This window comes from Ptiloglossa arizonensis, chromosome 1, assembly GCF_051014685.1.
Source record: "Ptiloglossa arizonensis isolate GNS036 chromosome 1, iyPtiAriz1_principal, whole genome shotgun sequence".
NCBI classification, from domain to species: domain Eukaryota; kingdom Metazoa; phylum Arthropoda; class Insecta; order Hymenoptera; family Colletidae; genus Ptiloglossa; species Ptiloglossa arizonensis.
The window spans coordinates 16,815,857-17,969,289 of NC_135048.1; the positions used below are offsets into that span (position 1 = coordinate 16,815,857).

The following is a 1,153,433-nucleotide window of genomic DNA, read 5'->3' on the forward strand; positions in this document are numbered from 1 at the left end:
TAGTAGCCAGATTTCATTCCCTAAATCGCTGATTGGGACTCTGAAGGCATTATAGTGCAACTTACGCTCTCTGGCGTGTACAAAATGACTTAATCGAAGTTCATTATTTGTAATATAGCTACATCTCTGAATGTAGTCTCCAAATACTAGAATGTGAATATAGTCTTTGTGTCGACATCTAGCGTCGAAAATGAAAACTATTCTTCTACAAACTTGGGCAAGTAACCACTGATGGCGCCATTTCTTGTTAGAAATCCTCTATACCTCGTCTGAGATATATCTTTGGTCTTGGCTGTCGAATATACTTTTTATATTAATTATAATAGCGCAAGATAATTTATTAACGCAATATAAAAATTTGTAACAAGTCAGAAATTCTTCTATTGTTATTCGTTCTAGAGTATGAATTGATACAACATAGGTTTTTAAAGCACTCCAGTTACTGGCTTATTTATGTAAAATAGCGAATTAAAGCTGCTGGAAAGTGAATGTTTGTACTTGTGTCGACATCTAGCGTCGGAAATGAAAACTATTCTTCTACAAACTTGGGCAAGTAACCACTGATGGCGCCATTTCTTGTTAGAAATCCTCTGTACCTCATCTGAGATATATCTTTGGTCTTTGCTGTTGAATATACTTTTTATATTAATTATAATAGCGCAAGATAATTTATTAACGCAATATAAAAATTTGTAATAAGTCAGAAATTCTTCTATTGTTATTCGTTCTAGAGTATGAATTGATACAACATAGGTTTTTAAAGCACTGCAGTTACTGGCTTATTTATGTAAAATAGCGAATTAAAGCTGCTAGAAAGCGAATGTTTGTACTTGTGTCGACATCTAGCGTCGGAAATGAAAACTATTCTTCTACAAACTTGGGCAAGTAACCACTAATGGCGCCATTTCTTGTTAGAAATCCTCTGTACCTCGTCTGAGATATATCTTTGGTCTTTGCTGTTGAATATACTTTTTATATTAATTATAATAGCGCAAGATAATTTATTAACGCAATATAAAAATTTGTAATAAGTCAGAAATTCTTTTATTGTTATTCGTTCTAGAGTATGAATTGATACAACATAGGTTTTTAAAGCACTGCAGTTACTGGCTTATTTATGTAAAATAGCAAATTAAAGCTGCTAGAAAGTGAATGTTTGTACTTGTGTCGACATCTAGCGTCGGAAATGAAAACTATTCTTCTACAAACTTGGCCAAGTAGCCACGGATGGCGCCACTTGTGCTATATGATTACTAAATTAAAGATCGAATAACACGAATTATTAAGAGCCAAGTTTTTTCTATAATAAAGGAACAATTGGATTTTTTGTGTATTTGGAGATTTAGTCGTATTACAAATAGTGAACTTCGATTAATTCATTTTGTACACGTGATAGAACATGAATTTCTCTACTCCAATGCTTCCAGTGCACGATGCGTCGAGGAGTAAGACGATTCCCACCGTACTATCTTCTCCCACTCTTCCCAGTCAGTAATTTAAGGAATGAAATCTAGCCACACTGATAATGAGTGAAAATATACGAAGCTGCTGCTAACTGCAAAGCTGAACTCATTGCTTGGTAGAACTGAACGAGAAGATCGAAGAAACTTTCGTTCCCGCTTCTTTTACAACGTAGAAAATTTTATAACGCGTACAAAGTCTGAATATGTTAATGAAACATAAGAATACGAATGTAACTCCGATGTATTACAATCAATTAATTATTCGTGTAATACAAATAGATTTCTTTCTTGTTTCGTCTTGCTCCCGCTCCCTCTATTTGATATTAAATTAAAAGTCGAAATAAAAAATATAAAAGTTGCAAACATTGTTCGATTAGTCTTTAAAATGTAACGTATTACAGAGTGGGGTTTAAAAATAGATGAGATTTGAAACATTCTAGTAACCTATCTAAGGGTAGCTAACACTTTAAAATTATTCTTTCTTAGTTCCATGTTGATACAATACTTTATCCTCCATCTGTATAAATAAATGAAACTTATTATTAGAATATTTTCTGAAGCCGAAAGATTTGGTAGAACCTCATATGGTATACAAGAACGAGTTTTTCTTCAGTTACCAATTTTACCGACTTCGGTGATAATTGAATCTGGTTGATTGAGATTGTTCCTAAAATTATTCTTAGAGAAAGAGATCGCTCTAAAAACACTAATATTTTACGATGTTCTCGAAATAATTAGTTTTCGTCGAGTTTAATTTTAATTTTTAAATTTAATAGCGCTGAAATTTGATTTTGATCCGAATCAATTACGTTAAAAGTAACACAGAATTGGTAACAGTAAATCGTTGATCCATGTAACATGAAAATGCATTTCCTGCAATGTTTATCCTATTTTATATCTCGTCTGTAATTACTGTTGTAATTTCTACACTGTCAATGAATCTGACGATTTCAAAAGAATAGTGTCTCCATCTAGGAGACATGAACGGAAAGCAAAGGTGGATTGACACAATTGGCACAATGCGAGCGTAGCCCTGGGGATTTGGTTCAGAAACGAACGAATCGGGATTTGGTGCATCACGCATCAGAAAAGATCTCAAAATGAAAGTACCCTCATGATATCTTCTGCGAAAACCGGATGCATTGCATCTTAAACGTGGCAGTTCTCAAGCATAACATTATTCGGCATGTGACATCATGCTGTAATTTTAACTGTATCGAGAAAAACGAAGCTGGAACGCATTATAGATCTTTGTTTATTACTCGCCAACTGAGAAACAATCCACACCGTAAAAATTTGATCGCTTTTGTTAATTGTACGTCGTAAATCCTCATATTCATCATACAGTAAGTGTCAATGATGTTTGTACTACATTCTTTCAAGGTTATGAATTCTACTATTCTTTGAAAATACTTTTACACTGAGTACAAAACTGAATGGTATATATTGAAAATATTTTATAGAAATTGTATTGTTTGTTTAGTATCTAAAAGCATGTGTCATTTTAAAATCTATCTCCTTTTTGCTACCTTTCTGTTTGTTTTTACTAACATTTCATTAATGTCAACAATTTTCTATGCAAAACTTTCACCTACTTCAATTTCTTTTCTGTAAAAGTTTCTTCTTTTATGAAACAACAATTTTAAAAATAGTCACTATATGTATTTCTATATTAACACATTGCGGACCAGTAGTTTTATTGCTAGCTTTACTCAGTAACCAGTCATGTTTTTGATGAAGGAATACAAAAAAGCTTTTACATAAACTTTAAAGCCATGTTCAGAAACTAAATATCCATTGCATTTTTAAGTTATTTATTACCTATTCCTACAAACTAATATATTTTTGAAGTATGATATTTTGTAAAACACTCTATAATATGAAGGGAAACTAAACAAAGCTGGCAAATACGAGAATTCTCGTGATTGGCAATAAGCTGTGGAACAGAAGACTGCGAATTTTTGTGATCTGTCTGCAATATGTTAAAATTTCATATTAACTGAAATTTTTATTGATATAACACATGAGATTTAGATTTTGAGTTTAGTTTATATTAACATTTTCAAAATATTTTTAAAGTATACATGCTTTTTATGTAATAATTATTTTTTCCAATTCTACTAGATATAATTTAAGTGATATATAGTTTAAACTAATATTTACAAGTAATTGCAGTTTAGTTTAGTATTTAACATAATCAATTTTAATATCGCATATTGGTTTCTAATAACACAAAATATTGAAAGAGAAAAGTATTAACAATAATCATTATTACTTTATACATTTATTGAGGAATATATAATCCAAAATATTAGGAATGTATAATTCAATTGTTTAGTTAAAATGCTAAAAACTTAAATCTATGTGTAATAACAATTTTAAAATGAGCAAAAAATTGGCTGTAAAGTTTATAATACCAAAATTGAAATCTAGACCTTTTGTTTTTCATACGAGTTAGCATTAATCGTAAAAGCTATCTGAGGTCAGTGGCAGATTTGTTTCCTTTGTATCAAATGTTTATATGCTTGTTACTTTAAATTGGCATCCTAATAAAATAATTTTGCTCCAAATATTAGTTATTTGTTAAACATGTTATAAATATTCAGTGTAATTGCAGGTATTTGAAAATGAAAGTTATACTAATTTTAAAAACGATGTTTCTTTTGCTTTACACATTTACTTTTACAGAAAGGTTATGTTTTGCTTAATATTTTATAGAAATTTAACTATAAATAAATTTAAATTTCCCAAATTATTAAGAAAATTAATGTGTTTTTATAACGACTACTGTCATATTTTCTGTTACAAAATATACTTTATAACAAGGCTTGTTTCTATTAAGTAAGATATTGTATTATATATTCTTATAGCCTGAGTATCATCATACTTTTTGAAAAAAGTATCATATGTTGCGGTAAATTTATACATTTCACATTACCATTACTTACATAGATTTTAATGTTACTTCCAGTTTTATAAATTGAATTCTACCCTATTGTTATCCTTATTTTATTCATGAAAACTAATTAAACATGCTTAAAGTAGATGTATTAAAAAATATTTTATGAAACTGATATTTTATGAAATATTTTATGAACTTATATTGTAAATTCACAGATCACTTTAAGATATTTTCAATAGTTATCACTGAACACCACAAATGTGTACCGAATGATATTAATTAAGAAGTTGATGAAATGTATGATCTAGATATCATTTTTCTTGTTAACTTTTCATGTTAAAGTTTGGGCGATGAATTTGCTTATCTTGTTGGCTATGAGCAGTAGATTAAAAAAGTGTTTTCATTGCAGAAATTGGAGAAGATTAGGGAGCCTGGTGCGGGCACGTTTGAGAGACGTGGTAGTTGGTGAATGGTGTTGCAGATAGACTCGGTGTGGGGTTGGGCGTCACCCCCGTTGCGCCTCCAGCTAGGGGGGTCGAGAGGCGCCTCGGGGAGAGCTACCACGGGCGTCCCATCCTCGCAGAGGATGGGTGAAATGGTCGTGGAACGCGCGCCTTCTCCAGCTCTCCTCAGCCATACCTCCGAGAAGCATCCTCGTACTACGCTCACGGAACTCAATCTCCTTCGTCGACATCGTGAACTCTGTGATGTCGTGCTCAATGTCGGCTCTAGAAAGATATTCGCGCATCGCGTTATTCTTTCAGCGTGTAGCCCGTACTTCCGGTAAACAACGTTTCGTATATTATTGAAAAACCAATGTCAAATAACAATTAACGTGATCCAACTTCTTACCGACATTTTGTGTTTCTGCAGAGCAATGTTTACTGGGGAGCTGGCGGAATCTCGACAAACTGAAGTTGCGATTCACGACATAGACGAAGTGGCAATGGAATTATTAATAGACTTTTGTTATACTTCGCAAATCATCGTCGAAGAAGCAAATGTTCAAATTCTCCTTCCAGCAGCGTGTCTTCTCCAACTAGTAGAAATTCAAGATGTATGTTGCGAGTTTCTCAAACGCCAACTCGACCCTTCGAATTGTCTGGGTATACGAGCATTCGCGGACACTCATTCTTGCCGCGAACTTTTACGAATAGCAGACAAATTCACACAACATAATTTTCAAGAAGTATGTTTCCAGAGTCTGACGATTTATTTTACAGATTATTGGATTCGATCTTGAATAATGTATTTGTTTTTATTGTCGAACAGGTAATGGAAAGCGAAGAATTTCTGTTATTACCCGTTGGCCAATTAGTAGATATTATTTCCTCTGACGAATTAAATGTACGAACAGAAGAGCAGGTATATAGCGCGGTTATGAATTGGGTTAGATACAATGTCACCGAAAGAAGGCAACATCTGGCGCAAGTTCTACAGCATGTACGGCTACCCCTCCTTAGTCCAAAATTTTTAGTTGGGACTGTAGGATCCGAGCTATTAGTTCGATCCGACGAGGCATGCCGAGACCTGGTGGACGAAGCAAAAAATTATTTGCTACTTCCGCAAGAAAGACCGCTGATGCAAGGACCAAGAACGCGTCCTAGAAAACCAACTAGACGCGGTGAAGTATTATTTGCCGTTGGAGGATGGTGCTCCGGTGACGCGATTGCTAGCGTAGAAAGATTCGATCCTAATACTGCCGATTGGAAAATGGTCGCTCCAATGAGTAAACGAAGATGCGGTGTTGGAGTAGCCGTGCTGAATGACTTGTTGTACGCGGTGGGAGGTCATGATGGACAAAGTTATTTGAATAGCATCGAACGATACGATCCACAAACGAATCAGTGGTCCTGCGACGTGGCGCCTACGACGTCTTGCAGAACTAGCGTAGGTGTCGCGGTACTGGACGGTTTTCTATATGCAGTAGGTGGTCAAGATGGCGTCCAATGTTTAAACCATGTTGAAAGGTAAATCGCTCTGTTTCCGTGAAATTTGTCTAATCTTCATTAATTATTATACGTTTCACGCGATAAATAAATTAAAGCAAAGCACTATGCTGTACAGATATGACCCCAAGGAGAATAAATGGTCTAAAGTATCGCCGATGACTACTAGAAGACTTGGAGTGGCCGTCGCTGTGTTAGGCGATTATTTATATGCCATCGGCGGGTCTGATGGACAAACGCCTTTGAACACGGTAGAAAGATATGATCCAAGGCAAAATAAATGGTCTCAAATATCCCCTATGTCTACAAGACGTAAACATCTAGGCTGTGCTGTATTTAATAATTTAATTTATGCTGTCGGAGGACGAGATGACTGTATGGAACTCTCGAGTGCAGAACGGTATAACCCTCATACAAATTCGTGGAGCCCGATAGTTGCTATGACATCAAGAAGAAGCGGAGTAAGTTGCACTTTTTTACGTTTATTTGAACCTTAGATTAGAAATTTTGCAAAAATCTTACGATCAGACATATTGTAACGATGCGATGTAGTTTATAATTACAGGCATAAGGTTTAATTTTTTCTTTGTATTACAGGTGGGATTAGCGGTAGTGAATGGTTTATTATACGCCGTAGGTGGGTTCGATGGAACTGCCTATTTGAAAACTATTGAAGTGTACGATTCAGAACAAAATCAATGGAAACTGTGTGGTTGTATGAATTATAGAAGACTCGGTGGGGGTGTGGGAGTAATGCGGGCCCCACAAACCGAAAACTATATTTGGTAGCTCAGGCCCCCCTCTTCAGCCCAAATGGCTGAAACTCCATTAACTCCTCTCACGCCGGTAACTCCTGTTACACCTGTAACTCCTCCCGCTCCTGTATCGGTTCCTGTTGTCATAACTAATACTAGAAAACGCTACCGCCGATCAATGAGCATTATATAATATATGCATTTTACAAGACTTTGCCTTTCTAAAGATAAAGTCAATTTTCTTACAAAACAGTTTCGCATTCTTAGTTTATCATTCACTTTAAACATCGATTATTTCCATCTAGATGCGAAATAATTACTTTATACAAAAATGAATGTGTATTTTACTGTTTATGTGGAACATTCGTTCTTCGGTAATATTTATACTGCCGCGATTTTAGCATTTTTGTGTAATGTCTTATTTTGTAAGGTATTTCTCTTATCTTATTTATAAGTCTCCTTATGCATTACAAGATGCGTATTGCAGTCGTTTTAGAATTAAGTATTCTGTTATTGTAATTTTTTGATAAAACAGTCGTGTATATCGTGAACGTTTAAGTACTATATGTATATGTGAAAAAGCAAATAGAAAGGCAAAATCTCTTCAAAACGCAATATTCATTTCAATGGGTTGCTTGCACCTTCCATTTTACAGTAATTCAATGAGATAAAATTCGAAAGTCCATACTGACGTTAGAATTTTGTTATGGAGGGCTGCTTGCACACCCACTGATGCAATAATAAAAATTTAACCAAATTAAATTGTTTCTGTTTCGATAGTATGCTTTTTACGTGTATCGTATTTATCAATAAGACTGAACTGAAACCAAAAATTACGTAAAAAATAAATGAAACGATGTTTCTGGCTTTAAGCACATTTTTGTTTCAAGACAATGAACAAAACACATAAGTTATAGCATGAGTTCATCACACACTAAATGTTGTAACGCTAATGTGTAATTATGTTTCTTCATTTCTTTTGCACCGTTACAAAAACTAATCTTTCATAAATTCATGTTCTGTTTGAAGCGACAAAGTATTAGTCTTATTATACAAAATGGTGATAGGGATCATTATCCAACAATTTCATAATGTAAGGTTTGTGATAATATGATGATAAGAGACAGCAAATTCGGCTAAAGGTGTAAGCAATATTTTACTAACAAATATTGTTTTGTAATTATTTAAATAGAAAATTATAAGAAAACTGTAAAGTTCTTTGTGGATTAATTGCGAATTTAAAATTTATAAATCATTATAGCTGTGTTACATGTATGAGATTGTTGAAGGAACCAGAACACGTGTCTAGAATAAGAACATACTGATGATAGTAACTGTCTCTAATAGCTTGTTACAAAATATCACTATTAGAAATTGTATATTTTCGGCGTCGTATCATGATTCTTTCTAACAGAAAAGCCTGTTTTGATTCAGAGTACACCGTGAGAAAATTTCTGTTTCTTCGCAAATGCAGTAAATTTCTAAAATTCATATAGTGCAAGTGAAATAATTACCTTCAGTTCGAATAAACCGATTAGAGATTTAAAATGGTACAAATTATTGTAATCACCACACAAAGTTCAAATAAGTGTTCAACTTCAAAGTTGAGTTACAAATAGGTGAAACTGTAGTTTCAATATAAAATGTTATTTCTTCTAAAAAAGATTGAAATTCTACATAGTTTACTCTACATAATCTAATTTTTATTCAAATTTTATTTAGACTCGTATGAAGAATATTTTCGAAGAAAAATGTACGGTATATAATATAACTTTAATTTCGTAATTAACATTTTTTCAAAAATACAGTAGAGTTTTGATTATCCGATTTGATTGAAATCATATTCTCTGAAAAAAATAAAATAGGAGCCTTTCTGGTAGGGCTTTCATTATCCGGATATCCGAGTATCCGAAATACTCATTACGACCCGGATCTGAGTACCCAGATATCCGGACTTTCATCCAAATATCCGAGTATTCGAATTCGATTCTTTTCTCTTAGTATCTCGAATATGGAACTCTTTTTATCTGGATACCGAGTAAAGGGAACAGGGAACATACTTAAACATAGGATTAAAATCGAAGAAAGCAGAAATAGTGTCTTCAATAATATTTTATTTAGTTACTATGATCAGAATAATTTCCTGCTCTAATACAAAAAAAAACAAACTAGGTCGTTTACCGTGTCCGGAGACAAACATGATCTTTTCGCTGTTAGAATAATTCCTGCGGTCTAAAAAAACTTTTTCTGCACTTATAGAAGATGACGAAATATATAAATATTTTTGTGCTATCCGTCGAATTTTTGGAAATTTATGTTTTCGCGATTGCTACCAACTTCCTGATTATTCTCTGTTTTTTTTTAGAATTTTTTAAACTTTGGGCATTATCATCCGACACGCAGCATGTTTCTTATTTTTTCGTCGAATTTCACACCAAAATCTTTGCGATTTAAATTTCAAATTTTTATATCGAGTGATTTAGGAATTATGCGAGGAGACAAACATCAAACATTTACGTTACTTGTATCGGAATTTTACTCCAATTGGAATCAGGACGATAAATCAACATCGATTGTGGTTTTAAAAGCTGTTATTGCATAACGATCATCGTCATGTATTACTAAATGTTTTTAACAATACTATGCATAATAGGGCGTATCATTGATAATGTTACAGTCTCTTCGAAATAAAAAAAACAACAATGGCCATTTCAATCGGTTTTAGAACCTTTGTTACACTCTCTAACAGAGTTTGGTCACTTTCCGTCATCTCTAATTTTTTTAACTATATTCAGTTTTGTTATATTTCTGTCCAAATGTACCAAACTGCAAGTTTATTCTTAAACAGTCTCTCACGTATACAAAATGTAGAGTTCCGTTTAATTGGACAACTCTGAATAAGTTTTAAACGTCGCAAATATAATTGTTTTTGTTTGTGCAAAGAACGCTTGTGGCTGAAACAAAATGACGGAAATGACTAACTAGTTTACTGCTTTTGATGGAAACTTCTTCGATTTCGCTTGAACTTAAATCTTTTTTGATACTTAGTTATATGGTATGAGCGGAAAAGCAACAACTTCGATATCTTTTTTTTATCATATTGACAGCATTAGTTATAGACCGTGCATTATTGTGAACAAATGCAACAACTTTATCGTTCAAAGTCCAATCATCTATAGAAATTTTAAGACCATTCGTTAGATTCTGTGCTGTGTGATTATTTTTCATTTTTTATGTTGAAAGGGTGTATGTTTCATTAAATATCCAATTTTGGTTAATGAAATGTAATGTAATTGTAATATATGATTCCTGAGAACAGGATGTCCAACAGTCGGTAGATAAACTTACAAATGTCTCTTTGTTAAGTTCTATTTGTATTTTAGATTTTATTTCTGTACATAATAATCCAATTCTCTTTAAAATTGTTTCAGAAGATTGCACTTTGCATTTAACGAATTTTCAATGTTGATTTTCTCAAAGACGGAGAATATGTATGCGAACAATTTTATTTTGCATTTTCGATTTATTTTTGCGGTGGCCTTCTTAATCATACCATAAATTACATTCCATTTCGTATAATACTTTAACAGATTTTTGCTATCGTAAAACATTTTATTATCATACATACAAATCTCAACTCAGTGCAATTAATCGTTATTTTTGAAGTAATTACATCGTTCAAAAATGAAACATTCTATTGTATTTCTTATTAAGTCTTTCTCTGCAACACTAAGATATAAGTTTCAATAATTTAATTGTTTGTTTTTTAATTATTCGTAATATAAATACAAGGCAACCACATTGTGCAGGCACGTAGAATATCAATTAAATAATTAACATTGTTTTTCTTTACCTTCATTTTACTGTATTCGTTTTTTTCATTGCGTTAGAATATCAAAGCTTTAACAAATAAGAAGTTTCTCGTAAGTAGAGTGCAATAAAAATTTGAAATCATTGTACGATTACATTGTAAACGCTATACAAGGTAGTCAGTGTGAAATGTTACGTGCTGTTTTTTCAAAATCACTCGAGACATCGTTTAATATTTTTCGTTTTACAGTACATCGTACCATCAACATTATAAATATAACTTAATTTTATAGTATACTTCAAATTTTGTTAAACGAAGAAATACATAAATTTACATATTTAGATAACTTTTGCCAAATCGCGAAATACGTATTTGAAAAATTTTCTCATCGGTTTAAATAACGACGATTATTATTACGTTAATTGCTTCAGAGTATGCTCGTGGACATTAAACACTTTCTAACTTAGAATTCATTTTATTAGATTTTTAAAGTGCTACTTATTCGTATTCAAATGTTTATTGATACTTTTTTGAATGCTTTCTCTCGTGACCTTTAATAAGGGCCTAAAAATACGTCCCTAAGCTCGATACTTTTTGCATAGTGACAAGAAGAATATCCTTTAAAGGGAATGTGTTGGAAAAATGATATTGATTAAATCCTCTAACATTTTTACATACCTGTCTAAATGTCTAACTAATCTAATTGGATCGTTAGGAGTAAGAATAATTATCAGTATGCCTCTTAAATTATGCGTCATAAAAAAAGAATGTTAAAACAATTGTTATGGAGTGTAGAAACTGAAATATATGACTGGTTATTGCTTTTCGATCATTGTTCAGTGACCAAAATTCTTACCGTAATATCTTAATGATGAAATCAATTATATTTTATATTTTTGTATTTCTAAATGTAATATTATAAAAGTCTTTGATTTTCATCGGATGTCAACAAATTCGATACACCCAAAATGATTAATCCGAAACGAACGTTCTCAGATCGTGAAACATGTTAAAAAAAATTTAATTGGCAGAACTGTACCGAATATAATAAGTTGATGTGTTATTTAAAGAATATTTGTTGGCATTTCTATTAGTTTCGAAGAAAACAGCTTGTAACGCTTTATACTACTTTGTAAAACGTTTCCATGAAATACAAGAAACTGGCTATAATAATTTACTTTCATCATTCCCTGAATGAACATAGACGAATTGTAATACGAAACAATATATAGGATATTCTTTTTTATTTTTAAATAGAAAAATGAAAGTGAGAGAGAATGGAAGAGAGTGTATACATTATGTGTAAGTAACGGCTTATATATTATACTTATATTTTTTTGACACCGATAATACTGTTTCTTACAATACTATGTGAAATAAGAAACATTATATTGGACTTTCATAACCAGTCACACACATAGAAACCTCAATGTACGTTCACTATATACATATTTTTTTATTCTAATTTGTATAAACTTTATTTGTAAATGTATTGGTTTTGTACATATTAAATTCTGCCCAATTGTTAACGAAAAAAAAATATATTCTTCAAATAGATTCGTTGCTGTAATCAACCCTTTTTTTGACCAAAATATTTAGAAACAATAGTAGTGAAGGAAGAGTAGTTGGATGTTTAAGGAACAAAAATTTAATAATCATCGTTTCGTTCATTTCGAAGTATTTTTAAACATAAACGACATACAAATCAACCATTTGTACTTATTCTAATAATTATCTTTTATTTGTTCATAAAAATGACAAGTTCTTTTATTTCATACGAGATAAATGAGGAATAGCATCGTGCGAAATATCTTAAAAAAATGTTTTCACATTTTTGTGCCAATTTAATAAAACAAACTTTTTCTGTATATTCCAAAAATGGTAGGAAAAGTAGAGTAAAGATTTCATTTCTGAATAGTATATAATTTCTAAATGTTATCATTGTAAAGTAAAGAAATACAATTTTTCCAATATACATAAGCTAAAAAGAAAGAAATATTTATACACAAAGATGCAAGTTTCGAAGATCTTACAAGTATGAAATTGTTTTTCAATTAATGTTAAATAATTCTTGGGAACGTGACAATAGCTACATTAAAGTTCTTATCGTTAAATTAATATCTTTTTTATTCCCAATTGTAAAAATAAACAGTCTTATAACGGTGTATATTCTTAATTTATTATGGTTTTTCATATTATATTAGGGGTACGTACATAGACTTAAATGACCGTACGTTTAAAAGCATCACTAAACATTGCAGTAAGTAGATAATAATACCTCGTTAACTGTCGCAGTTTCTACCTCGTTTGCTGTGCGTGATTCAGCCGCCACTTACGTAGATAGTAATACATCATTCGTTCTCACTATGTCCCTCTCTCGTCTTTGGCGTATATCCAGTTACGCAGATTCTTACCAGGTAAGGGACTTAGTTCAAGTTACTTTTTCTCCTACCGGAAATGTTTTGTTTTCGCGCGCCAAAGCTCTTGATACTTGCGCGACATAAGTTCAAAGGAATTATAATAAATAGTACCGCAAAGTTACTAACTCTATAACAAACCAATTCTATCTAACATTCTGAAACATTTAACTTATGTATAACGAGTTTCATGTATTTCTCTGAAATAACAATGCTTTGTTAATATCTCTGCTGTATGTAAAATTTAAAATAGTTTATCAATCTCAGAATTGCACTATTATTTATCAAATATATCTCGTGCTTTGAATATAAATTTCGATAGATACAAACTATATATGAATCGTATTAATTACTATTTTTTGAATGGGGAAGAATGCAATGTTTCACAATTATTTGATATTTACAATTTGATATTTAAGAGTAAAATTTTTAATAAATCTAAGTATTTAAATACTCTTAATGAAGATTAAATATGAAATAAACATGTGTGAGAATGTGACCAGGGTGCTACTTTATATTGATTAATATCTTAAACACATTGATACTATACAATATTTAAACGCCACTAAACATTTATCTTTCGTGACGTGCTGTGCTTTTATTGGATATTTTCAAATATACCGCCTGTATCAATGCATAGAATACATCCAATGAAAACGAGTTCCTTGTATAAATCAAGTTTATTTACATGTTGTTAAAGTAAATTAATGAGTAGTTTCCTTTACATAATGTCTGATAAGGTATAGAATTAAAGAAACCAATCAATAAAATTCTTTACTGTGATTTATCATGGTTTTCATAAAATTCGTAGATTACTTATCATATTTGATAAGATCTACATTCTCGCACGAACCAAATAAATTATAATTAACATTGCAAGTGTTTTAGTTAAATTAGGTGAAACACTTTATTACATTTACAATAATGTAGTAAAAAAAACTATAGATATGGTTAAATGTTAGATTCATAAACGTGAATAAATGTTTTCATGTCTTCCTTAACCATATAGTTCCTTAAAGTAATTATTAAAATTGTAATCTAGCAATGTACGCTTTCATAAAAATTTTTGTAACGCATTTATTATTTGCGTATTTCGTCATCGGTAGTCCGGAAGAAGAACAAGGCGTAAAATATGCAGATAAATGCGAAGGTAATTTTTACAAACACGGTATAGAAGTATTTTGTATAACCTGTTGTAATACTTAGTGACGTATAATATTATTTTACTGTACAGTTTGCAAGGTTGTTGCCACAGAATTGGAAGCTAGATTAGATGAAACTGGAAAAACACACGATGTACTCGAAATTGGGTATTCTGTTGATGATGTTGTCCCTAAAAGAAAGAAAGAATACAAAAAATCGTAAATTACAAATGTATTTTAAAAACTTCAAACAGTATGTTTGCAAAATGTAATAATTATTATTTTAATTTTCAGAGAATTACGTTTAGTAGAAAGTATGGAGAATCTTTGCGAACGAATATTGGAATATAATATTCATAAAGAGCGTACAGATAGTACAAGGTTTGCAAAAGGGATGAGTCAAACTTTTAAAGCACTTCATGGACTTGTGTAAGATATATATTTTTGCAATGAATATCATTGTGATACTGTAAATAATTAATACTATTCTGTATTTATAGGGACAGAGGAGTTAAAGTTGAGTTAGGAATTCCATATGAATTATGGGATAAACCATCTGTAGAAATTACAACTTTAAAAACACAATGTGAAAATTTACTTGAAAATCATGAGTCTGATATTGAAGAGTGGTACCATAAACATCAAGGAGAAATTCCTTTAATCAAGTATTAATCATCACTATCCATTGCCTAAAAATTATGACAATCTTCAATTAATTGAACTTCATAGAATTATATAATTTTTATCTGTTAGGTATTTGTGTTCAGAAAGAGCATTAAAGGAAGGAGATGATTCTTGCCTTAAAGATAAAGATGATGGTAAGGATGTAAAAGAAAAACAAAAGAGGAAGAAAAACGAAAATGAAGATATCAAGGAAAAAGAAAAAGATTTAAAGGAAGAATTATGAATTATTGAAGATAGATTTTTATAACCTTAATTTCTTTACAACGGTACTGACAATTCATTACTTAACTTCATAATGAATTTATCTACATTTTTGTATCTAGTCTGTAAATAATAAAAGTTCTGCCAACTGTTGCCATAGTTAATTTATTTCGAACTATGTTTTAATAAATAATTTTATATCTACTAAAAATTGTTTTATATTTCATTATAAAGACAATAACTTGAATGTAGTCATACAACAAAACACAACTAAAATGTTATATTCTTACTACAGCAAATATGTCAGTATGTATTCTATTCTTACTGTTAATATCTTTAAATGAATATAAAAGTACATTGCTCAGAGGTAATAGAGCACACGAGGGTCAATTTCCTTGGTTGTTACAATTTGAAACAATAATACCATGTGGTGGAGTACTTCTTTCACCAGACTGGGTTTTAACTGCAGCACAATGTGTTCAAGATAAAAGAAATGTATGCTATTCTCTATCTGTAATATAAAAGAAAGCATATTAAAAATTATATTTTAATTTTTATATAGTCTATTATATTGTTTGCTACTGGGCTAAATGGATCTGGATCTAAACAAACAGTATCTATAAAAGCTACTTATATATATCCTCACTATGAAGCTTACTCTATTCTTCCTGATCGAAGTCATAACATAGCTCTTCTGAAACTTATTGAACCGTTTGATATGTGTAATACTAAAATAACTTTACCGAATGTTGTACCTGTCAACTTTGACAATAGTTACACATCATGCTTAATATTTGGTTGGCAGAGTCATGTTTCACTGTCTTCAAAAGTTTTTGCTAAACCAATTCAGTACCATGAAGTGATTCTTAATTCCTGGAAATTATGTACATACGTAATAAAAACAAGTGTAAATTACACAAATATATTTTGTGCAATGATCGAGTTTAAGGATGAATTGAAAGCTTGTGCTGGTAATCCTGGTTCTCCGGTTATATGCGAAAATCAGTATCGTGAAATGGTTATACTTGGACTTGCTTCTTGGACAAATTTTTCATTAGAGTGTGGAAATCTTGCAACATATCTTGATCTTGGTCCATTTAGGTATAACTTTATAATAAGCTATAGTTTTATATGTAGATTTAAATATAATATAATTTGTAATTTTAGAAATAAAGTTACTTATCCATTTTATATTGAAAATGACAGAGTTGTGATAATATTTTTAAACATTCATACACAAGAAGTTTCCCACATATGTAGTTTGATTTAATGCGTTTCACTTTATTAGTATAATGTTAAACATTCATTGTGCATTTTATGATGTAACATAATGATACATTTTATTAATAGAAATACATCATTTTATATTGAATATACTTATATTTGTTTTTTACAATCTTTTATTTTATAACATTTAATGTTTATTTATCTATAATTGAATTTAAATACATAACTTTTATTTAAGGATGTGGATACATAACTTAATATTTAATAATGAGAAAATAGAAAATTGGTATGATAACAGAAGATCAAGTGGAAAAAACTATGAATTTAAAGACAGCATCAATATATCTGATATCTCACAGAATAATACAGATCTTTTGCAAATAAATTACTGGCCACAGGATACAAGAATGTGGTTACAAAACACATCTATAGTAGCAACATATCAAGAAACGACTACAGAAAATACAAAAAAATCCCATTTTTGGAATAAATTGTATCTTTCTGTTTTAGATAATTTTGGTGGTACAAATATACCTTTCTCTAATGTTTATCACAACGTATCTTATGCAAATATACTAAAAGAACCAAGTAATGATATTTATAAATACAAAGAGATTGGTAAAACCAAAAGTTCTGAAAACCAAAATTACAATGTAGATTGTTTGAAGAAGCAAAAACAATTCAAGTACCAGAATAAATTATTAAGCAATAGTAAAAATTTTGATAAAACTACAGCAGAAGGCAACAAGGATTCAACAGAATTAAATGACTTTGAATTTTTATTACCTTTTGATTTTGAGGATATGACAAATTCCTACTCCAATGTTACTACTATATATTATAAAAATCTATACATTTTTTTGTATTTTGTTATTTCTTTGATATTATTATGTACGTGTAACATTTTATTTTTGAATATATAGATGTATTATATACAATATAAATTATATCAAATATATGATATAACGTAATGAGTTGAGCTTACACATATTATACACATTTATTTGTTTCTTTTTGGTGGTGGAACCCATTTCATTTTGCCACGCAATGCTCTTAATCGATCATATTCTTCAATAAAGTCCTGATGTTCATCTCTGTAAAGGCCATAATCTCTAAGTTGATTCATTAATTTATTAATTTCAATATGATGTGGATAGTAATCAACAATTTCTGGTCGCTTTTGTATCGGTTTTTCACTAAATAATTGGACAACCTTCATGGACTTTGAATTGGTTGGTTTAACTATTTCTGTGAAAATTTGATTACTTAAACGATTCATACGTTTAGCATATACAGTATTCAGTTTTGTGAGGTTTACGTATTTGCTCATTGTAGAATATGGAATATTATTTTTCTTGGAGTGTGCCCTAAATGAAGAAGAAAAGATTAAGGTTATAGAAATGAAAAATTAGAATGCTAAGTCTGCTAGAATTTAAATTTTAGTAATTAATAACTGTCTTATAATAAATAAACGTACTCTATTTCCACTGTACGCGTGAAGTGATATGAAATTAATTTTTTTACACAAATTTCAATAATTAATTGGTGCAAGCCAACAACCTAATTTCGCGATGTCTTCAAAAAATACACAGAATGCATTGAGCTACTCCAGTTTTATTCGGACATAAGGCATTGAATAATGAAGTTAAAGTAGTTAAGGCATGTATTATTATTTTCCGTATCTCTATTGTTCATTCAAAAATATGTCTCAACTATTTTAAATCATAACATAAAGAAAAACTTGTGATATAACACAATATAAATGCGAGTCTTCATTATCAAGATATGAGCAGTTAACTTCAAGCGTGACTTCCGACGCGCGCTGTTTAAAACTCTCCGAGAATGTAATATATATAATGCGCACAAGTGTAAAAATTTATCTGCATATATCTAAATAATGAAATTTTAGATTGCAAAAGTATAATGGTTTTTTTATTTGTATTGGCACGAAGAATAGAATTTCAAGAAGGGTCTCATATTCTTGTTGATATCCTGTATAATGTAACATTATTTAGTAACATTATTTAGTATCTGAATTGTACGGTTAACATTTTGACCAAAAGTTGGGTATTATAAGAAAATTCGATATTTCTACGTGGAGCAAAATATTGTCCAAGACTATATTTCCATGTAAATTCAACCATTTATGAAATACATTGAACAGAAAAAGTGTAAAGATACTAGTTATAGTTGGAATGTAAAAAGTACCTTATATTCAAAGTGTGTATATTAAATGACGATTAAACGATAATGTTTTCATTATTATGCATAAATATATGTACTGGCTACTTGTGTTTTGTTAACATTGGTAATAAACTTTTCATCGCCGTTACAAACGAATGCAATTTATTTTGTCTGGAATATATTTTTCCATTTGACATTTATGTAACTAATTTTTTCTAAAATGTTCGATATGTAAAATTAGAAAACAATAATCCGTATGTATGTATATATTCAAATATATAAGCCATTGTCAGACTATAAGAAATAATTTTGATACTGCAAATTAAAACAATATTTACAGCTAACACGTGCGACAAATTTCTGGAAAAATTGTAAATTATAAAAAGTTCGATTACTTGAGCAAACATTTCGTTTCGTAGTAGTAACATTTCGTCCATCTAAGCATCAATTACTCTTTCAGGGATAGAGTCCAATAATTTTTTCAAAAAATTGTTGCACACCTTCTACCATTATCTTTCTCTACCAATTCTATCGATTCTCAGGACGTCGAGTTATTTTTATAATACATGTGGTACCTGTTTGCTGCTCGATTATTTCCATATATTATTTACTCGCTGTTACCAACAAAAAGTACTTCTCGATCGGTGTAGCTTATCAGAGTAATCCTTTACAAGTCTTTCCAATATTTTTCGCGTACGCGAAACACAGTACGGTTGTTTCTTCCCGAAATTTTCAATCATTGTTTCTCGTGTGTGTAAAATATCTTCGATTCTCGATCGCGAGCTGTGACGATTCGATTAGATTCAGCGGGGTCGAGAAAAGGTTGTCGGGTTTATTCGTGGTGGATTATAAGTAGTGGAACATTCGCTAAAAACTGTTCTATGACAACAATGATTGAAGATATCGGCAGGTAAATTACCAGCAAATTAGATTGCCGAGTTTTGTTGAGGCTTCCGTAAGCGAATCGAGAAACCTGCCAAGAGTCAGCTCCTCTCAGAACTTCACCGACCTCCGGCAAGGTGAGTGCTACAGTGCTACACTAATATTCGACGACAAGTTTCAGCGGACTTCCTGTGACACGTGTCCGAGTTCCCTTTTCGAAACTCTGTATATTGGGTAAGTGACAATATCGAAAATACCCCCGGAAAATATTATCAAGGAATGATACGATTCGATTCTGCTATTCCATGATTCGATATTTTGGTAACTCGGACCTGATCTTGTTTCTTCGCGATCATCGTGTACCCTTTTCGTTCATTTTCAACCGTAGGCTATACGTTTGATACACTTCTAACCCTGTCGCGAGCTTTCTAATGTATACGACGCTTGGGTAATTTCTTTTTCAAATTACGAATAAGGAATTGGCGGTTTTGATTATGAATTATTATCTCTGCACGATGGATACAATAAAGTATATCTTCTGCGACGAAATTAAAGCTAGTCGTAATTATCATACGTACTCGATTGTTCCTGTTTCTTCAGAGCTGATTACCCCAAAATATTAAGGTTCTTTGTAGAAAAAATGTACAGAAAATTTATAGAAATAATCTCGACTTGTTTTACGTTGATAGACTAAGTAGATAAATCGTGATTTTTGCTGTCGAAGTATTCGTTTGGAATAAAATACGTGACGTGGGAAATTAAATATTTTGTCGAATTTTTGAAAGATGATTTTCTCGAAAGCAGAGTCTTGCATATGGAAATTGTATTTTGTATTTTCGATTTTTCTTTTATACAGAGAATTGCCTTTCTCCTATTGTCGAATGAAACAGAGATCGTGTAGTGGGGATAACCCTTGGATCATATATTGATTATCGTTATATCTTATGTTATAGGACACGATCTACATATATGAAGCAACTTATCTCCGAATTCAACCTGTCTCTGAATTTGCTAAACTGATAGAGTGTATACTTGCAATATCAGTATTTATACACCAAGATACGTTATCTTTGCACGATTAATCGTTTCCTTTATTTGTGTTGTAACTGCGGGTTACATTTTTTTTTAACTCGACATAGTAAATAAATAACATTACGTAACAGTATCAGCGATTGAGGTTCATTATTTAGAAATTTATTTCGTATTCAAAAATTCGTTTCTAGAATTCTCACGGTTAAATTTCATATTCAATTCGATTGTAATTCGAAGGTTGACAATTGAAGCAAATTAGAGTTAAGAATATAAATAAAGATTATTTCTCGAAAAATACTTTCCTTTTTTTTACACTTCATTTGCCGTATTCGACATTAATTAAATTTATGAAAATTGATTTCATTAATCACAGATATACATATACGATCGTAGTTGTGATACAGGAATTATACTTGATGATTTATTGTTACTTGCTCTGAAATTTTCAATCAATTCATGAATTCGATGATCTACATATTAATTACAATTTATGTTCGAGAACAAGTTACTTATCGATCAATTTTTTTTTTTTATAAATACACGAACATGTAAATAATTACATTTGTATCTTTGATCAATGCTGTTGGAAAATTGTCACATATAATTTGAACCGTTTTAAGGTCCTTTGTATCTTCTTGTAGTAAAAAAATATACAACATTTTATATTGCGTTAATAGTCGCTACATCGATACGCGTTCGGTATCGCTTTGAAGTTTCGTTGTTGCTTCATTTCGTTTATTTTCGATATTGTATTTCGTTCACTGTCCTCCTTCGAGAGTAGAGTCGCATCAGTGTCGAGAAAAAAATCTCGACCGACCCCTCGTTCAAGACAGCTGACTTGTTTCTCGTCTTGAAGCGGGGAACGTATTCAAAGCATTCGAATTATATTAGTCGAATATTTGATTCGTTGAACTGTTTAAGTATTCGAATACAGAAAAATTCGACAAAGCAGTCCGAAGCTCGTCTCTCGTCAAAGTTTAACGAGTGCAGATAAAATATTTTATGCACGACTAAATCTTGATACTACAACGGGGAACCGGTATTGCATTCGTAGAAAGCTTAATGTTTTGTTCAATGAACTGTGGAAGTAATTATCTATTATAAACTGCTGGCTCGCGGCCAAACAATAAAACCAAAGAGCCTTATTAAGAGTAATTAGGCTGTTCGAAATGAACTTTGAAATAAAAACGATGCATGCTACAAGACGTGGAGTTTTATCACATCGGATCAACACGAGAATCCGAAGGAAACAGACCGCAAAGTTATAAAAGTTGCAATACTTCAATTGGGAAATTTTCGATCGTTCATCGGACATTTAATGGACGTTGTTGGATATACACCTAATCTGAAGATTGGTTAAAGAAGCTTCACAAGCGTTTCGTGTACTATTTATAAATTTGATGACATTGTCTCTAAGTAAGATAGAGAAATTGATAGAAAAGAGCAACTTGTGAGAAAGTGAATTAAATTGTACAAGTTGCGACAGAATGATAAGAATATTTTTCTTGTAGAAAAATAAACAAATACTTCAAAACGAATTTTTTACGTACCAGGTTTCGTTTTCGAGGAAAACGATTTTGAAATTTCTGATTGTGAACGAAAAATGAGGTATAGAACGTATACAAGGCCATACGATTATAAATATAATGAGTAGAATTTATGAAACGATGACTATAGCATACACAAATTTACAATACGTTATACAATCTACTATGAGCTACTGGCTCATAAGATGATGCATACAACGTATACAAGGTCACCATATTGCAATTTGTACAAGATTGTAAAATGATATCTGAAACGTATATATCCATACAAGCAAGGTTACAAAATGGTGTACCTACACAATGTATATAAGACCACGAACTGTGTACATATGTACTAGAGATCGTGAAATGAAGTTGCCTGGGGAAATTAAACGCGTCATTGACTATTCAATTTCCCGATGTTACGAATTACCAAATTGTCGAGAATGTCGATTCCCCTGACGAATGCACATCTGTGTTCTGTTAATTAATGATTCATGTATTCTTGCTAACGTAGGATGAAATTTGAACAGCTACGAATAGTTACTATTCGTAGAATGCTACGATATTCTTTTTCCTTCATCAAGGGAGGTTCTGATTATTCCCAGTACAAAGGAGAGACTTTAGGTGACCCCATAAATAAAAATGAAGGGAAATAAAGCCCATAAAACTTGAATGTCAACACTCCACAATTACCAATTCTATGATTCACCCCTTGGTTTGATAACCTTCTCGGTTAAAATTCGATGAAACACCAAGACGTTGAAAGATTAGGTTTCTTTTTGCAACAAACGAGTCGTCTTCCAGTAATGTGAGTAACAATTTGCGTGAAAATACAGATACGTGGCATTAGGTAACAAATGTTTGAAAAATACGATTTGAAAGGTATAAAATGCAAGTTGACAAATACAAGTGAGAGTAAAAGTTTGTTTATAGACTGACTGTTCATCGAATCGAGGTACAGTTGGGACCTGAAGAGAATGGTTACGAAAAATACCATTTTCCATTTTGTTGTTGTATTTTGTATCTTGTACCTACCTGGTTTGGTAGTTGTGTATTGAGAAGGATTCTGAATTCATCGTCGACCAATAGATGACGCTTCGATCGTGTACGTTGCGAAGAAAGGGTAGAAATTCTGACCAATAGGACTAGCATTCCTTCCAGAAGCATTCTTTTTAACTCTCAACTATATGTATATACACATTAGTACTCGTCGACATTTCAAAGTTGTTTCTCTCGAGAACAAAGCTTCTCTCGGAACAAAATTTCTTCCAAATTTATTTTTTACGAGCAATTACCCTATCCTCAGTTGTACCACGAATTTTGCCCCTGTACATTTGATTAATCGTCGAGAGTAAGTTGTTTATTCGCATCTTGACCATGTAGGTATTGAAACAAAATTATATTATTTATGAGACGACCTAACATTATAGTAATATTATGTAGCAAAATATGTACATACACTCAGCATAAATGATATATATTAAATTTTTTATTCTATTTTATTCGGTCTTTGTTACGCAAAATAAGAAGGATACGATACTTGATATAAAAACGAACGAAACAAGGAATATACATAAACACGGTAAGCGGCGAAGTGCACTAAAGTGCTGTTATTAAAACCTAACCTCAATTGCGTTATACTAATCTCATTTATTAGTATTACCTCGGTTGAATTTTTCTAACACATTTTGCGATGTACGAACTTTCGTATTTTATCCAATTAATGGAGAGCTTTTAACTTGTTTCGTTACGATGCAATAGATGCAGCGGTATTAAGGTACCGTTAGCGAGTAACTGTTCTCGGGGTTTCGAATTTCGGTTGTTTTGTAATTATGATCGCGAGTGTGTAACTGAATATTAAATTTTTGAACGCTACGATCTGAATTGAAAATTAGAAGCAACCGCTTACCAATCCTGTTTTCCTTAAATACAACATAAATGTGTTCGCAGAGATCTAGAATATTAAGAATATTTGGAAACTTCAATCTCATCGGATGCAATTGGTTTTCGCCTTGCGTAACCACGGTAAGCTTAGACCGAACGTCAAGGTTTCCGGTGAAGGAGGTTTCAACGTGGAGAATAAATATTGGAAGTATTATCGCAATGAAAAAATTGATTTTACATTAATTACATTTTTTATAATTATCGAGGTTCTACAATGTTCCAGAAAATTCGTCTTTCTACCTTACGAATACAAAAAAAAAGCGTTTTATTATAAGAATGGAAAATCAAATATGGCGTGGTCGGATGTTAACGATTATTGGTCGGACATTTGTTTGACGATTATCATCAGGAATACTGGCGTACTCGCGTACATTTAATTTTTAGGTTATTTTAAATATTGTAATATAAAAGTAACAGCTAACATTGTGAATAAATACTTGTATAAATATTCGATCGAATTTTGCAATTTATATTAACATCGTCACGGGATTGGTAGATGTCAATTTCAATTTTCATTTTTGTTTACCTTGCGTAAAATAATTCGATGTTGAAGAGATTAAAGGGGGAAACCGGGTTTTATCGAAGCACAAAGTCAAAGAATATTGCGCAGAAACTCGATAATTGTGGTGCGAAGCATCATAACGGGTTTGTTACGACATCTAACCATAAACAAGGTTTATCGATGTGCAATAAAAACAATTTGATCCAATTTTTTTCGCGACGATTGCGATAAATAAAATTCTTATAAGATCTTTCTTCTTGCGACCATATTCTTTCCATCGAGACGATATTACTATATCGAGAGTGTAATTATGATATAGTAATTTTAATATTGTATAGCAATTTTTTTTTGCAATGATCGCACCAAAGAAATTCTTATAAAATCTCTGTTCTTGTAACCGAGTATTCTCTCCATCGAATCGAGGGTGTGACTATGATATAGTAATTCTAATATTGTATAGTAAGTAGATTCGATTTTCTCGTAATGATTGCGACAAATGAAATTCTTATAAAACTTTTGTTCTTGTAACCGAGTATTCTCTCCATCAAGTCGAGGGTGTAACTACGATATAGTAATTCTAATGCTGTATAGCAATTTTTTTTTGCAATGATCGCGCCAAAGAAATTCTTATAAAATTTCTGTTCTTGTAACCGAGTATTCTCTCCATCAAGTCGAGGGTGTAACTATGATATAGTAATTCTAATACTGTATAGCAATTTTTCTTTACAACAATCGCGACAAATAAAATTCTTATAAAATCTCTGTTCTTGTAACCGAGTATTCTCTCCATCAAGTCGAGGGTGTAACTATGATATAGTAATTCTAATGCTGTATAGCAATTTTTTTTTTTGCAATGATCGCGCCAAAGGAATTCTTATAAAATTTCTGTTCTTGTAACCGAGTATTCTCTCCATCGAGACGTAGGTCTTACTCTCTAAATAGCAATTTGTACGAGCAAAGCAGACCGAATGTATACACGGTCGAAAAGAAGAGACCGTTAGGAATTTATTGGGGGACTGCATATGATGTTCCTTCGATATACCACTCGTTAAAATTCAAGCTTCATTGTTTCCGCTGGAAACATCGGAAGGTTCCTGATCGGGAGGTGCAAGGTTTAAAAGTAACGTTCGATCAGAAAGCAACTCATCATTGAACGACCTTGAGAAGTAAATACTTTTCGTAAACCCTGATGATTATTCTTCGAAACGCGAAGATATTCTTTGTGACTCGTTCAGAGTCGGTCTCCGTGTTTAGAGTGAACTCCATTTTCTCGGATGGATGCATCATACTAACGAGGGGAGTCTTGGTACCGTCTTCGTAATTATTTGGCATGTTTTTTTAGACTTTCGTGAGACGATCCTTGATAAAGTTACGAGGCAGTTGGGCACGAATCGTCGTTTTTAAGTAAAAAAATTTCGTAGGTTTGGCGGGGTAAAATCAACTTTAACCTGGTTCGAGTTTTGGTATCGTTAATCCCTGTTTTAATTCTTTTTCTGGTTTTCTTCTTCTTCTTCTTCTTCTTTTGTAATAATTTACCTTTCAACGGTATCGTTCATTATCCCCGAGTGTAAAGGAAACTAGTGTTTTTGTTGTTTGGTTATACAACAAAAACTGTAATTGTAAGAATTCTCGCTTTTAAAATAGTTCTTGGTGTCGAAATGTGTCGTATTGCAATTGCATTTATTTTGTTTTCTATCTCGACAAATGAATAATTACAAAGGTTTCAAACGATGCCTATTGGATTATTTCACTCCGGTAAGGCTACATATGATAGGTATAAAAAATGTAATATTTCAGCATTAATATTGAAAAATATTCTAAAATTGTCGTAAGAAAGAAAAACGAGAATAAAAATGGAACAAAAATTGTCGAAACTGGAATTCGAACAATTTTCTCGAACAGAAAATTTACAAAATTTAAGATCTGCGAAGAATGGTTAAAATGCATGCTATTATTAGTCTGTGGATGTTTATGCAAGTAAAGCATGTAAAATTATGCAGGAATGTGTCAACATGCTCGAAAAATATGTAAAATATGCACGACGTATACTAAAAATTTTCGATATAGTGACGAAACATTTATTATTCGAATGTTTTAACTGTACTCTAAATTACAATTAACTATTTGATTATATTAGTAATTTATTACTTATCATTATCGATTACTCGACAATGGTAGTCAACGCACGTTGATCACTTAGTAATAATAATCGTTAATAATTAATTTAGATGTATTTTGCTACACTCTGAGTACTTATAACGAGGGACAAATGGTTTTTGAACCATCTGACAAAGGTAATTACGATATTGAAAGAATGTCACAAGTCACAAGTAATCACTTTCAAGTTGTCACAATTTTTGTCCCTTGGTTCGTCGCATAGTCATCCCCTTTAATTGCACTCTTATTCGCTCTCTATCCCTCACTCTTGTTTCTAGTGTATACAAAGACAAACGGAGCAAAAATAAATAACACCGCAGAATGTAGAATACCTAGAACACCTACCTGTTCTAGAGTCTCGAGTCTGCGACAATACTAAGGGTCAACACTGTGCTATTCGATACTCTTGTTTCCATTCCATTGAGACAAATTCATAATTTCGAGTAACTTGAAATCTCATGACGATCGTTTAGTTAAGTATATGCTCGAATAATAGAATACTTACTCTTTCAACGTACGATAATTTCACACGTAAAAGGAACTAACGGAAATAATGGCAATAGAAATCAGAAAATAGTACATTTTCTTAAAAGTTTTTCAATCCTGTATCTTTTTGGCTACTAGGTCCGAAGAACATGATAGAAAAGTTAGCAGATAAAAGAAAGAAGTTGAGAAAGAAAGCAGATAAAATGGAAGTTGATCGAATAGTCGATTTTAAGTTATTGTAACTTCGAAACGAGTGCACCGAGTGCAAAAATTCAAACCCTCGTTATTAGTAAAAAAATCTATATCTCGGAAATAGATTTATCGATGGAAAAGTTACAAAAGAAAGCAGATAAAATGGAAGTTGATCGAATCATCGATTTTAAGTTATAGTAACTTAAAAACGAGTGCACCAAGTGTAAAAATTCAAACCCTCGTTAATAGTACAAAATCTATATCTCTATTCTACGTAAAGAAGCTCTGCTAAAAGTATCAATAAATAACCATAGTACCTGACAAATTAAAATAATAAATACCAACAACGAATAATAAATAACATATTCGAGAACACATGTGTGCAATTATTCCACAACTTGTACAACCAAAAACAATGTATCGAACGCAAAGAACAATTATCATATTTCGGTGCTGTATTTCTCGAAATATCATTTATCATATAATAAGTTCACGGTTAAATATACGCGTGTATTCAAACTCGAGCAGCCCTGAAACACCAGAATAATGTTGCAAAGCGTAAACAACAATCCCCGAACACGTTGACTAATTTTACAACCGTTCTCGGTATTATTTTCTGCAAATAATTTGCACTTTCATCGTTTCCTAGGACTCGTGGTTGCCACGATTAAAATCTTACCAATCGAAAATTCAACCATTGTTTACCGTCATTTTTTTTTCTTCGTTCCCACGAAACCTATCCACGAGGCTAATCCTTCGACTCGCGAAGATCACGAGGAAGAAAGACACCTCTTCGCGCACTTTATTCGCGGAATCAAATTTCCTGTTGCCTGTGGGTGACGTAGTTCGGTGTTCCATTAACAGGAGTCCCCATACACAGAGAGTTCTATTGATTTTTCGTAGGGGCGCAAGCGCTATTCGGTTCTTATCTGGCGAAAGAGAGGCGCGGCTATAACCATGGATCCCAGTGTGCTCGCCAACATGGACAAGGATGCGCTGAAGAAGCAGATCGAGAACATGAAGCTCCAGGCCACTATGGAACGGTGGCCCCTGTCGAAGAGTATTGCCGCGTAAGTCGAACAACCCCATTTTTCACACCAGTACGTTCCGCGATTCGTATTGTTTCGTTTGATTTCGGTTTATTCGATTTTATTCGATTTTACATCGTATCGCTCGCACCTGTAACGTTCCCTCATCCAAGCTCCACGGAGACACAGAGACGCGGTGCCATTTGTGTGCTTGTCGCGATAAAGGTCGCGATCGATGTGTACAAACATTGCCAAAGCTTCGTTTCTTCGTTTCTTCGTTTCCACTCGAGACAATACGCAATCTGGATTATTATTTTCGTGCTGTATATTTTCCTACCGTTTTATTAATCAATAATATACGACGAAACGTTCCATTTATACCCTCCCGTTTCGTGTTCGTTCATTCACTGCAATTCATTTTTTTATATTTTTGTTACACCCCGCATGCATCGTGTACGTTAAGATGAATTTACTAATATTGCTGCTTTGTAAGGTTTTCGATTATTGTGCACCGTGTACGGGAGATTTGATGACCATTTGAGACGTTTTTATCGAGACTTTAATTGTGCGTTTAGAGTTTACGTGAATATATATTTTAGTAAAAGTTTCACGGAATCGAGTGATATATAATATAACGATTAATTGTATTAATATTTGTTATACCGATATTAGTTTTCTAAATGGAACATTCTGCACTTTACACTGAACTTGGGATTAGTATCGAGCGTCGAATTAAAACGTGTCAACGTAATGTTTTATGTGTTTAAAAAGTTAAAAAGTTAATAATTATTCGATATATTCGAAACGAGTCGTTGAATGTTGCTCGTTGTTAATGCAAGTGCGTAAACGTGAAACGAGTGAGATGCCTGTAATAATATCGAATTATACCTACAAGAGATATTGTTTGCGGAGGATGTTATTTCGCGTAAAGGTGATAACAATCATAATTTTTTTCAATCGTCCTTCATCTTGCAGATCATTTTTTCGTTCTTCCATCGACTGGTAGTCCAAGTTTGCTTAGTGTTGTAGCATTTAGCTTGAGTTCGTTCAATGATTACCAACAGCATGAAAGTGTAGTGGATAATAATGATTTAAGGTACCTCGATGAATCTGACCTTGATGATTCAAATATGGAAGAGGATTTTGTCTATTTTAAAACTATTAAATACGAGAATACCAAAGTCGTACGTTTATTTACGGTTGAAAATGTAAAGTCAATTCTTGTGTATAAATTACTAGGGTTTACTAACATAATTCTATACATCAATATTGATACACAAATGCTACAATTCGCAATAAACAAAGAAACTTGGATAAATTTTGTTGCTATAGTCAATTCGTCGGTTCAAGAATCGAACAACGAGCCATATCTGTATGTATCAAAAGCAGAATTGTTGTACAAGGTCGAAAATTTGACCAAAGCTCAAATCACTTAGGTGTCTATTCGAGGAGCTCAATTGTTTTTAATAAAAAAAATCCAAAGAGTGAAACAAACGACAATCTTTCGGTATCAGGACGAGAGAAACGATGATTGTAGAATCGGTGCACGATTATGCTGTTTGATCTTTTTCCTCGATGTGAAACGAGATTACAATTTACTCGAGGTGGACGCTTCTTCGGCAAAGCTACGTGTAATCTGTCATGTTATTGGTTGTAGACGTCGGTTGTATTAATCTGGTTTTATTCTGAAAGTTTAAAATGTTTAATGCTTCGCGGTTTAACACCGGTACCGGTACTCTAATGACACAGTGATGTTTCTGTTCCTTAATCATCACCGTTGAAGACACAGAGATTGAACGTAGATTTAGAAACGACCTGGTACCAACTCGAAGTTCCAACGTAGTTCGTCTAGGGGTGACTCAAGTTTTTTAAGGGATGATGGGCCAAGAACTAGGGGATGGCATCGCAAAAGTTTAGAGCACGGAGCATCAATCAGAATTTAGGCTCAGCAACTAGGATGACGCAGGAGAATGTTCAGCCAGAGGGAAAAGATTTAGTTAGAAAATAAGTACTAGTTGGTACTTGACAAATATTTAGTTACAAAATAAGTATAATACTAGTTGGTACTTGACAAATATTTAGTTAGAAAATAAGTACTAGTTGGTACTTGACAAATATTTAGCTGGAAAAATAATTATTAGTTGGTACTTGACAAATATTTAGTTAGAAAATAAGTACTAGTTGGTACTTGACAAATATTTAGTTAAAAAATAAGTACTAGTTGGTACTTGACAAATATTTAGTTGGGAAATAGGTACTAGATGGTACTTGACAAATATTTACTTAGAAAATAAGTACTAGTTGGTACTTGACAAATATTTAGCTGGAAAAATAATTATTAGTTGGTACTTGACAAATATTTAGTTAGAAAATAAGTACTAGTTATTACTTGACAAATATTTAGTTAGGAAATAGGTACTAGATGGTACTTGACAAATATTTAGTTAGAAAATAAGTACTAGTTGGTACTTAACATTCTTGCACAAGCTATGGATTGTTCAGCTCACGTTACTCAACCAGGTGAGGATTAGCTATCCCGAGAAACAACCGAGAAGATGGACGATCGATTAAACGCCCATCAACATTGATGCAAACGTCGTTCGTTCGTTAAATACAATTTTTCCAATTTCTTCTAAGTACCTGTTGATGAATCTAGGGATTGCGGACTTCTATGATGCACAATTTCCGTATGTTGAGTCTATTAGATTCCCTGACACTCAAAACGTCTATTCAAGGAATTTGAAACAATAGACCGACTCCAAGTCACTTTTGAACACTGCAGACATTTTCTATCATTGTCACTGTTTTTGTTTCATACCACCGCCTATGAAATCTCGACCAACGACAGTACTGGACTGGCCACATTTGAATAATTTTGTAATTGAGTCAAATATAATATAGTGAGTACATGCATCGCATGCTTAGAACAACTTGACAATTTGTATTCCGTGACGATCGGTTATCGATATTCGCTTGTATTTTGTATTCAATAACGTCGTCAAGTATCAACTATTTCTGTAACTTCTATCCGACGCACCGTACACGAATATCGAATACAGTATTCTATATTTGGTGACCCAATACATGAATACTTGTACTCGGTGTTGTTAGCGAATAAAAAATGCATGAAGTATTTCTCTTTGATAAATGAATACGCTCGATAAAAAAAATTAAACAATCGCTTTATAGAAAAATAGGGAAATTCGAGATTCCGTAATTTTGTGAAAAATAACTGTAGAACGATGTGAAGAGACATTTTGAAGGTCAAACCTTCGGTTTTCAGATTTTATTCAACGATCTCCCCATCGTTTAAAATTCTTCAACTTTGAGCTCATGCACGGAATGTAACAAAATTTTTTCTCAATTTTTGCCAACGGGATATTAGATTGTCAGAGTCTAATGGCTCGCCATTCATCGGGAAAATTGTCACATTTTCGTCTAAACTAAACATTTTGTGAAATTCCGTGCTCGTTTGAAATTCAAATAGTGAAATCATTCAAAATTATGTATATATTCGAATAACTCGGAAAAGGAGTGTAATAAATGATACAAATAATATAAAATAGAAAAGGAACATAAACATACAAATCAACATGTGTACGAGTTAACGTACGCATTAATTTTACAAGAATGTATTTTTTATCTAAGAAACAATTTCATCATTATTTGTTTCAAATGAATCAATTTTTTTCAAGGAAATCAGTATCTTTGTTCTTAGTACAGAACTCTGCAACATATCGGTTCAATATCGTAGTCGTGGGTGTCTTGTAACAATAAGTTAAATAACAGATGTGGATAGATTTACGTGTTATGTCATCTACGGTACAAATTCTATTTCTGAAACCACAATCATAAATGACACGACCTTTCACGTGCATTCATTTGACGTGAAAAGGAGGTATAAGTATCGATGTTTCTGCTACATAGTAATTCTTGCTTTCAAATGAGTATTTTTACACCGGATTCGAGGAACGAAATAATCCTCCAACCGCCATGTTTGTGTCAATGTAGTACGAACGACCCATCGACCTATTAATGACCTCGGTACGAGATAAAAATCTCTACCCACTCCGCTTTCAAGCGAATTGACGGTTCCGATTTGATCACATGAAAACAACAACTACTGTAATTAAGTCTCTGTCGCTTATCTCCCCTAGTAGCTACTACAAGGAGCTCTAAAGACTACTCCTGAGTTATGTTCACGATGCGAGGGAAATCTGTCTTTTCTCTCGTAAAATACGTTTTCTTCGTAGTGACGTTACTAGACGTTACTTTACGTGTTAGAAAATCCTGATCTGTATTATGTAACATTTTAAAAAAATTTTGATGGTTAAATCTGAATTTCATCCAGTATAGGTTTGGTTTAAGAAACCAATCTTGTGGATTTTCGTTTGAAAACAATGTACCCAAAAAATGTAATCGGAAGAAATCGATTATTTTTAAGTTCTTTCAAAAGGTCTTGGAAAAAATGATTCTCTCGTACAACGATACAGAACGTCATTGTGAGAAATAGTTTCCGAGAAAAGTTATCCACCGGTTTGAAAAAACCTGTTTCGAGAAAAACGCGTTTAAAGTTTAAGGATTGGAGCGCTTTACCGCTGACTAGTAATCAAACCGCTAACTTACGAATACGTCGAATCTTATTGTATATATAGAACAATATTCTAAAAAATGTCAAACCTTAAAAAAAAGGATACAAAATTCCAATTTTTCAAAATCGGAAAAATATTCTTTATCCCTAGTGTTTTTATACTTTTCGACCTTCAGCAGTCCTTAAAATATACACTATTTCTCTACAAACTCAAGTTACCCCAATACTTAAGTATCAACTTAAATAAAGTTAAAAATACAATGTTCCAAATCATTCAAAAAAAACATTTTACTCTCAGATACTTCAAAAATACAAACTCAAAACAGAACGCTATAAAGTCAAGTATACATGTATTTGTAGTATACATACAAGTACAAATTATACAAGTACAAAGTTAAGTACACCTTTCGCTCGAGTTACGCGAGACACCCTATATAACGGTCGGTGGTGGACGAAGAACTTGCGGGAAAGGATCGTTTGGATAGTCCTCTGGTGGCGCGCGGAAGAACTGTCCTCGCGAGTCCGTTGGAACGCTATCCTTATGAAAATCGTTTTCGCGGAACGATTCACCGGTGATTTTTATCCGCGAGATTTTTCTACCGTTGTAAATGGTTCTTAAAAGGCGTCCCAAGGAAAGCGAACGATACGGATCGGTTCCAGGTTGCGTGTACATTTTCCACCGAGCGAACAGGAAAGGTAGCAATGGCCGGTCCGGTCGAGACAATTGCCTGCCGCGCGTCGTATGAAAGTTGCTCGGACAACGTAAACGTAAAAGTGAATTCTTAGACGAAACGAAGAACACTGGCGAAACCGTAGCCAACGACATAACTGGCGCGGCTTGTCGTGCCACAACACGCGGCTGGCAATTAACAGTCAAGGCTGAATTACACCGACGTTCCCATATTACACGCAGGGACAGGATCTCCTTGGATGTGGACAGTCGGTTAATCGCATATTCGCGTACCGATCACTTTCAGACATTCGATATCGGGCCTCGTGTACATACCGGGCTGGTCCACACACTCGCAACCGTTTCTCTAAGACGGTAAATATTCCACGATTCGGAGGGTGGGTAACTGGGACACTCGATTCATTGTTCATGTATTTTCAGTCGCTCGTTGTTTGTACAATTTCAGGGTCGGTTGGTGTCCACCTTACCGCGACATAAGAACGACCATGGAAGAGATTTTTTTTTTTTGCGTCTAGTAACTAACGAATTATTTCAAATCGTTCACTTCAAGGACAAATTGTTCTTTTTTTTTTGGAAAGGAATAAAAATATACAGTTGTCGATTTTACGAGCGTGTGTTGTGTCATTGATATCGAAAAGGGGGATGTTGCACGTGTGTGTGTGTGTGTGTGTTTGAATAGGTTAAATCAGGAGTGCACACTTCGTGTGGATTTTGATGAAATTTACTAACCTAAGTGTACATTGATATTTTTGAAGGAATATACGATCAAGCTAATAATTTTCGTATAGTTGTTTTAGACGTTTAGTATTAAAAAATTGATAGTAGATTGTTAAATTGAACGTAAATATGAAAGTAACGGACCTTTAAAAATGCAAAGAAATTCGTGCGATACGCAAAAATTTATATTGTTATGACAGAAACGAATATTAACAAATTCTTCAATTCACACTGTACGAGTGTATTCTTAACTATTGTGAACTTTTTAAAATGAATTTTTGTTTCTTCATCGTCATCGCACGACCGATAGATGTCATGGATTTATTATCAATTTGAATGTTTTTTTATTTCGAACAAAATAAGTTGTCCATGAAGAGGTTTTTGTACGTTCAATGATTAATTACAATTTTTTACGAAACTCGTTTAGGAAACGTGTTCGTGTCTCAAGGGACATAGATTAGGAAACGTGATTCATGTCACATAGAACACTGATTAGGAAACGTTGGTTTAGATAAACATTTATTCGATGTTATTCACAATTCTGATAGTAAACTGGCTACTATTAGAAGATCCATATATCGTTGTCTTGTTGAAGTTTCAATAGTAATCGATGTTTGAATACTACCGATACTGTAAGAAATGTCAAGTACATCTTACTAATATCAATGACAACTTCTTTCAATACCTGTTCGATATCACAACACAATGCTTGGGATTCGATACGTATCGGTATCAACGAGTATATCATTGTATTGCTACCAGCGATACAAAACGTTTGAATAGACCATTTTATGTTTCTTCATTTCCTTTGCAAACTAGTATTGGGACTATTTGAATAATTGTAGATGTTGGAATACTATTGGGTTGTTCGGAATATCATTTTGTTTTTTTCTTGGTGAAAATGAAACACGATTTTTTTAGAGTGTATAAAGATTTTATTAAATTAAATTATCAAATATTTGAGTATTCGAATATTACACGAAAATAAAATTCAAAAATCAACAATCAACTTAAAGAACTTAATTTCCAATTCACACGACACTGTTCAAATACTAGGAACATTCAAATACTTGATCAGTTTACAAAATATTTTGAATAGAATTATATTCGAATCGTATTCATCGAATATTCGGATACAGAAAAAGTTTACAAGTAATTCCAGCTCCACTTTGAATCATACCTTTGCCCCAAAAATCAATATTTGCGGTGTTATCGGAACAGTTCTTTTTTGCACGAACCTCTATTTATGTGACAATCTAGCAGAATGCTTCCTGATCATTCAAGGGTGATAGTAACGATCATCGAACCAATTCGAGCCAGATTTAATAGCCTATGTGATTTGTTCTCTCGTTATAACAGACAACCGAGTCCACTGTTCCGCCTTACTTCGAATCAAACGTTCTTTTCTTAGGTTAGATCACTTTCATTTTCTTTTCTCACTCCCCCTCCTCCTCCTCCTCACCGTTCCTTTTCTTTCTCATGCTTTTCATCGAACTGGTTACCAGTTTTCATTTCAATTGTATCCGATTGTTACAAATATTTTTTTCGAATCTATCGACGTAAGGAAACTTATACGAGATTTCAAAGCATGGCTGACGTCAGATCAATCGGATAAGAACGAAACGTATTTATTATATATATATTTATTTATTATATATAATATATAATATATATTAATTTACAATCAAATTTCATCGAATTAAATAAAAAAGAAAATAATTTTCGTTAGAACCGTATAAGAAAAGAATGTAAGTCGATTTTTGTTTCGACCAATTTGCACACTTTTAAAAAGTGAAACGAGATCGGTCTATCGTGGCCGTTGTGTAAATAGCATATTAAGGTCGTCGACATTCTCCTCTCGATAATGTTGCAAATAAAAATTACTTTTTCAAGGACTTGTTACGATCATATGGTCACTATTAATCCACAGGTAATATACAGGGTGTTCACCTACAGGAGAAAAAAATTTCTTTCGCTCTTTTTAAAATTGTATTTATTTAAAATAATTTTTAAAGTAATCACAAATAGTGAATACATACATCACAAAAGTCAAGAAACTACAAGAAGTAATCATTGTTACAACTAATTACATTCTAAGATGAGAATATAAAACTTATGTATAAAGTTATATATAAAGTACATACGTATGTAAATACATACGTCAATACGTACATTCAACGAATATATATTTTTTAATATTCAAAATACGTTTATGAGATCTTGAAACGTGTTTTTTTCTAAAAAAAAAAAATATCTCGAAATTTGTTTCGTTTACAAAACTGTCGATTAAAATACTTCATTTTGATTTTTGTTTTATTTTGGTTCGTAGTACCACCTTCTAAAATACTGTGAACCCGTAGATGAGCTTCCTGTACAATTTCTCCTCTAATTTTATAATTAACCGTAAATGACCTGTTTGTTTGAAACAGAATGTTTGACTTAATCTGCAGGAAGTACTTTCTTTTTCTACGAATTAGAAACACTTTGACAATGTCTTAATAGTCGTGAGAGTTAACAGGTTCCGAGACTTTTAAAACAACTATACACGTGCTTCTGAACTCTCTACAATTGCTATACTCAGACAGCTCATTAGTTTGGCATTCTCTGTTAACCCTACAAAAATTCTCTTCCGAGGAAATTATACCTGAAACGTTCCACGTTTAAACGCGTCACGCGTTTAAACGTAATAAACGACTATCCATGTCCATTTAACTCGAACCATTCATTCGAACGATTAATAATCTGTAATTACACTAAAGGAAACATAAACCGAAAGGTTGAAAACATTGTAAGTGTGCTGCCCATTAAATCGATTATATTCGGAAATTATTTTCCCCTTAAATATGTTTCTCGTTTCGTCTAGAATATACTAGCACGGTTTAATCGGAGAAACCCTGTATAAAAAAAAAACAACAAGAATTCAATAATAAATCACTCGTTGCGTATAAATCTAAGAAAGGAAGAAATAATTAGTTAAAACAACATATCATTTTGAGTATGAATATAATTTACATGTTTCCAATTCTTAATTGTACAGGTCGTTTTTGATAAACGTAGCCAAGAACAAATATCGATCTAAAAAGAAGAAAATTTAGTGTGAAAATATACGTGCATGAACAAAAGAAAAGTAACACAGGTCAAGCACCATATACGAAAAGAAAAATTCTTGAGATTATAATTTTTGAAAATAATTTCAGAATCTAATGATTACATATATATGTATATATCACTATAATAAAATTAATGTATCGATGGATGAGTAAATGTTTTCAAAAATTATACAATTTTAATTATTCTCAGTGTTCATTTTCGCTCTCGAAACTGTCCTGGTTAGAACGATAAACGGTATGGTTCTCCTACTTAAAATTTGTGCTACTTTTCCTAGAAATTGTACCTCATTAGCCTCTGTCTAATACTGTCATCCAGGTGTTCGGTACGCGCGTTTATTTTCTGAAATTTTCGAGAATCGTATAGCCACGTGTACAACAGCGCGAAATTCAAGTTCGTTAACCTGATTGCTATACGCGTAACGGTATACGAGAGTTCGACACGTAGCAAACAATAGAAAGTATGATAAGTATCTACCTAAAAAAGTACAAAGAACGATGCATCCGTCAAGGTTTTTTATATTAATGTTGCAATTTCGTTATCCGGAAGTTGATGTTCCGTGCATCGTTCTAATCCAGAGTACCTAAATTCTCCGGATAAAAATTAAGAAAAAAAAGTATCAGGATATCGAAGAATTTAATAACCGGTAAGTACGCAGCTAGTACTTGTCGAATTTTTCTATATTCGAGTTCTTGATTCAAATATCGGACAAATATAATTCGAGTATATAAACATTCGTAGTTTCGTTTCTAAATTTTCCATTCGTTCGTCAAATTCTACGTAACATCTCCATTTTAATAAAGAAAAGACTGATACGTTCACATTCTTCGATTGTAACCAGTTAATAGTGGTAATCATACCAGCGAGAATATTTAAAAATCGTTTCGTTAATTTCGCCAGGAAAGTTCACTTTCCATCGTTTTAAAAAGTACGTTCTGTTCGAACAATAATGTTCCATCGAATTCGATATTTTGGACGCGAATCTTCGTTCGTCGATAGAAAAAAGCGGGAAAATTTTGATCTTGGCGTATTGTTCGCGTTACGGATGGAATTCGATTTTACCCGGTGTAACGATCGCGGAGATGCATAGCTAACGAGGTTCTGGTTTAATAACACATGGGAAGTTCGACGGTGTTCCCGGTTGCGGAACAACGCGGAACTGCGTCCGACCAACGACGTTATCCCGCTCCTGCGGTTTTCGAGGCGAATCGTACCCGAAAGCAAAAAGTTTCCGCGGTCGACTACTCGGAGAGTGCCGTAGTGAAAGGTACCTCCCATTTTTTCTCCCTCTTCCCGATCGACGCTAATCTTTCGCTCGCGCTACACTGTCCCCTTAGCCTGTTCACCGTCTCTTCCTCCGACTCGTTGCGTTTTCCCTTCGCCGTATACACGATCGAAAAATCTTCGACGAAACAACACTCATCGTTTTGATGGCCACCGTCACGCGACAAAAGTACTGTTAACCCTTTTACGGTCGTATTAAATTTGGAAATGGGCGGAGTCGGAATTAATTTCCCTTGAAAAATCAATGACAGATAACACGTAAAATTACGAACGATAAACAAGATTTATCAATTCTTTCGTGAACTTTAAATATATGTTCGTACGACTTAGTGTTTTAACGTAACGTTTTTATGTAAAAATTGTATTTTATAATTCTCCAACACGCAGTCCTGGTTTTCGACATACATATCGCGGAAATAATTAGTTTGGTGTCTTACGTTCTTAATTTTTTCGTTTGAACGTACAGAACGATCTTTACTTTTTACATTTTCGTAGCGTTGCAATGTATGCAGTTTTCCGTTAGGCCTTTCCTCTTTACTGGATTTCGTTGTTTTTGATAAGAGCACCGTATTGGTTCGCGAACAGATTCTTCAGATATTCAGATTCGTTCGGAGAAAGTGTAAAGTAATACATAGTTGAACAAAGTACAAGATTAGTACGATTCCTTGCTATGGTGGTTGAGAGCAGACATACGACCGCGAAGGGTTAAATCGAGCAACGATTTCGTTCCCATCGACGATCGAAATTTTACATCGAAGGATCGCCACCCATGGCCTTTTCTACGGCGCATCCGAGTAACCTTTAATTTAGTAGGTCTTCAACGAAAGAGATCGCGTTTCATCCTAGTTTGTCGGTGGACTTGTCTGTAAGGCTGACCTAACTCAAACCAACAGACCCTTAGATGCGATCGTAGACGTAGCTGTTGGTTCCTGAACAATGAAACGCGGATTAACCCGACGAGAAACGATTTTAGCAAGTTATCTATGTCTAGATTGATAGAAACATCTCTCGGATGGAAAAATCATTTTTACGGACTAAACACGAGGTTTGAGTTTTAGAACAGGACTCGTCTGTGGTCTTTTCTTTGTTGCATAGGAATAACCTTTAGTTCGTTACGTCTTCGATGAAAAAGCGAGTTTCATCCTGGTTTGTCAATGGATTCAGCTTTAAGACTGGCCTAATCTAGACCAACAGACCCTTACATACGACTAGACGTAGTGGTTGATTTCTGAACGATGAAATATGGTTTAATACTCGAGAAAGAAGATTTTAGCTGGTTACCACCTAGATGAGAAGAAAAACTTCTTGGATGGAAAAATAATTAAGACTCATCCGTGATCTTTCCTTTGTTTCATCGGAATAACCTTTAGTTCGATAGGTCTTCGATGAAAGAGATCACGGTTCATCTTGGTTTATTAATGGACACGTCGGTAAGGTTGATCCAGTAGACCCTTAGATTCGAGTAGACGGAACGATTGATTCCTGCACGAAGGAATGTTGGTTAATTAAACCCGTGAGAAACTACTTCAACAAGTTGCCACCTAGATGGGAAGAAAAACCTCTCGAATGGAAAAATAATTTTATAACCATTCTACGATTCGAATTCTCGACAAATACATCACTTCGTAAAACTGTTTATCGGTTTTATACTCGTGATTGAACAAATATTCTCGTCATTTTGACGCAAGACGCTAGTTTACTCCAAAATCAAGGACCAATTGTTACTAAATATATTAAAATAAATAACGATATTAGAGAACGACGAAATCGTGTAACTGTTCAAACTGAATAGACACTGTCGATTTTCTGTGTAATGTAATAAAAAATGATTGTTTGTATAATATAATTCACGCGTGTCGTATATAATTTTCCTTTTTCATTTATTGCCCAAAGCGATTGGTTTCTCACTGCAAATCGTCTAAATAAACCAGCTTCCATCGAACGTGTTTTCATAATACTCAACGACACCGATCCAGATTTCCAATCCTGTACTTTTTCCTCTCCATTTCTATCTGAACCAGAGTCTGCAGTTGAAAGTGCAAAGTGCATACATTTTCCGTTGCAATATACCGTTCTCCAGATTTGCCCATTTTGCACGATTTATCCAGGATAGGTTCCGTGACAAGTTTCTGCGCAACTTTGTCGCAGATTACTCGGCTGGTGTACCAGTTCTTCGAACGCAATATCGTCCATATTGCCTAGGTAATAATTACCTTTAATACTCAACTTCAATAGCTTCGGTAATGTACCGAGAGCTAGTTACAAGCGTAGAGTTTATTACTTTACGTGCAGCTAAAAGGAGTCACTTCCGTGCAATAATTCCAATTAAGGTCCATCAGATTCTTGGATACCATAAACATGAATCGAAGCAAGGACTGTCCAAAAACAAATGAACGACGTGTACCAATCTCATAACTTTGGACCGTGTTGAATTGTCGTTCGAAATTTTACCGATCTTTCATTGCTGATTTTTCTTTTCCTTTACTCGATACTTGAAAAAAAAAGAAGAAAGTTGGTCTCTTCGACAGTGTATTGTCCTCAGTAAGAATATTTTCGTACACTCGACCGTAGACTGTATTAAATACCGTTCGTAGTCATTGCGTGTCCGCGATCGGAATCACGGGCTACGAGATCGCCATAAATGTCGCTCGGTTCGTGTGTTTTCCAAACGAATGGCGGTAGCGAACGTGTCAGGGAGTTCGATCCTCCGTTCCTTCGACAGGAAAAGTGGAAGACCGTACACCTTCCAGAGTTTCCTCGACACTTGCGGACGTTTGGGAAGGGGAATGGTAAACCGACGACATTCTCAGCATCGTTGCGACGTGCCTGTGTATTCGCGATCGTGCGGGTACGTTCTCGGTTACGTAGAGCCATATGCCTTTCGCGAAAGCGGCGAATACCGTCGAAGGAGCCGCTATTCTGCGGTAGAGATTTCGTGTGTTTCCGAAAAATGGTCGGGACGATGTTTATGGATGAGTAGGAGCGCCGGAATGCATCCAAGATGGAGACCATCCAGTCGGGGCGCCGAGGATGGAACACGTTACGAATCGATGGCAGATTCGGCTGCAGATGTCTGTGCGATTTTTTAACTTCGACGCGATTTCTCGCCGCACGATCGCGAGTCTTTCCTCGTTCCTCCAACCGGGAAACAGACGTACGATCGTGCAGCAAAAAGTCGTTCGTTTGTACCGAGCCGAAGACACAATAACGGTCGTCGATGAACCCGAGACGTTATGATGTTTCCCAATCGTACGTCGACGTAGTCGCACGATCGATAAATGTCACGCATAGATTATCAGTTTCAATTTTGATCTTACTTCGAGCAAAATAAATTATTCTTGAAGAGGTTTTCGTTTGTTCGATGGTTAATTATTATTAGGTTGTTCGGAAAATCGTTTTACAAAATGGAGAATATGTAATTTAATGAAATGTTTGTACGCTTTAAAGAAATCGTGTTTCATTTTCAACGAAAGAAACGAAACGAGTTTACGAACAACCTAATAGTTTTCACGGAACACGTTCAGTAAACGTGTTCACGTCGCGGAGAACACTATTGAGAAACGTGTTCGTGTCACAGGGAATATAGATTGGGAAACGTTGGTTTGGATAGATATTTATTCGATGTTATTCGATAATCCAGAATTCTGATAGTAAATAATCTACTATCAGAGATCTGTGTTTCGTTATCTTGTTGAAGTTTCAATAGTAATCGATGTTTGAATCGTACCGATACTGTAAGAAATATCAAGTACATCTAACTAATATCAATGACAGCTTCTTTCAATACCTGTTCGATATCATAACACAATGCTTGGGAGTTGATACGTATCGGTGTCAACGTGTATATCGTTGAATCGATTCTATAGATAACTGGTTTGAAAATGCGAGAATCATCGAATTGATTTTGTAGCTAACTGGTTTGAAAACGCGAGACGATGTTTTGAAAACGCGAGAATCGTCGAATTGGTTTTACATTTAAATGGTTCGAAAACGCGAGACGATGGTTTGAAAACGCGAAAATCATAGAATTGGTTAGAATCAATTTCAATTCCATTGGTTAGGTATTTTACTGGCGCGAAAATCACCAAATTGGTCTTGTAACTAACTGGTTTGAAAACGCGAGAATTATTGAATTGGTCCTACAGTTAATTGGTTTGAAAATACAATAATTATTGAATTGGTCCTATATATTTAACTGGTTTGAAAACGCAAGAACTATTGAATTGGTTCTACAGTCAACTGGTTCAAAAACGCCAAAATCACAGAATTGGTTAGGACTAATTTCAATTCCATTGGTTAGGTATTTCACTGGCGCGAAAATCACCAAATTGGTCTTGTAACTAACTGGTTTGAAAACGCGAATATTATTGAATTGGTCCTATATATTTAACTGGTTTAAAAACGCAAGAACTATTGAATTGGTTCTACAGCCAACTGGTTCAAAAACGCGAAAATCGCAGAATTGGTTAGGACCAATTTCAATTCCATCGGTTAGGTATTTCACTGACGCGAAGATCATCAAATTGGTCTCGTATCTAACTGGTTGGAAAACGCTGCACAATGGTTGGAAAAGGCGAGAATTATCGAATTGGTCCCATAGCTAACTGGTTTGAAAACGCGAGAAACACTTATCGGATCGTGAAGGTCGCGTTCACGGGGGAACCGAGGTGGTTTTTCGCATTTGCGTATCGGGGTCGTTGATCCCATTCGAGGAACGAAACGCGCATCGCAAACGGTACGCCGATATATGATGTCATGAATGTTAAACCGTATCTCGGTCTTCGTCGATTTTGCGTGGAATTTCGTGGTAGCCAGGTGTCCTCGGGCTAACGATCGGGACCTGTTTTTTTTTTCACGTCGCTACGATTCGCTTTGCTTGTCTACGCGCCGAATAAACGATCGGTAGACGGCGTGGCGTTTCATCGTTGAAATCACCCGACGGATCCCAGAAGCCGCGTTCCAGACGAGGAACGAACAGGGACCATCGAGTTCTTACTTTCTGAATTTTTAATGAATTTTTTCCGATTTCTCACCTCGCGTCGTTTCCATCCAGGGAATTGGTGTATCTGAAAAATATAATTATTCCGTCGACATCGAAGTCTTTCTGACAGCTGGTCGGAATTCCAGGAAGTGCTCTCCAAAATCGCTTCGAGAACATTGTCGAACATTATTGATGGTGTATTCATATGGAAGAGATTCGTTTGGAAGATCATTGTCAAGAACAATTGCACACGCTTTTTTAAGTGTTACAACGACGTGTCTGGACTTAGATGATACGAATAAATGACACTAGATATCGATTATCAGCGTATATTCGATTTACAATCGAGAGACAACTGTGTGCTAGACAATGCACTTTTAATTTTTACAACGATAGACTTGAAACTTCGTGTATACGGATGATACGAATAATTGCGGTCTACTCTGGATATTATTGGTCATTGGTACGATATCCGGTTTATAATCCAGAGATAACGCAATCTTAATTTTTACACAGACAGACCTGGAGCTTCCTGGTCTTATCACAGTTGTTATAGATTATAGAAATAACTGCAATTGACCCTGGATATTATCGGTCATCAGCGCGTATTCGATTTCCAATTGAGAGACAATGCTGTACTAGACACTTTTAATTTTTATAACGATAGACCTGAAATTTCGTGTATACGAATGATACGAATAATTGCAGTTGACTCTGGACACCACCAATTGTAAACGAAATATTTGCTTTGGGATAAAAACATAATGAGAAGTATCGAAAGATACTTAAATCTCGAATTGTTGGTATCAATTTTCAACTTAAGAGATACTTACATCTCGAGTTGTTGGTATCAATTTTCAACGCTGTTAGAATCCAGTAAATCTGGTACACCCAGATAAATCAAACTCGGTCCAAGTTGAACTTATAGTTGCGTTTCTACAGTCATCTATTCGTTTCTCGGTCGTTAAATTATTCTCTACGGGAACAGAGTTCCAGCTTCGGTTTCAATTGTTAATAATTTCACTGCGACCAATTTTCCAAATTCACTGCTCGCCGTGGATCTTGGAGTTGTCTCGGTTTCTAGAAAATTATTCTACCGTCCCGCGTTCTCATAAACGATTAGACACCGCGATCACGAAGAGCAGTGTTTCTCAAATTTTTCTGATCGCGACTCGGACCATGCACATAACTCTGTGGCCCACTAACCCCGTCCGTAACACCCCTTCACCGATAGCTAGCGATGGGAGTAAGACTTGTTCCAATACCATGGACACATTTATCGAAATGTGATTTATAACGAATCATTTCAAGGAATATCTTCGAACGATACTGGTCTTATCGAGACAGGCGATTATCGATACTTGTTAATTGCATCGAACTCGATTCTCGTTTAATTGCACCCTTATGACACCATCAAAGGATTAACCCAAGGGAATTGACTATTTCCAACACTTTCACAATGCTGTTAATTTTGAAAAATATTGTAGTAATATTTGAGGGAGAAGAAAAAGGAAAATTGGATTCTTTGATCCATTAGGTTTTTCAGAGGACACATCAGTCGATCGAGGAAAGCACTTTACGTTAGGCTGATCGAAAGTATGCCTAATAGCAGCGATAGGGCTGATACGATCAGATGTCGATTATACGAAGACAATTTGATACCGAAGTACATAATGGGAAATATCGAAAGATATTTAAATCTCGAGTTCTTGGTATCAATTTTCAATATCTATACTCCTGTAATAAATACTCGATCGATGTCAGTAACGTATGATATTGAGTAGGAGATCGACATTAATGTCTATTAGAAATAACGAACAAATTCTGATCGATATGAAACGATTGCACCGATGAGGATGTACAATTTTGTACATAGAAGTTTAAAGATAATTTCGAGGGACCATCGAATATGTACCATTGATTTAAAAAATCAATAGATATGTATTGATAGTTTCATAGCAGTATCAAATGGGTGTCGATACTTCCATAGTAGTATCAAATGAGTATCGATACTTTTATAGTAGTATTAAATAAGCATCGATAATTTCGTAGTACTGTCGAATGAGTATCGATAATTTCGTAGTAGTATCGAACGAGTATCGATAATGTCGTAATAGTGTCGAACGAGTATCGATACTTTCGTAGTAGTATCGAACGAGTATCGATAATTTCGTAGTAGTATCGCGCGAGTATCGATAATTTCGCAGTAGTGTCGCACGAGTGTCGATAATTTCGTAGTAGTATCGCACGAGTGTCGATACTTTCATAATAGTGTCGAATGGGTGCCGATACTTTCCTAGTAGTATCAAATAAGTATCCATAATTTTGTAATAGTGTCGAATTAGTATCGATACTTTCGTAGTAGTATCAGATGATTATCAATGCTTTCGTAATAGTGTCGAGCGAGTACTTTCGTAGTAGTATCGAACGAGTATCAATGATTTCGTAATAGTGTCGCACGAGTACTTTCGTAGTAGTATCGAACGAGTATCAATGATTTTGTACTAGTGCCGAACGAGTACTTTCGTAGTAGTATCGAACGAGTATCGATAATTTCGTAATAGTGTCGAATTAGTATCGGTACTTTCGTGGTAATATCGAACGAGTATCGATAATTTCGTAATAGTGTCGAATTAGTATCGATACTTTCGTAGTAGTATCAACTGCGTATATATTCTGTTTGGAATCTATTGTACGGAGAAAGAAAGCTGAGTCTTGGTAGGAATTGCAAGTCGTATTGGGTCTGACGTTTGTTAGACCCTGTAAGGCCTGTGACTAAGCAAAAACTACTCGACACTGGCCACATTCCACTTACTTATGACACCACATTCCCCTTAACTCGAGTCTGATCTTTCTTTCACCCTACAATACACTAACCGTCAAAAGTAAGAGGCTCTCTAACTTATCGCTTCCACTTTTAATGGCACGGCGAGCCTTTCGTTAGCACGTGAAATGCAATTAATCGAAAATTGTTTCATTGTGACCACTTACTACCGCACTTACTACCTCATTCGATCGTGATAACACAATTTTCATCTACCCCTCAATTATTTACTCATCAACTCAGCGATTCTGATGGATAGAAAACAATACCCAAGATTCAAATCAATCCACCGTTACATATTCTACAATAGAATTCTTTCTACGAAAAGAAACTTAAAAAACATATGAAAAATGTAGAAAACACTCTCTCGCTTTCAAAAATTCGTTGATAATTCTTTATATAATAAACTCGTCTAAAACGTACGATAAACTTCTAATAACTAATAAACCAATTCAATAAAAATTTACTAAACTTATTCGAAATATTTTTTTTCAAAAGAATGCATCGTAAATGCAGGGAAACGAGAATCACTTGTTAACTTTATTCATTCTCCCAAGAGCAACGTTTCGTGTATTCGTTAAGGTCTCATACTTTTGTCCGGTGGTGTACATGCCTGATACTGTTCGATGCTAGATTATAATTTACCGGGTGGTATTATTAGTATTATTAAACGTTTTTATCGCGCACACAGACAGAACGTGCGTATATATTCTTTTGAGAATAATTTACGCAATAACGAGGTACTGGCGGAGGCTGCTACTCAACCTAACCTCAATCGATGGTATTGATTCGGTGTCATTCCCATCACTAGCATTAAATGCGCGGGCAGCGCCAAATAGATATCCCCCTCTCCTCGCAGACGAGGAGCTGAGCCGACATTTGCACAGTCGAAGGAAACCCTGTCAAATGCAGCAGTGTTAGCTCACCCGCCGGCAGATACGAAGATAGGAATTACGGTGGATGCCTCTGATTGCGTAATTCACGCAGCTCTTTCGCTGAAAAAGAAAAAAAAAAAAAAGAAAACGAAGACCGGGAAATTTTTAGCGTTTCCTCTGCGTTCGAGAACAACCGCAATTGGTGTATTTTCGATGCACGATCGAAAAGAAACCATCCATAATTTTCATCGACCACCGATGACCCGCGTTTACCTATGCACAGAAGCCGAAGAAGTGTTCGCTGCGTCAGTTTAGATATTTCGACCTTATTGGACAAATTAAAACCGCCTAGACTACTTCAGATAAGTCAGAAAATTGTTGGAAGAAATCTGGATCACGCGAGATCGACAAAATAGTGGGGAGATCGAACGATTCATAAAATTTGTAAGCTACGTTGTTCGAAAGTTTTAGGACGGTTCGATTTTAGGAACTTTTTAGACAAAATTAAGGCCCAGTTTTGTTTAGTTTAGTTAAGAGTAATTTTTACTCGATTTGATTCTTCCGTTTCGTAATGACGAGTTCTTTTTTTTTAAATAAGAAGAAGTTGTAGGATTTAAGTGTAGAGTTGCAGGGAAAGATGAACCGATTTCGTGTAATTTTCTTAATTTATTTTCCACCGTGTATATATTTGAGGATTCTTAAAGAAGAAATTGATCAAATTTATACCGGACACTTATTACAAGTGTGCACGATGAAAAGCAAATCGTACAGTAGCAAGTCATTAACCTACATTCGTTTCTAATACAAAGTGATAAGTGAAAGCTTATAATTTTCTCGTATTTTCTGATAAATTGAACGACTTGACTAACGGGAATAGATTTTTGTTACTACTATCGGTACTAGTGTATACGTATATATAATATAAGCAAGAATTAAGAAACATTCGTCTGCGTAGGTGTATTGATATACGTCCAGCACTGTTGCTTTAAAATTGTCAGTATTTGAACATTTTACTTTTCTTTGCTCTACTATTGCTTTAAAAAACAATGTATATAATAATCTTCATGATATGTATATTAATAATCTTCATGACTTAACAACGATAAAATTTTCTTTATCGATCATCCGGATCAGTTTCTCATACTTGATCAAAGAGGGAGAAAGAAAAATATTTGGAAATTTAGGAATAATTTATACCGTACTAGAATCGATTACTTCTGCACAATACATATCGACAAGTAAGAATAAATGTTCATAGATAAATTTAATTTACTTCAGTAGCTATAATTACAGATACCACGCTAGAAATTTTCAAATATCAACGTATCATAGAACGAAATAAAAATTTAACTCCTCTGTCCTTTCGTCGATAGAGTATTTTTATTTACTATTATTGAATCGACAGTATCGCATTCACCTCAACTCGGGATTGATCTTTGTCTCTCCCTATAATACTTTCTGCGTCATGATCATCAATAACAAATTCTTTCCTCTGTTAAATATCGCTTATGGAACCATCAAGTATTATTTATCAACCAAGATTACTTTCGTATCTTTCGTTCGGAATAAACATACTAATAATATTTCACTAATATTGTACACAATACTATAATATACCATTACACAAAATTAGTATCTATCTACTCTAAATATAATATGTTAATTTTACTTATTTCACGAAACTTTTTCTAATAAAAGTTCTATACTAACTAACTAAATCTTCGTAACGATACAAATATGTTTCCATAAAAACAAGGCGCAAACTGATGTCCTTTTACTAAAAAAAATAAGAATGACCAAAAACCGTTGCGTGTTACTTTCACTCTCTGTTATTGATCATTTTGGGTCCAGAGTGCATTTCGCTTCGAACTTCGTTTTATAGCGAACTAGACTGGTATTGCTGTAATATAATATGGTAATTTTACTTATTTCGCGAAACCTTTTCTAATAAAAGTTCTAAACCAACCGTTGCACAAGGACAGTTCTTAAAAATCTTCGTAACGATACAAATATGTTTCCATAAAAACAAGGCGCAAACTGATGTCCTTTTACTAAAAAAAAGAAAATAAGAATGACGAAAAACCGTTGCGTGTTACTTTCACTCTCTGTTTTTGATCGTTTTGGGTCCAGAGTGCATTTCGCTTCGAACTTCGTTTTATAACGAACTAGACTGGTATTGTTGTAATATGCCACGGGAAGTCGCTGCAATTTGGTAATCGGTTGGCTTGGCTTGAAATCTTGCGGCAAGAAAATACGAAAAGTTGGTCATAATCAGGCAGACACGTTCCTTTGGAACACAGAGCTCTCCTTGAACGCAAAATCGACCCGAGTAGCCGAGTCCCTTTCACCGAGCTGTTCACGGCGAAACGACTATTCGTTGCTCGATCTCGGAGATTTTCTTTGCATCGCTTGCAAGCTTGTATTCGGAGCGATTCTGTGCTTGGATTTATTGTTCAACGGTTCGATAATTTATTAGAAACGATACATCACACTTCATGTACGTTTACCAACATCTTGGACCACCTGCCGAGGATTCGTGATCGAATACAAACAATTGGTCATATATCCTTGTGAGCTGTATTGGAGAAAATTCAACGATAAATTATTACAACGTGTTAACGTTAAATCTTGTCGTTTGGCGGTCACTAGAATTTATACAGCGATAATGGAATTGTTCATAATCAGCAGCTTATAAGATAGGAGGATTGTGACATAATTGTCTTGTGCATACGGGGTGAATCACGTGACTTGACTATCCTGTTTACTTTCAGTGTCAGGTCGTCTTTGTTAGGAACGATCTAGATATTCATTGTCGGTAGATATTCCGATTCGAAACGATGAAAGACAAAAGAAACTTTGATTAGTAAAATCGTTAGAATGGAGCTACGTCAGGGTTACCAAGAGTGAAATAACACACTCTTATCTTTTAGATACCGAAGTCAAATGTAATTTACTCGAGTCAAGAATGTAGAAAAATCAGATCATCTTATTTAACTTATTATTTTACGCGTACTATTTATATTACTAATTTTTGTATATTCGATTTTTGTGACAGTGATCGAAGGTTTTGATCGTTGGATTAAAGTTTTATAATCACGATAATGTAATTTACGTCTTAGGGATTATTTTATTCTATCAAATGTCTGTTGTATCTTACGAGCATTAAAGAATTAGATTCTCTTCCCTTGTTCTCTACCTTGGATCATTATCTTGTAAAGAGCGTCTTGCGTATAATTTTTTTTTATAATTCACGGTTAGTAACCTTAAATTACGTTATTCTGAGTGTGTTAATTATTATCGAATCTATTCGAATGCGTGTGAAAGGAAGTTTATACAATTTGCTTCATTCAACGTTCTCTTCAGGGACGAATTATACGTTTGAAATAAGCAGACCTTCGAGCTGATATTAACCGATGCACATCCATCAATCTTGCGACGACGTTGACGCGTCATATGATCGTGAAATTCAGTAATGAATATTTATTTGCAATAGTAATGGTTACCTCGGTGTTACAATATATAAAATTACATAAGAACTAAACGTATGTATACGTTCGTGCCAGTATTCTTGACGAGATAATTATCGTTTCTCTAAATCGATGTATGTATATATAGTATTGAAAAATACATTGTAGGGAAAGAATTTTTTCGAGTAAGTTACAACGTATCCAATAAATAGGACACTGTCGCTATCGTTTGGATAAAATAAAATAATTTTATTAACCAAAATCTGGAAATATTCCAGATTGAAAAAATTAAGTAGATCGTTGACGAATATATCTACTATTCTCCTAATTCGTGATACAGAAATAATAAAAAAGTTTAGAAAAATAAACTATAATATTTTCTTTGAATCTCGGTTTCATAGTTGAAATAAGTTTAAAAAAATAAAATATAATATTTTCTTTGGATCTCGGTTTCATAGTTGAAAAAAAGTTTAGAAAAATAAAATATAATATTTTCTTTGGATCTCGGTTTCATAGTTGAAAAAAAGTTTAGAAAAATAAGTTATAATATTTTCTTTGGGTCTCGGTTTCATAGTTGAAAAAAAGTTTAGAAAAATAATCTATAATATTTTCTTTGGATCTCGGTTTCATAGTTGAAAAAAAGTTTAGAAAAATAATCTATAATATTTTCTTTGGATCTCGGTTTCATAGTTGAAAAAAAGTTTAGAAAAATAAACTACAGTATTTTCTTTGGATCTCGGTTTCATAGTTTAAAAATCGTACGGTATACGAATAAATTTTATTACCGGTAAAAAATGTTTCCCAAGTGTCCTCCAAATGGAGCACCGGTTACTTAATGAGTCGATTCGATCTCCTGAACCAGATCTGTACCTCGGCACGTGAACGAACTTGGGTGGTCGGTTAACTTCCTCATAACCGTATCTATATAATACAGTTACTTTCCATTGTTACTTAGAAAAAGCTTTGCACGCTCGTGGAGTGTCTGGTGTGAGAGCCGGTTCATCGAGAACCGATACGAGCAAAGCTTCCCGAACGATCGCCCAATATCTAATAGGGGAAAGTTTCGTAACTTGGATCTGATCCTAAATTAAACCATAGTTTTCATTAACTAATGAACAGCAATATTTCCTAGTATGAGGTTGTAACTCATACGTGGCTCGGTAACAATATGAAAACACTGTGCAATGAGTAATAACTGCAGGGTAAATTTATTTTCAATTTATTTATACAAGGTGTGACTCTCGACCGATAGGCAAATTTTAAATCGGATGCAATTTCTTAAGGAGGGTCGTATCTTTAATAACGTAACATTTATCCAATACTTGCATTCATTTTTCTACACCTAAACTTACACCTTAGGTTAGTTTCTTAAATCGACCGGTTCTTGAATTTTCTCAACGTGTTTCCTCCTTAACAAATTTCCCTGCTCGAAATACTCTTCTCAACGCGTTTCCTCTTCAACAGAAGATGACCCTCTTCTACCTCTTTAATAACACACGTACCCTCTTTACGTAGTTACTTTTTCGATCAAAGCTCCAATACAGGCTAGTATTCTTTTAATTGGCAATGCAGAACCGACAAGAAAAAAATGAACAATACAATAGTTTCGTCGGATCTCGGTTCGAAAATTGAAAAATCGCCGGGTGTACGATTAAATTTTATTTATCGTTCCATTCAGCCACGAACCGTAACGTTTACGGTCGGTCTAATCGAATCGATGATCTTGGTTGTTTCCAGGATGAGGGAGTACGTCGAAGAGAACGAGAAGACTGACCCGCTGATACACGCGCCCGACAAGAAAAACAATCCCTGGGCCGAGAAAGGCAAATGTACAATCATGTAATCAGGACGTAGAACCAACGGAGTACGGGAGGGGAAGAGGAAGGCGGGGAGGTAACATCTGACGAAGGAGGCGGATCGTTTAACCGCGTTTTAAACGGAAACGGGAAACGAAGCGAAGTCTACGACGGGGTAGAGGTTGACGAGGAGTACGATGAGGAACGAACATGGACGAGAATCAACCGACTTCGGCCGAGACTCTGGATCGGGATGGAGCCAGTTGGATCGTCCGTTCGGAAGTTCGAAAATGGAGGACTGGAGGTGGCGTGGTTAACGCGGAGCGATGTCACGGTAGCTGGAGCAAGTTGTTCAACAATCTCTAATACTTCGCGGTTACCTGCTCGTAGTAACTTTCCCGTTCGGCATGCAAACCAACGAGCGCAACGTTTGAACTTGGTTCTATCCTCGTTCCTAATCCCTGCTGGAGCTGATCTTCGAGACCGAGCTCGAGCAGGCCGCGCCTGTGGACACTCGCGCGTGGACGGACCTGCGAAACGTATTGTGTATCGAGATAATATATATGTACATTAATTGCTCGAAACTTTCACGACTTGCACCACTTTCTTCTCTCTCTCTCTCTCTCTCTCTCTCTCTCTCTCTCTCTCTCTCTCTCTCTCTCTCTCTCTTTCTCGTGCGAGCGAATCAGCTGCTAGCGACGAATCTTTTTCGTCGTAAGTGTCTCTGAAGGGTCTCAACCAAGGACGAGAAATGGAAAAAAAAAGAAAGAAAGAAAGAAAATGAAAAAGAAAAAAAGAGACACCACCGATCGACCGATGGAAAATTCACCTCGATTCGCTCGATAAGGAACAGAGGATGATTCGAACGGAGGATCGCTAAAGTGCAGGCCGAACGTTGCGAAAGTAATGATCCCGGATGAAAAGATTTTTTGGCTCCGCTCGCGGGCACCTTCGCCTCGTTGTTGTTCCGACATTGTTAATAATAATCGATGTTACGCGTCGACCACCATGTGCAATTCTTACCTGCTACTATTGAAAACTCTTTGAATCGTTCATTACGTCATAAACGATGATTTATCTTAAGTACACAGTGTAATCTAATATCATTATATGTACACGCGTTACATCATATGTCGTACGATTAATACACTATGCATATTTGTGCGGATTTCTTACGAAAATATAATATATTCATATCATTTAAAACGTACCCCTTGTATTCTGCGCTCCCTCCTCTGTACACGTTACGGTTTTCTGTTTTTATTTTTATTTTTTTTATTTCCTTCCTTTTCTCAATTCGAGTACAAGAACCGACGATTCGAGATCTCGTTCGTTCGAGAACGATACTCTTCGTATCATTTTTCGCGGACGAATTTTCTTTACTTTTTTTCATTGTCGTTTCAGTCTTGCTCGACGAATTCGATCTTTCGACGATTCGCTTCGTCTTAACTTCACTCGTTAGTTATTATTCCGTTCGTGTTTTCTTTTTTTCTTCTTTCCTACGGTTAACCTAAAATTCAAATTTTGGTAGACAAAAATCAGCTGTAGTGATATCCAGATTGCGTATGTAAGTGAAGTGTTATGCACACAGGGTGATTCATTACCTACGAAACAATATACAGACTGTTTATAAATACGTATGTCCTGTTTGAAACACGGTGGTCCCCGGTTATGTGAAATTGTTTCGTGCTCGAAAAGATTTCATGTAACCGGGGAAAAGGTTTTGGTTCGTAAGTGGGTCTTTCGAAACCAGAGTTCGGTAGATTTCAATCAATAGTGATAAAGATAGAGAATGGATTGAATCATTCGTTAATGAAAATAAAAATTTTGACTTTTTATTTTGTATATCTTTGTGAGAATACTGTAAATGGATCGTTGAGATTCTAACGTTAAAAATAAGTTCGAACGTGTTCTTATTCGAACCATCTTTTATTATTGAAACCATTTTTGAAAAAAATTACGTACAATGAAAAATAATCGGAAAAAGATTACATTTGGACTCGTTTTTATCGCAAGAATCTCACCGATTCATCGACATTACTCTTATAAATGTGCAATGATAAATATACAATATTTTAAATTTCATTAGTAGTTGAAATTCAATTCTACGTGTAATTCAAGAATAATTATTTCATACAACTGGGAACTACTGTAATTGCTAAATGATAGGAAATACGTAAAAAGAAAAACGTAACAAATTTTCTTTGTAGTTTTTCGTGAAAAAAAACTGATAGAGTGAACAAAATGTTATTTTCTGTTACTCAAAATCGTGTCGAGTCACTTTCTTGTTTTTTTTTTCTTTTTCAAACGAAATTCAGTACTATCGATTTTAAAGGAATCGAAAGTCACGAGATGAGGAATTATTTTTACGCGCAAGAACTAGTTTATTTACATTATTTACAGGACATGCTCGATATTTTCGCTTTTGGCTAAGAAATGTTCTTGTAACCTCGTTATTAAACTCGATTATTATTATCTAACGTGATAGTGCATTAACAGCAGGAGGACAATTAAAAGTTACGATACCAAATAGTTGAGTTAGGCGCGGTAAATTGATATACTGTCGATTGGAGATCACTGGATCTAACAATAGCAGATTTTTCTTTATGGAGATACTTAAGAGACTTGTCTGTTAAGTGACATTTAGAAGTTCAGTAACACGAAGGAGAAAATCACTAATGCATGCGTAAATTACATAAAAGAAAGATTGCTCTTACAGCAAACCAATTGTTTCGACTACAAAAGTGTCTAATAATCAAAGATGTAAAATTCGAGCATATCCTGTAAATAAAGTATCGTAAATAAATTGGCGAGAAACCAGTTCTTATGTATTTAAAAAATTTATCCTTTTTCAAAACTTTCGATCGCTTCAACATCGTTTCAGGAATTCAATGCATCGAATTCGATTCTTTCACAGTTCTAGAATAAAAATGTAGAGTTACATTTAAAAAAAACACCAACGTTGATACGATCCTGAAAAATTGAAAAGAAAAACGTTACTTCTTTCGTGTTATCAGATCCTATGTGGAAAACAATCAAGAAAATCTTGTTGCGTTTTTCTCCTGTCTCTTACTACGATTTAATAATTACTTCAATTATAGAAACCTTGTATAATACATGCTGCCATTTCTTAACAATAAGACAAAAATAATCGAGAACCAACCGCTTCGATCGTCTCTCGGATGGCTATTCATGGCGATGGATCGATTGTATTATTGGTTACACAATTTATCGTTTAATAATCTTTAATCAATGGATAAACGCTTAACGATAATTTTGTATTGTGACTTTATATGCATGGCTACTGTTTACTGGTTTCATTTACACAAAGTGTATGTAAAACGAAAAAAAAAACATATGAGCATAATTCTCAAGAGTGAATTCAGCACACAAAACTAATAAAAAATGTTCATATAAATGTTTGACTTATGAAGGGTCTTATGCTCTGTTCGAGTATATAATTTTTCGGTTTCATTCCCATTATACAAGAGTTCTTCCGATATACAACTGTTTTCCTAACGATCGTTCTTGTACAGATAAAGATAGTTAAATTTGTGTCCACGAGTTTGTTAAATCGTTTCATTTGAAAGGAATCAAATTACGGTCGTAAATTTATGATCATAATGGGACTTGATTTATAAAAAATCTTACGGAATTTTGTTATCCGGTGTAAGAAGAAAGAACAAATTCTACGCGGTTAATAATATAAGACAATAAGAAATGACGAATAAAATGGCAAAATCTGCTTTAATACGAATCTACAAGGAGAATAAACGTTTCTAGAATATTTTATAAAGAACTGTGTAATAAATGTAATACACCAACTAGCAGGTTTTAACTCTCAAAATAAACATACGTTTCGATGGAAGTAACAATGTGTAGGTTGCTTGTTGTATTAAAATCTAATAAAGTGATAAGGGTAGTCACGAATGGGTATTGTTTACAAAACGTGTATTTGTAAATATATATTTCGACCCTACAGTTTCGATACTCTTCCATATGAAACACAATATTTTATTATAGCAACCTACAAAGAAAGAGATACAAACAAAGTGCAAATACAGAGAAGTGGAATTTAAAATAACTAAATGCATATGGAAATTAGAAAGTAAAATAATTTACTATTGATAAATGAAAGTTCTAAAATTGTTTGAATTAAAAATACTTAGATACTTTCCGTTTCTCTTTCCTTTGGATTATTACAATAAACTGTTGTGTTTATAAATAAAAAGAATCCGAAACTGTAAGATAAAGACGTTTATAAATACTAGTTTTACTAACCGATGCGTTTTTACGAATACTTTTATCTTGTCGTTTCGTTAAATTTATCTTAACGATGGTCACGAGTAATTATTTGTTGAATTTTTTAAACGAACAGAAGTAGATGAGGCACGCATATCGAGTCTGTTTATCCTTGTTAAATATGAATGGCTCTTTTACATTCGTTCCCCTCTGATACCCATGTGTGCCAAACGATAATAGCTAACGAGGAATAGTACATACGAAGGGTGTTTGTAAAATTTGTTGCTTCATATAGAAAACAATTTATTCTTTATTTTTTTTATTCATATTATTCGATACAATTTCTCGTAAGAACAAAGAAAGCATTTGGTTCAACGATACTGTAAGTCGTTATACTCTTTATAATTCATTTTATACTCTTTATAATTCATTTTGTCTTGATTTGCGAAACAATTGCATCTTTCATTTCTTTGTTCGATGAAACACTATATCTAGTCAAGAATTCTTTCAATTTGGAGAAGAATGTATTATTAGGATGAAACAACACTGTTTTCTTTGCCAATCAGCAATTCACTTCGACAAGTTGTCAAACAAAGTACAAAAAATTAATCGTTTTAGAAATTAACTTATTTTCACCGATTTAAACGTTATTTGTATTGGAAATCAGAAACTTTTCAAACGACCTTCGTATTTACACTTAATTAGAAGCTATCAGTTTGTACGAAATTGATAATTGACGAGCATCAATTTTTCTTTTTTTATCTTGTCTAATCAATTTTCATCGATCATATTTAAACGAGTATAAAGAAACAATGTTCGTGGAAATGCTTTTTTCATAGTGTAAATTATCAATTCGAAAATTTCCTAATACCAAAATCTATCGTTATTAATTTTCAATCCGTAAAGCGGATTTTTTCTTTTAAAGTCACCATTTTTACGTAACGAAATATACAAATTGTTTGTCGTAGTTATAGTAGAAATCATAGCAAATTGAAACAATTAAATCATGTATTTATTTAAACGCCAATGGTTTTGAGTTTTCTTCGATAAATACAATATTTTACTATGCAAACTTTAATTATTTTCAATCTAAGACCGTACTTCCTCGATATTTACTTATTATTCTTTAATTATTGAACATCTCATAATACTCGTACGTTGAACTACCATTCACCTCTTTTTTGTAAGCAAAAAGAACTAGTTTCCTACTTTCATACATATTCAGTGGTTTAGTTAATTACCTTCAATTTTTTATATACATTCCTTTCATTGACTTTCCTTGGATAATCTTAACAGTTATTACCTACGTTCAATTCTACATTGAACACAGAATTTTACCATACTTGTGTAAATTATTTCCACCGTGTATCATTCTTATTTATTTCAAATTTATTTCAACAAATACTGCATTTACCGAAGAAGACCCAAAATTCTATGATCGAAGCAATTAAACGATTAAAATATAACTATTTTTGTTACAATAAAATATGACAAAATAATGTCTTCACCGCGATATTTATGTTTTGGAACAAAAATTGAAAGTAACTGTAAATGTTAATTGTAATTGAAAGCTATAATTGTCAATTATAAGTGTAAGCAAAAACTTATTTAACAATCTTATCTTGAAGCAAATTACACAGTCGCTGGTGCAGAACTGGTAACGAATTTTAATTGCGAAGTAACCTATGTAAACTCAAAGCGATAGACTGAGTGTGCTTATAAACTGTTCGATCAAACTGTATCAACATGTTTTACTAATCGAAAAAGTGTGCAAACATAGGTTGGTAAATGTGCCCCTTTCGAATTACAGATATCTTGCATGTTAGAGGAAGTGTTCGAAATGTTGCGTTACTATACTCTATTGGATAGTCAATTTATCAATTAATAATAACAATAACAGATATTTATTGCATCAGAGTTGCATGTAATATGTAATACGTAAAAATAGTAGGAGTACAGATACGTATATTGTTATTAATCCAGAATACAATACAGTACATTTCATTGTATTATATTTTACATTAAGTTAATAATAGTATATAACTGTACTTGAATAGTAAACCATTTTGGATCCGGTACGACAAAAATTTATTTTTATTTATTTAAGAGATGTAATCGCGTTTTTCAACTTACATATAAACATTTTTATTATAAATACTCGCTTTCACGAAAACTGTAAAATTACATATATTATTAACTCCTTATAATAATGATAAGTACATGTATACACATTATTTGGGATTAAACTACTTGTATGTTGGCAATCTACAATTGTACTTGAACATCACGAAATAATATTAATCACTCGGGGATAAAATTAAATTTGAAAGAAGTCGTTTAAAATCAAACTCGAAGAAAGTTCAAATTTTTAATTAGAAAGATTAATACTTAAAAATTGACAAACGTTAGAAACAAAAGAGTTGGTGACTCTGAACCAACGACAGTTACAAAACAATATTTAAAACAATTACCAATAACACTCAGAATAAATATTAATAATACCATAAATACAATTTCGAATATCGATTAAACTCCACTACGAAATACTCGAAATTCAAACGCTAGAATTTTCCCGCTACTGCGCTGCACTCAAAAAAAAACAAAGCATTCGCGAACACGATGCGCTCGTATCGAATTTCTCGCATCGATCCAGAATACATCGACAACGCGTGCGATCGTACAATTTAGCGGTACCTAGTACAAACAGGGACCAGATCACTGACCAGATGTACAAATCGGCTAAAACAACGGCACACATCCAGCACCGTTGAAACTACGAGACTCCGACTCGTGAGGAATTGGTCGAGAGTTCATTGTCAGGGAAGACCGAATCGTAGAAACTAGCCATCGTCTCTCGCCCACGACGTTCGGTTACCCGTTCTGTAGACGTTGTCCGACCACTTGCCAACTATTTCCACTCTCGGGCGTTCGCAGCCGCGGCGTAAATTCTCCACGCGTTCGGCGGACGCGAAAATGCGTCTCCCATGCCGAACAGATCGGAAACACTCGAACGAGATTCTTCCTAGAATGCATGCCGTATTTCACAAACGTATTTCGATAACGCGTCCCGCGCATACGATCGATAGACACGTTGCAGCGTGCAAAAAAAAAAAAAAAAAAAGAAACGAACGAAAAGAAGCAAAAGGGGGAAAAAGATACAACAGAGGAGCGAATTTTGCATGCACATTGAACGGAACTAAAAAATTACTTTCACTCGTTTTAATACGCGTAAGAAGATTGCTATAAACAACAGATTCCCAACTTTCGAGCAATTAGCGATTACCGAGGATACGGATTGGTCACGGTATTTTATTTCGGTCGTTCTTCGTTAAACGTTCCACGATTAGGTTAATTAATGACCCGATTCTTCCTGGAAAATGCAATAGCAACGCGTGTCCATGTTGTGTGTGTTTGTACAGGGTGTGTCAAAGTTTGGGGACTGTTTGTTACTGTGGAGGTGTATTGGGTATTGGAAAGTAACGAGGGAAATTTTTGTAAATTATTTCAACCGGGAAAAAGGTAAGGTTTATATAAAAAATATTGTTTTCGTTTTATTTGACCTTGTTTTCGAGTTACAGGCGTTTGTTGTGTTTCGGTAATACTCTTTACAAATCGAGCTAACGCAATTGATTCCATGCAGCTGGTTCACTATCAGCGTGTGTGATCTTGGCGAGTGATCTTACTGTGAACCAACTGTTTCTTAATCTTTTTATAATATAGAGGAATCGCTTTAATCTGTTTTCTGTATAAGGAAACACTTCCTTTATAAAGTGGGGCGAACGTCTACGGTGGAAATTAGTGCTTTATGAGCGGAATCTTGAGAAAAAGAGAAAACTTATAAGAGTAAGTTATAAAAAAAGGGGGAGGGGGTTATTAAGGGTATTTCGAGATCAAATTTTGCAAGATTGTTCAAGACCATGAAAAAATTAACTCTGCGAAGTCACTAGTTGCATTTTAATTTAATTTTCGAAGAAATCGAGTTTTTTGGATTATTGAGTCTGGTCTCTTTTCGATCTGAGAAGATCGTTGAATGTAAAAAAAAAATAGGTAACTTTGATTAATAGATGTGTCGTGTAATTAGGCCAGATTATAACTGGAATTTCTTACAATATAGAACAAAAATTGCAGAGTAAAAAATTGAATGTTACGTTAATATCTATTATTTTTCTACTTCACTTTTTTTCATAGATATTAACCACTCGGAATCAAATTAAATTTAAAAGAGGTCATTTAAAATCAAACTTGAAGAAAGTTTTAAATTTTAAATTAGAGAGATTAATACTTAAAAATTGTCGAGCGTTAGAAACAAAAGAGTTGGTGACTCTGAACCAACGAGAGTTACAAAAAAACATTTAAAACTATTACCAATAACATTTAGAATACATATCAGTAATACCATAAATGTAATTTCGAATATCGATTCAATTTCAATACGAAATAATCGACTTGAACGCTAGAATTTTCCCGCAAGTTCTTCAACAATGTTTGAAGAGTCAATATTTCGCAAGATATCTCACATTTTTTATTAATACTTGTGTACTTTATTACTTTATTAAAAATGTTCGAACGTTCCGTTTGCACATACGGGGTTCGATAATAATTTTCCTTTAGATATCGAGGATCGTTTAATTCTAGCAGTTTAGTAATTCTGGAGTGTTTAGAATGTTTATCGCATTTTCAAGATGGCGTGGTGGTTCCCCGGGCAATGCACTTGCTACGGAACTTGTGGTCACAGGATCGATACCATCCCACCGCGTACACACTCACTTTTCACTTTATTTTTTAATAGTGCAGGAACGTGTACGCATGACCGTTAATCTTCGAAATAAATAAATAAATTACGCTATTTAAAACTACTACGCCCAACGTTTAAGCGATGAGAAAGGTAGACGAGTAATTTCCATTCGTCCATTACTATTCTTTACGTGCATTTCAGTTTCTTCGCTAAAGGATCCGACGCCATAACCTAAAAACTCGACCTTTCGAGGTTTCTTTCACCGGAAAATCCTCACCAATCCATCAATAATACATTCACGAAGGTAAAAAGTGTTATTTTTACTCCAATCGAAGTACAACTTACACCAATGACGTACAAACAATAGCAGAAACCATCCAAGTACTTTTACCGAGGTAAAAATCTGTACTTTTAACCGTTTGCATACAGTTATTGAATATTTGTCTCGCAAATTACAAATTTCTACCTTCAGTGTCATTTATCGACGAAGATTAATTAATTTATCGTGGAAAAAATATGAATTTTCAGTGTCTATTTATTGTTTGAAAACAATTCACGCGTCATTGCACAATAATGTAATTAACGTTCACAGTGTGAGCAGAGATGACCAACGAAAATTGAATCGAATTTAAATAAAATACAAATGAAGAATTTTTAACACGTTCACGAAGTATTCTTTTCGAAACATAATCGATCGACTCGAGTCCTTGCACTCGTTACGGACGATGAGGATGAAACTGTTGCATGTGCAACGTTCGCTGCAGTGTCTTACGATGTTCTCTCAGCGTTTCGCGTAGTATTTGTGGCAAGATCGTTAAAAATTGTTTCTTCCAAACGAGAGACGTTTCTCGATACGATCGTTTATTCGCACGTTACGCGTACCAAATTGTTTCAGGCGTCTATCGATAGAAGGAAAGGTTCTACGCTCTGGAATCCTACGACGTGGAAAATGTTCCGGGTACACACGACGTGCTCCACTTTCATTGCCATTCGCTCGACCATACATTAAACTCGTGTCCGTTATTGCAGCACAAGTGTTCTTAGCCATTTCACCAAGTTAAAAACACCGCTAGTTAGACGTGAATGAACTCCGAACCGATACTTTGTTTCATTGACGGCCGGACTTTACAAACATCAAGAAAAATCAAGACACCTCTGTTTCGTTGAATAGGGACTACTCGACCTATGTAAAATTTCTATTTTTTCGTCGCGTATTGCAAGTGTACGAAACTTGTTTATATTAGTCTTACACGTTTCGAAGATAGATTAGAATTTTTTATAATTTCCTTCGAATCGTAGAATAAACAATTCTTCGGTAGACCGAAAATCTTTCAGCGAGCGTTATTATAGTGTTTGAGTATTTGGATGTAGCTATTCGAATATTATTATTCGAATGAAAAGTATTTTTATATTTATACTATTCGAATAATTTAAATACTGCGTTATACCGTGGATAGTTTTTCCATTCGAACAATCTGTTCTACGGTTAAAAACGTAAGTGAAAAAAGAAGCTGCTTATAATGTGCAGCGAAGAATAATAAACACACTGGTTTCTCTTTACCAAAATATAAATGTTGCGTAATATCCGAGATGGAAATAAAGTGAAAAAAAGAAAGATTAACTTAAAGAACACGATTTATGGTTCACGTCACATTAATCGAATACTACGAATAACCGGATACACGATTTGCGCAATATTCCAATATTTATCGGATTTTCGAATCATTGAAGTGCCGAATACGGAAAAATTCGACAGGTAGTCGTAACCCTAGTTCAAAAGATAAATACTTCGAGCATTTCCTTTGGTTATCCATAACTCGCAGAAATCATGAAACACGCACGGCTCGCGTTCGCGTAACATTCTAATCCTTCTTTTAATATGTATATTCACGCTCCGAGGTATTAACGTGCATTTATGAATCACTCTGCTGTACAGAAGGCGCGAGACTTTCGATTGGTAGAGTGAGATTGGTATTTTACCAATCAGGAGTCGGAGCACGTTTCGAATCTTACGTGCACTTGTAGTAGTACGAATAGATTCTTTCGAGGGGAGTGTATATACTGTGTATACCTGTGTAAAATGTGTATACAATGTTCGTACGAAACTCGATGTGAAATTGAAAACGGAAAGAAAATAATACTCGATTTTTCTTATTTAATTTGAATGAAATTCCACGTGACCAAATCCAAGTAAATCCATCGCGAATCGTCCGTAACGTTTTCCGACCTTCTACGACCATTAGAACAATGTATCAATATTAATGATCGATACTATTGCTCCTGCAACGTTATTTTCCGATAGTCGTGAGAATATTTTCACGGTGAGCAACTGTTACGCATAAATCTGTAGTTAACTTTCTACATTTTTTTACTGCGCAGTATTGTAACGTTATTTTATTCACAATCAGTGTAAAAGGTTCGAATAGTTCTTTATCCACGACACGAAAAATCGATGTTCTTCGATCGCTATTGAGAGAGAGGCCATTTGTTACGTTTATGAAAAAGCTCGGTCGATTTTACGCACGAGGTGTTCGATTTGCTTCTAAGAAACAACATCAACTCTGTATGGGGTTTTCCTTGTTTATATTGCACAGCTATAAAGTACAGTAATGTTTCTCGTATTCGAGCTAATAGAGAGACGTACAAGGTTTTCGAATAATGGAACAATTACTCTTCTAATTTTAATCTTCGTTTGTTCGAATAGAAATGGAGAGAATAGATAGGTACGCATAAGGTTTTCGTTTAATGGAACAATTATTCTTCTGTTGTCGAACTTCTATTTATTTAAATAGAAATGATGATTGTTGAAAAGTGTTTAAGTATATAAGGATTCTATGTTATTACGACAGTTTATACTAGGTAAATAATCATATGTTGGATGTTTGTTTACGGTAAGTGTACCGATCACATTCACATACGTTTGTATCAGAGATCATGGTGTTGAACCTGTATTAAAAAGACACGTGTGCCATTTACACGTGTATTGAAAGTTTCCGTGCTGTAATCCGTGTCACCTTTAGTACACGTGAACTTGTATATTATTTCACGTGTTTTTTTCTTTTTTTACACGTGTGTATTATTTCACTCATATTTAATTACGCGCGCATAAACGTATTCGTATTTTAATTCGTATAAATTTTAGAACACAGCGACCGATCCACGAAACGAGAATATGGTTCTACAAGTGTCGAGATTCTTACCGATATAAATTAAAACACCAAATTATCAAAATCTAAAAAAAAAAATATACGAACCCAAAATATTTTAAATTCTAATTAGCCATTAGTAACATCAGCTACTCTCGAAATTACCACTTGGAATATTATTGCTTCAGAAGAAATCGTTTATTGTGAGAAAATATAAATATGCAATATATCAATAGGAGTGATTTTGAAATTTATTTTTATATTTATAATTAGTGTGAATCAAAATACAAGTACGTTAGAATATACGTGCAGTTGAGTATACATAAAATGCTAATATAAATATTTATATAAGCCAGTGATCCCTATTTAAACATTATACTATTAACATACCACTATCTCGAATGTTTTCTCTTTCTATTGTTTCCGGTAATTGACGTACCACTGTAGTAAATAAGCAATAATCTATACATCACGCGTCAGCTCAATTGTGTGTGACTCGTGGATAAAATGTTTAAGGTAATTTCCACCATGAGACTGGCTAACGATTGTAGTGTCTAAGGTAGCGTAATTGCTATAACCGTTATGTATACGAGACTCCTTAACAACCAGCTTCGCAATAAGATTCTATTGGATTTCAGAATTTAGACGAAATATAAATTGAAAATATCAGAGATCAATTCGAATACGAAATATTCTTGTAAATTATTGTGATGTACAGAGAAAAGTGGTAAATAGAGGAGTTTTCTTAAAAAACTAGCTGTATGATAATCTCCTAAAAATAAAAGTACTCGTTCGATATTAGAAATGATAAAATATAGGGTATCAGCACGACACGATTGATAAGCTGAGTTTATGACAGTGACTTAAATCAAGATTGTCAAAAATTTGCTTTTGAGTATACACACTTGAGAAAATATTTTTGATAGTTTATAACAATTATTGAATAAATTTAATTTATCGTGGATTTTAAAAAAAAAGATGTAACGGTTAATTCTAAGGGGTATTGTTATCGATTGGACAAATTGCACTGCATCTAAGGTCCACGTTCATTAATAGTGGAGGGATTGCATTTCTGAGGAGCGTACGAAGGTAAGAACGTTTAAAATACTTTCTAGAGAATGTTAAACACGAAAATAACGTCTAATTCAATAATTACCTTGTCGTTGTACCCTTTACTTTCTATGGAAGAGAATGTGTATTGTTTTTCCCTTGGTTGAGAATGTTTCCTTATGCACTTACCACGGGAGGAAAAAATCACAAAAGAAAAATGCGAGGACAGTGAAGATTTGTCCTAGACACGATTCCATTTTAGAAGAGTAAGAATTCAGTAAGATTGGTAGTGATAGCCTAATCTTTTCCGGGATAACCATTCAGCCTTACAATAATGAGAATATTTGACCAAAACGTCGTGTGAAAATGGTGTATGGTCTTTTTAAAGATTTAAGGACATTGTTAATACACGACAAAGTGTAATTCCTTTGTTACATTTGGCATAAATTAAATACGATTATTTCAACATGCTCATTGTCGTACTTTTTGTGAAGACCATGTGAATTTGTTTTATAAATGTCATTTTATAAACCTACATTCGATTGTTTACGTAATAAATACACGTTACAACGTTAAACTTTTTTCCAACTATGTAAATCACATCGTAAACGAACGATATGAAATTGAAATATATCGGTTGTACGATGAAATATTTATTAACTTTCACTTTCAAAAATGTTTATTCTATATTTAAACGTAGTAATACGTAATAACGATATTTTATATACGTATTATTCATCAATAATAACTTAATAAAAAATTTGTCGGTTTATTGACATTATTCGTTTCGTTAATAAGAAAACGTTCCACGAGGTCGAGGAAATCTAGTTTTCCTATTAAAAATAACCGAATCTGTGTTTTTAGATGAATATCTGTTCAGAACAACAAGGTGACTTGATTGTAAAATTTGTCATGTAATAGGTATGTTGTGATAGAAGAAACACGTGATAATAGAGATCAAGGCAAACGACCCAATTAACACATTCCAAACAGACTTTTAACGGGTTTTATTTCACTTCATACTAATGATACTTGAATATTTAAAAACCCTTTAATCTATCGACGATAAAATTCCGACAGCGATTTGTAGGTGAGAGTAAATTTGTATATACAGTGTCGTGTAATACTTAACGATAACTTTAGAGATAGTTTAACACTTATAAACAATAAAATTCGTGTACACGTATTTATGTCCCTTTTGACCTTATTTTTGAAGTTACAGTACGTTGTATATTACAGTCACGTGTATCTTTTTATTTTCACACGAAGTGTACAAAATGACCACGATAATACTCGCTTTCAAGTGGGATTTTTACACCGTATTCAAGTAACGGACTCGTCCCCTCTACTGTTTATGTTTATACAGTGCAAGCAACTCGTTAAATCAAGCAACCCAAGCTATCTATAATACCCACTTAATCTACGAATAAAATTAGTGAATTCAACGAACGACCGTAATTCGCGAAAAATAAATTCGAGGTTATGTTCGAGTTTCTCTTCCACGCGTCGTTTAGAATATTAACTTTAATAATTATTTCTTTGAAAAATACATTTCACCGTTTTATTCATAGTTGCTTTCAGGATGACCAAAAAATGTTTAAATATCGCAAATTCGTATAATAAACTTCGCGAGGAGTTCAACGATTTAACCTGACCTTAAACCGACCTTCAGTGCAATATTAAAAATAGCTGATATTGACGTCACAATGACTGAATAAAAGTTGTACAATGTCAATGGAATCACTATTAATGTAATAAGAATTTCTACGAAAAAAATGTAAACACAACGTATGTACGTCTTACTCGACGATATTAATTATCGAGACCAGTTTCGCAATCCTCTCGCAATTTTATTGTCGCTAACCCTGATCATTCTGAATTAAAGTACGATGCTAATGTACACAAAAAAGGGAAGAATTGCTCGTTATTAATTTATGGTGAGAGTGGGCAGTGAGTGGGCAGTGCTGGTGTATCAATTATAGATGGAAAGGTATTCGGAGAGAGGTATTGCTCGTTTTTTTTTTCTTTTTGTTTTTTTTCTTTTCTTTCAGCGAAATGTGAAAATAAATCTAACGTGCAGGTACACGTGCACAGTGTACGCTCGCGAATGTGAATCGTTTCTATTTTTGTATCATCGCCAACGTTTCAACTGTTCCTTGTGTCTTCGAACACTAAACAAAACCTGTACATTACAAAACGTTGCACGATACTTGTCCACTGCAAAGTGTGTATAAATTACTATGTGGGTTACATAAATGTTCTGAAACGATTTTCATACGTGTGTGCGCAATGTTATGCAAGCGTTATGTCTTGGAAAGGTATCATAAGTTGGAGATACTTCTCTTGTATAATACTTCGCTATTATTCGGTCTACGTTGACTGTGAACGAAGAACGACGAAAGCGAGAGGAAATGAGACCCACAAGCAAAGCAATAGAAAGCTACAAAAGCAATAACATGTAATTGAACAGATAAGAGCATACTTTCGTTGTAGGCTACCGCAAGTACAGTAATGAACATATGTTAGCATTGCAAACTGAAACTAATGAGTATGCGTGTACAGCGACTGTGTACTGTGACATATTTTTTCTTCTTTTTGTAATAGCGGAGAAGGGACATTCTCGCAGCTGTACGTTGCACTGCCATGAGATAATATTTTCTATAACCTAGATTCAACGAGAAAGATTAGATCGCATATTTTACAATTTACGAAAATAGATCGTTTCGAGATAGCTTCTTTGGGAAAGAAGTATATTGTCCGACAGTAATTCCATACTGTTCCAAATATCGAAAAAAGCTTGACGAAGTAAGGCAGTACGGTTAATAAGGCATTGTTAAATAGTTCAGATTGCAAGAAAGTTCCCAACTGCTTACTATCAATTACAGAAAGTATACCTTAGCAATAGAGCACATCGAGTTCAAATCCAGGATGAGTACAGAGAATTATATGATACGAATAGTGAAGTTTCTCAAGAAAGTGTGCTAATCTGGCACAATTAGGATATATCATGTAGTACTTTCAACAATCGTGAATGACATAGATGTTAAAACTGCCTTGAAACTGTTAGCAACGAAATCTGAACAACGTATAATTTTCGTTTAAAAATTAGATGGTAAATGTTAGCGAAGAAATGTCTAAAAGAGACCACAGATTTTTAGTTTATCGTACAATGAGTCGTACGTTAAGCTACAAGTCGTTTAGAAGGGTCGTACATCCATCCAATATGGCGGCGTTGCACGATAGGTTATAAAACAACCCTGTATACTTTACAATAATCGTTCAAACAGTCGTATCAACGATTATTGTACCGATCTACGAAAAATTGTTAAGTCTTTGGTATCTGTATCTATATTACTTGCATCATCGAAATCAATTTCACTGTTTCTAACTAAATTGCCACACTTTATACAGGACTTTATGAACGAAGCTACAAATGGTCATTGTTTTCTCCTGGCCTCCAGTATCTTGCTTTTAACTTTTATAATTCCTTCTTGTTTCTGGTGTTATGAAACCGTCGATATATAGGGTGAGTCATTAGAAACGTAACATTTATATATCTCCTTTACATTTAAAATATACAAGAAAATAAATAACGCACAACTTGTGCGGTTTCGAATAAGTATTGGAACGAACGAAATTTCTTCTTTCTCGAGTTATCTTTCAAGAAAATGTTCAATATCATTAATTATTCCTTAACAATAAAATGATCCTTATTTCACACAGACGTCATCCACCTTAATACCTACTTAATAAACACCTATTTTATTATTTCACCGATAAATACTCAATTCACCAATCCACAAAGGTTTTCACCCTTCTAGAAAAACAAACGCTCTTCATTACTTATTCGTACGCAACGTTCGCTGACAAATCGTCAGCTACGACTCGCAGTATGACAGTCGACGCGTTAAACAAATAAAAAAAATTAATAAACAGGTTATTTTGTTCCACATTATTTCACAAAAATGCGATATCATTAGGTTGGAACGATCTCGTAAAATAACATATCTCCGTATCGTTTCTCAACGATTATTGCGACAGAACGGAACAGGGGTCCGGAAACGTTCGCGAACGTTCGAAACTCGAAAGTAACGGGGTTTTGTTTCCTTTTTTCTTTTTTTCTTTCCCTTCGCTCGATGGAAAATCGAAGATGAGAAAGGACTTGGAATCGGTAAATTGTATCGCAGCTGTTGTGCAGACCGGCGTGGAAAAGGTGCGCGGTAGCACAGGTTGGGAAACGCTGTTCTAGTCGGCCGATGTGAATTGCTGGATCGCCGTTTCACTCTCGCGTTCCCATTTACCGCGTAGCCGATTGGGCTCCGTTGTCAGCATCGGAACGATACGAGAACCAACGAGAACCGACCGTCCACGAACACCGATCACCAATGTCTATTTTCCGTAACGTTCCCTCCCGCGTGCATCCACTTTGCGAAATTTTTAAATTCCTCATTTTCTCTCCGCGCGGATAAATCGGCACGAATATTCGTCTTATCGCTCGTTATTTTACAGCATCCAACGATCGGTTACCACTCCATCGCTACCGCGACCCGTGAAATTAAAATTTCTCGGCGCATTCGATTTACCTCGAGTTTCAACGATTCGCGTTAATTTCAATCTTGTTTCGTGATCCTCTGTTACGTTTACATTGGTCAAGATTCGATCATAAGAAAATATACTAGATAATCTAGTGATAGACACGTACAATCGATGGAACAAATATAGTACTCGAGATACGGAGGAGTTTGTTAAGCAATACTTTTGTTAAGTGGCGTTGGACGTGTTTTCCCAATCGATGGAAAATTTGGATGGATGTATCTGTAGATTATTTTCTCTTGTGGAATTTTATTTTTTCGTAGTTTTAACTATACTTGCACCGACTTAGTTTTCATCGGTGATCTTGTATCGAAAATATGTCTGTTGATTCTTTGAAAATTTTTCGGAGAGTAACGAAACTTTTTTGTTTTTATTTTAGCGTCGATTAACTTTTGTCCATATTTTCCAACGGGTTGGTAGTTTCTTTCGTGTCAGTATCGTGGAAACTCACAGGGTGAGTATAAAACCCATAGCGCGCGAATAGGTACTGATACTACTCGAGAAGAATGCCTTGGAGGCATTCTTCTCACACGGGTAGTATACTTTTATCTCTGTAGCGTTCTCAAATTTTTCTCCCGATACTTACTCGATAAATAATAATTATTTAACCCTAAATCTAAGTTGTAGATCTTGATACTTGTCAGGAATTAGATCCGTGCACACCAAGGTTTACCAGAAGTTTACCCGTGAGTTTAATCGACCGACTTTTTCACGAGTCCTTTTCCTGGCAAATTCTCACAAACTTTGTGCATAGGCCACTTAACCAAACTTTAATTCGTTTTTGCTTAAATTTTATTTTTCGGTCTTTAGAGTCACTGTCGGTACAACAATAACAATCGCATATTCTTTACTCGATTAAATTTCTCAGCACCAATTTGTACCGAACATTACACGATACCGACTACTATCGATCAAACGCACTCGAAAGATGGCCGACGAAACCGGCGCGGAAATCTGCCATAAATCTTCCTATGTGCGGGCGTTTCTATTATACGGCCCGTAGACAGAAAGGTTTACGACTAGTTTGCCCGTGTACTTGGTCAATTATCTCGTCGCGAATCTTTTTCTCTCGAAATGCAGTCGATCAAACCCGCGCGGGTAAACCTTCCGCGAATCTCGATCGTGTACAGGTCGCTTAACTTTCTAGATATTTTCATGGAGTTCAAGTAACCCTCCTACGACACGGTATTTTAAGAACGGTAGAAAAATTGTGGTGACCCTCCTACAACACGGTACTTTGAGAACACGGTACGAGAATTGTGGTGACCCTCTAATAACACAGTACTTTGAGAACACGATACAATAATTAGAGTGACCCCCCCCCCTATAACACAATACTTGGCACTTTAATGGTACGTGCGAAAATTGCGGTAACCCTTTTGTAACGCGATACTTTAAGAATACGGTTTCTACGTAAGAAAAAAGGAAAATTTCTATTATAACACGGTTTTATTTAAGTATGCTATAAGAAGATAACCTCATACTACACGGTTTCGACATAATACGGTTTCCATTAACCGTGTTACCTCATACTGTATGGCTTGGATATATGTATCACGGTTTGAATTAACTGTGTTACAAGAGGATTACCTCATACTACATAATTTCGATGTAATGCGTTACAAATTGACCGTGTTATAGTAGGGATGTTTCGTCGTTACACGGTTTAGACGTGTCACGGTTCGAGTGAACAGTATTTTGGAAGATCATCTGGTGCTACACAGTTTGAATTAACCGCTTTACATGGGTATTACATCCAACTATACGGTTTAAACACATCAATGTACATCACGGTTTGAATTAACCACGTTATACGAATGTAACATCCGACTATAGAGTTCGAGTATATCAATGTACATCACGGTTTGAATTAATCACTTTACATGGGTGTTACATCCAACTATAGAGTTCGAATATATCAATGTACATCACGGTTTAAATTAACCATGTTACAAGAATGTAACACTCAACTATATGGTTCGAATATATCAATGTACATTACGATTTGAATTAACCACGTTATACGAATGTAACACCCAACTATAGTGTTCGAGTATATCAATGTACATCACGGTTTGAATTAACCACGTTACACGAATATACCATCCAACTATACGGTTCGAACACATCAATGTACATCACGGTTTGAATTAACCACATTATATGAATGTAACGTCCAACTATACCGTTCGAATATATCAATGTACATTACAGTTTGAACTAATCATCTTACACAAATGTATCATCCAACTATATGGTTCGAACACATCAATGTACATCACGATTTGAATTAACCACATTATATGAATGTAACGTCCAACTATACCGTTCGAATATATCAATGTACATTACAGTTTGAACTAATCATCTTACACAAATGTATCATCCAACTATATGGTTCGAACACATCAATGTACATCACGATTTGAATTAACCACATTATATGAATGTAACGTCCAGCTATACCGTTCGAATGTATCAATGTACATTACAGTTTGAACTAATCATCTTACACAAATGTATCATCCAACTATATGGTTCGAACACATCAATGTACATCACGATTTGAATTAACCACGTTATACGAATGTAACGTCCAACTATACCGTTCGAACATATCAATGAACATCACGGTTTGAATTAACCACGTTATACGAATGTAACATCCAACTATAGAGTTCGAGTATATCAATGTACATCACGGTTTGAATTAACCGCGTTATAAGAGGTTTAGCCGTGTACCCACGCGTGTATCGGGTTTTCGCTTATTGTATACAAAATGAAAGGTGACTTTAATCGTCGTACCGATGGACACCGGGAACGTCGACGTCGTTTACGGTGTCGTCCGTGTTGCGGCAACTTTCGTCCTCGTCGTCGATGTTGTCGCGTCCGTTCATCGGTATCCGTGGACAAAACCGTGGACACCGAGGGAAAGAGACAGCCGGTGAATGAGGCTACCGAAAGACCAAATATCAGAGGAAGGGAGCGGGTCTGTCAAGAGAGAGTAAGAGTGAGCCAGGGGGGCACGAGAGAGGGGGAGATAGAGAATGACAGCGGGCTCTCTCGTTCACTATGGTCAGTGCTTTTCGAACTGTTGCCAGTGACAGTTCTTCGAACATGTGGCGGTCGATCCTCGATCATTGATTCGCATCGATAACGTTTCCCTTTTTTTTCTCTCTCTCTCTCGCCCAGAGACAGACAGTTCCGACCGTACTTGTCTTGTTTTCGGTCCGAGCGCGCTCGAAGTTTATTGAACCGTTTTCATCTTGGTGCTACTTTCTACTTTAGGAGTGTTACGTTTTCTCGAAAAACTGGACGAATCATGGTGAGTAAAAAATATACGAAGGACCGGTGAACTTTTCGGGAATTTTCTCTAGCATATAAAATCGAGAGACAAGAAAGTCTACGATTTAATTGATACTTTCGAGGTTGCCCTCCCGTTTAGTGGTAACAGTTTGACCCCAATTATCCTCGCTTGCCGAAACCTCCGCAGTTTTGAACGAGATTTCACCTGTGACCCATTATCTCGCTCTATTCGTTCACGGGGAAATTTTCAAACTGATCCGCGATTGTCGAAGGTGAATCTTTTTTCAAACTTCGATTTCCAAATTGTCAATTTATTAATACGTGTCTCGAGAAAAAGAGAAGAAAAGAGAACACGTTTCTGGGTATTGTTGTATCCAGTTCAAACGTTCCCCGAGATTTCTTCGACAGCTGTCTCTCGAAAAAATTGATCCGGTTGTTCTTTAATGTTTTTTACGCCACTCGACTCCGTTTTCAAACTCGTTTTATTTTTCATTCGAATGATATTACATCACGCGTAGATTCATGTAAGACCACCGTGGAACCGGTCTGAAAAGAGATCGATTCGGAAAGGATTAAAACGGACATCGAGATCGTGGCAGGGTTGTGTCACCCTATTTTCCCTCGATGATAACGCCGTACGATAACGAGACGACACTTGGAGGATTTCGTTTTCGATTTCAATCCCATAGGAACCGCAAGAAACGCGTTTCTCTATGATTTCAAATTAAATTAACCGTAGAAAGTAACTTTCGTTACAACTGACCAACGATGAGGATCATTCGAATGTCCAATTAGACATTTTCCACGTCGAATTGAGATTACACGGAATATACAAATTAAAAAGAAAAAAGAATCGTAAGAGACACGTTCTTCTGGGTATTAAAATTAAATCTCCGTAGAAAGTAACTTTCGATGTAACCAACTAACGATAAGGGTCATTCGAATGTCCAATTAGACATTTTCCACGTCGAATTGACGTTACATGGAATATACAAATTTAAAAAAAAATAAAGAATTATAAGAGACAGGTTCTTCTGGGTATTAAAATTAAATCTTCGTAGAAAGTAACTTTCGATGTAACCAACTAACTGTACGAATCGTTTGAACATTCAGTTGGATAATTTTCGTGTAGAATTGAAATTACACGAAGGGTATAAAATTTTCAAAATAATCGTAACCAGAAAATCGATTTCTTTCTCGATGATACAATTGGGTGGTTAGAGGTTTAAAAAAGAACACTTTGCTAGAAAATGTAGAACAAGATCTTCAATTAGGGGAATTGTTCCTTTGAAAAATTATAACTTTCACTCTCGATTCGACGAGTAGAATTTTGAATTATGTTTCGTGCGAAAGAGTTGGTTATTTTTCTCAAATAATATTAATCGACGACTTTGGGAACAGAACACGATAAGAGCCGGTAATACGTTTCCTTGTATTCAATCGTCACTTGGGATTCATCGTGTTCCTAATTCTTCGATGGTATTATACCTGTTATGCAAAAACAAACTTGCCAGAACGGACGGTTTGGGCAGTAGAATAATTATTTATTCTGAAATAATCCTCAAGGCTACGTTTCCATGAAATATTTTCTACATCATGGCTGTGTAGCACGATTTAACTAAGACTTGGTTCAAAATTTATCGAACAAATGAAAATGCTTATAAACACACCTTGCTTTCGTTCAACGTTTTCTACTAGGCGATCGTGGTCATCTTTCAAACTGAAAAACGATTATATCCGAATTAAAGAAGAGAGCAAATATACATTACATAACGGGCAATCGAAGAGAGAAATGTGTACATGTTTGGATAAGTCGAGTCGAAAGAAATGCAAAACAAACAGATACTTAAAACGTTGAATAATATGGTAAAATGTGAGTACGATAAATAAAAATATATTTTCCTTGGGGTTTAAACTATTATTCTTTTTTATTTTGGAAATTATCGCAAACGGTTAGAAATAATACACGGCTCGTTATTATTGCAACGTTAATAAATTTAATAAATTGGTTAAAATTATCAAAACTCTACAATGAAATTTTTTTCAAGATAAGAATTTCCAAAGGGTCTCTTTGTTAACTGTAGTTTTTTAGTAACTTATAGATCGTTTCAATTCTGTTCAAATTTCAAATAATTCGTTACTGTTAACTTTACTTTTTTAGTAATTTATCGATCGTTTCAATTCTGTTCAAATTTCAAATAATTCGTCACTGGTCTCTCTGTTAACTTTACTTTTTCAGTAATTTATCAATCGTTTCAATTCTGTTTAAATTTCAAATAATTCCGTTCCAGTCTCTCTGTTAACTTTACTTTTTCAGTAATATATCGATCGTTTCAATTCTGTTCAAATTTCAAATAATTCGTTACTGTCAACTTTATTTTTTTAGTAATCTATCGATCGTTTCAATTCTGTTCAAATTTCAAATAATTTCTTTACTGGTCTTTCTGTTAACTTTACTTTTTCAGTAATTTATCAATCGTTTCAATTCTGTTCAAATTTCAAATAATTTCTTCACTGGTCTCTCCGTTAACTTTACTTTTTCACTAACTTATCGATCGTTTCGATTATGTATAAATTTCGAGGAATTCAATCCCGACGATTGTTCGCCGAGATTAATAAACGCCGAACAAACGTCAATTGGGGAAAATGTCTCGATATCGGTAGGTATCCCGTAAATCAGCCGGACAGCGACAGTTTTCTGCCCACACACTCTCGAGGACCTTCGCTGTAACAAGTACCAAGAACTCGTTTTGTCCTTCCGGGTTACCCGAGCCCTCTCACTTTCGTCGTGCGACGAACTCGTCGATTCTCCGCCTCGATAATCGAACAGATTCGAAACGAAATCAAAAGGAGAGGAACGCGTAATTCAGACTGGAACGAAATATGACCACCGAAGCTGATAACCTTTTCGTATCCAGGCACGAATGATTTATAAACAGCTGTAACATTAATGGCGCGAAACGTTAACTTCGGGGCCCGAAACGTGCAAACGAATCGTGATATCGATCGCGAAGTGACGGTGAAAACGTCGATCGACCGAGAAAACTTTCGATGTGCACCTAGTGCATCGTAACTGCAGATGCAACTGGTTAATACAGAGCACGAGAAAAAAGTATTAGAAAAGTTTTAATAAACGTAGCCACGAGAACTTTTGTTTCTCGAGACACGCGGTTCTCCAGTTTTGTAAACTCGTTCGGGTAGGTAAATTTCCATCGGGGAGAAACTTGTTACTTTTAATTAACCACTTTACGTAATTGTCTAATGGGAATTAGACTCTTTTGCATACACGACATTCGTGAATGCAGTGGACGCAAAAATGCAGTCTAACTGGTAACGGTGAAAATAGAGTAAATGGTAACGGTGTGAGAATAAATCGAAAGGTTTCTAAGTTCACCCAGCATCGTTTTGCGCGAGATTTTCGATCGTGTAGTTTCGATCTTCTTCGGTGTAGGTAAAATCTTGCTGAACGATCCGAAGAAGAAAATTATCCACAGAGAGAGAGTCGAGAAACGCTCACTGAACGTGAAATACAAACGATAGGAGGCAAATGTACTCGTAGTAATTTCTACGTAATATGTAAATATAAGATATTGTAATACGAATATAAAGAAATTGATAATGTGTAACTCGATAAATGTTAGTAAAATAGTACTTTTACTGTTATTTTATACGACTACATACGCACTATTATATGTGCACTGGTCTTTTTTATTATTAATAAAACAACCAATTGAATTTTTCTAATAGTGAGATCGACGTATCGGTAGACAGACGAAAAGTCAATGTGGAAAGAATGTGGAAAAGAAATATCGACAATCTCGAACAAATTGTTTCGTTTCATTGTTTTTTGAAAAGTGAAGAAAAAAAAAAAAACTTGTTCCATTTGCAGACCCGATACAAGCGTCCTTGTGTCTGTTCTCTTTGTTGCAATTCCGCGCGTAGAGAGAGGCCTCCACTATACCGTAAAGCAACGGAAGTTTACTATTTTACGGCTAACGGATTCCCACGACTGTATTTTCCGATTTGAAAAACTAAGACGACGGACAATCGAGATTAATTGCGGCGAGTAGTCAACCCTCTTGCTCGCTTTTCTTCCAGCGCAGTGAGCCGCGTAATATTAAGTTTTCACACGCCGCGCGGTTGGATCTCGACACTGATTTCATCGCTCGAGCGATTTACTCGGCTCTTTCACAATTTTCTTCGATTTTCATAGACACGACTACGTCGTTTTCCTTGGTTAACACACTCGTCGGATGGAATCCAGCGAAATAAAATCCATTGAAACGCGTAACTACGAATTACACGAATATTTTACATTAAGGGTTAATTCGTTTCTTCGAATCAAAATAATTGTATTTTTTTTTTAAGAAACTACGAAGTACTTGAACCGGTAACTTTTCTCGCGTATTTGTGCATCTTCGAAGAAAATGTACAAATTTTGATGCAAGAGAAATATTAATATTGAAAAAGTTACAGGCTGGAATAAAAGCCACCCCTTGAATTTAATTCTTTTAATAGATCCTCTTTTTACTTCATTCGAATCCTTATTATTTTCTTTTCATTTTCACACAGAATAATACGTGTAACAAACAGAGTTTAGTTGTTCGATCTACTTTTCTAAATGTGAAAAAAATATTATTAAACAGAAAAAAAATTGAGGATTCGTTAGTTTGCACAAAGTTGCTAACGAGTACGATTTCTAGAGATAGCTACATATATATTCGTTGTAAAGTTTCTTTAATTTATTTATTACCGACAAACTTTCGATCATCCCTGGTTACATTCTTTTGTTTCGATTTCCACAATTTACAGGTACCATTTACCCGAATTTCAACGTACGATCTTAAGCTACTCTATATGCATAATTTTTTCATAATATTTTAATATTTTAATAACGCAACTTACTTGCACAAGAGCAACGAAGTGTACTAATTACCTGGAAACAATTTAAATGGAATAATGACTTCAATGTCACCTTTTTCGTACCTCTTACTTCGTAACAGTTCCTTTTGTAATCCAAAGTGTTCGAGCCTCGTGGCCATCCTCGGATGCAATATATTGCGTTGCATTATTAATGAACGTCCCTGCCAATCGATAAACGTGACTAACCGCGTAACGGTGAAGAAAAAGAGAAATGTTGTTCCTATATCCATTGACACCGATCGGTGAAACTCCCGAGAACCTCATTTGCAGCAGGTTAACACATTCGGGCCATTCCACACGAGACCACACAAATTTTGACACCACAGTTGTCTCTTCAAATTCGCAATATTCATCAAGAGTCCTGAACACCTACTTAACGTGCAATTTTTGTCTTATATCTCGAACGGTTTTCACAATGTTAAACGTTCCAGTATCGAAAAATTAAATTTACCCCTCGTACCAACAAAGTATGTCGTTGCAGTTATCTCGAAGCTCAGAGAATGCAATTTCCTTTTTTGCAATAAACGTTGATTGGTTTCAACGCGAATAAGAATGTTGAAAGTCGCACTTTTGATCTTGAGTTAGTCACTGTTACCACACTGGTTCGAATAAGTATTAGAACGATCGTTGAACTTTGGCATGAAAAGGTAGCTTTCAAAATGGAGGAACGATGTCGGACATATTGAGAATAGAATTAAGTTGTACATATGGCTTCTAATTACATTCGTCATAATTGAAGGCTTTGAAAGCACGGAAAATGATCAATTATAAAACAATATGACGAGAAATTATTCGTTCGTTTCATTTTCGATAATTTCATCTACGTATTTTTTACATTATTCCTTAACTTTTATCTTCATTTTCTCTTCCATGGTTAAAAGCCCGTTTTTTCCCGCGACTTTTAAGGTTAGGTTGGGTTAGCCGATTTTTTGGATTAAAAGTTAAAAGATTAAAAATAGCAAAAGTATCGGGTTGTTCGAAAAGTCATTTCGTTTTCCAAAATGGAGAATATATAATTTAATAAAATGTTTATACACTCTAAAAAAATGGTGCTTCATTTTCATCAAAAGAAACGAAATGACTTTGGGAACAACCCAATAGTATATTACATATACAATATAGTTTAACGATTCGTTTCAACGTGCACGAGAAAATAGTTCGAATATCGTCTAGTTTGGTTTCGTTTTTATCGGGAGGAGCTCGCCAATTCGTTGATAATACTCTCGTTGAGATGCAACGAGAGATATAAAAATTGTCAGTTTGCATCAGTGTTGTCACACCAATACTCACGTATCGTCGCTTTGAAGTTCGGCGACCGAGCATCTGCAATAAGAGCCACGTTCTCTGTTGCAGTCACACTTATCGTGTTGCATTCTATCCTTGTCGTACAGTTCGCACGTGGCTGTTTCTCGGCTTGAGATACGAAAGGTCGATTCCAGGAACAAATTCGCTACCGTCCCTCCTTAAAAAGCTCCATGTGGACCAATATGCCTTTTATTCAAAAATTACCATAACGATACAAATAGAAATTTAGAAATTTCAAAATTCAAAAAACCACATACGTTCGTTATTTCTCGTCTGATAGGGTGGAGCTCCATATATAGAAATGCTAGTACATTAATGTCTTTGTTCTACACAACAGATTTTCTACACTTTTCATTAATTTCCACAAACTGTGCGTATTCTCGGTATTATTGGGTTGTTTGGAAAGTAATTTCGTTTTCCAAAATGGGGAATATATAATTAAATAAAATGTTTATACATTCTAAAAAAATCATGTTTCATTTTCACTGAAAAAAAAATCGAAATGACTTTTCGAACAACCCTATACTTTCTTAAACCATTCTCTGTTTCTCTGAAATGCATTCGTTGCGATACATTGCTGCACCAGTCACCGACTCTTTATCGCGTTTAATCTATGCAATAAATATCAACTATTTCATAATTGGGAATAATCATTGATCCGAAACACTTCTCGAGCATGAACGGTTATTAATCGAAATATATAACGAATGATGTATTTTAAATAAGATACCGGTAAACACGATATTGTTACGAAGGTGAAAAGAATATATAACGTTATAAGGTTAAATAGATTATAAATAATAGGTAATGTGAAACATTTCGGTAGATAACTTAAAAAAAGGAATTAAGACGGACTGTTCAAAATTTAGATTAGCAAATTAACAACGAAGAATTAAACAATGTTCAAAATTTAGATTAGCAAATTAACAACGAAGAATTAAACAATGTTCAAAATTTGTATTAGCAAATTAACAACGAAGAATTGAACAATGCGATGAAAAATACCGAGGGATGTATAAGAAAGTTATTTTAACACGAATAGGTAATATTTAATATTTCGTCGATTATTTAGTTTAATCGTAAGTAATGCGTACGTATATATCAACGATAAGTGTACACTTCTACTTTGACTTTTGATAGTTCGTTCGATAAGTGTACACGTACCGGCTCCCTTGTAATTGACTCCAGTCCAGGTTCAACTGTTGATCTACGAATAGAAACTACGTTCGATACAAAATCCGCGAGATGTTAACGTTTGAAAAAACAACGACCGTTGGCTGTTCTACGCCGAGCGAAACTTATGCACGATGTATAACGTATATGCATTTATTACGCCGGACTCGACGAGTGAACGCACGAACTGCACCGCATGGGGTGGACTTGCGTGCTTCGATAGAAATTTGACCGAATTCCAGCAGCTTTCTACCGAATTTTTATCCCCGACTTCTTGGCGTAATGTTCCGCGTGTGAACAGACAACTATCCTCCAGAGACGGTTTCATAGTGGGAAACTTTTCGAACTAGACGGACACGTTTCGCAGTTAATTACATCGGCCCGTGTAGCGGGCCGAATACGAGCATGTGTGCGGGGAATACGGGTAATATGAATATAATTGTATTCCATTGAAAGCATAATGCGAAATAAATTTCACTATCGTTATCCGTTTACTATCTGCGCATAAATAACATCTCCAAGGAACACGTACAGAGTGATTTGTACAAAGCGACCGAACGAGTTATTTTTGAAACTTGGGAAAATATGTAAAATCTGTTTAGAGAAAAATATTGTGTAAATTAACACGTAGGCTATCTGAAGATCGATCCGAAGTTATCGATAAGTAACACCTTTAAGGAACATGTACAGAGTTATTTATACAAAGCGATCGAACGAGTTATTTTTGAAATTTGGGAAAATATATAAAATATCTATAGAGAAAAATATTGTGTAAATTAACACGTAGGCTATCTGAAGATCAATCTCATTTTTTTTTGCAAAAATGTTCTATTTTTTTCGTAAAAGAAAATTTGAGAATATATAATTTAACCAAATGTTTACACACTCTAAAAAAATCGTGTTTCATTTTCACCAAAAAAGAACGAAATGACTCCGAACAACCCAATAGAATCTGACCAGTAGATCGAGAAATGGTAGCTTCGACAGTCTCTTAAAGTAGAGGGCGAGAAAAGTGAGGGATTGAACTTATAACGAGGTTTGGAGGTCTGTAGCAGTCGATGAACATTCTCTCAGCCACTGATGAAAAGAAAATGAATTTAGGTAGAGATACCCTTTAGGTAGTTAACACATTCTATGTTTGAAATTTTGTAGTCGTGCTTGCTTGTCTTCTCTGCAGGAACTAAACTGATTATTCGAGTAAGGTTCCACCACAGCACTCAAAGGGTTAAACCAGTCAGGTTTAGGGACTTACCAGCCTTCCTCTATGTTTAAGGACCTAGTAACCTTCCCTCGAAACGAGTGAGTTCGACATTTTGTTGTCTTCTCTTTCAATGTATACGAACACCTGCAAGAAAGGTGACTCATCTGGTCGAGCAAGAATACAAATATTTGATACTTAACAATGTATAAAAAAAAAGAAAGATACACCTGAAACGATCGAGTCTCGCGAAGAAACGAACTGGAACACAGATGGAACTCGGATATAGCGATGAAAATTTTTCGAAAGGATTGTTTCGATATTAGTCAGCGTTTCGTAACACAGACGACTAATGGAATCACTATCGTGAAAACAAATTTCACGATGGCAGAGAGACAGATTTATCTTGTATCTTGAACATCGCTCGGGTGCATTCTTCTTCATAGTTCCACGCGGTGCAAATCAATCTCTGTGAGGCGATACGCCCACAGTTACAATAGTAAATACCGTCCGTTTCGAATGTAACTATATCTCGAAGAAGGGAATATTTCATTGTCCACTTCCTATCTCTCGACAGATTCACCTCGTCGCTGTTAACTCGTTGACCGAAGATGTAACGGGTGCACGCGAAACATGCTAATAAGCGCTGAGAAGAAATCGAGACTGTTCACGTCAAAACACACTTTATCCTAAAATCGTATTCTCATCGCAGAATACATTCACTCGGAGATCCATCTTTCTCGATTTACTTTCTAGAAGGTTGAAACATTCTGACGAGTCTCGCTTTTCCTTTGTAATCACTATACCATAATAATGAGCGTATCCGATCGCTTCGAATGAAATTTCGTCTCATCAGAAAGCTACAGCCGAACACCTGACCGATGTGCCCCATATTATTCTTAAAGAAAGCTGAAGTACGAACGAGAACACTCGGATTTCTACGAAACGAAATAATTCGTACAACAACAACAACAACAATTGTCGGTATAGAGTGCGCGCAGAAATATAGGTTATACACGAGGTTAGGTTAATAACAGCATATAGCCGTACCTTGCCTTTGCGGCGTAACGTATACTTATTTCTACTTCTATACATTATTTTCTCTTCTTTTCCTTACACAATATTTAATTTCTTTTCGTATACAGTCGTGACGTAATAAAAGAATATTATTATTATTGTAATAGAGGAGTAACGAAAACTGTGTAATAATAAGCAACGGTTTAACGTCAGTTTCTGGAACAGAATCCAACCCTGAGGTAAATATTAACGTTGAAGGAAATAAATTTTCTTGAATGCGACTTGACAGACATATTGGACAGCAGGTGGGGGAAAAGTACACGAACGCGAGGAAAATTTATGGTAGCAACGGTAGAATTTAAATATGACAGAATGCATAATACAAAAAGAAACAAAAATAAGATAGCGTAGCAAAAAGGTACAGAGACATGGTCAATATTTAGCGGGAACTATAATTTTACTAATAATTATTATTACTGGTTGCGCAAGAACACTTTACAACTGATTAGTTAAAACGAGCAGTTCATTGCTTAACCTTTTCAACCTACAATTTTCAGTTACTTTCAGAAACGTATCGAGAAGCTATAATAACATACGTTATTCGTCACTATCTATATTCAGCTACAAAAAATTAACGTAGTTCATAAATTCGTTAATTCTCATTTATTTTCACTTATCTCTGAACACGACCGATAATCGTAGACCGGAAACGTTAAACCGCGTTGCATTATTAGAAAATTTAATCGTAAATATTTGTTCACAATTTTACCAATTACTTCCACATTGTAATGTAACAAATATAATATTGATTATAAAATATAATATAAAATAACAACAGTTTCATCGATAATATAGTTTTGGATATTCGCCACTATTGATACTCGCTACTATTAATAACAACAGTTTCATCGATAATATAATTTTGAATATTCGCTACTATCGATACTCGGCGGATCTTCAAGCGCGCCAAATTCGAAACCTCTCAATAACCCTCTTCAGTTTTCGTAAGAAAAATAATTTAAAAACGAAACCTACGCGCCAGTATTTTCGAAGAGTTTATCAAACGTTCGAGATAGCATTGTAAAAGAGTGAACGTAAAGAAAGACAAGGATGCATATCCAATTGGAAGGGAAATCAAAGAAATTCGATAGATTTCCCGTAACGGCAGGAAACCGTTGGAAGTTTCATAAGCGCTGGTCTACACTGTAGAGTCGGCAGTCTATAGGGCTCTGTGCACGCCCGCGGCGGAAGTCGAGTGAAAACGGCCGGCAAACGTGCGTAGCCTGAAAACGATACGAATCGATACGTGCCCGCGTCGTTCTACCCAGAAGAAATACTTGTGAGCACGACGAAGAACGAATGGACCCAGTTAACTTGCCCCAAGTTTTTTCCCAAACAGGTTAGCGAAGTTTTCAATTTAAAATACGTACGCTGGTATGTTCCGATCTGCCGACAGGTCCGACAGGTAGCGCCTTATGTAAGTTTCACACGAGGGTGCTGTATGCGTGCGCCTGTCGCGGTGTTGTGCCAACTATGCGTGTATATTTGGAAATAATAGATCTCGGTGATAATATGAGACGCGCGTGATTCGAATTACAATTTCAAGTATTCGATACGTGTAGTATATAATGACTCATTTCATAAATAATGTGGTTTAACTGCATCGCGTTGTATTAACGATACTTTTACTAAATAACGAATGTATACATTTGTTACTTACTTGTATCTTGATAATTACGAAAATTGTAGAACAGAATCACTGATTAATCCATCGATTAATACGCTTGGTGAGGTTCGTTTCTTCGATTAAATATTCTAACCCTTGCAACACTTGAATCGTAATTTTTGATTTCGCTTCGACTCAATGGCGAGACAATCTCCAAGTCGATGGACCAAATGAATTATTCTTTCTAACGATGTATCGAGTGATCCATAACCGCACTGAAATTAATCGACTACTCAAGGTCACCGGAGAGTTATTCTTATTGTAGCGTTAGGTCACCCTGCCTTTCTATCTCTCATATCATTACGCAAATGTGCAGGCACGCATCTCTGTGTGCCAAACAGAGTAACAAGGTGGTGTAGCATGGAAGTAGTAGCCCGACGTGATTCACGGTCAGGCACGTGGCCTTGAGTAGCCATTTGAGTTTGATTCGATTATGGTTTCGGCACACAATGTGATAAGACACTCGAAAAAATTAAGAAATATTTTAGTTTATCGAGCAGTGCAAAAATGCAAACGTACAAGCACAATTACCAAAGAATCTACACTCTTTAATTTCTTTGTTCGTTGTTTGTATTGAATAAAAAAAAAACAATATCGCAATCGATCCTACTTCGAGATAAAAAATATTTCTCACTAATAAAGATTGATATAAGTATGAAATAACGAATATTGTAAGGAAATATTGCATACTGCTATTCGTCCATCTTCGCGAAGTTGAGGTTAGGTATCTTCGATATAGGAGTATGGTTTCATTGAAGGTAATTTTCTGGATCTTCTTCGATCATGTACAATTTGTTAAGAATATCCACTTTTTTGTTTATTTGCCTGTTAATATCGAGTAGCGTAACCTTCTCTTTTGAAATTCAAACGATCGGTTCATAAATTACCTCGTAATGCAAAGAACGGGAAAGATTGCAACGTAGAACCGGATATGTACCAGCGGGATATGAATCCTGAAGGCCAAGCATCGACACTACGAGGGTGACCGAGCTGCTATGGATTGTAGCAGTGACGTTGATCGGACTTAAACACCGTCATCTTATTTCCTATTGATTCTCCATATCAAGTTTCATTGAAATCAAAGATTCTCGATTGGGCGATGTTCCTTAACGAGACGTTACTTAAGATTTTTTAAAAATTGCCTCAACTTCGAAACGAACGTAGCTACTGTTAATTTTTAATCGTAAAACATCAAATATCTTGTTTAAATTCGCTTCGACAAATAGTGGAAAACTGGGTATAAAACAACCATGAAAGTCTTGAGGTTCGAAGTGGCAGGATTATGTTTATACATTGGACCAACATTTGCATAGTTAAATACACAAAGACTTACGAAAAAATTGGTCTGATACAATGTTTCAATACTATCTTTGACAATCAATTTTGTCTAACCTTTGTAATATTTTCATTCCTTTTTCGTTGATTGATATGGACGTAAATTGTAACGTGGTTCGAGAATAGTATGACAGATCACTATTCGTATATTAGAATCTATAGTTTTACGATCAGTATGCGTAGTCGATTAGTCACGTAAGGTAATTACGTGGAAACAACTGACCGATGTAGCACTGATTGTAAAAACGGAATCATTTCTTACGAAGACCCTTTCTATATACTTAACTCACCTAACCCACATTCACATTCTTCTTCGGTGATGGACGGTTTAAAAGCTAGGAGTAGTGCACCATCATCCCCTGAGATCTCATTTGGCTCCAATTTTTCTGAGTTTTGAATTATATCGTTAATATCGATAGTTAGACTTGAAACGTGAAACTGGTGCTGCAAGTCTTCTGCACTAGCTACTGGATAGAGAAACAAGTGTATGAATGTTTAACAGAGAATGAAGTACGGTCATTATATTATACAATTATATATATACAATATATAACTCAATATGTAACCCAATAATCTTAGTTCCAATTGTATTCCAAGAGAGTTTCTATTAACATTAAAATTTTCTTTAATGTACTAGTTTTCGTACATACATATACAATTTATAATCCTACTTTCAATTGTACGCTAACAGAATTTCTATTAACATTAACATTTTTTTTAACGTACTAGTTTTCATGTACGAATATACAATTTATAATTCTACTCCCAATTGTATTCCAAGAGAGTTTCTATTAACATTAAAATTTTCTTTAATATACTAGTTTTCATGTACGAATATACAATTTATAATTCTACTCCCAATTGTACTCCAAGAGAGTTCCTATTAACAATAAAATCTTTTTTAATGTACTAGTTTTCATGGATAAAGCAAACTTTATCACTGGATGTCAATAGTGAGGAACAACACTGATATTATTTTCTGCTGAGTGAGCATTGTTCTGCAATTCTTGGAAATCGACCTAGAAAGTATACTACTATATTGTAATGTCTCGTGGTTAGGGCCCAGCACAAAAGACGCACAGTTCTAGAATCCTACGTTATAATGATTGGCAAGCAATAATTCACAGTCGAGGCGCGAGAATCTTCGAGACTTTCGCCTGTTCAACTCGTAACGAGCACAATTATTGCAAAGTTATTAAGCCACACATCGGTCTGAGAAATATAAACACAACCAAAGTACACAGCAAGATTAGCTACAGTAGAGTCTACACAAAGGTTAATCATCTCCAAGACAAATAGCATTTTGTGACGCCATTTAACTTTCATTACTTACAAAGTTTCTAAAAGACTCAGTATCATTGAGCATTAATTCCTCTAGACTGAATAACATTAACTGCACAGCTTAATAAGTATTCAGATGTGTCGTTAGATCCTACTTTGAAGAAACAGATGTGTTATTGTTACCCTCGGTTTATGTTATCCTTACTAATCCAATGTTCCTGCCTGTTCTCACGGATTGTTTTCATTTGAAAGTAGAACTGTATCGGGTACTTGGAATCCCTGATAAACTTTTAGTACAGATGTACGAGCAACAATTGTGATATAAATACCTGTGTATAAATTGAACAGTGTCGTTCCAACTAATCGTGTTGAGGTAATCGCACACCACGCGCGTTTGTATTTATATCGTGATACTCATCGCGGCTAAGAAGCACCACGGAAGATGAAACAATAATTACATTATTACCGTTGCGAAGATACAATCACGTGCTGTACCGACTAACAACGGTATTTGTCCGATTGAGTTACAACAGTTGCAATTTTCTATCGCTACTTGGTGAGATCCATCATACTTTGTTCACGGTGACACCTGGTCGCCTGTAACGCGACAGTTTGTCCCACACTTCTTGTAATTAGTGTACAGGGCGAGTTGACAAGAATTATTATCCGAAACATCTCGTTATCCATTGATCGATCGAGAAACGTTTCGTTCAAAATTACATTTTACTCGAGTGGACCCATTGAACGAACCTTTTTAATCCTTTGTGTCTTGCGTTTTCGTGCGGAGGTAACCTTAAGTTTTTTTTAAATGACACTGCATATTTTTCATAAAATCGACTCAAGGTCACCTTATTATTAACCACTGAGTTCATCCTTTTGTTGTCTACGAGTAAACGCAAAAAGTTTGCTGTTCGACAAACTCAAGGTCACCTTAACAACTCCGAAAATATAAAACCGAAAATAATTAATTAAAAATGCATTCATTCGACGAAACACTTTTACATCCGATATATTTCGTATAAAATACTTCTTTTTATCAAATTAATGGACAACGAGATGCTTTTCACACAGTTCTTACCGACTCACTCCGTATAATGACGACATCTGCAAAGGTTGAGGACGATGACCAAAGCTGTACCTTGACCGAAAGCTTTTCGATACACGATTGGTCCACTGAGAAAGAATTCTTTTTTTCTTTTTTTTTTTACCAATGACAAGAATTAATTCACCTCTGGAGAAATTTACGGATTCAAGGTTCATCATCGTGGCAAATGTCGTATTATTGCAAGTTCAGCGGCTGATATATCTTCGTTCAGCCGCGCTACAACTTCCAACCGCTATAATTATTATCGCGGCAGCGTAGCGCGCTAGTAATTTCACGCTGCAATTCAACCGACCCGGTGCACAAACCGCGAACATTTTGGAAATGCACCAACAGGAAACTGTTTCGGAGTTCCACGATTTTTGAGCATCGATTGGTAAACACGATTCCAGAAACTCGACAAACATAACTCATATTAACGTTCATATTGTATTAGGTTGTTCTGGAAGTCATTTTATTTTCCAAAATGGAGAATATATAATTTGATAAAATGTTTATACACTCCTAAAAAAAATCATGTTTCATTTTTACCAAAAAAAAACGAAATGACTTTTCGAACAACTCAATAGTATAATTTCCCTCTGTTTTCCGGATTCTCACGAAATGGCAAACGATTGAAAAACGATGTTTCGTGATTAATTTCCAAATATTTAATTCTACTCGTTCTGTTGTTGATATTGTCGTAGTCATCGTTAGAACAAGCCACGTGAAGAATATGTCAATTAACCATTTACTGGCATTCTTTCCACGAGGAAAGCATGTCATCTTTCTCGTGGTTACTTTCTTTCGGTAAAGTCAAAGGAATTATAATCGCGTCGTCACCCACTAATTTGGAAACTTTCTCGTTGATTTTCGCGCGAATGATTTTTTAACGTTACATACTCTCGATGTACGAGGGGAACGTGATTTTTTGGACTGATGGTACGCGAAACGATAAAAGTTATAGTATCAACTCTAAAAAAAGTTAAAGTATCAACTCTAAAAAACAAGTTATAGTATCAACTCTAAAAAAAAAGTTATAGTATCAACTCTAAAAAAAAGTTAGAGTATCAACTCTAAAAAAAAAGTTAAAGTATCAACTCTAAAAAAAAGTTATAGTATCAACTCTAAAAAGAATTAGAGTATCAATTCTAAAAAAAAAGTTATAGTATCAACTCTAAAAAAAAAGTTATAGTATCAACTCTAAAAAGAAGTTAGAGTATCAACTCTAAAAAAAAAGTTAAAGTATCAACTCTAAAAGAAAGTTATAGTATCAACTCTAAAAAGAATTAGAGTATCAATTCTAAAAAAAAAGTTAGAGTATCAACTCTAAAAAAAAAGTTATAGTATCAACTCTAAAAAGAAGTTAGAGTATCAACTCTAAAAAAAAAGTTAAAGTATCAACTCTAAAAAAAAGTTATAGTATCAACTCTAAAAAGAATTAGAGTATCAACTCTAAAAAAAAAGTTATAGTATCAACTCTAAAAAGAAGTTAGAGTATCAACTCTAAAAAAAAAGTTAAAGTATCAACTCTAAAAGAAAGTTATAGTATCAACTCTAAAAAGAGTTAGAGTATCAATTCTAAAAAAAAAGTTAGAGTATCAACTCTAAAAAAAAAGTTATAGTATCAACTCTAAAAAGAAGTTAGAGTACTCGTGTATCAAAAAGCTTTCGAATGTGTATCGAAAAGTCAGATGTACTGTGAGGAGTTGAAAAGATGTCACCTGGATCAAGGGGAAGTCAATGCTACGTGTAAGGGGAATGTAAACAACGTCGAGCTGAAATCACGTGTACTATATCACGTATATTTGATTACACATATTTTACCGTATCCGTATTTTGATACACAATTTTCGAAATATAAAATATTGACAAGTTTCGAGGTTGCAGGTATCGAAATAAATTGAAACGTCTAATCACGATAGTTTACGCCGAGTTCCATTTATTTTATCCATTGTTTCAATCTTGGATCTTGAAATACCATAATCTTGGTCCTATTCTATAATACATTCTTAAGGTTATTTACAAGTATACATGGTGTGATGAGTTCACATACGAAACGATAAAAGTTAGAGTATCGATTCTATAATAAAAAGAAAAGTTAGAGTACTCGTGTATCAAAAAGTCAGATGTACTGCGAGGAGTTGGAAAGATGTCACGCCGAGTTCCGTAAGTATCGCTGACAAACGTTCTAAGCGTTGTTCGTACGCCATGACGCTTTCTCCGGATCTTAGTTGGCGTTCAAGCGTAATATGAGACTATGCCTTTCCAAGATAGGTTCCAGGTATTATGTCCCATAACGGATGCCTAACTCTCGAGACAACTATACGATAGAAATCAGCAATATGGATCCACTTGGTAATACATCGTCGCGCTTCAATTTTCTTCTACCGAAATTCCGTGAAATCGCAATCCTGAAATAACGAATGCGCTTTCGTGATCTCGAATAAAATTCTCCGAGGAAAATTCATTTGTTTTCACACAAGCGAAAGTTCGGTCGGAAAGTAATCGTCGGTCGCACGTCGAGCTGCGAAAACACTGTACAAATGTTCCTCGATTGGATATTTAAGTACATATGTAAGTTTGAAATTGTAAAAGAAAAATGTTTCGTATAAAAGTTATAGAATTTTTGTGTGTCTTTGGAAAGTATACGAAAATGGTCCTTTTTATTTGGGAATATTCTTTGGTCATAAAACAGTGTGAAAATATTTCGAGCTGTGTTGGAGGTCTTCCTTGAGAGATAATTATGTACATTCTCTAAAGAGATTTCTTATACGTAATTAACATAAGTAGAAGTTACCGAGGTAAATTAAGATATAATATTAACATATGCACAAATAGTAGAAAGTACAAGGATATCGGGGCAAGAGGTATCTAGAATAACCTAAAAGCAGAAAAATAACTACTGTTTCAAACATAGGCTCATCATATCGTGTATAGTTGTAAATAACCTTAAGAACGTATTATAGAACAGGACCAAAATGATGATATTTCAAGATCCAAGATTGAAATAATGGATAAAATAAATGCACCAAAAGTTCTTTGAGGGTGAATGAGAAAAATATTCTTATAAGATTCTAACTAATCTTAAAAGTGTTCAATTAATAAAAACCAAAAAATCTCTGGCTGTTGCATCGTCCAGCTTGAACGAGAATAAATGCATCCGTCGAGATGACTGTGTATTGTAATGCACTTTGAAATTGATTGAAGACCACAAAGGGTTAGAAAAGAGATTCACGAGCATGCGCGTGTAATGAGTACGCAGATTGATGGGAGAAGGAACTTCTGCCAAGTGTTTAGAAAACGTGTAACCTGGATTACATGGGCTTCAGTCTTGATTCCCTGTAATCATCATCATAAGAGGAAACGAGCAGCATCTGCCACGACGTTATACAAAATGCGTGCGAATAGTCTCGTTTGTAAGATCACGCCGTTCTTCATTCATCCACAGGATTTTAGTGTTTCTTTATTCTCAGATCGTGCCACTCACCATTCATCCGTAGGATTTTAGTATTTCTTTATTCTCAGATCGTGTCACTCTTCATTCATCAGCAGGATGTTAGTATTTCTTTATTCTTCGACGGTGGGATCTCTTCGTGGACGAACGTGATGCTTGATAAACTTTTAAAGATTAAATAGTGACTTGTAAACAGTAATCATTGATATTAACTTATAGATCAACTCTTGTAGATCTATTTACAATTGATATAATCAAAATTGATAAATTGAACAAACTTTTAAAGGTTAAATACTGACTTGTAAACAGTAACCATGGATTTTAATTTATAGATCAACTCTTGTAAATCTATTTACAATTGATACACTCTAAATTGCTCAATATACTTTTAAAGGTTAAATAGTGACTTGTAAACAGTAATCATTGATATTAATTTATAGATCAACTCTTGTAGACCTATTTACAATTAGTACAATCTAAATTGCTCAATATACTTTTAAAGGTTATTTAGTAACTTGTAAACAGTAATCATTGATATTAACTTATAGATGAACTCTTATAAACCTCTTTACAATTGGTATAATCTCAATTATTATTAAATAATACCTCGTACAAGAAAGGTGTACCAATTTAATTGTACTTGGTTGTGCATTCAGTGTTTTGGTTTCTTCGTCGATCAGTTTAGTATCGTTTTTCATTATTTCTTTTTCGATACGGTGATCGAGTTATCGAAGCCAGATAAGCGTTTGACGTTTCTTTGGGTTTCATTTAAGGTATATTTGAGCGCACGAATAATTTACAAGGACGGTCTGGGCAGTGAAACGTCGAGAAGTTTGCGCGCGTCATTTCGCGTTTCTTGTTTCGTACGCACACTTTTTCTCTGTAAACGCTCGTATTGGAGCGAGGGCACGAAAGTCGGTCATTGTCTTCTTTATCGATTTATACGCAAGAGAAACGTATCACAGAGCGGATATTGAACTTCTTTTTCGAAACGTGTCGCGTGTTGCAAAGGGCGTACGGTGAATCATCCGGAAACGACACGAATCGGGATCGAGACGATAGAAAATAATCTCTAACCTTTTCGTTCGTGATTTTTCATTTATTTTTTTTTTAAATAAAATTTTTATTTCTAGCACGTTAAATTATTTCACATTTTGTGAGTTCAAGTTTCTACATTGATTCGTTCGACAGTTACGAATTGTATTTTTAACACGATCCAAACAAATGAAAGTTACAAGATGGAAACATTTGAAATATGATAATTTTTCTATAAAAATTAAAAACGCTGATTTTATTTATTTAAAATAAATTTTATTAATTTTATTTAATTAACTTAAATTTTATTAATTTTATTTAATTTTTATTTAATTTAATTAAAAACTTTGCACTCCAAAAATTGAATGTCGATCAATTGTTAATTCCTGCAGACCTTTTATCGAGCAAAGAATTTAACAAAATTTTAATTCTATCTTTTTCTTAAACCGATCTATTAGTTGATTGGTTTCACCAATGTAATTTAAAACAATTAATTGTAATCTTTCTCTGAAAAGTATGTATGATCTAACAGTACTCTGTTACGATAAATTGTTCTTGGTCGACACATACAAAATGAACAATGAACGGTGCGATAAATCATACACAGGACAAATAAAAAGACAATTAAAAAGAAGTCACGAATAGAGAATAAACGTTCTTAATAGCAACTTCAATTTAATTATACGAAAAAGAAATATGAAAAGTCCTATTATCAAAGTCCTGTCGGATAATTAAAAATGCTGTTAACGATAAGGCTCGTCGCGGCAATTTAAATTTAATTTACTAGAACGTATAAAATGTTTAATGTACTTCATTGCAGACTGAAAGCTACCAGTCGCGTTAAAGATAGGGAATGAATGAATTTTTTTTAATTATTTAAGAAAAATATCAATTTCTAAAATCTAATCTTAACACTTGCAATTAGTTATTGCAAGTGCATGCAGCTTTTATCTTAAAAATTGATTCTCTCGAGTAACGTGATTGTAGATTTTAGAACGAAATAACCGTCGGATGAAATAACATTTTTATTTCAAAGGACGATACGACGTTGAAATAATATTTGATGGAACGTTACTTTAAAAGTGGCCAACTCTGGCGCGAGACGTGATCCAGTAACGCGAAGAATAATAGAACCTTCTTTTACGGTCGAAGCTTTCACTCGATTTCAGGTTAAACGATAATTGTGCCGGTTAATAAAATCTGCAGCCTCGTTTTAAAGTCCCGTAAAAATTTCAATCGTGCTCGAAATTCAAATTTCGGTGAAAGTAGAAAGAGGCGACACCGAAAACTGTTGCTAATTGGCCAACGGTATATTTGACGAATTCGTATTTCTATACTTTCTTGTATGAGTAATTTAACCGAGATATTATCGCGACAAGTAATTCACATAATTGCCTAACAACGTTGTTTCCTTATTCCGATGGGCTTAATAAACACGCGAAACTGTCTAGTGAAAACTATTTTCGGTGTTACATGTGAGAGCATATTAATTACAGTCGTAACGTTAAAATTAATCTCTTCGTGGACAAATTATTTTTTTTTCGAACGAACAACGATTTGACATTAACATATACGTAACTTTCATTCGCGATTTAAGCGATTACTTCCACGTTTCAATATTTAAAGCAACTCGAAAACTAAACGTGTTTATACGTGTCCTTATATCGAAGAGGACAGGTAGCGTTCGGTTTCACATTATTTGCAAATTAATATCGTTTCGAGTAATAAAGGATGACACGTTTTTATTAATCACGGTGATACGAGAAATAAATAAATCAGTGTGCAGGACGCATGAATTACAGAGAACATCGACCTTCGGGTTATTAAAAGCTTTCACAAATACCGACTGCACTATACGATATTGACTCTGCAACGTACATATTTTCTTCTTTTTCCACGATGTGCATACTGATGGTTGATACCGTAAGTGGAACTGCTGATAAATAAAAAAAGGAAAGAATGAATTATATTAATTTTGCTCGGGGTGAATCGCGTGGACAGTCCGAGAGAAGAAAATTAAAATCGGTAGAGACTGACGTATGTACTTTAAAAATAAAAATAAAATATTAAACTGCTGATTGATTCGAATTGAATTCTTTTTAATATTCATCTTACACCGAGAAGTAAACTACATACGTATTTGCGAATCTACGATTGTTTCTCGTTTTTCTGATAAAAAATTTACGATAAAAAATTTTCGAGTCTATTATTAAAAGGAAAGTCATGAAACCGTATGTTTGGAATTTTGTATACTTATTTAATTTTACCAATATTTGATTAGTTGCTCAAATATAATACTTATGTTGTACGATCTATACATTCAACAAAAATCTACGAATATCTGTAAAATATATAAAATATCTACAAATGATTAAAATCGGTGTACAAATACAATTTTAACCAGCTATATCTCGATAACGGAGCTTTACGTTAAAAAAAAACTACGGGAATTTTTTATTTATATTTACCAAACAATCGTAAGAATTATCGAAAGACGAAACAAAATTATACGGGACGCATAAACTTTCTTTCTTATTTTAGTTTGATAAATTCACTTCTCGTTTACAGTTGCTTTTACAACAAAAGTATTTGAAAATTGAAACCAGTGTCATAGAGTAGATATCTCTAATTCACGACGTTTGGATGGAACACAATTTAAATGTTAAACGCTAGATGGTGCTGCCACGGTTGCGCAGCGTGGGTGCGCAGAATCATCGCGCAGTCATTGTACAACAGTGTTACAGTAATCTCCCGCTTTCAAGTTTATGCAGGACATATGTGCCTGTATCGATTACACTGATTAAATTTAAGGTTACCAATTTAAAACAATTGAAACGCTATACACAATTGATCGCAAAAATCTACATACACTCTACAGGTATTAAATTGTCCCTCGATTAAAGTAAGAAATAATTCGAAAACAACAATGTTATTAAACAGTGTTTATAAGAAAACAATACCAAACACAAAATGCAGTACCACGAAAGTGTGCATTAAAATACCACAGTGTATTAAAATGTGTAAAAAAAATTCTGTCGTGATACGAATCGCACAATACTTTATTCTACGCACAAATAACCCTCTAACAGTGTTTATAAGGAAACAACACCAAACACAAAATACAATACCACAAAAGTGTGCATTAAAACACCACGGTGTATTAAAATGTGTAAAGAAAAATTCTGTCGTGATACGTATCGCACAATACTTTGTTCTACGCACAAATAACCCTCTAAAAGTGTTTATAAGGAAACAACACCAAACACAAAATACAATACCACGAAAGTGTGCATTAAAACACCACGGTGTATTAAAATGTGAAAAAAACATTCTGTCGTGATACGTATCGCACAATACTTTGTTCTACGCATAAATAACCCTCTAACATCATCGTTCATGGTTGTTCCTATGGCTGGTGTGTCCGATTGTATTCGAGAAAGAAAGATCGTGCGAAACGTTCCGCAATCCCACTCGTCAATTACGAATGAATCATTCCTCGTAGCTTCTTTAATCCTTACGTAATGTGGAACACGTTCCGAAAATGGTTGGTCGTAATGATCCACCGTGTGCAGGCTCGAACGTCGGCTGGAACGGGACACGGGGAAACGATTTGGAAAAAAAAAATAAACGTGGCACGTGACGCCCGTGTAACGGGAAAAGGAAAAAGGAAACGTCGATATCCTGCGCCGATGAAATGAAAATTGAAAGTAGGATCGTTTAAGGTCAAATAAGAGGAACGAGACGAGTTCGTGTTATGCGCGTTCACGGCAACTCGAATGTATTCCTGTAAGCTGCTATTACATGTGGTAATAATTACGTCACCGTGGCTTGTAAAAACCACCGTTAATAACTTACGGTAGAAACACAATCGGTACCGATGTATCACCAAACGAACAATCGTTCGATCGTGAACGTTCGACGAAATAAAATTAGAACGCTTATCGTCGAACCAAGCGCACGTTATCGTCACTCTATCGTTCGTGTACGAGTTTTACGAACACTGTACACCCGCAATCAAATCGACAAGTTGACGAGAGATTGTACAATAGGATCTACGCGAACGAATAGAAAACGTCGATGAAGAAACGATCGGCGAGTAATCGTCGAGAGTTTTGACATCGATACGGACACGCGAAATAAGTAGGCAACTTCCACGAGTGCATACGTGAGCACGATGCACCGATCTCGATCTCGAACCGTTGCAAGGATTGCCGTAACGACCGTCTAGCGAAATGACGAAACAGGGCTGACAAATGTGAGAAAAACCCGCGACAATTGAAGAGGATAGAAACGGTCGTAAGTTTGTAAGATGGGAAACGAACAAACGCGGTTCAACGCACACCAGCTAAGATTTAGTCGAACAAACGTGCATTACGATCTACTTCCCTCGGGTCTGCGAATTGAAATTCTATTATTTATAAGAGGCATTTTTCCTTCGAGTGAAATTTAATTCGAAGATATCCACCGACGTAAAATTCGAATCGAGTAAATTTTCTCTAACAATGATTTTGAGAACACGAAGTGGATATTGGTACATTTTACGTTTAATTTGTGAAATTTTTCATTGGAAGAGAGATAAGAAGAGAAGATAGAGAGATAAGAGAGAGAAGAGAAGATAAGAAGATAAGAAATTAGGGACGATTTAAACCTTTTGTCTCGTTATTTATCACGTATTGTTTAATTCTGTGAAAGCGCGTTACGAGCAGCTCTCGAACACCAGAAACTAAAATATTTCGGTTTTCGTTGAATTTGAAAATAGGATTAAAAGTATGAAATTTATAGGCGATAGTGTAAATTTTCAAGACGAGAATACAATAAACAGGGGGATAAAAAATATATTCTTCACATGACAATTAAATCGAAAGCGACACTCGTGATACAAATGAACTATTCTCTTTTAGAATTGTTATAATACATTGACCAAAGAATATTATAGTATTAAATTTACAAAATAAGTAGCGATAATATGAAAACAATACCGGGAGCGTAAGTAAGGAAAATCGCGAGACTCTTTAACAAAAGACCAATTATAAATAACTTATTCGCGCGTCAATAGGGAAAGGCATCTATTGTTGCGTCGAGATAAAACGGTGTGTTTTTATCGTTAAAATGTTCAGTACTGTTACACATAATAAGAGACTGTGTAACAAAATATGAGTATAGTCATTCAAAGTTGAGAGACCTGATGATTTCCACTGAAGATGTTAAACCATTAACCGTGATGTATTAATATTATATTCTTCTATGTTTTTATTAATTCAAGTTCCGTACAAACTTTCTATTTTCCATTGTTATTTATTACAATTTTTCACCTGTGTGGAAATTGCGTTGTCTCTTTTATAAAAAAAATTCTTAGTTCGTTTATACGAAAATAGATAATAATTTCCGCTGAGAAAATTAGGGTCGTTACTTCGCTTGAAAATTTTTTAATTTATAGGAAAGAAACGGTTAATTTTGACATTGTAAAAATAATATGGTACTTTTTACAACGAATTTCCAATGCACTGTTCATTCACAATATGGAAGTTGAAATACAGTAGGTTGTGAAATGGTTGGACTTAGGGGTAGGAAGTAATTTTGATCTCTTCTCGAATGTATCGTAAGGAAAAAGAAAGGTCGATTAAGGGGAATGTGGCAGCACGAGTAAAGGGAACATAAACACCATCGAGTGACTTATGCTTGTTAGTCGCAGGCCTTACGAAGGCTAACTAAATTGTCTGACCCAATACGATCGCGATTCCTTTCAGGATCGATCTTCCTTTCTCTCATCTATACACCAGTATCATCTTTACAAGCATTGTTGCTCTAACGTTTCAAGCATCTGAAATTCATTAACCATACAAAGTGACCTGTTACTTTTACAATATCAAAATTAATTGTTTCTTATCATTTACACAATCTTGTACGATAAATAAGAAGTGATTACTTTTTCCTCGAAATTTTTATATACGTTACACATTTACTTAACATACACAAAACATATCAAAATTGTACCAATGTCCAATAATTTTACAACTTAGTGTATTTCAACTTCCATATTGTGAATGAACGATTGTATTGGAAATTCGTTAAGTGTACAAAGTGCCATATTATTTTTATAATATCAAAATTAAGTTTCTTTGCTACAATTTAAAAAATCTTGTACGATAAATAGAAACTGTTTATATTTTCCTCGAAATTTGTATACACGTTGTACATTTACATAACACACACAAAACAAATTAAAATTGTACCAATGTCCAACCATTTTACAGCCTACTGTATTTCAACGTATACTTCCATATTGCTAACGAATGTTAATATCAAAATTAACCGTTTCTTTCCTATAATTTAAAGAATCCTGTACGATAAATAAAAACTGTTTATATTTTCCTCGAAACTTTTATACACATGATACATTTACTTAACACACACAAAACAAATAAAAATTGTACCGAAGTCCAACCATTTAACAATCTACTGTAACAGATCGTTCGGTAAGTTTTTTCGTTCGATAAAACTTATCGAGCAATCCGGTACCATACTGTTCAATAAGTTTTATCGAACAACCTAGCATTTCAATGCGTAACTTTCATATTTCGAATGAACGTTCACAGACAATAGGCTCCGAAGATAACCTCGCAAATAAATATCCAATGACAGTTAGGTCCGTGACTAATGTACAGAGCGTAACGGGACAGTGTAGCAGTGTCCCGTACAACATTGCAACACGTAATCTGTGACTTGTTTCTTCCTGTGGTGGGTTTTTCTGTCCGACTCCGTAAGAAACAAGGGGAGCGGTCGTTGCCGGTTTCCGGAAAACGAAACTAAACGAAACGGGAGCAAGAAAGGAAGGCAAAGAGGATAAGCGTAACACGGTGTACAGAACGTGGTGAAAAAGAAAGCTAAACTCGGTCTCACGATGCTTTACAGTACCTTTCTCCCGTCGCTACGATAAAAGTGTTCTCCCCTGGCCCCTTTCGTTCATCCGCCATCTTTGTCGTGTTCCGTTTGCGCGAGCTTCCAGGCGTGGCTGACAATGAGCCGTATGGTTGCAAAATTACGCGGCTGTCGCGAACTTTCACGCATCGATGGATCAATTTATCGAAGAGAAATAGACTGTTCGAGATCTCTCTCTTTCTTTCTCTTTCTCTCTCTTTCTTTCTCTCTTTCTCTCTCTCTTCAGTGCATTACGCTTAGAATACACCCGTTGTTCCTTTCTGTATTGTTTCGTTCACGGAAATCGTGTACCATCCTCGAGTACATTTGACCTGGTATCGTATCGCATTAAGATACTCTTCTATCGAGGGAACGTATTTTTTCAACTACTTTTGTCATTCTTTTTTTTTAGAAAGATACTACAAACCCTTTGACATCAACGTACACGTGTATTCATGTTTTTACAACTACTTTTGTCATTCTTTTTTTTTATAAAGATACTACAAATCCTTTGACATCAACGTACACGTGTATTTGTGTTTTTCCAACTACTTTTGTCATTCTTTTTTTTTTAGAAAGATACTCCAAACCCTTTGACATCAACGTACACGTGTATTCGTGTTTTTACAATTACTTTTGTCATTCTTTTTTTTTAGAAAGATACTACAAACCCTTTGACATCAACGTACACGTTTATTCGTGTTTTTACAACTACTTTTGTCATTCTTTTTTTTTAGAAAGGTACTGCAAACCCTTTGACATCAACGTACACGTTTATTCGTATTTCGATAACATTTGTAAACTTTTTTAAGAAGAAGGGACGAAAATCAACGTTAGTATGATCTCCCTGAAGTGAAAAGAATCGAAGAAATTTGGTTATTGTGGGCACTAGAATTGAAAAGAAAAATGGATAATTAAAAAAATAGCGACACTTTGAAGTTTTATTACTGATTTTTTGTTTGTAGAAAGATGCTACAAAATTTGGCTACTATGGGTAGTAGAATTGAAAAGAAAAATGGATAATTAAAAAAATAGCGACACTTTGAAGTTTTATTACTGATTTTTTGTTTATAGAAAGATGCTACAAAATTTGGTTACTGTGGGTACTAGAATTGAAAAGAAAAATGGATAATTAAAAAAATAGCGACACTTTTATTATTGATTTTTTGTTACATTTATAAGAATAACGAGGATTTCTAAATGCAAATGAGTCCAACTATGACTATATTTGAATTACTTTTACTTATAGGTACTCAAACGTTTCTCAGATAAATCTTATCGATCAATTTATAGTTGAGACTAAATGGTATTTAACGATTAGTGGCAAATAAGCATTGACAATTTTGTGATATATATTTATGTATTAGGACGTGATTCGATTGCTTGAATCCGGTATAGAAATTGTTGCTTGAAAGCGGGGATTGCTGCAAGTAATCGACAATTTGATTATGTTTCTGTACCTCGTACAAAGTAATTAATCTTTTCTCTATCAAATAAATCCGTGATAGGATATTTCTCATAAAATTAAAAGTACTGAATTAATTTCGCTATTTATTGCTCAACAATTATATTACGTATAAATATTTCTAATCATTGAACGAAGAAGTAAAGAATCTTATAGAATTGTCTAAAAGAGTAAAAAAAATAAATAAATACACTTGATGCTTTCGTTACTGGAGCATCTAAAATAAATGGGTTAAGTCAGAAGTTGAAATTTCGTTGGAAAGTGGTAAAAGTTGTGTTGTACCGAGATTAGAAAATTGTAGGATAATATGAATTTATGTCGAAGCTAAAAGTTTACCGGCGGAGTGGTGTTTTAAAACAAAGTTGTTGAAACAAAGTTTCCCCCTTGCTCCTTTCTGTCTCTCGGCATCAGCGGTATTTAGTAAAGCGTGAAACGGAACAAATACAGCAAAACATCAAAGATTCAACTTTCCTTTACGGAATATTGATTACAACTGCCGCGAATTGATCGAAATTGAATCGTTCATTTCAAATATTGATAACACTGTCCACGAGATGAAGTCGAACTTCAAGAGTACGCAGTACCAGGACGAAACAAGCGAAAAAGTCTGAATAAATAAATGAAACGCGTCATGCACGCGAAAACTATAATACTGAACCAACAAAGTAGTTCTTTTGTTATTATTGCCGAATGATATCTGTTATCTACGACTACGTAATAAGTGTGTATAATATTTACTCAACTTAACGATTCATTCAGAAACGACTCGTTCTTTACCATAGAAATAAAAATATTTAACGATGCAATCATTTATCCACACACCGATTACAATGACCAAAAAGATCCTTACCGCCAAAATCAAAAATCAATTCCAACTTTGGTCATTTTCTAATCTAAATTAAGATTAATTTAAATTTAAAGTCCTAATTCTAAATTAAGAATCCTTTACTAAACTCAACGAATACGTGTTCACTGGTAATTAATTTATTCGTTTAATCTAGCGTTTTATTTAGCGGTGGAGATTTTCCCTCTGGCATCTGCATCGTATTAGATTCCTAATTTCGACATTTACAGGATAATGTTATTCCAGTGGGCTGTTTACACAATAGATGGTTCGAAAAATGGAACGATCTATTGTGATTAATTTTAAGACTCGTCCTCCTTAAGAGAGTTACAAAACGTTACATATGTAACGGGACGATAAGTTACAAGATTTCGTGGAATAATGTTTGACGCAATACACGGAAAAAGAAACGATCAACGAACGAACCGTGGCGCTGGAAAAGACAAAAGTAAAAAGAGGAACGCTCGTTGCGGCCGATATCGGTTGACTATATAATCGCCGGAATAATTACGTTCTCCCCTTAATAGGCAATCTGGAGAATCGATTTCTCTGGTAGCGAGCAATCGGTAATTAGACGTTCGTTCACGACAGCCGGCGATACAACGGTGATTCTCGAAAATCTGGAACACCGATCGTCGGTGAAATTTTCACGGATGGTCGATCTTGACGATCTACTCAACTAAACGTAGCGGCAACTGCGAAGCGAGCAACGAAACGCTTCCCAGACGAAACGCTTTTCTCGACCTCGCGTAGTAAGTTTATCAGTGCCCCAAGAAAGTAGTGAAAGTTCGTTCGAAAAGGTAGAGAAAACGTATAAAAGTCAAAATCAGTTTATCGATTTCTCGAGGAAGTAGCGAAAGATTTATCGAAAAGATGGCGAACGTACGATACTCGAAATAAGTTCATGGATTTCTTAAAAATAGTAGAGTAAACGTATGAAAGTTAAAATAAGTTTATCGATTTCTTGAGGAAGTAGCGAAAGCTTTATCGAAAAGCTGGCGAACGTACGATACTCGAAATAAGTTCATGGATTTGTTAAAAATTATAGCCAAAGATTGTTTGAAAAGCTAGCAAAACTCAAAGGAAGTTCATCTATTTCTGAAGGAAGTAGAGTAAGCTTGTTTGAAAAGCTAACAAACGTATAAAACTCAAAATAAGTTTATCGATTTTTTAAGAAAGTAGCGAAAGCTTTGTTGAAAACCGAGTAAATGTACAAAACTCGAAATAAATTTATGTATTCCTTGAAAAAGTAGCGAAAATTTGTTTGAAAAACTAGCAAACGTACAAAACTCAAAATAAGTTTATCGATTTCTTGAGAAAGTAGCAAAAGCTTTATTGAAAACCGAGTAAACGTACAAAACTCAAAATAAGGTCATGGATTTCTTAAAAAAGTAGCGAAAGTTTGTATCAAAAACTAACAAACGTACAAAACTCAAAATAAGTTTATCGATTTCTTGAGAAAGTAGCGAAAGCTTTGTTGAAAACCGAGTAAATGTACAAAACTCAAAATAAGGTCATGGATTTCTTAAAAAAGTAGCGAAAGTTTGTTTGAAAAACTAGCAAACGTACAAAACTCAAAATAAGTTTATCGATTTTTGAAGAAAGTAGTGAAAGCTTTGTTGAAAACCGAGTAAACGTACAAAACTCAAAATAAGGTCATGGATTTCTTAAAAAAGTAGCGAAAGTTTGTATCAAAAACTAACAAACGTACAAAACTCAAAATAAGTTTATCGATTTCTTGAGAAAGTAGCGAAAGCTTTGTTGAAAACCGAGTAAACGTACAAAATTCAAAATTAGGTCATGAATTTCTTAAAAAAGTAGCGAAAACTTGTTTGAAAAGCTAACAAACGTACAAAACTCAAAATAAGTTCATCAATTTCTTAAAAAGGTAGCGAAAGCTTGTTTGAAAACCGAATAAAGAATAAAAATCGAATAAAATCAGTAATCGTAAAAGTTTCCTTTCGAAGATAGACAACATTCAATTTATATACATAAAACAGATAACAGTGTTTATAAGTGTTTTTTATATTCATACATTATTTTTCTTACCAATCTGTACACCATGTCGTTCTTCTTTGAAAACCATGCAGAATTATTCAAAAGACTTCATTTGTATCCCCTATAATTAATGAATATGCATCTTTGAAGGTTAGTTTCATCTCTTAAACTTAATATCTTGTTGTAGATCGCTTTACAAATCTGTAAGTTTCATTAAAATCGAGGAAAAATTCCAAAGAAAACTTATCCTTCAGCGAACATTAAAAATATCGAGGATTTAAGGATCCAACGAACGCTCGTCCTGTATTTCAAACACTTATGACTACTTCTGTACACATCTACAGAGATCATGCGAAGTCCATCCGCCCTCTGAAAGTATTATATTTCATCGATGTTCTCTTACTCTAAAATAAATTTTCTCCTTCGGAGGAAACGCGACTAGGTTATCCAAAGAGCTTTCGAGCGTTATCGAAACGGTTATTCGATTTCTGTGGAATCTTGAAACTTCAATGAACCAGGAACAGGTAAAGAGAAGGTTGAAAATGCTCGTAGCGTGAAGTCACGGGCAGAGTGACTAGATAAGGCTGACTCCACATATTTGAATCTCGAATAATGAATGTCATTCGGCAAATACTCGGTAATACGAATGGATAATCGACAGTGAATGTTCAACATTCCCAGAACCTCGATTGCTTTCCATTGGTGTACCAGCGTGTATCAAAGAACATTTATCGAATAACGACTGCCAGTTTCGATTTACACATTCTTGTATTTCGAGAGCGTGTCGTGTTATTCGAAAATACGTAACAGACAAGTTAACACCAACGATCCATCTCACGTTCACATTCACGATAAACACGTGTTTATATCATACGAAACACAATTCGAGAAATTACCATTGCACTATTGTAGCTCGTAACGTTAACAAGAATTATTATTCTTTTAGTAAGATAAATTTCACGGTCGTCTGCACCCTTATCAAACCGTTTTTCAATAACAACGTTGCAAAATTCTCGGTGGATTGGTTGAATTTTTATTGGGTTGTTTTTTTTTGGTGAAAATGAAACACGATTTTTTTAGAGTGTATAAATATTTTATTCAATTATATATTCTCCAATTTTGGAAAACGAAATTATTTTGCTTGACCCAATAATTTCTCAAAAAGCGAGTAAATATTAATCAATACCCAAGAATAATTGTAATCGATCGAATAATAATTTTTATACGTTTTTATAATCGATAGAAAAATCGAAGAATCAATAGATTCTCGAAACAGCATTGTTCGTGATATTTTGGTAGATTTTGAGAATTTTCTGGTGGATAGATGGGCCGGTTACGTTCGTTCCGCGGGAAACAAAAGAGAAGTACAATACCGGACAAAGAGAGAGCGAACACGAAGGGGAGAAACACTTGTATGCAAATTGGATAAATCTGATGCGAGCTTACCTCCTTTTCGAAGAATACAATCCCGGTTTTGTTCTTTAATCTCTGCGCATCACGTTAATTAGTAAGCGGCGATAATAATGAAGCAACTATAAAGAGTTGCACCTTATAACGTGGTATAATTACAAACATAATAAAGGACTCTCATCAACGTAATTGCAACGTAAATGACAATAGAGTGAAAATACCGTAGAAAACATTCACTGTACGCCGAGAATGTAATCGGATTTTTAATCAGTCGGCCGGTATTTTCACTTTATCGTGGAAAGATTGTGAAATTAGTTCTAAAGTTCCAACCGAGTGTAAGATTTCAGCTTGAAACACTTTCTTGGCCTATTCTGTAACGGTGATTATTTTACGAAACGTTCACCGACAAAAGTGCACACGTTTACATATGTGGAATAAAATACTTTGTTTAGCGAAGCAAATATTTTTTCTTATCAATTTCAAGTCAACTTGGAACGTAGGAATTAATAATAGTAATTTTTAAATATATCACAAATTGATGAACTTACATTTTCTATTGTTACCAAAATCGTTCAATAAAATACGTAGTTGTTACGAGTAGTAGTTACTAAGTAGTAGTTACTACTATTTAGTAGTAGTTGTTAAGTATAGTAGATGCACACCTTTTATTTCAATGAAATACAGACTGATGTGATTAACGTATGAATAAATTTTCAATAATCCAGCAACGTTAATGCTCGATGTTGTAGTTCGATCACGTGCATGGAAACTTAATAACGGAAAACTCGCGAAATACAGTTACGAATAAATTGGAAAATCTGTTACGAAAAAAATGAGAGCGTAACTGTGATCTCATTTGTAATTTAAATAACGCAATAACATTTCACAATGACATGACACCCAACTCTGACCCAAATATTTCGGACGATGCACTCTTTTCACACGTCTATCCGGCTGCATTCACATTTACGTGCAAGGTTCTTAATTACGAATACGAATAAAAACAAAACCAGGAAACAGGTGAAAGATGAAAATCTGAATAAACATTATGCAACGTGTTACAATTTCATTCAAGCGAAATGCTAAACAGTTCGTAATTAAGATCCAAAGTCAGTCTTTGTAAGACTTCTCTAACTTGAACGAGCTAGTGAAAGACGATGCACACTTGAAAACTCTTGGATATTTTTTAAATAAATTTGAATAGAAGTGATGTCATTTTTAAATATAATATATTTTCATTGAGAAAACTATTTAAGTAATTAAGATTCAAAGTCAGTCTTTGTAAGACTTCTCTAACTTGAACGAGCTAATGAAAGACGATGTACACTTGAAAACTGTTGGATATTTTTTAAATAAATTTGAATAAAAGTGAAGTCATTTTTAAATATATTTTCATTGGGATAACTATTTAAGTAATTGAGATCCAAAGTCAGCCTTTATAAGACCTCTCTAACTTGAACGAGCTAGTGAAAGACGATGCACACTTGAAAACTCTTGGATATTTTTTAAATAAATTTGTGCAGAAGTGATGTCATTTTTAAATATAATATATTTTCATTGGAAAAACTTTATAAACTTATAAACTCTTTTCCTGAAATACTAGGCTCTTGGATAATTTCTGTCGTTTTTTCTATTGTGTAAAAAATACTATGACACTTCAACTTTGAACAACTGTAAATAAACAAACAACTCGAGAGATCTACATAAAACTTCATACATGTTCATCAAACAGTAGTCCCATCTTTATAAAAATAAAACGACGAACCTAATAGCTCCATTTCTTATCGAACGACGAAACTCATTGAGCAACCTATCACACGTGTTATACCTTATCATTTAGACGAGAAACGAGTACATTTTTTATTACACCACCAATTAATATCAAATCGTAAAATAATAGCAATTTTAAAATATATCAAAACTTCGTGAACTTGTATGTATTATTATTACCAAAATCGTCCAATAAAAACTAAACGATGAATACCTCCACGTGCTACGTATCTGAGAAATCGAAGCTGTGCACGTCAACTCGCGTTTGAAATTCTATAAAAGATTATCTCGATGCTCGAGAAAGTTCGAGACGATATTGCCCGTTAAGTGTTTCGTTTGCGCGAGAAGACACAAAAGAACGAACGAACGAACGAACGAAAAGCGTTTCAGTTCACGAGACGTAGAAAATGTATTCGACTTACCGCACCATTGAGTTTTACGTTTCTATTTATGTCAACAGTGCTTTCCCTTCGTTGCCGCGTTAAGTGTCACGAGAACTCGAGCAAACACCCATCTGGATCTCTCCATTGTGTTTTAATTGCATCGAATCGGTGCTAGGTCGTATTAAACAATCACGAGCTGTTCGTCCTCGATGGCGTTAATTGCGCATCAATTTCGCGAAAACTAATTTTCAACGGGATTTGTTGTTAATTAGTCCCGACGTAGCTGAACGCGAGATTAAACATCGTGGCCACCGCCGATTGTTCGAACTCGCTGCATTTACAGCGTTGTGAAACCAATTCTGGTAAAATTGCAGTTTCTTGCTCGTAACGATTTTCAGGATATTGAGCCGTGGAACGTTGAGAAATCGTGCAAGAACCGGGTGCCACTGCGTACACGATATATGCTGCGAGGGAGCAGGACGATTTGGAAAATGCTAGATAAAAATCGAACAGTATCTGTATTATTAGTAATTCACGCACGATGTGCATTATTGATTCGAATATTCTCTAATGATAATTTTATTTCAAAATAAGTAATAGCGCGATTTGGATCGTCTGTATTGAGAGTGAAATATTGTTTATAAATTGAAAAATATCTGTGTCTTCTGTTCTAAGTCCTGACTCTTATTATTATTAGTACTGGTATTAATTATTATTTATTTATTATTATTGGTAGTAGTAGTAATAGAAGTAGTAGAAGTAGTAGTAGTAGTAGTAGTAGTAGTAATAGAAGTAGTAGAAGTAGTAGTAGTAGTAGTAGTAGTAGTAGTAGTAGTAGTAGTAGTAGTAGTAGTAGGAGTAGTAATAGTAGTAGTAATAGTAGTAGTAGGAGTAGTAGTAGTAGTAGTAATAGTAGTAGTAATAGTAGTAGTAGGAGTAGTAGTAGTAGTAATAGTAGTAGTAGTAGTAGTAGTAGCAGTAGTAGTAGTAGGAGTAGTAGTAGTAGTAATAGTAGTAGTAGTAGTAGCAGTAGTAATAGAAGTAGTAGGAGTAGTAGTAGTAAGAGTAGTAGTATTATTAGTAATAGTAGTAGTAGTGATAGTAATTATTATTATTATTATTTTTATTTTTATTTTTATTACAACTACAACTACTATTACTATTATTACTACTACTACTACTACTACTACTACTACTACTACTACTACTACTACTATTATTATTATTATTATTATTATTATTATTATTAAATGTCTTTATTATGTGTGTCGAAGTATACAACTGAATACATACAAAGATAAAAGTATTAGATTGTAAACATAAACGGAGTACGTAAAGATGGTGTTGCGAAACCATAACCTCATCGTGCGGTTAAATATTTTTTAAACTCTTTCACACTCCCGATACTCTATAATCGTTTATTACGGTCACCGTTAAAGTATGGCTTACTTACTTCGGTCTCCTTATTACAAGATCCATACTGCCACGATTGAGAAAGTGCAACACGATTTCTTAGACGACTCTTACCACACCAACGTGCCCACTGTTGACGAGCCTTGCTATCGTATCTCGGGTTATTGACCCTTGATCGGTTAAGCATCTTAATACACCTGCTCTTTGTGTATAAACTCATCAATTGGTCGATTACTTATTACACATTTTTTTTTTTTTTTATATGAGATTTCACGTCGATGCTGAAAGGTACTTTATTTTTGAATAAATCCTCCTGGTACGTCTTGCGACAAATATTGAATTTGTGAAACTGTCGGGTAATAGAGCTGACCTTTTCTGTACCACTCTGCGTGTATTTAAACGTTCTGTGCTGTCAGTCATCGATGGTTTATATTTCTTCCTGGTTTTATCGCTTGTTATAGATTCTATGTGTATACGTATATGTACACTGTCGCTGAAAAGTTTGGAACACTCTTCGACCTTATAGAAACGAAACTTTTTCTACACGTGTACACTTGTTTAATAGAACAGTTAACTATTTCGTATTAAAAGAACATTGCTTAGCCGTGCCTTGAATATTTTTTAAAAGAATATGAAATATTTACAAACTACCCTTTCTTGAGAAAATCTGAAACGTTGTGTTCGATCATTTCTGAAATATTCGTTTCAATTCAATTGTAATTAAGTAACTTCTAATATTTAAGGTTAAACCTCTTTATAATATATTTAAGATTAATATTTTCATTGAAACGGTTATGTATACACAAAGGAGATTTATTTTATTTTACAAATGAAAAGATGGTAGCTATTTTTCTACCCCAATAATAGAGCAGCTACTTATCTTTGTAGAAAGATAAGTAGGCTACAAATAACCACCTTTATCTTGAATGCAAATGCACAATCATCGTGTCCTATTGCTAATCATCGTGTCATATTGCTTCTTAGATATTACAACAATTTTTGAAAGTTGTCAAATTCGATGACAAGCTTTTCGTACACCTATGTTGACAAAGTATATCAATACTGCCAGTAAGAAACCTAGGCAATAGCGTCTAAAAATGAAAATCCAACGGATTTAAGTTTAAAAAACGACTAGGTCAAGCAATACGTCCTGCACGACCTATCCATTTGTTACGAAATCGTTTGTTCGTGAAGTGTCTGGCTACTCGCCTAAAATATGGCGGTGCATCGTCATGCATAAACCACGTGCGACGTACAACATCAAATGGGACTGTTTCCAAAAGTTCACTAGACTCGTTGATCGAGAAATAAGATCGATCTGTTAATCTTTGAGAAAAACGAGAAGACATCGAACATTGTTTAGAAACGGAGCGATAAAATCATTTGCGTTAACTCTGTTTGTCATTGAGAATTACTGGAGTGTAAAGATCACTTGGGAACAAAGTGAAACAAAGTATATGTATTTTATAAATCCTTTTTATTATTTTTTTATCCCCTGTTCAGATGTTACGAAACATCCTGTATATATAAATTAACCGCTGATCGATAACCTGTGGAAAACAACAACCGATATTAATATTCTTGGCCCTTCGTTGTAATTCTTACGGAGGTCGTCGCAATACGTTCACCATCGAGGTCATTTTCCTTATTTAGAGTACACGTGGACCATTTAACTATAAATTACAATATTAATTTTAATTATACTGTATTTACCGAATACTATAAACTCTTCGTTCGATACTCTGTACTCTTTTTCTATCTTTGAATCTTAGTTCCAATTTCTAAGACTTGTAAAATCCATTGATTCAAGTTATATCTACCAGAGAAGAAGATATAATAGCAAAATTGTTGGAAATATTTCCACTGACTCTTTATTCTTCTCTAATGTTAAAAACATGACGTAAAAATTCCTCGGAAATTTTCGCTCCTGAAAAAATAAAACTTAAAAAAATAAAAAAAAATATGTCGATTGTGCGCGTAATTAAGTATCGTAGGGAGAGAGAAAGATCGATACTAAAAGAAATTTTCCATTTTACAAGTTTATCCTCATAATGATTACTTAAAATTGTCCACATTCTTCTTATTTATGCAACCACGTTCCTCCGGGTCTGATCTTTCTTTCTCCCCACAATACAACATGGCTAAAGTGTCTGTCCATAGCTCATTATTTCTACTTACGTTAGCAATCGCTACCGGCACCGCGATTCACTTTCTACCAACTGTACTCCAGTTCGATAGATTTAAACCTACCGATCTACCGAAAGAGATTCTAAAATCTATTAGACCAGATTTAGTACCAAGTTCTCGCAACGACACGATGCAGTATTAGAAAGTGTGCAGATATGTTGCTTCCATTGGGAACTTGTCGCGGTAATATTTCTGTTGGAAATGTGATAGACACTACAGAGAATAATTTCCCAATCGTGGTCGTGCGGATAAACGACTGAAGTAAATAGTGGAGCAGACGTTAATCGAATGCCATAAAAATCACGGTTGTAGAGCATCGCTCTATACGCGAAGTGAGAATCGGAGAAATCCTCGACAATTTCTAACCTAATAAAAGGCAAATAAATTACAAAAATCTTTTATATTATTTCCAAGTATTTTTCTGTCTACAGATAAAAATTGAAACAGTAATTTCGTCTACGTGAGGTATTGTTACTTTATTCAATTGAGATTATTTTAATTATTATGGAACACAGAGTATCTGTGTTGTACCTAGCCCTGTCACTATTGGACTGTTGTAGAATAAATAAACGTTATCTTTTTTTAACTTACAAAAGTCACGAGAGAATAATATTCAAAATGGCCACCTTTTGCAACGATAGGGATCTGCGAAATTATTTCATAAGTTATATGTGTGAGGGTGTTTTTCAGGTGGTTAACATTTTTGTATGGAGTCTTGTAGACCATGTTCTCCAGCACTGAGTATATTGTTTGAATATCGATTCTTTGATCGAACGATGTCTTCGTCTAATCGTAATAAACTAGCGTTAAATTTAAAATTTGAATATAATCTTTCCAACACTACTGTTTTCTGTGTAACTGTTTTATTTTGAATAAGATCTGATTAATGTGAAACTCGAAAGACTCTTCTTTCAAGTACTTAATGACTGACGATCCAATGCTACATCGATCGTTAGTAAGATCACTGACTTACATCAAGACTTACATCTTCGAAGATTCGTGTAAATTTTATGCAACTACTTGTTCTATATTTATTCGAGAAGATCGGTTCTACGAAGAATACAAGTCGTAGTTGGGTCGGACATTCTAGTCAGCCATCGTAATACGTAACGATAAATAAAAATTTCTCGAAACTGTCCACATTCTTCTTACTCGTGGTACCACACCCCTCTTACAACCAGAAATAATCTTGCTTTCTCCCTGGCAATACAAAGTTATCACATTCGAAATCAAGATCGCTCCTGAGAGAGACAACAATGGATGGTTAACGAATAAAGAAAATCTCCTTTATTTTATAGAGAAACAATTGAACAATTAAACCATTGCAGAGTTAATATTTTACAACGAAGTAAAACTTTCCGTAGAATCGTCTGCAACGAGACGGTATTGTTTTCCAACGAAGACGATTATATTCATTTTGGTCAAACAGGGAAGTTCGCAATTCTCGATTTTCAATTCACGATTATCAGAGATTTACTTGGTAATTCGTCGAAGAAACCACAGCCAGCTTTCTCTGACTTTTTTCTATACCGGAAATACCACCGTAATTAGAATTTCTGCGTTGTTTCTCTAACAATGCAACCAAATTGTTAACTATCGAGCACTTTACACATTCCTAAACACTTCGTTCACGATGTTGCTTGTGATAAATATATAAGTAAATTTGTACGTACAATATACACGTGTCTAATTAGAATTTAATATAATTATACGGTATCTGATTATAATTTCTACGTACGAAAATAATTGTTTCTCTAACAATGCAACCAAATTGTTAACTATCGAGCACTTTACACATTCCTAAACACTTCGTTCACGATGTTGCTTTTGATAAATATATAAGTAAATTTGTACGTACAATATACACGTGTCTAATTATAATTTAATATAATTATACGCTGTCTGATTATAATTTCTACATACGAAAATAATTGTTTCTCTAACAATGCAACCAAATTGTTAACTATCGAGCACTTTAAACATTCCTAAACACTTCGTTCAGGATGTTGCTTGTGATAAATACACAATAAGTATATTTCTACGTATCATATACACGTGTCTAATTATAATTTCTACACACAAAAATATAAATCGCGTATAAATAAAAAAACATATATAATCTAAGATGTTCCTCTAAAAAAAGGATCACCGTAACTAACCTTTGTATCTCGATGGAAGAACAAGATAGCAAGAAATTAATTACAGTTTCCTGTGTGCACCTCGATATCGTGTCATTCTTTTTTTAAACGTTTTCTCACAAATGATTAATTGACGAGTAATTTAAGATCCTGAAGTTGGATGATTAATTCTACGAACACGAGTGCGATATTTCGATTGAAAAGAACTTCAACGTTGATCTCGTGTTTCTCAGTTAATCACCCTTCACTGTGTAAATAATTTCGCTAGCGAGAAGAAATAAATTAACGGATAACTTCCAAGAATTTTCTGATCGAAATGGAAGAATATTCGAATACTTTGTATTTTCTTTTCAGTAATAATAATTGGGCTCTCCTTCCAGGTGTCCACCGGCAGAGCGACCTGGCTACTGCTCGTCTGCCTAATCATACTTCTCGGCATCCTCGAAAATGCAGAAGGTAATATACATATATAAAAACACTATAATATACATATATAAACACACCGCTAACCAAAAATCTGGAACCATATACTCTTTATTATATTTTATAGCGCACTTACTGGAATGTGACTTCAACGGTTCTGTTATTTTAAACACACTATAATATACATACATAAACAGACAGCTAACCAAAAATCTGGGACTCTTTATTATATTTTATAGCGTAATTACTGGAATGTGACTTGAACGGTTCTGTTATTTTAATCCGCGCCTAAAAATAAGCAGGATGGCTTTATTACTCTTCCGTGTACTTCTTCTTTTGTTTATAAATGTCTGTACAAACTGTTGATCCTCCCAAAGCATATATTCAACGATCGGGAAATACCAACGTTAAAAAAACACTCGTAAAAGCTGCTAAACGAACATTGGAAAAATATTAGTCTAGATACAAAAATTAATTAAAAAATCTTGAGAATTGTTTACACGATGAAAAAAACCAAATGAGGATATTTCGAGGAAAAGGTTGTTTAAGGAAACATGGGCATAAAATTATTTCACAATATTGACTTGTGTATGAATTGTTTATATTCTTGACGAAGAAAGTAAAACGGTCTAAATAATAAAAAAAAAATTAGTTTCTATCAATATCCTTCGATGAATAATCGCATAATTTTCCGTAACATTCTTCTTGTGCGTTGGTCCAAACTCTTAACCAATAATGTATATAATTCGATATACTTTATTTTAAAAAGTACTCCCTTAAAAAAAAGGAACAATTTTAACCAGTAAATTTAACCCAGTAAGTTACAATTATGTACAAGGTGTCTCAAATAAATAATCTAGTCTAGACCACATCTGGCAAACCCCTTCGTTCATAGCTTATGGTAGACCTTGTATCAGTGGTGAAAATGTTAGTTTATCTACCATGGTCAACCTAAGTTAGCTCTGATCTGTGGTATGTTAACTTTGCGTAGATATCGTGTTATATTATAGTGAAATTTAATTACGAATTCGCAATTTTAGCAATGTCTTTAATATTACGATATTTAAAATAATTTAAAAAGTAAAGGTACCAGTGTATGCCACTATTCTTACGGAGATTCAACCATAAACTGAACCAGATGAAACTCTTTTGTATTCACGAAGCAACGGTTAACTATTACGGATTTCCATATGTAGAAATGTCTTCAACATTTGCTAGAATTGTAACGTAAAATATAGAAACACATTCGATGGTTTAACGGTACACTATTTTGTAGCATCCCTAATGACGCTCGCGTTGTGTAAAAGTTTAGAAGTATTAGAGTTCGTTTCCAGAAATGAGTCCCCCGAGTCAAGTTGTTAAACATATGTTATTTGAGCAGAACTCGATGGTAGGCGCGATACGCTCGATCTCACAATTAGTTGTCGCGCAACAAAGTAAAGGATGAGGTCTCCCTATCTAGATAAACGCTGAAAGATCTAGGAAAGTAGATTGCTCGGGGCATCCAAGAAAATATCGCGCATTTCGAAACTTCGATTCATTAATTCGTTACTTACAGCATGGAACAAGTTAGTTCTAAACTAATTTGAAATTTCAATCACGATGGTTCTTCTCCGCGACACCGTACTGATTTTAACGCGTATCCGAGTTTTGAATTTCCCGCTCGAGGAGCGTGCCATTGCTCGGAAAAAGCAATCGAACTGCAAGCTAGGTGAATTAGGTTTTAATCGTAGAATTGTAATTTTATTTCTGTCACTGGTAAGAAAGTGCCAATAATTTTTATTTTTCCACAATTCGTTCTGAAACTGAAAAGAAAAAATAAATTTGAATTTCCCGCTCGAGGAGCGTGCCATTGCTCGAAAGAAGCGATCGAACTGCACATTGGGTGAATTAGGTTTCGATCGTAGAATTGTAATTAATTTCTACCACTGGTAAGAAAGCGCCAATAGTTTTTATTTTTGCACAATTCGTTCTGAAACTGGAAAAAAAAATAATGAAAATTGAAACAAGTATAAGGTGTATCTTTGTACTCGATGTAAAAAGAAATCCATTGATGTGCATATATGATTTCTATGAACAGTGTTTAAATAACGAAGAGCAAAGCGACCGAAACGGTGCAATATTTATTATCTGGGACATCCTAATATTTCTCTACGTCGATTTATGTATACTAAGATTTATTAAGATACCTTTTCACTGTGATAAAGTTCAGTCGCAGTGTTCATACATTAGCAAACACTAGGATCACGTAGCTGCACACGCGATACTACAATTTGATACAGAATTCCAATAAAATATTTTATAGATACCTAGCCCATTATTGGACTGTTGTAGAACGAATAAACCTTATCTCTTTTTAACTAATTGCAATTAGTCACGAGAGAATAATATTCAAAATGGCCACCTTTTGCAACGATAGGGACCTGGAAAATCATTTCACAAGTTGTCACACACATCTGTTAGATTGTTTTTCAGGTGCTTAACATTTTTATATGGAGACTTGTAGACCATGTTCTCCAGCATTGACTATAATTTATAATCTTGGTTCGTATTTCAACGCTCTTTTTCATAGAAATATAATTTAATAATATGAGTAAGTGAACTCGTGACAGGAGAAGATATACATAGATCGACATCCAAACTATAACGTATAGTATTTATCACGGCAGGTGTCTATAGCCACCCTTTGCATAAAACAAAATGGGTGACTATAATCACCCTTTTGTAGCCAGTGCTTCAAATTGTACGAGTTCTGAAATGGATTGGATAGTACTGAAATCAATTTAACGAGAAATTATACAAATAATTTAGAAATTATACAAATTCGATAACACAGGTGCAAGGAAGAGATTCCGTAGGCCGACAACAGCTGGCCCATCGATATCGAACGATCAAGAAGTATCGGCTAGCGTAAACAGATTCAAGGTCACGCGAAATCGTATCAACAATAAAAACAAAAAGAATGAAATTCAAACCGGCAAGTCGGACGACTACAAGGTAGGTACGACAAGTGTATTTTTCTCACGTTTCCCCTTTTTTTAACCAAAAATCCGAGGAAACACCGGAATTTCAAATGTATTAAAAAATAAAAATAACAGTGCAAAAGATACCGATCCTTTCGTCGCTATTAAATCGTTGCTATTGAATATTCATTTTCCAAAGTCGAGGAAAGATAAGCGATTGAGAATAAAAATGTTAACGTAATTTCACTATTTACAGCTCGTGTGTTACTATACGAATTGGTCTCAATACCGTACGAAAATTGGGAAATTCTTACCGGAAGACATTCAACCGGACCTGTGCACGCACATCATCTTCGCGTTCGGCTGGCTGAAGAAAAACAAATTGACGAGTTTCGAATCGAACGACGAAACGAAAGATGGTAAAACTGGACTGTACGAAAGAATTATCAATCTGAAGAAGGCCAATCCTTCGGTGAAAATTCTACTCGCGATAGGTGAATTTTTGATAATACATTTATACTTAATATAGTACTTAATATAATTTATTATACTATATTTATACTTCTATATTTATACTTAAATATAGAAAATACTTCTATATTTTTCGCGTTCAATATTGTTCGAAAGTGTAATACGTAAACAAATTTTTTTCGTAGCATTGGACAATTTTTTAACACAAAAATGTTAAATTGAAATATGTACGTTTTCCAAAGTGGTAAATTTTTTCGCGACAGTCGGTGATATTGTTGCATGCTCACCGAAAATTGGTTCGAAATATTGAGTACTATTTAATATTCAAGTATTATAAATATCTTCCTAATTTTTACGCGTGAAATTAATACCGTAAAATACTCTCAAATTTTTCTTCAACACCCTCAACACCACCATTTTAAATAAAATCGATTTAAGGACCTAAGTAAATTCAATATTCTTTGTCCGCTTATAACACTACTTTATATCCCAAAAAGAACTCGTTTGGATAATTCCTTTTACATTGAACACTACGAAAATATCACATTTAATTATTTCAATCAGGTGGTTGGTCATTCGGTACACAAAAGTTCAAAGACGTGTCCTCGACGAGATACGCGCGACAAACATTCATCTACAGCGCCATACCGTATCTACGAGAACGAAATTTCGATGGTCTCGATATCGATTGGGAGTATCCGAAAGGAGGCGACGATAAGAAGAATTATATTCTCCTATTGAAAGGTAAATCGAGACTTGTAATTCTTGGAACTGTCTCGAACGTTTTCACGTTTCGTCCGATTGCACTTAAATTGTATTTTCACAGAGCTGCGAGAAGCATTCGAGGCGGAAGCACAAGAGAAAAAGATGCCGAGACTTCTTTTAACGGCCGCTGTGCCTGTTGGTCCTGACAACGTTAAGAGTGGATACGATGTTCCAGCTGTTGCGAGGTAAAGTAATTACCCATAATTGCGAAGTAAAAAGTATGATCGTTCCACGGGAATTAAACGAACCGTGACGTGAAACTTATAAACATTCCAGTGAAATTAAATTAACTCTCGGGTGAAATATATGACCCTTCGTTATTGAATTAACTGTGACGTCAAAATTGTAAACATTCCGGTGGAATTAAATTAACTCTCGAGTAAAAGGTATAATTGTTCGAATGGAATTGAATTGACTGTGAAAAAAAAAAATACGATCGTTCGAAACGTACGAGGAACACATTATTGAAAAGAGTTCAATTCTAATTGGAAAGTTGTCAGAGATCGATTAAGAAACTGACTCACGATAGTCGTAAATTGTTCGATTATATTGAAAAGTATAATTGATGGAATTCAATTGTATTTGAAATTTATAAACGTTGAAGATCGTATCTAGCCACGTTTCGAATATTATAGGAGGTACGTTCGAAAAGTAATGGTCGATCGGTTGTCGATGAAAAACTGACAGAGTTTGGAGCAATAAAAAAATATCTTTGTACGTACTTTATTCTGCTATGTAGTCACCATTCTTTTCTGGCCAGTCAATGTATCTATGTAGGTAGCAGCAACTTTTTATGACCCTTCTCCATTCCCCCACTTTCACATAGCTCACCGTTGGTATTTCAAACCAGCTGTATCTTGCCCAAAGTTTATGGTAGCTCGACTATTTTCCACGTAGTCTTGTGAGGTATTATGTGAGAAATTTCGAGAAATTCATTGGAAAGTTCATCGTTCGTGAATCTGCGATTCTCACAAATTTTCCCGTTCACTCGTTCCACCAAATCAATCGTCGCAGTCGACGTTGCTCGTGCTGCACGTTCGATCGATTTTCTTCGAATGTCTTGCGCCATTGTCTAACCTTAGGTTTGCTCATGATGGACAGACCGTAAACTTCGCACACTTGACACTGAATTTCACCGGCACGAAGTCTCTTTACATGAGGAAATCAAATACCGAAACGAATTTCACAACTGACGGGATTGTTTATCAAGTAGAATTGGAATTTTTTCAATGATTTAATGTTCGAATTTTTTATAGATACTCGAAGACGATGAGTAAGTCACGAATATTTGAGACTTCGGTTACGACGAATATTCGGAGACTTGGTCGATGAAGAAAATATTCCACGCTTGAGTATTCAAATAGTATTCGAGTAGATTTTGAATTATTTAGTATTCGAATAGTATGTGAATAGTCGTGTACTTGACTAGTATATGGACGATCGTATATTTGAATAGTATGTATACGAATGCTTGTGTATTCGAATACTATATACATAATCGTGTTTTCGAATACTATATATATAATCGTGTTTTCGAATACTATATACATGATCGTGTTTTCAAATAATATATAAATGATCGCGTATTTGAATAATATTCGAATAGTATATAAATGATCGTGTATTCGAATAATATTCGAATAGTATATAAATGATTGTGTATTCGAATAATATTCGAATAGTATATGAATAGTCGTGTATTCGACTAGTACATGGATGATCGTATATTTGAATATTATGTATACGAATGGTCGTGTATTCGAATACTATATACATGATCGTGTATTCAAATAATATTCGAATAGTATTTGAAAGGTCGTGTATTCGACTAGTATACGAACGATCACATATTCGAATAGCATGTATACGAATGATCCTATATTCGAATACTGTATACATTAATGATTATTTGAATAACTACTTATTCGAATGATATTTGAATAGTCAGCCATTCGAATGACATTGTCAGGTATTCGAACAGTATTTGAATAGTCGAGTATTTAGTACTTGAATAGCATACTGATAATACTCAAATTATATTCGAACAGTATTTGAGTAGTCGAGTATTTAGTACTTGAATAGCATACTGATAATACTCAAATTATATTCGAACAGTATTTGAATAGTCGAGTATTCAGTACTTGAATAGCATACTGATAATACTCAAATTATATTCGAACAGTATTTGAATAGTCGAGTATTCAGTACTTGAATAGCATACTGATAATACTCAAATTATATTCGAACAGTATTTGAATAGTCGAGTATTTAATACTTGGATAGCACACTAATAATACTCAAATTATATTCGCCGAGTACTCGAATCACCAAAGTATTGAAATATTTGAACACGGACAAATTCGACGAAGAGTCTCGACTGGTTAACGAACATTTTCGATGAACCAGCGCGTACGTAACCTCGCTCACGTGAATGTTATTACCGATCGCCCCTTACTTTACGAACGTGTGGACTCGCGTGGAAGATACCGCGGTGAAGCTAGCTCCGAGATTGAAATTATGCACGAGGAGATCGTGTACGATGATTATTGCGTACGTTTGTTTAGTTACTTGGACTTCATCAATTTGATGGCGTACGACTTTCACGGTAAATGGGAAAGAGAAACGGGCCATAATGCGCCTTTGTACGCCTCGTCATTGGACTCTGAGTGGCAGAAGCAGCTCAGCGTAGATAACGCGGCATCGATGTGGGTTCGGTTGGGTGCCCCTAAAGAGAAATTAATAATAGGCATGCCAACCTATGGACGATCCTTCACTCTCTCGAATCCCGCAAATTTCCGTGTTCATTCACCTGCTAGTGGCGGTGGAAAGGCCGGCGAATACACCAAAGAGTCCGGCTTTCTTGCCTATTACGAGGTATTTACGAACAACCGCCAATACATATTCCATTTTACAACGTGAACATTGTTTCTACTCGTTGGAAATTATAGTTTGCGACGCTCGATGGAATTAGAACAACCCGAGCTTTGGTTCGGTGGACGAAGCTTCTGCGTGACAAAGATTGTAATAGGTTGTTCGATAAGCTTTGTACTGTTCGATGTGGTATTGTTCAATAAGTGTTATCGAACGACAAAACTTATCGAATAATCGATAAATTTATTTATAAATAAATTTATTTCAATTCTCAAAAATGAAAAATAGAATCGTCGTTTCATTTTGATTTTTTAAGGAATTTATTTTCCATTTTGGGAATTGGATTGTTCAATAAGTTTCATCAAACGACAAAATTTCTAGTATTTACTTAACAATCTAGTATTTATTTCAATTCTCAAAAATGAAAAATAAAATCGTCGTTTCGTTTTCATTTTTTAAGGAATTTATTTTCCATTTTCGAGAATTGAAATTAATACTAGATTGTTAAGTAAATACTAGAAGTTTTGTCGTTCGATAAAACGTATTGAACAATCTAGTATTTATTTCCATTCTCAAAAATGGAAAATAAATTCCTTAAAAAATGAAAATGAAACAACGATGATGATGCTCTTATGTCATTTCAGCTTTGCTAATTTATCCAAGTTTCTACTGTTTGCCCTTCTTAATCATGTTGCATTTATTCGAATGACGCTAACAGGTGTGTGATCTTTTTTATCGAACAATTTATTCGTAATTTTTGCGAACGGATGTATAAAATTTGCTAACCGTCTGTAAAACTTCTTACGATAAAGAACCGTAAATGACTCCAATTTTTGAATGAAACTTTCCAGGCTCGAAAAACGGCCAAAAATAGTAGATACGTATTAATAAAAAAAGTTATTTTTTATCTCTGACCGTTTCCGAGTTTGGGGATCGAACTTCGAAGGTTGATTTCACCCCTTGAACCTTGGTTACTGCAAAACGAAACAAAAATACTTTATTACATGCGAACAATATAAGTTTCAACCACCGAACCAATGCTTGGATTATTTTAATTTTTTCAATTAGAATGTGTATAATTTCGCAATAATGTCGCGAAGAAAGACATCATCGTTTATCGAAGTTTCCTAAGTAATCGACGATGTGGAATTTTTGAAAACAAACATCGCGTTACGTCTATATTTTTGGACCACTTAAACGATTGGAATCCTGAAGAGTTTCGCGTTTAACAATTGTACAGCATCGATTGAAATATGTTAGTAAAAAAGCTTTTATTAGTTATCGTTACCGAACAAACTCACACCGTTGTAAAACCTGCGCCCGTATTTTCGGAAGACTTATTATTCTTAATCAGGATAACGCCAGATCTCGAAATGCAAAATTCATTCAAATCAGAAGCGAAAATTTCGCTCGGACGTATCATTCATTTAGATTTCTAAAGCCTACGATCTTTCTTCGTGGCATTTGAGAAATTAAGAGATTATGGAAATTATACTACGCCATAACTTACAACGGATATGTCATTTATAAGAGAACCTCTTACTCACGACTGCCCCTTCGTTATGGAACTATTAAATTTGTAAACATTCGAACGTGTCGAAACGACTCAATCCTGGATAAACGAATCGAAATTATCCCTGTCACTGTTTATGTTTATTCAGCGGATGACTAGCCAATTTAGACGATCAATAGAAAAAAAGAAACTAAAATATATTTCCTATTATTATATTTTCCATTAATTGAAAGTGTTATCAACGAATTGACGAATCTTTCCCAATGAAAATTAATCCAAACTTCGTTTAAATTACTTTCAATCATTATTAGAATTATTCTTCGACAAACTTTCGATAACTTACAAAAACCTTTGATAAACCTTCGATACTATACTCGCGACGATACACTGGAAAATAACAATTCTATAAAATATTTCCTCAAACGAAAATTCGAGCATCCCCGGATAACTGAAACCTTGGTGACTCAATTTCGTTTCATTTATCCGGTTACGTTACTATTGAGACGTCGCGTGTGTAATATTCGCCAAAATAGATTCGAAAATGATCATTCGACAACTGCAATATAAATGTGTGCTCTTGAGAAAGATCTGCGAGATGCTGCACAATGGCGCTGCCTACGTATGGGACGACGAAATGAAAGTGCCGTATTTGGTGCAAAACGAGCAATGGGTCGGTTTCGATGACGAGAAATCCATCCGCATCAAAATGGACTGGTTGAAGAGCAAAGGTTACGGTGGCGCCATGGTGTGGACAGTGGACATGGACGATTTCAACGGTACCGTTTGCGGTGGAAATGTTAGATACCCATTGATAGGGGCGATGAGAGAGGAATTGTTAGGAATTTCGAGAGGCACCAATGCAAAGGACGTCGATTGGAGCTCCGTGGCTACCACCGTTACAGAAGTCATCCAAAAGAAGCCCGACGCATACAAAATATCGGTCTCTGATGTTCTTAGCAAAGCCAAGAAACTTCAGAAACCATCCACGCAGCTCGTCATCAGCCCTCCGAACAACGGTGAGTTTCTTACCAATGATTTTTTAACGGAGTACTCGATTATCTTTATTTCGATGGAACTAAAGAAATAGTAAAATTAACATTTTTGGTGCACGAGAAAAATTGAAGGTCGAAAAATAAACATAAAGTAGTTTGTCACGCAGGAAGATTTTTTAACGGAGTACTTGATTATCTTTATTTCGATGGAACTAAAGAAATAGTAAAATTAACATTTTTGGTACATGAGAAAAATTAAAGGTTGAAAAATAAACATGTAGGTCACGTTGCAGGAAGATTTTTTAGATATTGATTACTTAATTATTACTCTACTTGAGTATTACTCTTTCGATGGAACTAAAGAAGTAGTACAATTAACATTTTCGGTACACGAGAAAAATTAAAGGTCGAAAAATAAACATAAAGTAATTGCTCTCGTTGCAAGAAGATTTTTTAACGGAGTACTTGATTATTACTCTTTCAATGAAACTAAAAAAGTAATAAAATTTACATTTTTGGTACACAAGAGAAATAAAAGGTCGAAAAATAAACACAAAGTAGTTGGTCACGTTGCAGGAAGATTTTTTAACGGAGTACTTGATTATTACTCTTTCGATCCAACTGAAAAAGTAATAAAATTTACATTTTTGGTACACGAGAGAAATAAAAGTTCGGAAAATAAACACAAAGTAGTTGGTCACGTTGCAGGAAGATTTTTTAACGGAGTACTTGATTATTACTCTTTCGATCCAACTGAAAAAGTAATAAAATTAACATTTTCGGTACATAAAACACTCTTGTTATTTTTAGCGGCGCGACTGAACACACGAACGAGTATTTCGTACTTGCATCGAGTCATTTTACGACAGTTTCGTGCGTCACTTGTATTTATGAAACGAACCCGTTATAAAGTTACCCTACTGTAAGGCATAATACAGTTATTTCGCGACACCAGGGAGCATTAATGAAACGCAAACATTTTTTAATATTATTTGTTCAACGATTAAAAGACTTTCCACGTGCAAAAGACTGTTGTAAAATTTATAGCGCGACTTTTTTTTATTAATTATCTTCCTCGATATTTAAGTGGTTAGTCGAGCATAAAAAAGTCTTCGAAGACATTCATTTTTGAGACATTTACGTATTTCAATAGCTGCAAAATTTCTACATAATCCAAGCTCGACTTTATTGAAAAATTCAGGAAATTGACGAAACAAGTGTCTTTCAAACTCTTGTATGCACACTTAGAAATGATCTAAAATGTATCCGAAGCATAATTTCGAATAAAGATCCGTTAAAAAGAAAAAGAAAAATAAAATTGAAATTTATTATTCGAATTCATCGATACATGTTTCTTTTTTTAGAATTTCAATAAATCTAGAATCATATTTATTATTTAAAAAAATACACGTTTGTTACTGAATATATCGCCCCCCTCCATGATTATTAATATCTTTCGATAAAATTTTGACAAGACGTTCACGTAATAACTGTCGATTTCAAATAACTACAGTTACATTAATTGCATGAAACGACTACAATTATAATTAATTGAACAAATAATCACACAACAATTACAATTAATTGAACAAATAATCACACAACAATTATAATTAATCAAACAAATAATCACACAACAGTTATAATTAATCAAATAAATCATCACATAACAATTATAATTAATCAAATAAATCATCACACAGCAATTATAATTAATCAAATAAATAATCACATAACAATTACAATTAATCAAATAAATAATCACACAACAATTACAATTAATCAAATAAATAATCACACAACAATTACAATTAATCAAATAAATAATCACACGACAATTACAATTAATCAAATAAATAATCACAGAACAATTATAATTAATCAAATAAATCATCACACAACAATTACAATTAATCAAACAAATATTCACACGACAATTACAATTAATCAAATAAATAATCACAGAACAATTATAATTAATCAAATAAATCATCACACAACAATTACAATTAATCAAACAAATATTCACACAACAATTACAATTAATTAAATTAAATATTCACTGCACACGATTGCAGTTGAATTTCCTAAGAAGATCAAGGAAAGTCGAATTTTTAAAATGCCGAGGATCGACCACCCCCTTGAATAATATTTCGCGCTCGCGAGTAACGCGAGAACGAATCGCTGGTGGTTACCCGATACTCACATTTGTGTGGGCTTGCCCGTTCCTTGTTCGCAGAAAGAGAAGCCCAATCTATGTGCTATCTAACGAATTGGTCGCACAGAAGGCCAGGAGCCGGAAGATTTATGCCCGAGGACATCGATCCGACGCTCTGCACTCACATAGTCTACGCGTTCGCGACCTTGAAAAATCATTTACTCGTGGAGGAGAGCGACAAAGACGCGGAGATGTACAATCGACTGATTGCACTCCGTGATAAGAATCCGGATATCAAGGTAAAACCTTTCGTAACGTTCTGAAATCATTCGTACACGATTTTCGCGAGATTTCGCGATGCTCGCCTTCGTGCACAAGTCGACCCTCGAAGATTCGAACGAGTCGCGTTCCTTTTTTACAAAGGGAGATTAATCGACGGTCGAACGATTCACCGAGTTGTAACTTCTTACGATTTTCATTTCTCTCGTTTATTATTGACTTCTTTTAACATTGAAACCATCGACTACCAACGTATTGTTGTTTGTATCGGACCAGATACAATTTGTACAATTTGTATATCAGATATTCGTGTTTTTGAAGTTAGATGGGAAAAGGGCAAATTAATTTACGAGTACCGTTAGTTGTCCATTTCGATAATTGTCCATGAATAATGGACATTAATAACACCGTTAATAATCGAGTAATTTTAAAAAGAAGTTCGAAACAAGTCGAATTGACTCCATTGGTAGTTCCAATGACAAACGAAATGCATTTTTTGTATCTACTCGTGATTTGAAGAAAACAAATGACACACGTGTACTCGTACATGGAGAAATAGATACTTGGCGCGAAAAATGGAGAAAAATAATATTTCGTGACGAGTAAATAATTGAAACATAAGCTCCGACTCGTGTTCCTCATTTTTGCAACGAATCGTGCTAACTTCGTACACCGAATTAACCTTATAAGAATGAATGGAAATCGTGGACCGATGTTCTTCACGCGAACTCTCTTCTCGAGTTAAGTTGATGTAGCAACAAATACCCATAATTGTGTTTCAAATGATCGAGGTCCTAAAGAGCGAAACCACCAAAGCGAATGAAATGTGCACTTTATGTCCTGGCGACGAGAATCTCCAAGTACGACTGTTCACGATTCACTGATTTGTGTGATGCTCTGCATGATTCAAAAGTGTAGTCCATAGTAGTGTTCAGAACAAGGATAGAGTAGACTGAGATATAACGATACATTAGATTGTTCGATAAAACTTATCCAACAACCTATCATTATAAGTACTACAACAAAAGTTGACAACGATCGATGCCAACTGCTAAGTACCGACCTCTAGCAACAGTAAAGATGCTTGGAACTTGAGAATCGCGAGGAATGTATACAGAATGTTCCACAACGTGTGGACCTAACTTCAGAGGCAAATTTAGCGCACTATAATAAGAAAAAGAATCGAATTCCTAAACATCTTACAGTGTACGAATTAACTAACCTAACCCTGTCCTCGTCGAAAGTTCGAATTGGCTGAGAAGTACTCCTGAGTACTCTTCTCTTGAGTACTCGGTCGAAGTGCTTCAACGACGAGAAAGAATCGAAGAATATATCGTAAGAATTACTACAGAATAGTATATTAGAATTACTATAGAATGAAAACTACCAAAACAAGCTCACATCGAACACATACGAACACTTCTTTCTTATGTTAGCTTGCCTAAAACTCGCCTCTGAAGTTTTACTCACGTGTTTTGAAACACCTTGTATATTAAAATTATATGAAATTCAGCGAGGTGAGAACAAACTCGATGGAATAAACAGACTTTGGAATAAACTCTGATGACAACCACGCGTAATGCTTTTGAACGATAACTGTTCGAACAACGTTATCGAGTGAGAAGATGGTACTTTCTACACAACTGTAGAAAGTAACTGGACAGCCAACGTATCTCTCTAGATCGATAATAAGGTAAACTTTGCTTCACAGATATTGTTAGCGATTGGTGGTTGGGCTTTCGGGTCCACGCCATTCAAGGAGCTAACCAGCAACACATTCCGCATGAATCAATTCGTGTACGAAGCAATCGACTTCTTGAGAGAGTACAAATTCGATGGTCTGGACGTGGATTGGGAATACCCTCGGTGAGAGTTTAAAAACGATTCGTTGAACATTTTCATTTTGTACGATTGATCTTGCAACGACATTCGTTTGGAAATTGTTCGCACCAGGGGTGGAGATGATCGAGCAGCTTACGTGAATCTCCTCAAGGAGCTCAGACTTGCATTCGAGGGAGAGGCAAAGAGTTCTGGTCAACCGAAATTAATTTTGTCAGCTGCCGTGCCTGCCAGTTTCGAAGCTATTGCTGCGGGGTGAGTTTTACGGGACAATTTACCATCTACAATGGCTCTGGATTAGATAGATAGGTCTCTGGTTGCACGAGATTATTTTTCACTCCGATTGAACGAACTGGAAAGATTTCTACCATCGTTTATATTCCTCCAGCACGAATGATTCGTCGATTCAATTATCTCTTGGGCGAGATAATAAGGAAAAAATATACATGTAGAATTTTTGGACGTTTATAAATTCGTTAGTGGAAAATTAACACTTTTGTATTTTTCGTATTTGTAAATCGTAGAGGAAAGATAGTGACTTTGCTCCTGAAATCTACCAGGTTGTTCGGGAAGTCATTTTGTTTTTTTTGGTGAAAATGAAACATGATTTTTTTAGAGCGTATAAAAATTTTATTCAATTATATATTCTCCATTTTGGAAAACGAAATTACTTCCCGAACAATCCGATACATTACGAAATCTAGATAACGAATAACATTTTAATTGTCGTCAATAGATGAAATTCGACCCCCCTGGATGAACAAAAGTATAGTGGTATATATCATAGTGAGAGCATTCTTTTTCCTTATTTGAGCCATTTTGTCCTACGAGATACGCAAAAAAGATTTATACATAATTTGTGTGTTTGTATACAAACTTTAGATATGATGTGCCCGAAATATCAAAGTACCTAGATTTTATTAACGTGATGACGTACGACTTTCATGGCCAGTGGGAGAGGCAAGTCGGTCACAATAGTCCTCTGTTTCCTTTGGAAAGTGCTACTAGTTATCAGAAAAAATTGACCGTCGTAAGTATAAAATTATAGAAAAATTTACTTTCTTTCGCTCCCGAGCTAAAAGTTCATTACTCAGGTATCCTCTGTACAACACGAGGGACACGTTTCACTATACAATAAAACAATTTAATCAATTTCTTCCAAACACATACATACCTGTATCGATGTGTTCGCACAAGCTGGAATATCCGTGTGTTGGTGTTTGTGGACACCATGTTGTACCAGGATTGTGTTATTTATTGTACACGTATAATAAAGTATATATATTAGATTGTTTTGAAAGTCATTTCGTCTTTTTTGGTAAAAATGAAACACGATTTTTTTAGAGTGTACAAACATTTTATTAAATTATATATTCTCCATTTTGGAAAACGAAATGACTTACCGAACAATCCAATAGATAATATTGTAACCGTGTATTCTAGTGTAGTTCAAGATCTAACTGTGATCTAATTTTTAACAATTTTCTTACATAAGTGTCTCGTGTTTTACATCGTAGGACTACAGTGCGAGGGAATGGGTGAAGCAAGGTGCTCCAAAGGAAAAGTTGATGATCGGTATGCCAACTTATGGCAGGTCCTTTACACTGGTGGACAAGGATAAGTTCGATATTGGAGCACCAGCTTCTGGAGGAGGCACAGCTGGAAACTTCACCAGCGAATCTGGATTCCTCTCTTACTACGAGGTACCAGGAATCACTTGTTCCTTATCGGACATAACACACTCGATGCAACGCTATTCATTGTTTAGGTTTGCGGCTTCCTGAACGAAGATAACACTACGTTAGTCTGGGACAGCGAGCAGCAAGTACCATTTGCGTACAGAGATAATCAATGGGTTGGATTCGATGATGAAAGAAGCCTTATAAATAAGGTAAAGAGACTACGTTAAATTCTGCTTAGCAGAAATGTTTCTTAAATATGTATATAATGTGCTCAGTTGTGGTAAAATGATGTTAAGTAGAGTGGGTATTTTTCATAGGCAGAAGAAGGGTTAAAAATTTTGTTCGATGTTTGGCACGTTGTTTATCGATTTAAATTAAAAATACCGTGTTTGAAACAATGTTTTCTTTCTGTATTCAATGTTTCTAAGAAAATATAAAAAAATAGAAAATACAGTGACCGAAGAATTAATTGTCTATAAGAATTCTTCCTACATTCTTTTTTCTCTATCGTGAATATAAATCGTTGTAGAGCTAATCGAAACACATTCTTTTCAAAATACAAACTTTTTTCATTTATGTATAATTACGTGGATGTACAATCGTGTCATCTTTTGTGTTCTTGTATTAGATGCAATGGCTAAAGGAGGAGGGTTTTGGGGGCATAATGATATGGTCGGTGGACATGGATGACTTCAAAGGAATCTGCGGTGGTGGTAAATATCCACTGATCAAAGCAATGAAGAAAGAATTCCAGGACTACAAAGTAAAACTAGAATACGACGGTCCATACGAGAGCAATTCGAGAAATGGAAAATACACCACCAAAGATCGTAAGTACCTATACCACGATCGCTACTCTACACCTACAATTATGAGTTTTATTTTGTAATAGTATATCTACTGTCCGCGAGAAGAAGGCAGACGAGTGTTTATACCCCCACTCCAGTTACAGTCCATTGGCTCTAGCGTCACAGGCATTGCTTGCTATTGGCTGCGCTGACGATCTTTCACCGTCTTCGGCCAATAGCGATGTCTGTGACGCTAGGGGAGCTCCTGCACTGTAACTGAAGTGGGGATGTAAACACTCGTTTGTCTTCTTCTGTCTGAAGATACTCATTCGAAGAAAAAATTTTGTTTTCGTATTCGTATCAACCCTTTGAACGCTATGAATACACATATGCATGGTCTGGTCTATGAACGTACATATGTTCGAAAATAATTTCCTTGCATTATTCAATTTGATATAAAAGAATACCAATATGTATGGTCTGGTCTATGGACGCACATATGTTCGAAAATAATTTCCTTGCATTATTTAATTTTGTATAAAAGAACAACAACGATAACTTGTACGTGCATTAAATCGACAAAGTTTCTTGTAGCAAACAAATATTCCATCCCTAGCGTTCGCAAACGCTGGACACGCGCCATGTTTGTTTTTACCGGGAGTATTCAACACTAAAAGAATCAATTCGTAGTTACCGTGGACTCGATAAAGACACAATTAATTCTTTTAATTCTTGCAGCGAACGAAGTGAGTTGCGACGAGGAAGATAACCATATATCCTATCATCCGGATAAAAACGACTGCACGATGTATTACATGTGCGAGGGCGAGAGGAAGCACCATATGCCTTGCCCGGTAAATTTGGTTTTCAATCCAAACGAAAACGTGTGCGACTGGCCCGAGAACGTCGAGGGCTGTTTGCAGCACACGCAAGCGCCGCCAGTGTAAAGAAGAACGAAAGAAAAGGGACAAGAATAATTATATTTATGAGTATTTCTATGCGGCTCGTGGCTGTAACACAAAACGCGAAATTATACGCGACGTAGAAATATTACGTGTATTCACGATTCGTCGGATGGATTGGCAATCTATCGATGACGCGTTTCCGGGAAATTATCTACACCCGAGTTTCACTTCCCCTTTCCTTTTTCTCTTCTTCCTTTTTTCTTTGTTTCTTTCATTTGTCCCTCTTTACCGTTTGGTTCTCTTACTCTCCGTGTTGTGTGGCGAGACGTCTCTCCGCTCTTCTTTGTCATTTGTATAAAACGCACACTAACTACCATGACAAATTTTTTTTGTAAATAAAAGAAATTCTTCGAAGTAAAGGAAACCATGAAATTCTTATCTCGTCGACGAAGAACGCATCGAAACTGTTGTCCCGTTTGTAAAATCGGCAGCGCGACAGCGAAGGGAAGTAAATTATGCATAGCGTTAACTAGTTCTTCTTTTTATTTTGTAACTTTACATAAAAAATCACGATTTATTGTTCGTACTTCTTTGTATTATATTAATATTTGGTCTAAGCTCGTCCTTGTTTCTTTTTCTTACCAAGTCCGACAAGAACAGTGATTTCGAGTAATGTTACAGTGTCTAATATGATCGTTTTAGTCGTTCGTAGTTACGTTTATAGTCTTAAGGGAATGCATTACTCTACGTTAAGTATGTATATACATATGTATATTCGTTAATTCGTGAATCGCACGATACTCGTGAATAATGTCCGCCTTTTTTTGATTTTTCTTTATTCTCTTTTTTTCCGGTAATTTTCTTTCCCTTCGGTAATTTTAATGTTCTTGGTTCGTACGCTTGCAAACGAGTTACAGAACTCCACGTTTGATTGCTTCTTTCATCGTTATCAGATGGAAAACTTTTTTGTAAAAACGGCTCGTAAAACGCGTATATAACAAATTATTTGAACATTTCAGTCGGTATGGTAGCTTGTTCGATATTTGCGATGATATATCGCGATGTCGAAACGTAATGAAAATTATTCACAAATGAAAATAAAGACCGTGAGGAAACACCCTAGACATCGTTTGTACCGAAGCGAAACGTAACGGTGGTAAGTAAACAAAAATTGAGTGATGGTAGACTGGAGTCGATGGTGCGAAATTTTACAAAAATATCGTTAAACTTTGGCAGGATCGATTTACAGAAATGTTTCTATTCTATTCTTTCCTTAAATGCAATGAGATGCGTTGAGAGCAGCGTAACCATGACAAATAAGCTGCATTTTACGTGTAAGGCAACTGAGCGGGTCGACCGTACTATGCAGCAGAGCGGGACAAGTAACGGGTGCTACTGACGCCATCTGTCGCGTTCGTGTCGCGTCAGTAGTCAAGAAGTACGATACAGTAAGTACACCTGTTACTTCTTCCGCTACGACGCACGGTGCGAGGCAGTAAAGGTCGCTTTCTCCAACTCGTCACAGATTGGGATTGGGCTTATTTTTCTGGCTACACTGGTCGTGAGATCGTTACGATCCCTTTGAAAACTGCGGAACATTCGTCAAGATCAAAAATGTCTCGATAGTCGTGATGGCCGATACGACGAACGAACGGAACTCAGTTGACTATTATTGTTAAAAGAATAATGTGTACTATAGCCAACCAAGTGGTGGCGAGTTTCTCGTAGTTGCCGGAGCTCAACGCGGAAGCTTGACAGGCAGTGTGTGGAGTTCCCAGAGTCAACAGAACCTTGTCCGACGAATACGATGGCGTGGTCTCGGTGCAAACGGCTCTACCAGCGATCATTCTCAATTGCCTGGCATCCGACTGAGTAGCTGTGTGAATGTGTCGAGACTCCCGTAGCCATCTTCGTAACCACAGACTGAGCCAAGCGATTTCGCAATCGCATTCGAGAGGATTTCCCGATACTTGTAACCCACCTAGAGAATAAAGATTCGGTCATATGTTTTCGATTTCGTGCAATTGAATTTCTCAGTTGCTTTCGTATAATTACTATTAAGGAAACTTCACTTTCCTAAAAGGAATCAAAGGGACAACCGATCGTGAAGCAGATGCACTATGCATCGATAACTGAGAAAAGGTAGTGATGTTTTTCCAAGAATTAATATTTTTAATGTAGGATAAATTGTTCGATGAATTTTTTACTTTAGGATTAACGATTGACGGGTGTAGGTAACACTGTGCTATCGTTGTTTTCGTTAGAGTATCTACGTTATCGATAAGGTAGAGTTTACCTACCAGCGACCATGTTGGTCCCAACGCTTTCCCAGGAAAGGTTCCCATAGATTACCGAGGGACTGAGTTCGTTTATGTGATTATTCCTTAAGTCCAGAGTAAGTTGCGAGAGTGTTTTCGTTAAAGAAAGGAATATGTCCGGTTGTAGTCTTCGAACTCGTGTATCCTTGATTCGCAGGATCAGTTCACTACCTTCAATGGTTGAGAACGCTTCCGAAGAAATCACTTCCAGGTCGTTCCCAGAGATGGTCAATTCCCTGAGCTGTTTCGTGAACGCGTTCTGTATTTGATGCTTCAACAAGTGCTCCGTAACTTGTATGTCCACGGTTCTGAGCGGTAGCCCGGTTAGCAGGTAACGAAGGTGAAAGCCATCCGCTTCCGGCCATGTTTGAATTCGAAGGTGCTTCAGGTATTTTAAGACACGGAGGCAATCCTTGTCCACTGACCTCGTTCTATTCAGATTCTTCAACTTCAGTACCTCTAGCCTCGGGTAACCCATAAAGCTCTCCTTCGTCAGTTCCTAAACCAAACCATCGCTTCGTAGCTTGTTCTCAACGAAATCGTATCCATCTTTTCAATTTTTATAAAAATGATAACAAACGCAATCTTTACAACTACTTCTAGGTAAGAATAGTACACATTAGATCATTTTCAGAGCGCGATGTTCTACGAGATATTCTAAAATTAACGTTTCAAAATTTCGTTACGCGCGAATGTTCATAGAAACGATCAAGACTATGAAACTATGAAATAAAATCAAATTGATTCCCTGTGGCTCACCTCTATCGGGTTACCAGAAACATCGAGTTCCCTCAACAGATTCAACTTGACGTTCGGCATAGCGGTTAGCGAGTTGTTCACCAGCAGAAGAACCTTCAGATTCTTCAGGTATTGGAACTGTTTGTCAGACGTCGAGTCTATACTGTTGTAAGACAAATCCAGGATGTTTAGATTGGTCAGGGGCAGAAGAGGAACGTCTCTGAGGCCGCAATTGGTCAGAAACAGTTGCTTCAGGCCAGGTAGATAATGGAAGAGCTCCTTGAAATTCGCTTGGAGAACGTTCTGGGACACGTTCAGTCTCAAAAGCTTTCCCAACGATACGAACGAATTGTCGGGCAAAATCGTCAGTCGGTTGTGAGCCAGGTTCAGAGAAACCAGCTGCGAAGTTGGAAACGCGGTAGAATCGATGTGATCGACGAAATTGTCCGCCAGATCGAGATCCCTCAAGGTGTAACCGACTTCTAGGAAGGACGGTGACGGGATCACGGTGAACTTGTTGCGACTCAGGTCGAGTATCTCCAGTTTCGTTCCCTCGAAAACGTCTTTGGGCAAGGATCGTATCTTGTTGTTCGACAGATTCAAGATACGCAGATTCTTCAAGTTACGGAACTGCTCGGTGGACAATTGACTGAGCTGATTACCGCTCAGGTCTAGCTGTTGCAACAACTCCAAACCGTGGAACGACTGTTTCCTCAAGCTCTCTATCTTGTTGTCCTGTAGGTTCAGAGTCTCCAAGTGGCTCAGCTCAAATGTACCTGGAACATTGCAACGACTGGAAAACGATTTTCGTTAGGGAACAGCGGTAACGGAAGAGTTTTGGATAGCAACGATTCGAATGATTAAACGATTAATTATTATAGCGTCCAGAAGCTCGATATTTATCAAACGTGACGGTTCCTTTCTCGTTTATCTTCGTTTCCATATTTAATAATCTACCTTTACCGATGTTACTTCGGATTGCGCGTCTTTTATCGTGTTGCTCGGAAAGTGATTTCCTTTTCCAAAATGGAGAATACATAATTGAATAAAACGTTTACACGCTCTAAAAAAATCGTGTTTCATTTTCACCAAAACAAACGAAATGACTTTCCCAACAACCTAATATAATCGAACAAAGAAAATTTAAACTTCATTCCGTCAGTCGAATAATATTAATTAATCAATGTCTTGCGTTTCATTGGAGAAACATTTACCCGGAAAATGTTACGTTCGACAAAGATCCAGCTACCACAAGCTACCAAGAGAAGATTTCACAATTTTCGGAAAATTTTACAGTTTTCCTCTACCTGGTTCGAGGACAACGATGAAATTGCTTCGTAGATCCAAGCTTCTCAGATCCGGGGTGTTGTAAAACGTATCGGCGGGCAGCTGACTGATATTGTTGAAGCTTAGATCTAAACTGGTCAAATAGTTTATCGAGCCACCGGAGTTTATCATCGAGATCGCGTTATAGGATACGTTCAATGCGAAACCTGGTTCACCGATCTCTGGGATTGCGTACAGATTCAAAACGGTTAGCTTGTTGAACTCCAGGTGAAGAAAACGCAAACTGGGTAGTCCGTAGAAGGCGTTCTTCTCCATTCGGAAGATTCTGTTGTAAGCTAACGACAATGTCACCAATTGGGGACAACCAACAATAGATTCGGAGCTGAGAACCGTTATCCGATTCCCGGTTAGATCCAACGATCTCAGCTTGGTCAAATTGTGGAAGCTGAACTCCGGGATAGCCTCCAGGAAGTTGTAGCCAAGCTTGACGTCGTTCAGCTCCGGATGAACGCTCGATAGGAATATACGATCCGGTAGATAGTGCAATCGATTCGACTCCAGATTGATGTAACGTAACCTTTGGAACGAGTAGAACGCGGTCGACTCGATGGTTTGAAAGTTATTGTTATCCAACACCAACCAGCGGAGATTCGATAGAGGTCTGAGGGCTTTTTGCGGGAAGACGTCAGTGGTGAACGCGAAACTCAACTCGAGGATATCGAGGCTCGTCTCGATACCGATGAAACAATCGTCATCGAGTTCCGTCAGGTGGTTGAAGGACAAGCTGAGCTCCTTCAGTCTGCCTGAAATCGTTGTTTCGAAATTAAACGTTGCTACGAAACAGAGAGGAGATCGTAATACGTATCTGGGGAAGGTTAATCGTTGTGCTTGAAAGTATTGGGTTGTTTGGAAAGTCATTTCGTTTTCCAAAATGGAGAATGTGTAATTTAATAAAATGTTTATATACTTTAGGAAAATTGTGTTTCAATTACATCAAAAGAAACGAAATGACTTTTCGAACAACCTAATATGAGTTAACGGTGAGAACCACTGTTCTTGAATTACACGTGCTTCGTGATAAATATTTTAATGATACCGTGGAACCTTTAGAGCAGCGAGTAATATTATCGTTAAAAATTAGAAGAAGGCTCGGAGACCTCGAGGAAAGAACAATTAATTGAATCTTTAGAAATGTAGATATTATATATATATATTTACTTACAGAGGATTTTAATTAACATTGTAATGCCAGTTACATCAGCAAACGCGTCTAACTTTCTAAAAACAGTGATCACCGGAAATAATCACGATACCGAGTTCGTAACCAAGGTCACCTTTGCAATTTACTTCAAAACAAATATTAATTTTGTTTCGCGGTGTTTGCAATCGAAATTTACCAATTCGATACAAAATTTTACGAATTTTATTTTATTGGGTGGATCAGAAAGTCGTTTCGATTTCCAAAATGGAGAATATGTAATTTAATAAAATGTTTATACACTAAAAAAATCGTGTTTCATTTTCACCAAAAAAAAAAACGAAATGACTTTCCGAACAACCTAATAGTTCGTTTTTAGTACAATGTATTATATATCGTCGAACGGTTAAAGTCTCGAAAAGTGTAAAAAAGAAATTTTCAATTTTGTCGATACAGCATCGCGGGCGTCGTGCTCTTGAGATTGACCATTTCCGGGACAAAATACTGAACAATGAAATTGCGAGGGAAAAATGTTCAATTCGTACTTACCGGCTCCCTTGAAGGTCTCCCCGTTCAATTTCGTCAACTCGTTGTTCCTGAGCAGCAGAATTTCAAGGTCCTCCGCCCACTCGAAATCGCCCGGTTGAACATGGGAGATTTTATTATAACCGAGATTCAGGTGCAATAGCCTCTGGCACCTATTTCGAAAAGCATCAGACGAATTACCATTGAGTAATCGTTTTACAGATAGAATGAGCACACATAGAGACGATTGTTATTAAACTAAATGTCAACTGTTCGGTCAAGGACATCTCTTCGAGAGCTAAGACTACCTTGTTTCGCTTCATTTCTTTCAGTGTCATCCACATTTGAGAAAAATATAAGGTGTTCTCTAGTCCAGTGTAGGTTCGTTCCATTTTATTTCAATGGAGAGGGGAGGAGATTTTCCAAAGACCCCTTAAAAATTGAGGGGGGAGTCGTGTAGGATTCCAGATGCTCCAAACAGGGTGAAAAGCCTATACACTAAAATTCCCATAGTATTCTACTTCTGGAGCTTATTTGAAGAATAGACGAATACTACAAGAACTAATAAGCGGGTTTACCCCACGAAGTCCTTGACCGAATCGTTTAATAGATTCTTAGATCAATTATAAATATCAAAAAGTCGCGAATAGTATATATAAATAAGAAGTATAAATGTATACAGTAAAGGGTTTTTCGTAGAAGCGACTTTCTATCGTTTTTCCTCCACTAAAAGTTTGATTGGGGTGACTTATTCGTGCATAAATAAAGTGTGGATATTTCTTAGTCACGTCGTGTAAATCTTCTTCACACCAGCATCGTGCAACGGAAAATCTCTTATACGAGAAAACTCTAATTCCCACTTTTAAGCGACAAAATCAGAACCATCGGTATGTTTGAAAGCGGGGTAGGTAGTGATTTTGATCTCAAGCCGAGGCCTGAGGAAAACGAACAAGATGGACCGAAAATGAACGAGATACAACAATAACAAGCAAGTCTCTCATTACACGATCTCGTTCGAACTATTTTTAATAATTAGAAATTCTTCTCTTTTAATACGATCGCAAATGATCTGATTAAAAATGTATGATTGTTAATTTCCACGGACGCAATTCGTTCTCGCGATGAGGATCGATTTAACAGTGTAAAGATTGTCACTTGAAAGCGGGAATCACTGTATAAATTGAAGCAAAGAAATTTATCGTAGTAAAGCCGCACTATTTTTAATAATTAGAAATTCTTCTCTTTTAATACTATCGCAAATGATCTGATTGAAAATATATAATTATCAATTTCCACGGACAAAATTCGTTCTCGCGACAAGCATCGATTTAACAGTGTAAAGATTGTCACTTGAAAGCGGAAATCACTGTATAAATTGAAGCAAAGAAATATACCGTAGTAAAGCCGCACTATTTTTAATAATTAGAAATTCTTCTCTTTTAATACGATCGCAAACCGTCGATATATAATTGTAAAAATATATAAAAATATATAATTGTCAATTTTTATGGACAAAATATACAATTATATTATATAATATATAATTGTCAATTTTTATGGACAAAATATATAATTATATTATATAATATATAATTGTCAATTTTTATGGACAAAATATATAATTATATTATATAATATATAATTGTCAATTTTTATGGACGAAATTTATTCTCGCAACAAGGATTAATTTAACGGTGTAAAGATTGTCACTTGAAAGCGGGAATCACTGTATAGATTGAAAGAAAGAAATATACCGTAATAAAGTAGCAACAGGAACCGCGTCCAAGCTGTTGGTAGCGAGCGAGAGGGCCCTCAAATTTTCCGCAAACTCTTGAAACGCTTCACCGGAAATATTCCTTATATCGTTATTGGCGAGATAAAGGTACGACAACTTTCTTAAGCGAGTAACAGCACGAGGAACACTCGGTAGATCGTTGTTCTCCAGATTCAGGTAGATCAAGCTGTCTTCGAGCCCGCGAAAAGCATCCTCGTCGATGTCCTTGATCGAATTCGAAGACAAATGGATCCTTTTGATGTCCAGATGGTCGAATGTCCCCGCGGGCAGAAAGGTCAGCTTGTTACTGTCCATGTTGAAGTCCTCGATCTTCAAGTTGCCCTTGGTCAAATTGGGCGCGCGAATCCACTCGATGCAATTCTCACTGACATCGACCAGCTCCAGGTTCGAACTTTGAAAATCGGGCAACTCGAGATACTTCAAGTCGTTCCCGTTTAAATACAACCACGTGAGCCCTTTCAATGTTTTCAACGACGACGGGAAGTACTTGAACAAATTGCTGTTCAGATTGAGCGTGTGCATATTCGGTGGTAAACTGTCCTCCGATAGTTCCTCGATGTTGTTGTTGTCGAGGTTAAGCAACAACAGGGACTCGAACGTGGAGAAAATTTTTGGCACGTCGATGATCGAATTGTCCCCGAAGAACGCGTACGTCAGCGCGTCTTTCGCGTGGCCCCAATCACCGTCCAACGAGGTTAAATGATTGCTGAAAATGGATATATTTGTACATCATCTATCGTGACGATCGTCTATCGTTGAAAATTTCACGAGCAGCTTTGCATTCCATTCGTTAAATCGTTATTAAGACGTTGCTTTCGACAGTGTATTTAAAAAGAACCGTTCAATCTTTAAAAAAAAATACAAAACGAATCCTTCCATTTCGATCTTGAAAAATGATTTCGAAAAGAGATAAATATCGTATTTCGTTCGATGTTAAAAATTTCTTAAATTAACCCAAAAAAAAAAGGGGAAATGTTACACTGCCAAGTACTGTCCGTCCGCGAGAAAAAGGCTTACAAGTGTCTACATCCCCACTCTGGTCTACTAGCTCTCCCACTACTGCACGCAGCGATGCTATTGGCCGAGAACAGTGACGTCCAATCTCTATGCAGTCTCTATACAGTACTGTCCGTTCGCTAGAGGAAAACTAATGCATCTTCATTTACTCTGATAGAGCATAAACTAGAGTGAAGATGGAAACACTCGTTAGCATTCTTCTCGCTGACAGACAGTACATTTTCGCATATACTGGTATACATTGTTGCAACTAATAGTATTTTTTTGCAATAAACTTGTATACACAGCGTGGCTAGGTACAAAATGAGAACGGAATCATTTCACACAATGACACTGTAGCAGTCAGCCAGTGTTAAAAGAACACTTGGTCGTTGATTGGTGCTGTGCATTTACCTGTGCATATTCAGCCAATTTAATTGTCTCAGGTCACGAAAGGCCTTGAAAGGTACGTCCTCCAGGGCATTGTAACTCAGATCCAATGAACGCAATTTGTCCGCAATACCTCTAATAACAGAGCCGGTGGAGGTGTGAGTTTCTTTTAATCTTTGAAAAGAAAGAAACATAAATCTTTCTACAGACACAATCAATGAGCTAGATTAAGCATCAACAAATGCGAAGAAGTAACCTGAAGGTTAATTACTAACGCAAAATAAAATGTTTGCAAGCGATTAGTACGTCCACGTCGTTTAAGATCGTCTCGATGCCATTGAACGGTCGTTGATTATCCGATACGTAATTCGCATAAACGTATCTACGAAGAAAAATTGAGCAGAGAAAATTAATTACGCGAAACGAAAATTATTCAGAGTAAACTACGTATTATTAAAGTTAGAGAATAACTACCAGGAAAGAAATAGTTCAATTTGAACTCGATTTAAGTTCACGCAAACGTAAATCTATATATGGCTTTGATCGAGGACGATCAGTATTTTTAACCTTTCCAAAACAATTTAAGGATGATAATAATGTCTTTATTACACCAAGTCAGACACCAGTCAGACGAGAGAAATAAAAGATAGAGAAACATATCGGATTAACAGTAGTGGACGAGATTCAACGATATAAATTACTCTGGGGGTATTTTAATTATTTTTATTCTTTTCTAATAGGTTTCAATTATTTTCATTCTTTTCTAATAGGTTTCAATTATTTTAATTCTTTTCTAATAGGTTTCAATTATTTTAATTCTTTTCTAATAGGTTTCAATTATTTTAATTCTTTTCTAATAGGTTTCAATTGTTTTAATTCTTATTAATATTTTCAATTATTTTCAAAAGTTTTGAACTTTTAAACGTTCAATCTTAAAAAAAAAAAACAAAATGAATCCTTCCATTTCGATCTCAAATGTCAAAAATTTCTTAAATGAACCGAAAAAAAGAAGGGGAAATGTTACGCGCTGGAAAATATTATTCACAATTCGCGTACCTTCTCACCTGGTGAACGAAACAAAGCGATGTCAACATCGATAGCATGCAACTTCAAAGATTATTCTGACTTACGAAAAGGACTTATCGCCAATGTTGGATAATCGATTGCTCACCAATCCCAAAGCTTCGACGCCGACCGAACTTGTCAGTGCGTCGTTATCCAGCGTTTGCAAGCCAGAATCAAGTACGTCCAGTTGACCCACATAACTCACCAAGACATCTGTAACAAAAAAAAGTGTACTGCATAAGTGTTCTGAAAATTTCAACTGTTTCTTTCACACTTACAACGAATCAAATTAAACCACACGAGTCCATCACAGCCAACAGCTCGTAATGTTTCTCAGAATTTTTGTACTCTTTTGCAACTAATTTCGCCCTGACTCTCTAAAAATTGTCCAGTATCATTTAAGACAAATTCGAAGATTAGATACAAAGTAAAATAGAAGAGAAAGAAGAATTCTTAAATGCACCTTGTCTCTTAATTATTTCTCTTGTTTTATTCGCTTATATATCGTGTGTCTGTATCTTCACATTTTGCGTAATAAGAACGTTGAATAAAATAAAAATGAACGAAACGTATTGCGATTCAACGAGCTGAAACAGATCCATTTAACGAAATCAAGGTAACCTTAATTTTTTATCGAGAAATAAATGAAAAATAACTATAACATATGAAGCGCAAGTAGTCCCATTTAAAAAAAAAAAACTCAAGGTGACCTTAATTGCTTATTGAGAAATATGGGTTCAGGCAATTTTTGTTGTTGCAATTTGTTGTTTCTCAGACACACAGTGTGCGAAACATTTATTCTCGATGTATCGTAGGTAGCTCGATCGATGACTATTATAGAACCTCTGTACAGATTCTAATTTTATATAGAAAATAAATAAAGTTAGATATTGAATTTTTTGTTATATTTGACTCTAAATATAAATTAATATTATTTCAGGAAATCATCGACAATCAAATATTCTTATAGGCTACACTCTTCGACGGATCAAACGAAACGAATTAATTAACTAATTCATGAAAACCTTTTGATTCGACCAGGACAAATTACAAATTTTGTCATATTTATTGCACGTGAATTTAAAACAAATCCTTGGATTTCAATCTCTGTATACAGAATGTAGAATTGTGATAATATTTTATACGACTATATCGATTCGTTCACAAACTTATCAAACGCTTTCAAAATCTTTATTGAAAGTGTCATTTCATCTTGTTAATTTATTCATACATTGATGTTTATATAAATACATTTTATGTCCATTTTATTTTTTTAAGCATATTGATTGTGCTGGCAATGCTGTCATTAACATTACACATCTTTTGTATTTGAAGAGTCTCTATACCATTAGTAAAATTATTATTATTATTATTATTATTATTATTATTATTATTATTATTAATATTATTATTATTATATTCATAAAAGAAAAACAAGAGCGTGTAATCATAAACGACAAAGATATTAATTTCTATATATATATAATTCACAAAATATGCAAAAGAGGATCTGGTTTTCCATCCATTATTTAAAACATCGTGATGGTAATTTTAATATACATACCGGGAAATCTGGCAAAAGGTGTTCCCGAACACTTGATATCCATCTTCGTAAAATCCTGATCGTCCTGAACCCAACACATGCACATCGTGTTGAATGTGCATGGTGGGTCGTAGCACTCAATCACACCCGACGTGCAAAAAACGAAAAAGATCTTGATGCAAATGCATTTCAGTTTGTTCGACATCTGCATTAAATAAACAAACTGCGTAAAGTAAATACATTTATCTGCAATATCTGATCGTTTAAGATTAGATCGAAATACAAATATATAGTTTTATCGATATGAAATTTCGAAAGAATTTTGAATCAATACGATTAAATTCACTAATTTCATCTTGTGTACGTTATTTTATTCTTTACGATTATTTCGAGTAATTAAGAAGGATATGGAGGATATTTATAAAATGTTTATCAAATCGATACCGGTACATTTTACGAATAATATTAACGAAACAAAATTGCTCTCGTTTAAAATTCTAGATTAGGGGAAATAATCGAAATGAAAGATGATAAACTTCAAAATATTATCTCATTGATTCTCGAATGGATTGAAAAATATTTTACGAATTCCGTGTGTGTAACAATACTCTACAATGCAAATCTTATCACATCAAAATTGATTTTTAATAAACGATCTCTCCCTTAGAATAAAAATTTCTAATCGAAAAAATCGAAAAAGTTCTGGTTGGGTACACGTGTGTCACGTGTGCTTTTAATAAATGAAAAATTTCTTATTTGTGAAACAAATGATCAAAATACTTTTGAGCGATAGTGTACTTTAATTCAGATCCAAATCTGCGTTTCAATTATTCGAATATAATTTTTATTCCAGTCAATAGGAAATTTATAAGATTTTTCCAGTCAATAGGAAAAATCAATAATTTCCATTCTTTCGTTGTATTCTGCGTCCTTTTGTCTCCCATTCGATCAAAAACGTTTAACATACGCAACGTGATGCAAATAATCGAACGAAATTGAACCAATGTGATGCTTAACAAACGAAAAATACGAACGAACAATCGACAATTCACGATTTGCTTCACAATTCTATTCAATCCTAATACAATACAACGTAACGTGAATTCGTGTAATTCTATTAATAAAAAAAAAAACCATTGACAAAAATTCAGTTTATCTTTAATTTTGTTTCTTTAACAATTGTTGACGATTCGATGCATTTCGTTTCCAAAATAATACTATCTTCTTTGAATTTCGACCTGCTAAGTATCTTAATGTCGCAAAACGTTAAATTATTAGATTTCTCGTTATATAAGTTTACAATGTAGGTTAATAATAAAAAGCAGAACTGGTTTTTCTATTTAAAAAAAAGTGAAGGTGACCGTGAAATCTCCCTGAAAAGTCGATTTCTAAAAAGAGTCCCTTTCTACAATCACCTCGATCCCTCGAAACTGGACCAATCCATGAAATTCATATTTCGAAGTAACAATCGTTCGAAATAACAAATTAAGTAAAATAATATTTTAAGTGACACTGTACTAATCCTTCGTTGACATTTGATCAAATTTAACGTCACTCTTTGCACTCGAACCAGTATAGATCAAGTATTCCAACATTTGACACAAAAGTGTCACGCTTGAATATTATATTTTAAGAACAACAATAGCGTCGGCAAAGACAATGGACGATTTTAAGTGTCAAATACCATATACCTAACACTCTCGAAACCAGTGTGCACGACCGATACAAACACAGTACACCGTGTGGAGGGAGGTCACAACTGTACAAGGGTTTTCACCCGTCGAAAGCATTGACTTGTTGTTATTTGTTAAAAAAAAAAGAAAACTTTCACGTGAACTCGATGTCAATAACCTTACATGCCTCGTAACGTTTCGTACAAACTGTCCAACCCTCTCGTGAAATTTTCCATCAATTCTTTTTGTCCTTCGAATATCTTACACGATGCAAATTACGAGAAATACGAGAAACGTAAAGAAATTTGTATCGAAATTGTTTCTAAGTAAGAACCTTCGATATAGAAACAAACCGGGAGTACTGAACAAGCTACACACGCGTGTTTATCGGAAATTGAACAACGAATATGACAGAAAAATATCCGATCGAGGTGGATAAGGGCAAAAGTCAAACCTTTCCGGAAACCGATAACGCTCGTTCGAATCAGCGGTCAAACCGATTCCATTATGCGACTGGCCGTTTAAAAACCGGTCTCGATGTTCGATGAACTTTCATATTTCACTTGCCACATTGGAACTGTCCGAAGTACTACGAAACGCGAACTCGGGGGAAGAGCTACTGGATGCGCGTAGGTGCGGAGCGGGAAGTGGCGAAAGCGCATGTTCCTTCGGCCCTACGGATCGAACCAGACGCAAAACAAACCTAAAGTCGCGTTCAGGCTGCTGCAACAGCAGCGAGAACGCGCGCTCGAGGAATCGCGTAATTCTTAACTGGGTACGCGATAACCAAGAACGAGATTTCTCGCGAAAGATGAGAATTGAAGTTACTTAAACCGCGTTGAAGAAATAAAAAAATGGTCGATGAATTAAATAGGGGATGAATAAAAAATATTGTACCGTAATCTAAAAATATCGGTGAATGTGTACAAAGAGTAGATATATTTTATTTTTGTATCCGAAGATCGTTAATAATTTGAAATTCATCTTTAATTGAAAATAATGCGTTGCACGAATATTCTGTCCGAAGTTCTAATATTGTATCTTCATTATTTAAGTAGAATCTTTTAAGAGAATTTTGAAAAGTGATATAAACAAACAATTTTTTTTTAAACTTTTTGCTTTTATATGTGACTATCAGCCTCCAATGAGTTTTGTTAACATACGCACGAATATTCTGTCTAAAGTTCTATTATACCGAATCTTCATTATTTAAGTAGAATCTTTTAAGAGAATTTTTAACGATATCGATCATTTTGTGTTTAAGAGAAAATAACGTAGATAATGATAACAGAAGTTCAGAAGTGATATAAACAAACTATTTGTTTCAAAACTTTTCGCTTTTATATGTGACTACCAGCTTCCAATGAATTTTGTTAACATACTCACGATAAGTGCGCAAGGATATTCTGACTGGAGTTATGGCGGGTCCCATACGTTCAGGGGCCATATCCTCGCTCGCATTCGGAACAGATATACACACATCCTTTTCGCGCTTTGGGAAATGACCCCCGAACGAATAGAACCTGCCATAACTCCAGACGTGATTACGTCCAGAGGAGATTGCTCGAGCGTGTACCACACATGGAATTGCATTCCTTTTATGATTCAATCATCCGATCCCTTTTTCAAATGCAACAACCCCTCGATAAAACGCACACATTTGAGTCTACGCGAACCGTTTCAACCTCGTTTTAAGTTTGCAATAAGATTGAAAAGAGTGATCTAAATATTGTCTATTCTTTTTTTATAAACGGTCGGGGAAATTGTTCCAAGATAAGAAGAGTAAAAGAGCGAGATAAACAATTTTACGTTAAAAACAAAATGGAAGGAAATACGTTTAAAACAACGCATAGATTCTAACCTAAAATTGGTTACAATGTAATTGGAAATGCAATTCCGTGCGATGTATTCGAAAACGTGGTACCCTACGTCGCGATTTTTGCAATAAACATTTATTATTATTTATTGTGTACATCACATTTACTCGATATAAACGAAACATCGATAAACGACATGTTTCATCGCCCAAGACAAGCTTGATGTCTATCTTTGTCGACTATCGTATTTTCTTTCGTAATTTCTTTTCCTTCTTCTGAAAATAATGTGAAAAAAAAAACAATCGTGTGCGTGTACTCGTGATGCTGTAAAATTAAAGTGAGAAGATCTAATCCAGACCTTCGTACATTGCATTAAGGAGGGATGGTAGCGAATTTGTTCCTGGAATCGATCTTTCGTATCTCGAGCTAAGAATCAGCCACGTGCAAACCGACCAATAAGAAGAGCGAACAAGATACACCAAGAGAGAACTCAACGACGAGCACATCTCATATTACAGGCTCTCGTTCGTCGAACTTCAAAGCGACCAATATTTTTATATTTCTCATTGTACATCCATGAGTGACCAACTCTATATTAAGAGAGTTACATACTATTGAGATTGAGATAAGATTTTTTCAAGCTTTGTATATGCATTCTTTTAAATATAACACTATTACCATCGTTCGAACCACGTTTCTGCGAAACTTCCCCGATAAATTGATCCAAAGAGTCACGTGTACGCGAACGATGACTCGATCATAATAATTTATCGCCAGGAACGCTCGTTCGCGGCAATACCAGTTAAACGATCGACGAAAAGTACATTTTACCTTATTGAACGCATCTCGAAATGCGCAATAACGTAGGTGTTATTCAATTCCGTGATTCCGTTGAAAAGAATGAAGATAACCTTGAGATCTTCGCAACCGACAAGCCTACGCAAATTTCAAGTCCAATATTCCTCCTTATATAAGAAACGAGTTTTATGCACTTTCTTGTATCAATACCATGGAATATTCACGCTCACGTGTACCTAATTTTCGTACGAACAGGTTAGCCTGGAATTTTCGAGAAACGTGCACGAGCGCGAACAAACATGGCGCCCTATTAGAAGGAAGCGTGGCTCGGGGAGAAAGGAGACGAGTTAAAGTGAATTAAAAAAGGAGAAAGATGGGAAAAAGGAGAATGAAAAAAAGGCGATGACTCATGAAAAAGTGAAAGGTGTCCGGTTGTACGTCTGTCTCCGACCCGATGCGTGATCTTTATTGAAATCGAGAGGTACACTCTCTTCCTCTCGCTGTTCGGTTCGGTACAGATCGTGGTCTGAAAATTGTTACCGAAAGGGACCCGTGGAAGGTAGGGGATTCGTGTTGCTATTCGTCGATACGAATCGGTGATTTTCATTCGGTAGTTCGCGGTTCTGGCGCCCGAGTCAAGTTGTCGCAAGTAGTGAACGAGTGTCCCCCCAAGGATCGTCTTTATTTTCTTACGTCGGTCCCGACGTGACGATTAACAACAAGATAATACGAACAATCGTATCGATGATTGGTGCAATCGTTCGCGAGTCACACTTTTGTTTACAAACGAGAAAACGTGTTGGATTCCGAAATACGTATCTCTCGCGAAATACCAACGAAACTGGTCTCTGAACGACGGAACTGCCGAAGAAAACTTCGAAGCGATATCAAATTCTTTCTTCTTTTTTTTTTTTTTTTTGGAAGCGTTGAGGTTTTATAAAAGAAACCAATCGATAGAATTTATAATAGAGGTACAGAGGGAATCGTAATCGTAATTAAATTCCCTTGTTTCGGTCGGTGTCGCGAAGAGACCGACAATGAAAACAAATAGCGCGTAAACATCGGCTGGTTGCAAAGTGACGCAATTGTACGCGGCGATCGGAGAATTTGTTCCTCGTTCGAAAGAAAACAAGTGACGAAAGAAAATGGAAAGTGACGTTAGTCAGATCGAAGAGAAACGTACGAGAGAAAGAAGGAGAACGACCGCCCTGGAGGAGTGTTCCCGAATTATTGGAGCGTACGAAGCGGCGCGATGCAACAAAGATGCCTTCAGACGACTTTTTACGGATCAGGTGAGTGTTTTTCTTTTGATTTTTCGCAACGAAATATTCCGAGGAAAATCGTACGATGATAAACGACGCTTTTAAAATCTTTGTCTCCTTCTTCTCGTTTGGTAATTATTATTGTTCGACGAGCTTACGTTCTCCTCTGCGAGAAAATAAAATGTGAATAAATTAATATACCTCGAACGGATCTTGGTTTTCGAAACGGTAGACTCGTATTTTCGATTGTGGAGAATTAAAAAAAAAAAAAATTCTCGATAGTATTCGTGAACGTACACCCATGCGAGATAAATCCAGATCGAAACAATCGGTCGGGTTATAAAAGTGTAACGAGAATTTAAAAATCATATTAGCATCGCGCGAATTAACACCGTCCGATATACTCGTAAAATGTTATTATCCTTAACAACCGGACGGTGTGGTCGCGTAACTCGGTCGTAAATAACGTATCGTTTCGACAGTTTACGTTTAATGTTCCCAAGTATCGATTACCAACATCGTCGAGGTCTCGATAAAAGAAACTTAATTGCTTAATTTCGATCGGTGTTTACCGTGCAATGGTCTCTATAATTTCACGGTGATGTAAAATCACTGTTACTTCGTAAGAATTTTAATTAACGTAATCGGTAACGGATCGGTCTTTGGGTGAATTTTAAATGGAAATGCCGACAATGATGTTCGAAGGAAACGGTTAGAATGTAACAGCTTGAAAAAAGCTCGCGAGGAGTCGAACGACGAGAAATAACACAAGGTCGGGTTTCAATTGAAAGTAAATAACAACAAGGTGAGATCGATATCGAATAGAGAATGACTTAAGGGAAAAGGATAACCCAGTGGAGGTAACAGCGACAGGATCGTAGCAAATGGCATGGAGATCTATCGAGGGCCACAGATTTCGATCAAGGTGGCCGATCGCCCCGAGCCAAAAAGAAGTTCGCGCCTCGAGCGTCTCCGATACGCGGAATTCGATTGCGGCCACGACCCTGTCACCGTCCCTGAATCTGTCCAACAATTGTTCAGCAGACAAAATGTTCGCATTCACCGTTCCTCTGTCTCCGACATGTTAATTTTCGATCGTTTTTACACACCTGGTATCAGCTGAACGAACTGTTACCGTATAACCCGCTTTCAAGTCACCATTTTCTATCACTGAAGTCTTCTACTGACGAAAATAGAAATTCTAGTATTTTAACCCGCTTTCAAGTCACATTTTCTATTACCGAAGTCATCCACTGATGAAAGTAGAAATTCTAGTATTTTAACCCGCTTTCAAGTCACATTTTCTATCACTAAAGTCGTCTACTGACGAAAATAGAAATTCTAGTATTTTAACCCGCTTTCAAGTCACCATTTTCTATCACTAAAGTTATCTATTGACGAAAATAGAAATTCTAGTATTTTAACCCGCTTTCAAGTCACCATTTTCTATTACTAAAGTTATCTACTGACGAAAATAGAAATTCTAGTATTTTAACCCGCTTTCAAGTCACATTTTCTATCACTAAAGTCGTCTACTGACGAAAATAGAAATTCTAGTATTTTAACCCGCTTTCAAGTCACCATTTTCTATCACTAAAGTTATCTATTGACGAAAATAGAAATTCTAGTATTTTAACCCGCTTTCAAGTCACATTTTCTATCACTAAAGTTATCTACTGACGAAAATAGAAATTCTAGTATTTTAACCCGCTTTCAAGTCACATTTTCTATCACTAAAGTCATCTACTGACGAAAATAAAAATTCTAGTATTTTTCATTACTACTTTGCGAAAAAATTATCAACTTTCTCTACCATTATCGTCCAAATAATAATTTTCGATTATTTTTACACACTAGGTATTATCCGAACGAACTGTTACCGTATACCCCGCTTTTAAGTTACAATTTCTTTCATCGAATTCATCCACTGACAAAAATAGAAATTTTAATATTTTTCATTATTACTTTGCGAGAGAATTATCAACTTTTTCTATCACTATCGTCGGAATGGTAATTTTCAATCAATTTTGCACACTACGTGTTATTTAAACGACCACCTGCTACCGTGATTCCCGCTTTCAAGACACAATTTCTACCAGCGATTTCAAGCAAAGAAATCATCTCCTCGTTTCGTTTATAATAATTTTATAAAAGCATTTTGGAGAGTAGAAGAATTTCTGTATTGTATCAGTGTTTGTCACCCAGATCTCGTTCTATCTCTGTCTATTCCATCGATTGTCGTTACACGTGGTGCGTAACCTCGGATTGAAGTAAAAAAGGTTGTTTCCTAATCGTTCCCTCGAGAAAAAAATTTAATGTTAACCATTCGAGGGTAAAAACTTCTCAGGGGAAGTAATGTGAGAATTTAATTTAAAACTGAATATAAAAAATGAGTGTTGAGGTCGCATATTTCGTTCCATTATTTAAAATATATTTACTTCTTTCTGATGATATTAAGTACACCTTTTTCAAATATTATTTTCCTCTCATTTTTACAATCGTACTTTGTATTTCGTATAATTATTTTTGACAATTTAAGAGAGCAAAAAAGCGTTACAAATATGTGCAAAACGTTTCAGACGTTACTGGAAAAATTATTTTTACTATTCGACCAAGACGGTGACAAACTATTGAAGCAAGATGGATGGTTCGAATTTCTAAAAGGGAAATTAACGTAAGAGTGAAACTTTCTTAAAAATCGACACTATTTATCTACATCTGCTTATGAAATTTCATTAAATCTGTACGTTGCTTTCGCAGAAGTGAAAACCGGAAAGATTTCATTGATAAAATCCAGAGTGTTGTGTACACTATATGCGGCGATAATCCTGTAAGTCTCGTGAACTTTCAGCAAATATTTTCCACTAAAGAGGTAAGTCCCGGATACACAGAGTATCCTTTAATATTTATAGCGTCAAACGTAATTGTCTTCGATGTTCGAAGGTGCATAGAAAAATTGTTTATACGAAGAATATTAGGCTCGACATAGAATATCACACATTGAAAACAAATTTTTTTTGAAGTAGGAACATTTAGAATATTTCAAGGTTGTATCAGTTTATTTATAGAATTTCTAATACACACAGACACACACAGTGGGTCGAGTTTAAACAAAACGAACGATATGAGTTTTTTATTATTTGTGAACGAATTTAAATAATTTTTCTCTTTAAATTATTTCTCATGTATGCACTTTTTTAATGTTTTAAATTTTTAGATGTAATTGCATAAATTATTTCGTGAGAATTATTTTGTATTTATATGTATGAGATAAAATGTCAGTTGTGGATAAAATTTACAAATATCATTTTTTCTCTACATGAAATTATTTTTGGTCAATGGCCGAGACAACGTGTTTATAATAAACAACGTTTAACACGGAAGTTCTTTTGCTGACTTTATTAAATTCTTCGTTTACGCATTAAACGTTTCAACATTTCCGTTACATAATTTTATATCCAAGAAAGCAAAATTAATACGTTACCCTGAGGGAACAACAATTTTAAAGTCCTCTCTATGGCTTAACATCTAAAAATACACCACTACTAAATATATAGTATTTTTTTGAATGTAATAGTTACTAACATTCTATAATAGTATACAATACAAGGAACGTACGAAATACCACAGTTTTCGTATTTTTTTTTACTTCTTTGCTAAAATTATTTATGTTACAGGTGGTAGACAAATTGTTTCGAGTCATCGACGAAGAAAATGTGGGATATGTAACGTCTGCTCAAATTATGGAGTTCGTCTCCAACATTAGCGACAGAAGGTGCCATTGATTTCGTATTTGTTGCGTAAATATTGTCGATAAATAGTATTCCTTTCCGATACTTTTGCAGACCTCGTGTGGGCTTGGATAGCAGTAGTCTGGAATGGCTGGAAAAATTATTCAAACAAATGGTGGGCAACGAGAAAGAAATAAGGCGCGAAGAATTCAACAAGATCGTCACTTCCAAAAATGTAAACGAAAAAGCAAACAAATATTTTCAATTCATGATCTTTAATTTTTCGTTCTCTGGTTGTAACGTAATCGTTCATCGATTGTTTGATTGCTTCTCTGTGTACAGTAATACAATATACAACAATACAGTAATACAGAACATTCGATAGTAAACACGTTGTTGATGAAATATTCATTCGTAGAGAAAATTCTAATATCTATCGAAAACAAAAAAAAAGAAATGTATTTAACATTTATATAAAATGTTAACACATAGTATATTTATATAAAATGTTAACACATACTATATATGTATATATGCTTCTATATAATTTGTTTTATTATTTGTGAACGAATTTAAATAACTATAATAAGAATTTTTTTCCAGCCTTTCTTTACCGATAGGGCCTTTCAAATATTTGACAAGGACAATTCTGGGGCCATATCTCTTCAGGAATTTCTGGACGCGATGCATCAATTTGCAGGGAAAAGTCCAGACGATAAAATCAGATTTCTGTTCAAAGTTTACGACATCGATGGTAAAATACACCTAGATTTATTTAACTATCGACTAAAATTTCATCGAACAAAATTAATCGAATTTTATAAGAATTCAATTTCTATTTCCAATGGACACGTAGCAAATTGTGAAACTTTGTACAAAGTACGAGTCCTATTATCGGTACTAATATTTACGATTGTTTCTAATACGATATAACGCGAGGGTCGAGTCGCTTAAAGCCACGTTTCCACGAGTGTAACACGCGACACAATATATACACACTTCGAGTACTTGAAGAAAATCTGAAACTGAGAATATAAATATTTTTGACACGAGAAATTTTCCACGAAGAAACTTTTTGTTTCGATAGACATTTTTATCAAAAATCCAGGTTCGATGAAATTTTGCACGAAATACTTTTTGTTTCGATAGACATTTTTATCAAAAATCCAGGTTCGATGAAATTTTGCACGAAGAAACTTTTTGTTTCGATAGACATTTTTATCAAAAATTCAGGTTCGATGAAATTTTGCACGAAATACTTTTTGTTTCGATAGACATTTTTATCAAAAATTCAGGTTCGATGAAATTTTGCACGAAATACTTTTTGTTTCGATAGACATTTTTATCAAAAATCCAGGTTCGATGAAAAGTATCACTCTTTACTATCGTCCCCTCGATATAACGAATACGTACCAAAGTTTCTTGAAAACTGCACTCTCACTTTCTCGTGTATTAATTATTACGATATCTGTGTTATTTCTTTTAATACGATCGATTTCATACGTTTTCCAATGATTGTGAAAAGGTGACGGATCGATACAACTTCGCGAATTGGAACACGTGATGCGAGCTTGTATGGAGGAGAACGGAATGCAATTCAGCGAGGAACAAATTAAGGAATTAACGATCGCGTTATTCGAGGATGCCGATCAAGCGAACCGAGGTGCCATTACTTACGAAGCGTTGAAAAACCAATTAGAGAAACACGAAGGTCTGTTAGAGAACCTTACGATTAGGTAAACAATTCTTTATTACGGAATCTTAAGGAAAAGATCATTCGAAATTGTAAAATTATTATTCGATCGTTTAATCAATTGTGTCGCATTGATTGCAAGGGAAACTGATTAAAAACAGAAATTAAATCACAGTATCGACCGATGGCTGATACCACCGAAACCGAAAACAAAGCAGAAATCGATCTTGGGTTTCTTCGCATCGTTACGACCTTATCAATTAACAAGGCCGTACATGAAGAACAATTACGTTTACATCGTATTTATCTCCATCTTTATTTTGATTAACATTACGTTGTTCGTGTCAAGACTTTACGAATATAGACGATCCAATGGTTACGTGATGCTTGCTCGTGCTTGTGGTAAGAAAACTGGTAAAAAAACATTTCTGATTCTTGCTTTCGCTACCATTCCCGATTCTCGGACCAGTACTATTCGAGCAATTCAATATTCGAATATTTTACAAATCTCTTATAAGTATACCGTGCATAAATTTCGAATAGACGAGTGGTCGAGTATTACCATTCGAGTAAAAAATTGTACTCGTATATACTGTTCGAATTATGCGGATACCGGTGAAGTATTTGAATACTACATCTTCGAAATCGATGATTATTGAAAAATAATCGCAAACGCGTATAAATAGATACAATAGAGTACAATATCGCATGTGTTCTTTCGAGGTTAAAAAATATAAACACATCGGTGTTTCTTTACCGCGTTACAAATATTGTGTAATATTTTTAATTAAAATAAAGTTCTAACGAGAATTACGTACCCGATAATTGATAGTCCACGTCATATTATTCCAATGGTACTCGATCGGTGTATGAAATATTCGAATAAAATACTCCACGTTTTTTCAAACGAGAACTCGAATCCGACAAATGCCTTGAATTCGGGGTCGGTAGTGGAATTCTATTTTAAAGTAGAAGTAAATAGCTAACAGAACGTGATATACAAATAGATGAATAAATTAAGTTGTTTCCGCGCAAATATTGAAAGAATTACAGTAAACGTTCCGATACAGGTCAGTGTCTGAATTTCAACTGCAGCTTCATCTTAGTTGTTATGTTACGCCATTGCATTACCTTTCTACGAAGCCATGGTTTCAATTCTGTGCTACCGTTGGATCAACATATCTACCTTCACAAGATAACTGGAGTTCTAATCGGTGCTTTCAGTATAATACACACGTTGATGCATCTTTTGAATTTCGGTATATACATTATTTTATTATTCCAACTTGCACTTATTGAAGTCTTAACACCTCACGGACTAATAGACGAGCAAATTTTGTAAGTCGATCTTCAATCGCCATAATGATTTTAGTACGCTATTATTGGTTTGTTTATAAACGCATCCCAATACATTTAGTTATGTTTTACAAGCTAGAACAATTTTACAATAATACTGAGCGGGACGTAAGGCGTTAAGATTCTTAAAATACGATTGAACGCGTTTTTTCCATATATATACACTATCTTTACTGATTTATTATCAAAGATGAGTAAAATTTTATTCAAACGATAAAAAACGTAAAAAAATTGTCACATTTTATTCAAACGATAAAACTAAAATGTAGAAAAAATTGTCACATTTTATTCAAACGATAAAACTAAAATATAAAAAAAATTGTCACATTTTATTCAAACGATAAAACTAAAATATAAAAAAAATTGTCACATTTTATTCAAACGATAAAACTAAAATGTACAAAAAATTGTCACATTTTATTCAAACGATAAAACTAAAATGTACAAAAAATTGTCACATTTTATTCAAACGATAAAACTAAAATGTAAAAATAATTTTCACATTTTATTCAAACGATAAAAAACGCAAAAAAAATTTCACATTTTATTCGAACGATAAAACTAAAATGTAAAAAAAATTGTCACGTTTTATTCAAACGATAAAACTAAAATGTAAAAAAAATATTCACGAAAAGGATACTCGCAATGTTCAATCGTATTACGAAAGAAATCGCGTATACTAACATTTTGTAAAACAAGTTGAATGTTTTCAGGCACAGTTGTCGTCAATGATGCCATACTCAATCGTAACAATTACACCGTATTCGAATGGCTATTCACGAATCATCCAGGTCTGTTCGGTCTTGTAGAAGGTTGGGCCAACCCAACTGGATTCGTTCTCGTCCTTCTTCTCATCGTAATGACGATATGCTCGATGCCATTTGTTCGCCGTGGCGGATGCTTCGAGGTCGTGAGCTTTCTTTAATTTATTATTTTCTTATCAAAACGAAATTTCGATTTCGATGAGACGTTCAAAAGAGAATACTTCCTTCGTGCCAGAACCTTTCAGAGATCTGTACCCACTTACCTTATTAAAAGTCCTCTTAACTCGAATCTCTTACCTATACGTATATTCTACCAAAATATGAAATAAAAAATATATGTCTATATAAAAAAAAATTTCAACGACCAATTTTAACGATCTTCAAGGCCCAAGAATTATCATTTTACTTATAATTTCGAAGTGTACAGCTTTGATTTTTACAACTTGTTCTCATCTTCATAGATGACAATAATTATACGTTCTCTCTCTCTCAGATGTTTCACCCAGTATTTGAAACAAAGTATAAAATAAACGGGTGGAAGGACGATAATTATCACGAATAGACAAATATTTCGAAAGACACTCCCCTTCTTGGATGATGATTTTAACAGACTTGGTTACCGTTTCGCAGATATTTTACTGGTCGCACTTGCTGTATATACCCTTCTGGATAGTAATGATACTGCACGGGCCAAATTTTTGGAAATGGTTCGTTGGACCCGGTACGATATATCTCATAGAGAGAATTCGACGAATCGCTTGGTCTCGGTCCCAGCTCGGTAAAACTTACATCAGTTCCGGTCTCTTGCTGCCATCGAAAGTAACGCATTTGGTCATCAAAAGACCGTTTCATTTCGATTTCCATCCTGGTGACTACGTCTTCGTTAACATTCCCGCCATTGCTCGGTACGAGTGGCATCCGTTCACCATCAGCAGCACACCGGAACAGGAAGGTTAGACGAATCACGTAACAGATAAATTTTGTCGATAAGAAATGGAGCTATTAGATTCATCGTTTTATTTTTCTAAAGATGGTACTACTGTTCGATGAACATGTGTGAAGTTTCGCGTAGATCCGTCGACTCGTTCGTATATTTACAATTGTTCAAACGTTGAAGTGTCATGGAAAAAAACGACAAAACTTATCGAACGACCTAGTACTGTTGGGAGCTGGTAAGTTGGCAAGCGGGACGTCACAGGGGCAAGAGAGGTACCTCACTGACTCCGCCCCTACCTTTCACTTTTCCCCCACTACCGCCCACTTCGCACTGTTTCGCTTCGTCTCGACGCGTCCCCCCTCTTTGTCAGGCGACGCGATTGGTAGTAGATGAGAACCATTTCGGCCAGTAATACACCACGCGCTAAAACCACGTGAGCGTACAGGCGTGGCTAATAATCCACTACGACCAATCGTACTCACATTTCGTCCGCTCGTCAAGTTTCCAGCAACGCACAGTACACTTTTATACGTAGTACACTTACGTCCAAAAGTCTTAGGACACCTGTCAATTTTAACAAAATTTTTGTGTTTTAGTGTAAATTATCAATGCTCATCTTTTCTCTTTTTAATTTTTTAAAAAATCTAAAAATCCTCCTTTGAAACATGTTTGTGAGAATTTTTATGGAAAATTTTAAATCTATGTTTCCAGCAACACACAGTACACTTTTATACGTAGTACACTTAGGTCCAAAAGTCTTAGGACACCAGTCAATTTTAACAAAATTTTTGTGTTTTGGGGTAAATTATAAATGCTCCTCTTTTCTCTTTTTAATTTTTTAAGCGAAAAAATCTAAAAATCCTCCCTTGGAATATGTCTGTAAGAATTTTTATGGTAAATTTTAAACGTGCGGTAACTTCTCGTTTAAACGTACACTATCGTTTACCCTCGAAACGTTTTAAAGAGGGACGGTGGCGAAACAGTTCTTGTAACTTTGGAAGATATGTTTCTGTTTCGTAGACTACATATGGCTTCATATTCGAGCAGTCGGTGAATGGACCAACAGCCTTTATTCGTATTTTGAGAAGGAACAAGCCAAACTTCACGGAGACAATGTATTTCCCATCACGGGGTGCAGTAACGTAAATAATTCTGAGAATATGTTGTAAGTTTCGCGCAACATGGCAATTGTATTCGTTCGATCCACAGACAAAGAATATATTATTCTCGAATTGTTCCGTATGTTCATTCGATTCAGATTCCTTAATAAAAAACAAGATTTAATATTGAACGCGATGATGTCTTCGTCATCTTCGGAAACAAGGAGTCATCGCGGTCTCGAGAACCCTGCCTTTGTTCCCGACACGGACAAGATAATACAATCGACTCATAACATAAACAGTGAGTTGTTCGAATTAAGTAATTCTTATATGTATGTCACAAACTTAAACCGACATAATTTTGATCAAAATCGTACATTTTGGATGTAAACTGATAATTTTAAGAAACGAATTAATCAATCTTTATTGCTATGAAAATTTAATTATTGCAACGATTTTCAAATTTACAAACTCGATTTCAATAATCTGTTATTATTTTCACAAAAAGTACACGTTATTCAATTCGATTAAAGTGAATTAAAATTCTAAGTCTACACCAACTGTTACTACTACTTTAAAGAAAAAACATTAGAAAAATTAATAAGATGAGTGTATCGATATAGGTGTAGCAGAGAGTAATAAATTTTCAAAGGAACGAAAACTTCATCGTTTACTGCTGGGTAAGAAAATGCCTTTAGAGAAGTCTTTCTCGGTACCTGATATGCAAACAAGAAAAAAAAAGGGGGAGAGACTGATAGCGTAAGCTACCTACACTATATAATTGCATTTATCGTGTAAATATACTTTCCTATTCTACATCACTATCATTATTTCCTCTATTCGACAGACTTCGAGATTACATGAGATCCGAATCGGAGCGAAATTTCAACGAGTGTCAAATGCGCTGTGCGCGGCTGAAATCTTTGGAACAGGCTTATTCGAGCCCGCAAAATATAAAATTAGCGCAAAGCTTTCGATACATGCGCACCAAACCCACTATAATTGCTTTCAAGACTCCGAGTATGGACAGTTGGGAGCACAAAGTGGAAACACCCACGAGCAGTGTCGGTGAGTAAATAATTATCCATTTTTTAACACTTTTTCGAAAAACTCGTCTTTAAACGCGCGGATCGAATTATAATTCTAATTAATTGTACGTTGACAAAGTGTAACTTCTCCCAATTATTTCTCCTTCCTGCAAAGTAAAGGATACGCGTTTATCTCGACATGAATCAAGAACACAGACGTTTATGCAAATTGATGCAAATTTGTATACACAAAGCACGCGCAATATATGCAGAGATGTGTAGCATAGTATTTTAAAATACTTAAAATGTACTGATCTTGATGGTATATACAGTATTACTGCAGAAATGTTTATATAAATACTTTAAAATTGTTACAACACTCACAATACTTACGTACACAATACTTACAATACTTATATACACTATACATACAACACTTACATACACAATATTTACAATACTTATATACACAATACTTACAAGCACAATACTTACAATACTCACATGCACAATACTTACAATACCTACAATACTTATATACACAATACTTACAACACTTACATGCGCAATACTTACAATAATTACAATACTTATATACACAATACTTACAATACTTACATTCACAATACTTACAATACTTATATAAACAATACTTACAATACTTACATTCACAATACTTACAATACTTATAATACTTATATAAACAATACTTACAATACTTATATGCACAGTACTTATAATACTTATATAAACAATACTTGCAATACTTACATACAGTACTTACATACACAATACTTACATGCACAATACTTACATACACAAAACTTACAATACTTAATAATTACAATACTTACAAAATACTTACACAAAACACTCTATATACCATCAAGATCGGTATTACAAAAATACTAAAAAATGTCCTTGTCAAAGTGTAAAACGCATTCTCTATGACTTTTCAGGAAGGAAACAATTCGGTTAATTAAATTAAAAAAATGGCGATCCCTTGTCGCAATTTCTCTTAATCGCGCATAATACGTCCAAATTAGTTTAGATTGCAACAACAATTAACAACTGCGATAAATTGCAAAGTAACAGCTTTTAAAATTGTAACATACAATTATGTTAATAAAATCATTGGTAAAACAGCCATGTCGCAAGCGAGTGTAAACGAGTACAGAAGCTTGTCGCCTAATTTAGTCGCGATACAAATAACAGAAGGAGGGGACAAACTACGGACAAAATTCGGAGAAATATTTAAAGGCAACCTGGACGATATCAGGTCTGATGTTCCTTCTCAGTCATCCATGAATTATGCTGTAGGAAAACCGTTAGAGGTAACGATTCACTTTGGTGCTTAACATATCTAAGATAACTTTCAATTTACGATCATTCCCGCTTTCAAGCGACAAGATCAAAACCGGCGATTCTCTTGAAAACGGGTCGAAATTTTTATGTTGAACTGAAAGTCAACCTCGTGTGTATTCAATTGTCGAAACTTTAAAGTAACAAAATTGAAATTTGTATACTTCTAATTGCATCTTCATGAAAGATATGTGTGTGTGTATTGTTTACATTTGCTATTGTTCATTGATGAAACAATAGCAGCATATGCTATTACATGTGTATGTGTGTATATATATACCCAATATCAGTAGAAAATACAAATATTCCACTACATTCCGTTTTCAATAATATAAACAATGAATAGATCAAAATAATTTTTCAATTCTTCTATTACTTTTTCACCAATATATACAACATGCTATTTTTCGTCAAAAGCGATAAGTAATTTATTGGAGAACTTCCATACACCCCCAATAGTTTTTCAAATTGCATCAAGAAACGCGACAGTTCCTTCACTATTACATTTTCGATTCCAGTCAATCTTAGACAACTTGCTGGACCGTACTTGATTTTTCAAAGCCTTTAACGCAGAACTTGAGAACGTATCGCGCAGTACACGGTCCTTGAACAACGATAAAATATGTATGCTCTTTTTAGTTCGTTAAACAATTAAAACGTAATCGATAATGGCACAGATCTTCCTGGACGGTCCATACGGAGCTCCTTCGAGTCACATATTTCAAGCGCAACACGCGGTCCTAATTGCGACTGGAATTGGAGTCACGCCTTTCGCTTCGATATTACAATCCATCATGCACCGTTATTGGAAAGCCAGGCACACTTGTCCAAAATGCGAATTCTCCTGGGCTAGCGAAATTCCTCCCTCGGTGATGTATCTACGAAAGGCAAATATTATTTCTCCGTTCCATACTTTACTCGAACGATCCACGGCTCCTTCTTTAGATAGGAAAATGTTTTATTAGAATTCTAGCAAAGTAGACTCACCAATGATCAATTTTTCCATTAGATACTTTTTCTCGAAAAGATATTTTCTCGAATAATTTTACACGAAGTTGTCACAGACTCGAACACACAACGAAATCATTCTGTTCGCAGGTAGATTTCTTCTGGATCAACAGAGATCAAAGATCGTTCGAATGGTTCGTAAATTTGCTATCCCAATTGGAAATGGAGCAAGCGGAACTCGGTGCCGCCATGGAACGTTTTCTTGAGATGCACATGTACATTACCAGTGCACTGCAGAAGAATGATATGAAGGCGGTCGGTCTGCAGCTAGCTATGGATTTGGTGCATCAAATGGTTTGAGTGTTTTCTGTGAAAAATAACATTAACAATCTATTGGGTTGTTCGGAATTATTGGGTTGTTGAGTTGTTTTTGGGTTGTTGAGAATATATAATTTAATGAAATGTTTATATACGTTGAAAAAATCGTGTTTCATTTTCACCAAAAAGAACGAAATGACTTTCCGAACAACCTAATAGATTTAAGTAAAACAAAATCGAGCAACTGAGATAACATTGTAATAATAAGAGACTCGCGATAAATTTTGTTTTATGTGAAAACTTTGCAAAATTATCAATCTTGAAACAATATGGTTTAAGAATAAGACTTCATTTCACTTTTTCTTTAGTAATGAAGATAGAGAAAATATTGACTTAACTTTTTTATGTAAAATACAATTCTAAGATTTACACAAAATATTTTAAAAAATTTCAACCTCGAACAATAGGTAACCATTATCATCCACGGATCGATTTTGCTCAACATTGAATTAGATCTTGAATTAACAATATACAATCTGGACTAGTTTAATAGTCGAAACGTGGTCAAGAAGTCTCAAAATGTGTCATTTTGTAAATTAAATTTCTTCGAAACCTTTCTCGTTCGCGATACTCCCCTTACCAGCTTGAAAGTAAAAGACCCTGAGCTTCAATTTTATTATTCACTTCGACTAAGAGATTGATCGTAAAATACGATTTTGAGAATGAGGGAGACGAGAAGGATTGAAAAATTTTTATTCAATTTTTCAGGAGAAACGAGATCTCATAACGGGTTTAAAAACAAGGACAAACGCAGGCCGACCAAACTGGGACAAGGTCTTTAAACAGATTCAGGACAAGAAAAAGGGCAAAGTGACAGTATTTTATTGCGGTCCGCCACAACTAGGAAAAATTTTACGTTACAAATGTGGTCAGTTCGGTTTCAATTTCAGGAAAGAATCGTTCTGAAATTTTTGGAAAAATATAATACCGTTACTATTCGCTATTGGTACCCGTATTGTACTCGAACTGTTACGCGACACTGTTGTAAGTCCACCGATCATCGCTTAACGCGAACTAAATTGAAGTCACACGCGCCATGTTCAATAAAACGTTAATCACACGACACGTGGAATTTGTTGCATTATTCTGACTTTATTCTGTCGTGGATCAGTCTCACGTCCTTCGTTTTAATGTTATTCTTTACGTCCAATATTATCTCGAAAGAAAACTCTTGCTCTACTTCGAAACGAGAAATTCACCTCATGCTGTTCACAATTCTAGCCGTTTCGTGCATTAACCAAATGGTAATTAATATAACGAGAAAATTTATTTGCCGTTCTGTCATAACTGGAGAATTTTTACACGGTCAATATTACAATTAGAAACTAATATTATAATTCAAACTGACGATCTTGCAATTAATTTCGTAGATGTTACACACAATCGATAACTGATCGTTGAATTATTCGACTGATTTCATGAATGTGATAGCTTCGTTCTATTAACTAGAGTTGAGGTTTACATCTTCAGCGCTGAATATTGCTACCCCGCTTTAAAGTGTCGAAATCGGGACCATTTTTATCTTGCATCTGACTCGATCTCCCACACGATGTAAAGATGAGTTTTCACAGCAGAATTGGTTACTAGTTTGTGTGGATACGCACGAGTAGGAAAGTAAAGATTCGTGTAAAATACAATAACAGTTTATTATAATACTTAAAGAATAATGAAACATACAGCTGGGAAGAATTCTAGCGCATAGTTTCACATCTAAATTTGTACTTCAACTGAACCACTTAATGTAATTGGAAACCCTTCTTTTACATTAATTTGATACTCTCCATTCGTGGAACTAAATAAGGAATTGCAATATTTGTCCATAATTAGTGTTCCATAGATCACGTGTTCCAACAGGTTTCTATCAATCTTATTCATGAATCTTGCGTATCTGGTTTGCGCATATAAAATCCATTTATTCGAACGTAGTATCTTATTCTAGTTGGTGTGTATTGTTCGTACAAATCCAATTATTAAACATAGTAAAATTAGTAAAAATTATATTAGAAAAATAAATATTTAATAACAACAGAATTCTAAGTATCGAATAATGACTATTGTCGTATCCTCGAAACTGTGACAGTAAAATATTTTAAATTGATTTAAAAATCTTTCTATCCAATAAAGTAATACAATTTTTTAATTATTTTTTTTCTAAAATTTCTGGTTACGACCCAAAGCTGAGATTATTTTTATTTAAACAAAAAGAGACTGGACATTTGTTCATGAAACAACGTTTTTCATGTTTTTGATACTAACGACAATAACAATTAACATATTTATGATCAACCTTTATTATCTAAATAATATTAAAATGTGTATAATTTATAACATATAACTTAAATTATATAAATAATTTACGAACGAATATATTAATTTATAAATAGAAATAATACTTTATCAGAATTTTAATAGATCACTTTTCCTTACCTTATTTTCCTCATTTACCTCATTTTCAATTAAAGTAAATAATGCATGAAAATGTACTACCGTGCCAGTAATAATTGCTTAATAAAATATTTAAATACTTAATAAAATTATTAAAATAAATAAAATTCTTGAACAAAAGGATTTAAAACTCCTCGTTAAAAATCAGGTTTTTTCAATGAAGATTTCTTCAATGTTTTGTTTAAGCAAAAACTATTTAAATGGTCAAATTTTATCTAATGAAAATAAAAATGGTTATATTTACCATTACATAAATTAAAGTTTTTTCTGTAAAAATAAATTTAGATATAACTTAATTCGAACTATTTTTAATTATACATGACTGAAAACTGTTCAGAAATAATTTATATAACGTATAATCAAAAACAGTCAAAAGGTTACGTGTCGACTTATTTTTGTCAGATAAACCTGATTAATTGATTAGTAACATTTTGAAGTTTTAATCACTCGTTTGCTGTTGTTCTATCTTGTTTATTCTCGATGTATCCTGTTCATCCTTTTTGTCGTACGACGTTCAACTTTAAATTAAGATAATAAAAGTCGAATCTTAATATAAAATCGAGAAGTTACTGTTTTACCGTAATATTCATGCATGAAATGTAATAAAAATGAATAAAATGATATATTACTTTTCACATATTTGAAACATAATATACAGTTTATACATTTTTGTAGAATAGACACTAAATTTTTCTTTGTTTACATTATGTAACATTTGTTCTTTACCTTTACAATATTAATCTACACTTTTTATCATAGAATTGTGGTAATTCTTTCCATTCTATGTCAAACATTGAGACATATGTACACCTGTAGAACCTTACGATTCGGAAAATAGGACCGAGTTAACCGTGTTCACCAACAAAGATGCTTTGTCGCAGTACGTAATAATAAATTCACAAGGATGTTGATACCAGGGTTCACCATCAATTTGCATAGCATAAGATTTTAATAATTTCACCTGCATTTTGTAAAAATTTATAAAAAACTATAGATCACATTGCCATAAATTAAATACAGTAAGTTTAAACCCTTTCATGTGCTGCTATGCATATATACAAAGCTATCCTAAAATTATCTTTAATGAATAGCTTTATACATATACAGAAATTACAAACTTTATAAAAAAAGCAAAATAGAATTTTTAAGACATTTAAAAACATATTTAAAGAAAAAATTACAAATGAAAGGGTCAATTTATTTTAATAATGTATAAAATACCTTTATAGTACTAGCTTGACCAATTCGATAAGGTTGAGAAAGTCCTACTTGAAGTTGGGCCATATGAAATGAAGAATAAAGGCCAACTACTTCTAACTTTCCATCATTAATACTTTGATTTCCATATTCTCCATGCCCTATTTAATAGAAAATATTTATTTTTATGTATGTACTTCTGCATTATAAGTTTCTTCCAGTTCATACACACATATATATACACATGAAAATTAAAAACCTTCTAGTCCTATATTCCAAAGATTGACACCAGCAGCCCAAGATGGAATGTTTAATATCACAATGCCTTCAAGAGATGGCAAATCCATTTTCTCACCATCTAAATATACTTCTACATTTTTATCGAGACCCTTGCATTCCCTTTCTACCACTTGTTGAGTACCAAAACATAAATATAGTAGCTTGTTAAACAATCTACTACTATAAAAGTAAAAACGACTTTCTCTTGTACGATGAAACTTTAATGTCACTTGTGCATCCACTCCCACACTGATATAGTTATACATATTAAATGTCTGATATGAACCCCTAAGTCCCAATCCAGTAGATGGCTTCACCACCACATTCCATCTAATAAATTATTAATATAAATATAAATATATAACATTTGTATTTATGCTAATTACATATTTTTTATGCACCTATCAAGTTTCACTTCTTGTGCCATTTGTACTTGCTGCAGAATATCTGCAGGGTCCTTATCTGGGTCATGTTCCTTTCCCCATCCTAATACTCTTGATAAATCATTTCCTGTTCCCAAAGGAATTATTGCTACAGATGGAACTGGCTATTTCAAATAAAAATATTTTATTAAAATGTATGTGTAATAAACGGAAATTGACACAAAGGCGTCAAATGTCTACTGAAATGAACGACATGCACTTTGACTAAATTGTTTAAAAAGTAATAACTTGCATAATCATTATCTTAATCATTTATAAACTTTTTTTTATCATTTCAGTATATAATACAATCCCTTGAAATTTGGGCTATTATTTTTCTTTCACTCTGTACATATTACCTTCAGCTTAAGTTTATGAATAGTATTTAATAACCAAGCTATTGTCCCATCTCCACCTGCTACAAGAATTGTACATGCTATTTTTCCAAGTAATCGACACCATTCCAGAGCAGCAACTGGATCACGTTCAGATAAATCAACAATTTGCGCCGGATTTAATAACCTTCTGAATAGAGATAAGATTTCTGCTCCATCTTTATTACCAGATTTTTTGTTTGCTAAAATAGAAGTTCCATAAATTGCACTACAATTATTAAAAAAGTTGTTTTAGGCAAGCAATGTGTCATAATATTACTTCAATATTTTGATTGTATCAAATATTGACCTACCAACAACTATAAGAGGTCTCCACTCAGGCCAATTTGGTGGTATAACACTACGTAGCTGTAACCACCGCCTTACAGTACTACGTTGGTTTACAACTTCTAAACTGGTTGGTGGAATTATCATTAATTTAAATTTACCAAAATCACATATCTGTAAAAGAATTAGACAAATCAATTATGTACATTAATATAACTTAAATGAAATATGTAAAATATACTTCAGATAGAATAGGTTTACAAGCTTCATGGACACATCTTTGACACCAACAACACCACCAATCTGTTAATCCAGGTTCCAAATCACATTCCTCATCACAAACGTCACATACAGCAGATATAGGTAAATTACCTAAAATAAAATGAGTAAAAATTAAACTAGAATTTACAGAAGATTAAAATATAAAACACTTATTTCAATAACTGAATACTTTGTACTTTATGAAAGTATCACACTGTAAAACATACCCTTTATCCAATGATGTTTCATTGGCTCATTTGTACTCAAACTAATAACTTTACATTTTAATTGTTTATCTGCAATCTTGACACAAGAAGGATCCACGCAAATACCACAAGAATCACAGATTAATCCGTCAATGTTAAATAACAAACCTTCACAATTGTTACAATAATATGCCTACAGAAAGAATAATTGAATTTCAATATTGTTGAACTACTATTATTTGAATACTGATTTTGCATAATAAAATTGGTGTTTACAGCAACATAAATTTTAAATATTTATATTCTATGACTTACAACAATTATATTCAAAATATGTATTTAAAATTGTCACATTATCGTATATTAACAAGAGCGTTAAAATTTAAATTAAATTAAATATAATCAAACTATGGGAAAGTTTTAATATAATATACAGACATAAAATAATAAAAGTATTAACTCCTTTTAAATAACTTAATAGTGTTAACATATATGTTACTAATACTTTGAATATAATTACCATTTAATGTCTATAATTAATATAATAATAAACATATAACTATGAACCTTATTACTACTGTACATAACAGTTACATATATATAATATGACATATATTCGACATAAAATATTAACCTCTGAGATATTAATCTGAGAATATAATGAAAAGAATATTGGAAGATACATAAACATATATGCATACCTTATTTTCCCTTGTAATAGACTTCCAATTGTGCTCTTTAGTAACATCTCGAATATGAATACAAGGCTTTCCTACAAGGTATCGGAACAAATTTAATGTAATTATAAATAATATCATGGTGGACAATGTAGGTAAAACAATGGTAGTAAATCCTTCTTCTAACATGTTATCAAACAAATTTTGTTCTCTCCAAAAATGTTGATAGTTATCTGTAAAATGATTAAACATCATAAACAGATTAATACAAAAAAAATTTTAATAACATTATAAATCATACAAATTCCTAATTATCGTTTAAATCATAAAATAAGTTCACGAATTTCTTTCAGATTTAAGATAAAATGAAATATAACGTGAAAAAATATGTTTTAAATATTCAAAATTATAATTCCTATTCACGAACATAATAATTAACTACGCAAAAGAAATAAAATTACCTTTACTTGTCGAAGAATAAGCGATTATGATCAAAGAAGTCACTTCTATAAAAAATAATAGTAAATAAAAAACGTAATGAATAAACATTGTTTACCTACTTTATCTCCTTTAAGTCATTTGAATCTCATTCGTCACCTCTCACATTCTAATCAACACTAATTTGAAGATAGGTATTATTAGTTGTTGATAATCCAAGGGCAACGAAAGTTGTTTGAAACTCTGATTGGTTAATTTGCCTTTTCTTTTCTATAATTCTGATCATGGGCTAATTTATAATCTGTTTCATATCATTTATCTATGATCTATTCCACAAAACAATAAGTTGTATATAAACATGGACGTGAAGGACAATCTAGAAACGTAGAGTAGTATCATAGGCAAGAGGTGTAGAGTTAAAGAGGTAAGGGGAATGGTAACAGTGCCAACTTCAGCCATCTTAATCGAATGAAATGCAGCGAAATTTAAACGCATATCTTCTTTCACATCTAATGAGCTATCGTTTGTAATTTACAATACTCAAAAAATTATAAGCAATATCGAATATAAGAACCTGTATTTAAGGATATTATGTTGAAAATTCTCCTTCATTGCATCAATTAAGAGCCGTGTATTTATAAGCTCGATATTCGGACAACTTCGGCAAGTTGAAAAAGAGGAGTGTGAGGCTTTCTCCCTCATTTTTAACAGATCGAAAGTTTGATTTGTATAACGTAAAAAATATTGTAATGGAAAAAATATTGAAAAAATTGTTTTCGAAATAACACATTTTAAGATCCTTTTATCTGAATTACCAAAGTCGGTAAAGGTAATAAACGTAGAGCTTGTCTCTATATATCATTTGTCGTTCTATCCAACTTATTGATCTCAGAAAACATAGTGACAATAAGTTTCATTCATTATTCACAGATGGAACTTGAAACATTTTAGTAACATAAAACTGATTATATTTTCAAAGTTACAGCTAGCCACTTTAACCAGATGCAATTGCAATCAAATATATACAATTGTATTACAATTAAATGCTTGGTCAAAAATAACCTGACTTTATTACTACAAACACACCATCATCTTTTCAAAGTATACATGATGTGCGCTAGCGGTGCTGATAAAATTGTGCCGCCAATTGTCCGTTGGCACGAATCACAACGCAAACACGACATTATTCTACCGTCAATTGGTAACCAGTAACCAGCATGTGATAATTTTAACTCGTACTGTCTATATTATTTTGAAACAGGAATATTTGTTTATGTTCTTTATAACAAATGCGTAGATTTACCTTTGTATAAAATGCACTGATGTATGTAATGTTATATCAAGGCGTGCAAATCGTTATACAAATAAATTTCTATATTATTTGCTCTGTATTGATCTATCTGGTTATTATACCATTATTTGCTCTGTATTGAGTACATGAATCTTTTTATTAACACGGTGAAACTTGGCAATGAAAGTAATAGTAAATGGAAGAAATTATGGATCAAAAAGAACATAGACAGCATAAATTAAAATCATGGTATGTCGGTTATCGTTTACCGACAGAGTAATGGACGTGTTTGCCGTTGCGATCCGCACCGACAGTGAGCAGTTGGTGGCACAATAATATTATGCGCAGCTCTTCTCACGCGTTACGTACGTTTAGAAAAGGATTGTTTCTTCGTAGAACAGGTACGTTTGTAGTAGTGCGGTTAGGTTCTTTTTGATCAAGTGTATATAGTGCATAATTCCAGCACAATTAATATATTCTCTATGATTTTATTCTTTCATAATTTAATTCCAGTTGAATTCACAAAAAGTAAAACATGAATTCACTGTGTTTTTTTAATATACATATGTAGCACCATTGTTCATCATTGCACTTCAACTTGCAGTTTACATTGAATCGAACGAAATTGAATGTAAGTGAATATTCTTGTAAAAACGTGGGAAAAAAGGGTATCTTTAAAATTTGATAAAATGAAAACAATACTTAAGATATTGATTCGAAACCTTGCAACGTCGTTTATACATATCTGGCCTAATTGTATAAATTTTTCGTACAAAATTGTGCGTTTTAAAATGTATACTATTTGTGCAAGCATTGTACAAAGAAAAATACCCTCACAAATGACACGATTTCGGTACGTTCTGTGAACCGAATAAAAACAAACGAACGAATGATTAATCTATACGAGTGTGGTTATGATTCGTACTGGTAGAAATTAAAAATATAAATACTTGGCAACGTAACAACGTTTCGAAAACAATGCACCGACCTTTTTATAAAAATTGTTCAGTTCGAGTCTTTAAGAATGATTTAATTTAGAGATATCGCGTAATAGTATACTAATGAATAAATTATGGCAAAACAACAACACGACTGGAAATAGAGAAACGAGCAAATTCACAGAGAAATAACCACTACGGCTAGTGTCAGTCTGGATAGACCTTCGAAAGGGGGCCATATATTTTCATCGAGCGTGCTGCTAGTTCTATCCAAGGGAGCGGAAACAACAGGGTATATTATGGAATACTATCCGCAATAGGTTCCACAATCTCGGTAGCCATTGTTTCGTGGTACCTACAGATGTGCTCCATTGTCGGTCCATCGGTACTCTTGCTCGAAAAGGAGAAAGAGAAGGAAAAAAAGAGAGACGTTTACGAAAGGAACGTATCAATTCTTTGTCGCATCAGTATATCTGTAGGCTTATCTAACGGGTGACAAACCTCGAAATTAGTTTCTCTATCGTCGATAAAAATTACGTCTAATCGATAAAATAATTTACAGCTATGACAAATTTAATACCGAATGTTCCATTCCAACCTATAAATATGTCGATCTTGAAAAGTACATCGAATCGAAGAAATTGAACAGCGTGTACACGTTGAAGGGAATTGAAAATAAGAACAGGTAGTGAGAATATCTCAGATGATTCTTTTAGTATGTTCTATACCTATTTTACTTCTTGTTCTGTGGCTCAATTACATCTTGCGATTTGTTTAAAGAAACTTATAAAGTAAGCCAGAAAATTCAGGTTAATTCTTCCAAAGGATAAATATTGTATTAAGCACAGGCGATTTATGATTTGGAGAATTACTTTCGACAATATGTATCATAATATGTTAAGAATCATATATATGAACTCTTTCAAGATATATCTTCGTATCGAATAAGAATAATTGGGTCACTGTTTTTCCTACTAAACTTTCTTAATTCATTTATGATCAATTCATTCCCTGAATTAACACGTACTTAAGTCAGCGTACTTGAAAATTAGAGAAATTAATGCTTACCTTGAGATCAAGTAAGAAAGCAATTGAACACTTAGAAAATTAGGGCACTGGCAAGTAAACGCGAACAAACGAAATTTGAATCGATACTAAATTTTATTCTCACAAACTCAATTTTTTATTCCAAGATAGTTACCATAAATTTCTCTTAAAATAGTAAAGAATAATATAAAAAGTCATGATTTAGCTCATTGGTGAAATTTATTCGTATTATAAACAAGATTAGTGAAAATCGAAAGAAGCTCTATTTTATTAGCTTGTATCGAGAAAATGTACACTGTGGTCCGTAAATTACCAAGTACTTACTTGTTCGCCTTGAGAAATGCAAATGCAGATTCTGCAAAATTTATACTCCATACATAACCTACATAAAAGAAGTTACATATGTGTGATTACATACATAAGCAATTTCTAAAATAAACGTGTTCAAAAATATAGAAAAATAAAATCCTTAACGCACAGTACACGACTTACTTTGCAATTGTCCATCGTTTGAATCGTTGTAATTGTCCAAAACCTTGTCCATCGTTTATGTTACTTTATGGTGTCAATTCGTTCTTATCTTTATCAACTTCCTAGTGCCTAATAATGCACGAAAGATCGATAATCGTTTGTAATTATTTCTCTCGGGCAAACTTCGACTTGAAATTATTTTCTTCTTATTACAAAACACCTTTTGTCGTCCCATTGCATAAAAATATTAGTTATCCTTTATCGATAACATTCACCGTCAAATCGAGGAGAACGTGTTAAGATTTCTACGGGACTTTGAACAATCGTAGGAACAACGTTGGTGTCCACGATCGGGTATCGCCAAAGACGTAAATTACTAAATTTGTATGCAATTAGCCTCCACAAGTGAATAGTTCGAGAAGATCACCCAGTAGATAGTGGAAATACCTTTCAAGGATAGAGTCACGCAATAAGAGGGTGAGTAGTGGCGGCAGCGATGTTAGTAGTAGTAGTTGGTTTGATGCCAATGAACGAGTAGGTTGGCATAGGTTGGGGTAGGTATTCCGTTTGTATAATGTACCTACTCACTCGTATCGGACTGTCTCTCTGTGATCTGAACGCAGCCTCGGGCTTATTATATATCTCAATCTCTGAATACTACCGACTCTGTCGAAATTATGATTACCCGTCACTCCAGAGTTTCGGAGAAAAACGAATGTTTCGCTGTTTCCTTTCCCCCGAATCTTTCCTTCTTTGCACCTGTCTACTCAAAATACATTTTCAATTCCTTAGTTCCGTCGGGTCCGAGCGAACCTTTACCCTTGGGGGGGGGGGGGGTGCCACGTGTGTTCAAAATGGTAAAAGTTTCGTTTCTCAAGTTGAGAAAAAAATCGAACAAAATGGTAAATAAATAGGTAAGTAAAGTTATATAAATTGTACAATAATCAGTAGTGGAGAGAAATTAATATCATTTTAAAGGGTAGACGAGAGAAAGGGGACTGTGAGATGCGGTTGAAGAAACTTGAGAAAAAATGTTGTAATAACATTATAATGCACGTGTGTAAAATTTGCGATTGATTATTATACGATTTATTTAACTTTATTTACCTATTTATTTACCATTCTGTTCTATTTACCATAGTTTTCTCTCAAGTTTTGTTTCTCAACTTAAGAAAAAAATCGAACAGAATGGTAAATAAATAATAGATAAGTAAAGTTACATAAATCGTATAATAATCAATTGTGGGGAGAAATTAATATCATTTTGAAGGGTAGACGAGAGAAAAGGGACTGTGAGATGCGGTTGGAGAATCTTGAAGGAAAATATTCTAATAACATTATAATGCACGTGTATAAAATTTGCGAAATACTTCGGACCATTGTTTAGCATTCCAAAGCAAAAGTTCCTATTATGTTCAAAGTCCTCTGTTGTGTTCAAGGTACTCTCTTATTTATTAATCACATTTGTGTAGTTCACGAAGAATATCTTTTATGATAATTTTAAATTTAAAATGGATTCCGAGAATTTATCAACCTTACGAACTTTTATTCTTTTAAATCGATCGATGAGTGTCTCTACAATTGTTTGAGTCGATAGTTACTATGCAGGATCAGTTTGCATTCTTTGTTCTCGATTTTTACAATTATCCTCATTTGTTAATTCCAAACACCAGATTTTCTCTTCAGATTTCAAAAAGTACCTTCACATTTATGTATCTGTGTAACAAATTGTAGCGAGTGTGCGAATAGATCTTAAATTGCATTTATGCAATTGCATAAGAGACTTGCAACGAGACATATCTAAAAACGCAAGAAGCTTAAATAATATTTCAAGATTTCCGTTGCAATACACACAATATTTTTTTTTCAACATTTCACAGCGTGTGAAATGGACAATTTCCATTTTGACAGAATGCAATGCGAACAAGATGAAACAATTGACGAAATTCATCTCAGTGATAAACAATCCCCTACAATTCTCCGTAACTAAACCATTTTTAATTCAATTACAAATTCTACCGATTGCACTCGATGAACCTCCAACTCTGTGTAGAATAATTTTGTCCCTGTCGAGATGATATTTATTCGACGACAATCGATAAAAATTCAACGAGCAAAGAGGAGCAAAAGAAATTATAACAAACGTTGAAATTTTCGACGAATTTTGGATCGGAGGCTCGCGCGTTATAAATACAAACGTTAGGGGTGTACGCGGTTCTTGCAAAATACATTTTTGTTAACGAAAACGGAGATTGAAAACCTTATAAAAAAATCCATTCTTCGAGGATGACGAATCTCCGCGTCGATAAGCGTTGAGGATGAGAAACAAAAGGCATTGTGTTCGTTTCATCCGCTCGAGCGGTCTACCAAAGAGAAACGAGAAGGTGCTGGTATCGTAGCGGTAGTGAAAATCGAGGAACGATATTCATCGGTAGCTCCGAACGAAGTCTTCCTCGGTTGAAAGTCGACCGATGGAAAATCGTGAAAATGATATGCTGGACAATGGGTATTGTTCGAACCGATCGCCACGTCTGGCCTCCCACCATCGTTGCTTTTCGTCTCTGGATACTCGAATCGGTAGCTCCGTCGAGAAACTGAGATTCGCGAATCGTTCTTCTAGAAAACGAGAGTCCAGAAATTTTCCTTATTCTCCTTATCGTCCTTTCCGCCTCCCGTTTACGTTCGTTAGCGGACACTTTTCAGGAGCGAAACGAACATCGACGTTACTCTTGACGAAATAATTTTCGCGTCTAAGTTGATCTCGACCAACCATCGGCAAGTAATCCGAACCCTCGATGTAAACGAGAAAAACCTAACGCGATAGTTAAAATATCGTAAAATGAGCGTAATTACAATTCGTATCGCTTCTCTCGGCTCGGTGCTCGATGTTCCATTTCGGTTGTATAGATTTCTTCGGCTTTGGACTTGCAGTGCTCCGAACGTGGAACAAAATTATTCGAAATTTCCATATCGAAATGTATCTTGCGGGTTCGTTGTCGATTGACACGTTTGTGGGTTGCATTCGTTCTTTTTATTGTTTTCCAATTATTTAGAATCGACTCGTTTTCACGGTTGGTCGAATTTTTTGGTAACATTTATCGCGATCAAGGTCGAAATATTTGTTGTTCCTTCTGTTGATTATAATCTTCGATTTGGAGACTAAAAATTTAATTATTCACCGTTAATATTTTGAAATTTTGTCGCAAAATGTGTCTATAATACGGAGGACGTATCGCGACGTTTTCTTGGTTCTAGGTGGAAGGGTCAAGGACATTCCAAGGTCACTTGTTTTTATTTTTATTAAGATTTTTTATTAAACGGGAACGTATGTTTTTTTATACACCTTCTAACAAAGTCTCGTAAGACGAATACTATTACCTATGGATTCAAGGTCATTCGAGTTTGTTAAAGAATTGTTTCGAAGACAAACACAATGTCTCAAGAAACAGACGTAAGAAATTTGCATCTAAGATGCAACGAGTTGCATCGTTTAAAAACTTGCATCTCTACGTACCAATTTCTGACGTAGTTGTGAGAAAAGGTGAACAATAAAATATTGGATTGTTCGGAAAGTCATTTCGTTTTTCTTTGGTGAAAATGAGACACGATTTTTTTAGAATGCACAAACATTTTATTAAATTGTATATTCTCCATTTTGGAAAACGAAATCACTTTCCAAACAAACCAATAGTACGCATTAATAGTTTCTGTAATCGTAGCTTGATAAGATGTTTCGATAGGAGAGTATCTTTTGAATAGTTACTCCAAATCGTACTGTATAAATTTGCAAACGCAAACGTGTACACTGTGCAACAACGACGAAGTAACTTTTCGTTGTTTAATTCGTCGTGCACCGGTGAAATCTAACTAAGGGTTTCTTCGTTGAGAAAACGTTCCAATGTTGTTACTTTTGGCAACGAATTCTCGTCCCCTTGCAATAGAAAAAAATGTCGTTCACCACTATCGACCGTAACGTGTGTGTGTGTAGAAAAGGCGGGATTTCTTCGTCGCGTGATGCGCAAATCAACTGCGCGCACACACGTCTTGTATATCTGTACCAACGGAACCTTATCTGTACAAGTGTGTTACTTTAAGGGAAAAAAAGTTTGAAAATCTAAATAAAATCCATTATCGCAAGTAGGAGAAGAATACTTATCAAAATTAGATATAATTTTATCAATGAATGACAAACTACCCGACGAAAAATTACTTCGTCACTGTCCTACAATGTTTGCTACGTAATGCAAATGAAAGATTACACATCATCATTTGGTGGTAGTGTTCAAAACTCGATCATTGATGTATATGCTTGAAGTATACGAAGTATTTGTTGTAATCCTGGCGGTTGCAAAAACTATCAGCGATTGTATCAAATAATATTAATTGTGCGAAAATAAATGATCTTTTAATTGTATATTTGCAGTCAAACGAACGACGTACACTGATTTCAATGTCAAGGAGACATCCAGCCATTCGTGAGTACTTTTACTGTTTTTGTTTCCTGAAAAAAGAGATACCGGTACTTCTAATTTTAAACACAATGGGCATTTGGTTAATACTTTAAGTACTATTGTAACTGCAACAATGGTGGGGATGTTACGATGCTTGAAAGAATGACATTCCTTCGGATGGTTTGAAACTTTGACAATTGGTATCGATATACTCTTATTTCGACTATTGTCAAACGTAATATGTCGCTACCATTGATTTGTTTCTAATCGAATAGAAAGAAATCGTATTTTTTTGAGAAACTCATTGTACTGTTGCGTTATTCAGAAAGTCATTTTTAAAAATAGTTTGTATAAATCTTAGAATTATATTTTACATAAAAAAGTTAAGTCAATATTTTCTCTATCTTCATTACTGAAGAAGACGTGAAATGAAATCTTATTCTTAAATCGTATTGTTTCAAGAATGATTATTTTGTAAAGTTTTCACAATGTTATCTCAGTTGGTCGATTTCATTTTACTTAAATCTATTAGGTTGTTCAGAAAGTCATTTCGTTTTTTTGGTGAAAACGAAACTCGATTTTTTTAGAGTCTATAAACATTTTATTAAATCATATATTCTCCATTCTGGAAAACGAAGTGACTTTTTGAACAACCTAATACATTACATTCGTCCACTGATATCTTCAATATACACGATCTTCGGTATTATCGAAGTTCGTATTCAACTACGAAGATATTCAATTTTCATAGAAGCAAACTTCTATAATTTTTATTACCTATTGAACACTAACAATAACCTTACCGATACAAACGATCAACGCAATGCATCTATCTTGAAGCGTTACCAACTTATAAGTCAAATAATATGAAAGTAAGCAAAGTATTAAAAAGGAAGATTAAAAGGTGACATAATAAACAAATAAATAACGATCAATTCCTTCGCTGGAATGTATAATCGTGTGTCGATTTCGTCCCCGAGTAATTACAGCGTAACTTACGACTGTTGGTATAATGTATATAAATTCTGTGGGAATACGTTTGTTGAAAATGTGTAAGATGATCACGTGAATTAGACTAAATGCGAGGAAATGTAAAAGAAACAAGTTTAGCGTATCAGTTTCTCGATTACGGTTTGAAAATACGAAATAATAAAGCACAAAACCCTGATGTACTCACGCACCCTGTAAGTCAGCAGAGCATGTGCAGCCTACGCGATTAGTTTTCATGAAAGGTGATTTTAATGGAAGCCCAACTGTTCCCCTGAGTTTTCAACAGCCCCCATGTCAATGACTCCCTTCTCAATTGTTTACCCTGCGCCACCAACCCCTCTATCTTCCCTACAATAGGTCATAGATTACATGAGGAAATTACCATTCAAATTGTGTTTTCGTTCGTCCTTTTATACGCCGGATAAAAAAGAAACGCTGCCGTTAATTGCGGTCAATTTATTAAAAGTCGATAGAAATTAATCTACGATATTAAGATACGGTCGTTGGATTCTGAACACGATCGAATCAACGGACACCACGATCTCGTTTAAAAAGTGCTGGACAAATTTCAAAGATGACCACGCATGTAACTGAGAAGGATTTAAAAATTCTTTAAAAATTGACGCAACGATGTTTTTTATTTATCTATACGTAGAATTTGTAAAATATTCTCCGAAAAACTCCAATTTCTTCCAAGGTTTTCACTCGATCGTAATTTTATCTTAATTTATCTCTTATTATCCACAACAAAATTTAATAATGTTTCTATTCTTGTATTTTTACCGCATGTTTATTTCAAATATATTCTTACATTTTTTCCAATTCGTCGTAGCATAACCAATTCCGTATTAGTTGTTAGAAGTACCAATATCTCAATTTTTTCATTCGTATGAAATAATGGCTTCGTCGGTGTACGTATTTGGAAAGTTTATTGGTATTTTTCATTTTCCGCGCGAAAACGTCTCATTCTTTCAATCAAACGTATCAATATTTGTATTATCGTCAAAATCATTTCATATTGTACCAAAAAGGCAATATTCAATTTATAACGTATAAAAGATTTTCTAAATCCGAACAAACTTCGTTCGAAATAATTTTAAAAATAATCCACATATCGGGCTTCACGGGACGATTAGATACGGTAATATATTCACTGTACTTATTGTAACAAAATGTTGACTCGTTCAACAAAAATTAATTTCCCTCTGTGTAACAACGATGAACAATTCCCAATGTAATTAATAAAATCTCTTTCGCAAACTCGTGTTAACTGCCTATAAGGTAATCGCAACAGAAAGTTTCCAACATGATTGATACAAATTTGTTTTTTTATTATCGTCTTATTTTGTTAGAAGATATCTTACATTCTGTGTTTCACTGGGATATTTGTGTCGAATGTAATCTATTGCGAATGAACGAACAACATCGCTTTCGGATTGAAAATCTATTCAGTGGCTTATATTAAAAAGTCAAAGATGCGAAGTACAGTAGGGCGATGTAATCACCGAGCCGCAACGAATCATTATTTCCACCTCAATTAATATTTTAATCAAGCCTCTCTACATTGTGTTGTTCCATTTACGGTCTCGTTAACGTTCGTTTAAACACCGTCTCAGAGCGTGCCACCAGTTAGTATTTACACGTTGCTAAGAATGATTCCTTTGTACAAATCTATCTGATCGTTTAATCATTCGGTACATGTTAGATATAGAATTAAGACACAAAATGTGATGTAATATTTCACATAATACGATGAACGAGACGTGCTTCTCGTTGGATTTGTTACGTTCGAGGTGAACTATTTACAATGGCCGTGGAAAGTATTGATGCTGAGATTCATTTTTATAGACAAAATTGTAACAATTCGATTGTTGTGTTCCTGGTATTCGAGTATTATTCTTTGTTATCGATCATTCGCTTCATAGGGCATCGCGATAGCGATTCAACGGTATTGTTCAGGTTGCACGTCGGTTTCGATCGCTTCGACGAAACTATCCAATGAGAATTTTCGTGCAGAATTATCCACGTTAACGTCGAGAATCGTTGCAAAATTATTACGTAGACGACTCGACCGATACTGCTCTACCGCGAAAAGTTACTTTTGTAAATAGAAACCGTGTAGATTTTTTCTTCGAAATTTTCTAGTTAGTTCTTACGCGTTAATTGCAACTGGTAAAAGTATCTTTTTCGTATTTACCAGTCTCTTTGCGTCTTATTTTGTACCGGAATCTGACATCTGTCTATTGACATTGCACCTACTCGTATTTGTTTGGTTCACCGCTAGATTTTTCTCGTTACGATATCATAAACTAAACGAAACAAATTTCTAATTCGTATATAATGGATCTCATTGTATAATTGACCTCACAGCAAACGCACCACCCTACACAACAGGTATAAACGCCTGGTCTTTGATACTGCGCGAACGGAACCGCGGTGTCTTTAAATAATTTTTATTCGGTCGATCTCGAGCCGATGACATTTACGAAATTTGTTAATTAAACGTGACAAATGAAACTATTGGATTTCGTTTCTTTTGATGAAAATGAAACACGATCTTTTTAGAGTATACAAACGTTTTATTAAATTATGTATTCTCCATTTTGGAGCATGAAATGTCTTTCCGAACGAACCAATATATTCTCAATTTCTTCAGACTTTTCCATATCGCCACGTTGTCGAAACAAATGCATTGTTTTAAGAAATGTATAATTTAAAATTAACAATTTCACAAAGAAAACTATTATTCATCTCGATCGTAAGATTCAATCGCGTCTGACGCACTTTTCAAACCGATGATAATTGAAAATTAGTATCAAACCGACAATGATCGGCACGGTATCGTAAAGCAATGCAATTACTTTCAGAACAATGGCGGATGGTCGTGGATCATTAACGTCTCGTTAACGAGACACCTTATCGATGAACAAAGATTTCGATGCACGTAATAGTTGTTTCTGGGCCACTCTATTGTTACAATATATGTTTTCGCATATTTACGCTACCCATTGTAATACATGGAACTTCTTGGGATGCATTCACGGCAACTGATTGAAAAAGTGAATAAGCAGGAGTGCATTCGTCAGCAGTAAGCAACTGTGCTCCTTTCGCGAAAATACATAAAGTAAATTGGAGAATATTGGAGGGAATAGGAGGAAGAAGAGGAGAAGATGAAAAGCGTAGCCATTGAAATAATGAGGACAAAGAAGCCAGAATCCGTTCGGTAGATCGTGGGTAGGTGGATCGGTGGATCAGTGGATCGACGGATCAGTAGATCTGGGAAACCAGGATAGAAAAGGATGAGTTTGTGCAACGAACAACCAAATTCGTGTGTTTCGAACTTCTAACCGTGCTCGAACTTGCTCGGAGGCCGAGTAATTAACGATATTTCAGGGGTAATTAAACGCATCCAATCTAGCTGAAGGGTTGGCTGCTAAAGGCCTTCGGCTTCAGAAGTTCGAAGATGGTACTGCTCGAGGAAACCGCATTTTGTATGCACCCTTTACCCTCCAAGAAACCGCTCTATTGCCAGCTTCTCTTCTATCTTAGTCTCGTCATCTTTGTTTTCTCCTTTCCGCCGTTTTCTCTCATTCCCTCCCTCTTATGCTCCCTAACCATACGCGTATTGTTTACTCCGCTTTTCATTTAAATGATTTATTTCATCGGATGCAAATATATTTTCCAGCATTATCGTCGATACTCGGTTTTTCTAATCAAGGCGTTACTTTTTATCATCATCGTATCGATTTGTCATTTATTCCAAATTAGTTTTAAACTCGCGCGATCGTGACTTTCTCGACGTATATGATAAACGAGAGTCGCTATTTTATCGAGTAAATTATTCTTTATTATTAATAATTCGATACGATCTTCGAGAAACGATACAATTCTTTAGATTTTATATATTGCACGGTATCTGGTTTCCGTTAGATAAATATTTTTCGAGAATGATATCGAGTGAAAGTTTTGAAACTTTTCGATCAAACTTAATCAAAATTGAACAAAAAAATATTTCCATCAACTGTAATTAAACCGAGATCATCAAACTTTATGTTTTTATGTACTTCGATATTCGTACGATTTTTCATTGTACGTTGTTTAAACTAAGTACTAAATTTTCAACGAAGTTACAGCCATTCGTCTTCCTCGTCGTGCTTTTGTTCTTTGAAAAACATAAGCAGGCATTCTTTTAACAATGCAAATAAGAGACTCTTAACTTACATTTTACAGTCAATGTCTGACTTTTTTCTCAATACTTTAGGGTCCTGTCTGTTTTTCTTATATATTTCTGTGAATACCAATCACCAAACTACGATGTACTTCTTAATCAATTTCAATTAACAGAGATTTTATTAGAAATTATCGAATAATTGAAAATTCAATGGGTAGAGTATTCGTCCTGGGTAAGAACTTTTTGTAATAACGCGAACATAATGCAAAGAAACTACGCAAATTGACACTTTTTAAAATTTTCACGTCAATTTATAACTATTTCTATTCAAGAAACTCTTCTTTATTCTCGAAGATCAATTAGAACTATCTAACGTTTTTACTTTTCACGTAATACCTCATTTTTGTAACTCTACATTCACTGGTTATTGGAAGGCAGAGAACAAATTTCAATTTGTCGCACAGTGTAATTTAGGATCATACAAAGGGAATAGAAGCAAAGCAGATAAAGAAGATTAGTACATTCATACACGTTAGAAAATTTGTCAATATCGTGATACAATATTTGAAATTCGCAGCCAATTAGCTCGGTACTACCCGCGACGAAAAATGATTGTTCGTCGCGAGTAATACTGATTACCAGGTCTCACCACGTGGAGGTTGCTGCGAGCGGAGACCCGGAGGGAGATAGATGGAATCAAAGTTCCTTCGATCTCCTCGTTTAGTCCTGCTGAGCAATTACATTATGGAAAAATTAGGCAAAATTGGGAAAGACGCGACACGAACCGTGCAGTTGGTCCTACTAGGTCTATCCCGTTTCCCCTCCGTGGTTCCGATTCCAGAGAAAACGAGCGACGCCATCCACTCCCCGAGAGGAGTGCCCCGTTTCTCCATCTTTACGACGAGAGGGTCTTATTTTGGAGGCTTTCGCAGGGACTGGCAAAAATGCCTGCTCCTGTGCTCGCAACATGCCCCCTCTGGAAGCGGACACACCGGAAGAGACGGCGATAGACCGTTCGGACTACTTACACGGCCGGCCACTTGCTTGTACAAGAAGCAGTGGTGACCGGACCGAGGAACGAGGAAGCGAGCAAAATTAAGCTAAAGGTTGGATAATTGCTTGGCAGATCACACCCTTAAAACTAACTTATTCTAACTGCAGAGATAGAAGGAATCAATGTTCCTTCGATCTCCTCGTTTAATTCTGCCGAGCAATTACGTTATGGAAAAATTAGGCAAAATTGGGAAATACGCGACGCGAACCGTAGAGTTGTTCCTACTAGGTCGGTCCCGTTTCCCCTCAGTGGGCCCGATTCTCAAGGATATGCGCGACGCCGTCCACTCCTCTAGAGGAGTGCCCCGTTTCTCCCAACTCCGCAGCCAGGAGCCACGCAGAGCGTGGACCTGACTCACGGAGGATGACGAAGAGAGGGTCTTATGATGGATCAAGGGCTTCCGCAGGGACCGGTGCGAACACCTGCCCCTGTGTTCGCAGCATATTCTCTCTCAAAGCGGACGCACCAGAGGAGACGGCGATCGACCGTTCGGACCAGCTACACGGCCGGTCACTTGCTTATGCAACAAGCAGTGGTGACCGGACTGAGAATCGAGGAGCGAGCAAAAGTAAGCTAAAATTGGATAATTGCTCGGCAGATCACAGACATTTGTACACGGTGGCCTTAAAACTAACTTATTCTGAGCTTAACTAAAGATCCTTTGGCGGTTGCGACGAGAGAGTCCTCTTCGTTCTTCGTTCTTCGTTCCTCGTCCTTCGTCCTTCGTTCTTCGTTCTTCGTTTACCGATATGCCTACCTAAGAGAAATCTAAAGTCAAGGCATGATAAAAAATAGAAATGAATTTGGTTAGTGATTAAATAGTCATGCAGTAATAAAGAAAATAAACGAAGCAGTGACAAGAAAATAAACATTGAAAAACAAGTACAAATTGAAATCGGAGAACAAATGAAATAAATTAGACAAAGAAAAAATGAAAACAAAAAAAAGATTGAGAGAGTAGGTCGCCAGTACTGACCACCGCCTATCGGCAGTCAGTACCGGTTACCAATAGGCCAACCGACGTCCTGGTACCTAAAATCGAGTGATCCGTCCACCTCGAAGGCTCCCCGTGAAATGAAATTTTCGTCAACCGGCGGCTCCTTATATACCCACCGCAAGGTGACTTGCCGTTACTTCGATTGTTTTTGTTCGATCTAACCGAATATTTCGAGAAATTGATGGCTTTGAAGCCATTATTTGAACCAGGACATTGTTAATAATTGTTTAAACTATGATCCCACGACTGTTGTTAATAATTATGATAAATAAACATCAAATTATTGCGAAATCTGCGAATTCTGATCGAGCTTCGAGGTATAAACGTGTTTCTCAATGTTTCAAAGCATGGAAAGTAACAATTGTTTATTAAATATTTTGATTTAACATTTGTTTAATTCTTATAATTTACACAATACGCGTGGAAGTTGTATTCTTTACTTAAAAGTGCCGAAATTCAATTAATCGCTTTTCTAAATAGAAAAATCATCGCGATAAACACTTGTTAGTCGATAATCGATATATTGACAATGTCGGTTGGACCAAAATGAAAAACTCTATCGCGAACGAAGAATACTTCAACGAAATGATATTTTAAGCCATTATTTAGACTAGGACATTGTGAATAATTGTTTAAACTATGGTTCTATGACGGTTGTTAATATTTATGGTAAATAAACATCAAGATATTGCGAAATCTGTGAACGGGAACGGTTTTAGTGAATTTTTGTTCATCCACGCGATTGTTATTAACATTTATGCATGTTTCCAACATTAATCGAACAATGTTCATCTTATTTATGCATTACAAATGATTAAGTAACTTATAGAAATTGATTTTGATCGAGATTCGAAGTGAAAACGTGTTTCGTAAAGTTTTGAAGCATGGAAGTAATAATTATCTATTTGGTACATTAATTTAACACTTGTTTAGTTCTTATAATTTATACAATATGCATAGAAGTTGTGTTTTTTACTTAAAATCGGCGAAATTCAATTAATCGCTTTTTTAGGTAGAAAAATCTTCGCATCTTGTAAATCGATATGTGTAGCCTTGACAATATCGGCTTGACAATGTTATTAACATCTTGACAATGTTATTAACATCTATAATTGTTAAGATAGCATTAATAATCAGTAAAATAAATCCTAATATGTATGATCATGGTACGAAGTGCGTGTAATTTTCTAATATATTTCAATATTTATGTTCTTATTTTTATCGTGATCATAGTATGAGGTGAAGTGTTCTTTATGGTGGGGGTAATCAATGGTAAGATGAAAGAAGTGCCCGCGTTCTTTGCGTTTAACTTAAATCCTTTCGTTCGATGATAAAATTGTTGCAACGCTTATTTCGAACCACATTGTTACAACTTGACGATTTCAAGTTCAATTCTCTTAGTTTGTCTCCGAACCTATATGCGTCGGTAATTTATCTACCGTTATGGTGTGTCGGTACAGAACACGGGATCGATTATTTTACCGATCCACGACGAATCCATTTAATAATTTCCGTCCGAAAATATTGGGTTGTTCGGAAAGTCATTTCGTTCTCCAAAATGGAGAACATATAATTTAATAAAACGTTTATACACTCTAAAAAAAACGTGTTACATTCTTTCACCAAATGAAACGAAACGACTTTCCGAACAATCCAATAATTTAAACCGAAAACCTATGCAAAAATACATTAACGTATACGGAGATGCATTTGGAGCAGTACTATCAGCGGTTCAACCCGTGGAAACATGTATCGATGCATGTTTCTCGTGCGTGAGTGTGTGTACGTGTGACTGCGCGCTCAGCTGACTGAGATTTAAACAGCGTGTCCCAAAAGTCAGAGAGTTTGTATCTTGGAAATGAAATCTAAGATTGCAAAATAATAAGAGACTTTTTCCGTTATTTCGACACGTAAAATTAATTCTAAAAATGTTTTTATGCCCAACATTTTTATCAACATCTTGTACATTTGGATTCGAAATCGTTCTCTCTCCCTTTCTGTTGTCAATATGCTCCTAATTTTTCTAATATTATAAATTATGTTGTCTTCAGGTACGTTTCGAAAAGAAAAGGAACAAGAGAAAAGTAATTATTAAAAGCAAATTAAATTATTCAATTGAATAATTTATAACGATTAATCGTTACAAATCGTCGTCTCTCTATGGTCACAATATTGGGTGTTGAGAAACCTTTCTTCAAGATAAATTCTTCGTGAAAAGGGAAATCGAAGAATTCTTCGCCATATCAAACTCCGAAGCTTTTTCATCGATGTGTTTGTAAACAATTAAAGTTCACTGGTGCGACTTCCGGCGCGTGCTGTTTAAATCCCAGTCAGCTGATCGTGCAGCCACACATACACGTACTCACAGACATATCGATGACTTCTAAGTTTGAAAATCGTGTTTCATAGATAACATAAATACACAGAATGTGTACTATATAATAAATACTATATAATACTATATAATAAATACTATAATCAGTTTCTCTCATTCACGTCGAATAAGAAACAAAGCATCTCATCGAATAACAACGAATAGCAACGTATTCAGCGCCAAAACAACAAAATATCAATATACCGAGTAAATATCGTTAAAGATTTGTTTAAAATACCGCAGAAAATACTTCTAAAAGTTCCAAACAGATCATTTCACGAACAATTTTACGAAGGTAACTGAACGACAATCTCACTCGCAAAGATTTCTAAATGTCTGCATCTAATTAGAAGTATCGTGCGTATTGAATAAAAAATGCGGGAAATTAATGGAAACGTAATGAATCTGACGGTAAAGTGAAGCATGGGATTGAGCGCAGTATTTAACGCATACGAAGACATGCAAGTTGTATTAAGAAGTCGAAAAGAGAAACTGAATATTGGTTTGAAACATGCACCAACCGCTAGTGAATGAATGAAACAGAAAGAGCCAGGGAAGGAGAAAGAGGAGATTGGCAGGGGGAGGAAAGGGAGGTCTGGTAATGTGACTAAATGAATCCACTAACGGGGTTGGTTTTGCAGTAATGGAAGGGGTAATTAAAACCACCCTTCTGCGGATGCGGACCGAGCTAGATCTACTCTCCAGGGCCGCAATACCGCGATAAACTAAAATTATTCGGCAATGATGTATCATTCGTTTCATTTTCGTCGTCCGTTGCGATTCATTTTTTTTACATACTTTGGATATTCACAATCGGTCGAGACAAAAGATTACGAGAATATTTCGTTATTGTTTGCGTCAAAATTGAAATTTTCCGTTCGACGTACCACCACTATCGTGGAACTTTACGCTTAGGATTTCATTGGGGATGTTTGAAAGAATAAATTTTCTTACGTGCAAATAAGTTTTTCATACTCACCAGTGACACGTTCTTTGTCGTTATTATCATATTGAATCAACGAAGAATTATTTTCATCTTGGTTCTAACGAGAAATTAAATCCTATCGTTTAAGTAAAACTTTGTTTGTAGGAAGTTTTGAAAAAGTGTATTACGAAAGGACAATATATCTTGTAATTCATTCTCGATTCAATTTGGTCAATAAACGTACCGGACGCCTCGATAAAATATTAAAATTCGTTCCACTGCGATCTGAACTAGGATTACTAGATTAACTTACGCAGATAGTGTATAATTATAAATATTATTGTCAGTTTTCCGTTAGTAACTCTCCAGTAATTGCATCGAAAGTCTTGTAGAAAATACGAAGGTAATTTGTGTTGTTAAAAATAAGAGGATATTTTTTAGCAATAAACGGTGACGTAGTGACGTGATGGAATGATTGTGGAATAAACTACAGTTAATTGAAAGAACTAATTAAGCCGTTTAAATAACGAAGGAACGTTAGTGATAGCTTGATGACAAGAAATTCTAGGTGTATTGGCGGCCCTGGAATTCTCGATTCAGTCGTCGAGGGAACTGCGGCAGTGATGCTTTGCAAAATGGAACTGATTAACAAAGATTCAGAAAGGCACACATCCAATTTCCCCATTTTTCGTAAAACCGTCCTCTAATTATCGATAATTCATTTACTGGCTTATACGATCGAGTCGACACGCTTATTCGCGTCCCGCGAGACGTTCTATCCTTTGTCGCAGCAATCATAATTGTACCGAGTATATCTCAATATCTTCTCAGTTTCAATAAACAAGGTTCCGAATGTCCCTCGCGCTTTATTCTTCCCGTAATTAGTTGATATTTTCGTTCGTTTCGAGCGAAATAAAATATTTAAATTCCTTCCGCTGTTTTCGCTCGGATAGTCATTTCCTGGAACAAGTAAATTATTAACGAATAATATTTGTCAAAGTTATGTAGTTATACGTTTAAATAATAATTCTTCCCGTAATTAGTTGATATTTTTGTTCGTTTCGAGCGAAATAAAATATTTAAATTCCTTCCGCTGTTTTCGCTCGGATAGTCATTTCCTGGAACAAGTAAATTATTAACGAATAATATTTGTCAAAGTTATGTAGTTATACGTTTAAATAATAATTCTTCCCGTAATTAGTTGATATTTTTGTTCGTTTCGAGCGAAATAAAATGTTTAAATTCCTTCCGCTGTTTCCATTCGGATAGTAATTTCTTGGAACAAGTAAATTATTAACGAATAATATTTGTCAAAGTTATGTAGCTATACGTTTAAATAATGCTTTTAGTAATTTATTTATAATATTTGTTTAATTCGTCCGAAGAAAATAATTCCGGTTCATTGGTTTAAGTAAATAAGTATTTATGTCGATACTCGATCGTTAGACTTGTGTAATAAGTATTTTAATAAGTGTTTCGATAAACGAAAGCAGTACTGAAACTTTGACAAATATCTTACCAAATATGTTACGTGTTACGTGTCGCATAGCAACTATCGAAACAAGTGAACTTGCACGAATTTTTGATTCTTTCAAACATCGGTGTACTTACGAGTACAGTTTCAAATCTCACTGATACTCAAGCTGGTATTTGAAAACTACTCGTACAGATTTAATACTTTGCGAGTACCTACAACGAATGCAACACTCCTTCTTATGAATGGTAATCGAAATAGTAAAGCAAACCTTGGTCATTGGAATTCCTCAAAAATGGAAAAATTATTAACTTTTTATTTACAAATATGAAATCAATTTGTATTTAAATACAAGTTTATTTGGATACATATATAAACCTAATAAAACAATTAATTATATATATATAAATAATTAATGTACAATATAAATATTTTTCTTATATGTTAATATTTATATTAATTACATTGGGTACATTCATATCATATTAATAAATTAATCATACACGACGATTACATTCTCTTTGATCACTTGTATTACTCGAGTAACGACTCGTTACTACTGATTAGCCAGTAATCATAATCATTAATCACTGGCTCGATCGTATTGATTATTCACTGGATCGATTATACGGTAACCATAATCGTTAATCAGAGATTACACTTCTCCCTGCACAGAGACTCGCGTAGCTGAAGCAAATTCTAAAAAGACACGAGAACTTTTGACTATGAGGCAACACATGGCACGTGTATGTCCAAGATTATTAACAGTGTAGCGTGATTGAGGAATCAGTTATTCGATAGAGAGCCAGAATCTGTAAGCCGGTAGTACGTTTTGAGAGAGAGTTCTCAACCCGCGAATTGCGGTCGTACTTAGGGATCTGATCTGCGAGTTGCGGTCACGCGATTCTGTGTTAGAGAGTTTTGTTGAAGAGCTTAGAATGGAGAATAACGAACAAAGTACGTAGAATAATAGTTCAATAATCTTTAGCTGTAAAATATTGTACACTCGTCATGGTTAGACCACGACCCTTTTGTATTTATGGGGCGTGTGAGAATATGAAAAACGTATGCCAAACTTACGTTTATAATAACTCAAGTATTAACATTGATACGTATAACTATCGTGTGTTCAATTTTGAAATTTAAACGGCAAATATTCAGCAATTTCTTTGCACGGTTTTATAAAGGTAAAAAACTATTAAATTACTATTTTAACCATTTTTTATGTACGTACTATATTTTTTAAGATATACAAAAGGAATAGGAGAACAAATATTAATCTTTAAGGAATAATATTGTTATCATTCTGTAAAACTAAAAAATGGTAATAATCAAAAATCGCCCGATATTTTTTTTGAGGTCGCCTACAAATCAATAAAGTTTCAACAAAATTTCGTCGTATCTGTTTTTCAAATAGAATTTAAAATTTGTTCAAGATGATATTTAGTTGTGTTAACAAATTAGCTAAGACCATGTTATATTAAACAAAAAAGTTTTCTATCGTTCCATTAGTTGTAGAATAATTTAAATTGATCATGTTTCGTGGTCCACCGTGTATATTACCAAGTATCACTGAAAGTACTTCAATTTATGGGAAACTTTCCAATGGTATGTTATTACTTCCTATAAGTAACTACATTTCTCAAGATGGCGAATTACTGGTAGCAATCCATGTTATGGGAAAGGTCACCAACGATATAAGAAAGTTTTTCTGAATGTGTTATTAAAATTGAGCAAATCATTTCCTATTTCTTAAGAAAAATGCACATATCTGCGGTAATTTTCGCTTGAAATTATACAATAAGAAAAATATACCGAAATGGACCGAAACTCCATTACTTAGAGATTAAGATCATCTCGACAATAATCAGTGGAGAGTCTTAGCAATACGTCAACAGAATCAAGACGTAATATCATTCAATGCTTCGAATTTGAATTTTTATTCAACCTCCTACGAATAAAAAGTTTATCTTTTATTCGTTATTCGAGATATTCGTCTAGATAAAAATTTCACCGATCTCTGATAAAAGGTACAAAGGTTACCTTTGTAATTTATTCCTAGGATTTATTATACATTCCTTAGAGAGTAAGATAAAAAATGAAACATAAAAAAATATTAAGTTCGTTTCGAGTTATTGTCATCGAAATTGACCGAGTTTTACGGTTGTTAAATTTATTTATGATATTTTACAGAGAATTGTACTCGTGTGTAAGTCGATACGCATAGAGAGCATAACGAACGATCAATGCAAGTGATTTTTGAATACACGTTTATTGTGATCCTTGATTCCGATTGATGCGTGTACCTGATGATACTTGGCTTAAAAGATAACAAAGAACAAATATTGTGCCGAATTTTGTGTATTTAAAATTCATTGATAGAAATCCATGAAATTAGAAGTCACCCTTAGCGTCTTCTATAACTTTTTTAAGTTCCTCGTTCCTTTGAACAATATAATACGAAACCCAAATCAATAGACACGTGTGTAAGTAAGGTGTAAATAAATTAAACGACAATCTCGAGGAAACTCGACGCAATAAACCGTAAAGAAACTCGTGTTATTAATAACCAAGTGATACAAAGTATCGATGAACCGGCTGCAAACATTTATCCATATCCGTGGACAGAGATTTCATTAATATTAATGAGGGACGAGTGTAAAAAAAAATAGGGTATATTTTTCTTTATTTGACATTGGTGAGCTCAAGCTGGCAGAAACATTGTTCGAAGGTACGAATAGCGACTAACTTTTCTCTAGAGAGTTTCTCAACGAATACAAGCTCAGTCTAGTGGGGGGAGGGGGGGCGTAATCAATGAATGGACCAGGCGGACAATCCTTCTGTTACAAAAGCCTGACATTTTTCGGCTTTTCAGTGTCATTACCATAATAATGCGAATAAAAGGGAATTCTCGGAGTCCAGACTAGTCTCCTTCACTTCCCGCCCGTTCACCTCCAGCCCCGGGAAAGGATGGAACTAATGAATAGATTTTTTCTAGCTGAGGTATGCTCTACGCAGCGATGAAAAAATAATTCGCTTCTTCCGCCAGTATTTATATTTATTCGTTTCGTTATAAAGAGTGTACCGTACGTATTGTACACTGTACGTGCTCTGTAATGAATTTTGCCCAATCTGTTACACGCACGTTGCGTTATATTATCGTTACGAAGTGGAACATCGATGGAGATTTTAACGATGCATAATACAAATGTGTACGTTTTTGTTTGGTCTCAGAATATTGTCTCGCACGTGTAGATATTTTATATTTACAGATTACGTATTTAATTTTAAGCGTACAATATTACGCGTTATAATTTAATTCAGTATACGTATTGTATACTGTAAGTTCTCTGTAATGAATTTTGCGCAATCTGTTACACGCGCGTTGCGTTATATTATCGTTACGAAGTGGAACATCGATGGAGATTTTAACGATACATAATACAAATGTGTACGTTTTTGTTTGGTCTAAGAATATTGTCTCGCACGTGTAGATATTTTATATTTACAGATTACGTATTTAATTTTAAGCGTACAATATTACGCGTTATAATTTAATTCAGTATACGTATTGTATACTGTAAGTTCTCTGTAATGAATTTTGCGCAATCTGTTACACGCGCGTTGCGTTATATTATCTTTACTAAGTGGAACATCGATGGAGATTTTAACGATACATAATACAAATGTGTATGCATACACAAATGTTTTTGTTTGGTCTTAGAATATTGTCTCTCGCGTGCAGATATTTTATATTTACAGATTACGTATAATTTAATTCACGTAAGCAGCAATATTACCAGTTACCAGTTTAATTCCTTTCCACTTTGATTGAAAAGTTTCGGTTAAATTTCATCTTATCGTATCGTTTATTTTTTATTATTTGGCGATCGAATTTCTATCCTCTAAATACGTTAAGCGGATGTTGTTAATAATCTAGGTTATTCTTATAGTATAAAAGAATTATTTATGTATATGGAGCGACAAGTATTTGCAATTGCCTTTGGTAATTTCATGCGAAAAAGTTTTTTTAGAATTGTTGACAAATGTATCGCCTCTTTTGTCAAACACAGGGTTATTATTTCAAATGCATTTTATCGGACAATTGATCGTTTTATTTTCAAGGATGTTGAACTAGTACTATATTTTAACAATTGAAAGAAACGACTTTTGAAACGTTTAAAACGTCCAAGATATTCAAAAGTTTCAAGAGATGGTTTCAAATAATATTCGAAGCTGTTTGAATCTTCGTGTTCGCGAATGTGTTTCGAAAATGTTTAAGACAAAGTTGCAATTGTACATCATACATAGGAGTAACTTTCGAACAGAATGGATCCGAACGAGCAATTTATTCGCAACGTGTTCGATCTTATTGATTAGATCCTTTGTGCAATTTAAAATAATTAATCTAGACACGAAAAGAAAACTGAATCAAAGGATGAGAAAACCGTTTATGTTCATCGCTAAGGGAGATCTCTTCCAAAGACGTATTTACAATTTTGACGATACAACAACTCGTACGGAACAAGATCGTCACCTATGGTAAAACCATAGCGATAAGTAAACAACACAAAAGCGCGCACAAACGTATAATTAAAATATTAAAGAGCAAAAACGAGTCTTACCCGTTATTATCGATCAAACCTATTTGCCTTTTTCGAATGTACATTACACGCTACCGGGCGCCAGCGTACGATGTTGAAAGTGTAATTGAGAAGTTACTTTAGAGCAAAATGAAAAGAACTTTATGAAAGGGAAACAAAAAAAAAAAAAAAAAAAAAAAAAAAACCTGACAGCAAGAGCAGAGGAAGTATTGTAGAAAATGAAAATACATTTCGTAATGAAAACAGTCGCATTATCCGTGAAGATGACCCAATAATAATAATAATAACAACAATGATGTCCCAGCGAGTTAATGAGCGAACATGTGACGAATTCGTGAAACGTGGAGTGGTTGGGTGTGGAAGGAAACACGAAGACGGGGGGAGGGGCGTAGGAAGGAGTGGAGGTAAAAGGAAGCGGAGTGGGGCGGAAGGAATAAGAAAAGGAAAGTGGGAGGAAGAGGAGGGGTAGTTATGGAAAGGTAGAAACGCAATGCAATTCGTAGTTTTCATTGTCACGCGACAGAGCTACCGTAATTCTGGGGTGGAAACGTGGCTTAGGAAGGGTAGTGGTTGGCGAACGAATCACAGTAGCGAGGGGAATGGAGGTGTACCCGTTGTACAAGCGGTCGGTGGAATGAGAAAACATTAATCTAGGCATGTTTTGCAATCTCACCACCACCACCACCTCTCCCCCGTCCTCCCCCCTCCTCCTGTCTACCAACATATAATGGAACACTGTTATTGCTACGTTATGGCGTGCGCACAATGTTCGTTTCGACGTCAACCCCTTTCCACGTTTCTGTCTCCTCTTCCTCTTCCTCTATCTTTCACAACTAAAGATATATACTTACGTGTTTACTCTCTATATTTACATGCCTTCTTCGTATACATTTTTTCATATTTATATGCATCTAAATATATATATATATATATATATATAAATGTATGTGAGTGTGATATATATATATATATACATGTATGTATGTATGTATGTATATAGATATATATCTTTGTTTTGTATATCACACTCTCGCACCTCTTTATTCTTCTTATTTATGTCCATACATATTCGGTACATCTATGGAAGCTTGAGCGCGTGTGCACGCATATGTTTACGGACGAGAAATACAGCAGCCGGAATTAATACATTGGGAATAACGAGAAACATTTCTTGTTCAACGTGGTTAGTTGAAACGAATCGATGTAATCGATTAACATTTGTACACACCACCGATTTTTCATAGCAACGGATCAAAACACTTACGAATTTAGCATTACTTTCTGTATTTCATTTATTTATTACAACTGTAGACAAGTTAGAATATACTATCGGGTAATATTCCATCGAACAATTTATGATGTTTCAGTAAGTACTTTCGTATTTTCAAATTTTATTTGCTATTTATATACGGCGTACAATTGAATTAATGGAACGCAAGAAATGTGAAAGGTAAGTATACGCGTAAGGGGTTTTTCTTATTTATAAATCTGTCGTTATAGAGATATTACGTTGAAGTAAACCTTGTACGGTAGCTTTGTTGTTTAAGTTGACGCTAAATTTTTTGCAGCGTCGATCACCTCAATCGCCTCATATCGTACGAGGGTACACGTTGATTCGTTAATATTGCTACTTGTTATGTATGTTTGTCTATCATGAACAAATAATATAAGCTTTCCTTTCTCAAAATTTCAACTAGTGATTATTATGAAATTGGATGCACAAAATCTCGAACATTTTGAACACAAGTTACGCGAATTGCTGGTAAAATGTTATTCTTAAAAAATTGAAAACTTCAAACAAGAAGTACATAGAATTACAGCGAAACAATAGTTAATCTTTATGTACGCATTATATTATACGATGTCGATGCAAATTTTAATGAAATGTAGGTAAACAGAACGAGATATGTATAAAAAATTGTTTCGTCCGTTGAAAATAATAAAAATGTATATTCCATTTCGCATACTTTACTTAAATATTCTCTACACAAATATATTACACAATTGTTGCATATGTAATATTCCTACACGAATGTATAACTGTTAGCTGAATCGTTGTCAAACACAAAAATAACGACATTAACGAGTATCATGAAACATAAGTAATGATTGAAAAATAAGTAGTTGATACCTTGCGATATCAAATTGCAATTAATTCTTCTAATTAATTACCAGTAATTGTAAACAGTCAAAATACCATGTTCCATTTTGTTCTACGTTGTTGCAATTGAACTGTTAGCGATTTCAATGAATACAATCCACTCGATTAAAGAAGCTTCTGTTTATCTAATTACTTATACATTTCTATAAAATTCTATTCTTCACGAGGTGCAATTAATCAAGAATATTGTCAATTTATTTTTATCCGTAATCGTTTGAACTTATTTAAGTTCAAGAAACGGAGAGAGAACGCGTAACAATTTTCGGGTTACCGTAAGATCGAATAGATGCACACCGTGCGCGATATTGAAATCGTAAAAAGACCGCAACACTCGTATCAGCCCTCGATGTATATTTTCTCTTCTGTTGTACAACAATGACAACCTGCTTCTTCTTCGTAGCATGCGATAACGACGACGAAGAAGACACCTCTTCATACCCTTTCTTTTCCTCGCCCTTCTCGTTCCATTCTTCCTTTCTTTTTCTGCTTTTTTAATGCAAAATGAGAGGGAAATAGAAGGAGGGAGAATAAGAGGTGTCCATGCGTGGATTTTCGCATCGACACTCCCGTGGATGCATCTCGGAATCGCCTCGATGACGTTAAAAGGAGACTCGATAAACGGGCCGCATTGTCGTATCACGAAGAAAAAGGCTTGCTGGTTTTTTTTCCTCACCTTTTTTTCCCTCACCTTTTTTTTTATCAGCTACTCCGCCATAGAAGTGTACTTAATGAAAATGGCTTCCTTTAGGCAGATTTCAGAAAGGAAAAAGTAATTTCCTTAATCATAAGAATTGAGATCGGCGTGGCACTGTGCCCCCCCTACCGCCCACGGAAACTAGTTTAGAAAATACCTTTAATTGCGAGAAAAAGTTTCAAACGTAACAATAGAACGTTATATTCAACGTTCAAACGTTCAACGTTCAAGTAGAACGTTCTTACATTCGAAACACAGGGAAATATGGAACAATAGGTGATTCTGAAACTGGAATTTGTATAAAGTAAAAACGCTTAACGTAAGAAAAGCCGGTTTTCTTGTAAGCGAATGAACGAGACCGTTACAAAAGGCATACAAACCATCGATAGGAGAAACTTTTATAGTTACGGTGATTAATTCTTTATTATCGTTTCGTTGTATCGCACGTCAAGAAGTTCGATTAGGGTTTACACTGTATTCGTTAATTTCGTTATTTCGGTTTTGTTGGATTAAGCGAGAAAAGTTTGAAAGAACTAAAAAGTTCTTTCTGACGAATGTTTACGTCCATTCTTTTTCATTTTTAAACATTACAAATTTAACTATTTTTGACGGGTGACGATCAAATAATTATGCGCTTAAATATTATCAATAATAGAGAACTTATAGATTTCATGCCAATGGTTTTTCTTAATTTCTTACTAAATCGAAACAAATGCCTCTATTTTAGTCAAAACGGTCAATTATTTAAGTTCTCTTTTCACACAGATGGAGACAAGTGTTTTCTTCGTTAAAATAACAAAATACAACGTAAAATGCGACATTCTAATAAAACGTACCGACACAAAGATACAATTTTAAACTGACGATCGTTCTGTTAAAATTTACTTCAGAAATTGAAACGATGATTGCACATAAATACAAATTTAACAATTTCCATAATATTTCACAGGATTTCCGTCACTATTTTCCACCGTTACCGCTTTAAATAAAACCCAGTTATTAAATCAAACGTAACTTAGTCACTATCGACGAATGAATCACTTTAAAACTATTTAAATATAAAGTAGCAATCTTATTAAAAGTAACGTTATTATTATTATTAAAATACGAATTAACCGTGAAACAAGATGTGTCACTTGATCTGGTATTTAAAAGAAAGTTGTATGAAAAGTGTCCGGGTCTGGATGGAAACAATATAGTGAACTCGTAAAGACAGTCGCGGGTGAAGATGGTGGCTCGTTTAAATGTCGGGAGTCAAGATCCCAGGGACGAACACTGTAGACTCTCTGGACAGTAGCCATTAACAGTCTGGGCACACCAAGGAGTGGTTGCGGGCCTATGCGGCCCTGTGTGGCGAAAAATCCATTTGGCGGTTTGTACCCTTAAGAGTATCGCTTTCCATTCCACTTGAGTGTGCTTCGAGTAGCTCACTATATTCATTCCAGCAAGTATAAATGGGGTCGTTCTTTCTCATCGAGAGATAGCTTTGAAATCATACCGGCGCCATTGTCTTTATGGGCTCACTTATACCCGCGATTTTCCTTCCCTCCTTCCATATTTTTTTACTTTTACGTCTTTCCTTCTATTGGTTACCACCGATACTTGTCTCATTTGTTTTCTTCTTCCACCGGCTGACCCTGACATGCGAACACGTATGCACACGTATCCCTGCTGGGTTCCTTTCGCGCAGGCACACTCGAGTTTTCAGTGATTAATCATCATCTTGGACCACGTACACGTTCCATTCAAATTGCACACACTGCGATACGAAGGAAATGCACAACAATTACATAAATGTACTCGAAACGTTACGACAATAGGAAGGGTGGCTAGGACGAATCGATATCCTTTATCTTTATTCTACTGGCAGTTCTCCGCACATCTGTTAATCCTTTTTTATTCTCTAATTAGATAGAGATCTAGACTTTGGATCTTGTTGTATTTTAACAATGATAGAGGAAGGGACAGATATTTTGGAACGTTCAATGATTGTACGCGACTATTACCGTGGGCACAATGGAAAGTGTTATTTCATTTCTCTGAAAGCCACTCTGTCGATTGGTTATTATTTTCCTTTTTATATATTATGTCGATAATTAATTCTTTACGTTCGACAATCACACCTCCCCCTTTTCCCCTTCTAAACAAGAAGAAATTCGAGCGAAACTATGTATTTATAACTTTATGAACTATACATTGATAATTTTATAAAGTATGTATTGATAATTTTGTAAACTATATATTGACAATTTTTCTAAGATTCTAATAAAACATAGTTTCTTTGCTTCTTACGTATACGCTTTCATGTCTTTCATTTTTCTTCTTTTTCGATTTTTTAAATCGATGTTTATTTTTTACTATGTTGCACTGAGTAAAACCCAAGCGATACAGGATAGTAATGTTTAAAATATTCGACACACAGGGATGACTAGGTACGTAAACAATTTGATACGCACACATGCGTTTTTACGTAGCGATTTCGTTGTACAGCCTCGGTACAATTACTATTACGATAAAATGGTCGAATTCCTCTTTTTTATACGCAAAAATTTATTGTCAGATTTTATAATACTTTTTAGAGTACCTAAGTATTTTTCGCGTACTCATCCTTGGCGAATGGGGTATAGTAATTGTGGCTCTCTTGTAGCAACAATTTTGTCATTTCTTGCCTTTGTTAGACTTTTCATAGATTTTACGAACAATTTCTCAAACAATTAGTTTGGAAAATGACCTATCTTCCAAAGAAAACGAGGACGAGATCCTTTAATTAGATTAATTGTACTTGGTATAACGTTCTCAATTTACGTGTATTCATTACTTATCCATTGCACGTTGATTACTTAATTATTTATTCTTAGGATACGCAGATGCTTTTTACGTTAAAATGTTTCTTTTCCAATGAGTACCAGAAGTCGCCATTTCCACCATTGCCTTTTCTGAAGCGTATTTTGCACATTTTAAGATTCTATTAGCCGCACACTTTTAATACGAGGATTAACAAAATGAAATTTGAAAATAATATTTATCGTGTCTCTTTAGATTCATTCAAGGAGAGATTTTTTTTAAATTTTATATTATTTATAGCTTCTGATAATCATAAAAATATTCGACAATATTTTTCATTGATTCTGATTATATAAAATTGTTAAATAAAGGTATTTTCTGTTCAATTTTATCGGTGATACCAGAAATTAGTTTCGTCCGATGAAATAGCTTACAAATAACTGTTTTTTTCTTAAATACAAGATTTCTTATCTAATGTCTGTTAATATTATCTCTGACTTATAATGGAAGAAAGATTTAAACGAAAATTCTTTCTTTTTGACAAGAAAGACTATCAAGTTTAGAATTAACAGTATTATTTAATCATTTTCTTTTCTCTAATAATGGATCATCGCAAATACAGTTTACAAAAGATAGAAGTACATTTTAGTCGCATTGCTCGCGAGTTTTTTATTAATTAATAATCACACCTCAAAAAATGACACGATTCAACAATTATGAATATTACAGAAGAAACAAAAAATACTTTTCAATGTCTTGATTGCGCACTGTCTTGAAAGATTCGAACAAAAATTTCAACCAATTAAGATACTTCGTGCGATTCTTCGGAAAGGTACATTACCCGCCATTTTGATCGCTCGAGATAATAGGGTGCCGCGACACTTTCCAATTTACGTTTCTCGTTCAATTTACAACTTTACTATCCTCTACTTTACAATTTTTTAAGAACATCCGCGACACTATTCTCATTGACAATCTGACCCATTCCTTACATAATAATTACGTACATTTATTTCCACGGTATAACAGCTAAAATCAAATCGAGTGCAACCGATGCACATTTCTGTCCACAATGAGCGAAACGTAAATAATAACCAACGACAGAGACGTCTTAAATTGCTATATTATTATGATAATGTAATCCATTCCTTACACAATAACTATTTACATTCATTTCCACGGTATAACAGCTAAAATCAAATTGAGTGCAACCGATGCACATTTCTGTCCACAATGAGCAAAATGTAAATAATAACCAACAACAAAGACGTCTTAAATTGCTATATTATTATGATAATCTAACTCATTCCTTACCCAACAACTACGTACATTTATTTCCACGGTATAACAACTGAAATGAAATCAGGTGCAACCGATGCACGTTTCTGTTCACGATCAGCAAAATGTAAATAATAAACAACGACAGAAACGTCTTAAATTGTCGTTCCGTGACTCGGTGAGTCGATTACGACACGGAGACTCGACGAGTATTAAAACTGGTAAAAAGTCGTCGGTTGAAAATATACTATTATCAAATTGGCGCTTCGCATTATTTGCAGGAACAAGAGAATTTCTTGGCCACGGTAGCAGGCGAGTCGGGGGTAGAGGGATGACAGGGGACTAACCGTGGGACAAAAGCGGAGATTTTTAATCTCCTTTTGCCGTAAAAACGAAGAATCGTCCCTCGCCTTCGTTTATTTATGTATTTCATACAAACGGCGGACCGGGGTTGCATTATATTCGATTCTCCTCGAGTCTGCCTACCATCCTCTCCAGTCGAGCCTGCGCAGCCCATCTGCAGAGGGCTGTACGTTAATGTATAAATGAATAGAGTACCAGTGCTGCGATTCCCTCTACTGCCCTCTTCTTACTCTTACAGAGGGTGGTGGTGCGGTGGTGGTGGTGGCGGCGGCAGTGGTCGTGGTGGTGCTGCCGCTGGTTTGGTGGCAGCGGTGGTGCTGGTGCTGGTACTGGTAGCACACAGAGGGATAAAGCTCGAGAGGGACGGGTTAAAAAAACCTTTGTGATTTTGCTGACAAAGATTGGATGAGCCTGTGCAGGACTTACCGCCCCCCCCCTCTTCTAATTCTTTGAACTTATGAAAACTATAAACTTGAGCGTAACTGTGAAGTAATTACAGATATTGCCGAAAATTAGGCGCGCATTCAAACAATAGAACCTGTCCGAATACTCGAGAACATTGTTTTAAACAATTTACAGTAATTTAAGTATACGACGCGATCTTAGGGGGCTTACCAATATGAGTAAACTCTGCTTCGTAAAGTACAAATAAGTATTTGTACGAGTTGCTCCGAAACGATCACACACACACATAATTTTGTGGAATTGTAGATTGTGTACACTTTTGGAAACACTTTTTATCGTATTTGTAGGAATAATTTTTGAAGTTTGCTTTGTCGTTGCATACTCGGAGAATGTGATCCATTTTACAACCTTGAGATTTCAATTTTATCGAATAGATTCGTTACTTTAATTCGTTAAGGGTCAACGATTTCCGTACAAAGATACATGTGTATATGTACGTTTTAATCACGAACGTAACAATCGAGACCCATTTGATCGTGAAATGCTTATTGTGCCAGTAATTGAAATATTGAAACACGATTTTAAGCAATCCGGAGTGGTTTTGCTTTGACAAAGAAAGAAATATCGAATAAAGTCTGGGTACGAAGTGATGAATACAATGGAAATGTTGTTGAAATGATAACATTCGGTTGTCTGGCTCGTCCTGTTGATCTGCCTGGTAGCACTATGGTTTCATGTGCACCCTTGTTGTAAGGGGTTGGGGGTGGAAGCGGTAGCGGGAGGACGCGGTTTCGTTGATTAAAATAACCTCGTCAGTGTAGTCGTTCTGTTGTACAACTAGTTGGGGGATGATGAGTAATCGTCTGGCTTAGGAAACCGTCATGACAGGGGCATCGGACAGGAGGGGGGCGGGGAGGGAAAGACCTACAGGTCACCCGTTTAATCAGATCAAATACGAACGATACTTTTCAATAGTGAAAATATCATTCGATGGTCCATAATACATTTAAAACGATTCGAACGATCCGAAATTACACTCTCCAGTATTTTTGTAACAATTTTCTATTTTTAGAAAAAGAAACTTTTTTAAGACAATATCGGTGTTGCTCGCGCCATGAAAAATTATACTCACAGTGTATACGAAAATGCGTTCGATTAAGTATATAATTTTCGTAACAAAAATTATAGTAGAATCCAATCATCGAACGATTGAATTCTTCAGGTCACCCGTTTAATCAGATCAAATACGAACGATACTTTTCAATAGTGAAAATATCATTCGATGGTCCATAACATATTTAAAACGATTCGACGATCCGAAATTACACTCTCCAGTATTTTTGTAACAATTTTCTATTTTTAGAAAAAGAAACTTTTTTTAAGACAATATCGATGTTGCTCGCGTCATGAAAAATTATATTCACAGTGTATACGAAAATGTGTTCAATTAAGTATATAATTTTCGTAACAAAAATTATAGTAGAATCCAATCATCGAACGATTGAATTCTTCAGGTTACCCGTTTAATCAGATCAAATACGAACGATGCTTTTTAATAGTGAAAATATCATTTGATGGTCCATAATATATTTAAAACGATCCGAAATTACACTTTCCAGTATTTTTGTAACAATTTTCTATTTTTAGAAAAAGAAACTTTTTTAAGACAATATCGGTGTTGCTCGCGCCATGAAAAATTATACTCACAGTGTATACGAAAATGCGTTCGATTAAGTATATAATTTTCGTAACAAAAATTATAGTAGAATCCAATCATCGAACGATTGAATTCTTCAGGTCACCCGTTTAATCAGATCAAATACGAACGATACTTTTCAATAGTGAAAATATCATTCGATGGTCCATAACATATGTAAAACGATTCGACGATCCGAAATTACACTCTCCAGTATTTTTGTAATAATTTTCTATTTTTTGAAACGAAACTTTTTTTAAGACAATATCGGTGTTGCTCGCGCCATGAAAAATTATACTCACAGTGTATACGAAAATGTGTTCAATTAAGTATATAATTTTCGTAACACAAATTATAGTAGAATCCAATCATCGAACGATTGAATTTCCATAGAGAGAAAAATGGTTTATTAAATCAGTGTTTCTCAAATAGTAACATATTTGCGATATGAACGAGCGAAAGATCATAATTTACAATCGACAGAGTACAAGTAAATAAACATTCTCTTGGTCGAATTCTACCGAAACTTTTGGAAGATATTCGCAATATTAAAGAATGCACGTGACTTCGACATGACGAATATCCAGCACATTGCTCTAGAATTGCAAAAGTAATATTGGCTATCGTTTTTAACCGATGTTGCATCGGACAACAAGGAACTGTGGAATGACGCCAAACTCTACCCCAAAATTCGTTTCATTAAATTTTTATTTAAAGGGTAAATTAATTGATATTGTTTACAAGAAAGAATCTACTATACCAAAGAATGCGAAACAAAGAATTGCTGTAAGTAATGCAAAAGTATAAACCTATATAGGCCATTGATTTATTATTTTAAAAATCTGCTGTAAAAATCTTGAAGTTAAACGATTGAATTGATATACTGTTACAGATCGTTGAATCTGTTTTTTTATAAGAACAGATCAAGTTTTTTCATAAGAATGTTCCAATTTCTTTAAAAAAAACATTAATAATTTTTGCAAAAAGTTACGCACGGAATTGAGTACAATTAACTACGTACTTCTCACCGAATTGTAAACATTGACACTGGTATCGTTTGATTTAATTGGTTCTAATTATAACATAGTGAGATTGATCGAACTCCAACACAAGTAGAAACAGCGAGTAATAGACAGACACACCAGTCAAATCGTAGTAATAAGACTGAGATGTGTATTGGTATCGTTGATACATTTACGTTTAAAATTGATACTCTTAAATGTAACTATTCTGAGAAATGTCTTGGCACGATTTAATATTTATCGAGACACGTGACTACATTATCTATACCTATAAATAACAAGACAAGTGATGGTAACGCTCAACAATAAATTTCATAGTTAATTTTACCGAATCTTTCAAATCCAAGAGCAAGAAACAAATACAACAAATACAACAGTAGAAATAACTTTTGCATTGATGTAAAAATTTGTAAATAAAAATAATTTCATACTTTGAAAGTGAATCACTATGGTATATTCCCATTTGTATTATAGTACATTTCGTCTTTAACTTTGTTTAATTCTGTGAAACGCTAATGAATTATGAAACAATACTGAAACATGTTCTCACAATTTTTACGGATGAAATAAAGTAACAAAATAATACATTTCTAAATAAAAAGACAATTATTGAAATATTCGCGAACTAAGTTTTACTTTATGTAATCTCGGAAATTCATTATAAACAATACAAATATATAATCGTTGAATAACAGAACGACGCGTTGTTGTTGTTAGTTTGTAATAAACATCCTCTTTTAATTCCACAAAAGAAAAACGTCATTGGTCACGAGATTTTACACCTCGTTAAATCCATCGATTCGGGAACTGTTTTAATATACTGCTCCATTTTATCACCCGTAATATTGAAATTTTGCAACGATTTCAATCCGAAATATCACGATTCTTATTAAATGTTGGTACATCACTAATAATTTAATACAGAACGACTTAACGAATGAAGAAATATTAAAAAAAAACTATGATACAAATTATTCACAAATCTACTCGATAACAATAGAGAAACGAATAAATTAAAGCGTCAAAATATCACCGATTTATCGACCAGATTTAATCGTAAAGTGAACAACACCTCGAGTAGAAATACATGATATCCAACTACTTCGAATACAAGTGCAACTTCGTTATTTTCACTAAAATAAATACTTTGTATCTTGTACTAAAATTTAGTACAAATTTGGTAATAAATACCGATCGATCCAATTGCGAATAATGGAAGCGACGATTCAATATTTACGTGAAATATCTTCTTATTGTATTTCAAAGCTCACGGCGTTGTGCACGCTGCCATTACACTTGAATCAATTTCTACGATAATTAATTTTGAGAAAGGATCGTGTTCTTACTTACGAAGCATTCAGTTTAGAGAAGAACAACCCGAGATGTTTCCACAAGTCCAGATCGTCGATCCGAATCAATTCTCTATCGAAACAAAGTCTTCGATATTTTCACTGTCCGTTTCTGATCCTCTTTTTGTAAACTACGTACGAATAAAATGGAACGATACGAATGCATATTACAAACTCGAGAATATAACCTACACGTGGTGTACGGTACACGGATAATTACGAAATGACACTTAGACGAATCAGAAGTATAATTTCTCACGCAACAGTGTCCTCGACGAATGCAACGCATCTTGAACCGCGAAAAGTAAAAACAAAGCAAGTGTATCAAAGAACCAAACGGTAAATGAGAAAGCGGCGAGCCTTCGGTAACAATTAACCCATTTTTCTAATGACCGTCAGTATCTCCATCGTGATTTTCCCCATTTTCCCGGTCACTCTTTACCAGCGCCGGTGTCCCCGCGCACGAAAACATCGAACGGTCCAACGCGTTAAATTATTCGCTTTATTACGACCAACTCCGCGAATTCGAAAGAAAAATTCACTAGCCTGGCGAATTCTCGTTTCTTAGATCTGTAAGATCGCGTGGACCACGATCGACGATATTACGACGAACGTGGTTCTTGTCCGCGTGTTTAACGATGTTCCGTGAACGATCGTTCATCGTGATCGATGTACCCGATCGGTACCGGTTGACTAAATGCGATTAATCGTGATAAAAGTAAAATGGAAATATAATACTTCGCTTATATCTGGATCATTAAAATGGCGAGGGTGAAAAGAAGAAGGGTGACGTGGGAAAAGAGAGAGAGAGAAAGCGTCGTCCAGGAAGAAAGGCTCGTCGGACAATCACAGAGAAAATCAGATGGAAAGGGAAAAAGAGAAATACAGCGTAGCGAACAGAAAGGCTCCGTACAGGAGGCAAGCATAGAACGCCAACGAGAGAAAAAGCGAGAGCAAGAGAGAACTGTACTCAGTGCATGCAATCTTTTTAATTATGAAAACACGGCTTTGTGTTTCATTTTGTTTTGTCGTCAGGGGCGCTATTCTATTCGGGCCCTTCTCCTTCCTCATCCGGCTGGCTCTTCCTTTTTTTTTTTTTTCTTTTTTTTTTATATTATAACGCGCGCGCGCCGCCGAAGCCGGGAGAGGGTATGCAGGCCTGGATAGGGTTCAGGAGAGGGGCAAAGATAGGGCAGGGTGAGATTGCTTTAGTAATGAATTACATGGCTTCGGGGTATGTGCCTCAGTCTGATGCGCTATACGAATACCGAGCATCACTTTCTGGCCTACGCTACGACTCCCACCGCCAACACCCACACTCCTTCCACCTCCTTTTCTTCTTCTACTTCTTCTTCTTCTACATCTCATTCTTCTTCTTACGCCACCTCCTCTTCGTCATCACCTTTAGCTCGCAGTTTCTGTTTTCTCCGCTCTATCGATTCTTTCTTCTTTTTCTGTGTGTGTGTGTGTGTGTTTTTTTTTCTTCTTTTCTCTTTTTTAGTTTTTATTATTATTGTTGTTATTGTTAGATCTGGAGGAACGAGCAAAGACGCTTCATCGCTCGAATCACATTAAACGTTTCGAACCTGGAATTCGGGGCGCCATTTTTCGATCGTTTTCAGTCTCAGCTGGTTTTCGACGATTTGTAATTTTGCACGGTGTAAGATTATAGTGTAACTATGTAAGTGTACGCGTAACACGCACGTGGGAGTATATATTGTACGATGGAAAATTATCGACTTGAAATGTCACGTGTATGTTATCGAATATTGAAAAGAAATTGTAGGATTTGTCTTGCAATTTTGTATTTCTTGTTCAGTTTTTTATATTGTACAATTATCGATTTGAAAATATTACGTTTAAGTTATCAAGTATTGGAAACAAATTGTAGGGTTTGTCTTGCAATTTTGTATTTCTTGCTCAGTTTTTTACATTGTACAATGGAAAATTATCGATTTGAAAATATCACGTGGAAGTTATGGAGTATTGGAAACAAATTGAAGGGTTTGTCTTGCAATTTTGTATTTTTTGCTCAATTTTTTACATTATACAATTATCGATTTGAAAATATCACGTGGAAGTTATGAAGTATTGGAAACAAATTGAAGGGTTTGTTTTGCAATTTTGTATGTCTTTTTAGAGTCTTAGTTTTTTACATTGTACAATTATCGATTTGAAAATATCACGTGTAAGTAATTAAGTATTGGAAAGAAATTGTAGGATTTGTCTTGTAATTTTGTATTTCTGTGTTTGTAATTTTGTTATTAATTTAGTATTTGACTATTAGATCATTGAAATACCCACACGTGATTGAACTATCATTATTGCATTAGTTACAATTCGTTCCATTCATTTTTCTCATCTTTCCTTCGACATTTCCTCGGTATAAATTTCTAATTATTTGTATGAAATACAGGTAATTACAATTCTACTGTTACGTTAGAAATAAAAATAATCAGACGCTTAATTCTGAATTAGGGTAAGTAACACTTGATCGTTCGATATTGTTGCGTGTCTTTGTCTTGTAAAAATACGGCATAATGTCAAACTTTACTTTCTAATATTTTTAACAATTCTCGTTAAACGATAATTAATCGATTAGTTGATACTTACTCTTACCGAAAATTGTTATAAATTAATTTATTTTGATTACTAAACTTCCTGATGGCCACGTAGAAATATTCCACTGAATATTTTGACAATTACAATCTTATGCTTGTATTAGGTAATATTGAAATTTCCAATAGATCGAACAGTGAAATTTAAGAATGTTTCCATGTCCCTAGAGTTACGACAGAAAATGTGAATGAAGAGAAAATGAGAACAATCGCCAAAGGATATTCACAATGACTGCTTCGTGATTAAAATGTTTATAAAATTATTGCGTAGTTAAATTTGTTACATAATTTATTTCGTTTATCGTTTATCAATTACTTTAGAAGAATTTTATCACGTGCACTGTATCATTAATATTCTTAACATTATTCTCGTTACGTTCTATACACTCGTCGAAACATATTACATTTAAAAAAACTAAAAATAAAAGCAAAAAGTACAAATACGAGAAAAGAAACTATATTTCTCTGAAAATTTGAAATTTTTATAATTAATACAAATACAATCAAAGCGTGATTATTTTCTAATCGAAATGAAAGTGTTTACACCAATTTCTCTGATTTTTATATAAATTATATACATGAATTTTTCTTTGGTTTCACATTTATCGAGTATACATACAAAAATTAATTTACGCTCGAATTTACAACTTAAGTAATTTAAACGTAACGTATTGTTACATGCATTTAATCGATGTATCGGTATACTAATTATTTTATTTCGAAACGTGTCGAATATTAACGCTCAGTTTTGTACAAGGAAAAGAAATAAAAACTTATATATTTAAAATTCAATACTAATATTCTTGTTCGAGGCTCCGCGACTTGCAACAATCGTAACAACGTGTTAATAAATAAACAGTTTACTTTCTTCATTTTCGTCGTCACTTTTCAATTCTTTACTTTCTCCCGCGAAACGAAATGTTGCTCACGATCGAGTATTTACTATCAACGAATATACCCTGAAATTCGAGAATTAACGCATAAACCATCACGGCGGTCACCGGTGACCGGCGCTTCGACCTCGCAACCTTTCTTTAAAACACACACAACGAATAAACTCTACCATAAATATTTGAATCGTATTACCTTTTTTAGAAATACTCTAAAACAACACAGATACTCTGTTAAATAAATTCCCAATTCCGTTCTCGGCTCTACGGTTAACATTATAAACATCAAGAACGTTCCTGAGCGTGGAAAACCGTTGATAGTTAAATAAATATACGCGTACGGACAATTGTTTCGCGAGTTTATTCATCGACATTCGGCAAACAATGCAACGTCGTAACGTAATGTTACCGAGTAATGAATTAGTTAAAAAAGAATATTTAGGTAACGCGTGCTGTAAAGTGAGGGAAAGTCTTGAAAAAAACCGAAAATTAAGTACCGTCCCTCTCTCGAGGAAAAATTCTGCGCGGTACGATTTAGTGAATTTTCCACAAGAGGGGTGTGTACTTATCTCCATGGAAGTGGCACCGCCCCCGAAAGGGACGGACCAATCCCGTGAAGTAAACCCAACCCCCGTTCCGGCGCGTAACACGGGGCTTGATCGAGGGTGAACTCTCGAAAGGAGACTTCAGTTTCCTCGGCGTCGTCTATCGAGAACGATAAAGCGACTCTCTCGCAGTGAGGATACTGGAGGAAAAGAAAGAAACAAAAGATCATATCTCTGGCAGTTTTGGCAAACAACCGATTCGGTTCTTGAGCCTTCGAAGAGATGGCAGGGCCGTATCTTTCACCTTTGGGGCCCCAAGCTGATTTGCTCACTGAATATATGTTCGGAAGACGTCGTCAGGTCAGTGTACGTTTCTTTTCCTCATCATTTCCTTTATTTCTTCTTATCCGTTCGCCTAGACTCGGTGTCGAAATTAAAACATACGAAACGTTCCCACAGATGCGAAATGTTCAATTTTTTTTAACCCGCGGCGCGTAAGTCGTTTCAATGACTCTTCTCACTCTCGCGACTCGGTCTCCTCTTCCTAGTAAACTTTATTGCCTCGAGATTTCAAATTCAATTCCGAACAGATAATATTAATCGTCGAAACGCACGCCGGCGTACGTTTGCGAGAACGATCGGTAGACGAAGTACCCCGTAGACCATTGTTAACGACAATTGTGCATTACATCGTTTCTGTATCGATCGATTTCCCTCACTGTTTCAATAATTGCAGCGACTTGTCCACGCGAAACGCTAAGTTCGCTGTTCGATTCATCTTTGCTTGTTCCTGAAGTTCCAAAAGTAAACCGTCCACCTAATCGTTCGTTACAGCGAGGATCGAGTTCCTTGTTACCTTTTAACACTACGTAAACGCATTCCGCCCCTTTGTTCGTCCATTATTATTCTTTGCGTGTCGGAGTACAAGGGATGGGACGGAATTGAATGAACAACGATTGTTTGAGAAAGGAAATGGTTACTTGTGAGAAAATGAGTGAAAACTTTTACTTTTCCGCATCGTTTTCGAGAAAATCGACTTCGAAAGTACATAGACAAGCCACGCACTTCATTGTATCTTGATAAACTCTTTGTAAAATTCTAACGATACGTGGTTGTCACACGAGAACGTATTTAACGTTTGTAGCAATCCTTCGATGGTCATTTTCAGAATAGTAAAGTTTCATTTGGAATAAATATTGTGCTCACAATAGAGAAACATGCTCGAGTGTGAAACACGTGTGACATGAAAAATGTTAACAAAATTGAGATTAGTTTGTATCGCATTGTAACCCGTTATTATTTACGCTTGTTAAAATTGATAGTCACCAGGTGGATGAGAAATCATTAAAAATGTTGAAAATATCTGTCTCGATTTTTATCTGTTTTTATTCTTCGATTCTTCGAACAGTTTTACAATCTCTTTTTTTATACACAAAAGGTTTCCATTTAGGATTTGTTTTACATGATATTCAATGTTTATCGTATCAATTCAATCGTTTGGTTAAAAACAAAGAGTCAAGTACGATAGCAGAGCTAATAGAGAGACAATTATGCTAGTGTCAATGTTTACAAACAGAAATTCATGTAATCGTAAGTTTATAAAGAAACTTTACAATGTACAGACTATAACAAACAGAATATAGGTGCAGTGTTTTTAAATTAATCTTATATTCAATATTTTTACTCGAGCAATTTGTTTAGATTTCGTCGATACTTTAGAAAACGCAATAGTTACAATCATTGGGTTTGAAAATAATAAAACACTGTCTGAAAGATTCGTCCTATTTGTTTCGTTTGCATTACAAATCACGTATAAAAATATTTCATCACAAACCAAGATATACGGTCTATGCGTTATTTTTTTCTTAAAGAAATTGTAGTTCTTTTAATCTTTCTAGTGGCTACACAGTAGCGGACAAATTTAATCGAACGAATGCTTATTTTGTATAATTTTAAATTGTTGTTTGGCTACTATTAAATCGATACAACGACGTACCAAGAAAAGAATGCTGAATAAATTGGGGGATTTAATAAATTTTAACGAAAATATAAATTTTGTAATAATACGCGAAAATGCGAGCGATAAAAGTATTTTGTTTAAAACAATTTGTCCGATACTGTACGTTATGTAGAGAATTGTACCTATATAAAATGTACTTGACCAAATTTCAGCAGCACATCTGCAAATCATATTGATGAAAGTATGTGACACAAATATGAGTCGGCAAATTCATTCTTTCTAGTATAAAGATAAAAAAAAAAAATTTTACATTCGAATAAATGATCAAGTACGCGAAAAATCACAGCTAGATATTGAATAACGACACGAACGATAAGAATGAAACACTAGAAAGGAATTTCTAGAGAAAACACTTGTGGACCCTAGTACGTTTATGTGATATTTCTTTATTAGTTGAATATGCTGGTAAAGTTTGACTACATATGTAAAATATATTGCTAAGTATTGTTACCAGCAAAATATTCTTCGAATATTTTACCCGTGATTTGCAATTCGGTGTATCATTGTAGTTTTCCACTTCTTGAACTTTAATTTAAAATATTCTATTTGTTAGTTTCGTCTTCCATTATTAACTATTATAACAATAATCAACAATTCCTCCTTGTTGAATTACAAACTACTTTGTACCTTATTTTCAATTTCGACACTAATCGTGAATTCGATTCTTTTTTTTCACAGTGTCTGCTCATTGTACATCGAATTGTTCTGTGAAAACATTTTTGTAAACAGTATAACAAACTATCATAGCAAACATTACAAAAAGGTATTCTACTATAAAAAAGCGATAGGAATAAATATCAAGACTTAGAATAGATATGTTTTCGTGATATATAAATTAACTGTAGATACTAAAATATCTTACATATGGACAAAAGACTAAACATGCAACGGAGACCCCATTTTTCTACAACAAAACAATATTCTTTTTATATGTTGCTAAACGGAGTGACTTTGCCTAATTTTTGAATAAATTGTATCTTTTATACCAGCTACTTTATACCACCGTAGGCGTAATAGATTTTAATCAACTAAGCATTAACTAGAACGATGATTACGCTTTTATTTAAATAACATTGATAATTAAAGATTAATTATCAACGAAGATAATTACAACTATCAAGATTGTATGGTCACGTGGAAAATTTGTATGCGTGGAAATTTCCAATTGAGAGTTTTCCCTTGAAGAATCGTATTAATAAAATTCAATTTTTTCAAGCTTTTTATAGATTGTTTATAAATATAGTTTTCACGGACAATATCACTATAAGAAATACGAAACAACCAGTTGGTAGAGGGGGAGGAGTTCATCTAAATTTCAATTCTCTTTTATGACAGTTTTTAACAACTTGAAGATCGGTATCGCTTCAAAACATTCTATTTTCTTCAACGTTTCAAAATTGGCGCGCATTTTGTCCTCCAAAACCACCATTCTTTTACTTCATGGTGTTCTCCTTTTCATCTGGTATCTAATAAATGAAACTGTAATGGTGTCGACGGTCCGCAACACCACAATTGTTGAAGATTCCATTGTAAGAAATGGCACAATGGAGAAAGTCACCCCTAATTAGCAAATGACTGTCCTGGTACAATATTATTGGCAGTTGAAAACTTACCTAACAGTAAAAAAAATATATTTTGTGCAAAGGGTATAAGAATCGATGCCACATTGATTTCAAAAGCACACTAGTTATCAATTTTAGACGTGAAACTATAACACAGAGAAAGAGAAAGAAAAATATAAAACTTTTTTACAATTCTTTTAGAGATTTTTGTCAAGCTTCCTATGAAAGTGTCTCCTGTTCTTTAGCTGAAATTTCCTACAATTTCGTATTGTACAACTCAGCTAATTACATACAGAACCTTATTAAAAATCGATAAAATCCGCCTTTCACCACCCGAGGATTTACTTAACAACTGTTGCAAATATCTATATCTATGTGGACGTAATAAATTCATATTATAAGTTTCTCTCCATGTATCTAGGGAGTGAAGCCAACGGAGAGTGACATTATATAATAAATAAATAACTTCTTGAACGGTTAAAGATAGTTTGATGCTACGTGCGTTAAAAAAATAATAAAAATATACTGCTAACAGACGATATCACAGCTCTCACCAGTCTGGTTACTTTGCATCGTTTATATCCAGTTTTTCGGTTCATTCGACCAAAAGAAATTCACAATAATCGTTCTGGAAAACGATAGTATCCGATTTTGGTAGAAAACGATTCTTTGGATGCGAAGTTGGATCCAATAACATTATCGTTGAATCCTGTTCGAAAGGTCTGGACACACCGGGTGAATTAGTGAATAGTTTTATTTCGATGGACGATTTAAAAATAAGAAGAAGCAAAGTGACTAAAACCGCGCTACGTTTTCCAAGACGCTTCAATATCTCGATTATATATAACTTCGATGGTCCTTTAGGTGAGAGAAATCGGACATTGAGACTGTCTTTCGTTTAATTCGTACCATGTTCGCGATAATGGACCACGCAAATGCACGCTGCAAAATCAGAATAATGCTACAATCACTTTCAAGCCCTAAGTAGGCGCGCGGCAGTTTGCCAAACTCCGACTTTGCTTTTCTTTTTTCTTTTTTTTTTTAATTATGAATAGATACCATTTTCTCTTTATCGTTGTCCTGTAAATAGTATACTTAATTTTTCCGGTTTATTCAATTGAAAAACATTTAATCCATGTTGGACAGCAACACTTACTATATTTCAAGAATGGTCTAGTGGACCCCCGCGCGTATACTTAAGCAAGATTTATATATAACTTAATTATCTTTAGAATAGTCTTGCACGTCTATTCGACGTCCTCTTTATCCAAATATTATTGCACTGGATTTTCTATCGAAGAAATGGAAATTCGAAAATTCTTCGGTTACACAATTGTTCAAATAACTCGAAATCTATTTAAATAAAACGCAATTGTCCATTTACTGCAACACTATAAAAAAACAACCGAAGGAATCGTGACAGAACTTGAAACGTATACATACATATTTCTAATTTGAAATATAAGTTACGTAACATTGCAAACTTTGTGCCAGGAAGAATAGAGAGTGTTGTAAGGGGCTCTAAATAAATAAATGTGTACAATATCTTGCGTAACGTTGCTTTTGCAGCAAAAACACACGTCACACAAATTGTTACAAATGAAATTTGGAAACCTTTTTGTTCCAGACATATTTTTGGTAAAATCGATAGTAACCGAGATGAAAACAACTTTTGCCTACATGTTTGTTAACGCACCATGATAAAACAGCTGAACCAATTACGATGAAACATGGAGCTCGTCTATGGGATAGCCCAACTTAAAATATAAACTGCAACGTAACGAAACATTTTTAACGACAGGGTAGAGGGTTGTGGGCATTGACAATTATTGAATGCACGATATCACGCTTAAACGATTCCTTTTACAACACAAGCGCGGGTAACAGAGATTATTAAAAATGAAATTTAAAAACTTTTTTGTTTTATATACATTTTCCGCGGTACGAATCAAATGTTACAACGTACAAATACTCTCCCAACATTCAATTTGTATCATCCGAAAGAACATCGAACAAAGTATCCAGGATAACAAAATTTATTTATGAAAATCGATTCCTATTGGTCTTTAATACAACAATTTAGCACAAATTCCTTTTAGTCGAGTAAATCGAGAAAAAAATTGATATATATTGTGCAGAATAGCGATAAACTGTAAAATCTGTATATTATCTGTAAGTGGTGATTTTTTTACTGTTTTTGAACGCAAGTCGCATTAAAGTATCTTTGATCGTTCAAAAGTTATGCCTTTATTTTGATTTTCACTTTCACTCCCTTTTGCTCCGCCCCCTATGGACATGGAGGAAAATAAACATCAGGAATTAATGACGGTCACATAGATCTACGGATGTGCAACAGATGAAGCAAATTCAAGGGTAGAGGAGGGGGATTTCATCGATTTTGATTTCATGTTCTCTTCAATCCCATCGCAATATTATTCTTTTGCAGTAATGTTTTGTAGTTCTCTTCGAATTTATCTCAATACCAGCTAAAAGAGCGAATATTATATAGACGAGAATGATATTACAAAATTTCATACAAGGAAATCATCACATTGAGCACATTTTCATTTGAGAATATATAGTAACTCATAAAATGTGCGATACAATAAAGATTTTCCCCAAATTAAATTAACCGGATTAAACAAAAGTTATATATCAGCTTATTATAAACGACATACGTATGATATTACTTTAATGTCTTTCCATAAATTCACACAAATGTCGAATTAGAAAATTGAAAGATTGTTTTAATTTTTGAAGAACTAGAGGCACAATGTAGAAATGATACAAATTTTACTTAATTAAATATGTATACGTTAGACTGAACAACGTTTTCAACAATCTCAAAAACTTCATTTTCAAGTCAATATTGTGCAAGAAATAAGTTTCGAGTAATTTTATTGTATTGTTTGTTTTCATTTCGTAACCTTTACTGTGTATGTTTATAATTTTTTAATTTGCAATTCGCATTACTGGGTACTCTCTTCCCTAAACAAAGTCCTAATGCACGTTTTTCAAAAATTGTTATTGAAACTAAACACCTAAAAAACTTTACTTATATTAATTTTATTACAATTTTTAAGCTAATAGAGTAAAAATCTTCAAAAGTGAACGTTGTAATTTCTAATGTATTCTCAATTACTGAATGCAATAAATACGAACAAAAATGCAAGTAACCTTCGACAAGATTTTTTAAGTGGAAGGAAAAACAAGCGCACGCGTACCAGATAAAATTTCAAAATCGATTTCCTCGAAAACGAAGCTTCGTATATTAACAAAAATCTACAAATAGTAACACTCAGCTATCTTCGAATAATCAAATTGAATAGAAATTTAAAGAATATGCACTGCTCGAGAAACCATACTAATTACCTACATACGATTTGGTATTTAGAATGTGATTCAACTTTAGAAATGAAAACATACATTATGAAAAAGAGTACACTATCTAGTCTACGTAATCGTGTTACACAACTATAATGAAGAAGACGAAAAAAATTAAGTTCATTTTTTTTAAAAACGAATTAAGATTTAAACTATTACCTACGTAATCACGTTGGAATCTTGTAGTATTACGTTAAAATTCTGTAAAATAATTTAATTACAAATTACCATTTTTATACTTTTCCAATACTATTACCGACTTATCATAGATAATATGTCGGTATTGAATATTGTTTAAGATCATTGGAAAAGGACACTGGATATTAATGAAACGTCATTAATTATTGTTAATTATGTTTGAGCAGAGACGCAATCGGACGACTTTTACTCCAAAACAGCTTCAGGAATTGGAGTCTCTCTTCCAGAAGACGCACTATCCGGATGTTTTTCTAAGGGAAGAAGTCGCTCTCAGAATTGCACTCTCAGAGGCCCGTGTTCAGGTTAATATGCATAATTTTTTTAAACTATGTCCTTAGAATAATTATTACAATAGCTAAGTGTCATAATTAACAATGATATTCTTGTTTCGTTAGTAGTGATTTAGTTACGATATAATAATCAAATTCAATTTGGTACATTTTATTAGAGAAAACCCTGTTAAATTTTGTCGTGAAAACGAATAGTTACAACTGATTCTTCGTTACTGGAATATACTAGTTAATAATAATAACAACATTTACTGGTACTTCTTTGTCGTTTTATATTATTACGTTTCTAGTTTTATCGAAAGAAACACAATTTCATTAATTTCAGTTCGTTCATCCGAAATGCAAACTTCTCTTTTTCGCAGAATAACTGGCGATGATTAATAACTGGGATAACCTGAAAAGCATGAGTTTTTCGATAATTATTAGTAGGAATTTTTTTTTTATACAAAAAATAATACAATTTCTGCTTTAAACTTTCATTCTATATCGCTCACCATTCTGCGACAATTCTGCGAAAACGAAAAATTTACATTTTTTTTCAAGGGAGAATTTTTTACCCCCTCGAACCGTATTATAGCACCAACAAAAAATAGTTTTGCGTTACGGGTGAATTACTCTATTTGAATACAATGTTTCGAAATTGTCTGAATTTCCGAATTCCGTAATTTCTCTTGGAAAAACATTTTTCTCTGTGACACAATTATCATCGACATGATCTTTTCCCGGAGTTAGAGATTTTTCGTGTTTCGGCAAGTTTACTTGACAAGTACAACATTTACTTGTCTTCAAAGGGAACGCTCGAAATGTTCTTTAGATGTTTATTAAATGAATTGTTTCCTGGGAGATGAATGACATCTACGATAATTTCATCTACGGACCTAACTTCGCTCAATTATTGATTGTGGAGCATCTGAATCGTAATTAATGTCGAGATAGAGTAACTCCTGCTTTCAAGTGACAAAATCTGGATCACTGACGCTACATAATCGTATTCAGCGAGGAGAAAATTCTTTTACTTGAATCCGGAATAAAAATTGTCACTTGAAAACAGGAATTACCGTATTTCGTGATCCTGTTGAACAAGGTTGCCAGCAAATCCAAGTAATACTGTTGAAACATGCCAGTCAATCTAGGATAAAACGCATTTAATCTTGTATTCAAGCAAGAGGGGGTTATTTGGAACAGTTCCTTTGAAGGTGAGCAAATACTTGTTAAAACACGAAAGAAGCTGTAAATCGGAAACAAGGTCATATTGGACATATGTTTATATGAACTTTTTTCTCATTTTTGTGTCCTGAATCCACCTCTGCTATACATCCAGCATATTAGAAAACACCCTGAGTACTCTATACACTTATTCTGCATATATGCTAAACTGAAATTTCAATTTTAACTTCTTTTATTATAGAAGCACGTATATATAATTAATATTTTTGCTGGATGCGTAGAATCGATGTATATGCACAGAAGTGAAGGAAATCAAAAATAAAATACAAGAAATTAATAATATAACAAACGATTACAGTAAGGTATTGGTTTCCATTGTTATCACATCGTTGTGTTATTTTATTTGAAAAACTCTTTCCAGTCATTTCCAATTTCCATACGTGAGTTGGAAAAGTACATCTGTCTTGAAGCAATTGTATTAAAAATTAATACTCCGGATGTTAATTTACTAAGAAAGTGTTCTTCCTGTTGTACAGTTAGAGTACATTCATTTTCTATTTATTTGTTTAAATTAAAGATGACTCGAAACTTACGTACATTCTTCTGTATTGTTTACGATCTTTGAACGATTGAGTTAGTATTATACTAAAGTATTTTTTGCACAGTCGTTGCTTATTGATAAATTGTCTGTAGGTGGGTAACATTTGTGTGGTAATGTGTTTCGTTGTATGTAACGTGCGGTATGTGTAACGCGTGTATTTTAATGTTGCGTGTAGTATTTTTCTGATACACGTTATACGCATCATATTTTTGTGACGAGTGTGATTTTTCTGTGTTAAGTGTGATTTGTTCTGTGATCCGCGGAGCACATGCATACATAATATTGTTACATACACAGTATACACGAGAACTGGGTTGGGTGTTTAAATACGATAGTAAAGTGTTACATAATAAGTAAATACACATATAGATAGTAAACAATAAATACATAGATAAATAGACAATAAATGAAAAATAATAGTAAAGCATATTTTACGGTACATTTTCTAAAGTATACTATGCCTTCCTAATATATATATATTACAAATTTTCATTTTTAAAGTTTGAAAAAAAACCAAAGTAGATCAAAATGATTTTCACGGGCTAAAGGAACGTTAATGTGTTAAAATAATTAATTTAATTTGTTTACCTTTAAAAACGCCCTGTTGGCGCCCCTTAGGGGCACGTGCCCTTTCTGCCCCTGCCTTGTCACGACCCTTCTTGTAACCAACAGAACGTAATCACGCAGCCAAAACCCTATTTAACAGTCTGTACCCAACACGGGTGTCGCTTGATAGACCAAAGTAACGTAAGTGGATTACTATAATTGTTCCACCAAACATACGTTTCTTTATACACTTGAATAACGACGGTCCTTACCCAAGACGAATATTATGGTTTCTGTCGCAAACCAGTGACTCCCATTATCATTGAACATTTTCAAAATAGATTTAAATTCTCCGTTAAAAATGTTTCGCTCACAATTTCGTTCTCGTTTCTTTTCTCTTTTTAACGTGTCCCGCGTATTTTAATTTCTTTCTAAAAAAAAAGCTCACCGACTTATTCATATTTTGTTCATTATTTCTCGTTCGAAATGAATTTTGTCCATTTTACGAATGTTTCGGAGAACTTGAGCTAACGTGTCGTGAGGTCACAGCTATAATGATGCAAAGCTGCCAAGTGCTTTTACAGGTAACAAGATAAATCGAGAAGGAGGTACGTGATAAGAGTAATGCGAAACGGGTTGTATATTTTTAATTGGCTGAACCACTGTTACTGGGTTTATACCGAGCGCCATAAACTTGACCATATTGACGCAATTGTACAAAAGGGGAGTAATAACACTTGCTTCGCATAATGAGCAAGAAAATGATCAGTCTTTGACTACTATATGATGCAGAATCTGCACTGCAGATCGCAGTTGTGGATAGCCAACCGAGAATCGGTAATTGACGCCCTAAACTTTTAGTTTGTTCTGTATTCGTTGTTTTTTCAATCAGAGAAATCCAATGCGGAATGTAACATTACGTTAAGATGCCCAACTCGTTTTATGAACAAACGAATACAGTGCAAAATAATGGTGCAGGGAACTAGAGAAATTGAAATCTTCTAATAACGCGATAATTAAAAGCTACGTCCGGAATGAGTCTTCTGCTACTGAAAATTAAAATTTTTATATTTTTCATTATACTTTAACGAGAATACTGTCTCATTAAAGTCTCGTCAATGGATTGATGAAGGTTTCCCGATGGAAAATGAGTCCAATCGCAAACTTATTTCAATACTCTTCTTAACATTTTTGCCCTAATTTTTGTTCCCGAAGGATACAGTTTTCATTTTACAGCACAAACAAATTAAAATAGAATTTTATACACGTACAACAACGTTACACCAAATACTTATTCTTTGTTAGTGGGTTGTTATTCTATTGGGTTGTTCGGAAAGTCATTTCGTTCTTTTTGATGAAAATGAAACACGATTTTTTTAAAGTGTATAAACATTTTACTAAATTATATATTCTCCATTATAGAAAACGAAATGACTTTCCGAATAACCCAATAATATATATTTTTTATTTGGTTTATGATAAAATCATTCTTCCAACTGCTAACGTTTTATCGTAACATTGGGTTCATTTGACACTAATTATTGTAAATAACCGTCGACGCATGCAATCGACAAATTTTAATCTATTAATGAAAATTAAAATGTTTGTTTTTCGTTGCATCCTCGTGAGAGTGTTAGCAATGAGATCGATTAAGTTTTCATGACGAAAATAAATCCAAACATTATGGATTTAAACCTTATTCGGATTATTTTTAATTATATTATTTTCAATCACTTTTGAATTCCACAAATACGTTTCGAAATTAGTGTTTCGATTCACTTTCATCGGCAAAAACTTTACCAGTCTATCGATAATAGAATTTCATAAGAATATATAACCGAAAGTATAATAATTGTTACGCAGTGCTAATGGTTGACCGGTGCGTGTGCAGTTTCGCTTTGAAGTTTCGGCACAAAGTGAATGTAGTGCGGGACTCGCTCGCTGTTGCTGCATCTCGCTCACTCTCGGTATACTCAATTCTCTTTTCCCGCCCGACGGCGCGCGCGACCCTCAACCTCAGCTCGAGATAAGAATTGCTACGTGCCCCGTTCTCGAGTGAACCGACGGTCATTGTGTCACTCGAAAGCAAAAATCACCGATGTGTACAATGTTATTAAAATTTTTTAATTATGGAAAATTACATTTGAGATATTTGCATTACTCACTATTTTTTGCAAGGAAAAGAACAATCAATGGCAACGCTTTATCGAAAGTTTATACGAACACGAAGAAAAAATATTTTCGGATAATAAGACAAACTGAGCTGTCGTCACTCGTGAGATTATCTCAACAATTCTTATTTTATCAAAATTACGACGTAATAAACTTCTAAACTCGTGGAAAGTGTTTGTAATTGTTACACAATAAAGAGTTTCACAAGGGAAACTTTGCGAATGTAATGTTAGATTACAAGTAATTTTGCGCATTTCGGTTGAGTCGGATTTATGATGTTTATTGCGCGTAAATATAAAAAAACAAAGAAGTAATTCCATTAGAATCTGATAGGAAGTATAAACGTATAAGAAAAATATGAAACTCGTTGATTAATTTTTTTAAGAAAATGTAAAATTTGTAAGAGAAACATGATCTCGAACACCGTTCCGTTTTAAGAGGACAGGATTGATCGATCGTTGTTTTAGGTTTGGTTTCAAAATCGACGAGCAAAATGGCGGAAACAGGCCCGACTGCAACTGCTACAGGACGCATGGAGAATGCGGTGTTTAGGGTTAGGCAGCGCGGCGCCCTTACTTCTAAGACCACCACCTACAGCATCCTTGGAACGTCATGATGCAGGAACACCACCACCACCACCACCACCGCCACCACCATCGAGTGCTACCACTAGCAACGGACCACCATTAGCATCGATCAACACTGACAAAATACTGGGCACACCGGCTGTATCCGTTTGCAGAGATTACAGGATTCTACCACCTCCCCATGGGTAACTACTATAATATATTTCTATATCAATAACGTTAAGTTTAGTTCACATTCTAGTCGAGATTGATACCGCAGATTTCGATTACTTTCTCATGTCCAAAGTTTACTGGTTCAGTCACGAAGCGAAATCTACATCGTATTAAAGCGTAAAATGTTCGTGCTCGACGAGTGAAACAGATCATAATCATCGGTTTGCGTTCGATACTGATGTCCCGGTTCGAGATACAACTTTGTAACAGTTGCTTCAACTTGGAAACAATACGCGATGCAACAACATACAAGAAACGTTAATTTTTTTTGTTCTCTTACGCACTGTTGTCGTACTTGAGACGCTTTTAATGGAAATACCAACTTAGTTCTTGAAATATTTTCTACAAAATTCGAGTTTCAAGACGATCCAGAAGTTCGGTAAAAGGTATATTGAAAGGTATTATTAAAAAGTAGATTATCTTTTTAATAATGTTAAACATTCTACATTTTTTCATATCAAATAGAACCTCTTACGCAATGTTGCTCTCTGCTGACATCGTAGTATGTTTATATGGGACATTAACTACCGCGGCATTAACTATGATGAATCGTACAAGACGTGACTGTTAGTTTGATCAAATCCTCTTTCTAGTCGCAAGACAGACATCGCGATTTACATGAGAAGAAAAGAGTATGGTAACCAAACGGTATAGTGGAGATAAAACTTCAATGACTTCAATAGCGTTCATACGCGCAGGGGTCTGTTAATTGTTGCTGATTGAACAATGGAGATCCATTTCCTTCTTCTTTTCGATTAGCTTCTAGTTGTTGCACAGCTGAGACACTAGATGGCAGTATTTTAGCTACACAACGTAGCGTAGAATCACTATCTACAATCAAAGTTGTTCAGGGTAGGGGCCTCCACTCTCCGACTTCCCCTTCCACCCATTCTTTCCGCGCAACACTAAAAAGACAGTCACAACAAGCTAAATAAATAGCGTCTCCGTCGTAAGAAAGCTTAGAGGCTCCGTGCACAACACGTAGTTAGTGTTGCGTTTAAACAACAATGAGAGGATCCCAAAAGTCTCGTAAGATTTAACCGATAATACGAAACATCCAATATATATGGGACTAACCTGACACACCAAATCACGTGAATTGTTGTGAAATAACAAAGATCCGTCAATAGCTGCAGAGTATTTAAAATTTTAAATAAATTACAAACGCAAGGAATAAATTATTATTTATTAAATATATTTCAAGACGTTTTCAGAATAAATTCAATTGATTCGAAATATTTTGTCAACTGCATTTCAATATTTAAAATTTAAAACAAAATATAAATTCAAAAATTAAACTGTTATGTATTAAATTGGCGTCACGGAATTTTGTTTAAACTTATTTTTATCGGGAAATTTTCACCGATTCGTTTTTAATTCTCTCGTAAAAATATAACGACAAATGTGTGTTTTAATTTTTATTTAAAAACGATAAAATTCAATCCCATTTGTGTGCTTCATTGCTCGCATCTGGGACCGTCGGCTGGATGTGTCGACGGAAGGTAAAACTCTACATGTACCCCTACATCTAAAACAGTTTACCATTAGTTTTATTATATCAAGCACTGTCACGGTAAAAAAATCCATTGAAAGATAACTTTATTCAACATATGGAAGATCAATCATACTATGCAAAATATATAAATTCTACTTATTTTGATTCATTCAACATTAAAGAAATAAGTTGGTATTTCTTTATAAAGGTATGTAAGAGTCAGAAAAATGATTAATTGGATATCAAAGAATTTTAAATATTGTCACTTTTAATTAACAATAATTATCAATCGTTTATATTGTTAATGATTGTATATATAATGACTACAAACGCAAGGTACTTGATAAAGAAAATATTCTCATTGGGAGGGTAAACAAAAGATCATTATTCTTAGTACATTTTCATAAAGTTCGATACAATATTTCCCGTTTTCAAGTAACAATATTGAAACCGTCAATTCACTTGAAAATGGGGTAGATAACGATTTTATTTCAAATTGAAGCTAATAAGATTGGCTCTCTCTAAAAATAGAAATTATTATATTTTAAAAATATGTTCCTAAAATATTATACCGGAATTCCACTAAATAACAAAATTAAACCTTGGTAAAAATTTAGACGCGCAAAATTAACGAAATTACAATATACAATCGTTAACAAAAGTAGTAAATATTCCAAAAAAAAATTTTCATGTTTTAGGCTACAAGAATTTTGTGTTGGGTGGTTTAATTACTCACAAAATATTTAGCAGTAGTATTGAATAAAATATTACAAATAAAGTAACTCAACTATAGAAGCATGTACGTGCTCACTCTACGTCATACAGCAACTGACTCAAACCGGGGTCTACACGCAGGGATTCCTCCACAGTCGCCTTCAATGGGTTTCCAATACAAAGATATATAGATGCATATAAACTAAGTTTATGCTTTCCTCGTGTTTGGGTTCCTTAAATTTCTTCATACAATATGTAGATACTGTCTCCTGACGACATTTTTAATTATACATAAATAGTAAATTATCTTAATAAGTTTTCTAATTAGATTATTTACATAGAAACATACAGTCGGTCATAATCATCTATGTATATTCAAAAAATTTACAATATTATAGAAAGTACAAGAGATTCGATAATCCTATTGTTATTAAATTGTTAGTTAAAGTTAAAAGAATTTTGAAAAAATAACATCTGTTAAAGTCGTTTACAAGATAAGATCAATGACTTCGAAATGCAATAGAATACAAATGTATACGCAATAATTACAGATATACTTAAATTTTTGTAAATTATTAACATCATTATATTAATATTTTGTTGGTTCTCTATTGCAAACATGATTAGTTATATGACACCTGCATTCTTACCGTACTTTGGTTATTCATATCATAATAAATGTTATATTATATAACGATGAATATTAAAGACACAAACTTATCTATGTCCATTATTTCGTAAACACTGTAGTACTTGCATTTTTGACTCTTGTGCGTTTTCAAGGACTTAAAGACAGGGGGGGGGGGGGCACCATTCTGATTTAACTTTTTAAAAATATTGTCTTAAACATTAGAATGAAATTGATGTGATAACGAAAATATAAGATTTATTATGAAGTACGTTCGAGTTCTTAGATGAGTCATTCGTCGACAAAGAACTCAATACGTCTGCACCACCCGACGGAAGTCAGGGAGGTAGGTTCGGTTGGCTGTAAAGAATGAACAAAGCTGAAAATGAATTAAGATCTATTCCCAAACATGTGTGACACACGATTACAGAAATTTGTACACGATTCGTGTGATCCTTCGCACATAAATAAATACATTATTTAGTCCTGATTATACAGGGTAATTCACTCGCTAATGAATAAATAAAATTACCTAAATACCGCAACGATAATTTCATGATCGTATACACAGATCTATCGATGAAGAAATTGGTATCGCTTTTACATTATCGGTTAGTCGACGACAACATTGTATCGTAGAAAGTTCAAAAATATACCCACACAATCGTCTCCGATATAGAAACACGGGATTATCGCTGCTTTTGAATTCACTGACGAGAGAATTATCCTGTATTAGATCAACGCTGTCCGACGTAGGGGGCCTCTCGTAACTGTTCCTCCCCACTCACCACCTACCACACATGGTATCGCATACATTATAAGAAGCAGTCATGAAAGAACATCGTCTCAAATGTAAGAAAGTTAACACGCGCTACGTACAATGTATACAGTGTTGCGTTCAAACGATAGTGAGAAAACCAAAACCCTGGAGGTCTCACGAGGTCACGCTTGGACAACACCGAATCGCATGTTTCGAAAGGTTCGAGCCGCACCGTTGTGCAGTCAGCGACAGAATGATACTGCGCAGGTATGTCGCGCAGTCGCCATGCGCCTTAGCATGCACGATCAAGACACGGACTAAGAAGGAGTGGGGGTAGCGTCAAGCTGCCCGTACTCCCCTAACTTGGCACAAATTTCTGTAACCGTGTGTACCGCAAGTTTACGCTAACGCAAAACCCCGTTGAATAATAAGCCTTGCGACACTGTTCGGAGCGCGAAATGATCCATGTGTCCTGCACTCGAGGTCCGAAACTCTCAGTAGTAGAAACGACATCGCTCAAGTCGCGTCCGATATGCTAGATCCGGGACTCTTGGCCGAGTCGAGCAATGGGACTGCGTTTACTTTGGGGCCCGAGATGCATTGTATAAATTTGTACCTTCTTCCACTCTTGAGCAAGATCGTGGAGCAACGGCGTAGCAGTCATTGCCCGTTCAAAGGCTTGCAGAGGGTTGTTTTAGACGAAAATCGCAAGCGTATATCTAATTAACGACTTGTATTGTAGACTTCGCTGCAGAGCCACTCTGTATATTACAGCTACGTTTTACACTAAAATTTTTACCTTACAGCTATCTTACACATTGTAGCTTTTTCAAAAGCGTGTCTTATAAGTAACTCACGCGCTATACTGTGATAATTTCTTATGTATTATACTTTAACATAACCGAAGTCAGGACACCCGCAATGATCCACTTGGGAAGAAATAATGTTCAAGAATGTATTATGCGCAGAAAAATTTAAACTTTGTAATTAATTCGTTATAGTTAGAATATATTTTAATCGCATCGGTTCGAATGTTCAGAACATCGATTTTGTTTTTCCTATTAAAAAACTCTATGCAGCTCATGAACCTATTTAATAGGTCAGCGAAGCTCACTTTTATATTTCGTCACAGCATTTCCTCTTTCCGTACCACTACCGAATAATTTTCCCAAAAGCTACTTTGTCAATAGATAACACTTTAAAAAATGATGAACTTTGATTATAACAAATGTAAAGTTACGAAATTGAAATACGATAGAAATAATTTGCACAAACTCGAACAAACGCAGTAGTGCGAACTATTTTAGATAACTAAAGCAAGCGCTTGGCTGCAACAATCGACTAATTGTTTGCATACGTATTTGACTGAAGTCTGCAAACGAAATCTCATAGCTGTTCAAATATAAATATAATTCAAACATTTAATACGTTGACTGTCACCCACATCTGGATGACGCGTGAGTTTCCACAGAGACCCATTTGTGAGTGATGGTTTTACTTAACCGATTAAAAGTGATTTTACCAAGTATTTACAAAGTATTTATATTTTATCAAGTTTCCTATCAAATAAAAATTGATTACGTAGGTCATGTAGCGCAATAAGCTATAGTCTTTCGTACAATCTTCTTTGCTCTCTCTTATTTATAATACGAAACACGCATTCTCCTGAAATTAATCGCAAATATGGAATAAAATAATTGTATTCAGTTTTCATCTTCGAGAAAATCAACTTTGAAAATTCATGAGACCTGTATGGGATTAAATACGGTTCGGTTAGCGCGTTGCCTATCGTTTGTGTTGATGTTTATAAATGTTGACGGTGGTATGACGTTATCTGTTTTAACTAGTTGTAAGTACATATATCGATCTCGTTAAATAGAAACCCAGATTTATGATTTGGAGAGGTATCATGAATCGAACCAACGATTCAACCGCTGGCCCTTTCACTACTGAATTAATCAGTGAATTCTACAATTTCTTTTTTGCCAAGTATACTTACAAGTATATATATATATATATATATATACATATAAAAATGAGGTAAAGAATTAAAACATCGTACAGAATTTCCCGCAAAGCCAGAAAGTTAATATACCTGATGTTTCCTTTAACTTGAGCATCTAGAATAATTATCTTACCCGCGCTCGAGTATACTCGAGCGCAGCAGTTGAAAGGCTAGCGATGCAGGTCTCGACCCAGAATGAAATGAATATTGCTCGACACAGAAAACGGATTCAGTTTTCTCTTGTGTCCCACTTCGAGTGTTTGTTGACGTCTGTGTACAGCTTAGTTGCATGCATGTGAGACAAGGCGATGCACCGGCCAATAGATGGCAGTCCCTCTAGATCTCGTTTAGCCGTAGGCGTTACTAAGGTTGCGTTGAAAAGTCTGATAACCTTCATTCGCGCCAAAACTAGACACTTGAGCTTCGTACCGAACCGTACCCTCGTCAACATGTGCAAACACAAACACAAATAGAAATAATGATCTTTCGATAGCACTCGTACCCAACGAAATTTCAAAATCGATTTTCTAAGTAACAACGCTCCGTGCGAGAAGATTGTATCCCACATTTTCCATTTATTTCCATACGAGAAATCACCCTATCCTCGGTTGTAGCATCCATCTTGAAAGAAACTGTACACAATCCTCGACCAACCGGATGTCATGGCGACTGAGACAAGGTCTGTTAAAAAGCCTTATCGACGATTTCCACAGCAAACCTAACACGAAACGCATTCCTCCCGTTCTTACTTTTTCTTCTTACATCTTCTTTCCACTTCCTTCATACCGTATAGAAGAACAAACGTATAAGCATTGTGAGTGACAATTGTGGTCGAGGTTTTTAAACACGAAGACATCTACTTGGTAATTTATTGGGTTGTTCGGAAAGTCATTTCGTTTTTTTTTTCTTTTTTGATGAAAATGAAACACGATTTTTTTAGAGTGTACAAACATTTTATTAAATTATATATTCTCCATTTTGGAAAACGAAATGACTTTTCGAACAACCTAATAATTTAATGGAAATCAAAATTAAATTACGCTTTGGTATTGATAGTTTCTCTAAATGCGATCAAGTTTTTTATTGAATAATCTAGCTGTGTGTGTGTCGTACGCGAACGCGGGACCCGCAAAACCATAATCTGATGGAACTCGTGCGCGAATATATTTCGTGACAGTCAACGCGCTAGAACAGTTTTATCGACCCGCTATGTATTAATTTATCCAAGGACTGCACCCAAAATTTCCTATTCTGTGTATAATGCTTTAACGCGAGTATATTCAGTTTTCATTGTACTGTCCCTCTATTCACCAGAACATAAAGTTCGTATACGAATCAAATGGAAGAGTCGATAGATATCGGTGAATTTGTTGTAACAGTTAATGTTGCCGTAAATGACAACTTTGTACTTCGAAATGAAATAGAAAATTATCATCGATGTAACAGAAAAATTACTATTCGTTATTTTACGATACACAGCAAATATCAGGCAGACATAACTTCGTTATAGTTTTTAAAACTTCAAATCACTCTATGAAAGCTGTTTCACAAAAATGATTAGCGAACTATCTCACCAATGTGCTTCCACAAAATATTTAAATAATAATTTATTTTTCCGACGAAACGGTTACACGATATAAAAATAGAACATTTTATTTTATCGCACGACCGTAGCAATTTCGGTATTGCACCTGAATATCATCTTTTTGCAACTACATGTGGTAAGAGAACATAGAATTGAAAGAGCTGTTAATTTGCACTACACAGAATTTACAGGGTTCGTTTAAAAATAGATTCTTATACACCAAGATTTATCTCTCACTAACTTCTTGTTTGATTATGTTTGACAAGATGAATAGACAGAACTCGCCTTTAGCTTACAGCATTTTTACCAATTAGTTAAAATCTGTTATACCTTTGCGCCAATATCACAGAAGATGTTCGTTTGATGAAAATAATGTTATTTTAGCACACTATTATACAATTGTTTCGATCAAATCCTCGTCTGCAACCTGTGTACCTACCATTCTACATGATCCCTACTACTGTCCTCTCTATCCTGCACTGATCCCCTCCTGATGGAAGAAGTACCCACCACCTTCTCGTGGTTTCCATCGAACAATAACACTTTTACTTCACAAATAATCAAAGAAGACGCAAGCAGATATTTATAAATCTGATTATTATGGAAAAAGTGTCATTGGCCAAGAGTGGGTCAGTAAAACTGTTCTAGAAGTACAAATGACACCAGGAACAGCTATGAGACCTGTCGATTTCGTTTACAGACTTCATTCAAATGATACAGTGTACGAGTGGTACAGTCAGCCAAGTGCATGAGTTGAACAATCGAAACAGCATGCATCGCAATCTTGAACAGCTCGTTGTGATGTTAATCTTGAAATAGCTCCTTGAAATAACCAGGAGCAAAAATTTACAAATTAAAAATTTCTTTATAATTTCTCCGTTACGAAAACAACTTCTCAGCCTAAAGGATGACCTATTCTGAAAAGCCAATATATATTTTGATAAAAAGAAAAAGAGTCTGCATCCAAAAAAAAATATACAAAATATGCAAAATATACAAAATATACTTCGATAAGTTTTTGGGCATAAGATGCTAGTTTTAAATAATAAAATTAAGAAATAAAAAGTGAACTCCGTGTTTCAGATATTCGGTGTCCTGTGAAAAGTCTCCAGAAAGAATGAAATGCGGTTGCGGCTCCCCACCAAGAATATGTGGTAGTCCAGTAGAAAGAGATACAAACCTAACCGTCAGAGATAGACCCCAAGAGGCTGAGATGGACCTCACTGTGAAAGGTCCACCTCGACACAAACCGATCTCAACTTTATTTCATCAACTGCCTCAACAAGAATTCAGTCCTTCGCAAACTGTCGACGAACCTTTGGACGTGACACTCAATACCAACAAAAATAATTAAACATTGTTCTTGTCAGATTGGTTTTCTATGATTTCTCACTCGTCGTTACCAAATTTATTTATCATTCGTTTAATTTCTCATCCAAAAGGATTAAGTGTAAGACTAAATTATACAAAATCACATTTAGAGAAGACTTTGTTCTAAAAGTATATTATTACCAATTCAAATAAAACTTCCATTGGTAATCGAAAATCGTAGACAGTTAGTATGAAATTTATGTTCGTTTACTAACAACTTTCACTTAATGTCTGTAATATAAAGATTTAACAATTTCATTATCCGTGATATTTACTGGGTTATGTCACGTAACACATTTTGATCTCGCAGAAATTATCCTACACTTGTATTATGTTTACCACTTGCTTTGTCTGTTACCTGTTTTCCTAATTTACTATTTATGCTCATGATTATTTAATGTATATTACTCCGTTGTTAAGTTTTAATATAGTCGTAGTAGTAACATATTTTTTTTTATTTTCAAGTCGACCTATTATTAGATTAATATATACGTTCATTTTTATGTTATCCAAAATAACAGTTTTATACAATATTAACTATGATTTTGTGAATATGAATTAACTGTTATAAGTAATTATACAAGATGTTCTACCTAATTTTATTACCCGAAATATTTCTTCTTCAGATAGAATTAAGAAAACAATGTTTCGTGAGAGAAGTACGATTTTGCATGTGCATAGTACAATATGGTGAAAATAATGCAATGTAGGTGGAAGAGTTAAGTACATATTAACCCTTTTCATTTTATTAAGTTGAGTTTCGTTTTCTTTTTTTTTTATTATTGTTTGCACAAACAAGCTTAAAAAGAATTTAGCAACTTATTTTATTAGTTTAAATCTTACATACTACTTAAATACGAAAATAACATTAATATTTGCTTAACACTTTCGCCTAAGATATCCATTTTTCATTATGTTATTCTAAAAATAGAAGAAATATTTCACGTGATAGATTTCGGTAAATTAACGTTTAAATGTATTAAAAACAATTTTTTCTGTTCGTGTATTTACAAAATTTTTGAATTATTACATAACATCAATTGCATTAGCAATAAAAGGTTGAAGCAATTATAACCACAAAATATAGTAAGTGCAAAAAAGGTGTAACGTCTCCATAATGTTCGAAATTACTTTATTTCACGAAACAAAAACTATCGAACAAAGAGACGTGTCCTTTGTTTCAAATTCTATTATTATCAAATTTATAAAAATAATTTTTGTATACAATTAGACGTATCTTCGAAATGTTTTATTTATTTACGATCAAGGAAAATAGGAATGATGATAGTTAACTTTTCAAGGGAATCGATCATTATGATAAACGCTGATTGTTTAATAAATTATAGCTCAAAATTACAAATACTAATAATTTGACATTCAATAAATTAAAAATAAACTATCGAAAGAAATTCATATTTAATACTCTGTTTCCCATACTTTTGTATGAAACCAAAGTTATATTTTTGTTCCAAAGTATGATGATTTTTGGTAATTGTGTGTGGCATTGTATGAATGGTACTGCCGATGTCAAAAGTTTCAAAGAATCTGATACAAATCTTTTGATAAAGTATTGACACATTTTGGTGGGCTGAAAAATTAAATTTTCTCACAAAGGAAGATATATTGTTAACACTACTTGGATTTGGAAGAATTGAAAACTGAAAATTGATAGAAATCAATGCTAACGATTTGCAACTCAAATTGTGATACATGTTTCCGTGATAACGTTATTAGCAGACATTAAAACTACGGTGTACGTCGTATTTGTGATGTTTATATGATGTATGTATGTGTAATGTGTTATGTGATACATATCGTATGACATGTAACGTATGTATGGTACTCCTATTACGTGTGCGTGTGTTGTTGCTGTCCATCTTCTTTTTTTTGTTGTTGTTGTTATTGTTTTTATTAAGTGGCTCTTATAGAAATGGAGAACCAATCCTTTATCAAGACCTGAACTGCTAGAAACTAATTTCCCACCCGAGCAAACACGCTTACGTCAATCTCGACTTTCGCTTCTTGAAGCTGGTTGCCTTTTTACAGCGACAACTTCTCTATTAGAATCCTACTCGCAGAAACGCTCCGATAAGTGTATCATACTATCTGCTATTTAACTAGAAGTGGTTATAACATAAGGCTAAAAAAACACGTTGAAAACATATTACTATCTGTCGCACCACATCGATTCTAGCTTCACTGAGAATGTCACTGATCTATCTAGCCAACCCTCTACACCAGGCATGTCCAAACGAAATTCCAACGAAGCTCTAACTCATTGTTATGGTGAAAATAAAAATCGTTTCCCGTCAAAATTATTGTATCTTTTACTTTATGAGAAAAATATTTAAAGAAACAGGCACGTGCGACTTCGTTTATTTCGTCGGTTCTCGGCAACAGTGTTTGAGAAGGGGAACGAATGTAAGGGACTCCACGTGCATGCTCGATGCGACACCTCGTGCCCGCAAGACAAAACGTATCTAAAAACGTGCAGAGATACACGAAATTAGGTATATACCAAGTTATGCCCCGAATTGATTTTCAGTGTACATACATCAAAATTAATGGATAACTACCATGTTTTGGAGGTACATAACGAAACTTGTGTGTACTTTTCGCAAAGAAAACAGTTCTTTGTATATAAATTTTCAATTCAAGCATTAGACTATTTTCCATTAAATATACATCATGTTTTAAGATTAAATTCCGGTAGAGTTTTGGTACCGCTTAACCGCGGTATTTAATTCGACAGAGGATTCAACGTAACATGAAAATATAACGTAAATATATATTTTCTATGAAATCCAGATTATCATTGTACATATGAATTTATTATATTAATTTCTTCCTCTTCCCTTCAAATTTGAAAATATCATACTAATAATGTTTGATGTTCAGACCAATTGTTGAGTGTTACCAAAGCTTCTTTTATTTCTGATAAATTGTGAATGTAATTAAACAAATTCTAATAAAAAATGTTGCGTTATATAAAAGATATGAAATCAAATCTTTCTAACGAAAGCAACGTGTAATCCGACTGCAGCTAGCCATTGTTGCGCGACGCGTAACTTTGGTTTGTTATGTAGAAATATATTCTTGTTTATGCTATACAATTTGTGTCAATGTTACTCCATTTCCCTTCATACTTACTGTGCATACTATAGAGTTTCGTAACTTGTGAGTTTGTGGCCCTATATCACCGTTATAGTAACGCTATCTAGCATATTAGTCGCGCAACAACTAGAAGTTTGCCAAAAAGAAGGAAATGCGTTTGGTATGCCATATTTCTTTCAACTAGAACAATTAATGTTGCTGATTGGACCGCTACTCGGCGGTTTTTGTGCATCTAGGGTAGTATGAATAAGTTTTTCGACATCCAATATATCTAATGCTAATTATGTATAATATAAAATTGAAGGAAAACGAAAATTAGAAAATTGAACTATATAAATTGAAGTTGTCATTCCTTAAGTAAAAGGCGAAAACGAAAATTTGTATATATTAATGTGACGATAAAACTTATTCACTGTTTGCTCGGTAAACGATTATGTAGTTTCTGCCTTTAAGTTTTGAATTTGATAATTCTAAAGATGAAATACGGCGGGAATTCTCACTAAGTTTGGTAAACACCAATTCATTGTTTAGTTTTCTTCTCAATGCATGTAACACTCAAAGCTCCGTATCGTCCATAAAGACAAATCTTTTCAAATTTCCTTAAACAAAAATGTTAGGTTTATTGAATAGTATGCAATTTTCTGCCATATAAATAAAAAAAGAGGTTTAACCTTTATTCATTTTATTTTCACTTGTATTAAAACGAACCTCATCTCTATTATAATGTAAAAAATTGTATGATTATGACATTAATATACTTGTGAATTTAAACAAAATAAACGTGGAGTTGATTATCTTGTGTTTACTGTAGTAGCATTTTACGTAGCCACATTTATGTAATTGCATTGTTGCAATAAATAAAAATGTTACCCATAATTGAATCACATAGTACTATAATATTTTATAAATTTTCCTATATGTTTCTGTCATTTTAAGAAAAATAGTGTAGATTGAATTTTGATAAGGTTATGTTGTTGTTTGAAATATTAAATGAAAACTTGGCTGTATTATTAAGAACATTAAAGATTAATGTCGGTTATAGGACCAGAAGAATTATATGACAAAGTTTCTGAAGGATGAAAATAAAAAGGAAAATAATGATATTCCGTGGTGCATAAGTGCGTATTGCCAAAAAAATAGTACTTTCCTACTCTTGGTACTGATTTCATCATTCTTGTCCTTATCTGAAGTAAGTGTATAATGCAGTTAAAATAATTTTAATTAGAAGAATTAATTATATTTAGATAAAATTAAATTAATATTTAAGGTTGAAATTAACATAAATTAAATAATTTATGAAACTGTCTGTTTGTTAAACTGCAAGAAATTTGAAGTATTATGCACTTGACCTCTCAGTAATGATCAAAAATATGAGACAAACATATTTAATTTTAATCTGCTAACATTTTTGTAAGTTCATATGTTTTCTTATTATTAATCTATAATTATTATATTACATCGATGTCTATATTCTTTCCAGAAGCCACAAATTTGTGTTTAATTAAGTAATAGAATATTGAACTTAGGAAAAGTTGTATTAGGTACAACAAGTGAAATTTCTACTATTGGGTTCCTGATATATTATTTTTAAGATATTTAAAGTAGTACGTTCCATATTAAAATGAAAAAAACAGGCAACAAGGGTCAAACATATACCTCCAGTCAAGAAGATAGTGAAAATGATAGCGATGAAACTGAATGCAGTATTGGCAGTAATTCAACAGCTGGTACTCATCGCAGTGATACACCTACACGCAGTGCTCGTTATAGAAGAAAAGGTCGACGTAGAAGTAAAACAGCAAAATATAAATCATGCGCGGATAAACCTCTGTACAAATATTGTTGTAGTGTGAAGGAAGATCATGGACAACCACTCTTCGGAGTACAATTTAATCATCATTTAAAAGAAGGTGAACCATTAATATTTGCTTCTGTAGGAAGCAATCGTGTAAGCATCTATGAATGTCCAGAAGGAGGTAATATTAGATTACGCCAATGCTATGCAGATCCTGATCCGGAAGAAAATTTTTATACTTGTACTTGGACTTATGATGACTCTGGAAAACCTTTACTGGCAGTGGCAGGATCACGTGGTGTTGTAAGGGTCATTAGTCCTGTAACTATGACTTGCATTAAGCACTATATTGGACATGGTCATGCAATAAATGAATTAAAAATTCATCCTAAAGATCCAAATATATTGCTCTCAGCATCAAAAGATCATGCCCTCAGGTTATGGAATATAAAAACTGATGTATGCATCGCAATTTTTGGTGGAGTGGAAGGTCACAGAGATGAAGTCCTAAGTGCAGATTTTGACATGAAAGGAGAACGTATTATTTCATGTGGTATGGATCATGCATTAAAGTTATGGTCATTAGATAAACAAGATATGCAAGAAGCAATAAAGCAATCTTATCATTGCAATCCTAGTCGTAATGGAAGACCTTTTGATTCTATACTCCAACATTTCCCAGACTTTACTACACGGGATGTTCATCGTAACTATGTTGACTGTGTTAAATGGTATGGCGACTTTATTTTAAGTAAATCTTGTGAAAATTGTATTGTGTGTTGGAAACCAGGACGCCTTGAAGATTCTCAACTGCGTAATGGAGAAACTAGTGCCACTGTTTTACATCGGTTTGAATTTAAAGAATGTGATATATGGTTCATACGATTTTCAATGGATTTTTGGCAACGTACAATAGCTTTAGGGAATCAAGTAGGCAAAACATATGTATGGGACTTGGAAGTCGAGGAACCTGGACAAGCTCGCTGTTACTCACTTCAGCACCCTAGATGCACTGCCCCCATACGTCAAACTAGTTTAAGTAGAGATGGCTCAGTTTTATTATGTGTCTGTGATGATGCCACTGTATGGAGATGGAACCGTGAACACTAGTGTTTATATAATACATAAAATAGTGCCTTTATACAGAATGTATCCTTTAAACTTAACTACCATTTTTCAGGTATTTCCTCTAATTTACCAAAGAAATATTTTGAACAAACATTAGTCAACTTTCGGTTGGCTACTCACTTTAATATTGAAAATTTCCCAAAACTATTTTTTTTTATAAAAATTCATAATCACCTTTACTTACTTTCTTTGTTGTAATAAGTTATGCAAAACAGCATTTTTGTTATTATTGGATATGTTTAATAAACTTATAAGATTGACAGTCTTATTTTTATTTTGAACATATATTTGATTAAAATAAAATAATTTTTCACATTAACATTTACATTGATTAAACATAAATTTCTGAATTTAAAATCACAGTTTAGTAAATTGTTGAATTTGTTTTAACATCAGTTACAACTGTATAAAGTCAAAAATGTATGGTGTTATTTTAAAAAGTCAAGGTGATTGATTTTTTATTAAAAAAAGCATTTTTTTGAACATTTTAATATCCATTTTGTTTAAAACATTTCTTTAGTAGATTAGGTAAAATGCTTGAAAAATGGTAGACAAACTTAAAAGATACATTCTATATTTACAGAATGTACTGTATTAAATGCTTACTTACTGCCTCTTAATATGCAAAATCATAGAATAATTATTATCTATAATGAATTGTAGACTCCTTATAAAGTATTCATTAATGAACTATAATCATTTGTATTCATATATAATTTATGAAGAAATGAAAGTTTGAATGTTTATACATATTATTGCTAGAATAGATTGTTCTTCATAAGAATGAAGAATTCATTTTTTATACATGAAATTGTGACTGCAAAATTTTTAGAGCAAGATTAAACATAAAAATTATGTCTATACTGTATGGATAATCATAATTATTGAATCAGTATGTTTATATTTCTTCATATAAAATATTTTTAAAAATTATATAATACTCATTTCACAAAATAAATTTATTCTGTACAATTATTTACTTTCATCATTAAATTATTATTATTAAGTAATAATATTACTAACAATTAATACAAATTTTGTTGAAAAAAGAATGCAAAGTGATTATTGAGAAATCTGAGAATATTTCTAAACTGTGTTAGTAAATTATTTTGATTATGTAAATTAAACTACATATTTTCATAGATAATGATTATCTATAAAAATGTGATTTACTGAATCATTTTGGTTAAAGATTTTGTTAGACTACATTTATGATTGAAAAATCATTTATTTAATCTTACAAAAGCACAAATACTTTTAAAATGCCTGATATCTTGAACATTCATATTGTTATATTCAATCCGAAATTTTCTGTTTGTAAAACTAAACAAAAAAAATTATTAAAAAATAAAACATTTCTGTTCTTATTAAAATTGTGTCATACGTAAATAATTATTTAATAATACAATTTGTTATAATGTATACATAATCTTAATATTGAATAGTTACATATCTTTAAAAATTAAAAATTAAAAACAAATTAATTTTATTATGCTATATTCAAATACTCATAAAATCTATTGCCAATAATTTCTATGCATGAACTCTATTATCTTTCTTACAAATGAAAATATTTTATAGTTAATATTTGTCTTAGTTTGGATTACTTTCTTTTGTAAATGTAGATGCCTGACGTTCTTCAAATATCAAATGATTAGTTATTAAACTAATTACTATAAGTTTATATATATATATATATATATATATATATATATATATATATATATATATTTACAGTAATCCATAATTCTTTAATCCCTAATTTATGCTTTCTTGTCTCACAATTTGCAATGATACATTAAACTACCTATAGTAAGCCTATAGTAAAAACATTATAGGAAGTAATAGCTATAGAAGGCCAAAATAATTATTTAAAGTTGTATGCTATTATCAATAAACAAAAAATCAATTCTCCTTTTTATATAAAGTACACAATCATTAAAAAATTGAATATTTATACATTTCAAGTACAATGTTCTCTGAGAAGATTTAATAAATAAGTGCCAAAGGGTGATTTAAATGTAAATATGAAATGCATTATAAAGAAATTTTGATTTTATGCATAATTGCTCAACAATGAATTAACAACAACTGGGCTTCTTTTTGCTTCTTTAGAATCTTCAGCTTGTCGTTGTACATCCTGTTGTCCTCTGATTCTAATATTGTGCTTCTCTTTAAATTCATTTATTTCAATTCCTTTCTTTGTTAACTGATCATTTAAAGCATCTATAACTTTCACTAGCTATAAATTATGAAACACATTACTTATGTCTCGTACTAATACAATTTTTAAATAATATGTTATATAAAAGGACATGCATAATTTTAATTATGCTAACTAAAATATGAGACAAATTTTACCTGTTCTTTGTTTATCACCAATGCAGGCATTACATCTTCTACAGTACGTTCACATAAAACACCACCTGTCATTCTGTAGCACTTCCTTTTAGGGTCTACATTTTTTAATGTATCAATTACAATTCTAAAACATCGAATATATATATACATGTATTTCATTTACCTAAAATAATGACATTTTTCCAATTCAGTAAACGTTAATCTTAAAGTACACAATGCAATGCATTATTTATTAGAAAAACTATTTAGTTTTCATTCCTGTATCTTGATTAGAATTGTAATACAATTTTATTAATTGGTTATTAAATATTACTTAATACTTGTTTATAATGCTAGGCAAAATAGGAAGTTTATAAAAAAATATAAGTAATAAATATAGGTTAGAAAATTCATACTTGTGTTCATTTAATTCCATCTCCATTTCTGACAATTTGTTAGCCATTGTTCTTTGCTCATTGCGAAGTATTTGAAATTCTGATATTATTTCTGCATTGGATTTCGCACCTTTTGAAGATTTCCCCGACTTTTTATCGCTAGCCATATTAGGACCTTCACGTTACTTTCTTCTACATACGTAAGATTCGCCAATCCTCGCGCCGATGCTCCTATTTAAGATCGATTTATATAGATCAGAAATGTTTGAGAAGGAGCTATATACAAAACTCCATGAGGCAATGATGAGAGTGCACCTTATGAACCAATGCGCATTCTACATGCGCAGAATACGTTACCCTCAATCAGTAGCCAATAAAGAAGCAGTTTCAGAAAAAGGCTACAGCTTGAGATAAATAACAATATCAAAAGTCTATACTAATTTTTGCTGTTGTTAAGAGAATTCAGCTGAGCAACAACCGATCTTTTAAATAAATACATTATATTATTAATTGGGTTTTTTTTAATTTCACTCTTAATATCGATTTCTGTATATGATCTTGAATTTTCCTAACGGTTTCTATAGAAAATAATTCCGACGTGATCTCGAAAGAGAAGGACATAATTCGTGAAGAAGTTTTTAAAAAAGAGGAAAAAGAATATGAGTATATTGCAGTCACCGACTAAAATAAATAAGCGTGAAGACGGGTGCTTAAAAGGCAGATCAAAATAGTAAAGATAGTATTAATCAAAATCAAAATAGTAAGACATTGTGCTTGAAGTGCAATATTTGCATATGTTAAGAACATTTATTGTTACGACAAGAAACCAACATTTTTACGAAATTACATATAATCTGATATGTAATTAATTAGTAATCTCCTTTGTCAAATTTTTACATTTTTGCTGTTATAAGGTTTTCTTCTTCTAACTAATTTTCCAATAAAAAGTCGCATCGAAACAATTGACTATTCGTATCAATTACAGTTATCGACATTAATAATTACACGACAGATAAGGTACCGACGTATGTCATAAAGCAGTACTGTCCAACGTATGGTTAGTATTACGTTCAGATGAGAATGGGAAAACCCCAGAGATCTCACTTGGATAACACTGATATAAAAACACCGTGGAAACATCGCTAACAAGTCAGGAATCATAAACCAGAGATACCATTTTATTTTAAATTCAATATATTCAACAAATAAGAATAGAAAGTATTCACCATGTAGATAAGGTACACGATATTAAATTAATGAATATAAAAATGTAAAGACAATCAATGTGTTTAAAAAAGGAAAAAGTAAAAACATATACCATTGTAATAAAAAACACGGGCACTTTTATTAAAAATAAATACACCTTATCCTTATATTAAAATATAAACAATTACTAGTACATTTGCAGAGAAAGAAGGCATTGACTTTATTATTTTAAATTACAATTTGTCTTGATTTTTAAAAAATCGAGTTTATTTCATTACTCACTCTCATAAACAAGCTAATTTTTCCTTTAAAATTTATTTACCTTTATATGGTGATAGTTGAATGGGCGGATTTTTTAAATAAAGACGTATAATTTTCCAATTTTTAGAATTCAGTTCATTTTCGACAAATAATTTTACTCTTACTGTTTTTGAAGTAAATTCTGATAATCATGCTGCAACCCCTAAAAGTTTAAATGAAAATTAAAACAGTTATTAACCGAGAATATGATTAGCTGGAATTGCCACCTCTCCAATTTTCAATCGGCGACTCCAGTTTTAGTTTTCTATTTGATGTTTCCGATTTTGTATAATTAATATGTAGATGTAAATGTAAGTTTTTAAACAGTGACGTTTGTCCCATAATTATAGGGTCATTAATAAGGTTGTACCAAACGGAAGCTTTTGCGTATGTAAGATGCAGTCTACTACTGACAACTTTTGTGCTGCTTGTCAGTATACATTACATGAAATCATTATTTGCAATTACGGTTCTATTTTAAAAAAATATATTGGACTGTTACATTTACATTATTACACTTTCGAAAACATGTTTTTTTTACAAAATATTCTTCTTTTTGTTTTAAAAAATGTAAGATTCATTTTTCTTTCAAGAAATTTAAAAAAAATTTTATTCAAAGTAACATAGTCTTCAAAGTAAAGGGTATTCTATGCTGAGAATAAACTATTATTGCCAGAAATAAAAGTAAAACATTTTCACTTCAAATGTACATTTATTAACAAAAAATAAACTAGACACATAAACGATATAAAATATAATCATAATGCTCATACGCAAAGAATATAAAAACGTAAAAAAAATACGAAATTAATAATAAAGTTAAGCAACAAACCCATAATATACAACGACTTTATTTTGTTTACCATGACACAGATAAATGAATGCCGTTATAATGTAGTAATTTCTTTCTTTACTAGCGAGTTGGCTCTACGAGGAGCAAATACAGTAATTCCCGCGTTCGAGTGATAATATTTATATTGTTTATGTTTACGTAATAAAGAGACCCATCGACTCTCGTGACCGGCGGTGGCAAGCGAGAATGATTCTAATTGACCTCAATTTGAAATAAAAATCGCTACCTACGACGCTTTCAAGTGACTTAGCGACCCCGATTTTGTTATTTGAAAGTGGAAATTATTGTACACTACAACTATATCCTATAGTGGCCGTTCGTACGCAGCGCTAAAGTTGTAGTCAAATGGACTAGCCGGCCTAGAACATTAAGGGCTAAACCTCTTTCTTTGTTGTATGTCCCTTGTCTCTTTATCCTGCATTCGCTCTTAGTCAAAGATCTAGTGACCCATTGTCATAAGTCTAAACACGTCCACCCCTACCATAGAACACAGACGAGGCCTAGATACTACGGAAGCAAAAGAGGATACAAAAAAGAACAGTTTTTGCTGATGGGGAAATGTTCTTGACCGACCGGTCTACCAGATTGCAACTATAGTCTCGGTGGACGTTCACTAAAGTGATTGCTTGTAGCAAAAGTTAATAGTTAACAGCAGGGTATTTTTTTTCATCACTGAATCTTGTCCTTTACATTACAACTAACGTTAACTTTTCACATTGTTTATAATTTTTCTTCCCACTTATTTTTCTTTTGTTACTAGTGTGTATCTGTGTATAATAAAGGCATATTATTATTATTGTTGTTATTATATAAATGGTATGTCCGCATTGCGTAAAAACTGTGCCAAGTACTTGTGATTAAAGGCATTGTTAATTACTTAATCTGATATGTTGATTAAATCCTTAAAGCTATACCAAATGAAGCATTTTGTAGAACAGACTACCTGAATAATTTGCCTACTTTCATGATAGAAAAAAATGTATTACATCAATCTTGCTTGGTTTTACCGGGGACGTGATCTGATGTCAATAAAAGGTTGAGTTCATTTCTTTGAATGAAATTATCTTTTTATTTACCTTCTAATACACTATTTTAAGATTCTTCTGCACTTCCAATTTATAATAAAATTGACATTAGATCATGTTCCCTTTGAAACAAAGCAAGATTGGTTTCATCCATTTTTCCCATTACCAAAAACAGACTAATTATTCAGGTGATTTATTTTTAATGCTTCATTTTGTATATTTTCATTAGAGTAAACTATCACTATTTTTAAAAAAGAGCTATTTTATAGAAAAAATATATTTGTTTTTCTTTATAATATTAAATCTTACGAAGACTGGTAATTTCAATTTTTCTTGTTTATGATATAGAACAAAAATACGTGTAGTAATTTTAATGTTTTATCGATTGCTCATTATTACATCATTAATAAGAGATTAATAATTGATAAATAAATTCTGACTTTTTATATTTGTTTAATTTTTGTTTATATTTGAGTATAGAAATGTTTCAGATCAACATCAGACGCGATATTTTTGTATGACTTCAGTGATTAAGAGTTAATTTGAAAATAATTTTTATAAACACTTTTCGCGCCATCTAACACTAAAAAATCAATTTTTTGTTAGTAAATTTTTAAAATACTGAATAATATTTGCAAAGAAGTTTATGAATTGTTTCATATTCTTACTAAATACATATATGACTTTCTTATTTTTCGAATTGATGCGTGTTTTCAAGAAAGGAGTTTGCTTTCCAAAAGTTTTAATAACTTTTCGTACTTGTACTGTCCTCGGTTATCAGTAATCTCCGAATTTTGTCATGCGAGAAGTGGCAAACCAATGCTTAACACATAAAGCAGTGCTGCCCTCAACAGAAGCAACTTTTCCCATTTCCCCCGTGGGACAGCACTACATAAGAGTTGACATATGTAAAAATAGTAGAATCCATTTATCCTGTTTGTGTTCAAATATCGAAAATTAAAAACTATAAATAAAAGCGATTTGATAGAATAATCCTCAAGTACTATGTAGTAAAGGGATCACATTTATAATGTAACTGATTCGAGGTAGCAGACAGAACACTCAGAGCCACTATAATTAATTTTTAATGTCATAGCAATTTACACTTTTAACCCTTCTGTGCACGGGTTGGATCTCACTAATCCACACACATTTCATTTTATCATTGTATTTAAGTTACTTTTGATGTAGTAGTTTTTCTTTTCCAGATACCTTTTAACTTTGTTCTATTTTATTTTGCCAAAAATTATGTGATATACTATGTAAACGAGTATTCTATATTTATAACAGAAATAACCTTGTAACAATCGATTTTATCTATCGCTTGTATTTTATGAGATTTAAATGCAAACAGAATAAGTGGATCCGCTTATACAAAAATCCTTAGAATTTACCTGAATTGGGCTTTATTTGAATAATTTTGAATAAATCTTTCTCTAGATAATTATCTAGATAAAACTGTCATCCGTGCAATACAAATAAAAGTTTACTCAGATGAAACATGAATAAAAGTTTTATTCTTATTCGATATTTATTGTTTAGAAAACTATACCCAATTCTGGTACTTACCAAGTATTAAATAATTAATAAAACGAGTTATAAAACTTTCATAAATTGGTAATATATATCTAGACAGTAGATAGAAATAAAAACAAAATAAGCTGCTAAATTTGTCTGTTTTTGTTTATCACAGCTATTTTTTTTTGAAACTTATGATACAGTATATATTATGCTCAAGTACTCAATTTGATAGCAGTTATTATCAATGTAACAATTCATATTTAAACAATTTTAAGCATTTACTTATAATCCAGAATATGAAGGTGAAAGTGTTACTCTTCCATCTTATATACTGTTTTATTGATATTAAAATATATCATGATTTTTTAAATTAATAATTCTATGAAATTTTAACTGTTAATACTACTCTTTTATATTTTGATTAATGGATCTTCATAATTTTAAGACATATTTCTCAAAAGGATATAACTGTATAAAAAACTATTTGCCTATTTTTTGCATAAGATATCTTATTTCTTTTAAATGAATATCACAATATGTTTCAAATACTTGTAGTCCCTTCTTTAGAGTTTTGTTATATTCGTATAATAAATATAAATTGGGTAAATAAAGAAAAATGATTCTTACTCCATTATTGAGGATACATCTTTAGAACAGCAATGCAAATTTCTATTGGATCTGTTTCAAATGGGTGAATTAGCATAGCAGCCCTCACATGTTCTTCTGGAAAAATATTTGCCAAATGATAATGTATCTTTGTTCTAGTATCCAAAAATTCTTTCAGTACATCTGAAGGCATGTTTGAATATAAAGAAGATGCGAGAGGATTTAATTGTGGATCTGAGGCACCCAATCGTTGATTTGATCCTGATGGTGCACCCATGTTTGAATTATTTACTGGCCAGGCTCGATAAGAATCTGGCGCCGAAGCAATACGGGTTACATGTGGGTGACATTGTCGTGCTTCAGAATGATCCCAACTGAATAATTAAACATTTTTTAAAAAAGTTTGTTATCTAATTTGAAAGTTTAAAATACTTATAAGATTTTCTGATTTTTCTACACATATTTATCATTTAAATATATTTTAATGTTCAGTATATTAAATTTAAAAAATTATATCTTAACATTTAGACAAAAATGTAAAAATTAACTCACTTCATGGCAGCTCTGTAAGGTGATTCATTACTTGAATGTCTAGTTAAAGGTCTGTGTTGTGCTCTAGAACTTGTGATTGCGGATGGCTGTGATGATGAACTTGTTTGTGATGATTGCTGATATTGTCGTAATTGACAAAGTCGAGGATCACAGACTGGATTTAATGTTAATTGCCTCTGAAGTTTTCTGTGTGGATTGGGTAGTTCTACATCTGGTTTATTTAATCTTCCTGTTGTCCATAAGGAAGAGCGATAACCTATTAGCAAAGGTTAAATTAATTAAATATTTCAACATAATTTACAAAGAAAACATTTTCCATAATAGTGTATTAAAAAGGTTAATATATAAGTAAAAACGTTCATAACAAAATACTCTGTTACCCTGAGAACTTGTGGTTGAGGGTACTTGAGATCCATGTGTACCAGAGTTTATTGGTTGTTCAACTGTAACATTTTCTACAGATCTACTTTTTATAACCGAAAGCAATGATTGAGCACTAGCGGTTATTGTTGATCTGGTCTTACACAATGGTTGATGTTGAGGTATTTTGGAAGGTACACTACTTGGTACAACAGGGTTTGAACTTGGACCTCGTGCCTGAAGATGTTTTTGTACATGTTCTACTAATTTCTCTGTAACTGATTTTTGAGGGTGAGGACCTCTTTCTGGATGTCGAAACTTACATTTATTTCCATAAGTACATTTCTGTAATAAAGAAAGATTGCTTCGTACTGCTATGTTTATGTTTTGATTTTTAAGAAAAAATGACTGATAATAGTGTGTCTAACTCAATAGAAGTTCTGCATAAAAAAAAGTGCTTGTATTTTAGAAGGAAACAACTTTTGTATGTATGTGTATGACTTTTCATATATGTGTATATGATTCTAAGATAAGCAAAATATATCCATTTTTTCATTTAGAATGAAAAATTTCACATACTTTTGCATACGGACAAGGTGGAGCTGGATCAGACTTTTTTGGAATAATTCGCAAAAAATTCTCCAAAGTAGGTCCACTTCTACCTAGTGGATCATCTGGTGGCATAAAACGATCATTTACAAACGTGTACATTAAAATCCTTTCTTCTATAACTTTTCGAAATTCTGGATTTTCCTGTGCCAAGTCTCTGTAATTATCATTGCTAACAACAATACCATCAATTTCTGCTGCTAACTTTAGAATATAACGATCATCATAACAAACCAGTCTTTTACCACCAATTAATCTGAAATAAAAAAGTAACAGGCATTCAAGACGAATATTCCTTATATTTAATAATATTTAATATTTTGATGTAAACAAATAATAAAAATGTATATGAAACAAAAACGTTAGAAAACATTGTGTATCTAATTTTATTAAAGGTTTAACAAAACTAATATTTTACCGACCAATTGATTTAATTTACTGGTGAAATATTGTGCCAGTACAGTGCTCTGTTCTATCGACAATGTTCCTGTTTTATCGACCGGGTATTGTTTTTTTCTCAGCTAACTATAACTCTTTCACCAAAGTCATTGAATTTGCAGTTTTAATTCTACTCTGCAGTACATAGAGTATTTGCTATGTTGCTCGTTTATTAACAATTGTATTGAAATAAACACGTATATATGTAACAAATCGTCGATGTTTTGTTTCTAGTTGAATTTAACAGATAACGGGAAACTCGCAAGTTACAATACTCATAACAATATTACATATCTATATATTGATATACCAACCTAGATGGCGTAAATACCAATAAGCGGTCCCTCTCTAACTCTCCCAGAATCTCCTGATCAGCGATGGGATTATCAATTTTAGAAGCCTCTTTTCTCCACTTTGGTACAAAAACAGTAATTTCTTCATGTCCTCTTGCTCTAAACCAATCCACACAAATTTTAATTCCTCTACAAGAAAATACTTCTTTGTTTCCATGACTCATTGCCACATTGCTTCCATCAATAACGACGGGCCTGAGACTAGCAGAGTATCCACTGTTTACATCAGTCACTATATCAGTGTCCATAACATTATCCGACTCCTCTAAAGTGTCGACAGATTTTTGAGAACTACTGGCACCAAGTTTTATCAATTCGGCTAAAAGCTCATTTTGTTCTGGATCTGGACCCAGCTTTTGCAGTGCTGTTTGGACTAATCGTTCGGTATAACCAAGTTTGAGCGCAAATTCTACTCTGGCTGTGTAGCCTAGAAAATAAAAATTTGTTTTTTTGCAATCTTAAGTATTTTATTCATATTCGTTTATGTTACACGAATTAGTATTAAAAGTACTCAAGTATTTTGTACAACATTGTACAAGATAAAGAAAGTATAAAATATTGGTATTGGCAATACTGATTTACGTTAGTGGGTTTTTGTTTTTTCGAAATAATCGTCATGTTATCAAAAAATGCTACATCAATGTCAAATTTTGACATTGAGTATCCAAACAATACACTTGATAATGAATTCTGTTGTATAGCATGCGACAATAAATTTCCAGACTGTTGAAAATTGCTTACATTTTACTATGTTTTGATAAATACTGATCTTCGTTACTATACGATTTGTGATGATAAATCTGCAACTATTAAATATATGTCTATAGGAGTTTGCTACCTTGTACTCTAGACTGCACAAAATTTGTTGCACAAAGTGCAGCACAATACATTGGAACAAGTTTTGTGCTGCCTAGTGTAGATTTAGGCCACCTAATCTGATTGGATTAATTCATTACCACTTTAAGGAAATGCATGGCAGTACTAATATGTGGGGGAAATACTGGATGTTGTGCTGCTTCCAATGTCCCCTGCAGTCGTGCTAAAGGTAAAACATTGTGGGGATTTTGTGGGTATCGTACAGGGTATTCCCCACAACTCCCAATCTTTTTCAAGAGGTTAAGAGGGGCTTTAAAAGATTTTCCTTTGCACACAAAAAAATACACTTAGCTTAGAAATATTGTTCTAAGACTCATGATGCAGTTTATATTCCTCATAGATAAATTTCCTACATCTATATTGGTAGAAGAATATTTCTGAACCAGTGTCACTGTTTAGTATAATAGCTGTAAAGACTTAAATATTTTTCAAATTGCATGCCCATGTGGAGATCAGATTTTAGAATGTATATATATTGAAAAATAATTCCACACTTTACAGGCTTGTAATATTCACTAAATTGAGTAAAATATGGTTAGTTAATATAGGTTCTTTCAGAGTAACCAATGATTTTCCATTTTAAGAATGTAAGTTATACATTCGCATTGTTTCATTATTTGCAATAGAAAAATAGAATTATCCGACTTAGAATTATAGGTCATTCAACACAAATTAAATACATTACTAGATGCTATTAAGAAAATTATATCATGAAAATTAAACAAAAAAATCTAAGTAACCATAATTTTTCCCTGACACTAGAACTAGTCAAATTAGAACTATCGCTAGAAACTACCAGTGTAAATACTGTTAAGGAAAAGATTTTTTTGTTAATTCGGGATATTGTGATACTATTTGCAGTAATTAATCTAGGAAGTTAGGATTCAACTAAAACTGAAATGAAATGAAAATAGAAATTTAAATGTAGAAAGGAAAGACAATTATAAAATTTGAATATCTTTAAACAATGTGATAAATATTAAACTAAAATGAGAATTCTTTTTAATAATAATACAGAAAAACGTATTAACAAAATTAGCAGCAATTAAAAGATCAACAATTAGTAAGGAAATTTTGATATCAATGAGTTGGGAGAACTGAGCTTTCACTAGGGTAAGATAAATAAAAGACAGAAGCAGGTGATTGAGGACAACTCACCGAAGAGAGTAGTAAGAAAGCCGACCTCGAATAGACTCAAATATCTATGATGGCCTGTCACATAAAGAAGTTTAGGATCTTCAGTTGGAACGCATCAATGCCAGGAGGGGAGATATCCCTAAAAATGTTAGAGAAATTTGTGATAGGTATGTGCACAGAGTCATGATAAAAATTTAAAAATGATTTTAAGTGCATGATTCTAAAACTTTTTGTCTAAAAGGGGCTTTGACAGGAGAAGTGATTATATTAACATTTTGTCAAGGGAAAGCTTTAATTGTATGGTTAGAGTGGATCATAATACAATGCATGTAACTGATCTCCATATGGGTTGGTACAGAGCTTCTTAATTTAAATCTAAATTTATGAAATTCAATTACTTTAGAACTAATATTAATATACAATGTTGTATTTAAAAACATACCAATGTATAGTTTAATAATTATTAATAAGGTGTATATAACAAAATATTACTTTTGTATTAACCCTTTGCCGCCGAATGCAATAACCCGTGGCTATATGCTGGTCGCGACAGTTTGAAGGCAAGTGACACAATTCATGGTCAGAAATTGTCTTATAATATCTATACATTATATTTTACCTTAATGAACTTTTGATCACTTCGAAAAGAAAATAGTTCTCATTTATTTTAGCAAATTATTATTATACCTTAAAGTGTTGGTATATTATTTTTCGAAACAAACATCGGTATGCTGACTAAGTTCTAAGTACAGGTATCGCAATAATACGGTATTTTTTCTTTGAGAACAAACGGCTCGGGACTGGCGCGTGTTGTATAACATAGAAGGGCCACAATTCTCAAGCAGTCGACAATTAAAGAATAAACGAAGCATTATTGCACGCGAAGGACGGACTATCAAGCGTTTAAAAGAAGCGAGACAAAATATCAATGTTTTATCTGTCTCGTACCAGTCTTTGGTTGCTCTCTCTTTTGTAAGGCAAAAATGAATCAGAAATGGTGAGGAAAGTATCCAGCTCTCATCGCATAGACCAAATCCAGCTCTTATCGAGGAAATACTGTATTATTGATAGGACATATGTATGTCCAATGCAATAATAAAAGTAATATAAATCGGTATACTGATCTACCTGATCAATTTCAGATATATAGTTATTACAATTTGCAATGTCTATTGGTTTATTTACTCGTGGAACTGTATCTTCGTGATAAGTTCGAAATACACAAAGCTGTAATAATGTTTGTCCGTACTAATAGTAGAATATTTTCCCAACGGTAAATAATAATACCTTTATTTATAAATTTAGATTTTTGTAAAATTTGGTGTACATTTCCGATTTGTTTGTACGGCATCAATTAAGTAACACTTCAATTCAATAACTTTTGAGTCAATAACTAGCGTAAACAATGTTAGCGACCGTGTTGAATATATTCTGCTTTGCGACAACAAAGGGTTAATACAATCGATTTTTGCAGAAAATTATAACATATATTTTAGAAATACTTTTTTATTGTATACTCAATTTTTACCTATAACATAACAATTCAATTATGTTAACCTACCCCTATTTGTTAATTTCTAAGTCAATATTTATTAAATATTTTACCTGGACTCTGAATAGGTGGACTTCCTTGAATTGTGACATATTCAGCAAATTCGGCAGCTAAGGTATCTGAGATGGTCCTAGATACATCTGAGTGACTTGAAGTGGATACCTGTAATTTGAAGTAACAATACTAGTTAATCCCAATTAGTCGACAAATTAATAGTGGAAAGAATGCAAGATCACCTTTAGTGTATCTAATTTACTTATTTGTTTTTCTTAGATATGGTCACATTGGACATTAGTAACAAAACTATGTAAGTTCCGCAATTTAAAGAAGAGTGATTTGTGTGTCGAATACAGTACTCTGTCGATAATTCAGAGTACTCTATTAGTAAAATGGGAAACTGTACGGTATAACAGTGCACTTTGTCGACAAAACAGGGAATTCCGTCGGTAAAACAGAGCTCTCGACGAAAAAGAGGATGCTCCATAAAGTAAAACAGCGCACTAGGTTGATAAAACAGTGTACTAAATTGGTAAAACAGTTTGGTGTAATTTCCGAGCGTATACATTCCATCGGTAAAACATATCGATATCATTTCTAAAATGATTGTGAGCGCTTTCTACTGTCACCAACATTAGACACCAACTCAAACAATACCTTACGATGGTACACAATAGAGATACTAATTCGCGAACATGTCTTTTGCAAATAATAATTAACGCAACATTTACACATGTATGACCAGGCCAAGTTTATTATTTTTTACAGTCGACATCAGCTGTTCCTCCGCACTCAGCCTTTTCTAACCTAGACATTTTGAAATTGACTCAGAACGAACTGTAATATCGGTAAATCATGGTATGCCTCGTTACAGGTGACAAAGTCACGTGCTCGACTGCTACGTCGGCTACTTACATCGTTCGAATACTATATTATTTGAAAGGATTCTACAACCAAAATGAACAGGTTCCATAGCTATATTAGTTTTATTGCGTCCATTTGTATTAATTTAAACAGCACGTGTATACAAAATTTTACTACCACTGTCCATTTATTCGTCTAGAATCTTCAACGCTGAGACATGACTATCAAACCAGGTACGCCGAGTACACAGGAATGTCTTAACAGCATTACAGCAACGGTATTCAAAGACTTGATCACTGGCTATAAACAAAACATGCATGTGCTAAAGCACGTGAGAGAGGTAGCGGTCACAATTATTGGCTGCCACGAGTTGTCAAACACTAGTCAATTGTTAATTCTAGGTTCGGTTTATATAGTTTTGTGGATTTATCAAGCTATTGTAAGAAAATGTTTATAGTTAGTGTCTTGGGGCCCCTAGGTTCGTGGAGCCTTCAAGCAACGTAGAGCCTGCTGAGTGTGCCCATGCGTTAAGACTGCCCTATTAGTATAGGCAACGAAACTTTTCCCAACAGTATAGGAAAACCGGTGCCGCCAGTTGAGAACAGGCGCCGCGTGGTCGATCCTGCGCATCTAGCTTGCACACCACGTGATGGGGCGCGTTCTCAACTGACGGCACCGGTTTTCCTACAGCATCGGAAGAAGTTTTCTGTCGTCCAGTGTACATACGGGTCCATTAATTCTTGCCACTTTAGGGAAGTCCCGTACGCCAAACACACGATAGCTGGTGTTATTCGATAAACGGATTACTATTTTATACTAAATACCAGTATCAATGCATTTTAATATATTTATATATCTGTCGTTTAAATAAAGTATGCAAAATATTCGTACTTCATCCTACTTCCTACATTATACGTATTGAAATTGAATACTCGAAATCCAATAATACATAGTTAATAAATAATTATGTAATCCTCGAATTCGTAATTTATTTTTAACTTTACAGAATGCGAAGCTATTGACAAAGCATTGTCGTATCGCAGCGGTTCGTGCAACTCGTCGTACATATGCAGATTAGACGTATCGGAATTTATTCTCAAAGTGCAATGATATATATTTAGTATTTGATACACTTATATAGTTAAGTACTCGATAGTTTAATTCGTGGATCGGTATATGAGGTATTATGAACTTTAAATATTGTAGAACTGTTTATAAAGCATTGTATCTGTTTCGTAGACATTCGTGTTTATGTTCCATCTCAAAACACAATAATACAAGCCATTTACGTTTAACAGCGTAACAACTAGAAGTTTGTAAAAAAAAAAAAAAAGGAATATGTTTGTTATGCTGTAAATCCTTCAAACGGCAGGAATCAATTAACTTCTGTGTACATACAGATAAGTCAATGTGGGGGGGCTGTAGTCAGTGGAGTCGAGAAACGTTTTGCTTACACTGCGGTACCCCTTTAAGACAGATCACTCAAGCTTCTATCCATACAAGAAAAATTTGTCCAAAACGCTTGATATATTTACAGAATCCCATAAAAGTGTTATACACCTACTGACTGACATATTTCACTTGTTTAAAATTGAAAGTTACCGTTTAAACTCAATATTTTTGACCTAAGGAGATTCTACCTTTTCGCAAGCATGGAAATATACAATAGTATGAAATTAAACTCTGATGTTTTAATCTAACAAAAATCACTACCTGCACTTCCACTGGCGAATGAACGTTCGTGGATGCAATTAAATCCTCGGCTTCGTAATCGCTGTCATAAGAAGAGTCCTCTGCGTCAGCAATGCTTCCAGTTTCCAAAACGGTACAGTCCACGTATCTCTAAAAGTAGAAAGAAAAAGTGAACTCAGGTTCAAAAAGTATCAATAGATTATATTTATTAATCTTTATATCGTTCTTTTTCCTTTACACACTAGTAGGTAGCTATTCTTAAAAATATAATTTATATTAATTTTTCGTATGTACTCATTTGTGTGTGTTGTGAAATATTGTAAAAACGTACTTCTTCGGAAAATTTTATTGTAACCGAAGTATAGCGTTTCGTGTCCTTTTTTCAATCAACATAGAAACTTTAAATAAAAAATAACACATTTTAACAGAGATATTTAATTATACGATAATTTTGTTTGCCGCGTTTGCAATTTTTATGCATTTATATTTGTTGTATTTAATTTCAAATTCTTTCCAGAAGACATGAAATTATCGTAAATAGGCCATAGCTCTTTTAGATTACTGGATACGATTGTTAACAGAGATCCAGGTGAAAGTAAAGGGACGCGACAAATACTATTCTGTTATACAGAATTCTCCTACTTTACAAGAGGAAAATGGCTATTTTACACGGTGACACAAAGCAATTTTCAAAGTATTTACACTACTGACTATTTAATAAAAGCTAATATCGTACAACCTTATTTGATTCATTTAATAAATTTCTTTTTTCAATTTTCTGTATTATTTTCTTGTTTATGACTCAACCAGAATTTTTTTTGCCTTATTAATAATAATTGTGTGTCGTTCAATTCACCGTAATATAATTAATTAGGAATGGTAAAATTAATTGACTATATGTAGAAGCGATTAGACTAAATTAAATATATGGATTAAGTGAGGTTCAAATTGAAATACATTACTTAATTTATACATATGTATATTAAAATAGTACTTTTTCAAAATTTGTAGCTAAATGTAATGTTTTATTATAGAGTTTTAGATAATTTTATTGAGCATTAAGCTGAACATTTGAAAGTGATAAAGTTAAAAAAAATACTATCAACAGGTTATTATATTTAACGATCAAATCATAATTACCTGCAAAAATGAATAGGCATCGACATTAAGTCGCAATAAAAGAATCTCTTCAATAATCATGCTTCAAGTCTACCTTTATCGAATATCCAATAAATTCCTGCGACCGATATTTTTTAAAAAACAAGTTGACACAAACTCTGCTAGATACAAGTGACAATTTGACCATAGCAAACATGTTCACGACATACTTATAGAATGAGTGCGGTTGGCTTTAATGGAGAAAGTTTAAAGAACGGCGAATCTCGGCCGGAAGTGACAAATTTCTTTAAGAAAGTTTTGCATGAAGTTTCTCTTAATCTACAATTGTATTACTTATATTTATTAATTTAAATTTATTATTTACATTCCAAATTATTTTAAAAGATTGGATTTTGTTTACCTTGGCAAGGAAGTCAGAAAATACTATACGAAAGTAATTTATTTGAAAACACATGATAAAGATTAAATTCCATTTGTTTTAATTCAATGCATTAATAAACTTGTGATGGTATTAATTGAATGGGTTGTTTAAATGTAAAGTATTTGCAGTTATTGAATTATTAATTTTTTAGTTTATCTTTCAAAACTGAACAAATAATCATTTATCTTATGTGCTCTTTAATAGAAATTAGTATCGCTCGATTTGTTCCAGATACTGTATGTTGTATTATTCAAAATACAATGATTGGTAATTATACATATGTATATAGTATAACTTCTTTTAGTAATGTTTATATAAGCAAATAAGAAGAAGTAACTTTTACAAAATTTCTACAATAATTATAAACAGTGCAGGCGACAGCCATTGTGGGGTATAAGACTTAGAAGAGAAGGAGTCGTCGACGGCCTGAATAGCTTAATTGGTTAAAGCAGTCGCCTGGCAAGCGAAAGATCCGGGTTCGGATCTTGATCCAAGAAGAATCCAAATCGTCCGATACTTTTTCAAGAAATGATGCTATTTGTATTTGATAACATTTGCATTAAAAAAAAAAGTAATTAGGATAAAGAAGACTTTTTACAGTATTTCAATTAACTAGTAATTATGCTATTTTAACACTTTCTTGGCTTAATCCAATTGCGAGATGTTTTTATATTAGAGTGACCAATCATCAAATATTAAATAAGTTGGGAACCTTCTTGAGCATTGGTAATATAAATTGTGTGCACACAAACCTGAATTTAATTAGACTTTTACTACATATATGTGTTCCATTTAAAAACGTTAAGGTAAATTTGATTTCGGTTTTGAATAAAATATTCGGTATTTTAGCACTACAGAAACATAAACAATGATGTGGTTGATTCTTGACCATGAATCCGAAGTTAAATTCCTGGCTTAAAACCATGAATTAGTGTAGTGAAATTCTATCTTGTCTTTTATATCAACAATCTAATCGTAAAATCGAACAAATATTCAAAAAGAGATATTTTTAAAATCTAGGTATACACATATAAACATACGTATATAAATATGTATGTAAATCTGTTTTCCGTAACTGAAATAGTCTCGCACGTCACTACCAATTTAAAATCTGGGACAAGGGACTACATCATACACATTAACCGTGTGAAACACTTTTATTATAAATTTTCTATTACAAATGAAATTAACATTCTTAACATTTCTGTTCACTTTGCACGTGTCTCTTGAACAACCCGATTTTATAGAAGGTCATCCCTTCGACAAACTTCCACGACTCTGTATAACTTAAGTAAAACATTATTACACTACAAAATCTGAACGACAAACAAACAACAATCTAAGCGTAATATGTATCAGAATTCACTCTAAAGATGCAATGATATTAGCAAATAATAGCTCAATCTTTGAATAGATAATCTATTCATTAAGTAATAGCTTATTATTAGACACTTAGTAAATAATAGTTTTAATCCTATCTATCTTTTGAATAATAACGTAATCTTTGAATTGATAATTTTAAATAAACTTTAAATATTACGAAGTATTGTTATTTCGTAGCGACTCGATTCACGCAAGTTAGTCGCGTTCAGGTTAGGTGTTTCTGAAGATTCGAGTCTCTCCATCATACGATCGGCAGCACTCTGACTCTGCGCACTGAGTTTCGCCACTATAGTAGCGTCATCTAGTGTTTTAACCGCGCGACATCTAGAAACTTGAAAAGAAAAAGAGGTAACGCGAACTAGAGTTCCATAATTTTGTTCCATAATGAGTTTTCTAAAACCATAATTTTAATTCCCAAATTGTGACAATACGGGAATTATTAAAGCTTTCAAGCTAACAGTACTCACGATTAACAATAAATTTGAATACACAGTAAAGGCACCTACCACTGAATCAAGCATATTAACTATGTATAGAGTAATACTGAACGAAATTCCATTAGACATGTACAATTTAAACAATTACAGAACTATATTACCTCCAACACCGATAAAACACTTTGCACAGCCACAAAATTTGAGTAATAGTTTCACAATAAGAAATAGGAAATGATGTATTCTGTCTCTACCCTGTTGTAATAGAATTTTGGTCCTAATCTGTGTCGCTAACTAACGTCCTTTGTAACGTTGCACAACGACTTTACCTGCATTGAGTCACCGGATTTTCCATCCCTCTTTCCTCATCGCTTACAAACCGATTGATTCCTCGTCACGAATTTGTCTGCAAATCGGTATTCATGAGATCCTTCGCTCTGATTAACAAATCCACGATAGAATTGTTCGTAATTCGCCCGTGCTATCAAAATTTTGCTCTAAAAACCAACGAAGTGAACTAGCGAGCAGAACAACTCAAGCAACAAGCAATTAATTAAAAATACAAGAAGAACTCAGACACCTAGCAGAACTCGCAATGTTAAATATATAAGCTCCTCTTCTTTCTCAAAATTCGGCACAAAGTTACCCGTGCTCACAGAATCCTATTATTTAAGAGAAAAACTTAATAATTAAATTCTAAATTCAATACACACATTCCTAGGTACAACAAAATAAGTGACATACCGAAACTTGAGTAAATTATTAAAAATCATCGCACGAACTTCATCATACACCATAGTATTTCATCATACACCAATGTATAAAATCTATGATACTAATGTTTTGATTAGCGTGGCGCTACTTTTTAAGACATCCCAGTCAAATACAAATAACGCGATACAGATGTGTAATGGGTGTTTTTTAAAAGTGTAGAATTAACAGAAACTTTTCGGTCGAAATGAACAAAATAAAGGTATTTGAAATAAAAATTACGAAAATCTCGGGAGTTACAGTCAAGGAAAGTTTAATAAAATCGGGGCTCAATGTGTCGAAGGAAACCAGCGGAAAGACTTGGATCGAAACGAGGATAGGAATTTTGAGTTACACGAGACAGAGTGCGGTAACCACTGCAATTTTTATAACCTGTTACAAATACGAATTATTCTCGTTTATTGTTTCGAAATGTTTGTCAGCGATTTGTGTAAATATTTACAATAATGTAGCATCTCGAAATAGAAACAGCAGTTAGACGTCATGTCGATACTACAAGCGAACCACTCCCTCAGCGCCTCATGTAACTTTTATAGAATCTGAAGGTGAAGATGCGCTGTCTAAACCGATTGCCCGATTCTACACTCACTCCTGAGTCGATGGAAAGCGAAAATCTTTGGGCTCAAGATTTTCTGAAACGAGGGTTCTAACAAGGACCCTTAACGGCAACAATTCGACACAAGAAGAATTTTAACGTAAGTAAATTACTTTATTTCGTTCACCCTTGAGGTTTGGACGTCTCGATGTAACAGTAACGACAGAAAAGATTCTTTAAAACGATCCTTCCAATTTTCATTGTCCAAAAGAAATTATTGCGAAAGAACATTAATTTGTAACGAGCAAGTTTTAATTAAACTTGTTCACGACCGACATTTAAGTTTGTTTAAAATCCATGAATTGTTCTTACATATTCTAAAAGAAATTTTTATCTTATATCTTCACTGACCATTCCAGACCTTATTCAAATAAGATCGTATTCCAAGAAGATTTCGTAGGAATATTATCAACTGTAATTCTTCTGAAATTCAGAAGGCCATTGAAAATGTAGGGTAAATATTTAAGAAGTGTACAAATTTTCATTTGAATGCATCGAAATTCGTCGTGCACGTCTGTTCTTCTGGTCATTGTCAATATTAAATTGCACATCAGATATTGGCTTAACCCAGACGCTTTTGGATGATCTTTAAGAAGAAAGTGGAAAGAAGAGAGGTTAAAAAGACATACACTAGCGTAGCACACGCTGAGATATTTTCCTGGCCATAGCTGGTCATAAATCTTGCACACAAATGACTGAAACCTTGCGCCTTATATCATTGACCGACCACCCACGTTTCTCATTTACAATGCATAGAAAACGTAGATACTAATATCCTTCTAAAATTGAACGAAACTTCTGGCAGTCGGTATTACTTCGGTAGTGAAAACGAGAACTATCTTCAAGAATATTCCTAGAGCTGGTTGCATCGAGACTAAAATTACAATTTCAGCGAAAATTTAATGAAATAAAAATCGTTTACATAAAAAATCCTTGATACGTTGACGCAAATCCAGAAATGTGCTACTGAATAAATTAAACAAATTATTATCGTACCGTGATTTTTCCCAAACGGAAAAAATCATGGATGAGAGATTTTTTATCCAATATTAGTATTAATATGTTCATTGATGCCTTCAACAACATCCTCCTCAATCGTTTCCCCGTAAATTATTTACATTTGGATAACATAAATATTTTTGAGGTGATTGAATAATTACGTAGAGTAGAACACAAAATTTGACATAATTTGTATGATTTTTTGGATATTTTAATTGATCACATAGAAAGCAATTGAGATTTTGCAATTGGACAAACCTACAAATGACGCGAGATAAATTATTTAATTTAGAACAGCGTTTTTCAAAATGTGCTCCACGGAGCTCTAAAGCCACGCGAGTTCGGAATTAAATTTCACGTGAAATATAAAATGATGATCATCGATCGTAGCAAAAATGCAATATAATTAGGCTGATATTTTACAAAATTAACGAATATAAAAACTATACTTGAATTTAAATACAACTTTATAATATCTCTAACAACTCTTTTTATAAGTATTTAAAAAAAAATATTTCACATAATTTTTCGTTTCGCAAAAATATTTTGAGATACATGTATGTATATGGTTCATGTATTGGGCACCCCTGTGCGTGTCGTGCTGCACATGCGTGCAGCGAAAGAGTAGGGAGAGAGCTAGCCAGACCGGCTATAATGCGTGGCTGACAGCCACTGACTGTTCTGTTCCGGTGGTGTTAAGCAGCGTAAGGCACCTGTTTCTTTTGATAATAAATGTTTTATTCGTTTTTCGTACTCTGTGTACTAAATTAAAATTCCGACCTTGTTCCATTAAAACCCTGACAGTTACAATACAATGGTTTACAATTAAATGAAAGTTTATATTTATTTGCTCGTATCTAAAGATTTATATATATATATGTAGTATTTTATAAGTAGTGCACTCATTGGTGTTACATATTTAATAAATTACCAATAATAAAATTAAGTGTATTAATAAATATGTCTTTACAAAATTTCTCACAGTTTTAAACTCTAATACAGTAAACGTAGATACGTAAGAACCTATATAAACGAAAGTTCTTTGAGACCCCGTACAAATTTTCCAAATTAATATTATTACATAAGGCTCAAAATAAACTGTCTAATTCCAATTTCTTACTTATCTGCTCTTATATCGTATATTAGCTATAAACAACGATAACAACTTTTATTTTTGCCAACGTTACTTTGCTTTCGCACAATTTAAGGTAGAATTGAAACGATGAACGATACCTTAATAAAATATTTTATTTCAGACGGTTACTTTTAAGATGATTTTTGCGAATTAAAAGTAGGAACTCTTGAACACAACCCATTGAGACTTGTACAGGTATTTATTCATATTTCAACCGATTGTAAATAAATTTCAAGTAATTATCTTCGGTATTTTACGAGCTAGAAACCGTCACGCATATCGTGTTTCGACATTTCTAGCGATATTGATTGGGCCCTTCCTAGTGATCCGAATCAACTGATACGAGTCTTGTTTGTAATTTATATAGGGGTGGCTATCGTGTGAACTACGATGACTAACATAAGATAACGTTTAATCTTGAAGTAGGCGTGGTTGTATTTGTAAGTGCGCGATGATTTACCAAACTCCCCATTTTTTTTTTCCTTATATTCGCCTTGTAAGTAATGTCACGATCAAGCCAAAAATTGCCTTTACAAATTTTCTACGTGTACCTCACACGCCGTACTAACCTTGAGTACAACGTACAAATAAAATAAGTTTACTTCAAACACAAGTAGAGTAAAAATAATGAAGCGAATTATTTGTAGGATTTCATTGTCGATAATAATTTTAGGATAACTGATTCACTCTGACGAAAACTAACATTTTTGTACATGTTGTATGGGACACTTCTTAAGTTGAAACATTTTTTGATGAAATGTGACTAAACTTCTTGTTTGGCAGTTAATGAGAAATGTTCTAGACATCTACTGTGTTAATACCATAATATTTATACATTCAAAGCTACTTTTACCAATAAGACTTTCCTTAATGAAGTAGGGACCAATAATTTGATAAGATTTCCACGTTATACATTCACCGATCGTTACCTCTGGTATTGAATTTGGATTTTCCACTGACCAAAGGTGCACGTCACGTATGTTAACATTCTCGTGATGCATAAATGTTGTACGAAGAAACGATACAAATAAAAAAGAATGAATTATTATTATTATTTCGAAATGTGTGTTGAGCTTAGAAAATTCCGTTCAAAACCAGAATGCCGGTTAATCCTTGGTACCGTCTGACACGATAGAAGTAAAAGCAATGACTATTGCAATGAACCACGAAATTGCCGGCGCGTTTTAACTTATCGCATATGTGTTTGAATTTTTTATGCGTAGACGTTGAATAATCTTCTTACACTAGAATTATGTAAACTTGCACCGCAAAACGGAGACATTGTGTACGATCCATTGATATCAATCTTATCATATTTATCTTGTCGCAAAGGATTATCAAGATATCCTTCGTGTAGTATTCAAAACTCGTCATAGTACTTGTGTGTAAGATATTCAAAAGCAAGTAAACATCACTGTGCTTCATAACACCATAGCAACAGCATTGTATTGCTGCCGACGGTCACTTCGATCACCGTTTTTGAATAACATTTTTGTCATCGTTAATTTTTGTCATTTTTGAACGACCTTACGATTGTAACTGGATATATTCATTATAAAAGTTGTTTCTAAAATATTATAATATTCCAGATAGAATAATATTTTGAGTAGTAGTAATATTACTCCATAATAATTGATAGTAGAATAATAGATAGAGTAATATTAATATTACTCCATAAGAGAAAATAGAAATGACTTTCATATTTCGTAAAGAATATCTGCATAAAAAACGTTGCCACCGTACAATGGTCTTTTTAATAAACAGTAACAATTGTACTTCCATAAACAGTTCATACATGCATTGAATGATAGATAAACAATGAACAGAAAATATTATTTTCATTAGAATATTTTCAAACATTTATTAAATATTAAAGCTGTTTCTTACAAATTTATATTTTTCAAAATTCAAAATTTAAACCACATGCATGCATTTTTATTTCTTTCATTCTTGATGACGAATTACTCATTTCACAACGTTTAAAATACAAACTTCGAAAGACTTCAAAGAATTTTGCGACTATACTTGTTGAAACGTTTTCCTTCGGGGGTATAACAACTTTTAAACAATCTGTAACTGTAACTTTGAATTACACAACTGTCTTGCAAGATTAGAGTTGTAAATATTATTATCACGTCGGTTTTGTTGAAAATAAACATTAATAATATTTGTAATGGAAAAATTCTGTTTAGAATTGGAATAATTATTTGTCAGTAAGTTATCCACCTCTAATACAATGTTCATTAAAATCATGATACATATTCGCTACACAAATGAACAATCGAGTGAAAATCTGATGAAACCGTGCGATATCGCTGAGAAACTATTTCTTTTAAACGACGTGTATATCTACATAGATTTACTTTTATTCGCGGTTAGTTTAAAGAGATCGAATCGTTCCAACAAAATACAATTAATAGAAGATGAAATAGATATAATCGAACTTAGTTGTAATGAGTTCCACGGATCGACAAAACTTCCTTATTATAACCGTTATTCACTACCTCAGTAAAGAATTAAACCTACCTCCAATTTTCTCTAATTTTCAATAACTCAACAAAAAGATAGATTTAAAAACAAACGAAATTATATGCCTACAATGGCTCACGCATTTATTCGAACAGTTTTGAACCAAATGTATAATACTTGAAATAGTGAAGTTGTATAAACATCCATCAGTATAAACAATATTTACAAGACATTCTTTAAAAACATCAATTGTACGAATATCACAAGAGTATTCAAACGACGTAAAATTTTCAATGTAAATATTGCTTGAACATGATGAAATGTAAACATTAACGCGATAAATCAATATTGTGCTTTTCCAGTGATCGATATTGTGAGTTTTATCAGTGAAATTGTTATTAATAGCGCGTTCGACGAAAATGGAGGCAATTGCAAATTATTGAAAAGTAATAATTAAATTGCATAATAAAAGCAAATTGTATCGTGAAAACATAATTTTTAGAAAAAAGATAAATCTATCACCTACAACGTTATAGAAGAATAAAAATTTGGAGAGTTCTTTTCAACAAAGCCCGTTTTGGTCAATCAAGAAAAAAATAAAAAAAGAGAAAAAATATAGTTATTCGTGAAATAAAAAGGATATCCAAGATTTTCGGTTTCAAAATTTGCTGGAGAAGTCACTAATAGTCTTGGAGAGACAACTATACTGAATTATGTCAGTTCTTCGAGAAAATGATATACATAATCGAATTCCTCGGATGAAACCATAGATCCATAAGATAAAGCAGCGTAAGTGATTGAATGTTGTTAAAACAAAATGTTAATAAAAATAAGGAGTTTTGGGAATGTGTTGTCAAAATGAATGTTCTCCTTTTCGTCATATTTTAGTCCTTTTCAAGAATACAACAATTTTAAAAAATGAAAATACACAAAAGCCAAGTAATAAGGTAAGACTTTTACTAACAAAGAGAAGCTTTTAGGTGTCTATAAACAATCCAAACATTGCATTGAATAAAAATATGTATGTTATTACTCTGATTGGTCACAAATAAAATATTCCTTTTGACACTTATCTAATGATTTTGAAGAGCAAAAAATCAATAATTATTATTTTCAATATTAAATTTAATATGTTTGGATCGAACAGATGTAACAAAATTATAAAAAAATTAATACAGAAATGCATTTTAAAAATTTACGTTCCACAGTGAAACACTAATATGATCCACTAATCGCGAGGACGTGTATTTTAAATAACTATAAATATTTGCATATTTTGAAAGAGAATTTAAAACAAAAATATAGTAAATTGGAGTTATAGGAGGGTTCTTATTTTTAACAAGAAAATAACCCGAAACATATTTCCTGTACTATAAAAGAATAGATTTTTTACAATACACCTCAGATTCTGGACATTTTATGACAAAGTCACGATTTCAACTCAATCAAATATTTATGGGGCAGAAATTGACAGGAAATGAAATAACTTCACTATCAATTCCAAGAAAGCGTTAAAAGAACGAATTATAGCAATTTGGAATAATGTACAGCAAACTACTAGTGAAAAATTTATGCACGGCATGCAACAGTGTTTGCAAGTCCTGATAAGTACTCGTGATTGATCAACGTGTATTAAAATACAATTATTTGATAAATGTTCTTTTATTATTTAATCGATTAAATACTTGTGATGTCCATTCAGTCGGTGTTTCTAATAAATTTCTTTTGTAAATATTATTTACATTAATTGATATTTTTTGAACTTTATCAACAAGCATACTTTTAATACTTGCAGATTAATGTTATAATAAAACTATTTTCCAACAGAAATGTACACATTTTCAGCTTTTAAACATTAAACATTAAACATTAATATACTTGTATAAGCTACAATTCACTTGATATTGAAAACAATTTATTTTCATTTTGTTAAAAATAATACTAATTAATAACAAATACGATTTCAATTAGTAGATAGTTTTATGTACGGATTTTAGAATTGATGTTCGTTTTAATGATTTCACTTTGAGATTTCTCAAATGTACCAAAATTAGTTCAGTATATCCACGTAATACGATCGTTATAAAAGTGAGTAATTATATAGAAATACTTGTAAATTAATATCATTCCAAACTCGTTATAACCAATTTGGATTGTATTTCCAAATACTTACTATTGAAGATATATATACAAGCAATTATGCAGAAATGTTTAAAATAATACACACTGCAATACGATACAAATTGCAATAGATGTGTCATTCAATTAACTGAACGAGGGATTTTCTAAATGAAAGTTTGTAGCAATTATTTATCACAATTTCTGTTTCGTTGATGATACTTGCAACAAATCCATAATAATTCATGGTAATTTGCATAATTTCTAAGTATTGGTTGTATATATGAATCAGGTAAAATTTACGAGATATTTTACCGTAAATTTGCACAGTAACCGTCAGCCCGCACATAAAAATTTATATACTAGTATATCTCTCACCGTAGTTTGACTGACAAATTTCCTATTGGATCGATTTTTTTGATACCTCTATGTATAAGAATAAATATATACGTATACTTTTGAATCGAGAATTGTATATATATTACAAGTGGTTCCAAGAAAGAAACGCAATTAAATATACGTGAAAATATGCATTGAAAGCCTCGTAGATGCATTACAACACTTACTATTAACGGTAAAATATATGTGAGTGTGCACCTACGCATGCTTCTCGTGTGTGAGAGCATCTGCTGCCACGCGCTCGGCCGCCTGCATTTAAACAACGCGCGCCGGAAACGGAGTCCAAAACTTTAATTGCTTGAACATTGCGAAAAATCATTAAAAGGATTTTTCAATTCGCTTCGATACGAAAAATTTACACGTTTCGACTTGTCCCATGGTTTTAAAACATTTTATATATGTCGTGCACTTTGGATCCACGGTATAATTTATCCACTTCTGCGATTAATAATAATTACACTGATGAACGAAATAACAAATATGTACTCTGTAAATGATCTCTACCTTCCTCAATTTAAATTATCTAAACTATTACTTATAAAAATGTCCGAAAACTCCTGTTAAGCTATTCCTATTAACAAAGTTTAAATTTTCAATATTCATAAGAATTCATCGTGTTGTAAAATTTAAAATAGTATCTTCAAGTGCTTATAAAACGTCATTGCGAAGAATGTGAAAGTCTTTACAGAAGAAATCATTTCTAATTATTCCTTCAAAATAAAAACAACATCTATTCTAATATCAAACGTTTATTATAAAATATCTAACAAGAACGATAACAACTCGAACACGAACTATTTTCACACATATAAGTACACTACCACTTTTCCATTAAAGTCAATAAAATACGCTTTCAATGAACATGTGTTCTAAAGTCATCCGGTATATACTTTCACAATGTACTTAGGTATCACGTTTGAAATGATAAAACATTAAATTCTCGCAAAAAGTACCATGCATTAACCAAAATTGCGATATTGATTTCCTTCTGTCGTGTTCTAAACAGAAACTAAAAACTATACACATATTTTACTTGTTCATGTGTATAACTTTAGTAAACTGTAGTAATGGAAAGTCCACGACTTTGGGTTAGTTTTCGTATATACGACAAAGTGTATAATTAATAAAAACCCATTGCGTATTGCGATCAACTGATTCAAACATTTGATCTGATTTTACAATTTAAAGAATACAATAAACCGAGAGAAAGAAACATTACAGGATATTTATTTCAAATAATTCTCAAGGTATTTGTAACACTGAAGCTGTTTCTTTAAATACAGGATAAATCTAGTTATACTTAACCTCTCTAACATTTTCTAAAGTCTAGAAATCGAAAGAATTCGTAAACAGAACTCACCTTTCCGGCGACGGTCATATCTCGTTCCACGAATCGCAATCGATCGTATCCTTTCGCGTCCAAAGACCTTCTCGAATCCGTACAAACACTACTATGTACACAAATCATACACGCATGTGCGCGCACACACACGACATAAATACGCGAGAAGAAGAAAGATAGACCAAGAGTAAGTAGCTTTCACAAATACATTCTATGCTTCGATTAAAAACCAGCGATTAATATTGATTTTCCCAGTAGGAGTACCAGGAATTTGTAGTATCTCATACGAAAAAGTTTACACACAAAGAGACAGTGAAGTCTAAACCACACTTCCGGGATATTCCGTTAGATCCTGGAACGGTATCGATGTTCAGAAGAAAGCAGGACAGACTCGTTGCGACTACTCGCGACGACGGCCGGTCAGTGAATGGAGCGAGCGAGAGCTGCGACGTCATTACCCCCACTGCTATGTAATACGGTCTCCGCGCAATGTCGTCACGTGCAGCGATAGCCACGAGCGAGATAAAGTATGAATGCACCACGAACAAATAAATGATATATACGAGACGGTACAAACCCTTAAAAAGGATAGATAATGTTATAATATAAATGTAAAAGAAACCAACCGATACAATTATAAATTAGAGTCAACGTAAATTTCAGACACCGAGCTTCTCAAAGAGTCTCAGTTTGCGAATAGATACAATTTTATTAATTCTTCTGCAGTTTCACTTCGATGTATTTTTCAAATATTAATATACACGAAAAGCTGATACCTAAAAATGTAATAACTAAATGATACCGTGTAATTATAATTGTATTTTCTTCAGAGTCTTTTGTAAAATTTAAATTTCTTGTCGTACGTAAAATAGTTCTACGACGAAATTAATGGTAATCACGGTACTGACAATCACAATATCTCCTTGTAAAGGGTAGTAGGTTACTAGTCTGGCGTATAACGACACTACAAATTTTAGTGTACGAATGTTGACCTCGATAAAAAGTACTACACCGGACAATTAAGTTAGGAACAAATGACCTCGAAAAAAGGCCGTTACCTGGGAAATATTAGTGCATCTCTAAAGCCAGTACTGGGGGTGACAGCACGTGAACCTGGGACAAAGAAATAAATAGGCATGCCATGTACCGCTACTACAAAACAATCAAACTGGATGGAGACAGTAATAACTACACTAAGTTTCTGGAAAATACCCTAACCACTCAAATGCTACAGAACAGTGATTTATAGACCGAAAAAGAATTATAATAAACAATAACAGAATACCACTTAATAAAACAGGTTGCACAAACGATAAACACAGATAAGAAAAGTGAAAGTACGACAACAACAATAATTCAAGAGTCGGGAAGCATAACCGGACTCTTACTAGCGCACTCTCTAATCGAAACCATACCAATCACAAATACAAATCATACTGGCCGAGAATCTACGAATTACGATATCGTATCGATTGAAAAAATTAAATGCAACTATGCCAAACGATAAGATATTCGACTCACCAATCACTAACACCAAAGTGACGCAGAGATCTACACTACTCGATAAACAACATCGCACCGTCGCTCATCAATGAAATAACCTGCCGTAAGATGCATATATTCATTTACACAAACATAAACCAAAACCAACTAACCAGCTGTACACTCCGAAATGGTAAACGAGCAATCGACAAACTAAGTTAAAATATAGGAAAACACGATAAGTATGGCGGGAATGAATCGCACAAATTAATAAAATATGTTGAACAAGTAATGGTAAAGAAGACAAAACAAAATGCATTAGATTTCGTTGATAGAGAAAACTATGTACATACATTACAAAAGACAAAAGACAACTGTTATACGTCATCTGCATCGTGAAAATTACAATCGTGCCTAAAAAAAAAGGCATTATTACCGTACGGTATCCGAAACTACCCAATAACAAATAAGGAAGATTTAATCTATGTAAAAACCGAGCACAAAAATGCATACATTTACGCACAATCTAAGATATAATAATTATTGAATGAGAGATATGCCATGAAAATACAGTATTGGAACGCACTGTGCATAGATAGAATCCAGAACTACTGTTATAAAATATTTACATCAGCATGTGATCAACGATCAGTATGCATTAACGATATAATCAAAGAACCGAGCAGAACACTAATATTCTTAACACAAGGAATAATCTGTATAATACTCACGAACAAACATACAAAAGAACTATTTTCTATGCAGCTTGTCTCAAATTGATGGAATACAGTAAAATATATAAATTTTTAGTACCAAGGAATATATAAAAACCTTTCGTACAGATAATATATATAAACACGTACACATACATTATACTGATTGCTATAAATGCACTTTCGCGGAGTTTAATAATTCCTCAGACATCGAAACCATACACTACTTTTACTTTCATAATTTTGAAGACATTTATTATGCAATCGTGTAAAACATTCTAACTCTCAATAACGGTATACAGAATACAACAGTATACAATCGTTTATGTTGTCTAACTGTCGCATTAAAGAAAACATTAATTCCTACACAACGATAACTTGTAATACTTATACGCTACGACCTTATAAAATTAAATGTACTGTAGAACAAAGTATGAAAATAATAACTGAAATGAACTTTATTTTACCTTCATCTGTTATTCAGATTTTGATTTTAATCTTAGTGTGGCAGTAACAAATTATAGAAACATTATTCAAGATAGTTCTTCCTGTATTCACTGCTTCGGTTAGTTTTTAAATGTTTTGAATAAATCTTAAAGAGAATGAAATTGTACATAAAAAGGTTAAAGAAACAAAATTTTTTTCATTTGGAAGCATGGTGAAAAATTCTTTTACAATTTTCCACATATTTTTGGAGTCGTTATCCTCTCGTAATGTAAAACAATTTCAAATACCCATCTTTTAAATTGACTAAATCGGATAACGAGAAACAACCCCGAACTAATGTAGATTCGTCACCATGTTCGACGATTGGAGTAATCATGGTGGATTTAAAATATTCATCAGTATAAAAAAAAATTATTAATCCGTAAATTCGAATTTAAACCATCGACACTATACAATGAATATTCAATCCTTTTGTGCCCGCAACTAAATGCAATAAACATTATTTTTTCCTTCAAATGCGCCCAGATCTATTTTATTGCAAATATAACGAAAAAAAAACATTACACCGAGTAAAGTGTTATACTTTATTGCGTTTAGTTGTACAAAAGTTATTTCACCACGGTTTCTAGTTACTAAGGACAATACTAGATAGGAACAGTATTTAAACATTTCGAAATAACAATGATATTTTACTCCATCGTCTAACAACTTTTTATGCAATGTACAAAATTTTTCTACCACCTTCCACTGCATTTAACTTTTATGTATTCACTTTTCAATGTTTCTTCTTTACCGATTCGTCTTCGTCTTTTAATAAAATAGTTAAAATCATTTTTAAACATTTTACGGGAAAACGGTAGTGCAGAAACACGTAACAGTCGGCTGTTTGACGAATGATGTGAATGTTCGTAAAAATGTACAGATAGTCGACAGACGGACATCCGCCTTTACCTCTTTCGTTATGGCAAAGCAGGCCGTGAAGCTACTATCATGTATAATACTTACAGGAAGCCAAGCAGTGGTCTACGCTTTGCTGCGAATAGAGTTTAGGCCCGTTACTTTGTAGTATCACGCAATTCATTGTGTCTATAGAAACTATGTATGTATCTATCTTAAACGAACGAAGAAAAAACGAATAAAAATGAAAAACTTAAATATTCGATCATTGGTCTGTTCTAGTCATGTTTCTATGAATTTGTGTGTAGTAACTAACGCTATAGATACTTTTGCACCACACATAATATATAATTTGCAAGCAATTTTCTCCCACCGTCGATACATTTTTTAAAGAGAATAACCGTATACTATGACATATGAAAGGATGCAATACAGACACAAGCAAATCGTTGATAAATCAAGTTAAAACATACTCTCTAAATAGAACCTGTTCTTTGTATACCTCTCAAAATTCCCCCCCAAAAAAAGAGACATTTCTGAGTACATAATTACTCGTGATAAGCCCACTATTAGCGCAAATTAAATATGTGTATAAAAAATCGTGATTCAAAGGAACGTAAAAAGACTTGTTATCCTGCAATTCTTCTCGTACATTATCTCGATACTAAATATTTACATACACCTACACACAAAAAGTATAGTAAAATTTTTATCTTGTATCATGACCTACATTTGCGCATTCTCTATAGTATTTGTATACATTCTTGGAACTCTGTATAAATCAGCATAATAAAAAACAAAATTAGAATATAAACCTGCGAAATGGACAAGTGGACGCTAAAAATGAGTTGGAAGTTAAAAGAAAATGTTGATGTCTTGTAATATGTTCAGGCCATTAGTATCTATGTAGATAGCACAATGTTTATGAATCGTCGTATATGTTATTCACGACCATTCTCAAAATATAATCCAAACATATCTATTTTCAACCAACCGAGCTTTAAAGTTTAGAATTTAAAGGGTTTGATGCTTATAAACACGAAGCAGATTAAAAATAAATTGAACAGTCCCTACTATTAAAATTGCACTAAAAGACATTCAATATTATGAAAGTAACGCTCGTTTCCCTCCATTTTTAATCTTTATCTATTTGGTACTTTTCATTTAACAACAAATAATTACCACAGAAGCAGTACAGAAATAGCTTTCTAACATTGTAACGGAGAATTTCCATAACCTCCGTGTTTATAATATTTAGGACCCCTGGATTATTGTCTATAGGATGCATTAAAAGATAAAGTTTATTTATGAACCACTGATAACTACGGAGGATATAAAACAATGAATTGCTGCGTAACTAAGTGTGCTATATTTGACGTTTGAAATAGTTAATAATGAGGAATCAATTTTACTTTAATAGTTGAACTTAGAAAACTTGTTACAATGCTAGGGTCAAAAATTATAAATTTCTATTAAATAATGAGAAAAATGATTTATGCATAATAAATTAATTTTTGGCTCATAATTGTGTGCAGAAGTACAAAGCATAAAAATAATTTAATTTGCTCAAATTTTAAATAATCTGAAAAAGTCCAGGTGGCTCCATCTACGGCAAAACTCCCAAGTTTGTCGAGGAATAGTTCGTTTACGAAGCGCTAGATGGCGGCATAAGTACTGTTAGGACGTATATTAGAATGTAGCTAACAAAATATAAACCTTTAATATAGATAATATAGATAATAGATAGTAGGTAATGATAATGGATAATAGATAATAGGTACTAGATAATGTATAATAAATAATTGATAATAGATAATAGACAATAGATAAACGGATTAACGGATTAACGGATTAATGGATCATCGAATTATTGGATTATCCGGATTATTGCAATGTAAATATCAAAATGTAATTTTCCCTTAAACATGTTGTTTTGTCGTTAGTTAAACAATTATACCTTAGTATTGATATTAATGGACTTTAGGTATAAAATATTAATAAATCTTTTTGAATATTTAGTTAACTATTAAGTTTACAAAAAATAAACTAGTACTATGGATTGGACATTAAACAAATTTAAAATATCCTAGAAAGTCGTTAAGAAATAGGTAGAAGAAAAGGGATTACAGTATATATGAGTAAATAAATCATACTGATTCCAAATTTCAGCGAGAGGGAATGTTGGTACGGCAGAGCACTTTGTTATCAGTACTAAATCATAGTAAAACGACTTATTGTACAATTAGACATGCACGAGGGGAGGGTGTGTACTCAGTCGACAAAACAGACTTTTACACTCTGTTTACTGTTAGTAAAGCAGAAAACTACCATGTATTTTAATCCAGGCCAGGCAGTTTTTGAGATGTAAATGATTTGGATGTTCTGACAAACTAAAATCTTCGTATGGCAAAACGAAACACTGATTTTGAAAAAGAAGATAAAAGAAATACTTATTCAGTAAAGCGTAAAATTTCATAAAACTAAGCAGAATAGTCTATTAGCAAAACTTGGTACTATCTCCGTTAGGGTCTATTACTCTAACTTTCAGTATAATACTATTAGCGTATAATTCTCTTAGCGTAAAAAATAAATTTATTAATTTATATTATAATAAATAATATAAAGAAATAAAATTTATTAAAAATATATATATTTATTTATACACACAGAATATGAAAACCTTACACCTACACGATTATTTCTTTGTTCTACTTCTTCATCCACATTCCCTGTAAGTCCGTTCTATTCTTAAAAATTCGAACCGCTTCATCATTGAAAATTTCATAATCTGTTACAAAATTTATGTTATTAACATATTCATTACAATACAGAACACATGATATATTTCACATGCTCTCAACAAATAAACACTAGATTTATTGCAAGATGTAAACATAGTCAATTTTTTCGAACAAAATTATTATGGAAACATAACATGTGATAAGAGAAAAGTTATCAAAAGATTTTATTTCATAACGTAACAATACATAAAACAAATTAAATCTTAATTATAATAATGAAATACAACTTCAGTAAACATATCTCCTAACTATATATGTATCATTTTCAATTGATATATTAAACTAAACGACTAAAAATGTATTTATATAAATAAATTTCTCTTTCATATAATAAACACTTTCATTCTTAAGCAACTTACAACCAATGCCGGTAATTATAATAAAATAATAATTGCCCTATTACCATTATGTTATTGATAATAATTAATATCATAAATTTATACAATTTATAATTTTTGTTATTAAGCTGGTGGAACCCAACCACCATATGCTTTCTCTAATTCTCGTGCTACAGCCAGGCATAGGTGATCATTGTATGGAGATGCTACAACCTTGAATAAAAAAATTTCATAACTAATTAATAACAAGATGTAAAAATTTGTTGTAGTTTGAAAAATATTAAAAAGATTATTTTCTAAATAAAATATTTGATTATATAGTGTTGTAAATTTTTTACCTGAACTCCAACAGGCAATCCATTTTTATCTAAACCAAGAGGTACTTGACAGACAGGAAATTTCAGAACATTGAATAAACACCAATAACCAAAATTAAAAGGTCTCAAATAAGCTGTATAGTGGTGGCTGGCTGGAAAAGGTGAAGATGGATAAAATAATATGCCATTATCTCGCAGCATATTCTGAAAATGGAAAAATACTCTTTATTTAATAGACTTCCAGTAGCTCCAAAGTAACAACATAATTAACCGAGCATAAACACACTCATACATGAAACTGTGCATTGACGCATCATATCGCTGGAGTACTACTTAAAATCCACTTTATGAACTTCAATATAATCTTACACCGATTTTAATTCTTTACTCACTAAAACAATACATCACTTCAATATTATAACTTTAAACATATTTTTCACTCTTCCAAATTTTATCTACTTATATCTTGAAAACGAATCACAGTTCCAATGCGTATCATATAATTTCTTTAGAATTTAACGCGATTGTAAATCTTATATATATCAAAGTTATAATCTATATTCTTTATCAATTGAGAACTTACTGTTAAATATTTTTTCATATTTATAGTTATATTCAATGCCCATTCAGTATTTGCCTTGGGTAGAAAATCTTCATCAATTAATTTTAAAATTGCAGCTAGTGTTAGTTCAGATTTTCCTGCTAATAATTTTGAAATTTCTGTAATGGCATTTGCACGATACTGAAAAAAAAAATTTCATTTTATAATTTCCAATTAATTATTACTATATTTATCTAATCAAACTTATAATAACTCATAATAATTCTAATAATAATGAAAAAATTATTATAGAAATATGCAGTGTTTCCCCAGATTAAAAACAATGCAATATCCCGTACGGAATTGAAATAATAAAAAAAGCCAGACATATTATATAAACATTTTCTCTGTGTGGCGAAGTAGGAGAGATTTTAAAGCCAATTTAATTCTTCTAAATAGAATCCTATTCGTTTATTTATAATGCAATGACATTTGTTGAGATGAATTCAAAGACCTGCTTATGAGACAGATGTAATATAAAGTAATAAATTCGTAAATTCTTAAGAAGCCAGATAAACGCGGATCGCCAGTTGACCCTATTCGACTGCTCATTAATCCCCAATAACATAACTATTCTGTAAGAAAATGATCACTTCTAATTCACTTTTCATACAAAAAAATAAATGAAACGTCCAAAAGGCTTTAGTAAGGTACCTTTTCATTTGTTATTTTCAATTTAAAATCGAAATTTTCTTGAGACATCCAGTACCTCCACAATTGGTAACTATATTCCGAACCAGGTATTTTTACCTATAATAAAAACATGCCAAAACAAAAAGAGTACAATACTTCAATATTTTTTAAACATATTCTAAACCAATGCTCAGTCGTAAGGAAGTTCATAAGCACAACACATAATGAATATACAGTGTCGCATTTAGGCGGAAATAGTATCACTTAAACAGCGTTGTTTTAGACCAACAAAATAATAACTTCAATTCGTAATTTCATGTGGACCACAACGTATATTAATTTTATAAAAATCCCAAGTACAAAACATTAAGTCCAAAAACAATCTCAAAACAGAAAAGCCTTAAAATGGCCCACTAATACCAAAAGTAACACAGCCTAACACGATTTTTGCCTTCCAATATGCTCCCTTCTCCAGTGATCCTTGTAAAGTTACACTCCCCAAACAAAAATCCGGAAATCAAATTACTGAACCGTCCACAATTTTCGAAAAATACGAGTCTTTGTAAAAACCCAGGATTTTCGACAAAAATAAGTTATTGCATGAAAAGTAAAAACATTAGAAAGTGTTAGTTAGTCTACAAAAATAGAGGAGAGGAATTTTTGGTCTTAATAGTTATAAATTAACGTCAAACTTTAATAACCACCCACTTGTTATTGGAAGACAGAAAAAAGTTTCAATTTGTTGGACAGTATAATAAAGATTATCAATATATGATTCATCATCTATAACACTGAAAAATTGAAATGTAATTTATAAAAACAAGAAATTTACTTTTTTCGCATATCCAGTAATTTCCTTAAAATGATGAACAGCTTTTAAAAGAGCATCACTCATCTCGGAATTTACTTTACTTGCTCTTAGATCACCTGAACTTTCTTGATAAAAAATATTAAGCACTTTTAGATCTACCACTGTATCAAGATGCAGATAAGAAACCTTTTCTCCAATTAAAACTTTTAAGAAAGGTATTAAATCTTCTGCCTTTTTACAGATTGGTCCCGATTCTGCCATTGAATTTGGGTAATCCTTTTTTCGAAGTCCAACACCCTTTAGTGGTGTAAAACCTAAAAATAATCTTATCAATACTATGTATTAAAGTACAATAATATACCAGATTATTCACTTTGAGTTTCATATTTAATTTACTAAAAATAATTAAATTATTTTCATGTTGCATTTCTACTCAATTTTTCTAAAACATTTATTTTGAAGTTTTAATATGTTATTTCTTTAAACATAACATATTTATATATTCTTATACTCTTATAAATATGTTGACAATTATAATTTGCATATAATTTACATTATAAAATTGTATGAACCTGCAGTTGGCTTGTAACCAAAGACTCCATTAAAGAAAGCAGGCATTCTAGTAGAACCACCAATATCTGAGCCAATAGAAATTGCAGATCCACAAGCACTAATAATTGCTCCTTCTCCACCACTGCTTCCACCAACATTCCGAGTAGTGTTATACGGATTACAAGTTTGTCCATATATATTGTTTCTTGACTCAGTCCACAAATTTAACTCAGGAATATTTGTTTTTGCTATCAAAATACCACCGGCCTTTTTTACCAAGGCCACTACTGTTGCATCTTCCTGGGAGCGAAAGTCGCGTCTGTTTATTATACCCATTGTATGAAGCATACCTATGAAATTGTTATGGCTGGATAAAATACATAATATTAACATTGTACTACAAATGATGTATACATATATACACTCTCTGAATATGAACAGTTATTTGCAGAGAGTGTATATTTACGTCCATAGAAAATGTTATTTGTGAACCTTTTTAGTTTCAAATGCGCCAAAGTTATAGAGTTAAGTAACAAAATTAATCAAATAAGATATTATATTTTAATACGTTTGATTAGTTTTTTCTTTTACATGAGTTACGTACAATGTAATATTTATAAATTGCATTAGATTTTAAATGCCAGGATTTAAAATTTTTACGAAAAGAAAAAAGCGAGAAACAACCACCTGTTTTAAACGCACGCGCATGCGTGCATCTATCTATACTGTATGCTGCTCGTAAATTGCGACTTGGAATATTGATTTGTTTCAAAAACACATTTCTAGCAGTAGTGAACTTCAAACTGCTAGTCTGTAGATTTGGAAAAATAGTTTTCAATCACAAGAGCAAAATGAGAGGAACAGCAATCAAATAGTTACAAAAATAAAAAACATAGTACATCTGATTATTTGGAAACTACTGCATGATGGATAGTTGTATCCATGCAAAACATGGATGATATCTTATTTATAGTGATTTTCTTCCATAATTGAACTTCTACATATAATTACAGAAGATTTGTGTTGCTAATCAAAATTTTCTACATAGAATATTATTTATGAACAAAGCACAATTTACCACAAATGGGGTATTAAATTTTCACACTATCAGTGAGCTGAAGAAAATCCACACACCAGAATCAAAGCACCAACATTAACCCAATGTTAATATGTGCCCAGGAATAATTTGCTTCTTTTTAATGGGAACATTTTTTGTAACTGGAAGATAAACTGCAAATATTATACCAACTGTTTAAGAAACGAGTTAAATAAATTAATTAAATGAATGAGAGAGAGAAAGAATGTGTGTGTGTGTGTGTGTGTGTGTGTGCGCGCGCGCGCGCGCATGTGTGTGTGTACACACATCTCATTTTGCAGTCCATATGTGAGCACCCCTTCTGTTCTATTATATATAACTTCTGTTTGATAAATTTGTTTTTGTACATCCATAGTTTTCAAAATGATGAAAGGGCTAATTTTTATTAATACATCTTAAATAGTATTATTACCTTTGGCTTCAATGCTTTCCTTTGTTGTAAAAGGAACACCTAGGAAAGGTACCTTTTCCTTTATTAGATCAATGTCTTGCAATATCTGCAAACGTTTATCTACTTCTTTGGCTTCTTCCAAGGCATCAGTATATCTATCTTCTACAATAGCATTTATTATTGCATTTACCTCCTTTGCCCTTTCTATAAATGCTGTAACAACTTCTACAGATGATACTTTCTTCGTCCTATAACATTTTGTTTCTATGAACTATAGTCTTGGTTAAATTATTTATAAAGCCTACATTTAAATAATTCCATACGGTTCATTAGCACCAATTGTTACAAATTCATACTAATAATTATGTAGTAATATTATTATAATTTCCATTTCTTTTTTACATAGAACAATTCTATATTATTGAGACTCATATACCTACACTATATATTTGCTTTAAAAAAACTTGATCATAATATCACAAATTCATTAGATTCATCAACAATCAGCTTATAAGTTCAATCACTTTCTATTAATTAGAAATTGAACTGCACCCAAACATTTATTGTAGTATAGATAAATTTTTCTAGATCTAGTATATATCATGTCATAACTACATCATATTCAAATTTGACTGATATATAAACAATTTTTTTAAATATACTAAACAAAAAATGTAATATTACAAGTATTAAAGAAGTCAATTTTTTTAAAGTTACCTGATATTATGAGCTAGTTGTGATGCACTCATCAGGAGTAAGTGATTTTTTATTGGTGGTACTTTCTTTGAACTGTGTTCATAGTAGAGTCCAAAAAATAAGTCTACCAAAAAGTCAAATATCATATGCAACTGAATGATTACCCATTTTAAAAAATCCTTTGAAACCTTTCTTAACATTTTAAATATTGTTTTGCATGTATCTGAGATCAGATTATTTCTAAATACAATGTATCAAAACATTAACTCAGCAAATTTCATGTGCATCTGAAATTGACAACCCATACAATATAATATACGCATAGGTAAAGAATATCGTAGATATATATCTCCAACTTTGATAAAGCGTACATTGAGATACAGCGCCTTCGGTTTGCGCATGATACCATATATATATTGCATATTTCATACAATGTGGTACAGGTAAAGCGTTACATTCATGTGAAGGAGCATTAATATCACGTGATAACAGCATTTAAATAAACACGAAATTCAAATTAAACACCATTTGAGTAGGTAACTAAAAATGTATATTATTTGAGTCCCGCAATCTGGAGTGTACGGTAGCAAGAAATTTAACTGAGTCAAACACAAAAATAATTAAATATAAAAGAAAAATATTACACTTTTTATGGATGTGTCATATTTCTTATTTTTATTTTTATAATTTTTATTTTTACACTGCCACAAAGTGAAATGACAATACATTTCAATTAGTTTCAACACATTTTTATTTTTCCACTCTTTTTTCACTTTTATAAAAATTGGTCATATTTGAAGGCTTCACAGTAATTAAAATATAATTTTGTCGATGAATTCGCATCTTCATTGTTGATTTCAACACGGCTTTCTTTCATATTTACTGAAATCGTACAGATCGGCATTTTATGCCACACAGCCCAAACCGACACATATTTGATGCATATTGTAAGTTCATATACATATATTTGGCACTGCTGAGCGACTTCGCCGAATGACAAATGTTGACTCAGTAGAGACATCGCTTAGCCATGAAAAAAACTATAAGACAGTCGTTATTTGTTTACGAAAGTAATAAATAATAAGTTATACACGTGATTGCTTTTCTAATAGTAAATGTTATGGTGTTTGGTATGTTATTTTATGAAAATTGTTACTTCTAATATTAAATATAAAGCAAAATGCGTTGTGGAATCAAACAAAGTGGAACAGAAACAAAAATAGTAACTAAATAATTTGCAAGAAAAAAGTTTTCATTGGTTCAAATGTCATGTATATTGAAAAGGAGTCGTTGTATTATTCGTAATTATTTAGAAAATAAAGAAAAATATGTAAAAGAACATCCTAGTGGATGTCCAAAAGCAACTACTATTTGAAAAAAACATGCCATTTTAAAGATGGCATCAAATTGAGCACATATAACACGACAAATTGTGACAGAAACTGGTGTCCAAACCATCATAAAAATGTGCATTGAATTATTAAAGGATCAAATCTCTTAAAGTGGCTGAAAATGCATAATTGAATTTTGCATCAGAAGATCCTAAAGATTTTTACTATTATTTCCGTGATTTTAGAGAAGACAAAGTTATGAATCAATATAGATAAGTGGGTGGAAAAGGTCCTGATGTGGGCATCAAGTTTATTTCAAAGATGATAGAATGTAAAAATTATACTTTGTAATTGGATTGTAGACAGTTGCAATTATATTTTGTACTCATAATTGTTTATAATTAATTAGATTATATTATGCTTAACTCTTATAAACTTTTAGAAAATAGCATCAGACTATGTACCTATAAATATCTTCAAAATACATTACCATTAATGCATATAAAGAATGTACAATTTTTGTACATTTTTAATGAAAAAGAAAGAACTTAAACTAGATATTTTACTAGTTGAGCTATATTAAAGTGTTCCTTAAAATGTTTACAAATAATGTATATTATTCTAAAATGTAAACAAGCAAAGATATTTATTTGAATATAAACATTTATTCATTGGTTTTCTGAATAACCTCATTTCATAATACAGAATTAATTTTTTGTTTGTTTGGTATTACAAAATTAACTAATTGCTCTATCAATATCTTCGCGATCCTGTGGATGATCTTGTATCTGTGGACGTAATTCATAAGTACAAATAGTAACACCATGTTGATGACCAGGAGACCATTCTCCTCTTAATCCAATATAATAAATTTTGATTCTCTCTGATTCTTCCTTTCCAGTAAAATATAAACTTAAATGATTTACTGATGAAAATTTGACCACTCTAGAACATTAAACAAAAATTATAATAAATCTTCATATCATTATAATATGTTTGGTTCAATTACCAATATAAAAAAATATATGTATATACTTAAGAGAGTATTCATGTATTCCATGTGTATCTACACATAATTCAAATTCTTGTTCTGGTGTTGGAATCATTTCATCCAATGTCATAAAAGGTCGATTTTTATATCTATGTGAAAAAATATTTGACTCTATAATAATTGACTCTATTTTATATTTTTAAAAAACTGCATTTAAAATAATCTAAAATTGAAAACTGAAAAATACTTACAATTTTACTTTATTTGGATGAAAATCATCTTCGCCACCAATAACGATAAGACCTTTCAATTTTACATTTCCTGTAAAACTGAAGAAAAATAAAAATTATATTTATTCTCTTTGAAAATTTACACTAAAATGCCTTAAAATGTAAAAACATACGGAATATGAAATAGAAGTTCGTTACAAACGTCACTTTCAACATACTGAAAGAAAAAGATTAACTACAATGTATGTATTATAATTGCATATGATACAGAAAGTTTTTATTGAATATAAAACTAAAATAAAAAAAAAAAATGACATACACTTACTTTATTTCTATCTAATCTGTTTTCCCATGGTTTAAATACAGAAGGTCCACTACCATCCTGACATTCGCCTAAACATACTACATTTTGTATATCAATTTTTTTATACAAATTATATTGTATACCCAACTCTCCCTCATTATGTGTTCCTCCACAATTGCACTGATGTGTCATTGTATAAAAATCTAAGTAAAATTTGACATATAGATAGATAACAATTAATTTATATATTAATTCAGTATAACATTATGAATATAAAATATTGCAATATATTTTTTATTTTAAAATCTTTGATCGATAATAATAAAAGTTAAAAGATCAAAATAAACTTATGCATTATATTATTATAGATACTTAAGGTTTCCTTATAGTATATACTGTTATTTATGCACTGTGAAAATACTTGAATAGTTTACTAATACTAGTATTAGTCAAATTTTAATTTTCAAATACCAGAGAAGATCTGTTAAAGAATTTAACTTTAATATAATAAAAACGTTTAAGGTTTTAGAAAAACTCCACTTGAGAGTCGCTATTTCCCCCACTACTGCAGAAACGCTGTACTTCGCAGTTATTAGGTACCTGAACCTCTAGTTAATTTAACTGTTGGATATTTGGCAGATAATTCTTAGTTGAAGGTGAAGAAACGGATGTGTGACAGGTAACTTTCAGATTACTTTACCTGGAAGATATCGGAATGAGAAGAATTCGACCGTAAGCGATATCTCGCAAAAAGCATCGTTTATGGTGGATGCACCGTTTTGTTTTTAGCATATGTTTTAAAACGATGGTGAACCATGTATATGCAAAGAAAAGTAGGAATATAAGTATTGTATGATTATATATTATTTAAGTATTTTATAAACTTATAGTTATGTATGTATTGTACATTCATAGATTAAGAAATGTTAAACAATAAAGTGAAGACTTTCTTTGAGAATAACTATACACGTTTTATAAATTAATTTTAATAATTAACAATTGAACGTCACTTAATTTATTATACCATTTCACGAGAATTAAATTTTAGAAAAGTGATATTTACAATAAAATAATAAATCTGAAGGTCTTTGAATCATATCAATTAATTGATTGATTAATAATGCTATAAAATTGTTTAACGCATTTCTCGACAGAGTATAGTGCGATCTATAGTATTCCCCACAGGTAGAGGTTATATATCTAGTATCTTCTTTTTCTAAGTTTTAAACATAACCAATTTGGATATGAAAAATAGAAAGTGGGGGTAGGTCTGTTGTTCCTAGTTAAATAAATGTTATGTGGCAGTAAAAGAAAAATTAATTAGAAAAGTAATTTCAGGTCGATTTTTATATCTATGTGAAAAAATATTTGACTCTATTTTATATTTTTAAAAAACTGCATTTAAAATAATTTAAAATTGAAAACTGAAAAATACTTACAATTTAAAAAAATTAATAGCTTATTTCAAAATGGGCACTGTAGAATATGGTTTTCCGATGATTGGAGGATTAATGCCAGTAAGTAGAAAAGAAATACAAATAATTTATTGAAATAAGATTGTGCAGTGTATACAAATTTTTCATTCTAAAAAAATTCTAACTTTTTGAATTGATCTTTGTATTTTTAGCAAATTCAAGCTCTCATAGCACCACCTGTATCAGAAGATTCAAAAACAGCAAAAAGTAAAAAAGATAAGGAAGAGAAGAAGCATCCGTACTTTAAAAGACGAGGAAGAGGTCATAATCATGATATCTGTGATGCCTGCAGAGATGGAGGAGAACTTATATGTTGTGATAAATGTCCTGCATCATATCATTTACAATGCCAGTGAGTTTAAATGTTTTGAAATAAAGAAAATTAAAAATCATTTAACTTTAATCCTTTTCACACAAAAATTGCTATAATAGTCATATTGTAACCCACACACATTTCTTTTAAATTCCATGGACAAACTAAAACATAAATATGTGTCATACTAAAAGAAATAAAAGAATAATTTATTAGTTTGTAATTTTAAACTTCATTTTATTTTATTAATTAAAGTTTGTAGGTTTGATTTCTAACTCTTGAGTAATGGAATAAACATTAGCAGAAACTCAGCGCATGTACATTGATATATGTTGTATCATTAACAATTGATTTTAATATATCTAATACATTTTCAAAGTTTTTAATGCATATTGTTATTGATATTAATAATTTTTACACATTAAAATGGTGACATATACTTTTTTATATTTATTATTTTAAATTCATATATTATATGGTCAGGTAAAATATCTTTGTTTTAATGCAATTTCATACAAAATGAAACACTTGCCATCTAATAAAATCTAAAAAATTAAAGGTAATGGTTTTAGTATGTGAAACATTGTTAAAACTACTGACAATGTAAATTAGAAACATATTTACAGCACTTACTGACATCTACTTTTCATGTATTAATTGTTTGACCATTTGATATTACATAGCATATGTTGGAAATTTTAATTGTACTTATCTTCAAAGTAAAGTTTAAAATAACAAAATTGTAAAGAATGTTTCCATTTCTTTTAGCATAAGGAATTAAATGATAATACAAATAAGTTTTGTTCAACAACAATTATTTACATGATAATAGAATTTATTTGTTTATTAATAGTATAATATCACATTCATAATAGTATCAATCCAATATTGAGCCAGTTTACAATAATTTATATGAAAAAATATATGCAGTAAAATATATTTAACTTCTTATTTCTTTATTTAGATAGTATACATTAATATACTTTCATTTTTTATCTGTAATAAGAAAAAGCATTAAATACAGTATAAAATATAATTATTTAGTTATCCAGCAGTGGATCCAGCAGATATTCCTAATGGAGAATGGTTATGTTATGCTTGCCGTTGTGCATCAAAAAGAAATCTTTTGGATAGCAAAGGAAATGAAAAAAACAAGAAGAAATCTGCACTGGAAGTACTAGCTCTAGCAGCATCTCTAGTAAACCCCAGAGAGTTTGAATTGCCTAAAGAGTTACAATTACCAATAATGTTTCCTGGTAGTAATAAAGTAGATTATGTTTCGGGTAGAAGAGGAAAACAACAATGTGGAAATAATAATGGTATGTATCATTTATCTCTTATAAAAATTTATTATACTCATTATTTTCTATAATAACAATGCTCTTTTTCATTTATAGTAGGGAAAAGTCATTGTTTGGACAGCAATTTAATGGTACCTTTGCCAGCACGTTTGTGTTTCGAATGTGGACGTAGTTGTAGGAAAGCGCCATTAATTGCATGTGATTACTGTCCATTGTATTTTCATCAAGACTGTTTAGACCCTCCACTAACTGCTTTTCCTATTGGTAGATGGATGTGTCCTAATCATCCAAATCATTTCATAGACCAAAATTTATTGACATCATGTAGAGTAACAGAACGTATCAAACTATGGGACAAATATGCTAATCAACGTATAGATCAACATGCAGTGAAGTTAGCTTTTTTGCGTAAAGCCCGTGCAACAAACCCACTCTTTCGTACGAAAATTAAACTGGAAGGTCGAACAAGAGTAAAGGTTCCCTGTTCTGTCAAATTCCATTATGAACATCCACCAGAATTAGATCTTGTACAATTCTATCATGATGCTGTCATACGACCAGTATTCAAGAACACTAAAGAACAAGATACAAAAAATACTGGTACCAAAACTCTCAAAGTAGAATGCACAGAATTAAAGAAAACAGAAGAATTGATGGAAGTAGAAAAAGAGGTTGAAAAAAATAATGAGATAAAAGAAGAAAATAATCTAGAAGGGACAAATAATGAAACTAAATGTAAAGGAATAGTAGAACAAGAAATTGTAAATAAAACTAAGTGTAAAGATGATAGTACCGCTGAATATTATGCAGAACATTTTGGTTATGATGTAAAAGAAGGTATACAGTTACTTGAAAGACCAGTATTGGAAGCATTAGCATTGCAACGATTAGAGCAAATATTAGATTCAGATGGAGAAAATTATCACACAATTAATTGTCATATGATGGCTAGAGCTGCACTATTTTCTTTAAACTACAAACCCAAACCACCAGCTTTTATGTTTCATAAAACACTAACTATTGGAAGTGGCCCAAACTGCGATTTAGTTTTGTCCAATTATGGTAACTGCAGCTTTACATCTTCAAAGCATGCTATTATTTTCTTTGACGAGGTAATAATATATAAAGACTATTTAGTCTTATTTCATGTTATCAAATTGTAAATTTGTGACAAGTGCTGTAGAATATAATATCATTTTGATAATTTATATCTTTTGATTTGCAGAGTACAAAACGTTATGAATTATTAAACTATAGTGAATATGGAACAGTGGTTGATAATGTACTTTATTCTTGTAATTATACAGAAGTAGTAAGAGAACAAGTAAAAGAAGAAACTGATGAGAAAATACAATTGATAACTAAAGAACAGGAAACAACAGAAGCAGTGAAAGCTATTATTAAAGAAAAAGTTTTACTTTCTCAAGAGCAAACAGAGAGGAAAAGAGTATTGTGTAAATGTAACTTAACAAAGTATGAGACAAAGAATACAGATCACTTAGAAGAAGGCTGGGAAGGAAGTGCTATTGTTGCTCATGGATCAACACTAGCTTTTGGATGTCTATTATTTGTATTTAATACGATAAATGCACACTTGGAGCGGTGAAACATTGCATTGTAAATATTCCTTCATTTCCATGTACAGATATTTTCATAAGCTAACAATAATTAAATTAATGAAACAATTTTTTAATGTTATTTTATTTTTCATCCTAACCACACTAAGAAATGGATTACAAAGAATGTTTCATAAAAATATTTTATTAAAGCAGATAATTTTACACTTATACATCCTAATTTATATCTTTATCATCATCTTCATCGGGCTCATCAAAATCTCTTATCTTAACATCAGCATCTTCTCCATACTGAATAATATTATCAATAGTTAATTTAATATCTGCCATACTCTCTTCATCTTTTATATGTAAGGGATAAAAACGTACTAAACTATAATCTTCTATAAGCCTTCCTATAGCCTCTGTAAGATTTCTATATTTTTCATTCCAAAAATCTTTTTCCATATCTGCCAATAAACTGTGCGGGTCAGGTTCTAAATATTTATCTAATTGTTTTCTTGCACTTTTTGATAATAAATCCATTTTACTGAGGATATTAACATGTGGTAATTCTAAATTAATCATTACGCTGAGTGCAGCCATAGTGCCTGATAAAAATTTGGATCCATCAATCATAAATTGACTGTCTACCAAGAAAATTCCACATATACGGAAATTGAGATTTTGCAACATTGCCGTTAACTGTCGAATAACTGTCATATGTGTGTATAATTCTATCTGACCTGGACAATCAAAAATAATGTAATCATCATCCACATCACCTAGTTTTTCTTCTAACCATGATGAATTTTCTAATAAGTACCTACGAACAAAGTTATAAAAAAAATACAAACTCTAGAATAATCTATATATTATTCTGAAAACATATAAAAACTAATTAGAAAACTTACTCCATGCAAAACACAAGACCACCATTGGGTCCAAACTGCAATTCAACATCTTCCATAGCATCATCTAACTGAATTAATTCCCTTATATCAACTAGAGGTTCATAATCAAAATATTCTGCCGCAGGATCCAAATTTACTATTTCTATCACTTTCTTTTCACTAGCTGCATGTTGTTGCATAGCAGAACAGTATGTAGACTATTGGAAAAATTGACAGCAAAATACTTTATAAAACAAATGATTATTTTAAGAACGAAAGTATGTTTACTTATTACTATTATAAAATTATTATCAATTTATTTTTAAATTCTTAGTTTGATTTTAGTCTTGAGCTTATATATACACATTTTTAAATTATACGTTTGAATACAAAAAAGAAATACCTTTCCACTGCCAGCTGGTCCCATTACAAGTTGCGCGTACCTCATTTTATTTGTTTATTATTAAATATGTACGATGGAAATTAAATAGAACGCACTTGTATGCTTCAATTGTTTCCATTTGACCATCGGTGATGATTCAAGGTTGTCAAACCTGATTATTTTGTTTGAGATAAGGTTAGTTTGAGTTTATTTTAGGTTAGCTTCTTCAAAATGAGTCAAAATTTTGATAACAAAATAAATGTACAAAAAATTACAGCACTTTAATATTTTTCAACATTATGTGTAAGTTAAAAGGAAACGAATAAAATGACAGAAATGTACGTACTAAATTTTAATCGCAATTGTTCATTACGTGAGTTGCTTCAAAACTCTGTTTATAGGAACTGCCGTATTATGAATATTATACATTAAAATGTAGGAGAATAAGAAGAAAGAAATAAACGTATTTAAAATACTCTATTATTTTTTATAATAAATATATAAAAGACAAATTTAATACTTGAATACATACACTGTATGATTTAAAATGAAATGGCACAGAAAAGAAATTAAACACACAAATTCTTTACAAAGGAATAAAATAGTAAAAATATTGCATTATGTTACCGCATATAAATATGTGTGAGTGCGCGCGCATTTATATATATATATATATATATTGACTGACTTAATACATGTATGATCTTGTAAATACAAATGTGGGCAAATGAAAATAACACTTATAGATATTGGAAAAATGAAAAGTGTAATATTTATGAGTAATATTATACTTAGATAAATATGTAGAAGATGTATTACTACTATTCTGTTACTCTTCAATGAAACTAAAATAATATTGACATTCAAAAAATGAAAAGAAAATAAGCTCAAGTAGTTTTAAAGTGATCATCTGTACTCGTTGTATATATATGACCTTCAGAAACAAGGAAATCTAATATATTATTTATTTCTGGCAGAATTCCTTTTGGTACTTGAGTTTTAATATCAGATCTTTCAATACCAGATTCAGTATCATTTTGTGCATGAATAATTTTATAAACTAATGTTTGATCTTTTGACATTCCATAATAAGGAGAATCTTCACTTGGTCCCTGATCTACCATAGTATTATCTTGGTTGTTTTCTAACTCTTTATTCTTTTTTGCCATTGCTTCAGCTTTTAATGTAGTATAAGTAACTTCAAGTATATGATTTGTTAACTCATTCAAATCTTCTAATGGATATATTTGCATAATAAGTATGTGTCGTTTATCATTCTGTTCTCTGAGGAAGCCGATTACGTTAACATATGTGTTTGCCTCCATAACAATATCTACTGTTTTTCTATCTGCTTCTAACCACTTAAGTGCAGTTATTGTACCTAAACATGTGAACAACATAATAACTCATTTTCATATAATCTTAACAAACCAAAGAATAAACTACAAATGTGAAAAATATAGAAATTAGTTTCAAATTAAATCAAACCTGTTTCATCTTCAATATCATATGATATTTTCATTGCAGTTTCTTCAATGTGGCGTACTATTCCAACAATCATAAACATGCGTGCAGGAATGTCCCAAATTTGTAATTTGTCAACTGAAGAAACAGACAGTATGTGTCCTATCATGACAGGAAGAATATTTTGTGTTCTTCGTAATTTTTTATCAGTTTGTCCGTCATTCTGATTATCCATAAATCCGCCTTCAAAACTTGTACTAGTATCTAAATTAGATGACCACATTTTGATATTTAATTGTTTCGAAGTTAATCTTTTAAACACTATAAATTTTTAAGTATTCCTTTTACGAAAAACAACAAAAGATTAAGCAGTGCGTTCAGTGAAATAGAATAGAATTTGCGCGCGAATATATAAGCATCATACGTTACAGGAAATCTAGTTCTGTCACAATATTAAACTGAAAATGTTTCATGAGAATGAATCCTATTTTCAATTGAATTAAGTAAGACTGACTACAGATGGTGTATTTGATCACATATAGTTACTTTTAATTTGATTTAAAACTTAATAAGTATTTATTGATATTCGTTTATAACAATAAGCGTTTCAAGTTAAAGCACAATCTGTTTCTTTAAAGTATTTGAATTATTTTTTATAAAAATTTTAGATGGTTTACAAATTGTAAAAATAAATTAAGTGCAATTTTTAAAGTGGTAATAATTGTTAGTTATTTCTACAATGAATAAATAGGGAAATAAACAATAATAAATCAAAGTAAATAGAATGTGCACAAATTTACATTCATTAATTATGTAAAATATAGTTTAATGCTTCAAAATGTAGTTTGAAACTCATCAAGTGTATGAATTTTCTGACTTAAAATCTAATCAAATGTAATTCAGAAATAATTTGAAAAATATTTCAGTCGCATTTAATGTTTCATACAATTTTTAAACTAAAACTTATTTAATTATTATTATATAGAGCAATTAATATTTTGCACAAATATAAAAATGTAATATACTTCTTTAATTTAAAGTTTTTATAAATTAAAAATATTTGTAGAAAACATTTCATGCTTTTTTCCAAGATCCTGAGTCATGTATATAGAAAATCAATGTAAATCTGCCTTGTGATATCATCATGAACTATCTAGACGAAGGAATGTTTGCTCTTTCGGTTTGTTGATTTAAAATTACCATAAAAAGTATCATGGCGTCTAAGGCCCATGTGGAAAATATTGTTAACGAACGTCGATTGCGTCCGATATATGGTAAGTATACTATTGATACTTCTATCATTGATATGATGTTTTAATTTTGTAAGTTTCGTAAGAATTTACTTTCAATATTTAACCGGTAATGAGGTTATGTAACATTACTACATTATGAACTTTAGATTGGTTGGATAATGGAAACAATAAGAAAGCCCTTCAAGAAGCAGATAAGGTGCTTAAAAAACATCCGAGTAACCAGTGTGCTAAAGTGCTCAAAGCTTTGGCTTTATTGCGACTTGGTAAAGAAAATGAAGGTCAAGTTATTATGGATAAGGTACGCTCAGAAGTACCTTGTGAGGATTCTACCCTACAAGTTATGAGTATTTGTTATAGAGAGATACATCAACGTAAGTTTAAGTTATACTTGAAGCACAGTTTTTTATACAAATATTACATTTTTCTTATATGATAAAATATAATTTTAAATATGGTTATTTATAGCAAATAAAATTAGCGAAGTTTATGAGGCTGCAGCGAAAGCAGATCCAAACAATGAGGAGTTACTGACTCATCTCTTTATGTCGTATGTACGTCTTGGGGATTATAAAAAACAGCAGCAAACAGCAATTTCCTTATATAAACTAAAACCAAAAAATCCTTATTATTTTTGGGCTGTGATGAGTATAGTTATGCAGGCTGCACATGGGGATGAAAAGTTGGCGAAAGGAGTTACTTTACCATTAGCAGAAAGAATGGTTTGTAAATTGTTATAAAATTATTACATTATCATAAGAAATAATTCATTTTATTTAAAATTTTAATAAATCAATGGAAACAAGGTATTGAAACTAATTAATATGGGAAAAATGGAAGCAGAAACAGAAGTCCAACTTTTTTTAATGATATTGGAGCTTCAAGGTAAAAACGAAGAAATGTTAAGAGTTTTATCTGGACCTTTAGCCTTACATCTTTCACCTGATCCACAACGCAAGGCAGCACTTTTACTAAGGTTGGAACGTTTTCCTGAAGCTGCTAATGCATACAAGGAACTTATTAGTGAAAAGTGAGTATAATATAGTGTATACATTTTTCTAGTAATACTGTTCTATTATTATATATTGTTGGTGTATTAAAAATAGTATTGACAACTGGGCATATTATCAAGACTACCTTTTTGCGGCTCTTAAATATCAAAAACCAGAAGAGTGTTTAGATTTTTTTAAAAAGATCATAACTACATCAGAGAAAAAAGTTAGAGCTCCATATCTTGCAAAGCTTGAATTATTAAAACGCACTCAAAATAAGGAGATTATTGAAAATGCCACTAAACCAGTGGATCTAATGCATCTGTATTTTTCACAATTTGGTGAAAAAGACTGTGTAGTTGAAGACTTACGACTGTACTTAGATTTGTTAACTCCTACGGGCAGGTTACAGTTGCTGCAAAGAGTAAGTAATCAAATAGTAGAATGTATCACTCAAAATAAGTAATTTATTTTTTTGTATGAACTACTAACTTCAAATATTTTTATTTTTCTAGATAGAAGAGGATGTAGGTGTTAAACCAGAAGAATTTGCAACTACTGTACAACAAATGCAGAGACATATTCATTTAGAACAACTACGTCGTATTTGTGGTTTCCATCAATCTCCCATTGTAGGAATAAATGAACAAAAACAATTGGTGAACCGATTATGTAAATTATATGAAAAGGGTAATGAATTATGTCCAATACAAGAAAGATTACCAACAGATTTTTGTCCTACGGATTCATACATCCTTTTAGCCACACATTTGTTGCATGAATTATGGTACAGTACTAATGATGCATCTTACCTGTACAGGTAAATCATTTTAAAGTATTTGTAAAAGAAATTTATAGACAATATAATAAAAATAAAAATACATCGTTATAGGGCAATGGCGATATTGGAACGTGGCTTATTTTTAAGTTCTGCAAATTTTCATATAAAAATTTTACTAGTGCGAATATATTTAGAAGCAGGACTAGTAATTTCAGCAGAACATGTTTTCTTATTATTGGATGTAAAACATATTCAATTAGATTCGTTGGGTTATTTACATGCACCATTGCTTGCTCCTCTCGGTCACCTTTCATTGGCTTCTACAACTTTAGATCACTCTACTAAATTTTTTATTGCAAATTGCAAGGATGTATGTATTGACATATCATAAATTTATCTTAAATAATAAGAAATTTTTTCTAACTTAATTCATTGTGCATGGTTAGAGTGCAGATCATCTAACGTTTGCTTATAAATATGGAAGTTTTGTAAAGATTCAAGAATTCGTGGAGTTAAAAGAACGTTTGGAAAACTCCTTTCACTTTGTTATGACTACTGTAGATAAGATGATCCTGGAATTAAGCTGGTGCGATAGTTCTACATCGCTAATTTCTACTTTAAATAATATGCATATTCAACCCAATGAAGATTCGGTTCGATTAAATTCTTTACGTGATAATCGTGATTTAGAGGTAATGCTGGCTTCTTAATTCATGATAAAAGTATGAAATTTAAATAAATTAATATATTGTATTTAAACAGGTTGTTCGAGGATGGGAGCCATTCACAGAGAATGGAAAGGACCCCAGGATGCAAGAAGAAACACGTGTATGCATGTTAAGATTACTTGCAGCGAGAAATTTAATATTGAAAATCTTAGCAGCGTGTGTAATGCCCGATACTTCTTCCCTTCTTACACGACTATGCAGGGAACTAAAACAACTGGATACTGAGCACATTCCTTTGATACTTCAAACATTTGAATCGGAGGGAAAGAAAAATAGGCCGTGCAAAATATTGGTTCCTATGGACGCAGTAGAAAGGTTACGCGAAGCCCATTATTCCGAGCAATTGAAAACGATTGCTCGGCTCGTAGAATCGCTGTCTTGCTCACGTTATCCTGACTTCGAATGTATAAAAAATATGCTACAGGCATCACCATGTCTTCAGACAATAGACATCCCTGAAAAGGGTATTCCAGTGTCTTTTAAGCATTTTTTGCTAAGAGCAGCTACGTGTAGTGAATCTCTTGCGATTATTAGTGCCATATGTACTATCTGTGCGACGCAATTACAACCTGGAACCTTGCACAAGAAAAATAGAAAAAAATACTGCAAGGAAATAGAAACCGTTTCTCTGAATGATAATGATCATGTAAGATAATTTAGTATTTTTATATCATTTTGTTCTGTTAATTTAAAGTAATTATTGTTCATTTTATTTTTAATTTTTTGTTACAGAGCTGGAAAGATGTTGCAATAGTACTTGCAGAAAGAATTCAGAATTTAGATTTAGCCTTAACAGAACTCGAAAAGTTTCAGCTACATACAGGACTGAGTGATGACGAAGATGATATACGTACACCGATAATTAAATACGGACAAATTAGTCTAGGACAAAGTTGCAGGTCGTTAAAATCTCGCGCTCAAATCACATTGAAACTATTAAATAGTTTAAAAAGGTGAAATTGTACGAAAATTCTTGTACAAAGGATATCCATCCAACTATTTACTGATTTTTAAAACTGATTCATTTATTGTGTACATTATTCTTAGTCCTAACCAAATTATAAATATCGACTGAACTGTTTATTGCAAATTGAAATCTTTTAAATGATTTTAATTTTACACTAAATTCGTAAATATTTAGTAATTTAATAGTTTTTCTTTTATACAATCTTTTCCTTCAATGTATTTTTGTTAAAACGGAGCACACTACTGGCTGACATGAAGTTGCGCCCCAAAATAGGTGAGCAATATATTTAATATAAATGCCGCCTTTATCAAATTTGAGATAAATAATATTCATTTCTTGAAGTGAAACACTCAAATCAATCTTGAAAAATACATTCTATCGATTCTTTGGGTATTTTGTCTGTACATATTTTGAATTTAGTATATAATTTTCAACATATCTTGAAAATTGTTACAGTACAATTTTCAACAATTTACTTAAATCTTTCTTTAAGGAGACAGTGTATCTTCCTAAAAAATGTGTATAAATTGTTTTATAGATGAAACGTGTCACAAATTATGATATTGCGAATTAATTTAAAAAAAAACCTCTGTTTTATGTCAAAGCTACGTATTTGTACTTTGCATCCTACATTGTATATTAATAAATTTATTACTTGTTAATCATCTAATTTAAATAATCAGTTAATTAAAGTGTACGAAATTAATAAATTGGATAATAGTAACTACTATAAATAGAAAAACTAAATATATGTGGTGTAATTTCTTCGCTAAGAAATAAATTTATATTTCGTGTACTCTGAACAATGAAACTTAATGATACTCTACTTGATCCAGTGAGAACCCGGAAGGTAATAATAAAGTCACGTGACTTCGGACAAAACCGATACCGAAAAGGACTATGTCCCGAAAAGGTATAAATATAATAGAATTTATATAGGATTTATGTATATAAATTGTAGTGTACCATTATAGGGACGACGCAGTAAAAAGAGAATGGTTGTAAATGCGTATATAGATCCCCAAGTCGGTCGAATGTTTCGAATTAGTATGCGTCAGATATACTCCTGGGCAAAGACCAATAAGAAATTGCCGCAGTCACGTGGTTTTGTTTAGCCAATTTTAAGCTATCGTTGAACATATACAGTTACAAAGCTGGGCTTACAATCTTAAGAAATTTAAATTTTACAAGATACAGATAATATAATTTACAATATCTGAAATATACAAAAAACCGTGCAGTGTCGTGTTTTTAGAAATGGAAAAGTTAAAAAAATAAAATAGATAATTTACTATTCAGTTCCAAATATAAACAAATTATATCGACATAAAATTTAATAAGTAAGATTAACTTTTGCCATTTCAAGCAGAATTTTGCCCTTCGCAGATGTATGATAGGTGTTTCAGTCGATCTAAAATACCGACCTTATAAAATGTCAATGGTTTTCGAGTGATCTCTTCGTTTAATAAAGGTAATTTTAGGAATTATATTCAACTGTACTACTGAAGTCGTTAAAGCTAGCTAATCTAAAAAATTCGTCCCTGTACGAATCATTTCAGATTCTTTCAAACCTTAAGTCTTAGAAAAATATTGTAACAATGAATTCGATTAATTCCCACAGATGAAGCTTAAAATATTTCAGCAACATGAAACTAAGAATATTTTCAAAGTTTCAGCTACCCTTACAGCTTAATAAAGTATTTCAAGTCCCATTTACTCTCTAATCCTACTCTGTGAATTTTATACTCTTCGAAAAGAATAATCGAACAATATATAGTACTTAATTTAGATCGGATAAAAGGAACGGAAATAAAGCAGGAAAAGAAAGAAAACTACTCGAGTAATTCAAAATGGATTTATTAAAACGCATCAAAGTTACATTCATATTCCTCCGATTTATCAAATTATTCGTACTTTCATACGCGATACAAACATTTTTTACGTTACAATATTCTATTTATTCATATTCACAATCGATTAACTCGGTATTACCCATGATGAACAATGCTTCGTCGTGAGTAATATCGATAACCAGGCCTCACCACGAGAAATTGCTGCGAGCGGAGACCCGAAGGGAGATGGATGGAATCAAAGTTCCTTCAATCTCCTCGTTTAGTTCTGTCAAGCAATTACATTGTCGAACAAAATAAAATAAAATTGGGAAAGACGCAACGCAAACCGTGGAATTGGTCCTACTAAGTCGGTCCCGTTTCCCCTTAGTAGGCCCGATTCAGAAGGAAGTGGTTGACGTTGCCGAAAGGAGTGTCCCGTTCCTTTACAACTCCGCGTCAAGAGCACATACAAACGTGGACCTGACTTACGAAGGATGACATAGAGAGTCTTAATCCTGAAATCGGTGACTTCCACAGAGACAGAGATAAAAACACCTCCCTCTGTGTTTGCAAGATCTTTCTCTGAAAACAGACACACCAGAAGAGATGGTGATCGACTGTTTGGATCAGTTATACGGTCGGTCACTTGCTTATGCAACAAGCAGAGGTGACCGGATTGAGGAAAAAGCGAGCAAGCAAAAATAAGCTACTTATTCTATAATTGCTTGGCAGAGTACAGAGATTCGTACATGGTGGTCTTAAAACTAGGTTAGACTAGACGTAAAATTAAAGATCCTGTGGTAGTTGCCATTAAAGCTAACACTGACCACCGACTATCAATAGTCAGTTAGTCAGTACCCCTTGGCAAAAGGTATCTATGGTAGTTCACGGACGGTCCATGTGTATAAAATCGAAACTTCCGTCTACCTCAGACTCCCGGGAGAATGAAATTTTTAGTAATTGGCGGGGGGGGGGGGGGGGGCTATTTATACCACCAAGGAGGTATGGCCTCACAGACTTACAGTTACTTCGATTGCCTTTGTTTGATCTAATCGAATATTTCAACAAATTGATATTTTAAGTTATTATTTATACTAAAATATTGTTAATAAGTATTGAAACTATGGTCCTGTAACGATAGTTAATAATTATGATAAATAAATATCAAGATATTGTGAAATTTTTGAAGGCCGACGATTTCAATGAGTGTTACAATTTGCATTTTATTAATTAATCTACAGAAATAAATTTTAATTGAGATTTGAAATAAAAAATGGTTTTTGATGTTTCTTAAAGTTTTAAAGCATGGAAAATAATAATTATTTACACAATATATGTAGAAATTGGGTTTCTTATTTAAAAGAGCCGAAATTCAATTAATCACTTTTCTAGATAGAAAAATCATCATGAAGAATACTTGTGAGTCGATAGTCGATATGTCTAACTTTGACAATATCGTTGGAACTCAACGAAAAATTCCTTCGCGAACAAAGAATATTTCAACGAAATATTTTAAGCCATTATTTATACTAAGATATTGTTAATAATTATCTAAACTATTATCCTATGACGGTTCTTAATAATTATGATAAATGAACATCAAGATATTGCGCAATCTGTGAAGACAAACGGTTTCATTGAATATTTGTTTCTCTACGCGATTGTTATTAACATTTACGCATGTTCCAAATATCAATGTTACAATATGCGCTGTGTATACGTACTGTGTAAAAATAATATGTAATCAGTGAAATGAACAATAGCCCATCAAGGACTACATTTACACCAGAGTTTAATAAAATTCTTGTGTTGTATTTTTAAATTATTCAATAAAACTATCAAACGTATAGCACGGTTAAACTTGAATTGCTATATTCTCTTATCCTGTGGAAAAATATGTTATATTCTAAATATTATATACTACATATTTTGAAAAAGTATAAATGAAATGATCTTGAGCCCTCCACTTTGCGACCTATCTTTTTAAATATTCGTGTTTTCCTCAAAATCTTTTAACCTCCTAAAAATAATTTTTAAAGATTAAACTGAGACACCCTGTAAATTAAAATTTTCTTAGATTTTTTTGTCTTCGATGAATAGAACGATACTAGTCGCGAAAGTAATGGTGGTACAAATTTTTGTGACACGCTGTAGAGAACAGTTAATAACATAAAAAATACACGAGATAATTGTATATAATTATTGGTATACCTTCCTCAAACATAAATGAATACGTCACTATACAAATATTAAATCCTAAACATCACTGGAACAAAGGTGCTCCCAATGAAAATATCCCCTTAAGTAATTGTAAAATATGACGTTCATCAAATACTACCCCGAGGAACTCAAAAGGAAACAAAGTCCATATGGAAATGTAGTGGGGAATATTACTTGTCTACTGTTCGTTTACCGAACAAAATTGATTCGGTTTACGTTTCCTCTGTTAAGATTGTAGTTTACATAACAACTAATAGTGACATAATGAATTAAATGTTTACATAATTAAAATATTTGAAGTGTTAATAAAATAGAAAATTTAAATAGTAAGAATTATTCGAATATTAAACAAGAAAGACAAAATCGGTATTTATGAAACGATAGTTTGAGGTTATCTAGTAACAAGATAAGGAATGAGTGAAAACAATGAATATTGATAAAAATTGCCAAAATTATAGCGAAAAGAAAAATATAAGGTTCAAATCAACAAAGCAATCCAATATATGTAGTAATAAAATTGACGATGTAAAGAATCAGTTAAATAGTGGAAGACATCGACAAAAAAGTCAAGGTAATTGTTTGTTTAATCATTATTTGTTTAATTTAATTTTATATCGAAGATAAGCATTCAAAAACATGTTTTATGATCGTAATATAATTGGCGAGAGTTCTTTAAACTAACTTAATAGATAAGTTAAAGTTTTTATTTATTGTGAAAATAGTGAATTTGAATAGTTATAGATATATTGTATTATATGATATTGCACAAAATAAAATAGTTGTATATTTTTAATAAATATGAATTTTGGAAGAATAAAAGTAGTTTATATGGAGATTTCAATGGTCAATCGAATAAAAATTTAAACTAGAAGGACAATTATAAAGTGACTAGTACACATATAGTTTGTGTTTGGATAAAGAAGAAATTTTTAAGTTTTCTTATTTCTTTCATTTAATTAAATTGCAATGAATATCGCAACTTCGAAGTCATTTTAAGGTTTTGCCTAAACATTGCAGATTCCTTTCAATATAATTGTCACAAATTAAATTTTATTATTTATGTTACTATAATTTGTGGAATAAGAATTAAAAACACGTAGAGATTTAGAAAGTATAGAAAATCAAAAAATTGTTAAATGTATAATAAATTTGTAAACTTATTTTGTTTAGATACTATATGTCTACGATTTTTGCGATTCATATTGAAATCACTTATTGCATTTGTGTTTTTTGTATTTGGAAATATGTTTTAAAATTTTGTAAGACATCAATGTTTTTCAAATGTGTATAAATTTATTCAAAATTTATTTTGACTCTCCTAAAAATAGAGAAGTTCATCACAGAAGTTCTTATTCTTTCTTACTAAATTTTTATTTTATGTAATTTTATTATATAAAATTTTGTGTGATATTATTGGATTAATTCTAATAATAGTTAAATGTGCTATATTCTGTATAATTAATATTTTAACAATATTTATTTTTCTTTAACTTCATTTTCTGAAATTTTGCAATATTAATTTATGACTTTAGTTGAACTTCTGCAGAGGCAAATTAAGTAGCTTTCTTAAGAGTCAATAATTTGAGAGATTTTACCAAAAACGGAAATTCTGTTTGTACAAATATAAGATAAGATATATATTGAAAGTTCATTTTTGCAACATTTTCATTAGACACATGTTTACAAGGGATACATTTGTATAATATATGATTTTTTATACAGATTGTTATTGTTTACCACTTTTATGATATAGTCTTAGGTAGGACACTAAGACCAGATTATTTTAGTGTGAATCTTTACTATGTTAGGCTTATTTAAATGTTTTAGACTGTATACTCGCAAAGATGAATTCAAACCGACTCAATCCCTTTTGGGAGTGGGGCTGAAATAGATCACATTTTACACATTAAAAGGGCTAGTTAAATTATGTATAAGTTATTGTTAATATTACTTAAGTAGAAGTACAAATACAAATTTTTTGTTTTGGTTACAGGTGTGTCTCTTACACAATTTTTACGAACAGAGTTAACAAGAGGGTATCAGCTAGAATATGACGAGGAAACATTTTCTGCGAGAAGGGAGAAAATTTACTCCTTTATGAAAATTCCAAGAGAAGTTGAAAAATTCATGGTCTATGGATTTTTGCAAGTAAGAACAATCTTTTAATGTTTCATATTATTCAAATATAAATTCTCTTTGCTTTCTTCATAATATACTTTTCTTTATTCCATCGAAAATAAAAAAATGATGGGATTTTGTTTGCGGCTTTGTGTCCAAATTATTAATTGTTGAATATACGCGTAAAAGATGTTAGGAATGATGGACTTACACTATTATTTAATAAAAATTGACATTTAATAAAATTCACATTTTACCTCCTATTGCGTTTCGACTTATACGAACGTGATAGTACCTCCCCCAAACTTCTTACTATCATCAAAATTTATTAGTCTTAGTCTACTTTGATTTTACTTTCTCACTGTTACTTTGCTCAAGTGGTTTTCTAGCCATGTGTGTTCAGTGATCGATATTGATACTCGACAGTCCTAAGTTATGTGCGACGTCGAATCGAAATTCAATTATAATCTTTTTGATGAAATGAGCTCAAATTTCATAAAATTATTAAATATTTATAATTAATAGTAAATAATACATTTTACAAAATTTATTTTCACCGTTTGAATGCGGATAGAAGTTTGAAAATCGAAAACCTTTTTATATGTCTCCTTACCAACAAACGGCCTTTTTCAAGGCTACAAACAAATTACAACGTTAGAACTTTTCAAAACGACGTGTAAACGGCCTTTTTCAAGGCCAATACAATATTACAAAAGTCAACAATACAGCTTCTTGAAACAATGAATAAACAATTTTTTTTAAGATTAAGAAAATAATTAAACTTCTTGGAACATATTATGTATACAACCTTTTTCGAAGCCAGATGAATGCCCTTTTACGGCATTTGACGACTGCAAATAATAAAGTATAATGTAGTAGATTTTTATTTATTAAATTATTTTTATGAACACTTTTCAATCCATAATTTCCTCATAGCATGATTTACCATCTCTTTTATTCTCAGAAGCAAAATTGCATTATGTTAAACACATGACAAATGTCTCTGCTTATTTGACGCAATCGCTATGCATGAACTGTGTCGGTAACTCGTATTTCATCCATCTCTCCACTAACCACCACTGAGAATGGACACAAGTTTCGTGTAACTTGTGGGCATTATTGAAGTGTTTCTTATTGAACTAATTTCACAATAATAATAACAATTTTTAGAAAGAGAATTTTATACATTATCCATGAATTACGCATTTCACGTGGTTCACACATGATGGAGTTCTAGCACAATTTAGTTGCATTGCTCAAGAATTTCTTAATAATAATTACACCGATCAATAGATTGACAGAGGAGAATTAATTACGTAATCTGCACATCCTCTTCATTTCAATCTTTAGAATTTTTATTTATGAGGACATACGAGAGTTTTGTTTATTGATGCCTATTGCTATTGTAAAAGTATTCCAAAATCGTATTGTTGCTTTGTATGGTAAAATTCGAAATATTCAAAGGATTGTGGTTGTAAATTTCAATCATCAAACAGAAATTATTTTGAGTATAATACATTTATAGAATTTTAGTAACTAAAATACATTCTAAAGGTATAAACACATATTTTTGAAACTCCCTGTGTATATCTGAAGATCAATTTGATATATTTTACACATAATCTGAACAAAGTTGTTAAAATATTTTTCATTTATCAGATTAATGTCGAGTTCTATTTCTTTGATTAGTTTGGATACATAGAATATTGAAAGTAAAAATATAAGAATATAATTTTCTGTTATAGTGTGCAGATTCCTTTCTCTTTGTTTATACATTTTTACCATTAAGATTCATTATGGCATTATGGACAATAGTGACAAGACAATTTTGGCACTGTTTAGGGTAAGTTTATGTTTTAAATAGAATATAAGAATTATATTAATTACATTACACGGTAATTCCTCCTTAAAACGTCGCGTTTGTTCCTCCATGAAACATACCGAATCAATTCATCATACGCTATATTGGTCTTCTAGTTTTTAAATCTAATAATGTCCTTCGGTGTATTACAAATAGTTTAATTAAAATATTTATTATTTTTAATATATTTTATACAAAATTAATTTATAATCTAGAAAGAAAAGAGGAACTTTAAAAATTGGGGAAGATCACTTAAGACCAGCAGAGATTTGCGATCTGTTGAAAGGGATTCTGGTGATTAGCTGTTGGGCAGTTACTTGGAAGGTTGACACTTCTATGATGTACCATTTAGTAAAGAGCCAATCAGTAATAAAATTATACATATTTTATAATATGCTGGAAGTTGGTGATAGATTATTTAGTGCTTTTGGTCAAGATACAATAGATGCTCTTTTATGGACTGCTACAGAACCTAGGTCGAAAACACAAACAGGATCTCAACATTTGGGCACTCTGCCACATTTGTTATTTGCTGTTACTTATGTTCGTATCCTTTTTATATAAATGTAAATATAATTATATAATAAGTGATCAAATTAAGTTTGATAAAACAACAATTATTCAAGAACAGAAGGATTAAAGTAATATAAGAGTTGTTTTGCAGTAACTTATGAATATGTAAGTTTATAAAATTACAGTAGGAGTAATACCTAAATTTAGTTACTTTTAACAGTAAACTTTAATAACAATGGAAAAAAACATACGCGTAATTAACGCCATGTAAATATTGGAGCTGAATTTGTTTTTCAATTTCTTAAATATTAGGATGTTTCAGAAAATACTTTTTTTCGTCACTTTGTGCATATTTGCACATGCAGCATTAATACACTGTTGAAAAAATTTTCTTTTTGTATTGATTATGAAAATATATTTTAGCTTTATTTGTGTCTCCATTTATTTATTTGTAGTATGAATTTTAAACAAATCACAGTTTTGATACTTTCACGACATCTTTTATCACAAGATTATAATTCACCAAGTGCGTAGTCCAGAACATACTCTTTTCAATTATTCTATCACCTCTTCACGGCAATGGCATACTTTTTAAGTGGGAAGTCTAAATCATGCACACATTACATATATATATTATCAAACATTATATTTTGTTGTAGTTGTGATTTAATAAATTAAATTTTTAAAATACATTTTTGGAACATTCTAATATTAAAGAAAGTTATACATTCTGTATGTTATACTACTGAAGGTGTGGCACTTGAAATTATCACTTCATTTTACATCAATATGAATAAATCAAGAAAAAAATGGATTAAATAAACGATGTGTGGTTTCAAGAGGAATGTTATGTCCATAAACCGAAACTGTTTTAAGTTGAAGTTTATCGATGATTTGAAGGTATCCTTTGCTTATTTGTTTAATAATAGCAAAGTATACAGGTTGTTCACTTATAGGTGGGCATTCTTTTAGAAGGCGATCCTACATACTAAATTAAGATGAAAATCAAGAATAATGAAATCACGGTTGAATAATTTTTTTTCCCTCCATAACTAATGTTCAACTGGAATGTAGCTCTTAATTAAAACCACTTTCATCGGAGATGAATACTTTTTCTACTCCATAATTATTAATATTCATCAATATTGTATTATCAACAGTTTCAAAGATATTTAAATGGCTAGATTTAAACAAGTCATCCTGTACACGCATTCTCTCCTTTTTATTCCCAATTTAATACAAACTAAAATTGTTTCACATTGATAACTACACTGCAATCCTAATTTATTAATTTATACCTAAAATATATACTACATTCCTTTGTCATTTCTTCGCAGAATATTCTGTGAAAAGGATACAATATTACAGAATAAATATATCTAGTAGTAACAAACATTTCAATATTAAAAGAAATGTATTTTCCTATATATTGTTTTCAAGTATTGCACAGCATATTGGTACTTTTTCAAGCAACAACTTTGAATGTAGCAATAAACAGCAGTAACAAAGCTTTACTTACTATAATGATGTCCAATAATGTAAGTATATGTTAATAATAACTATTTTACAAAGTATTTCTAAAACAATGGTTTAAACCAAAAATGTCTAGGTAAATTAACAAACTACTACCTTGTAATGAATATCTGAGCTAGAAAAAAGTAAGAAATAGCGTTTTTAGTATATATTTTATGTGAAAATAAGTTAAAACCAGTTTTAATATTGGTTATTCAATGTTAATAAAATGTACATTATAAAATACAAGCAAATTTGCTTGTAAGTCACTATTATATCAGTTTTCTATTTTGTCTATAATTTAAGTTAATTTTTTTTTAGTGAGCTAATGTATTTACAGTCAAAAACTCTTGTAGAATTGTAACATATTATATTTTTATTATTATCAGTAAAACGTTGATATTGTTAAATATAACACCTGGAAAATGTAATAGAAATAAGTATCAATATATAAAACAAATATTTTTTTCATTTATGATATGAATAGAAATTTAAAACATAAACTTTTGTTTCAGTTCGTAGAATTGAAAGGTTCCGTTTTTAAGAAATTTGACAAGAATAATCTGTTTCAACTATCATGTGCAGATGTAAGAGAACGTTTTCATTTAATGATGCTTCTTCTGGCTGTAAATCTCCAAACAATGAAAGAATATGCCTGGAAAGCAGAACGTCTTGCAGTACTTTTACCTGATTGTATATTATTACTGTTAGCTGAAATCCTTGTGGACTGGGTATGTAATTAAATATTATATCCTTCAAAATATTGGATACTACAAATTTTTTTGAGTTTTGTTTTGCATTTAATGTATTGTAAAAGTATTAAATATTTAAATGTTATAATTATTACGTGGCTTCTGAGAAACATATGGGCACATACATATGTATGTATCTACGATTACAAGACAAAATGACAAATGTTACTTGTTTTTATAATTGGTTTATACTGTAATTGAAAAAGAAAAGAAAATTACTTATTTTTAGAATGTAGGGAATGTTTGAAATGAAAAATTTCTTTTTGTAAAAAAAATTGAAAAAATAGCAATCTATATGTAGAGTGTTTGGCAATATACCCAAAACTTTATGAGGCGATTGTATATAGTATGCAAAATGAAAATCAAAAATTACGAAAATGTATTTGAGTTTATATGTTCGCGTTATTAATTGCTGAAAATATGAATAAAAGATGCCAGAAGTGATATTAACTGTGGGGTATTTTTAATAATTAATATCTCGATTACAAATTCTCTAGCAGAATTTCGTCATACTTGATTTGCCTCTTTTTTTGACATGTAGACATCAGATAGTCTAAATAGATATAAACAGTATCAACAAAAATAAAACTGATATAAGGAAGTGCTTAATACGTAAAGAAATTTTTAAATTAAGTAAATGATTAAAAGTAAATCCAGAAATAACAATACTGAAATACTGCAGTGTTTTGGTTGTTTCCTTTAAATCGAAAATTTAAAACGGCGTTTTCCAAATCAGTTTTCATAAGACCTCTAAGGTTCTTTTATTTCCGCTTAAACGTAACATTAATACGTATGTGGAGTCTGTGAGCTTTCCTAGGATAGAGTGCTAGCTTCGCGTCGTACGGATTTTCTGACAATGTAGATACATACTTACAATTAGTTGCATTGTTAGATCGGACGTTGTTCGATAGTGCCTGAAGTTATAGAAAGCCATATTGAATTTCTCTCTAATCACACATTTAATGTATAAGCCGCGCGGCCGAGATCTCGGTACTTCAGACTTTGGACAACTACAGTGGAAGATTGAGAAAGAAGGTGAATGTAAGACTTTCTTTCTCGCTCTTGAAACATGCCGAAGTCCGACTTTGGGAATAACAGTTGGACCAACCGTTGTTTACATATAAAAACAAAATATTGCTTATAATTCATATAACAAAGGAAAGTATTATGATGAAGAAAAATAGTGAAAAAGTATTTTTTACGGAAAAACATATTTTGTAGATCTCCTAATCACGTTTTGTCTATAAAAAATAATTTTTGTTGTTGAGTGTATGTATGTCAGTAACATAATCAATCTACGAAAAATGTGGATTTTACAATTAGATTGCTTACAACATTTTTGTTTTAAATTCATGCTTAGGTATCTTTTGAATTCTGTGTAGAAAATTGTATAAAAGTATGCATTCTTAACATATTATCTGAAAAATTACCGGTAGCTAATTTTAACAAAGTACCATCCCTGAAATTGATTTCAAACCTCATTTAATTATGGCAGATAGTTATTCTAAAATAGAATCGAACATTTTCTTTGAAAAACATTTTTATTCCATACATTGGAATAAAAAATAATCAAATTATTTATTATTATATTTTTGTATGTTACAAACATTATAAATAAACAGTGTAATTAAAAATTAAGCTTTGTTCACTACTTTGGTACTTACAACCAATGGCAGGTAAATGTTCTTAACATTCTGTATAATAAATATAATTTGAAAATAGTTTGTATAACAAAAATAACTTGTTAAATTTTATTAATTATCTTATATCATCATTTTCAGGTAAAACATGCGTTTATAACTCGATTCAATGAACTTCATTCAACAGTCTATCGAGACTACACTATAAGTCTAGCTTACGACATGACCCAATCTCGTCAAGAAACTGCTTTTTCCGATCCTTCGGACTTGGTAGCTCGCAGAATGGGTTTCATTCCTCTTCCGCTAGGTGTTGCAATTGGAAAAGTTCTTTGTACAACTATTACACCATCCGCAAAACCAGCAAACATAATTCTGTTACTTTTGGCGTACTTAGTTTTAATAGCATTAAGAATCCTAAATAGTTTAGTAATTCTTGGTAAGGCATGTGATTTAATTTCATCACATTCAAAAGATTCTAATAATATGACATCGTCTTTAAAACGTTCTCTATCTAGTACTGATACAAAAAATCCAAATTTAGCTACTGCAATGTTTTCTAATAGTGCAATTAGTTTGAATAATGTTTGTTTGAATGAGACTATTTTGAAAGAGGATGTACAAGAAGATAAAAAAGAAATTAGTAAAGAAATTCCACAGTAAAAATAATTGTTCTTATTAATATTAGTTACAATTATTTTCCAATGAAGAATTCTTGAATACAAAATAAGACCTATGTATATATGTATAAGTGTTGTTTATTCAGAAATTGTATTAACAAGTATCATTGGATATCTATATTAGTGGAGTTAATTATATTTACTGAAGTAATTATTCCAAAAGATTACCTTTGCCGAAAAATTTATAAAATTATTTTTTGAACAACAAAATATCTTTAATATTATTTGAAGATCAAGTATTATTCTCTTATACTTGCACAATAATACGTATTTTATTATTTGGTTTTCGAAAGCTCATTACTCTACATGACGATGTATATGATCATATTTATGATTTATAATGCATAAATTACTTTAGGCAGTGTAAAAAATTTGTACATTGTTACTCTATCCATTATTAAGACAAAGTGTAAAAACTGAAGATAACAATTAATCAGTCTGAGTGAGTGAACCAAGATGTTTTAATTCAGTTAATGCTAGAAACAGAAGTTGGTATGTAAAGAATTGACAAAAATTAGTAATTTTATATGGTACTTTCAATTTTTTGAAAATTTTAGCAAATTAATAAATTCTTCTGTTATTTAACATTTTGGTTTATATGTTGTATATGCGTACAGAAAGTATTTTTATACACATTGACACTGTGTGAAATACTTTTAGATAAAATACTATAAAATAATAGCTGCATAATATTATATTTTTTAATGAGTACAAATCCATGTAAATAATTTATGTATTATGTTTATCCTATAAAAAGGATGATAAATGGACAAATTAAAAAATTTAAATATGGACCATTGTCAACTATTGCTCTTTCACCTGTTGCAGTGTCATATTCCTTTATTCCTAATTATATTTTTATTTGCATTTACATTTATATTCTTCTGCGAAAATTTCAATTTTGAATTCATAATAACTGACATATCCAAAAGGTGTTTTAATAAAAATGCAAGTTATAATTAATAAGTATTTGTAACGCGTATATTAATTTAGTTTATCTTATTTGGAGACAGTCTTTACAATTTACATATTTAAAAAAAATTGAGGAAAAAACCTTCCAGTTAATGTTATTTGTAGGCCTTAAAAAAACATTAACATTTTCTAAATTCTTAACTTTATATTTCTCTTTGTAGTAAAATTATTAGGCCTGCTAATGAATAAAAATGTTTTAACAATAACATAATGTTCAGTCTTATGTTAACCATTCAATGCTTTATGTTTCACAAACGTATACGAAAACTTCTGCAAGCACAAATAAATGAATTGATTAAAATAAGTAAAAAATTCCATTTTAATATTAAAGCAAGTAATGATGCAACAAAATTAATGTGATTCTTACTTAGAGAAATCATTGCTTTTTTCAATAATATGTTCAAACTCTGCAAAACTTAGTGCACCATCATCATCTAGATCTGCTTCATCTAATATACACTGTAGAACTTGCTGCATATCTGTTTCAGTTAATCTTTGAGGAGCAGTAAGTCTATCTACAACTTGTTTCAAATCTCCAATGCCAAGCATATCATCACCATCAAAATCTGTGCATAAAATATTATTAATTAATGAATAAATAAAATTTATAAAAATGTTAAACCAATATAAAATTATATTCAATTATAAGATCAAGTATAAAATATTACCAAATATTCTGAAAGCATGTTCAGCTTTTACAGCTTTTGGAGCTGCATCACTAAACACAGACATCATATCTAAGAAATCTTCAAAAGTGCAATCTCCATCTTGACTAGAGCTGAAAACTTTGCAAATCCTATCTCCAAAAGGATTTACTCTTAATTCAGGATATTGTAAGATTTTGGACATTGGAAGTTTAGCATTTCTATTGTGGCCAACTTTTTCTGGGGCAAGAGCCTTAAATTTTTGATGTGCACTGTTGTATAAAAGCAATTTCATAAAATATAAATTAATAATTTATATGAAATATTTTACAATGTTAAGACAATAACATACATTTCTTGACTCTAACACATTTCAGGAGACTTTTAGATGTAACAAATTCTTGAGTTCTATAGAAACTAAGATATAGAGGCATTCATCACTTTTTAAAACTAAAATTTTCATAATTGAATCCATTCTTAATGCAATAAGAATTTAAGAAATTAAAAGGCAGAATAAAACTAACATATAAATGAATTTTGTTTTAATCTTAATAATAAATAAATTTATTAATTTTAATCTAGAAAAGTACAAAAATAATAAAGTTAAAACAATCCAACTAGCTAGTAAGTTTAAATGCACAATTAATAACAGTAAGTTCAATGATCCTGTAAATATTAGCACTTTAATTATTTTTAAAACTATAGGAGTAAAAGGAAAATTTATTAAACAAAAGTTGCAAGGTAAATGAGCTATTATCAAATGATGATAACAATTTTTCTATTGATGTAGATGTTTGAGATATAAAAGTCATTGAATATTCTTTGTCTTTTTAAAAAGAATAATAGGTATTAAGATAAAATATTTAATATATAAAAATAAAATATAGTATAAATAAGAGTATCATTTTGTTGTAACCATATAATTATTTTTCTATTATATAATTTTTCTTTTACAAATATTCCTTGACCACCTTTTTTTTGAAAATAATTAAAATATTAATAGTTGTTGAAAATTCTTCTAAACACATGGAACACAAAAGGATATTAAAATTCATTGCTTGTTTTTATTAAAAGATTTCATTATGAGTACTTAATTGCAAAATAATGTATGTTTCATAGATTTTAATGCTTAATAGAACATAATACTGTTATTTATTACCTACAAATTCAATTCTTTTATCACCTATAACTGTTTACAACATTTTTCATAAATGTGTTTTATATTCACAAAATAATACACTTACTTTTAACCACTTAATGGCCATGCCCAAGTTAATTCGAGCAACACTGTCACCAAAGAAAAAAGAAAAACCATGCTTAGGGTCTAAAATAATAAAGAGTAAAATAACAAGTAGGAATATAAAATTTAGAGTAGAAATTTTGTAATATATATTGTAATTGCTTTTAAATAATTAAAGAATAAAATAACAAAACTGCATATTTTAGATTAAGTATTGAAAATAATTTGGCATGGAAGTGTTTAAAATCTTTACATTAAAATAATAGTATACATATGTAGTATACATAGTAGTCTAGTTGTTTTATTCCAATTTGTAACAATTTTTGCAGATATATACATGGTTTCTTAATTGAAAGTAACTTGTAAATGGACTGTAACAATACAGTAAGAGTAAATATATTGAAATAATAATAATAAAACTCCTTTTTGGAGTTATACTTACTGCAAAACTTCTTTCTTCGAAAAATATGTCAAATCCTACAACATAAGGTAATATTAAATAAAGTTGATTTAAAATATTTAATAACAATTGTAAAATACCTGGTAATCTTGCAATTCGTCTTCAGTAAATTGACTTTTACCTATTCCCATTTTTTTCTATCTTTTAAATTTATTCACAATTTCAAAACTATTTTAAGACATTATAATATATATTGCTCAAAAACATTAAATTTCTAATGTTCTAAGCAGTACGCTTGTTTTAGCATTTGTACAAATCGATACTCAGAATATCTTTTATCTCAAGATAAATCTAAGATGACATCTAGCACAAAAAGAAACACCACTGTTTAAATCACTGTTAATTGAACATGTCATGTATACAACTATTATTTGCTTAATTGGAAATTAAATATTATATATGTATATAAAATAAAATGAAGATGATACGTGAGTTCTAAACTGTTCTGATTAAATACATTTTGCTCACCTTGAAGATGACTTCAATCTTGTATAGAAGAAAAAAAATAGTGACACCCGTTGCAATATAAAAGTGAAAGTACTTTCCTCAAAACTTGAAGTATTCGAACTTATGGTGCGTATTCACGTAATGTTAAGTCATAACTTTTATTTGTCGCAAAGTGAATGTTACAACATTTGAATATTTATCACTGTGAAAATTAAAAGTTGCACTGTAGATATTCTGATTAATGTCGTGATGTCAGTATCCGAAATTAACTCAAATTTGAATTTTAGTGGCATTTCTAAGGTAATGTCAGAAGCTATGCGTAGAGAGCTTTTAATTAGAAGAACATGAAAGTTGTTCTCAGCTGTGATTGGCGTGTGTAGGAAAGTCCAACCATATAGTTAATTGACATAACCTCACTTTCTTTCGCTGGAGCATTTAGAAGCTAGTTACTTACTCAAATGAATTCTAGCTAATAAATTGTAGAATAAGGTTGGTAACGAGGCAAAAGCGTGTTACCAGTAATAACTAGAGAATATTGTCAGGGCAACGTAATTTCATTACTTTCCTTACAAGTATTCGCTATATATATATTACGTATTTATCTATGGCTTCTGTGATTTAAATTGATCATAGTTGAAGAAGTAGTATTGTTCACAAGTGTCGAATAAACTTGTGTATGTAAATTATGCAATTAAATAATACATTTGTAAATCGAAATTTAATTTAAATATTAAGAATCATAAATGAACGACGATATGAAAAGACTTTTTAAATATTGAATAATTTGTCACGTATTTAATATGTGACCGGTGTTCTAATTGAACTTAAGGTTAAGTGTCAAACAATGTGTTAAATACAAACATCGGAAGTTATTGAAGAGAATGAAGGTTAAACAATGAGAGTATAACGCATTAAGGAAAATATGTCCCGCGAATCTTGTAAAGATCGACAAGAGAATGAAATTGAAGTCTTGAAGGTGAGTCCAAATGTGTAAACAAATTTGTTCTTCAGTTTCATATGTTTTTAACATAAGTTTAATTCGTACACTTAGGTATTCAAAATAGCGTATTTCTATATTTCTAAAGAACATCTTGTATGCTAAACAAAATTGTCATTATATAAAAACGATTATTTTATGTTAAAATTTTCTTAATATTGTTAATTGAGATGTAAATAAACTAAAAAAAACTAAATTATTTGTTGTAAGCATTAAACATAAATCACTAACATAAGAATCTAAGAAATTAAAGGTTAGGTGTATTTAATGTCAGAAAGAATTAATTTTGTTTTATACTATGCAATAATAGATTAGTAACAATTTATTTCATATTGCTTTATTAATGTCTTCTTATCAAATTCTTGTATTCAAAATTATATAAATAATGAATATAAATATAATTATGTAGATTGGCATAAAAAACATTGTCTGTACATACAGAAATGTATAGGCACACTTTGACTTCTAATTGATAAAATACAATTTGATTAATAAATTGATCGATAATGACATCAGTGCATTTCAAATAATATGGATAAGATTTTTAAACTATTGTACAATATAACACACCATTATTTACATATAACAATCTACATTTATGCGTCAAAGTAATGATAATTATATGCTGGAAACTTAGCAAACTTTCTGATATTAACTATTTACCTACGTATAAGTTAAATTATTAAAGAAGCTAAATTTAATTTTTTTATTTTCTATTTTCTGATTTTATGTTTCATAGAGTATTTTTGGAGATGAACTTCATGATTTACGACATGGAAAAAATAAGCGAAAATGGTACCCATTAGACATTTCAATCACTTTGATACCTCAGAGAGGCATGTCAGGTCCAGCTAAAGTACATGCACAGATTGATTTACATGTGACTTGCAGCGATAAGTATCCTGATGAGTAAGTATTTTCTCAGTTATACAAGGTGTCTCACACAACTGAGATAATTCCTGTTGAACATTCTATTTCTGGTGAACATTGCTTCATCATCATTTTACAAAATTTTAAAAACAAAATTATTATCCTCTTGCATACATCTCAAGAAATATTGACAACAATTTATTCATTGAATTTCATCCCCAGATCTCAACATATGTTCAATAAAAAATCTAATAGTTTTAAGTCATAAGTCCTTTAATATTGTCTTATAAAAAAGAAAAAAGTGCATTGATTAGTACATTTCAGAGTATTTCCTATTATTTGCTTTATAATTGCAGGGTACCAAATATAGAACTATGGAAGAGTAGAGGTTTATCGCACCAACAGGTTGCAGTATTATATTCTGAATTAATGGAACTTACAACACAGTTACGAGGAGAAGTAATGATTTTTGAATTAGCACAACATGTTCAGAAATATCTACATGAGAACAATAAACCAAGCTATAGCAGCTTCTATGAAGAAATGGTTTCTAGGCACCAAGAAAAAATCGAATTTGAAATGTTGGAGAAACAGCTAAAGGAAGATAAAGAACGACAGGTTAAATAATTTGACTTATTATATAAACAGTATTGTGTAATGTTTGTAATTAACAATTCAAATGTTACAGACTTTATTACAGTTTAATTATCATGTTTAGCCAAAGGCATTTTTTTAAATGTTTCTATTTAAGTATTCTGCTCTGTAAATATTTGCCTATGATATATAGAATTTTGTAGGTAATTAAAAGAAATTGCAGGTATTACAGGATGAAATTCAAAAAAGACAAGCAGCTCTAAAAGCTGAAATTCGTAACCGAAAAGAATCAATTCACTTGTGTAATGACCGATTAAGCAATGCATCTCAATCAATACCGTCATCTCCACAAGAGAGACCACGGATTTATTCTCGAAGGAGATGTGTTAGTAGTTCCGAAAGTTCCGATGGTTTTTTATGCGAGCATAGAGGCACGAAATTGCTACACTTCGATCACAATAAAGGTGTACAATTTATCATTATTATTTGTTACATTTTATTATAGTAGAAATTTGAAGTTTGTGGAAAAATTTTAATTTATATGAAAAAATTTATTCACAATTTAATTATTAATTTTCAATATTGACAAAAATACAAGGAGCAGAAATGATATTTTTTATTTTTTATTGAACTATTTTAAATATGATTATATTTAAGCTACAAGTAACGTGATTTTGATTTATATGTATATAAGTATCAAACATAGGTCCAACTTACAAATAAATATGAATTGAATAAAGTCACAAAATTGGGTACGCCCGAACATTTTTAGCGAGTATAGATAGGCAAGTTTATTCTTCATGATAATGATCATCGGTTACTCGGAGAGGTCGAGAACCGTCGGTGACGGAGTTTTCTGATATGTATTCTGATATGTAGTGTTCTGATGGTTATCAATTCTTTTTTGGGGGAAGGAGAACTGCTCAGAAACTGCAATCTGTTGCAAACAGCTTTGTTCAACGCACTCTCGCTATTTCTACCTCTCGCAGGGTGCCCATATAAAAATTATCATGGTGACATTAAGAAGTAGTATTCCCACACATCCAAAGGATCATAAATTGCATGATAATGTAACATGGTTTAAATGGTATTACAGGAGTTAATGAGGGTTGAGTGGTCTAATGAGTGGTTTCTTTAGTTTCAATTTAGTCCCTTGAATTCCACATGTGGGATTTAGAAAAAGATTTGAAAGGATTTAAAAGAACCTTGTACCAATCAATGTAAATATTTAGGGGTTTGCAACCAGTATTGTATTGGTAGCAGATTAGGACGTATCAATTCTAATCCTTTGGTCATGAGGGCTGTGTCTGTTTAAACATTTGAGGTAGACACGAGCACGTTAAATAAATCAAACTCTTATGCTTTCTTCTTTTGACCTTCCCTTCTATAAGAGTGAGTTTTATGCTCTACAAGAGCATCTGATTATAGATTTATGATTTATTATGTTATTGAAATATTTGTATATATAAAATATACAATAATGTATACTTAGAGTGCTAGGAAAGTTGTACAACTATGTCCGACTATGGAACAAATAAAAGTGAATAGAAAATAGAATCTGTGTGCACAGTGCCATGATGCAGATGAGTAAATTATTGATAATGTAATTGGCACAAACTGTTACAACTTGAAGGGCAGTACTATTTTCTTCGTCATATTTCATAGATATTATTATATGTTAAAACTAGCCATACAAAATTACATACCATATAAATATAAATTAATATATATTTCTATACAAATTGATTTATAGTAGTGTATGGCTAAACGTTTTTGACTTTTGGTATATGCATGGTAGAAGTTTGTTTAAAATTTGAAATGTATATTAAATGGATTGTACTAAACATTTGAAATATGGATTACATATGGATTAATAAAATCTTGTTCTCCATTTATAATGCACAATGATCCTTACAGATGAACGACAAGTGTACAGAGGAAAATGTATGGGTCACAGTACCAAAGGGTCAGTTGTTTACGCGGGTGTGGATATGACAACTGGTGAATTATTTGCTATTAGTGAATGGACATTTAAAATAAATAATAACATTGATGAAAATAATATGCAACACATTACCAAGCAAATAGGAAGTCTTGAGCAAGAAATAAATCATTTACACAAATTACATCATCCAAATCTTGTACACTATTTAAATATGAAGTATCTGGAAGATGAGGATGTTGCACTTATATATGTTCTTCAAGAATTTGTGGTAAGTATGTATCAGGACTTGGTGAAAAGCGAAGAAAATTTTTGCAATATCTATGTTTTAACTTAAATAGAAATTTGGTACTTTATTGAAACAAAAAGTTTTGTCTTGATCAGACAAATTTCTACCTAAACAGTGGAATAGAAAATTCTAAGCATTAATTGTTCCATGCCAGATAGGTACTAGCTGTACCTTTTTCCTGACGGAGAATATTCCTGTGGACATTGATTTTCTTCGATATCTGGCAACTGGAATTCTCTCTGCTTTAAAGTTCCTCCATGAGAATAATGTTGTCCATAAAGATTTACGTGACACGAGTATCTACATTGATCGCACTGGAACAGTTAAGGTATCGGATTATTTGCTCAATAAACGATTGTCTGATATTTACAAGACATATACAACAGTTAAGCCTGAACAAGAGTTTCCCAGCGTCCAAGGAAGAGGTGGGAAAAAAGCCGACATATACCGTTTTGGTGCTCTTATGTTTTCTTTGTTAAATGGAGTTATTGTTTTTGGAAATAAAATCGACCCAAAAGTGATCACTCAGGTATGCCTTTTCTTACTTTAAGAACTTTTAAAGTAATGCTTTGTATAAAATACTTCATCATCATTGATTTATAACACAGTAACAAGCATATATAATCATTACATGAAATAAATGGGTAAAAGCAACATGAATTAATGTAAAATATATGTAATTCTTTCAGCCGGATCTTCAAGATTTTCTATTAAAGTGCCTTCATAATGATGAACGGAAACGCTATTCAGCTGAAGAATTGTTAGAACACACTTTTATAAAAGAACCTTTAGCTCGTGCTCTATCACCGCCAAAAATACCACGTAGAGATGAACAAAAGCATTGTGAGCCTGAAGAAACCGACACAGACATACGGCAATACGTACCACCTTTGAGTGGTCACTCAAGAATAACAAATGAGTTTGAAGTTCTTGAATGGCTGGGGAAAGGTGCCTTTGGTGATGTTCTAAAAGTGAAAAATAAGTTGGATGGTGGAATTTATGCTATTAAAAGAATAGAACTTAACCCAAAAAACAAGCAACTCAACAGAAAAATCACCAGGGAGGTCAAATTATTATCACGCATGAATCATGAAAATGTAGTACGATATTATAATTCTTGGATAGAGAGCGCTACGATAACTGACGAAATGGAAGAAGAACACATAACACCTTCAGTTAAGAAAAGTCAGGATCTGCTCAATGTAATTATTACATCAGGATTATTATTTGTAGATTAATTATATGTTAGTAAAATGTAATACAAATAATCAATCAATCTACAAATAATAATCTTGAATTTGCGAATAAAATTCTCCCAGTAACCACTTATCACATAAATCTATTATTTCTTTATAACGTTCCACAACTCTCGTTCGTTAGCGCTAGAGTCTGCGCTACTCTATTTGCTAAATTTAAACAATTCCTGGAAGAGCTATATTAGTTATATTTGATTACATTTAACAAAAGGAAACTCGTACCATTTGTTCTTTTATTTTATTTAATTAATTGCTTACTATTATTCAGCATTAACTGTTCATTGATTGTTTAGCATTTGATTACCGATGATATTGAAAAACTGTCACCATCATTGCAAGATGTTGAATGGAACGTTTCATACAAATCTCGAACGAATACAACTCTTCCACAAGATAGTGATGAGGATAATAGCGATGCATCCAGTGATACTGATAGCGATGAAGATTGTGCGTTTTTGTAAGAGATTGATCATTTTTAAAGTGATAGTTTATAAAGTTATACTATCCTATGGAAATATGTTTAATCCATATACACATTTATTAAAAGTGACGCAAAATAAAATTAAATACATTTTATTATGAAAATACAATTAGAAATATTAGATCTTGGGTGCTTGTAAGTATTGTCATTAATCTATAATTTATAACGTATATTTTAGAATGCGGAATCTTTTAAGGATCGATTCTTCTGACAGCATAGAGTTTGAAAGGGTTTCAAATTATCAAGAATCTGCATCAAGTATAAAAGAGAGTGAAACTGGAGATACGTCTAAATCAAAGGAAACAACGAGAGAGATTCAATTCATGTACATTCAAATGGAATTCTGTGAAAAGAGTACTCTACGAACAGCAATTGATGCGGATCTTTATGAAGATCGAGAAAGAGTATGGAGATTATTCCGAGAAATTGTTGAAGGTCTAGCACATATTCATCAACAGGGAATGATACACAGAGACTTAAAGCCAGTTAATATATTTTTAGACAGTAATGATCATGTAAAAATTGGAGACTTCGGTCTGGCTACTACAAATATACTTTCATCATTTGTGCAAAATATGGAAACCGATAAAGAATTACAAGTTTTCGAAAAAGGTAAGACATAAGTAAACATTAAAAAAATCAATTGCTTTAACTGAAAATATTAATACTTCCATATTACTAATGGCAATGTTCATATTATCATCTGTGGTATAACAATGAAATATTAGTTAAATATATATAGTGGCACATGAAACGTCTAACAAGTAATTTTTACCAAAGATATAAAAGATAGAATTATGGTCACTTTCTTATATAGTAATTTCTGTTTTCAAGTGACAAAATCAGAATCACTAATTCACTTGAAAGCGAAGTTGATAGCAATTTTTATCTCGAGTGTAGTAATTCTATTCAATTATGTGACACAAGTCATTCTGCAAACCTGAGAAGTTTGCAAGACGTGAATTCCTGTTTTGGATTTGAGATTCTTCATAAGAAATACGATCCCGCTTTACATTTGGGTCTCGTTGCGTTCCGAATATTCAAAATTGTCCAAAAATTTGAAATAATAAGGATATAGTCCTGTTTGTCTTCTTCACTGTTAATTTTCAAAAATATTGACAATTTAAAATTGGTCATATGAAAATTAATCATCTCGATCATGCGATATTAATATCCAGATGGCTCAGACAAGAATTAATGGTAAAGTTTTATAATAAAAAATTTTTTTGATTATTTTACAATAAATGTTGTCTTAATCTAATTGTTAAATATTGAGAACTCACTTGTCATTAACATTAATTGTTAGATATATTTCTCTGTCACTACCTACATTCTAAATCACCATGCACTTCTTTCATTGGTTTGTAGAAGTATTTAGTTTTACTCAAGGGAGGGAGTTTCTTGGTTTTTCTGTTTTTTGTTCGTTAGTATTGTACTTGCAGTCAAAACATGTGTACATATCTGGTCTTGCTGTGGAATTTAAAAATGATACGGACGAGGTGCTGTAATCCCGTCACGGTACCGAAACACTAGAAATGTTAAAAAATAGTTAAATGTCTTATGGAAATATTGCAAGGGAAGTGTCCAAATCTTTAAATAAGTAAGTACATTTGTGGTACTTTCAATTAAAGTGTAATCCTTTTCTCTAATATTTCAGGAATTTCAAACTCTTACAAAAGAGTAAACTGATACTTCTAACAATAATTTCACGCCATTAGAAGTTGAATGTTTTCAATACTAAATGCCATTAACAAAGAGTGAGTTCTCAATATCTATTGGCCCTATTAGAAACATTATTTATCATAAAAAGTCATCATTAATTCTTGTTTGAGATATAGCAGCGATCACATATCTTATATAAGAAAGGTAGGTATAATCTAACCGTTGGTACACCACCACCGGTCAGTGCGCTTCAACGCAGTGTTAACTTCAATTAATTTCCATATGGTCAATTTTAGAAGGTCTTCCATTTTTGAAAATTTATCCTCAAAGAAAGACAAATAGGCCTACATTGTCATTTTTGATATTTTTAATTTGTTCTTACTTTTAAAACATCGCATTTGTGTAATACAATTGCAAAAAGGTGGTCAAAGATTTTATCAATAAGATTTTTTTTAAACTGAAATAATATTATTTGGCACTCCTGTGTTTTTCTTGTCAGAAGTTTATCTTCATCTGAATGTTAGTTCAACAGTTATAATTATCTGAAAAAAAGGTTTTACTATTTAAAACATTTTTGGAAATACTTTTAAATATTGTTAAAGACTACAATGAATCCATGTCTTTAAAAAATTCGAAATATTATTTCAATAAATTATAATTTCGCGTGGAATTATTCTATTGTATAATATCTACTCTTTTTTTTAGTTCTTGTAATACAGTTGAAAGTTTTAAGTAAATCTGCTGTATTTAGCTATAATTATGAGTAGTTTGGAACATTTTGTTAAGTTAAGACCACAATACTCAATGTAATGTTTAAATTGTTAATATGCTTTTTAAGTTTAGAGTTTGCTAATACTTTTCATGTGATATTTGCTTGTATGGAATGCTTTAGGGATCAGTTTTGGCACAGAAGACGTGGGTTCTTTAACAGGACAAGTAGGCACAGCACTTTATGTAGCTCCTGAGCTTACAACGAAAGCTGCAAAAGCCATTTACAATCAGAAAGTTGATATTTATAGTCTTGGAATAATATTATTTGAAATGTGTTACAAGCCACTAATAACAGGAATGGAGCGAATTAAAGTTTTACTTAGTGTACGATCGAAAGAAATCGTGCTTCCACCAGAAATGCTGCAAACAGATATGTCATTGCAAATTCAGATCTTACGGTAATTGCTAAATACATATGTTTCATTTTAATACTTTATGTGCTTAGTTAATGATATTTGTACAGTGTAAAAATTAATTATTAAATTCCCCATTACTAATGAATAACTCTATCAGTTTAACTAAATTAATTATTAACTGTTGCTTTACTACTTTAAATCTTAATTGTAGCTATAATAAGTACCCTTATATAAAATATCATTATTAAAAATTCTTGTTTTAAATATATTTTCTAAATGTGTGCAAAAGTCCATGAATGTTGGAAATAACATAAATTAATTAAAATATGTTGTAATTGCAGGTGGTTATTAAATCACGACCCCAGTCAACGACCGACGGCTCAAGAACTTCTCTCTTCTCAATATCTACCACCTCCACGACTCGAAGAAACAGAATTACAAGAAATGATTCGACGTACCCTTTCAAACAACCAAAGCAAAGCATATAAATATTTAATTTCATGTTGCTTTATGCAAGAAGTTACCCCTGCAGACGATATTACTTACGATATGAATTTACCTAGCAGGGGGCATATAAACTTTTTATCTTGGAAGAAATATCAAGAAGGAGTGAAGTGCAAAGTAATCGAAATTTTTCAAAGACACGGTGGTGTTTATCTTGAAACACCACTTTTGATGCCAAAATCACGTCAATTCTGTAATTTCTCAGATTCCAATGTAAAATTAATGACTCGCAATGGAAATGTTGTTTCCATTCCTCATGATTTACGTGTTCCTCTCGCAAGATACATTGTGTGGAATAATGTCCTACAAATTAGAAGATATGCTATTGAAAGAGTTTTCAGAGAAAAAAAGGTATTTATTAATTTTTAAAACAAATTATAATTAATGTTTATAATATACTGCAATAATTCCTTTGAAGTTAAGAATACAAATAAATTTGACATATGAATAGGTAACTTGCCGTTTATATGTTATTAGATAAGACATACAGACTTTTAAATTGACAATGCGGGATATATTAGGATTTCTAAAAGGTAAACAAGGAATATCTTAAAACAGTCATGGACAACTTGTTGTTTGATTGTATCAATTTTTTCTCACCTTTGCAAGGGAGGAATGAAACAAATTTAATCAACAATATCCAGCTCTCATTAAGAAAATACTGTACATCTGTATCTTGTTAAAACAAAATAAGGAAACATCATATTAACATAATGTTTGATATTGTTTATGTTAATATGATATTGGTTCCTTACGGATTAAGCCTGTGTCAAAGTCGATTAACGACGAAACTTTTGTAACTTAGTCTTTAATAAACATTGTAGTCAGACTACGTCTGTATGAGTTTATTTATGGATACATATTAATATATTTTATTATGTTTCATAAACTAGAAAGGTTTTATCTGCAATCTACAAATGAGATCTAATCCCACAGATATACAAATATTTCTGATATAATTCAAAAGTATAAAACGATTTAACGACATATTTCCATCTTTCATTAATGTAATTGATTAGCATTAAAACTTTTACAGGTTTTAGGCTTTCATCCTAGAGAACTTTACGAATGTGCATTTGACATTATAAGCCCTACTGCGAATAATTTGTTGATGGAAGCTGAATTAATATACATTGTCTGGGAAGTCATCAATGAATTACCACAACTACAAGAAAGAAATTTTACTATTCGTCTGAACCATACATCTTTATTAAAAGCTGTGTTAATGTACTGTGGAATTGATCAAGAAAAATATCAAGACATTTATTCAATTTTTCGAGACGCACGTGACGGAAAATTTTCGAGATTTCAGACACAAACGCATTTAATTAGTTTATGTTTGACTGACCAGGCTATGGAAACACTATTTAATTTATTTGATACTGAGAACTCTATTGCCAAAATTCAGAGTGTTTTAAAAACAATTACAAGGCGAAAAGGAGATGCTGCCGTATTGGCTAAAGAAGGATTAAAAGAGATTGAAATTGTAATGGAAAATATTGAAACACTCGGCGTGAAGGTAAAGTTTTATCATATGTTGATACAGAAAAAACCACACACGATAGAAGTATTAAAAAACCTCTACAAATTGCAAACCTTTTTAATTCTTTTAATGGTAAAGTATTAAATTTAAAAACATGTACAGCTTTCAATATTTCTTTATAGAACTACTTTCTTTAAAAATTATAATACGTGAGATATCAATAAATGGTAATAATACATTTTTTTATTTTTGATTCAAATAATTAATGATACAATGCAATATTTTCTTCTAAACATGATGAAAATAAAATTATTTTATTTCTTAAATATTTAAAATTATTAATAAAAAAATTATACATTTTAGTGGCCAGTGGTAGTAACACCTCTTCTGGTGCATAATATAAATCAACACAGTGGTACAATTTATCAAATAACTTGCGAAGTTAAACGACGTCGAAGAAAATGCGGTGACGAAGTAATAGCAGCAGGAGGTCGTTACGACAAAATGCTGTCATCTTTTAGAAAAATACTTGAACGTACAGGAATGGCTTGCAAAGAAACCAAGCAATATGGTGCTGGCATTAGTATCTCACTGGAGAAACTTGTCTCTGCTGTATTAGAAACATCAGAACCTCTAGAAAATAAATATGGTATTGATGTTGCCATTTCTTGCTTGGGTAATCCTTATCGAGAAAAAGAAATGATAGATCTTCTAAAAGAATTTTGGAGTTCTGGATTGAAAGTTACAATTCTGGATTTGGCATCCCTTGAGGAAATTCTCGAACATTGCCGAGAACATTCAATCAATCAAGTTGTTATTTTAAAAGCTGGAGAGAAAGGGAGCGTAAGAATTCAAAGCTGGGAACGCGATAGATTTCAAGAAAAGAAAATGGCCAATCAAGAAGTTGGAGAGTTTCTCCAAAGGCTAGATAACACCATACCCATTCTAAACAGAACTGAGAGTAAAACAACGACAAATGATAATTCATTAAGTAATAATAATCCAGTTAACATCAATATTAATTTTATTTTGTCTGAAAGAGACAAACTTTCAGGTAGTTCAAGAAGAATTTTAAAAAATTCTATGCTTGCACAGATGTCTACATATTTTCAGAGAATAGCGCATAAAATTCCAATTGAAATTTTTGCAGTTTTTCTAGAAATGAGTGTTATCAGAACAATTATAAGTTTTTTAGATATAGATGAAGAAGATCCAGATTTTCTTAAAAGTATACAGGTCATCATTGACAAGTGAGTACTTACTATTTATTGATTAGTTATTTGTAAATATATTTTTTATTGTGGCATTGTATTAAGTAATTTTTACAAATAATAAAAGTAACGTACAACATACACGAAGTATCTGTTATTACTTATAATAGGGTATCTCAAAAATAAAGCCTCAAAGTATAGAATGATAGTAACGTTTTTGATTTATTTTTGCCATAAAAAATTTATATATCTTAATCTCTTGTATAATTTTAAGACTTCTTTTAATACTATAATGTTCATCTAACGAAATTTGTTCTTTTTAGACATCCAAGGCATAAAAAGTATATAAAGGAAATATGTGAAGAAATGCGAGAAACAAGAAGAGAAAAACTACGTCCTGTATTAATACTATATAGTGTGATAGATAGTCAATACATGACTCTTTTATAAATAGTTTGTCTTTCTATAAAAAATCCAGAAAAAAATATGTACAAGGAGTTAGAAAAAATATGTAATTTGTATTATGAACTAAAAAAATTATTTTTCACAAAATTCCTTCAAGTTCTAAAGACAGCAACTCATTTTTATAGTTTATTACAATGAAACAAAGAATATAGTTTCTAAAACATATACAAAACAGTAGCTTTGATTAAAAAATTTAACAAGTTGCTGTAAAAAATGTCTTATTACCTTAATGGATTTTACTAAAGCATTTGGTACTCTTAATTATAAATTAATGTTTGTAAATGTTGTAAAACGCTTAAAAATTTCGATTTATTATCATTGATCTATTAATCTCAATGATAGTGTCCCATGGTTTTACAAATTCCAATACTTCGTACTTTGTGGATGTATATTAAGTAACACCATTGAACTTACATAGTTTCGAACATCTAGATCAAGTAGTAGAATTGAATATTTTTTTATTAACAAAAGTAATTTAATACACAATTACAAAGTTTTTCGTAAAGTCAAAAACAGAAAAAAATTATATGAAAATAATAAAACTCCAGTTTTATGAATTGTAGTCTGAGTTAAGTTGCATTTCACTTATTACACCTATTAAAAATAAATTTATTTAGATTTTGTTTATTCTTGCTAAAAGCCTGCACTTTGGCCCCAGGTTTGATTAAAGAACTGTTTGTGCTAATATGATGAAAGAATGATGCTCTAAAACTAACTACTGCTGAACACTATAACTGCAGTTCTGGGGTATTGAATATAAGTAAAGATAAATTGTATGAAATAATTAATTTTCGACCAAAAATAATTATCAACTATACTGGAAACAGGCACATTTATGATGTTATTAATTATAGCTATAATCAGTAATCATGCAACTTTTCAATCTTACTTTCTGCATTTTTGAACACTCACTATGAAGTACAATTCCAGGATAATATTCAACAGGCATTTTTGTAAAATTGTCATGATACTTAATTAATTATCGCTAATTCTTGTTAACAATAACTGTTTTAATAATGACATAATTTATTTATTTCAATTTATTATTATGCATCTAATTTCTTTCTCAGAATTTCTATTAGAAACTGTCGATATTGGTAGGACCACAGAATGACTATGGAGAAGTATTAAATAGTGACAACAATATTACGCGAGAAAGATAGAATATAGGATTACTTGCTTTTGTGCTCCTGTTCGATGAATATCTACAGTTAAGAGGATGACAGAATGATAGTGAAGATTATAAAAGCAAGATAGATAGATATATGTATGTATAAGCAAACAATTCCATATATTTAAATGAAATGATCTTTGGTTGAATATTAATAAATTAATTGCTTCTCATTGAAATGAAATTCTTGTCACCAATTTTTATGAGCGGTTTCATTTATAACGTTCGTAGTGTTCGCTGTAATCGGTAATTTTACATTTCAACGTTAATTTATATATTTTTGTACACTCTCTATGAAATGTAGTTTCATTGCAACATTCAAAGGACACTTTTATAAAAAATGTTCACAGTGCTTAATTGGTTATCATTAATTCTCGCCAGCAATAATTGCTTCAGTAATTACATAACCTATTTGTTTTAATCTATTATCGCGCAACTAACTTTCTTTCCTAGATTCCTATTAGAACTCCCGATATTGATAGGAACATAGAATGACGATAAAATATTAGATAGAAAAGACAATATTGGACGAGAAGGATAAAAAGCATACTTAGCTCTTATTCTCCTGATCGATAAAAGTTGTCTAATAAGAGAATCACAAAGCGACATTGAAGGTTCATCTAGCTAAGGATATATCATTGAAATGAGATACATACATGAACATTCGCCTATTTAATAAATTGAACCTCGATTAAATATTAATGAATAATTGACTTCACGATATTAACCTGTAAACTTTTGCAATTACAAAATAAAGTATGAACCTTCTATAATATTTATATATAACTTTTGCAAATATTTCAACCCGAAATAGTTGTCAATAATTGTTAGAAATGAACGTGTGAATGACATGCATATATATGTATAATGATCGTGTAGTCAGTCCTTTTGTAACCATCCACACGTTAATTTATGCATCTTTGCACACGTCTTATGAAGTGTCGATTTATGGTAACATTAATAAATTACTTTTGCAAAGATTTTAATCGAAAGATTCAATTATTAACAAAGTTTGTAAGCTAGGGGTCGTTTAGTAAATTAATTATATAAATCATTATCTGTAGTGTTGGTGTTGGTATTGGTGGTGTTATCTAGCAGCAAAGACGGAAATTATTTATGTATAAATTTTAGCGTTTTGTCTCGTTTTTTAAATACGTTCAATTGCTTTGTCGTTAAATGGCTATACCATTTCACGGTTCTGTTACGATTTCTATTACTTACTAAAGAGAACAAGGAAAACTCGTCTTGAGAGTTTTCAACAGTCATAAACCATAACACACACTAGGGTGAATCCTTTTCGAGACAAAAGCAATCACTATTGCCGCTTTAGTGTCACCTAAACAATAACACGAAAGTACCTGATTCAGGATCAACTGTATTTTTCAAGTGAATTGTTCCTAATTGTACTTGTTTTAAACCACGTAACAGCAAGATTCGTTTTCTGTTTTCTGTATAAAATATGACATACGATTATTTAACATTTCACAAAAGTTTCAACAATAAATTTTAATTGCATTGCAGCACGTGTCAATTTGAATATCATTAACAGGTAAATTTAATTCGAATTAGAGTATTTTGTATTTACACGTAAATGCGATGTGTAATAAGTAAGGTTATGTCAAGTATTAAATGTTATTATTGTATCATACATCACTAACATTAATGATTATTAATATGTAGCATGTCGTGGTTCATGAATACAATACGTACGGCTGTCAGTGTGTGGACACCACAAGTAACTTCGGTGCGGTTTCGCTATCATGCGGACAAAGTAGCAAGAGGTCCTTTGATACGGCGTTATGGTTATGAAGATTCCATAGATATGAAAGGACTTTTACCTCGTGAAAGCAATGAAAAGCTTCCAATGCCAATCTATAGGCCAAAAAATCCTTGGTCTGAGAAGAAAGCATTGTTTGGTCAGAATGATTACATTGACATTTTAGGTTCCGATAATCTTCATCCAACTAGAATTATGTATAATGTACCTTCTTGGCTAAGAGGTGTAAAGGGCAATGAATTTCAAGTATTATTAAGAAAGCGTAAAATGTTGAAACATGGTATATTTCCAATAGCAAGACCAACAAAATGGAAAGACTTGAATAAGAGAATAAACTATTTGTACAAGTTCTTAAATCACAAAACTAGAACGTATGGTAGCACTCAATAATGTATATTTGTGTAATAAAATGTAAAATATAATCGTACCTTGCATTAATTTCAATATACATATCTTTAGTCTTATACCTCCTAAAAATCCTGAATACAATTGATAATAGGAAATACTAACAAAATATAAAATAAGAAGTTTACTTATCTATAAATTAGTCTTGAATTGGATATATAATTTACTTATAACGGTGAAACAGTGTAACTACTTTTTATCAATATTTATTGTAAAAACGTGAATGATTGCTCGCGCGTATGTACATAGTCAAACGTAAAATAGTGACAGCCACAAGATAAGTATATTTCTAACAAAGACTATGAGTATGTTGTAAGTACAATTAAGGGACAATTCTGAAAGTATTTATGCACGTCTAATGACGCATATGTATATATGTACAAAAGAGTTACGAGTATTGTCCATTTTCTTAAAAAAGTAACAATTAATCCTATTATAGTAAAGCTTTAAAGTAGCTCATTAAAAAGGCTGTATATTGTGTTTTCCGTAAGTTTTGCGATGGTTGTATATTGTGGTGTGTAGTAGCAGAATACGCATGCTTTTATATATACATATATGTATATACAGTGATATATGAGTATGTATGTATATATATGTATATCATTTTTTTTAGTTTTATTAAGAAACAAAGATCTCTTCATTTACATTTAGAACTTATCACTTTTGTTAAAAAATTGTAATACATTTTTATATGAAGACTAAGATGAACATTATGTATTAGATAACACCATCGCGAACTCACGGACACAACGAATAATTTTTAATTTGTTTAATGTATGTACATAAAGTAATGGCAGTCACTTAAACTGTTAAAATCTTGTTTTAACCAACATTTACCGCTGAAACTGTATAGGTAAATGAAAACAAAAAATTCACAAATGGTTTTGTAAGAATGATAATAGTGTAGTTTCGTAATGTTTACTAGCATCTAAACTTCTAAGACTGTGTCTTTCATTGGGGTAAACTTGCAGTTGATATGGTTTTCCAGACTTTACAAGAGCATTGATCAACTGACTTGTGTGAAAAAAGTGTACATTTTCGTCTATAAGTCCGTGAATTATCAATAATCTGTTTTCCTCGTCAGGGAATTTATCCACATATGTTAAAATTGAACCAGTCATATAACCAGGAGGATTATTTTGAGGCAAATCCATGTAACGTTCAGTATATCCGGTATCATAAATATTCCAAGAAGTGACTGGTGCACCGGCAATTGCCAACTGAAAATTTGGTTTGAAAGTATTGAAAAAATACATTCATGTATATTAATAATTCGTGGAAAGTAAAAATACCTTGAATACTTCAGGATACTGTATTAGACCCATAAGGCTCAAATATCCTCCGTAAGACCAGCCGTGTAGAGCTACGCGATTTAAGTCAATGTAACCAGTAGTTTCCGCCAACCACTTTAATACTTCGACTTGATCGTTTAATTCGACAGTGCCCATTCTATGTTGCAAGTGGCTTTCAAATATTAAACCTCTATGGTGTGAACCACGAGAATCGATTAATACTACACAGTAATCTTGGGCAGCTAACATATGCATTCTCAAATGTCTCATTCCCTATGTAAAATACGAATACGAATAAATGTGGTTAAAATAGATGAGACTCTTTTCTGTTACATTTTGTAAATGCTTACTTTAAACGTATTTGATACTAGTTGTACTTCGGGACCACCGTAGACGTTCAGTATTGTGGGATATTTTACACCAGGTTGAAAATTATGTGGTTTAAAAATCATAGAATAAATTGAATCGCCAGACGATATTTTATATGTATAAATTTCTGGAGCAAATAATTCTGATTCAGGAGCCAATGGTTCCAATAGATAACCTACGGGAGTTAAAGAAATACTTTCCACCGTCCAATCCGTTTGCGATATTTTAAATACCTACAAAAAAAAATTGTCAGAAAAATTGTTCCAACTTTGATTTCCATGAGGGAATCATACTTGACAAGTGGGTAGTGTTTTGATGGAGCTGTAAACAGTCACTAGCATTGTGCATTCCTTATTAAAATATATACTGTTGTAACTGTAACCCGGCCTTGTGAGCAACCTTATCTCTAATGGGCGACGAAGGGACACTGCATAAACATGTTGCTCTAATGGACCCTCGCGTAAACCACAAAAATATACAATGGAGTTGGTTTCGTCTACCCACAATTTTTTACCTAACACTTCCCAATCTCCTTGAGTTAAAGCAACTTTAGAAATAACTCGAGGTTGCAAAAAAATGCTATCCATTCTATCCAAAGGTTCTTCCACTTCATTGTTTATACCTACTAAGAAAATACATAAAAAGGATCATTAATCGAGGAGCTAATACATTGCTGTTGATAAATATTCGTTAGGGTTTCACCTGCTATACTAGATGTGATGAGATACAGATGTCTAAAATCAGATTCCTCGCTACCCCAAAGGAACTTCACTTCTGTTGAATCGTCGGATGGTAAAAAATAGAGGAGATCGTTAATATTAATCCAAATCGGGCTCAGTTCAGAATATATCACTTGAACACTCGCCGATGACGGTGTAAAGTGATTTTCAGAATTGTACATATTTGGGGGTGGCTCGCAAAAATTATCTACCGATAATAAAACCAACTCAAGCTTTTGCTGTTTTCTATCTAACAGCTGGACCCAGACACTATATTTATACAAAACATTACGGAATCGATCATTATAACGTACGCGGCAAACGCGAAACATTTCCGACTTACTATTGCGCATCAGGCGTCCATCCCACTCTCACCATGTATTCCATCCATGGAAACAGAATGTGCAATGGGTATTGGAGTTCCAATATTTCAGTGTCAACAATTTGTAACGTTTCCGTTAATCGAAATTGCACCATTTTAAGATTACTCCTGGCATTGGACGTACCAGCTCTAGGAAACCTAAATTCATCTACTTCTTCAGAATTCGATGTAGAAGGAAAGCAAAATAGTTTTACATCGCTTTCATCAACCTCCTCGTACACTATTTTATAAACACCATCATTGGATTTTGGTTGCCACCAGTAACCAATATACCTAAATAAACAAGAGTATTGTAATTTAAAAAGATACATATGCTATTACTTCCATACTACACACCTAGTAAATTCTTCTTGCATTACATAAGAAGGAGTTCCTGCAGTTAGAGGATCGTCTGCTAAGCTTCTTCCACCTTTCCTTGCATGGGTTAATCTTACAGAAGAACCAGTGATACTATTGGACAAGTACAAATCTCCCGAACAGGTGTGAGCAATTAATGCGTTGTTCCATGGACAAATTTGAGGGCATAATTTTGCACCTGAAGTCGACATGCGAATCTCGGATGGAAAAAGAGGTCCAGCCTAATACATGAACAAATTAATTTTTTTCTGTTGTAATTATCGATAAAAGCAAGCAAATGTCCAAGAAATACCATAAATCCTGTGTCTATACATTGATAAAGACTGCTCGCAGCTGGAAAAACTAGTTTCCCACTGTCTGGATGAATCTCGTAACTAGTGATGCCCCATGTTCCTAATCTTTTCCTTTCCCATAGTAACTGCTCTTCTCTCGATAATCTTTTGGTACTCGATACACTGTAAATGAATGGGAGTAATATGGGGAAAACCTTAAAGAAGTCGAACGTAATTTTATTCCGAAAGGTTACGGTACGTTTGAAAATTTGCTTCTATAACAGGTTGCCAATGAAGACGATATCCATTAGCATGATCAGAATGGGCAATGTCCACATATAATAGAGTAGTTTCCCATCCATTGCTTGGACTACTGAGGAAATATATTCTGGTCCTAAAAAAAGAAATATACGTTAATTGGAGGGCATATTTTAGGCAAAGTGTTCAAGAAACATTTTTAAAAGACTCTACATATAAAATAAAGTACGTAGATAGCATTACATCGAGGGGGTTAGGTCATAGTTCCGGGAATATCTCTTACCGTCCATCGGGCAAAGATCGAAACGTTACAGATCCCGGCACGGAGCCGGCACCGGATAATTTTCTGCGTAGATCACTAACGACACTTCTTAGTTCGGACCAACTTTTTCGCATTACCGTGGTGACAGACGGAGTCCGGTCGCTCCCTTCGTTGCAGGTATCCATATTTTTCCCGTTCCTACCTCCGTTCTCGACAAGTTATGCATTAAAATGGCAACACTCCGGTACGATCATGTCAGACGACTTCCTAAAAGCGATACAGTATCGCCGTGAATCGCTACGAAATCTGTGATCAGCCGCGTATACAGCTTATTTTTAGGTTATGTCCGTAGACGGTTCTCACTTTCACCTTCTCCCCGGACTGTCAGCCTCTCCCTTCTCTCGTCTGCCCGCGACATTAATTTCGCGAAATCGCGAGCGCAAGCTTCCCGAATCTGTTTTCGGCGAAGTGGTTGGCAAAAGTTCACGCCAAGCTGTCACAAGCTGATCGGCTTGACAACTCCGTCTCTTGGCAGTCGTGGGAAGTCGACTCCCATTGTCGCGAAGAAGTAACACGTGAGGCTAGATACGTTGTGTTGCTCGCCTGCCGTGGCGGAGATAACGAATCCTATCTTCGCTTTCTTTGTTTCCCAACGAAAAGCCCGGGCTTGAGTTACCTTGACAGAAAGTAATGATAAAAATAACTAACCAAAGGCGGTACAACTTTCTCGTATTTTTCTTTGCGCGTTAAACCGTCTCTTTTGCCTCGGAGAAACTTTTTGTTTTCGTCACTTTTGTTCGCGATACACGCGACTCGCAAATTTTCCGTCAGTGGTTCTCAGCGAGTGTCGCTAATGTTTCGTTTGTCGCCTCAAAATTTTTGATCGCGACATTTGAGTTCCAGACACGTGTACATCGATATTGAAAAGTATAAATAAAGCACAGTTGTGCACGATTTACCGTAAAAAGTTAAACGATACCAGAGTTTCGAGCGTTAATGCAGCTTTGATAAAAGCAATTGTTTACAGTGCGTTAAATACTTGTAAATTAACCAACATTATTGTATAAACATATACCGAACTTCCTTTCGCGCATTTCCCGTGGATTTTCTTCGATGAATATGCGTGATCGTTTTTCGAAGATACTCGTAAGCTTCGGTTTTAAATTTCACGGACGATGATACATTTATCGCGTACAAAGTATTGGTTCAAAACAAACCGATTATCGACTACCTCGTTTTCACGAGGGTAGTTCCGAGAGGAGAGGAGCGCTCGACAAATGAAAAACGAGAAATTCTCGACGAACGTATTCGTACATCGTTAAAACTGTCAGGTCATTTACTATTGATGAAACTTTATAGTAGGTTATTAATTAATCGCTCGTAGCCTACGATCTATCATCGTTTAGATTTCTAGCATAAGCACGTTACGAGTAACTGCAAGTTCAATTCACGTTGTTTGTGCAGGCACGGAAGCATGGTCGGTCGTTTAAGAGTACCAACGTGTTTCTTAACAACGCCTTACCCGTGTACCAAGGATTTACCGAAATTCGATTTATTTTCCATGAAGAAACTCAAGAAATGTTGGTCGGTAAGAATGTTAATTACTTTGCACGATTTCTATAAATGTGACAATAATTTGACAATTCGGTGGAAGAAAATATAAACCATATATATTTATATATGTATACAATTATGATAATCTTTGAACGAAAACTGTCGCGATGGTCCTTGTGTGTCACAATTTGGAAGGAACACGAAGCCACCGAGCGATTTTTAAATGCGCTAGTATTAACATAAAATATTAATATTAATAACTTTAATATTAATATTGATATTAACATTAATATTAATATTGATATTAGTATTGATATTAACGTTAATGTTAATATTTAAGTTAACAATGACCGTGTTACTAGAAGGAGCGACGTCGCGTAATAGAAATCGATCGTTCGAATCTACGATAACACGGTATTGGGATGTTACGTTTAAAAAATAGCTGCTTCCAAACACGTGTGATCACACGAATGAAACTTTTGGAAAGTACAGTTCGGATGTGTAACTAATTAGTGGCAACAACGATCATTGGACAGTTTGAATAATACACTCGGAAAAAATAGGTCTTAAAACTGTTCTTTCAAGTACGATTTCGGTACACGTATACCAGTTTTTCCGAATTTAATTAGACACTTTGACAATGTCTCGAGAAGGGTGTGTCGTATAGGGTACCGAACCCTTGGAACGGTGCTGGTCTGACCCAGTTATTGCCCTTTAGTAACTTTGCCCTCGCTACGGAACAGCAGTCGAATAAAAATATTAATACTCGTCGATCGAACGAGTATGTTCGTTTGAAAACTTCAAGTCCAAGTAAATCTCGTAGAAAAAACAATTCGATCGTTCGAAAGGTAATTTTGTTCTTTTAAACGAGAATCTATATTGTTATTCGTAGATTCTTATTCTACGCAAGAAAAGAATAAACTTTTCTACGGAATATTTTTTTATCAGAGTTTGTCTTAAAATTATTCCGTTATTGGACAAAATAATGTAAGCGACAGTTACGGGGGCACTGACAGTTATTGGAACATCTACCCTATATTCGCGGAGGAATTGATAGATGGTGCAGTGGTTGCATCACTCGTTTCTTCTCGATCGTCGCGAATCTCCAAGAGTTCGTATAGAAAATTCTTTTTTCATCAGATTTTGTCTGAAAATTATTCCGTTATTGGACAAAGTAATGTAAACGACAGTTACGGGGGCACTGACGGTTATCGGGACCTTTATACGCGGAGGACACCGACAGGCGATGCGGTGGTTGCGTTACTCGTTTGTTCTCGATCGCGCAGCTTCAACGAGCGTGTCCTTTCATTTACCTCGTTTCGCATTTTTCGTTCGCGCGTACACTATCTGCACGCGTCTCATTCATCGCGTGGCAATTCTTCTCGCGTCTGTGCGAACGCTATTTTCTCCTCTGTTACGTCCTCGAAGTTGCAACGCGCGCGACTAAAAGCTCCCGGAAATACGGAACGCGTCGATTTAAATATTGAACACAGACGCGGCGAAGAATAACGCGTAACGTGAAAGCCGTCCGCGGTATTTCGAGTGCCCGACGCCGAGTGCACGGAAACATAGGAAACGACGGAGTAGGGGGAGCGAGTAGGGGTGGGGAGAGGCCGACCAGTTACGCGATCTATCTACTGTGCCAGCCTGATTAAATTCGAGCTCTCTACTTGAAAGCGTGCGGAAACTCGGTCGATGGAAATACCTCGCTGGGTTCGTCGGTGTCCGTTGAAAAGCGCTTTTTAATCGAAGTTTAAGGACTCGCGAACGCGGCTCGTGTTCGTTCGTTTCGTATTCAATTTTCGTGTTCGGCAACGAGCGAACCGACTGGCACCAACCAGCTCGACAATAGCCGACAGAGATCCGAACTGTTTCACGTGTATTCGAATCGCACGCGCATGCGCGTACTTGACGTGGTTACGTACACGTTGTATACGTGTACTCGACATACCCGTACTTCGGTGCGGGTAATTTTAAGTACACGGTTACACGCGTAGAGTATTTCACGTGTATTCGAATACACTTGCGGTAGGTATTTCGCCCGTATTTAGCTCTTCACGTGTGATATTTCGCGCATATTCGTATTCACGTGTGATATTTCACGCATATTCGTATTCACGCGTGGTATTTCACGTGAAATCGAATGCACCGGCAGTATTTCACGTGTATTTAGCTACGCGTGTAGTATTTCAGGTATATTCGAATTCACGTGTGGTGTTTCACGAATATTCGAATTGTATAATTGTAACCGTATTTCAGTTCTTGTAATTTCCAGAACACGGGAAATTTATTAACGGAAAATTTTGATAAATTATCAAAGGACTCTTCTTAGCGGAAATATGTCGGTTGGCTAGTATCGTTTCTTCTATCTATACTTTTAAAATGTCCAAAACGTTAAGAATGTATTGAAAGGATACAATGGAAAAAAAATTTCGCAAAAATAAACAGGAAAGATTCTCGAATTAACGGAAAATTTTTGATAAATTATCAAAGGACTCTTCCTCGCGGAAATACGTCATTTGGCTAGTATCGTTTCTTCTATTTATACTTTTGAAACGTCCGAAACGTTAAGAGGATATAACGAACAAAAAATTTCGCGAAAATCAACGGGAAAGATTCTCGAATTAACGGAAAATTTTTGATAAATTATCAAAGGACTCTTCCTCGCGGAAATACGTCGGTTTCACTAGTTCACGTTTTCTCTATTTGTACCCTTGATACGTTGAAAACGTCGCGTGTCCCAAAAGGAGGAAAGGAAGAAACGAGGCGGTTGGATTCGATTTGTATCGGCCTGTAGAGGTACCTACGGTGCGGGGGCGGCACTCCCCGTTCCGGAGGCCGCCGAAGGATCAGGCTGAGCGTACAGAATCAACTAGGTGGCCACGCGGTGATCGATACTGTAAGCACAAGGCCATTGGATGAAAGACGAGAGGAAAACCGGACTTTTGGCGACGAGTATACGAACGTAACTCGTATCTGCGTCGACGATCGCGATTAGATGGTTGGGGGTGTTGTCTACGACTTCCGAGATTTACATAACGAAATTTCACCGTGGAAGCTTTTAATGCTGCCGGTTCCTCGGTTAATTTCCCTGCTCGTGGACAGGATGGTCTTCCCTCCTCGTGGACCCTTGCTTTGTGAGTCAGCTGGCCGCGACACGCTGTTTCCTGTGTTACGTTTAGGTTTCCGGACACCTATCGGTTCATTGTGTCGCAGTATTCGTAGGATTATTAATGGCCAATTTGATATTTACGCGTGGATTCTTACACCATCCTCTGGATTTACAACATCAATATTTAATCGATTACTTTTGTCGTTATTATCCAATTTTTCTACTAAACGTTTATTTCGTTGTTGCTTCTGAATTTTCATTTTTCTGCTTCGTATTATATATATCTTTGTGTACCAATGGGTGTAGCATAGTTTATCTATATATATATATATACTAGTGAATTGAAATAAATTAATAAAAATTAAACATACTCGTAAGCCTTCTTCTCACGGATAGACACACAGTCTGGTGAACGTTGCCTTTATTTTTCACCTTTTTCGCGACACCTTACCGAAAATCGAAAATCCGGGCCTAACTGTCCCTTTTTCAGCAATCGTAGAACACATCGGGTGGATAGAGATTCTCTTCGCTCGTCTCGATACCGTCGAATCGGTCTTTCAACGACAAAGGCCGCTAATTAATCGGCCTCGAGCGTATCCCCGGCGAGAGTTAATCGAGATAAAAGCGCGATTTCGAATGCAACGTACGCCCCGACGGGGCCGATGTTCCTCGACAGCGAGGTTATTTTTAAAGCATTGGAGGCGGTACTTCCCAGCCAAAGATACGAGAGCTCGTCCGTTACGTTTCCCCTTCTTCTCGAGCACCGAGAATTTCCGCAGAGGTCGAATGTCGCGCGTGTCTCGCGAATAGCCTACACGTAGGCGCAATTCACGTGCTCCTCCCGTACCGGGTGATACCGTGCTCGTTTCTTCTCTTTCTTGTTTTTTTTCGGTCGATAAAAATTCTTAAAGGAACCGTAACTCGTGAGGAAACTTTTGAAATTTCTGAGTCGTTTATCGATTGAAAATCTTTCATTTTTAAAAAAATATTTCTCGTTTTTTCGGTCGATGAAAATTCTTAAAGCAACTATAACTTGCGAGGAAACTTTTGAAATTTCTGTGAGTCGTTTATCGATCAAAAATCTTTCATTTTTAGAAAAATATTTCTCGTTTTTTTAGTCGATAAAAATTCTTAAAGGAATCGTAACTCGCGAGGAAACTTTGAAATTTCTGTGAGTTGTTTATCGATTGAAAATCTTTCATTTTGAAAGAAATATTTCTCGTTTTGTCGGTGATAAAAATTCTTAAAGTAACTATAACTTGCGAGGAAACTTTTGAAATTTCTGTGAGTCGTTTATCGATTGAAAATCTTTCATTTTGAAAAAAATGTTTCTCGTTTTTTCGGTCGATAAAAATTCTTAAAGCAACTATAACTCGCGAGGAAATTTTTGAAATTTCTGTGAGTCGTTTATCGATCAAAAATTTATCATTTTTAAAGAAATATTTCTCGTTTTTTCGGTCGATAAAAATTCTTAAAGCAACTATAACTTGCGAGGAAACTTTTGGAATTTCCGTGAGTCATTTATCGATAAAAAATCTTTCATTTTTAGAAAAATATTTCTCGTTTTTTCAGTCGATGAAAATTCTTAAAGGAACCACAAACTACGAGAAACTTTAGAATTTTCGCGAGCCGTTTATCGATCGATTAACACTCATTTCTAGAAAAATATTTTTTGTTTTTTCATCGACAAGAATTCTTAAAGCAACCGCAAACTACGAGAAAACTCTCTTGCCCGAAGCTAACGGGTGTCATCCGAATAAAATTTCCACGAGAGAAGAACGTAATTTTTTTCGTTTTTTTTTTTTTTTTTATATTTTCACGATCTTCGAGACGATAAGGAGGTGTTATGAAAATTGGGTGAGCGAAGAGGGAAGAAAACAGTACGCATTTGCGGTGAGAAACTTTATTTACAAGGAAGAGGTGTCCAAGACGTCTATATAAAAAACAATGTCTTTTGATGTTACGTTCGTAACGAAGTATTAAAAATGATAGTACGGGAAAATAGTCCGCGCACAATGCGTTAAGGGATTATAAATATCTTGTTTCGAAGAGAGCTTCATTTTACAAAAGTTCTAGCGAAATCAACTTTTTCAGGCGCAAGACCTAATTTCGACGATTGTTTGCGCGTGATGTGTACACTTTGGCCCTTCGGCGCGAGCGTTCCAGTAGGGACGTAGCGAAAGGGTTCCAGTTACGCGAATTGGCACGACAATTTGAAAATTTCCTCTCGGCACCGCTTCCGAATTGTGCGATTGTTGACACACGAGTATATTCATGTACAGAGATCGTCTCACTTAATGTCTGTGAAGTCGACGATCCACGCTGGAAACATTACACGACTGGAAACGAACTTTCCGAACGATCTCGTAGTCCAGTATTTTCTCGATAAATGTGAAAGCCTTGGGACCAAAATTCACATTCATAAAGGACCGAGTACACCTTTGTCGGCCATAAAAAAAAAAAAAGAAAGCGAAAGAGAAAGAGCAATCAAGCCTCGAGTTAGTCGCCGAAGTTTAAAGAACACTCGATCGGTTACGAGATTAATGCAAACATATTTTTTAATTATTTCTTTACGCAATCTTTTGTAAACACATTTGTAATATCTTCTCGATTAAAATAAGATCAAACACGACGATAATTTGGACAATATTTGCTCATTTAATGAGCGATATTTATTCAATATTTTTCACTCGTAAAATAAGTTTCTCTTCTCTTCGTACTGATCATAATCGTACAACGCGATCGGTATAACCTGGTTTCTTTCGTATTTATCGTCTAACAAATAAGTAAATACGATCTAAGTTACATCGCGTTCGATCCCACTTCGACCAGAAAGATTCGACAAACATAACAGAAAAAACCAATAATAAAAGAAAGTTCCTCTTTGCGTCACTATTGTTTCACCGACACAAACATTTTATCAATCGGTGCCGCGTTAATCGCTCGATCTCGTCCGTAGCAATGAAGGTTAAAACTTTCACATTTATCGTGGACCATAGTTTCACATTTATCGCGACCATACCGTGTCACGCATAAAGAGATACAAAAGAAACGACGGGACCTCCCCGTTATCTGATAGACGAAACACCCGGTTACGTGCACACCTATTTATCTCCCTTCCGGTTCCGTTAAATGTAGCTTCCACTCTGTATACGCGATCGTCTGGAAACCGACGCGATGCCCTTGGCCGCGCGTAAAAATGGTGGAAGAACAACCGTGAAAGAACGGCGTAGCGGCCGAGCGGCCGAGCCCGAGGACATCAAAGATTCAAGCTCCATATCTCTTTACTCCGACGCTCGTTCTTTACGCGCGTACTCGCGCCGAGTGTCTCTTGGCTACCCTTCTTTTCTACCCGTGCCACGGTTCCCGAGTCCCGGCGAACGGGTCAACTATTTATCAGCAGTCTGAAACGAGTTACTGCAAATGTGCATTTCGTTCGGACGGTTGCCGCGGTTTCTGTCTCTCGATGCACCTACTTCCCGTAAATGTTTGAAAAATACGTGGACCGGAGACCCAACGGGCCAACCTCGAGCGTATCGTCTCGCTACGTACGAACGAGACTACTACCGGTTGTCGTCGTCGGCTAATTATCGAGTCAACGAGTTCCGGTCCGTCGAACTTTCGACGAGTCTTGAGCGGTAAGGTACCGACCGACCGATTCGCCTTATCGACGCAGCCCTTTGTTCCCCATATTCCGCTCACGGGGTTTATTACCCGGTAGCGGAACGCCGGAACGTTGATCCCTGTTCTCGAGGATCCACGGGGCTTCGGCAGCCCACGCTAGTTGAAATGCGAGACAAGCGACCGGGTGTACTTTACCTCGTTCAACTTCTTTCTTTTTTCTTTCTTTCTTTCTTTCATCTCTCTCCCTCTTTCCTTCCCTTCCGTTTTTCCCTCTTTCGCGAGAGCTTGTCCAACTCGCTACATAATGCAGCCGGGGCTATATTGAATACTCGACGGTGGCAAAGTGATAAGGAAATCCGCGAAAAGTTCACCCGGACCGACGTTCGCGGAATATTAGGTGACCTCGATGCGACGAGTTCTCGCGATCGAAGAGAAATTTGTTTCTTTTTCTTTTTTTGTTATTTCGCGCGGCGAGGCTCTCGCGAACGTCTTCGAGGTTTCTCCGAATTGTTTTCGCGTCGTGCAAAAACGAGTCGATTCGCGCGATTTTTGTTCGTTAATCGTTGGTACAAGCGCGATAAGTTCGAAACCCTAGGTACACGATAAATGTGACATGTGCGATAAATGTAACATACTCCCCCTTAGGTGCACGATAAATGTGAAAGTTTATCCCCGCTATTGTCGAGGATCTCCCTTGGCATCGGTCGAACGATTAACACTTAACGAAACTCATTGACTGACTATAATATAACTTGCGTTTGGAAAACGATTCGGATCGACTCTTTTTATTTGTATATTTTTTTTTAATAAAAATGTTACTGAAAGATTAAAACGATTATCGAGTAAGCGCGTATCGGGGTTTCAAGTATATTTGCGATTTTTTTTTTAGAAAAGAAATGAATTTTCTCGGTGATATCGCGTCCACGCTTTTGCGAGACAGATTGTAGTTCGCGAAGAGTTTGTAGTTTTAGTTCGCGTTGGTGTATCCTTGACGCACAGTTCGGAAAACCGGTTTCCGTCGCGAAAAATGTGGAACGGGAGCGCGTGAAATCGACGCGGGGGAGGAGGGTGGTACAAGAGGAACCTGTAAACGCCTGGACCGGTTCGTGCAAAACTAAGAGAAAACGTTTTTCCATTACAGCGGGGTCGACGAGTTTCGTATTCCTCGTCTCGAACGTGACGTGTAACGCGTTTCCCGGAGGAATAAGGTTTTCGAACGTTCGAAAATACGAGACTCGTAGAGGGAACACCGTCCTAACCGTCTATCCGATAAGGGACGGGAACGATACCGACAAAGAAATTCCACGCTCGTCTCGAGGGTAATTATATCCGAGTTTTCTCGACGATACTTGCCTGGAGTGAGAACCTAAAATGGATTCGAACGGCCAAGGAGAATGGGAGACTCGAAAATCAAACTGCGTTGAATCTCCGGCGAATGGCTCAGGTCTGGCAATAAGAGTGAGATAAATCGCGCTCTAAGGGGGTGGCCAACCATCCTTATGAATTGCTCCACTTCACCCTTAGGCTAATACCGTTCCGCAAACTGAGGCTACTTATGATCAATGATCCGCTTAAGTGATGCAATTTTATGCCTAACTAAAGTAACGTCGCGCTGAGATAAAAATAGCGACGACGCGATCGAACGATCGATACAGATCGATGAAGAGGCAACGCGACGTGTCGAGCATTCGATCGCGGTTCGATTCCGGATTTCGTCTCCGGACTCGATTATTCTCGAGCTTTACGGACGTACGCGGTGACTGTTCGACCTCGCTCGCGTGTACTGAAACTCTTGTACTGTGCGTTGCTGGAAAGATGGCCAGTGGGCGGTGCAACGGCGAGGGGAGTACGCTAGCTCCGCCCAACCCCCACCTGTGACTCTCCCGTAGCCCCACCATTGCTTGCTCCGCACTGTTTCGTCTCCACGCGTCCCCTCCCTCTCTTTGGCGAGGGACACAGTAGCAGATGCAGTGTTGCCACTTCTACGGATCGACAAATTGCCTACAGGCTGGAGCTTTCGAGGAAAAATTTGAGAACAAGTAAAGAATTACGTTCTTCCTTCCGTGGAAATTTTCTTTCAACGATTAACGGTGCTCATTTTTCTGGAAATGCCTTTTCCGATCGATAAACGGTTCGCAGAAATTACAAAGTTTTCTCGCAGTTTACGGGTCCTTTAGGAATTTTTCATCGACGGATATAAACGATACGACTATCGATTCGTCGATTTTTCAACGATAATACTGGTTCTTCCCCAAATTAACCGTTTTCGATCGAACAGACAGCCAAGTGGAAAATGGAAGACTTTCGAAGAAAAGGGAAACTAATCCGGAGATTGCTCGTGGAATTAATCGCGGGTCATTGTATAATTGATTATTCGGAGGATAGTGAACATTATGAGGGAAATTAAAAAGGAAGTGTAAAAGCAATCGCGAATCGAAAACGGTTGATTTTAAGAGAACAAATCTTCTCGATCTGCTCGATCCGATTCAGCGGATTGCAAAGGCATTATTACAAAAAGAATAAAATAATTTAATATTTCGACTTTCGAAGTTTTCGATTTGACACAGTGTACAAAAATCGGTGAAATTTTGGTCATTGTCTCTCACCGTGGAATCGAACACCCCATCCTCGCAAAGCGTACAAACATCGGTGAGGCGATACGTAGGATTCTCCCCTGCTGCGATCCTAACGGAAAGCATTCCGCGTTTCGTTCATCGATCGAGGCGCGCAAACGTAATGGAATCTTCACTTACCTCCGTGATCGTAATTTACGCAGCAACGACACCCGAAGCACCGATACCCCTCCTCGTTGCCCGGCCCGTATTTTCCCACCGTGCGTGGCCGGATAAATAAATAAAAATCGTTACCCAGCGCGATCGTGGGTTCGCGTGACCGCGTCTCGTGACGCGATTTTTCCTCCCACGGTGCGGGGGGAAACAAATGGAAAGGGTAAAAGGAGATGGAAAGAAATACAATCCAACAATCGGAGGAACCGTTTGCTCGCGGACGAAGGAAACAAACGTTCGCTCCTCGTCCGTGTTTCACGCGTTCCTCCGTTTTCTCGCCGGCGTCGGTGATCCGCGTGCTTTATTGTACAGTTTTCGTTCGTCGATAGCGAACGAAACAAAACAGACGAAGAAGACGCGGAAATTTTCTTTCCCCGCTCGATAGATCCATTCTCTTCTTCTCCGTTTCCGGGTCGCGCGTGCGACACCACTACGGCTCGGGAGCAGTGGTGGGGAGCGAAGGTTCGCGACACCGCTACGACTCGGTAGCGGTGGTGGGAAAGCGAAGGTACGCGACCACTGCTACGATTTGGCAGTGGTGGTGGGGGAACGAAGGTACGCGACACCGCTACGACTCCGGGAGCAGTGGTGGGGAACGAAGGTACGCGACACCGCTACGACTCGGAAGTGGTCGTGGGAAACCGAAGGTACGCGACACCACTACGGCTCGGGAGCAGTGGTGGGGGGCGAAGGTACGCGACACATCGATGGCAGTGTATACGACGAAACGACCGGCACGGAGGATGCGTGTAAATGTCCCTCGCTCCCTCGACTCGCATCTTTGGGGTGAAAATATGCCCGGCCGTCTTCTCCGCGTATCGTGTCGCTCTGGTATTACGCGACGGAGTGGGACATATAAAAGGGGGAGATATAAACGCGTGGGGCGAACTTATGCTATCGAATTACGGCCATCGTTTTTCCGTCACGCGTACAAGATCCCGGGTTTTGCCCGGTTCTGAACCTCTTTTCCTCCGGAGCGTCGAGGGGAAGCAGAGGAGGCAAATCTAAACACCGTAATTGGATAATTCGATCCGTGCTTCGAAGGATACGGTTCCGTCCGTCGTTACTCGAACAGCCGGTAGTCTCACATGGAAATTGCAAACCGTGATATCCGATTTCGTCGCATCGACTCACTGTTCTTGCGCGTCTGTTCTCGCGCGATGCGATTTATCAAGCGGGGAGGAAGCCGTTTTCTTTTCGCAAGTCGCGGTGGAACGCGTGTTGTACACCGTGTATGTACTATGCGGAGATCCCGAGTTGCTAAGTCCCTACAAACTGAACGTCAGAGAGGCGAGGGGACTACGCCTTTGCTCCACTCAATCCCCGCCAGGGATTTCCCGTTTAGATGCCGCGTGGTCATATTGCATAGGAGTAGAATCTCCGTATTCTCGGGAATTATACAAAACTGCAAATACGGGGAAATTATCGCGTGACAAAATGTCTCGTGTGTATTCATAAAGTTAAGGATATTTTTGGTACAGTTTCGAACAAGAACACTCTAAAGCAGAATGTTAAAAAATGTTCAAAATTTGGATATCTCCGGTACCTAAATTTTTAACGAAGCATCGTTTCAAAGGTTCTAAGGAATTGTAAACCCACGATTATTTACCCTAAAATTGATGGGAAAGTTATTAAAAAATCAGATAAAGTTCAAATTAAAACTAAAACGAAAATTCTACTCGTGATACTTGTTCTAAACGATAATTATTATCAGGTAGAGTTTATCGGGATGGTACTACGAAAAGTACTGGAATTCTTTCGTTCCATCGATAGTTGATATCCCAAGGCTGTGTCTACGCCAATGCGTTCCAGTCTTCGGGACATTTGTCGCGCGATAGACTCGTATACACGATCGTCCTGGCCAATAACGAAAATGCGCGTAACTCGAGATAAAAGGACCGATTCGATTCGTTGGCAACTTACGATCTCTGCATAGTAAGCGGTGTCTAGTGGAGAGCGACCACAATAGCCTGTGGTAATATTGTTTCATTCGCCATTCATCGTACAGTGTTCCGTTATTGAATAAAATAATTGAAATGACAGTTACAGGGACACTGAGATTTAGGTCATCTGCTCTACGTCGTTCGTTACACGGAAGAACGCGAAACGAGTAGAAAGTTGAACGTGACATCCACGATCCAACGACACCGATTATGGACCAATTTCGATAAATCGACCCTGAATTGTTAATTCACGAGAATCAATTATCCGTGGAGCGATTCGGTGCTTCGATGTTGTTTCTTCTGCCAGGATCGAGAAGAAGGATATACGGTGAAATTTCTGGGCTAGCTTTTTTTCCCCAGGGTGGCCGCAATTTAGCCGACAGGGGCGTACGTAACGCGTGCCCTTGGGGGGTCCCGATATCGATTTTCTTTCTTCTCGTTCTCTCTCTCTCTCTCTGCTTCCCTCGGACCGTCTAACCTGGACCGGCGGATGAACAACAGGCATCCCAGAAAGCCTGCCGGGCTATAACCACTCAAGACGTCTCTCGTCGTTTCTACGTTGCCTTTCTCGGAAATGATTATTTTTTCTTTTCCTTTCACGGCACTTCGGACGAAATGTTATCTTCGTCGAATTCGAACCGGATGAACACGGTGTTCGGATCAGGACGCGTGCATGTTCCTCGTTTCCTCGACAAGAACAACGATATCGTACGAAAAATTCTGTAAGTCCGAATTTTCGGTAATTATTTAGATCGTGGAACCACTTCTTCGATTTCGATGATTTTTGAATACGTTACGGAAATACACAATCCGACTTTTTCGCGTATGCATAAGCCGATTTCCGAGATATTGGCGAAGTTTCTTTGCTTCCGTTACATTGAATCGTAGATATACAGGGTGTTTCAGAGATGTTTATACATCACGTGGTGAATCTATACACTGATATAAATAAATAACGTCGCAAAAATGTGGAATTTTTTTAGTTTCTCGAAAACTAGGATCGGGAGTTGTACGAACGGGTTGAAATTATTTAAAATCGTGTCTTTTGTAATGTATTTTCAAATCATCGAAATTGCCGAGGTGTCCTCTTGATTTAAACAATTATCGAATTTTCCCGAAAATAGGTGCGCGTGGTTAGAAAAATAAGCCGAAACTCGTGTACAAGAAATGTGAAAAAGGCAGAATGGGCGGAATGGGAAATGTAACGAAAGTTTGCTATTGTATTGCAATTAGGTATACCGTTATAGATCACATTTGCAATATCGATACGATAGATGAATCCCTTACTACTTCCATTCCGCCCGTGCTGTCTTCCCCCCACTCCTTATTCTTCTGGCTACGTAAATCATCATAAAAACTTAGTCGATTGATATGGTAGTCGGATAGAAATTGATACGTCGTCTCAATTCGGGGATGCGGCTCTCGACCGTACTCGATCCGTTATCACCGACGTAGCTTTCCAAGGAGACATCCGGTACAGGTTTCGACGCTTCCGGGTGTGGCGTGCGTAAAAGGAGTCGTAGGTTGCGATATGAAACTTGTGCGTATCGATTAAAGTGCATGTTATATAATAATAATAGTAATAAGAATAATGATAATAATAATAATAATGATACTATTAATAATAATGATAATCATAAAAGTAATAATGATACTATTAATACTAATGATAATCATAAAAGTAATAACGATACTATTAATAATAATGATAATCATAAAAGTAATAACGATACTATTAATAATAATGATAATCATAAAAGTAATAATGACACTATTAATAATAATATTAATGGTAATAATAATAATAACAATAATAATAATATCGATAATTGTGGCAATAATAATAACGATAATAGCAACCAGTGGCAATAGCGATGTGTGAACAACGGTAGGTATGAAAATAATTGTATGTCACGCTACAAATAATCTTTACAGTCGATAAATAAATAGTCGGTAATCATTTATTTCAGGCCGCTGGTTGGTTCCCAAGCCGCCTCTCTCTCTCTCTCTCTCTCTCTCTCTCTCTCTCTCTCTTTCTCTCTCTCCCCACCACTCCGTTTCTTCTCCCGTGGGGGAGGGTCCTCCCCACCCCACGGTGTACCACCTACCGCTGGCGTATTCTTTTCCCCGGTCGGTTCCGTGTATTTTTCAAAAGAGGCCGAGACGGTGTCCTCCGGGATGCCTCGGGAGTCTCTCTTCAATTTGTTGCCCTCGGAATCCCGCGCCACGACGATGGGGCTGCGATACACACGGCGAGATTCTGGATTCCCTAAAGCCACGTTCACGCGTGTCGCGAACGCGGAACACGCTCGCAGGCTCCCACCCACCCACCCGTCCACCCACCGCGTCCCCACTGTGTCGCGCGCGCGCGCGTCTTTCGAGGTCCCGGACGGTTATCCGGTGCTTGGAGCGTGTTCCGTGATACGCGGGTCGAAACGTGGCCGCGACTAGCACCGAAGGATCGTAAAAATTGTCTCTCGCGAGCTCTGCGACGACACCGTCGAGATTCGTCGTTTTTACGCGCGCGTGTAACGTACACGTACATAATACGCGTACCGATTGTACGATACGTACACGGATTTTTTCTATTCGATTGAACATACAAAATCACTTATCTAGACTCTCCGAGCAACGCGTCCCCTCGGCCTCGTTGGACCGAACGAACGTTTGCGCAACGTTGTAACGGCGAGTAACGCGCGTTACGAAGCGTAAGTTCGTTCACCGCGCGGATTACACATCGACGAGTTCGTGGTACGTCGATTCATCGATCGGTCAACACTGATCGTAACGAAGTGAGTCTAGTCGCGATCGGTCGCCGAAATTTTCATCGTTGCGAGATTTCATCGGCGACTAGCGAGCGGTCCCGCGCTCTTTCTTTTCGTCCTGTTATTTTTTTTTTCACTTCCGGTTTTCGCGACACGATAAAGGCGGCTCCTCGTCGATCGAGGCCCTCTAATCGATACCCTCGTCCTCGGTGTCCCTTCCTGGAAAATGTCCATTTTTCGTTCGTCGCTCGGGAGGAGAACCGCGAGAAAGTGTTTCGCAATCGCACGGTTCGTTCGCGCGTTCCGTGCGGATATTTAGGGAGCTGGGCTCTGCGTGTGGACGGGTATGTGGACAATTTTTCCACGAGGATTCGACTCGATCGTGTACGGGATCATCGAAACGGGTTTCGACCCCGGTTACGTGTCGCGAAGTAACTTCTAAACGACTACACCCGGTCGCTAGGTCGGACTCGCGGCGAGCAATTGATTTGAGTCACGATGCTCAAAGACCGGGTACTTGCTAGGTAATGAACGATATTTTAACCCTTTGAGTCCTATGGACGCGTATACGTTCGAGAATAACATTCTTGTATCATTTATTTATTTATCACATGGACGAGGTACCCGTCAGTGTATCGTATAAAAAATATTTCTTCGTTATATTAGAACGACGCATACGACAAAATGAAATAAATATCAATACACGTATATACATATAAAAATCAAATGTGCAACTTCGAACAGTATACTATTTAAATATAAAAATCAACTGTACACTTTATACACGTATATGTATACAATAAGGAAACTTTAACAGAATTGATGTATCGTTTAATTCGGCGTGAAAGAATTACAATTATTACTTATTGTTAGTTGTGCCATGTACATTTAATCGACAGAGTTCGCGCTAGCAAAAAATATTCCGTCTCCAACAATCGCAGTCGTTAGTCCACGTGGATTGGCCGGACTCTCAAAGGGTTAAAGGACGAGTATTTAAAAGTAAAAAAAAAGAAAAATTTCAATTCGAAGCCATTGCTAACCGCGAGTTCTCAACGTGTAGGTACTGTTTAAGAATGGAAACTCGAAGCCCGTATCTCGCAAGAAAACATTCCTAACAGGGGTGTCGCGATAGCGAGAAAGTAATTGTCGGAAATCTTGGATAACGAGAAAATAATACGCGGAGTATTAGCTGCTAATGAGTTACGCAACGCGAGAAAATAAGCGAGATCGTATCGTTCGTTCGTAGAGTTGTGTAGGTCAGTTGGCATACATTGTTCACGCGCGTATATTTTTATATACGTTTAACTTTGAATAAAATCATAAAAAAATTTTCTCTGCAAAAGGATGATCCGAATCCTGACGAATAACTGAGTTAGAATTACCAGATTGTTCAATAAGTTTTGTCGTTCGATCAAATTTGTCGAACAACCTATTATAAATAACGTTCCATTTGAACGACTAGACTTTGTACTAACGATACGAACAGAAAACATAGCTTATTTTCTAGTTGTGTAATTTGTTAATAGCCGATATTCTGCATCGTATCTAAATGCAATCGCAGACAATGCAATATAGACAAAACTGCAATCATTTTGTCGTTATTCAAGGTTTCGAACAATACCGATACTTGGAATGTTTCCTTGTCAGAAGGTGACGAATTGACGATCGAGTCGATGATTTTCTCCGAAGTTTTGATTTTTCCTAGGTATGTCGATCTTGAATCGATTTTTCAAAAGTTCGATTCTTCTACACTGTTAGATCGATCGTTGGTCGATCAATATTGTCGTGAAACGATTCTTTCAATGCGAAATAGATTGAAAAAAACAAACACAAATTTTTCTCTTTTTCTAAGAAAATTTGATACGTACAAGACGATCCTGGACGTGTCGATCTAGACACCATCTTCGAAACGGAATTCTTTCGATCGGTAGATCGATTTTTTTGTACTCGATTTTTCGTAGTAAATTAATTTTCCAATTTTGGACGTAGGTTCGTATCGATTCGAAAAATCAATTTTCTTTCCCAAGAATCGACATCCCCGGTGTCTCCTCGACTTAGCACGGAACGCGTTCAACGTAGTCTCGTTTATTCGTTTCTCTCCCCGCCGTTTTGCAATACTCTTGAACGGTATCCAAGGCCCGACAACGATCGAAAAAAAACTCTGGCCGCGCGGTCGATATTCGTTGCTTGTCTCTCGAATTTCAAATAAAACCTCCGTTTGTGTGTATTTTTTTTTCGTATGAAATTTTCTTTAATGATCTCTCTCTCTCTTTCTCTCTCTCTTTCTCTCCCTCTCTCTCTCTCTCACGATTCGAAATTTCGCCGGAAGACGAATCTTCCAGCTCGTGGTGTCGGACTTACACGCTACGATCCAACACGCGCGCGCAGAGTATCACCGAAAATTCAACGTTACTACGCGCGAAAGACGAAACCGGTTTCACACGGGCTCTTTTCGTTTTCGACGCGAGTCTCTCGCTCGCGCTACACGCTGCTACTGCTACTAACGTTTCGATAAAATCGACTCTGCAACTCCTGTTGCTCTCGCGGAGGAACGAGTTCCCTTTTCTTTTTTTTTTTCTTTTTTTTTTATCTCTCTTCCGCTCAACTTTGTACATGGTTTCTTAACGATACTACGCGCGAAGGCGAAACTTTTTCGTCGCGCTAATCAATTCTTCGCCCTCGTTCGATTAGGCCACATCGTCGTTGATCGACACAGGTTGCCGACAAAAGTTGGGGCGCGTCTTCTGGATCGATCCTGCTCGCCGAAACGACGGAGGGGGAGGGGGGCTCGGGGGAGAAATCCGTTTCCCCCCCTCCTCGTTATTCGAATCGCGGGTGAATCGACGCGCAAACCCCAGCGATGATTAACCCTCGCGATACCAGGGATTTGGGCTACCGCGGAGAGACGCCACGCGTGGGTCTAAACCGACCCGTGGTTTCACCTCGCTCGTACAAATATCTCGAACGAGACATTCCATCGTTTTCTGTCGTACCTTCGTTTTTAAAGAGAATCGTACGGTCGAACGATGCGAAATTCTCTTCGGGTCCCGAAAGACCCACGCGTGATAAGGCAAGAGTCAAGGCGTCGAATCGACGGTGGATAAAAATTCCATCGTTTCGAAGTATCTTTCCAGGGAAGATCGATACAAACCGACGATATAAACGAGCAGTGCGAGTCTCTACGGGTCAAAAAAGACCCACGCACGGGTTAACACGTCGAACCGACAGCGAATAAAAATTATATTATTTTATCTTTCTTCGTTTCTAAGAAAAGTCGTTACCAACGGTGTAAACGAGCAATGTGAAGGTCTCTCTCCGGGTCAAAAAGGACCCACACGTGGGGTTAACACGTCGAACCGACAGCGAATAAAAATTCTAATATTTTATCTTTCTTCGTTTTTAACAAAAGTCGTACCAACGGTGTAAACGAGCAATGTGAAGGTCTTTCTCCGGGTCTGATAAGACCCACGCGTGGTAAGACGAGGGTTAACGCGAGAGCACGCTCGAAAACTCGGCCTCTCGTTTGTCGTTTCGCGACGCAGGATCGATGCCGAAGGTGTGTCCGTTTTCCCAGTAACATGCTGCGTTCGCTTATTACGAGTTTCGTTCTCGAACCCGTGCGATTACGCTCGTTCTTGGAAATTCGTTGCAGAAACGGGGTGCGAAACGCCTCCTCGGTCGTTCCCCTTTTCTTTTCTTTTCTTTCTTTCTTTCTTTTTTTTTTTTCTGGTTCCTACGGGTTTACCATCGTCGAGGTCCTCGACGAGAATACATCTCTCTACGCAGTCTCTAATTATGATCAATTACGTCAGCTGCCACTATTGTCTAAAAGAGTGTAAGTTGTCATCGAAAGTTAAAGGAAAACTACGTTCACTACGATGCTGCGTAAGAGTTAATCATTCAAGGGTTTCGGGTTTCTCATGGAAGTTAAAATTAATTGTTTCGTTTGGTCGCGTGTACATGGAGCGACGCGTTCGTTCGTACCACCCGGTGTATGGGCGACGATTGCGAATAATTTCGATCGCGTATACGTACGCGCGTACGTATTTCGATACGTACGTATTCCATTTTTCGTTACTTGTTCGACGATAATAACGCTCCATGCACGCGCGTGTATCTTCAAAGAATCGAACGAACCAAAATGATTTCTTATTCGATCGAGGATCGAACAGAGTCTCGTGATCGGCAATCATTCGTCGCGGGGGTTGAACCCCGCCCCGGTTTCAAGTCGATCGAATAAAAAACCGATTTCTCTAAATTCAACGTTTCATCTTCCAGAATAAAATGTCTCACTACTCTTGCACCAACCATCAAACAATACACCTCAAAGATTATATTACGCTTTGCTTGTCGTCGAACCCAAGTAAAACCTACTTTCTTCGCATACTCGGACAAACTACTTTTGTACCGAAGAAACACGCCGATTACGAACAAAGGAGGTACGATAAAAATTTATACAATTATTTCACCGTACATCTATCAAATATTAACTAATTAACGTTACATGTACATAGATACACACTTATCGGTACAGACCCCGTTGTCTTTTGCCTCGCAAAAGCTGGTAAAATACACGCTACAGGTATCCTGGAATTTGCACCTTCGATTATTCTGTGTGTTCGTGTGTATGTATGCGTATGTATGTATGTATGTATGTATGCGTGTGTGTACGTATGTATGTATGTATGTGCACGCGCGCGTCCGTGTATGTACATATACATGTGTGTAGACTTCCTGTTTTTCTTTTTTTTCCTTTCTCTCGGTAGACAATATTCCGTCGTCGCTTTTTAGATCGTTAACGCTACGTTATTATTACAAAACGTCAGATAGTTTAATGTCACTGCCGCTAATAAGAGTGTGCGAAAATAATGCCCCTTTATTGTCACTCACCTCCAGTTTCTTAATCTCCTTCGTTGCGAACAAGCGAGACGCGCTGTCTCACTTTCATTCGTTACTGTTTCGTTAGCAGCCATCGCACGTTTTCGGTGGTACTACTCGTTACCCCTATGGATCGAAAGTTAAATACACGCACTCGTCATGCTCTGTTAATTACATTGTGGCTCGCGCTACCTTCGTTCGGAGCAACTCCGAGGAAATGAGGAAAGAGCGGGGGAAAAAAAAAATAACCCATATTCCTACGATGTACGCCGCTGGCCGTCTTTTTTTTCAATTTTTTATCTATATATACAGGCGTGTGTTCATTTTTTTCATCCGGTTGGAATTGGACTCGGTTTCGGGACAGGTCGCGCGAAAACGTGGAGAAACGTTCGCCAAGGTCGACACGCGCGATGATCCGAATCGATCCTTCGAGTCGCGTTTCTACGAAATTTTGCGCAACTCGAGTACCTCAATTGTTGGCAACAAAAACCTGCAACGTGGCCATCTTGTTATTCGTCGCTTTGGTTGTTATTCGACGAAGTGTTTTTAATGCAAATACTAATACAGACGTATCACCTATTGCTTTTACATTGCTTTTGTTTATTTTGAAAAATCGAACTATCGCTCCGCCATTGTCGCTAGCTGAAAAATGCGTTTCTAGTACAAATATGTCAATAGAGGTTAACTATTTTTCTTTTCCATCGTTTTCGTTTATTTTGAAAAATCGAACTATCGCTCCGCCATTGTCGCTAGCTGAAAAATGCGTTTCTAGTACAAATATGTCAATAGAGGTTAACTATTTTTCTTTTCCATCGTTTTCGTTTATTTTGAAAAATCGAACTATCGCTCCGCCATTGTCACGAGCTCAAAAATGCCTTTTTAATGCAACTATGACTACAAATCTTAACCAGTTTTCTTTTTCATCGTTTTCCTTTATTTTGAAAAATGGAATTATCGTTTTCGTTTATTTTGAAAAATCAAACTATCGCTCCGCCATTGTCGCTAGCTGAAAAATGCGTTTCTAGTGCAAATATGTCAATAGACGTTAACTATTTTTCTTTTCCATCGCTTTCGTTTATTTCGAAAAATCGAATAATCGCTGTCTCCATCGCGAGCTCAAAAATGCCATTTTGATGCAAATACGTCCACAGACGTTAACCATGTTTCTTTTTTATCGTTTTCCTTTATTTTGAAAAATTACAGTGTCGTTCCGTTGTAGTCACGAACGATCGCGAGCATAGAACGAAAGGATTAAACGATATACGAGGGAACACCGTATCGTGTATACGCGAGGTTAGTTTTTTAATTAACGTGGAATTTTTTACCATCCTTATACACAAGGTTTGCCGGCCAGTGTCGTTCGCGAAAGCACGTTTTCAGGGCTCGAAAAGCGGGGCAACACGGATCCAGAGGATACGGCCAACGGCGCAAACAGAGGGCAAATAAACTACGACAAAGAGATACTAAATATTTGTTATATATATATACAGAGGCGCGCACGTGATGCATCGAGAAATTCGACGATTGCACCGTGCCGCTTAATTTACACTACACGTATAATCACATAACTATGTTCGTTTACTAGGAAGAAAAAAAAAAAAAAAAAATACAATTCGATAGTGTATAGGGGGTGTGTGGTACCGCGTGTCGATTCTTGAACATTTTACTACAGGTTTACGGTATCACTTGTGGTTCTCTTACGATGTTCGTGCATCTTCGTGTATCGATAGATCGTAATCTGTCGTCTCGTTCTAAACGGGAGGAACTCTCTAAGTATATCTGAATACAACGATGGTGATAATAATAAGTATCGGCGTAAATCAAGGTGGTAATTCGAGTGCCTCGCTTCGTGTATTCGATTCACGAGGGTCTCACCCTTCGTTTCGTTAAACTCTCGATCCGATCGTTTTCCACTCGGACTCGCGAACCCCTTAAGAGGGTATTCTGGTAATCCGGCTTCGTAAAATCGATTTTTTTTTCTTTCACATTTTCTCCAAGTATACGCCCTGGAAAATGTCCGTGCAATAGGATTTCCTCCAGCTCGTAACATTAACGAAGTTACGGACGTTCAAAGACATCGGTGTACGGCTCGTAGGGTGAGCATTGAAAACTTTAAACGCTCGTTTCTCGAATCCGTATTTTTTGAAACGATCGACGGTACATCTCGATTTCCAGCCGATCGATTTACTTCGAATTTCCTGAGAATCTTCAACGAGCGTCCCTTTACCGCGCGAATCACGGATTTCAAAATTTGACGCATCCTTCAATTTTTTTGTCAGAGGCGAGAAAGGCGGGAAAAATTGATATTTGAAATTCAAAAGTTGCAATTTTTTTAATTCTCCAGTTTTTTCTCCCACCGTGATTCATACCACAGCCTGTTGTATACTGATCGAAATGCTGTTTGGTTTTCTCGTTTCGCGCGAGTAGAACGATCGGTTACTATGCCAGCCGCTCGAACCGATTTTTCGAGACACGCATTGCGGAGATTATACACAACTCCCACAGTTTTTATTATCTCCGCTTGCAAAAAATCACGAATCCATCGTAAAAACTGATAAACACGTGCGTGGAAACTCCGTGCCGAGAAGTCTCGCGGTTTCTTCGGAAAAAAATCGGAAAGTCGATGTTTTTCCGCTCGATTACCAGAACACCTTCTCGAGCCTAACCGCGTTCGAATTTCGAAGTATCGAGCGATCTATCGTCTCGATCGATAACTCCATCTTCTTTTTTACAATTTCGACCCCTCCCCTTCTGTTTCTCCGACGTTCTCGAATCCACGAAACAGATTTGGATTTCTTCGACGAGTCTCGACGATTCGAGATGCGTCGTAAAAAAAAAATACCCATGAAAAAAAAAAAAAATAAAAACAACCTATCGTTGCTACGAAGCGATTTTCGATCGTCGATCGTTCTCGATCGATCGAGTATACGCTCCGCGATCCAATCGTCGATGGATCTTCGTTCAAGTCGATGGAAAGGAATGAAAATAAAAGATATCAGTAAGCGGTGTTAGCATGGAATAAGAGTGTTTTTAATGTTTTCAACAACAACAGGTACAGTAACCAGTTTACCTGCAGTAAGTACGTTGGTAATTATTCCTTCCGTTTCTCCTTCTCTCTCCCTCACGTGCATCCTTTCGCCACGTTCCTTTCTCTCCCTCGCACACACACGAACGCACGCACGGGCGCACGAACGCGCACGCACGCACGCACGCACGCACGCACGCACACGTATATACTCTCTAATTCGCTGCTTTGCCTCGCGTCCCTCTACTAATTAATCAAAACTCACTTATTACTGTCTTTTGCCTCTTACCCATTAAACCGGAGTAAGTAATTAATTACGTAAGTAAGTAAGTTCGCTACACATCGTGTTTACTATTCGACTGTCTAGCTAACTGACTATACTAAATAGTTGCGTTGCAGAGTTTCGGGTGTTAACCTACGTGTGGCCACGATTTCGTGATCTTTCCAATAAACAGAGACACCTGGCGCCGTGTTATCGATCGTGTTCGCGCCGAAATTGTGAATCTCTCTTTCTCGCTTTCTTTCTTTCTTTCTCTATCTCTCTCTCTTCTTAGACACGAGAAACGAATCTTTGGAACTTTTATTGGAAAGTCAGTGGATCGTCGACCGACCGCGGGAATGCTTATAGGGTGAAAGAGTGCGCTACGCCGAAGCTTAGTCCACAAAAAACACGAAAAGTACGCAAGAGATACAAATTCCAAATCGTATTACATGTACAATAATAATGGTGTCAGCTCTCTAAGAAGAAGTTGTGTGTGTGTGTGTGTGTGTGTGTGTGTATGTGTGTGACGTGTACGTGTACGTGTGAACTCAGGTGTCTATCGAATAAATTAAATAAATAAATTAAGAATAAGTGAAAACGGAAGAAGAAACAGGTAATGGAAATCGAGTAGAAACGACTACGTAACAAGGACGAAGAGAGAAAAAAGAATGAATGACTTTTCGACGATGACGATGATGGCGACGAATGGCACATTTGACGAAAGAATATAACTGGACACTACGTGGTAATTAATAATAATACTTGTCGTATACGGCTAACGATATCAGCGATATTAATTAGCTGCAATCTTATCACGCGAGATACATCGCTACTGGCTACACGCTAAACGGGAGAAACGAGTCCCGCGTTCGGCCAGGCTCCCGCCGGCCCGTGAAAAATGTCTTCAAAGAATATCTTCTAACCGGGTTCGTCTTGTCAGCCTTTGGATATATGTATCTCGGTGATCGACGACGGCCTGCGAAAACGGGACTCGATTCGCCAAAAATTTCTGCTCAGTCACGCTAGGCGGAGATAATATCGAATTGTCTCCCTCTATTTCACTCGGACTACAGCTGGTCTCGAAAATCCAGTTCAACGTTTATATCCTGGTTTGTACTTTTTCAACATTCTCGAGGTCTGCGAAGTTGGTTATCCTCTCGTCGCAGAATTCACGTTTTTTTTTTTTTTTTTAATTATTATTATTATTATTATTATTATTTTTTTTTTTTGCGTTTTTCGTTTTCTTTATCATTTCTCTTTTGTCGCTCGTGTGTCGTTCGATCGAACGCGTTTGCTCGAACGAAACGTTCGCTCGTATCGACGAAACCGACGCCTCTAAAATGTGTGTCTCTCTCTCTCTCTCTCTCTCTCTCTCTCTCGTCCGTTTTCCAAGCGCAACGCGCGGCGCGTGGATTCTTCTCAAGTTGCTAAAATCCACGGACACCGACCTCAACCGTGATCACTGTTCGTCGTTGTCACGGGCCCCGCGAAATCGGTACCGTCGACTCGAGCCAATTCGCTTTCGGTTCCTCGTTGCTTTCCCGCCGTGCACGCCGCGACCAACGTAGGTGTACCTCGGAAACGATTCGACTTCGATTCGTTCTCGAACGTGCTCAAACGACCCGAAGAAAGACCCGGGACGATCGCTGTTTCCTCTCGCTCTGTCCTGCCGCATCGATCGAGCCACCGGCGAGCGGATAAAGGCGAATTTAAAGGGGGGAGACTCGAGTCAAATTAAACGCGATTTTCAACAATTCTTTTTTCTTCCGGAAAATCTTGATACAATTTTTCGTCGTTTTCTATGTATATACGATATTTTCTGGAGCGTATTAAGATGTATAGTTTTTGGAAAATTAAAGTAAAATTAAAAGCGACTTTCGCCAATTCTTTTTTCTTCCGGAAAATCTCAAAGCAATTTTTCGTCGTTTTCTATGTGTATATATTTTCTGTAAGGTGTTAAGATGCGCAGTTTTTGAAAAATTAAAGCAAAATTAAACGCGATTTTCGCCAATTTTTTTTCTTCTGGAAAATCTCGATTTAAAATTTCGTCGTTTTCTATGTATATATATTTTTTTTGTAACGTGTCAAGATGTGCAATTTTTGGAAAATTAAAGGAAAATTAAACGTGATTTTTGCCAATTTTTTTTCTTCTGGAAAATCTCGATTTAAAATTTCGTCGTTTTCTATGTATATATATGTTTTTTGTAACGTGTTAAGATGCGTAATTTTTGGACAATTAAAGGAAAATTAAACGCGATTTTTGCCAATTATTTTTTCTTCCGGAAAATCTCGATAAAATTTTTCGTCGTTTTCTATGTATATATATTTTCCCAAACCTTTCAAGGTATATAGTTTTTGTACATATGTCGCACATATGTTCCAGCGTCGATGTTACAACCCAGGAGAGGGTGATTTTACGCAAAAACGAAATCGAAAATAAAAAGTAGAATTTGTTTGTTCGAGGCTCTGTTTACTATTGTACACTCGTGCGTTTAATATTAAAACTAGAAAAGAAAAAGACGTATCAATTTACGAATATAGTTTTCTATTTGGATAACTGTCACCGAATATTGAAGACAAAAGCTGGGTTAATAATCGAGTAACTTTAGAAAGATCATTCGCCAACGTGATATTTTCACTTAGCTGTTCTTCGTATTTCAATCGTGCACATATTGCATTAGAATAATGTACATACAATAACTTTTGTCCGTGCGTAATAAACAACAATAATAATCAATCAGACACACGAACCGAGAATCCATGAATACAACAAATGACATCACGATAAGATAAGTTCAGGATGTGTCAACGCAAACGTATACAAAAATGAAAATTAACTTCGATGAACAAAAGGCTACCAATATCCTTTGACGAACATTCAAAGACGACATTCTCAAAAACAAAGTCTCGAATGAAAAATACTTTATTCTTCCTTTTCGATTTAGTTTTTCACTTAGAATCATCCTTTCCAGTAACCATCGATGCTGGAACACCTCGTACACAATTGTAAGACACAGCTGGAATTTTACCAGGTCGAACTCGTTTCTTTCTTTTTTTTTTTTATTAATCTCAACATTTATCCACTCTTCCGATGTAATCGTCCCGTAAGGTCGATCGAAATCCGATGTATACGTACAGAGAAATCGTCGATCGCAGTTACGTGGAATAAGAGAAGACAGTTCCTCCGATCGAGTGTATTGGAATTTCGCGTCCCGTGCGAAAAACTCGCGCGAAAATCCACCCGTTTCCATCGAATCGCTGATCTTTCGTCATCCTCCAGCGTGAAGCTTTCTGGAAGGTGTTACGGGATTGGAAAAACCGTAGGCTAGGCCGGATCTCACCGAGAAGAGATCATTTTGTTCGTGTATCGGAGAACGCGTCGAGCGGGGATGATATCAATCGGGTGAAGATTCTGCGGTGAAAGGACGCCTTAAAATCCGAAAGTTCTATCCACAGAAGCTTTTATCACGGTGTACGACACTACGAAAGAGCGTGGACGAAACAAAGGGAAAAATACAAGGGAAAGTTTCAATACAATAAGAGTGTATTGTTCTTCTGGTAACGAGATAGGGACTGCGCGGATTTTGAATCGATTTTGTGGAAAAAATCGATTTCTTTAAGACGGATTCTCCGGGTAAACAATTTTTTAACTTTCGATACGAAAAATCGATTTTTAACGAGAATCCTTCTTACGAACCACCGAACATATTCTGGTTCGTGTTTACGGGGGGTCGTGGGGTACGAAGCAAAGGGAATTATGGGAAAGAAGCGTACGAAAGGATCCAAGATGGTTTTCAAAGTGATGGGGGGACACAACGATCGGAGAACGATAATCTATTGATAACTGCGATCGAGGAAGACCGCAGAGTTTGAGTTCAGAACAGAGATGGGGAATTTCTCTATCAGGAACCACAACGACGATCCTTTTTCTACTGGCTTTCGTTCTATCGTTCAAACAATAGCTAATAAAATAAGATCCTTTTTCTACTGATTTTGATTCTATCGTTAAAACAATAGCTAATAAAATAAGATCCTTTTTCTACTGATTTTGATTCTATCGTTAAAACAATAGTCAATAAAATAAGATCCTCCTTCTACTGATTCTGTTTCTATCGTTAAAACAATAGCCAATAAAATAAGATCTTTTTTCTACTGGTTTTCGTTCTATCATTAAAACAATAGACAAAAAAAATAAGATTCTCTTTCTACTGATTTTCGTTCTATCGTTCAAACAATAGCCAATAAAATAAGATTCTTTTTCTACTGGTTTTCGTTCTATCGTTAAAACAATAGCCAATAAAATAAGATCCTTCTACTGATTCTGTTTCTATCGTTAAAACAATAGGCAAGAAAAAATAAAATTCTCTTTCTACTGGTTTTGATTCTATCGTTAAAACAATAGCCAATAAAATAAGATCCTCTTTCTACTGGTTTTCGTTCTATCGTTAAAAAAATAACCGATAAAATAACCATGCCCCACTGTTTGAGGTTTGAGCATTAAACGCGGAGAGGACAGTTCTATTACGTATCGGAGCTGTTAGATAGTAGATACATCTGTATTCCACGAGTCAAGGTGGTGATATTTACCACGATTTTGTACAGATTAGTATTAAGTGAGTAGAGGCGAGACGATCGATGTCGAATCGTTACCGGTTTGTACGTGTAATGGCTACTTAAGAATTAAAAACAGATCGTAGCGATAGTAATACGAGGAACGAATAAACATTAGCGGTGATAGTAAGAGGTAACAAGACTGATAGTAACGAAAAGAACAAATAAATATTAACGGTGGTAATAAGAAATGACAAAGTTGATAATAATAAGAAATAGTAATAGGTCGATAGTAACAAGTAATAACAAGACCGATAATAATAAGAAATAATAACGCCGATAATAATAATAAGAAATAATAAAGTTGATGGTAACGAGAAGTAACAAGACCGATAGTAATAAGAAGAGTAAATAAATATAAGCTTTATTGCGTTAAAATTGGCTCTGGATTGTGTTTTTAACAATACGAGTGAAATAAAACAATAAGAGAAAAATGGCCACAAACTGGGCTCTCAAGCTGTTAATTCCTCATCTCTGGTACAGAAAAAAAATAAAATGAAGTATTGTAACGATCGAAAAGTTCGATTCGATTCGTTGAATCGTTCCAAGAAACAGCGTCGCGAGAAACCCAAAGAAACTTCTATACGCGTTAAGAGTCTATTCCTCTCTCCGTGAGGAGTATATTTACAGACGTGTGTGTATGTGTGCAAATGTCGAACAATGAAAACGGCGTCACTCGGGTCGACAACTGATGGAATCACGAAAAATCGACGTTAAAAGTTACTTATACGGGAACGCGTAATCTGTCGGTTAATTGCTCGGCGCGACCTCTTCGAGATCGCGAGGTTTCCCCGTTTTCAAGTTCACGGAACGGTGAGTTGGCTCGATGGCCACTGGACACATCGTCGGTGTATCGTCGATGAATTTCAAACGGTCCTCTGTCTCCCTCTTTGCGATATTTTCAATTAAAAAAAAAAAAAAAGTAAAACTTCAAAAAAAAAAAAAAAGAAAAAGTACCAACCGAAGCGACGAACTTTTTCGCGTCGGAGATCGTTGTTTTCGTTCTGCGGGGCGCGTCATTTCGTCGATAGCAAAAAACCGCGATAAACAGTTCCAGAGACGAGCACATCCGTGCGACCGGAGACCCCGTTACGTGATTTGTTGTTCCTTTTTTTTTTTTTCTCTCCCATCGCGTCGAGGTTTTTCAATTTTGGGTTTCTTCGTTTTTATTTTTTTCCTCTACTTTTTTTTTTTTTTTTTTCTTTTCCTTCTTCTTTCCCGTTAATCGTCGTTTCGCCCATGATTAAATGTGATCACAGTTAAAAGGTTGATAGTCTAATCGATTCAATCGCAACATGGAAAAAACTTGAGATTAATCGTCGACAAAGAACGACGAGGATAATTCAACGAAGTGTCATGCGACAAACTACTACCACTACTCGTATAAATATGGATCGAACGATGGTTTCCTCGTTTCATTTTTGGAAAACCTCGTCCCACTTTAGCGTACGCTCGCGGCTCGAACGCCGACAATTTTCGTTCGTACACTCGTTTTATATACGCAGCGTATTTTTGTATGTATAATAATATGTATATATATATACGTATATATATATATATTTTTCTATTTATATGTATACATGTACTGGAAGAACAAGACGCCGGACACGTCTACCGGCCTTAAAAAAGCGCTACGAAAAACGCGCGGGTCCCATATCGAAAGAGTGCCTCGAAGGCGAATGAAAAAAAGGCCAGCCATCGTGCGCGCGTGTTCGTTTTCCTCCGTTGTACGGTGGTAGAGTCTTTCGATCGTTTTTTTTTCTCTCTCTCTCTCTCTCTTTCTCTCTTTTCTTTTCTTTTCTTTCTCTTTCATTGTTTTTTTTTTTTCTTTATTTTTCGAAGCTCGACGACGATTCCTCCTCGGCGACACCGAGACGATCCGCGTCGTTTCGCGGGCAAAATTCGCTGGACTTGTTTCGTTTCGCCTGTCCCGTTTTTAGCCGAGGCAAGCTCTCCGAAGGAAACGTACCTATTTTCGTACGAACGTTTCGATAAACGAGAGAGAAATCGTGGTTCCGTAACGGAAACAACGAGACGACTTTTCTCCCTTCGCCGTTTTGAATCACGAGGAGCAAACGTTCATTGTTCACAATTTTCACCGCAAGTTTCATTTCAACTTCCACCCTACGTGGAGGGGGAGGACCTTCGCGATATTACGAGAGGATCGATCGGGAATACGATCGATCTCGAGCGCGGAGAGCTTGCCCGTAAAAGCCGACTTCCGAGCGCACCACGTTTTTTTCTTATTTTTTCTTTTTCTCAACTTTTTAGAGCGACTCGTGTTTTAACTCGGATATTTATCGAAATATTTCTCTTTCTCTCTCTCTCTCTCTCTCTCACTTTCTCTCTTTCTTTCTTTCTTTCTCTCGTCGATGAAGGCGATGACGGTGGTAGTGAAGGTTTTTTGGTAGCGGGTGACGGTGATGGCAGTAGTGGTGAACCATTACAAAGATCAACGTTTACAACGATATACACGTATACTTGTTTCTCTATCTCACACTTTCTCGCATTTCTTCAATCGCTCGGATCGTATTCTTTTTTTTTTTTTTTATCTTTCTTTCTCAAATCACGCATGCGACACTACGTAAGGCCTCGCGTTGCCTTTGTACGGGCACGACCGTCTCGTATCGCGTTCGTTGTAAATTCACCGACTCCGTTGTTGCTTTTCGTAACGGAAAAAGACGCTGGTGCATCGAGAGACCCGGTCGTCGAGAAACACTCGACTTTCGATTCTAAGGACCCTTTCGGAGGGGATGACACCGATCGAACTCTCTCGGACCGACAACGCGACTGCGAAGAAGAGGTTGCGAGCTCGGAGTCAGAGTTGACCGGGTTTTATTCAAATAACGAATACAATCTTACTCGACAATTTTTTTCGGAATATTTTTCCGAGAATTCGTTCGAATGAAACTTTATCCGAAGATTTTATTCAATATCTTATTCGAACGAAATTTTTAGAATCTCATTCGAATAAAATATTATTCAAAATTTTATTCGAATAAAATATTATTCAAAATCTTATTCGAATAAAATATTATTCAAAATCTTATTCGAACAAAATATTTAAAATCTCATTTGAATAAAATATTATTCAAAATCTTATTCGAATAAAATATTATTCAAAATCTTATTCGAACAAAATATTTAAAATCTCATTCGAATAAAATATTATTCAAAATCTTATTCGAATAAAATATTATTCAAAATCTTATTCGAACAAAATATTTAAAATCTCATTCGAATAAAATATTATTCAAAATCTTATTCGAATAAAATATTATTCAAAATCTTATTCGAACAAAATATTTAAAATCTCATTCGAATAAAATATTATTCAAAATATTGTTCAAACAAAATATTTAAAATCTCATTGGAATAAAATATTATTCAAAATCTTATTCGAATAAAATATTATTCAAAATCTTATTCGAACAAAATATTTAAAATCTCATTCGAATAAAATATTATTCAAAATATTATTCAAACAAAATATTTAAAATCTCATTGGAATAAAATATTATTCAAAATCTTATTCGAACAAAATATTATTAAAAATCTTATTCGAACAAAATATTTAAAATCTCATTCGAATAAAATATTATTCAAAATATTATTCAAACAAAATATTTAAAATCTCATTGGAATAAAATATTATTCAAAATCTTATTCGAACAAAATATTATTAAAAATCTTATTCGTACAAACTATTCTAAATCTTATTCGAACAAAACATTCAAAATTTCATTCGGACAAAATATTCAAAATTTCATTCGAATAAAATATTCAAATTTTCATTCGAACAAAGTATTATTCAAAATGTAATTGGAGATATTATTCGAACAACGTTAAATTCCGGCGATCGCGCGCAATATTTCGCGTTGCTCGAAGCCGCGTCGTCTTCGATGAAGCGACTCTCGGTGCGTCCCGAGATCGAAAGAATCTTGCACCGATCGCGAATACGAGACGATCGTTCAGACACGTGTTAGTATACACAAATCATTACTCATGCACGATACACCTCTCTGTGTCGTAGCCTCGATACGTGGCACGTTACCGTCGACAAACAGCCCCAACTTTGTCTCTCTCTCTCACTCTCTCTCTCTCCCTCTTTTTCACTCTCATTCGCTCGCTCACTCGCTCGTTGTCACTCTTGCTCTATCGTTGAGTTCTCCGCGCGGAAAACGAATTGTCGACAAACGAGGAAGATGATATCACCGGGTACAGAGTGAGAACTCCGGCGATTAATTCCCGATGCAAGAGCGACTCAATGGGGAAGTTACGAGGACGCGAGAATGGAACAAACTCGCGTCACCTTGGCGGTCCTCGAGTTTCGCTAACAAGAAAACTTCGGGAGAGAAGAAACGTCGTCGTCGTCGGTCATCGAACGTCAGTTTTCCCGAGTCGGAGAACTCTTCGAAGATAATTCACAACCGCGGCCGAGACGGCTGAATCTTGTCAATTTCACCGACTGAATCGAAAAGGAGTCGAACGGAATACGTACGAGAACAACGAGCTCGAAATTCGTTTTGGAAATAGAAAAAAAAAAAAAAAAAGAAAACCGATCACGGGGAGAATCTCGCGCTTGGAAAATAACGAGGTATCGTATCGAAATACACGGTGCGTCTACGAAGTTTCAGGGCTGATTTTTTCCGAGTGTACTGTTTAAATTATCCAGAGGCCGTTGTTACCATTAATTAGTAGCACATTCGAACTCCACTCGCCGGAAGTTTCGTTCGTGCGCGTTTGGAAGTAGCTGTTCGTTAAACGCGAAGGTCTCTATAGACTCTGATGCACGTGTACATGCAGACATCGTTCGCTAGCGATGGGTATACAATTTGGACGATATTAACGAATACGTCGATCTGTGTACGCATTCTTGTTAGAATTTTTGTGTTTCGTACACTTCCTTCTCAATTTATTCGTTTAAAAACTACCATCCGTGATCGACAATTTTTGTTCGTTTCATCCACCTTTTTCTTAATTTATTCATTCAAAAACTACCATATTCATAATTCTTGTTCGTTTCGTCAACTTTTTTTCAAATATATTTCTTTAAAAGTTACTACTCGTGATCGTTAATTCTTGTTCGTTCCATCCACTTTTTTCTCAATTGATTTATTTAAACACTACCAAATCGATAATTCTTGTTCGTTTCGTCAACTTTTCTTCAAACATATTTCTTTAAAAATTATCACTCGTGATCGTTAATTCTTGTTCGTTCCATCCACTTTTTTCTCAATTTATTCATTCAAAAACTACCAAATCGATAATTCTTGTTCGTTTCGTCAACTTTTTTACAAATATATTTATTTAAAAATTACCATCCATAATAATACCGGAGAGTCGTAAGTTTAGACACAGTCTTTACGATCATCGGTGTTGCATTTTAACCCTTTGCACTCGAGGCTACTTTGCTACCAGAAACCGACGCCTCGAGAAAATCCTTTAAGTCGCAAAATTAATCTAGAATGGAACATTTTTATATACTTCGCATACATGCGTTCACACTTTACAAGAACGAAATATCTCAATTCCAATTTGAATTTCAAACCACGATGTTTTCTCGGATAGAAAATAGTACACTGAATTAGGTGGCGACCGAGGATCTCCTCTCGAGTCCAAAGGGTTAATATTTTCAGACTCGATGTTGGTTCACTTAAACCCATCGCTAGCATCGCGGTACGTACCGGTGCATGCATCAGCGTCTGTAGGGACCTTAACGTCGTAATACCGGGTCGTGGATTCGAACGATCGGTTCCTGTCGCGCGACAATGCTCCTACTCGTAACGCGGTCGTTGTCGGGCAATTTCTCGCCAAGTGTTACAATTCTTAACCCCCCCCGTTCTATTCACCGTATTTTTGACACCTGCTATTTTCTATTTCCCGAGCGGAAATCTCACTCAACGAGACGTCGTTTCGACTCCGTCGAAGAAACTCGAATCGGTGAAACACGCGAGCTTAAAGAATACGGTAGACTTCTCGATTATCCGGTAAAGTATTTTTTTTTTTTTTTAACGCAAAAGCAATCGAGTAAAAATTTCACTCACTCTCCAACGAATAATACACGTTTCATATTTATTCAAATGTGCAGTTCTTTCGTTAATTTTATTCTCTATCGTACGAAATTTCTAACCACTGGATTCCCTATTATTATTCTTTCGTTAATTTTACTTTCTATCGTACTAAATTTCTAAATACTGGATTCTCTATTATTATTCTTTCGTTAATTTTATTTTCTATCATACGAAATTTCTAACCACTGAATTCTATATTATCGTTCTTTCGTTAATTTTATTTTCCACCGTACGAAATTTTCAACCACCGAATTCCATATTATCGTTCTTTCGTTAATTTTATTTTCTACCGTGTTAAATTTCTAACCACTGGATTCCATATTATCGTTCTTATTCCCGGATTAAACGACCGGGTACTGTGCCGGAGTCACTCTCGACTCGTCACTTTCCTCGAGACACCAGTGTACACGTTGCCAAATCTCGCTACTGCGGACAACGATAATCGTGCGCGTATCTAGATGTGTACAACGAACGATCCAATCTTGATATATATATATACGGTGTAATATTTACGAGGAGCTCGAGTCTCGAACGACCATCAGTGTTGGTACATATATGCGTGACTCGCGTTACTACGTACCGAACAAGCGTATCTCTATCGATGAAACGTCAGCGTGGGTCATAAATGACCCCGGCCCAGGACTACGAAGAACGAACCGATCGAAGATGAATTTCACCGTATCTCGAGTGGCGAATTTCTACGACCAAAAAAAAAAAGAAGAAAAATACTCAAAAGCTCACGTGTCACTCGTAGATCCAAGAGAAGACTATACGTCGAGAACTAAGATACAAATAAATACTACGATATAAAAAGAACCTAAGTTTCTTTCCTCGAGTGTCGAACGTTTCGCGAATCCGGTCCTGAAGCTTCGTGGACGCGCCGGTGTATCGTAAATATATTCTACCAGAACGAGCGAATTGTTCTCTGCGCGGTACCTACCGGCGGTTATGGTTGGAAAACAGTATCCCTCGAAAACAGCCGTTCTCGATCCCGGGGGCTCTCTCGCGTTGCTCGCAAAAAAATTTGCGTACCGGAATTATGCACACAACTACTGAACGCCTACACCATCGATGGCTCTGAGAGCTACGCCTAGGTACGTAACAACTACCAACATTTACTATGTATTACGATGCGTGTGGTAGGGTTGACGTGTCGATCCTCCGGAGATCACCGATGCACCGGAGAAACGAGACTTGGTTATCGACGATAAACAATGCTCGCAACTAACACGCTAAAACCTCGCAACGTCTAACGCACTATGTGAAAATCTACAGAACGATGCGTGTATATAATAATAATACGTATATACGTCTATTTACACAAGATGGCGCCAGGAGCATCTTGGCGCGGATCAGCGACACGAGGGAGGACCGGTGGGTGTTTCGAGACCCTTTTCGCTCGAATCGTATTCTACGTACGTGTGTGTATAATTTTCGCCGGTTCCCGGTCTCGATCGTGACAAGATGCTCGGTACCACCCTGTACATACGTAACAAGTACGTAAGGGTAGAAAGGGGAGAGAAAAAAGAAGAAAGTGGTCTTACCTGTTACTCAGCCGCGATGGTCGGCCGGTCTGGTGTCTCGGGTCCGAATCCGTGTGGTTGCGGTTCTCTCGCCTTCTCTAGCGATCGACACTCAATTCTACTCTGCCTATGGGGGAATTAATATGCATCTAAATCGTTCCCTGGTTCTCTTCTCGCTGTCTCACTTTTCATTTCTCATCGTGTTATTACATGTTTTGTTTTTCTTTTTTTTTTTCGGTAATTTTTTTTTTTTTTTTTTTTTTTTTCGTTTTCCCTCTCTCTAGCTCTGTATCGTTTCTTTTTATTTTATTTTATGTTTGTTTTTTTTTTTTTATTTTTTTTTCGTCCTTGAATAGTTTTATTGTTCATTCGTCGTTCGAGTTTCGAAGGATGGCTGGGCTGAGCTGGACCGGGGCTGGGGGCTGGGCCGAGGGCGGGGGATACATGACGGGGGGCACAGAGAGATCGGATTAAGGCACTCGGGTTCTGTCGGATCGATGATCGTAAAACGAGGGAAAGAGTGGCCCCGACTGCACGGAGAAAGCAGAAGGAAGCTAACGCGTTCCCGTCGACCCGTTTTTCTTATTTCTTTTTTTTTTTTTGCGATTTTTCTCTTTTTTTCTTTTTCCCGTTTCTTCTTCTCCTTCTTCTTCTTTTTCTTCTCCTTTCGTCTTCTTTTTCTTCGCGTCGACCCTTAACGGAGAATCGCGGGAGGAAATTACGGCCGGTAGCGGCCTTCCGCTCGCTCTCTTTCGATAAATCTCGTAAAATGATATGTCGCGGGTTCTCGATATGTCTGACGCGTTTCTTCGCAGCACGGAACGATTTATACGGAACGCGCGAGAGCGATACGAGAGTTCACCGAACGTTCGCGTCGAATCGCGGGCTGCTACGTGAAAAAATGTCTCGTTGAAAAATCGATGATGCGTAATGAGTATTCACAGTTTCTTGGTCTTCCACTGCTCCGAGAGTCTCGCCTCTACGGTAAGAGTCGCTCGTTTATCGGCGAGAACGACGACGACGACGAAACGCGAGAGGAATCACAGCGCGATATGTGTAGGTATAAAACGATACTACGACCTAGAATTCGTACCGAACTAACTCGACGATATGTACACACCGATCCCGAGGATTTTCCATCCAAGATCATTTCGAAGGCAACGGTTTTCGCGTTTCCAGCGAACTCGATCGATACGACTCGGTAGAGAGGTTCTCGCGGCTCGATATCTCGCGTAAAAACCTGTAAAAACCCGGAAGAATTGTCGTCTTTCTCCGTGCTGGGATGCCTTGGGTGATGACAATGATGATCGCTCGCCCGCTCCAACGAAACGCACCGAGCGTCGTCGATTTTTCTTCTTCGATTTAACGTCGTGTCCGAATTGGAGAGAACAGAAAAAACAAAAAAAAAAAAAAAAAAAAAAAAAAATAAAAAAAAACTCCCTTTCGTTGTTGTTACAGAAACGCGATTAATGTGGTCGTCGAAGCAAGCGTTCGGGGGAACAACTAGTTCTAGACAAACGGTTCGTTAGTCTACCGGGTTAATTTCGCAGACTACTGTTCAAGCTCGCTATCGAGTGTCTACCAGAGGTTGGCATTCCGTGAAGAAGTCAACGTTTACTATACACACAGCGTTACCGTCAAACTCTTAAGTGCGGTTGTCGTTGTTGTTATTATTATTATTGTTGTTGTTGTTGTTGTTGTTGTTGTCTGGGTTAAGTTTGTCGTCGTGGAAGAAATTGTCCCACCGAAATCACCGAATTGCGCTCAACGACGACGCTGGTCGCTTCGATCGAGCGTACGAGCAGAGAGGGTGTTTTTGGGGTTAGGTCTGGCCGCGATGCTCTCTTTCTTCGAACGGCTCCGAAATCAGCGCCGGAACGTACACACAACCCTCTCCCGTTAACCCTTCGCGCGATGGCCCCCCCGCGCGTCCTTCGTCGCGTCGATAAACTCGTTACGTTGTACACGCCACACGCGCGGAAGGGTTAAAGGGACGACGAGGTAAGTCGAGCCTTCGCACTCTTCGGGATATGTCGGAGGAACGGGGAAAAAAACGAAGCGAGAAATCCTCCCTCGGTTGCTCGTCATTGTCAACTTTGGACTGCCAAAATTCCGATGCGGCCGACTGGGAAACTTTCCTCCAGTTTCTCGGCGTGTCCCGTGGTAGCGTCCGACTTACCGCGCGGTGTCCTGTACGGTTTCTCTCACCGCGAGGGCTCCGTTTTCTTATCGTTAGGCGGTTCGTCTACGTACCAGGGACGCCAGGTTGCCCGTTACCGCGCGACGATTGGCCGGAGTTCCTCTCGCGTCACCGAGCGGACCGGCTTCGAGTCTGGTTCCCACGTGGTTCCCCCTCTACTACTCTCGTTCCAGCCAATGGCGCGAAAACCGAGTCAGAGCCGTAGCAGGGAACCTGGCATCCCCGATCTACGTACTGTGCGTCCGCGAGAATAAGCCCGACGAGCGTCCCGATTGTGTTTCACGGCCCGATAGGTTCCCCCCACCACCGTGCGCAGAGTTGCTACTGGCCGTAAGCGGCGACGAAGGTCAACCGCGGCCAATGCCGATCGTGCGCGCGGTGGTGGGGGCTGCCGGTAGGCCGTCCGCGATCCCGCGTCACCGCTCACGGCCAGTAGAGGCACTGCACGCGGCGATAGGGCGGAGCTAACGGTCCGTGAACCGAAGTGGGGACGCGAACGCTCGTTAGACTTTTCCCGCGGACGGATAGTACGCGACACACCGCCGGTTTCACTTGGCAGCCGAAAGGTTGAGCGACCGCGAAAGAGGGGGCCTGTTGGGGGGTTGTTTGAGAAAAAACTGTGTACATATCGAATTTATTAAATGTTTACTCTTACTTGCTGGTTAGAGTGCGCCAGGGTTGGTCTAGCTAAAATGCATGCGCTACAACAATTTCGCTGGCTGTCTTAGACCGCTTAAGAAGCAACATGGGGGCGACAGGAGAGAGGAAGTAATGTTAAAAACGCTCTATGCGTGCCGGAGGGCACGCCGCCCTTCTGCTCGATGGGAAAACGGCCTTGTACTTTCGCGGAACGTCGAGCTCGTGGTTGAACGTGGAACGAAATTACGTTTCCTCGTTCACGTGGAATGTTTCTGGCGCGTGTTTCCGCTTCTCTCTGTTCGGTGTATCGAGGACCTCTTCGCGTGTGCACGCATGTTTCGTCGACTCGCGTTTCGCGCTTTCTCCCGATCGATCCCGAAATTACGGTGAAGAGATCTATCGTCGATTGTTTTTGTCTCGAGATTCGGTTTCTCGATCGGTGAAAAATTTCGTCGACGCGTTCGATCGCGAGATTTGTCTCTTTCGGGGCATCGTACCCCACGGGGAGCCGGTTGACCGAAGAGGAAACGTTCTCTCGGTCCGGCCAGGTCCCCCGAGCGATATCCGGTGGCGCGTTCGCGATTCGTAAACGACGCGAGATACGATTGGAAACGCGCGAGAAAGGTCCTCGATGCGCGGTGCAAGCTGGTTCTGAGCCGAAGGGCACGCCGTGGTTCCGACCAACCAGAGAGCGGCGCGAAACGAGTGCCCAGCGGGGTTAACGAGGCTAATTACGGCTTAATATTAATTAGCCAATTAGCGATGCGCCCGCGGTGGCGCGCCTCCGGCACCAACGGCTGCGCCAACCGTTCGGCGCTGCCGACGAATGGAAGAGTCCAAGGGAAAAAGAAAGTTGAAATAAAATTAAAATTGAAGAAAAAAAGGAAAGAAAAAAAGAAAAAATTGGAAAAATTTAAAGTAGAAAATAATACAGGAGAGAACAAAGTAGGAAGAGAACAAACAAATCGTAAATAATGACCAATGGTACGACGGGCTAGTATACCGTGGATCGCAGATAAATACAAAAACAAACACGCTAGATTGAGGTTAAAATGAGACATACAGAGAGACATAAACAGTTTAGGGTACATTACATGGGTGAGCGAGAGGGTAGTGAAGTATTACACAGCACCAAAAAAGGAAAAAAAAAAAAAGTACAACAAATAAATACAACTTTTGGCGGTAAGGTATGAAGAAAAAAAAATAAAAAAAAAAATAATAATAATAACAACTAAGAGATACAGTTATTAGCCGAGGTATGCAAGTTACGGCCGGAGGATGTCCGAGTTACGAAAAATAAGTAGAATGGGATATCCAGCGTGGGACGTAAATGGGGATTCTCGTGAGAGTATACAAAATAGGTACACAATATACAGGTTAGCTACAAGTTTGAAACGAACTACTTTATTGGCAACTCATCTAGGCATCGAACTAAACTAATATCTGTCGTTCTTGTCGTTCTTCGCGTTCGCCGCCCTGCGTACTCCCGCTAATGTCGTGCGTTCTCTCTCTCCTTCTCTCTCTTTCTCTCGATCTCTTTCTTTCTTTCTCTCTCACGTTCTCCCCCCCTCTCTCTCACTCTCTCTCGTCCTCTTTCCAGTTCACGGCCGGTGATCGTGGATGTATCTGTGCGCGCGACCGTTTATCGGGGAGGTTTTTCTCTTTTTCTTTTTTTTTTTTTGTGTTTTGTTTTCTCTCGCGTCGAAGGCTACCGGTTCGGTCCGGGGAGGAAAATAATGCTCGAAAGACGAAACACGAAAACTCGAACCGTCGGGATTGTTCTATATATATCTCTTTCGTGTTTTTTTTTTTTTCTACATCGAAACGAGAACCCGATGAGACCGATGCGGAACCGAAAGAAGAAGGTGGGGGGCCTCTAATAATCGTAAAACGCAACCTAGCCGCGTTCTCGTTCGATCGGTCGGTGTGTATCCACATCGTCCCCTTTCCGTACGAGAGAACGGACGAGGAAAACGAGGCGAAATCCCTCGAACAATCGCGGGGTAAGGTCAGAGGGGTGAAGAATCGATCGCGATTTCCACGCGAGAAGCGTTCGTTCCGTCGAGCAGAATATTCTTCCACGTGGCGAACCGAAATACAACGTGGACCACCGCATCGATCGAAGCGTTATCCCGTGGGCGGTCGACGACGGGCTCCGAGGGGTTGTGGTTGCTCGTCCCCCCATTTTCGGACGTCGACGGATCAGCAGCCTCGCTCGAAGGGGAGAAGCGAACAGGTTTTTCTTTTCACGCGCAGAAAGTTTCTTCTTTTACGTGGACGCGAGTTCCGCCGAGAAACGTAACCGTATCACCGTTCGTCTCGGGCACGCCGCGCGTCTCTCGTTGCACGGTTGCACGCGTCCCCGTCCACCTGTCCAAACGCGTTTATGGCACGACGGAAAAAGAGAAAGGGGAAAAAAGAACGGGGGAAAAAAAAAAGAAACAAGAAAACACATATGCGCGCGCACACACGGAGAGACACGCGCGCGCAAACACGTACACACAACGGACAAACGGAAGACGAGGTAAAGCTCGCGACCGAAAGAGAAACGCGAAAGTTTGACGAGGGAGAGGGGGGACTATCGGCGAGGGGACGAAACCCGGCAACGAGAGTCTCTGTGCGCGCGCGCAACAAGTTCGTTTCACGCGCATCGTGAGATCGCGTCGACGATCGTTCTTGAAAACGTAACGAGAATATTCTTTATATCGAAGAGAGAACAAGGAATATACGGATTTGTGTGTGTGTTACGTGCGACCGTTATCCGGATGATCGTGAAACGTACTTGCTCGGGGGAGGGGCGGGTGACGGCAAAGACGGGTCGAGAAATAATAATCGACGACGTAATAATAAGAATAATAATACTTAGTAAATAGTAAGTAACGGTAATACAAGGTACGGAGTATCGGGATCACGCACGAAACAGGGACGTGTGGGGGGACGGGGGCGTCGGTCTGTGGACGAACTCGCGCGAGGATTTGGGACGCGTCGCGGCGAGGTGTGCGCGTTCTTTCCGCGTTGTTCTTTTGTCTTTGTCATTCGTCGTCCAATGCCCTCTGTCTCCGTTTCACCGGTACGCTCCGATCGTTCGAGAGACGAAACGCCATCTTTTCTTTTCCGAGAAACGGTCGAGACTTCGACTCGCGGGGAAATCGAGATCGTTCGAGGAGAAACGGTGCGAAATTGTCGTCGAGGATTAAACCCGCGTTATTATCGATCCCCGAGATCCAATCTCCGCGAACAAGGGCCACTTTTTTCGAGATTTCGGGGGTCGAGCGTTCACTCGGCGCGGCTAGATTTTATTTTCTACATTGCCAACTGGAAGAAGTGGGGGAAGACGGTACGACGGGGACCGTTCCCCTCCTTTGCGCACGATGAGTCGAAGGCATCGGAATCGCGACGCGATTCGCGCCCTTTCTCCCACTCCGGTGCGTTCAACGCACGCGCAGACGGTAGTACGTTGGGGACCGTCTCCCTCTTTCGCGCATCGCGTATCTTCCCCCACTCCGGTGCCTCCGACGCACGCGCAGAAGGTAGTACGTCGAGGACCGTCCATTCATTCGCGCACCGCGCGTCAAGGACCTTCTCCCACTCCAGTGCCTTCGACGCGCGATGCGCGATGGAGGGGGGCGGTCCCGAACGTGCTACCTTCTCCCACTCCTCTCAGTTAGCGATGCAGGGAGTAAAATCTGGCCACGCTGATCGTCGTAAAGGAAAGACGCTAACCGTCGCGACATCCGAGTTAAAAGGAGGGGTGGCTACCTCGACGATGAAATCGTCCAATGAGGGAGAAATCGCGCTCTGTTGCGCGTTAATCGATTACGGTCTCTCGAACGGATCCGTCGAAAAGTTAAAACGATTCTAACGAACGGGGGCCTGCTCCGCGTCGCTTTGGGAATCGACGGTGAAATTGATTTCACGGAGCCATCGGCTGCGAAACGAGGTTGAAACACGTTCGTCGAACCGTTCTTCTTCGCGGAACGATCGATTTCCTCGAAAATGGCGCCCCCAGGATCGTCGAGATCGAGCGAACCACGAGTCGTTTTCTCGATCGAACGCGCGACAGAGATCAGAGTGGCGAGGAAAACGGAGAAAATGGACGCAAGAGCCGTGTGAGCCGTGGACGGGGGAACGTATCGGCGACCATCGACGCGCACCTGGTCAGGTGTATGCACACCTGTACACGTATACGCGCGGATAGTGTACACGGTAGAGTTATACCGGGTGTTTTCGAACAGGTGGTTCGTAAACCGAAAATGGTTGAATCTAGGTGGAAAAATAAATCGAAAACGTAGAGCGACGTTTCTTCGTTCGAGGCTTCTCTTTCGATCGAATCTATGATAAATATTATACGATAAATAAATATTATAATATGGATATATGATCTCACTTATCTCTCTGTGCTCTTTGAATTGATGTTCCAATTTTTTATTTTAAATAGTATGGGTTAAACAAATTATTTGTATCGTTACACGTGATATATTGTTACTTTTCGCTTCGCGAATTCTTAACATCGAGTTGTTTGAAAACGACTTGTTCTTTTCCTACGTAGAGTCACCCTCTGTCGAGTTGCATCACCAGTTCGGAAACACCCTGTATATACAGAGCATACCGACGATCGTGGTGCAACAGGAGATGATTCTATACGTAAAAGTAAGTCGGGGAAAAAGGAATACAATTTTTGAAATCGAGGTTTTCGAGAATTGCACGAAGCTTCGAAGAAACTTTCCTTTTTTCTTATCGATTTATTTTCACACGTAGAACGACTTTCCGCGCGATGGTCACGATTTTCGGTACACGTGTATAGCTGTACACGCGTGTGTACGCTTCCAGATCGGCGACGCGACGATTCTCTCGTCGCGCGACAGCGTTCCTCGCGAACCGCTCTCACGGGGAAGAAAATGGACGAGTGTCGCGCGCTACAGACATCTTCAACGATTGAAAGAATCGAAAAGGAGGAACCAAAATAAAACAGAACAAAAAAATTGAAAAAGAAAAAAAACTATATCTACGAAATCTGATCGAAAATAAACGAACGATAGAATACGGGGGGCAAGAATAAAAAAAAAAAAAAAAGTACTAAAATATTTCCAACCGAATCCGTACCCCTTTGTGACGCGGTCGCGATCAAACGTCGGCAAGAAGACAGAGCAGCGAGACACTGTGTGCTTTCGACATGTACGAAGAAACGACGAAGGCGGTGAAGGAACAACGGGGGGATATCCGGTTCTAAAAGATATTTCAACCAGCATGCTTCACCTACTGATCATTCTCAACTAGTGGGTGGTTAGCGCTCATCAAAATATACTAGCTACGCTAACAATTACTCTCGACATTCGCAATATGTGTGTTCGTGTACGTGTACGTATGTATATACGCGTATGTATATCTATGTGTCTGCATGTTTGACTGTATGTACGTATGTACCTGTGTATGTCCGATGTATATATATGTACGTGTGTGAGTGTATATATATATATATACGTGTATTGCGTATAAAATACATAATCATCTGCAGAGGTGTATCAAACGGGTCTGATGGGAAAAGATGACGTGTTGGACGAAGGAGGGATCGAGGGAGGCGGGTTTGACCGTCAACGATGATGATAAATCCACGTCGGTGCAAGATCAAAGGCCATTCCGGACACACGATCGAAGAAATCGATCCATCGGATCGACAAAAGGTTCCCGTTAATTGGTTCTCGACGACAGATCGTAAACACCCCCCACCCCTCCCGCGTCCCTCTGCTCGCGCGCGCATTGACTCGCGTAGCGTTTGTTCCGCGTTCACGTCGACGCGGAGGATACCTTATTGCCGAATCGTTCGATGACGACGACGAAGGACGCGCGACGACGCAGAGAGGACGCGCTCGAACGCGGCGGAGCCGACGACGATGACGACGACGATGACGACAACAACAAATTCCGCGCTATCGTTGTACGACCGGAAACACGATGTCGTCGAGATCTGGAGCGTGAAACAGAACAAGTGGAACCATTCCGTGGAAAGAGAAGACGATCGATCTCTTTCGTGCGACTTCGCGAAAGGATCGACCGACGACACCGTGGGGTGGCGGTTGGTGGTGGTGGTGGTGGGGAAGAAAAGTCGGAAAGATCGTTGGAGTGTGTGTGCGGGGTTTAGGATGGCGGACGGGCCAGGATACATCGATGTCGGGGTGTCCTCGAGGTCAGCTTTAAGTACGCACCGATTTCCTAGCTCTCGAAACAGCGCATCGAGCGCGCACAAACCGTGGAAAATAGAACTCGGTTTGCACACACCTCGGCGGGTGTGGTTTTCCGTTAGTTTTTTTTTTTGTGTTTTTTTTTTTCGTATTTTTCTCATCCGTTCCATTCTTTCTATAGTCGAATTTTATCGCCTCTTGCTCTTGCCTCTCGCTAGAATTGCGCGCGCGCGTGCTGCTTTTATTTTTTTTTTTAATTTTTTTTTTTTGCTTGTTTGCTTCTCGCGGTTTCTTAAGGCGTGCTCTTTTGTTCACACACGTCGCCTAAACTCCTCTCATTCTTTCCGCTTATCGTTCTAAAGTATCATCTTACGTGTAATGTCATAAATATCACTCGCGAGCTTTGTCGTCGTTAACATTACGATACACGTTAAGTAAGTATATTAAGGTGTATATCACTAAAGAATATTACTTGTCGTTTGAAAAGAGGATTTTTCTTTCGTCCTCTCCGCTTGCCGAACGGCAAGAGTCTCTCCCACGCGCGTACAGATTATCGTACTTGTTATTATTATTATTTTCATTTTTTTTTTTTTTGCTTTTTCATCATCTCTGTCTCTCGCTGAATCGCAATCGTTAAAGGTAAACGGTACAGCTTTAAGGTTTCAGTGGATATCGCTTATTGCTCGAAATTTCTCGTCGCGGTACGCCGCGACGCGTCCTTTGGCTGTCGACGACCACGTCTCGGCTCGTATATTCATTTCCGCCCGATCGATCGATCGATCGCTCCGTTCCTCTCGATCTCGTTTCACGAATCGCGACGTCTGCCTGGGCGCGAGAAAACGTTTCGCTCGTCGATCGTTCGCACTTCCACTGAGATCACTCGCTCTCGATCGCTTCGACTAAATCGTCTATAAATAGGGCAACCGAAAGACTCGATAAAATAAATAAAAGAATCACCGATCGGATCTCCCTAAACGTTCTCTCTCGTCGTGCGCGCTCGGTCCCTTGCGCTCCTGTGCATCGAGGTTCGTTTCGTTCATACTTAAAGAGAGAAGAAAAAAAAAAAGAAAAACCGATAAAACTGAACAAACAACGATACGCGAAAGAAAAAGAAACACTACGCGGCGTTTCGAGCGACGTCGAATACTTCGAAGACGCGAACGAAACGGAGATCCCGAGGTAGCGCAAGGGGTCGACGCGCGAAACGCGGGAAAAATTTCTTAAAAACTACGTGGAGCATGCACAAGCCAACCGAAAGTGGCGAAAGATCGAGGAAACCGCGCACGAACGGCAGCCGTCCCGATCAGTGTGCGCGCGCAACTCGCGCGTGCGCGTTGGCGTCGTCGACGCGCGAGAGGACCGCGCCGCGCGGCCGCGAAAATATCGTATAAATTAAGTATCGACTTCGTTTCGTCGCGAACGCCTTAAAATTCTAGACTTAAACCTGCTTGAAACTTACGAACTAGTTCGCGCTTATAACTTAACGCTGAGCTAATCTCGATCTTGGGTTCCTGTTTACCGCAGTCGCGCAGTCGCCTGTGCTCCGCGACTCGAAAACTATACGTATAACCTAGAAACTTGAGTATCGTCCCTCGAAAGAGAACGACGCGCCCACTGATCGCGCGCGCGCGCGTTTCTCTTGTTTCTCTTCTTCTTCTTTTCTTTTCTCTTTTTTTTTTTTCTTTTCCGCCCTCGTTTACGCGTCACCGTACGAGTGTGACCACCTTCTACCGTTTCGCGCGATGGAGTAAATATTGTCTTCCATTACTCGGAGAAAAATATATGTATACCTATACATAGCTATCCCTATTTAGACGCGTTCCTTGTACCGCGTTTCGTACAAGAGTTCCTGCATGCTGGTGTCTTCCGCATGTACGCGTGTACCGTGTGGCGACTGACTGACTGAGTGACTGACTGACTGACTTACCGACTGACTAACTGACTGACTGAGTGAGCGAGTGTTCAATGTATACGTGGGGGTGTCGCGTACGTACGTACGTATATATGTATGTATGTATGTATCTATGTATCCATGTATGTATGTATGTATGTATAAGGGGTGGTGGTACGTGTGTGTTCGAAAATCGACCTGTCTCGCGTAGCCGATCGCCGAGCGGAGGCACGCGGGAGCGTAAAGCCTGGTTCGCGAAGGAGTTTCGGCGACGATCCCTTTTCTCTATCGAGGGATCGCGATCCGGTGGTTTATCGTTTGGCACTTTCACCGAGGCGGAGGAGTATCGCGCGACGAACAGGAGAACAGCCTCGTTCTCTGAAGAGGAAGAAAGGACTCGCGAGTCGACGGTCGAAACGGACGCGTCCTTCTTCGCGCGTGCTCCCGCTCGTACGACGAGCTACGCTCACGTACGTTTCAAAGGAATAGGGTAATCGTGGACAACGAAGATGAAACAAAATTAACGCTAGAGTAGATTCAGTTCGCAAGCTCGGTTCACGGCACAACGTCCAGAGCTATTTTCTCTCTTTCTTTCTTTCTTTCTTTCTTCCTCTCTCTTTCTCTTTTTCTTTTTCTCGCTCGTTCTTTCTCTCTTTCTCACGCGCTTTCTCTCATCTTTCACGCGTTCTCTCTCTTTCTCTCTCTCTCTCTCGCTCTCTCTACCTCCCCTGTTTTATTGCTTCGTGGTCGAGATCCTTGAGAGTAGGGCGGTCGTGGTTCACGGCCGCCTATATCGCTTAATTAATTAAGTAAGTAATTAGTTAGTTATCGTGTAAGGTTGGGCGCGGCGGGAAGCCGGGAAACAACGCGAACGATATCACGTGCGAGCGCGCGCACAAGCGAGCGAGCGAGCGAGCGAGCGCACGCGCGTATCGTGTGTCAGGGAGCGTGTGCTAATCTAACTAGGAACCGAGTGTGGCGGAAACACAAAACGCGTGGAATAATCGCGTGGGTAAAAGGAATATACCAACGGGCTCTCTCGAATGAAGGATGAAAAAAGAAAAAGAAATACATATCGCAACGAAACACGCGATACGACGAAAATACGCACCGGTTTCTCTTTCTCTCTCTTACACTTTCTCTCTCGTTCTCTCCTCTTCAACTTCTCTGTCTCTCTCGTACACTTTCGTTCGCTCCTTCAATCGCTCGTTCTCTCACGCACACACACACACTCTCTCTCTCTCTCTCTTGCTAATAAATTAATTGACAAGCGATAATGATGAGTAGTAAACGCAAGAAGAATGACTTCGGTTTCCGGCCGGCAAAGTTTCTCGTGCCCTGCTCGAGGGTACGCGCAAAACTCCGACTCTGATCCTTTATCCGCTCGCTTCCGTGCTTCCTCTCTTTTTTTTTTTTCTAAACTTTATTCTTTTTTTCTATTTTCCTGCATTATTATTATTATCATTACTTTACTTCGCATTTCCATGACCCTCCGGGGTTGGTTTTTTTGCATTTTATTATTATTAATATTATTACTTTTTTTTTTTCGTTCGAATTTTTAATATCGAGATCTCTTCTCAACATTTGGCGGGCGTCTCCTCGGTGCGGTGGAGGTGCACGACGCAACCCGCGCGCACACACACACACATGTACACACACATACGCATACACGGTGCGAGAACCTGGTTCTCGCACTTGCTTCGTCGTCTTCCTGCGCTCAACGAAGCGACGTTGGACGACGACGATGACGACGACGACGACGATAGAGTCGACGACCACGCGGTGCGTGGAAGCGCCGCGATCGCGCAGGAAGACTCTCTCTCTCTCTTTTTCTCTCTCTTTCTTTCTCAATCTCTCTCTATCTCTCTTTCTCTCTCTCTCGAGCGGCAGCAACAGCGGCGGCGGCGGGGGTCGAAGATTAAAGGGGTGTGCGACGATGATGGATCTTGGGGGACGCGCGCGTCGAAACTGTCAGGGTTTCCCGGATCACCGTGGGTGACGGCGGCGGTACGAAAGAGCGGAAGTCGACGGTGTCCAAACGTCGACGAGACTACTACACACGGCTAGCGGAACAGAGAGAGTTTACAAAGGAATAATCGGAAGCTCGGAAGGTGATCGGTGGTTTTCCGTGCGCGCAACCAACCGTCGCGTTGGTTCGTTGTATACACGGGGTGCGTGTGTGTATATACATATCGAAGTGTATATACATATACATATACGTATACGTACACGTATAGACACACATATGTATATATATATATACATATAACGCGCGTACGCGTATCTATATACACACATACGCACGCACACACACACAGAGAAACGACCAGCTCGTGGAAGCGCGTGCCGCTACGCGTCTTCGGATCAGAGTTTCCGCCCCCCGACGCGAGCCGAAGGACATTTCTTTAAACGTACATGCCCATACCGTACATGGAACCCCAGTCGACGCCCTGGAAGCTGGACATGTCGACGTTGGTGAGCGAGTATCCTTGGTAGGGATTCGCCGGTGCGGCCGCGGCCGCCGCCGCGGCTGCTGGCGTTGCTGCGGCCGCGGCAGCCGCCGCCGCAGCTGCCGATGGTGGCGCGGGTGCGGGTGCCGGGGCGGCCGCTGCTGCGGCCGCCGCCACCGCGGCGGCTGGGATCGGGTACGGCGCGTATCTGTAGGCGGAGAGCGCTGGATAGCTACTGGCGAACAGTTTCCCGTATCCGGCGACGGCGTTCTGGACCTGGGCGGCGGCGGCGGCGGCCGCGGCCGCTTGAACTTGAGCCTGTGCCTGCGCGGCGACTATCTGGGAGGCGGCGGCGACAGGAAGCGGCGGTTGCGGCGCCAATCGTACGCCCAACGCCCCGAGTACCACCCTCTTCCCAAGGGCCAACGCACCCGGCTGAACCGCCTCCTTCGGTTGAGCCTTCTTACACTCGACCTTCTTGTTCTTGATCGTGTGGAAATGGATCTCGCATACGCGATCGACAACGTCCTCGTTCTCGAACGTAACGAAACCGAAGCCGCGGTGCCGTTTCGTTTGTTGGTCCATCAGCATCACGGTCTCCTCGACCTTGCCGAACTGGTTGAAGTAGGCCTTCACCTCGTCGCTGCTGGTATCCTGACTGACGCCACCGACGAAGATCTTCTTGGTGCGGTTCGCCTGTTTCGCGCGGTTCTTCGGCGTCGCGTGCTTCGGGTCGATCTTCTTGCCGTCCAACGTGTGGATTGGACACTTCAGCACCTTGTCCACGCTACCCGGCTCGGCGAACGTGATGAAGCCGAATCCACGACTACGCTGTAACCGAACAAGCCAGAACGGCCACGATGCACAACCACCGACTCTCTCATCTTTCCCGTTCTTTGTTTTCTCGCTTTTTCGCCCTGTCGCGGTTCTCGTTTTTTTTTTTTTTTTTTTTTTTAAATATTTTTTTTCGTTTCTCAGTTTTATCATCGTTTCTCTTACCCTCTCGCCTGAGTGTCTCTCGGCCTCTCGACGACCTGCCTACTCGATACATCTTTCGCCGCGCGGGATTCTCTTTCGCGCCTGAGCGTCGCCGGTCAGTTAACCTCTCCGCTTCGAACGAGTCGACGACCGACGTCTTTCTTTTCTTTTGTTTTTTTTTGTCGCTTCCTTTCGTTCCCTCCGTCGGAAGAATCCGATTTCCGATCCCGATCGAGGTAACGGTCGAGGAAACGATCGCCGCGGACAAGTTAACTGCCGGCTGGTTGGTTGGTTGTTTTTCCGCGGGGATTCCACGATGCACGCGGCGCTTACGAACACGTTACGAAATCCTCTCCGTTACCTATCGCGCTTCTCCCGACGACTCTCGTAACGCTGAACGAGCTGCTAGCTATACATTTACCGTCACGTACGTCAGATAAGTAACCCGTCTTGTTTTTCTATCGCACTCTCTGTATGTAAAAATGGTACCGTAACATATGTATATATTTTTGATCTCTCTCTCTCTCTCTTTCTATATATATATACATATATATCGTCTTTTATATACAATTAACTAATTACTACCAAACTACCGTTTACATGCAAGACTGTCCAAGCCAATGTAAGACAAACATTCTAGGATTACGTGAGACAAGGACTTTGAATTATACGATAAAGACTCAACTGAGAATTACGATCGTTAATTGCATCGCTACCGAAATATATATACGATATAAATAATGTGTGCCCACAGTCCTCGTTCGGTGCTTCCTCTCGAATCCCGATGCGTGAGCGTGTATGTATTCGTGTTTCCGTGTGCGTATACCTGTGCGTGTGTGTATGTGGTGTGCACGCGTGCACACGCGCGCGCGCGCGCGCGCCAGCCCGCCCGCGTTCGCGTCCCCGCGTCTTCGCGCGTACGATGCGTACGTGCGCGCGCGCGCGCGCGCGCCCATGCGCGCGTATTTGTGCGAACGTATCGTTATAGAAACGAGCCTCTGCCTCTTTTCCACCTTTTACGTTTTAAATACAAAGTTTTAATACAGTAAAATACCAAGATACACTTCTACTTCCTTTACACTGTCTCAGCAATAATTAGTTACATCGATTAGTACAACTTCTTCTCTACGTTCTACTGTGTGAAGTCTCGTGCAAAAGTGGAAGGAAGAAACTGGTGCATCGAATCTCCTCGAGGCGAATTGCGTTTCGACTTCTTTCTTTTTTTTTTTCTTTTCTTTTCTTTTCTTTTCTTTCATTTTCTGTACTTTGTTACCCACCCTCCCACCCCTCCCCACCCGGAGAGCTTTCCGGCTCGGCCGACACACCGATGCGAACGATTTGACCTATCGAGGAGGAAATGGACGAGAATTTTTCAACACGCTGGTGGCTCGTTCGCGAGTTCGTGCTCCGTGAAACCTTCATCGAGACCGTCGACTCCGTGTTACGCAAACGTGTACACAATTGGGACAGTTCGATCGTTTCTTCGTTTTCGACGTTTCCAAACGAGTCTCCGGCGATCGAAGCACGATTAACCGGTGCATACATATGTATACATGTATCTGTGTGTATAGACATATACATAGATATACGTATACGCGTATGCATCGGGAAACCGACCAACGTTTCTCGTTCGAGCTCGCGAACGGGCCACCCTCGAAGATGGACGAGCCGCGTGAGCGTCCATCGAGCAGACCGACCTGTGTGACCGGATCCTTCATGATGAGGACGTCGGTGACGGTACCAAACATGCCAAAGTACTCCCTGAGCTTCTCGCTGCTGGTCTGCCAGGACAAGCCGCCGACGAAGAGTTTACCCGGCGCCGGGTCGCCTCCGTTTGGTGTACTCCTACCGGAGCTACCCGAGTGGCTACCGTTTATAGGCACCAGGGCGTTGTGAAAATCGTGCTCGATCGCACCGTTCGCCGCCTCCATGCTGGCGCTGAAACACAACAAATTTACCAACGATTAGGTACATACGAATCGTTCGTCCAACGACCGAAAATATTGAGTTCGGTACGCAAACGTGAGAGCTTTCGTTCTTTCGAGGTTACGGTTCACTTCGAAACGAACGTGCACGAGATTAAAATACGATCTCGGTTAGGTTTTTGTTTCGTTTTTATACCGATCTCGACAGCCGTTGAAATTCCGCGTACGTCGACCGAGTTGAGTTTTGTACGTGTGTGATAATCGAGAATCTCGAATTCGTACGCAAAGTTTTCGATTTCGGTTCGAAACGTGCACTCGAGCAACTCGATGGTAATTGGACGATCCAGAGACTCGATGCACTCTTTGTTTCGTTTTTATATTGATTTCTAGAGTCGTACAAGCGATGCGTACACCGACCGAGTTTTGTACGCGTAGTGACCGAGAATGTCGAACTCGTTCGCAAAGGTCTCGATTTCGGTGCGAAGCGTGCACTCGAATAACTCGATGGTAATTAGACCATCAAGAGACTCGATGTATTGTCTGTTTCGTTTTTATATTGATCTCTACAATCGTATAAGAGACGGGTACACCGACCGAGTTTCGTACGCGTGGTGACCGAGAATATCGAATTCGTTTAATAAAGTCTCGATTTCGGTTCGAAGCGTGCACTCGAGCAACTCGATGGTAATTGGACCATCAAGAGACTCAATGTATTGTCTATTTCATTTTTATATTGATCTCTACAATCGTACATGCGACGCGTACACCGACCGAGTTTCGTACGCGCGGTGACCGAGAATGTCGAACCCGTTCGCAAAGGTCTCGATTTCGGTTCAAAGCGTGCACTCGAGTGACTCGATGGTAATTGGACGATCGAGAGACTCGATGCACTCTTTGTTTTCTTTTTATATTGATTTTTACAGCTGTCCAACCGACGCGTACACCGACCGAGTTTCGTACGCGCGGTGACCGAGAATGTCGAACCCGTTCGCAAAGGTCTCGATTTCGGTTCAAAGCGTGCACTCGAGTGACTCGATGGTAATTGGACGATCGAGAGACTCGATGCACTCTTTGTTTTCTTTTTATATTGATTTTTACAGCTGTCCAACCGACGCGTACACCGACCGAGTTTCGTACGCGCGGTGACCGAGAATATCAAATGTGTTCAATAAAATCTCGATTTCGATAGACAGACGATCGTCTCGGTGAGTACTTATCCGCTTCCGTTTTTTTTTTTTGCACCGAACTCGACAGCCGTCGAAACGCGCGTACACAACCGCTCGAGTTTCGCGCGACCCTGAGAACAATTAAATCTCGTTACAATGGCGCGAATAATCGGTGCACCGGTGCTTTCTCGCATCGTTGCATAATGAACGACGGGCCACTGCTAGTATTTTAATTACCGGCGGGCCGCGCGGAAAAAGGTTTTCCCAGCTTCCGCCTCCTCCGCGCCGTCTCTTCGTCGGCAATTTATTGCCCGATCCGGGGTTAACGCGAGCCTCTGGGCTTCCTTTTCCACGTTTATGTTTATGCCGCGCAGCATTAAGCAAGCCTCTACAGAGCGCCTTTTGAATATTTCAAACGCGTCGAAACACCCTCCGAATCCAGCCTCCCTTCCCCTCTCTCCCACCCTCTCTCCATTCCGCGAAATATTCCCTCTTACGCTCGCACGCGAATCCGTGAACCTGGGGTTCTTTCTCACGCTACTTATTATTACTTATTATTATTTCCCATTGTTTATTACGGTTTATTATCATTTATTATTATTCGTTACGATTTATTATCATTTACTATTACTAACTATCGCTCACAATTATTTATTATGATTTACTATTATTTGTGTATGAATTATTATTATTTACTATTACTTACTATCGTTCACAATTATTTATTATGATTTACTATTATTTGTGTATGAATTATTTATATTTACTATTACTTACTACCGTTCATAATTATTTATTATGATTTACTATTATTCGTTACGATTTAGTATTATTTACCATTACTTACTATCGTTCACAATTATTTATTACGATTTACTATTATTTGTTACGATTTAGTATTATTTACTATTACTTACTATTATTTACAATTATTCGTTACGATTTATTATTACCTACTACTACTTACTATTATTTATTATGATTTATTATTATTTGTTACGATTTATTATTATCTACTACTACTTACTATTATTTATTATGCTTTATTATTATTTGTTACGATTTATTATTATCTACTACTACTTACTATTATTTATTAAGATTTACTATTATTTGTTACGATTTATTATTATTTACCATTACTTACTGTCATTCACAATTATTTATTACGATTTCCTATTATTTACTATCTTATACCAAGATGTATCGCTATTCATTATTCTCTGTCGATTTAATCGATTACTCGTTGCTCCGTCCACGCTGTACGGGTGGGTGAACAAAAGGGGACATATTCGTGTAACGATAAAGAGTCCTACGAAAATACAAAAGCCCCTCTAGACGTCGCGCGAACCTATCGCCGTCAACGAGTCCAGTATATCGTACATACACGTTTTCTCTCTACTTTCAGACGATACCGCTCCTCCTGCTGCAGGCTTGCGTGGTCATATCGATCCCGGTGATAGGTTGCTACAAGCTGTTTTACACCTCGATCGATGTTCAGTAAGTTCGCGCCTAACGTCTCGAGGCGCAAGGACGATCGACTCGACTCGACGCGCCACGCGCGACGATCGAGAGATCGAGTACGCCACGTATCGGCGCGTCGTCTTCGATTTTTCCCCGCGAGAAGCGAGCAACCGCGGTTCGCGTTTAATCGAAGCTTTTATTATGCCCACAGATTAGGTGGCCGTCAACGTTTCGAGATCCCGTCTGTTCCGTGGTTCTTCGATCTGCGAAAACCTCGGGTGCTGAAGGTAAGCGCGGTTTCTTATCGTCGATGCGTTTCAACGATAAATAAATAAATACGTAAACATCTCGCGATATTTCTTCGATCGATGATCTTTTTACCGAGTCTTTTTCTACAATTGAATTTTCCACGATGGAATAATTGAAAACCGATTAGAAATGGGAACGAAAACCGTAACGAAACGAGACCGAGCTTCGTAAATACCGATTCGATAAATAAATAATTCAACAAATATTCGTTTCAACGATAAATAAATAACCAAACATCTCGCGATATTTCCCCGAATGGTTTCACCGAGTCTGTTTCCACGATGTTGAAAAGTCGTAAAACCGATTCGAGATGAAATCGAAAACTGTAAACGAAACGTGAACTACGAGACACCGAGGTCGAGTATATTGTCTGGCGCGCGTGCTCGAGCGAGAACCGCCATCGTTTTCGAATAATTCCGGACAAATTGCTTCGTGCACGAAACGGTGGCTTTCTCGCCGCCGTTTTTCTCTGTCCCGGAGATTTAATCGGCCGGACGAGAACCGCGACCGCTACGACGACTTAGGGCAACACCGTTACGCCGATCCACACCGGACGAATAATTGGAAAAGATAACGGCTACTTCCGCGCGGAAGGAACCGTTGATAAAATCTTCGAAGAGGCAACCAACGCCCCCCTAATCTCCCACTATGGAAACAGGAAACGATCCGGGTTTTCCGTACGTAGGTACGCGCGTTGACATCGAATCGATGGGGGAGGAGGGTGGAGGCGAAGAAGACGCGATATTTTATTTCCTCTCGGCTGTCACCCTTCGTTACTCGTAACTGCCATCGATTCTCTCTCACTCTCTCTCTCTCTGTTCGCTCGCGCGACTCCCACGAGATTCCAACCCGCCCGATGTATCTGTCCATCTTCTTCATCCATCACCGTCATCGCGAGCACTACCGATTGTCGTCTATTATCATCGCTTCCAGCAGACACGGTTGCGCTTTCCCTCTCCACGGATCCGCTTGTCTACGTTTGTCCTCGAAGCTTCCTCGAAGAGATTTTCAAAGACGGAAGGACGCGAGAGAGAACAGTCAACGATCTCGAATTTGTTAAGTTATCGCCCTCGTGTTACCGTTTGCTTTTGAAGTATATAGAGAAGCTTTAAAGAGACTTCAAAGTGGCTTCAAAGGGACTGTGAGAAAAAGGGACGCTTGAGAGAACAGTTACCGATTTCAAATTTGAAAAATTACCACTTCGTGCCACCGTTTGCCTTCGAAGTACACGGAGAGGCTTCAAAGAGACTTCAAAGTGGCTTCAAAGGGACTTTGTGAGAAAAAGGGACGCTTGAGAGAACAGTTACCGATTTCAAATTTGAAAAATTACCACTTCGTGCCACCGTTTGCTTTCGAAGTACACGGAGAGGCTTCAAAAAGGCTTCGAAGATGCTTCAAAGGGACTTTAAAGAGACTTTGAGAAAAAGGGACGCACGAGAGAACAGTTACCGATCTCAAATTTGAAAAGTTACCATCTCGTGCTACCGTTTATTTTTGAAGTACACGGAGAGGCTTCAAAGAGGCTTTATAGTGTCTTCAAAGGGACTTGTGAGAAAAAGGGACGCGCGAAAGAACCGCTACCGATCTCAAATTCTGAAAGTATTAAAATACTCTTAAAATACTCTTGAAATACTCAAAGAGAGCACAGAAAGGCTTCGAAAAGACTTCGAGACAAAAAACAACGCGCGAGAGAACAGTTACCGATCCTGAATTTGAAAAGTCATCACCTGGCGTCACCGTTTGCCCTTGAAGTACTCGGAGAGGCTTCGAAGAAGCTTTGCAGAAACTTTAAAGAACTTGGAGAGAAGAAAGAACGCACGATAGCTCGGCTACCGATTTTAACCGTTCCAGTGCTAGATGGCGCGATCACCCTATCCTTGTTCAACGCTCAAAAGTGCCAGTTCAATCGGGCCAACCGGAGGAACCAATCTCACCAATCGGAGAATCGGAGCTTTGGACGCTCCGAATTGGCACGCGTTTGCAAATTTCCGCAATCGGCTAATCGGGACCTTCTCGCGGGCGAAACGCGTTCGCTGGATCGTTCTCATCGACGAAACTCGTTTTTTTAATCAAATCGAACCCTTATAGAGTACTTATTAAGACACACTCAATAAACTACACTTTAAAAAGCAGAATACGATCGATATTCAAATTTGCCATTACACAACCCTTAAAAAAGGAAAAAAAAAACAAAATTTTAATATTCCCGCGGTATCGGGACCCATACTCTCACGAAGGAACAAATTCGGTGGGAATCACCAAATTCGTTGTACAATGTAAACGTGACTCGATCTCTCTAATTCTAACCTCGTCCTTGCGTCCTTCCGATATCTCGAAACAATCGCAATTCGGACCAAGTTCTAGTTTCGAAAGAAGCGAAACAAGTAAAACTTTCTTCGAACCTGATATTCTCGGTCCTGGACGCCCACTCTCGGTCTCGGTACGGTACCGTAGGGACGCGAAACGCATCCGAGATACGTTCGCGAACTCGTCGCGTCTCACTTTGTCGCGTTAATTGTTTCGTTCGCGTTCCTCGTCGCGCGATGTGGACCTCCAGACCGGCTCGACTCGGCCAATAGCGACAACGCGTCCGCGTAAGGGCGTAGCTATCGCGTCGCGAGCGATGTGGACGATTCCCCTCCCCACCCCTCCCATCCTGTGCTGTTGCAGCTCGTAGGAGAGCAGTGTTTACATCTCGCGCGGCTACGGTACATCCCCGAACCTCGAACGCGTCCACACCGATTCGTACGACGGAATCTTGAACGGTGGTTGGACTCGTTTTCAATATCGCTACGTTTAAGCGTTATTGGACGGCCAGTTACTCGGGTCAATGACTCGGAAAAAAAATTTGTTCATTTCCGAAGTGCACAACGGTCTTGCAAATTGGAACCATATTCTTGAAATATTCTCTATCAAAGTGTTCGACTGTTCGTCCAAGACGTAACTTACTTTACGTTCAACCGCTTGGAAGGGTACTTGGTTATCAATCGAGCATTAACGTAACGGTCGTTAACGTCGGTAACACTCGTCCGACCGTACATTTTTTCCGAGGATCTTCTCGTTCTACGAAACATTTATCCCACCGCACTTCCCTGTAGGAATTTTCCTCAATATATTTCTCTCCCTTCCTCACTTCCTAAAATATTTCCCGTTCTTACCTCCGGTACCTCACCGTAATAATTTTCATGTAATTCTCCGATCGATCGTTCCGTATAAATAAAGAAATGTACAAAGTCGGAGGAAAGTGAACCGAGCACGCTCGAGGGCGGAAAAATTGCGCGCGTAACGCTAACGATGCAAATGGGTCAACGAGGGGTGAAACTAGCACCGTTTTCAACACTAGGAGGAATACTCGTCGACGAAATTCTAGTCTCTATCGAGGGAGGTAACAGAAACGGGCGAAACGAGCGAAACTTTCTTCGAACCTGATGCTCCTCGACGCCCACTCTCGGTACGGTACATCCCCGAATCTCGAACGCGTCCGAATTAAACGAAAGAAGATTTTCGAGCGGTGGTTGGACCCATTCACGGTCGGTGGATAATCAACCGGGCCCGCTCGAGGCCACCGAACTCTCGCGCTCGTTGCTCCGGCTCCGTCTCCTCTCCCCCTCGACCCCCGTGGCGCAAACCCGCAGGCACGCGCACTCTGCCCGCTTCTCGAGCGGCCGGTTGATCGTCTCTCTCGACGTAATGCGAAACGACCCCGTGCGCGGCCGGTTCCGACCGAGACGAGACCGTCGCCGACCAACGACGACGAAAGACGATCGTCGAGACTCCGATCGGTCCGGCGAACTCCGTAGACGTACGCCGAGCCGTTGGCTCTCGTCCGAGTATAAGCGAGCAACGGGCGTACGCGTTCATCGTGGAGAGAGAGAGGGTGGATCGAGAGCGGCGGAAGAGTTGCACGTTACTCCGGTTCGGTTCTATCGCCGCGAGGAACGTGGACGCAGCGTACGTACGACGGGGATACGTTCGGTAGGTGTAGAGGTCGAGGGAGCCGCGCGGCTCGACTCGACTCGGTTCGGCCCGTTTCGGAACGGTTCGGGACCGTTCGGTCCGTAGTGGAAGCTCCCGGCGTGGAAGGGGCCGAAGAGAAGGGACACGTTCGTGTGCGCGCGGCCGTACTACGCCTCCGAGGAGAGAGCGAGACGCGAGGGTGCGCGCGACGAACGAGAGAGGGAGACGCGAAACGAAACGAGACGCGAGAACAAGGACGGACGACCGTAGCGACGGGATTAATTTCGAGAGGCACGCGCCCGCGTCCGCGTCCGCGTTTCGCGTCGATGGAATTCCCGTGTGTTTCTTTCGCGGGTAACTCCCGATCGACGCGAACCTCGAGCCACGGTACGCCCGTGTGCTCGCGCGAGAAAAGCCAAGAGTTTTTCTCCCGCTTCGCTCGAACCGTTCTCGCGTCAACGCGGGGGGTCGTCTAACCCTCGAGTGACGAGGAAGCTGCGCCCCCGTACGCGTCCGTCTCCTCGTCCGTTCGCGAGGGCATCGTTCCCATCGCTACGGGCGGACGAGCCAGACGGAGAAAGGTGGGCAGAGACGGACGAGAAAGAGCGAGTCCGAGTGAAACGGGCCGAGTACCGTTCGAAGGAGTCGGCCAGCGGGGTGGAGAGAGGGTGGTTCGAGCAGCGGGGGCGAAGGGTGAGAGAACGCGCAGCTGGTGGATCAATACGCCCCTCCGTTTCGTTCTTCCCTCTCCGAGTTGTCGCACGATACCTTTTGCAACGTTCCGCCCCTGCGGAACGTCTATCGGAAGATGCGACGCTCTTTTTCGCTTTCGCCCGCCAATTTCTACGTAAAGTCGTCTCGCTCTTTCGCGGCCCCGCGCGCGCCGCTGCCATTCCGCATTAGCCGGCTTTATTTCTTCCTCGCGCGTCCACTATCCATCGGTCTCTCGGTTTCTTCCCCGGTTTGCATCGTCCTCCGATATCCGGGGGCCCCACCACCGAGAGAATCCCTCTTTCGAAATTCCGTGCGAGCCGGAGCGCGCCAGAGAAACAGAAAGAGACGGACAGATAAACAGATAGAGAGAGATTTTTTCTCCTCCCCCTTGGTCGTCGAGAAATTGATCCGCCTACGCGCTACGCGCTTACTTCGCCGCGTTCTCGTCTCGTCGAGAATCTTCCGAGGAGTTCGGGAACTTCGTAATCTCGAACCGGGCCCTTCCGCAGTCGAGAAAAGAAAAAAACAATCTCGATCCGCGGATAGACTCCGCGGCGTCGATTCTCGATCGAATATTCCCACGCTCGCCGAGAAAGAGAGAGAGCGAGACGTCCGTTTCCGAGCGAAAAACCGCGAAACCGCGCGAGGGGAATGGAGAACCCCGAGAACGAATTCGTCCGCTCGGTATCGATGTTGCGTAATTATTTTATTCCCGGTTTCTCTTCCCGGACGCGATGCACGGTTTTCATCGCGTTCCGCGCGAACGGTAGGTATTCAATTCAGTTATGCAATAATAATTTCGTTACACGGACGAACGGTTCGGGACGAAACGACCGCGGCGTTTTAACACGGCCGCGTAACAAAATAACCGGCGAGCTTGCGGCCGGGTTTCCTCCGTAAACAGGGCCGCGGTTTTATTTAGCGCGAGTGTCGGCGGCGGCGGCGACGACACAAACTCGAAAACAAAGCCCGCCCTTAGAAACAATCGCGCGCTCGCGCTTAACGCTCCGTTTTTCGACGCGCGGGAACGACCAACCGGTCGCGAGTTTTCACGACGCGCCGAAGTGGGTCGCCGAAGTTCAGAATACGCGAGAGATCGGAGCGTATGCGCACTTCGCGGCTACCTCTCGTGATTCTCGACGAGAGCGCACACGCCCGAAGTTTCACCTTCGCGCGTACAGAATCGACGACCCTGCTCGCGATACATCCGAGAATTTTCACGTTGAAATTGAAGCGTTGTGTCGATGCGGGCCAACGACCGATTCGATCGAGGGTGTACGAGCTCCGATGGGGTCAATCAAGATTTTCAACGAGTACACCATGCGAAGTCTTTCATCGTTCTACGTACGAATAGTCGATGCGATACATCCGAGAACGCGATTTTCACGCGTCGTGTCGTTACGAGTCGACCGATTCGATCGAAAGGATGCATGAGCTCCGATGCGGTCAATCGTCGAGATTCTCGACGAGTACACTATTCGAAGTCTTTCATTGTTCTACGTACGAACAGTCGATGCGATACATCCGAGAATGCGATTTTTACGCGTCGTGTCGTTACGAGTCGACGATCGATTCGATCGAGAAGGAGTACGAGCTCCAATGCGGTCAATCGTTGAGATCCTCGATAAGTACACCATCCGAAGTCTCTCAACGTTCTACGTACGAACAGTCGATGCGATACATCCGAGAATACGATTTTAACGTCGAAATCGAGGGGTCGTGTCAATGTGGGCCAACGACCGATTCGATTGAGGGTGTACGAGCTCCGATGCGGTCAATCGTCGAGATTCTCCATAAGTACACCATCCGAAGTCTCTCATCGTTCTATATACGAACAGTCGATGCGATACATCCGAGAACACGATTTTCACGTCGAAATCGACGCTCAATATCGAAATGGACGATACCAAAGTTTCATCGTTGTCGGTTCTGTTCGTGATACATCGACCACGGTAGAACACAATTTTTCAAAGGAACGAAATTTTTCAACGCTCCGATTCGAAACGGAATTAACGCGTCCAATTCGAAGAGGACGCTCCGTTCTTTCGGGGTAACGAACGCTTCGATTCGAAGCGGAATGGACACTCTGTTTTTTTTTAGCGGAACGGACGCTTCGATTCTACGCGGAATCGATTCCCCAGTTTTCTCAACCTAATGAAATTTCGAGGTAATGGACATTCCGGTTCGAAGCGGAACGAACGCTCCGAGTCGAAGCGGAATCGACGCTCCGATTCAAAGCGGAATGGACGCTCCACTTTTTCAGCGTAACGAACCCTCCGATTCTCAACGAAACCATCGCTTCGATTCGACGCGGAATCGATCGTCAGGTTTCTCAACGCGTTAAACGCTCCGGAATTTTCAACGGAACGAACGCTCCGACTCCAACGCGGAATCGATTCTCCAGTTTTCTCGACCCAACGAACGCTTCTTCGATTCTTAACGGAATCAATCGTCGGGTTTCTCAACGCAATAGAACGCTCCGGAATTTTCAACGAAACAAACGCTCCGATTCCAACGCGGAATCGATCGTCGGGTTTCTCAACGCAATAGAACGCTACGGAATTTTCAACGAAATAAACGCTCCGATTCCAACGCGGAATCGATTCTCCACAGTTTTCTCGACCCGATATAATGCTACGGAATTTTCAGCGGAACGTACGCTCCGATTCCGACGCGGAATCGATTCTCCAGTTTTCTCGACCCAATGAACGCTTCGATTCGACGTGAAATCGATTCTCCAGTTTTCTCTACTCGAGAAACACTCCGATTCTTAACAGAATCGATTCTCCACATTTTTCTCGACCAACGCTTCGATTCTTAACAGAATCGATCGTCGTGTTGCTCAACGCAATGGACGCTCCGTAATTTTCAGCGTAACGGGCGCTCCTATTCGACGACGTAGATTCAACGTTGATTCGACGCGAATTCGACGCTTCGGTGTGTTTCAACGCAAGGTTCCGTTTCGTCTCGAAGCGGAGCAACGACCGATTCGATCGCGAGTCCGTCGAGATCGAATGACCCATTGGCAGCCCATGACCTCGATCGTCTTGGATGCGCAAAGGGGCGAGGACCGGTAGAAAAGCGCGGCCACGAGGGGTTACGGGCGAGACGGAGAAGAAACTGGACGCGAGAACGGTTCCAGTATTTCCAGTATCGGCAGACACCCTGCGCCGGCGGCACATCGGCGTAGCACCCGTTGGCCCTCGGCAATGTCGAGGGTTACTTTCCTCCCTTTCTCTGCCGCCCTTCTTCGGGCTGGCCGCGCTGCTGGTCGTCTCCCTCCTCGTCGGTCTCTCCCTCGAGGCCGTGCTCGCTCGCACGCGGAATATGCGCGGCTAGACACGCGCACTGGCCACCCTTCCACCCTTGTAGGCTCGTGCAGAAACCCGAGGGGAGGGTGCGATCCCGGCTCGCTGGTGGGGCTCGCTGAACCTGGAGGAGAAGCTCCCCCGTATTGGGGGAGGGGAGGGCCAGGTTGCGGAAGCGGCGCCGACACCGAGCGACGCAGTCAGCTCGACGCCGCCCGACGGCGAGACCACGGCCACCACCGTTTCTCCGCACACTTCGCTCGACCTCTCGGATGGATCCTGAGACAACCACGTCCTCGTCGTCGTTGTCGTCGACGGTGAAACCGGCGCGGAAAATACAAAAAAAAAATAAGAAAGAAAGAAAAAGAGGACACACCGTCGTCGGTCACGCATCCACGCGATCGTACGAGGAAACTCGTCCGCAAACGTCCCTTCGCGTACCATGGAAGTAGAAATCGGTAAATCGTGCGTCGAGGAAGCCTTCCCAGCGAACCACCGCCGACACCACCGCCACCGCCGTCGCCTCCGCCGCCGCCTCCGCCACCACCACCGTAGGGACAACAGTCGGTTACGAGGAACGCCGACAGACCCGGCGCCTACGCTCATGGACACTTGCCGGGGATATTGTCCCGTCACAGCAGTACGCCTTTGAACAGTTACTGGTGTGATGAGACATTGTCCTCGTCTCGTGGCCGTTCTCCGATCGTCGTACTCCCGACATCGACTCCGCTACGCAAGTGTGCTAACTACCACCATCGACGACAGATCCTCCCAGTGGAACACGACGAAAGTGTGCTATACCCTTCCCGCAAAGAGTATTTTGTGCTACGCGACGCGCGACCGTGCACGAAACCCGGCGTTAACGGGAGAAGAACAGAGTAAACTCGCGAATCGCGAAGGGGGAGGGGGGTTGGAAAATTTTCAGCGTCCTCACGGAGAGAAACGTTTTCACCTTTCGCTGTTCGCGTCGGTTATCGAAACAACGCGATCGTATCCCCGTAAATGGTTTCGAGCCACCCGTTCGTGGCGAGGTGTCTCTTAATTCACGCCAACGTGGATGCCACGAGCATTTCCGGTCGATAAGGCAGCTGCCGGAAGGTGCGGCTGCTCGCTGGTTACGCCGGTCGATCGGAAAACTCTCTTCGTCGAGTTCTGCACGGCCATCGGGGGAAACGCGAGACGCGGAGGGAACCCAATTTCTTCAGGGGCGGGGGAGGGGGGACGACGAAGAGGAGGAGAAGTAGGAGGAGAAGGCGGAGAATGAAAAAAATACGCGGTTTCCTCGCTCGTTGTCCGATCGGAGACCACCACTATCCGTCGGGGGTGTCCACGTCGGCCAGGGTCTCGGGACAAGCCGAAAGGTTGGTGTGATCGCGAAAGGGACACCGAATCTCGCGTATTGTGCCGTACGGTATTCGCAAAATGGCCGTACCGCGTCGACGACCACGAGACGACACCACAAAGCTTCTGTGTTTCTCTTCCCGTGTGTCCAACGCTGCGTTACTCGGTGTTTGAGTTACGGTACTCGTTCGGGGGAATCTACGTGCGATCTACGCCGATGCATCGTTACTACGCGAACGTACGAACGTACGAACGTCTCCTCGTTCACCTAACCACCGTACAGAGAAAGCAACGCGTCGCTGATTACGAGCGAGGTTCACAAAGCGACCCCTCGCGACCCCTCGCGACCCAGGGTCTCGTCTCCTTTTCCTCTTCTTCTCGCGCGAATTTCCACGGTGACGTAACACGGTTCGTTGGTTCGTATCGTGCGACGCGTTCGAACGCCGATCGAACCGAAAATCGACGTGGCCTACTTACGGGGAACACCTGCCCCGCGAACGGTTCCTCGTCTGGTTTCAACCCCGAAATATCTGCAGTCGTTCGCTGAATAATGAATCAGCCTTGTTTCCGTGCGCGACTCGGTGTACCGAATTAGAGCGGCGCCACGACGGGGTAGTGGAGAACTCGAACGGGGTCGATGAAAAGGTTAACGCCGGGTTTAGGTCGATCGTAGGCTTTCCCTTACGCTCCAGCCGACCCTCTCTGTCTTTAGTCAACTCCCCCTCTAGGTTGCTTGGTTTCCCCAGTTTCGATCAGAGAGTTTCCACTAGCCGCGACAACGTTCGATCGGTGCACGGAATGACGTACACGGAGGACACGCTCGTCGTAACCCTCGCGAAATACGTTTCGGGAGGGGGGCAAAAAAAAATCGATAAGAAAAGAAACAGAAACGAAAAGAAGAAAAAAAAAAGAAGCTACGGTCAAACCGGAAGAATCTCCTCCCGCTTCCAACCCCTGATTCGTCGGAGACTGTAAACAACAACGAGTGGCACAGACTTCTCTGGTGAACTCGACGAGATCTCTCTCTCTCTCTCTATCTATCTATCTATCTATCTCTCTTTCTCCGTTTCGAGATTCTCGGATCGAGAAATTTCAACGAACGCGTATCACGCGCGAGTTTTGCTCGCGTGTTTCGAAGAGAAACGTTCACGACGAATCTCGGGGAAGAACCGCGGCGACGAGGCTCGTGTTCCGTGGTCGATCAGGGTCACGGGAGACCCCTGGATGGATAAACGCGGAAAACACTTTGCTCCCTCGTCGACGATTGCTCGCGACGCTCGTTACATCGTTCGTCTTGGGTAATCTATCGGGTGAACGTTACGAGAGGAACGAACCCTTTGGCGATCTTCAATTTTCGGTTCAACGATCGAACGTCTCGATCTCGTAGAATTGTCGCGCAGTGACGAGTATCCCTCGGATCGTGATCGATTCGAAATCGATATCTCGCGACTCGCGAGCGACGATGTCGAGGGACAACCACCGTGGACGAACGAAGGGGACTAACGAGAGAAAAGAAATAGGCGGTAGAGTACCTACGTGCGGTGAAAAAGGTGGAATCGTTAGGACACGAGCAGACATCGCGGTGAGAATTGATTAGCCGTTGGATTAACGGGCGCGGCACGTCTGCGATTCGAAAGAGAGAAGCTTGGAGGTCGTCGTCTGTTGGAGTCGGATTTCACGGGTGGTGGTGGTAGTGGTGGTGGTGGTGGTGATGCCGGTATTGGTGTTCTACCCTCGTAGGTGCACGTGGAGGTGACGTAGAGGTGGTGGTTGCCAGTGCTGGTGATGGTAGTGGTGATGGTGGTGGTGGTGGTGGTCGTGGTGGTTGTGGTGGTAGTGGTGAGCTGCTGCTGCTGCTGCTGCTGCTGCTGCTGCTGCTACTGCTGCTGCTGGATAGATGGATGGGGTGGGTTGTCATCTAACCTTCCTACCGGTTGGTAGAGGGCACAGCCACCAGGCGGCGACTCGTTCGACACCGGAAGAGAAGGGCGAAGGAAGAGAGGGTGGACGAACGAGAAGGAGAGGTGCAAGCCCCGTTGGATCGGTGGTTAGTCGCGTCGAAGACCGTGCGTTAATACCTGCGGGCGTCTTTCGAGGAATCCTGGAGAGGAACTAGCCGGTACGAGGGGAATGACGATGACGAACTCGATGAAAATACAAACGGATCGGACCGGACGCACCTTACGAGAGAGATGTTTGAGAGGAAGAAAAGAGAGTCGGCCATGTTCATCCCCGTGAGAGACACCTTAGACAAGAGAAACCCCATAGATGTGTAGAGGCTAGAGTAATATAACACACCGTCGCGCGCAGATGTCGTTGTTGTGTAGACATTGTCATAGATTAGATAGAGAGTCCGTTTTAGACATCTGTATTATATGTACATTTTCTCTGTATCGCGTTTGTACACGCCGCTGAGACAGAATCCACCCTCGATCGCGGAGAGACACGTTCTCTCTCTCTCTCTCTCTCTCGTCCACGTTCGAGACGACCGTCCGTACACAGACACACGACCGAGGCTCGATTCGATGTATCGCGCGTGTTGTTTGTATGCGACGACGCGAGGCCGGTTTCGCGCGATCGATCTTCCCCACGATCGTGTATACCTACACAAGCCGCGACGCGACGCGCCGCGCCGCGAGAAACTTTCCCGTGAATTTCACCTCTCGTCGAACCGATCGTTTTCTTTTTTTTTTCTTCTGTTTTTTTTCCTCGCCAAGAACGGTGTTCTTCGATCGTGGAGAAGAAGAAGAAGACAAAAAATTAAGAAAAGAAATATTTGGAAAAGAAACGAACGCGCGATTAACATTTCACGGCAATCGACAACGAGCAATTTGCATGCATTGCACGTTGGTATAGACTATGTAATTAGGCTGTGCATACGTACACACGTAATCGTAAAACCATATTTGTCAAGCACCACTGCCCGTTGCGTGTCATAGAGATGCACACTCGCTCACATATACACACACACGCTCGCGCGTAGACTATATATGTATATATACCGATATACACGTATATATACACATACTTTTTTACTACGAATTTTCAATATTTTGCGGTTACGATTTCTATTTCTCTCTCTCTCCCGAGAGGCCGCAATCTCGACGAAAATGTATGGAAAGAAAAAAAAAGACCGGTGCTAGGGACATCTGAAATTTCAATAAATCGAAATGTTATTGAGTGAAAAAAAAAGAATAGAAAAAACGAAAAAAAAAAGAAGCACGAATCGTCTACACCTCGATATATGCCTTCCCTGGATCCAGAAGCGGCTGGAAATCGCAACTCGCCGTATCTCCGTCGACTTTTCCGCGAGGAGTACGCTTAATCTGGTTCGAAATCGGTTCCGTACGGTCGGTTCTCGTCGAAGAAACGATATTCGTCCCGTTTGGTGGGGAGAGCCACGGTGATTCATTTGCAAGTTACACGCGTAAACGTCCATTAAGATAATTATACCGTGCCGCGCGGTCGAAGGGGTTAAACGTCACGCGTCACGGAACAACCCCGTACGCGCGGGCCACGTGCGCGTGCGCGTCTCAAGATACATTCTTCCTTTCTCTCTCTTTCTCTCTCGTGTACTTTTTCTTTTTCCCGTTGCGAAGGACGAGCGCGAGAGGCCGGCTCAATTTATTTTAATTTGGACGATATTAGTTTTAATTAAGGCGCACAATTAACGCGGAACACGTCGTCGTCGTCGACGTCGACGACGACGGGTGAGACCGGATGAAAATAACTCCTCTTTAAAGACTTTACGGAGAGAGTCGTCGAGAGGGTGGGTGACGCGTCACGGTTAGGGGGTGTCTAACGCTCGAAGGTGTGCGCGCTCGCAAGTGCGTGAACGCGTGTGCGCTCGTCCATCGGGTCAGGTGTTCGAGCATACAACAGGTGCACATTACGGGACGCAAATGTGCGAGATGCGTCGTCGTTGTCATTGTTGTCGCGTGTTCGATAATAGGCACGGGGTTAGTAAACGTTCCTTTGATCTGTTCGATATTGAAAACGGGAGGACAAGGTATTCGTAACGACGTTCGATGGTCAGTGATGGGAAAAATTTCGGTACGTCCGAGATTTTCGGATCGGTGGCCTTGGGCGACGAGCGCGAAAACCACGAATGTTTGTATTATTGGTTACTTTTTTCAACGCGGGAGAAATCTTCCAGAGACACGGGATGGAGTCGAGAGTGGGATTATCGAAAATTTGCGGTACGTGCGAGATTTTCGGATCGGTGGCCTTGGGCGACGAGCGCGAAACTACGGATTTTTGTACTATTGATTATTTTTTTCAACGTGGGAGAAATCTTCCAGAGACACGGGATGGAGTCGAGAGTGGGATTATCGAAAATTTGCGGTACGTGCGAGATTTTCGGATCGGTGCCCTTGGACGACGAGCGCGAAACTACGGATTTTTGTACTATTGATTATTTTTTTCAATGCGGGAGAAATCTTCCAGAGACACGGGGTGGAGTCGAGAGTAGCGTGGGATTATTGAAAATTTGCGGTACGTGCGAGATTTTCGGATCGGTGACCTTGGGCGACGAGCGTGGATACGATGGACATTTCTACTATAGGGAGATATTTTTTCAACGCGGGGAAATCTTTGAAAGACTCCCCTAACCCGGAATGGGGTCGAAAGTAGTGTGAGATTATCGAAAATTTGCGACACATGCGAGATTTTCGGATCGTTGGCTCTGAATGACGAGCGTGGAAACGATGGACGTTTATATTATAGACAGCTTTTTTTGGGATTATCGTCAGTTGACGAACCTGAGGAATGTTGATAGATTCGTTTTTATCGAGGTAAATTCGAAACGATTACAATTTTCGGTGACTGTAATTTTAATGTTTTCTTACGCTGCTACAACGCTATGTCTGTGCTTTCGTCGAAAAGTAGAGCACTAAAACCCTTCCTGCTCTTGTAACGATTTGTCAACTTACCAAGTCCCTATGTAGAATGTCACTCTTTCCTTTTTCAGCTAACAAAATGTACTATAGGGAACTGGTAAGTTGGCGAGTGTAGAATAAATTTTTCATTCTTCCTGTTAGAGAGAAAAAAATCCTGACGTTTTGACGTTCAACACCGGCCTAACACGATATCTCGGATCTACCGCAATTCTTCCCCTCGGTCTCCATCGTACCTAACCCAAAGTGAAAGTAGAACAGGCAGTTACTAAATTTGAAACTCGACGAGGTATTTTTCTGATCAACTTCTCGACCGAGATATTTTTTCGGTTGGCTCCGCGACCGAGATTACTTTTTCGGTTGGTCCTTCGACCGAGATTCTTCGATATTCGACGATTCGTTAACCCGAATTTCGAACCTCCTAATTTCGCTTTCTTCCTTTTATCGAGTTCTCTCGTGGTATCCCTCTCCAGTGTTCTCTCTCTCTCTCTCTCTCTCTGTCCCTTGGTTTGTATATCCGGCGCCCAGGTTATTGGATCAATACGCGAGGTTCCAATTAATCCACGGGGGGTGCCCTCGACAGATGGCCTATGGGAAACACCATACCCTCGCTGCATTAACCCTCCTAAACCGCAACCACTCGCGTCGACGACGTCTTCTGCGTCACGCGGGCGCACCCACGAATCGGGACGCGGTCTCTGCGAGCAACGCCGACAACAATATGGTCGATTGTCGTCGCTCACTTTCACGAGAACGATTATTTTCTCTTATCACTGACCGCGACTCGATCGTTCTCCACAACGAAACGTGTACATTTCGATCTTCAAGAAAGCATTTAGATCGTCTTCCTTGGAGTATGGAAGACCGACTTGGGGGGTTTTCGATCGTTCTCTAAACCGCGAGAGTCCTCGATTATCCGATCGAAAGAAAAGAGGTTAACACCCGATGCTATTAGTTACCAATTAATTTATTAATTAATGGATTTGATTTCCCTTTGTATCAATATCCCGCGGTGAAGGAACTTTGCGATTCGGATGAAAAACGAACGAAAGAAGATGATCTCGCCGATCACCGTTGCTTTTTCTCTCCTCGAATCGAGACTGCGCACAAAGATGGCGCGATCGAATCGTCGTTAAGAGCTCCCATTCGAAGACGACTTTCGTCGGGTTTTTTCTTTCCTCCCCGGACCGCTCAACCCACTTTCCTACCCTTCTCGGCGACCCACGGATCGATTCCGATGCTCACCGAATCGGTACTGTTCCAACCTTCGGGTATAATTAAGAAATTCGAAATTCTTGGGAATTATCGAGATCGACGATCGCCGAATCAGTTTCCAAATAGTCGGCTGTGTTCAATCTTTGTACCACGCGTGGGTCTTTTTAGACCCAGACAGACTTTTACATCGCCCAATTACATCGTTAGTACAATTCTTTCCGTAGAAATTAAAAAAGTAATGTAATATATAGAATAATTGAATTTTTATTCGCTCTCAGTTCGACGCGTTGACCCTCGCCGTACCACGCGTGGGTCTTCTAGGACCCAGAATCTTTCGAACCACTCGATAACACCGTTAGTACCGTTTTTATTATCTTTTTTTCGGAGAAATTAAGAAAGCTATAAATGTACACGACAAAAGAATCTTTCTTCGAAATATTCGCGCGAGATCTAGTTACGGGTCAGTTTGGACCCAAGATTGGTCTCTCTCGCGATCGTTCAAAGCGTTTGTAACGCGATAGTCGAGATGCTCGGGATTTTCGAATCGATACCGTTCGAATACCGTTCGTGTGTAGAACTCAAGGGGCTGGAAATTCGCGGGAATTATCGTGACGTCGCGATCGAAAACGTTTATCGCGTGTTACGAGGGACGACTAACGTCTTCGAACTATCGTTGATGGTCGTTCTATCTGGGCCACTCCCTATTACCGTGCAGCCCCCATCAACTCCATCGGTTTCGTGGGCTAACGAGCGGCCCGACGTCGAGCCCGAGTTTCCGTTCGTCGTTCTCGTACCTCGAACGACCTAGAACCGCTAAAAGAGAAAGAGAGAAAGAGAGCTTTCCGGCCCGAATGGCTTTCCTCTCGCCTTTCCGCGCTATTCACCGACCAATTAAATCGACGCTCGGCCTTCTCTAGGCGTTAACGAGGTCTTTTTTCGTGGTTAACGGAAACCGAACGGTGGAGGGGGAACGAGACAGTATCAAACGAGGATCTCCGCGAGATCTTCGGTGCCTCGCTATCGATGAAAAAAAAGTTTGCGTAACGACCCCCCGATGTCGATGGTGATCTTTTGTCTCGACGCGCTGGCTCGAATAATCGAGTCGATGGCTCAATTCCAGAACGCCTCGTTGAGTACTCGTAACCGATCACGGATCGAACGTCGGCCGGTCTAGTCGCTTCGAAGTACCATCTCGACGGATGACGACGATTCGAGAGGAAAAGTACTGAGATGCAAAAGATCTATTTCTCTCTCTATATATCTTCTTTTAAGGGGTGGGTTTCGATCGATGAAAATTCTCTGAAAACCGATGTGACTCGGAATGTTTCGATTCGTTGCGCGGTTGAGTCGCTTTCGTGTACTATTTCGACGTTTTGGGAGGAAAAGTGGCGGGCACGTGAAAGATTTCTCCTTTTTTCTCTTTCTCTAAGATGTGAGTTTCGTATGGTAAAAATTACCCTAAAACCGACGTGACTCGAGATATATCGATTCGTTGCGCGGTTGAGTCGCTTTCGTGTACTATTTCGACGTTTTGGGAGAAAAAGTGGCGGGCACGCGAAAGATTTCTCCTTTTCTCTCTTTCTGTAAGGGGTGAGTTTCGTATGGTAAAAATTAGCCTAAAACCGACGTGACTCGGGATATATCGATTCGTCGCGAGTTTGAGTCGCTTTCGTGTACTATTTCGACGTTTTGGGAGAAAAAGTGGTGAGCACGCGAAAGATTTCTCCTTTTCTCTCTTTTTGTAAAAGGTGAGTTTCATATGGTAAAAATTACCCTAAAACCGACGTGACTCGGGATATATCGATTCCTAGCGTGTTTGAGTCGCTTTCGTGTACTATTTCGACGCATGACGTTTTGAGAGAAAAAGTGGTGGGGACGCGAAAAATTTCTATTTCTTTTCTTTCTCTAAAGGGTGTGTCTCGATTGGTGAAAATTCTCCGAAAACCGATGTGACTCGGAATATTTCGATTCGTAGCGGGTTTGAGTCGCTTTCGTGTACTATTTCGACGCATGACGTTTCGGGAGGAAAAGTTTTCTTTTGGGGACGCGAAAGATTTCTTCCTTTTTCTTCTCCTCTAAAAATCACCCATTGAAAATCCGTGAAAATTCACCGAAAACCGATGTGACTCGTGATGTTTTGGGAGAAGTGATGGTGTAAATTTCGATCGGTGAAAATTCTCCAAAAACCGATGCGACTCGCGACATTTTGGGAGGAGAAGTGTTGGAGAGAATTTTGATCGGTAAAAATTCTCCAAAAACCGATACAACTCGTGACGTTTTGGGAGAAGTATTGGAGAGAATTTTGATCAGTGAAAATTCTCCAAAAACTGATATGACTCGCGATGTTTCGGGAGAAGTATTCGACTGAATTTTGATCGGTTGAAATTCATCGAAAATCGATACGACTCGCTACGTTTTGAGAGGAGAAGTATTGGAGAGAATTTTGATCAATGAAAATTCTCCAAAAACCGATGCGACTCGTGACGTTTTGGGAAGAGAAGTATTAGAGAAAATTTTGATAATGGAAAACCGATGCGACTCGCTACGTTTTGGGAGGAGAAGTGGTGTAAATTTTGATCAGTGAAACTTCCCCAAAACAGACGCGACTCGCTACGTTTCGGTAGAAGAAATGGTGGGGAGAGTTTCGATCGGTGAAAATTCCCCGAAAACCGATGCGACTCGCTACGTTTTGAGAGCAGAAATGGCGGTGTAAATTTATATCGGTAAAAATTCTCCAAAAAACAAAACGACTCGCATCGTTTCGGAAGAAGTATTGAACTGAATTTTGATCGGTGAAATTTCCCCAAAACCGACGCGACTCGCTACGTTTCTATAAGAGAAATAGTGGGGAGAGTTTCGATCGATGAAAATTCCCCAAAACCGACGCGACTCGCTACGTTTCGATAAGAGAAATAGTGGGGAGAGTTTCGATCGGTGAAAATTCCACGAAAACCGATGCGACTCGCGACACGTTCGTTGAACGATATTTAATTAGCCCAATTATCGGGCGTAACGGTCGAGATCAAAGTGCAACGACCTCGCTCGCGGACCGGAGCGAGTAACGCGCGTAGACGCGGCGCGGAAACTGCATTCGTTGTCGAACAACAACACCGCGCACCCCAAAGGGTTGCCGATCCGCGCCACGGAGGAGTTTCCTCGTCTCTTCGGGGGTGGAGATGGCTCTATTTGCGTTTAATTAATCACTCCCGTCCCCGCACCGCCCCCGTCAGACCGAACTACGCAATTCGGTGCCGGAGAAAAATTATTCGTTCTGCGAAAAAAATATTTTTCGTTTCGACATCGATCGTTGGAAACTGGGTACTGTGCGCCATGTTTGTCGCGACGAAAGTAACCTAACCGCGTTAACACGCCCCATTTGTTTACCGAAAGAATGAAAAGTATGCCCTTAACCCATCCATTTTCTTTTCTTAGTTACATCTTCGTAGAAATGTTTCGAAAAGTATCGTAAATTTAATAAATCGATGATTTTTCGAAGGATGAAAATTGTGAAAAAGTTGGTACGTTACGTTTAAGTACAATGTTTCGAAAAGTATTAGAAATTTAATATATCAATGGTTTTCGAAGAATGAAAATTGAGAAAAAGTTCGTACGTTACGTTTAAGTACAATGTTTCGAAAAGTATTAGAAATTTAACATATCAATGTTTTTCGAAGAATGAAAATTGAGAAAAAGTTGGAACGTTACCGCTTAAGTGCAATATTTCGTAAAAAGTATTAGAAATTTAATGCATCGATGGTGTTCGAAGGACGAAAATAAAGAAAGTTCGTATGTACGTGTGTGTAGATTCTTCTTGTCCTATTTTTCGGTTAGAGAATACGGGTCGCTGTGTATCTTGGTGAGAAATTAGGGGAATTTTGTCCGCGTGGAGTGGAAAGTTTAAAAAATGCCGTTTAATAACCGTATTACGCTATTCTAGACCAGCACTGTTCGCTCCACAATGCTCGTATGTGTACGCTCCGGTGATAATGGTCGGAAAAATTGCACGTATACGTGTATACGCGTTAACGATGCAAATGGGTTAACGAGGGGAGAAACTAGCACCGCTTTCGACTCCGTAACCATCCATTCGTTGGGAATCCAATCGGGTTGAAACGCGGCCGAAGACGATCGAAATTGGCGCGAGAGTGAAAAGTTCGTCGGGGGCATCGATTAATTCGCCAAGAAGCGTGCAAGTGCTCGAACTCGAGGCTGATTTTCTCGCGCCGTGCACGCAGAGGCTGACAGGGCTCTCGTTGTCGGGGGAACCCCCGATCGATCGCTCGATTCGACTCGAGACGAAGATCGAACGCGCGAGTGATCGCGTATAGACCGTCGAACGAATAGAATATCTTCGAGAATCGTTTTCTCGAAACAATTGAGAGTATACGGGAACGAAAACGAACATTCGTCTCGTGCTCGAAAACAGAATGAAATATTTCGGATCGATCGGTCGAATAGTCACGGGTAAATGCATCCGTGGCGAAAGGTAAAACGCGAACACGAGAAAACGACTTTATTATCGGCCGGTAAGCTTTTCCGTGGCGTCGAGAACAGTCTGCGTTACCGACGTCGCTCGTCTCGTTGTACCGAGCGAGCGACGAGCACGAGAGTGATTCTATACCTACGCGCCACGCGTGCCGAACGCGACGATCCATCGATGCGCGAACCGGTTGCGCGTCGGCACAAGGGATGCAGCGAATAAAAGGATGACTTACGGGAGTGTCGCGCATCGAATATTTCACGGAGAATGTATCGTGCTGGTATCAAAATACTCGAGATTCGACGCCGGGTACCGAAGAGAGACATCGATCGTTCGGTATTCTCGGTAATAAACTTCAGGATCGTGAAACGTAACCTCCGAAAGACACGCACAGCCGAGAATCGAGCAGCGCGTGAAACAATGCAGTGTGCGTCGCGAGAAACGACGAACCGTTCATCGAAGATGGAAAAAGTTTTCCTTTCGAACTATCGACGGAGCTCGCTGGCTCGAATATTAATATCGCGTCGTAAAACGTTCCTTCGTGTTGTTTCCGGTTTAAAAATCGCGGCCATGGGAATCGTAACTTCGTTGATCAGTTCGTTCGTTGCGTTTCTTCGCGGAAAATAGAAACGTTCTCATTTCTGCGAAGATCGTCGCTCCGCTTTCCCTGTTCTCTCCCGCTGGAAAACGCCCGCTAAGAATTTTTCGTTGCGTTCGGTCCGTCTTATGAATTATTTACCGCGACGGACTTCCTTTTTTGAGAGGAAGATTTCGAGTCCGCGCGGATGGGTAGTTTTTGCTCGATAAAATTTGTAATTCAATTCCGCGTGTTTTTCCGCCACGTTTTCCATCGTTCTTGGCTCGCATTATCGTCGCGTAAAAGGGAACAATTTCACGAAACGTATTACACGCGTTCGGAATTCCGGATGCACCGAGAGTAGTTAGCTACACGGAATAATTCCGATTATATAATAATTTTCGCACGAGCGAATTTAAAGTATTATCCGGATTCGTTGTTGCACGTGAGCAACGATCACGTTGGCTGGACAACGTTGCGTATTTGTTCGCGGATAGAAGCCGGTCGTTCGTCGCAATGGTGAAAATTTATCGAACATCCGATTGCAACAAAATTCGCTCGCGCAGCTGCGTGAGGAATTCTGGTCGCGTTTTTCGACTCTGGTGCGTGCCTCGAGTCTTTTTCGACCAGTTACGTTATCGTAATATACTTTTTTTTTTCTTAATTAAAACTATCGTTTCTGTATTTCCACGGTCCTCTCGTTGCATCGTAAATTTACAAACTGGAATTTCATACGTTCGGGACATTTTGGATCGAAAGACCTCGAGTGTACGATCGACACGAAAGAACGCATATTAAGGTTAGCTCGACCTTTTGATACTAACAGTGAAAATTTGAAATCGATTTGCATGTTTAATCGAATAGATGGCGTGGCTGTATTATCTCTTCGGATACTAATTTTCTTTAGCTTCTTAAATTTTTGGACTCAAAAAAAGTCTCAATCGCCATTTAACTCGTACTCTTTTCCAATTCGAAAAAACTTCGCGACACGAGATTCAATTTGAGATTTAAATCTTATTACTCTCGGAAAATGTAAACACGCATACACGAAATATCGAAATAGATTACATTCCAAATTAATTATACGATTTGAAAGGTTTCGTCGAGGCGTTAGTTTCTCGTAAGAAAAAAATCTTCAAACGCAAACGGTTGATTGTTTTGTTTCGTGTCGTGTCGCGTCCACTCTACGAGGTACCAAAGTAACGTTTAATTAACCCGAAAGGGTTAAGGACGTCGTCAACTTAATAACAGAGGGCACACGTACGGCACTGGATCAACGTCGACGTGTTGACATTCTCCTGTATAGTTTAAACGGGGATATTGCATTCAAGCCTTTCCTTCATCCGAGTCACCGTTTTAGAGAACAATTCTCGGTGTGCTAAGATCGCAATCGTTCTCTATTTAAACGCTTCCACTTATCCGTAACAGCACCGCATCGACGCTTCTCCGCATCGCCTCGAGAGCGCCGAGAGATTCTCGGAAGTGAACGTTTTGTCAGCGAGGTGGCGATCACACGGTGATCTTGGCGATGTTCGTGTGACGATCGCGCGTTGTAAACGACACGGTCAGTTGATCGTGACGCATCGAACGGATCGTGGTTATTGCTCGCGACGCGTCGAATAGGTCGCGACTATTGCTAGTGACGCGTCGAATAGGTTGCAAGTATTGCTAGTGACGCGTCGAATAGGTTGCAAGTATTGCTAGTGACGCGTCGAATAGGTTGCAAGTATTGCTAGTGACGCGTCGAATAGGTTGGAACTATTGCTAGTGACGCGTCGAACGGATCGTGGTTATTGCTCGTGACGCGTCGAATTGGTCACGACTATTGCTACTGACGCGTTGGATAGGTTGCAAGTATTGCTAGTGACGCGTCGAATAGGTTGCAACTATTGCTAGTGACGCGTCGAATAGGTTGCAACTATTGCTAGTGACGCGTCGAGTAGGTTGCAACTATTGCTCGTGACGTGTCGAGTAGGTTGCAACTATTGCTCGTGACGCGTCGAATAGGTTGTAACTATTGCTTGTGACGCGTTGAATAGATCACAACTATTGCTTGTATCGTATAGAACAGATCGTGATTATTGCTAGTAACGCGTCGAACAGGTCACAATTATTGCTAGTGACGCGTTGACTAGGTCACAACTATTGCTTGTGGCGTATAGAACAGATCGCGATTATTGCTACTGACGCGTCGAACAGGTTACAACTACTGCTTGTGACGCGTAGAACGTATCGTGACGTACGTCACGTGATTATTGCTAGTGACGCGTCGAACAGATAGCGATTATTGCTAGTGACGCGTCGAATAGGCCACGATCATTCCTCCTGACACCGTGGACAGTGGAAAATTATTCGAATCGGTTCAACAATACCCACCAATGTTGAATAACTCAAATCCCTCAAGACACAGCGATGGTAAAACCAAAAAGCATTCCTTTTTCTCGTTCATTATTCTCATCTTCATCGAGCAACAATCCCATTAAAACTAAAAATTCCTTCGTTGGTAAACTCGGTGGTATTTATTTCGTTTCGAGACGGTACGGATTCCACGATATCAGTCGACGACGAGATACCGACGATTCGAGATCGTTGCGTCAACTGCACGAAAAACGGTAAAAGCGATGTCTTCCGCTTAGACGATTCGTAGAGTGTCATGTACCGCATCCAACGTCGCTTGTTTTCAGGCGACATGCGACGAAACCAATTTCACCCGAGCAACATCCGTAGCTTGCACATGGTATCTTTAGAAGCAGTAGCATCGGCTGCGCGTTTGGCAATAGGTTCGAATAATTCAAAAAAAAAAAAAAAAAACAGAAAACTATCGAGAACCAACGGGAAACTATTTGTTTCGAGACTTCTCGTCTAAACATATCGCCCAAATGTTGTCTCGACAGAATCGTCTTGCTCCACCTCGTGCATCGTTCTCGCGCGTTTCGACTCGGTTAAATGGAAATACGGCTTAACAACGCGCGAACAATCGCAACGTCGATACCATATTCGACGACCTTCGAACTCGAATTCACCCTGCTCGAAAACGTTACTCGAGAATCGTCGATAAACCCAACAACCCTTTCTGTCGTTCACCCGTTCGAGCATCACCAACGATGGTAAGATTCGTGAGACCTTGGACAAGCTTTGTCGCGTTTCCCTGGCAGTTGGAACACCTGAGCCACGTAACGAAAAAGATTTTCCGGGACGTCGAATCGGGGCTGGGATCGGGATATGTTCACGCATGCGTAACGCGGAGCCAACGCGACACACTCGTTCGGTGTTGGCTATCCACCTACCGACACACCGCTGGCGCTTTCGGTTCCTTTCTATTTATAAACGAAGGATAATAATTGCGCTCCTTCTGGCTGGTCTCGATATCGTCGAGACGAATCGAGCTCGCGCGTCCAACGTGGCTATTTCGCTCGTTATCTCGCCCAGACTGGAAAGGATTTCTCGGCTCGGAGGTGGCTGCGTGCCTATATAGGCTCTGCTCAATCGTGGATCTCCAGGGCCGACCCTTCCCCTCTCGATCGTGGATCGCGGGCTATCGCGTCCATCTAACGGATTCACCCTCGATATACACCCTCTCCGCACCTCGTCGCACCTCTCGAGGCTTGCCCCGTTCCAAGAGAAGCTGAACAGACCACCGAATCTTTTATTCTTACCAGAGAGGAGCCACTTCGCGCCCCAATGGCGATGGCTGCGTGCTTCCGAATCGGATTCAGAAAGAACCACTTGCAAACCGACGGTTATCGGCCACTGGTTAAATTACTCTACATTTTTTCTCTTTCGACCCCCTTTTTTCTTTTTTTTTTGTTCTTCTCTTTTTTTCTTTCTCGACTTGAATCGATTTCTCAGCGTTCGATTCGCCACGCGAGTTGAGTTTCCTCAGGGTTTCGCTCAGGGGAATTCAAATGCGCGGGAACACGAGAAGAGGTGCGTTAATTCGAATTTTTTCTTGGTTAAAATTATAAATTATCAGATTGAGTGGGTAGTTTTTCAGTGGTGTAGATTTGTACGTTTCTCGAGATCTTTCAGGCTCGTTTGTATTTTTATTCCAAGGAAATACACTTCTCGTTTTTTTTTAAGGGGGACACCATCCTGATGAGTAAAAAATTGAATTTTTTTTTATTCTTATTTTCTTAATGTTTGAAGTATGTGGAATTATGTCGAAAAGATATTTCGAAATTCAAATAAATATTTAGCAAAGTTGCAGCGATAAACACACTTGTTTCACGTTTTTCTCAAAACTGTATTTTTCAACCGACACGAAATCTCCGGAACTACACATCCGATTTACTTTAAATTTTATAAAGATACTCTGCACAGAGTGTTCTACAATGCAGCGTACGATTTTTTAAATACATCAATTATTCAGTTTTTTATAAACGTTTAAAATTGTTTCTTCTGGGTAAAAATGATTCTTTTCTTTTCAAACTTCGACCGTTTCTACAATTGTTAAAATTCTCGAAAAATCATACACTACAATTTAAACAACATTCTGTAGTTTACGAATCGACAATATTTTTTTATTTCAAATCTCCCATAGTTTGTCTACTCTAACGACCAACGAACAACGTTTCACCAGAAGGGGTTTCCAGGAATAGCGAATAACTTCGCCATTTTTTACGATTTTTACTTTCGCAAAATTGTAAAACGAAGCCAGAAGTTGTGTTTACATTCTCCGAAAAAGGCTACGATTTTCATTTGGTAATTACCTGGGAAAAAATTCGCAAAATTTACCCATTTTTCGACGTCTCGGAGTGGTGTCCCCGCTTAATTGTAATTCTATTGCTCGCGTTTGCACTTCGGCTAATAAATACTCTAAAGTCGCGCTCGATCCGTGTTCGGTCCGTGCTAGTCGATCGATACGGAAGTTCGTCGTCGCGTCGTTGGAAAAAAAAGGCAACAAGCACGTTTTCACCCCCTTCGCGACCGGAGGGGCCGCGCGATTATTCGTGAAACTTTGATCGTGCACCGGACAAAGCCGATGGTACGGGCAATTTTTATCGGAATTTCATCGGGCTCCGAAAGAAAGGCAAACAACGGAAGAGAGATGGGTTTCTCGCTCGCAGACGGGCTCTCGTGCAAGTCTGACGAGCAAAGGTGTTCCTTGGGAATTATTATGTCTAGCCCGAGTCGAGTCGAGAACCTGCGATCGCGATCTACATCGACGATGTTTTCCTAGGGACGAATTTCGAATCAAGAATTCTTTGTTTCGATATTCAGAACTTTTTTTTTCTATTTGTAATTAGAAAGGAGGGAGGTATTTTTTTTGTTAAAAAAAAGAAGACACCTGGATACTTCCTCGGGTAAATTTAAAATATTTCTTTTACAGAGATAGAAATTACTTTTGGTTATAATTTGAAAAACGAACGATTTAATTTTCTACCGTTTAGAAATTTTTTTTTAGTTTCTTCGATGAATATTACGTGGAAATTTATCATATTCGATACTAACTCGAGGAAGTTTCGTTTTTAGGTTTTTCCTTAGTTTGTACTTCGACGGTTTCACGAGCTGGCGATTGTTGGTATAGAACATTTGAGCGAAAAGTAAGGGTTAATCGACAGAAATGAAAAGTAAGGGTTAATCGGCAGAAACGAAAAGACAGTGAGTTCTATCAGGATCGCGGTTCAAATCGGTTGCCATATTGTATACCGGTCGTTCGGTTCATTTAGTCGTCTTAATCGACCTTCTTCTGCTTCCTCCGGTCGTGTCACGGAACCGGTCGGATTTTTGCGACCGACTTCCGCACCCAGGCAACGTCTATAGTCGCGAGAGAAAATCAACCGACCCCTCGAGGCAGCATTCCCCCCTCCACTCCCATTTTATCGTAGATTTTCAAACTCGCGACTTGGAATCGTTTCGAAAAGTTTCGCTGTTCCCAAAATTTCGAAAAAAAAAAGAAAAAAAAAGATTCGTCATACGATGAAGATCGTCATCGTTCTTCGTAATTTTTTAAAATTTTCAAAAGCATCTGAACGGTTAAATCTCGATTTTTGGCAACGGAAACGGTTTGAAACAATTTTTCTTATTTTTTACCAAAATTTCATATCTTTGTACTAAATGGTAATTTTTACAATTTTCGAATGCATCTAAACGGTTAAATCTCGATGCGGATGGCGCGATTTTTGGCAACGGAAACGTTTTCGAAAACGTTCGTTTTGGGGACTATCGAAAAAAGAATTTTTCTTACTTTTTACCAAAATTTCGTATCTTTGAACTAAATGGTAATTTTTTAAATTTTCGAATGCATCTGAACAGTTAGATTTCGACGCGGGTAGTGCGATTTTTGGCAACGGAAACGTTTTCGAAATACACCGAGAACGTTCGTTTCGGGAACGATCGATGATATAGCGGACGATCGACGAAAGAAACGGACTCGCGGAAAAGAAATCGCGGAATGGGAGATCGCCGCTCGGTTCCTGGGAACTTCCTGCGTCGCTTTATTTTCAGCGTACCGAGAAAAGGTGTGTGTGGGAGGGGACAGGGGACGGTGAATAGCGGAGAAACTCGTTATCTGTCGTACAGCGGAACGTTTACGGCCGTCGAGTTATCAGCGACTCTCGACTGGATGGATTCTAACGGTGTCTAGCGATCTAGGTCGCTTCCAGGACGATACCTTTTCCTCGTTTTCTATTTCCGCGTATGCGCGCGCGCCTGCGCGTGCGCGTGTGTGTATGTATGCGCGAGCGACGCACGCACGCATGTCGCTTTAATCGAACGATTACCCCACCCCGGCTCGGTGCACGTCTCGGATACGCGACAAAGAAAGATAGAGAACACGTCGATTAGCCACGAGTTACGGAGAAAGAGAATCGCGAACGAGCCACGGACGTAACGATTTATCGTGTGATGGATCGATCCGAATGCAACAGACGTGCATTGTTTCCTCGACGGACGATACAACGACGACACGACCGTTCGACGAATCTTATCCGAAATGCGCTACGCTCGATCGCGTAGAACCAATATCGATTATCGATCGGTAACGTAGAAAATGATCGGTGAACGTAACGGTTCCATCGATAAAAATATGCGAAAGGGGAAAGAAAATCAATTTCGACCGAGCAATTGTTCGTTCTCGCGCGAATTTAACAAATCTAGAAATGATTTCGCAAAGTCACTATTCGTGAATTAAAAAAGTAACAACGTCGTTTGAACTCTTCCTCTCGAAATCATGGAAGAGACGTTGATCGATCATCTAGGAAATATTCCGTTGTGTCGATTCAAATCGTTCTTTATATATATTATTTGTTTTGACGAGTCACGGGTAATAAGATTCGATTATAAGAAGACGGAATAAACGAATAAATGTGTGCATACACCCGTCCCTCGATTTACGCGAATATCTGTTTTCCTCGTGGATTTGATTTACGAGAATAAAAATCGTGTAAATTGAATCTGTCGGTATAAAAGGAAAAATATGGGGAATAAAAGCTGGTAAAAGTTTTAAAAATGCAAGTGTACGTATTTACTTCGCGCAACTTGGTAGAGTTTAACAATAAGAATCGATTATAAAGATAGAAGACGAAATAAATATAATCGATTCTTATTATCCGTAACTCGTAGAAACAAACACAAATAATACGATACCGACCGATCCAGCGTAGTCGCGTGATCATCCGCCGTCCGAGGCGCGTCTTCAATTTAAACGCTATCGTTTCGAAGCTGCTGTATTCGGTCCAACGAGACGAGTCAGCAGACATAAACAAATGCGTATAATCGACTTACACGGGCAAAGCAAAGGGAAATTTACCGTTCGTTTTCTTCTATCGCACGAATTCCATACGAACGTTTGTTTTTCTTTACCGACTAGCCTCGTTGGACCGAGTATAGAATTACAAAGAGTCTATCTTCCGTGCATTTCGATACGCGTCGTTCGACGAACCCGCGTTAACCCCGGAGTTTCGCGGCAACGCCGCTTATTCGACGCGACTACCGTGGCGCCACTTTCGCGACGCGGCGCTCACTCGACGATTAATCTTCGGCGCGTCGTGACTTATCGTCGTACGGTGAATTGTTACGTCCGTGGCCTCCTTGATAGACGCGAGGAGAGAAAGGCAGAGAAAGGGCGACAGAGAGAAAACGAAATACTATAGACGTCGCTGCTGCTGTTGCTGCTGCTGCTGCTACTGCTGCTCCGACTCGAGGGAAAGAAACTCGTGCGCAAGTTGCTTCGTTATTCGTTTCATTGAACGAAAGCCACGCGCGTCTACGACCTTCCGGTTCGAGCGGCCGGTTCTCGCGAAACGATTTCGCAACGCGCGCGAGAAACGCGTTCGAATCTCCGTGGCGCGATACACCACGAACGAACCTTTAACCTTGTTAAGCGGTTCGCGCGTGTTATGCGCCGCGGTATTGCACACGTGGGAACGTGGCTGGCTGGTCGGCTAGCTGGCCGGTAATACGAACCTCTGTCGTTTGCAAATTATCGTCTCGCGGATTCGCGCTGCCAGCGAACCGTTTTTATGGCACTCGCCCGGGCCGAGAACCATCGACGAAAATTCCCCTGCCACGGATTCAAAAAATTCCCCAAAAAATTCGAAAAAAAAAACTGATAAAAAATTTCCAAAACAAATTCAACGATCGCGCGGTCCCTTTCCACTGCCTTTCTCTCTCTCTTTCTCGTGTCTTCCACCGATTGGTACCGAAAGTAGGCGGGTGTTCTTGGTAATTAAGGACTCACGAGAGACAATACGCAACACACACCGTGTCCCGGTCACCGTTGCTCCATCGTTCGTGCTCGCAGCTGGTGGTCCAGCGTCGGTTCACCAGGACCGGCGGCTACCAGGATTCGTACCTGCATCCTTGAAAAAAAGAGACAAGACAGAGGGGGGAGGGTTTCTTTCTCGGCTGATAAAGGCTCGGTGTCTCTCGTGCGCCTCGGGCAGTGTCGCCCCCCCTCGTTGCTCCGCGTCACTCTCTCTCTGTCTGTCGTTCAGTGTCTCTTAACTCATTTGCCTGTCTTTCCTCTGTTCCTCCTCGCCGAGAAAAGAGACGTGGAAAGCCTGCGAAAATCGTCGATGCTTGTTTTTTCGTTCCGAATGAAACACAAAGAGGCTCGAGAAGAAGATTCGGGGAGAGAGTGAAAAAGATAAAGACAGAGGCAAAGGAGGGGAGGAGGAGTACGAGAGAGAGACAGAGTGGACGAAAAGGGGCGGGGTTAAGGCAGAGTGTGCGGTGTAAGGTTGACGCGAGACGCGAGAGAGACAAAGATCCGTCGAGAGAGAAGGAGGGAAGGTGGTGGTGTGTTCGTCGTTTACTGGATTTTCTCAGTTTTGTTACGCGATCTCTCGAGCCGCTGGAGAAACAACGGCAAGATCGTTCGACTGGTCTGTACGACTAATACTTCTAATCAGGGGGAACGGGGGGATTGTGTTACTCGATCGTATCGATCTTGTTATCGAGATACGGTGATACGTCTACGGTTATCGGTGACACGACAATACAAATTAAAAGACAAACATTCATTTGGTGAAAAAACAGTGTTAGAAAGAAAGTGATGGGTGACATTGTATAACTAACGACGAGTAATAATAATAATAATAATAATAATAATAATAATAATAATAATAATAATAATAATAATAATAATAATAATAATAATAATATAGTAATATACACCAATATATCTGTATATATATATAGATTCTAAGACACTACTTAATATACGGCGCTGAATTAATGAAATCGAAAAAACAATCGCTCTAATTTATATATATGTAATAATTTTTATAGGTACACGTGTATACATATATGTACATATATACATACATATACGCGTACATATGTACATAAAAGCGACAAAATGTTCTCTATAACCAATCTGCCGCACTACCAGACATAGTGTTCGCCTCGCTAATTGTAAGTTACCAGTTAGAATTCGCAGATCAAAACGAATAATGTGTCAACTACAAGCGATATTTATACGTATATATATATATGTAGAGAAAGAGAGAGTGTGAAAGACTACAAACAACGACTGTAAAACCGTGACTCGGGTCGTTGGACCCCATTGTCGTTGAGCGAGTAAACGATTCTCCGCGAGCAACTCGAATTTGCGACGCCAGCTCCCCTCGCGGAGGAATAATCCTTTGGTGTCCCGAGCCGGGGAATAAGAACGACCGAAACGGGGGAACAACGCGAGCTTCCCGATTCGAAATCTCGGCGAAACTCTCCGACTTTCCTTCCAAAGTTGTTAACGAAAACTTGTACGTACGGAGCGATTGAACGTTATTAAAAGTTATCCTGTTACGAATAATGCTACGCCGCGTAAACATAACCGCATTGGCTACAAGTTTCTTTAAATAGGCGCTCGAGCGGTGGATGCAAATCGATTTACCACGGTCGAGAGAGAAATAAAGAGGGAGAGAGAGAGAGTTCTGACAGAGACGCAAATTAGAGAGAGATACCGTAAAAATTCGTTAATCGTTATTTTTAACGTTTTGGTACTTTGTTATGGAAGCTTATAGGCGCTCGGTGGATCGCGTGCGGTAAACGCCTATGGGCGTCCAACGTACACGTATTCCCAATACGCGAGTTGGTCTTCCGCACACAGCGTACGCTTCAAGTCGAAGTCGTCTCCATTTGAAAAGTTAACCCTTTACGCTTGAGCGGTGGATGCAAATTGATTTACCACGATCGAGAGAGAAATAAAAAGGGAGAGAGAGAGAGAGTTCTGACACAGACGTAAATGAGAGAGAGATACCATAAAAATTCCGTTAATCATCATTTTTAACGTTTTGGTACTTTGTTATGGAAGCTTATAGGCGCTCGGTAGATACCGTGCGGTAAACGCCTATGGGCGTCCAACGTACACGTATTCCCAATACGCGAGTTGGTCTTCCGCACACAGCGTACGCTCCAAGTCAAAATCATCCACATTTGAAAAGTTAACCCTTTGCGTTCGAAGCTTTCGCTATTAGAAGGAACTCGGTAGTGAAAATAAAACAACACGCACAATTCTTAACGAAGTATTTGATATTCGATGTTTTACGTATTTTTACATTTCGCAAGGTAAAATATTTAAACATCCAAAGATCCTCTTCACAGACAACGACTAAGAGTGCAAAAGATTAAAACGGTTTCGGAGAAACGATTTTCGCGCGCGTAGATCCCACAGGACTAACCAACGTGGCTAATTCGAGGTCCAACTTCGACAACTATACCACTGTGCGTGTAACCGTGGTTGACGGGCGACAACGACGATAACGAAATGGAACCGCGTAAATCTCAGGCTCGTCGTTCGATCGAGCATTTTAATCTCGTTTCGCGTTATCATCGATCGACCCTACCCTACTCTACCCCCCCTTCACGGGAACTTCTACCGGTGAAAATGACAAAACGGTCGGTGCATCGGACACGCGAACGGAAGCGGAAAAACTGCAGACGCGATCCGTTCAGGGAAAAGCCGTGTGTATTATACCGATTTCGATCGACGTTATTAAATTTCGTTCTCGCGTCGTACACAGAGGGATGGCGCGCGCGGGAAATATTTCCCCGATAACTGGAGACAGGGATCGACCCGACTAAATATCGAGTTTTTCCTCGACCGGTCTGTATTATTAAATCGCAAGCGACGATCCTCTGTGTGTATCTCTTTCGGTTCTTTGACGCGGCGTTAAAAGTGCTCGGGTAAAACGCGTGCCAGCGAAGCATTGTTATTTTGTCAATTTCAGCCGGGAAGCCCCTGTCGAACGGTTACGGGTTAACTCGTTAAAAAAAAAAAAAAAGAAAAAACAGAAAAAAAGAGGAAGAAAAAAATGCGGACAACTCGAACGTTACGCGGTGTGGTCTTTTTGCTCGCGTTCAACCGTCGAAAGTGTACGACACGGATTTATCGAAATTACCGACAAAGAAACCGAGGCGAGGTCAGAACCGTGCACGCCACCGATTCGTTGAAACGAACGACGCCCGGACGCGTCGCGTAATTAGTCGAATTAATCGAGGCTATCGTCGACGCGAGGCAATTAATTAAACGACGCTGGTGCGTGCGCAAATCTCGACTTTGGAAGCGCTCGTGAACGAGTCGCGAAACGTTGGTTTCTCGATCGGTGTCGGATTCGATCTACACGATAAGAGTCACTGGCTTCCTCTCGTCTCTCGCGGAAACGGGGATAGGATCGTTCGAAAGCTTACCAAGAAACGGTACAACTTGTTTTTTCTCGATCGGTGTCGAATTCGATCTACACGATAAGAGTCACCGACTCCCTCTCGTGTCTCATGGAAACGGAGATGGGATCGTTCGAAAGCTTACCAAGAAACGGTACACCTTGTTTTTTCTCGATCGGTGTCGAATTCGATCTACACGATAAGAGTCACCGACTCCCTCTCGTGTCTCATGGAAACGAAGATGGGATTGTTCGAAAGCTTACCAAGAAACGGTACACCTTGTTTTTTCTCGGTCGGTTGTCGTCTACCTCGAGAAACGCTCTGAAATAGTATCACCTCTGCGCTATGTGCTCGCCAGCGGTCCCGAGCTCGGCGCGCTCTCGTCGAGGGGACACCGTAATTGACCCACGTCGCAAAGGACCTACCGATACGGTTCGTTTCCACCAAGAAACCAATCTGCTCCTTCTGTCGCGAGTTAACGAGCGCGGGTCGCGTCGATCCTCGCGTATCGTCTTAACGAGCGCGTTCACAATTAACGAGCAGCCGTTGCACAGACATCGTATCGACGTCCTCGATGCCGCGGGGCATCGAGACGCCCGATATCGATCCGATTCGGCAGTGTCTGCATTCACAATCGCGCGAACGACCGTGAGATTCTTCCGCGGTTCAGTTTCTTCGAAGAGGGAGCTAATTGATTCAATTGGTGGAACTTGTTCGGCGCATTGGCCCTCCGTGTCCCTTTCCATCTCAGGTATCTCATCGCTCGCACCTAGCACCGTGAATCGGTTCTCCAGGTTTACTTCGTCGAATTGCTCCAATTGGTGAAACTTTTTCGAAGCATTGACTCGATCTCGGTGCCCTCTGCCCCCCCAAAGAATATTTCGCGTCAAGTTCTCTTTTTTTATCATATCGATACAATTGGAGGAATTTTTCGAAGCATTCTTCGTGCCCCCCTTTCTCAAGTATCTTATTTACGCACCTCTGTACCGGATATCGATTCCCTGAGTTTCGTTTACCAAATTTCTTCAATTGGTGAAACTTGTTCGAAGCACTGGTTTCTGCCCCCCAAGAATATTTCGCGTCAAGTTCTCTTTTTTTATTATATTGATACAATTGAAGGAATTTTTTCGAAGCATTCTTCCTGCCCCCCTTTCTCAAGTATTTCATTTAAGCACCTCTGTACCGGATATCGATTCCCTGAGTTTCGTTTACCAAATTGTTCCAATTGGTAGAACTTGTTCAACGCATTGACTCGATCTCTACACCCCCCTCCCTCAAGTATCTCATCGTGGGTATAGGTTCTTTGCACCTCGTTTATTGAATCGATCCAATTGGTGTCATTGATACGATCTCTGTGCCCTACGACCCCCCTCAAAAAATATCTCATACCTGATATCAGTTTTCCGCGTCTTTTTCATCAATTTGGTCCACGTGGTGGAAATTATTCGACGCAGTGACCGTGCCCTGTGCCCCCCAGAAATATTTCTTATCAACAATCGGTTCTCCACGTGTCCTTCGTCATATTTGTCCAGTTGGTCTCCTTCATCGTACTGGTCCAATTAGTCCCCTTCATCGTATTGGTCCAATTGGTGAAATTTTTTCGATCCAGTGACTCGATCACCGTGCCCTTTGCCCCCCACCCCCCAAGATATTTCTTGTCAACAATCGATTCTTCACGTCTCCATCATATTGTTCCAATTAGTCTCCTTGGTTGTATTGGTCCAACTGGTGGAATTTTTTCGACACAGTGACTAGATCACCGTACCCTCCGCCCCCCAAAAGTATACCTCATCGAGTATCGGTTCTCCGTATCTCCATCATATCGTTCCAATTAGTCTCCTTCACCATATTAGTCCAATTAGTCTCCTTCACCATATTGTTCCAATTGGTGAAATTTTTTCGACGCAGTGACTAGATCACCGTACCCTCCGCCCCCCAAAAGTATATATCCCATCGAGTATCGGTTCTCCGTGTTCCTATCGTATTGTTCCAATTAGTCTCCTTGGTCGTATCGGTCCAATTGGAATTTTTACAACGCAGTGACTGAATCTCCGTGTGCCCCACCTTCCAAATACCTATCCACGCACCTCCGTGGCGTGGTATCGATTGGCTGTGTCTCTTTCGTCAAATTGGCCCGATCGATGGAACGCGTTCGACGCGACGACTCGATCTACGTTCCCCCTCGGTACCCCCCGAAAAATCTCTGGCACATTGAACCGCGTTTCTTTCATCGACTGTACGCGGCCCCCGTTACACGATGGGACTGGGAACACGGTATTGTAGATCTGTAGCAAAACTCCCCACCCTAACCGGCTGGGGATCCCACCCTCGGCTGCTCTTGAGAGAGCAAACTCCATTCCTACCCTACCCTACCCTACACCCCCTGTGCGCTGTTCGAGGCAGCGTCGTCGTCGCCGCCGCCGCCGCCGCCACCACCGCCGACACTTCCCCGCGCCAACCACCCCCGACGACGAACCTATCTTCCTGGTCAATAACCTCGGTGTGCCGTGTACCGCGGCATAATCGGCCACCGGCGCGATTCGGATCAACGTGTTTCGATGGGACACGTGTCTCTCTATCGACCCACTTCTTCTTAGTTCGCTTCGCTTCCGTTCCCGCCACCGTGGGGGACGCACCGCGGGTTACTGGTGGTACGTTTCACGGATCCAACGGGAACACGATAATTGATTCTCGGAGATGTTCCGATTTCACTTCCCGCGTCTACGTAGCGCGAAACCGCCTACACGCCTTCTCGGTGGTTCTCCTCTTCGATGGTAGACGCGGGATCATGGAGGGGACGAAACACCTCCTGACGATTGATTTTACCGGGGGTGTCTCGAGTCTCGTGATATATTCTTCTTTGTTTCGCCCACGCGGGACGACGAGCGAAACCGGGGTACACGGCGTCTCTACTTTCGAGCACTCTCGCGCGATTTTCAACGCGTGTATCGCGAGTCGATCGCCGGCGAGCGCGTCTTCTCGTTTCGTCACGGGGGTTTTGAGGTGGAACTGTCGAAAGGGTCGACTTGTTTCAAAAAAAATGTTTTTTTTGAATTATTTTGTTATTGACGGTGTCTTTTCTTGAGATAAGAATTGTTGAAATAGATAGCTAATAGTTACTTAGTAATAGTAGACAAGTATTAATAAGTCCATTAATAGTAGTGGACGATTATTGAATAGATGAGTAATATCTACTAATACTAGTAGACAAGTATTAATAAGTCTATTAATAGTAGTGGACGATTATTGAATAGATGAGTAATATCTACTGATACTAGTAGACAAATATTAATAAGTCTATTAATAGTAGTGGACGATTATTGAATAGATGAGTAATATCTACTAATACTAGTAGACAAGTATTAAGAAGTCCATTAATAGTAGTAGACGATTATTGAATAGACAATTAATATCTACTAGTACTAACAGACCAATATTAAGAAGTCCATTAATAGTAGTGCACGATTATTGAATAGATGAGTAATATCTACTAATACTAATAGACCAGTATTAAGAAGTTCATTAATAGTAGTGGACGATTACTGAATAGACAATTAATATCTACTAATACTAGTAGACAAATATTAAGGAGTCCACTAACACCAATGGATAATTATCGAATAGACATATCTACTAATACTTGTCTTAGACCTACCAAAAGTGTCAATTTAACCTGTTTCAAACTTTTTTCTAAAATTATTTAATTATTAACGGTGTCCTTGGCTATAATATTCGTGGACAATTATTGAATTAGACAACTAAAGATATCTGTAAATTAATTTTACCTTTTCCCACCTAATTTTGAAGATACGTACGTGGTCTGATACGAATAGGAATACGTTCACCGTCGGTAGTTCTAGCGTTAAAGGATAATACTCGAGTAAATGGTTCAAATAAAAATGATTTCTCGCTATATTTTTGTAACGTGAAATCTCAACGAGGCATACACTTTCCAAGGTATACAATTTTTTTTAAATCCAGAACCGCGTGTTATCGTTAATTTTATATTTTTTAAACAGGATTTAGATTCGTGCAATACGCAATTCTATTAGAAAAAAAACTCCGTTTCATTTTTTATTCTAGATCGAAGTAAAAAAAATGCTAGACTGTACGCTATCGACAAAATAACATTTCTTCCGTCTATGGAGAACAATATTTATCGTTTCGCAAAGAACCGATAAACTGTAACAAAAAAAAAAGAATGTACACTTTGGAATGTTAAACAATATACACGCAAATCGACGAATAGTTCCATCGAGATTTTACGTTACAAATAAATTGTGGAAAATCACTCTTCTTTTAACGTCAACTCTCAGTGACCATTAATGTCTGGATCACTATAAACCCGATTCTACTTTTTCTTTCCGTCTTGTCGTTTTATCGATCGCCTTATCGGTTCCGACAAAAACGATTAAATTACACGTCAAGAATCGGGGAGAATCTCGTAGCGTTACCAACGACATACTTTTCCTTTTAAAATTAATTAGCAATATCGCGTATTGTTCTCAGCTTCTCGATAAAATTAATTTCTACGTATCTGGATCTCTCGAATCTCTACGAATCTTTCTCCCGAACCACTGCATACCGAAGTTTATTTTTTCGGATTCGTTCACTCGCGTTTGTTCCGCTGCCAAGTTATATTGCAATCGAACCGATTTCTTCTCCGGATCCATTTCATCGTTTAGAAATTCAATCGACAAATTACTGTAATACCTCTGTACATCACGTCCCCTCTGTACATTATTTCTCTCGCTTTGTACTTTCACGTATATACTCTCAACTGTACGCTAACGGGACTCATTTGATTCATACGTATATAAATAAAAACAGATTTCAAGTTCGCTCGACGAACTTGCCTAAACGCGACGCTTCTAGAACCGCCGTCGGCGGTCATGAATGGGTCAGTGTAGACCCGGTTTTATTTATTCTCTATTTTGTCATTTTCTCGACGGTATTTATTAGTACTGAAATAAACAGCCTAAATTACTTCATCCAGTATGTAGGAGATCGACAAGGTTTTTGCGAGCGTGGGTCAAAAAAGACCCGAAATTCGATGTTTCTGATGGTCCTGGGTCAGTGTAGACCCTGTTTTACCTTTTTTTTCTACTTAGTCGTTCCAGTTGATGATCTTATCGGTTCAGAAATAAACGGTTAAATTATTCGTCATTAACCGAGAAGACGGACAAGGTTTATATAAATAAAGACAGATTTTAAGTTCGTTCGACAAATGCCTAAACGTGACGTTTCTAGAACCACCGTTGGCAACCCTGAGTCAGTGTAGACCCTGTTCTACCTTTCTTTCTACTTTGTCGTTCTATGGATTTTATCGGTACAGAAATAAACGTTTAAATTACTCGTCGTTAATCGAAACGAGGTTTTCACGAGCGTGGGTCAATCTGGACCCACAATTCGATCGACAGAAAATTGAACACGATGCTTCTGGTAGCTGTTGGCAACCCTGGCTTAGTGTAGACCCTGTTCTACCTTTTTTTTCTACTTTTTCCTTCTATAGATAATCTTATAGGTTCAGAAATAAACGGTTAAATCACTCGTCGCGAATCGAGAAGACGGACGAGGTTTTCGCGAGCGTGGGTCAAGCAAGACCCACAATTCGATCGACAGAAAATTGAACACGATGCTTCTGGTGGCTGTTGGCAACCCTGGGTCAGTGTAGACCCTGTTCTACCTTTCTTTCTACTTTGTCGTTCTATAGACAATCTTACAGGTTTGGAAATAAACGGTTAAATCACTCGTCGCGAATCGAGACGAGGTTTTCGCGAGCGTGGGTCAAAAAGGACCCGTAACTCAATCGACAGAAAATTGAACACGCTACTTCTGGTGGTTGTTGGCAAACCTGGGTCAGTGTAGACCCTGTTCTACCTTTCTTTCTACTTTGTCGTTCTATAGACAATCTTACAGGTTTGGAAATAAACGGTTAAATCACTCGTCGCGAATCGAGACGAGGTTTTCGCGAGCGTGGGTCAAAAAAGACCCGTAACTCGAACGACGGGTAGCGAAACGCGACCATGAAAACTCGACGACGTTCCTCCATTTATAGGAAACGTTTACGGTGTGTTCTCAAGCCGTATCGTTCGTCGAAGCTCCCGACGTCACAGCGGAAATTCCTCTCCTCCTCGTCCTTGGTTATCGATCGTTCCGCCGAGCCGATATACACTCGTTGCAACTTTCCTCTGAAATGTGCATTCCCGCGTACACTCCCCACCGCGGATCGGACGCCGAGGCCAACGGACTCCGCGCGTCTTTCGAAATGTTCAGATACTTCGGGAACCGGGTAAACGAGAGAACGAATCGGTGGTTGTTGGTTCTACGGAGTCTTCTCGTCCCTCGATCGACTTCATAAATGTTCAACTCGAAGCAAAAGTTTAAGTTTCAATCGACCACTCGATGGATACGTGTTCCTTACCAGTGAAAGATTATATTTTTCCGAAAGAAATACATGTGATATCGAACAATGCAATAGATTACGTGAAGTCGAACGAACGAAAGAATTAACGCAAAATTTTCAATAGAATTTTAAAACTATCGTTTAACCTACGGTCAGTGTTCATTTCGAACAATATCTCACCGATTCTTTCGTGCAAATTTTCCATCGAAAGTCTACCGATTGTGCAATCTTCGTACGGTCAGTTTTCTGCAGTTTAAATTTCAATTCGTCGAACGAAACGAATATCTTGATACAAGAGATGAAACAGTCTCGTTTCGTTCGATTCTGTAGAGGGAAACGCTGCAAGTTTCGAGGCGGGTTTTACTCGCGAAAAATCGCGGGCGTCGAAACGATAAAAACGAAAGTAGCACGGGTACGCGCGATCCGATCGATAAGGAGATTTGTCGAATGAAAAAAGGAACAACAGGTTCCGGGAAGTTGGCGAGGGGATGGTACCCCCGTGAGGTGCCGCCATCTGTGCCGGTTGTCGGCAAACTCGTCTTAAAAATCATCCCCCGTAAGATCAATACACCGTACAGACAGACAGTAAGTCTACGGAACGCGAACGGAATATGCACCTCGGGAGACTTTTAACTTCCCTCGATGACTAAAAAATGAGAGGGGGGGTAGGTGGGTGGGTGTGCGAGGGTAAACGCGGGAAGAAAACCGCGTTAATATCTCGTAAAAGTGGCGAACGTGGCGACGAAACGCCATATTTCGAAAACGAAGCGAATTAACGTCGTCGAGTGAAAAACAATTCTGAGAGTTTCTCGTACGCGGAGTAACCCCACCAGCAATGGGTTCGAGTTACGACGAACGTCTCAAAATGTGCAAGGTGATGCACGATGTTTCAAAGATCGAGTATTTAAAAGATAAGTATCCGGAGGCTATGAGAAAATCTCCATTGTTCGCGCGTAGCCATTGTGTGCTATTTCTGACCGAGATATCGCGATACGTTTTTGCTTCTTCGTGCTTCTGTTTCTTAACGGATTTCGGATCGAATAAACGAGTTTTGACCAAAAGATGGAGATCGATAACGCCCTCTCTCTTTCCAGCCCGAGACACGAGCCGGAACGGTGTTTATAGCGTTGCTCAAGAATAATCGAGTTAACGAAAAATTGTCGTGTCTGGTTCTGTCGACGCTCGAGTACGATTGTTGAAATTGAAAATGCGTCGAATTATTTCGTTGTCTCTGAAATTAAGAATATTCTAACCCTAAGATGGCGAAAAGGAATTGGATAATTGATTATCGTATTTGATAATGTGATAAATGTTTTTACTAAAAAAGATTGCATTATTTATTATTTGGACAAATATACGGTTCGAGTATACGTTGAGAAAGGAAACTGGTCGGAAAACGATGGAAATTATACCGTAACTTTGACAAAAGAAATAATAATAATAAAACATTGTCGTTGAAGAAAAAAACTGGTTGGAAAATGATGGAAAATAATAATGATAAAAGAAATAATAATAATAAAACATCGACGTTGAAGAAAGAAACTGGTCGAAAAACGATGGAAAATAATAATGATAAAAGAAATAATAATAATAATAATAAAACATCGAAACTCATTGCGTGGATACTGCTTCAGGATGGGGTAATCGGCGAGAATAAGAAAGCGTGCCACACGGCGAGATACTATATCGCAATTTTTTACGGGTATTCCCCTCGCACGCTTCCGCGACAGACCGACCGACGCGTGTTCGTCGCAGTCGCCACTTTTTACAAACGAGCGCCGCTCGCCGAGCAGACACAGCGGCGTCTCGAAAGGGGACGCGGCGCGCGAATAGTTTTTCCGTTCAAGGTCACCGCTCGTCTCGATTATATATCGTACCACATATATGTATGTACGTATATATATCGTACCACGATTATATATGTATGTACCTATATATATATCGTACTACGATTATATATGTATGTACCTATATATATATCGTACTACGATTATATATGTATGTACTTATATATATCGTACCAAGATTATATATGTATGTACTTATATATATCGTACCACGATTATATATGTATGTACTTATATATATCGTACCACGATTATATATGTATGTACCTATATATATATCGTACTACGATTATATATGTATGTACCTATATATATATCGTACTACGATTATATATGTATGTACTTATATATATCGTACCAAGATTATATATGTATGTACTTATATATATCGTACCACGATTATATATGTATGTACTTATATATATCGTACCACGATTATATATGTATGTACGTATATATATCGTACCACGATTATATATGTATGTATATATACTTATCTCCACTACTCTCTCTAAAAACCTTTCGACACTTTTCCCGTTTAATCTCCCGTTCAACGTGACCCTCGCCAAGCTCGCGCCCGACAAGGTTTCCTTGTTTACGAATTCGTAGGCCCGAGAGACCGGTGCAACCGTGAGCCGTTCAGTCGATTTAGAATATTACCACGCGCTTTGGAAACCATAGAAAACAGGAAAAGAGTTCATCGTAAACGACCAGGGAAGACCCGGTGAATTCGGGTCAGGCATTTGGCTTACGAGGGAAGTTTCCAAAGGTTTCCTCGACCCTCCATCCTCCCCGCACCTCTCCTCACGTGGGGCTCACCGTTCCTCTATAGCGTCTGCTTTGCGGCTTCTAACGAGGTAATTTGATTTTCAGGCAGCACCGGTCTGGTCTGCACGTGGAGCCCTCTCTGATATATCTCTTACGCGTTTTCTTCGACCAATTCGTAAAATCCGCGACGATCGAAACAAACGGAACGCGACTTATAGGAAATTGTCACGGACAGAGCAATGGTACACGCGGTGAAACTCGGATAACTGCGCGAAACGATCCACCGCGTAACTGCTCGTCGTTCATCCCCACCACCGACCAGGGATTCCCCTCACCGTATCGCGAACCTCGACGACCGAGCGGTCCACCGAAAATAAACAAGTTTCATCGTTCTATCGAACCTTTCGCGAAACGAAAACCGTCCTACTTGACCCGTAGTAAATAGCTTATCTTAAAAACGATGCAATGTGCGATAAATTTCAGAGCAGACGTCCGCACACGACGTCATGCTATTCAGAACGATATTTAGTGTCTCTTTATGTCCTTTTTGGTACGAAGTACTTAACGTCTTCGCAGACTTGATTATTAATTGCACTTAATAATCGTGCAATTTTTTCCAATTAAATAGGGAAAGGTTTTATATCGGTGAGTATTGTTGTCCCTTGCTCGGTGTTTACAGTATAAAATTCGAGGAATGTTTTAATAAAATATTATCCATTTTGTATATATTACGCGTATAGAGTGTATTACTTCAGTATAGGAACTTTTGCCCACTTTATCGTCCGTCGTTATCCCCACCCATTCTTGGAAATCTAGCAGTAAGCTTAGATGTCGAGTAATGAAACACAAGACGATTAACATTCGAGTCGACGTTCATACGTGCTGTGTATTTTCGTTCCGCTCGTACCTCTCCTGCGCTCGCTTGAATTCTTTTCATCTGCCTGTGTGGAAAACAGTGAAACGTTCTTCTGAAAAGCTTCAGTGACCAATGAGCACCAATTTCGGGGCAATAGAGGAGAGGAGGAGTAAATTTTAAATATAAAATTTCCACTTCGGATATTTAATAGTTTCCGAGATATTAATAATAAAATTCCGTAAGTGCATTCATTCTTCCTATACGTATGCACACAGTCATTCTCTGTTTGGTATCGTTGTCAACTGTTCCGGTAGCCAACTACACAGCAATAATGTAAACCTTTGTATCTATAGGGTGGCTCGTGTAAATTTTTTTCACGCGTTAACCCTTTAAACTCGATCGCCACTTAATTCGGTGTACTTTCTCCAATTTGGAAAACCATCTTGGTTTGGAATTGAAATTAAAATTCAATTACTCTTTTCTTGTAAGATGCAAACATATGTATATGAAATACTGAAATGTTCCGTTTTAAATTAATTACACGATTCGAAGGATTTCATCGAGGTGCTAGTTTCTGGTAGCAAAAAAGCTTCGAGTGCTAACCGAGCTGATGTAGTAGAGAGAGAAAATCTAGCCCAATTCTCTAATAAATTTCCTAAAAATTGACACTAGTTGGAGGATGTCTCGACGACCGAAAAATTACAATGACGCAATGCGTGGATTTTAAATAGGATACCCTGTAGGAACTGAGATTCAATACCGCTCTGCGTCATCGGTTATTCGATACTCGACAACGAACGAACGACGACGACTTCTACAACGGAGACGGTCGCATTAATAATGTCTCTATAAAGACAGTGGGATATTTTTCAACCCACCGTGAAAAATTAATGCTCTCCATTAACTCCATACAAGTTACACAAGCGCGACTGTTAATATTCCATCCCGTAAGTAATTATCGAATTAATCTATTTCTTAGTTTCAGATATTTCGTATCATTTCACACGTTTAACTGTGCTTCAAAGAGTTAAGTTCAAAATTAAGTACTCGAAATTAAAATTTTACGTTTAGAATCTACCCCTATTAACTCCTTCCATTCAAAAATTTAACATTGGCTGATCATTGGGCTTTTATGGAAGTACGGTCGAAAGAGTAAACGATGCAACTTCACTCCTTGGAAAAGTCCCAATTTTGGAGACAATAGTTAGGGAGAGTCGACTGTATTGAGAATGATTTAAAAATCATCGGTGTTGCGATGTATTGGGTTGTTCGAAAAGTCATTTTGTTTTCCAAAATGGAGAATATATATTTTAATAAAATGTTTATACATTCTAAAAAAAATCGTGTTTCATTTTCACAAGAAAAAAAAAAATCGAAATGACTTTCCAAACAACCCAATAGTACTATATATTGTTCAATAAGTTCTATCAAACAACGAAACTTATCGAGCAATCTACTGGGTTGTTCGGAAAGTTATTTCATTTTCCAAAATGGAGAATATATAGTATAATTTTTTAAAATTTATACACTCTAAAAAAAATTATGTTTCATTTTCACCAAAGAAAACAAAATGACTTTCCGAACAACCCGTTACTATCCGAAAGGAGATTGTTAATCGGGAATGCAACGAGTCCGAACAATGTCACTGACTTTCGCGACAGTCGGCACACCTCGAAACAAGAACAACCCTGACTCTCCCTCCCCCCCGATTCGCGGAATCTCTCAGTCGCTGCTCGGAGCGTCGTTGCGGTCTGGCATCGTTTGATCTCGTGCTTCTTTCGCTTTCGAGCTCTCCCCGGACAAAAGCAACGACCAGGTAAATATAAAGATCGCGCACAGTGGAACGAGCAGAGACGTCCTCGGCTTTCGACGCTCGTCGAATCCTTTGAGTACTGCGCGCGCGTTGACGGTTTCCGTCTACGGACACCCGTTTTTGAACCTTTCGCGCGACCCTGAGACAAACAACGTGCCCGTGCTCGGGTCATTTCGATTCACTCGCGAGGTATCTGTACGACTCATCGTTCATCAGAAATAATTCGCTCCCGGATGACACCGACCGAACTTTGCCTTTTGTAACGTATCAAACAACTCATAGTCCAGGGACCAGTACCTGGGGTCTACCCAGGTCTAAACCAGGGTCCATGACAGTACCTAAACGATACCGAACAATCCATAGTTTAGGGGTGACAGTTTATAATGGCATCGACAAAAGTCTTTGCCTTTGAAATGTACCAAACAACTCATAGTCCAGGGATGAGAGCATCTAAATGACATCGACAGAAGTCTTTGCCTTTGAAATGTACCAAACAACTCATAGTCCAGGGATGAGAGCATCTAAATGACATTGATAGAAGTCTTTGCCTTTGAAATGTACCAAACAACTCATAGTCCAGGGATGAGAGCATCTAAATGACATCGACAGAAGTCTTTGCCTTTGAAATGTACCAAACAACTCATAGTCCAGGGATGAGAGCATCTAAATGACATTGATAGAAGTCTTTGCCTTTGAAATGTACCAAACAACTCATAGTCCAGGGATGAGAGCATCTAAATGACATCGACCGTAACTTTACCTTTTGTAACGTACCAAACAATCCATAGTCCAGGGATGACAGTACCTAAACGATATTGGCCAAACTTTGTCTTTTGTAATGTACCAAACAATCCATAGTTCAGGGGTGACAGTTTATAAATGACATCAACAAAAGTCTTTGCCTTTGAAATGTACCAAACAATCCATAGTCCAGGGATGACAGTAAATAAATGACATCAACCAAACTTTGGCTTTGTAATGTACCAAACAACCCATAGTCCAGAGATGACAGTAAATAAATGACATCAACGAAACTTTGCCTTTGTAACGTACGAAACAATCCATAGTCCAAAGATGACAGTACCTAAACGACATCAACCAAACTTTGCCTTTGTAATGTACCAAACAACTCATAGTCCAGGGATGACAGTACCTAAACGACATCAACCAAACTTTGCCCCTCTAATGCACCAAACAATCCATAGTGCAGAAATGACAGTGGCTAAATAGCATCTACCGAACCCTCCCTAGCCTTCACTCTCATCTACCCTACCTAAATCCAAACCAACAAAACAAAACCATACATATAACCACATGCCAACAAAGAACCAGTCTAAGTCTTACTAGCAAGCACTGTGTGTCAAACTTACTTCGTCTTTGTACTTTTTACATTCAAACTATTACTCTACGAATTTTCTTAGTTGAGTGTGCCGTGTTATGGATTTACCCAGGATCAACCCGTGACACACTCGCGAACATCCTCATAAAAAATGTTTTTCGCGTGAATTTTCTCGAAGATCGCCGAAAATCCGAGTTTTCCAAGCATTGGCAGTAACACCTTTGCACCTGACGATTCATTATTACGTCAAATTGAATACATTTTTCGATATCGAATACCAAAGAGGCGAGTGTTTTACGTTTAGAGTTGGGTCCAAAAGGACCCGAGCGTTAAAACACGCTCGTAATCACGATTTCAATCCACAAATATTCTCATCGATTACGACTTTCCTATTCGTTGTATTCATTTATTTATTTATTTATTATCTACGTAAAAAACTCATTAGTACCCAATGTACAAGATATTTCTTAAATTGTGACAGAAAACTTCGCATACATAGAAAGAAAAAAAAAGAATATATTGGAATTACCCGTAATAAAAAATATTTATCCTTGGTGTTGTCGAGGTGCAATTTTTTCGAACACGTTCTCGTCATTGTTACGTTTCTTTCGGCCCGAAAGAGACCCTTTGCATCGAACTGGAACGATTCGGCAGCTGTGCCGACAAAAGCCCGCCGGCCGCCAAGAGCGTTCTTTGTCGCGGGGCGCATCGAGTTTTATCCTTCGTTGAAACTTTAAATTCGTGTATATATTTTCCATTCGACTCACGTCACAGCGTTACCGGCTCGATCGTAAAAATGTTTTCCCCATAAGAGCGAATCCGAACGCGAGCCCGTTCCCATTTAGTTCTAATCGCGCGTAAAAATTCGCGTTCCGTGTGCCTTCGTTCGAAATTTTCATACACGTTTCACCGACGGAGAATCCAATCTCGTCGATTCTTCGGCCGATACTCTAGCAACGATACACAATAACACAAACGTACACAATATTCGATCCATCTAATCGTCAAATACACGAATTCTCAACCGAAGTGCCGATAAAGCGCGGGTCGCGTCGCTTCGAAGTTACGATCGCTCTCGGTGCATCGTTCGGTTTCACGATTGGACGGTTCTCACGGGTCCGATTTTTCGCCTTGAAAAGTTACACGATTCCTAGTACTCGTAACGCTGCTTCGTCCTGAGGTATTCTCAATGTCGTTGCTTCGCAGAAAGAAACAAAAAAAAAAAAAAAAAAAAAAGAAAGTAAATAAACCAGAGGGGAAAAAACGATCATTTAGTCTCGATAATTATTCGACCACGGCGGTACACGAGCCGTGAGAAACGCGGGCTTCGCCTGTAATATTGACAATACCAACGACAAAGTTCCTGCCAGGTTTGAATGAGGGTTTGCAGAGGGGACGGGGAGAGGGAGAGTGGTTGGTTGGTCGGTCGGTTGGTTGGTTGGTTGCGGGGTAAGCAGCTTATTGCGAGCGACGCGGTGCGGATTTTCAGCAACGTCGCTGTTTGACGTTGACTTCTATCCGATAGCTACTGTGCACGGACGAAACGACATCTCTCTCTCTCTCTCTCACTCACTCTCTCTGTACCGAAAAACTCTTACGTTGTCGGATGAGGACTGGCGTATCCGTGAAAGCTACTTTCCTCCGCGCGCGTGGGTGCAACCCCCCACCCCTCCCTCTCCTAACACGTTGAGGGCAACTTGGTGAATTTCTACGGTTCTCGTTCGCGACACTTTGCCACCGTTTGACGCCTACACGCGTCCCGCGAAATGTTTAGATAACCGACGACTGCGCAGCTTGACTGCCTTTTGAGATATTTTTCACGAGCCCTCGGATGCCTAGCGGAAGCTGTCTCGTTCAGCGTAGCCGGAAAAGTGAGCTAAATCTCATGTTCAAAGAGTGGGGGACAGTACGAGCAGAGTGGGAGAAGTAACGGGTGTATCTATTGTATTTGTGTATCGAATATAATGGTATACCTAAGTACATTGCAATAAGAACAGCCGTTATTTGCCCTGCTCCTTACACACGGTATGCGACTTATTTTTCCGGTTATGGTATTTATATGTACTAGTTGAGACTTGTGTAGCAAGTACCACAAAAGAGCAAATAAATTGATTTAAAATTGAGTGGAATAGAAATGATCTAGTTGGAAAAATAAATCGAATTCTATGTGTAAGGAGTGTGGATAGTAACGAGTGTATTTGCTGTATTATTGTACCAAGTATTAGGTATAATAATATATCTACCTAACCTAGATTTAATCCATACCAGTGTAGCCAGAAAAGTGAACTGAATTTCATTTGTAAGGAGTGGAGTGAGGCAATATGGACAAACTGGGAGAAGTAACGGGTGTTCCTATTGCATCGTAGTTAGGTATACCTTACACCTGGTATACTATTAGGTTGTTCGGAAAGTCATTTCGTTTTCCAAAATGGAGAATATGTAATTTAATAAAATGTTTGTACACCCTAAAAAAAATTGTTTCATTTCCACAAAAAAAGAAGAGAAATGACTTTTTGAACAATCCAATAATACAACAGTGGGAGAAGTAACGAGTGTATCTACTGTATTGGTATATCAGGTACAAGGTATACCTAACTACGATGCAACAGAAACACCCGTTACTTCTCCCACTCCGATTCACGGTGTTCCTCCATTCCTTGTACACGGGATTCGGGTTATTTTTCTGGCTACATTGGTCGCATTCAACGTTTCGTGGCTATTGTTCTCTAAAACTCGAAACGATTTTTCCTTCGCCGTGAATACACGATTACGACGACAACAACGACAACGACGACGACGACGACGACAACTCCCACTTAACCAGAAGCTTTCGAGCAGGAGAACGTTGCTGCGTTTTGTTAAAACATTTTCCTCGTTTTGCAGCTAGTGAAACTCCAAGAGTGGAAGCCAGTGATTCACTTGGACAATCGGTACAGATTAATGAGAAACGAACCGATGCTGGACGCCGATGGGAACGTAACCGACGATATCGGCGAGGACGAGGCAGCGTCGCTCAATATGGAGGAGGCGTTCGAAAAAGCACTGAAAGAGGGATATCCTACGCGATACTTTCGCAGGAAGTGACGAGCATTTGGTTACTTCTATTCCATCGAATCGAATCGGGTATCGACGAAGAAATTGAAACAACAACCTACGGAGAGATGGTCTAACGTTTTTCTCGCGTTTCGTAAATCGATCTTGTCTCGTAACAAAGAAACGATGAAACAATTGCCGCCCTTTAACCCTTCGAGCGTTATGGACGTATACATGAGTACGAAGAAAGCAATCGGTGTGGATTATGTTCGAAAATAACGTTCTTGTATCATTTAATTTCGCCATAAAAGAATATCACTATTGTAACTTGGTTACACCTTGTTCGTTCAATCGATAGAGTTTTTGCACCAGTAAAGAATATTTCATCCCTTCGGCTGGGATTATTCAGGGCACTTTCAAGGTTGACCCTTATCGTACCAAGATGGAGTACGATATACGTTTTTGCGATGTCGTTCTGTGTAACTGTTGGAAATACGTAGCTCGAAATATTTTCGTGAGTTTTATTACTAATTTCGATCGATACGGGCAAAAAGGGAAAGAATCGACGAAAATTATTTGTAGGATAAAATTAAATATCTACGAAAAAAATCTATACGGTCTGTCGTGTTTCGGCGTGACGGTTTCGTCCGACGTATCTGCGTCCGAATGAGTAAAAACGAGTGGTTTGATACCGTGATAGCGTTTGCCTTGGATTGTTGTAAATAGAGTATAATGTGATAAGAATAACCTGTTCTAAATTGTAAATGACAAGTGAGTCGCGGTGAAATAGGATCGATATTGAAACAAAAATACTACAGTAATAACTAATATAACGATGAAAAAGTTATCAAGTCTTTTAACATTAGAACTACCCGCAATGAACGTATTTCTGTTTGTATCAGATCACATAGGTATCTTATAAATTAGACAGGGAACTTAATTAATTTGCGAGTACGATTAATTGTCTGTTTCGATAATTGTCTACGAATATTGCAGCCAAGGACACCGTTAATAATTAAGTAATTTTAAAAAGAAGCTCGAAACAGCTCAGATTGACCCCTTTGGTAGTTCTGGTGTTAAATTTATTTCACATTTAATTTCTTTCTAGTATCGTTTCTCTCTGAAAATATCCGATACAAATTTACGAGTATCGTTAATTATCTATTTCGATAAATGTTAAGGACATCTCCATGGCGAAGAACGTCGATCATCCTCCATTTTGGTACGCTAAGGGTTACCCTTTTGGTAATTCTAGCGTTAAATTTATTTCACATTTGATTTCCTTCCAGTATCATTTCTCTCCGAAAATATCCAATGCAAATTTACGAGTATCGTTAATTGCCTATTTCGATAATTGTTAAGGATATCCCCATAGCGAAGAACGTCGATCATCCTCCATCTTGGTACGCTAAGGGTTACCCTTTTGGTAATTCTAGCTTTAAATTTATTTCACATTTGATTTCCTTCCAGTATCATTTCTCTCCGAAAAGATCCAATACAAATTTACGAGTATCGTTAATTATCTATTTCGATAAATGTTAAGGACATCTCCATGGTGAAGAACGTCGATCATCCTCCATTTTGATACGCTAAGGGTTACTCTTTTGGTAATTCTAGCGTTAAACTTATTTCACATTTGATTATCGTTCCTCTCCGAAAATATCCGATACAAATTTACGAGTATCGTTAAATGTCTATTTCGATAAATGTTAAGGACATCCCTATAACGAAGACCGTCGATCATCCTCCATTTTAGTATACTAAGGATTACCCTTTTGGTAATTCTAGCGTTAAATTCATTTCACATTTGATTTCTTTTCAGTATCGTTCCTCTTCGAAAATATCAGATACAAATTTACGAGTATCGTTAATTGCCTATTTCGATAAATGTTAAGGACATCCCTATAACGAAGAACGTCGATCATCCTCCATTTTGGTACACTAAGGGTTAAGGACGATAAAACTGACACGAGACCAAGACTTCGAGGTAATAATTTCCTTGAAGATGTAGGCCAACTTTTTCGCCCAGGCGGAGCGGATCTGACCGCGCGGATGATACGCTCGGCTCGTCTTCCTCCCGCGCGAGGCGATACGTACCTAGTTTGCGAAAAGGAAGAGGCGAACGACCTTTTCACGATGTCCGATGGTACGGTTGGTGGGCGAGCAGCTGTTGCACGTTTCGTTGCGAGATTATAAAGCTCCAACGTGAACCATCGGCGATTCGATGAAAATTACGCGATCGTTTCGAACGAACCTTCTGCTACGCGCGCGTACGTAACGTTTTCGCGTCCGGTGTTTTACTCATCCCGCGGAAAATTTGATTTGCGATCGAAATTTTTGTCATGGCGTACTCTCCTCTCTCTCTCCCGGCCAACGTTCGCTCCTATTTACGTTTTCATCGTGGAATCCTGTCACCGAAAAATATCCATCGAGATCGAACGATTCGCGAGGCTGTTTACGTATGTATGTTTCTATAAAGTTAATTACTACCAATCGATCATTTTGACCAGTTTCATCTGCTTTTATGGAGAAATTTGTTTTTAAATTTCGTAAAGTGTTTAACGAAGATTATGGACAATCGATAGATGTTAATGAGAACACGAGCTTCGAGTAACTTCTTTTTTCTATTCTGTAGATACTATCGATCGTGTAAATTTATTCTTTTCCATTAATTGGGTTCCTTGAAATAGATATCAAGTGTATTTTCATAAATTATTTATATACGTTTTCAAGACGTCGATAGTACCAATTGGTCATTTTGATCGCTTCCGACCGAAGAAATTTGGTTTAAATTCGATAGTACGTTTCTCGAAGATTCTCTCCATTCTGTACGTACGATCAATTTGATAAATTTATCCTCTTTCCCAGCCAATGGATTTTCAAAGGTACGAGATGTACCTTAATAAACTATTTATATTTGTACGTTTCTACGACGTTAATACCACCGATCGATCACTTTGATCGGTTTCAATTACTTTTGCGATGAAACTTGTATTAAATTCCATACCACGTTTCTCGAAAACTCTCTTTCTATTCTATACGTGTATCATCAATTTGATAAATTCCTTCCCTTCCCCACCCACAGGTTTCTCCATTTTATTTCAACGTTCATCGGATGAAAGTAAAATCACACTCGCAACCGTAAATATTTTCCATTCGGTACACCGTAACGATAAATTAATTTTATCCATTAGCGTCGTTCACGAAACGATAAAATTCGTTGCTCGGAGAATCGAAATTTTCAGATTACCGTTAAATGATAAAAAATCATTGCAGACGCGAAAATGATCCAAGATCGACAAACTACGAATCTGTATTCGTAATAACGCGAGTTTTGGTCCAGCTCGTGCGCCAATGAGACCGCCGGTTGATAATTTAACCCGAACGGGTTAAACAATGGCGGTAATAGGTCGACGTACGTCACCGCCCGCTTCGATTTCGCGCGCGAAATTTACGCAACGCAACGTAACGCGTCGCGAAACCTATCCGAGTGCACACATTCGCCCAAATATATCCACGACGATATACGTATACTCGTCGTCGATATTGATATTCCATGGACAGGGTAAATCGTTCGGACGCGGCCCGCGAACCATCGTAATAACCAGATAATTTCGCAACGATTAACGATCGCCGCGCAATGTACGAGACCTCGCTACGGGATAACGTACCGCATACTTTGAATTAGTTCTGGATAATTTCCAGCGCCCGGCCGGAGACTCCACGAACAACGCTCGTGTACCACGCGACGCGTAAAATGTCGCGACTTGGACAATCTCCAAAGCGATACGAGCTTTGGACCGTCGCGATTTTACTCCGAATACGGAGATAATTAGAGTACGCTCGGATTGCGACACTTTGCAGCTCGCCTCGAAGGACGCGAGCGAGCGCCCGCGAGTTGTCGAGTCTCGGCTAGTTGCACCCTTGCACGTGCACGGAGGACGCGGAGAAAGAAAGGAGGAAGAAAACGAGACGAAAAGTTACAAAATTGTGGATGACGACCAATTTTGTTCACGATTGCGAATCGAACAACTTCTAAAATCCACCTAAAGAAAAAAAAAGCCCAGTAGGTTTTTACACGTAGCGGTTTTTCGATTATTTCTATGTAGTGTTATGTTTCAATAAGAGCGATAGAATTTGGAATCGTCACAGACGCCATGTTTGTTATTAAATTGTCAAATTCGTGCGAAGTTTGTGGTCGATAACGCTTTACAAACGATACGAGCTCTGAACCGTTGCGATTTTACTCCGAATAAGGAGATAATTAGAGTCCGCTCGGATTGCGACACTTTGCAGCTCGCCTCGAAGGACGCGAGCGAGCGCCCGCGAGTTGTCGAGTCTCGGCTAGTTGCACCCTTGCACGTGCACGGAGGACGCGGAGAAAAAAAGGAGGAAAAAAATAAGGCGAAAAGTTACAAAATCGTGAATGACGACCAACTTGGTCCACGATTGTGAATCGAACAATTTCTAAAATCCACCTAAAGAAAAAAAAAGCCGCTACGTTTTTATGTGTAGCGGTTTTTCGATTATTTCTATCTAGTGTTATATTTCAATAAGGGTGATAGAATTTGGAATCGTCACAGACGCCATGTTTGTTATCAAATCGTCAAAGTCGTGCGACGTTTGTGGTCGATAACGCTTTACGAATCATCGAGGATACACAGTTGTTGAACGAGTTGAAACGATTAAAATTTATTATCGAAATTCTTGTTCAATTCGAGAAACGTTTCCTACACGCAATCGACCAACTGAAACTCCCGATTCGTAGTTCGGTTGAAAAATTCAATGCGACTGTGGTTCAATTGTTAATTAACCCGTCCCGATATGTGTTGACTGGGTCAATACAATACAAGAAGAGAATGTTTCAGTGGTGTGGAAAGTGTTGCCGGGAATCCAAATTTATCGATTCTCGAGTATTTGGCACTCCTTGGACTTCTCTTTGTCGTATTCGTTTTCGTTTTATTACGATTCGGAGTTCTATCGCGCTTATTGGTAAAGCTTTTAGACGGTGCATAAAAAGGTAGTTTAGATGCGATGTCGAGGCAGATTACACGTTGATTAAGAACTTTGTGTACAAAAGGCTAATCTGCTGAAAGGCGACGCGATAATACGAGTCTATTATAAAAAGATAAACGTTTATTATCGCACAGGGATCTCGGGAATCCAGTTACACCGCCACGTGAAAACGTACCTTAACAGAGGCCGATCTGCTTGTCAAATTTGCTTCCAGGGTCTGAACATTTTTGGGTCCAATGCAGGTAATATTGTTTTATATATAATCTTGTTGTCTTTCGACACCTATTTCGCGATTCTTGCCACAAGACACCGTTACCTTGGCAACGTAATAAACAAATTAAATCAATTTTAACCCTTTGACTGCCGAATACTCCGGTCCGAAAGAATCAGCGATTACGATCAGATATTCAGATCGCTGAGAAAATTTTTTGTTAGAGCGAATTCTGTCGATTAAACGTAAATAAGTTACAATTGTAATTCTTTTACGCCAAATTAAATAACACACAAGAATATTATTTTCGTATATGCGTTCATAGTACACATCGATAGCTCTCTCTGGGCGCATATACAAGTCCACAGCACTCAAAGGGTTAACGGTTAGGCCGTCGATAGGCGAATACAGCAAAGCATAAAATCGAGATATTTCGTAATCGAGTCTAAACGTTCGATTCGCTGTACACAAGATATCTCGTAACCCGTGCGCAATGTGTTAACCGCGTTGACTGGCCACGTCAATTTTCCATAATCGAGGACGTTCTCGACATTCGTTCGAACCGTAGCGCGAAAATGAAAAATATTCAGTGTATTTGTTCTTTCACAGCATCGCTAAAGATAGCACCGTTACTTAAAACTTCGCAAATATCAAGATTCGTTCCTCGTGAGCCATTTAAACAAACATCGCATACTTAAAAGGTTGATTATCAGCGACCACCATGGTATTCAGCGCTTCAACGACGTTCTTCGTCACACGACCCATTTAGTAGAGATTGTTGCAGCCAATAATACACTATCACCGAAAATACGTGCGAGTCGGTGTATCTGTTGCACTCTCGCCAATTAGATCCTCGTTTCTTCGTTGCACTCGTTACATCACGGTATCGTTAACGACAGTAACGTTACTTAAAACCTTTAACCGTTCGCGAACGTTAAAAGATTCGTTCCTTGTATGCTATTTAAATCAACATCGCTTATTTAGAGGTTCGATCACCGTCGACCACCATGGTATCCACCGCGTTAACGACGTTCTTCGTCACTCGACCCATTTACCACAGATTGTTCCAGCCAATAATACACCATCACCGAAAATACGTGGGAATCGGTGTGTCCTTTGCACTCTGACCTATTAAACACACGTTTCTTCGGTGTACACGTTGTTACTTTATACCACCGTTGACGAGGTTACCATTGTTACGAAGTTCCCGAACAATAATGTACGTTCGTGGTAAGCTGTTCGAACGAACATCGTAAATTTGGATCGTCGATCACCGGTGACCACACGTTGTTACCACTCAACGCGTTAAGACCGATCGAAAGTCGGTTGCGTTGGATCGGTAACTGTAGTTCATCCGGGAACCGACAAGTAGCAAGGCCACATGGAGGGTTGTCGGGGTCGGGGGCCAGGTGGTGGTCCGCTTGGAGCAACTCGGAGAGTCTCTCCCTTAATACGACGGAAGGTAGGTAGGTAGGTAGGTAGGTAGGTTAGCGACAGCTGTTACTCGTCCCGGCACGAGGCTATACATCAGAGAACTATACATTAGACAGCGTGTTCGGGCCGTTCGACGCGTTCCACCACCAAGAGGGTCCTTCCTCGAGGTTGTACAGCTTAGGTGGGAGAAACCTGGACCAGCGGCAGACCTGCACTACCACCGACATCGTCCTCGGGAGCAGCATGTACGTACCGGACAAAGAGCTCATTCAACCACGGACAATGGCCCTGGCTGGATAGGCCGCTGCAACAAGGCCCGCGCTGCCGCTGTCTGCACATGGCCTGGAATCATGCGCTTTCACGAAACCGCTTTTTCCTGCTAGCCAGATACACACACACACACACACACATACGCGCGCGCACAACGGGCATCGGGTATTGGTTAATTAGTATCGACGCTGTTCTCGCGCTAAATCGATTCGTCGCGGTCAAACGATGACTATTTGGTACGGACGGAGGCCAAGTATGATCTTCTGCCACGAGTGCAAAATACAGTCTGCGGAGATCGAAGTACACTCAATTGTAGGATGGTTCTACGCGAACGTGTAAGAAAAAAGATTTTGTAGAGCATTTTTTAATTCCGGTGCTCTCTTTTCGAGAAATCAGGGCTATTCTCGAACTAAATGAAAGAATGAGTATTTAGTATAAATAGAAGCTATGATCTGCTCTGAGTGCAAAGTACAGTCTGCGGAGATCGCAGTACACTCAATTGTAGGAGGGTTCTACGCGAACGTGTAAGAAAAAAAATTTTGTAGAGCATTTTTTAATTTTGGTGCTCTGTTTTCGAGAAATCAGGGGTATTGTCGCGTTATATGAAAGAATGAGTATTCAGTATAAACAGAAGCTATGATCTGCTCTGAGTGCAAAATACAGTCTACGGAAATCGTAGTACATTCGATTATAGGAGGGTTCTACGCGAACGTGTAAGAAAAAAGATTTTGTAGAACATTTTTCAATTCCGGTGCTCTCTTTTCAACGCTGTCCTCGCGCCAAATTGATTCGTCGTGGTCAAACGATGACTATTTGGTACGGACGGAGGCCAAGTATAATCTTTTGCCACGAGTGCAAAATACAGTCTGCGGAGATCGCAGTACACTCGATTATAGAATGCTTCTACGCAAACGTGTAAGAAAAAAAAATTTGTAGAGCATTTTTCAATCCTGGTACTCTGTTTTAGAGAAAATCGACCTCGAAGATCGTTCGACCACGCAACAGATTGAATACGGTTCGATCATTCATAGAGTACATGTCCCAATTACTGTCATTTTAACCTTGTTTTGGTTATTTGGTTTAATTACTATAGAAGCTACTTAATCCAAAAATCGTTCCAGATTGGAGCACAGTGTTGTCCATGGTCTCTTTTATTTGCGAACATTTTTGTAAACGTCGAATACGATGAATCGATCGGAGATTAATCAAAAGTGTACAATGTATTTGGAGCGTATCAAAGAACAAGTGTACAAAGAGAATGTTACAAACGTTACACGTTTAAAAGAAAAATTATCAAATAGTTCGAACGATGAAAGAGCGACGACACGTTTGTTTTCTTTTTTAACGATATTTTCAACAATATTCGCAAATTACAAGACGAACAATGCGTAGAAATACATTTTATCGCTACGATACCGTATATCGATTAATACTATCTCGAACGGACACAAACCGTTCCTAGAGAATACACAATAATCAGGATCGCGTATTTAATTTAATTTAATCGCGTGGCAAACTTCGAGATCGATTATCTCGAAAACGGAGCACTGGATGAAAAAACGTTACACCGTATTTTTTTTTCTCGTCTTTTCACGTAGAATCACCCCCACCCCTCCCGTAGGGGTGTACTGCACACCCTGTAGGGGTGTACTGCGATTTTACGACCCCACTTCACGTGCACGTAGCAAACAACATTTTTCGTTTCGTCCCTCGGTTCTTTTTCCACGAATCGTTGTTCCTCGACCGTTGGAACTCTTCGACGAACGTTTTCACGACGAATCGGTTAGCTCGTGCTCGTTGTGCAACGATCGGTAACCAGATCTGGGTAAAAGTAAACCGGTGATTCGCGTCGTCCATAAAGAGTTCCGAGTCGATCGAAACTCGGGAGTGCATTAAAGAACGCCACACAGGCGACCGAACTTTTTCGCCAACGTTCGCGAACACTGTTATTCGCCAACGTACGCAAGCTGTTCGTTCGATGACGCAAGTATCGTTAAACATCACGCGCTCGTAGGGAACTGCAAACTGACGGAGTACAATTCCTTTCTCCGCGTTCTTTAAACGGGACGACGATTAGGATGATAACGAAAATCGTGATTAAAGAAATTTCACGTTGGATCGAAATTGCACACCTACGAATGAGATGATTGGTAGCTACTGTACAATTAAGTAACCATTGAGTCGATGCGTTTCGTTGCATCTTGTTGCATCTTGTTGCTACACGTTTCAAAAATGTTTCAAACATACAGAAGGCAATTCGAGAAATATTTCGAGTTTCGTTTCGATGTCACGATCACGTTCGTTTTTGGTGATACAATGGTTTTTTCAGGATCATAATGGTTTGATCATAATGGTTCTTTTTTCAGAGAACGATGGTCTATTTTTTATTAATTTTTTAAACGAGCGTTTGAATGTTCCACGTTGTAAGTCGAGAAAGATCGAAAAGGAACGAAAGAAGAATCGTCACTTGGAACTGCAATATTTATGATTTATGGCAAAGAAAAATAGAAACGAGAATAGAAATAATACTATGATATATATTAACGAAGGATGGACATCTTGAATATTTCGCAAGTTTTCTGATATTTTTGCACTCCCTCGATTATCCAACCAGCCGAACATAATAAAAAGAAGTTGATTCGCTGCAATGCAACTTGTAAATTTAAAATATTCACTAACTTGGTCTATAATCGTAAATCGTGAGTCACAGTCTTTCGAATTGAGTCATTATTGCGGTAGGGAGATACCAGGTTGTTCAATAAGTTTTGTAACTTTTTCCATTGTAAAAAAATACTATGACACTTTAACTTTGAACAATTCTAGAAAAATAACACAACGAACCTAATAGTTCCATTTCTTATCGAACGACGAAACTTATCGAGCAACCTATTACTTCGAAACAATAAAAAACCATATTGTCGTCATTCTTCTATTCAAGTTTTTTCTCCAAAAATTTCACTCAACGAATATTCGTGAAATTTGTCACTTAAATTATATTCAAGATGGTGTATATTACTTTGGCGTATGTATTTATATCTTTTAGTTACCCTAAGAAAAATAATCCCTCTATTTCCCAACACCCTCGATTGTCCAACCAACCTTTCACCCCTATTATATCTACTAACCAATAGATTATTGTGCTTACTTATTAATTTTCTATTTAAACGAATACCCAAAATAATGTGTATTACGTCGATGTAGATATTTATATCTTCCAGTTGCCCTAAGAAAAATAATCCCTCTATTTCCCGACACCCTCGATTGTCCAACTAACCTTTCACCCCTATTAGATCTAATAACCAATAGCTTATTGTGCTTGCTTATTAACTTGTTATTTAAACGAATACTCAAAATAATGTGTATTACGTCGATGTAGATATTTATATCTTCCAGTTGCCCTAAGAAAAATAATCCCTCTATTTCCCGACACCCTCGATTGTCCAACTAACCTTTCACCCCCATTAGATCGAATAACCAATGAATTATTGTACTTCTGTCCGTGTTGAGGTCGATGACGACGATGTGTTTCTAAACCGAGTAACAAATTGTCCACACTGGACGAGCATTTTCAGGTGATTTCTATTTTTCTTAAATCGTTACCGATTCGAGTGGAAACGGACAAATGGCGACGAAAAGGAGTTGGAATTTGGAGCAATATTTAGCAACAAGTGGCAACTTTTTCAAGAAACATCGACAAAATGTTCCTCCTTGTTGCTTCAACGTAGTCCGTAGCTAACACCGAAACAACATCGTGGAACATTTTCTCAATGTTCCACGTTTATCGAAAAGGTCGCCACTTGTTGCCAAATGTTGCTCCGAATTCCATTCGACTCGCGTAAAAGGTTAACAAAAAAGAAAAATATAGAATGATCGTTATTTGAAATCATTACGATCGTTGATCACTCGAGACCATTGTGATCGTTGATCGCTTGAAACCATTATCGAATTATTAATTACCATTAAGTGAACGTTGATCACTCGAGACCATTATTATCGTCGATCATCTGAAACCAATTATGATCGTGAAACCGTTGCACCGCCAGCGAGAAACGTGGCCGCGGTATTAAAACGATACTCGAAATATTTCTCGAATTACGTTGCTCCGATGTAAACGGAATGTTCAGTAATGGGTTGTTCGATAAAACTTATTGAACGGTTCTGTTCAATGTAGTACCGAGAAAACAGTATTACTTCAATGTTAGTATCGCGAGTTTTATCGAGCGATGAAACTTATCGAGCAACTTAGTACTATACTGTTCGATAAGTTCCATCGAACGTCGAAACTTATCGAGCAATCTACTGGGTTGTTCGGAAAGTCATTTTATTTTCCAAAATGGAGAATATGTAATTCAATAAAATGTTTATACACTCTAAAAAAGTCGTGTTTCATTTTCATCAAAGAAAACTAAATGACTTTCCGAACAACCTAATAGAAAAACAATTTTATGAATACGTTCAATTTACATTCTTTAATTTTCGAGTTAAGAATTAAAGAAAATTAAGTATTGGGTTGTTTTGGAAAGTGATTTCGTTTTCCAAAATGGAGAATATGTAATTTAATCAAATGTTTATATACTCTACAAAAATCGTGTTTCATTTTCATAAAAAAAAAAAAAACGAAATGACTTTCCGAACAACCCAATAGTACTATATACTGTTCAATAACTTCTATCGAACGACGAAATTTCTGGAACAACCTAGTACATTTGAAACGTTCTGTAACACGCAGCAACAAGAGAGGACAAAATGACTGGATGTTGCTTCGGTGTAGACGCGGTTGAAAAACGACGACAACGACGACAACAACGACGACGACAACGACGACGACAACGACGACGACAACGACGACGACGAGGACGACCAATTCGAAAGAACACCACCGAGCAACCGAGGTAAGGATCGATCGAGTTTCACGGAGAAAGGAGAAAGGAAGAGAAAGACCGGTGAGCGTTCGTCCATTTCGAAAGGCCTTTTAGCGGCCAATTTGCGGGTTGCTTCTCGGTTCTGTTACGCGGCAAATGACGCGGTGCACGAAAGCGAGAGCGAAAAGGAAAGCGAAAGAAGCAGCTCGACGAAGCAAGAAAGTGAATCGACGTTGCCCGCGACCGAACACGGTACACGTTTATCCCCACCAGTCACTCCTCCCCTTTTCTCTGCTGCGTTATCGCACGGTAACTGCACCGCGGTGCATCGAGCGAGAGGTGGAGGGGGAAGGGGCTCCGGTTGCAGTTGCAGCGGTGTCTTACACGCGTACCAACGATCTTTCGCCTAGACTGACCCCGAGATTATCGAGCCAGGCCTGGAAAATCGAGCTCGAATCGATCGTATCTATCGCGGAGTTGCGACACGTGTACGAGAAACGATCAATGGAGTCGCTCGGATCGGTGTTGTTTCGTTACCTCGAAACGCGTTCGTAAGATCGTTTTTTTTCAATCACGGTAATTAGAATCCCCCGCATTTTTCCGAGAACGATTCCCTCGAACCGGACACGCGAGTCGAAAATCAAACTCGAAAACCCCGTAGAGCGCTCGTAATTGCGACATCGGTACGAGAAATCGATGGGAGTATTTGTATTTATTTATCGGGTAAACAAAGATCCATTAGTGCACGAAAGATATTTTATCGGTTGAAATAGAGAACGGAGAGTATACGTGGAAAGAAAAATATGTACATATTAGAATTAGGCTTGTTGTATAATATTATTCTCGACGAGTGTTTATAATTTTTTTTTTCATAGTAGGAGTGGATTTTTATCGTAAGAATTGGAAACGACTGCAACTTTCCGTGAACGATTCGTGCACATTGGATATCGATTGAAAATCGAATCCAAATCGGTCGTATTTCACGTGGAGTTTCAACAGCTGTACGAGAAACGATCACCGCTCGAATATTATTCGGAGCGTGTTTTGCTACTTTAACGCGTTCGTAACACGTTGTTTACCCGTTTTGGATATATTTTAATCGCAGGAACTAGAAACGAGTACAACTTTCCAAGAAATTTTCTCGCCCCGCCCGTTACATTTAGAAACAATGTTACGCGACTGTTAACCTTTTACGACGGTTCTGTATAATTTATTTAAATTTTTGCTTACTAAGTGGCTTAATTTGCAATTACACAAACAAATGAATGAAAATAAACTAATCGTAGTTCCAATAGAGTTACGATAGTATACGACACAAACGATCGATGGAATATTATTCGGACCGTGTTTAACTACTTGTTAATATAATTAATATAATTAACGTATTCGAAACGTCACTCGTCTCGAGTATATACCGATCGCAAAAACTAAAAATAACTGTCCAGGAACAATTTGTATAAATCGTACGTGCATTGAAAATCAAATGGAATATTATTCGGACCGTGTTTAGCAACTTATTAATAAATTAAGGTATTCGTAACGTTACTTACTCGTCTCGAGTATATTCCAATCGCACAAACTAAAAATAACTGTCCAGGAACAATTTGCACAAATCGTACGTGCATTGAAAATCAAATGGAATATTATTCGGACCATGTTTAGCTACTCATTAATATAATTAATATAATTAACGTATTCGTAATGTTACTTACTCGTCTCGAGTATATTCCGATCTCAAAAACTAAAAATAACTCCAACTGTCCAGGAACAATTTGCACAATTCGTACGTGCATTAAAAATCAAATGGAATTCGGACCATGTTTAGCTACTCATTAATATAATTAACATATTCGTAACGTTACTTACTCGTCTCGAGTATATTCCGATCGCAAAAACTAAAAATAACTGCAACTGTCCAGGAACAATTTGCACAAATCGTACGTGCACTGAAAATCAAATGGAATATTATTCGGACCGTGTTTAGCTACTTATTAATAAATTAACATATTCGTTAATATTCCAATTAATATTAGTCTCAAGTAACGTTACTGACTCGTCTCGAGTATATTCCGATCGCAAAAACTAAAAACAACTCCAACTGTCCAGGAACAATTTGCACAAATCGTACGTGCACTGAAAATCAAATGGAATATTATTCGGACCGTGTTTAGCTACTTATTAATAAATTAACATATTCGTTAATATTCCAATTAATATTAGTCTCAAGTAACGTTACTGACTCGTCTCGAGTATATTCCGATCGCAAAAACTAAAAACAACTCCAACTGTCCAGGAACAATTTGCACAAATCGTACGTGGACTGAAAATCAAACGGAATAATAATATTCGAACCGTGTTTAGCTATTTTAACCTATTCGTAACGTGACTTACTCGTCTCGAGTAGATTCAGATCGCGAGAACCAGTCTCGTGAGTGCAATTTTGCAAAAAATCAGAGACCGCGCGGAACTTTCCAATTACGATTCGCGGGCACCGGACGCGAATCGGGAATGCATCGCGAGTGCACTGCATCGAGAATCGCGGTAAAGTTTTCATTTCCATGGAAAAATGTCACGCTCGACGTTCCGTAACTGCTTTGATCCTACTTCTCAACGGATTAGCGAACGGTTATCGTTGCCGGTGCACCGGCGAGCCGAGTGTGGGAAGAACGATAATTAGTTTCTATAGACGACGAGTTTTCGTTTTTCCATAATCCGTAGGTGCGTATCGTTCGCACACCCACACACATACACACGTATTCGTGTACACGTAGAATCTTCGTACGCATCCATAATATGCATCTCTTTGTTGATAATTACCGTACACGGTTTCGTGTACGGGTTTCCATCAACGTAATCGTTGCACGGCCAGTCAATGCACCTATTACGCGTTTCTCGGTCGTGGTTCGCATTCTTTTCATATTCGCCTCGCTACTCCGACGGAACTTTCGCTGGAGCACGTAATATAAAATTCTTGCCCCTACCCCTTTGTCTTCCATCCGCGAGAAAGGAGGCGAGCGGACTCGAAAAGAGTTTATATCGCCGTGGCCCTCTGATAAAAGAGAAGCGCCGCCCTCCAACGTTTTCTCGTGTTCCGTCGACTCGATTACGCTCAACCGTGTACCGACTTATTTCTCCGGCGAGGAATCGCATCGTGCGTTTCCACCGAACGACCGAACGTGCACGCTCGAGAAGTGTTTCACCTCTCGATGGACGCGAGAATAAAACCCGCGAAACGGCTGCCCTGAACCGTGAAAGAAAATACGTTGAACCTTTAGGACCCTAAACGGAACACGTCACGTGTCAGGGATCGTTCTCGAACGTACGTAGAACAATACGAGTGTCGTAGATGCGTTTGTATTAATATTGATCGATAATCGTGACGATGAGCAACGTTGCAAAATACTTGATAGTTTTTATCAAGACGGTGCATACGATTGTGTAACAAAGGTGTCAAAGACCTCGTTTTTCACTTGCGTAATTTCACAATTGTTACGATTTTTTAACGCAGCTTTTCAATTTTTGATACAAAGTGACCGTTTTTTTTTCTCGAATAAATTTTCAATTATTATGTTTTTGTTCAGTTCACGGAGATGTATCTCGGACTTTCTGGGAACGTTTGCGTCCAATTAGATTTTACTCCGTTTCTATTCGTTAAATATAATATAATCGACGTTATACCGTGCTTGATTTTATTATATTTGTTTTACCGTAGTTTATCGAAAAATAATACACTGTTCGATAACGGAGTCAAATTTTGCAGGTTACGATTGAAGAATTCACAGTGGCCCTTTGTATCGCGATAAAAAACAAAGCGAGGGAGAAAATTAATCATACCGGTGTGTGTTCCCCTTCGTTCGCTCCAGAACTTTTATTCGTAACGTTTTTTCATGTAACAAACGGTTTTCGAGTTATTTAACCGGCAGATCTTGCTAGACCGCTCTGTATATGTATCGAAAGAAAGAACTGCTGGGACATACGTGTCTCGATGTTTAAAATCGACGTACAATTCTCAAATTCGACGAGTACCTATTCATTTTCATTTGGTACGATCGATTTCTATGAAAAAATAATATAATATCGTATTGTGTAAAAATTAAGACTTCGATTGCTGAATTACTCCCGAACGAAGTAATACACGTGAACGAGCGCGTCTAGCGATTGTAATTGCTGAGGGTGGAATATATTTTTGTTCGAACGAATTCTGTCGATTCAATGTACGTACAAGCTGCAATTAAGTTTGCATTGTAACTTTTTTACGCGAAATTAAATAATACAAAATTTTTATTTTATTTTCAAATCTGTGTACTTCCATATTTCGCAACGATAGTTTTCTCTGAACATGTATATGCATCTATGACACTCGAAGGGTTAAAATTTAAATAGAAAAAAATCGAATCGAAAGAATGGAACGATAAACTTTTGTTTTTTTGGAGTCGGTACAATTAGCATTGTAACAAGGTTACCATTGTAACTTAGTAAAATTAAATAGTACACAAAACCTTGAATTTATATTCAAACATATATATTTCCATATTTCGCACCGATAGCTTGCTTAGGACATATATATTCATCTGTAACACTCGAAGGGTCAAAATCTAAATAGAAAAAAATCGAATCGAAAGAATGAAACGTTAAACCTTCATTTCTTTCGATTCAACGCAATTAAGATACCATTATAACTTTTTTAAACGAAATTAAATAATACAAAACCTTAATTTTATATTCAAACATGTGTACTTCCATAGTTCGCACCGATAACTTTCTTTGGACATATATATGCGCCCATAGCACTCCAAGAGTGAAAATCCAAATAGTAAAAAAACCGAATCGAAAGAATGGAACGATAAACCCTCGTTTCTTTGTAATCTGCTCTCGAGATCGAGAGCTTCGATTTCTTCGACAGAGTATTTGCCCGCGCGGGCGTTTAAATTTTTTTTTATCCATCGAAGGAATTAAAAATCGTAATTGAAACCGAGGAAACGGAGGATGAATGGCCCGATAACGATTTCAAGGAATCTTCGTCCTCCCTCCTCTCTCGATGATCGAAATACTCGATTTCCCGTTGAGCGGCGATCTTGCCAATTTTCCACGGGGGAGATTCACGAGTTTAGGATATGCACGTACGTACGACGACAAGCTCTACCGACGAAAGGATTTACGAAGCCGTCGAGTGCACAGCAAGACACGATTAGCCACTTTCCAGACTAACTCTAACCGCTCGTGTCTCACGACCGGAAGAGACAGCTGCTGGCTGCTGAATGAAGCAGTTTATGTTTATCCGCTACGTTAATTTTCGCCGCGTTCCACATTCGTATCTCGAATTACCGCGCGACACGGCCAGGATAACAACGATTAACTTTCGTCGATCGATTCGTCGGTCTTCGATCTTTTCCACGGGTCCGTGGCATCACGGTACATCGGCCATCAACGAGCCCGAAAACCTCGAAAGCCACCGAGCACAATTAACAACGTTCGCTTTGCGGCCGCTTCATTGAACGCGCTAATTATCAAATAATTTGATAACGAGTTAGTTAATTAATTACACGCGTTACGGGCCGGCGATCGTTACGAGACGAATCGTAGCCGAACGCGCCAACGAGCGAACCAGTGGCGAATATCTCGTCGAAATCGTCGGTCTAGGAGTTCGTGACCCATTTCGCGTTTAAAATAACCGTCGAATAAAATGGTAGATGGCCAGCGGATCTCTCTCGGGTCGGCCAACCTTTAACTCCAGCGGTTGTTTTCCAAAACTACCACCACCGTTCTCGTGTACCGGCGCTTGTTGCTTTTTGTTACGTTTGCCCGTTCAAGCGCGCAAACCCACGCCGGCTAAGATCGACTCGACTCGACTCGACTCGACTCGACGCGTGTGTTTTGCGCTAACACGCGTTATCGCGAAAAATTTCTCTCCCGAAATATAGCCGTTTTATCGCGACGATAAAACTCGATATTTACGTCGCTCGTCCGCGCCTTCAACGAAAATACACCATTATACCGAACCGACGACGAATTTCTTTTTTTTTTTCTTTTTTTTTTTTTTTTTCACGAGATCGAAGCCTCGCGACAGCTGCGACAACCGCGGACGCGACGCACCTGGCCGGAGCTTTTTCGCCAGTTTCGCATTTGGGCTCGGCCCGCGACCTTTTCCAAGCGAAATATAGTTTCTCTAACTATCGTGTCATTGGAAATCTACGTGAAATTATTCGTCGATCATCTAAGAAGCAATTACCATGTATGTACCATTTGCTGCGAAATTTTATTTTCTGATACGTGTGCATTTGTAGCTTGAAAAATTGGTAATTTTTATAAAATATATATATATATATATATATATATATATATATATTATAATTAATTACCATGTACCATCTGCTTCGAAATTTTATTTTCTAATATATATATATTTGTATCTTGTCGTAAAATTGTTAATCTCTTCAAGAACTAATTACAATGTGCAATCGGCTCCAGAATTTTATTATCTAATACGTATGCATTTGTACCTTGTAAAATTGTTAATTTCTCTAAGAACTAATTACAATGTACGATCTGCTTCGAAATTTTATTTTCTGATACATATATATATATATATATATATATATTTGTACCTTATCGTAAAATTGTTAATTTCCTCAAGAAGTAATTATTATATAATGTACGATCTGCTCCATAATTTTATTTTCTAATACATGTGTACTTATACTGTATCGTAAAATTGTTCATCCCCCCAAGAATTAATTACAATGCACGATCTGCTCTGGAATTTTATTATCTAATATACATGTATCTGTACCCTTGTCGTAAAATTGTCAATTTCCCCAAGAACTAATTATTACATAATGTATGATCTACTCCGGAATTTTATTTTCTAATATGTATGTATTTGTACCTTGTCGTAAAATGGTTAATTTCCTCAAGAACTAATTATTATATCAAGTACGATCTACTCCGGAATTTTATTTTTTAATATATATGTATTTATACCTTGTCGTAAAATTGTTCATCCTCCCCAAGAATTAATTACAATGTACGATACGCTCCGGAATTTTATTTTCTAATATATATGTATTTATACCTTGTCGTAAAATTGTTAATTTCTCGAAGAATTAATTACAATCCACGATCTGCTCCGAAATTTTATTTTCTAATATATATGTATTTATACCGTGTCGTAAAATTATCCGTATCGTGTACATATCATGTATTTATAGTGTTTCAAAATTATTCATCCTCCCTAAGAACTAATTACAATCTACAATTTACTTTGGAATTTTATTTTCTAGTACATTACAGATTTAAGCCGCGTTTTCACGCGAGTTGGTAAAACTCGCGACACTGTGCGACAGCGTAGCAGACAGCGCACCGAACGTCGCGACAACGTGACAGTCTTATTATCGTAGCAAAACTTTCGTCACTGTTATGGGCAGTGGCTTGCAAATTTCGATCCCAAATCTCAGAAAAATGTTAACCGCGCGTTGTACACTAGTCTGTTCGACAAATTTTGTAATCTTTTCCATTGTTAAAAAACACTATGACACTTGAACGTTCGAACAATCGTAAACATGCGAACGATTCGACAGATCGACCCGAAATTTCGCACACGTTCATCAAACAGTAGTACAGTCCTTAGAAAAATAAAACGATGATTTGATTTCTTATCGAACGACAAAACTTATCGAACAGTTTATTGTTCCATCGCGACCAGTCGCGACAAATTCGCGTTCGCTCGAATCGTCGTCTCTAAGATCGACTCTCGTGGTCGTCGTCTCGTTTCTAGACGGATGGCAGCGACCTTTGAAAAACCGGCTGGGTCATCCGGGGTTGTCCGGTTTACGGGAAAAATCCACGCGAATATGTGTTTAGTGTTTCAGGGACGACACAGGATCCCCATTGTTCCAGGTACCGATCCTGTGCGCGAGCAGAGAAAGGAAGAGAACCAGACGGACGGCCGAGAGACGCTAAACAAACGAGAAAACAGCAGGTACGGACAGTGGTTGGCGCACACGAGGGGCAAGGTAGTGCCGAGAAATCGAGACGAGACGTGACGAGACGAGAGGAGAGAAGAGGAGAGGATCAAAGGGGGGGAAAGGATAAAGGAAGATATAGTCGACCGGGAGATCGCGGTGCAGGGAGGAGTGGAAATAAAGAAAAGAAGAAAAATCGAACGAGGTGAAGGAATGCTCGGCCTTGGCGCCTGCTGCTGGCTCGGCTCGTCGGAGAGGCCTGGTCAGAGCTCCTCTCAATGAGAAAGCTAAGGATACGAGTCGTTGAAACACACTCGCGACGTCGTCGAAGTCAAAGTCATCCTCGTCGTCGTCGCGTGGGAGTATCAAGGAAGACGATTCGTCGATCCTGACGGCGGAATTCACGGACAGGAAACCTCCAGGACGCGAGATTACGATGATTAAGTGATGTTCGGATGTAACGAGAACTCGAAAAACCGTTTCCGAAACCGCTTCGTTTATCCGCACGTGACGTTACAACTACTAATAGATTTAGGTATATTATCTCCTTCCATTTGAGAGGCGATCCTCGATCGTTACTTCATTCGGTGTACTTTCTCCAATTCGGAAAACCATGGTTTGGAATTGAAATTGAAATTCGATTAATCCTTTTGTTGTAAGATGTAAACGTATGTATACGAAACGTTGAAATGAGAATGTTCCGTTTTAAATGAATTACACGATTCGAAGGATCTCATCGAGGTGCTAGTTTCTGGTAGCAGAAAAGCTTCGAGGGCAAAGGGTTAAGGTGTTTCTCGTACGTGTTTCAGGAAAATTGATTATCGGACCTTAGCGACCAGTTTCCCATAGCGTATGTATACGTTATTTGTATCTCAGCGATCACTTTCCCAGAGCGTATATATACGGTCTTCCTACCTTAGCGATCACTTTCTCAGAGCGTATATATACGCTCTTCGTACCTCAGCGACCACTTTGCCAGGCCGTATGTGTACGGTCTTTGAATCTTAGCAACCACTTTCTCAGACCATATATATACGCTCTTGGTATATCAGTGACCACTTCTGCAGAACGTATATATACGTTTTTCGTACCTCAGCAACCACTTTTCCAGAGCGTACATATACGCTGTTCGTACCTCAGCGACCAGTTTCCCAGAGCGTATATATACGCTCTTCGTGCCTCAACGACCACTTCCCCAGAGCGTATATGTACGCTTTTCGTACCTTAGCAACCACTTTCTCAGACCATATATATACGCTCTTGGTATCTCAGTGACCACTTTTGCAGAGCGTATATATACGTTCTTCGTATCTCAGCGACCACTTTCCCAAGCCGTATAAATACGCTCTTAGTACCTTAGCGACCACTTTCCCAGACCGTATATATACGCTCCTTGTACCTCAGCGACCACTTTTCCAAAACGTATATATACGCCCTTCGTATACAAATGGTCATTTTCGAAAGCGTATATATACGCCCGCTGGAACGAAAGAATTAAAGAAAGTTTCTTTGTAAATGCATCGAAATTGCTCGTTTCGACTGATCGGTGAATCAAGTGTTTAACATCGTTCGAAACGGGACTTTTCATCGATCTTTTTCACCGTGTCGAGTTCACGATCGTCGCGAACACGTGGAAAAATTCGTGGACACCAACGTTACGTCCAAGACTCGTATTAACGCGCATAAATGCATAGGTACGACGAACGTAGGCTCGGCCCGACCAGGTGCCCGAAACGGATTCTCGAGGAACGCAGAACCGGTGTTATCGCGTTATAGAAACCGCGGGCCAAGATCGTGTACACTAACCGAGAGGAAATCCCGAGATACAAAGCACGCGTTATCGCGCGAACAGATGCGCCCGATCGTCGTAATGATATTTATTTATAGAAACCGCAGGTTTTCGCGTTCGAACGAGCGATAAGTCGTATCGCGGTTTAAAATCGATCGATTCGCGAATATTCGACCTTGAACGGGGGAAAAATATATAAAAAAAAAAATACAGTAGAAGCGTATGTACACAGGGTGGAAATCAAACGGTAAAAGCGAATATTGGAAGAAAAAAGAAACGATAGAAGCGTATTTACGCGCAGGGAAAACAAAGAAAATGATCAGGGATTAGATCATGATTTCTCGAGCAACGGAAGATGATCCGACTTCTTCAGATTGCACGCTTTACGTATCACCAAGGTGTACACGAGGGTCTTGGCGATTTCGCGTTCCCGGTGCGAAACGTTACCTTAATATTCATTAATTGCGCGGGCAGCAATAATCGAAGAATTTGATTCGATATTTCATTGATTCGATATTTCATCGTCCGATAACCATCCGACGTTTATTAGATTCTATCGCCAATCCTGCTAAAATTTATTCTGACAGCTTTAATAACGGCCAAGCGACTGCGCGATGAATTTAAATTGAACGCAGCGCGATGCACCGGGCCGGCGCGACGCACCGCTGCGAATGCAGGCGTGTTCGGAAAATCATGCGCGCGTTTAGAGGATTTCACTTCTGTATTTATTGGCCGGCGTTCAAACGCTACCGAAAGGATACACATCGAACAAACTCGACAACCGTGTTTGCTAACAGACTTTACAAAGTATGTACGTCCGCGTTCGTTAGCCATCGTTTTTCCGGTATCGAGTTTTGAGCTACGGGTTAGCGATCTTTCGGGCTCTCGATAGATTCGACGAATCGTCCAACATTTCCGCGGAAGAGGGTGACACGATCGACTAACGAGAAGACCTTACGATAGTGGAAATTGCTTTTCAAACGGTAGCAGATGTAACAGGTTGCTCGATAAGTTTTGTTATGTTATAAAACTTCTTGAACAACTTGGTATAGTATTAAGTTACTAAATAAGTTTTGTCGTTTTGTAAAACTTTTTGGACAACTTGGTATAGTATTAAGTTACTAAATAAGTTTTGTCGTTCTATAAAACTTACTAAACAACTTGGTATATTATTAAGTTACTAAATAAGTTTTGTCGTTCCATAAAACTTATCGAACAACTTGGTATAGTATTAAGATACTAAATAAGTTTTGTCGTTCCATAAAACTTATTGGACAACTTGGTATATTATTAAGTTACTAAATAAGTTTTGTCGTTCCATAAAACTTATTGGACAACTTGGTATAGTATTAAATTACTAAATAAGTTTTGTCGGTCCATAAAACTTACTGAACAACTTGGTACAGTATTAAGTTACTAAATAAGTTTTGTCGTTCCATAAAACTTATCGAACAACTTGGTATAGTATTAAGTTACTAAATAAGTTTTGTCGTTCCATAAAACTTACTGAAAAACTTAGTATAGCATTAAGTTACTAAATAAGTTTTGTCGTTTAAATCAAAATATCTCGATCTTGTCGTTCGATAAAACTTATTGAACAGTACTACGTTGTTCCATCGTTTAAATGAAAATATCTCGAAAACGAAGGTCAATTTTCGAGAAACCTATTAGGATTTTTCGTTACTAAGTGTTGAAATAAATGCCACAATTACCTGGGCAATGTCACATGTTAATGGTGAACAATCTATTAGGTTCGTTTTATCGAACGACAAAACTTATTGAACAGTACTACAATGGTTTGTCGTTTAAATCAAAATGTCTCGATCATTCGTTTGATAAAACTTATCGAACAACCTAGTACTGTGCATAGTTCGTAAAAAGTCCTACGAAACGGTACACAGGTCGTTGTTGTTGGTCGCGTTTGAACTTTCCTAGAAAAATTCGCGGATCAAAGGGACGAGCTCGACACGCGGTGCGGGAATAAACGAGAGACGCGTAAGTGGATAAACGCGGGCAAATATTATGAATAATGGCCGCGATCGAAAATTCGTTAGGGGCGCAGCGCGCGATATTAGAGGCGTTATAAAGGCGGGAGAAAGAGAGTGTACCGCTTCTAAATCCAATAATTGCACGAACTCTTCGGGACGACGAGCAGGCGCGGCGAGGAAACGGGGGGAGGGGGGGGGGGGATACGCGAAAAATTGTGGAAAATGAGATCAGCTCCGAATTGAATTTTCATTTTTACGGACTTCATTTGTGTAATAACGCGCAGCGGGGCTTCGCGGAGCCCGTTTAACTCGAAAGAACGCGGTGCTCGCGATTAGCGGCACGTTTTCGAGTCTCGACGGGACCGTCGTTGATTGTTTGGAATTTTGATGCTCATTACGCGCGCACCGCGTCGAGTTTTTTGAACGACGAAAGAAAATGGCGCACACAACGCCGAAATTCCCGTTTCGAGGCAGATCGAACGTTAAGGGAGCATTATATTGCTGTCCAGATTTTTTCGGTTGTGATTTTTTTTTTTTAACGATAGGTAGACTATTTCGTAGCGAGATTTTACAGATACGTTTATGCATCTTGTAAGCACGTACGGTATTTTTTTCATTTAGAAATATTGAAAATTGTTGGAGATAGAGCTTCTTGTGTAAAAACACTTCTAAAAGAGGTGTTCTATTGGCTTTCGCGATTCTAACCGATCTACTGATCAGAAACAGAGAGTAAGAAAGTATCTTCGTTAGGAAACTTTAAACTTTAAATTTTGAATTTATATTTCTTAGCTTTGTTTTGTGTTTAACACGTGAAAAAAAAAATGGTAAAACTCAATATTTCCAATTAGATCTTGAGATATAATGGAAACCAGTTTTGAAAATTAACGTTTTCAAGTTTTCTCATCGATCTCGCACGTATCAAGAATGTACATTCAAACCTCTGTGTACCATCGACATTCTCACGAATCCAATCAAACGATTTTGCACACGTATTTTCAAAGTCGTGGACTTAAAGAAAATGTAATAAAAAGAAAATCGCTCTTTTTTCAAATTGTAGATCGCATCAACCCTTTAAACACCGATTTTTCGTAAAACGATCCTCGACTCGTCTCGCGTCTCCCTCGGTTTTCAGGTGGCGTTGTAAATGCATCGTGACACGGTTAAAGAAAAAAAAAAAAGAAAGAAAGAAAGAAAGAAAAAAGAGGAGAAAACTCTAAAAACCATTACTACTTTGAGCTTTCGAGGGACTTTCGTCCGGAATCCATCAGGCGCGCGATTCTCATCGCGTGAGTACCCGTACCGGCTCGCTCGCATTGACGCGAGTCAAAAACGCGGGGCTCGCTCGCCGCCTTTTTCGATGGCTTTCAAGTATCAAACGCCGACGCTTTTCGAGAGCGCGATTCGGAACGAGATGAAAGAAACGACGAAGGAAGGAAAGTGCAGGGAACGCGTGCAGCATCAATCGCGGTAGCGTTTCATCGCTCGACGATTCAACACGGAAGAAGGACCCGGAGAAGGATCTTAGAACGCGGTGACGATGCACCCGAACGGAGGGTATCCTACTGTTCGACGATGAGAAATTGTCGGACTGTTCGCGAATTGGACGCCGGAGGGGCGGGGAGAGTGGTCCGCTGGCTCCGCCCCGTCCCCCCACCACTAAGCGCTTCCGTGCTCGGTCCAACGAGACGAGTCGACAGATGTAAACAGACGCATGTGATCGACGCACGGCCGAGACCGAACTCACTGCTCTCTCGTCTTCCGCCGCGTGTATTCCACGCGTTTGTTCTTCCTTTCAGACCGACTCGTCTCGTTGGACCGAGCGTAGATACTAGAGAAGTGTTCGAATACTCGTATATATTCGAGCAACTCGAAACTCGGATTTTCAATCCGATTCGAGTACATACTCGAAAGAATCGAGCTACTAGGAGAGACCGAGCGGTTTGGAAAAATCGAGTAGAGAGAATTGCAGCGAGTGACTCGAACGAATCGAGCGTTGCAAGGACGATTCAAATAGATCGTACAGCTATTTGAAATAGTTGTGTGTATTATGTACTATTGAAATGTATACATAAAGAGCTCAATTTTTGCCAGTTACACGATTTTCTTTCGATCTTCAATTCTTTCGAGCTTCTCGTTTCTCTTCGAATCACTCGAGTTTCTTTCGAGTCACTCAATTTTCTTCAAAGTCACTCAATTTTCTTTCGACGTTCAATTTTTCCGAGCAGCTAGTTTCATTTCGAATCACTAGATTTTCTTTCCAGTCACTCGATTTTCTTTCGAGCTCCTCGTTTCTCTTCGAATTACTCGAGTTTCTTTCGAGTCACTCGATTTTCTTTCGAGTGATTCAATTTTCATTCGAGTCACTCGATTTTCTTTCGAGCTCCTCGTTTCTCTTCGAATCACTCGAGTTTCTTTCGAGTCACTCGATTTTCGTTTGAACTCCTCGTTTCTCTTCGAATTACTCGATTTTTTTTCGAGTCACTCAATTTTCTTCGAAGTCACTCGATTTTCTTTCGACGTTCAATTTTTTCGAGCTCCCCGTTTCATTTCGAGCCGCACGAATCAGTTCGACCATTCTCCCCAGGTATAACTAGGTTCGTTTTATTCGAGTATTCGAACACCTCCGGTTCGTAGGGAGGAAATTGCACGGTAGCGGTACTTGGTCGCGCGATAAGTTCCTAGATGCGATCAACTCGGCCAATAACGACAATACGTGCGAGCAGAGGCGTAGAACTCTATCGTCACGGCCAATTAGGGCGGTTCGCCATATTTTCGGTACTTGGCCGTGTGCATTTTCTCCCGAGGATTCGTGGCCCGTTCCAAGGACACATCGAAGAAGCTTAGCCGCTTCCATCGACTGAATACTCGCGACGAATCCGCGCAACGACGAAAGCGCGCCGCGCGGATAGATCGATCGTCGCGCGGTTTCGCAACGCGGCTCGTGAAACCGCCCCAGGAACTAGATTCTGTAATCTTTTACGCCGGGCAAACGGGATCTGGTAACTCGATTCGCGAAAAGTACTTGGATCGAGTCACGTTTCCACGTGGTGTTACGCAAGGAACTATCGCCGTGACGATTTTCATCGGTTCGACCGAACACGATATTTAAGGTCGTACGTTTTAATCGTACTAAGAAAATAAGCAACGTAACCGAGGATAGGTGGCCGTTTTGCGCGAAATCGTTAAGCGCAACGCGTAAACCGGCACTTTGCAAGTTTCTTTTTATCGCTGTTTTTCTTTTACGATTTCGCGCGAGCGCGCAAGCGCGAGACGATTTCCCTTCTACGCGCACCCACTATTCTCACGGAATATTATTATTACTTTGTTTACTGGCTACCGAGGCTTTTTAAATCTCACGAGTATACGATACACATAATCCGGAAGAAGGAACATTATATGGTACCGGATTTGATAACAGATACGTAGAAAGTTTATTATAATAATAAGAAAAATAATAATAATGATAATAATATTAATAATAACGATAATAATAATATTAATAATAATGTTAATAATAATAATAATAATGATAATAATGATAATAATAATATTAATAATAATCATAATATTAATAATAATAATATTAATAATACTCATAATAATATTAATAATATTAATAATAGTGATAATAATAATTTGTAAAATCGCTCAGCATGACTTTGAAAAAGTAGAGTGGTCGTCTATCGAACTCATTTGCCGTCCCAGTCGCTCTTGTAACCAACGTTCAGTTATAATCAATGTAAAAAAGTTCAGCATCTCGCAAGGTTTCAGAGAGAATCTTAAGTTTCATCGGCCCGTGGATAGATGTGCGGTCGATTACACGATCTTGAAAATAAATAAAAGTTTCGCGCAACATACGCACGTGTTGCACGCACCCGACACCCCCCACCCCGAGATTACCTTCGTTTTTCGGCTCTCCCGTGCGAGAAATGTTCGAGCGCTCGGCGAATAACAATAAGAGGCATCGATGCTGCTTCTCACGAAAACGATTTCTCAGCCACCGCGATCTATTTGCTCGGTCATCGAAATGAACGGAACAGAATCGACCATAATTTCTCTTCCGAACGTGGAAATCGATACTTTCGCCAACTTCGCTGCCAACGAGACCGTGAAACTCCATCGATGCCAAACGAAAAGAAAAAAAAAGACAAACGAAAAAACAATCGGAAATCGGCACGGTGATCGATCGTAGAAACTCGTCGAAGCGCGTCGAAAGAAGTCGTAAACGATCGCGCATACGATCCGGGAAAGTACGAGATTCTCGTTACGTATTCGCGAAACGCGCGTTAATTTAGGCCTCGGAATTAGTTTCCCTCCAAGGTTGTTTTATTTTCGTCCCGAAGCTCACCGAGTACGTGTACAGACGGATATAAACAAGATTTTCCATACGCGTCCCTTTTTCTTTTGTCGTGTTGCCGGCTGGCTCGTTCGCGTGATCCCCGTTCGAATTTTTCGTTCGTCGGCAATTCGTTCGCGCGTGCCGCACGAACGTTCACGACGCGACACGAGCCGCCCCGAGCCCCCGCGATTGGTTCGTGGATCGGCTGGAACAAAACGCCGGACGTGATTCGATCGCCGCACAGCACCGGTTCGCACGAGATTCGTAACCGCAGCCTAATCCATCCGAAACGTATCCAACGCGCTTTCCAATACCGTTCTTTTTCTTTTCTTCTCGATCGAATGATTCCAAGCACGGCGCAGAACCAACGGCGCACGGTTCGACGAGCAAAACTTTTCGATCGCGATCTCTCGTAAGTCGAGAACCGGCACGAAGCGGTGCCGCTTTGTCGATAAAAGAGAAAGAGAACTCGTCGTCGTCGTCGTCGTCATCGTCGTCACCGTCTCGGTCCAGTGGCCCGACTCACCGTGGACCGTGCGCCACAATTTGCTCGCGAATATCCTTATCTTTATCTCGAGCGCGTGCACGAGTCTAATTTCCTCGACGATCGTTCCGTGAAGCAAAACGAACCGCGAAGGTGTCGTTTCGAGCCGAGATCCCCGACCACCGTCGCGAGAGGGCGAGAAACGTTCGTGTACCGGGTTTTTCGTCCCGTTTCGTGACACGTTCGCCGCAACACGGAGTAGGTACGTTTCGATCAATTTTCCGGTCATTCTTTACCGGTAATCGCGCTTACCGATTCGTTTTCACCTGCCAGAAACCTGTTCCACTTTTACGACAACGTCGAGTGGCAGCGGTATGGGTTTCGTTCCCCGATCAATCAACGAATATTAATTCCACGAATAACGGACCCTCCCCCATGATCAACAGAGTCCTACGCAACCCGAACGCCCGATATTCGTGGTGTATCTCGCCTACAACCACCCACCCTATCGCCGAAAAGGTCGAGTTCGTACGATTCGCCCCACCCACACTCGACGATTTAATCCATTCGCACAAACAACGTACCGGTACGTCGAAGGTACACGGTAACGCGCGTTTTTCATCGTAGAATCGAATTCGAACTCGAACTCGACAAGAAAGGGAACGGTTACAAGAGGAGAAAGCGAGATAGATATAGTAGGCGGCCGAGATCAAAAAGATACAAAATTTTAAATGTGTAATATAACAAATTTGAAATATGTAATGTACCAAATTTAAAATATGTAATGTACAAAATTTAAAATGTGTAATATACAAAATTGTACTTTTCCGTAATTTTTGTATCGCCTTTCTAAAAACGACGTCGACGAATTATTCGAATTCTTTCGATTAAAATGAGTCCAAATACGTCATAAATCGGGCTAATTTTTCATCGACTCGATATATATGTAAAATAATACACGGAGGGATGAAGAATCATGAAAAGTTAACCAGTGCATATTTTAACCGCGTATTACCTTACTGGTCGGTTTAACGAATGACGTACAGGCACGTAAAAATTTTTGCTTCGCAACAACGACGTACCAGTATCCACGAGCGAAAGTAGCACACTTTTGTTTCATTGGTCGAAACAAATGCGCAAGAAATGCGAAGCGAGGTAAAATAGATCTGGTTTCGATCGGTCGTCTATACCTACTCGCAATGCTTTTCGCCTGACGGTAATTGGGGCCAAATACGTATCGATTGCTGTCATTATCAATGGGTTAATTAACTCTTTGATTGCAATCAACGGCTACAGGGGCTCGGTCGATCGACCGTATGCGTTAAACGCCTATAGGCGTTCGGTGCGTATGCACGCTCGATACGCGAGAAGGTTTCCCGCACATAGCGTACGTTTTACGTCAAAGTCGTCCACGATCGATGGATTAACCCTCGGAAGGCGGATGACGAAACAGTCCCGTGTAGAGCGGACGCCGAGTCGGTTGTGATCCGTAGCGAATCTTTTCTAATACGTTCTTCGAAACTATTTATACAGAAATTTGAGTAGTTTTGTTCATTTATTATCTATGTCTAGCCAAAACGGATACTAATTAAAAATATAATAAATAAACATTGACAAGAGCAAAAATGAAAGAACGTACTGTCATGTTCGAAATAAAATATATTTATATTTCTATAATTATACGCAATGCGTATACGGTACACATTTGTTATCGTTGTCGACGTTCTTGGGTTATAAAAAAGAAGAGAAACGACGCGTAAAAGTCTAACATTTTACAATTCTCGCAAGTAGCAGATGCGTTCGTCTGTATCGTAAACTTGAAATAATCCTAAGCGATACCCTTGTAAGCAAACTTCGTTTCTCTTACTTTACGCTACGAAAAATACTGGCTACCGTTGTGCGTCGAACGGTCGTGTCACTGCCAGTAGCGAAGAGGAGGGAACTAGGGTATTATGTTTCAAGAACCCAAGCATCACCAAACGTAAACAAAAATGTGATTGCATAGGTCTCGCGGGACCCGGCGTCTGCCGGCGGAAAATTAACGTCGATTCGACTAATAAGCTATTCTCGTAATAGACGAATAGACGCTTGTCCGCGAAGCACAACTCGAACAATGTCGCTACCTTTCGATTCCCTCCGAACAGAAATTCGTTCAATGGCGGGGAAAAAAAATTTGTTCGCTCGTACCACGGTAAACGGACACGATTGAACGCTCTCCGCTTCGCAGAAAACGATAAACAGGATCGATGAAATTTCTCCATCGAACTCGTGTCGCTCTGATTAATTTCTTTTCGATTGGGTGGAATTGCCAACGCACCCGGTATATATATCGCGGGGGGGAAGTTCCTCCGAGTTGAGTCGACTGTTCACTGGCAGAGGTTGTAGATCAGAAGAGAATTACGAACGCGGAGAGAGAAAGAGAGAGAGAGGGAGGGAAGGAGAGACTATGGGGACAGAAGGGAACGGAGTGGGAGTCGCTGGAGAAAGAGAGGGAGAAGGAACGAAAGAAAGAGACGGACAGAGAAGCCTGACAGTGCCACCACGTGCATCGATCGAGGTCTTTGTCACTGGATACCACCGGTGGTCGGTCGATTTCTCTGTCTCCGCTCTGCTGGCTACTTTTTGCGCGCAGGAGCTCCCGGTTGACAACCATCGAGGTATCTCGCGTGTCTAGAGACGTCTCGCGATCGAGATATCGAATGCAGAACGGGAAGAAAAATTCCACGTCAAGGTCGATCGCGTGTGATGCGCGATCCACGAGGATCGTTCGGTGACAGGCTCGCGCGCGTACCACCGTCGCCATCCCTAACCTTGTTCCGTGCAATCTGTGTCCGTAGGACACGAATTATCAAAATTCAATACGGAGTGTGTGCGTACACGCTTTCCAATCTATGTACGTACAAGGTAATCGATAAATCTCCGTTTTCACTTTGCGCGAGCGGCACCTTCGTACGGATACACCTCGAACGGTAAAATACGTTCATAGATTCTTTGAAAACCCGCCGTAATACAGTCCGATCACGACTCGCGATTCGCTATTCGGAAAAACACCTGTTTAACATTTGCGAGGAGTGCCAAGAATGATTAATAATAAAAAACGAAACTAAAGTACACGGGCCAAACCCTGATGCGTATCTATATTCGACTAACCCCCGCGAGACAGAGATTTACCACGTCGGAAACGAACGTGCTACTCGCACGATTCGTATAAATTAACGTCGACGCGTCGGACGATTCAGCTTGTTGCTTGGTTTCTTTCCGACTGGCGTTCGAGAACGAAGGGAAATCGGTCGGCCGGGTGTAAAGGGTTGAAGAGCACACGGTGGCCAAAGAAACGACGGTATTTTCAAAGAACGACAACCAAAGGAAAATTCCCCGATATTTCAGTCACAACAGAAGTGAGCGGCAGTGGCATCGAAAGCACCTCAAGCGCGATCCTCCAGCGAGGCAAATAATCGAGCAGCCGGCAATGGCCACAGCCGTTCTAAAAGCATCCGACGGACGCGGACGGTGTCAGTGACGGACATTTATTGACATAACATTCGCGGATCGTAGCTAACCGCGCACGCCGGTTATCGACTGCACAACGACGGATATTCACTGGTCGAAGAAAACACGCGACTCGCGCTCCCTTTTCGTCCTTCCTCTCTCTCACTCTCTCTCTCTCCCTCACGCGCGCCCCGGCTCGCTCTTCCCCCTTCCTTTCGCTCGATGCCCGCTGCCCGTGCAACCGGACTACTTACTCTCTTTCGCAGTTCTGGCAAAACCAATTGCGTGCTTCTCGGTAGCCGACCGACAGACCAACCGACCTATCGTCCAAACTAATTACAAGCCGCGTTTTCCACCGGGAAACAAACGCTCGCTGGTTGCTCCCGGTGAACGTTTATCACCTGGGCCCCGTGCCAGGGAATTGCGTTCGTGCGAAGATAGAAATGAAAGTGGAAAACTGCGCGGCGACGGCGCCCGCTGCCTATATAGACGCGCGTACGTACCTCTTCCCTACAACCGTCGACTTCCAATGGGGCTTTTTTAAACACTTTTCTGAACTCGTCGGGCACTCGCGCGCATGCGCCCACGGTACCGCGACGCTTTGTAAACACAGCGAGCAAAAAATCAACGGTCATCGACGCGGTACGACCGCTTTTCCTAGGGTAAAGTCAAGAGTCGAACCGGATATATCTAACGGATAACTGTGAATTAACTTGTTCCAATGAGCGATAGCAGCGCGTACGTAGTATATACGTACTTTTATATACGACACGTATATATGTATATATATATACGTGTATTGCCGCCACGGTGGTTTAGCATTTATCGCGTCCAATGATCTCTCTTCGAACACGGTCGCATTAATTAACGACGAAATATGTATTTACGGCTTGAAACTCCAGCGTAAAAACGTCGACGTTTCCGCGCTCGATTCAATTTCTCCGATAGGATCCGTGATGCGAATACTGCACGTACGTTCGGCGGACGCTGCTTTTCTCGGTCGGCAAGTCGCGACTAAACCGACCCGATGAAACCTTACCGAAGTTCGGTTAGACGATTACGTCGCTCGGATAACTCGACTGCGCGCGTGTCTACGTTACGTTCTTAACGTTTTATAGGTTATACGAGCAACGCGAGCCATATTCCGTGCTTATTATTCGCGGTTCTGTATTCCGTGCTGGAAATTCCGATAATTAATTTCAAGACGCTCTGCATCGGACGTCATACTCGCGGATACATTTTTTCCTTTCCACGGGGCGCGCCGCTGATTTTAACCTCATTGAAATAATAGGCGAAAACAGCGAAGCTCGCGTTTCAATTAAAACTTTACCCGAGTACGTTAACAACCGCACTCGATTCCACTACTGTCTCTCGGTTCAAGTAAAAAAGTTCGTACCGTTTCGCACCGTCGAAAACGATGCTTCGATAAATCTTTCGCAACAACGACCGACCTCCCCTTCTTCCCGTTGTAATCGACCCAGGTCTTTTGAATCGGAACGAGGAAAATCCCAAGACGGGAGAAACAATTCGTTGAAAGAGACTCGTGTCTTTATAGTTTCATTTCTGGGGAGAGAGGGGGAAGGGGATGAGAAAGAGAGAAAACAAGCATCGATAAAGGGACGAATCGAACACGGTCGTTTTACGCATATTTCCCGTTAAAAGCGAACGCGCGGGACTCAGTCGGCTCTTCGAACAGGGCACGGATATTTAATATCCGAAACGAAGAAACGCGCGCGACGTATCGGGCACGTACGTGTATCTGTCCCGGTATTTACTTATATCGCTGGCGCGCGAATGACAGCTGTTCGAATTCGTACGGTTTTATTTGCCGACAATTCGCGAGAATAACCTCGATACTACGGTGACATTGAAACGAACAAGGAAACGACGACTTACCGACGCGAACGATAAACAGATCCAACGAAATTTCGAACGAAATTTCAAATATTGAAAAGTACGTTTTTTCTTTTCTCTGGGTAAAATCATTGGGGATGAAAATTACCGTGCGCTCCGGAAAGACGATAATCCCAAGTGTGTTTTGAATAGGGAAAAAAAAAAAGGAAGTACGCAAGTACTCGGAATGGTTACAGAACGAGCGCCACAATGGTCGCTCGTACAAAGGTTTAATTGCGAGGTACAGCTTAGGGCACGCATTCGTAAATTATCCCCGTTTCTCCGATAAAGCCGACACCGTATAGAAACACGTGATACGCGCAGATTTAATCGTACTCGTCGCTGACGTCACCACGCTTTTTGCTACGAAACAACACCGACACACGTTTTCGAGATCGGGGTTCATCGACGTGTATCGTTATCGTAGAATACGAAAACAGAAATGTCATTACTGCACGTACCGGGTTTTCTCGTTACCTAATTGGTAGACTCACGTTTCAGTATATATTGCACGAAAATAGCTCTCGGTACGTCTATTAACGTGATCGTAACGTAGAACGCGACCGAAAGAAAAATAACGTAGCGAGAGACAATTGCGTACACGGAAGTTCATCGTAGTTCTTTCCCTTCTTTTTATTTCATTGTTCACTCAATTTGGTTCTCGTTCATTCCCATCGCGTAGATTTTCTATTCGCAAATTGTGCAATAAAACCGTAAGGGGAATAAATAACGGAATGGAACAGTTTCAAGTAAGCGTCGAACCTCGCGACGTTTGAATTTCGCGGTACGATACAAGGGGCGACGAAACAACGTTCGATCGTCAATTACGGCACACGTTCTGTGCGAAAAACAAAGAAATCTATTTCTCGTGGAAACGGATTTCGATTAAACGTTCAAAGTTTTGCGTCTTTACGAGCGAAGCGAAGACCGAAGAGGGAAACGTCGTTTCACGTGGATCGATCTAATAATCGTTATTTATTCGTTTCGAATCGCGGAGCGTGGATTCGTTTCGAGATAGAAACGCCGTTTTCGCGAAACCTAACCTAACCTCACCCGGTTGGGCAACACCACCGCAGCCGGTTGTTTTTTCGTCGCCATGACGACCTGGTGTGTGTATGTGTGTTATGAGAGTGAAAGAGAAAGAGAGAGAGAGAGAGAGAGAGAGAGAGAGAGAGAGAGAGAGAGAGAACGGCACGACCAAATCACAACGATCTAACCTAACTGCAGCCGTAACGGCCCTCGTGTGTCACGCTACTCCCTGCACCCTTTCCTTGCTTTCTTCCCCTCGCGAAATGCGTCGAACCAGCGTACTACACGTTGCCAGGACAACCAAGGAAAGCTTTTGATTAAAAAGGATGCAATTCTCGGGATTCGCGTTGCGATCTCCAAAATCCTTCAACGTTTCTCGTTTCTTTTTCCCTCTGTATCCTTGTGTCCCTCTCGATCTGCCCTCGTCCGTGTCGAGCAGAGAGAAGACAGCATGGCGGAACACGAGATTCCCGTTGCCCCGTCGTTCGTCACGTGCAACTTTTCTGTCAACTTTCGAATCGGCCCTCTCGCAGCCATTCTCGTTTGCACGCGATTGATTTCTCCGAACGCAGCCAGCGAGCAAGGGCTCCGCGCGATCCTCGTAGGTACACACGCGCGTGTCTACACACGTTTGCACGGTGTGTATATACCGTATACCGGCGGTCTAGACAGAGACGGCGAAGCAAGGGAGAGCCAAAAGTGCGACGGAGAACAGGAGAAGGAGACAAAGGGGGAAAGGACAAAGCGTCGACGCGCTCGAAGTTCGGGCGTACCTATTCCGTAGAAACATGCATACGTCTCTCTTTCTCGTTCTCTCCCTTCTCTGTCTTGCATGCACACAGAGCGGACAGACGTCCAGTCCCTTTCTCTCTCTAGAATACGCGCAACGTCGAGTACGCACACACACGCACTAGGCAGGCAGGCAGCAGGCAGGCAGGCAGGCAGGCAGGCAGCCAGCACGCACGCACGCACGCACGCACGCACGCACGCACGCACGCACCACACAACGCGCATCGGTAGTTGCACGCGTTTTTTCCCCTCTGGCCGGTTTTCTACACGAAATAAAGCATGGACAGAGAATCAAATACAGACAGGCAGCGCGTGTATGTACGCGAGAAGCTCATTACAAGCGGTCCGAAGCGAGCATGACACAAACACAGCCGAGCACCACGAAAACAAACAGTCCAGAATGAAAGGGTTAACGCGAGCGAGGGCAGGAGAGAAAGAGAACGCAAACGGTTCGAGCACGAGATGCGGGAAAAGAAGCTGCAACAGTCGCTACCAGAGAAAGCCAGTCCTTAGTACAGCAAGCGACACACGCAACCCAACAGGGAACCACTGTCGAACGACTTGAACCGCGGTGAGAAAAAAGGTCTAATAGTTTTCCGTTGTTGCTTACCCTACTGCCGAAAATGACGTGAAGGGAAACATTCTCGGACGCGCTCGCTTCCAGGATATCCCAGCAGTTGTCCGAATCCTTTTCTTCCGCCTCCTCTCTCCACACACTGTTTCACCGTCGAGCGATCGACGTCACAGGTTAAACGAACTACACACAGCCACTCTCGGTGGGATACAAGCACACAAGTTCAAGGTCGCGACGATACGAATAGAACTAAACGATGCGCGGCGCGTACCTCGATGCCGCCAAAACAACGACCACCGAACGAATGTCGTCGCGAAAATGCACTTGGGAGCTGCGAAGCGTTCGAGACAAAGAGACTACTCTGTTGTGCCGGTCCTCGGCAAGCAGGAGTTTCCTCCGCATACGGAGGAACGTAGGAAAGGAACGCCGACCTGTGACACAACGGTTCGCGAAAGTCACGCCGGCTTTTGACGCGGTAACAGCAGCCAGGATCGACAGGACACGCCAGTCACCGCGCGAGAAGACTCGAAAAACGCGAGAAACCCACACGCCGGCCACACTGTCCGTCTCCCTCGCTCTTTCTTCTTTCGTTGCCTCCTCGAATTTATAGGTTAGTCCAAAGAACCGGCTAGACGGTAACGGCGTTGCTGCGCGTCTCTCCAGTTCTCGCGCTTCACAGTGTGGCAGCTGTGCGCTCGCCGCCTCGGGCCACTGGTGGGGGGACGGTCGTCGAGCCTGGAGGGGATAGGCGAGAGGAACAGTGGAACGTGAACCGGCGATGCTCAGCGGGAGAGTGGGGGGAGCAGATTGGTCGAACCAAGGGATACGTAGCGAAGTAGGGGTAGGTTAGGTTGGGACACCTGGAGGGAGAAGCGAGCGCACCCCTATGCGAACGCGGCCGCGACGCGTACTACGAAACCGGCGCACGCACACGGAGAATGTGTATGCCGGTTCGCAATTCCGTCCTGCCCTTCGGTGAAAGACTCCGTGCGTCGTGCTATTCGGCGTGACCAGGAGTCCTGTCTTCGCAGTGGTGCTCAGCGAATACCACCGGCTAATGCTATTGATTCGAACCGGTTACTCGAATACTCGGTACCTGTCCGTGACACGTCGGATACGATCCGAATAGATCGGTTAAGGTCGAATACTGCTAGTATACAACCCACGCGAACTTACGCGTATCGGGTTCGTCTCGCCGCCAACGAACTCGTGCACCACCGATGCGAACGAACGTCGCGAAATTTCAATTTCGCCCGGAGAATTATTTGTCGAACGAGCCGACCGTTTCGAACGCAACTCCGCCGCGCTCTTTCGTTCGGTACAGCAGGTGGCAGAGATAGTTGCGCATATCGTGTGCAAATCTGCCTACACGGATCTGCGTTTCTCCTACTTTCGAGCCCTTTTACGAGTGCCACTTCATTCTCGCCGAGGGCTCTCGTGTTCGTGCAACGAATTACATAGCCTGAGACGGAAAGGATTAAGGATCCTAATTGATGACACGCTTCGCCTCTCGACGTTCGTTCGGATCTATCTAGACGCGCGTTCTCCTTTCTCGTACGGAAGTCACTCGCTGTTCGTTTATCGCGTTACGAAGTGGCGATATTCCGCGCGCATCGAGGGCTTCGATTAATCGATCGAGAGTAAACGGCCCGTCCGCCGTCGCGCAATTTTATGCAATCGTATCGAAACCGGGATAAATGAAGTTCTTGGAACTGCATCGCCCCGGCATACAAAACACGCTGATTTACCTTCGAATGGCGTATTTGCGCTCAAACAGCAGCTACATATCGGGGAAGTTCCCGACAGAAACCGAGTCGAACTTCTCGACCGATAATATTCAGAGGCGAGTTGAAATTTCCACGTTCCCGTGAAATCCGATTCGACGTCAAGTTTCTATGTTACGTGGATTTGAAGTCGAACAGGCCCAAGAACGGCACAGATCGTACGATTCGCGATACGGATAAAGCGGTTAATTAACGAGCGTCTCGCGGCAATTGTAACTTGTGCACGCGGCACAGAACGTACCGCCCGCGTAGCAATCGTACGAATCGTATTCTACAGCGTTCCCGGTGATTTTCAAAACTGTCGACGTTCGTCGATAATGTTGCTCGAAAAGCAACCGGTCGGTGGTGGTTATCGGGAACTCTGTCCGTTTCTACGCGAATAGATTCACAACCAGGCTCTCCTCGAAGATGTGTACACGAACGTTTCCACGAGCGGAGCTCGACGTTACTCCGAGAGATCGAGAATGTTAACGCCTAGGCGTTCCGTGGACACGTGCGAGTCGATACAAAGAGACGTGGGCTCGATGGGGAAACTAGCACCGGGCAGAGACACCGCGAACAAACGCCACGTGTTACGCAACCCGGTGATTCGCACGATACGTACTGTGCACGACTCGTGAGAAGTCACTTGAAAGGAGCCTTGTGTCCCATTCATCGCAACCACTCGATCTTTCTTGTTTCTTTACCGATATTTACTACCGAATGGTAATCATCACCCGTTGACAAATCATTATTATTATTTTCTCCGATAATGTTGTAAAGATCGACCAAAATCGTAAGAAACAAAGGCATAGACAGATACGCAACTATATTCGTCGTAGTGTTCTTTCGAACGACTTCTATGAATCGTGAACAAAGAAATTAGTATTCGATTAATTATTATCATTATTTTCTCCGATAAAATTGTAAAGATCGGCCAAAATCGTAAGAAACAAAGGTATACACAGATACGCAACTGTACTCGTCCTAGTGTTCTTTCGAACGACTTTTATAAATCGTGAGAAAAAAAATTAGTATTCCATTAAAAATACTATTAAAAATACATACGAGTAGCCAGCAAACTCTCGAAATAACCTTTCAAAGTTTTCAAATTACTCGAGTCTTCGTTCGTCCCGATCTTTCGTCGATCTTCAATCGGTTATCGACATTCGATCTCGAGAACGTTGAATTTTTTCGTTCACACTTGCTATTTTGCACACACGTGCTTTGTTTACACGTGCAGAGAGTACCGTTCTTTCAAACGCAATTAAATACGAAAATAAATAGTTAACGACGTAGCATCGTCGCGCATCGTTTAAACGATTACGTAAAGAAATAGTTAACGACGTAGCACGGTCGCGCACCGTTTCGCGAATTCCCTTCGCTCGTATCGTCGGTAGGTTGCTAGTGACGTCGCGTTGCGGCGTCTTGGCCAGGTTATCTGCAACGAACGGCGCGTCCCGTTCCTCGAGGGCGGTGGTAGCCTAAATTGGCGTTGTAATTGCGGTTGCATTTTTTCCGGGGCCTTTCGTCTAATCCCTTCGGTCTCGTACGGTCGCTACTTTTCTCGGGAATTGCACGGTGGAACGCGAAGAGGAGGGCAGGTCAGGATCGAGACTCGCGGCTGGCCGGCCTCCAAATCGCGAGCCAGATTCTGGACGCGCGTGTCTCGACCCAAGGTAAATGTGTCGGCGTATTTCGGCGGCTGCGTTGCACCGCGACACAGCAACGGGACCAAAAGGACGAGAAATCTTATCGGTGGTTGTCCGTGTGGGAATGATTCACTCGCGCGTACGAATGTTTGTCACGTTACCGGGATCAATGGTTGACGAAACACAACGCCGAGCCGAGCCGCGACGCTGCCAACGAACCGTGGCAAAACAGAGGAAAGATGTTGAACAGATGTGAAAGCACCGAGAAGTACGAGTCGATGACCGATTAGCGTGTCCGCGAACGACAGCCTCCGCTGTACCATCGATACGCGTTCCTCGTGATCCATATTTTCGGAACCGGGCTATTCTTAACGCGACTGTTCCAAGAGATCGTACGTTGACGTACACTCTATGGGTTACATTTTTCTAACAAAAGAGGTGTACACAGGGTGCGAAGAACAGGTGGTGCAACTTGAACAGGGGGTGAATCTGTGTGAAAGTTAGAAACGTGGAGCGACATGTTTTCAGTCGAACGGTTTCTGTTCGAATAAATCGATGATATTTACAGAGATGTGCGACGGAATCGATAAGAGCACAAGTTTCTCACCAATGGGTAATTTGCACTTTACAATTGTGTACGATCTCATTAATGTCCGAAGAATATCACCGTGCAGTTCGAATTGATGTTTCAATATTTTTTTTTTGGATACTATGGAACAAACATTGAAATAAAATTACTTTTTACGTTTGAATACTATGGAACAAACATTGAAATAAAATTATTTTTCACATTTGGATACGACGACTCACGATACATCGGTACTGTTCGTAAGCTCGAATCCAACGAACACTGGTCCGTGATATGATTCAGCGTGCGCATGCTCCGCGAATCTTTAACATAGATTTATTCGAAAACGGAGCTCCGTACCAGAAAACGTCACTCTACGTTTTCGACTTGATTTTTCGCGCGGTTGTCATCGTTCGGGTTCTACCACCATTTCGGAAACACCCTGTATATATATACGTGTATATATGTTCATCTAGGTTATTTGGAATCTTCGCGAGTTGTATCGGCGCACGAAGACCCGAACAAACGCATTGTTCGCATTGTAGGATGTTTCATTCGATCGCGAATACCGGCTCTGGCTGAATATTACGAATATCAATATGATCCGGATAATATGGATACGCGTACTAACCAAGCAATATCTAGATGACGGGAGTATCTACATCGCGAACGCGACTTTAATCTCGCGAAGTAGGTGCCATTTCCATTCGAACGGCAAGACTCGTTTACTTCCGTAAGTATAATTACTTAAGGAGAACGTTTTATCAACGATGGTTTACGAAGAAGCGTCGAACAACCATTCGACGATATCCACGAAGTCATAGTCGTCGTTGGTGATTCGACGTTCGTCGTTGCGTTACGATTTTAACGCGAGAGAGAACCAAGAACGATTCCACACTCGCTTCTTATTAGGTTCGTAACGAAAAAAACCATCGAAGAAGGATCGATGGCTCGTTTCTTCGTAACGTCGTAAAAGGAAACATAGGTTGAACGTAAACTTTCGTGCTTTCGTCTTTCAGGTAGTTTCCATCCCCGTAGGTATTATCCCGTTTCGGCTCACCTGACCCCATAAATCGTATTTGCGTGACCCCGAACAAGTTCTCCGCTCGAATTTTTGAACAGGTCCATCGAGGCCTTCGAAAATGCAATTTATGGCGTTCCTTTGATCGCATATTTAATTCTCAATGTGTATGTATCGTTTCTTATCCAGTAATAATCACCAATTTCTCATTTCGTTACACGGACACTATTTGTCGATTATCTACAATGGATAATGGAATTGTTACGAATATTTCAAAAGTATTACTTAGACGAAGTGTGGTCAATAATGGAATTGAAACTGTGGTCAATAATAATCACCAATTTCTCATTTCGTTCCGTAGACACTATTTGTCGTTTATCTACCATGCATAATCAAATTGTTACAAATGTTTCGAAAGTACTACTTATTCGAAGTGTGGTCAATAATGGAATTGAAACTGCCTTTGAAACGATACTTTCTTCAAAAATGTATTACTGCATTCGTAACATTTTACAACTATTTGACTATTTTTGTACAATAAAGTGTATTTGAATATTTCATCACACTCGTATGCATTCGTGTGCAACGAACTTTTAAATGAGAAAGTTGTATCCGTGTAAAAAAATTGTCAAAAAAGTATCAAAAGTATGCAAAGACAATTGACGTTGACAATTATAGATGACCGAATATTGACACATATGCGTTCCTTTTTTTTGCAAAAGCTTTAAGATAGTCGTACTACGAATTAACTGCACTTTCAATTCCATTCTCGACCAAACTTCGAATAAGTAATATTTTCAAAGTCTACCTAACAATTCGATCATACAATGTATCCTCTTAGTATATATTACATTCTTGACGCGATACTAATGAGCTTCGAAAAAGATATTCGATAATTTATCGATATACTTGTCATTTTATAACATTACCAATGCGAGTAATGTTACTTAAGTTCACAAGTATTAAGGATGACCACGAAATTTGTTCAAACCGTGATGTAAAACATATTTGATAATTTGTCAACGCACTTGTCATTTTATAACATTATTAACGCAAGTAATGTTATTTAAGTTCACAAGTATTAAGGATGACCACGATATTTGTTCAAACCGTGATGTAAAACATATTTGATAATTTGTCAACGCACTTGTCATTTTATAACATTATTAACGCAAGTAATGTTATTTAAGTTCACAAGTATTAAGGATGACCACGAAATTTGTTCAAACCGTGATGTAAAAGATATTTGATAATTTGTCGATGCACTTGTCGTTTTATAGTATTACCAACGCGAGTAATGCTACTTAAAACTTTAAAAGTATTAAGAACGTCGACCATATTTGTTCAAACTGTAACGTAAAAAGTAGAAACTCTACTTGTCGTTTTATAGTATCACTTACGCGGTTAATGCTACTTAAAAGTTCGCATTAACGATGTTCACGATATTCGTTCAAACCGTAATGTAACAAATATTAAATAATTTTTCGACTCGCTAGTCATTTTATAGTATTACTTACACAAGTTATGCTACTTAAAAGTTCGCATTAAAGATGTTTACGATATTCGTTCAAACCGTAATGTAAAAAGTAGAAACATTCGCTAATTCGTCTATGTTTACTAAAATACCCATTTTAAAGTATTATTCACGCGAGTAATGCTACTTAAAACTTTACAAGCATCAAAGAAATCCACCATATTCGTTGAAACCGTAATGTAACAAATATTAAATAATTCGTCGACTCGCTACTCATTTTGTAGTATCACTCACGCGAGTAATGCTACTTAAAACTTTACAAGCATCAAAGAAATCCACAATATTCCTTCAAACATTAATGTAAAAAATATTAGATAATTTGTCGACTCGTTAGTCATTTTGTAGTATCACTCACGCGAGTAATGCTACTTAAAACTTTGCAAGCATCAAAGAAATCCACAATATTCATTGAAACCGTGATATAAAAAATACTAGATAATTCGTCGACTCGTCATTTTACAGTATCAGCGACGCGAGTAACATTACTTAAAATTTCACGACTATTAAAGTTCGTGTCCTGTAAACACTTGAGAAAATCGTTGTAACTTCGAAGCGCAGGTCACCGGTGACCCCCAATGACGTTCCACGCGTTCACTCTACGAATCGACTAAAATGAAGAAAAGCATCGTGGTGACGTTTTCTCGACACGAGTTCGAGCAACCTGCCCACATATTCGTAAGAGCCGATGTCCGTGCAACGAACGGCTTCGCTTTCCCGCACGTAACGAACGATTTCCAGCTGGATCGACAGACACAAAACGCAGGAAGTACTCTCTCGGACTTCCTTGTCCGAGTAACACGAAACTTCGCGAGGGAAGACAGCCGGGGTGAGTGACACTCGTGGTGCTTCCATCGTCGGTGCTTGAAACCTATCCTCTTTCCGTCGCTTCCACCGAGACACCACGGACGCACGATTTTATTACGTAAATTGAATTTGCACGATGCGGCGCGACTTGCGCGTCGGTTTCGCCACCGGTTCTCCTTCGGGAGCGAACGTCGCGGATCGAGGTAACGAACTATGCTCTAATTGATTCCGTCGAACAGACACCCGAAGGACGTTAAACGCCTCGAATCGATGACCGCTGCGAAGAATCCTCCTCGAGAGAGCACTCCAACTACCGACGAACGGGGAATTCGATCGAGTTCGTAACGCCGACTAGAAAATTAACCGATACTCGCGACGAGGTGTGGAATCTCGTTCGAGCGTCGATACCAAGGTCTGGGTGAAGATCCGTATAGCGAGGATACGGTACGTTTTCACAGAGAGATCGAAAATATCGAACACTACGGGTAGGTAGCTCGTAAGGTGAATTTTTTCTTTTTTCTATTTTTTTTTTTTAGGGAACAAGGACGAGATCGTTTCGTCCAGGGACGTTTTAACGCATCGGAGAACCCGGGGCCCTGGGAGCTTTAATGGGGGTTTCGAAATAAGATTAATGTAACGAGTGGTGGTAAAAGAGGTCTAGGAGTTGGAGGACGCTTGACGAGAGGAATAATAAATCTTTGATCGATACAGATCCTGCGATCGATCCTTTTGGCGCGAGATTAATTTTTGTTGTTTACGAAGGGTGTTGTGATTATTTTAATATTCTTTTTGTTTAAATTATTATAAAGAATGTAAAGTATAATCGTGAGTCTTAAAATTAAAAATTAACTTTTGTTATTTGCGAAGGGTATCGTGATAATTTTAATATTCTTTCTTTTTAAATTATTATAAATAACGAAAGTATAATCGTGAGTCTCAAAATTAAAAATTAACTTTTGTTATTTACAAAGAGTATCCTGATAATTTTAATATTCTTTTTCCTTTTAAATTATTATAAATAACAAAAGTATAATCGTGAGTCTTAAAATTAACTTTTGTTATTTACGAAGAGTATCGTGATAATTTTAATATTCTTTCTTTTTAAATTATTATAAATAACGAAAGTATAATGGTGAGTCTTAAAATTAATTTTTGTTATTTACGAAGAATATCGTGATCATTTTAATATTCTTTTTCTTTTTAAATTATTATAGATAACGAAAGTATAATCGTGAGTCTCAAAATTAAAAATTAACTTTTGTTATTTACAAAGAGTATCCTGATAATTTTAATATTCTTTTTCCTTTTAAATTATTATAAATAACAAAAGTATAATCGTGAGTCTTAAAATTAACTTTTGTTATTTACGAAGAGTATCGTGATAATTTTAATATTCTTCCTTTTTAAATTATTATAAATAACAAAAGTATAATTGTGAGTCTCAAAATTGAAAATTAACTTTTGTTATTTACGAAGAGTATCGTGATCGTTTTAATATTCTTCTTTTTCCTTTTAAATTATTATAAATAACTAAAGTATAATCGTGAGTCTCTTCGTGAAAAATTGAATGTAAATGGAGAAATTGGTTCCGAAGTATCGGTTCTAAGATTGTCAACGCGAGACCACTAATATCGATAGAGATCGTTTCGCGTACGCGAACGTAACGCAAATCGATCAAAAACGTAACGTCACGTAAAGATGAGATGTGCATTCGAATGGAACGATGACATATATCGAACGTCTGGTACGACAAGAAGGATTTGTACCCCCGACAAAGTAATTTTTATCGATATTAGCGATCTCGCACTAAGAACCTCGCATCGATGTACTTTCAACCGAACGATTTGAATATATATTCAATGTATCCCAAAGAGACTCGCCATACAGAATCTTCGCAAATAACAAAAATTAACAAATAACAGGTCGTTAGACCTACTATTGTAGGTCGTTAGACCTACTATTGTAGGTCGTTAGACCTACTAAGTATATCACTTAGAAACTTTTTTTACCAGATTGCAACGATTCTGAGAAATAATTAAAACGAAAGTGACTTTCCCCGGATTGTTTCCATTGTAAATTATAATATTTAAAGAGACACAGATCGAAAAATCGAACGACACAAACACCAATAAATTATCTCATTTCGACAAGTTTCGTTAACTCGAGTGCACACGAGAGAAGTTAATTTTTTACGATTCTAAGGCGAGTATTCTTATTATATTTATTACCAGTTTTCCAATTGAATTTCCAACAATATTGAAAAAATTCTTTTTATTACCATTACAATATTTAAAAAATTTTTCTCAGAGCCTACTAAATTCTCCGTTCGTTCCTAGTATCGTTCACCTATTTTTTTTACGATTTGAAAGCGAGTATTCTTATTATATTTACTACCATTTTTCCAACTGGAATTCCAACAATATTGAAAAAATTCTTTTTATTACCATTACAATATTTAAAAATTTTTTCGCAGAGCCTACTTAGTTTTCTATTCATTCCTGGTATCATTCACCTATTTTATTTACAATTCTAAAGCGAGTATTCTTATTATATTTATTACCAGTTTTCCAACTGGATTCCCAACAATATTGAAAAAATTCTTTTTATTACCATTACAATATTTAAAAATTTTTTCGCAGAGCCTACTCGGTTCTCTATTCGTTCCTAGTATCGTTCACCTATTTTTTTTACGATTTGAAAGCGAGTATTCTTATTATATTTATTACCATTTTCCAACTGGATTCCCAACAATATTGAAAAAATTCTTTTTATTACCATTACAATATTTAAAAATTTTTTCAGAGCCTACTCAATTCTCCGTTTTTTCCTGGTTTGGTCCACCTATTCCCGGAAAACGAGAGAAGAGTAAAAACAGGTAAAATCGACTCGACATTGTTTCTCCTCGAAGGGTGAGAAAAATGAAACAGCAGGAGTCACGAGGCGAGTACACACGATCCGTTCGTCTCCATCGACTCGAGCCTAATCGAACGGCGAACGAATTATTATTCGCTCTCGCTAATTACCTCCGATATTTTTTTTTACGACGTTGATCACGCTCAGGATGCAGCCGACCAATCCGTGAATATTATAATTTCGAGTAAACGACGAGATTGCGCCAAAGTGGAGTTGTTCGAGCAATTAACGACGAGATTCTCGCGTTTGCCATTACTTCGTCGCCTCTGTCGCGAAAAACGAACCCCGTAAGACGTAAATGTCCCTATTAACTGTTCTCGCGAGAACGTGCTTATCTAAAAATAGTAACATTTCGCCAAGAATACGAGATGATCGAATGAAACATTGATCACCGTAATTACCGAACACTTCGGTTAGACGAACACGTAACTAGATTTTCAAGCTTTTGTTCAACTATTTGTAAGAATATTACAACAAGAATTATATTCGCCACCATGTCCCCGTTCTCGATCTATTTGTACCTTTTATCGACCACCTTTCCTCCCTGTTATTATACAATTTTTTTTTTTTTTTTCTTTAATTCTACTTCTCCCTTACGAGTGTTTTTTTTTTTTATTTAATTTGTGTAGATTGTAGACTGATATATGTATATTTAAGTATGTATTTCATAGCTGTATCAGTGCCTGCTAGATCGATGAAAATGGCTACCTTTGTACATCGTCGTTACTCGTAAATACAATCTTTATTCCGTGAAAGCTGCTCGGAATAATAAACACCGTACGTTTAATCGCAACACGCTGCTCCCTCGATTGTAAATCGGTCGGATAAAGGATTTTTTTACGGGGCAAGTTAGCTCGAAGTACGTACGTTAACATGCCACGTACCAGTTTCAGAACGAGACACATACTTTATTTAATGTACGCGTAAATAAGATGTTTCTTGGATATTCGTTCGGTTGAATTTTTGAGGGACACGTGACTACAAACATTTACATATTTTGCCACTCCATCGACTAGATCGTTCTCGCGGCTCACGAGGATTCCGGAATATACAATGTATGTACGCATTGCTTATTTACTTCGACAGAGATACCAGCTAAAAGATCGCCACTTTCGATTTACGGACTGTAAAGCGATTTGGTGAACAGCGCCAAAATTGGAAGCGTCTTTTCAAATTCGTTGTTTGAAAGAAAAAATAGTGATTGAAATCGTAAGGGTCGTAAATCACGGAACGATTGTTAAAGCTTGCAGGAGTGGAAAAGAAGTTTTACAATATGTAAGATAGACTTACAATACGTGTTAATATTCTTTAAAATCGTGTTTAGGCTATTAGTAACACCATTTAGCGCGGTACGAGCTTTCTCTAACACAGTTTGACGATCTAGAGACCGAACAATTGAGAGAGTAGTGTATTTCAAATTTTTTGGTACTAATCGTGAAACAAACGAACCGATTAGACAATTATTAATACCGTATACGGTAATACGAGCTTCTTCTGTTATAATTTGACGATTTGAAAGCTGGGTAATCGAAAGAGTACTGTATTTTAATTTTTGGATACTAATCGTGAACCGAACGAACCGATTAGACAATTATTAATACAGTATATGGTAATACGAGCTTCTTCTGTTATAATTTGACGATTTGAAAGCTGGATAATTGAAAAAGTACTGTATTTCAATTTTTGGATACTAATCGTGAAACAAACGAACCGATTAGACAATTATTAACACCGTATAGTGTAATACGAGCTTTTATATTCTCTGTTATAATTTGACGATCTGAAAGCTGGATAATCGAAAAAGTACTGTATTTCAATTTTTGGATACTAATCGTGAAACGAACGAACCGATTAGACAATTATTAACACTGTTTAGTGTAATACGAGCTTCTTCTGTTATAATTTGACGATTTGAAAGCTGGATAATCGAAAGAGTACTGTATTTCAATTTTTGGATACTAATCGTGAATCGAACGAACCGATTAGGCAATTATTAATTGTTTGGACTCGAGAGGAGACCCTCGGTCACCACCTAATTTAGTGTACTATTTCCGATCCAAGGAAACTTTGTGTTTTGGAGTTCAAATTGGAATTTAAATATTACGTTCTTGTAAAGTGTAAACCGTACGTATGCGAAGTATATAAAAATGTTCCATTCCAGATTAATTTTACGACTTATAGGATTTTCTCGAGGCGCCGGTTTCTGGTAGTAAAATAAGTCTCGAGTTGCAAACCGTTAACTCTTTGGTGTTATCCTTTAAAGGAAGAAGCTTTCTCTAACACAATTTGACAATTTAGAGTCTGGATAATCGAGAAAGTACTATATTTCAATTTTTCGATACCAATTGTGAAAGGAACCGATTTTTCAATACAGTATTCCAATTTTTCGATATCAATCGTTAAAGAAACCGATCTTTTAATATCGTATTTCAATTGATACCAATCGTGAAACGAACCGATCTTTTAATACCATATTCTAATTTTATCAATATCAATCGTGAAACGAACCGATCTTTCACTACCGTATTCTAATTTTATCAATATCAATCGTGAAATGAAGTGATCTTTCACTACCATATTTCAATTTTTCGATACCAATCGTGAAACGAACCGATCTTTCACTATCATATTCTAATTGTTCGATACCAATCGTGAAACGAAGTGATCTTTCACTACCATATTCTAATTGTATCAATATCAATCGTGAAACGAAGCGATCTTCCACTAAAGTATTTCAATTTTTCGATACCAATGGTGAAACAAACCGATCTGTCACTAACATATTCTAATTTTATCAATATCAATCGTGAAACAAACCGATCTTTCACTACCGTATTCTAATTTTATCAATATCAATCGTGAAACGAAGCGATCTTCCACTAAAGTATTTCAATTTTTCGATACCAATGGTGAAACAAACCGATCTGTCACTACCATATTCTAATTTTATCAATATCAATCGTGAAACGAAGCGATCTTTCACTACCATATTCTAATTGTTCGATACCAATCGTGAAACGAAGCGATCTTTCACTACCGTATTCTAATTTTTCGATACCAATCGTGAAACGTATCGATCTGTCGCTACCGTATTCTAATTTCATCAATATCAATCGTGAAACGAAGCGATCTTTCACTACCGTGTTTCAATTTTGTCGATACCGATCGTGAAACGAGACCATTTACCTTACAAGCTGTCCAACTGGAAGAGCAATTCGCTACTCGCGAGACACCGTCGCGAAACAGTTCGCGGACGCGTGAAACTCGACCGATCGGGTCGAATATTTTATTCAGCGTACCGGTAAGGTAAATAAACGGTTGAACAACGAAACGGTCGAAGCTACCGAGCGGAAAGCAAGACGTAGGTAGGTAGGTAGGTAGGCGCGTTGCAGCGGTACTCGCCCCCTTTCTCCGGCCGAATGGACAGGAACGATTAACCGGGCGGCTTTGCGCGAATTCTAAGCGGGCTCCGACACGACCCGTTTAAATATCACGGAAATTGAACCTATAAATTTCCCGTTTGCCATAAATTCCGCGATTTACCGCGCGTAAACTGCCCCCTCGGTCCGCTACGCCCGCAACCCTCGCGCCGAGTCGTTTCCACCTCGCGTCTTCTCGAAACAGCGGACGCGAGCTGGAAGGTAAGAAACGGACCCGCCGAAAGGATAAAACCGAGCTGGTTACGTGAAAGCTCGAAAATACGTGTTCCTTTCGCCGTTACACCGACAGGGAGATCTCCAACGTGGGAAAGACTTCTTTCGAAACCGACGATTAACTCCTCGGGGCTACCATCCGGATTACTCTTTCACGTTAAAACTACCGACGATTAACGTATTTTTATTTCTACTTTGTAGACGTATCTTTGAAAAGAGAAGCTTGGAAGAATTGATTTAATTTGTTTTCTATTTCAATAATTGTAACTGAATAATTCACGTTAGAACTACCGATGTTCAACGTATCTCTGTTTCTATTTCGTAGACGTAGTTTTGAGAAGAGAAGCTTGGAAGAATTGATTTAATTTGTTTTCTATTTCAATAATTGTAACTGAATAATTCACGTTAGAACTACCGATGTTCAACGTATCTCTGTTTCTACTTTGTAGACATATCTTTGAAAACAGAAAGTTGGAAGAATTGATTTAATTGAATGTAATTTGTTTTCTATTTCAATAATTGTAACTGAATAATTCACGCTGAAACTACTGACGATCAACGTATCTCTGTTCCTACTTTGTAGACGTATTTTTGAGAAGAGAAGCTTGGAAGAATTGATTTAATTGAATGTACTTTGTTTTCTATTTCAATAATTGTAACTGAATAATTCACGTTAGAACTACCGACGATCAACGTACCTCTGTTCCTACTTTGTACAAGTATCTTTGAAAAGTGAAGGTTGGAAGAATTGATTTAATTTGTTTTCTATTTCAATAATTGTAACTGAATAGTTCACGTTAGAACTACCGATGTTCAACGTATCTCTGTTTCTACTTTGTAGACATATCTTTGAAAACAGAAAGTTGGAAGAATTGATTTAATTGAATGTAATTTGTTTTCTATTTCAATAATTGTAACTGAATAATTCACGTTAGAACTACCGATGTTTAACGTATCTCTGTTTCTACTTTGTAGACGTATCTTTGAAAAGAGAAGGTTGGAAGAATTGATTTAATTGAATGTAATTTGTTTTCTATTTCAATAACTGTAACTGAATATTGCAGGCGAAAGAGCCCTTAATCGTCGAGAAACTTTAATAAGAAATTCAAAACCGGTTAAATGACTCCTTTGGTAGTTTTAGAATTAAGAATCCTTGCATTGATTCCTGATAATCGATTTTGTGAATAAAATTCTTGCGAAAGGGGACCACCAACTGTCTCTTGATGCATCTTTTCTTTTTCTTGGTAGCTACACTCTTAACTCTTTCGGTTAAAAAATGTTCAATCTTTTCAATATCCTAATATATATGGTGGGATATTTGTCGACCCATCGTGAAAAATTCAGATAACTCCAAACGAGTTTCTTAGTGAGACTTAATATTCCATTATATAATTAAATATCTAATCGATCGATTTTTTAGTATTTTATTATTTCGTATCGTTTCACGCGTTTAACCACTCTCTCTCGAAAAGTTAAAAGTGGAAAGAAATTATATAAACGAATCTAAAACGGCGCACGCGCGAAAATGCTACGAGCAAATCGCGCTGGTAACTGAAAAGTTCCATTTCCCGGTGAACTCCGCTCGTCCGGCAGGTTAATTCCGGAAATCGGCTACAATAACGGCAGCCATTGCGGGAACTTTTCGCAACGATGCCACGGGTGTAACAACTTGATCCTAGGGACGTCTTAACGCACTGGCGCTCATCGGGGACCTCGAGAGCTTTAACCCTTGGACAACTAGGGTGAGATGGCCGATGTTCTTTACCGAGAGATTTTTTTAAAGAGATTGTAGCTTTTTCATTGTTCTATTCGTTATTATCATAGTACTTTTGTTTCATCAACGATCGTATTAATCGCAATAAATCTATTAGAACCGCCATGGTGACTTAATTTGAACCCTTAGCACACTAAATTGAAATGATCGATGTTCTTTACCAAGAAAGTTTAAGAAAAGAGTTTGTGGCTTTTTCATTGTTGTAGTAGTTATTATTATAGTACTTTTGTTTTAATAACGATCTTATCAATCGTAACAAACCTATTAGAACCGCCATGGTGACTTAATTTGAACCCTCAGCACACTAAATTGAAATGATCGATGTTCTTTACCAAGAAAGTTTTCAAAAGAGTTTGTCGCTTTTTGATTGTTGTATTGACTATTATTATAGTACTTTTGTGTCAACAACGATCGTATTAATCGCAATAAACCTATTAGAATCGTTATGGTTACTTAGCTTTACCTCTTAGCACACTAAAGTGAGATAATTGACGTTCTTTACCAAGAAAGTTTAAAAAAAGAGTTTGTGGCTTTTTGATTGTTATATTGGTTATTATTATAGTACTTTTGTTTCATCAACGATCGTATTAATCGCAACAAACCTATTAGAATCGCCATGGTGACTTAATTTGAACCCTCAGCACACTAAATTGAAATCATCGACGTTCTTTATCAAGAAAGTTTTTAAACGAGCTTGTAGCTTTTCTATTGTTGTATCAGTTATTATTATAGTACTTTTGTTTCAACAACGATCCTATCAATCGCAACAAATCTATTAAAACCGTCATGGTTACTTAGCTCTAACCCTTAGCACACTAAAGTGAGATGATTTTTACCAAGACAGTTTTTAAAAGAGTTTGTGCCTTTTTGGTTATTATTACAGTATTTTTGTTTCAATATTGATTCTACGATAAATCTATTACAAACACCATGGTACCCCACCGATGTCACCATGACTCGAACACTTGTCGTTTACGGTTCATTCTTATCGTTCTGTACTCTACTTACAATCCAAGGCAGTCGCGATCACAGTATCAAATGACTCATGCTTACTTATTCGGATGCAGATACGCATTGTGCATTCTGTGCTACTAGTCTATTTTGATACAACTCGGTTACCGAGAGAAGTAAAAGGAAAGATACCGACACGTCAGAACGCGATATTCAAAGATCGTACTGATTTTTCCGCAGCTCTTCAATTTCATCGCAAGAATCATTTTAGTCGATTTCTTCCTTCTTTCAGTAATAAAACATGGAAAAATTGCGAGCTTCTTATTTCCAACGGTTATAGAATGGCATTGAAAAACATATTATTATAATCAGGGTTAACGAGGCCTCAAAATTGGATCGTTACAACGATGCTAATAATCAAAACAGAAATGACTTTCGTCCGATTGTTTCGATTAGAATTTAGAAAATTTGTAAAAGTCGAATTGAAAAATCAAATGGTACCACCGCACTTATATCGTCTCAATTGGATCAATATTAAACATAATCTTATAGCAGACCTTTCTGCGGATATAATTCACAATTTTGCAACTTCCAAATGTTTGTAAGTTCTTCCACGGAGAATTAAATATTAATTGGACACAAGAAAGAGGGTTGATTCGAGTGCACGCAAGGAAAACCTATTTTCATCGTTTCACCGAATTTCTATTATTGTGATTAGATATTAGTCTTAAAAATTCTTTCATGGGGCCCAAAAAAAATATACACAGTTCTCCGTTTGTCGCTGATCGAGCCTGTTCAGACGCAATACCATTATCGTTCGTTGGTCTTGAGAAAAGAACGTGGAACGAAAGTTGCGAACGAGGCACACTCCGCTCGCGCTGTTGATATTTTCGTTATTCTCGGCGCCCCGGGCGTTTAATCGCGAATATTCGGTGAAAATTGTGGCCGCTCTGCATCCTCCTGGAAATAGTAACGGTAATTGGCGCGACGACCGGAGAATTTTATCGGTCCACTCCCGCGTTTTCCAAATCGCGTCGAGTATTCTACTTGATGCGCCAGAAAAACGTCTATCTTTCGCGATTTTTTTCCGAAAGAACCGCAAGACTTTCAGTACGGAGATTTCGCATACGTATTTATCCGTGTTTAGGGAAAATTCACGATTTTTTATTAGCAAAGTTGATAAAAATTGCAGGAGTTGTACAATCTTGGGCGAACCATGTTTTTTTTCGGAAAAACTAACTTTTCTGATTTTTTTCCGAAAAAACCACAAGACTTCTGGCACGGAGTTTTCGCACCTGTGTTTATCTGTGTTTAGGGGAAATTCACGATTTTTTATAGGCGAAGTTAATAAAAATTGCAGGAGTTGTACAATCTTGGGTAATTCGTGTTTTTTTGAAAAAAATTGGTCTTCTTCATTTTTTTACAAAAAAACCGTAAGACTTTCGGCGCGGAGTTTTCGCACACGTGTTTATCTGTGTTTAGGGAAAATTCACGATTTTTTTAAAGCAATATTGATAAAAATTGCGGGAGTTGTACAATCTTGGGTAATCCGTGTTTTTTTGAAAAAAATTGGTCTTCTTCATTTTTTTACAAAAAAACCGTAAGACTTCCGGCATGGAGATTTCGCACACGTGTTTATCCGTGTTTAGGGAAAATTCACGATTTTTTATAAGCGAAGATAATAAAAATTACGGGAGTTGTACAATTTTGGGTGAACCATGTGTTTTTTTGGAAAAACTAACTTTTCTGATTTTTTTCCGAAAAAACCGCAAGACTTCTGGCACGGACTTTTTGTACACGTGTTTATCCGTGTTTAAGCTAAATTCATGATTTTTTATAAACGAAGTTAATAAAAATTGCAGGAGTTGTACAATTTTTGGTGAATCGCGTTTGTGGAAAAACTGGTCCGAATGGCTGTCGTTCTGCTCGTGTGAAACGAAAAAACCAAACAGCATCTTGATTAGCACGAAATGTCCAGTAGCCATGGTACGAAACGTGGGTGAGGGAGGAATCTCGAAAATTAAAATAATACAAAAGAAACATCAATAGTTACTACGCATCGTTAGATATTTGTTCAACTCTTAATAACATTAAACGTCGAATCGCTCTATATCCCCCTACGATTAAATTGTTCTTAACACTAGAACTACAAAGGGGCCGATTTGACTTGTTTCAAACTACTTTTTAAAATTACTCGATTATGAACGGTGTTTATTGGAAAAAGGAGTCACCAACGCCATCCTTTATGCATAATTAGTACTTCATGGCGGCTGGTTACACAAATACACGCAGTATACGTACACATACACACACGTTGTCGCGAATAGTTTTTGAATCCAACTACGATACCATTAATATCTAAATACAGAACATCACATTATTCTTTCTACACTCTCTTTATTAATCTCTCAATAGCGTCTTCTTTGCTTACAATATTCACGAACAATTATCAAAATAGTCAATGAACAATACCCGTAAATTAATTTCCCCTTTCCCCGTCCAATTTCGAAAATACGTATGTATTGAGTTATTTCATTTTCACCAAAGAAAAAAAAAACGAAATGAATTTCCGAACAACTTAACAGTTCGATACAAATGATAATACGTTCACCGTCGTTGGTTCCACCGTTAAAGACTAGTCACCGTTATTTCGTTGTCACATTTCCAATTATCGTAATATTCTCGTCAACGTTGACCATCTCGCGCACGTAAGAAACGAATTATGAACTAAAATTGAAAACAATCCCTCCCGAGGGATCTCTCGAGAGTTCGAATTTATAGAACGGACGAAAACCGAGTCCCGATTCGAAAGGCGATCGTCGTCGAGAAGAATAAGCTCGGGGATATGTTGATTCCATCGGTATTCCGCGCATAAATGGGTTAAGTGTATGTTCCACGGTGGATGCAGGAAGGAAGAAAGGTAGCGGATGAAGCGAGGGGTTGGGCCGTAAGTAGTAAAGTACGGCTTGTGTCTGGCGCGCCGTGCCAGCCGGTGCACGTCGTGACGAGAATGCGTGCGCGAGAACGATTTCTATCCACCGCCGCCATTTCGCGATTTACTGCTTACCATTTGCCGTTTGCATCCACCACGCCCTACCCCCCTCGTATCGTCGTCGGGCGAGTTACGCGATAAACGAGACCGACGTTCGAAAAATCTAACGGGAAACAAAGTCGTCGAGGACCGATTCGGACGGGCGAGGAGCAACCGACCGGGCGGCTACGTAGACGGTAAACAAGGAAACACACTGGGACCTCGAATCGAACTCGAGCTGTGCCCTGGTCTGGAAAAGAAAGTCGAATCGCGTGAACCGTGTCCGTGTCGATCCGGGATATCCTGGCAGGTATATCTCGCGCGACGAGATCGTTACCGAAACCCTGTCGTACCATCGACTCCACCGGCCCCGTTTCGAACTCGATACCACCGTATCGATTCGCGGAGGCATACAGCGGACGCGCAGACGGTGGAACGAGAGAGAAAAAGGGAGTGGGCGGTAGGAGGCAAAAGGAAATAGGCAGAGAAGAAAGAATAGGCCGACCGAACGACCAAGGAAAAGGAAAATGAGGGGAAAGAGATAGGGAGCGTAAGAGAGAGAGAGAGAGAGAGAGAGAGAGAAAGTAGTATTCTCCTCGCACGACAACAGTACGGGTCTTCGTTACCCTTATCGGACACCGGAACCAGTATCGACAGCCCCGGGGTCATTCCGATCGAAGAATCGTCGAGTCGAGCGCGATTTCCAAGAAAAATCGGAATTAGAAGAACGAACGGAAGTACGGCCCTGCTACGGTCAAGATCGAAAACTTCGCCAACCGTTTCGCGAACTTCGAACTTTTTCTCGGGAGTATCGCGATCGTTACCAGAGATCCGTATTTCACGCGTATTTAAATACACGCGTAATCACCGACTACGAATTTCCAACCGTATAATTCTTATTGCACGCGTATTTCGTTACACGGGTATTTTGCGTCGCAGCTAACACGTTTACGTACTTATGCCTGGCACGTTCAATTGATCGATAAAGACGTAAATGCACTAAAATATGCTCGAACGCACTTCCATGCGCGCTTAAATATCTCTCCGCTATTGGAAGACAAAGCGTTGAAAGTCTACCGGCGAACTAACCGACGTGAGAGGCGAGAGGTCATCCGTAACGTCTAATCCCTTCCACTTTTCGAATTCTTGGTTATTATTGGTCGATCGCGTCTTCTGTTCGTCGTCCGACAAAGATAGCGAACGAAACGAAATGCGACAGGACGAGATACACAGCCGTTTGTGTTTACATACCCATTCCACGGTTCCACTGGCTTTCTCCTAGCATCGCAGACGTTGCTCGTTATTAGCCGAGCGCGGTGACGAAGATCGACGACGGTCGTTTCGAGTTCGAGCGAGACAAATAATTCGCAGAAGCATTAGCCTAACCTTCGAACGAAAGCGTCGAAACGGTACGATTTCCTTACTATTTATACGTTACATTAACGCTGAATCGGTGAGATTCTCCCAATCAAAATTAAATTTAATTCAACGTCTCTGATAATTATCAATGTCTTCAAATTCATTTCTAGCTGAAAGAATTAATTCGTACTCGTTAAAAATACTATTGGGTTGTACGGAAAGTCACTTCGTTTTCCAAAATGGCGAATATATAATTTAATAAAATGTTTACACACTCTAAAAAAATCATGTTCCATTTTCACAAAAATAAAAAACGAAACGACTTTTCGAACAACCCAATATAATCCATTTAAACGTATTTCTGCCCAGATAAATTCTGCACATTTATAATTTATACAAAATTGAGTCACGTTCGATTCAAAAGTAAAGCTTTCGTGTTTTTTTAGATGAAAAATTCTCCGAAACGACCGCTCTCGTTCGAAGCTTATCGGAGAATTTGCAATCTAAGAAAAGCTTTCATTCAATTTTAACACGATCTAATTTTGCCTTGACTGTAATTATGCACAGTTTACCTACACGAAAACGAGTTTGGACAAATTCACATTATTTTTAACCAGTACGAATTAATTCTTGTAGCTACAAACGAATGTCAAGACATTAACGATTATTAAATTACCAAATTATTAATTTGAATGTGTTCGGTTAATACAGTTTTTCATCAGAAGAATTTCACCGACTCGGCGGTAACGTACGTATAAACAACAAGTAAATAATTCCGACGTAAACGTACGTGGAAAATGTCGCTACGAAATATCGTTAAAAAAAGAAAAAAAAAAATAACGTTCAAAACCGCGACCTCTAATCGCCGGCCGTGGCAACGATTCAATTATATCCCTGGTCGCAACTTGTATCAACTTGTCCCTTCTCTTTCGTTCCTTTTCCCCCATTTTCTCGCCGATTTATTCACAAACGGTAAACGTATTTCCCACGAACGACAGAGACGTCCAGGGAACGCCGCGCGTTATCGGTGAAACGTCCACCGGTCGCCTATTTATAGTCGACTCGATGGCACGAATGCACTCTTTAAACTCGCATTTCCGCGGTAAACGGAGAGGAACGAGGATCACGCAGCGAAAGGAAGCCATCCATGCGGACGTTAATTCGAGCGTGTCGCCAGGTTCACGGGGATATCGTTCCAGCGGTTGGAATTTTCGCCGACCTTTGTTTCCCCGACGGGAACTTCCTCGAGTTGGCTCGGTATTCGACGAATTAGCGGCTCCACCGTCGGCTTACGAACGGTTCTTCCGTAACCAGGTGTGTTTCTTCGAGGTCGAAACGCGCGATAAAGAAACCAACGAGCCGGCGAAGTTTATGCGCGAAAGGTAGCCGCTGGTTCCGCAGAAAATAATTCGTTAGCCTTTGCATCGCGGCCCCTCTAACCGCGTTCGCTTTTCCACAGAACCGCACGGGTCTGAGGAATTGAGTTTCCCCCTCGATTCACCGTAACGTTGTTTCCACTCGAATAACATTACGGATCCGGCTTGTTCGAGCGGTTAGCGAACAGCGTCTTTCGCGTGCCGGCTATCCAAATAACGTTGCAACGTCGGACGGACGGACGGACGGACGGACGAACGGACGAACGAAACGTTCGTACCAATTCCTCGCGACCTAACCGCAAAATGTGAGTTTCAATTGGCGGAAATTATCCGTTTTGGAGTTATTAATGCCGCGATGTAACTGCATCTCGGTTCGTTTATCGTGCCGGTCTTGGACCGGGGACGTTTCATTTGTTGTTTTAGTCGAAAATTATTCTGTAAATTTAATGTTCCGTCTATGTTCTGGTGATTGGTACTTGTTCTATGAATTAGAATTAGGTTAGGGTTGGGTTAGGTATATATAGCTATATGTAGCTTTTGTAACAAAAAATTTAGTCTAACCTTAATCTAATCATATATATTATTATTATTATTATTTTTAACGGGGTCTTAAAAATGATTCGATATAGCTATATATAGTTTTTATAACAAAAAATCTAGTCCAACCTTAACCTAATTCTATATATTATTATTATTTTTAATGCTGTCTGAAAAATATGTAACGCCTTGAATCTACAAAGTCTAAATTCGCCAGTGGTTACAGAAGCCAAGAAACGAATGCTGAGAATATTTAGGCATGCTCGATTGTCATCCACGAATTGTTTCGAGTCTAACCTTAAAACTTTAAACAATTTTAAATTATCACCGATTACGTCTATAATAGTATTTCGGAAGATACCAATCAAAGCAAGTACATTTTCTTTTGTATTACTTTTACGTACTAAATATTATTTTCGACAACTGTGCAACTAATTATACCTAATCTACGAACATTTAGCGTGTACCCACGGAAAAATTTTTACGTATCGAAGTATTACTTTTTACAACCCTGCAACGAATTATACCTAATCTACGAACATTTAGCGTGTACCCACGGAAAAATGTTTATGTATCGAAATATTATTTTTTACAACCGTACAACGAATTTTACCTAATAAAACATTTAAACTTCGATTCGTGAACAAATTGTCAACGATCTTACCGTTCGACCGCACTGTGGGTCGTGACCGTTTTTAAACGCGGATTTATCGTTGGAATGGAAACAAACAATGCTCGAGAGATCGAGTTTTCACGGATAGATCGGAAATCGAGGCCGATTTGCTTCGAGTTTTCCCCCGCGTAATTTCACCGGCACGGATCCCGTGGAGCGTTATCGTTATCGTTCGTGGGAGAAAGACGCGTCGAAGGGAACGGGAGCAAAGGCCTTCATAATTCAGTATCGCCTATTTTCTCGGGCGAAATCGCGGCAGCAGCGTGGCGAGCAACGCGTTTCAACGAGAAGAGCTGCTCTCTTACGAACTGCGAACCGCCTGTACAATTCCCTCGAGGCCGGAAGAATCATGGTTTCGTAAACACGGTGGCCCGTCTCGCTACGGTGAATCTTTGCTTTCGTATCTTCAACGAACGAAACGTATTTCGTTCGCAGACTCGTCGATAATTCGTGTCTTGCTTTATTCCCGCGAATACTTACGAATTTCACCGATTGAATTTTAACGTGTCTGTAATCGATGTTGATCGTATTTCTGATATTCGATTCTGTATCGAATTGTATCGAATACGCGAGTATCGAGAAAAATTGAGATTTCTTTTTGAATGTACTCGGAAATATCGATACTCGAAAATATTGATAACTTTTCGATACGTAGTCGAAAATATCGATACTGGAAATAATCGATAACTTTTCGCTACGTACTCGAAATAATCGATAACTTTTCGATACGTACTCGAAATAATCGATAACTTTTCGATACGTACTCGAAATAATCGATAACTTTTCGATACGTACTCGAAATAATCGATAACTTTTCGATACGTACTCGAAAATATCGATACTCGAAAATAATCGATAACTTTTCGATACGTACTCAAAAATATCGATGCTGGAAATAATCGTTAACTTTTCGATACGTACTCGAAAATATCGATACTGGAAATAATCGACAACTTTTGATACGTATTCGAAAATAATCGACAACTTTTGATACGTATTCGAAAATAATCGATAACTTTTCGATACGTACTCGAAAATATCGATACTCGAAATAATCGATAACTTTTCGCTACGTACTCGAAAATACCGATACTCGAAATAATCGATAACTTTTCGATAGGTGTTTGAAAGTATCAATATCTCCTTGGTGCATTTTCAAAAATATCGATACCTCTTCGGTGCACACTCGAAAATATCGATATCTTTTTGAAACACATTTGAAAATGTCGATACCGATACTATATTATAACGAAGTAGAAATCAATGTAGAATCGATTTATTGGGTCGAAGAACAGTAGATACAAGCCCAAAAACGAAGTTTTCAAAGTGTAGATTATGTAATCGTTATCCAGTTTACATATACCCGGAGTAAGTACACATCAAAATTAAGTTTCCTAAATGTGGTATGTTACAGAATCACCGGTACATTTTTAGTCTCAACTTCTTTATTAATATTCGATATTTCATTAGGTGTATTGTAACCGCACGACGAGCGTTACTTTGGTCACGGTGCGACATTATCGGATTCATAAATTGACGAACAAGGAATAAAACATCGCATCTCGTTGACATCTCGACTCCGAAACAGCTCGTTAGTTATCGATAAAACAACTAATGGCTGTCCATCTGTATTTATCGACATACTCGATAGAACATTAGTAAAGTATAATAAATCGTCAACACGTGTAACAAAATATACATATAAATTTCTCATTCGTGTACAAATGGTAGAATATTGTTAAAAAATAGTATTTTATCAACGCTATTATCTTTCAAACGATTTTATTTATTTATTTTTTTTTAATATCAATTCTCCGGTCTTTGCTAAAATTCTTTCGTCCGTAAAGTTACTATTGAGTTGTTCGGAAAGTCATTTCGTTTTCCAAAATGGAGAATGTATAATTTAATAAAATGTTTACACACTCTTAAAAAATCGTGTCTCATTTTCGAATAACTGACTTTCACAAACAAATGATTTTCCGAACAACTTAATATAACGCGCGAACACATTCTAGAGAAACTTGTATTAGGTACCAACCGTGTATCGATATATTCGTAGAGCATCGAACGAGTATCGTTACCTTCGTGATGTATCGAATAGATTTCGATTCGATACAGTGGCGATTTATCATCGCTGTAAGAACGGTCGCTCTCGAAAAGCGGGTACCGGATACTTGAAAATTCGATGCACATCGATACCTCTCATCGAGTAAATATCGAATCGATCGACCATCGACGATCCGTTATCGGTATCGATTCCGTCGCTGCGTACAACGTACAACGCGCGTCAACTTTAATCATTTCGAATATCTTGCAACGGCGCGGAATGAAATTCATCGCGTTGCACTCTACGTTGCACTCTACGTTGCACTCGGTGCACCGTCGCGTCTGTCTGTTTATGCAGTTTTTATATTCACCGCTGTGTCTAATTTATTTTCATTGTGCTGGAAGCACCGAAACGCTACAACGCGCACACGCGACCAGTGTTGTAAAAAAATTATCAATTTCGACATTTCTCGGAAATGAAAAATTCCTACCAGTGCCTTAAGAATGTTTTCCAACAAAATATCAATGGCCACTCGCTTTTTTTTCTTTTCTTTCGTTAATTAATTCAAGTACGGTCCAACGTCCGAAGTAGAAGACGACGAAACATAAAATACAGTCGAGTTCGATCGTACCCGTATTTACATTTTGGACTCGTTTATTAACTCTCCCACGGTTTTCCAGTGAAACGATCCGGACATTTTTTTTTCCTTTTCGGGAGACACTTCTGGAAGATCCTCCCTTGAATTTTTCATTTCCATGTCGGAGACATCATTTTTTAACATCCCATTTTCAACCGCCTTGAGAATCTTCGCGCGTCGGAGGAACTAGAACAGTCTACGATCGATTATTGATTTCTCCCGCTTATTACCACGGGGCGTTACTCGCTGTAATTATAATGTAATTAATTTCGTTATTCTGCAATTCACCCGGCACAAGCATCACCTTGTTACTTCGGAACGTAATTGAAACGAATGAAATATTCTTTCGTTCGAGCACCCTCGCGGTGTGAGCCGCACGCGATAATTATAATTATGCGAATCGCATTCTAGACCGACGTGTTCTATTACACGAGGGGTTACCGCCACGGATTGAAAATCCATCTTTTCCACGGTGACTCGAGCGTTTCCGCGAGACGATCGAAACTTCCAACGCCCTTTTCGTTAACGCTGGATTTATCAACCGGTCAAAATGTCTGCTTGCAGATTCAATTTACTTTAAATTCCGTAATATATTTTCAAACGACACGTTTTACATATTACAACGGTTACAATTACGAGGTTTTTTATCGTATAGATATAATCGATTTCACAAGTTCCTCCTTGTTCTCAGAGCATCGATTTTATCGAGACACTTACGAGGAACAATTTAACTCTTTACACGTACGAGGAACACCTTAACCCTTTACACGCACGAGAAACACCTTAACCCTTTACACGTAGGAGGAACACCTTAACCCTTTACACGCACGAGGAACACCTTAACCCTTTACAGGTACAAGAAACACCTTAACCCTTTACACGTACGAGGAACACCTTAAGATATTAATTATTTTGAGGTATGAAAGACTTAATGATTTTCCTTAATAGAAAATTGCATATATTGCAGCACTACAAAGATGTAAACAGTAAAGATTGTTCTGTACTAATAACTAAACTAAACTAATTATTTTTTCGATACATGTGGTCGAAAAGGACATGCAGGACTGTACGTTGAAGACTCTTTCGAAATACTCGTACTCGTAAATTAATTTACCATTTCTCCGTCTAACTTCGAAGTTACGTACTAAGTTTGATACAAACAATAATTTGTTCATCCTCGATGGTTCCAATGTTAACCCTTTGCACTCGAAGCTTTTCTGCAACCAGAAACTAGCACCTCGATGAAATCCTTCGAATCGTGTAATTAATTTCAAACGTAACATTTTCATTTCAACATTTCATATACGTATGTTTACATCTTATAAGAGAGGAGTGATTGAATTTTAATTTCAATTCAAAATCACAATGGTTTTCCGAATTGAAGAAAGTACACCGAATTAAGTGGCGATCGAGGATCGCCTCTCGAGTGGAAAGGGTTAATATACCGAAATTTATCGGTAGTTGTAGCGTTGAACAGCGAAGAAATATAATTCTTGCATGAAAAATGTCCACGAGGGACACGAGTTTTCTTTTTCGTGCAATTGGACGTTGTCTCGATGCGCAACGAGACACTAACGAAACGAGATGGGTCCAAAGTGGACACACGATGGCCGTGAAAATTCCGTCCTGTTCGAAAATAAAGCACGGAGATTCTCGGCTCGGTGGGCACCATGCGCGTCGATTAATACCTAGCTCGCGTATCAGGAGCTCGGTGTCCGCCATGATTTCCGGAGTATGCGCCCCGAAATATTCCGGCGGAATTTTTCCGATTTTGCGGCGAACGTTTCGAACCCGGCTTATTAGTTACGATACACGTAACACCAAATTCTACTCGGCTCTGATACACGCAGGTATGTACATCGTCGTTCAAAAGTCTCGGACGATCGAAACACCACGGCCGATGTATTCGAGAATATCGCTCTGGTCGAATTGGAGATTCGAGTAATTATTACAGAGAGTTTCGAACGATGGTTTCTAGTTATATTCGAGAATATCGCTCTGGTCGAATCTGGAGATTCGAGTAATTATTGTAGAGAGTTTCGAACGATGGTTTCGAGTTATATTCGAGAATATCGCTCTGGTCGAATTGGAGATTCGAGTAATTATTGTAGAGAGTTATATTCGAGAATATTGCTCTGGTCGAATCTGGAGATTCGAGTAATTATTGCAGAGAGTTATATTCGAGAATATCGCTCTGGTCGAATTGGAGATTCGAGTAATTATTGTAGAGAGTTATATTCGAGAATATTGCTCTGGTCGAATCTGGAGATTCGAGTAATTATTGCAGAGAGTTATATACGAGAATATCGCTCTGGTCGAATCTGGAGATTCGAATAATTATTGTAAAGAGTTTTGAACGATAGTTTCGAGCGGTTGGTTTCCACGTTAAAAATTCAGTGTCGTTTGTACATTCTCGAAGGATCTGTTAGAGATTTTTACGTTCAGCAGGTCGACATTGAGTTATCCCCATGACGGAGATCGACCATGACACGGTAATACAGCTTCGATTAAATATTATACTACTCGAACACATCGATGTATCAAATTGGACCTTGTCCTGGCTTACGAACTTCCAAATGGCGCGATTACATCTCTCGAACTCTCTTCAATGCTAGAACTATCGACGGATTTCGGAATATTAAGGTATACATACGATATGTATTTAAAAAAAAAAAAAAACAAAAATCAATCGATGAGGAAAAAAGGAATTTATAAAATTGATCGTATGCGTAAAATAGAAAAAACGGTCTTCAGAAAACGTGCTATGGAATTTAAAGTAAATTTCATTATGAAAGTAGTTGGAAACGGTCATTTTGACGGGTTGGTAAATCTAGTGTTGATAAATCTATGGGTGCTTAAGTTATCGGTTGGAATAATGATATGTATAAAACGTATAATAATTAATGTTGATAAATTCTGCGAAGAGAATTCTTTTCTTCGTACGCCATCTTTTCGCGACTCGAATAATTCAGCGTATATTGTAATCTTTTACTTTCGTCTACGAGTCGCGTGTCATCTTTCCTTTCTATGATTTAAATATCGCGTATCGTAATAAGTTTCGCTCCAAAAATTGCGTACCAACAGGGAACGACCCGTTGACGAATTAAATCGGACCAAATTGAACTGAATTAAATTAAACGAAATTAAATCGAATCAAATGAAAATTAAATTAAAATGAAATGAAAAAAAAAAATTCATCCCGCGAGAGAATCGTCATCGAGCGATCGCAAATTTTCCAAGCAATTCTTCCTCCTACGCGAGATCGAGAACGATCGCTCCAGTCTCGAGTTATAATTTTCCAACGGCTCTTCCTCCGCGACAGAGTCGAGTTCGAGCGATCGCGATACTCGAAGCGTAATTTTCCAGCGACCCCCACTCCCTTTGTTCGCTAAATAATCTACCTTCAGCCCCGAGTACGTGTCGCGGGGCAAACTTACGAGAAAGTTGTCCCCGAGTTTTGAACGACGGTGTAGTATCTACGACGTATACGTATCCACTACACGCGCGCGTCGTCGTTTGTGTTACGGGTTTACCGTGGAATCTTTTCGGCGCATTTGCGGCACTGTATCACGGCACACGTTTTAGGTCAGCGGATCTCTCAGCTTCCCGTTTCCCCCGCTACTTTATGTCTTACTATTAAGCGGGGAGGGGGGCAAAAAAAAAAAAGAATTGCGAGCCGCGCGCGCGGATCCACGGCGAGCATTTCGACGAAAATCGAGCCGCGCTCGCGCGAGCTCGAGGTGTAATTAAAACGCAGGGCTACGCGACTGCGTCCAACTACGAACGTATTGGAAATCTTTTCATTGTTCCAGCAATCCCGACGCTGTACACAGTGGGTACACGGTTCCCGAGTCGTGAAATCCGTATCGTCTGTAACGCGCCACGGTATCCCATTACCGTGCCTACCGCCGCCGAGTTCTTCTTTTTGCAACGTTTCGCTCCCCCATCGAGCGGTAATTCGAAACGAGACGGAAAACGTCGCGCGATTCCACGCGTCGCGTTCGGTGGAACGCTATTGGGAGACGAGACGCGAACAACGAGCCGAGCGACGCGAAGGGCAAGGGGAATCGACTACCAGGCTTTTTTTCTTTTCAGATTCTTGGTTATTATCGATACCGGAGCGAGTTTCTCGGAACGCAACGATGTCAGACGCGCCAGACACCACAATGGCCGATAGCTAGGCGTTTGTTTACGAGTTTCCTATGGTGCAGAAGGGCTTTGTGTCGCGCGAACCAAGGTGACGTTATTCCTCGCTCGATCGTAAAGCGAGAGCCGATCGGGACGCACGACACTGTCGCGTTAAATCATTATTGCATTCGATTTTTCTTATTGCGTTTATTACTCGTTGCGCAACTGCGGTCTTCCGAGCGTTAAAATCGGTACATTATTGTCTCTTGTTTCTCTCTTCGTCCGTGTAATTTTCCATCTCAAAACACTGTGTTAGATTCGATAATATCGTATATTTCGTATCTCTTTCCGAGTGGTTATGACTATCAGTTCCGCTAATTCGTATTTTTTCCATTCGAACGTAGAATATTATTTCGATCTCTGTGTTAAAGATATCTTTAATTTTACCGAACGTTACGTTCTATCAACTCGATAAGATTCCGTGTCCGTAGTTTCCTGAAATCTTTGTATTCTTAAATTATCCTCCGATATATGGAAGTCTTACCACTATGGGGTTCGAGCGCTAAGAATCTAAACAGTGGGGAGAATGAGTGGAGGGGGCGACCGATTCCCCGACGCGTCCCTTGAGTCGTTCAGTTGGTCGGTCTCGTTAGTTCGCGGTGTATCAACGTCTCGTTTCTCAGTAATATCTACCGTCGTTAAATTTCGTATTTATCCCGGTTCGACGTAAAGGCAGACGCCAACCCAGTGTCCCATATCTTCGAAGCATCGACGAAGCCTATCGTTACAGACTGCCGCTCGATTTGCGAACGTTGAGCCGCTTCCGAAGGATTACGGTCGCGAGCGAGCATCCTCCCGTGCAATATTCACGGTAATGGCAGCGTGACGTGGGAAACGCCGCCACGTATTCACCGATCGTATCGCGCGCAAATAGAATACTCGAGGAGCTGGGAAAAGATTCAACGAATCTCCGGTAATTTCCGATCCGTCGATTCGTCGACCCCCTCGACCATTTTCACGTGTCACCGGTTTCGGTAAGAGATATAGTAGACTTTTCCGATTACCGGTTTTAACGGATCACATTTTTATGTAACTTTCGTTCACTTTTGTTCGAGTGAATTAACTTGTCGTCGTACTGGTAATTATTTAAATACACGGTTCTTCTCTCGTTAATCTTACTTTCTAACGCTTTGAACTTTTGATGTGTAAATTACGTTCATCGCGTTTATCGCTAAAGAAAGTGTCACTGTTAGATATTTTGTTTGAAACAACTGTTACCAGTTTCGAGTGGCTGTCTGACATTATACGTTTGTAATTTCTTCGCACGTTTACACTATTCTCCGTTTCAATGTTTGAAGGTCGTTTACAGACTGTTTACACACTTCTTCCGTCGGTGCTCCCCATACAAGATACTCCAATGGGGTTAGGTCCCGGTATACTTACGTTGGTACGAATGAAAGGAGCTTTGTTTACAGTACAAACAGAGATACATAACCTTCGATCTTTGAAACAGATATTTCGATGTTATTCGTTCTTAAGTCTCGTAACTTTGCCAGACGATATCTCTCGAACGAAACTTTTGCGAGCGGAGAAAAAAATGCGTTCGGTGAATCGGTATCGCATTCTGTCCTAACCTAGAAATATTAGCATTTTCAACGATCGCCTCGATGAACGATAAAAACTTTGAACAATCAAAATCCGTTGTTTCGGTTTCCAATAATTATTCCTGTTGGCTCTCACGGAGAGTTCGCAAATCGACGAATAGAAAACTCTTAGCAATATTTATTCAACGATAACAAAGAAACGTGAAGCAATTAGGAACGCAATATGACCGATAACCTCTCGTATCGTAAACGGTAATAACGTTTGCTGGTCCATGCTATTTGAAATCTTACAGTATTCTCCAAATATTTCTCGGTCGATATCCAAGAGTATGCAAATGCACCGTGGATGAAACTCCGGGGAGTTCGAGAAGTGACCCTCGCCGATTGCAATGAAATTTGGCAGAGAGATTGATATTTATATCCACGATGAGCGTAGCTGTAATTTTAGCCGTAGATTATCGGCCAATTTTGAAAAAAGTATCGCAGCGACAACTCCTGTACTCGCCACCAGAGGGACACCGTTTTTTAAGGAAACATTGTGAATTTGGAATGTCGGTGACCACCGTGACATTCGACGTGTTAATAAATATGGAAAACTGGAGTTAAAAGTACCAGATTTCGTTTCCATTCCTCATCGAACTCGTTTCGACCTGACTCGAAGCTCGAGCTTCTTCTTCCCACTATATACGTGAATGTATTTAGGTGGAGGGCGCGTTAAGAGAAAATTGGGGCGGTTTCCTCGTTATGCAACGCCTACGGAACCGAATGCAATCGTCCTGCGAGAAGTCCGCGAAGGAGGTTACACGAGAGGAGTTCTTTGTTCGGGAAAACCATCTTGCAACATTGTCATAATTCTTTCGTCGAGTGACGATAAGGGTTGGACTTTTTTCTAAAGAAAGTTTTTTTCTTTTCGCCTTAGAGTTTTTCAATTTCTTAGACAATTTTTCTTCTTCAAATCTTAGGTTACTTTCAAACTTAGGTCTCCTCCTGATATATTACACCGTTATTATTGTAATACGTAATTCGTGAGAAGTCAATCGTAAAACACTCGAAATCGAATAGAAAAAAATTTTCTTTAAGAAAAAGAGTCCAACCTAGTTTTTTTCTCTTCGACTTGAAGTTTTTCAATTTCTTAGACACATTTTTGTTCTTCAAATCTTAGGTTACTCTCAAACTTAGGTCTTCTCCTGACATATTACACCGTTATTATTTTAATACGAAATTCATGAGAAATCAATCGTAAAACCCTAGAAATCGAAAAGAGAAAAATTTTCTTTAAGAAAAAGAGTCCAATCTTGTCACTCTCCGTGTCACCTGGATTTTTCCCAGGCATATTCGTGTCCTTGAAAACGTGCAGGAAAATCTACGACAACGATACTCGAAGTTAACGACGCGGTGCGATCTGAACGAGCCACCTCGTCGATTTGCAAAAGTTATTTTCGTAGGAAACTACGAGACAAGAATTATTCGGGATCGTCGCCACGCTTTATTTAAATTCCACGAGGAGGAGGAGGAGGAGGAGGAGGAAGAAGAGGAGGACGCGGCAGACGGTTTTCTTTCAATGGCGCGACTAAAAGAAACTCGATACTGTACTTTTTTAATACGAAAAAACTTTTTTACCCCCGAGAAGAATTACTTCGTAATTTCCATTGCGGTAACGAAGACGGAACGCGAGAAAGTCGCGACGGAAAATAATTTCCAACTCACGGCGACCGCGTGGAAAGGAAAGGAAAACTTGAAACGAGGATCGGCCATGGGGTACGTACCTCCACGAGAGTACCTTCTTCCCTCGAGGAGGTACGAAGCACAGGAAGGTACCAACTGTACCTCAGGAATAAATAGTGAAACGTAAATTCACGTTTGAAAATTTTCAAACGATATATTTATCCCGCGCGCGACAATTTCGTCAATTTTCATTATTTTTTCGCGAAATTTGATGCACACATGACTGACGAGTTTATTTATCATATCAATTTTTTTGATATTTTAATTTTCTAGGTTTTCATTGTATTTATTAGAGAAGGAGGAAACTTTTACGCAAACTGTCTCGTTTTATTTTCAAGTAGCGTAACTTCCTTACGATTTTTAAATTTTAATAATCAGCCTTCGACTGGTCGCGGCCAACGCGATAGAATTTAATAAAATTCCATTCATTTTCAAACGGAATCATCGGGAGCGCTCAAATCGTCCGAACAATGAAGCTGCGGTCGTACGGTCGCGCTGTGCACGGAAATTAACTCGTCGGCCATATTTGCTTGCGTACAGTTATGACAATTTTTTTAAATAATCCACAATCCATTCCACTTTCGGCGAAACAAAAATGAAATTAACCCCACGGAATTGTTTCCCTCGAATATTTTCTCAAAGTGGTACCTTCGTAATACTTAATCGGTTAACGCTATTACGAACGAGATAATTTTACGTATAATATAATATACGTAAACATAATATAATATAATATACGTAAACATTATATAATATAATATACGTAAACATAACATAATATAATATACGTAAACATAATATAATATAATATACGTAAACATAATATAATATAATATACGTAAACATTATATAATATAATATACGTAAACATAACATAATATAATATACGTAAACATAATATAATATAATATACGTAAACATAATATAATATACGTAAACATAATACGTATGATATAATATACGTAAACATAATACGTATAATATAATATACGTAAACATAATACGTATAATATAATATACGTAAACATAATACGTATAATATAATATACGTAAACATAATACGTATAATATAATATACGTAAACATAATATAATATAATATACGTAAACATAATACGTAAACATAATACGTAAAATATAACATACGTAAATATAATACGTGTAATATAATATACGTAAACATGATAAGTGTAATATAATATACGTAAACTTAATACGTGTAATATAATATACGTAAACATAATACGTAAACATAATACGTATAACATAATATACGTAAACATAATACGTAAAATATAACATACGTAAACATAATACGTGTAATATAATATACGTAAACATAATACGTGTAATATAATCTACGTAAACATAATACGTATAATATAATATACGTAAACATAATACGTATAATACAACACTCGTTGGAAAATTCACCGCTAAGTCTCAACGAAGCTGTCTCATGGACAAGGAACAAGACTCGAAGAACGAGCCACCGATGTACTTCGACACCGAACCGTATCGTTTCCGAGACGGAAGGTTCGAGGTGCGCCGAGTAGAATCGAAAACGGTACGAGGAACCGCGATCGGTGTAATTAACGCGTAACAGCGCGTCGAAGGTGGTGTGTATTATCGTAAATATCGAGTCGCGTTTACCGGTTGACATTAGCCAATTTTAGGCGCCGCCCACGTCACACCAGCCGCCGAATTTACACCGTGTGGGCGTCGCGCGCTGTGCACCTGCCGTCGCACGTGTGCCTGTGTGCGTGTGCGTGTGTGTGTGGTGTTACTCTCGTAAAATAAATTAGCACCACCGCCACCAGTCAACGGGGCGACTGTTATCAACCGAAACATCTTCCTCATCTTCGCCTTTCTCAATGAATTCACGAAAATAGTGGCGTCGACAGCTGCGCGAGCACAACAAAGTGGCGACCGCCGACGCTACCAGCAACCGAGTGGAGCACGGTCTCGCAACGGGTAATTGGGCCCCATTATCATATCCGTTTAGCGGTGAATTATAGCCGCAATAGCCGTTGAATTCGATCCGAATTATCGGACCAGATATCCCGCCGCCAGTTTGGAACGGATCTCCCGTTAATCCCTCCACGAGAATGATTGATACGCCCGATCGACGAGGGATCCGTTACGAATTTTTCAAAGCACTTGGGTTACGCGCACCGTGCACAAAAGGAATGATTAAGCGAGATAGCTGGCCACAGCTGCCCCGTTTCTCGGTGATCTCGATGGTGGGCTCGAAATGAAACGGGACGAGCTCTCTTCTCGAAAAAAAAAATATATATATATATATATATATATATATATATATATGTATGTATGTGTACCAGGAGCGAATAAAACCGAGCGGAGAGAAACGACAACAGTTGCACGTCGTCCGGTTAATTTTCAACGAATCGTTCGAATTTTTCCAAGAATCGATAACGTTGGATCGTTTATATTCGAGACGGTGCAATGTACATTTCGATGGTGCGAACTTGGAAGATTCTTGTCAGCGTTTTTCTTTTGAGTAGGACGAGTACTCTTTCTCGAGTAGGTCTATGTTTGAACAAAGGGCAATTATTGTGGATTTTTTGTTTGTTTTTAAGGTTTGAGATCGTGCGATCAACGCAGTTGACATTGTACAGATCGAATTTAAAGTTTTCTTTAGAATCTTACGAGACAGGGAACTTTCCGCGTCGGTTACGATGGAAGGTTCGTGGGGGTCTTCAAAGACCCACAAGTTGCATCGAAAGAGAGATCGAGTATTTAATATCGAGAATTGTACCGTGCGATGTTTCTCTTTTCGAATCACTTCGTAAAATTTGATTCGGGTTCTCTCCGGGTCTGAGATGACCCACGCGCGATATAGTTACGATACAGTACCGTGTGACGTTTCTCTTTTCGGATTATGTTTATTGTCCCTGTACGATTTAAGAGGGCTGGGTAGTTTGTAAATAAAGTAACAATAATATTGGATTGTTCGGAAAGTCGTTTCGTTCTCCAAAATGTAGAATGTGTAATTTAATAAAATGTTTATACACTCTAAAAAAATTGTGTTTCATTTTCACAAAAAAAAAAAAAAAAACAAACGAAATGTCTTTTCGAGCAACTTAATATAATCCATTTAAACGTATTTCTGCCTAGATAAATTCTGCACATTTATAATTTATACAAAAGTGAATCACGTTCGATTCAAGAGCATAAATTTCGTATTTTTTTAGAGGAAAAATTCTCCGAGGAGCTGCTGTTGTTCAAAATGACTTTTCGAACAACATAATAATATTAATATTAATAATAATAATAAGAAGAAGAAGAAGAAGAAGAAAAAGAAAAATAATTATTATTATTATAAGAAGAAGAAGAAGAAGAAGAAAAAGAAGAAAAAGAAGAAAAATAATAATAATAATAATAATTATAAGAAGAAGAAGAAGAAAAAGAATAATAATAATAATGATTATTATTATAAGAAGAAGAAGAAGAAGAAAAATAATAATAATAATAATTATAAGAAGAAGAAGAAGAAAAAGAAGAAAAATAATAATGATAATAATAATAATTCGATCGATCTTTACACCGATACGTTAAGATCGAGATCGCGTTTTCGCGTACGAAAACGTAGAACGAAATTCGATTCGAGAAATCCATTCACACGTGTATACTTCACGACGCGAGTGAAATATCGAAGTCGACTACTTCGATTCATCGACACGCGTCTTCGAGTACCAGCTACGCGATTCAAAATTGGAAAGTAACCATACACGTGTCGCGACGTTCAAGTTTAGGTATTCAGTCACATTCAGTAACGAATTTGTATGCAAAATGGGTCACCAAGTTGTCAAATAAAGAATAACAACAACGTCGATAACAATAACAATAGTATCATTATTAATAATATCACCCCGAAAATTAATTCAAACCTATATTCGAAGTGGGTCATCGATCCGTCAAATAAATAAATAATAGTAATAATAACGAAATACTCTCCGAGCACCGTGATCGTTCGATCAATACAAACTTAACCGAAACTTGTGTCCAAAACGAGCTATTAACCCGACAAATACATAATATTATTAATAATAACAAAATGTGCCTCGACTACCGCGACGGTTCGATCAATCGAAACTTAACCCAAACCTGTGTACAAAACTGCTATTACTCCGTTAAATAAATAACAATAATAATAATAATAACAACAATAATAATGCACCGTGATAATTAGCCCGAACATAATTTTCTCGCTGGAAACAGGTGTTAGGCACGCAGCAGTAAAATCTAGGTCAAAGTTTCGCGACATGCGCCCAATAAATTCGATTCTCGATGTTCTACGCGAACGAATCATTACGGGGCAAGTTAATCACCGTAAACGAATAAAAAGCACGGTCGATATTTTTATTCGTTATCCGGATAAAATTGCCAAATAATAATTATAAGAAGAAGAAAAAGAAGAAAAATAATAATAATAATTAATAATAATAATAAAATAATAATAATAATTAATAATAATAATAAAATAATAATAATAATTAATAATAATAATAAAATAATAATAATAATTAATAATAATAATAAAATAATAATAATAATTAATAATAATAATAAAATAATAATAATAAGAAGAAGAATAATAAACGTCAGCCGACGTCGAACCGTGGCAACGGTTCCGATAAAACCGATCCGAAACGAACGTACGAAGTGCACTCTCAGATCGGCGTCATAAATTACTATACACCGCTGAACGTTAGAAAGGACGCGGGGCATGGTGTTCTGTTAGAGGATAGTCCGCCGTAGACCGTGAGTCATCTTGCGAGATCACGTCCCACGCGCGAGTCACAAAGCTTGATTACCGTTTTCCTCGTTCGATCTACCGAATCTACTGTGCCGCGCGTAGGTCAAGAACAAAGGAAGTCTGCGAAGAAAGAGTTAATCGCGGCTTCCTGCCGGTCCTGTCGGGGAGGAGCGCGAAAAAAGGGACGCGGGCGGCTCCGTTTGTGAAATTGCGACGTGCTCTCCTTGAAAGGGAGCTTTAATCAAAACTGCGCGAGAGGAGCCGGGAAATAGAGAGAAGATGGAACGAGGGACAGGGTTGGCCCCACATTTCAATCCGTACCAAGTTGCACGAGTCGCGTACCTACACTTTTTCTCATCGGGGTGTCCGTGGACCAACAACAATCGCGTATTGTCCGTGCCACTTTGTTCGAGGTATCAACAACCAGAGAGAAAGACAGAGAGAGAGTAAACACTCGACGACGAGCAAGGGGGGATGGTTTCTTTTCGCGACAAGAGCGTTAATAACGCTCCGGGACACGTGTTTCTTACTACGAAATAGGATTCGAGAATTCAACCTTCTTCGCTACCGAGACGTATTTATCGAACCTCGCGATATCAACGGTTTGACACTTTGCACTTTTTAATATTTTTTATCTTTTTTTTAATTACCTACATCTCGATTAATTTACAAACTGGATAACAAAAGTGGGTTTTGATGAAACGTAGGCACTGCGACGGTGCAGAGTAACGGATATATTTTTCATTTGTATTGAGTAGCGAGTACACGCGTAGGAGCGGTGAGGCTACGCGTGGGTCCGAACGGACCCGTACTTTCACCTTGCATACGAATATTTCGAATGAAAATTCTATTATTTCAACGTGCTTTTCGTAATTTCTAGGCAGAGTTACACCAACCGAGCGATGTGAAAGTTTCTATGGGTCTGAAGAGACCCGAAATTGTTACAGCGAGGATTGACACTCGCGGTGAGTAAAAATTCTGTACTTTGTATCGCACCTTGCTCAATTTCTAAGAAAAGTTACGTTAACGAAATCCTGTAACTGTTTCGATACTAACGATACTAAAATCTATCGTACATTCAACGTACGCCAATAATGTACTGTGTCGAGCTGAGAAGATGACCTACGGAAGAGAATGAGAATCGCAGTGGGTCGAATGTTTTGGTCATATTTCAAAGTTCTGCGATGTAAAAGTAAGTAAAAATTGTTCGATACTGGAACACGATCCGTTCTCCTTCAGAAGTCATCTTTCCATTTGCCAACTGTACATAATCTGCGAGAAAGGATAGAAAGTATAGATCGGAAAATATTCATTGAATATTTTCTTCCATCGCTCGTAATTCGAAAATCAAGCTATGGTAGGGTATATCTATACGGGACATTTTTTACTTCTTCTAGAGCTCAGATTCATCTTTCGAAGTATGAACGCGTACTTCCTAATCATCTTGTACGCTTTGTAACGTTTTTCAAAATGGAGATTTCGATCGAGAAAATTACGAACAACGATAACATCAACATAGTAGAGATTTTAATCGAATTGCGTTCATTCTTCTATCACATGGTGCTACATTCTCCTTAAGGGGGTTCTCAATAATCCCACTTTGAGAAATCGATTTTTTTCTGACACTGAACATTCTTCGATCATTTGTAACTCAAAAATCAATCTATGCATAATACACGTTCGTAAGACATTGTTTACTCGTCTTAACGTGTAGATTCCTCCCTTAAATTTTAACAATACATTTCTAAATCGCCTCGTAAAATTTGACTCCAGTTCTCTCCGGGTCCGAGAAGACCCACGCGCGGTACAGCAACGCCTACCCTCGTAAACTCGCGAAACGAGTACTCTCCTTAAGGTCTTCCAAAATGGAGTTTTCGACCGAGAAAATTACGAACAATGATAACATCAACATAGTAGAGATTTTGATCGAATTGAGTTCATTCTTTCACCACATGGTGCTACATTCCCCTTAAGGTGGTATCTCAACAATCCCACTTTGAGAAATCGATATCTTTTCCACACTGAACGTTCTTCGATCATTCGTAACTCAAAAACCAACCTACATATAATACATGTTAATATAACACTGTTTACTCGTCTCAACGTGTAAAATTTGACTCGAGTTCTCTCCGGGTCTGAGAAGACCCACGCGCGGTACAGCAACGCCTCCCCTCGTAAACTCGCGAAACGAGTACGCTCCTTAAGGTCTTTCAAAATGGAGTTTTCGACCGAGAAAATGGCGAACAACGATAACATCAACGGACAACGAGTAGACGGAACCGCTAACGCCGAATCGCGCTGGATCAAAATTAGAAGCGCTTTTTATCGCGGAATTACTTCTCTCAGGCTGAATAAAAGCTGCGAGTTTCCCATCCGACCGAAATTCGTCGCACCAATTACCGCGCGCTCCACTGTGTACTGGCGCGCGTGTGCTCGTGCGCGCCTGTGTATCTGTGTGTGTGTGTGTCTCGGTCTTCTTTCAAGTGTATTTCGGGGGCTTTTCGTTACGCGCAACAATGGTCCCCGTTGCCGCTTTCTTTGCCTCATTATACCTCTTTTGACACGCCCGCCTTTTCTGGCGTGCGCGCGCGCGCGAGCGCGAGCGCGACCGAGACGACCTTTAAGATAGGATCCGGATGTGCATATTCGGTCGACAATGGAAAATGTCGACTGCTCCGAACCAGTACCGTGGAAACGGAACACTTCTCGTTCCCTCTGCCCGACGACCGTCAACGTTCTTCGAACGAAGAATTCATGAGGATGATCGATGGATCGTGAGTGATTCACTCATTTATCGCCACGGTGAACACATTTATTTGGAAACGGGTATGAACAACCACTGGTGTGCAAAGAGAAAGAGTACGTATAGCAGCGTTAAGAAAAGAAAAAGAAATATACATATTGCGGTAAATTGTACACAAGATTCCCACACGGGATCGATGAATCGAGGTTTCACCTTGTTCGAGGATAAAATCGTGTTGATAATAGGTTGCTCGATAAGTTTCGTCGTTTGATAAGAAACGAAGCTGTTAGATTCGTCGTTTTATTCTTCGAAAGATGGTCTACACTGTTTGGTGAACACGCGCGAAGTTTCAGGTAGATCTGTCGATTTGTTCGTACATTTACAGTTGTTCGAACGTGGTAGTATTTTTTTTTTTACAATGGAAAGAACGAGAAAAATTATCGAACAACCTGGTCTGTTACGTGGACATTGCCTGGATAAAAAATCGCTGGGATCGCAAGGTCGATCGTCCTCGCGACGAAAGACAAGAAGAAAACGTCGCCGGGACGATACGAGCGCATCTGTTCCCGACAGTTCGCGATGGCAACGATGTCTCGGGATCGTCTGTTGTCGATAATCGTGCTCCTCGCGAGCGTTTCTCAATCTTTTCGATGATCGTCCGTCTTCACCTCTCGCGTATTATTTCCACGGCGTTAGTAACGCGGAGTTCGCGCGAGTCGTCGCGACGTTGATCCAACGACGTGGTTCGCAAACAGTGGATTCGATTCGACACAGGAAACACCGTTCCTCCGGTCCGTGACGACGTTCTCGTCCGTTTCGTGTCGAGAATCACTGCCGCGGATCGATGAAAGACAAGTTCTGGCTACGGATCAAGAATGCCCGGGCGAAGACAATCGCATCGTAGACAGAAAGGAAAAAGGAGTATCGGGGTGGGGACGAGTGTCGCGGGTGGAGAACAAACTCCTCCCCGTGAATCGATCGAAAATGCGAGAAATTAATCGTTAATCGTTTCCCAGGGAATTATCGAGTCACGTGTTAGTAGCCGTCGTCGTCGAACTCGAGACGAGCGGTTGTTAAAATCAACGAGAGCGATTTAACGTGTACGTGTGATCCATTTCCTCGACTTCGATACACCGAGAGAGATATTATTGCTACTGCGAGGAAAAGTAATCGTCGACGATGATATAGCTACGAACACCCATTGATCGTAGACCGTTGAACAGATGCATATCGTGTTTATGTATGTACGATTATACTCGTGTCAATGTTAACGTATTCTGTACGACGTTCTGTAAGAGCGTACTCGAACCAGTTAACACGCGTGCGACTGGTACTAGATTCCTAACGACGATTGACGACAGTCAATACTCGTTTACTCGATACTCCTGACAGACAATAATCATTTACGACAGTAAAACCTAACCATCGGAGACCGAATCGATCGGGACACTACTTCGGAAACCGTGTTAAAATAGCGGAATTTTCTCTCTTTCTGAATTTCTTCGGTCATCTTTACCCACGCGACTTTTCCACATGTACAATCGGGTTACGAAATCGGAGTCGCGGTTCGATCGTAGACTACCGAGCTACTGTGCGTCGCTGGAAAGACGATCAGCGGGACAGCTCGGTGGAGAGGGGGACACCTCGCTGACTCCGCCCACTCCCCACCTCTCGCTCACCCGTAGCTCCCCACCGTGTTCGCTCCGCCTCGAGTCGCGCGTCCCGTTCCCCCTCTCTCGGTCAGGCGACGCGATCGGTAGCGGACGATACAGTTTCGGCCAATTGTACACCGTGACTAAGAACAAGTGGGCGTTCGGGCGTGGCCGATCGACTACCGCCCTTACCCGCGTTCCTCTCGCTCGTCGACTTTTCAGCAACGCACTGTACACGAAACAACCAAGCCTCGATCGTTCGCGGTATTACGACCAGTCTCGAAACGAGGACTACCGAGTGTCTCGTATCGATGCATTTCGAGAACATCTTCGCGTGAAAATATTCGTCGATGCATCAACGTTGTCCACGCGAGTTAAAAGTCGACCAACGACTCTCGCAGCTGCACCGTGGATCGTCGATACGAATTCCATCGATATGCTGTCGCAGATCGCAATTTTCGAGTCTCGAAAGCGAATCCTCGATCTCTGAACGGTTAAGCTTCGTCCGTTAATGGATGTTGGAGCTCACGAACCAAAGATCTCCGTTTCGAGGGAAACATCGCGACCAAGATTTGCGTTTCCGCCCCGAGACGTCTTACGTCGCGAGTTTTCCATCCTCGTGGTTGTAAAAGCACGAAGGTAGCGCGTGTTACATCAAACAGAGCATGCACTACGGACAGATCTACGGTCCGAGGTTCGACGAGTCACCGGTTATAAACAAAAACGTACACTCGCCTAGGCACGTTGGCAACGGCCACAACTATCCACCGCGACCAGTTGCGAAACATTGGTCATTTGTTGATCCCAAGCTCGACGTTGTACCGTTTCGCGAAACACGTCGAGCCATTGTACCGCGCAGGGATCGTAAGTTGCCAGGTCCCTGCAAGCTGAACGACAGAGGGGACCACGCTCCACCCAATCTCCGCCGGAGATCTCCACGTTTAGGTGCAAAGCTGTCGCGTCGCATAGGCGTAGAGTCTCCGTATCTCCGGAAAATATACGAAATCATGGATACGAGGATTATTATAATAAAATTTTTGTAAATATATAGGAAGAAACGGAGAACAAATTATTACGATAAAGCTGTCGCGTCGCATAAGCGTAGAGTCCCCGGATTCCCGGGAAATATACGAAACCGTGGATACGAAGATTATCATAATAAAATTTTTGAAAATATATACGGAAATATATAGGAAGAAACGGAGAAAAATTATTACGATAAAGCTGTCGCGTCACATAGGCGTAGAGTCTCCGTATCCCCGGAAAATATACGAAATCGTAGATACGAGGATTATCATAATAAAACTTTTGTAAATATATACGGAAATATGTAGGAAGAAATGGAGAAAAATTAACACGATAAAGCTGTCGCATCGCATAGGCGTAGAGTCTCCGTATCCGCGGGAAACATAGAAAACTGTTGATACGAGGATTATCATAATAAAACTTTTGTAAATATATAGGAAATATATAGGAAGAAACGGAGAACAAATTATTACGATAAAGCTATCGCGTCGCATAGGCGTAGAGTCTCCGTATTCCCGGGAAATATACAAAACCGTGGATACAAGGATTATTATAATAAAACTTTTGTAAATATATAGAAAATATATAGGAAGAAACGGAGAACAAATTATGACGATAAAGTAATAATACGTTAATAATTTACCATAAAAAATAAACGATACCGATTCGGAGAACGATGACAAAAACGATTTATTGGATGCGTACGACGAAGGAAAAAATTTTACTCGATGCTTGTTCTCAATAATAATTGTTATAACGTAGGATTTATTCGGATTTTATCATCAAAGGGAATTTTTCCGTTTGATAGTCAATATTCCGGGTATGCGTCTACGCCAATGCGTTCCAGTCGCTCAGTTATCGCTTTGTTTCGTTTCGTTTCAATGCATTGGTGGCGACTCCGTTGCACGATATTGTACACAAGGTGTACCTAAAAAGTAATGAGACTGATCTCGGAATTCGACAACATTGTACCAACGCCGCGTCTCTATTTAGAAAGTATATCACTGCTCCGCCTTCGGTATCTGTTTCAATTTGATCGAGATCGCACGAACGATTTGGTAGCGAGTTTTATACGAGTGTGCTGCAACGACGCGTCGCGGAAATGGAACAGCAACGTATCGAGCCATTAAAATCGATGTTTTTCCGACAATAAAGTATCGTTCGTAAGGAATTTGTGCCACAAGGACCAAATTAAATTTACTACCGGAAGATCCCCGCGAAACTGGGAGAAAGAATCGCTCGTGTTACCGGTCGATAGTTGCGCTATTTGTAAATAAATTTTTCACCAAAAAGGCATGGTGGTATCCAGAATCTCTCCGATGTGAATCTACGCAACTTTTATCTTTTCCAAAAATCGAAAACCACCTTCCAGATCGTTATTTTGAAACCACGAACAATAATCGACCAACTGAAAGCAATTTTGGTAAAAGCTTCGCGTACTCGTATCAAAAGTGAGTGCAACTTCGGTGTACAGTTTTCTGAGAAAACTATCTTGAAGGAGACAATGCAAATATTTGGTTAAACGAAATCTAAATATTTTTGGAAAATCACTCTCGTTACTTTTTACACGTACTTTGATAACGCTTTCGATAACGAAAAATTCGTAGAATAGGACACGACACGATTGATTCGATTCGTTGGCAACTCACGACCTCTGCACAGTAGATTTTTTTTCGTTTCTTAATCTTTTTTCTCCCTTTTGTCGATACTCATATTTACAACTAACAACTACGGTACAGTAGCAAACGTATAAATACAAGAACGTAACCAATGTAACGATTTCTAAGAATCTAATTTTCTAGAAACGGTCTATTCGAGTATCTATTCGCATGTTCTCGAATTGTTGGTAACGTGCAGTCATACGATACGTACTCACCGGAAAACAGCCCGTGAACATTGCTCGTAAACATATTGCGAGCAATTCTATCTTTTTCCCCGAGGATCTCGAGAAACTCCTACAAGAGCGAGCAAAACACGCCTGTATTTCTTCGAAAAATGTTTGTAAATCGTTACGAGCAGTGTTTGGCAAAGGTGAGTGGTGCTCGTAAAAAGTTCGCGAACCGTTCACCGATGTATACGCACCATTATCCGAGTAACACGTCCCGGCCGCCGCCACGTGCGTTTGTTTATAGCCGGTGACTCGATACGAACGGACCGTAGCTCGAACGAAGCTTCCAAAGGGACGTTGGAGGGGGTATGCTCCTCCCACCGCGGCAGTCGCCTCGGTTATGTGTCGTCGTTAGACCGGGATATCCGAGAGATCGGTAACGTTGAAATACGCGTCGGTGGTCGAGCACCGTAGATCACACGTGGATCCGGTTATTTCTCGCGATTTGTCGAGGCAAAGACCCCGAGGAACTCACCGTTCGATCGTCGATCGAACCCCAATGGATGTAAGAAGCCGAAACGAGGCGTCTGCGCGGCCAAACCTCTCCACGGCCTTTGACGAAGCTTTCGAGAGACTTTTAAGAGGCTTCCGGTGGTAATTCCAAGGCACGACAAGCTGTATTACGTAGTCACTTACCAGTTCTCCAGGATACCGACGTTCGAGAAGTTTGGCGGAAAGCTCGCGGCCGCCATCGGTGGTCGCGGCTGCACCCTGTCCGTCCTGTCGCTCCCGGTACTCTTTACGGTTGTGACGCGTCGCTGGAATCAGGAACGATTGCCCCATTAAGCCTCCCCTTAGGAGCAAGAAGGATAGCTCTAGCCGAGAATCGAACCGCTCGAACGCGTCCGCTCGCGTCGAACCGTCGGATGGGTTCAAAAGTTGGGTCCAAATGGACCCGTAACTGAGTTGCTCGCGCGAATATTTCGAACGAATTTTTTACTATTTTATCGTGCTTTTTTTTTAAATTTTAAGGAAGGTTGTACTAGTGGTGTTAATGCGAGAGTGTCTTGGGTCGGAAAAGACTCGGACGTGCACGAGGGTTAATCGCTCTGGGTCCAAATGGACCCGTAACTGAGTCGCTCGCGCGAATATTTCAAATGAATTTTCTATTACTATAGCGTACTTTTCTTTTTTTAATTTCAAGGAAGGTTGTACTAGTGGTGTTAATGCGAGAGTGTCTTGGGTCAGAAAAGACCCGGGCGTACACGAGGGTTAACCGACAGCGAATACAAATTTTATTCTTTTATCGTTCTTTTCTTACGTTTCAAAGAGAGCTCTTTTCCAATGGAATAATTGAACGGTTTGAAAGTTTCTTGGGGGGTCAGAAAAGACCCGGATATGCACGAGGGTTAACCGACAGCGAATACAAATTTTATTCTTTTATCGTTCTTTTCTTACGTTTCAAAGAGAGCTCTTTTCCAATGGAATAATTGAACGGTTTGAAAGTTTCTTGGGGGTTAGAAAAAACCCGGAAGTGGCACGAGGGTTAACGTTACTTGTCGAGTAAACAATGTTCTACGAACGTATATCCAGTGTACTCTAGTTCTTGGGTTATGGACGATCGAAGAAAATATTTCAAAACGACCACTTCGTTCTTCGATATTTTTATTTCGGAGTCCGTTTAAAATCTATCGTGCATTGAACAGAAGTAGACAATGTACAATGCGGATCTGAGAAGTTGACCTCTGGAAGAAATTGAGTCAATTCTTCTATCACACGGTGCTACATTTCTCTTAAGGGGGTATTCTAATAATTCCACTTTGAGAAATCGATTTTTTTCTGTTACTGAACATTCTTCGATCATTCGTAACTCAAAAATCAAGCTATATACAGTATACGTTCGTAGGACATTGTTTATTCGTCTCAACATGTAGATTCCTCCCCTAAAGTATAACTATATGTATTCAAATCGCCTTGTAAAATTTAACTCGAGTTCTCTCCGGGTCCCAGAAGACCCACGCGCGGTACAGCTACGCTTCTCCTCGTACACTCGTGAAGCGAGTACCCTCCGTAACTCGTCTTTCAAAATGGAGACTTCGATCGAGAAAATGGCGAACAACGATAACATTAACATAGTGGAGATTTTGTCCGAATTGTGTCCATTCTTCTATTACATGGTGCTACATTTCTCTTAAGGGGGTATTCTAACAATCCCACTTTGAGAAATCGATCTTTTTCTGACACTGAACATTCTTTGATCATTTATAATTCAAAAATCAATCTATACATAATACACGTTCGTAAGACATTGTTTACTCGTCTTAACGTGTAAATTCCTCCCCTAAAGTATAACCAGTATAACCCCTAAAGCATAACCATACGTTTCCAAATCGCCTTGTAAAATTCGACTCGAGTTCTCTCCGGGTCCGAGAAGACCCACGGGCGGTACAGCTACATTCTTCGATCATTCGTAACTCAAAAACCAACCTACATATAGTACACATTTATAGGACACTGTTTACTCGTCTTAACGTGTAGATTCCTCCCCTAAAGTATAACCATAAGTTTCCAAATCGCCTTGTAAAATTCGACTCGACTTCTCTTGGGTCCGAGAAGACCCACGCGCGGTACACCCACCCTTCCCTCGTGAACTCGCGAAACTCGTTCGCGACGACGTGATCGCGTTGGAAGAAGAACGGAAACAAAAGGTTGGAAAAAAAGACAAAAGACAAAAAAAAAAAGAAGAAAAAGAGCCGATGCCCTTGGTCGGAACAACGAACCTCCGCGATACATTTTCCATTTACCACTTAAAGCGTCGCTGGGAAATAGACTCGCGCGTAGAGTGGAAACTGGAGGAGGTATATGCGGGGGCGGTGGAACGACGAGGAGGACGATGAGGAAGGGGCGGCGGTGGAAGAGGAGGGATGGCGTCCGGCCGCGAAGAGAACTCGCGCCTTCCACGCTCTTCCTCTCTCGCATTATTATCTTTCTACTTTCGGCCGGGTATGCGTCGCACCGGTATACCCGGTATCGGTAATGAACGATCTATTGTGCTCTGGTGGGTGCTCTTTCGAACAGTGTGCACGAGAGAGAAAGAGACACGGAGTTAAGGAGGTGAGGTAGCGGCTGCCGAGCGAGAGGATCGCAACCAGCGTAGGGAAGAGTGAGAAGAGGGTGTGGAGGAGGGTGGCGGTATAGAAGAGGTATGAAAACGGCACTCGTTAATGGACTCCCACCAGACTCTTTCACCCTGTCCCGCCCCCTTTCTCCCTATCGGTCCGCTTTCTCTGTTTCTTCCTGGAGCTTTCGTCCCCTTGGCTGGTGCTTTCATTTCTTTTTTTTTCACAGTTTCCCCCTTTCCATCTCTCTCTCTCACTGTCGTTTCCTTTTCCTCTCGATTCTAACCCACCTCCCGGTTCTTAGCTATCCTCTGGTTTCGCCCCTTCACCTTCGTTCCGGTGTTTCTTCGCCCACCGTGTCCCTGTTCTCTCCCTTTCGAGCGCACCAACGTGTCGTTTCTTTACCCTTCGCGCCCAACCATCCACCCTTTAACCAGCCGAAGCAGCTCACCGTGGAGGTGTTACACGTGTAAGTTCAGCTCGCGCGTACACACGTTGCGCATCATTATCAACGCCGGCTGACTGCCTCTACAACGGCCACGTTTTACCCCGGGTAAAAAAGCACAGCAGAGATAAACAGGCAGACGCACGAACCACGGACCGATCGCTTCGTTATATGTACTTGGTTAATAGGAAAGGTCCAACGTGTGCTCTGGGCCCACCAGACGAACTGAGAACGCTCTTCGATCGAACGAACGCTGTTCTGTTGGAATGAATGCAACAATGATCTTAAGGGTGCCAAATGTCGATGTCAGTTTTAAGAACTGTCTCCCTATTGACGTGGAAGGGTCATCCGCAACGCGGTCAATGGTTTGACTGTTTTCCTTTTGGTTTTTCTTTTCAGTCCAGTTCCAAGTCCAGAGTCAGAAGACCTCACGACACTGTCGTCGTTCACATCAAGACATATCACTGTATACGCATTTCTTCGAACTTTGTATTCTTATATATACAATAACTATACTACTAGATACACGAGATCCCTGCATGTTATAATAAACTAGATATTATAATCTGAACTTTACATCTTCAACCCCTCGCGCACGGGGACTTCGATCGGTTCCTACGTCCCCGGGGACCGATTTTTACGCGGGCTGTACGAACTCCAAATACCAGAGGGTATTTCAAAACTGTCCTCAGGACCTCTTCATGAACTGTACGGAACCCACTCGCTCGTATACTCGCGGAAATTGAACCGCGGTAGGGCAACACCGGTTTCTAATGTTTGTGGAACTACGGGACGTTTTTGATTATCGAACGCATGGTTTTATTTTCGAAAGCTAGGAATCACCGAGTGGGTAAATTTAAGGGTGAACATAAGCGTGTAGTTTTTATTGGGAGTAATGTATGCGCGTGTTTGGTGCAGGTTATATGGTAATGAATACGAAATAGGAGACCATGGTGGGAAAGATTATTATTTGGAAAATATAGATGTTTGAGATAACTTTGAGTGGGATAAACTTGAGCAACATTTTGTATGCGATGCAAAGTTAATTAGTTTTTATTGGGAATAATATATGTGTGTGTGTGGTGCAGGTTATATGGTAATGAATACGAAATAGAAGACCATGGTGGGAAAGATTATTATTTGGAAAATATAGATGTTTGTGGTAATTGTGAGGTACCTTTTTCTATGCTATGCAAAGTTAATTATTTTTTATTGGGAATAATATATGTGTGTGTGTGTGTGTGGTGCAGGTTATATGGTAATGAATACGAAATAGGAGACCATGGTGGGAAAGATTATTATTTGGAAAATATAGATGTTTGGGATAACTTCGAGGTACCTTTTTGTATGCTATGGAAAGTTAATTAGAGATTGATGGTTTTTGTGGGTTTTGGTAATTTTAGCGCAACTGTTGGAGAATTCGGATTATAATATGTAGTTTGTTGGAATATATGGATGATTGTGCGTGTAAGAATGTAAATTTGAGATAAAGAAATATTTACAGTAGTGTAATTTGGTGTGAACGACAGTGTCGTGACTCTCGGCTTGGAACTCAACGTGAAGAAGCTAAAAGGGTAATAGCCAAATCGTTGACTGTCGATATGAAATTTATAATTCGATCGTAACGTCCCATGCATTGGTAATAATTTGTTTATTTTGCAGCAATACCATTTATAATCGGAGGATTTGGAAATTGAATAATTCCTTTAATAATTGGAGCTGATACGGCCCCCTGATATAGCTCTTCCACGAATAAATAATACAAGATTTCGATCGCAACCTCCTTCGTTATTAATATTATTATTAAGAATATTTTTATTCACCGAATCTGGAACAGGACGTGCAATTTAACCACCGTTATCGTCGCGACAAGATTTAACGATTATACGATCGATGAATTTTATAGTTACAATTTAAAAACTAAAAAATATTCCATTAAATTTCGATCAAATATCGTTATCCTCCTGATCAATTTTAATTATTACAATTCTATTATTATCATCGTTACCTGTATCAACCGAAGCTGATACTAGCCTAAGTATTCATCTTTTGATCCATCGAGAGGAAATTCAATCTTATATCGTTCATTTCGATTTTTCAGTTCTTAAAACTAACATCGACCGATTCGTTAACGAGATCTGACGCTCTTTGAATAATCCTTGTTCTTGTGTTCTAATACATGCATCAGCATTACAATAGTATAGAGGAAAAATATATCTGTATAGGAAAATATGCCTATTCCTCTGTCATAATAATATACTCCCTCTAAATTACAGATGGAAATATAGGGTCTGCACAAGGTCACGACATGTACAAAAGGAAAAGTCAAACCCGCTCGCACCGCGAAACACACCCACACACACACACACACGTTTTCTCGACAACTCTTTTTAACTTTTTGTCGCTGGTTACATTACAACTCATCTTTTGTGTTTTGCACTGAGCTTCAATGAGCTATCGATTTACCGAAACGGTCGCTCACTCGATCGAAACTCGTCCCTACAATAGTAACTAATACGTTAATAATCTCGAGTCGTCGAACGATCATTTTTCAACCACTTCCACGTGATTTAACAATTACACAAAGATAGAAAGGAACAAGTATCGTCCAGCCGCGAGATTGTTTCTCCTTGGACGCCTAACGATGAACCGAATCGCAGCACCGTGGACGGTTTTGCATAAACATTTCCAGCGTGGCTCGTAACTCCAGAAACTCGGTAACCCCGGGACGAGTTGCGCGCGCAGGTTATGCAAATTCCGTGCAGCCCGAAATGTTTCACGACGCGATCCAAATTAACCGGCTAATGGGGAAATTATTTGGCCCGGTGCTCTATACCGCGTCATAATGAACGGATCATCTCCGAGTTTCGCGAGAATTTCATAGCGGTCGCGAGGATCGTCTTCCTCGAGGAGGATTAATCCTTGATTAGCGCGAAGACTCGCCGTGGATATTATCGCGCGACGATCCGTCCACGTTGACCCGGTTCGAATTATTTCGAGACACCGTGTGACCCCTAGGAAAACTTTTACACGCAGATTCGTCGTTTTTCGGCGAGATGTAGGTCGACGACGTAACGAGAACGTCGAAGAGAAACGACGAGATGTGGCAAGGTGTGCATATAGAGAGAGAAGAAGTGTTTCTTCGTTTCTCGATAGTGCAACGATTGCGCGAAAAGAACGATTGAACGCATAACGTAGTGGACCTGGTCGTCGATATCAGTTATAGTCGTTCTCGATTTAAGTTATCGGTCAAAGAAATATACTACCTTGATCAAAAAGTTCTAGGACTGCCCCCCCCCCCCCCGTGTGTCGCTGTCAATCACCCGATTGTTTCTTTTTTTTTTTTGTTAGGTTACCATATCTGTCATTAACACTTCCTTCCAATTTCAGCATCATAGCTTGATATTTGTAAAAGTTACGTTGTACTGAGCACATCTCCTTTGTTCGTGTCTTCGATTTTGAAAATGGCATCATTTGAGCATCAACGAGTTTGCATTAAATTTTGTGTAAAAAACGGATTTAACGGTCCGCAGACCTTGGATATGTTGGAGAAGTGTTTCGGCAACGATACTCTTTCGAGATCAAATGTTTTTCGATGGCACGAACGCTTCAGAAGTGGTCGTGAGTCGGTCGAGGATGACAAACGCAGTGGCAGGCCGACAACGTCGAAAACCGATGAAAACATCGATAAAATTCAAGAAATGTTGTCCGAAAACCGCAAATTGACCATCAGAGAGCTGGCAGAGGACTTGAACATTGCTTATGGATCCGTTCAAGACGTTTTGGTTAGTGATTTGGGCCTCAGACGTGTCGCTGCAAAACTGGTGCCGAAAGACCTCAATTTCATGCAAAAAAAGGACCGCGTTGAAATCGCGAAAGACATGATTTCCAAGGCCGAATCCGACCTAACATTTATTAAACGTATCATCACTGGAGATGAGACGTGGATTTATGAGTATGACACACAATCCAGACATCAAGCGAGTGAATGGCGTGCACCGGAAGAGCCGAGACCGAAAAAACCACGTCGTTTTCAGTCAAGAAAGAAGGCGATGCTCACGGTTTTCATGGATTACAATGGTGTTGTGCATCAAGAATTCTTGCCAGAAAAACAGACAGTCAACAAAGAATATTATTTGGGCGTTTTGAGACGTTTGCGCGAAGCAATTCGTCAAAAAAGGCCAGATTTGTGGGCAAACAACTCGTGGATTTTGCACCACGATAACGATAACGCACCGGCGCACAATGCGATCCTTATCCGCGAGTTTTTGACGAAAAACAACACGAACACTATCCAGCAGCCTTCAAATTCACCAGATCTGGCTCCCTGCGACTTTTTTCTGTTCAACCGAATTAAAAAACCGCTTCGCGGAACGCGTTACAGTACCCGAGAGGAGGTCATGACAAAATCGAAGACGGCTCTGATGGACATACCGAAAATTGAGTATCAGCGGTGTTTCGAGGATTGGATCAAGCGCTGGCGCAAGTGCATTGCAGTCAATGGGGACTACTTTGAAGGGGACCATATCGATTTGGACGAATAAATTTGTATTTTTGATTTTATGAATAAAGTCCTAAAACTTTTTGATCAAGGTAGTATTTCGTACACAGTGAACGATAATCGTGAACCGAGTGAGGTACGTCTTTTCGGAAAGGTCTCGGGGAAACAGTCGTAACGTGAGCATTTCTGAATATTTTCAAATGAAAAAAATACCACTGGTAGTGCAAAGTCTACTTTTTCGAATGGAGGAACATCGGTTGAAACGAATCTTGAAATTTTGGAGAAAAAAATTCCCAAAGAACACAATTTCTGTTGAGTCCCAACTGAGGAGTTTGGTGTCAAGGCTTCCTTTTTGTTCGATAGATTGTTTTCATAGTTATTTCACGCGTTGTTTATCGTTTGTAAATTGGGACAATCAGTGTCCAGAAGCGATCACGACTGGTGGTGCACGATCTTAATACGTTTACTCTTCCAGATAGGTCTATAAACTGTACTCTTTAAGATCGATAAACTCCTCGGTGGATCGTAAGGTAAGGAAGATCTTACGCAAACGATCTTCCCTTTTCCCGCAAGATAGTCAATGATCCGGTAAATAATCCCGACATTACCAAATTGGTCAATCTTCGCGCACCGAATCGAGCCACGAAGTATCTCCACGATACTCCTCGAGATTCTCTACAGACCCTTCAAAGGGGATTACCCAGTGCTTGCAAATGGCTTCCACGATCGTTTTGACCCTTTTGCGAGCAACCTTGGTACACGGTACGAGCGAAATAAGTTGTCTCTCGATTCATCGAGCCGTTTAGTGTACAACTCTTCGTCACGTTGCGTTAACGATGACAGAGACCTTGGTGTCACCCTTTCGTTTAATTTGTCTTTCGCGATACACGTAGTTGAAATTCCATCCAACGCACTTAAAACTTTCGGCTCCGCTGGTGGAGCTTCGAGACATTTTCAGGATATTAATACAATCGAGTTACTATATTGTTCACTTGTACGGCCTCGTGTGGAATACTGCGTCACTATACGGTCTCCGTATCGGAGATACTTACAGGTATACAGCATAGATTTCCACGCTCGGTTGGCCTTCAATTACCTCGGCCAACTCTATTTTTGACCATGATTTTCCTCAGATTCGACGTCCTTCGAAATCATGGCTCTTCGAGACTGGACGTCTCGTTTTCGACCTACTTCTCGCATAGGTAGTTCCCCGAATACTCGGACAACTGATCCGTGATCACTGAAAATTGTTTCGAGACTGTTACATTTCTTTTTATAGCATGTTCGACCACCAGATGTCGTACGCTACTAGTTGCTACACGGTTTCTTAATAATCGTACACCGAAGAATTATACATTGTAAAAATCGCAACGAGTCGTTCTTTTCACTTTGATTACTCTCGTTACCGGTGTCTAATCGATTCGTTGAGAATCGATATGTCTCTTGCATCGTTCTATTTACTCGAAGCAAATGTTACACGTTTGCCACCGTATTTATATTTTCCCACGATCAACCCTCCGCGCTCGAGAGGCGATTCTCGATCGTCGCGTAATTCAATCTAATTTCTTCAAAGATCAACATCGTTTGACACAAACCACTTACGATTTACTTTCACGATACTTTTGGCTACGAAATATTTCATCAAAGTGTTCCAGAAAAATAGCTACGTGAAGGGTTAAATGGTTGCCCGTTCGAAATTGAAAATTTCCGCGAGAACAATTCCTTCGTGTTTTCCGAAATTCTTCGATCGCGTCCGATTAATTTTCCCCTAGGCGGAGAATCTCGACCCTCTGGTTTGTCGTCGATCCCCCGATCACGGATCAGACGGGGTGAGGAGGAACAGGGGTGGTAAAAAAAGGCCGGCTACGCGTCGATGGTTGCGCCGAAAACGAGGATCGAAGGGGATGGCGCTAATTAGCGGGAACATCGAGAACCGTTTGGGAAACGTTGGGAACGCGGGAAACGAAGCACCAGCGCCTATAGACAGCGAGAGAAACCGACAGCCACGGCATTGTCAGCCGCCATTGTTCCCCGGCTCGCGCGTCGCTGATAAGGGCGGCGATTCGCGTTTCGCGGCATTATCTTCGGAGGATAGTCGGCGAAACGGGGCCAGATTCTTTGTTTTCGTCACGGTTCATCGATCGTTACGTGGCGTGCGCGCTCCACTTCCGGAATTGATCGGAGAACACCGCGCCGGCCGGTCGTCGATCACCGAAGAAGGAAACGGTGGCGTTTCCATCGACTTTCCCCGGTTTTGCGATTTTATTGCGATTAATGTGAAACTATGGTTCGCGATAAATGTGACATCGTGGTGCGCGATAGGTGTGAAAATCGTGGTGCGCGATAGGTGTGAAAATCGTGGTGCGCGATAAGTGTGAAACCGTGGACCACGATAAATGTGAAAATCGTGGTCCACGATAAGTGTGAATCGTGGGTCTGCGATAAGTGTGAAACTGTGATGTGCGATAAATGTGAAATCGTGGTGTGAGATAAGTGTGAAATCGTGGTCCACGATAAATGTGGAACCGTGATTCGCGATAAGTGTGAAATCGTGGTTCACGATAAGTGTGAAATCGTGGTCCGCGGTAAGTGTAAAAATCCAGTCCACGATAAATGTGAAATCGTGGTCCGCGATAAGTGTGAAATCGTGGTCCGCGATAAGTGTGAAATCGTGGTCCGCGATAAGTATAAAATCGTGGGTCTGCGATAAGTGCGAAATCCTGGTCCGCGATAAATGTGAAGTTGTGGCCCGCGATAAGTATGAAATCGTGGTTCGCGATAAGTATGAAATCGTGGTTCGCGATAAGTGTGAAATCGTGGTCCGCAATAAGTGTAAAAATCGTGGTCCACGATAAATGTGAAAATGTGGTCTGCGATAAATGTGAAAAGGGTCCGCTACTAGGAGGATTTTCCTTGGAACCTATCGATTAGTCAGAGTCCAAGAGACACCTCTATTTGTTTGCATTTTCGATCGGAGCGTATTGAACTATCATCAAGATATTTACAACCGAGGTCCACGATAAATGCGAAAAGTTCATTCTCGATACTAAGGAAATCTCCGTTGGAACCTGTCGAGCGATTAATGCAAAACGTGAACCGACGAGGGACAGTATCGCCGCAATAAATGTGAAACCAAAGTCTACGATAAATGTGACGAGTTTATCCCCACGACTAAAAGCAGTATGTGCGATTATTTCACGATAAAATAAGTTGAGACTTGAAAACAAAGTCGTGTAGGACGTATGTTTATACGAACTCTTTTTTCTTAGATATTTTTTTTATTATACATTTACGTCCGGAATCCGTACTCGCGATACTTTCCGTATACCAACAGACACACCCTGTACATTTTTTCGCTGCTTTCCCGGAACTTCCGAAACCAACATCACCGAATCGAACGATGCGCGCGTACCAACCGTGAAAGCCGGTCTCGGGTTCATTTACATTCTCCGAGACGAGGGAAATCGATGTTGCCGATTTGCCGATGCGAAATCGATTCTCCTCCCGTCGTTGCGCTCGCGTTACGTGGACGCTGTTAAAAAATGAATCAGCCGGCCAGCAAACGCATTCGGGTTAATTGGGGATAATCCAACATATATTTTCTTCTCTCGGCCGTGGCTGGCCGTTCGTTTCGACGATTTCGTTACGCCAAATCTACGGCTCGAATTGTTTTTCTATTTTTTATTTATTCGTTTTTTCTTTCCCCAGACACATTCAAAATGTATTTTTCCCTTTGTTACGAGAATTGTTCGAATTAAAACTCGCGAAGCCTGTACAACTCCCTATCGACGATCGTAGCGATCGTTCGCAATTAGGGTCAGTATTGACCCGGTATTTTTCTCCATTTTATCATTCCATCCATCTCCTTAAGAATTTTCCAACTTGAACGTCACCTAACTCAAATCACTCGTCGCGAGTCGTGAAGATCGACCAGGCTTTTCGTTCGGCGTGGGTCTGCCTTGACCCACGCTCGGTCGATCAAACATCCCTGAACGAAACCCACTCCGTTGCAAAGAGTCGGCGAATCCCTCTATACAATACACAACCCAAGCAGGATCCATCGACGTGCCCGCAAACACGGCGCGCACGAAAGTTAATGTATTGCTACATCTTGATAATCCCATTCTTATTATAGACATACCGAGGGTAACCGAAACTGGCAGCTGTCCAAATGAAACATCTGATCGGTCCGGTTCGAAATAGAAGATCCCGCGAGGTGAAAATAGCCAAATGAAAGTCTTCGAACTTCCAAATCCCTCGATTCGCGGCTCCTCTCGGTTGCGATTCTGCGAAAGCTTAAATAGAATCGCGGAAGAGATTCATCGACGGGACAGGTTACCAGCGTGGTGTCTCGCGCGCGTACCAGTCGTCGGCACGACGACCATTTTGTTTATCGAAATGTAATCAACGTCAGGATCGAGGGGGGAACTCGCTGTCTCCTGGTAGAATGGGGAATCGTACCGTTTCGATACATATTTCGACTCGACGAGTCGTCACGGTGCGATTCGAATCTCGTTGATCGTTCGCCACGGGGAAACGTGGAACGAAGAAAACGAGGAACGAGACGAAAGAAGAGTAGCGCCAGGTAGTCTGGCCGTATCGTCTGGTATCGACTTGTTCCGGTGAGTTGTGCAAAGTCCGCACCGTGGAATAACCCCCGTCGAGCTGACTGGTAACCACCACCCAGCCACCACCCCACCGGGATCGAACATCCACGTGGATCGTTGCACACCAAGCGCCCCGAGAGCGTGGAAAATGCTACGAGGATCTCCCACGGTGGTGAAACTACGGCTACGTGAGCTCTACGCGAGAGCTCGCCAATTTGCTACAATTTGAGGATGTTTGGGAACGGCTGCGATAAACAGAGAACGTAATCTTTCAATGTTTGCCGCAGTACACCACTGTGAACGCTCTCGGAGGTCCGTGGGTGACTCGAGTCGTCCACGGGTACGTTTGTCCCGCGATAATTGTATCGTACGAGGTGCGACGAAGAAATAACCCTACTCGTTTCTGTTCTCGGTAGGTTACCAGTAAAGTAACCTACGAACGCATTTGTTGTACGGTACTTGTACCGTGCGAGGTGCGTCGAAGAAGAGACTGATCTCTGTGCTTGATGTTTAGCAACACAGTAGCCTTCAAACGAGTTTCTCTCGTGGAAACTGTACCGTACGAGGTGCATCGAAGAAGTTACGAGAGTGATTTCTGTTTTCGGTAGGTTACCAGTAAAGTAACCTACGAACGCATTTGTTGTACGGTACTTGTACCGTGCGAGGTGCGTCGAAGAAGAGACTGATTTATGTTCTTTGGCAACGTAGCAGTTCACGAACACATTTCGCCCGCGATAATTGTACTTTACGAGGTGGGGCTAAAATGTAACGCGATTGATTTTTGTTTTCGATATCTGGTGACACTGTAGACTACGAACGCATTTGTCCCGCGATAATTGTACCGTTCGAAATGCGTCGAGTAAGTAACGAGATTGATTTTTACTCTTGGTATCTGAAAACGCAGTAGCTTGCGCATTTATCGCGTACAAAGTGTGTCGAAAGAGTAACGAGACCGATATTTGTTCTTTCGAATATTCAAGGTTGTAATCGATCGATCGAAAACAATTTCGGTGGAAGGGTTGTGAAATGGAATCGTCTTTTACAGAAGAAGATACGTACTAATGTTACACAGAACCGAACCGTAATAAAGATAGAATCGAGAAATAACACTTATAGAACCGAGAAATAACACTTATAGAACCGAGAAATAACACTTATAGAACCGAGAAATGACACTTATAGAACCGAGAAATAACACTTATAGAACCGAGAAATAACATTTATAGAACCGAGAAATAACACTTATAGAACCGATATAATATTCGGTTCTGAGAAACCGATATAATACTCAGTTCTGAGAAACCGATATAATATTCGGTTTTAAGAAACCGATATAATAATCAATTCTGAGAAATCGATATAATATTCAATTCTGAGAAATCGATATAATATTCAATTCTGAAAAATCGATAAAACACTCGGTTCTGAGAAACCGATATAATACTCGGTTCTGAGAAACCGAAATTATCGACGTATCTGTAACAGTTACGGTATTATTTCGGTTCTCGTGACTGTTTCGATCGGAACCGATATATAGCAGTTTGAAACATTGATATTCCACTATTATTCAGTGCTTACGGGATTAGCATCGGTTAGCGAATGCGAAAGAAACGTTGGAAAATAATGCTGCTCCCGTTGCGATATCGGTAACGTTACGGGCCACGAAACACCGAATTCCACTGCTGTAAAATTCAACGAGATCCCCATTGTTTGTATCTCGTCAAAGAGATCGGACAATTGTTCAACGGAGAGAATACTGCGATGATTTACAGCGATTCGATCGGTATTTTCTACCGTTTGGTCGGCAACCTTTCGCCGACCGTATATTTTGACAGCGCGATCGATTATTTTCCGAGCGCAGTTAGCTCAGCGAGTGGGGTTACTCGATACGCTGTTCGAGATTTAATATACGTACGAGCCCTTTCGCGAGACGGTTTCGTTATTCGCTACTGTTGGAACAATATACGCGATAATTTAATATTTGGTCCAGATACTTGCAACAACGTTTCACTTTCCCGCTTTGCGCGTCTGTTCAACAAAAGCATACGTCTTCGGTAGCTTCGAAAATCGCTATCCAACGAAGAGGAGAAATTACCTACACTTTTCTCTAAAATTCTCTAAAATTCTCTCAAACTGTTTCGTATCACCAAAGTGATCAGAATTTAAAAAAAAAAAAATTGACCGTTTTAACCTCTCGATGCAAATATAATGGAAGGTATACAGCTGGTAACGAAGCACGAGTTTAAAAGTGTAATTTTAAAACCGTGTACGACGAACACAGAGCTCTCTACCTGCACCGAGAAATTGTTACTAAATAAGAGCGCATTATTGTTTAAAATGTACATTCGATCGTTATTCGTAAATAAATTTCTATTCGCAGAGATACCATCGTCGACACAGACTGCACCGAGTACCCACCACAATACACGCGCACAATGTGTAACAGTTTGGCAACAACGAACAACCAGGTGTCGCGATTATTAACTTATACGGGTACCTGCGGGTTTATCGCCCGTAATTATTTTATCGAACGCGATCTCGAGTTACCCGCATAGCTTATGTCGCAGTGCGATCGTTAGAATATACTTATCGCGCATGGTCGGTATTCCCGGCAAAAATGCCCGGGAATTTTAAACAACGGCTGGATTCGATTTCGTTGAAGTTTACGCGCGGCTTTCCCGCGTGGAACATTTAATACAATTAATTATCGCCGGTCGATGGCTCGATCTCCAAAGGACGTTCCATTAAGTAACGCAATTAATAATGCATCATAATGCCGGTAGTTTGTACGCCGTGAAATATTTACATAATCGGGTTTCACCGGCGCCGATAAATATTCATCGGATTCGCGATTTGCGGTGATTGTTACTTACGGAACGAGTCCTGTACACGCGAGTGAAGAGATCTTTCAATTTCGAGCGTTTCTCCTCTCGTTCGCGATGTAATGCTGCTATTGTCGGCGATAAATGTGAAACTGGGGTACACGATAAATGTGAATCTCGGTACACGATAAATGTGAAAGGTTTATCCACACTACTCGGAAGAGCGCAACAGTTCAGGATGCTGGTGGTCAATTGACCACAATGTAACTTGTTTTCTGTGCAACAATACTAATACAAAGATGAACTCTTTTTTTTTAATTATCATTCGCTTTTTTATCAATAGAAGCGTTACATCGTTATATTCGTTAGATCTTTCCGATTTATATGAAACCAAACGCGACATAATTTAAATAGTAATAAACGAGACACTCAATGGGTGTATCGTCCAAATAGTGTCGCGATCGATTTCGTTTCAATTCGGAATATTTTGCAAATGTGTCCATGTGTCCAAGTTTCACGAAGAAAAAAAGAAAACAAAGTTTTTAAAAAGTGCATTTCGTGAACGAGTGAAGAGATTTTTAAATTTCGAGCGTTTCTTTTTTCTTTCGCGATGAAATGCAATATGGTCGGCGATAAATGTGAAATCGGGGTCCACGATAAATGTGAAACCAGGATCCACGATAAATGTGAAACCGGGGTCTACGATGAATGTGAAACCAGGATCCACGATAAATGTGAAACCGGGGTCTACGATGAATGTGAAACCAGGATCCACGATAAACGTGAAACCAGGATCCACGATAAACGTGAAACCGGGGTCCACGATGAATGTGAAACCAGGATCCACGATAAATGTGAAACCGGGGTCCACGATAAATGTGAATCTCGGTACACGATAAATGTGAAAAGTTTATCCACACTACTCGGAAGAGCGATTAATGCAACAGTTCAGGATGCTCGTCAATTGACACAATGTAACTTGTTTTGTGTGCAACAATACTAATACAAAGATGAACTTTTTTTTTTAATTATCATTCGCTTTTTTATCAATAGAAGCGTTACATCGTTATATTCGTCACATCTTTTCGATAAAAATGAAACCAAATACGACATAATTTAAATACTAATAAACGAGAGACTAGTTTAACAAGTGAAGAATATTAAGTCAATATCACTTGCTAAACGGGTGTAAATATCGTCCAAATAGTGTCGCGTTCGATTTCGTTTCAATTCGGAATATTTTGCAAATGTGTCCATGTGTCCAAGTTTCACGAAGAAAAAAAGAAACAAAGTTTAAAAAAAGTGCGTTTCGTGAACGGTCCATCGTAATTGTGAATTTCGGTCCCAAGGCTTGGCACGTTCATCGAGAAGATACCGTACAGTCGATCGAGGAACTTAATCGTTCCCCACAAAAATGATAATCGAATACGAACCACTTAATCGACGTATCGATGCCGACGACCGCGTTCTCGAGCAGCTTAAAATATTGCCGTTTCGTTGGGTTCATCGCGGTGATGGATGGTCCTTCGTTAAAGAGGCTTCGAATAATGCAGCTTTTACCGGACGAATCCTTTGGAATATAATTCGAGGATCGTCGTGCCGCACGAGAGAACGTACAAAAAGAAAGAAAGAGAAAGAGAGAGAAAGAGAGAGAAAAAGAGAAAGAAAGAGAAAGAAAGAGAGAAAAAGAGAGATAGAGAGTGGTGTGACGGTGGATCGAGCAGCTTGCGAGAAGCACTCGAGAGAAAATCGCAAACTGCGACCGTTTGCCATGCAAATTCGTACTAGCCGCTGCCGCCGCTGTCGTCGTCGCGGCCGCAGCTCCCCCACCCTTTGTTTTTATTTTCTCGTCATCGTCGAATGGGGTTGCACGGGCGCCAGGATGACTGTCTCTTTCCCCGGGCTTCTTTTGGTAACCTTCCAAGCCAACTTCCGGTCCCTTGGCTGAAGTTCAACGCGTTAAGTCGCGTTCACACCGACTCGCGTCCAGCCTTCTCGCGAAATAAATACGCGTGACAACGTTCGGAGCGTGTACCGCGAGACGTTGAACGTCTCGGCTCGAAGAAGACGAGGAACACAAAAATATGAGAAATCCGATACCAGTGGTCCAACGAGACCGTCTGCTTTTCAGTTTCACGGGACGGTTTATCCTCGAGCGGACCTCGAGCTTTCTTTCGCGACGATTAATAGCGCGAACTCGATCGATACGCAACCGAGGAGGAGTTTCGCTCGAAAAAAAAAAAAAGAAAAGCACTCGTAAGACGAATCGGGTGAATTGCGCTGGAAGTTTCGGATCCAGTTTCTCTAATAAATACTCCGATAATTAAATACAAATCGATAATGGAATTCTGTAAGGACTTTGTCGTTTCTCGTGAAACACGAGTTTATTAGTTAAACGGCAATGGTATTCGGGGAAGGAAATTTATTTTTCAACGGATTGTTTCCCCACGTATTGGAAAATGGGAGTGATATTATCGTTGAAATACGACTGTGTGTTTACGAGATAGATAAAAACTTTCGTAACAATCGTACGATCGTGTTATCGAATCTTCGTTTCAGCAGTTTTGTTTTCAAGAGCGCAAATCGTCGTTTTCTCGAAAGACTCTAATATCTAATCGTGGACAGAGGTTTTCGTAGGTTAAACATTTATTTAAACGGCGAACCGGTTTTTCGTTTACTTGTTCTATCGGTGCACTATTTACGAAATAAAGTTCAACGTGAATACATATCAGGTCTTTCGTTGCTCGAAGAATCTTGCAAAAAGCAAGTAAAACTCCAAAAAGCTGTAAATTTCGAGTATCTTTGAACAAACGACGCGTATACAGTCCGTATACATGTCCGAATGTTTATTTAGAGTTTCCGCAGTGCAGACCGATTTCATATTCCAACTGCAGTTTCGATATTCTCGCACGAAACGGTACGGAACACCTGCTTTGTCGCAAGTCCGTGAAGTAGAACTCGAAACGTTTAATAGCACCTTGTCGTTGCGTTTCGTTGATATCACGTGGATCCATATTCGGTGCGGGACATTAGCGGAAACTAGCGCGAGTGTAATCAACGGAGCTGAAAAATGTATACTTGCTAATGGAAGTCATTTTGAACGCAATATGCGGCAACCTCGTCGATACAACCTACCGGTAAATACAATATTACGAAACGTTCGATTCGTTTCTTTCGTTCCTGACCTTGTGCAAGACCTCGAAGGTCGTGGTGCACTTCACGGTTGAATACGTTTCGAAATACTCGTTCGTATTTTATTGAAAAGTACTAAATGCCACCATCGTTTCGCGAAAAATACCGCGGACGTGTAAACTGACCGTTGTTACATTTGTTACGTATGTAAAAAAAAGAGAAAAAACAGTAGGACTTTTTTGTTTCTTTTTCAATGCTCTCGTATATTTACTTATAATTTGCGAGAGAAACGCTGGCCCATTATACCACGAACATATTGTAGTTTCATACATTGTTACGAGAAATCTTAAAATTTACCATTATTTCGCGGCGAGGTTGCTGCGCCTTTAATTCCATACAGCGGGCTAAATAAAAGTCGTGTAATTCCTTGCTTTGTCCATTATGGAACGAGTTGAATAGGTCTCCTTGCTGCTTTAGAGCTAACTTGAAATAATATTTTTTTTCGACAACACGAGTCAATTGGCAAAATATTCTTTTTTTCCGCGGCTCCGCTACTTCTAGCGTTATTGTTCTTTGTACTTTTTTCCTTTTTTCACGTTTCTTTCTCTTTCTCGCAACCAGTACCGCGGTAAATGGTTCCCCCCTCTCTTTGCGTTCGGTCGCGTTTTCATTTCATCGGTTTACACGTATCGAGTTAATAGAAAACACCACCGATGTGTATTTCAATCTGGTACTTCTAATCGTCCGATTCGTGTTCAACCGTACACGATTCGACGATAAATAAAAAGAACCTTAATCGGCAGAACATCGAATCGAAATTTTAGAAAAACGTTCTTAGACGTATGGGCGGTTAGTTGAACAATATTAGAATGTACGTATATGTGTATTTCATACGTGTGAGATCTAGTATCGATATCTAAAAAGAACGGAATATGACGTAAAAATTAAAGAATGTGTCCCATATGATTGCACAGTCCAAATATTTTTTTGTTTGTTGGTTATTATTGTTACTAGATTGAATTAAATATGATTATTAGTTTTTGTTCTATAAAAGTGTAAGTTTATTTCTTCTTAAGAATAATTTATCGAAAAATGGTTGATAGATTTATGTACTGTTCGTCCACGACAAGAAGGCAAACGAGAGTCGACATCCCCACTCTGGTTCGTTGTTGACCTTTGTCGTTCTGGACAGACGAGTGCTCACATTAATTTAATATGATTATTACTTCTACAAAGGTATAAGTTTATTTCTTTTTACGGACAATGTCCGTCCAGAACAAGAAGGCAAGCGAGTGCTCACATTAATTAAATATGATTATTACTTCTACAAAGGTATAAGTTTATTTCTTTTTACGGACAATTTACCGAAAATGGCTCGTTGATCTATCTACTGTTCGTCCACGAGAAGAAGGCAAACGAGTGTCGACATTCCCACTCCGGTTCACGGCTCACTAGTTCCCCCACCATTGCGCACATTGTCGCTATGGCAACTGTCGACTTTCTTCACCGCCCTTGGCCAACAGAGACAATACGCGCGATGGTGGGGGAACTGGTAGATCGTAAACTAGAGTGGGGATGTGAGTACTTGTCTGTCCAGGGACGATGAAGGTCGACAACGACCAATAGTGACAATGTGCGCAATGGTAAGAGAACTAGTAGGCCGTGAATCGGAGTGGGGATGTCGACACTCGTTTGCCTTCTTGTCGTGGACGAACAGTATATAGATCTACGAACTATTATTTGGTAAATTGTCCGCGGGAAGAAATGAACTAATACTTTTGTAGAAGTAATAAACATATTTAATTAATGTAAGCACTCGTCTGTCCAAAAACGATGAAGGTCGACTACAAACTGGAGTGGAGATGTCAACACTCGTTTGCCTTCTTTTCGTGGACGAACAGTACATAGATCTACGAACCATTTCTCGATAAATTATCCATAGGAAGAAATAAACTTATACTTTTGTAGAAGTAATAACCATATTTAATTAATGTAAGCGACCAATAGCGGTAATACGCGCGATGATAGGGTAAATTGGAGACTAGAGTGGGGGTGTAAGCACTCTGCCTTCTTTTCGCGAACGGACACTACATAAGTTCCTTTCTCAGAAATCTTCTCGATACCACTTCGACGCGACAAATAGTATTCGAGAAAGTCGAATTTGTTCGTCGATCGGCGTATTTCGTCAATTTATTCGCCCAGTGTCGATAAACGCTTAATTAAACGCGCAACGTATTCAAATCCGTAATTAGGAAGTCGCGTTCGCGAACACGGAAACGCGATTCGAAAGTTTCCGATCCCTTCCGAGTCGCTGTCCGATCGAAAGTGAAAAAAACCCGATGGAAACGCGAGCCAGTCCAAAGTTTCCCCTTCCATTCCCTCGATCGTTTTCACGAAAACGTTTCGTCGACCTTTTGAAGGAGATTCGAACGTCCAATGAATTTCCTTCCGTGCGTTTTAACCGAGGAGCGAAAGAGGCGAGTTTCGTTCGTCAACGTCGGTGATGCCATCTCGAGTTCGACCCTTTAATCGTGCCAATTAATTCGAGGGTAATCCAATTAGGAAACTAAGAATTTGTAAAGTCTCTGGAGCACGTTGTCCGCGCGGCCGATTTCCATTTGGTTCCAGTTTTTCTTTTTGTCATTTCTTTTTTTTTTCCTCTTTTTTTTCTTTCATCGCCGTTCACCGATTCCTTCGTTACCATTCGTCGTTTCGCACCTCGTCGATGGAAACGCGCCCGAAGATCGAATCCTCCGCGTCGACGATGAATTTTTATCGCGTCTCGTGAATTTCTGCATAGTTTATCGATCGCTGGACTTCGTTTCTCTTTTTCTCTACTCGTCGCGAATAAACCGAGAGAACGCGAAGTGAAAGCTTCGAACGAGGGTCTGTCCCTCGAGTTGTCACACTCGTCGCGTTCACATAGGGACAAGTCGCGTACACATTTTTCGCAACTGCGGAATGCGTAGACGTTATTATTCTGCAAAATTGACATATCGGTGAGAACACTCCGCTACTCGAGTACACCGGGCGATTTTTTCAAACTTCGCGCTCATTTTTCAAACTTCGCGCTCATTTTTCCCGCAATCGGTTGACCGTCCACGGCTATGATTCCGGTCACGATCGTTGCACGCGTAGAGCCACGAGCATGCGAAATTTCGTTGAAATCGGCGAGGGTCACTCCGTACCCTTTGTCAACGTTCGTTCCCGCGAGAAAAACGCGATCGCGCGAAACGTTACGGAACAGTACACGCGTCACGTTCGAACGAGTCAATTTCCCCGTGGCGTTTGAAAATCGTTGGAAATTCATCGACGATGGTTCGCGCGACTCGCACCGCCGGAAAGATAATAGCCGATATCGCGAAGCGCGGGCGACGAAACACGACAAGTCGTCACGAGACCTCGCACACCGAGTGCGTGTACTCGTCACACCGCTGGATTCAACCGTGCCGCGACTTTGAACGAGTAATAACGACGGAAAACGTAGAAAAAAGAAAAGGGAGAAAAAATAGAAGGGCGAAAGAAGAAAAATAAAAAAAAAAGCATCCAGAGGTCTACGACGGAATTTCTCTGGCAATCGAAGCGTGGAGTTTCGCTCGACGTGGTCACGCCGCTGCTTTGTAATTTCAACGGGAAAAGGACGCAGAAGAGTCCTGGAAAGATCACTCGGTCCGCGGATTCCGGGGTTGAACGGTGAACGGTGGTGAACGGTGAACGCGGCGAGTATGGAAAAAGGTCAAAAGCGGGCCGAAAAGAGCGAAAAGGATCTCGCGATCGTATCCGCGCGAGGGAATCTCGCGAGTGCTCGTCTTCCGGTTCGCGTGGCTCGCTCGAAATCTGGGTTACAACGTCGAGTGGCCTATTTCGCCCGTCGTCTCTTCGAGGAAAATCAATTTTATAGTGCGCGCACTACGCGTGTCGCACCGTCTACTCGTTGAACAACAAACGAGTGACAAGACCGACCGATTCGTCTGTGGATGGATTCGATCGACCGGTTAGCAACGAACGGGTAACCGAGCGGGGAACACCCAACGATTGGGTAGCGAAAGTAGAATGATGCTTGGTGGGAAGAACGCAACGACGATGCAAACGGTGCCAGACGTCCGTAGCGAATGGTCGATGTTAATTTTAAGGAATGTTTTCGTAGTGGCGCGGAAGAGTTGTTTGCTACACGGTTAACCGTTTCGATACTTCTTTTTTTTTTTTTTTTTGATTTTCTTTTCAATTTCACGCCAAAAGTCGCGAGAAGCACACGACACTCGTTCGCATTGTTGGATTGTTGCGTATTTCTTCATCCACGTTTTGTATTCTTGTAGGTGTAATCACTGTACTACTGGATCCCTACATATTATTATAAACTGTATATTATTATTAGTATTACTACTATTACTACTACTATTATTATTATTATTATTATTATTACTACTACTATCATCGTCATCATTATCACTATTATGATGGTTTAAAAATTATCATTATTATTATTATTACTACTACTATTATTATTATTACTACCACTATCATTGACATCATCATTAATATCATTATGGTTTAAAAATTATTATTATCATTATTATTACTACTATTATTAATATTATTACTACCACTATCATCGTCATCATCATCAATATCATTATTGTTTAAAAATTATCATTATTATCATTATTACTACTACTATTATTATTATTACTACCACTATCATCGTCATCATCATCGATATCATTATTGTTTAAAAATTATTATTATTATCATTATTATTACTACTATTATTAATATTATTACTACCACTATCATCGTCATCATCATCAATATCATTATTGTTTAAAAATTATTATTATTATTACTACTACTATTATTGTTATTATTACTACTACTATTATCGTCATCGTTATCATCATCATCATTACCAATATCATCATTATTTAAAAATTATTATTATCATTATTACTACTGCTATTACGATGATACATGACGATCGTCATCAATATCATTATTGTTTAAAAATTATTACTATTATTATCATTATTGCTACTATTATTACTATTATTTATTATATACGTGAGAAGTCCGATTAGCGTGCACAGGCATAATAAAAAATATTAAATCCAATATGGCGACAATGCGACAGTCTAGTTTCCGCGTCAGGACTGTCATTGACTTTCGTCGTTGTCGGTTGTCTTAAAATTCACGTTTCAAGAACGATACGAACCGATATTAAAATTAATTTATCGCAAGCCTTTCTAAAACTAACTAACACGCAACTGTGTAGAAATAGTCGAAAAACCGATACACTGTCGCGACAGTTACTGTCACGTGAAAACATAGCATCGGTAAAGAAGGGTCGTTCGTCGCGTGGACGAAGGTTTGCTTATTTCGTTCGTGTTTGGTTCCAAACCGAGACCCGTAAAGAACACACGACACTGTCGTCGCATTTTGCGAAGCGTTCACGCTAAGTTTCACTCTGTATCTTTTCTCGTCTTTGTATCATCCTTTTTTATACGTGTCACTGTATTGTCGGATACGCGAGATCCCTGTGCGATAATAAATGTTCATCGAAACTACGTTCGTACGTATCAACTATTAACCCAAGAAATCGTAAATTATTTTACCACATGTGGCATTATATAATACTATTTACAGAAGCCTGAATTTAAAAAATTGTTTTTAGTTTACACTAAATTTTCTTCAAATATTCGATGTTAACTACGGTCAAGAATTTGTAACTTTTTTTTTTAGGCGTTTACTTAACGTCTACTTCATTCTTGTTCGACAATACTCGATTAATTTGGTCATTATTGTTTAACTATTTACCACTAAACGATTATTTCACTATTATTATTATTTCTACTTTCTGTATCTTTCTCTTTTCTATTGCAACTTTATCTACTAAATAAAAAGATAATTAACAAATAGAACAAGTTTAAGAAATAAGAAAAAATTACAAACATAATGTACAACACTTCCGTTGAAAAGTGAAGTTCCCACGCGTAGTGCAAAATGAACGAGATTCGTCGGGGTGATCTTCGGCGAACAAATCGATCTGTTTTCGAAGGTTCTCCGGTCGGTACGTCGTCGATGGTGTTTTCGAACGCTGTAAATATTCTTTTTTTCTTCTCCTCGTGACGAAACGAGCAAAAGTACAGTACACGCGTTCGTCTTTGTCCCTTCCGGCTGAGTTATCGTCGCGTCGGGTGAAAAGTATCGCGCGCGGTTCATCGTATTTTCCCTCGTTCTCCGCAAACGTCCAACGAAAACGATCGTCGAGGTTCTCGCGGGAATAGGCAGCGCGACTAAATATAGAAACTAGTTTCGTTCATTCCGAGGAATTAAAGTTTCACTCGCGCGGCCGCCGCACCGCGCCGGATATTATCGGTCCGTCGCTCGAGCGGTTTCTTTACTCGACCAAGACCGACATCGACTTAAACGGACGCGAGAACTATCGATCTCTATCGACCAAACGAAAAATTCGAACACCTTAACGACGCAATTGCCCGTTTTTACCGCGGTACCAACGATACCCGTGACTCGGGCGTTGGCTTTTCATCGAATCTGTCATTTACCGAACGCGTTATTAATATTTCAAGACTTTGCTTCGTACATGGAGTATCCGAGACATTCGCGGTCGTAAGTCGACTCTCAGCCGCCGAAACACTTACAGGAGCGCTCGTATATTTTCTCTTAGCTAGTAAGATGAGAAATCAATTCAATGTGTTGTTAATATTTCAAGTCTGCTTCGTGAATCGATTATTCGAGTATTTTACCCCGTCGCGGTCGTAAGTCGACTCTCAGCCGACGAAACACTTACAGGAGCGCTCGTATATCTTCTCTTAGCTAGTAAGATGAGAAATCAATTCAATGTGTTGTTAATATTTCAAGTCTGCTTCGTGAATCGATTATCCGAGTATTTTACACCTTCGCGGTCGTAAGTCGACTCTCAGCCGCCGAAACACTTTTATCGTAACGCTCGTATATCTTCTCTCGGTTAGTAAGATGAGAAATCATTTAAATTGCAAAATAATTCCTTCGATGTGTTTTTAATTTCAAATTTTTCTTTCGCGAACGGATTATTCGGATATTTAAATCCTTTGAGGTCGTAGGTCGATTTTTAGCCGCCGAAACACTTACAGTACCGCTCGTATATTTTCTCTCAACTAGTAAGATGAGAAATTATTTCAATTGCAAATTATTGCTTCAATGTGTTATTAATATTTCAAATCTGCTTCGTAAATCGATTAGCCGAGTATTTTACCCCTTCGCGGTCGTAAGTCGACTCTCAGCCGCCGAAACACTTTTACTGCATAGCTCGTATATTTTCTATCAACTAGTAAGATGAGAAATTATTTCAATTGCAAATTATTGCTTCAATATGTTATTAATATTTCAAATCTGTTTCGTAAATCGATTAGCCAAGTATTTTACCCCTTCGCGGACGTATGTCGACTCTCAGCCGCCGAAACACAGCTCGTATATCTTCTCTCGGCCAATAATATGAGAAATCGTTTCAATTGCAAAATAATTCCTTCAATCTGCTATTAATTTCAAATTTTTCTTCCACGAACGGATCATTCGGATATTTTAACCCTTCGCGGTCGTAGGTCGGCTCACAGCCGCCACAACAGTTTCACCGTCTCGGTAGTACGTTTTCTCTCGACAGGTAGATTTCTTATCGTAATCGTACTTTCACATCGATCCCCAACACGACGAAATAAAAACCGTGAATATTTTAACCGCGTAATTATCCACTTTTTGCGCGCCGCGTACGTTACTCGTGACTGCTCGGTACGTTCGAATGGAAAAAACGAAAGGTGGAAGACACCGAAGGAATTATCCTCGCGACGCGTGTTCACGAAAGCCCAGTGCTTCGAAAGATATCGTAACAACGAACCACCGTAACGTTCGATACTCGGTTGAAACGTAACCGTGTTACCGTACCACGTTTATCGAAATTTTGAAAAATATAATAAATATCATTCACCGTTTAAAAGCTCGCATTACGCCGCTAATCTCCGTTCCATGGAAATTAATTCCGACCGATGTGACACGCGCGTAGAAAATTTGATAAAGTTAATACGACCGTAAAGAATTAACGATATTCGCGTTTGAAAAATATTTTATCGTTTCTCGGTTCTCGTTCACGATTGGAATCCCTGTGTTGTTCGATCGTCTCGTCGTTACAATCGCTGCCACGAAAACTCTGAACATCTAAAATAAACTCTTACGGTTAACGTCTCGCGAACTAGGTTGTCCCATATAGTCTTCTGACCATGACTTTAAGGTCTTTAACGGCGCGGTTTCTTGCCTTGAAATTCTATCTCGCGTTGTCCTAAATGCATCTCGGGTGGCGTTGAGACATCGTTTCTCTTCCACGCCAGGAAAATCATTGAATTCTCGACGACCGACTTAACTCTTTCAACGTCATTTTTTATCACTGTTAATAATCTTCTTGCGTCAGCTTCGCGCGAAACGTTCCGCAGCTGTTCCGCAACGGTCCTAAACGACTGTATTTATTATCCTGTTGTATCATAATTGTACCGTTGTACGTAGGTAAACCAAAGGGGATTTTTGTACGCGTTAACGTCAACTGTGTATTTCTATTTGCACCAGACACGCGTCTTTGAAATTAAATAGAGAGAAATGCGAATTAATTAACGGGTACAATAGGTTCTCTATTTCGACAATTACCAATGAATATTTCGACGAAGCGTCGTTGGTAATTGACCGCTTTGATAGTTCTAATGATAATAAAGCAAGCTCAACTCTCAACAATCGGTGCTTCGAAAGTCACAGTGCCGCACAGTGTTTCACGAATTTGAATACTCGGGGGCAAAATCATAATTTTAGAACTAATCCATTTACAATTTAAATACCTTAATAATTTTTCAAAGAGAATACGCTGCATCTATCTATGGATAAATGCGTAGAGAGTTTCGTTTGAAAAAATCGAGGTAAACTTAAACATTTATTGTACAACAAGCTTCTCAACGATGTTCGCAATTGGAATTTGTTGCTAATTGTGTGACGAGTAAATTTTCTCCGAAATATTTTTTGTTTTTAGGTAATTCAACGTAAATGAGCGAATCGCTCGATATTAATAATCTCGAATCGGTATATTAGATAAAAATTGACATAATATTAACAAAATTATTCTTGTTCATCGATACGTTGAAGAGTTTGCGATTTGTAGATTTCTGACAATTTGCAACTTCAGATTTTTTATTTTTCCCGAACCGATGTCGCAATTTAAATACCTTAATAATTTTTCAAAGAGAATACGCTGCATTTATCTATGGATATATGGAAATATTTTTTCTTTTGGTAGTTCAATGGAAATGAGCGAATCGCTCGATATTAATAATCTCGAATCGGTATATTGGATAAAAATTGACACGGTATTGAAAAAAACTATTCTTGTTCATCGATACGTTGAAGAGTTTGCGATTCGTAGAATTTCTGACGATTCGCGATTCGTAGATTGTTGCGAATTTTCGACTTCTGAATTGTGATTTTTCACGGACCGATGTCGCGGGACAAGGAACAGGATCCACGCCGGAAAACTACTATACGTCGTCGTTGTTACGATCGTTAAGACGAATTGAGAGTACGGTGGGTCGGCAGTGACTATAAACGGCGCGCTGTCGAGTCGCGAATCGCGTCCACTTTCTCTATCCGATCCAACTGGGAAGTCGTAAATCCCCTTTACCATTTACGCCGCCGTATCTGGCTCGAAACGATGAAACCGCATGCCCGACACACGTTTTATGCAACGCAACGTGTGCATAATAGAAACACGCGGACGTTCGGGAACTCGTTCCGAGTCGAACAATCGCGTACCTTCGCGCCGTGTTATTCGAACGAACGAAATTTCTCGTTGAACTTGGTCGTGTCAAGCTTGGGTCTATTTAGACCCGGAGAAATTTTTCAGAGAAAAGTTCGGATAATAGAATAGAAGTTTTATTTACTGTCGGTACAACGCGTTAACCTTTGTAACGTGTTCGGGTCTTTTCGGACCCAGAGAAACTTTTCTATCGTTGAATCGTTGGTACCGTTGTTTCTTTGAAAATTAAGAAAGTTCTGATAAAAGAATAGAATTTTTATTTACTGTCAGTTCAATGTGTTAACTCTCGTAATATATTCGGGTCTTTTCTGACCCTAAGAAACTTTTGTATCGTTGAATTGTACCGTTGGTATAACTTTCTTTGAAAATTAAGAAAATTCAAATAAAAGAATAGAATTTTTATTCGCTGTCGGTTCAACGCGTTAATCTTTGTAACGTTTTCGGGTCTTTTCGGACCCAGAGAAACTTTTCTATCGTTGAATTGTACCGTTGGTATAACTTTCCTTAGAAATTAAGAAAGTTAAGATAAAAGAATAGAATTTTGATTTACTGTCAGTTCAACGTGTTAACCCTCGTAACATGTTCGGGTCTTTTCGGACCCAGAGACACTTTTTGATCGTTGAATCGTTGGTACCGTTGGCGTAACTTTCTTTGAAAATTAAGAAAGTTCAGATAAAAGAATAGAATTTTTATTTACTGTCAGTTCAATGTATTAAATCGTCGTAACTTGTTTGGGTCTTTTCGGACCCGGAGAAACTTTTGTATCGTTGAATTGTACCGTTGGTAAAACTTTCCGTAGAAATGAAAAAAGGTACGGTAAAATAATAGAATTTTGATTCACTGTCGGTTCTACGCGTTGATCCTCGAACTACACCTGGGTCTTTCCGGACCCAGAAAGTCTTATCCCGCTCAATCGTACCATCGGTACGATTTTCCTTAGAAACGAAGAAAGATACCATGATACAACAGAATTTGATTCACTGTCCGTTTGACGCGTTAACCCTCGCTGTGAAATCATTCTTATTTTAAAGTTTTAACGTACAGTGGCGGTAGATTCGCTACGAAGCAATGTGGTTAACGATCGTAGGTTTATCTCGATTCGTTAACAAATTTTACATCTCGTTAGTTTCGCGCGTATGGTCGTTGAACGCATCGCGTTGTTCACGATGGTTTCGAGTCGGTGATAAATTTTCCGCGCCCAAGCAATAAGAAAGCCTCTAGTATCCGCGAAGAACGAACACACAGGTAAATAAAATCGTTCCCCACGGTCCGTCATTATCGTCGCGGAAAAGTGAACGAAACGAGCACGTGGGCGAACCAGAACAGGCTCGGTTTCTCGCTGCTCGCGGTCTCGACGTACCACGAACCGTTTACGCGTCTCCCAGACAGACTACCTCAGCTCCCCCCCTCCGCCAGATCGTATAAAAAACGATTAAGTCAGAGACCTTAATGGATTTCCCGAACGGATCGTCTCCCTCGTCTATCGCTCTGTCCGCAAATTGGGTTACTCTCTGTCGATGTTCTCTGGATCTCACCACCACGCTCGATCCTTAACTTTCGATTCGTCGTTTTTTCAAAGTGTCTTTTGAATTTACACGAACGAAGACCGGTTAAGAATTTTTACGTATTTTAGACATTTTTCTACGAATTTTTGGCCAGTAGTTTGGGAAGATGTTGCAACAGTTTAGGGAATTGATCAATTTTTGTATTGTCATACTTCAACATCCATTCGACATTCGTTCTTTGGGACATGGTTCAACGTCCATTCAACATTTGTTCCTTGGATCATACTTAAATATAGATTCAACATTCTTTGAGTCATACATCAACATCGATTCAACATTCGTTCTTTGGGTCATACAGATATTCAATATAGATTCAAAATTCTTTGAGTCATACATCAACATCGATTCAACATTCGTTCTTTGGGAGATACTCTGAAAGATCTTGCATGCATTTTTTCATTTCCAAGCGATGTCAAAAATAAACATTTCTCAACATCTGTCCGACATTCGTTCTTTTGGTCGTAGTTCAACATCCATTCAACATTCGTTCCCTGGATTATACTTCAATATAGATTCAACATTCTTTCATTGGGTCATACTTCAATATAGATTAAAAATTCTTTGAGTCATACATCAACATTGATTCAACATTTGTTCTTTGGGTCATATAGATATTCAATATAGATTCAAAATTCTTTGAGTCATACATCAACATCGATTCAACATTCGTCCTTTGAGAGATATTCTGAAAGATCTTGCACGAATTTTTTCATTTCCAGGCGATATAAGAAATGAACATTTTTCAACATCTGTTCGACATTCGTTTTTTGGATCATAATTCAACAACCATTCAACATTCGTTCATTGGGTCATATTTCAATATAGATTCAACATTCGTTCATTGAGTCATACTTCAATATAGATTCAAAATTCTTTGAGTCATACATCAACATCGATTCAACATTCGTTCATTGGGTCATATAGATATTCAATATAGATTCAAAATTCTTTGAGTCATACATCAACATCGATTCAACATTCGTCCTTTGAGAGATATTCTGAAAGATCTTGTACGAATTTTTTCATTTCCAGGCGATATAAGAAATGAACATTTTTCAACATCTGTTCGACATTCGTTTTTTGGATCATAATTCAACAACCATTCAACATTCGTTCATTGGGTCATATTTCAATACAGATTCAACATTTTTTGAGTCATACATCAACATCGATTCAACATTCGTTCTTTGGGTCATATAGATATTCAATATAGATTCAAAATTCTTTGAGTCATACATCAACATCGATTCAACATTCGTTCTTTGGGAGATACTCTGAAAGATCTTGCATGAATTTTTTCATTTCCAAGCGATGTCAAAAATAAACATTTCTCAACATCTGTCCAACATTCATTCTTTGGGTCGTAGTTCAACATCCATTCAACATTCGTTCCCCGGATTATACTTCAATATAGATTCAACATTCTTTCATTGGGTCATACTTCAATATAGATTAAAAATTCTTTGAGTCATACATCAACATCGATTCAACATTCGTTCTTTGGGTCATATAGATATTCAATATAGATTCAAAATTCTTTGAGTCATACATCAACATCGATTCAACATTCGTCCTTTGAGAGATATTCTGAAAGATCTTGCACGAATTTTTTCATTTCCAGGCGATATAAGAAATGAACATTTTTCAACATCTGTTCGACATTCGTTTTTTGGATCATAATTCAACAACCATTCAACATTCGTTCATTGGGTCATATTTCAATACAGATTCAACATTTTTTGAGTCATACATCAACATCGATTCAACATTCGTCCTTTGAGAGATATTCTGAAAGATCTTGCATGAATTTTTCACTTCCAGACGATGTCAAAAATGAAAATTTGTCAACATTCGTTCGATAATCGTTCTTTGGGTTATAATTCAACAATCGTTCATTGGGTCATATAGATATTCAATATAGATTCAAAATTCTTTGAGTCATACATCAACATCGACTCAACATTCGTTCTTTGGGAGATACTCTGAAAGCTCTTGCATGAAATTTTTCACTTCCAGACGATGTCAAAAATGAAAATTTTTCAACATCCTCCTTTTTGTATCGTCGTACTTCGACATCGATCTCCATCGAAGAAGTGGAGAACATGTCTTAAGAGAGCTCGTATAAGAAACGATCAAGTCAGAGACCCTAATGGATTTCCAGAACAAGTTCCCTTCGCCTTTGGCTCTGTCCGCAAATTAGGTTAGTCTCTGTCAATGTTCCCTGAATCTCCCAATCGCTCTCGATTCATTGCTTTTTCAAGTGTGTTTCGAATTCACACCGTCGTAGATAGGATTAGAACTTTTCCGTCTTTCGAAATTTTTCTACGGATTTTCGAACCATCGTTTGGCAACACGTTGCAACGGTTCACGGACAGGCTAAACTCACTTGTAACACGGTGCAAAAATTGCAACAGTCCTGTAACATTGTCGAAGTTTCAACCATGTGAACTGACTTACAACCGATACATCGTGGACTGAAGGAAACTTTTGTCATTTGTTTTATGGCTCTACAGACGGTGTCGTTGGTCGTCCAGGTCGGTCCTAAAACCGAAGCCGAGTTGCACAACACACTGTGTCGAATTTCTTTCATCTCGATACGTTCTTTCTAACATCCCGAGTTTATTCGTGTCCCGCTGTTATCGAATACGTGCGTCGCATACTTTGCCGATAATAATCGTTCATCGTTATCAACGGAATAAACCTTTCGGTTGCGAAGCGGTGACAAGAACAATGTTTACATCGTTCGAGTTCACTCTGAAATAAATTGTATCGAGCTGTCAAAATTACGACGAAACGCGATATTTTTGTAACACGGTTTCCGTACAGCGCGGTTCGATAAACTTGGACAACCTTTGTATTGCGCGAATATTTCCATCGCAATGTTGGTATTATTCCTAGGTTTCGAGCGGACAGAAATAACGCAATAGAGGAGCGCCGAGAATCTCTTTTCGTAAAGACATTCGTTTAAAATATCTCGCGAACCGATCATCTTTTTACCACTTCGTCCGGATACGTGTTTACGTAAAACACGAGAGGATACGATGCGCGAAGAAGAAGTGAATTTCTATCTAGAAAAAAAAAAAATTATGCAATCGAATGCGCGTGCATCGTTGCACTTCGAAACAAAAAAGTCCCTCTTCGAAGATTTTCCTCCAACGAACGTTTCTCTCTGTGCGTATCGATAACGGAATTACGAACCGAACCGTTTATCCGGTTTATCCTCTATAGTAATAATATTTACGAGGAAAATTACCAGGACGAGTTTGATTCTATCCGCGTACGGGTCATTGTTGACCCAGCCATTGTACTCCGAGGATTAAAGGTAAACGCGCGATCGTTGCTACCGTCCTGAATAATAACAACAATTACGAGGAAAAACACCAGGACGAGTTTGATTCACCTCGCATACGGGTCATTGTTGACCCAGCTATCGTACACCGGACCATTAAAGGTGAACGCACGATCGTTACCACCGCCCCGTGTAGGAACAATATTTACGAGGAAAATTACGTGGATGAATTTGATCTAGCGGTGTACGGGTCATTGTTGACCCAGCCATCGTACTCCAAGGATTAAAGGTGAACGCGCGATCGCCGCTGTCACGCTGTACTGGAACAATATTTACGAGGAAAATTACGAAGACGAGTTTGACTTTCTTCGCATAACGGGTCACTTTTGACCCGGCCACCGTACTCCAAGAATTGGAGTAGACGATCGTTGTTACCGCAACTGCATAGGAAAAATATTCACGAGGAAAATTACGAGGATGAGTTTGATTCTGCCCACGTACGGGTCATTGTTGACCCAGCCATCGTACTCCAAGGTTTGGAGGTGAACGTGCGATCGTCGTTACCACACTATACAGAAACAATATTTACGAGGAGAAGTTTGATTTTCTTCGCGCACGGGTCACTTTTGACCCAGCCACCGTATTTCAAAGATTAAAAATGAACAAGTAATCGTCGCTGCCACACTGTACACAAACGATATTTACGAGGAAAATTACGAGGACGAGTTTGATTCTGTCCACGTACGGGTCATTGTTGACCCAACCATGGTACTCCAAGAGTTGAAAGTGAACGAGCGATCGTCGTTGCCACACTGTAGAGAAACGATATTTACGAGGAAAATTACGAGGACGAGTTTGATTCTATCCGCGCACGGGTCACTTTTGACCCAGCCACCGTAATTCAAGGATTAAAAATAAACAAGTAATCATCGCTGCCATGCTGTATTGGAAAATTATTCAGGAGGAAAATTACGAGGACAAGTTTGATGCTATTCGCGTACGGGTCACTTTTGACCCAGCCGTTGCACTCCAAGGGTCGAAAGTGAACGAGCGATCGTCACGGGACGCCGGAGAAATGGCTCCGTGGTAACGGAATAACGTCCCGTTCGACTTTCGTCGTTGTATTATCCGCGGGGGCTTGTCGGTAATTGACATGGCGTTTACGTCGGGTCTAAAAACGTCGCCGTCGGCTTTTATGAACGACGAAGTGGCCACTCTCGACGCGCTCGATATTTCGCGGCCGATCCTACGGCGTGTCCGTTATCCTTTTCTCGTACGCGACACGATTTTCCGATGCCGTAAGGCGAGACACGTTCGCGACGTAGTTTGCGAAACAATTCTTCTCCGGCGGGCCGATTAATCATCGCGGTACGAGCTAAATGTGTACGTATAAACCCGATTGAAATTCTCGGCGGACAGACTTGGCCGTACGAATGAAATTGCTAATGAAAGGCGGGTAATTAAGACCGTTGGAAAACGACAAATAAGGACCCGAGGGGAGAGGGAGAGAGAGAGAGAGAGAGAGAGAGAGAGAGGGAGAGAGAGAGAGAACAAGTAAGTGAGTGAAAAAGAGAATTAGTGAGTGAATAAGAAAGAGAAATTGAAATTAGAAGAAGAGTCAGTGAGTGAGTGAGAGAGTGAGTGAATGAGAGAGAAAGAGAGAAAGAGAACAAGTGATTGAGTGAAGAAGAAAATGAAATTAAAATTACAAGAGTGAGTGAGTGAGTGAGTGAGTGAGTGAGAGAATGAAACAGAGAACAAGTGATTAAGTGAATAAGAAAGAGAAATTGAAATTAGAAAAAGAGTGAGTTAGTAAATGAGTAAATGAGTGAGTGAGTGAGAGAGTAAGTGAGTGAGAGAGAAAGAATGAGAGAGACCAAGTGATTGAGTTAATAAGAAAGAGAAATTGAAATTAGAAAAAGAGTGAGTTAGAGAATGAGTGAGTACGTGAGTGAGTGAATAAGAAAGAGAAATATGAATTAGAAAAAGAGTGAGTGAGTGAGTGAATGAGTGAGTGAGTAAGTAAGTGAGTGAGAGAATGAATGAGAGAGAAAGAGAGAGAGAGAGAGAGAGAGAGAGAATACGCGAGTAAAATTTTATAACGGGCAAATATTATATATGAGCCAGCGGTAATACTCGATGATAATTAATATCGTGTTTACCATGACCGAGCGTTAAGCGAAAACGGGCCGTATCCGCGATTGTTTGCTCAGACGCAAGAACATTTGTTCAGCGTGGGTTATTGCCGCTCGATCGTTACCGCTCTCGGTTTACGTTCGCGCGTCGTTCTTTTCGCGTTTGTCTTCCGTGTTCCCGTTGCCTTCAACGCGGATAATTCACGCGTATAACGCGTAATAACCGATAAGACGATAACCGACAAACCCTTATGAATTTAAAAATTCGTTCGGTCTCTCGTTAAATCGATACAAGCGACTCGCAACATCCAATGTTTCTTTCTTAAAAATACAAATATTTAAACAACTGTACAACGTTCTACAGACCCCACCGTATCGTACACGCGATAAAATAACCACTGTACGATTCAACCACGTTGAATGCCATGGTGGTCACTGCTGACCGGTGCTCCAAGCTTGATTCATTCCTTAACACTAAAACTATCAAAGGAGTCAATTTGACTTGTTTCAAACCTCTTTTTAACTCGATTATTAACCCTTTGGACTCGAGAGATCCTCAGTTGCCACCTAATTCAGTGTACCATTTTCGATCTGGGGAAACTTCATAGTTTGGTTTTCAAATTGCAATATTAAATATTACGTTCTTGTAGAGTATAAACACATGTATGCGAAGTATACAAAACTGTTCCATTCCGGATTAATTTCACGATTTAAAGGATTTTCTCGAGGCGTCGGTTTCTGGTAGCAAAGAAGCCTCGAGTGCAAAGGGTTAACGGTGTATTTGCCTACAATATTCGCGAACAGTTGTCAAAACGGACAACTAATGGTACTCGTGAATTAATTTACCTTTCCTCCGTATAACTTCCAAGATACGTATACGATCTGGCACAAATAGTAATACAGATTCACCGTAGGTAGTTCTAGCGTTAAAGTGTTCACAAAGAATGAACTCTAACACCAACCTTTCGTGTAGAATTAATATTAGTAATTGTAAATTTTAAAGTAACCTTACTATCACTATCGACAGTGTTGCAAAATAACAATTACACCGATAAACTTTCAAATATTTCTACTTTTTGCGCTACAGTTTGAACAAGTTTCGAGGTCTGTCCTCAAACACGGTCAACTGACGTAGTAACCGCGTTAAGGGTTAATCGTCGACCACCAATGATACCTATACCTATACACGTGTCTACACCTATACAACGTTCGTTATTCGATCGCTCGAAATAATGAAACGAGTACGATCGCTCTGTAACCTAGTCGATCGCTTGAAATGATCGAGTTTTCGGGCCGAGATCCCGGCGGACACTCCGTGCGCTCGTCGTCGAACAACGCTCCCGAGACCGGACCGATTAATTATATATTCGAGTCTAATCGCGAGAAATCACTGGAGGAGTAACAGTCGCGAATTCACCGGGGAATGGATCTCGCGTACCTAGCCTAACGTAGCTGGCTACCCATCCACCAACAGGGTTTCTCGACACGTCGACGTCGCTCGCTGGAAACATCCTACGGGATAACAATTGGATTCGGACGTCGTCGATCGTCGAAGCGTCGACAGCATCGCGACGAAAGCGAGTAGTAAAAGGGGTCACGGTACGAAAACTGGGGAAAATTTCACGTCCATTAACCGATTCCGTGGCTTCCGTTGGACGTTTTTCTCGGTTCGTCGAGACTGCTCGACAACCTCGGATTAAGTACACTACGAGGACGTCGCGACGCTTTCGTATCGAGTTTCCCCCGACTCGATTTATGTACACCCCGTTCCGAGCGGAACGAGCGACGATGTTTTTCACTCGGTCGTGCACGATTTTCCAGGATTCCGGTGCAACGTTTCCACGCGACTACGGCAACGAGAAACTCCTACGCGCGAGACCTGGGTCTCACTGTTCTCCTTTTGGAGAAACGAGCCAACTTCGAGGGCCGAGAAACGTGGAACGCTCGCGCGATGTTCCCCGGAGTAATTTATCGAAAGTGTCTGTTCGCGAAGAATAACGCGCGAAAGAAAATGTCACAAGGTCGTAGCCGCTCAGATCTCGGCCAAATTAGATCCAGCGATTTGAACCGCGGCCAAATATTTAACGCCCCGTGTTTCTACGATCCCGGCACCGGGTAATTTTCGGGGATCGATTATCGGGCGCGTTTACCCATCTTGAGGACGTTTGTGTCTGTTTCTGTCTGTGTATGTGTATGTGTGTGTTTGTATTTTATCTTGATTCGTTCGAGAGCCAAGGTATCTCGACGAGAATCGATCGACCATGGACGTGTACTGTGCGCGGCTCGGAAGATGTCACCTGGAACGAGGCAACAGGGCTATAGAGGGTGTATTTCGAAATGTACGGTAGTAATCTTTAGGTATATCTGCGCGCTGAAGTGAGTCACAAATTGTCCCGTGAACGTATGTTTTGCGTGCCTTGGTTTTCGAGTTATGAATGGTGGAAAAAAATATTCGGTGTCGAGAGAAAAAATCAATTTTTCGAAACCCGATCACCGGAATACGAGTGTCGAATACGAGGGTGAATTTAACGAGCGAGAGTCCTTTGTCTAGTACAGCGTGTACAGTCTATGGTGTGAATGTTACGGGAGAGTTAGAAAACGCTGAAACTAATTATTTCCGAGAAAAAAATATTCATTCGTTTAAAAACGTTCGACCACGGACTATCGAAGCGCAGATTCTGATATTTACATCGTACTAACGTGACTTTAGACATCTCGTGTAAAGTACAAAATACGAGTATATATTGTATGAACGTATATAGACGGTCTCCGTACCTCAGCGACCACTTTTTAGATCGTATATATACGCTATGCGTACCTCAGCGACCACTTTTGCAGAGCGTATATATACGCTCTCCGTACCTCAGCGATCACTTTTCCACAGCGCATATATACGGTCCTCGTACCTCAGCGACCACTTTTCCAAAGCGTATATATACGCTCTTCGTATACGATTGGTCATTCTTCGAGGGCGTGTATATACGCCCACGGAGCGAAAAGGTTAACGTTGAAAAAATCGTACACATTCGTCTGGCTTCGAACCTCCGCGCCGCACTCCGTGCACCGCGACGAATCACATTGTGTCTCGCTCGATCGCGAAACGACAGTCGTCGATCCTCGTCATCGTCTTCGGCCAATAGCGGCGCCGCCCGCTAGTGGACCGTGCCCGGAGTGGGGATGTAAACACAACCGCGCCTCGTTCGCCCGTACGGACACCGCGAGAAACTAGGATGTAATTACTTTGCTTCTCGAGAATCGCGGACGAGCACGCAGGAATTTCGCGGGAATCATCACTTCCCCGACGTCGGGGAGAACGGGCTCGGCTGGCTCACCGTGCCGTAGAAATCCCCGATGAAAATCTTTTAATGTACCTTGTGTAGTCGCGGACCGCTCAGCGGAGCGATACACGCCAGACTTTTTCATTCTTCGCCAACAAAGGGATCGTGTTGCATACGCCGTGCGCCATTTCGCTGCCTTCAAGGGGACACGACCGAGGCGGCGGTGACTGAGGACGCGGAACGGGGGTGGAAGATCGGAAACAGTGGCAACGCGAACCTCGGGAAAAAAAAAGAAAAAAAAAGAGAACCCGTTCGCGCTGTTTTTGCGGCGGGATAAAGGCGAGAGGGAGAGGCGAGACGAGACGAGACCAGACGAGTCGAGACGAGTCGAGACGAGTCGAGACAAGTCCGTTACTGGATGCAGTGACGTAGGCGTCGACGAAATGTATCGAGAACGATCGATCGCGATCAATTTTCAACGAACGTGTACTCGGGGAAAATCTTCGAATCTTTGAATCTTTAAATTTCGAAATTTTTATTTGATTATACCTGTCAAGGTACGGTAACAGTGTCATCTATCGTTACTCGACAGTACTTGTTCCAACGATGAGTCGTGTCGTTTTTTGTTTATGTATAACTTTGTACTGTAGCGTTGTGCTTGCTGGTCAAGCTTTCCATTGTAACTTTTCTAAGAACAATGTTTTCTACAACAGCTTCGTATCTGTAATAGTTACAGATTTTTCTTTTTGTAACGTAAATCCACCGAGTGTATCGTCTTCGATTTCGATCATTCCGCATTCTACCTACAAGAGTACGTTTATTTGCGCTAACCTTAAGCCAAAGGTTTTTACATTTTTTGTATCACGTATTCGACAATGTCAGACGTTTCGTTTTACCGCGGAGTTTATCTCGACATACCTCGTGACCAACGTCCAAGATTGCAAAGGTGGAACGATGTTAACGCGATGCCGATTCCTGTTTGTTATTACAGAGGGTCGTTAGTCGGGTGGATGTCTCGCGATAACACTCTTATTTCCAGCAAGTTCTTCGAAGCATTTCGATACGGTGGTAACTCGAGTATTTTGTCATCCTGGTTCGGTATCGTCGGTACAATTTTCTATTCGATGGAATTTTTTGTAAAGTTCAGATTATAATATGTAGCTTATTATAATATGCAGAGATATAGATTTTGTACACATGAGAATACAAAGTCCGAAGAAACAAGTATACAGTGATACGCCTCGTGTGGTCTTCGTGACTCTCGATGAACGAACATGAACTCTCTTCTCTTAACAAAGATTCAAAAATGTAATTTCTTTCAACAAAGATTCAAGAACGATGTGAAACTTTTCTTCTAACGAAGATTCAAAAACAAAGTGAAACCCTTCTTCTGCCAAAGATTCAAAAACGTACGATCACATTCTCTTCTCTCGACAAACCTACAAGACCCTAAAATCACACTCTCCTTGACAAGTTTACAAATCTTGGAACTGAATAGAAAAACCCAAAAAGAAAAATAACCAAACCGTTGACGACCCTTCCGCGCCAATATGAACACAATCCTTAAAACTGACATCGACCATTCACTATCGACATTTAGCAGTCTCAGGATCATTGTTGCATTCATTCCAAAAGAATTGAACTCGATTCCCTCCGTGTTCTCATCGCGGACATACCAATGTGGAATGTTCCACGGTGTTCGTACACCTTTGATTATTTTTATGTTCGAGTTCGCTAGTACGTAGAAACACGCGGAAAGTTGCACCGTGAATTCTTCATCCGGTAGTCGTTGCAAAGAAACCGTGTCGCGGCCTGAAATACCACCGACCTGTACTACTGCGAGTAGCGTTACGCGGCGTTATTATCCATCGTTGCGGGTATTTTTGAGTATTTTTCGTTCCTATTTCCGTGTCTAAATCCACATCGTCCCGTTTCTTTCGATTTCTCGAATCGCGAAACGCGGATCGACACACGCGCGCATCCGCGAACAACGAACGCGCTTCAGGGTTCAACGTCCCGCGACGCTCCAGACGGGGAGCGGAGCGGTGCGGTACGACCAGATGAGAAGAAAGAACGGAAGACGACGGGATTTTCGTCGCGGAGGAAGTATTTTGGTCGAACAAGTTACGCCACTGATTGCGTCACGAGACCGTTTCATCCCTTTCATCTTGTCTCCTCCGTCCGCTGGCGTCGTTGTGTCTCGGCGAGTCCTCTCGACTTTCTACTCGACAGTGCTGTTTTTCAGGTTCACCGGCGGAAAGCGAGCACGAGATTCTCGACATTTCCGCGACATAATTTTCCTCGCGTGCACCTTGCATCTCCGACCACCCCCCACCCCCACCCCCTCCCCACCCCCCAGCTCCAGCCGCCCTTCCACTCTCCCCGACCAGTGTGTCTGTTTTCTTCGTGGAACTCTCGTTCCCTTTTTCTTCTTCTATGGTTTTAATCTGCGGCCCGTATTCAGGTCGCCTTTTCGTTCCGTTGTACACGTTAATTGATAGTATTGTTGTCCGCCTTTTGTTTTTTCGAACAAAACTCGCGCTCCGTTCTCGCGTTTCGGGCAACTTTATTTTCTTTTTTTTTTTTTTTTATTTATTTTTCTTTTTCGTTCGATCGAATCCGCGCGGCTGATTTTCGTTTTTTTTTCCAAACTGTGGCGCGTTTCTCGGGTCGAGAAAGACCCGAGTCGTTTTCGTTACCGTATTTCTATAATTTCCGTTCGTTCCACTGCAGATTTGTATCCTGATCGAATCGAATTCTTCTCTGGATTTATTTAATCGTTTGAAAATTCAATCGACAATTTATTATAATATCTTTGATAACTATAATAAAACACTATGATGTCTATATTCTTTGTCTCGCTTCGTATTTTCTTTCGTGTATTTACGCTTGTACAATAATGGATCTTGGCTGATTTTCGTTTTTTCTTTCCAAACTGTGGTGCGTTCCTCGGGTCGAGAAAGACCCGAGTCGTTTTCGTTACCGTATTTCTATAATTTCCGTTCGTTTCACTGCAGATTTGTATCCTGATCCAATCGAATTCTTCTCTGGATTTATTTAATCGTTTGAAAATTCAATCGACAAATTACTATAATATCTTTGATAACTATAATAAAACAGTATGATGTCTATATTCTTTGTCTCCCTTCGTATTTTCTTTCGTGTATTCACACTTGTATAATAATGGATCTTGACCTGTTCATAAATACGAATAGATAAATAAATGAATAAATAAATAAATAATTACATCTAGTGTAATGGACCCGAATGCTTCTAAAGTGTACTAGGATTTAACCAGTGCCATGATGAATAAAGAAAATTGTACAAACATAGTTAAATAACCAGTTTCGTTAAAAAGTTACGAAAAAAGTATGAAATTCTGACACCCTGTGTGTTTTCTTAATTCTCTCGTTATATTACTTGTACAATAATGAATCTTGGCATGTTCGTACATACGAATAAATAAATAAATAATTACATCCAGTGTAATGGACCCGAATGCATTTAAAGTGTTCCAGGATTTAACCAGTGAACCACGATGAATAAAGAAAATTGTACAAACAGTTAAATAACCAGTTTCGTTAAAAAGTTACGACAAAAGTATGAAATTCTGAAACACCCTGTGTGTTTCCTTAATTCTCCCGGTATATTACTGTTATTATTATTACTTTATTTCCGAGTTAGTAAATCCTTTTAAAGGGTACAAAGGCAATGCAGACGCAATCCGGAAAAAAAAAGAGAAATATCACGCGGTACAAGACTTGAAAGCGGGCACGCAGGAATTCGTAAAATGGCTACGAGTAGCTCCGAAAAAGTCGAGCTGTTCGTGAATTCGTTCGTCGTTCTGGTCGCTTGAATTTAAAAACCCATCGATGTTCCATCGTATCCAACCAAGTATTACGAACTTAAAAATACCGAGTTCCGTACGTTCGAGACACTTTTCGTCGGAAGACTTCCAGACGAAAAGGAAAAAAAACCGTTGTAAATTGTATCTCGGTGGCGGAGCTCCGAAATTGCTCGAAGATCGTTAGAAATAAAAACCGTAAACGAAGAAAGGAAAAGTAAGTCGCGAAAAGTCTGAAAGTCTCGACACGAGCGCGTTTCGAACCATTAAACGCCTCGATTGTCAAATTCGTTGCACCGTTCGTGGAAAGCTTCGAGAGATCAGCGCCCTGGTGAATTTCTCGGGGAGTTTGCGGTGTAATCGGATTTCCAACAGACGAAGGAAAACTTCCCCAACCCCTCTCCCGCCCCTTTCGAACGTTTCCGTTTCCCTCGACTCTCGTTTACATTTTTGCCCTATTTTTGTTTCGCGCGCGCGAAAACTCGGTAACCTTCGTCGAAACCGTTGCTCGATGACGACCACGATCGTAATCAAAGATGGCGAAGGGGGTAGGTAATTGGACGAGAAAACCTGTCCGGTTCTTCCACGGAGTTCTCGAAATGTTTACATTTCCGTGGCCGTGGAATTTCTACGGAATAGCCGATTCCGCGATAATTTCGAAATTCGCAATTACAACCGCGCGCGGCGTTTCCTCGTTGATCTCCGCATAGCTGAGCCGACGAAATGAGAACGAGAAGGTCGGTGCGCCGCTTTGAACTCCGACTGCAAACGTCCTCATCTCTCCCCCCATCGCCCCCTCCTACCGTCCTTCCGTGTCGTACTTTTATCCCCGAGACGAAATTATGTTTCTTTTCTGTCGCGACGCGCGCGTGCTGGAATCCGCTACCGAATTCTCGACCGTGATATAAAAGTTAATCCGTAGCGAGAGGGAAAGGGGCCGCGAAGAGGTTTTCGTTAACGAAACACAGTGGCGCACACCGTGAGAGAAAGCTTCGGTTGATTTGTCGCGGCACGAGCGAATCGGTCGCGAATTATTTCGGTAACGAGTTTCCGTGAGAACGTCACCGCGAACGTACGAGGGGAATCGGTATCGAGGAGTACGGTGTGCGTCTCGATAAATGCGGAATCTCGATAAATGTGAAGTTTCGATAAATGTGAAGTTTCGATAAATGTGAAGTTTCGATAAATGTGAAGTTTCGATAAATGTGAAGTTTCGATAAATGTGAAGTTTCGATAAATGTGAAGTCTCGATAAATGTGAAAAATTTACCTCCGTTGGTAGGAGACGCTTCTCTCGAAACCGATCGAGCGATCGAAGCGGATCGTTGATCCGTGAAATACAGCGTAGTCGCGATAAATGTGAAACCAAGGTCCACGGTAAACGTGAAGATTATCCCCGTTACTAGGCGACGTTTCTCTTTCGGAACCGAATGAAAATGCCGACAGAAGTCCAGAGTTCCGTGGATGGTTCTTCGTGAACGTGAATTTCGGTTTCACATTTATCGAGAAAATCCCGCGGTCGGTCTCGCACGTGGAAATTTTCTATTTTCGCGATCGCGCGGTTATGAAAATTAATTCATGGGTCGTGACGTGTTGATTCTCGACGTGTTGATCCCGTATCGTTTGCAATTTTCGCTCCGATTATCCGAGATCTCCGCACTTGTTGCGCAAACGGTGACACGATCGTTCTCGTCACCAACCACCTTTTCCTGCCATTTTGTTACGGGTTTCGATCGGTCGTCCCAGTTCGCGGTCGTTCTCGTGCCGAAAAATGCGAAACGTACGGGAAACGGAGGGCTAAGAAAGATACAGCGCCGAGAGAGCGAGAGAACGCGAACGCGAACGCGTAACACGGTGTGAGCGAGAGGGAAACGAGAACGCGAGAGAGAAACAAAGAGGAAGTAAATAAGCGCGTGTACGATCCAACCGATGACCTACTATCGACGCTTTTGTGGACCTGTTTCAACCACGTTCCGGCACAATGGAAAATGTAGCAACTCGAAACGTAGCTAGGAAGAGGAAGAGAGAAGGAGAGGGAGGGAGAGAGAGAGAGAGAAAGAGAGAGAAAGAGGGCCAACGCAAATAGAAAGGAGCAGGAGAGACTGTACTACGTTCTTTTATCCACGACGAAAAAACTGTGTCGCCCATTGTCGACCGGTACCCATCGCGGAACAATCGCGATAATGAGAAAGCTACGCAGCCGAAGAATTTCGCCCCCCCTCCCTCTCTTTTCACTCCCCCCGCTGCTAACAGTCACCGGCTCCTTCCACAGTTTTTCGTTCCGGTCTCCATATCTCCGGCCTCCTAGCCACCCCCGCGAAACCAGCTTCCTTCCTTTTGTCTTCGAGGACCAGGATGATTTCCATCGTTACTACGACCGGCCCCCGAGACTCCTTGGCTGATGGCTGCGACGACGACGGAGAATCGAACGAAATCGTCGCTTGGAAGTCGCCTCGGTCGCCATTCCCGTGTTACCATTAGCCGTAATTGACTCGACGGTTCGCTATGTACGAGAATCTTGTAACTGGTGTGCAATGCGTACCGCCATTTGTAAAATAGTTTCCAAAATATTTTTAAAAGACCTAATAATACTATCTCCATTTTCTTTATCGAGATTATTTCCACCGTCCAGAATTTCTACCGTAATTACTCAACGGTTCGGTTCGTTATATACGAGATATCTCGGTACGGAATGCGTTCGGCCATTTGCAAAACAGTTTCCAAAATATTTCCAATACACCCAGTATCTTCATTCGGTTTCTCGAGATTATTTCCACCATCCACAATTTCCACTTCAACTCCATAGTTTCTCGCCCCAATAATTGACTCAACGGTTCGGTTCATTATATACGAAATATCTCGGTACGGAATGTGTTCGGCCATTTGCAAAATAGTTTCCAAAACATTTCCAATACACCCAGTACCATCTCCATTCGGTTCCTCGCGATTATTTTCACCATCCACAGTTTCCATTTTAACTCCATGATTTCTCATCCCCATAATTGACTCAACAGTTCGGTTCGTAACATACGAGATGTCTCGGTACGGAATGCGTTTAGCCATTTGCAAAACGGTTTCCAAAACATTTCCAATACAACTAGAGTACCATCTCCATTCGGTTCAAGATTATTTCCACCATCCACAGTCTCCGTTTCAACTGCATGGTTTCTCACCCCAATAATTGACTCAACGGTTCGGTTCGTTACATACGAGATGTCTCGGTACGGAATGCGTTCAGCCATTAGCAAAACAGTTTCCAAAACAGTTTCGAAAACATTTCCAATACACCCAGTACCATCTCAATTCGGTTCCCCGGGATTATTTCCACCGTCCACAGTTTCCGTTCGAACTCCGTGGCTGTCCGGCACCGTGTCGCCGGGTAATTGAATCCCACGTGTCCTCGAACGTGACGCGCGCGAGGGAACCGGAGCGGTCTCCGAGACGGGCCCGGGTAACTTTTTACAATTCGGTACAAGGAATCGTTCAATGTCAAGTTGTTCCCGACCTAGAGAACGCGCCGGTTCTCCTCGTTCACCGACCCTATTACTCATCTCGACCACCGGGATCATCGAGCTGGAACACAATGAATCGTGGCGCCCGTTCCGCGTACCGAGATTTATTCAGGCCCTTCGCCATTTATTTCCGGCGTCGTCCTAAACAGCCAGACAACTCGCAATGATTCAATCAACCGCGAACGAGCTTACCGCGCCAATCCGACGGTTTTATTGTCCCGGGGCGAAGGTGGCGGAACACGAAACTTAATGGTCGCGTTGTTCTTGGCGGGATTCTCTTGCCAGGATTCGCGCTGATTAATGGCCGGCCGCTGCCATAAACGCTGACAGATTCGCCGCGCGTGCGAACCCGTTGCTCGTTACATCGCTAACACTATTCCCCCGTACCACCCTCTCTTACACCCGGTGGAATTTCTACGAGCGGTACGGCCCTTTATTTCGAGGACGAAGCGATCGACCGATCCGATTCACGATTCGACCGATCGGCCAACCAGAGACACGCTTCTTTCCCGCTCGCGAACCTTCGTTATCTCGAATCCGGCCAGGAACGCTTCTTTTCTCGGACGTTTCTCCGATTTACGAGCACGCGTCTCGAAGCGATGGAAAACTGGTGGACGAAAGTTTCGAACGTCGCGAGTGGAGGGCAATTAATCGGACCCGTTGCATATCGGTTCTCGAGTGGGCCGATCGTATATTACACGAGGACGATTATTATTCGTATCTAAGCTCGAGAGAGCCAAGAGAAACACACCCGCGACACACACGTCGAATTATTCTCATACTCTCGTTTCCCCGTCCGCGAACCGATCTTCCTAAAATGAGCATCGCTCGCTCACGCTATGTTTAGTGTTAGATGGTAACTGGCATACCGGGGACTCGAACGGACCCGTGTCTCTCCCTTGCTGACCCGCGTCATCTGGCTATACTTGGAACTTCGACTTTCGACTGGGTTGCGTTGAACGACGCTCGACGTACTCCACCATCTTGTCATCGCGGACTGTTTATATAATCTTGTACCACTGTGTCGATATAACCAACTTCGTCACGAACCGTCCAAATGCCCTCCTCTCTCTCCACGTACAGCTTCGTTTACAATTCCATTATTGACGAGACCTGTTTCGAAAATACGCGATCTCTCGTGTAGCTTATATCTCCGATCCTGCAGTTTCTAAACGCATCTTAAATATTAGGTCATTCTATAAGTAATATCGTCTCTTATCGTGCTTTGAACGAACACTTGAATCGCATCATGGCGATGTGTTTAGAGGAACTTCTTTCTATGTAGCTTAAAGAGTACTCTCTCGACAGTCGCTCGACGTACTCAACCATCTTGTAATCGCGGACTGTTTATATAATCTTGTACCACTGTGTCGATATAACCAACTTCGTCACGAACCGTTCAAATGCTCCACGATCGAATTCTCTCTTCTCATGTACAGCTTCGTTTGCAATTCCATTATTGACGAGACCTGTTTCGAAAATACGCGACCTCTCGTGTAGCTTTTACCTACGATCCGGCAGTTTTTAAACGCATCTTAAATATTAGGTCATCCCATAAGTAATGTCGCTTATCGCGCTTTGAATGAACACTTGAATCATGGCGATGTGTTTAGAGAAACTTCTTTCTATATAGCTTAAAGAGTGCTCTCTCGACAGACTATCGGTTGAGTTTAATGCAGTTCGATCGAGATTTTTCATTTGAAAAAAAATTTTTAAACGAGCGTCTGCCAACTTCATTCGCGACATTGTACGCTATATGAATTTGAAAAAGGTAGTACAACAACGGATACGGTTAAAAACATTTGTAAAGTGTAGGATAAACGTGCTTTGAATTTGAGAAAGTGTCAAAGATGGTTCGCCAAATTTCGAAAAGGTGATTTCGACTTTTCCGATAAACCGAGATCCGGTCGAGAGTTGAGGGTGAATAATACGCTACGCTCGAAAATGCGCGCGAGACGAGGCGTATCGTACGCATTTCGAGCAATTAAATCCGTATTCCTTTCGCGGGACTTCACGTCAATCGTGCGCGGTACTCTTCGACTTTTCGATACGATTTCGATGGTTGAAAACGCGCTGGATAATCGTACGTTGTTCCACCGTGGTGCACGTAACAAACGATCGATCCTCTTCGTCGAACGAACGTAAAAGAGAACGCGTTACGAAAATCCTATTTGTCGACCAAACGTCAGTCGTGGACGCGGATCTGAACGATGGAAGAGGGCAGGAGAGCCGCGGCCAAAGTCGCCGAATGGTACGGATTTAGCCGACATCTGGTCCAGTCTGTTCTCTAGTTCGGTGAACGAACCACCGATAGGATTCGAAATAACTACCTCTTCTCGACTCCACTCTCGATTCAGCGGAGCGAAGGGACCGCGGCGCGAGGCGACGCGGTGATCGCTCGGAACGCGATCGAAACGTTGATAAAGGGAGTTCTTCGATCGAAACGTTAAGAAAAGTGAGTTCTTCGATCGGAATATTAAGGAAAAAGTTCTCCGATTGAAATATTAAGGAAAGGGTCCTCTGATTGGAACACTATGGAAATGTCGCGAAAAGAGAGTTCTTCGATCGAAACGTTAAGAAAAGTGAGTTCTTCGATCGGAACGTTAAGAGAAAAGTTCTCCGATTGAAATATTGAGAGAAGGGTTCTCTGATTGGAACACCATGGAAACGTCGCGAGAAGAGAGTTCTTTGATCGAAACGTTAAGAAAAGTGAGTTCTTCGATCGGAATATTAAGGAAAAAGTTCTCCGATTGAAATATTGAGGAAAGGGTCCTCTGATTGGAATACCATGGAAACGTCGCGAAAAGAGAGTTCTTGGATCGAAACGTTAAGAAAAGTGAGTTCTTCGATCGGAACATTAAGAAAAAAGTTCTCCGATTGAAATATTGAGAGAAGGGTTCTCTGATTGGAACACCATGGAAACGTCGCGAGAAGAGAGTTCTTTGATCGAAACGTTAAGAAAAGTGAGTTCTTCGATCGGAACGTTAAGAGAAAAGTTCTCCGATTGAAATATTGAGAGAAGGGTTCTCTGATTGGAACACCATGGAAACGTCGCGAGAAGAGAGTTCTTTGATCGAAACGTCAGGAAAAGAGAGTTCTTGGATCGAAACGTCACCAAAAGAGAGTTCTTCGATCGAAATGTGACAAAAGGGGAGTTCTTCGATCGAAATGTGACAAAAAGAGAGTTCTTCGATCGAAACGTCAGTAAAAGAGAGTTCTTCGATCGAAACGTCGGGAAAAGAGAGTTCTTCGATCGAAACGTCACGAAAAGAGTGTTCTTCGATCGAAATGTGACAAAAGGGGAGTTCTTTGATCGAAACGTCGGGAAAAGAAAGTTCTTCGACCGAAACGTGACGAAAAGAGAGTTCTTTGACCAAAACGTCAAAAAAGGGGAGTTCTTCGATCGAAACGTCACGAAAAGAGAGTTCTTCGTTCGAAACGCCACGAAAAGAGAGTTCTTCGATCGAAACAATAAAAAAAGAGTTCTTCGTTCGAAACGCAATTGAAGCATCGACAAGAGAGTTCTTCGATAAAAATGCGATCTGGACGTTGAAAAGAGAGTTCTCCGTTCGAGGTACGATCGAAACATTAAAAAAAGAGTTCTACGATCGAAACGCAATTGAAGCATCGACAAGAGAGTTCTTCCACAGAAATGCGATCTGAACATTGAACAGAGAGTTCTCCGAACGAAACGCGATCGAAACATAAAAAAAAGAGTTCTTCGATCGAAACGCAATTGAAACATCGACAAGAGAGTTCTTCGATAAAAATGCGATCTGAACACTGAACAGAGAGTTCTCCGTTCGACATACGATCGAAACATTAAAAAAAGAGTTCTCCGTTCGAAATTCGAGTAACCAATTTGCGTTGCGGGCAAAGTTTTCATAACTCGTCTTCGTCGTTCCAGAAACAATAAGAACTCGAATCGATCGAGAGCTACCGCATCGCGTTACGAGCGACGTAAAAACGACGCGTAATCGCTGCTCGCGTGAACAACGATAATCGCCAAGGGGGGGATATTTGCGTGGTCGCGGTACACGAGGGGGGGTGAGGTAGCGGGTGTAGAAACCTTGTCCGCGTTGCGGAAATTCCTACGGGGCTGCGCGCGGGAAAAGGGGATTTGAAAACGCCACGCGAGATCGATTACCCGTCGGAGAAAGCGACGCACGCGAAAACGTAACCCTGTTGCAGGAGGAACTCGGGTCGAAACACTCCGCGAAGGACACGCGACGTAACTTCTCGGCCAACGAAGCGTGAAAACACGATCGAGAACGATCGTCGAATCGGAATCTTCAACCGTCGACGAATCCAACTTCTCTTACGTGTAACCGGTCTCTTGAATTTTTTACTACGAAGTACACTCTGTTCACGGTGAGTTCTAACAGCATTGGTAGAATTTTTGTCGATGTTGGTAGATTTAGCTGTACTCCAAACTTTCGCGTTTCCTCTGTCATTTTTAGAAATCGTGTTGGCCGATTATCGAATTCAGGTTCTGTAAAATTTGTACGATTTTTGTATTTTTGTTTACTAAAAGTTACCTGTTATATCCGTTGACACCGAAATAAAGGAATACAGAAATAAAGAAATAAAGAAAAAAGAAAAACGACGCTTCACATACGATCTGCTCCAACGAATGGATGATCGTCAGTGGCAAGAGAATGATCGTCGAATCAGAATTTTCAACCGTCGTCGAATCCAAGTTCTCTTACATGTAACCGGTCTCTTGAATTTTTTACTACAAAGTAGACTGTTCACGGTCAGTTCTAACAGCATTGGTAGAATTTTTGTCGATGTTAGTATTATATAATAGATTTAGCTGTACTCCAAAGTTTCGCGTTTCCCGTGTCATTTTTAGAAATAGTGTTATCCGATTATCGAACTCAGGTTCTGTAAAATTTCTATATTTTTTCTATTTTTGTTTACCAAAAGCTTATACCCGTTTACACCGAAATAATGGAATACAAAAATAAAGAAATAATGGAATGAATAAAGAAATAAATAAAAAAGAAAGAAAAACGACGCTTCGCATAGGATCCGCACCAACGAAGAATGATCACGAGTGTCGAAGAAAATCGGTGATTTCCAGCGTCGAGGGATCGGTTCTTTTCCAGTGTCACGAATAGTCCAAGTTGCAGAATCTTCGCGGTTCGTTGAGAAAGTGACCAAGGTGAACACGACGGCGGACATATTTGAAGGGAAAGTTGAACCAAGTCGTGGTACGGACTTTGCACAGAGGGTTAATGGTAAGGTTGCGCGGAAAACAGCCCGTGGCACGACAACGCCGCAAAGACCGGCATACTGCGCATAGCGTGGAATATTAAACGGTCAAAATGAAATTCTAAGAAGGGAACCGTCGAGACTGTTTCACCGACGAGCTTCTCCGATAATCGCGCCGCGCGACGATCAAATTCCTACGCGAGACACTTTTCGATCACTGGCTTCGAAACTCGCTCGTAGAGAGTATCCTCGAACCCCCCGAACTGTCCACGAAACATTTGACAACAAACGATCATCGATTTTGGACGTAATTACCGACGACAGGATTCAACGCTGCGTCCCGACTGAACGACATCCGATCGATCGTGAAATGCGAGGAAAAATAAACAAAGAATAACAAAGATGTCAAATTTTATCCAGTCGATGTTTTCCACTATTTATTGTTTCCTTCTTGTTTCTCTTTTTCCGCTGCGATTCTATTATATTTGCCTTGTGATTGTTGTCGTGAATGGAGTTTAACACGTGTAACGTCACGGTGGTCACTGGTGACCGGCGATTCGAAGTTACGATTCTCTACAAAGCTTACTAGAACTTTAATAATTGTAATTTGAATAATAGATTGTTCGATATGTTTTATCGAACGACGAAACTTGTTATCGAACAATCTAGTATTACACTGATCGGTAAGTTTTATCGAACGACAAAACTTATCGAACAATCTACCAGTATTACTCTCGTTAACGATACTATAAAATAACAAGTACATCGACAAGTTATGGAATATTTCTATTTTTTACACTATCGTGTATAAACTCGAGTATGCAGAACTGACGTGACGGCGAACGTGTTAAAATATCAGTTTACTCTGGAGAATAAACGTCTATCGTCAGATAGGAATTACACGAGTTCGGTGATGTAGCAAAGTACTCGAGATACGTGATAAAGCGAAGAACAATTTAACGCGAAAGTTTCACGCAACGTGACGACATTGTCGCGTGCTCTGCACAGCTCAGAGGAACCGAAAGAAAAAGGAACGCGAATCGAATTTCGTCCAATCGACGTCCATTTTTATTCTTTCTTTTATTTTTAGTCGCGTACGATCGCTCGGTTGGATTCGTCGTTCGGTTGGAGAGGAGGAGCCTTTATCGAAACAAAATTCGATAGAGACGCGGGTGTTTTTCCTTGTTCTCCTAATTGAAAATCGTTGGAACGAGTTTTCTCGGAGTGTAACGATGATGTCGCACGTGCCAGACACCAATAGCCGATAACCGGTGTTTGTTTACGAGTTTCCTACGGTGCAGAAGGGTCTTTGTGTCGCGGGAACGAACGTTCCTTTTTTTCTTCGGTCGGTCATGGACCGAGGGTTGCGCAAATTAAGTAGCTCTTTGCTTTATTATCGGTCGCATGTATATTACAAGCTCCTTACCGTATTACCATATTCGTTGTTCTCCGGTATGTTTAATGTTTTCACGGCTACCTTATTGTTAGTCGGTTTGCATCGGTCGTATTGTAACAATGCGTCCCGCCGCAACAATCTTGAATGCATTGACACGGTGAAAGCGTTAGAAGCTTGTAACGGGAGTGCGACAGCTATTACCCAATAACAATAAACGTATTATCTACCCAGTTTCGAGCTCGATATTCTCGCGAATGGACTTTTTCCGACTAATTCTCCCACGTTGAATCACCTCTATCCGATCACATCGCTCGTCCGATAACAGTCTGTATAGTGGAAGTAAAGATACAGCGAGACGCTGCAACCGATTCTTTAAAATTCTATTTACCGCGGTACGTTGTTGTATTTCATTCATCACCTTGCTATATCGGACGCTATTGTACACGCTGCTCGAATACACGTCTGAACATTCTCAGCGCGTAACTCGCTCTATCCTTCGTGGAACTTATTCTATTCTACGTGGAACTTGCTCTATTTCACATGGAACTCACTCTATCTCACGTGGAACTCGCTCTATTCCACACGAAACTTGCTCCATTCCAAACAGAACTTGTTCTATTCTACACGGAGTTCACTCTATCCTACGTGGAACTTACTCTATTCTACACGGAACTTGCTCTATCCCACGTGGAACTCGCTCTATTCCACATGAAACTTACTCTATCCCACGTGGAACTTGCTCCATTCCACACAGAACTCGTTCTATTCTATATGAAATTTGCTCTATACCACGTAGAACTTGTTCTATTTTACGCGGAATTAGCTCTATTCCACAAGGAACTTGCTCTATCCTACGCGGAACTCGCTCTATCCCATACGAAACTTGCTCCATTCCACACAGAACTTGTTCTATTCTACACGGAGTTCACTCTATCTTACGTGGAACTTACTCTATTCTACACGGAACTTGCTCTATCCCACGTGGAACTCGCTCTATTCCACATGAAACTTGCTCCATTTCACACAGAACTTGTTCTATTCCATATGGAATTTGTTCTATGCCATGTAGAACTTGTTCTATTTTACACGGAAATAGTTCTATTCCACACGGAACTAGCTCTATCCCACGTGGAACTTGCTCTATTCCACACGAAACTTGCTCCATTCCACACAGAACTTGTTCTATTCTACACGGAGTTCACTCTATCTTACGTGGAACTTATTCTATTCTACACGGAACTTGCTCTATCCCACGTGGAACTCGCTCTATTCCACATGAAACTTGCTCCATTTCACACAGAACTTGTTCTATTCCATATGGAATTTGCTCTATGCCATGTAGAACTTGTTCTATTTTACACGGAAATAGTTCTATTCCACACGGAACTAGCTCTATCCCACGTGGAACTTGCTCTATTCCACACGAAACTTGCTCCATTCCACACAGAACTCGCTCTATCCCACACGAAATTTGTTCTATCCTACAAGGAACTCGCTCTACCCCACATGAAACTTGCTCTATCCTACAAGGAACTTGCTCTATCCTACACGAAACTTGCTCTACCCCACACGAAACTCGCTCTATCCCGCACGGAACTTGCTCTATCCAACACAGGGACACGGAGTGTTCCACGCTGGTTACTCGCAAAAACCTCCAGAAATGTTTCACGGAAGAAAAAAAAACGCGCGGAACGTCCGTTTCGAGGCCTCGTTCCCGCTTACGCGAAAGCGGAACGTCGTAACAGCGCGCCCGTCGATCCGAGTTCGAGAAAGTGTGCACGCGCTGGTTGCGGCAGAGGTCACCGGAAACCCACGTGCCCCTGTGAATTCGCTCGTCTGTATCTCTTATTTCGCGGTCCTCGCGGATCGACTTCGCGACGCAAACAAAAGAACCAACGATCGTTCGGAAAGACACGCGCTCGATTTTTGGCAATGCGACACCCGTGACCTAAATTCAACCGACGAGACAACTCGTTGGACAGCGGAAGCGTTTCGTCGCCGTTCCCGAGGAAACTCGACCGGTCGATAATTGGAAATTAGCCGGGCGATTCGCCGCCTTGGAATTCGACGACCAAATGCTCCACACCGAGAAAATTAACAAATTCGTCCACTTTTCCGAAAATACTCCAGTTTTTATAGTTCTCGGGACGGAAAGATAACGAGCGGATAAACCATCCGCGAAAACACCGAGTCATCGGCCAATCGTACATTAGAATTTCTTTCTGTGGAAAACGTATTATCTTTGCAGTATTTACTATCTTTCGACACGGTCGAAGGAATTATAGTTATCGAATAATTCGGAAACTTTGTCGATTGTCGCCTCATACGAGGAAAATTTCTTCGTTGCTCACCCACCGAGAATTTCTAAGATAAATTACTATAAAAATCTTTTCTTTAGGCACTGACCAGCGTTCTTTTTATCCAGAGTCCGTTTTCCTCGCGGAAAGAGTGCCAGTGAAACACTGGGAGCAAGAATGGTACGAGTTGGTGGCAATAATCGAGTGCCTGGTGTAAGTCTCGACAGTGTGTCTCGTTTCAGGGATATTGTACGGTCACTGTAAACACAACGCCGTGTACAAAGCGCGAACGTTAGTCTTCCAGCGAAAGAGTCGTCTCGTTCGTGGTCCTCGCGCGATTTTCGATCGCGTTTCCAACGACGACTCGAATAATTACGAATCGTGAGTATCTTTTGCGCGAACGATTCGAAACTATTATTGTTATTATTTTATTCGCGGGTTGGTAGTTTAATATTCTCGTATAAAACGGAAAAAGAAACGATACAAGGTAGGAGACCCAACGATAGATACATAGGAGTTTAAGGAACCACTTTTGCAGCTTTGGAAACCAACCAAAGTTTGATTGTTAACGAGACGAAAAAATTCGGTATCTCGTAAGGTTAAGTTTTGACCAGAAACTACGGATCGGGAGTACCTTTTTCAAGGATAACTCGAAATTTTGAAAGAAAGTACTTTTTTCCATTGACAACCCGAAATTTTGAATCCAAAGTACCTTTTCCATTGATAATTCGAAATTTTGAATCGAAAGTACCTTTTCCATCGACAACTCGAAATTTTAAATCGAAAGTACCTTTTTCCATTGGCAACTCGAAGTTTTGAATCGAAAGTACCTTTTTTTCATTGACAACTCGAAATTTTGAATTGAAAATACCTTTTTCCATCGACAACTCGAAATTTTGAATCAAAAGTACCATTTTCCATTGACAACTCGAAATTTTGAATTGAAAATACCTTTTTCCATCGACAACTTGAAGTTTTGAATCGAAAGTACCATTTTCCATTGACAACTTGAAATTTTGAATCGAAAGTACCTTTTTCCATCGACAACTCGAAATTTTGAATCGAAAGTACCTTTTCCATTGACAATTCGAAATTATGAATTGGAAGTACCTTTTCCATGGACTTCACGGATCGAAAGTACCCTTTCCGTGGACACTACAGATCGAAAGTACCATTTTCACGAACAACTCAAAACTATGGATCAAGAGTACGTTTTCCAAGGACAACTCGAAACTATAGATAGAAAGTACCTTTTCAATGGACACTACAGATCAAAAGTACCATTTCAATGGACACTACAGATCGAAAGTACCATTTCCACGGAAAACTCAAAACTACAGATCGAGAGTACCTTTTCCATGAATAATTGGAAACTACGGATCAAGAGTACATTTTCACCGACCAAATCGGAACTACCTATCGGGGAAGTGTCTTTCGAGAAAATAAAAATAACTCGAAAGCGAAAGAAACAGCTCGCGTCGCTGTTACTCCGCGAGGAAGTGTTCTTCGAGGTTGCGTTCACGTCGCGTCGCCCCGGCGTCGAGTCAGTCGGTTCATCGATCCGCGTTCACCGGCGATTCGCGAGTTCCCCTCGCCCCGCGCGCGCGATTAATTTACGCGGATTTGGGTCGGCGGATACACACCACGCGCGAGTCGATTTTCGTTCCGCGGTTTCCGATCGCCGGAAACGGACGCACACGGGTCCTCGCGGCCGCAATATTTCGCGGATTCCTACGGCACCCGAGACATTATTGATTCTGGCACGCGACCGCACCGATGCTCTTCGATTTTTCTTCTCTTTGGGGGTGAAGGACGAAACTGTTTCCCCGGAGCCAACTCCTGGACCTCCTGTCGCACGGGATACATTTTCCGTGCCCGACGTAACACCGTCTCTCTCCGACAATCGACGAATTACGACACGTGGACAGTCGAGTACTCCCGTATACGCGACTTCGATTTCGACCGGTCGATCTTCGAGCCGACTCGCATCGATCGTCGAGAACGAAAATTCCCTCTCGAGATTACTGCCGACCGATCGAACCGAACCCTCGACTCGCAACGAATTTCGAAACGTGGAAACATCGAGGCTCGACGCGCGTATCGAGTACACACGAGCGGGGTTACATTCGACGCACCGTGGCGTGGATTCTCAAGACGATGGAAAATCGTCCGTGACACCGCGCGACGGGAAACACGGGTTTCGTCCTTCACGCCGTCGCCGGACCGTCTCGAATAATCACCTCATTGTCGCCGTGTTCAACAAGTCACTGCCACAAGATCAGTCCTCCTCCATCGACGCGTTCCCAGGACAGTCGACGTGAGACGAAACCCGACTGGCACGTCAGTCGACGGAGAACGATCGACGCACGCGATCGATTCCGTGGGCACGAGCACGGTGAAAGTTACGCGACGGAACGACAACGACGACGAACGACAGACTCGTGGTTCGTACGACGCACGAACAAACACACGCGACAACGTACGCTTTGCGACTGAGTTTGATATCCTCCTCGAGGGTAGCCCGCGGAGGAGAGCTCTACCCCCACTCCGTTGGTTATGAGCGGTACCGACGCGACGGGCCGTGCGGACGGTGGAGTGGGAGGGGCGCGGGGTATACGGCGACGGGTGGGCGGAGCGGGCCGCGGGCCGAGGAAAGGTGTTCTCCTCGATGTCTATAAAGCGACGCGACTCGTCTGCGCGTGCGCGTGCCTCGCGCCGGCGGCCGCGATCGTGTGCACGCTTCGCCCGCAAAGTGGCAACCGGTGGCACCGGCCACCCGCCCGCCTCGACGTCTATTTACGCAGACGATGCACCGTGTCACGCTGATCGGACCGAGCCGCGCGAACCACTTGCACACACGAGGGTGTATCGTCGAGGACGATGCACCGCGGAACCTGATGACCGACCACCTTTTTCCCTCCTCTTTTCAACCTACGTTTAGCGCGCAACGAATCATTTCATCGCGAACGAAATTACACGTCCGGTGGCACCTCTCTCGACAATTTTCGAAGATTTACGGCTCTTGGACGTTCTCGTTGCGCACCCCCCTCTCCCCCTAACGGGGTCCCCGAAGCCACCATAGTCCGATACGCGTCTCGAGTTTGTTTCGCGCTTTAGCTAGTTTCGGTTCCCAGTGTATTATTAAACTATGCTTTGGCAGCGTTGCGAGTCGACGGATGCGTTTACACGAAACGTTGTTGTAACGCGGCTTAAGCGGGATTTAGATTATACTCGGGGATCGTGTGCTCGCAACGAGCGAGCGCGTTAACAACGCAGCGAGCACCGCGCGTGTCGAACGCGACATTGAACGTTACGATCGATGCGACGAAACCGATCTCCGTGACGCGATACCGCGTATCGTTAACGATCCGCCTGGAGAATAATCTTTTTTCTTCGTTCTCTGTTTTTTTTTTGTTTGTTTTCGTTGAAGCCACGAGGGAAGAAACCACCACCGAGAGGAACGACGACGTTCGGATACGAACGTCGCGACGCTTTTTGGGGGACGGTGGAACAAAACCGCGTCACGAGCCAACGAATTAATCGGCGCGGCGAACCCGGCGCACTCGATAAACAACCTGCACACGATGTAGAACAGCACTCTAAGCTCTCGGGAGCGGTGGGCACGGGGAAATTTAAGGTAACGTTGGCCAACAAATTTAAGGTGGCCGCATTGGCGTCTCGCTAACCACCCTCGTGTCGGTGAGTATTTATGGAAAGGATGCACCGTCACGTTAATCGTACCATACCGCAAGCCGATATACACAACGATGGCGGTGGCGGCGGTAGTCTTTGCTTCCCTAATAATGCGCCTGGTTGCGGTTAACGTTTCCATACAGGACCAAAATGGTGGCGGAAAACTGACTTTTTGGCCGGCGTTGTCATTGATATTCGACCGCGACAGGCTGCGAGCTCGCGAAATTAGTATGCACGCGCCTCGCCGACGAGGTCCTGGAAATCGATAAAGGGAAGGGTGTTTTCGTTGGGAAGAACCCACGGGGGATAATTCCGAATGATTTTCTGCGACGAGATCGGTAGGAGGAAAATAAGTGCGGGTCTAGGAGGAATGGACGAGAGGGTGCGTTTCGGTTGTGCTCGGTGTGTTGTGAGGGTAGGTAAGGAATGTAAGAGAAAGAGAGAGAGAGAGAGAGAGAGAGAGAGAGAGAGAGAGAGAGAGAGAGAGGGGTAGGGAAAGGGAAAGACTAGAGTGTAGTCTAGGGGAAGAGGAAGACTAGAGTGTAGTCTAAAGAAAGAGAAAGACTAGAATGTAGTCTAGAGAAAGAGAAAGACTAGAGTGTAGCCTAGGGAAAGAGAAAGACTAGAGTGTAGCCTAGGGGAAGAGAAAAACTAGAGTGTAATCTAGAGAAAGAGAAAGTTTAGAGTGTAGCCTAGGGGAAGAAAAAGACTAGAGTGTAGTCTAGGGGAAGAGAAAGACTAGAGTGTACCCTAGAGAAAAAGAAAGACTAGAGTGTAGTTTAGAGAAAGAGGAAGACTAGAGTGCAGCCCAGGGAAAGAGAAAGACTAGAGTGTAGTCTAGAGAAAGAGAAAGACTAGAATGTAGCCTAGAAAAAGAGGAAGACTAGAGTGTAGCCTAGAGAAAGACAAAGACTAGAGTGTAGCCTAGAGAAAAAGAAAGACTAGAGTGTAGTCTAGAGAAAGAGAAAGACTAAAGTGTAGTCTAGAAAAAGAGAAAGACTAGAATGTAACCTTGCGCCAGGATCTTCGTATAGACTTATATTTGCACAAGACAATACTTGATAAAAAAATGTCCTACATAAAATATTGTTCTTTTTTTGCGTAGAATAAGAATCTGTAAATAACTTTCCCATTCAAAGAAACGAAGTAATCCTCCGAATAACCTTGGAAGCGTTCCACGAATAAACGAATAAATAAAATAGTTATACTTCGCTCTTAAAACCGAAAAACTGTTGCATTTATCATTATTACTCAGATTTAAAGTTTTCGAACAAACACCCCTCTACGCGATATTGTTAATTTCGTAGTCTCCGTGACGATTTCTCGTTACAGTAATTGTAACCACTTTCCTCATTTCGACATTTTTCTGCAAACGTGCAACACTTTTTTTTTCTTCTTTTAACCCTCTATTCTCCGCTTTGGAAATAATCCATTGCTCGAAGAGATTCTTTCGTCGATTCCAAAGAAACGAGTTCGATTTTTAACCTCGTTCGAGCAAAGATGGAAAAAAAGTGACGATCGGATGAGACGAAAGGGTTGACGAAGTCGAAACGATCGACTTTGATTCGCGGGTGTAATTCAACTTATTTAATACGTACAACGGAACAGCGAGATATTGCATTCCGGCGTGCGTTGCTCGATCGTGGGCGGAACATTCCGTTGGTATTGATTCGCTATAATTCCAGAACATCTGGGGGAAACTAGCGGGCATGCAGGGAAATCCTACAATGTGTTCCGCAAAGTCATTGTCGTCGACCGAGTAGCGCGATCCGACCTGAACCGCGGATATGTGCCTCTAACGTTGGTTTCTTCTCCATTCTCGAAAGATAAATAGCGTTTTTTATCGACAATTCGACGGTTACACATTTATTTCTCTTTACTATATCTCTTGATCGACTGTCCACCAATTCTTGAAACGATCGATCGCAAATTGTTAACCAGGACGTTCTCTAACGTGGACCAACAGGTCACTAAACATAGTGTTAACGCTACTGGGACAGATGTAAGTACTCCAAAAATATATCACCAGAGTTATGAAGACAGTCAACGAGTATAGATTACGCTTAAACTTCTTCGGTGATACTCATGACTCTTTCAGAGTCTCTTCTCTGTTTTCGAGTCACGAGAACAGTTGATTTTGTAAATACCCTCGTGAATACATTTGCACGAATCTCATTCGCTACAAAAAGGTTACTAGCCCGTAAAATAAATATTAGTCAATTTCTCGATTAATTTATTTACAGGCTCTTTTAAATCTCACAAGAACGATTTATACACAACCCGAACAGTTTTCAGATTCTGGACATTCTCGATCGACGAGATACTTTCGACTTGTCTCGTCTCTGACATAGAGAACTCGATATTTAAAAGATCTCGCGCCTCTGATGATCGTCAATTGCAACACGAAGGCAACCACGAGGTTTTGCGCATAGACAAAAACAGTGAAACGATACGAATAGTCGCGATCGAGGATCCAGAAGATAAATAAATTTCGCAAAAAGAAAAGAAAAAAGAAAAAAGAAAAGAAAGAAAAATTCCAACGAAATCAATCCCGCGCTCGACCACGTAGTCTAATTAACCAGCACGACCCAATAATTTACAGATCGCGTATCCGCCTTTCGTCCCGCTGGAAACGGATGGGAGCGCAATCGCAATCGCAAATATTATATCACGTTCGCGCGCAAACCGCGCCACGCTTATTGACATTCGATGACGGATCAATAAGCCGTTATAACGCTAATAGGAATCAAGCGCGAAATAAACGTCGCGATTAAAAGACATTACGCGCCGATTGGATCGGATCGGATCGGATCGGTTGTAATTCGCTCGAGAGGGACCAGCTCGATTCGAAGAGAGAGAGAGAGAGAGAGAGTCGTGAATTTCGTTCCGGTGAATTCGATTCGTGAATCGATCCGTGAATCGATTCGTGAATCGATTCGTTCGATCGGTAAGCTAACCGTGGTGCAACGAGTTATCGATCCCGGTCGTTCGCGGGACGACGAACGAACGAACGAAAAACGTGGCTACTTTCTCCCCGCGCGGGACCGAAATTGCAAATGCATTATTAGGGCAGCACGGAATGGCTTTGAACGGAGCTATTTATCAAGGCGCGGTATCGGATTAATAAACCACCATCGTGCAGTAGCGAGATACGCGTATTAGTCGATCGATAACGCGGCGAACGAGCGCGAACGCGTTTACGTCGGCCACTAAAAATTCTTCGATTCTCGTTCGGGTCGTAGGTCGTTTGTCACCGTTCGAATCGAATTCGTTGCCTCGGAATTCGCTCGATTTTTACAGCCACGCCGGGTAATCTAATTTCGTTTCACGTAGGTGATTTATACGGGCTTCGGAGCACCAGAGAGAGAGAGAAAGAGAGAGAAAGAGATTCGTACGTGTGTGTATTTTCGAGTCCAGGAGGGCAAACGTATCCACGTTGTCGTAGGTCGTCGCGTTTCTTTACGTAAAAGGCTGCCAGAGACGGTGTATATCGCATCGATGTCCCACGTGTCGGCGATTAAACGACTCGAGCTGGGGGCTGACCGGAATCGCCAACGCTAATATAATAACAGCGCTCGGGGTCGAGTAAGCATCGTTTATCCCCACAGAGAGAGACCTTGACCCGCCATTTCCGAGGCGACGTGATTTCCGAGGCGATGAGCTTTCGATGGGAAAAATAGAAACAACGTCGGTGCATCTATCTGTTGTCTCTGGTGGAAGACTAAGGTTGTCAAGGTTCGCGAAGAAAGTCGAGATCGAAGGGGGTAAGATTTGCAAGATTTCGAGGAGACTTTCAGTCGTTGTTTCGAACGGAGAATTCGAAAGTGATGGTATTTTCGGTGCGTCGCGACGACGTTGGTATGTAGAAGAAAGGAACGTCGAGACGTGTACGAAATTGAGAAGAAACAACGTCTTGGGGTTTCTCGTACCGTTTATGGTTATTTCGAGGTGGTCGTCGATCGATTACGCGATATCTCGTCCACCTTTTCACTTTCAGCTTCCTTGCGCGGTTTACTCCCCGATCGAGTAAATACGATCGTCCAGGGTTCCTCGAACGGGGGGCAAAAAGAGGGCAGTTCGTAATACGAGCCAGGGAGGTAGCAAAAAACCGATCAATTTAGGAATCGATCGACGATGGTTCGTTCGTCGTCGTCGTCGTCGTCGTCGTCGGCTCGAAACCTGGCCACGGTCCGCGAGAAGGAGGAATCGTTAACCCGGCTGCGCGAAATGTCGGCAGAAACGAGCAAGAACCCCAACGAGCTTTCGAGCTGGCGGTGTCTGGGCAAAAACGGCCAGCAGAAGCGACAAAAAGGGGAAAAACGCCGACTGCTCGCTAATGGCCAGACAACGGCCGCGCTCGGAGACGCGGCCGAGTCAAGGAGGCTTTTCTGTCCGAGGTTTCAGCGACGACGGGATTCCGTTTCGAGTATCGATAACGTTCACGATTTTCTACGCCCTCGGTGGACCCTGCGCTCGTATACCGGCGAAGTATCGTCGATTATGCATCGAACTGTCGTGAAATCGTTGTGAAACCTTCGTGAAACCGTCGTGAAACCATTGTGAAACTATCACGAAACTGTGTTCTAATCAACGGAAGGTATACGTCGTGAAACCATTGTGAAACTGTTACAAAACTATGTTCTGATCAAGAGAAGGTATACGTCGTGAAACCATTGTGAAACTATAATGGAACTATGTTCTAATCAAGGGAAGGTATACGTCGTGAAATCATTGTGAAACTATAATGAAACTATGTTCTAATCAAGGGAAGGTATACGTCGTGAAACCATTGTGAAACTATAATGAAACTATGTTCTAATCAAGGGAAGGTATACGTCGTGAAACCATTGTGAAACTATAATGAAACTATCTTTTAATCAACCGAAGGTATACGTCGTGAAACCATTGTGAAACTGCCCCAAAACTATGTTATAATCAACGGAAGGTATACGTCGTGAAACCATTGTGAAACTGTCACAAAACTATCTTCTAATCAAGGAAAGGTATACGTCGTGAAACCATTGTGAAACTGTCACGAAACTATGTTCTAATCAAGGGAAGGTATACGTCGTGAAACCATTGTGAAACTATAATGAAACTATGTTCTAATCAAGGGAAGGTATACGTCGTGAAACCGCAGTGAAACTGCCATGAAACTCTTATGAAACTATCTTCAAATCGTCGAGAGATATACGTCGCGGAAACAACGTGAAACAGTCGTGAAATGTCCGTGAAACTGCCACGAATCCGTCTTCAAACTGTCGGAAGGTGTACGTCGTGAAACCACGGTGAAACAGTTATGAAACCGTCCTCGAACCGTTGGAAGGTATACATCGAGGCATTCGAATCGAACGCAATCGTCGAAATTCAATTCGCATCCGTGCTAGGGTTTCCTAATTAGCGATCGAGGACGAACGTCCTCGAGTAGAAAGAAGACAAACCCACGGAACGATGCTCGAGAAGATTCGTAGCAACTCGAGATCGTGTTACACGCGGTAACGAGAATCGTCCGCGGAAATCGACGATCCGTCGATCGCGCCTCGGGTAAGATAACACTCGAATCGGGGTTTTGGCGGTGTTTCACGCCGGGATGTATAATTTTCCCGACCGATCGCGATCAAGTTTTATCGGCGATGCGTTTTCGCGATGTCGGGCATCGGGGACGTGTTGCGCTTATCGCGCTTCCACCCAATAACGCGGCGCCGAATCGCGACGGAGGACGTTCCTCCTCGTCGCGTTCGACTCGTTTGTTCGTGCGCGCGTCGAAACGCTTATCTCGGACGGCTCGATGACCAAAAGTTATAAATTGAAAAAATCATGGAACGACGATAAATACGGTGGAACGGATATCAACGACTGAGGGATCTATCAACGCGCGTTGTTTCGTCGCGGACGATATTGGCTCGAGATCTTCAGGCCGGAGTACGTCAGCTATTTCACAGCAATTTGGCGACGTATTACTCTCGACGATTTCAAGATGGTTTTACGACTGTTTCACGACAATTTCACGACAGTTTCTCGACGATTTCACGATGGTACCACTATGGTTTTGCGATAGTTTCACGCTGATTTCATGATGGTTTCATGTCGGTTTCGCGATTTCACGATGGTATCACAAATGGTTTCACGACGATTTCACGATAGTATCACAAAGGGTTTCACGACGATTTCACGATGGTGTCACAAATGGTTTCACGATAGTTTCACGATGGTATCACAAATAGTTTCACGACGATTTCACGATGGTATCAGAAATGGTTTCGCGATAGTTTCGCAATGATATCACAAATGGTTTCGCCATAGTTTCACGGTGGTTTCACGATGGTATCACAAATGGATTCGCGATAGTTTCACGGTAGTTTCACGATGGTATCACAAATGGTTTCGCGATAGTTTCACGGTGGTTTTACGATGGTATCATAAATGGTTTCGCGATAGTTTCACGGTGGCTTCACGATGTTTTCGCAGTGGTTTTACGATGGTATCACAAATAGTTTCGCGATAGTTTCACAGTGATTTCACGATGGTTTCACGACAGTTTCACGAAATTTGGAAGATTGAAGCTCCAGGTAGCGCGAATCTCCGCAAGTAGTTGCGTTTCCGATGAAAAAGCGTACCGTGTGTGATTCTAGTCGGTGTAATTCTCGCCCACGGTTTCACAACACGAGATTCGCGTTCTTCCGAAACAACCTCGCAACCGTGTTTCGCGTTGTACCTCACCGGTACGCGTAGGTCGGCCGGAACGCGTCGCAACAGGTGCACTCAATTCGCGACCCTTTACGACCTGACTTCCGCTACAGGTATGCACAGCCTGTACGCGCGCTGCAAAGGACCGAAAACTGCGACGGGAGATCTCGTGAAAAGCACGCGGACGTTTTCTACCCCTCTCGGGGTCGACTCGCGTGTCTACAGCATCCTCCTCCTCCTCCTCCTCCTTCTCCTCTTACCCTTCCCATGTCGCTGTTCTTTTCTCGGCATTTATTTTGTTTCTTGCACGGCACGCTGCGCGCTCTCTAAGCGGAGTGGAAAATTACTCTCCTTCCTCGGCTTCGTGTACAGACGCGCGCGTTGCGTTTCCTCCCTCTTTCTCTCTCTCACTCTCTCTTCTCTTTTTTTATTTTTCGTTTCATTTTTCATCGTCGCGTCTCTCCGAAATCCGAGATTACGAGGCATCCCTAATAACGGGATCCTGTCACCTCGACACGCGTTCGAAACCGTTAACCCTTCCAGCGACCACCTTCGTGTTTCACACGGACCCGATGTTTCTCATTTCTCGCTCGTGTTTGCATCCGATACGGATCCGTGCAACAAATCACGCCCTTTGTTCGTAGAAACACCGACTTCGGAATAGCGACTGTTCGCGTCGTTTGTTCGAAGATGTATAGACGATCGAAAAAATATCCTGGACGTTGTGGAGTCGACCCTTCGAGGTGTAACCGTTTTCACGAAGGGGGCGAGGAATTCAACGAGGGCGGTTTCACGGTGGAACGAGGACGCTCCGAATGCCTCGTAGATCATGCATATTCTTACGTTCGCGGGCGTGCCGGCAATTCCGCGATTCGCTTACACGATGGTCGAGCATTGTTGCCCGCTAATTTACGGATCAATTAATTAACGCCGCGTAGCTCAGATATTTCCGGCTCTCCGAAACGCGTCGCTCTAATCACCTTCTACCGCGACACTATCCTACCTCCTACCTTCTGCCTCTTACGAGGGGCTCTGGAGGTCTTTGGCCCTCGAGTCGCATCGCTCTGGAACGCGACTAAGGATCCTCGCTCCTGGAAACGATGCTGCTAGGGATCTCCATTTTTCTCGAGAAAATCGATTTCTTTCAATTGTTGTTATCCACTACTGTTACTAATTTAATAAACATAGATTGGAAAAATCTACCGATGTACAAATATTTTTTGAAAAATCGATTCAGGGATATTTTCAATCGTAATTATTTACTACTATTACCGATTTGATAAAAAATAGATTAAAATAATCTATCGGTGTACAAATATCGATCTTTTGAAAAATCGATTCAGGGATATTTTCAATCGTAATTATTTATTACTATTATCGATTTGATAAAAAATAGATTTGGAAAATCTATCGGTGTACAAATATCGATCTTTTGAAAAATCGACTCAGGGATGTAGATTTTTGCCGAAAAAATCAATTTTTTCAAACGTAATTGTCCACTACTGTTACCTATTCGATAAAAAATAGATTCAAGAACGAAATTTTCAGGCAATCTCATTTATATAATACGATCGAATTTTCTTACGCGTGCTTCGATGTAAAAATAAAAATTTGCAAAGTTTTTTTTTTACATCAAAAAGAAAAAATTGTGCTTTCTCGCTTCCATGTGGAAATATTGAAAAATTTTCATAAAAATTTTCAAAACAATTCTTCTATTTAACAGCGTAAGAAAAGGAACGTGAAACTTAAATTATCTTTGATCCATCATTTCGTTCGAGACTAGTGGACTCTCTGAAACACCTGGTGGCTCGTGTTCCCGTACGAGTTTGACACCGTTTGTACACGTACGTCAACCGTTCTGAACAGGTTAATCCTCACGGGATACGCGACGACGTGTGTCGCACGATCGGGCCGTTTTCGCACGAAGGAACGCGACGTACCATGGATCAACGAGCTTGTACGAACATACATCTTCTTCGAGTCATCCTTTGCCGAAGAAGCGACTGCCAGAACACGTGCGACTAATACGCCCGACAACCTTCGATCTGTCTGTCGTCGCGTTTCAAGCCCAGGTAGCCCGTTTCGCTATTCGTAAACACGTTCGGTCGCCAACTCGACTCGAGCTGACCAACGAGGCTATAAACCGAGATCACCTGGACGACCACGCGAGAACAAAGTGTCACATCGACCTGGAAAAAAACTCAATGGACTCGATCGTTTCCTCGTAGAATTCATCGACGATGTTCACGTTTTTCTACAAGACGAACGAACCAATGAACGTACCGAGAAAGTCGTCTGGACCTATCGTGGCTCACCTTTGGTGAAGCAATAGGTTTCGAGAAATTCGATCGTAAGTAATAGAGTATCTGTAAACTGGAGGAAATCAATACTCGTTGTATGCAAATTGGATGTAATCGGTTGGTCTTTTTTTAGCTCGTGTCGCAAACCCGAAGGATTCGCCTTTTTAAAATTCATTTGCGTCGGTGATTTAACTACACTTGAACTATCTGTGCCATTGAAACTCGGTACTCTAGGTATACAACGTCCAGGTATTGATAAAATAATTTTTTAATACGTTGGTTAATGATTTCCAATCATTGGCGTACGTATATAACGTGCTTACGGATTATCCGACGTTCGATGGAATATGGTTCAAAATATGGAGTATACAGCTTTTTAACGCATTTACGACAGAACTGGTCGTCGTAATTCCACTGATCATTGTGTCATTAGTGCACACTGTACGCGTTGAGAATGTCACATTTTCAGAGCTACCCTACACTCTTGTTCTAGCGATGTTTAACATTTCATAACGTCGGTTATATCCAGTGTCGTACACTGTGAATCATTTAGAGGACGATGAATATAATCAGCGTTAGTTAGTATGAATACTTTTGCGGATATTATACGATACTTTGTCCTAGACACTGTGTATCGTTTTAGGAATGCCGATTGCAGCCAGCGCTAGCACCTGTGACACATTTTGTGGGTGCTGGATATAATTAGCGCTAACTGCTGCGAATCATTCTATGAGTACTACATATAATTGACAATAGCGACTATGCATAGTTTTCTAGTTGCACCAGAGATATAACCAGTGTTATCAATTGTGAATTATTTTTTGGACGTCAGATATGACCAAGACACTGTGATATACTCGACCCTAGACACTGTGTATCGTTGTAGGAATGCCGATTGCAGCCAACGCTAGCACCTGTGACACATTTTGTGAGAGCTGGATATAATTAGCGCTAACTGCTGCGAATCATTCTATGAGTACTGTATATAATTGACAATAGCGACTGTGCATAGTTCTCTACACGCATCAGAGATATACCCAGCGTTATCAATTGCGAATTATTTTTTGGACGTCAAACACGATCGAAACGCTAGACACTGAATTATTTTTCGTCCACAAAACATAATCATCGCTAGCCACCGTGAATACTTTCTTAAACGTAGAGTATAACCTGCTCTGATCCATCTACGTCACGCGTACCGGATATAGCCGACTCTAGGCACTGTGAATCATTTTATAGCGTTAGGCGCGAAAGGGTGAATGCAAATGGTTTAACAAACAACAGCTACCAAGAGGCAGAGAGTATTTTCATCGAAGAGCGCCGGCTGGATTTCCTTGGTGGAAAAAAAGCACGGATGCGTGCGCGTGTGCATCGCCAGAAGCTCGCGAGCGTTATGGATGACAGTGTCAGCGACAGAGGGTGGTCGCACGGCGGACAGGCCAACGCGGTGTCAGTGTCCGGGGTGCAGAGTGCACGAGACAACGAATAATTCATCCCTTTCTGCCGTCCCTCTGCAGAGATGCGCCGCACATGTCGTCGCTGCACACCGAATATCAACGTCCCTGTTGCACCGGGAGGGTGCAACGTAATCTTTCAACCGCGCGGTCACTCGTTCGCGCGACGCGTACACGGTTCCCGGTCAAGTTGCGTCACCTGCACGTCCCAGATGTTTCGTAAATCAACCAGTCGATCAAGGGGAGAGCTTCCTCGCGACATTCTTCGCGCAAACGAGACGAGTCTCTCAGATATTGTAGGTGGAAAGTAACGTTAGTGTGGGAGAAGTTACTCGTTGCTCCAAAAGGTAAAAAAATTATAGAGACGAGGGGAATCGTTCGATTACATTGGTCGTGACGCTACTGAGACATCCTTATGCGGATAAATTGTCGTTATTGAGTAAGTTGGATAGGTGTGGAAGTTTTCTGTGTGATCAGGATAGAAAACACGACGAAATGAGATGCAAAACGTAGTTTACGAACGCATCTTACATACTTAAGGTATGGGGATATACGTTGCAAAACTACGTTTTGCATCCCAATTTCGTCGTGTTTTATTCAGTTCATCACATATCTCTAAATTATAGAGAAGAGGGGAATTGTTCGATTACATTGGTCGTGACGCTACTGATACATCTTTATGCGGATAAATTGTCGTTATTGGCTAAGTTGGAGAGATGTGGAAGTCTTCCGTGTGACAAGGAATGAAAATACATTGAAAGAAAAGACGACGAAGTGAGATGCAAAACGTAGTTTACGAACGCATCTCAGATACTTGAGGTATGGGGATATACGTTGTAAAACTACGTTTTGCATCTCAATTTTGTCGTATTTTGTTTGGTTCACGTACCTCGTCATGTGGACTTCTATATTTGCCCAACTTAGTCAATAGCGACAACTTACCTGCGTAAATGAGAGCTTACGGAGCAACGGTAGAGTTTGCAAACGTATCTTGGATACTTAGGGTATCCAGGTATAGGGTACACGTTGCAAAACTACGTTTTGCATCTCATTTTGAGGTGTTTTGTTCAGATTGTGTTCTTCGTCGCACAATAGACTTCTACACTTAACCTACTCAGTCAATAGTAAGTAAAGGAAAATATGTACTGTGGTTTTATATATTTATTATATACATTACATACTTATACTTAATTTTACTAATATTCACATGTTACTCTTTGTACGTGGCCACATTCGTGCTCGCCATATAACAGTCTAGATCTTCTTTTGTTTTTTTTTTTAATTCTTTCCTATGCATGCAGATGTCACCATCGATAGAATACAGAGGTATTCTCTTAACAGTAACAATTTATCTGCGCGAGATGCAACGATAGAGTTTGCAAACGCACCCCACATACTCAAGTATCATATAGACGTTGGAAAATCTACGTTTTGCATCTCGTTTCATCATGTTTTGTTCTGATCGCGTTCTTCGTCGCACAGTACACTTCAATACTCAATCTACTCACTCGATATTAACAATTTATCTACGCGAGACGCAACCATAGAGTTTGCAAACTCACCTCACATACTCAGGTATCGTACAGTCGTTGCAAAATCTACGTTTCGCATCTCGTTCGATCGCGTTTCGTCTCGTTCGTATCCTAGACGCGTAACTTCAACGCGACTTGGCCAATAGCGAGAACGTATCCGGCGTAAGGGCGGGGCGATCGCGGACGATCGATGCGATTGGACGATACTCCTTTCACCCGTGAGTTTTAAACGTTCACTCCAGCGGTGAGGTTCTCTCGCGCGTCCACCGGTGCCTCTACCTATCATCCAGATGTCACCCTTGCGTTTCAAAGGGGAACCATAACCGTTTCCGTGGACGGATTAATTTCCGACAGGCGCGTCGCGAGGCTCGTTGTTCCGCAAAAGTGCGAGCAAATAGGCGGAAGATAACGATAACGTCCGCGCCGATAACGACGGTCAGCTATGATTATTAATCATGCGCAGGTTGCGCGTGCGAGTGTCAGCGGGTGCGTGGGGAGGGCTGACTAATCGTTTCGCCATTACGGATTAATATACTCACGGTGGCCGTCGCTCGTTTTGCTCCTACGTTTCTATGGTTTACGCGTTTCAACGGGGCATTCTGCATTGTTTTGCAACCTGCATCCACGAACGGAGATCTCTACTAAAAAACGGTTCTCCGTCCGGTGCGTTGTTCGTCTATACTTGGACAAAGAGTACGCTTCTACCACGTGGAAAATGGCGTTCGAATGCTCGCAATTTGGATTTTCGCGTCTTTTATTCCGCGTACCGCTCGGACAAAGTTTTCAACGATCCTTTTGGACGGCTATTACGGCAAGGTTTGACGATTTCGGGGATTATTTTCACCGTGGACGGGGCTATGGAACGTTCCATGCCAGCGAACGTTCAACGAGGTAATCCGTTTCAGATTTCAATTTGTTACGTGTTTTTCAGATTTTTTTTTTATACGAAACGCTATTACTGTTTTATATCGATTTTTTGTGTATATCTATTGTATATATTCTAGGAGTGTTCGAAATTTTTTTCACGTAACAGTAACCAAAATTAGAAGAGTTATAATTACTTTAATACAGTGGTAAGTGACTGCGCGTTTGCAACGATTTCGGCCATTTTTCTTATCCGAAATGAACAAAATCGGAAACCAGTTTATTCGAAACGAACGTGGATAGAACTTGGTATCAAAACTGTGAAAAAATATCGAAAATTAAAAATTCGACGGTACTTCGAAATCTGGACTGTTTTTTTTTTTTCATCTTTTGCATACTGGAAACAAGTAGTACAGAACACCAAATTTCGAAAATCCTGATACACGATTAGAATATTCCCTTAAGGAAACTATAGCACCATATGATAGCAAAATGGATTCAATTTCTTCCAAAAGTCAACTTCTCAACTCGACACAGTACACTGTTGGTCCCCAGGTTGACTACACGACAGATCTTAATACTTTGAACATTTTCATTAATCCTCGAAAACTCGCAACTCAAGGTACCCAAGAGACACGAGAGTTCGTACGAGAGTTTCGCTCACTTAACTCTCTCCCCTAAATATAAACACGTGTTCCCAAATCGTGCCAGTGCTCTCGGAAAACGCGAGAAAAGAAAAAGAAATCGATATTTCGTAAAGTTCTGTAGCAGAATATCCACGCTTAACGCGTTCAATTGTTAAAATCGGCCTGTTTGCCAGGCTATCCTCGGTAAATTCGTGGCCAGTGTTTCGTTCAAAAGACTCCAATCGAGGGTAAGTGGTCGCCATTAGGCGAGCTCGATAACCGGCCGGTAGCTCATCCCGGATCGTCGTTGGAAGCGGCTGGGTTTGCACGCGGTGTTTCCGGTAACGCGAGAAACAGGACGACCAAATTCGTCGGGCAAGGATATTTTCCGCGAAATCCTCCGGTAAACCAACGGAATCCTTCTCCGCAGGCTTCTGGCTTTATCTTGGCGCGGTCTCGCGCTAATGTAGCAATAAACATGCATCTATTCGAAAGCGCTAGGCCTCGCCAGACGAGACAAGGTGCACGGTGGGACACGAGCCACCATCCACGCGGATGAAAGAAGAAACGAGACAGTTGCACGCGGGAGGAGTTCCCGAGTTGAAACAAGGAGGGCTCCGTGGATCGTTAAATTGTTCCGTGAAAGAAGCGTCGCTCGTATACGCCGAGACGTTGTTACCCGACGCGGGGAAAAAAATAAAATAACACGCGGAATTTATACGCGATACGAGCAGTTTCCACCATTGACGGGTTTCTAGGTATACGGAGTGATACGTAATTCGTGGTATGAACGGGGTCAGGATGATTTTATCGAAGCGAATAGGAAAATCGGGGGGAGGGAAATTGCATCGAAATATGCATTCGAGAATCGAATATACGGCTAATTAACGACATTGTGGATTTCGCTACGGACCTGCTGCGATCGTTCTCGCGCGCAATTGCTACTCGTTTGCATCGTTTGCGTACGCACAACGCGATACGTAAATGTTCGTATTTCAGGGGGGATGGCGGGTTAACGTACGCGTTGAAATATGTATATAAAAATATGTAGCACGAGCGTTCTACGTGTTTTGGTTTTCGAGTTAAGGACGATCGAAGAAAATGTTCAATGTTTCTTTTTAATCCTTTAAGATTTTACATCTAGGCTTAGGCTAACAATGTACTGTGCGGACTTGAGAAGTTTACCTCTGGAACAAATTAAGAAGAATATCGAGTCGAACGTTTTAGTCGGTCTCTGAAGACCTGGGAGTAATTCTCAGTTAAAATTATTAGTTACTGACTATGTTCTTTTGATCCAGGAGTCATCTTTTTAGCTACCACCTGTACATAATCCACCGAAAAGTATATTTGATTTGCAGACTATTCAGGAAAAAAATTTCCAGTTGCTGTTTACGTTCTCTTTAATTCAGAAGTCATCTTTCCAGCTACCATCTGTACACAATCTACCCAATACGTAGATTTGAGACTATTCAAAGAAACAATTGTCAGTTGTTGTCTACTCTACTTCTCTTGATCCAGAAGTCATCTTTCCAGCTACCATCTGTACACAATCTACCCAATACGTAGATTTGAGACTATTCAAAGAAACAATTGCCAATGGCTGTCTACTCTACTTCTCTTGATCCAGGAGTCATCTTTCCAGCTACCACTTGTACATAATCCACCGAAAAGTACATTTGGTTTGGAGACTGTTGAGGAAAACAATTACCAGTTGCTGTCCACGTTCTCCTTAACTCATAAGTAATCTTTCCAGCTACCACCTGTACATAATCTATCGAATACATGGGTCCAATGAATACGTGCATAAAATTTCCCAGTGAACACTTGGAACGTATTCTTCAATTCTTCGTAACTCGACAAGTAAAGGATACAGAAACTTCTCTCGTCCTTTCCATCGTGCCAATTCTCGATCCAACGGTGCAATATGGACGTTTAGAAATATTTCTCAAGTTTACGGTTCGCGAAACGGGGTAATTTCGATTTATTCGTCGTGGACGATGAACGAACCTTTCTAGCCATCTGCAGGGAGAACGCACGGGGAGTCGACTCGCAGGGAGCGGAGAGTAGTTTACAATGGGTTCGACTAGTGTTTGCACGAGCGTAAAAAGGGCTTACGTCGGGCGAAATGGTTGCTGGCTGGTCCTTGGTATCGTTCGTGAAGGTTTATTACGGCGCCAGTCGCGTCAAAAGGACGCTGGATAACATCGTTGCGGTTTGCTGTTTTATAACGTGATCGTAATTGTTCAGGAACCGGGTGTTTCGAATCGATCGCAAATCGATGCATTCAACAGAGAGAAAAATAGAGAAAGAGAGAGACAGTGACGTTAAAAGATTTATCACTTCACTAAGGGCCCAAGGGTGTCGCCGTAAACCGTTCCCTGGACCTTTGAGTAACTCGTCCACGGTCGATCGTTCGTCTCAGTCTCATAATTCCTCTAATTACCTAACATTTTACTGTTGTAAACGAAATAGCAAACTCCTATATACAATAGAATCTAGCTCCGTTTCGATATCGATTGGAGCGAGGCCTTTCAAACGAAAGTATTGTATCACACAACGACGAGCAATTTCTTCTATGTTTACAAATTGAACCGAGAGCGTTCACTATCGATGGCTACTAAACGAGTACTGAACAACGTAGCGTTGCCAATCTTCAAACTTAAACTGTACAAGCTCGGTACTTTGTCCCTTGGTGATTCTTTTCAAACAACTACCGCCATCTATACGTCAGATCGGGTACTTCCGGGACTGCCCTTGTAGATGTTTCGTCTTGCACGAATACTCGAGTATCTTGGTTGTATCGAGGTACATGCTCGAGTATCTCGGTTGTACTGAAGTATATACTCGAGTATCGAGGTTGTACCGAGGAATATACTCGAGTATCTCGGTTGTACCGAGGTATATACTTGAGTATCTCGGTTGTATCGCCTTGTAGATGTTTCGTCTTGCACGAATACTCGAGTATCTCGGTTGTACCGAGGTATATACTCGAGTATCTCGGTTGTACCAAGGTATATACTTGAATATCTCGGTTGTACCGAGGTATACACTCGAGTATCTCAGTTGTACCGAGATATATACTGGAGTATCTCGGTTGTACCGACATATATACTCGAGTATCTCGGTTGTGGCGAGCATAGTTCGAATCTCAGTTACTTAAAATTGCAGCATAAGTTTCCTCTTGCAAAAATATCGATCGACGTGAAAGTGTCGAAAGAATATACGGGACAATTTTACGTTTCACAAGAACAGGATTGATTGTTACACAAAACGTACAAATAGGTATTCGTGTACCGTGTAACCTCACCAAGTGTTAAGATCCAAGTCGCGGAGTTCGCTCGAAACGCGCGAACGAACGAAATACACTCACCCCGGAAAGAATCGTTCCTCGAAATTGTGTTTTGTTTTCAGTCACGAAATTATACGCGATGTTCGATTTTCGTCGATATTACTACCGATCGGTATCGGCGCGCGATGGAAAGAAACAAAGAGAGCGTTCCTCGGTCGAACGGAGCGTACCAACGATTATTACTTATTTCTGACGTTGCAGAATTTCCTCGATAATGAAAAATTTAATCGCTCGTCGTAATCAACCGCTCCTCGCTTGACTCCCTTTGTTTCAAAAAAACCGCTGAAAACGCTTCTCGTTGAGACGGTACTTTGAAGCTCGACGAAAACTGCCCCGAGATTGCTGCCGGTATCGGGAAACACATTAACCATTGAATCGAAAAATGTTTCCTTTTTTGCCCCCTCCCTCCCCCAACTATTCCCTCTATCTTTTTTCAATTCGGTCCCTCTTATCGCCTTAGAACGATTACAACCGATTTCGTAACGTCAACGCGATTTGATTGAAATATGGATACAGTTCGATCGTGTTCGATCGTCACCGGTCGTTTGAAAATTCTAACTCGATTATTATCGTTAATTTTACATTTCTTGAACAGGATTTTGGTTCGTACGAAACGTAGTACCATTACGAAAAATACTTTGGTTGGTTCTTTTTTTATTCTGGATCGAGACTGCACATCATCGATGGAAAAGTCCATGGAGAGTAACATATATAACTTCGCGAAAATCCGATAAATGGTAACGAAAACGATATACGTATATCTCGAAATGTTAACGAATACATATGGAAGGTAATTAAAAGTTTCATCGAGGTTCACGCTGGAAAAGAATTGTCGAAAATCACCTTTCTTTCAACGTTTCACTTTCCTCACTCTAAATCGAACGAGAGGAGGTAAATTAATCACGGAGGGTAAGAATATTTTTATCTTTGAATAAAATATCGTTATTGTAATATCGTAATTGTAGAATAGCGTTGGTTTAGGAAAACATAGCTTTCAAACAGCATTTGGCGAGTGTGACGGGATTTTTACGCGTCACTTGGTAAAATAAATATGTGAAACGAAAATAATTTCAATTGAGGATTGTTTAAGGAGACGAATCCTTTCGACTGAGAAAAGATTCTATCGTTGCGTGAATCTACTTGATTTTAACACTTCGTTGGACCGTGTAAAGGATGATTTAACAAGAGATACAACGTGCATACAGTTTGAAGGCTAAACTTAGACTTAGGCTTTATTCGCACGAGGATCTATATATATTGTTGGATTGTTTTGGAGTATGTTGGGCGAGAGTGGTGACTAGGGCAAAGTTTGGCATCTAGGTACTGTCATTCCTGGACTATGGCTTGTTTTTGGGGTGAGTCGCAAGCTAAGGTTCGGCTGGCGTCATCTGGTGATGGGTAATATTCGAACGATGAGTCCGATGCTTCGCACGAGCAACGAGCGAGAGAAAGGAAGTGTCGAACCGTGCACGTTGAACCGAAAAGTGTCGAATCGGAAAAGTTGAACCGAGGAATGTTGAGCCGAGAAGTGTCGAACCGAAAAATGTTGAACTGAGAAGTGTCGAACCGAAAAATGTTGAACCGAGAAGTGTCGAACTGAGCAGGTTGAACCAAGGTTGAGTCGAAGAGTGTTGAACCAATCAGGTTGAACCAAGGTGTTGAATCGAGAAGTGTCGAACCGAGAAGAGTCGAACTGAGCAGATTGAACTGAAGAGTGTTGAGCCGAGAATTGTTAAACCGAGCAGGTTGAACCGAAAAGTGTCGAACCGGGTAGGTTGAACCGAGAAATGTCGAACTGAGTAGACTTAACCGAGAAGTGTCGAACCGGGCAGGTTGAACCGAGAAATATCGAACTGAGTAGGCTTAACCGAGCACGTTGAACCAAAGTTGAGTCGAGGAGTGTTGAGCTAAACAGGTTGAACCAAACAAGTTGAACCGAGAAGTGTTGAATCGAGAAGTGTCAAACCATGCAAGTTGAACCAAGATTGAGTCGAGGAGTGTTGAGCTAAGCAAGTTGAATCAAGGAGTGTTGAACCAAGGAGTGTTGAACCGAACAGGTTGAACCGAGGATTGTTAAGAAAAGAGTCACGAAGACTTTAAAGAGGCGTGTCATGTTATTTACCATTACCAAATATCGTCAAAGTATCAATTATTTACAATGAAATAAATTATACCGAATGATCGTTGAACGAGACTCGAATCGTGTTCTCGAGTCGGCAGCCAATGGGACGAGATGTGACGAATTGTTCACCGGTGTCGCGAAAAATTAACAAATTCCAACGCCACCGGCTATAAAACATTTCGAGACGGACTTTTCACGAGGCCAACCTACATTTCGCAACGACAACATCGTCATCGTCGTCGTCGTCGTCGTCGTAGTCGTCGTTGTGTCTTCGTCCCGCTTTTGTCGAGCTGGTAGCTATTCAAAAAATCGAAACAGGAGCGCGGAGTAATTAACTTCCTTCCCGTATTGTGCGCAACGTAGCTACGCGTACTACCAGACGGAACAGAAACAGTGGTAAACTTATTTTTCGTTATTAATATCGCGATAGACGAACCTCTAACGAACGAGGCTCGGGCGTATCCATTATTCGGTGACCCAAATGCGCGGGTAAGCATTGTTTACGTGTTTACGCGCGCGTGCGCGAAAGACGAGCACGGATCTCGCGATGGGAATCGATTCGAATCGATTGTTAGTTTTCGACTGTTTAAATCTTTCGCAGATATTCGTCCGATACCAATGGCCGATCGTTTCGATTCCAAGCGGTGCTTTTTAAGCGTTACGGGGAAATACGCGCAACATCGAACGGAATCGGGTCGAGGGTGTAGTAAAATATAACGTTCGTATTTTTTTTTTCTTTTTTTTTCTTCATCCCTGTGACCGTGGTTGATTAACTCCGTATTTTATCGTTTAAAAACCGGTCACGCGTGAAACGTATTCAGACGCAAATTGTATCCTCGGTTTTCTCTCTTAACCCTTTCGTCGGAACGTTGCGTAAGTGTGCAAATACACATTGGGAGGGGGGAGTTCGAATACTCGAATATTCGAGCAGTTTCCAGTAACTTCTCGCTCGTATGGTTCCGGAGCAGCGTTCGGTACGTTCCGGAGAATGAAAAATGAAGGATTTCTCTCGAAATTAAATTTCTCGAGGCTAAGACGAGTTTTACTCCGAATGTTACAATTTTATATATATTCACTGCTTTTACGTTACAGGATATTCTTTCTGACCGATGTAACGCACACTATACAAGGTTGTTGGATAAGTTTTGTCGTTTTTCCACTGTAGAAAAATATTGGGTTGTTTGGAAAGTCATTTCGTTTTCCAAAATGGAGAATATACAATTTAATAAAATGTTTATACATTGTATACACACCACTATACAAGGTTGTTGGATAAGTTTTGTCGTTTTTCCACTGTAGAAAAATATTGGGTTGTTTGGAAAGTGATTTCGTTTTCCAAAATGGAGAATATACAATTTAATAAAATGTTTATACATTGTATACACACCACTATACAAGGTTGTTGGATAAGTTTTGTCGTTTTTCCACTGTAGAAAAATATTGGGTTGTTTGGAAAGTGATTTCGTTTTCCAAAATGGAGAATACACAATTTAATAAATTGTTTATACATTCTAAGAAACTCGTGTTTCATTTTTACCAAAAAAAACGAAGTGACTTTCCGAAGAACCAAATACTATGACATTTCAACTTTGAACAATTGTAAATGTACGAACGAGTCGACAGATCTACACGAAACTTTGCACATGTTCGTCAAACAGTAGTACCGTATTTAGAAAAATAAAACAACGAACCTAATAGTGATATTTCTTATCGAACGACAAAACTTATCGAGAAAATTATTACACACTTAGATACGCGAGATATTACCGATTTACCGAGTCGATACTCGTTCTCACCGACGAAATTTGATCAGATTTGTCGTCTTTGTTCTATCGTTGAACTCTGTATATAAATTCTTGCAAACACGTCTGTTTGTTCTATCGATAATTCGTTTGGTACCACGTTAGATTTCTCCAGGTACCGATTCGTTTATAAACTCCGCGTACAAGCTTCAATAAACATACCGTTTTTATGCATCGTTTCAATCCGATCTTTACCTTTTCTTTTGTTTTAAATATTTCTGCACGTACCTCACAGTGTATTTTTATATTCTCGCTAATGGAGAATTTACTAAACAATTCCCGTGCAGTAATCGAGAATTTACTATATAACTCTTGCACAAATTAAGAATTTACTAAATAACTCTTGCACTAATCAAGAATTTACTAAATAACTCTTGTACCCATCAAGAATTTACTAGAAACTCTTTCACCAATCAAGAATTTACTAAATAACTCTTGCAACAATTAAGAATTTACTAAATAACTCTTTCACCGATCGAGAATTTACTAAAAACTCATGCACCAATTAACAATTTACTAAATAACTCTTGCACCAATCAAGAATTTACTAAATAACTCTTGCAACGATCGAGAATTTACTAAAAACTCTTGCCTAATCGAGAATTTACAAAATAACTATTGCATCAATCAAGAATTTACTAAATAACCCTTTCACCAATTAACAATTTAGTAAATAACTCTTGCACCAATTAAGAATTTACTAATAACTCTTGCACCAATCAAGAATTTACTAAATAACTCTTGCACCAATCAAGAATTTACTAAATAACTCTTGCATCAATGAAGAATTTATTAAATAATTCTTGCACCAATCAAGTAATTACTAAATAATTCTTGCACCAATTAAGAATTTACTAAATAACTCTTTCACCCTAACAGAGAAGAATCCAATACGTAAATAAACAAACAAACAAATAAATAAATAACCGCCGCAGATATTCGTCATATACCAATGTTAACCACGAAATAAAAGTACCCGTCAAATATTCAACGTATCGTAACCCTATATACCAGGCAACTAAGGGATCGTCCAACAACGTTGAAAATTTTGGTCGCGCACACAAGTGTTAACAGCATCGTACAGTATTTCGAAGGTTTTCGCTTCTACGCTCTTGTTCGCGATTTTTACCCCGGTTACTTTCCAAACGTTTCACCGTTCCGGAACTTTGGTACTGAAATTGTAAAGGGAGACGGGGCGAAGAAGGAGGCAGCGAAACAAAAAAGAAACGAAGAAAAAGAGATAAAGAAAAAGAAGAAAAAAGAAAAAGAAGAAGGAATAAAAAAAAAAAATTGTTTACAGCGTTGGAAAAATCGCAACCGAGTCGTATCCCCGCGCACAAAACGTCGCATCTCATTGACGGCGATGGACTGAACTCGAAACTCGTATTTATTCGCCGTCTGGTTTCTTTTCTCCGCTTCGGAGGATCCCGGCTGGCCAAAGCGCCGTGGCATTCTCATCCTAGCGCGATGCACGAACAAGAAGAAGGCCAGCGAGGGAAGGGAGCGTTTCTTCGTTCCAACCGGCGCTTGCTTTGCTCGTGAATTATGCGCGGTCCACGCGGTTATTTTAAAAGATTGTCTTCTCCAGACGTCTTTAATCTCGCGATGCGGGCGGGTTTCTCTGCCCCGCGATCCCTCGAATCCTCTCACCCTCCCGCGGAAGGGAAAAAGACTCTTCCTCCGGTTCCGAATTAAACGTTCCTACGTCGACGTCGCGGCGACACGGATGACACGCTCCGGATGAAACGTCAAAAATATACCCCACGCGGACGGGGAACGCGCAAATCCAGACACGACGCGATTCCTTGCGAACGGACGAGGAAAATACACCGAATACCATTTTTTCGATTTATGAATTCGAGTCTAGAGAAAATCGTTCTCGAGGATCCAAAGTGCGCGTTGGTACTGTTCGTTGAGTATGCGTTGGGTTTAGATGTAACGATGTTTTCGATTGGATGTAAATGAGCGGAGAAGGAGTATTTTATAAACGAGATTTTTTAAACGAAGAGGAACGAAACACGTAGTTAGGAGTTAGGGCGGTGAGTATTTGAGACAAGGTCGAAATCGAGCGTTTTTTAACATTCTTGATTTTAATCATTTTAAACTATCGTTTTTGTGGAATATCTCGAGGACGTTTTATGCTCTTTGGAAGGCACTGTTAAAACTATTTTTTTGCCAATGTTTTCCTTCTAGATAATGTTAAAATAGGTAAGTTTTAACTTGCATTTAATCGTTCTTCTATTATTTTTCGAGGAAATGCTAAGAACATTTTCTACTCTTTGGAAGATACTTTCAGATAAACTTTTCATTTCTAGACAATTTTAAAATATATCATTTTTAACATTCTCGTATTCAATCACTTTTTTATTATTCAAGAAAGAACTAAGAACATTATCTACTCTTTGGAAAACACTTTTAAGTCACTCGAAAATTTCATTTCTAGACAATTTTAAAATATACAATGTTTAACATTCTTGTATTTAATCACTTTCCTATTATTCAAGAAAAAGCTAAGAACATTTTCTTTTACAAGAAATGTAAAATTAACTCTTTGGAAGACCCTTTCGAGTCACTCGTACGAACTTTTCGTTTCTAGACAATGTTAAAACATATCATTTTTAACATTTTCGTATTTAATCACTTTCCTATTATTCAAGAAAGAGCTAAGAACATTTTGTACTCTTTGGAAAACACTTTTAGATCACTCGAAATTTTCATTTCTAGACAATGTTAAAACATATTATTTTTAACATTCTCGTATTTAATCACTTTCCTATTATTCAAGAAAAAGCTAAGAACATTTTCTTCTACAAGAAATGTAAAATTAACTCTTTGGAAGACCCTTTCAAATCACTCTTACGAATTTTTCGTTTCTAGACAACGTTAAAACATATAATTTTTAACATTCTCGTATTTAATCACTCTTCTATTATTCAAGAAAAAACTAAGAACATTTTTTTCTACAAGAAAAGTAAAATTAGCTCTTTGGAAGACCCTTTGAAATCACTCGTACGAACATTTCCTTTCCAGACAATATCGAAACACGTAATTACTGAACATTCTCGCTATTAATCACCTGCCTATTATTCGCAAGAAAATACTAAGAAGATTTCCCGCTCGATCGAGAGCTCTTGTATGAATTTTTCATTTCCAGCCGATGCCAAAATTGCTCGTTTCTTAAGAACCTCCTTCCTTCCCTCGACGAGCGAGACACGACGAGGCTCTTCCACCGAGAAAAGTCGTCCCGCGTTCTCCCCTCGTCACCTAACCCACCGACGAAACGATCGAAAAGTCGGAGCGGAGAACGACGCGCGATCGCCAACGACGAACCGTGGGGGTTAATATTTGACATAGGATTTCGGTCGTGCGAAATGGAACAAATCTCGGTAGGGAAAGGTGACGCGGCCGTCCGTTCAATTATCACCGATTATCGCGCTCGATTTCGTCGTCTCTGTATCGAGCGACGAGTCCCTCCACCGTCGCCGCTGCGCTCGACAACCGTGTAATCCGCTCGGCTCGTGGAGTCATCGCCGCGGAAAAAAATGTCGTGTCTCCCGCCGCGCGGAAAAACGAAGAAACGAGGCCCGAAACACGCTCCGTCGAACTCCCATGGAACAACAACGACAACGCGACACCACCACTTTCTCCGCGGTGGCCGCGAATGCTCGATTTCACGAGAAATCGATTTACGCGACCGGGTACGAGTGAAACCCGAACAACGAAAAACAAGGGGAAAAGTTCCGTGCACCGTGTCGGCATTCCAACCGCGCGATACCATTCCCGTTCTTAATCATCGAACGAATTTTTCGCGTGAAATTGCAACTCGCGTAGATGTCTGCACGCGTCTACGTACAGGACGGTCTTCGTTCGAAGATAATTGTACCCTGGTATTATCGATCGAGTCCACGAAGTAATATGGATGTGCGAAGTCGATGGAGGAAGAGAGATACAGAGTGTAGGGATTTTCTGGTGGATTTTCGAATCCACCAGATTTTGAAGATTTCACATTTCTGAAGTGTCAAATTCATTTCTGAAGTGTCAAAAATGTGTCAAATTTTCACATTATTGAAGATTTGTAAAATTGTCAAGGAGAGAGTGCGATTTTAGGGTTTTGTAGGTTTGTTAAGAGAAGAGAGTGTGATTGTGTATTTTTGAATCTTTGGTAGAAGAGTTTTTGAATCTTTGTTTTTGAATCTTTGTTAGAAGAAAGGTTTTACGTCGGTTTTGAATCTTTGTTGAAAGAAAAGTTTTACATTTTTGAATCTTTGTTAAAAGAAAAGTTTTACATTTTTGAATCTTTGTTACAAGAAAAGTTGTACATTCTTGAATCTTTGTTAAAAGAAAAGTTTTACATTTTTGAATCTTTATTAAAAGAAAAGTTTTACATTTTTGAATCTTTGTTAAAAGAAAAGTTGTACATTTGAATCTTTGTTAAAAGAAAAGTTTTACATTTTTGTATCTTTGTTAAGAGAAACGTTTTACGTTTTTGAATCTTTGTTAAGAGAAAAGTTTTACATTTGAATCTTTGTTAAAAGAAAGGTTTTACATTTTTGAATCTTTGATAAAAGAAAAGTTTTACATTTTTGAATCTTTGTTACAAGAAAAGTTCCACATTTTTGAATCTTTCTTAAAAGAAAAATTTTAGATTTTTGAATCTTTGTTAAGAGAAACGTTTTACATTCTTGAATCTTTGTCAAAAGAAAAGATTTACATTTTTGAATATTTGTTAAAAGAAAAGTTTTACATTTGAATCTTTGTTAAAAGAAAAGTTCCACATTTTTGAATCTTTGTTAAAAGAAAAGTTTCACATTTTTGAATCCTTGTTAAGAGAACAATCTTTCAATCCTACGTTTTAGTATCTTCGTCGAAACGTTCCAATTTATCATTTTCTATCATTACGAGTCGGAAGATTCATTCCTAAATTTACTAAAAAAATCCCAAAGTGTACTATTTCAATCTACTCGAAAAGTATCAGTCCGAAGACCAACCTTCTACAGTACCCGTAAGAATAAAAATGCGAAAAACGTATCCATAAAATTGAACACGCGCCGCTCGAGCGAATAACGTGCAAATATTTGGTTAAAATTACATTCTTATCAATGTGTAAATATCGCGGAAACATTTACGCGATCGAAGACTTCGAGTTCGAGTCTCGTTCCGATCCGTGGTCCCGCGGTGCCCCTCGAAGAACCCACTCGTCCGTGGCCACGTGTTAACACGGCCCTGTGTGTGGTGGCGCGCGTGTGTGTGCACGACGGTCGGCCTCGACGTCGAGAAAAATTTATTTTGGCAACCGTCTGAAATTAATCTAGCGAAAAGGTCTGGCCGTTCGAGAGCGGCTCGCTTCCGGAACTTAATATCGGTCGTGAAGTACGGTCCATTTCGTGGCAACGAGCAGCACCTGCGGCTTCCGCCGAATCCTAACCGAATGTACTTTCGGTAACAGAGAATTCCGTCATATTTGTCGAATTCCGAGGTCTCCGAGTTCCATTCAATTGTCACGGGACCGTATCGGTTCACGAAACAAAAATATTATAATTCAAAGTCGTTTCACACGCGTGATTTAACTCACGATTCGCGTGAGCAAATATTAAGATTCTGGAACAATGGAATTGTTGAACACGCGAGAGAAAAGTAAGTGGAACGTTTACTTAAACAGTAGATGTTGGAATTAATTGAACAATGATACTAAGAGTGCTAGATGTTGATAGAGAATGGTCGATTTCAGTTTTAAGGGTTGTCTTTATATTGGTGCGGAAGGGTCGTCAATGGTTTGGTTATTTTTCTTTTGGGGATTTTTCTATTGAGTTCCAAGATTTGTAAACTTATTAAGGAGAGAGAATGTGATTTTAGGCTTTTGTAGGTTTGTTGAGAGAAGAGAGTGTGATCGTATGTTTTTGAATCTTTGGCAGAAGAAGGGTTTTACTTTGTTTTGGAATCTTTGTTGAAAGAAAAGTTTCACATTTTTGAATCTTTGTTGAAAGAAAAGTTTCACATTTTTGAATCTTTGTTAAGAGAAGAGAGTTCAGGTTCATTCATCGAGAGTCACGAAGAACACACGACAGTGTCGTCGTTCACGTCAAGGCGTATCACTGTATACTCGTTTCTTAGGACTTTGTATTCTCATATGTATGTATGTTCTCATCCCTACATATTATAATCTGAACTTTGCAACAAATATAAACACTAGACGCAACGGGTTAAGTGTCTTTTGTTCCTGACTTTCAGTTCCTAAAGTTTCGTTCCAGAGATCGAACAGAACGCGAAATTGTACTTCTCATCCCTCCTGAAATTGTATTTCTTATTTTCTATCCTCGATTAACTTACCATTTCACTAAACACGTGTAAACTATTCTTCAACTTTGAATCTACAACAGATCCGTTACAATACACACAGAACCGTCTTCTGTTAAAAAAGGTTACCGAGTGTTCAACGAACAGTCGACTTAACACGACAACGCAAGTTATATACATATATATAAAAAGGCAACATCGCTCATCGTTCGAACGAGTATTCTCAAGTGTCGGTAGATGATTATCATACTTGAACAAGACGATTACCGCGACGCGACAGGTGGAATCAGCCCCCGTCGAGCGGATGTATTTCGAAAGCTTCCAGTTCGACACGGTTCTCGGAACGCCCGGAGCGTTTTCTCCAATTTGCGCGCCCGATCGTAACACAACCCGGAGTGCACCGCTCGAGAACGCGAAACGTCCAAAACACCGCGAAACTTGCGACGCCCGGGACCACGCAACTTTAACAATCTCCGCCGCTCGGAAAAATCTCAAAGCTTCGTATCTCCTCGAATCCGCGTTTCACCGCGTACGGGGGCTATTTCGTGCAAAAGGAACTTGCACGTTCAACAGGAATATATATGTGTGTATATACAAGAGAGAGAGAGAGATAGATAGATAGATAGATAGATAAATAGATAGAGAGATAGATAGATAGATAGAGAGATAGATAGATAGATAGAGAGATAGATAGATAGATAGATAGATAGATAGATAGATAGATAGATAGAGATAGAGATAGAGATAGATAGATAGATAGATAGATAGATAGATAGATAGATAGATAGATAGATAGATAAATAGATAGAGAGATAGATAGATAGATAGATAGAGAAATAGAGAGATAGATAGATAGATAGATAGATAGATAGATAGATAGATAGATAGATAGATAGATAGATAGAAAGATAGATAGATAGATAGATAGATAGATAGATAGATAGATAGATAGAAAGATAGATAGATAGATAGATAGATAGATAGATAGATAGAGAGAGATAGAGAGGAGAGGAAATAAAAAAAGAAGAAAGAACGGAAGCGCCACGACGCTCGCGATTCGAGCGTACCTTTCGCTCGACGAGAGTATCCACTCGTGGTCGAGCTGGCCGCTAAAAACGGCCGAGGCATTATTTCTGTTCGGGATACCCGTTGACCCGTATTCCTATTCGCGAAGTCAACGGCAGACCGGCGTTCCTTTCGTCGATACGAGATTCTTGGCAGCGGTTTTCTTCCTGGCCTCGCGGACCGCTCGATAATCTCGAGGGAAAAAAGCGCGCGAGACTGGTCGAGACGGCCAGCTAGCCAGCTAGCCGGCCGGCAGTCGCATGCCCGATTAACTCGATACACGAACGTATCGGCCGGCCACGTCAAATCCGTGTAGTCGTTTCAACGGAATGGCCGACGATTCGCGTGTCACTAAACCCCTAGTATCGACGCGATACACGCCGGGAAAATTCGAAAATGAAAAGAAGATCGCGCGCCGGATCGTGGACGTTGCGAGAAGAGGTTCCTGTTCTGCTTCGAACTCGATCAGTTATGAAAAGAAAGATAACGTTCAATGGACGTATTCGCACTAATCTATCGGCTGGTTATGATAGAGAAAGATCAAACGGAAGACTCTTGTATGCGACGAAGATACCGATACGTATGATCGAACTCTTTTTTGTTTTAACAGAGATTTAAGAACGATGTGAAACTTTTCTTCGTGTGTTTGAGAAATACGAAATCGTGGGAGGAATCTTTTTAGAGATTAAAATTTCTTCTGCGAAATATTGTAATTCGAATCTTCCGGTTGGTATTGGTCGATAATCGATTCGATGTGATAAGTGTCGGTTTTTGGTGACAAACGTAGATCGGGGATTGTACAGGCTTTATTTATGTTTTTCACCGTTTTTGTGTATACAAGTGTCTGGATTGTTTCAATATGTAGAGTAATAAACCAAGGTGACACTCGCGCTGTGTTCTGTGAGTTATTCTTTATTTAGGCGTTAAGAATGAATGAAATTTTAGCGTTGAGAACTGAATTTGTACAAAATGAATCAAATATGGAAATATAATTACGAGTTTTGTAACCCACGATACGTTGCGAAACGATTGCGATTAGTAAGTAAGTAAAAAGTAAGTAAAAATTGCGTAGTCGTTGTCTATGTCCCTCTGGAATCAGAAGTCATCATTCCAAATACCACCTGTAGAGAATGTACTAGATATGTAGGTTTGAAGCTATTCTAAGAAAAAGTTACTGTCTACGTTCTCCTTGACCCAGAAGTCATTATTCCAAATACCACCTGTAGACAATGCACCGCATATGTAAGTTTGAAGCTATTCTAAGAAAAAGTTACTGTCTACGTTCTCCTTGACCCAGAAGTCATCATTTCAAATACCACCTGTAGAGAATGTACCGGATATGTAGCTTTGAAACTATTCTAAGAAAAAATCGCTAGTCACTGTCTACGTTTTCCTTGACCCAGAAGTCATCTTTCCAACTGCCACCTGTACACAATCTACCGAATATGTAGCTTTGAAACTATTCTAAGAAAAAATCGCTAGTCGCTGTCTACGTTCTCCTTGACCCAGAAGTCATCATTCCAAATACCACCTGTAGAGAATGTACCGGATATGTAGATTTGAAGCTATTCTAAGAAAAGGTTACTATCTACGTTCTCCTTGACCCAGAAGTCATCATTTCAAATACCACCTGTAGAAGTTGGAAGTCATCTTTCCAATTACCACCTGTACTACGTAAAAAATCGCTAGTCACTGTCTACGTTTTCCTTGACCCAGAAGTCACCTTTCCAGCTACCACCTGTACACAATCTACCGAATATGTAGCTTTGAGACTATTCTAAGAAAAAATCGCTAGTCACTGTCTACGTCCCCCTTCATCCAGAAGCTATCTTTCCAGCTCCCACCTGTACACTATCGGAAAGTATAAAACACAAGTTTGAGACATATTCAAGGGAAAAGCTAGTGTCATAGTAGCTTATAATTGCAAACCGGTGCGTCCGATATCGATAACACGGAAATGAATTAATTCGATGTGAATACGACATCCATCGGTTACACTGTACATACGTGTACGTTGAATCTAGATTCGGAAGGTTCTCGTATCAGTAAGAAAGCTTTTACGGAGAGAACACGTACTATGGTATTCTCGTTACCGTTACTGCGAATTTAATAAATCGTTCAAAGTAATATCCGCCGGCCTTTTTTTTTTTTATTAAAACTTAATAGCCACGATACCTCGAACGGAAGGAGTGCGAGCGAGAGAACCGAGTCGATCGATGAAATTCTTTCGCGATTCCAATTCCAGCGCTAAACTGTACGGGAAAGCGAGACGAGACGTGGTTACGCGTCGATTTTTAAACGTTTGGGACTTTTTTTTATTAAACACGACTCTTTATCGAAAAGATTACCACTCGATCGTTCAACGCTGCGAGAAGAAGAATACACGTATTCGTAATGTAAGGATTTGTGCACAGTCCTCGCAAGATCGAGACTCGGTCGTACAAGCTTATCTACTTCCTTTTTGCTCGAGAAAGAAGATAAACGCTTGTGCAATAATTGAAATATCAATGTTATTATGTAAGAAAAATTGAATAAAAAAAGAACAAACACAGACACCTTTTCACCGAGCATCAACTATCGCGTGCACGGTTCGACGAAAAACGCGCGCGAAGAAACGACTAGCGTAAATTCGCTTCGTCGAAGAACGATTTCGACGAGTGATACGTCGTCTTCTCGAACGGGACCGATTGTTAGCTGTCGACGAATTTTTTTTTTTTTAAATAAATCATCGACGAGACCCACACGGTTTACCGAGAGCGAAAATGATTCGCGCCGGCACAACGCGCGCAACGTCGTCAATGTTCGCGTCTACGGTACTAGATATTATTGTTTCAAAGTAATCGATACGCGAACTGGAGCCGATGCATCAATACCATTATCGCGCGGAACGATCGCTGACGCGTCATACGCGAAATCAAAGTCAATCTGTCGAGCATAATATCGTCCAGCGAAATATCTATGCAGAGTCCGCGTCGGGACGAGATAAAAATTCACGACTACCGCTTCGTTGACATCGTCGCGCAATTATGCGAATATAGAATCGATGAATCGGACCGATATAAATTAATTGAAGAGCGTGTTCGTTATCGATTGGACACAATCGATCGACATCGTCGTCGATGCGAGCGATCGTGGTTAAACAATTCGAATACATTACACGCGTATACGCCTGAGTATCCTTTGAGTTCGACCGCCATTTTTCAAACGTTTCGAACGAAAATTGGGATCGTCTTTTGGACGTTGAAAATTTGCTAAAAATCTTCTTTCTTTCGCGAGAATGAAAGTTAAGGTCACCTTGATTTTTTTGTACGGCATCGTTTATTTTTTTACTTACGTTGGACATGGAAAATAATTATCTTACTAGGCCACGATCTAGAGACGACCTCGAATCAAAACAAAAGTCTAGACTCTAATGTGGAAAAATTATTCTATTCCGATCGAATTGCATATTCGGTGCGAGACTGGTCGAACTGATAAGTGCATCGAACGAAACCAACGATAACGATAATGCAGTTTTGCATATCGTGTTGCAACGAAGAATCTCGAAACAAGACTGGTCGAACTAATAAGTTCGTCGACTGAATAAAATTGTCGAACGAATTCAACGGTAATTATAATGTCCATCTTGGGTAACAGGTTGCAACGAAGAATCTCAAAATAAGTATTGTCGAATTAATAAGTGTGTCGAATAAAAAAATTATTAAACGAATCCAACGATTACGATAATACTACATTTTGGGTTACACGTTGCAACGAAGAATCTCAAAAGAGAACAAGTCGAATTAATAAGTGTGTCGAAGAAGAAAATTATTAAACGATTACGATAATACTCCATTTTGGGTTACACGTTGCAACGAAGAATCTCAGAAGAGAGCAAGTCGAATTAATAAGTGTGTCAAGTAAAACAAAAAATGGTTAAATGTTGAAATGTATGCTAATATCGTACTAATCGCGACATCTGTAATGTACATTATGTATTTGTTTGTCTCTGGTCACGTGGTGTTCCAAGCAATCTAATATTAGGACCATTGTACTGCGTATCGCTTATCTTCTCGAGGCAACCACGTGTTGTCAAGAGTTCATAAAAATGTAACGTTTATCGTAATAAAACCAAGTCTACTGCCGAAATCAGAACCAAGTTTCTAACATTAAACGAATCCAACGACAACGATAACACACCATTTTAAGTAACACGTTGCAACGAAGAAATAAGACCAGTCGAATTAAAACTAGTTGAAATTTTAATAATTGCATCGAACGAATAAAGTAGTTAAAAGAATTCTGAATATAAACACTTTACACTCGAAGCTTTTCTGCTCACAGAAACTGGTGCCTTAATAAAATCCTTTAAATTGTGCAATCAATCTCCAAGGATTTTTCACATCCTACAAGAGTGTAATATTTAAATTTCAGTTCGAATTCCAAGCGAACGTTTCTCCACGAAGTTTTCTCCGATTGGAAAAAGTACACCGAGTTAGACGACGACCGAGGATCTACCCTCGAGTCCAAGGGGTTGATAAAAAAAAGGTTGAACGAAGTCTAAGTAAACGCGTCGCAACGAAGAATTGTGAAACTCGATGCACTTTCGGTGCATCTCGGGAGCGGCTCGAAGCTGTTGCTAGTGACCTATCGCGGCGTACAACGCCGAGTACACTCCACTTCCCCATAGATATTACACGCGCGCGTATCTACTTGCAGTTATCTCTGCCAGCGAATGTCATCCAACGGGAAGGTAATCCATAATCAGGCAAAGCCTATATCCACTTGGCTACCTAATACCTAATAGATCCCGCTCCAAGTAGATAGTCTGTGAATTACCGCCAGAATGAGTATGCAGAGACGCGTGCATGTCACCCCGGCGATGTTTCGGCACCGAAAACTGGGTGAATCGGATTCAACTAGCCGCCAATCTGGTCAAACTGCTTCCGTGGAAATAATCCTCGAGCTTCGAAGATTACGAATTACGGTGAATCGAGAACAAGGAACGTGGATTCGAAATGTCGTTCACGTATTCGACGCGTAAGTGAGATAACGAGTATCCTCGTACCCCGGTACCTTCATCTCAGAGAGTTATGACAAAATTCTCACGAGATAGTAACAGTTGCTTTTGGTGCAGTTGTTTCGCGACTATTTCTGTTGGATCGTGCGTTAGACTCGTCACTTTTAGAATACCTTATGATAAATTAATTTTAACATTTGTTCGTATCGTTTTTGGAACGATAAAAGTGGTGTCATTGAATTTCTTGCTATATCAAGAATAAGAGTCGTATAATATCACCAGGGTTACAGTCACGATTTTTATTGTCATGTAAAAAGGCATCTTTTCAAATTAGAAATTTCGATTTTATATCTTTCACGAAGGTTGTTCCTTTGAATATTACTGCACGAACACTAGGTGAACTATCGAAGGATATATTTTTGTTTCTTTGGTTAGAATACGTTCTTACCGAATTGTACACAATTTCTTAAGGGCAAAAAATTAATTCGTACGCGTTTCAATCTTGACAGAGGAAAATTTCGAAATTGTCACGTAAAAGGGTATATTTAGTATATGCGACAATTGTGCGAGATCTAAGGACAATCACGTGCAAATTAGAAGTTTCGATTTTATATCTTTCGCGAAGGTTGTTCCTTTGAATATTACTGCACGAATAGGTGAACTATCGAAGAATATATTTTTGTTTCTTTGGTTAGAATACATCCTTATCGAATTGTACACATTTTTCAAGAGCGAAAAATTAATTCGTACGCGTTTCGATCTTAACAGGAAAATTTCGCGGTACATAATAGGTACCACCCGCAGTAATAGGCACATTTACCCTATACGGGATGAAACTCCCTGGCCAATGAGCTCAAAAGCCAGTGTCGTCGTCTAAACATTGTAGCGATAATCCCGTGTTTGTATACAGTGATCTATCGACGAAGAGATAGATCGATATCGTTGTTGCATCGTCGGTTGTCGACCACGACTACTGCGCTGTGGTAGCACATTGAAATTCGGTTACTATAATCACGGATAAGGTTATCGATTATTGAGATCAAATCACAAAATACTCTATACAAAGAAAGTTGACAAAAATCCTCCGATTAAAGTCCGAAACGATGGTAACCGTAAATCACGGATCGATAAGATCAAACTTTCATTTATCATCTGTGACGTCAACCGATCTACCGTACAATTACTTGATTAGCATATTGTCTGTTTGACGTAGTATCGAAATATTCTAGAAATGAGGTAAAAAGTTACGAAGATCTCATTTGATATTGTAGCAAATTTGTAATAAAATAGTCCAAGTCCCAAAGTGATCGTAATTCCACTGTATTTCGGTTTTGAGACTCTCGTTTTCAGTTCACATGTTCTTAGGATAAATGCAACAATGACTTGGGCAGTGCCAGGTGTTGATAACGAATAGTCTACGTTGGATTTTAGGGACTGTATTCGTATTGTCGAGAAAGGGTTGTCCATTACTTTCCTTTCAGTTTTCTTCTCTCAGTCACGAGCAGAGTCGAGAAAAGCACACGATACTTCGTTGTTCGCATTAGGTTAAATCGCTATATTACTGGATACTCGAGATCCCTGTGTACTGTAACAAACCAGGTATTACAATCGGAATTTTTCCAACTCGTGTAACAAGTACCACGCAAAAAGAATTCTGCATCCATTCTCCAATTCGAAACAAACAAAGATAAAACGATCGATGTAACCTTCGCGATAGATCAGTATTCGAAAGTCTTCCCAAGAGAAAAGACCGAAGATAAAATAATCAAACAGTAATGTTTCCTACGGACAGTAACAAGATTGTAAAATAAATATTGTCTCGTTAGGTTAAACTCTTCACCGAGTTCTGTTCACCAGTACCGGTAAACGGCGAACGAGTTAAACAATCGGTTATCTCGGAACGAAGAAACGAGATTTCGTGACGTGGACGACGTGGCCGTTAATTGAAACGAGATTTCAAACGAAACCCCCGTAGAAAATGGCGGTCGTTTCTCGTGGTTCCACGGTTAAAAACTCGATTCTCATTACTCGAAAACCGAGACACCGTAGGCACCGATCGTGCCTAATCTTCGACGATGGTGCACAAGCCAAGAAACTACCCACCCCATCGAAGCTCGCGAAGTGCAAACAAGCTCCGTTGCACCGTAAGTACTTCTATCGCAGACAATGAGGAGAACAGAGGAGAGAGGAGAGACGAGCGAAGAAGGAGGGGAGGGACGAGGAAGATATCTCGCATTGGAAAGGTTCGTAAAATCGCTCGTAAAGCTTGTCTACCGCCAGCGGGGAGAGGAAACGGAATTTACGCACGAATGCAACGATTTTTTACGACTCTTGGGAGTTTACAGGCGACACGGGCCCACGGTGGCGCATCGAAAGGGGACGCGAGACCCCCCGTTCTTCGGGTGAGCCGACTCGACGCTTGATACTGCTCGTTATGCGATTTTCGATTCGAGGGGACACCGTGTAAGAGAGCTAAACGGATCGTCTACTTTGGCACGGGATCGTTGTTCATCGTTATTTAGGTCACATCGATCTTAACGGGAAAATTTTGATCTTGACAGGACAATTTTGAACTTAACAGGAAAATTTTGATTTTAATAGGAAAATTTTGATATTAATAGGAAATTTTGATCTTAACGGGAAAATTTTGATCTTAACAAGAAATTTTGATATTAACGGGAAAATTTTGATCTTAACAGAAAAATTTTGATTTTAGCAGGAAAATTTTTACCTTAACAGGATAATTTTGATCTTGACAAGAAAATTTTGATCTTAACAGGAATATTTTGATCTTGACAGGAAAATTTTGATCTTAATAGGAATATTTTGATTTCAACAGGAAAATTTTGATATTAATAGGAAATTTTGATCTTAACAGGAAATTTTTGATCTTAAGAGGAAAATTTTGATCTTAAGAGGAAAATTTTGATCTTAGCAGGAAAATTTTTACCTTAACAGGATAATTTTGATCTTGACAGGAAAATTTTGATCTTAACAGGAAAATTTTAATCTTAACAGGAAAATTTTGGTTTTGGCAGGAAAATTTTGATCTTAACAGGAAAATTTTAATCTTGATAGGAAAATTTTGATCTTAACAGGAAAATTTTGATCTTGATAGGAAAATTTTGATCTTAACAGGAAAATTTTGTTCTTAACAGGAAAATTTTGATCTTAACAAGATTCGACCGGTACGTTTCTCTCGCGTACAATAGTCCTCGCTTCAGTGTCCATAATCGGGACCGAATTTGGACCCTTATACGGGGAGGTTATAGGAATTCGGTGAAGAAACAGAGAAGGAATGGATACGAGAGAGAGAAAGATACTAAACGCGTGTACGAATGGGGACTCGATCGTCGAAAGTCTTGGTCTATATTTCTCTTTCTCTTGTTAACCTGCAAGGAAAAGGGAAAGAAACGTACAATACGTGGAAAAGACGGTTAGTAACATTGTAAAAATTGTACGGAGTTTCCCATTTCGTCGACACAGTCGGAGCTCACTTCGTGGTCCCACTTCGAAGAATTTACGGCGATAAGTGTGAGTGAATTGGACGAGTGAGATGTACAATTGTCAAGTGTATTTTAAAATAATTGATTATAAAGTGTTAAAGTATGGTAATCTCGTCATCTATTGTCACTTGACAGTACTTGTACCAACGATGAGTCACGTTGCTTTCAATTTCAATCATTCTACATTCTACCTTAATAATCATTCTATGTCTTCAACATAAGGTCGTTGTGCATCTAGACTGCACTATTGTTCTACATCTCGCAGCAAGTACTCTCTGATTCAGGGTATGTCCTCACTTTCACTGTACCAAATTGCCAAATGTACTTTAACACAACTAATTATAAAGTATACGTACGAAGTTAATAATAACGATTAATCTAAACTGCACCATTGTTCTACATCTCGCAGCAAGTACTCTCTGGTTCAGCGTATGTCCTAACTTTCACTGTACCAAATTGCCAAATGTACTTTAACACGACTGATTATAAAGTATGCGTACAAAGTTAATAATAACAATTAATCCAGATTATACTATAGTTCTATATCTCAGAGTAAGTCCTCTCTCGTTCACTGTACGTTTTCTCGTTTACCAACTTGCGATCGACTCCTTTCCGTAACAATCACCGAATATTCTCACTACTGACAAGTCCTCTTACAATACGAAACAAACATTCGATCATCGTGCATCGAGACTCACGCTCATCGTTCACGCGTTCGTGCTCGTACCTGAGCAATCTCGTATGGTAAAACCAATTCCGCAATAACGAGGGACACTAAACCGGTGAGGGCCGTAACTGGAACCTAAACGGAGCTTATATTCGGTTCGACGTCGAGATCGACCCAAAGAAAGATCGTCTAATTATAAAGTATGCGTACGAAGTTAATAATAACGATTAATCCAGATTCTACTATTGTTCTATATCTCAGAGTAAGTCCTCTCTCGTTCACTGTACGTTTTCTCGTTTACCAACTTGCGATCGACTCCTTTCCGTAACAATCACCGAATATTCTCACCACTGACGAGTTGTCATGCTCGTACCTGAGCAACCTCGCATCGTAAAACCAATTCCGCAATAACGAGGGACACTAAACCGGTGAGGGCCGTAACTGGAACCTAAACGGAGCTTATATTCGGTTCGACCTGGAGATCGGTCCAAGGGAAGATCGCCGAGTTCCTCCTGGGCCCTGTCTGGAATTCTCCGCGCGAAATGCATGTCGCCGGGAGCAGTAAAAAAGTCTTCCCGGACGGCGTAATGAAATCTTCCTCTGTCTGCAGACGCATAATGAGCGTTCCTCGTCCCAAGGGGGGGTGGGGGTGGGTCGGGGGGACGTAGGAGGAAGCCAAGGGTGGCCAGACGACACGCGAGGGTTGCTAGATTCAACTCGGTCCAGAGATAAAGTGGACGGTTTTATCTTCGCGCGTGATTAAGCCACGCGGCTGTATATCATCGATTATATTCTCGTTAGCCTAAGTGGCGGTGTCCCCGGTTCTATCCGCGCCCCTTTCTTCCACTTCTTCCCGCGACCTCGCTTTTCCAGATGCCCGCTCGCGCGGAAAGATAACCGGGACCGTTTTCTTTGCGACGAAACACACCCTAGCTCGCGTTGCATTATATTCCGATTTACGGCTCGTCGTTTCAGCATCATTGATAAATAATCGGGGCTGACGCCGGGATGCAACCGAGCGTGGATTAATTGGTCGAATCGACCGGAGCACCGAACCGTTCGCCCGGATGGTGGAGTGCGTCGAGGGAGAGGATTTCCAGCCGAGAGGAAAGCGAGAGTGTTCGACACGGAGACACTGGTGACTACGAAACGGAGAAAACTACTGTGTCGAGGCAAGAAGAATACGCGAGAGCGTTATTGCGATCGAGAGGACCCGATGTCAACGGTTCATCGGTATCCAGCGCGGGAAATGGATTCTGCGATGAAACATCGTTGACCAGATTACGAATAAAGGTCGTCGACGACTCAACCACACGTTGCACGTTCGTCAAGGGTTATTATCGAGAGAAACTTTTCAACGTGTGAATTGACAGAATTACACGCGTTAGTTTGTTCACGTTCGAGGTTCAAGGCCAACGCAGAGTCACCTTCGTCGTTTTATACAATGGAACATCAACACTGGTGTTGTAAATGTTGCAAAAGTTTAGATTGTAATATATGGTTTGTTGTAACGATGTAACTGACGGAATTACACGCGTTAATTTGTTTACGTTCAAGGTTCAAGGCCAACCCAAAGTCACCTTATTCGTTGAATTCATCGTTTTGTACAATAATGTTGTAAATGTTGCAAAAGTTCGGATTATAATATTTAGTTTGTTGTAATGATGTAACTGACAGAATTACACGCGTTCTTTTATTTACATTCGAGGTTCAAGGCCAACATAGAGTCGCCTTATTCGTTGAATTCGTCGTTTTATACAATAATGTTGTAAATGTTGCAAAAGTTCAGATTATAATATTTGGTTTGTTGTAATGATGTAACTGACAGAATTACACGCGTTCTTTTATTTACATTCGAGGTTCAAGGCCAACATAGAGTCACCTTATTCGTTGAATTCGTCGTTTTGTACAATAATATTGTAAATGTTGCAAAAGTTTAGATTATAATATTTTGTTTGCTATAATAGCCACAGAAACCACCAAATACTCGTTAAAACGATCATAACGATATATCTAATATTTTTCTATTTATTTAAAGAAAACCGCAAGTGTCCTCCACTAGGGTAACCTCCTGTAATTTAAAACGGGTATCGATGGCGAGTAACCGATGAAAAATATCGACGAGTAGGGATCGTTGAGTCTCGTTGAAACCACCCTAGGTATCATCGAAGCTGTTGAAACGCGTGCAAACGTAACGTTCGAGATCTCGGTCCGGCGTATCGGCGAGAACAGAAACGATGGAACTGAAGTGACTCAAGTAAATTGAAAAAGGACACGCGATCCGAGTGCAAATATTCGTTTAAAGGCGTCCACTTGGATAAACCTGTTACATTCGTTCACGTGAAAGCGACTCCGAGTCGCGACCCCGGGAACGTCGCAACCTTAATTGCGTTGGTACTTACGCTCGTGACCCGTATCGACTGCATCGCGAGTGTTCTACAGGGATTGCGGAACGTCATAAATTGAACCCCGTCCCATTACCAGCGACGAGAAAATTCGAACGTCGGATCGCGACGAACGAACGAACGAAACAAATCGATTCGCTGATCTAATAGATCTTTTATCGAAGATTTTGCCAGAGACTTTGACTTGTTTTAAACTTCTTCGTACAACATTCACGGAGAATTATCAAAATAGACTCGATCGATCGTCTTTTAAGTCGAACGACTACGACAAGGTGTCGGGTCGATTCAGACCCCTACGCGAGCTCGCGTCGCATTATTCGCTTTTGTTTATTCCCGAAAATCGTAACATGGACGATGGTACTGGGTTGTTTGGAGCCTCGATTCAATTTTAAAGTAACCGATGTCGAAAGTGCTCGTTTCGTCGACTAGGTGTTGCGTTTCTTGAGTCTGGAGATTCGTTGGATTTAAACTGTGAAACCGATCGGGGGGAACAGATGCGTGGAGCAGAAAAAAGGTGTTAATTTTAAGGTGTTAAAGCTGAAATTGATCTTCGTTGTCTACTAACTTGTGAAAAAGTTATTATCGGTAATGGTCAGAAATTGCGTTGCAAAGTGTCATGGAACTTTCGAACAACAATCGTTTAAACTTACGGTTCTACTCCAGGAAATGGAAGAAATCCATATTATAAATCCATATTAACGTATGTATACGTTCTTCGTACCTCAGCTACCACTTTTCCAGACCATATATATACGTTCTTCGTACCTTAGTGACTACTTTTCCAGACCGTATATATACGCTCGTGGTACCTCAGCGACCACTTTTCCTGACCGTATATATACGCTCTTCGTACCTCAGCGACTACTTTTCCAGAGCATATATATACGTTCTTCGTACCTCAGCGACCACTTTTCCAGACCGTATATATACGCTTTTCGTACCTCAGCGACCACTTTTCTAGTGTATATACGCTCTTCGTATAAGAATGGCGTAATAATTCATTCTTCAAGGTCGTATATATACGCCCGCCGGAGCGAAAGGGTTAACTCGTTGTCACTCGCTCTCCGTCAAAGCGCGTAAATAAAAACACCGTTTACGCGGAGGAACAGGTGTACTTGGGACCACGGAACGAGGATTCCGGAGGCTCGTTTGAACTCGATTTCTCGGAAATTCGACGATTTTAATCCTCACCCGGGAGCTCCGGGTCGTTATTTCGATGCGTCACCAAGACGAACCGTATTATTAAGGAAAATGGAGAGCGACGCTAACTTGGCGACAGAGAGCCAACGAATGTCGGGGATCGAAAAGTCTGCAGTCAGCTTGAGGAACGGCTGACAGAGTCAGCAAACAGGGGTGACTGCCAAAGGAATTGTGGACGAGCCAGATACGTAGGACAAGTGTCTGCGGCCATTGTGCAGAATTGTTTGATCGAATGGTAGTTTGCACATACTGGCGCATTTAGTTCCGACCCTTCTCACCCTTCGTCCCGCCATCCCGTTCTACTATATATACATATATATATCTCTCTCTCTCATCGTTCCTTCCTTTGTGCGACTCTCTTCCTCTCCGTGACTCTCTATACCTTTCCTTCACTGGAAGGCTCTATGCAAAGGTTTGCCTAGTGCATCGCCTAGTGCTTGCACTCGGCGGGTCGAGAGCTTTCCAAAGTGCTCGATGATTAGGAACGTTCGATCGTTACGTTCATGTCGCTGAAAGCAGAAGCCAACAATGTGAGACGCTCTCGATTATAACGAAGCCGTAAAATTTGTTCGGGCTTTGTTGCCACGGCCGGAAGAAGCTGACGAGCCGGTAATCGTAATAAAAATCGGCTCCGAGAGTTTTCAAGCACCCCTTTCCGCGTTCGGGAACTGTCCCTCCGGCGATTCTCTTTCTGCTCCCGAATCGAACTTCTTTAAAGAACATTATCCTCGTTACGAGTAACGAACGACCGGTTGTTCGCGCGACGAAAGAAAGAAAGTAAGTACGGTGGTCTCGTGACCGTCAGGTGACGACCTTTACCGTGAACGAGTAGTACTGTCCACGGATCGCGAGATGTTCCATGAAATGGTGCACGAGCTCTCTTTGCAGTGTCTCCCACGGTGTCGATCTCGTTTACTCTCTCTACGTCGCTCGACCCAGTTGCCGTAGATAGTTTCAGCCGATACAGTATTTACGTAATAAATGCGAAAACCTTCGAACTAAAGTTTACATTTATAGAGAATCGAACAAGTTCACCTTCGCGTTAACATTGTTTCATCGTCGTGAACATTTCTCTTACCGGTTAGCGTTACATTTTAGTCAACCGATGAGTTTTGTAAAGGCTTCTCTCAGTAAAGAAGAAAATTTTTTTTTCACATTTATCGTGTACCTCGAAATTCACATTTATCGTGTACCTCGAAATTCACATTTATCGTGTACCTCGATTTTCACATTTATCTTGCACCTCGATTTTCACATTTATCGTGCACCTCGATTTTCACATTTATCGTGTACCTCGATTTCACATTTACCGAAACAACACTGGTTTCGCATTAGTCCGTCGACCGGTTCCAAAGGAGACTCGCCTTAGTAGTACGAACAATTCATTTTATTCACATTTATCGCGGTCCTCGGTTTCACAATTATCGTAGAAACAGCGCGTAATACGCCACGATGAAAAATGCGCGTAGAATATTTGATCAGCCGGTCATGGTACCTTCGTCGATCGAGTTTCCCGGTTACGTATCGAGAAAACGGTGAAACGTCGCGTTAACCAACACGATCGGAACCGTCGAGCGACGAATAGAATTTTCGAGGAATCCGAGCGCGTTGCTCGCGATATTTTCCACCCGACCGCGAAGCGGCGGATTTCATTATCCACGGTGCTTCGCGCGATCTGTCCTTCGTGACGATTCCATTCTTCCTAGCCGAGGAGCAGGAAACGCGGAGAGAACAAGGGCGTGGAAGAACCCCTCGGGATTCTCTCGAGTACTTTAGACCCCCTAAAATGCGCTCGGCACTCAAAGGAACTACGGCTCAGCATTTCTGCCACTATCGCGTTATTTTCACGGGAACTGAAGGGCCCTTCGGCGTTAAAGATGGACGGATATGTGTGCGTCGGCTCACCGTGAAATACCGTGAAACACCGTGGAACACGCTACAAGATCGTGCCGTGATTTTCACCGTCACACTCGACGGATAGCTACCAAGAGGTGGCGTATACTCTTTCGACCGCAGGGTGCGAAACAATTCAGGCTCGAAGACGCGTGGGGAGGATCGTTTCTAAACGCCCGAACACGTCCCAAAGGCGAGCAGTGAAAACCTGTTTAACGATTCGTAGAGAACGATGAATCCGTTTAATCCGGCGAAATTGGGAAAGATGTGTAGCGACTGTCGCGTTACTTTTACGGAAACTGAAGTGCCTTTTGGCGTTAAAAATAGAAAGATACGTTTGCATGTGTTTACAACTCGCGGTGAAACATCGTAGTACGATATAAAGCACTGTGAAGCATCGAGAAACATCGCGAATCACCGTGACGTGTCGTGAAACACTATGAAACTTCGTGATACATTGTGAAACACCGTGAAACACCGTGACATGTCGTGAAACACTACGAAACTCCGCGAAACACCGCGAGACACTGTGAAACACTGTGAAACGCCGTGACATGTCGTGAAACGCTACGAAACTCGGCGAAACACTGTGAAACACGGTGAAACGCCGTGAAACACCATGAAACGCCGTGGAACACCGTGAAACGCTGTACCGTGATTTTGACCGTTACACTGGACGATCATCACCAAGAGATGGATGCTCTTTCGACCACAGGGCGCGAACAATTCGGTCTCGAAGAAGCGAGGTGGACGTTTTTCGAAAGTCCCGCAGGTGAGCATCGCGCGCGAAAAATCTATTTAGCGATTCGTAACCAACGAGGGCGACGGATCCGTTTAAAATGGTGAAATTGCGAGAGATCTCCGCAAACGGTTCCGGTCCCAGAAACGGGGTTTCGCCTTCGCAGGCGAAGCCGGAATAATTCAAGTTTAAACACGATGACTACCATCGTTCGTCCATTCGTCTCCCCGAGCGAAGAAGATGAAGTTTCCACGGAGCCAAGTTTCTCGGTTGGATTAGTCATGAGCTGGATTAAACTGCGCAGCCTATTGTATCTTGGATTTACTAAACTTTGGTCCGGGCTGGTGGAAGCCTCGACGAAGACCGGAAACTGGGGGAGGGTGAAGAAAACGGAAATACTCGTCCGTGTTGCGAACGAACGAACGAACCAACGACTCGGGACGAAAATTTCTCCGATATCCTTCTTTCGTCGAACGACCGAGATTCCAGAGTAAAAATCGACCGAATCGAGTCTCGAACTCGAAACTCTCGAATTGAAAAATTTCAATCCAACCAACGGGAGCCACTTCCGTACCGTGTCTACGGGTATCGTCGCCATATTAATTCGCAACCACGACCATCAAAGAATGGGCCGGTCCTCGTCAAGATAAATCACGACCAACGACGAACAGGTTGGTGACAAAAGCAGAGCGAGTCCTTGGGAACCGAGAGGGTCGACGGCTCGCATAAATTCTCTTTCCGCGGGTTTTTCTGTCGTCGAGCGACGTCCGACACGAAAGGGGCGGCGATAAACTTCACGAGCAGTTCGCCGGCAGAAATCGCTCCTCGTATATCTCGGATAGGCGCATTATGCCGAAATATTAACGCCCGAGATCCGAACTACCGGCCATTCTCCGCAGAACACCGGCTAACCGCGTGAACTCGGAACAACTTCGTCTTCGACCCTCTCGTAGCTCGGTGAAACGAAGATCCGTGGCAAAAAAAAAGCTTACTTTTTTGCTCACACGAGAACGAGGAAAAATAATTATTGCCAATGTTGTTATAAATTTTTGCTCGAATACCGTTAAATGTGTACACGTAGGGTAAATTCGAAGCGCGACGAGTTTCTTTTTCAGTGAAATTACCGCGGATATCGATTTTTTTTTTAATAATAAATGATGGGGGTTCTTTGTTTTTTAAGTAATTATTGTGCAAGTGTATACAGGGTGAGTTATCTGAAATCTTGGAGAGCTTTTGCCTTCGAAATTACAGCAGATCTCGACGTGCCCTTTTCTTTCTTTTAATTAAATGGTATACGATTATTTTAGGTGCAGAAGACAAGAGCTCTGCTTCTTCGAGGATTCAAGAGGATGTAACCTTCATTTTCTTTTAATGGAATCGCATATTCATTTTTTTTTATTTCAATAGATCTCACCGTACCGGGTGATATATTACTCGAAACATTTGTTTTGTATTTTATCTAGCTAGGGAATTATAACGAAAAATATTCTAAATACACAACGAAGCTTGAGGTCGATGTTAGAGTATTCAAAAGTCACTAATTACATCTCTGATTATAGATGTTAACTATTTGTATACCGTACTCGTCCTTTTCTGGACCATTCTTATCGCGTACTACGGTATGAGTGTGTATGTGTGTGTGTGTGTGCGTGTATACCTAGTACGAGACCGAGTAACCGATCACCCAAGTCCTCACGAGAACCTAACATCGTAAACACGTGCTAATAATCATTCCATGAATTATATTAAATTATTCAAAAACTAATTTCGTTTTCCAAAATGGAGAATACACAATTTACTAAAATGTTTATACGCTCTAAAAAAATCATGTTTCATTGTCACCAAAGAAAAACGAAATGACTTTCCAAACAACCTAATATAATACATTCAAGTATTAAACGTTCAAAGCGTGTATACAATCACTATTGAACATTATTAAACCACACTCCGCAAGTTCCAAGTACCTAAAGAATACCAGGAGAAACCTATTCAGCGTTGAAAATCCAGTTATTAAATATCAAAATACTCAAATATGCGAACGTGTATTTTCTAGAGACTGAAAAATGTCTCTGCGCGAAAATCTGCTCGAAATCGCTCAGAAAAAAAAAGAAAAAAAATACCGACCGAATTCTTCGGAAATCCGACATTTCCGAATTGAAAATCCGCTTCGCGAAACCGCGCGTTGTTTCGGATCAAACTGCGGGCAAATTTCCCGTGGCGGTGGGTCCTGGTATCGCGTATTACGAGATGAAACGGTTCTGCGTGACAACCGGAGGCTGACACGAGCTGTCCGCCTGCGGAGACTCGGCCCATTCAAGCGGTCTCGCGACTGTCCCGAAGCTCGTAAAGTTCAGCGAGCATTCTCTCCTCGCCTCTCTTCTTCGGCCATTGTCGGTGTCGCATCGATCGTAACGAGAGACACCTCGCTGGTTTCGTAAACAAACGCCTCGGTATCTTCGACCGGGGAGTTACGAGCGTTAAACAAGTTCGGCGCGATCAATATTGTTTTTTAATTTACACCGTTGGACTCCCACCACCATCTCGCCAACACGAGTCGTTCCATCGAGATTGAAACTCGTTCAAGGTTCCAAACGCTTTGCACCTGACTTTCGTCCTCTGCCTGCTTTCCGTGGCACGTGAAGAACATCGAAATCGTAACGATCGTGGAGTTGGGGTGAGAATTGGATAACTGCACGGTACGATTCCCCGTGTAACTGACTGTTGTTCGTCCCCAACAACGAAGTGTGACACTTGTCTGATACTCGACCAAAGTATCGAAAGTGTCGTCGTGACACACCTGATACTCGACCAAACTATGGTTGTTCGGAATGTCGTTTTGTTTTCCAAAATGGGGAATGTATAATTTGATCAAATGTTTATACGTTCTAAAATAATCGTGTTTCGTTTTCACCGAAAAAAAGAAACGACTTTTCGAACAACCTAATATATTCGAATTTGAATATCGATGAGACGATACTAACGATGGAACTTTTTTTTATTCTTATTTTTTTGGACGATACTACCAACTTGTTTATAAGGTTTTTCCAATTAAAACGAGACCAAAATTACCCACAATAGATTCCTAATCGTTTGAAAAATTCTTATAGGTATAGTAATAATTGTAGTGGCTGAAGTGTAAGAATTTGGATTACTTTTATTTAATAAATCATACGAGAAAATGATCACTACTCATTAAGTAGAACACAAATTACAAAGTGTTTGGTCTGATTTCAATCGGAAAATTCTCGGAAGAATGGAAAAGTTTCATCTTTTCATTAATTTATTTCATCGTTACGTAAAATTTTTGTCTCGACTCGACCCTAGGACCTCTTTCTCGTTCAATCGTCCTTTTCCACGTTCGCAAACAAAGACATCGAACGACAGAAGACACGAAAATCAACTCCTCTGTTGGATGAGTGACTTGGGTCTAGATTCTCGTAAAATTCTTCACTTTTCGCCATATTTCCAAGAACTGTATTTCTCGATAAGTACAGAGATCGAGTCTCGTCTGGTTTCGAAAGAAAAACTCCGTTTACGGGAAACAGGCGACCTCTTATTCACTCCGTTTCGTTTGCGTAAAATTGATAGATCCCCACGGGGGGAGCTTTAGGGGAGACATTTTTATTCCGTGGACGATGTTCCTCCACGTGCGCGAACAAACACGGCCGAATGCCACGTGAAAAATTATCCATCCTCCTGCCTGATGATAGAACTGGAACACTTTGGGGCAGTTTCACCCTGGTCAGTTGGTGAACTCGAAACCGGTAACGTGGACCTACAGCCACGCTCGAAAGTCATGACACCTGCTAAAATGTTGGAACGACTTACAAAAAAAAATAATAATAATAATGGAATCCGTTGAAACGTTCACCACCTCGAACAGAACGAAACTAGGGGACTCGTTCCAACGAAGCAACCCGAATTACCGAAATGATAATTAAGGAACCTGAAATCGCACAATAGGCACTGGAAACCGTGGACGTTGCGAACAAATCGCAAACATTTCGAACAAACTCTCGTTGGAACTTTTGAAACAATCTTTACTTGTATTTTACACCATTCAGACTGTACGTGGAATGAGAGATATGTGCAACGACTTGCACTCGATCTTTTCGCGAACGTTGTTAACGACTATTTGATCTTTTCTTCGTTTATACGACCTTACGTGAATTTTGAACAGCACTTTTATTAAGTTTGGCTTCCTAGAGATCAGGTTTTTACAACTTCTCGATTGACACCGTTTCGTTGATCTTGTAGAATGTTCCTCAGCTCTGTTTGCAATTTTCGATATTTCTTTTCAACGGTTCGAATAATTTTTTTTCATTATTTAAAACGCGTCGGGGGTGTTACGTTGTTTCGAATTTTTTAACCCAACACCGATGATTAATCCTACGTAATTTCGAAATCTGTAGCCGAGTATCGATAACATAGCTCCACCGCACATCCTTTCACGTTCCCAACGATTTATATGCATTTGGCTAGAACCTTGTTACTCGTTGCAACTTCATCGATTTTAATATTCCTGGTAATTTTTCATCCATATTCTTTCAGTCTACGTTTACATACCATGTTTAATTTCGAAAGAAATTATAACGAACGATCGTAAACATCGTATCGAGTCGTTTTACTTGTTACACTTTAATTTCGTCGAATTTAAGTTTCTTGCATACGAGATACGGGGTGTGGTACGAGTGTGGCTGGGAAAAAGTCGAAAGCTGTGGTCAAACGAGTAATCTGCAAGGGGAACGCGAACAACAAGTGTATACGAGTGTTTATCTTCAACAACGACGATAATAATATTTTGTCAACAGTGCAAATAATGGAGTTAAATATTGGAAGAACGTGCCACAGTGTACACGAACAACTAGACGACTATCCAACGCTGCAGCTGAATCGAGCGAGCGGAGCAAGGGACCTCGACAACTCAAAAAGAGATAAGTTTTTACCAGACAGAGGGAACGCTGTACGGGGACCAGGCACAATTGATTAAAGATAAAATTTAAAAACCCTCCTCGATAAAAATGTTATACTAAAAGTTCTCTTACGTTCTTCTCGAAACTATGTTCCTTGACCTGGCTGCCATGGAATCTCCGAAATTACACATCCAATTTTCTTCGAACTTTGCACTGAACATTCTACAGGAAGTATTCCACAACGTAGCATACTGATACTGAGATTTTCCTGATATCTCGATTCTTTAATCTCGCAGAATCGTTTAGAGTTGATTTTTTCAAGTAAAAAGAGACGGTTTTCTTCTTCAAACTGCTGTTCCTTTTACGATTATTAAATTCTTTTTTTAAATTTACGATTATTAAAACTTTTTTAAAAATTTATGATTATTCAAATTTTTTAAAAAAATTTACGATTATTACAATTTTTTTGTTTAATTTACGATTATTACAATTTTTTTTTTAATTTACGATTATTACATTTTCTTTTAAATTTACGATTATTAAAATTTTTTTTAAATTTACGATTATTCAAACTTTTTTTTTAAATTTACGATTATTACATTCTTTTCTTAAATTTACGATTATTCAAATTTTTTTTTTAAATTTACGTTTATTACAATTTTTTTTTAAATTTACTATTATTATAATTTTTTTTTTTAATTTACGATTGATTAATTTTTTTTTTAAATTTACGATTATTACAATTTTTTTTTAATTTACAATTATTACACTTTTTTTTTAAATTTACGATTATTACAATTTTTTTTAAATTTACGATTAATCCCACTTTTTTTCAAATTTACGATTATTACGTTCTTTTTTTAAATTTACGATTATTCAAATTTTTTTTCAAAATTTACGATTACTACAATCTTTTCAAAAAATTTACGATTATTATCATTCTTTTTTTTTAAATTAACGATTAATCAAATTTTTTTTTTAAATTTACGATTATACAAATTTATGGTTATTCAAATTTTTTTTTAAAAATTTACGATTATAAAAATTGTAAAAAAAAATTTACGATTATTAAAATTTCTTTTAAAAATCGTAAACCGATTCGAGATAACAGTTTCTACTTTACGAGTCGATAGGAATTTCTCGTTTCAGATATTCCTGCTAGCAATGTTCTAGCAAAAGAGCTTTCAAAAGTAACGAGTGACTCGTCTTGTAATATTTTTATCCGAAAAAGAAAAATTCGGATCTCTTGGAATTACGATATTATCCTCCAAGAGGATCTAAGCTTTTCACTTGGTAACTACCTATGAAAAAATTCCCCTAAAAGGCCAACCGATCACTGCGCTAAAGAGAGTCGATATCTCGTCCATCGAAATAGTGTTCGATGGATCGTTAACCCTTATCGTATTAAGGTGGAATCCTCGGAGACCTCAGTAGATACCATTTCGATGCGTATAATACCCATTGAAAATACATAGCTTGCGATTCTTTAGTATTTTATCACCGATCTCAATTAACAAAGACAGAAAATAGAAAAAAATCGACTAAAATAATTTTTTCGAGAAAATTAAACACCTAGAGAAAATACATAGCTTGCGATTCTTTAGTATTTTATCACCGATCTCATTTAACAAGGACAGAAAATGGAAAAAATCGATTAAAATGATTTTTTCGAGAAAATTAAACACCTAGAGAAAATACACAGCATGCGATTCTTTAGTATTTTATCACTGATCTCAATTAACAAGGACAGAAAATGGAAAAAAAATCGATTAAAATGATTTTTTCGAGAAAATTAAACACCTAGAGAAAATACACAGCTTGCGATTCTTTAGTATTTTATCACCGATCTCAATTAACAAGGACAGAAAATAGAAAAAAATTCGATTAAAATGATTTTTTCGAGAAAATACATAGCTTGCGATTCTTTAGTATTTTATCACCGATCTCAATTAAGAAGGACAGAAAATGGAAAAAAATCGATTAAAATGATTTCTTCGAGAAAATTAAACACCTAGAGAAAATACATAGCTTGCGATTCTTTAGTATTTTTTATCACCGATCTCATTTAACAAGGACAGAAAATGAAAAAAAAGATCGATTAAACTGATTTTTTCGAGAAAATTAAACACCTAGAGAAAATACACAGCTTGCGATTCTTTAGTATTTTATCACCGATCTCAATTAACAAGGACAGAAAATGGAAAAAAAATCGATTAAAATGATTTTTTCGAGAAAATTAAACACCTAGAGAAAATACATAGCTTGCGATTCTTTAGTATTTTATCGCCGATCTCAATTAACAAGGACAGAAAATAGAAAAAAATTCGATTAAAATGATTTTTTCGAGAAAATACATAGCTTGCGATTCTTTAGTATTTTATCACCGATCTCAATTAACAAGGACAGAAAATGGAAAAAAAATCGATTAAAATGATTTCTTCGAGAAAATTAAACACCTAGAGAAAATACATAGCTTGCGATTCTTTAGTATTTTATCACCGATCTCATTTAACAAGGACAGAAAATGAAAAAAAAGATCGATTAAACTGATTTTTTCGAGAAAATTAAACACCTAGAGAAAATACACAGCTTGCGATTCTTTAGTATTTTATCACCGATCTCAATTAACAAGGACAGAAAATGGAAAAAAAATCGATTAAAATGATTTTTTCAAGAAAATACATAGCTTGCGATTCTTTAGTATTTTATCACCGATCTCAATTAAGAAGGACAGAAAATGGAGAAAAAAATTCGATTAAAATGATTTTTTCGAGAAAATTAAACACCTGGAGAAAATACACAGCTTGCGATTCTTTAGTATTTTTTATCACCGATCTCAATTAACAAGGACAGAAAATGGAAAAAAAGATCGATTAAACTGATTTTTTCGAGAAAATTAAACACCTAGAGAAAATACACAGCTTGCGATTCTTTAGTATTTTATCACCGATCTCAATTAACAAGGACAGAAAATGGAAAAAAAATCGATTAAAATGATTTTTTCAAGAAAATACATAGCTTGCGATTCTTTAGTATTTTATCACCGATCTCAATTAAGAAGGACAGAAAATGGAGAAAAAAATTCGATTAAAATGATTTTTTCGAGAAAATTAAACACCTGGAGAAAATACACAGCTTGCGATTCTTTAGTATTTTTTATCACCGATCTCAATTAACAAGGACAGAAAATGGAAAAAAAATCGATTAAAATGATTTTTTCGAGAAAATTAAACACCCAGAGAAAAATTCCATCTTGGTACGTCGAGTCGACATCGAGTCTCGAACGAGCGTACGCGTCACGATTCTCGTCGACGTAATTTTTGTCAGAGGCGATGTTCGCGAAGTAATCCAAAACGGTTGCGCGAATGTAGCCAAAAATGTTTGCTATCGGCAGCAGGTATCTCCTGAACTCACTCGTGCTCGATTTACGGAAGGAACGTTGGTGTGTGCGCACGAGTGGAAAAAAAACATATCCGCGTCGCGACGCTAGTTTTAATAACATCGTTTTATCCAACGGTCGCCCCACCCGGGCGTCGTTCTCCCTCGTTTTATTTAATTTTTCCATCGGCCCTGGAATTTTCATGAAAGTAAGTAAACGGTCCTTGTACTCGATAGCAGCTCGATAAATTATTTCGTTAATTATAAAATATCCGCCCTTCGTTCCACCCCCTGGCCGTTCGTCGTAGCTTGCTCTCTTTTAAAGGCGTTTCGGATACGAGCGTGAAAAAAATTTATTCCATCGTTCGGGGCATTCAAGCCGCGTAAATAATTTATCGCGAGACGGTGAGAAAATTTCCAGACCGAGCCACGAGAAAATTTCATCTTTATTTTCATCGGTACGCTCGGCCCTTGCGTGCGCGGAACCAAAAATGTTTCAAATTGTTGAACAAACCGGGATACCCGGTGAGCGGTATCGGATCAAATATTTAACTATTACTTTTATTTCGTATATACCCGAGTATATTAATTTTCTTTTTCGATAACGTATCGAATGTTGTTTCGAACGATCCGTTCGTTTCGTTTCTATGTTCGTTCGCTTATCCGTGAAATTTTTTTTTTTTGTAAAATGTCCGTTCATAATTCCAAATATTTCTTCTTTTTTATTGAATATATATTTTTTCTTGTACGAATAGTTAAGTATCAGTTGTACAACGGAGGTACAAATTCGAACGTTAGTTACTTGAAATCGTGAGCATAATTTCTTTGCAATTGATTTAAAGATATCCAAGATATCCAGTTGTTCAGCGAGTGTATAAATTCGAACGTTAGTTACTTGAAATCGTGAGCATAATTTCTTTGCAATCGATGTAAAGATATCCAAGATATCCAAGATATCCAGTTGTACAGCGAGCGTATAAATTCGAACGTTAGTTACTTAAAATTGTGAGTATAATTTAATTTCTTTGCACTCGATGTAAAGATATCCAAGATATCCAAGATATTCAAGATATCCAAGATATTCAAGATATTCAAGATATTCAAGATATTCAAGATATTCAAGATATTCAAGATATTCAAGATATTCAAGATATTCAAGATATTCAAGATATTCAAGATATTCAAGATATTCAAGATATTCAAGATATCCAAGATATCCAGTTGTAAACGAGCGTATAAATTCGAACGTTAGTTACTTAAAATCTTGAGCATAATTTCTTTGCAACCGATGTAAATATACCCAAAGAATGAGAAATCTGTTGGAACACGATTATACGACAGTTTCACGAGAAAACTTTAATTATCAAAAAAAAAAAAAAAAAAACCTACGAACAAGCGTGAACACATGTTATTTAAAATTCCAAGTACAAATCTCTCTTTGGGCAAATCGATCGACACGCATCCAAAGAAAAAAAAAAAAAATACAGAATCTGGAACAAAATTTCGTTTTACAAGAACGCGGTCAATTATCCAAAGAAACGTAGAAACTGTAACCCGTTTGGTCGGGCAAGGGTTTAACACGCGAGTCGAATAGAAATTATACCGAGGTCGATTCGATTCGCGTTGGGTTTTAACCGCCTAATTATCGCGATAACGACAAACCACGAGCATCGTTCGCATAAAATCGTATCGTATTTTCGCATGGACGAGAGGAGTTCCCGCAGCATTTTTCGCCGGGCCGTTCTCGACTGGTTCCCCCCCTCCTCCACCTCCTCCTCCTCCCGTGAAGTGCGTGTTTCGACGTCACTCGTTAGCAGCGAGCGTAATGCAGCAGGCTCGTGCCGCGCCGCGTTAAAATAATCGAGTTAAGCGACTGTAGAGAAAATAATCCAATTACCTCTGCCACGTGCCCGGTCACGTTAACCGCGACACAATCATAATTCGCGTACCGACGAACGACGCGTTTCGTCTTTCGTTTCGCTGGTGCGCATGCGCCAGCGCGCGCCTCCACGACGACCGACGATTATTAACGACGTTACGACGCGAGAGCGTGTTTATTTAAATTAACGTTACTCGTGTAACGAAGCAGTCTCGGTAGCTACGTACGACAAAGAGCGGGGTTGTTCGTTTCGTAAATATCGCGTACAAGGTACGCGACGATGTTGCGCCCTCGATTTTCAAGGAACGTAATTCCGTGACGGAATTAACCCGGTTACAACCTCGTTAAATTGCAGCGAGTGCGTACGCGATGGTACAACGTTCGACGAGTTTCCAACGGATAAAATACGGGCTTGTTATTTCGGACCTGAGCGTAGCTTCGAGACTTTGCAAATGGAGGACGATACGAGAGACACCAGCGAACACTGGATAGGTGGGTTGGTACCTTGGCAGAAAAACTTGGCAATTTGTAACTTACGAGGCTTAAAGAGACTCCGCGCGAGAGTAGCGACCGGGCGGGGACACCTGGGTACCAGGGTCCGTAAACGTTGCGAACTTTCTTTCGCTTACCGGAAAAAAACAATCGGGCTGCATAATTTCTGGGGAGCACGCGTACAAAGTATCCGAGGCTACCGGAACGAACGATGAACGTTAAACTTCCGAGCACCTACCGTGAATCGTCGAAGATACCCTCCGTGGAATAAAACGTGGCTCATTTCTCGCGGCCCTATTTGTTTTCGACAAACGCGCGACCATCGATTAACCATTCGTGTGCCGAGACTATGGTATTATTTGTCATGGGTGGTCGTTAAAAGGAGGCTTTTTCGTTGGTACGTTAATTAGTGTTGTAATATTTCTGTCTTTGCATCGATGGTTTTAAATCTTGTAAAATCACTCACATGGTGAGCTGTTTTTTTTTACTATGATCCAAATACTCGTCATTTGGAGTTTAGAATAGCTCACTCTTATTATTTTTTACTTTATTTAGAATAGTTATTTCTTAACACTCTATAGTTCTTTAGAAGGGGAGTCGTTAAAAAATCTTCTAGATTTTTCGTTGGTATGTTAATTACTGTTATAATATTTCTGTCTCTGCATCGATACTTTTAAACCTTGTAAAATCACTCATATGGTGAGCTGTTTTTTTTTACCATGATCCAAACACTCGTCCTTTGGAGTTTAGAATAGCTCACTCTAATCCCTCTATGCTTATTTTAGAATAGCTCACTCTTATTATTCTGTACTTCATTTAGAATAATTATCTCCTAACACTCTATAGTTCTTTACAAGGGAAGTCGTGAAAAAACCTTCTAGACTTTTTGATAGTATGTTAATTACTGTCATAATATTTTTGTCTCTTCATTGATACTTTTAAACCTTGTGAAATCACAATAGTGAGCTGTTTTTTTTTACCATGATCCAAACACTTGTCCTTTGGAGTTTAGAATATCTCACTCTTATTATTCTGTACTCCATTTAGAATAGCTCTCTCTTATCGTTCTATATTTTTTTAATACGGTGGTCGTTAGAAGACCTCGTAGCTGTTTCATTAGTATGTTACTTACCGTTATAGTATTTCTGTCACATCGATCCTTTTAACTCTAGTGAAACCACCACGATAGTCCAACTAATTTACGATTAAAAAAAAATATACATACATTCCCTCGAAGTTTTGTATAATTATTATTTTATTATTACCGAGCTTCGTCGTATTCGCATTACACTTTTTTTCAAAAGTCTACCTAAGTCAACCCATAGACACACGTAACGTCATTCATGAAACGAATTCTACGAAGAAATTTCACATCGTTTACAACGAACTAAATTTCACAAGAACGAAACGTTCCAATCTTTAATAAATAACGATTAATAGATATTCCTACAATTTCTTCGGTAAGTCTTGCAAAAGTTTTCGGATTCTCTTTCGATGAACTTCTAATACTTCCGGAGTGTTCGTACGCTTCAAGATCGTCGAGACTTTTTTTTTCCCCCCCACTTCTTTTTTTTTCCCTCTGAAAAACATCACCGTGCAATTTTCGCGGATTTTAATTAAAAAGCCGAACGAACGAACGAACATTTCCCTCGTCGATGATTTCTACCGTATTCGTCGAAGCCGCGAGCACGGCGGGGACGCGTTACTCTCGGAAAACGCATCCGCGGATGTTTCCATTTTCCGGGAGCCAAAATAACGACCAAATACCCGGAACAACGACCCAACGATCGTAACTCACGGTTCCATCGGAGAGATCCGGGCATCGATCACCGCGTAGATCCTTTCGCGTCGCCCCCGAGGATCCGATGCAAAAACGAAAACACGCCGACGAGCCCCGACCTGGGTGTATACAACGCGTTGAAGAGGATTCTTCCATTCTCTTCGTCTTACTTCCGAGAGTCTTGATTTTTCACTCCGATCCAGTGTTCACCCGGTGGGACCGGTAACGTTCCTTCCGCCGGAAGAGCCATCATCGGGGCATCTCCGAAGAATCCGTTCTAAATCGCTCCCTTTTCCGAACGCGTTTCTCGTTTCGACGAGCGTACGTCTCTTTCCACGCGAAAACCGACCATGTTGCGCATCTGGTCGACATACACGTTCATTAGAAATAAATGTTTACGTTGTAACGTTCAGATTGTAATATCTGGTTTGTTATAATATGCAGGGATTATCGTGTATCTAGTAGTATAGTTGTTGTACATATAAGAATATGAATTTGAGAATATAACTTTCGCGCCAATACGGAGACAGTTCTTAAAAGTGACATCGACATCTGACAGCTTTGAGATCATTGTTGCATTCGTTCCAACAGTTTATTATTTGCTACACAGACGCGAATTTATTGATACGGTAAGGAATTTCAAAGGGATACTTTGCAGTGAATGGTTGGAAATCGGTCAAGTTTAGGTTTCATTTGTCGATTCTAAATTTTATCGATCAGTCCTGGTATTTGTACGTGTTTACACGTGTTTAGCATATTAAAAAAATATAGAGCGATAAGAGAGAGTTATTCTAAATGGAGTATAGAGTAACAAGAGTGAGCTGTTCTAAAGTGAATATAGATCGATTACAGTGAACTATTCTAAACTCTAAATAACGAGTGTTTGGATTGTGGTAAAAAACAAACAGCTTACAATTGTGATTTTAGAAGGTTTAAAAGTATCAATGCAGAGACAGAAATATTGTGACAGTAATTAACATATCAACGAAAAGTCTAGGTTTTCTAACGACTCCCCTTGTAAAGAACTGTAGAGTGTTAGGAGATAACTATTCTAAATGAGCTATAGAATAATTAAAGTGAGCTATTCTAAAGTGAATATAGAGTAACAAGAGTGAGCTATTCTAAAGTGAATATAGATCGATTACAGTGAACTATTCTAAACTCTAAATAACCAGTGTTATCGAATGATTAATGTAAAGAAAATATTTTGGAGAATAGATAGATGACTGGCAACTTTGACATCTTCGTTACACTCCGAGAAATTAGTAAAAAATTATAATTCGAGACATCATCTGTGCCCGAATCGCCGAGTTTCCTTCGAATTTGTTGCAGGTACAGCGTGGAATAATTTACCACTCTACTCACTTCGTAGCATTCCGTAGCTCAGTATCGACTACTCGATAATGAACTCCGTTCGCAGCTATCACATTTTGTCACGTAGCGAAAGGGTTAAAAAAAAAAGGTCGACCGATCTCGCGCGAAATATTCGGCTACCAATTAGCCGACCAGGGTCTGATTAAGCCCAGCGTGTTTAAATATCCGGTGGAAATGATTTTTCTATCCCGTTTCATCGAGATTTGGAATCCTACCAGAGACGAGGGCGGACCTACGAGCAGCTACTTGCCAAGAAATTGTTCGCGGCCCGATTAATAAGTTAATGGACCCTCGACGAACGCGCCTTGTTATTCGACCTCGCGAATCTCGGCCTCTGACGATTCGAACCGGTCCACGAGTTCTTCTTCTTCGTCGGGAAGCGGTGAAGGCAAAAGAAGAAAAAAAAAGACAAAGAGAAAGAAATTCCACTTCCCTTTCGAGCGCGTTTCCCTAATTCGGAGCGAGAATAAAACCGAGATCGGTACCCGGTGAACTGATTAAGAATGCCCAGCAGAGAGGTGTCTCGCCACGAAGAAAGACCTTGAACCCACGGAAATTAATCTCGCGCACGATTTGTACGAGCGTAGCGGGGGTTAGAAACTTTGGTCAATTACGAGGGTCGAGCCCGAGCAACCCCACAAGGGATGATCGAACGGTGAATGTCACTGGATCGGACCCGCCAGCAAATTGCTTCCTCCCGATTGAATCTCTTTCTTCGTCGCCCACCGCTCCCGCGTAGAAAACCTAGCTCCCTAAATTCGCCGAGGAATTGCCGGTTGATCATTCCGGGATCGGATCGTATCTGGTATCGGCGCTCGATACGAGAGATAAAGCGACGACGCGGGATCGATTAGCCCTTTCAACGCGTGGAAACCACCGAAGGAGGACCGTTTGAATTTTCCATCCGGAAAAAAGAAACACCGGGCTCGAATTACGAACGCCCGATCGGACACGGGACAACCGTGACACGGGGATTCGCTTTCACGGGTAAAAATTAGGCGCATCGCGTTGAGCAACTAATCGATCGACCGTTTTCGACCGAACCGATGGATCTATGTACAGTGGAGGGAACGTAGGACGCGTGGAGCAAAAGAAATACGAAGCGAGTGCGTGCGTAGAGGGAGAGAGAGAGAGAAGTGATTGAGTGAATAAGAAGATGAAAATAAAATGAGATAGAGGACAAGTGAGTGAGAGAATGAGACAGAAAAATTGAAATTAGAAAAAGAGTGAGTAAGTGAGTGAGAAAGAGTGAGACAGAACAAGTGATTGAGTGAATAAGAAAGAGAAATTGAAATTAGAAAAAGAGTGAGTGAGTGAGTGAGAGAGAACAAGTGATTGAGTGAATAAGAAAGAGAAATTGAAATTAGAAAAAGAGTGAGTGAGTGAGAGAGAACAAGTGATTGAGTGAATAAGAAAGAGAAATTGAAATTAGAAAAAGAGTGAGTTTTTGAATGAGTGTCTGAGTGAATGAGTGAGTGAATGAGAGAGAGAGAGAGAGAGAGAGAGAGAGAGAGAGAGAGAGAGAGAGAGAGAGAGAGAGGAGAGAGGGACGAGGTTTAGAGTAGCTCGATGTGCATGTGAGGACAACCAAACACTCCGATAAGTCCAACACATAATCCAAACTCCAGGATCACGGATAATCAAAAACCATGTATTAGGTCACCCTATAAGTAATGTCATTTTTTGACGGTAACTTTCGGTGAAAAAAATTAATACTCACATTTATTTTCAATCATCGATATATCGACCATCAGTTTCGATCACCTTTTCCCATCTATCGGTCAACTTTCTTATTCCGTTCTCGAAAAACTTCTGGGATTTCGAATTAAAATACTCATTTAGTGCTGATTTTACATCCTCGCTAGTGTTGAAATTTTTTCACTCTAAAAAAATCGTGTTTCATTTTCATCAAAACAAAAAAAAAACGAAATGACTTTCCGAACAATCCACTATATCGTCAAACGACTCTGTTAAATTCCTAGGTGTTCTTACGAGACGCGTGTTTTGTTAAATCTTAAAGATGTTACCTATCGAGACACTTTACTGTTATACGTTTACTATATCTCGATTTTCGTAACAATCCTCGGCCAGTGGCAACTAATGCGTGCTACTATAGAACTATATTTCTTCCTGTTGAAACAATGGGGAAATAATCCGTTCCTCGAAACCTGTAGGAACAAACGTAAGAGAACTCGATAACGGTAGATCGCGTCGGTTATTTCTCAATATTGTTCTCCGCGCGACGCTCACGCACCTCGAAGTCATCAACGATTCCTAAATACTCGAAACGGTTCAAGGTCGTAGAAACGAGGAAAAAATTTCGCTCCTCGGCCACCGAATGCTTTATTGTTCCATCAGCCGTGGCACGAGCGCGGTTCAAGAGTCGGAGCAGCTACCGTGAGCCGAGAAAATTTCCAGATCCTTCCAGCGTGAAATCTGTCGGTGTACGTTCGACTCCGCGCGGACTGAAACGCAACGAAGCGTCGAACAATAGCGAGAACTCGTGGTCTCTGACCAATGAATTTTAAACGGGGGTTAACGAACCTAATCTACGAGGTACCATCGCGCGTCGTCGAACCATCGGTTTCGTACAGTCATCATTGTCCACGGGGAGTCTTTACCGCGAGAATGGTCAAAGAACAGGTCGGCGAGTGGCTTCGATGATACGATACGCTCGCGAAGGAGAATCTTCTGCGCGGAGAAGGTACACGTCGATTAATCGTTTGTTCTCTGAAAGACGCCTCTAAGCGGTGGTAACGCCGCGTTTTAACCCTTTGCGGACGAGTGCCGCATATATGCGTTTTACGCAAATCATCAAATTGGCCGAAGAACTCATATATGCGTTTAGCGAAAACAGTTGATAGTGCCGAGAAACGCATATATGTGTCCCACTTAAATGCATGTCGATGGCTGAGGAAAGCAGAAATATGCGCTGGCAATTTTAAATGACTATCGCGGCAGGAGCTCGGCACCACGGTACGGTTCACTTTCAACCGTTCCGTCCGCAAAGGGTTAAACCGACACGACATCTTTTCTCCGTACCCAGAACCGAGAGAGGAATAGCTAGAAACAAGGACCCTCTGATGGAGAAAACACGAGAACAAGGTACGAGGATAAGTAAACGAGTAAGCTAGGGTCTAGGATCATTGGGAAACGAACCGTTGATCGTGGCTATCGTCGAACGAACGGTGAAATTTTCGCGCGTCAGACGTAGACGAGAAACGGGCGTAAAATACGAGGAGACTAAGAGGGACGAACGAACCAACGAACGAACGAACGAATCCAGCTCGAGGAGCTCGCAGTTACCTTAGATACGCGTAGATGAACAGAATTCTGAGCGAGCACCTTTCCCGGTGGGCCGTTGAAACAGCCCGCATTGTCTTCGTCTCGAATCTCCATTGTTTTATTCGAGCTTGACGCGAATCCCTTCTGACGCGAATCCTGGATTCGGATATCCGTTGTCTACGAGCAACCAACCACCGTCGTGTTTGCCACCGTCGAACACCCAACGTCGCCTCTTTGCGTCTCGCGGATCTTCGCGCGCAAAGGACAATGGATACGATGGATCGCTCGAACACGGTCCCGAGAATCTTGCGAGAAAATTCCGGAAAATTGAGAAACGTTCGGCAGAGGCAGTGCCGAACCAAGGAAAACTCGTTCGTACGGAATGCTGGAAAATCGTCCGGGTGAACGTATATAGTGTCTGTGCGCGAGAAGAAGGCCAATGACAGTGCTCGGTTCTAGTCTAGAGTCCATTGGCTCTTCTATAGTTGTACGCGGGCTTGCTATTGGCCAATGGCGACAACGCGAGTGTGACGGGACACGGAACGATGGAAAATCGTCCGGGTGAACGTATATAGTGTCTGTGCGCGAGAAGAAGGCCAATGACAGTGCTCGGTCCCAGTCTAGGGTCCATTGGCTCTCCTATAGTTGTACGCGGGCTTGCTATTGGCCAATGGCGACAACGCGAGTGTAACGGGACAAATTTCAAACTGTCACTTTTTAGCGAAGGATTCGAGTCGCGTTTGAATACTGGTTCGTCGAAGTTAAATTTAGTGAGTAGTGGTGAGAGTCACGCTCGAATCCTGATTCGTCAAAGTTCAATTTAGTGAGGATTGGTGAGAGTTGTGCTCGAATTCTGATTCGTCGAAGTTACATTTAATGAGGATTGGTGAGAGTCGTGCTCGAATCCTGATTCGTCAAAGTTACATTTAGTGAGTAGTGGTGAGAGTCACGCTCGAATCCTGATTCGTCGAAGTTCAATTTAGCGAGTAGTGGTGAGAGTCGCGACGATCACCAAATCCAAACTAAGAACTTTACTCGAAAATTATACGGATTGGAGAAACAATTGGTTGAAACGGACAATGTAACAACGTGGCGACCTATTGACTTCAGAATGTAGACTGCTTTATGCGAGAGCTTGGTGGGTTTATATACAATTGTTATCTTAAAGAATAGTACAGGTGGAAAAGTTTCACACGGTTGGTTTTCGGGGTAAGTCTTATCGGGAGGGAGGACGTCGAATTTGAACTTAGGGATCGGGATGAACTGTTGACGAAGCCATTCGTAGAAATTAGATATCGAGGAATTCGTCGCACGAGCCATGGTGGGGGTGTTGGTAGACCGTAGAGCGGGGATGGATGCAGTTGGCCTTCTTCTCACTGGCCGACTGTACATTCCCTCGCATCTTTTATCGTAACGACATCTGGTGATTCGCTACGTAAACGACAGATTTCAAACGTAACAGTCGGTACAAAGCAAGCGAATGTATGTTCCAGGAGGCAAATCTTTAATTTTGTCGTTACTGTTATCAAAACATATTCTGAAATAGAAACACACTAGCCCAATCTTTGCACCTTGACACATTCGTCCGTAGCAAGCAATAATAAAAAAAATACAAGTTGCACAAGTTTGTGTGTCGCAAAAAATCGGATGCGAAGACTTGTTTGCCTTCTTCTCGCGAACTAACAGTACATTCTCGCGCACATATCTCAAGGTAAACTATTGAGATACAAAATAGATTGTATAGCTACTTGTGCGTTATGAGAAGATTTTTGTCACAGTTCTCGGCTAATAGCGATAATTCTTGCAACGATGGGGGGGAAAGTTAGCAGACTGTTGAACCAAAGTGGGGATGTAAACACTCGTTTGCCTTTTTCTCGGGAACGAACAGTACATTCTCGCGCACATACCTCCGCAGTAAACAATATTGAGACACAAAATAGGTTGTATAGCTACGTATGCGTTATGAGAAGATCTTCGTCACAGTTCTCAGCCAATAGCGATAATTCTTCAAATGGTGGGGGAATGTTAGTAGATTGTAAACCAGACTGGGGATGTAAAGACTCGTTTGCCTTTTTCTCACGAACGAACAGTACATTCTCGCGCCCATATCTCAAGGTAAACAATATTGAGACACGTTATGAGAAGATTTTCGTCACAGTTCTCGACCAATAGCGATAATTCTTGCAACGGTGGGGGGAAAGTTAGCAGACTGTTGAACCAAAGTGGGGATGCGAACACTACCTAGCTCTGTATTCGAGGAGTGCGCGTTCCGTGTCGGCGAACACCAGGAACGCATTAAAGGCTCGCAAGCATTCGAAAAGCGATCTCGCAGCATCCGAAGCGAGCCAAGCGAGTGGCAACCGGTGGTTTTAACTACGGGCTCGAGTTACCGAAAGGCTCGCCTTACCGTCGTCGACCTTTCGCCCTTGTGTCATCGGTAGGGCGGCTCGCAACGAGCGCAGCTTTAAACGATAAAGTGGCAAACTAATCGGCGCTACGCGACCGTGCCGTTGTACGTGCGGAAAGGAGATAATGGACACCGATGCGCCACCAGGATGCACCGGGCTAACCGCGTCGTAGCTCCCAGCGTACAACCCCCGACAAACCCGCCTATCACCGCGGCTGCTCGATAAAATCAATCCGGTTTATTTATCGCCGCGGCGGGAAACTCCTTTCGGTTACCGCGAGTTTATTCCGTCCCGCGGAAACACCGTTACCGATTTTTACCGAGAACAACCTCGAACTTCGTTCGACAACGACAAGCGTACTCGAACCTTCGTTCAGCACGATGGCGAATCACGCCAACCTGAGTATTCCTCGATCTTCGATTTACGTTACTTTTTTAATTATCTCGTCACCCACGCGATAAGGAATCGCGTGCTCGATATTCGAACAGAGTCTGACGACACTCGGGACAACCGAACGGCTCGAAAGAAGTAGAAAGAAGAGCAGTTGAAAGTGTATTTTATCTGATTGTACACGGTAATGTTATTTCTCGGATATTTCTAATTAGTTTCTAGGATTGTTTAACGGAGTTAAAAATTGACTTACAATACGAAAATTGGGTGATTAAATAATACATTACTAGATTGTTCTATAAGCTTTATCAAACGACTCTGTGCTGCTATTTCTCGGATATTTCTAATTAGTTTCTAGGATAGTTTAAAGGAGTTAAAAATTAACTGTACAATACGATGATTGGGTGATTAAATAATACAGTACTAGATTGTTCGATAAGTTTTATCAAACGACTCTGTGCTGCCATTTCTCGGATATTTCTAATTAGTTTCTAGGATAGTTTAAAGGAGTTAAAAATTGACTGTACAATATGAAGATTAGGTGATTAAATAATACATTACTAGATTATTCAATAACTTTTATCGTTCGATAAACCTAGTATTATACTGTTTGGTAAGTTTTATCGAGCGACAAAACTTATCGAACAATCTATTATTGCGATTAAATTTTGACTATACTTTCCGAATGTTTTACACTATCTGTTATTCCATCTGTAAAGAATTTGTCTTCGTTGCCTTCACTTCTCGTGATATTCGCAAAAGAACTCGTAACGTTTCCATTATCGCGTCGCTCGAGTAGCTCGATTCTTTCCAACAACTCGTTTGTTTCGAGTTCTCGGCTCGGTTCGAATTTAGCAAGTCACCAAATATCTAAGACGGTGCAACGCGCGTATTAGTGAAAAATCGAATCGCAATTACGGTTCTCTCGGTTCTTGTTCGAACGAAATTCGTAACAACGGACGGACTCGCGTTCGTTGAAAATCGTGGAGAAACAAATATTTTTCCGCCACGAGGAGACGAGAGGTCCGTTTACGGGACAGTTTGAAACCGTCACCGCGAGCAGTTTCGGCAACCTTTTCCTTTTTCGAGGAATTAGCGGCCGCGAGGCAATATTTGCGCGGGCAAGTAATAACCGCGGCCAACCGACTCGTTGTTCTCGCCCTTTAATAAATTTATCAGCGACCGTAACTCTTTCGTCGTGCCACCGGTAAGTGTCGTAACTCACGATTTCCATAATGTTTCCAACTTCCGGAGTGCCGCCGGTACATTTTCCGTTGCGAATAACGCGCGCGGAAGCCTCGCGCCTGTATAAATTCTTATTTGAAAACGGGTCGAGTCGTCTCCCCGAACTTTGAGCAAAATACGGAGCATCGATAAAAAGAAGAAGAAGAAAAAAAAAATAAGGGAGACCCTCGACGCTCGGTTAACGCGAACTGATAATATTTTCGATGGTATGGTGTCCCATGCGATACGTTTATCGACGCAACGTGGCGTCTGTTTCTTGGCCGGTAAATTTCGCGTCGGTCATCGTGGAAACGCTCTCGAACAGAAATGTTCGAATACGTGAATATTCGAGTAGATCGAAATTCGAACTACGTTGAAATTCACATTTTTTAATCTTCCGAGAAGTGGAAAAACTCGAACGTTTTGAAAAAAACGAGGGACAATAAAAAAGAAAGAAGAAAATTGAATCGAGTAGCTTGAAACAATTAAGGAGCGTTGTAAATTTAATTTAATGTAATTCGATTGCTTTATTTTACGGATAATAATTCGACGTACTTCGTATTTTCGAGCAACTCGATTCTTCCGAGTTACTCGACTCTATTGAGTTTCTCGAATAGATTGAGATATTCGAAACGAGTACAATTTGGTTCGTTTGATTCAAGTATTCGATCACTCCTGCCTACTCGTCTCGATTGAGTATCTCGAATCGATTGGACTATTCGAAACGAGTACAACTCGGTTCGTTTCATTCGAGTATTCGATCACCTTTACTTACTCGTCTCAATTGAGTGTCTTGTAACTGATTGGACTATTCGAAACGAGTACAACTCGATTCGTTTCATTCGAGTATTCGATCACCTCCACTTACTAGTCTCGATTGAATATCTCGTAACTGATTAGACTATTCGAAACGAGTACAACTCGATTTGTTTCATTTGAGTATTCGATCACTCCTGCTTACTCGTCTCGATTGAATATGTCGTAACTGATTAGACTATTCGAAACAAGTACAACTCGATTTATTTTATTCGAGTATTCGATCACCTCTACTTACTCGTCTCGATTGAGTGTCTTGTAACTGATTGGACTATTCGAAACGAGTAAAACTCGGTTCGTTTCATTCGAATATTCGATCACCTCTACTTACTCGTCTCGATTGAATTTCTCGAATCGATTACACTATTCGAAACGAGTACAACTCGATTTATTTTATTCGAGTATTCGATCACCTCTACTTACTCGTCTCGATTGAGTTTCTCGAATCGATTACACTATTCGAAACGAGTACAACTCGACTCGTTTCATTCGAGTATTCGATCACCTTTACTTACTCGTCTCAATTGAGTGTCTTGTAACTGATTGGACTATTCGAAACGAGTACAACTCGATTCGTTTCATTCGAGTATTCGATCACCTCCACTTACTAGTCTCGATTGAATATCTCGTAACTGATTAGACTATTCGAAACGAGTACAACTCGATTTGTGTCATTTGAGTATTCGATCACTCCTGCTTACTCGTCTCGATTGAATATGTCGTAACTGATTAGACTATTCGAAACAAGTACAACTCGATTTATTTTATTCGAGTATTCGATCACCTCTACTTACTCGTCTCGATTGAGTGTCTTGTAACTGATTGGACTATTCGAAACGAGTAAAACTCGGTTCGTTTCATTCGAATATTCGATCACCTCTACTTACTCGTCTCGATTGAATTTCTCGAATCGATTACACTATTCGAAACGAGTACAACTCGATTTATTTTATTCGAGTATTCGATCACCTCTACTTACTCGTCTCGATTGAGTTTCTCGAATCGATTACACTATTCGAAACGAGTACAACTCGACTCGTTTCATTCGAGTATTCGATCACCTCTGCTTACTCATCTCGATTAAGTTTCTCGAATCGATTACACTTATTCGAAACGAATACCACTCGGTTCGTTTCATTCGAGTATTCGATCACCTCTACTTATTTTGATTAAGTTTCTCGAATCGATTACACTTATTCGAAACGAATACAACTCGGTTCGTTTCATTCGAGTATTCGATCACGTCTCCTTACCCATCTCGATTGAGTTTCTCGAATCGATTACACTATTCGAAACGAGTACAACTCGGTTCGTTTCATTCGAGTATTCGATCACCTCTACTTACTCGTCTCGATTAAATTTCTCGAATCAATTAGACTATTCGAAACGAATACCACTCGGTTCGTTTCATTCGAGTATTCGATCACCTCTACTTATTTTGATTAAGTTTCTCGAATCGATTACACTTATTCGAAACGAATACAACTCGGTTCGTTTCATTCGAGTATTCGATCACGTCTCCTTACCCATCTCGATTGAGTTTCTCGAATCGATTACACTATTCGAAACGAGTACAACTCGACTCGTTTCATTCGAGTATTCGATCACTTCTACTTACCCGTCTCGATTGAGTTTCTCGTAACTGATTAGACTATTCGGTTCGTTTCATTCGAGTATTCGATCAGCTCTGCTTTCGTGCGTTATTCCCGTCCGGTGACACTATTCGTGGGGGCCAGCGTGAACGCAACGGGACCGATATTCCGTGTCCTGTTTATTTTCAAGTCCTGGCCTCTCGACGCTTTGCTCGTTAGCCCGAGGACCTACGCGTTCGGGAATGAGCGCGACAAATCAGCCGGGCTCGGTTGAAGTCACGTTCGCTTCAGATGGGACGTCCTTTTTCCGTACACGCGGAAACGCAATTGCGGAGAACGCAACCCAGTTCGGACCTGCACGTTGCACGTGCGATCCTCGAATCTACGCTGTTGTTACGTCAATCTCCGCTCTTGGTTCGTTTCTTAACTCGTTCAGCCTTTAATTATTCCGGTGCTTCGCGTAAACAAATTGCAGCACTAACCCGTTGACTTTTTTTTTACAACATTTGACCCCGATTCTCCCAAGACGAGAGTAATATTACGTTTATGGGCGTAATGTTTTCCGTTCGGTGGGTTATAAACAGAAACCACCGTCGATAATTATTCAAGATCGACCACTAGGAACATAACCGGGGGTATCGCGTTCTGATCCAAATCGTGCGCCGCGGATCTGAATCGTAGTTTCGGCTAAATAGGTTAAAACCGACCAGCTGTACTTGCACGCGCTAGGAATGCGGTTCTAATTGTAGAATAGATCGGGGTCTGAAGTTCCTCGATACAAAACCCATTTCTTGAAAAACTCGTAACTCTCGATCAAGGACGCTTTCATTAAAATTAGACACGCGTTTCGATACTAAACGTGCACTCTTTTACAGGCTATAGGGAAACTAGATGAAAAAATTCCATTTCTTCGCAATAGGATTGATACTAAAATTACGCCAGTACTTTAAAAAATGGATTTAAAAAATGGATTCTTAATACGAGATTCAGTTCGTTCCTAAGATCATCTTTTTTCTCTTTTTCTAATTTTACCCTACTGTAGGTATTTTTAGCAATTAATGTTTCCATCGCTGTCAATATTTGTAAACACCTCGAATGGAGAAAACCGCGGTAGAATAGACAACTAAATCGTTCTCAAAGATTAAGAAACTTTGAAGCTGATTTCCTCGAAAACGGAGCTCCGGATAAAAAATGTCGTACCAAATTGTTTTCTTATTTTTTCACGTAGAATCACACCCTACTTGGTTATGCTACCAACACCCTGTAATATGACAGTTACACATTTAATACTACAATTGTTATACTTTACTACGATGTGTAATAATTCCGTAAATATCCACCGTTCCGTTTAACGAAAGGCAATCATTTTGAATATATTTTGCAAACGATTATTTCACATTCGTGGTGCTAATTAATAAAGAAGATTTAGTTAAAATTCGTTGGTAATTCATGGAGTTAACAGCTCCGAAGTTATTATCAGTTATGTTGGACATAACCACCCTGTATAATGTGTAAAATTCTATACTCTTGTGTTCTTTGTATTTGCTGATTTTAAACATATTTATTGCGTAACGACACAAAATATTCCAATCTTCAATCATTTGCTTATCGAAGAATCCTAAAATTTGCAGATGTTATACATAACATTGGTATTGTTCTTTATTTTTGTAGAATTACATGTACAGTATAATGCAATTCGATAACAATTCCCTCAGGTTTCGTCTTTGGTCTCGTAATATAACATTAATAAATCATACGGAATACTTATTAAGGCAGATATTTTCTTTCTTTCCTTAAACGCAGAGTAAATAGTTAATAAAAGTGAAAAGTCGATCGATCACCGAGTTGGGTCTATTGTATCCAAAATTTATAACAGGCTAAGGTTTAAGAAAATTTCACCGTGTGAAGTCAGTATTACACAGTAGACATTGGCCTAACCTACGCACTATCGGATGATCTTTGAATAGAAATCGAATACTTATCGAAATCGAATGAAGTGTATTAAGAAATACACTTATCAATGGATCGAATCCTACAATACTTTTCTCTTCCGATCCTCATAAATCTTGCACATAAGTAACGTTCACGTTCCTCGTGTATCAATACCCGTTTAAAATTGAAGTAAAAGCAACACAGTGTGCTATTTGTACGAATAGGTAGCGCGTATCGCAGCGAGCGTCGAAGAAAGAGAACCCGTTCGTTTCGAGTACGTTGGTGGAAGGAGTACGAGCTACTCGTCTTGCACACGGTGGCATCGAGCGATGCACGCACGGTATATTATCGCCTCGCGTATCGTGCACCGTACAGCGCCGCGTTGCACCCGTTATCAATCGTAAATCGTTCCAGCGTCGGAGGGTAGAGCCCAACGTGTCCAGAAAGAGGAAATATTTTACGATACGTTCCGGGAGGAACTTGCTCGGCAATTTACAGCGAACGATGCGCGAAATTGCTTCGTTAAAATACCCCGAGAATAGAGAACAGCTTCTTGCGAGCGAATCGGAGGAAATTTCGCGAAAAACCGACACGAGCCGGCGATCGGGCGCGGGTACCACCCACCCACGGCGGAGAATCTCGGGTATTCGATAATCGTTCGAACGTCCGTACGATCGTCGGAACGGTCGCTCGAGTCGTAAACCGATCCCGAGACGCCGTAGCGTTTTCTCGATGTTTCCGGTAATTAGTCCCGACGCGTTCGCTTCCGCAGTCCTCGTTAATTCGGTAACGTTCCACCGTTATCCGGCGCCGAAATCGCCCAACGAGTCTGCTTTTACTTCGTTTTCACCGGCGAAAATATGTACATAATTCCCCGATCGGATATTCGCGGAACGCATTACGCGATCGATCGGCGCCGCGATGTTGTTCGTTACGCGATATTACTTTCGAATCGAGTCCGAAGCTACCGTATTTTCGCGTTATTTCGTTCGACCATCCGGACGGCTATTGTCGTGCCAAACGTTCGGGAAACGAACGGCCGTTTAAACGTGCAATCGGTACTGTACTCGGTTCGCGAGAAGTCGCTTAAGCATCTGAGAGAATCCAGTGAACTTTATCATCGTCGAAAAATTCTATTTCTCCGACTCGAGAAATTTGTAAAATCCAGTGGATTTTATTATCGTCAAGAAATTCTATTTCTCCGACTTCTTGAGAAATTTGTAAGACTGATTCGCAAAATAACAATTTTGTTTTTCTTGAAAGTAATCCAGTGAATTTTATTATCGTCAAAAAATTCTATTTTTCCGACTTTTGAGAAATTTGTAAAATCCAGTGGATTTTATTATCGTCAAGAAATTCTATTTCTCCGACTTCTTGAGAAATTCGTAAGACTGATTCGCAAAATAACGATTTTATTTTTCTTGAAAGTAATCCAGTGAATTTTATTATCGTCAAAAAATTCTATTTCTCCGACTTCTTGAGAAATTTGTAAGATTCATTCTCAAAATTCTAATCTTGTTTTTCTTGAAAATAATTACAAATGTTTGAACAATTATACTGGGTCTTGTAAACTGTACGGTATTGTATACGTGACAAAATGACCATCGTATCGGTTAAGGATTAATCATTGCGATACCATCGGTTTTACCACAGGAGAAACCACGCGTGGGTCTAAATGGACCCGTAACTCGATTTTCATCGCAGAAATATTTCGAACGGAGATTCTGTTATTTTATCGTGCTTTCCTCCGTTTCTAAGGAAAGTGAAACCGAGGACCGCGATAAATGTGAAAAGTTTACCGGTAAAGGGGAGGGGAGGCTCTTTCTTGGAACCGATCGAGAAACTAATGCGACACTTCGCGATACTGGTTCGTTGACTACACTAGCCAATAAAATAAACGCTCGTATCGATGGAACAATACCAATGCAAAGATGAACCTTTTTTTATTATTGATTTTTCCTTCATAAAAATTATTTCTTTTTTGTTAATGAAAATGTCCATATGTCTACCACAGATCTCACTCTAGTACCGCTTGCGTTGCATTAGTCCGCTTCGTTTCGACACGTGCCCCCTCTTTGTCAAGCGACGCGATTGGTAGTAGACGAGAATCATTTCGGCCAATACGTTATTCGTTATACGTTATATATTATACGCTATACGTTATACGTTATACGTTATACGTTATACGTTATACGTTATACGTTATACGTTATACGTTATATGTTATACGTTATACGTTATATGTTATATGTTATACGTTATACGTTATATGTTATACGTTATGCGTTATACGTTATACATTATATGTTATACGTCATATGTTATACGTTATACGTTATACGTTATACGTTATACGTTATACGTTATACGTTATACGTTATACGTTATGCGTTATACGTTATACGTTATGATGAATCACCGCGAGCAAGACCACGTATGCATACAGACGCGATTAATGCACTACGACTAATCGTTCCCGCGTTCCTTCCGCGCGTCATCTTTCGAACAACGCATAGTATATTCGACGAATCGACGCGAAGGGCTTCGAAAATGTCCGTAGTTGCACGCCAGGGTAAAGTCGTGCGGGAGAACGCACTCCAGCGAAATTAGAAGGCTAAATCGTGGCGAAGGAACGGAACGAACACTCCCTGCCCGTTCACGGTTCTCGTCGAAAACGCTCCGAGATCGTATATTTCGCGTTGAAATTCGAGCAAAGTGTCCAATTGGTCGGAGATTCGCGAACGAATTACCGCCAGCCCGTTGTTCGTGATTTTCCGAAAAGGCCATAGGCCACGCCGGTGGCTGTGTCTCTTTAAACACGGGGATACGGCTCGCTTTTGCAAAAACAAGTATTCCTATATTTCAAAACTTTGGCAATAGTCCTCTCCCGTGTCGGTTGAATCGCGGCCCGCCGAAATCCGTAGCCTCCACCTCCATCTACTCCTACTCCTCTTCCTCCTCCTCCTCTTCCTCCTCTTCCTCCACTCTCGTATATGAACACATACCCTCCAGCGAACGGTGTGTTGTTTCCGAACTTTGCCGCGAAACTGCTATAATTCAGACGCCGCCGCGTCGTTGGCGTGCAGTTAAAACCGCAACTTTTTGTTGCCATTTACATATACGTCCAACCTGGACCGGATAATCGCGACCCCTCGACGAAAGGAGTGCAATTTTCCCGCCGTTTCGTCCAACGAAGTACATTTGGTCCGATTCTCCTTACTTCTCCGTACGTCGTGCCGGAGTCACAGGTTTCGTGGCTCGAACTCTTCGTTGCCGCGATCAATGCGATAGGTACACGATAAATGCGATAGGTACACGATAAATGTGATAGGTCCACGATAAATGCGATAGATCCACGATAAGTGTGATAGGTCCACGATAAATGCGATAGGTACACGATAAATGCGATAGGTACACGATAAATACGATAAGTACACGATAAATGCGAAAGGTACACGATAAATGCGATTGGTACACGATAAGTGTGATAGGTACACGATAAATGTGAAGAGTTTGTCTCCCTTGGAATCGGTCGAGCGATTAACGTTTCACGATGCTCATCGGTTCGGTCTAGTTTCAATTGAGAAGATCGTGCGAACATCTTAGTACAGATTCCACGAAAGAAGCCAAAAATTTAAACAATGCGATTGTATCGATGCTGTGAGCGATCGAACGACCTTTAAACTTCGGAAACTGCCTCAGTCCCTCTCTCTTTTCCGCTTCCCGTTCTTTTCTATGGTCGACGAAATATCACGACGTTTCTCTGTAAATGTGATTTTTGGTCCAATGGTTTTCGAGGTTTTCACATTTATCGAGGAAGTACCGTACCGCGTCGTTTCGAGCGATGTTCCGACGAAATGTCAACAGAGGTGTAGATGTTTCGTAGATATTTCTTTGTAAATGTTGTTTTTTGGTCACATGGTTGTCACATTTATCGAGTAAGTACCATACCGCGTCGTTTCGAGCGACGTTTCGACGAAATGTCAACAGAGGTGTAGATGTTTCGTGGATGCTTCTCTGTAAACGTGATTTTTGGTCCCATGGTTTTCACATTTATCGAGTAAGAACCATACCGCGTCGTTTCGAGCGACGTTTCGACGAAATGTCAACAGAGGTGTAGATGTTTCGTGGACGTTTCTCTGTAAACGTGATTTTTGGTCCCATGGTTTTCACATTTATCGAGGAAGTACCGTACCGCGTCGCTTCGAGCGACGTTGCGACGAAATGCAGATTTAAAGACCGCTTTTATACTCGCGCGGATGTCTCAGAAACGATCATCATTATCGGCACTCAAAGCGATTTGTCGTTCGAACGCAACAATGAACCAACGCGAGCGATTAAACTTCAATCGGCGACGACGAATCGCGGGAGTGGCGCGCAATTTTTTCTCGTAATTAAGAAACGTTCCTTCCTTTCCCCTCCCACCCACCCGATAGCGAACGTTAATGCGTTTTTCAGGCGAACAAGGAACCAGCGAGAAGAATTACTAAATCGGCGCGGAGGAATCGCGAAAATTTCACCGGCTTTGGAACGCGGACGTCATCGAGAAACTAAAAGTACGATGATAATTTGTATGCAAATTGAGATCGTTGAAGCGGCCGGAGCGAGGACGCGGGTTTAGGTGGAAAACGACGCTGCTCACGGAGAAACCGAACCGAGACCCGATTTATCGCTAAACGTGATTAGGAATCGAACACGAGTAACGATATTCGCGTTGTTTAACGTTTACTGATTGTATTATTCGCAAATTTTTGAAACGAGTGTCTCTTCTATCGCGTATTTCCAGATATTTTTAAGAGTTTTCTCTGAGTAGTATCGCGCGGAGAAGGGGTCAGGGATCGAGGAAAACTTTCGACTCCGCTTTGCGCGGAATTACCGTTATCTGTAATGGCAACGATAATACGGTGAACGAGAACTCTCTCGTTCTCTCTCTCTCTCCCTTGGTAAAAGAGAGAGAAAGAGAGAGAGAGAGAAAAATCGTTCCAGGTACCGCGCGAGTACTTCGTGCGTTTTCGATCGGCCGCGCCCTTGCGACTTCAGTAGCACCGTCACGATACTCGAGCAGCGTGAAATTCGTATCGAGTCGATTCAACGAATCAGTTTGCAAGAATGATAAATATTTAATGTAGTTTTCTTTTCAATACGAGGATGCTGCGGTAAAAATTCTTGTAAACAAAATAATCGTACGCGGTGAGGTCGAGCAACTCGGACTTTCGAGCTACTCGATTCTTTCGAAACGCTCGGTACGTTCGAGTTACTCGATTCCTTCGAGATACTCGGTGCATTCGAGTTACTCAATTCTTTCGAACCACTCAGTAGATTCAAGATACTCGATACATTCGAGTTACTCGATTCATTCGATCAGCTCGATTCATTCGATCAGCTCGATACATACGAGTTACTCGATTAATTCGATCAGCTCGGTATATTGGAACTACTCGGATCTTCGAACCGCCCGATAGATCCGAGATACTCGATACATTCGATCAGCTTGGTACATTCGAGCTACTCGAACCGTCAAATTGCTCGGTACACCCGAACTTCTCGATTCATTCGAACCGCTCGAAATAATTCAAGCTACTCGATTCTTTCAAGACGCTCGGTACGTTCGAATTACTCGATTCATTCGATCAGCTCGGTACCACTGCAACTATTCGAACCTTCGAAACGCTCGATAGATCCAAGATACTCGATACATTCGATCATCTCGGTACATTCGATCTATTCGAACCTTCGAATCCCTCGGTACATCCGAACTTCTCGCTTCACTCGAACCGCTCGAAACAAATTCCGACCACTCGGTTCTTCTCGACCGTTCCGTTCGTCCGAGTTCTCGGTCGTTCGGCTCGAATATCTCTCGACTGGCTCGTTACCGAGTATTCGAACGACACCGAACTCGAGACGACCGAAAAGTGAACGCCTTTCACACGGCCGTGTCCCCGAACGAAAACGGTGCGTACGGTGATCGACGATAAGCGACGCAGTTCGCCAAGAATAGCTCGACACCGTAGCAGTGATTATCGAAGTGGTATGAAATGACGTTCGAGCGACGACGGTATCGATTGCACGTCGGTTACCGCGATATGGTTTCAGTGTTGGCGATTCCCCTCGTACCGACAAACCCGTCTGAACGCGACCGGAGAGAACTAATTCCGCGCAAAAAAACACAATCACGCGTTTCGTTCGTCCTTGTCGCGATACACGAAATAATTCAAGCTACTCGATTCTTTCGAGACTCTCGGTACGTTCGAATTACTCGATTCATTCGAACAGCTCGATACACTGGAACTATTCGAACCTTCGAACCGCTCGGTATATTCGAGATTCTCGATACATACGAATTACTCGATTCATCCGATCAGCTCGGTACACTGGAACTATTCGAACCTTCGAACCGCTCGGTACATTCGAGATTCCCGATACATACGAATTACTCGATTCATCCAATCAACTCGGTACACTGGAACTATTCGAACCTTCGAACCGCTCGGTACATTCGAGATTCCCGATACATACGAATTACTCGATTTACCAGATCAGCTCGGTAGACTGAAGCTACCGGGACCTTCGAACCGCTCGGTAGATCCGCGAATTATTGTTGTCCTCGCGTTGCGAATCCGTTACAAATACGCGCCCGTTGTCGAAAGATATGGCGCAGAACGAAGCTCGATATCCAATATTCGTCGAACTTGTGCGTCTCGGTTCGAGTATTACGCGCGAAAGGACGGAACGCGGACCGCAAAACGTCGGAAGCCATCGGTTGGCAGGAAATAAATCGCTATGACGAACCGGGACGAGAAGAACGAAGGTAAAGGTGGCCAGAGAGAGCGAGGTTACCCCATAATTTGACATCAGTCGTGTTCCGTCGGTAACTCCGGCTTAATTACATTCCAGGACGCCTGCCGCTCATTGTATCCTCGGACGGAGTTATGTTTCCCAGGACAAGGGCGAAGACGCCTAGAAAGTTGAAAGGAATTCCGTACCGACGCGACTATGACTGCAAAATGCATTCGAGGAAGATTAGCTCGCCCCTGGGCGCACGAGTACGTGACCGTGTCGCCTTCTGGTAACAATCCGTGTACGCTGGACGATTTGCAAAATTTAACGAATCGATTACTCGAGAGTGCTCGATCCCGCGAGGCGTTCGAATCTTCTTTTGAAAGTTTCACGAATCTCTTCGAAGCTCGCGAGTCCGGTCCGGGTTAGGTCTGGGTTAGGTCCGATCGTTTATTTACTTATTTAGTTCGCACGGATACGGGTCATCGGTCACATGGTAGGAATAGGATACAGGGTACACGTTCCATGGGAGATAGTTTACTCATCTCAGTGTCTCAAAAACCTATGTCGTACCCTTTCGAATCACTCAGAATCGTACCCAATTTTGAATCATTCTGTCGAACGATCAAATTACCAAAGCGAATAAACAATTCTGATAGTCCTCACATCTTTAAGATGACACACATCTCGTAAAAATTTGACAAAATCATTCGCGATGTACTGTCCGTCTGCGAGAAGATGACTAACGAGTGCCTCCTCTGAACCCTAGCTTACAGTGTACCAGCTTCTTGACCAATAGCGACTTTCTGTACAATGCTAGGAGAAAATCGGTAAATCGTTAACTAGAGTGGGGATGTACACGCTCGTTTGCCTTCTTCTCGCTGATGGACAGTACATTTTCACGCCCATTCGTTCCCAGTAGGCAAAGAAATATGTGGAGGAATTTTAGGTATTCAGGCAGGTTAACTACACCTACTTTGATGATAATAATAATGTAAATTATAAGCACGAAACTCCCACTCTAGAATCCACGCATCTCGACTTTCTGACCACGACCCGTCCACACTGTAACAAAGCCCTTTCTTCGACTGCCTCGTTCGTCTCGTCTCTTCCTACATCCTAAAACTTCAGACTCGTTTTCAACGATCCCTGCACACTCTCGTATCCTACCGTGAACCATAAACATCTGCTGGATGCCGTTCGCTCCGTCTCAAACACTTTTCATTCGCACCCATTCGTGCCGATATTTATCTCGCAGCTAGAAATATAATAGATCGTACAGGTGCGTGTACTTGCGTTGTAAGAAACTAATCTTCGTAACTATCGACTAGTAGCGACAAGGATTGCGTGTCACGATAGGAGAACCAGCAGACGGTATATATATATGTACATCGTCGGCCTTCTTCTCGCGAACCAACAGTACAAATCCAGCAACGATACGAATCTAACTCCCAGATCGGAAATTTCGAACGTCACCCGTTTTGTAATCGTTGGTATACAGCAACCAATATGAGCGTCGACGCGTTCTCATAACTCTCCGCTTGGCAAGGTCGTACGATGTTTCGTTTATCCGGGGCACCGTGTCTTCGTAGGAGGTCCATCGCGAAGTTCAAGGCGACCGAGATCGCCATAAACGTTCACGGATCGTCGACGAACGGATGGATCCGTTACGGTAGATGGACACGGGAAGACGCTAGAGCTAGAAAAATGGCGGTTGATAGATAGATAGATCGGTCGAGCGGGCGATCTAATTTTATCCGCGGTAGGGCTGCTGGCTCTCCCACACAGCGAAAAGGGAAAACGAGCTTTTGCGGGGCGGCCTGTGCAGGCCGGGATGAAAAAAGCCTGCTCAGCGGAGCTTGCGACGACGGGAAACCGAAGCGATCGACGTCATCGAGGCTTGTCGGGCTTCTGGAAGCTTTGATCGCTCGGCCGGATGCCGTTTCTCTCGTCGAACAGAGACAAAGGACGAGGCATCGCTCGCAACGGAAAAGGACACGTTGCGTCCATTATATTTTGCTACCGCGCTGTACCAGCCTCGTCGAAAATATATGGACCCGTCGGTTTACCCCGGCGACCAAAACGTTTTACGAATCGTGGCCTGGTTACCGGACCGCGAACAATTTCACCCCCGTCGCGTGGCTACGTGTGGCTTTCATCGGTGTCGGTGATTCGTTTCGACGCGGCGATCGATTACGACGATAGACTGCTTCGCCCGTTTCGAAGATCGATCGAGTTATCCTACGCGGGGACACACGGTAAATCCCATCCACCGGACGAACTTGGAAATTTCGAACGGAAACTCGTCGTACGATATCGTTCCAAGCTCGTCCGCTCGCTCGTGAGGGCGCGAGCGCGCGTAAATCCACTTAAATTAAACCTCCGAGTCGCAACGCGGAGGGAATTCCCCACCGAAGCTACACAGTGGTAGCAGCTACCTATCGCAAACTGCTATTCGTTTATTATCTTCTTTCCTCGCGTTCGTCATCCATTTCCCAGCGTCTAGCGGGTCGTTGAAACGTGGAAGGAGACAGCGACGGTGTCCGATGACTGCCAGTAAACGAGAATGTCGGGCTAAATTGCTCGTCTCGCGTCCTTCCTTGCTCAAAAACCGCTGGGATACGACGGATGGTTTGTCATGACTGCGCGACTTTTTTTGCACGCGCGAGACCGGATAAACGACCAAAAGGGCTACCCGAGATAGAACGAAACCCGAGGATAGGACGATCCGTCGAGAATTCTTCTTTCTTTCTCTTTCGTTCCATGGACGCGTGTACTGTTCGTGAACGAGAAGATGGTCAACGCGTGTACTGTTCGTGAACGAGAAGATGACCAACGCGTGTACTGTTCGTAAACGAGAAAATAACCAACGCGTGTACTGTTCGTAAACGAGAAGACGACCAACGCGTGTACTGTTCGTGAACGAGAAGACGACCAACGCGTGTACTGTTCGTAAACGAGAAAATGACCAACGCGTGTACTGTTCGTAAACGAGAAGACGACCAACGCGTGTACTGTTCATGAACGAGAAAATAACCAACGCGTGTACTGTTCGTGAACGAGAAGACGATCAACGCGTGTACTGTTCGTGAACGAGAAGACGATCAACGCGTGTACTGTTCGTAAATGAGAAGACGACTAACGCGTGTACTGTTCGTAAACGAGAAGACGACCAACGCGTGTACTGTTCGTAAACGAGAATATGACCAACGCGTGTACTGTTCGTGAACGAGAAGACGATCAACGCGTGTACTGTTCGTAAACGAGAAGACGACATTATTACAAAATTCAAGATGGAGCATATAATGAAGAGAGAATTAATTGAGTGTTCACTCTATTAGTCTATTTCGTGACGTTTAAAGAATTGTATGCAAGTGAAATATACTGAGCCAGGTTGACGAAGTTTGGTGTGGTTTGAGGAGAAAAATGTTTAAATTTGTAAATAACGATTATTATAAAATTTAAGATGGAGAATTTAAATAAATAAAGAGAAAATTAATTGAGAGTATTCGTTCTATTAATTTATGTAGTGTCGTTTAAAGTATTGTATGCGAATGAAAAATACCGAGCCAGGTTGACGTAGTTTGGCGTGGTTTGAGGAAAAGCATGTAGAAATTTAATAAAGAAAATGACAATTATAAAATTCAAGATGGAGCATTTAAATAAATGAAGAGAGAATAAATTGAACCCAAGGGAAATATACCGAGTCAAATTGACGCAGTTTGGCAAGGTTTGAGGGGGAAAAGTGTAGAAATTTTGTAAAAAATAATTACAAAATTTTAAGAGGAACGCGTTAAGAACTAAAGGAAGAATAATTTGAAAATGCTCGTTCTGTTAACTTGTTTAATATCGACTGAAAAAATTGCATCCAAATGAAAAATACCGAATCAAGTTTACGTTGTTTGCGAAGGTTTGGGGAAGAAAAGTGTCCGACAAATTTTGTAAAGGACGCACAGTATAAGACACGAATAACGTATCTTTGATCATTTGTAACAACATTACGAATATCGTAACGGAAGAATAAGTGATTAATCCTACGATGCGCGGCAAATATGAAAAGGATTATCCGCTACGGAGCATCACTGTCGCTATCTTCGTCGTTCGCTCGTAAGTGATCGATCAATTGGACTATTTCTGCATCGTCCGTAGCGGAGTATCTTTTGCAAAATTATAAGCCATCGTTGGTGACAGCGATACAAATAAATTCTCAGCTGTTAAACGCGTCCAAACGATCAGCTTGACAGTATTCGCGCGAAGCGTGCAATTACGTGCCAAGTGTACAATGAGCTATATTCGTTTTCGTCATCGGCCTCCAAATTAGTATCGTCTGTCCCTAATGTTAAATTATCCACGGTAGTTGGTTTCGTCCGTATGTTTACAAAACTTCATCACGCGATGTTGGTTTTCTATACTCTCCACGAACACGGAAATTCTACTCCCGTGCAGTGTTGCCAACCGTACGAATTTTTTCATCCTTTCACAAATTTACGAATTTCGTACGAAGAACGAACGAATCCATAATCATTTCTATAATTTCACACGTACAAGAACCACGAAAGGGATCTTCCAACCTTGCGATATAAACTTGGAAAAAAATCCATAGATCGACGCAAACCTACGCAAACCTACACAAATTCCACGCAAGCGTACCAATTGTACTTTTAAAGTTACATTTGCGTCGAGTCTACGTACATCCACGTAAATCTACCGATCCTTTTTTCCCTGAGGGTAAATCACGAGATTGTTATACATAATTCTCGCACGAAATTGTACAAATTATTATCAATTCCAGGACCCCGTAACGGAGCAACGTAGATCGGTGAATTCTCAAGAAGGATCTACGGAACGTTGATATCGTCGCTACGTATATTCCTAAATTGAAGGTGGCAACACTGTTCCACGCAACGCGATCGCTCAGCGCCTAAACGCGGGGATTCTTGGTGGGGATTGGGCGGAGCCTGGTCCCCGTGCCCTTCCCCCCACCCCCGTCGTTCAATTTGCGGCGACTGGGCGACTCACGGTCTCCTTACAGTCGACCGTAATCCGTAGCGAGGATGTAAACACTCGTTGATCGTCTTCCGGCGAACGAACGGTGGATTTCGTTCGACGACTCGAATAGATTCCGTGATCGTTTACGAGAAGACATCGTTCGTTTGCTCGTTACGCGAACGCTCGAAGGGTACTCGACTTTCAACAGCTACTCGAACCTCGCCATCGATGACGAACGCTCGACGCACCGTGGCCGCCTAATGTTCCACTCGGCGTCGCGCGTACGGGCACGCGTGGTCAGCTGCATCCCATTTGTACGTTCATTCGATATCGATAGCCGGCGTTGCGCGATGCAGCGCCGCGCGGCGAATAAACACCGAGTACCCGATACTCGCCGCTATACTATAACCGTAACGAGAGCAGTTCGAACGATCGTTATCGGACTAACCACACACCGATCGTTTAAAGTCCGAGCTTCTCGGCCGTGAACAGCCCTGGCATAGTTCAAGAACTTACCCCCCTACGGATAGACACGCTTCGATAACCGCGCGGTTAGTAGCTCCGAATACTAACGTCGTATATGGGTAAAACAAAAAGGGGAACGATCGAAGCTTTGTTTCTTCGTCGGTGAGGAAGAGTCTGTCGTTTGTTTATCGGCGAGAACGGTTCGTAAATAAATTCTTAATACGGTGACCTTTCGACAGAGTATTCGGTAGGTATTGCCCGGGTCGTTCATGACCCATTACTGGTACCAGTACGTGGAAGAAAAATTTTTAGTAGCTACGAGTACTAACGTCGTACGTGGGTAAAAAAAGGGGAACGATCGAAGCTTTGTTTCTTCGTCGGAGAGGAAGAGTCTGTCGTTTGTTTATCGGCGAGAACGGTTCATAAATAAATTCTTAATACGGTGACCTTTCGACAGAGTATTCGGTACGTATTGCCCGGGTCGTTCGTGACCCATTACTGGGACCAATACGTGGAAGAAAAATTTTTAACACTCGATGGAAATACCAAAGAGGTCGATTCAAACCGTTTTTCGAATTTTTTTTTTAAATTATTCAATTGTTGTCGGTCTCTTTGTATACGATATTCGTGGACAATTATCGAAACAGACAACTAACGGTACTTGTATATTAATTTGCCTTTTCTCCATCTAACTTCAATTACGAATTATTCGAGCTAAAGAGACGCACATTAAACATCAATTATAACGTACGACTAAAACAATCAATACTGTTTCCGTGTAGACAAAATTGCAGTACACGACGTTAATGTACACGTGGGTATACGTAGAAAAAATCAACGATGGATTTTCTCGGAAAACGTTAATTATATCGGTTATTATACGAGAGAATGCGAAACGGATGGAGAATTTAACGAGTAACGCGTTAATACGGAAAATAGAGTATTTGCAACGAAGATAAACGATCGGAACAACACGTAAATAAATAAACGAGGTACGAATTAAATTTTGATCGAGGATTTTAACCGTTTTTCGGTAAACATAAAAAATCTGACACGTTGGTGGTAACGAATATGGAAAACAAACGCATTATAAGGTTTCTGAGCCGTGATTGCGAACGAAACGATACATTCGTATCGGGTGATGTTTGCCAATTGTTTTTTTCTTTATTGTAACATTTCACGCGCAATGTAATCTCTGTTACGAATTTCTTCATCGCCGTTCTCGATTTCCGTATCGAAGTAACAATCCTAATCTTTTGGAACAAATTTTGGAAATATTTTTAATAACGCATAACAAAAAAGAAGAATGTCGTTCAATTTAAAGGAATTCACATTTAATATCAATTGTAACGCATGGCTAAAATAATTATAAATTATCTACTACGCGACAAGTACCATTCCGGTTCTCAAATTCTTGTAAATCTTACATTATTAAAAAATTGTTAATTTCCGAGTTGTTTGTCATTTACAACGCACGATAGATTATTGATTATGGTAGATGATTTTTATTTCCTCGTTTGCGCAAAGTTGTCGCAAAAATACTAAGGTGTACGAATACTTTTCTAACGCAATGTATATCTCGCTCCAAGAAACGACAAAAAATGGTAAATCACGGGATCGTCTAACGAACGGGGAGTCTGAACTGTTACGGGTCATCGGTGACCCGAGAAGACCGGGCACAGGTCAGAATACCGTAGTAGTAGGCGCAACTCGCGAGCCGCACGACTCTCGGCTATTGCGTCGCGAAACAGTGGATACCCGGTCGCGTAGCTCGACAACGAGAATCGCGTCGCGCATACCTAACGCCAGCCTGTAATTTCACCCGCGCGTCGTGTTGTCCAGCTGCCTGGCCAGCCCTGATAAAGAAGAAACAAAATAAAGGGTACGGAAGGAACGGGACCGTAATTAGAGCGACGCGACAGATGCGCGTCGTCCTCCCTCGGATGCAAAACGTCGAGACGCAACGCGAGGCGAGACGAGACGAGACGAGACGAGACGAGACGAGACGAGACGAGACGAGTCGAAGCGAGTCGACGTGAGTCGAAGTGAGACAAGGCGAGTCAAAGTGAGACGAAGTGAGACGAAGCGAGCCGACTCGCTCGTTTGGCGGCCGACAATCGTACTTGCGTCCGAGACGTTAATCTCGCGGTGATCGAGTCTCGTTTCGAACGTTCCGCGACCGCCGCCAAGTGTCGAAAGCACTCGGTTCGTAAGAGGACGAAAGAAAAGGAAGCGAGCGGCAGCACGGCTGGAAGGCTCGCTCGATGGCTTTTCTAGAATACATAATAAGCGACATCGGCACGCTCGCAGCTCTCCGCGAAAGCGGAAATGTAAATTCAGCGGTTTCGCCGGCCGGAAAGGGAAAACGACTGGTCTCTTGTAATGCCGGCATTAAAATTGCAAACCGTGCAACGGGCTCGTCCCTCCCGATTCCACCCGTCTTCTTCTATTCCTCTCTATCCCTCTTCAACCCCCCGCCCTCCGTACCCCTCACCTCTCGACGGCTATGATTGTCCGCAGAGATCTTCAAGTACTAACGTGGAAACAGTGTTCGAGCAGCAGTAAATGAAAGCCGCCGTTAGTCATAGAAACGCGACTGCGGATGCGTCATATTAAAATCCAGCATTGTTCGTCTTCAATGCAGAGACGACGCCGGGAAAGCGAGTTAGGGCCAAGAGGTGGAAGAGAGCGGGACCGGTGGGAGGGGATGGAGGGAGTATATACAGGGTGCTCGCGTAGTTATTGTCCGACCTTCTCCTTGGAAACGTACGAGCGAAGAAAACAAAAGATGCGAAAAATACGGGCAAATGTTTGGCCAACGAACGAATTTGAGCGAAGCGACTCTGTTTGGACGATCGAACGAAATTACGGCGAACTCGCGATCGCGTTGTTCGTACGATTCGTTCGTAACGAAAATTCAACGTTACGGTAACGCGCGAACCGTCTTCTAAATCGAGGCAAGTTCCGTGGATTAGCCGTGTTTCGCGATTTCGACTTATTATACTCGCGCCGGCCAGTCCCGAGAGACGGGAATTTGTGGTTCATAAAGCGATGAGATACCGCGAGCAAGAACGGGTATACCTAAATATCGGAAAACCGCGGCCATTAACTTTTACGTCCCCTATTCGGCCGCAATGCCCTCTAGGATCGTGCGAAACTAATTTTCCGATCTCGATTTCCGTGGCTGCTCCAAGCGCGGCGAGATACCAAGTGTTTTCGTGCTAATTGATCGAACGGGGATCGATGCGTTTCGTGCAACAAGAATTCCACACAATTTTCCGTGATCTGGTTTCCCGTCGATACGATCGCGTATCGTTTCAACGGGTTCTGGTTAAGCAACGTGCACTGGCAAATCCGTAACGGTCTTTCTCTCGCGAGCACCGATACAATTTTCGAGCGAAACGATCGAAGCGCGAACGAAATCGCACGCGAGTCCCAACCTCGAAAAAGATCGTTCGTTACCGTCCCGAATACGTGGAAAACGTCAAAACTCGATGACAAAAGATGTCCGACGTGGATCAATCGTGACCGTGTCCCGATAGATTCCCAAAACGGTCGAAATTTTCGGATAATCACGCAACGGTGAATATTTTACGGTATTCGTACGCACCGGAGCGACGCAACCTTGGGCAAAAGGCAAGTTCGCGTGCTTCGTAAACAAACGGTTCCGCGACCGAAAGCGACTAATGGCCGACATAAACAAACAATCGGCGACACGCGACTCAACAGGCAACAGTTGAAAGAATAAACTTTTATCGCGCATTCGAAATACAATGACGCGAAAGCTAACGGATACGAGAACTGAATTTTGATAACCGCACGTTCGCTATCGAAAAACAAGTGTGCATATAGTATATACGGTACACCATCGACACCGCTACGGAAGAACTACAGTTTGCTGTGTACGTACATCGACGCTCGAGTGTACCACGCAACGAAAACATGCTTCAGTATCTACGAACTGTTCACTTACCGTTGCACATCCGTTGACGAACGCCCTGGCACGTGTTCTGGTCGATTTTCGTAAACACTAACAACAACCACCGAAAACTGTCAACGCAACGTAACACGCGAAACAAACCAGCCGGCCGACCGCGCACCGACTACGAAAACTGGTTTGCGTTCGCGCACGATCGCGCCCAACCGACGTTGTGGCGACACCTCCTTGAATAACCACACCACCAGAGGGCTACTTTATCCGCTACAAATACGCGAGGATATCAAAGATCGTTCAAAATCGCACAGACTGCGGATAAAAATGGCTTCCACTACCCTCGCATTGTTTGCCACAACAATTCACGACAGTATTGCGTAATAACCATCTTCGATCGCTGTGCTTCATGGTGCACCGATAATCTGGTTGGTTTATGGACCGATAAGTTTAGCGTCCATCTACCGGTACCTCGTATCAAATAGAACGAACATCGGAAATACAACGAAACGTAAAATAAACGTTACCTATCGTTTGCAACGTTGCCGATAACGTCCGGAATAAATGTGTAGCGCTGTTTCTCATAGAAATTAAAATTAAACACGACGAGCACGACTTACCTTGGCAACAAACGAAAGTAGGTACTCTTATCGATAAAATAACTACTGTTTCTTTCTCCGCGCTTTTTTCACCCTCTTCGTACTAATTTATTCTTATCGAGTAGCATAACGATACAAGGTAAAGAAGTTGAAACGAGACCGTACCTTCTACTAATCTGTATCGTTACAAGTGTAACCAGATTTCGTTTCGTAAATCGCTGACTAAAAGGAGCGAGAGAAGATTGCACGGTGGAGACCAGACTTCCAAGCGACAAATTTTGGGTATTTTGATAGATAGCAATACTAATATAAAACGCGATCAATAATCATTCGCAACACTACTTTGAAACGTGATTAATAACACTGTTCGACAAAGTGAAACCTTTTTTCTGATTTCTAATAACCACCTAATACAAGTGGTCCTTGTACAGGAACACTACCCAAACAAGAATACGGATTATTATACGACAACCAGGTTTCGAAAAACATGAGATTTTGTAAAAACCCAGGATTTAAAAAAAGAATTAGATATTACATGAAAAGTAAAAACGTTAGAAAGTTCTAATCGGTCTTACAAAATAGAGGAGATTTCCTCGAATATAGTGGTATACAATTTATTAATTATTTTTGGTCTTAAATAGTCATAAATTAACGTCAAAGCGCAAGGAACGAGCTTAGTTGAAAACATACAGTTGGCGCCATCTGTGACAACTCTCCCAAGTTTGTCGAGGAATAATTTCTGTTAACGTCGCTAGATGTCGACACAAGGATTAAATTCGTATTCTAACATGCTTTTACGTAAATGAATAATTGGTGTACTTTAAAAACTTACGTTGAATCAATCCATACTATAAAATTACTAGCAATTGAAAAATTTTATAATTTATCATGAATTATTATACCATGAGAATATCTACTCAGACAATGTTTAGAGTATTTTTAACAAATGTTTGCCTAATCTATTGAGACAAGCAGCAAACTTCAGATGTAAAATAAACATTAAATGGCTTCCCTATAGGACTACCGATGTAATTGAATATAAGTGGCTTAGGTCGTATCGTTTTATTAATAAACACTTTACCTGTAAATTACATCGCAGAAAATTATCTAATTAAAAAATACTTCAAACATTCTGAATTTATACTGTTATTAATTAACAGAAACAAATATTTTGCATATGTTAGTAATAAATTACTTGTATAAATATTTCAAAAGTAGGCACTTCCTCGCTTCTTTCTCAATTTTGCCCCATTTCTTTCATATTGCAATTACTTAACAGAACTAAACGAGAAGATCAAAATAACTTTGATTCCTTCCATCTTCCTGGTTTAGTAATTTCGTTTGTATCGCGTTTTAATTGTAACTTTGATTCCATCTATCTCGTAATCGGTACTATTCTCGACGAACAATAATTCTTCATTGAATAGTACCGAGCTAATTGGCTGCGAATTTAGTTTATCAATTTAATGAAATGTTTCTTAATGCTGGACAGTTTTTTCTTCGAAATTGTCTACAGAATTCGATCGTGTGTTTCGGGAGGATAAAAATCGTATATTGTATTTATTGGCGACATTACTTTGAAACGAGTTCGTTACTAATTCGCGACACTACTTTAAAACGCGATCAGGTTCGACATGTATGTACTTAGACGTCGACTCCTGCAGCATTACAAGCAATGAACTTTGATTAATTCGTTTCGTACACGTGGTAGAGTGTACCAATGTATTCAGCGCACGATATGCGAATGAGTGTAACGTAGAGAATGAAAACTGGTCACACGGCTTGTTACCATGGTACGATAAGCGCAAACAAGATTTAAAATAGATGTTTCACTTTCCAACAGCTGGGTAGTGCGCAATCTGAAATATCAACCTCAGGTATATATATAAGTATATATATATATACTTATAAGTATACTCGTTTGTAAGCGACCATTCCATGCAAAAACGATGATTCTCGGAACTGCATTCGACCAAAAGTGCATTCTTCGAGTTTACTAAAGAAGCGTCAGACCTTTGTTTAAATGGTTGATTAATTTTAAGAATGATTAATTTTTGTTAGAGACTCCGGATAAATTTATTCATCATAAACAAAGTTTGATTGAATTTCGAAACAGAACACGATTACTTAAATATTTCTTAAATATACGAATATATTATAAAATAGAAAAGTTTTATAACGCGTAAGAATGTACGAAACTTTAAATATTTGAAACTTAAGAATATGAGTATAATTCTGACGTGTTTCGATAAAAATTCGATAAAAGTTCCCGGTATCGTGAACAGCTTTCTTTGTCTCCATTTTCTTTTCAGTTGTGCGATCCTAAATGAATGACGAGGCAAAGAAAAAGATATTGAAGTTTCAAGTGTTGATCGATCGTTTCTTCGTTCAGACATAAGATACATATTAAAGGATTGGTATCCGAGAATTCCGGTAAGATGAAACGTTTGTTCTATAGTGTGTCTGCAACACTAACTCCCACAAGATGAAACGTCCGTTTAATTACCTTGCCTGTGCTATTACAAAGCCTAACTAACGTCATCCATTTGGCGTGACAGCCGCGCGACAATTTTATTTTATCGAAACGACGAATTTCGACGAATTACAATAATATAAAATATAAAATTTTATTTCATCGAAAGTCTATCGCGAGGATGCATTTGGTGTGTCGAATCCAGGTAACGATGCGCAAGAATTTCAATTACGTTTACGCGCAATTGCGAACACAACATCGCGCAATTCATTTGTAATTTAGAAAATATTTATTCTTCGGTATTTTTACAAAGTACGCCGTATAAATACGAATAATTTACTTCCCGAACGAATCTGCGAAACAATTCTTTTTTTTTTTTTCTTTTACTCTCCAAAGTTTATTTGATACTGAAGTGTTTACCGTTGGTTCGTACGAATCCGTGGGAATCAATATGGTTCTTTCATTGTTGATCGAGTCATCGTCAAACAAACATCGTCCTCCATAAGAAGTATAAATAATTGATTCCATATACAACGCGACGTTGATTTACAACGATCGTCTCTGGTCTGGTTTCGCGGTAAAATTGGAGAAAAATGGTGAGATCTGTTTAGAGACGGCGTTTCTAAATCAGTCGATGTGCGAACGATAAAAGTATCAGTGGGATTCCAACAAACGCGTAGAGAGATGCTGAAAAAGAAGAGGAGAATTGTTGAAATAACGTCGAGTCTCGCCGAATTGGATCGCGACGGTACAATTAATTGTAATTAACCTTTGCTGCAACCTCCATCTTTACAAACGCATTCACCGTTTCTACACTCAAGGACGTCTTCGTTACGGAAGCCCAAACACTCGTAACTCTTCGAGCACGAATGGTACATAACTGGAAAGAGCGTGTTTAACAATTTAACGAGTTCGTTTCTCACTGGTACACCGTTTACATATTTCTTACACTTGTACGAGCGAAACTTCCCTTATTTTCGTTCTTCCTCATCGTTTCCGATACCAACATTGAAAACATCGATTCGATAAACGTTACTCTTAACAACCGGACTGGAAACGGGGCAATCGTACCGATAAAGAATCGACAAGTTCATCTCGCTCGGTGATAAATCGAATAAAGAAGATATCAATAATTACATCGCGTCGTGATGCATTTCCCAGTTTCGTTGGCGTAATGATAGCCGGTGACGCACTGACATCGTCCGTTGATGCACATAGCTCTGCCAAGTACGTCTTGACAGTCGTCGATCCTTTGACAGAGATCTCCCACCGCTCGTGGCCCTGATGACACGAAGTTCCCGGTTAAAACGTGAAGACGATGCATACTTGAAATGTTTACTCACTGGGGATGCAATTCGAGGAATTTGTCGTGTCCAAAACGTACGAGTCCCTGCACGAACATTTCCCTTGCTTGCACTCGGCGAACGTCATCGATCTGCATGTCGATTCGTCCGTGCAAAACAGTCCCTCGCCTGTCGAGAGAACATTACGAAGATATACATACGTTACAAACGGTCGACAAACTTCGACAGTTACATAAATATACGAATATTCTATGGTATTGTACAGTTAAGGTACGTTTTCAAGCGAGAGTGATCGTCGCGACAGTGTAACGATTTTTCGACGATTTAACACTAGTTACTTTTCGGAACGTCTTATAACAAATGAACTTGCATCAAATTACATATTCTCAATTTTCGAAAATACAATCTTCGCAAAGGTACGTTTTCACCTGACGATAACAGTTACGTCTAGAGACATCGTGACCACACCAGTTGGAACAACAAGCTAGCTTAAGAATCGAAAGGGTGGGGGGCGATGACGTAACGCGGTGATCTCGTCGCTGTGCGATGTGCAGCGGAGTGGGGGGCGTGACGAGTGCACGTCACAATTCTGAGCGACGAGAGGCGGAGCTTCGTACACCCGTTGCGTCCCCCACTCCGCTGCGCAGTGCCGCGCAACGGGGGGCGTTACCTCCCGCACTTACCCCCACTCCCTCAAATTGAAATCTAGCTTATTTTTCTGGCTACGCTGACGGTGACGCAACGAAACAATCGGTGGTCCTCCAACAGCGAAAAATCGAATCTCGTGACAATAAAACAATCTTGTTTCTCGCGTTAGGACTACCGTGATTCTTATCACTGTTGGTAATTTGAATGTTTCCTGATAGCAAACTTTGTATCGAGAACAATACGTACGAGGACGTATCTAAGGAAAATCGGTGATCGTTGAAAGAGAGGAATTTATGAAATCGATTATATTGAGTTGTCCGGAAAATCGTTTCGTTTTTTAAAATTGGGAATATATAATTTAATGGAAGTTCATTTGTTGCAAGAAGAAAAGTAACTAGTGTCAAATCGTCGAAAAAGAGCTACACTGTCGCGACAATCACTCTCGCTTGAAAACGTACCTTAACTGTACAGTTTTTCGACGAGTTTTTCGAGTTGCGTGTCACACAGGTTACTTTTGGAATATTTTACAAGAAATGAAATTTTTTTTTCAATCGAACGATAAAGTTTCTCGGCCGAAAATCAAAATTTTCTAATTATGGACAGTGATAAGAATCGTGACAACCCTGACACGAATAACAAGTCTGTCGCATTGTCGCGAGATTAGATTCGCTGCCGCAACACCGACCGTTACGCTCTCGTACGGTGTCATAACGGCTGAAGTGGTGACTTTTACCGTCACGTGGAAACGTACCTCAATTGTTGTGAAACTCGACGGTAAAAGTCACGCGTTCAGAATTGCTTTTTTTTGTTTTTTTTTTTCGATAGAAAAAGACTCGACGAAAAAAGACAAGAATCGTAACAGTGAACAACGAGATAGACACAACGAAAGAGTAATCGTACGATATAAAAAATTTCATTTCTTTTCGAGCAATGTTTCATCGATTCGATATACACCATATTACACGACGACACGTGATGCGTGAATTTTCAAAATCGGATTTTGTCGAACCCGAGCCACTGAATAAAAAAGATCGAAACGATATGAAAGTTCATCGATTTCGATGCAAATTGATCGTACGTCGTACTCACTAGCGATACACATCGATTTGTCGGGAGTAGGCGAGTAATACTGTTCACAGACACAGGTGACTTGTCCTCTGCAGAATGCGTGCTCGATGCAATTGCGATCCCTCACGCATTTCTCTCCGTACTTCGCTGTCCCGTACTCTTGCGCGATTTCTGAAAGGAAACGATTACTTTCGATTACGCGTTCACCTTCGATTCACGCAGAGCTCTGTTATATCAACGAATCGCAAATCGACGAAACTTTGCGATAATACACTTACGTTCCCAAGCGAAAACCGATCCGAAAGACGCCAATAGAGCGACGATCGCGAAAATCTGACCACCCATTCTCGTGAAGCAACGAAATCGCGAACGTCGTGGTTTCAACTACGATGCATCGCTCGAACGGTATCACGGATAAGGAACTCGGAAGGTAGAGAATTCTCAGCGGTGAGCGACGCAATAGTGCACGCCCTTCCGCGATAAACGTTATCTGTTCATTTATCTCTGATATATATCTAACCGGTGAATCAGACGTTCGACGAAAAGTGGGGCCTCTGTTTTCGATCGTGGAAACTTCGCGGGAACTCGTGGCGCTCGGTACGAGTGTAATTTTCGGGAGGTTCCGAAACGTAAATAAAAACCCGGTTAAGAGTCGTGTTCACGACTCGTCTAACAGTCGATACGGTGGCGATTCGTCGTTGCGTGCGTCTCGCGAGCGAATCGGATCGTATTTACGAAAAGACGCGATCGAACGTCGCCGGCGGTGTGCCGTAGTCAGCAGCCGGGAAGAAAATGACGATGGTGGGAGAATATGGTTAAGTACGGTTCGATTCGGGTTGGCGTTCGTCAGTCGCGTGCTATCGATGCTCGATCGCGAAACGATACTCGTCAGTTACCAAGGAAGCGCTCGTCAACGTGGTTCGAACCTACAGCGGTACTCGTTACCTTCGAGATGAAGAGATGTTCGCTGCTCCAAACGATCCTCGTGGTTGTCGTCTTTCTTCTGCTACCTGCGACCTTCCATCGTACAATTGCGGAGACAATCGGTAAGATTTTCATCGCGAAACTTCGATGTCGAAGCAAACACTGCTTCGAATTGGTTGATTCGAACGATGATGCCCGCGCGAATCGTGTAGAACTTTCCTTTCGAGTCGTCTGACTCGTTCTTTCTCGTTGGATCTTTCGAACAATTTTTTTTTCATAGAATTGTACATTTAAATTTAAATAATTACGTCGATCTTTGCGATACCAATGCTCTGCGGTCGTTTGAAACTTTGAGTATATCTGCGTTCTCGTGTTCGCCGTTTCGATTCGTTTCTGTGTATCCTCTCGGTGGTTATTTATTTATTTGTACACGATGAATTCTATTTTAACACTAAAAGTAACGATAGATTTCAGTATATTGAGAAACAGAAAGAGAGGAACTTATGAAATTGATTATATTGGGTTATTCGAAAAGTCGTTTCGTTTTCTAAAATTGAAAAATATATAATTTAATAAAATGTTTATACGCTCTGAAAAAATCGTGTTTCATTTTCACCAAAAATTAACGAAATGACTTTTCGAATAACCTAATACAATGGAAAAAGTAATAAGGTATTTTGAAAATATGTTACGGAATTTTCTTAAGGTAAATTGAGTATATATAATTTAATGAAATGTTTATACCTCTAAGAAAATCGTGTTTCATTTTCACCTTCATTTTCAAAAATGAACGAAATGACTTTTCGAATAACCTAATACAATGGAAAAAGTAATAAGGTATTTTGAAAATATGTTAGGAAATTTTCTTAAGATAAATTTCTTTGCAAAAGAAACAATGAAATCAGTCTTTTCGACTGTTTGGTGAATCCAGCGTTGATTCGTCGTTCGAGTCAATTTATTTCCATTTCACCGACCCGGTAACCACTCTGTGTAACAATGAGCAACAAGATAAATACGACGAGAGAGTAATCGTACAATATAAAAAATTTCATTTCAAAAATAGCGATTCGAATGTTTCTTTTCGTTCTTCGAGTCGCGTGCGAATCGCGGTTATCCGTGACGTTAATTTTCACTGGAAATCGAGCCGATCGCTAGGATCGTATACTTAAACGCGTGCAGGATGTAGCGTTCTTGGAAGTGTAATTAAACTCGCGTCGACTCGCCGCCACGAATTAAAAGTTCGTATACGTACGCGTTCGCAACAAGTAGCTTTTTTAACGCTTGGAACGTAATCCCGTGGAAACGTTCACCGGCCGAATATCGCGAACGATGTATCGCGTCTCGAGATTGTTCTCGTTGCATCGTCACTCGGCCGTGTCGAGTGCAAATCTAGCGCAGCAACGATTGAAATTGTCCAAGCAGTCGTTCGGTGATCGATTTAACGTCAATTTAATTCGAACGGCCGACAAGTCGATACGATTCCGTCGCTTTCAAAGAAACCCACGTATCTCTCAACGCAGGAATGTACCGGTAACCTCTGTATAAACGTCGACGAGCTTCGTTTCAAAATAAAGACGACCTTTGCCGAACGATCTTTCTCAAAACACGTTCCAACACTGTCGATCTTCTTGTTAACGTGGATATCGAATCGTGTCTCTAATACACGGTGTGTGGTAACTTATGGTACAATGTATTCGTTCTATGCGAGACGATCGATCGAAATTCTGGAGTAACGTTTTTCATACGATGCTTTTGTTTACGAGAAAATCCAGTCGGAATATTTTTGGAGCAAACGCGTATCGAGAGGAGAAAGCAAGATCGGTTCTAGAAGAAAGAGTCGTATTATTAGTCTGCCTTCGAGACTAGAGAAACTACTCGACACTGTCGATATTATACAGGGTGACCACTGAAAGATTGAATATTACTTTTGTTCTTTGTCAAATTTCGAGCAACGCATTACTTCTCTCGAAAACGTTCATTGACACATTGACACAATATTTAGGTAACTAAATTGTTTCACTCTGTATTTTCTCAATTTATTCTGTAAGTTTCTCAATTTTTGCCGAATATTTAAAATTGTAGATTCTTTTTGATAATGAACAAGTTATGATTTTTTCGCATCCTTTGGTTTTTCAGTGACCACTGTACTTACTTCTGGTATCGTGTCCTCTTTTATGAAAAATCGATCTTTCTTCCTAGAATAATCGTCCAGGACGGATTTCGTTGTTTATTTACTTTCGAATTAATTGTACTCGGTACTGGATGCTACACAAAATGGGGAACTTTTACTTTTTAAATAGTGCTCTTGTATTAATTCACTTTTTATACTGTTATCGGATTGAAAAATGATTGAAAAATTCAAATAGCGCGCTTTTCGGTTTAAGAAGAAATTTTATTTTGTATTTTCTATTCGTTCTACCGAATTAATAAATGATTGAAAATTTCTAATAGAGCGCTTCTTGTTTTAAGAAGAAACATTATTCTACATTTTTTATTCGTTCTACCGGATAAAAAAAATTATTGAAAATTTCAAACAGCGTTCTTCTTGTTTTAAGAAGAAATGTTATTCTACATATTTTATTCCTTCTACCGGATAAAAAAAATGATTGAAAATTTGAAATAGAGCGCTTTTTGTTTTAAAAAGAAACGTTATTCTACATATTTTATTCCTTCTACCGGATAAAAAAAATGATTGAAAATTTCAAATAACGCACTTCTTGTTTTAAGAAAAAACGTTATTCTACATTTTCTATTCGTTCTACCGGATAAAAAAATAATTGAAAATTTCAAATACTGTTCTTCTCGCTTTAAGAAGAAACGTTATTCTACATTTTTTATTCGTTCTACCGAATAAAAAAAATGATTGAAAATTTCAAATAGAGCGCTTCTTGTTTTAATTAGAAACGTTATTCTACATTTTTTATTCGTTCCATTAGATTGAAAAATGATTGAAAATCTCAAATATGAATATAGAAATGTTATTCTACATTTTCTATTCGTTCTATCAGATTGAAAAATAATTGAAAATTTCAATTAGCGTTCTTCTCGCTTTAAGAAGAAACGTTATTCTACATATTTTATTCGTTCTACCGAATAAAGAAAATAATTGAAAATTTCAAATAACGCACTTCTTGTTTTAAGAAGAAACCTTCTTCTACATTTTCTATACGTTCTCCCGCGTGAAACGATCACAGTCCTCTTGGTGGTACAATTTACCGCCCACCTTGTACATTAAATTCCATATATTCGAATTTAGATCGGTTCTCCGTGCTTCGAATCCACGCGAATCGGCAAACGCTTCCGCAAAATGTTTCCGTCTCACGTTCCTTTCTTTCGACGGAATCAAAATATTTACATCGGTCGACGAGGGGTTTCGCAAAAACGACGTATCGTCGCGCAACGCTCGTTTCTCGCTGTCCCTAATTACGGATACGAGTTCGATACCTGAAAGTATGTAGCTTACAAGATTGCCAGTAGACGCAAAGGTTTCCTTCGCGGGTCTTTCCTCGAGCGTGTTATCTTAATCTCTTTGCTTGGCTCTCGATCGTAGCTCGCGAGAATCAACATTGACTTCCGCTTGACCACGCCTGGGTCTTTTCGGACCCATATAAACCTTCCAAGAAGAGAATCCTACCACATTTTAATTAACTAGCCTTAAAAGCGTACGAAATATTCGAGCAAATAGAATAAATTCGTCTAATTATTTTAGAAGTTACTTAATCTAAAAATTGTTCCAAATCGAGCCCTAAGATTGCTCAATGTTTCTTTTATTTGCCAAAATTTCTTTAGACGTTGAATATAACGAATTGATTATCAATTAGTTGAAAATGTACGACGAAGTCCAATGTCTGTGCAACTATCACTCAAATGGAAATGATTCTTACATATTAACGAACCCAACGCGAAAAGAAATTTTTGTATCGCTCGATTATAATATTGATACAACTTTCCTTAGAAACGAAAAGAGATACGGTAAAAGAATAGAATTTTTATACGAAATATTTGAACGAACGAGACGAAATTACGGGTTAGTTTCGCTCACCTAAACGGCTGTTATCGCGAGGATAATATTTTCGAACAATCTGTAATAAAGTAATAAAACGTTTATCGGTGGATTCGTTGTGCACGGAGCTATCGATAAGACTACGTGTCCATTTGAGAGTAAAACTGTCACGGGTTGACTGAGACAGTCAAGGAGTGTTTCTCACCAATGAAAACTGCGTCTATGAATCTGACAAACGCTGTCAAACGCTGTCAAACGCAGTCTCCATCGACGAGGGACATTCTCGAACAAATAGAAATACATTCTCGAGAGCAACACGTCACAGTTTTACTGTCAAATGGAAACGTAATTGTACATCGTGTCGTTGAAAGACTAGAAAATTGTGGTCTTCGAAGAAAACACGAAACCACTCACGCGCGAGATCTTTTTGTCGCAGATCCACCGATTCCATGCAGAATTCTTCAAGATTGCCCGGTCTTCTCGAATACATTGAACGTTGAAGTGCGCTGCGTGAACGACTTCTGCGAATGCAAGAACGGCACGGAAATTAGAAACTGTTCCAGCACGGAAATTACACAGCACGTCGGCAGAAACGCGGGTAAAGATACACTGTGCGCGCGTATTCGACGCGATCGTTGTTGAAAAACCGTGTGAAATATTTTTCTTTTTTTTTTCTCGACCTCCAGAGTCGCCCGTTTTTCGGATCTGCAAGCTCGATCAGGACTGCAAGATGAACAATTCGATTTGCAACACGACGATAAGCCAATGCGCCTGCCAGAAGGATCACGTGCTGTCGAGCAACAAACAAGCCTGTCTGAAAAGTAAGAAACAACGAGTCATTTCGATTTATCGAAGAAATGCAGATTATTTGGAGTAACGGTTTATTTAAGACGAGTGAAAAGTTAACGGATAAATAGAAGTAATGTCATAGGGAATTGACGAAGTTTTATATTTGAAATTCTCAGTAACAACGGAAAATGTAAGAAAGTGTCTGAAATTTTTATCTAATTGAAAAATGATAAAAATAATAGGATAAATGAAGAATATAATTATTTCCTTTTATGATCTAACTGTACACAAATTTGCAACATGGGAATAATCATTTTTGTTATTAATCCCAAGTCTTAAAATTTATTTGCAATAATCACAGATGTAACTTTCGATATTATGACTAGTACATTCGCAATGTAACCAGATTTCACAGATAAGACACTGCACCCATTCTTCTCCACTTTTCTCTTCGCTGCAATTCGCATTGCAAAAGAGATGAACACACGTGTTAGAGGTTAGAGCTTAGAGTACGTGAGATACTATTGCATATAGGAGTCACCTTTGGTAATCCGAGTTAGCAACTACGATATTACGATAAAAAATTTCATATAAAAAATTTCATGTAGGTAAATGAGTACATTAAGAGATTTACTCTAAAGTTTTCCACTTATTATAGCTGAGATTGCAATGATTGAATATTCGCTAGAAAATGTTGGCAAAGTACTAGTTTTTCGTATTGTAGATTATATCGATAATGTTGAAGTTTCGACAAAGTAGATTATATCGATAATGTTGAAGTTTCGACAAAGTAGATTATATCGATAATGTTGAAGTTGAGATAATAGGTATTATACGGTCGTGTTATTCGCGCTGTTATAAATTGCTCAATATTGATACTTTTTAAGATGTACTTCGGTATTCCACAATACTTTTCAAGATACACTTCGGTATTTCAAAATACTCTTTAAGATATTTCGGTATTTCAAAACACTTTTTAAGACATACTTCGGTACTCCAAAATACTTTTTAAGATATTTTGGTATTCCATAATACTTTTTAAGACATACTTCGGTACTCCAAAATACTTTTTAAGACATACTTCGATACTCCAAAATACTTTTTAAGGTATTTCAGTATTCCAAAATACTTTTTAAGATATACTTTGTTATTTCAAAATACTCTTCAAGATATTTCGGTATTCTATAATACTTTTTAAGACATACTTCGTTACTCCAAAATACTTTTTAAGATATTTCGGTACTCCAAAATACTTTTTAAGATATTTCGGTACTCCAAAATACTTTTTAAGATATTTCGGTACTCCAAAATACTTTTTAAAATATACTTTCAAAATACTCTTCAAGATATTTCGGTATTCCAAAATACTTTTTAAGACATACTTCGCTAGTCCAAAATACTTTTAAAAATATTTCGGCTTTCCAAATTACCAAAAGTATTCCATACACGCTGCTTTTCCTCCACGCACGATCGATTTTTATTTGTCCTCAGAGGCCGAAGGAATCGACTTCTCGTGCATCGATGACAACCAATGCTTGGCTTATTTGCCGAACACTACGTGCCAGAATGGCATGTGCAACTGTATACGCGGCTATCACTACGTGAAAACTGCCTGCTACAAAACTATTGGTAAAACGACTGTGCAAGGATGGGCCGTTTAAACGAGAATTCTCTTCGTTATTTACGGTTCGCCGATGAATCCTCTCAATGACAAGAATCGTAACATAAACGAACTTTCGGAAGAAATCCATCAAGCCGTGACAGTTTGATAACTATGTTAAAACGTTTTAAATTCCTCACGATGGATTTATTTGTTCATGCTACCCAAGAATATAAGAAAAGTATACAGAATGGCCTTTAAAAAAATGACCTTGGAATAATAATTACAGTTACTCACGCGCTCCTTCGAATGGTGCAATTTATCCCGATTAGTTTTCTTCAAGCAATCGTTCTCTTCGTGTTCTTATTCAACCTTAAAACTACCAAAACGATCAATTCGACACGTTTCAAATTTCCGTTTAAAATCGCTCGATTATTAACGATGCTTTTGCCGAAGTGACGCTTAAGAAAATGAAGAAGATACATTCGTAAATTAATTTCTTCTTTTCCATATTTAATTTCAAATGTACATATATACGCAATCTGCTACAAATAGAAATACGTTCAACTCAATCCACTATTAAACGGTCCAACCTGTGCACCCTTATTTAACAAACGTCTGCGTCGAAGTTCGAAACCGAAACGATTTCGATTGCAGATTTTGGCGGTAGCTGCGCGCAATCCGAGGAATGCTCTCACGTGGACGGTGCTGTGTGCAACGAGAAACACGCGTGCAATTGTCCCGCGGAAACCGTGATCTCTGCAAGGAAGGACAGATGTTTCCCAGCCGCTCGAGAAATCCTGGAACCGTGCTCCGAGGACGTGCAGTGTTCCACGACGTTCCCCGATGCCGCCTGTATCGAGAAAAGATGTCGATGCTCGAAAGGGTACCACTTCGAGTCCGAGCTGAGCAGGTGTTACCTGAACACGGGTAAGAATTCGTTTCTCCGTCTCTTTCCAGTACTCCGTTGTTCCGTTTCGTTGATTATCGACATCGATTTGCAGCATTGGACGACAATTGCGCGAACACGCACGACTGTTATCAAACCGGTGACGAGAACTCGACGATGAAAGCTGTACAGTGCCTGCAGAGCGTCTGCGCCTGCGCTGAAGATTTTTACAGAGAGGAGGACAAGTGTATTCACAACGGAGGTAAGCGAAATTTTTGCGTTAACGCGCGGTTAACTTTCGCTAAAATTCATAGTTACTCTGTACTCAGAGTCTGGAGCAGCGTGGCTGGATAAAGAAGGTAAATTCCATGTGTAAGGAGTGGGGGAAGTAACGAGTGTACCTTTTAGTGCATCAGGTATGAGGTACGTTGGTATACTTAAGTATTATGCAATAAAAACACCCGTTACTTCTTCTACTTCGCCGCATGGTACTTCCCCATTTCTTACACACGGGGTTTAGTTTATTTTTCCGACTAGGCTGGTCGCATCTGCTAGCATAACGAAAGAAGCAAATGGAAAGCTTCAAAATTGAATAGGACAGTACTATTATGGTCAGAAAAATAAATTGGATATTATGAGTAAGGAGTGGGGAAAGTAGCAAGTGTATACGATTATTATTAGTATACCAGGTATAAGTTACGTCAGTATACTTAAGTATTTGCAATAAAAACACCCGTTACTTCTCCTACTTCACCGTATAGTACTCCCTCATTTCTTACACATGGGGTTTACCTTATTTTACTGACTAGATTAGTCACATCTACTAGCACGATGAAAGAACCAAATGGAAAGCTTCAAAATTGAATAGGACAGTGCCATCGTGGTCAGAAAAATAAAGTGAATATCATGGGTAGAGAGTGGGGGAAGTAACGCGTGTACCTATTAGTATACCAGGTAGAGGTACATCAGTATACTTAAGTATTTGCAATAAAAACACCCGTTACATCCCCCACTCCGCTGTACAATGCTCCCCCACTTCTCCCAGACGAAATTCGGCTTATTATTCCGACTACGCTGATCTCGAGCTCGACGAAACCTAACCCAGTAAAAAAGTAAATATTGCACGCATCGAGTCGATTAAAAGCAGTCCGATTTACGTCGTGTTTGGACTCGTCTTACTCGGAAGAATCCGAAGAACGCGTCGGTATTGTTTTTCGAAAGGTAACACGAGAACCACGGAAAGTGAAATTTTTTATATCGCGCGATTACTTTTTCCATCGATTATTTTTTTCATCTCTTCGAAGCGTCGCTCGACGTACCGTATTCATTCTCTTTCTTCGTCGAGCAACGTTCGAGTTCGTTTCAACGAAAAGTACGCTATCCCAAACGCGCGTAACTTTCATCGTTAGTCGAATCTTACGAAAGTTAACCGTGCATTAACGCGACTGGATCTTCGATCGACGAAAGTTCGTCCCGTTCGAGACTCGCCGAACCTACAAGAAATCCTAATTAACTTTCAGGCGCTGCTCCGGCAACACCCTGGACAAGAATCTCTCGAGTTCTGTTCTTCACGATTCTTGCGAGCCTCTCGACGCTCTGAGCCATCGTCTAGCCGCGACCAGGACTCGTCCAAGTAATTCGCAATTTTCTATCGTCTCGTGACCAATGGCGGATCATTACAGGGCTCGAGGACCCAACGAAACTCGTCCCCTAACGTTTTCAAATGCTCGAATTCGAGTCAATGATCAGAAGTCGCGAAATTTAAACAAGCTTTTATTTCTCTAACAAGAAATATGTTACAAGTACCAACGAATGGAACGAAGATACATAAAAAGCGTACTACACTCCTGTATGACATTCTAATCAGTGTATTTTCGGTAATTGGTGTAAACTTCCTTCGAGTTGTAGTTCGAAAACGAAATATTGATCGTTTTCCTCGAATTTAAAGGAAACTTACCAGTCCCTGGTAAGGCTCGATATATATTTATTCCACGTGCCTGCACAAAAATCCGCCATTGCTCGAGACACAATTTCGTCGTACTCGTAGAAATTAATCGCTACCACGACGATACAACGTAATAATTTTTAATCTCGCGTACATATTTTTCAGGTGCTCGTTTCCTGGGATCTCCGCCGCTGTTTCAGCCGGCAGCCTTCGTCCGCATCGCGTTTCCGCAGCCGGATCTAGGACGATCGGAACGCCGCGTTACGTCGCGTTTGTCGTTTGTCTCGTACCCCCATTCGCGCGTTTCCGTTTCGTTGTGTTTTATCCAGCGTTAACAAGCGCGCGAAAACGCCGCTCCGTCCGGTGAGCGCTTTTATTTTCAGCCACCTGGAGGTGACGTGAAACACGCCGCGGGATTCAGCGCGGAAAAGGAAAAAATTTTAGGTGTCGGGTGTCGTTTTCGCGATTCCACGCGCAGAGTTACTACGTGCACCGAGTGCAACGAGAGAGTGCATCGGGTGCATCCGAGCGTTTAAAGACTTCCTTCGACGTGCACGCAATTAACGCGCTGGAATATCATCGGCCGCAAGTACTGGCCGCAGCCGGCGCGGCGTGGAGCGTACTACCTTGATCAAAAAGTTTTAGGACTTTATTCATAAAATCAAAAATACAAATTTACGAGGTGTGTTCAAAAGTATCGCGAATTTTGTGTTTTTTCAAAAATTATTTATTTATTCATGAATATCTATTTTCCCCCCTTCAAAGTAATCCCCATGAGATATTATACATTTGTGCCAACGGTTTTTCCAATCTTCAAAGCACTTCAAAAAATCATTTTTTTGTATTCTTTCCAGCTCCTCCTTCAATGCCGTCTTTATCTCGTCAAGCGTAGCGTAACGTCGTCCTTTCATGGGCCTCTTCAGTTTAGGGAACAAGAAAAAGTCGCAGGGGGCCAGATCTGGGGAATACGGTGGCTGCGGCATCATTAGTGTGTTGTTTTTGGCTAAAAAGTCGCGCACAAGCAAGGATGTGTGAGCAGGGGCGTTATCGTGGTGCAAAAGCCAATTTTTGTTCTTCCACAAATCCGGGCGTTTCTGGCGGATTGCTTCGCGCAAATTGCGCATAACTTGCAGGTAATATTCTTTATTGACCGTTCTACCCTGTGGCAAGAACTCATGATGCACCACGCCCCTGCAATCGAAGAAAACTGTCAGCAAAACTTTCACATTCGACCGAACTTGGCGCGCTTTTTTCGGTCTTGGTTCGTGTGACAGCTTCCATTGAGATGATTGAGCTTTGGTTTCCACGACATAACCATAAACCCACGATTCGTCACCAGTTATGACCCTCTGGAGCAAATTTGGGTCGTCGCGGACAGAGTCCAACATCTCATTAGCAATGTTCATGCGAAGCTGTTTTTGGTCGCAATTGAGCAATTTTGGTACGAATTTCGCGGCGACCCGTCTCATGCCCAAATCATTGATAAAAATCGAATGGCACCAGCCAATCGATATGTTTAGGTCCTCAGAAACTTCTCTAACGGTGATTCGACGATTGGCCAATATCATTTTCTCCACTTCATTCATTTTTTCGTCTGTTGTTGAAGTGCTCGGGCGTCCGGCACGCTCTTTGTCGTTCCCATCTTCTCGGCCTTCTGAGAACATTTTGTACCACCGATAAACGTTGCTTCGGTCCAAGGTAGCTTCTCCGTATGCCACAGTCAACATTCGTATTCGTCCAAATCGATATGGTCCCCTTCAAAGTAGTCCCCATTGCCTGCCTATATCTATTCCTACCGACACTTCACGTACGAGGTGTGTTCAAAAAGTATCGCGAATTTTGTGTTTTTTCAAAAATTATTTATTTATTCATGAATATCTATTTTCCCCCCTTCAAAGTAATCCCCATGAGATATTATACATTTGTGCCAACGGTTTTTCCAATCTTCAAAGCACTTCAAAAAATCATTTTTTTGTATTCTTTCCAGCTCCTCCTTCGATGCCGTCTTTATCTCGTCAAGCGATTCGTCACCAGTTATGACCCTCTGGAGCAAATTTGGGTCGTCGCGGACAGAGTCCAACATCTCATTAGCAATGTTCATGCGAAGCTGTTTTTGGTCGCAATTGAGCAATTTTGGTACGAATTTCGCGGCGACCTGTCTCATGCCCAAATCATTGATAAAAATCGAATGGCACCAGCCAATCGATATGTTTAGGTCCTCAGAAACTTCTCTAACGGTGATTCGACGATTGGCCAATATCATTTTCTCCACTTCATTCATTTTTTCGTCTGTTGTTGAAGTGCTCGGGCGTCCGGCACGCTCTTTGTCGTTCCCATCTTCTCGGCCTTCTGAGAACATTTTGTACCACCGATAAACGTTGCTTCGGTCCAAGGTAGCTTCTCCGTATGCCACAGTCAACATTCGTATTCGTCCAAATCGATATGGTCCCCTTCAAAGTAGTCCCCATTGCCTGCCTATATCTATTCCTACCGACACTTCACGTACGAGGTGTGTTCAAAAAGTATCGCGAATTTTGTGTTTTTTCAAAAATTATTTATTTATTCATGAATATCTATTTTCCCCCCTTCAAAGTAATCCCCATGAGATATTATACATTTGTGCCAACGGTTTTTCCAATCTTCAAAGCACTTCAAAAAATCATTTTTTTGTATTCTTTCCAGCTCCTCCTTCGATGCCGTCTTTATCTCGTCAAGCGATTCGTCACCAGTTATGACCCTCTGGAGCAAATTTGGGTCGTCGCGGACAGAGTCCAACATCTCATTAGCAATGTTCATGCGAAGCTGTTTTTGGTCGCAATTGAGCAATTTTGGTACGAATTTCGCGGCGACCTGTCTCATGCCCAAATCATTGATAAAAATCGAATGGCACCAGCCAATCGATATGTTTAGGTCCTCAGAAACTTCTCTAACGGTGATTCGACGATTGGCCAATATCATTTTCTCCACTTCATTCATTTTTTCGTCTGTTGTTGAAGTGCTCGGGCGTCCGGCACGCTCTTTGTCGTTCCCATCTTCTCGGCCTTCTGAGAACATTTTGTACCACCGATAAACGTTGCTTCGGTCCAAGGTAGCTTCTCCGTATGCCACAGTCAACATTCGTATTCGTCCAAATCGATATGGTCCCCTTCAAAGTAGTCCCCATTGCCTGCCTATATCTATTCCTACCGACACTTCACGTACGAGGTGTGTTCAAAAAGTATCGCGAATTTTGTGTTTTTTCAAAAATTATTTATTTATTCATGAATATCTATTTTCCCCCCTTCAAAGTAATCCCCATGAGATATTATACATTTGTGCCAACGGTTTTTCCAATCTTCAAAGCACTTCAAAAAATCATTTTTTTGTATTCTTTCCAGCTCCTCCTTCGATGCCGTCTTTATCTCGTCAAGCGATTCGTCACCAGTTATGACCCTCTGGAGCAAATTTGGGTCGTCGCGGACAGAGTCCAACATCTCATTAGCAATGTTCATGCGAAGCTGTTTTTGGTCGCAATTGAGCAATTTTGGTACGAATTTCGCGGCGACCCGTCTCATGCCCAAATCATTGATAAAAATCGAATGGCACCAGCCAATCGATATGTTTAGGTCCTCAGAAACTTCTCTAACGGTGATTCGACGATTGGCCAATATCATTTTCTCCACTTCATTCATTTTTTCGTCTGTTGTTGAAGTGCTCGGGCGTCCGGCACGCTCTTTGTCGTTCCCATCTTCTCGGCCTTCTGAGAACATTTTGTACCACCGATAAACGTTGCTTCGGTCCAAGGTAGCTTCTCCGTATGCCACAGTCAACATTCGTATTCGTCCAAATCGATATGGTCCCCTTCAAAGTAGTCCCCATTGCCTGCCTATATCTATTCCTACCGACACTTCACGTACGAGGTGTGTTCAAAAAGTATCGCGAATTTTGTGTTTTTTCAAAAATTATTTATTTATTCATGAATATCTATTTTCCCCCCTTCAAAGTAATCCCCATGAGATATTATACATTTGTGCCAACGGTTTTTCCAATCTTCAAAGCACTTCAAAAAATCATTTTTTTGTATTCTTTCCAGCTCCTCCTTCGATGCCGTCTTTATCTCGTCAAGCGATTCGTCACCAGTTATGACCCTCTGGAGCAAATTTGGGTCGTCGCGGACAGAGTCCAACATCTCATTAGCAATGTTCATGCGAAGCTGTTTTTGGTCGCAATTGAGCAATTTTGGTACGAATTTCGCGGCGACCCGTCTCATGCCCAAATCATTGATAAAAATCGAATGGCACCAGCCAATCGATATGTTTAGGTCCTCAGAAACTTCTCTAACGGTGATTCGACGATTGGCCAATATCATTTTCTCCACTTCATTCATTTTTTCGTCTGTTGTTGAAGTGCTCGGGCGTCCGGCACGCTCTTTGTCGTTCCCATCTTCTCGGCCTTCTGAGAACATTTTGTACCACCGATAAACGTTGCTTCGGTCCAAGGTAGCTTCTCCGTATGCCACAGTCAACATTCGTATTCGTCCAAATCGATATGGTCCCCTTCAAAGTAGTCCCCATTGCCTGCCTATACCTATTCCTACCGCGACCGGTCAAATGACCGGTCTTTCACAACTTATATTTTCAATATTGAATGCAGACCAATAGCCAGTTTACCAGTATAAAAATATATTTTCTTTTATTCAAGAGTACATAATCTACATTTCATTCTTTTTCGTCGCATTTTTTACAAATGGGCTTCGCAACTGTACATTTTCCGCATACGTACTTTTTACATTTTAGACAGATTTTGTTCGTCTTATTATCTTTACAATACCTTATCTGACATGTTTTCCGTTCACGGGAACCTGTACTTGTACTTGCGATGGGTATTGGTTGATTTTCTTTGCCGAGCTCTCGTTGATATTCGATGGCAAGTTCTTCTGCCAATTGGAATAGAAATTCCTGTCTTGTAATTTCTCCTCCCGCAGTTTCTTTATATAACACCCATGCATTTATCCCGGCTAAATCCAAGATATTAAAAAATACTTGCAAAGGCCATCTCCGAGATTTAGATTTTACCGAATAATTTCTGGCCATTTGATCGGTCACATCTACGCCAAATTTGGTGCTATTATACAATTGAATTGTCTCCGGTGTTCGGGTGTCGTTTTCTTCAACTTGTACGGAGTTGTGCATTGAACTGAGAATTAAAACTTTCTTTCTTGGTTTGGCTTTGTAAATTGTCAACATACAATTATTTGAGCGATAGTGTTTGCTTGAGAAAAGTGCCATGTCGTCGTTTTTCAGTTTTGCTAGTTTTGGTAGCTCTTTCCTATTTGCTCTAATTGTTCCAACAATCGTAGTTTTTTTTGCTAAAAGTTTTGTTGCTAAAGGTAGGCTTGTAAAAAAGTTGTCTCTGGTTATATTTCTTCCACATCCTACATACGGTTCTGCTAATTTCATAGTGACAAACTCTCCAAGAGGAACTGAGGGTTCTCTACTTTCATCTTTTCCCAAATATGGAAAGCCGTTTATTATATTAGGGGGACCGGAGAGTAATGTCGTTTCCTTACATTAAATTCAAACACATAAATTTTTAACGAGTTTTTATTTTTAATCAATGATATAATCACCCTCATTATCAACAACCTTTTGCCATCTAGTGTGCAAATTTTCAATGCCGGATCGATAAAAATCAATTGGTTTTTGAGCAAAATATACAGAGATGGCATTTTGAATATCATCCAAATTTGCAAATCTTTTGCCACTTAGAAAGTGTTGAAGCGATCGGAATAAATGGAAATCCGATGGTGCAACATCGGGCGAGTATGGTGGGTGAGGCAGTACCTCCCACCCCAATTCATTAATTTTTGCCAAGGTTCGTCTTGCGCAATGCGGTCTTGCATTATCGTGTTGCAGAATAACGCCTTTTCTGTTGACAATCGCTGGCCACTTTTCAATTAAAGATCTATTTACACGATCTAATTGTTCACAGTAAAGGTCTGCATTCACAGTCTGTCCAGGTTTCAGCACTTCAAAATGAACAACGCCGCGAATACTCCACCAAACACACAAAAGGGCCTTTTTGGGGTGTAAACCTGGCTTAGCAGTACTTTGTGGCGATTCATTTGGAGAGAGCCACTGCCTTTTGCGTTTTGGATTATCATAAAGAACCCACTTTTCATCTCCGGTGATCAAGCGATCAAAAAACGCTTCTGTATTGTGCCGTTGAAGCAATAAGTTGCATGTGGTGGATCGGTTAGCCTTGTTCTCTTCGGACAGATTATGCGGGACCCAAACACCTGCTCTGCTTACTTTCCCAATCTGCTGCAAATGTTCTTGGATGGTCGACCAAGGTTGGTTAAGACTGTTTGACAATTCCTCGATTGTCTGACTCGGATTTGCTTCCACTTCCGCACTTAACACGTCATTGTCTAACGTTGTTGGTCTTCCTGATCGATACGAGTCGGAAAGATCAAAATTACCGGATTTGAATTTGGAAAACCACCTTTGGCATTTACGAACGTCTAATGCATTTGGATAAACATCGCAAATGTTTTTGGTAGCAACTGTTGCGTTACTACCCTTGCGAAACTCAAAAAGCATGCAATGCCGGATATGTACCTCTTCTGGTATTTGGCTGGCCATTTCACCCAAAATTGTAAAGAAAAATTTTAAATTTAATTATTTACAACTAAACAAGTCACTATAACCTCAGAATGTTTTTGCTACGACTTTAATGTACACAATGAGCTGACAAATGACAATCAAATAGTGACATGCGCAGAAACGACATTACTTTCCGGTCCACCTAATATATTTGCTGCGTACATCGGATGCTAACCAAAATTTTATACCAAATTTGTCCGGTTTATTGGGCATGTATTGAGTGAATCTACACCTTGCTTTCGTTGGAAACAATTGTTCGTCAATAGTAATGTATGGTCCTGGTTTATAACAATTTTGACTGTTGTAAATAAACTTGTACCAAACTTCGGAAATCATAGCGAATTTATCAGTTTGTAACCGTTGGCTTCGTTGATTTCTGTCGTCAAATCGAATAAATCTCATAATCTCCGTAAAGTCATGTCTACTCATAGTATTTGAGAAAAAAGGCGGGCCCCACTTTTTATTCCACAGAAGTGCTATATCTATATTCTTAGCCTCATATGCGCCGCGTGCATACAGAATTGCAAAAAATGCATATAACTTTGCAGTAGACAGTTCCCATTTATATCCCAACACTCTAAATGCCTCTGCCTTTGTGCACTTTCTTATAAGTTCGATTATATTCTTATCAATTATCACAGAAAATGCCGTCCTAACTTCGCCTTTCATAATATTACGTTTACTGTACCCAGTCGGACCTGATGTTTCCCTAAAAATATTATGATCAGGTGCTCTTCCAGGATTAGACCCTATTTTTACTTCCTGCCAAACAGTTCCGTCCACCGCAATTTCGCTTGCCTCTTCCTCATTCTCACTATCGGAACTAACTAAAAATCTCCTTCTCTTTCGTCGTCTACGTACGTTCGAAATATTCTCTTCGTTCTCATCGGTGTTCGAGTCGGTTTCAAATGGATCATAATTTTCCGTATTGTCGTTTTCCATATCCAGAATTTCCTGATCATCGTCAGAACATTCTGCATCGATATCATTTATTCTCTCTAATAATACATTCGCACTCCTCAAACGTCTTGACATTTTGGGGTAAATATTCAACGGAGAAAATAAAAACTAAAATATGAAAATGTAAATCAAAATAGATAAAAAAATGAATAAAAGATAAAATGTGAAACTTACTGCGACGTATTGTTAGTCTTGTTCACTATTTTGAAAATTGCACTTATAACACGTACTATGACATAGAATATTACAAAATAATAATAAAAGACTGCCAAGTATGCTCTTTGTGATTTTCACGTTTCGATGCACTCTGTTCGTGTCGCAAGACTATACTGATTTGAATTCATGAGAAGACGTCTATACATTTCCTTCAGTCATAAGTTTATTTATTTTACGTCATAGTAGATAATATGGCGTAAGAATATTCGAGGATCTGGACCGTATCGGATATCAACCAAGCAAATAAACACCGCTAACCCGATAGTCGAGCGAGAACTGTAAACACTTGTAAGTGCCGTAAACCATTTTCTGGAAGGCACTTCTCGGATAAAATCGTGCCACAACTACATTATGTTTTGTTTCTAACGACTTTATAGTTTTGGCATTGAGTCTTAGAGAGAAACTATTACAAAAGTGTATAAATCGTACTACCGGTCATTTGACCGGTCCCGGTAGGAATAGTGTTAAATCCGTTTTTTAGGGACAGTCCTAGAACTTTTTGATCAAGGTAGTACGCTCCACGCCGCGCCGGCTGCGGCCAGTACTCGCGGCCGATGATACGTTCGAAAATTCACCGAACCAAAATTCGCATTATCTGGCGCCTAATCGCGACGAGTCGACGAATACGATATCTCCACGATAAGAGGAAATACCGAGTTCTTTTGAAAGTGATTTCGTTTTCCAAAATGGAGAATATATAAATTGAATCAAATGTTTGTACGTTCTGAGAAAATCGTGTTTCATTTTCACCAAAAAAAAAAGAAAACGAAATGACTTTCCGAATAATCAAATGGTTCGGGACCGGCGCGTACCTTACAACGTAGAGAGGATACGATTCCCCGTGCGCTCGTTTCTCCGATGGAAATGGAACTCGAGCGAGCCGGAGAGAGCGTAAACGAATAAAGATTAGTGTACGAGTTTGTTCACTAATTTGTTTGTTGTATTGTAAAAATACAAATTTAGGTGTGTTCAAAAAGTATCGCGAATTTTGAATTTTCGCGGGTTACGTATATTCGAATTTTGATCTTTTTGTGGCTTTATGTTGGTACTCATGTCTCTCACTTATGCCGGCAAGCTCGGCCATTTTGAATGTTCACTTAATGGTTGACAGCTGCTTTGCTTGCACGTGTTTTGGATCGTCTTCGATTTTTACCTATTAAGAAAAATGGATCAAAGAACCTGTATCAAATTTTGTGTGAAAAACGAAATTAAGTGCGCGGATGCATTCCGAATGTTGACTGTGGCATACGGAGAAGCTACCTTGGACCGAAGGTAGTGTATTCATGAATAAATTAATAATTTTTGTAAAAACACAAAATTCGCGATACTTTTTGAACACACCGTATTGACGAAGGATTCGTCTTTTGCGCATTTCGATGTTCCTCGAGTTGCTCGAACAAAGAATGGAGCATCGAGAGTTAGAGGACGGAGCGAGACAGACTCGAGACGCTTCGTCTCGTTTCTCTCTCTCTCTCTCTCTCTCTCTCTCTCTCTCTCTCTTTCCCTCTTGATCTTAATGCTGCGCTCTCGTTCGATCTCGCTCCCTCCTTCGTAGCGCGGGAACATGAATGGTGGGGGAAGCGTTGAACGTTGGCGCGCAGGCCAAGTCCCGGCTCTCGTGAAAGAATTGTCGCGCGTTGTACTTTTACGTAAGAGCGTAGTGTTTTAGTTGTTTTTTTTTTTTACAAGAAAAATGGCGAACAAATCGGTGCGAACCGTTCGCAAATCGAGAGCATTGTAACGCGTCGACCGCCCCACCGGTTTTCCATTTTGTGCATTTTTTATTTTACAGTGTCGCTAACGGCGGGTAACGTTACTTTATTTTATTCGAGCGAACCCGTGAACCGTGTTCCCCGTTTTAGTCCAAGAGTGTTCGTAGGAGAGTTTCACGCGCGAATGTAAACCATTGTAAACGAGCGTGTTGTTCGATACCTTTTTATTACATTTGAATCGTCGCGGGAACGGACTGTCGTTATCCCGTTTCTCTTTTATGTTTCTCTCCGAAATAAAAACACAAATTGTTCAAACGAAGTGTTTCGATAACAATTGCTATCGATCTACGTCGAATGTCCACGTGACTGTGCGTTAAAACGCAGTCGGAACAATAAATGGTTTACTTGTGCTCGAAGTTTCCAAGATTTCATTCCAGGAGATTCCATAGTCGTTGAAATTCGGGTTCAACGTCGCCATTCGCCGAGAGTTTCTCCCGATCCCCTATTGGGTGTGCTTTTAGCGCGCGCGGGAGTTTCGAAAATTCGTCGTCGGTGTCGGTAAACATCTCCGAGTATTCCATTTCGAGCAGGTGAAACTCGAGACGCGGCGTTCCGGTCGATGTATTAATCATAGATCGAAAATGTCCGATGACGCATCCACGGCACGGTTGCCGTGATTTCAACACCGATCGACCGGTTAAGACAATAAATGACGCGTCTTGTATACACACGTAACTCACACGGTCGATTTTACGGACGCGTAACGATTAGATAAAGCCGACTAACGAACGTTAAAAACGGAACGTTGAAGGGAGCTCTGGTGAACTTTGTGATCGCGAGTCGAGTGGAGAGCAACAGCTCGGGTGTCCTGGACTTACGGAGATGGCGGGCTTGGCGGCTCGTCTCCCAATGGGAGGTGTTGCGCTGTCGATCGGTCTCTGCTTCTGCTTAGCCGCGCGGAGTGCAGTCGTCGCCGCGCACGGACAGCACGAGCATCCGCTCCGTGAACGTGAGTGTGAATTGCGATTTACGGTCGTTGCCGCGTTGTTTCGGGCCCGTTTCGCGATCACGAACACGCGCAGGTGTCCAACTTCCTCGACGATTCGAGGTACGAAGCGAAACGGTTCACGTTGTTTTTCCCTCGACATCGAAAGAATAATAGGTGACGATCCTGTGACGAAGAGTCTACGTTTCGACGCGTGTACGTTTACCTCGCGCTCCGTTAAAAAAGATTCACGCTCGTACCTCGAGTCGCGAACGAAACGCAAAAATCTAATCGGAAGGGATCGCAGGAAACAATTGACCATCGTTTATTGCCAATATTAACGATAACAGCTTATCGGTATCTACGGAAGAGAGAGAGAGGGAGACCTTTAAAGAAATACCAAGTGCACGTCCAATGAGCTTCCACACCGTTGAAAATAATGATAATAATCGTTTATCGGTATCTACGGGGGGAACGCATCGAGAAATATGAAGTACACGTGCAACGAGAGTAACGAAGATGAGTTTCATGGCGCGATAATGAGCGAAAATAATCGATGAGAGGAAAATTAAGCGTCCCGCGGTCCCGTCGTCGCGACGTCGATAATCCGGGTCGAACGAATTCGTAAGAAATGCGCAACTAAATGCGCGGATACGTTCCATCGTGACCGGGTAATCCTCTCCGCGGGTTTCGTGGGGAATAGGTAGCAGGGAGGCCGGATCTACGCTGCTGGTTCTCACAGTTAGGTGAACGTCGGGTTGGGACCGCACATAATTAAAGAACAAGGGAGATCGTTCCCTCCTGCGGTCTGATATTTCGGTCTAACGCTCCGTTCCTCGAGGCGGGATTGCGACACACGGCTCGAACAAAGCATGGCATTGCGCGAACCCTATTACGAAGCGACACGCGATGTGGAAACAATGCCGACACTAGGCCCTTCGAAACGTACGGGAAAATTCGTCGTGTCGCGCGATCGCACGACCGATCGTGATTCGAAACGATCAATTTCATTAACGCCTCGTCTCGGTGTTTTCCGTATTCTCGGCTCGATCGAACGAGGGAATTTTCAGCAACACTCGAATCTTCGATAGGTACGAGAAAAATCTTCGTGACGCGCGATTGCACGAGAGACCGTAATTCTAAGTGATAAATTTCATTAACGCCTCGTCTCGGTGCTTTCCGTATTCTCGGCTCGAACGAACGAGCGAATTTTCGTCGATATTCGAATCCTCGATACGTACGAGAAAATTCTTCGTGACGCGCGATTGCACGAGCGACCGTAATTCGAAACGATCAATTTCATTAACGCCTCGTCTCGGTGCTTTCCGTATTCTCGGCTCGATCGAACGAGTGAATTTTCAGCAAGTCTCGAATTTACGATAGGTACGAGAAAATTTTTCGTGACGCGCGATTGCACGAGCGACCGTAATTCGAAACGATAAATTTCATTAACGCCTCGTCTCGGTGCTTTCCGTATTCTCGGTTCGATCGAACTAACGAATTTTCAGCAACACTTGAATCTTCGATACGTACGAGAAAATTCGTCGTTATTGAACGACCGTAATTCAAACCGATAAATTTTGCCGAACGCGTTACCTCGTCTCGGTGCTTTCCGTATTCTCGGTTCGAATGAACGAGCGAATTTTCAGTAACACTCGAATCTTCGATACGTACGAGAAAATTCGTCGTTATTGAATGACCATAATTCGAACCGATAAATTTTATTAACGCCTCATCTCGGTGTTTTCCGTATTCTCGGCTAGAATGAACGAGCGAATTTTCGTTGATATTCGAATCTTCGATACGTACGAGAAAATTCGTCGTTACTAAATGACCGTAATTCGAACCGATAAATTTCATCAAACTTCGTCATCTTGTCTTACTGTTTTTCGTATTTTCGGCTCGACAAAGACTTGTGTTTTCTTCAGTTATGATCGTACGTTTTTCCTCGTTCCTCCAAATTGAAACAACGAAAACAGATATCGAAACGTTGCTTCCGGATTTCCGTATTTTCGACTCGACTCGGACGTGCGATTTTTTCTCTTGCGTATCTGTTTGTCTTCATTGTTTTCAATTGTTTTCGATTGGTCGAATATTTTATATTTTGCAATTTTTCATCGGATATTTTCTGTTATCCTTTCGAACGAAAACAACGAAGATAAATATTACGATCGAAGAATTACCTCGGTGCTTTCCGAACCTTGAAAGAAACGCTTTTATCAGCTATCAGGGGGACGTTTCCATTGTGGTACGCTACGTACACATTTACCGGGGAACGATACCATTGGTTCCACGCGATCGAAACAAAAACGGGAGCGTGGCAATAATCGGAGCAACGATAACAATAACACTAATATCTACCGGCTACGGTGAGAAATCGCGCAACGTCGTTCTTTTTTTTTCTTTTCTCACACGCGAAAGAATATTCGGTTTCGATGATCGCGCAAAACCGCGCGAGAAAATTCCAGACAATTGTACGCGACGGACGATCGCGACTAATACATATGTATGCACTCGAGTAGGATGGACGATGAATAATCGAAATGACGTACAGAGACAAAACTGGTTCCCCCTGAGAGGACCGATGTGTCGCTTGCTCGTGACAATTTATACTTTGCGTTAGGCGATACCGAATTCGATCACCCGTTAGGAATTTATTCGACGATGAATTAAATTTTCACGGTAAAGAAAAATGCGGAAAGATTACAATATTATCAATCGCGTAAGATTATTTGTGACAGTAATAAGAGAAGAGAAAACATTTCGAAATCTGCAAAATCTATTAATATTAATATACATTTCTTATACATTTTTTACACGTAGAAATTCAAATTTTGTTTCTTAAATTTTGTTACAATTAACCAAATCGATATTGTAAAATACGTAGGTTATTACATTAATGTTTCCTCGGTTGTACAGTACAGGTAGATATAAATATAAAAAGAGACAGAACTTTTTTCGAATATATATATGTGTTCTATCGAGATTGTTAAACCGACGGTAAATTATTGTATGAAATATTCGGATCGCGATATTGAATCCAAGATGCGTTTGAATAGAAAGATATAATATCAGGGAAAGTGTGTCGTTTAAGACATTGATAGCAAAAGGTGAATCGAAAAAACATTCCACGACACTTGCGAGATATTAGATTGAGTCGAGATAGGAATACAATCGTTGTCGAGGCGTTTCGTCGTCGCTCTATCATTGCCACGAATAACGTATACTAATAGCTAGTAATTCGCAATTAAATTGAAGGAGAATCCGTAGCGCGGATTTCTTTCCCTCCAAGAGTTTGAATAATTGAAAAGGTGACTCTCAATACCGCTAATCTTGAAATTTTTATTCTAAATCCAGACTGACCCAATTTCGATAAGGTAATAATTTTATTTTATCTCGGAATACAAGACCAGTCGAGAACGTTGTAACGGGTGTATAAATATAATTTGTGAAAAGGGAAAGTGTTGGTACGTTTAAAAAATGGCAACGTAATTCGCGTCGAACTTCCTCTCTCTCTCTTTCTTTCTCTTCCAGCTCGGAATAGTAGTTCGTTGTCGGCGAAGATACGTTTATAATTTATCTGAAGGCGCATCGCGACAACGGAAACGAGTTTGACGCGTCGCGCGAACGATGGCTTCTGTGTTCGTCGTACGTAGCGGTTTTGTTGCGTAACAGACCGAAACTATGGAAGCGGAGCACGCTAAGGTTGCCCATCGATCGGTAAACGCGTGGTCTCTGCCGCGGTTGAAACCATCGTTGCCCCGATTACTGGGTACACGGGAAATGTTTATACGAGGGCCCCGGGACGCGACGTCCCCGTTTCTTGAATACCGAAAATTGCTCCGCTGGATCAAAGACTTCTCGAGGTCGCGTACACGCTCGCAATTAACAACTCGGTGGGAACACACGACCGTCCAGTCGAGGATAAACAACTGCACCAAGGATCGACGGTTTAGCGCGCGCTGAGTCGTCAACGATTACGCAATACGTTAGCGATCGAAGAAAAGACGAAATTCGATCGTTCTTATCTCCCCTTGCTCGATAATACACGTGAAGGGTGAAAAGCAACGACTCGAGAAACGGTTCAAACGAGCGCGGAACCGTCAGATCGTGCGAGAAACGGTTACAGCGAGTCTAGAACACTCGGAGCGAGCGAGAGGGAGCGAACGAGAAACAACGAGTACGAGCGAGAGGGAACTAACGTTCGGGCGCGTTTCACGCGTAACGAGTGTGCAACAGCGTTCGTGTTTAATCGTTGCACATTTTCAGCGATAATCGATGCATTTCACCTCGATAGTTCTCGCTGTATTTGACATATTTTCGTTTGCACTCGATATTCGTGGAAATACGAATATTCAATAACAATTTTCTTTCGCGATCACTGACAAAACTAAGAATATAAATTGTACGATTCCGTGATTCGTAAGTAGGTAAAAGATTTTCGAACGATTCTACGCGCAGAGTCTTGAAACGAGAAACTTTCGTGTGGACTTTTTTTTAATTTTTTGATGCTTATTTCTTTTTTTTACTGGTAAATATCTGCTTTGAAAATATAAAACTCACCTTTGAGGAGCGAACGATCGTCTTTGTTGCGTAAGAAGTCCACTTGCTGCGCGAAAATCCATTTATTCGAGTAATAATACTAAATCGATGTATTGTACGGAAATGTATGATACTTTTATTCGAGGGATATTGTATTCCGTAACGCGTGTGTAACGGTTCATCGAATTGAAACGAAATTTATATACACGAGATAAATTAATTAACGGTAACCGTTGGTTGTTCGAAACTGTTCCATCCGGTTGTTCGTTCGTGCTCCCAAATACGACCGATCGTAAAGGGTTAAACGAATTACAACGTGTTTAGGCGCATTAATTTATCACGTCTCTCGTAACCGGGGCCGCCTCGTGCAGCTGTACAGATTGTTCGTGACACAAGGGCGGTTAATCGACCAGCCGGGATCTCTCGATCGATTAATCGAAAGTTAAAATTTGACTTTGGTGCTCAAATTTTCGAATTCGAGTAGTTTCTCCATACTGAGAATCGTTAGAAGCTACTTACGATGATACATAGTGTCTGAGGAACGTTTAACAAATTTATCTACGGTGTAAAAAATTTCCAAAGGGCTCCAAAATTGTTCGACTATTTAGCCATTTTTCTTTCTTCTATTTGTAAAATATCTAACCGCGTTATTATCGCGATACGATAAAGATAATACGATTCTTAAAATTTTTATTTCTTTTTAGCTGTTACTAATTAGTATAATTTACGAAAGTTTGTACAAGGTGTGCTGTTCGTAACGTAATATTATTTTATACTCCACCTTGCTAGTTCCTCGCTTGAAAATCGTTCGAATATGTTTGCGTTCGATGGAGCGAAAAATTACAAAACATTACTTTTCTGCTTCGGTAACTCATTTCGTAACCCAAGATATGTCGGTCGCGTGTCGGAGATAACGCTGCAACTTGCTCGGTGGAAACAATGCCAAGAAGAGGCAAGGATGACTCTCTGCCAGCTTGAAAAATTAAATTTGTGCCATCTGGAGAAACTCTACCGTACAACCTGTTACGGATACGCGGTTGTCACACAGGTTGTGGACAATTCGACGCGTCTGAGACTAATTTTCTCACACAAGTAGATTAATTTTTGTATCAATTTTTCTCTATTTAATTTTACAGCAAAGCAATTTTCTAATATTCGATCGACATCGATTCGAAAATGCAATTTCCTTAAATAAACGAATCGATTTCTGTATCGATTTTCATTCGTAGCCAATTTGTTAGCAAATCAATTTTCTAACTTACGAAAAATCCATTCTTTTACCTAAACAGGTCGATTTTAGTATCGAAAAAAACGATACTAAAATTTGTCGACAAATTATTTTTCTAAGATTCGAAAAATCGATTTTAATTCGTAGCCAATTTGTCAACAAATCAATTTTCTAAGATTCAAAAAATGGATTTTCATTCGTAGCTAATTCGTTAGCAAATCAATTTTCTAACTGACGAAAAATCCATTCTTTAACCCGAACAGGTCAATTTTAGTATCGAAAAAATCGATACTAAAATTTGTCAATCAATCAATTTTCTAAGATTCGAAAAATCAATTTTAATTCGTAGCCAATTTGTTAACAAATCAATTTTCTAACTTACGAAAAAATCGATGTTAAAATTTGTCAACAAATCAATTTTCTAAGATTCAAAAAATCGATTTTCATTCGTAGTCAATTTGTTAGCAAATCAATTTTCTAACTGACGAAAAATCCATTCTTTAACCCAAACAGGTCAATTTTAGTATCGAAAAAATCGATACTAGAATTTGTCGACAAATCAATTTTCTAAGATTCGAAAAATCGATTATTTCAATGAAAACGAGCATCTCTGGTCAGAACGCGGTCTAAACGAAAACGTCGAAACGATTCCACGGGCAAGCGAGAACGAGGCACATTGTAGCGTAGATTGGAGAAAGATTCGTCGGTTATTGTTAATCGAGCGTTTAACCCAATTTGAGCGACGATCGATACACAGTCCCCGATACCGGTAACAATAGCAACGAATCGACGCGCGTTGTCTACCGGGTACGCGATTCCGAAAACTGACTCGATTTCCGTTTCAAGGTAATCGGAGAGGAGTGGTCGAACCGTAAAGCGCGACAAGTTTCACGGTTCGTGGTTTACTCGGCAAGAGTCGAACGATCGGTGAGAATCGTATCGAGGAAGATCCTGTGGTAATTGCGCGCCGAACAAACGCGAGTGTGAAACCATGCCGTGGAATCCAACGTGATGCGCGAGGATAGATCGGTGTTTCCCTGCGATCGTGTGCGCGCATTTGCGTCGCGTAACGCGCGACCAGAGAACACAGAAGTAGATCGGAACGCGAGAACCCGAACGCGACAGGGAACCTACGTACGAACGAACGAACGATAGCGGTCGAGATCGGGAATGACGGCGACTCTTGGTACCGTGCTGATGGAACCACGAGAAGAAGACGTTCAAGCGGCGGCACGAGGATGACACCGACCAGGACGGTGGTCGGGTTCTCGAGGCTCCTCGTCCTCGTGCCTGTCACCGTCTGCGCGACCATTTCCTACGTCAGCCAGGAACCACCGCGATGCATCGACAGAACATCACCACCTCGTACGTATGTGGCAACATCGAACGAAAATTATTACTTTTCGATCGAACGGAACTTCCAGAGCTTGCAACGGTTAGGAAAAGAACAGTTTCCTGATTCAATGTGTATCAGTTTCGAAGGAAAGGGTTATAAGGAAAATATAGTAACTTTTACGGATACATATCGGTTCTAGCCCTATATCGGTTTTGTTTTCGGTTATTCTGCAGAGAAGTGATATTATTCCGGAGAATATAGAACTGAATCTATACCGATTCTGTAATTGTTATTCTCGAATTTGTATTAATCACGATTCGATTGTACGTGATATTGGTATTGTTGGGTGTAAAAGTTTATTTTTATTAATTGTTTTCTCACGTTTTAATCATTCACGATTGTGTTGATTGTGATTTAATTTCATAATTGACGTATCGTCGATACTGGAACAATATTGGCGCGTTGAACGGGATTGTAGATACCGATTCTATAATTGTTATTTCTCGAATTTGTATTAATCACGATTCGACTGTACGTAATATTGGTATTGTTGGGTGTAAAAGTTTATTTTTATTAATTGTTTTCACACGTTTCAATCATTCACGATTACGTTGATTGTAATTTAATTTTATAATTGACGTATCATCGATACTGTGACAATATTGGCGTGTTGAACGGAATTGTTTACATTGGTATTGTTGTGTGTAAAAGTTTATTTTCACACGTTCCAATCATTCATGATTACGTTGATTGTAATTTAATTTCATAATTGACGTATCGTCGACACTGGGACAATATTGGCGCGTTGAACGGGATTGTTTATATTGGTATTTTATATAAAAGTTTATCTTTACAAATTATTTTCACACGTTTCAATCATTCACGATTACGTTGATTGTAATTTAATTTCATAATTGACGTATCGTCGACACTGTGGCAATATTGGCGCGTTGAATGGAATTGTTTACATTGGTATTGTTGTGTGTAAAAGTTTATTTTCACACGTTTCAATCATTCACGATTACGTTGATTGTAATTTAATTTCATAATTGACGTATCGTCGACACTGACAATATTGGCGCGTTAAATGGGATTGTTTATATTGGTATTGTATATAAAAGTTTATCTTTACAAATTATTTTCACACGTTTCAATCATTCACGATTACGTTGATTGTAATTTAATTTCATAATTGACGTATCGTCGACACTGTGGCAATATTGGCGCGTTGAACGGAATTGTTTACATTGGTATTGTTGTGTGTAAAAGTTTATTTTCACACGTTCCAATCATTCATGATTACGTTGATTGTAATTTAATTTCATAATTGACGTATTGTCGACACTGACAATATTGGCGCGTTAAACGGGATTTGTGTTTTATACAAGAATACACCTACTGATATTATATAGAACCAAATTGTAATTGATAGAGAATCGAAAAATAACACTTATGGAATCAATATAATATCGGTTCCAAAGAACCGAAACGAGCCAGAACCGATATATCCGCAATAGTTGGAACATTGTTACGGTTCTCGTAATTGTTCGAAGAACCGAGACTGATATCGAAACTGTTTTCAACCTCTGAGTGGAGCGCGTGGCGCGAACGAACGGGGTCATCGAGTTTTCGTACACAGCTAGGAAAACACGAGAACTCGGTGACCGATCGATTTCAATTCGGTGCTCGCACGCAACTTATCCGTCATCGGTACGAGCGAGACTGTAAGAGCGCAACGAAAGAACCGAGAATCGTGTACGAATTCTCGGCTCGACGATGAACTCGAACGTACGAAGCTGGGATAAAGTGACAATTGAAAAAAATAACTTGTATATTCGAATAAATACTTATTTGCGACCATTTAATGGAACAAGTTTTGAAGAAGGTATCGAGTACACAATTTTCGAATAAATTTTGAAAATAGGTTTTCATAGCGGAATCGAGGTAACTGATTTGTCAAACGGGATCAAATTTGTTTTTTTTTTTTTTCATTAGTTATATAATAGTGGACAAATTCGAAAACCGTGGAATATTATACTTTTATTAACACAGTGCTATGTTTATTTCAGTGGAAATGGAACATTCAGCTTTTCGTCGTATTTTACTTTTAGATAGTGTGAATATATTTTACCTTGGAATACCGAATGTGAAGAGAACGTTTTATATTGCTATTTTTGCAGAAATCTGAGTGTTCTATTAATTAGATCGGCTGGATTCGAAGGTCTGTACCCTGTAATGAGTTTTCTGTAGTGAATTTTCATTTATTTTACGACATCGTACAATTATAAAATCCAAGTCTTATGTCAAATATGTTTACACTGTTTGAAAATAGAATACAACGAAAAGTTATCGTAAATGTAGTATACATTGTGTCGATAAAAATACGATTTTGTGTGGCCTTTGAATTTACCTCAATGTCCCCTAGAATACAATGAGAAAAAATTCTTTTTGTTAAACTCAAAGTGACCTTGGTTTTGCTATGTAAACAAACGATACATGTTTATCAAAAATTTGTTTTTGTAAAATGGCCGTAAACGGTTGAAGAATCATGCGTCACGTTACAGGATGCACACTGTATATTGTACGCATATATAATTAAACTAGGCGTGTTAATGATCGATTTTGTACAGTTGCGTTGAAATATTTCCTGGAAGAAAATGTAATAACAAGCTACTACGATTCGGACAAAATGAAAGCACGCTCACGATATTTTCTTTACCGTGGAAGAAAGATATAACAAAAAATACCAAATTGGTGTTTCAAAACCGTTCGATGCTCAGATAAATAGAAAATTTAAACAATGTGCCGTGAAAAGTTGTCTAACCAGACAAACTGAATCGTATTTTAATACCAAGACGAAAGAAACAGTTTATCGCAAATATTACAAAATTAACGAGCAAAAGCCACAAAATGGTGTCTAATTCATCAAAAAAAACTCAATCGATATAAGAAAAAAAAAGAGTAGAGCAGTGTTCGGTAATAGATTGCGAAAAACTGCTCTTATTAATTACTTCATGAATTTTGAATACTATAAAACGTATTAAAAATACTAAACGTACCCTGAGACGAGCTGAAGAAACTAATCGCAACGATCACCATCGACAACAAACACGATCGTACAACGTACACCGTCATTTTGCCCCGGAGTGTACACTTTTATCGAAACATTTGAACGTTTAACGAACCTGTAACGTAATTTTTTTTCAGATACCTTAGGAAAGTGTCAATACGACATCGACTGCATAAGGAACGCGTATTGCTGGCAGCAGGAGGCCTGTTTGTGCAAAGAGGATTACATCGTATATAAGAATCGGACCCACGTGAGCTGCTTGAAAGGTAGACTTTTCGAACATAGTTCCACGCCCTGCTAAGCACCCGAGCTCGAGATATTTTATTTCACGTGTCGGAAGTATCGTTTGGAAAGCAACGATCTTGCCCAATTATCTAATCGACCGCGTGCTCCCTCCCATCTCGACCCTGTTCCTCGATGATGTCACGCGTCGTTACCAAAATTCCCGCTGCCTAAAGGTACGTTTCCAAGCAGCAGTAACTGTCCCTACAGCCTAGCGGTTCTTTGATTATTTCTACGCAGCTGCGTACCATTCGTTACTTATGGAGTGCTCTGGAATAAATTAATTTGATCATCCAGATGAAATCACAGTGACATTGCAATAAAGTAATTTTATCACAGATGAACTCTGTCACCGGAAAATAGAAATTTTTAGGTAAACGATCAAGATCACGATAATCGAAAAACAAAACTGTCAAGACATTGGATTTTGCATGGTTTCTACGCGACAGTAAAAGTCACGACTTTAGACAATGTTTTATTTTCACACTCAGGACTGTCACGACTGTTATTATTATCGTGATGGTAATCTGAAAATTTTGATCTCTCGGTGACAATATCGTTTTCAAGAGTGAAACGAACGAATGGTAAATTTGATTTATTATCCAAGTATTCTAAAAGTAACGATTGGCATGTAAAAATTTGTTATATTGTTACGAGAATCACTGTCACGTGAGAATCTAGCTCGAAACTGTTACCTCGTCGCGACACGATCTAATTGCTAGAGCACTCAGATTTCTGCAAAAATAGCAATATAAAACGTTCTGTTTACCTTTGGTATTCCAAGGTCAAATATGTTCACACTGTCTAAAAGTGACTTTTACCGCCGCGTGAAAATGGAGCACAAGTTTCTCGTCGAACGTCTTTCCTGTTTCATTTGAATCTTCGCAGAGTATCGATCGACACGGTATCGACGCCGAAACGTGGAATCGACTTACGAAATAATCCGAGCCGCCTCTTTGTTCCAACGATGAACGAAATGGTCGTGTCGCGGCCCAGAAAACTCTCGATTAATCATCGTGGCCGCCGACATCGGAAACGTGATTCCACGGAGATCTTCCTTCGTCGGTATTCCTAGCCGTCCCTTTCTCACGGCCTCCCGTCTCCTGGAGCGTGTCGTTCATCGTGCTCGCCGATCCGACAAAAAACCATATTTCCTGCAACTTCCCACGCAGAGAGTCGCGATGAACGTCGTGGAAGTTGGAGAAATTTCACTCGTCGCGTAAAAATCAAAAAAAAAAAAAATAAAAAAAAATTTTATGCTATCGTAACGACGAACACTATTGGGGACCTCTGCGGAGGGAAGTTCAATGTCGCGTGACCTAATAAAAAGAATATTTCCTGCAATTTCCTATGTAGAATTATGGAGAACGCGATAGAAATGTTATTTGTTGTATGAAAGAAAAAACAATTTACTATTGTAGCGAAAATCGCTATCAGAGACCCCTTGCGAAGGATTAGTATCATAGTGACAACCACAATCAGTGATCCTTGCGAAACAACGTCCAATGTCGCGTAACCGAATAAAAACAACATTTCCTGAAATTTCCTATCTAGAATTATGGAGAACGTGATGAAAATTGTAGAAATTTTACTCGTTGCGCGAAAGAAAAAAAGTATCTACTATTGTAGTAAGAATCGCTATCAGAAACCCTTGCGAACAATTAGGTATTATTGTAGTTCCAATCACTATCAGTGATCTCTGCGGAGGGAAGTTCAATGTCACGTGATCTAATAAAACCAATATTTCCTGAAATTTCCTATGTAGAAGTACGGAGAACACGATGAAAATTGTAGAAATTTTACTCGTTGCGCGAAAGAAAAAAAATATTTACTATTGCGGTGACAATTGCTATCAGAAACCCTTGCAAACAATTAGGTACTATCGTAGTTCCAACCACTATCAGTGACCTCTGCAGAGCGAAGTTCAATGTCGCGTAACCTAATAAAAACAATATTTCCAGCAATTTCTTATGTAGAATTATGGAGAACGCGATAGAATTGTTACTCGTTGCGTGAAAGAAAAAACAATTTACTATTGTAGCGAAAATTGCTATCAGAGATCCATTGCGAAGGATTACTATCATAGTGACAACCACAATCAGTGATCCTTGCGAAACAACGTCCAATGTCGCGTAACCATATAAAAACAACATTTTCTGCAACTTCTTATGTAGAATTATGGAGAACGCGATGTAAATTGTAGAAATTTTACCCGTTCCGCGAAAGAAGTGAATAATTTACTATTGTAGCGAAAACCTCTATTAGAGACCTCTACGATGCAAAGTGCAGTGTCGTGTAATCTAATAAGAACAATATTTCTTGCAACTTCCTACGCGGAGAGTCGCTGCGAACACTGGAGGAAGTTGTAGAAATTTTACCGGTTGCGTGGAAAAAAGAAAATAATTTCACAATTTTTGCAGTGGCAACCGCTATTAGAGACCCCTGCGAAGCAAACTGCAGTGTCGTGTAATCTAATAAGAACAATATTTCTTGCAACTTCCTACGCGGAGAATCGCGACGAACACGGGGGGAAGTTGTAGAAATTTTACCGGTTGCTTGGAAAAAAGAAAATAATTTTACAATGTTTGCAGTGGCAACCGCTATCGGAGACCCCTGTGAAGCGGACGTTCAATGTCGCGTGACCTTCGCTCCGTACTCGGAGTGTCGAGAGAAGATCTGTCAGTGTTCCGATGGTTCCCGCTACGTGGAGGGAAGGTGTTACGAGACCGTCGGTGAGTGTACTCGACTTCCTGCGACGCGTTGCAATTATTCCCGTCCCGGGATAAGGCAACCCGTTTATCTGGAACTTCCGTGGCGATCGCCACCGTCGCGTCTCGGACGATGTTCGAACACCGTGTCGGTTCGACTCCGGAACGCGTGGTGTTCCTTTTCTGTCGAGAGTTGCAAAAATTGAACACCTCGTCCCACGATAAACGAGAAATTGGAAAGTGTCCACACGTGTGGCGAGTGTTTCATACTTCTGTTATTCGTTACGATAGCGAAGCAGTAAATAGAAATGAACTGTGCTCTCCGGAAGCCCGAACGAATCTTCCACGGTTTCCCGTCACAGCAGGAAGGGACGTCTTTGGGTTCGTGGGTAGCCGACAATGGGACGAGATAAACGGAACTCACGCGACCTTACGTAAACTCACGTGACCACCAGTGACCTCCCGTGTCCTTAAACACCGGTGACCTTGACCTTTGGTGACCTCAGGTCAACTCACGTGACCCCCGGTGACCTTGACCTTACGTGACCTCACGTGATCTCTGGTGACTTCTGGTAACCCACCGTGACCACTGATGACATTGACCCCACGAGACCTCACGTGACCTTGACATCCGGTGACCTTGACCTCACGTGATCTTGACCTCCGATGACCTCCAGTGACCTCTGGTAACCTCTGATAACCTCCCGTGACCTCCGGTGACCTTGACCTCACATGACCTCTCATGGCCGCACGTGACCCCTGGTGACCTCACGTGACCTTTGGTGACCTCTGGTGATCTCACGTGACCTAACCTGACTTGACTGGACCTGACTGAACTGAACTCGATGTAACTTGACTGTAGTTGACTAGTCACGATGAATATGCACAAGGTTCATCCCTGGGTGTTATGTTTGCCCTAATTTACTTTCCCACGAGTCTTACACGATATTGTAGCGGTTCAACTGCTAATTGCATCGAAGACAGAGACCGTGAGGTCGGTTCCAATAAACGTATCGTGAACGAGGATACGAATGTTTGCGGGGAAGGATGAGTGATTACAATACAGTACGGGACACGCAGAGGTTGAGAGTGTGGTGTAACAGTGGCGTCGGGGGATCGAGAAATAGAAAGTGTGCACATGTGTGGCGAATGTTTCATACTTCTATTGTTATTCATTGCGATAACGAACCGAGACATTCCAGATTTTCGTCGGAAAAAATTTCCAGCGTACATTCGAACACTTTGAGGTTAAAGGTTACTCGTACTTCGTACAAGTTGTACTTCGTACGTTGTTCCGCGTCGTACGAATTCCAAGTGTCCATTCACGGTGAAATACCGATCGTCGATCACGAATCGAGATTCTTCTGTTGGGCAGGTTTGGGAGAAGTCTGCCAGACGAACCGGAACTGCTACATCAAGGACAGTTACTGCGTGACAGGATTTTGTCGATGCACGTTGAAGCATCACCCGAATCCACGTAACGACGGCTGCATACCGAGCGTTGGTAAACGATTTCACCATTATTGTTCACACGTTGTTCGTAAGTAGAAATTGCACGACGAACTCTGAAGGTTTCCCGCGCTTCCGGCAGAGCTGGGCGACAAATGCTCGAACGATTACGAGTGCGTCGCGGAGAATTCGAGCTGCGTCGGCGTCTGCGAGTGCAAAGTGGATCATGTGCTTTCGAGCGACGGCGAACGGTGTTTGAAAGCCGCGAGCTTCGTCGGTGAAACGTGTCAAGAGGACTCTCAGTGTCGTTTATTCCTGAAAGACGCCAAGTGCGACACTAACGGCAGGTGCAGCTGCGTCGAGAATTTCCATCGTCGGGGTTCCGTGTGTCTCAAGGATGTCGGTGAGTATCTCGTAGACGATACCGTTCGCGAGCTCGATTACCAACCAGTTACGTTTCAGCGTTGAACGATCGATGTCAAAACCACAAAGAGTGCATCACCGAGACGCACAGGGACTCTCCGTTTACCGAGGTGATGAGCGTCGATTGCGTAAACGGTACGTTTCTACTACGACCGGGATAAACAACGCACGATCGACTAGAATTTTTCATCCAACGGGAACAAACGCGTCTTTTCTTCTTTTTGTTCCAGGTATCTGCGTGTGCACCAAGGACTACACTATAACGGAGGGGTTGCGCGATTGCATCCGATACAGCGACAGTGGTAATCGTTTTTGTTTCTCGAATCTCGGTTCTACGGTAACATCGCGGTTAACTTTCGTTGCAAGTTAGGTACACGGTTAATTATCCACGATTCCTCCCTCCAGATCCTTTTCGTTCAGGGTCTCGAGCAGTGTAGTCAGAGACAAGAAACCGAGTCTCGCGAGTGAGAATAGTTATTGTATTGGTATATCAGGTGTAACGTTATATTTGACTAAAATAGGATAGGAACAAACGTTACGTCTCTCAATTCTTACACATGGGATTGGGATTATTTTTCTGGCTACTCTACTGTACGGTGTACCAAGTGATAAACTCGTCACTTTTCACATTTCTTTGCACGATGCTCCACACTGCTTCTACACCAAGACTTAATTTGCTTCTTTTCGACTACGTTGGTCACGTTTACTAGTCGAAGCTTACATAGCTGCGTAATGAAAAAAAAATTAACGTGGTCAGAAGACTAAGGATCGAGGAAAGGCAGTGTAGACAGAGTGGGAGAAGGAATGAGTGTATTGGTATACCATAAACTATGACGGTATACCTAATTATTACGCAATAGTGACACCGGTTACTTTTCCTACCCCTATTTTTTCGATTACACTGATCTCGAAAATAAAACCTGACCCAATGAAAAAGGAGTGAAATGCACCGTGCAATATCGTGGATATACACGCGCGTGACTTTCATCGTTACTTGAATCTCCCGAAAGTTAACCGTGCATTAACACGTCGAGATCTTTGATCGAGCTCAGGGGGAAAGTACAGTGAAATGTTAATGAATTTTCAGGCGCAGCTCCAGCAATATCCTGGACACGAATCTCTCGTGTCCTCCTCATCGCGATTCTCGCGCGACTCACGGTCCTCTGAGCCGACGGTTCAACCACAAAGGACTCGTCGAAGCAACACCAAATGTCCTTCGACGCGTAACGACTTCGTAGTCGTGGTCACAGAAACCGACGTCGATCCGTTGCGAACCACCCGACGCCATCGTGGTCAAGACGGAGACACCGCTACCAAAGATAGACTTCGTTTCCTCGATAGATTAATAACAATCGGTTCGCGCATTATTTATTCGCGACTGTTCCTTTCAGACGTTCTCGTTTAGTATACACACACACACACGTGAGTGAACGATCCATCGATCGCGCCGACTCGATCGATCGCTGCAACTAAAATATTTACTAGATGTAGTCCTTTAGCGACGATCGACTGTTGGTCGATATAGTTGGTTAATAATTTATACGAGAACGCTCGTAAAATCTCGGATTGTACAACCGTGTCTCCGAATATTAATTATTCTTTTGGACGAAAACGTTTCCGTTGATTATTTTTCCCATGTTTCTCCAATTCTCCGGGGTAGGCAGCGAAAGTACTAGTCTCGGTTCCGTTGAAAGCTCTCCAATCTTGTTTGATCATATCGGCTGCCTTCTCGGCGATCATGTACACCGGCGCGTTGGTATGACCGGCGATCAGGCTCGGTATTATACTCGCGTCCACGACTCTCAGACCGTTGATCCCGTACACTCGTAACCTGTGGTCTACCACGCCCGAGTTACTCCTCGGGGCCATCTTGCACGTGCCCGCGAAATGACCCAAGGTCGTGCTCACGTGGCGAGCAACACACGCCCAGTACGGATCGCTCGAGAATGGAACATGCTCGCATCCTGGAAACGCGACCGGCAGCAACGTCGCGTTGTAACGCTCGAAGGACTTGGTGGACGCCACTTCTATCGCCTAAGACACACCACGAACAACATTACTAACGAGTCGTCAACGTTAACATTACTAAACGATCAACGGATCGTTTCGAGAAACTGAGAAATAATTTCAAACTGGATTCTACGGAGCGCGTACGCGTACGAGTTTCGCCGCCATTTTTCACGCTACGGTGATGTAATAAAGAAATTGTTTTGTGAGAATGTTTCAACGCGAAATTGGTTATTGATTATCTGTATATCGGTACTGGTACATTGAACTATTTTAGGAGATAATGTCTTTCGAAGGAAGGTTTACGAGTGACCTTGTCTTGATTGTGACTTTTTCAAATAGTAAATAGTAACCTTTGGATTACTTTGAAGTAACCTTCAAATAGTAACCTTGGATTGGCAAAATTTCGATGTTGGCGAATATTGGTAAATTGTTTATTTAAATTTATAAGATAAATTGAGGTACGTGTAGAGCTCCGCGGTTTTTTCTGTGGTTTTGTATCGTAGAGGGTGGATTGATAAATACTTCTTGTAATTCTTCGATACTAGTAAATTTTAGTTCGAAACTGTTTTTGATTTCGTTATTCGAAATGCTTGAAAAATGGTGGCGAAACTTATCGTGTCGATCGTGCAGCACAAAACGGTACCATAAACGATTCCATTTGAGCAAACATTGTCGTAGGTACTATTATGCTCGTTTGAATTTAAGTAAATTGGAAGTTATTGTCGAGCAGGTAATGATTTTATTCCAGTTATTGTCTCGAGGCTCTTGACAAAGAAAGAGAGTAAATGCAGCGAAAATAAGCGAGAACGAATATAGTGTGTGGAGTGGGGATGGTCGATCTCGAGTTTCAAAGGAACGCCAGAGGCGTTGCAATAAATCGTCCAATTAGACAAAATTTTTTATTTTCTCACTTTATCTTTGTAATAGATGGACTCATCCATCGGTGAGGTTCTACCGATCGAATCGAGTCTAACGCGACCTTAAATCGGTCGAATTTTTTTTTTCCAACGAAATTAAATATTCCAAACGGTAAGAATGATAAACAGTGGTAAAATTTCTCCAATTTGCGTCGTGCTTGGACTCATTCTCATCGGGACAACCTCGTCGATACGTCGACAATATTATTACAAAGATAAAGCAGAGGTACGTATAAATTTAAATTTTTGTAATCGGATGACTCATCGTAACACACGCGGCGCTTCTTCGAAGTGTTGTTCACTGTCCTTGTTCGTAGAATTGGATTACGCTTAACTCGAGACACTGACTAAGTGCGAATGAATCGTTGAAATTTAGGCGAGACAATTCTAGGGAAATTCAAGTGAGCATTACCGTAACGAGTTACGAATATTTCTAACATTACCAGCCAATGATTTTTTTGTGAATAGTGAATGTTAGAGTAAAGTTTCGTAGGACAACATCGTGTTTGGAAAAAGACTGGAAAACTTCTTTTCCAAAGACTGGAATACTTCGTCGGAAAAGACTGGAAAACTTCTTTTCCAAACACTGGAAAACTTCATCAGAAAATACTGGAAAACTTAATCGGAAAAGACTGGAAAACTTCATCGGAAAAGACTGGAAAACTTTATCAGAAAATACTGGAAAATTTCATCGGAAAAAACTAGAAAACTTCTTTTCCAAAGACTGGAAAACTTCATCGGAAAAGACTGGAAAACTTTATCAGAAAATACTGGAAAACATAATCGGAAAAGACTGGAAAACTTCATCAGAAAAGACTGGAAAACTTCATCAGAAAAGACTGGAAAATTTCATCGGAAAAGACTAGAAAACTTCTTTTCCAAAGACTGGAAAACTTTATCGGAAAAGACTGGAAAACTTCTTTTCCAAAGACTAGAAAACTTCATCGGATAAAACTGGAAAACTTCTTTTCCAAAGACTAGAAAACTTCATCGGAGAAAACTGGAAAACTTCTTTTCCAAAGACTGGAAAACTTTATCGGAAAAGACTGGAAAACTTCTTTTCCAAAGACTGGAAAACTTAATCGGAAAAGACTGGAAAACTTCTTTTCCAAAGACTAGAAAACTTCATCGGAAAAAACTGGAAAACTTCTTTTCCAAAGACTGGAAAACTTCATCGAAAAAAACTGGAAAAATTTTTTCCAACGTTCGCTATTAATATAATAAAACAAAAAAGGATAAGTCTTCTGAAAATAACTAAGACTGGAAAACTTCTCTTCCAAAGACTGGAAAACTTCATTGAAAAAAACTGGAAAATTTTTTCCAACGTTCGCTATTAACATTATTAAAAAAAAAAGGAGAAGTCTTCTGAAGATAAGTAAGACTGGAAAACTTCTTTTCCAAAGACTGGAAAACTTCATAGAAAAAAACTGGAAAAATTTCTTCCAACGTTCGCTATTAATATTAAAAAAAAAAAGGATAAGTCTTCTGAAGATAAATTTGAAAACATTTCCAAACGATGGCCGTTCTACGAAAGAAATATCCTCGCGTCTGTCCCGTCGAAATACTACATTGTCCTCGTCCGAAGTCGAATCGTTCCGTAACGTTCCGTGTCCGGAACGGATGATATAAATCGGCCATAACACGTTCCGTGCGAACTCGACGCGTGTACATATATCGAGGAGAAACCGAAACCTCGGGGAACCATCCAGTCGATCGTAAATCTGTCACGGTCTGAGATTCGAGTTACCAGTCTTGTAAGGTGTAACCGGTTATCGGTGCCGCGTTATCGATCGAGTCGCCGGTCGCCATGTAACGATTGCAATAGTTACCGATGTGGCCGCTCGAGGCGTTGGTACGCGATCGGATCGAACCGAGAATTTTACTACTCGAAGACAGAAGCACGGAACGTGTCAACGAAGTTAACTATGCCTAATAGTTAGGCAATCTAACTATGTCTATCGACGAGAAACACTCTCGAGAGCAACTTGCGACAGTTGTACTCTCGAATGAACACGTAGCTAAACGTTGCGTCCTAGATGAGGATCGGTTAACGCGACAACGAAAAAAATGAGAAAAGATGTCACGTGAGAAATCCTTCCGGCGGTATAACCGAGTATTCGGTCGATACTCGATGGTAGCACCTTTTTAATGCCCCGAACCATAGTATCCAGGTCTTCTGGGTGATCGTAGTAATTGATATTGTAAATTGCCGGCTGATAAGGATCGGAGCTCCTCAAGGTGATGCGTCCTCTGCTTTTCGGGTGCAAGAGCACCGGGACGATCGTGAAAGCGTCGGCGCCTTCGTATCCGGAGAAAACCTTTTCGTAAAATTCGTCCGTCAAACCGAGGAGGCCCCTGTAGCTACCGGATGTGTCCCCTGTGAGCGCGCTTATTCCTAAAATCAATTCGATGTCGGAGACCGCTTCTTTCGGTTTGCGGGCGGTTGAGTCGAGAAAGGATTTCGAACAGCCGGGGTTGACGATGATGGAGGACACGTTCGGCGGAGAAGAGACTGGAACAGAAGCAAAAACGTTCTCAGGTTAACGCTACCGGGTTGAGATCGACCCATTGACGACTGTTATCTCTGCCCGTTCGCTTGCTCCTGAGACTTTTACCATGTGTTCACTTGCTAAGTGTTGACTTGCTCCGGATAGTACGGCTACGTGTCCACTGGTATTAGACATTACAAATAGGCGTTGACTTGCTACGGAGACTGTGAACGTTAGGCTTTGATTTGTTTCAGAGACTTAACAATACGCGTTGACTTGCTCCGGAGATTGTGAACGTTACGTGTTGACTTGCTCAAACGGATATTCAGATATTACAGACACGCGTTGACTTGCACCGGAGACTATAAAGACTACGTATTGACTTGCACCGGAGATTGTGAACGTTACGCGTTGACTTGCATCAGAGACTTAACAATACGCGTTGACTTACTCCGGAGATTATGAACTCTACGCGTTGACTTGTACTGGAGATTGTGAACATTACGCGTTGACTTGTACTGGAGATTGTGAACATTACGCGTTGACTTACCTCGGAGACTTTATACGTTGACTTGCTTCAGATATTACAGACACGCGTTGACCTGCACCGGAGACTATAAAGACTACGCATTGACTTGCACTGGAGATTGTGAACATTGCGCGTTGACTTGCATCGGAGATTGTGAACGTTACGCGTTGACTTGCTTCAGAGACTTAACAATACGCGTTGACTTGCTTCAGAGACTTAACAATACGCGTTGACTTGCTTCAGAGACTTAACAATGCGCGTTGACTTGCTTTAGAGACTTAACAATACGCGTTGACTTGCTTCAGAGACTTAACAATACGCGTTGACTTGCACCGAAGATTGTGAACATTACACGATGACTTGCTCCAGAGACTGTGAACACTACGCGTTGATGTTTCCCGTAGACTATCAACACGTTGACTTGCTTCGGACACTATGGCGCTTAAACGTTAACTTTCTCCGATTACCGTAACGCCTCTGCGTTGACTTCTCAGTTACAAGAGACCTTACTGATACACGTAATGGGTCACTGACCAGTCATAAGAAACCTTACCGATACACACGATGTGTCGATGACCAGTCACAAGAGAGCGTACCGGGACGCCTACGATCGTCAATGGAACAAGAAAATCAAATACTCCAAGACTTACCTGGATGACTTTTTTTCGTAGCGAAGACGTGTTGTGTATTATACGTAATAAGAATAACTACAAAGCTAATTTCGAACGAACATTGTACTCGGATGGAACGTAGGCATTTTCCGGATCTTTGAACCGAATTAAAAGCTTTAGTGCATGAAGGCATCATCGACAAGACTATGTCCTATTATTAATATTATTATTATCAGAATAATATTATTATTAATATTATTATTATCATCAGAATAATATTATTATTATTATTATCATCAGAATAATATTATTATTAATATCATCAGAATAATATTATTATTAATATTATTATAATCAGAATAATACTATTATTAATATTATTATTATCAGAATAATACTATTATTAATATTATTATTATCAAAATAATACTATTATTAATATTATTATCAGAAATGACACGTTCGAAACAATTCGTCTTCGCTGCGAAGTGATTTGCTCTACCTTTCTTGTCGACCCTTTTCGGTAAGTTTCTCTTAGGAGGGTCTTCTTTGGTGTTGACGAACGCTAAACATTCAGCACCACCGGGCACCGTCAGTGGACCGGTTCCCTTGACGAAGTAATCGAAAGTGTTCTGCAAGTTCGAGGCGAGTCGAGACTCGACGATCGTCACGCTCTCGTTGACGAGGAAAGTCAACGCCGACATACTGACGTGATCCTGAAGATTGTATCCGACCGGGAGGTCCTCGATCACGGTGATATTTAAGGACGTTAGGTGTTCTCTGGGCCCCACACCGGACACCATAAGCAATTGCGGCGAATTCAGCGAACCTGAGGACGCAAATCGTGAACAACGCGCGAATAACTAAGAGAACACCCGTCAAGGGGGTATTCTAGTGATCCGAATTCGAAAAATGAATTTTTTCTTTTGTAAATATATTTTCTCAAAATCTTCTAAAATATTCTTACGAAAGAATTTCCTCGAGTTTGCACAATTAACGAAATTGTAGACGTTTAAAGAGAGCAATGTAATCGCAGTGTACTAAACGGGTACTATAGTATAAACACGTGTTCCGCGAATCTGCATTCTTTAAACCGGCCGACAGTACATCTCGAGATTCGATCGATCGACTTACTTCGAATCGAATCTTCGACACATCTCTCTTTGCGTTAATTGTTTTCTTTCATTGTTTCTAACGCGTTATAGGTGAAAAATGGCGCGAAGCAATCGATATTCGAACCTCGAAATTCAATTCGTCAATTTTCGCAATTTTTATTAGTTTCGTTCGTAAAAATTCGTGAAGTTAGGGTAAACACGAGTGAACACGTGCGCGAGAACTCTGTGGGAAAAAGTCTTACGGTTTCTCTGGAAAAAAATCGTAAAGAAGTCGATGTTGTTCGAGGAAGATTACCAAAATACCCCCTCGAATATTCTTCCGGTAGTCCCTAATCACCTGCCGAGAGTATGATCTCCTTTTTGGCCCAGACGAACGATTTCTTGCCCTTTTTAATAAACTCGACGCCCACCGCGGTCTTGGTATTCGGATCGATGACGATCCTCGTTACTCTGGTGTACTTCGAGAGATGAAAGTTCGCCCGATAGCGTATCGGTTGCAGAAACGCCCTACTGGCACTGAACCTGCAACCGTTCCGCAAATTAAGCTGCTCTGCCGAGAATCCAATTTGCCTGTCGGCGTTATAATCGATTTCGTCATAGCCGAGCTCGCTGCCAGCTCGTAGAAACCGTTCCTTCAGTGGCGAGACGTACGGGCACGTTGTAACGTCGAGGTATCCTCCGTGACCATGGAATCTGTGCGAGAAAATCGATGTCAAAACCTAGGTGAAGAAACGTTACGAAATCGTGCTGTGGAAATCTCTGACATCTGCCACCGTGTAAAAGTAACCGATGGAGACGTCATTCACTCGTACATCGATGTGTAACTCTTACGTCGATGCACGATACGGTGCACGAAGGCATCACCGACAAGACTATGTACTATTATTAATATTATCAGAATTATTATCAGAATAATAGTATTATTAATATTATTAGAATTATTGAAATAATAGTATTATTAATATTATTATAATTATTGGAATAATACTATTATTAATATTACTATAATTATTAGAATAATATTATTATTAATATTACTATAATTATTGGAATAATATTATTATTAATATTACTATAATTATTAGAATAATATTTTTATTAATATTACTATCATTATTAGAATAATATTATTATTAATATTACTATAATTATTAGAATAATATTATTATTAATATTACTATAATTATTAGAATAATATTATTATAATTATTAATATTATTAATACTATTATTATTATTATTATTATTATTATCAGAATAATATTATTATTAATATTATTAATATTATTATTATTATTATTACCCGGTACACGGGTATCGAAACAATCGTGGAGAGTTGTCCTCGAGGACCCTGTGCCACGACGATTCGAAGGAGGATGTTGAAAAGTGGTGAAAATTTCGGGAAAGTCTAAATTGTTTCAACCCTTTTCGCTTGGATACTCTCTGATCGCTTACCAGGAAGAATAAAGAAAAAATGGAAAACGAATCGATTGAAATTAAATGGTGTTGCATCGAAATCAATTATTTTGTTCTAATGATATTTGTTTCACAATTTTGTAGAATTTATTTATGAAAGAAAAATTTGGTAGAGTCAACCCAAGCAATTATTTTGTTCCAACGATATTTGTCTTACAATTCCATAAAATTTATTTGTGAAAGAAAAATTTTCGGGTAGCTAACTCAGACCTAACTCGAAACAATTATTTTGTTCCAATAATGTTTGTCGTACAATTTTACAGAATTTATTTATGAAAGAAAAATTTGGTAGAGTCAACCCAAGCAATTATTTTGTTCCAACGATATTTGTCTTACAATTTCATAAAATTTATTTGTGAAAGAAAAATTTTCTGGTAGGTAACTCAGACCTAATTCGAAATAATTATTTTGTTTCAATGATATTTGTTTCACAATTTTGTAGAATTTATTTATGAAAGAAAAATTTGGTAGAGTCAACCCAAGCAATTATTTTGTTCCAACGATATTTGTCTTACAATTCCATAAAATTTATTTGTGAAAGAAAAATTTTCGGGTAGCTAACTCAGACCTAACTCGAAACAATTATTTTGTTCCAATAATGTTTGTCGTACAATTTTACAGAATTTATTTATGAAAGAAAAATTTGGTAGAGTCAACCCAAGCAATTATTTTGTTCCAACGATATTTGTCTTACAATTTCATAAAATTTATTTGTGAAAGAAAAATTTTCTGGTAGGTAACTCAGACCTAATTCGAAATAATTATTTTGTTTCAATGATATTTGTCGTACAATCTCACAAAATTTATTTATGAAAGAAAAATTTAATAGAGTCAACCCAGACAATTATTTTACTCCAATGATATTTGTCGTACAATCTTATAGAACTTGTTTCTGAAAGAAAAATTTTCGAGGAGTTTTGCAAAATCATTTTACGACCATACCATGGGATATCGAATGGTGTGGAAGTTTGTATTAACCTTTCTATCCGTATAACAAAATTGTATATTACCTTCTAGGGAAGTTACTGAAAAGAGAAGGCTTCGATCGTTAAATTAACAGTAACTTAAGTCGCGAAAAAAATTCTTCGATAATCTTCGCAAATAAAATAGACATTGATCAATGTTGGGCTCCAATTTGGAACGACTTTCAGGTTAAATAACTCATTTTAGGAAAATAATCGCACAAAGTTACGCGATAAGCTTAAAATGACAGTAATTGGTACATCTACCCCAGACCTTGATATATCCACGACAGATCGGGATCCACATTATCCCATACACTTCTACCAACTTCTCATGGCGCGCATAGAAAACTGCACTCCCTGTACAAGTGGTCCTTAACCGTGCTAATGTATCGCGATCTCGTTAAAATCATTACGATGAAACGAAACGATAAAAAGTCACAAATGAACAAATCACGTGGAAAGGTCGTAACTAGGTACGATTTGTTATCGATACTCGTGCATATTTTTGAATTTTCGAATTCACGCGCGTCACGGTGAAAGAATCGATCGTGGAACGATACCTAACGTCTTGTTTCGGCAGCTTGCAATTCTCCGACTTGATGAAGTACGGCAATAGGTCGCGATAACTCCATCCGGGATTCCCGTGATCGGCCCAGGCGTCGTAATCCGTGGGTGATCCCCTCGCGTAGATCATGAAATTGACCACCGAGGTGCCACCGACCGCTCTTCCATCCGGTAGATTGCAACGACCCTCGTTCATCGACAAACAGTAACCACCGCTACCGTCCCGGTTCTGAGGCGCGGGTTCGCTCTTGTGAAGTCGAACGTAGTCGGTGACGTGGAGAACCGGCGCCAACAGTGGTATGTCCGTGAGAAAGATCTCGTCCTTGCCCTCTTCCAGCAACAACACGCTCCAGTTCGAAATCTCGGTGAGACGATTCGTGAGCACGGAACCACCGGAACCGGCCCCGATCACGATGAAATCGTACACCGCGTCCGAGGCAGGCGTCACGTCCGGGATGCTCGTGACCGAGAACCCGGACAAGTACCGATACACGGAATCCAGATTCGTTGATGTGAGGATACATTGCGCGCGAGAGATGAACAAGAACGTGATCAACAGTCTCGACATCGCGGACAGCATGGAAAGAAAGTCGAAACCGAGAGTGAACTCGAAAAACGAACGACGACACTCTACGTAAACGCGGGATCGAGGAGTCAAGGTCGAACTCCGTGTTCTCGAAATGCGTGGAGTCTTGGCGACCGGGTTCACCGCGGAGGACTCCTATCTTCATCGAACGACGCGAGACTTTTACGACTCGAGAGACCGGGAATCGACGGAAAGAAATCGCGGCCCGTACCGTGCGTCCGCGGAGGGAGACACGATGGAATCCTTGATGGTTGTTTATAAGGTCGACGCGTCGGGGATCGTGACGCAAATCGAACGAAACGTGCCGCGTGTGCGGGACGAGTACGTTGATTCGCGAAACCGGCCCTCGATGACACACTGAACCCGACGGATCTATTGTCGTTGGCCGAAATCACGTATCAATGTCAATGGTTTCGGTGGGATAGGTTCGGCGACGTTTAAGGCTACGGTGTTCAACTTGGGAGCTAAATTGTCACGAGTTGTTCACGGAAGTGTCCATCGCCATTCAAGACCAGTTTGAGAGCGATTGTCAGATTATTAAATGCAGTTTTCGCTGGGGTGTTCACTCGAGAGCCGAATTGTCACATGTTGTTCTCCAGAGTGTTTCTTGACAGGAGAGACTGCATTTGAGAGCGATTGTCAGATTGTTAAATGCAGTTTTCAATGGGGTGTTCACTCGAGAGCCAAATTGTCACAAGTTGTTCTCCAGAGTGTTTCTTGACAGCAGAGTCTACGTTCGAGAGCGATTGTCTTAATCTTCTTAAATGCAGTTTTCACTAGGGTGTTCACTTGAGAGTCAAATTGTTACATGTTGTTCTCAAGAATCTTTCTCGACAGGAGAGACTGCGTTTGAGAGCGATTATCAGATTATTAAATGCAGTTTTCACTGGGGTGTTCACTTGAGAATCAAATTGTCATAAGTTGTTCTCCAGAGTCTTTCTCGACAGTGGAGTCTACGTTCGAGAGTGATTGTCTTAATCTTCTTAAATGCATTTTTTCTTGGTAAGGAACACTCTGAAGAATAACTCGCGATAACACTCTAGAGGACAACTCGCGATAACTCTCGAGGGGACACGCAGCTTTAAGGTCGTTTTGTAGTATCTATTTTTTCTAGTTATCGGAAAGAAGAACGGTACACCGTGTATTTATGTTTTTCTTCTGTTCAGCAACTATATTTGTCGGAAACAGAACGTGGTTAATAATATAAATTGACCTTAACCCGCTCGGGACGGTTCACGTGCGAGGTGATAGAGGCACCTGTTATAGTCGTTGTCTATTTAACGATGTGTACGTCTATATTTACACTCGTTAGAAATCAATAATGAAGATATATGGAGAAGTTTATTGGTTGTGAAATATTGGTGGTTTTTCTTTATATTTCTTTGTTTACGGTAATCACGATGCAAGTATTCTATCGTTTGTAACGTATTTTTTTTCGAAGCAATCATTTTCTCATTAACGTTTACGACTGGTTTCACACTCGTTAGAGATTATTAACAGAAACGTATGGAGGAAATTATCGGCTGTGAAATATTGGCGGTTTTTCTTTAGGTATTTTTTATTTACGGTGGTTAGCATGCAAGTATTCTACCGTTTGTAATGTACCTTTATGAAAAATTAATATGCAATGGATCTTTAAGAAAAATTAATACACGCATATTAAAGAAACATTATAATCAGAATGTATCTTTAAGAAAAATTAATGCGTGCATAGTAAAGAATACATTATAATCAGAATGTATCTTTAAGAAAAATTAATGCGTGCATAGTAAAGAAACATAATCAGAATATATTTTTAAGAAAAATTACTGCGTGCATAATAAAGAAACATTATAATCAGAATGTATCTTTAAGCAAAATTAATGCATGCATAGTAAAGAATATATTATAATCGAAATGTATCTTTAAGAAAAATTAATGCATGCATAGTAAAGAAACATTATAATCAGAATGTATCTTTAAGAAAAATTAATGCATGCATAATAAAGAAACATTATAATCAGAATGTATCTTTAAGAAAAATTAATGCATGCATAGTAAACAAACATTATAATTAGAATGTACCTTTAAGAAAAATTAATGCATGCATAATAAAGAATACATTATAATCAGAATGTACCTTTAAGAAAAATTAATGCGTGCATAGTAAAGAAACATTATAATCAGAATATATTTTTAAGAAAAATTACTGCGTGAATAATAAAGAAACATTATAATCAGAATGTATCTTTAAGAAAAATTAATGCATGCATAGTAAAGAATACATTATAATCGAAATGTATCTTTAAGAAAAATTAATGCATGCATAGTAAAGAAACATAATCAGAATGTATCTTTAAGAAAAATTAATGCATGCATAGTAAAGAAACATTATAATCAGAATGTATCTTTAAGAAAAATTAATGCATGCATAATAAAGAAACATTATAATCAGAATATATCTTCGTGAAAAATTAATAACGAATTATTTTTTCAGTCTGTAAGAATAAGGGTGACGTCCCGAACGAGTCAGTAGAGCGACCCGATAACAAACAGTTAACGAGTCGATGATTCTTCGAGTGGTCTTTTCGGATATTTTGCATTCGATCGAAACTCTTCGCGTCCTTAGTTCTCCCAAGAATGCAAATCGAGAAACGATTTCGTCGTTTCGGGGATGACCTTGAAGCACAGAACCCGTAATTACGCCCGATGACGGTGACTTTCGCCTAAATGGGAATAAATCGAATTTCGATGACCGAGAACAGATTTTCGTGAAAATTCCTACGCAGATCGTTGCTCCACCACTTAGCCATGACGCAATCAACATCGTCGCTTTTCCTTCGATGTTAAACGAGACTCGTTAGATCCTCGATGTAGGCAGTGGCGGATTATTTATTTGCAGAACTCGACGCCCAAAGTTTGCGACACCTATCATCTTCAAATATTAAAATTTAAATAAACAGACACAAGGCACAAATTTTTATTTCAACTCTTCTATCGGAAGAAAGATAAGCTAATACTGTTGCAACGTAGGCTACAATTAACGTATCGCTTTTCGATAATTCGTATTGTAGTTAAATTATTGAACTCGCGGGAAGATAAATTGCAACTTGAAAATGAAATGTTAATCGTCTTCGACGATTCTGGGATACCTGGATAAGGCCCCGTGTTGTACCCCGTCACCGCTTACGCGATAATCCGCCATTGAGCGTGGATACTAGTCACGAATTGCTTCGATTAGCGCACCACCGTGAAGTGAAAATGTCAAGGAAAAAAATGCCGTGAAAAAAAAAAAAAAAAAAGAAACGACCTTGATTTTAGAATCTTCGATCGCAACCATCGTCACTTTTACTCGTTCGACGAACCTAATTATCTCATCGGGCAGCGATCTCGATTTCACTTTGGACACTGGCCCATACTCGAACCCAAGAAACTGCGAACCGTGCGAAGAAGAACAAGTCTCACAGCTCCCGAGGTCGCGATATTGAGCACCCGGTGGTAAAAGTAGGGCGTCGACTCCGCACATGATGTCACCGTAACGCACGGTTAATGACAATGTGTTTGGAGATGCAAAGAGGGGAAAGAATGCAGTGTTTCGTGAAATATTATCCCCTCCGGGTAATAAGAAATGGAACAGAAGATTCTTTCTTTCTTACTTTGGGCGCGAAAGAATTTTTTTGAATAGCGCAACTATATTTCGCGCGCAATTTCAATTTGAATCTTACGAGATCTCAAGTGGAAATCGCTTGTAGGATAAGACTGAATATAATTTGTGGTATACATATAGTGTGATAACGGAACAATTTATATCTTTTGGCAAAATGGGTTCTTGAAAAATTTCACTCGGATGTTTTATTGTAAATGTACACAGTTTCGATATTGCGTTGAATTTTATAATTAAAATTCATTCGAGGAAAAGATTGAAGAAATTGTTGCGAATTGTGAATACAAATTGTCTTTGTTGGAGTAGTGTTGTTCTCTGAAAGAATTTACAGCGTCAGTATGTAGGAGATGTTCGATCGTTGCAGTTGCAGGTATAGTAGTGCCCGCTTTAGTGTTCTCATAGGAGTTTCAGGACGGACTTTTATCCGAGGAGGTGACTTCTGCGAATTCAAGTGAACGAAATAGAGACAGAATGCATGTATGAACCTAGATTCGAATGTTTTTCCAAAAATTAGTAGACATAATGACGAATGATAAAATACCGAACATTAAAGCGAGCACTACTGTAGGTAGAGAATCTGTTCGTGTCGCGCATCGATAATGATTTATTACAGTGAACGAGATAGACACACGAGGCACGTATGAACCTAGATTCGAATGTTTTTTCCAAAAATTAGTAGACATAACGACGGACGATAAAGTGGGAAAATTTCGAACGATAAAGTGGGCAAAATACCAAACATTAAAGCGAGCACTACTGTAGGAAGAGAATCTATTCGTGTCGATAATGATTTATTACAGTGAACGAGATAGACACACAAGGCACGTATGAACCTAGATTCGAATGTTTTTCCAAAAATTAGTAGACATAACAACGGACGATAAAGTGGGCAAAATACCAAACATTAAAGCGAGCACTACTGTAGGTAAAGAATCTATTCGTGTCGATAATGATTTATTACAGCCATCTAACAATCACGCGTATTAACTAAGTTGAACTTTGGGGATTCGTATTATAGAAATTGAAGGTATCGCATCGTCCGATGTACCGACCGAGTAAAATGCCAGTTGTCTTAATACGACCTCGTTTAATGATTCTCGGAACTGTGTACGACCGAATCGGTCGGTAAAGTAGTAAACGCGGGAAAATTAACCTGTACATTATTTGTGGTTTTATCGAACCTTCCAATTTCAGAAAATATCCTAACAATATATACCTTTAATTTTCACAGACGGTACATTTTAGCATGATGAATTTAATAATACGTTCGAAGTTACAGTTGCACACTCGACAACCTACTAAAAATTTTCTAAATCTCCATTTATTCTGAAACGTTACTATCTAATATCTTATACTTCGAGGAAGATATTTGCAACATTAATTTTCACAGACGGTACATTTTAACATCATGAATTTAATAATACGTTCGAAGTTACAGTTGCACACTCGACAACCTACTAAAAATTTTCTAAATCTCCATTTATTCTGAAACATTACTATCTAATATCTTATACTTCGAGGAAGATACTTGGAACATTAATTTTCACAGACGGTACATTTTAACATCATGAATTTAATAATACGTTCGAAGTTACAGTTGCACACTCGACAACCTACTAAAAATTTTCTAAATCTCCATTTATTCTGAAACATTACTATCTAATATCTTATACTTCGAGGAAGATACTTGGAACATTAATATCCGTTCTTTTGACTCGTAACTTAGAATCTCGTTAAAGAAATGGATGCAAAGTAGGGGAAGGAAGGAAGTTACTCGTGTAACTCGAGAGAAATTTATTCGTAAAAATTGTCCGAAGGCTGACGATATTGATGAATTTTTATTCCGGAGAGCGATTGTTATTAATGTTCGGCATCGAAGTTCTGATCAAACTTTCATTCCATCTATCTCCCTTCGGATCTACGCTCGCAGCAACCTTCTCGTGGTGAGACTTGGTGATCGGTATCACTTGCAACGAAGGATCGTTCGCATGCAACTTGAAACAGTCTCTCAATGTATGAAAATAAATGTAACAATGTCACATCGTAAAGAACCTTCGTAACTTGGAAAATTTGATGGAACTTTCTATATGTAAGAATATATTTTCGTTCGCATAAATTGATTTCGAATAATAGAAATAACTTTCTTTGTTTCCCTTGTTCGTTCTCTTTAAGGAAAAAGAGATACGAAAGTTTCAAACGTTGTTCGATAGAGTATATTATTATAAATTAAGACCTAAGAATGGACGAAACTTTACTTAATTTTAATAATTTGTTACGATCGCTGTAATTTCGAAAATATTCTTAGCTCGACGAAAATAAATGGAACGTAGTGTTAATAATATTTTCCGTGACCGATAGGTTAGATAACGACACGAATAATATAGAGGGTCGAGTTTTGAGTAATATTAGATAATATTAAAACGAAATTAATTATACACGATGTAATTCAATGTGTAATATATAATACAGGTAGTTTTCGGCTTACGACCTTATGCGACCCTACGACTTTTCGACTTTACGACTTCCGAAACTCGTGGACTTACGACCTATCCGTAGCACGACTGTCCGACTTTACGATCGAAAAAAATATTGACAATATTATTGACCGTGAGCAGTGTTCTAATAGTGTTGCTCAGGTGTGTACATCATACGGGACATCGACGATCCGTTGCAGCCAAGCACAAATTGTCAATAAAAGATTTTCTATTTTTTGTGTTTCTTTTCTACGCAGTATCTAAATAAAGATAATAAAAAGATGGTAAAAATAGATAACGCAAAAAACCATTGAACATATATTTACACAAGATCCAGAGAGACGATAAAAAAAGCATAAAAAGAAATACGGAGAAAAGAAAGAACATACAAGATAAAGAATATCTAACTTTCGTTCTACTTAGACGATTTTCATTCGACGATATTAAATATATATACATCTTCGAAAGTAAACACTTTTTTCATTATTTTCAAACATTTAAATCGACATCGAAATCACTCAAAAGTGTCTCAAATTTTATCTGAAATTTTCGGAGCGAATTCGTACAGTATTTTCTAGCAAAATTTTGTTCGGGTTCCTCCCTTCTGAAGAATTCAATTTCTATTCGAAGTTTTCCTCGATGTTTAAATTTTCAATCTTAATACCTACGCGCACGACGTCCACTTACAACTTTTCACGACTAAAAAGTCGAGTCATTTGCGCCGAAAATTATCTCCTTGGTGACTGTCTTTGGTTCAGAATTTTCGGGATAATCTCAACTTGTTCGTTACCTGAACTCTCGTTCACGTACTCGATAACTTAGTTAAGATCGATAATAACAATCAGTGCGAGCGGCTGACACTGAACGTGGTAAATACTTTATGAAATACGTACGGAAATAGCTTCTCAATTTCACATAACGTAACACAGACGATTAACGACGATCGTACGTGCAATATTTTATCAACGAATGCGTTGTATCGAACATAACCTAACTATAAATGATCGTATACCTGTACGATACGTATACGCAATGGTCGCTAACCTATGTCGACCGATTCCAGAAAATTGCTACGTGCATCAGAGTGTGCAAGTTGCATGTGCAACCTTCGGATTTCACCGATCGACGAGAGTATCGATCGCCTTTGGTTCAAATGTAGTTCTAACATTTCGAGTTACGTCGACTCTACCTAACTTTTGCTTCTCTAAAATTGGTACTTCTCCTTTAAGGAGAGAAGTTTCGTCTCCACCATCGCTAACTTTCTTCCTGCCCTTGTCCACTTTTAGACAAAGATACTTTTATGCGTAAAGAAAGAAGTGATACGACGAAGACAGAGATATACAATGTTTTCTCTCGTTCTATTTTTCTCTCGAAGAGATTTTCGAGTAATAACTTAGACGAATTCTAAGAATCGAAAAGTACCCCGCACTAAAATTAGAGAAACTGTGAGATCAATTTATGACATTGTTTCGATTTAATCTCACGATCTGTGTAAACTGATCACATTGTTTTTTCATTTGTAGTTGCAATCTACGAAACGCTCAAAATTTGATCCCAAAGTCCCTTTCAAAATTACGAAGCTCGATTGGAGGAGAGATTTTCGAGTAATAACTTAGACGAATTCTAAGAATCGAGAAGTACCTCGTGGCACTAAAATTAAAGAGACTGTGAGATCAATTTATCGCGTTATTTCGAATTAATCTCACGATCTGTGTAAACTGATCACATTTTTTTTTCATTTGTAGTTGCAATCTACGAAACGCTCAAAATTTGGTCCCAAAGTCCCTTTCAAAATTACGAAGCAGTTGAATCTAGCGTCCAGGATGTGATTCTGCGCAGCCCAAAATGGCTGCACGTAATTGTTAAAGTTAGCGTCTCGCATTACGGGTGCACCGAATTGGATTAGTGTTGCGAATAATAAAGCGCCTGGCGCGGCCACTGTCGAGAACTTTTCCATTTTATATTGTATAAATTATTGTCGCGAATAACGAAACACTGCCCCCTGATTTTTATTCGGAATTTTTTAATTCTACATTTAATAAATTGGTGTCGGGAATAAGGAAACGTTCTGTGCGGCTACGCTCCGGAATATTTCCATTTTTCATTAAATAACACGGTGTTACGAAAGGTAGGACGAGTCAATTCACGGTTTGTTGTTTGAATTTATAACGAGTCGACGTTCATTTTTTTCCACGGATTCTAACTGGACGCCATGTAAAACTTTGTTTCGTTTCGTATAAATTCTCACATCGTAAATCAAGTCTTTGTCACCGAAAATACTGCTAGAAACCATGGTTACACGTGTGCGAAAAATATGGTTGATTTTTCGTAGGGTAATGTTAAATTTTGTTAATTTTATGAAGGATATGTTTTCGTTGTAAATTCGATATATGTAAAATACTTTGTATTTTGACCGAAATAATATGTGGTGACGATAGATGGTATAATATATTAGAAATGCAAAATTAATACAATTTTCAATGCATTGTTTGCTAAGTATAGCGTTATATCTTTAAAAATTAAATAATTGAGTTTTCGATTTGGTCGTTTCAGTTTATGTACGATAATACATTGTTGTCGCGTTTAGTTTTAATTTCTACTGAGTGGCTTGCAAATGTCGAATTCGTGCGATGATACAATTTATACCAATTCTGTGATCTCACCTTATACTTTTATTATCGTACGAATTAATTTCATACAATCTAAAATATCGATCTCGTGGAACAGTGGTTTCAGAGCGACCTCTCCATTTGAGAATGGAAGTTCTAAGAACTATGTTAAACTAAACCATTAAAAGTCGATAAAGTAGTTCTCACAGGAAAATCGTTTCGGCATATTAATTATGGTTTTACGGAATCTACTAATTTCAGAAAATATTCCAACAATAGATTCCATTCATTTTCAGAGACAGAATTCGGAACATTTTACGACCGTGACATTAAGAATATTATCAAAGTTACATTTACACTGATAAATTATTAAAATTTTCCATGTCCGATCTATTATCAGATCTTACTCGGACGTATCTTATATTCTATGGGAGGAACGATAAGGGAATACTTGGAAATTTCATATCTATTTCCTTCAGTAATAATTTCGTGTAAAGGGAAGGAAGCAAAGAAGGAGAAAAGAAAACTATTAATGTTACTCCAAATGAATTTATTAAAATGCACGAGTATTACATTAAATTAATACACAGATTTTCATACGTCTTACAAAAATGTTCTGTCATGGTGTACTACTTATTCGCATATCTTATGAAACTATTCTGAATTCGCAGCCAATTAGCTGGGTATTACCTGCAACTAAGGATTATTGTTCGTTGCAAGTAATACCGATTACCAGGTCTCACCACGTAGAGGTTGCTGCGAGCGGAAACCCATTGATGGAACTTTGATTCCATTTATCTCCCTCGATATGCGATACAAACGAGATTAACCATGGAGATGGAAGGAATTGAAATTCCTTCGATCTACTCGTTTAATTCCGCCAAACAATTACATTGTCGAATAAAATGAGGCAAAATTGGGAATAACGCGACGCGTATCGTGGAGTTGGTGTTAGTAATATCTTCGTAACACCTTCCTGTGTTCGTAACATCTTCTTCTGGAAGCGAACACACCAGAAGAGACAGCGCCTGACCGTTCGGATCACTTACACGACCGGTCAGTTGCTTATGCAACGAGCAGAGGTGAGCAACGGACTGAGGAACGAGGAAGCGAACAAAAAAAAAAGCTAAAAATTCGATACTTGCTTGGCAGAGTACACATATTTGTACATGGCGGCCTTAAAACTACCTTAGTCGAAGCTTAAAAGTAAATTAAAGGTCATACAGCGGCTGCGTTCTAACGTCTAACTGAAAGAAACAAATTAAGAATCGAAAAATTAGAAACAAATCAAGGCATGATAGAAAATACGGTCATGCAGTAACAAAGAATATAGACTAGGCAGTGACAGAAAAATAAACATGGACAAACAAGTACAAAAGAAAATCAATGAGGAAATCATGTAAGTAGTTATACATATAATGCGTAAATAACAAGCATATTGTAACATTAATATTTGGAACATGCGTAAATATTAATAACAATCGATACCTCGCTTGGTTTCAGCGCGCGCCAAAAATCTATACCTTCCTCGGTTATAGTAGGATATTGTTAATAATTTTTCAAACTATGGTTGTTAATAATTATGATAAATAGACATCAAGATATTACGAAATTTGCGAAGGCGAACGGTTTCTGTGAATATTTGTTCCTCTACTCGATTGTTATTAACATTTACGCATGTTCCTTAAATTAATGTTACAGTTTACACCTTATTTATGTATTATAAATGATTGATTTGCCTATAGAAATTAATTTTGATCGATATTAAAAGTAAAAGATAGTTTCTGATATGTTTCTTAAAGTTTTAAAGCGTGGAAAGTAATAATTGTTTATTCGATACATTAATTTAACGTTTTCTCAATTTTTTTAATTTACGCGATACACGTAGAAGTTATATATTTCCTTCAGAAGAGTACAAATTTAATCTATTACTCGTTTAAACTCGTATATATCGATTATGAATTCACGTTTGCTTATAACTGCTTCATCGGTTTAATAAAATTGTCCAAGTTTTATTTATTCTCAGACCTTATTCTGTAATGTGTATCTTATACTTTCAGGGACGTATGACAAACAATGTTTGCAATTTTCATGTAGCTTTCTTCGATTCTTCAAATTAGGATCACATACCGGGAATGAGAGCAAATCAGGGTAATGAAAAAAAGCAACTCGTCTTACTTAAAATGATTTTATTGAAATACATCAGAGTTACATACTTATTCTCACGTTTTATTAAAATATTCCAAATTCCGCACATTCTTATGTGTTACAAAAATTTTCTGCGTAAAGCTCTTACATTTATTCTTTTACCTTGAAAGACTGTTTGAAGTTTCCAGCTGATTGCATCGATATTAACCGTGACGAACGATTCTTTGTCGCGAGTAATATCGACGATCAGGTCTCACCGCGAGAAAGTTGCTGCGAGTGGAGATTCGAAGGGAGATTGATGGAATCAAAGTTTCGTCGATTTCCTCTTAGATGTATTACAATCGATATTGCTAAATCGAGAAGATAAAAAGAATCAAAATTCCCTCGATTCTCTCGTTTAGTTCTATCGAATAATTACATTATTCAAACAATGCGAGACAAGATTGGGAAAGACGTGACACGAGTCACGAAGTTGAGCCTTGTGTGTCAGTCCCCTTTCCTCTTAGCCAGTTCGATCGAAGAGAAGGAAAATCAACGCCACCGAAACGGATGCCCCATTTCTCCTCCCATCCCTCCTAATTTCGGAGACTTTCGTAGACACGTGCACGTTTCCGCGCACACCTATACGGCCGAAACATCGTTAAGTAAAAGCGGCGCATCAGAGGATAGCAACTGAGCGCTCGAGCCAGCTGCGCCGGCCGGTCACTTGCTTGCCCAACAAGCAATACTGTAGAGAGGACGCGACGAAAAAGAAACTACTTACTCGATAATTACTTGGCAGAGCATACAGCTTTCTCCATGGAGAATTTAAGACTAATTTTAGGCTAAGCTGAAGTCTAAAGATTTCGCTACGAACGTGAGAATCCAACGTTCAATGCCCTTGCGACGAATCTAAAACAACGCTTACACATTCAATTACATTCGAGCTTACTCCTCAGCTTTTGCTTGTCAGACGCTCGGTCCACATCGCGCCATCGCCAATCTTCACCATCCTGTTGACTCAGTGAGGCGAGAGTTAAATGTTCTTCGTGAAAATAGTTTGCTATGAAAGTCAAGTTAAAATAGAATTAAGAAACAAAAAACGGTAAACGTTCCATAAGAATTTGTTACGTTTAATTAAGGAATTGAAATATAGTAAAAGTAAGGAGGAAATTAAAAAATCGCCAGACGCAAATATATTTCACCAACGATCTAAATCGAATATCGAATGAAAAACAATTTTTTTTCTACCAGAATATTTAATAAATTTAGAGTTTTATTTCGTGTAATAGACGAATATTTAAAAATTTAATTTATTACTTTTACTTTTAGATAAATCATCGTCAAAGACAAACCGCGAATCGCGATGTTTGAATATTCCAGGTTCCATCTGTTGCCCCATAAATCTTCGAGAATGATTTAACTCGTAGTTACAGCATTTTCCGAGGCCGATAGACTCGACAGAACCACAAACGATGTACAGACTCGTGTTTTCTACGTTTACTACGTTTACCGACCTTGGTGGTTCGGTTAAATATAGTTCTCGGAATCACCGTTAAACGAGGAGGTCGCTCCATAACCGCTGATAATTCACAAGGTCGGTATTTCAGTTCGTGCGATATCAAATCCCGTAAGACGAAACTTTATGTCCCGTTTGTGATTTCTGTGTCCCGTAGTATTTGTTTTCGTTATACCGTCGAAGAATGCGAAGAGAAGAACGTACGATGCTGTTCGAAATGAACGCTAAACGATTCTTTCACGAAGAAAAGACACTCTCGAAGATATACGTTTTATTTACCAACGAACTTTTGTCCGAGACACTTTTTCGTTCAACTATCGAAAATCAATTCAAATATCGTGGCGAACGATTCACGACTCTCGTCGATACGCGTGCAAAGTTAATAAAGGAAGCGACCAACGATAAGCCGGACAAGCGGGTTGGATACTTAAAGGAAACACGTAAGCGATATCGAAATACCATAGTCAATTTTCAATATCTACGAACCGAGTAATATAACCTCTACGTCGGTGATCGATTCAAACGCATTTGTTCGTTTATTCGTTGGAACTTTCGATCTCGAAAACGATCGTACTCGATGAATTACGAGCGGTCGCAAAGCCATCGACGAAGTCGCGCGCGAATACTTTCGACGTTACTCGAGTCGAAAGAACAATTCCGTACCCCCGTTCTCGGTATCGTCGAGACACCGATACTGCGCACGGTGAACGATTTTCAAAATCGCCGAGCATCGGCGAGATCCTTTACCCGAAAGGACGACCCTATCGTCGAAGAAGGATCGGGAGCAGCGTAAACTGAAAAGCCTTTTAGCGAATGAATGTTGGCACGCGGGACCGCGGTGGATACGATCGAGTTTCCTACCGGCGGCTCGTGGAATGTTTTTCACGAGTGGTGCGAGAGAGGGGTGTGGGGTGAGTCGTAGACAGGCGACGGCCTCGGGACGAGTCGAACCGAATCGTTGGGACATCTCGTGGCGCGATAACGAGACTCGGAAGATCGAGTCGGGCAAAATTCTAACCGACTCGCGCGCGTTTCGTCGCGTGTCTCGATCGTCGAGAAAACTTGCGTTCGATCGTACGGAGATCCACAAAGACGAGTTACGCGTCGAAAATTACGCTTGGAGAACCGTTGAACGGGACCGCGAACTCTCCCCGACGACAACGTAAAACTGATCGAAATAATCCTGGTAACTCGTTCTCCGCGAAATCCGCGCGATCGAAGAGGGTTCGTAATTGATATATTCGATTAGCACGAACAACGAAACGAAAATCCGCGACGCGTGGTATGCTTTTCCGTAACCGCGCACGTTTTCGACCGCGTTGCAGCACTCTGCGGAAGTAGTCGGTTTTTCGAATTCGTGTGAGATTCCGAAGGATCGGTGGCAGCAAGTTGGTCGAAAACTCGCAACAGAGAGAATATCGAATGCCCGTGGGTAGGGAGTCGGTAGGAGAAGTAGAGCACGTCGTCGTCGGTGGCGCGCAGCCGCGAAAGGGCGGCCTCCGTTGGTGTGGGTAGGCCGAGGTTGTACGTTGGTCGTTCAGGGGTGGGTTGTCAGTTTACCGGACGGCCGCGTGAGAGCGCTGCCGCGCAGGACCAACCCTCCATTCGCGCTGCATCCGGCGAACGCGACTGTTCGCTCGCGGACCGTTCGATCACTCCCGTGGCAGCACCGCGCACCGCCGCGCAGCTCACCGCCGCGAATCGTTCGTTCGTTCGTTCGGTCGGTCGGTCGGTCGGTCGGTCGGTCGCTCGGTCAGCGATTCGCTGCGTCCATCGCGGCATCGCGCGTACGTATCGTTTTTTCCACGGCCCGATCCCCTCGCCTCGCTTCGGCTCGGCTCGACTCGGCTCGCCTCAACCGGGAGCGAAGGTTCACGCGCTACGAGTCCGCGAACGTGCCGCGACGGACGACGCGAAAACTCACCACCACCTATCTCTATCGACCGCCGTCACTGACCGGTCCGTCTTTTGCTCTTTCTCCGCACCGTTCGACCTACAGCGCGGCTTCACCTTCCCTTCCCTTTGCCACCGGCACCGCACCGTGCCCGTTGTTCGCTACGTCTCTCGATCCTCCTCTCGATCCACGGTCCACCGTTCTCTCTATCCCCTCCCCTCCGTGACCCCCGCGCGCAGTTTCCCTCGGCCACGAACCGGACGAAGAGGAACACCGGGCTGCGTCTCGCTCTCCGCGAGCGGCCGACGCTTAATTAACAAACAAGGGGAGAAAGAGCCCAGCCAGAGCCCAGCGAGTATTCTCGCGGTGAGACGGAAGAGTGGTGCGGTGTATACGTTGTGGATGCTGTCGTGAGGATCGGTAGCTGGCTCGCGATGGGGGTGGCAACCAGTTTATCGGACGTTCTCACTGCGAGAAGTCCGCCGGGAAGATAATGCGGATAAATGCCCCGGAAGAGACCGAGAGGAGGGAACGGTAACGGAGGATTACACGCTGTCGGGTACGTGCGTTGCTTATTTATTAACTCGTTTATATTCGTACGGCCGATGCTCGCTCGCGGTAACTGCGATAAACAAATTATATTCGGTGAACGTTCACCGTACGCGTTCCCCTGCGGTCGAGGTACGGATTACCCTTCCAGCCGACCAACAACTCCAAAGTATCGTACTGTACGCGTTCTATACCGTCGAATACCAGCGACAGAGCCACGCGGCGAAGAATACGCTTCCTTCGAGAAAAAAATAGAAGAAAAGAAAATACCGAATCACCTCCGGTTCGCGGAGTCGCGGCCACTGACCGGAAACTTGTAATTCGGTACGATCGAAGTTCGTCGAAAGTAATATTCGGTGCACGTCTCTCCCTCTCCCCTTTTCATCGGTCGGTAGGTTGATCGTAACGAAAGCGACGAATGGAAACGATCCGCGAGATCCCGAAACGCAGAAATTTCCGAGCGTGTTTTCGCGATCTCGTAACAAGGTGTGGTGTACCTCGAACGGAACGCGTTCGCGGGGCTAAACGGCGTTCCATCGTTGGAAAGGTTCAATCCGCGAGGACGGGCTCGTTGGATTTTTCTCGAGTCGGGGCACGAAACCATCGGGGCGAAATCTCCCCGAGATCTTTCCGTGTATACGCGCTCGCGTATCGCGAGCCAGGTACGAACACGCGAACCGAGAGGGTATCGCGGGGAACTGAAACACAAATCGAGGATCCGCTCTCCTCGCGTGCGGATACCAATTCCGTTCCCGCGATCGGATCGTTCCGTTTACTTTCAGAAATTCCGTCACACGGAATACCGAAGAGTCCGCGAGCTTTCTTCAACGAAGATCGACTTTGAAACACGGTACTCGTTTCGTTGTCGAATACGCGCGAACTGGACGAGTGTACTCATAGGTATAGGAGTATTTGCGCGGGTAAAAAGAAAGAAAATAAAAATTGTTTGTATCACGCGTCACAGTGATAGGTACACCGTCTCGATCGAGCGACCTCGGCTACCACCTCGTGTCCCAAGGTTTCGTTTTCTTCGCAGCGAGTGTCGTTGTTCGGTGTGTAGCACCACCGTAAAGCGGAAATTGTATTATTCACCGCGCGCGTAACGCGGATACACGGTCCTCGAGTGTGTACACCTTTACGTCGTGGAACGATTTCCTCGCGGTGCTGCTCCGCAACGGAACGTTTGAAAACGTGGTTACGAACGATCACGGCCGCATCGCCAGCCGCTACACGACCGTAACACTCTCAACGAACGCTCGTTAATTTATCGACGATCGTAAACGAAAACGGAGCGTTTTAAACGATCGCTACGATCGGTTACCAACACTGTTCTCGCGAAAAATGACCGAGCAATTCTACGTTGAACTCGAGCTAGTGGTTCGTACGAGAGGAAGAACGTTTTGGTTCTCGGTATTCCACGGGGGTGTATACTCGTACCTCACGGGGGTGTACGTGGGTGTACGGGGGTAGATGGAGGAACGGTTCTCAAAATTTTTACTTAACCCAATTGGAACGGTCGTCAAAGGCCGCGTGCGAGCGTAACGGTGAATCGATCAAAGGCCGAGCGCCGTGTGCTCCGCAAACTGAACGTCGTCCGCAAAGTTGCAAGTGTGCGCGCGGGACCGCGTACAGCGTACGCCGAGAGCGCACCATAAAAGACAGCGGAAGGATGAAATTACAAAGCACAGCTTGCCAGCCGGCCGACGGTGCGGTATGCACGGATATGTGGAACACGGGCTTCCTGGAATCCTGAATTCCTCGCGGCGTGTGTAAGATATCCTACGTGGAAGAATTAATGTCGGATTGCGCGTCACGGGGGACTTTACCCAATTGCGCCAACTACTCGGCTTGGGTTTCGTCGATCGGGGGATCATCGATTCGTGTACATAGATCATCGTCGATCTCGTACAGTAGATTCGGGTAGAATGGTACAATAGCTTTAATAGAAAAACAATGTATCTTTAAATAGTAGCTTAAATCAGTAGCTTTGAATAAAATAGTACAATAGCTTTGAATAGAATAGTATAATAGCATTAATAGGAAAACAATGTATCTTTAAATAGTAGCTTAAATCAGTAGCTTTGAATAGAATAGTACAATAGCTTTGAATAGAATAGTATAATAGCATTAATAGGAAAACAATGTATCTTTAAATAGTAGCTTAAATGAGTAGCTTTGAATAGAATAGTACAATAGCTTTGAATAGAATAGTATAATAGTTTTAATAGAAAAACAATGTATCTTTGAATAGAATACATTTAAATAGAATAATACAATAGCTTTTGGCGGCGGTAAGAAGTTTGTTTGTGGAAGGAGAGAACGGAAATAGGAAAAGGAGTGGGGATAAGCGTTTCATCCCGGGCCTGCTAGTGGACTCGTCAGTAAGGCATCCTAGCAGGCCCTGCCTTATACGCCGGGACATTGGAAGATCGGTAAGAGGTCGTATATATAGCGATCGGAGCAGCTACGGGAACTTGCGGGAAACGGTTGGTGGTGAGTTTCCCTCTGGTGGCAAGCGTGGGTAGTGCCGCCACAAGCTTTAATAGAAAAACAATGTATCTTTGAATAGAATAGATTTAAATAGAATAGTACAATAGCTTGAATAGAAAAACAATGTATCTTTAAATAGTAGCTTAAATCAGTAGCTTTGAATAAAATAGTACAAAAGCTTTGAATAGAATAGTATAATAGCATTAATAGGAAAACAATGTATCTTTAAATAGTAGCTTAAATCAGTAGCTTTGAATAGAATAGTACAATAGCTTTGAATAGAATAGTATAATAGCTTTAATAGGAAAACAATGTAGCTTTGAATAGAATACATTTAAATAGAATAATACAATAGCTTTAATAGAAAAACAATGTATCTTTAAATAGTAGCTTAAAACAGAATAGTACAATAGCTTTAATAGAAAAAGTATGTACCGCGTAATAAAAAAAAAAAAAAAATACTAGGAAAGAGTCTCTCGAATGTCACAGGATGGTGAAGTTCTTCTTTTGAAAATTATTAACTATACTTGTACACTTTTCTCGCGGCGTGTGTGAGATATTCTACGTGGAAGAATTAATGTCGGATTGCGCGTCATGAGAGACTTTACCGAATTATGCCAACTACTCGGCTTGGGTTTCGTCGATCGGGGGATCATTGACTCGCATACCTGGATCCTCGTCGATCTCGTACAGTAGCTTTGAATAGAATACATTTAAATAGAATAGTACAATAGCTTGAATAGAAAAACAATCTATCTTTAAATAGTAGTTTGAAACAGAATAGTACAATAGCTTTAATAGAAAAAGAATGTACCGCGTAAAAAAAAAAAAAAAAAAAAAAGTACTAAGGTACAGTCTCTCGAATGTCCCAGGATGGCAAAGTTCTTCTTTTGAAAATTATTAACGATACTTGTATACACTTTGTCTGTCTTGTGGAGTGTTGAATTTTGCACTTTCATCGGGACGTTTAGGTTTGTTCGTATTTTCTTAACCCAGTAGTACTTTTTCGTCCGGTTTCGCTCTCTTTGATCGTAATTGAAATCTTTCGTACGTAACGAGTATCGTACGATTATCAATTTCTTCGTTTATGTTTCCAACCTTCGAGAGCCGAATTAGTGGTAAGATTCTTCGACACGCCTTACGTTTTTCATTTCTTTTATCTACGACGATGTATTATTCTTTTTATTTCGCGCAAACGAGTATCGTACGATTCTCGATTTCTTCGTTCACGTTTTCAACCTTCGAGAGCCGAATTAGTGGTAAGATTCTTCGATACTCGTCACGTTTTTCGTTTCTTTTAACTACGACGATGTATTATTCTTTTTCTTTCGCGCAAACGAGTATCGTATCTCGATTTCTTCGTTTACGTTTCCAACCTTCGAGAGCCGAATTAGTGGTAAAATTCTTCGACACGCGTCACGTTTTTCGTTTCTTTTAACACTAGGTTTACGGAATGCATCATTTTGGCGCATTTCTATCGCTGAAAAAAATTACAAACACCGTTTACATATTTCTTTTGTCACTCGTACCGACTTCTATCCATTTAACGAGACAAATACGTATTGTAAAATTCATTTTCTTCGAAGCTTTCCAATTTTATAATCCCCTATACGATACACCAATTTCTTCTCGATACGCGCCATTTTGACGCAAGAAGTATCCGTAAACCTAATGTTAACCACGACGATGTATTATACATATGTTACATTGTTTTTCTATTCAAGCTATTGTACTATTCTATTTAAATGTATTCTATTCAAAGCTACTGTACAAGATCGACGAGGATCCAGGTATGCGAGTCGATCATCCCCCGATCGACTAGCACACGAGTAGTTGGCACAATTCGGTAAAGTCCCAAATGACGCGCAATCCGACATTAATTCTTCTACATAGAATATCTTACACACACCGCGAGAAAAGTGTACTGCGAATAACTTACGCTCGTTAATTCGCGGGAACGAGTCCCTTCCGTATATCGGCACGGATAAATCGACAAAGGAACGAATATCGCGAAGACACGATCGGCTCGAAGAGACCCATGGAACGCGATAGGGTCGGAGAAACGATAAAACGGTCGAACGATCCGCGAACCGAAAGTAGAGGGTTGTTGTCGCGAATCGTCCCGGGATAATAATCGCGCTCGATTCACCTTATCGTCCCAGGAAATTCCCGAGGGTGTTCGAACGGTCTCTAATTTTATCAAAATCGATAACCGTCTTCTCTTTAACTTCGGTGTCTCGCGTTAAAAAATGGAGAAACCCGACGACCGTTCCTAGGTAAGAGAAAACGTCGATCGTTCGCGCAAGACTCCACTGCTGAAATTTTCATTCGACTTCTCCTCTTTTTAACCGTATACCTAGGCGTTCATCTAAGCAAAACGAACGCAAACGCCGTGGATTTTAATCGAATTTTACCGATGCTTGGTTTCGGCAATTTGCGAGCGCGCAATTAACATTGTGCTCCTCTGGTTCGGCATAGTTCCGGAAACCGTGAAATCTGTTCCCTTTCAATTAACAGTAATTAGCGAGCGATTCGATACTCGAAACACGAATTGCGTGGAACAGAAGCTTGTTTCACTGTGCACGGGTTACAACGTACGACGATACGTCTCTTACTTTTCCACGCTTCGATCATGCTCCTCTTTCTACCGCGAAGCCGACATTTTCCAAAGTAGGGGACACGACTCCCCGTGGGGATGGTATTTTACGATCAAAGGGGAGCGCGAATGAAAATTCGTAACGCGGAAAAACACCAAAGACTCGTTCTCGATGTTCCATCGATGTTTCAGGTCCGTGGATCGTCAAAGTTTCAAAATCTAAAGAATATTTTTTATCTTTTAACCGTACCGTGCGTCTTTGTTGAAAAAGTTCGCCTCTTTTGGTCAAAGGGCGGAGGAAGAAATGTGAAAATTTTTGGTTTGCTTGGAACCCGTGGAACCGAGCCTCGTTAATATTTTCGACGCCTATACAAATTTCATCGCTTCTTCGCGATCTTCGGAATCTACTAGATCTAAATTTACTATATTGGGATTTGTACCAAAGGAACGCTTGATTTTACAAATATACACGAGGGATTTTCTCACGCCATGAGATTCCCGTATTCGCGGTCTTTTGTATTTTCCACGGATGCGCAGATTATAGTATACGATGCTATCGCTCGGTACCGTGGTATTGCAATTGTTGTTTTATTATCACAGACGAGTGTGCAAAGTTGTCGATCCCTGTACCAGCCCCAAATAATTGTACTCGTGCGGTGTATCGATGTATATTTAAGTATATTATAAGTTACTGTGTTAGTAGTATTAGACGTTGGTGATTAGTTTCGCTAAAGGTAGATCGACCGTGTATAATACTAAGCTTATCGTCTTGATGCCCTTGGCACGCGTCTTTATCGTCTTTGTCGCTTACGTCTTTTACTGGTCTTTCCTCTTAGCGCGTCTTTTCAACTGACTCGTCTTATTACGTCTTTTTACTCATAAAGTCCGCGACATACTCTCCGGACATACTGTGGACATACTCTCTCATACTACGACATACTGTGACTTACTGTGACTTACTGTGACTTACTGTGACTTACTGTGACTTACTGTGACTTACTGTGACTTACTGTGACTTATTGTGACATACTGTGTCCCAAACGTTCCTCTCGCACTCTATATAGCCACGCACATTCATTCTCTTTGATTCTAATCCTCAGTCTCTCTCACTTCAGACATTTGGTCACGTTCGGCCATCTTAATCGTTCGTCTTTTCCAAACACTCTTCACTTTCTCTGAAACACGCGCAATTCCTTTCGTTCTCGTGCATTCCCACGCTCGATCGTCTTGCACGGCCCCCTGTAAAGAGTTACTCGTGTCTTCTAAGTTACCTAACGATAGATCGGCGCCAAGTGTTTATCTTAACGCAGGTCAGTTCTCGTCCGATATATCTTCTAAGCCTGCGCTCGAAGGAGGCCCAAACGGACACGGAAAATCCGATACCACTATTCTCCATTTTGGAAAACGAAATCACTTTCCGAACAAGTCGATATATAATCGATTTACTTCTAGTATAAAGAGAAATCTGTTATAATATCTCGTCTTACTGTAACCTAATATAATACTAATGTATATAGTATAAAGAGAAATCTATTATAATACCACGTCTTACTGTAACCTAATAATATAATATTAATATATATATAGTATAAAGAGAAACCTATTATAATGCCACGTCTTACTGTAACCTAATATAATACTAATATATATAGTATAAAGAGAAACCTATTATAATACTAATATATATATAGTATAAAGAGAAACCTATTATAATACCACGTCTTACTGTAACCTAATATAATACTAATATATATAGTATAAAGAGAAATCTATTCTAATATCACATCTTACTGTAACCTAATATAATATAATATTAAATTATATATATTAGTATTATATTAGGTTACAGTAAGACGTAATATTATAATAATATAATACCATAATAATATTATATTATATATTTTATTATATATATATTATATGTAATATAGTATTAGGTTATATATATTAGTATTATATTAGGTTACAGTAAGACCTGGTATTACAATAGATTTCTCTTTATACTAGAAGTAAATCGAATATACATTGGTTTCTTCGGAAGGTAATTTCGTTTTCCAAAATGGAGAATATGTAATTTAATAAAATGTTTATACACTCTAAAACAATCGTGTATGGATATATATATATATATATATATATATATATATCCATTATCATCACCAGCACAATAGTACCTAAACCGCGGGTGTTCCTGGTAAGGATTGGATGGAGCGACGATCCCTGTTCCGTTGGTCTCCCGTCGTTCGTATTATCGCTACTTGGCACACACGATTTCCGCGTAGGCGTTGATCGGTCGCGGACCGATGGAACGTCGCGCGAATTCGCGAAACGAAGCTTCCATCGGTTAATCCGTGCGGGCGTCGCGTCCCGCGTAGCCGTTTCAGCCGCGATTCGAAAGCGCCGGGCATAGCGAGAAAACGGGCGCTCGAAACCGGGGGAGGGAACCTCGGTGTGGAACAACGTAATAGAAAATTTATTCAGGGTTTAATCACATCGCGACAAAGACAGCATTGTTCGAGCATGAACAATAGGGCGGTTCTGCGGGTTCGCGTAGCGGTGGCTGCGAGCATTCGGTCCTTTGATTCGAAACGACTCTTTGCTTCTTTTTTTTTTTTTTTCTAATTCAGGTCGCCACCGCGGCGTATCGACGCCGGTTCGGTTCCACGTTTCGCGCCGTTATTCCTTCGATTTTCGCGAATTTATTCCCGCGCTTTCCTTTTCCGTTGCGACTTGCCCCGCCGTCGCTCGAATCCCTTTCTCGATCCAACGATTTCGAGCAATTTGCGACCGACAAAGGGGATTCCCGTATACCGCGCCGCGGAGTGGGGACGAGAGGGTGGTGGGGATTTCGCGCGATCGCGGGAAACGAGAGGCGACGCGCGCGCAATAACATTTCGCCAAGTAGGTTCTCCAACGGCGTTAGGTGATTTCTGACAAAAGGAGCGCCGCGATATCCGATACGTTGCGAAACGTAACGTCGGCTGTCATACCGGCTGAATGGAACCCGCGGGCGAACAGTTTGCCCGGAGCTTTTTATTCGTAAATCGTAGCCTCGACTTCGTTGAGCCGACACCGCGCCGCCTTCGCCAATTTTACAATTTTCCATCTCGGATAGCCCGAGACCGCGTCACGCGTACCGATCGGGCCAGGTCGGGTCAGCTCGGGCCGGCTCGGGTCGCCATCTTTCGCGTTCAACCGATCCGGACCAGTCGCTTTGTTGTTCGCTCCAAGAGTCGGGGTACACCACGGATTCGAAACGTTAGACGAAACTAAGAGATGGTTCGTTCGTAAGCCGAGCTTTTCGTTCACGAACGAGTAATTATTTCATTTAATCGTCACCTCGGTTGTTCAGCGACCGCGTGCGCGTGTGCATCGATTCTCTCGTTTCGAGACGGGAATTAGTTAATTAGTAAACTGCCCAATCCGGATTCGTTGCGTTTTAAAAAATTCCGGGACAATGACTGGCCAGTGTCCCGAGGAAATTCTCTAGATCGGAGAAACGAGGAAGATTGTCCCTCTGCGTGGTCAGGATCACCGATGAAATTGATCAGACATCTTCCACGAGTGCGTAGTTTCTTAGGATAGTTTGTCCACTGTTGTCGGTCGAGACTGGTATACCGAAGACTTGTAGTATTCTTGAAAATAACGCTGTAACGCGTTTGGAACAATACCAACGACTTTAGGATAGAGTCTTAGAGAATCGAAACAGAGCTCGATCGTCATAATCAACCGACCGGTTCGTTCGTTGTACAGTGATCTTACGTACGTTTGTAACCCGGGTTTCGGTTGAACTTGGGGTCCCTAGCTGGAATCGATAATCTTCATCCAAGGGTTATCGAAGGGGTCACGCAGCGTGTTCCTTTCGGGATGGAGACGAGAACATCACGCGTGCTCACCTACGGTAGTTTCGTTAGACGCGGGTAGCCCAATTCGACCGTAATTTTTCGTCAGAGTACGCGCGGAGACGTTGACCAGGGCCGATACACGAACCCACCGTGATTCGAAAGGATTCGTTCGGGCCGGTGTATTTTCTTTTTTCTTCTCGTTCGATCGAACGCAAAATTAACCGCGTCCGATTTCTATCCGCATACGGCATCGGAATTCGCTATGAATTCCGTCGGACGGCTCGTTCGCGCAATGGAAACGCGGAAAGAGGTCGCGAGGTGGATGGCGGTCCGCTGGTCCTGACAAAGAGCGTTAATGGCGAAGTTGGTGTTGGTGTTCTCGAGCGTTTCCTCCGTGCATTTTCTCCTCGAAGGTAGGAACGTTCGACCGCGTGTCGATACTAGTCGTTCTACGAGGGGTCTACCGTGCCGTGATACGCCGCGTCCTTAAACGTTCGCGACGTTTAAAGCCGATTCCACTTTAAAAGAAACTCGCCCGCGTTTCGTACGGTGGCACGAGCGTGGACCGTTCCTCGGTGGCAAATTTTTATAACCCCGTTATCGGATAATGAAATTCTCGGCGTCGTCGTTTCACGACCGGTGTACCGTTCGACGAAAACGTTCACGGTTCACGAGACCGGTCGGCTCGTTCGAGGTGTATGCTCCTCGCGGTTCAATTCGACCTCGAGTTCAGCGCGTCACGCGCTCCGAGACAATTTCGCGGCCGGCTCGCGATCGATTCCGGGGGATGATGCTCGTCCCTCGCGACGTTTCCACGATGTTGCGACATCGGGGACCACGGAGCTTATTAGCTTGCGAAATTACACCGTGCCGCGAACGCGTGGGATTATGGAATATTTTTTTTTTGCACGCGCGCGTGAAATGGATTGTTCCTTTCGCGGTAACGTTCAGAGGAGAAGAGAGATAGTTCCTTTCGAGTGTACATTGTCTCAGTGTAGAAGGCAGGGCGTTCCAGGAGGACTTATCGATGAGGACACTAGCAGATCCGGGATGAAACACTTTTCATTTCTTTTTCTCTGTTTTGCTCGATCTTTTTTTTTTCATTGTACAGACTGAATGTAAATGAGTTTGATTCTTGGAATTGAATGACAAAGTGGATATAGTCAGGAGTCTATTTCGTGGAATCAAATGCGGACTAACAAGTGAACATTGTCATGAACTGACTCGTGGGATTACATACGGACCAACCCGAACATCGTTACGAGTCTGACTCGTGGGATTAAATACTGAACAAAGTGAACATCGTCACGAGTATGACTCGTGGGATTAAATACTGACCAAAGTGAACATCGTTACGAGTCTGACTCGTGGGATTAAATACTGACCAAAGTGAACATCGTTACGAGTCTGACTCGTGGGATTAAATACTGATCAAAGTGAACATTGTTACAAGTCTGACTCGTAGAATCAAATACGAACCAAAAAGAGAACATCGTCACGAGTCTGACTCGTGCGTGGAATTATTAAATGCAGACCGAAGTGAACATCGTCACGAGTCTGACTCGTGCGTGGAATTATTAAATGCAGACTAAAGTGAACATCGTCACGAGTCTGACTCGTGCGTGGAATTTTAAATGCGGATGAGAGTGAACATCGTCACGAGTCTGACTCGTAGAATCAAATATAGACCAAAGAGTGAACATCGTCACGAGTTTGACTCGTGGAATCAAATATGGACCAAAAACTGAACATCGTTACGAGTTTAACTCGTGCGTGGAATTAAGTGCGGACCAAAAAATGAACATCGTCACGAGTATAACTCGTGGAATCAAATATGGACCAAAAACTGAACATCGTTCACTCGCGCGTGAAACCTACCGATCTTTCTTCGCGTTATTCACAATCGATACGAGAGAATCCGCATAGATGTAATTACAACCGACTCGTTACGGTGTCGACTGTAAGCTGCGCTGGATGATCATTGTAATTCGCGGGCCGCATCGTTCGAAACGTTTCGGGAATTTTTTCGAAATCGGTTACCTCGAATGTAGATCCAGTTATCTAAATAGCGATCTTACGTGCCGCAAGTTTCGAGACGACGGAGCGGAGCAAGGACCCGATGGAACGATCCGTACGGTCACGAACTGCTCCACTCGGAAACGAACATCGGTCCGAGTTTTTCGATCGTCGAATGATCGATTAACCCGTTCACGTACTTTGACGGGTCTGGCTCGTGATAATTCTGGACCTGTGGCGACACCTCCCACTCTCGCCGCTAGAGGGAAACTCGACCGTTCACTGTTTCCCGTAAGTTCCCGTACACACTCCGTTCAGTATATATACGTTCCATTACCGACTAGCTGATGTCCCAGTGTACTAGGCAGGGCGTTCTAGGATGACTTATCGATGAGTCCAGTAACAGATTCGGGATGGAAACACTTTCTCTCTTTCTCTGTTTCGCTCGCTCTCTTTTCTTTCATCGTACAGATCGAACGTAAATGCGTTTGATTCTTGGTATCAAATACCCAACCAAAGTGAAACATAGTCAGGAGTCTATTTCGTGGAATTAAATGCGGACCAAAGTGAACATCGTCACGAGTCTGACTCGTGGGATTAAATAGGGACCAAAATGAACATTGTCACGAGTCTGACTCGTGCGTGGAATTAAATGCGGATGAAAGTGAACATTGTCACAAGTTTGACTCGTGGGATTAAATAGGGACCAAAGTGAACATCGTCACGAGTCTGACTCGTGGAATCAAATGCGGACCATAAAGTGTGAACATCGTCACGAGTCTGATTCGTGCGTGGAATTATTAAATGCGGACCGAAGTGAACATCGTCACGAGTCTGACTCGTGCGTGGAATTAAATGCGGATAAAAAAGTGTGAACATCGTCACGAGTCTGACTCGTGCATGGAATTAAATGCGGACCAAAGTGAACATCGTCACAAGTCTGACTCGTTCGAATCAAAGATGGACCAAACGTGAACTTTGCGAGTCTGACAGTGGAACAAAGATCGCGTAGTATATACTAAAAATAGAATAATAGTGTATTACTTCGCATTTCGACTCGTATTTGCAACTATTCTCACTTCTCTTCAGGTCACTTTTAAAAGTGATTAAAAAATATTCGCGCAACTCTGGTATCCCAAAAGTAGTATCAATAAATCACGGTTCCACGTTTTCCAAGGGATTGCAAACCCGCGATTATCTACCTCAAACACGATGGGGGGAAGTTTATCAAAGAAACAGTCGATGAAAGTACGCGAAAATAGCTTTTATCGAGCATTATAGCTTATCGTCACACGCATTGTCGTTGTCGGCCAGTGTCGATTTTCGTCACCATCGTCGAGAATGCGCGCGATGGTCGAGCGTCCGATAGAGATCGTAAACCAGAGAGCGAGGATGGAAAACACTCGTTAGCCTTCTTCCCGCGTACGGAACAGAGAGTACGCGAGCTCACCTCCACGGATTAATTAGATTCTCGGAGCCGATCGTCGTTCTCGTTAATCGAACCGTCGTTCCATCCACGGTGAAAATTTTGTTCGACGACGAGTAAAAGTTTAAACGGCTCCGATCGCGTTCGGAGCGCGTTCGTTCGATACAAGCCGAAAAATGTTAACCCTCCACCGGAGGCGATATTTCGAGCCATCGGCTCGCTGGCCCGACGTCCATTATTCCGACGCGCTGCCACTTCGAGGCCAGACGTCCGTTCGAATTACGCGCGTTCGACCGCAAGCTCGATGTCTCTTACCTCGCGAAGCGGAGAAAGAGAAAGAACCCCGTCCTATAATTTCCAGTTACGCGCGCGACGTTTTACTCGTCCCCCACCGTATTTCACAGTTCCAAGGATCGCGCGTTCAGGGACCGGGGACTCTTTAATTACGTAGAAATATAAAAGAAACGTGTAAAAGTATCTTCGATCGGTCGTTTACTCGCTCGGGGGCCAGTATCGGCCGACAATGTTCATTTCACGGTACTTTCGAAACATTGGTTTTAAGTTTACCAAAGTTACGCGCAAAAAGGTCAATCCGATAGTTAAAGCCGTTTGTAAGCGTGGTAATCCTATTCGAAGTGTGTACGAGAGAATCTCGACGAGTATCGCGTATACCTGGAGAGTAGTGCAATTCTCCTGGTACTGCAAAATTTACCAATTTGGAATTCCCGGGATCATTTACCGAAACGTCGACTACTTCACAGAGGAAAGAAAGATCCATTTATCGACTCTCCATTCCGGAAAGTGTAGACGTGCAATATTAAAATCGCTTCTGGTCATAGGCTGTCACGGCTTATAGACGATAAAACGAAGCAGTCCACGCCGAGTAAAATGTCTTTTAAACTAATAATTTTCCTACCTACACGGATCGATACGAAGAACGGTCGAGCTGCTACGATGCGTCGAAGAACCTACGATTCCGTTACAAAGAAAACCAACTTGACTTTCACGTGTCTTTCGCGCCTCCATCTGCAAAACCATTAATAACACCGGTGCTCCGCTCGAAATCGTTCGACTTTTACCCGAGACACGTTTTTCGCTACGGATAATAGCCGGTCAACTTTCCCTAACTTTTGCCTCACTAAAATTTCGACTTCTTCGGGGAGAGAAGTTGCATCCCTGCTATCGCTTACTCTTTCTCCGTTCTTGTTTACTTTCGGACAAAGACACTCCTACGTGTAACCAGAAAGAGGATACGTCACCTGTCGAAAAGAGAGATTCGCAATATTCCCTTTCACTCTGTGCAAACCTCGGTGCAGAGGATTTTGGCGTTCTCTCTAACTTTGAAGCGTTCTAGTAATCGACAGCCTCGATGGTCACAATATTCCTTTTCTCTTTCTATCTAAAACTCAATGAAGGGAGAGATTTTTGCGTTTTCAACTTGACGAGTTCTGAGATTCGACAGTCTCGATGGTCACAATATTCTTTTTTTCCTTCTATCTAAAGCTCAATGAAGGGAGAGAGTTTTGCGTTTTCTACTTGACGAGTTCTGAGATTCGACAGTCTCGATGGTCACAATATTCTTTTTTTCCTTCTATCTAAAGCTCAATGAAGGGAGAGAGTTTTGCGTTTTCTACTTGACGAGTTCTGAGATTCGATAGCCTCGATGGTCACAATATTCCTTTTCTCCTTCTATCTAAAGCTCGACAGAGAGAGAGATTTTTGCGTTGTACTTTTCAAACTTGACGAGTTCTAAGATTCAACAGTCTCGATGGTCACAATATTCCTTTTTTCCTTCTATCCGCATCTCGATGGAGGAAGAGATTTTTGCGTTGTACTTTTCGAACTTGACAAATTCTAAGATTCGACAGTCTCTATGATCACAATATTCCTTCTATCTAAATCTCAACAGAGAGAGAGAGATTTTTGCGTTGTACTTTTCAAACTTGACGAGTTCTAGAATTCGACACTCTCGATAGACCAAATATACCCTATTCCTCCTCCGCCTCAGTGGAGATGATTCTCCCATAATATCTCTCCGATTTTCGCGAGTTCTGATAATCGACGTCTCCGTGTGACAAAAATCGCAGCAAGTGCCCCCGTATCGCCTCAAATCGAGACGCTATCGTCTATCGCGCTAGACACGCCCCGTATAATCCTCGGCACTCGCGATCTCGTTTCCGGGGTCACGCGTTCGGAGCTCCTCGAACGGCGTCTCGAGATCGCGACGTGGTTATGCGCCAAAGAGGATGAAAAATAGGTGGCGAGGGGGTAACGGGCGATCGGTTTCCGTCGCGGGATATTCTCTCGGTGGCGAACGCATCGAGCCACAAGGAATCGGACAAAGGCGGGGGCATTTCTCCTCTGGCGAAGCGTGTACGATTCCGCGGTGCTCGGACGATCGGACAGGGGGAAACCGAGCGGAGCGGAGCGGAGTGAGAAACGGTGAAAAGGGGGACGCGGAGAGGAAACCGGAAGGGGTAGAGGAACGGTGGCAAGTTGCGAGCGAGGGCAACGAGAAGGAGCCGGGGAGACAGGAAAGATTGCAACAAATCTCGAGGCGGACAACTAGGGTGAAACTTCTGACGAGTTTACTTCCCTTTATCGTCGAACTGCAAAGGAAAGGAAGGCACCGGGAACGTTTCATCCTCTTCGTCCAAGTGCCGACAACAAACACACATCCGACGAGGGACACGAACTAACCGAGAAACCCTCGTCTCTCTAATTCCGGACGAAACTTCGAAGGTTGTTACGGGAACTTCAAAGAGCATGCACGTATACCGGGCTTTTTTACTACACGCTCGTGAGCCAACGGTCCACCGATTATATTATAAAAGACCGGTGGTACGTAACGGGCTGCGATCGCGCGAATAAACGGACGAGGGTGGGGGAAGAGGGGGCGTATTCGTTTCGCCGCGACGATGCGCCGACTCGAGCGCTAGCGAACACAATATACACTCTCGTTAGTAGACGACGAGTGGGAGGCACGCGCATCCGTGGATCGAGCACTCGGACGACGAGTGGGTTTTCGGTGAAAGAAAAAAAAAGAAAAGAGAAGAAGAAAGAAAGAAAGAAAGAAAGAAAAAAGAAAGAAGAGGAAGAAGATGAAGAAGAAAGGGTGGAAAAAAAAAAGAAAGGAGAGAGTAAAGGCATCTCGTGGCGCGCCGAGGGCTCCGCGGAGAAGAAGCTTTCGCGAAGGAAGCAGCGGGACGCCGCTTCAAAAACGGCACAAGTAGCGAAAACACTCGAGCGAAAAGAACTCGAGCGTTTCCTGCGCAACAAAATAAAGTACGCGGAATAAAAGCCGCGGTGGGGAGCCGAGCGGTGGTAGGGGACGGTATAATGCAAAACACGCATCAAAGAAGAAACGATGCGCTTCGTCGTTCCACCCACCTTCGTTCCGAGTAATTTATTATAAATTACCGCGGATATCGCGTGCGCGTCCGCGTGTGCGCGCGCGTGGCTGCGTTTTCTACCTGGAAACTTTCAACGAACGACGACGACGACGAGGACGAGGACGAGGATATGGTGGTGGTGGTGGTGGTTCCAACGACGATCTCCGAGACTGTTTAAACAGGGTTGAGAAGACTAGGAGCAAAGCGATTCAATTTCTCCGGCTCGGATGCATCGCCGGTGTTTCTCCTCTCTACGATAAAACAACTCGCAACAAGGTTTCGTACGGGTAGCACGATGACGTACAACAAAGGCAAAGCCCCGAGCCAATGTTTATTATTTGCTCTACGAGGCAAACTTTTGTCTCGGATATGTAATCTTGTTTTCGAAATAATAAAATTCAATTACGACCTTCTCGCTGCGGGTGGCGGTTAGGTTTGCGTACGAGTTGGCCAGCTATCTGTTAGACCCTCGAGGAAAGTCCGGAACGCGAGCGTAACTTTACGGACAAGTTACGGGGAAATTCGCTTTCTCTTTCTCTCTCTCTCTTTGTATCTCTCTCTCTCTCTCTCTCTCTCTTGTACACGTTGACACGCACGCACACGGAGTTTCGTTGTGTAACAAGCGTGGGTAGAAAAATAAACTCAATCCCATTTGTAAAGAGTGGGGCAAGATACTATGGGCGGAGTGAAAGAAGTAACGGGTGTTGCTATGGGAATATACCTAGGTGTGTTATACTTTGTATTTGGTCTCTCTCTCTCTCTTTCTCTCTTGTACACGTTGACACGCACGCACACGGAGTTTCGTTGTGTAACAAGCGTGGGTAGAAAAATAAACTCAATCCCATTTGTAAAGAGTGGGGCAAGATACTATGGGCGGAGTGAAAGAAGTAACGGGTGTTGCTATGGGAATATACCTAGGTGTGTTATACTTCGTATTTGGTATACCAGTACAATAGATACACTCGTTACTTCTCCCATTTTTCCAATATTGCTTTCCTTGACACTAAATTTTCCATACCAGTCGAAACGATTGGTTTTAAGTACAATGATTTTAGAAGGAAATTTACTGTTCAAATTACAAAGCATGTGTTTGAAGAATACTTAATCGATTTTATCAATTTTTCTTGTTCTCCGTTCATCGATTTTCTCGAAATATATTTCAAGAAAAATACATTTCAAATCGATTTCAAATATATTTTGCTATGTATTGTATAGACTTCAATAATATAGACAATAGTGTAGACATACTGTCGGTAGTTCTAGTGTTAAATCCTTAATCATGGAGTTTATTTTTCCGGCTATTGCATTGGTGTACCAGGCATAAAGTGTAACAGTATACCTGATTAAAACACAATAGAAACACTCGTTATTTCCCTCCCTCCGCTCATGCTGCGTTCCTTAACACGTTGAGCGCCACGCGTATTTCTAAGGCAATGAAATTGTATTTCTAATGCAACTGAACTGTATTGTAGGGCTGGTGTTTCCTATGGTCCTACGCAGGACCATAAAATGGTATCGAAAACTAGCTCCGAATTGTCACTAAATACCACGGTTGTAAATAGTTACATTCTGTACGAAGATATTACGAAGCAGAAAATTAGCATTACTGAATTCCAGAAAGAATTTTAGCACTGTCCCTTACAAATTGTGAAAAAGAAGACATTCCATCTCACACAAATGCAAGAAGATCTAAAAAATGTTTACATAAACTCAAGAGAAAACCTGGAAAAGACTCTGAAGTACAGAAATATTGCAAATTACGTTAAGATAAAAATGCAACAGAAGATGGTAGAGCAATGGCCAGAAAAAAGACTAAGGTAGTTGTCACATTTTGTAATAGCTGTGAAGGAGAACCGTTTATGTTTACCATCATGTTTCAATGAAATCCACTAGTCCTGTAACGAATCAAAATTAAGTAAGTTTTAAATCAATTTTCTGGAATTCCATAGAAACAGTGTACATTTCATAGCTCTATATAAAAACTAACTAAAAGTTTCGTGTCAGCCACTGATGGCTGACACTCAACGTGTTCAATCCTTACTCAAGAAGTTCAGAATATTTTTCTAGCTACGCTGTTGTATCGATGTACCAGGTGTAAGGTATAACGATATACCTGATTAAAGTACAATAGTAACACCCGTTACATCTCCCACTTCGTTCACACTGCCTTCCCCCACTCCCTACACACGAGATTGTTTATTTTTCTGGCTACGAACGTTCATATACTTGCACGAGCCATTGTCTGAGAATATTGCAGTTTTGCTTCGACGAAAGGTACCATGGATTTTTAATCGCTCAATTTTCAACATTGAACTCTCCGATGCACCTGCGTGTCCACCTGGACCAGAGGTTTCGGGAGTATGCGAAGAAACACTCGAAAATTCCGTTCTAACAACGATAAATTTAATCACGTGCAAAGAAACTCCACAAAAGTGTCGGTTGCATTCCAACGAATGCATTTATTACTAATCGTAGGTTGTAGGATGCAAAGAAACGACACGCTCGAAAATTCCGTCGTAACAACGACAAATTTAATTACAACCGTGGAAATTTTACAAAAGCGTGTCGGTTGTATCTTAACAAATGTATTTATCAACGATCGACCACAGGTGGTTCGATTGTAGAGTATTGCTTTGCACACATCTTTCAAAACGATCTGTACACGATGCTCCCGGTTTATCCGCACAGATATCGCGGTAGTATAATATTTGTTTTCTTCCACCTTTAAGTTTCTCTCTTTAAAACATACTACGTGCAATCTTTAGATTTACCATCATCGTTGCGGCAAGTGACGCGTGCAAGCCATTCAACCTTCACCCTTCGATGGTGCTAGAAGTCGACTGTACGGTTCGTATTCATCGACTCACCTGCTCGTAACGCAACATCGGTCTTTTATAATTTCACTCTTTCGCCCCGTTTCGAATAATAGACGAGAATTAATCGTAGCTAGCCCCCGAGTGAAATAATTCGCTCCAACGTTATTCGATTTACCTGTGAAACAATACACGGAACCGTATCGCTCGGCTTTGTCCACGCTGTTCATATATTTATCGTAATTTATATAATAATTATTGATTCAGTTACCGTGACACGTGGACCGCATCGCACATCACCCTGTTTATAGATTTTGCACTCCCAGGTACACATAGTCATTGCAGAGCAACCGTTAGGTACCCACCTACATAAGCTTTACGAAGCTTCGGGTGGCTGTATGTCACCAGGCGTCCGGAATGGTGAAAACGTTTCGCCAATTGTTCACAGACGCGCTCTCCCGAACGTTAAATCGCAAATTGAAATAAAATTCTTTTTTTTTTATAAATTCCCAAGTGTCTTTACAATTTGCTGCGCAAGAACATTCGGTAAATTGTGTTATCGAGTGAGGTTGATCAACACGTGAATGTTATCCCTTTGGAGAACATCTGTATAGTTAGAGTGCCTTAGGATAGTAAATCCTTAGGATGTTTCCTATTCAGTCTGCGGGACAGGCTGGTTTCGTATAGCTTTTTTGCTAAGTCGTTAGGGTGATTGTCTATTCTTTTCTCGTAACTCTTGCAGCGGCTGTTGATTTCTTAGGTAACTGTCTTCACTTGGAGGTCCTTTCGGATTTCGTCATTTCGAACATACCAAGGGGCATTGGTTATCGTTCTAAGGATTATGGACTGTAGTGACTCGAGCTTAGAAATGTGGCTTTTGGAGGCAATTTCCAACATCTCGATGTCGTGTAGATATAAAAATAGATCGATTGTTCGATTTCGGGTAAACAAAGTCGTTCGAAGTTTCGATCTATGGTCGATAAGTGAGCTAACAAGTCGGTGAAAGCTTCGATCGAGGGATTCACGATCGTGTTCGAATCATCGAAGACCAAACGAAAGTTTGCACATTTTCGTGCATTGCGTTTCGCTTGCTGTGTAACTGAACTTGAAATGCAAACTGAGATAAGGGAAGAACTTCCGCTCGGTGTTTCTCGTTGTTCGTACCGAGACTCGCCGATAAACCTTCTTAAGTGTCGTCTTTTATTTCTCGCTTTTATTTCACCCGTCGAACGACGACGAAAACTCTCTCTCTCTCTCTGGGGTAAAGAAATTTAACGAAGATCCTGTTATTGTTACCACGCCGCGGCATTAAAATTCATCGAGTGGTTCGAGAGCAATTAAACGAAAACCGAGGTACCATTTCAACGTTCCGTGCGCTCTTCGAGTTCCAGGTAATCCTTCTGGTCTGTATGAACAACCGGATCCGTGAAACGTAGCAATTGAATTGGAGCATCTATTGTGTAGGTAAACTGGGACTGGAAAATACGAACCGATCGTCCAGCGGCCGCGTATACGCCGGGATCCGAATCCGTTCCAGCTGTGTTTGACGTCTCTGCGATCTCTTTCTCCGCTCGAATTTTTATTTCCCAGACACCGAGCCACGTTACCCGATAATTTCGATTAATCGTTGAAATTCTCTCGAGTCGGTGAAACGTCACCGTTGCGCGAGTTTTCAGCTCGGTGTGTGTTACAGGGTGTACAATAGAAACTGCTGAAACGTTTGTAAACCTTCATGGATAGAATCGATAGGTTGCTCGATAAGTTTCCTCGTACGATAAGAAATTGAGCTGTTCATTTTTTATTTTTCGAAAGACGATCACTGTTCGATGAACGTGTGTAAAGTTTCGTGTAAATCTGTCGACTGGTTTGTACATTTCGTTCAAACGTGTAGTATTTTTTTAGAATGGGAAAAATGATAAAACTTATTTTCGAACAGTCTGGTGTACACGTTTGGTAATGTACGTAGGATTTTGGTACACTAAGTGGATGTTATTAATTAGTTATTATCGGTCAGCTGTCGAAAGATGTTTGGTATATTATATAGAAATTAAGTATATAGTGTATAGTTAATACAGGTTGGTTTCACTCTGGTGGCGAGTATGGTAGTGCCACAGCAAAGTTAACCTTTGTCACGTGGTGTCGTATAATTTATTTCACGATCGGTAAATACAGGAAGACAAAAATAAATATACTAAAATAAAACATTTCGTTTCTTAGTTTTCGTGTACGACTCAAACTCAATCTGTTGTTTGCTAGTTACGCGCTCGCTCGCCTCTGATACCTTTTTTCGTCGCAAAACAAAAGATACAAGTATCAAAATCGTTAGGTTCGCCGATCGTTCGAAGCCATTACGATTGCGAAACCATTGCATCGTCAACGACAAATATAACCGCGACATCGAAGCGAAACTCGAAATGTTTCTCGAATTGTGTCGCTTCGATGTAAACGGAACGTTTCGACAAGTTTGTTGGAAACGTTTTGGAACACGTAGCAACAACAGGCGACAAAACGTTGACTTCGTGTTGCCACGATGTAGACGCAACTTTACATCCGCGCATAAATACTCAAACGTGGGAAAAAAGTTTCGTTCGTACAAGTACCGTGGTTGAACGAATCCAGAAAATTCATTTATAACACGTAATAATATTTTCCATCGTTATTTCTTACAGTTTTTCATCGTTCATACGGATATCGCGTTGCAAAGATCTTTAAAGATTTATCTTCGAAAGAAAGTACTTGTTGCACGAACTATCCAAGTATTTTCCTTCGCTCGGATCACGATCAACGTCTTTTCCTTGTTATTGCATGAAATCAAGATTTTCACTCGAACGTTGTATACAATCTTGAACGAAAAGGAATATAGAAGAATCTCAGTGGCAGATTTCTCGGTGACAGTACACGCGTAGAGTTTCGTAGCAAATCCACTTTCACGGAGATGCGTCTGACAACGCTCGAGTTGCAAATTCAAACTTGCTTTGCAACTTTACGGTTAGTCGATTCTGGATATTCTTCGACCAACTCGATCATTCGCTGGAGATCTTCGTAGTACGTTCTTCTCGCGAATCGTCCTCGAGGCTGACGTTTCCAGAACGAAACTTCGCGAAACACTGGTGACCAACGCGAGTAGTCGCGGTGGGTTCGTCAGGAGCAAAGGGGACGTCTTTCGTTGCGTCAGTTGCAACGCACAGTACGGCAAGCAACCGGGAAACATCGAAAAATCGAAAAATCGTATATGCGTTTGATAAATTTCAATCTTGTTTAGTTATAAACGGGTAAACCGATTAGAATATGTAGTATTGAATAATGTCGCATTATTTTGCGCAATTGGTATTGATATATTAATATCGATATACCGAAGAAGTGGATAGTTAGCATTATTTTGTGCAATTGGTATTAATATATTAATATCGATATGCTGAAGAAGTGGATAGTTAAACAATATTTGTTAGCATTATTTTGTGCAATTGATATTAATATATTAATATCGATATACTGAAGAAGTGGATAGTTAAACAATATTTGTTAGCTATATCTGTGAGGCAATTAATAGAATCATGGATAAGAGATCTTGAGCGTAAATGTTCACCAACGATAACAGCTGGGAACAAATTATTACTTAAGATTTTGAACAGAACATCAGATTTTTCTCCTTAAAAATGTCTACAAATATTTAAATAATTGTACGGAATTCACAGTATATGTGACGAAACAACCACTGTACCGATTAGTAGATATAGTATCGAACAATGTCGCATTATTTTGCGCAATTGGTATTAATATATCAATATCGATATACCGAAGAAGTGGATAATTAAACAATATTTGTTAGCTACAGCTATGAGGCAATTAATAGTATCCTGGATAAAAGATCTTGAGCATAAAGGTTCACCAACGATAACAGCTGGGAAGAAATAATTACAATTTAATATTTCGAATAGATGTTTCCTCCTTAAAAATGCCTACAAATATTTAAACAATCCTACGGAGTCCCCAGACCCCACCGTACAGTATACGTGACGAAATAACCACCGTACCGGTTAAGTGTCAGTGCGCAAACCTCTTCAATCGCGCGTCAAACTATTTCGAAAAAAAAAAAAAAAAAAAAAAGATTCGCTCCACAGTACGTCGAATCGTTAGCGAGCCGGGGTACTTATCGACCCCATATTTCGAATCTCGTATCGTCGAGCCATTGTCGCTCGACGAGTTATCGCGAGGACCGAAAGCAGTCGAGGCTCGGTATGTAACTGGAAGAATTAGCGGCCGTCGTCCACGGCCGATCAATTGACGGAGAAAACGACCGCGTCGATCGATTCGTCGAACAATGCCACTTTAATCACCGTGACGAATCGCTGGATGGAACGGCATCGATGCGCGTTTCGGAATCCTTAATTAGAGGGTCTAATTTCCAGTTTTAGCGCGAACGCGTTATCGAGCTTTCCAGAATTCACGGCACAGCGGCGCCCAGCGCATCAGCACCGCTCGGCAAAAGTTCATTACGAGTCGACGAATTCACCGGCCGAAATTTCGAGATAATATTGCTCGAAAATTGTTCCCGAGATCCATCGTGTTGGCTCTCTGGCCGTGTAACACGCGCGTGTCCGGTGAATTTCGATGAAAGGACCGAGGAGGGAATAACTCGACCGCAACAGAGAGAGAGAGTTTCACCATCGTTGGCCGATAAATCAAGAAAATTACGTTTTACCAGCGATGATGATTTGTGCACGAAAGAACCGCCGCGATCGTAAATAGATAGATTTTTCCCACGACGAAACGGAATCGGTGCATTCGACGATGCATCTCGAATCGAAACGATTCCGATGAAATATCGGCTCGGGTTGTAAGTTTTCGTGGTTTTTAACGTAATTTACATTTTTCGCGAAATAATACTCCAGCGATTACGTTTCGTGCGTCATTCGATAGTTTTTTTTTCTTTTCTTTTTATTCGATTCTTTAGCTATTCGTTCTTGGCGAGTATCAAAGGTATTCATTTTTCAACAATTACGGAGCTTCGAGTTAACGAATATTGAACATTTTTACAGTTACAAATATTGAAGGTTATGTCGGTGACAAAATGGCGCGAACGTGGTTTTCTCGATTCAAACAGGGTTATTTTTCAACGAATCACGTTGCGGTCGATCATTAATGGAAGCTTTCTTGTGTAATGATCTAAGACAATGTCTTGGAAAGAAGTTGTCAATAATTGTGGAGAATACGTTGTAGATTATTCTGTGATACATATTTGAAAATTTACCTTAAACGTTTCACGAGCTTACGGACCCAATATTAGTCCCAGGCGTGTACTTACAAAGACGATAATAATGAAATATAATAATACGAAAATATATCTTTCAATTCGTAATAAATATATGAGAAAGTAACCCAAAGTTTCCACTTTCGATAAAATAGCACGAACTTACTAACTGACCCAATATTAGTCCCGGGCGTGTACCTATAAAGACGATAATAATAAAATATAATAATATGAAAATATATCTTTCAATTCGTAATAAATATATAAGAAAGTTACTCAAAGGTTCCACTTTCGATAAAATAGCACGAACTTACCAACTGACCCAATATTAGTCCCGGGCGTGTACCTACAAAGACGATAATAATAAAATTTATTAATACGAAAATATATCTTTTAATTCGTGATAAATATTTGAGAAAGTAACCCAAAGGTTCCACTTTCGTTAAAATAGCACGAACTTACCAACTGACCCAATATTAGTCCCGGGCGTGTACTTACAAAGACAATGATAAAAAAATATATTAATACGAAAATATATCTTTTAATTCGTGATAAATATATGAGAAAGTAACCCAAAGGTTCCACTTTCGATAAAATAGCACGAACTTACCAACTGACCCAATATTAGTCCCGAGCGTGTACCTACAAAGACGATAATAATAAAATATAATAATACAAAAATAAATCTTTCAATTCGTAATAAATATATGAGAACGTAACTCAGAGGTTCCACTTTCGATAAAATAGCACGAACTTACCAACTGACCCAATATTAGTCCCGGGCGTGTACTTACAAAGACAATGATAAAAAAAATATATTAATACGAAAATATATCTTTCAATTCGTAATAAATATATGAGAAAGTAACTTAAAGGTTCCACTTTCGATAAAATAGCACGAACTTACCAACTGACCCAATATTAGTCCCGAGCGTGTACCTACAAAGACGATAATAATAAAATATAATAATACGAAAATAAATCTTTCAATTCGTAATGAATATATGAGAAAGTAACCCAAAGGTTCCACTTTCGATAAAATAGCACGAACTTATCAAACTGACCCAATATTAGTCCCGAGCGCATGCGTACCGAGACAGTAGCGCGCGATTTGAAACCAGCGCGCTCGAGCGAACAGTTTGCGGCTACTTTCGACACCGGTTCGCATAATTCGGTGATTTACGGGAAACCGTTGGCACGGTGACACAATTTTCGCGGGTGTCGAGATTCAAACCGCGTGATGGCTTGTACGGGGCTCAACGGACCCCGTCAGTTGTCCTCTCGTTCGAGCTCTCTTATCCGGGGATGTTACATCGGAGCCTCGATCCGCTCGTCGAAGTCTATGCATAAAATTATTTTTAACCCAGATCACGATTATTCGTCCCCCGTACCCTCTCCGGTTCCAGGTGGTGTGGTCGTGGTTCCGGTTAACCTGGATAATCGAATCCCCACTTTTTTTCTTCGAGCTTTTCTAGAGTCATCGCGGTCCTTTCGCGCGAGTTTCAGTCCAGTCGGGAACTCGGTTTTTTTTTTTTTCGTTGTTAATTAAGCCGCGCCCGTATATCAACGAACAAGCAAAAATACGGATCTTGATACATTTCGTGTTGGAGATCGTTGGTGGAGAACAATCCCAATTTCGCTAATGTCGAAACGAAGAACACGTTCTCCGGCGTCGTTTAAACTCGAAGCCGCGGACGAATGCGCCTCGTTATCGCGGCGAAGACGTTGGCCGATTCTACTTGGCGAAAGTGCTCGGGAGATGCGCGACAATACGGCCTCGTTATTCGTGGCGAACGGTCTGACAAGTTTCCGCGGTTGTCCCTCGAACAATGCGGTTTTCTTCGAGGATAAATACGTCTAGACCGATCGCGGTTTAGTTCGGAAAAACAATTTCGATAATTGTTCCGAACTGTGCTTCTCTCGTCCACGACCTTCGAATATTTTGTCAAGGTCATTATTTTGAACTCTTCTCTGTACGCGTTACCATCGTTCGGTTGTATAATACTTTTGGAGTTACGCGGGAAAATGTATTCGGTGATCTATTGGGTTTTTCGGAAAGTCATTTCAGTTTTTTTTTTTTTAATGAAAATGAGACACGATTTTTTTGGAGTGTATAAACATTTTATTAAATTGTATATTATTCATTTTGGAGAATTAAATCACTTCCAGAATTACCTAATATATTTGCGTTTGCTCGTTACGATAGTTTCTAGATTTTGTTTTCTAAATTGCTGACTGGGAGGAGTGGGATGAGTGGGAGGAGTGAAAGGAGTGGGAGGGCTGGGACCGTCCCCCTCCTTCGCGCATTGTACGTCGAAGACATTCGAATCGCAACATTCCCCCACTCTAGTGTTTGACTGGAAGAAGTAGGAGGAGATAGTCCGGCTAGGACCGTCCCCCTCCTTCGAACGCCCTCCGGCTAGGACGTTCCCCCACTCCAGTGTCTTCAACGCGCGAAGGAGGGGGACAGGCCCCACTGTACTACCTTCTCCCACTTCTCTCGGTGATTTAAAGAATAAAATCTAGCCACACTATTCTCGAGTACGACGAATAATTCTTCCGCAGCTATCGCCTTTCACTGACTCGAAATCTCACGGGACGATACATGGGCAAAGAGGAATCGGCCCACCTATTCCCTCACAAATCGCATATTCGGAGCCTTAGCCGTGATCTCTGTCATAACGATAGAAATAAATTTTGATCGCGTTCATGTTTCAATATGTACACGACTATAAAGTTTCGAGACTATAAACCCAAATTTCCCAAGTTAATGTCATCCGATGGTCATAGTATATCAAGTCGTTAAATTCGTTTTAAAACAAGTTATAATAATACGTTTGTTCTTTTATAATAAAAAAGTTTTCTTTGCCATCTTTTATATTTAAATCTGTAACGGAAACATTTTTTCATCTGTTGAAAGTGCCTGGAAAATCATGGCGACAGTCGTGTATTACACACTGTATATAACTTCTTTCAAAGTGAATAAAAAATTCATTTTAAATTATTTCTAAATTAAATTTTTATTAGATTATTTTCGTTTTTGAAAAGAATTTTATTTACTTTTACTAGTAATTACACAATCAATGCTTTCTTAGTATATTGCAAAAAAATACTATTATATTATAACAGTAATACGTTAAGACTACGCCAATGGAGCTCTGCCTGCCGCGTGTTTCTCATCACATCTCTCTCAGTCTCGCAAGCTTCTTCGTCATTCAGTCCACACGTCTCCTATACCCTTTCCACTTTTCTCGTATTCCTGCCACGGTGCTTCAAGTTAGCGGTAAGAAACACACGAGCGTTCTTGTTTGGATTTTTGATGCACCATTCCTTCCGAGTGACGTCTAGTACAACAGGCCTGAACAACATCCCCTGAGTATATTACTCCCACCATTAGCTCAAGGATACTCCTTTCGTTATTGTACCTCCCTGATCTACCCACAAAAGCTTCTTTACGGATGGACAGTACACACAGGAAAGATTTTTTTAAACCGTAACACGAAGAGTAGAATCATTCGACAGAATCGGTGTACCCTGTTATCGAAGAGTTTACGTTAGCTTTACATTCGTTTTCGTAAACGCTTCGAAGGAAAATCGAAACGATTACTTCCTCGATCCCTTGCAGCCACAAAAATCTCCTCTCCGCGTCCGTAAGATACCATTCTCACGCGCAATTCACTCCCAATCGATACCTCGATCCACTCGATCTCCTGTCCACTCTGTTCCAAACACTCGTCGTTCACGCTCAGCCGTACGATCCACGATAAGTTCTTTCGCTCCCACTATAACACAGACTCTTCGATGAAAACGGTTCAACGTTGTAGCTTTTCGTTATACAGTTCGCGCAAAACTTATGGGACACCTGCCAAAAAGTTACAATAACCCCCATACCCCGAAAAATAACGGATATCGTTGGAACATTCAACGGGGAACAATTGCGTTTTGTATTAGTTTTTCGTTATACATTTTGCGCAAGTCATTTTTAGGGAACCCACGTCGGAACGTTCGACGGAGAACAATTGTGTTTTGTATTAGTTTTTCGTTATACATTTCGCACAAAAAATGATTTTCAGGAAACCTACGTTGGAACATTCAACGAAGAACAATCGTGTTTTGTATTAGTTTTTCGTGATACGCTTCGCGTAAAAGTAATCTTTAGAAAGACTACTGAAATGTTACAAAGACTCAGTTGCAAAGATTAGTAAGAAACATTTAATGGGAAACAATCTTTTCTTATATATTCGTTGTACAAGGAAGAAGAAAAATAATGAAAATTGACGAAACATTTAACAGAAAACTCTCCTTACGTTACAAAGATTAGTAAGAAACATTTAATAGAAAACAATCTTTTCTTATATATTTATTGTACAAAGAAGAAGAAAAATAATGAAAATTGACGGAACATTTAACAGAAAACTTTTCTTACATAGATTGAAAACTAAATTCACGACCTGTACGTTTTCGTATAATTTATTAAAATCAAACGAATAACAATTTTCAATTAAAATACCTACCGTTCGAATCGGTAGTCTTTTGCTATATTTCTAATAATTTCTTGATCGATTTCTTGATAGAATCCGGACGGTTTTTAATCAACCGGGACAAATGCTAATCGCTCGGAGCTGCATCTGAGCTATACAGTTGACCAATTGATTATTTCCAATTCCCTGAAATTTCGCAATGGCCGTCGCGCAGTATGTGAACGAGCGTTGTCCTGTAGCAGGTTGATCCAATCTCGTAGAAGTTGAAGCCGATACGTTCGTACTTTTTCTCGAACACGACCAAGCTGGACGAATAGAGTTCCTCGTGGATGCAACGGCCATTTTCGACCAATTCCCGGTGAACCCTATCGATCGAGAGATCGCGAAGTGAATCTTTTTATTTAAATTCGACGCTCGTAAATTCAAGGCGGTGGCACGGTAACCGAAAAATACGAGTACAGTTGTTCTCCACGATTTCGACCATAAGTTTCGTGATACAGCTCGTACACAGCCCGGTAACCGATGATACGACCCACGGTACGATTTCACGCGAGAAAAGCAATTGAAAATCGAGAGAGAGTAGGATTATTTTTTTTTCGTACGGCGCGTTGTTTTCGCGAAAACCGACTTTGAATATTTTAACGGGTACCCACCGTAGGGAGAAAGAGAGATCTGTCCCAGGAGAAATTGCGAGCCGTGCTTGGCCGGACTTTTCAGTTGGCCTTCGTAAGAGAGTAAGAAATTACTCGACACTGTCCACATTCTACTTACCCGTACTACCGTGTGCTCCTTAACCAAAGATTTATCTTTCCCTCTCCGTAGGATACTCGACCGTCTCCGCGAGACTGGTTTCGTTGTTTATTTACGTTTCGTATTAATTCTATTCGGTAGCCCTTGTCGCGAACTAGCCGGAAATTTCATTTTTTGGGACAGCACATCGTTTCAAATGATAATTTTATTATGTAACGAAACGATGACAAAATCGTTTAATATGATAATTTTATTATGTAACGAAACGATGACAAAATCGTTTAATATGATAATTTTATTATGTAACAAAACGATGACAATATCGTTTAATATGAATTTTTCGCGTTGTTTTCGAGTCTAAAATTCTTGGAAATTTTCTCGGTTTCATTGTTCGTGGAAGCGTGAAGCGTTCTTTCTGGTATTCGTAGAGGAATGGTATAATGGGAAAATTTTATCCTATAGTTTCGATTCATCTCGCGTGCAACGATTACATCGCTATTTGTACTATCAGGACACCATGTATATCGGTTGTTACCTTGGAAGAACGAGGTGGCCACTTCATGGTTCCTCGTCGACCGATCCAATGATCATTGAACATTCTATAATTTATTTATTTATATATACGAATGGGATAAGTCCCATTAGTGTACAATTGAGAATAAGTAGACGAAAATACAAAACGAATCAAAGGATATAGATATTGGAGAGTGATATAAAAAAATATTCTAGCAATTTGTAGGTTAAGTCTCTAAACGATAAAACAATTTCTAATTCTTCGAGAAAAGTTAAAACATCCAAAACAAATATATCGAAAAGAAATGCTGAAAACGATATGGTTAATGCTGTCGTTAAATTTGTTATTTTTTTTTTTTCTTTAATGCTCTATAAATTTAAGGAATATCGATAATCTTGCAATCTGGGGAAAAAGTGACCTTGAGAAAAAAATTCTTTCCCCGGTTACACGGCCTCATTGACCGATCCAATGATCATTGAACATTTTATAATTTATTTATTTATATATACGAATGGGATAAGTCCCATTAGTGTACTGTTGAGAATAAGTAGACGAAAATACAAAACGAATCAAAGGATATAGATATTGGAGAGTGATATAAAAAAATATTCTAGCAATTTGTAGGTTAAGTCTCTAAACGATAAAACAATTTCTAATTCTTCGAGAAAAGTTAAAATATCCAAAACAAATATGTCGAAAACAAATGCTGAAAACGATATGGTTAATGCTGTCGTTAAATTTGTTATTTTTTTTTTTTTCTTTAATGCTCTATAAATTTAAGGAATATCGATAATCTTGCAATCTGGGGAAAAAGTGACCTTGAGAAAAAAAATTCTTTCCCCGGTTACACGGCCTCATTGACCGATCCAATGATCATTGAACATTTTGTAATTTATTTATTTATATATACGAATGGGATAAGTCCCATTAGTGTACAGTTGAGAATAAGTAGACGAAAATACAAAACGAATCAAAGGATATAGATATCGGAGAGTGATATAAAAAAATATTCTAGCAATTTGTAGGTTAAGTCTCTAAACGATAAAACAATTTCTAATTCTTCGAGAAAAGTTAAAATATCCAAAACAAATATGTCGAAAACAAATGCTGAAAACGATATGGTTAATGCTGTCGTTAAATTTGTTATTTTTTTTTTTTTCTTTAATGCTCTATAAATTTAAGGAATATCGATAATCTTGCAATCTGGGGAAAAAGTGACCTTGAGAAAAAAAATTCTTTCCCCGGTTACACGGCCTCATTGACCGATCCAATGATCATTGAACATTTTGTAATTTATTTATTTATATATACGAATGGGATAAGTCCCATTAGTGTACAGTTGAGAATAAGTAGACGAAAATACAAAACGAATCAAAGGATATAGATATCGGAGAGTGATATAAAAAAATATTCTAGCAATTTGTAGGTTAAGTCTCTAAACGATAAAACAATTTCTAATTCTTCGAGAAAAGTTAAAATATCCAAAACAAATATGTCGAAAACAAATGCTGAAAACGATATGGTTAATGCTGTCGTTAAATTTGTTATTTTTTTTTTTTTCTTTAATGCTCTATAAATTTAAGGAATATCGATAATCTTGCAATCTGGGGAAAAAGTGACCTTGAGAAAAAAAATTCTTTCCCCGGTTACACGGCCTCATTGACCGATCCAATGATCATTGAACATTTTGTAATTTATTTATTTATATATACGAATGGGATAAGTCCCATTAGTGTACAGTTGAGAATAAGTAGACGAAAATACAAAACGAATCAAAGGATATAGATATCGGAGAGTGATATAAAAAAATATTCTAACAATTTGTAGGTTAAGTCTCTAAACGATAAAACAATATCTAATTCTTCGGCGTGGGTGTCGAGAAAAGTTAAAATATCCAAAACAAATATATCGAAAACAAATGCTGAAAACGATATGCTTAATGCTGTCGTTAAATTTGTTATTTTTTTTTTTTAATGCTCTATAAATTTAAGGAAGAAATATCGATGATCTTGAAATCTGGGGAAAAAGTGACCTTGAGAAAAAAAATTCTTTCCCCGGTTACACGGCCTCATTGACCGATCCAATGATCATTGAACATTTTGTAATTTATTTATTTATATATACGAATGGGATAAGTCCCATTAGTGTACAGTTGAGAATAAGTAGACGAAAATACAAAACGAATCAAAGGATATAGATATCGGAGAGTGATATAAAAAAATATTCTAACAATTTGTAGGTTAAGTCTCTAAACGATAAAACAATATCTAATTCTTCGGCGTGGGTGTCGAGAAAAGTTAAAATATCCAAAACAAATATATCGAAAACAAATGCTGAAAACGATATGCTTAATGCTGTCGTTAAATTTGTTATTTTTTTTTTTTAATGCTCTATAAATTTAAGGAAGAAATATCGATGATCTTGAAATCTGGGGAAAAAGTGACCTTGAGAAGAAAAAAAATACTTTCCCCGGTTACACGTAGTCCTCGAAACCGCGTGACTTTGTTCGGGGAAGTTTTTTCATACGGTGAAAAATAAGAGAGACATTTACGTGATCCCATTTAGCTAATACACCCTGTACAAATAAAATTCACAACAGGTGTGTCGCGCGTTTCTAAAACCAGGACGCGTCGCGTCGCCTCGCGTCGCTTCGTCCGTGTCGTATTGGCGCGTGTTACCGAGTTGCGACGCACCGACGTCGTTCCACGGAACTTTAAATAACCGTCTTCTGCCTTTCGGGCAAAAGATCGAGACGTTTTGCGATATACGGAATCGAATCGAACCCGTATCCGCCGTGTTACGTGTTTTCGCGAAGAAACCAATTCGACGAGTGCAGCACGCTCAAGGAACGTATTTCGAACGCGAATTACGCGCGCTTCCGCCCGAACGGTTTGTTTGCGAACTGCGAGAAACGCAATGTCAAATATTTGCATCTCGAAACTCCGCAGTGGGTAGGTGCTTAAGTCTTCTTGGAAAGCCGATTGGAACGAATCAACGCTCACGATGCGACACAACGCTCGGTGGAGTGCCCGCTCGTTCGTTTCTTGCCGATCAGAAAAAGCGAACCAACGAATCGAGTTCGGTACTTAGGTTGTAATTTCTTACGAAAGGTGAAACTAACGAACTTGGTCTCGCACAGGTCGATAATTCAAGTCGAGTCGAGTCGAGTTGAGTGCAACCGAGTCGAGTCAAGTTAAATTCAGCCGAGTCAAATTGAGTCGAGTCGAGTCGAGTCGAGTCAAATTCAATTGAGCCGAGTTGAGTCGAGTCAAATTCAGTCGAGTCAAATTCAATTGAGTCGAGTTGTGTCGAGTCAAATTCAGTCGAGTCGAGTCGAGTTAAATCGAGTCGAGTCGAGTCGAGTTAAACCGAGTTAAGTTAAGTCGAGTCGAGTTAAACCGAATTAAGTTAAGTCGAGTCGAGTCGAGCTAAGCTGAGTCAAATTGAACCGAGTCGAGTCGAATCGAGTCAAGCTAAGCCAAGTCAAATCGAGTTAAATTAAATCGAGTCGTGTCGAGTTAAATCGAGTCAAATAAAGTCGAGTCGAGTCGAGTTAAATCGAGTCAAGTCGAGTCGAGTTAAATCGAGTTAAGTTAAGTCGAGTCGAGTCAAGCTAAGCTGAGTCAAATTGAACCGAGTCGAGTCGAATCGAGTCAAGCTTAGCCAAGTCAAATCGAGTTAAATTAAATCGAGTCGAGTCGAGTTAAATCGAGTCAAATAAAGTCGAATCGAGTCGAGTTAAATCGAGTCAAATATAGTCGAGTCGAGTCAAATTAAGTCGAGTCGAGTCGAGCTAAACTGTGTCAAATTGAACCGAGTCGAGTCGACTTAAGTCGAGTCAAATTGAACTGAGTCGAGTCGAGTTAAGTCGAGTCAATTTGAGTTGAGTCAAGTCGAGTGGAACCGAATAAAATCGAGTCAAGTCGAGTCGAGTCAAGTCGAATCGAGTTGAATTGAACCGAGTCGAGTCAAGTCGAGTTGTTACCCGGTAATTTTCTTCAAAAGGTAAAACCAATAGACTTGGTCTCACCCGAACCGAAATTTCGACTTGAATCGAGTCGAGTCAAATGGAAACGAATCGAGTCGACTCATTGCGCCATAATTCCCTTCGAAAGTTAAAACCGGTGAACTTGGTCTCGCGCGTACCAATATTTCCGTGAAAACGCACGAATGCATTACCATTATTCCGTGTCATCCGCGAATTAAATTAGAACGAAATGAAAGCCGGTTTAATTAACTCCATGAAGCCTCGGTGTACGAGTTAATTAATTCCCGTCCGATGGAATCTCGACCGCTCCTTCGGTATTGTTTACGTAACATTATTATTAAACATTTGAAATTGGAATAGAATATTATTGCCGAAATAAGCAACGAAAACGCAACGTCGACGTTCCGATGCGGCCTCGATTTCGTTTCTGGGTCTTGCTCGCGTACACGTTCATTTAACGAGCCCGGGTACGAGTCCAAAGAACACCGATATTTTCCCAACGATTGCATCGTTCTTATACAGGATGTTTCGAAAATCAATCTCGTGCAACGATCGGCTGCCATCTCGCGTTACGCCGCGGCACGCTCGTTTGTTATTTTACAATCGCGGAACGGACGCACGGTAGATTTATTTATTTATTTATTTATTTATTTACTACTCGTACGGCACGCGATACGATACTGGTTACGAAATACGCGTTTCCAGGTCGTTCGATATCCAAAACCGGCTTGATATCGACCAACCTTCTCGATTTCTTTCACCGTGGTTTCTCAAAGTAGGGTCTACGTTAGCGAATACAGAACTTTCGAGCAATTATTCAAAGAGAATACACGCCATCTGGCCGATACCGTTTTCCATATTTAAAATACAAGTAACTTAGCCAACCGAATGGTTAAACAGTACATATACGCGAATCTGGTCGATATTTTCTTTCCTGTAAAAATTACACAAAAATAAAAATCTCCAAAAAGAAATCATTTTCCCACACGTATACGTACACATCGATCGAGGATCGTATCCTTCGAATTAATTCGAGCTCAATTCATCGGAATTAGAATTTCACTCGAATCGTATCGTACGAATCTATACCAACGAGTTTCTCTTTCCACGGTGAAATTCGTAACCGTGCGAATTCCTGAACAACGTCAATGTCGATTAGTGTCTTTTTTCTTTTTTGTTTTTTTTCTTTCTTCCTTTTTACAGGACGCAGTTCGACTCGATTCTCCCCGGACCTGTTAAATCGGGGTGATTCGGCGTTTGGTCGATGTGTTTTATTATTTGCACCGAGTTGCACGTTATTACCCTCTCGTGAGGTACGTGACACGATGAGCTCGGTTTCCCACGTGGCCCACTCGAGTAAGCCGAGCCACGGTTCGCGCGCTGCAAGATTCGATACTTCCCTGGACTTTTCCAGCACGTTCCCCGGCGCTCGACAATCTCATTTCACCGGGAATTTTTCGATCCGGCGTCGTTCCACGTCGAACAGATCCGAAACTTTTTAAAGGGCCGGCCCGTATTTTATTATCCGTTCGTGTTCGTCGCGTCGTAAACTCACGACCGTAAAGAATTTCATGTTTTCTCGTCGATGCTCGCGTTACGTTCGTTATCCCTCGGTATGTTCTGTCAGAGTCGTTGGTCTCTCTTGGAATCTTTAATTAACACCTACTTTATCGAACAACCGCTCTTGTTTAACCCGTGATCGCTAAAGTGGGGACTGGCGCACCACAACGAATCTTGTTGTCGAAAATTCGACTCATTTGGTTTCTTGATAAATTAATACGAGCAATTCGTATCAGATTTTTTTTCTAAAATTTCTACTAATATTTCAACAATTACACGTGGTTCCACGGATCCCACCATACTGTAAAAGTGATGAAATAATTACAATAGCAAGGGTTGAGAGAAATCTTCAATGATTCACAGTACAGAAAAACTACACGATCGTTGTATAAGTAAATTTGAAAGTTAAGGGCATGTATAAATATATATTTTAGTACAGAGTTACAAAATGTTCGATGTTGCAATTGGTATCGCAATTGAATAGTTTCACCGACCGAATTCTCTCGAGATAAACGCACACAGTGCCCGGAAGTGAACGTACATCGATCGGAAGTAATCAAATACAATACTGAACTACGTGGTGTCCCAATCGTCACCGGTCGATTTGAATTTCTCGTTGTTTCTAAAACATCGAACCGATTAACTTGAAACTTGACACGTGCCATCTAGACAGATGGGAAATAAACCGTGAAAAAGTACACGGTGAAAGAACGCGTGCAAATTATTCAGACAAATTACGAAAAATCGCGATCTTGAACTTTAACGATACAGGAACTATGTAATCATTTCTCTCGAAATCATGTATCGGCTAAAAGCACATCTTAAACAATGCATTACCATAATGCAAAATTTTCTCGTTATCTGTCGAAACTGGTTCTCACCTACCCTCAATGTAACTTATTTTTCTGACCACGTTGTTGAAAGATCCATGTCGTTGCAAGTCGACATTGTCGTCCCCATCGTACGCAACAAATAAGAAGGTCGAATTGGATTTTTCCTAGGAAACGTTTATCTCGAGGAATTTTAATAAGACCCCGGATGTTCGAGCGTCTAATGAAAATTTACCGTGTCAAGTTCTCCCTCGGATCTTATCAAGCTTGTTTCCCGCTTAATCCCATGCTCGGTTTACCCACGGTCTTAACTTATCGTTACTCGAAGTTACGTATTTTTCACCCCGATAAGAATCCCTTCTGGTTCTTCGCTCGCTATCTACCTGGCACGTGTTTCGATGTCGCTATGGAAACGACGGGTTGTCCATTTTCCCATCGTGTCTGTAAATAATTTCCACGTGATCTCGACCGATAGTTTTAACACACCAGAATATCTCATGGGTCATTTTTTCATACTCAGGTATTTCGTGGATAATTGTCGTATATTCGGGTATCTCGTATTCGTAAACTCACGAGTGAGTTTTCTATACCGATATCCACCGGTACAGAAAATTATCCCCGAATATACCCGAATATACAAAAATCATCCACGAGATACCTGAGTATTAAAAAATTACCCATGAGATACTCTAGTGTACCAAAATTATCCACGAGATACCCAAGTATTCAAAAATTATCCAGGAGATACCCGAGTATAGAAAAATTACTCATGAGATGCCTGAATATACAAAAATTGTCCACGAGATACCTGAGTATTAAAAAATTATCCATGAGATACTTGAGTATAAAAAAATTACCTATAAGATTCTCTAGTGTACCAAAATTATCCACGAGATACCCAAGTATTTAAAAATTATCCACGAGATACCCAAGTATTCAAAAATTATCCACGAGATACCCAAGTATTCAAAAATTATCCACGAGATACCCAAGTATTCAAAAATTATCCACGAGATACCCAAGTATTCAAAAATTATACACGAGATACCCAAGTATCCAAAAATTATACATGAGATACCTGAGTATTAAAAAATTACCCATGAGATACTCTAGTGTACCAAAATGATCCACGAGATACCCAAGTATTCAAAAATTATCCACGAGATACCCGAGTATAGAAAAATTACTCATGACATACCTGAATATACAAAAATTGTCCACGAGATACCTGAGTATTAAAGAATTATCCACGAGATACTTGAGTATAAAAAAATTACCTATAAGATTCTCTAGTGTACCAAAATTATCCACAAGATACCCAAGTATTCAAAAATTATCCACGAGATACCCAAGTATTCAAAAATTATCCACGAGATACCCAAGTATTCAAAAATTATACACGAGATACCCAAGTATTCAAAAATTATCCACGAGATACCCGAGTATTAAAAAATTACCCATGAGATACTCTAGTGTACCAAAATTATCCACGAGATACCCAAGTATTCAAAAATTATCCAGGAGATACCCGAGTATAGAAAAATTACTCATGAGATACCTGAATATACAAAAATTGTCCACGAGATACATGAGTATTAAAAAATTATCCATGAGATACTTGAGTATAAAAAAATTACCTATAAGATTCTCTAGTGTACCAAAATTATCCACAAGATACCCAAGTATTCAAAAATTATCCACGAGATACCCAAGTATTCAAAAATTATCCACGAGATACCCAAGTATTCAAAAATTATCCACGAGATACCCAAGTATTCAAAAATTATCCACGAGATACCTAAGTATTCAAAAATTATACACGAGATACCCGAGTATTAAAAAATTACCCATGAGATACTCTAGTGTACCAAAATTATCCACGAGATACCCAAGTATTCAAAACTTATCCAGGAGATACCCGAGTATAGAAAAATGACTCATGAGATACCTGAATATACAAAAATTGTCCACGAGATACCTGAGTATTAAAAAATTATCCATGAGATACTTGAGTATAAAAAAATTACCTATAAGATTCTCTAGTGTACCAAAATTATCCACAAGATACCCAAGTATTCAAAAATTATCCACGAGATACCCAAGTATTCAAAAATTATACACGAGATATCCAAGTATTCAGAAATTATACATGAGATACCTGAGTATTAAAAAATTACCCATGAGATACTCCAGTGTACCAAAATTATCCACGAGATACCCGAGTATTCAAAAATTATCCACGAGATACCCAAGTATTCAAAAATTATCCACGAGATACCCGAGTATAGAAAAATTACTCATGAGATACCTGAATATACAAAAATTGTCCACGAGATACATGAGTATTAAAAAATTATCCATGAGATACTTGAGTATAAAAAAATTACCTATAAGATTCTCTAGTGTACCAAAATTATCCACAAGATACCCAAGTATTCAAAAATTATCCACGAGATACCCAAGTATTCAAAAATTATACACGAGATACCCAAGTATCCAAAAATTATACATGAGATACCTGAGTATTAAAAAATTACCCATGAGATACTCTAGTGTACCAAAATGATCCACGAGATACCCAAGTATTCAAAAATTATCCACGAGATACCCGAGTATAGAAAAATTACTCATGACATACCTGAATATACAAAAATTGTCCACGAGATACCTGAGTATTAAAGAATTATCCACGAGATACTTGAGTATAAAAAAATTACCTATAAGATTCTCTAGTGTACCAAAATTATCCACAAGATACCCAAGTATTCAAAAATTATCCACGAGATACCCAAGTATTCAAAAATTATCCACGAGATACCCAAGTATTCAAAAATTATACACGAGATACCCAAGTATTCAAAAATTATCCACGAGATACCCGAGTATTAAAAAATTACCCATGAGATACTCTAGTGTACCAAAATTATCCACGAGATACCCAAGTATTCAAAAATTATCCAGGAGATACCCGAGTATAGAAAAATTACTCATGAGATACCTGAATATACAAAAATTGTCCACGAGATACATGAGTATTAAAAAATTATCCATGAGATACTTGAGTATAAAAAAATTACCTATAAGATTCTCTAGTGTACCAAAATTATCCACAAGATACCCAAGTATTCAAAAATTATCCACGAGATACCCAAGTATTCAAAAATTATCCACGAGATACCCAAGTATTCAAAAATTATCCACGAGATACCCAAGTATTCAAAAATTATCCACGAGATACCTAAGTATTCAAAAATTATACACGAGATACCTGAGTATTAAAAAATTACCCATGAGATACTCTAGTGTACCAAAATTATCCACGAGATACCCAAGTATTCAAAAATTATCCAGGAGATACCCGAGTATAGAAAAATGACTCATGAGATACCTGAATATACAAAAATTGTCCACGAGATACCTGAGTATTAAAAAATTATCCATGAGATACTTGAGTATAAAAAAATTACCTATAAGATTCTCTAGTGTACCAAAATTATCCACAAGATACCCAAGTATTCAAAAATTATCCACGAGATACCCAAGTATTCAAAAATTATACACGAGATACCCAAGTATTCAGAAATTATACATGAGATACCTGAGTATTAAAAAATTACCCATGAGATACTCCAGTGTACCAAAATTATCCACGAGATACCCGAGTATTCAAAAATTATCCACGAGATACCCAAGTATTCAAAAATTATCCACGAGATACCCGAGTATAGAAAAATGACTCATGAGATACCCGAATATAGAAAAATTGTCCACGAGATACCCAAGTATTCAAAAATTACTTGTCCACCATGTACGGTGGACATCGAGAGCCATCGAGCAACGATGTACAATGTTTGAAACGCGATTCGAGAGTCGCGCGTACACGGAAGAGATCGTGAACAAAGGGGAGCAAAGTCTGTTTTCGAGTGTCGGAATCGTAAGTTCACGAAGCGTTACGTGTTTCCGCTTGGTTCGCAACGTTCCGTACCAGTTAACCCCCGAGGGTGTTCCAACGTTTTTATATATATACATATTACGGTGGAGGTCCGTTTATCGGAACTACATTTATCGCAGAGCTGCGCGAGCTAAGCTCCGGAGCTTATAAAGGGAGCTTCGGAACTGACCCTGATTGTTCGCGATGAAATATTGCAGACCGATGGATCTATATATAATGATAAACGTAACAGTAATTTCGACCGATGATCGGTCAATTTTGTGCAAACAATCGGTAACCGTTATTCTTCTCTCGGTGGGTCCAACGAGGCAAGAGGTTGATCGAATTAATTAACGGATTCAATTTGTTACGAGAATAAAGTAATTCTGGACAACTTTGGAGGGATTTTTCCAGATTTGTTGCTCTTTCGAATTTTATTGCAATCGACGAGGATCGTTACCGAGTGTCTCCTCGTTAGAGAGTTTCTCTCGTTTTCAAATTACCTCGGTATAGAGTCGTTGACTGTTGATACGCGTCCGATACGGTGAATGTTTGCTGTTTTTCGTTCGTTTCTCTCTTTATGAGTCTATCCTTGTCTGTTGAAAACGATGACAGTGCTGGACGATTAAACGGCGTTTGCGCTCGACAAGTTACAAGTAGCGAAAACAATCAGTGGACTCCTATTACACGAAGCTCTCTGTTGTACAAACTACTTGCCTTTCGTCGGGTTCGCGTAAATGGGATTTCCACCGTAAGTATTTCAAGAGGAGTGCGTGCTATCGACAACGCACTGAATTTCACTTACATTTCAATTCTCTAGATTAGAATTTTAATCGAATTATCGGTTATTTCTTCGTGCATCTCGGGTATCTTATGAAATACTCGGGTATTTGAGTCATTTTTGTATACTTGGGTGTCTCATGGGTAATTTTTTTTTGTATTCAGGTATCTCATAGGCAATTTTTTTTATACTCAGGTATCTCACAGGCAATTTTTTTATACACAGGTATCTCATAGGCAATTTTTTTATACTCAGGTATCTCATGGACAATTTTTGAATACTTGGGTATCTCGTGGATAATTTTTGAACACTAAAGTATCTCATGGGTCATTTTTTTATACTCAGGCACCTCATGGGTAAATTTTTTATACTCAGGTATCTCGTGGACAATTTTTCTACATTCGGGTATCTCATGAGTAATTTTTCTATACTCGGGTATCTCGTGGATAATTTTTGAATACTTGGGTATCTCGTGGATAATTTTGGTACACTAGAGTATCTTGTGGGTAATTTTTTTATACTCAAGTATCTCATGGGTAATTTTTTAATACTCAGGTATCTCATGGACAATTTTTCTATATTTGGGTATCTCATGGGTAATTTTTTAATACTCAGGTATTTCATGGACAATTTTTGAATACTTGGGTATCTCGTGGATAATTTTTGAACACTAAAGTATCTCATGGGTCATTTTTTTATACTCAGGCACCTCATGGGTAAATTTTTTATACTCAGGTATCTCGTGGACAATTTTTCTACATTCGGGTATCTCATGAGTAATTTTTCTATACTCGGGTATCTCGTGGATAATTTTTGAATACTTGGGTATCTCGTGGATAATTTTGGTACACTAGAGTATCTTGTGGGTAATTTTTTTATACTCAAGTATCTCATGGGTAATTTTTTAATACTCAGGTATCTCATGGACAATTTTTCTATATTTGGGTATCTCATGGGTAATTTTTTAATACTCAGGTATTTCATGGACAATTTTTGAATACTTGGGTATCTCGTGGATAATTTTTGAATACTAAAGTATCTCATGGGTCATTTTTTTATACTCAGGCACCTCATGGGTAAATTTTTTATACTCAGGTATCTCGTGGACAATTTTTCTACATTCGGGTATCTCATGAGTAATTTTTCTATACTCGGGTATCTCGTGGATAATTTTTGAATACTTGGGTATCTCGTGGATAATTTTGGTACACTAGAGTATCTTGTGGGTAATTTTTTTATATTCAAGTATCTCATGGGTAATTTTTTAATACTCAGGTATCTCATGGACAATTTTTCTATATTTGGGTATCTCATGGGTAATTTTTTAATACTCAGGTATTTCATGGACAATTTTTGAATACTTGGGTATCTCGTGGATAATTTTTGAATACTAGAGTATCTCATGGGTCATTTTTTTATACTCAGGCACCTCATGGGTAAATTTTTTATACTCAGGTATCTCGTGGACAATTTTTCTACATTCGGATAGCTCATGAGTAATTTTTCTATACTCGGGTATCTCGTGGATAATTTTTGAATACTTGGGTATCTCGTGGATAATTTTGGTACACTAGAGTATCTTGTGGATAATTTTTGTATACTCGAGTATCTCATGGGTAAGTTTTTTATACTCAGGTATCTCGTGGACAATTTTTCTATATTCGGGTATCTCATGGGTAATTTTTTAATACTCAGGTATCTCGTGGATAATTTTTGTATACTCGGGTATCTCATGGGTAAGTTTTTTATACTCAGGTATCTCGTGGACAATTTTTCTATATTCGGGTATCTCATGAGTAGTTTTTCTATACTCGGGTATTTCGTGAATAATTTTGGTACACTAGAGTATTTTGTAGGTAATTTTTTTATACTTAAGTATCTCATGGATAATTTTTTAATACTCAGGTATCTCGTGGACAATTTTTGTATATTCAGGTATCTCACGAGTAATTTTTCTGTACTCGCGTATCTCCTGGATAATTTTTGAATACTTGGTTATCTCGTGGATAATTTTGGTACACTAGAGTATCTCATGGGTAATTTTTTAATATGCAGGTATTTCGTGAATCATTTTTGTATACTCAGGTATCTCATGGATAATTTTTTTTATACTCAGGTATCCCATGGATAATTTTTGCACATTCGGGTATCTCATGGGTAATTTTGGTATACTCGGGTACTTTATGAGTAATTTCTCAATACTCAGCTACTTCATTGATAATTTTTCTACATTCGGGTATCTCGTGGATAAACATCCAGGTATACCAAAGATCCGATCGAAATTACCAGCACTAATATCGAGACACATGTCCGAACATCGATGCGTCGCTGTAAACGGCTTCCCGTTTATCAGTTAAACCTGCAGTTACGAGAAACGTTACGACATAGTCGAGTTTATTGCTCCAAACGTTCGAGTTCTGGTTTCTGAACGTTACCAGACGTTTCTCCATTTGGAAGTTGCCGCTACGAGAACGCCGTGAAACGTTTTCGCAACTACGTGTAGTTTCATTTACTCTGCGTACAGGATGTCTCGTAATTTGCGGAATTCGCTTCGAGAGTTGATTGGAATTTTGCGTAAACCGATTACCTTCAGAAATGATATTCGAAACGACCACCTTGAGTTTTCAACCAAGAAGACGTCTCGTTGATTCAATTACTCTCTCGTTGATTCATAGTGTCTTTCGAAATCTTTTTCAATTTTCTAAACAATAGTATTTCAATCGAGTAATTTCTTGATCATGAGAAACAACGGTTCATGAAAAGAGAATGTTTAAAAAAATGTCTCGTAGATCGCAAACAAAGACACATAACCTACCTTTCCACTCACTTTTTTCATTGTTTTAAGGTGTACAATATTAGATACCAAATTTGTATACTTACCATTATATTGAATACTTAGAATATTATACTATAAATTTGAAATTTACTACAAACTGTTTTGCATAGCTGGGCGAGCTGTGTACCTTCGAAACGATTAGAATGAATAAAAGTCTTACATGAGATAAAATTAACTAACGTCTGAAATTAACTAACGTCATCTGAAAGTAAATAATTCCAAGTATTTTTACACATTGCTGCACCCGGAACTTTCTGCACCTTTTTCTTAAACAGAACCGTTTAATTTCGAGCGGTCGATGCAGTTTCTTAATCTGTACGAAAAACTGCCAAGATACTTGTTCCACGGACCTGTTAGTTGAAAAGTTATTACGGTCAAAAGTTCGCCAAATTACATTTCCGCTTATCGCCGCGTTTCCGTTGAAATATTTCCGCGTACCATTACGCGTTATAAAGTACGCGGTGTACAGTTTGCAAACACGAATCCACCGCCAATATTAACCGGTGTAAGATTAATTTTGTCGTTGCTAAAGCTTCGTTCGGTAACACGTTGATTGAAAATCGCGGTATTTACGAACGGTATAACAAATAACGTTCGTTTTGTTCGTTGAAGGTAATCGGTGCGGCTGTGACGTCACCGGGTTAAAAAGTTCGAATGCGAATCAGAATTTAATCGAATTTCGCAGATTAGAATTGAATTTGCGCGGGCGCGGCTCGTTTCGCAAACCGGAAAAGGACGTTTTCGAGAGCAGCATCGCGAAACGAAGACCCCGTGATACCGTTGTTGCAAACGGAACACAATTATCGAACATAATTGCCCCCGTTCGCGATACCGCAACTTCCGCGAATAGGTTAAAATGATTTAATAAACATTTAACCGCGATACCTTCCGCGTTACAGGATTTAGAGCGTAACTGTCTGGGTATGTTTTCCTAGAGGTTGAAAAATTCATTCAAAATTCTAGAGTCCTGTACAACACGTTGACCACTACGTTAATTTTCCATTTTAGAGAATGATATTCGTTGAAACCATATTGTAAACAGTAGAAGTATATAATTTCGAATACTCGTCATTTTCTAGTATCACTAACGACGGTAATCTTATTCAAAATTTTCCATCAGAGTTCGTGTCTTGTAAGAGCTTTAAAAAAATTCTTTTTTAACTTCGAAGCTCACCAGTGACCATCGTAGAGTCCAAAGTGTTAATAACGGGTAAAATTTTAAGTGTTCGATTTTCACTGAAATTTCTATCCTCCTTGAACCATTTGAAAGTTACCACTTATTGCACTGTTCGCACCGGGTATATCGACGAGCCTCTACGTTAAACAATCGACAGTGTCACGTAGCCTCGGTTCTGCTTTCTGCTCTACAATATGGTCGGTAGTAGTTGGTACGGTTATGGTCGAGCCCCTAGCTGGAAGCAGCCGTTAATATTTGACGAAACGCTCGCGTTCTCGCATTTAAAATTAAAATCGAGTAGTCGACCATGGGAAACGAAGGTTTGAAAAGTTTATCGCGGCAATTAAGCTACATTGTAAAGTAGCGAGCGTTGCACGGAGCGGAATGGAGTGGAGTGGAGCGGAGAGGAGAGGAGAGGAGAGGAGCGGCCGCGTTCTGTTTTTTTCCAGTCGAACCGGTAAACAGTTCGCTTTTTCTGATAAACGTGACCTTCGCGGTGAACATCGTCACAGTCGCGTATGCATTATGTATATTCGTGCGCTTGATTATCGATCATCCGGCGTTCGCGTGCCTCCGCACAATACGTTACCCGGCTCTGTCAACATTTACGTAGCAGAACATTCGAATTTAGCACGCGAATCTGCCTACCCGACCGCCGCCGTCGCTTCAAGGTGCTTTAATTTTCGACTGTCCGTTAATCGACCTGGCGCGCGCCTTCGAACGTTTCGCGCCGCGAGGCGAGAACCGGAGGACCTTGAACGGGTTTTACGCGCGAGCGACACGAAATTCGCCTCGCCTTTCCTCGTCTTTCCTCGTCTTTCCTAGCTTCATCCAGGTCGTGAACAACCGACATCGAAGATTCGATCGAACAGAACTATACGAGTGAAACAGAGCTATACCTAGCTACCGTGATTCGCGTTTAACTTTGAACGCGAAACACCCGTTTCTTCGATACTCGACAGGCGAACGAACGTTTCTCGTTCGCGAGGAAGCGACAACGAGCGTGTCTCGCGAGACGCGTCCAAGCGACGGAATTCGACGCGACTTACCGACGAAAGAAACGTATTTGGTGCGACTTCCAACGGAGAGGATGTATTCGGTGCAATTTTGAAGAGAAAGGATGCACTCGGTGGGTAATTTAGGACACAGGGAATAGTATTCGGTGCAATTTTCGATAGAATGAACGTAATTGGTGTAATTTTGAACAGAATGGATGTACTCGGTGTAATTTAGGACAGAGGGAAGAGTACTCGGTGCAATTTTCGATAGAAGAAACGTACTCGGTGCGACTTTCAACGGAGAGGATGTATTCGGTGCAATTTTGAAGAGAAAGGATGCACTCGGTGGGTAATTTAGGACAGAGGAAAAGTACTCGGTGCAATTTTCGATAGGAGAAGCGTATTCGGCACGAACTTTGATAGAATGAACGTAATTGGTGTAATTTTGAACAGAAAGGATGTACTCGGTGTAATTTACGACAGAGGGAAGAGCATTCGGTGCAATTTTCGATAGAAGAAACGTACTCGGTGGGACTTTCAACGGAGAGGATGTATTTGGTGCAATTTTGAACAGAATGGATGCACTCGGTGGGTAATTTAGGACAGAGGGAAGAGTACTCGGTGCAATTTTCGATAGAAGAAACGTATTCGGCATGAATTTTGATAGAATGAACGTACTCGGTGCAATTTTGAACAGAAAAGACGTACTCGATGTAATTTCCGACAGAAGAAATAGTATTCGGTGCAATTTTCGATAGAAGAAACGTATACGGCACGAACTTTGATAGAATGAACGTAATTGGTGTAATTTTGAACAGAAAGGATGTACTCGGTGTAATTTACGACAGAGGGAAGAGTACTCGGTGTAATTTTCGATAGAAGAAACGTACTCGGTGCGACTTTCAACGGAGAGGATGTATTTGGTGCAATTTTGAACAGAATGGATGCACTCGGTGGGTAATTTAGGACAGAGGGAATAGTACTCGGTGCAATTTTCGATAGAAGAAACGTATTCGGCACGAATTTTGATAGAATGAACGTACTCGGTGCGACTTCTACGGAAAGAATGTACTCGGTGTAATTCCATTGGAAAAAATGTACTCGGCGTAATTTCCGACAGAAGATACAATACTCGGTGCAATTTTCGATAGAAGAAACGTATACGGCACGAATTTTGATAGAATGAACGTACTCGGTGCGACTTCTACGGAAAGAATGTACTCGGTGTAATTCCATTGGAAAAAATGTACTCGGTGTAATTTCCGATAGAAGATACAATACTCGGTGCAATGTTCGATAGAAGAAACGTATTCGGTATGAATTTTGATAGAATAAACGTACTCGGTGCGACTCCTAAGGGAAAGAATGTACTCGGTGTAATTTTGAACAGAAAGGATGTACTCGGTGTAATTTTCGACAGAAGAAACGGTATTCGGCATGAATTTTGATAGAATAAACGTACTCGGTGCAACTCCCAGCGGAAAGAATGTACTCGGTGCAATTTTGAATAGAAAGGATGTACTCGGTGCAATTTTGAACAGAAAGAAGGTACTCGGTGTAATTTTGAACAGAAAGGATATACTCAGTGTACTTTCCAACAGAGAAAACAGTATTCGTTGCAACTTCCGACAGAAGAAACTCATTTGACACGAATTTTATTAGAATAAACGTACTCGTTGCAATTTTCAACGGAAAAAAGTATTTGGTGCAATTCCCAACAGACAAACCAGTATTCCGTAGAAAAGTTCATCGCGTTCAGGAAACAGTTCGAGACTTCTGTCGCATTTTGTCCTACGACTTTCCGATTATTATCAATTACAATTTACCGTTTCACGACCCAATAAACAACGAAGTTTCGCGAGACGTCGGATGTACGTTGCGAATCGACCCCCCGGCGCAATTAATCGTACATATTTATTTCGTCTTCCGTTTCACTCGTCGATCGTTATTACCCGTTTCGGGGTCGGGACCGACCCGTGGGTTCCAGCGTCGAACATTTCTCAACGCCGTGGAATAAACGCGCGTTCGTAAATCGTCGCGTAAAATGCCAGCACGATTCGATTCGAGCCCGTTTGGTTAAACCGAATCCTCGTAAAACTCCGTGGACGAGTTCCTCGCCAATTTTTCGCGAGGTTCTCGCGTCGCTCCGGGCGAAAGAAAATTTCGCATCTTTTACCGGTGGGGCGGGGAGAGCCTCAGCGACGCGTTTCGCGCGGCAAGCTTTTTTTTTAATGCCCATTAAAAGCTGTAAACATTTATTTGGCTCGAGTTTAACGGGGACTCGACGAATTTCCCCGCGCGGGAATGTCGTTAACGATTTGGCAACCGTATCGCGTTTCACCGGGACAACGCACGGCCTCGTTTCCTCCCAAGGATTTCGCTCGAGAAAAAAAGAAAAGGAAACAAAAAGAAGAGGGGAAGAAAGGAAAAGAAAAGAAACGAAAAAAAAGGAAAAAAACGTTTGCAAGCTTCGTGAAATAATTCGTCATCCGCCTTGGACGTTTTCCCGGCGCTCTCGCGTTCTTCTCGCGAACAATCGGTGGGAATAAACGGCGATCGCGAGCTGAATCTTGGCTACGCGAAACGTATCATCAATTTTCCCGGTATTTTTTCGCGCGGAATGCAATTTTATGCAATATCGTGCGCGTCCCGCGGAACGATCGACGATTCATCACGGGAACTGCACGAGTTTAAACCGAATCGTTATTTTTCGAAGTCGTATCGCGGTAAGGTTTCGAAGAAACGGGGCACGAGGGGGCTAGTGGGGGGCACAGGGTACGTTGCGATGAGAAACGAGCCGCGTTACGAAAACAATCTTCCACGCTTCCCGTCGTAGCTCCAGAGATACCGTCGGTGTAACGCTCGACTCGTACCACTGCGCAGGGGTAATCGATCGTCGCCACGTTACCGCACGGTACGCGAACCGAGAAAAGTGGCGAAAATCTTATCGCGATGTTTGCAATTAGGATCCGGGTTTAAAAAGGCGATGCGAGCCCCGATGCTTTTTCTCCTTCTTTTTTTCTTTATCCGTTCGAGTGTCAAGAGCCTCCGCAGATCGAGAAATGCCGAGCGCCGCGATCGCGACTCTATTGTTCTCCGTACTGTATTGCCGCGATAAATGTGAACGCGAGGTCCGCGATAAATGCGAGACCAGGGGTCCTTGACATTGTGAAACTAGAGGTTGTAGAAACTAGAGAGATATTGTGAAAATATAGGCTCGCGATAATGTGAAAAAATGAAGGTCCACGATATATGTGAACCTGATGTCCGAATGTTACATCTGTCTTACCTTTTTGATTAAAATGAGACCGAACACTATACAATGCAGATGGTGATTACTTGTTTATACTTTTTTTTATGTCCGTTGCTAACAATAGCGGTAGTATTTTGTGGACGGTGCATTATAAATGTGAATTTTGCTCTCAAGGTTTTCACATTTATCGAGAAAGTACTGTTACAGTAATCAACACACACTCACTCTCTACTTATTTATACTTTTCTTTTGTGTCCATTGCTAACAATAGCGGTAGTATTTCGTGAACGGTGCATTATAAATGTGAATTTTGCTCCCAAGGTTTTCACATTTATCGAGAAAGTACCGTTACAAGCCTGGGCAACGCATAACTCGCGAATCAACACTCACTTTCTACTTATTTATACTTTTCTTTTATGTCCGTTGCTAACAATAGCGGTAGTATTCCGTGGACGGTGCATTATAAATGTGAATTTTGCTCCCAAGGTTTTCACATTTATCGAGAAAGTACCGTAACAAACCTGGGCAACGCATAACTCGCGAATCAACACACACACACTCCACTACCTACTCGCGTTCGTTTGAAATCGATCGAAACGAAAATCTTAAGCAAACATTTCCCACGTAAACTTCCGGAACGTAAACCACGTGAGGTGCTCGTAGACCCCGATAATAGTAGCTAACATTTAATACAAATTAGCACGTTAAACATTGTACACGAATTAATACGTTCCGCGTCTTCTCATAGATTTCGAGACAATGTAAATCGATGACAAAAATTCACATTATTTCATAACGGAAAAATTACGATAAACAATCAATGCATAATTACCGGAGTATCCTATGCGAGATGAAATTTTCCAACGATGGAGATTCACCGGGCTCGAAAATCCACTTGGATTGAACAACGACGGGCGATAACGAATACAGTTTCCGATTCGGTTCATTTTTCCATCCGCGATTTCGAAGATTGCGAATAACTCGAGCGCTCGATCGAAATCGCGTATTCGAAAACCGCGTGCTCCGAGGGACAACTGTACCAGCAGGTATTAATCGTATCGCGCGTAACACACGCGCGAGGTCGACGACGCAACGATCGATGGTTTCCAACGTAGACCGAATTTCCCCACGTCCTCGTGCCCGTAACGACGATCTCTCTCGTGCCGTGCCTCCAGCGATCGGTAGAGTTTCCCGATGACGACGGTAGAGTAAAAGTTCACCGTTAGCGAATAGGGGAGAAACGTCCGAATTATTCTCGGGAGATTAAGACGTTCGAGATGGCCGGATAATACCACGGTGAGAAACTTTAAACGGTAACTTCGCCCGAAATGTCCTCGAGCTACGTCATAAGAACGTAGCTCTTGGGCTAGCTAACGAGAATGGTAATTCCCGACGTTTTTACGCGTTACGGGAAATAATCGCGAGGAACGTTTCACAGAGGAGGTTGAAGGGGGAAGTGGACTACCGAAATACGACGATTACCATGTTCCGGTAGTTCTTTTTCTCGGGAGCTCTCGCGATTGCTCGACGAGGAACACCAGAGGAGATGGGGGCAGGCTCGCGAACGTTTTCTATTAAAGCTGTTTCCGTGCTACGACGACGCTGCGGTTCCGTATATCCCGGAAAAATGAAGGATACCGAGCGTACGAGGCAACATGAACTTTCCATTAAAGAATATACCTGCGACGGTTCGCTTACGTGTTCGATGCGCGACCGATATCGAGATTACCGAACTCTCGAGATCGACCGACCGGGGAAACAAATGGTAAAAAAAAAAGAAAAAATGGAAGAAATCGAGTCGGTGGAACAGTCTCGTAGCACGACCAAAAGCGAGTATTCCGATCGGGAGGATGGTGGCTCGCGAATTTCCTCCGAGAGCGAAAACAGTTGGCCCCGAGAATCTCGAGTCACTCGGCGACGAATCGGGTTTAAACGTTTCCGATGTTTCGCCCGAACGTCGCTATTCGATGTCTCCTCCGCGGGGCAGACAATGCGAGGCAAGTGGTCGCATTTTTAACGGAAAACAACCGCACCACCGCCCCTCCTCGTCGTCGTCGGTGGTGCTCTTTGCGTCGCCGTTACCCCGCACTCGAAAAAGTAGAACGCCTAACCCCCGAGCAACCTGATCCAGTTTCCCCGCGACTCATCCGAAACGTCGATCGACCGAAACCGCGGCGTCGCGCATCGTTTACACCGCGAGAGATTAGCGCCAAGTTTGTAACGAAAATGATACAACCGAGATTCGATTATACGGTGCATATGCGCGAAGAAATTAGCATTCTCTACGATAATTGCTCGCGCGTTCGTCGAAAAAAATGATCGTAATTTTACTTTACAAACAAATAAAGCGTGTCGCGTATCACTTGCACCTTGAGAAATTAGCGCCAAGTTAGTACCGAAAATGATACAACCGAGATTCGGTTATCCAGCGCACCCACGAAGAAATTAGCGTTCTCTACGATAATTGCTCGTGCATTCCTCGTTAAAATGAATCCTAATTTTTCATTACATACAAACACATCGCGCATTGTTCGCACCGTGAGAGATTAGCGCCACATTCGCAACAAAAGCGATACAACCGAGATTCGCTTACCCGCTTACACGCGCGCGAAGAAGCGATCGTACTCCACGATAATAGCTCGCGCGTCCGTTGGAAATAGTTTCTCCTATCGAGCAAATTGTTCGCGATTTTTCACCAGGTACAAACAGTGCAACGTGCATCGTTTGCATAGAGATTAGCGTCAGATCCGTTACGAAAGCGATACAACCGATGATACAACGATACAACGAGGATTGCTCGGGCGTTCGTCGATCGCGACTGACTTTCCGCGCGTTCGACGAAAATCGTTTCCCCTATCGAGCAAATTGGTCGTAATTTTTCATTAGGAGCAACGGAGGCGGGAGAGGGGCGGTGCGTCGCGTTGGCGGCGACGTTATCGGCACGCGAGCCTAAAGGCTCCCTCCCCCACCCTCAGCCATCTCCCCCCGTGCTACTGGCACTTTCGATGTTTCTTCGTGTTCCACGGTAGTTTGCCTCGTAAGGTGAAAGCGAACGACCTTCCCGGCTCGAAAGTAAAGTCCATCGATCAAGCGATGAACCGAAGGGAACACGCCACACCGTGCTCGCTATCAACCGTCGACGTCATCGCCGCCACAACCGCCGGTCGGTTATTCCGGTCGAGACTCACGGTCACCACCGTCGGCTGACTGACTGGCTGGCCGGGCTGGCTGGCTGGCTGGCTGACTGGCTGGCTAGCGTGTTACCAGCTAGTAGCGCGATACAACCGAGAATTATGTCACTATGCCAAGGCCCAACCTTGCCGCGACATGGTCGACGATGAATACTGTACGAGACCACCTTATTACTTTGACCGCCGTGCCGCGACGGCAGACAATCGACCGCTCGGTAGGCGTGTACGAATGCTCGAACAGACCGAGTCGAACGATCGTTCGCGATAGCCGATCCGATTTCATCCAACAACTCGAAAATATCCAACCGCGCGAATCAATCGGTTCCGGTGTACTCCGATCGTGCGCGATACCACTATCTCGGATGTTTCTGAAGGCTATACACCTTCCGAGATATTTTGTAATAACGATGTTTTATGTACAGGTAATTTATATACGAGAGAGAGAGAGAGAGAGAGAGAGAGAGAGAGAGAGAGAGAGCCCTTTAGTTCTTGGTTCTTTCGAATTATTCGGTTCTTTCGAATTACTCGGTTCTTTCGCATTAATAGGTTCTTTCGAACTACACAGTTCATTCGAATTACTTGATTCTTTCGAACTACTCGGTTCCTTCGCATTACTCGGTTCTTTCGAATTACTCGGTTTTTTCGAACTATTCAGTTCTTTTGCATTAATAAGTTCTTACGTTCTACTCGGTTCTTTCGAATTACTCAATTCTTTCGCATTACTTGGTTCTTTCGAACTACTCGGTTCTTTCGAATTACACGATTCTTTCGAACTACTCGGTTCTTTCGAATTACACGATTCTTTCGAACTACTCGGTTCCTACAAATTACTCGATTCTTTCGAACTACTCGGTTCTTTTGTTCTACTTGGTTCTTTCGAATTACTCGATTCTTTCGAAGTACTCGATTCTTTCGAATTACTCGATTCTTTCGAACTACTCGGTTTTTTCGTTCTACTCGATTCTTTCGAATTACTCGATTCTTTCGAACTACTCGGTTTTTTCGTTCTACTCGATTCTTTCAAACTACTCAGTTCTTTTGAATCACTGGTTTTTTCGAACTACTCGGTTCTTCCGAAATACTCGGTTCTTTCGACTTACTCGGTGTTTTCGAACTACTCGATTCTTTCGAAATACTCGGTGCTTTCGACTTACTCGGTGTTTTCGAACTACTCGATTCTTTCGAGTTTTCGGTTTGTTCGAACTACTCGATTCTTTCGAGTTTTCGATAATTGTGAGTTCTCAGATCGGTTGAGTCCATGTTCGCGAGGAACGCAACGCGCGTTCGGGTGTTAATATCGCACCCTGTTAAAAATAGCGCACCGATTTATTGCGATCGAGCGATGAAAAACGTATTATCGTTGCATTAATATTTGAATCGAGCGACGACGGAAAGGAGCTACGGTAAAATTCATATTACGCGTAATCCAATTTTCCAGTCTATCGGTCGTCTGCTCGTAAATTTTCCATAGATTGGATTACTCGTACGGTGCAACCAGGCGGATTGTCCACTCCCGATATAAATATCGAAGATCACCCGCGAATTAACGATCGTTCGATTCACCGTGGATAATCCATCGAGACGGAGCAATCGGTGTAATCGATCGCTGGTCGATTTCTTAGAAAAGTACGCGATTGTTTCTCACGATCGAAACTCGCAAAGAATCGGCGTTCCTCTAGAAGGAAAATTAATTAAAATAATGATCACGATGGTAATTATTACGTTTAACGGTATTAACCGGGAAGAAGGATCCTTTGTTGCGAGAAATGTACGTTAATAACGATACGACGGAAACGTTGACGTAAAATGAGCCAGGACGCGTTTTTCTGCCGCCATAACAGCGAAACGTTGGAACGAAGTGAAGGAATTATTAAAAAGAATCAAGAGATTCGGGGAAAAAAGAGAGCACAGACGCGAGAGTACGGAAACTTGGTTGGCACGGAATGTCCGGAAAGGAGATAGACTTTTCGATAACTGTGTATATAAATAAAAGATCGGCGACGTTACGGTGTTGTTCGAAGATCGTTAAACCGAACTGCGGTACGATAGAGTGGTAATTGCGATCGTGAATAGACATTGATGTATTAGAAAAGAGACAGGACGAAGAAATCCATGCTGAAACGTTTTCGATCGATGTGAAACGATGCTTATCGAATCGGGTCGTGAGTAATTTAATTATTTATTTATTATACGGCTGAAAAATCATCAGTGTACGAGTACGAAAAATATTTCTTCGGCTGCGATAACAACGGAGCATGTGTATAGAGATAAAAAAATAGAATTTGTGACACTTTTCAGAGAATTCCAAACGACACTATTTATTTCTAATTTGTTACGTATATACTGGCCAGGTGATCCTTTTCGACAATTGGTAGCTAATTATGTATAAAGATTCTATAAAGAAGAATTTAGAAATCGATGTCTATAATTCAGGAGGCAAATTTACACACTAAGATGAGTAAAAAATGTACCAACGTATGTTCTGCTATCTAAGTGTCCTAAGTTTAGCACATATGGCAGGAATCGGGCTGTGAGTAATTCAATTATTTATTATACGGTTAAAAAATCATCAGTGTACGGGTACGAAAAATATTTCTTCGGCTGCTATAACAACGGAGCCTGCGTTGAAAAATTAAAGAAATAGAATTTGTAACACTTTTCAGAGAATTCCAAACGACACACTTTGTTTATTCTTATTTTGTTACGTATATATTGGCCAGGTGATCCTTTTCGAGAATTGGTAGCTAATTATGTATAAAGATTCTATAAAGAAGAATTTAAAAATCGATGTCTATACTTCAGAGGGCAAATTTACACACTAAGATGAGTAAAAAATGTACCAACGTATGTTCTGCTATCTAAATGTCGTAAGTTCAGCACATATGGCAGAGATCGAGGAAGAAAAAATTTTGGCATCGAGACGCTCCCCGTTTTATCTCGTCCTCCTTACTCCACCTAGTCTCCACGGATTATCATCTCTTTCTAGAAAATTCTTCGAACGCACGTAAATTCAATAACGACGAGCGCAGGTGGTTGTTCGAATGTTTTTCTCATCGAAAGGAGCTCATTTTGTCCCGTATCGACAAGTTATCGAATAAATGGTGAACAATTACATTCGATAACGGTGAACGTGTTTTAGACTTGTTTCGAAGAACTCTTTTAGTAGAGAAATAAATAATGTCCGTACGGAAGAAAAAGGCAATTACTCACGTCTCGACCCAATACTACGTAGATAATCGAATACATGCTCGAACGTAGAACGAGACGAAGAATTGTAAAGAGACGGAGATTATTAGAAAAGCGCTTAGAGATACGACGAACAATGGCGGGAGTTTTAAAACGCGGAGTTAACCGTATTCCGATAACGAGTACGAAACGACGGTTTATTTGAAAACAGAATAAGTCACGTACGCCGTTGACAGCAGATAAAGGTGCATTATACGAAGTACAAGGATAAATAATTGCGTTAACTTCGCGACCAAAGCGGATTATACGACACTTGGATACGTTAAAACTAAGTTTGTTGCGCGAACACCGGGAAGAGAGAGAGAGTCTGTCGTCCAAGTCGTGCTGTAACAAGAGTTTCATTCGATAAAACTTTAAATCATCGTCGCAAGACCGAGAACGCCGGGGACAACCGGATGGTGGATTATTGTACACTTAAGAAGAAATCGAAAAGGAAAGATACAATTTCTTTCCTCGAGGCCTCGTTTTCGAGAAAATCGAGTTGGAAAATTCCATCGAGCAACGTCGGTCACTTTAATCGTTCCACTGAAAACAGTTTCTTTCGTTTCGTATTTGTACTCGATGGTTAGTCGTCGACGAAGCTGTTGCCTCGAAAGATTCACTCGATAACGTACTTACTTACGCGCGAAGAAACGTACACGTTAATAAGCGTATTATCGACACTCATCGTGATGGAAAAACTGGTCGATACAATTTTCCGACTGGACTTTCTCAACAATGTGGACCTTCCTTTTCTCGACTTTTACGTATAGAATAATCCCCTATCCGGTTGTCAACGCCTTGGAGTCTCCATCTGTATAAAAAAAGATAGAAAAGTTGTCGACAAAAAGGATAAAGAGCTAAGAAACGATGATCCTCGAACGTGGAAAATTTTTTCTTCCCCAAGTGCTCACCTTGAACCTTTTATTTTATTCATTAACGATATTTCTAAAGTGTTCCGTTATGCTAAATTCATATTATGCGACTTTAAGGTTTAACTTTCCATTCGTAATTCAATGTGTGCTTCTTCGATGCAGAATGGTGGTCTTGACATACTTTAGGAATCGGTGTACACTCGATGAATTATCTTCGAATTTTTAAAAATACCTCATCGTTGAATTTAGTCGTAGGAGAAGTAATTTAATATTTGTTTAATAATTCTCTAAACGATGTTGTCTGTTGTCAGCGCTGAACGATGTTAAAGATTTAGGTAACCGATGAGGTGTGAGTTTGACGGACCCTGTCGAATTTGTTATCGTCAAAAATTGAATTTATTCGGTTTCGTGATAAGTTAATAAGAGTAATTCGTATAAAACAATTATACGGAGTTCCAGACCCAATCTTACAGTAAATGTGTTAAAATAACCACCGTATCAATTCAAAGTTAATTCTGTTTCTCTTAAAAATGCCTAAAAATGTTTAAACAATTATACGAAGACTACAGACCCGATCTTACAGTAAATGTGTTAAAATAACCACCGTGTCATTTGAAAGTTAAATCTGTTTATCTTAAAAGTGCCTAAAAATGTTTAAACAATTATACGGAGTCCACAGACCCAATCTTACCATAAATGTGCTAAAATGTCAGTTGAAAATTAAATTTGTTTCTCTTAAAATTGCCTAAAAATGTTTAAACAATTATACAGAGTCCACAGACCCAATATTACCCTAAATGTGCTAAAATAACCACCGTCTCAATTGAAAGTTAAATCTGTTTCTCTTAAAAGTGCCTAAAAATGTTTAAACAATTATACGAAATCCACAAACCCAATATTACCCTAAATGTGCTAAAATAACCACCGTGTCAGTCGAAAGTTAAATCTGTGACACTAGTTCACAGATTTCAATATTTCTTAAGGATACCAATACTTTTGGAATACAACGTATAATGCACTGGAGCAATATTATTTGGTCCACTTATCACGAATCTCTCCGAGAAGGTATTGAAAGTATTCGACATAAATTTCAACGTTTTGCTGCCAAACCCGGCAGTTATTCTGCACCAATAACGTCGCATAACTATGAAGCCCCGTACTTTGCAACTTAAGTCTACCGACATTAAGCGATGGAAGAAAAATATTTTATGTTACGTTTGCGAGTAAGGTATTCAAAGGTCTTGTACCGTTACCAATTATCGTTGAACCGTTCTCCTTGGATGTATCAGCTAGAGTATCCCAGACGGTTCCCGTTCTTCCATATCGAACAATATTGTGCAGCCCCCGGATATTTTAATTGCATTAATCGAACGATTACGAATGTCAATTATTTCCATCCGGAAATTAATCTACTCGGTTGATCTTTGCTTTCTACGAAGCTTTTTTTGGGTCAATAAAATCGTCAAGGGACGCTGTTGAAAAACGACAAAACTGGAAACAATAGGAACAAATTGAAAACAACAGCAATAGTGAGAAAAACGCTACGACAGTGAAAAAAAATATACGACGTGGAAAAAATCAAAAGCTTACAAACGTGAGAAATCAAAATAATAATACTTTATTAACGGACACAAGTCGTGCAATATTCGGTGTAAAAGTACACAGAAAGAAATATATAAGTACAAAGTACGGAAAGAATCGGTATTTAACCTAATTCCGTAATGCAGCCAAGAAATAGCTTTTAAAGGATATCTTTCCACGAAAAGGGTCAATATTGTCGCAGTAATCGTTCGCCAATGTGTCTAGTCTATTAATACAATTACTCGCATCTAAAGAGGTCCGATAAGGAACAGCATGGAGAACCTGTTAGGGCTCTAACTGACTTTTTCGACGCGTAAAACTCGAGCAGTACTAACGTAACGGGACAATCGATAATATTATTTAAATGTTTACACGTTAACGTTAAATTGACCATCACTCTTCGTTCGAGATTAAAAAAAACTGATCGAGTGTATCGTCACAATCGTGACAAGTTACAGACACTATCGAGTTTGCAAGAAACGTACCTCGAGAACTTGCACCGCAGTTTCCAATTAAGTATGGATGAGGTAACGTTGAGAAGGCACTCGAACGTATTTAAAACAACGCGAAACAAGAGCTCGAAATAATATTTCCAGCATCGCGAGCCTTTGAAAATCCGTGGAGCTTCGAAAGACAAAGCTAAGGGATTCGGTAGTTACATTTCTCATACGTTGAACGCGGCGCACAAAGGATAAAGAGGACGAGAAGATTATAGCTAAACCGTGGATCTTATCGGAAGTAAGGGCACGGTATGTATGGAACAAGGAGAGCGTAAAATGTTCTCTGTACGCGTAAACCCAACAATACGACACATGGAGATATTAAAGTAAAACATATTCGTTGTACTCCGGTCGCAGATACGATCCAGGTCATTCTGTACACGCATGGCATCTTCGAAGGAATCGATCTCGGGAAATAGTTTTAGGTCGTCGGCATAGAGCAAGAATTCATCGTATATCGGTTAACGAATCGGACGAATCGGAAAGGAACTAGGTGTGAGCCTTGCGGGACTTCTCCCGCGCGATAAACGTAGAGGAGAAACGCGTTTATCGAAACCGTTAGGTTATTCGGGTAATTTAGCCGAAAAATACCAACTCTTTCTGATTTTTTTTCACAGGAACCGCAAGACTTTTCGCTGCGCAGTTTTCGCGTATTTATTTATCCGTGTTCACGACGGGTACACGATTTTTTGCAAACGAAAATAATAAAAATTCCGGGAGTTGTATAATTTTAAGTCGAAGCGTGTTCGGCGTAAACGACGAGGGAAAAAATCTCGAAGATCGAAAGAACGAAGACTTTCGAAGCTTTAGCGTGCCAGGAACAAATAAAAGAAAAGATAAAACGTTGAAATCCGTGGTTCACGCGATAATTAGAACTCGAGATGTACTGTCAGCTGGTTTAAAAAACGTTTTCACTGCGCAACCTGGGAGCCGCGCACTGCTCTCTTTGAACGTCTGTAACTTCGTTAATTCCACGAACTCGGGGAAATTGTTTCGCACGGATATTTTCGAAGACTTTGAGAAAATACACAAAAGAACGAAGAATCTATTCTTCAAATCCGGGTTACCGGAATACCCCATGAAACGTTCGTAATTTCATTAATTTCGCGAAGTCGAGGGAATTGTTTCGCAAGGATGTATTCAAAGACAGAAAATTTACAAAAGAAAGAAGAATCTATTCTTCAAACCCATGTTACCGGAATACCCCATGAAACGTTTGTAATTTCGTTCGTTTTACAAACTGGAGGAAATTGTTTCGCGTAAATACTTTCAAAGATTTCGCGAAAATACCCAAAAGAACGAAGAATCTATTCTTCAAATCCGGGTTACCAGAATACCCCATGAAACGTTCGTAATTTCATTAATTTCGCGAAGTCGAAGGAATTGTTTCGCAAGAACGTATTCAAAGACAGAAAATTTACGAAAGGACGAAGAATCTTTTCTTCAAATCCAGGTTACCGAAATACCCCATGAAACTATTGTAATTTCGTTCGTTCTACAAATCCGACCAAATTCTTTCGCGTGGATACTTCCGAAGATTTGTCGAAAATCTACCAAAGAAGGAAGAATCTGTCCTTGAAATCCGGGTTAGGTCCATATCGACGAACTCGAGGAAATTGAAATTGTTTCGCCTGTATATTTTCAAAGACTTGGTAAAAGCATAGAGAAACGAGAAGAAAAAGAAAATCAATTTCTGGAAGCTGGATTACCAGAATATCCGTCTTTGACCCGTCTGAGACCCGTTTGCCGAAGTTTCGTCGACCGATTCCGACGCACCGAACCGAATTCTCGGTCGGTGACCAAGGCGGTAAGGGACGACGCGGAACGTCGGATTCGCCCGATGGATGGATCGCAACTTATCGAGCCCACCGCGTTCCTCCAAAGTCACAGCTGGTTAACCCGATCAACGTCCGACCATTGGACGTTAACCGACGCTACTCCTGAACCTGACAGACCGACACGGTACGTCCACCACCACCTGACTCTCTATCTCTCTCCATCTATCTATCTCCTCTCTCTCCCTCTCACTGACCATTTGGTGTAAACCGGTGGTTTTCCTGGCCCCAGCCACACCGGAACCATCGATCGGGTGGAGCGACCGGCGATCGTCTCTCTCTCGATGCTGAACGAGCATCGGTCAACGGCACCTGGCGACTGCCATTAGTTTCGCGAACAATTTCCTCCGTGAAGTTTCGCAACCGTTGCAAGACGAACACCTCCCTCGAGAGAGGGCACACCGAGAGTAAGGTAAAAGAATCCGGGACTACCGAAAACGATTCCAGGCGAGGCAATTTCTCGGAGTTGGTCGCGTGAAGAACGCCGATGGAACGAACGCGATCGTAGGGGCCAACGAGTCTCCGGAATTAAAAGTATCGAAAAATCGTTCGCCCGTGGAGAAGGTGGACTCGATCCTCGAATCGTGTCGATTGACAGAAAGGAATCGTTACGGGGCTCCGTTCGATCGCAAACGAAAGATCTTTCTGGCAGAGAGATCTACTGGCCCGTGTCTGTTTACGATCACGACCATACTCGGTTAACCGAGACTCTCCAATCTTGTGTCCCTTGAACGCTGAGAGCTCACCAGCGAGCTTACGTTCCCGTGTAATATCCTAAACGATGTAGTCGGGTGTACGGAGACACTCGAGTTCTTTGGCTCTCGTGGAACTCTTTAACCGGGCATCGGGTATCGCACATTACGTTGAAAGTAACGTACCACTTTGTACCGAGTGATTTAGAAATACATGGGCGCGAATTTGCGCACTCAGGCGAGTTGAAAGTGACCTACGAACGTGTATCGTGTATCGTACCTTGATTTTTGAGTTTAAGAAAGAGAAACGAGTTTTCGAAATTGGATTGTCAAAGTAACTCCTCCAAAGGGAGTTTAGGTGATTGAATTTCTTCCAGATGTCAATTTGTACTGCGCACAGTACAATGAACAATAAACTTTAACCGATCTCGAAATAAAAATATGGAAGGACAAAAGGGACACTTTGAACATTTATTTTCGATCATCCATAATTCGAAAAGCAAGGTTTGTAGTATATACGTTCGTAGAACATTTTTTTCCTCTTAGTGTGTAAATTCGCCGTTAAAATATGGACATATATTTCTGTATTATCCTGCATACTCGTTATAAACCGATCATCCGCATTAACGTCAGCATTAATAAGCATTGTAATTATATGGAGATTTTTTTAGTTTCGTTCGTTACCTTCCGGCGGTATATCCACCAGCGTTATATTATATATTACGAGTTCGATAATTTGTACCGCGTCGCCAAATGACGTTCGTCGTACACTTTGTACATTTTCCTTTTTCTCGTCAATGAACATGATAAAGAAACGAACGAAGAACTACTCTGCGCGGAGTGGAAGGAAGTTGCGAGGCGCGAGTCCCGACCGCGATAAAAGAAACGAGCGAGAAAGGAATTAACTCCGCGGAGGTGGAGGACAAAATGAAAATCGAGCAATTCTCGCGCGGGTCGTAAAGGTTGTTTGGATAATCTCGCGATACGAGTTAACGTCGCTTCCGGTGTATCTCTAAATTCGAATGTTGTTCGTTACGAGCGAGTCCACGGTCGAGTTGGGATCGTTAACCGAGAACGTTACCGTTTAAGGTTCGATCGAAAGCAACGCGTTACACCGTGGTTGATCACAACAACGTAACAGTTTACACGAGTTGACACGTTTTTATTGTGTCTCTCGCTTTCACTCATTCATTCGCTCACTTACTCACTCATTTACTCGGTCACTTACTCACTCACTCACTCACACACTTACTCACTCATTCACTCACTCACTTATTCACTCACTCATTAATTTCTCACTCACTTACTCATCATTCACTCATTCATTCACTCACTTACTCACTCACTCATTACTTTCTCACTCACTTACTCATCATTCACTCATTCATTCACTCACTTACTCACTCACTCATTCTATCACTTACTCTTGCGCTTTTACTCACTCACTTACTTACTCACTTACTCACTTGTTTACTCACTCACTCATTCTATCACTTACTCTTGCGCTTTTACTCACTCACTTAGTTACACACTTACTCACTTGTTTACTCACTTGTTTACTCACTTGTTTACTCACTTGTTTACTCACTTGTTTATTCACTTGTTTACTCACTTGTTTATTCACTTGTTTACTCACTTGTTTACTCACTTGTTTACTCACTTGTTTACTCACTTGTTTACTCACTTGTTTATTCACTTATTTACTCACTTGTTTACTCACTTGTTTACTCACTTGTTTACTCACTTACTCTTTCGCTTTTACTCAATCACTTACTTACTCACTTACTCTTTCGCTTTTACTCAATCACTTACTTACTCACTTACTCACCCACTTACTCACTCACTCACTCTCTCGATCTCACCAGCCCACTGTCACGCTCTCCCTTTCTCGCTCACTCTCCGAGTCACTCTCTCGCTCTCCCCTCCTCGCTTTTTTTCGAGGCGTCTGAACGTCGTCGACGTCGTCTCGCGCGCGACACTTCTAGTTCAAACACTTGGTTTTAAGAATCTTGAGAACTGGGCGGACGAGAACGAGTTTCGCGCGCCAAAAAACGGAAGACGCGGGAAAAAAAGCGAGGAGGAAGATCTCGAGATGCGAAAGAGGGCAAATTCGGGCGAGACGGTCAATCTCCGCGAGAAGGACAAGCCAACGAGGAGATACTATTTAAAAATAGGTAATAACGAAACGATAGATCGTTGAGAGTCACGAAAGAGACCAACACGAGTAACCTGCATAGAAGAGCCGAACGAATCGTCGAAGAAGTTGTTTAAAAACAAACAAAAGCGACTAATTGGGCGCGAATCGAGACCGGAAGCGTTCGACCACGAGCTTGGAGGAAACGATCCGAGATGTCCGAGATTCGAGCAGGCACGCGCCTGCGTACGTCTCGTCTCTCTGTGTGCGTCGTTTGTTAATTGCATATTGACGTAATTAACTCTGTAACGGCAGTTAATAATTACCTACCCTCCGTATCCGATCGTCGTAACCACAACTACTTGCACCACGTCCATCGTGCACGTATTAGGTACACACGCACGGTAAATTGACTCAATTTCACCGACCTTTTAATTACTGGGTCCAAAACTCACCTAAGTTATCCACTGGAAGACGATACAATCGACCCTCGAACAACACGGATTCGATTTTACGCGGTTTTTCCGCGTCCTTTGAAATCACCATTGCTCGCGATTGTTTCAAACGACGATGGTTCAATTTTTTAATCGATCTTTTAATCTTACTTTATTGTAAAAATACATAATGATGTATAAATACCTAGTGTGTATTAGAAAATAAAATTCCAGAGTGAATATATATTATAGTGCTTGGAAAAGGGTGAAACATTTTACGTGGATTTTCAACTACTCGATTAATCGATCAGTATACGGGAAATTTAATCGTATGAACGTTATAATAATAAATATCGACAAATTCCGCGGTCAGGTTTCTTTTCTTTTCATGCCAACTTCTCATGCAGTTTGGAAATTGGATTAACTATTTTGTAAGTTGTTCTCACTATCGTCTACGAATCGTATACTATCGTAATTTGTTTCTATTCGAAATATTCTCTATTGTTACAAATTTGACCGTAATAATTGCATACGTGGGGAAACAACCCGTTAATAAATTTAATTAAATTGACGTTTTCATCGGTTCAGGTACGAACGAAAAGATCGTGTTTGATAACCAATTTTCCAAAGGTGTCTACACGCGATCGATCTATCGATATTAACGTATCGAATATTTAACGTATCGACGATATCGTTCTTCGAAATTCGTGGATTTTCCTACGTTGAATCGTTCGAAATATCATCGTCGACGATCTAAAAATCAGCAAGTTTGCAATCACCGTGTTTGAATTTAGAATCGAATCAACGGACTCGGGAGATACGTTGTTAACCTTTTTACACTGTATTTTTAACGTTTCTTCCTCCAACGGAATAACTCGTATATCGTTCTAACGGGCGAACGATATCCAACGTTATTTATTTTCGATATTAATTTCCAATAAAATCGTCGACTCGAGGCAGTTGATTTTTACTATAAATAACAATTAACGATATCACGTTGCCGTACACGGATGGAGAAACTTTAACAGATCGTGTATTGTTTTCACCAGAATGGTATTAATTTTCAACGAAACTGTTGAGAAAGTGTACTTCTCTCGTATGTTGCCGGTATGCCCGAGTACGAGAGTAGAATGCTCGGTCGTAAAGTTGACACGAGTGAGTCGGAGAGACGCTTGAGCGTTGAGGAAACTTGTTTCGGTAAAAGTCGTAGTGTGCACGTGCTAAGAGACACTTTGGAAAGAGTATTAAAAAGAAAGGTAAATTTCTGTTCGTTCGATTTTACATACCACAAATTTCTTTTCGTTTTCATCCCTCTGGTGTATTATTTCAGCTCGACAGTTATCGTGATGAATTAATTAAAAAACGATTTTCGTGGAATATTCTGGAGAATATTCTCTGAACTATCGACTCGATCAGCTGATTTCGGTAACAAGTAACGATTAACGGTATGACGTCGCAAAAATATTTTAATAGATCGTTAATCATTTTACGTAAAAAGATATCTATTTAGATATTCGTCTAATAAGGATCCATCAAATTTTCGTGAAGTATTCTGGAAACTTTTGAACTATTGACTCTATGCAGCTGATTTCGGTAACAAGTAACAATTAACGGTATGACGTCGCAAAAATATTTTAATAGATCGTTAATCGTTTTACGTAAAAAGATATCTATTTAGATATTCGTCTAATAAGGATCCATCAAATTTTCGTGAAGTATTCTAGTGACCTTTGAACTATTGACTCTATGCAGCTGATTTCGGTAACAAGTAACAATTAACGGTATGACGTCGCAAAAAATTTTTAATAGATCGTTAATCATGTTACGTAAAAAGATATCTATTTAGATATTCGTCCAATAAGGATCCATCAAAATTTTCATGGAGTATTCTAGAGATCTTTGAACTATTGACTCTATATAGCCGATTTCGGTAACAAGTAACAATTAATGGTATGACGTTGTCGTAAAAGAATTTTAAAATATCGTTGATCGTTTTACACAAAAAGACACCAAATTAGATATTCGTCTAATAAGGATCCATCAAAATTTTCGTGAAGTATTCTAGTGACCTTTGAATTATCGACTCTATGCAACCGAATTCGGTAACAAGTAATAATTAACAGTATGACGTCGCAACAAAATTTTAATAGATCGTTAACCATTTTACGCAAAAAGACACCAAATTAGATATTCGTCTAATAAGGATCCATTAAAATTTTCATGGAGTATTCTAGAGACCTTTGAATTATCGACTCTATACAACCGAATTCGGTAACAAGTAACAATTAACAGTATGACGTCGCAACAAAATTTTAATAGATCGTTAACCATTTTACGCAAAAAGACACCAAATTAGAAATTCGTCTAATAAGGATCCATTAAAATTTTCATGGAGTATTCTAGTGACCTTTGAACTATTGACTTTATACAGCCGATTTCGGTAACAAGTAACAATTAACAGTATAACGTTGTCGCAAAAGAATTTTAAAATATCGTTGATCGTTTTACGCAAAAAGACACCGATTTAGATATTCGTTCAATAAGGATCCATCAAAATTTTCGCGCCCACCCGATATAAAAGACGTTAAACCGACGACACGCGCGGCGAGGGCCAATTACTCGTTATTAATCGGTGTAAAAAATGGAAAGGTTCCGCTCCGCGTCTTTGGTGAAGCAAGTGCACGCGGTTGAATATCGGTTTTGGACCGTCGTCGATTCATGAGCGTTGAAAATAATTCGCAACTTGCCAATGCGTCTCCTCGACGTTTTCCGTGCCAACGAAGATTAATCGCTTCGTACCTGCGGACGTGGAATGGCGGAAACGGTCTCTGAAACGATCCTCGAAACTTTCGATGCAGTAACGAGGGTTCCTTTCGTTCGGATCGAAGTTTATTTATTTAAACGAACTGTAACTTTTCGCTACGCGTTAATTAACGCGGGACAACGATAAAAAAAAAGAAAGAAACGATTTATTCTATAATGTTTCCTCTGTCCGAGAGGAAAGCGTACGTTTAACGAACAAGGGTAAAGTTAGAATTGATAAATACTAACTGAATTGATAAATACTAACTGAATTGATAAATAATTGATAGACATAAATAAACGAAAATATTCAAAAGACCTACTCGAATCGTAACAACTCGAGTACGAGTGAAGTATTTGCTGCTTAAACTAACGGAACTTGAATTACGTTATTAATCGCAGTACAAATATTTGTAGATATTTTACGATAGACACGGATAACAAAGGGGATTTAAAAAAAGTGAAAAATCCGATAGAGAGATTATACGACAGCGCATTATACACGTAGGTGTCGAAAATGTCGATATTATCGCGTTAAAGATCGACGTTTGCGATAATTCGATCAACCGAGTTATTTCGGCCACAAACATTGCTCGATGCGATTTCTATTTGTGGAACAGAGAGAGAGAGGCGGGGAGAACGAAACAGAGAGATTAATAAGTTAAATTTCGGCAAAATATCTGGCTTATTTACCGAGCCATTACGAAACTTGCACTATACGGAGATCGTAAGTTGCGAACAAACACGCATCGAATTACACACATTTTCCTTATTGACCGAAACGATCGTATACACAAATGTATCGAATGTTGCGAACGAGAGATATCGAAACACAACGAAACCTAACCATAACGAATTGGAACGCAATACCGCGGACATAAAAGCAAAATATTAATTACGCTCCTTAAACAAGAACCTAAAAGAATTGCTATATCACCCCCAGTTTTCGAAAAATACGAGTTTTTGCAAGAACCCAGAATTTTCGACACTAATGAAGTATTGCAGACAAGTAAAAAAGCTAGAAAGTTCTACTTAATCTTCTAAAATAGAGAAGAGTTTCTCAAATACAGCGATATACAATTTATTAATTCGGCTCCAAATAATTATAAATTACCAACAAACTTTAAAAGAGTACCAATTTGTGTAGTTCCTCTGAATTATATTTACACTTTTACAAAAAGTTGTTTACTAGAAGTACATCGTTACATCTGATATACAGTCGCATCGTATCATTTTATTACATATTCAAACTTGCAAACATGTTCGAAAATTAGAAAGTCGTTCCACTTTTAAAGATACTTTACCTTAGACCTTTCGAAAAATATATCGGGTGAGCCGTTCGTACGGTATCCAAACGGGATTCACGGTATCCGTGATATCTTATCGTTCGAAACAAGTGTTTCTCGGTACGTACGATGTCGTCCGTTGTAAGGAACGTTATCGACAGCTGCTGCTATTGTAATTGGGTGCTTAAGGTTTAGAGGTTCCGCACACTTAACTTTACGATCATCCGAAGTTCATCGACTCGAGTGTTCCGGTCGAGTACGAGCTCCGAAGCAAACCGATCTCGTGCCCCTTGTGCACCCTCTATCCGGTCCTCTTTCCCGTAACGCCACCCATTCCCACCTTTTCGCGGAACGTGCGACCGAGTTCTCCGTAAAACTCGATCACACTCGTTAACAATATAAAATAATGAGCCGATTGGCTCCTATCGGATCATCTTACTTCGGTCTCTGTTTTGACGTTATCTAGACGTTATTCTCGCATACTTATAAAATTCCAAAAATGGGAACATCTTGAGGACTCTGCTTCCTTCCTGGTTCCAACTTATCAGCGTTATGGGTACAGTGCATGTACTCAGTTGTTCCAATCCAAGGAGTGGAGATAGCGAGTGTCAGTTATAGAGTAACCAGAAACCATCACTTACGAGGGAAGGGTTTTTTAGAATGATGGTAGATAGGTCAGGAAATACTAATTGTATATACTCGATAATTATGGAGGTATAAATAATTGAAGTCACAGGGGTAAGCGTGATGGGTACAGTACATGTACTCAGTTGTTCCAATCCAAGGAGTGGAGATAGCGACTTGTAGAGTAATCAGAAACCATCACTTGCGAGGGAAGGGTTTTGTAGAATGATGGTAGATAGGTCAAAAAATATTAATTGTATATACTCGATAATTATGGAGATATAAATAATTAAAGTCACAGGGGTAAGCGTGATGGGTACAGTACATGTATTCAGTTGTTCCAATCCAAGGAGTGGAGATAGCGAGTGTCAGTTATAGAGTAACCAGAAACCATCACTTACGAGGGAAGGGTTTTTTAGAATGATGGTAGATAGGTCAAAAAATATTAATTGTATATACTCGATAATTATGAAGATATAAATAATTAAAGTCACAGGGGTACGCAACATGCCTCGCACGGAGCGAGTATCGATCTGTTTTGGTAGATTGTTACCTATTTAGGTAGGAACCACGGCGAAATTGATAGCTTAATTATACATATGGCGTATATTGAACTTGAATTACTTACATCTCTAAAATTATCGAGTATATACATTTAATTTTCTACCTGTATCAACAGAGATCTATACTCTGCAAAGTGTATTAAAATTAGAGGGGTACAGATTGTACCCCTCCTCTTATTAGAGACACAATACTATATTCGTCAAGAGAGAAAGCATTTCTTACGTACAAAAATTGCAAAAAATTGTCAGTTCGGCGGGAAAAAACACCGATGATACTTTAATTATATTTTTTTTCTCTCTCCCTCTCTCTCTCTCTCTTCGTTCCTTCGTCGTTTTTCTTTTTTTTTCTATTTCGCGAAAACTCGCGTGGTCCGGTCGCGCGTGGTCTATCTAATGTTCTCGTCGAGATAAAACACGTTCCGCGGGACGTGGAAAAATCGAGGAGCCCCGCGCCGTGTAATTTTAATTCGCGATGGGAAAGGACGCGTCTCCCGCGGCTTGATTTTCAACCGTGCGCGTTTCGAGGAGACGCGTCAGCAACGAATTCGATTCGATGGTCGCGTGCGAGACGTCGAACGCGTTCGGAACACGTAGCCACGTACGTGATTACGACTCGTCGCACGAGAAATCTCCACGGACGGGTGGAATAATATTTTTCTTCACGGAAACGATACCGTGTGCGACCTGGTTCGAAAATTATCAAACTCGCCCAACACGGTTTTCGTTTCACGACCTTTTCCCCCTCGAGCGTCCGGTTCGCCATTCGTGGCTACGCTTATTTCGACGATGTTTACCTTCTACTTTTTTTCGGCTCGCGTCGAATGTCAACGCGACTCGGTGTTTCGAAAGCGTTATCCACCTACGGCACGAAAATTTCACCGAATTTCCCGAGCAAAGAGTCGAGAGAACTTCCGATAACACGGTCGAGATGTCGACAAGTTCGAATCGCTTCTTCGAAAAATATTTACTCGAAGTTTTGACTCGAAAGAGAGGAAGGAAGAGAGGTGTGTTTGTGTTTGTGTACGTGTGCGTCAGAGAGAGAAAGAGAGAGAGATTTCTCTCGTTTGTGCAAACGGATTTTTAGAACAAACTTACCTGGATGGAGGACACAAGTTGTTTAGTTTCGCGCGACAATGTTGGCTCCGGCGGTGCATTCGGTGCAATTGCATCCGCGGAGCAGTGCACCGCGTATTGGAATTAGCGCGGGAACTTTCAACGCGTGGATGCGTTTTCCTCGGCGACGATGAGTCCGGGGGGACGATAAATTCCCTGATCGCTCGGAATCCATGTTCAAGGATTCGTATATTACCTTTTGGAATTTCGAAGAAATAGATTTTTTTAATATTTTCTCGATGCACGTGTAATCTTTTTCGCTCGGTTTTAGAATTATTAATATGTAGGTCGCGTGTGAAAACGTTACCGTATCGTACAGATTTTCCGCTTATGAAAAATGAGAAAATTAACCGTTTTAATCAAATATTCCCGTATTTATAAAGTTTGTTAACTGCACGAAAATCGGGACCCAAGTCGGGTACTTATCCGAAGGAGGTGTTGATTTTTAAACCCGATACGGCTCGAACCATCCTTCGAAGTTCGCCTTTGTTTGCGCCGAGCGTAGAAAGGGACGAGCGAAAGAAAAAGAGGTCCGAGGCGTAAAAGAAAAAAACTTATCGGTTGAGATAATGCTAATAGAACGATGAAACTTTTTTTTACCTTCGGCCTTCTTTAAACGAAATTTCCGTTATCGTATTTTGCGGAGATTTCCCGATTAAAATGAAACCAAACGTGTCATAATTTGAATTATATTTACTTGTTTAATAATTCATTAAATATCGTTTACCGCACTCGACCGATCGGAGGATTAATATAAATAAATTAATTCACGTTTCGTCTCGTTTTAATCGAATAAACCAGGTTGGTACGTCGGTAAAAATTTCGTTTAAACGAAAAAAACGAAAAAGTTTTATCGCTACATTAACATTGTGTCATCGATATTTGAATTCGGATTGGGTTACATGGTGGGTGATGAAACAGTACTGTAGGTCGTTTCTTGCAATTATCCAAATTTACTGTACATTTATAAAGCATCGTCGCATGCAACGTAGCCAGAAATATAAACCGAATCAAATGTGTAAAAAGAAAGAAAGAAAAGGCAACATGGCCTAAAAGAAACACTTTTAGGTTTCTAATGTACCCTACTTACGTATATCTTCTACCTAATACACCAATGTAATAGTTACACTCGTTATTTCTCCAACTCCGCCCATGCTTCCCCCACTCCTTCTCCTCGCGCCCTCTGACTGGGAGATTCGCGACTTACCCCCACTCCAATGCTTCCAACGCACGATACGCGCAAGGGGGGCGGTCCCCACTATCCTGGCTCCTCCCACTCCTCCCAGTCGACGATCTAGGGAATAAAACCTAACCACACTGTTGTCCTACCCTACGTTTCCAACCACACACGTTGTTCCAACGCGTCATATAATCCGTTCGAAATCGTCGCCTTCAAAACAGTCGTTATTTCTGTTGCAGATCCAGTACACGAGATCGTCGATCGCTTCGCGAATCGGCGAGGGGCGAGCGATGAGAATATCGTCGAGTCGGCGAGGATCGCCCCCACGACATCGAAACGAGAGTCGCGTCGCGACGCGTAGCGCATAAAAACATTGTTTGTTACCGTTTTCAAAGTTTAGGTAAATTTTCGTCGCCGGTCCGTTGAACGTGCCGCGCGCGAGATCTTCCTTGTTACGACGTAACGTATACACATATATATATACACACACATACATATATATATCTTTTCGTACGATCGTTGTCCTCTTTCATCGTACGTCACTCGCGAGGGCTGATGGAACTCCTGGTTCGAAGCGGCTGGAACCGACGAAGAAACGAGAACACGTCGCACACGCCATTGGATGATCGTGATTCGTTCGCGTAAACGGTAGAGACCAACCTGATGGAAATGGTGCAGCACGAACACCATCAACAGAAGCAGCAGAAGCAGCAGAAGAGGCAGCACAGGGATAAAATCGTGAGACGCGCGAGGAATTCGACCATCGCGGGTTGACTCGCGCGTGGAGCACGCTCTCGAGACCGGAAACGAATCGTTCTCGCGAGGAACACCGAGAAGCAGACCGCGGGTGCTCGAAATGAACGTGGCGTAGCCGTCGATCCGATACAGTCAATTAAACCACGACGCTATTAGGTTTAAGCAGCGGTCGTTCTCGATGCACGCCCGCGCGATGAGATAGTACCAGCCCGGTGGGGCTAGCCAAGATCAACGGGGGGGAGGGTGGCGGTCCGGGTGAAATTAGAGTGGTTCGAGGATCGAGAGACTTCGCGGACGCGCCGCGAGACACCCAGCGACAAAATGGTGGCCGAGGACCATCACGAGGTGCCCGGGAAATTTCAACGGCAGCGACACCGTCGTTGTTGGCGTCGTCTCCTAACCGCTGCTTATCTGTGCGCGTCCATCGTGTGGCTGGACGGTATTCTGAGCTGCGGCGGACAGAAGCCGATAAATCTCGGCGGCGCGAAGAGACGGGACGTTTACATCGCAGGATTCTTCCCTTATGGGAACCACGTGCCCGAGAGCCACGTAGGCCGCGGTGTGATGCCCTCGGTGAAGCTCGCCGTGGACCACATCAACGAGGACCCCGCGGTGCTGAGGAACTATCGGCTGCACATGTGGTGGAACGATACCGAGGTAAGTGGATCGAGTTAGTGAATCTGGGGAGTGTATTGCTTGTCTTGGATTGATTCTAACGGGGTGTACGGTCGTGACGTTGCACGGTTGCACAGAATTACGAGAGGGTGATACTCTTATCGAGGGGGTATGAAAAAGGAGACCATCGTTGAAATTTAACTGTTTGAAGTAACATTCAGCTTGACGAAATCTGAGTCCGTGTTCTGGTAGGGGAGTACGCGGACCAAGCGGGCTGGAGCTACTATATGCGTGAGAACAGTTGCAATAGGAGTCGAAACGCGAATGGGTACACTATTTTTAGGTTATATGACTCGATCTTCGTTCCACGAGTCGGATTCGTCGAGTTCACGGTCTGTATTCGACACACCACGTGTAGGACTTGTGATATTCGTGTATTGGTTCAAAATTGTTATCGCGAGTTGGACTACTCAAAGTACGGTAAGGGTTTAACGCTTCATCAACCGGTAGCTCGTTAATCGGACTTTTGATGACTTGGCTTACCAACCAGCGCCTATTAATTTGCCGCTAACACTTACCGTTAATTTATTATGTTGTAAAGTTCAGATTATAATATCTAGTTTATTATAATATGCAGGGATCTCGCGTATCAGTAGTATAGTAATTGTATATATAAGAATATAAAGTTCGAAGAAATGCGTATATAGTGATATGTCTTGATGTGAACGATGACAATGTCGTGTGGTCTTTCTGACTCTGGACTTGGAACTCTACTAAAAAGAAAAGCCAGAAAGGAAAACGGCGCCAATACGAAGACAGTTCTTAAAACTGACATCGACATCTGCCACCCTTAAGATCGTTGTTGCATTCATTTCAACATATTAGTCTATAATAACGGAAAGCGAGCAATGTAGAAGCAACGTTCAAAAGTTTGGTTTGACGTTTCTGTAGACGTGAGAGAAAGCTCGTTGCATTCTCGTGCGATTGAGTAACGATTGTGCAACGAGACACTACCGTACAAGGACGACGGAATTGCTCGAGCTGTACTTGTTATAAGCTTCTCCCCAGGCCTAAGTGGCGATAGAAGTGTACGGTAGAAGACACTACCGTATTAAGGTATTCAAATCGCTCGAATCGTAGACGTTCTACATAAGCTTCTCCTCGGATTTGAGTGACAATCGTACGAGACACTATCGTGCAAAGGCGACTAAATCGTTCGCGCCTTACATCTTGTAAGTTTCTGCACAGTTTCCAGTGTCGTGTATACGAGACACTATCGTATAAAGGTGACCAAATCCCTCGCACGGTACACGTTGTAAGCTTCTTTCCAGTCCCGAGTAGGAATCGTACGAGACACTACCGTACAAAGGCAACTAAATCCCTCGTGCCCTATACGTTGTAAGTTATTCCTCAGTTCTGTGAAATCTTATGCGCCTTATGCTTTGTAGGTTTCTGTTTAGTTGGTAGTGACGAGCATACAAGACACTATCGTATAAAGGTGATTAAATCCCTTGAACTATACAAGTTGTAAACTTCTCTCTTGTCCTGAGTGGAAATCGTACAAAGGCAGCCAAATATTTCACGCCCTACACGCTATAAACTTCTATCCCGTGTGATGAGTGTACAACGAGACACTACCGTATAAAAGCGACCAAATCCCTTGCACTATGCAAGTTGTAAACTTCTCCCTTGTCCTGAGTGGAAATCGTACAATATTAGCGAAATCTTTCACGTCCTACACGCTGTAAACTTCTGCCCCGTGTGGTGTGCGTACAACGAGACACTACTGTATAAAAGCGACCAAATTCCTTGCACTATGCAAGTTGCAAACTTCTCCCTTATCCTGAGTGGAAATCGTACAAAATCAACCAAATCTTTCGCGTCCTACACGCTGTAAATTTCCACTCAATCCCGTATAACACTACCATATAAAGGTGACTAAATCTCTTGAACTATACAACTTGTAAACTTCTCCCTTGTTCTGAGTGGAAATCGTACAAAGTCAACCAAATCTTTCGCGTCCTACACGCTGTAAGCTTCTACCCGGTCCCGTATAACACTACCATATAAAGGTGACTAAATCTCTTGAACTATACAACTTGTAAACTTCTCCCTTATCCTTAGTAGAAATCGTACAAACTCAACCAAATCATTCGCGTCCTACACGCTGTAAGCTTCTACCCAGTCCTGTATAACACTACCGTATAAAGGTGACTAAATCTCTTGAACTATACAACTTGTAAACTTCTCCCTTATCCTGAGTAGAAATCGTACAAACTCAACCAAATCATTCACATCCTATACGATATAAGCTTCTGCCCGGTCCCGTGTGATGAGCGTAGAACGAGACACTACCGTATAAAAGCGACTGAATTCCTTGCACTATACAAGTTATAAACTTCTCCCTTATCCTAAACGGAAATTGTACAAACTCAACCAAATCATTCGCGTCCTACACGCTGTAAGCTTCTACCCGGTCCCGAGTGGCGATCCTACAACAATAATTCACGATGCACCCCGTATCGGAGAAACGGGAATTTTCGCAAGCAGAGCGCGCCCAGAGTCGCGAAGGACCTGCACCCGCCGTTCGTTTCACCTAATCGATCGTAATCGAGTTATCCCGTTACGTGGGATTCTCTTCGAGCTGTTCGGTGTTACACGGTCTCTTTCGTCTCTCGTTGAATTTACGCGGTTAAAATTGACCCCGGTCGGGCAATCTTAACAGTTTAATTTATTTTTGTTTTGCATATTCATCGGGTTCGTTCGTTGCGGAAAACATTGCCGCGGAACATATTGCACATAGAATCTCCGTAAAATCAATTTACATATTGGATATCGTGCGTATCGCGGCTGGTTTACGCGCTATATGCAAAAATATTAGCTCGAATAACCGGACCAATTTGTACTCGTACGTATTTCGATTTCGTTATAGTCTCGTCGTTCCATCGACGGATGAAAAACACAGGAAACACCGATCGAATCGTACAGTTCCGAAACGGGGAATCAACGAGCGTTGCAAGAAACTCCGCGCGAGTTGGCCCGCGAGTTACGGCGTTGTTTATCGCGTCAACGAAGAGGTTGTTTTTCGCGTTACTTGTCCGCGTGGAGTTGTTTTTCGCTAGTTGATCGATTCCGAGAATATCGACTCGGTTAACGATTCCGAGAATATCGACGCGGTTAACGATTCCGAGAATATCGACTCGGTTAACGATTCGCGATTCATTGATTCGTTTACTGTTCACTTACCGCGAGAGTTTCGCGTTCTCCCGTATCACGTTCCGTCTCGACGAGCCTCGTATTTTTCCGCGCGCGTTACCATTTTCTTTCTATACGTAAATACATCGTCCTCCTTAAGTATCATTTGGCCACCTGCCCTGTACTTATTGGAAATACACGAAATACTCGGCGCCGTCTCTCGCCAACCGAATTCATCTTCCTTATTCGAAACAATATGAGATAGTAAGAACAATGATTTTCTTACAAATGGAAGTACACGAAGAGGAAATTCAAAGGCAGAGTTTGTTTCTTTAAACAAATAACGACGTTATTTTATACTCGATTTTGATATAGTGAATTTCAAGTTTGAAAGTTCTAAGATACGGTAACTCTAAAAGTTATCGTTTTTAACGATAAAAACGAACGTGAAGAAATAGATAAACAGTAGAAGAAAGAAATACCGGTTTTTCTCTCGACGATTAAATTAACAATTTTCTTTTTGTTCCCGCGCGAGTCGAGAACAAAGATTAACTCCTATCTTTAAACGACGATTATTTTATACATAATTTTAATATAGTAAATTCCAAATACAAACAATTCTAAGATACACTTGTCCTAAAAGTTATCGTTTTTAAGAAACTTAAACTTATTCGTTCTATTAACGTCGTTACGAAACATATTGAAATATATACCCAGTACTTCGTACGTGAACAAATAGATAAACAGTTGAACAAAGAAACACCCTCTTTCTCGACGAAAAAATTAACAATTGTCTTTTTATTCCCGCACGAATCGAGAACAAAGAGTGATTCGTATCTTTAAATTATTTTGAAATAAAACTATTATTTCATACTCAATTTTGATATACGAAGTTCCAAGTATAAAAGTTTTAAGATACACTTACCCTAAAAGTTATCGTTTTTAAGAAAGTAAAATTTATTCGTCCTATTAACGTCGTTACGTAACATATTGGTAGATATGCCCAGTACTTCGTACGTGAACAAATAGATAAACAGTCGAACAAAGAAACACCCGTTCTTTTCTCGCCGAAAAAATTAACAATTGTCTCTTTGTTCCCGCACGAATCGAGAACAAAGAGTGATTCGTATCTTTAAATTATTTTGAAATAAAACTATTATTTCATACTCGATTTTGATATAGTAAATTCCAAATACAAACAATTCTAAGATACAGTTGTCCTAAAAATTATCATTTTTAAGAAATTTAAACTTATTCGTTCTATTAACGTCGTTACGTAACATATTAAAATATATGCCCAGTACTTCGTACGTGAACAAATAGATAAACAGTCGAACAAAGAAACACCCGTTCATTTCTCATCGAAAAAATTAACAATTGTCTTTTTGTTCCCGCGCGAATCGAGAACAAAGATTAACTCCTATCTTTAAACGACCATTATTTTATACACAATTTTGATATAGTAAATTCCAAATACAAACAATTCTAAGATACAGTTGTCCTAAAAGTTATCGTTTTTAAGAAACTTAAACTTATTCGTTCTATTAACGTCGTTACGAAACATATTGAAATATATACCCAGTACTTCGTACGTGAACAAATAGATAAACAGTCGAACAAAGAAACACCCGTTCTTTTCTCGTCGAAAAAATTAACAATTGTCTCTTTGTTCCCGCGCGAGTCGAGAACAAAGAGCGATTCGTATCCGTTTCGTAGATCGAACTCGTTTTAACGCGTACCGTTCGCATCTCGGGGGAATACGTTTCCTCCTTCGCGAACGGAATCGTACCACGGGGTTTTTCCATTTATTTTTGCCAAGCCGTGTAGAAATTTAAACGCGTTCGTAAGACGTACGTACACACGTGTACTCGCTCGTTGGTGTCCATTTGGTTGGCACGATCGAAAAGGTCGGTTCCGCGTTTAATATTCCGTGGATGGCCGCTCGAACGGGCGATCAATTTTTAAAATTTCACCGCCCCCGATCGATGTATCGAGAATCACCTCTCGGCGCGAGCTAAACGTCGCATTTAGCTTTTTAAGGATATGGGTTAGTAGGTCCCTCGAAGAAACGATGTGCTTCGTAAAATAGCACTAAAAGCGAGGAGCACGGGACGGAAAATAACGTTTCGCCCGCGGATGGAGAATTGCCGGAGCACATTTTATTCCGTCTTTCACCGACAGCGGCTGAATCGGACGCGGAAAAACATTCGGGACGAAATTCGTAAACCCTCGTAAAAAAAGGTCGGCACGCACACGCTCGAGGGATTTTTGATACCCAACGTAGATACGAAACCGCCCCTTTGAGAGTCACGGTACTCCGTTTAATCCGAGTAAGACGTTGGAACGTGTTTTTGCCATGAGAAGCAACGTCTATGGGACAAAGCTTCGAACGGAACGTTTCTTCTTCCGGAGCGTCTGTTCCGTCTCCGCGCGGCGGATACTTTCAGCTTGAACAAGCTGCATCGACCAGAGTCTTCCAGTCTCTCGGTCTATCGTTTTAATTGTAATTTCTCGAATACCTCACCGGGTTCTCGCCCCTCGACATCGGTTACGAATGGAACATCGTCGATTACCAAGTTCGTATTAAATATTAAAAGGAAACGTTACTCTCTTTCTGTCTTTACGAACGATCGACTTTCGAGATATTAAAACCGAGGATAGCACGGGAAAACGAAACTCGGTTTATCGAGCAGAGTTCTCTCGCTGTCCGTGTGTGTGTTTTTTATTTTTTTTTCTCGTCGAAATCGTGCCACCGAGTTCAACGATCGAACAGGAAATCGTTTACCGACGAAAAATCATTGATAAAATTTCAACTGGACCGCTCCGTTCACGGGTTACACGAATTCGCAAACGTTTCACCGTTGTGTTTCGCGCGTAATTGTGAGCTCAGCTATAGTGAAAATTGCACACCACCGATGGGAGATCGGCTTCGAAAGCATCCACGGGCGAAAAGAATCGACGATAACGATGTTAATCGATCGAAAAGAGAGCACTTAACACGCGAGTTCCTCGTCGAAAGTTTGTACCGTGTCGTTCGGTTAGAACGTCGACATCGTTTCCCAACGACAATCATAATTTGTTAATTGCACCGTTTGGAAAACATTTTCATCGTGTATCCTCGCGTATTTCCATTTCTACGAGCGCGGCGTACAAATGTCCGCGCGGATGTATCCGTGCCGTGTATTCAATTTAACTCTCGCGGCACGATAGGATTTTTTATCGACGTTACGCGCACCTGCTGACGTATTAATACGTCCCGTTAAATCGTTCGACGTCCCGCTAATTAACTTGGCAATTCTTCGTTAGTTTCTCGAGTGGAAAAAGGACGAGTCTCCTTCGAAATCGACGCGACTGGCTACGTGGATAACGGTGCGTCGTAAATCAACTTCGACGGGAGCGGTACAGTGCCGTCGCGATAAATGTGAGACCGAGGTACACGATAAATGTGAAAATTACTCCTCGAGGAGCGAACGAACGCGACGAGATAAAACGCGGTGAAATACGACGATTCTTTAAACAGTTTCAAGTATTTGAACGCGAGAATATAATCTAAAATTGTAAATAATTTGTTGTTGCAAACTTATCGATGGACTGTTCGAAGGAATATTTTCTTGTTTGATGTTTTACATCGGAAAATGTAATCATCGCGCGTGAATCCGTTAGAACGAAGTGTTAAGAATCGTGTTACCCTTAAGGTGGGTTAAACATATATTTTTTTACATATAAAACGATGATTTAAAACTTGAAAAGTAACGCGACCGAAAGTGTTGCACCAAAACGACAAAAACGGTTCTCACCCCGTTTTCATGAAAAATATCGAATATCCTGATACTAGCTGTACTTTCACGGATAAGTGACCGTGTGTAGGAGGAATGTAGGCAGCGTATAGTAATTTTTTCTTAATATATAGCTCGCACGATTTGCAATTCCCTACAGAGGTGAACCGTTCAGCTCCGTATAGTACACGTGTTCCCCGAAAGCGATTTACTCGAAGTTGCAAACGCGTACTTCGCGCGCCGACTTCATTTTTCGCGAATCGTTAGGACGTGCAAGAAAATTGTTACACTCGTTATGTACACGCGATAAGAACTTTATTATTTAACCTTCGAGCGTTCTTTTCTACGACCGTACACGCAAATTCTCCAAGGTGAAAATGTCCCGAACGCGTGACACTCGAGTTTCAAACTTTTTCAACACGATGACACTACTGGGGGAAACACCAAAGCAACCAGTCGCGATATCTTTGTAGAAAAACGATAGAAAAACAATAAGATTGGATCGATAATTGTAACAACGAAATACCTCGCGACTGTTCAGAGTCTTGAAACACTTTTATCGGGGTTTCGAGCTAATTTTATCGTCGACGACAACTCGTGTCTGCTTTATGGAAAATACCTATTGCAAGAAATGACAATATAAGATCTATCGAGTCATTTCGTGTCTTTCTTCGACCATAATTACGGTTCAATCTTGCGCGAACCGAACCTCGAGTCCCCAGAGATCCGTAGAGCGGTTGCCGATTGTTTGTTCTTGTTGAAAAATTTAAATAGCACGAAACGTGATCCGATTCTCCCCTCGTTTATTAATATGTTTGCTCCCTCTAGATCTTCCAGCTTTCTCAGCACTTTTTTGCTACCCTATAGGTTTATTCATTCCATTTTGCACACTTCGACCCTATTAATATTGTATACGTGGCAACTAATAGATTCTGCGAGGTACTGAATTTCTTCAGTTTATTAATTCCTTCGGAAGATTCTCATTTATGAATTCTTTCAAGTTCCTTTTTCTTTTCTTTTTTCATTTCCATTATCTTTGTTTGTGTTAACCTTTACATTATTTCTTTCTGCAGGTATTTTCGAGTGAGATTTCCATTCGCGAATAAATAAACGAATCTACACTTTTAGAAAGAAATCGTAATTTCTTGGCTGCCGAACTTCCAACGTTAGTTTTACTTTCGAAAACCATTCCGATGTTCTACTTCGGTGATGGCTACTTAATCTCTGACTTCTCCTCGCTCGGTAATTCGGTGGCTGCCAGATTTCCATTTGGTCGAAGTTGCTACAGGTTTCACAATTCTGGGTTAGGTTTTTTCTTTTTTTTTTTTTTTCATTTTTCCGCTCGTCGTTAATTGCAGCCAACGGTGGAAATTTCGGTTCGCGAATTCAACTCGGTGCATCGTTGCATCCCCGAAGAGATCGACCGGGGTACACGATTTTCCTCGCTGAGAATTATTTTGAGAATTTTCTTTTCAGAATTCACTATAAAGAATATATACAGTGTGTCCAATTTTCATTTACAAATGTGAATTGATCAACTACACAGTGTATGAAAAATTATTTACGCGTGTAAGTGGACACGTAGAGGTCATACGATGTTGACATGCATTTTCTTAAATGGAATCCTATATAATTTTCATTTATACAGAATTATACCAATGCAGTAATTATAGTAACAGCTCGTTATTTTCTACAAATGAGTTGTAGAAAACATATTTACATATTTACGTTAAAAAGATCATTAGTTTCGAAATTAAAATAATCTTGCTATTGTTACATCATTACCTTGTGAAATGTTTGCACAGAACTCGAGCAGCTGTGCAACGAACGCGTTGCATAATTCACAAAATCGTTGAAATCGAATTACCCAAAGAACGTACATTGTTATCGAAGGAATCTAAAATAGTACCATTCTCGGTTTTTATGTGGACGATTTACCAGAAGCGAGTTAACACGAAAGGATGTACAACGACGCGAGAGAAATGTCTGTATAAACCTAAACGATCTCGCGAGAGAGGAAAGGGGGCGAGGAGATTTATCGACTCGAGGCGTCGAGGGCAACGAACAACGCTATCAATTATCTTGAAAAGGAAAAGTAAATCAACCACGGTTCTACTCGGCCCGAGAGATCGTGGATTCGGTTGGTATGTAATTAGGCTGTAATTATGGCCCGTAAAGCTGAGAAAATTGTGCCACGCCCTCTCGTCAACGAGCTGTTTATATTTTCAACGATTGGCCGATCAAACGACCGACGCGTGCTCCAACTGTGGTCTAACTAGGGTGCGGTATAATGGTTCGATGGTACGAGGATTGGCAAAGTTAAATGTGTCTACGTTGCGCGACAAATCCTAGTTTTCTGTACGCGTTCCTAATGATTCGTTGGTAACCAATGGAGAAGTTTAATTACGAGTAGTAATGGACGTCCAGCTCGTGAACCCCCGAACCCGAGATACATTGAACCAAGTTGCGAGTTCGTGCTCGTACCCCACCGGGCATAAACTCCGCGATGATCCCATAAAAGAAGTATTTTTCCTAGTCGAGCACCGAAGATTCCGTGTCTCTTTGAAAATCTTTAGGTCGTCGACAAACAGAAGAAAAACACTGTACCGAATTTAATTAACCCCGGAACGCATTTATGAAAATCGATAAATCGTGAGGTTAGGATTCTTCCTTTCCCAATTCTTCTCATTATTTGAGATCTTAATTTTCATCGAGTCCAAATTCAGGTGATAACATGTCTCGATTTGATCCGAAATCGATGGATCGAGAGGTTAGAATTTTCCTCTCAATTTATCCAATCGTTTTCCTCGAGGAGCCAATTTTCATATCGAGAAATATTGCTTTCAATATTTTGTTCCAAACATGGAATACAAAATAGTAAACAAAAAGGGTTTAGGACGCATCAAGGGGTCGTATCACTCGTAGGAATAAAAAGTGTCTAATCGATGTAGATTCTACTATGGTTTCCTTCGGCGTAAACATTAGAATTTTATTACATTTTCAATTTTTGTTTCGGTTTCCAACGATAGCAATTGTAATTATTATCGCGAATTTATTATCGGTAGTAAGGATGAAAATCGTGTGTAGCGTGCAAGAAAAATTTATTGCAAGAAAATTTTATTGGAAGAAAATTTTATTGTAAGAAAATACAACAAGATAGAATTAGATTTTCTTTCATCTAAAGGATCGAAATGTGCGTTCACGACGCACCAAAATCGAAAACCGATTACACTCAATGCTCATAGCTAACGATCGTAGTATTGAGACACGTGGTCCAAGTGTCGTCTAACTAGGGTCTGGGTCCGTACGGACCCTACATCCATTCAGTCATCCACTCGTGCCTTACAGAAAGTAAATAAACGTGCGTTCACGGTGCACCAAAGTTGAGAAGCGATTACACTCGGTGTTCGCAGTTAACAATGGTAGTATAGTGACGCGTGCTCCAAGTGTTGTCTAACTAGTGTCTGGGTCCGTACGGACCCTACATCCATCCACTCACCCACTCGTGCCTTACAGAAAGTAAATAAACGTGCGTTCACGATGCACCAAAGTCGAGAAGCGGTTACATTCGGCGTTCGCAGCTAACGATCGTAATTTCGAGGTGTGTCTGGGTCCGTACGGACCCTACATCCATCCACTCATCATCTCACGCCTTACAGAAATTAAATAAACGTGCGTTCACGATGCACCAAAGTCGAAAAACGATTACATTCGATGCTCGCAGTTACAAACGTAGTGTAGTGTCACGTGCTCCAAGTATTGTCTAACTAGACTCTGGGTCAGTACGGACCCTAAATAGACCGAACAAAGTCTTCTATAAACATTCGACCATTTCTCTTCGTAGTTCCCGACGACGTTTCGCGGTTTCGTTCGCTCGGATCTCGCTTCTTTCTCCGCCCATCGGAGCGAGCAACCGTTCGCTGGTTTCGCCGAATTAACGGTCGATTTTCTTCGGAAATGTTTCTTCTCCGCGGAGTATCATCGTTAACGGCGGTCCCGCTCGCTCCGGGAGCTCGTAAAACGCGAACAATCGTCGATAAATAAGGGAGGGATGGTTGCGTCGCGCGCGGAAATATCGAAGCGCACCATCCGCATTCTTTCGTAACGCGTATTATGTACATAGGTACCTACCTACCTACCTACCTACCTATCTACCTATCTACCTACCTATCTACCTATCTACCTATCTAGCTACCGGTAGATAGATACGTAGCTATACACGTGTGCTCGAGGAACGCTCCGGAGCAAGAGGTGCGTTATAAATAACCCCGCGTCTCGTATCTGAAATCAATGACTTCGTACTAAATAGACGTTTTCAGGTTGAGAAGTTGAATGAGATAGATTATTATTGGTAGGTACGATTCAGCGGTTTTTCGAGAAGACGCGGGTTTCCCGTTCGTACGGTGATCGCGGAAGCGGAAGAATGGCGGGCGAGCTGGATGCCGGGCCGAAATACGTGGATCTGAACCCGGTGGATCTTTTCGAAAATTATAAACGGGCATCGGGTAACATCAAGCCCGCCCTCCCTCGTCGATATCGTTATCCGGGTGAATTCCATGGAAAATTTCAATGGGACGCCCGATGGTAATCGATCGTGACGTGTAGGGGAACTCGAAGTCGTAAATAGGCGGCACGAGTCGACCGGCCGGTGCAATAAACAAATTCTCGTCGGCTGGTACCCGATATTTCAATACCTTTCGGAAAATTAGATTTAATATTTTAAAACGGTACCGACGATTTAAAACGATCGCGATCCCGCACCGGAACCGGTGCGTATGCAATTTCCGTGAAACAGTCGTAACGAAAACAGTCTCCCCCCCCCCCTCCGCCCCTCCCTTTCGTTCCCCTCGCCGCTCAAAATCCATTTCAATTATCGAAAAAGAATTACGATCGTTCCCGGGTTGGAAAATCATTGCTTCCCACGGTTTAGATTTTTCCGCGAATCGGAGCGATCGGTTTACTTTTGCGCCGCGTTTCTGATTGAGCGACTATGCTCGGTCGATGTAGGGTCCGTACTGACCCAGAGTCTGGTTAGACAACACTTGGAGCACGCGTCACTATACTACGATCGTTGGCTGCGAACACCGAGTGTGACCGCTTCTCGATGTTGGTGCATCGTGAACGCACGTTTATTTACTTTCTGTAAGGCGCGAGACGGTTAGTGAATGGATGTAGGGTCCGTACGGACCCAGACGCCCCTCGATATTACGATCGTTGGCTGCGAACACCGAGTGTGACCGCTTCTCGATTTTGGTGCATTTTGAACGCGCGTTTATTTACTTTCTGTAAAGCGCGAGGTGGTGAGTGGATGGATGTAGGGTCGGTACGGACCCAGACTCTAGTTAGACAACACTTGGAGCACGTGTCTCTATATTACGATCGTTAGTACCAATTGTGACCGCTTCTCGATTTTGATGCATCGTAAACGCACGTTTATTTACTTTCTGTAAGGCGCGAGAGAGTGAGCGGATGGATGTAGGGTCCGTACTGACCCAGACTCTAGTTAGACAACACTTGGAGCACGCGTCACTATATTACGATCGTTCACTGCGAACACCGAGTGTAATGACTTCTCGACTTTGGTGCATCGTAAACGCACGTTTATTTACTTTCTGTAAGGTACGAGGCAGTGAGTAGATGGATGTAGGGTCCGTACTGACCCAGACTCTAGTTAGACGACACTTGGAGCACGTGTCTCTATACTACGATCGTTAGCACCGAGTGTAATGACTTTTCGACTTCGGTGCATCGTGAACGCACGTTCATTTACTTTCTGTAAGGTACGAGGCAGTGAGTAGATGGATGTAGGGTCCGTACTGACCCAGACTCTAGTTAGACGACACTTGGAGCACATGTCTCTATACTACGATCGTTAACACCGAGTGTAATGACTTCTCGACTTCGGTGCATCGTGAACGCACGTTTATTTACTTTCTGTAAGGCGCGAGACGGTGATTGGATGGATGTAGGGTCCGTACGGACCCAGAATTGCACGGTACGGTCCCACTTTCGCAACCCGCAAACGTCGAACGTCGAGTCCGGCCAACGGGAACTCTTCCAGTGGAATAGGTAAATTATCGGCGCGTCTCGTAGCGTTCGACCGTAACGAACGTCCGTTTCTAGTATGATAGCTCGAGCCACGTGCCTGCATTTTATCACCGAGGGAAACGGATTTCGTGTGGAAGTGAACGCTAGTTAGCGCGGCACTGAAGGAGTTTTATCGTTTCGCCTACCATCGCAAATCATTCTCCCTCGAAATTTCCGTTTGTTGAATCCGAGAAGAAAGTAACGTACGTCGAGAGGTTGCGATAGGGAATAAAAATTGTGCAATCGATCGTATCGGTTGAAACAATATCGGTAATTTTGAAATTTAGCGGTTATGGTAAATTCTTCGCGTAGGTCTCTGAAGAAGAAATAAAATTAGCAGATAGAAGGAGCGTAAGTTAATTGAACGATACGGTGCATTAGGGTTAATTGAACAGTACAATTCAATGCAAAAATTGCAACAGTTGTCGAAAGATTATCGTCTCGTCTACTATTGCGAAAAGAAAGTAGCGTACGTCGAAAATTGTGTAATTGATCGTAACGTTTGAGAAAGTATCGTAAATCTTGAAATTTAATGGAAGAAAAATTCTTTGCGTGGTTACACGTAGCTCTGGAAATAAAAAATTGGTGATCTCGTTTACACGAAATACCCTATAAAACTCTCGCAATTTTTGCATCGAAACATAAACACCGTATTGTTAAATTATGTTCGAGAGAATGCAGATTGTTTCAATTGTTCGACAAATTAACTTCTTCGCTCCGGAACGTATACACAAATCGAGATCTTAATTTTGCAAATCAAAATCTAGATACATACAATTCGTGGAATCTAATCGACTATTAACAGTGACTTCAATACCATGTACATCGTTGCTCAGCTTTGTTACACATATTCAGAAGACAAATGAGAGGATATATCACTCGGTAATTTTTCACTTCGTAGCATTACTCTACGAGTCTTTTCTTCATTCCTTATTTACAAATTTCTCTCGTTATATCTTCCTTCCCCTTTCTCTTTTCTATTTTTTCTCTTTTTTTTTATTTATACACTGCAATATAAATACAAAAGGCTTTCGCTTCTTTAAGAATAAATAATAATAATAATAATAATAATAATAATAATCTCGAGCCTCTTCCTTTGCCTTTACCCAAGAAAACTAACGACGTGTTTCCCTCGCGAAAGGGAGGCCGGTGTATGGCTCTGGTTCGCAACGAGATCGAGTTCTCCTCGTATCGCGATTTTTTTCTCGATATTCCATCGAGCCGAAACAACGTCGAGTTTCTCTCGCACGATGGACTCCGAGATCGATCTCCTCCCACGAACACGGGAATGGTGCTCGTGTAACACGTACCGCATCGAAAAACATTTCTCGATATTTGGCTATTTCGAACCCCATTAACTTCCTGTCCCATTAATTTGCGAAAATTTAAGAGAATTACGCCATGGTACACCTAAACGTCGTATCGTCGCGCGGGCAGAAATTACGCGGGAGCGTTTAAAAGTTCCGCCATTCTCCCGAAACGAGAAACTTTGACTTCGTGGTCCCTTCTCCTTTTCTATATATTCCAAATACACGTTTGATTCTTGCAAAACAAAGAAAATATTACAAAAGTTGAACTTACGGTACGTTTTCAGCGCGCGAAGAGACTCGTCGTAGCGTTTAATTCGTTCGTGCAATATTTGTACGTATAATAACGTAATTAGTCAAAAAGTTGACTAATTTCTATACAGGTGATGTCTCAATATCGATGATACCAGTAGAGGATGATTCTATCGTGAAGAAACAAGTGGATAATATAGAAAAAAATTCGTTAAAAAATTAATTTTGAATATTCTTTAAGCACGCGTGTATTTAATTACGACGCGAACGAAGAAGTTTTAATACAAACCTATTAAAAAAGAAAAATATTGTGTTGTTTACAATTATCGTTAGTACAGGTAATGTATGATATCTTGTCGGTATTACGTATAATTATCTACTTTTGGTCGCTCAGAATCGGTGTACAATTGAAAATAAGTAATTTGTAAAGTTTACTCAGAATATTTTTCTTTTTGCAATTTTTGCGGTAGACTCGTTACGGACCACGCACTCCCAATGCAAGAAAAATATTCTCGATCACTATAGGTATCTTATCTGTACGAGAGATCGATGGAAACTGGTAACAAATGCACACGTGTACTCGTGGACCATTAAACGTCGATTTTCTCGAAAACGCAAACCTCGAACGCAAATTTAATTCCAACGTGTTCGATTTTACCGTTTCATCGTCCTCTTCTCGGTCGTGTCATCCATACCCGAGACACCCTGTATAAATGGTAATTATTCTTGCCACAGCTCGATCGTTTTATTCCGGACACGATTTTTCGTCATCTCCGTACGCTGAGTGTGGACCAACACGCGGCCTGTTTCGTGTCAAACGTAATATTTGACACACGTCACACGCCGAATTAATCTTCCGTGATGTACACTCTCGGACAAAACGACGAAACCCTCGATGATTTTTCTCTGCACCCAAATACGCTCGAAGTTCGATAACTGCACGAAAATTGGGACCCAAGTCGAGCACTTATCCAACAAAGGTGTCGATTTTTAAACCCGATACGACTCGAACCGTCCTTTGAAGTTCGCCTTTGTTCGCACCGAACGAAAAACAAGAGAAACGAAAGAGAAAGAGATTCGTGAATCGAGGGGAGAAAAAATAAAAAATAAAAAAAAAAAACACTCATGAGACGAACGAACGCAACCGTGTAACTTTTACTTTTACTTCGAATGAAACTTCCACCATTGTATTCGCGAAGATTTTCCGATTAGAATGAAATTAAACAATTTGGCTCGTATTTATGTATTCAACGAATAATAATAATCTCGTGTTACTTATTAAATAAATATAATACATTATTATTACAAATAAATATGGTATCGCGTTTGGTCTCGTTTCGACCAGAGAAACTTTGAAAATACGTTGTTGAATATTTCATTAAATAAAGCCTCACGGGTGCACGATTGGTAAACGTTTCATTTAAACAAATAAAACTCTACAGATACGTTGGTAAATATTTCGTTAAAAAAAAAAATAAAACCTCACCTGGTTGCGTTAGTGTCGTCGTATGTTTGAGTTCGAATCGGGTTACATCGCTCGATCGTCGAGGGGAGTTCCTCTCGGTGGTGGGGATGAACGGACAGTTACGCGGTAGATCGTTTCATCCAGTTATCCAATTGTCACTTATACGAGAAGAATATTTTTTTTTTTTACTCTACGTATCGCACGTCACATCGTGGCTAAGCGTACCGAAAATCGCTCTCGAAGACGCGTGGCTCGCGGAACTTACGAAATGAAATGTCAACGTAAGCTAAAACGACAGCACACTCGAGACGTTTGCCCGTTTGAAATTTCTTAATAGTCTCCGCCAAGGTGTGTACGAAAGTCGAAGTGCACGGGAGATTCTCCAGCGATCTCGTCGCGTATTGTTTTTCAATTCACTTTAAACGTGTTCGTCGAGTAAAACCAAAATTCTCGGAACACGTAAAACCGTTTCACATTGAAAATTGCGAAACTCGTCGATGGAAGTGGAAAGTGGTGGAAAATAGTACCGAACTGATATTAAAAATTATGAAAAATGGAAGACATCTTGTCACTTGTACGAGAACCTTTTCGTTTTAAAACGATTCAGACCAAGAGAGAGAGAGATAGAGAGAGAAATCGTTAAAGCAGAGAATGTAACGAGTAAAAAGAATGGTTGAGGATGTAACGAGTAAAATTGCTTATCTTGAAAATGTGAGCATTCGAAAAATCGAAAATCGAAGCCTGTTTAACGTTCTATTCGGAAAAGAATATTTAGAAATTGGAAAAATGTGTCCATACTCAATTTGAACAGCTTGGATGGTATTTGCATGTTTGTAACGAAACTGACGATTAATAAATTTCTGTTTCATTTGAAAAATTGTCTCTTGTCGCGATTCGAGAAAAGAATTCGAGTTGCTGACAAACGAGGAAAGTATCGCGGGCTGTAATTGGTCACGGCGACAAAACAAACCTAAATTTGGTACCGGTCGAACGAACAGCTAGAAATAGATGGTTTTAATCGATGGACGACTGAAAAAACATGCCACTCGCGTTGCACGGGAAAAATTCGATTTCCCGGAAAGATAACCCATCCATGCGGCTAAACGCGTGCAAAATTATTTTCATTCGAAAAATATAAAAGTTTCGGGTCGCCCGGCCGGGTCAACCATTCGAATATACGGGAAAACGTTCGGACGAATTTAGTTGGAAATGTTTACGTGGAAGAAAAGCGACACGTGACGCTGAAAGAATTAAAATCGAAAATTCGACGACCACGGTGCGTTTCACCGCGAAGTAGAATTGTTTTTGTAGAAGAGAAAGGATACGAGATAACGAGAGAAAATTAAAATCGAAAATTATACGAAAGGTACGATTTACCGCGAAAAAGAAATTCCACAAAATCAATACCGATACGTTCGGTGGAAATTTAGCGAAAGAAAGTTGAAATTCTCTACAACATTGTACAAATTATTGATTCATAAAATCGTATTTTATCCGTACCGGTGCTTCTGCTAATTTTAGTATCAGGTAACTGTCGATATTTCATTTCCAAAATTTTCGTAAGTCTTTCGCACCGCGAGAGCAATTTTCTATATTTTTAATCAAATATTCGGTGCATTGGAACTTGGGTGAAAAACGAACAGAAATGTTCGATGGATGATCGTTTTTACCGGGACTGTACCAGTATGAAATTGCACGCAATATATACGACAACAACGGTTCATTATATAATACGATATTTTTATCAACCGATAGCGTGATTATTATACACGAACGTTTAATGAAGAAATCGGAGCCGCCCTACCGCGTTAGCTGTGCCATCGTCATCGAATATTAACGACCGAACGTGTTCTATACGTGTGCAGAGAAACCGAATCGCTCGAACGAAAATACAACACGCTAAATTCAGACACGGTTCTAGGGGCTCACGATCGTACAAGAAACGCGATAAACTTCCGCGAGGAAATAAACGTGATCTCGAAAATATAGCATGTACGGATAACTCGGCCGCTAACGACCTGGCAATCGATGCGACGTAAAACTCGACCAGCTAGACGAACGGTTTGTTGTAATTGAACAAAAATATAATTTATGTAGAAAGTTGCGAGGGTGGACGGTCGTCGAGGATCCGAGCAGGTTTTGCGTCCCCGGTTCGGGGAAATAAATATATTCCTTGAAAATAAAGTACATCCACGTAAGCTCGTCGCTAATGACGTAAAGAAGTTCGCGTAAGAAGAAAAAGCAGTTTATCGTGACTTAACAAAAGTATAATTTACGGAAAAACTTGCGACGGTGGGTGGTTGTCCAGGATTAGATTTTGTATATTCTATGAGATTTATTGTGGACTTGGAAATATTGTACATTTGTGTAATATTGTCCCCAATGGCATTATCGATAGGATATGAAACTCGAGGAAAAAGAAAGCAGTTTAAAGTGTCTTAAGAAAATTACAATTTGAGTAAAAACTTGGGCTAGTGGATGGTTGTCAGGATTAGATTTTGTATATTCTATGAGATTTATTGTGGACTTGGAAATATTGTACATTTGTGTAATATTGTCCCCAATGGCATTATCGACAGGATGTGAAACTGGAGGAAAAAAAAAGTAGTTTAAAGTATCTTAAGAAAATTACAATTTGAGTAAAAACTTGCAATGGTGGATGGTTGTCGAGATTAGATTTTGTATATTCTATGAGATTTATTGTGGACTTGGAAATATTGTATATTTGTATAATATTGTCCCCAATGGCATTATCGATAGGATGTAAAACTCGAGGAAAAAGAAAGAAGTTTAAAGTATAATATCTTAAGAAAATTACAATTTGAGCAAAAACTTGCGAATAGATGAACGTGAAAATGGTCATTGAGGATCCGATTAGATTTTGCATTTACGTTTCGAGTGAATAAACGTATTCTTGAAGATATAGTAAATCCGGATAGCCTTGTCCCTGACGATTTTATAGTCGATGCGCCGTAAAACTGGCGCGAGAAGAACGGTTTATCGCATCGTAACAAAAGTACGATTCGAACGAAAACTTACGAAGTAACTATTTAAGTAAATATTCGATTGTTCGGAAAGTCATTACGTTTTTTTCGGTGAAAATCAAAAACAATTTTTGTAGAGCGTATAAACAATTTATTAAATTATACATTCTCCATTTTGGAAGACGAAATGACATTCCGAACGACTCAATAGTTATCGAGGAAGTAAACGTGTCTCCAAAAATATAGTACATCTGCATAATCAATTCGTTAAAGATTTCATAGTCGATACGTCGTAAAATTGACACGAGAAGCCAAGAAAGCATAGTTTACCATCTAACTCGAGGAAAAGTATAATTAAACTAAAAACTCGCGATGATAATCGGTCACGAGGGCTCCACTTATCAAAGATTTAACGTCTTCGGTCACGAGTCGGGTTTCTCTTGTCGTCGCTAATTGGCGGAGGAGTCTTACCCGTTACGAACCAAATTGGTGGTGGTCCACGGGGAATTGGACCTTCTGGAGATCTGGAAACTGCAGCGCGACACCGTGCATCCGTAGAAAGATCGGACGGGAATTCGAACGAGAAGATCGAGAAGGATGGAGACAAGGTTTCGGGGCTGGCCGAACGACGTCCACTGATTTACGATCGTCTAATGCACTATCACTGTGGTGTCCCGTATCCTGGCTCGCGGCCGATTTTACCGAGTATTTTATCAAGCGGTTCCAAATACGTCGAACCACCGTGGCTTTTACGAGGCGACATGGCCGACAACGAATTACGCTTTAAGGGGGGCAGGACTCTTCGACGCGTTAAAAAGTAATATATTTAAACCAACACCTAAACGAAACTTTCCACCGAGACAAACGATATAAGTTTCTTTTATTTAATAGACAATAGTACGAATATACTATTGTATATTAAATGAAAGCAATGGTAATTTTTTGAAAAAATTAATTTTTGTTCGTGTTTGCGAAATCGTGGTAAAAAGCAATGGTAATTTTTTGAAAAATTATTGTTGTGTGTGTTTGCGATATCGTGATAAAAAGCAATGGTAATTTTTGGAAAAATTATTGTTGTGTGTGTTTGCGACATCGTGGTAAAAAGAAATGGTAATTTTTTGAAAAATTATTGTTGTGTGTGTTTGCAACACCGTGGTAAAAAACAATGGTAATTTTTTGAAAAATTAATTTTTGTGTGTGTTTGCGACATCGTGGTAAAAAGCTAGGGTAACTTTTTGAAAAATTATTCTTGTTCATGTTCGTGACGTCGCTTTCAATGATTATTTTTCGATATGGCCTGTCGGTGTGCAAAATTCACAGCCAAACACAGGGACTAGGAACAACAACCATTCAAAAAGTACTAGAAACTATAATATACTCTCTGGGGACTGATCTTTGAACAATTCGATTTTTATGAAAATTTTCAAAACGATAGCTATTTGTATCCGAGATGTCGAATTTGGACGAAAAATTTCTACGTTTTCTTACGTTTTCCAGAATAATTAAAATTTGTTAAAAATTGCTATTTCCTGACAATCGTCACAGTAAAGATATCTGCAAACATCCAAAGTAATCGGTTAGCCAGAATTCGAGGTACCTTGTACACAGTTTCTGAAAAGGTATTATCGAGAAAAACGTGTTGAAAGTTTCCAAACGTGAGCCAACTCGTTGCAACACGCGTGTACACGAATCTGTTACGCTCTCCGTACCTCCAAAAATAGCTTCCTTTGAAAAACCCGAGACCTTTCACATTTATTCACAAGACTTCGAATTAATCTTTCACTTTTATCTTGAAAACTTCAAATTACAATCAACAAATTACAAATTACAAATTACAATATTTTGAAATCGATTATTCGAAATTTCAAACAGACCTGCCCACATTTAAAACGTAAACGGGGCTAGAGTTGACACGCGAAAGTGGATGGTGGAAAAAAATTGGAAAATTCACGTTACGTTCCATCGGTTGGTGAACGTCGCTCCAGGTTTGGATAAAAGCGATCGGTGATCGGTTCGATTGGTCGAAAGGTTGGACCGGGGAGAGGGGAGGCGTGGTAACACACGATGCGGAAGAAAAGGGGGTCCATCCGTTCGGTGCGAGGCGTGATCGATCCGCGGATAATCGCGACCTACAGCTTCGTCGAGGCAATAATAGTTCGCTCGTTCGAGGAGCACATCCTCGCCGATAAATCGTCAGAGGACGTCCGTGAAAGGACGCGGGTGACCAGCAGCGTTTCCTGTTGCGGCGGTAACCTTTACCCCCCGTATTATTGATCCACGTAACGAGTCTTTCAACGTGGATCCGGTGGAAATAACGCGCGAGAGACGAGATCGCGACCGAACTCGGCCGATTTGGTTCGCGTTTCCGGTTCGCGAATCCACGGTCAGGCTCGGGGACGTACCAAGAACTGGACAGGCTTCCGGTAGTTATATTTAGCAATGTGATAGAATTTGTGACGATGAAAATGTATAATGTTAAGAAAGATTGAAATATTTACGGTTGAAGAATAAAAATTAGCTTCTCGTGTGCATTCGAATTAATGTTCTTTCTTTCATCGAATTAACTTTTGGTCTCTTGTTGAACGAATTTTTCGATATTTAAGAGGAGTTTGAAAGAAATTCGATCGATAGGGGACGAGTTTGTATTCCCATTTAAATTGATTTAATTTTGCGCTGAAAGTTGTATTCGATGGCGTGGAAAAATTATTAATTGTGTTGTAGTACAAACGAAAAGGGAATATCGCGTTACGACGCATTCAGGGACACGCACGACAAAGGATTACGATCGAAACAAAGCAACATTTGATACGAACGAAAGAACAACGTTCGTTCGGGTTGTACACTGCGTGTCGATCTACTAGGGGGGTCGATAATTAATATTTCCATGCTGGGTGGTGACGTGGTCAAAGCGTCGCTGATTATCTCAATATTTTGTTTGACGTGTTTACGTAAAACAACCCAGCATTTACGATTGCAACAGAAAAATTGCAAGTAACGTATTGTTAAATCACCGTTGTTAAAGCACCATTGATCGTCTCGATATTTCAATTGAAAACTACAAAGATATTTACGATTGCAACGGAAGAAAATCACACCTAACCTAGACACTGGCAAATTAGCGCCTATCGTATCAACATTTAAATTGAAAACAACGAAGACAAGTAGATACGATTACAATGTAAAATATCGCATCTAACCTAAATATTGTCAAAGTTCTTCTGATCGTGTTAACATTTCAATTGAAAACAACGAAGACAAATAGATTCCATTACAATGTAAAAAATCGCACCTAACCTAGAAATTGCCAACTAGCGCCGATTGTCTCAACATTTAAATTGAAAACAACGAAGATATTTACAATTGTAGTGTAAAAAATCGCAACTAACCTAGATATTGTGAAAATACTTCTGATCGTGTTAACGTTTCAATTGAAAACAACGGAGAGAGACACATACGATTGCAATGTAAAAAATCGCAACTAATTTAAATATTGTCAATGTTCTTTTGATCGTGTTGACGTTTCAATTAAAAACAACGAAGACAAATAGATTCCATTACAATGTAAAAAGTCGCACCTAACCTAAAAATTGCCAAACTAGCGCCGATCGTCTCAACATTTAAATTGAAAACAACGAAGACATTTACAATTGTAGTGTAAAAAATCGCAAGTAACCTAAATATTGTCAAAGTACTCCTGATGGTCTTAACATTTGAATTGAAAACAACGAAGACAAACACACGCGATTGCAATTTTAAAAAATGGCGTCTAACCTGGTATCTCAATACCTAACCTAGATATCGTCGAAGTAGCGTTGATCGTTTCAACATTTCAATTGTAAACAACGAAGACGGACATACACGATCGTAAGGTAAAAAATCGCACGTGTACGTCAGCCCTTAGTCGGTTCGCGGCACGCGCGACGAGGCGGAGCGAGGCGAGGCGAGGCGAGGCGGGGCGGGGCGGGGCGGGGCGGGAATTTGGAGCAATTGCTCAAACGAAACGGTGAGGGAAAGAAAGGGAGGGTCGAGAAAGATTGATAGAACCGAGAAGAAAAAGAAGGGCGACGCGCGGGCCGAGTAATGGGAAAAGAGAGGGACAGGTATACGGGAGGAAGCTCACCTTGACTCGGTGGCTGTGCAGTATCGATCCGTACGGGTAAACTCGCTAATATAATTGTCTCTCCACCGCAGAAAAACTACCCGGTGAGAGCGAATGCATCGTCGACGTTTCTCCTTGCTAATTCGACGACCGTTTTTCGACGAAATTCGTCCCGAACGACCAACTTTCGACCACTGGCCAACTTCAACTGGTCAGCTCGCTAGCTGGCTAGGCGTTCGTCGCGCGAAACTTTTCTGGTTTCCTCGGTCTTCCGGAACGTTGAAATTGAATCGAAATTCGCCACCACGAAAGGGAAACGTTAAATTGTTCGTAGTCCCGCGAAGAACGAGGGAACGTGGAAGGGAGAACGTGCTTTTAAACGGGGCTGAAGTTTCGCGCGAGCTGAAAATCGAGTTTCGCCACGCAACTGCGCGGGAAAGAGTCTGCGCGCAGGCGAGAGGAAATTCGGTTTACCGTTTCATAGTTCGGAACTTTGGAAGTGTCTGGATTGTGTTAGAATCGGCCGAGATGGAGGGGAAAAAAAAGTGTAAACACGGAACGCCGTGTCGGCACGAAACGTCACTCCGAGCGAGAAAATTGGCCGTGTACTGTCGGTCCGTGAGAAGAATGCAAACAAGTATTCATATCCCCACTTTGGTGTATAAACTACTGGTTCTTCTACCATCGCGTGTTATTGGCCGAGGATGATGACTAAGATTGACTTCTGGTAATCCATACACACCTATGCAACCTATATTTTGTTTAGTATTGTCTGTTGTGTACTGTCGGCCCGTGAGAAGAATGCATACAAGTATTCATATCCCCACTTTGGTTTAAAAACTACTGGCTCTTCTACCATCGCATATTATTAACCGAGGATGATGACTAAGATCGACTCCTGGTAACCCATACATACCTATGCAACATATATTTTGTTTATTATTGTCTGTTATGTACTGTTGGCCAGTGAGAAGAATGCATACAAGTATTCATATCCCCAGTTTGGTTTATAAACTACTGGTTCTTCTACCATCGCGTATTATTGGCCTAGGATGATGACTAAGATCGACTTCTGGTAACCCATACACACCTATGCAACCTATATTTTGTTTATTATTCTCTGTTGTGGACGATTGTACGCGAGAATGTACTGTTCATTCACGAGAAGAAGGCAAACGAGTGTTTTCATCCCCACTCTAGTTTACGATCAACCAGTACTTTCACCATCGCATATACTATCGTGTGATAATAGCCAAGGACAGTGACGAAGATCGACAGCGACCAATAACAACGATACGTACGATGGTGGGGGAGCTAAAAATACTCGTTTGCATTCTTCTCGCGGACGAACAGTACATCCGTACTTTGACGTACTGCGTTGTTTTTATTCTCAGAAAAGGTCACAGTACCTTTCAATGCGATAAAGCGACCTTTTCTTAATCGGATAGTACAAAAGTTGGATAATAAATCGTATCTCGATTGATCTTGGTGCGTTTTACGGGTCTCTTTCGACCCATGGCGTCCTTATATCTAATCGAAACCACGATCGAACCCGGTGGTTACTGAACTCGTTAATACAATTTCATTTAATGTATTAATAAACCCTCGATGAAAATTATTTGTCCACAATACGATGAAAAGTATGTAAATTAACAAGATTTAATTGAATTTAAAAGTAGCGTAACAAGGCGCTCGAAGATGTTGGTAGAGCGAAAGAGATTATCTCTTTGCTGTACTTATTTACATTAATAATAACACGATTAAACAGTTGTGGCAGTCGTAAAATGGGTAGTTAGAATTCTACGATGTTCGAGATGTGGAAGATTAAGTCGCGATTGTCTAGACTCGTAGTGTGGTCATTAATAGGCAATGTTATCGATCGGCTATTGTTATCGTAATCGGTCCGTCCCAAAGCCCCTTTGATAAAATTAGTTCAAAACAATTCGCCTATCCTGATCAAACTTCGGTTATCGGTGTCAATTGTGATAATTATACTCGGGGACGAACGATATGGATCTAAACAAATTCGTACGTACCGAAAACATCTCTTCAAAATTCACTTTTAACTTGTACTTTTTATCTGTTACACGAGTGCACATATATCGTAAACGTAGAATGACTGTATTGCGTTACTTCGAGCACAACTGTCGTAATCATGCTAAATCTAGTTTAATAACGAACGTACATCATCCTCTCTGTAACATTACCAACTGGTTATTTTTATAAAAAAATCGCCAGCCTCAAAGTGATCCTAATAAGCGAAATCCTCTATACTAGTTTCACAACAAAGTTAAAAACGCGAGTTTCACGCATTCGGGACATTGTTTTGTTTCAATTGTCGTGCTTCTGTGCGCTTCTGTATTTTCTTGGTAGTCTCGTTTTGTAATGAAGTTAAAAACACGAGTGTCACGCGTTCGGGAAATTCTTTTTATTTCGATCGTGAAACGAGAGAACGCTTCGAGGTGAGAGAAAAAGATTTGCTCGTTGCACGCGTCTCGAGCCGCGGATACGTTTAATTCGCACGTGTGAGTAACCGAGCGTAGAAACAACAATAACGACGCTAACGCAATTACCTCAGCCGCAAACCGGTGTATCTTGCCGGTTGCGCTTTACCTGCACGCGTACTCGTGTACAACGTCGGTCGAAAGTTCGAGGATGGACGGGTGGCTACTCACGGGATAAATTTCCTCCTGCTCGATCCGTCGGTCTTTCGATGTACCCAGACCAACGACGAACAACCCGTCCAAGTTATTTGCACGACCCACTTTAGTCGACCAACGCGATTCGCCGTGCGACCGAATAAACTTACAAACGACGCGTTCGATGAAATACGAGACTTCGAAAATAAGTCGGAACTTCGGAATTGTCTACTTGGATTCGATAACGTGGCACGGTTCTCGATCCCGGGGTAATAGAATTTTTCCAAACTAACGAGCTGCGATTTTTCCTACGAATTATCCGCTCTTCGATCGCGACCCGCCGCAAGAAAATCGTCCAACTCGGATATTTACCGAATCTTGGACCGATCTTGTACAATTCGTCGAACGTGAGTACATTCTTCTCTCTTGTAACACAGTTTTGTTGTAACATTGCGCAAAAATTGCGACGGTTCTGTAACACGACTTGATCAACTTTAACGATTCTTGTGTAATATGAGTCTGTCGTACAGTCGGCTTGAGTGTTTGGTTTGGATTTCGTTTAATACGGTTTTGATACAACATGGACGATAAATGAAAAACCGAAGTTCAGGATAAATGTGAAACCGAAGTCCACGATAAATGAAAAACCGAAGGTTACGATAAATGTGAAACCGAAAGTCCACGAGAAATGTGAAACCGAGGTCCGCGATAAATGAAAAACCAAAGTTCACGATAAATGTGAAAGCAACGTTCACGATAAATGTGAAATTAAGGTCCGCGACAAATGAAAAACCGAAGTTCACGATAAATGAAAAACCGAAGTTCACGATAAATGTGAAAGCAAAGCTCACGATAAATGTAAAAACCAAAATTCAGGATAAATGTGAAAAGCAACGTTCACGATAAATGTGAAACCAAGGTCCGCGATAAATGAAAAACCGAAGTTCACGATAAATGTGAAACCGAGGACCATGATAAATGTGAAACCAAGGTCCGCGATAGATGTGAAACTGAAGTTCACGATAAATGTGAAAAGTTTATCCCCGCTATTAAGGAGGGTGTTTCTTGGAATCGATTTCCCTTCACGATGTTCGATAGTTTACAACAATGTAACACCAACCGATAAGATAAATGCTCGTATTGATGAAACAATACTAATGCAAACATGAACCTTTATTATTATTGACTTTTTATTAAGAGAAATCTTATCGTTACGTTTATCGGCTCTATAATTTAGACTTACTTATTATAACACAATTTACTTATTTATTAAACAATAAATGCGAAAAAAGAGAGGGCCACTCTTGACGAAACTCTTTATCTTTAGCTTCCAATTCTTTTTTACGTGGCCGTTGACGAAACGCCAATGGAAGCATAGCGTTTCATAGACGATCCTTGGTAAACGTGAATTCTCATCCCGAGAATTTCACATTTATCGCGGGAACATCCTATCGAACGATTCAAGCGACCGTAAAAAAGGATCCAAAGGATAGTTTCCCTATCCTCTCGCTGTACGTGTTCCTCTTACCCGAATCCAAACATACCCGGTGATATGAGTTCTTAATTTCGAGTGCAAAGTTTGGAAAGTTTTTCTCGGACGCGAGTCGAAATGGCCTGTCGAAAGTGTCCCGGCACTTTCCGAATCCCGAATAATTAATTAAAAATGACGTAGCGGAGTCAGCCCTGCGGACGCTTTCAATTTCATAAACCGTGAATCTCGTTGGTGCCCGGAGTTACAATTTCGTTCGGTTTTTCGTAGCTCGCCGACTCCGGTGCCAATTCGAGTAAACGAGGTTTTTTTTTTTTTCGCCACACCAGCCAGCGCCGAATCGAACGAGGACCGATCGAAAACGCGTCGGCGAGAAAAAGTGCGCAGCCCTCGCGTTGAAATCTCTCTCGGTCCTCGAATTTCTATGAAAATTCGACCGCGTTTCGAACGCGCGGCCCTCATTAGCGACCGTGGATCGAATACAATTAATTACGGATTATTCGATTATTCCTTGCTCGAACGCACTCGAGTATTTATTCGCGCGAATTCGCGTTCTCCATTTTGTAACGAGCTCTCCTGTAATAACAGTTATTATTCCCTACTTTCGGGTAAACAAACACGCATCGTCCCGTTGTAATTCCGTTGCTCGTAAATTGATTCATCGATGCAACCTTGCGGGAAATTAACGCGATCGTTTTTCCATTCGGATTCGATTTTGTTGGATTTTTCTTACCCGATTAATAATTGGAATTGTCGCGGTAAGCGTTTTACTCGAACGTCCGTTATGTACGACCGAGACACCAAAAATTACGTACAAATTTACGCAAATTTTCTATTTATGCGTGACACTGGCTACAATCGTACGATTAATTTATAACAACGCTTACCCTTTTATCGATCCTCTTCGCTTTGTTCTTTCGAGGCTTCTTTGTACTCGTTACTTTAATATGTAATAAGTCGATGATAAATTTAATTAACCGGAACAATCGAACCGATAATATTTACCGTTTCTTCTCGTATTGTAATGTATCTTATTGTTTAAACCGGTCGACCATCTATAATTGATAAATAAATAAAAGTAAATACACTACAGGGCAGTAAACGGTGGCTTTGGGGAAGAGGATCTCAAATATTGGTTTAAATTACAATTGGATCTGTTCGAGTCTCTCTTAACTCCTTTCGCGTACGTTAATCCTCTTCCTTTCCGGATCTGACCGTTTAAATCGCTTTTCAATTCTAATCGTTCTCGCGATACTTTTGATTCTTTCGATAATCCCTTTACGACGTTCGCGAAACTCGTCTCGGCTTATTTCACCGCGGCGATTCTCTCTTATCGTATCGTTATTACCGTACACTTTTCGTAACAGAGGGTCCCTCTCGTTGATATCGATAAACTATTATTATCGTAAATGTTTCCAACGATAGACGTATCGTATCGCGTTCCTTCCACTATTCGACGACCTCGTCGATGTTGTTTTTTATTCTTTTTTCGGGTGTTTCGTAGCATTCGGTTCTTCTTTATTTTTCCACATCGTCGAGAAGATTGAGTTTCATTAACCATCTTGTTTCTCGAGCTTCTTCGTTCCCACGGTTAACCACTCGAACGTCGAGCTGTCTTGCGATCACTTGAACGCGGGCACTGGGTCCGTTCGGACCCGAACGTGAGCTCCATTCGTATTATTTATGTTTCTTTAGTTTTACGAACAACCACACGGATATGATAATCGACAATAAGAACAGAAAATGAAATAAATATATTCTACTCCGATGTATTCGGTCTAGGGGAATGCTTTTGCGTTCCTTTGACGGGGTATAGTAAATTAATAATAATAATATAGTAGTAAATAGTATAATCTTCTCGACTAAATGATTTTCATTCGTTAAAATAATTCCCATTGCAATTCTCCCAAAGTCTGTTCAAATCGTGTATACTCTTTTTGGGAAATTCAATAGTTTTGTAAAATAGTGGGTTAAATAAGTTCGTACGTCTTTTCGGTTATTAAAGATTCTTCTCTTGGAATTTAGTTTTTTAAGTGAAAATTGTGCTTCACGGTGGCTAAAAGTATTTTCTCCGAATGCACGACGTATATTTCCGGTGGCTTCTGCTTCTTCTCCACCGAATTTAAATTCGTAAAAATGTGTCTAAAATACTTAGATACAAAAATCTATTCAAGACCGGTATGTGACCAGCCAATCTTACGTATACGTATGATCAAATTATTATAGAAGAGAAAATTATGCGTTTATCTTCCGAATCGATCCGTTTTTTGCTCTTAAATTCGTTACACCGTGCTCTATCGATGCAAAAAAGTCTTTTAATAAAAATCGATTCTCCACGAAATTGGCGAAAGACAGTTCAGTACAAGAAATTGCTCTCTAGGTGCAAAATAAAATCTTTCAATAAAAATCGATTCGCGACCCAATTGATCAACAAAAATTCAATACAAAAAACTGCTCTACAAGTACAAAAGTTAAATCTTTCAATAAAAATCGATTCACGACACAATTGGTCAACGAAAGTTCAATACGAGAAATCGTTCTATCAATATAAAAAGAAATCTTTCAATAAAAATCGATTCGTAATACAAATGTTCAACGAAAGTTCAATACAAAAATTTTCTCTATATGTGTAAAAGAAAATCTTTCAATAAAAATCGATTCACGACGCAATTGGTCAACGAAAGTTCAATACAAACAATTGCTCGCAAATCTATAGGCGCAAAAAAAAATCTTTCAATAAAAATCGATTTGCGACACAATTGGCCAACAAAAATTCAATACAAAAAACTGCTCTACAAGTACAAAAGAAAATCTTTCAATAAAAATCGATTTGCGACATAATTGGTCAACAAAAATTCAATACAAAAAGCTGCTCTACAAGTACAAAAGAAAATCTTTCAATAAAAATCGATTCGCGACACAATTGGCCAACAGAAATTCAATACAAAAAACTGCTGTATAAGTACAAAAGAAAATCTTTCAATAAAAATCGATTCGTAATACAATTGTTCAACGAAAGTTCAATAAAAAAATTTTCTCTATATGTGTAAAAGAAAATCTTTCAATAAAAATCGATTCGCGACGCAATTGGCCAACAAAACTTCAATACGAAAAGCTTCTCTATAAATACAAAGAAAAATCTTTCAATAAAAATCGATTCGCGACACAATTGTTCAAAAAAAATTCAATAAAAGAAATCTCTCCATCGACGTGAAGCAAAATCGTTCAATAAAAATCGATTCTTCGCTTCAGCAATTCCCCGATACAATACGGTATAATTCCTCGTTTCGATGAGAATCCCTGGTTTGTCCCCGGCCGTTTACAAGTCTCTGGTACGGCACGCGCACGAAGGTCGCCGTTGACTCGGCGCGAAAATCGAACCCTCCTCGACGTTCGTTGTTTGCCATCGATTCGCGCCGGGCCGCGTTAATTGCCGTTCCATTTGTCGCGTTGATCGAGTCGCGATCTAATTGTAAGTTAAATCGCCGCGTCGACGCAGGAAGTGACGCTGCCCGCGCGATCTGAGGGAGACGAGAAGGGAGGAGAGGGGGGAGTGACGAGAGAGCCCAAGTCGGCGGAATAATAGCGAGGACGATAATTTTCCTCCGGGTGATCGTAACGCGTCCGACTCTCAATGAGAATGCTAAATTAGTACGCGCAGCTGTGCCGGTTCCATTCGTGTCGCGAATGATTTACCGTTTCTCTCGAATTCCCCGAGTTTTCCTACGGTTTGCGTTGCGTCCGTCGCGATTACGCGAAAAACAAGACGCGCGAACTTGTTTCGCAATTACTACTGTACGCTGGTAGAAACGAAACGTTGGCGAGCACTGTTCTCCGTGGTGGAAGGATGCTTTTTCGAAGCACGAGATTCGCAGTGTTCGCGAAAAACGAGACGCGAGTACGAGGGCAAAATTACCATGGTCTCTCTCGGTCGTCGCGTTGGACCGGAAGACAAAAATCGAGGGTACGGAAGGGGTGTGATTTATTGGCTGGTGGCTATGGGGGAAAGGTGACGTCATCGACTCGTAGAGGCGTCGTCGTCGTCGTATTCGGGCGTATCGAGTCCAACCGGGCTCCGAATCTTCGCGTTCGAGTTTAATGCAAATTCGACCGACGCCCGTCTTAAAAGCGACGGTTCCACCGGGCGGAAAATCCATCGGGTATCGCTTACCGGCTGCGTGGATTTTCAAGCTCGATCCGATTTGCAACAGGGTACATTGTACGATCCGTGCCAGCATCGTGTAGAGTGTTTTTTGGACGGAGAGAGCCGCGAGAAACGAGACCTCGTTATTTAGGGGCGTATCGAGAAACCCTTCGAGACAAGAAATTGGTATAGGGGTGGGGAAACAGAATTGTTTAAAGATTGGGTTCTCTTTTCTTTTCTTTTTTGTTTTTTTTTTTTTAACAAGATTGCATCGGTGTTCTTTCCTTATGGTTGATTTAACATTTCTGAATTTCTCGGTCCAATGTCACTTCGAGGTCATGGAATAATTAATCGATGATTTTGTATAGAGTGAGATATGGTATAATTGAAAATATATATTCTTTATTTATGGTATCGTATCGAAAAACCATTTGAGACAAGAAATCGGTATAGGGGTGGGGAACAAGAATTGTTTAAAGATTGGGTTCTTGTTTCTTTTCTTTTTTGCTTTTTTTTTTTAACAAGATGTTATTGTTCTTTCCTTATGGTTGATTTAACATTTCTGAATTTCTTGGTCCAATGTCACTTCAAGGTCATAGAATAATTAATCGATTTTGTATAGAGTGAGATGTGGTATAATTAAAAATATAGTATTCGTTATTTATGCTCGTATCGAAAAATCCTTCAAAACAAGAAATCGGTATAGGGATGGGGAAAAAGAATTGTTTAAAGATTGGGTTCTCTTTTCTTTTCTTTTTTTTTAACAAGATTTTATCGGTGTTCTTTCCTTATGGTTGATTTAAGATTTCAGAATTTCTCGGTCCAATGTCACTTGAAGGTCATGAAAAAATTAATCGATGAATTTGTAATGACTGAGATATGGTATAATTAAAAATATAGTATTCGTTACTTATGATCGTATCGAAAAACCATTCGAGACAAGAAATTGGTATAGGGGTGGGGAAAAAGAATTGTTTAAAGATTGGGTTCTCTTTTCTTTTCTTTCTTGTTTTTTTTTTTTTAACAAGATTTTATCGGTTTCTTATGGTTGATTTAAGATTTCTAAATTTCTGGGTGCAATGTCACTTCATGGTCATGGAATAATTAATCGATGATTTTGTATAGAGTGAGATATGGTATAATTGAAAATATATATTCGTTATTTATGGTATCGTATCGAAAAATCTTTCGAGACGAGAAATCAGTATAGGGGTGGGGAAAAAGAATTGTTTAAAGATTGGGTTCTTGTTTCTTTTCTTTTTTATCTTTTTTTTTTTTAACAAGATTTTATCGGTGTTCTTTCCTTATGGTTGATTTAAGATTTCTGAATTTCTCGATCCAATGTCACTTGAAGGTCATGAAAAAATTAATCGATGAATTTGTAATGACTGAGATATGGTATAATTAAAAATATAGTATTCGTTACTTATGATCGTATCGAAAAACCATTCGAGACAAGAAATTGGTATAGGGGTGGGGAAAAAGAATTGTTTAAAGATTGGGTTCTCTTTTCTTTTCTTTCCTTTTCTTTTTTTTTTTAACAAGATTTTATCGGTTCCTTATGGTTGATTTAAGATTTCTAAATTTCTGGGTCCAATCTCACTTCAAGGTCGTAAAATAGCCAAACAATGAATTTCTATGTACTGAGATTTGGTATAATTAAAAATATACTATTCAATTAAGGAAACTACCGATGACCTTGAAATACCGTTAAAAAACCTTGACATTTTCTTCCTCAATGTACGCTGTATCTTTTCGTACAGCGAAACTTCGTCTCGAGAAGTTTTACGATACGACGATAAATAACGGAGATACTTCGAGGTCCCGTTTCTCGCAATTCGCTCTGTATATAGCACGAAAGTATGCGGCGCACAAAGATTACAAAAATATAGATTAAAAAAGTCTGTTCTGAGCTGCAGAGGTGAACAAAGGGGAAAGGAAAGAAAGGAACAGTGTCCGTTCGTTTCAGTCGCTGTGAAAATTATTATCGTTTCGATCGTTTTTTTATTCCCTTTGAACGACAGAATTGTTACGAACAGACCGAACGGTTAGCCTCGTCTATAATCTCATTATTATCATTCTCATTTATTCATTATCATTGTTATTTATATACTATCATAATTTTTCATCATCATTTTTATATATTCTTTCATTTCTTTATTTACACATTAACTCACCGAACGTATAGAAACAATGCAAGAACGACAACGAACACGTTAAAAACGATGCAGGATTAAAAGTAACCAAAATACACCAAAAATAATATCCAAGGGAAAAGGTATATTATCATATTAAGAAAATTATAATCATACGAAATAACGTGCACGAAGTAACTATAGAAATGTTCGTATTCGAATTCGAATGAATTTACATTCCGAGAGAAGCGTTAGGTATCAGCGAGCGTAGATATTCCATTAAGGGGATCGTCCGTGACGACGAAGAATAAAGGGAAAGTCTAAAAAGTAGAGAATATTTGATAGACCGTGAAGAGGCATTAAAGTTTACGTAGGAAGTTACGAGCGAGTTATCGATATGCCCATGCATGACCTTAGGTAGGAAATAGAGGTCAGCATCGGTTCTACGAAGTTCAAGCGACTGTACCTTGAATGTGTTCATTAGCGAGTCATAATAATTATGAATCTTGCCCGGTTCAGATTGGTCTATTTTACGTGGAATGCTCGCCAGTGTACGTTTCCATTTAAGATGATCAATTATCGCGAATTATTTTTATAATTATTACCAATTTAGTACCATTCGTTCGTTATTAAATTGTTTCTATGCGAACAAAGGTAAATCATTTTCGAGTGGTTCTTCCCTGTTAGCTTTCTTTTCGATGTGACTAATTATTCTTAGTAATTTATTAAGAAACCGAATAAATTGAATTCTCGATGATAATAAAATTCACTGGAGTATATCTTGGCCCTGTCTTATCAGAAAAAAAAAATTTTAAGAATTCGTGGGACTTTCGCATCGATCGACTAACGTTCTTCTCAAGAGAGAAGCAAAGGGTGTAGTTTTCCGAGCTTTCTCGCTCATCGACGTGTGGTACATTAATAAATCAAATAAATTGAATTCTCGACGATAATAAAATTCATTGGGGTCTCTCCTGACCCCATTCTATCAATCAAAAAAAAGTGTAAAGAATTCGTGGGGCTTTCGTATCGATCGACTAACATTCTTCTCAAGAGAGAAGAAGCAGAGGGTGTAGCTTTCCGAGCTTTCTCACGCATCGATGAGTGGCATATTAATAAATCAAATAAATTGAACTCTCGACGATAATAAAATTCATTAGGATCTATTCTGACCCTATCCTATTATCCAAAAGAAAAATGTAAAAAATTCGTGGGACTTTCGTATCGATCGACTAATATTCTTCTTAAGAGAGAAGTGGTAAAGAGTGCAAATTTTCGAGCTTTCTCAGTCATCGACGAGTGGTATGTATATTAATAAATCAAATAAATTGAACTCTGGACGATAATAAAATTCATTAGGGTCTCTCCTGACCCCAACCTATCATCAAAAAAAAAACGTAAAAAATTCGTGGGACTTTCGTATCGATCGACTAACATTCTTCTCAAGAGAGAAGAAGCAGAGGGTGTAGCTTTCTGAGCTTTCTCACGCATCAACGAGTGGCATATTAATAAATCAAATAAATTGAACTCTCGACGATAATAAAATTCATTGGGGTATCTCCTGACCGCATCCTATCGGTTAAAAAAAAATGTAAAGAATTCGTGGGACTTTCGTATCGATCGACTAACATTCTTCTCAAGAAAGAAGAGGTAGAGGGTGTAGCTTTTCGAGCTTTCTCACTCATCGACGAGTGGTACATTAATAAATCAAATAAATTGACTTCTCGACGATAATAAAATTCATTAGGGTCTCTCCTGACCGCATCCTATCGGTTAAAAAAAAATGTAAAGAATTCGTGGGACTTTCGTATCGATCGAGAAACATTCTCCTCAAGAGAGAAGTGGCAGAGGGTGCAAGTCTCCGAGTTTTCTCAGTCATCGATTAGTGTTCGAGACTGGCGCGCTCTGCGAGCCGCTTTCGGCGATATTTTCTTTGATCGAGTCGGGTCCGCGTTATCCGTTTAAACGACGCGGATAAAACGTACTTGGGATTAATTAAATTGGGAATCGATCGAACGCGTCGAAACGCCGAGACACGATTTATCGTATCCCGGGGTCCCGGCGGTTATCGCGAAACCGTGAGAGAAAGGGAAGAAAGCGCTCGATTCCAGCAATCACGGTCATTACGGCGAGCTAACGTAATTTCTTTCGAACGAAGATTTCTATCTTTCAGCTTGTTCCGAGAAATCCCTCGCTTCGGGGCAAGTACCGGCTTTTCTCTTAGTTCGTCTCTACTAACCCCCCTCTCTCTACCCCGCTCGTCTCTTTTTCGCCTGAACGGGGAACGAAATTTCTTCGCAAACGTGCGCGATCCAATAACGCAACAATTACTCCGATTAATTGGATGTCTCGCAATTTCGATCGGCGGCTCCCGCTAAAAGCTTGGATGTTATTTGGCGACGTTGTAACGTAATTGCAATTAAGAGAGGCAATTTACTGCTATTTGTGTTTGTCCGATGTTAATTTAAAAGCACGAAAATTCGACTCGATTCGATAACGCGGGCGAGAGCGAAACACGAGTCTCGCGCGCGTAATGTTTTCGGAGTGACCGTTTACACAACGAAACTACGAATAAATTTGTAATCGGATAGCGAGACCAAAGGTCTTTTAAAAGGGATAAACGCGCGATCGGAGCGTCCTACTTCGAATCTGGAAAGTTTTCGTTCTAACAGAGAGGTCCACGCGAGCCAATCTGTAACCCTAACGCTATGGTGTCGGCCAATGGTGTATCGACTCAAGGACGAAGCACTTGTTCTAAATACACTACTCTTCTAGGTCACGATCGTGTGGATTCTATATTCGAGATCAAAGATTGTACAATTTGATTATTACAAGTTATAATTTCGAAAATGTCCGATGACACGTGGAAAGTCTCCTATAAACCCATATCCTAGACCTCGGTTTAGTATAAAACGTTCAGACAGTCAGAAACAAAAGAATATTGATTTCTCGAAGGTCTGATTACCCGAATACTCCCTCAAAGGACGTAGTACCATCTAACAAAAAAATAAATCGAATTTCTTCCAGAAGTCATTTTCTCAGCTCCGTACACTACACAGTATGTTTCTTTCGAATATATTAAATTTAAATCATTCCCTTCGATCGTCCACGACTCGAGAATCAAGATACATAATACGTTACACGTTCGAAATTTTTCGCTCCTCTTAATCCCATACACGTACACGTGTTTCTGAATCACGCTGTTCTTATGTTCGATCGTGTCGGTTCGCAATATCGTAACCGATAGTTTTCGTGTACACGTTCGAGAACGTGTGTAACTCGAGCGTAGCAATTATCGTATATTTCTTCATAAGAAATGGATCGAATTTCTTCCAGAAGTCATCTTCTCAGCTCCGTACAGTACATAGTGTGTTTACTTCGAAACTTCGAATACATTAGATTTAAATCATTCCCTTCGATCGTCCACGACTCGAGAATCAAGATACATAATACGTTAAACGTTCGACATTTTTCGCTCCTCTTAGCCCATACACGTACACGTGTTTCTGAATCACGCTGTTCTTATGTTCGATCGTGTCGGTTCGCAATATCGTAACCGATAGTTTTCGTGTACACGTTCGAGAAGATAGCATCGTGTGTTTTACGTCGATCTTTCGGTACGGTTGAACGCGAGAACGGTGTGTGTAACTCGAGCGGAGCGATTATCGTATAGAAGACACGGTCCCTGGGCGACGTGATTTACGACGCGAACGTTTCAAGGACGAGCGACCCCCCATCGAACAAAAGAGCGTCGACGGAGTTGCATTCTCGGTCTTTTAAAGTCCAACGCCCCGAGTCAAGATGTTCGCGCAATTTGTCGTTGAAAGCTCGTTAACTTGGTCGCGGCCCGGTGTCCTTCTTTGCCCGATTCAACGACAACGAGGACACCGGGTTCGAAGGCGATCGCTTGCTTTCTCGTTCGTTCGTTCAGAGAACCCTTTTCCGTATCGTTATTCCGTCGGGAGACGGTGATTAACGATCCCCTCGTGGATCGTTTATGCAAGTATGCGCTCAAGCTTTCGGTCGAAAAGCTGTAACTCTTGGAGCCCCGGCGCTAAGATTTGAGCAAATAACACTCGAGCCGAGATAGGAAGAGGAAGAGGAAAAGCACACGATCCAATTCATAGCCGGGAGAGCAGCTAGCGATGGAACGAAGACGCTTCGGATCGCTTTCGAGAATCGTTTCGGGAAAGCGGGTTCCTACTCGATCTCTCGGTCTCGCGCGGCAACCACCAGCGAACCGATCGTCTCGAGAGGTCTCGGCAAGAATCGAGGCCGAGTTTCGAGACGCGAACGCGTTTCTCCAGCGGAAACCGCGTCGAGCGGACGTGAGATTCGTCGCGAGCTTTTTCGCCAAAATGTCGTCATCGTGCGTTTTCGATTCGCGGGCTTTACGAGAAATATCGTTAACGTGCATTTGCGTTCGCGAGCTTTACGAAAAGAATCGTTATTGTATGTTTCTGTTCGTGAGCTTTACGAAAAAAATTGACATTGTATGTTTTCGTTCGCGAGCTTTACGAAAAAAATTGATATTGTATGTTTTCGTTCGCGAGCTTTACGAAAAATTATAGTTGGGCGTTTTCGTTTGCGAGCTTTACGGGAAAGAATCGTTATTGTATGTTTTCGTTTGCGAGCTTTACGAAAAAAAATCGTTATTGTATGTTTTCGTTTGCGAGCTTTACGAAAAAAATTGATATTGAATGTTTTCGTTCGCGAGCTTTACAGAAAAACTTGACATTTTATGTTTTCGTTCGCGAGCTTTACGAAAAAAATTGATATTGTATGTTTTCGTTCGCGAGCTTTACGAAAAAAATTATAGTTGCGCGTTTTCGTTTGCGAGCTTTACGGAAAAAATTGACATTGTATGCTTTCGTTCGCGAGCTTTACGGAAAAAATTGACATTGTATATTTTCGTTCGCGAGCTATACGAAATAAATCATCGTTGCGCGTTTTCGTTCGCGAGCTTTACGGAAAAAATTGACATTGTATATTTTCGTTCGCGAGCTTTACGGAAAAAATCGTCTTTGTATATTTTTGTTCACGAGCTTTACGAAAAAAATTGTCATTGTATGTTTCTGTTCGCAAGCTTTACAAAAAGGATCGTCACCGGATGTGTTTTCCTTAGCGAGCTTTACGAAAAAAAATCATCACCGTGTGTATTTTCGTTCACGAGCTTCGCGAAAAAAGAGAACCATCGTCGCGTGTTTTCGGTTCGCGAGCTTTACGTGAAAAAAAAATAATCGTGTTTTCATTCCACGAACTTTACCGAAAGAATCATCCTCGGTTCGCGAGCTTTCCGAAAAGAATCGTCACCGTGTGTATTTTCGTTCGCGATCTTTGCAAAACAAACACCGTAGCGTATTTTCAATTCCCGAACTTTACGTAAAAGAAAAAATCATCGTATTTTCATTCCACGAACTTTACCGAAAGAATCGTCCTCGGTTCGCGAGCTTTCTAAAAAGAATCGTCACCGTGTGTATTTTCGCGAGCTTTGCGAAAAGAAGAAAAAAAAAAAAAACACATCGCGTGTTTTCGGTTTGCGAGTTCGACGAAAAAAAAAGAGAAAAAATCATCTTCCGTTCGCGAGCTCTACGAAAAAAATGCGGTTCGTGAGCTTCGCGGGCAAAAAAAAAATCGTTATCGCGTGTTTTCGGTTCGCGAGTTCTACGGGAAAAAAAGGAAAGAAAAGAAAAAAAAAAACAGAAGAAAAAAATACGCGCGTCGTTTTGTCGCAGAGAGCAGGTTCGTTCGTAAAGTTGAAACGATCGAGGAACCAGCGAATGGCCATCGCTAGCCAACGCTGTCTCTCCGAGTCTATAACGACCCTCCCTCGTCTCCCCGTGGCTGGTGTTCCTATTGAACCTGGGGTGAGATGTTTGCGATGGAATTTGAAAGTTCAACCCCGTCGAGGGCTTCGGTCCTTTCGAAGCTCTTAGCCACTTCACCCTTCGCTGTTATGTGCCGCTTTAACTCCACTCGTCCGTCCAGCCCTCCACCACCTCCCCTCGACTCCGATCTGGGGCGGCTGGATTTAAAGGGACGATCGAAAGAAATCCGTCCCGTTCGTCTCTGTTCTTTGGCTCTGGGTTTTACACGAAATCCCTCGCGCCCTGACCCGTACCCTCGCCACGAGATAACCGAATTCGTTACGCGGGTATTACCGACTCGTGGGACACACGTCGATCGGTACGATAACGCGATAACGATGCAACGCACCGGTACCGCCCTTAACGTTGGACAAAACGGGGCATTTGCCCCGGGGCAGGCCCTCGAACAGTCCCGCGATTGTTGTTCGTTGCTTCCTCGTTTCGAAAAAAATTAATTTAGGTGCGACGTGTGGTGTGGGTATGAAAGTGTAAAGCATGGTCTGGTGTCGATGAAGCATGTGAGGAGTGAAGTCTATGGGACTGTGCAGGAAAGGCAGTTTGTGTTTGTTTCTAATGTTTGAGTGAACAGTGTGAGTGGTCTTTTTCGTAAGGTATGAGAGTGAGTGTATGCGTGTGTGGGGGGTTTTAAGGACGAATGCAACGTGGGAGGAGGTAGTTTGGGTTGTAGATTTAGTTTTAGTGTGTCGTAGTTTGAATTGTAATCTGAGTCGTAGTCTAAGTCGTAGACTGAGTCGTAGTCTGAGTCGTAGTCTGAGTCGTAGTCTGAGTCGTAGTCTGAGTCGTAGTCTGAGTCGTAGTCGAGTCGTAGTCGTGTCGTAGTCTGAGTCGTAGACTGAGTCATAATCTGAGTCGTAGTCTAAGTCGTAGTCTAAGTCGTAGACTGAGTCGTAGTCTGAGTCGTAGACTGAGTCGCAAAATGAGTCGTAGACTGAGTCGCAATCTGAATCGTAATCTAACTAATTCTGACAGATTTGTCAGAAATCTGTCAATTCTGACAAATTACGACTAAAGAAAATCGTAATCTGAGTCGTAATTTAAGTCGTAGTCGAGTCGTAGTCGAGTCGTAGTCGAGTCGTAATCGAGTCGTAGTCGAGTCGTAGTCGAGTCGTAGTCGAGTCGTAGTCGAGTCGTAGTCGAGTCGTAGTCGAGTCGTAGTCGAATCGTAGTCGAGTCGTAGTCGAATCGTAGTCGAGTCGTAGTCGAGTCGTAGTCTGAGTCGTAGTTTGAGTCGTAGTCTGAGTTGTAATCTGAGTCGTAGTTTGAGTCGTAGTCTGAATCGTAATCCTAGTCGTAGTCTGAGTTATAGTCTGAACCGTAATCTGAATCGTAGTCTGAGTCGTAGTCTGAGTCGTAATCCGAGTCGTAGTTTTAGAACAGATTTGAAAAGTAATAGAGCGAAATAGCACAGAACATCGTGCGGGGTGTTCAGATATTAACGAAACTTCAATTCTACTCTATCTTTAATAAACATAATTTTCACGTTTTCAATCTACGTCCCAATCTCGCGTAAATGATCCGAACATTGACAGAATTGTACTCTCCGAGGCGTCCGTTTTCTGAAACGTACTTTTACACCCACTTATTCTTCTAGTAAATACAACTTGAAAACCGTATCGACGAGATGTTCCGTGAAACGTGGCTTCCTGAAAAATATCGGTTTTAAAGTACATTGTACAATGTTCTCCGGGTACGTGACCCGGTAACGGTGCTATGGAGTATGTTCGAAAGTATTTTAACCCTTTCCGCTCGAAAGGCGACTCTCGGTTGCCTGTACGAGCTCAGAGCAGCATCCGCGTCGCGCGAGATGTCTTGTAAAATGTAAAATTTTACGAAATATTGAGGTAAAAGAGTCACGTTCGAAATTGTACGTAACTTTTGTTTTGAGAAGCATCGTCGAGCGAACTCGATCGTCCGGGAACAATCTTCTTCGAGGCTGAACGATCGCTGGAAATATAATTCAACGAAATATCGAGTGAAGGGAAAGAACGACGCGTGAGATTCTTCGCAAAACGATCTTGCGTCCCGCGTAACCGAATGTTCTCTCCGAAATCTCGGAATTTACCGATGAGAACGGAAAAAAAGAAGAAGAAAAAAAAAGGAAAACAAACTCGTACAACGGATTTCATCGACGCAAAAAAGAGTCGTTCGTATCGCAACACAAAACGGGACTTCGACCGGGAACGGTTTTGTTTTCGCGTTTCGACCGCGTTGATCTTTCATCGGGTCCATCCGCCGTGAAATACACTTAAAAAAAAAAAAAAAAAAAAATAGAAAAAAAAATGTTTTTGCGTAGTCGTAAACGTCAACCGTGCGCGGAACCGTCTGGCGCGTGCCGTTTATATTCGAGCGTACAATGGCCAATTTATCGAAACGAGATTTACAGGCCAACGGTGTCCTCCGCTGGCGAAACATCGTCTCCGCTCGTTGGTGGTAGCGGTGGTCGGTTAGATTGTTGCGTGTTTGAATTTTTCCGAAAAAAATCCCCAGACCGAGCGTACACTATTGCGCACGCGTACGCGTTTCGTATTCGGTGTTTTCGTTATCAAGTGCGCTTGGATCAACGGCACTCTAATTAATCCACTGTTCGTCGTACAATACGAGTCTTTGTTTCGCGCTGGAAACCCGAGTTCGAAACTGATCCACATAATTGTGGAGATTTTAATTAACGAGGAAACTCGATTACGCCCCCCTCCCCCTCCTCTGCACTGTGGCTACGATACCTACCGCTGGACCATAGAAACGGGTAAACCTGGACCTCGAATTTTCTTGCGATTCGTGAATGGCGATCGTCGTCGAAAGAGCGAAACTATCGAGATTTGTGTTCCTGGAAATTTACCGGATAATTTTAGTGATAACTATTGCGAGCTGTTCTGATCAACGTAGCGAGAAAAATAAGACGAGTTTCGCGTGGAAGGAACGAGATAAGTCAGAGTGGGAGAAGTAATGGATGCATCTATTGCATTGGTATACTGAATAGAAAGTATAATTGTATATCTAAGTGCAGTACAATTGGAACACCCGTTACTTCTCCCACTCCTTATACATGGGATTCAGCTTGTTTTTCTGGTAAATTTATTGTATTGGTATACCAGGTAGAAAGTATAATGGTGTACCTAAGTGCAGTACAATAGGAACACCCGTTACTTCTCCCACTCCTTATACGTGGAATTCAGCTTGTTTTTCTGGTAACGTTATTGTATTGGTATTCAAAATAGAAAGTATAACGATATACCTAATTAAAATAAAATAGGGACACTGGTAACTTTTTCCACTCCGATTGTACTATTTTTTCTCACTCCTTACGCATGAGATTCGGTGTACTTTTTAATTGCGTTGGTCGAACTGGTCGAGGTTCGCCTAGCTGGACGATAAAAGAAAGTAATAGAACGCTTTAAAATTCTGACGTAGCCAGAAAAATAAGCTACATCTCGTGTGTAAAGAAGAGAGAGTGGGGAGAGATGACATGGACGGAGTGAAAGAAGCAACGAGTGTTTCTCTTGTATTGGTACATCTTGGTGTACTTGTATAATGATATATCTAATGAAAATAAAATAGGGACACTGGTAACTTTTCCCACTCCGATTGTACTATTTTTTCTCATTCCTTACGTATGAGATTCAGTGTACTTTTTAATTGTGTCGATCGAACTGGTCGAGACGAATCTAGCTGGACGATAAAAGAAGGAAATAGAAATTAAAATTAACGCTTTAAAATTGAGTAGGATAGAATTAATTTAGCTAGAAAAATAAGCTGAATCTCGTGTGTAAAGAAGAGAGAGTGAGGAGGAGATGACATGGACGGAGTAAAAGAAGCAACGAGTGTTTCTATTGTATTGGTACACCAGGTATAACAGTGTACTTAAATTCAGTACAATAGGGACATTTGTGTCTGTGCTAGCTTCCCCCACTCTTTACATATGAGATTCGGCATATTTTCGCTTATTTTTTCGTTAAATGAAACAAACGGAACGTTTTAAAATTGAATAATACGAAACTAATCTACTCAGAAATATAAGCTAAATCTTATGTATAAAAAATAGAAAAAGGTAGCATAGGCGTAGACGAAAGAAATATTTAACGTTCCTATTCTATTGTAATTAGATATAACGTGTCACCATATATCTGGCACACTAATACGATAAGTACACCTGTTACTTCTCCCACTCTGTCCGTGTTCTCACCCCCCTGTTCCTTACACATGGGATTTAGCGTATTTTTCCGGCCACGGTGGTCCTAACCGACCATCATAGTCGCGATAACCGAACATTCCGTGGCGAAATTTCCTCGGGGAGTCCCCTCGTATTTAGCACAGGTGTTGTCGCGCGGCATTCAACGAACCATTGAAATTTTTATTGAACCTGTAGCCGACACGTTCGATGTTTATCGATGTCAAACAGAGGTGAATATAACTTTTCCAGAAGTGTCGTTTAAAATGACGAGAAAATGGGATACGGTATCGACGAAACGACACCTCGTAGGAAAGCGCATCTGTGGGTTGGAAAGGACACGCGAAACCCATTCTACGAGAATGGAGAACATTATCCGAGCACGTTATACGTTAACAGTGACATACAGCCTTCATCGTCACGGTATTACACCCGAGACGTCGTCTCTTCGTCTTCGTCCTCGTCGATGCTTCTTTTCCAACGTTTCAACCGGTTGTGTGCGCAACCGAAATTTTCAATGTTGAACGACCCAGGTACTCGAATACGCTATACATAGCATTACGGTACATCGTTTATTCTACGATAATTTTTTCTAAAACGATCGTTAAAGTTTCTTAAATTTTATACGTAAAATTCTTTACCCGTATCTTTCATTCTCTATCTATTTACCCAAATGGACTCTCAAACTCGTAGATAAACTATTCTTATTATGTTGTTCTTTTCTCTCCTCCGATCACTTGGATCTCTGGAGAAGAGGTCTTTGAATGATTTATCCCCGTACGAGCCCCCAAATAACTGTTGCTCTGATGTGGTATATTAAAGTATATTTAATAATATTATATATTACAATGATGATAGTGTTAGATGTAGTGTCAGTGGTTAGTTTCGCTGGATACGTCTTTTAGTTGTCTCGTCTTATCGTCTTTTTAGTCATACTGTCCGCGACACACTCTTCGGACATACTCTCGTCGTCATACTTTGTCATACTATCCCATACTGCGTTCTTCTCGCGCTCTATATAGTCATTCCCATTCATTCTCTTTCATTCCAATCCTCAGTCTCTCTCACTTCAGACATTCGGCCACGCTCGGCCATCCCAATCGCCCGTCTTTTCTAAACACTCTTCACTTTCTCCGAACCACATGTATTTCCTTTCATCCCCATGCATTCTCACGCTCGGTCGTCGCACAAAACCCCCTGTAAAGGATACTCGTGCCTTCCAGGAAAGCTAGCGGGCCGATCGGCGCTAAATGTTTACTTTAACTCAAGTCCAATCGCGCACGTTATCTTGCTTAGGCCTACGCTCGAAGCAGGCCTAAGCGGACGCCGAAAATCCGATACTACAATTATTATACAAGAATAATATATTAAATTCGAAGGATAGATTACTCCAAACGATAACCTCAAATATTCCTATTTGCAAAACATCGATCGACCCAAAAGAACTCCAAAAAGTCATCCATCTAGGTTTTCCAATCGTCCTTGTAAGAACACGGTTAATCGTCAGAAGAAACGTACGATAGTTGTGCATCCACAGTAAAGGAGTAACCTCGACTGTTTTTCGAAACTCCTTGATTCGCCCAAAGGAATTCGAGTTTCACCGGTAACGTCGATTAATCTTCTTTTTCCCAAATCCAAGTTTCCCCCGCGTGCGCGTAATCTCGTTTATAATTTCTTTCGATTCACCTCGAATCTCGACGCGTTACCGCAAACACGTATAATCGGTGTTCGAAGGAACGAATAGCGATGCATCGGAGAAACGCGGAAATTCCAAGCTGTGTGGCGCACAACGGGACATTCCGGTTGCCAAAAGCTGAAAAAGCTCGTTTGAAAACCCCCTTGAGTGGAAACGACGAGTCTTGCCACGCGCGAGTACTCTCTGCCGAACTGAACTTCGACGAGTTACGCTCGCCACAATATTTCGAGCGTTCGGCTACCGTATTCGGTGGGAATAGTTTCGGCTAATTTACGTAAACACAGAACTTAAAGCAAATTACGAAGTAATTTTGATACTCGTTCGTTCCCCGTGGGCAACCGTAGCGTGTTGGTTCACGAAACAGTGGTTTTCTTTGCAACAATTGCGCGCACAAGTTTGCCATAACTGTTGAACAGTCCTAGCAGGCAGGTTCGTTTCGAAATAAATCACGAGACCCAGGAGTGAGATTCGGGAAAGTATATTTAACGGGATTAACCTTCTTGCTTACGTTGAAAGAACTTTCCATCGACGTTCGATTGTACCGAGTTGGTCGATTTCCAATATGGCGAAAATTTTAATAAACGTTTCGTAGGTTGTTTCTCGGAATTAAACTCTACGAGCAACGGAATTGGACGAGTCGGATACGTGCTCGAATTTTTTCGAATTACACCTTCGATCTACGCTCGTCCAATTTCGTTCCAAGGGATCGGGAGTCTTGGCGAAGGTATCCCCTACGAGAAGGGAGAAAAAGAAAATGATACCTCGATACCACCGGTTGTTTCTCAGTTGTAGGCAATTATATAATTATTTTCGTTCCTCGTTTTAAGACGAACGCGATACAACGTAACGATCCTTTTACCGTAATTGGAAAGAGCGAAGCCTGAAATTTATCGTAGAAAAAAAGGAATTGGCCTCTACCGGCTGCTACCGGGCGAAGTTGGGGTGGTAAATTGTTCCTCGAAGCGTTGCCTCCGGGGGCACGTGGTGGCCCTGGGCACTGTTAAGCGTTACGTAATTATTTTATTTATAAATAGACTCGTCGTAAACCCTTTGATACCTATCTGGTCTTCCAAAGAGAGTCGACAAAAAATTTAAATCGTATTCAAAGGAGGATAGAGAATCGTTTCTTTTGGTGGTGATAAGGATAAAGAAGATATTTCAAAGAATTCGGGAGTTTCGATAGGGGACGATCAGTATCGATTAAAACGCCTAAGCTGGTATTAATACAAAATATAATTTTCTTGGTCGAGAACTTTGCCCGTCTTTATCCGATTTCGCGATGATCCAACTTCTCGATTCGCAATAATCTGTTTTTTTTATTTTTCTCTCTTTCTCTCTCGTGTGCTTTATTTGTTACTCACTAACGTATTTTCTCGTTCATCGTTCACTATGTATGTAAATACGATCCACATGTAACGTATTCGGTCTCAAACATCTGACAAATATAACGATAACAGTTTCGCTAACAAAAAGCCAATAATGAAAAAAGTTTACCTTTGCAACAGTATTGTTTCACCTATACAAGTGTTTATCTTGTCGGCTGGTATTACATCGTAATCGAGTGCCAAGTATCGTAAAGTGTCACATTAATCACTTTCCAAGAGAGAGCTCTCCTAATAGTGGGTGTAAACTTTTCACATTTATCGTGAATCTCGGTTTCACATTTAACGCGACAACGCTATAATTAGGTCCTACACGAGGCCAAAGTTTCCATTGCCAAGAAACTGTGTACATATATATTTGTCGATTCCATGTTGGAATAATATAGTAGACATTGTCAATGATCCCCGAGTAACGCTAATCGCGGTTAATACCAAACGAATACCGAAGATAATTCGTGTTACGTTCGAGTCTGCGAAATAATCTTCGTCGATATTAACGGTTTCGTGGCGAGAACCTTCACCCGGTATCGATTCCTCTGTTTACTTTCAATTTGTCGCGAAGAGACTCACCGAGGATACCGAATGTTCGTAAATAACAAAAGTTAATTTTACGCCGAGAGGATCGATTGTACGGTCCGCGTCGATTCGACACTTTTCGTTCCTCTCGACGAGTACTCCAACACCTTCGAAGTGTCTTTCTTTTTTCACGACCTTATATAAAAAAAAAAACCTTGCAACTTCTCTTCTTGCTCCGCGCGAAACGAGAATATAAGAGTCGAGTAATGCGATTTCGCTCGTAAAACATTTTATCCTCTTTTGGCACCGGTATGTCCCACCGTGGGTAGGGGGTGGGGCAACGAGAGATTATGGCTCCGTTAGAATGTTAACGGAGAGCGGACCAGAGCATCAGTTCCCAAGGATCATCGAACAATCTCTATCGAATGTTATCGCGAACAATGAAAATTAATTTCTCGCCGAAAGGATCGATCGAAGCAGCTACTGTCCGACAAAAAGGCAAACGAGTATTTCCAATCTAGTTTACGATCTACCATCTCCACCATAGTAATACACATCGTTCCTACTGTCGATCCGTGTCACTGTCCTCGACCTACGCGACAATGCGTACGATATTGAGGATACTAACATACCGTAAGCAAAACTAAGAACGCGAACATTCGTTTGCATTCTTCTCACGGACGAACAGTACATCGAACACTTCTCATTCCTCTTGACGAGTGCTACAATTCCTCGAAATCTTGAATTCTTTCCTCACAGTCTTGCGTATAAAAAGTTTTACAACTCCTCTTCGTTCTTCGCGCGAAATGAAAAGATAAGAGTGAAATAATGCGATTTCGGTCGTGAAACATTTTTTTCCCTCACTCTGTACCGGAATGTCCCACCATAGGGGTACTATCAATCCATGTCACTGTCATCAACCACCATCGCGGGACAATACGTGCGATATTGAAGAAACTAAGAACGCGAACACTCGTTTGCATTCTTCTCGTGGACGAACAGTACATCGTGCACTTCTCGTTCTTCTTGACGAGTGCTACAATTCCTCGAAACCTTAAATTCTTTCCTCACAGTTTTGCGTATAAAAATTTTTACAACTCCTCTTCGTTCTTCGCGCGAAATGAAAAGATAAGAGTGAAATAATGCGATTTCAGTCGTGAAACATTTTTTTTCCTCACTCTGTACCGGAATGTCCCACCGTAGGGGGGAGATTACGACACCGTTAGGACTTTAACGGAGAACAAGGCGGTTCGTGGCGCAGCTTCGGTTCGCGGATCATCGGACAAAGGCGGAGGAAAGTTCGACTAGCTGGCGAGGGAACCGGGAAACGTAGCTCACGGAGCTGAGACGATGAGTAGACGCGAGGGGAGCGTATACGGAAAAAGTATCGGGACTCTGTGCCGCCAAGTTCGCAAGTTTCGTTCGGGATAGGCGGTTAGGTCGGTCGTGGTAATTACCATGTCTCCGAACCGCGCCGGGAGGCACAAAGATAACGTTTACGTCGGCAATTGAGATCGTCGGGGGATGCAGCTTGCATTCGAATGCGGTACGAAACCGCGTCGTTGCTACCCCCGTTATAGTTTTGCGTCTCGACGTCTCGGCGTCGGAGTTGAATCGGGTCTCGACGTACGATGCGCTAGGATCGTGACTTATACGCGAGGAACGCCGTACGGGGAAGTTCCGCGCGTGATTCCCCGTTTCGAGGGATCGGGGAACGGGGACGAAACTCGCCTAACATTCGACTAGTAAATTTTTCGATACGACTTGTGCATCCAGCTACGGTTCGTATAACGTAACGCTTCTTTCATCGAGAACGTTTCATCGTTCTTGTACTCGAAGCTTCGTTGAGGAAATTTTTTAACGAAAATAAAACTACGGAAGAAAAATATCGTTGAAGGTTCTGTTTGGAATATTAGTACACGAGGAGGTAAAGGTTTATTGTATTTTTTGGGTGTTACGGGTTGTTAAAAGAAATAACTGTAACGTACGGTATTTTACTTTGTGTTTTATTGCACGGGAAGGTACATCGGTCTTGCTGGAACCGAGACAGAAGTCAAGTGTAGAAGAGGGTATCAGATGCAGTTTTCACGAGTCCCATAATTCTTCTCTACAGCGTGAAGTAAGTACTTCGAGTTTTCGCGGAAGTTCTTCGACGCGTAGATCGACCTCGTGTATATTTCGCCTAAGAGGCGAATTTTTGTACATGTATACGTTTAGACGTATTTTATTTGCAACGGTACCGCTATGAACTGGAGTGTATAAAAAAGGTACAAAGACGAGAAGAGATGCAGAGTAAAAGTTACAAGGGGGACCGTCGAAGTGGCTCTCATCGATTTTAACGAAATGTGGTAGGCTCACAGGTATACATGTGCAACAATAGTAACCAGAATTATAGCCGCGGATGGTCGACCCTTTATGAAAAAAATAAGTGCAAAATTTAGGAAAATCATAACTCGAGCGTAGTGGTGAGGTGAAAAATTTTTAAACGAATCTTTTTTCATTAACTTTGCTCGAGTGATATTTAGTATAAATTGTAGGTCGTTTTTGGACATCCTGTACAATCGATAAAAACAAACTCATAAAAAATACACTTATAAAAAAAATAAGCGTAAAGTTTAGAAAAATGATAACTCTAACTTAGTGGCAAGGTGAAGAATTTTTAAACGAATTTTGTTTCATTAACTTGGCCTGGATGATATACATTTATCTAGTATAAATCCTAGGTCGTTTTTGGACATTCTATACAATCGATAAAAAATACACTTATGAAAGAAATAAGCATAAAGTTTAGAAAAATAATAACTCTAACTTAGTGGCAAAATGTAGAATTTTTAAACGAATCTTTTCTCATTAATTTTGCTCGAGTGATATTTAGAATAAATTCTAGGTCGTTTTTGGACATCCTGTACAACCGATAAAAACAAACTTATGATAAAAAATACACTTATGAAAGAAATAAGCATAAAGTTTAGAAAAATGATAACTCTAACTTATTGTTAGTGGCAAGATGAAGAATTTTTAAACGAATTTTTTTTCATTAACTTGACCTGGATGATATATATTTATTTAGTATAACTCCTAGGTCGTTTTTGGGCATTCTATACAATCGATAAAAACAAACTCATGATAAAAAGAAGTGTAAAGTTTTGAAAAATGATAACTATAACGTAATGGCAAGATGAAGAATTTTTAAACGAATCTTTTCTCATTAACTTTGCTCGAGTGATATTTAATATAAATCCTATGTCGTTTATGAACATCCTGTACAACCGATAGAAAACCAAACTCGAGGACCTGGGATCGGCAGGGCGGCCGGGTGCATCTTTAAATCGGCGCGTAAATTGACCGTTTCGGGAGAGGTTTCTAAATATTTGGCAAACGTGCTCGAATTGAGCGGCTCTTTTCCAAAACAAAAAAGCAGTTCTATTATCGGTACCGTGTCCGAAGCAAAACGCTGTTAGGTCCGTTGGAACGGGAAAAAGTGTGCGGAGTAGCTCTCGACGAATTCGCGTTTGATTGCTCTGGCTTCGACGAACCCGGTTTATTTACTTTACCGGCACGTGCTCGGGGATACAACGATCTTTCCGCGCGACCGTTACCTGGACTTCGAATTCCAGCGTACGCCTAATTAGTCGTCCCCGATTCTGGAGCCCTCCTGACCCGTACCGAGCACGTGACAATCGAAAACGGATAGTTTGCCCCGATCCTCGCCCAAACCCCGGTTTCTCGTCGAACGCGTAACCGAAAACGGGGGAGGCAAAAAAAAAAAGAAAAGAAATAAGGAGGAAGAAGACGATAACTCGTCCCTCGACCCTAAAACGTAAGTTTCCAAAGTCGATGTATTATAGATAGTAACGGAACCGGACCTCAAATCGTGGAAAACTCGCCTTACGAGCCGGGCCGTTCGAAAGTTTCCGGCTTATTTTCTTGGCAACCGTTCCGGCTTGGAAACTTATACCCGTTAGTAGGCACCGGGGGGTCCGATCGTACGTTCGCCATTTTCCTTTTTCAAGAGCGTCGACCAACGTCGTTGGCGAATTCGCGAATACGAAACAATACCAAGGGTCGATCGACTCCGAGTGATCCGAGTAGGTATACGCTCTCTCGTTTCGTTTATCGTAAAATCGATAACGCGAACATCGTTTACGTATATTCCTATATACGTATATACATTTGCATATACGTATACATATATGTATATAGATAGATAGATAGATGGATAGATAGATGGATAGATGGATAGATAGATAGATAGATAGATACATAGATAGATAGATAGATAGATAGATATATAAAGTTGAGAAAAATGATAACTCTAACTTGGATGGACAGCCATTTATGAAGAAAATGAGTGTAAAATTTAGGAAAATCATAATTCTAGCGAAGTGGCAAGATGAAGAATTTTTAAAAGAATCTTTTTTCATTAACTTGGTTCGAGTGATATTTAGTATAAATTGTAGGTCGTTTTTGGACATCCTATGCAATCGATAAAAACAAACTCATAAAAAATACACTTATGAAAAAAATAAGCGTAAAGTTTAGAAAAATCATAACTCTAACTTAGTGGCAAGATGAAGAATTTTTAAACGAATCTTTTCTCATTAACTTGGCTCGAGTGATATTTAGTATAAATCCTAGGTCGTTTTTGGACATCCTATATAATCGATAAAAAATACACTTATGACAAAAATAAGCATAAAGTTTAGAAAAATGATAACTCTACCTTAGTGGCAAAATAAAGAATTTTTAAACGAATTTTTTTTCATTAACTTGGCCTGGATGCTATATATTTATTTAGTATAAATCCTAGGTCGTTTTTGGGCATCTTATACAATCGACAAAAACAAACTTATGATAAAAAATACACTTATGAAAAAAATGAGTGTAAAATTTAGGAAAATGATAACTCTACCTTAATGGCAAAATAAAGAATTTTTAAACGGATCTTTTCTCATTAACTTTGCTCGAGTAATATTTAATATAAATTATAGATCGTTTTTGGATATCCTTTACAATCGATAAAAACAAACTCGTGATAAAAATACACTTATGAAAAAAATAAGCGTAAAGTTTAGAAAAATGACAACTCTAACGTAGAGGCAAGATGAAGAATTTTTATATATATATATATATATATATATATATATACGTATGTATATATATTCAATGGGAACCGTTTCCAGCGCGAAATATATCCAATTGATTTAAAATGGAAATACGCGTGCGACGAAAGGCGACGACGTACCCAACGAGAAAGAGAGAATAAAATAGTGGCAAAAAGGGTTGACGGGTGTAAAGTGCATCGAATGAATACGAAAACAACGAAGGATTTCCCTGTTCCCCTTCACCGCCATACGACGAATTTCCAGGGCGACCTTTAACGGAGACGCGTTTAACGGATTCTGACGCTCGTCGGGACGGTTACCTCGACTCCTTTCGACGACCTTCGATTTTGTTTCGCGGACGTCGCGACGGAAGGGACGACGAATTCACAGCTCGGAACTTTTCACCGTGAAACGAAAGTTGTCCCTCGTGTGCTTCACAAGTCCGTTCATCGTCCCGCGTGATTTTTCTTATCCTCGATCGAAAACAGTACCACGTTTCTTTTTTTTTTGTACACTACGTAAACGTCACAAGTAGGAGAAAACACTTCACGGAAATGGTATAAACATGACACGTGTTCCATAGTTAATTATCAGGACGCATCGTCCCACCCAAGTCCAGTAAATTCGCTTCATTTTTCTCCCGAAGAACTCGTATCGCGGGTACTATGGTTTCTCTTTGGTTCGTTTGCAGCCGGAGGACGAAGAGGGGATGGACCGGTTAACAAACGGGTCACAGCACGCTAAAACGATCGCCCCTTTTATCCCCGTTCTTTTTTTTTTTTTTTATTTTTCTTTCTCTCTCGTAGACACACACACACACACACAGTTTCCGCTCTTTCGATGCACCGAATAGACGAGGTACGTACGCGAGCGAGCGATATCGATCGATCGAAGGTCCGCGCGCGAATTTCCTCGATGCTTAATTGTTTTTTCGTCATCTTCGACCCGGAATATGGGACGAGTACTTCCTATTCGCGTTTCTACGAGTTTGTTTGTTTCACTTACGTGGGACGATACCCGACCGGGATATTCGAAAAATTCTGAAACGTTGCGAGTGCGTAGAATCTATACAGAGGATATGTATCGCGCAATTTTTCCACTGGTCAAATTCACTTTACGGGGTGGAAATCGATCCGCGAGTATTCGGTTATTTTTCTAGTTGTAACTTGGAAACTGCACGAGATGAAATAAAAGTTGCGTTTTCGAACCAGATCTATCGCGCGATAAATGTCTTGTCAATTTGCTTCAATAAAAGTGATAAATATATGTCGATATTTTTCTTCTGTCATTTGTCACACGATTGATTCAATTCTCGGATATTTTAATCGATCTTTGAAGATCTACGACTATCGATGAGTAAAAATTTCTCGATGATGTTCACGTACCATTGTAACATGGTATTATATTCCACTTAATTCAGAAGTCATCTTTTCAGTTGCCAACTGTAGATGATCTGCGAGCAAAGATACAAAATGGGTGGATATTTTCGTTCGATCGTCTGTTACTCGAAAACTAAGGTAGATAGGAGGACATTTGTTACTCGTTTTACAAGGGAAGGACATGAATTGTTTAACTTCGATTTTAACGTGTTTTTGCAGAATGATAGTAGAGTGATCCCTTTTTATGCATGTAAAATATTAGATGTAGATACTCAATAGCCTTAAAGATATAAATAATTAAAATTTCGATATTATTTTAATTATGTATTACACTTTGGAGTATATACAATATACGTCTGATGGAAAATCCACGAGAAGCACAGGTTTTTCCAAGAAAATTCGATAAAGAGGACGAGTGTGCAATTTTCCACGATACACTATAGTTTTTCCGTTACTGTTCGGTACAGTATGAAATTTATCAGCTCCTTTCGATTCACGTTCGTCGAAATTTCTAAGAAAGGAAGAAAAATCCACGAGAAGCACAAATTTTCCCAAGAAAATTCGATAAAGCGCGCTCGTGTGGAATTTTCCACAATACACTATAGTTTTTTCCTTACTTTTCGGTACAGTATGAAATTTACCAGCTCTTTTCGATTCACGTTCGTCGAAATTTCTAAGAGAGAAAAGAAAAATCCACGAAAAGCACAAATTTTTCCTAGAAAATTCGATAAAGCACGCTCGCGTGCAATTTTCCACTAAGTTTTCATATCCACTATATTATACACTATAGCTTTTCCGTTACTTTTCGGTTCAGTATGAAATTTACCAGCTCTTTTCAATTCACGTTCGTCGAAATTTCTAAGAAAGCTAGAAAAATCCACGAGAAGCACAAATTTTTCCAAGAAAATTCGATAAAGCACGCAAGCGTGCAATTTTCCACTAAGTTTTCATATCCACTATATTATACACTATAGCTTTTCCGTTACTTTTCGGTTCAGTATGAAATTTACCGGCTCGTTTCGATCCACGTTCGTCGAAATCTCCGAGAGAGAAAGAAAAATGCACGAGAAGCGCTAGGTTTTTCCAAGAAAATTCGATAAAGTGCGCTCGCGCGCACGGTGCATACTTTGCATGCATTGGACACCGGGCAGCCACGCGATACACCTCTCTGGGTGCATCGTCGCCGTTTTACTCGATAACCTTGCGAATCGATACGAGCTCATTGTTCAACCGTTGCTCGTTTCTCCGCGTTTCGCGTTCCTGGATGACCACTTTTTTACTCGAGCATCTTCGTATCAAACAAATTTTGTATTTGTACAGGGTGTCTCTTCTAAATAAAATCGACTAATATCTGCCTTATTAGCTAACGTGTAGAAAAACTTCTTATAGAGTGTTACAATGTTCGAAGGTTGAAGAATATTTTCTCAAGGTTGTTTTTTCTTTTTTAACGAAATATCAAGGTCATCGAGATATTTTCAAACGATATACTGTATTTTTTGTTCCCGTATCGTTACAGAGCGTATGAAAAACACATTCAACGATCGATGACCGTTAATTATTTTGTTACCTGTTTCGAAATCGAGACGTACTTATTTTTCATACGTGAGTAGAAACGTGCTCTTTTCTTCTTCGAGTCTCGTCGAACACGCTCTACAACTACCGCAATGGTAATTTCTAATCGCTATCGCATCTCTATTGACTTCATCGATAACTGGTATTATTCTTTTAAGCACTCTGCTCCGATTACTGTTCGTGATTCCCTTTAACCATTTCCTTTCGTTCTTTCCCCCTCTTTTCTTTTCATTTTACCTTACTTTAACAATTTGCTTTGTACTCTTTTGTACATTATACCGGTACTATTATTATTTTTATTATTATTATTATTACTATTACTCCTACTGTTATTATTATTATTATTACTATTACTCCTACTGTTATTATTATTATTATTATTATTATTATACTCTTTTGTATATTATACTCCTACTGTTATTATTATTATTATTATTATACTCTTTTGTATATTATACTCCTACTGTTATTATTATTATTATTATTATTATACTCTTTTGTATATTATACTCCTACTGTTATTATTATTATTATTACTATTACTCCTACTGTTATTATTATTATTATTATTACTATTACTCCTACTGTTACGATTATTATTATTATACTCTTTTGTATATTATACTATTACTATTATTATTGTTATTATTATTATTACTATTACTCCTACTGTTATTAGTATTATTATTATTACTATTACTCCTACTGTTATTATTATTATTATTATTATTATTACTCCTACTTTTATGATTATTATTATTATACCCTTTTGTATATTATACTATTACTATTATTATTGTTATTATTACTATTACCATTACTCCTACTATTATTATTATTATTATGAGAGAATACTGATCAACGGTTAATGCCGATCGATCAAATATCCGAAATATGTTTTCGTCTTATACCAATCTTCCGCGCGATGTCATCTATTCTCGATCCAATCGATCAATTCACAATGATTCGCAATTGTTTCGTCGAAGCGTTCAGCCGAGATGGGCGAGCGAAATTTTGGCACGCTCTCGTTACAATATTTTAAAGCGAATAAGAAACCGTAGACATCACTTCGACTTATTATTTTGCTTTCAGTTTTACATTATATCTAAAAGATAGTTTTACTTGGAAGATTCGACAAAAATGTCATTTTAACGAAACAGTTTTATTATATACAAAGTTGCGAGTTTAGAGTATTTGTAGGATAATAACGATCGAAAGAAAGAGAGAAATATCGATCGGTGAGATTTCTCGATCGATCGATGGGGAAACATTTTTCAGATAGTTTCTTTACGTTTCTGGATGCAGAGATAGTGGTTTTAAAAATCGAATAAAGTAAACCGGAGAGTAGAAGACTGTTTAAAAATCTCTTCAACGTTGTAAATGCAACAATACCGGCTTGTTTTCAAGTAATTTTTCCCAAGCGTCGATGTGTCACCATACTCCCCTATCGCAGCATTATTATTTTCATCGTGACCTTTAATCGAACAGTATTGTTGCTGTTAGTTATAACCGATCTTGCGGACATTTTTCCACCAGTGCTCCGTTTTTCTTTTTTCCACTTTCCATTTTTCTCTTCGTTGTATTTCACTCGCAACGTTATACCCTCGCGTATGGTGACTTTGTACCATTTATATAATGATACAATATTATATAATATTTTATTCTCTGAACCGTATTTTCGTTAAAATCAACAAGTACGATTCTCCAGATTTTTCTCCTTCTTTTGCGAAATCCAGACGAAACTTTGTTTGTACACGACCATCCGATGTTGAATAACAAATTGTACCCGAATTTTATACCAAGAGTATCCCTTTCCTGTTAATTAAAAAAATTATCATTATTATCATGCACGTAGAATTGGACAAATTGTTAAAAATACCAAGGTTGTTCCCCACTCGTTAATTAAAAAATTATCATTATTATCATGCACTTGTCAAATTCGACAAATCGATAAAGATACCAAGTGTGTTTCTCATCCGTTAATTAAAAATATTATCATTATTGTTATGCATCTCGAATTGGATAAATCGTTAAAAACACCAAAGTTGTTCCCCACCCGTTAATTAAAAATATTATCATTATTATTATGCAAATCGAATTGGACAAATCGATAAAAATACCAAGGATGTCCCCCACCCATTAATTAATAAATTATCATCCACTTGTGAAATTCGACAAATCGACAAAAATACCAAGATTGTTCCCCACTCGTTAATTAAAAAATTATCATTATTATCATCCACTTGTCAAATTGGACAAATCGTTAAAAATACCAAGGATATTCCCCACCCGTTAATTAAAAGAATTATCATTATTATAATTCACGTCGAATTGGACAAATCGATAAAAATACCAAGGATATTCCCCACCCGTTAATTAAAAGAATTATCATTATTATAATCCACGTCGAACTGGACAAATTCGTGAAAAGTACCAAAGACGTTCCCCACCCGTTAATTAAAAGAATTATCATTATTATCATGCAAGTCGAATTGGACAAATCGATAAAAATCCCAAGGATATACCCCACCCGTTAATTAATAAATTATCATTATTATCGTCCACTTGTGAAATTCAACAAATCGTTAAAAATACCAAGGACGTTCCCTACCCGTTAATTAAAAAATTATCATCCACTTGTCAAATTCGACAAATTGATAAAAAAACCAAGGATGTTTCCCACCCGTTAATTAATAAATTATCATTATTGTCATCCACTTGTCAAATTGGACAAATCGATAACAAAATTCCAAGGACGTTCCCCACCCGTTAATTAAACAATTATCATCCACTTGTCAAATTCGACAAATCGTTAAAAATACCAAGGATATTCCCCACCCGTAAATTAAAAGAATTACCATTATTATAATCCAAGTCGAACTGGACAAATTGGTGAAAAGTACGTTCGAAGGTAACACCTACACGTGTACGACTCGTGTCTCGGTCTGGCGACGTGTCGTCTCTTTTTCGAAACAAGTCGTGAAAGATATTTTTCGCGTAGCGTCAGGTGGCCTTGGTCGAGTTTTCGTTCCCTGGTTTCCACGGAACACGCGGACCACCGTAGGAGCGATGCGCCCGTTTAAATTCGCGAGTCGGTTGTCGCGTCTCGGCCACATTTTCTTCCTAGCGTTCGCTCCCCGGGGAAATATAACGCTCCGCGGGCGTCCGTTAACGCCGTGACGCCGCAACAACGCGTATTGTTGCTGTACCATCGGTGAAATCGCTGCCACCTTTTTTTATTCCCGTGTAAAAATAACTCTCGCCGTTGCGCCCGATTTTTCCTCCCCTTTTGGACAGTCTCCGAGTCGATCGACGAGAGGGTCGACACGTCCTCTTCGTATTGGCCGCGAACTACCACGTCGACGGTATTTTTCCGCACTTTAGGAACTGCTTTCGCGTATTCTCGGACCACACGCGGAATTCCTCCCGCGAATAACAAATTTATACGCCCCTCAACCTTTTCTGCACTTCGACGATCCGAATCCTCGACGTTTGCAAATATAGATACGAATCGAGAATTGTATAGGCAACCGCTATATTTTCTGAATCCTGTGAAAGAATTTGTAAGAATAATGTTGACCAATTACAATAATAGTAATGATAATAAAAATAATAATAATAATAATAGTAAAGACAGGGTGGAACGATAAAAATAACTTTTCCTCGCAAGCACTCGAGTTAACAATCTTCCTTTTACGTTATTAATTTTTACCCATCCTATAAAGACTCCCCTTCGTTTTACGTTATTAATTTTTACCCCTCCGTGAATTACACGTGCGAAGTCAATGCCCGCCAGAACGTTACGTTCAATGTTAACCGAATTAAGATAATTCAAGCAGGCTTGTTCCATCCAATTACTCGATTCGTTTCTCGTGAATTTTTGAAATTATAATCTAAACAACCGGATGAATTACGTCACGTTAATCTTATTTTGTGGCTCGGTCGAGGCTCGAGACCCGTGGCTCGGCCACGAGTGAAGACGTCCCTGCGCAAATATTTAAATTCGCGGGCGGATGTTCTTCCGTGAATTTACGAAAGTTCGGGCCGAAATTAAAAGTTTCCGCGGCCGCGCCCCGACAGACGATTGCAACGGGATAATAATATATGCGGCTGGAATCGACTTCGAGCGAATCGAACGGATCGATGAACGGTGCTGCGAAAGGAGCTCGAAAGGAGCTCGAAAGAAACCTCTGAACTCGAAGCTTTCTCGATTGTATGTTAAAAAAGACTTTGAATGAACAATTTATCGAAAAATATGAAACCTCTGAACTCGAAGCTTTCTCGAGTGTGCGTTAAAAAAGACTTTGAATGAACAATTTATCGAAAAATATGAAACCTCTGAACTCGAAGCTTTCTCGAGTGTGCGTTAAAAAAACTTTGGGTGAACAATTTGTTGAAAAATACGAAACCTCTGAACTCGAAGCTTTCTCGAGTGTGCGTTAAAAAAGACTTTGGATGAACAATTTATCGAAAAATACGAAACCTCCGAACTTGAAGCTTTCTCGAGTGTAAATTAAAGAAGACTTTAGGTGAACAATTTATCGAAAAATACGAAACCTCTGAACTTGAAGCTTTCTCGAGTGTAAATTAAAGAAGACTCTAGGTGAACAATTTGCTGAAAAATACAAAACTCGTGTCTTGAACTTTACGATATAACAAGAGAATTAAAAGAATATTTAATATTTATTTAATTATAGGAGATATAATTCATTAGAGAGTTATCAGGAGTACTTGGTACTATGTACTGTTTGTCCGTGAGAAGAAGTCATAGGAGGATTCATTCATCCCCACTCTGGTATAGGGACTACCAATTCCCCTACCAGTATTAGCGAGTTGTCGCTATTGGCCAAGGACGGTGAAGAAGGTCAACAGCGGCCAATAGCGGCACTGTAGGAGGAGCTAGTGGACTGTAAATTAAAGTGGGAAGCATAAATATTCGTGTTTGCTTTCTTATCGCCGTGAGACAGTATTGGACGAAAAGATAGCACGCACGTGAGATTTTTCATTTCTCGTGTTAGAATTGTTATAAAAGTTGTTAATTATACTTGGAGAATACTTAGTACGAACGTGTAGAGATAACTTATATATAAACTATGTATATTTTATGTAATATAAACTATAGGTACATAAATAGAATAAAATAGTATGTGTTTTTAATAATGTTTTTAATAATGTGTGGAACCTCTTTTATTGATGATTTTCAACAGGACAGAAATTAATTTTGTACGGGTAAATCGAACAGTGACGGTCATCTCGAATTAATCAAAAACCAAACTCATAGGTATGCAGAACGTACTTCTGGCTCGCAATATACATACATATTCCAACGAGATAATGCTGTGTATACGGCGAAAGTTATACAAGAGTATTTTTTTAAAGAAAAACTTCCCGTTTCGGAATGGCCAGCGCATTCCCCGGATCTAAATATAATAGAGATGATACCGCGAGCTGTGTACGCAAACGAAAAGTAACTTAACAATGTGGAAGAGTTAACGGAACGTTTTAAAACAGAATGGAACAATTTATCGTAAACCACGATTCAAGATTTCTATAATTCGTTCAACAGACGAACGACACGAGCTACGGAAAACAAAGAAGGTTCTGTCTCCGGTTTCTTGCACGCTATTAAGGTGAAATTTCTGACAAGTATATCAACTTGTCTGACCATACACACGCATGCCTACTTGTCCGACCATACATCCATAATTGTCTGACTATACACTCGCATTTACTCTTGTCTGACCATAAACTGACGAAATACCACTTGTCGGGCCATATACGGGGGTCATACTACTTGTCCGACCATACACGGTGGTAATACTACTTGCCTAACCATAGACGGGGCCAGATAAGTAGTATTACCCATCTATAGTCAAACAAGTAATATAACCCTCGTATGTGGCCAGACTAATGGCGCCGATCATGATCAGACAAGTAGTATAACCCCGTATGTAGTCAGACAAGTAGTATGTCTCCGATCTTGCCCAGACAAGTAGTATTACCCCGTCTATGGGCGGGCAAGTAGCATGGCCCATCCATGGCCAGACAAGTAGTATTAACCCGTCCGTGGCCAGACAAGTAGTATTATCCCGTCCATGATCTGGCAAGTAGTATCGTCCAGTCCATGGCCAGACAAGTAGTATTATCCCGTCTATGGTCAAATAAGTAGTATTATCCCACTTATGGTCAAATAAGTAGTATTATCCCGCCCATGGCCAGACAAGTAGTATTATCCCACCCGTGGTCAGACCAGTAGTATCATCTTGTTTGTGGTCAGACAAGTAGTATTATCCTGTTTATGGCCAGACAAGCAGTATTGTCCCGTTTGTGGTCAGACATGTGGTATTACTTCGTCTATGATCAGACGAGTAGTCTGCTCTACTATAATGGCTATTACATCGTTAAAATCATCGTATTTTAATTCTCTCCCGCTCGTTTGAAAGGCAAATGACTACGCTATCCTACAATCTGACCAATGTTTTGAGTTCTAAGTAGCGCGATTGCGCTGTTCAGGATTCCTCGACAGTGTTTCTTCAATGCCTCCTGGAACTCAAACGGTTAGAAACACATACAAATTTTATTTTATTCGTATTTATGTACTTACTTTCTTCTTCTTTTTACGTCTACAATTACTGCAACTACGATGATTTTCACAAACCAACATTTTTGTAACGGTTTTAAGCTCTGCTTCGATTAGTACCTTCGAAGGTAGATAAGAAACGACTGCACCGCAAAATAAGCTGTAACATGAAAACAAATTCCTCCACAATTTCCTCTCCGAACAGTTTTTCTTATTTTTATGTCTAGAACCCATTCGCCTACGGTATGTCCCATATATCAATAGACATCATCTACTGTAACAATTCGAAACGGTTATTTCCGGCCCTGTTTTCTTTAGCAGTGCCTTCGTAGATGGATAAAAAACAACTGCAACGCAAAATAAGCTGCAACCTTAAAACAAATTTCTCTACAATTTCCTCTCCGAACTTTTCTTCTTATCTTTATATCTAGAACTTGTTTTCTTATTTTTATGTCATTTACCCACGATATGTTCCACGTATCCATAACCATCGCCCAGTATAAAATTTTGAAACGGTTATTTTCAAAACGATTTCAAGCTCCATTTTGATCGCAGAAAAACGATAAAAAAAAAAACCCGAGACACGCGCATGGCGGTTAACCGTTTCACGTAGAACGTACATTTCCTTTATCACTCGTGGAACAACAAAGGGGGCACGTGCGCGCGGAAAGATCGTCGGCGCGTTTAAGAAATCGCTCGATTAGGATGACGCGTCCAAAAGGAACACACGGTGACCGGGTAAAGAGAATCTCCGACGAAGGTGGAATTTCCTCGGGACGAAAACGGGGAAATGAAGTTTCCCTGGAGCCGATAGGGGTTTAACGAGGACGGATTCCTCGTCAGGGTGAGCGTCGCGCGCACCAGGCCCCGTCGACCGTGATCCTTCGGTATAAATAAACGAGCCCGGTGAACCCTAAAAATCGTCCCGCGCAAAGAATCGGAGCGTTCGCCCCGAGCGACGCGTAATTTCGCTAAATGCGTCTGGTTGCGCGAGGCAACCGCATGCTCGCTCTCCGAGCGACGTTGCTCCTCTAATGTACCGCGTTACGACGCCCATCGATCGACCACCGCTGAGATTACGCGCGAAACTACGCACGCGTTACGCGTGTACGGACGCACTGCAATCGTGAAGGTGCGTACATCACGCTCTCCCTTAAGCCGATAATACCTCGTACTCGCGAACCCATGAACCCTGTACGTTCCCTACGGGTTCCCCAATTCTTGAACCACGTAGGTTCAACGAACGACCGTTTTCAACTGTTCTCGCGAGCAACATTTGATCGCGAGCGTTAAAAATAGTGCGTCGATTTAATTTTGACACTTACGCTCGGGTCATTCCGGACCCAGAGTAGAAAGAAATTTACTTTAACTTTTGCCTTGCTACGCCTGGGTCGTTTCGGACCCGGATAATAAAGAAATTTACTTAACTCTTGACACGCTATGCCTGGGTCTTTTTGGACCCGGATAATAAAGAAATTTACTTAACTCTTGACGTGCTATGTCTGGGTCGTTTTGGACCCGGAGAATAAACAAATTTACTTTAACTCTCGTTTTACTATGCTCGGGTCTTTTCGAATTTAAAGAAGAAAGAAATTTACTTTGTCAAGACCTTTGTCTTGCTATGCCTGGGTCTTTTTGGACCCACGGAATACAGAAATTTACTTTCACCCACGCCTTACTGTGCTCGGGTCTTTTCGAATTTAAAGAAGGAAGAAATTTACTTTAACTCTTGACTTGTAACGCCTGGGTCTTTTCGGACCCGGGGAACAAAGAAATCTACTTTAACACTCATCTTACTGTGCTCGGGTCTCTTCAAATTTAAAGAATAAAGAAATTTACTTTAGTTTTTGTCTTGCAACGCCTGGGTCTTTTCAGACCCGGGGAATAAAGAAATTTACTTTAACTCTCGCTTTACTATGCTCGAGTCCCTTCGAATTTAAAAACACAAGAAATTTACTTTAACTTTTGTCTTGCCACGCCCGGGTCGTTTCGGACCCAGAGAAACTTTCACATCGCTCGGTTGTACCGTCGGTACAAATTTCCTTAAAATTCTTCCGCTAGTACGGACGAGATATTTCGCTAATGCAACGTTACGGACGGTGATATCTCGAGTTACAAAATGCTGTGTTATTCGACGAGACGGTTTCGTTGGGAAAAATTCGGGGAAGAAGTCGATGTTTTTCGGTTGCATTACCAGAATAACCCATTAACCTTTCCGTGATATGGAATTCGTGTATTCGGCGAGGGCAACGCGTCGTTTCGATTTTCGTTCCGCTCGAAGATCTTGGCGATTCGCTCGTCTCGTAACAACGGGCGCGTACTTTTTGTCCGCTCGCGCGCACGGTTCTTTCGAAGCGTTGAAATCGAACGAGAACGCTCCGATCGATCGTCGAAAAACGGGAGCGCAGTCGGGAGAGTTTCGATAATTATCTCGTTAAACGCGAAAGGATAAAATAATTTCATCCCCTCTCGCTCGGTTCAACGGATTAATATCCATTTGCACGGATTTAAACGATCTCCGTTTCGCGCGTATGCCTCTAGAACGCTACTTAATTAAGCGGCGCTCGATCCATTGTTTCGCGTTTCGCTTTGAAGTCTTTGCCCGGTGACTCCTCCGACGCCCGTGTCTTCCGGGATCTACGCGAGATATCCACCTCGAAGGATAGAGCTCCGTGCATCGAATTCTCTCGCACGGACAAGTCGTAACTTCTGTTCGGTCGATAGTCCGCACCGGTGGTGTCAAACTCATATACGAAAACGCGTCCCACCGAATGAAATTTTGAAAAAAAAACGGGACGTCTCGAACGATGTCCACGATTCGGTGAGTTACTTTTTTTTCTTTTTTCTCTTGAATTACGCTTACTTGTAAAAATGAAAAATAGTACGTTAAACACGAGAGAATTAATATTTGTTTTTACTAGAAAGATCGAGCAGAAATTACTTTAACAATGTCGGCTGTAATTTTACGCGATATCGATAATTTTAACGTAGATGTTAAATACCCGTTTGTTAATTTCACCCTGTGGGCGAGGTCTTTATTGGTCTTTAAAATAATTGTTCCCGTAGGTACATACGTACCACCGAGCACTATCAAAATTTTTGCAGCAACGTTTCGATAAAATGTTCCGGCGAATACAAACGAAAAACTGGAACACCAACTCCGTTGTACTTTTGTTTTACTAGTGTATTGCAGTGGATATCGATCGATTCCATTCGAATGTTTCTTCTAGTTTCTTCGACGTTAAAGGAAAACGTAGTATTAAATAATGAAAACTCATATTCGTGTGCCTAGAATTCTTCGATTTTTCCCGTATCGGGAAAAATAACGAAGATATCGGTGTGCAAGGCATACGAAACGTTCTCTACAATTGTTAACTTGGAGCTGATAAGATGGGGTCTGATGGACAGACACCGGGCAATTTTATTACTGCCAAAAGTTCTTAATAAATCAATGGGAACAATTCACAAAATCAGATCGTTTTTCTTCAAAGTGTCCACAAATATTGAAACAATTACACTGCCTTATACAACCATACCTTATACGTGACAAAATAACCATATCAGTTAAGAATTCAACTGTAAATTCAATTTCATCCGAGATGTAAATAAAGCTACTGAGCATTGCTGGAAAGATGATCAACGTGACGACACAGAAGCAAAGAGAATATTTCGCTGACTTCATCTACCATTTAATTCTCCCCCCACCGTAGCAATTAAAAGTTAACAATCGTTTTAACAAAATCGACATTCAATCGCTTGAACGGTTCCAAGATATTCCCTAGTAGCCAGAATAAACATTTTACATTTATCGTGGACCTCGGTTTCACATTTATCGTATACCCCGTTTTCACATTTATCGTGTACCTCGAAATTCATATTTATCGTGTACCTCGATTATCACATTTATCGTGTACCTCGATTTTCATATTTATCGTGTACCTCGATTTTCACAGTTATCGTGTACCTAGAATTTTACATTTATCGTGTACCTCAATTTTCACATTTATCGTGTACTTCGATTTTCACATTTATCGTGCACCTCGATTTTCACATTTATCGTGTACCTCAAAATTCACATTTATCGCGTTAAAACCATATCTCTCCGAGAGCGATCGCTCATTGAAACGAACAATGTAATCCGGTGAACGAAACGAGGAGTTCGTCGATGCGAGAAATCACGCAAATGCTGAACGTCTGAAAATCGTGTGTACGTAGATATTCGAGTAAAATCGGAACGATGACGAAGCTGTATCACGTTCGTGGGTAAGATGAAAATATTAAAAATGAAAATAAGATGCTTCGTACGGCGGAGAAATAAACGACACCAACTACGGGAGACGAGCTGATACGTAGAAACGCGCTCTCACCGGACGCGTATTCGCGAGGAAAATCATCGTCTCCGTGTGTATATGCACGTATGTCGTTCCGCGTGAGGAGTCTCGCCTTCGTTGAAAAAAAAAAATTCAACCGCGCGACAGAAGCGGCCGAGGAGACGCGAGAAAATTACGAATCGTCTCTCTCTCTCTCTCTCTCTCTCTCTCTCTCCTTCTCTCTCTCTCTCTCTCTTTCTCGATTCGCGGCGGGAAACCCAATGTCGAGATTTCGGTCGCGCGTTGTTCTTGGCCAGAACCGCGAACGAAGCGGAACGAACAAGAGGGAAAGTGGCGAGGTAAGAATAAAGAAACGGTAGAGAACGAGAAACAAAGAAACCACCGCCTCGCGCGGTTTCTCGACGGCCGACTCGCGTTACGAGCTAAACCGATGGCGCGCGTTCCCTATGCAAATTCGTCTTCGCGGAATGTCTACTCGCGTCCGATCCCCCAACGCGGCGCGGACGTTTCACAAGCACTCGGCGCGCGCTCTCCATTGTTCCCTACCTCGTTCGTATTTCTTGCTTCCGTAACGAATTTAGGATTGTTCGTGCAACTCCACGATTTTTGTTTGTTTTTTTTTATGCAACGAGTGTCTCGACTAAATGGGGTCGCATAAATATCCGGTTTGTTTTTCAAAACAAAACAAAAGCCCTCGGGACGGAAGCGTGGCATCGTTTCGAGGGTAACGCGTAACCGTGGAGGGAATTTTCTCTGAAGGCCATTTTTTTTTTTTTAGGAGATTTCAAGGTTATCGATATTCTTTCGAACGATATTCTTTCCGTGTTGTTCTTTTGTTCCTACGGAACGTAGAAACAATTAATTTAAGCGTCGTGGTAACGATTCCTGGCACTCTCGGAATATTTGTATCGGGTATTGGAAATTTGTTAAATATTCAAGCGGTAGAATTGAATAGAATGTTTAACGGGCGTGTTGGATCGGTCGATGGGGAACCGTGGAGTGGTCATCTTTTTCTCCCGACGTTACTGCGTTAGCTTTTTATCCGTGGGGTGAATTGAAAAATATCGTTTACCGTGAAAAACCCGCAATTCCTCGATACGAAGGAAAGAATTGTAGCTGCATGTGCAACCTCGGGCAGGAATTGGATAACGTGCACGTAGAGTTGATTGAAAGATTTCGAGTACGCGTCGAAGTAGATGGTCGCCATTTCGGTCAGTTCTGGTCTCGAGAATTGCAAATGGAGCGTACAGCCAGTGTTTATGTGCGAGCTGCCGCTTGAATATTTCGCAAAGTTCAAATAGAATCTTCCAATGGAAATATCTCGAGAACAAATCTTACGAACGTTTGTTTTATTTATTTATTTTTTTTTTTTTTACGCTCTATAAGCACGAGAGAACGCAAGTACAGAGTATCGTTTAAAGATAGTACCGATGTCCTTGAAATCTCATGAAAAAATGACCGTGAGAGAAAAGAATTCTTCCGGTGGTTGTACCCAGCTATTGGAACGTTGCAACTTTGTCCTGGGAAGTTCTTTTTTCATACAGTGAACGATAAGCCAGATATTTAGGTGATCCCGTTTAGCTCGGTCGTTCTGTATATACACCGTGAGCCAAAATTTGTGGTAGGAACGGGGTCAGGGAGATTTTATGGCTCGAAATAAGACAAAAATAAAGGACAACGAAATTGCATCTGCGACTTCGTGTTCCGGGGAAATGCATTCGAAGATCGATCCGTAGTACACTGTAGAAATATCTTCAAAGGGAATATCTATTCGTGTCGTTCACATTCTTGTGTATTATTACAAATTCTATGTTTCGATTGAAATCCACTAGGCTGATTAATTTATTTATCGATTTGATGCCAGTCAATGCATTTTTCTGGTATTGTACAATAGTTGATGCCTGGTATTACGGATGCGATTATTTTTCTCTAAGGTACACTATCAGATATTGTTCGTTACCGATATTTATCTCTGAAAAATCGTTGTAAAAATTTACGAACGAAAGAAACGAATGCAACACTCCTGATAGAAGAATCGTATCTGTATACTTCTCAAAGAGACTGACAGTTACCGTCGATAGCGTAAATAATAGTCCTGATAGTGAACAGTGCAGACCATTGTATTTTGTAGATGAATAATCACAGTTTAGTCAATCATCGTTTAGCTGCAGACGTACAAGATCGATCTGCAAATGATGCATTTTTCTCGAAAACGAAGTTTTCGATGCAACGTAATTATTATCTATTTTCATCATACTTCGAGCCACTGAATCTCCCTGACCCCGTTTGTACTATGAATTTTGGCCTCTGGTGTATATAATCATCTTTATTAACGAAAATGGCGACGATAAACGGGCTAGGTCCCCCATTAGTGTAATTAAACGTAAACGCGAACCGTGTAGGACGCGAACGCTTCTACATCGGACTCGTCGCGTATTTTGCAACATTTTTTTCAACCGAATTTCCGAAGAAATTGCTATAGAAAGAAATCTAAAAGAGTAGGCACAATACTGATTCGCGGTGCGGTAATGTCCGCTTGAATTTAAGTGAATCAGGGATTGGCGTTGAAATCGTCGTGGAAAAGTAGCGATTTTATTCCAGGAACTGTCTCGAGCCGAGTCTCGAGGCTCGTTGACGAAGAAAGCGAATAAACATAGCGAAAGCAAGCAAGAAAGAAGCAAATAGAAAAAAAGAAGCAATCTCGAGCGTTTCAAAGGACGTCGCGCGTGCTTCGAGAAGTCGTCCGATTATGAAAATGAAAATTTTTCATTTTTTCCACTTTATCCTTTTAATAATAGCATCAATGAATCGGTGAGATTCTCTCGATAAAAACGAGCCCAAACACGACGTAAATCGGACGAACTTTGTTCACGATGAATGAAATATCCCAGATGACGCTACTAACGAACCGATGATAAAATTTCTCCGATTTGCGTCGTGTTTGTACTCATTTTAATCGGGAGAGCCTCGCCGATGTAACTGTACCGTTGTTACTAAGATAAAATGAAAAACATAGAAATTTGAACTTTTGTAATCGTTGCGGCGTTCCTTCGAAACGCTCGATCGTCGCTGCTTGGCACACTACTTCTTTCTCGTTCGCTCGTGGCACGTCCATTCCCTATCTCTATCCACGGGATCGGATTACGCTCGACTACGAGACACCGAGTAGTGGGAGAATGATGAAGGTGGTTCGTTGAAGTTTATACGGGACAACTCTATTGAAATTTAAACGAGCGTTACCGTATTACCTGTAATTTACCGGATACGAATTAACGCGCAAGGATGTACAGCGATGCGAGAGAAACGTTCGTAACCTAAACGATCTCACGGGGCCATAGAGATTTACCGTCTCGCGGAAGTCGAGTGCAACGAACATCGTTACCGATTACCTTATAAAAGAAGAGTAAATCAGTCGCGGTTCTCCTCGAGTGATCACGAACAGATAAGAAAACTCTTTTACGATCGTAATCGAATCACAGAAATAGGTACAATTATCTTAAGTAAATACCAATTCCAAGTCTCAGAATTGACTCGCGGTGGTCACAGATACAACTTCCACAGTAATAACCAGCACATTCACAGTGTTATCCTCACTTCGCGCACGGTACGCTGCACCTATTCTTCTCCTCTTTTGTCCTCGCTGTAATTCGCATTACAGACGCGTTCAATATCTTTCTCGGTAGGTCATCCAAAATTATATTAACCCGTAACTGTGAAGCCAGTCTCTCTTAAATACCAATGAATTTTCTTATCGTCGAGAATTCAATTTAGTCGATTTCTTAATAAATTAATGAGAGTAATTCACGACACTAGACTTTTTTCGTTAAAAATGTCGAGAAATATTTATTTAAACAATTATATAGAATCTCCACAAAATCTCCATGTGACAAAACCTATCTTTATTGTCTCAATAACTGTATTCTTTCATTGATAACAAAAGGACTAAATAACAAAGGACTTGGGAACTTATTTCTCCTCTAACCTAGACTTTTCCATCCATATTTCTCAAATTGTTAACTCTGCTTCTAAAACTCTTGGTTTCATTCTACGTTTCTCCTCTGACTTTCATTCAATCTATACTATAAAATTGCTATACATTACCCTTGTTCGTCCACTATTAGAATACGCTTCAATTATGCAGTCCCAGAAAACCTCCAATCACGAAATCAGACTAGAGAGAAACATATGATCAACTTGGATACATTATCTGCACGTAGAAGAATAACTGACCATTATTTTTAATTTAATAAACAATTACATTAGTGCTGGTTCTTATACACATAAATCTAGATCTACATATGCATATCATTATCGATTCTAACACACTTTACAATCGTATAGATTTTTTCTGTGCATCTTTACACACCTTTAAAAGACAATCACGTAACATAATTAATTAACGCTATTCCTTTCGCGCAATGCGTTGTTGTACACGTCCCTTATTTGTTCAAGTCACCTTCAATACACAAACATTATATACAAAAGCCTTCGGCCCGTTTACAAATAAACAATCATAAAACAATCACCGTACAAATGAAGGATCAATATTCTATAATCCGATTCGGTGACACGTCGCTGCGGTAACCTAACCAACTAAAGTTCCACGTGAAATTTTTCATTCTGGGAACGCTCGCGAAATTAAGACCGCAGACCGTGGAATTAATATGGAAACGAGCGGGTTGAACGATTTTCGTTAAAGTTTCGACACCTTTTAACCGGGATTGCCATTTTCGGGCATGTTCGGTCGCGGATGAAAATTATCGTGGAAAATAATGAAAATCGTGTCGGTCCCGGGACGAGTTTCGGGATCGCTTTGCCCGTTGAAAAACGACAGAACTTTCCGACAGATCTGGTACGCGGACGTTTTCCTATGATCGTTCGCAACGAATCGGCCCGCTCGGAGGGAGCCTATCGGAAATAAAGGGAGAACGATTTCTGGCTGGCGAAAATCAAGACCGTCCTCGAGCACCGGCGCACCCCACCGATCTCCTTCCTTCTCTCTCTTTCTCCGATCGTAAAGCAAGCGGAAAGAAAGAAAGACGCGTCCCTATCGGGCAAGCAATCAACCTACATCTACGAAGTTACAACCGGCAGAGGCGGACAAGTGGCTGGCTACCGACCTACTAGGAGAGACAAGCGGCGTAGTTACATATCAAATCCTCGGTTCGATATCCAATAGTCGATTGCCTATCGCTCATTTCCTCCGAGCAAGAGTTATTGCTTTTCTATAGAGGTCCTGGCATCCAGCTGCGAGCTCGGGTCGATCCGCTGTCCCCCAGTTTGCAGTAGCTTCGACGCGATCGAAGACGAACCGGACCAGTTCGTGACTCGTTGGAAAAAAAAACTTGCACGCGGTTAATTCGATCCTATCGATTTATAGAATGCTCGCCACGAGCTCGCGAGCAACTGACACAACCATCGTACAGGTTACCGAAAAGAAAAGAAAAATATATATAATAACACGTTTCCGTGTGTCTTTCCACGCGATCGAGATTCGACGTGGAAATTTTTCCGTACGATTTATTTCTTACGGGACTACCTTCTTTGCGATATTGTTATTTATTCGACGATTGATTGAATTTGAATTATCTCGATGTATTGCTTCAAGAAGTAATTATAGATATTTGAATTATAGTATTTGTATCGAAGTAACCGTTTATTTGCGAGGAAGTATCGCGAGAGAATATTTTCAGGATTTTGGTATAAAATAAATTTGTTACTTTCTGTATCGAATTCAGTATTCAGTATTCAGTGTTGGAGAAACATGGACAGACTATTGTAGCACTCGAGTAAATTACGAATAAAAGTTTGGCAGGGCGATTACTCGACGTAAAGGTAGCGATTGAGACTCGCGATACTCCGAGTATGAATAGTAGTCACGGATATATTTATCGCGTTCGTTGCCCCTCGAATCTTCCGCGTCTCGGAATATTAAGCGGATTTCGTGCTTCTTCAGACGGTTTAATTTCGGGGCGAAGCTTCGTTGCGCGTGTCCTCCATTAATTCGACGTTTAATCGTCTTATATCGTGAGAGCAACTGCTTCGCGCGCTAAAACGATATAATGTAATTGGGTATCGATTATATCGCGACGAGGCCTCGACGTTCGTTTCGCTACAGTCTCGTCTCGTTTCGTCTCGACCCGCTACATTTTCGTCTCGTCTTGTCTCGTCTCGTCTCGTCTCGTTTCGTCTCGTCTCGTTTCATCTCGTCTCGTCTCGTTTCGTCTCGTCTTGTCTCGCTACGGTCTCATCTCGCTGTGGTTTAATCTTGCTACCGTCTCGCTAACGTTTCATCTCGTCTCGGTACCGCTTCGTCTTGTCTCGTCACCGTCTCGCCATCGTTTCGCTACCGTTTCGCTACCGTTTCACTATTGCCTTGTCTCGTCGCCAATTCACTACCGCCTTGTCTTGTTACCATTTCGCTATCGTTTCGCTATCGTTTCGCTACTGTTTCGCTACTGTTTCGCCATTCCTTTGCCTCGTTACTATTTCGCTACCATCTCGCTACCGTTTCGCTATTGTCTTGTCTCGTCGCCATTTTACTACCGCCTTGTCTTGTTACCATTTCGCTATTGTTTCGCTACTGTTTCGCTATTTCCTTGCCTCGTTACTATTTCGCTACCGTTTCGCTATTACCCTGTCTCGTCGTCATTTCGTTATCGCCTTGTCTCGTTACTAATTCACTACCGTTTCGCTACTGTTTCGCTATTGCCTTGCTTCGTTACTATTTCGCTACCATCTCGCTACTGTTTCGCTATTACCTTGTCTCGTCGCCATTTCGTTATCGTCTTGTCTCGTTACGAATTCGCTACCGTTTCGCTACTTTTACGCTATTGCCTTGCCTCGTTACTATTTCGCTACCGTCTCGCTACTGTTTCGCTACCGCCTTGTCTCACCACCTTCTCTAATTGTCTTGCTACCGTCTCACCTAACTTCCATCTCATTTCGCTGCGATTTAATCTCTCTACTGTCTCGCTAGCGTTTCATCTCGTCTCGCTACAGTTTTGTTTCTCGTCTCGCCACCGTCTAGCTACCGTTTTGCTACTTCCTCGTCTCGCTACTGTTTCGCCACCGTTTCGCTATCTTTCCACTGCTGTTTCGTTACAGTTTCTCTGTCGCTTCGCTATCGTTTCGCTACCGTTTTGTTACCGTTCCTCTGCCGTTTCGCTAGCTCCTCGCCTCGTTACTATTTCGCCACCGTTTCGCTACCACTTCGCCACCGTTTTGCCGCCGTTCTGCTACCGTTCCTCTGTCGTTTCGCCACCGTTTCGCTACCTCCTCGCCTCGCTACTGTTTCGGCACCGTTTTACTACCGTTTCGCTACCGTTTTGCTACCTTCGCATCTCGATATCGTTTCACTACCGTTTCGCTACCGTTTCGCTACAATTTCTCTGTCGTTTCGCCACTGTTTCGCTACCTCATCGCCTCTCTACCGTTTCACTACTATTTCGCTATCGTTTGGCCACCGTTTCGCTACCTCATCGCCTCGCTACCGTTTCACCACTATTTCGCTATCGTTTCGCCACCGTTTCGCTACCTCATCGCCTCGCTACCGTTTCACCACCATTTCGCCATCATTTCGCTACTTCCTCAACTCGCAATCGTTTTGCTACCGTCTCGCCACGATCTCGTTTCACCACCGTTTCGCTACCATTTCGCTACCGTCTCGTCTCATCTCGCAACCATCTCGCTACCGTCTCGTCTCATCGAGTCGAGTCATCCGCGAGAATCGACTCACTTCGAGACGGTTAAGTGTCGGTACGTTCCCGATCGATCGTTAATAAAACGCAACGCGATTTTCAACGCAGAGTTCGTTCGGTCCGATCGCGGCGAAATATAATTACACGTCTGGTGCTCATCAATTAACGTCGATGCTAATCGAGTTCGATAGCGTCCTGGACGACGACTATAGACGCGACGCGACGCGACGCGGCGCGCGTACAGGGTGGTCCGCTCGACCGAAACCAATTTCCCGCGAAATCAATATTTACGAGAGGATCGAGGTCTCGGGAACAGTCGCGCGAATACCGTCTTCCCGAAGTTGCCGCGCCTCGAGACTCGAAAAGAAGTTGTACCTCGCGTACCGATAGCAATTGCGAACTCGAGGGCCGCGCTTCTAAGGAATCGCTCGCTGCGCTCGAGCGCGTCTCGACTCGAAAGGGGCGTGGCAATTTAAAAGTGCTCCCGGAACTTGAATAATTTTACCAACTTCTGCTCCCACGGCAAAAAGCTTCTAATAATTTCCTGCTTCGACGCGAGGAGCGGAACGTACGAATACCAGGCGGCGGATCACGAACACGACGACAACCGACGATACCCGACCGACACCGACGACACGCGAATATTCCCCTGGAAAAGTCGAACACCGTAAAGTTTACTTAATTTTAAAAATGCTACAACTCCGTTGAAAATCATTCGATTTTGACGAACAAAAATTCCTTTTAAAACTTGAACTTTCTAATTTTCAACCTATCGAACGAATATTATTGAAATTTGCGTTACGGTAGTCACCGTGCACTATGTATAATGTACTGCACCGTGCACTATAAATATATACGATAAGAGTAGTCGGTAGCCGAAGACAGAATGTAAATATTACGTAAGACAACGAAAACGAAAGTGTAAATAATTGTAATACAATTATCAAACCTGCTTTTCTCGTAAACGAAACCTCAAAGGGAAAAATGTTACGTTTTTTTCTCGGTTTATTTTCGCACATAGAATCACCACATCCCCGATGGTACCGTTCGTTCAGTAACACTCTATATACGACCGCATAGTTTTATGAATGCTCAAAGTTTGAAGCGAATCCATGGGGAAAGGACGAAATGGTCGTTTTTGTATAAGCTGCTTTTCTTTAAAGGTACATCGCTGCTGTACCTTTGAAATTTCGAACTATTTTCATTTTAGCGCTCGCAAAAATATTAAACGTAACATTTCGAATCATAAAGAATATTCCGTGCAAATTAAGACCGTTATTGCAATTCTATGAAAAAGAACTAGGTAATCGTGTCCCAAAAAGCAAACTGTAATAATCAGATCTCGATTCGGTGTTTCGACCAAAGACGTCCGACGATAATAGAAAAAAGATCTTTTTTTTTCCAAATACGAAACGTTTCTTGGATGGTGCCCCAGACGAGAAATTCTCGATGGAATTGTTCGTTAAACTCCAGTGGCAAAAGAAAAAAAAACTCGAGGGTAAACATCCTTGCAACCCCTGAAGAATGGAATCGAGGGTCCTTCGTAACCGGTTCTCAATGATTCGAACACGAGAGAACTGGCTGTTTCGAGTCCAGACCCTCTGATAACGATGGACACCCGCCAGTGGATAACTCTATAATTCGCGAGCGCTGATCATTGGTGTTGCAGACGAGTACCTCGAGGACACAATGGTCGACTATCGCGTTAAACCGATCGCGTTTCGAGGCGGTACGTTTCGAAACTCACGGACAAATATAGTTCGCGGTAGTTTGTAGCGTAATCTCGGGTTTTTGAGATCAGTGTTGCGTTCCACTCGCTCGAATTGTTTCAGTTCGTTGCTTAACCCTACACGAGAGCTTAAAATCGCGCAACGACCATCAATGATATTGCAACGGCCTGAATAGATGTGCGTGGGTGTTTATTCTTTATATTTCTTTAGAAGATCAAACGAACTCTTCATTTCCTGCAAAGAATTTAAATTCAACTGTCAAGGTTACCACGAGCACTTTATACACGATGGGTTAGTCAATTTCGTTGCTTAATTATCCTAGGTAATGAAGTGTTCGATTAAGAACGTGTTCGTTGATCTTCAGCCAGGCAGGATGACTCCAGGGTAAATATTCTTGCAACAGTTGAAGAGACTAGAGTCAAGGGTCCTTCGTACCCTTTCTTAATGATTCGATCGCGAGAATAGTAGCTATTCCGAGTCATATATACGGCCCGCCATCTTCGAAGCAAAGGTTAGGGTACCCATGAGTGCTGGAGCACGGAACTCGCACTCACTGGGAAAGGTTATTTTCTTTTATAGATCGTATTCCTAATGGAGTCACCGTTAAACTTCCGTGGTAAAAATTCACCGTTGAATGTTGCTTCTCTCTTTTTTTTCTTAAGGATTTTATTGCAAATGGATCCGCGTTAAACTCCAGCGGCAAGAATGACCCAAGAGTAAACATCTTTGCAAACCGCGGGAGACCGAAGTCGAGGGTCCTCCATCCTCGATGATCAAACGCGAGAGGATCTAGCTATCACGAGTGAAACCCTCTGATAGCGGTGAACACCAGGGGGTACATGCTTCTATAGTTTGTGATCTCGGATCAATGGAGTTACGGGCGAAAAGCTCGAATGCCCATGGGCGGTACGGCTTGGAACTTGCGCTCAAAGGAGGTATCCGAGTCGAGGACGCGGATTTAGGCAGAAAATGTACGAGTAACGAAGATCGATTTATCGTTGGAAACAAAACACTAAAGTAACGATATTTTCGCGCGATGCGAATTTCGTAGCTTGTTCGCGGAGCGAATGTGTGAACGACGATGACGTTTATACTTGCACGACGAATACTCGAAATGGAGAATCCTTTTTGCAGTAATAATAGTGTATTATGGAAAACTTTATTATGAAAACTGCAGGTTGAAGACACGAAGAGAATCAAACGATTGGAATTTAAACGAGTATAATAATAGAAAGAAGAATATTTATTTATGTATTAGTGGGTACTGTGTTACGAATGATAGAAAAATTGTAATTATGCAAATGTAGGCACAATATAAGGAAGTATGATAGAGAGGAAGTAAGTAGAAAAAAGAAAAAAGAAAAGTGAAACGATGATTTGAAAGGAAGGTTAATTTTAGTAATAATGATAATAGTGTAATATATATTATGTGTAATATAAATTACACATTTTAATTATGCAAATGTACGCACAATATAAGGAAGATATGATAGAGAGTAAGTAAGTAGAAAAAAGAAAAGTGAAACGATGATTTGAAAGGAAGGTTAATTTTAGTAATAATGATAATAGTGTAATATATATTATGTGGAATGTAAGAGTATAAAGTGAAACAATAAGATAAAATGAGGAAGAAAGAGGGGAGAAAAGGAAAAAAAGGAGGCTAACTGGAATCACGAACAGCAATCGGAGCAAGAGTACTTGAAAGAATAATACCATTTATCGAAGAAGTCAATAGAGACGCGATAGCGATTAGAAATTACGAGAAGACGATTCAAACAGTTGCGATAACCGTAGAGTCCTCGATAAGAGTCGTGAGGTAAAAGGTAGTGATTTCTTACGCGACGTACCCGGTGCGCGAAAAATAAATTTGTCCATAATTTCGGGGTAAGTAACGGAACGATCGGTAAATTTTTACACACGAATAAAACTGCAAGGTTCGTGCGAAAGATAGCGAGGCAAAATCATAATAGACGACGGAGAACGAACGTAAAAGATCCATTAAATACAATGCAAGACTAAGAAACTTATGTTGGGTGCCCTCGATTAACGCGGAGCGATGCTCGTAATAAAGATCACGGATAAGGGAACCATATTCAAGGATAATCTTAAGTTATATCGGCCCATGTACCATGAGCCGAGATTCAGGATGGAAGTGGATACGATTTCTCGAGCGACGTAAAGAAGCGTAGAAATTTAGTTAATACGGAGAGAACAGACTGGTCGATAGCTTCGTACATAAATCAAAGATCAGCTGGAGCGTTGACCTTTCACGGTACACTACCAAACATTTAACCCTTCGCGCAGGGCGACCATAATCTTAATTTTCAGTCCACGCGGCCGAAGGTAATCTTGATGTGGTCGACCGAAAGTTTAAATACACTTCGATATTTCAGAATTGTTCTTTTATAGTGTCTATCCACGAGAAGAAGACTAACGAGTCCCCCCACTCTAGGTTACGGTCTTCTAGCTCTCCCATTACTGTGCACTGTCGCTATTGGTCGAGAACAGTGACGAAGATCACTCATAGTACTGTTCGTCAGCGAGAAAATGACCAACGAGTGTTCACAATTTCCACTTTGGTAGACCACGAGCAGAAATGTAAACACTTGTTAGCCTTCTTCTCGCGAACGAACAGTACATTTTCACACACACTCGTTCACAGCAGGTAATAATAAATAAAATATAAATTGTATGGATGCATGTCTGTGTGTTACTAGAAGTCAATAACGACAATATATGTCATAGTAGAGGAGCTAATAAACTATAAACTATGTATAATGGAGATGTAAACGTTCGTCAGCCGTTTTCTCACCAACGAACAGTACATTCTCGCATATACTCATCCGCAGCAAGTTAAGGGCTACTGTAGACTTTCGTCATTCTCGACTAATAACTACTATAGATCCAATGCTGGGGAAGTTTATGGTACCCAGAGTGGATGGAAACCTTCGTTGGCCTTCTTCTCGCTGACGAACAGTACATTCTCGCAAACACTCATCCGTAGCAGGCTAAGGATTGCTATAAACCTTCGTTATCCTCTTCGACCAATAACGACTATAGAGCCAATAATGGGGGAGCCAGTGAACCCCAGAGTGTTGATAGAAACCTTCGTTGGCCTTTTCCTCGCTGACATACAGTACATTCTCACAAACACTCATCCGTAGCAGGCTAAGAGCTACTGTAGACCTTTGTTATTCTCGACTAATAACGACTATAGATCCAATGCTGGGGAAGTTGATGGCCCCCAGAATGTGGATAGAAACCTTCTTTGGCCATCTTCTCGTTGACAAACAGTACATTCACGAACACATTCATCCGTAGCAGGGTAAAAGCTTCTATAAACCTTCGTTATCTTCTTCGACCAATAACGATTATAGAGCCAATAATGGGGAAGCTAGTGAACCCCAGAGTGGATGGAAACCTTCGTTGGCCATCTTCTCGCTGACAAACAGTACATTCTCGAACACATTCATCCGTAGCAGGTTAATAGAGCCAATAATAGAAAACTTGATGGACCCCAGAGTGGAAACCCTCGTTGGCCTTCTTCTCGCTGACAAACAGTACATTCTCGCACACACTCATCCGCAGCAAGCTAAGGGCTTCTATAAACCTTTGTTATCCTCTTCGATCAATAATGGGGGAACTAATAAATCCCAAAGTAGATGGAAACCTTCATTGGTCTTCTTCTCACTGACAAACACTACATTCTCGCCCACATTCGTCCATAGAAACCAGTAACGAAAGAAAACAGGTCGCAGAAGGCGCGTGTATAATTAAACGCTACCCCGTACTCTGCATTAAGGGATCAACGTTCTTTTTTCCCATCCGAATTCCAGCGAATACCTCGCGCGAGTGAAACGAGATGTCGTGGAAAAGTGGTATTCCGCTTCGTCGCCAATAAAAAAAAAAAAAGAAGCGTTATCCTCGCGTACACGATTCACGGTAATCGGTCCCGGTGGCTGGGGTAATTCGATGGACCGTTGAAACGGCCCGGATGAAATAGATTTAGTAGGACACGGAGCATCGAAATTACTCGCAAGATCGATTCGGAGGTTGCGTGCTCCGACACGCGGGTGCAGCTACAGAGAGTCGAGAGTCGAGAGAGAGAGGGGTTTCGAGATAACCTGGTTGAACGCGCGGCTGTGTTCGAAAGCCATAGATAAAGTTCGAGGAGCCGCAACACCCATAACGCGGGAACGCGATCCCGCGAGGATGCAGCGGCATCCGCCTCGCTCCTAACGAGATTGTTCCCTTCCTGTACGAATGCGGGTACCATCCAGACCTAACCCGACGCGGAAAAACAAGACGGATTCGCGCGAGACGAGCAATCACCGAGAGGGAAATACGCTTCACCGGTGGGGTACGCTCGGTACCAGGACACCTGGAAATCGTCGCGATCTGCTTTAATCGTCACCGCGCTGCGTTCAACGGGATTATTGTTTACAATTGGACCGGTGTCTCGGCGCGAAATAAGTGGAAAGACTTTGCGTTGGGACTGCAATCTCCCTACGGTCGGCAAGAAGCAACGCCTCTAGCGTTACACTCTTTCTTTTTATGTTTCTTTTTTATGTTCTCCGTGTTTTTATCCTACCTTGGCAATACACGCGTTTAGCAGAGTAATTTTTCCACAAGTTATCCATAGTACTCGTCGCGATCCTTGTGCATAGAGTGTGTAGAAAGGTCAGGATTGAACTTATTACCAGGTAGGTATTATCGAAGTAGATGAGATATTGTTATTAAACTTGTACTTGAAGATTCTTCGAAAAGGTACAAGCTTTCGAAGATTTGTATAGTTTGTTACGGTAACACAAGTCTTTGGGTAGAGTACCGTGCGATATCCAAATTTCTCACCGCAATCCTTACGTCTAACCCAACACTTTGGAAATCCGTTTATCGCTGGTACAGCTGTGAACTGGTCTTCGTCGTATTTGACTCGCACAATACGAGGAGTAATTCCAAAGAAACCGTTAGGTTCACCTGGCCTTTGAAACCGTTGCAGAGAAAGTTACGTCCGCCAGCACTCCTTCACGTGTTAAGCGTCGTGTCAGTCCCTAGTGGCTGCCTGTACACATTCCATTTGGGCCGTGTCAGTCACCGGTGACCGTACAATGTTTAGTTCTAATTTCTTCGTTCTTCCAAAAGTAGACGTCCAATTTCTTCCGAGATTGTACAATGGACATTTTTCTTTTCGCTACGACACGTCCAGTTTTATACAATTTTGTTCTAAATACCTTTACTTTGTAAAAACAATTTCTAAACTAGACACTGTTACGCTATGAAGACAATTTCTAATCTAGGCCTAAGTCAGACATTTCTACGTTATGAAGATAATTTTTAACTCAGATACCTCTACGTTATAAAGACAATTTGTAACCCAGATCTAACACAAACATCTCTACGTTATAAAGGCAACTTCTGACTAAAATCTAAGTCAGACACCTCTACAATATAAAAGCAATTTCTAATCCAGACCTAACTCAGACACCTCTACGTTATAAAGACAATTTCTAACCTAGACCTAAGCCAGACACTTCTACGTTTTGAAGATAATTTTTAACTCAGATACCTCTACGTTATAAAGACAATTCCTAACCTAGATCTAACCCAAATATTTCTACGTTATAAAGGCAACTTCTAACTCAAATCTAAGACAGACACCTCTACAATATAAGAGCAATTTCTAATCCGGACCTAACTCAGACACCTCTACGTTATAAAGACAATTTCTAACCTGGACCTAACTCAGACACCTCTACGTTATAAAGACAATTTTTAACTCAGACCAAACCCAAACATCTCTACGTTATAAAGACAATTCCTAACCTAGATCTAACCCAAACATTTCTACGTTATACAGGCAACTTCTAACTCAAATCTAAGTCAGACACCTCTACAATATAAAAGCAATATCTAACCCAGATCTAACACAGACACTTCTACGCTACAAAGACAATTTTTAACTCAGACCTAACCCAGACACCTCTACGTTATAAAGACAATTTTTAACTCAGACCAAACCCAGACACACAAGTGTGTACTATATATACCGGTTCCTTCGCTCGTCCCTCGCAGAAATTGGGCGCGCGAGGACGCGTAATACCTTGTTAACACCTCGAGGATGGTCTGCCGTGCCAACTGATCGACGTTCATTAGGAACGACGTAGCTGGTCCAGTCCGTTTAATATTTCGGGAACGTTATCGAGCGATCGCGGTCCGAGCGGATCGAGGGCAACCCGCGCTGTCCTCGATAGGATCTCCGGATCAGCAGGATTAACAGAATTAATGGGTTTAACGAGGAGCGAGGCTTCTCGAGAATCGTTAGACGCTACGGGTACCACCTCCTGGGAGAACCATATTGATCTTACGCAAAGTTTGCCGTGTATTTTATTAATTTCGACTCCCCCTCGTCGGCGGAGGGAAACGCGCGAGATTACGCGAACGATCGTGTAACGAAACGAAAGAACACCGAAAGCCATCTTGTCCTTCTAAGTTCAGGGCTCTGTTTCGATCTCGTTCGTCGTTTGTGCGGAAACTGTTCCGCGCTTCGATATTCCGTTAACACGTTCGTCACTTCGCGCATCGTGGATGTTCATCGAGAGTGGCTGGTTCGGTGGTTCGAATAGAAATTGATGCAAGATCGTTACTGTTCGTCACGTATGTACTAGAAACAGTTAATTCACTGTCTGGAGATTTCGAGAACAAATTGTCACTTACGGATAAAACACTTGTATGTGTACGCAACGTTTCATCATATGCGTCGATTGTGTTACGGGTTTCCACAGTTGGTCTTGCTTCTTTTGTTTGCTTTAAAGAGAGGAGGTTTTTTATGGTGGTTTATTGTAGGAAATGTATAGTAGTAGTAGTAGTTGTAGTAGTATCTATTGCTTCCTTTTAGATTACAATGGATTCGTTTCTACTTCCTTCTGTATGCATATTTTCTAACCTATATAAACTATACGAAACTGTACAATCTATAGGAGCTTTATATATTTATTTTACAACTATATAAAATATATGCTATATAAACTTTATACAGTTATCTAACAACTATATAAAATATATTCTACATAAGCTTTATACAGTTATCTAACAATTATATAAAATATATCCTACATAAGCTTTATACAGTTATCTAACAATTATATAAAATATATTCTAGATAATTTTTATACAGTTATCTAACAACTATATAAAATATATCCTACATAAGCTTTATACAGTTATCTAACAACTATATAAAATATATCCTACATAAGCTTTATACAGTTATCTAACAAATACAATACAATTAATAAAACTGTACAAATAAAATATATTCTACATAAGGTTTATACAGTTATCTAAAAACTATATAAAAAGTGAAATAAAAATAATATTTCAATTTTCTTTGGAACATAGCTTCGATTAATACTCGAAGTACGAATCAAGATATTTTTGCAGGAAATTTGAATTGATATTTTAAATAAACTCCGCATCAACCATACTAATCGTGTTGAATCGTTCCCGAAGACTCAGCCGGAATCTCAGGATACACTCGACCCTCCTACAACACTATTAATTCGCCCCTCATCCAGGGAAACTCGGACAGTTCAATGGAAACGTTCGCGCTATGCGAGGGTTGTCATAGTTTATCGAACCGTGCCCTATGGAAACCGTGTCCCAAGAATATCGCGTTACAGGACTATTGTAATTTAGATCCGGTGACTCCTTGGCTAACAGGATGAATGTCAGTTCTAATGTTCATCAGAGATCTCACCTAGGACAGTTACTTTTCATCACGTTTACAACGAACGACCTATCGATCTTGGAATTATGAACAATGTTACGAGCCGAATTGAGTTATCCCATAATTTATCAAAATAATTAATTCATTTCTCTGACTAATTCGATTATTCTCTCGATAACTCTTCGTTATTTCAACGATGTCATAGACTTCGGTATCACATTTTCATCCAATCTCTCTTCGACTGTAATGTCCCCGATATTACATCTACAGAGCTTAAAATTTCGAGTTCCGTTACCAGAGCTTCGAGACATTCTAGAGGTATTAATGTAATCACGATACTGTTCACTTGTGCGGTCTCGTGTAGAATACTGTAGCACTGTACGGTCTCCGTATTAGGAGAACTTGTGTAATACAGTAGAACGTACAGAACATAAATTTCTATATTTCGTTGTCATTAAATTAAGTCTGTCATTGTCTATTCTGGACCACAATTTTTCTTACACTTGACATCAATCGAATCTACGTCCATTTGGAAATAAAGGCGAATTTTAGCAAGAATGTAAACACTGGTTTGCATTCTTCTCGCGGACGAACAGTACACGCAACTGTCTTTCCACTATTTCTTTTTATCGCCACACTAAAGTGTCCATGGCTGTAAATAAATAAATTTTCGCATTCTTCTACTTAAATCCATGTAATACTGCAGCATTGTACAGTCTCCATATTAGGAGAACTTGTGTAATACGGTAGAAGGTACAAAACAGAAATTTCTATATTTCGTTGCTATTAAATTAAATCTGTAATTGTCTATTCTGGACCACAATTTTTCTCACACTTGACATCGATCGAATCTACGTCTCTTTGGAAGTAAACGCGAATTTTAGCAAGAATGTAAACACTGGTTTGCATTCTTGTCGCAAACGAACAGTACACGCACCTGTCTTTCCACTATTTCTTTTTATCGCCACGTCAAAGTGTCCATGGCGGTAAATAAATAAATTTTCGCATCCTCTTACGTAAATCGATGTTTTCAAAATACCGTATTTACGAGAGGGTCGAGTGTACTTACCTCCAGCGAATTCTCCACGATCGTTGAAAGAGAGCGATTCGAGATGGGCTTAGGTCGACCACGAGTAACCTTTTTTTTTTTTTTACAGCAGGCCAAGAACGACTGACCGTGGAAGTTCTTAACCGAAAGAAAGGAAGCTTCGTCCGAGAAAAATCACGTTACTTGAATCGAGATTGATATTATCCTCTGACTCTGTTCTCGATGCATCGTTCGAGAAGTAACGGTTTCTTAACGACACATTGGAATTTTACGTCGCGATCGTGCAAACCTGTAGCCATAATGTCACAGGAACTATTCGATAGCCATTTTCTTCAATTTTCCCTGCCCCAACGAGCTTCGTAGTTATCGTTCGAAGACGCGTCCACGATCGGTTTATCCTCTCACATTTCCGGTCTTCGCTTCGTATAGCGTTCTGGAAGGTCATCGACGGTTTTTGCGTCCTTGAATCGTCTCACCCACTTGTTCACGAACGCTCTCGACTCTCTCGTACGCTTTGCAACCGTTCCGACATTTTCGGCTCTTTCGAATGCAGCCACGAAACATTTCGCGCGCGTTGCACTCGTGCTTCAAACGGTCCTTTCCTCGCAGGAAGTCGAACAATTATTAAAAATTCTTTTCGTATACCTACTCGAATACGCCAAAAATGTCCACATGGAGCTGCAAGTAAATAATTTCTCGTATACGAGAACCAATTGTTCGGACGCGGTGTAACGATAAATTGTAGCTAAGTACGGAGTGAATTTTTTACAATGGCGACGAGACATTGCATATCGTTCAGTCGGAGGAATTTTAACAAACGATATCTCATCGATACGCAGAGCGCACGATTCGAGTGATTACTTGAAAAGTACTCGCTGGCGAGGATCACGGTGAAGACAAAAGGAATCCGTGGAAACAAGCGACAGCAAGTCGTAGTAAGCGATGAATTCTGTGTAGTTTTCACGATCGTGTCATTTACCTTCTCGAACTTCAACGGCACGGGAAAGTGGTTGCATTATTTCCAAATAAACTTATCGATAAAAGTCCCTTCGAAATCTGAGCAAACTGTGCAGGGTCGGTGCACGTGTGAAAAAAGTTTGATCGTTAAAAATAACAAATTTCCCCCTGTGTAAAATTACATTTTTCGCGAATAATATATTTAACGATCGAATATTGCGTACGCGATAGCCCGTATAGTCACCGTCATTGATTTACACAATTACCACAAACTTGTTTGTATATCGAGGAGTGACCATTTGCATTGTTTGTATATTCGATGTATGTGGTTTGAACTATATCCGAATAATTTCTGCGGGATACGTGGAACACCGATCGGAAAATTTTTGCAAAACTACGAGTGTCTTTTTGTTTTGTTTTTTTTTTTTTATTTTACACGTAATAGCTAGATACGTCCACGAGAAGAAAGCTAACGAGTTCCCCCACCATCGCACGTATTGTGGCTTTGGACAAAGACAATAATAAATATCGAGTTCTTACACATACACACACACACATATATACTACTACATAACTTATATCTTTTTCATTACCTCCTGACGTCAAATTTGCAAGAATGTACTGTTCCTCTATGAGAAGAAGGCTAACGACTGTTTCATCCCCACTCTACTGTCCACCAGTTCCCCCACCATCGTACGTATTGTAGCTTTGGACGAAGACAATGATGAATATCGACTTCTTCAACATATACACACACACACATACATACTACTACATAACTTATATCTTTTTCATTACCTCCTGACGTCAAATTTGCAAGAATGTACTGTTCCTCTGTGAGAAGAAGGCTAACGACTGTTTGATTCCCACTCTACAGTTCACTAGTTCCCCCACCATCGCACGTATTGTGGCTTTGGACGAAGACTATGATAAATATCGGCTTCATACACGCATACACACACACCTATACAACTTATATCTTTTTCATTACCTCCTTGCGCCAAATATGCAAAAATGTACTGTTTCTTGGCACGTATCCTTCTTCGTTTCGCTGTACCTGGGTCTTCTCGAACCCAAAGAGACTTTTGTATTTATTTCTTTATTTTATTATACAAAGGGCGGTAAATGTACTATTCCTCCATGAAAAGAAGGCAAACGAGTGTTTGCATCCTTACTTTAGTTCACTGTCCACCATCGTACACATTGCTGTTATTAATAGAGGAGGATTTCTCGTATGTACACACATACACACCTATACAACCTATATGTTTTCATTATTGTCCACTGTGGACGAATATGTGCGAAAATGTACTGTTCCTCTGTGAGAAGAAGGCTAACGACCGTTTCATCCCCACTCTATCGTCCACTAGTTCCCCCACCATCGCACATATTGTGGCTTTGGACGAAGACAATGATGAATATCGACTTCTTCAACATATACACACACACACATACATACCACTACACAACTTATATCTTTTTCATTACCTCCTGACGTCAAATTTGCAAGAATCTACTGTTCCTCTATGAGAAGAAGGCTAACGACCGTTTCATCCCCACTCTACGGTCCACTAGCTCCCCCACCATCGCACATATTGTCACTTTGGTCGATAACAGTGACGAAGATCCCGGAGCCAATAGGAACGATACGTACAATGGTGGGGGAACCGGTAGACCATAATCTAAAGTGCGAACACTAGTTAATCTTCTTCTCGCAGCCGAACAATACTTGTTCGAAGCTCTGCGAACCGATCTTCGGTACTGGACGTTCGTCGTTCGAAATCTACCACGTGTCTCTGTTTGAAAAATGTAGTCTCGTAGTCATTCTCGTAAACGAATGTTGTACCACCGTTGTTATACCCGTTGTTGAAATTCATCTTCCAAAAATAACACGTGCACGCTCGCATCGTGTGTAAACTCCGACTTGGAAAGTTCGTTCCGTAGAGAACGATCTCGTTTCCTCCCGGCGCGAGTTAATACGCGCGAAATGAACGCAGAGAGGACTTTCCCACGCGATTATGCGCTCCGAGGGTGGAACAATTCCCCGACTCGGTTAATCGAAACGTAGCGTCGTACGTCGCGAGAAAATCTCCGCGAAACGAGGATCGTCATCGCGTCGCGTTCGCTCGAGTAGCTACGTGCGCGTACGAAAGGGAAACCGAAGTCGTTGTCGGGAAAGCGCCAACACCGGCGGGGAAATCCCGCTTTAGTAGCGTCTAATTGTCGCGGGATAAGAACGAGTCGAGTGGATACGAAGGACAAAGAGAGATCGAGGTTAAGCGGACATCGAGCGTGGTAAACGCGACCAAGATTCCCGCGCTTTCGTTTTTTCCTATTGTCTTCTGTTATATGTTTATATACTTCGATCACGAATAGAGGACGAAGACTACGAAAGGATCGAGAGATTAAAAGTTTCACGATCTACAAAAATATTACGTTTCGAAAAGATTGGGTTGTTCGGAAAGTCATTTCGTTTTCTGTTTTTTTTTTTTTGGTGAAAATGAAACACGATTTTTTTAGAGTGTATAAACATTTTATTGAATTCTACATTCTCCATTTTTGGAAAACGAAATGACTTTTCGAGCAACACAATATTTCATTTTAGTGGAAAAGTTAGCGATGAAACACACCGATGTATCGATCTTTTCTATGGAAAAAATCTACTAATTGTCGACTCCCTTTGTTCCTTCTTCATCCCTTATTATTACAGACACCAAAGAGTGAACACGTGTGTTGAGAAAAATTTGTATTAATATATACAAGATAATTTAGATAGTCATGCCCTTTCTTCAGAAGGTGAATCTATTCTATTGGGTTGTTTGAAAAGACATTCCTTTTTTTTTTGTAAAAATGAAACACAATTTTTTTAGAGTGTATACACATTTTATTAAATTATATATTCTCCATTTTGGAAAACAAACTCACTTTCCCAACAATTCAATATATACTAAGATCAATAAAAAATATCCTAAGAACGTATATTCTGTACACCTTAGCTTCAAGTTCTAGACGATCAAAGATGTTTAACGTTCCACGAATAGTTTCGTGTTAATTTTGTACCCTGTCTCGTAGATTGTGTACAGTCTAAAATTGACAGCATGACTCCTGGATTAAGAAGAATCTAGTATCGTGTAATATATGAACGTTGACAGGGTCGAGCAATTTTTGCCTACTGTTGGTCACAGCCTTTTGAAGGTCGACCAGTTCGAACCGATACGACCCTCAATTTCTTCCAGATGTCCACAGTCAACCCTCTGATAACAATGGTAGTTTCCTCGTTTTGAAAAATAAAAGTACACTGGACCTTCCCATAACACGTGTAGTTTCCTTGTTCTATTTCCTCAGAATTCTGTAGATCGAAACAATAAGAACACTACCTGTGTTACAGGGTTGAGTGTACTTCCATTTTCTTTCAGAATCCTTTTCAGACTTTAATAGAAGCTTAAATACGAGATTGTCGAGGTTTTAATTTATACCTTCGAAACATTCTACTCGAACAATATTCCAGACCCAAGCAACAAGAACACTACCTGTGTTACAGGGTTGAGTGTATTTCCATTTTCTTTCAGAATCCTTTTCAGACCTCAATAGAAGCTTAAATACGAGATTGTCGAGGTTTTAATTTATACCTACGAAAGATTCTACTTAAACAATATTCCAGATCGAAGCAACAAGAACACTACCCGTGTTACAAACTTAAGTGTACTCACTATAAGTCACAGGCCTTCGAAGGTCAACGAGTTCCAACCGATACGACTCTCAATTTCTCCCAAATGTCTACAGTCAACCCTCCCATAACACCGGTAGTTTCCTCGTTTTGAAAAATAAAAGTACACTCGACCCTCCCATAACACCGGCAGTTTCCTCGTTTTGAAGTATAAAAGTACACTCGATCCTCCCATAACACGTGTACTTCCCTCGTTCTATTTCTACGAAATTCTCAACCCTTCGTTGGAAGCCTCAGGATCCAAGATTCTCGTTCCAATGTATACCTCCGGATACCTCGTAGCCGACTAGCTCTGGAGCTCGTACCATGAGCGACGTGACAACGCGTCAATTCCACGAACGAGCCGGTGACGATAACGTTAAGAAGAGAACGTTCACCGAGAATTGTCGCAGTTGAACACTCGGTGGACGAGGGAACGACGATGAGAACGCGGAGTCTGTGAAAACTCGAAATAGCCTAAAGCATTTCGTCGGGCAGCGTCGATCCACCGTGTGAAAATGACTACGGTAAACTCGATCCGCGAGTAACGTCGTGACGCGTCAGCGAGAAGGAAATGACCAACCGGGGAAGGTGTTCGAGCGTACGACGAAAATTCGCCCCGAGGTGGAGGCTTCTTCGTTTCAGCAAACAGTCCGTTGAAAGGCAGAGGTTCCTTCGAGCTTTACCTGCTACGACGTCTGATCGTACGTCACACTTGACGGGGCAACCCGGTAGCCGGAGGGAGGACGAACGCGAAAATTTCATCTGCGAGCGGAACAGTCGCACCGTTTTCAAACAACGGTAGCACCGGCAATTTGACTCGTCTCGTCTACGAGACGTTCTCGTAAACAATATCCACCGTTTCGAGTCCGCGAGGTTCTCAGGTGCGGGAGAGAGAGACGTCGTCGCTTCTCGTAAGCGGTCTTAGCCGGCAACCTGCGAGCTCGAACGACCAACGGAGCTCACCGCGACGCGACGTCCTTTGTACTGCGGTGTGTCGACGCTATTAACCGGACTCGGTGTTACTCGCGGTGTTTACAATGCGCAGACAGAGAGGGAACGGACATATTCGGCGGTGGCAGCCAGCGACTCGGTAAACGAGACGACTCCGCCGAGCACAGTGGAAGATAGCTGTCCTAGTTGCGACGCGACGCGGCCAAACAAATACGTCACCCACGGAAACAATATGCGACAAGGAACTCCGTTTTCTTAACCGACGTGTATACCAGCTACGCGAACATTTCGACGAGCTGCGAATATTTTCGCCAATGGGCACGGAACGACGGACGTTTACGTTCCGTTGGTTCCGTTTGTCGTGGGATTGGTCGTCGACCAATGGTGGCTGACGACTCGAGGGTTACGTGTTGCCTCGCTCCGGAGACCGAGTGTACCATTGGTGGACTTGACCGAAGTTTATAGCTACACGTTGACTTGCTTCGGAGATTACGATAGCGAGGCGTTGACTTTCTCTGGAGACTGAACACTACGTGTTGACTTTCTCTGGAGACTGAAAAGTACACTCGACCCTCCCATAACACCGGCAGTTTCCTCGTTTTGAAGTATAAAAGTACACTCGATCCTCCCATAACACGTGTACTTCCCTCGTTCTATTTCTACGAAATTCTCAACCCTTCGTTGGAAGCCTCAGGATCCAAGATTCTCGTTCCAATGTATACCTCCGGATACCTCGAGCACTGCGCGTTGACTTTCTCTGGAGACTGAACACTGCGCGTTGACTTTCTCTGGAGACTGAACACTACGCGTTGACTTTCTCCGGAGACTGTGAACACTGTAAACACTATACAGTGAGTTGCTCCTGAGAATGTGGACACTACGTGTTGGCTCGCACTGAAGATCGAGTATGCCATTAGTGGACTTGACCGAAGTTTATAGGTACACGTTGACTTGCTCCGGAGATTACGATAGCGACGCGTTGACTTTCTCTGGAGACTGAACACTATGCGTTGACTTTCTCCTGAGATTGTGAATACTACACGTTGACTTGTTCCTAATACTGTGAACACCACGCGTTGACTTGCTCAAAAAATCGTGAACACAGTACAGTAATTTTCTATGGAGATTGTGAACACTATTGACTTGCTCTGGAAACTATGGCTCCTACGCGTTTACTTACTCCGGAGACTATGGCAACGCGTTGATTTGCTTCTGAGACTGTGAACACTGTGCGTTGACTTACTCCGGAGGCTGTGAACACTGTGGTGCGTTGACTTGCTCCGAAGGCTGTGAACATTACGCGTTGACTTGCTCCTGAGACTGTGAACACTATGGTGGGTTGACTTGCTCCGAAATTGTGAACACTGTGCGTTGACTTACTCCGGAGATCGTGAACACTATTGACTTTCTCTAGAAACTATGTTTCCTACACTTTGACTTGCTCCAGAGACTATAAACACTACTGTTGGATAGCAAACACGTTTGTATTTCATAAATCAAGCGATTTCTCATATCGATCAGTTCTAAACGAGTGGGAAGAAACCGATAACTGATTAAATTATCGAAGAAATATTACTTCGTTATATTGAAACCTTCTCTGAATTGTGTTCATCAATAACTACGTGTTGACTCGTGAACACTACGAATTGATTTGCTAGTCACAAGAGAGGTATCGATACACACAGGCCATCGATGAACAGTCGTGAAAAGTGTATTGGTACGCTTACGGTCGTCAATAGGTTAAGAGTCGTATCCCCGAAGCATCGTATCCCCTGATGGAATTGTTCGTTAAACTCCAGCGGCAAAAATGACCCAACAGTAAACATCGTTACAACCGATGAATGGAGTCGAGGGTCCTTTGTACCGGTCCTGGATGATTCGAAAACGAGAGAACTAGCTATTCCGAGTCAAACCGCCCGATAGCGGTGAATACTTCTATAATTCGCGTTCTTCAAAGCAAAATCAAGCACTCGGTTAATGACGGACATTTCTATAGTACGCGATCTCGATCAATGGACATTGTAGGGAAATGTCACGATGAGGCATTGAACTCGCATTCAATGCAGACAAATTGTTTGTTTTTCAAGTGTCTTATCCCTAATAGGATTTTGTTAATCTCCAGCAGCTTTAAGAGTAAACATCCTTGTACTTGCAGATTGGAATGGCTTAGTCGCCACTCCGTTAGCGGCTAGGTGTTTTTGAAGAGAGTCAATGTCGGACGATCGAACGATAATCTGCTATTGATGGCTTTACGATTGAGCTCCGGATTGTATTTGGTTTTGCGAATCAGCGAAACTAAACGGTTTTAACGGCTGCCAACGACTGATAATCACGTTGGGTATTTCAACTATCGAGTGTCACGGTACTGATTATACATCCGAGGAAAGTATGTTTGGAATATCGATGAAAAATAGAGACCCCGTTCCCGAAGGATCTGGCCACGGAACTAGGAAGGTCGTGCTGCCTTCTGGTAAGAGGATTGAGGTGAACTACACGGCACTTACCCCAGAACCGCCAAGGGAGAAGTTCACTAACATGTTCTCGATGATTCGAGCACGATGAGAGGACTAATTATTGCGAGTCGGAGCCTCCGATAATGGTGGATACTCCTACAGTTCGTGATCTCCGATAGATGTAGGAGACTGTTCTTTTTTTTCAACGGTCTTATCCCTAATGGAATTGTTCGTTAATCTCCAGCGGTGAAAATAACCCAAACATCCTTCTAACTGGAGACTGGAGTCTAGGGTTCTCCGTATCAGTCCTCCATGATTTGAACGCGACGAGAGGGCCGGGTATTACGAGCCGAATCCTCTGGTAACTGTAGATTGTCCTTTTACCGAAGGGTAGATACTTCTACGTGTCGAGATCTCCGATCAATCGGGTTACGAGAGAAACCCTTCGGTAGCCATTGCCGATACGAACGAAACTCACGCTCGATGAAACTGGTCGCGCTTGCACGTGATACGCAGACTAATCGACAAGATTGAAAAATGAGATCGAAGGAGGAGCACCTTCGCCGAGGGAACTAACGACTGAAACATCGAATTACAAAATCGAACTCTTTATCGAGAATCCGACTCTCGGAGCTACCTAGCACCGGCACCGTGATCGAAAAAACTGTATCGCCGTTTCAACGATACTCGACACCGTTCCGACTATTTTCGATTCCAGTCGTCTCGAGTTCTGATCCGTTCTTCTACCGGGTGAGCCGATAAGAGTTATTCCAAAATACCTTATCTACCGGTTGGATTGGAAAACGTTTCGTACGAAGTACATTGTACTCGAGGATGCCCGTTAAGGTCAAATTCCTGAACACACAACCGCATGCCTACTTGTCTGACCATACATCTGTAATTGTCTGACTATGCAAGAGCAATAAAGTTAGGTGATTTTTAACGCAGTCAGACAAGTGGTATTAGCCTGTCTATGGTCAGAAAAGTAGTATGACCCCCGTCTATGACCAGGCAAGTAGTATCGCCCCGTGTATGGCCAGACAAGTGGTATTATCCCACACATGGTCAGACAAGTGGTCTTATCCTGTCTATGGCCGGACAAGTAGTGTTACCCCGTTCATGGTCAGACAAGTAGTATTGTCCCGTCTATGGTCAGACAAGTAGTGTTATCCCGTTCGTGGTCAGACAAGTAGTATTGTCCCGTTTGTGGTCGGACAAGTAGTATTGTCCCGTTTGTAGTCGGACAAGTAGTATTACCTCGTCTGTGATCAGACCAGTAGTATGATCCCCGTCCATTGTCAGACAAGCAGTATGGCCCGCGCCCGTGGTCAGGCAAGTAGTATGCCCTCCTCTATGGTCAGACGACTAGTCTGAGCTATTATTATACGAAAAATGTATATAGGGTGGACATCTTTAACTGCGCATTGACAATTCAATTTTCTGTATTTTACCAAATTTTCAATCCGTAAAATATTCTTCGTTACAGATCGATAATACAGAACTCGACGAAACTACACATGTAAGAGGAAACAGAAACTACAATATAAAATTCTTAAAATTGTTACAACGTAGAAATTTCAAGCCTCGTACATCAAATTACGAAGAATTAAAGAAAAATGTACTGGATGCTGATCTGACTCAACCCACGGGCATTCCGCAACATTGTTTTCAACTCGACATAACTCGGCAAATAACATCAGCATTTATACCGCTGTCATATTTACGTAAAATTTTTTTTTTTCTATTTATGCCGCAGTTTCTATACTCGATATTACATTTTTGTCTTCATTCCTCCGTTCACCGAATGCTCGATACGCGATTAAATATCATCTCACATGTCTCCCATTTTGATCGCCGAATATAAAAGAGGGCGTGCCCGAAAGGGAGCTTGTCCGAAAGGGGGCGTGTCTAGATTTCTCCGAACGACGTTAAAAAGATTCAAGATCGCCCCGATGTCTCTAAAAATATAAAAAATAAAACACAAAAGAGGCATTCTTTCGATGAACACCCTCGAATACAATATATTTCCATTGAAACGTTTTTCGATTGAATCATCGGATAAGATATTTCGGATAGCGATTCTCATCGACTCACTCTGTACATCGTTTCGTACGAATGGGTGGTGACCCGATTAGTCAAACCAGTGACGAGTTCCCTCTCGTGGGGGCGGTTCCTTCGAAACGTCGATCCCTGCCCACCGCGTCGCGCGTGGGGGTAATCGGACCTCGAGGTGGGCGGTGCTGGGACTTGGGTCCAGAATCCCGAGCTCGAGGCAATTATCGACAAGTATTTTCTCGTGAATTCACGATACATCGATCACTATGAATCTAACAAAAACTGCTCTCGATCGTTGGGAGCCTGAAAATATTACCATAACGAAGCAACCTCCAAGGCTTCGATCTCTCGAGCGATCGTTATTTTTTACCAGTGATCCTCAAAATCACTAATCCGGGTTTCGAACGGTCTTAACGGTCCTCCCGTTGAAAACGATCGCGCGAAAACGCGATTACGACAGCGCGACGCGACGCGACGCGAGTCCCCGGACAACGCGCGTCGGCGAAATGATTCGGAAAATTTAATTACGTCGACGAGGTAATTAAACGGCTGTCGCGTCGTTGGAAACGTTTGATCGTCGAATCGACGAGTCGCCGTGCCGTTGCGAAACTGGCTCGCGGAAATACGATCGTCCGGAAGCAAATGGAATGTCCGATTTTCAAAAATCACAGCCATCGCCCGGTCGTATATCGAGGCGGAAGTCAAGAGAGAGTGGCGATTTGTACGCCTCGGTGGGAGTTCGCGAAAGAATTCCCCGCGTCGTAAATTTGACAAGGAACGATCCTGTGGATTCCGTCGGCGAGTTGAAAAACAAACACCGCAAAACTCTTGCCTCGAACGACTCGTTACACCGCGAAATATAACATCGTCGCGATAAATGTGACACCGAGGTTCGCGATATATGTGAAAAGTTTATCCCCACTATTAGAAGAGATCTCTCTTGGAAGCGATCGAACGATTAATGCGACACTTCACGTGTGCTCGACGCTCTACCACACTTGTAACTTATATCGAAACAATACTGATGCAGAGATGAACTTTTTCCATTATCGGTTTTTTCTTAACGAAAATGTTTCTTAACGGATCTTTCCGATTGAAACGAGAGCAACGTCGCGTGTTTGGTCTCGTTTCGATCGGGAAGATCCCACAAATACGTGGATAAAGGTTTCGCGAGAGAAACGAGGAAAAATTCTAAAAATGTTATTGCATCGATGTTACGAACAATCGAGTGGCGTTTAAACGTCGGTGACTGCCTCGAGGCTCGTTCCCTCATTCACTTTCTTCTTTACATCCATCGTTGCCGCAGAAATACCGACAGAGGTGTAGAGTTTCACGGATGGTCCTTTATAAATGTGCATTTCGGTCCGGAGGTTTTTACATTAATCGTGAAAATACTGTACACCGGCTCCGGTTGCTCGAAACCGGCCATTGTCGAAATAAATCGAGACGAGGATGCCGTGAGCTGCGCCGCGCACGAAATCGATCTTACTAATTAAAAGTTAACCGGTTACCAGTCCGGGGAAGGAATTAGCTCGTTTGTTGCGGGCGGGAGACGGGGGCCGCGCTCAATTGCCCCCTTTCAAAGAAGATTTCTTTTTACACAAACGCGTGGCTACCTCGCCCGATCTTGGCCCTTGGCATTGTTCGCGACGCGCTGCTCCCTTTCAACGGAATCCCCTTTTCATTCGAAAGAAAGTTGCCAGCCGGTGAGTCAGAGCCAGAGCAAGAGAGAGAGAGAGAGAGAAAGAGAGAAATACAGAAAGAGATAGAGAAACAGAGAGAGAAAGAGTGAAAGAATCGCGGTACACGATGGGAGTCGACGTCGAGACTCGGTTACCCGATGAAATAATTCGAGAAGCCGAGTGGTTCCATTATTCCGGCCATTTGTTCAACAAATCCTGGCCGAAGTAATTAGAGAGGGGCACGTTTATTACTTTCCATGCCGTTCGTTCGTTCCGTTGGTTCCGGTTTGCCAAACGAAACACACACACATACACACATAGACACTTTACCACTGGCTTTGATCCGTTTCTTTTCTCGCCACCCACTTCCCTCCTCCCGAGTTTCCAGTCTTATCGAAATTGAAATACATCGTCGACGACGACGGTGGGCAATCATCTCCCACAGTTGTCGCGCTGACTCCTCCTTTTCCTTCTCCTCCATCCTCCGCCCCGACACCTCGTCGTAACCTCGGCGAATTAAATTGCGAAGGGATTAACCACTGGCCGAAAAGCTCCCGAAGTCAATTTCGGACGTGTTCGCTGGTTGCACGACGAATCGTTCGCGTCGGTAGTGGTGCGCACCGGCCACGAAATCAGTCGCGAACCGCTCGTAAATATTCATAACGCGAATGGTAAACGCGTCGCGTCGACTACGACGCCGAGGACGGCTCGAGCGTAATCCTGTAAATCGCCGGACGAGAGGTTCGCACGGTGCCGAGCTTCGATTCGCCACGGTCGTTTCTAGGCCCCTCGATGGCACGCGCGATACCAACGTATTCCCAACACGTTCGCGCGCGCGAGCTACTCCTCCGCCTCTCCCTCTCCCCTGACCCTCCCACTCCACCGCCCCGCCCACCGCGCGCCCGCGGAAATGAAATTTCTCGTACAACCGGAGAATCCCTAACGGTTGGGAAACGGACAAATTTCGTTACACTCGAAACGGTGCTGCGAATCTTGTTTCGAGCGGGATTTTCACATCGGATCGACCTCGCGGCGAGCCGATCGTCGGCCCGATACGTCCTCCTCGTCGGGACACGCGACCAAAGCGTTCACGGAACGAAACGCAACACCGAATCGATCGACGAGTGTAGATTTCGAAACACGCCCACCCAAGCGATTCGTGACGCGCGATCATTTTCTCGGCGACCGTCACGCGGAGGGAACCATCGCGCCGCGTATTTCCGCGCCACGCGAGAGGGAAAGTCCCGCAACGAACAAGAATCTACTGTGCGTCGCTGGAATGATGACCGGTGGGACGGTACGGAGGCGAGTACCTACCCTGACTCCGCCCAACTCCCCACCCTTCGACTCTAACGTAATCCCCACCACCGCAGTAACCCCACCTTGAGTGGGCGTTTCTACGGACCGAAGAGTCACTTTAGCGAAAGTGGGCAATGTTCTTTGTGGAAAGAGATAGCGAACGAAGGGAGTAAAGGGCATGAGAATCGTGGTAGTCGGCAATAACCGTGCGAAACAAAAATGTTCTTGTTTACGTTTACATTTATCGCGAGCCTGTCTTTAACTCTTCCGTGGCCCCCACTATTGCATTTACCTGGGGAGGGACCGCCTTTGTGTAAATTTTCATAAAACCGTCCCCTGCTGTTCAGTAAAGAGGAAAATTAAAAATTTTGAAAATCGTATTATATTTACCGTATTACGATAATTACACTGTTTAATTTCTCACGACAAAAAGAAAGAAAGATCTAATTAGCCGAATAATTTTTGCGTATTTTAAAAAATGTTTACAAGTAACTGTCAGTTCGTATAACTACAGAAATCGATCGCATCGAATAATAATTTCCATCGTTTGAAGTCTCGCCGTCGCAAAGTTCTCGAATAATTCACCAATTTACAAACAATACACAATATCATTTTATGTACACCGTGCAGACGCGTCTGTTAAACGTTCCTGCCACACGGTGAATCGTAAATAATTTACGACGATGTTCGAGCCCTCGAGAAACTATTCAAATTGAGAAACTTGAATCGCAAAATCAAATTTTAACGAACATAACTACTTCTCTGTTTCGAAAATTGTCACCGAATTGTTACCGGCAAAAGGGAAGTTGATAATCGAGTAATTTTAAAAGTTGCTAGCAACGTTTGACGCTCGAACGCTCCGAATACTTTTCGAAAGTGCGTCAACGATGAAATGAACGTTGGCCACTGGTGACCGGCGTTCGAAACTTACAACCCTTTAACGGTTCCAGCATCGAAACAGGCTACGGGAGCCTGAGTGGTGGGGATGGGCGGAGCGTGCGTACCGCCCCTCGCTCCAGTGCCCTCCCACCAGTCGTCCGGTTAGCACCGCGCAGTATTTTACGAAAGTAACCGAAGATTCCGAGGATCGAGGAGGTTCCAGTAGCCGTAATTCAGAGAGGACCAGGAAGCAGCTCGCGTTCCCCTGGTCGGGAAGGTAGTTGCGGCGGATTTGGCGAAAGTCCGTCCAACTCCTTTCCGTCTCGGTGGGCGCGGTTTTCTCCACGATCGCAGCGAACTTCTCGGACAATGTGACTCGTAACTTCCACGGCCCCGTTTCCGTCGAGGAGAGACCGCGCACGCTCGGTCGATTCCGCTCCCCTTCAGGTGGAATCATTTTTATACTCGGTCGCGCGCCGCGGGACTCTCGACGGGATCTTGTAAATTTTCAAACACCGTTTAAACTTTTACAGGTACCGACCGGGCCGTGTACCGGCCAACGGGCAAAGAATCGGACCGTTGGAGAGTAACCAGCGGAAATAATACCGCGTATCGTCACCAGCCGCCATAATACGCCGTGGTGGCTTTATTCGCGATCCAACGGACGCAATAATTCCAACCAGCGGGGCGAAATGTTTACTCGAAATCGTTGCGCTCCAAATGAAACCGTGTCACCGGCACCGGGTTGTCGTTAACGTTTATTAGTCGCCGAAGCAGAGATCGGATCTGTCCGTGGCTAATTAATATTTGCTGTTTATCCGCGTCGCCGTGGGCGTTCGCGTACGCCCCGCGAGTGTTCCCACGAGATAATGTTCGCGACGTTGTCTGTTCACCGTTTCCTAAATTAACTCCGCGCCCCGCGTTGACCTCCTTTCGGCTTCTTAACGACGCTTTTATCGAGACAGCCCCCACCGACACCGGCAGCCCGCGATTCGTCCCTGAAAGTCGCTTTCGGCCGCCCGAACGATCCTCTCCGCTGCTGCTCTGCCTCGGGTTGATCCCGTGATTGGTAAAAAAACGCGAGACACCGCCTACGACGTCACGCCCACCGGTTGTGTCGTACACGTTCTACGAGGCTCCGCCGCGGGGGCTAGAATTACACGAAACTCGTGCGAGAGCAGTGATTAACCATCTACCGAAATCGACGTTGAATTTCCGCGCGTTTCCCGGGCTCCCCACTCTACTCTGTCGCTTATACATGGGTCGCTAGATACCTCGAGACGTAATACAGGGTTGGAAATTTCTTTCACCTTTTTGATACCTCGATATAATGCTACAAATGGTCGCTTAAATTTCGATGGTCCGGCTTGAATTTCAACCATCCATCCCACCATCTATTCGCTACTCGGTGACTCGAGCCGGCCGTAATCCGATCCTATGAACAAGGACAGTGTCGGATACGGTGGAAGTGAGCGAGAAATGTGTCGAGCATCACCTTCGATGATCGAGCTCGAAAACACCGCACCGATTACAAAAATTTAAAGTACCATATTTGCCAATTTATCTTCGTAACAACCAGTGTTGACAAATTGGCGAGGATCCCCCGATCGAAATTAGTCCAAACGCGTGCGCTATCAATTTTCGAAATTCGGTCGTTGATCGATCGAAACGTTCGACACGTTTTTGTCTAGATTCGTCTTGATTCCCAATTTTTATCCAGAGGTCAACTTCTTGACACTGCACAGTACATTGTTGGCTTCGATCGAACACACGATGCACCTTCGAGCGGTGTTGAAATAAAAATCTCGAAGAACAAAGTGGACACTTTGGACATTTCTTCGATCGTATGCAACTCGAAGGGACGAGAAATGTAAACGAGACCGAGCGAGATGCATTCTCCTGGAGGACATCTTGCGAACCGCGTGCAGTACGTTCACCGTGATGCATTGTTCTCGTTCGTGACGCGTCGAAAACGGACGAGGAGAATTCTCACGATAAAAGGTACGAAAAGGTCAAAAGGTCGACCGAGTACCCACTCCTTCGATGTAAACCGAGATGCGACCCTGTACAAAGAGGGAACTTCACGGAATTAAGATTTAAATCGCATTACATATACAAGATATCAAGGGAGAAACACGAGGAGCGTCGCTCTGCCCGCAACTGTTCCGGAAATGTTTACGAAGGTGCGCTCGTTTGCTTAATTCGGGCAACTCGTACACATACATCCGACACAAGGGATCCGAACAAACAATCGCGAGTCGCATGGCTTCTTGGAGAGGATAATTGCATCGCGGATGACTCCCCCGGGAGGACGCGATTCGTTGCGCGTCATCGCGCTGCTTATTAATCTCGTTGTTAAATTTTAAACGCGAAGATCACTCCCGAGCATTGTCCAAACGAGGTAAAAATGATGGTTGGTTCCGTTCGTGGAAACCGTCACGACCGAGATGATTGGATGGGAGTCGCGATCAGGGCAGTCGGACAAATAAGCCGAATCCCATGTGAAAGGAGTGGAGGGAATTGGGAAAGTAACGAGGGTACTTATTGCATCGGTATACCAGGTATTAGGTATAACGATATACCCAACTAACCTGGACCTAACCCGGACCGACGTAACCGGAAAACTTAAGCTGATTCCCGTGTGTATAAAGGAGAATGAGAGGAGTGGTAGAAGTAACGAGTGTATCTATTATACTCCAGATATGAGTTATAATGGTGTAATCCAGACTTAATCCAGAGCAACGTAACTAGAAAACTAAGCTGATTCTCGTGTGTATAAGGGAGAAAGGGGACTGGTAGAAGTAACGAGTGTATTTATTACACTCCAAATATGAGGTATAATGGTGTAATCCAGGCTTGGTCCAGATCGACGTAACTAGAAAACTAAGCTGATTCCCATGTGTATAAGGTAGAATGAGAGGAGTTGTAGAAGTAATGGGTGTACCTGTCACATTGGTATACCAGATGTGAAGTATGATTGTATAGTACTTAATCCAAACTAATGTAATCAAAAAATTAAACTGAATCCCATGTGTCTAGACTGGGAAAAGGGAGAATGAGAAGAGTGGTAGAAGTGACGAGTGTATTTATTACACTCTAGATATGAGGTATAATGGTGTAATCCAAACTTAATCCAGAGCAACGTAACTAGAAGATTAAGCTGATTCCCATGTGTATAAGGGAGAATTAGGGGAGTGGTAGAAGTAACGGGTGTACCTGTCACATTGGTATACCAGATGTGAAGTATGATTGTACACATACTTAATCTAAACCAACGTAACCAGAGAACTAAACTAAACCCCATATCTAACCATGTGGGAGGAGACAATATGGGCAAAGGAGAAGTAACGAGTGTACTTATTTCATTGGTACACAGGTATTAGGTGTAACGGTACATCCAACTAACCTAGACCTCACCCGGACGAGGAAAATAAGCCAAATCCCATGTGTAAGAACTGGGGAAGCACCGTACGACGGAATGGAGAAAGTAATGGGTGTTTCAATTGGCTCCTCCCACTCCTTACACATGGGATTTGGCTTATTTTTCTGGCCACGATGTTCGTGACCCTGGGTACCCAGTCTCGTTCAACGGTCGACGATCTCTGGAAACTGAACTCTCTAATTCGTAACGCGAAGTATTAACAAACATAAGTAGATTTTAATACCGTTCGTCGTTTTCACGGTGCTCGAGAGGCGAACTGGGTTGTCCCCGAATTTGGCACGAGCATCGCGATCGGTCGTCGCCTAAAAAGGTCGCGACGGACGTGTCGCGTTCCCCGTCTACCGTGGAAACTTTATCGACGAACTTCGCCTATAAATAAGTCGGTTAGCGCGCTTCCTCTAGCTCTCCTCCCCTTTGTTTTCGTTTCTCGCGTTCGTCGCGCCGAAACTCCATCCGCGTATCTACGGTGCTCGGAGATTGTATTTGCGCACCGAGGAGATATTGCGCGTGGAATTTTCCGAAATCTCGGGGAACCACCGCGGAGGGGTGGGGCCGCTCGGCGCTCCGCCCACCGTCGGAAGTAGGAGTGGGGGGAGGGTCGGTTAAGAGTTCCGCGAACTCGAGGATCCGGTTGCGTACCGTAATTTCTGCTTGTCCTCGGATTTCACGGAAGAATAAATTTTGCGGCGAAGGTTCGCCTCGGTGAACCAAACGTCCAGGAGTCTCTCTCTCTCTCTCTCTCTCTCTCTCGTTTTCTCCGCGAGAGATTGACCAACCGGTGACTTTAATAAACCAGCGGGTAAAGCCGTATTCCGCGGGTTCCTCGAGAAACAAAGGGGGCGATCAGCCCCGTTCCACGAATCGCGGGACCGTGAACCGAAAAAGAAACGAGGAGCTCCGTGGAACACCGCGGAGCTGCGTAAATGCGCCCTGAGGCCGATTAACTGACCGTGAAACACGAACGGCTCGGAACCATTGCTAAACGAAGCGGAAAGTTGTCTCGCGGAACCGCTCCGCGATAATTGTCGAGTTTACGCGGCCCGCCAAGTAACAAGACAAACGACGTTCGTTCTACCAGCGAGACACGCTTGTTCGCCGCTCGGCCAATTTGCATAACGTTTTAATCCGACGTTGCTCGCGTTCCGCGTCTACGCCAACGTGTACCTACACCCCGTGAGTGCGTCTCGTCGCGGTTTCAAAATCCTTGATTTAACTCCTCCGTGCCCTACCTCACGCCCCCCGCCCCCCTCTTGACCGCAGAGAAACGTTGACGGTTGTAATTGATTGTTTCCCGCGAGGGGACACTTCGAAAAGAAAGAAACTAAGGAAAAACAGAGCGTTCACGGTACTGAACACGCGTCACCGGTTAACGCGACGTTTTATCGAGGTGATGGATTAGAAGCGGGGGAAACTCTTTAACGAGGGGAGTGTCCGAAGTGAGCTTCGTCAATTGCAATGAAATTTGGCAGAGTGATATATCCATATCTATTACAATTTTGTAATTTTAACAGAAAATTGTATATTTTAACAGAATTTTAATAGACAATTGGCCAATTTTGAAAAAAAGTAAATATAAAATTTGAGAGAAGAAACTCTGCAATTAGTGGAGCGTTTGATCTGTAAAGTTACAAATTTTGTTTATTCTGGGTTTGAATCTAGTCACGGGAATTTTTCCATTTTTTTTTTTTTTGAGGAGGGGTAAGTTTAATTATTGCCAATAAAATGTAATAAATTACATTTGTACTTAACCGATAATAATTAATATTTCATCTCACTACGGTGACCGGCAGTGCGAATTTTTTTAACGCGTTAATGCATACTTCGATGAGGAGATTTTCCCGAATTGTTTAGTCATCTGCGGCTACAATTATTATTAAATCTCACTGTATATATAGATCTATCGCTGTGTCAAATTTCATAGCAATCGACGAGGGTCAGATCGAAAGTTTCCCTTGTCGGTCCCAATCGATCGCGACGCCACTTCGACGTGTCTCCGAAGGTCGAACGGAATCTTTAAACGAGGGTGGAGGGGAGGAGGGGGAGGAGGGGGGAGTAGTTGCTCTCGCCCCACTCCGTACGGCCCAAGACGAGCAGTATTCGTCGCGTGGTAGTCAAGAATAATCGGTCCACGAGTTGCGAACTCCTCTCTCGCAAATTTCTTTCGTCCTACGGTAGACGCGGACGCTGAGTTTTCATCGGCAAACTTGCGACCCGCCGCGAGAAAAAAAAGAAGAAGAAAAAAAAGGAAAAAAAAAAAACGCGCGAGGGACAAAGTTTTCTTTGCGCCGCGCGACGCGGAAAATCAATAGCCTTCGAGATACTCCTCGGCTAAGTCGATCGTTCGGGCCGATGTTACGTACATTTTCCGACGTAACGTCTCGTTTCCGTGTACACGTCGCCGCGGGACGAGACCCGCGTCGAAATCCTCTTTGCGCTTCCGCTTCGCGTACAAATTGCCTCGGTCCTATCCGTTCCGCTGATGTCACCTGCTCCGCGATATCGCGAGACACGGACGAAAGGAGCGGATCGAAACAGAGGAGTCGAGATAACGAAGAAACGTGTTCAACGATAGGTAGAGGGCCCAAAGCTCGCGGACACGGAGCCCAAAGGGCCCGTTTATCAACACTACTCTCGCCAAAAGCTGTTTCGATCAAAATGTTGTGTAGAACTTTACAGAATTATCCGTATAAAATAATCCAATGTTACGAGTGTGATCGATACGATAGAAGAGACAGCGTTTAATTCTTTTGTTACTATTTTTTATACAAAATGATAAAAAATTTCCAACCGACCGGAGAAGCGATACAACGAGTTTCTTTAACAGCGAAAGAGAGGATACAACGATAAGGTAAAAGTCACAATTGTGATACTCGAGTTTTCAACGTTATAAAATATAATCCTTTAGAAGATCTAGATTGTTAACGATCGAATCGATCCACGTTCAATGATCCACTTTTATTTAATATTCGACCGACAGCGATGAATATTAACCATTTGGTTCGAACGGCAAACTTTTAAACGATAACAGCGGTTTCGAAAATGACAATATTTGTTTCTTTGAATAAATACAATGAATAATAACAAATAGAGAAACCTGTACTCTTGGTCGATCAATTTGCACACTTGAAGTGTCGAGTAATTGGGTCTTGTGCTACTAGGTTGTTCGAGAAATTTCATCGAACGACAAAACTTACTGAACGACTTATTATAGTGAATTCTTTCGTGCGGTGACGTCACTGTAACGAAAGAGAAAGAGGATCGTCTATCGCGGACCGTTCTCGTAACGTTAAACGAGCAGTCGACACGAAAATAAACAAAAGAAACTAAAGAACGAACGAAGGAACGAATCGAAATTAAAGCTTACTGTATCGCCTTGTCGTTTATTCCTCCTCCTCGAGAAAAGGAAACTCGATTTCCCCGGAGCTAGAGCAAAGGAAGAAGCTTTTATCGAATATCGTGTCAAATATCAAATTCAAAGGGAAACGATTTAAATTCAACGCGACGTAGGAAAACCGCCGAAGCGGAATTTAATATCTAGCCCCGCGACCGATACGGATCAACGAGTATCGCGAGAACTCGATCGTCCGAGTGAGAAATTCTTCCCTCTGCGTTGTAAGATACACGAGCAAGAAATGTTACAAAATACGAACAAATTACGCGTTTCTTAGTGTCACGATATTCAACAATGACTCGAAACATTCTTTGCATCGGTACGATCGAGAAAACGCAAGTTTACGTTGTAACAAAGTTGAACTTTTCAAACAAAAAAGGGTCGTTTGGCTGGAATTACCCCGTGTCGTGATTTTTTGTTCTAAAAAAGGTGAAAAATAAAACCGTTGAATCGCAAATATAGTTTTCAAGGGTATCCCATCCCGAACGCTATACACGCGCTCATTGACCTTTGTTAATTCTTTTTCCAAGCGTAGAACAGAATATTTCGAACAAACGCTTACCTATGAACATTTTCCACTTTCCACTTACCAATTACATTCGTTGCCTTTGAGAAATGTTCACCACTCAGTTCTGTCTTCTTTGTAATTTGTTCGTGCTCTCGTGGCATCCAGATCGAAGTTAAATGACAACGTTAAAAGTTTAAAATTACCACTTGGTTTCAGGTGGTCTTAGACCGTGGCTTGTATTCGGTTATTCGAGACAATACACCGGGTTGAATTTAATTATAAATCGAAGAATCGAAAATGAATTTAAAGGTAGAGACGTTTCACGATTCCACGGGATTGATATTAATAATTTATATTTGTTCCAGCTACCGACATACCTTACTTGAAAATCGACCACTGTTACAGGATCACGTTCGAAAATTACTCGTGGAATAATTTAAAAGGAAGTTCGCTAAAATTACGGAAACGATGAATATTAATTGGTCGTGTCGTTAATAGGTAGCGTTTCTGATTCGAGGAATAACTTATACGTTTAAAAATTTCAAAGTGTACTTTTTGTTGGACACGTTGCTCCATTCATTCGCGTAAACGATCAATAATTCGCGTTAAATAATTGCAATAATCGCGAGCAGTGCGAACCGACGAGTATCGCGAAAACTCGATTCTCCGAATATAAAATTTGTCTCTTTCTATCGCAAAATTTCAAAGTGTACCTTTCGTTGGACACGTTGCTCCATTCATTCGCGTAAACGATCAATAATTCGCGTTAAATAATTGCAATAATCGCGAGCAGTGCGAACCGACGAGTATCGCGAAAACTCGATTCTCCGAATATAAAATTTTTCTCTTTCTATCGCAAAATTTCAAAGTGTACCTTTCGTTGGACACGTTGCTCCATTCATTCGCGTAAACGATCGATATTTTGCGTTAAATAATTGCAATAATCGCGAGCAGTGCGAACTGACGAGTATCGCGAAAACTCGATTCTCCGAATATAAAATTTTTCTCTTTCTATCGCAAAATTTCAAAGTGTACCTTTCGTTGGACACGTTGCTCCATTCATTCGCGTAAACGATCAATAATTCGCGTTAAATAATTGCAATAATCGCGAGCAGTGCGAACCGACGAGTATCGCGAAAACTCGATTCTCCGAATATAAAATTTTTCTCTTTCTATCGCAAAATTTCAAAGTGTACCTTTCGTTGGACACGTTGGTACATTTATTCGCGCGAACGATCGACAATTAGGGCAATAATCGCGACACGTTGCCCGAGACCGCGTAATTGCGAGAACGAACCGTCGATTATCGCGGTTAATGATCGATACAAGCGGCACTCTGCGCGCACTCGGTGAAAACGCGGAGTACGCGTGCTCTACTGTGCAGAACTGAAAAGTTGACCTCCGGAAGAATTCTATTGGCTCGAGATTCGAGAATGCTATTGGCTCCGAAGTTTCAGTCGGTCTTCGAAGACCTACGATTAAACGAAAGCTACTCGACGTTGTCCACATTCTCTTTATAGACGGTTCGGTAATGCTCGTATAAATTTCGACGAACCATTTCCATCTTTCTTTGCTGCTCAGTGTCTCGAATCGAACATAATCCGATTCTACGATACGTACGAAAACAATGAATAGGTAATAGCAAAATGTAAACGAAGAAGAGATAGCGTGCCAAGCAGCGACGATCGATCACGAGCGCTTCGAAAAAACGTCGCATCGATTGCAAAATTTTTAATTTCTACATTTTTCACTTTATCTTTGTAACAATAGTGTCGATAGATTGGCGATGTTCTTGCGATTAAAATGAGTACAAACACGGCACAAATCGGAGGAATTTTACCAGTTACATTATTTTTGCTACGCAAGATTTTAGAATTTTTTCGCAAATAAAATTCGTCCGATTTACGTCGTGTTTGGACTCGTTTTTATCGGGAGAATCTCGTCTATTCGTCTATATCATTGTTGTAAAGATTAAATGAAAAATGACAAATTTTAGTCAGACTCGTGGTTGTCGATGTCGGATAACTTTTAATCGTAGTTTCTATTTCTGCGTACCGAGTAGGAAATATTACGGTTATAACTATAATAATACTCTCATCTTGTGCACCTTGAAGTAAAATATAAAAAATCACCGAGTCAGCGCGGAATAAGGCTAAATGAAATGGGTTAAATTTAAGCGAGCATTACGGTAATGCACGGTTAACTTTCGTTAAAATCTACACGGTTAACCCCTCGCGATTCATTCCCTCGGTCCCTTCCACTCAACGTCTCGAGCTCAACGAAAATCGTCCTAACGAAAAAGGAAAGACACGTTACGTATTTTATAATATTGTATATATTATGTCCAGGTAAAAGTAGTCCGATTTGTGTCGTGTTTGGATTCGTTTTAATCGAGAGAATCCAAGAAATGCCTCGGTACCATTTTTAAACAGATAACACGAAAACTACGAAAAGTAAAAATTCTGCATAACGCTCAATTATTTTTTCATCGCAGCGACATCTCTTTGAAGCTACATTCGTACCGTATCTCTAATGTACTCGTTCTTAGTCGAGGAATATTAAAAGTTAATTAGATAAAGTATTCATCGTCTCATTTCCTTCGATTACACCTTTTCACAATTATCGAGTCCGTTTCGGTGTTTCGTGTTAAAAACCGCGCAAAATATACCGAAACGAAAGATACAAATCTAACAAATTCTCGAATCGACAAATATTATTATTGCGGATCGAACATTTCGTGTTCTCGAATTAAACACGTATATTATACATTAGGTTGTTCGTAAAGTAATTTCGTTTTCCAAAATGGAGAATATACAATTTAAAAAAATATTTACACTCTAAAAAAATCGTGTTTCATTTTCACCAAAAAAAAAAGAACAAAATGACTTTTCGAACAACCCGGTACATTCCCATTGATCCACGAGTCATTCGTCCATCCCCTAACCACACTTGCGTAGAAATTCCATAAAAATTTCGTAACGTTCTATCGCGTAGACTCCAGCGACCCGCGTTCGAATCAATTTCTCTCGCAACTTGGAGCGGAATTTTTCAAGCCGATTACCCGCTATGTAACCACGTTTCTTTCCGCCAAACAATGCCACCGTACAATTCAGGACATTGTCGCTATTCGCGGCGACTGACGTCCTTTACAATGGTACCAGACGTACCGGCGAATATATCGCGAGCAATTAAAGCGAAAAGACGTTGCAATGGTTGGAAGTGGGTTTTAACTGGAAATTCGCTTCGCTCTGTACCCCAGCTACAAATGCAACATTGCCAGGGTTCTCCTGTTTTTTCGCGACAACCGTGAGAGCACTTGGTTGGTAAATCTCCACGATGTACGACGCGCGCGTTTAACGCACGAACGAGGATCGTTTCGATGAATTTTGCGTGAAAATGACCCCACGTTTTACGATTACCATTAACGTTAACGTCGTGTCGCGATTAAATAACGCTGTTGCGTTAACGGAGCGACCGTCGAGTGCCGATCCACCCACGAGACACAGCGCTCCCGCGATAAATGTGAAAAACCTCGAGGTTCACATTTATCGAGTACCAACCGTGAAACTCTACACTCCCATCGGTATTTTATCGGTAGCTACGGTCATAGAAAAGCGAAAGAAGAAGAGGATGTGAGTTTAAATATCGCTCGATCGTGTGCAACATTGATACGATCGCATTTTTCTTTTTTTCTTAATTTTTCTTTCTTTTTCACGTGAAATCTTTATCGACATATTTAAGATATTTCCGATCAGAACGAAACCAAACACAATTTCGACGATATTCGTTCGTTTAATAAGTGATATTGACTCAGTATTCTTCATTTATTGAATAAAATATTAATTGAATAATTTTCACTGATTAAAATATTACCAACGGAGTGAGGTGTCACTAATACTGATGAGGTGTCACATTGAACTATCGATCGTTTCTAAAGGAGACTCCTATCAATAAACTCTTCGCATTTATCGTGGACCTCGTTTTCACATTTATCGCGACAACACTATCAATACGGAAATACTCAGCACTCGAACGTCGAGTACGATCGATTCCTCGATACGAGACACAGGGGTGGGATCGTGTTTCGTAAGATGTTCTTCGTGGTCCGGAAAAAGCAGTATACTCTGAAAAAATTTGGTCATCCACCGGGCGAGTAGCTCGCGCGAGCCATTGAGCGCGCGCATCGTTCCATAAAAAGTGGAAAAAGGATCGTCGAGAAAACTCGGTCAGCTTCGTGACGCTAAACGTAATTCCTAAAAGGAACCGGGGGTGCCTCGGAGTTTTCTCGGGGCAAAAAGCGTTATCTGCATAATGGTCGCTTTATCTTGGCGCTGTCGGCGTGGTATACGTACGTGTAATATATGTGTATAGATATTCGAGGTGTACGTAACAATTGGGCGTCGCGCGATCGAAACAAAGAACGTTGTGTTTCCTCTATCGTGTGAGGGTTGATCGTGTTGGCTCGGTTTTCGATTCACGTCTCTGCCATCTGGACGAATCGTCGACACAAAGGGCCGACAGTAGCGTTTGAAAATTATTCGCTCGATGGCGCGAACTCGAATACGAAAACTCGACGTTGGGTAAGCGAATTTTTCTTAAAATCGACCGCGAAACGATCGAATTGCCTCGCGAGGACACCCTCGCGTTTCCGTGTCCGGAAAGCTACACTACTCTGGATCGTGGCTTGGGAAGTAGAGATTCTCGTTTCACGGATGTTTAAACACACGTGTACTGGTGTAATTAACGTCTCCGTACTTTAAACTGTGTAATTCTTGGTACAGGGTTACCCGTGTATTTTGTTACGCGTTTATTTTTTTACGTGTGTATTTTTTTACGCGTTTATTTTTTTACGTGTGTATTTTGTTACGTGAATATTTTGTTACGTATGTATTTTATTACGTAAATATTGTGTTACGTGTGTATTTTATTACGTGAATATTTTTTTACGTGTAGAATTTGTTGTGTGTACATTTTTTTATATATGTATTTTGTTACACGTGTATTTTGTTACGTGTTTATTTTTTTACGCGTTTATTTTGTTACGTGTGTATTTTGTTACGTGAATATTTTGTTACGTGTGTATTTTGTTACGTGAATATTTTGTTACGTGTGTATTTTGTTACGAGAATATTTTGTTACGTGTGTATTTTGTTACGTGAATATTTTTTTACGTGTAGAATTTGTTGTGTGTACATTTTGTTATATATGTATTTTGTTACACGTGTATTTTGTTACATTTTTATTTTGTTATATACGTATTTCGTTACACATGTATTTTGTTATGTATACATTTTGTTATATATGTATTTTGTTACGTGTATATTTTGTTACACGTGTATTTTATTATACACGTATTTCATTACACGTGTATTTTGTTACGCGTGTAATTGTTACACATGTATTTTGTTACACATGTATTTTGTTACGTATGTATTTTGTCACATGCATATTATAATTATACATATGCTTAGCATGTTTAAGTTGATTAATCGGTAAGAAAATAAATGTACTAAAATATGTATAAGACCCTACCAGTGTAACCAGAAAAATAAGCCAGATTTCAAATAAAAAAAGTGAAAGTACACGTAATGCATGTAGCACAGTAAAGGACATAACGGGTGTACATTATAATTCTGAACTATGAACGCGATGCCGATAAAGAAATGATCCTCGTGCACGTGGATTTACATTTCGTGTACACGTGTATTAAAAAAACCGTTTATTTAATTTCTTAACAAACGGTACACGTGTATTAAAAAAACGGATATTTAATTTCTTAACAAACGGTACACGTGTATTAAAAAAACGAATATTTAATTTCTTAACAAACGGTACACGTGTATTAAAAAAACGAATATTTAATTTCTTAACGAACGGTACACGTGTATTTTAAGAAGACGTATTTTTTAATTCCCCGATAGAGGTTACACGTGTCCGTTGTACACGTGTCCGTTGTACACGTGTACTTTAAAACACGTTCAAAACCGTGACCTCTATTGGTAAGGAGTTAATCTTGATCGACGGCGACGATGTCCCCTTCGAAGTAGTCCCCTTTAAAAGCCACGAGCTTCTCCCAGCGATTCTCTCGCTTCCGGAAGAAGGAAGAAAGTTGGCTTTGAGAGTAGCCAACATAAATATATATCATGAAACTGCCACGTCGTAGCTTTGGTTCTATTTAATAAACGAGAGAACGTTTCGGTATAGAAAATTTACATAATTCAATCGCGTGGAAACAAATCACGAATCTATTGACGCTTCAAAGCTATTAAACGATGAAAAAATATTAAATCCTCGGCGATAAATGGTAACATTTCTATTTACGCAATTTATATAGAGAAGAGTGGAAAAATTTGGGACAAAATTGAACTTAATCTACTTGCTCATTGATCATTGGTGAATGTGACTGTAAATTTGACATGCGTCACGCAACCGAATTAATCTTGCGCGACCGATATACGGTAAAATGTCGATGATCAGAACCAATTGAGAGACAAATCTGTTCGGATAAACAGTTTTTCGAATAATCGATGCGGAAGAATCGAATATGCGAGTTTCGTCAAAGAGCGACCGGAAATAAAACAATTTTTATCTGCGAACGTTTATTAAATAAATGAGCACATACCCGATAAGAGAAATGTGTTATAAAAAAAAACTAATTAATCGGTTTTTTGATATCGTCGAATTTCGAACAACCGTCGAATGTTGAAAATAAACAATTGTAAGGTGTTTCTCTTCGTTGTTTCACCCATTGCGATAAAATATCCAGTACGGTTGTAATTTTGTAATGTGTCGGTACATTTTTATTAGCATTTTCTTTAAAAACGAATAAATTATCATTATCGCTCATAGTTTTACATTTTAAACTACTTTTATCTGTATCTAACAATTCTAGTGGAATTTTAGATACTGTAAGAATATCAAGACAGTATGTATCTTCAAACATTAAAATGTAAAGATTGTTACATTATAGTTTAAATCTACGACTCATTCTCTATCGAATTCGGATAATCAATGTTCTATCGAAATGAATTCAATTCTATGAAATTGCACCCAATGGTAGATACTGTGACAGCACTTTATCGTAACTTAACAATGATACAATTCGAATAAAAATTTCCAAAGGAGTAAACGCGACAGTTTTGGAAAATGTCGCGAAAATTGGATTTTCTCTCCAGTGTCCGCCATTACCTGGGTTTGACTCGAAATAAACGTACAGTTTGTCCCGCAAGAACGTGTCAGCGATATCTTTATAAATACAAATGTATTTGTAAGAAACTTTACACGGATCGAATGTAACATCTAAAATACAGATACTATAAAAAAAACTGATGCGAATTATCCTTATTAATGGAGAAGACTCGAGTGAAACGTTAAAATAAAAGTGATTTTGTGGCCATTTTTTTATAACGAGAAATCTCGATAAAAGTTTTCGTCATTTTCCATATATATTCTTTAACATTGCAAGATATACATTTTTTTGTTATAATTTATCAACTTTTTGCGGTATTTTGAAATCCTGTTTACAAAATATAAAATGAACGATAATACGCGGTTCTGAAATTTTTCTGGAAATTCGAGAGAAATTTCAGAGCCGCGTATTATCGTTCATTTTATATTTTATAAACAGGATTTAGGTTCATACGATGCGTAACTCTATTACGAAAAAAAAACGGGTTTGATTTTTTTATTTTATATCAACATAGAAAGATAGTGGATTGCAGATAGGAAGATCCAATAACATTTATTACGTAGCAAAAAGTCGGTAAATTGTAATAAATAAAAATGTATCGATTTGCACGAGTCTCCCTCCTTAATTTATTAAGAAATTAAATAAATTGTATCTTTGACAATAACAAAATTCGCTGGAATCTATTAAATCCCTCTTTGTTAATCACAGGTTAACGCAATTCCGTTGAAATGTTAAAGAATATCTATATAAAATGTCGAGAACTTTTATCGAGGTTGTACGTTACAGAAAAATGACTGAAAGTTACTTTTAGACGAGTCTTCCTCTTAATTCGTTAAAAAGCTGAGTAAATTGAATTTTTGACAATAAAATTCGCTGAAATCTGTTCGATCCCTTCGATCTCTACCAATTACGGTCGAAAACTTTTATCGAGGTTCTACGTTACAGAAAAATGACTGAAAGTTACTTTTAGACGAGTCTTCCTCTTAATTCGTTAAAAAGCTGAGTAAATTGAATTTTTGACAATAAAATTCGCTGAAATCTGTTCGATCCCTTCGATCTCTACCAATTACGGTCGAAAACTTTTATCGAGGTTCTACGTTACAGAAAAATGACTGAAAGTTACTTTTCGACGAGTCTTCCTCTTAATTGGTTAAAAAGCTGAGTAAATTGAATTTTTGACAATAAAATTCGCTGGAATCTGTTCGATCCCTTCAATCTCTACCAATTACGGTCGAGAACTTTTATCGAGGTTCTACGTTGCAGAAAAATGACTGAAAGTTACTTTTCGACGAGTCTTCCTCTTAATTGGTTAAAAAGCTGAGTAAATTGAATTTTTGACAATAAAATTCGCTGGAATCTGTTCGATCCCTTCGATCTCTACCAATTACGGTCGAGAACTTTTATCGAGGTTCTACGTTGCAGAAAAATGACTGAAAGTTACTTTTCGACGAGTCTTCCTCTTAATTGGTTAAAAAGCTGAGTAAATTGAATTTTTGACAATAAAATTCGCTGGAATCTGTTCGATCCCTTCGATCTCTAGCAATTACGGTCGAAAACTTTTATCGAGGTTCCACGTTACAGAAAAATGACTGAAAGTTACTTTCAAACGAATCATCCTCTTAATTCGTTAAAAAGCTGAGTAAATTGAATTTTTGACAATAAAATTCGCTGAAATCTGTTCGATCCCTTCGATCTCTACCAATTACGGTCGAAAACTTTTATCGAGGTTCTACGTTACAGAAAAATGACTGAAAGTTACTTTTCGACGAGTCTTCCTCTTAATTGGTTAAAAAGCTGAGTAAATTGAATTTTTGACAATAAAATTCGCTGGAATCTGTTCGATCCCTTCAATCTCTACCAATTACGGTCGAGAACTTTTATCGAGGTTCTACGTTGCAGAAAAATGACTGAAAGTTACTTTTCGACGAGTCTTCCTCTTAATTGGTTAAAAAGCTGAGTAAATTGAATTTTTGACAATAAAATTCGCTGGAATCTGTTCGATCCCTTCGATCTCTACCAATTACGGTCGAGAACTTTTATCGAGGTTCTACGTTGCAGAAAAATGACTGAAAGTTACTTTTCGACGAGTCTTCCTCTTAATTGGTTAAAAAGCTGAGTAAATTGAATTTTTGACAATAAAATTCGCTGGAATCTGTTCGATCCCTTCGATCTCTACCAATTACGGTCGAGAACTTTTATCGAGGTTCTACGTTGCAGAAAAATGACTGAAAGTTACTTTTCGACGAGTCTTCCTCTTAATTGGTTAAAAAGCTGAGTAAATTGAATTTTTGACAATAAAATTCGCTGGAATCTGTTTGATCCCTTCGATCTCTACCAATTACGGATTAACGCGATTCCGTACGACCCGATCGCGCCTCGTGCGATCGTGCTCGCTCGAACGAGAAACCGACGAACGGAGCAGACTTTTCGCCGCGGTCGGTTCGAAACGAGCCGCGATCAGAAAGGCCCTTAATGGAATTGAAGCGGAATCGAGACGAGAGGGAAGGAGAAAGGGTCGGCATCGAAATTCGCGGAGGCAATTTGGCGAGGGATCCTCGCGGCCCGATGAAATTACGGCCGAAGCATCGGATTTTTACAGGAAGCTCCGTTCGATTTCGAAGGAGGTTCTCCAGGCTTCGAATTCGTTACGTTCGCGAACATAAATTAGATTTGTCTCAAAACGCGCGTCTCGAGAGGTTCGTTCGTTTGACGGTTCGATCTACGAAGAAAACAACGATCTTTTATAAACGTTTCGTAGGTGGACGGTTGTATCGCTCGAAGAATAAAAATATCGTTGTGGAACATCTAACCGGGTGATTGGGAGAGAACTCGGTGCCTTTTGACGACAGAACCGCGAAGAAAAGAGCGCGACGTTTGCCCCAGAACCGTCCATGAGCAAATAAGGGAGAGGTGACACGAAGGGGACACTTTTGTTTAGGATCGAATAACAAGAGCGTTAAACGACCGTTCTATTTCTGCTTTCTACCGTTGGAAAGATCGGTTATTTCGTTATAATAATGCTCCGTACGAATAAATTTTTAACTATTATATTCACCGACTTTATCTTTTAAGTTTCACAAAAGTGCATTTTTCCAATTCTTGAATTGATTACATCGGATGAGATAATGTATCGATATAAGCATTAAAATTGTTATATTATAAAATTATTATGTTAAATTTCATAAATATCACGATATGATTATATTAAGAGAACGATATTAAGAGGAGAAACAAACAACAGTTCTAACATCCAAAATGAAAAGATCTTTCTAAGAATCTCTCGAACGAAAACCAGTGTAACGATCTCGAGATATTGACAGCAGAACTGAAAATAAAACACAGTTTGAGCAACAATATTTTTGGTAACTGTTGTACATTCCACACGATCAACGAAGAGAGTCACACAAGAAAAGTTTTCACCCGTTTCTTACAAAAAATACACACGATATTTCGATAATACTTTACCAGCAACGGTGTAACTCTTATCGAGTACCGACACCCCGTATTGCCACCATACGTATCAATTACCGTGTAACCTTTCTCCGGATTGTACGTATCGTTCCTGAAAAATTTCAAATAGCTCACTACTCCCCAAATAAAGCACTAAAAATAATAACAACAATAATAAATAAAAATCGTGTAACCAGACTCTGCGGAAAATGGTCGCCGTAACCAGCGTCGCGACGGTTAGTAATTATCGAACACCAATGTTTCGTTTCGAGCATCCCAAGACGACGGTGTCGATTCAGCGGCGCGTACGAGTATTTCGCGAAGCATCGTGAACACGATGTCGCAGTTAAATGGAAAAGTATCGGTTTATCCGGCTCATTAGACCGGTGCCACGAACGATCGATGGATGTCGTCCCCGCTAATGTAATAATCTTCGATCCGGAGGCGGAAATTACACGACGCCCCGTCGGAGAAAACAAACCCAACGTTACACTTTTCCTCGGGTATTGTCGCGTAACCCCGCCACCGTGTTCCGTGGGCGGAGACTCGCGCGAACCCGCTCCTAAATCGATCGAAACCGATCCTAGATCGCGAAGTTGTACGCGTAGAAATTCACGCGACATATATCGCGAACGCGCGGGACCAATGGATCGCGCGTCGAGGGAAATTCGCGTTAAGCCCCGCCCACCCTCCCCACTCCGTATACTCCGTATACAGCGGGCTCGTGTTAATCGACGAACATTAACGCGCTTCGGTTGGTCGCGATAAATTCGCGGCGGATACGAACGCGTATCCACCTCTTCGCGGGCCAACGGAGCGGATCGGACGTTGGCCGAGCGAATTCGAAAATCCTTGGCCGGATAGAAAGTTCGACGCGCGTAAAATACAACGGAGGATTTCGAGCTTAAAGCGGAGGATTTGAAACTCGGCTCGGTATCCGACGTTCGGTCGGTGAAACGGTCAGGTTGAATATCGATGGGCGGGCTCGTCGACGACGGAGATTAAGGTCGGGAAGTTGGAGCCTCTTGTGTGAAAAATGCGAAATTAGAAAAAAAAGAAAATATAAAAGAAAAGGAAGAGGAAAGAAATTGATCGGACGATACGACTCCGAGACCGAGGGTCGTTCCTCCCCTGTGTTCGTGGGTCGCGAGTTATCCTCGAGGAGGGCGTCCTGGCGCGTCGTCACGGTCGAAAAATGGGTCGACCCCCTTTTAAAACGAACTCGGAGAAAATTAACGATCATATACGCCCGCGTTCCTACATAATTTACGGGGAAACGTTTCCGCAATAATTAAATTCCTCGAGACGCCCTCCGCGTCCGGGCGGAGCGTCCCTCGACCCAGAGAACCGAGCGAACCTTGTCTCGAAGCGTCGAGTCGAGTCGAGTCGAGTCGTGTCGAGTCGTGTCGAGTCGTGTCGAGTCGCGTCGTTCGATAAACTTTAATCTCTCTACCTTTCGCAGCTGTCCTCTCACCTCCCATCGCTGTAACCCGATGGCACTCGAATACTGTTTCCCGATCCACGATTTCTAAGGGGAGCACACCCCAGGCTCCCGTTTCCACGATCACCGGGTACCCACGGTCAAAGAAAACGTTTTCACCGAAGTGGCTCTCGCGATCGACCAATTATCGGGTCCTCCGTTTACCTAGTACCAACTTCCTGATACCGAGCATAATGACGTTAACGAAGGTGAAAATCAATATCGGACGAACGAGAGTCCGCGATAATCGCCGCGCGACGGAAGTAATAGTTACACGGGAATTAGAAGCGATTCTCGACGCGTTCTCGGTTCTACTCGTCGTGTTGTTACTTCCACGCTTTTGTAATTTCGAAGAACGGTGTGGCAACGGCCGGTAAATAAAATATTGTGTAACTGGGACCTTCTTGAGCCTAGCAACGATCGAGTGGCTCTTATCGTGGAGAACTCGCGCGGGTGAAGAGCTCACTGTTCTCCACGTTTCGTAAAGCTACGAAACGAGGAGTTTGATCTCGAATCGATTTTTTCAAAATCGGTGGAATTATCCTCTGCGTCGATCTATCGTCGATCGATTCTTTCGAAAGAAACTCGTGTAGAAATTTGAAAAAACGGATCGTTTTCTCTCGTTTTGGAAAAATTTGAACGTTGGACTTCTATTGATCAGAGACGTTGATCTTGAATCGATTTTACGACAAATCGATTTTCTCACATCGGTGAGTCAATTTTTTAACTTACGATTCACATCGGTTAGAAATATAGATTTTTTCAAGAAAAATCTTATATAAAAAATTTTAATATATTTTACGATATGACCTCGTTTATCCAAACTTTGCTTACGCGAGCTAACAATACTCAGCCACGGTTATAATCACTCGTAGCCGAGTCTCTATTATCGAAACTAAGATCGAGCGTGCCTCACTTGAACGCGCATTCTTCGTAAACTATCGATATGTTTGACGCGTAATTTACTCGAGAAAATATATAAATATTAGGATGTTCGAAAAGTAACTTTGTGTTTTTTTTTTTTTTTTGTGAAAATAAAACTGATTTTTTTTTAGAGTGTAATTTAACATTTTAGCGCTTTTAAAATTTTTTTTAGAGTTTTATAATTTTATTAAATTATGTATTCTCCATTTTTGAAAATGGAAATCACTTTTCGAACGTGTTTAATTCGAAAACACAAAATGTTCGATTCACAATAATAATCTTTGTCCACTCGAGAATTCGTCACATTTGTATCGTTCGTTTCAAAACGGATTCGATAATTGTGAAAAGGTGTGATCGAAGAAAATGAGACGATGAAAACTTTACCTATATAATACCGAGCCAAGGATGAACGCGATTACACAGAATGTGTAATAATCTCGTAACGAAGGTTTAGTGTACAGTTCTAATAAAAGTAATTTAAATTTCATTCCGTTAACCAGAGGCTCTTTAATCGCGGAAAAAAATATAAAATGAAAGCATAGAGAAATTTACGATCGGTCGTTTACAGGCTGGAGGATTATCCGCGTATCGATCAACAATGTTAATTTCACGGTATTTCGTAAACTTCGCTTTAAAACGTAGCAAAGTTACGCGCAAAAAAGTCAGTACGATCGTTGAAGCCATTTGCAAGCGTGGTAATCCTCTTCAAAGGGTCTGTGCGAAAGAATCTCGAGGAGCAGAGGGCTAAAAAGTAATGGATTCCTCGTGGGCCGATTTGGTGCGTTAGAATTGACCAATTTAGTTAAGTCGAGATTATTTACCCTTAAACATTTTATGAAAGAAGAAAGGATCGTTTATCGACCTCCTTTCCCGAAGAGTACATATTGTTAACGACTTATTATGTTCCGCTAATTTCCACCGAGTCGATAAATGGAGGTAGAAAGCTGTTGGTTATCGGCGAGACAATTAACGAGGTGTTCGAGACTCACTTTCGAGATTTTAAATGGATATTTTGTTCCTTGTTATATTGTTCCTTGTGATATTTTCTTCGCTAATTTCTCTATTCGACTATGTTACACCATAGTGTCAAAATTAGCACGAGTTGTGTGGTTACGATTATTAAAATTGTAAACGAGTAAAATCATTGTAACGTAGCGTAAAAATAATAAGCTTATCGAAACACATCGTGTATATCGTACAATATCCGAATACGCGAATTTAACACGAATAAAAGTTGACCTGGTTGATCGTCGAAACCTTCTGTGTGAAATTCATAAAACGTACAGAAGGCGTTTAATGTTTTCAAAAATTGGAAAATCTGTTTCGTACACCTTTCAAGGCATCGTGACGTTTTAAAAAGCGATCCTACATTCGGAAAATGTTCCCCGGATGTTGATACAATGCGTCTGCGGAACGTCCCACTTTGTAAACTGAATCCACTTTGTAAACTGAGCCTTACTGCGACATTTAAAGAGCTTAACGAGGACGTACAGGAATTATGTAGATCTTTTCGGGATGTCCTCCCAACCTACGTCCGTAACGGATATTCTTTGGACGTATGTTAGATCTCTTTATGCTGTTTGGAATCTATCGTTGTAAAAGTGGAAGAGTTTCCGAATTATTCACAGTTTCTCCATACGTAACCGAACCTATCAGCTTTGAACGCAATGGTGTAGAAGGTGTCCCAATCATCACCGGTCGATTTACTTTTTGAATAAAACTCAAACGGTTTAAGTAATCTTGATATTTTTTCTTTTATTTAAAAGTGCAAACTTGGGAGTTAATAATTGAGTAAGATATCTTCCAAATAGCAGCCTTGGTTTTTTTTTTACAGACCACCGATCTTTTTCCAAAATTTGTCACGACATTTTTGCACGAACTTGGATCAATTTTATCAATGACACGTTCGTTGTTGTCTTTCGGCTCTGGAATTGTCTCTAAATTGTCGAAATGAACCTTACCTTTGACGCGACCCCGAAGAAAAAATTCCAAAGGTGTCAAATCGAACGATCTTGGTGGCAATTGACATGAACTCTTCGAGAAGTTACGCGTTGCGGGATTCGATTTGCAAAAGTAGCATTGTTTCGTTTGTGTGTGACAAGGAGCATCATCTTAGTGAAACCAAATATCAGCCAAGTCAAGACCATCGATCGATGCCAGAAATATCCAGTCAACGTGTCGCGATATCGTTTCCCATTTACAGTAACCACTTGGCCATCATCGTTTTCGAAAAAAAATGGCCCAATCGCGCCTTTTGACCAAAAACCACATCAAACAGTGACTCGATTTGGACGCATTGGCAATTGTTCAACCTGTCGTGGATTTTCCGAGTCCCGTATGCGACAATTTTGTTTATTCGCGTAACCACCGAGACGAAAATGCGCCTCGTCGCTGAGGATAATTTTGTCGAAAAAACCCCACTTTTACGAATACTTCGTAACGCGCCTGAATAATTTTCACGCGTCCTTTCACACTGTACTTTTCCACGATTAATGTCCCATCTGTCTAGATGACACGTGTCAAGTTTCAAGTAAATCGGTTCGACGTTTTCAAAATAGCGCAAAATTCAAATCGACCGGTGACAATTGGAACACCTTGTGCGTACCACGAAGTATAAAACACGATCGCCACTCCGAGATCTCTACGTTTATTATTTATCTGTCAAAATAGGAATTGTTAGAATAAATACTCTGAACACAACAATGACGTTAGATGTGCCAGACGTCGATAGCCAATAGCGTTCAGTTTTAGAGCCCTGCTATATATATGTTGGTACAAGAGGGTCATCCGTAATGTGGACGAAGGTTTGCTCATTTCGTTCGGGTTTAGTTCCAAATCGAGGGCGGTAAAGAACACATGACACTGTCGTCGCATTTCGTGAAGCGTCAGAAGTGACCCTCACCGATTTTAATGAAATTTTGCAGACTCGTAGCTTCACTTATTTAACAATCCTAACCGGAATTACAGATGACCAGCCAGTTTTGTAAAAAATGTAGATTAATATATATATGTATAGGAAAAAAATGCCTATTCCTCTGTTATAATAATATATTCCCTCTAAATTACAGATGGAAATATAGGGTCTGGGTTAGGTCACGACACGTACAAAAAGAAAAGTCAAACCCACTCGCACCGCGGAACACACACACACACACACACACACACGTTTTCTCGAAAAGTCTTTTTTAACTTTTTCTCGATACCGGTCGACTCACGTCCGTATCGGTCGCTGGTTACATTACAACTCATCTTTTGTCTTTCGCAGTGGGCTTCAATGAGCTATCGATTTACCGAAATAGTCGCTCACTCAATCGAAACTTCACGCGATTCGCTCGCGCAAAACTCGCCCCTACAAAAATAAATGCAAAGTTTGAAAAAAATCGATTACAATTAATCGAGTATACTTGAGTAATAGATCGTATTCCCATTAGTCGTAATCATGACACAGTAGAAAACGTGTGTTATTTTAACCCAAGATATTCATAATGTAATATACACTTATGTTTCAATTGTTTCTTTAATCGAATTTCACAAAAATTTCCACGACCGAGTTTTCCAAACTTTACACTTACTTCTCTCGTAACTGACTATCTACAATTATGTGGGATTATGGAATTGTTTAGCACAAGAGAAAATTAGATAATTATTTTTAGATAAATATATTACAGTCATGCAGCGGAGTATGGTTATGAACAACTGAACAGATCGTAACGATCACGTCGTCACACCAACGGAAAAAATAGGAAAGTCGTTATCGAGCACCATACCTTGACTTCTCAAGTACTGCATGTTTCAATGTCGTTGTATTCCAACAAATTAGAATTCCAGTTGCGATTGTTGTACATGTACAACTACCAACCAGCCAAATTTCGTTAAAAATGACGACTGTCACATCTGACACTCCCCTTGGAAATTATACTTACTTTCTTCTTTCTATCCGTTCGTTATTGAAATTATCGAATATGAACTCGTATTAAGCACCGAGTGTACAAGAGGAGCGAAGCGTAAAGTCCGCGTAGGTTTCGAGTAATCGCGAGTGGCGCAGCACGTCGACCGAGCTCTCGATATTGGTAGGACAAAACGGCGAGTGAAACTACCGCCAATTTTAACGTCGATTCGTTATCCGCAAAAAACATCCCCGCTCGATAGGTTTCGTTGCGAGCGGAACTCGCGTTCGGGTTTTTTTTTTCTTTTTCGTAACGAGGACCCGACGTATTCGATGTTCGCGAGGCAAAGGGGGCGAAAGTTTGGAAAAAATTGCGAAGATACTTCTCGTCTCGCGATCTCGGTTCGGTTCGATCGTGAAAATCTCGGTCACCGAACGCCGACCAACGTTCTGGATACGAAAGAGGAGGGGAGGGGGGCTGGATACTCGCGGTGGGAACCAAATCCGTCGAGGCTGTCGATTTTTACGGATTACAATTTTCTTTCCATTGTGACACGGGGAATTCGGGGCTGGTGGGGGGAGTGGGGGGAATTCGGGGCCGGTGGGGGGGAGTGGGGGGAATTTCAGCGAAACCTCGACGTCTATTTCCCGATAACTCGTGCCAGCCACTTTATTTTTCACGATCCTGGCCGTAATTTCGCGCGATTGGATTTGCCGTCGCATAGCCAGCGAAGTAAGCGGTCGGTTCGTACGTGTTGCGGTCGATGTACGTATGTATGTGTGTGTGTAGGTATGTATGGTTGCGTTTGAACGGTTAAAAATCTCCTGGTGGATCGAAAGAAAGCGTTCAAATCGACGAAAAATGTTTTGCCAAGTTAAACGAAGCGAGTGGAAAATTAATGGTAAAAAGGTTCCCGTTCGTTTTCACTGGTCGCGCGAAGGAACGTTTCGAGCGGATATCGGGCGTCTTTTAAAATTTATTCCGAACGCAATCAGTGTTTGGATACTGGGACCTAACCTGAAGTATGACGTCACTGGTTTTTGGATCGCGCGACGAGGTGAAAAGTAGTAAATGTGAAGTGGTGGGGAGGGCCTTACAAGGGGACCTCATGGTAGTGGAAATCGCTTTTGAAACGGTAGTAGATGCAAGTTACGGTACGTATTTAGTATTAAAAGATCAAAAATACTTTGATTCAAAGTTTGATACGCATGGAGTAAATTAATTACTTGAATCTTTTTAATCGAGCTGGTTTTTGGTCATTCAGAGCGAATGACTATGAAGCTGTCAGTAATGGAGTGAAATTCTGGCCTCTTGTTATTATTTTGTTTGTTCAGTATAACTTTGAAATGCAAAAACGAATCTACAAGTAATAGAAAGTTTTTATTTTTTAGTATAGTTTAAGGTTTTTTGTCTTAATATTGATGTCATATAGAATTGACGTTAAATATAATACAAATATGAATGAAATATAGTTTTGCATTTCAAAGTTGTACTAAAAGAAAAAGTGATACGACAATTTCGTGATCACTCGCTCTATTTATTCAAAATTTGCTATTTTAAAAAGATTTAAATAATTCATTTACTCCGTGGTTATCAAACTTTGAATCAAAATATCTCGAAAACGGAGGTCCATTTTAAAGAAACTTAGTTTAGGGTTTTTTGATACTAGATATGTACCATAACTTGCATCTACTATCGTTTCAAAAACGATTTCCACTATCGTAAGGTCTCCTCGTTAACCACGGCGTCTAGACGCCTCGTTCGACGCGACGCCATTTTTCGTAGAGAAGTTGAATGTACGAGAATATACTAATGGTAAAGAAATAAAAAGATGATTATTTTAATTGAAACTTCTATCGGGTTCGACTCCCGAGAAACACGAACGATAGATACTATACGTTGCTGGAAAGATGAGCACAGAGAAGAATACCTCGTTGACTCCACCTAACCCCTATCTTTAACTCTCCCATAACCCGCACTATCGCTCCGTTTGCCTCGCACCATTTCGCTTCGTCTCAACGCGTTCCATTCCCCCCCTTCGTCAAGCGATGAGAATCATTCCGGCCAATAATAGACTACAATTAACAAGAGGAATGTCAGAAGTGATTTCAGTAAGTAATTTCAGTAAGTGATTTCAGTAAGTGATTTCGGTAAGTGATTTCAGAGTCTCACCGATTTTAATCAAATTTATCAAGTTCGTCGGTTTACGTATACGACAATCGTAACTGGAATTATAGCCACAGATCGTCTGTCAGTTATGAGCAAACTAAATGCAAAGTTTGGAAAAATCACGTAGTGAGGTAAACCTGAGTGGTAAGTTATCCCAACTAATAGTAACTGTGACATCGTGGCAAGTAGGGAATTTTGGGTGAAATTCGTTGTTAAAACAATGAAAACATAAATGTATATTACACCAGGAATATTTTGTGTTAAAATATTACACGTTTGCCACTATGTCATACTTACGATTAATAAGAATACTCTACCATTGGAATATACTCGATTAATTGTAATCGATTTTTCCAAACTTTGGACTAATTTTTTACAAAACTGTTCATCTGCGAATTTCGTTAAAATCTGTAAGGGTGACTTCGTACATCCCCTCTACAAGACCACGTGTACTATTCCAGTTACACGTATTACACACGTAAACCTACGAGCCCGCCGAATTTCGTTCAAATCTGTACGGATCACTTCGTACATCCCCTCTACAAGACCACGTGTATGCGTAGAGGCGTGGCTAATCCACTGCGACCAATCGCACCCGTTCGTCGTCTTCCCAGCCGCGCACAGTACTTACGTACCGATACCGAGACATCGAGGTGTCGCGCGACGTCGTTCCGATCCCGTGTACGCGCATGCGCATGCGCAACACACTCGGGGAATCACCGAGCGAAGCGCACTCGAAGGTTTACCTCACGCATTCGGTGTTCCACGCGGTATGTATCGCTCACTGCGTAAAATCCGAGGAAAATGGACAATAAAGCCCGATGGCTGTCGTATTCGCTGTACACGCGCGCCAATATTAAAGGTCGTGGGTATTACGACGGAACAACAAACCGAGAGGGTGAAAGGTGAGAGAGGAGGGGATACACGGGGAAATTAACCGGTATCGCGTTTAATCGCGCGGCCATTGTGACGGAATGGGGGGCACGTGGTAACGTTGCTTCGAAACCGGAGGACAAAAACGGACTTAAACGAAACCTCGCGTACTCGTCGTCCGTTTGCTTTTTCCCGCCGTTTGAACGCGAAACGGTGCTTAATCTGCGCTTCGGTCGCGGCTTTACGACCCCGCTTTAAACGGGAATTAAGGTGCATCGCGGTGTACCGTGGACGAATTGGACTCGCTTTTCGAGTTAAACGCGCGGGATCGGTTGGAAACGGGACCACGCGGAATAGAAGAAAGAAGAGGTGGGGAATCGATCGTACGAGGATTCCGCGAACGGGACCGGATGTAGGCGGCGCGAGAAGAAATCGAGGGAGAAAGAAACGGGCCGTTTAATTGATTCATGTTGTCTCTGTTGCGAGGAAGAGAGAGGAGAGAAAGAGAGAGAGAGAGAGAGAGAGAGAGAGAGAGAATATAGAAAAGTAGATATGAAAAAGGAGAGAAAGAGCGAATATAGAAAAGGAGATATGAAAAAGGAGAGAGAAAGAGAGAGAATATAGAAAAGTAGATATGAAAAAGGAGAGACAGAGAGAGAGAGAGAGAGAATATAGAAAAGTAGATATGAAAAAAGAGAGAGAGAGAGAAGATATAGCAAAGGAGATATGAAAAAGTAGAGAGAGAAACAGAGAATATAGAAAAGAGAGATATGAAAAAGGAGAAAGAGAGAGAACATAGAAAAGGAGATATGAAAAAGGAGAGAGAGAGAGAATATAGAAAAGGAGATATGAAAAAGGAGAGAGAGAGAGAGAATATAGAAAAGGAGATATGAAAAAGGAGAGAGAGAGAGAATATAGAAAAGGAGATATGAAAAAGGAGAGAGAGAGAGAATATAGAAAAGGAGATATGAAAAAGGAGAGAGAAAGAGAGAAGAAGAATGAGAGCGAGATAGAGAGGGTTGCGGGGGAGAGGAAGGGTGAAATAGAGGGAGAGAGAAAAAGGGTGGGCGCAGGGCGGAAGGTTTCGTGTATCGGTTTTTTCGCGACAATGAGAAATCTCGAGCGAGATCTCGAGTGGACGCGGCGGAATAGAAGCGGCGCGCGGGTCTCGCGAGAAGGCTGCTTTTCGCCCCCCTTTTCCAGCCACCGTGGCTGTCAGTACACGCGTGTGCTTTCCCTTCGAAAAAAAAGAGAGGAATGAAAAAAAAAAAGTAACTCCTTTTCCCCTTTGCGTCGATATAAATAACTTTGAAAATACGTTTAACCGTGACGCGAGCCAGCGCGCGCCCACCCGCTTTGAACCCGCGTTACCGTTCCGGCTCTCGCAGCGTTCTTCAGACGGTGGAACGAGATTTTCCAAATAAGTTGCTCCGTGTACCCTTTTTTTTTTTTATCCGTGACTTTTGGACGGTGCTCGAGAGCTTTGGGTCTCTATTCGGTAGAAAGTAACAATAGCAACGTGTAAACCTTTGTCAGCGGACGTGAACGTTCTTCGGTGCACGTTTAATGTTACATCGAGAGGTACGATCGCGCGGAAGCATTGCAGGATTACGATTATTGCGAAAGGTTTCGTTGGGAGCTGACGTCGACGATCGAATTTAACTCTGATGCTCCACGGGTTTTTTTTATTTATTTGTGACTTTTGGACGGTGCTCGAGAGCTTTGGGTCTCTATTCGGTAGAAAGTAACAATAGCAACGTGTAAACCTTTGTCAGCGGACGTGAACGTTCTTCGGTGCACGTTTAATGTTACATCGAGAGGTACGATCGCGCGGAGGCATTGCAGGTCTACGATTATTGCGAAAGGTTTCGTTTGGAGCTGACGTCGATGATCGAATTTAACTCTGATGCGCTACACGTGTCTTTTTTTATTTATTTGTGACTTTTGGACAGTGCTCGAGAGCTTTGGATCTCTATTCGGTAGAAAGTAACAATAGCAACGTGTAAACCTTTGTCAACGGACGTAAACGTTCTTCGGTGCACGTTTAATGTTACAGGACATTGCAGGACTACGATTATTGCGAAAGGTTTCGTTGAGAGTTGACGTCGACGATCGAATTTAACTCTGATGCGCCCCACGGGTCTTTTTTGACCCATTATGTCCAAAAGTTGCATTTTCCTCGAAACTAACGCAAGACTCTAGAAAATTTAACCCCAGTGCTCTCCATGGGTCTTTCTCGACCCATTCGCATTCACGTAATTTATTTCTTTTTTTAAACAGGCCGTAACTCTTTGGTAGAAAGTAATTAATACAACGTAGAGCCACGAGCAAGAAAAAGAAACAATTTATTCGAATAGACAATCGATACGATATATTGGGCTACCAAAGGTGTCGATGGAATCGAAAATGTCGATGTTATCGTAAGAAAGATCAACGTTCGCGATAATTCGATCGGCCGATTTATTTCGGCCATAAACGATACGATGGGATATCAGCTTGAGGAAAAGAGGTCAGCGAAAACACGATACATTGTTTTTCTATAATTGAAGCTCTAGTAATGGATGAATGCTCGTGATTTACAAAGTTAAAAGGACCACTTCCAGTGCATTCGAAACATTTTTTCGACAATAACGTTCGAGCATACATTCGAACGAAAAAACTATCCGGTTGTTCGGAAAGTGATTTCGTTTTCCAAAATGGAGAATATATAATTTAATAAAATGTTTATACGCTCTAAAAAAATCGTGTTTCATTGTCACCAAAGAAAAACGAAATAACTTTCCAAACAACCCAATAGAATAGGGGCGTGACGATGAGGAATTGTTCAAAGTGTATCTAATTATCGATCGAATTTTTAATTTATTTAATTTAATTTATTTCATTTAATATAGAGGCTATTCCTTCAACGTACGAACGAATAATACAATAAATATGGAAGTAATGATAAAACAATGGTAAGATATATAAAGCCACGCCCTTTATCATTTAAGTATAAAGAAACGCGACGATTTTTAACGTTAATAAAAAGCACGAAGGGTTAAGTCGACCGTAAAGAGTTCTATAATTCCTATGACGTGGCGGTAGAACGATGCCTGGACGTCATCTAGGATATATTTAGGGCAACGCGAGATAAAATTTCGGAGCAAGAAACAACACAGTTCAAGACTTACGCGAACAATAAGCCGGGCACGGGGCGACGATACTCGAGCGGCAACAATTTTGAAACAAGACGGCACGAACGATTAGTCATGGTCAAAAAGCGATATGGGGTAACCTAGTTCACGTGACGCTAACCGTGAGAACTTACGTCGAACGCTCTCGAGTTTATAGCAGAGATTACGGTGACACGGTGAAATCGAATAACCGAGCAATATTCCAACCGTGAAGCGGAGTAAAGAACGATATAAAATTTTTAAAGCGCGGACGTTATTAAAATATATCCGGATGATCTATTTACGAAGCCAGGAGTACGGAAAGTGGCACTCGAAATATTAATACAGTATGCTCGCTTAAATTTCAATAGAGTTGTCTCGCCTAAATTGCAACGTCCAATCCCCAACATCCCCCCCTGCTGCTCGGTATCTCGTAACCGAGCGTAATCCGATCCTATTCACAAAGACGGTGAATAGATATAGCCAGGGTAAGGGAGAAAGAAATAATGTGCCAAGCGACGACGATCGAAGTCGAACGCTACGAAAAAAAAAAAAAAAACGCCGCAACGATTACAAAAATTAAAATTTCGAAATTCTTCGCTCTATCTTTGTAAAAACGGCGTCGATGGATCGACGATATTCTCCCGATTGAAACGAGTCCAAACACGGTACAAATCGGAGCAATTTTACCGCTATTATTTTTATCATTTTTTTCGCGATATTCGAATTTATTTCGAAAAAGTTCATCCGATTTGTATCGCGTTTGAACTCTATAAATATCGTTAATGATAAGGGTAGAGAAAAAACGTGAAAAATTAAAATTTTTGCAATTGTACGATTCGTCGCTGAAACATGTTTCTTTAAAGTGTAACGAAAATTTTGTTTCGATAAATAGAATTTCACTTCGAATCGTACAGTTCGAAATGTTCGTTTGTTTCAATATTACGCGTATTCTTACGTATTATCGTGTTACATTGTTCATAAACATATGTCTCTGATACACCTTATTTTCAAGGTCGCCTAATTTAAGTATTACGAGAGATATTAATAAAAAATCTACAAATTTTAGAAACAACTTTATTGACAATTTAAACATGAAAAAAGAAAATTGCAAAAATCAATCTGAACATTCTAGGCACAAACTACGCATCTATATACATCTCTTTCGCGCCATGAGCTGTAAGAGTTCTTTTAGTCGAGGGTGTACGAAAGACGTGTGTTTATGAATCTAGGGTTGAATTAGGTGGCGATCGAGAGTCGCCTCTCGGGTGCAAAGTGTTAATCCCGGTATCGTGCTACTGCCTCGTTGGCACTGGTATTCGAATTCGTTTTCAAAGCGGGTAATCGGTGGTGAATATTATTCCCCGAGGGGGCGTGTAAACGATAGCGGTAACCGATCCGCGGAAGAAAGATTCGCGATCGTGTTTTAGGAAACGTGTCGCTGGCCGGGATCGGTTGACCGTCCTGCTGGTAACAGCGGCGTACACTAGCCATCGATTGTGTTATCGGTGTGCCGGCAGTGGCCGTCCATTGAGAGAGAATCGACGCGAACGACTACAAAGCGGGCCACGCTCGTTCGACCGCGTCCTATCGCTTTGAAAGGGAAAGAGAAATTTTCAAATTGCCTCATTACCAAAGGAAGCTGTGTAGCCGGCTTGTATCGGGCGAAAGGCTTTAGATGCACCTCCTTGACAAAAGCGCGTTGGACGTCGTGCATCTACGGTTTACGAGGGACGCGCGCACAATCGGCGTTACATAATGCATTCGCGCGTCGAACCAGCGGGGCTGGCTGGTATCTGTGAACCGTTTAAAATGCAACCATTAAAGCGTACCCCGGTTCGTCTTCCCGCGCCGTGTCACAGATTCTATTACCATTTATCGTTTCCGTCGTGCCAACGTTTCTTTTTTCATCGATACGGTATTGTCGCGATGAATCTGTAACCGGGGTGATCCACGATAAATCTGTAACCGGGGTGGTCCGCGATAAATGTGAAACCGTGGTACGCGATAAATGTGAACCGTGGTGCGCGATAAATGTGAAATCGTGGTACGCGATAAATGTGAAACCGTGGTGCGCGATAAATGTGAACCGTGGTACGCGATAAATGTGAAACCGTGGTACGCGATAAATGTGAACGTTATCACCGCTACTGGGGACTCTCCCGAAACTGGACACCACTGGTTTGGTAGAACGTATCCGATAAGATGAATACTTGTATCGGTGAAACGATATTAAATGCAAAGATGAAAGTTTCTTTTCGTTACTAGTTTTCTCTTAATGAAAATGTTATCTTGTATTCGTAGTATCTTTAACCTCGACACTTCCTATTGCTCTTCTACGGTCGTCATTGTCGACAGAGATGCAGAGTTTCGTAGAAGGTTCTTTGTAAATGTGAATCTCGGTCACAAGACATTCACATTTATCGAGAAAATACAGTAACCTTTATCGCGCCAATTCGATTTCGATCGAACGGATCGTTCGTACATTGTGAAACGTCGATGATGAAAAAAAAAAAAACAACATCGACGATAAGCAGGTTCTCTCCCTGAATTCTTCGAATACCGTCTGTCTCGTATTTCGCTCTTCTCTCTCCCTCTATTCTCGGCTCGCACCGATCGCCCTTAACAATACATACTTGCTCTTCCACACGCATGGAAACTACGTTCACTCGCAACCGCCTCGCCGAGCTTACCTTTAAACAACTCGCAATCAGTCCCTCTTGGCTCGGGAAAAGCCCTCTCCTACGTTATTTTCCTGCGATCTCGCTCTCTATAGTCAAGTTCTCGAGTCATCGCGGGTTTAAACCGACAACGATGGAAATAAAACACGAGCGACCGCGATGGATCGCGGCCTGCTCGGTTTCGAGAGGGCCGGGAACAAAGACAGGCGCAGAGAACAAGCGGATTCCAAAGAATCGCTTCTGGCTGCGCGCATAACTCCGGGTATAATTCGAGCGCACGTGTTAGTGTCTCGGTGATCAATCGTCGTTCCGTTAACGCGTACGCGTATTATTTACGCGCGAGAAGTTGGCCGGTGTCCTACAAGCTGAAAAATCACAGAGAAAAGAGAGAATCGTTCCGCTCGCATCCACTGTTGGGATACTATCGGATGGATCGTGTCACTGGTGTTACTTCGGGTTACTTCGGGTTACTTCGGATTTCCGGATGGTGACGGCTCCTTACCAATCAACGTAAACGTATCGTTCACGTAACGTACCTTTCTTAACGTTTCAGAAGTGTAACGAGGAAACGTGTGGTCGATTCGTGTTACCAAAGAAGATAAAAACGAATTGGAATACACGCAACATCGATCCATGTGTAACAATTTCGATTGTTCCTTCGTTTCCATTACCGTGTACGTGTATGCATATCGTATCGCGTTGAGATCGCATCGTTAGGGCCCTCCCCACCACTGCTACTTTTACCACTCTCCGTCTCGTCACGTGATCCGAAGGCCGGTGTGACGTCACAGTCTACCCGACAGTATCCCAACACTGCTAGCGTCAGTCGTGACACGGCGGTGACACCTCGACGCGATGCACTGTTACTACTGGCTAAATTGGGCAAGCGTAGAAATCCACTGCGTGACGAGAACGCGAACGGTACAAAACACGACAAAGTGAGAGCTAAAACGTATTCGAGAAGCGTACGCGAATTCTATCGTTGCTTCGTCGCATTGTTGTGTTCGGTTTCGTTCGCGTTTCTCGTCACGCAAGCGGACTTTTACGATTGTCCAAGTCAGCCAAGTTCGACGCCCACGCTGTATTTTCTTTCGCCGCGGTTCGCATCGGTATCGCGAGAAAAAATTGTTTTCCATCGAACAGAAAGTAAACCGGATGGGATCGACTTACGTCCGTGGATTAACGCGTTAAGCGCCGTGCCCGTTCCGTTTACCTTTTGGTGTTTGCGCTGGTGGAGCGCGATATCGTCGATTGTACGGTGACTCGAATGTTGTAGAGAAAGAATAACGGTAGATTATTCGCAGAGACGATACAGAATAGGAAAGAACAGCTTTGGAAATCGCGTCGCTAATGTCACAATATTTTGCGATTGAAAACTTTTCTTCGAACCGTAACGCGAAATGTAACAATATTCGGCACTCGATCGGTGTAGTTTTCATTGCACGAGCATCGCTAACGACGTTACGTATTCGCACATCGTTGGATACAGATTTTCGACTAACATACATTGTCCTTTGTCGTCCTTCAAAATTTGTTACCACTATTTTATCATTACTTCCATATTTACTGTATCATTCGTTCGTACGTTAAAGGAACAGCCTCTATAGAAAATAGAATAAATTAAATTAAATTTCGATCCGATAACCAGATACACTTTGAACGATTCCTCATCGTTTCGCCTTGCGTTCCAATTGAGTACCAAGCTACGAAACAACGATCCGGGAGAAAGTGAGCCGAAAGAAGATACCGAAATTCGTATCGGTCGACGAGCACGAGTTGCGTCTCGTTGTTTTAATTCGACGATCGACGAGAGGTACTGGCCCGCGATCGTTTTGTTCGGTGCTGTGTTTCGTCGATAAATTCCGAGCCGTCGGGGCGCAGTTATTCGAGAAATTAGAAATTTATTCTGCTCGACACGCGCGATTATTTCGCTTTGAGTATTATCACGCTCGTGTATCCGGAAAGTTGACGGGGGTGACGGGGAGGGGGAGGTGGAACGGGGATCGTTAATTATGGCACCAGCCATTCCCTTCGTGTACGTGTAATTACACGTTCCTATAGATGCTACGAACCGTACGAGCCGTTAGCATGTTGCATCGTATTTAACCGAGCTAACAAGTATCAAACACGACGAACGAATTTTTCGCCGCCCTTTCACCTATCCACGGTCGGCCTATTGTATCTCGTTCGAGTCGGCTCGAATATCGTATCGATTTAAAAATAGATCGATTTCGCGTCACTTACAAAGAAGATCGAACGGGAGAACAATGGTTTCGTACCCCCCACTCCCACCCCTCTCTCTACTCCACTCCACCCCTCTTCTTGTTTCGAGTACTCGGTACATAAAGGTGTCCTCGGATATGAAATTCCGATGAAACATCGCAAATTTATAACGTACCGTACCGTACCTACCTACCTAACTGCCCGGCCCGCAATAATAAACCATTTAAATGCAAATGTAAAATGCATCAATGAATTCAGAATAAATTGCTCGAGAAGTCGTTTTTCCGATTACCGGGCCGACGTTTTTCCTCTTTGAGGAGACGAGCTTTTCCATCTCGCTAGCAAGCCGTGCGAGAAACAGCCAATTAAAAATAAAAACTCGGCCGACGGTTGTAATTTTCGCGTTTAACCTGTCGCGTGTGACAAGAACCGGAAGGAACATTCTAAATTTAAAATTGGCCACTTTTTTAATTACCCTTTCAGTGGCAAAGAGAATCAAATTATTGACCACGAGTACGACCAGGGTTTCTTCGTTCGTTACTTCCCCTCCACGGATGCATGGTTCCGCGTTGTAAATAAAATTCGTCGCGGTTGTAAATTTACACCGAGTCGCGTCGCGCGATCGTGTTCCCGCGCTCGAAGAGAATCGCGAGACATCGTTTTCAAGGCCGACGAATCCAATTTACTCGTGACTCCGGTTTTATTGCACGGCTACCTGCTCCTTTTTCCACGACTGTCAAAATTTCCAGACAGGTTGCATCGAGTTGTACGGTAATATTTGTACGATAATATTTGTACGATTTCCGAGGAATTGTGGAATTTTTATTTCTCCAAAAATATCGAATAACGTTTGATCTATTTTGGTAGAGAGCGTTTTTGAATTTGTGATACTTGTAACCGGATAATGGGCGAATCTAGGCGAAAAAATAAGTCGAAAATGTGGAGTGACGTTTTTTCAGAGGCTTCTTCTTCGAATAAGTCGATTATGAATCTTTATTTCTCCAAAAATATCGAATAACTTTTGATCTATTTCGGTAGAGAGCGTTTTTGAATTTGTGATACTTGTAACCGGATAATGGGTGAATCTAGGTAAAAAAATAAGTCGAAAATATGAAATATATAATATAAAAATAATATAAAAAACGTTTTTACAGAGGCTTCGTCTTCGAATAAATCGACGATGAATTTTTATTTCTCCAAAAATATCGAATAACTTTTGATCTATTTCGGTAGAGAGGGTTTTCAAATTTTTGATACTTGTAACCGGATAATGGGTGAATCTAGGCGAAAAAATAAGTCGAAAATGTGGAGTGACGTTTTTTCAGAGGCTTCGTCTTCGAATAAATCGACGATGAATTTTTATTTCTCCAAAAATATCGAATAACTTTTGATCTATTTCGGTAGAGAGGGTTTTCAAATTTTTGATACTTGTAACCGGATAATGGGTGAATCTAGGCGAAAAAATAAGTCGAAAATGTGGAGTGACGTTTTTTCAGAGGCTTCGTCTTCGAATAAATCGACGATGAATTTTTATTTCTCCAAAAATATCGAATAACTTTTGATCTATTTCGGTAGAGAGGGTTTTCAAATTTGTGATACTTGTAACCGGATAATGGGCGAATCTAGGCGAAAAAATAAGTCGAAAATGTGGAGTGACGTTTTTTTAGAGGCTTCGTCTCCGAATAGATCGACGATGAATTTTTATTTCTCCAAAAATATCGAATAACTTTTGATCTATTTTAGTAGAGAGGGTTTTCAAATTTGTGATACTTGTAACCGGATAATGGGTGAATCTAGGCGAAAAAATAAGTCGAAAATGTGGAGTGACGTTTTTTTAAAGACTTCGTCTTTGAATAAATCGATGATGAATTTTTATTTCTCCAAAAATATCGAATAACTTTTGATCTATTTCGGTAGAGAAGGTTTTCGAATTTTTGATACTTGTAACCGGATAATGGGTGAATCTAGGCGAAAAAATAAGTCGAAAATGTGGAGTGACGTTTTTTCAGAGGCTTCGTCTTCGAATAGGTCGATAATGAATATTTTTAGAGCACGCGTACACTTGCATTCGATCACGAGTTCTTAGCTTGTGTCCACGTTCGAAGGTATGTCACTGTGCTATTCGAATTGTCGTTCCAATTTCTTATTTTAGACACTACGGGATAAACATCGAAAGAAAGTTACTTTCCGAATCGGATACGATGACGAACTGTGACATTGGTATTGTTTGTAAGCTCGAACGAAGGTTTAGTCGAAAATGGAGCTCCGTACGAAAAAATGTTACTCTATGTTTTTTAGTTGTCTTTTCGTGTAGAGTCAACTTCTTTCGGGTTTTATCACCAATTTGGAAGCACCTTGTATATTTTCCACCATTGTTTACCACATCTTCAAACTCCCTGACGATATCTCAAATTCAAATTCGATAAATTTTGGACTTTTTAATATTAAGTATATTTAAAGTTTTCTTTCGAAAAAGAAGAAACATTATAGCATAATCTGCCTGTGAATTATCATTATTCTTCATCGTGCTTGAATAATTTATAGTTTACATACTTTTTGTATTAACGTTTCATAAATTTCTTGTATCTATCTATTCGCAAGGATTATATCGTGATACATCTTCGCGTGTATCGAGCTACGTATCTTCAATCATTTCTATCCTAAAAACTATGGATTATTTACGCCTAATATTTTACACACATCGAAACGGATCGTTCCACTATCGTTCTGCAAAAGCGCGTTAAAATCGAAGGTAGACAATTCGTGTTCTTCCCTTGTTAGTGTGTAGGTTTATCCCCTGAAATATGGCCACGTATTTCTAAATCATCCTGTGTAATGCAGTACCGACAGGCAATTGTTGTTGAAAGAAATTTATTATCGAACGATGATCGTACGAACTTATTGGACAACCTAATAATTTGAAAATTTATTCGCAGAGTGGAATTCGCACGCGTGAAAACGCTCCTGTTGACCATCGGTGACTAACCACCGTGCCACGCGTGCAAGAGTAAGCTCACGGTTATTTATGCGAACATTGACACCTGCCGTGACAAGCAATTATTTTACGATACCGTCATTATGCACGATTGTTATTTATGTGGCGTCGTAAACCGTATCGTTACGATCGTTTGTCGGCTCGTTGAATAATCGACTTGTGCAAAAAAAACAATGCGAGTGTCTTTCGCTAGTAGGAAACCTTTACGTTCGGTGGACCCACGAATTAGCTACGTCGTACACCGTAGATAAGAAAAGTTCTCGATTGCTGTTTACAGAAAACTTTCAACCCTTCGCGGCCGGAGCTTTCCAACGTACGAGCCCTGGACAAGAGCTTTCGAAAGCACGCGGAAAAGAAACGATACGCGCTTCAGAACGTAACAACGACAGAATTAATTGCACGTAAAAAACTTGGCAAAAGCCAGTACGAACACTAGAAACCCACCAAAGGGTACAATTTGACCTGTTTCGAATTTCTTTTTAAAATTACTCGATTATTAACGATGTTTTTGTTCGAAATAGAGAAGTAATTGCATTCGTACGTTACGTGTACAAATCATTTAAAGCGATGGTTGATGAAATTAAAATAATGCAATGAACGCTGCAATCACGGAAATTTGAATTCGAACGAAAAATCATGGCATGGAATTGATCGAAACGTGAAAACGAGGAGTTCGAAATTCGGTCTAGAAAGAGATTCACGAAGATGGATTTTTAAAAAAATTGCCGGATTACCTCGAATAGTTAATTCTAAGTTAATCCCCAGCGTGGAGATTACACACTTAAATATATAAAGTATTAACAATTTTTATTTAGAAATTAATAAGATTATTACCAATATTAATAAATTGACGGTTGTTCTATTTAGAAATATTTACATTATAGCATCGATATAAACCTTCCGATCCGAATCCACCGAGTAGTTAAATACCTACTGTCCATCTTTGAAAAGACAGCAAACGAGTTCCACTCTTGTTTACAGTCCATTAGCTCCCCAGTATCACACGCATTGTCGATATTGATCGCAGTCAATATTTGTCACTGTCTTCGACCAATAGCGACAATACGTGCGATGGTAAGAGAACTGGTAAGTTATAAACGAAAGTGGGGATGTAAACCTCGTTTGCCTTCTTCTTATGGACGAACAGTACATTCACATATTTGTTTGCAGCAGACAAAAACAGATTATGTCTATGCATTGTGAAAAATCGATGTAAAGCAGAACGAAAGTGAAAATATAACAGTTTGCTTTCTTCTCGGGGACGAACAGTACATTCTCACGCATATTCGTCCACAGCAGACAAAAACGAATGTGTGTCTATGCATCGTGAGAAATCGATGTAAAACAAAATGAAAGTGAAAATGTAAACAGTTTGCTTTCTTCTCAAGGACGAACAGTACATTCTCACGCATATTTATCCACAACAGACAAAGACGAATGTGTGTCTATGCATCGTGAAGAATCGATGTAAACAAAAGAAAAGTGGAAATGTAAACAGTCGTCTGCCTTCTTCTCGCGAACGAACAGTACATTCACATATTCGTTCGCAACAGACAAAAACAGATGTGTGTCTATGCATCGTGAAGAATCGATGTAAACAAAAGAAAAGTGGAAATGTAAACTGTCGTCTGCCTTCTTCTCGCGAACGAACAGTACATTCTCACTTATATTTGTCCACAACAGACAAAAAGAAATGTGTATCTATGCATCGTGAAAAATCGATGTAAAGCAAAACGAAAATGCAAATATAAACTGTCGTCTGCCTTCTTCTCGCGAACGAACAGTACATTCACATATTCGTTCGCAGCAGACAAAAACAGATGTGTGTCTATGCATCGTGAAGAATCGATGTAAACAAAAGAAAAGTGGAAATGTAAACAGTCGTCTGCCTTCTTCTCGTGAACGAACAGTACATTCTCACTTATATTTGTCCACAACAGACCAAAACAAATGTGTGTCTATGCATCGTAAAAAATCGATGTAAAGCAAAACGAAAGTGCAAATATAAACTATCGTCTGCCATCTTCTCGTGAACGAACAGTACATTCTCACTTATATTTGACCACAACAGACAAAAAGAAATGTGTATCTATGCATCGTGAAAAATCGATGTAAAGCAAAACGAAAATACAAATATAAACTATCGTCTGCCTTCTTCTCATGAGCGAACAGTACATATGACCCGTAGCCTACCTACATCACGCGATCACCTTGTTAACAAAAATACTAATTCGAATCGATGAGAGGACGATTCATCGGCAACTTACGATCTCCGCACAGTAGATACTCGAACGCGCTGTAAACTCGATAAAATCGTCGTTAAACGACTCAATTGAAACGTTACGCGATTTCTCGTCCAAGACGGCGCGTTAAGCGGCTGATGTAACCGAATAGACAAGGTTAACGAATTTTATTACCCCTGGTAATTGCGTTTGAAATACACAGCGCGGCCGGCCGAGCTTCCACTTTCAGCGACGTCGATAAATAATTTTCTACGAGACTCTTACCGACCTATCTTTACGATACGTGTACCAGCGACAATGCACGATTAGCTTCATCGTCGCGATAACGCATAATAAACAGAGGATAGGTAGATTGATGGGTAAATGGACAGATACGGTCGAGATAGGTGGATTCGTAGAGAGATATCTGTAAACGGATGTACAGACGCGCGTGGATGATAGACGCCATAGAAAGACAAGGATCGATCGAAAAGAGAAACACGGGATTATATCCGTGATACGTTACCGCGAGGAAATGTTTCTCCCTTGGCGAGATCCCTCGGTTTCCTCTCGGTTGGAAAATCCGAGGTTTGTCGCGCTTTTCGACGTTTCGCTTGCACGATTTCGGGGATTCAACGCCGCTCGAATTAACGACAATGTAAACCACGAAACGCCGGCCGAGCCTCGGTCCCGGTATAAAATATGGCCGGTGTTGCGGGCAGCTCAATTTCACTTTGCCAAAGATTTATCCGCGGTGGCTAGTACTCGGTCGCTACGGGAAAATAATAATTGAATCAGAATCCGTTTCTGGCGACCACTTCGTGTACGTATACGTTTCTCTTTATCGGATTAGCTTTACGTTCGTTCCTTCGCGAAACGAGCGCATTCGCAAGCACGATTTCACCGGTGCGGCTCGGTTAGAAGCGCGCGCCTTTCGAATGGAGATCACCCCGGATACGAGATCGAACGAGCTGCACGGAGAACGGAAGCGCGTTCCAGAGGCGGAAAAAATTGCGCGCGAAATCTCTCGATTCCGCGAAGATACGCGACGTATAACACAATGGACGATCGAGATACATATTCGCGCGCGATAGAAATGCGCTTGGTCTTCTATAGTCGCGCGCGCTTGGTATCCAGTGTCCCGCGATGCGTTTCGTTTTCACCGTGCCGATTCAAAAGAGCTCGTTGCTCGCGCGGAAAATTGCGCTGGATTTTCGCACCGTGGCGCGCGTTGGACAGAGTGGAAAAAAGACGAGTGGGAAGAAAAGGGAAAAACCTGCAAAAAGGAGAACTCCGAAAGGTTACGGTCGCTGACTCGCGGAGCATCGGTGCGACGATTCGTTTCTATTCGTTGCCGGTTTGCTTCGTAGCTACGATTACTTATTTATTTTCAATGGATGATGTACTACCATCGTTGCGGTACAAGAGAAGAAGAAATACTGGTTTGGGAAAAATTATACCGAACATTGACAACTGAAAGGGAAAAGAAAAGAATGAGAAAAAAACTGTAACGATTTCAAGACGAATTGGTTTTTCGAAGATTCTTTTACAGCTTATGGGACATCAATACTTGAAATTTGCATTGAACTTTTTTTCATAGATTATATGATTTTGGAAGATGTCTACGATAATATGTGAACTTGTATTTTTCTTAAGAGGGAGTTCTCGAATACTAGGATTGCTTCTTCGCCAAAATAAACAACAGATCTATTAATACGGATAATAATACCACTTTTGTGCAAATTTTCAAATTTTTTCCAACATTCTTCAATTTTCGAAGAGACGATTTCGATCACCTGGATATTATTAGGTTATTCGTAGAGTCATTTCGTTTTCCAAAATGGAGAATATATAATTTAATAAAATGTTTATACACTTTAAAAGAAGACTGTTTATACAGTTCTGCATAGTGAAAACTTACCAATATATCTCTTCATTTGTATACATGTACTACGATATACTCGGAGGCAAAATCGAAAGCATCGTCACAGAATTATTTAAGTAAAAATATATTATACATATATTACAATATATTAGGAGGCAAAATCGAAAGCATCATTACCCATAATTATTTAAGTAAAAGTATAATATACATATACCACGATATATTCGAAGACAAAATCGAAAGCATCGTGAATTCCGTCACTTGCAATTAGTTAAAGAAGGGGTAACGATTTCGCGAACATAAATAAACGTTTTATCGCGTTCTCTCGCGACAATCGGTTCTCGATCCACGAGTACGTAAAAGAGCGGGATAGAACCGGATCGTCGCTGGAACGATATTATTTTGCAGATTAAAGGAGACGGGATAATGTATTCGTCGTATAGGTCGGAGAGATTATGGTACTCCGGAGACTACGTCGCGAGAGACACTTACTCCGGAATATCTCGAGTTAAAGCTTATTTAATGACATTCGGGTTACGTAACCGGGGGCGCAATTTCGAGATCGAAACTCGTTAAAGGTGTAGCGAGCTCGATGGTGTCTGGTTGTTCTCGATCGAACGGTGAAGCCAGTTGCGGTATAGTCGTCCCTGAGAAACGAATCGCGTGTTTTAATCGACGTAATTAAATATTCCCGCCATTTCGTCCTCTCCGCCTGAGAACGATCGTTTTCGTCGATTCGTAGCACCTCGCGCCTAAAATCGTCGTCCAAGTGGAAAGAACCACGGAATAAAAGTTTGAAATAATCAAGGGTGGGGAGGGGGTGGTGGTAGTGGCGGCGGTGGTGGTGAAGGAGAACTCTCGCGGCATTAAAAGAACCGTGGAACTTTTATTTTTCCCTCGACCCGGCAATTTCCTCGATTTACTTTCGGATCGATAGCATCCCTCTGCTTACCTCGGGATTAACAATATGTATGTATATCTTTGTACGTCGAATCGATATAAAAGAGAGTTCGATGGTATCTCCATAAATAAACGCGGCCTGTGCACATAGCCTGTGCGCTTCAAGTCGAGCCTTTATTAGAAACTTCGAACCTTTCGTCCCGAAGGAATTTATTGCCCGGGAATATACCCACCCCGCGCCTTCTAACGGTGTTAATTCGTTTCGCGTTGTACGAAGTTTGCGTCAACCGTGTGGAAATTGTATTTTCGTCGCCGGATTTTCCTGTATCCGGGACCCAACGAGCGCCTCTCGTTTCGCTTTTACTCGACGCGAACTTCTCGTCGGGCCTTGTTACCCGGAAGGATAAATTCCATCGTTAAAGTCGACGCGAATCAGTGTCGATTCTTCCAACGAGAACACGAATTTCCAGATTCTTTCTTGTAATCCAATCAGGTCCCCCGTGTCTCGTACGGGACCTATGTATTTTCACATATCACTATGTTTCATCTATTAATCAAATCCGCGAAGACTTTGCACAGTTTGCACGAAAAAGGGCAGATACACGGGACTGTATGCAGATGACTGCTATGAAATGTACGACTGCTGCGTCAGTTGCAACCCTTATGTAAGCAGCGATTCAACGGGAACTGTTTTGATCGCTCGATCGATGATGTATGTATATATACACGTTCAATATGTGCACGATAGTGAAGAAAATATCAGATTTTATTAAAATTATTCGGAAGATTACCGAATGCTGCAGTATCTTTGTTGTAATTCCTTGAGGTCCTCAGTGTCTCGTACGAGACCTATGTTTTTTCACATATCACCCCGTATATTAGATACGAATCTATATCGTGCCTCTATGTTTCATCTATGAATCAAATCCGCGAAGACTTTGCACAGTTTGTACGAAAAAGGGCAGATACACGGGACTGTATGCAGATGACTGCTATGAAATGTACGACTGCTGCGTCAGTTGCAACCCTTATGTAAACAGCGATTCAACGGGAACTGTTTTGATCGCTCGATCGATGATGTATGTATATATACACGTTCAATATGTACACGATAATGAAGAAAACATCAGATTTTATTAAAATTATTCGGAAGATTACCGACTGCTGCAACATCGAACAGGTGGGTTATTTATCGTCATTATGCAGGAGTATCGATAAGGCAATTTAGAATCACGTGGATGGAAGAATTATTCTTCGAGTATTGGAATGTGAATACTAGGTAAAGAACATCGATATAATACCTCGTTTCAGAGAACGATATTTTATTATATATAATAAAAATTGCACCGAAGAGGAAAGAATCAAATCCGCGAAGACTTTGCACAGTTTGTACGAAAAAGGGCTAAAAGTGTCTAGATACAACCTGAAATTGTTGTACAATTAATGCACAATTATCACGTAACAATTACAAATCGATAAACCATCCATCGAAGGACTTGGTAAATCGTGAGAATCATGTGTGTCATTCTGAGACACGGAGTCCTTTCTGTAACAAACGTTGTCGCATTTTTTGTCGCACGTTTCTCTTATTAATCGTACTAAATATATAACTTATTAATCGTAATAAATATATAACGTTTCGTGTTTAAAAAAAAAAGGGCCCAAAGTTTCGAATTAATGTTTCCACAAACGTCAGAAGAATGTAATCTTTTTCGCGAGAAATGTGTCAAATTGACACAAGCATAGGTTAGCATAGCTCGTTTCGAAATCTCGGTCGCTGAAGGTTTCGAGGAAGTCTGGTCTTTGAACCACGTTTTAAAGCACGTACAAGGTGCGTTCTGAAAATCGGTCGCGTATCTCGATCGACTGCCGCTTCGATAGGATCGGATCGTTCGTTATGTTACAATTGCGGAACAGAGACACGCGGAAGATTTATCGTCGCCGAGAATACAGCGAAGCGATCATAAACATCGTTAATGGTGACCCTGAATTTCATGAAAAAGTCATAACGAGCGACGAAGCTGCCGTCGACCTCAATGGCTTCGTCGACAAGCGGAATAGTCGTTACCGGGGGGGGGTTGTTGAAAATCCGTGTACTGTTCGCGAACGATTATCGTAAAACGACGATTTGGCGCCGAGTACACCGCTCTAGATGTCATTGGCCCCATACTTTCTCTCCAAGACGATAACGAAAATTAATCAACGATCAGGACTTCATCTTCAGGATCACTACTCCGTACGTTGCGAAATTTCTTATCGCTGGAAATGCTCCAGCGTAACTCGAAGAACGCGTGGACCCAACGAGACAAAAATTCCGAAAGCCGCGTTTCCAAGTCGTTCGATACACAAAAACAATGACATCTATTTCAGAGGATTTCTTAAGAAACAAGGTTCGCGTTAACAAACTCAGAACTCCGGAGCAATTAACCGAACGACCTGGAGAGAAGAGAGATTACCCTTGGGTCCAAACGGACCCGTAATTGGACCTTACCAAAACACTTCGAAGAAAGATTGTATCGTCTCATCGAACTTTGCTCAATTTCTAAGGAAAGTTGTACCAACAGTGTAATTGAACAATGATATGCTAAAAAATGTACAGTATACTTACTAAGTACTTTTCTCAGTTTTTAAGGAAAGTTGTACCAACAATATAATCGAACAATTATACGATATAAGTTATACAGAACACTTACAGAGTACTTTACTCAATTTCTAAGGAAATTCGTACCAATAGTGTAATTAAACAATACTGTGATAAAAGGCATACAACCCAGATTTCTGTGTTTTCCTCTCCTTAAATTAGATCAACCAATTTCTAACCATGAATTTTAATATATTCAACGTCGTTTAAATCTATGGCTTTTTGAGAGTAGATGTGTCATACTATATTCAATCTACTTTTTTCATATCGAGTTTCGAGTGTGTCAGTCGTATTTCCAAAAATCTTATCGCTATATATTACTTTAAAATAATTCCACAATATTATTATTTCTGTGTACTGTCTCTGGCGCTAGTTTTAAACGTTGTTCCTCTCACGTCTTGTCTACTTACTGTCCAGCCACGAGAAGAAGGTTAACGAGTGTTTACATCACCATTTTAGTTCACGGTCCACTAGCTCCCCCACTATTGTATTCATTGTCCCTATTGGCCGCTGTCGATCTTCGTCACCGTCCTCGCTGTCGATCTTCGTCTTCGTCCTCGACCAATACCGACAATATACGCGATGGTGGAAGATCTAGAGTACGGTGAACTAGAGTGAGGATATAAATACTCGTTTCACGGTACATTTAATTGGCCTTCTTCTCGCGGATGGATAGTAGATAAACAAGAAAACGATCTTCGTTATCTCTGTTCATTTTCGTGTCCATCCTCGACCAATAGTAACGATGTGCAGAATGGTGGGAGATCGTATACTAGAGTAGGGATATGCAAACACTCGTTTGCCTTCTTTTCGAGGACGAACAGTACATTTTCGTGCAGATTCGTCCACAGTGGACAATAATGAACAAATATAGGTTGTACAGATGTGTATGTGTGTACATATGACAAATCTTCCTCTACCAATAACAGAAATGCGTACGATGGTGGACCGTGAATCAAAGTAAAGATACAAACACTCGTTTGCCTTCTTTTCGCGGACGAACAGTACATTCTCGCGCACATTCGTCCACAGTGGACAATAATGAAAAAATATAGGTTGTACAGGTGTGTATGTGTGTACATATGAGAAATCTTCCTCTACCATTAACAGTAATGTGTACGATGGTGGACCGTGAACTAAAGTAAAGATGCAAACACTCGTTTGCCTTCTTTTCGAGGACGAACAGTACATTCTCGTGCACATTCGTCCGCAGTGGACAGTAATAAAAAAATATAAGTTGTGTATGTATCTACATACGAGAAATCCTCTACCAATAACAGCAATGTGTACGATGGTGGACCATAAACCAAAGTAATGATACAAACACTCGTTTGCCTTCTTTTCACAAACGAACAGTACATTTACCGCCCTTTGTATAAAGAAATAAAGAAATAAATGCAAAAGTCTCTTTGGGTCCGAGAAGACCCAGGTTTAGCGAAGCAAGGGAGGATACGTTGCAGGAAATTGGGAAGATTTCTCCGGAAATTTTTGGCGGCCATTCAGCCGACATTGTTACCAATTCTTGACTCTCGAGCTTCGATAAACAATATATTAGATTGGTAACATTGAAAATGTCCGTTCGAACGCGTTAAAATTCTTACCTAGATATCGTTCGCCTGCAGCGTGGTTTACATAAAAATGAACGTCGATTCATGCTCCTTTGTTTCGTGCATCTTTTGTCTGGGATAGCGTTGGAAATTCTTTGGTATTGTCTTTGCAACGGACCAACGAATACGCGCGAAATTCGGATAATTTTCTCGTACGGGTTTAAACTCGGTCATTCCGTGGCAGACACTGCGCGTAATATTGACACAGCTTTTCGTGTAGGCTTGGTCCCAATGAACGTACCATTCGTCGTTGGTTTTGTAAATTTTCTTCCGACGGTATCAGCCTTGGTAACGAACAGAGGTGTGTGTACCAGCGATAAACACGAGGAACGAGGATTCGAAGGTCGTAATTTATATATTTATGTATGAGAACGGACCCTTTCCTATACAGATAAGAAGAAATACCGTAGGGATTTTTGAAGGTAAGAGAAATGGATCCCAATGTTCACAGGGTAAATGAAAAAGCGATGGGAGAAGGATCGAAATATTTCCTTAAAAATAATAGAAAAAAGATTGCATGGACAAAGTCTTAGTATCGACAACAATAGAATGATTTACATCTAAACGGTTTTCACCCCGTTTTCATGAAACGTACAGGAAATCCTGATACTTATGGACATTGTATAAACACGGTATAGATGAGAAAGTGGTAGGAAAGATATCGAAATTTCTTTTTGCTATAAAACGATAGTTCGAATCTTTACAAATAATAGAAAAAAATCTTAATGTTGACGACAATACGACGATTACATCCAAACGGTTTTTACTTTGCTTTCATGTAAAATACACGATACTTATAGATAATTTAGAAAAAGTGATCACTAATTCATGATGTATTTAAATAACATAGTCGAACCATTTTCGAGAAAGTAATAGCCTCTCTACTTCTCATTTTACAATACGAGTAACTCGTTTCGTGTTTAAATACCTTTAAGAAGGAAATACTAATTTTTGGAACACCCGGTGCGTTCGATATTCAACGATTCGAAACTTGTTCGATGTTCAAATATCCTTAAAAAGAAAATACTAATCTTTGGAACACCCGGTACGTTCGACGTTCAACGTTCAACGATTCGAAGCTTGTTCGATGTTCAAATATTTTTAAAAACGAAATACTAATTCTTGTAACACTCGGTGTGTTCAATGTTCAACATTCAACAATTCGAAGCTCGTTCCATGTTCAATTATCCTCAAAAAGAAAATACTAATTCTTGGAACAACCGGTACGTTCAACGTTCAACGATTCGAAGCTTGTTCGATGTTCAAATATTTTTAAAAACGAAATGCTAATTTTTGTAACACTTGGTGTGTTCAATGTTCAACTTTCAACGATTCGAAGCTCGTTCCATGTTCAAATATCCTTAAAAAGAAAATACTAATTCTTGGAACAACCAGTACGTTCGATGTTCAACGATTCGAAGCTCGTTTGATGTTCAAATATTCTTAAAAACGAAATACTAATTCTTGTAACACCCGGTACGTTCAATGTTCAACAATTCTAAGCTTGTTCGATGTTCAAATATCCTTAAAAACGAAATACTAATTCTTAGAACACCCGGTGTGTTCAATGTTCAACGTTCAACAATTCGAAGCTCGTTCCATGTTCAATTATCCTTAAAAAGAAATTACTAATTCTTGGAACAACCGGTACGTTCGATGTTCAACAATTCTAAGCTTGTTCGATGTTCAAATATCTCCAAAAACGAAATACTAATACTTGAAACACCCGATGCGTTCAATGTTCAATGTTCAACGATTCGAAGCTCGTTCCGTGTTCAAATACCTCCAAAACCGGAATACTAATACTTGAAACACCCGACACGCTCGATGTTCAACGATTCGAAGCCGTCGGTCGTGTCGTCGCGATAAAAGCTAATCGTCGAAACGTTACGTACTCCATATTGAACGACGCGTCAACGTTCGACCGCGATTTTGGAAAACAGACGTTGATATACGGTTGAACCGCGGCTGCGTGCGGTCGTACCTGTTAAGTATTAGAACGCGATCCGGTCGAATGTAATTGCGGCGAACGGAATTTGTTCGCGCGTCATTATCGAGCACTGAATAATCAAGATAGCAATTTCTGACAGAACGCGCCAATTTACGGAACGAACACGGGCCGCGTCGCGTCGCGTCGCCTCGTTCGTTTAGATTTACGCTGATCCCGCGTTCCCTGTCTTTCAATCTGGTTTCCGCGCTTTAATCCAGCGCTACCGGACACCGTGCGCCCATTAATTTCTGGCAATTGGAAACGACGTTGAACAGAGTCACTTAACCGCTCGCCGTGTGTAAAAGGCGGTGGAAAAAAGTAGATAGGTGCCCGTATTCGAAGGGTTTTCGTGCGTGGACGCGATCCACCGCTCCGCTTCGAGTAAATTGCATCTGTTGCTGGTAGGTACGTTGGATCGCGGTGGTTGCGCGTTGAAAAAGTTCATTACGAAGGAGAGATCGTGCCCGGATCCGTTTTCAGAGAGAGAGATCTTTCCGTTTAATTGGAAAACGGTTGATCGCGTTTCCAGCTGCCAAAGAGAGTTCCTCCAGCCCCGTTCTAATGCGTCTCCGCGTAAACGCACCCCACAACGGGAGGGTGAGTGGGGGCTGATTCGACGCGAATCGAATACTCGAATACTCTATCGGTAATGGAAACGATTCCACGTTCTCTGTAACCGAATTAAAAGCGCCGTGAACCGAGCCGATTCAATTTCGGAAGATCGCGCGCGGCGGGCCGCACAGAGGATACCGAACGGGTAGGGCGCAAAGTTTAAGCGGCGAGCGTTCGAATAACTTTCGAGTGACTGCGGAAAACAGAAGTTCGAGGGTCGAAGTTTCACGTGCATTCCCGGCGATAGCGTCCTCCACGACGCATAACCGTTTCCATGGCTGCGACAACTCCCCGCGATCACCGAGACGGATAAACTCGTTTCGATATCTTTCTCTTTCTCTTTCTCTCTTTATATATATATATATATTTCTCTCTCTCTTTCTCTTGGATTCAGAGTATCTGTAAAAATAAACTCCGTGTGCAAGAAGCTGGGGAGCACAGCGCGAAACAGTTGAAGAAGTTGTCGTGTGTTTTGCGTTCGAATTGAATATACCGTTGTACCTTGTGCAGTATGTTCGCGATAAATGTGAAAGCCTCGGGATCGAAGTTCGCATTTATAAAGGACTATCTGTGAGACTCCTCTGTCGACGACAGGGGGGGGTTTATTTTACCTAGTATTACATTGTGGTCGACCGACGAGCATAGTTTAGTGTCACATCAGTCGCTCTAACGATTCCAAGGGAGAAACACCTGGGGATAACTCTTCACATTTATCGTGGACCTCGTTTTTCACATTTACCATGGACCTCGGTTTCACATTTGCCACGAATCTCGGTTTTCACATCTATCACGACTAGATTTTCACATTTATCGTGGACATAGTTTTTCACATTTATCGTGGACATAGTTTTCACATTTATCGTGAACCTAGATTTTCACATTTATCGTGGACCTCGGCTTTTCACATTTATCGTGGACTTAGGTTTTCACATTTATCACAGACCTAGTTTTCACATTTATCACGATTTAGATTTTCACATTTATCGCGACTTAGATTTTCACATTTATCATGAACCTGAGTTTCACATTTATCGTGGATCTAGGTTTTCACATTTATCGTGGATCCAGATTTCACATTTATCGTGAACCTTGGCTTTTCACACTTATCACGGCAACACTACCAATAGGTACAACCGTTACTTTCTCCACTCCGTTCGTGCTACCTTCGTCCGTACCTCGTACGTGAGATTAAGCTTCTTTTTCTAGCTACCACGTTCGGATCGGTGAGCGATCCGACGACATCTGGAGAGACTTTACTCCACAGTTATCCGTCGAAGAAGTCCGCAGATCGGTCATGCGCGATACGGTGAACGAATCCAACAAAATTCTCCCTCCGATCTCGATTCGTTCGGTTTCGCCCCGCTTAAAAGCGCGGACGAGTCTCCGGTGTCCGATGAAACGATATCGCGCGTATCTACCGAAAAGACATCGGTTTCCCGCGCTAAAAAGTCACGACAATTCCGACCCACTAGCCAGATATTTAAGCAACGAGGAAACAAAAGGAACGCAAGAATACCGGTAGATGGTATAAAACGGTTAATGCGATTCGAGCGGATTTTAGTCTTTCGTGGAAGAACCAACGCAAAGAAGATTACTCGGTTGGAATAACGTTGCGAGTGACGCGTTAAAAATTTGCGTGACCCTCCCTGACAAGTATCCGCTCTTCGACTTCTCGATTCGGATTACGTTCCCCAATGAGGGAATTTGTCGTTCTACTTGTCGCCTTCTTAACATCGCAGCACGTGCACGATGGCCACTGTACCGGATCAACGTCCACGTTTTGACATTCTTCTGCACAGTTTAATCGGAGATCTGTCCACGTGTCCGTAACAGCAGAGCATCGACGCTGTATTTACTTTACTTTAATACAATCCCTTCCGCTAAAAGTGTCTTGAACGGTTGTCACGATTTCAAACCGTTTCGTATATCCGAAATGAATAACTCGGACCCCATTTTATACGATACGAGAGTGGCTATACCCTGTACTAAAATAATGAGAAAATAATGACAATTAAAAACGAACGTGTTAACAAAAAATAGTACAAAATATTGGATTTAGAAAATTCCGATACGATAAAACATATGCTGAAGATTCTCTTTGAATTTCGCGTCAATAGGTCGAGTACAACTCAAGACATCGTGGCAACCGTTTGGAAGGATATGCTTTCGAGAAAATCGTGTTTAAAGTTTCTCGTATCGATATCTCGATCTTCTCTCTCGAGTTTCTCTTCTTCTGACACTCCTCGACGCTCACCTTGTTTCCACGAAATGGACCTGCTCTATTACAACACCTACGTAATTTCGTTATTACACTAACGAGTGTAACACCCGTATTACATCCGTAATACACTATGGTGGAAATATTCTCGGACGTGTATACTTTCAAAGAAAGAAATCGCAAAGAAAGTCGATTTTTTCAAGGTTCTAGAGTGGAACACCCCCTCAAGCGAGAAGCAACGATCTTTCTTTCAGCTCGAAAGTTTCCCGAGGTGAGAAACGAGGGAAAATGTTTAAGTTCGCGGAGAAACGCGCCACTCGCACGGCTTTATCCTCCTTCCCCCCCTCCACCGTACCGGCACGGGTTTGTTTGCGCATTATACGTGGAAATTTAACTACGAGAGCCAACGAGCACGCGTGTCCGTGTACGAGGCTGCAATCGTGGCGGCCCTTCTACTATAATTACATTAGGATTACGATAGTTGAATGCACTTCGCAGGTAATAGAGGGTGCTCGACTATCGCGCAACGCGAGTTTGATGTTAATTATCCGGAAACCGGCGTTGTTATCTCGATGGGTAACGACGACGTCGCGCGATGCGACGTTGGTAAACGACCCCCCCCCCAACCCACCCCCTCTTCCAACGGGGGGAACGGAACGATGAACACGAATTTAATAAAACGCGAACGGTACGGACCTTTGTTACGAAGGATGAAAGTTGTGCGCGTACCACGCGAAATAAGAATCAGCTACAAATCGAAACGAGCGACTGGGAGGGGAGAGAGAATTGTAGAGAAGAAGATGGTCTCTCAATCCTCTCGAAATTTCCTTTTATCAACGGATAAAAGACAATTTATAACGAGCGGATAATGATTCTCTTCGTCTCCACCCTATGTTCGATTCGAAGATTATCCTGTCCCCGCGTCCAGTTCGCGATCTCATCGATCTCTCTTCTCCACCTACACCATCCTTGTCGTGTACGAGACGTAACCTCCGCTCCGAGTTCGATCTCCCAAAGGTAGCACGGGTAGGTCGGTCGCTCGCGCGCTCGCGAACGAGCGTGCCTGTCGATAAGGGTTGAAATAGAAAGAAAGCAGATTTCTTCGCGTCGCGCGTGTAATTCGTCCTGTCGTTCCACCAGCCAGCGAAATAGAAACGTCTGTCAACGTCGCGATGTTTAAAATTGGGTTTGGAATTTATCATTCCCGACGGGGGAAACGGGTAAAACGGAACCACGACCGCGCACCGACGCCCGACGACGAGTGCATCGGAGACGAAAACGACTGGAGCAACAGCACCGAGGAATACACGTCGACCCCTGTGTGCGCAACCGAGTAGAGTCTCGACGCGATAAGTGTGAATCGAGGTCCACGATAAACGTGGAAAGTTTGTTTTTTTTTTCGTGTACAAATTTTCTAATAAGTGTGAACCGAGGTCTACGATAAACGTGGAAGGTTTGTTTTGTTTTCGTCTCCGAATTTTCTGATAAGTGTGAAACGAGGTCCACGATAAACGTGAAAGGTTTGTTTGTTTTTTTTCGTGTACGAATTTTCCGATAAGTGTAAACCGAAGTCCACGATAAACGTGAAAGGTTTGCTTTTTTTCGTCTCTGAATTTTCTGATAAGTGTGAACCGAGGTCCACGAAAAAATTGAAAGGTTTGTCTTTTTCTCGTGTACGAATTTTCCGATAAGTGTGAACCGAGGTCCACGATAAACGTGGAAGGTTTGTTTTTTTTTTTCGTGTACGAATTTTCCGATAAGTGTGAACCGAGGTCTACGATAAACATGGAAGGTGGGATTTTTCTTCTCATGTCCGAATTTTCCGATAAGTGTGAACCGAGGTCTACGATAAACGTGGAAGGTGGGATTTTTCTTCTCATGTCCGAATTTTCCGATAAGTGTGAACCGAGGTCTAAAATAAACTTGAAAGGTTTGTTTCTTTTCCTCGTGCACAAATTTTCCGATAAATGTGAACCAAAGTCCACGATAAACATGAAAGATTTCTTTTTTTCGTGTACGAATTTTCCGATAAGTGTGAACCGAGGTCCACGATAAACGTGGAAGGTTTGTTGTTTTTTTTTCGTGTACAAATTTTCCGATAAATGTGAACCGAGGTCCACGATAAACTTGAAAGGTTTTTTTTTCGCGTCAGAATGTTCCCTTCGAGCCACTAACTATTAACGTAGGTCCACGATAAATGTGAAATTTTATCACTACTATCGAACCCTCTACCGCAGTTCCGAGTCCCATGCCGGAGTAATTTTCGACTCGCACCGATATTTCGCTAATTGTATCAACGATCACACGAGTTTTCTGCTTCTACGCGTTTCGTTGCGCATTTATCGTAGTACAATGTAGATCGTTATTCGATTAGTTTCAATCAACGTGCATACATATCCGTCACCGTGTGCGATATCCTTCTCGAGACGAAACCAACATACAATGAGTTAGTCGCATCAATCGTCAGATCGTGAATGAAAACAGAATCGAAAAATCCCAACGGAGGACTTTGCCGAGGAAAACGTTGGCGAAACGTTCCAAGTGCGACATAAATCGTTTTATTTAAATTCGACGTTCGAATCCGTGCCGCGACACGGTAACCGAGAACTATACCGCTATTTCTATAATGTTCGTCGTACGTTCCGACTGTTTCGAGTTCTAAACCATTCTTGTACAGGGTGGTTCGTATTTTCCGGTACAAACGAGGTCGGGGAGATTTTACGGCCCGAAGTAAGGGAGAAATTCGAGGAGAACGAATTTCTCTGTTTTCGAGAAAAATCCATTCAAAAATCGGTCGATATATTACCATTATTACCAATATTACCATTGTAATATTATGAGTTATAGTCTTCGCACCATTTGATGGCAGTAACGTGACGAATGGAACTCGTCGAACGATTCGAACAATTTTTTCTTCCAGCATCATAGAATGAAACGTCGATATTTCTAGTAGTCAAATCTCGAAGAACGAACTTTACTTTTTTACGTCTTCGAGAAATTTTACAAATTTTCCAGCGAAGACTTTCGGTAAAACTTGCGCGTTTACGTCGCGTAGATGCTTCCACGGCAGGAAGTTGGATAGTAATTACAACTTACGTGGTCGGAGAAGATGTCTAAGGGAGAAGAAGACTTCTGGATAGATTTGCTCTAGCTATAGCTCGTTGGCCAGGTCGCTCGGGCGATTTTCCAATCTTGTCTACCGTATCTACCATGTAGACATTCTATTTCTTGCGTTACGGATTTAATCCCAAGACCTTTGCGTATTTCATTGTTACGCGCCACGGTGCATCGGGTAGAGTAGATCGTGACGCTTCTAAATCAATTACCACTGGCTTTCAGCTTGGATGTCCCGCAATTCAATTCCACGTGTCCCAAGTCGGTTCAAGGTTTGTTTCGTGCATTAAAAATTTGTCGTAAACTTCGAAAGTTCGCCGTTGAACCTCTACTCGTCCCTCCTTGTAACCTGAATTTGGTCTTGTCCCGTACACGGTCTTTCCTCTGATCAATTCGCGTTAAACTCCAATACTGCAAACCAGTCGAGAGTGAACATCCTTGCAGCACACTGAGGATTGGAATCGAGGATGCTCTGTAATTATCTTCGATGATTGGAATACAAAGAGAGGATTAGCCATTCCGAGTGAAACTTTCTGATAGCGAAGGACACTTTGGTAGTTCGTGATCTTCGATCGAGTGGGATCACAAGTGAAAGTCACGATACGTGTGAGCGTTACGAACTTACGTTTCGTATGGAAGATTGTTGTTCTTTCAAGGATCGTATCCCTAATGGAATCGCGGTAAAACGAACGAAATAAAAATGATCCAAGAGTAAACATCCTTGCAACCGCTGAAGACCAGAGTCAAAGGTTCTTTGTGCCCATTCTCTATGATTCGAATACAAAGGGGAGAGCTAGCTATTCCGAGTCAAATTCTCTGGTAGCGATGGATCAATGAGATTCTAGACAAAAGTTTCGCTATCTATGGACTCTACGACGCGGAACTCGGTCTCAATGGCTAGTGTATGGTCCCTTGGTGCAGATCGCGAGTCTAGATGCATTTCTGGATATTTTATTTCACGTAGGAGGAACGTTAACGTTGTTTAAAGTCACCACGACGGAACGATGCGTTTTCTTTGAATCGAACGCGACGTGTATCCTTTTTTATTTATCTCGCCAATTCAATCGCCGTTCGATTTTCGAATCCTCGAACATGTACCGTGTATGGTACATTGCAAATTCAGGGTTGAAGCGTTCTCGACGAAGAAAGATCGACCTTATCGAAGATTTCGAGCACGTTTCTCCGACGAAAGACAGTACCACGATATTACGACACGAGGGTAATTCCCACGCGGGAATCTGTAACTCGATTAGCTGGACGTGGACTGACATTTCTTCCGGAAAAATAACACTGTTTGGGCCACGATGCGAGAGGATTTTTAACGTTTCGCGTACCGTTGAGATTCTCCGTTAAGAGGGTCCTCCGAAGGTGAAGAGGAAAAATCAGGTAAAGGAGAAGAGGAGAAAGAAAAAGAAATAATCGAGACAGTCGCGAAAAATTAACCAGGGAAAGCAAATACGAATTAAAATCGAAGATTAAGGGAATCCTCTATCGTAATCCGCCAAAGAATTCGATTTTTTTGTACATCCTTTCTTAAAGGATGCAGTCTTAGAAATACATGTGCAAAAGTGTATCACTCAACTCCTAAAATGAACCAAGTTACATGTATTGCTCTGGTAGAGCTAAATGGCCAGTAGTGACAACACGTGTGATGATGGAAAAACTGGAAGACAGTAAACCAGAGTATTGATGTAAACACTCGTTTGCCTGCTTCTTGCGGACGAATAGGACTTATACTTGTAAATTAATTCGTCTTTTCTTCAAATTTAATTTCAAAGGTGCGTAGACCGGTACAAATAAGAATAGGAATAGAAATACGTTCACCATTGGTATTTTCACTATTAACGAACGATAAAGGGATTTCGTTCCTTTCTAATGTCAAGAGGTCGCAACAGGAAAGAGTCTCGCGGATATCAACGCATCTTTATTAATGCATCAGTGTCTATTTATCACTTTATCGACCTTTTATTTATGCACAAAGTTATCTAAAAGTATCTACCTCCTGCCTAGACGTTCCACTGAAATAAGTGTCTAAAATAAGTTAAGCACAACACCGAAAAGGAACTGTAGATTATTTGAAGCTTCTCAGAAGATTCACGATGTATCAGCTTTCTACACGAAGAAAACGCAAGTGTATACCATCAGTCGATGGTTTACCTTCGTAGTAGATTTTTCATGGAAAAAAAAAGCAACGCGAACACGGATTCAGCGCCGACGAAAGCAAAATCGGGGATAACCGCACAGTCTCGTATCTACTGGCAGCTCGTGAATAAACGAGCGTTATCGTGTCATCGAACGGCTGGATTACACAGATAATCTACCATTGTCGGGATCGCGGCGAGGGAATTAACCTTTTGACTACGGACAACTTCCGCGCAAAGCGTACGCTGTCTGTGGAAGATCTTCTCGCGTATGGAGAGTACCTACTGTGTAACGTTGGTTAGTTGAAACTCGGGAGGGGACAAGGGTAAGGGGAACGAACCGATCGCTCCGCCCATCCCCACTCTTCGCGCACCCGAGACCCTCAAATACTCACTATCGTTTTATCTTTAATCACTCAGCCTCCAGTGTGCAGTAAAGAAGATAAAAGTAACCGGTGTATCGATTATATACACCAGATTTAGTGTGGTCGCGATAAATGTGAAACCAAAGTCCACTATAAATGTGAAACCAAAGTCCACTATAAATGTGAAACCAAAGTCCACTATAAATGTGAAACCAAAGTCCACTGTAAATGTGAAACCAAAGTCCACTATAAATGTGAAACCAAAGTCCACTATAAATGTGAAACCAAAGTCCACTATAAATGTGAAACCAAAGTCCACTATAAATGTGAAACCAAAGTCCACTATAAATGTGAAACCAAAGTCCACTATAAATGTGAAACCAAAGTCCACTGTAAATGTGAAAAGTTTATTCCAACTAAAGGGGGCATCAGTTACGCTATAACGTAAAACCAACCGTTAGATAAATGATAATATTTTATTCCATAGTTCAAAAACATTAACAAATTATTTATCACACGATTGATCTAATTCCAGGAAATAATCTCAATTCGAAAACTTTTCTTCCTATCTCATACAGTTTCCGAGTTACAAATAGAAAATCAAAAACAACCGAATATTCGAGGGTCAATTTCTACCCCCTTAGAGCGAATTTGAGCAGCAATAAAAAAAAAAAAAATTGCATACTATATGTATGTATGTTCCACATATTCCTAAAGTTTCAGAATTTCCGAATTTAGGATTGTCCCTTGTGTGATTTATATACTCGATTATATACACCATGTTCAGTGTTGTCGCGATAAATGTGAAACCAAAGTTCACTGTAAATGTGAAAAGTTTATTTCTACAATTAAATGGAGCATGCTTTGGAATCAGTCGAGCAATTAACACGACACTTCGCAATATTTATCGGTTACACTATAACGTAACACCAATTGCTAAGATAATATTTTGTTTCATAGTTTAAAAACATTGACAAATCATTTGTCACACGATTGATCTAATTCCAAGAAATACCTTGCGCAAAACTTGTGTAAAAACTTTTCTTTCTATCTCGTTACATATAGTACTTGTACTTAGTTACAAGTACAAGTAGAGTACTTGTGCAAGTTACAAGTAGAGTACTTGTACAAGTTACAAGTAGAATATCCCAAGTTACAAATACAAAATCAAAAACAACCGAATATTCGAGGGTCAATTTCTACCCTCTTCCCTCTTAGAGCGAATTTGAGCAGAAAAAAAAATTGCAAAGTACGTATCTATGTATGTTCTACATACTCCTAAAGTTTCAGAATTTCCAAATTTAGGATCATCCCTTGTGACTTTCAATGACTTTTTCCAGCATCGATGGCTACGGACCAATCTCTGATCCTGATTCCTCCAAGTTCCAACTTATCAGCGTCGTACAGTACACGCAGAACGCTCGTAAGCATTTTCAAGAAACGATCGACAGAACACCCACAGTCACCAATAGTGGTTAAAGGGTTAACGAGGACTTTCCATCGGTAGAATTTCGCAACTTTATATCCAGAGTCGCGTTCCCGGCGCACGGCCTGCGTTTGACGTTACAACGAGGTTTGCGCCTCGCTCGTTGAATTTAATCCCGGTTCGGCCGCCTCTCGGATGCACGAACAAACTTATTTCAATTACAATGGCCACGTTAATTACAGAGTCCTTACGGTTACCCTCCAGGTCGCGTTTCTCGAGTTGCCCGATCAAACCGTTACGTTGGCAAAAATTACGAAGACAGGAGGGTATTTGAACAACGGACGCGAACCACAACGTGCTGATAAAATACACCACTAAATACACCCTCGAATACACCCTCGAATACATCCCCGAAACGACAACTCTTGCTTTCTCTCTCGTAAAGAGTGTCCCAATAGTCACCGGTCGATTTACTCTGTGATTAAACTCGAACGGTTTAAGTAATCTTGATATTTTTTTTTCTTATTTAAAAGTAGAAACTTGAGAGTTTCTACAGTCAATTTCCCATCTGTCCGGATGACACCTGTCAAGTTTCGAGTTGATCGGTTCGACGTTTTAAAAATAGCGCGAAATTCAAACCGACCGGTGACGATTGGGACACCCTGTACATACACTCCGGTTGACAATCGTAAGACGTTTACCGAGATGTCACAAAGACCTGAAAAGAATTAACAAAAATCGTCCAAAAAAACAATCCATAACCAAATCGGGAAATTGAAATATATCACGCTACTAGCCGTAACGCGTAGAGTAAAAAATATTGTGAATATCACCAAAGTCGTTAACAATAATTGGAACTTTTCCGTTTTTTATATCCTCGCTACAAATATCCGTTTTCACTAATTTTTACACCCCAGGGATTAGTTTTAGTAGAACTTTTTGATTCGATACCGCCTCGCGGTACCCGCCACAGTCTCGTTTGTGATTTTCAATGTTTTTTTGTTCAATCGAACACGTTTCTCGTTACTCGTAACATTTGAGCGATTAAATATTGTTTTTTTTTTCGGTACTTGGTCAATACCGGACACATGTCGGTAAATACCCGCAAGAGTGAAGCGAAATAATTCGAGTAATTTATATTATAAAATCAAAGCTCGTTCAAATGGATAAATGTCCCATAATTTTCGAGCGGTGGTGTTTAATCGCGTGATCGAACACGCGCGATGTTTTGTCAAAATTGTCGAAATTTCTAATCTTGGTGTTCGCGTTGCATCGATGGTACTGCAAACCAAACCCGTTGTACCTTTCTTTAACACCTTGCGGACGCGTGTCGGCGAATAGTCGCCTTGAGCCTTTTGAAAATATCGCGCGATTCGAGTACACGAAACTAGAAATTTCTCGATACGATCATACGTGCAGGATAGCTTAGTTCTTTTACAGGTAGAAATTTTATCGAACACCGTACTTAACTGTGACGAAACGTTGCACTTTATTTACCCGAAGTGTGATAATGTTAGCGGGAGGCACGATTTATCATCGATACAAAGTACATGGTAAGTGATTACTTGAAAAATACTCGCTGGCGACGATGTAGCGAATACAGAGGGAAACGAGCCACAGCGAGTCGAATGCAAACGATGTATCATAGTTCCAAGCGGATTGTGTCATTCCCCTTTTTAGTTGCGTTCGAGCAGTCGTACTTGACCGATATGGTTGACGAAAGTAGTTGCACTATTCTCGAACAAACTTATCGATACAAGTTTCTTGAAAACCGGAGTGTATTATTGTTCGAATTATTGTAAAGAAAAAAGCCGATTAAGGGGAGACACCAGTGTGAGACGTCAAAAAATGGGTAAATTTTACGAATTTTTTTTTCAAGTAGTTACTAAATAAAAAATGTAGTCTTTGTTCAGAGAATATAGATACAACTTTTAACTTCAATTTACAATTTCGCGAGAGTAAACATTGTACAAAATGGCGAAGTTATTCGCTATTCCCAGAACCTCTCCTGGTGAAACATTGTTCGTTAGACTTGTCACAGTTGACAAGAACTAGGAGGTTTAAAATAAAAAAATGTTGTTGATTCGTGAACTAGAGACTGTTATTTAAAATGTAACGTACGATTTTTCGAAAATTTTAATAATTGTAGAAATGGTCCAAGTTTGAAGACAAGATAATCATTCTTATCAAAAAAACGACTTTAAACGTTTATAAAAAATTCAATAATTAACATACATATATAAAATATCGTATGCAACATTGTGGAAAGTATTCGATATTGCGTCACATTCAATTTAAACACAATTTAAACAAGTTGCTCGTCGCTGCTCCCAAATATAAATTACTCCACCCTATAAATAAAATTTTTTAAACAGTTAAAGTAATTAAAAAAATTTTGTAAACTTCTCAAAGTATTCGATATTGCATTATATTCGATTTAAACGCAATTTAAACAAGTTGCTCGTCGCTGCTCCCAAGTATAAATTACTCCACCCTATAAATTAAATATTTTAAACAGTCAAAGTAATTAAAAAAATTGTGTAAACTTCCCTAAAGTATTCAATATTGCGTCACATTCAATTTAAACACAATTTAAACACAATTTAAATAAGTTGCTCGTCGCTGCTCCCAAGTACAAATTACTCCACCCTATAAATTAAATTTTTTAAATAGTTAAAAATTGTGTAAACTTCCCAAAGTATTCGATATTGCGTCAGATTCAATTTAAACACAATTTAAACAAGTTGCTTGTCGCTGCTCCCAAGTATAAATTACTCCACCCTATAAATTAAATTTTTAAATAGTTAAAAATTGTGTAAACTTCCCAAAGTATTCGATATTGCGTTATATTCAATTTAAACACAATTTAAGTAAAGTTTGCTCGTTATTTAAATAGTGCAACGTACAAGGTGTGTCATACATAAGCGAATCTCGGTCGTATCGCAAAGCAACTGTTATCACCGAGTCGCGGTACAAAACATCGCGACGAGAATCGTGTCGCGAGACCAAAGAATATTGGTTCATCAGCGACGTATCTGGATTTCGAACCGTGTCTGGAATCGACCAAGAGTCGACCTCCAACGTTAAATTTAGAGTCCAAGGGTTCGCATAAATTAACCGTGCAAGCTGCACTACCGTGTCCGCGTGTCGAGTTTCGAACGAAAGGAGAAAATTAATTGCCATTCGTTAGGCGAGGATGGTCCTTCGCGATTATTAGTCGGCGGATCGCGTGCAAATGCAACACCACCGGTATCGAAGAAATTGATACAGACACCGGTGGCACGATACTCGGGGATCACGGACGTTCTCGAATCGCGTAGGTTATTTCCAATTAATCGTCGGGATTTTAAATATTAATCGTGCCGGATAAACGTTCCTCGAAACAATGCGTTCGCGCCCGAAACCTCCGGAATTAATCGCCGGATAACAATAATGTCATTTATTCGCGTGAATCCGGCGAACGGGGATACCGGGCGAACAGGCAAGCAGGCAGCAGGTCGAAATCGGGTTTAAACGTGCCATTGTGCAGCACATTCTGCGCGAATTCGCACAGTTAAACACAAGAAGCTGAAATTCCATTTGTCGTGCGACAACGGTTGAATTTCCTTCGTTCTATGCACCGTGTTTTTCCATCCGTGAAAGTCTGGCCGACGAAAGGGCAAAATCTTGCATGCACCTGCGCGATTCACGCATATATACATATATACATATACATGTACGTGTGTGTATGTACACATATTCGTCCATATACACGATTCGTAAGCGCCAGGGAGAGCCACAGGTACGGGTGCACACACCGATGCAACTGGTGCAGCTTGTATCGCTACTAGAGCTTCGAGGACACCGTAGGTAAGGCACTATTGGTAGATGAAATATTGAATCGCTGCTCGTAAAGTGAGGAATCGGTCACTTGTAACGCTCGATCCCTTCCACTTTTCGTATATTTCGTTATTACCGAGTACGTCGTGTCTTTCGTTCGACAAAGACCCAACTCGGTAGTTTCTACGATGAAAGTGAACGGAACACAAAATGTTTCGCGAGTTGCAACAGCAGCGATGACATTGGCGTAGACGTTAGCTGGAAATATTGACTATTGGCGCGCCCTCGAGCTCTACGTGTTTGGGATCTCCGGTTAAACATTATCGTACCAACGCCTGGTCCCTCGAGGGTACCAATGTGTCATTTTCGTGCAATTCTGTAACTGTTGGAAATACGTAGCTTGCAAATTTTTTGTCTTGTTACTAACCTCGATCTGTATGAGCGAAAAAGGAAGAGATTGACTAAAATGATTTCAGCTTCTTTCTTTTCACTCCTCTCGGTAACTGAGTTGCAATTAATTGAGAGTGTCTCGAGATAAATTAGTAGCACAGGGGGTACCAATATGTCATTTTCGTGCAATTCTGTAACTGTTGGAAATATGTAGCTTGCAAATTTTTTGTCTTGTTACTAACCTCGATCTGTATGAGCGAAAAAGGAAGAGATTGACTAAAATGATTTCAGCTTCTTTCTTTTCACTCCTCTCGGTAACTGAGTTGCAATTAATTGAGAGTGTCTCGAGATAAATTAGTAGCACAGGGGATACCAATATCTCTTTTTCGTGCAATTTTGCAACTGTTGGAAATACGTAGCTTGCAAATTTTTTATGTATCTTGTTATTAATCTCGATTGGTATGAGCGAAAAAGGAAGAGATCGACTAAAATGATTTCTTTCTTTTCACTCCTCTTGATAACTGAGTTGCAATTAATTGAGAGTGTCTCGAGATAAACTAGTAGCACAGAGGATACCAATATCTCTTTTTCGTGCAATTCTGTAACTGTTTGAAATACGTAGCTTGCAAATTTTTTGTCTTGTTACTAACCTCGATCTGTATGAGCGAAAAAGGAAGAGATTGACTAAAATGAATTCAGCTTCTTTCTTTTCACTCCTCACGGTAACTGAATTGCAATGAGTTGAGAGTGTCTCGAGATAAACTAGTAACACAGAGTAGTGTACAATGTGTATCTGCATTTGAACGAGTGAGAATGAACCTGTGATGGCGTCTGCCCTCAGTAGTTATAAATACAGTATATGTGAAGTGATAAGAGTGAGTTGTTCTGAACTCTGAATGGCAAGTGTTTGTGTCATGGTGAAAGTGGCGTGTCACTATTGTGGTTTGAATAGATTTGTCACGATTAATAGAAAGTTAAAATAAAAATACTTTAAGAACAACTAATGTAACAATGAAGGAGGAATATTTCAAGGACCTTCGTTAATGTCGACCATTTCATTTTAATGTGCTATGGGTTAATTTTCTTTTGGTGGACGTTGAGTCTCGCAAGATTCATGCATTCACATTTTTGTTTATGTTTGGTGATGGTTGGGTTCTTGAAACACAATACTGCAGCTCCTCCTCTCTATTATTAACAGTGAGACGACTCGTCCAGTGTTCTTTCTAGCAGCAAGTAAAAAAAAACAAAGTTTGTATACAAGAATATTGCTTAGGATTATCTCAAGTTTAAAATACGGATAAACAAAAATATCTGCTACTTGGGAGAATTATAAAATTTTAGATTTTTACCTATCGTTCATCCTCTTTTTCATAACCAAAGGACACGCTAACAAATATACTAACAAACGCGAACAATGTTCACAATACATTTGCAATATGACAATTACATATTGACAAAACTCTATTACGTACAAATTCCATATGATTATAGAAACATAAGTAAATTTTATTTCAAATATAACAGTATCTTCCTTGTCAATATTCATTTATCATATTTGTCATTAGTATCCGCTTTGACATAACCAATAAATGAATAAAACTACTCAAATTTCTGTACGAAAGTTAGTTTTGAAGAACGTATTATATTAGAAAAGATTGTGATTGCTACGGGTCACAACTGACCCAGCTTTGTCATCCGCCTTCTGAAAGTTAATAGTTTCAAAAAAGTTCAAATAACTGGAGATCCACCGGATTTATTCATCTATTTTCAACCCTTTATCGTTTATTAAATCGCCTGTATATTAATTCATACCGAAAATCGTTCCTACAATCATTACAAAAAAATACACTATCGAAAAAGAGAATAAAATTCTACGTAAAACTATTTTCGAACGATCGAACGCAAACACGTTTAACGAAAGATTCGATCGTTTGATCCGCGGTTTCGATAATTGTCGAGCACCTTCGAATCCCAAAATTATTTCGAGGCTCGAGCATCGATATGGCCGCCGTTTCTCCACGGGAAAGTAATTCGCACGGTCTGTTGGGTACAGTTCGTTGTTTACCCGTCAATATTACGTTCTATATTACGTGTTGTTTACTCCGTATACATTCGATCGCCCGACAAAATTGTCTCCTTCGATGAAAGAAGAAAAGAAAAAAAAAAAAAGAAAACCACATGTCCGGTTCGTATCGCGTCTACGTTGTTCCGCTTTGGCTCGGAGCCGCCTCGGTGGAGCTGGTAAATTAAAAACAACCCCTCTGAGGAAATCGCGGATCCGCGAAACGAAAGACGAATTTTTTTAGCCGAAAGCGGCACGGAAACGGAACCCACCGTTTCGCGTTTCCAACTCGCTGTCGGCGTGTTCTCTTTCGTTGTACTCCAACGTGCATTGTGGCGGGTACGTCGCCCGATAAATAATAAAGTTTTCGTTACACGGATGCGCGCGAGGCCACCGATTTTTTCGTGGGACCGTGGTTTGAGAAATCGTCCCACTTTAAATTCATCGTACGATTCGTCGTGATGTAGAGATCGTCGCTACGTCATCCTGTCGCGGCTGCCTTAAGACGTCCCGGGCTTTGAAAAATTGTATTTCGAGTAAGAGGCTCCGCGGTGAGAAAAACGGCTCCGCGGATAAAAATACACAGGTAGACATCGTTCGCGAAGGGAAACACAATTCCTCGGGAGATCGAATACACTGTTTCTGCGAGAAATGTGACAGGGCCCCCGTGGTACACGATAAATGTGAAAAGTTTCTCGCTACAGTTAGGTGAGATTTCCCTTGGAAACGATCGATAAAAATACACAGGTAGACATCGTTCGCGAAGGGAAACACAATTCCTCGGGAGATCGAATACACTGTTCCCGCGATAAATGTGACAGGCCCCCGTGGTACACGATAAATATGAAAAGTTTCTCGCTACAGTTAGGTGAGATTTCCCTTGGAAACGATCGATACAAATACACAGGTAGACATCGTGCGCGAAGGGAAACACAATTCCTCGGGAGATCGAATACACTGTTCCCGCGATAAATGTGACGGGGCCCCGTGGTACACGATAAATGTGAAAAGTTTCTCGCTACAGTTAGGTGAGATTTCCCTTGGAAACGATCGATAAAAATACACAGGTAGACATCGTTCGCGAAGGGAAACACAATTCCTCGGGAGATCGAATACACTGTTCCCGCGATAAATGTGACAGGCCCCCGTGGTACACGATAAATGTGAAAAGTTTCTCGCTACAGTTAGGTGAGATTTCCCTTGGAAACGATCGATAAAAATACACAGGTAGACATCGTTCGCGAAGGGAAACACAATTCCTCGGGAGATCGAATACACTGTTCCCGCGATAAATGTGACAGGCCCCCGTGGTACACGATAAATATGAAAAGTTTCTCGCTACAGTTAGGTGAGATTTCCCTTGGAAACGATCGATACAAATACACAGGTAGACATCGTGCGCGAAGGGAAACACAATTCCTCGGGAGATCGAATACACTGTTCCCGCGATAAATGTGACGGGCCCCCGTGGTACACGATAAATGTGAAAAGTTTCTCGCTACAGTTAGGTGAGATTTCCCTTGGAAACGATCGATAAAAATACACAGGTAGACATCGTTCGCGAAGGAAAACACAATTCCTCGGGAGATCGAATACACTGTTCCCGCGATAAATGTGACAGGGCCCTGTGGTACACGATAAATGTGAAAAGTTTCTCGCCGCAGTTAGGTGAGATTTCCCTTGGAAACGATCGAGCGACGTTGAACGAACGTTTGCATCGATCCGACAATATTAATGTGAAAATGATCTTTTTTTTTTAGTATTGATTTTTCGGATGACAAAATACTGAACACGAAACGATGTTCAGCCGTGCGAAAACCGCGCGAACGTGCATGTGGGTCGAGTACGAAGGGCCGCTGCATAATTTCGACGTAAATTTTGGACTTTCGATTCGAAACCCGCCTCGAACGATTTTAATTACGAGCTGTGCTTCGGCCCGCAGATTCCGGGATGTGACGTTCGAACGGTGAAGAACCCAGTTTTATGTTGTAAAAAACGACAGAATTCTTTTACTAAGCTACGAAAACGAAAGAGAAACGAAAATCGATGATATTCTTAATGGAGAAAATTACCTGCAAGCTTTGAGAATGTCTCTCGAGGAACAAAATGTGTCGTTGGTTTTTCGAAAGACGAGGAGAAACTTGTGAAAAACGAATCGAACTCGCTCGAGCGTTAGATTCCATCTTCTTCTACGGATATCGAATCATCCCTGAAACGATCAACGAGAAAATTAGGCGATAAATCGACTAAAGGTTGCTAATCGAGCTAAATTGAAGTACACACGAAATCCTGACTAGACGGGGCAACGACCAATAACACATTTACCGCTTTGAGTTTGAAGACAAACATGTATACCAACTGTAAGTTCGACGGTTTGTTGATATTCGGCTTGGAAATGGGAGTGATACAAAATACGTAGTATATATTTATAGTTTACTTCGACATACACATATTTTTTATCACTCTCACTTTTTATTACCAATGTATTATCACATTGGAATGTATTCAATTGCTTCAAATGTACAAACATGAGTATACACGTATTTCGTATCGCTCCTGTTTATCACTACTGTGTTGTCACTTTTATTCCATTACTTCAGATATACGTATGTAGATACGCTTTTTATGTCGTTTCTATCTTCAAACCGAATAACACCTAATTATCGAATGTAGAGTCAGTAATAGGTTGTACAATAAATTGTATCGAACTACAAAACTTACTAAGCAACCTAGTATTATACTGTTCAATCAATTTCATCGAACGATAAAACTTACTGAACAACCTAAGTACTATACTGTTCAATAAGTTTCATCGAACTACAAAACTTACTGAGCAACTTAAGTACTATACTGTTCAATAAATTTCATCGAACTACAAAACTTACTGAGCAACCTAAGTACTATACTATTCAATAAATTTCATCAAGTGACAAAACTTACTGAGCAACTTAAGTACTATACTGTTCAATAAGTCTCATCGAACTACAAAACTTAGTGAGCAACCTAAGTATTATACTATACTATTCAATAAAGTTTATCGAATTATAAAACTTATCGAGCAACCTAAGTACTATACTATTCAATAAATTTCATTAAGTGACAAAACTTACTGAGCAACTTAAGTACTATACTATTCAATAAGTTTCATCAAACTACAAAACTTACTGAGCAACTTAAGTACTATAGTGTTCAATAAGTTTCATCAAACTACAAAACTTACTGAGCAACCTAAGTACTATACTATTCAATAAGTTTCATCAAACGACAAAACTTACTGAGGAACCTAAGCACTATACTATTCAATAAATTTCATCGAATTACAAAACTTACTGAGCAACCTAAGTACTGTACAATAAATTTCACCGAACTATAAAACTTACCGAGCAACCCAGTACTATACCATTCGCTAAGTTATGTCGTTCAGATAAAACTTGTCGAAGAAGCAAGTTATAGACGTTCTCGTTCACTGTTTTTCAACATCACTGAATGTTCTTTAACATCCTCCGTTCGACGATCGTGGTCCCGGGGGTGAACGTTGAAATTCGTCAAAGCATTGTTCCAAATGGACAGTTCCAAGGGTAGGGAATTTCTTCGCGCGTGCGAGCCCGTGGGGGCCGTGGAAGATGGGAAAAGTACGAGCGACGATCGATAATTGAGAGCGAAATTCGAGGTGAAAAATACGGGGCGTTGATCCGGACCGGATCAATCGCGTCGTATTTTCAGAAAAGCTACACCCGGGTAATTTGTTCGCGCACGAAGACGTTGTAACGGCTGAAGTTTCAACCGACGTTCAAACTTTCGATTTATTACGAGGTTGCATACAAACGTCCGCGTTAATCGAGAAGAAAGATCCGTTTCTCGGGCGAAACGTATGAAATTCCGAGATAAAGCGGGAAAAGTTGGTAGACGCGGAAACGCGCTCGTTTCTATATGACCGGCTTCAAAGCCGCTTTTTCTTTTTTTTTTCCTTCTTCCTTTTTTTTTTTTCTTCTTTTCTTTCTTTCTCGCGCCGACCGGCTTTCCTTCCCGGGAACAGCCCTCGCTCTCCAACGCCCTCCGAGCGGACCGAGCCCACGATAGAAGCTCGATTTTCCATCGGAGAGTTTGGACGGCAAAAAGGGTGGCTGACGGATTTTAGAAGCGAACCAACGACATAAAAGGGAAGACGTTCGTTCCTGTTAACCTTAAAAAATCCATTTCTCCTCGCTCGTTAGGTCAATGTAGGTCGGCCGACGGTTTTTCCACGGAGCAACGAGTGTCTCGGTTTTCATAACCGCGATACCCTGTGAAATTTCGGTACACTCGGAAATGGGAAACCTCCGCGGGTTCGGGTCGTCCATTAGCTTGCGGAATTAAACGCGACGTTCTTCCGACAAACGAACTCCCTATACGACCGGAAACGAGAAGTATTCAAGCGGGCTCGTCGCGTGTTCTCCGACGAGAGATTTAATCCCGTAGTTCGGTATCGTTGCTTCGAACGATGTTAAAATTTTGTATTTGTTACGTATTCTGTACACGTTATGGATACGATGCTTTCTTAAAAATTCATTCCTCCATTTACGCGTGTTTCTTTTTTTTTTCTTTTTTTTTTTTTTTTGGACGACTACGAATGTCGTTTCAGGGGAGTATTCTGTCGCGGATGTTTACTTTTTAGGTGTTTCTTTGAGATTTTTTCAAACGAAACCGTGTCACATTTTTGGACCGAATTTCTGGGTGTATCTTTTGTTTGTATTGTAGGAGGATGGAATATTTTTTTCGGGTTACAATAATCGAAATTGCACGAGTTATGGTTACTTTGGTAGAGTTCTTTCGGTTAAGTGTCTTCATCGTGGCAAAGATGGCTATTCTGTTTATTCAGAATGGAAAATATAAAAACTATTTTATTCGGTGTGAACACGAATTGTTCTTATTGTGAGAAAGTATTGAAAATTGAAAATTCGACCGAGGACAGTGACGAAAGACGACAGCAGTCAATAGTGACAACACGGTGGAGTAATTGGCAGACCCTAAAGAGGAGTATGTAAAATCTCGTTTGCCTTTTTATCAAAGACAGACAGTACATTCTCGCTTAAATTCGTCTGGAGTAGATAATAATAAAAAAATATGGGTTGTACAGGTATATATGTGTGAATGTGCATTAGAAGAACTTGATTTTCGTCACTACCCTCAGTCATTAGCATCAGTGAGTGTAATAATGAGGAAACTAGTGAATCGTAAAGTATTGGGTTGTTCGGAAAATCATTTTCTTTTCTTTTTGGTGAAAAAGAAACACGATTTTTTTAGAGTGTATAAGCATTTTATTAAATTATATATTCCCCATTTTGGAAAATGAAATGACTTTTCGAACAACCAATAGAATAACAATATGTACACTTTCGTTTGCCTTTTTATCACAGTCGAACAGTACATTCTCGCACACATTCGTCCGCAGTAAACAATAATAAAAAAATATAGTTTGTATAGATACACATGTGTGAATATGTATTAAAAGAATTTGATTTTCGTCATTAGCAACAGTGCGTGTAATAATAAGGGAACTAGTGAATTATAAAGTTGAATAGAAATATGTACACTTTCGTTTGCCTTTTTATCATAGTCGAACAGTACATTCTCGCGCACACTTGTCCGCAGTAAACAATAATGAAAAAATATAGGTTGTATAGATATACATGTGTGAATGTGCATTAGAAGAACTTGAATTTCGTCACTATCCTGTCATTAACAACAGTGCATGTAATAATAAGGAAAATAGTGAATTATAAAGTTGAACAGAAATATGTACACTTTCGTTTGCCCTTTTATCACAGTCGAACAGTACATTCTCGCACACACTCGTCCGCAGTAAACAATAATAAAAAAATATAGATTGTATAGATACACATGTGTGAATGTGCATTAGAAGAACTTGAATTTCGTCACCATCCTCGACCATTAACAACAATACGTGTAACAATGTGTAAACTAGTGAACCGTAAAGTAGAATAAGAATATGTACACTTTCGTTTGCACTTTTATCACAGTCGAACAGTACATTCTCGCACACACTCGTCCGCAGTAAACAATAATAAAAAAATATAGATTGTATAGATACACATGTGTGAATGTGCATTAGAAGAACTTGAATTTCGTCACTATCCTCGACCATTAACAACAATGCGTGTAACAATGCGTGAACTAGTGAACCGTAAAGTAGAATAAGAATATGTACACTTTCGTTTGCACTTTTATCACAGTCGAACAGTACATTCTCGCACACACTCGTCCGCAGTAAACAATAATAAAAAAATATAGATTGTATAGATACACATGTGTGAATGTGCATTAGAAGAACTTGAATTTCGTCACTATCCTCGACCATTAACAACAATGCGTGTAACAATGCGTGAACTAGTGAACCGTAAAGTAGAATAAGAATATGTACATTTTCGTTTGCCTTTTTATCACAGACGAACAGCACATAGCCGAAAGGTTCCAGTAGCTGACAATAAGTGTTGAACAAAGACTTGGAGAGGGAATTCGCGACGAAAGGAAATGGATATTCGAAATGGAAATTTTTTTTTCGCGCAGCTGGATATCTCGAACGGGTCGTTGTTCTCCAGGGAGGAGGGATTTATCCGAACGAACCCGGAGAAATCGTTTCGGCCCGGTCCACGCGTTGCGCGTCGAACTGCCTCTATCGGACCGGTGGTCGTTTCACCGTCCAAATCGAACCGAAAAAAATTCCTCGAGGCCCCACCGACCGTCCCCAACCACCATCTAGCTCCCGTTCTAATTCCAGCCTCCTTTATCGATCCGCTTCCGGTTAACTTCGAGGCCCCATTGTCGTTCGAATCCCTCGCGACAGGCGTTCGTTTAAACGCGGCGCGGCACGGTGTGGCACGAGGGGCATTTTACAGCGCGGACGAACCGTGGGTGCTTTTACGCGGCTAATAAATTTTCGAGAAGCGAGAACCGGCTCGTGAATTCACCTTTAACGCGAAAGCGCGTTATCTTTCCTCCGTACCGCCCACCGGCCCCGACTCTCGCCCCGGTGCGCTCCGAGCGAGCCGAATAAGTTCGCCGCGACGAATCACCGCCTCGCGCCGTTCCAATATCGTTAATCTCGCTAAATGAACTAGAAAAATGCTCACCAATACCTCTCGTCTCCACGTCGGTGTCGCTCTCTGTTCGCGTAAACGCAAACTGTTCTCGCATATTACTCCGGCATCGATCGTTCGTTCCCCCGCGCGCCTCCGCTCTTTGGAAACTGCTTTTCGCCGCGTTAACAAAGAATCGCCCTTTTCCGTCGGTTCGGTCCGCTCTCGAGGCTCGGTTTCCTCTTCTTTTTTTTCTTTCCCTCCATTTTTCGTTTCTATTTCCCTTTTTTTCACCCCTGCCCCTTCCCGACAAAAGTACCCGCGTGTTCGCTGCCCCGTGCCTTTCCACTCGCGTTTCTTCGAGTTCGTCGTTCCCGATTGCTCGCTTCAGTTTTCACCCTCTTCCCGCTCGCCTCTTCTCAGCCCCCCGCGCGCGTATAGGTATAGGTATACACGTTCTTCGTTGACCCTCCAACGCCCCGTGAAACACAGGACGCGATACACCTGTGGCGATTTTAAATGTCAATAACTTATCGATCACCAGACCCGTTAAACGTTTCACCGAAATATTCTTTTAGAAAATATTTAATCGTCCGTACTCCACTCGCCGCTTCGTTCGTACGTAGGAGATTAATTTCTCTCTCGCCTGTAGTAGTTTCCTTTTTCGTTGAACGAGTCGCGAGGTCGATATGATAGATTTTCGATAAATGTGAAAATCTCCCCGATCAATGGATCGCAAAGTTCGCGCATTGGTCATCGGTTTTTTTATATTCGAAGATGTTCTCGACGTTTGTTCGAACCGTTAAACATAGGATGATTCGATAATGTGTCGGTGTAGATTATTGTTTCGATAAATGTGAAAGCGAAATTTACATTAATAATACACTTACGATATCGATACGCTCGCATTTGTTAGATCCTTTGGCTCTTTCTCACGAAAGCTTATCAACGACGAACTTTTCACATTTATCGTGGACCTTGGCTTTCTCACTTATCGCGACAACTGTGTAACGGAATTACTCCGCTTTGTATTTCCGTGCTAGTGGATCGACTTACCTCGCTACGGCCAATCTGACCCGCATTCCGATCCAGCAGCCCCGTTAAACGTTTCACCAAAATATTCTTTTACAAAATATCGAATCGTCTGCACTCCACAGCCGCGTCGTTCGTACGTACGAGATTAATATCGTTCGTCTACAGCGCGCTGAGATGTTCTCTCTCGCCTGTAATAGTTTCCTTTTTCGTTGAACGAGTCGCGAGGTCGCTACGGTAGATTCTCGATAAATGTGAAAGTCTCGATCAATGGATCGCAAGGTTCGCACATTGGCCACCAGTTTTTCATATTCGAAGAGGATCTGGAAGTTTATTCGAACCGTAAAACATAAGAAGATTCGACAATTTGTCGATGTAGATTATTATTTCGATAAATGTGAAAGTCTCCCCGATCAATGGATCGCAAGGTTCGCGCATTGGCCATCGGTTTTTCATATTCGAGGATGTTCTCGACATTTGTTCGAACCGTAAAACATAGGAAGATAATTTGTCGGTATAGATTATTATTTCGATAAATGTGAAAGCGAAATTTACATTAACAGTACACTTACGATATAGATACGCTCGCATTTGTTCGATCCTTTGGCTCTTTCTCCCGAAACCTTATCATCGACGAACTTTTCACATTTATCGTGGACCTCGACTTTCACATTTATCGCGACAACGGTGTAACGGAATTACTCCGCTTTGTATTTCCGTGCTAGTGGATCGACTTAGTCGCGCTTCGGCCAATCTGACCCGCATTCCCTCCAGGCTCCAACTTACCAGCGTTACACAGTACGCAATCGCGATCGACGCGAGCTGGAAACTTATAGCACGCCGGTGAAACCGTGTATCTATGTATCTTGTGTACGACATTCGACGGAGCCGAGATGCCTGGCGCGAGAATGAACCGGAGTAAAATAAAAGCCAAGACTTCTCCAGAATTTATGCGAATAACAAGAAAGTGCTCTACGCTAGGAATAGCTCTCGACTATTTACCAGACTAAACCGGTGCCGTACTACTTCTGCCGGTTCTTCGTTTCGTCTTTCGCCCGGTGTCTTCTCACTTTCTCGCTTGTTTCACGTTCTTCCGGTTCTCCCTTTGCGTTTCGTTCGTTTCTTCCCGGTTGTCTTCCCTCCGCACGTTCCACGACTCGCGATGTTGCGCCAAGTTGACGTCTCATTACAGGTCCTCGACACTTTGCATTCACCCCAACCCCCCTCGTATCATTTCGTAACAGATATTTCACCCTCGTCTCCGCGAGCATCTCGGGTCTTCTCGGCTCGAATCCGTCGTTTTTCGCTCCAGACCGTTTCGATGTGGAACTAACGAGAAGCGAGAAACCGTGTTCCAAATTTTTTTTTCTTTTTTTTTTTTTTGTTTTATACAAACGAGCATAGCTCCCCACATCGTCGAGAACGAAGATCAAACTTTTCTGCAACGATCGAAATTTTCAATGATGTCTGCGAGTATTTAGACGATACACAATGAAGCACGTTTCTTAAAAAATTGGGCTGTAAAGTTGATTTCAAAAATTTCAATCGTCATTTTTTCCATTGGGTCCAAGTAGTCAAGTATACAGGAAAGTAGTCAAGCGTACGTGTATGAATATTTATTTTTTTATTTGTCCATTCGTGGAACCGGTTGCGTTTTATCGGGAATGAAATTCTTTCAACGACAATTATTCATTCGACGCTATGTGAAATTGTTTTCGTAACAATTTGTACAGATTATTTAAATTGCCACGTGTACCTCTGTACGTATAAATAGACATGTACTGGCAAGGTTGTTGTTATTGCTAACGATGTATTCCCCAATCTTTGTTATCAATTGCTCGTGCATATCGGTTTTTCAATTTAATTACACCTTATCGATGTTTCACTCTTATCGATACCAAACGCAAATACTGAGAAATAGTTCGCCTTAACGATCGAGGGAATAATCTACAACCACGCATATCGTAGTTGTATATTATTATTTCTCTCCATGTCTAACAACGAAGACAAATCGACTTACGATATATACAGGTATATTATTATACGGTATATACAGGTATATTATTATACGGTATATACAGGTATATTATTATACGGTATATACAGGTATGTTATTATACGGTCTATACAGGTATATTATTTTACGGTATATTATTATACAGTATATTATAATACGGTGTATTATTATACAGTATATTATTTTACGGTATATTATTATACAGTATATTATAATACGGTGTATTATTATACAGTATATTATAATATGGTGTATTATTATACAGTATATTATAATACGATGTATTATTATACGGTGTATTATTATACGGTGTATTATTATACGATATATTATTATACGATATATTATTATACGCTATATTATACGATATATTATTATAGGATATATTATTATACTATATATTATTATATGGTATGTTATACGATATATTATTATACGATATATTATTATACGGTGTATTATTATACGGTATATTATCATACGATATATTATTATACGCTATATTATTATACGGTACATTATTATACAGTATACTATTCTTTCTACCAAAAAAAGAAGAAAAAAACCATAGAATGACATTGTTTCGACAGAAACTTAATTTTCGAGAAACTCGAGTTCGAAAATCCACTGCATGCGAATGCAGTTACGAAATATGGCACGCCGGACAACGTGTAACATTTATCGTGTATGAAAACTCTTCTTTACGACCTTGTTCGATCGCGTCTTGTTTACGCGAGTTAGTTCCCGTTAAAATATCGCGTCAATGAAAACACAGCTCGTTCTTGATAAATTAATAAAAGTGTGTCACTACGTTTCGGACCTGCAGACCTCACTCTACCGATTATACGTTAATCAAGTTCATTGTTCGACGAATAATACCGGTGTTAGATTGGTCGTGGTGGAACAATCGCTCGAAATCAAAGTTCGCCGGATAGATAAGATTTATGGATATCGAAAATCTGAAACGATCGTTATTAATCGCGCGTTCGATGACTCGAAAAGATACATTACAGAGAATACATGTATCCGCAATTAGGCGGACGTAGCTTTGCATACGAGCAATAAATCGGTTTGAAAACTTTTCCAATCGATACCATGAACGAAATATCTTTTTTGTTCTTTTCCGTAGCCGATAACTCGCGAACAATACGCGTGCATTGTTTACGGAACGCGATAAGCACCGTGCGCGTGCGCATTGGATATTTCAAGCTCGATGTTTTCGAAAGTTGAGACCGAAACAAATGAATTTTATTTTCCACTCATTTCTCATTTTTCACCAAGCGTTACCACGTATAACATTTTTTGTTCAGAACGTATTCCCAAACGCGTTAATACCGGAACATTATATACTTGGTTTACTCTCGGTACAATTTCATCGATACCATTCCCTTGTTTCGTTGCTTGTATTTATTTAAAAAAGTAAAATTCCAACGAGAGGATTTCGAATTATATTTGAAACAAATAAAGACAAATAATACACGTTTCGTATATTTGGCAAAAAAAGAATCGCTCCAGAAAGCTGAACTTCTCATTGCGGAACAGTTTTATAATTTTCTTCGAACATTGTTCAGATTTTTTGTTTCTTTCTCGTCTCTCGCCCGGAGGCCAGATATCGAAGGGTCCGAGCGGAACGAGCGCCTATTTATAAATAAAATAATTACGTAAAGCTCGACGATGCCCACGGCCGCGTGGTCCAGCTACAACAATGCCCGGAGCAACAATTCACCCCCTGGTAACGTCCACGGCCAGTAACGGGGCAATCTACGGTAAATTTAAATAAATTAAGTCTCTTTCCAATGACGGTAACGCAATCACCGCGTGGTCGTTCGTTCGTTCGTTTAAAAATGAAAATGGAATACATTCGTTCCGGGGGGACGTTCGCGAAAAACTAGTACATATCCGGTGGTATCGATGTGTAATTTGCCTGAATTGAAACACGTATTCGGCTTACTTGATTTTCACCGTTAATCGTTTAATTTCGAAAAAAAAACAAGCACGATTTTCATTCCGTGGCTTGGATCGATTCAAACGCGCGTAGCCGCCCGATAAATTAACTCGCGACCCAAATGTTCGATTAATCGTCGGTGTTAAATTTTTCGATATCGAGGGAAGGATACCCTTTTTTTTTTTTTTTCCTTTTTTTTCGAAAATTGACCGTTTTCCGCTTTTGGAGCTCGATCGGTTAGCCTAGACCTAGCGCGCACTGTGCGTCGTATCGAAAAAATTCGAGTTTCGGTGCTACGAGCAACGAAATGAAACCGGTCGAGTTCCTTTCACCGCTGTTTTCGATAGTTTCTATCGATCGAAACGAGCAGGCAGCTAGTCACTGGACTGTATTTTCGGTAAAATCAACTCCTCGCCGAAATCACCGAAATAAACGCGACTCGGTTTAAAGTTAGCTGAAACCGAGATCGCCGCTTTATTATTTCACGCGCTCGCTAAAATACCGGTTAACCGATGTCCCGCGAGGTTGGTAACGTTATCGCGCCCGTTATCGCGATCTGCCTTTTAAAACCGTGACTCGAACGGTAACCGATTCATCGATGCACTTTTCTACTTAACTCTGGAATTAACAACCGGTGAGAATTACCTCCAGCTGCCTTTGCAAAGTGATTTACATTCAATTTTATAGGATATTTTAGAATGTTTCATATATTATACGTGATAGGTTCTTCGATAAGTTTTGTCGTTCGATGATATTAGTGTAATTTCAAGCTCGATGTTTTCGAAAGTTGAGACCAAAACAAATGAATTTTATTTTCCACTCTTTTTACATTTTTCACCAAGTGTTACCACGTATAAAATTTTTTCTTTAGAACGTATATGAAATATTCTAAAATATTCTATGCTGGAATTAACAACCGGTGAAAATTACATCCAGCTGCCTTTGCAAAGTGATTTACATTCAATTTTATAGGATATTTTAGAATGTTTCATATATTATACGTGATAGGTTCTTCGATAAGTTTCGTCGTTCGATGAAATTGGTGTAATTTTAAAATTGAGACCGAAACAAAGGAATTTTATTTTTTACTGTTTTCACATTTTTCACCAAGCGCTACCACGTATAACATTTTTTTCTTTAGAACGTATTTAGAACGTATATGAAATATTATAAAATATTCTATGCTGGAATTAACAACCGGTGAAAATTACCTCCAGCTGCCTTTCTAAAGTAATTTACATTAAATTTTATAGAATATTTTAGAATGTTTCATATACTACACGTGAGAGGTTGTTCGATAAGTTTTGTCGTTCGATGAAATTAGTGTAATTTCAAGCTCGATGTTTTCGAAAGTTGAGACTGAAACAAATGAATTTTTCTTTAGAACGTATTTAGAACGTATATGAAATATTCTAAAATATTCTATGCTGGAATTAACAACCGGTCAAAATTACCTCCAGCTGCCTTTACAAAGTGATTTACATTAAATACCATAGAATATTTTAGAATGTTTCATGTACTACACGTGATAGGTTGTTCGATGAAATTAGTGTAATTTCAAACTCGATGTTCTCGAAAGTTGAGACCGAAACAAATGAATTTTATTTTTTACTATTTTCACATTTTTCACCAAGTGTTACCACGTATAACATTTTTTCTTTAGAACGTATTTAGAACGTATATGAAATATTCTAAAATATTCTATGCTGGAATTAACAACCAATCAAATTATCTCCAGCTGCCTTTGCAAAGTGATTTACATTAAATTCCATAGAATATTTTAAAATGTTTCGTATACTACACGTGATAGTTTGTTCGATAAGTTTTGTCGTTCGATGATAGTAGTGTAATTTCAAGCTCGATGTTCTCGAAAGTTGAGACCGAAACGAATGAATTTTATTTTTTACTGTTTTCACATTTTTCACCAAGCGTTACCACGTATAACATTTTTTCTTTAGAACGTATATGAAATACTCTAAAATATTCTAAAATATTCTATGCTGGAATTAACAACCGATCAAAATTACCTCCAGCTGCCTTTGCAAAGTGATTTACATTAAATTCCATAGAATATTTTAGAATGTTTCATATACTACACGTGATAGGTTGTTCGATAAGTTTCGTCGTTCGATGAAATTAGTGTAATTTTAAAATTGAGACCGAAACAAATGAATTTTATTTTTCACTCTTTTTACATTTTTCACCAAGTGTTACCACGTATAACATTTTTTTCTTTAGAACGTATTTAGAACGTATATGAAATATTCTAAAATATTCTATGGAATTTAATGTAAATCACTTTGCAAAGGCAGCTGGAGGTAATTTTGACCGGTTGTTAATTCCAACGTTAAATAGAAAAATGCATCGATGAAACGGTTACTGTTCGAGTCACGGTTTTAAATAATGTAATTAACTTCGTAAGTTCGTCTTTATCCTCGATTATCCATTTGCTTAAGGCACGTACGAAAAATAGATCGATACACCGGGATCTATCGATAATTTAATATATTAATAACGAAATCACTTTTTTAAGAATATATAGTTGTTCAGAATGCGATTAATTCGGCTTTATTCGGAATTTAAAAAAAAAAAATCTTTTTGGGTATGGATCGTGGCACACGTATCTGCTAACATTTAAAATGTAAAAAGTTATTTTTCTAAATCGAAAATAATGAAAATTACACGAACTGTGTTTGGTTGAAAAAAGTATTGTAAAGAGAAAGTGTTTTACCCGTGTGCGATAATCTGAAACGAACAAACAAAATGGTAATTTGTTTCATACAAATGTAGCTGAGGTGTGAACCACAAGAAATGAAAAATCGTGATAATTAAAGAAACGGGAACACTTTGAAGTCTAAGTATCGTTCCTTTCGTTTATTCGAGTCTGTAACGCGTTAAAAAACACGAAAGAAAAAACATTTTTTTAATAACCGTGATTCGTGCCGTGACGGTATGTCAGCCAAAGGTTCCATACAAATTTAAAGTTAATCGGTAATTCAAGTAATTTAAAGTATAATTTGAGATTAAACGCGTTTAAAATTCTGCGACACTTAGCTATCCGTGACAACTGTCAGTCTCTGAACGGTTGTCACTTCGTAAACGTTACAAATTCAAACGAATCTCATCGCGCGCGTATTTTCTATAACGTGGTGTATACTTTGAAAGAAAGCGATTTAGAAAAAAAATTTAATTTCATCAATTTTTTTTTGTAATTCTGGACAATACCCTCTCAAACGCGGACCGCGAACAGTGTTGTCGACCGTTTGACCTTGTCCCACGGTCAACAACGGTCGAGGAATCGTGCGACAACAAGAGCACCGTGCTCGTCTAACGGTCGTCGGGTCGAGTCGAGTTGAGTCGGTTCGAGTCGGGTTGGGTCGGGTCGAGTCGGGTCGGGTCGGATCTCGTCGCACGCCACTCGACTCCGAAACGTTTCGTTACGAAGGATTTTCCAGCGAAGGAATACTCGGCAAAGAGAAGCGAACTTCCCTCGCTCGTAGTATTTTTATACGCCATTTAACCGTCGAGTGCCGCCGAGCGTAAGTAACAGTTGCTCGCAGCGACTTCGGGACGAATACCCGATGTAAATTATTACGCGTAGCGAGCGACCGATTGCACGTTACTCTCGAGAGTTATTTATCGTACAGTTGGCGCAACGCGAGACTAATTTTCCAGAACGATCGATTGCTTATTTTCACGATAGCGACCAGCCGCGATGCCTTTATCTCTCGGTTACCCGGTTTCGATCGACAATTCAACGTCGTCCTCGATCGATAAGACGACGAACGACCTTGAGGTTACCTACGATAACAGAGGCCGTCTTTCGCGTAACGTATTATGCACAACCGGCGCGGACAATGCGGATGTATCATTTTCCATTCGCTCGTCGGCGGTCTCTGTTGCACCTCGACGGTGATCTCGCGATTGAAACGAGCAACGGGTATTGCACGGACTTCGATCGATCGTAATACATATGTACGTGTATCGAGTATGTAGATCGATCCGATCGGAAGAGCATAAATTACATCGATAAGTGCCTCGTTCCACTTGGACATTGAACGCACAAACTGGATCTTAATTACGATCACGTTAATCGAAGATAGTAGTAATAATAATTAATATTGATCGGTTATTGGTATTGTTAATAATAAAAGTAGGAGATTTTAAAATGCTCACCGGTAGTATTTCAATAAATAAAAGTTATTCGTTTAATATTTTATTTATATAAGATAGTAACGGTAATAATAATTAATATTGGTCGGTTGTTGGTATTGTTAATAATAATACTAATAAGTATAATAATAATAAAAGTATGACACTAATAATAACAAATATGACACTTTAAAATGCTCGCCAATAGTATTTCGATAAGTGAAAGTTATTTCGTTAATATTTGATTTATCGAAAATAGTAATAATAATAATAATTAATATTAGTCGGTTATTGGTATTGTTAATCATAATACTAATAAGTATAGTAATAATAAAAGTATGACACTTTAAAATGCTCGCCAGTAGTATTTCGACAAGTCAAAATTATTTGGTTAATATTTTATTTATCGAAGATAGTAATAATAACAATAATTAATATTAGTCGGTTGTTGGTATTGTTAATGATAGTACTAATAAGTATAGTAATAATAAAACTATGACACTTTAAAATGCTCGCCAGTAGTATTTCAACAAGTCAAAATTATTTGGTTAATATTTTATTTATCGAAGATAGTAATAATAATAATAATTAATATTAGTAGGTTGTTGATATTGTTAATAATAATACTAATAAGTATAACAATAATAAAACTATGACACTTTAAAATGCTCGCCAGTAGTATTTCAACAAGTGAAAGTTATTTAGTTAATATTTTATTTAATTAGTGAAAAATATTGAATTAATATCACTTGCCAAACGAGCAAATATCGTCCAAATAATGTCCTCCTTTTCAAGATCTCCTTCTCAAGATCTCCTTTTCAAGATCTTGCGTACTCGTCGAAAAAGATTGCGCGGGAAAAAGAAGAATCAAAAATTCAAAAAATACCGCGAACGATCACATTGACGTTCAACGACCACCTCGACGCTCTGTCTCCTTTCTCTTTCGCGTCTTCTCCTTTTCCAAATACCAACAGAAGCATAGAATTTCACCTACAGTTCCTCGTGAATGTGTCTTTCGACCCGAAGGTTGTCACATTTATCGAGGGAACACCGTTCGCCGACAATTATTGAAACTTTCGTAATTTCTGCGTCACGAGCCGAACGGATGTTGAGGTCATCCATGAATATGGAGAACGACACGGCAGTTAACACGATACACCGATCGTTACCAACCGATTCGATCGTCTCTCGCGATCCATTAATCGGCGTCCTCTGTTTCAAGTAAGAGATTTTGCACGCGAGACTCGCCGAGTACAAGTATACGTATTCCGGTGTAAGTATTGTAAATCGCGGTGCTATCCTTCTCGACAATCTACTTCATCGTTTGTTGTTCGCCGAATATCCGCGAGAACCTACTGGACTTACTGGCTCGAGTATTTTACAGGTTACCGTAAATTTGCAAAGGTCGTTACACGAATTTATCATTGTATACACACTGCTCGAACGCGCGCAACGAATACAACGCGTGCGTACACCTGCTCGACCTTTGACCTATCGGTAGATATAACCAGGACATTGTCGGACACCCACGCAACTTCATTGATAATTTACGATTCTATTTGGAGTTTCGAAACGACACGGAGGGTTCTCCGAGCCGGTGAGAAGAGTGCGATCGGTACCGAACGTCCGATAGAGTTGCAATTGTTTTTGCATTCACGAGACGCGACTCGCTCTCTGTCGGTGAAGATTACGACGACTGACTGGCACGGAAAGGCCACGAATCGTCCAGCTTCGATTTTAACGCGCTTTTGCGGAACGATGGTAGGGCGATCCCTTTCGATGTGCGCGAAATGTCACACGAAGAATGTATAGGGTGGACAGCTTTAACCGCTCATCGACAATTCAATTTTCCGTATTTTGTCAAATTTTCAATTCGTAAAATATTCTTCGTTACGGATCGATAATACAGAACTCGAGGAAACGACACAAGTAAGAGGAAACAGAAATTACGATATAAAATTGTTATAACTACGTAGAAATTTCGAGCGTGGTACATCAAATTACGAAGAATTAAAGAAAAATCTACTCGATGCTGATCCGACTCAACCCACGGGTATTCCGCAACATTGTTTTCAACTCGACATAACTCGGCAAATAACATCAACATTTGTACCGCTATCATATTTGCGTAAAATTATTTTTTTTTTCCATTTTACGCTGCAGTTTCTATACTCGATATAAAAGGAGGCTTGTCCGAAAAGGGGGCATGTCCAAAAGGGGAGGGGGCGTGTCCAAAAGGGATGGAGCGTGCCCAAAGGGGGGTTCTGTCCAAAATGGGCGTGTCCTAAAGGGAGTGGGGGCGTGTTCGAAAAGGGGCCATGTCCAAAAGGGGGTTTTGTACAAAAGGGGCGTGTCCGAAAAGAGTGGAGGCGTGTCATAAAATGGGGCATGTACAAAGGGGGAGGGGCGTGTCCAAAGGAGGTAGGGCGTGTCCAAAGGGGCGTTCTGTCCAAGATGGGCATGTCCGAAAGGGGTAAGGGCGTGTCCGAAAAAAGGAGCGTGTTTACAGGAATGGGTGTGTCTAAAGAAGTGGCCGTATCTGAAGCAGTGGGGGTGTTGGGAATGAAATTGGACGATGCGTATTCGTGATCATCCCTTGTTAGTGTGTAGGTTTATCCCCTGAAATATGGCCACGTATTTCTAAATCATCCTGTGTAATGCAGTACCGACAGGCAATTGTTGTTGAAAGAAATTTATTATCGAACGATGATCGTACGAACTTATTGGACAACCTAATAATTTGAAAATTTATTCGCAGAGTGGAATTCGCACGCGTGAAAACGCTCCTGTTGACCATCGGTGACTAACCACCGTGCCACGCGTGCAAGAGTAAGCTCACGGTTATTTATGCGAACATTGACACCTGCCGTGACAAGCAATTATTTTACGATACCGTCATTATGCACGATTATTATTTATGTGGCGTCGTGATCCGCATCGTTACAATCGTTTGTCGGGTCGTTGAATAATCGACTTGTGCAAAAAAGCAATGCACGTGTCTTTCACTATTAGGAAACCTTTACGTTCGGTGCACCCACGAATTAGCTACGTCGTACGCCGTAGATAAGAAAAGTTCTCGATTGCTGTTTACAGAAAACTTTCAACCCTTCGCGGCCGGAGCTTTCCAACGTACGAGCCCTGGACAAGAGCTTTCGAAAGCACGCGGAAAAGAAACGATACGCGCTTCGGAACGTAACAACGACAGAATTAATTGCACGTAAAAAACTTGGCAAAAGCCTCTACGAACACTAGAAAACCACCAAAGGGTACAATTTGACCTGTTTCGAATTTCTTTTTAAAATTACTCGATTATTAACGATGTTTTTGTTCGAAATAGAGAAGTAATTGCATTCGTACGTTACGTGTACAAATCATTTAAAGCGATGGTTGATGAAATTAAAATAATGCAATGAACGCCGCAATCACGGGAATTTGAATTCGATCGAAAAATCATGGGATGGAATTAATCGAAAAGTGAAAACGAGGAGTTCGAAATTCGGTCTAGAAAGAGATTCACGAAGATGGAATTTAAAAAAACTAGTTACCAGATTACCTCGAATAGTTAACTCTGTGTCAATGCCCAACGTGGAGATTCCACCCTTAAATGTAGAAATCATTTAACAATTTTCATTTATTAATCGATAAGATTCTTACCAATATTAATAAATCGATTATTGTTCTATTTACAAATATTAACATTACAGGTTCCGTACGTACGTCATACATACCATTAAATGTATTAAAATGATAAGTATCGTTTCTCACAATAGGTATTAATCAATCGTGTGAACTGTACTCTATTTTCAAAAAGAAGGAAAATATCAGTACAATCTGCCTGTACGTCATCATTGTACTTTACCGTAATCTAATAACTTATACATTACATATTTCTCAAATATGTACAAATATCTAATTTCTTACATCTGTTCACTCTACGCAAGCTTTCGAAGCTTCGCAAGTAACGAAACTTTGATTATTCGTATCTTGAAAACCACCGAGTACACACGTCTAATATTTTACACACATCGAGAGGGATCGTTCCACTATCGTTCCGCGGGAGCACAATAAAATCAAAGTCGGTCGATCCGTGTGTTTCCCACGTGAGAGCGGAAATTCGACTCGGGGCGAACGGACACTCGAGTGGCTCCAGCAATCGTAACGTCGATGTCGAGCATACCGAGGGAAAGGGGTGGTAATCTCGACCGGTTCGGCCAGAAGGGAGGATCTTGGCCGGAAAATTGCAGGAAAGTATTAGACAGTTTGTAAACTCGTTGGAACGTCTTTCGAAAGTCTGGATCCTGTTCACCAGTAGGGTGAATCTCTTGGATAATCGAAGCATAAAGTCGTGGCGTCTGCAAACAATAGGCAACGGAACCACGACAAAGCTCACCGGTGATATAGGTCAAGAAGGCACCGATCGTGCTCGCGAGCCTAAGATTCTGCCCTTTACCCTTCGTCCTCCTCGATGGTTTCGCTCTTCGATAAGTATATAAATTACCTTCTCCGATAAGTGTAGGCTCTCAAAATCGGAATATCTACACAATATCTACCAATCGGAAATATTTCACGATTTTCGAGATAAAGCCCACTTGGAAGATTTCGATATACTCGTACGCGTCTCGCGATTGCAAATTGTGGGAAACACCACCGTGGTTGTTTCCACTTAGGGATGAGAACGACCGACAATCGGTACCAGCCAACCAACTGTCGTCGCGTATTCACCGGTTCCAGAACCGTAACGTCGACAGACGTCTCGTCGTGACACTCTGCACACCCTCGTGTGTTCACAGCATCGTACAGCGCGCACCCTCGGATTGCAGCTATTATTCGAACACTCGAATAAATATTTTTCTTCGCGACAACACGGCTGTCTATCACCTGTCGCAATTACGAACCTGGCCGATCAAATTGTTAGGGACAGTTTGAAAGTACCAGAAGTTTGGTCGCGAATGGAAGCAAAGATCCCCTCAATGGGATACTTTGATTGTTTTGAAAATATATTGGTGTATTCGTGACAAGGTTTTAGTATTATTTCAAGGGCTTAGAATGGAGAAATTATACGTGATATCGATTGAGGGGAAAATTGTAACTGTGGGTCATTGTGACTTGGAAGTATGAGAAAAATATCGAAAAAATACTAAAAGCTTTCAGAGGCGTGTTTAGGTAATTATAGATTAGAAAAGTACTTTTTTATCGTGAAAGCTTTAAGATAGCAAGATGCTACGAATTTAATGCAATTTTAATTTCACGAACGAATTTCGAGTAAGTAGTAATTTAAAGTGTTTTTAATCATTTGATCATCCACGGTAACTCTCTTGAATCTGATTACTTTGGAAAATAAAAGGAAGAAATTTTGTGTAATTTTCGTATTTAAAGTACTCGACGGTCTGGTAGACTGCTCTGATATTTTAAATAAATTTAAACAAACTGTATAAATCTCCAATCGTGACCACACATATTATAATTGTACGTCAAACAATTCTAATAATGTTTCTCCTTTATGCTAATCCCTCCATTGATTTCTTCGGAGAATCGCATAATTCTTCTAATTAAATTAATGATATTCTTTGTTCTTCCTCGTAGTTTAATGTATCTTTCGTGCGTATCTACGAATACTGAATTTATTTACAATTTTTTCACGCACGTTTAAACATATATAATAGTACACAACGGTACGTAAAAAATTAAATATTATCGTTATCAAACTTTGATCGATCCTCTCGAATGTTTCCCGCCATTTTCCATTCCGTTTGAATTTCTACTCGTCGATTTCGATGATTTTGAAATAGGTTACAAAGCTTCATATCTCGAACAATTGTTTCTTATAAAAAAATTGACGATCGGCCCTAGTTTTCGAGATATTGGCAAAAAACTATCGTTACTCGCAGAGACTCGATTCTTTCGAGAGATTCGATCCTCTCGAGTTCACCAATCGGATCGAAAATCGAGTATCTCGACTGGCCTTCCTCCAACCAACAAACAAAATTCTTTTTTCATTCTTTTGCGACTGTAATAGTCGGTCAGAATAGTTCGAAATCAATCGTGTCAAACAATTCGTTGCCTCCGTCCTCATAGTCTATCGTTTATGTAACATCGAATAGCTAATTAGCACGATCGTTTCAACGTACACGCTTTTTCGTTTTCCATCGATAATCCATCGTGTTTAACATTAACGAAGGCAATTCAGGCCGAATGCTGCAACAAACGAGCTCTCGACGGAAATAAACGATCGTCGATTCGAACCACTCGGCCGCTTCCTGCGCGAAGACGAAACTCGAGAAAGAAAAAGAAAAAAAAAAAGAAGAAGAAGAAAAAAGAAAATTGCAAAGCAACGAATTTAAGGGTCGCGCGTAATGTTTTCTTTTTGTCGAGGGGAGGGCACTAGCCGCGCGAAATCGCTACAAATCCGTGCTTTCGACCCAAACAACGTGTCGACGATGGATTTTTCGATCGTTTCGCGTGTACATTGCATTTTCGAACAGAGTGGAGAATAATGAACTCGCGTGGGAAAATCGTGTCCCCGATCGAACGTTCGACAAACTCGACCCTGAATTAAAAGTTTGTCAGCGAACATCACGATATTCCTCGAAAGATTAACAGTCACCATTACATTAAGACTCTTTGTATCCGTGTTCTCAATAATTGAAAAAATTATAGAAAATGTAAATACGTTTCTACGACCGATTGAAAATCAATGATTCCTTCGTACGTTTAGAAACGTGCACCGTATATAGATTAAATGTACTTAATCTTATCCCGTGAACATTGATATTTTATCTTACCTGGAAATACGCTATATAAGATATTATACAGGTGTTTTAAATTACCATTAGTTATAGTTATGCATAATGTGCGCGATAGTAAAATATTAACCGACTTGAGATAAATAGGAATTTCAAACCGTTGGTAATAATTTAATTACCCGCGGTACGTACGGTGTATACACACGTGTATAACTTTTGTTAATATTCGTGGTTTAGGCTCTCTGAAACCCATTTCTCGTGGAAATGAAGTTCCTGTTGTAATTTAATCGCTGGAATATTCGATTTCTTTTAAGAAACGATCGTTACGATCAATGCAAACGTTATCGTTAGATAAAATTCCGAAAAACACCGAATACCTATGTAAATTGCCCGAGTTTCGAGTATTCGAGCAATTACTCCCCCGATGGATATTTTAATCGTGAAATCGACAGACCATTCTCCACTGTAAATGTAATTTCTCCCGGTTCTTTCTCCGCCACGCTATTTCAATTCGTTTTTCTTTCGTCCGAGCGGGCTAAGTTTTATTACGTCCTCCCTTTGAATCGAACAAATAATAAAATTCTTGCCTTCTATCCGTTGCTCCAATTCTCTCCATAATACTTTGAATTCCGTGAAAGCTTTTAGCTCTCGATTAGCCTTCAGGTCGAATGTAACCAAATAATATTACAACGGTTCGATGAAACTTGCACCGGTACGTTCGTGAAACAGAACGAACTGGTTCTCGTTCGCCATCTCGAAAGCGCGATTAATAATAAATAAAAACGTGCATACCCGCGATGATGGTACTTTGAAACGGAAATGGGTTAAATAAAACTCATTCGACTGTTTAACCGTCGACAGGATTTATTTTTCTTTTTTTTTTTTTTTCTCTCTATCCCGACCGATGTTCTTCGGTGCGACGAAATGAAAAAAAAAAAAATAGATAGAGACAGAGAGAGAGAGAGAGAATAGAAAACAAACAAAAAGGTACGAAATTTGTCGGATACATCCGGGGCTTGAAATTTCATTGGGATTTCAACGTTCCATCTCGCTAATTGGCTTTCTCGTTGGATACACGTGGGATTCTCTCTCGTTTCCCGCGTAGTGCGAGTTTCTTTCATCCGTGGTGCAGTATCAAACGCACGATGTTTCCATTCTCGCCTACTTCTATTCAATCGTCGCTACGAGACTCCATTCTTCGCAACATTTGTGTATCGTAAACGCAATACTGCGGTCGCGGCACGATTTTTCGCGCGCGAACCATTTTTTTTTTTTTCTATTTTTTTTTTTTTTCGAAACGTATTCGATGGTCGGTTTCGGGGCTAGGGGCCAACGTTTCGAAATTCACGGTTTATACACGGATTCGAAACATTTGTGCTTCCCTTCTCGTACAATTAGGTGTATACTGTACATAAACCGTAGCGTTAAATCTACCACCGGTTGGAAAATGCGATTCGAAACCGACAAATACACCGTACGTGTTACGTGTACTGGTGAATATGTACCGATACAAAGAACCGGTCGAAACAAAAGATTTTTTCGTGCAGACACACCCGTACACAAATATCCGAGCGCTCGTCGGAAGTGAATCGAAAACTGTTGGGAATTTATTGAAAGACTCTGGAAAATTTTATATTTTATGTAACTTTTTCACCGAACGATATCTTCGATTCTTAAAAATACCATATTGTTAAAAATAATTGGCTAGAATGAAATTTTACTCGAATAAGTCGAGTAGATTTTTCGAACATTTTCAAAGAGCTTCGATGGAACGTATTGGGTTATTCGGAAAGTCATCTCATTTCTTTTTTTGGTGAAAATAAAACACAATTTTTTTAAAGTGTATAAACATTGTATTAAATTATATATTCTCCATTTTGGAGAACAAAATTACTTACCGAAGAACCCAATATTTCCACCGTGAAAATAACCAAAGGTACGAAAAAACCTAACGAAATTTTCTCGTCTCTGTAATTCAAATTGATAGGTAGTCTCTTCTAAGATTATTCGAGTAAACTGTTATTGGAAAAATTTATTCGGGATTCATTCCGAATAAAATTTCCAGCGAATGCTACGACGGAGGAAGTTCCGGCAAATGCAACGACGCTGGAAGTAAACGCAATTACGTTGTCTGGGAAAATATTTTCGAAGGAGTACTTTATCTCGAAACGGTTCCCGGAATATTTTTTTACAACAAATACCAACTGTCCGGATTCTTACAGGAGAAGTTTGCACGTGCTCGGTTACGCAACACGCTGGTACGATGAGTGCAGCATACCGCTTCGGTATATACCACGCACGTTCCGTATTACAATGGCGGTGTCGCGTAATAATGAAGGATTTGATAGAAAAAATGTTGATCTCCAACGTGAGATCGAACTCTTCATTATTTCCTTCTGTATTACACTTTAATCGCGGTACCTTTGGTCACAGATTCGTGCGTATCTAATCACGGGTCAAGACTGACCTGTCTCTTATGTGTCGGGTTGTTATATCTGTTCCTGTCCCGAGTGTCCTGCGTTACGCAAGGAGTGCGTCATTATGGGAACGGAAAGAGTCTCGTGAGTTGTTACGGGAACGTATGCAAAAGGAATTTCGGTTATCAGCGGTCAGTCGTACGGAGTGTCGTGCGTTGTTATGGGAACGTATGCAAAAGGAATTTCGGTTATCAGCGGTCAGTCGTACGGAGTGTCGTGCGTTGTTACGGTAGCGGAAAGAGTCTCGTGCGTTGTTATGGGAACGTGTGCGAAAAGGAATGCTATCGGTTTTTGGTATGGTTACAGCGGCGAGGAATCCGATGTAGGATCCCCATGAAATCGAAGAAGGTTTCCACGGTGGTGGTTCCGCGCGTTGGTGGTTCCGTACGATATAAGGCATTCCGAGCATCTTGGGGTATCGCGTGCCGGGGCTATTTCGGCTCGAAAGCTCCCTTAACACGCGGAGAAATTATCTTCGCGTCCGATCCAATAAAACTTCTCGCAAACTTTGTCATTGTCGCTCGAAACTGTGTCTCGCCGACGTTGTTACCGTTTTCGTTTATTTTCGAAACTTCGCTCTCCCGTCCCGGGAGCTTCTGTTTCCCGGACATCCCGAACTATCGCACGGCCGTCGCATCGGGATGACGTAATTAACCAACCGACGAACGATCGGAGGGTAATACCACGGATCGAAAGCGCACGGAGGGGGGGATCGATCGATCGATGCGGCCCTCTCGTGGCCACTCGAATATTAATATTATAATTATCATTAATATATCGATGTTGTGATTATTATTAATGTATCGATACTATGATTATTATTGATATATTGATGCTATGATTGTTATTAATATATTGATACTATCATTATTATTCGTACATTAATATCGAGGTTATTATTTTTATTATTCTCCAGCTATTATTATTGTTACTTTAGTGTTATTACTTGCTATCTTGTTACTTTTGTTATTATTACTACTTTATCAGTACTGTTTACAACTGTTTGTAACTTTATTATTGTTTCTTTATTCTTACTATTACTATTATTATTAGTTTGTTATTATTGTTACTTCGTTATTATTAGTTTATTATTATTGCTTTATTGTTACCATTACTATTATTATTACTTTGTTATTATTGTTATTTTATTATTATTGCTGTATTGGTAGCATGACTATTATTATTACTTTATTATTATTGCTGTATTGGTAGCATGACTATTATTATTACTTTATTATTATTGCTGTATTGTTACCATTACCATTATTATTACTTTGTTATTATTGTTATTTTATTATTATTGCTGTATTGGTAGCATTACAATTATTATTACTTCATTATTATTGCTGTATTGTTAGCATTACTATTATTATTACTTTATTATTAATGCTGTATTGTTACCGTTACTATTATTATTACATTATTATTATTATATTGTTATTGCTTTATTTACCGCCTGATAAGTCCTTTTAAATCTTAGGAGAACAATACGTATACACCAGAAAAGAAAAGATTACAGTATACAACATATATAGAAATTTATGAAATTATGGAATGCCTATTTAAGTAATTTTCCACACACATAGCGTCATTTATAAAACAAATTTTTTGAGCAGAATTGGAGCGATTAGAAAAAATTCGAACCGAGACTCGATTTTTGATTCGATTCGAAAACTCGAAGAAATTGAGTCGCTCGATTCGTTCGAACGGCTCCGTTGTTTCGAGTTCTCGGTTGTTTCGAGATCTCGGTTGTTTCCAGAAGCTCAATTGTTTCGAGTTCTCGGTTGTTTCAATTTCTCGATTGTATCGAGCATCTCGGTTGTTTTGAGTTCTCGATTGTTTCCAAAGGCTCAATTGTTTCGACTTCACAGTTGTTTCAATTTCTCGATTGCATCGAGCATCTCGGTTGTTTCGAATTCTCGATTGTTCCCAGCGGTCAATTATTCCGAGTTCTCACTTATTTCAACTTTTTAAATATCTCAAACAGCTCAATTGTCACAAATTCTCGTTTATTTCGACTTCTCGGTTGTTCCCACTGACTCGATTCTATCAAGATCTCGGTTGTTTCAACTTTTTAATTGTCTCAAACAGCTCAATTGTCACAAATTCTCGTTTATTTCGACTTCTCGGTTGTTCCCACTGACTCGATTCTATCAAGATCTCGGTTGTTTCAACTTTTTAATTGTCTCAAACAGCTCAATTGTCACAAATTCTCGTTTATTTCAACTTCTCGGTTGTTCCCACTGACTCGATTCTATCAAGATCTCGGTTCTTTCAACTTCTCCATCAACCATACGAACCGAGTATTCGAACAGTTCCGAATCGAAGCCCGAAACGAACACTTCAACAAAACAACGAAACAATCCCAATTAATTACACCGTGTACGATTAGAGATCGCCGCAGTGCGGTAAATACTAACTGCTCGAATGCCCTTCGAAACAATCCTCGACCCTGTAGAAATGATCCGATTTGGTATTACCGATATTTCCGGCTCGAACCGCGTCGAGGAGCGGTAAAAAACGATCTCTCGCGGCGCGTATCGATCAAGGTGTCTCGTTATTTCCGAGCGAAACGTTTAAGAGGGCGAAGCAATAGCAACTGTCCTGATTATCGGATTGCTGTGGCACATCGGCATGCAACGGTGGTCTCGCTAAATTTCCCGCTTTCCTGGCTCCGCGTATCTGCAACAATGACCAAAGGTACGTCCCTTCGACGTACACGCGCATGCATAATTATCTGGGTCACGTTCGCAAAACCTCGGCCGTAGAATCAAACACGCAGAAACTTCCTAAACGAGCGATGCTCTCAAAAGCGGAAGCGTTACCGGGGGAACTGTAGAAATCGGACGCTTTGCGTCCGGATGACAGGGAAATAACCGCTGGTAAAAGAAGATTGTACACGTACGGGGTGTTCCAGATCGAAACCGATCGGAAAATTGTCAAAGTTTCTGGAAAATCGAGGAAGAAATATTTTTTTCCATCTGTCGTAAAAATCGATTCGGTTTCTCGAGGCACGGATCGAAATTAGTGGTTGTGGTTTTCTACTCGTGTCGAAATGGATGTGTACACGGGACAGGTGTAACAAGGTCTATTAAGAAATTAAATATCCGTGTCTTGGATATACAGGTGTACACGGGACAGGTGTAACTCTATTAAGAAATTAAATATCCGTGTCTTAGATACAAGTGTACATGAGACGCGTGTATATCGGTCTATTGAGAAATTGAGTATGCGTGTTTAATTTCGTGACGCGTGTACATGGACGCGAACGCGGATATTTCAACGCGAGTATACCTGCGTAGATATATATATATATATATATATATATATATATATATATATATATATATATATTTCGGTACGTTTACGACGTTATCGATTAATTAACTTAAACCGTGCTAAGTATAAGTACGTGAACGTGTAATAGAAAATACACGTGTAAAGTACACAAGTGTAACGAAATACTCGTGTAACGTAGAAATACGTATGTAAATAAAATACATATATACCTGCGTAGATGTATATATATATATATATATATATATATTTTGGTACGTTTACGACGTTATCGATTAATTAACTTAAACCGTGCTAAGTATAAGTACGTGAACGTGTAATAGAAAATACACGTGTAAAGTACACAAGTTTAACGAAATACTCGTGTAACATAGAGATACACGTGTAATAAAATACATGTGTTGTAAACTGTATTGCACGGTTGAAGGTTCGGTGTCGAGAATTACACGTGTATTTAAATACACGTGAAATAAGGATCTCTGATTGAGGTGCGTTCGAAACGGTTGTAAATTATTCGAACGAAGTACACGCCGTAATGTTGTTGCTTTGTAACGGAAATGGATACACTCGCGGAATAATATCGTCGACGATATTCGTAACGCAGAATTTCTTGTCGTTCGACTCGTGCTAATATTTACGAGTATTTGAGGTAAACTAATTTCTGTACGCGTAAGCTCGCCAAATATTCTCGTGTGAACGCAAAAAGACGTACTGATTAATTCTTGAATGAAACACGGAGAAACTTGAAACACAAATTCATTGTACTTCATTGACAACTTGGGTATCTTCCATTCGAGTATGAAAAATACTTTACACATGAAGATATTCGTCTTTATCGCTTGAAAAAATTCTTTTAACAAACGTCTTCTGCTCTAAAATTATGCACGTCACGTTGAATATTGCGCATAGTTCGAATCGAATTTGAACATTCTTCTCAATATTTTATTTATAGATGTATTGGCTCATGATATGGAACAAACGATTCGAAAAACTTCCATATTTGATTGAAAATCCACAAGAATTTTCTGAAAATGCATAGTATGGATTGTTGGGTAATCGTCTCGTTGGACCTTATTTCTTCGAGAATGTGGAATAATTCAGAGAAATCTTTTCGAAAAATCACTTGGACCAATATTTAGAGAACGTGGCACTAGTCACTTGAAGACTCGCGTGGATACAACATGACGGAGCACCTCCTCGTGTTATCGGAAGCGTAACAACATTTCTCAGTCAAACTTTTCCTGGTAGATGGATAGGAATATATGGACCTGTTGCGTGGCCCCCTCGGTCACCGGATCTCACGCCATTAGAATTTTCTTTTTATGGGGTTCGATGAATTTCAAAGTGTATTTAAATCAAGAAACTTAATACCCGTGACGAGTTAATGATAAAAATTAAAGAGGTTGTTTTTACTGTCGAAAATGATCTCGCGAGTAGTGCACGAAAGGACGTCTACCTGAGTGTGTACGATCAAGGGGTGAGTCGATCATTTTGTGCAATTTCTTTAAATCAGTGTGACCGGTATAACTGTAAATAACTGTATAAATAACTATACATGACTGTATAAATAACTATACATGACTGTATAAATAACTATACATGACTGTATGAATAACTATAAATGACTGTATAAATAACTATACATGACTGTATAAATAACTGTATAAATAGTTATATGAACAACTGCATATATAGCTATACAAATAATTGTATAAACAACTGTACAAATAACTCTCTAAACAACTCTCTAAATAGCTATATAAAGAACTGCATATATAACTTTACAAGTAACTGTATAAACAACTGTACAAATAACTCTCTAAATAGCTGTATAAATAACTGCATATATAACTATAAAAAATAACTGTATAAACAACTGTACAAATAACTGTATAAATAGCTATATGAACAACTGTATATATAACTATACAAATAACTGTATAAACAACTGTACAAATAACTCTCTAAATAGCTATATAAACAACTGCATATATAATTATACAAATAACCGTATAAACAACTGTACAAATAACTGTATAAATAGCTATATGAACAACTGTACAAATAACTCTCTAAATAGCTATATAAACAACTACATATATAACTATACAAATAACTATATAAACAACTGTACAAATAACTCTCTAAATAATTCTCTAATTAACTGTATAAATAACCACATAAATTTACCGTACAAATAACCGAAAAATAATAGCAAACAAACGTTCACCTTCTCGAGCCAGTTACCCGTAATTTATAACACTTCCTCTTTTGTATCTCGAAAACGAAGGCGAATCGACCAATAGCGTATATAACGTTTCTTGCACGGAACGACCTCCTAAACATGTTGACAAAGTTTGTCGGTTCCGATCTGGAACACCCTGTATACTCCGTTCCGCTGTAAATAAGTCGATCCGTCGTGGTATCGCGGCACGCTCGAGTCATTTTCCGCAATTCGGTCAGCCTTTCGGATGAACGCAAGAAATTGTGTACGTTGTGTACCTACGCATACCCATCTACATATACGTACACGGTATAGTTCGTGGCTTCCATTCGGACGACCCAGTTGAAAAAGAATCACGAGCGTGCCAACGTACGACTCGAATATTAGACTCGGAACGAGCGTGTGCCATTGCTTTTGCATACGTGTTTTTTTTTCCCCATTTTTTTTTCTTTTTTTTTTTTTTTTTACCCCCGTTGTTACGAACGTGGAACCGTATATAAAATATAAAGTTGCAAGCGCGGGTTGGGCGGTGTTCTCTTATCTTCGATTCCCACGTTCCTACGTTCCTCTTTCCGGACACGGGTCCCGTATACGACACCGGAACCGCGCGATGGATCTCGATTCCTTCTACGCATTCCTCGAATTCCGTATATAGGTACTTACGGTACCGGGATTGTAGTACGGAAAATATTGCAGCCAGCCAGTCCGGTACGGCAACACGGGACCAGACTCGCTCAGTGTTTCCACGAGCCGTGTTTCTCGAATTTTAGAGGCCGCTAAAATATTACTTCGGTTTTCCAAACCACGGCAATATCGTAAAATATACAGACGGCCGGGCTCGCGCTCGCGAGACTCCGCGCGAACCATCGTCGCCGCGAAAATATTTACGGTAACGCTGTTACGAGTTCAAAATACCGTAAGTAATGAATGGGATTACGGAAAATTACATACTCGACGCGATCTTTTTAACGAGAACGCGTATTTCGGAACAATTGCATCGCTCTGGAATCACCGCCAAGTGGTATTTTAATTATTCTCGCACCCTTGGGTCCGGCCGATGGCTCGGTAAACCTCCGGGGAAACAACTTCCGGTGGATCTAGCGGAGGTTAATCCTTTCCACTTGGAATTAATTCGAAATCGACGAACCGTGAGCTGCTACGCTACTTTCTCGATAAATGAGAAAACCTCCGGACCGAAATTCACATTTACGAGGGACCGTGCGCGAATGAATAGAAATCGAAACAGAAAGGGGAAGAGCGTTTACAAATGCAATGCGATCGCATTTTTTTTTTTTTTTTTATTTTTTCTCACGAAACTTTTATCGAGATGTTTGTAAGAGATTCTCGATTAAAGTGAGCGTGGAATAATTTGGATAATTTTTACTCGGGAAACAAGCGATATTAATTCAATAGTTTTCATTTATCGAATCAACTCGATAGTTTTCATTTATCGAATCAACTCAATAGTTTTCATTTATCGAATCAACTCAATAGTTTTCATTTATCGAATCAATTCAATAGTTTTCATTTATCGAATCAACTCAATAGTTTTCATTTATCGAATCAACTCAATAGTTTTCATTTATCGAATCAACTCAATAGTTTTCATTTATCGAATCAACTCAATAGTTTTCATTTATCGAATCAACTCAATAGTTTTCATTTATCGAATCAACTCAATAGTATTCATTTATTTTCATTTATCGTCGCTCCTGTATTCATGTTTATCATAGTGGTACAACGCGATCAAACTTGGCTCGGTATCAGTGACACCTGATTTCTTTCGCATTTATCGTGCAATGAATAAATGAACACGATCTATCTAAATTACATCATCGTGAGACCGTGCGTGGTCTCATTTTAAGCAGAAAGATTTGACAAATGTAAGGGTAACGTTTTCATAAAGAAAAATTCAATAATAAAAAAAGTTCGTGTGCGCATTAATTTATTTCCCCAACACGAGCATTTATCTTATCGACTAGTATCACATTCTAGTTAACTATCGAGCACCATAAAGTGTCATTAATCGCTCGACAGTTCCAAGGTAGACCTCTCCTAATAGGGAAGTAAACTTTTTTTTTCACATTTATCGTGAGTCTGTCGCGATAATCTCGGTTTCACATTTATCGCGACAATACTGTATTCCTGATTTAATTCCTAATAAGAAATAAAACATTTTGTACAGTTTCTATCGTACATCGGTATACGATAAGAAGATAAAAATATTGCATCATTGTTAACAATTTCGCCGTGCACTGCATTTTTTAAAACGTTCCGACAAATGGTACTTGGCAAGATATTATCTTCCTACAGGAAGTTCTTTCAGTATAGTTCTCACTATGCGCTATCTTTCAGCTCATGATCTTTTCAATACGTAACTGGTGTCAATTTTTCTCCCGCAACGTTGATACGAAAATCACCGCTTACTTAATCTTTTCTTATCATAATTCTCTTATCGTTATTCATAAATTCGTCTTACAAAATACAACCATTGAACGCAGATAGCGATATACGAGGAAAACAATTTTTTTCAACGATTTCCCACGTTCTCTCGTAATAGAAAAGAATTTCTGGCATTGGTTCTTTTTTTGCCAACGCCCACCGTTTCTTAACCGTATCGTCGCGATAACTCACTGGTATATAAACAACACACAAACACTGTACCAAGCTTGAAGAAGTTCGTGCACGAAAGAACCGAAATAAGTAACTTCGAAGACGGCACTTAGTCTCCGAGACTTAGCCCAAGTTTGGCACACGAGATATCCATCGAGTCTCTGCGACATCATTGCACGAAAAGGGGTTAACAACGCACCGATCTTCCAACTGGATCCCCATCGGTAGAAGAAAACAATTTTCTCATTCGTACGTTACGTGTTCGTAATTTTCGGAAAACTCGGATCGAGGACCGAACGTTACGCGTCCCCGGCCGAGAAATGGCCTCCTCGAGCGAAGAGGTATAGATTAAGGCGAGTACTTCGCAACAACCATAATCGTTGAAACTTTTCGCGCCGGTTCACGACGTATTGGATAATATAGCTAACTATATACCGAGTAACGTCGACGTTCCTACGACAACGCCCTTCGTTTCGTTTCGAGGCACCGAACTTCTAATGGAATTTCGGTCCTCGTGGTTCTCCAAATGGACGGACTCCCACCGTGGTGGAATTTCCATCGACACACCGACTACATCGAATCGTCCCTTTTTCTCGCGTTTCCTCTTCGCGACACTTTTTTCTCTCTCCCGAAGAGAAAAGAAACACACAGAAAATCGAAAGAGAGAAAATCCGATGGCGGAAAGGTCGCGCGGGCAGAGCCTCGAGGAGGCCAATCTCGTTTTACTTATTTCTGGCAAGTGGCTATGGACTCGAGCGAAATTAATAGCCGCGATCGCGATAAAAGAAAATAATGGAACGGAGTTGGTCCTTAATCCTCTTGTCCAGTGGCGTGCGAGACTCGAGATAACGCCGGTTGACTAAACGAGTGCGGGTTTAGTGTTACCGTAATGCTACGATCTCGAGCTGGTATCGTTAAATCGTACGATCGTATCGCACCGCGTGTACAAATTTCTCACCCGCCGTGGATCTCACCCTTGCGTAAATATAGTTTTTATTTCGTAACGGAGAACGTTCGGGGTACGAGTGAGACGAGTGTACGTGTGTACAAGTTACAGGTGTGTGTGTGTAGTTATAGGTGGCACGCGACCACCGAGGTCGTAACGTTGATTCGCGAAAAATTAACATTCTCGATCGTATCCCGAGAGAACTTTCGGTGTACATTTACAAGTTTCGGTCTCGACGATCTTTCACGTGCCACCGAAACTTCCCCGAGCGCCAGTTTCTCTCTTTTTTTTTTCCTCCTCCGAGCGCCAACGAAGGTTTCGTCGAACTGTTTCTTTTTCATTGTCACGGGAAAACAGGCGTTCGGTGTTTGTTAGCATTTTCCCTTTTCCGACACCAGCCATCGCGGCCGATATGGCCCGAAGCCAACGCGCCTAAACAAACCGGGAAAGCGTTGCGTTCCACGAGTCACGATTCATTACTCGCCGATAGCACCGAGTAATAGGCGCCCTATCGAATCTCTCAAACCGATCGAAACGTTCCACTCGTCTTCGAGACGTTCGAGATAGACCTGTTGTTTGTTTTCGGGGCTGTGAAGTCGATCCGGGAAACGATATCGTCGACCACCGCGATATCAATCGCGGTTACGGCATTGTCGCGATAAATGCGAAACCGAGGTACTCGATTAATGTGAAGGTTCCGACTGAAACTAGCAGAAGGGTCGTTTCGAACGTTTGAAATTTCTTTTTGGAGTAAAAAAGAACTAAATATCCTTTAGTCGATTATTAATGGCGCTTTTGCTTGCAATATTGGGTGATAATTGAAATGTATAACTAATTATATTTATTAATTTTCATTTCTACTTTCGAAGATACGTGCGAAGTCTCGTAGAAATAGGAATATGTTCGCCAATTGGATTTATCCTCGCTATTAGGAAGAGTCTTTCTTGGAACTATGGTGTAACACTGGCCCATAAATGTTACAACCGATTATTGTTATTATTAGATCTTTTATTTCTCAGATCTTTCGTCGAGAAATGATGGAAACATCGATAGATGAATCTTTGTCGATATTACGATCGATATTGACGAGGTGTCGTATGTCAATATCAAGTATCGTCGTTGACAGCGTTTATTTACGCAAGAAATCGCGTACGATAAACTGAAAGAGAGTTGCGTCACGTATAATTCGCCAAAGAATCGCAATTTTTCCTCTGCCGTAACGATCGCGGGTTATGCTAATGCCGGCGGCGTGCTTTTCATTCAAACTGCGATGAGTCAGCAACAAAAAATCGTATATCAACTTTTAGGGGGTCGCTGCGAGGGGGAAACTTTTCGCTTTAAACTCATTTTAAAACGAATCGCGAGAAAAATTTATCAAACTCCGTGGAGTGATTTGAATTTGGAAAATTATAAGGGGAAGGTATCATCTTCGTTCGCTCGCTCCGCATCCGAGTATAAAAGCGTCTTTGAAAAAATTTAATCAAGTTTCGCAAAAGTGCAGACTTTGTTCTTTAAAACGAGTGAAGCTACACCTCCGTACGTCTTTTTTTCACAAAGTTACAGCGGTTCAAACATCGACGATCTTTCGCTCCAAAATTAACCATCCCCTGATTTCGACACACAGTGTGCAAAATGAAAATATTTCCAATAGTGAAAGCAACGAGAGAATAAAAGGATTATTTAGCACAAAGCAGCGACGAGTAAGAGCTCTCAGATTGCACGAAGAAAGTGAATAAAATAAAAAAGAATACTTCACTCGGTATCGATACGTCTTATTTACTCTCTTCGTCACTCGACCCTGTTAGTATATAGGTTACTGTACCCGATAATACGCTACGTAAACCGTTCCCTCTGTATAGGAAGAAATCATACGTTCAACGAACAAACACAAAGCTGAAATTGACACGCACGCAAACCCCAATGACAATGCTATACAGATGATTACACGGAAGATTAAAACGCAAACATCCGAAATACCTGCTACGAACCCTCTCCAGCGTGTGTCGTCGTGTTATCTGCAATACTTATCGTTTGTAATTACAGAAATCAAGTACCGTTAATCGCTGTACGAAAAAATTTGTCGATATTTTATAATCGGCGCGAATGGTGCCGAGAATTTAAGAAAGATAGTAATACGTTGCAACTGAGAAGGCGCGCGACTCGTGGCGCGTCACTTGTACTCCCACCAATTACGAACCGCGTCTCTTTCGCGGGATCTCTCGTCTACCGTGCACGATACTCGCAGCTACGTTCGTTAGATAACGGAGAACGCCCCGTCTCGACGAACGTGAATGAAGGAGAAGTCCCCGAGCACGTATCGCCCGACGACTCGAAGCTTGGAATTAAATACGTCGGGCATGTACAAATCAAGTACCGTTAATCGCTGTACGAAAAATTAGTCGATATTTTACAATCGACGCGAATGGTGCCGAGAATTTAAGAAAGATAGTAATACGTTGCAACTGAGAAGGCGCGCGACTCGTGGCGCGTCACTTGTACTCCCACCAATTACGAACCGCGTCTCTTTCGCGGGATCTCTCGTCTACCGTGCACGATACTCGCAGCTACGTTCGTTAGATAACGGAGAACGCCCCGTCTCGACGAACGTGGATGAAGGAGAAGTCCCCGAGCACGTATCGCCCAGTGACTCGAAGCTTCGAATTAAATACACCGGCCATGTACAAATCAAGTACCGTTAATCGGTGTACGAAAAATTAGTCGATATTTTATAATCGACGTGAATGGTAGAGCGAATTTAAGAAAGATGGTAATACGTTGCAACTGACAAGGCGCGCGACTCGTGGCGCGTCACTTGCACTCCCACCAATTTCGTACCGTGTCTCTTTCACGGGACCTCTCGTCTACCGTGCACGATACTCGCAGCTACGTTCGTTAGATAACGGAGAACGCCCCGTCTCGACGAACGTGGATGAAGGAGAAGTCCCCGAGCACGTATCGCCCGGCGACTCGAAGCTTTGAATTAAATACGCCGGCCACGGGTGAAGATAATGGAATCCCTAACGAAATTGGTATCGATACGGAGATCCGGTATCGGTTGCGGGGCAACCGCAATATGACGTAGACGTGTAATTAATACCCAGCGACTTGGGCTTAAATGCTTTGAAACGAGTTCACTGGGCCAACGTGCACGTCGATCCGCAAGGAATCGCTAATTCGCTGCGCACACAGACGCTCCCCCCTCCCCGGGGTAGGTATGCCGTTTGTGGTATCCAAATGCAATATACCAGCGCATCTGTCGCGCGCACGCCGCGTGCAATCTCTCGCTTCCATGTACCTACGTACGTACGTAGGTGGGCAGCTATCGAGCAACTTGGGAGAACGCTTCTCACGGTGATACGCGAAACATCGCGGTCACGAGCGACCACGCACTTTCGAATCAGATGAGGGGGAAAAAAGCGCGCGAAAGACACTCTTGCGATTTCTTTACCGAATTTTCACGTCGACGTGCCGTATATTCCGAAAACGCGCGATGTACAGGGTAAACGTCTCGATTAATGACGCTTCGAGATCATCGCGTAACTTCGTTTAATTATTTCTTGTTCCGAATTGATGCGTAAACAGTGACTGTACGATAAATGCGTAACGCTGCTTAGAAATGTCTCTTTCATCAGTGAAGATTCTTTTACACGTTGAATACGACGAGTCGGTTCACCGATCGATCGAGAGTGTACAACGAAGACCATGTCCCTAGTAATGTCACTCGAGAAGTCATCGCACGAATGGAAACGATTCTTACGCATAGGCAATGCGATTTGTGTAACAGACGCAAGTTGGTAAAATAGTAAAATTATTGCCTTGGCTGCATTATGAAAATTCCCGTGTTTCCTTCACATTTATCGTAGACTGTTGTACATAAAGCACGCGTTCGTACATTTGTCGCCTGTCTTAGCGGATTCATCCCCTGAAATACGAACGTGTATTTTTAAAACACCTTGTACGCGGAGTACACGTCTCCCAGCTAGCTGTACTTTCACATTTATCGTGGACCACCGTTTCGCATTCGTCGCGACAATACTGTACACGAAACACGGGTTCGTACAACGTTTTCGTTACTCGTCTCGGTAGATTCGTACCCTGAAATACGACCGTGTATTTTTTAAACATCTTGTACGCGGAGTAACACGTCTCCCAGGTAGCTGTACTTTCACATTTATCGTGGACCACCGTTTCGCATTCGTCGCGACAACACTGTACACGAAACACGGGTTCGTACGTTTTTGTTACTCGTCTCGGTAGATTCGTACCCTGAAATACAACCGTGTATTTTTTAAACACCTTGTACGTAGACGAGGTCGAACAGTTGCCGGCTGGAGTGTACGTCTCCCGGGTGGTTGTACAGAGGCGTTCGCGAGCATCGGGGACGACGCGTCGGTGGACGTGGACACGTACGCCGCATCATGGTCGTCGTCTACGTCTTATAAATTCGTAAAGATTTTCCTTGCACTCCTGCCGAAAATACCCCGCGTGCTCCGCGTACGGGGACACGAGTCTTTGCGGAAAACGCGCGCACTCGTAATTATAGCACGGTACTATTTAAGATAATGTCACGACATTTCTCCGCGGTCAACGAAAATAAGATGCCCTCTATACTGCCTTCTGACCCTGGTACTTTTGGCGTATTAATCTCGGTCCGTGCATCGTCTCGCGAGCCGTTTTAAACTTGAACGCCGACCGTGATCGCGAATCGCGTGCACCGTGCACGAACACGGACCAATGACCACCGAGAACACCGACGATGGTGTTCAACACGTTGAACACCACGGTGGTCACTGGTGACTCACGGAACCAAGTCGCGGGAAATCTGTAAAACGCTTACAAGGCACGAGTATCGAACACTCGTGCACTTTTAAAGATTTAAGGAACTATTAATCTTGTTAGTGATATTATGTAATAAAAAGTACGTTTTTAAATTATCGAATGGAAAGTTTGAAATAGTGTTACTAACGGAATTCTGGAAAATAATAAGTACATTGACAAATCGTCTGTAAAACGCTCACAAGGCACGAACTAGAACACTCGTGAAGTTTTAAGTATCATTATTCTTGTGAGTGATATTATAAAATGAAAAGTACGTTAACGAATTATTGAATGGAAACTTTGAAATAGCGTTACGAAGGAGATTTTATGAAATAAAGAAGTACATCGACAAATCATCGAATGTAAACTTTTAAATAGCGTTTCTCGCGTAAGGATATACTATAAAATAAAAAGTTCATCGATAAATTATCGAATGTAAACTTTGAAGTAGCGTTACTCGCGGAAGTAATGCTATAAAATAGTAGTGCATCGATAAATTATCGAACAAGTAGGTATCGTGGTCATTCTTAACATTTGTAAACTCTAAAATAACATTACTTACATAATACCATATAATAATAAGTACATTGACCAATTATCGAACAAGTAGGTATCATGGACATCCTTAACATTTGTAAACTCTAAAATATCATTACTTACATAATACTATATAATAATAAGTACATTGACAAATTATCGAATAAGTAGGTATCATAAATATCCTTAACATTTGTAAACTCTAAAATAGCATTACTTACATAATACCATATAATAATAAGTTCATTGACAAATTATCGAACAAGTAGGTACCATGGACACCCTTAACATTTGTAAACTCTAAATTACTTATGTATTACTTACATAAGTAATACTATATAATAAGTATATTGACCAATTATCGAACAAGTAGGTACCATGGACACCCTTAACATTTGTAAACTCTAAAATAGCATTACTTACATAATACTATATAATAATAAGTACATTGACAAATTATTGCACAAGTAGGTATCATAAACACCCTTAACACTTGTAAACTCTAAAATATTATTATTTACACAAGTAATACTATATAACAATTACATTGACCAATCACCAAACAAGTAGGTACCATAAACACCCTTAACACTTCTAAACTCTAAAATAGCATTACTCGCGCAATTCTATATAACAATAAGTGCATCGACAAATTATCGAATACATTTTACACTACGAATATTCTTCGAACAAATATCATGGACATCCTCGACTATGTAAAACCATAATGGCGGTCAACGCGGTTCGTAACTTCCAAAGTCCATCGAAGGCGTACCACGCAGTTGGAACCGATTCCCCGATACAACTGTACCCACCCCCGGCTTTCCCTACACACGTAAAAGAACACTTTTAACGGCGTCGCGAGAGCATCAAGTTTTTCCCGTTCGCCCGAACGAGTTCTCGCCCTTTCCGTTGCCCTAGCCCCGCGTGTTGCCCCCACGTTTGTTTGCGCTCGGTCACCCGCTTGTCTTCGAGTATCCTCGATGGAGAAGCGGCCCGGGATGCTACGCTTTGACACACGGGATTTGTTACCGAGCTGCTCCTGACGTTTTCCCGGGCGTCGTCGTAAAATATACGCGGACACGTTCATACTATGCAAATGCGCCCGCTATGCGCTTGCCGCGGAAATAAAAATAGAGAGCAACGAGCGGGAGAAAATGGGACTACACAGCCGACGAGGGGGGTAGATGGAGGACGATGGGTCGAAACTGCATTCAAAAATTGAATAACTTACGAGGCGCTCGATGAGAAGCTTGAACCGCGTTGTTCTCTTTTTTTTTTTTGCTTCTTTTTTTTTTCGAGTCGTTGCCTTTTCGAGGGAGTACGTCTCGAGACGCTCGAAAACGCGCGGACTCGAAGTGTGCCGCAGAGTGGGGTATTTGCTTGGAAATAAACCGGATAACGATTTGGAAAATTGTACGTGAAATTATGGAAATTTTTCGTTCCTCGAGCTGGATAAACGTGGAAGGAACAACGAACCAACAGTTGCTTTTTTTCGTTCCTGAACTCGCCAAGCATCACATTTCGTTAAAAGTTGAGAGCTTTTGTGACACACGTTTGTTTTTTTTTTTCTTTCTTCTTTTTTTTTTTTTTTTTTTTTTTTGTTGAGCCTTGTTCGTGCTCCAAAAACCTCATTCGGGTATAGTAATGTTATTAAAGTTTTAAATAAATTGTGGATGTTTCTTCGCTACGGGAGCTTTATAAAAAGATAGCACAGTGTATCTGCAAACAGGTCATTCTTGGTTATCGTTTGTATTTACGTGCTTGTTAAAATTTTTTAATGATTAATAATTCAAGGATTTTTTATACGGTCACAGTGACTTCGTAATGTTTCTGTTGTACTTTCGGCTGCGTCTCGATACTCAATCTTATCTCATTACATTCGCCATACGATTGGAGTCAAAAAAAAAAATTGATCCCGGATTCACTTGGATTTACGTTTCACAGTTAATTCAATGATTATCGAGAGTCGCGTTTCTCGTTATACGACACAAGCCCGTGCATTCACGTTCACGTTCATGTTCAATGCAGTTTTATTTGCTATGGTGTAATTGAGCTTTTTCAATTATATACCCTAAAGTACTTTTATTTTTCAAGTTTTGCACCTCCAAGTATATACAGGGTGACTCATTTGAAGTTTAAATCTATATTATTTAGTACACACATTATTTATCATAATTATTCAATATACACGTTATTTATCATAATGATTCAATACACATGTTATTTATCATAATTGTTCAATACACACGTTATTTATCATAATTATTCAATACACACGTTATTTATCATAATTATTGAATAGACACTTTATTTATCATAATTATTCAATATAGACGTTATTTATCATAGTTATTCAATACACACGTTATTTATCATAATTATTCAATACACACGTTATTTATCATAATTATTTAATACACACACTATTTATCGCAATTATTTATGAAATAATTCTAACAAGATAAATTTTAGGAATGTTTAAGAACGTTAAGTTTCAAATGTCGTTGAATGAACTTGAACGACCTTGAAACACCTTGAAACACCAAAGAGTTTAGGTTGATAAACTCATCTTGAAATGGACCACGCACTCACATAAATGAACAAACACGATTCCGTTAAAAAGAATCAATATCACATTAAAATCTCAGAAGCTCGTCTATCTAGAGAAAATTATTGACTGTCATAAAATATTCCCTGCAAAACAGAGTTCGTTTAAAATATTTTACAAAACGAACTACAGTTTAGGAAATAATAACGCGCGATAATTCAAATGCGTCAGCCTGTATAATGGCACATTTTTAAAATTTTATATCCATAAGCGTATTTACTTGGGTACACATAAAATCTGTGTACGTATTTTTTTGCAATAAATAATGTCTGCGATCCATAACGGTTCATAATCCTCGAGAAAATCAACAGTTTAATAAATTCGTACTTAACAACGGATTTCGAGTTTCGAGCATTGATTTTAGTAATACTCGTTCAATGCGTTAAATAGTACAAACTCGAAGCTTCGAGGTGGTTGTTTATTCGTCAAAATCGGACGGTACGAAACCGCGTTATGGCAATTTTAAGATCTGATTCAATTAAATATCGAATTGTTCTAAAAGTCATTTCGTTTTCCAAGATAGATAATATATAATTTAATAAAATGTTTACACACTTTAAAAAAATCGTCGTTGCATTTTCACAAAAAAAAGAAAAAAAAAGGAAATGACTTTCCGAACAACTCAATACCATCATCGAGTCACTCATGAAAGTTGGTAGACCATCCTATAGTCAGAATGTATTAGGTTGTTCGGAAAGTAATTTTGTTTTCCAAAATGGAGAATACATAATTTAAGAAAATGTTTATACGTTCTAAAACAATCGTTGTTCCATTTTCACCAAAAAAAAACGAAATGACTTTCCGAACAACCTCAATAACTTCAATAACTCAAAGCGCGGTGTAAGGTCGAAGCTCGTTCAGTTGCATACGAATGCACAAATCGCTCGATTCTGTTTCAGTGCAACGCAGCTGTCGGCGTGAAGGCGTTTTTCGACATGATGCACAGTGGACCGCATAAAGTGATGCTGTTCGGAGCTGCTTGCACGCACGTCACCGATCCCATCGCCAAGGCGTCCAAGCATTGGCGTCTCACGCAGGCAAGTATCAAACGACGTTAAAAAAAAAAAAAAGAAACGATGAAAAAAATAAACAGCGTCCAAGCATTGGCGTCTCACGCAGGCAAGTACCAAACGACGTTAAAAAAAAAAAAGAAACGATGAAAAAAAATAAACGGCGTCCAAGCATTGGCGTCTCACGCAGGCAAGTACCAAACGACATTAAAAAAAAAAGAAAGAAACGATGAAAAAAAATAAACAGCGTCCAAGCATTGGCGTTTCTCGTAGGCAAGTACCGAATGTCTTTAAAAAAAAAGAAAGAAACGATGAAAAAAAATAAACAGCGTCCAAGCATTGACGTTTCGCGCAGGTAAGTACCGAATGTCTTTAAAAAAAAAAGAAACGATGAAAAAAAATAAAAGGCGTCCAAGCATTGGCGTTTCGCGCAGACAAGTACCGAATTGTTTAAAAAAAAAAAAAGAAACGATAAAAAAAACGGCGTCCAAGCATTGGCGTTTCGCGCAGGTAAGTACCGAATGTCTTTAAAAAAAAAAGAAACGATAAAAAAAATAAACGTCGTTCAAGCATTGGTGTTTCGCGCACATAAGTACTGAATTGTCTTTAAAAAAAAAGAAACAATGAAAAAAAATAAACGGTGTCCAAGCATTGGCGTCTCACACAGGCAAGTACCAAACGACATTAAAAAGAAAAGAAAAGAAACGATGAAAAAAATAAACAGCGTCCAAGCACTGGCGTTTCGCGCAGACAAGTACCGAACGTCTTCGAGAGAAAAAAGAAAGGAAGGAGAGAAAAAAAAGGAAAAGCGACGAGAACGAATCTCCGAATAGACAGACGTACGCTTCGATCGGTCGCGCCGTTGGCGAGCGCAGCCGCGCGAGAATCGCGCCACGTAATTAGCACGAGAAAATCCAACGAGCCGGAGATCGATGAACGCCAATGGCGTTCAAATTCAAACGTTGCGCGTCGTTGTCGCTTTAACAATCCGTGGGTTAAGTTTTCATAACGGATCGTACGAGAAACGATCGACATGGAAATAAATCGTCTCGTTCGCTCTGAAACGTTTTTCTAATCGAACGATTCTCGATCACGCGTCTCGTTCTGGGAAGTCATTCCGTTCTCCAAAATGGAGAATATGCAATTTAACAAAACGTTTGAATATTCTGAAAAAATCGTGTTTCATTTTCACCGAAAAGAACGAAATGACTTTCCGAACGACCGAATAAAAGCTTCTTTTAACTCTCTCGAAAGAAGAACATTGCCCGCGCGTGTAAAAAATTACGCGTTGTTGTCGCTTTAACAATTTGTAGGTTAAGTTTTCCTAACGGATCGTACGAGAAACGATCAACGCGGAAGTAAATCGTCAAACGATTCTCGGTTATGCGACTCAGATAGTCGCTCGAAATTTCGAAGCGTTGGATCGTACGCGAAAAATATTTGATTGTTCTGGGAAGTCATTTCGTTCTCCAAAATGGAGAATATGTAATTTAATAAAACGTTTGTATATACTGAAAAAATCGTGTTTCATTTTCAACGAAAAAAACGAAATGACATTCCGAACAACCTAATAGGAAAACAATGTTACGAATACGTTCTATTTACATTTTTTAATTTTCGAGTTAAGAACTAAGGAAAATGTTCTACGCGTTGAAATTAAGTATCGGGTTGTTCGAAAAGTCATTTCGTTCTCCAAAACGTAGTATATATCATTTAATAAAACGTTTACACATTCTGAAAAAATCGTGTTTCATTTTCACCGAAAAAGACGAAATGACTTTCCGAACAACCTAATAGGAAAACAATGTTACGAATACGTTCTATTTACATTCTTTAATTTTCGAGTTAAGAATTAAAGAAACTGTTCTACGCGTTGAAATTAAGTATCGGGTTGTTCGGAAAGTCATTTCGTTCTCCAAAACGTAGTATATATCATTTAATAAAACGTTTACACATTCTGAAAAAATCGTGTTTCATTTTCACCGAAAAGAACGAAATGACATTCCGAACGACCCAATAAAAGCTTCTTTTAACTCTCTCGGAAGAAGAACGTCGCCCGCGCGTGTAAAATATTACGCGTCGTGAATATATTCCGCGGAGAGAACGTGTCGCGAACTGCTCCTTCTGCTGGTGAAAGTATCGTGTAATTAACAGTACCGTGCAAGTAACCGTAATTGGTATCGTCGAGTATGTCCGTCGTCTAGACACTTTTGCCCAGATACCGTTTCGAGGACGAGCGCGTTGCGTTGTATCGAGCGTACGGATTACATCGTGGAATCTCTCTCTTCAAAGAACAAGTTCACGAAAAGAGATCGTAGAAATGTCCGTAACCGAATTCAATTCTCGTCCGAGATTGCACTCGAACGATACCAGATTAATGCGCGAGGATGTTCGGTGGATCGTTGACGCGATCGAATGGAAGAACCTTACGAATCGAAGAACCTTACGAGGGAAAATTTACGATGTTCCGTTGGTTTCTAAAACTCTCGACGATCTTGCGAACCGTCTTGAAACATTCTCAACGAATGTACCAACTACTCGTTCAAGACGTCGTAACATTCTTTACGTTCAACCGCAACCGTATTTGGTTACCGCTCGAGCGTTAACGGAACGATCGTTAACGACCCATACGTTCGTAAATATTGTATTTTCTCTCGATGTTCACATTCCGTGAAACAGTTACCACACCCGTGAATCGTTACAGAAATTTTCCTTTCGCTTTCATTATTTTTCTCGTTCGTATCCTTCCGTACCTCGCTGCAATTCGCGCATACTTCTTCAATGGAGTTTTCCTCATTGTGAATAAATAAAGTGTAGAAGCTACGTTCCGAGATATTCGAAGAAACAACTTGTCGAACTCTGAGAAACTAACACGGTTGTAAGGTGCTTTTCCTTTACCTGGTTCCCGATTTCGACGCGTAGTTCGCTTCAGGTACAGTTTCGAGACTATTAGAAAATAGGGTAATTTCGGACTGGGTACACTGTTCTTCGACCGATCGATTCGATTACGAAACAAGTTCGCTCGTTTCGAAGGGTGCTCGAAACTTTCGAACGTACACTCGCGCGTCCTACCGAACAAGACGGACCGAAACCGACCTATCCTCTGCAGAGGTACGTGGCTAGTACGTCGTATCGTAATACCTTGTTTCCGTTGCAGCTCAGCTACGCAGACACGCACCCGATGTTCACGAGCAACAGCTTCCCGAACTTCTTCAGGGTAGTGCCATCCGAGAACGCGTTCAATGCTCCGCGCGTCGCGCTCTTGATACACTTCAATTGGACCAGAGTCGGCACGATTTACCAAAACGAGCCGAGATACGCCCTGGTGAGTCTGCGTGGGTACGATATTCTACGAAAACCTGGTAGAACCTGGTAAAACCTAACCCAGACTTAACCCAGACTTAACCCAGACCTAACCCAGACCTACCCCAGACCTAACCCAAACCTGATAGAACATGGTAGAATCTGGTAGAACCTGGTAAAACCTGGTAGAACATGGTAGAACATGGTAGAACATGGTAGAACATGGTAGAACATGGTAGAACATGGTAGAACATGGTAGAACATGGTAGAACATGGTAGAACATGGTAGAACATGGTAGAACATGGTAGAACATGGTAGAACATGGTAGAACATGGTAGAACATGGTAGAACATGGTAGAACATGGTAGAACATGGTAGAACATGGTAGAACATGGTAGAACATGGTACGATCTGGTAGAACCTGGTACAATCTGGTAGGACCTGGTAGAACTTGGTACAATCTGATAGAACCTGGTAGAACCTGATACAATCTGGTAGAACTTGGTAGAACCTGGTAGAACTTGAAACAATCTGGTAGAATCTGGTAGGATCTGGTAGAACCTAGTACAATCTGGTAGAACCTGGTAAAACCCACTAAAACCTGGTAAAATCTGGTAGAACCTGGCAGAACCTGGTAGAACCTGGTAGAACTTGGTACAATCTAGTAGAACCTGGTAGAACCTGGTAGAACCTGATATAATCTGATAGAACCTGGTAAAACCTAATAAAACCTGGTAAAACCTAATAAAACCTGGTAAAATCTGGTAAAACCTGATACAATCTGGTAGAACTTGGTAGAACCTGGTAGAACTTGAAACAATCTGGTAGAATCTGGTAGGATCTGGTAGAACCTGATACAATCTGGTAGAAGCTGGTAAAACCTACTAAAACCTGGTAAAATCTGGTAAAACCTGAGACAAAGTCCGCGATGTCGACTGGATCGTCATCTCCGAAAACTGTCCATCGAAATCCTCTAAACTTGTCGCATTACCGTTTCCACCGCGTTTCCGCGGAAACTGGTGCACGTTACGATGCACCGCACGCAGCCGTGTAGTTCTGCTACGTGAACGTCCAACTTGGATCATTAATAATTCAAACGGTTGACGACCGAAAACATTAAGCGGTCGTTTCGTTTCCCGAACGAGCGACTTCTTACGCGAACGTCACGTTCGGTCGTTCGTAGACTCTCCCTATTGTCAATGATCTCTGTTGTTCGTAGTTGGAGGGAACAACGACTCGGTACAATCGTGGAACGTGCATCTAGGGAACGATGGAACGTTTATTTCTTTCTTTCCCGTTACTGTAACGATAACGCGATCGAATGGTCCGCGACGATTCGGTTCTATGGGTCCGTAACCGATATTTTTCTCGAGTCAATTTCATCCGTATCGCGGAACGGGAAGCATGGTGCACGTATCACCGATATCCATCCTCCTAAGGTCTTTCGTTTGATTCATTGTTTCCGTAGTCTGTTGTTTTCTCTATAGATCAAAAGTTGAATAACTCCGCGAAACTCGGGAGTCGCTTATCCAACACTGAGGTGTTGATTTTTATCAACGTGGTTAGAAAAATAAATTGTATCTCTGTGTGCAAAGTGTGAGTGAGTACTTTGAAGCAGAAGTAACGGGTGTTTTCATCGTATTGTAGTTAACTATATTGTGTTCACCTTATACCTGGTATAACAATACAATAAATATATCCGTTACTTTCACTTCGTCCACTTGTTACACGTGAGATTCAACTTAGTTTTTTGGCTTTCCTGTTGGGATACATGGTTAGTACAATAACAGGAGTAGACCACACTTCTTTACCATTTTATCATCCTAAGGAATCAGAAAAATACAAACCACTAGTCACACACACTCTCCATCTTTTAATCTTTCGACTAGGCACTCTACTTCTATTAGCTTGTTCGAAAAGTCATTTCACTTTTCAAAATGAAGAATATATAATCTAATAAAATATTTGTACACTCTACAAAAATAGTGTTTCATTTTCACCAAGAAAATTAAAATGACTTTCCAAACAACCTAATACTACATGGAACCGTTCTTCAAAGTTCACCTTTGTGTCAAACAAACGAGAACGGGACCAATCGGTACAATAATGAAACATTTTTATTTTTGGTTCCTCTCGAACGATACCTCTATCTCGTTGTACCTTTAGAATTTTTAATAAATATACTTTATCATCGAATGTGAAAACCTGAACGATCATTGACGAATTTCTACGCGGTGGTTGTGTTTCATCATTTCCAGGCTCACAATCGATTGGTCGCCGATTTGGACGCCAGCAAGATGGAGGTCGTGGAGACGCAGAGCTTCGCCACGGAGGTGACCACGTCCCTCGAAAAACTGAAAGACAAGGACGTTAGGATAATTTTAGGCAATTTCAACGAGGTCTGGGCAAGACGAATATTCTGCGAAGCGTACAAGTACGATCAGCGGCGATCGAACGAACCCTATTACTTTTAATAGCTAGCATCTGAGCATTCTTACCGCGAGGACGCCATTTTTCCCGTCGTTAATTTTCTTCGGTAAAGTCCAAGGAATTACACTCGCCTCGTCCTCCGTTAACTTGGAAAACTTACTTTTCGCTTCATTTTTTCCCTGTCGTTGTTTCTTACGTAATTAGGGGAGAAATGGCACAATTGGGACACTTCTGGTCGGAATAAAATAACGAGAAAACTGAACGATCGTTTTTAGTTTTAAATCGTGCCATTGGAAGATCGATTATTGCGTTATAACAGTGTACGGTATAAATAAGTTACTCTCTACGTTTACCTTAATTTTTAATTTTCAAAGAAGTGCATTTCGATTATAGGAATGAGTATTCACGAATGGGACAATGTATTGTATTGTTAGGAAAGTGATTTCGTTTTTTTTTATGAAAATGAAACACGATTTTTTTAGAGTGTATAAACATTTGATTAAATTATCTATACTCCATTTTGGAAAACGAAATCACTTTCCGAACAAGCTAATAATAAAACGAAACGATTAATGTTTCTTTACGCGTGAAAATTATAGTATTGTCAATTTTGGTATCAAGTTACATAAATATCGCAATCTTCCCGCGCTAAATGTTACGTTAAACTATACGTGGAAAATAAACAACAATTCGAACGTTCAGAAATAGAAGATCGTTTCAAGAATCTTTTCGATGAAAGATAATCCAATAGTCTCACAATACTGATAACGGAACGAAAATAATAATTCAATTCGAGTAACGATATCTCGATAAACGTTATACCGTCTAACGTCGCAATGAACAAAAAGAAAAGTTACGATATAGACTAGGTTCGTGTCCGCTAAGGTATCTCGTGACCGTCCGTAGACGCAAGGAACGTTCCATCCATGAATTCCTTATCCGTTTCATTCATAAATACGACAATGACTTTGAAAATTTCACTCGTTTGCTTACCGTGTTAAAAGAAAGTGTACCTAGTATTTTCTGTCGTTGTTCGTTTCTCGAAGAAATATCTGATCAACTGCTACCATTGGGAAACAAATCGTTGGTAATGATACTTCGGGAAACGTTACGAGAGAATGGGCGAAACTTTCGTTCGAAGAACGAAAAAAAGTTAATCGTTTGTCTCCGTTATCTATACACAACGTACAATTAGGTACGACTACACGTGTCCTGTAACGTAGCAATAAAACGAATATACGTAGGTGATTTCATTCGTGGAAAGATTCAGCATTGTTGAGATAATTACAATGTCCCATTTGTGGCTCTCCCCTGTTATTATTATTATTATTATTATTATTATTATTTCTTCTCGTATTCGACGAACGAAATTACGCCGGATACGTACGCGAAACGATAAAAAATCCTCTTTGGCAACCGATGGTTCTTTTCACGCGAAATCGGTATCTCTCGTGGAAAAAGAAACGCTCCGGTGTATAGCCGATCGTTGATAACGCTTGGCTCGAGGCACTCGCGTTTTGCAGATTCGGTATGTTCGGGCGAAAATATCAATGGGTGATCATGGGGACGTACGCGGAGGAATGGTGGCTTCGACCAGGTGGTGGTTGCGCTCCTTCGGAGCTCTCCGAGGCTCTGCACGGCGCCATCCTGACGGATTTGCTTCCGTTGACCACGGACGAGCAGTACACCGTGTCCGGGATCGTGAGTAAACATTCAACGCCGGTAGAGGTATTCGAATACCCGAATATTCGAGTGGCTCGAAATTTGAATCGGGGTACGAATCTTCGAGCCGATCCGAGAACTCGAAAGAACCGAGCAATTCGAGAAAACCGAGTGACTCGAAGAAATCGAGTAACTCAGAGAATCGAGCGTTGTAAATATTCCAGAATTTTGAATACATTGTACGTTGTTTGAAAAGTTACGCACAAAATTATGTTTAATTGAAATATTTGTACACTCGAAGCCGTGAGGTTTTCTCGAGCTACTCGTTTCAATTCGATTTGCTCGATTCTTTCGAGCTCGGATTATCTCGGGTCGGTTTGGCTATTCAAATTGAGTGTAACTCGGTTCAACTATTCAAATCGAATATAACTCGTTGTATTCAAACTAAATATAACTCTGTTCGTTGTATTCAAACGAAGTATAACTCGGTTCGATTATTCAAATCAAATAAACTCGGTTCGTTGTATTCAAACGGATTATAACTCGGTTCGGTTATTCAAATCGAATATAATTCGGTTCGTTGTATTCAAACGGAGTATAACTCGATTCGACTATTCAAATTGAGTATAACTCGATTCAATTATTCCAACCAAATATAACTCTATTCAATTATTCAAATCGAATATAATTCGGTTCGTTGTATTCAAACGGAGTATAACTCGATTCGACTATTCGAACTGAATATAATTCGGTTCGATTTTTCAAACCGATTATAACTCGGTTCGGTTATTCAAATCGAATATAATTCGGTTCGTTGTATTCAAACGGAGTATAACTCGATTCGACTATTCAAATTGAGTATAACTCGATTCAATTATTCCAACCGAATATAACTCTATTCAATTATTCAAATCGAATATAATTCGGTTCGTTGTATTCAAACCCAGTATAACTTGATTCGACTATTCGAACTGAATAGAATTAGGTTCGATTATTCCAACCGAATATAACTCTATTCAACTATTCAAATCGAATATAATTCGGTTCGTTGTATTCAAACGGAGTATAACTTGATTCGACTATTCGAACTGAATATAATTAGGTTCGATTTTTCAAACCGAATATAACTCGGTTCAACTATTCAAATTGAGTATAACTCGATTCAATTATTCCAACCGAATATACCTCGCTTCATTTATACCAGCCGAGTATAACTCGGTTCGTTGTATTCGAGTATTCGAACATCGCTACGTAGACACGTAGCCGCGTTGTTGTCGCGATCGAGACGGATCGGTCGGGCGATTGTTAACATGTATCCTCGTTTCGTATGTTTTACAGACACCGAATCAATATCGGGTCGAGTACGACTCGAGACGGGGCACGGAGTATTCGAGATTCCACGGATACACGTACGACGGTATATGGGCGGTCGCTCTGGCGATACAACACGTGGCGCGCAGGATAAGACACTATCGTCGCAATCAGACCATATCGGATTTCAGATACAGAGACGCGCTCTGGGAGAAGCTTTTCCTCGAGGCCCTCAGGAACACCAGTTTCGAGGGAGTGACGGTGAGGAACGAGATAACGGTTTAATTGGATCGACCAAGGACGAAACGAGTATTTAGTCCCGAGTAATCCGAGCGGTTCTTTTCGTCGGTTTCGTTGCCTCCGTTGCTGGAAAACAACGAACGAACGAACGAACGAAAAACGATAACGTTGCCGCGTCTAGGGGTGGGTCCGATAAACGAACGATTCGCAACAAAAGTAAATGGAAACTTGGTCTACGCTCGAACGTCGATTAAAGCGTCGGGCTCCGTATGTAAATCCTCCGTTTATTTTTGCGTATTTAGCACGTTCGTTCCGCGTTTCCCCTAACCGATAGACGGATCTCGAATCCCGGCGAGCGCGAAAACAAACGAGAAACTCGCGACCGCGCGGGATATTTATCGACCGATAAAAACAAACAACGCGAATGAAACGGAACAGAAAGGAACAAATGCAATCGTTTGGTTCCTAACGGTTCGTTAGCGCTTTGTTCGCAAATTCACGATCCGCGATACGTAATCAATCGAATTTTTCCGTCGCGGCTCGACTCGACCAGACTCGACTAGACGCGACTAAACTGGACCAGACTCCACTAGACTCGACTAGACTAGAGTAGACTCGACTAAACTTGACCAGACTCCACTAGACTCGATCAGACTAGAGTAGACTCGATTAAATTAGACCAGACTCGAGTAGACTGGAGTAGACTAGAGTAGACTCGACTAGAGTAGACTAGACTCGACTAGACTCGACTAAACTCGACTAGACTCGACTAGACTAGAGTAGACTTGATTAAATTAGACTAGACTCGACTAGATTAGAGTAGACTCGAGTAAACTCGACTAGAGTAGACTAGACTCGACTAGACTCAACTCGACTAGACTCGACTAGATTCGACTCGACAAGACTCGACTAGACTAGAGTAGACTTGATTAAATTAGACTAGACTCGACTATACTCGACTAGATTAAAGTATACTAGAGTAAACTCGACTAGAGTAGACTAGACTCGACTAAACTTGACTAGATTTGACTCGACTCAACCAGACTCGACTAGACTCGACTAGACTCGACTAGACTCGACTAGACTCGACTAGACTCGACTAGACTCGACTAGACTAGAGTAGACTTGATTAAATTAGACTAGACTCAACTATACTCGACTAAATTAGTGTAGACTAGAGTAAACTCGACTAGACTCAACTCGACTGGACTCGACCAGATTCGACTCGACTAGACTCGACTAGACTAAAGTAGACTCGACTAGACTCGACCAGACACGTCTCGTCTCGTCGTTTTCGCCGAGTTTAAACGCGAGACGTCCGCGCGAAATTTCCAACTAGTTTCCTACGAGAGTGAAACAGATAGAGGATGGCTGTCGGCCGAGAAGTTCCCAAGAAACGACGATGACACGCGCCCCGGAATCGATGCTCGAAATGCGAACGAACGGCTCGTCGTATCCGCGCTTTACCGGAAAAAAAAAACAAACAAAATCACCGAACAAATCACACAATCGTTGCACGACGAACACGGAAATCTGAAACGAGTGTGCTTGATCATTTCAGGGGCCTGTACGTTTCTACGATAACGAACGAAAAGCGTATATTCTGTTAAAACAGTTTCAAAGTGAGTACGCGAAGCGAGATCGCCGCGAATATACGATATTTGTACGCGTTTCGTTATTGCAGGCGGCAGCGAAGTTAAGGTAGGAGAATTCGACGGTGTGAACGGGGTGTTGGACCTAACTAGGGGTCAACCTTTGGTCTGGAGGGGACGTTCACCGCCGAAAGATCGAACACTTCATATCATCGAGCACTCGACCGTAAATATTACGATCTACGCGGTGCTAACTTCGGCGGCTAGCGTGGGTATCGTCATGGCGGCCATTTTTCTAGCCATCAATATTAAATACAGAAATCAAAGGTGATTATTCGCGAGACGGTCGTTACCGAATTCAGGTTCATAGAATCGATAGCGTCACGCAAGATTTCCCGCCGTGATTCGTTATTAAGCTGGATCAGGCCAAGAAAAACGTAAAAAGGTATCTTCCCGACGCTTCGAAATACATATACATACGATACACACCAACCTACCTACCTATCTACCTACCTGTCCGCGTGTTCATACCCGACGACGAGTGACTCGCGCGTTTAGATTGTTTTAACGCGTTCCGACGACGATTTAAAAAAAAAAACAAACAGAAAGAGAAAAATAAATGTGATCGTTGATCGCGACGTGTGTCCTTTTTGTTGACTCGTGCCCGGTGTATTCTAATTTTTCTCCTCATGATCGATCATCTTCAACATTTCAGATATATAAAAATGTCATCGCCGCATTTAAACAACCTCATTATCGTCGGATGCATGCTGACCTACAGCAGTGTAATTTTCCTTGGGTTAGATTCGCAGCTGTCCAGCGTAACGGCATTTCCGTATATTTGCACCGCGAGAGCATGGCTACTGATGGCTGGTTTCTCGTTGGCCTTTGGTTCCATGTTCTCCAAAACATGGCGGGTACATTCCATCTTCACCGACGTTAAGCTCAATAAAAAGGTGAGCCACGAGTCTCCTACCACGTTGGTCTTCGTCGATTATCGTATGTATCGTGTATCACGTCGTACACCGTGTCTCAATCGGCGAGCGCGTCCCTCGATCACGATTTCCTCTCGATCTGTTGACCGTTGTGATTTTCTCGCGATCTGAAATCGGTCTCGAGGACGCGCGCGTCCCGAAAATATATAAATTACGCCCGTAATACGTGTACCGTACGTCTCTCGTCGTTTAGGTCATAAAGGATTACCAGTTGTTTATGGTGGTCGGTGTATTGTTGGTTATCGATTTGGGAATTATGACGACGTGGCAGGTTGCGGATCCGTTCTACAGGGAGACCAAACACATGGAACCCTATGTACGTAACGAACTTGGTTGAACGTTGAACATCGAACGATCTCGAGACGATCGGGAGAACACGACACGTGTGTGTGTGTGTATGTAATTAATTTTCTTTTCGTGTTTCAGCCCCATCCCTCCAGCGAGGATATTATCATAGTACCGGAAAACGAGTACTGTCAAAGTAATCGGATGACCGTCTATTTAGTATGTATATACGCGTACAAAGGGCTCCTAATGGTGCGTAATTGTCGAGAGACGAACGATTCGAGGAAAACGGTCTCGTCGTTACCGCGGGCGTCGTTAAACGAATAAAATCTTTCACGGGTTGCAGATATTCGGCGCGTTCCTTGCATGGGAGACCAGACACGTCAGTATACCGGCGCTGAACGACAGCAAGTACGTAGGAATGAGCGTGTACAACGTCGTGATCATGTGCGTCACCGGAGCGGCCATAAGCTTCGTGCTGGCGGACAAACAGGACGCCATGTTCATAATGTTGGCGGTGTTCATAATATTCTGCAGCACCGCCACACTGTGCCTGGTCTTCGTGCCGAAGGTACTTAACACTAGACCTACCGATGATGAACGTATTAATAATTGTATCAGACCGAATACGTGTCTTCGATGTTAGACGGGGAAAAGGCAAGTTAATTCACGAGTACCATTAGTTGTTTACTTTGACAATTGTCCATGAATGTTGCAAGCAAGAACATCGTTAATAATTGAGTAATTTTTAAATGTTACATAGGGAAAAGATAAATTAATTTACGAATACCGTTAGTTATCTACTTTGACGATTGTCCATGAATATTGTAAGCAAGGACATCGTTAATAATTTAGTCATTTTAAAATGTTACATAAGGAAAAGATAAATTAATTCACGAGTACCATTAGTTGTTTACTTTGACAATTGTCCATGAATGTTGCAAGCAAGAACATCGTTAATAATTGAGTAATTTTTAAATGTTACATAAAGAAAAGATAAATTAATTTACGAATACCATTAGTTATCTACTTTAACAATTGTCCATGAATATTGTAATCAAGGACATCATTAATAATTTAGTCATTTTAAAATGTTAGATAGGGGGAAAAATTAATATACGAATACCATTAGTTGTCTGCTTTGACAATTGTTCATGAATATTGTAAGCAAAGTCATCGTTAATAATTTAGTCATTTTAAAATGTTAGATAGGGGAAAAAATTAATTTACGAATACCATTAGTTGTCTGCTTTGACAATTGTTCATGAATATTGTAAGCAAAGTCATCGTTAATAATTTAGTCATTTTAAAATGTTAGATAGGGGAAAAAATTAATTTACGAATACCATTAGTTGTCTACTTTGACAATTGTTCATGAATATTGTAAGCAAGGACATCGTTAATAATTTAGTCATTTTAAAATGTTAGATAGGGGAAAAAATTAATTTACGAATACCATTAGTTGTCTACTTTGATGATTATCCACGAATCTCGTAGACAGATACAGTTAATCATTTTAAAAAGAAATTTGAAACAAGTCAAATCGAGCCCTTTGGTACTTTCCAGCGTTAACGAATAGTTGCCCTTTTCGCGAGCACGCGTGTATTTAAGTGAGCTTTGTTTCCGCTGGCAGCTGATAGAACTGCGACGTAATCCCCAAGGAGCGATAGACAAACGAATCAGAGCCACGCTTAGGCCGATGTCGAAGACGCGCCGGGACTCGAGCATGAGCGAGCTGGAGGAACGTCTGAAAGAGGCCACACTGGCGAATCAAAAGTTTCGCAAGCAGCTGCTGGAGAAAGATTCCGAACTTCAGGTAAGCGAACGCTTCGTAATCACCAACGGAGCGAGTAGACTGATCACGTGGACGAACTGCTTCTCGATCGCGCAGATGTTCATGAGGAGGCTCGACGACGACCAGGCGGCTTCGAACACGCAAGAAGCGATGGACAGACTCACGGTTCCGAGACAAGAGGGAACGATCAAGAAAGAGGGTAACGATCGCGCTGTATACCGAAACCCGGTACACCGGAGATCGATACTCTTCGATCTGGATCGATACATATCCCTCGTTCTGTCGCAGGTCTGTCCGTCAATACGGAGACAACCGATATCTCGATGTCGATGTGCAGCCTTAACTCGACGACGATTTCTCAACCGGATGGCGATTACGCAAACGCGACCACCGTCGAGCAACAAACAATAAGGTGCGTACCGATCCTGAGAAACAATGAAATCGCTCGATGGTTTTGTAAACGATCCCTGTCCGTTACGCAGGAAGAAGACGTCCTTCTCGAAAGTTCCAGCGATCGCCATCGACAGCGAACGGGTACCACTGATGCCCCAAGGGGACCCCGTGAAGGGAGTACCAACCGACAACGTACCCTCGGGCCCGCCCTCGGCTCTGAAACACACAACCGACGAAACCGGCCGCAGAAGGAACCGTTCCGGCAAGGAGAGCGAACCTCTCATCGAAAGAAGCCCGGAACCACGCACCGATGGCAAAACCAACGTTGAATTCGTGCCGGAAATCGTCGAGGAGGGCGACGCCATCATCCTCGAAGAAACTGAGATACCCAGACACGGTAAACCGATCCGGTGCAGGGACGATCGCAGATCAAGGCTACCGACACCACCACCCGCTAAGAACGTCTCGTTCGGTGAACTCCACGAGCAAAACTACCTCGAGCAAGCCATCCTGCCACCTCCGTTGCAGTTCGTACCGAAACATCGACATTTCGGTGAGTGCGGTTCCATTCGCGCTGAAAGTACCTTACGTGACTGGGTAAAACTGTCGCGAGTTCTTCTCGAGAGTGTTTCACGTCAATGGAGACTACATCTGAGATCAACTCGCGACAGTTTCAATCTCGATTGGACGCTTAGCTTAACGTCTCGTTGCACAAAGTGCCTCTGACTCGTTGCACCGTCATCGATATGCCCGTCGATCAGGGTAATCCACGGTAAAGCGTGAAATACCACACGAATCACCCGGTAAGATGATATTGATTATTGTTGGAGGAAATCGATGAAATTTGGAGATCTTTTATCTTTTTCTTGGGTGAATGTTCGTTGCGAATAGAACAAGCCCGAACAGCTACAAGATTCACTAGCAGGATCGGTCGATGGTACTGTGCGTAGCTGAGAAGTTGACTCGCGGGAGGAATTGCGGGTCAATTTTGGTGTCAGGAGGAATTGCGGTATTTAGTGGATGACCCGATCGAGTAAACATTACTTGATCCTGTCTACGTAACCGTTACACGTGGTACTACATCCACCTTAATCCAGCGGTAATCTTTCCAGTTGCCAACTATACATAGCCAACTGCTACCATTAAGAGGTAGCTTAAGTACCACTTGAGCCCGACATCTGACTCGTTCACTCGAAACGGGTCGGGTAGTTGGATTTAACGACCGGTTGCCCGTACAAAGAGCAATCTGTTTGCCATAGACTCGAAAGTTGACAGTTTCGATTCCTACATTTGAAACGAGCGTATACGAAAACTCCACTATGCGGAGATCGTAGATTACCGACGAATCGGATTAGTCGTTTCGCCTCGAATTACACGGATTTTCGTTACTGGCTACAACGATCACGTACGAGTCCATCGCGTGACGGAGTCGCGAGAAGAGGCATCGAAGCGGAGTGAGACCAAACGATAACGAACGACGACTGAAACACAATGGCGTAGACCTACACCCAGAATATTGACTATGTATCGACGAAACAACAAAATTCTAGTACCTTTCGTAATATATTGGGTCGTAGAGTAGATTAATACTATTCGAATGATTGAATAGTTTAATACTATTCGAATGTTTGAATAGTTTAATACTATTCGAATTCTTCGGTAGTTTAATACTATTCGAATGCTTGAGTAGTTTAATACTACTCGAATTCTTGGGTAATTTAATACTATTCGAATGCTTGAGTAGTTTAATACTACTCGAATACTTGAGTAGACCTAGACCCAGAATATTGACCATGTATCGACGAAATAGCAAAATTCTCCTACCTTTCGTAATATATTGGGTCGTAGAGTAGATTAATACTATTCGAATGATTAAATAGTTTAATACCATTCGAATGTTTGAGTAGTTTAATACTATTCGAATTCTTGGGTAGTTTAATACTATTCGAATGCTTGAGTAGTTTAATACTACTCGAATACTTGAGTAGTCTAACATCGTTCAAATATTATTAGAATATTTGAGTATTTTGATACTGTTCTAATATTTTAAAATACTCGAGTATCCCAAGGTTGCATCAATATTATTGGAGTACTTGAGTATTGTAATACTATTCTAATATTATTCGAATACATAACTACTCTAATACTATTCCAATATTATTCGAATACATAACTATTCGAAAACTATTGTAATATTATTCGAATACTCGACTATTCTAATACTGTTCCAATATTATTTGAATATCGAACCATTGAAATATAATTTAAGTGGTAAATTTTTTAAATATTTTATGCATCGATCATACGTCTAAATATTCGTAGTATCTATTGGATTGTTCGGAAAGTCATTTCGTTTTCCAAAATGGAGAAAATATAATTTGATAAAATGTTTATACACTCTAAAAAAATCGTGTTTCATTTTCACCAAATAAAACGAAATGACTTTCCGAACAACCCAATAAATAAAGTATAGATAACGAGAATTATCGTCGAAGACAAGTACCACGATTAAGTAAAATTGTACGTCATACGTCCAATCAGATCTTTTTATAACCTCTACATCGTAATTACGGTAAACAATCGTAGAGTTTACAATTCCTTGGTTTCACCCCTTGAAACGATGCCTTGTTAATATTTTAGGTAACGGAGTTATTAACCCTTTCCACTCGATCGCCACTTAATTCGATGTACTTTCTCCAATTCGGAAAACCATCCTGGTTTGAAATTTAAATTAAAATTCAATTACTCCTTTCTTGTAAGATATAAACCTACGTATACAAAACATTGAAACGAAAATGCTCCGTTTTGAATTAATCACACAATTCGAAAGATTTCATCGAGGTACTAGTTTCTGGTAGCAGAAAAGCTTCGAGTGCAAAGAGTTAAGACTATAACATCACTTTTTAATATTCGACTTCGATGTGTGATTCTTTACCAAAGACGTACTCAATTTTATAAATATACGCGACAACATTTGTTAAGCAGCAAAAAAACCGACTTACTCAAGTATTCGAGATTTTGTATATTTCCCGCGGATTCTACTCCTATGCGATGTGACCGCTCAGCACTTAAATGCGGTAATCCCCGCTGAGAATTGGCTTGAGCGGGGGTCTAGTCCCCTTGCCCCACTGTCGTTCAGTTTGCACGGACTTGGCAACTTACGATCTCTGCATAGTACGCGCGTCTCGTTCGCTCTCGCTCGTTCTTGCACGCTATCCTATTCTTGCACCATCGTATTCGTTCGTTCTTTCTCGTTCTCTCCGGTTCGTTGTCCGTTTCGTCGTCGGCCACCGGCTGCCGCTGTCTGGAAAATACGCGCCGAGGCGCGAAGTACAGCAACGCTCGTTTAAATTTAAGCAAATCTGGGTTGGCGTTGAAATTATCGCAAAGTAGGTAGGAATTTTATTCCGAGAACCTTTTCAAAGCCTGTCGACGAGAAAAGAGAAGAAACGCGAGGAAATTAAACGAGAAAGAACAACCCACGGAACGAGAATGGTCGATTTCGAGCGTTTGAAAAGAAACAATTGGAAAAATAAAAAATTTCAATTTTTTCACTTTATCCTTGTGATAACGGTACCGATGAATCGGCGAGGTTCTCCCGATGAAAATGAGCCCAAACACGAGGCACATCGGATAAACTTTGTTCTTAAGAAATTTAAATATCCCAGATGGCGCTAATAATGGAACAATGATAAAATTTCTCCGATTTGTGTCGTGTTTGGACTCATTTTCATCGGGAGGACCTCGCCGATCTGTTGCCATCGTTGTTGTAAAGTTAAACTAGAAAAGGTATAAATTAACATTTTTGTTATTCCGGTTTTTGTAGAATCGGATTACTCTCGGTTCGAGACACCGAGTAGTGGAGAGGGGTTGAAATTTGAGGGAAACAACTCTATTGAAATGTAAACGAGCATCGTTGTAATTGTAAAAACCGGCAACTTCGAAATTCGTTTAACGTCGATCATTTCTCAAAGAATACGTTAGACTGTTTATTCGGTCCTCGAAACCATCGAATGTATTAGGTGGACCGGAAAGTAATGTCGTTTCCTTACATTAAATTCAAACACATAAATTTTTAACGAGTTTTTATTTTTAATCAATGATATAATCACCCTCATTATCAACAACCTTCTGCCATCTAGTGTGCAAATTTTTAATGCCGGATCGATAAAAATCAATTGGTTTTTGAGCAAAATATACAGAGATGGCATTTTGAATATCATCCAAATTTGCAAATCTTTTGCCACTTAGAAAGTGTTGAAGCGATCGGAATAAATGGAAATCCGATGGTGCAACATCGGGCGAGTATGGTGGGTGAGGCAGTACCTCCCACCCCAATTCATTAATTTTTGCCAAGGTTCGTCTTGCGCAGTGCGGTCTTGCATTATCGTGTTGCAGAATAACGCCTTTTCTGTTGACAATCGCTGGCCACTTTTCAATTAAAGATTTATTTACACGATCTAATTGTTCACAGTAAAGGTCTGCATTCACAGTCTGTCCAGGTTTCAGCACTTCAAAATGAACAACGCCGCGAATACTCCACCAAACACACAAAAGGGCCTTTTTGGGGTGTAAACCTGGCTTAGCAGTACTTTGTGGCGATTCATTTGGAGAGAGCCACTGCCTTTTGCGTTTTGGATTATCATAAAGAACCCACTTTTCATCTCCGGTGATCAAGCGATCAAAAAACGCTTCTGTATTGTGCCGTTGAAGCAATAAGTTGCATGTGGTGGATCGGTTAGCCTTGTTCTCTTCGGACAGATTATGCGGGACCCAAACACCTGCTCTGCTTACTTTCCCAATCTGCTGCAAATGTTCTTCGATGGCCGACCAAGGTTGGTTAAGACTGTTTGACAATTCCTCGATTGTCTGACACGGATTTGCTTCCACTTCCGCACTTAACACGTCATTGTCTAACGTTGTTGGTCTTCCTGATCGATACGAGTCGGAAAGATCAAAATTACCGTATTTGAACTTGGAAAACCACCTTTGGCATTTACGAACGTCTAATGCATTTGGATAAACATCGCAAATGTTTTTGGTAGCAACTGTTGCGTTACTACCCTTGCGAAACTCAAAAAGCATGCAATGCCGGATATGTACCTCTTCTGGTATTTGGCTGGCCATTTCACCCAAAATTGTAAAGAAAAATTTTAAATTTAATTATTTACAACTAAACAAGTCACTATAACCTCAGAATGTCTTTGCTACGACTTTAATGTACACAATGAGCTGACAAATGACAATCAAATAGTGACAAGCGCAGAAACGACATTACTTTCCGGTCCAACTAATACTTGCAGGGAAACTTAAAAATCTTCCTTTTCTTCTTCTTCGGTCAATTGTCTTTAAACGTCAATCGTGTGTGATTTTGCCACTTTCATTGCTTTATGTACTGAAAAAAAAACGGAACTCGTCGAACGATCAAGCGCAAAGCGTCTAGTTTTGTGTACACTTATTATCTCAGGCACCTATTCTTTGCACGAGTACTGTTTTTCACTGCAAGCACGTACTACGTTATTGTCTCGTTGTATGATCGCCACTCGGGACCCTTGGTTGCCTTAAAACCAGTACGGAACGCGCGATTCGGTCGCCTTTGTATTTTGCCGACAGCTGGCGGTCGAAGAAAAGGACAGAGCGCGAGAACGAACGAGAAAGAAGAAACGATGACGAAGAAAAAGACAGCGCGTGGGAAAGAACGAGAGTGAACGAGAAAAAAAAAGGAGAACCGTATAAAGAGAGCAAACGAGATGCCGGTGGATTTCTCGTATGTTCTATCTGTTTAAAACGTGGGATTGAACGAAACTATTAACTTCCAAATGGTTCGAAACCGGTTGCTTTTTGCACGCGCTGCTAGCTATTAAAAACATTATTGCGTCTCGTTTACGAGTGAGATTTTACGTACGAGTGGTACGTACATAAGTAGAGACAATCAATCGTGACAACGAATCGCATCCTGTTTGGATTTATTTTATATTTGTATCGTTACGAATGTTTAAAATCAATTTTCAAGTTTCGAATCTTCGACTATTCGAGTGCCAGTACTTTGTACGTAATTGCTTACTTTTCTCGTAAAACAAACGTTCGAAAAATTCGAACTCGAAAACTTAAACTAGAATGGAACTCCAACGACGTACCGTATTTCTCATTTTAACGATTCAACTCTGCGCGACACGGTTCGATACAATTATCTGTACACAATTCAGCATTGTATTCACGGCCTCTTGTACTTTTCCGCAGGTGTGAAAAACCCTTGAGAAAAATCACATTTTGGTAGCAGATGAAAATGATAAATTTTTTACGAAACTTTTTCTTCTCGTAATACTAAATCTTCCACAGTTTTGTGCAAGTAGAATTAAGTAGAGTGGAAACATCAGGATACCACGCTGACGTGTATCCAATGTCACCCCCTGACTCCGTGCAATAATGGTCACTATGGTGGTTTCAGTATATAAGCCCCGCAACCGGTATTGCGTCTTTTAGAAGATATTCTCGCGTAAAAAAAAAAAAGAAAAAAAAATCCAGTAGAGGTAAGAAACCCGTACAACGTGTAGCTTCCAACCGTGTGTTAAAACACTGGTAATCCATTCTACGTACAAGTGTCCGTAAGTGCTCGAGGTTTAAAGCCAACTTCTTACAGAGTGGCAACCGACTCGTGTCGTATTTCACGCTTGGTCGATCCCCCCACTTGTTGGTGGGGGATAACGACGATCGTGCAACGAGACCGTATTTTCTACGCTCTTCGCTCGCACAAATTTAATTACGCGTGTAACACATCGTTACCGTGACGGTGACCGCGCCTCGCGACACCGTGTAAACTTGGTTTTATTTCCCACAGGCCCGACGACCGCGTCCTCCCATCAATCGCTCAAGAGACGCTCCTCCGTGAAGAACAACGGTATGGCCCATTCGCATCACGAATTGTTCCAAACGCGACGCACGAGCGTGCCGGTCAACTCGATCAGCTACATCTCGACCGAGAACGTCTCCAAGTCGGAGAGGACAGAGGTCTCTCTCGGCTCGTTCGACAAGTCGTACGTGATTGGCGAGTGCGGTCACAGGCGCGCGCTATTGGGCGACACGGGCTACCGTTGCGAGAAACACAGCGTCCGTGGTCACTCGCACGCGACGTTCAACGGTTCGGCGGAAACGCCACCGGCACCGAGAAGGCAACGTAAACACTACGATTCGCAGAACGCGAGCTCGCCGAGCGTGCCGACGGTCGTCAGCGCGAGCTATTCCGACACCGGTGAGTACACGCGCGAACCCACGGGTCGGTCGGTACACACGGGAATTGAAAACACGGTTGTACGACGGACGATAAAATTATCACGAACATTTTGAAACTGTTACGAAGTTTGGTCAACAAAATGGAATTGCAAACGCCCTTAACAAGCGTGCCCCAAAAGCGGAAATATTTCAATATATGTCTTCGAATTCTATTGTTTTGATTTAAATGATAGAATAGATTGAACGGATCAAATCTTTAAAAAGTTAAATATTGCAATTCGAGAATAATATGAAAGTTAGAAAAATAATCGGTTATAACTTTGTGTTGCTGTACGTTTGGTATATTATTTAAGTAAATTTAGTGTATTTATACCAAAACTGGACTAGTCACCCGTAGTAGCGCGAGGATTAAAACGGTTAAATGTATTGTCATATTCGTAATAAGATCTTACAATTATTTTAAAGCTTTTTAAGAGATCGAAGTATAATTTAATTATTTGTAAAAGAAACGGCTCAATTTAAGAAGGCTGAGAATCAATTTGCACACCTAATATAGTATCGGTTTCGGTTTCTGAAATAGTTCCAAGAACCGAAAAGATGTTATGACTGTTATGAATATATAGGTTCTACTTCGTTTCGGATTCGATTACGATTTTACATCGATCCTGGAATCATTATTTCTCGGTTCTGTAACAATTACAATTTCTATAAGTATAAATTAAAAAAAATACATTCCCTAAAAGTATTCAATACCTTACTTGAAACGCTTGAGACGTATTAATATTCGCACAAATTCAGGCTACAGAAAATAACAGTTACAGAACCTAACCTAGACCCGGAAAATAACAGTTACAGAATCTGACCTAAAACCGAAAAATAAATTACAGAACCGATAGAAAACCGATATAATATCGGCTCTAAAGAACAGTAAGCGAGACCGATGTGGGCTAGAAACGGATAACGTTTCGATATAAAAACCGACATCTATATTTGAACCGGTTATTTTTGGAAGCTAATCGTCGCTCGTTACCGATGCTTTCAGAGAAATGCGACGACTCTGTGTCGACGATCATCCAACGTTCCGTATCCGAGAGGTCGCGGGAGACGTGTCCCCGTCTGCGTAGCGACGGACACGCGACGAGCGAATGCCCTCATCGCGCCGCTCGAAGGATACGGGAGTGCAGACACACCGAGTCGAAGCTGCGCCAACAGGCCCGGCTCGAATACGTGCAGAGCACGCCGAACGTTGCCACGATTCACAATAACAAATTCGCGAGCGCGAATCCCCGCGGCGGAGGTGCCGGCGGTGGTGGTGGAGATGGTGGCGGTGGCGGCGGGGGCGTTGGCAGCGGAGGGAGCGGTGGCGGTGGTGTAGGCGGCGTGGGCGTAGGGGGGAGCGGTGTCAGAGTGGCCGGATCGGTGGCTACGAGTTCGGACGTTGTCGGTGGCTCGACGATGAACGTCTCGAAGATGTACAGTGCTGTGTCCGACGGCGAGTTGTTGGATCTAACGATTCTTCCGATCTTTCAGAAGCTGCTCACCGAGAGACACAAGAGCTCGTCGAGGGGCGGTTACGGCGCCAGCGTGGCCAGCTGCCCGAATATATCCATCAAATGCGACATCGTCGAGTATCTTTAACGATCTTCCAACAAAATTAGTTTCGAATTTCGATCGTCGAGGCATCCGCTGTTACGGGCTGTAGTACTATCTATCGCGAAAAGTGATCTATCCGTTACGTCCGACACCGGGGGCATCGTTTTCTTATTCTCGACCCTGTGGTTATCGATCGGTAAAGAACATAAAAAAAAAAAAATTAAACCTCGTTCGTTCGTAAATCAATGTATGTACCAACCGTTTGGTGTAATTTTCTCGAAACCTGCGTGTTCCGTGCCCTGCGCGTACTCGAATCGCTAACGCGTCGTGCGATTGGACGTCGAACGTTCGTCATATGTTGTTAACACGCGACGAAAGATAGTGATCTCGATTGCGCTCGATATTGCGTCGATTCGATGACACGGGCTGTTGCCACCGAACACCGATAGTCTCTCCCGTTCGTACAACGCGCGTTACGTAATAATAACGTATCATCGACCGTCTCTCCCGAATAGCAACACGGCTACGAACGCGATGAATCTCTCCACGTACCGCGAAAAATACTCTCGCTAGATCTTGAATAAACAGTTTTTGATATAAGCGAACTTTTAAACCTAATACGTACTCGAAGGGAAAGGCGATGAAAAAAAAAAAATAATGCCTGGACGAGGATGCCGGCCTTCGTACGACGCTCGAGAATTTCGGTTCTACCGTCGATGGCGTACGACGCGACGAAACGAACACGCGTACACGCCAAGCCGACACAGCGTACACGACACTCGCGAGATCCGTGGAAACGATTTTCGTTTTCCCGAGCGCGATCCGTTCGGGAACGCGTGTCGATTAAACAACGTCCGCACGGTGCGAAACGTTTCCTTCCTTCCAAATTTCTACTACGAAGTTTCGTTTCCGCATCTCCGTCTCTCCGAGAAGCGACAAAAAAGAAAACTCACCGCGAGGAAGGTCGCGAATGGTCCGTGTTTTTATAACGAAAACAAAAGAAAAGAAAACATTAGCACGGTGAGGACCGCCGACGAAACCGAGACGATGAAAAACCTTAATACGCGTCCGAAGCGACCGTATCGTCATAATTATAACCTTTTTCATCGTTCGAAGAATAAATATTCTTCTCATCGTTCGCGACTTTCCTCGCGTATTCGAAAGGGAATAATCGTTTACGTTTCAACCGCGTCTTAGAAAATAAAAAGCGACGATCTCTTTGTTGGTACGGTATCGACACAACTATTAATTCTACAGTAATTGTCGTCAATTTCCGAGGCAGCTTAATACACGTTGATGGAGAACGCGTGAAGGTAATCCCGCTCCCAACCGCCCCTCTCCCTGCGGAACTCTAACCTTTTTTCCACGATAAACGGCCGGCGTCTCTTTGTCGACAAAGTATGTTTTAGTCTAAAAAGTTTACGGACGAATTCTGGATGTGATGTGCATGCCTAGTAAACAGAATCGATAAAACATTGTATTTTTTCGTTTCGTTTTCTCGTTTCGTTCTTTTCGAGGAAAAATCGAGAAGCCTACGATAAATAGAGTCGGAAAGGCGTCCGGATGTTCGGAAAAGCGTACTATCCGAGAGCCTAATGCTCGTTACACAGGACCTTTGTTGTGTGGTTACGCGAGTCTTGTACATAACTCTCGAAATAAATGTCATGTTTACAGGTAAAAAAAAAAAAATAGGCATTTGTTATGTAAAAGGAATTATAACCCGCTTTTTATTTTCCGTACAATATCTGTTTGTTCACGGCACTCGTAATCGTAACTTCGTTTTTTTGTAACTTCGAAATGATACGTGTTTTTGTTATCGCAGATTCCACAATGTCATGTGTTTACAAATACCGATTCCTTTGCGAACTACGTGACGCACGAAAACTCGAAATAAACATTGAGAAATTTCTATCGTTTCGAATAAGTAAGAATTGATGCTAACAGGTCAATTATATTCAATTTTATCAATAAAGTTGATGCACTTGTTTTATCACCTTCGACTCCTTGAACAAAAGAGTTTTTCATTTTTATCAAGATAGGCGACGACAAATTTTAATGGTTCTCTTCGTACCATCTCGTTAAACGACACTCGTTACGAGCTAAACCCGAGTGACCACGAACGATTGAATTTTAATTTAACAATTTAATAATACGGATTCTCCGACTGTATTACGAAATCGTTTCGATCTACGTACGATTCAACGTTCACTTTGTATTATTTGCTAAAACTCGATACGAGTGATACGTTCCAATTATGTTCACCGATTACGTTCGTCAACGTTGGCTCGTTTGCAATATTAAGACAGCCAAGAAAATATTCATCGCCGCGGACGATCTTTTAATTTCGTTCAGTTTGTCGTGTAAACGATATCAATTGATCGCATCAGACGAACACGTATCTCGCTGCGAAGAGTTGATGTTTCCATTCACTATTCGCCACGTTCGTACCATTCGAAATTCGCGTTGCGAATTTTGCTTGCACGTAGCGAAAGTGTAGTATACACCCTACGGTTTACTCTTGACGCGTGTCGCGTCGTTGTCTCGGTGTCGAACAAAAATAGGACATCGATTTGTACTGATAAAAGAAAAAATCACCAACTCCTGTGCCGACAACGACGCTCGATAAGTAAAAGGAAGGATCTCGGTTGGTACGAAAGCTGGTAATTTTCCCTTCTCGCATACTGGTTACTCCGAACGATGTTACGAGTCAACGCGCATGTGCGAAGAGTTTTGTAGATTCAGAATTGCCAGCTGAGATCACTGCGCCGAGAACGTATGAACCAGTAACGTTGCGGCCAACGTACTCGATAGAACCGGTGGAAACTCGTAAAAGGTTATAACTAATTTCAAAGAGAAACATCAGCATGTTGCGAGTGTTGAACAAATTGCAATTGCAATTGCCACGATGCCTTTCTACCGCGGCAATTCCGGCACCCAAGACTAAACCACCGATTTTATATACCGGGGTAAGTAATGTTTTTGAATTGCAACACCCTGAACATAGTTAGGATTCCCCATCTAATGTTTGATACAAATTCAATGTGTTAATTTTGAAATTCGAAGTTGATCGTAAAACAATTAATATGGAATATTATCGGTATAGTAACAATTTTTGTGCTCATCGGTGAATCAAAAATTCCTTGCGAAATAAAGGAACTGACAATGTTTTTACGAAAGCGTGCTGACAAATTAGTTAGGTAAATGTATGAAAAAAAATTTACTTTGCGATACGTTATAAACACCGGAGCAAATAAAATTTGTAAATCCGAGTAAACAAAAACATTCAAATATCTGTCGCCGTTTATCTTGCTTCGCAATCGCTTCATTTATGCTTTCAAAAATCTATGTCTATTCTCGGATTTATCTTATTCGTTGAATCAATATTTATGTAAAATATTGGACACGTTTTCGCACACCGGTTACATAATTTATTTTCGGAGGTAAATATTTTGAAAAACTTTCTTTTCTTCGTTTGGCACACGAAATTGCACAATTTCAGTGTCCTGTGAAGAAACAAATATATACCAAGGCAGTCTGTGATCGACATGTGTACAGCACATAATGACGTTTGATTGTTATCGTCAATTTCGTGATGCTTAAAAATAGACGAAACGAAGAACATTGTAAAAACTAATTGCCAATTATATATATATTTTTTTTATTCATGTCTAACGTCGCATCGACTTTTAGATCATTAGCGATGACTCGATGTTGGATTCTTTTTCTTTAACGCGGTTATATTTAATGGTAGATGTTGATTCCTTTTAAACACTTTAAGGCATTTTCTATGTGTTTCTGTGACGTCAGGTTGTATTTTTGCCTTTGAGCGTAGTATCTACATTCGACTAGTATGTGGTTGGTCGTTATGATTTTATTACAGAGGTTACAGTTTAGTGGTTTTACCGGTAAACGTTAGTGATACCGTATATTCTACACTTCATCAACATAATCATGCAACATAATTAATGCCAAGCTTGTTATCTTATCTGTACCGTACATAAATAGCATTATCGATACAAAACCATGTTATCTTTCCATTTAGCTTCTATAAAAACACATTTCTTGTTTATTTTTACATAACATATTTTATCGAAACTTTATCAAAAGAATTTCGTTTGCAAAATAGTATTATCTCTCGACTGGTTCCGGTTACCCGTTACGATTGTTTACCGTAAACGTATTTGATCGATTTCGTAATAGTGGTTAAAATGTCGTAACAAACAAATTTCTCTTTTAGATTTTCATTGATAACGAATGGCACCAGTCCGTGTCCCGAAAAACGTTTCCTGTTCTCAATCCGGCAACCGGGGAAACTATTGCCGAAATACAACAAAGCGAAGCTGCAGATATTGATATAGCTGTGAATGCAGCCAGGAAAGCATTTAAATTGGGCTCACCATGGAGAACCATGGATGCTTCGAAACGCGCTTTGCTCCTGAACAATCTCGCCGACTTATTAGAAGAAAATCGTACTTATCTCGCGGTGAGAATGCATCATTTCACAATCCATTTTGTCTACATAGAATGAGTACATTCTTATTAACAAAAAATCTCACTGCGCATTTTAGTCGTTGGAAACATTGAACAATGGTAAACCTTATTCTGTGGCGTATGAGGTGGATATACCCATGAGCATAAAATGCCTAAGATATTATGCTGGCTGGGCAGACAAAAATAATGGTCAAGTAATTCCCATGGATGGAAACTACATTGCTTATACTCGCCATGAGCCAGTTGGAGTTTGTGGTCAAATTATTCCATGGAATTTCCCCCTCCTAATGATGGCTTGGAAACTAGGGCCTGCTTTAGCCACAGGTACTGCAACGACAACGACTATATTAGCCGTATATAATAATGATACAATGATTACTAGATGGTTTGTGACAACTAATGAATATTCAAATCCTAACGATTATTAATTTCATTTATAGCCAATTACATTGCTAAAGTTTTACTAACTAAGGAACACTGAACTGAAATTGATCAATTCCTTTTTGAATTTCTCGTTAAAATCCCAAGAGTAAAAGAAGCATATAAACGAACGTACATAATATGTTATAGGAAACGTTGTTGTTCTAAAGCCTGCGGAACAAACTCCGTTAACGGCTTTGTACACGGCTCAGTTAATTAAGAAAGCTGGATTTCCTAGCGGAGTAGTCAACGTCGTTCCTGGTTATGGTGATGCTGGAGCTGCTCTAGTCACTCACAATAAAGTCGACAAAATTGCATTTACCGGTTCGACCTCGGTTGGAAAGCTGATAATACAGAATGCAGGGTTGCACAACTTGAAGAGAACCACGTTAGAACTTGGTGGAAAATCTCCGAACATAATCTTCAAGGACAGTGATATGCAGCACGCTGTGGAGACCGCTCATTTCGGTCTATTTTTCAACATGGTAACACAATATTTCCATTTCGCTTAATATGTACCGGTTATACTTAGACCCTTCACAAATACGCGTCTTCTACTATTAGGGCCAATGTTGCTGTGCCGGATCTAGAACTTTCGTCGAAGACAGCATTTATGATGAATTCGTTGAGAAAAGTGCTGCGCGCGCCAAGTCCAGGGTTGTCGGTGATCCGTTTGACTTAAATGTAGAGCAAGGTCCACAGGTATCGAATTCTATTATGAAAATTAAGCAAACACTATTAATATGTCATCAACATCTAGAGATGATCCAACGTCTACTTTTATTTTCTGTGGATGGTTTTAACAGATCGACTTGGACCAAACAAATAAGATTTTGTCTTTGATCGAGAAAGGCAAAGCTGAGGGAGCGGAGCTAATTTCAGGTGGATCGCGGGTCGGTGATAAGGGCTTCTTTGTTGCACCCACGGTGTTCGCCAACGTTACGGACGATATGACTATTGCTAGGGAAGAGGTAAATACACGAATGAATCTTTTAAAACTTTTCTCTTTAGATATTTTAGATACAGCGAAACAACCTCTTTAACATTACGATGGCTTTAATTACAGATCTTTGGGCCAGTTCAGCAAATTCTCAAATTCAGCAGTATAAACGAAGTAATCAATCGAGCAAACGCCACCGAATATGGATTGGCAGCAGCTGTCTTCACAAACAATATCGACAAGGCAAATTACGTACTTCAGGGACTCCGAGCAGGCACCGTTTGGTACGTTAGTTACGAAATTATTCGCATTTTTTTTTTTAAAGAATTAAGTAATTTCCTTTTATTCGCTACTTATATCGATATATTTTACAGGGTCAATACGTACAACTCTTTATCGTGTCAAATGCCATTCGGCGGTTATAAAATGTCGGGATATGGAAGAGAAGGCGGCAGCTACGGTCTCCATGGGTACACCGAAGTTAAGAGTGTAATAATTAAAGTTAATCAAAAAAATAGCTAATGTAATTTCTTCTACTTTACATTTTGCTATGCTTTGTACAATTTTTTACACTGGAATAGATTATATGTAAAAAGAAATAGATTTTAAGGATAAATACACTCATAATAAATACCAGAATATTTTTATATCCGTTATAATATTGAAAAGAGTGAAGGATGTCGTAGTCGTTATGGGTTACTACGAATAACTGCGTGTTCAGTATTGTTTTATGATCACGGTGTTTTATTTGGTCGGGCTATACACAGATGGATGTAGATTCGCGAATACGAACTGACACTGGCATGAACTTCACTCGATAGAAACTCGTCACGAAAAAGCCCTTTTGCAGACTCGTTTCTCCTTCTTATATCGAGCCTAGCTTCCCTCATCCTTGCCTATTCCTAGCGTTGATTTTCGCGCTTTTTTGGAAAGACCAGTTCAAGTGGAGAGCGAGAAAGTTTGGTGACGTAGCGGGGCTTCCTTCCGGCCTGCTACGCGTGTCTAACCGTTTGCAGCCCTCTGGGCCTCACGTGCCTTCCAGAGCCCTTGGTTCGTGACTCCTGCAATTAGCTATTGAGGCAGTGACGGAAAAGCTACGTAAAACATGCCTGGTGAAAGTTCCGAAAAATATGTTTCCTCACAAATAGCTTTCGTTGTCGCGCGAGCCATAAACCATGCTAGCTGCTTGCACGCCAGACGTTTCGTCAAGGCGTACGGCTAGCCGCTACAAGAGTACAAAAGAATCTCAAAACAAAGGAATTTATGAAGCTTACTATACAAATTATTATGGTATATTGAATAAGCAATTTAATTTTTTCAGATTCAGCTACCCAGAAAGTGTTTACATTTCTAACTTTTACAAAATTGATGGTATAATGTACCATATAATAATATATACATGTACTAAAAACTTACAATAGTGTTAAAGAAATTATCGTCATAGATCTTTTAAATATATTCGCACATATGACCACAACCAGTGGGACATTGTCGATTACAACTAAACCATTCGTTCATGTGAACAACATGACCTCCGTGAGTACATCCCTGACACCATGCGTACATTCCTCGAACTACCTGTAAACAGACAGAATTAGTAAGTTCATTGTCAAATACGAGAATTAATCGAAGAAAAAATATACTAAAATCTCTCACTTGGTGACAAACAGAACAGAGTGCGTGATGAGACGAATGACATCGATCGCACAACCATGCTGCCCTTTGCAGCGGTTTTGTGCACGCTAAACAACACGCATGTATTACCGTTGATTGTTGATTTAATTGTGACACTGACGGTATCCAAACCGATTGAATTATCTGCGAATGTATTTTTTTACATACTCTACTGCTTTTCGTTATTTAATTAACTCTCGAAAAGGCGGACGCCGGATCAATTCTCAACCATAATCGTATTATTTTCGTTTGCATTTCAAAAGAAAACTCTATGATCGACATGTGTACAGCACGTAATGACGTTTGATTGTTATCGTCAATGTCGTGGTGCTTAAAAATTTAATTTTTAACCGCATTGCGGTTTCATTTTACTTTGAAATTATTTTTTTCGAACAGGAAGTGCAGTAGCTTGAATTATAATGTGAAACAGAAAACTCGACTATCAGCAGACAGTCCAAAAGAATAGGATATTTATTCGGCGTCCGACATCGGAGTATTCTAATATTTTTTATCTTAAATTTATTGGTAACCTGCGTAGCCACGTTCCAAAGTTTAAACCTTGCAAGCATGTCTAAATATTCTAGTATCCAATGTTCTTGAACAGCAGTTTCAATGTTTAAGTTTTTCCGTTTTTCTCCTAATGCAATAAGGATTGACGCAGAAGTCTGTATATCTCTAAGTGCCGCGTGATGTTTTAAAGCTTCTTCTATTAAATTTGTAGGATCCCAAAATTGTGGTTTAGGTATATTCGAAACTATCAATTGACTCGGTTGATCTTCGATCATTAATGAAGCACAATCTTCGTTAATATCCGGAGGATGATTCGGAAATTGTTCGGGTGGTGGAGATCTATCTTTTATCTCATGTCGCAAAGGAAAAGCCTCTTTGGACAATGTCCAATCGTTATCATTGTTCATCATATTATGCATATAACTTGAAGTATATTCCATTGTCATTGGTTCAAACTCGCTTTCTCCAAATAAAAAGTCTCCTTTAGATGGTCCTTTGTGATCGATAAATGCCCGTTTGTAACTGAACATTTGCACAAAATTAATAACGTTAATGAATGAAAAGATTCATTAGTTAAATATTTTGACATGCTATATCGATAAATATTTTTTAACGCTACCTAGGTAATATAGATCCTATCGAATGTTGATTTTCTGGCGTTTCATCCGTTTCGGTCTCATCATCACCTCCGCTAGTCGCACCTGTTACTTCTCCTTGTAAAGATTTCACATCGTTTTCATAACCTTGTAAAAAATAGCGTAAAAAGTATTAAAAGATAAAAGAATTAGTCGTATAAAACTCGAATCGGTATAAAAAATTATTAATACGTTTAAAAATTTACAACAAAGGTAACACTTGTACCTGCAGTTGGTTGGTCTATACTAGATCCTATTGCAATCTGTGCTAGATTCAATGTGTTTACTATGTCCTCTTTGGAAGCAGTTGGAGGTGTTTTTAAAATAGATCCCATGGGATTAGTGTATAATGTTTTTATGATATTCCATACTGTACTGATCTGGTTAAAATTGATATCTGTATTACTACAAGTACAGAGGACGGTCAAGTTGAATGTTTACTTACATCGTTTCTACCAGCATTTCTGGCAACAGTGGCATTATGGTCACAAATGTCGTTTAATCTTCCAGAAAGCAAGTAACCTTCCGCACATGCTTTGAACCACTTTGGTTCCCGTGGCATGCTCATAGCAAATCTGTGCATTACACTAGACACCATGCAAAATGTATCGTTTGTTGCAGCTGTTTTCCTACAAATAAATGTTAACTCACATTTGATGTTTTCGTTTGAGAAACTTTTCAAAGTTGGGCCCATTTATACAGCGTGTTTATTAACCTCATTATATTAGTCAATTGTTTCATTGTAGTTGTAACATGGACATTTACTTTACAAGCATATGCAATATCTCCTTTCGGATTCAATGCAATACCTTGTGGATTCGCTTTACTTGCTGGTCTAGTAGCATCTTTGAACACATGATGATATAAAGTACAATCCTGTCATTAAAAATTTATTAATCCTTCTTGATAATATAAACAATTATTTATAATAAATATTACAAAACTATTATACGATATTACTCTGCTAGTCGATAAGAAAGACTGTGGATTGCCTCTCCATGCTATACCAGTTGGAACATCTTTATGTTCGTTAAAACTAGCAAAAGGAATATATGGTCTGCGAATATCCCATACATTTATACTACAATCCACAACAAGGGCACAACTGGATATATGATATTTCCTCTGTGGTCTCCATTTTATACGACCTACTGATGCTATTGTATGTATAACGTAATCGCAACTGGGTTTACCTAATAAATCCCAAACCTAAATATAAAGATTCAGAAGAAAACATTTTAATTCGTTTAACAGATATGTATGAGAATCTTTTGTTATACGATACATTTACAGTAATACAATAGCTGGAGAAACACCTTAATAGTCTTATCCCTAGAAGCAGTTGCAAGCCAAGTAGACTCAGGATGCCAATCGCAAGCAAATATGGGGCCACTATGAGCGGTAAAATGTTGAAAATAACGTTCTGGTTTACGTAAATCCCATTGCTGTACATGTCCATTTTCAGAAACAGCAGCAAAGGTATGCGGTGAATGTGGACAAAACTGTACATCACGTACTGATTCTGTGTTACTGAAATAGAAAGACTTTTTTATTGGTTTTTATAAAAACAAAATTTATACCTATAAATATTTATAGGTAAATATAAATATTTACCTATAAAAAGTTCTAATTGCTTCTTTTGTTCTTAAATCAAAGCACTTCATAGTACCATCTTGGGAACCAGATATTAACCACATAGGTTCTGTCATATGGAAACTTACTTTATTTACAGTTCTTTTATGATCGATAAAAACATGTTCCTGCTTAGACCTTGACAATTTGTTTAAATTCCATACCACTACTGCTCCATTTGTAGCAGCAGTCGCTAATATATGATCTAAATAATATAGGTATTACGAATTATTTTGAATAAATACATGTACTTAATTCCCTTAATTCTTATAAAATAGAAAGTCATTTGAATAGAAAATATAACAAATGAAAAGAAAATATTAAGTTTTCTTCAACTTTATTGTAACATTTAAAGAATTGTCTATATAAATAGTAAAACATAGATAAAATTTGAAAATGGCATTATTATCATCTTACCATCAATGAGATTCCAAGCTACATCGTTACAAGAAAAATTCAAATTTAAATTTTTTCCAACACGAAGATTACAAGCTTCCTCAAATCTGTCTTCTAATAGAGTAAATATTTTAAAAACTGCAACATAAATTTATCATTTATTTAACAATTATCAATTCTTATTAATGTAAATTAATTACTCTACTGCAACAAATGAAAAGTAAACAACACTGTTTATTCAGTATATAATTAAACGTCTTACCGTTACGTCCTGCTATAACAACTTGACTGTTGTCTTTATTCAGTGCTAATGCATTTGCTGGACCTTCTTGAGTAATGCACACAGTTTTGGAAATCATTTTGAAGCTCTCTCAAACATAACAAGTAAAACCACAGAAACGTTGAGTTTACTAACCATAATCGTATAGGGTGAAACACTTATTCGATATTTTACGAATACCGATAATTAACTTTTTCGAAAGTAAATATACAAATACATTCATTCGTATTGAACATTTTAATCTTATCAATAACAAAATGCACGAAATAACTTTTTCGTTTATCAATAACGTAGTCGTTATTTGATACTTGTGTTAAAGCAACATCAGAAAGTTAGTATACAAAGCAATGAAAGCCATATTCATACATTGGTAGACTCGAACCATTCTACTCGATATAACAAAGTAAAATTAATTAATTGGTTATTTTAGAAGTAAAATAAAATTTCTGTCGTTTCTAGTATGACGCGTAGAACGCTAAAAAATATAAGATACACTTTTACTTCACGTTTTCTACGAGTTTCTGTTCTATAATATATTACCCGTCTATGCAACACTGTATATTATGTATCTACTATTGACGCCCGAGAAAAATGTCGCTGGATCACTACCTGACGTTTCAAAACGTTAGAATATTGTGCGATGCTCACTAACACAAACTGACACGTCTAAACAATGTGTAATATTTAATAGCATAATTTATGGATCTTATTATAACTATTAGAAACATTAATCTCCTTTAAAATATGCCATGAATGCAAGGAATAAATTATTAATTATTAAATGAGTTCGATTGTCATTTAACAAACTTTATTAAAGTAATTGTAATATAATACAATGAAAATATACAAATATGTTCTCAGTAGATAATGTATAATAGATATTTATCCATATGTTGTATAATTCTTAATATACTTTAAGTAATCATTTACTATTGCATAAAAAATGAGGGTGAAATTAAATGTTTACAATTAGTTAAATCCGTTCTCCGTTAGATGCCGGTACTATTATACTGCTTAGGTTTGTGTAAATTATAAATCCAAGGTCGGATAACTATTATTAATAAATTCAGTAAAATATGTATCACCGAGTTTTAAAAATAATTTTCGATGCGTGAAATCTGGACACGGATGTTTATAAAAATAAAATATCGGTTCGTTTAACCCACAGAGGTGGCTTTTATCGATTCAGAAACTATATCGATCCGCTAATGTACCATCTAACGTAGAGGCTACCAACTAAAAATATTGTATCGTTAGGATACATGGTATAAAACGATCTCTAACGGCAAACGTACGAAACACGGAAAAACGTTAACGCAACTGCAGTAAGTAAAAATCACACTTGACAGATAAATTCGTTTGGCTGCTAAATACAGTGAATATGCATTACTGCGATTAACCTCACCGATTGGCGAATCGTGCATTTCAGTTTATATTGAGAAAAAGTGTTTATCGTCGAAGAAAGAAATATTGCGATGGACGGTACCTCCAAAGTTGGTTTAAAAACTAACGAGGAGATCATAGAAGAACTCACGAAGGATCTAGAGAGTTCTTGCACAAGAGTGAACGAGGACTCTGTTTCAAATGACAATGTAAAGTCGAACGCGGAAAAAAACAATCCGTCAAACGACACCGAATGTAAAACGCAAGGTGCACAAAATGACAAGGATATTCCAAAAGACTTTGTGGACGAAGAATTATTAAAAGACAGAGAATTCGATCTTTCCGAAAGCGAAAAAGAAGTTTGTTAGATATTTGTGTTTGTCACGTTACATAAATTACCGATGCATGTCACTAAAGTTTTATTTTTTCTAGACACTTAAAGACAAGGCGGAGAAACTAAAAAACGAGGGTAACAAACTTTTTAAAAATGGAGAGTATACAGAGGCAATATCGATTTATACACAGGGAATACAAACTTGTCCATTATGTTACAGCAAAGAAAGGTCTATTTTGTATGCGAATAGAGCTGCAGCAAAGTCAAAATATTTGGTAATATCTTTAATGACATTTTTAATAGGAAAGTCAGTTTCCGAAACAGAAAACGCAACTACTTATATTATGTGTACGATACTTGTGCATAGGACAAAGAATCTGCAATATCCGATTGTACAAAAGCCATAGAATTAAATCCCAGTTACGTGAAAGCACTTGTTAGGAGAGCGCAACTGTACGAAGAGACGGAGAAGTTGGACGAAGCCTTAGAAGATTTCAAAAAGGTTTTAACGTACGATCCTAGTCACACAGAGGCAAATGTTGCGCTTCAGGTAACTAAAGAACTTTATACTTGTTCCATGTTTGTAAAGTATTTGCAAAACCGTTATTATCTATTATATATCGAACGTCAAACATTTTCAGAGATTACCTGTGTTAATTAACAAAAGGAATGAGAAATTAAAAGAAGATATGTTGGGGAAACTTAAAGATTTAGGAAATATGGTGCTAAAACCTTTTGGACTTTCTACGAATAATTTTGAGTTACAAAAAGATCCGAGCAGTGGCAGTTATTCCGTTAAGTTTAATCAAAAACCTAGTTAATACATTGATACGTTGATTGGTGTATGTTCCACAAGTTTGAACTTTGTACGCGTCGCAGAATATTTATTTATAAATACTTATGTAAATTCTGCTGAAATGCCGTGCTTCTTATTATAATAAAGATATAAACGTTACAGCGTTAAACATCTAAAACAAATATTGGTGTTTACGTCGTTCGCACAAACCTTGAGAAACGTCAATAGACGTATAAAAAAAAAAGACGGCACGAAGTTGGTCTTTGTTCGTTCGACCAAAGTTTTAACGGTTGTCTCGCAAACGATGACACCGCGATTATACATCGAACAAGGCACAGAGTTTTTCGACGATAAACGGTAGGTAAGTAATTGCTCTCGTAGCGTAAAGAGACTGGTTGCGTTATTTGCTCGTACGTGTTTGCATACGATAACCTCGATTTACCATTGGAATCTCGGTACGGTAAAAGATAAATTCATGTGTCTCTTAATAAACGGACACCTTTTGTTTCTCGCATGGTTGATTCAAAGTTTTTTCGTCAGCCACTGCGATTGATATCTCTGCCGATCGTCGAACGTTAATTCGTTCGAAGTTGAACAGAAATGGACATTTTTTTTTATTTCGGACAGAGACCGATCATCACGCGTAAATACCGTCGAACGAGAGGAACGAACGGAATACACCGAGATCGTGCGAGAGGGAACAACAACGAGAGCGATCCTTCTTACCTCGCGTAGTACGAGTCAAATTTACATTTTTATTCCTTTCGCTACATCCTCGAGATAGTAATACCGACTAACGAGCAACGAGTTACGGATCGAGCAGGGCTGCGTTCGGGCTCGTTTCCATTGGAGACATCGTCGATCCGTTAACGATACTCCGACCAGGACGCAACGAAACAACGAAATCAATTTTCGTTGCCGGATGAAATTCGATCCCGCGCGAGTCGATGGCTGATCGCTCGTGCCTGCGCAAAGAAGAAAACGTTTCCCGGGGTAAAGCTCGTTCCGTTAACCACGGAAATACCACGACGCGCGGTTCCGTTCGTTTCCGTGTTTCTTTCTGCAGCTTCTGGAAAGAGCTCGCGCGTAACGTCACCGTGGCGACGTTCTGTCTCGATCGCGACGCGCACGCGTACCGGGGGGGGTGATCGTGTCGAAGGGAGAGGGTGGCATAGACGGAGACGGGCGAGAGACGGAGAAGAAGGAAATGGTCGGAGGGGTGGCACGAAGAGGCGAGGAGAAGCTTCGTTCGCTCGCGGCACCTAAGCGCAGTGAACGGCGCTCGTAGTCGAGTAGCGAACGATAAACGGTGTATCGTTCGGTGGAAGAAGGGTGCACACACCGGTAGGTAGGGATCGTTAAAACGAAAACCGTGTGCGCGCGTTCACGCGGTTCTCCTGTTACGCGTACGGCGTTTCGTGGAGCGTATTGCACGCGCGTATATCCCCGGCGAATCGGTGGTAGAAAAATCGGCGAACGAAAAAACGGGCGGGTGGGAGGTAGAAGGGAGAAGACAGCGGCCGAGAAATAACGGAAGATAGCGAGGGATGTGAGCGTGGCTACGAACGACCGTAGAATCTTGCCGAGTTGGGAATATCGGCGCAAGGATGGCCGTGACGTCGACGGTGAGTTACAGCGTGACGACGAACGTCCTATTACGAGGGTGGTGTTCGCTAAGCACGACACCTACCACGTAACCAAGAAAACGACGCCTACGTGTCGCGCGAATACGACGAGAACGCATCGTAACCCGCAGCTTTTGTGCGAATCGATAATTCGAGTGCGACGCGATGATAAAGTTTGCCATCGTTACCTAAAAATATCCAATCGTGTCGTTGAACGGTGACAATCGACGACGACGACGACCACGACCACGACCACGACCAAGACCACCGTCCGATCCCGCACGATCGGGTGCAATAAGCGAGACCGAATCGTCGGCCAGCTAACCAACGTCGATTCCGTCGTTTGCGCGTTCCATGGGTAAGTAACGTCGATACGCGCGCGAGAACGGTGCGTGACGTCGAAATTACGCTGGCCGAGTAACGTGCAACGCTTCCGAAAAAGAAAAGGGGTAAGCCGGTGGTCCGCGGAGCCCCGGTACGCGGATTCGTATCGTTTAACGATCGCCGGGCACGTCCAACTAGGTCACTTTCGCTACCACCTTGATTGTCACGCGCTTTTAGACTTGCACGCACTTAATCGCGGCGAACTGTGCGCGACCTCCGCCTTTATCTTTTCTCCGCTCGCGGCTCCGAACTCGTGCGCGCGTTAACGTCAAATTTATCGTATTCACCGGCAATATCTCGCCGGTATCTCGAACATTTTTTATCATATCGGAGTAATTTTTTTTTTTTTCTCTTTCCCCCGTGGAAATCTCGGGTTACATTTCACGTAACCAATCGATGCTATTCGGACCGATTTTTCACGAGGACGAAAATTACTTTCGCGAGGACGAAAATTTCTTTCGCGAGGACGAACATTTTTTTCGCCCCTTTCATCACGAGTGTCATTCTCGTCCTCGAAGTTCGCACCGAGGAAAATTTTCCATTGGAAACTTCCGTCGTATTCGTTCGCGCGAGGGATCACCGGGTTGTTATCGCCCGTCCCACCCTACCCTGCACACCCTCGCGTCCAATCTCGGAGATCGTAGCCAGTGTCTGGTGGGCTACTTTTAGCGCAAATCGTGGCGAGGGCCGGGCGCGATTAACCCCCCGATCGAACTCGCTGTTCGAAAACGTTAGAGAAAAACAAAAGGGTGGTATCGATTTCGATTTCCCGTGTATCGCGTACGGCCAATTAACGAGCACCACGGACGCAACGTAACCTCGTTGTCGGTGAAACAAACACCACCCCTCGTGTCGCATTTCCGCGCGAAGTCGACGGTCCGTTTCCGTTTGATTGCGGAATACACGATGCGAAACCGTCCAAGTGTGGCAGCAGTGCGTATCCGTGGGTCGAGATCGAGGGCGAAACCTATCGATAAAGCGTTCAACGACGCGTATTTCGCGTCGAACCGGTTCTTCTCGATCGTTCGTTCGCGTACGAGACGCGGGGAGTAATCGCGTCGAGAAACGCGGAGAGTAATTTTTTCGAGAGACGTGGAGGGTAATTTTGTCGAGAGACGTGGAGAGTAATTTTTTCGAGATACGTGGAGGGTAATTTTGTCGAGATACGTGGAGGGTAATTTCGTCGAAAGGCCCGTACGACGTAATCGTGTCTCGATAAATGCAGGGAACGTAACTGTAACATCGAGAGACGTGGGTGAAACGTAACGACGTCGAAACGTGTACGTGGGAAGGTAACGGGGTCGCGAAACGTGGAAAGTAATAGCGTCGGGAAATTATGGAACGTAACTGAACCGAAAGACTCGAAACGCGTTACGTGGCCCAAACACTTGGAACGTGACGTCGTCGAAATACGTGGAACGTAACCGGGTCGAAAAACGTGGGTGCATGCAAAGTAATTGTATCGACTGACGCGTGTACGTAGAACGTAACTGCATCGAAGGGCGTAGAAAGTAATTGCGTCGAGAAATATGGGGAACGTAATTGCGTTGAAAGACGTGGAAAGTCATTGTTTCGATATATGTAGAAAACGTGACTGCATCGAAAAAACGTAGGTAGGAATTGTGTCGAGATGTATGGGAAATGTAACTGCATCGAAGGGCGTAGAAAGTAATTGCGTCGAGAAATATGGAAAACGTAATTGCATCGAAGGGCGTAGAAAGTAATTGTGTCGCAGAATATTGAAAACGTAATTGCATCGAAGGGCGTGGAAAGTAATTGTTTCGAAATATATAGAAAACGTAATTGCATCAAAGGGCGTAGAAAGTAATTGTGTCGAGAAATATAGAAAACGTAATTGTTTTGAAAGACGTGGAAAGTAATTGTGTCACAAAATATTGAAAACGCGACTGCATCGAAAGGCGTGGAAAGTAATTGTGTCTCAAAATATAGAAAACGTAACTTCATTAAAGGGCGTGGAAAGTAATTGTGTCTCAAAATATGGAAAACGTAACTGCATCGGAAAACGTAGAAAATAATTGTTTCTCGAAATATTGAAAAAGTAAGTGCATCGAAGGGCGTAGAAAGTAATTGTTTCTCAAAATATGGAAAATGTAACTTCATCGAAGGGCGTAGAAAGTAATTGTTTCTCAAAATATGGAAAACGTAACTGCATCGAAGGGCGTAGAAAGTAATTATGTCTCGGAATATTGAAAACGTAACTTCATTAAAGGACGTGGAAAGTAATTGTTTCGAAATATGTAGAAAATGTCACTGTAGAAACTAATCGTGTCTCGAAATATGGGAAACGTGACTGCATCGAAGGGCATGGAAAATAATTGCGCCTCAAAATACAGAAAACGTACGTAATTGGCTCGAAGCGCGCAAAACGTAACGACGTCGCGAAACGTGGAAAGTAATCGTCCCTCGATAAACGTACATACATTCGAACGTAACCGCATCGATAGAGCGCGTGAAACGTAACGGCGTCGAAGAACGTGGAACGTAACTGCGCCGCGAATACGCATTTCCGTTGCTCGGGTGCAGTCTACGTTCGCGTACAGGCGCGCAAGGACGTCGATGAACATCGTCGATAGATCGTCGACCGCAACGTCCGGAAACGATACGCGATTCCTTCCAGGAGCAACGTTGCTCACCACCATCTCGAAATCGGGTCCCCTCGAGACGTCGCGGTCTTCTCGAAACTTTCCGCCGTGTCGTACGTACACACATTCCACCCGATAGTATCCGATTCGAATATTTATCGAGTACCCGGCTACGGGCCCGTATTACACGGAAACTTTGGAAAATCGTCCTCGAGGAAGATACGAGAGTGACGCGTACTTTCCTGGCGACAGCCGTGCGACGCGTAGTCTGGAAAATAATAGAATCGATGGCGTTGAATTTGCGTTATATATATACACATACATGCATCATACATACATACATACATACATGTATAGATACATACATACATACATATATACATATATATATATATATATATATATATATATATATATATATATATATATATATATATATATTTCACAATATATGCACATATATGCGCACGCACACACGCACCTCACAATATATGCATGCGCGCGTAGATATATAGACACACACACACCGCACATACATATTTATATATCTCGCAATATACGCATGCGCGCGCGCACACACACGCACACAAATTCATGCATATGTATATATCCCACAATATATGCATGCGCGCGCATACACACGCACACAAATTCATGCATATGTATATATCCCACAATATATGCATGCGCGCGCATACACACGCACAAATTCATGCATATGTACATATTTCACAATATATGCGCGCGCACACTCATGCATATGTACATATCTCACAATATATGCGCGCGCACACACACGCATGCATATGTACATACTCACAATATATGCGCGCGCACACACACTCATGCATATGTACATACTCACAATATATGCGCGCGCACACACACGCACGCACACTCATGCATATGTACATATCTCACAATATATGCACGCGCGCGTGGGTACACACACACACACACACATACGTAAAGGCGCAAATGGGTGTATTTATTATGATCGATACGAGCGCGTCCGAACGAAAACACTTTAATCCTTCCCGTATATTATATCCGGTGTATAGCCGTTTGGCATTGAAACGCGAGACGCTCGTTACGCAGGAGGGCATGTAGATTGTGGAATATTAATGAAACTTACGCAACGCATGTGCGACCGCAACGGAGATTTTGCCCGCCTTATCGACGAACGGTAAAGTAGGCGAAAATCGACTTGCTCGCTTCGACCAACGAATCCGCGGATCGATCCGCTCGCGTTTCGCGTATAGACGTTCAATCGTCGTCGCTATTACGTCGAGCGTGGTTACGCGTACGCGTGATCGTTTCACGGTAGGTTCACGCACGGTGAAATCTGTGTTTCAGTCGAGGACTATGGGGGTCCAGTTACGTAATTCGCGGCGCAAAAGGTGGCCACTTCGTTTCGGTCTTCTCCTTGTCTACGTACTCGTACAGTACGTCACCTCCGCGAGACTCTCCACCGAGGAGACATCGTCCTATTATCCGAGCTCCACGGACAACGTGGACACCTCGACCGCAGAGGCGGTACTCGAGGTGGTCGTACTCGTACCGGAAACGGAGCTGGGGAAAACGAAAGAGGAGAAAACCGTGACGGGGGAGACCCTGCCACGCGAGAACAGCGAGAAGAACGAGTCGAACGGGAACGCGAAGGAACAAAAGGAGAAAACGAAGGAGGACCTCGAGGTGAAGCCGAAGGGCTCCGATCAGAAGGAGAAGATCAAGGAGGATCTGAAGAAGAAGATCAAGGAGGACCTCAAGGAGAAAATTGAGGAGATTAAGGAGGAGATGAAGGAGATTCAGGAGATGACCAAGGAGATGAAAGCGATACAGGAAACGAAGGAGGAAGTGAAGGAGGGGAACACGGGGACCGAGAAGACGACGAAAATACGGGGACAGTCCAAGGAGGAGGCACCGGAAGGGAAGAAAACCGTTCTACCGAAAAACGAAGTCCCTGTAACCTTCACGAAGAACGTCCCGAGGACCACCACGGTGAGATTACCTGTTTTGCGTTTTTCTCTTACACTGTTTCCAATCCTTTTTTCACGCTTCTCGAGTCGAATTTCGGCTCGCGAGCTACGGAGAGCTGGTGCATCGATTGCCGATGAAAGATACGAATAACAATTTTCGAAAATTGTAATCGGTTGGGGTTTATTCCGGTGAGGATGAATCTAACAGCGTTTCTTGGATCAGACTGCCAGCTCTCTATAGTACTGTGCACGATTAATGAAAAGTCCCGCGGGAGGAACGCGGATCTGCTCGATCCGGAATGCAAAGACACGCCTCGTCTCTGCAGCGTATTATTATTATTTATCGCTGTTATTATTTTATTTACCGGCCGGTAAGCCTTTTCAATGGTACAAAAGCGATAGGTATGAAAAGAAACGTTACACGGGGTAAGATTCTTTAACTGAAATTCGCGAAATGGTTCGGTGTGGCTTCGAAAAAATTCGATTACTGGTTAATAATGGTGCACCAATGGAAAACGACGAGGAATGTGTAACGAGACGTATCGAGATCGTGCCAGATAGCGCTTAACGAGGTCCAGTGTCGTTTCGCGTGACTTTTATCGAAGCGTGCTTAGTACTTCGATCGTCGCGTCTGAAATGTACTCGTTGTACTCGAGGGTCGTTGTTCGTTATCAGGTTTCATCGATAACCACTGTGATGTACGAACGAGCGACTTGGAGGCCGCGAAGGGAGAACTGTTCGCCACCGGCCATCGAGCAATTTCCAAGACCGTTAATGGGACCGAAAGCTCGAAAACACGGTGGACTCATCGTGCACATTTTGGTCGCCGTTTACACGTTTCTGGGCCTGGCCATTGTCTGCGACGATTACTTCGTCTCCAGTTTGGACAGGATTTGCGAAGGTAAAGGTCGAGGGAATCGTTTTCACGCGCGATAAGTGTAGATTCATCAAAGTGAGACCCGAAAAGGAACAAAATTCTACCATTCGTTGTTTTTATTTTTAATCGTTTTCGAGTTGGTCGAGGGATCTTTCGTGTCCAATTCGAGCCAGCTTTGAAAGTCGTGGACGTAGAGCTCGTTTTTTTTTATGCGATAAGAGTAAATTTCTCAAAATGTACGATGATCTGGAAAGAAAAGGAATTATACTCATCCGTTGTTTTTATTTTTAATCGTTTTCGAGTTGTCAGTCGAGGGATCTTTCGTGTCTAATTCAAGCCAACCTCGAAAGTCGTGGACGTAGAGCTCGTTTATTTTTCACTCGATAAAAGTAAAATTCTTAAAATATGTGACGATTTAAAAAGAAAAAGAATTCTACCATCCGTTGTTTTCATTTTTAATCATTCTCGAGGTGTTGTTAGCACCGAGGGATCTTTCGTGTCCAATTCGAGCCAACCTCGAAAGTCGTGGACGGAGAGCTCGTTTTTTTTTCACTCGATAAAAGTAAAATTCTTAAAATATGTGACGATTTAAAAAGAAAAAGAATTCTACCATCCGTTGTTTTCATTTTTAATAATTCTCGAGTTGTTGGTAGCACCGAGGGATCTTTCGTGTCCAATTCGAGCCAACCTCGAAAGTTGTGGACATAGAGCTCGTTTTTTTTTCACTCGATAAAAGTAAAATTCTTAAAATATGTGACGATTTAAAAAGAAAAAGAATTCTACCATCCGTTGTTTTCATTTTTAATAATTCTCGAGTTGTTGGTAGCACCGAGGGATCTTTCGTGTCCAATTCGAGCCAACCTCGAAAGTCGTGGACGTAGAGCTCGTTTATTTTTCACTCGATAAAAGTAAAATTCTTAAAATATGTGACGATTTAAAAAGAAAAAGAATTCTACCATCCGTTGTTTTCATTTTTAATAATTCTCGAGGTGTTGTTAGCACCGAGGGATCTTTCGTGTCCAATTCGAGCCAACCTCGAAAGTCGTGGACGTAGAGCTCGTTTATTTTTCACTCGATAAAAGTAAAATTCTTAAAATATGTGACGATTTAAAAAGAAAAAGAATTCTACCATCCGTTGTTTTCATTTTTAATAATTCTCGAGGTGTTGTTAGCACCGAGGGATCTTTCGTGTCCAATTCGAGCCAACCTCGAAAGTCGTGGACGTAGAGCTCGTTTTTTTTTTCCCCTCGATAAGAGTAAATTTCTCAAAGTGTGTTTCAGCGAATGATCCAAAGACAAAAAGAATCGTACCATCCGTTCTTTTCATTTTTAATCACTTTCGAGTTGTTGGTAGCGCCGAGTTTCGTATACGACTCGAGCAAACTTCGAAAGTAGTGGATGTAGGGCTCGTTGAAATAATAATAAGAATAAAAGAAATTGATGTCGAGACGCTCTGGACGGATAACGGAGCATAATTTCAAGGAACGTTAACGCGCGAGGGAAAAACGACAATGTTTATCGATTTTCTCATTTTTGCACGCAGAGTTACGACTGTCCCCGGACGTTGCCGGAGCAACGTTCATGGCCGCCGGTTCCTCGGCGCCGGAATTGGCGACGGTCGTGATCGGCGTCTTCTTCGCGAAGGACGACATCGGAGTAAGTGACCCAACCAGTGTTTCATCTCTTGTCGCTTCTTTTATTTCTTGGCCAACGTACACGCGCATTGTGCGGAGATCACCGGTTGCCAACGAATCGGATTAATGGTACCACCGCGAAGTACACGCATTCTCGTTATTGCCTAAGACGATCGCGTATAGAAGTCTATTACGCGAAGAAGAGACACAGTGGCAGACCGAGACCCAACGATAACGAGCTGGAGCACAATGGCGTAGACATTTACCCGGAATATTGAGTCTCGGAGGAGTAAAAAAATATTTCCGTACCATTCGTAACGTAATCCTGATAAATCATCGAGAACAAGTATCACTGATACGGAATATCCTCGTTCGTTCACCCTGAGCATCCGATGTGCCAGATGTACAGTTTCATCTGATTTTTTTTTCAACTTTCGCGCCGTAGACAAACGATCGTGAACTTTGCGATTTCTTGGACACCGTGGATAGAATTCTGTTCGTGGCTATTCAAATTTTCATTTCGACATCCTCCTTCGGACCGTGCCATATTTTTACTCGGATCGGTGCCAAATACACCTTTAAATTCATAAATATACACGAGGAATTTCGTCGCGCGATAAAATCCACGGTGTCGTGTAATTTTCTGTCTTTCTCCGATACGAAAACTCTATTTCTTTACTATCCAAATTCTAATCATTTTTTCAGATTTTAAGATCACAGATACCTTTCATTCGATGAGTGTACAACTTTTCTCTATGCAGCACCATTCTCTACGGTTTAGTGTTTTTTCCTTTGATACGAAGACTCTACTTTTCTACTCCTCAAATTCTAAACACTTTTTAAGATTAGATCACTTTCAAGATCAAAGATACCTTTCATTCGATGAGTGTACAACTTTTCTCTATGCAGCACCATTCTCTACGGTTTAGTGTCTTTTCCTTTGACGCGAAGACTCTACTTTTCTACTCCACAAATTCTAAACACTTTTTAAGATTAGATCACTTTCAAGATCAAAGATACCTTTCATTCGATGAGTATACAACTTTTTTCTATGCAGCACCATTCTCTACGGTTTAGTGTCTTTTCCTTTGATACGAAGACTCTACTTTTCTACTCCTCAAATTCTAAACACTTTTTAAGATTAGATCACTTTCAAGATCAAAGATATCTTTCATTCGATGAGTATACAACTTTTTTCTATGCAGCACCATTCTCTACGGTTTAGTATCTTTCTCTCCGATACGAAGACTCTGTTTCTTTACTATCCAAATTCTAATCATTTTTTAAGATTTTAAGATCAAAGATACCTTTCGCTCGATAAGTATACAACTTTTTTCTACGCATCACCAATCTCCACGGTTTTGCGTATTCATCGAGATTCTGCTCTTGTGCTACCCCTACGCACCTAAACACCGGGAATTCCCAATAGGTATTGGGCGGAGCAAAGATCTAGTCTCCTCGCTCGTCTCTTCGGTTCGTAAAGTCTCGGTAACTCACGATCTCTGCACGGTGCAACGTTCGAAAAACCCTTGAAATTTATACAAACGGTGGCAAGCACTCCGAAAAAAAGTAGCGCTTTATTTTAAAAAACGCGTTCGATGAATTCCTTCCGATCGAAATTCCTACGCTTGAAATTTCTAGAAACGGTGGCAAGCACTCCGAAAAAAGTAGCGCTTTATTTGAAAAAACGTGTTCGATGATTTCTTTCCGATCGAAATTCTTACGCTTGAAATTTCTAGAAACGGTGGTATAAACGCCGAAAAAAAGTAGTGCTTTATTTGAAAAAACGCGTTCGATGAATTCCTTCCGATCGAAATTCCTACGCTTGAAATTTCTAGAAACGGTGGCAAGCACTCCGAAAAATGTAGCGCCTTATTTGAAAAAACGCGTTCGATGAATTCCTTCCGATCGAAATTCTTACGCTTGAAATTTCTAGAAACGGTGGTAAGAACGCCGAAAAAATGCAACGCCATATTTGAGTAAACAACCGCTACCATTCAAATTGGCGAACGTTGTACAGAGTGCGTGCACGAACGGAGCAAGACTCGTTGACTTTGTGTAAGTTGTAACGTTACGATTACAGGTGAGCGGTGTGATCGGTAGCGCGGTATTCAATATAATGTTCGTGATATCGGTTTGCGGACTATGCACCACGACAGTGTCCAAGTTGAATTGGTGGCCTCTCTGTCGGGATTGCTTTTTCTATGCCGTATCGATACTCGTGATGCTCGGTACGATTTACAACGAATCGATATCTTGGTAAGATGCTAGTTTATCCCCACGCTGCACCGGTCAGTGGTTTCTTTTTACGAGAGACGGGATCTACTTTCAGGATGGAGTCTCTGTTCATGTTGATCATGTACGGCGTGTACTGCATCGCGTTGTCCTTCAACGCCAGGCTGGAACGTTGGGCGAAATCGTACGACATACCGTTTCTACCTAAAGACGACGAACCGGCGGAAGAAAGCGCCCTCGTGAGTTACAGATCGTTGCAGGAGGATCGATTGTCTTACACAGGACCCAGTTCGCCGGTCACGGACCAGGTCAAGGCTCAAGAAGGTGACCAACGTGTTCGTGTTTCGTATCACCGAGAGAAAGAAACATCGGTCCGGAGACGTATTCACGAAAACGGATAACACGAACAAGCTCCACTCGTACACCCTACGTACAAGTAGACCTAGATCACGGTAGTCGCGATTGTTAGTTGAAATAATTTCTGAAAAATTTTAAATCGTTGAGAAAACATTCACGGGCCATTTTTTTAAACGCACTATGGTGTCTCCATCGATCGTATTTTCACTACTTTATCCGCGTAGAACATCGTGCAAAAAAAAGAAAGCATTTCTATGTAAAAGAATAACGTACATAGGGTGTACGAGTGGACCTAGATCACAGTAGTCGCGATTGTTAGTTGAAATAATTTCTGAAAAATGTTAAATCGTTGAGAAAACATTCACGGGCCATTTTTTTAAACGCACTATCGGTGTCTCCACCGATCGTATTTTCGCTACTTTATCCCCGTAGAACATCGTGCAAAAAAAAAAGAAAGCATTTCTATGTAAAAGAATAACGTACATAGGGTGTACGAGTGGACCTAGATCACAGTGGTCGCGATTGTTAGCCGAAATGATTTCTGAAAAATTTTAAATCGTTGAGAAAACTTTCACGGGTCGTGCAAAAAAAAGAAAGCATTTCTATGTAAAAAAATAACGCAATCGTTAACGCCCTGTAGCGTTTTCAAAAACAAATATATGGTCGCCGGTGTACCTTTTCGAATTCTTTGTTGTTCCTCGACATCTGTCTCCAATCTTGGGGGCAGAAATATTGCGAAAACTCGTCACTGGACCGATTATTCTTTCCCCCGTGAGTACTCGTGTCAATTGCGAAATAAAAACTGACAATTTCTCGTCGAACAGGTGGATTAGAAGGAGGTCCCGTTGCGCAAACGAACGAACCGCCGCCACCGAGGCAGCCTGAATATTACAAAGCGAAGGAGCCCGATCCCAACGAGGCGTCACCGTTAGAGAAGCCGGTCGATGGCAGCAAATGGACTCTGTTCACCTGGGGACTCGTCTACCCTATTCACTTTATGTGTCGGGCGACGATGCCTGACTGCCGACAAGAGAAATTTCGCAACTGGTACCCATTCACCTTCTGTGTGTCGATGGTCTGGATCAGTTTCTACAGTTACATCATGGTGTGGATGATCACGATTATAGGTAAGTGGGTGGAGAGACTCGTCGAGAGTAGGTCATCGTGAAAATGAAAAAAGTAAAAATTTAACGACGTTACGCCCACGCAGGCAGCACTCTCGGTATACCCGACACGGTGATGGGTTTGACCTTCGTCGCCGCCGGTGTCAGCGTACCCGACGCGTTGTCCTCGTTGGCGGTGATCAAGGAGGGTCTTGGGGACATGGCGGTGAGCAACGCCGTTGGTAGCAACGTCTTCGATATTCTAGTCTGTCTCGGGCTTCCATGGTTCATACAGACCGCTATGATACAGCCTGGCTCGCACGTGAACGTCACCAGTCGAGGTAAGTTGCAGCGCTGCCACGGTACTCGATTGTTCGAGCAGCTGGAAATTTTCGATCGAGGCGTGACCCAACTTTCGATCCGATTCGAGAACTCGAGACGATGGAACGGTTGGGGAGAATCGAGCATCTCGAATCTAGCGAATTGCTCGAAGGAATCGAGTAGCTTGAATGTACAGAGTAGTTCGAATGTACCGAGTTGCTCGAATCTACCGAATATCTCGAAAGAATCGAGTAGTTCGAATGTACCGAGTAGCTCGAATCTACCGAATAGTTCGAAAGAATCGAGTAGCTCGAATGTACAAAGTAATTCGAATGTACCGAGTAGCTCGAATCTACCGAATATCTCGAAAGAATCGAGTAGCTCGAATGTACCGAGTAGCTCGAATCTACCGAATATCTCGAAAGAATCGAGTAGCTCGAATGTACCGGGTAGCTCGAATGTACAGAGTAGTTCGAATGTACCGAGTAGCTCGAATCTACTGTATAATTCGAAAGAATCGAGTAGCTCGAATGTACCGAGTAGTTCGAATCTACCGAATAGTTCGAAAGAATCGAGTAGCTCGATCATACAGAGTAGTTCGAAAGAATCGAATAGTTCGAACGTACCGAGCAGTTCGAATATCCTTCTATACATCGAAGCATCCGAGCTGCTCGATCGTACCGCGTACGATTACTTCGAGAATTCTTATCGTACACTTTTTTTTCGGTACATTCGAGTTACTCGATTCTTTTAAAACGGCTCTGTACATTCAAGCACTTCGATCCTTCCCAACCGTTCATTGTTTCGAATTCTCGAACGGGATTTCGCTCGTTCGAATCGACATTTCTCTCCTCGTTTCTTTCGAGTATTTGAACAGCATTAGTGAGTTGACAGAACCACATCAACCATGTGTAGTACCCACCATTCCACCTCGACCGACTCTTCGTTTCGCTTCACGAGTGTCTCTTGCTGCTTTCTCTCTCTCTCTCTCTCTCTCTCTTTCTCTCTCTCGCTGCTCTTACTCTTGCTGCTCTCACTATTCTCTCTCTCTTTCTTGTTATTACGATGCGCAGGCTTAACGTATTCAACGGTGTCTCTGCTGTCGACGGTGGTATTTTTGGTACTAGCGACCCACCTGAACGGCTGGAAACTGGACCGACGATACGGAGTGGTACTGATGCTCTGGTACCTGGTGTTCATCGTGTTCGCCTCGCTCTACGAGCTGAACGTCTTCGGTGAAATGAATCCACCGGTATGCTTCAGCGCGTTTTAATCGAGAGGCGCGGGTTCGCGCGAACGGGTGCTGATCGTCGATAATTCGTTCGCTGCGCTCGCGTCGCGCCGTATCGCGTAAGTAAGAGAGAAAATGAAGGAAAAATAACGCAAAAAGAGAAAACAATACAGCACGACGGGAGAGGATGATCGTTCGAAAACTCCGCCTTAACGACGCTCCGAGCATCGTCCTCCATCTTCTTCCCCTCGTCTCCTTTTCTCGCCGCCCTCACCTTCCTCTGTCCCGCAATTTTTCTTTCTCTCTTTCTCTCTGTCTCTGTCTCTCTCTTTCTCCGTTCCTCGTCAAAAGAATCGAAAATGCGCGAACCAAGGAGGAGAAGCCGCGCGCGACAGACGCGACGGAGGAGTTACGCTTCTCCTCTCTCTTTTTTGCCCTCGGAATTGAGCATCGCGAACACAGAACGGTCCGTCGCGCGTCTCTTATCGTGTAGTCCTCGGACGAGCGTGGCCTCCGTGGTAGGAAAACTCGTACAACTTTGCGACGAGATCCTCCTCGAAAGAAGTTCGCGATTTCACCACCGTCACGCGTCCAGCGCGCGGCTTCCGGCCGAAGCGCGTCTCCTCCCCGATAATTGCTCGCGGATCGATGCACCGCCGAGACGAACGGTGGTCGTGTCGGTGTCGTTCGCTAACCCGGACCTTTTCCCTCTTGCTCGTCCCTAATTTGTACATAAATGCATCACGATCGTGCGCCTCTTCCGAAAGAGAGAACGGGAAAAATTACAACGAGAGAGAAAAGAAAAAAAAGGAGAAGAAAAAAAAAGGAAGCCCTTAGCGGGCCCGATCGCGAGATCCTAGCTGTTAGCGTGTTTTTGCATGTTTTTTCGAACCACTTCAACGGACAATACATTTATCAGTATTAAAACGACCGATCGTTAAGTAGCAAACGGTCTAGAGCCGGTAGAGATTAAACAGACAGGGGTGACCGATCGATCGATCGAACCGGCTCGTTGTTATTGTGTTCTCCCTCGATCGTCGAAAATCACGAGCGTCGATCGAACCGTTTCGAGTCCCCGCGACGCGCGCAACCACCATCGTTACTTTTCATATTCAACCGTAACTCGATCGTTCCGTTCGCGATACGTACGAACATTCAACTCGGGATTGTACGTCGTTCATCGCGAACGATTTCCGTTCGAGGAAACGTCACGATCGACGATTCGATCGATCTCCCTGCGCGTCGCGCGGATACGGATGGGATTCGGTCTTTTTTTAGAGTTTAGTAGCGATCGCGTGTTCCTCGTGTTCGGTTCGTATTGCGTAAGTAATTCACGGCCCTGCGATTTGGATTCCGTTTACGTAGAAAAAAAAAAGAAAACAAAAAGAAAAGAAGAAAAAAAAAAAAAAAGAAACGTCGTCGCTCGAAATACGTCGAGGCAGCGGATTTCTTACCATCGATCGCGGTTCGAACGGAGTTCCAGACGATTCGTAGCCAAGGCTACGAGAGAAGGGGAGAAAAATCGATTACTTGTCGTTCTAGAGTCGCTGTGTTCGCGAAACGTGACTCGCGTTCGGTTCGACGCGTTTCTTCCGCGCGAAACGGCGTTCACGAACGTAAGGGAGAACGTTGATTGTGTCCTCGGTAAAGTACGCCATCTATCGTCCGTTCGCGACAAGAAAGCAAACGAGAGTTCACATCCCCACTCTGATTCACGGTCTACTACTATGCGTCGTTGGAAAGACGATTGGTGGGAGGAACACGGGTACGATTGGTCGTAGCGGACTGGCCACGCCTATACGCGTGCGCGTGGCCTTACTAGCAGAACGTCGGAAATGACTCTCACCGATTTCAACGAGACTTGGTGGGTATACAGGTTTACACGTAGAACGATTGTAACCGGAATTACAAAGATGATCCGCCAATTGCGAAAGAAATAAGTGTAATATTTGGAAAAATCTCTCACTCGAGTGTACTCGTTACATTAATTCTTTTCGTAAGTGGCTGGTCATTTGCGGCTACAATTTTGGTTACGATTATTATAAATGTAAATCTACGAGCTTGTCAAATTTCATTGAAATCGGTGAGTGTCGCTTCTGATATTTTCCTCGTGTATTATTGGTTAAAATGATTCTCATTTGCTACTAATCGTGTTCTATGACAATGTGGGAGAGTGGGACGTGTCGAGACACGGCGATATAGTGTGGAAAAAGTGGTAGTGGGGGAGAATAAATGAGCGAGGGGTGGAGTCAGCGTGGTATTGGTCTCGTCTCAGCCAATAGCGACAATACGCGCGATGGTAGGGGAACTGGTAGAGCGTAAACTAGAGAGTGGGGATGTAAACACTGGTTTGCGTTCCAGTCACGGACGGACAGTACGCGCGTACGGATACACCGAAGAGAAGCCTTTTGGCTCGCGTGAAACGTACTCGAAATTATGAAAGTACTCGAAACGATTTTCCATTCGCAGAACTCGACCTAAACGCGCGATATAAACCGATTCTTTCACCGGTCCGATCGCTTATCGTATTTACTCGAAAGAAAAAAAAAAAGGAAAAAAAAAACGATTCACGGAATCGAGATTCGTTTCGATGAAAAACTTTCGTCCCTCCCGAAGAAAGTCACGAGCATATTTCGCATCGAGGAATTTGGTTGCCTTAACAAGTATATTCCGTCGAACTGAAAACGATCCAATTAGCCAGCCACGTGTCCGGTTATTGGAACATCCGTCGTTTCTGGTTAATTCGTCTCCCGCCGTTCGCTCGCGCGATTTTATTCCATTAATCTGTCCGTTCCTTCTGTTTCCCATTTCGATGCCCCTTGGTACTACCGTGAACACTATACCGCGAACGAACCCACCGTTTGATCGTCGTCCATTTGTCGTGAACGATGTTCGTTCAATGAACGAGTACACCCCGAAGAATCGGGCGATAATGGCGCCCTCGCCGTGTAAAACGATCGAGACGAACGAGAGGGAAGCGATCGGATTCGAGTCAGGCGTAAGCACAAAGAACGAAAGAAAAAAAAAATTAAATAAAACAATGAAAAAAAAAAAACAGAAAACAATACCAACGATAAGTTGGCGGCGAAATCGGAGAACGGAAGAAGACGTAAGAGGTGCGGGGGTGAATCTATGAGGAGCACGAGCGATAACGAAAAAGACAATAATTAACGCAGCCTTATCCGATGAAAGTATCTACAACGTTACGCTGCACTTTCCTTGGGATCCGTTCGGGTTCGAAGGACGAGTAACAAAGAGTCACGAACGAATGGAGGAACGCGTCGCACCGGTGATCGACTTGCCACTACTTCGAACGTTCGATCGTCTCGTAAGATCGAGCTATCTCGGGCGACGAGCGCGAAGAACGGCGGGATTCCGCAGAATCGAAGCGCTCGATGAACGTATCGACGAGATGAATGTTTGTTTGGTTATTCCATCGAACGTACCGAGCCCCACGAACAGGAACAAAGAACGAAGGAAAGTTTCCATCGAGTAGCTTCGACCCCGCGGATTCAACCATCCGGTACAACGCGATCGTCTAGATCGTTGGTAGAGACACAGTGGAATACGGTTATTACGGTCACGGATAATCTTATCGATCGAATACAGTCGTCGTAATCGATTCCGAAATACTCTGTGTAAAATTCCTTCAAAATAATCCGTCTAACGAAATTTGGTTATCGGTATCAGTTGCGATAATTACACTCTGGGGACAAACGATAAGACTTCTTAGCAAATTCGTACTAAACTTTTTTCCCGGAAGTTTCAACTTCAAATGTACGATGCGTACTTCTTAAGCATAAAAGGGCATCGCGTTAAACTGTGTACAAATCGTTTGCGATAAATCGAGTTCAACGATAACACTTTTTTTATCCTCTGTGTCACTTTATCCGGTCATTTGTATCGCGACTTTCATAACGATCGTAATAAGCGGATTCCAACTGTGTAACCTACATCGCAGCGAGGTACGACTTACTACCCGACTACGCATTCGTTCGAATAAAATTCTAGCAAGCGATCCGTCGAGGGATCACAAGGATCGCGCAGACGCTTAAGCGTAAACTTTAGCGTATGTGTGTGTGCGCGCGTGCGCGGATGTGCGCGCGCATCGTGCACGCGCGTGTCCCATCGTGTACATAGGCATCCCGTATCGAATAAGTTTGTACGATTATCGAACGTTCGACGTGTTTGTTCGCTACTTTTATTCGTTATTGTTGGCGCTTCGGGCGGATACGTATTAATATTTAGCAACGTCGACACCACAAGGGGGGAGCAACGGACGCGGTGCGCTCAGATCGATCGAATCAAATCGAATCGATTCGAGCGTCGTACGCGTTCTATACGTGTGCGCGACCCTAATTTCATCGACGCGATTGTAATCTTGAATGTTAAAGGTGGAACTCGGTCGGTCGATCGACTAGAGGTAATAACGTGTTTCTATGTATGTATATAAATGTATAAGTACATCGAACGATCGAATGCATCGACGGTAATTAGGGTAAGTAGCCTTTGATCGGGTCGACGACCGATTCGGAGCGACTTACCGAGCGAGCGACGATAGTCGCAACGATGGTTCGTTTTTTAAACGCGAGGGGGCAACGTTCACTGATCGATCGTCGCGACGCGTCTTTGAAAACGTGGCGAAATATATACACTTTCCGTCGAACGGTTTGCGCGAGTCGCGAGTTGAAAACGATTCTCCGAGAAATGTCATTTCGAGTACGGGCTTGTTTCATTTCTTTCGTTACGACTACTTCCCCTCGGCAGTCGGTCGTCCATCGTCGACGTTTCGTTCGAAAATTGACGCACACTCGATCGGTGAGAGTGTTACCGTTAACGATTAAACGATATAGTATTAACGAACGTAGATTTAGGCTGAGACGACCTTAGCGCAACGGCGATCAATTCTCGGGTGCCCTTAATACGCGTAGCTCGTAAATCAAAGTCAATAATATACGATTTGGGAGTTTCTCCTATGTTTTAACGAATCCATTTTCCCGTCCTGTGACCCTCGCCCGTCCGATGGTCGCCAATTTTCGAACGACGAGTACGACGAAAATCCGGTATCTCGGTCTCTCTCTTTCTCTCTCTCTTCGTTGCGAAACGAAACAGAAAGGTCGAGGTAGAGGTTATGTACGTACTTACGTGTGTACGACGCGATTCTTCGATCGACGTCGGCCCGATAAATACGAAATTGTTGACTGTTGCAACCGTAGATTTTATATCGTGACCTACACACACACATACACAAAAAGTATATATACATACTATACAATTTAGCTTGGTTACCGAATTAGTTAAGTATCAACGATGTCTCCTTCTTCCTGCGTAGTACATTTTGTCTTCGTCGAGTCAATACGTCCGCGTACCTGCGATTAACAAGAGGGAATCCCCGATAAACATATATATATAAATATATACATATATACGTATCTTCCCTGTTTACGATCGTTATGTAGTTGGTCGAGAAAATCCGTTCGTTTTCACGCGACGAGAGCTTCGATCGGGCGAGAATATTTTGGAAAATTTTTTTTGTTCGACCACCTGACACCCGATATACACGGAGGTTAAGCGATCGCTCGAAGACTCGTTCCGCGGGAATTAAAGACCAAGAATGAAGAAAACAAAAAATAAAAAAAAAAGTGAAGAAAACTCCTCCTTAAGGAGGAGCATAAGTAGTGAAAAAAAAAAAAAAAAAACGGGTGAATGGGAGTGCATGCCATCTAATCGTAGTAACGTTACGTGATCCAATTTTCCTAATCGAGTAGGAGTCCTAATAAGAAGCGTAGAGTACGCTTAGCATTTTATACTATTCGTATAGAAGAAAAAAAAAGAACCACGTTGTAACGTATACACACCACGGTTGGGATTCATCGATCGCGCGCCCACTTTGTAAAAGTAAATCTAGTTTCGAATTAAGTTAACGATCAACGAACACATTGATTATGTTGTGCGGTGTGCGAGCGCGCGCGCGCGTCGTACAATGTTCGACGACGATACAATCGAGAAAGTACATGTACGACTTGTACATACAACGAAATAAGCCACGCGCGGTTAGAAATGTGGAAACGAACGAGATTAATTCCTACAGAATCGCGAAATCGGGACTCCCTCTTTTAATGTTTCTTCTCGTTGTTAGAAATATTTCCAAAAAAACTATCCTAAAGCGTCAATACGTCTAGTCATAGCCATAGCTTATTACAGCGTTATGTAAATAATTGTTCTACCGACGTCGTCAAGAAATAAATACAAATATATACATATATAAATATTACAAGAAAACAAAAAACACACACACATATATATGTGCGCGCGCGCGTGTATATTTATATACGCACACCCGCGCGCGTATGTACGTATACGGAATAACGAAAAAAAAAAAAAAGAAAAAATATATAGTCACACAGACAGGGAGCGCATGGATATTTATACCAAATAAACACGCGTAGCGATGATGCAAGAGAGAGCCTAAGGTGTACGAGTTACGCACACGCGTGTATACCGTACGTTTGCATGCACCTTACTTTCCAAGGAAAACGTCGAATATAGTAGATTTGAGACAGAACGATCGTCGTAATATTCCACGCATCTTGTTTAGCCTAAACGAACTAAAAAGACAAAAACCGTAGATAGACGATAAATCCGTTAGCACGTACTCTGATGTATTTAAAAAGTTTAAACAATAAAAGTATTGCTATCGAAGTGTTTGATGTTTCGTTCAATCAACGTGGGACCCCTGCGAAAAAAAAAAGTGAATTAGGTCGTTGCACGCTGGTGAAAGTAAAGAGCGATCGCATCATCGTACATTTCCTCGAATAATTTACCTTTATTCTCTTGGTAAATGAATATACAAAGTTTACATCTAGTTTACTTGCTTATACGTTGCATCGAGTAATATTGATACGTTGTGACGATAATAATGTCGCTGTTACAACCGCGCATACCATTTTTCTTTTCCTCTTTGTCCCGTTTATACGTTCTCGAGAGCACGACGGATCTTCCTATGAAACAAATAAAGTACGCCCTCCGCACGGTGCGATTTGTCCCGAGGCACGCCTCACGACGAGCGCTGGCTTCGAGATCGTTCGAAATCGGTCGTACGTACATTCTACATTCTTTAAACAGCGAAGACTCTCGATTTGCATATGTATTACGATCAGAGACAGTACTAGTACAATTTATAGCCGTACAATATTTATACACGTTAAATCTCCACCCCTGTTACCATAGATATGATTTAGTTCTTTCGAGTCGGTACCTCGTACGCAGCAGAGGTTCGAAATGATTTCAGTCTCGAATTCATTGCTCGTCCGCGAGGTGTCTCTCGAGGCAACTCTTATCGCGTGGGGCCTGCTTAAAGCGCAAATCGATGATGTAAAAATCACGAGGAAAGGGGAGGTCTGTGAGAATTGATAATGGCACGAAAAAGAAAAAAAAAAATGAGGACACGCGGAATCGTTGCGTCGTTTCATCGATTTTTGTTCTCGCATCTTTTCACCGATCGTTTCTCCGCGTCGTGATCCTCAGAACGCGAGACACCGTGTCGAATATCTCGTCGACTCGGAACGTCTCGAGAGCCAACGTTTCGCGCGCATTTCTCATCAGCGAAACGAAGATCGTCTCTCGAATCTTTCGTAGGCCGTTAGGTTCGTTCTCGATACGTTCCGTCGAACATCGTGCGAGAAACGAGAGCAAAAAGTTTTACAACGACGAAAACACGCGAAAAAGTCGCCGCTTACGAGCGTCTTTCGCGTTTCGGGTGTTCGGCGTGCTGCTCGTGAGCGCGCAACGATCCCCCATCCGCCGACCGATGTACGCAACTGTTGTCGCGCATGCGCGACCCACATGTCCGCGCATGCGCATTCGACGCGACAACAGATCGCGGGGGAGCGAGTGAGCGAGCGAGCAACGATTGAATCGTCGACGCGAACGAAAAAGTTCAAAGAATAAGAGAAAAATGGAAGTTGGTCGAGAGAATACCTTTGGTATCGTGCTCCGTGAGGATTCGAGAGCGCGCAAAAAGCGATAGCATTTAACTGTGTGTGAATTCGAATAAATACCAACGCTAATCTAATCAGTCTTTATACAATTATTCGTACATATTCGCTGAATATCTTCTCGTTCACATTCATCCCGGGCTTTCTTCGTCTCTCTCGTGTTCCCCGCGAATTCGACACGGTCCTTAAATTATTTACATTATTTTTTTTTCTTTTGCGAAGGAGCCGTCGAACGCGACGAATCAAAACACGCGCGCACAACATTCTCTCTTCCTTTCTTTCACGCTAATCTTTCCCCATCCCCCCTCTCACTCTTTCGCGGTTATACAATTACACGCTCGAGACGCGACTCGCTTGGGAGGGCTCTGAAACCGATAACCTCTGGGAGTTTTCTTTTCTTTTTTTTTCTTTCTTTCTTTTCTTTCAACACCACGGAAGAAAGTTTAATTTCTTCTCGTTTCGCGAAGACAGTGACTGGTGGTTGGTCGGTCGGTTGGTTTCGTCGAGTCAGAGCCTTCCTTCGACAGTCCACGTTCGCGCGTTTAGGTTCTAGCCGAATCTAAAACGAACAGAGTACGGTCGCCGACTGACGCTAGACGGTACAAAAATATTTCCACGAGGTGGCACTGGCCCGATATCGTCCTTCTTCCTTCTGAACGCTCTTGCTGGTACTTCTATTGCTGCTGCTGCTGCTGCTGCTGCTGCTGCTGATAATGATGATGACGATGATTCTTGATTACCGAATGATCAGGAGTCGCGAACACGACGAGATTTCAACGATACGAAATCGATTCGAACACGATTTCGTTCGTACGTTTTACTCGTCGCTACGAACTGATGGTCCTTGAATCGCGATATGTACGATCGGCATGGCAAAGCGTTCTTAACCCACTCAGCCTTTTAGCGAAGCGCGTGGACGAACTGTGCTTCTGACTTACGAGCAGCGTAACCAGGAAGGTCAGTTGCACCCCATGTGCAAGGAGTGTACCTAACTACAGTACAATAAGAACACCCATTACTTCTCCCACTCCACTATGCTGCTTTCCTCCACTCGTTTCACACGGGATTCGCCTTATTTTTCTGGCTAAGCAGTTTACGAGGAATGTTCGGCAACTCAAAAATTGAAAAAAATTGAAACTTTGCAGAAACGTAGTTCGAGTGACCCTGTTGATAAATCTAGTTTTCGTTTTGCCAAAGAAGCGATTTTAAGGACGAAAACACCATCTTAAAGGAAATACGAGTTTACGTATTATAAATATCTGTGAAATCGTATAAAGTTCGAGAAAAAATTTAATACAAAATTGTACGAAGATTCTTTACGGTCGTACTGTTGGACATCGAATGCCATAAAACCTTGTATTAAATTATTTTTCCGGTGTCTTACATAGTTTCTTCTTCAAGATAAAAAATGGATCCCTCAATGGGATCATTTGAATTACGTTTGTGCAAAGTTTCAAATTTTTTTTGATTTTCGAATTGGTGAATATTCTACCTTGTTGGTTACTTTTTTGTGACGTTTCATTTTCGAGTTGACGAGTATACGTTCTTCCTTGTCGGTTACTTTATAGCAACATTTACTCTTCTCAAGAATGAGAGTAATACCACGATCACAATCGTAATATTCTCTGTTCGCGAATAGGAAAGCACGATCGAAAATCGTCCGAGATCGACAACTACTGGCCTAGACTCGTAGTCGAGGCTGAGTGGGTTAAAAAAAAAAGAAAACAGAAACTACAAAACACCGTAAAAAACGATATTCGATTTGACCTGCCGTTCGTGAATTTACAATTGGTCGATTTACCGCATACCCGGTCATTGAAAACGATTGCGTTAAGCTCTGTCCATCTCTCCCTCGCTTGTTCTCCCTTTTTGCGCGAGCGTCGCATTTCTTTTTTTTTCAATTTTTCTTTTTTTTTTTCTTTTCTCAACTACGAACAAGGATGGAATCAAGTTTTATCCAAGCATCGACGATATACACCGTATCGACATTTAAGGGCATGCGTAACGTCCGCTTGAAAAAATATACAAGTACAGTGAAAGCTTCGTCGTTTTGCAACCGTAGACGACCGATCACCACGAACTCTCTTCTATTTTCCATTTCGTCTGCAATCGAGTTTCATCAACCAAACGAATCGCGAGTTTCCAATTTTTAATCGGAACGATACATTGGTCGAATTCGTACATCTTCGATATATTTTTCTTTATTTTTTTTTTTTCAAATATCGCGAAACGATAGCACGAAACGATGTTCCCGCGTATACGTTCGCATACGCGCAACAACGCATGCGCGCGAGAAGACAGAGCGGATCATCGCGCGGGTTTACCTATCTTAAGCTTTCACTGTATCCATTTCGATGCTTTCGATCCTAGAAGAATAGATTCGAATCTTTTTATCTGCTTGCAAAAAATCGATCTATCCGATCCTACTGAGATATAAAAATTATAGGGCTTTTTGTTTCCATGCGTAATCCATCCGGGTAACCAAAGATCTACCGGGAATACGATTTCGAAAGGTGTCGCGACGCCTCTGACGTCGAAGGTTACGCCTATGGTTCTCGATGGTTACCCGGTTGATGTCGGGATCAATGTTCCCCCCCTCCCCCTAACCTCTAACCGCAACAATATTTTACACTCGTTCTAAACTCGAGAAGGCGTAACTCGTCCGTGGAAAAATAACGAAATATCTATGAACAATTGTGTTTACCACGATTCGAGTGATCGTGTCAGCGTACATCAAAGGAAATCACCCCGTTGGTGGAAAAAGCGTTCGGTTGTGTACGCGTTCGTTAACTCGTTAACGTCGACGTTGACGGATTCGTAATGCTAATGAAACGTTGCCAGTGCGTCGTTCAAGCGCGTTCAGTCTCGATCTACGTAATAGAAACGAAAGAAACAGAGGCTAGCACCGAACTGTGTCGTGATGCTATTCGTCGTTCGGGACGAAGTTCGGGGCGTATGTGAACGTAACGTGAATGTACACAGCCTTTGAAAAAAGTGTCAACGTCCACGTGTCGGTGTACCGATATATGTATACGCGTAACAGTATACACAGCGTTCGAAATTTCTCTCGAGCGCCTCGAGTCACCATCGACACGACTCAACATCGATGGTCACCCGTCCGTCTTTCAGTCTCGCAAAAAGTGCATACAAAATACGTGGAATCACGATTGGAATTCCTACTTGTTTACGTATAAAAAAGACACCTGTACATCCGGTTCGCTCGACGTTCGCAACTAATCGCGATCTTGATTCCATCTTCGTTCGCGATATTAACTCGCGAAACGCAATCCATCGACGTTTACACGTTCTACGCGTGTATTTTTTTTTTTTTTTTTTTTTTTTTTTTTTTTAATTTTTTCTCCTCCCTTTCCTTTCTCTCAGCTCCTTAGAATTTTTCCCGCGCGAAAACGGGTCGGAAGATTATTAATAAAAATAAGCGAAGATATCCCATTTGTCGTACTTTGTATCATTGAGCGGGCGTTTTTACGTGTGTATTAATCATTTTTTTTTTTTTCTTTTTCTTTCTTTCTTTCTTCTTTTTGCGCTGCGATACGAAATCATAGGAAAACGATTCCTCCTCCAATCCGTCGAACAAAGAAAGCGTGTGCATCGTGTTCGTTTCTTTTTTTTTTTTCTTTTTTTTGTAAGTTTGATTCTTTTCTTTCGTTTATCTTCGTTTACTCTTCGTCTACGAGTGCTTGTGCCGTGTTACTTTTGCTACTCTGTGCATTTAGTCGTTTGTAAAGGTCGTTCATAAAAATACTATCATCTTGCCGGAAAAATGTCAGCGATTTGTTGGTCCCGACGCGTTTCGACGTTCGATTGACGAACGTCGTAGGTCACGCGTCGAGCGAAATTAATTTCTCGTTATTATCACCGTTCTCTGTCGGGAAGAAACGTTGTTTCTTAGTTCGTCGTAGTACAATTGTACACACGAGTGTCACCGATGTTCGGCTGTCTCGTGACGCGCGAAAACGTGCAAATTGTTTACGCGGTTTACCGATTGCTTCTCGCGCGATTTGTATCAGGAATGGGAAACATCAGCCAGTATGGTTCTTTCTTCTAATTTCCGATTGGTTCGGACGTAGGAGAACCGACCAGTGTCGCCACCTAGGAACTGTGAACGTCCACAACGACGAACATAAAATTCCGTAGAATTCCGAAAATCCCTCTTGAAAAATCCGTGAATAATTTGTGCAGTTTCATACGCGCGGGAATAATAGCCTCTAATCTTGTAATTTATACTCGGAGAAAAAAATTCGTAAATTTACACAAACCTACGGTAAACTCGAGGTAAACTTTTAACCTTGCAATTTATACAATCCGTGTATTCGCGTGGATTTACGGACGTTTCTTTTCCAAGCATAAATTACGAGGTTAAATCTACATTTACGTTCAATCTACTTTCTTCTCCACGTATAAATTATTACACAAGGTTAAGAGTCACCGTTCACAGTCGTGCGTACGAAATTACGCAAAAGTGTCGGCGCGGGACCGTAAATCCGTGGTTTTCGGCTCGAGATACGTAGGTATGGATAAAAAAGTTCACAGACCCGCGGAGAAATCCGTAACGGTGGCAACACCGGGTAAAGCTGTCTGTGTTTACTATGCAGACTCGAGAGGGCGCGGCACGGTATTACTTTATTGGTTATAATTATTTCAACACCGTGGAACGATAATGGAACAAGCGGTAGAGAGAGAGAGAAATCACTCCCGTGGCTCCTGACGGAGAAATTTCCCGTTCCTGGTTTCAAATCGCGTGTGAAAAGGGCTTTTTTTTTCGTCTTTCCGGCTGTCGTTGTTTCTTCTGTCTCGGTGGTAAACGTCTCACCGTCACGCGCCGGCTCGATCGTTTTCTCCGTTCGATTATCGCGAAAATCGCTTCTATGGGTGGAAACAGACTCGACTGAGCGCGAACTCTATCGTCGACACCGCGAACGAACAGACTGTGCGCGGACTGAGCCGCGGTCGCGAGACGCGCAATGCAAACGACGCGTTTAACCATAGAAACGTATGTGTCGTCGGTGCGTGCGATCGCGCGGGTCGACGGTGTCCGTCTGCCGTCACGCGCGTCTCCGACGAGAGTTATATATAGTCGCGAAAGGAAAGCAAATTGTATATCTCAACTAGCGTAGGAAGCGTTTCAACGCATCGATGCCCGCGAATCTTGATCGCGAGTTGAACGAACGCTTCTCTCGACGCTATTAAATTCGCTTTTAAAGGACGAAATAACATGGCAGTCGATCGAAACAAGTAAATATACGTGTATAACAGAGATCCATAGATCCTCGCAATTAGTGGCAGTAATCGTTCCCTTAACCTTTCCTAATGGCCCGCCACGTGCTGACCTCATCTAACGTTCGTTATCGGGCCGCCCGTTCGCAACGACGGTTCGAGAAAATCGGTAACCGGTTTCCAGCGATCGAAACGAGATTCGTGAGATCTCGCTTCCGAACACCTCACCGTGAATTCGCAATTTTCGTCCGATCAACGACCCGCGACGAACGGCCGGCACGAGTGTCTCGAAACGCGATCACTTTCGATAATAGTGTTCCCGCCTTAAGTGTGCGTTCCACGGAACCGAGTCACATTTATCGAAACCGGGCAACGTTTTTTGCGTTTTAACCCTTGTTTTGAACGTAGAAAGAGACGGTAGGTCTGTGCGAGACAACGACGCTCTTGTTCGCATTCACATTTATCGAGGGTTAGGAATGAATTCCGCGGTCTGTGAAATAATTTAATAGTACAATAAATAAATTCTCGAATAAAACGTTACGTATACGACAGATGTGATATTATTTTCGATTTTGTTAAGAATCATTTTGTTAAGAATATTTTTTGAAAAAATTCCAAGTTTTTTGGAATTTATTGGTACTTATAAATTACGAGTTCATCGCGTGAGTAAATGTAATTCGAATTACGTCGCGTTCGGTCTCATTTTAATTAGAAAAATGTCGAGCGAAAATGTTGAAATACTTTTACGTTAAAAAAGTAAAAAATAAAAAATGCCTCTCCCTTAGTATCGTCACGTACGCTACTCGCCAACCGAATATCGTGGCGCCATACGTGTGGTTTCCCCCGATAGTAGTGACAAAAGTGTTCACATTTAACGTGAGGTACACTCGCGCACTTAAGGCGGGGACACGGTAACTCGTTTCGTCTACCTAACAACGTATGGAGAATCGGTGGAACGGAAACAGAATTTACGAAATTTTCAGCAACAATTTTATTTACAAAAACAAAACGAAAAATAAACGCATAAATAGACGAAAGAAGGGAAAGAAAAGAGACAGAGAAAGAAAGAAAGAGTAAAATACGAGAAAAGGGAGATCGAGACCGAGACTCGAAGTAGTAAAAAAAATAAAAAAAGAAAAAAATAGGTTGAAAAAAAAAAAAAGAAAAGAAAAACAGAAAATCGTAAATGTTACACGAGACAGCACGTGCGAGAAATGTCTTACCCGATCGTTAATTATATAGGCGGAATACCCGAGTATAATGAGGGGTATTCGCAAAGAATGAAACGGTACACCACCGATCGTGTCCCGTTCTCGATTCTCGCATAGGAACCACCGATCCGAGAGTAATTCCTAAAGAGTAAGCCACGAGAAACCTTTCGAGTAGCCTATCAATCACGCGGCACTGTACGCGCTCGCGCGTTCCTTCGAATCGGCTCGCGAGCGCGTATCGTTCGCGCGTTGTTCCTCTCGCGTACACCGCGCGCAATTCCTCCCTCGAAACTCGGATAGATCCGAATACTTGCGAGACATCCGAGTATCGCGCCCGATTCGATCCGATTCGTCGATCGCGGATCTCGGTGGCTCTCGAGGATCGCGCGATCTGACGATCAAACGATCAAACGTCGTTCGAGAACAACTTAACCTGTAATTTTTTCCTACATAATTCCCCTTCGATGGTTCATCGAAGATTCGATCCATTCCGTCGAGGTTCCATCCGACGATTTCGAGGATTTCCCTCTCCACGTTCCGGAACGATAAACGCATCTAATCAGCGAGTAAAGTCTCCATAGTGACGAAAAGGTTTCTCATTCTCGTATCTTTTCATACATCGATCGCGCGTGTATCTCGATCGTCGTAATCTCGAGTGATCCGAGTCGTCGTCGTCGTCGCGGGATATGTTCACCGTACGGTGACGTGCGCGTGACAATATCCAAAGGAACATTGCCGCGCATGCGCGTCGCTACGATACGAGCGTAGACCAACGATACAGAAATCGTTTTCCTATTCTCGTCTTCGTCGTCGTGATCATCTTCTACTTTTCTTTCGGTTACACGGAAGCATCTCGAGGGACCGTTGATATGGAAGTCGGACAAAGCGTGTTTGTCACGATGGACGATCGTTGTATTAAAAATAGAATTTCCACGCGTCGGTGGTATAAACTTCGCTCTTCGATGGATCGCGAGAAATGTGATTGATATGTTGCGTTGCGTGGTTACCGAGACTCGCGTTCCTCGTGACTTCGACGACCGTACGAGACAACGCACGATAAAAGAACAACAGATCTCTCTGGGTTGCTCGTTTCACCGTTTACGCGCGAGCTAACGAAACCTTTTCGTTCCAAGGAGGGATCGTAGGAAGCACCCGCGCCTAAACGTCCGAGGTGTCCGTTCGGTGCTCGGACGTTGGGTATTCGTTCGCGCGCGGAACGAACGTCGCGCGTTCGCGGTTAGACGACGCGTACGAGCGTGTAGACGATACGCTCGCATCGACTTAATGGGGTAAACACGTGTCGGAGTCACCGCTGCTGGCCATGGAGAAGTTGGCCGAATCGCGATCGGTCTGCCTGATCTGAGCGGCCACGGAGAGCTTACCGTTCGCTTGGGGTTGTTGGGGGAAGGTGTGGTGGCCGGGTAACGCCCACGGTTGCGTGTGCAGCTGCACCGGTGGGAACCTCTTGACGAAGGGATTGTTGGCTTGAACGGCGTGGAGGAGCCTGACGCCGTTGTGATGCGACGGTAGGGTGGTGTGAGACGTGACAGTGGTCGCGTGGACCTGGGGCGGATGAGCGACGAACGTGTGACGCGGTACGGAACCGCAGCTACCGGTGGATCCGCTCATGTGTGAACCGGCCATGCTGTGGGAGGCGTGTGGCAACGGCATGGTGGAGCAATGGGGATAGGTGACGGCAGGCTGGGTCGGATAATGGGGAAGTGTGGCGGACGCAGCGTGAACCCGTATGTCGTTGCTCTCCGTGAACGACGTCATTCGCATGTTGGTGGAACGACCGAATGGCTCCTCGTTGGGATTCAACGGTTCGGTGAGCTTCGTTCGCGAGAGCTTGCGACGTATCACGACCGTTGCCTCGTTCGGGTTCTCGAGTATCACCGCCGGACAACCGGAACCACCCGAACTCGATCCCGAGCTGGCGACCGGGTCGACGTTCGCGTTCGCATTGGCGTTCACGAACAGGGGCACGTGGTTCGCGTACTGGGGCGACGAGAACGATTGGCTAGTACCGGGACGACTGGTAGGTGGCGAGAACGCGGTTACGGTGGCCGCGGTTGGCGGTTGCATGCCACGTTGCAGGGAACAGCTACGCCATTGCTCGCGCGGTTCTTCCCCGTTACGTTGCTCCCCGGTCAGATCGTCGACGCTTGTCGCGCGACGTTGGCAGCTACCGTTGCTCACGTTGCTGGCGTTACTGTGCACACCGCTGGAGGACGTTTCGCTGTGGCTACTCGTGTTGCTGTGACCAGTCACCGAACCGGCTCCGCTGCTGCCGCCCACGGCCTCCAATGGCGGAGAGTTCGAGGAATCCGAACGGGGCGTCAACTCCTCGTGGGGCATGCCCGAGTCCGCTCGGCGCAAACAGCGCGGCGTTTGTCCTCCGTTTGTCTGAAACGAACCGAAACGTCGACGATATCGTCGAGATATTAACGGACAATCGCCGAGAGGGTCGGTGGTCGTTTCTTTTTTAAATTTATTTTCGTCGACGGAACGACGAGACAAAATTTTCCTCGACTCTTCTTCGTGCATTCCGGTTTCTTTTTTTTTTTTTAATTTTTTTTAACACGCAACGGAAAAAACAACAAACACACACCTAGCTACGACGATCAAGACTACGAAAACGGAAACGATGGTCGAGCAGAAGGGTGAGCAAACGACGACCATCTCCGAGTGGAAGGAGGATCGTTGACGTCGGTGAGTCGGTTAGAGGTACTTTTGATCATTTTCCCGGTTCGTGTCGACGCGTTTCTCCGGCTCAACGGTCGTACGGAAAGTTTGCTCACCCGTGGATTAAACGGTGAACACGTTAAGACTTTTAGTACCTGGGTGTCAGTGGTTAGTGGCGCCGTGACAACTTCGGTGGTCGGTGCACAAGTTGGAGTCGGAGGTGGCAGTGGAAGTGGCTCCGAGGTGGGATCGGACAGAGGGTCTGGGGTCAAGAGGGGCGAGGGGTCACCCTCCGAGGGTTGAAGATCGCGATTCGCACTCGCGTAGTAAGTCACTTGGTCGTCGTTCACGCACTCGAGCAGCTGTTGAAATTGTTGCAAATTGGTGACGATTAATCCAAATGCGTTGCGACGCGTGCTTTGCGTTGCGGATAAATACGGATTTTACTAAACGACGAACGAAAACGAAGACGTGGAGGAGTGGGTTATCGGGGATGAAACGGAAAGAGAAGAAAAAGAAACAATCGGAGGAGTTTTGCGCGCGTAGGAAGCGGGGTTTCGTGGTTGGCGATTTCTTCGTGATTATGGTTCACGATACGTGCAACTGGACGTACTACTCGCTGACCGAGTACAAGTTCCACGAACGCGCGACGAAAGACTCTGATATCGTTTCGAGAGAAAGTATGTGGAAAAAATGTAACGCGTTTAGTGAAAAGTCCATCTCGTCGAAGATCCGCTTAAAATTATCGCACGTCGGACGTTAAACGGGAACGAAATGAAAATCGACGGAGCAAAGTCTGCAAAAATTCGGCCGTGGTTTCGGTATTACAATAGTTCTCGTCGAATCGGACTAGCGAACATTTTTGTCGCGCGTTTACCCAATGCGGTTACGCCAATGCGTGTTAGTGGTACACAATCGAAACGACACACGCGCGGCTACGCCAATGCGTGTTAGCGCGCACAATCGAAACGACGCACGCGCGTGCGTTTGCCCGCGCGGCTACGCCAATGGGTGTTAGTGTGCACAATCGAAACGACACACGCGCGATTAATAAACGTTAATGTTACTTCGAAGCGTTGGCACGAAAAGACAAACACATTTTTGTACGTCTTACGTCTCCAAATTTAGGTATACCGTCCCTACGGGATATCAGCCATCTTCCCCACTGTCAAAGCAAAACAGAACCAAATTAAAAGCCGAGAACGAGGAACGGGGACCCGGCACGAAACAAACGACGCGGGTATGGGTGGGTGAAACGTTTCGCGACAAAACCACGAAACTTGTTCTCGGGGAATCAGACGTCGTTGAAACGTCGCATGCTGGCAAAATTTCTTACTCGAACCGTCGCACTCGCGATGCGCTCGAACCCTTTCGCTGCGCGAGGCTCCGATGCAAAGCGTGCGCTACGTGCGGCAAACTCGTGGCAATAGCCGACGCCTATGTGCGGGATTACTTTTACATGCGCCTAGGGTACGAATCGGAGATACCCGTTTCGTATTCGATGTACGCCGTGTCTCGTTTCGCGTAATTTTAAACACACCGTGTACTCGTGTATTCTACGTGTATCGACGTACTCGTATATTTTATTTACGTCATATGCAAAAAATGTTTTGCAGTGGTGATAAGAAGCTTTTGCACCAGATGCTCCGGAAATACGTGTTCATATTTCGGGGGAGAAATTTACCCTACGATAAGTACACAATTTTTTACGAACTTTGTACGTTCTATGTATTGGGTTGTTTGGAAAGTCGTTTTGTTTTTTTTTTGGTGAAAATGAAACACGATTTTTTTAGAGTGTATAAACATTTTATTAAACTATATATTCTCCATTTTGGAGAACGAAACGACTTTCCGAACAACCCAATACGTATCGACGTGAAGTAATTTTTAGGAAACCTTTACTAATTTTCGAAAGAAAAATACCATTGCGTAAAATTCTCAGAGTACAGATACTAAAAGTATTCGATACATTTATATATATTTTCCGTCGATAAACGTCTTCTCTGGAAGGTAACGATATCCCCAGCGGTTGAAAATTAGCATTTGGAAGTAAACGATATTGTCGATGCAACTGGATAAAATATTAATTTTCTACGATTCGGTGTTTCACGTTATCTTTGTATCTTCGATCCCGAAATTTTGTAAAACCGTGTTCTCTCTTTCTACGAATTATACGGAAAATTATACGAATTGAAATACGGGTACGTTGGACACACGTATGATTAAATACGTGCAAAGTGGTACACGTGTATTTAACCGTACGCGAAATTATATACACGTATACGTACTGAAAATTACACGAAGTAGGGATAGTTTCGATACACGTTCGAAACGGTGATCTCCGATGCAAACGTTCGCCGAACGCAGCAGCGATTGAGCGTATGCGTTGGCGCCTATGGGGGCGCACGGTGAATCGCATCGAGTAGCAACCATAGGCGCCAACATCGATGAAAGAGTCGAACGAAGCTCGCGGTTACGATTTGCGACGGTGTAGTACTCGGACGTGGTTACGATAAAGCTTTCGAATACCTTGTTCTCCTCGGACGTTGAATCGTCGGCGGGGTCCAGAGACGTTATCAACGGTAATTCCCGTAGCGTGGCGTAATCTCCGTCATCCTCAGGCCCGCCCGCGTCACCGGCACCGGCACCGCCACCTCGTCTGGCTTTTCCCTTATTACTGAAATACAAACGCGCCAAACGTACGTTGCGTTGAATGCATTTGTCGGACCGACGTGTCTCGGCGATTACTAACGAGGGTAAGAGGGATGGTTTCCCAACGTCGATTGTCCGCTGAACAATCGCCCGAGCGAACCGAACGTGCGCAACACGCTCGTCGTCGGCGAAGCCAATCAGCGTAGGAAAAGAAGAAGCGTTATCGATCGGATCGAACGGTCTCACCACGATCGGTATGTATATATGTCTTATCGAGCGGTTACAGCGGGATGGTAAATTACAGGCACGAGCGAGGAGATGGTGGCTAATTACTGGAGCCGACGACGACGACCTCGTCCGTCGCTGTACGCAACGTTGACTCTTTGCGGTTCGATTCGCGGCGAATTTTCCTGCAATTTAACCACCGTTACTCTCCGCGCGGGGTAAATTCGAACAACGGTGAAACCCTTGGTGCACCGAGAACCGGAATTTTACACTTGTTCTGTTCCGTGAACGAGAAGTGGAAAAAGGAGAGAACCGCGAAGAGTCGACAGAGTTGCGAGTCGAGTTGGCTGACTTTGGTAGTTAACGCGCATACTTATTTACATACGCGTGGACAAGGGGTGCGGAGACGCGCGAGTCGCAAACTTCAGGACCCCCCTCCCCTTACCTCGCACCTACGAGACAGAGACAAGACAACTCATGGGGAGGGGAAAACTTCAAATCTATGAGAAGTACAAACGCAAATCGAGAATCGAGGGAGTAAATACACACCGATCACAAGGATACTAGAGTACTGTACGTAGCAGCGAAAGCGTAGAGTTTCCAAGCGGATCGGAAGGCGAAAGTAAATAATAATAATAATAATGATAATAATAATAATCACGTGATACCGTGATCGTTGAATCGAAGCGATGTGTACGTGTCTGTGGATAACAAATCAGTTCGATCGACGATCGACACCGAGATCGGAGCGTTTATCACTGTTGGCAGGTGAAAGAGAAGAGAGAAAGATAGAGAGAGAGAAGCGAAAGGCACGGGCACAGCGAGATGTACTGAAAGACACCAAGAGGAGGGAGGAGGGTAGTTACCGCGAGCCTGACGTACTAGGCAGGTCGTTAAAGGTGACCTTGGGCTTCAGTTTCTTGTTCAGCCAGCTTTTGTCTGTATTAGGGGCACCATTGGCGTCGTTCGGCGATTGGGTAGGCGACGGACGTAATTTCGGCCTCAGCCAGTAAATCTGCTCGTCGTCGGCCGTTGATTCGCCGTCCACGGTATCGGTATTTCCTGTAAAAGAAGGAAAAGGGTTTAGTAGATCGCTGTTGAAAAATGGAACGATATCTAACAATCTGGACCACGTGTCGCGTACCTTGAGAGCGTGCCTTCCTCTCGATGGCTGCCTTTTGTATCACGCTCATGATGGCCTTTTTCGGCGAGGCGTCGGCAATGGTGTAGGTCCTACCGTTACCGACGATCAACAACGGTGCACTGGTACCGTCCTCGTCGTCCCTGGCCGATACCAGATCCACGTCTGTCACCAGTTTCACCGACCTAGCCGACCTTACCGTCGTACGACCGATCGTGACTCTCAGCTTGAACGTCCAGCGTTGCTTTATCGTGAGGCAGATCCATAGCAGCAGCCAGAGGAAAAGGTGAAGCACAGTGGCGACGATACAAGCCAAGATGGCGCCATCCAGGCTGGCACGGTAAACGACGCTGTAGTCGTAGAGCAACGGGGCGCTGCAGATCGCGATCGCCAAGAAGACGCAAAGAGCGGTGCAATGGGTGAAATAAACCCAACCGTTGCCCTCGCGATTCTCCTTCGGCAAGATCACTCGACGCTCGCGTTCCTGGTTCAGGAACGCCGTGAATCTATACGAACGTAAATGTATTAGTCGTCAAAGTCTCCAGAGAACACTTGACTCAATATAGATCTTCGAACACCGTTGTAACTTGGTGAAAAATAGTCGTAAGATCGAGGTCTTGAGACTGCTGTAACTTGGTGAAAAATAATCGTAAGATCGAGGTCTTGAAACTGCTGTAACTTGGTGAAAGATAGTCGTAAAATCGTCCTCGTGGTGTCGTTTTAAAGATCGGATTTTCTACTTTAGCGTCTATACGTTGAAGTCCCCTAAAGATCCTCTTACACCGAGAGGAGATTGAAGAAGCGAAGATATCTTTCGCGAAACAAATTGAAACATTTCTAAACACCTCTCAATTGTTTAGAAAATTTTTCACGCGTCTAAAATTACCACGAATTCGAAGATCGAGGTCTCGACAATTACGTCTTACCTGCCGTAAGCGTAGAAGTACATCACCATACTGGAACAGAGTACCAGGAGAGAGGAGAGAGCGAACAAAACGAGGGTGACGTGCGGATTGAGTAAGAAGTACGAGTCTCCGAAAATGGTCGATATGGTGCTGGTGCTCGATGCAGTTCGATACTGTTGCCGAAGAACGGGCAGTACCTTCAAGGGGCCGACCACTTGAATCTGAAAACATAACGATAACGGTTATGTCAGCGGGGAGGAGGACACTTGGTCTCGATCGAATACGTGTAACGCGAAAATCGCCAGTCCGTGAAATTGCTTACCTTATAAAGAACGGACATTCCAACGAAGGCCAGCAAGCTTTGGGCGGTATTCATGACCAATTGGAGACTGAAGATCGTGCCAAGAGCTTTGTTACACGACCAGAAAACAGCGGGGTACCTCACGGAGTACACGCCGAGGGCGATGGCGTAATTCAAGTATTCCAAGGTAATTGGTCCGTAAGGTTCGGCTGTAAAAAGTATCGGGGACGCGTTGAAGCGATACGTGTAATTTTTCTAATCGTCTGCGGTCACTTAACGAGAAAACATTGGCGATGAAAATTGATACTCGGTGCACTATTGTACGTTGCCTCGTGGATAGTGCAAGTGCACTTTTAACGCGTACTATTGGGTTGTTTGAAAAGTGATTTCGTTTTCCAAAATGAAGAATATACGATTTAATAAAATGTTTATACACTCTATAAAATAAAGGACTTTCAAGTTCAATTGCGATCCAAGGTCAGGTACACTTACAACGTCTAAAAGTAGAATACAACAAAAGAAACTAAATACTCAATTCCCACTACCGTAAACGTAGCATCGTGTTCATAAAAATGTTACACGGTTCTTGAATTCGCCTCGACGTCATCCACGATAAAACGAGAGAAAAAAGGAACTCCTACTTATATAAAAAAAAAAATAATCTCAGTTTCCTCTTAAAAAAATTTTCAAAATTTCTATTCTCATCTTTCGTAGTGAACTCACTTTCAACCGATTTTCATTGAAAACGTTCGTCTTCGTAGATGCTCGCAAACAGCCTAATCGTGCACCTCGTTAAAGCTTCCCAAGAAAAATTCTCCAAATATTCTCGAGTTCTCGAACACCTAACCAAAAAAAAACTTCCAATCCCGTTACGACTTACCGGTTTCGAGTTCTAGGTTCAATTGTTCCGGATGGTCCAAATCGGCCAGACTGTTCATCGTCAGCGACATGCTCTGTGCTGTTAGGTTACCCCCAGTTGGGATTCTGGCGGGTCTGACGGTGGTCGAGGCTCTACCGAGACTCTTCGTCTTGGATCTGCTCTTCGAGTTGTTCCTGAGGATTGTTTTCGCGGTCGGTCGTTTGACTGTGGTGCCATACTTAGAGGTGGTACTTTTAGAAATCTTGGTAGGTTGTATCGTTGGTGCGATGGTCGAGGTCAGAGCGGTGGCCACGGCTGACTCCGTGACCGCGACCATAGTCGTTGCGGTCGTTGGACCCGCGAGGATCGTTGTCTTGGCCGTGGTGACGATCCTCGTTGTGGTCTTGAGCGTTTCCTGGTTGGTGGAGATCGTTGGTCTACCGGTGGTCGCGATCGATGCGGCATCGGTGCTCAAAATCCGCGCGATGGGCGGTGGTAGACCGGTGCCGGTTGTACGAAACAGATTGGTGAACTTGTGGGCGGGGTCACGAGCGCGAGACTCGACGGTATTGTCGACGATAACGGACAACTCGGGGGTCGTGGTCGTGTAATCGTGCACCGTTTCGTCGAGCTCCTCTTCGGGTGTCAAAGTGACGAACGGTTGGGGAGTTATGAAACCGGTCAGGATGCTGAGGTTCACGTTTGGATTCAAGAAGCTGGAAACGACCAGTCTGTCCCGTTGGATCATCACCCAGTCCAGGTCCGTGCGCCATATTGCCTCTGCAAAGGAAATTACTGTTCAGTTTCATCGACCGTAACCGTGAAAACACTCCTCGTAACAAATTAGTAGCCACGTTCCACGAGCTTCGAAATCCACGGCTGCGCTCGGCCTGTTAGCTTACGTCGCTCCAACTTGGCGAAATACGGCGTAATTACATTTACAGGATTAACTCTTTCCTATCTCGTTTCTTCGTGCTCCGCGGTTTCGTACTTTTAATCCGGATTCTGGGCGGGGATGGATCGCGGTGGCGGGGGAAAGCCGCGGAAGGAAGAAAAAATTAGGAAATCCCGTGGCTTTAAGTCGGATTAGCCAGCTTCCCGTCGTGTTCCATCGTTTTCGACCGATCCTGGCGTAGCACGCTCTTCCCCCGAAATTTAACGACCATCTTTTCGAATATGTTTCGTATTATCGTCAACGAGCGATAGTTTTCTTTTCTTTTTTCATTTTCACGCTGCCTCGATTCGAGTCCGTGTAAATTTTTCCTTTTTCTGAAAAGTGGAAACCAGCTTTTCTCACCTCGAAATTCATCTCGAAACTCACCTCGAGAGTCGCCATTTTGTAACCGTGGACACCATCGAGGAGATCGCGACTTGTAACCGACTAACTGTGAACATTTTTGTCGGTTTATCGAAAGTAGGGGCAACGTCCGGTATATGGTTTTTCCAAGGAAACTATTTTCAAGACGATAACGCGAATTTCTCGTTAAGTGAAATATAAACAGTTTTGTAAAACCGGTTCTGTCGCTTTTTAGACACGGCTCGCGCAGTAAGCGAGCGGACCCAGAGTCGCGTTCAAGTTCACGAACGCGGGAGAGGCTCATTGTTGACGGAAGCGAACTATCCCCTGTTTGCTGGCTCCGACCAAACCTTACCTTTGCGCTACCCTTTCACCCATTCTCCTCTTTCCACCCCTTATACTTGACTCGCGACAATGACCTTTGCGCAGGTGACGCTGTTCCGGCCAACGTATTTTCCATTCGAGTGCAAAAGGGGCATCTCGTGCGTTCCGATACACACGCGAAAATCGAATTCATGTGCCCGTGGGTACTAACGATTAAGATTTACGCTCTCGACTTCGATAATTGGAACGTACAACCGCCCGAACCGTAATACAAGCAAACAAACGATAGTCCAAATAAACGACGGTCCAAATAAACGAGTCTCGACGAAAAGTTCAGTATAACAATGTAACACGATAAATAGAATTTTTGAAAATCAGGATCGAATATTAGTAGTTTCTCGTTTCTCGAAATTGATACAAATGGAACGGAAGAATTCTCGTTAGTTGATTGCGAGTTATACACGGTTTCGACTATCGTGTAACGTATGTATATTTTCCACGGTGTGTTCTATTATTATTTTATCAAATATAGTAATATATCTTTACAAGTGTTACAAAACTTTGAAACCTTGGAGATTTGATTTTATCTTCTTAAAGAAATTTACCGTAAATAAGAAAATTGCTCCATGTGTGCATTATTATACTCCACGGGTATATAAACGTTCATTAAAATCGAATTTACAGGTCAGGAGAAATTTCCTTATGACAGAGCCACTGTGTACAGTGAAAACGCCCATAGGCGTCTATCGCACGCGATCGATCACGAGTGTAGGTGTTCGTGATAGCAAAAGAGTTAAAAACTTCTAACAATTCTCGAAATAGAGGTACTAGGAATCAGAAAATTATTGCTTCGAAGAAGCAAGTTGGCTACGATAAATTTTTCCACGATGGAGTATGTGTACGTCGACTGTCCCTAACAGGTTAAAGAGTAAGGTTTGGTGACGCCAATGGACACAGAACTTCGGAGCAATTAAAGGAGAACACGCGTCGAAAAATTGGAAACTTCTTTGCGGAAATTATCGTAAACGTCTGGAATCGTTTGATATCGACTCTGGAATTTCGATAAGTAATACACGTACACGAATCGATGGTCTTTCATTACTCTCGAAAGTCTCTTCGGCGACGCCAATGGACCCAGAACTTCGGAACAATTAAAGGAGAACACGCGTCGAAAAATTGGAAACTTCTTTGCGGAAATTTTCGTAAACGTCTGCAATCGTCTGATATCGACTCTGGAATTTCAATAAGTAATACACGTACACGAATCGATGGTCTTTCATTACTCTCGAAAGTCTCTTTGGCGACGCCAATGGACCCAGAACTCCGGAGCGATTAAAGGAGAACACGCGTCGAAAAATTGGAAATTTTTGTCCCGTGAATCTTCGTAGACGTCGCTCCAAATACGCTCCAAAGCGCTTGGATTCGCTTCGGGGGAGAGAACGACTCTGGAATTTCGATAAATAATACACGTGCACGAATCGATGGTCTTTCATTAGCCCTAAAGTCTCTTCCGAGAAGAAAGTAACTAATTTTTCAAATACACGTCCCCTTTTCGTGTATCCGCGGTCGTTCGTTTCATCTGGCGCAAATTATTCGTCTTCTCGTCGCGCGGGACACGATGGCGACGAGTAGCGATCGAGGGGAGCCGAAAAATGAAACAATAGACCGTAACGAGGAACAAATATACGACGGAAAGACGAAAACGAAAGAGTCACGAGGGGTGTTCTCCCTTATCCCTCTACTTACGACGTCTTTGCGTCGATGTAAACACGGTGCATTTCTTTTTCTCTCTAAACGAGTTAAGACTCGCTCGACTGCCATTTCTTTTTTTCTTTTCACACTGAACTTACTCTTTACTTCCTTCTCTTAGTTCCTTGTCTTTCGTGCACACCTTTGCCCCCTTTTTATCTCGATTAGACTTGGTTCTAGCTTAAAGAATAATATAAAAAAAAAAATAAAGAAACATCTTCTGGAACACTCTCCAACCGTAAAGAAAATTCACAAATATGTATACAACGTCCACAGAAAGACCCGCGAAAAAAGAAGAAAGCGATTCGGAGGTCGACACGGTGATTCGCAAAATTAGACAATTAATTCAGCGAACTCGAGCGCTCGGGTGGTTCGAGATGGAAGGATTCTACAAACGGCAAATCCTGCAGCAAACTGTATGCACACACCTGGCCGATCAATACACGAACCAGGACGTAGTCAGGACGAAGTTGCCCTGTTACATCCCAACCGCCCGTTTCTCCATGCGCGAATCGTCCTACTCCGGCGATGATGCGCCAGCTACGGCGGTTAAACATTTTTTTTCGCGAAAATCTTTTCGTCGAACAGCGAAACATCGAACGAAATTGTCACGAGTCGACGTTCAATTCGACAAGTCGGTCGAACTTGACAATTTTCGTCCGACTCCTGACCGAGACTTTCGAGACGAAGACTGGTCCTGCTAGGTGGTAGCGAACACTGTATTACAACATTCCAAACGACTCTGGCGACCCCTTTTTCTTTCGAGCGTGTTATGAATGCTGCCCGGAAGACGGTCAGCGTTTAACCGGATGTTTTTTCGGTCTCGTTACGGTGTGAGAATTTTCTCAAAGGTGGCGAGAGACCTCCCCTTCTCTTCATCCTCTGTCGTATCAAAAGAAATTACGCCGTTACCGCGCGGATGGTTCCCGGTGCTTTATAGCGAAGAAATGAACGAATTTTAAACGGGCGACCTTTAATTAAAGCCGCGTGTATTTGATTTTCGGCGGCGTAACGAAAGATCCTTTGTAGACATCGTTAAAGGTACTTTGTTCGGTGCGATTGGTGTTCGTAAATTCGAGACAGGGATTATTATTAGAAAAGAGAGAAACCATGCTCGGTGGGGAACGACACGATGGAAATCGGTGCGTCGATCCTGTATGTGATTCGTGCTCGTTCGATTTCGATTTAGACTGATTTTCAACACTTTTGTTATCGTGGACATCGCGCGAGGTCACTCGTATTGGAAAATGAGAATACGTTGTATTTTTGCAAAATTCATTTTTGCGAGGACGAATTTACAAGATAGTTTGTCGTTGGTAGAATAGGGTAGACGATGAATAGAATTTTTTTTTTTTTTTGTGAAATTAATTTCTCTAGTTTTAATCTTTACGAGACGCTCGAAAATAAGGGATGAAAGAGACGATGGAATTTTTGTGAAACTGTGGACAAGATATTTAGTGTATCTAAGGACTAATTTAGAAAAAATTTTGTCGTTCATGGTAATGCAAATGATAAACAATGGATAAAAAAGACGGTAGGTATATCTTTGCAAAATTCTTCCATTTTCATTTTCTACGTTTGAAAGAAAGATGTGACACACATAGACACACACACGCACACACACAAAATGCAACATTACAATGTTTGCAAAAATAATTTTTGTGAAACTGTGGACAAGATATCTAGCGTATCTAAGGACTAATTTACAAGAAATTTTGTCGGTCATGATAACAGAAATAATAAACAAAGGATAAAAAACACCATAGATACATCTTTGCAAAATTAATTCTTTATATAATAACGGAAATGAATATTTTATTCACTATCGTTATCTCTTATAAGATAACGGAAATGATAAACAACGAAAAAAGATACGGTAGGTACATTTTTGCACAATGAATTCTTTCATTTTCATTTTCTACGCTCGAAAGCAAGACGTGACACACATAGACACATATACGTACACACACGCACGCACACACATAAAACGGAACATTACAATGTTTGCAAAAATACCCACGAGCGACATTGCGGTAGCGAGATATCTCGTCCGCGGTAGGAAAAGGGTCAACGAGCCGCGAAAATGCGCCACCGGCCCGCGGAACTCGAAGGGACGTCCGAAATCGTTTTTTTTTCTTTCGAATGCACGACAATGCAACCGTGTAACGTGCGTAGATAAGTGCCATACACGTACGCGCAAGTGGAAGCGATACTTGTCCCGGTTTTCGAGCGTTCGCGTAGGTGAGAGCAATTTCGTGTCTGGCTCACGGCACTCGAAACATTCGGACTCACGGACGTCGGAGTTCGCTGTACGCCTATGCGTGTGCACGCCCGGCTGTGTGCGACTTGCTCCGTATGACGCCACGTTGACCTATACTACTGACTGACTGAAAAATAACGCGAACGCGCGTGGCCCAATATTGTTCCCCTCTTCTTTCTCATTTTTTTCGTTTCGAAAGCTAAACGTATTTTTACGTTACAATGGAGGAAAGGGGGGGTTGCATCGATAGAATTTTGCTCTTAGAAGAATCGATCGTTTCCAAACTTCGAATCCGTTTCGCACTCGGTTGTTACGCGTCGTAATATTGTCGGGGATTAAATTAATTAACGCGGTGAACGCGTTCCCTCGACCGACAGTTATTCAATTTTATATCCCGTTGCATATTTATTATATTCCCTCGATATCTCAAGGGCGAAGTTTCTCGCGATCGGGTCCAACGTGGCTGAAATATTCATTGAACCTTCGTTACCAGTGCATATCGATGCGTTTCGTTCAATGTGTCGAGAACCTTCTTCCGACACGGTGCACGAATAATTGTCGAAAATCTTGAGAATTTCACTGTACTTACCGATCTTCTTGTGCACTCCAGTTTCTTTGAACTTGCTATTGGGAGACGAAATTATCGAAACGCTAGTAGTAGGATCGCATAGTAGTAGGACTTTAGAAATTTGTATGTACAGATATTTGCTTTTGGAAATTTAAAAAGTACAGAAAATTACAGAATTAAATTACAGAAGTAATTTTATATTAATTTGTAACTTTCTTATTATTACGCGATACTGAATATTATTAAACAGTGGAAAGATATTTTTTTCATTTAGGATATTTTCCATACTCGTATTCGAACTACATTACAGACACAGGATCTCGCTGCATTAATAAAATGTAAAGACGTTTCATAAAATTACAATTACCTCTGATACAGAGATTCGGATATTTTAATCTGTAAAGTTACTGAAAAATGTTATATCAATTTGTAACCTTCTTATTATTACGCGATACTGAATATTATTAAACAGTGGAAAGATATTTTTTTCATTTAGGATATTTTCCATACTTGTATTCGAACTACATTACAGACACAGGATCTCGCTGCATTAATAAAATGTAAAGACGTTTCATAAAATTACAATTACCTCTAATACAAAGATTTGGATAGGACGATATTTCAATCTATAAAGTTACTGAAAAATGTTATATTAATTTGTAACCTTCTTATTATTACGCGATACTGAATATTATTAAACAGTGTCAAGATATTATTTTTTTTCATTTAGGATATTTCCCATGCTAGTGTACGAACTAATTTCGAGTTTGTCATCGATGAAACTCGCAAACGTCGCAAGGAGAACGTTCCACGGTGTATACGACGTTGAACGCGCTTTTGTCGCGGACAGAAGCGGAAGTCAGCAAAGGGACAGAGATCGTCCGGATAACGGAGCACAAGACTCCGCGCCAGTGTCGCGGGAGGTAACTATAGTTGTGCGAATATATACGTATAGTTGCGTAACGCGTTTCAACGTCGCGAATTGTTTCCGTGAACACGTTGGCGAACGAACGAACGCGTCAAAAGTTTTACGTTATCTCGAAAAGTTGGCGCGCGCGTGTACCACCATCATGGTAATTTCGAAGTCTCGAGTCGCGTCTGGTCGGTCTAGAGAGCCAACGAGGCCTATTTGGGAGCAAATGTAACCGTGGAAGCGTCAATGTGTTGGTGGTTACCTTTTGGTAAAAATCCAGCGTGTATGAGCCTGGCCTCCATGAGCAGCGAGGGCAGCAGGAAACACATGGCCGTGCAAAGGTGTACGAACGCCGCTGTGGGACCTCCGTGACGCCATAAATTGTTCGCCAGACCTGTGAACCGTTTCAAGGAGTCAGTTGCTCGCTCAGTGTCGAGGGTTCGTCAGACGTCACCGAAAGGCAACCTATCGCTGTAGGTGTTATTTCGTATAATGACGACTTGTTTAGGGCACGTACGTGTTTGACTTCTTGTCTGGTAGAAATGTGTAATTGTTATCATCGTTTAATAGTTATCATGTGTAATTGTTATCATTGTAAAAAATGATAAAGAAGTCTCGTTTGTACGATTTAATTTTCCATTCTATTTCTTTACTTTCGAAATAGCAACACTAACAAAAAATTCAATATTTCGTTCAATATTTTTTGAAGAGAAAATCTGATACAAGAATGCTCCATACAAAAAGTTCTTTTTTACGTAGAATAAAAATCTGTAAATAAAAATATAGATTTCCATGGAAAAGAAAAAGTTACTCCACGAATAACCTTGCAAGCATTCGATAGATAAAAAAGAAATAAAGTAGTTATATTTTTGCTTTAGAATCTTTCGTATTTAATATTTTTTCCAAAGTTGTTTCGTTTTCACGATACTTTGATTTGAAGTTTCTAAATGAACACACGGTTGTGTATGTGTACCTTTCAAAGAGATACGTGTATATATTAGGGAGGCCTGGGTCGGTAGTAACACTTCCACTTTGAAACACGATTATGCAAAAGTTATTCCATTTGTAACAAAAATTCTTGCACACACATGTTATTTAATTATCTGACATTCTTCAGCCACAGCAATTTCGCTGTACGTAGCAATATCCAAGATATTAATAAAAAAATGGCAAGCGGAGAAAATATTACAACCGGATGTTGGATCTGTACGGGGACAACAGTAATGAAAGTTTAATTTTAGAAAATTAAGATATTTATTTAGCTAAATTGTAAGAGGTGCTTTCTACCTCTTGAAACCTGCCGTGACAAAGCTTTACGAAACAGTCACATAAATTCAAGGTTGAATTTTGGATATGCATGTCTCGTTCATTTTTTATCAATAAACTTTATTTTTACGGTTCTTCGTTATAAATTTTGTTCCAAGCCCTACAATCTATCGTTACAGGAGTATTAGTATCTTCTTTTTCAACTTTTACTCTTTTTGAGTAAAAGTTGTAACATTACAACTAACCCCATCTGCCAATGTTACAATCGTCCCGAATCGCACTTGTGAACTTTAATTAAATATTTTTACTAACACGTTCGTGAATGCCAAGTAACGATCAGCATTTCTTTAAGAAAGATCAAATTGAGTTTCAAAGCAAGAAACAAGAAAATATCAGCTAAACGATAGTTTATATTACAATTTTAAAATAGCGTAAAAAATTAACTATTTTCATCATTATAGACATGTTCCATTTTGCATCTACATGAATACAATAGTTGAGCGTGTACCAAATGTTATTGTACACTCCATACCTGAAAACTTGATTAACTCTATACCCGAGTATTAATATTTATTGTATATTTCGAGTTATTTACAGTGTTACTACCACCCCGGTATTACGACCCAGTACGTAAACATCCTTAATAAATATACAAATATTACATGTAAATACACATATGGAAAGAGTAAAAGCTAAAAGCTAAAAGCGCGCTCACTGTTATCGGGATTGTTGGTGAGCAACGACGAGGGTGGATCGCGCGAGCACGCGCTCAAGTGACGGCCAAGCTTTATTCCATCGTTGGCCAAGTTGCCAAGCTTCAGAAATGCCGCTCCAAGAAGCACCGGGAGTAGAACCACCCCGGTACCGGCTAGCACCAAACAGGCGTACAACTCGACCTTTGGCGGCGGTGCATCCGCGGGCCAAGGTAACGACAAATACGCTGCAACAAGAACCGCGTGTTCTAATAACGTACTGTCTATCCGCGAGAAAAAGGCCAACGAGCGTGTCTACTAACTATAGGATACTAACTATAGGATACTCCTAACTACGTCCTAACTATAGGATACTCTATCAACTTTCATGAGTGACTTGATGGTGGTATTGGGTTGTTTGGAAAGTCATTTCGTATTTTTTTTTTTTTTTTTTGTGAAAATGAAACACGATTTTTTTTAGAGTGTATGAACATTTTATTAAATTGTATATTCTCCATTTTGGAAACCGAACAACTGAACACTAGTTAGGTTGACTTGACTTTCCATACATCCTAACTATGGGATACTCTATCAACTTTCATGAGTTACTCGATGATGATATTGGGTTGTTTGGAAAGCCATTTCCTTTTTTTTTAGTGAAAATAAGGCACGATTTTTTTAGAGTGTATAAATATTTTATTAAATTATATATTCTCCATTTTGGAAACCGAAATGATTTTCCGAACAACTTAATACTAGTTAGGTTGACTTGACTTTCCATACATCCTAACTATGGGATACTCTATCAACTTTCATGAGTGACTCGATAATGGTATTGGGTTGTTTGGAAAGCCATTTCTTTTTTTTTTAGTGAAAATAAGGCACGATTTTTTTAGAGTGTATCAATATTTTATCAAATTATATATTGGAAAACGAATATTTTGGAAAACGAAATGATTTTCCGAACAACTGAACACTAGTTAGGTTGACTTGACTTTCCATACATCCTAACTATGGAATACTCTATCAACTTTTATGAGTTACTCAATGGTGGTATTGGGTTGTTCGGAAAGTAATTTTGTATTTTTTTTTTTTTGGTGAAGATGAAACACGATTTTTTTAGAGTGTATGAATACTTTATTAAATTGTATATTTTCCATTTTGGAAACCGAAATTATTTTCTGAACAACTTAACACTAGTTAGGTTGACTTGACTTTCCATATATCCTAACTATGGGATACTCTATCAACTTTCATGAGTTACTCGATGATGGTATTGGGTTGTTCGGAAAGTAATTTTGTATTTTTTTTTTTTTTTTTGTGAAAATGAAACACGATTGTTTTAGAATGTATGAACAGTTTATTAAATTGTATATTCTCCATTTTGGAAAACGAAATCACTTTCCGAACAACCTAATACAATGGTCTAAACGAGATCAAACTAGGGTACAGTATAATACTGGAATTGCTATAGTACCGGGATTGAAAATATTTAGAGGCCTGGTAAATAAAGTCAAGTGTCTTAAAAGCCTTACTAGTGATTTTGTTTATGTGAAAAGAAAGATCGGTGCTAAAGGTGACACCAAGATCATCCATATTGTCCACCGATAGGAATATTGATCCATTTAACGTGTAATCAAAGATTAAGGTATTAATATCTGGTTTATTATAGTTTACAGGTAATACATTGATTTAACCTGATGTGAACGACAAAAACAGTGTCTAATTGAAGAAAACTAAAAGAAAACTAATGGACGATCCTTTTTTGTCGAAACGAATACAGTCCCTAAAATCCAACATAGACTGTCCAACATCAACACGTGACACTACCCAAGTCATTGGTGTATGTATCCCAACAGTTTGTAATAACGAAGATATTAGTAAACTAGGAAAGTAATTTCGTTTTTCAAAATGGAGAATATACAATTTAATAAAGTGTTCATACACTCTAAAAAAAACGTGTTTCATTTTCACCAAGAAAAAACGAAATTACTTTCCGAACAACCCAATACCATCATGGAGTCACTCATGAAAGTTGGCAGACTATAGTTAGGATATATTAGGTCGTTCAGAAAGTAATTTCATTTTCCAAAATGGAAATATACACTGTAAAAAAATAATTTTCACAAAAAAAAAGAAAAAAAAAAACGAAATGACCTTCCAAACAACCCAATACCATCATGGAGTCACTCATGAAAGTTGGTAGACTATAGTTAGGATATATTAGGTTGTTCAGAAAGTAATTTCGTTTTCCAAAATGGAAATATACACTCTAAAAAAATAGTGTTTCATTTCCCAAAAAAAGGAAAAAAAAACGAAATGACTTTCCAAACAACCCAATAGAATAGATAGAAGCTAGTGAATCGAAGTGTGAAAAACACACTCGTTGGCCTTTTTCTCGTCCACGGACAGTACATTCGTTCGATAACGATCTCCTCGCTTCGTTTCTCCAGCAACTCGTCGTTCCGGAAACCGATCGCTGGAAAAACGAGCCTCGTTGCGGATCGAATCGAATCGAATCTAACTCGACTCACCTGTGAACCGTTTCGTGTATCTCAAGCCGATGTAAGCTTGAAAAGCGACCGCCAAGATGCCGTACCAAACGGACCACAAGCTGTTCACGTGACCTCTTATGCACGAGTTCCGTTTCGACGATCTGCGCGCCGCCGGTTTCCTCGTTTTGCTGGTCGTCGAGACGCCGCTGGAGTTTATACTGGACACTATCGGAAGTGGCTTCAATGGCTTCTTGTATTTCGCTTGGTTTACCTCGTTGTTGTTCTCGTAACCCATCAAGCTTCCAGTCATTGACATCTTGTTCTGGAAAAGTAACGTGTCGCGTCGTTTCGTTAATCAACTCTCATTTTCAGCGTACCTGTATACGCAATTTTCCCGGCTATTATCACCGGACAATACGTACACGTTCCTGTATTCGTATCACGAGCGAATAGCAATGTTTGAGAACAGAATAACGCGGTCAAAGTGCATTTTCGAAATTGTATTTTAAAATTCTACCGTATGTGACCGTAATTTCTAATTTAACACAAATTGCGCTATAAAGACTCGGTGCTATGCACGTCGAGATACTTTTGTTCCAAAACCAGTCAACGACGTGTATATCATGTCGATAGGCATTTGTCACCATACTAAAAAGCAAAAAATACACATTTTCCAAATATCGTGTTGGAGTATACATAGTATAGCTACTTATCTTGTTTCTCACTTAGGACAAAATACGTAAGAAGTTAGGAAAAAAATATTTTTTTATTTAATGGATATGGCACTTTGTAATGCTTACGTTTTATTTTCGAAGACATCGAAGACACCAAAAAGGAAGAAATACACTTTTGCAAAATTTCGATTGGACGTGGCAGAACAGATTTTAGAAAGTGTAGGTATGTTTGAATACTAGTGATATACCACTTCGATTACAATCAAAACACACCCACAGAAGCTAAAAAAAAAACTGAAAGACGGTGTTGTAAAGTGTGTACTAAATACAAAAAACGCAGCGAGACTACTTAGAAGTGCAAGGAATGCCTTGTGGCATTACATATTCCAAAATTTTTGGAAATTTACCATACAGAAGTAGATTATTAATCGATAAAATGTTACTGTTGTCGTGAATGTTCATTCGTATCCGTGTAAAATTTGTTATGTAAGATCTTACCGACGCGGTGCAACGTCAATCTAACAACTTACCGCGTGTTATATTGTAGAGCGCGGTAACTGAAAGTTAAATCGTAATACAAGTGGTTAAAAACAAAAGGGGACGATATACGATATTATTTCACTTTGGCTTCATCGTCGACGAAATATCACCTTAGTATCAAATCTCGTGACACTTTTTGAGATATTTCTACTCAGATTCAATCGAATAAATTTCTTCGTTTTTTCGTACGAAGTTGAATAGCGTAAATACTTTTTGAAATATTTCTATTCAGATTCAATTAAAAAAATTTCTTGGTTTTTTCGTACGAAGTTGAATAGCGTAAATAATTTTCCAGATATTTATATTCAGATTCAATCAAACAAATTTCTTCGTTTTTCCGCACGAAGTTGAATAGAGTAAATACTTTTTGAAATATTTCTATTCAGATTCAATCAAACAAATTTCTTCGTTTTTTCACACGAAGTTGAATGGCGTAAATGACGATTGAAGCGTACGACGAGACTTTTCGAGCTCCGACGAAGCGGAACGACGCGTACTGGAGACAATTTCGACGATTTCGATCGAAGTTTCGATTTTCCATTTTTTGGAAAAAACCACCGATCCAACGACTCGCGGGACGCTCGAACGAGTCATCGTCCTCGAGCTTCGGGAGCATTTCGACGATTTATCTTTTTCCGCGCAATTTAATCTCCTGGGAGACTAGGTTTCTCTCCGATCCCTCCGTTCCTCTTCTGTACCTGTTTTCTGTTTCTCGATAGCGTTCAAGGAGGCTCGAGATCCCTCCCGAGCACCGGTTATGCAAAAATATTAGCAACCGCTATGTGTTTCCCCTCGGAGAATTACCTGGAGACTTTTCCGTTTACCAGCGCTCGCTACTTTCCGCTCGATCCGCGAGTTCAACGCATCGATCCGCCTCGAGTCCGTAATAGACGAAACGTAAATGCTCGTAAAACCGTTTCCAGCGACGGACCGACTCGAACTTTCATTTACGGTGCTCTCGGCGATCGAGGCGCGCGTTATTGAGTAAAATTGCGAAAAGAAAAAGGAATGGGTGAAGAGAGAAGAGTGAGTGAGTGAGTGAGTGAGTGAAAGAGAGTGAGTAAGTGAGTGAAAGAGAGTGAGTGAGTGAAAGAGAGTGAGTGAGTGAAAGAGAGTGAGTGAGTGAAAGAGAGTGAGTGAGTGAAAGAGAGTGAGTGAAAGAGAGAGAGAGAGAGAGAGAGAGAGAGAGAGAGAGAGAGAGAGAGAGAGAGAGAGAGAGAGAGAGAGAGAGAGAGTGAAAGAGAGTGAGTGAGTGAGTGAGTGAGTGAGAGAGAGAGAGAGAGAGAGAGAGAGTGAGTGAGTGAGAGAGAGAGAGAGAGAGAGAGAGAGAGAGAGAGAGAGAGAGAGAGAGTGAGTGAGTGAAAGAGAATGAGAGAGAGAGAGAGAGAGAGAGAGAGAGAGAGAGAGAGAGAGAGTGAAAGAGAATGAGAGAATGAGAGAGAGAGAGAGAGAGAGAGAGAGAGAGAGAGAGAGAGAGAGAGAGAGAGAGAGAGAGAGAGTGAGTGAGTAAGTGAGTGAGTGAAAGAGAGTGAGTGAAAGAGAGTGAGTGAGAGAGAGAGAGAGAGAGAGAGAGAGAGAGAGAGAGAGAGAGAGAGAGAGAGAGAGAGAGAGAGAGAGAGAGAGAGAGAGAGAGTGAGTGAAAGAGAGTGAGTGAGTGAGTGAGAGAGAGTGAGTGAGAGAGAGTGAGTGAAAGAGAATGAGAGAGAGAGAGAGAGAGAGAGAGAGAGAGAGAGAGAGAGAGAGAGAGAGAGAGAGAGTGAGTGAGTGAAAGAGAGCGAGTGAGTGAGTGAGTGAGTGAGAGAAAAAAATTAGCCCCGCTTTTCTGCGTCGAATGGATCGAGTTCCCCGTTTGGTTTAGCATACGCGGGCAATTAAACGCGCACTGACCTCGTCTGAAATTTACGACTTTCGCGAAACGAGCACCCTCGCCTAGGTATAGCCCCGAGCCTGTCCTTCGAGCGTGTCTCCGTCACGAACCCTTTTGTGTCGTTTCGTCCCTTCGCTGAGAACGGGTTGTAAACCCGTTCGGGCTTTACGTTCTTTTCGGCATAATATGTTGCTCGATGTAACTGACGGGAAGTTAGGGACGCCTGTGCCTGGAACAGAAAACACGATATTTGTGAAGAGGAAGAAGAAAAAAAAATTGAGAGAGGTGGAAAAGTAATTGGAAAGAAATTGAAGAGAAGGAAAGGAATAATTGAGTTGAAATGGAACGCGGGAGAAAGAATTGAAAAAAAATTGTAAAAAGGGGAAAGAAATAATTGAGTAGAAACAGAACGCGGGAGAAAGAATTGAAAAAAATTGAAAAAGGAAAGAAATAATTGAGTAGAAACAAAACGTGAAAGAAAGAATTGAAGAAAATTGAAAAAAGGAAAGAAATAATTGAATAGAAACAGGACGCGCGAGAGAGAATTGAAAAAATTGAAAACAAAAGGAAAGAAATAATTGAGAAGAAAAAGAACGCGGGAGAAAGAATTGAAGCAAAATAGAACGTGAGAAAAAAAGGAAAGAAACAATTGAGAAGAAACAGAACGCGGGAAAAAGAATTGAAAAATAAATTAGAACGCGAGAAAAAAAATAGAACGTGAGAAAAAAAATAGAACGCGAGAAGAAAAGGAAACAAATCATTGAGAAGAAACAGAACACGGGGGAAAAGAAATTGAAAAAAAAAAAAAAAAAAAAACTAGAACGCAAAAAGAAGGAAAAATCGTAATTGGAGAAAAAAACTAGAACGCGAAAAAAAGGAGGAAAAATCGTTAATATTCCCCCTGGGGATAAAGATAGCCAACTGATCGATCTTGAATTTTTTATATCCGCCGCGTACGCGATCCTTTGACTCGCCACGCGAGCCACGCAAGATACGCGAGATACGCGCGCAGTGAACGTGCCGCGTAATTGATCAGACGCGTAACACCGTCGATGCGTCGTCTCGTTCGTCGCGCAACGTTCACGGAGCCTGTCTCTTGTTCCACGTTTCGCGGTATTTCTAAACGGGGTGGGGGGAAACGGAGTGGGGGGAACGGGCCGCGGGATCGTCGCGTTACGCGCCAATTTTAACGACACTCCGCGGGTAAATAGGGAACCGACAAATATTTGCCCCCACCTATCCGAGCGCTCGCTCGGACACTCGATGGTTTACGAGACACGTTAAACGACACGGATCGCCGTAACTCGGTCGCTGGTTCCTCGAGTGTTCGTAACGCTACTCCTTTCGCTCCTCGACGAGAAAGGGGTGCACGCGTGCGTGTCTCTCGCGCGTTTTACGATTTTCCATGCATCACCAGCGTGTCGGTAAGAGATACTCTGTCCCGGGCCGCGAGAGCAACCAGTGTAACGCCACCTATACGGATTTCTTTGTAGATCTACGGATTTTTTCATCTCCTTTACGGATCTCCAGCCGAGAACTACGAATTTCCGGTTTTCCACCGGACATTTGATCATCACCACTCTCTTCCCATTAAATCGAACGAATGGATGATTGCTCGGTTACAAATATATTTCGAAATGAAATTAAGAATAATTCGTATAATTTCACACGCACAACTGTGAACAATAGTTTTTAATCTTGTAATTTATACTCAGGGGAAAACAATTCATTGGTCTGTGTGGGTATACGTAAATGTACAGATTGTATACATTGGAAGGTTACAAACTATATTCACGCGTAATCTGAGTAGATTTGCGTAAATCAATCGTTTTTTTCCAAGTTTGAATTTCAAGGTTAAAAGTTACTATTTAAATTATTATTATTTTAATTCTAGAGTCTCATAACGGAGCGTAATAAAGAATAGAGGAGAGCGGTGTTGAAAAAAGACACTAGTTCGAATTTATTTAAGACGTGTTTCTTTCTTCGTTTATACAGGGTGAGTTATTAATCGTTCTATCGAGAAACATCTCGAAACGAAGTTTCGCTGTTCGAAGAAATCCGTACAAATGATAGAAAAATTTTTCTTAGGCTATTCGTTTTTTGAACGATTTCAAAGTGGTGATTTTTCTTTTTCTTTTTTTTACCGGAATCGTGTATTTTTAATTACAGTACGTTGTAACTGGTGCCAGTGCGAATTCATCGACTCAGCATTCTACGAACTCGAAGCGACTCTGGATCGATAAACTCAGATTCAATTAACTCCTAAAGGCACCTTCGCACCGTTGTATCGACAGTGTTCCACCAAAGGGATCTATTACGGACATTATTTTCCGTTATCCCGCTTACAATGTAATTTTTAATTCCGCGTCGTTACCAATACTATTATCGTTGCAAAATTATCGCAAAAAATTATCATTTTATTTTTCCACCGTAAACTTTCGTACAATTGCACCCCAAAGGGGCAACTAACACCCAAAATTACGAAGGAGGTCAATTTTTATACAAATATTATAAATATCATTGTTTCGAATTTCTTTTTAAAATTACTCAATTATTAACGATGCCTTTGCCTACAATATTCATGAACAATTATCGAAGTAGACAACTAATGTTGCTCGTAGAATAATTTGCCTTTTCTTCACTTAACTTTTTAAAATTACTCGATTATTAACGCTGCCTTTACCTACAATATTCATGGACAATTATGGAAATAGACAACTAATGTTGCTCGTAGATTAATTTGCCTCATTCTCGTTTATTCTGTGTTGAGTTTTATACGATAACATTCGAACGAACAGATGTTAATACTAGCTGGAATATTTTACAGTTATGTATTATCAATGGGTACAATATTTCTTTAAACGTATCATCGATAAATACAATATTTATTTATAGACGCACGATATCGACAAATACAGTATTGGGTAATAATTTTTCCTTAACCGTTCCATGTTGCTCCACGTTCCCCCGAGTCTCTCCGGATCCTTGGAAAGGAGTCGTCGCGAGGGACACCGTATTTTCGATCGCCACGATGACAAACGTCCTCCGGGGTAAATACGTATCGGCTTCTTCCAGGGGGATACGCGGAACTCGGAACTCGAAGCGACAAACTGCCCTGTCCCATCCACCGTGACACCCTGATCTCGTGACTACTATATGCGCGTTACGAAAGATATCTACCTACTTTTCATCGTAGGTATCTACCTACTTCTTAACGTAGATATCCACCTACTTCTTAACGTAGGTATCTGTCTACTTCTTAACGTAGGTATGTATCTACTTCTTAACGTAGCTGTCCACTATAGCTACTTCTTATTGTAGGTATCTATCTACTTCTTAACGTAGGTATCCACCTACTTCTTAACGTAGGTGTCTACCTACTTCTTAACGTAGGTATCTGTCTACTTCTTAACCTAGGTATGTATCTACTTCTTAACGTAGCTATGTATCTACTTCTTAACGTAGCTATGTATCTACTTCTTAACGTAGGTATGTATCTACTTCTTAACGTAGCTATCCACTATAACTACTTCTTATTGTAGGTATCTATCTACTTCTTAACGTAGGTATCCACCTACTTCTTATTGTAGGTATGTATCTACCTCTTAACGTAGATATTTACCTACTTCTTAACGTAGATATTTACCTACTTCTTAACGTAGATATTTACCTACTTCTTAACGTAGGTATCTACCTACTTCTTATCGTAGGTATCTATCTACTTCTTAACGTAGGTATCTATCTACTTCTTATCGTAGGTATCTATCTACTTCTTAACGTAGCTATCCACTATAACTACTTCTTATTGTAGGTATCTATCTACTTCTTAACGTAGGTATCCACCTACTTCTTATTGTAGGTATGTATCTACCTCTTAACGTAGATATTTACCTACTTCTTAACGTAGATATTTACCTACTTCTTAACGTAGATATTTACCTACTTCTTAACGTAGGTATCTACCTACTTCTTATCGTAGGTATCTATCTACTTCTTAACGTAGGTATCTATCTACTTCTTATCGTAGGTATCTATCTACTTTTTAACATAGCTATCCACCTACTTCTTATTGTAGGTATGTATCTACTTCTTAACGTAGGTATCCACCTACTTCTTAAGGTAGTTATGTATCTACTTCTTAACGTAGGTTTCCGCCTACTTCTTAACGTAGATATCCATCTACTTCTTAACGTAGATATCCACCTACTTCTTAACGTAGGTATCTACCTACTTCTGTGGTTACTTGTGCAAGAATATTGCAGTACTTGCGAAACTCATTTTTGGCCCTTTGGTTTGCTCAGAAAATTATTTACAATGTAAAACTCGAAAGAATTCTATACAAAGTTAAACTTGGTCAGCACAATTTGGTCCTTAAATTGTTGTTCTTTTTAAATTGTCTCGCGAGCATTTCATCCGTCCGTTCGACGCCTTTTATTCGCACAAGAAACTTTATATCCGTGTCTAATGCTTCTTCCGGAATCTGTGGCCCTGACGAAGTTAAAGTTGGTCAGGACAATTTGAACGACAAGTTATTATTTTCTTTAAATCATCTCGAACCCCTGACCAATCCATTCAACGTCCTTTATTCCCACAAGAAACTTTGCACACGCGTCTACTGTTTGTTCCATAATCGTGCGTTCGGTCGATGAAATTCTCACGCTCTGGTGCAATGGCACTTGTGGCCTGACGGAGATTTCATTGGAAACGCGCGCGCGGCAGTCGAGGCGTTAATCGTGTACACTCGGAGTATTCCGTATCTCGTCTCGTTGGACGAACTCTAGTAGCGGCGATGGACTCGTGGGCGAGTGGTGGAATCGTGTGCCAAAGGCGCACGGCGCGGGACGAGATTGTGCATCGTTGTTCGGGAAAGTGGCAACGGTTAACCCGCGGACAGAGAGAGAAATAGAGACAGAGAGAGGGGTGGGGGGTTACGTTGAAGGACTTTGAGAGCCGAGACCGAGGTCGTAAGGGCACTAGAATTATCACGGTGCGCTGGCCCCCCTCTGTTCCGAGGCTTTCGCGCGACAGGGCCTCGCGTTTGCGATTGTTCGCAGTCGGAGACCGGCGCTCGATCATTTTCGTCGTTATCGTCGTCTCCGCGACGGGAAACGCATCGGAGTGGACTCGAGAACCAACAACACAGCGTGCATCTACGCGAACAATGGATGTTCCTTTCGCGCGAGCTACTCTTTTACTTGCCCGCTCACCACCTCCGAGCGACTGCTCCGCTTACGAGTAAAGTGTTCCACGAGTCTCACCCCGTATATACTCGAAACGACTCGTAACTCTGCGATGTTACCGATCAACGCCGACACACGACTCCGAATTCCGTGTTTCAATGCCAGAACTATCGACAGATTTCGTGATATTAACCAGGTACTTCCAGGAAATGTTTCGCTACCTCCTTATCGTGCAAGAGAATCGCTCAAATAATCATTTGTCGTTCGAAATTAAACAAAGCGTGTCAGAGATCAGTTATTGGAACTTCGTCGAAGTCTTACGAAGACTTTTCACGAAACTCGTGCCTTTATTAGACACCTTGGTCGATTATAAATGGGACAATTCTTAATCGACCGTACCCCAAAGATTTAACCCTTTGAACTCGAGAGGAGACCCTCGGTCACCGCACAATTCAGTGTACTTGTTCCAATTTGGGAAAATTTCGTTACTTGAAATTGAAATTGGAAATTAGGTATTACACTCTTTTTGATTTTCATCGAGACCTCAGTTTCAGGTAGTAGAAACGCTTCGAGTGCAAAGGGTTAACCTCGAAGCTTTCTTGCAAGTAGAAACAAATGTCTCGATAAAATCCTTTGAAAGGTAGAATGAATCTGAAACGGAATATTTCCTTTTCGATACATCATAAACGTATGTTTATATCTTACGTGAACATAATATTTAAATGGTATACTATTTAAATTTAAATTTGAATTCCAAGCCACGAGATGGAAAACGTACACTCGATTAGGTGGCAATTGAGAGTCTCCTCTCCAGTTGGAAGGGTTAAGGTATATCATATTCATATCTAGGAATTATCTAGTACTGGTGGTTATAAAATAAGGGTGAATAAAATTCTAGAATATATGTGTATTGAATGAGATAGTAGTAGCGACTCTGGACTCCAAATCCCATGTTTTAACAGTAAAACTATCGACAGATTTCGTAACATTAAGGTATACTTTTTATATATATATAGGAATTATCTAATACTGATGGTTATAAAATAAGGGTGAATAAAGTTCTAGGATATACGTGTACTGAATGAGAAAGTAGTGACGTCTCTGTACTCCAAATCTCATGTTTTAACAGTGAAACTATCGACAGATTTCGTAATATTAAAGTATACTTTATATATATATATATATATATAATATATATATATCTAGGAATTATCTAATACTGGTGATTATAAAATAAGAGTGAATAAAGTTCTAGGATATACGTGTATCGAACGAGGTAGTAGTAGGAACAAAACATTAACAAAGCACATAATTAATAACCACGCTAATTACGCTGACTACGCTATTCTTATTTTACGCGACACGACACGCTTCGACAATTTTCCAAAAATTATTGCTGTCCTGAACAATCTTCTCTCGCACCTTATATTTTCACACGCATTCGTTCCCTTTCATTCTAATCCTTAATCTCTCTCACTTCGTCACTTGGTCACGTGCGCCGAAAATTTCCCAGTATGGAGCTACCTCAATCGCTCTTCTTTCACACTTCAGTCGCTCGTCTATTCCAAACACTTCAGATTCTATACGGACCACACGCAATCCCTTTCATTCTCACGCATTACCAAACACACACATATATATAAGAAAATCAATCGATGAGGAAAAAGAAGAATTTATATTATTGATCAGATGCGTAATCAATTAAAATTGATAACGTCTTCAGAAAATATGCCAAGGAATTTAAAGTAAATTTTATTATAAAAACATTAGAAACCAGTTATTTTTACTGGTTGGTAAATCTAGTGTAAAATAGATTCCAGATTGATGAACAATCCGGAGAGGTAGTTCGTGAGGGCTGTGTTTCAATATTTATTTTTTTAACGCTAGAGACACTGATGAAATACTGAACCTATGATATATCTATTTGTATCAAACCACATGTGTATTTTCAATGTTATACGGAGAAAGGAGAAATTAATTTACGAGTATCATTAATTGTTTGCTTTGATAATTGTCCGCGAATATTCCGGACAAAGGCACTGTAAATAATCGAGTAACTTTAAAACGTTGAACGAGAAAGAGGCAAATTAATTCACGAGCACCATTAGCTGTCTATTTCGATAATTGTCCATGAATATTCTAGGTAAAGGCATCATTAACGATCGAGTAACTTTAAAAAGAAATTCGAAACGAGTGGAATCGACCCTTTGGTAGTTCCACTGTTAACAAACGTCACTTTTGCTATTATCCGATTAACAACGTGCAATTACCATCCGCGATAATGCACTCGGTCGTTGCATTATTCTGTCGATAAAATATACAATTAAAAATCACAAAAACCGTATTCGAATCGTATCGAAAATCGTATTGAAGAACAATAGGGAAAAAATCGCGTCGAAACCGTTGGTATTGTAAACGAAAGACACGAGGGACTCGTATTTTTCTCAAAATGGTTCCACCGTCACCCTTTTTACGACACGTTCCGATACTTGTGGACGGGGACGGTTGCGCGGAGTAGGAAACGCCTCCGGGGGCGGAAATATTCGTAGCGTAGAGTTCGCCCCCGTGGGCATCGAATCGAAGCGACGAACGAATTTCACCGAGCGGAACCCGCTATCCACGATGATTATTTCCATCGGCGCGAAGTTTTGAATCTTTTTTCTTCTTTTTCGAGCGTCGACGGTTAATTCGAGGTCACTCGTTCGAAATGTGAATTTTGTCGCGGTGAACGTCGATTGTTCAGTTACCTCGTTGATAGTGCAACGCGCGAGAAAGAGATGGCCGGTGAATCTCACCGTTAATTAAAAATCCTGGCCATCCTGCTACCGACGCGAGACAACGGTTCCTCGAGTTTTGAATTTTGTTTTTCGAGCGTCGACGGTTAATTCGAGGTCACTCGTTCGAAATGTGAATTTTGTCGCGGTGAACGTCGATTGTTCAGTTACCTCGTTGATAGTGCACCGCGCTAGTAAGAGGTGGCCGGCGAATCTCACCGTTAATTAAAAATCCTGGCCATCCTGCTACCGACGCGAAGACAACGGTTCCTCGAGTTTTGAATTTTGTTTTTCGAGCGTCGACGGTTAATTCGAGGTCACTCGTTCGAAATGTGAATTTTGTCGCGGTGAACGTCGATTGTTCAGTTACCTCGTTGATAGTGCACCGCGCTAGTAAGAGGTGGCCGGCGAATCTCACTGTTAATTAAAAATCCTGGCCATCCTGCTACCGACGCAAAGATAATGGTTCCCCAACCCACGAGCGTCTCGTTAAGAAACGACGGCAGCGACGTTAATTATCTCGGAAATGCCCTCGCAAGGGTTGCGCAAACATCATTACGAAGCGGCGATATGCCTTCCGTATCTAAGGAAAAGGATTTTTAGTAGCGGTGCGTAGACTAAGAGAGATAGCCGGAAAAGGCCGATGTAAAGCGTCTTTTACGAACTCGAGGGGGGAAAAATTGTATTTGCCCGCGATACGTTTGACGCTTAGGCTGACTTCTCCTCTTCGTTCTACCTCCGAGCACACTTTTTTAATATCGTCGCAATCCCGGCGCTCTTTGCGACTCTACGGTTCGTTTTGCCGGGTGTTTCGTAAATGCGTCATCGTATCTCGAGTGGCGAATCTACGCGGTGAAATGGAGAAAAAAGAGCGTTGAATAAACGTACGTGTGCTTCTTGTATTTCGTTTTTGATGTTACGGGGAAACGGAGATAATGTTCAAAGTGTCTCGACTCGACTCTCGCCGATTTTAATTTTCAATCGGTACGGTTGGTTGTTCTGTCGCGTATGGGGTATACTGCGAACTGTAGGGTCTTTTGTAATCGTTTAAATATTTGTACGTATTTTTGTGGAACGAATGTTTGACGTTTGCGAATCAAGAAAGTGAATAAATTGAATTTTTTATAGGAAGAAATTTGGTGAGCTCATAGGTTTGGGTGTATAATAATCGTAATCGAAATTACGGCTTTAAATAATTAGGCAGTTATGGAAAAAAATAAGTGTAAAGTTTGGAAAAATCGTAATAAGTTTAAAGATTGGAAAAATCGTAATATGTGTAAAGTTTGGAAAAATTGTAAGAAATGTAAACTTTGGAAAAATTGTAATAAATGTAAACTTTGGAAAAATTGTAAGAAATGTAAACTTTGGAAAAATTGTAAGAAATGTAAACTTTGGAAAAATTGTAAGAAATGTAAACTTTGGAAAAATTGTAATGAATGTAAAATTTGAAAAAATTGTAATAAGTGTAAAGCTTGAAAAAATCGTAATACGTGTAAAGCTTGAAAGAATCGTAATATGTGTAAAGTTTGGAAAAATTGTAATGAATGTAAACTTTGGAAAAATTGTAAAAAATGTAATCTTTGGAAAAATTGTAACGAATGTAAAGCTTGAAAAAATTGTAACGAACGTAAAGTTTTGAAAAATTAAATACATGAGTAGTAGAGCACAGAATATCGAATCTCCTTAATTTTTCACACCCTGAAGGAATCGATGTATGCAGTTTCATTCGTTATTTACTCGTAATGTAATTATCGGTGACGTCGATCGAATTTTCTAGTTCCTTTAATTTAAACATACCTATGCAGCTTCAAGGCTCTGCTCTTTTCTCGGGTAAGAGTTTCATAGGACACACTGTATGACACATCGACCTGCTGCAATTGTATTCTTACAAACACGAACAGTTATCGCCATTTGCTAAACTTCTTTTCCTTGGTTGTCATCTTCAAACGTAACCGTAATTGTCGATTTAATAACAAACCAATAATCATTGGTTGTCACCTTCAAACGTGATTTCATTAATTTCTCGTATTAAGAAATTAATGAAATTAATACGACCTTATACACATTCGACATGCACCACATGTGCACACAGAAGAGTATAAATCCCCAGATAAATTATTATTATTATTATACTGTATCTTGTCTTGAGTTAACTATCCTCGAACAACGACAGTGGTATCGTCGATTTTTCGTTCATATACAAAATTATCGACGAATCGTTACACGGACGACGTAATCGTTCAAACTTCAATCGTTAATTTCAAAAATAATTTCTTCACTTTGTTGAAACGTTTCGCTCTTCCAGCGACAGAAAACTCGTCCCGTCCTTATTTTACATTCGCGCTTCTTTTCTATCGTATTGCTAATGTACACTTTTTTGCAACGAAGAATTTTCACGCTCGATATCGATAAACTATTACTGTTATTGTCGCGACGTCGACGCGGACGAACAGCGAGAAAAAATATCGCGGTATCGATCGATGGAAATACGTATTCCCGCGTAAACGTCCCCGGGCGTCGAAATCGCGTCTCGTCGACGAGGCGATTGTCGTAAAAATGAAAGAACCGAGCCTGTTTTGCCTTTCCACGGTGGATGATGGATGCGTTTACCTCGAAAACCGATCGATTACGTTAACGCGGTGGCTAACAAAGCGACGGCCTCGATCGATGTAGCGGGCCACGTGCAATGGCGTAAAGAGAACTGAGAAAATGGAACACCAAAATTAACAAAGGCTTCTTTCGTTCAACGTGGAAAATCGACGAGAAAAATTTCGGTTAAGGCGATGTCTAGAAAGCCGAACAAACCACTGTAGTCGATCTCGGAAGTCTCGCGACTTTGCGACGGAATTTTATCAACACTTACAGGCGACGCCTATGGATATGCGGTCGATGCTGTGCGGTGAACGCCGATGGGCGTTCAACGAGTACGTACGCTCCGTAAATGGGAAGATCTTCCGCACACGGGGAGTGTCCCGCGTCCGAGTTATCCGTGATCGAAGATTTGACCTATTGTTCGGTCGAAGCTTGTTCGATACAAGAAAGTGGAACTCGTCGACGAAATATATTTCATGAAGTAAAAATAAATCGATCACTTCGGAACGTTATGATTCCATTTCGATATTCCGTGTACGGTGTCCCTCGATTATCTTATAGGGGAAAAGGTTGATTGGATAATCGAGGGGTTGGAAAATCGAGGGATCTATTTCCTTAGAACAACTGGTGGGTACATGTAGATATATACATTGGTATAATACGTACCATTTTTAGGGCGTAATACATACTTATTTAACGCACGTTTGAATAAGAAATTTCACGAATGTTTCTCGAGTTAAATTTAGAGTAGAGACGTGACTAGGAAAATGACGACGAGATGATTTATTAACCATGTTTTACAACGTTTACTGTAAGAATCATATAAAAACGACTTCCGATCTATGACCATAAACCAAGTTGGTGAACAGTTTAAATTCACAACTTGCGTTTTTTTTTTAACTTGCATTGATATTGCAGCAATTGATCTCTTGGAAAAATTAGATTAAATTGTACAGCGGTGAGTAATTGCGTCCGCAAAGGGTTGAAATCGTCCCCGCGACGAGAACGCGTTTTTTCAGAGGGAGGAGGAGAAGGGACAAAGTACAGGACGAAGAGTGGAGAACACCATTTTGAAATTAGTATCGGTGAAGTTCGCGCCACAAGTCGACGGTACCGATAACTCCCGAAGCACGATGAAACTGTCAGGGAACGATAGCGGTGTTCGATCGGTTTTATCGGGGGTGAGAGGTGACAAACGATAAAAGTCGTAACAATTGTTCGGGCCGTTAATGGTCGACGATTTACCACGCTGGTCCGTCCCGATAAAAAAAAAAAGAAAGAAAAAAGGGGTCAATAGGTATTCGAACGCAACCGACAAGCGTCGCGTGTCGCGTCGACCAAGATTAAAGACGACGCGACGACGTGCTCGAGTTGTTTCGCTTACGGAGGAAAAACAAAACGGTTGTAAAAACGTTTTGGGGGAGCGAGTCACCGTTCCAAGAGTCGTTAAAGTCTTCACGACGACGACGACGGTGGAAAGCATGCTCGAGGACCGACTGTTTTCGTAGTTCTTACCCTTCGGTGTCTCGACTTCGTTGCTCTCTCTCTCTCTTTCTCTCTTCCCCTGTTCTCCCTTGAACGAGCATTTGAAAAGAGATCTCTCGACGGAACAGGCCCGGTCAAGTTCACTTTAACCGTCCGCGAGAATTTTTAACAGTCGTTCCCTGGGAATTTTCGCCGATCTCGAGAATATTCAACCATTCGTTTCCTCCGATCGCAACGACCATCTCGAGCTGCATGCAATGGCGTACACAGAGAGGTTCACCGAGTTGCATTGACAACTCAACTCTTCGCACTCGATGCTCCTTTGCTTCTAGAAACTAACTCCTTGAAAAAATTCTTTAAGTCGTAAAATTCATCTGAAATGGAGCATTTTTATATACTTCGCATATATACGTTTATACTCTACGAAAACGTAATATTTCAATTCCAATTTGAATTCAAAACCACGAAGTTTTCCCGGATCGGAAATAATACACTGAATTAGGTGGCGATCGAGGGTCTCTTTTCGAGCTGCATGCAATGGCGTACACCGAGAGGTTTACCGAGTTGCATTGACAACTCAACTCTTCGCACTCGATGCTTCTTTGCTACTAGAAACCAACGCCTCGAAAAAATCCTTTAAGTCGTAAAATTCATCTGGAATCGAACATTTTTATATATTTCGCATATGTACGTTTGTAATACTCTACGAAAACGTAATATTTCAATTCAAATTTGAATTCCAAAACACGAAGTTTTCCCGGGTCGGAAATAATACACTGAATTAGGTGGCGACCGAGAGTCTCTTCTCGAGTCCAAAGGGTTAAGACTTAATCTCTCTAACGCGACTATTCGTGTGCAATGGATACTTGCGTGTAATTCACTCCGAATCGTGATCTACTTAGTCGAAAAAATATAGTGAACTCCATGTTTATGTAGTGGGAGAAATAACGAGTGTACCTATCGTATTAGTATACTTGGTGTAAGGTATAACGGTACACCTAACTGAGCCAGACCTAATGAAATCGAAGTTTCGGTGATTCATCGGGCAGGTCGACATAGAGAATATTATGTCGTTGTATTGTATTATATTAATATATATTATACTAAGCCAGACCTAATCAAATCGAAGTTTTCGTGATTCATCGAGGAGGTCAACATGGAGAATATTATGTTGTTATATTGTATTATATTAATATATAATATATATTACGTTACTATATATTTTCCTTCATTATCGAAATTTGTATATTTTAAGTAATTCTTCAACGACATGTTATACGTAAGATAATAATTAAAAAAAAAAAATTGCGTAACATCCCTATTGTATTAATATATAATATATATTTTCCTTCATTATCGAAATTTGTATATTTTGAAGTAATTCTTCAAATGACGTGTGACACGTAAGATAATAATAAAAAAAAAAATTGCCTAACATCCCCCTTGAAGTTCCCGAAATACTGTACCGGAAATTTCTTTTATGTAGAAGCCAAATGGATGCAGACGAAACAGTATTACTCACTGAATGACTGCTACCTAACTGCATGGGACGTGAATCGTGATTCACGATTCGCCGCGCCCTAACTGAACATCGTATAACGACAAATCACGATAAAATAGAAACAAGGGACAATCAACGATCGCGTTCAGATCGACGAGGCCGCGTTCGTCGATCACATTCTACGAAACGCAAAGTCGGTTTGCTATTCGTCGCGTACGGTGAGTAATAAAATCGGAATAAAAGGATCGCAAAAAAAAAAAAGAAAAATAACTTCGGTTCTCGGTTGAAAAATTCTCGAAGAACGAGCCGAAAAATTACAGCCTAGAAAAATCCCCCCTGAGCGTGATATTGTCGCTATGCGACGCTAATTCCATAATAATGGAGGCCAGCTCGATCTCGTGAGTCATCCACCGCATTGGTACACGGAACGAGCGTTCCTCTCGACAAGAAAGAGGGTGAGATGTAATTTCACGAGGGTGGTCCTGCGAGCGACACTCTATACGAGAACCGTAAATGCGAGGAGCGCATCCTGAGAGAAATTGCGTTTGCCCAATGACGAGGAAGACGTCTTCTCTCGAAACACACCTAACACCGATCGAATCGCATTAAAGCGATAAGCCGGGAAAGAGCGACGCTCTGGCTGCGTTCGAGCCTCATCGGACCCAACACGCCTCGGGGGAATCCCGCGTAAACTCGGAGGACATCCGACACGTATCCGGAACATCGGACACGCGGTGCGTTTCGTTTGAGTTTGCTCAGTATTGGAAGAAACAAACCGAAACGGATCTTATTCTCGGTTCTCGGCTTCCATTTACGTTCCCGCTTTTCCTCGTCGATGCTCCATCGGACGTTCGACGTCCCCGTCGGGACGTTTCATCTTTTCGAGAAATAATTTATCGTTCGCGACTATTCTTTTACCGCTTTCGCTCTCGATTCGTGGGACATGTATTAATTTAAGATCGATACGTCTTACTCGAGATATGAGATAAACATAGTTGATGTTCATTGTCCCTATTGGATGTTGGACGATCCTGGATGTTTCATCTTTTCGAGAAATAAATTAGCGATTATTCTTTTACTCCTTTTGCTCTCGATTCGTGGGACATGTATTAATTTAAGATCGATAGGTCTTACTCGAGATATGAAATAAACATCGTTGATGTTCATTGTCCCTATTGGATGTTGGCGACCCTGGATGTTTCATTTTCTCGAGAAATAAATTAGTGACTATTCTTTTAACCATTTCGCGCTCTATTCGTGGGACATGTATTAATTTAAGATCGATACGTCTTACTCGAGATATGAGATAAACATAGTTCATGTTCATCGTCCCTATTGGATGTTGGACGACCCTGGATGTTTCATCTTTTCGAGAAATAAATTAGCGATTCTTTTACCCCTTTCGCTCTTGATTCCTAGGAAGTTTGTTAATTTAAGATCGATACACTTTACTGAAGATATGAAATAAATATGGCAGAGTCGTAGCATAACCAACGAATAGTAACGTTTTATTATCGACAAACGTACACAATAATTGTAAGTCTTAGAAGAAACGAAGTATCAAAGAAAGATCTAGCGAACAGATCGCGTTAAGGGGATACACGCTCCCTTACGAGGGTACTTCCCTTTCTCAAGGGAGTACGAAGCACAGAAAGGTACGAGTTACGACTCAGGAATAAGTAGTCGAACGTAAGTTGACGTTAGAAGCTCTTAAAACGATCAATTTTAAACACTTTTTGTTCTTTCTACATTCACTTTCTACACCCTCCACGATAACTCTGTCAATTTTCAATATTTTCTCACGAAATTGATCGTTCCCTGTTTTCATTCACCAACAAAGGAGCAAACATTTAGATAAAATATCTCTTCCTTATTTAAGAAGCATAATTTTCTTGCAATTTTGAAATTTTTAAACCAACCTCCCTCGTGTCGCAACCAATACCATTAAATTTAGTAAAAATTCCATTCACCTTCAAATCGGATCGTTACAAACTCGATGAACTCGAATAGTGGACAAACAATGTACTTACAACTATTAATTCGTCGGCCATATTTGTTTACGTATTATACAATATAAAAGCAAAATATTTAAAAAAATAATTCACAATTCTCCTTCCGACGAATCAAAAACGAAATCAATTCACGGAATAGTTTCCCTCGAAACGGTACATTCTTCCAGCGCTACAGATACATGTACCCCGTTAAAGGACGACACCCTCGGGATCCATCGGTTCCATCGATGATACAACGAATCGTTGCACGCCGATAAAAAGTCTCGTAGTCGTCAAGTTCACTTTAACCGTTCGCGAGAATTTTTAACAGTCGTTCCCTGGGAATTTTCGCCGATCTCGAGAATATTCAACCATTCGTTTCCTCCGATCGCAACGACCATCTCGAGCTGCACGCAATAGCGTACACAGAGAGGTTCACCGAGTTGCATTGGCAACTCGACTCTTCGCACTCGATGCTCCTTTGCTTCTAGAAACTAACGCCTTGAAAAAATTCTTCAAGTCGTAAAATTCATCTGAAATCGAACATTTTTATATACTTTGCATATGTACGTTTATACTCTACGAAAACGTAATATTTAAATTCCAATTTGAATTCAAAACCACGAAGTTTTCCCGGATCGGAAATAGTACACTGAATTAGGCGGTGACTGAGGGTCTCCTCTCGAGCTGCATGCAATGGCGTACATAGAGAGGTTCTCCGAGTTGCATTGGCAACTCGACTCTTCGCACTCGATGCTCCTTTGCTTCTAGAAACTAACGCCTTGAAAAAATTCTTTAAGTCGTAAAATTCATCTGAAATCGAACATTTTTATATACTTTGCATACGTACGTTTATACTCTACGAAAACGTAATATTTAAATTCAAATTTGAATTCAAAACCACGAAGTTTTCCCGGATCGGAAATAGTACACTGAATTAGGCGGTGACCGAGGGTCTCCTCTCGAGCTGCATGCAATGGCGTACATAGAGAGGTTCACCGAGTTGCATTGGCAACTTAACTCTTCGCACTCGATGCTTCTTTGCTACTAGAAACCAACGCCTCGAAAAAAGTCTCGTAGTCGTTTCGTGACATCGAACCGAGGATATTCTTCACCGGTTGCGCTTGGAAAGCGACGCGAAACGAAGGGAGTCGGTTAATCGGGACGATTAAAACGATTCGAGGACATGCGCACGTTTCGAGGAAGCAACCGCGTATGCACAAAGTCGTGGCTGGTGAGGAGGTGGGTGGAGGGGGAGGGTTTGCCTAATCGTTCGAGCATCGATCCGTTCCATTAGACTGGTGCACCATCCGAGCGTCGAGGAAGCGGTTTACCACGACAAAGGAAAAATAATGAAAAAGGATAAAAACGCCGAGCGAGCGGTATTACTTTCCGAGATAAAAGCTACCTAACCTACAAACAACCTCGCAGCGACGGAGTCATTAGCGGGGGATTCTTCGCGTCCCTCTTTCCTTCTCGTTCGGAGCCATAGTCCTTTCTTAATCGGTTGTAAAATCTCGATATTATTCCGTACCGTCTCAGAGTCGACGTCCAACGACTCGAATCGTTCCTTCGATTATTACGGCTAAATTAACTTTTCCTGCTCTTGTTCCTTAATCGCTCCCCTTTGCGCTCGATGCAACGCGGAAACGTTTACCGTCCCTCTCCGGTTGTTATCGATCGAAAATAGTAGGAGACCAGATCTCTGTTTTTCGTACGTGATACCGACGTTCGGTTGTGTTGCGGTTTTTACTTTAAATGAATGTGTATTAGAAATTGTGGAGGTTGATGATACTCAATGGATACACGTGTCTGCAGAAAGATAGTATTTATAAGTGAAATAATTTATGTAGGGAATCTTCTAATGGGAACCGATCTTTCTTTCGTCTGTGATATCATTGTTTGGTTGCGTTACGGTTTTTACTTTAAATAAATGTATATTAGAAACTGTGGAGGTTGATGATACTTAATAGATACACGTGTCTGTATTTATAGATAAAATCATTTATCTAGAGAATCATCTAACAGAAACCGATCTCATTCATTCGAGACACCATTGTTGGGTTATGTTACGGTTTTTACTTTAAGTAAATACATATTAGAAACTCTAGAGGTTGATATTCAATGAATACACGTGCATACAGCGAGAGAATAATAATACATAAAATAATCTATGAAAACGATAACTCGTACAAAAGACCTCGAGTACACTATACTTTGCGATTTACGATTCGTGCGAGACCGAAACGAGAAAATGATCGATCACAGACCTATTCACAATGACTGAAGAAAGAAACAAACATACACTTGAAGTCGTACACTTTAAGAGGTGACTCTATCCAGTACTCAAAATCATGACAGCTGATTCGAAGGGTAAAAATAAATCAAAAAACAAACAAATACGATTTCTTCGTCCTCTGGTTTCCTATTCAAAAAAATCAAGTTCCGTCGAGTTCGTGTGCACTTAAAGTATAACAATAGTCGATTTCTCTATTTCTACTCGCAAACATTGTCAGAGACACCGAATCGATTCGTTAATTTCATTAAAGAATAATTCCCATTCTTTTCCTCCCGATTTATTTTTACCCTGAAAATCACCGCTCTCGTTCTTTCCTTTGCGATCTTCTCTATACGTCCACCAGTCCAATCGTGCACCATTTATATTTTATCTCTCGTTTCTTCTGTCGTACGTTCGATCCTCGCACCGTTACACGTTGTATCACCGTAGTACGCGTCGATCGTTCGATACACCTCGAGAACTCATCGAACGTTGGCAAAATCGCTCCCGGTGGCTCGCATCTCGTCGACGAATCAATTCCACACTGCTCGCGTGCACGTAACGCGTTGTTACGGTGTACGCTGTTTCTCCGCGACATTGACCTTACTGAAATCCAATAACCGTGTTCGCAACGAGCGTCCGCACGGACATCGCGTTGTTTACGGATTAAAACCTGTTGGTTTCGTATTTAGAAGGGATTCTCGAACTGGAGCTTCGAGACATCGAATCGTTCATCGTCCATGTGATAACCCCACGGAACACATAGTCGCACGATCAGCGAGTATACTGTCTCTCTCGTTGTCGAGAATCTTGAACTGAGAGAGAGAGAGAGAGAGAGAGAGAGAGAGAGAGAGAGATTTGCGAAGCGTGTGATACACGTGACAAATGTTCTGGGATTAAACGACGAATTTTTCAGTCACTTTCCAGTGACTGATTTTACCAGTTTGGTAAAATAGAAATCTATCGGAGTAACAATGATGTCGACAGAATCCACAAGCAGTCGAATATACATTATCGTGGATGGTAATTGCACATGATCACTCGGATAATAACAAAGGTGAATGTTTGTTAACAGTGGAGTTACCAAAGGGTCGATTCGACTCGTTTTGAACTTTTCTTTTAAAGTTACTCGATTGTTAATGATGCCTTTATGTACAATATTCATGGACAATTATCGAAATAGACAGCTAATGGTGCTTGTAAATTAATTTGCCTTTTTTCTTGTTTAACTTTTTAAAATTATAATTTTCCAATATTGTTACAATTATCGAAATATATACGCCCTCGAAGAATTTATATACGAAGAGCGTATATATACGTCCTCGAAGAATGACTATTCATATAGTAAGAGCGTATATATACGCTCTGGAAAAGTGGTCGTTGAGGTACGAAGAGCGTATATATACGTCCTCGAAGAATTACCATTCATAGACGAAGAGCGGATATATACGTTCGCACAATGTATACTTTCATTTCATACTTTACATGAAATACTTTGGTTAATCGTGACATGTGATGTTGACACAATGTTAATCACAATGTGATGTTGACTCATTCGTGGTTCCATGCTTTGAACTTTATCGTACCAAACTTGATTATTAATATTGCCTTCGACTTTAAATACTTCAGTAATTTCGTTATATTGTATTAAAAAATATTATACGAGCGTTATAATATAATATACAAAAAAATAAATTACGATTATAAAGTTTCATATTTTATAAAGTAAAACGATATTACCAAATATAATAGATATCATTGTGAAATTTCAAGAGCGAGAAACGACTTCTACTTACTTCGTAGCATTCCGTAGCTTAGTGTCGTCGTTCGGATAGTATTGTCTCATTATATGTCGTTGGTCGGAAGTATTGTCTCGTTATAAGTCGTCGGTCGGGAGTATTGTCTCCTTATAAGTCGTCGTTCGGATAGTATTGTCTCGTAATAAGTCGTCGTTTGGATAGTATTGTCTCGTTATAAGTCGTCGTTCGGATAGTATTGTCTCATTATAAGTCGTCGATCGGGAGTATTGTCTCGTTATAAGTCGTCGATCGGAGTATTATCTCGTTACAAGTCGTCGGTCGGATATTGTCTCGTTACAAGTCGTCGATTAATACAGAATAACATTCACAAACAAAGATACTTTTTCTCGAATTTTTTCTATTTTCTCTCCTATATCAGGTACTTCCAGGAAATGTTTCGCTACCTTCTTATCGTGCGAGAGAATCACTCAAATAATCATTTGTCGTTCGAAATTAAACAAAGCGTGTCAGAGATCAGTTATTGGAACTTCGTCGAAGTCTTACGAAGACTTTTCACGAAACTCGTGCCTTTATTAGACACCTTGGTCGATTATAAATGGGCCAATTCTTAACCAACCGCACCCCAAAGATTTAACCCTTTGAACTCGAGAGGAGATCCTCGGTCACCACACAATCTAGTGTACTTCTTCCAATTCGGGAAAATTTCGTGACTTGAAATTGAAATTGGAAATCACGTATCACACTCTTTTAAGATGTAAACACACGTACGTCAAGTATTGGAACAAAAATGTTCCATTGCGTATTCATTTTTCCGATTGAAAAGATTTCATCGAGGCGCCAGTTTTAGGTAGCAAAAACCCATCGAGTGCAAAGGATTAAAGTGCGAACGATCGCGGGTGTTGCGTGCAACCAAAGACAGACTCGAGTGAGAGAGAGCCTTTTTCTTTTCCTCGGGTCGGAGCTTTAAGAACGAATTTCGACTCTGGCCAGGTAACGCAAGAATTTCTTTGGCCACTCGACGATGAAAAATCACCGTTTCGGTCGCGACAGGAGAGCAAAGTGGAAGAACCGGTGGTAGGAGGAGAAAGCTCGTTTTCAAGTCGGTGGCTCGAGTAGACGGATTTTTCTTTTCGCGAATATGAAAGGCTTAAAAAGTCGCGGCGCGTTTGAAAGGTTCTTAAGAAAAGCCCTTTCGTCCTGTCGGCGGACCAGCTGTACAATCGCCAACGAAAGCACGGGAAAAGGGTCGCGTTCGGGCCGAGCTAATTGTTGATATCACGGTAACCGACCATGTTAGAGGTCCACGGCTAGGATTAACTCCGGGAGAAGGATCCCTCGAGCAACTACGAGCAACTAAGATTCTAACCACCACGGTCTAATTAATTCTCTAAACTCCCTGGTAACGATCGATCGCTCTCGAGTTCGCGGTTTACCATCGATCTCGATCGATCGACTCGTAACAGAGTTAACCGAAGGTCTTGAGGAGGGAGATCGAAACAGTATCGACGATACGGTTCCATGAATGATGAATCGTACGGTTACGAAAATTTCTATTTCTACGGTTTGCGTTGTATAATTGTAACAACAGTGTCAAAGGATGAGGTTCACTGAAAGTTCAACGGAATCGTTCGAAGGATTTCAGCGACGATTTTACCAAGCTCGTAAGAAAATTTGACTTAGGGCGTTTTTCGAATCGGAGATTGTAAAAAAGAATTATAAAATACAAGGACGATTCGATCATTTCGACGATTAACGAAATTAAACGAGAAAGATTCTACAATTCTAGGATACTACGAATATTGAATTCGATGTTAATTGTTTTCGCTAATTTGAAATGAAGTCCTGTAATAGTTCTCGTTCGGTATAGTTAGTAAATAAATATTTAAAATTCGTATGTAATTTTCTTTTCTTTTTTTTTGCCAGTTATAGATGAATTCGTGGAGATCGACTTAATTTGTGAAATAAATTTGAAAAGTTCGTGCGTCATTTTTTATTATTACTAGTTAGAGACAACTTCCTGGAACTTTTCAATCGACTTGGTTCTTCTTAAAAAAAAAAAAATCTTAAATTCGTATATCATTTTTGTGTTATTACCAGTCTACAAATACAATCATGGAAAACTCTCCGATCAACTTTATTAGTGAAAATGTCTAACAAATTCGTACGTCATTTTTTTATTACCAGTTACGTACAACTTCCCGGAACTTCTCAATCGACTTGATTCGTCTCAAAAAAAAAGAAAAAAATCTTAAATTCGTACGTCATTTTTTTCTTATTTCCAACCTACAAATACAATCGTGGAGAATAACTCGATCGACTCAGTTCGTAAAAAATTCTCAAAAATTCGTACGTCACCTCCTTTATCGTTACTGACAACATCCTGGAACTTCTCGATCGACTTGATTCGTCTTAAAAAAAAAAATCTTAAATTCCTACGTCATTTTTTTCTTATTTCCAACCTACAAATGCAATCGTGGAGAACAACTCGATCGACTCAGTTCGTAAAAAATTCTCCAAAATTCATCTAAAAAGTTCTAAAAAATTCTCCAAAACATCTTGTAACTTCTCGATCGACTTGATTCGTCTTAAAAAAAATCTTCAATTCGTACACGTTATTTTTCCCTCTAATTACAAACAAACTTTCCGCTACTCCTCCGTTCGTACAGTTCCATACAGAGAGTATCGTACCAACCCAGTATTTCGAGGGAACGAGCACCGGACCAGGTTATAAATAACGGTTAGATATTACCGACGAGTTGGGTAACCGTACATGGCACTACGTTTTTTGAATAATTTATCGCTCCGTCCCGAGTAAAAAGGCAGCGACTCCTCTCTACGAGGAAAAATCCCCTCGAATGAGAAAAATCGAAGCCGCATTATGGGCCGATGGACCGTCCCCGGCGTGCCTAAGGAAAACTCGTGGAGACGAATGGCCGGTTGCGAGTGTAATGGAAAATCGAACGGACGTCCCGTTCCATCCAGTGTTACCAGGAACCATCTGGTTCGCGTGGAAGGATCCCTGGCCGCGTCCTCCTCGAGGGAAAACGAACTACGGGAGGGTTGGCCGAATAAAACGGATTCTGATGAAATTACAAGTTCGTCTTGGCTATTTCAGCTCCGTCGGTCGAAATCTCCCGCGACTCGTCGAGAACAAAGCATCCTGAACCTCCACCTCGAACCTTTTCTCGACCACCGTCAAAATACACGGCCGACCGCTTCTTTCGAACGATCGATCGATTCGAACGACGAGTTCGAAGAGTCGTGGTCGATGAAAGAACTGCTCGCGAAAAGAAGAGAAAACAGTGTTTTTTGGGGGGAGATGTATGTCTGGTCGTTAAGTGAGAAAATACGTAATTCGTGAATATAATTCGATATAATGCAACGTGTAGTTTTTGCTCCGTTCGAGAACCGTTCCGCTCCACTTTCGCGTGGATGGCAACGCGGAGAGTCGTTAAATCCGGTCGCGCCGTGAACACGGTATTTAAGAAGGGAACGAGGATGGAAAACGATGAAAGAAAAGCGAAACGTGACTGGTAACCTTCGTTACCGGTGCCACTGTTCGACCCGTGTTCGTACGGATCGACAACCAGCAAGAAACGAAGACGTTCTTTCGTCTGGATAATACGATGGTTCTCGTTGTTGCGCGCGATCGAGTTCCGGATGGAGTTTCCTCTTGTTACGGTGACACCGCGAGTTTTGTTTCTCGATATGATGGGTTTCGAGGAGGTTACGCGAGTTTTTGGAGAAATTTTCATCGAGTTCTTGTATTTTGACGAGGATTAAACGAGTTTGCGAATACAGTGAATAAGAAGAGCGAGGGAGATTGAAACATTGACGATACGGTTCAATATTCAATTTCTACTGTTTGGGTTGTATATTCGTAACAACGGTGTCAAAGGATCGGTGAGGTTCTCCCGATTGAAACGAGTCCAAACACGGCCTAAATCGGAGATATTTCTATTATTTTTGTTACTCGTAATATTTAAATTTTTTGGGAACAAAGTTCGTTCGATTTGCGCCGTGTTTGGACTCGTTTCGATCGGGAGAATCTTATCCGTCCATCGACAATGTTGTTGTAAAAATAGAGTGAAAAATAAAAATTTTTATTTTTCCAATCGAAATGCTCGTTCCTTTAAAACGCTCGAGATCGATTATCCATACTTCGAATTAGAAACGAAACTGTATTAAATGAAAATTAAAAGTATTGGAAACTTTGTATTATACAAACGGTACGAAAAATTAATGTTAAAAACAGTTATGTTAAAACGGTTTATGTTAAAAACGGTACGAAAAATTGATGTTAAAAACGGTTTATGTTAAAACGGTTATGTCAAAAATGGTTATGTTAAAACGGTTATGTTAAAACGGTTATGTTAAAACAATTTATGTTAAAAACAGTTATGTTAAAACGGTTTACGTTAAAATCGGTACGAAAAGTTAATTTTCCGAAGAGATCGTTCGATCAAGAGTACTGTGCATTGCTGGAAAGACGACGAGTGGAACGAACACGGTTACGATTGGTCGTAGTGGATTAGCCACGCCTCTACGCACCCCTGATCTTACTCGCGGTGTATTATCGGTCGAAATGATTCTCGTCCACTATCAATCGCATGGTTCGACAAGGAGGGGGAATGGGACGCGCCAAGACGAAGCGAGACAGTGCGAAGTAGGCGGTAGTGGGGGAAAAGTGAAAGGTGTGGGCGGAGTCAGCGAGGTTCCCTCTCGCCCCTGCATCGTCTCGCTAGTCGTATCTCCGACAGCGCCCAGTACACACACAGTGCGTGCATCGTTCGATGGCACAACGATAGAAACACAAATCTAATTATAAATGAACTATTTCAAGTTATTCATAGCAATATACTAACTCTAATTCGTTCACTTTCTTCGTGCTAAGCACTGTTAAATTTTTTCTCTCTTTGAGCTACACTCCAGGAGCAGATATAACTCCGTCTTTCTTCATACCAGAGAAGAAAGTGAACGAGTCAACGATGGGAACCGAGTGACGTACCGAGTTCAACGCGACAAGACCAGAGACGTAAACACTCCTGTCGAATTCCACGGTTGTTTCTCTCTACCGACTGGTCTCGTCGGACCGTGTATATAGCTACGTATGTATACTCACTGATAGTCGGTCACCCTCCTCCTCCACCGCCAGCGTCGTTCAAGCAAGCGTCTGACGATGTCAAGATCTGGAATGGAAAGCAAAGTTTTTATGGGGTTCGAGGGGGAGAATTTCGTAGGTATTCCGACCGCTTAAACCGGTGCCGGTTCGTCCCTCGTGTCTCGTCTCAAAGGGCATAATTTCGCGACGGTCCTCGCCAGAATCAACTCGCTCGCCCGAAGTCCCGTCGGAATTTCACCGAGAGCTTGTCAACGCTGGAACGTTACCTTCGAATCGAGTCTTTTTGTTTCCCGAGTTTCACCTACGTGACGATTTGCGGCTCTCCGAGCCCTGGAACAGGCGTTACGCGTTCGAACGTACCACCTACCATCTTTATCGCGCTCTCGTTCGTTTCCCGTTTCGTTTTTCCATTCGCGAGCGCGACCACGGTTCTCCACCATGGAACGAGACACGAGAGAGGAACTCTTTGTTCCTTCTACGATATTTTCGTACGATACTTGACGCGACGTGTAACCTTCTCTCGAAAAGGACGCCAAGTGTCTTCCGTTCTTCGCGACGACGTAGGTACTGATAACACCGTCGTACGTCTCTTGAAATTTCTCGAATGAAATTTTCACGTAATTTGCTTCTTAGAAAAATATTTCATTGGATCTTTTTCTATCTGCTATTGTCCGTATCTAGTGTGCGAAATTGGCCCTCGAAGCTCGAGGAGAAAAATACATTTATCTCGATGTTTCGAAAATTATTCGACAATTTTGTAAACGACTTAGAAGAAAGTTGTTTGAACAAAAATTGTGTACTTTTGAATAATGAATTCGAGTCTCCTAACAGTTTTGCGAATCATCGATTCGTTCAAACGATATGTTAACAAATCTTTTTATTTCATCCCCTAGGTATGGATAATAGTAGATGAAAACAAAAAATGTGCGTCGATTATTTTTCGAAGAATTGTATTGTATGTAAGTTTCGTTAAAATCGGTTTATTTCCCTTTGCAACAGGGCTTTCCGCTTGTAGATTCCGTGTACCGGGTGGCTCGAAACAAAGAAAAAAAGGTTCTAAGATTTCGATGGCTTATAGTGCTCGTCGAGAGGAACGAAAACTGTCTAATCGACGCACGCGAGTTCCAAAACGATCCTCTCGACGTAAAATTAACTTTCGTTGTACGTTTCCTCTCTCTCTACTTTTATTTGTGTGTTACAATGTGCAAATAAGGGCCCGTTCAAAAATAAACAATTATAATACTAATGTATTGTAAATATCTCTTCTCGTTTGTCTTTCGAAGATTTTTCTTTTTCTTTTTATTTGCGTATTATAAAGTACATGACCGCTCCTCTTATTTATGCATTACAATGTGCAAAGAAGGGCCCGTTGAAGAATAAACAATTATAGTACTAATGTAGTGTAAATATCTCTTCTCGTTTGTCTTTCGAAGATTTTTCTTTTTCTTTTTATTTGCGTATTATAAAGTACATGACCGCTTCTTTTATTTGTGTATTACTATGTACAAAGAAGGTTATCTCCTCTGAAAAAATAAACAATTATAATACTAATGTTTTGTAAATATCTTTTCTCGTTTGTCTTTCGAAGATTTTTCTTTTTCTTTTTATTTGCGTATTATAAAGTACATGACCACTCCTCTTATTTATGTATTACAATGTACAAAGAAGGTTATCACCCCTGCAAAAATAAACAATTATAATACTAATGCTTTGCAAATGTCTCTTCTCGTTTGTCTTTCAAAGATTTTTCTTTTTTCTCTCTCTTTTATACTTTTTATTTGCGTATTATAAAGTACATTGTCGCTCCTTTTATTTGTGTATTACAATGTGCAAAGAACGTTATCACCCCTGCAAAAATAAACAATTATAATACTAATGTATTGTAAATATCTCTTCTAGTTTGTCTTTCAAAGATTCTCCTTTTTTTCTCTCTCTTTTATACTTTTATTTGCGTATTATAAAGTACATGACCACTCCTCTTATTTATGTATTACAATGTGTAAAGAAGGGCCCGTTGAAGAATAAACAATTACAATACTAATGTATTGTAAATATCTCTTCTCGTTTGTCCTTCGAAGATTTTTCTTTCTCTCTCTCTCTCTCCTTCATATTTTTTATTTGCGAATTATAATGTACATGCCCGTTCGAGAACAAACAATAAAAATAAGCTCACGAAGCCTCTTCGAGACGTTTTTTACAACCACTCTGAATGCAATACGGGCACGTAAAATACGCTCGAGCAGAACAACGTGTACCGTTCGTCTTCAATTTCGTCCGCGCGCAATTACGCGGTTTTTGCGAAACGACCGCGAGGAATCGACGAAGATCTACGGTATCGACACGCTCCACGTGTTTCGAGTCATCCATCGTGCGCGTTACGAGCGTTCGTCGACGATTATTGTCCCCGGTTCGAGTCGGGTTTCGAATCGGATCGTGACCCGGTATGACGTTAATTTATCGATCCTGCCGCGTCTCGCGGTGCAAATACCGGAGAACATTAATTAACCGCCGAAGCCGCTACATCGATCGACCAAAGTTCCTTCCCGTCTAGGTCGAACTTTGCGCCGTATCTCGAACGCTCGTAACCGGAAACGTGTACACTAGGAGAGCACGAGTCGCAGGCGTGCAACCGTGATGCAAGCTGGACCTTCTTATCGATGATTGCTTTCCCTTGAGAATGGAAAACGTGGAGTTTTAACTTAAAGACCACACCCGATACATCGCGTTACGAAACTTTCGTCGTGCTTGTTTTTTTTTATCGTTGAGAGTGCATTTCAACCCGATGCACTTTGGTGCAGTATACGAAATGAATATGTACGAAGTCGCGTGTACAATGGATAACGATACTTTATTGTGTATTGTTTATTACTTGTATATTTTTCACGGCGAGTGTTATTTGTTACCATTTTTCTAATTTGTCTTTTATTAAAAATTTCCATGAGAATGAATCGATTAATCTATTAATTTATAGGTTTGTATTGTACGTGGATCTTTCGTCTTTCGGTGGAATAATATAACAAGGGACGTTGTTTAAGTGTATATTGTCGGTTTGAATGAAATTTTTGTGAAATGTTATTTTTAGAAAAATATTTTGACACATATTTTTTTCTATTTACTATAATAGTATAATTCCAAATCTAGTGTGGAAAATTAGTCTTCAAAGCTGGAGGAGAAAAACACATTTCCCTCGATATTTCGAAAATGATTCGACGATTTTGAAAATGATCTAGAAGAAAGTTGTTTAAACGAAAATTGCATACTCTCGAAAAATGAATTTGAGCTTTGTAACAGTTTTGCGAAATATCGATTCGTTTAAACAATGTGTTAACAAATCTTTTTATTTCACACTATAGATATGGATAATTTTTCGAAGAATTATATTGTATGTAAATTTCGTTAAAATCAATAATTTACACTTAAGTAAATTACCCTTGTAAGTAACGATCAATGCAAGCTGTGAAATGGATCGTAAGTGATATGTATTTTTATATAGATTCAAAAACTAATTTCAAACAACAATTATATATAGGAAAAAGTTCTATAATCCGAATCAAATTTTTGATAATATATTTTAGAAGCGTTCAAATTGTCAAGAAGATCCACTGTTGAACAATTGTTTCATTATTACACTTGAAATCCAATTCCAAGCAACAATTATATACAGAAAAAACTTGCTCCAAACAAGATTCTAGATAACATATTTCAAAAGCACTCAAATTATCAAGAAGATCCACTGTCGAACAATTGTTTCATCATTACACTTGAAATCCAATTCCAAGCAACAATTACATACAGAAAAAAGTTGCTCCAAACAAGATTCTAGATAACATATTTCAAAAGCACTCAAATTATCAAAAAAGTCCACTTTTGACCAATTGCTTCGTAACTAATTCATTGACCGATTTTCCTAGAAACGAAACCAAGTTTCAAGATAAATATCCAATTTTATCGAAATTAATTCAGCTATTTAAACGCAATCGTTGATAACGTAACACAGGTGTACGAATCGAACGCTGCAACGTTTTTAATTCGTACGAGGCGTGCTGGTTGGAATCGGGGCGAGAATTTGGGGATGGGATACGTTTCTCTCTTAATTAGTTCCCTTAATTAGTCGAGTAGCGATCCGAGGAGGTGGTTTATCTCGAAGCGAGCACTTACTCGCTCGCAGGGACGTTACCCCGTGGCATCGTGCTACCGCTCGTTACTTCTACTTCCGGAACGCCTACGCCCGACATTCCAATGGCTATTTACGCGAACCGAGGAAAGCCAGAACACATTATTAACTGTATATACGTGTATACCTATATCCCGAACTCCCTGGGCAACGATCTTAACGCGCTCTCGACGATTTGCGCTTTCCTCTCCCTCCTTCGCGGCTCCGGAGGGCCGGCAGTGCGGTCGAAATTGATTTAAACGTAAACCTCGGGAACCGAGCTCTCCCTCCCTCGATAAATAATCGCGGCTCTCCCGAACCGGATCGAAAACCTCGTTCCCGTAACCGGAAGAAATATTCTACACGTGGAATCGCGATCGAGAGGAACGAATGCAAGTGGCTTCTCTCGTTTCGGTGCGTATGTTGTTTCTTTCACCCTGTAAAGTATAAACAGTAGTTCACTACTGCTCGAAAGTGGGGTAGGTGTATTATGATTGTGAAGTAATTTTTAATCTTTACTGGGAACGCGAATGTTCTGTTATTTTTTGTTTGTGTATATAGATATGACGAATTATATCTATGTACGAAGGTAAAGTATAATGGTTGAAGTATCTTCTATGGAAATGTTATTATATGTCATTAAATGTTGCATTCGTTGAAATAATTATTTTCTTTCCTTGGTTGATATTTTATTGATCGTGTATTGACTAAAAATTTGACTACGAGAAATCTCACGTTCACGAGTATACAGAACCGGTTAAAAGTGTGGGTTCACCAACTGCATTTGTATACCGCGTTCAAATCTGTACTACGAAGTTGAATATTTCACCAGATCTTAATCCTTACGATTAAGTGAATATTCATAGCTTCCCCCGTGAAAATAAACCGTTTCGATAACCAATATCCTTCATATTATCACACGTGTACGACGTAAATATTCACTTCGTTGTTCACTATTCGTCGTTCGGATAGTATTGTCTCGTTATAAGTCGTCGTTCGGATAGTATTGTCTCGTTATAAGTCGTCGTTCGGATAGTGTTGTCTCGTTATAAGTCGTCGTTCGGATAGTGTTGTCTCGTTATAAGTCGTCGGTCGGATAGTATTGTCTCGTTATAAGTCGTCGTTCGGATAGTATTGTCTCGTTATAAGTCGTTTATCGAAAGTATTGTCTCTTTATAAGTCGTCGGTCGGGAAGTGACCATTCATATACGAAGAACGTATTATATACGCTCTGGAAAAGTGGTCGTTGAAGTACGAAGAACGTACATATACGTCCTCGAAGAATGACCATTCTATACGAAGATCGTATATATACGTTCACACAATATATACTTTTATTTCATACTTTACATGAAATACTTTTGTTAATCGTGTATCTGGCATAAAAAATGCCTCGAATGAGACATCAAAAAAAAAATCAGTTCGAAAATGTATCGTCTGTAGTAAACATGGAAAAAGACGCGAGTCGAGGTACTATTGTTCACAATGCGAGTAGACAACTCGGAGGGATCAGTTTGGCGCAAGAAGTGTCCAAGAGGAGCAGAGTGAAATCTAGCTCCGCTTTGATATCGTTTGGAACGAACCCTTTCGAACGAAAATCATTCAATACCATTTAGTGGATTTTTACCACATATACTTGCACTCTTGTCGTCGAATAAGCCACGCGATCGCATTTTCTAAATTCTCGTCTGGTAATGCGTGTAGACAACTCGGAAAGATCAGTTTGGCGCAAGAGGTGTCCCAAGAGGCACCAGTTAATACGTTTCTAATTGCCGCTTTGTGTCAACCCGTGTCTCGAGGAACTCGATCGAGACTCGATCGAGACTGGATCGCGAGGATGGGACGACCTCGTCTTATCGCGAACTTCGTTTCCTGATCGTAGCGTGTTTTTCCCTCGACGAAGAAACCACCGACAACGATAGGAGATTCACGGAGAACGGACGAAACGACGAAATCGATTTTCCTCGAGCGAGTACGCGACGACGAGGACGTGGACGAGGACGACGATGCCGTCGTCATTAGCTTGGCGATTGCCGTTTCGTGCTCGCGTCAATCAGACCCCCTGCTTCCAGGCCATTGTCGGTTCTCTCGGTCGCGAGATTCGATCAACGCGATGACGCCTTTGCCAAACGTACTGTACACTGCTCGTAAGTCGGGATCTGGATTTATGCGGGTTTAATTGGTCGTAGCGAAATAAGCCCACTCTGCTCGAACACAGCGGTGCGCGCACAACACTTAGGGGCATAGTTGGTTAAGAAATGCCCCACCTTTTTAGCACCCTGATATGCACGCTTCATTTTTTGGGACATGGTAGATTAAGACGTATTCCATAGTTTTAATAGTGCCTGATATGCACGATTAACTCTTCTGGGCATATTTGGTTAAGAAATGCCCCACCTTTTTAGCACCCTCATACGCACGCTTCATTCTTCGGGACATAGTAGCTTAAGACGTATTCCATAGTTTTAATAGTGCCTGATATGCACGATTAACTCTTCGGGGCATAGTTGGCTAAGACATATTCCATAGTTTTAATACTCTGATATGCACGCTTAACTCTAAGGGGCATAGCGGATTAAGAAATGTCCCACCTATTTAATATCCTGATATGCACGCCTAACTCTTCGGGGTATAGTGGATCAAGAAATGTCCCACCGATTTAATACCCTGATATGCACGCCTAACTTCTCGGGGTATAGTAGGTTAAGATACACCTCACCTTTTTAATACCCTGATATACACGCTTAACTCTTCGGGGCATAGTGGTTAAGACATATTCCATAGTTTTAATAGTGTCTGATATGTAAGCTTAACTCTTCGGGGCATAGTAGATTAAGACGTATCCCACCTATTTAATATCCTGATATGCACGGTGGGATGTTTTTCAACCCACCATGAAACATTCAAATAACTCTATACAAGTTGTACGGTGAGACTGTTAATATTCCATTTCATAATTAAATATCTAATTAATCTGTTCTTAGTTTTAGGTATTTTCTAACTTTTCACACGTTCAACAACTGTACCTCAAAGTGTGTGTGTGTTTGGGGGGAGAGAGAGAGAGAGAGAATTAAATGTTGAAACGAAAGTGATTTTCTACATTTATTTGTTTCTTTCTTTTTTTCCCCCGGCCCGTTAGAATGTAACGATTTTTTGGAAAACAATGAATGTTATTCTCCATGAATTTTTCCATTTCCGGCGTGCTGTCTAGCCTCGCGGAATTATTCGAGACTCGAGTAACGCGTTGAAACGAAAGTGATGTTTGACTATTTTTCACTCGCGTAAAACCTCGATGAAATTATTCGTCATTCTCCACGTACTGTTCTTCGGCATTCTGCGATATGAATTTCTTTTTTTTTTAATTAGAATCTAAAGATTTTTTGCAAAGCGATAAATATTGTTCTTTGCGGTTCTTTCCATCGTCACGGTGGATTTCGAGCCACGTTCTCGCCTCGTTTATTAAATTATCCCGACCATGCTCTCGTTAGACAGACCGTACATAGATGTACGGACGTCTGGAGGAGAACTCAACCGACAAAACACCGATCGCGATTCCTTTATTCCCGATTACAATTTATCATCCATTTTATTGCATTCCAAGGAGGAGAAGCTCCATTACCGAAGTAAGCGCGCCTCCTGTGCTCCGTCTAAAAGACATTTCTCTCTCTCGAGAAAGAGAGAGGTGGAGAGTTTCCGGTGATTTGTCTTCCGAGTCAATTTTTCTTCGTGCGTCTTCGTTAACGGAAAACGCGAGCGACGTTCAGTGGCATTTGTCGATTCGTCGGAACAAACAAGACGAGAAAGCAACAGCTGAAGCAGAAGAAGCAGAAGTAGAGGTAGAAGTAGAAGAAGAAGAAAAAGTGGAAGAGAAGAAAGAAAAATGGCTGCGCCTTCGAGTACGCCCGGATGCAATCGATCTATGAAAACATCGAAACGGTACGCTATATAAATAAGGAAAAAAGGGTAGAATATCATTTTTTGATTTGGTACTCTCGAGAAACATCGCTTAAATGTAATTGTCAATTTTAACGAAAGTTATGTATTGTATATGTTCTTAGAGATCGATACAAATTTTCGTCGTTACGATCACTGGACGAGACAGTTGTGGATTGTGTAAAAGTGTGAAAGTGTAAAAGTGTGAAAGTGTAAAAGTGTAAAAGTGTAAAAGTGTAAAAGTGTAAAAGTGTAAAAGTGTAAAAGTGTAAAAGTGTAAAAGTGTAAAAGTGTAAAAGTGTAAAAGTGTAAAAGTGTAAAAGTGTAAAAGTGTAAAAGTGTAAGTGTAAAATTGTAAAATTGTAAAAGTGCAAAAGTGTAAAAATATAAAAAGTGTAGAATACAATTTTTTGAATTACAACTTGCAAGAAACATCGGTTAAATGTAAATTTTAACAAAAGTTACATCTAATATAGTTCTTAGAGTTCGCGATACAAGCTCGTCGTTCGATCATTAGACGAGATAGTCGTGGACTGTGTAAAAAAAGTGTAAAAGTGTAAAAAGTGTAGAATATAATTTTTGGAATTTCAACTTGCAATAAACATCGGTTAAATGTAAATTTTAACAAAAGTTACAACTAATATAGTTCTTAGAATTCGATATAAATTCTCGTCGTTACGATCATTGAATGAGACAATTGTGAATTGTGCAAAACAAATTATAAAAAATGTAGAATATAATTTTTTGAATTTCAACTTGCAAGAAACATCGGTTAAATGTCAATTTTAACAAAAGTTACATCTAATATAGTTCTTAGAGTTCGATATAAATTCTCGTTGTTATGATCATTGTACGAGCCAATCATGAATTGTGTAAAAAAAAAATGTAAAAGTGTAAAAAGTGTAGAATCTAATTTTTAGAATTACAACTTGCAATAAACATCGGTTAAATGTTAATTTTAACAAAAGTTACATATAATATAGTTCTTTGAGTTAAATACAAACTCTCGTCATTACGATCATTGGACCAGACAGTCGTGGACTCGTCACACAAATAGAAAAAAAGACAATGCATCATTGTGTTGTTGTTGTTGTTGTTGTTATATATGACGATGGATACGCGATCGATCTCGAAACCCGTTGTCTTCGATTACCGACGGAATTACGCGCCGCGTACATACTTAAGCACCGCGTAATACCGTGCTTGGAAGACCATCGAGCCGTGTAATCGGTAATATACGTGTATTCTTGGTAAATTATAATCTGTGGAAATTGTCCGCGTTTATCTTAATCCGCTTCCCGATTGTTCCCGATGGTATTCGAGGTTGTTGCGCTTCGTTGGCGAACGCAACGTCCCGCGTATTACGTGCCACGGGGTTCGCGTTTTATCGAAAATTTTTCATTAAAAAAAAAAAAAAATATTATTCAACAAAACGGGAAGATTAACGCGTAACGGGTACTCGCGTATACGGTGAAACGATAACCGTACACAGAGCGAATAATATGGTATAAAAGCGGACAAGTAAGCGAAAAATAAAAATTTCATTTGTTTTTTCAGTTTTTGAAAAAATTTAATTTACAAATCTACATGGGCGTGGCCGCTACTATCGTCGTATATTTTTACAACTGTTCGTTTCAAAGATTCCCGTTCCGCGTCTGATTTCATTATGCCAAGTTACAATAGTTTATTGTACCAACTTTTGTCGAAAGGATCGAAAATAATGTACTCATTTTCCATAGAATATTTCACTAAGTGTAAACAATCCACGCGCTCGATATCATTGCTCTCCGAAGAGTTCTTCCGTTCGCAAAAGGACTACGGATTAAAAAAAAAAAAAAAAAAAAAAAATCAACCACGAGACATCGATCGTTGGCCGATCGACGACAACGACGACGAAGTTCATTAGCGAGGTAGATCGTATCCCCGACGACGAGGATATCCCGGTGGCATCGATCGACCTTTACGAAATTCGATATCTCGTTCGGACAGGGAGCTGGCCGCTGGATGGATCCTCGACCTGCATTCGCTCGTCGAGGACAATACAGAGGCCCCTTTTGTTTGTCGGTCAACACCGGAGGCATCGATAGCAGCGCGACGAGTGGTTGGCAGGCTGCCAGCCTCTAGAGCGCCTGTACGCAGAGGCGCTCGTTCGCTCGCTCGCGCTGCGCTTCGAATCGGACATCGACACCTCAATTATCGAGGACCGGGTCGCGACACGCGGGAACCCCCACTCCGCTCCGTTCCGCGTTACCGAGTCACCCCTTCGAGGAATCGAAAGGAGTGGGGGAAGAGAGTCGCGGGAACCCCCACTCCGGTCCGTTTCGCGTTACCGAGTCACCCCTTCGAGGAATCGAAAGGAGTGGGGGAAGAGAGTCGCGGTACCCGCGGTGCTCTCGTAGAAAAATCCCACCGGATTGGCGGGTTGCCAGGCAGGCGAGCGAGCGAGCGAGCGAACGAGCGAACGGACGGACGAGCGAACGGACGAACGAGCGCTTGCCCTCCGTGGATTGCTTTTCCACCCGAGTCAGCGATTCCGAGTCGCTTTCTATGAAAAGTGGCCGAAGAATGGCCAAAGCTAGACAAAGAAACGTACCCGCGGCAGCCAGCGGCGACCGTGCCGCGAAATTTAACTTCGCGAACCGACGATACCGCGAGCGCCACGGGTTTCGGTCGTTTCGATATCATTTTTCACCGGGCGGAAGTCGGTCGCGCCGCTACGTTTCGAAAACTTGGAACAAAATGCCGCGCGAAACGGAAACGCGAAGCTACGAACAATGCGCGAACCCGAGATCGGGAGGATTTTTTTTTCTTTTTTTTTTTCTATGATGATCGTGAACGTGTATTTCTATTTGTGGAGATCGTACAGCGTGTGGAATCTTTGAAATTGAAAGGGAAAAGGGGGATTAATTCAAAAGTGTAATTAATAGTGTAGTTTGGTGATCGAGGTTGAATGGCCGTAAGTCGTTATTAATCGAGTTATTTGGAAAGATGTTCCAAATAGGTCAAATTGACCGGTTTCAGTGTAGATCGATTTACGAGTGTAATAAATAACTCTCTATTTCGGTAATAGTGAAAAAGAAACTTTTGATAATGAATCAATTTTAAAAAGTACTTCGAAACGGGTGAAATTAACCGCTTTGGAAATTCTAACTGGAAATTGAGCGGATTTGGTTGTTTTGGCGTTAAGTGAACGTCAACGTTTCCAGAAACGATTTCCAACGTGATCGGGGGACAGTTTGCTCGTTGCAAAGAATCCGGGCCATTTTCCAATGCGATGCTCCGTGAAAAACAAACGTGCTCGATCGACGAAAAACGAAATCGAGACTTCGATTCCTGATATCGATGTTTGCGCAGGAAACATTCGCTCGTCTCGACGGGTTCGACTCGAGGTCGTTTCGTAGCCAGGAACAGAAACGGATCGACATCGGGTCGGGAACACCGATTAGCGAGAGGAACAAGCACCGGCCGACGACCCGACACGACCCGACACGACCCGACTAACTGGGTCAAGATACACACCAAACAGAATGCAACGCGTTGCAATTCGCGTCAAAGGTGATCCTCGCATTCCTGAGCACCAAGGTGCATTCATTTTTTTCTCTTTTGCATAACATCGGATACCTTTTCTATGCAGAGAATACTGTAGACTGCTTTATATGGGCAATTTTTATTTTTTTTAATGCATTTACTGCTACGATAGTTTTCCATGTACAAAAATGTTCTTGATATTTGTTCATTGTACTTGTACTCTAGTGTTAAAAGTGGAAATGTTTATTAGTTTAATATATGGGCAATTTTTATTCCTTAATATGTGGACTGTCATGATAATATTCTATATTCAAAATTGCACTCGACATTTGTTCATATCGTGTACTCTAGCGTCAAAAGTGGAAATGTTCAATAATTTAATATATGGGCAATTTTTATTCCTTAATATGTTAACTGCTACGATAGTTTTCCATATTCAAAATTGCCCTCGACATTTGTTCATAGTACTTGTACTCTAGCGTAAAAAGTGGAAATGTTCAATAGTTTAATATATGGGCAATTTTTATTTCTTAGTACGTTGACTGCCACGATAATTTTCCATATTTAAAATTGCCTTCGACATTTGTTTATATCTTGTACTCTAGCGTCAAAAGTGGAGATGTTCATTAGTTTAATATATGGGCAATTTTTATTCCTTAATATGTTGACTATCAAGATAATTTTCCATATTCAAAATTGCCCTTGATATTTGTTCATAGTACTTGTACTCTAGTGTTAAAAGTGGAAATGTTCATTAGTTTAATGTATGGACAATTTTTATTCCTTAGTATGTTGACTGTCATAATAATTTTCTATATTCAAAATTGCCTTCGACATTTGTTCATAGTACTTGTACTCTAAAAGTGGAAATATTCAATAGTTTAATATATGGGCAATTTTTATTCCTTAATACGTCGACTGCCACGATCATTTTCCATATATAAAACTATTCTCGAAATTTGTTCAAATCCTGTACTACAGTATAAAAAGTAAAAATATTCAATAGTTCAATATATGGGCAATTTTTATTCCTTAACGCCTTGACTGTCACGATAGTTTTCCATATTCAAAATTTCCCTCGACATTTGTTCATAGTACTTGTACTCTAACGTAAAAAATGGAAATATTCAATAGTTTAATATATGGGCAATTTTTATTCCTTAATATGTTAACTGTCACGATAGTTTTCCATATTCAAAATTGCCTTCGACATTTGTTCAAACCTTGTAGTGTACTCCAAAAAGTACAAATATTCGATAGTTTGTCAGTGTATTTGTTATTCTGTAGCACAGTTAACAACCATAATATTACTCCAAAGTTTACAAGTATTGAAATTCGTTCCTTGTAAGCGATTTAAAGAAACCTAAGTTTCTTTAACCGGTCACCGGTAACCACCATTATTTTCATTAGAATTAATAACAAATATAAGTAGAAAATTTTCCAAGTTTCTCTCGTCCTTTAGCAACAAAGTCTTAAATAACAGATTCTAACAGGTGTTCCTCGCTCGTTAATAAAGAAATTATCGATACTCCTAATTTCCACCCGTTTCGTCTTGATATCTTTCAATTTTCTATCGATCGAACCGAAGAATTGTCAACGAAGCAACAAATGAATGGTAAATGTGAGATTTCAATTTCAATTTGTACCTTTTTCTCTATCCACGCGTCGACGTTACGAGAGCGGTATTTTAATTAACCACTCGTGCACCAAATGGTTAATTAAAATACCGCGTGTTTATTTGAACTCGTCGAAACGATATCGTCGAACTCGATGTTGTTTTCGTTTGAAAATGTGGGCAGAAATTAACTCGAGAAGTCGTGCGTGTACTAGCTTGTTCGACGAGTTCTATCGTTCGATAAAACTAATATTGAACGATACCGTTCAATAAATTCTATCGATCGACAAAACTTATCGAACGACCTATTATCATTCGTTTCGCTCGATTCGCAATCGAATGCACCGAGAACCGAGAAAATTTTGCAATAAATACACGTATCTCAGCACGAGGCTGTAACGTGTTGCTCGCTCCGCGACCTACTGCCTCGAGAAACAGTGTACGCGGCACGCACGTTATTCTTATCCTCGAGATAACCGACTATCGGCCTGTACAGCACGTCATCTCCAATTCTGAGACAGATAAACTCTCGACGTGCTCGTGGCACGTCATTCAAGACGCAAACTGGCTTCACGTTTCACGAGATATCCGATGACTACTCGCGATCACGATTACGCGTATACATGGTGTCCCGATTTTGGCCGGTCGTTTTCAATCTCCCGTTATTTTTCAAACGTCGAACCGATTTACGCGAAACTTGACGTGTGTCGTGTAGACAGATGGGAAATCAATCGTGGAAAATTACACGGTGAAAAAAGGAGTGAAAATTATTTAGACGTATTACGAAGAATTGTATTACTTTAACGTTGACGATTTGGAGATAAAGAAGGTAAATCGATCCGGACGAATTCTATTCGATTTTATTCGAAACTCACGTGTTTCTTAACAATCGCAGGATTGCTAGAGACAATTCAGATTTGATATTTGGTATTTGGATATAAATTTATAAACGTTACGATCGAATCTACCGATCTCTCGAGTCACTTCGTAATTCGCGAATCGTAAATGGACACCCAGAGTCGTCACCGTGGAAAAATTACAGTGTATGGTTATTTAAAATTACAGTATACAATAACAATAACCATCGACAAGTATAATTATGTTAAACTTTCTTCACGAAATCGACCCTTTCGAGCGTAGAATTTATATTTTGACACGTATCCCATAAATCCTTCTCGTACTGTGTTTGCACACTGGAGGTTTTATCCCGTTAATAAAATAAATTTGAAAAAAAAAAGAAAGAAAGAAAAAACTCGACACGGTAGCTCGTTCCAGTGCAAGTGGTCGAGGAAAAATATCGTATCCGCAATATTTCGCGTACCTCTTTCGCGGACCACTACACGTCGAATTTTATTTTTTCGAACCCGGTCAATCGTGTTTCTTTCGTTATTAACTTATATTGTAATCGAAACGTTTCCTTCTCCGGATTCATTTTACAGTTTAAAAATTCCATCGAAAAATTACTATTAACACCTCTGTACATCGCGTTCGTTATTTACATTCTTTGCCTCGATTTGTACTTTCGCGTATTTACTCTCAACTGCACACTAATGGGATTCAATTTATAGTTTAAAAATTCGGTCGAAAAATTACTATTAACACCTCTGTACATCGCGTTCGTTATTTACATTCTTTGCCTCGCTTTGTACTTTCGCGTATTTACTGGTAACTGTACACTAATGGGACTTAAATAAATATCTATAAGTATATATTTACGTAAATGATTTTCCAGGGAAAAATTCGTACAATTTGGCCAACAATTTAATATTTTGACCATTCTCTCCTACATTACGTAACGACGAAGTCTCGATTTGGAATTTGGGTCGTTCCAGCGCAAATCGATCGAGCAAAAATATTATAATCGCAATATTATTTAAATAGTACGATTTTCGAGTGAAAAATCCGTAGAATATTTTAACTGTAGATTCAATACTTCGACCATTTCCTCTTCTATTGAGTGACGTTGTAATCTCTATTTGGAATTTGGATCGAGTAAAAATGTTATAATTGCAATATTATTTAAATAGTACGATTTTCGAATGAAAAATTTATAGAATATCTTAACGATACAATATTTCACCTTTTTATTCTACATTACAGAACGTCGTTGTCACAATTTGGAATTTATGAACTCTCGCTCGCAAATTACATAATGTTGTTGTCAAAATTTAAAACTTAAGACGTTGTCACAATTTGGAAGTTGGGTCGTTCCGGAGCAAAAGTATTATAATCGGAATATTATTCAAATAAAAGATTCTCGAGCCAAAAGTCCACAAGAATAATATTTAAACAAATCTCCCCCCCCCCCCCTCCCCAATTACAATAACGTAGTTGTCAAAATTTGGAATTTGGATCGTTCTAGCACAAATCGATCGTAGCAAAAATATTCTAATCGCAATATTATTCAAATAAAAAATTCTCAAGCCAAAAATCCGTAGTATACTTAAACGAACTAATCCCCCCCATTCCATAACGTAGTTGACAAACTTTCGAATTTGTGTCGTTCCAGCACAAATCGATCGTAGCAAAAATATTCTAATCGTAATATTATTCAAATAAAAAATTCTCGAGCCAAAAGTCCGTAGAATATTTAAAGAAATTAATATCCCCTCCCTCCGCCCCCAATTACATAACATAGTTGACAAAATTTGGAATTTGGATCGTTCCAGCGCAAATCGATCGTAGCAAAAATATTCTAATTGCAATATTATTCAAATAAAAAATTCTCAAGCCAAAAATCCGTAGTATACTTAAACGAACTAATCCCCCCCATTCCATAACGTAGTTGACAAACTTTCGAATTTGTGTCGTTCCAGCACAAATCGATCGTAGCAAAAATATTCTAATCGTAATATTATTCAAATAAAAAATTCTCGAGCCAAAAATCCGTAGAATATTTAAACGAACTAATCCCCCCCATTCCATAACGTAGTTGACAAAATTTGGAATTTGGATCGTTCCAGCGCAAATCGATCGTAGCAAAAATATTCTAATTGCAATATTATTCAAATAAAAAATTCTCAAGCCAAAAATCCGTAGTATACTTAAACGAACTAATCCCCCCCATTCCATAACGTAGTTGACAAAATTTCGAATTTGTGTCGTTCCAGCGCAAGTCGATCGTAGAAAAAATATTCTAATCGTAATATTAATCAAATAAAAAATTCTCAAGCCAAAAATCCATAGTATACTTAAACGAACTAACCCCCCCCCCCCCCCCCCCAATTACATAACGTAGTTGTCAAAATTTGGAATTTGGATCATTCCAGCACAAATCGATCGTAACAAAAATATTCCAATCGTAATATTATTCAAACAAAAGATTCTCGAGCCAAAAGTCCGTAGTATACTTAAACGAACTAATCTCCCCCCTATTCCATAACATGGTTGACAAAATTTCGAATTTGTGTCGTTCCAGCGCAAATCGATTGTAGCAAAAATATTCTAATCGTAATATTATTCAAATAAAAAATTCTCGAACCATAAGTCCACAGAATAATATTTAAACGAATCCCCCCCCACCCCACCCCACCCCCAAATTACATAACGTAGTTGTCAAAATTTGGAATTTGGATCGTTCCAGCACAAATCGATCGTAAGAAAAAAATTCTAATCCTAATATCATTCAAATGTAAAAGATTCCCGATGGAAAAATCCGGAGAACTCGGTTAGACTCATTCAATGCTCGGACCGTTCCCCACCTACTTTACGTAACGTCGTTGGACGTAGTCTCTATTTGGAACCGTCGTTTCGCCCCCTTGGAAAATATCCAACGCGAGTTATAAATTGAAACAATGGATAACCGCGCAGCGTCGATCCCTGGAACGTTGGCTCGCTGCTGCTTGCGCTGGTTGCTTGCTCCCTCGCGAAATGTATGCGCGCGACCTCGATTCGGGACGTTGCGCGAGGCATCGCTGCGAGCGGTGAAAAAGGTCGGTAAAACGACCCGAACGAACGGTGGTGAAGTTGGAGGGTATACGCCGCGTTGAAAGAACGTTCTACGAACGCGGCGCACGTGCGATCCCGCGCACGTGGACCATTCGGTCGCGTTTCGCGTACGTTCGAGCGTGTTCGAGAGTTGCTCGACGCAGCTATTTGCGTTAGACGGGATCCGTTCCGTGCCTGTGTTACGCATCGCGTACACGGTTAATTCCCATACGCGCTCGTTCCATTTTCGCTTTATGTTTGGTTTGGTCCTGTCCGTACCGAAATAGCTCGATACGGGGAGCGCGCGCCACACGGTATAGACGATCGCGCGACCGTAAATTCTCGTCGAATTACACCGACCTGCGTCTCGTACCGCTTGAAAACCACGCCAGGTTGCAATCTCCGACGCGACCGTGGATTCTTTCCGTTGATACTTCGATCCGACCAACACGCGCCGATAAATTCTCGCGATCGAACCGGTACATCGCGGTCCCGCTTGTAACTCGCCGACTGACGAACGACCATTTCTACCACTCGTGGACCGAATCGCCCCGCAACACGAATTCCAAGTCTCTCGGAACCGACCGTTCCGAGAATACTCGGATAAACCGAATGATACTCGGATGGTTGATTATCGGATGGTATTTCGATTATGTGCAATATTGTTGTTACAGATCTTTCTAAATAGTGTTTCAGAGTGCTTTAACAGGGTTTCATGAATTTTTTTTTTTGCTATATGTTGTTTGTTTAAGTAATGTAGGTGTGCTCTGCAATACGAGTTCCAAGTTTCTCGAAAGCGACCGATCCGAGAATACATTTCGGACAAACCGAACGATACTCGGTTGGTTGGGAATTGTTCGAAGGAATAGTAGTGTTATATGTCGAATGTATTTCGATTATGTACAATATTGTTACAGATATTTCTAAATATTGTTCAAAGTATTTTGACAGGATTTTGTGAATTTTTGTTTGTTGCTATATGTTGCTTGTTTAAGTAATGTAGGTGTGCTTTCATTAAACCGAATCGATCCGCAATACAAATTCCAAGTTTCTCCGAAGCGACCGTTCCGACAATACTCGGATGAACCGAACGATACTCAGATAGTTAAGAATTGTTCGAAAGAATAGTAGTGTTATATATCAAATGTATTTCGATTATGTGCAATATTGTTATTACAGATCTTTGTAAATATTGTTTTAGGGTGTTTTGACAGGGTTTCATGAAGTTTTTATTTTCTTTTGCTATATGTTACTTGTTTAAATAATGTAGGTGTGCTCTGCAATACGAGTTCCAAGTTTCTCGAAAGCGACCGATCCGAGAATACTCGGACAAACCGAACGATACTCGGTTGGTTGGGAATTGTTCCAAAGAATAGTAGTGTTATATATCGAATGTATTTCGATTAATATTGTATTTATCATAATATTATTAATAATGTATTTCGAGTAAATATTGTTTAAAGTGTTTTGACAGGATTTTGTGAATTTTTTTTTTTTGCTATACCTTGCTTGTTTAAATAATTTAGGTGTGCTCTGGAATACGAGTTCCAAGTTTCTCGGAAGTGACCGTTCCGAGAATACTCGGATAAACCGAATGATACTCGGTTGGTTGGGAATTGTTCGAAAGAATAGTAGTGTTATATATCAAATGTATTTCGATTATGTGCAATATTGTTACAGATCTTTCTAAATAGTGTTTTAGGGTGTTTTAACAGGGTTTCATGAATTTCTTTTTTTACTATATATTGCTTGTTTAAATAATATATGTGTGTTCTCCAAAATAATCTGTACGAATGCACTTTCGAATATTCTACGATACCTTTTATTCCAGATAAAAAGAATTATGAGTGAACTTGCTTGAAAAGCAGTGTCCTTCGTGAATTTCGAGGATTTCGAGGTACGGTTACAAAAGACGATATTTCGACAATTTTTTCCATTGAAGAAATTTTCGACTGGCCTTACTTTCAGAGATATTTGCAAAAAACTATTGCTAATATTGCATGGAATTCTACCTGTACGTGCACATTAACATTAACTTATCGCGAGCCCGTAACCACTGCACTCCTAAACCGTATTTTATAGTAAACATATCCAGGAAGCTCAATTTTTTTGAACGATTGAATTTTTTTGAACGACTAAATTTTTTCGAATAACTCAGTTTTTTAAGCTATCTATATTTTTTTCAGTTCTCATTCGATTCAAAAACCACGTTTCAATTCGGTTCGAATTTCGTACCACAAAAAAATTCAAAAACTTACGAACATCCGAGAATCTCGACAGCTCCAGAAAGGACGCGACCTCCATCGGTTGTTTTTTCTCTTCTTTTCAATTCTTTTTACATGACTCAGTTTTTCCAAGTCATTTATATTTTTCTTTTCTGTGTTTGAATTTTCATTCGGTTCGAAAACTAAGTTTTAGCTCGGTTCGAATTTCGTACCACAAAATCCGAACGGACATCCGAGAATCTCGACAGCTCTAGAAAGTCATTTGTATTTTTCTTTTCTTTTTTTTTTTGTTTGAATTTTCATTCGGTTCGAAAACTAAGTTTTAGCTCGGTTCGAATTTCGTACCACAAAATCCGAACGGACATCCGAGAATCTCGACAGCTCTAGAAAGTCATTTGTATTTCTCTTTTCTTTTTTTTTTTTTTTGTTTGAATTTTCATTCGGTTCGAAAACTAAGTTTTAGCTCGATTCGAATTCGGACCACGAAACCTTCAAAAAGAACACGTCATCCATTGAAATCTTTGCTCTTCTCTTCAATCTTTTCAAATAACTCCACTTTCGTGAGTTCTTGTTCGATTCGAAAATCGAGTCTCGACTCGGTTGGAATTTCGAACCGCGAAACGTTCGAAAATTTCTAAATATTCAACTCTAAAAATGCAGATTGCCCACTGGTTAATTTTTCTTTCCTCTTCCGGTTGTTCCGCGTCTCGTGGAAGTTGTCGTCGCGCGGCCCAATATCTACGCGCCGCGTACTCTATTCTTAAGCCCGTAAATCGATTAAAAACTTGGCGAACCAGGCCGAAAGGAGAACCGTCGCCTTTAACCCGAATGTTTCGGACGATCGCGTATCTCGAGAATGGATGGGAAATATCCGCAACCGCGATAATCGGTATTTCAATTTTTCCTCTCGAATACGTGTCCCGACAACTTCGACGGGTATTAACTGGGTCGCAATCGCGATACTCGCCGGTGTCGTTCGTTTTCCGGACGATTTTTAATTACACGCTCGACTTTGCAATCACGAACGCTACCGATGGATTAAATTTTCGTCTACAGAACGAATATGCTCGAGAAGGACCGAATATATCGACGTCCGTAGTCCATTTATTCGTATCAGAGACGAAGAAACGAGCGAATCGAACGATCGTCTATCACGTCTTCGCATCGATTTTATTTCGCGCGTTAATGTTCAAACAAGAAAAACTTCTTTGCAATTTTTTCCCCATTTATTTTTCCGTACACCGATATTTACAAGATAAACACTTCTTTGCAATTTTTCCCCCGATTTTTTTTTCCGTCCACCGATATTTACAAAATAAAAACTTCTTTCACTTCTCTCTCCGATTTTTTTCCGTCCACCGATATTTACAAAATAAAAACTTCTTTCACTTCTCTCTTGGATTTTTTTCCGTGCACCGATATTTAAAAAGTGAGATCTCAATCTCTTTTCAATTTTTGTTCATACGTCGATGTTAAAAAGAAAATAAACGCTGCTTTTGGATCTCTTCCTGATTTTTTCCGTGCACCGATATTTAAACAATGAGATCTCAATCTCTTTTCAATTTTTGTTCATACGTCGATGTTAAAAAAAAAATAAACGCTGCTTTTGGATCTCTCCCCGATTTTTTCCGTGCACCGATATTTAAACAATGAGATCTCAATCTCTTTTCAATTTTTGTTCATACGTCGATATTAAAAAGAAAAAAAAAACTGCTTTTGGATCTCTCCCCGATTTTTTCCGTGTATAGATATTTTAAAAAATTCAGATTTCAATCTCTCCTCAATCGTTGTCCATACACCGATATTACAAAGAAAATAAAAGCTGCGTTTAGATCTCTACCCAATTCTTTTCGTATACAGATATTTAAAAAACGAGAGCTTCTCGATTTTTCCTATTTCCTGCGTGTACACCAATATTTAAAAAATGAGAGCGTTAAAACCGGTGTAGATACTTGAGAAAAACTGTATTTGTTAATTACTTTCACAACTGCCAAAGAACATTCGCTTTATTTTTTCCATTCCACGAACACACTATATATATTAAACAATTATCAAGTTCATTCTCGATATATCAAACAATTATCGAGTCCACTCTCGATATATCAAACAATTAACGAGTTCACTCTCGATACATGTCAAACAATTATCGAATCCACTCTCGATATATCGAGATAACAATTATCGAGTTTATTCTGGATATATGAAACAATTATCGAGCTCGCCCTCGATATATATCAAACTATTATCGAGTCCACTCTGGATATATCAAACAATTATCGAGTTCATTCTGAATATATCAAACAATTATCGAGTTCACTCTGGATATATCAAACAATTATCGAGTTCGCTCCGAATATATCAAACAATTATCGAGTTCACTCTGAATATACCAAACAATTATTGAGTCCACTCTGGACATATCAAACAATTATCGAGTTCACTCTGGATATACCAAACAATTATCGAGTCCACTCTCCACATATCAAACAATTATCGAGTTCACTCCGAATATATCAAACAATTATCGAGTTCACTCTGAATATACCAAACAATTATCGAGTCCACTCTCGATATACCAAACAATTACCGAGTCCACTCTCGATATACCAAACAATTACCGAGTTCCCTTTCCACATATCAAACAATTATCGAGTCCGTTTCGTTCCCGCGCGATCGACATAACCTCCAAACGGATCAATCTCGTAATTCACGGTAAACGTTCCCGCCATTAGCTTCCCCGGCGAAGGTGGTCGCTCGATTCCGGTTTTTTGATCTCGACGATCGTTCGGTCGGCATATACCGCGGGCAAACAGGACCAATTCCACGATAAGCGGAATCGAGGGCGTTGAAACGGAAGAGGTTCTCCACCGTTCGCCGCACCAGAAGCCACCGTTCGGTTCTTTTTTTTTTTCAAACTCCGTTCCCTCGAGCTCGGACACCGTTCCAAGTTTTTTTCACCGAGAATCCTCGTTCGAACGCGCGGGTTTCGATTCCGGTTGTATCGATCGCCACGCTACGGAAACAAAGAAACAATGAAAATCACTGGCTGGCTACCGCGTTCCTCGCGATACACGGCCCCCGGAAATCGATTTTCCATCGAAACGTCTACTCCGCGCTGAAACACCTCACCGGGCGCGCGAATGTTCGCGCTCTCGTCTCGCGGTTTCAGAAATCCTAATTTCCTGCCTGTCGCTCGTAATTCCAACGTCAAAACGAGGACGAAGGTAGACGCCACGTTTCATCGTTGGCGTTACTCGCCACCGTTCGTTAAAATGATTTTTTTCTTATCCCAGTCCGATAACGCTCGGTCGACCTCTCGCACCGTGGTTCGATCGTTGAGCAACGTTCTCGGTTCGCGAGGTAATGGATATACCATTGTGAGCGATGGATGTCGGTGAATTCCGATTTCCGGTTCGGGGGGAAAAGAAAGAAGGAAAATCGCGCAGGGAAACACACCGTGGTGTTGATCCGCGCGATCGACAGTTGGAAAAATCACCACCTCGATAAAGATCCCGGCGCGGACCTCCTTAAACCTTTCGCTAGGGAGCGCTCGTGACGAAATGTGATAGTCCACGAATATCGTAGACAAAGGCACCGTGAACGATCGAGTGACTTTAAAAGAAAAGTTCGAATCGACCCTTTGGTCTGAAATAAAATATGAAATAAAAGTGTATATTGTAGGAACGTATATATACGCTCTTCGTACCTTGACGACCACTTTTCCAGAGCGTATATATACGCTCGTCGTGTATGAATGGTCATTCTTCGAGGGCGTTTATATACACTCTTCGTATATGAATGGTCATTCTTCGAGGACGTATATATACGCTCTTCGTATATGAACGGTCATTCTTTGATGGCATATATATACGCTCTACGTATATGAATGGTCATTCTTCGAGGGCGTATATATACACTCTTCGTACCTTAGCGACCACTTTTTCATACCGTATATATACGCTATTCATACCTCGACGACCACTTTTCCAGAGCGTATACATACGCTCTCTATATATGAATGGTCATTCTCCGAGGACGTATATATACGCTCTTCATATATGAATGGTCATTCTTCGAGGGGGTATATATATATTCTTCGTACCTTAGTACTTTTTCAGAGCGAATATATACGTTCTTCTTATCTCTACGACCACTTTTCCAGAGTGTACATATACGCTCTTCGGATATGAATGGTCATTCTTCGAGGACGTATATATACGCTCTTCGTATATGAATGGTCATTCTTCGAGGGCGTATATATACGCCCGCCGGAGCGAAAGAGCTAAGACGATCCCAGAGGTACAATTTTCAACCACTGGATAACCTCCAGGGAGTCACGAAGCCACCATCAAATCGAGTAATAAACGAACGACTGCAGAAGCCGGATACGTTTTAAGGCAGGCGATTATTTTTAGACAGGCAGGTTCAACGGAACCGGTGTTTTACCGAAACCGCGGTTAGATCGTTTTCGTTGAGGCAACATCGTAGCTACATCCCTGTTCCGTATTTAGTCTGCCGTGTTCTCGGGCGTATGCTCGCGCATGGTGATTCGTTTTCGAGTGATGTCCGATTCGTTCGAGTACTAGGAATATCGCTGCACTCATCGAGAAAATCGATTTTTTGGAATCGATGCCGATCGAACTTTGGAAAATCGATTCACCGAGAAATCGACCGAGATAGAATCGATCTACTCGCGTAGGGATATTTGATTTGTCGAAACTTTGATTCGAGATTGGAATCTTCGGTTCGAGAAATCGACTACGATAGAATCGATCTATTTGCGTAGAGAAATATGATTTGTCGATTCGAGATCGGTGTCTTTGGTTCGTATTGTTCATTCGTTCAGATTTTATAGAAGAGGAGAAAATTGTGGGTGTGTTTCTAAAAAAAGGTCGAGTACAAAGAATCGATGAAAGTATCTACGGATCGTCGATTAGAAATAAAGTTTTGCTTCGGTGAGAATTTCGATAATTGTTTAGAAGATTGGCCTACTCACAGATTTTCATGATTTTTTTATATGACGTAGAGGACAGGGTTTGGAATCATTTTTCCTTTGCGCGTACAGAGCGGTGTATCCCAGTTTCGAAGATATTCACGAAATACTTTTAACATGGCTGCTAAAATTTCTACAAATCGTCGATGTGAAACCAAGGTTTGGCACTGTGTTCGACAAATCGATGAAAATACTGTAAATTATTAACGCAAAGCAAAATTCCATGTCGAGTACAAGAAATCGCTAAAAAAAATCCTAGAAATCGTCACTACGCACCAAAGATTCGCATCAAGTACAAGAAATCGCTAAAAACACCTTCAAATCGTCACTACGGACCAAAGTTCCACATAGAGTACAAGAAATCGTTAAAAATTCCTACAAATCGTCACCACGGACCAAAGTTCCACATAGAATACAAAAAATCGTTAAAAATTCCTACAAATCGTCACCACGGACCAAAGTTCCACATAGAATACAAGAAATCGTTAAAAATTCCTACAAATCGTTACCACGAACCAAAGTTCCACATAGAGTACAAGAAATCGTTAAAAATTCCTATAAATCGTTACCACGTACCAAAGTTCCAAATCGAGTACAAGAAAATTCCTACAAATCATCACCTCGAACCAAAGTTCCACGTTGAATACAAGAAATCGCTAACAAAAAACCCCCCCTGGAAATTATCACCCCAAACCAAACATTCGCATCGAGCACAAGAAATCGAGTACACGAACGCGAGGAAAAATTTCGGCGTGGATTCAACGAATCGTCCAATCGGGAAGAATCGATCCCGATTGTAACCCTATCGACTGGTCTTTCGCATCGCGTGTTCGCGTTATGTGTGCACTACTCCCGGTTCCCCGGGATTCTCGCTGTACTACGGTACACGTTGCACGGGCCGGGTACGAAGAAACGGGCCGAAATCATTCCGCGCACGTGCTTCCGTAACGCTGCAACGGGAAACGCAGCTGCCAGGCGGCATGGAGCGTTTCTTGCCGTCGCTTCTGCCCGGTTTTCCCCGGTAAATCGATAGAACGAGGTCGGCCGGAGCTCGGAGGAGGACCGCGCGAGCGATTCCTTCTTTTCTCGGGAGTGAACAAAACCGAGGAGCTTTTCGAGGAGGGCGTAACAGGGAACAAGAGGAACGATCGAAGGAAGGAACGAAGGAAGGAAGGAAGGAAGGAACGAATGTAGGAATGTACGAACGAACGAACGAACGAATGTAGGAATGTAGGAACCAAAGAACGAATGCACGAATGAACGAATGAAAGAATGAACGAACGAACGAACGAATGTACGAACGAACGAACGAACGAATGTACGAACGAACGAACGAATGTACGAACGAATGTACGAACGAACGAATGTATGAACGAATGTACGAACGAATGTACGAACGAATGTACGAACGAATGTACGAACGAATGTACGAACGAATGTACGAACGAATGTACGAACGAACGAATGTATGAACGAATGTACGAACGAATGTACGAACGAACGAATGAACGAATGTACCTACGAACGAACGAACGAATGAATGTACGAACGAACGAATGTACGAACGAACGAATGTACGAATGAACGAACTAACGAACGAACGAACGAACGTCGAATCGAGCGTTCACGAGCGCGTAACCAGCGTGTCGATACACGATGATCGCGCAACGATTAGACGCGTCGAGGCGTAAGAATAAGGAGACGAGATTCCCGATTTTCGAAGATGCCTAAGACCGATCGATCTCGATGACTCACGTACCACTGGGTTGAACAGTTTCGAGCTTTTCGCGGGGAGTTTTCCGATGAGTCACCCTCGAGATCCACCCTTCACCCTCGATTCGACGTTCCGGAGCACCGACCCACCACGACCCCGATGATACTACCGCCTCCAGACACTGTAACGTCGAATAGCCCCTTTTTTCTTTTCTTCTGTTACTACTCCACCTTCTTCTCTTCTGTGTTGTTTCTGCCTCCGCGAACGAAACGAAAGACCGAGTGCGATGAAACTCGATGCAACGTTGTCTCTCTCGACGAATCTTAACCCATTTGCATCATCGGTCTGCTTAAGCTGTCGGGTTCAAACATCAATGACGTTCAACCGACAAGGCATCACCGCGAGCGGTTGATCGTATGTGCAGTAAGGAGCATCAGAATTATTTATGGAGTTTATTAACCATATACTTTATTATTATATGGAGTATAATATATATATTATTATACATATTATTTATGGAGTTTATTAACCATATACTTCAAACGATCAATACACATTATATAGCAAATATCGTATTTTACATTTTTCTTTTTTTTTATAAAAAGAAGAATAAATATTTTTTTATACGTAGAATAAATTTATGTAAATTGAAATGAATTAATTTTCATGGAATTCTTTAAAGTGGTCCATACATAATGCTTTATCACAAACGTGACGTTTAAAGATTGTCTCTCTTCGAATTGACTTACTCAAGCATGAAACGCATCTATTCCCCTTTGCTAGAGTTGCAGGTATCCGTACAGGAAAATGTCTGCCAGTAAATCACATAACGGAATCATTGACAGGTGTCTTATTTAAATTTATATTGGCCAAGTATTCATCAACAATTTCTTCGGTTAATAGCTGTTCATGCACACGAAACGTTCAATCTTGCTTATGATTTTTAAAGATTACGTAACTGTTCAGCAGCTATACGTTTATCGTGTCGATAAAATAAAAGACTATTTTTTTATAGCCTTTTTTGCGCCTTCGCATAGGGTCTTTTGCGTGTCGCGTGGATTTTTGCGCGCCGCAATACTCGTAGTAACAATTCGAAAGATTTTCACAAAAGAGTGAAACTTATTTAGAATACACTGATGTATATCAAACTAATGGGACCAAAAAGTTCTCAGAAGTGATTAAACGTGGTCTGTTGCAACTGGTAAAGTAGGAGTCGTAGGTTCGCGTATTATTACGCGCTCCGTGATAGTTCACAGTCATAGGTTCGCGTATTATTACGTGCTCGGTGATAGTCGACAGTCGTAGGTTTGCATATTATTACGTGCTCGGTGATAGTCAACAGTCGCGACTTGCGTATTATTACGCACTCGGTAATAGTCGACAGTCGCAACTCGCGTATTATTACACACTCGGTGATAGTCGACAGTCGTAAGTTCGCGTATTATTACGCGCTCAGTGATAGTCGACAGTCGCGACTCGCGTATTATTACGTGCTCGGTGATAGTCGACAGTCGTAGGTTTGCGTATTATTACGCGCTCAGTGATAATTCACAGTCGTAGCTTTGCGTATTATTACACACTCGGTGATAGTCGACAATTATAAGTTCGCGTATTATTACGCGCTCAGTGATAATTCACAGTCGTAGCTTTGCGTATTATTACACACTCGGTGATAGTCGACAATCATAAGTTCGCATATTATTACGCGCTCAGTGATAGTCGACAGTCGCAACTCGCGTATTATTACGCGCTCGGTGATAGTCGACAATCATAAGTTCGCGTATTATTACGCGTTCGGTGATAGTCGACAGTCACGACTCGCGTATTATTACACACTCGGTGATAGTCGACAATCATAAGTTCGCGTATTATTACGCGCTCAGTAATAGTCGACAGTCGTAAGTTCGCGTATTATTACGCGCTCGGTGATAGTCGACAATCATAAGTTCGCGTATTATTACGCACTCAGTGATAGTCGACAGTCGTAGGTTCGCGTATTATTACGCACTCGGTGATAGTCGACAGTCGCGACTCGCGTATTATTACACACTCGGTGATAGTCGACAGTCGCAACTCGCGTATTATTACGCGCTCGGTGATAGTCGACAGTCGCGACTCGCGTATTATTACACACTCGGTGATAGTCGACAATCATAAGTTCGCGTATTATTACGCGCTCAGTAATAGTCGACAGTCGTAAGTTCGCGTATTATTACGCGCTCGGTGATAGTCGACAATCATAAATTCGCGTATTATTACGCGCTCAGTGATAGTCGACAGTCGCGACTCGCGTATTATTACGCACTCGGTGATAGTCGACAGTCGCGACTCGCGTATTATTACACACTCGGTGATAGTTCACCATCGTAGCTTTGCGTATTATTACGCGCTCGGTGATAGTCGACAGTCGCGACTCGCGTATTATTACGCGCTCGGTGATAGTGTACAGTCGCGACTCCCGAATTATTCCGCCCTTGGATGCAAATAGTTAAAACGAACATCGTGTTCTTATTTCGCACTGAGGTACTCTTCTCGTACTACTCTCGGTAGCGAAATTGGGTTAAAATTCTCAATCGATCTTTCGCATCGTGCGGCTACCGGGTCAACCAACTCGAGCTTCTCGTATTATTAACCCGTTCTCCGGCGATCAACCACCATTGCCAAGCTGTGGGTGATATTATTCGCGAGGGAACGCGGGCAAGGGTGTTTTACGATGAAAAATATTGTTGCTCGCGTTTAAAGCACACTGTCGCAATGACCGAGATTATTCGCGCGAGGGAACTGTGGTTTTATTTATTTGTAACGTTACTTGGGTCAGTAAGGAGTTACGTCGCATGGTTGACGTTATTACAAGTATCGATGAAGAATAATCTTAGAAGAGAGACTACCTAGGGTTGATAGGTTAATAATACCTATCAATTTTTGTTACAGAGACGAGAAAATTTTGTTATGTTTTTTCGTAGCTTTGGTTATTTTCATGGTGGAAATATTGGCTTGTACGGAAAGTAATTTTGTTCTCCAAAATGGAGAATATATAATTTAATAAAGTGTGAATACACTTTTAAAAAATCGAGTTTTATTTTTGTCAAAAAAGAATGAAATGATTTTTCGAACGACTCAATACTTTGAAATTATTTACCGTTTATTTGGTATACGCTCAGTGTATACTTAGATTCTTAGAACTTGTACGATATAAAAGTACACGTACCTGTGACGCCCCACTTGGCGTCTAGCCAGGCTTTTGGTATTTTTTTATCATTTTGGAACAAATGATAATTAGAGAGATTAATGAGTAACCATGAGAGACAATGAGAAGTACTAGCTTATTAGAAAATTGTCTTGTTGTATATTAAGCAAATTGATGACTCGTCCGAATGCATGAAAATATATTCGCGGCTTGTTTCTATATGTAAAGAACAAAAGAAAGCGTATATAATTCCATCGAAAATGTAAACTATGTATATTTTCTTGTTTGCAATAATTTGATCATTCAATGTAGACAAGAATTTCCGTGTAAAGTTACAAAACTTCTTGGTATAGGCAAAATTATAAAAGAATTTGTTTTAGGAAAAATTTATAAAAATTATGCGAGAAGGTCTCACATTGGACTAATCAGCCATTATGACGAATAAAACGAAAAACGACGATGCACGAAGTTCTAAAAATTCTTGGTACAGACAAAATTATAAAAAAATTTTTTTTACGAAAAATTTATAAAAATTATGTGAAAAGGTCTTATATTGGACTAATCAACGTCCTTTCCGCGCGAAATTCCTTTCTATCGCTATTCTCGTTCAAATTTTATCGAGAGGACCATTATGACGAATAAAACGAAAAATAACGATGCACGAAGTTTTAAAAATTCTTGGTATAGGCAAAATTATACAAAATTTTTTTTGGGGGAAAATTTATAAAAATTATGCGATAAAGTTTCACATTGGACTAATCAGCGTTCTTCCGCGCGAAATTCATTTCTATCGCTATTCTCGTTCGATTTTTATCGAAAGGACTATTACAGTGAATCGAACGTAAAATAATGATGCACGAAGTTATCAAAATTCTTGGTATAGACAAAATTATAAAAAAAATTTTTTTTTAGGAGAAATGTATAAAAATTATACAAGAAGGTCTCATATTGGACTAATCAGAGTTGTTTCCGCGAGAAATTCATTTCTATCGCTATTCCCATTTGATTCTCATCGAGAGGACCATTATGACGAATAAAACAAAAAACGACGATGCGCAAAATTATAAAAATTTTTGTTATAGAAAAAATGTATAAAAATTATACAAGAAGGTCTCAAATTGGACTAATCAGCGTTCTTTCCGCGCGAAATTGCTTTCTACCCCTATTCCCGTTCGATTCTCACCAAGAGGATCGTTACAGTGAATAAAACGAGAAAGGTGAAAATTTCGAACGATGCCGTGGGAAAAGATTGAAACTCTTCGGTATCGACGAAAAGAAAGAAACACTATCGCGAGAGTCCACGAACGAATCGCGAAGACGGAAACAACGATCGTGATAACGAACGGGTGCTACCATTCGCGGCGATATGGCCGCAGCCTACGGTCCAATCCATCAAAACCAGACCGAAAGAGTACTCTTCGAACTTAATACACGATTCAATTTCTACCGAGCGAACCAATTAATTTACCCCATGGCATTCATCGAAATTTCCTCGTTATTGCCATTCAAACGGCCTGGAAACGACCCGGTCTTCGCCAATTCGATTTCTATGGATCGAGGACCGAACCGGGAGAGATCGAGGGACGAAAAATGACGGTCAATGCGTACAATCGGTACACGCACAGTTTTCCCTTAAAGTACACGAAGAGGACTGGGAAGTCGAGGTACGAGCTTAATTAAAAATCCACGATAATTTGTGATAATTTCGAGACTCTCGACTCGAATCGTTACTGTGAGTAATTACTGTCGTACGAAAACGTTAACGACACACTGAACTCTACGGAGAATACTTAACTGTCCACCATTTGCAATTGCAGCTCGACGATGTGTGGACACGTTTTAAATCGATTTTTCGAAAGTGAGAGAAAAAGATTTTTCATTTTATCTCGAAACTTTTCCAACCACGTCGAACGAGGATTTTGAAATGTTATTATTACCCTTTTGCTCGAAATTTATATACTTTGTAACAGACTACAGGTATTTTTTATTTTATTCGCATCTGGGAATCGAAACACCCGATGCAACAGTTCGTTCTTTCGGTTTCGTTCGGTGAGAACTCAGTTTTCGTGTAAGATAGGGTTAATATGATTTTAAACGAAACTTTAATTAAAAAGAAACGATTTGTAATTAAAGCCTCGCGAACGTTAAGATTTAAATATTAATATTAAATATTAATATTAACGTAAAGATAAATATTCTTCTGCTTGTACTTTCTTTCTATTTTACATTTATATTCATTATATATATATATATATATATTTTATTCTAGCCTATTTAAGCCTCTCGTACGATTTAATCATCCTCCGAATCGCTCGTAAAGTCGCACAATGTCCCAAAATCCCTGACATCGAAACAGTCCCGAAGCTGTAATTTCATCAACGGTTCTCCGGACGATTGGATTTCCATAGGCGGACTGTGCTCGTTGGATAGGATTTGCAAAGATGATTCCTCGATGAATACATCGTTTCGATCACGATCGAGACCAACGTGTGCTCGTATTGCTTCGACCAAGCGTTTAGGGTACGCTGCTACACTTGTTTCGAAAGTATTTCTACACAGTGTTGGTATCTGTGGATACTTGTGCACCAATAGAACGAAATTTAGTTTGTTTCGTTCTTTACCCAATCTATGATGCAGTTTTCGAGCTCTTGGGTCATCAGTGATTCTAATCTCTTAATTGAAACTATTTATTTAAATCTAATTTTTGCGTTCGGTTCGATTTAAATATTCTAATTTGTAACATGAGATTTGATCTCTTTTCTTTACATTTTCTTTTATTTTCATTTATTTTTCATTTTGGGATCTCTCAGCCCTCGAGGCAAACCAAACATTGCCTATCCCTAGCCACGAAGAAACGAACCCTTTTTTCAAAGGTAAATATTCTTCTGCTTGTACTTTCTTTCTATTTTATATTTATATTCATTATATATATATATATATA

At 39.3% G+C, this 1,153,433-nt stretch overlaps 39 protein-coding genes and 3 long non-coding RNA genes across 85 annotated transcripts; 20 read left to right on the forward strand and 22 right to left on the reverse strand.

Moving 5' to 3' along the window:
* Nucleotides 1-2,487: 2,487 nt before the first annotated feature.
* Nucleotides 2,488-7,946, forward strand: Dbo (Kelch-like protein diablo). 3 transcript variants are annotated; one of them, XM_076317631.1, is made up of 6 exons: nucleotides 2,488-2,809; nucleotides 4,775-5,148; nucleotides 5,239-5,554; nucleotides 5,638-6,335; nucleotides 6,418-6,775; nucleotides 6,912-7,946. In XM_076317631.1, the coding sequence occupies exons 2-6, from the start codon at nucleotides 4,835-4,837 to the stop codon at nucleotides 7,101-7,103; spliced, it is 1,878 nt and encodes a 625-aa protein (XP_076173746.1). In that variant the 5' UTR covers nucleotides 2,488-2,809; nucleotides 4,775-4,834; the 3' UTR covers nucleotides 7,104-7,946. The 3 variants fall into 3 exon arrangements, with proteins under 3 accessions (XP_076173746.1, XP_076173756.1, XP_076173767.1); XM_076317641.1 differs by having other exon boundaries at nucleotides 2,488-2,778; XM_076317652.1 differs by having other exon boundaries at nucleotides 2,489-2,809; nucleotides 6,433-6,775.
* Nucleotides 7,947-14,048: 6,102 nt separating this feature from the next.
* Nucleotides 14,049-15,477, forward strand: Cnpyb (FGF signaling regulator protein canopy b). Its single transcript, XM_076310538.1, has 5 exons — nucleotides 14,049-14,447; nucleotides 14,532-14,658; nucleotides 14,734-14,868; nucleotides 14,940-15,104; nucleotides 15,193-15,477. The coding sequence occupies exons 1-5, from the start codon at nucleotides 14,342-14,344 to the stop codon at nucleotides 15,344-15,346; spliced, it is 687 nt and encodes a 228-aa protein (XP_076166653.1). The 5' UTR covers nucleotides 14,049-14,341; the 3' UTR covers nucleotides 15,347-15,477.
* On the reverse strand, nucleotides 15,454-18,302 carry Mrps33 (mitochondrial ribosomal protein S33). Of its 4 annotated transcripts, none has more exons than XR_012991915.1 (4): nucleotides 18,029-18,302; nucleotides 17,338-17,918; nucleotides 16,080-16,197; nucleotides 15,454-15,835 (listed from the first exon to the last, which is right to left on the reverse strand). XR_012991915.1 is itself a non-coding variant. In XM_076310561.1 (2 exons), exon 2 carries the CDS (start codon nucleotides 17,879-17,881, stop codon nucleotides 17,552-17,554), a length of 330 nt encoding a protein of 109 aa, XP_076166676.1. In that variant the 5' UTR covers nucleotides 17,882-17,918; nucleotides 18,029-18,302; the 3' UTR covers nucleotides 16,708-17,551. The 4 variants fall into 4 exon arrangements, 1 of the variants encoding a protein (XP_076166676.1); XR_012991914.1 differs by having other exon boundaries at nucleotides 16,068-16,197; XR_012991913.1 differs by having other exon boundaries at nucleotides 15,983-16,197.
* A 1,437-nt stretch (nucleotides 18,303-19,739) lies between these two features.
* Nucleotides 19,740-54,031, forward strand: Ggamma30a (guanine nucleotide-binding protein subunit gamma-e). Its single transcript, XM_076310573.1, has 3 exons — nucleotides 19,740-19,851; nucleotides 28,363-28,529; nucleotides 52,763-54,031. The coding sequence occupies exons 2-3, from the start codon at nucleotides 28,417-28,419 to the stop codon at nucleotides 52,866-52,868; spliced, it is 219 nt and encodes a 72-aa protein (XP_076166688.1). The 5' UTR covers nucleotides 19,740-19,851; nucleotides 28,363-28,416; the 3' UTR covers nucleotides 52,869-54,031.
* A 19,674-nt stretch (nucleotides 54,032-73,705) lies between these two features.
* Nucleotides 73,706-132,217, forward strand: Cht7 (chitinase 7). Its single transcript, XM_076306388.1, has 16 exons — nucleotides 73,706-73,912; nucleotides 114,331-114,406; nucleotides 117,210-117,370; nucleotides 117,593-117,830; nucleotides 118,372-118,551; nucleotides 118,634-118,757; nucleotides 121,137-121,446; nucleotides 123,543-123,972; nucleotides 126,188-126,405; nucleotides 128,097-128,251; nucleotides 128,339-128,479; nucleotides 129,107-129,254; nucleotides 129,742-129,927; nucleotides 129,993-130,115; nucleotides 130,535-130,736; nucleotides 131,433-132,217. The coding sequence occupies exons 1-16, from the start codon at nucleotides 73,910-73,912 to the stop codon at nucleotides 131,639-131,641; spliced, it is 2,904 nt and encodes a 967-aa protein (XP_076162503.1). The 5' UTR covers nucleotides 73,706-73,909; the 3' UTR covers nucleotides 131,642-132,217.
* LOC143144199 (uncharacterized) lies at nucleotides 132,131-145,704 on the reverse strand. 4 transcript variants are annotated; one of them, XM_076306359.1, is made up of 10 exons: nucleotides 145,582-145,704; nucleotides 143,476-143,659; nucleotides 141,977-142,124; nucleotides 140,871-140,981; nucleotides 139,420-140,166; nucleotides 137,690-137,838; nucleotides 135,963-136,745; nucleotides 134,677-135,431; nucleotides 133,900-134,416; nucleotides 132,131-133,580 (listed from the first exon to the last, which is right to left on the reverse strand). In XM_076306359.1, exons 2-10 carry the CDS (start codon nucleotides 143,657-143,659, stop codon nucleotides 133,258-133,260), a joined length of 3,717 nt encoding a protein of 1,238 aa, XP_076162474.1. In that variant the 5' UTR covers nucleotides 145,582-145,704; the 3' UTR covers nucleotides 132,131-133,257. The 4 variants fall into 4 exon arrangements, with proteins under 4 accessions (XP_076162474.1, XP_076162466.1, XP_076162481.1 ...); XM_076306351.1 differs by having other exon boundaries at nucleotides 140,871-141,020; XM_076306366.1 differs by lacking the exons at nucleotides 143,476-143,659; nucleotides 145,582-145,704 and adding an exon at nucleotides 142,190-142,279 and having other exon boundaries at nucleotides 140,871-141,228.
* A 2,740-nt stretch (nucleotides 145,705-148,444) lies between these two features.
* On the forward strand, nucleotides 148,445-164,317 carry Nox (NADPH oxidase). Its single transcript, XM_076314050.1, has 19 exons — nucleotides 148,445-149,034; nucleotides 151,584-151,678; nucleotides 151,765-151,876; nucleotides 152,682-152,779; nucleotides 152,850-152,970; nucleotides 153,339-153,489; nucleotides 154,261-154,471; nucleotides 154,604-154,830; nucleotides 155,499-155,687; nucleotides 156,498-156,691; nucleotides 157,179-157,500; nucleotides 158,506-158,650; nucleotides 158,744-158,886; nucleotides 159,209-159,344; nucleotides 159,433-159,653; nucleotides 160,760-160,947; nucleotides 161,653-161,862; nucleotides 162,074-162,277; nucleotides 163,010-164,317. The coding sequence occupies exons 1-19, from the start codon at nucleotides 148,888-148,890 to the stop codon at nucleotides 163,205-163,207; spliced, it is 3,312 nt and encodes a 1,103-aa protein (XP_076170165.1). The 5' UTR covers nucleotides 148,445-148,887; the 3' UTR covers nucleotides 163,208-164,317.
* Nucleotides 164,318-164,526: 209 nt separating this feature from the next.
* On the reverse strand, nucleotides 164,527-169,263 carry Dgkepsilon (diacylglycerol kinase epsilon). 5 transcript variants are annotated; one of them, XR_012992411.1, is made up of 12 exons: nucleotides 169,011-169,263; nucleotides 168,912-168,956; nucleotides 168,475-168,683; nucleotides 167,795-167,966; nucleotides 167,548-167,678; nucleotides 167,333-167,480; nucleotides 167,004-167,221; nucleotides 166,624-166,769; nucleotides 166,203-166,552; nucleotides 165,968-166,104; nucleotides 165,473-165,707; nucleotides 164,544-165,264 (listed from the first exon to the last, which is right to left on the reverse strand). XR_012992411.1 is itself a non-coding variant. In XM_076314092.1 (11 exons), exons 3-11 carry the CDS (start codon nucleotides 168,637-168,639, stop codon nucleotides 165,567-165,569), a joined length of 1,608 nt encoding a protein of 535 aa, XP_076170207.1. In that variant the 5' UTR covers nucleotides 168,640-168,683; nucleotides 168,912-168,956; nucleotides 169,048-169,263; the 3' UTR covers nucleotides 164,527-165,566. The 5 variants fall into 5 exon arrangements, 4 of the variants coding, with proteins under 4 accessions (XP_076170207.1, XP_076170186.1, XP_076170198.1 ...); XM_076314092.1 differs by having other exon boundaries at nucleotides 164,527-165,707; nucleotides 169,048-169,263; XM_076314062.1 differs by having other exon boundaries at nucleotides 164,528-165,707.
* Nucleotides 169,264-209,695: 40,432 nt separating this feature from the next.
* Nucleotides 209,696-230,994, forward strand: LOC143148242 (uncharacterized). Its single transcript, XM_076314380.1, has 4 exons — nucleotides 209,696-209,840; nucleotides 216,812-216,946; nucleotides 221,888-222,192; nucleotides 230,491-230,994. The coding sequence occupies exons 1-4, from the start codon at nucleotides 209,763-209,765 to the stop codon at nucleotides 230,759-230,761; spliced, it is 789 nt and encodes a 262-aa protein (XP_076170495.1). The 5' UTR covers nucleotides 209,696-209,762; the 3' UTR covers nucleotides 230,762-230,994.
* Nucleotides 230,995-234,278: 3,284 nt separating this feature from the next.
* LOC143151392 (polycomb protein EED) lies at nucleotides 234,279-236,949 on the forward strand. Of its 4 annotated transcripts, XM_076320754.1 has the most exons (5): nucleotides 234,279-234,400; nucleotides 234,935-235,081; nucleotides 235,160-235,302; nucleotides 235,373-235,802; nucleotides 235,899-236,949. In XM_076320754.1, the coding sequence occupies exons 4-5, from the start codon at nucleotides 235,514-235,516 to the stop codon at nucleotides 236,795-236,797; spliced, it is 1,188 nt and encodes a 395-aa protein (XP_076176869.1). In that variant the 5' UTR covers nucleotides 234,279-234,400; nucleotides 234,935-235,081; nucleotides 235,160-235,302; nucleotides 235,373-235,513; the 3' UTR covers nucleotides 236,798-236,949. The 4 variants fall into 4 exon arrangements, with proteins under 4 accessions (XP_076176869.1, XP_076176630.1, XP_076176776.1 ...); XM_076320515.1 differs by having other exon boundaries at nucleotides 235,373-236,949; XM_076320578.1 differs by lacking the exon at nucleotides 234,279-234,400 and adding an exon at nucleotides 234,814-234,857 and having other exon boundaries at nucleotides 235,373-236,949.
* Nucleotides 236,950-238,679: 1,730 nt separating this feature from the next.
* On the reverse strand, nucleotides 238,680-239,837 carry Pfdn2 (prefoldin 2). Its single transcript, XM_076320878.1, has 3 exons — nucleotides 239,572-239,837; nucleotides 239,177-239,300; nucleotides 238,680-239,057 (listed from the first exon to the last, which is right to left on the reverse strand). The coding sequence occupies exons 1-3, from the start codon at nucleotides 239,715-239,717 to the stop codon at nucleotides 238,872-238,874; spliced, it is 456 nt and encodes a 151-aa protein (XP_076176993.1). The 5' UTR covers nucleotides 239,718-239,837; the 3' UTR covers nucleotides 238,680-238,871.
* A 1,114-nt stretch (nucleotides 239,838-240,951) lies between these two features.
* Regnase-1 (zinc finger CCCH-type containing protein regnase 1) lies at nucleotides 240,952-267,973 on the reverse strand. Its single transcript, XM_076323023.1, has 10 exons — nucleotides 267,735-267,973; nucleotides 266,695-267,254; nucleotides 253,513-253,641; nucleotides 250,992-251,100; nucleotides 247,335-247,800; nucleotides 246,553-246,838; nucleotides 245,994-246,318; nucleotides 245,614-245,869; nucleotides 245,083-245,435; nucleotides 240,952-241,219 (listed from the first exon to the last, which is right to left on the reverse strand). The coding sequence occupies exons 2-9, from the start codon at nucleotides 266,800-266,802 to the stop codon at nucleotides 245,087-245,089; spliced, it is 2,028 nt and encodes a 675-aa protein (XP_076179138.1). The 5' UTR covers nucleotides 266,803-267,254; nucleotides 267,735-267,973; the 3' UTR covers nucleotides 240,952-241,219; nucleotides 245,083-245,086.
* LOC143152732 (uncharacterized) lies at nucleotides 249,280-253,636 on the forward strand. The gene is made up of 5 exons (XR_012993629.1): nucleotides 249,280-249,553; nucleotides 251,007-251,112; nucleotides 251,212-251,901; nucleotides 251,999-252,200; nucleotides 252,806-253,636. It is a non-coding gene; the product is annotated as an uncharacterized LOC143152732 (long non-coding RNA).
* A 5,196-nt stretch (nucleotides 267,974-273,169) lies between the features above and the next one.
* Nucleotides 273,170-278,808, reverse strand: LOC143152679 (fatty-acid amide hydrolase 2). Its single transcript, XM_076323057.1, has 8 exons — nucleotides 278,473-278,808; nucleotides 277,777-278,003; nucleotides 276,289-276,618; nucleotides 275,738-276,030; nucleotides 274,927-275,022; nucleotides 274,255-274,413; nucleotides 273,693-273,875; nucleotides 273,170-273,567 (listed from the first exon to the last, which is right to left on the reverse strand). Exons 1-8 carry the CDS (start codon nucleotides 278,649-278,651, stop codon nucleotides 273,478-273,480), a joined length of 1,557 nt encoding a protein of 518 aa, XP_076179172.1. The 5' UTR covers nucleotides 278,652-278,808; the 3' UTR covers nucleotides 273,170-273,477.
* Nucleotides 278,809-280,407: 1,599 nt separating this feature from the next.
* LOC143152714 (PITH domain-containing protein CG6153) lies at nucleotides 280,408-282,251 on the reverse strand. 5 transcript variants are annotated; one of them, XM_076323124.1, is made up of 6 exons: nucleotides 282,008-282,251; nucleotides 281,329-281,510; nucleotides 281,177-281,238; nucleotides 281,025-281,102; nucleotides 280,818-280,922; nucleotides 280,408-280,727 (listed from the first exon to the last, which is right to left on the reverse strand). In XM_076323124.1, exons 2-6 carry the CDS (start codon nucleotides 281,497-281,499, stop codon nucleotides 280,520-280,522), a joined length of 624 nt encoding a protein of 207 aa, XP_076179239.1. In that variant the 5' UTR covers nucleotides 281,500-281,510; nucleotides 282,008-282,251; the 3' UTR covers nucleotides 280,408-280,519. The 5 variants fall into 5 exon arrangements, with proteins under 5 accessions (XP_076179239.1, XP_076179248.1, XP_076179265.1 ...); XM_076323133.1 differs by lacking the exon at nucleotides 282,008-282,251 and adding an exon at nucleotides 281,908-281,997; XM_076323150.1 differs by lacking the exon at nucleotides 282,008-282,251 and adding an exon at nucleotides 281,779-281,918 and having other exon boundaries at nucleotides 281,177-281,220.
* A 366-nt stretch (nucleotides 282,252-282,617) lies between these two features.
* Nucleotides 282,618-286,234, forward strand: LOC143152667 (PHD finger protein 12). Of its 2 annotated transcripts, none has more exons than XM_076323036.1 (5): nucleotides 282,618-282,824; nucleotides 282,935-283,134; nucleotides 284,140-284,414; nucleotides 284,493-285,508; nucleotides 285,622-286,228. In XM_076323036.1, exons 1-5 carry the CDS (start codon nucleotides 282,777-282,779, stop codon nucleotides 286,000-286,002), a joined length of 1,920 nt encoding a protein of 639 aa, XP_076179151.1. In that variant the 5' UTR covers nucleotides 282,618-282,776; the 3' UTR covers nucleotides 286,003-286,228. The 2 variants fall into 2 exon arrangements, with proteins under 2 accessions (XP_076179151.1, XP_076179160.1); XM_076323045.1 differs by having other exon boundaries at nucleotides 282,628-282,824; nucleotides 284,151-284,414; nucleotides 285,622-286,234.
* Nucleotides 286,080-287,868, reverse strand: LOC143152687 (GPN-loop GTPase 3). 4 transcript variants are annotated; one of them, XM_076323094.1, is made up of 5 exons: nucleotides 287,760-287,867; nucleotides 287,249-287,399; nucleotides 286,867-287,063; nucleotides 286,699-286,778; nucleotides 286,080-286,602 (listed from the first exon to the last, which is right to left on the reverse strand). In XM_076323094.1, exons 2-5 carry the CDS (start codon nucleotides 287,291-287,293, stop codon nucleotides 286,190-286,192), a joined length of 735 nt encoding a protein of 244 aa, XP_076179209.1. In that variant the 5' UTR covers nucleotides 287,294-287,399; nucleotides 287,760-287,867; the 3' UTR covers nucleotides 286,080-286,189. The 4 variants fall into 4 exon arrangements, with proteins under 4 accessions (XP_076179209.1, XP_076179199.1, XP_076179184.1 ...); XM_076323084.1 differs by having other exon boundaries at nucleotides 286,080-286,264; nucleotides 286,343-286,778; nucleotides 287,760-287,863; XM_076323069.1 differs by having other exon boundaries at nucleotides 286,080-286,778; nucleotides 287,760-287,868.
* On the forward strand, nucleotides 287,516-293,462 carry Psidin (phagocyte signaling impaired). The gene is made up of 11 exons (XM_076323015.1): nucleotides 287,516-287,530; nucleotides 289,783-289,965; nucleotides 290,091-290,315; nucleotides 290,410-290,663; nucleotides 290,748-290,971; nucleotides 291,048-291,357; nucleotides 291,449-291,753; nucleotides 291,826-292,084; nucleotides 292,161-292,406; nucleotides 292,477-293,088; nucleotides 293,175-293,462. The coding sequence occupies exons 2-11, from the start codon at nucleotides 289,905-289,907 to the stop codon at nucleotides 293,397-293,399; spliced, it is 2,721 nt and encodes a 906-aa protein (XP_076179130.1). The 5' UTR covers nucleotides 287,516-287,530; nucleotides 289,783-289,904; the 3' UTR covers nucleotides 293,400-293,462.
* LOC143152706 (replication protein A 32 kDa subunit) lies at nucleotides 287,948-289,112 on the reverse strand. The gene is made up of 2 exons (XM_076323103.1): nucleotides 288,716-289,112; nucleotides 287,948-288,608 (listed from the first exon to the last, which is right to left on the reverse strand). Exons 1-2 carry the CDS (start codon nucleotides 288,972-288,974, stop codon nucleotides 288,115-288,117), a joined length of 753 nt encoding a protein of 250 aa, XP_076179218.1. The 5' UTR covers nucleotides 288,975-289,112; the 3' UTR covers nucleotides 287,948-288,114.
* Nucleotides 293,463-297,379: 3,917 nt separating the features above from the next.
* LOC143150107 (protein TAPT1 homolog) lies at nucleotides 297,380-307,328 on the forward strand. Its single transcript, XM_076318182.1, has 7 exons — nucleotides 297,380-298,032; nucleotides 299,455-299,609; nucleotides 301,325-301,422; nucleotides 301,656-301,987; nucleotides 303,394-303,491; nucleotides 303,981-304,196; nucleotides 305,999-307,328. The coding sequence occupies exons 1-7, from the start codon at nucleotides 297,888-297,890 to the stop codon at nucleotides 306,515-306,517; spliced, it is 1,563 nt and encodes a 520-aa protein (XP_076174297.1). The 5' UTR covers nucleotides 297,380-297,887; the 3' UTR covers nucleotides 306,518-307,328.
* LOC143150553 (calcium and integrin-binding protein 1) lies at nucleotides 307,214-310,150 on the reverse strand. The gene is made up of 5 exons (XM_076318964.1): nucleotides 309,931-310,150; nucleotides 309,833-309,867; nucleotides 308,175-308,422; nucleotides 307,874-308,072; nucleotides 307,214-307,776 (listed from the first exon to the last, which is right to left on the reverse strand). Exons 1-5 carry the CDS (start codon nucleotides 309,979-309,981, stop codon nucleotides 307,755-307,757), a joined length of 555 nt encoding a protein of 184 aa, XP_076175079.1. The 5' UTR covers nucleotides 309,982-310,150; the 3' UTR covers nucleotides 307,214-307,754.
* A 247-nt stretch (nucleotides 310,151-310,397) lies between these two features.
* Gcn2 (eukaryotic translation initiation factor 2 alpha kinase Gcn2) lies at nucleotides 310,398-324,133 on the forward strand. 3 transcript variants are annotated; one of them, XM_076317507.1, is made up of 15 exons: nucleotides 310,398-310,423; nucleotides 311,127-311,273; nucleotides 312,034-312,203; nucleotides 312,521-312,782; nucleotides 312,982-313,222; nucleotides 314,676-314,971; nucleotides 315,144-315,518; nucleotides 315,679-316,191; nucleotides 316,539-316,702; nucleotides 316,905-317,338; nucleotides 319,281-319,557; nucleotides 319,857-320,370; nucleotides 321,056-321,538; nucleotides 321,866-322,752; nucleotides 323,037-324,129. In XM_076317507.1, exons 2-15 carry the CDS (start codon nucleotides 311,220-311,222, stop codon nucleotides 323,161-323,163), a joined length of 4,797 nt encoding a protein of 1,598 aa, XP_076173622.1. In that variant the 5' UTR covers nucleotides 310,398-310,423; nucleotides 311,127-311,219; the 3' UTR covers nucleotides 323,164-324,129. The 3 variants fall into 3 exon arrangements, with proteins under 3 accessions (XP_076173622.1, XP_076173712.1, XP_076173800.1); XM_076317597.1 differs by lacking the exon at nucleotides 310,398-310,423 and having other exon boundaries at nucleotides 310,865-311,273; nucleotides 316,905-317,161; nucleotides 317,228-317,338; nucleotides 323,037-324,131; XM_076317685.1 differs by lacking the exons at nucleotides 310,398-310,423; nucleotides 311,127-311,273; nucleotides 312,034-312,203; nucleotides 312,982-313,222 and having other exon boundaries at nucleotides 312,644-312,782; nucleotides 323,037-324,133.
* On the reverse strand, nucleotides 315,023-318,984 carry LOC143150702 (uncharacterized). Its single transcript, XR_012993141.1, has 2 exons — nucleotides 315,875-318,984; nucleotides 315,023-315,303 (listed from the first exon to the last, which is right to left on the reverse strand). It is a non-coding gene; the product is annotated as an uncharacterized LOC143150702 (long non-coding RNA).
* Nucleotides 324,134-325,179: 1,046 nt separating the features above from the next.
* On the forward strand, nucleotides 325,180-326,553 carry Mrpl51 (mitochondrial ribosomal protein L51). The gene is made up of 3 exons (XM_076318843.1): nucleotides 325,180-325,300; nucleotides 325,871-325,898; nucleotides 326,030-326,553. Exons 1-3 carry the CDS (start codon nucleotides 325,195-325,197, stop codon nucleotides 326,514-326,516), a joined length of 621 nt encoding a protein of 206 aa, XP_076174958.1. The 5' UTR covers nucleotides 325,180-325,194; the 3' UTR covers nucleotides 326,517-326,553.
* Nucleotides 326,537-331,171, reverse strand: LOC143149920 (dipeptidyl peptidase 9). 4 transcript variants are annotated; one of them, XM_076317998.1, is made up of 11 exons: nucleotides 330,812-331,171; nucleotides 330,464-330,709; nucleotides 330,182-330,316; nucleotides 329,943-330,105; nucleotides 329,630-329,871; nucleotides 329,255-329,566; nucleotides 328,895-329,181; nucleotides 328,486-328,817; nucleotides 328,174-328,425; nucleotides 327,824-328,096; nucleotides 326,537-327,751 (listed from the first exon to the last, which is right to left on the reverse strand). In XM_076317998.1, exons 2-11 carry the CDS (start codon nucleotides 330,625-330,627, stop codon nucleotides 327,404-327,406), a joined length of 2,508 nt encoding a protein of 835 aa, XP_076174113.1. In that variant the 5' UTR covers nucleotides 330,628-330,709; nucleotides 330,812-331,171; the 3' UTR covers nucleotides 326,537-327,403. The 4 variants fall into 4 exon arrangements, with proteins under 4 accessions (XP_076174113.1, XP_076173937.1, XP_076174021.1 ...); XM_076317822.1 differs by having other exon boundaries at nucleotides 330,806-331,171; XM_076318067.1 differs by having other exon boundaries at nucleotides 326,538-327,751; nucleotides 328,486-328,814; nucleotides 330,806-331,171.
* A 745-nt stretch (nucleotides 331,172-331,916) lies between these two features.
* LOC143150615 (uncharacterized) lies at nucleotides 331,917-435,002 on the forward strand. The gene is made up of 4 exons (XM_076319084.1): nucleotides 331,917-332,030; nucleotides 385,436-385,527; nucleotides 385,703-385,778; nucleotides 434,305-435,002. The coding sequence occupies exons 1-4, from the start codon at nucleotides 331,917-331,919 to the stop codon at nucleotides 434,503-434,505; spliced, it is 483 nt and encodes a 160-aa protein (XP_076175199.1). The 3' UTR covers nucleotides 434,506-435,002.
* On the reverse strand, nucleotides 371,066-660,510 carry Msi (RNA-binding protein musashi). Of its 5 annotated transcripts, none has more exons than XM_076318378.1 (4): nucleotides 660,218-660,510; nucleotides 517,057-517,178; nucleotides 382,634-382,874; nucleotides 371,066-380,789 (listed from the first exon to the last, which is right to left on the reverse strand). In XM_076318378.1, exons 2-4 carry the CDS (start codon nucleotides 517,110-517,112, stop codon nucleotides 379,914-379,916), a joined length of 1,173 nt encoding a protein of 390 aa, XP_076174493.1. In that variant the 5' UTR covers nucleotides 517,113-517,178; nucleotides 660,218-660,510; the 3' UTR covers nucleotides 371,066-379,913. The 5 variants fall into 5 exon arrangements, with proteins under 5 accessions (XP_076174493.1, XP_076174411.1, XP_076174574.1 ...); XM_076318296.1 differs by lacking the exon at nucleotides 660,218-660,510 and adding an exon at nucleotides 573,594-573,830; XM_076318459.1 differs by lacking the exon at nucleotides 660,218-660,510 and adding an exon at nucleotides 563,313-563,411.
* A 2,447-nt stretch (nucleotides 660,511-662,957) lies between these two features.
* LOC143150422 (uncharacterized) lies at nucleotides 662,958-666,856 on the reverse strand. The gene is made up of 6 exons (XM_076318725.1): nucleotides 666,546-666,856; nucleotides 666,289-666,438; nucleotides 664,591-664,719; nucleotides 664,385-664,528; nucleotides 664,017-664,127; nucleotides 662,958-663,934 (listed from the first exon to the last, which is right to left on the reverse strand). Exons 1-6 carry the CDS (start codon nucleotides 666,610-666,612, stop codon nucleotides 663,870-663,872), a joined length of 666 nt encoding a protein of 221 aa, XP_076174840.1. The 5' UTR covers nucleotides 666,613-666,856; the 3' UTR covers nucleotides 662,958-663,869.
* A 275-nt stretch (nucleotides 666,857-667,131) lies between these two features.
* On the forward strand, nucleotides 667,132-703,601 carry LOC143153998 (uncharacterized). 5 transcript variants are annotated; one of them, XR_012993959.1, is made up of 9 exons: nucleotides 667,132-667,313; nucleotides 671,631-671,792; nucleotides 671,881-672,015; nucleotides 673,475-673,612; nucleotides 674,241-674,513; nucleotides 674,588-674,734; nucleotides 675,993-676,105; nucleotides 676,583-685,509; nucleotides 693,551-693,928. XR_012993959.1 is itself a non-coding variant. In XM_076325731.1 (9 exons), exons 2-9 carry the CDS (start codon nucleotides 693,943-693,945, stop codon nucleotides 703,137-703,139), a joined length of 1,035 nt encoding a protein of 344 aa, XP_076181846.1. In that variant the 5' UTR covers nucleotides 686,852-686,958; nucleotides 693,551-693,942; the 3' UTR covers nucleotides 703,140-703,601. The 5 variants fall into 5 exon arrangements, 4 of the variants coding, with proteins under 4 accessions (XP_076181864.1, XP_076181846.1, XP_076181837.1 ...); XM_076325731.1 differs by lacking the exons at nucleotides 667,132-667,313; nucleotides 671,631-671,792; nucleotides 671,881-672,015; ... (3 more) ...; nucleotides 675,993-676,105; nucleotides 676,583-685,509 and adding exons at nucleotides 686,852-686,958; nucleotides 697,248-697,376; nucleotides 699,984-700,124; ... (3 more) ...; nucleotides 702,203-702,274; nucleotides 703,060-703,601 and having other exon boundaries at nucleotides 693,551-694,069; XM_076325722.1 differs by lacking the exons at nucleotides 667,132-667,313; nucleotides 671,631-671,792; nucleotides 671,881-672,015; ... (3 more) ...; nucleotides 675,993-676,105; nucleotides 676,583-685,509 and adding exons at nucleotides 686,924-687,057; nucleotides 697,248-697,376; nucleotides 699,984-700,124; ... (3 more) ...; nucleotides 702,203-702,274; nucleotides 703,060-703,601 and having other exon boundaries at nucleotides 693,551-694,069.
* On the reverse strand, nucleotides 679,385-680,334 carry LOC143154019 (protein GVQW3-like). The gene has a single exon (XM_076325763.1). The coding sequence runs from the start codon at nucleotides 680,227-680,229 to the stop codon at nucleotides 679,672-679,674; it is 558 nt and encodes a 185-aa protein (XP_076181878.1). The 5' UTR covers nucleotides 680,230-680,334; the 3' UTR covers nucleotides 679,385-679,671.
* Nucleotides 680,322-680,991, reverse strand: LOC143154024 (protein GVQW3-like). Its single transcript, XM_076325777.1, has one exon. It carries the CDS (start codon nucleotides 680,922-680,924, stop codon nucleotides 680,367-680,369), a length of 558 nt encoding a protein of 185 aa, XP_076181892.1. The 5' UTR covers nucleotides 680,925-680,991; the 3' UTR covers nucleotides 680,322-680,366.
* On the reverse strand, nucleotides 683,188-684,627 carry LOC143147073 (uncharacterized). Its single transcript, XM_076311949.1, has 2 exons — nucleotides 684,196-684,627; nucleotides 683,188-684,129 (listed from the first exon to the last, which is right to left on the reverse strand). The coding sequence occupies exon 2, from the start codon at nucleotides 684,094-684,096 to the stop codon at nucleotides 683,188-683,190; it is 909 nt and encodes a 302-aa protein (XP_076168064.1). The 5' UTR covers nucleotides 684,097-684,129; nucleotides 684,196-684,627.
* On the forward strand, nucleotides 687,119-693,537 carry LOC143154027 (uncharacterized). Its single transcript, XR_012993963.1, has 2 exons — nucleotides 687,119-692,524; nucleotides 693,323-693,537. It is a non-coding gene; the product is annotated as an uncharacterized LOC143154027 (long non-coding RNA).
* On the reverse strand, nucleotides 702,948-713,367 carry LOC143154033 (glucose dehydrogenase [FAD, quinone]). Its single transcript, XM_076325797.1, has 5 exons — nucleotides 712,644-713,367; nucleotides 709,981-710,336; nucleotides 708,959-709,357; nucleotides 707,041-707,411; nucleotides 702,948-704,006 (listed from the first exon to the last, which is right to left on the reverse strand). Exons 1-5 carry the CDS (start codon nucleotides 713,225-713,227, stop codon nucleotides 703,566-703,568), a joined length of 2,151 nt encoding a protein of 716 aa, XP_076181912.1. The 5' UTR covers nucleotides 713,228-713,367; the 3' UTR covers nucleotides 702,948-703,565.
* Nucleotides 713,368-727,235: 13,868 nt separating this feature from the next.
* On the forward strand, nucleotides 727,236-1,032,527 carry Gaba-b-r2 (gamma-aminobutyric acid type B receptor subunit 2). Its single transcript, XM_076306135.1, has 19 exons — nucleotides 727,236-728,058; nucleotides 799,251-800,424; nucleotides 1,007,898-1,008,035; nucleotides 1,011,166-1,011,333; nucleotides 1,013,571-1,013,746; nucleotides 1,015,266-1,015,443; nucleotides 1,016,743-1,016,976; nucleotides 1,018,517-1,018,577; nucleotides 1,018,640-1,018,874; nucleotides 1,019,263-1,019,503; nucleotides 1,019,736-1,019,858; nucleotides 1,019,969-1,020,079; nucleotides 1,020,174-1,020,398; nucleotides 1,021,461-1,021,643; nucleotides 1,021,719-1,021,821; nucleotides 1,021,911-1,022,034; nucleotides 1,022,105-1,022,568; nucleotides 1,028,854-1,029,264; nucleotides 1,030,288-1,032,527. The coding sequence occupies exons 2-19, from the start codon at nucleotides 800,089-800,091 to the stop codon at nucleotides 1,030,881-1,030,883; spliced, it is 4,107 nt and encodes a 1,368-aa protein (XP_076162250.1). The 5' UTR covers nucleotides 727,236-728,058; nucleotides 799,251-800,088; the 3' UTR covers nucleotides 1,030,884-1,032,527.
* On the reverse strand, nucleotides 756,242-779,777 carry LOC143146215 (uncharacterized). The gene is made up of 2 exons (XM_076310307.1): nucleotides 779,570-779,777; nucleotides 756,242-756,723 (listed from the first exon to the last, which is right to left on the reverse strand). Exons 1-2 carry the CDS (start codon nucleotides 779,704-779,706, stop codon nucleotides 756,531-756,533), a joined length of 330 nt encoding a protein of 109 aa, XP_076166422.1. The 5' UTR covers nucleotides 779,707-779,777; the 3' UTR covers nucleotides 756,242-756,530.
* LOC143148108 (uncharacterized) lies at nucleotides 760,956-764,513 on the reverse strand. The gene is made up of 2 exons (XM_076314038.1): nucleotides 764,056-764,513; nucleotides 760,956-763,792 (listed from the first exon to the last, which is right to left on the reverse strand). The coding sequence occupies exon 2, from the start codon at nucleotides 762,171-762,173 to the stop codon at nucleotides 761,856-761,858; it is 318 nt and encodes a 105-aa protein (XP_076170153.1). The 5' UTR covers nucleotides 762,174-763,792; nucleotides 764,056-764,513; the 3' UTR covers nucleotides 760,956-761,855.
* Nucleotides 1,032,528-1,033,596: 1,069 nt separating the features above from the next.
* Aldh (Aldehyde dehydrogenase) lies at nucleotides 1,033,597-1,037,336 on the forward strand. The gene is made up of 8 exons (XM_076306392.1): nucleotides 1,033,597-1,033,804; nucleotides 1,035,076-1,035,321; nucleotides 1,035,407-1,035,653; nucleotides 1,035,900-1,036,234; nucleotides 1,036,314-1,036,451; nucleotides 1,036,556-1,036,720; nucleotides 1,036,816-1,036,973; nucleotides 1,037,064-1,037,336. Exons 1-8 carry the CDS (start codon nucleotides 1,033,703-1,033,705, stop codon nucleotides 1,037,209-1,037,211), a joined length of 1,539 nt encoding a protein of 512 aa, XP_076162507.1. The 5' UTR covers nucleotides 1,033,597-1,033,702; the 3' UTR covers nucleotides 1,037,212-1,037,336.
* Nucleotides 1,037,337-1,037,385: 49 nt separating this feature from the next.
* Nucleotides 1,037,386-1,042,401, reverse strand: Wdr24 (WD repeat domain 24). The gene is made up of 13 exons (XM_076306267.1): nucleotides 1,041,799-1,042,401; nucleotides 1,041,558-1,041,674; nucleotides 1,041,123-1,041,345; nucleotides 1,040,825-1,041,038; nucleotides 1,040,469-1,040,717; nucleotides 1,040,224-1,040,384; nucleotides 1,039,954-1,040,137; nucleotides 1,039,735-1,039,888; nucleotides 1,039,493-1,039,616; nucleotides 1,038,894-1,039,395; nucleotides 1,038,346-1,038,507; nucleotides 1,038,106-1,038,267; nucleotides 1,037,386-1,037,914 (listed from the first exon to the last, which is right to left on the reverse strand). Exons 1-12 carry the CDS (start codon nucleotides 1,041,893-1,041,895, stop codon nucleotides 1,038,139-1,038,141), a joined length of 2,316 nt encoding a protein of 771 aa, XP_076162382.1. The 5' UTR covers nucleotides 1,041,896-1,042,401; the 3' UTR covers nucleotides 1,037,386-1,037,914; nucleotides 1,038,106-1,038,138.
* A 594-nt stretch (nucleotides 1,042,402-1,042,995) lies between these two features.
* Ttc1 (Tetratricopeptide repeat domain 1) lies at nucleotides 1,042,996-1,044,508 on the forward strand. Its single transcript, XM_076323769.1, has 5 exons — nucleotides 1,042,996-1,043,141; nucleotides 1,043,246-1,043,558; nucleotides 1,043,632-1,043,808; nucleotides 1,043,901-1,044,083; nucleotides 1,044,175-1,044,508. Exons 2-5 carry the CDS (start codon nucleotides 1,043,292-1,043,294, stop codon nucleotides 1,044,352-1,044,354), a joined length of 807 nt encoding a protein of 268 aa, XP_076179884.1. The 5' UTR covers nucleotides 1,042,996-1,043,141; nucleotides 1,043,246-1,043,291; the 3' UTR covers nucleotides 1,044,355-1,044,508.
* A 72-nt stretch (nucleotides 1,044,509-1,044,580) lies between these two features.
* Nucleotides 1,044,581-1,061,906, forward strand: LOC143153006 (putative sodium/potassium/calcium exchanger CG1090). 5 transcript variants are annotated; one of them, XM_076323736.1, is made up of 9 exons: nucleotides 1,044,581-1,044,690; nucleotides 1,050,298-1,050,942; nucleotides 1,051,596-1,051,821; nucleotides 1,053,341-1,053,453; nucleotides 1,055,515-1,055,690; nucleotides 1,055,764-1,055,990; nucleotides 1,056,848-1,057,150; nucleotides 1,057,234-1,057,467; nucleotides 1,058,521-1,061,906. In XM_076323736.1, exons 2-9 carry the CDS (start codon nucleotides 1,050,307-1,050,309, stop codon nucleotides 1,058,718-1,058,720), a joined length of 2,115 nt encoding a protein of 704 aa, XP_076179851.1. In that variant the 5' UTR covers nucleotides 1,044,581-1,044,690; nucleotides 1,050,298-1,050,306; the 3' UTR covers nucleotides 1,058,721-1,061,906. The 5 variants fall into 5 exon arrangements, with proteins under 5 accessions (XP_076179851.1, XP_076179861.1, XP_076179833.1 ...); XM_076323746.1 differs by lacking the exon at nucleotides 1,044,581-1,044,690 and adding an exon at nucleotides 1,045,582-1,045,673; XM_076323718.1 differs by lacking the exon at nucleotides 1,044,581-1,044,690 and adding an exon at nucleotides 1,045,589-1,045,954.
* A 10,619-nt stretch (nucleotides 1,061,907-1,072,525) lies between these two features.
* On the reverse strand, nucleotides 1,072,526-1,121,285 carry Tinc (transmembrane protein tincar). 4 transcript variants are annotated; one of them, XM_076323683.1, is made up of 14 exons: nucleotides 1,121,218-1,121,285; nucleotides 1,096,555-1,096,763; nucleotides 1,093,493-1,093,775; nucleotides 1,090,982-1,091,206; nucleotides 1,089,263-1,089,394; nucleotides 1,081,911-1,082,669; nucleotides 1,081,052-1,081,239; nucleotides 1,080,751-1,080,950; nucleotides 1,079,828-1,080,330; nucleotides 1,079,550-1,079,745; nucleotides 1,078,336-1,078,483; nucleotides 1,076,921-1,076,971; nucleotides 1,075,962-1,076,168; nucleotides 1,072,526-1,075,527 (listed from the first exon to the last, which is right to left on the reverse strand). In XM_076323683.1, exons 3-14 carry the CDS (start codon nucleotides 1,093,767-1,093,769, stop codon nucleotides 1,074,403-1,074,405), a joined length of 4,011 nt encoding a protein of 1,336 aa, XP_076179798.1. In that variant the 5' UTR covers nucleotides 1,093,770-1,093,775; nucleotides 1,096,555-1,096,763; nucleotides 1,121,218-1,121,285; the 3' UTR covers nucleotides 1,072,526-1,074,402. The 4 variants fall into 4 exon arrangements, with proteins under 4 accessions (XP_076179798.1, XP_076179805.1, XP_076179815.1 ...); XM_076323690.1 differs by lacking the exon at nucleotides 1,076,921-1,076,971; XM_076323700.1 differs by lacking the exon at nucleotides 1,075,962-1,076,168.
* Between the last annotated feature and the right edge of the window lie 32,148 nt (nucleotides 1,121,286-1,153,433).

Coding starts and splice junctions, on each gene's coding strand:
- Mrps33 (XM_076310561.1), bottom strand. CDS start 17,881: ATGAGCAAATACGTAAACCTCACAAAACTGAATACTGTATATGCTAAA.
- LOC143148108 (XM_076314038.1), bottom strand. CDS start 762,173: ATGGCAGCCGATCGTTGCACGAGATTGATTTTCGAAACATCCTGTATA.
- Tinc (XM_076323683.1), bottom strand. CDS start 1,093,769: ATGTCAATGACTGGAAGCTTGATGGGTTACGAGAACAACAACGAGGTA. Junction 1,076,972..1,078,335: donor CAACGTCCGAGGAGAACAAG/GTATTCGAAAGC, acceptor TTGCTTTGACAG/TGGGGAAGATGGCTGATATC. Junction 1,076,169..1,076,920: donor GTATACCTAAATTTGGAGAC/GTAAGACGTACA, acceptor CAATTTCAACAG/CTGCTCGAGTGCGTGAACGA.
- Aldh (XM_076306392.1), top strand. CDS start 1,033,703: ATGTTGCGAGTGTTGAACAAATTGCAATTGCAATTGCCACGATGCCTT. Junction 1,035,322..1,035,406: donor AAAATCGTACTTATCTCGCG/GTGAGAATGCAT, acceptor TGCGCATTTTAG/TCGTTGGAAACATTGAACAA. Junction 1,036,452..1,036,555: donor ATGTAGAGCAAGGTCCACAG/GTATCGAATTCT, acceptor TGGTTTTAACAG/ATCGACTTGGACCAAACAAA.
- LOC143144199 (XM_076306351.1), bottom strand. CDS start 143,659: ATGTCGAACAAACTGAAATGCATTTGCATCAAGATCTTTTTCGTTTTT. Junction 140,167..140,870: donor AATTGGCTGAATATGCACAG/GTAAATGCACAG, acceptor ATCCATTTTCAG/CAATCATTTAACCTCGTTGG. Junction 137,839..139,419: donor CCTGTTGCTACTTTATTACG/GTATATTTCTTT, acceptor TTTTCGAAATAG/GTGCCAGAGGCTATTGCACC.
- LOC143152667 (XM_076323036.1), top strand. CDS start 282,777: ATGGGCACTGTAGAATATGGTTTTCCGATGATTGGAGGATTAATGCCA. Junction 283,135..284,139: donor TCATATCATTTACAATGCCA/GTGAGTTTAAAT, acceptor ATAATTATTTAG/TTATCCAGCAGTGGATCCAG. Junction 284,415..284,492: donor ACAATGTGGAAATAATAATG/GTATGTATCATT, acceptor TTTCATTTATAG/TAGGGAAAAGTCATTGTTTG.
- LOC143153006 (XM_076323718.1), top strand. Junction 1,055,991..1,056,847: donor CCAGGTCAAGGCTCAAGAAG/GTGACCAACGTG, acceptor CTCGTCGAACAG/GTGGATTAGAAGGAGGTCCC. Junction 1,057,468..1,058,520: donor CGTGAACGTCACCAGTCGAG/GTAAGTTGCAGC, acceptor TACGATGCGCAG/GCTTAACGTATTCAACGGTG.
- LOC143154024 (XM_076325777.1), bottom strand. CDS start 680,924: ATGTTGACTGTGGCATACGGAGAAGCTACCTTGGACCGAAGCAACGTT.
- Gcn2 (XM_076317507.1), top strand. CDS start 311,220: ATGTCCCGCGAATCTTGTAAAGATCGACAAGAGAATGAAATTGAAGTC. Junction 316,192..316,538: donor AAAGTCAGGATCTGCTCAAT/GTAATTATTACA, acceptor TTGATTGTTTAG/CATTTGATTACCGATGATAT. Junction 316,703..316,904: donor GATGAAGATTGTGCGTTTTT/GTAAGAGATTGA, acceptor CGTATATTTTAG/AATGCGGAATCTTTTAAGGA.
- Wdr24 (XM_076306267.1), bottom strand. CDS start 1,041,895: ATGATTTCCAAAACTGTGTGCATTACTCAAGAAGGTCCAGCAAATGCA. Junction 1,041,039..1,041,122: donor GCAATTAGAACTTTTTATAG/GTAAATATTTAT, acceptor TTTCTATTTCAG/TAACACAGAATCAGTACGTG. Junction 1,040,385..1,040,468: donor CTTTCTTATCGACTAGCAGA/GTAATATCGTAT, acceptor TTTTAATGACAG/GATTGTACTTTATATCATCA.
- Psidin (XM_076323015.1), top strand. CDS start 289,905: ATGGCGTCTAAGGCCCATGTGGAAAATATTGTTAACGAACGTCGATTG. Junction 290,972..291,047: donor AAGGAACTTATTAGTGAAAA/GTGAGTATAATA, acceptor TATTAAAAATAG/TATTGACAACTGGGCATATT. Junction 292,085..292,160: donor TTATTGCAAATTGCAAGGAT/GTATGTATTGAC, acceptor GTGCATGGTTAG/AGTGCAGATCATCTAACGTT.
- Regnase-1 (XM_076323023.1), bottom strand. CDS start 266,802: ATGATTTGTGTACATAGTAGTGTTTGTACGGATTCGAGAAGGTCTTTG. Junction 246,319..246,552: donor CACCTTGTCCGTATGCAAAA/GTATGTGAAATT, acceptor TCTTTATTACAG/AAATGTACTTATGGAAATAA. Junction 245,436..245,613: donor CCTTACAGAGCTGCCATGAA/GTGAGTTAATTT, acceptor TTAATTATTCAG/TTGGGATCATTCTGAAGCAC.
- LOC143154019 (XM_076325763.1), bottom strand. CDS start 680,229: ATGTTGACTGTGGCATACGGAGAAGCTACCTTGGACCGAAGCAACGTT.
- LOC143149920 (XM_076317998.1), bottom strand. CDS start 330,627: ATGGATACCTGCAACGAAGGGAGCGACCGGACTCCGTCTGTCACCACG. Junction 330,106..330,181: donor ATAGAAGCAAATTTTCAAAC/GTACCGTAACCT, acceptor ATTCATTTACAG/TGTATCGAGTACCAAAAGAT. Junction 328,097..328,173: donor TAGTATCAAATACGTTTAAA/GTAAGCATTTAC, acceptor TATTTTACATAG/GGAATGAGACATTTGAGAAT.
- LOC143154033 (XM_076325797.1), bottom strand. CDS start 713,227: ATGCTGTCCGCGATGTCGAGACTGTTGATCACGTTCTTGTTCATCTCT. Junction 709,358..709,980: donor GGAGATCATACTCTCGGCAG/GTGATTAGGGAC, acceptor TTGCGTCCTCAG/GTTCGCTGAATTCGCCGCAA. Junction 704,007..707,040: donor TGGTTCGGGGCATTAAAAAG/GTGCTACCATCG, acceptor GGTGTGTCTTAG/GCGATAGAAGTGGCGTCCAC.
- LOC143148242 (XM_076314380.1), top strand. CDS start 209,763: ATGGCAGGGCCGTATCTTTCACCTTTGGGGCCCCAAGCTGATTTGCTC. Junction 216,947..221,887: donor TCTCAGAGGCCCGTGTTCAG/GTTAATATGCAT, acceptor TCGTTGTTTTAG/GTTTGGTTTCAAAATCGACG. Junction 222,193..230,490: donor ATTCTACCACCTCCCCATGG/GTAACTACTATA, acceptor TCCGTGTTTCAG/ATATTCGGTGTCCTGTGAAA.
- LOC143152679 (XM_076323057.1), bottom strand. CDS start 278,651: ATGTTAAGAAAGGTTTCAAAGGATTTTTTAAAATGGGTAATCATTCAG. Junction 275,023..275,737: donor TTACTGGATATGCGAAAAAA/GTAAATTTCTTG, acceptor TTTTTATTATAG/GTAAAAATACCTGGTTCGGA. Junction 273,876..274,254: donor ATATGAAAAAATATTTAACA/GTAAGTTCTCAA, acceptor TTCCATTTTCAG/AATATGCTGCGAGATAATGG.
- LOC143150422 (XM_076318725.1), bottom strand. CDS start 666,612: ATGGGTGGTCAGATTTTCGCGATCGTCGCTCTATTGGCGTCTTTCGGA. Junction 664,529..664,590: donor TTCCTCGAATTGCATCCCCA/GTGAGTAAACAT, acceptor TCGTGTCATCAG/GGCCACGAGCGGTGGGAGAT. Junction 663,935..664,016: donor AGATGGAGGTTGCAGCAAAG/GTTAATTACAAT, acceptor CTTCTTTTTCAG/CATCTCTCTACGCGTTTGTT.
- LOC143146215 (XM_076310307.1), bottom strand. CDS start 779,706: ATGCAAACGATGCACGTTGCACTGTTTGTACCTGGTGAAAAATCGCGA. Junction 756,724..779,569: donor CTTCGCGCGCGTGTAAGCGG/GTAAGCGAATCT, acceptor CTCGATCGATAG/GGTTCACCGGGAATTGGTCG.
- LOC143152706 (XM_076323103.1), bottom strand. CDS start 288,974: ATGTGGTCATCTAATTTAGATACTAGTACAAGTTTTGAAGGCGGATTT. Junction 288,609..288,715: donor TGATATTGAAGATGAAACAG/GTTTGATTTAAT, acceptor TCACATGTTTAG/GTACAATAACTGCACTTAAG.
- Mrpl51 (XM_076318843.1), top strand. CDS start 325,195: ATGACATGCATATATATGTATAATGATCGTGTAGTCAGTCCTTTTGTA. Junction 325,301..325,870: donor TTATGAAGTGTCGATTTATG/GTAACATTAATA, acceptor ATTGCATTGCAG/CACGTGTCAATTTGAATATC. Junction 325,899..326,029: donor AATTTGAATATCATTAACAG/GTAAATTTAATT, acceptor ATTAATATGTAG/CATGTCGTGGTTCATGAATA.
- Dbo (XM_076317631.1), top strand. CDS start 4,835: ATGGTGTTGCAGATAGACTCGGTGTGGGGTTGGGCGTCACCCCCGTTG. Junction 5,149..5,238: donor GCGTGTAGCCCGTACTTCCG/GTAAACAACGTT, acceptor GTGTTTCTGCAG/AGCAATGTTTACTGGGGAGC. Junction 6,776..6,911: donor TGACATCAAGAAGAAGCGGA/GTAAGTTGCACT, acceptor TTTGTATTACAG/GTGGGATTAGCGGTAGTGAA.
- Gaba-b-r2 (XM_076306135.1), top strand. CDS start 800,089: ATGGTGGCCGAGGACCATCACGAGGTGCCCGGGAAATTTCAACGGCAG. Junction 1,008,036..1,011,165: donor AGCATTGGCGTCTCACGCAG/GCAAGTATCAAA, acceptor TTTCCGTTGCAG/CTCAGCTACGCAGACACGCA. Junction 1,022,569..1,028,853: donor ACCGAAACATCGACATTTCG/GTGAGTGCGGTT, acceptor TATTTCCCACAG/GCCCGACGACCGCGTCCTCC.
- Dgkepsilon (XM_076314092.1), bottom strand. CDS start 168,639: ATGTTAGAAGAAGGATTTACTACCATTGTTTTACCTACATTGTCCACC. Junction 167,222..167,332: donor GAGACCTCTTATAGTTGTTG/GTAGGTCAATAT, acceptor CTTCTATTTTAG/CAAACAAAAAATCTGGTAAT. Junction 166,105..166,202: donor TTGGAATATAGGACTAGAAG/GTTTTTAATTTT, acceptor TCTATTAAATAG/GGCATGGAGAATATGGAAAT.
- Ggamma30a (XM_076310573.1), top strand. CDS start 28,417: ATGGATCCCAGTGTGCTCGCCAACATGGACAAGGATGCGCTGAAGAAG. Junction 28,530..52,762: donor CTGTCGAAGAGTATTGCCGC/GTAAGTCGAACA, acceptor GGTTGTTTCCAG/GATGAGGGAGTACGTCGAAG.
- Msi (XM_076318378.1), bottom strand. CDS start 517,112: ATGGCGGCCGCGAGCTTTCCGCCAAACTTCTCGAACGTCGGTATCCTG. Junction 382,875..517,056: donor GTCGGTATCCTGGAGAACTG/GTAAGTGACTAC, acceptor GTTGTGTTTCAG/CGCCAGCATGGAGGCGGCGA. Junction 380,790..382,633: donor TGAAGGATCCGGTCACACAG/GTCGGTCTGCTC, acceptor GTTCGGTTACAG/CGTAGTCGTGGATTCGGCTT.
- Pfdn2 (XM_076320878.1), bottom strand. CDS start 239,717: ATGGCTAGCGATAAAAAGTCGGGGAAATCTTCAAAAGGTGCGAAATCC. Junction 239,301..239,571: donor ATGGAATTAAATGAACACAA/GTATGAATTTTC, acceptor TCGATGTTTTAG/AATTGTAATTGATACATTAA. Junction 239,058..239,176: donor TGGTGATAAACAAAGAACAG/GTAAAATTTGTC, acceptor CATAATTTATAG/CTAGTGAAAGTTATAGATGC.
- LOC143150107 (XM_076318182.1), top strand. CDS start 297,888: ATGAATATTGATAAAAATTGCCAAAATTATAGCGAAAAGAAAAATATA. Junction 301,423..301,655: donor CAATTTTGGCACTGTTTAGG/GTAAGTTTATGT, acceptor TTTATAATCTAG/AAAGAAAAGAGGAACTTTAA. Junction 301,988..303,393: donor ATTTGCTGTTACTTATGTTC/GTATCCTTTTTA, acceptor ATTGTTTTCAAG/TATTGCACAGCATATTGGTA.
- LOC143150553 (XM_076318964.1), bottom strand. CDS start 309,981: ATGGGAATAGGTAAAAGTCAATTTACTGAAGACGAATTGCAAGATTAC. Junction 309,868..309,930: donor ACGAATTGCAAGATTACCAG/GTATTTTACAAT, acceptor CTTATGTTGTAG/GATTTGACATATTTTTCGAA. Junction 308,423..309,832: donor TCGAAGAAAGAAGTTTTGCA/GTAAGTATAACT, acceptor TTTATACAACAG/TGCACATCAAAAATTTAAGG.
- LOC143150615 (XM_076319084.1), top strand. CDS start 331,917: ATGGTCGGTCGTTTAAGAGTACCAACGTGTTTCTTAACAACGCCTTAC. Junction 332,031..385,435: donor AACTCAAGAAATGTTGGTCG/GTAAGAATGTTA, acceptor CTCTACTTTCAG/ACGATACCGCTCCTCCTGCT. Junction 385,779..434,304: donor GAAAACCTCGGGTGCTGAAG/GTAAGCGCGGTT, acceptor CTCGTTTTGCAG/CTAGTGAAACTCCAAGAGTG.
- LOC143152714 (XM_076323124.1), bottom strand. CDS start 281,499: ATGACACATCAGTGCAATTGTGGAGGAACACATAATGAGGGAGAGTTG. Junction 281,103..281,176: donor GAACTTCTATTTCATATTCC/GTATGTTTTTAC, acceptor ATTTTTCTTCAG/TTTTACAGGAAATGTAAAAT. Junction 280,923..281,024: donor CATCCAAATAAAGTAAAATT/GTAAGTATTTTT, acceptor TTTTTCACATAG/ATATAAAAATCGACCTTTTA.
- LOC143151392 (XM_076320515.1), top strand. CDS start 235,514: ATGAAAAAAACAGGCAACAAGGGTCAAACATATACCTCCAGTCAAGAA.
- Cnpyb (XM_076310538.1), top strand. CDS start 14,342: ATGTACGCTTTCATAAAAATTTTTGTAACGCATTTATTATTTGCGTAT. Junction 14,869..14,939: donor AAAGCACTTCATGGACTTGT/GTAAGATATATA, acceptor CTGTATTTATAG/GGACAGAGGAGTTAAAGTTG. Junction 15,105..15,192: donor GGAGAAATTCCTTTAATCAA/GTATTAATCATC, acceptor TTTATCTGTTAG/GTATTTGTGTTCAGAAAGAG.
- LOC143152687 (XM_076323069.1), bottom strand. CDS start 287,293: ATGAGGTACGCGCAACTTGTAATGGGACCAGCTGGCAGTGGAAAG. Junction 287,064..287,248: donor GACCAGCTGGCAGTGGAAAG/GTATTTCTTTTT, acceptor TTTTTCCAATAG/TCTACATACTGTTCTGCTAT. Junction 286,779..286,866: donor GGTCTTGTGTTTTGCATGGA/GTAAGTTTTCTA, acceptor CTTTGTTCGTAG/GTACTTATTAGAAAATTCAT.
- LOC143153998 (XM_076325749.1), top strand. CDS start 686,832: ATGGCGGGCTTGGCGGCTCGTCTCCCAATGGGAGGTGTTGCGCTGTCG. Junction 702,108..702,202: donor GAGCGTCGATTGCGTAAACG/GTACGTTTCTAC, acceptor TTTTTGTTCCAG/GTATCTGCGTGTGCACCAAG. Junction 702,275..703,059: donor CATCCGATACAGCGACAGTG/GTAATCGTTTTT, acceptor ATGAATTTTCAG/GCGCAGCTCCAGCAATATCC.
- Cht7 (XM_076306388.1), top strand. Junction 114,407..117,209: donor CATCCTCGAAAATGCAGAAG/GTAATATACATA, acceptor TCGATAACACAG/GTGCAAGGAAGAGATTCCGT. Junction 118,552..118,633: donor TTATATTCTCCTATTGAAAG/GTAAATCGAGAC, acceptor GTATTTTCACAG/AGCTGCGAGAAGCATTCGAG.
- LOC143147073 (XM_076311949.1), bottom strand. CDS start 684,096: ATGTCAAGACGTTTGAGGAGTGCGAATGTATTATTAGAGAGAATAAAT.
- Nox (XM_076314050.1), top strand. CDS start 148,888: ATGGAAAGTGACGTTAGTCAGATCGAAGAGAAACGTACGAGAGAAAGA. Junction 149,035..151,583: donor GACGACTTTTTACGGATCAG/GTGAGTGTTTTT, acceptor AAAACGTTTCAG/ACGTTACTGGAAAAATTATT. Junction 162,278..163,009: donor TGGATTTGGTGCATCAAATG/GTTTGAGTGTTT, acceptor TCAATTTTTCAG/GAGAAACGAGATCTCATAAC.
- Ttc1 (XM_076323769.1), top strand. CDS start 1,043,292: ATGGACGGTACCTCCAAAGTTGGTTTAAAAACTAACGAGGAGATCATA. Junction 1,043,559..1,043,631: donor TTTCCGAAAGCGAAAAAGAA/GTTTGTTAGATA, acceptor TATTTTTTCTAG/ACACTTAAAGACAAGGCGGA. Junction 1,044,084..1,044,174: donor AGGCAAATGTTGCGCTTCAG/GTAACTAAAGAA, acceptor AAACATTTTCAG/AGATTACCTGTGTTAATTAA.